The sequence below is a fragment of the Candoia aspera genome, chromosome 1, assembly GCF_035149785.1.
Source record: "Candoia aspera isolate rCanAsp1 chromosome 1, rCanAsp1.hap2, whole genome shotgun sequence".
In the NCBI taxonomy this organism is placed as follows: domain Eukaryota; kingdom Metazoa; phylum Chordata; class Lepidosauria; order Squamata; family Boidae; genus Candoia; species Candoia aspera.
Window position 1 is genome coordinate 258,787,971 of NC_086153.1, and position 1,153,433 is coordinate 259,941,403.

The 1,153,433-nt window shown below is 39.1% G+C and overlaps 3 protein-coding genes across 4 annotated transcripts; all 3 read right to left on the reverse strand.

Annotated features, from left to right (window-relative positions):
• Positions 1-374,172: 374,172 nt before the first annotated feature.
• Positions 374,173-919,492, reverse strand: NELL1 (neural EGFL like 1). Of its 2 annotated transcripts, XM_063289568.1 has the most exons (20): positions 919,337-919,492; positions 907,853-907,981; positions 821,327-821,477; positions 792,656-792,826; positions 745,011-745,107; positions 730,601-730,673; positions 727,565-727,647; positions 722,413-722,547; positions 721,178-721,280; positions 714,927-715,000; positions 700,286-700,385; positions 692,161-692,289; positions 605,404-605,529; positions 552,120-552,242; positions 467,188-467,283; positions 421,863-422,003; positions 394,547-394,740; positions 382,403-382,579; positions 377,088-377,312; positions 374,173-374,621 (listed from the first exon to the last, which is right to left on the reverse strand). In XM_063289568.1, exons 1-20 carry the CDS (start codon positions 919,383-919,385, stop codon positions 374,571-374,573), a joined length of 2,427 nt encoding a protein of 808 aa, XP_063145638.1. In that variant the 5' UTR covers positions 919,386-919,492; the 3' UTR covers positions 374,173-374,570. The 2 variants fall into 2 exon arrangements, with proteins under 2 accessions (XP_063145638.1, XP_063145637.1); XM_063289567.1 differs by lacking the exon at positions 421,863-422,003.
• Positions 919,493-936,083: 16,591 nt separating this feature from the next.
• SLC6A5 (solute carrier family 6 member 5) lies at positions 936,084-995,993 on the reverse strand. The gene is made up of 16 exons (XM_063318028.1): positions 995,932-995,993; positions 994,438-995,032; positions 991,368-991,503; positions 986,082-986,213; positions 985,110-985,283; positions 978,489-978,630; positions 975,908-976,040; positions 973,544-973,678; positions 968,331-968,434; positions 963,922-964,046; positions 960,373-960,485; positions 958,766-958,897; positions 958,052-958,151; positions 941,756-941,856; positions 937,431-937,598; positions 936,084-936,239 (listed from the first exon to the last, which is right to left on the reverse strand). Exons 1-16 carry the CDS (start codon positions 995,991-995,993, stop codon positions 936,084-936,086), a joined length of 2,508 nt encoding a protein of 835 aa, XP_063174098.1.
• A 34,491-nt stretch (positions 995,994-1,030,484) lies between these two features.
• On the reverse strand, positions 1,030,485-1,105,658 carry PRMT3 (protein arginine methyltransferase 3). Its single transcript, XM_063289574.1, has 16 exons — positions 1,105,525-1,105,658; positions 1,105,287-1,105,440; positions 1,104,055-1,104,137; positions 1,101,013-1,101,062; positions 1,100,144-1,100,246; positions 1,098,120-1,098,273; positions 1,095,374-1,095,515; positions 1,091,271-1,091,336; positions 1,086,495-1,086,616; positions 1,080,199-1,080,298; positions 1,069,858-1,069,936; positions 1,054,828-1,055,015; positions 1,051,580-1,051,666; positions 1,038,817-1,038,867; positions 1,038,529-1,038,616; positions 1,030,485-1,031,458 (listed from the first exon to the last, which is right to left on the reverse strand). The coding sequence occupies exons 1-16, from the start codon at positions 1,105,550-1,105,552 to the stop codon at positions 1,031,349-1,031,351; spliced, it is 1,605 nt and encodes a 534-aa protein (XP_063145644.1). The 5' UTR covers positions 1,105,553-1,105,658; the 3' UTR covers positions 1,030,485-1,031,348.
• Between the last annotated feature and the right edge of the window lie 47,775 nt (positions 1,105,659-1,153,433).

The window sequence follows — 1,153,433 nt, forward strand, 5'->3', positions numbered from 1 at the left end:
CAAACAAACAAATTCTTAAGGACCTTTATATGGCTTAATGTGGAGAGAAGGAATCCCACACTTGACCTTAAGGGGAAATTTCTTCCTGTGCAGCTCACTATTATGCCCTCCTGGAATACAGTGATGAACCACATATATATCAGTAGAGGTGAGGCAAACAGTTTGCTATTTTTATGTTTTTTATTTATTTATCACATTTATATAGCTGCCCATCTCACAAGTGTGATTCTGAGCATCGTACAGTAAAACAAAACAATAAAAACACATCTTGAATTACCATTAAAAACAATTAAGCATAAATATAAATAAGACCATGGGAAACTGTTTCAAAGTCTCACACATAAAACAGCCATCTCATGGGCTCCCTGTTTCCAAGGGATCCCTAGGCCTGCTGGAAAAACCACATTTTGAGAGATTTCAATAGAGTCAGGGCTAATCTCATCTCAGGGGGTGGGGGGGCGATGTTCCAGAGGGACAAAGCAGAAAAGGTCTGTCTCCTGGGTCCCATCCATGATGGACTTCAGGAACACTGTTGGTTCTCAGGAAGGAGGGAGCACAGAGAGGAAGCCAGATAAGAGAAACACAGTCTGGAGCTGGAACATGGGAAGACTAAGAGGTTCAGAATAGCCCCGCCCTAGAGCCTTCCCAGGTTATTTCCCCTTAGGTTAGGTAGAGCAGCTTTAGTCTGGCAAGATTCTGTCTATATGGTGTGAGCAAATAAAGAACTGAAGTTTGGCTGGACTGATTCTTTGTCATTCTTGGGCCACGCCTGGATGGAACTCCTTAGCAGATGAGACCTGTCACAGGCCCTGCCTGCTGGACCTGATGGGACAGGTAGAATTAATTGGAGAGAGATAGTCCTCAGACACATTGACCATTCTGGCACTTTTCTGTCAAACTATCATTTGAACAACCACATATTTGTACTATCTGCTTATTTGACAGTTGGCTTATTCATATTTATTTGTGTGCCATAATTTTAAACTAGTGAATATATGCATTTATTGAGAGCTCTGCTGCTCACAGTTCTCTATAACCCACAGTCTGAGCCTGGAGTACACCGAGCCAGACTGTCATGAGCACTGATGGTGAACAGGAGGGGGCCCCTATCCAGGGGGGAAAACGCATGTGTAGTACTGAGGAGTTAAGCAGCCATTCAAAGAGACACAGATCAGACCTGCCTTGACTTTTGGGGTTTATCTGTCTGGGTTTTTCCCACGCTTCTTCAGTTTGTTAGGATTTTCTGTCTAATGTAGCAGTAATAAAACACTAGAGACCTATTCCTTGTCTCAGCGTGGTTTCCTGACTGTTAGGACACAGACCGATAAATCTACTAGTAAGTTCTGAGCTTTTGAATTTCAGATGAGGTTGGGTTAAGAATATCACACCATCACAGAGAAATCTGAATTGAATGTTTTTTTCAAAAAACACCATGAATTTCATTACAGTCTACAAAAGATAATGACATCATGTAATCCACACAACCAGGTTAGATAAAGCATTCAAAGTGATAGCTATCTTATCACTTGTAGCCTGAATTGAGTTTATTGGAATCCATTCATCATTTTCATTACCATCATTTTAATGAGAAAGGAACTCTGCTCCACTTTTAATCTTCCCAGCGTATAATATACATCCTGGATATAAAGTAAGCAGCAGACATCATTGGGCACATTTTTGTTTTGCTTTGCTTGCAGCAATCTTCAGATAATGAGAACCAAGAGAGCAACGAAGATATGTAAGGGAGACGGTATCAGCACACTTCAGTATGAAAATAAAAGTGTCTGGCTGAGTTGTAACATAGTTCAGAAATCCCAAGGGGATAATGTTTGTAACACAAAAGTTGAATGGTCTTGCAATGTGTGTCTATATGCCAGTGAGACTGTGTATGTGTATTGATCAAGTTAAAAATCTGTAGTTGCTTGTCTCATTACACTTTCTCAGTAAGTCTGTAGTTCTGGCTGAATGTGCCAGAGATTATCAGTGAATTAAGTTCTCCTCTTTATGTTTTCCAGAGAGCAATTGTGTACATCTATGGGCTTTGATAGAACAGAATACTAAAACTGAGACAAAAAGCCCTTAGCTCAGCCATTCCTAACTTTTACTTGTACTTTCAAGTTCTTGTCTTCCCCACATTTTCCTCAGGAAGAAAGTAGATGTGATTTAATATGGGCTTTCATCTATCACCCAACACCATTTCTTCTTGCCCTTTCATCGCTTCTATTTTTCTATCTTAGGTTAACACTGTACACTACCTCACGCTCTAACAATGTCCAGAAAGGTTCCCCTTTCTCCATTGCCAATGGCACAATCTGACTTTATGAAGATATAGTTCCTTAGAGCGAGTCAGGCGGCCCATCATTCCACCTAGCCCAGTGCTGTTAACTTCGACTGACAACAGTTATTTAGGTTTGAGACAGTGGAGACCGGATTTAGCCCTTTTGCCTTCAAGCCTTTTAACAGCTGATGCTGAAGAATGAACTTAGAACCTTCTGATGTTTTCTACTATTGAGTTTTACCTTCCCCTCCTGTCTGTGTTTCTCTTCTCACATCCTTTTCTCGTTAATAGCATTATTTTCCTTTCATCCCTATACACCATCCTTTAAACATCCTCTTAGGTCTGCCGTTTTCTTTCTTCAGCTGTCACCTCATCCACTTCCTTCTATTTTTCAGCAATTACTGTCTGAACCAACATGTGTGTACCTCCTGTCTTCATGTCCTTTGCATTAGCCTTTTCTTGACAGTTTTTCAGACTTGTTTTGATCTATTCTGCTCAACAGAACTGCTTTTCCCATAGCTTCTAGAACTGGAAACTCCTTTTGGCAAAATCAAAGGGCTGCTTCTTTCTGTCCATTCTTTATTTTCAGTAGGGATGAGTATTACCATGTTTGCTTTTAATAAGATGGGACAAAGTCATATCATTGTAATCTAGGTGACATAACTTTGGTCTCCCAGTTTTTCATTCACAATAACTATGATTGACGGTGGCTTCAAATCTAAGCATGCGCATGCGCATGCACACACACACACACACACACAAACACACACAGATAGCTTCATTTATACTGGACTAAAAATACCTGAAGTTACAAGAATGGCTATCTGCAACATTTAATTCTTCTGACAGGTTCTGCAGAGATGTGATTGCTTGTTGTTCTGGATCACTTAAAATCTCATGGATTCTTTTATAGTGATTTATTTGTTCTACCCAAGTGCTACAAGAAGAATTTCTGATCTGTTGAAATATGAGATAAAATGGCAGGTTGAAGGGACATGACTTTCTCTGGTTGAGCATAGCGTCTTCAGTAATCACTGTACTCACTTAAGAACTTTTGATCACGTATTTTGCATCCCTTGCATATGAACTAGACCTACCATGTTCTAACTGTGGTCCTAAGAACTTTATCAGGTTTTTCTCAATTGAAGAGTCAGTTGGGGTGGGTGAATCTGTTCAGAAATTGCAGCTGTGTTGCTTAGAATACTCACAACATATGTATGCAACATACAAAGATCTGTTGCTGAGGTACATTAATTCCTTAGTTTAGAAAGGGGTTTTGTTTACAGAAAAGAAGGTCATACCAGTTTCTGTTGCTTCATATTGTTTTATTATATGCATAGGTCTGTGCAACTCTTTGGAGAGGTGTATTTATTCAAAACCTCTTCTAAGCTGCTTCAGAAAGCAAGCCCCTTCTGCATTAAAAGTAAAGCAAAGTTATCACATTAGTTCTCCTTGCCTCCCTCTGAAGCTTCCCCCTGCAGTTTCCTTGATTGGGAGAGCTTTCTGTGCATGTGCCGTGGACCTCAGAAGCCTCTTCCAGCCATTGAAACTAATGGATGATGCTTCAAATATTCAAAACATTTTGACAAGACAAATTGTGTCATCTGTGTGCATCAGTGAAGTGAATCAGTTCCCTCTGAAGCACAAAATACTTTATCACAGCTATCTGGCACACTTCACTCATGTAACACTTGTACCATGTTAGTGTATGTTGGCCTTTATGCATCCATATTTGTTGCTTATAAGAATGCTATGGTTAATAGTTAACTTTCTTTTTTAGTGATTCTGAGATGATAAATTTAAACACCCAAGTGATTACTGATTCCTAAATGTATGATGATATATTCAGTGATGATTAATTGAATCCTATTTTTGTAACTCACGAGATTTAACTTGCAATTCTTCTGTATTTATCTCTTCTTATAATACCTCCATATTTGGAATCATTGTTTATAGTAACCTAATTTTAAATACTGTACTAAAATGAATCACAGAACGATCCCTAAGGAGATTCAGGGGTCACAAAACAATTTGTTTTTCAGCATTTTCCCTATTTATTTTCAGGTTGCAATCATATGTCTATTTTCCTAAGATTAAGCCCATTGAACTCAATGGAATTTGCATTTGAGCAGACATGTATAGCATTATCTTCTTTCTGATTTTAAAACACATGACTTCTGAATGACTTTTCAGCCTCAATTTAACACTTGAGGCTACAACTGTGCTCTGCGGGTTAAACTGCTGAGCTGTCGATCGGAAGGTCGGCGGTTCGAAACCGCGCAGCGGGGTGAGCTCCCGTTGCTCGTCCCAGCTCCTGCTCACCTAGCAGTTCGAAAACATGCAAATGTGAGTAGATCAATAGGTACCGCTTCGGCGGGAAGGTAACGGCGTTCCGAGTCGTCATGCTGGCCACATGACCCGGAAGTGTCTATGACAACGCCGGCTCCAAGGCTTTGAAACGGAGATGAGCACCGCCCCCTAGAGTCGGATTCGACTGGACTTTACGTCAAGGGAAACCTTTACCTTTACTTTAACATTTACTTTTTGGCTTAAGTAGTAAATTACAGTGCCATATTATCCAATACTGTGGATATAGTGTAGATGCACTGTATGCTAATGGTCAAAGACCAGAAAGATGACATTTAGAGAGCACGACTAACCTATTTAGCAAAGAAACAGTCATAGAGCCAGTTTGGTCTAGTGGTTAAGGCAACGGAATAGAAACCAGATGATGGAGAGTTCTAGTCCCGCCTAAGGCCTGAAAGCCGGCTGGGTGACCTTGGACCAGTCACTCTCTCTCAGCCCAACTCACCTCACAGGGTGGTTGTTGTGGGGAAAATAAGAGGAGGAAGGAGTATTAAGTATGTCCGCTGCCTTGAGTTATTTATAAAAAAAATAATAAAGGCAGAAAATAAAATAAAAAAATAAAAAAACTAAATATAAACAGGTTCAATTCAGATCTTCTAGTGAGGATTGCCATAGCAAGACAAACAATACATACATATTTTGATAATATTTAAATAAAATTTAAAAAGAGAAAAAAAAGGCAAAAACAGCTAGACTTTCTAAAGATAATTACAAAACAGAATCCAAATTAAATTCATTGTTGGATGTACTCAACGGTTTCTAATGGAAATGTTTCTAAAACATTCAGTAGATTGATCTCTCAATAGTTTATCTATAATCACTGATTGCAGCTGGCTTTAGAATTTACTAACCACACATGAATGATTTTGAGATGCCAGGCATGATGTAAAGGTTGTTTAATAGCAGATGAGTCACAAGCACAACTATAGTATCTGTACAGACAAAGAGGCAATCTTGATAAGATTGGTAACCCTATCTTCTTAGCATCACTATCAAGAACAATGCATTGATTTGCATTAATGAAAATGCCCTTCTGTGCAAAACATGGAAAAATATCTAGTTAAGATGAAGCAACCATCATAAAAATATCTCGTTAAGATGAAGCAGACATTCGTGAGAATTCTGTAACAAAGGTGTAAAATTTTGGATTTTTAATCTTAGATGTCTAGCTAACAGATTCTTAGTCATCTAGATACAGAACTCTACATTTAAGATCTATAATAGTTTTCCCTGGGCCCAGTGAGAGTTTAGATGAGGGATCAATTCAAGGTCCAACTGCTTTTTCAATGAAAAGATGTAATTGTCAGAGAAAGTGAAAGTGACCAAACATTTATCCCCCTCAGATATTTGCTTAAACTAGTGTTTAAATTGGCAGGGTCTTGGATTGGCATCAACAGAGACACAATCAAACACCAGCTGGAGAAATGCATTTATTGTTGATTGAGGGACATGAAAGATGAGTCTCAGAAATTTAGATTTAATGGCTTTGAAGGTACATCTTCACAGGTTTGGGAAACTTAAAACCATTGGTTTAAATATTTTGCCTGTTTCAGGAACATAATTGTTGCCCTTCTGGCTTGCAAATTTATTGAAAATATTTGCACTCATGTTGTGACTTTGGTAATTTGACTTTGCTATAACACCTATAGTCTTCCATGAATCTGACTAAGTTACATGACATTAATGAGTGCATACATCTGTATTCATATTAATGGATATTATGTCACTGTATTGAGCCAAAAAATTAGCAAATGATGGACAATAAATAACAACATAAACTTTAGGGACATAGTTGTAGTTGAACTGTGGTTGAAGGGTGATTTAAGTTGATTATTTATTTGTTTATCTATTTATTATGCCTCCCAGCTCCCAGTGACTCAGATGCTGTAAGAGATAGAAGGTTAAGTAAATATTTAAATATTTGAGGTCCTTAGCTAGCTTGATAGATCTGTCTTTAATTTTCCAGTGATGTGAATAGTTAATTAAAAAAATAAATAAAAGTAAAAATAATGTTTTGTGTTTAGAGCAGTTGATGTTAATTTTTCCCTAAGGCAGAAAAATGCTAGCACACTTAGGCACCTGTGGAAGCTGACTTAGGACCCATAAGGGATGGCTACATTATCCCCATATAGTAAAACAGAGGTGGGCCTATGGGCTAAAATAGGAAAACGACATTTTTGTTTTGGAAGGACTAATTGTAATTAATATAAAATAAATGGTAAAAGGGCCAGAATGCAGCTATACTTCTTATACTTTAGGGTAGAAATGGGGACAGTTAATTCATCAGTGCACCTACATCTAACTGGCATACAAGTATTCTTCTCTTACAGCATCTGAGTCACTGGGGGCTGGGAGGCATAATAAATAGATAAACAAATAAATAATCAACTTAAATCACCCTTCAACCTCAGTTGAACTACAACTATGTTCCTGAAGTTTATGTTGTTATTTATTGTCCATCATTTGCTAATTTTTGGCTCAATACAGTGACATAATATCCATTACTATGAATACAGATGCATGCACTCATTAATGTCACGTAATTTAGTCGGATTCATGGAAGACTATAGGTGTGCGAACAGCTGCCTAAAAGATTTCTCAAGATGTGCAACAAGCCAGAGCCATTACCTTCATGAAGTCCATGTAATACTTCTAAAAGCCTCTCTTAGCCAATGCAGAGGCAGGAGGCTAGTTTGGTGGACCTTTGGTCTAGGCCTGCTAGGGGCCCAGGTGTTGTTCGATTAGAACTAGCATCACCTTGGCCTTGCCATCTATGGATGATGGGAGTCGCATTCTAATAGCCAGTTAGTAAAGTGTGGGGAAGAGCTCTTCCGATATGTCTAAGCTTCTTAGGAAGGTTTAGTTGGTGGGAGGAAATAAAGGTAAAGAAAGAGCTTACTGTAGTGCCTCCTCATCTTGTTGCTTACAATCACACAGGATGGACTGATCACCCTAACCCTAACCTATAAATGTGGTCTTGGCAAAATAACTCACCAAGGAGACCAGCAAACTGGAGAGAGCCCAATGATGTTTTCTATGACTTCAAAGCTAGCTGGTTACACTGAGTCGTGGGTCCCTTGGACCCGAACAGGTCACGAGGTTACATAGATCGTATATAGAGTATTGATCAAACATTGTATAGTTGAGAGTACGTACCCACTACAAAAGATCCCAGATGCGGAAATAATTGCTTTACAACTGATAAGAAGGTAACTACAAAGGGAGGCATGGAAAGCTTTCATGGTGTGAAGACGTTATAGATGCATTCCTTGAAATGCAGCATAACAGCTCTGATATACAACTTATGCAGGGCTCTAATTGTTATTCTAACAAGCATTCCCTATATTTTACTGCAGAAGTGAGATAAGGAAGTGCTTTGAATCTACTGCCTCCTCTCAAGGCATAACTGCATCATCTGTAAGTAGGCACAGATTGGCACAATAATAAAAATTGTTTTTTTAAAGAGCGTTGCAAGGGTGGTATAGCAAAGAATATATGGAGAAACGCACACACATAAAAGCACTACGTTAATATAAGTGACTATAGGTTACAAAATTGATTCAACCTGAGTTCTTATTCCAGCCCACCATAACGTACATGGCTTGACTTCATCTTCTGAAAAGAAACCATGAAGAAAAACTTCTTCATTCTTCCACATATTAACGGTATAATGCAGTACCCAAAACATCAAAAATGAAAAGTTCGCTGAAACCCTGCGGTAAAGCAGCGTGGCCAAAAGTTTAGCTACAAAATAGTTCCCTGAAAATATGAGAGGATTGTTTGCTTGTTTGTTTTTTAAGGAAATACTTACATGTCCTTCTGTATCTGCAAGCAAAAGACATTACCTTGGTACCATGGTAACAATCTCTGCTTCAGATGGTAGATAAGACTTAAAACATATTTCACCCTTTGAAATATTCTTTATTTCATAGCTGCTAATTTTCAAAGGCAGACCCACTTCTGCCTCCTTTTTGACATTCTATTTGGTTTTAGGTATCACAAAGGCCCTTCTGGGTGGCATGTCTTGGCCATTTGGGGAAAAGAAAAAGACAAAAGTGGCAGGAAAATTCTGTGGAAGGCTTATTACCTCAGATTGATACAAAAGGATCACAGGAAAAATAGCTGAAGGTGCTATCCTGTGATACTACGGAGGATGTCCTAGAGGCTTCCTAGAGTATGTGACTCCCGTTGGGATCTCCCTTTTTTATTCTTGGAGAGGAATATCCATCTGCACAAGTTGTCTTCCTGTGGCTATGAAAAGTTCTGCATGCTGTGCTATCTGGCATTAGACTTCTGATATCAGAGGGGAGAAAAAAGAAGGTCTGTTTGGGTTTTGTACAAATGAGATTGTGAATGTATAGTCTACTGCCCCAAGACGCCTTCTTAATGGTAAGTGGTTCACTTCACAAGACTTATGTTCTTAAAAGAACTCTGGCAATGTTTGCTAGATGGTATCTTGGTGAATGTGTGCACAAGAATTTTTTTCCATTGGACAATAATTGGTCTGGTGGCTCAGGTGCTGGGCTAGAAACCAGGCGACTGAGAGTTCTAGTCCCGCCTTAGGCCTGAAAGCTGGCTGGGTGACCTTGGACCAGTCCTTCTCTCTCAGCCCAACTCACCTCACAGGGTTGTTGTTGTGCGGAAAATAGGAGAAGGAAGGAGTATTTGGTATGGTCCCCGCCTTGAGTTATTTATGAAAATAATAAAGGCAGGATAGAAAATAAACAAATCAATAAAATAAAATAAATTATATAGACCAGTGCTTCCTTCCTTTTGTAGTTCAGTCACAGATGGTGTTTCACATCAATATGCTTGGTGAAAGGATTTATTTTCTCAGTATCCAACAATTTCAAGCAACCCTGGTTTGTATGCAGTGAATGAGAAGTAACTGCTTCTAGGTATGCATGGGTTGTGGCCACAAATTCTGCCTCAATGGAGGAAAGTGCAATGGTTTGCTTTCTGCTGGCCCAGCTGACATCGTCGACTCAGAGGAAAAGAGAACTCCAGTGTTGGAGTTACAGTTAGCAGACTTCTGCCCAGTTAACGTTGAGTCTAAGAGTGACACCACCAGCAGCTTTAATGTCCAATAGAACATTCAGGTTAGGAAACACTCATCCCAGCCAGTCTGAGTAGATGCTGCAACTTTTCTGCAAAGTAGCTCAATAGCTCTAGTATAATGTCTGGGCTGCTTACTTTGTAGCTTCCCAATTGCTGACAATTCCCAATTCTGACATTGGTCATTGCTGGGCAATGGATCTGGGTTCTAGATCTTTAAATTGTCTTCTATGATAAGTATTTCATTTGCTTTACCTCTTCCAATCATAAGTATTCTACAGTTCCTGATATTCCATTTTTGATGTCTACAACCAATACTGAAATAAAGTGTAATATTGCCCAAGGACTCAGCTTTAAAGTTTTGGATGTGTTTGTAAACTTATAATTGCCTTATTCTTGTGCACATAATTGGCTTGTTCTTGTTCACAGCAGGCAATAATACCATCCATGAAGATTAGGAGGTAAGCCCATCTGTCCTCTCTGGAGTAGCAGCAAGGTCAGCCCTACTTAATACACCTCTGTCCTGTGTGAGCACTTGGTGAACCTTTCAATTTATCTGTTTTTCACTCGGGATAGCTGAAGTATCTAATGTGACACTGGGTTTTGTTCCAGGCCATATTGTATCTGGAGTGGTTTCAATCACTTTTGATGATAATTGATTCCGTTAGTACAAGGTAGGCAGAATTGCCACCAAAGGGTTAAGTTGTTTATGAGGTGTGCAAAATGGCTTGAGGGTACAGATTTGTGGAAGTGCTTAATTAAGTACAAATGCTACATGGCAACTTCACATGCCTATGATATATATCATAGTTAATTTCTCCCATTTCCTGACTTGAAACTCTCTTCTGTCTGTTCTTTGAGATTTTGTTCTAAACTAGTGAAAAGACCTTGCCTGTTAGCTTTTTGATCTGTATTATTAAATGCTTAACTTCTGACTCTGAGAAACCATGAGAGCCACTGTTCATTCAAACCTCTTAGTGCTGATTTGTTTTGTACTTCTTCAATTTAGTGAAATTGGTTAGAACAGTCCTGAGTACTGATTGCTTTATTTTTGCTGTCCCTACCAACATTCCTCATACCTACACCAGAATAAAGAATTGCCTGCTCTGGAGCTGTGTTCTTTAGATATTTATTATTTACTTACTTAAAATATTTATCTCCCACCACTGCTCTCCAGAGTTCTATATGACTCATAACAATAGTAAAAACCTGGAAGCATGAAAACAAATCAGCAGTAAAGAAACATAGGAATAAAAGCAGGAATAAAAGTATGGAAAATATTGAAAAAAACAATTTGATCAAAACAGCAAGGCTGGAGGTTTTTGCAAAAAAGAAGACCTTTGTCAATTTCCAGAAAGTTGTTAAGGGAGAAAGATACAAAGCAATAGGAAAGAAAGGGGCATTTTTCATGGAAAGGCAAAGAACTAAAAACCAACCCACCCCCTAAAGGAGGGAAAAACAGATACACCTTGACAGTACAGATCAAAAAGGCATAGGAAAAGGCAGCTTCTCCATTTTCATTTCTTCTTATCCCTTCTTTGTATAATGCTCAGCCAATACTGAAAAGCCCTGTGCATATAAAGTTGAATGGAATGGGGCAATTTTTCCTAGCTAATAGAAAAAACCTCAGGTTCACATTTTACTGGAACTATCCTTTATCACATATAAAATATGCTTTGTGTTCAATCCCTTATCCATTAATATATTGCTATATGCTGAATTAGCTACAATTCTAATCCTAAAATAATTAGCAGGTTAGCACTTACACTGCTGCTGTTTTGAACACAACCAGAGAGCAGGAACAGAGGGGTGACTAGCAATGCCCTACCTAAAGACCACAAACTTAATGATGTTGCCATTCAGGAGTCAAATTAAAATAGGCACCTGTTTACTGGTGCAATGTTTAACTGTTGAAAGCCACTAACCGTCCTGTGCATAGAAATTCATGGTGATTGTTCCAGCGCAGGGAGAGAAAGACCATTGGGCTCCACGCATACTCCAGCAGTCCAATTGTGACTCCCAGAACACTCCAAGGAAGCTAAGTAAAACATGAACCAAAATCAGGGCCAGAAGAGGTAATTAGAACAGAGGACAACACTGCATTCTATAACAGTTAGAATAATCAAATTTCAATCCAAAGCTACATTAGGACATTAAAAACCTTTTAATTTTTAGTTCAAGTTTTATGCTATTTTAAAAAAAAATAAGTCTTTTTTTTTACCCATAAAATTTTTTACAAAGTTTTTATAAAGACCATATCTTAATTAGGCCAACTGAAAGGTGCTTTTTTTTTAAAAAAAAATCCAGCTTGTGAAAGCTCTAGATTTTCTCAATAGTCAAAACAAACACAAAGGCTAGAAGACAGAGGAAAGTGAAGTTTACTTGGCCAACTTTTAAAGAGGAAATTTGATTAGAGAACATTCAATTGAGGCTGTTTCAAATTTTAGGCCAGGAGGCACAGACTAGAGTCACATATTGTGCTAAATCATTATTTACTTAATTATGGAATAAGCCACAGTTGGTTGGGCTCATATAGTGCATTAATCTATAAATTATGGTATATAAACCACAATGGTTTGATCCATATAACACATTAAATCAAAGCCAAACAAGGCATATTATGGCTAAATGTAATGTAACCCAGGCTTAAAGGAGCTGTAGAGTAATTAGAAACTCTTTCAGTACCTAGCACAGCCAATCTAATATATGTTCCATTTCAAGAAGCTGACCGTGCAGATTTCACCCTTAACCAACCTTTTTGTTTCCTCTGCTGCTTCCCACACTTTCCTTGCAGGAGAGCTTGGTTGATGAACAGATTTGGAGATCTTGAAATCTTACACCTTAATTTTGACCTTTAAACTGGTCTGTTAAAAGTAATGTGTTAATATAAATTTGGACATTTTCCCTACTAATGAGGATTGTGAGAATCAAGGCATTCACAACAGTTTAATCAGTTGCTGTAAACATAGTAGTAAACATTAGTAAACATTACTAATCTTCATTCATTATACAGGAAATCAGAGGCCAAATCAGAGCCATGTATAATGTTTTCTTGTATTTTCTTACAACAACCCTGTGAAGTTGATGATGCTGAGAGATATATTGATCTGTTTCAGCTCATCCTCAGAGTACTATGGCTGAGCAAAGATTTAAGATGAGATTTCTTCAAACCCTTGCTCTCTGCCACAAGACCATTTTCCCATAGGGAGCAATTTCCCTGTACACATGAGTAGGATGAGATGCATACGTAAGCCTTTAGTCACAGCTTTCCTGCTATGCTTACCTACATTTAGAGCAATTATTCAATGTTTATGTCTGTCATAAGCTGTAGAATGGTAAAAACATGTTGCCTTACTGTAAAGAGTTTATACAACTGCTGTAGCCTATCTGCTGACTGCTGACAATACTCAGCAAGTCCCATCTATGTGGACATCTACTTTTATGAAAATAGTTTTTGAAATAGATAACAGATATCCTGAGACAGGAGATTCTCTGTCTTATTTATGTGTTTAAATTAATTTTTATTAGATAACAAGGTGAAAGTATAAAGCATTTACTGCCTAAACACTTGTCTGATTTGTGGCAACATTCAGATATAGAAATGAAAGTCTGAGCAAAATAGATTCATTGTAAGTGACAGAAACTTGCAATAGTATAAGGGGGCATTTTCTTGAGCACTAGATTGAACTTCTGAATTGTAGACTGACATTAGGCTCTGTAAGAATATAAGGCTATGCATGGACTTCATTCCAAGAGAGAGTAAAAGGAAGGAATGTGCTGGATTTATGAATGAGTGTGCTCAGCGCTGCTCATCTCCTTTCCTTGGATCTGCTAAGTTGATCCTTGTCTGTGTCTCTTCTGTTGTGGAGAGAACCCCTCTTGGGAGCCTTTTGCCCAGTCCTTCCCCACAGACTAGGGCTCCACCAAAGACTGTGACCCTCTGTCTGTAGCCAGCCATCTCCCTCCTTCTGCTCTTGGGTCCTGGCTGAAGACACGATCTCTCTAGGACTTTGCTTCTCTTCCTCCAAGGAAGCCACCCATGGACTTTTCTTCTCCCTCTTCAACCTGGGAACCGACAACTTTACTTTCCAACTTTTCTTTCTAGCCACTCCCTACTACAACAGTCTTTGTAGTTTTCTCTCCTCATTTCTCCTCTCATTTTTTCTCTTCTCTTCTCTCCTCTCCTCTCTCTCTCTCCCTCTTGCTCCAATTTCGGGTTAGACCAGCAGCATGTCCCCCAGCAACTGAGGAGGTGGGTGTTCCCCCATTCCCAGGGCTCTAGTCTCCAACACCTATAGACAAGGCTGGACCAAAGGGAATGCTGTCTACCTCTCCCCAGAACAGCTCTGGCTAGCAGCCAAGTGAGCTCATCAGCCCTTGTGACAGTACACTTGTACTTCAAGACTAGAATTAAACTTTTCCCCTTTCTTTCTCTCCATTTTCTAACTCATGTCGTCATAACAACAGCCATTCCAGGCCACTAAAACTATACACCACCACAACATGACACCTCCAGATGCTTTGGGCTACTATTCCCAGAAGCCCTTGTTGCCATGACTAAAGGTCAGTGAATTCTGTAAAGTTTAGTCTGAAAACTCTGGAGGGCACCAGTGTGCTGATTTCTGCAAGGTGCAGCACGCTATGTCTTCAAAGGTGGTCCCCTAATCGTCTCCTGTTTATTTACCAACTCTACATCCACAAGGATGCACCAGTACATTTCTCTGCATATCCTAAAGATAACAAAATGGCCACCTGGAAAATAACAGTTTTCTGTGGCAGACTTTCAGTACACAGTTTGCCAAGCTAAAAAGATTCTGTTATGTCAAGTCTCACAGGAAAAAAAGATAGAATTGATTATGTTTGTTCTGAAATACAGTTCTTGGTTTGAAAATTTCCAAAGTGCATTTCTTCATTGTTTCTGACCTCACAAGTCAAACACATTTACATTTTGAATACATTGCAGGCTCAGTCTTGGAAATGGCAGTGATTCTACTGAAAACAGACAAAACCTGATGCTGCTTTGATTTTGGTAAAATAGCTTACTTCACATTATCCAGTGCATCCAAGGAACCTCTTTGGCCTGAAAGCATGTGCATTCTGATTTATTGATAAGTTCAATAAAGCCTACTACATTATCATCCTTGTACATGCTATTTCTCTTGGGAATTGATAACAACATTTATTGCCATGAGACTTTTAAAGTGACTGGAGTATGATATATTGTGCTAAAAATGCCATATTTGTTATTACTTAAATGCAGGAAAGCTTGTAATGCTAGCTAAGAACTTTAACTGTTTCTTTGACCTATTTTATTAAAACACTAATGCCAATTCAGAAGTTTTTACATATTTCCATACCTAACTTTATTCTTAGAAATTGTGATATTAAGAATAAAGTATGGAAATACATTAAAAAAATGCTAGTTGTTCTTTTTTAAAAAAATAATTCATTGCTTTTTACTCTTCCAATAGCCCATGAGAAATGAAGTCAGTTTTTTTTTTTAGAAAGTGGAAGTGTACTTGGTAAATGGTCTAATCTTGCACTGTGATGAGGCTGGAAGGAGATCAAATACAGCATTGCTGTTTGGAAGAATATCCCATTTTGCACCTTCTTCCTGTGTTACAACTCATCTATACAGCAATGGTAAAAGTGCTTGCCTCTCATTCTTGTGAAAAGAGAAATGTATATTGCTATACAAAGTATTACTCCACAGCCAACCTTTAATGCCTCTCAGCAGTGAGTCTGGTATGTTGCTACCTTCACAGAACATGTGGATAATATTCAGGGCAGCAGCTGGTGGATTTCTGGCTGCCTTTTTCCTTCCTACCCAGCAGGAAAACTGAGAACCAAATGCTGTATGGCAGAACAAGGTTCAGAGTTTGAACAATTATTTTCATTTTTCCATAGGCATTTTGCCTTACTTGCATGCTTATCATGACAAGAAGGTGGACCATCCAGGGCGTATACTTCTTATGCTTCTCTTCTTATGAGGGCTGATAATCATGGAATTATCACTGGAGAGGTCAATATTCTTATGGCTACAACTTAAAAAAAAGTGCTTTCAAGCCTTGTCATGTGTTGTCTAGTACCTTGGAAGATGAGTTATATAGATATACTCTTTATTCACTTTAGCACTCATCTGCCAACAGGGAAAAAATGTTGCTGGGCAAAGTCTTGCTTACCAATGGACATATTGACTTCTGATAGAGATACCTTCAGTCATATGCAGTCAGGATTCTCATCGTGGGATCCTCACCAAAAGAATGAGGCTGTGCAAGTGAAGGATCCATTCTCTTTGGCAGCCACAGCTGAAATGCCAGTGGAGCTGCAGACCCCAACAGCCAGATGAGAGGGGTGTTCCCAGAGCAGACCTGCCAATTGCAGCCCAGATGATTGCTGATTCTGGGGCACCTCCTCTAGGTACTTTAGAATTTCCACAGTGTGGAATCAGCGTGCCTCAGCAGGAAGATGGCGATGAGAAAGACATTATGTTGTGAGGACATGTCTTTAAGAAATTATGAGTGGGGCACATCTTCACATCACAGCAAGCAGGACATGGGGATGATCCCTTAGTAGCATGAGAAGATTCTATTTCCCCACTAAGTGTCATGCATCTCAAAGAAAGGAAGGAGAACAAGATCTCAGGATTGGGAGACATTTGTGTTTTATAACTTCCAAAGAAAGCTAGACCAAACAGTGCTATGAAGAATGAACAGCTGATTCACTTGGACTAAGGAGAGCTTTACAGACTATGAGATACAGAAATCACTTTAATCAGACCTTGCAGGATGGAAACTTCCCTTCAGATTACTTCTGTGCTGGTAAGCGTGCTCTCCTGGTCTCATTATATGAAGAGCTCAGTTTACAGTTCTCATGTGTTGCAGACAACCAATGCTTTGACTTGGTTCCTTGGGTCCCATCTTGGTTTGAAATCTCATTTCTTAATTCTTGGAATTTTCCTGGTTTGACAATTTGGACTATTTCTGGATACTGCTTGTATGGCTTGAAGAAATGGCAACTTACTGCTTTCCTGACTTTTCAGTACCCAACCTTGTAATTAATGTGTGTTGTCTGTATGTCCCTGAATTAACCACTTTGTAGTTAGTTTCTCATAAGGTAAGTGTTTACTCCTGGCTTTAAGCAATTATAAGACTATTCTTATATATTACATGACTGGGCAGATGGTGGATTTCTCCAGGTGAAATGGATCCAAATGGATGCATCCATTATATTCCTTTCACATATTTATATATGTGAAAAGCTATTAGTAGTTCTTTATTTTGAGAAGGTGAGAGAGGCAGGTTCCCAAACTAGTGCTTTTTGCTGATGTCGTTTTCCTTATGAAACAGTATTCCCTGAGATGCCAGATTGGCACTGACCATGATGGTATTCTGAAAGCTGGTTAAAACTAATCTCTCTCAGAGAACTTTTCAGGAAGGCTGTAGTGGGTCCTTTTTGATTTGCTGGTCAAGTTGTTATTACTCTATTAGTTTTTATGCTTAATATAGCACTTTATTATTTTTTAATGTCTCCTTATGTTAACTGCCAGGAGTCAGATCTTGGAGTCTACTATATAACTGTGGTGATATACAAAACTGACATAGAAATAAATACATAGAAATGTCAGAGACTCCTATTTACCTTCTCTAGCCTCAGCACAAATAGGAAAACATCCTTCCTGTCTTCTGTGTCAGAGGTAGACACCCTGATGTTTTCCATATGCTTTAAACTTCAGACACCCATTAACTTTCAGTAGCATAGCCAATGGCAAGGATTTCTTAGAGTTATTATCCAAAATAATAGGAGGGCACCAGATTGTGTACCTCTGCCCTGAGCCTAGCTCAAAGAACTTGAGGAGAGGGAGAAATTATTTTTCCCCCAGCATCAAGAGGTATTTGTGTTGGACAAAATCTTAAATAAGATTCTCTCTCTATAAGTAATAATGCAGCAAAATTGTTTCTGTCAATAGCATTTCAAATGACAAATAGAAGTGGGGTTTTATGCTACTGAAACCCCCCCCCTTAATTTGCCACTGTAATTCTCCCTTAAACCTCTGAAATCTAAGAATTCAGAATGTTAAATATCCTTAGAATGGAACTACAGTAAGCATCCTAAGAAACATGGGCTACTGCCAAAACTGGCAGCCCTAGATTAAGTTTGAAGCTCCCACTTCGTAATATTTGAAACAATTTGCTCTGCTCCCTGATTGTACGATGTTTTTTCTCAATCTCACCAAGCAGCGATGTGGAGAGAGATGTGTCATGTCACTGAACGTGTTGTACTAGAGGAGAGAGCAGAACATAACATTTGGACTCTTGTTTTCAGTGGCAGCTCTGTACGATTGCCACATTTTGTTCTGACCCTGAAAGGAACCATAGGAGAGAAAGAAAACAGACTAATCCATGCAAGATATGGCCTCCATGATGAAGGGGAAATGTGTAGAACAGTTCTGAAGTCCTCATTACCTGAGCATTGCTAATGAAAATAGAATCCCAGCAATGTTATTGATCCCATCAGTTTACAAAAGCAAGTCACAGATTGGGCTTTAGGCTTAATGCAAAAACCCGTTTATCTTTTGAAATGCAAATAACATCAATTTCATATGTCATAAACATATTTCCTAGCAAAACTGTGAATCCCAACATTTATGGTAGGAATGTTGTTTCCAGTCAGTGTAAAGAATAGACATGCCAGTCCAGAGCCAATTTATTCCAGCTGAACTCAGTTTCATTGTGTTGCAGCCAATGAGTTCTGTGACAGAGCTGTTCCTGTTTATGCTAAGGTTTTATTTGGTCCCATATCTTTTTATGCCTCCCACTGTTTTGCTTCTATTTGCATTTTAACTTCTCCTGGGCACTACAGCAAGAGTATTTAGTATTGTCTCTAAGTCTTCTGCCAGATCCCACTCCTGCTCAATGTCTTGAAGCATATGGCCATTAAAGATATATTCCTAATCTTGATTTAATCCTGAAGCTCATTACCATGCACTTTTCTCCTCTGAGTTGCTTCATCTGCCTACTCTCCAAGTCAATTCAAGTCATTCCAAATTTGATTGTCTTCCTGCTTTAAATTGATGGCTCTTATCATAGGCTCAGCAGTCAATTTAATCTCCTTCCTCTCCATTTGTAGAGCCAACAGTTTCAGCACAAGCACTGGCCACTTTCTTTTATCCCAAGAGCTATTCGTATCCTCTGCTTTTAGGTACTTTTATTTTACGCACTTCATTAATTCATCTGCATTTATTTTCATCTCTATGTGTTGTAAATCTATGTGGTAGACTAACTCTACCTCCTCCACCCCAAAGCTTAGAATTGTTATGTCCTGCTATGCTATGTTCAGCAAAGTCTTATTATTTGCCCAGTTTTATTCTTAAAGTTTATTTTTCTTAAGTATTCAAAGAATGAGCAAGTTTGGTATAGTGGTTAAGGCATCAGGCTAGAAATGGGAGATGGTGAGTTCTAGTCCTGTATAGACAGAAAGCCAGCTGGGTGACCTTGGGCCAGTCACTCTCTCTTAGCCCTAGATACGAGGCAATGGCAAACCACTTCTGAAAAAACCTTGCTAAGAAAACTGCAGGGACTAGTCCAGGCAGTCACCAGGAGTAAAAAACTGACTCAAAGGCACAATAAACAAACAAACAAACAAATCCCAAAGAATGGCATCATGTTCTGCATCCTTAAAATGATCACCACAGAGTATTGTGAAATGTCTATTTGGTATTTGGTTCTTTTTAATAAAGAAGTTGGAAATAAATATTAGGTGAAGACTTGGTGCATCCATTTTCTTCTCTGATACGATCCATTAGGAAACCTGTTATGATACCACTCTGTTACCCTCAGTAGTCCATCATCATTCATCCATGGTTGCTTTTAAACTTTGAAAAATTAGACATCAGGAGTTCTGTTAATGGCATTCAGGAAAGATACTTTCTATCATTTTTATAGTATTTTACAAGGTTCAATAGCTCACAGATTATCTCAGTAACTCCTATAACAATTCTTAGAGTGGCCCAGTATTACACAAGTATGAACTCATACCCCTGTCTACTGAGCAGTGAGAACTTCAGGCATGATAGTGTCTTTCCAGGCTTCCGGTGTTTGGCAATCCAGTCATAGGACACTTATGGCTTATTTGTGATTGCTTATTTTAGTGTAGCGCCAGAAATGTCTTCTGCACTTTTTTCTTACCATTCTAACTCCATATGATAAAACAGAAATGGCTTCTCTCTCCCCCCCACCACCGTGATGTTTTGTTTCTTTCAGATGAGAAGAAAATAATGTATACACCAAGGTGCATGCATTGTAGAGAATGCACAATCTTGTACCTTGCGTTGTTGCAATGCACAATGACAGGAGGTGCCAAAGTTAATCTGGCTAAGTATCCATGATAATTACGTAAGTGTCCAATCATGTCAGATAGCTCCAGTGGGGGAGCATCCATAATTCCTTTACATTGTAATTGATTCCATTGTCAAAGTGGTGTCCTTGTCCTAAAGTTCCTTCTAATGTTCAGTAAAGATTACCTTTCTGGAGCTTAAGCCCTCTTGGATAGCTGTGAATAAGCTTGCAGTGTCTTCTGAGCAACTTTTTTTAGACCAAAAGCTCTACTTTTTGAGTGGCATGTCAAGGACAGCACTACCCAAAGTAGATGAGGTGGGATTAAAAAAAATGGACTGAAAATATGCTATAGGCTGGCAAATGATTACTAGCTGTTAGCCTTTGGAACAAGAGTAAAGCTCGTCTAGCTCTCCTTCCTTTTCTTTTTTCTTGCACTGACATACAGGGGACTGATCAACAGCATCAGAGCAAAGTGTACAATCTCTCTTGTTCTCACTGCTTATAAGACTGAGAAACATATATACTTTGAATATATGCACAGAAGAGACATTTTGCTTTATGTGACTTTTAATTAAGGAATTATTATTTCCTCCACTGATGTACCTCTCCCCACCACCAAAATAAAAGCTTTTCATTCAGTTGAAAATACCAGGTTGGCTTCAAAATATGTAAAGCATCATCTGTGACTAATACACTCATAATGAAATATTTTATATTGCAATGTCTGGCAAAAGAGTCATGTTTTAAACGCTGTTATAAAAGGTAGAGAGGATGGGCAACAATTCAGCTTCAAAGGGAATATTATGCTGGGCTTTGACCATAATGAAGATTTGATTGATTGATCAAAGGGAATACATTCCATCATTTGGGAGCAATGCAGGAAAAGAACTTTGCCTGCCTGTCCAATAAGTGGCATCTTCAAATAGATCTTCCTTGATAATCTTGGTGTTTGCTATTGTAGCTTCTACATACTCTCTTATATCTGTACCTATGGTTCCTGCAGGAATGTCCCCCAAACCACAGGATCTTTTGCCTTCCCTTCAAGGACAGAGGGGAAAAAAAATGAAATTCACAGTGGCAATCCAACCTTAAAAATCATGCCCAGTCTCCATGGAAACTATACTAGGTCTTCCTCTCCTGGGAACTCCAATGCTGTGAGAGGCAAAAAGGACGTTCTGTGGGGATACTAGAAAAGTCAGGAACCCACAAGACCTATAGTTCTTCTGATCTCAGGCATACTGCAAAATTAATAGTCAAAGTGGTATAGGTAGGAGCAGAAGAACAGCCTTTGCTTGATCTGACCATAGATTCATCTAGTTCAGCATTCTGTATTAAACAGTGGGCAGCTGGATGCTTTAGGAAGTTCATAAACCTGGACTGAAGCTGATAGCTTCCCTCCCTTGATACTTCCCAGCAATCAGTGAGGTATGCTACCTATGATTGAGGAGGTAGTAAACAGTAATTAATATCAGAAACCATGAAGGGATTTTATCTATCTTTAGTTTCAGGAGGCAGAGATATTATTTTTAAAAATAAATAAATAGCAAGGCAGCTGAAAAAAAAAAGCAAACACTATTTCCCCATTAATTTCTATCCTGCCCACCAAATCCAACAGGGTTTTGGACTAAGGATTCTGCCCTTTAAAATAAATTCTGAACAGAAGCCTAACATGGCATGTGTTTAAATTTAGCTTCAGCAAAGCCAGGGAGAACATAACCACCTCCTGAATGGTGCTGAGAATTGGAATGCTTCTATAGGATTGGAATGAATGACTAGCATTACCAATTTGGCTGAACTTTAATTAGTGACACCTGGTTTCTCTTCTGGGCTTTTGTCCTTTCATCCCTCCCTGAGATTCCACCTGTTACCTGACAGTTCCCATTATGGATCTTTAGCTCTTCCCTTGTTGCTTTAGCATATGGTGTATCTTGGTTGTTGGCATTTGATGACTTGGCTTTAGCTTTTTCTCTTTTAATCCAGACCCTCAGTTTTCTCCTATTTCGCTGTGGATCCAACTTCTATGGATTTCATCCTGATCTCCCTAAGTATAGCCAGTCAGCTAGCATCCTTTTATACTGCAGTTTCATTGCAGAAAGCTCCTAGTAATCACTTCTGAGTAAACACTTGCAAGGAGGTGATAAGAAGGTCAAATTCAGTTTGGTGTTTCCTGAAACTAATATTTTCATTTTTTTCCCTATAGTAATTTTATTAAAGATTACAATTCACAACAATAAAAACTAATACAAACTAAAAAATATAAAAGAATAAAAAGAGAAACTAGAAAGTGCATAAAAGAAAAAAATAGATAAGAAAGAAAAAATAAGAATATAGTAAAGAAAAAGAAAAGAAATATATAAAGAAATAACTTCCCCCTTCATCACAAGTATAAACCATTTTAGTAACTTATCACCTTCTTTTAAAATGATCTCTTCTTTCCATATCCCATCTCTTATCTATAAACAAATCCATAAAACCTTGTCATTTCAGTCCTGATGTCAGCAAAAGTCCATTAAGGGTTACCAGACATAACAACGTATATCTTTTAGCCTTGATCAAATAAACCAACTTTATATTCCTTCCTTTTACTTCTAACAATCTTGATCTTTAGTCCCTTCAAAAAATGTCATAGGACTTAATTTCTTTTCATTTTCTTTGTCCCTTCTCACAAAATTCTTTTGTAAATCCAATATAGGAAAATTACACTGGAAAGTTAACCAGGTCACTCTCTTGGTTTGTTCTTTATATATCCCTTTTACTTATTAAGACATCAGCTGGTTTCTTTTGTATGTCCAGTGTAGCATCTTTTTCCATATCATTCTCGTAGCCTATCATTTTTAAATACACTTTCAGATCAGTCTCAATCTTGTCAGGTAAAACTTGTTCTTCTTCCAAAGAATCTTTTAAACAAAGTCTATCTACAGAGGCAAACACTCTTAAAATTAACTTCTGGGTCCATTGTTCAAAAATATCCTTCAATATGTCCAGTGTTAAAATATTTTGCTTCATTCTGTATTAGTAAGTCAAGTCTGAGTGTTTTTCTCCTTGAGTTGTAATCTTTAGTTCCTTCTAGTTCTCTCTAGTGTTCAATTTTTAAAGTCTTATCTTTATGTTCTGATCTGATTACGTTCTGGCAGATTCTGGGGGCAAAGAGCATAAACAAAAATTAAATAAGCAATATCAACTGGAATGGGGGCAACCTACAAATTCAGTAAAGTCAATTCAATTCAATTCAGTTCAATTCAATTTATAGTAGAAAGACACAAAATCCAGCAATATCCAGAATTCCTATGCTGGCCACTCACAATTGATCAACTAGGCTGGAATAGTAAGCATTTATTTGCTTGCAGAAAGCAAGAAAGGTTGGGGCTAAGAAAACCTTCAGCACCAAAGTGTTACGAAGTGTGTTTTTTAGTGCATACTCCATGTTCCTCTGGGGAGGGTTATACTCTGAAGTCCCACTCTAGACAACTGGACCATATGGGAGATTCAACTCTGGCAAGGCATTGTAAGAGGGGAGCTGCATGAAAGCATATAACTTTTCATAAAATGTGTTAGTCAGAGAAGATGTTACCAGATTCCTCCTGATCTCTGGCAAGGCATTGTCTGACAAACCTTGGTGCTGCACTGTGGAGTGTTTGAAAGCCCTTTGTATTGGGCCCATCAGCACTGTTTGACATCAGCAGTATTTGAGATCTGAATGGATTAGCATGTGCTCAAGTAATCAGAATTCTTCCAAGCACAGGTCTGCAACTCTGATTGTCCCACTAAGGTAATACTTCTGTTGATAATATAGATCTATAAAAGATGTACATACTTCTATAAAAAATGTATGGATAGCTTTCTGAATTTTTTTCTACTATAATAAATAGTATTGTATTTTGAACTAATGTACCAATAAATGGTACATTAGTTCAAAATATGAGATTCCATCAATAATTACTGTACATCGGCAAAACTTGAGACACAAGATCCATCTTGATTTATAAAACTCCATTAGTTTTGAAAAGTCTGCCTCAAGTATACTGGCCTTGATATAGAGAACTGGATTCCTACCTATTAAGGTAGCCCATCCCATAGAACAAATCAACAGAGGAGATTAAAAGTTCACTGATGTGCCCATTATCCTCCTGAGTCCCATTCTGACTACACCTAGGTGTGTACACCTATGTACAGAATGGTAAGTCAAATTCACTTGTTAAATACGAACATCATCTCTATGTTAGGGTAATGCATTTGAAAGTAAGCTGTCTTTTATTGGACTTTAATTTGTACCTGTGTTTCACAGAGCAAGGAATGAAGTTTAAACTGGCATGTTTTTGGAAAAAAAGCCAATTTGGAAAAAATATATATATCCAAATTTATAATCATCTACATTTCCTTGGGCAGTACTGTTATTTTCATGACTTCAATATATTTACTCCCAAAAGAAAAATATTATATCAACGTTACTCAGGAACAATGTGGACTTAAATCATCATCATCATCTTATAGAACCTGATGCTTAAATGTAAAAAAAAAATAATACCAAACTTTGTAAATTGTGACTTTGTTCTATGTGTGCGCATATGCATCTATAAATCTAAGAATTTGTAACACAGTAATTCATTTATTCGAATGACAATAGATTGTTGTTTATTCGTTTAGTCACTTCCGACTCTTTGTGACTTCTTGGACCAGCCCACGCCAGAGCTTTCTGTCAGTTGTCAACACCCCCAGCTCCCCCAGGGACGAGTCCGTCACCTCTAGAATATCATCCATCCACCTTGCCCTTGGTCGGCCCCTCTTCCTTTTGCCCTCCACTCTCCCTCAGCATCTTCTCCAGGGTGTCCTGTCTTCTCATTATGTGGCCAAAGTATTTCAGTTTTGCCTTTAATATCATTCCCTCAAGTGAGCAGTCTGGCTTTATTTCCTGGAGGATGGACTGGTTGGATCTTCTTACAGTCCAAGGCACTCAGAATTTTCCTCCAACACCACAGTTCAAAAGCATCTATCTTCCTTCTCTCAGCCTTCCTTATGGTCCAGCTCTCGCAGCCATATGTTACTACGGGGAACACCATTGCTTTAACTATGTGGACCTTTGTTGTCAGTGTGATGTCTCTGCTCTTAACTATTTTATCAAGATTTGTCATTGCTCTTCTCCCAAGGATTAAGCATCTTCTGATTTCCTGACTGCAGTCAGCAACTGCAGTAATCTTCACACCTAGAAATACAGTCTTTCACTGCTTCTACATTTTCTCCCTCTATTTGCCAGTTATCAATCCAGCTGGTTGCCATAATCTTGGTTTTTTTGAGGTTTAGCTGCAAGCCAACTTTTGCACTTTCTTCTTTCACCTTCATCATAAGGCTCCTCAGTTCCTCTTCGCTTTCAGCCATCAAAGTGGTACCATCTGTATATCTGAGATTGTTAATGTTTCTTCCAGCGATTTTAACTCCAGCCTTGGATTCCTCAAGCCCAGCATGTCGCATGATGTGTTCTGTGTACAAGTTGAATAGGTAGGGTGAGAGTATACAGCCCTGCCGTACTCCTTTCCCAATCTTAAACCAGTTTGTTGTTCCATGGTCTGTTCTTACTGTTGCTACTTGGTCGTTATACAGAGTCTTCAGGAGGCATACAAGATGACTTGGTATCCCCATACCACTAACAGCTTGCCACAATTTGTTATGGTCCACACAGTCAAAGGCTTTAGAATAGTCAATAAAATAGAAATAGATGTTTTTCTGAAACTCCCTGGCTTTTTCCATTATCCAGCAGATATTGGCAATTTGGTCCCTAGTTCCTCTGCCTTTTCTAAACCCAGCTTGTACATCTGGCAATTCTCGCTCCATGAATTGCTGAAGTCTACCTTGCAGGATCTTGAGCATTACCTTACTGGCATGTGAAATGAGTGCCACTGTTCGATAGTTTGAACATTCTTTAGTGTTTCCCTTTTTTGGTATGGGGATATAAGTTGATTTTTTTCCAATCTGATGGCCATTCTTGTGTTTTCCAAATTTGCTGGCATATAGCATGCATTACGTCGACAGCATCATCTTGCAAGATTTTGAACAGTTCAGCTGGGATGCTGTCGTCTCCTGCTGCCTTGTTATTAGCAATGCTTCTTAAGGCCCATTCAACCTCACTCTTCAGGATGTCTGGCTCTAGCTCACTGACCACACCATCAAAGCTATCCCCGATATTGTTATCCTTCCTATACAGGTCTTCCGTATATTCTTGCCACCTTTTCTTGATCTCTTCTTCTTCTGTTAGGTCCTTGCCATCTTTGTTTTTGATCATACCCATTTTGGCCTGGAATTTACCTCCGATGTTTCTAATTTTCTGGAAGAGGTCTCTTGTCCTTCCTATTCTATTGTCTTCTTCCACTTCTATGCATTGCATGTTTAAAAATAATTCCTTATCTCTTCTGGCTAACCTCTGGAATTTTGCATTTAATTGGGCATATCTCCCCCTATCACTGTTGCCTTTTGCTTTCCTTCTTTCTTGGGCTACTTCTAGTGTCTCAGCAGACAGCCATTTTGCCTTCTTGGTTTTCTCTCTCTTTGGGATGTATTTTGTTGCCGCTTCCTGAACAATGTTGCGAACTTCTGTCCATAGTTCTTCCGGGACCCTATCTACTAAGTCCAGTCCCTTAAATCGATTCTTCACCTCCACTGCATATGCCAGCGATCGGAGTGGTTGACAGGCTTGATCAAGCTGCAGTGAAAAACAGGATGTAAACATCTAAGATTGTGTGGCAAATCCAATTTAAATGTGACAGGGTTTACGACTCCCACAATGGGAAAAGGACCAATGAATTTAGGAGCTAATTTCTTCAAGGGTTGAGGAGACTTAATGAACTTGGTGGAAAGGTAGATCTCATCACCGACTTTAAAGGCAGGTTGAAGAGCTCGTCTCTTATCAGCATGCAGTTTATAGGTGGACTGGGCATCTGCCAATGCTTGTTGAATTACTGGCCAGGAATCGGCCAGGTGCGCAGCCCAATCCAAAGCAGAACAGGGCGGTGTAGTGGGCTGAGGCAAATCAGGAATGGGCACACAATCTCGGCCAAAAACAGTACGGAACGGGGTGTGTCCTGTGCTCTGGTGGACAGCGTTGTTGTAAGCCACTTCAGCAAAAGGCAGGAGATCAACCCAATTGTCCTGCTGATAGTTAACAAATGCTCGCAAAAATTGTTCAAGGGTCGAATTAAGAGCCTCTGTAGATCCGTCAGTCTCCGGATGCGATGCAGTGGACAACGCCTGTTTGGTGCCCACCAGCTTTAAAAATGCCCGCCAAAACTGGGACATAAACTGTGTCCTGTGGTCTGTGACCAAGCGGGAGGGGCTCCTGTGAATCCTGTAGATGTGGACTAGGAAGAGGCAGGCTGAGCAGATGGAATGGAGGCACAGGGAATGAAATGGGCTTGTTTGGAAAAGTAGTCCTTCACCACCCAAATCACAGTCTTTCTCTGACTAGGAGGCAGTTCAACAATAAAATCCATGGAGATCTCCTCCCAAGGATGGGAGGGACTGGCCACTGGCTGCAGCAAGCCTTGCAGTTTGCCCCCCTTCCGTTTTGACATGGCACAGACAGGACAAGAAGCAACATAGTCTTTGACATCACGTCTCAATGTGGGCCACCAGAATTGGCGGCGCACCAGGTGTAAGGTTTTGACAAACCCAAAATGACCAGCCACTTTATCATCGTGAGATCTACTCAAAATCTCCCTTCGCAAACTGTCAGGGACATAGAGGCGGTTCTGCTTCCATGCGAAGCCTCGGTCAAATGTAACATTGTCTCTATTTGCTTGCAACGAAGTGTCAGATTTCAGTTCGGAGAGAAATTGTTGTTGCAATTGCGAAGGAATTGCCTTCCCCCAGCCAGTGAAACTGAAGCTGAGGGCAGCTGCGCACGAGTCTGACTGCATGTGACAGCCTGCATACTCAACTGGGGTTCTGTCCACAGCGTATCCACAACGACAGGTACCTGAACTGAATCCTGGGGCAGGCAGGAAAGCGCATCAGCCAGGAAGTTCTTCTTTCCCGGAATGAACGTCAATTTAAAATCAAAGCGGCTGAAAAACTGAGCCCAGCGGATCTGCTTAGGACTGAGCTTGCGGGGTGTACTAAGCGCTTCCAAATTTTTATGGTCAGTCCAAACCTCAAAAGGACATTTGGCCCCCTCTAAGAGGTGGCGCCATGTGTCCAAAGCAGCCTTGACTGCAAAAGCCTCTTTTTCCCAAACATGCCATCGTCTTTCCATCTCGGAAAATTTGTGGGACAAATACGCACAGGGCTTCAGACAGCCCGCAGCATCCGCCTGCAACAAAAGTGCTCCAATGGAGAAATCAGAAGCATCCACTTGAACCACAAAAGGCTTAGTGGGATCAGGGTGTTGCAGAATAGGTTCAGCAGTGAACAGGCTTTTAAGTTTGTCGAAAGCCAACTGGCACTCAGGTGTCCAATTGAGCAATGCTCCCGGGTCCTTCACCTTCTGTGTGTCCCCCAGCCCCTTTGTTCGTAATAAATCAGTGAGAGGCAATGCAATTTCTGTGAACCCCTGGCTGAACTGGCGATAATAGTTGGAAAAGCCAAGAAAACCCTGGAGCTGCCTGCGAGTACGCGGGCTCTCCCACTCCAAAATAGCTTGAATTTTTGCAGGGTCCATTCCAATGCCCTGGGGAAATTCTGTACCCCAAATAGTCAAGCTGAGTCTTATGAAATTCACACTTAGATAGTTTAGCATAAAGCTCAGCCTTTCTCAGTTTGCTAAGCACCTGTTTCACCAAACACTCATGTTCCACCATCGTTTCAGTATAAATCAAAACATCATCCAAATAGGCCAGTACCCCTTTGAACAAATGTTCATGTAACACTTCATTGATCAATTGCATAAACACCCCAGGTGCCCCCACCAAACCAAATGGCAAAACCTTGTACTGGAAAGAACCCAGAGGACAATTGAAAGCAGTCTTCCACTCATCCCCCTCCCGTATACGGATATGGAAATATGCTTCCCTCAAATCCACCTTAGAGAAGATTTTCCCCTTGGCCAGATGTGCTAACATGTCCTTTATTATTGGCAGAGGATATTTGTTCAATATTGATACCGCATTTAATCCGCAGTAATCTGTACAAAGTCTCAATGTCCCATCCTTCTTCGCTTGGAACAAAACGGGGGCGCCCACTGGTGAATTCGCTGGTTCAATAAAACCCCTGGCCAAGTTTTTGTCCACAAACACCCGCAGTGCCCCCAGTTCCTTTTTTGTCATGGCATAGATTTTTGGCTTGGGTAGTTGTGCATCTGGAACCAACTCTATGGCACAGTCAGTTTTTCAATGAGGTGGGAGTTGGTCTGCCTCCTTCTCACTAAACACATCTGCAAAACTCTGGTATTGCTCCGGCAAGCCTTCCAGTGGGGTGGCAACGAAGTGTGGGGTTGCTGCCACTGCCCTCCCCACTGTAGCCTGCGGAGCGTCGTCCTCTCCAGGGGCTTGATAGAAACCATCCCCAAAAGTCAAAGTCCTGTGCACCCAATTTATATATGGGTTTTGCTGGACCAACCAAGGAATCCCCAGAATGACCAAAGGACCCCCCACAGGCGCCACTACAAACAGCAGCCCCTCACAGTGGCTGCCCATTTGCAACACCACCATGCCCATGGAATGGGTGACTGGCTTCCCCCCTGCCGTAGAACCATCCAGCTGGGTAAAAATCATGGGACGTTTTAATGGAAACCTGGGTATCTCCAAAGCAGCCACCATGTCAGGGTGCATCAAGCAACATGAACACCCTGAATCAATTAAAGCCCACACTTCAACAGTTCTTGTGCGGGAGCCTAGCTTCACTTTCACTGTCAGTGTGGGATAATTGCCACTCACCGAAATGTGGTCGCGCCCTTCCTCTACCACCTGCCCAGCGGCGCCCTTTAAAGCAGGTGGCTGGCGTTTCCCACCGGCTGAAGCAGATCGGGCTCCCCCTTGTCCCCAAAATAAGGGACTTCCTCTGCCTCGGTCTCAGCCAAAGCTGCCTTCATCTTCCTAAAGAGGGAGATTTTTCCAACGACTTTCCCGGACGTTCCTCGGTCTTTCCTTTCGGGCATGCTGCAGCGCGGTGACCTTCGTTCCCACATCGGAGGCATTGTCCCTTTGCGTAGTGGCGCTCTCTCTCCTCTTCCCATGCACGTTGCCCGGACTTTCCAGTGGGTGCAGCGGTGTGGGAACCCTTGCTGAGCTTAGCATATTTCATCACCCTTCGGTGAGCAAAAGTTTCTTGGGCATGCTCAGCCTTCCCTGCCAGCTGTATCCACTCATATAAGGAGTCCGGATCATCTCGCCCAAGTGACCACCTTAGGACCTCCGTATTCAGACCGTCCTTAAAAAGTTCTATTAAGGTGGATTGGGACCAATCCTCAACCTTCCCAGCCAGAGCCTTAAATTCCAGAGCGTAGTCTGCCACCAATCGTGGCCCCTGGCACAGCTCCTTCAATGCCCGTTTTGCTCTTTCCTTAGCTAACGGGTCTTCAATGTGTAATTTTAATGCCCACAGGAATTCCTCAAACTCCTCTAACTCAGGGGCCTCCGATTGACACAACTGCACGTACCAATCGGCCGCCCACCCCTTGAGCTTAGTGGCAATGGCATTAATCTTGGCCCTTTCTGAACGGAAGCACTGTTCCCAGTCGTCCATATAACTTCTTGCATTGGTAAGGAAGAACAACAGCTTGGTTGGATCTCCATCAAACTTAACGGTAAAGTCCTTTATCCCTGCTCCAGGCGGCCCCTTCATCACAGCTGGACGATCGGGCTTCCTCGTAGCCCCCAAGGATCTCCACTCTCGGGGAGGGGACCTTGAAATTCTCACCCTCGGCACTCTTACTTCCTCTCGGTGTCGGGTCCTACTCCTTTCCTCTGGGGAAGGTGGGGGCGAAGAAGGAGTCGAATACCTATGACTGGACTCCTCTCTCCTCCTCCCTCGTGGACCCCAGTCCATGGACATTTTTTGGAACATAAATTCTAAGGACTCCAATTTAGCCTCCAGCAGTTTTATACGATCAGGGGTTTGGGATCCCTCCTGTTTCTCTTGCCTCACCACAGTTGGGGACAACGGGTACTGCTGCTTCCAAGATGTTCTTGACGTCCCGGGTAGGGGTCCCTGTGTCTCATCCCAGGTGATCAACTCGCCTGGTGACTCGCCGGTCGGTTCAGGGGCTCTCTTGGCTCCAGCCTCCTCGTCCCCTAGGCTGAAGCTCGACCCCTCCCGAACTTCTGAAGTCTCTCTAGGGGGGACTCTCTCCATCCTTACCACTGTAGAATCGGGTTCCCCCTCGCTCAACTCCCCGCTTTCCATGGCTTGTGGATTTGGTTTGCTCATCGCTAGCACTTCCCCTCACAAAGTAAATCTGGAAAGGAGCTAATGGAAAAAGTTTTATTCATTCTCAGCTTTATGTAATGATTGCCTATCCTAACAGAGTCAGACTCACAAGCAGGTACTTAATGATATCTGATTTATTGTAAGAATAGTATGCAAATACAGAGAAAGCTGAGAATGAATAAAAGCATGCCAAATACAAACTAAAAACCCTCGGCTCAAAACGTAATCCCTCCCCTCGCCCGGCCGTAGCAAACTCCCCCCCCCCCCCCCGGTGCTGGTAACCGTTTTCTACTGATCCTGGGAAAGTAACCTTGAACACAATGAGATAACCCAAACACATTCCAAACCAGCAGCCAACAGATAACGACTCCCCGAGATGGAATCCTCCTCCCTTCCCAGATCAAACACGTATCAGGTAAATGACATGCGAAATGTTACGATGTACCAGGAACATTGGAACGGTGAACATGACACCTTAGGAATATTAGTGAGCTCATATCTAGCTGATCTGTGGGTCTTCCCTAACCTCTTTAGTCTGATCCTAAATTGTGCAATAAGAAGTTCGTGATCGGAGCTACAGTCAGCTCCGGGTCTTGTTTTTACCGACTGTATAGATGTCCGCCACCTTTGGCTGCAAAGGATGTAGTCAATCTGGTTTCGGTGTTGTCCATCTGGTGAAGTCCATGTATAAAGCCGTCTCTTGGGTTGTTGGAAGAGAGTGTTTGTTATGCAGAGTGAATTGTCTTGGCAGAATTCTATCAGCCTGTGTCCTGCTTCGTTTTGTTCTCCCAGGCCATGCTTACCTGTAATTCCAGGTGTCATTTGACTGCCCACCTTAGCATTCCAGTCTCCCGTGATGAAAATAACATCTCTTTTAGGCATGTTGTCCAGTAGGTGCTGCAGATCCTCATAGAACTGCTCTACCTCAGCTTCTTCAGCAATGACAATAGATATCTGTTTTAAATCAAGACTTTCAATGGGGAAGAGTCAGCTGTCTTTAATTAACCCTGCTATTTATCAATATATCGGGTGCTCCCAATGAAAGGGATGATTTTCAAAGAGGAGAAATATAACAGACAACTAAAATCCCACATAGAAAAGCAATGTATGCCACTAATGAGGTTTCATGGAACTTTACATAATGCACACACACCTTTTCACACCCCTATGTCTACAGTGAGAATTCCTTAAACTTCTACCAGCCCTGTTTAGCTTGCTTAGTTACCACAAAGAAGGTCATTGCCAGATACAGTATGTGCCTCACAAGGACTTGATTATTAGAGAAATTCATAGGTTCAGTTACTCAGAGCTCTTTTATTCATTGCACAACAATGAAATTGTGGTTGCTGGTGAACATAAATTAATATGAGCACTGTAGCCATTTCTAGCTTTCAGACAAACTTGCATGCATGTTGTTAGAATTTGTAGGAACACACACACACACATGGAATCCTGTCAAACACCGCAAACATGGATTTCTCACAACAACAATGCATGAATCTTCTTCATTCTTCTGTTACAATATTCCATTCTGCTTGTGTGTGCATGCTTGTCTGTCTGCCAGTGATGGCAGAAAAGGAAGAAAAACAGAAGTCTCACAGCCTGGCTCTTATATCCTATGGGTTGATTACATCAAATTAAGTGAGAATAGCATTGAATAAAATACTGTGCATATATACCTGTCTTCCAAGTTCTGCCAGAGTCAGATGTAGCCATTGAGGAAGAATCAGAATGGAAGTCTTTACACCCTTACTTGATAATATCACATTTCTACATATAAATACACTTCAAGCTCAGCATTTTACATTCTACTAGACCTCTGCTGTTTGTGGAATTCTTAGAGTAACAACTGATATATTATTATTATTATTATTATTATTATTAATTAAACACATTTATAAGGCCGCCCAACTCACACACAGTGACTCCAGGCGGCTTACAGATATGCAACAATATATATGCAAATTTGAAACTGTTGCTACTATTTGAGACTGAACACCACAGAAGACTGAGTAATTTGGCCAGTATTTCTCTGAGCTTTGTTTCAGAAAGTTCATATAAACATCTGGGACCACTTCCCCTCACATTTTAAGGTAGCACTTTTAAGCAGGCTTTAATAATGGGCAATTCCCAGCTGGATTCACCTATGAGTTAACATAGATAGCACTTGAGAATTATAAATTGATTATTTCTTTTACTACTGAAGACAAAATCAGCAGAATATATTCAAGTAAAAGACTGCAACAGCTGATATGTACCTTAACTAGGGCTATCACATTTGAACTGGAAAAACTTGGATGACAAACAGCAGCAAAGAGTCAGAGTATTTATCTCTTCACTGTGATCTAGTGGTTATCCAAGTTCTCACTTGAGGCAAATATGACCAGGCTCGAATTGTCCTACTTTGGACACATTATGGAAATACCTAGCTCTCTGGAGAAGGCCCTAATGCTGGGAGAGATGGAAAGAAAGACAAGAGGACAACCAGCAGCAAGATGGATGGAGTCAGTTACAGTGGTGACAACCTGGTCCTTCATGTCTTTCAGTGGTGCCTTTAAGGACAGATCGTCATGGAGAAAATCTATCAATGTGGTCACTAAGAATCAACACCAACTTGATGGCACACAATCAATCAATCAATTGATCAATCAGTCATTATCCAGATTTCTGCAGTACCAATAAAGTAGCCTAATGAAATATCTTAGCATACTTACTATTCATGTCATAGCCTAGACATAACTTAGAACTTACTGTACTTCTGCCCATGACATTAGGAGCATCGTACATTATACCATACATTTTGTGAATACACATGTCAGATACATAACAAATATCCTTCAGAGTAAATGACATTTGAACACTCCTAAAAACCTAGAAGAAGAAAAATGGCTTGATTCTAACAGTGACTGGCAGAAATGTAAAGGCATTTTAAATGTTTATCTATTTCTAGTATTTTTACTTCCTAACATGTCACAACATTTTAGAAGGTACCTTGACCTTCATAGTTCTCTCTCTCTCTCTCTCTCTCTCTCTCTCTCTCTCTCTGTGTGTGTGTGTGTGTGTGTGTGTGTGTAGAAAGCTCCAATAAAGGAGAGTTGGATACATTGTATTAGAGACACGGAATTCCATTCACAACTGCCAGATCCAAACTGTAATATGGAAGTTCCTCAGACAGCCCATTGAACTGCTATTTTCCCATAAGTTGAGACAGGTGGGGTATTTCATTCTCTGGGATCAAGGTCTTTCCTAACACTAATAACAAAAACCATAGTATTAGAAAAAGGCATCTGCAGAATCTGATGGTTTTATCAGAATAATTAAGCATCACAACATTGTGATGCAAGTTCCACTTCTTATGTATGTGCATGTGAGCTTGCACCACAATAATGCAATGTTGCAATGTTCACTTTGTCATTTGCCCCTATTCACAGGAGCTCTTGATATTAGATATTTTAACTGAAGTCAACATGCATTGATACTGTACAGCCAAAGTACAAAGCTTTTGTTGTGAGGAACTGGATTGCTCCTATTTACTTAACAAGCTGCATTCAGTGCCATTCCATGTATATTGTATCCTTTAAGAACAGCAGTTACTGGGATTGTGAATCATAGTGCTCAGAGAAGAAAATGTTGTATTTCTACTTTTCTGCAGTCCTCATGAAAATCTTCCCCTCCTCAGCTGCAATTTGCCTGAAGAGGGAAACTGCCATTTGAACTCCCTTTACAATACAAGTAAATGCCTGCATCTGGAGGAACATCAGGGGAATCTTTTCAGACCTCAGAATGCCCTCTTCATCATGTACTTCATCTCAATATCCAAAACCCTGTCCTTTAACAAATCTCAGACTAGCTGTCCTCTTCAGACTATGAGGTGGCCAGGCAGAATTATTATCCAAAACTCTTTATTAAAAACAACTATTTACAGTAATAGAGTCCTGGTGAAATAATAAGCAAGGTAGTTCTAATCAAGACCACCCAGGCAATGACGGATGAACAGGCACGGCTGCAGGATCAGACTGTGGCAGAACAGTGAGGCAGAATTCAACTAACTCTGATTGAAGCTGTCAGACTTGGTGAAGCTAGAGTGCATGGCAAGGAGGAAGCTGGAAGCCAGGTTCTGTGAGCTGGCATGCAGGTAAGGCTGGGCTGAAACGTGGACGCTAGGTGAGATGGAACTGGATCTACTGGACAAGGCTTGACTCAGGAGACTAGGCTGGGCATGGCAGGATCTTTTAGACAATGCTGAGGCAAGGCAACACTGAACTGGAGATCCAAGGCAAGGCTGATAGCTGGAATCCAGGCTGGACTGCACTGGAGACTCGAGGCAAGGCTGTGGGCTAGAAGCAAGACTGGACTGGACTGGAATTTCTAGGCAAGGCTGAGAGCTTGAAGCACAACTGGACTGGACTGGAGACCCTAGGCAAGGCTGGGAGCTTGGAGCAAGACTGGACTGAACTGGAGATCATGAACAAGGCTGAGGACTTGAAGCATGACTGAGCTAGGCTAGAGATTTGAGATGAGGCTGTGGGCTTGGAGTGAGACTGGACTGGACTGGAGATCCTAGGCAAGGCTGTGGCTTGGAAGCAAGGCTGGACTGGACTAAAGGTTCTAGGCAAGACTGAGAGTTAGGAGCAAGGTTGGGGTGCAAACCTGGATTGTTCTGGGGCATGGCTACAAGGTCCGGAGCTGGACGCGATGCTGTGCTCAGAAGGGATGGCAAGAGAAGGATCCTCTGGAGCAGCTTGTGCAGTGGGTAATTCCATGGAGGCAGAAGACGCTGGTGCTGATTCCCCTCTGGCTACAGGCGAGGCTTCCGATGCAGGTAAAGACTCTTCCGCAAAGGCTGTGAGCTCAAAAGATCGGTTGTCTCTGGCAGCTTGCTCTTTGCATGTCTGCCTTTTTTGTCGATCCTTTGCACACCTGCTTCCTTCTGCAGCCAATCAGGCTGCCTTCTCCTTCATGTGCTTCTCTGCACACCTTTCCTGTGTGCTGATTGGTGGATTCAAAGTCTCCTCCGAGGTCTGGCCAATCAGCATCTCGAGCTTCTCCCACTCTGCTGAGTCACTTCTGGGTTTTGTTTTCCCTAGCTCTGCCTGGTAAGTTTCTGTTTCTCCTTCTGACTCAGAATAGGTTTTGTTTTCTGAGTCAGAAGCCCGCTGAAACCTCACACTGGCATATGATCTACGGCAGCTCTTATCGTTTAATGCGCTCCTTAAACACAAGACCTAGAGAAGGGAAAGAATGTTTGAAACAGCAATCCATCATCTCTGGAACCTTCAGAATGATGGACTTGCCTTCTGTAGTAGGTCTCTAATCTTTCACTTGAATCTGAACAGCCTCAATATTGGTCAGATATGCTTGGCTTGTATTTCATCAAAATGTATGCATAGGTATTAAAACCTCATTAACTAAAATATTTGGAAAATTACATTCATGGTGCTCATTGTCTGAGGTGACCAAACAGTAATGAAGCATATGGTTGGCATTTCTGTGGCTCTAGATACAATTCTGGGTAATGCTAAAAAGAATAAAACATATGCTTGAGACACACTGGAGAATTGTTGCCAGTCAGAGTAGACAGTATTGAGCTAGATGGATAAAGCATTCATAGGATTATAGAATTGAGAGGTTGGAAACCCTTTATCATCTTGGTTGCTCCCCTTTGGACCTGCTCCAATTTGTCAATGTCCTTTCTAAAATGCAATGTCAAGAATTTAATGCAATATTCTAGGTGCAATCTGACCAATGCAGAATACAGAGAACATGGACTTTACTTGATACTTCTGCTGATGCAGTTGAGGATTACATTTGCTTTTTAAAAATCTGATAAAAGAAATAGCTTATGTTTAATTTGATGTAAGGCAGTATCTTATGTTTGATCTGATATAAAGCAATATCTTATGTTTACATAAAGGCCTTCAGTTACTAGCCTGACAATATTTATCAAGACTAGCACTGTGACAGATTGTTAATGCTTTGAAAAGATTCCTTATCAGGGTTGTTTCATTACTATCCTTTTCATGGAACCAAGGATAATATTACAATTACCATCTTAAAGAGATTTGGAAGTGAATTAGAACTGTAGGAACTCAGTTGGGAAATAATCTTCACAACATTTTTTTCCGTTTTCGTTTTATCCATCACTTTCAAATGCATTCATTAAATAATCAGAGCTGGTCTGTGTCAGCCCTACCCTATATACATATCAACAAACTTGGCTTCCTTCATTACAATGAAATTCTCACCACAAAGAATGCCACAATGGTACCCGGGCATCTGCAGAATTGTCTTACCTTGGCTAAAGTTCATGTTCATGATTCCACCATCAGAAAAGTGCAGAATAAAATTGGGATTCATGGGAGATTGGCGAGATTCAAGCCATTGCTCACTAAGGAAAATATAGCCAATCATCTCAAGTTTGCAATAAAACATTGGATTATCCTCTAGACTTCTGGAATAATGTTCTTTGGACAGACAAATCAAGAGTAGAATGTTTCAGACAACATGAGTGTAATTACAACTGATGAAAATCAACCACTCTATTCCACACAAAGAACTTCATATGAGTCATGAAGCACAATGGTAATAGCATCATGGTTTGCTGTCTCAGGACCCCAGGACTTGCCTTCATTAAAGGAAGCATGAGTCTTTTTTATAAGAGAACTCTACAGGGGTTCAGGCCATCTACCTATGATCTGAAGCTGAAGCACATGTGGGTCATGTAGCAGTATAATAATCTCAAAATAATCTTGAAAAGACAGTTTACAAGAGAATGGATGAAGTCAATGTTTGGGAATGGCCAGAACAAAGTCCAGAACTATATTCCATGGAAAAGTTGTCACTGATTAATTCTAATTGTCATCTATGCAGCTTTGTTATCAGGACAGGTTGTGTTGCATCTTCTCATTGTCCTATTTTCTTCATAAAGAGATTGCTTCAAAATGAAGTCCAAACTATTTTTTTTCCCCTGCAGGGAAATTCACAAAAGGAGCCACTAACCTACATACTGTATCACATTGAGCTTTTAATAACTGACTTCCAGTTTCTAAGAGCAGTGTAATTTAAACAGCTAAGAAGCAACTAGTAAAAGCTCTCATTTAAAAATCTACCACATTATAATGAGTATTACAAGGTCTTCTGCAGCCACTTGGAATAATGGGACAGGCCATAACATTTGCATATAAAACATAATGGCATAGCATAAAAACCGTTAAGATGAATGCATATTACTGAATCAGGCCTCAATTACTATAGAGAACTAAATAAATAGCCCACTATTAATTACTTAGACAAAGACTAATTATTTAGGCTGAAATGTTCTCACTGTTTCAAAGTAATGGATAACTGTCAACTTTAAGCATTATTACTTACTGTCCTTGAAAGCTGGATACCTAGTAGAGAAGGATTCTATACGTAAATCTACATTTCTTTCTCAGTGTTACATCACAACAGTGGTATTATATGGATGTCAACATGCTGCCGCATAATAGCAATACAGGAAGTTAATTCAAATAAGAAATTCCTCATTTTTACTGTTCTCCTGTTTCTAAGAAATTTATGCCCGTTGGGAGAACAAAATTACATCCATTTGACATTCAGTGGTGAAATCACATTGTTCTTATAATGACTTTCTACATTCTTTAAAAGTCCCTATCATGGACAGCACTTTGCTATCTAATGAACTTTACAGACCTCAGTGCAGAAGATCCAACCACTATCCTGAATATAATTGGACAGAAGACTAGGAACTGCAACTAGGAAAGGAGGCATTTTTTTAGTATAACCATAAATAAATATCCTTGATATTTATTTGTTGAACTATCTTTTAACTCAGGCAGACTCTGTTGGCAGAGAACACCACCACCAAAAAAAAAAAAAAAATACAGATTATAAAGCTACAAAAAAGAAAATAAACAAACAGTTCAGCTAAAACCAATCCATTCTTATAACAAACAATCCTGTACTGTGATTGGCACTGATCAGAGAGGAAGACACTAAAGCCTGCACTTTTCTTAGTTTTCACCCTAACTATGAGTGAATTGGTAGTAATATAGATGCCCTGGGCCTCAGCAATCATTACAGCTAAGGTGCCGCATTCCCAATTCTTCGTCCAGTTACATCTACTTAAATTACACTCATTAAAACTTAATTAAATGCTTGCACCACAATAGTCATTATTCTACAGTTAAGTAGACATCATTACAAATTATAAACTCTTTTAAATATCTCTAGAACTATAGTCTTAAAGGAAAGGCAAATGTATTTTTCAGTAAAGGCAGGAAACACTCCAAGTTTTTTCTGTTGCTTGGGATTTTAATCCAACCTTTATCAGGACATAAATGGCACCCTTAATATAGTCTAACATCTAAAAGGTCAGAAAGTGCATCATTTGGGATGTCTTCAATCTTCAGAGTTATATTAATAATACTTTATGGCAATTACTGTTTTTTGACATTTATTTATCTTTTATGAATGGGTGTCAGAGTGCAACTTTTATGTATTTATAGATGACAAGTGAAGAACTATTCTGTAGGATATTGTGCATAACTGCACAACAATGGCTTAGTAATTTGAAATTCTTTTTTTGTTTTTAATTCTTTAACAACTTCTCTGTCCCATATTTGGTCTGCACTACTTAGAGAATTGCAATGTGTATGATGAATTTTTACGGCATATTGCTTTCCGGTTCAGCATTTCTACAACTAGCAAGCACGCAAGTATTTGACCTTGCTAGAAACAGAGCATGAATGAAAGAGAAAGTGATGGAAGCAGTGGCTCACTGTGATGTGGAGAGTCTGAGATAATAAGAAATTGAGCTGCAGATTAACCTAAGATAAAACTGACCTTATTATTTCTACTGAGCTTATGTCAGTGTGGTTTCTGTAATTGATTGCCCAGGTTTGTGTATTATGGTTTGACTATGGTTTATTAAGTAGGTCACAATTGGCTGCTTTGTCAGCATAGTTTACAGCTCAGAATACTTAGGTCTGGATAACAAATACAGCTGTGGGAAACAGCTACAGTTGGCTTCAACAAGGCTCATTCCATGGAGATAAAATGATTCCCCTTGTAGAAGTACAGAAGCAACATGATTTGACTCAAAATGGCCTTCCACATTGCCTCAAAGCCTCATTCACCAGTTCCTTGTGCCAAAAAAAGACTTCTGTACATACACTGCCTATGCTCAGATACCTTTTCCAGCACCTTGAATAGCATCAGTGAGGTTTCTGCCCAGGTATGATGGTCTTTCCTGGGTATTGGAACAGTTGGAGGAGGCTTCAGAAGCAAGGCAAAGCAAAGCAATGAGACTACTTCAGTCTTAGAAGTGGGGAGGGTATGGTGCAGCTCTAAGGGAGGAACGGGTTCTCACAAATCTTCAGAGCAAAGTTCCCCTTCAGAGCTTTGCACTGGCCTAATAAGACACTAAGACAAGACCCAACAAGCCACATCATGCCTTAGTGCAATGCTTAGTAGTATATAATATGTTCAATTACCTAAGAAACTAAATACTTGGCACCCTACATCTTGGGAACCAATTGAAAAGGAATGGTATCGGCTTGCTTCAAAATAAAAAAAAATTGCATGAAGGCAATTGAAACTTAGAGAAAGCAACCTGGGGTAAATGAAAGTTAAAGGACAGGAAGGAGTGGGGTGGGGATCATGGTGTAAAGTTGAATGTAAAATATGGAATGAATGAATCAAGCAGACCGCTCCAAAACTTGAAGTAGAATAATCAGGGAGTTGAGGCAACAATAGATTATAGACCAGCTCAGAAGGGACTTCACAGTGATTGAGGTGAGAGTCAGGGCCTATTGCTAGAGAGGGGAATGGCAAAAAAAAAGTTAAGTTGATCAACACTACAGGAAATGCCTGTTAGTTCTTGAGTGTGGAACCTGATACAGGAATTTTGCTACTTGTGATATCTACCGGCTTTGTAGAATTATAATCTGAAAAACAAAATCCGAGAAGTATCTAAGGAGAAGCTAGAATTTAAATAATAATATAAACAGCTCTGCAAATTTTATGGCAATTGGGCTCCAGAATTTAGATAATGTGGTTTCATTATATAACCATGTGATCAAAATGTTTGCTTTTATACTCAAGTAAAAAAAAATGCACCTATCCATCACCACAAAGTGAAGATCATAAATGGGTTTCAATTTGAATAACCCAGAAACAGCTGAGAATACTTGTTTAGCATCCTTTCATGTAACACATTTATTCTCATGAATGTATTGCCTAGAATGATGTTTTTGTTTCAAACAAGACCAATGCACCATTTAAGCAATGGGAGAAAGATATATCCAGTTTTGCATGGCAAGGGAAAAAGCCAAAGGTTAAATATAAAGTCCTCCAAGATGCAAAGGAATGAGGAGGATTGGGATTGCCTGATTTGAAATTGTATTTTGCAGCCTGCTGTTTGGTTTGGATGAAAGAGTGGACGGTGCTGAGAAATAAAAGAATTTTAGAGTTAGAAGTGCATAATCTGAGGTTTGGATGGCATGGTTTTCCATGTACAATGAAGTTAAGGTTAGCGTAGATTTCAAAAAGCATTATGTTAAAAGTGCCATACTGAGAATATGGATTAGATGTAAGCCCAGACTGTGCCTGAAAATGTCTTTATGGTCTCAGCACAAGAAGCATTTTAGAGGAAAGAAACAGCAGGTAAAGAGAAATGGTTAACTTATCAAGAGTTGATAGAACAAGAGCATGGAGACTATAACATGAAATCAAGAGAACAACAGACTGCAGAGAGATTTATTTTTCAGTGGTTTTTGTATGCTCAGTTAAGAGGAAGATTTAAGGTAGACAACAGGACATTTGGAATTGAGCAATAGAAGACAGAATTTGAAGTTGAATTATGTACAAATGATGAACATGTAATTGCCAACATGTATGAACTCTTGCTGAGATTGGAAATGCAGGATGAACAAGTGAAAGAATGTATGATAAAATGGGCTAAGAATTTTGGACATAACATATTGTGGGAACAGTGGGAAAACATGTGGTTGAAGGGATTGAAATTTACATTATGTTATAATATAAAAGAGAATTTTTATAAAATGATATACTATTGGTATATGACTCCAGAAAAATTATCTAGAATGTATAAAGATACTTCAAATTTATGTTGGAAATGTGGACAATATGAAGGGTCATTTTATCTTGCCTGGTGGACTTGTGAAAAAGCCAGAAAATTTTGGGTTCAAATACATACAACGATACAAAGAATTTTAAAGACTAATATTCAACTGAAACCAGAACTTCTTTTGTTGGGACTAGTGGACAGACAATTAGAAAAGAGACGTAGAAGATTAGTTTTATATATGATCACTGCTGTGAGACTACTATATTCGCACAAATGAAAACACTCTGAAATACCTACAATGGAGGAATGGTCGGTGAAGATGATGAAACAGGCAGAGATGGCAAAATTAACTTGTTTGTTTAGAGAAAGATCAACAACTACACGTACTGGTGACTGGAAACCCCTTATGGACTTTTTGCTGAAAAAAAATGAATTGGTGATTTATGGATTTTATGATTAGAAAGTGTAGATTATGGAAAGAAGGAAATTATGATATAATCTTAGACGGAGAGGGTAAAATATAAATATACCTTAACTTCTGTTAAGAAGATCAGAAGCCACTTCTTTATTACTTTTTTCCTTTTCTTTCTTTTCTATTTCTTTTCCTTTATTTCTTTTTCACTTTCTTATTACTTTCCCCTATCCTTCTTCTCTTCAGTTTAAAATTCGTATTGTTTTTATTCTGTTGAACACTTCTTTAATAAAACTCGTAATGCATTTATTCTTTATGTCCAAAAATTCCAATGTTAATATCTAGCTTCTTCACTCTTACATTACCTAATGTAAGATTAGGTAATGTAAGGTTAACAATTTAGCATTATTAGAGGTATTATTAATATCTGTTGCTTTCCGTTCCAATTTCAGAGTGAACAGGAATAAGCTTTAGATTAACTTTGTCAATATACTTACATTGCACAGAAAATCCTTTCCCTGTGTAGAAGCCTCAGTAATTAATACAACTGATTTTTTTAATGCAATTTCTTATTAAGAACTTGAGCAGACATAATTTCTGTACAGTTGCCAGCTGATCTTATTTTTCTATTTGAAATGGCTTTTCACCAACCACCAGGGAAGGAGATTGCACTGCCTTCCTCCACTGTCTTTTCTTTCTAGACTATGGTTCCACTTATTCTTTCATTGCAGCATAACCTGTACAAGAATCACCACAGACAATAGATCCAAATATGCAGCAGTGTTGATGGGGTGGGGGGGAACCTAAATCAGACTTGGTGCGGGGAGGTTGCAAACCTACTTTCGTCACAATATTAGCAGGGTAAACTAAGATTTGATATTCTAGAGGTGACGGACTCGTCCCTGGGGGAGCTGGGGGTGTTGACGACCAACAGGAAGCTCTGGCGTGGGCTGGTCCATGAAGTCACGAAGAGTCGGAAGCGACTAAACGAATAAACAACAACAAACTAAGATTATTCAATGCAAATGGTAGAGTCATAAAAATGTGTCACCAGGCCTGGGGATCAGAGCCTGTGCAATGGTTGAGTTGATTTTGTTGGTGGTTTTGTTTTTACCTCAGCTGTGGATTACATGGCTGTTCTTGCTTTTATCTTTTTATATTTTCAATGCTATTTTAGTTACTGTTATCCACCCGGAGACACGAAGCGGAGATAAATTGAGATAATAATTATATTAAATAAATCTATGCATATTCTTGGCTTAGCATTTCTATTACAAAGCTTACTTGTTTTGTTGCAGAGAGGTTGCAGCAAAACAACAACAACAAACAACAACCGGTGACACTTTAAAGATATATAGTGATATATAGACTTCTGTTCTCAGAAGTGTAAGCAATGACCATGCAAGCTGGAAAATTCTGGGATTTGTAGCCCACACATTTGAATGCTGTCCAGGATGGGAAAGGCTGCTCCAAGATGTCCCTTAAATCTTTGAAGCAGAATTTTGAGATGCATGGGGATAGAGTGAAGCAGAATAAGAGTAAGTCCTTTTGCTAGGGTTACCCTATCTGACTATAAAACTCCAGATGACCTCTTGATTACAGCAGAATGATACACACAACCCTAATCCATTCCTGGCATCTAGTGGTCTTCCAATTTTTTGAAACCCAGCTATGTAGCCCTGATGTGTATTGGATCCACTTTTAGAATTTTGCAAGAGCAGGTTGAAAATTATCAAAATATAGTTACAATTTCATTCTCACCTGTCTTGTTAACTTAAGATTTAGGAGTCAATAGTATTTCTTAAACTCAGAAACTTGAAATAATAGCTTTTAAACTATAAACATCCTTCAGTTTGCATCAAATGTATCTTAACACTGTTTCTGAAAGATTCTCACTTTTAATCTTGGATGAATTTCATTATACAAATTTTGGAGAATCAACACTGTATATGCATATCACACTTAAAAAAATGTGTGGATTATGAATAGTAAGTGGCATTCAGAGTTGACATTAGAGATTGCAGTAAGAAATATGGAGAAAAAAGAGTAGGGTTGTCCTGTCTGAATTTCAAACAGCTGCTCTTCCAAGGAGATGGAGTGGGGAACAATTCTTGGAAGACACTGAGATGAAATAGCATAGAATCTAGCATTTAATTAACAGAGCTTGGTGTAATCATTTAAGCTGCTTTTGAGATGGACAGAACCTGAAGTTGCAAGCAGATTCAACAGCAACAACAGCTATGATTCCAAAGTATGCTAAAGAAAAAGATGTAATTCTTTATACCACTAATGCTCTCCAGATATATTGGGACTATAAGTACCAAAATTCCCAGCCAACATATGGGGGAACTGTAATCTAAACATATATGAAGAGCAATGGATTGGGTTAGGTTGATTTGGACCAATAAAATCATGGGTGTTTGGAAACCTGAGGGGAAGGAATTTGGAGGAAGCAATTTCTCAGCTACATTTGTTCTGACTCGGAATATTATATGATTGGCTACTTTTCACAGAATGAGGCATGAAATTGGTTCTTCATGGAACCGTGGACTTCAGGAGACCTGAAAATTACCTAGATCAGCTTCTTGCATTTACCATGTATTCACATACCTCATAGAGAATTGTTGATGAAAGACTAATGCTCATGATTATCATCTAACTTATAATGGATTTCTGAGATAAGTTATCATCACAGAGGGAAAACAAGGAAGACCATCTAAATTCTCCAAAGGGATGGTAGAGTCTATAAAGTACAGCAAGGATTTCTTTTCTTTTCTTTTTATACTTGCAGTGGGAAAGAGCATTTTCTTCAGAGTCCATGTGGCAGCCATTTGTTCCATAAATGTGAATGAATAATCCACAAAATCCCCAACATCTGTTTGGTTAAGTTCTACACTGGAAACATCAAAAACCAAAAATTAACAGTTATTGTATTTATTTCATTTATTTATGCAAACACTTCATGTGTAACACTTCAAGTGAAAGGTGTAGCTTGTGGCTGATGGATATTTTTAAGCCTACCTGTGATTCTCATTTGAGATTCTAAATTAGCTTTAAGATGGCTGACATACTTAGTAGACATAAATGTATATGTATACACTATATGTTCTTGTAATCTCTAATATTAATTTGAAATGTCAGATCAGCTTCTTTGTCACAGAAATTTGGCCATCTTAAAACAAGCCACTTTTAGCAGAGCAGTAATATGTCATTGTCTGAAGGACTGCATCTTTTTTTACACTTGTCTTTTGAACAGCTGTTTTATCACAATGTGGACAGCTCTGAAATGTATCCTCTTCATCTTTGAATGATTGCATCTTTAATACTTAAAGTTTAAAAGAAGGTTATAGTTTATATATTTTTTTCTTTTTTTAAAAAAATGTTTATCTCTGATGAGATTGGTTTATTTCCCAAGGAAGAGATACCTCATATAGCTGGATGTTACACTGCCAGGAGAATACACAACTTAAATTATTTAGTTTTTGCATTTGTACCTTTTAATTATCAGACATACAATACAGGCCATGAGAGCAACATGGTAGGAATGAGTTTAAAGCAACAGGGCTAGATTACATCCAAGAGCACTGAATGAATGTGCTACGGCCTGGCCCAAACTTTATATGCTATCTTTGAGAAACCCTGGAAAAGGGTGAAATGTTACATGACTAGAGAAGGGCAAATGTGGTTCCTATCCTCACAACAAAGATAGATAGATAGATAGATAGATAGATAGATAGATAGATAGAGAGGGAGAGAGAGAGAGAGAGAGAGAGAGAGAGGGAATATCCATAGAATTACAGACCAGACAGTTTGATATTGATATCCGGGAAGATTCTAGAGCAGTTCATAAAGCAATTGTAATTCATAAACATCTTCAAAAACAATGTGGTACTTACTAGAAATCAACATGAGCTTATTAGAAATAAGTCTTCCCATTCTATCTTTATCTCATTTTCCATGTTAATTGGATAACTTTCTTAGGAGAATTTTGGAATATTATAATATATCTTGATTTCAAAAACATTTGAGAAAGTACTGTGTGGCATTCTAATTATCAAGCTTGTTAATTATGGGCTGGATGACTTGATAATTAAGTAGACACATCATTGGTTGGTATGAAAACTGTACTTAAAGTATAGTCATCAATGATTCCTCATCAAACTGGTGGTAGGTATCAAGTGGTGAGTCCCAAGGATCAGTCCCAAATGCTGTATATCACAGAGCTGCCCAGGTTTTGCAGTATAGCAACTGCCACAATGGGCTTGAACAGGCTAATTGAAAAACAAAGCCCAGAGTGAGTTTTGATAGTCCAAGCCTGATCAGGATTAAAGAAAAATGTAACCCCTTCTATGCTGTTCACATCCTTCCAGGCAGTTCCACCAAAAGTTGACAAATCCTGAGTTAGAGAAATTGACTAAGAATACAGTTTAACAGAGGCAGATGCTGTATAAAGTTCTTCACTTAGGAAATAATAATCAGATTCACAGAAAGAACATGAGGGTTATCTCACTTGATAATTACACCTGTGGGAAAAAACTGTGGAATATTAGTTGATTACAAACTGAATATGGGTCAACAATGTGATATGAACTCAAAAGAGACAAATGAAGTTTTATGTTTCAGTAATGGAAATAAAGTTCCCAACAGGAAGTAACAGTACCATTTTACTCTGCATTACTCAAACTCCACCTCAATTTTTATGGCCAGCTATGGACACCACACTTTAAGCTTTAAGATAGAATGGAAACTCAAACAAGGAAGGGCAACAAAGATGACTGGAAACTAGGAACTAAATCCAATGAAGACAGACTGAAGGAACTGAGAGTGTTTAATCTTGGATGGGTTGGTCAGGGGATACGATAACATTCTTCAGATACCTGAAAAGATGTTGCACAGAAAACATCCTGTTCTCTGTCATTCTAGAGTGCAGGTCACGGAAGGCAGATTCCTGCTGAATGTCAGAAAAAAAAACCCTCCTAGCAATAAAAAGAGTTTGCCAGTGGAATCAATTACTAAGGAAAAAAAAGTTCCCCTTCACTGGATGCATGCAAGCAGATGTCATTGACGTTTTCATCTAGGTTCCTACATTGAACAGAGGATTGGACCCAGTGACCTAAATAACCCCTTTCAATTCTATGATTCTACAATCTGCAGGGCCACAGATTCTTCAGCCTTATGGTAGCCCAAATGTTGATGTGTCAAACTGAAATGGTATTGAATTTTTACATTCCTTTCCTTAAAGAAACATAAACATTATGCATCTTCAGGATTTTCATTGCTGTGTCTCCCACTAGGACTAATTGTGCTGTGCACAGTTACTCTTTTCTTCATTATTCAATTCCTCCATAAAGTGTTCCACTTCTCCCTCTGAGTTTATCTAGAAGCCATTGCTAGCACTCATTTTGTGTTGGAGGTGGGGGTGAGGTGGGGAGATGTCCTACATTTAGCTTTGGCTCCTGTTGTGGAGAATGCTGTTCTCTATATATTTTATGAAGCTGGCTGAATATCAAATTGTCAGTCTGCAGCAGCAGATGATCATGTTGTCTCTCAAGCCTACTTCTAACATTAAGCTAGGCATTATAAAGTGGTCAGTTCATAATAAACACTTTAGATAGGGGTATAGTGATTCTGGCTTATCTCCTTCAGCAGATTCAATGTTTTACATCTGCATTCTGTTCAAGGAATGTTTTCTTCTTAGAAAACTCAGTTTTTACTAATGTTCTCCAACCTCTATACACCAGATATTTAGATGTCAGTGATGGCCCAAGATGATTATATATTTAGTCCAACACATCTAGAGGGCATCAGGGGGTTTCTTTTGAACCAGTTCAAAAGCTAGAACATGCAGGTTCTCATCTGCCAATATGAGAAATAATGTAATAGAAAATGTGTTGGACTTGTACAATGTGAGACTGGTTCAAAATCTTTTTGTGGTCATAATACTTAGTTGGCAGTCCTAGATTAACTTTTACCTTTCAGATACTATTGTGAAGATATAGAAAATATGCATATCTATATCTATATCTATATCTATATCTAGAGAGAGAGAGAGAGAGAGAGAGAGAGAGAGGAAGATGACCTTGATAAAGATAGGCCAGATCTGTTACCAAAGTAACAAGGGAAAAAACACAGGTTGAATCTAAAACAACAAGAAGGTATGTGCATGTGACTTAGACACCTTCCTAATTCACATGAGTATAAAAGGGTATGTGGGATAGAGGGAAGTAATGCATAGACAGCCATGAAAGATTTTGCTACTATAGCCAATATTAATTAAAGTAGTTTTAGCTTTCTTGTGGGGTGATTTCTTGGTTTGGTCTACATAGTGGGGCTTACAATCGCCACAGTCTCTTTGAAAGAATCTTGGCTAAAAATTGTCATGGATGGACAAGTAGACAAAAGTTCTAAAATCTAGTAAACCCTAATCCATCTATTCCAGATGAGGACTGAAATTTGTTTTTTGTTTTTTTTTCATAGTAGTTAAGGTGCCTTAACTACTTTAACTTTTAATTTCTTTGGGTTCAGAATATCTTTGGGTTATAGCAGTTTTATTTCTTTAGTTAGTAATTTGTGGGAAGAATTGTAAAAGACTGTGCCAATTATGTATTCTTGGGGATGGGATATAAAGTCACTCAGTGAGCTTTTTTAGTTGAAGGTGGACTTGAATCTGTCATTACCCAGTCCTAGTCTAAAACCTTAACCTGAGTATTACACGGGGAACTATATATGCCCTTAATAAAATAATAATGGGGAATGCATAGTATAGGTGTAATTATTTGTGTACAATTGGCTCAGTCAGCCTTTGCTCTTTTCTGACACTCTCCTGATTCAGATCCTAATTATGATGCATAAAGGCATCACAGTTGTTATCACTGGATCACTATTATCTTTTGGAAGCAAAACAGATCAGAATAACACAATTTTTCTCGTATTTTTCTTCTGAAAATGGTTAAAAAGCCTGAGCTTTCTCAAAATTGAATGGATCAAAGTGAATATTCTGAGCAGCCTAGGCCACTCAATGACATTGTTGCCATTTACTATCAATTTAAGGAATGTGCTTCACCTCACGATGCTACTGCTTTGTTCCAGCACAGATTGTTTCCTTAATTTCATACCTTGATTCCCACCACTGAATATAAAGTTAAAGTCGTTTATAATTTAGCATAGTTTTACCCATTCGCTAGTTCTTTTTCAAAGTCATTAGATATTCAAAAGTTTCACACAACTGGTGCACATGGGCAATGACACCAGTGGCTTCCATGCTTATGGAAAGCTAAGCTTATGAGAGTTTTGTCTTGCCTTTCACTGGTATTAATCTTCTCAGGCTGACTAGGTGAATATAGTTCAATTTCATAATATGCCAGTTGCTCTGTGCTAGTTTGTTATGCATGAATAAAGAAAGGAAATCGTATCATTCTCTGTAATTTCCACTAGTTCTGTCAGACTTTATTATGTCAGACTACATACTCAATGGTAGTCAAAAGAGTCTATTTTCTCCAAGATAATTTCAGCAGTTTGGTCAGAAGTCCTTCAGATCAGATCACTACTAGGGATGAAACATAACATTTTCTGCACGCAAAGCATATGTTCTACCAATGTACATATTGTACTCCTTTCTTACTAAAGCTCCATTGATTCAGGCTAGTTACTTTGAGGTTTTAGGACTCTTATAAGAGAGAATGTGTGTGAATGGAATTTATGAATCCAGTCTCAGGAATAGAAACTTCTGAGTTGAAGTTTCCAGGAATAGAAACTAATCTAGTGCTGATTGTTATCTAAATTGTCTTGTTTCTGGCTAATGATTAGAACAAAATGTTTACATGTTGCTGTTAAGAATGAACTATAATTAAATGCTCACTTGAGATTGAGCTACAAGAATCCAACTGCCTGCAAATAAGAGGCTTTGATCCATTTCTTCCCATCTAATCATTATCACCGCATTATTATCTGTGCATTCCAGGTGAAATTGTCTCAGAGAATGAGCTGGGAATTAACAGATATTAGAAGCAGTCTGGGTGGATGAAAAAGTCAGAAAACTCCAGATGGAGCCCAAGTCAAGAGCCCAGAGGACAAGAGCCCTGAGTGGTTTTACTGATTTTAAGATTTTACTGGATAAAAGAGACTGAGGCTGATTTGAATGTGGATCTGAAAATGGATTTTAAAATGTCATGCTACAAGAATGATAGGGGAAACAATGGTACATTGGATTTACAAATGAAACTGGATGATATCTTAATAATTAAATGGGACATAGAAATAATAAATCAGAAGAGTGACTTGGGTAGCTTTCTTATCTTGGATTTACAAAAGACGTGTTAAACATGTGAACAAGTTTCTGAGAGGAGACAGAGAGAAAATGATAAAAAACCAGCTTGTGGGACACTGTTTGAAGGGATTAAAGATCAAGATTCTTAAAAGTAAACAGAAGGGATATACAATGGGTTTATTTGATCAAGGTTAAAATATGTATGTTGTTGTTTCTGGTAGCTCTTAATGGATTTTTTTTTTACTAGGTTTGAATGACAAGGCTTTAAAGATTTGTTTATAGGTAAGAGATAAGATAGCCTCGTGTGGCGCAGAGTGGTAGGCCGCAGTATTGCAACTGAAACTCTCCTCGCAACCCGAGTTTGATCCCAGTGGAAGCTGGATTCTCAGGTAGTCAGCTCAGGTCGACTCAGCCTTCCACCCTTCCAAGGTCAGTAAAATGAGCACCCAGCTTGCTGGGGAAGGTGATGACTGGTGAAGGCAATGACAAACCACCCTGCTCTATAGTCTGCCAAGAAACCATTGCGAAAGCGGCGTACCCCCGAAGGGTCAGACATGACTCGGTGCTTGCACAGGGGACCTTTCACCACACCTTCACACTCCCATATTAGAGCACCTCTCCATGCCTCCATGCCACACTCAAGTCTTTGGTGGACAATCTCATCCCTAAGTTCCAAGATAATGTGGTGAGCTTGAAAAATAAGAAAATTATCTGGAAACCTGAATAAATAAAGTGAACTTGTGTTCCAAAAGTCAGGCCACATATTTGTTTCCCCAAAACCAAACAAAATGCCCACTTCTAGAAGGAAAGCTATGGTTCCTATAGAAATATCCTCCTTCCCTTCTCATTAAACAAATCAACAAATTCAGATAAGACACTTCCCCCTCCCCCCAAAACCCCCCACATTTAAATGCATACAGTCAAAACACACATTTCTTCATCCTTCCAAAGCACTGCAGGCATTTCAGGAATGTAGAAATATCCCACAAGTTATGATATCAGATACAACAATAAACACCATGTCTACATCTTTTTTGTCATCTTTTCTGCATTTCCTTTAAATTTAGTGTTCTGTATCAAACATGTAAGATTCCTTAGCTTTTCCTAAAATTACATGAGTTTTACGTTTCTCAGCAATGTTTTTAAAAGTGTCAAAACACTCATATAGCACCAGGTACTGAGAAGACATCTGCAGTTAGTACAGATAATGGTACAGCTAATTTGTACAGCTAATAGATTTATTTTGTAGAGTTCAGCAATATAGACATTCACATGGTTGGGAGTTATTTTTTAAGCTCATATGTGTTGACAAAAGTTCAATAAGTCATCAAAGAAAACATCAGCCTTCTCAGTGATGTAAAAACCTAATTCTATTTCAAAAGTAGTTTATTCTGAGGTACAATTCCCATTAATCCTATGAAGAATGCTGTTTTCTGTTTTTATTACCATCAGCAATTCAAGTCATGATTCAATACTCATAAAGCATTATGATGCTAGTATAAATTGAAGAATCTGCCTTGATGTTTTCCAGTTTGACATGCTGTGAATGGCTGGAGTTAAAGACCACTGTCAAAAATCATTCAGCATGTTGTGAAGGTGGCATGTACCACTTCAGTTGAAAATTACAGATTCTGGACTTCTGGAGTGGAGCTGACAGCCATGGCAAAGTTCAAGGAATTGGTGAGTAGACTGGTTCCTTGGAAACTCTCCAGATAAGGAGAAGATGGGAGATCACCCACATGTGCTCAGGACAGCTGCTCCTCATGAGGAGACCACAGGACAGTAGTTTTCCATGTGATTGATCACTGGGAGATGAAGGGATCAGCATCTTGCTCACAATCATGTCAAAGCCTTTTAAGGGACACTAAGTTCACAAACCTTTGGAAAGACAAGTTTGAAAAATCTTTATCGAGTGAGTTTATCTTCAACTCTGAACAAAAGAAAAATTAATTATGAGCTTAAGAACTTAAAGCTTTTGAAATAAACAGCAAAAAGCTAAATAAGATTTTGATCTAAGAAAGCTATAAATGGATTAAGGGTCCAGATAAATTTGGAATATTGACTTTTACTATAAGATTTTGGAATTAAGTATAAAAAATAAACAGCTTCTTGTGGGAAATGGACTTATTTTGAGTATCCTGGCTATTGTAAATCATAACAAAGATAAGTGATGATTTTAGATATTAGACACTAGAGGGGACTAAAGATTCTGAGCAGTAGGGAAAAAATTACAAGCCTCTTCTTGATGACAGTTAATACTGGGACTTACAAAACAACACAAAACATCGTAACACTGGAAATATTAAAGCAGATCTTTGAAGAATGGAGCCAGGAATTAGTAATTACAATATCAACACTTAGTAATGATGTCTGCTTCAATGGACAGACTATGTATAAAAGATGTAATGAAGGAATGACAGATGTGGAACAAATTTTATCTGACAAGACAGAGAAAGTACTGAAAGTGGAACTACAAATGACAGGCCAAGAGAATGATTTGAAAAATGATGCTTTACTGGATATACAAAAGAAATTGGCTGAAGTTTTAATTCTTAAATTAAAAGGGAAATATAAATAATAAATCAAGAGAATGTCCTGGAAAATGTTTTCTTATTGGATCTACAGAAGAGGCTTATGAAAGCCTTGAGCTAATCTGTGTAATGAGATAAAGAAGAATTGAAGAGAGATCAAATCCTACGACAATATTTGATTGAAATAAAGATTAAGACTGTTAGAAGTAAAAGGAAGGAATATAAAGTTGGTTTATTTGATCGAGGTTGAAATAAGCCTTTTTTTTTTTTTGCAATGTTCTGGCAACCCTTTATGGACTTTTTGCTGACACCAGGATTGAAAATTTGATGTTTTATGGATTTGCTTATAAATAAAGGATGGGATATGGGATGAAGAGGTATCTGTTTGTAACCTTATAGGGAGTGAAGAGTTATTAAATTTGTTTATATTTGTGATGAAGGTTGGAAGTCACTTCTTTATATATTTCTTTTCTTTTTTTTTCTGCACTTTTTATTATTTTTCCCATTCTCTTTTCTTTCTATAAGTGTAGTTTGTATTAGTTTCTACTGTTGTAATTAAAATTCTTAATAAAAATATATATTTTTAAAAAAGACAATTAAAGATTCCATGGGCTGAAGCATTCATATAAATTGGCCTTCCCACATACTTTTTTAAATTCTGTGTTGTGCAATTGATTGAAAAAAATCACTTGAGTTTTTAAGTAGGCACATTAAAATTTAAGCACACATCAGCAATCAGAACTCTCAGCTTATGTGAAAAATGCTTTGGCAATGACCATACCTTCCTGGGAGAATATTAATATAATTTTTCCTGCTTTCCATACAACTGGATTATAGCCTTAAAGAGCTACTTAAAACTATTGTTGCCCATCTGGCATATAAAGCTGTCTTTATTATTTTCCAAGGGATCAGGTGCAACCTATTGAACCATTGAAATAAAATGTTATAAATTCCCATCATCCCCAGACACCATGGACAGCAATCAGAATACTGCCTGACATTGGTGTAAAGCAGGGTTATAAAAATTATGGTGCAGGGGCCATCACCAGCCTTAATTTTATGGTCCACAGAACTCCTTCAGAAACCATTTTGTCTGCTTTTTGCAGTTGTGGGAATTTTGCAGGGTTTTAAGGGGCAGGAAGGGTGCTTTAAGCTTTGCAAGTATATAACATACCCGTCTTCTCCCTTAAAACTTCCGACCCTCCCTCCCTGGCTGGCCCTTGCCCAGCCTATTTTTGGAGAGAGGCCCTTGACATTGCCATGTGATGTCTTGTGCAGCCCTCAAGACAAGAGAAGATGTACACTCCTTACGTTACACTGAAAACTGGCATATTTTTTCTGCAAGTTATTTATTTTTAGATACTTCAGAGCTCACCCCACTTCTCTCACCCATATTTTACTTTTTTCCAAGTGGCTGCTGATGTATGCATCAGCTGTATTGTTTCCAGATATGTGTCGGACACTGGAGTCATAGAAGATGGTTTCATTTTGTGAATAAAAACCAACGTTTTCCTTGCAGTCAGGTGAATCTATGTGCTATAGGTAAGTTGATTATGAAATTTCCATGACACATTGCCAAACAATATTACAATTTGTGCTGTCCCCACTCCCTACTGGTTCCAAGGGACCTGAATTCAGTTGGTGTGTCAGTTCCTACCAGTGCAGCAATACTGCTCTGCTTAGTGGCTTTAGAATCATTGCTGATGCTTGGTGAATGCATGGCAGCAAAAAGATCATACTCAGATTATCCCTCTCAAGTTACCATTTCAAATGGACGAAAAATGTTAACTGCTTTAACAATCCAGCTGTAGTCCAATCCATCCTTTTTGATCAAGCAGTTGCTAATATAGTGCACATAAAGGTAAAGGTAAAGGTTTCCCTTGACGTAAAGTCCAGTCGTGTCCGACTCTAGGGGGCGGTGCTCATCTCCGTTTCTAAGCCTTAGAACCGGCGTTGTCCGTAGACACTTCCGGAGCGGTACCTATTGATCTACTCACATTTGCACGTTTTTGAACTGCTAGGTGAGCAGGAGCTGGGACTAGCAACGGGAGCTCACCCTGCCGCGCGGTTTCAATCCACCGACCTTCCAATCAGCAGCTCAGCAGTTTAACCTGCAGCGCCACCGTGTCCCCTATAGTGCACATACTGATACAAAATATCATTGTTTTCCATTAGAAGAAAAATGTCTGAATTATTTAAAATGTGAAAGACTCACTGGTGTGTGTGTGCGTGCGTGTGTCTGTGGATGTGTGCACATGTGTTTGTAATAATTTAACCAACTGCTTTCCTTTCTATTTACAGCTTGAGCAACTTTCTTCCCTTTTTAGAGCTGATCACTGTAGTGCTCTTTTTTTTGTTAACCACTATTGCTTTAGCAACCTGCAGCACATACAGTACATGGGATGGAATCATACTGAACAATTTTAATAGATTTTATATCATGAAATATATGTGACATGGGTCATTACTGTATGCTGTGCAGACTTCACTGAACAATTTCCTATCAAATGTGTAGATTGATATGGAAGGAGATGATTCCCACTGTGCCCTTAACAGTCTCATTTTTCTGTAGGATTTCTGAGAAAGAAGGTTGGTAAATGAAAATGGAAGTGACTAAGGCTGTGAATGAACTCATGCTGGGCACAGTTTGACCTTGATGCACTTTCTGTCATTTTATATAATACCCACAGACTGATCCAAGAAAGAGTTAAGATGCTCCCGGATTTCTCATCCCATTGATTAAAACAGAGCTAGAATCCAAGCAGTGAAGCTTAAATAGCTTGCGAATGGCACTACCAATATAACTGACATTTCTCTGAGGCAGGTTTGGTTTTGTGCATCACATCTCTTATTGGCAATTTAGTTCTGCACCAGTTCACTACCAGTGGCTGGAATACACTGCATGAAAGCTAAAACTGGATAGATTGTATATAAGATAATGAAAGAATGGCATTTCCTGCAGCATACTCATATCAGTGGAAATGTTCTGATGCCAAAACTAAGTTATCAATAAGAAAGGTAACCAACCCATGGATGTACACCCAGCCTGCATAAATTGCATAAATTAAAAAAGGAAGGTCAGATATTGCAACTTTAGTAAACTAAGATAGATGAGATAAAAACCAGAAATTAGGAGACTCACAAGGTATTCTTCTTAATCAGGATTTTGTCTGTGTTTCAAAAAGTTGAGAATTCAGGGAGGGGAGCATAATCTCTTTACCATTAGTCTTTTTTATATGGAGCAAAGCTTTGAACTACCTCTGCACATTATTACTGAACTAAATGACTTTTAAAAAAAAAAACTGTTTTTTTTAGACTGAAGTTAACGGCATATGCAAATACATGGCCATCACACTATTCCCTTTCAGGGAAACTATTGTACATTATGCTAAGCATAGAAAAGGAGCCAGGAACAGTAAGCCAAGAAATTAAAGGCATGAGATGACACAAAAGGAAAAGAATTATAAATTTAGTTTACACCATTAACTATATACCTCTCAATGCCTTTCCATTCTAGCAAGCCATCTTTGTTTCTACCATGTCCATACATTAATTCATGTACTATGTTTTTTCTTTAAATTTCTCACCTTTCTATTTTTCAGATCTCATAGACTCCATTCAGTCAGAATTTTCTTGGTCTCCCCCTTCCTCTGTATCCATCCCCTCTACCTTTGTATATTTGTTTTAAGATTCAATCCTCATCCATTCTCTTTTGTGCTAATGTGTCACTAATGTAGAAAGTTACTGGTAGTCATTAGCATACACTGGATAAAAAGCCATATCCTTGAACTTCAACAGTTAGGATTCATGCTGTTCTACCAGCCTCCCTGCTGCACAGCAACCTCTCTGTTTGAGCAACTTGACTCCATTTCTGAGGTGGTGCTGGAGTTCCCCAGACTTATGATTCTGGGGGGCTTCAACCTGCCTTCTCTAGGAGTGGGGTCTGAGGTGGTCGGGAATTCATGGCCACCATGATGGCCATGGGCCTATCCCAGATCATCCAGAGCCTGACATGGGACGGTAGTCACACACGGATCTGGGGTTTCTGTCAGAGCAGTGGCTATGTGATCTGAAACTGGGGGAGCTTTTGGTGTCCCCCTTGTCATGATCAGATCGCACCCTGATTTCCATGGTATTCTCCAGCGCCACTATGAACTGCAGGGAGGCTTGACCCATTAGATTGGGATGATCTCTGGCATGGGCAGGATGGGGGTTGTGCATCCATCCTTGCCCTACTTGAACTCTTGGCAGCTTTCAATACCATTGACTGTGGTATCCTTCTGGGTCGGCTCAGAGGATTGTGGGTGGGTGGCACAGTGTTGTGCTGGTTCACCTCCTTTCTCCAGGGTTGATTCATCAGTATGCTGATTACAACCAATTATATATCTTTTCCCCCGATGAATTAAGCAATTGTCATGAGTACTGATGGCCAGCAGGAGGGGGCCCCTATCCAGGGGGAAAAATGCATGCGTAGTACTGAGGAATTAAGCAGCCATTCAAAGAGACACAGATCAGACCCGCCTTAACTTTTGGGGTTTATCTGTCTGGGTTTTTCCCACGCTTCTTCAGTTTGTTAGGATTCTGTTTTATGTAGCAGTAATAAACACTAGAGACCTACTCCTGGTCTCAGCGTGATTCCTGACTGTTAGGACAGCAATGCTGTGAACATCTTATAGCAGTGCCTGGAGGCTGTGAGGGTGTCAGAGTCAAGCCTGCCTCTGACTCAGAAGGGCGAAGCCCCTTCTGAATCAGAGGAGGAAATAGAAGCTTACCGGGCTGAAACTGGAAAAACAAAACTTGAAGAGGAGCCAGCAACATGGGAAGAGTCCAAGTCACTGATTGGCCAGGATTCAGGGGAGGATTTGAAACCTCCAATCAGCACATGCCAATGATGGGCAGAGAAGCGTGTGAAAGAAAAGGCAGCCTGATTGGCTGCAGAAAGGTCAGGGCACACAAAGGATGGGGATAAAAGGCAGCTGCACAAAGAGCAAGCTGCCGGAAACAACCGATCCTCCAAGCCTGAAGCTTCAGCAGAAGAGTCCCTACCTGCGTCGGAGACAGCGTCTGTTGCTGAAGAGGAACCAGCACCTTTACTCCACTCTGAAGAGGACTTGAATCCTGCTTCTGCTGCCATCAAGGATTCACCATGCCCAGCGATTCCAGCCTTACGTTCAGCCTGTGAACTCCGCGATCTTCCATACAGTGTCTTTGTGCCTTAGATTCACAGTTCTGTGGTGTGCCTCCAGTGCAGTTCAACCGTGCTGAGTGCCTTGCTCTGGAGTTTCACACCTATCCTGTTTTGAACTCATTTCCCAGCCTTGCTCCAAGTCTCCAGTCCAGAGAATCCAGTCTGAACAGGACAGAGGGTCTGGATGGGGCTTCAGCTGAACCCTGGCAAGTCTGAGTGGCTTTGGGTTTTGGGACCTACTGGTTCTAGGATTATGTCAACTTTGGTGCTAGATGAGGGACAGAGAGACAGACCTGGTGCACAACTGGGGATCCTCCTAGATTCACAACTCTTGCTCAAAGAGCAGGAGGCAGTTGTGGCTAGGAGGGCCTTTGCACAGCTTCATGTTGTGTGCCAGTTGTGCCCATTCCTAGATCAGGAGGTTCTGCTCACAGTCACTCATGCCCTAGTCACCTCCAGATTGGACTACTGTAATGCACTGTACACTACATGGGGCTGCCCTTGAAGAGTATCCAGAAGCTTCAACGGGTGCAGAATGCAGCGGTGTGGGCAGTTATGTGCACTCTTAGAACAGTGCATGTTACACCTCTGCTTTGTGAGCTGCATTGACTGCCAGTTTGCTCCTGGGTCCAATTCAAGGTGCTGTTTTTAACCTTTAAAGCCCTTCATGGCATGGGACTGGGTTATCTGAGGGACCTCCTCTCCCTGATTGCATCAGCCCATCCCATTAGATCTGGCAAAGAAGGTGTGCTTTGGGTCCCATCTGTTAGGGAACTACATTTGGCGGGTCCCAGGAGGCAGGCCTTCTTGGTTGTGGTACCTGCCTTATGGAATATTCTCCCCCCCCCCAAAAAAAAATCAGGTTAGCTCCACCCCTTTTAATGTTCCAGAAATCCCTCAAGACCTGGTTATGTCACCAGGCTTGGGGGTCCCAGGGAACTGGTGACTAAGTGGCTTCCCTATTGTGGTTGATATATTCACTCTCTCCATGCCTTGTGGTTTGTATATTTTAATTTTAAATAATATTTTAATGTCTAATAATGATTGTTTTATATATTTGTTGTTTTAATTGATTGTGGTGTGCCACCCAGAGCTACTTCTTGTGAGATGGGTGACCATATAAATTCAATAAACAAACAAACAAGCACTTTAAATTTGAGAGACAGTTCGACTTCTGTACCTCCAGCCCTCTTGTAACATAGATCCTAGATTAGCAATGTCATCTTATGGGGCCAGGATATCTGCCTTTCTGCTTCAGTGCTTGCCCAATGGAATAACGTTCGCCATGAGCATTCCCCAGAAAGCCCTGATCCTGCCTGCCTTTTATAAAGCTTTAAAGACATTTTTTTTTTCCCCACACACATTGGGTCAGGAGGATTTGTGCTCATGTCTGAGCACAACTTTTGTTGAACTGTGTTAGTGGATTTTCTTCTACAGGTTTTTTTTTTGTCGTTTGTTTGTTTTTAATTATACTCCACCCTGAATTGTTTTGAAAAGGTTGCCCTGCAGATTGGCTCAATTCATTAAATAAATAATCTGAGTTCTTTGTCAAGCTTAACTGATTTTACAATTTGTCTTTACCACTTATATATTCTTAGATGGCTCCACTGTGGGTGATATTCCTGCTCTGTCCATGGGGTTTGTATATTTTAATATTTTTGATAATATTTTCATTTTAACAATGACTTCTTATATTTTTATAATACTCGTTGTTTTATCTATTTGTTGTTTTATCTATTTGTTGATTTATTTAAGTGTCATACGCTCCCCAGAGTCGCTTTGTATGAGATGGGCAGCTATATAAATGTGATTAACTAGTAAATGTGATAAATAAACAAACAAACAAACAAACAAACAAATAAATAAATATAAATCTGTGAAGTTCCACCTACACCATGCTTTCACTACCCTGACATGTGCATACAGTCCAGTATATGCCCCCTGCTCCATTACAAGCTTTTTGTCATGATCGCCGGTGCGATGTTGGCGACATCGCAACGGCTCGCATGACAAAGCATGGAGGCGTACTAATGACTGGAGAGGGATGGGCGATAAAACAGGACAAAGACAGTAATGGGTCTAGGAGATCTACAAGCCCTCATCACCCGGTAATCGGCAATTAACACCATTAGCAAGGAGAAGATTGGGGCGAAGATCGGAAGGGCACATCCAGATGCTTTCGAGGAATTCCGAAGCCTAATCGCCTGGTAACGAGCCATTACGCCGCAGAAAGAAAGACGGAGCAATACCTGAGGCGATTGGGGATGGACGACCTCTCACCTAGCAAAGCATGGATGGCCGGTCACCCCGTGGACCTCGTGGGGCACGCCCGGGTAATGTGGGGGTGGAGCGCTAATTGGCACGAAGCTATTTAACTCTACTCTTGGCGTGCTTCTCTCACTCTCAGCTTTCTGCTGGTGTGCACTCTATTCTGAATAAAAGCCAGAACTTAACTCTGCTTATAGTCTGGGTCTTTTATTTAGCTTAGGCATTCCTCACACTTTTTCTATCTACACTGATTGAACTTGATCAGCAATTCAGAGTAGAAATTTGGATTTGGAAAGCTAAAGCTTTCTCTCACAATGATTGTCCCTGTGATCAAGCAATCGCTCTATGTCTTGGTGGGGGAAGGGTGTAGTTTGATTTTTTTTTTTTTTTTTTAACAGAACTGGATTGAACTGCAAGGGCCACTTAGCATGCCAGGGAGATGAAACTGGGCAAATATCTGTGACTTTAAATTTTGCTATTTTATTTTTTGTCAAAGGTTGCTGTCATAGTTAAGTATTCAGAAAGGATGAAGGATGACAAAATTCAGGCAGATAAATGCATTGGTTTTTCTGCAAGAATGCAAACGGAGCCTTGCCTTTTTCCTGTACTCTTTCTGGCAGAGAGAGGATGCCCTTTTTATTCTCTGAATGAAACAGCTACTCACATCATTAAGTTACAAAGTAGGTAGTGGGACAGATGGCAGTAATGGTAAGAATAGTCCCCACCTCACCCTGAAGTACTGCCTTTTTTCAGAAGAAGTTGGCACCCAACATTTCCAAAATGTGAGCCAGAGAAAAATATCTAGGATAGCTTGACTAAAGTTGGGGGCATTTTGTGGAATCCCATATCCCTTCTCTGAAATACTTTGTCATCAGGTGTCTTTGATTGAATAGGAAGCAGTTAGTATAGATGATGGGTAAGGACATATCCCGGTTAGGCAAACCATTCCTGGAAACCGGAACTGCTGCTGTTTCTGTTTGCAGTCATGCAGCTATAACCAGGCATTTATAAAATACAAGGAAAACAAAGTAACATCTGGTAAGTCTTTCTAAATGGGTTGATTCTGTCCATTCCCTCTTGTTCTAATCTGGATAGCTCCCAAATCTTAATGAATCCACTAAGTTTATACTGAGTGTGGGATGTGTGAAATGTGTTGGTGCATACCCTTAATATCTCAGGCTTATTGCTCAGTAACATCTAGAAGTAGACTAAATACAAGCTGTAAGTGCTAGTCTGCTCACCATCTGCACAATAGTTATATTTGTAAATAAAGAGAAATTAAAACAGGCTTTTGAAACCTCCAGTGCAAAATCAGCCTTGTTAAATGACGCCCCTAAACTTCCAAACACCAGTCGATTAAGTGAAACCGCATGCAATATTCACATGCATGGAATTAACTGAAGCCAAATAGAAGATCTACTTTTCTAGCTGTTTTCCATCAGCAAATTTCTGATGCATTCACAGTGTTTGGGTAGTAAAAGTAAATCAAGCTCATGTCTTTATTATTTAATGAAGCTGGCAGAATAATCATGGCACACATACAATGACTAATAACCTATGAACCCATTTTGGGTATTTTAAATTATGCTTTTCTCTTTAATGTAAAGAATTTGTGTAAGTGATGAAAATTCTTTGGACAGATGACAAATGGTAATGGGCCTTCCTCCCCCTTAACATCAAATTACTTGCCTATTAGAATAGCAGCAGGGGTTGTGCTGGATATAGGTATAGATTGCAACAATGAAGAAAACATATTTGTATTCCTAGGAGAAACAGTTAACCCAAGGTTCACCTAAGAAGGCAAAGATGTAAAATCTACCTAAAACATTATTTTTGTCCAAAAGCAAATTAACTTTCCCCACCCCTTGCTCATAACAGTCAATCACCACACAACTTTTCTTTACAGACTCATAGGGCCCTGAGCAATTAACTTTAAATGATAAATAATTACGTGGGATAGAAAAGAAGATAAACCATGAGACATGTTTAGTAAACTCTTCATTGCACACGTTTGTGTTTTAAACCCACTCATAACCCACTCTTCTATTCATTATAAATTCACTTTTATCTAAAAATGGGGTGCCTGATCCATATATTTCCTTCCTATAGTTTTTGTATTTGTTTCATTATTTTCAGACTGGCTATATATGACTTTCCTTTGGAAGATATATGCAGTGTATAGTTATTAGGTATCCTAAACATGGGAGAAAGTGACTTTTTCCACCAGAAGGTGGGTCTTAGCATGGCAAGATATAACATGCTTTCCAACCACTAGATAATAATTAATATTGATTTTGGATCTTACTGACTCTCCGCTTCAAGCAACACCTAAAATTAATGGGCAGGTTTGCTAACACAAGGTCTACTGTGTTTCGTTTTTTGTTTCTGTTCTCTGTCTCTAAAAGTAACATATGTGATAGTGCTGCAGACAGAATTGGGTAACTATTAGTCTACTTTCGAAAGAATAAAGAAATATCCACTGTTGCTGCTTGTGGGTAATATAACTTGAAGTCTATTTTATACTTGGAATGTTCTTAGTTAATCACATTTCCTAAACCTGACTTGAGATTTATGAACTGCTGACTTTTTGACTCCTTCATCTTCACTCATTCCATCCAGTTTAATACCTACTCTGAAGAAGAATTCTACTACATGCAAGTTTGATTTTACATTTTACTTTATATTAAAACTATTGCCCCTTTTAGAACTTTTTGAAATTGTTTTCCTGATCGATCACAACCAGATATGTCTCTTCCCTCTTATCCTAATAATCCACCAATTATACCACTTCTTGTGGCCTAGAGTTCTTGAAAAGTGAAGGAATTAATGTGCAATGACAGGTAGAATGTATTTTGCAAACCTGTTTCCATTCTAAAGTCTAGGGTTCAAAAGCCACTCTCCAAGTCTTCCTTTAAACTTCAAATATAAGTAAGATTACTTTGCCAGAATAGCATTAAAATGAAAGAGGAATTATATTGGTCCTTTCGAGCACTCTGATAAATTGAAATCACTGATGGGGACAGGAGGCCATTCAGAGAAGTGTTTATTGATCCTGTTATTTTTTTTTTCCTGATACCCTCCTCCCCATCCCATTGCAGGAGATGTTTTGGACCCTCAATCGCTCCAAGTTTGCCCTTTGCCCAACATATGCCTCTTTAGAGTTTTTCCAGGGTCAGGAATTTCCAGTCAGAAAGAGCCAGGCAAGAGGGTATTGCCAGATGATCACATTTAAGTGCAATGCATAGACATTAAACCCACAGGAAAATATGCCAGCCTAATATTTGCTGCTGCCCTGACAGTCAAGCCTTCAGGAACAAGGCTGGGGAGTGGTTCTATCTTTTTAGGTTTAAGGCATGACATGTGAAGAAAATGTTGGAAATGTTAACAAATCAACATGTCTCAATTAGCATGTGAATTGAGTTTGTTCCCAGGATGCAACTCTCCGTGCTTATCAGAGGAAGCTGTTTGTTGCCACTCCCACTTCCTCTCTCTCTTCTCTCTTCCTCCTTCACCATCGGAGAAGAAGCATGTTTTGCTTCTGTCTCCATCTTGGGCCATGTGGTGGGCCTAAGAATTCAAAAGGGAGATTTTCATACCTTTCTTCCATGCAGCTCTTGGCAGCTATAGGGCTGAGAGTTCATTAAGTTAGGGAACACAAAAGAAGAACAAAGATTTCATCCTTTCTGAACGGAAATGTAACTGGACCAAGAATAAAATGAGTGAGTTATTCTTTTACTTTACTTTGAACCTACTCCATCTAAGTGTGTAATTCTTTATGCTTGGGAGGGCAGTGTATAAGATCAATAACCTGTGTTTCTCTGATGTGCTCATTAAAGCTAATTTAAGATAATATTCTTTTTCTACGTGCAGCTTCTCTGCTGTGTTAAGCTCTGCTCCACTCTATGGTTTTAGCAGGCCACTAAATGGCTTCAGAAAAGCTATTGGAGGATTCCTCTGCCATTGCTGCTTTTGACCCCAGATGGTACTTACTTGATCATTTCAAGCTGAGGTGGGGGTATAGGTGGGGAGTCAGCAGGCTCAGTGAAACTCCCAGGCAATGGGTTGCTTATCAGTGCAAGAGAGTCAGGCTTGCTTACTTACTTACTTACTTACTTACTTACTTACTTATTTATTTACTATCCTGCCTTTATTATTTTTATAAATAACTCAAGGTGGCAAACATACTCAATACTCCTTCCTCCTCCTATTTTCCCCACAACAGCAACCCTGTGAGGTGAGTTGGGCTGAGAGAGAGTGACTGGCCCAAGGTCACCCAGCTGGCTTTCATGCCTAAGGCGGGACTAGAACTCTCAGTCACCTGGTTTCTAGCCTGTTGAAGAGATGAGTTATCCAGATGGAATCCCAAGTATGAGGAATATGTTGTCAGCCAAACATGACTTTCTTCTTGACATTGAAAAATACGGTAAATGTATAAACTTTCAGAAGGAGCTGCCTTTGGCAAATGAAAATATTTAAAGAGAAAAAAAGAAACATTTGGTGGAGAGGAACCTGTAATATATCTTTTATGTGGAGATGCCCAAATGATTAGAAAAAATGGTAAAATAAAGGAGTGGTAGATCACTGCCACTCTTCATCTTCCATTTACCCCAAAGGTGATGCTTTGTCATGAAACTTTGTGGCAGCCCTGGATCTGTAAACATGACATGAAACTGACAGTGTAAGAATTTTTGACACTGTGATATCAGTCATTGCAGACCAGGGCTCCAGTACCAAATCTCAATTACTTAATGTTCCAATGACATATGCATTTATTATCTGGCCAGCTTTTTATTGTCCTGTTGTTGCCAGGTGCCAATTACATTTATACCAATAGTAAAAAGGTACTTATTCTGGAAAATGATGGCATGAGAAATATGGAATTTGGACAATCCCCTCATTCTGACTACTATTGTAGATCTATCTCCTGCTGTTATTTCAGTGTATTAAATATATTTTAATGCTACTTTTCTGTGTGTAGTATTCAGTAATCCCATTAATCATATAGTTTCACCATATAATAGTGAGAATTGTATGGCAATTCTCCATACTGATCAACTCTAGGTATTGGTGGGGTGTGTGAAACAGTTGTTAAATGCACTAAGGATTTCAATTTTGAGATAAAAATAAGATACAGTTAAATGTTGCTAGGTCTGGTCCCAATATCATGATGTCAGGAATTCCCACGTAGGGGACCTTTTGGAAATAGTAAATGGCAGCTTGCTTTCTGAAAATAAAAATTAGCCAATGAAGATAAAGACTAAGAAATTCAAAACTGTTCAGTGATCTTCTGTTTCACATCCAGTAAATTAGCCATTTTATCTCTTTGCTATAAAGTCTGACTATAGTTAAGCCTAATTATGGTATACCATTTTTACTTTTGTCAAAGATTATGCAATGTATTTAGGATCAATTGTAGCAAAAAAAATTGCTCAGAATGTTACAGTGTTCTGCAGAATGTTTTGCTTCTCTTTGTACTCTGACGTGTGGGCCATGGAACTTTGTGTTAATTAGGTTATAGATGTGATCCAATATGGACACTGGGATTTTTCAAGCAATTTAGCTTTAAGGCCATCCACTCATATGATAAAATAACAGGTGGTGGTGGTGATGATGATGCTAATTTTGGGAACATAAATGATTGTAATATCATTTAACTAGTGATCATGTAATGATTTCTCCTGTTCATTATAGGACTAATGAATAGATAGCAATAGTTACTGTTAATTTAATGTCAATGTATAACCAGTCTTTCTGTATTAAAATACCTTACGGATTTAAAACTAACAGTACCAGCAATTCCTTGGATCAGAAAAAATGAGAGATAAAGCTATGTAACACCATTATACATGTGTACCACAACCCAAACCAAATTTCCCAAGGATTCATGAAGTTATTGAATAGAGTAAGAACAAATGACAGCCTTGTGACACCCAGAATCCAAAACTTAGTCGTAAGAAAATTGTGTTGTTTGTACATTTCTTTGTATTTCTGTTTACTGCATTGACTGGAGTAACAATAACAGTAACAGCTGTCTATTCACACCTAATGACAACGCTCAGCTGTTTTGATCTGCAAGTGGTAAGTTTGGCTGAACACTTACATAACTTGACTGTGTTAAGGACTAAAAAAACCTCAGTGTACTACCATTGACATGGTTTAATTTCATGTAGCTTTCATTTGTCTCAGAATTTATTTATTTATTTAATTAATTTGTCCCCACCGGGGGACTCTGGGCAGTTTACAATAATTGATTAAAACAACCATACAATAAAAATAGAATATAAAAATATAAAATTACTCTAATAAATAAATATTTATTTATGCTCCAAGCATTTTGGGTTAAAAAACAAGTACTGTCCCCTCATTTTTAATATGCTTTATTGTAAACCACCCAGAGTCCCTCTTCTGGGGGGAGATGGGCGGTGGCAAAAATTGAAAAATAAATAAACAAACATGAATATGACCCGCTGCTGTATAGAGAATTTTACATACATTCTCTGTCAAATACCATCAAAATTGTACTATGTGTTTCAAACCCCAGCTAACAAATACTGTGGAAATCCTGCTACAACTCAGACATTAGCTCCATTCTTTGGAAGAAAGTATTTTCTTCCCAACTAGCCATTGCTAGTAATTCTCTCAGTCAAGAACTGGAACATTAAGAGAAGATGATAGGAAACATACTCCTCTACATTCAGTTCTCTTTTATGGGGAACCATGATAAAAGCACAGTTAATCTGTTCATCTATTTTACTGCATGTACTGTAATTTTTCATAATTTTTCTTCACTTTCCCCTAACACAAAAAGGAAAGTACTCCTCCTGTGCCAAAACTGTTGAAATACAATGATTGGCTGTTGAAGTTTTTTGGCTTTAATTTGCAAATCCTGTTAAAACAAGAAGTGATCCTGGGCAAATCATCCATCCAGAGCATAATGAAAGCCTTTATTCTGCTTTTCCCAACGACATGAATCCTACTGAATACATCTGAATTTATCAATGTATTTTCAATGTAATGATTCCCACAGGCTGAACTATCTATACCACCTCTTAACAGATTCTGCTTGTCTATTGGCTCCACTTAGCAAGAAACACACAGTCACTGAGACATGTGCCTGATACAGAGATTATGGATGATGGCTTATATTTTCATAGTTCATATAATGACTGATTAATTGTATTAATGAAGAAACTCATCAGAAATTCTGTATGTGTACTGCATGTAATACTAGAGCTGAGAGACTATTGTGCTGAAATCCTTCTTCCAGTTTCTCAGACATTTTCTTCTGTTTGTATACTTCGTTATTACAGAGATTTTGCACTTCTATTTGTTGTATTTTTGTGGCACCATTTCTGAGCTTCCTTTATAATTGCAAGGTAGCAGAACACACAGGTACTGCAGTTATCTCCCCATCACTTTCTACCCACCCTGGTTACTTACTAGCCCCTTTGAAAAAGCCTGTAGGAGAATCCATTGTATTGATGGATTCATGTACCAATTCATGGTATTGATCTGAAGCAGAGAAAGCCAGGGAAGCTGTGGATTGCTGGAGAAATAATTCTACAGTGAAAGATAGAATGCTAATACCTCCCTGCAACAACTTTACAATTAAACTAAATGTAAACCCCCACATTCTGCCCATGAGAATTCTTCTAAAATATTTTTCTCCTCTGGGGGGAAAAAGTGCAAAAACAATTTATCTTCCATCATATTGAAGAAGCATAGTTGAAACAATGTAGAACTTCTCATCACAGTAGCAGCTGAGATCTGAAATATGTGTGTGTGCATTTGTATACATGTGTGTGCACACACACCACACAAACATCTCTCTCTCTGTCTCTCTGTCTCTCTCTCAACAACTTTCTGCTGTCCTTGGACTTTGGCAATCTCAACTGCCAATGTTATATAATGTACATTGATTTCTGCTTGATATTCCAGTGGGGCAAAAGCTGTTTAATCATTTGCCTTCTGATTTGTTAATAAAGAATCTGTCTCATTTAATACATTTATTTTAGCTAAAACCAGTCTCTGCCACCATATGATTCTGTGTTTCTCTAAAGTAATAAATGATGCTGGGAATGTTCTGTGTTTCTCTAAACTAATAAATGATGCTGGGAATGAAATAATGCCAAAGTAAATCATCAACATACAATCTCTTAAAAGCATCTGTACTTTGCAGGTCTTTTCTATACCTGGCAGTGAGCTACTTAATTTACTGGCCATATATATTTTAATTTTAAAAACTCCAAGGTATACAATGATACCGTGTGACAGAAAGACGGGAAATTCTTTTACAATCCTGCAGAATACCACACCTCTCTGTAAAACCAAAGCACTCTGCAGACAACAAAGACAAATGTGAAAAAGGCTTTAGATCAAGGTTAGGCAATCTGAGGCCCCAGAATAGTTAGTTATCCCCAAATCTTTTTTACAGAATTTAGATCCTTCCTGATCAGAACTGCTGAAAGTCAGTGACAGAATTTCCCCCCATTTTGAAGCAAACAGTCAATCTTCTCTCAACACAAAAATAAAACTCAAGAAAACACCTGAAAACCTTGAGACAGTCCCATCTAACCACTGTAGATTTTGGTCACCCAAAAAAAGTTAAGTGTGGCCAATTGGTAAGTGTAGTCTCTCCACCTCACAACAAATTGTTCACTCCTGCTTTAGACAATGTAAAAAAGCCTGTGTAAGAGGCATATTTAAGCTAGTTGGATGCAGCATGAAGGAAGGGAGTTGACTCAGGAGAAGTGTGAACTGTTCCAACATTGGTTCTGAGTTTGATCTCATTTTTCTTATAATATAGATTTCTGTCCTGTTTACATCAGATTTGTTGTTTATTCGTTTAGTCGCTTCCAACTCTTCGTGACTTCATGGACCAGCCCACGCCAGAGCTTCCTGTCGGTCGTCAACACCCCCAGCTCCCCCAGGGATGAGTCCGTCACCTCTAGAATATCATCCATCCACCTTGCTCTTGGTCGGCCCCTCTTCCTTTTGCCTTCCACTCTCCCTAGCATCAGCATCTTCTCCAGGGTGTCCTGTCTTCTCATTATGTGGCCAAAGTATTTCAGTTTTGCCTTTAATATCATTCCCTCAAGTGAGCAGTCTGGCTTTATTTCCTGGAGGATGGACTGGTTTGATCTTCTTGCAGTCCAAGGCACTCTCAGAATTTTCCTACAACACTGCAGTTCCAAAGCATCTATCTTCCTTCTCTCAGCCTTCCTTATGGTCCAGCTCTCGCAGCCATATGTTACTACTGGGAATACCATTGCTTTAACTATGCAGACCTTTGTTGTCAGTCTGATGTCTCTGCTCTTAACTATTTTATCGAGATTTGTCATTGCTCTTCTCCCAAGGATTAAGCAGCTTCTGATTTCCTGACTGCAGTCAGCATCTGCAGTAATCTTCGCACCTAGAAATACGAAGTCTTTCACTGCTTCTACATTTTCTCCCTCTATTTGCCAGTTATGGATCAAGCTGGTTGCCATAATCTTGGTTTTTTTGAGGTTTAGCTGCAAGCCAGCTTTTGCACTTTCTTCTTTCACCTTCATCATAAGGCTCCTCAGTTCCTCTTCGCTTTCAGCCATCAAAGTGGTATCATCTGCATATCTGAGATTGTTAATGTTTCTTCCAGCGATTTTAACTCCAGCCTTGGATTCCTCAAGCCCAGCATGTCGCATGATGTGTTCTGCGTACAAGTTGAATAGGTAGGGTGAGAGTATACAGCCCTGCTGTACTCCTTTCCCAATCTTAAACCAGTCCGTTGTTCCGTGGTCTGTTCTTACTGTTGCTACTTGGTCATTATACTGAGTCTTCAGGAGGCATACAAGATGACTTGGTATCCCCATACTGCTAAGAACTTGCCACAATTTGTTATGGTCCACACAGTCAAAGGTTTTAGAATAGTCAATAAAACAGAAATAGATGTTTTTCTGAAACTCCCTGGCTTTTTCCATTATCCAGCCGATATTGGCAATTTGGTCCCTAGTTCCTCTGCCTTTTCTAAACCCAGCTTGTGCATCTGGCAATTCTCGCTCCATGAATTGCTGAAGTCTACCTTGCAGGATCTTGAGCATTACCTTACTGGCATGTGAAAATGAGTGCCACTGTTCGATAGTTTGAACATTCTTTAGTGTTTCCCTTTTTTGGTATGGGGATATAAGTTGATTTTTTCCAATCTGATGGCCATTCTTGTGTTTTCCAAATTTGCTGGCATATAGCATGCATTACCTTGACAGCATCATCTTGCAAGATTTTGAACAGTTCAGCTGGGATGCCGTCGTCTCCTGCTGCCTTGTTATTAGCAATGCTTCTTAAGGCCCACTCAACCTCACTCTTCAGGATGTCTGGCTCTAGTTCACTGACTACACCATCAAAGCTATCCCTGATATTGTTATCCTTCCTATACGGGTCTTCCGTATATTCTTGCCACCTTTTCTTGATCTCTTCTTCTGTTAGTTCCTTGCCATCTTTGTTTTTGATCATACCCATTTTTGCCTGGAATTTACCTCCGATGTTTCTACTTTTCTGGAAGAGGTCTCTTGTCCTTCCTATTCTATTGTCTTCTTCCACTTCCGCACATTGCTTGTTGAAAAATAATTCCTTATCTCTTCTGGCTAACCTCTGGAATTTTGCATTTAATTGGGCATATCTCCCCCTATCACTGTTGCCTTTTGCTTTCTTTCTTTCTTGGGCTACTTCTAGTGTCTCAGCAGACAGCCATTTTGCCTTCTTGGTTTTCTCTTTCTTTGGGATGTATTTTGTTGCCGCCTCCTGAACAATGTTGCGGACTTCTGTCCAGAGTTCTTCCGGGACCCTATCTACTAAGTCCAGTCCCTTAAATCTATTCTTCACCTCCACTGCATATTCCTTAGGAATATTAGTGAGCTCATATCTAGCTGATCTGTGGGTCTTCCCTAATCTCTTTAGTCTGATCCTAAATTGTGCAAGAAGAAGTTCGTGATCTGAACTACAGTCAGCTCCAGGTCTTGTTTTTACCGACTGTATAGATGTCCGCCACCTTTGGCTGCAAAGGATGTAGTCAATCTGATTTCGCTGTTGTCCATCTGGGGAAGTCCATGTATAAAGCTGTCTCTTAGGTTGCTGGAAGAGAGTGTTTGTTATGCACATTGAGTTGTCTTGGCAAAATTCTATCAGCCTATGTCCTGCTTCGTTTTGTTCTCCCAGGCCATGCTTACCTGTAATTCCAGGTGTCATTTGACTGCCCACCTTAGCATTCCAGTCTCCCGTGATGAAAATAACATCTCTTTTAGGCGTGTTGTCCAGTAGGTGCTGCAGATCCTCATAGAACTGCTCTACTTCAGCTTCTTCAGTATCTGTGGTTGGGGCGTATATTTGGATCACTGTGATGTTAGATGGCTTCCCCTGAATTCAAATTGAGACCATTCTATCATTTTTTGGGTTGTATCCAAGCACTGCTTTAGCCACTTTACTATTAATTATGAAGGCTACTCCATTTCTTCTGTGGTCCTCTTGTCCACAGTAGTAGATCTGGTGGTCATTTGATGTGAAGTGGCCCATTCCAGTCCATTTCAGTTCACTGACGCCCAGAATGTCTATCTTTAATCTTGACATCTCACAAATAAACACATCCAATTTGCCCTGGCTCATAGATCTTACATTCCAGGTTCCAATGGTGTGTTGATCCTTAGAACATCGGATTCGCCGTTCACCACCAGCACCGTCAGCTGCTAGCCGTCCTTTCGTCTTTGAGCTAGCTGCGTCATCACATCTGCGGCTAGTTGAACTCATCCTCTGTTCCTCCCCAGTAGCATTTTGACCATCTTCCGACCTGGGGGTCTCATCCTCTGATGGTATACCGACATATCTCTGGTTGTACTGATCCATTTAGTTTTCACGGCAAGAATACTGGGGTGGGTTGCCATTACCTTCCCCAGGGATCGCATTTAGTCTGACCTCTCTGTCATGACCTTCCTGTCTTGGGTGGCCCTTCACGGTTTAGCTCATGGCATCATTGAGGTGCTCAAGCTCCAGCACCACGACAAGGTAATGATCCTTTGCTGAAGTTACATCAGATACAAACCTGTAATTCCATGCTAGAAATGGGAGTTTTGAGTTTGAAAAAAAGGTGTCTTCTGTTGAAAGCCACCAACTTAGCTTATAGTAATCGTATTTAGTGCAGCTGATTTACTGCTGAACCATATATTGGGAACTGAATTAAAACTAAATCATGCTAGAACATAACCTGTACAATTCTATTCTGTGGCCTCAAAAAGAAATGCAGTGGTAAACATGAGGGAAAAAAAAACAGAGACAAATAAGGGTGTCTTTCATTTAGAAGATGAGAGTAGCTCACAACTCACCCTATCATTTTCTTGGCTGTTCAGTTCTTTCTGGTCATGAAAATAATTGGACTGCTTGGACTGTAGCAACTCCCTATAAGTGTATTACACTCTGCTTTTTCTTTGTAAATGGCATGAATGTAAAACTGATATGATTGGAAACTTTTGTTTGATTGTTTTGTGTTATCTCCTGGAGAGAAATTTTTTACTACAGATTCCTTGCAAGAGAAAAAGTATTTGCTTAGCAAAGACTTCTTGCATTTTATATTTACAGTTTAGGTGAGATGTTATTTCACATCCTAAATTCATATTTGTGCTTCTCAGCAGGATATATATAACACAGTATGTCAGAACTTGAAGGAAACTGTCAGATATATATGTATGTATGTATGTATGTATGTATGTACGTATGTTTTTGAAGGAAAGCAATTAAAGGAACATGAGGCTACAAAATATGAGCAGGAAATCACAGATGGGAATTAGCAGAATAGCAGACAAAAAGAAAGATTGGCATAACTTGCGAAAACAAAAAATATGGAGGAAATTTAAAGGACAGGAGATAGGCAAAATTCAACACTTACTGAGCAGTTTATTGTGAAATTTGCTGCCATCAAAGAAGATGAAAAACGACAACACCAGATCAATGGCATTTCAACATTATGAGAGCTGCTGATCTAATTTCTTTAAGGAGCTCCTGAAGGTGCAGCAAAGAGAACTCACACTGGATCTGAAATATCTTTCTCACTTCAGATCTGAATACGGCACACCTCTAGGTATGTATAATCTTAAATGATAGGCCCAAGCCATTTTTTCCTTGGGTTTATCATACATTAGTCATTATACTTCATATACTGAGCCAAGATGCTAGGCAAACATCATGCTAATATTATGTGCATTGAGGCAGGTGTACTTAGTAGGCAGCTGTATTCCTATTGCATTTAAATCTTTAATGAAATCAAAGTTTTTATGAATGCTTTCTTTTTATAAAATGAATCGTCTACACAAAATAGATTTTCTTCTACTTCCTTGTTGCTGCTGCTGGCTCAGTCAAGTGTAGGCAATCAATCTAGTACTGAAACAGTCTGCTGTCTTAATCTTCTCTGCTGTTGTCAATAGATCATTGTCAGATCTGACCAGTCAAATAAGATCAGAAGGGGAAAAAAAGAGCTTACACATAGATGTTAGCTATTAAAATCAAAATTAATCATTAATCAAAAAGACATTCAATATTCTAGGGACAAATTTCTTTTCAGATTCTAAGAATTCTGTTACTTCCAGTACAAAACAGTAAAGTGCTCCCTAAAAGGGGGAATCATTAAAAAGCTTCCATACTGCCCTCTACTAGACTTTTCCATTCCAGGGTTTAAGGAAATTGCACACTAAAAACCACAAGGCAGGGAAAGTTGGAGGTTGTTTGCGATTTCTAATGGTTGATCGGCTTTTTCAATATCATTTTAGAGAGCTACAGTCCTATGCATACTTAAACTTTTAACGCAAAGGTAAATTTGATAGGGTCAATCTTTTGTTATTAGCCTTGCAGTCTGAAACTGATGGAAGCTGAAGTTAAAAATTTCTAGAGGCAACTAAATTGCCTATCCCTGTTTTAACTGGACAGGTTTACAATGGCATGTATGCTGTAATCACTCCTAGTACAGCTACCCCTGTTTCAAATTTGATGGATGCCCACTAAATACAACCACCAGTCAAATATTCCAGCTAATTGATCACGCTTCTGCTTATCCAGAGCTGCATCCATTCACAATTGGAGTGAATTATCATATTGTTATTTTGATTTGTATGGCTGGCCATCTCATCTAATGGGCGGCTAACAACAGGTAAAACCAATAAAAAATACATTAAAAACCAATATACAAACACATGCAAACTGTCTGTAAACAATTTAAAAAACATAAAATCATGATCAACAGCAGAATTCATTCCTCATAAGCTCAATATAGCCATTGTAAGAGCTCCCCTCCATTGCCAGACCCCCAGACATTACTATTGGTAATGTTTCCATGCCTTTGTTTTGCCATTAACCACATACCAATATTGTTGATTTGTTAAGAGCCTGATAATGAAAAGCTTTTTCTTAAACAGACTTTGAGCCTAACTTGTCAAATCTTGATTTCAGTTAAATTCAAGATTCCTGAGCACAACTCAGGCTTAGCAGGCAAAAAATCCACAAGAGGTGGCAATTCTGCCAGCATTTGGTTACTTCATTTCTCAGCTTCAGATTCATGAAAAACAGTTTGACACAATTGTCATCAAAAGACACTGCAAGACAACAATTTGTATTTTAAAGCTATGACTCACAGCTTCTTGCTATCATTTCTGTAGATAGCTATCATGAAACACTTTTATCAATTATCACTGTGTATTACAGTATATCAGGAACATAGAAAAGTATATAATTGATATTCAACAGTGGTGACCACAAGATGACATTCTCTGTGGAACAAACCCCCATATTAATAAAGTCCCATTGCAAGTCATGAACATTCATCTCAGAATGTGTGGATTTTTCTCTCTCCTTTGTTACTTTCTAACAGTGGATATTCAAAGGTTGGAAAATCTGTATTAGGGCTACTAGATATGGGATGCAAAACTCCAAATGGACACTTTTGTTGTTTATTCATTCAGTCACTTCCAACTCTTTGTGACTTCATGGACCAGCCCACGCCAGAGTTTCCTGTCGGTCGTCAACATCCCCAGCTCCCCCAGGGACGAGTCCGTCACCTCTAGAATACCATCCATCCACCTTGCCCTTGGTCGGCCCCTCTTCCTTTTCCCTTCCACTCTCCCTAGCATCAGCATCTTCTCCAGGGTGTCCTGTCTTCTCGTTATGTGGCCAAAGTATTTCAGTTTTGCCTTTAATATCATTCCCTCAAGTAAGCAGTCTGGCTTTATTTCCTGGAGGATGGACTGGTTTGATCTTCTTGCAGTCCAAGGCACTCTCAGAATTTTCCTCCAACACCACAGTTCAAAAGCATCGATCTTCCTTCTCTCAGCCTTCCTTATGGTCCGGCTCTCGCAGCCATATGTTACTACTGGGAATACCATTGCTTTAACTATGTGGACCTTTGTTGTCAGTGTGATGTCTCTGCTCTTAACTATTTTATTGAGACTTGTCATTGCTCTTAGGAATAAGCATGTTCTGTATCTCTTTGCTATATCTCTAGTAGTTGTTTGGGTTTTTGTAGCCCTATGTAATGTTCAGATGACAAACAAGTAATAAAATAGGCTTTTCATGAATGAAAGGTATCTGCTCCCTAGTTTTGCCTCAGGTCCCTGGAGTTTCTCTTAGTATGAATGGCCATGTGTTAGGGCAGGGAAAACCCTATGGGCATATATCTCCTTATTAGACCTTATCAGTTTTAGGATCTCAAAAGGCATATATTTACATGGAAATTTATGAAAGTCACCTAATTTCTGATCCTTCAAAAGTAGTATATGCAATCCCAAACCATAACTGGATCTATAGACAGGGTAAATATGAATATGGGAAATATTCCATTGCTAAGTAAAAAAATAGCCAGTCCACTTAAACCCTGATTTCCTCCCCCAATGTCTTTGTTGGCTGTGTAAAATGTGACACCTAGATTATGTGTGTCTTCATATATATTCACAGCAGCTGTGTCTTACTGACATTTGAAGGACCAGTCCTTGTGCAATGCAAATTACAGATGAATTAGAAATTACAGTAAGGTAAGCTTTGCAACTGGAAACTTTATTATAGCGTAGTAAAACTAACATGAATAGGACTGATTATATAAATGTACATGCTCACGAATCTATATATATACTGATGTTACTGCTCCATTCTTAGAGATGCTTTGCGATCTTGTCATCCCACATCACTCATAACCTGTCTCTGGCCTTTTGGTTCTGTCTCTGGCCCATTGGCCTGTTGGTCCTGTTCATAGATGCTTCCTTCTTTGGAACCTTAGTTCAAATATTCCTTGTTTTTCCTGACTGAGTCTGTATTCCCTTCCTTCAAACAATATTTGAGGCATACTTAGAGTTTCCACATGTACCCCAAATATCTTATGGACCTAATTAGATATTGGCAGAAACTCTATGTTATCCAGTCATTCCAGGGAAGTTCAGAAATAGATATACAAATAGCTTAGAGAACCTGTACTGTGGTTTTTATCCATAGTGTGTCTCTGTTTTACATTGCATATTAATTCTGCTGATGGTATAGCAATTCTTATCAGCTGCTGTTACAACATGGTCCTATGACACCTTCATTTAATTTATTAGAAACAAATAAAGGCAAAATAGAATGATGGTTCAAGGACAGAACTACAAATTCTATTGGAATATAAATCAATTTGACAATGGTACTAAGAATACAAACATGGTTCAATAGTTTTTTTTTTTTTTTTAAATCCAAACTATTTCTGCTCTAGCCCAAAGAAAATACAATAAGCATTACTTCATCATGTAAATCCTTCCACAAATTTCTTTACTGAGGTTTAAGGCAAAACAGTTTTATTTTATGAAAATTATTCCTTGCATTTGACTAGCTTTACAGCTGAACAATATCAGCTGAATAATTTATTCACTGAATTGGCTATATATTTCCTAATAGCGAATGATTGCTTATTCATCATAACCGTGTTCATTCTTAATAACTTAATATCACTATATACGATTAAATATAAATAATGTATTTATGTTAGACAATATATTTCATACATTGTGTGGATTCTATATTTACTCAGGGTGGCCATGGCACAAATACAGCATTAATATGAATAATAAGCAATTTCTGTAAATAATTGTCCCCATATTTAAATACTCCCATGAAATGATTCACTTTTTAAATAATACAAATACTGCTGCTTCTCTTGAAATTCATTACCATTTACACTACCAGAATAATAACACAATAGGCAACAGTGATATGGATGTCTTTTTAGCTGACAGTATATAGTAAAATGCTGGCAAATGGGACCTGGGACACAATGTGAAATAAGCCAATGAGGTTTTGAACATCAGCACAGAACATGAACTCCCATTCAGTGCTTTTTCTGAAGATGCACTGACAAAGTTACCTTCTTGGAATACAATTGTGGTCTAGTTCAGCCATTTATGAGGCCAGCAAACTGGTTTATATAGGTTTGACTGGTACCCTTTTGACATACCTTAGGCATTATATAAAATGGATAATGGTAGAATATGCACTTCAGATACAGGCGATCTCAGATTAAACAATTCTATTTAAGCCTTTTTGATTAGAAAGGTTTTTGAAAACTATTTACCCCAGTCCTTCTAAGTGTACCTATTGCTGCTTCTTTCTTTCCCCACAACAATCTTGCACCAGATGTTAGACATCTGATGGTGTTGGATGGGTAGCAGTAGCACCAGCTTTCCAAGCTGATCTGCTGTTACAGACGCCAGCAGGGAATCAGTGAGCGTAGCACTCTAAACAACCTAGTAATAGCATTGCTACTTCATTATAGGAAGTGAAAATGGAAGCACAGTGCAAAAAGGGCCAATAATTGGGAAATATGCATTTGTATTTTTAGAGTGGGGCCAGCTACCTTGGGCAGGTATCCTTGGTAGGTTCTACCAAAGCCCTGGCAGTTTTCAAAAGATGGTGCTGGGGCTGTCTTGTAATGCTGTTGCCTTCCAGAGTAGACTATAGAGAGCTGAAACAGCAGGAAGAGGGTCCAGCTCAAGGAAGGGAGCCAGACATTACCTGTTCCTAGCTCTTCAACAAAGTTAGCTTATAAAAGACCCCCTGGTAACCAACTAGTGCATCCATACAGGTATGATTTAATAGGCCAGTGTAATCTAGGGATTGCCGCCTGTTTAGTCACACTAAATTGAATCAATTTGATCCAGCAATTCTTCCTAAGTGCAAAAATCCACAGCACATAATTGCAGATCTCTGGATTGGAGCAAATGAGACTAAATTGACTTAAATGCAAGCTTTGGGACTTAATGGGAATGTGGATCAGGTTCAATAAGGCACTTAAGATCATTCAGAACATCATTTTAATCCAGCTTCCCCAAAAGAAAGGATCCCTCAAAGGAATAAATATATTGTTTGCTTGTAAGGGGCATGCTTCATTATGTATAATCATTAAAAAGGTAAAGGTAAAGGTTTCCCTTGACATTAAGTCCAGTCGTGTCCGATTCTAGGGGTGTGTTAAATTTGACAGCTGGGAATGTTACAATCATTGGACCAAATCTGATTTTGTTTTTTAAAATCAAATATTTGGGCCAAATTCTCTTCTCAGCTATGATTTCTGCTATTGCCTGCTTTAAACTCCTTGCAAATTTATTCCAGTTCTTGAATGAGTACATAGAAAAAAAAAATCCCTTCTCACCCCTATGGGTGGTATGTGTCTTCCTCAAACTCAGGTCCTCTACCAGGGGCCTGGGAGTTTGAGGGTTCTGAGCAGTATCTCAGCTGTTCCTAGCACTGCACTCTTCTGGACAGAGAGCTCTGATGTTGCTCCTTGGATCTGTTGGAGCCACTCTCCCAGCTTCTTAGCACACAGCTTGATGTCATCCATGTAGAGGAGGTAGCTGATGGTAGTTCCACTCTTGAACTTGTATCCATATCCAATCCTTGTGATTATCTGGCTGAGCAGAACAGCAGCAGGGATAGTGCATCACCTTGGTAAGTGCCGCATTTGATGGCCACTTGTGCAAGCTGCCTTGAGTTGACTTCCAGTGTTGTCTTCCACAGTCCTTTTGAGTTCTTGAGGAAGGCCCTGAGTGTCCTGTTGACTTTGTATAGTGTTAGGCATTCACAGATCCATGTGTGGGGCATTTTGTTGTAGACTTTCCTATAGTCAATTCAGGCTGTGCTCAGATTGGTTTGTCTAGACTTTGAGACTCAGGTGACTGCTTTATCTATGAGCAACCGTGTTTTGAGCCTCTGATGTTGTTTCCAATACCCTTCTGAGCTGTCCTCATGTACTGGCTCATATGGTCCTGTAGCTTGACAGCTGTGATGCCTGATAGGACTTTCCATGTTGTGGGGAGGCAGGTTATTGGCAGGTAGTTGGATGGTGCTGTTTGCTTGTGGAAGTCTTTCATGATCAGCACTGTCCTTCCTTGTGTTAGCCAGTCTGGATGGGAGCACAGCTGGTTCATCTGTGCTACTAGGCATTCATGCACTGCTGTTAGTTTCTTTAGCCAGTAGGTATGGATCATGTCTGGGCCAGGTGCTGTCTAGCTCTTCATGTTCTTGACCTGCTCTTGGATGTCTGCTACTGTGATGGTGACTGGTTCCTGCTCTGGGAGATTTCTGTGGTCTGTTCTCAGGTCCTGCAGCCACTTTGCACTGATGTTATGTGTCTTCTCTTCCTCCCATATGTTCTTCCAGTACTGTTCAGTTTCTGCTGTTGGTGGCTCTGCTGTTACTGTGTTGTTGCACTGCAGTTGGGAGTACACCTTGGATAGTTCTTTAGAGTAAGGGGCATTTATCTTTTTGGCCTCTGCTTCTCTAGTGTATCTCCTTAGTCTGGTAGCCAGTGCTGTGAGGCTTTGTTTAGCAGTCTCTAGAGCTTCAGATGGAGTCAGGCCCTTGTATTTTTTCAGTAGCCGAGTCTTATCCTTAATCTCCACACCCTTCTGTAGTTCCACCAGCTGACTAACTTCTCTCCAAGTTGCCTTGACCTTAGCCTCCAACCTAATTTTCCAGGTGTGTGTGTGTATGTACTCCTGTTCTTCTTGATCATGTAGCCAAGCATCTCCAGGATTACTGCAGCTGTAGTGTATACTAGTTCATTGGTTTGAGTTATAGTGGTAGTAGGGATTGTCACAAGGGCTCTATTGGCATCTTCTAGCATACTATCTAATGGTACTTCTCCACTGAGCCTTGGTAGTCAGTCTTGAAGGTTGACTGTAGCTAGTTTATCCATGACCTTATGCCAAATATCAGCTGCTGTGCTCCGTAATGGAGGCGTGGCAGTGACATTCCAGCTTCAGGTGTTGGCTGCACTTCCAGTTGTTCTTCTGGGTCTTGTTGAGTCCAGGATGTAATGTGTAGTTGGTCAATCTCAAGTTGTGAGAGCAGCTTCCTCTTCACTGTGTTGAAGCATTGGGTAACTAGCTGTTTCTCAGTGTGGTTGTAAGTCTTCTGTCCATCCATAGTTCCCTCATATGTTTCATATATCTCTCATTAGGTCTATGATGACCTAATCATAGTAGTAGCATGCCATCAATTCCAGGTTCTCTTGTCTCATCCATGTATGGTTTGTTCCAGTAGCCCACTTATTGTCAGATTGTCCTGGTTCCCTAACATCTGATGTGGACTTTGTTAATCTGAGCTATGTCCAAGCCAGCATGAGTCTCTTAGTTTTTGTTACTCTCATATCTGAGGTAGGTTGGTGAGGAATGCCTGAGGACCCCTACTGGTAAGGTAGGTACCAGCTGGGATTCAAACCCCAGTCTTCTGTGTCAAAGGGCAGCATTCTAACCACTATACTATCCAGACACTTAATACAGATACAGATACAGATACACAGTCTCCATACATTTCTGCATTAGCAACCAAAAGAAAGAAAACAATAGAGGTATTACATAAAAGTCCTTGAATAATATGTTGGTTTTCTGCATTGGCAATGGGAGGCTACCAAGACTGACAGTATAAAATCCATCCTAGCATGAGATGGAGTAAACACTGACCCCATATGTTGACAGAAATATGCTAAACATTAGTGTATTCTCAGTGTTCAGGTGGCTCTTTAATATAACATTAAAAAAAGTTCCAATTGATTAATTTTTAATTCTGTCATTCCCTAATTAAACAAATAAACTAAGATATTTTATGATAAAAATTTGATCATGTTTGTGTATGATTCTACAACTGCAAGAGACAAAGTTCTGTATTTGAAACAAATTGCAACATTACTACTCCTGAATTATCCAAAGATGCCGGAGAAGAAAATGCAAAACCAAGTGGGAAATTGGAAAGGCACAGATATACAGTAATCGCTGTAGGGGGAAACTGAAACCTAGCTTTCACAGCTAATTTAGGGAAGAGGTCCCATATCCTGTCAAAGGTTTGAATGGCATTTCACCCCTTTAGATATGGAAATCTACATGGTGGAGGAAAAAGCGTAAGGTGAAAAGATGAATTACCTGCTGAATCAGGATCCGTAAGAATGGATCACTAGCGTTCCATTTTTTTCTCCCTATGGGGAATAATTGTAGCTTGTGTGATTCTACTTTTCCTAGAATATACCAATATCCATGGGCACCATGTTGAAGACGCCATCACTGCACATTCAAAGTGAATATCATTCACCTGCATAGTTCTTTGACCAAGTTGCATACTAGGAGACTTATTTAGAAGTGCTATGGATCTCATCCAGGTTCTAGGAAAAATATCCATGGCTCTACCTGACTGGAGATGGACTGGTACAATTATCTAGTCTATTTTTATTTCATGTCCTTTGATAACGCAATCCAATTCATCACTAATTTTTAACTTGTAATTATTAGATTTTCTTATCTTGGATTCCTGCAGAATTCAGACTGATGACAAAATTGTAATAACTGAAATCTGCCATTTTATTTTATCACTTCTCTTTTAAAAAGTGTTATTCCTGCTTCAATTCTTAGAAATAATTGCAGTGCAGTAAAGATTAGTGTGAAAACTAAAAAGCCTCAAATGCAAATGAGTAATTGCATAGGTGATGTATCGAGCAAGACAGCAGTGATTTACTACGTTGTCTGTTCTGACATAAAACTGTATGCTATAAAGAAAATGGACTGTAATATGTAAGTTCATGAGCAGGAGGAAATGAAGCATAACTTAAGATATGAAAAAAGAGATAAAAAGTAACTAAAAAAATCATGCAACAACAAACATTAATTGCATATATTACATATACATAAAAGTCAGGAGCATGATAAATTGTATTTGTAAGATATTAACTCTTACAGATTTCATTCTGAATGCAAGTCTGGATTTAATATATTGCTTTTAAGGCTGAAGGGGAGAAATGTGTTATTGCTATTGTCTTGAAGGACAAAGCTGCAAAGCCAACATGGTGGTGTGGAGCTACTAATATTGGCCAATGCTGCCTCACCATTAATACTGAAGGGGATTTGCCTGAGACTATGCATAATTTTCTCCTCTCATGCTCACCCTAAAAAATACCAGAGAACATGCAGAAATTGGGTAGGAAAAAAGTCATTTTGAAGGTTGGTGTAGCGCAGAGTTCTCCAAAGTGGTCAATATCAAAGGGTTGATGGGACGATCCATTGTTGTTGCTGTTATTATTCATTACAGTAGTATTTATTAAGTTATTTTCATATGATAAAGGTTTGGGGGTCGATGAACAATCTGAAGGGGTTGATGAGCTGAAGAGTTTGGGGACCCCTGGTGTAACCTTCAATGGCCTTGAAAGATAGGAAGAAGAGCCACTATCTAGATAATGGTCAGATAAGTGGGACTTGAGCCCAGGGCCAGAACTAATTTGAGAAAAAGGCTCAGACAAGCTCCTCCCTCGTTCTCACAAAGATAAAGTAAGGGATGGAGGGAAGCCCATCCAGACTTGCAAGATTCTGTTACTCCAGCTGTTAAAATAAAAGTAGTCCTGACTTATATGGCATTGGTTTCTTGGTCTGGTCTATCTTTTAGGGCTGAAAGTTGGGGAGGCTCCTGTTTCCATTCCCCATCACCACCTTAATTTTGAATAAGGATATGTGCTGCTAAAATTTGGTCATTTTGACATCTCAAGTCTTTAGCACGGTCTTGGGGAGCTGGAGGTCCACTACCTGGGCATTACATTATCCATCTCTATCACAATAAATTCTTTGGATTAACCTTTTCCAGTGCAGACAGCGAGGAGGGAAATCTGACAAATGTTAGTTTCCAGCTCATTTTAAGTCATAGTACCCTCACTCTGCCTTGTGCCATATTAACCACTTGGTGAACAAAATGCAGCAATTCTGCAGTTTATTGAGAAGTTAAGGTAGCTTGCTCTCCAGTAACTGCACTTCAGATATCAGTCTAAAATCACCCAAATGTTAAAAGACCATTCTCTCTCTCTCTGTCTTTCTCCTGATTTCAGCATATTTGTAATTGAGAGACTTCACAGTGCCTGTGGTTAGTGATATTGATTTTTAGAACATTTGTAATTTACACATTTTTCTCTTTCTTGGTAGTACCTAATTGCTCTTCAAGCCAGAGGAGAATGTCATAGTTGTTGTTGTTTTTTTCAACTTAGTAATGGAACTCTGTAGATACAATCCCACCCCCGACACACAACTGAGTTAACCCCAAACATGACAAGGAATGGACCAGACCTTGGAGAGGAGTTCATTTTGAGTTGTTCCTGGGACAAGGCCTCTTCCACATGAATGCAGAACTCACATTAATGAGATTTACAGCAGCATGCAGATGGAAAGTGAAATGACAGGGGAAGGCAAAACATCTAGATAATCCAGACTGCGTGAATAGGAAGCTAGAACATACATAATAGTACAGAAATGTTTGTGGACAACTGAAAGAACTGAACCTAAATATTACCAAAGGTTTTTTTTTATTATTTGTTGATGTCTGATTCTCAGAGACTGCCTGGACAAGTCCCTGCAGTTTTCCTGGCAAGATTTTTTGGAAGTGGTTTGCCATTGCCTCCTTCCTAGGGCTGAGAGAGAGTGACTGGCCCAAGGTCACCTAGCTGGCTTTGTGCCTAAGGTAGATTGAGAACTCATGGTCTCCCAGTTTCTAGCCCAATGCCTTAACCATTACACCAAACTGGCTGTCTGGTACCCAAGTAATGAAATACAAATTGAACGTTTTATAGTCAGATTCTAAACACAGAGACAGCCCTACTGAATTTAGCGTGACTTTATACAGTACCTAATGCATGTAAAATTATACAGAAAATATGAGAAGACATGTACATTGGAAATATAGGGTTATTTTTCCTAGATCAGTTAAAAAAAAAAGCTTCTAACACACCATAATAGTCATAGCATTTGTACATATTTGCCTTGAATTATTATTTTATCTATTGCCTCATTCCACATGAAATAGTTTTATTTAAAACTGTGGGTCAAAAATGAAAACCTGCTGCAATATAGACTTAATGCAGTAGATAAGAACTTGGCATCTCCATCAATGATGTCAGTGTTTAATTACCATTTTCTTCATCACCACTGTCATCCTATCATTCTTCCTCCTAAAAGAACCAATATGAACAACTAAGAAAATGCAAGATGTATGATTACAGACAGCATCATATAAGTAGGACAGCCTTCCCCAAACTGATTCTGCCCATATGTGTTGGAAGTCCCCTCTAGCATGATCTCACAAATCTGGAGAATGTCAGGTTGTTTAAAGCTGCCATAGGGCAGATAAGCTAGTTATACATTCTTGTCTCAGATGCTACTTCTTTGATTTTTTTTTAAATAAAAAGGTGAAATACACGCCTAAGTAATAGATTAACTAACATCTAAATGGATTGAGAATTGGGACTCAGACAGAACTGATGCTATCGTTTTCTTTTATGGAAGAGAATTGTCCTTTGGGTGTCAATAAAACACAGCTAGATAGTGCAATCATCAGTGGCTGCAGCTATGACTGGTTCTCTCTGTTCTTACCTTGCATGCATTTGGACCCTTCTCAGAAATACAACATGACTACTGGTTCTCTGCATTGATGCCATTATTATTCTTACTGCAATATCTCCATGTGGGTACGTATCTAACTGCTAAGGTTATGCAGGTAATTGCTTCTCATCCAGAAACATCTGTCACATATGCCATACTGTGAGTCTCTAATGTGACATTCCACTTTTTATCCACTAAATGAAATTTGTAACTATCCCATTTATGTTTGATATGAAGGGCCAAAAATGTTGTGATAGTCAGACATAGCAAGTCATCTATCCATCCATTTTTTGTCCTTCTCATACTGGTTGTATTGGTAGCCCACAAAAAATCTAGAGCAGGTGGTTTCTAAATTGTGCATCTTTGCCATACAGACCTGTGTGCACGTACACACACTTTTTAGATCCTTTCAATGTGTTCATTCACTTTTTGTAAAGTATAGTAAATGATCTTGCATGCATAGAAGTAATAGATTTAGTGGGACTCACATCTGATTAAATTTGTATAGGTCAGTTCAGTTTATCCAGGCTAGAATCATTTGTCAGATCTAGCCTTCTGATCAAAGTGAGAATATGCAGAAGTGCTAAGTATTTGATTAAAGAAGCCTAAACCCATTAAACTGTTCCTTAAAATATTTGCCAAAGTGAAGCTACTGAATCTTTTAAAAACCTTGCACATACCTGTTGGTTTCAGTGATAACATATAAAGTGGATTCTTTTATATTTGCTATCTCCTTGTCCTGGGCAAGCTTATCTAATCTGAATGAGACACTCCAAGAAAAAATGTGATAGTGAAATCTGCATTGGCCATCATCATCATGTTCAGAACAACACTCCAAAACAAATAACTAATATTGTAAGAAGCAGGTCTGTGGTGCTCCAAACATTTTTTTCCAAGCCTCTTTAAGAAGTGATCTTTCAAATAACTGCTAGATGTGAAATCTGTACTAACCTTGTCTCCATAATAAAGAGCTGCATTTGCCTCTGAGAGATAAATCTTCCTTTTCTGCAGTCGTAAACAATGTCTCTGTTTCCATTTGGGTGTGATGTGTAAATCAAAGGCAACCATACTAATGGTTTGGGGTTAAGATTAAGATTGGGTCATGACCTAGGGCTATGTTCTGAGAGTTCTGCAATGGCTAGCAATTTTTGCAAACAACATCCCACAAGGCAGGCCTAATAATGTGCCAGTGCTGAAAGATTCTGAAATATTTACAAGTGAGAGAAAAAAGCATGTCCACAAAGGCAGATTTCTGAAGCGGTTCTGTCAATAAATGAATCTATATCATCCTGGCATATTTACCTAGAGTAAAAAAAAAAGAAGATGCTGTGTTTGTGTGTGTGTGTAAGAGAGAGAGAGAGATTGTATATATTCAGACTGAGCAAAAGGTATTGATGAGTCCCTGATTCTACTTATCAACTGTCTCAGCATGATGAAGGGCATCACAAATCAACAAGCACCTTTCATGTTTACCTTTCGATGTATAACAGTTGCTGCTACCTGTAGTAACCAGTGGTGTGGAGTGATTAGATGAGAGCTGAGGACTCCCAAGTTCACCCTCAATCACTGACCACACTAGGTGACTTTAGGCCTGTCGCCCTTTTTCAGCCAATGTTGTTGTGGATGGGCTACTAGGTATGTAACATGAAATCCTGTTAGTAAATAAGGTTACCAACCATCACTGTCTCTGTCACTGTCACAGCTCTTTATTAGGGCTGTGCACAAGTTTAAGGGGGTGCTTCACTGACCAAACACCCTCTCTGAAGCAACTTGTCCAGGCAAGGTGCTCTGCTGTGAACCATCAAAGTGGAGTGATCATGCTACTTGAATCCACAGCTAAGAAACTGTCTTCAGGTCAAATGACTGAAATGCAGAACATTTGTGGGAGGAAGTTATGACATAGACAAGAAGGGAAATCAAAAGCCACTGGAGGACAAGGCGTTTTTACTGTAAGAACATATAACAGTTAAATGCCCATATTTCTTTTATTTTAATATGGGTGCTAAATTTGAAAGGGACAAAATAAATATGGAGCTGCAGCTTCAGAAGAATATTTCATTATTTCAGCTTTTCATAAATCAGAGAAAACAAATGACAAATGTTATTCCTTGCTATATTTAGGACAGCTACACATTCAAACAGCAATATCATTTTGAGCTGATCACATTTTTGTTACATATACCTGTAACTTTACTCAATTCTACTTCCAAGCAGGACAGAGGGATCAAGTCAGCACTGCAGTAGTGACTGGAAGGAACCCAAATATTAGGAATCCATCTATGGTTCTTCAACATTGATATATTCTTATTGCTAAACACGTAATGTATAGACAGAGGCATACTGTAAGTGAGAGAGATAAATGAGAAATAGAAGCAATATTTCTTATAACCTAAACAATCTCTTTTGGATAAGACTAAAATTTCTACAGATTCTTCTTGAAGAAATCTCCCTTTTTAAGTACCTCAAGTTCATTGCTAAATCCAGGTAAGTCTTCCTACTTCTAATGTGTTCCCTTTGCTTGTTCACAGACTGGTCAGCACATTTTCAGGAACCAACGTTTGTTTCAGTGAGCATAGCATCTCAGCTGATCCTTGAGCTTCTTTTCTTGCTGTCTTATTTGTTTTTCTCACCTCCCGAGACAAAGTTGTATTCACATTCCATTTAGTTATTTCTCCAGCTTTACTGCCTGCTTTTTCTGAACTTGGTAATCATCTTGCCTTCTCTGCCTCTCATACAGGGACTCTGCCTCCTCCTTTTATTCACTGTAATTTGCCATCCTCTCTTCAGCCTTAAAAAAAAATCCACTTGTTCTCCACTCATACACTACATTGGCAACATATAAATCAATGTTTGCTTGTTTTCTTTACAATGCACAAACCCCAGAATGAATTGTTGTACCAGGGGTCGGCCATCAATATCCTATTTACAACCCATAGACCCAACCTGGCATTCCGAGATTGTGTCACTGAAACTTGACAATAAAAGAACTACATATTGATGATACAATATTAGTCCATTTTCTAGGTGTTAGGGTGTTTTTAAGGGTCAGAATTGGACAGATTGACCTCTGGGAGACATTTTGTTCCTATTACCACTTTCCCCCAAAGCCAAAAAAATATTTCAGACACAGCATCAGAGTATCACCAGATGGATTCCTGAAGCCCTTCAGAAAGTTGGGAGGCTCAGCTGACCTGTGAAATATGTCCAGCTCTGAGTTATGCAATTATGTAAGCTGTTATAGCGTAACATACTATCTATATTTCACAACATTCTCGATAAAATGAAAATGGGGAGGTAAAAGCAAAGTATGGTCGATGCTTTTCATCTGTGAGTGAAGAGCAAACCTCTTGTGCTCTGCAGCTGCTGCATAATCCCAGGAAAAGATGCTGGCTGCTTTAAAAAGTTAGAGGCAATTCTACTTTCCTAGTAAAGGTAAAGGTTTCCCTTGACATTAAGTCCAGTCATGTTCGACTCTAGGGGGTGGTGCTCATCTCTGTTTCAAAGCCGAAGAGCCGGCGTTTGTCTGTAGACACTTCCTCCATGGTCATGTGGCCGGCATGACTAAAGGGAATGCCGTTACCTGCCCGCCGAAGCGGTACCTGTTAATCTACTCACATTTGCATGTTTTCGAACTGCTAGGCTGGCAGAAGCTGGGACTAGCAACGGGAGCTCACCCCGTCACACGGATTTGAACCGCCGACCTTCCGATTGGCAAGCTCAGCAGCTCAGCGGTTTAACCCGCAGCTGTATAAACACTACACTTTTTGGAACTGAATCTGAACCACTGCATGCTCTTTCTGGACAGGCCCTCTGCTATCTATTGTGCTATCTATTTCATCTCTCCAGTAGAGGAGATGGAGATCCACTGCATATGGAATACATTATTTTATTACTGTATCATTACTTTCCCTTGTTTGTGAATCCTAAGGGTGAAAGAATTGGCCATTTATGCTTCTTTCACCTCCACTACAGAAAGAAACTGATGAAGAAAATTCACAGAAGTGAACAATGGAAAGAACTGAATTCATATACTCATTCAAAAATATGACATCCAGCTATTTCTTATTAAAATGTAAACCATTCTTGAATCCTCTCATCCCTTCTTGAACTTCTGTGACCTCTATCAATGACAGGAAGAAGAACATTCTTTTAAAGAGAAGCTGACTTTTTGAAGCTGGCACTGATTGTATTCTGCCTTCAGTTTTCCCTTATGGGTACTTTGTATTACTTGGTGATTTTACAAGGAAAAGATTTTTGTAGCACAAATAATGATATTCCAAGTTGATATCAATATAATGGAAAGCAGAATTTGCTCTATTGAATTTGCTTTCGGAAGCAGATGTAAATAAGGCAGAAGTAGCTCTATGTGGGTTGACTCCGTCCAACATTTCTAACAAATCAACGTACAATTAATTCATTGATATAGTATAAATCTCCCCAGCCGATGCTGTTATTTTTTTTTATAAAAAGTGACCAACTGGAACATTTCAGTGACTTGAAATTGTTCCATACATTCTGTAATGTACAAAATGTCCAGCAAGGAAAGAATCTACTTTGTTCTATAAAAAGAATCATCATTTTTTGCTGATATTTTCTTTTCTCTTTCCATTAATACTTTTGGCTTTCTTGAAAATCTTTCTCAAACAAAAACCTACACCTGCAAAAGAAACCTTGGTGCTACACAAGGACTTGCTTTCTTCAGTCTTAATTCCTCACCACATGAGAAAAGAGCTGTTTGTAGATTCCGGAAATCTAGAATTGAAGAGCGTCAGCACAACATGCTGAGAAAAAGAAGAGGGAATGAAAACAAGCTAGAAAGTGACTGGAAAGCAGTATAGATCGCAATTCAGTAGCACCTAAAAAATCTGAAACTGAAATAACTGCATTTTTTGAGATCACATAGAATTGTTCTTTACCATACATGCAGTATTTTGGATTAGCACCATGAATGGTGACTAAAGAGCCTTTCAGCCAAATTATACACTTTAAAAACAGTATGTGCATAACAAACTCTAGATGTGGTGAACACACAGACCCATAAATTGTCTTTGGAATTGTTGTCCCCTAAGGGAAAAAAATTCATTTCCAGAAAATTGTGCTGAAAGCAACTCTTAACAAACACTGAAATGGAACTCAGTCTTGAAGCTGGCTTATTTACCCAAACTTAGTTACCTACCGCAAAGATTTTGCTACATTTCCTAAAGCAAACCAGAAACTCAGGTTTACTTTAAACAAACTTTATTGTACGCTAAGTGTTCCCCCCCCTCCAAAAAACAACTCACTTTATTAACTTGTATCCAACTACAGTATACAGTATGCCCTTTTGCCAGAAAATGACATTTCTGGCAGAAGTTTCTCTCCATTAACATCCCTTTGAGGAACCTCAAAGAGCTGGAGCACATTTAGAGGGCACCCAAGAGGTATAGTATGGAAGAAAGCAGAGAAACATTTGTTGTTAAAAGTCTGTTCATATTACTTAGGTTACTAACTTTGCTCTTTTGATCCTCTGGCATTCTTTTCTTATCTACTTTTTTTGCTACTTGCTAGCATCTTTTTTTCCCCAAATCACCCTGGCAGCACTGTTGAATGAATAATTAAATATACATAAACAAACAGAAACAAAGAGGAGGCAAAGTAACTTTGCATACTATTTGAGGTCTGGCCTTCCCTAAAGCCATCAGCAAATTTCAACCACCCTGCAACCAAGCCAGGAATAATAATGTGCAGTGTGATCCTAAACATGTTTTGAGTTCAATAGGTCACCCTCCTGGTTCACTGCCAATGCTTTGCTATAAAAAAGCAGGCAGTTGCTGGCTTGCTGAATTTTACTTATATCCATCTCTTTTGTTCTAGAAAAACAGACTTGTTCAAACCATTTCATTCGGTAGATTTTTTTACTTTGCCACCTGCTAAAATCAGCTGATAAAAAGAAAAAGAAAAGATACAGTAGTTTCCTTCAGCTACTGATGGCAGAATTTGCTCTTTTTTTTGAGTAAGATTAAAGCTGCAGAGAGAGGGTATTGTGACAAAATGGAATGGAGGACAAAGTGTGTGTCCATGTGAAAGCCTCATCTGGGGGAGTTGTGTTTCAATCATTCTCACCTTGGTCTGAACCCTGTTACATTTCAGTATGAAGCTCTCTATGGGGAGCTCTCTGTTTTCCACCAGGACTAGCCCTGAGTTTGAGACACTATTCCTTGAGGGAAACTGCCAACTATAGTGTTCCTATCAGTTCCCCTCCCCCCCTAATTCCTATCTAACATTTCAACAAGCTTGCTGCCTGTTTTCCAGTCAGCAGGGGCTATAAGGAGCATTTTCTTCCACTTCCCCAGATCCAGTAAAACCCAAGATATATTTCCAGTAATGAACAAACACCTTTTATTTATTTATTTTTCCATACAAAGATAAAAACAGATTTATTTTGCATTAGACAGTAAGTACACAGATCTACAGAAAGATTTACACAGATACATAAACACAAGAACAACTTTATAGTGATTGAACTCAATGGCAATACATTCTTCCCCCCAGCTCCTGAGAGGCTTGCTTGGAGAACACAGCTGGTGTTTTCTCTCTATCAGCCAACAGCCAGGAAGGTGGTACATTTTAAAACCCAAACATATTTTTCACAGAATTCCTCAGAGTTAGTCTTGCAAAAGTCTCATGGGGCAATTTCCACTTGGCTCTGCTTGATTCTCTTTGCATCTCCTTCTTGCTGGCCCTGATCCAAACCCAGGCTGGCTGCTCATTGGCTCTACCAAGCCTGATCAATTTCCAATTGGCCTTCACCAGGTTCTCCTCATCCTCTTGGCCCTCAGTCTTTCCCAACTGAAACACCAGGTGATTCTCTTTACAGGTGGACTTTTCTGGCTGAGCCACTTTCCTTTGAACCCAAATTGCAGGCATGCATGTTAGTGGGACACCATGCTGCAGGAAGAAAAGTCTTGTGTGTTCTTCTTTTACCACTTTACTCATGAACAATCTTTCAGTTGCTCATTCTTCTAACTGGAATACTGTGCCTCTGATCTCCTTTTTCTCTTCTTCCCTTGCCTCTGACTAACGAGCAGTTTTTCTCTTTAACAGTTTGCTTCCTTTCTCCCTTTCTCTTGAATAATCTTTCTCTTTCTGAATCCTTGTTAGCTCCTCAGCTTGCCTCACTAAGGCATCCACTGCTTTCACCTTGGTTTTTCTGGGTCATGTCTGCATTAAATGGAGTTCTTGGTCTGCTCTTGCCCCTAGTTTATCATTTGCACCCTACAGATCCACATTTTTTATAGCTGTATGTTCAAACTTTTCATATGTTCAGTTCTTTAGAGTGACCTCTCCCCTCCTTTCAGAAGATTCCTAATTGCTCTTTCCTTGCAGACTGCACTCTGTATGGTGAGATCTCTTTATAGCATCCTGTAATTTCTTATCTGCATTATCTCTTTGCCTTAATATCCTCTTTAGGACAGCAGGAAGAGGTGATGGCTGGTTGAGGCATCTCCATACTAATTCCCCCCATTTCTGACAAGCAAATAAAAAGAAAGCTGTCCTGGGAGTGTCCCACGAGATAGATCTCTCCCATGTGCCTGACTGATGGACTTCCAAAAATGAGAGCTTCTTCAACTGGAGCTCTCCTGCAGATCTTAATGCCCATGCAAGGCCATAATGGAGAAGCAGCCCTTTAGATAGCCCTAAGAGGTCCCAGCCTTTAAAGGTTAACATCTTAATCTTTGCCCAGAAAGCTATTGTCAAATGGATGAATGTTCCTTCTTGAGGTACCAAAGATCACACAACACATAATATCCAGTCCTACTAATATCTTCATCACTATCGTTACTCTGATTGAAAACGTTTTTATCTCCCCCTTTAAAAAAAATCTATTTCTTTGCTTATTTATTTCTGTTTACAAAATTGTTCAGCCGGCTTTGCAATAAAAGTGCAATAAACTCTAGATAGCTTTATAAAAATACCAGAGTTAAAACTGTGAATCCATCTCATGAGGCAGTAATGTACCAAATGGCTAAAAAAGCAACTTAAATTCAACCAAAAGCCTGAGCAAACAGGAAGGTCTTCATTGAGGTTGAAAGGATCAAGATGTTCTCCATAACATATATTGACTTAGTCTGAGAAGTTACTATAGTGAGAAGGTCCTCTCTCAGGTTGCCATATAGCAATTTCTTGGCATTGTCAAGAGAGCAGGTATGTAAAAGAGAAGCTGATTCATGATATATCCAGATCCCAAGGGATAATGGAATTTATATTTCCGAAGAGCATTTTGAAGCTAATCAGCTGCCAGAGCAGCTCTACCACCCAGAGGCCTCTGGAAAACACTTGATGATGCCAAATAATGCCAGGCATGTGATTATGTCCTCATGTCAGTGCTGTGTTTATGTATTTACATTCCAACATCAGATGCAAGAACATAAGTGTCAGCCCTTTGAGGCTGTCCAGACAAGACACACAAACCATGGGTACTGATACTCTTGTTAACTAAGACTTAACTTACTAACACTTAACTGTTTTTAACTGCTGTTTACATTGTTTTAAAGGGTTGTTTATTGTATGCCACCCAGAGTCATGTCTGTGAGATGGTGGCTATATAAATTGGATAAATAAAAAATAAATAAATAAACACTACCTTTATTGTAAGGTTACAGTAACAGAATCTTGCAAGTCTGAAAGCATTTCTCCATTCCTTTACTTTTACTTTGCAGAAAACTAGGGAGGGTCCCCTCTGAGATGCTTCCCATGCCTCTTTTCCTTCTGTGAGCTAAGATACCTTTTGTATGATGGTTGTCTAGTCTGTGGCTCTTCCTCCTGTCTCCCAAGGTCATTCCCACACAACAGGGCTTTTACATGATGGCATCATCCTACGAGTTGTATCATTTGTCCCCTTTTCTGCCTCATGAACACCCATGGTTGCACCTTTTTCTCAAACAGTTCCCCAGAGCTGCTTAAAACATTAACTTACTCTAGTAAGTTAATGTTGTATAATAAACATTAACTTATTATACAGTGATGGTATAATAAGCCATGAGCATAAGAAAGCACACAATGGAAAATGACAAAAATGACAGCCAAGAAAATGTCTAGCAATAGGATACCAACATGTGTGGCTGCAGACCATATTGCTAAATTCATTACTAATGATTAGAGATTGTGCCAGATTTCATATGGGGTAAGGTGACCTCACCACTGAAAGTGGCTGGCCTCATTCTGAGTCCACTTCTTTCAAATTGGACATGACTTCAGGGTCCTTTTGCCTCTTCCATCACACCTAGGACATCACTGCTTTCTCCCCAACCCTCTCTAAGCTAAAAGTAAGAAAGTAAATAAACAGACAAAGTAAATCCATAAATAAAATGTACCTTGGGAAAGATGGAGTGATCACTTCCCAACAGTTCATTTCTCCTTAGCTGTAAATACGTCAACTGGTATTTCATTTTCTGCTGACCATTAGGAATGAGGCTGGGAGCAATGGTTTTGCCCAAAGCAGGAAAGAAAACTTGAGCTTCAGATTTACAATGAAGGAGAAGATTTTTGTGGCCTTTGATATCTGGAGGTAAAATTCTGGCCTTCACAAAGAAGGAACTACAAGGAAAACAGAACAGAAATTAATTGCTTTTGTCTGGTGTTTCTACTGCTTGTCTAAAAATGGCTGGGCAGTCATCTGGAACAGTTAGACAGCTCCATGCATTTCTGTGGGAAGCAGAAAGAATTCTCTGATCCTTATTAATGCCGCATTTAGCATATAACTCTTCAGCAGTAGACCTCAGGGTTGGACACCTCAAATATTTCAGGGGCTTGGATTTCTTCACACAGCAAATGCTTAGCAGACAGAAACAACCCAAATTGGGCATTTTTTCTTGCCACATTTTTATTTAAATCCTCAAATCTCTTTATTTTCTTCTTGTTTTTGCCTGTGGTAGTATGGTGCAAATAATCTGCACATATGATGTGTTTCTGCAAATAAAGGTCTTAGCCCACAAAGGCAATGAAACAAGGAGCTAGTGTGTTCTGTACCCTGAACTTTAATAAAGACAGCAATGTTCCATACCTAGCAACCTAGAATACAAGTATAGTTTATTCAACTTAAAGTAAAATCTACCAGCAAATGCCTTTTTATCTTCTCTGTTTAGAAACTCTCCCATTTTCTAAATAGAAGATCAAATAGAACTGATGGAGAAAACTGGTTTTAAGATTGAGAAAAAAGTAAAATACTTGGGTATTACTGTGACAGATATGAATTATATGTTATTTCAAAATAATTATATTAAGACATGGAATGAAATTAAGAAGGACATGTTAGGATGGGAGAAATTAAAATTGTCACTGTTGGGAGAACTTCTGTAATAAAAATGAATGTTTTGCTTAGAGTGATGTTTTTTGTTCAGACAATGCCTGTTTTGACAACTGATGTACCATTCAAGCAATGGCAGAAGGATATATCTAAATTTGTATGGCAAGGAAAAAAAAACTTGAGTTAAATACAAAGTGTTAAAAGATGCAAACGAAAGAGAAGGATTGGGTTTACTGGATTTGAAATTGTGTTTTGCAGCTTGTTGTTTGGTTTGGATGAAAGAGTGGGCATTTCTGAGAAATAAAAGACTTTTAGACTTAGAAGTGCACGACTTAAGGTTTAGATGGCATGGATATTTATGGTATGGTAAAGTTAAAGTTAATACAGATTTTAAAAACCACTTTATTAAATGTGCCATATTGAGAATATGGAATAGATATAAACCCAGGCTGTGCCTGAAAACACCTCTGTGGATCTCAGCACAAGAAGCATTTTACGGAAGAGAAACAAGTGGAAAAGACAAATGGTTAACATACCAGGAATTATTGGAGAATCACCACGGGGAATATAACATTAAATCAAGAGAGCACCTAATTGCAGAAGGATATAGTTGTCCATGGTTTCCCCATTTACAGTTATCAGAAAGATTCAAAATGGATAAAAAGACTTACGGTATGGAGCAAAGAAAGACAGAATTTGGAGTGCAATTGTGTGCCGATGATGAACATGTACTTGCTAAAATGTATAATTTTTTGTTGAAATTTGAAATGGAAGAAGAACTAGTTAAAGAATGTATGATAAAGTGGGCTAAGAATTTTGGTTATAATATACAGATGGATCAATGGGAAAATATGTGGTCAAAAGGGTTGACATTTATATTATGTTGTGATCTTAAGGAGATTTTTTTATAAAATGATTGTTGGTACATAATACCAAAGAAATTATCTAGAATTTATATGTGTCTTTGTGTGTGTATTTCATGTTTTCTGTTCTTTTATTTTATTTTTCTTTTTTCTATCTCCTTTTTTCCTTTCTTTACTTTTTTTCTCTTTCACATTTACTATATCTTTTTCTTTGAGTGTACTTCTTACTATATATGTAAAATCTTTTAATAAAAATTATTTTTAAAAAACTTTCTCATGTTCTGTTCCTCTTACTTTGATTAGGGTACTGCTGTCAGAAATAACAAATGCTTTTTAAATAACATATTTTGAAAATCTAACTCATACATGAATCCTGATGTTCCAGTTCTGTTTGTTTTCTCATAAATAAATGAATTTTAAGGAACATCTTTGAGCATTACTTATGCATAGAAAATACCAAGCCAAAAGGCAGTTGTCTAGTATTGGAATGATATGATGGTGTGAAATATTTATGATTTGCGATAGAAGCGATAAAATCCACATACCTGAAATGGCTTAATGTAACCCATGTTTGTACTGTTGATTGACTTGATCCTTGTCTGTGGCTTCTTCCCAGCATTAGCCCCTTGGGGCCAGAACAGGTCACTAACTTTAGAAAAATCACATTAAAAATCTGAAATAAAAGATGAGTAAAAGTATAAAGTGTGTGTTAGAGTTTCATAGCCTTTTAAAGGTTTATACTTTATTTAAGCCTTGTCACTATATTATATTCTAGAATGGTCTCCTGGGCTAAAGGTCAGGATCTAAAGGTCTTATGCTTTTCTTGACACAGAGAAACATTTCTTGATGCAATTTGTTCATATGCACACATGTGTTCACACACACAACAGATACACTGCCATACACACCTCATTCAAAAGTTCCCCCTCTACCATAATCTATTTGGCTGGACCCACATATTGAGCTAATCTGGAATGTGTTTATTTGTGTTAATATGTTTTCTACTACAGATTAAGGTTATTATGGTAACTAATCATTTTGGCCAGGTGAAGAGGTCGAATTTAATTGTCCCCTTTTCACGTGTTAATGGTTGCATTGCCTAAGGGAGGAACTTGCCTGAACTTGTTTTAGTTTCAGTTTCCCTTCTGTGTAGGCTTGCAGAGAATATGCAGCTGAGAGAAATCTCTCCTCTCAGCAAACAGCCTTAAATATGTTTGTTTTCTGTAAATAAAATTATTTTTTATAGAAATGCCTGGTGTGTGACTTTTCTGATCTCTCCTGGGCCAAATGCTTTCTAGCACTCTGCCAACAATTTGGTTTTGGTTCAGGATGATGCCCCAAACTGTTGTTTTTGTAAATCATAATTTACTCTTATGCTATTTATTATTCAAGTTGTATAAGGCCAATTACCATAGCCACATTCCAGTTCACAGTTTTAAAAAAAGCATTAACATAATAATTACAGTAAAACATTTACAAAACAGTTCAAAGCATAAATAATTAAAACTGTTGAGGGGGAGGGGTGTCTGACTGTTTTAAATTCTACACGAAGGTCCGTTTCCTCAGCTGATCAGGGAGAGAGTCTAAGGATCAACACTGGCTACTGAGAAGACTTCTTTAAATTGCCATGAGTTGAAAATGCTCTTAACAGAGACAATTATCAGAGGTGTTCTGGCGATTGCCTCAGCCTACAATATCAGAAAGAGTTCTGGATTATGAAGTATCCCCCAGGTGCAAATCTGCTCTTTCTTGGGTAGTGTGAAACCATCCATTATTTTCACCATGTCTGGATTAAATTTCAGTTTATTATCCTTCATTCAATTTATTATGGAATAACAGGCAGACCTTCAAAAGAACAGTACTATTCCCCAAACAAGATACAGAGAGATATATAGCACCAAACTCCAATTCTCCTGCTAGTCTTTCCCAGCAGATTCATGCTGACATTAAAAAGCATTTTTAGAGTTGAGACTTGCTTACCAATGACACCAAATGAAATCTGTGAAGATTCTCTGCATAACAGAGCTTCTATTTTGATATATCTCAATATATGGAGAAGAAACTAAAATCAGTGATACCTAATAGATCAAGAAGACTTCCTAAGTAATGCTCCCTTGGCTGACCATCAGTCAAAGCCTGACTCAGGCTGGCCAAGGCAGCTTCAATGCTGCAGGCCACTCTGAAGCCAGGTTGAAATATAGTGTGTGTTCCTCAGGCATAACACCAAGAACTCTAACTTTAGTAGGATTCCTGCTCACACAAACACTGTAAATTCCATTCAGACAAATGCAATCACAGATTCAGTGCAGTTTTTCCCATCAGTGTGAGAAATTGGGGGGGGGGGGAATGGAAGAATATAACATATTTATTTAAAAGATTAATACGAATTTGCACTATGGTGACATAATTGCAACAGCATGTTGATTTGTCTGTTCTTTGCAAAAAGCAAAACACTGATATACTTTCCTGTCCATAAATTATCTACTGATTTAATTGGTGACTTCATGCAACCTTCACATGGGCACATCAGTTAACCCCACAGTATATTTTTTGACCTTTGGATACTATTAATTTCTTCATAGTTTTATTAAACAGAAGAGAGCTTTGTAACCAAAGAATGGCTCTTCAAATACCTCCCTGGCTTACCACTTAAATATACTGTAGATAGAGCAATTAAGAAGATTTTTTCTCTAGAACTAAGAGGTCACAACAGGGTGAAAAGGACATCTCTTAAGTACTGATTCTGTAAATAGGGCACCCAAGAAAATAATGAAGATATGTTCGTTTTCTCTCCTCAGTAGAAACCAAGGTTAAGTAAGTTCCTGAACTGAGTCATTTTCCATTTTTAATGAGTATTTTGAAATTGGTTTCATAAGAAATACTATTAAAACCATGTTATCAAGGCACATCCTTATCATTTTTGCTCAAATTGAAAATGGCTTCACATGAATATTCATGGCAAAAACTCTGTCATTTGTACTTTCTAAATCCTTGTTGGATAGTCAGGAGCTCAGCCTCCACCACTGTTCAGTGTCAAGGGCAATGCAATTTTCTCTGAGCAAACCATCACGTTAAGCCAAGAAAATTCAGCTGTCATCTTCTAATGAGCAAGCCACTTTGATACTTGGTATGTGTGGGTGGGTAGGTATATATAACTGCACATATACTTTTATTTCCTCCTCTCTTACTTTTATCGATGTGACATATATTATGATAAATGCTATTTCCATGATTAAATCAGTCTTGCAAATTCATCCCTTAAAAATTTCAGCCTTAGTGTTTCTTTTCACTTGCCCATTTCTACATTTTATGCTAAAAATAGCACAGTATACTGTATTGGAGCCTGAAGAAAAAGAGAACAACTCCCTTGCCAGTTTAACACAGTCTAAACATTTGTATTTTAATTTGTAGACCGTCCATGCTGATTATACTTAAATATAAAGCCTAAACAGAATGTATAGTAAAGTCAAGTTTGAGTTAAGCTTGACTCTGGTAACTTTATGGAAATGGCCATATAGATTTATTAGCAACAGTATGGAAGTGATTTACCATTGCCTTCTCCCAGAGAGATTTTTTTTTTTTTTAAATCCCAGTCTAGCCTTCAGCTCTGGGATTTCCTGATGATATCCCATCCAAGTACTAACTAGGCCTGACCCTGCTTACCTTTTTAAGATCAGCCAAAGTTGGCTAGATTCTGCCACCAGCTATTGGAAAGAACAATAGAGAGGTTCTAAACAAAAACTGAGATTCCCTCAATAACTGGAGATAAACAGGTACTGGAAGACTAAATCCAGAACTCAGGCCATGCAAGTAAACAATTTATATACAAAATTCAACTAGGGTTGAGAATTAGACCGATTGGAAATAGCAGCTTGATTGTAATGTCTTTAGCCTGGGCCCAAAGATCAAATGATCCCTTTTAGTAATAAGAAGGCCAATCTTTTCATAGAAAGGATTCTTGGAAGATTGATGCAGGATTTCAGGGCCAACATCAATACAATGGTGTTGAGCTTCTAGGCGTATAGCCTATGGCAGTGTTTCTCAACCTCAGCAACTTTAAGATGGGTGGATTTCAACTCCTAGAATTCCCCAGCCAGCTGGGGAATTCTGGGAGTTGAAGTCCACCCATCTTAAAGTTGCTGAGGTTGAGAAACACTGGCCTATGGTCTAATTACTTGGTATCCTGACATTTCACCAGCAACTGTGGTTGGCATCTTCAGAGGTGAAAGTGGTTTGTTCTGTAGTGCATTTTGGCAGCTTACAGGCAGAAGTAGTATGAGTTCAGTAAGTAAATCTATTATAAAAAATGTATATATAAATAAGTGCATTTAAAAATGCAGACTGATGTGGTGATTTGATATAATGAATTTGTGATTGAGAAATGGACCACCTATGAATTGATCCATGCACCTTTATCATCTCAAGAGCTAGTTATGTATTGTAGTGTTCATCTTCCATTGCAGCCAAATTGACATTGACATTTCACTAAAACATATTCCTCTCTGAGGGATATGCCCTGCCAAACAAGAGCAATGCCTAGGTGCCATTCACATTTCTTGAACAAAGCAAAGATAAATAACATTTTTAGAATCAAGTTAGCACATGCTGCCATGCTGGGTACAAAGTAATTCTTCAAATGGAATTACTTTGTTTAACCTTGTAATAGAAACAAACTGTTCATTTATCTTAGGTGCCTGGCCTTGTATTGAGGCTGTGTCTGGTTCAAGCCCAGTTCACTGGGGCTAATAATCACTTTAAAAGCTCATAGGAACACAGAGTGTAGGGGAAGCAGGAATTAAAAGTTGGACTGAAGTCAACAGGAGAACAAGAAGAAATGCAGAGAACTTAAGGCCTTTAATCCTGTGGAAAGCTGAAAGTAACTGCTTTGATGTGAGGAAGTTTTGATCAAATCATCCCATTGAATCACATCAAACTAGGAATCTGCTTGGAAGCAGCAAATCAAATGAGTATGCTTTTAAATGCTTCATACCTTTTCAAAGTGCTTCACAGATGCAGTGACCTTTTTCAGCTTATGGCGCTATTACAAGCAACATACAACATTGCATCTTGACTTCCATATCTGGAGAATGCTGAGAAGGTTGAATGGCATGGTGGGTGGGTTCTCTGATATTGACTAAGTAGCTGATGAGTGAGCTTTAACACCTCATTAAATTCTCTGACTCCCTTGGGGTGGCAGGACTAACATTGCTTTGGGTTTATTCATTTTCTCAGCTCTCATTTCTTTTTAATGTGTCCATACCCAAGCTATAACTTTGTTCCTTACTGTGCTAATGGAATATTGTGCTCCTGTGATGGTCCTGTCAACACAACTGGGAGTTCAATGTGGCTTTCAGCACTCTCCATATCAGCTCAAGGATGACCAGTCAAGTATGCATCTTGAGTCAGACCTTACTTTTATATAATGTATGGATGAGGTGGGTTTGAGTTCCTCAGGAATGAGTAAATGGATGCCATGCTAACACTGACAAGCACTGGCTTACCATTAACTGTTATTGCTTAAGAATAGAAGGTAGCAAGCTATGAATGCCAATTCATCTGTGCCAGCTTCCTTCTCTGTAATCTGACTTTGTATATATGATCACTGTACCAGCCTGCTTCTGAAATCTCTACTAATCGAGTAGTGTCAGCAAGCCACAATCTTGACACAATTGGAAGTAGTCCTGCCCAGAAGGTGCCAAGTTTCATAACCAGCTTTGCCAGCCCTGCCAGCACCCAGAAAACACAGCAATCAGAGGCAACCAAACACAGCACCCCAACACATGGTCATTCTTCAGAGTCACACCAAGCCTGGTATCCCAGTAAAGCAGATGAAAAAGTAAGAAGCTACTTTTAAAACTCTTTTTAATGTTTTATTTTAAAGTTAAAGTTGAACATTTTCTCCACTGGGTTCAGCAAAACCTAGGCTTTTTGCTGGATACCTTGGAGGATGCTATGTTCTCCTTTTTTCATCTTGGCTATCTCTGATTTTAAAAAAGGTATTGAAAGAATATTTCAAAAAATCACAAGATGAAGCCTTTGAGAATCTTGGGCTAAAATTAAGCAGGGTTGATCTCCTCTAAGGATTCTACTGTCCCTACCATTTTCATCCCATGCTGCCAGGAAGTGAAGCAACTGTGGGTATTTTAATGCTCCCCCAACATAGCCTAATCTTTAGAGATGTGCAGTATTCAAATCCAGAGTGGGTAAAAGTGCTCCAGATCTGGTGTGAGCACCCTCACTGTACTGACTGATAGCTCCTTAAAGGAACGGCATCTTCTTCTGGGCTTCCATAACAGACGTGAATATGTATAATTGAGTTTAAAAAGCATTCAAGGTCAAGGTGATTGTACAGCGAAGTTCCCTATGCCATATCTGAAGCACCTATGCCCATTTTGGATCAAAACACTGCATAGCTGTGTCAAAAGTGACTACATAAGTAGACCTTCCCAAGGGTGCTCTGTTTTCAACCAGGCCTTTCAGAGCTTCCAGTGGTGGACCCATTGTTTATGGTAATTGAGTCCAGACCCAAAGGTATGTGAGGTGTGCCAACGGGAACTATGAAAAAGGATACTGGGATGGTAGGTGATGAAATAGACTATGACTGAAAAATAAATAAAGAGCATGATTGCTGCAGAAAATGAGAATGGAAGATATTGTAAAATGTGTACATGCAGAAAAATATAGTTGCAAAGAATTTTTCAAAGGGATCAAGAAAGCACTGAAATTAAAAGAGGCATAGAAAATGCAGAGTGATATTGATAAACAAAACAAATAAAAGTTGTTTTGGAAGAACGGGCAGAATAAATGGAATTAAAAATGATAAATAATTTGGAATGAAACTGAAAAGTAAAGGAATGCTAGAAAGTATATTTTAGAGATTTGTATGGGAATGTTATACCGAATAATGGAATTAAAACAAATGTTAGCGTCCAGAGAAAAATGATGAAAAAGGTGTCATAAACTCTATGATAATTATAAAAAAAATGGTAAAGCTACAGGTATAGATGGTATAATGGAGATAGAAGGAAAATAGGAGGAGAAAGGAGTATTAGGTACGTTTGCTGCCTTGAGTTATAAAAATAATAAAGGTGGGATAGAAAATAAATAAATAAATAAATGGAGAACTGTTAAAATATGGATGTGATTTGCTTATGGAGTAGCCATAGAGTTTCATTAACATTGCTTTAAAGATTGTACCTGTGCCTTACAATCAAAAAATGCTGCCACTGGCCTTGTAAACAAAGGGAGGTAGCATGAGCAAATGCAAAAACTGTACAAGGATTAGTTTGTTAAGTATTTTGGGAAGATGTTTGGCAACATTCAGATGGAAAGGATACAAGAATGACAATGGGCAAAATTTGGGTTTATGTCAGCAGGTTTATGTCAGGCAAGGCATATGCAGGCCAGATAATTGGACTTCAGCAGGTCATTGGGAAATATTTGAACATAAGTAAGAAAATGTATAGCATGCTTGTTGATTCAGAGGAAGCATATAATAATAGAACAGGTTTGAAATGTAATTTATATCAAATCACCTGTCTGGGAAGTTCTGGATCAATTAAAAGAGAGCAGGGAGGATATTAATCTTGAAAATATGAAAAAGAAGATAAAACAGTTATTTTGACTTCTATGTACTGTATGCTCCAACTAAAAAGAAAGAAAAATAATACATTTTTTTCAAAAATTAACAATTTGAAGAAGGGGAAATGCTTGTTTTAAGAGATATGAATTGAGTTCATAGCTTAACATTACAAAGAATTTGAAAAAGAATGATCAAAACCATTAACAAATATGATGAATGAAATTAAAGAAACAAAGGTGATACCACCAACATGGGAAAAGGTATCTATAACTGATTTATAAAGAAGGGCACAACCCAGAGAAACCACAGTCATACAGAACAATTTACTTGCTGAATGTAGACTACAAGATTTTCACAACATTATTAGCTGACAGACTGAAGAAAGATGTTTCAGATATTATATATATCGACCAAACTGGTTTTATCCCAAAGAGAAATATAAAGGACAACAGTAGGTTTATAATCAATATAATAGAACCTATAAACAAACCATAAAAAAAAGGAAGAAAGCTGCACTAATCTTTTTGGACCCAGAAAAAGCTTTTGACAATCTGCAGTGGCAATTCCTGCTGGCAGTACAGAATAAAATGAACCCTGGAGAAGAGCTTCACTCTTGGGTTAAAAGCATACACCAGTGAAAGAAAGCAAAGATTATGGCTAATGGAGCGCTTCTGCAGTTTTTCAAATCAGTAAAGGAACAAGGCAAGGATGTTCATTCTCTCTCTTACTATTCATCATCGCATTGGAGACATTGGCAGAAAAAATCTGAGATGACAAACAAATAACAGGTCTTAAGATTCGTGGAGAGAAATATAAGCTTAAATGCTATGCAGATGATGTAGTATTAACTATCATAGAACCACAAAAGGCAATAAAACAGTTAATGAAAACAATTCACAACTGTGGAGAATATTCTGGATATAAAATTAATGTTCAGAAAACAAAAATAATTACTAGATTTTTAACACAAGAAGAAATTAAGTTTTTGCAAGAAGAATCTAATTGTCATATAGCCCTTTCAGTGAAATATCTTGGTTTGCACTTGACAGGAAACTATCAAGAAATATATCAAAACAATTACAGTATGTTAAATTATGGCAAGAGATTAAAAGAGACCTTGAAAGGTAGAGGAACCTAAAGTTATTTAGATCAGGATAAATTGCAAATATTAAAATGAATGTACAATCCAAGATGAACTATTTGTTTCAGATGGCACCAATTAGAATTTTAGAGAGAACTTTACATGAATGACAAGATATTGTCAGTAAATTTACATGGAGTGGGAAAAGACCAAGAATCAAAAAAATTGTATGAGATTCCAAAGACAGCGGTAGCCTTATCCTTCCAAATTTTAAACCATATTATAAAGCAAGTTGCCTGTCATGGCTAACAAAGTAGATAAAATCTCTGAATAGCAGAATGATAATTTTGGAAGGAACCAGCTTAGCCAATGGTTCTTATGATACAGATATACAAAGGGAGATAAAAATTTAAAAGGACATATTATTAGACAAAGATTGATAAAAGTATGGAATTCCACAAATGGAACAAGCCCAACTATTTCATCTCTAGATTCTCCTTCAAGTGCTTCTCATGTGTGAGATAATTACCGTAAAAGAAATGTAATTACATAAGCAGCTACAGCATGGTTTACTCAGGTTCTACAAATAGACTAAAAACATAGCAAGTACTATTAGTGAAGGCTGGAATATACCATGGCTGATGTATTTACAGATAGTTGAAAGGATAAAATCAGATCTTAAGAAGAAAGGAGGAACATTAAGAAACATTAAGAAAATAAATCCCAAGAACTTGTATTTGTATCATATCAATTACATTGTTGAGAGCCAGTTTGGTATACTGATTAAGGCATCAGGCTGGAAACCAGGCAACTGAGAGTTCTAGTCCCACCTTAGGCACAAAGCCAGCTGGGTGACCTTGGGCCAGTCACTCTCTCTCAGCCCTAAGAAGGAGGAAATGGCAAACCACTTCTGAAAAACCTTGCCCAGAAAACTTCAGGGACTAGTCCAGACTGACTCAAAGCGACAACAAAGAAACACATTGTATTGAAATAACATAACTTATCAAGATTTATAGCAACAAAATAAAAAGGAAAAATATTTTCTGTGAATCCATAGTTTATGTTGATTGCTGAATGCAGTAAGAATAGTATCTGATGGAAATAAAGCATTGGGGAGAATAAATGAAATGCATGGCAAATGGTTCAACACTGAGCAAGGAGCAAGAGAAGGTTGTGTTACATCAGCTTGGTTGTTTAATATATTCATGTATCAATGTGTAAGAAATGTTGTTGGTGAAGTTAAAGCTGTTTTTGTTGGGGATGTGAATGTGTATTTTTTGTTTTTGTGCAGACAATGTTGTGCATTACACTGAGAAGTTGAAGAACTTGCAGGACATGATAGATAGATTGTAAAGGTACTGAAGAGTCTGGACCTTAGCATTCATGTATCAAACAGCAAGCCAGTTGTGTTTCATAGGAAAAAAAGAATGGATGATAGCAAGTTAAAATAAATGATGAAAAAATAAAGCAGTGCAAGAAAGTTTCCTAAAGAAAGTAAAACGCATGAAGAAATTTTAAAATGTACAAATGCTGACAGAAACTTATTGGTGGGATGTGGTCTATAACAAGGAATGGATGTCAAAAGAGGAGAAAATGGCTTCCTATAAGAGTTTGTTTTGCCCCCTTTGTTATGGAGAAGGGAAAATTAAGTGCATGGGGAGAAAGATAAAAGTAAGTTGGCTGCTGTGAGAATAGAGCACCTAAGAAGTGTGTACTGAATGGCAAAACAAGGAGAGATGGAGTCATGGAAGAAAAGATGCTGAATGAATGTGGCTTTATTACAAAAGCCAGTGACCAGTATGAACTAAATACACTGAGCTGGTTTGGTCATGTAGTGCAAATGAATGAAGATCAAATTCTAAAATAGATACAGTATAGGAAACAAAAACGGCTGTGCTGAGACAAAGGGCAGACCAAGAAAATCATGGTTGATGTTGATGAGGTCATGGCTAGATGATGCTGAAGAGAAGAAACACAGGCAAATATTAACTATCAGAACATGTTTTTCCTTTCTACATTAGAATTGCTTTTTTTCCCAGTTACCTTGGACTGGTTTCTAATGAAACCACCTTGTACAAAATAGGAACAAGTATATATCACTGAGAAGGTTGGAAATTTTCCCATTAAATATTTCTTTGGGGTTTTCTGGGTGTGATTCTTTTTCTAAACAAAACATGCTTTTCAACAAGCTGGAGGTCCTATTTGCTCATAGCATGCGAGCTCAATAAACACACAGTCCTAAATCGGAACCAAATTATAATTATGTCCATGTTCCAAAAGCATTTCTCATGATAACACTTGAAAAGACAGAAAGATGAATTGGCACTGCAGGTTATGGTATCCAAATGCTTCTTTCCTGCAGGGAAGTAACTATATCACCACGGTTCCCTAAGGAGTTCTCTGTCCATTGACAGAGTCTACTAATAAAGGAGCACGCAGGGCTCCAATAAGCAGAGCTTCTGCACTGTAGAAAAGCCTCCTCATTTATTACTACAGAGAAAGAGTCACATCAAATAGGACATACCTAACCTTCACAAATGCCAGCTGAAATTGCAAGATCTGACACACATACACACACACACATACAGAGAGAGAGAGAGAAACAGCTTTTCATCTAAGCATCTCAAGCTGTCACAGAGCTATGAACAGCTAAACTCAAGAGTCTTCAGAGACATTTTCATGTTTGGCACAGTAAACTCCGTTATTTATTTACCACCTAGAACAAGACCGGATAATGTGTGATATTCCAGATACTGGACCTCAACTCCCATTAATCGTAATGGGACCATTAACAGGGGAAGGTAAAGTTGAAGAATAATTGGAAGCTACCTATTGCTGATCTTGTCAGAGAATCTGGAGCAGAGTTGGAAGCTTCCAGAAATTTCCTCTGGGGCTTCTAAATTAAGTTTTGTGAAGATACTGTATTGTTGAAATGTACCAGCTGTGATAGAGACATAGGTGACTTTTGAGAGAAATGGAGAACCAATGCAAATGCCTTTTATCTGGCTTCACTTCTGGTTTTCCCAAATGACTGGTGGAAGTGGTATGAGTGGATATAAATGGAAGTCCTTTTAAATGGGAAGTGTCTACCATCATTGGCTTCCTTTCCTCACTTCTTTGAGTGACAATGATAATCTGTAGTTATTCAGCTGCATTAGCTAACAGCTTGTACAACCACTCCAGGCAACGGATACTTTGATTTTCCTGTAAGGTCCAAAAGGCTGCTTTGTTCCATGGCAAAGAATGATAACAATCAGTGCCAGGGGAACTATTTTTGTCCCAGTTCCACTTTGTTTCCTCCACAATCCTCTGGACAACGCAGCCTCTGGATTTTGGGTAGGAGGGTGGGAGGAACTTCCAGCAGTAATCACAGGTGTCACCTTATCTTTCTTGTCACCGGAAAATGTATTAAAGGAGGAAGAAGAATGTGTAGCCTAAATTACATGGGATAAAACCCACAAATTTTAAAGGCTATTTTAGAGATGGGTAGCTCTGTCAAGTTGGGTTTCAAGCAGCTTTGCATTTTCCAAACTAAAATTTGTGATTTCTTTTTAAAAGTCAGCACAAAAATGCTTGTGTTTTATGAGGATGCCTCTTAGTATACACATGTACGTACATATTTTCCCTACTATATTAGTTTTACCATGCTCTTTTCCCTAAAACCAAATATTTGTTGTGATAATGGTACTGAATATGTACATGCTCGTGTGTATTTTTCTTACACAAAAATTGTCCCACAAGATTCACAAAAGTGTGAATATTTGTATGAAATTGTAAAGCTTTTCTTTTCTTTTTTTCCTTTCCTTTCCTTTCCTTTCCTTTCCTTTCCTTTCCTTTCCTTTGCTCTCCTATGCATTCCTTGCAATTCTATATCCACTTATTTGGGACACTCACACTGAATTCAGTGGGACTTTCTGCTAAATAAACTTTTTGGAGAAGAACGTTAACATTGATGTAACTCAAACACTGGCTATGTAAGGAATAATCACAGATGATCCATTTTAAATCCCTCAGGCAAAATCAATAGGAAACAATAATGGGGTGAATCTGCAACTGTTAAGTCTGCAATCTGAAGTATTCATTGCAATCACAATTTACTACAAGTAAAATGTCAGGATTAGGAAAACAAATTGTGGAAAAATAGCACATGGTACTCTGGCACTGTTGTTGTTATCATTTGGATGTTCCAAGAAATGTAAGTTAACAAAGGAAGTCAATTCCAGAGAAATTGAGTAGTGTGGAAGCAACTTCCAGAAGGATGAAATAATAGTATAAAAGAAATAAAACTATCTGAACCTATTAAATAAGTTAGGGAAACCATGCAGAACATAGCTTTTGGAATTCTTTCCAACCCGTTTACAAGCTGTGGCCATAGAAGGCATGATGTCAAGAAAACTGCATGGATTTGCCCAGGCAGTCACTAGAAGTGAAAATTGACTCAAAGACATGCAAACATAGACAATGAAATAAGAGGGTGTTTGTGCCTGTGTATTTGCCGTCCCTTCATATCTCCATAGAGACATGTTGTTCCAGAATGCTTCTGTCCACATTCCTAAGCCAGATGCAGCCCACTATGAACTTGATTTTTCTTTTGCTGGTTACTTCTGCCAAATGTAGTCCTGTGCTCTTCACTTTTCAGAGTTATCCTGCTGACTATCAGAGGGACAGAGAACTGAGCCTCTTTATATAATTTCTTTCCAACATTCTGTTGTTGTTACTATAATTTAGATCTCTTATAGCCACCCCACTCTAGATAACTCTGGGGGGCTTTTACATTTTGTTGGAATAGGGAGAATAAAAAGGGACTTCTAAAGCTCACTTTCACATTAACCAAGGTAATAGTTGTGTACCCTGGTGTCATATCTAATGTGGAAGCCATGGTTATAAGTGACCTGCACTTGCTGAAACCTTGTCTATATCTCCACCACCATGGAGATTAGAAACTGTGCTGATGTAAGAAAATATAACAGGTTCAAGCATGCATTATCTCTTCTTTGCCAATGATAGTTCCTGGAAAGAAGCTGAAGTGGCTCTTATTTACCAAGCTGAAACATTTTCTGTAAATAACGTGCAGATGATTTATCCCAGTTAGATTCATGTCATACAGCAATCTGTTTCAGGGATTATGCATGTATACGGGCATGGCTGTTTATTAGTGAATAAAAATACTGGACAGCAAAGCTTCAGGAAGCTATTGCCTTAAAAATGAAAACACCCATCCCTCTTCTCTTGTTCCAGGCATTTAGTGTGCAAAGTCGTCATTGTTTATTCTAATAAATAAATAACCCTATTATAAATTCACAAAGAATAAACCCTATTAGAAATACATAGTTGTATGCCTAATGCTGTAAGGTGATTTTAGTGGGTTTTTAAAATTTATTTTGTTGATTTTCACTTACTGGAGTTTGATTTTAACTACATTACCACAAGTCCTTCTGGTGTATGGTGATAGAAAAGATAAAGTAAGTAAATAAATAAATAGATTTAATAGCTGGTCCACTGTAAAATAAAGGAAAACTCAGTCCTGACTTCCTAATCGAAATTCCTGCAAAGCCATGACTTCTCATGAAGACCCGTAGATCACAGCTGCCTGGCTGATAAGAGAAAGCCAGATAGGTAGATAGACCTTGTTTCACTGACTATGACTCCGAACTGAGATCCTGAGAAAATAAAAATAAATCTTTCCTGATATCTTGCCTCATTTGCATTTGAGTCAATTGCAGCCACAAGGTGAAGCTTTTGCATAATTGTTTCATGAATCATTGTTTTAAAAAAAACAGAAAAAATGCAGTCACAGAAGAGGGAAGATAAACAGCAAATGAATCATCATTGTGAGTCTTTTTCTGTTTCTGAATATGTGACTGAAATACTAGTGGTAACATAACCAGTACTTGAGTGGAATTGTCTAGAACTGGAGTAGTTTAATAGTGCTGGGAGGAAGAATAAATTCAAACAATCTATTGCTGATTTGCTCTTCCCCAGATGAGTTGGATTGCAATGGTCTTAATGACTGGAAATTCTGGAAAAATGTAATCCAGGAAATTTAAATTACCACTATTTGGGTAATGGCAAAGAAGATGGGGGTGAGGGGAAAAAATGATCTCTTCTAGAACAGCCGGGCCATGATTAAAGCTAGCAAATTCCTAACATGCACAACCCATTAGGACTTGGCCACTTAGCTAGGGACATCAGTATAATAATCCAATAATCCTATTGACGTGAGCAATTTGTCATGTTTTCTTTTACAACAAAGAATCACACTCCTGGAAGAGAACCTTCAGTCCATTCCCCCCCCCCCCCCATAACCCTGGACTACCAATCTTTTCAAGCAGTGCCACATACTCCAATTTCAGCACTGTCCAAGGTTTCTAGCCTCGCTAAGCAAAGTTTTCCTTTTACCAGGAGATGCCTGGGAATGTATTTGAAACCTTCTGCTCTCCAAGCATACATGCTGCTGTCTAAGGCCCTCCAAAGTAATGAGAACACTTGTGAATGTGATGAACAATCTACTACAAATTTCTCCTGGGTTAGTCAGTGCAACTGAACTACAAGACCCATTTCATTTCCACTTCATTGAATCATTTTTCCTAAAATTTCCATAATTTGGTTTTGCCATTGGTTGCTGGTCGTTCTGGATAAAAATAAATGGATGACTAGATCTGCACTTCTCTTCTTCTGAGTCCCTTTCACTGGGCTTCCCTCTTCCATGCATCTCCTTGACTCAAATTTCTAGCTTGTTTCTTATTCACTGAACCTGTCATGAGCACTGATGGTGAGCAGGAGGGGGGCCCTATCCAGGGGGGAAAACGCATGCGTGGTAGCGAGAATTTGAGTTGTCATTCAAAGAGACACAGAACAGACCCACCTTGACCTTTGAGGGTTTATCTGTATGGGTTTTCTCATGCTTCTTCAGTTTGTTAGGATTTTCTATCTAATGTAGCAGTAATAAAACACTAGAGACTTATTCCTTGTCTCGGCGTGGTTCCTGACTGTTAGGGCAGAACCCCTCCTTCTCTTTTTTTGTCTCATTTACTTTCTATCTTTGTAGCTCCTATACTTTCTGGCTTCTTTGTTTGTTTGACCTAATGGTATTCCTTAGAACATGCACAACCCATTAGGACTGGAAAACTGCTTCTTGATTGTGATGCTCTACAGTTGTATATCCTCCAAATGATGCCATGTACTTCGAAATGACTTTGATTTCAAGATCCTTTGATGCCAATCTAATCCAAACCCACTCAGTTTATAAGAACTGAAAGAGCCATAGGTGATAGGAAAGTAGGCAAATATTTAGTTGCTCTTAATTACTATTTATAATTCTTCTGGCAGGAGCTATAAATGACTTCAGGAACTGTGTTAAGCAGGGTTGCACATAACACTTGTTGGTCAATTACCTCATAAATTATGTACACTAACTAAATTAGAAAATCTTTAGTTTTTCATTCCACATAAGCTTCCAGTTTTAATATACACTGAATTCATTCACAATGGCTTTAGTCCTTCATACAGAGCTGCAGCCTGTGGAGACATTCTTCCACAGTCAAGGTTCATATTGGCATACATATTTAAATACCTGCCTATATTTCTCCAGCTACAAGAGACTGCAATGCACATAGGGATAAATTGATGGGTGCCTTAATTCCAGTGCTGGAGTTGTCTGTGAGAAAAATGTCTTTGTCCCACTAGGGCAAAAAATCTGCATATTAATTAAAAGAGTAACAATACCAAATGAATGCTGCAAAGTTAATGTTGTCCTGGGGCTTAATTGTCAGAAATTTTGGAAGTTAACTTGGATAAAGTCACATTATATGTGGCTTATTAGAATAAGCTTTTAAACTTCCTAACTAGAATGCTTAATGTTTCCTTGTTTCTGGTACAGGAATATTTACAAACCATATGCATACAAAAATAGACCAACATCTTGTGATCCTGCCATATTCATCAATCACTAGATTATTGTTGATCATCCTGGTTGCCAAAATAAATAGGGAAATACCAAATTTGAATAGGGTTATTGGGAAAAAGAAGAAAGTACTGCTATTTTCTGCTTTCTTCCAATGTAGGAAAAAAGCCTTGTTAGTCTATGGTAATAAAAAATCAGGAGTCTGATAGCACCTTTTCAGGCTAAGAAATTTTATTAAAAGGCATAAGCTTTTCTGAACTATAAGTCAGGTGGGGGGTGGAGTGGGCAAGAAAGGGTCTGTATGCAGATACAGATTATTGGTATGACAGATTGGGAACATTTTATGAAGTAACAATATAATATGTTAAAAACCTATTATGTTTGTTGAAACCTTCCAAGATAGCCTGAAATATTTCCATGTATGTGAGTTCAGCAGTCTCTTGCTCAATCAACTTGGTAAAGTTCCTTTGTTGAAATTGGTAATTGGGTGTCCTGGGAGGTTAAAATGCTCTGCTCTTACTCTGTCCCTGTTTTGAGCCTGTTTGTCTATTTTCCATGGGTCCGGATGATGAAAATGTCATCAATGAATCTTACAGTAAGTAAAGGAGGGATTTCAGAGGATAAGAATTGAGAAAGTATTGTTCCAGGTCAGCCATGAAGATATTGCCATGTTGTAGAACTTCTGGGGTAGGTATGGTAAATTGAAGGTGGCTCTGAGAAAGCAGACCAAGGGACCAATGAGTTGACTGGTACCTTGGAACCTTTCTGGATAAGGAGAGATAAGAGATCACCCATATGTGCTCTGGATGGCTGCTTCTTGTGAGGAGATTGCAGGGCAGTGGTTCTCCATGGGTTTGAGCACCAGGAGATGACAGGATCAGTCATCTTGCTTACAGTTGTAGCACAACCTTTTAAAGGACATTAAGTTTGGAAGCCTTACTTTGTAATAACTTTTGGAAATTGCCTATTAGCCACCTGAAAGCTATTAGAGACCTTTGGAATGACAAGTCTGAAAAGTCTTCATCAGGTGAGTTTATTTTCAACTCTGAACAAAAGAAATATTAATTATAAGCTTAAGAACTTAAATAATTTGAAATAAACAGCAAAAAGCTAAATAAGATTTTGATCTAAAAAGTTATAAATGGATGAAGGGTCCAGATAAATTTGGAATATTGACTTTTACTATAAGATTTTGGAATTAACTATAACAAATAAACAGCTTCTTGTGGGAAATGGACACATTTTGGCTATCCTGGGTCATAACAAAGATAAATGGTGATTTTAGAAACTGGACACTAGAGGGGACTAAAGATTCTAAGCAGAAGAAAAAAAAAAATAGAAGCCTGTTCTTGATGTTAGATAATTAGATAATGAGATAATCCTGGGACTTACAAAATGACGCCAAACGTTGTAACATTGAAAATATTAAAGGAGATCCTTGAAGAATGGAGCCAGAAATTAGTAACTAAAATATCAGCACTGTCAGTAATGATGTCTGCTTCTATGGATAGACTGTGTCTAAAAGATGTTAATGAATGAAGGAATGACAGAGGGGGAACAAATTTTATCTGACAAGACAGAGAAAGTACTGAAAGTGGAACTACAAATGACAGGCGAAGAGAATGATTTGGAAAATGACACTTTACTAGATATACAAAAGAAACTGACAGAAGTTTTAAAATTAAAAGAGAAATTCAAATGATAAACCAAGAGAATGACCTGGAAAATGTTTTCTTATTGGATCTACAAAAGAGGCTTGTTAAAGCCTTGAAGAAATCTGTGTGATGGGATAAAGAAGAATTGAAGAGAGATCAAATCCTACAACAATATTTGATTTAATTAAAGACTGTTAGAAGTACAAGGAAGGAATATAAAGTTGGTTTATTTGATCAAGGTTGAAATGAGGCTTTTTTAAAAAAAAAACTTCTGGCAACCCTTTATGCACTTTTTTCTAACACCAGGATTGAAAAATTGATGTTTTATGGATTTCCTTATAGATAAGAGGTATGATATGGGATGAAGAGATATCTGTCTGTAACCTTATAGGGGATGAAGAGTTATTACATTTCTTTATATATGTCTTTTCTTTTTCTTTGTTATATTCTTTCTCTTTTTTTCTTTTTTTCCTGCATTTTTATTCCCCCCCCCCATTCTCTTCTCTTTCTCTAAGTTTAGTTTGCATTAGTTTTTACTATTGTAATTAAAATTCTTAATAAAAACCATATTCAAGATATTGGCACATTGTGGAGCCATGCACAGACCCCTGGCTATGCCAGTGATTTCAGGTAAATGTTCTTGTCAGATAACATAGATCTGCAAATGACTCAACAAACCATCTGATTTCTGATCCCTTCCAACAATTCTGTTTATGATCACTGGTTTCTTGCTGCCCTCAGCATAAGGAAAACAGCATTCAAGGTGTAGCAGCACTGGGGAGGAAGGAGAAAGTGATAAATGGTGGGTTGTACACGTGTGCATGTGACTTAGGTCACAATTCTCTAAGTGAACATCTATTCCATTATGAATCTATCCAGATATTTATCTACAAGGGCCTGTGTGTCAAGAGGCGCTTAATTCTTAGTTATTGGAATTACCAATTGTAAGAAGAATCTTACTCCTACTGTGGGGGTGTCTCAGAGTGCCTAAGAGGGTTGAAAATTAATGTAATGTAGCACACCGTTTTTGTTTTTTTTTTATAAAGGACAAAGGTTTTGTATCATACGTAATAAATGATGGAAGAAGACTGGAATAAAGCTAAAAATAGATTAGATAGAATTCATCCTGCTGGAAAAAAGAGAAAGCCATGCCATATCAGTTGTGTAGTCTCCTAATCCCCTTTCAACCACCTTGTTCTTAGCTTTTCCATCACATCTTAGACACACATGGACTTTTTGTTACCAATTTGTGCACCAGTCTATCAGTGCTCTAGTTAATGTATGATTTAACTCAGCTTCATCCAGCACTGTCTCTTTACTCTTGCAGTGTCAGGCAAACCACATGCACCAGCAAATATTCTGACAGCTGGTAAAAGCTACAAACCCAATAAGCCACATTGGAAATCTCCTACTGGGTTTCTCCTTTTTTTAAATTCTGGCTCCTTTATTCCTCTGGGAGAAAAACAAACAAACAAACAGAGTGTATTAAATCAGTGATCATAGACAACAGAATAGAGTAGAATGAATTTTCATATTCATTCAAATAAATTACATACTGTAAGGCTGCATCATTCCACTGAAGGAAATTCCATAGAATCATAGGGTATTTCCTTTGTCCCTTTCATTCTTCTTAATATTCTTTGACAACTGTAGGAAAACTATTTTCTTTAATTAACCATATCAGCCTTCTGCTTCTGTTTAGTTATTTGAATTCTTAAAGCTCTACTATAATTGTCCAACCAATTTTATTCTAAGATAATTGCAATAATTGGATGTGCAATCATGAGGTTAGAAAATGTGACAGCATTAGTGAAGGCTGTGAGGATTAGCATTTACATGGTGCCTATCAACCAATATGGCTACCTCCAATACAGGCAAGTCTTTCCCTTTCCTACATATTTGCCAGATTTCAGCTTCCAGAATTACAAGTTAGCACAAGTTGAAGGACCCAATTGTGACAGACTAATATGGGTGATGGGACAGTTTGAATTCCAATTACTCCATTACAAGTACTATTGTAAATCAATCAGATTACTTGATCTCATTGTTTAGTATGAGGATTCATGTTTCTAGGTACAGCCCATGGAGCAGATAGCCAGACAAAATTAATCAGTATTATGTTATTTGGTGCATGATTAGGTATTAATAAGGTATGGTATCAATATCCCATCAGGAACTTACCACTCATTGAAACCTGTCCAAATGATCATTGTGTAGCAGCAGGAGTCATAGAAAGAGTGCAGAGAAGAGCAATAAAGATGATAAGGGATCTGGAGGCTAAATCCTATGAAAAACAGCTAAAGGAACTAGGTATGTTTAGCTTAACAAAGAAAAGACTAAAGAGAGACATGATAGCAGTCTTCCAATACTGAAGGGCTGCCACAAGGAATAGGGTATTGATTTATTCTCCATAGTAGCTGAGGGTAGGACAAGAAGTAATGGGTGAAAGCTCATCAGAGGGAGATCCATCCTGGAAACAAGGAAGGACTTCCTGACAGTAAGAACTATTAAGCAGTGGAACAGCTTGCCTCCTGGAGTTGTGGATGCTCCATCACTGGAGGTTTTCAAGAAAAGATTGGACAACCATTTGTTCGAGATGGTATGACGACTCCTGCCTTGGGATGGGAGTTGGACTTAGAAGACCTCAAAGGTCCCTTCCAACCCTATGATTCTATGATTCTATGATTCTATGATTCTATGATTCTATGATTCTATGATTCTATGATTCTATGATTCTATGATTCTATGATTCTATGATTCTCCTTTACATCATCACATATTTGTTTACTGGGCAAGAAATTTCATCTGCAGTGGAGCAACTGGATACATGGTGAGGTTGGAAAAGGCAGCTGATGGGAGAAGCAACCTGGCCATCACAGTTTTCTGAGTTGGAAAAGGCAGGATTGAAGCTGCTGCACAGCAAAGGAAATAAAATCAGACATACATTAATTTCAACCCTATAATTAGTCTGGACAACTTCAGAGTAGAGAAAAAGTGGCCCTCCAGAACTATAACTCCCAGCAACCTTTGTCAGCCTGAGCAATGATGAAGGATGCTGGGGGATGTAGTTCAGCAATATCTAATGGCACACAGGCTCTCCTCTTTAATTCTGTAGGCAAACTTGTGTAGCCTTTTATATTGCTAAAAATGGAAGTATGGTGCACACCAAAGCCTAATATCATTCTCACCTACTCATTTTCACGTTGGGATAAATATTGATCAAGCAAACACTTTTCTTGTAATAATTGGACATAACATATCTGAAGGTCCTCAAATCTTCTAAAGCATTATGGAAATATTGTTTTATTTAATATATTAGCAACAGTTATTATCCTATCTAATTTAGACATCAAATCTGTTAATGACTTGCTTTGTGAGTAAATATCGTATTTTTTATTAATATTTTCCCCTATTTTTTGTTTTTGACTTTTTATTTCACTGTATTTTCTATCTCCTGTTTGAAATGAATGAACTTCTTACTGTACCAATGACACTGTTTTCACCCTGTGAATGGATTCTTGTGAGTTTTTCACCCTCAGTGACCTAGAGGTCTTCTATCTCTGAGTTACACTTCAGCCTTATTCCCTAATGGCTGCCATATTCAACTTTCATGTTGTCTTCTTTCCTGGTATAAAAAAATCAATCTGAAGCTTCTTTAAATCAAACTGAACAAGTTGTAAACAATGATAGATTTTTTTTTTTTAATGCAATGTGTGGTCATGAGAGAAGAGTTCATGATCTAAGCAAGCCAAGTGTACAAGGAAGAAGTGAATAGAGGTTAGAGGCTGCTTATCATGTGTATGCTAAGCTAAGGTGGAGGTAGAATGTTTACTATTGAAACCCAGCGGTGGCTGGGCAGTTCTTCTCATCTAAAACGCCTGGGCGAACAAGGGTGCCTTGCCTTGGCTCTTGCAAAGTGAAACTTGTAATAATAATAATGATGATAATAATAATAATAATAATTTATTGATTAGCTGTTAGGCCATATCAGAGTACTCAATACAAAGTACCGAACAATAATAAGACCATGTGTTACAAAATAGAGTAAAAGGCAGAACTGAAAGGAAGTGCAAATCATATTTCTGTGTCACCCCCACAACTTACCCAATCAGATCCACGTATGCAGTTCTCAGTTGTACTGCTTTTTTCAGATAAAGGGCTGCATTATAGGTCATATTTGGGTTTTGACTGCACATGAAATATATTGTTTTGATGTAAGAATCCCAACAGGCCATTCGTCTAATGTGCGATCCAAGTTATTGATCCCTCTCTAGCAGCATGAAAAGGTATACTAACAGCAACTAATACAGAATGACCACTCAGTAACTGAAACATTTCTGATGTTCTGCCATTTTTGGAACGAGTGATTATTGCATGGGTAGGGGTTGAGGAATAGGTGAAATTCCAAAGCCAGCTTCCCACTATAGGGATCTAAGATATTAAACCAGCAATCCTGTCTAGATCTAACACTTTCCAGATGTGTTGGGAGTGCAAGAGCAATTCTGAGAGCTGAAGTCCCAACACAACTGGGAAGTGCTAGATGGAGGAAGCTGTTTTAAACAGCCAGTTCAGACTTTGCACTTCACAGGTAGTAGCATGGATTTTCCTTCACGTTTGTTTCAGTCTGACTGATTTTATATATTGTGTTATTTTCAAGATTAAGAAATGAAGAAAGTTGATAGAATTAAAACAACAACAACGAATGAAACTTATACATGAATATATGGTTTCAGCATGGGGTTATGGTGTAGAACTCAACTATGTAATGACAAAGCAAGTCATTAACAGATTAGATGTCTAAATTGCATAGGATAATAACTGTTGCTAATATATTAAATAAAACAGTATTTCTATAATGCTTTAGAAGATTTGAGGACCTTCAGATATATAACAGCATAAAACACTGGCAGGGCAGCATAGAGAAACAGCGGTGTTTGCCAAGGTGCTCAAGTAGCAATGGCCTGCAACTCTTTAAAGCCACTGTGTCTCTCTCTCCCCCACACCCCCCAACTCCTGAGATTGGATGGCTGCCTACCTCTGCTGCTACAGCCTCAAGAAAAGATGTCTTAGATTTAAGAATTTTAAGACAGGTGCTACATAAATGCCCTTGCATACTCCAAAGCATCTTTTTGCCTTTGTATCTGTACATTAGCTTGGATTGTTTCCAGGAATCTTTTCCTATGGAAAAAAAAATGCATTGCCCACAATGGGAGGGAATGTGTTTATTTACTTCAAGCTATCATATATAACATTGCACCATCCATTCATCTATTGCCAATGCCAATTTTCAGCTTTTTCTAAGGTTTTTTTTCTTGTTCTTTCAGAAAGGCTAGCAAATAATCTTAAGACTTTCTGGATGCAGAGCATATCTTCTGCCCCTGAGCAACAGCTGATGAATAAATTGTTGATGTCCTAGAATCTGATTCATTTTAATGTTCAAACCATAATGGATTTTAGAGATGATTTAAAAAGTTAATGATCTTATCTGATGTTACATGTAGCAGAATAAGGGGGAAAAAAGACCAACTGTTTGCATAACACCTCATTAGATAGGTGTAAAGTTTGGGAAATGGCAAAATATAGGCTTATTTGTCTTCATTACATAACATATAATTTACTCTGTACCTACTATACATGGGTACCAGTGCTGCAACATTATCATCCCCATTTCCTCCCTTCTATTTTCATTCCACTGCTGTGCCTTCAGTAAAAATCCCAAGGTGCTTCATGTTAAGGGATGTCTTTTATTATATAGCTTTATGGTGTGTAATTAGTGATAACAATGAAATCTATAATTACCTCATTTAGTAAGTGAAGTTTTCCAGCTCATAATGCTTGGTTATATTATCTATCAAACATTATTTTCTCCACAATTTCATTTCCAGCTTTGGAAGTTAAATGAATTCTGTGAATTATATATAGATGCAATCACTAATGCCTCTGACCTCACAGCCTATTGCTTAGTGGGCATCTGCTGTATTTGGGTCAATTATTCTGAGTACACTGTGTGTTTCAGTCAGTCAGTCAGTCAATTTATATGGCTGCCCACTCACTATGTGACTGTTGTATCATACATAAAAAGAAAAAGAAAACAAAAATCCATGCCTTGTTCCCTGATGTTTAGATTTTTTTTTCTGTTCTTGGAGTGGACAATGTTGTCCTCCGTAACTAAGACTATGGGACACTGTATAGACAGAACAAGTGAAACTCAGCTACAGCCCTTAAAGAACAATCTAATAGTATATATACATATAGTTCTCTTCTCCTGCTTAAACCCAAGGGGTTATTGAACCCAATAAACTCTGAAGCACTGTGGGGTACAGACGTACTGGAGATAATTTAGAAAATGTGTGAATCTTTTCTGAATGCTTGTTCAGCTGCTCCATGTGCATGGTAATTACATCACTGCACCACAGTCATAATCTAAGTTGTAACACAAAACCAACTTCAAATTAGAAATGGCTTCAAGGCTGTGAAGCATGGCATCAAGAATCTGTTAATTGATGGGGAGGGTGGCAGAAAGAAATAATTAGTTTAAACTACCATGGGTATAAGAGTCGTTTGCACCTTATCGTTGGCAGTAGGAAATCAACTACTTTGAACAGCTTCATTATTTTTGGAAGTAAAGATTCTCCTCTACCAAGTCTGAGACGGTTGTGAGATTTAACTTAGAAATGGAGCTAAACTGAGATGTGCCAGAATATCTGTATTTTACTGCTTCAGAACATTTGTGTTTTACTGCTGAGTTGGGGAGCCTGATGCCAACCATCATGACTAATGGTCAAGTATGATGGAAGTTGGAGTCAAAGTGCATATCAAGGACTACAGTTTTTTGCCCTCACCATCATGGCTTGGGCAGATGGATATGTATGCAAATTAATGTTGTATAAAGATTTGTTTGGGTACCTGATTTGAAGCCAGTTCAATCAAATAATCAAATCAACTTTTTAAATAAGAATGTTATTAAGTTTAAAGCAAAGATAATTACAAAAAAGCAAAAAATAAAGCAAAAAATAAAACTAAAAAAGTGAGAAACATAAGAAGAAAAACATTTTTAAAGATTATGTAAGAAGTGACTTCTGACTTTTAACAACAAGAATATATAGCAATTTCCATAATCAATCCCTTACTCTATATCAAACCAAGATCACATTATTTCTATAAATCAATCCATCAGCCCACATAAAAATCACTAAGTACTTGCTTCTTCCCCTTATATTTAAGAAAAAAAAAGTATAAATGTCAAAACCAGCTTCCCTCTCCTAAACACAACCTTTATTCAATTATTTCCTTCCTAACACTCTTCTATATATTTCTGTCTACTATAGTAAAAATCTGATTATAAAAACATATACATTGTCTACTTTTATAATACTACAACTATGTTGACCCTATTAAACCTAAAACCAAGCAATGATTATTATACCTTATAGATCTTATAAATCTTAAAAATCAAACCAACCTGATAAAGAAACCAGTGAATCTTAATCCAATTCATTAAAAAGATATAAAATTATAAAAAATATAATTTTATCATTATCAATCCAATTAAGCATTCTTAAATTTTTACCCCACTTCGAAATATGTCAAAGCATTTACATATCTCCATTTTACACACAAGACATTTTTCATACAGGAATCAAACAGCCCAACTGCCCCCCCAAAAAACTCAACCTTCTCAGCAAAAAAACAAAACAAAACAAAACAAAACTTCCCACAAAACAAGTTCTCTTCTCTCCCATAACATTTCCCCAGAAAGCCATAACAATCCCCCAGAAAAACAATTTTCTGTGTAGTCTGTAGTTCAGATTGTCATTTTAATCCCTTCAACATCAAAATGTAGACTTCGCCTGGCATTACTTTGATCTCACTGTCAGTAAAAACACCATCTTTATCAAAATCTCCATCTTCCTTCATAACATCTTCAGCCAGATGACACACTTTAGAAATAATATCTTCCCTAATGTCCCAAATATTCTGCAGAATAGCTTGATGTTACTCTGAGACAGTCTCTTTAAAAGTCTGCTTAAACTCACAGCAAAGCTCTGAAAATCTCCTTGAAATCCTCCACTTTTCAGGCAGTAGATTATGGCACCCCCTGGATACTTGACTCATGCAGATAGGAGTTAATGGGTTAATGAAAGAATTCTGAATGAAATTGGCAAGAGAAGGTGCTCTAACAAATAAGTCCCAGAGAAAGTAAACAGAAAGGTGAAGATTCAAAATGGCAAATACAGAGTGTAGGAAAATATTCAATCCTTCAAATTCAGTACACAAATAATAACAGGAAGGCAATTATATATTCTCAGTCATCCTTAATCTTTAAATGGGAAAACAAGCCAAAACTCAAAAAAAATTTAAAAAAAATTAATTCAAAAACAACGATAAGCACCAAGAGACTCCCCCTTTTTCTTGAGGTAGAAAGCCTCTCTTGGGGTACATGAACTTAAAAAAATATATAAACTGGGTGATTTAGAAATTGGATGGCTTGACCTATTGTCCCTTTAAGGCTACAAATGCAGTGTGGAAATGATGGCATCCCCCGCTTCCCATCATCTCTTACCGGATCATCACGAACACTATGATTCTCTGGCTGCAAGACAGCATTTTGGAGAGCAGATGGGGTGATTCTAAGCTTTTTCTTCACATGAAAAAGCTCTGGGCTCTAGGAAAAAGCCTGTCAAGCCCCCCCCCCAAAAGCACACATTGCCAGCTCTACCTGCAGAGCCCGTGGACAAAGCTGCTTATTCGGCCATATCCCCACTGAAAGTTAAATAATCAAATCAACTTTTCAGTTTGAATCAGTGGCTCAGGGTGAATTGAACTGCATATTTCAAAATAAGTTGGACAATTTGGAAAGCTTTCTATTCATATGCAAAAGCACTATTTCCTCACTAATTTAAATAATCAAATCATATTGAACCCATGACTCCAATCTATGTGCATATCCATAACACAAATCAGGGCTTTATTCCACTCTTCAAGTATGTTCTAAATTGGTGAATAACCAATTTTATGATTTCAAATGAAAAGCACATTCATATAAGTGCCCCATGATGGCTGCAATGAATTACTGCACCGTCCAGTGTAGGTGTAATGATTGCCTACCCTAACAAAACCAGACTCACAAGTAGAAGCTTAATGATATCTGATTTATTAAAGAAGTGTGTGCAAATACAGAGAAAGCTGAGAATGAGCAAAAGCGCGCCAAATACAAACTAAAAACCCTCGGTGCGAACGTAATCCCTCCCCTCGCCCAAACCGTTTCAAATTCCCCACCGCAGGTGCTGGGGACAATTTCTGCTGATGTCCTGGGAAGAAAACCTTGAACACACAAAATAACCCAAACACGTTCCAATCCAGCTGAATACAGATAACATCCCAGGAGACAGAATCCTCCTCCCCTCCCAAACGAAACACGCATCAGCCAAATGACATGCAAAACGTTACGATGTACGTTTAACATTGAAACGGTGAACATGACAGTAGGTTTACTTGGAAGCACTTCCACTGTTTTAATGATGAGAGTATGTTGTACTGTAGACTTAATTGTGCTAGCAAATACAATTCATATTTCCTGCAGAATTTATCTACAAAATATGCATTATCTTATAATGAATTAATAATATTTTGAACAATTAATGCAGTCTATTATTATAGACATGTTATAATAAGCTGCTTTGGGAAAGTAATATGTATTGTTGGATAATAAACAGCACGAAAACATAGTGTGAAGTGAACATGTTGAAAACAGAGATTCAAAAACACCTCTTTATGAACTTTAAAATTATCCTCTTCTTAAAGGTAGGTGCTTACAAAGTTGAGAGTAACAGCTTGTGTCCCAACCTAGTTTTTGTCTCCCAAGTTTTGATACAGTACTCACAATGACAAAGGAGCTGAAATAATGCCTAATCTTCTACTTTCCACACAAAACAAAGTCTTTAGATTTACCCAGAAGCCCATACCCTGTTGCTTGCTGCTCTGTGTCCAGACTCTGAGATATATAGTCTTTCTGATGATGAAAAGACACAAAGCAGTGCTGGATCTTCCTGGCCTCAGGTAAGATTAACTGGATCAACATCTCCCTATTTTCCAAAACCTAGATGAACACTGCTATCCATAATTCCATTTGCTGGCATTAAAACATCAGCTCCCCATGGAGTGCTCAGGACAATGCACATCGATTCTTTCTTATAAATACTAGCCCTGTGTCAATCATTAGAGAATTCAGGAGTAACTTGGAGGGGAGAAAATATCACAGTCAGCTCCTTTGATTCTGCAATGAAAAGATCTTGCATGTAGAATGGGAAAGGAAAATCTCAAACCTCAAACAAACATTGTCACCTGCCACAGTTGTGCTAATGCCATAGTAACAATAACAACAACAATAATAATAGCAGCCCAGTCTCCAATATTGTAATAACTTCACTTGTTACATCTAATGCATACAAAGACATAAGCAGCTCATCTGAAAGATCTACAGAAAAGTTTAAACATATGGCAAGAAAGATAAAACCTGCCCAAATCTGCTTGCTAACTAAAAACCAGTACAGCAGGCTCAGGGTGGGATGAGGGGCAGATAAATAAAAGAATAACTAAAATAGGATATTGGTGTAATTTAAGAGCACTTTCAAATTCCCCACAAAACAATCTGAACCTTATCCACAACTGCTTATATTTGTTCTCTAAAAATTGAGAACAAGGAGCAGATATATTGTTTAATCATTGCTCCGCCTTGATGTGGCACAAGTTTTGGAGGAACATAAATCCTGCCCTCCCTACTCCACACAAAACAGCTGAATGCAAAATAAGTAAAGAACAATCTGTTAAATTCAATGGGAGCATAAAAGTCATACCTCTCTCTCCCTGCCTTTCCCCTTGGAAGACTTGCTAGGAAGCTGAAGAAAGAAACCAGAAGGTGTAGTGAAGAAAGAGTTCTGCACATGGCTGGTCCACCAGTTCCACTATGACCTTAATGTTTCCAGAAAAACCCCAAGCTTTATTGTGATTTCAAACACACCATAGCTGAGCCTGAAATAAATTGGCTCTACAGCTAATTCTGGAATAGTGCAAAGACTGTGTGGAACTACTCTAGAGTGAACAGATAATGGCCAATATCGTTGATAGGGCATCTTAAGGGGAATCCAAAATGTCAGGATGGCATCCATGATTGTCTGTTGGGAATTAGTTGCTTTCATTTTAAATCTTTTTTCCCATATATTCTACTTGTTACTTCAGAAAATAAGATTGTTGACACCCTTCCAAATTTTACCTGCAGTAGAATTCTGATAGTTTGCTCTATTGTTCCAGCAACATATTCTGGCAGCTAAGATATTTTCTTTCCATTTTGTTCCCACCTGTGGGGAATATAAGTGTTCACAAGGCTGACAAGCATTCTACAACTGAGATAGCCCAACTGTCTTTTTATTTTATTCTCCCTCCTCCTTCCTCATTCAATCCTAGCCTGTGGAAAAAGTGCTAGAAAGCCAGCAGAATTTAGTGAACAATGTTAAGTCAAGGACTGTCAAGAGCATCATGATAGACAGATGAGCTGTCACTTGCATTGGGAGTTCAAGTCGGAGCAAAAGATATCAGTACTTGGCCCTGACAGACCCTTGATATATCTCCCTGGAACTTTGTATTAAGTTCTTCCCTCAGATTCATTATTTTCATATGTAATATTTAATCTTCAGGGAACTTCCCTGATACTTCTCAGAACATACACATTTTAAAGCTTAGCTTCATTGTCTGAGTAGCTTCTACCTAGTCCTTTCACTAACAACATTTGCAAGGCACTCTGCCTCTAAAGCATGACAGTTTCTATACATGTACCTGCAAGGGTTGTGTAAGCTTCAGAAATGGAGAAATGCTTTAGAACTTATACAAGCAGAGTGCTTCTCTGTTATTCATTAAAGCTTTGGAACTTGTGTGAGCCTAAAAAAAAAGATGGTGCTACTTTAAAGAGTCAGGACATGGAACTCTTAAAGCATCCCTCTCCCCCCCCCCCCAATGAAAAACTGAAAGTAGTTTGGCTGTTGTGATGAATAAGCAGACAACTGCTGTGCTGGCATGAGTTCTGCAGCAGCATTTCTTAATCCTCTTTATGGATGCTACCTATAAGAATTTTACTTATGAGACAGGAGTAAGTAACTTAAAGCTCTCAATTATTTTGGACCTTAAAAAAGCTGTGGATGATATGGATTTAAAACCAAAAACATTGCATGCTGAGAATATAAAGGAAGGGACAACATTTCTAGACTTAAAACAAAGTCATCACACTTTACAAGGGTATACTGGATTTATGAGTTTGGCAAAGGCTCATAGCAGTGTAAAATATTTTCCGAATCCTCTAAAATAACAAAATGATGTGTTTATGGATGATATGAAATCCGTAATTTTATTTATTTTATTTTATTTATCGAATTTTATCACCGCCCATCTCCCCCCCAAAGGAGGGACTCTGGGCAGTTTACAAAAAACAAAATTTAAAATTCAATACCATTATAAAACAATAAATACAAATATAAATCAGTAAAGAAATATAAAATAGGATAGGATACAGATGGCTAAGATAGTATCTCAGTTAGTGAGTATAAAGGGCCATTCTAAGGCACTAGCCACAACTGACTATTCCTCTCCCTGACACAACCAGGTTTTTAGTTTTTTGCGGAAGTCCAGGAGCGAGGGGGCTTGTCTCTGGGGGAAGAATGTTCCAGAGGGCGGGAGCTACTGCAGAGAAGACCTGATTTCTGGACCCCACCAGGTAGAATTCTTTTATAGACGGGGTCCGTAACATGCCCTCTCTGCATGACCAGGTAGGAGCCAGTGCAGTTAGTGTAGCAAAGGTGTTATACGAGCCCCCTTGGGGCAACTAAATTTGCTCACGCAGCTGCATTCTGGACCAGTTGAAGCTTCCAGATATTCTTCAAGGGTAGTTGAATTTTCATTTCAGCAAGTCTCACACTGCATTTGTACATAAAACCATACTGTCTGTAGACATTAGTATTCTGTGGTAGGATTAACAAATGAACATCTTACAATTAGGTATTGTTATAAATCTGTCAGTGCTAAAAGCTAGCACTGACACTTATATATTATCTTGTTATGTATGACTCAATAGAGGTTGAAAAGACCCACAGAGGCAAAACAAAAAGCAAACAAAGCCGTTTCCAAGAGAGTCACCCAGGTCATCCAACATCCAGTAAGCTAGAGCCTGCAGAGAGCCCCTAGTCTCCCTTGACAGCTCAATGGTGCAAGTAGAACACCATTAAGATAAAGAGCATGTAAGCAAGTATTTTGTTGCCCTGGTAAATATATTCCAATGATGCAGTCACTTGGGAATCCACCATTGTTCAGTTTGACAGTGACTTGTTAACTCTTGCTGGTCTGTGGTCTCAGTCTACCATTTCTATCTGGCTTTCTCCCAGTGACATCCCATACCAGAGGTGTCTTATAGCCTTAAGAGAAAATGAAGCTAGTTTCCCACTGAGACTCATTCAGTCCCAGCTCGCCAATTTCCAAGTTGACTGCTTTCTCCAAACACATTTATTCCCCTGCCTATTGCCTAACCTTAGTCCTCTGTTCTTCCCTTTGCTGCCTCTGAGCTGTGGAAATATATGTACCAAGTCAAGTCTTTCTATCAATTGCTACAGTTAAGTTTCTCCACTGCCTCATGGCCATTTTGTCCACTCAGGTTCCTAAATCTGACAATTCTTCTCTGAGATCTCACGTACATACCCCATATCCTGCTCACTCAGAAAGTCATAGCTTTGATTAATTTATGATCTTTCCCATTCAGTGAGTGAATCACATTCTGGTATTCATTACTCATATAATGATTATATACCGATACTCATTATAAAGGAGAAGATCTTATGAGTCTCAAGTTTAATCATAGTAACAGTATCTGATATACTACCTTTCCTTTAAGGCATTTGTCTTACTGAATCATGTTTTTTATCTCTGACTCTTCTCTATATCACTTGTTACACTTCTCTAACCATATACATACCATTGTGCCTTATCTGTTTTCAAATACAGTAATAGTATTAAATATAATGCTAACATGCATATTAATAGATTTAGATACAATTCACATGCTCAGTTTTTTACTGTTTATTGGAGGAATGTGGAGATGCAGGGAACTGCCCTCACAACCTGCAGGGAACGTGCCATGTTTGTTTTCATCCATGAAGACAAATCACACATGCCTCAAGGACAGGCTGGTTGTCCTTCTGCAAGTCAGTGTGAAGGGGCCAGAGGCAAAACTATCTATCTTCCCCTAACCCCTATTATAAGGGAAGATGGAACATTCTTGACTTATGTACAGGACACTTGCGGAAGAACAGCAGCACCAAGAAGCCTTCTAGAAGACAGAAGAAAGCTAAACGGAGGAGACGGAGAAAGGGAGGGACGCGACACAGAGCTTTCACTCTTTGCAGCCTGCCTTGCCTTGCACTTTTTCATAAGTTTCCATACTTTCTCCATTTCTAACACTTTATTTCTCTAGTCAGCTTCAATCCTCTGTTTTCTCAAGTTCTCATTAACATCTTTATCTATTTGGAAACTGGGAACTTTTTCTACTTCATCAGTTGTCCTCTCTTAGTTAGCCAGTTTGTCAATTCTTAATGCCCTGGTAGCTTTCTGCTTTCCTGCTTCTCTCTACTTCATGGTGTACTATCTTCCTCTCTCTCTCCTCTCGGTCGCATGCTTGCTTCCCTCAGCATCTTCTTGCATGTGGTTGGCAATGAGGTTGGCTACTCTCAACAGGACAGCTGTCACTTTCTCATAAGTGACACCATTTCTCCCTCAAAGGACAAATCTGAACAATCTCCTTGTTCCAACATGAGGGTGCCCACTAACCATTGCCAGAGGATACGTCCGCAAGCAACTGCCTCTACTGTATCTTACTGTTCACCCATAGCTGAGGCAGCCCAGGGATGCTTTTTTTTTTTGCATTATCTCCTGACAGGGTGCAGGCAGGCAACAGAAGGCATGTTGACGTGTGAGGATGAGACAGCTTGAAATAATGTTTTCTGTGTCAGCAAATGTAATGATCCAGTTGGTTCTGCAGATATTTTACAGGATCACTCCATTTCATTCAGTTCCTGGCCTGTTCTCTAAGCTCTTCAATCCTCTTTCGGCTGTGTAGGAGACCAGGACCTTAGCCTCCACAGCCACTTTCTTAAATGGTCAGTTAATAAATCAAGAGCGCAAAACCCTGCAATTGACTAGCATGTCCCTGACTTAATGCATGTAACGGAAAGTGTGATTGAAAGGACTCCTCTCTTGTACTTCTGTAAACTGCCTGGCAGTGAATTCCCTTCGCAGTGGACACTCCTCCCAGGAGCCCTGGCTCCTCTCTTCCCCTCCTCATCTACATTTCTTAGAACAGTTTGCAGGTCCCAACTGCAATCCTCAAAACTGAACTCATTTCTCAAATGGTAGCTTCTCAACAGCCTTTATCCAACAGTTACGTAAATCCAGATTACTACTAGATGGTAGCTGAGCTTTTTAACCTCCCTTTGCTGCCACCTAGTGGTTGATAGGTCAAACAACCAAACAGCTGACCCATAGTCTCATAGAAGCCAGAGTATTGTGTATGCCTATTGGAGAATGTGGTGGATGATGTTAGGTTGGGCTTGAGTGACAGCAAGCAAACCACCAATCACAGTCCTTAGAATGCTGTACATTAAAGCTGTATGGTAGAACAGTGGAACATAGACCCATTCCATGTATGCAACAAGGATTTGCTATGGGGGCAGCAAGATTTAGGGTAGAATGATTTCCTGCTAGCTCCTGGATGGAAGGAGAGCACAGCAAAGCAGCTGTGTAAGTGTGGCTTTAGCCTTCACATGTCTCTTGAAATACTTTGTGGAAATTCTCCATTTCATATCCCTGCTATTTGCCAGCACTTTCAGCATAAGCAGAGGGTGAGCATGGGATTCTCTCATTTTCCCTTCTTTTCCTGGCCCACTGCTCTGATTTTAGTTCTCTTTTCTGGCCCTGGTAACTCTGGACTTTGCATAACAAAGAGGTAGGGGAAAAGAAAAAAAAATCTGTCCAGGTTAATGTGCCAAGGCACTTTGGTGTGTAGGTTGTCACAGTACTGATCCCTGATTTTCAGTTTTCAGCGTGCCTGCACATACACATCTCCCAGATAAAACCTTTTTGCTCTTTGAGTTCATTTCCATTCTTCTTGCCATTCTTGCTGTCATCTTTATACTCCAAACAACTCTTCTTCCACTCCCCACCGCATCACCTCTCCTTTTCCATGCAGAGATAGAAATCTGTTAGTCCTTCTAAGTCTGGTGTTCTTCAGGGGAGACCCAGTTCTGCATGGCTGTCAGAATCTTTCCCCACCAGCAAGTCAGTCTTATGCTCTCACAAACATTCCCTCCTAACCATCCCATATCCTTTTTTTAAAAAACAAACAACCTACCGGTTCCATCCTTTAATTTCTAGTGTTGTGGGGAAAATTCCCACTTAAATAAGGATCCAAAGCATTTGGAGACAGAGGCAACAAAGTATCTGTTATTGGCATGCACAACTACAGTGATCCTGGGCTCCCAGCCAAAAGAATGCAAAAGAGCTGTGATGAAAGCAAGGCTATAGGTTATATATCCTCAGAAATGTCCCATAGGAATGATGAAGAAAGCAATGTAAACCATATAGTGACCTTTACAGCTGGAATGTAGCATTTGATAACACAGTGGTCTTCCTAAGCACTTCTGAATTCTATTCTACTAAGGGGGGTCCACACTCTCCTTCCCCACTGATTCTAGCACCATGTACCATAAACAGTGACTTTCTATTGTGCCCATACACTGCAGAGAGACGACCACAGCCTGGTTTCTCTTACCTCTCTCCTCGCCCTCCTGGGTCATCAGATAGTTTGCTCACTCCTTTTTCTGCTTCTATGCCATGCCCATATTATCAACCCTCCATACTGGAAAGGTGATTGTCTATGTCCAGCTGGTCATGCTTCCCTGATGAGGGATGATCACAACTGGCTAATTGCCTTTGTGAGAGTCAGGCATTGTCCTCTCACAGATTTTCAAGGCACTTTAAGCATGCTGACAAATATCGCTTTGTAGTAATTCACATGGGAACATATCACATGGCCTCGAAGATACTGTAAGGGACTATAAGCACTGGGCAGGAGAGCAGAAGAGCTGGGGTTTGGGGGCACAGGTGTGTGTTTTTCCTTAAAAAGACAGAGGCCAAGAAAAGAAACAATCCTGAAAGTGAAAGCTATACTGATGCTGCCAATGATAACAGTTTGGATACTTTGACAGAGGGAGTCATTTCCAAGATGAGAAAGACCAGGATAGACCTAATACAATGGTTGCACCTCAAGAGAACTGGGAAGAAAGTATCTGGATTTGCTGGGATTGGACTCCCCTTTGTGTTTAAATAGAGATTGGATGGCCATCTGTCAGGGATGCTGCAGTTCTGGATTCCTACACTGGGCAGGGGGGTGGATTTCTTAAAGGAAAAAAAAAAAGGTAAAATAAATATTAAAAGAGTAACAGTTAAGGTGCTGAACCAGGACAGAGGAGACCCAGTTTCAGGTCCCTAGAAATTAATCCAGCAAAGTTCACCAAGTGTCCTGTTCAGACTATGAGGTGGCCAGACAGGATTATTATCAAAGCAACTTTTTATTAAGACAACTATTTACAACAATAAGTCCATGTGATAAATGAGATAAGACTGTTTTCCGATCAAGACCACCAGGCAACAACGGAAGAACAGACAAGGTTGCAGGAACACACTGTGGCTGAACCGCAAGGCAGGATTCGCTGACCGGAGCTGTGGGACTGGATGAATCTGGGGAGTGTGGCAAGGCTGGAACTGAAGGCAAGAGTTCGCATTCTGGAACACTGACCAAACGGGGCTGGCACATGGAGGCTAGGTGAGACTGAACTGGAACCACTGGACAAGGCTTGGCTCTGTAGGCTAGGCTGGACTGGACTGGATCCTTCAGGTGAGACTGGGTACTGGAAGCAAAGCTGCACTGGACTGGAGACTCAAGGCAAGGCTGGGAACTTGAAACCAGATTAGTCTGGGCTGAAGATTCCAAACATGGCAGAGAACTAGGATCAGGGCTGGACTGGACTGGAAATTCTGGACTAGGCTGAGTGCTTGGAGCATGACTGGACTGGACTAGAGATCCTGGGCAAGGCTGTAGGCTTGGAGCATGACAAAACTGGACTGGAGATCCTGGACAAAACTGGAAGCTTAGAGCACGAGAAGGATGGACTGGAGATCCTGGGCTAGGCTGGAAGCTTGGACCATGAGAAGGCTGGACTGGAGATCCTGGGCTAGGCTGAGAGCTAGGAACAAGGCTGTGAATGTGCTTGGGACATGCTGAATAGTGGCGGAGAGGTCTGGAACTGGACACGAGGCTGAGACTACTAGAATTGGCAAGGAGAAGATCCTCTATGGCAGCTTGTGCAGAGGGAAGGTCCTCAACAATAGGAAACGCAGGCGCTGATTCCCCTCAGGCTACAGACGAGGTTTCTGACGCAGGTAAGGACTCTTCTGCTGGGGCTATGAGCTCGAAGGATCAGTTGTCTCCAGCAGCTTGCTCTTTGCACATCTGCCTTTTATGCCAATCCTTTGCACGCCTGTTTCCATCCGCAGCCAATTGGGCTGCCTTCTCTTTCACGCACTTTTCTGCACACCTTTCCTGAGCGCTGATTGGAGAATTCAAATCCTCCTCCAAAGACTGGCCAATCAGTGTCTCAAGTTTCTCCCATGCTGCTGAGTCACTTCTGGGTTTTGCTTTCCTGGTTTCTGTCTGTTAAGTTTCTGTTTCCCCTTCTGACTCAGAGTTTCATTTTCTGAGTCAAAAGCCGGCTGAAACCTCACACTGAGAGACTTTAGGCTAATCCGTCTCTTTCTCTAAGCCCAACCTACTTCCCAGGGTTCTTCTTCTGAGAAATATTGATGGCAGGAGGGCTATGTACACTGCTTTAAACCCCTGGAGGAAAAGCAATATATTAATCAGAGAAATAAACAAAGCAAGAGCTCTGATCCATTGGAACAAGATGATTCCTAAACAATTACTCAGTTTCCTGCACTGATTAACCAGTCAAAATGGTTTCTGAAAGCTTGCCCAATGTTATGCCTTCTAAATACATTGGGACTACAATGGGTCTGGCTGGGAATTGTAGGATTTGTAGTCCCAACACCTCTCCAAGGGGCCAGGCTGAGAGACTATGATTGACAAGCAGGAGACCAAGCCCATGTTTCTTTCAAATTGTGGCATGATGCTTCTCAGTGTGGTGAGTGGATTTCATTTAGCTCTCATTCCTAATATCCACTGATTTACCTTCCCTAACAAGTAAGTTACAAGGGGGTGATCCTCCTTAATCATCCATAAGGATGAACCTTGCACTGATTCCACTCCCTCTCCAACCTGTTTCTTGATTTTTTTTCTGTACCTGTTTTATTACATTTTGACCAAGAGAGAAAAGCAATACTCGATTCAGTAGGCAAATTTCTGTTGTATAATTCTGCCTGAACAAATATTCTAATGAGCTGGATGGTGGCATACCATAATAAAAAATATAACAGCATTGCTTGCTGGCGCAGAAGCTATTTCTGCTGGTGATATAAGGTTGGAAACAAGAATAAACAAAATGCATATAATTACTGACAGGCAACTCTAACCGTAAAGGGATTTGTTTCTGAGATGACTGTGCATAGGTTACAGCCAAACTGCTAGCTTTTGGAGGGAAAAATGCCTGCAGCTGAAAATATTAATTTGGGAAACTCTCAGTAAGTTATAAGAGGCCATGTTGCAATCTTCTAGGTCAAATGTGTATTAGAATTAGCTAGCTGGGGCTCAAGCATAGTATACTAACATTCCCGGTAAAGCAAACAGGATTTCTTCATCGAGAAGTATGGTGAGCTCAGTTGTCTGCAGCTAACATAAACCTACTCTACACTTTTTATTGATTGCTAACAAATAACTCACCCAATATCATCCAGCCTTGATTTAATCTGAATGTGATGGCTGTACCCCAGTGGCAAAGGCCTGTATATTGAGAGTCTTCCACACACAGAAACTCTGAAACATTAATTGCACTGTAAGCTAATATAGTAGCAACACAGAAAATTACCACTAACAACAATAAACCATGTTTGCATAACATTATGCAGAAAGGCAGCATGCTTATAATATGCATGAACCATCAGAAGAAATTGCTTTTCTCACTTTGGCTGTCGAAGTAATGCAACAGTACCAATTGAGCCAAAATGCCCTTAATTACAGCACCTGTGCAGCACTCAGGTATTAACGCTGAGAAAAGCTTCGGCAGATTACGAGGGAATTCAATAGAACGAAAAGTTTAATCACCAGTGAAATGTGAATGAAATAGATTCTGCACATGATGGAGCTGTCACAGGCAAAATGTTATTAACTTGATTGTTAGAGCTGATGCTTGTCCTTGTATTCTTACTAAACCAATGACAAATAGAGCTAAGGAAAAGAAAAGCCTCTCTCAGATACCCAGGAGCCTTGACAACAAAATGGTTTTTCTAAGGGAAACGTGGCTTGACATTCAGCTTCCAGATTGCTTCTCTCCTCAGATCTGAGTTTGTGGCTTGTGGTATCAGCAGGGAAATAATACTTGTCTCTCCTCTCCACCCCCAATTCTTTCTTCTGTCTCAGGCAGATATGGTAGTTGCATATTTTAATCTTTTTATGCCTATTCATACTTCTGTAGCTGCTTACTTTCTCTTATTTTCAAACTGGGGAGCTGCTATTTCCTTTGTTAATCAAGAGTGTGTGTAATTTGGTACCAACATCACCTACGCTGACTTCATATTCACTCCACTGCTTCTGAATTGAAACAATGTAATGTAATATTACACACAAACACAGGGTATACCAAAAGTCAGGCCCCTTGGCCAATCACAATATGTTTTATTAGTTTTTTTTTTTCCCCCAGAGAAAATGTCACTGTATGTATTTAGGAATGTTCAAAGGTCATGAGTCAAATGAGTAAGAAAGTGTTTAGAAGAAAATGGCAACCAGTTCAAACATTTAATGTAATTTATATAATAAATTGTCTATGAGGGCTGACTTTTGGTACACCTTGGGATTAAGCAAAGTCATGCAAGGTGTAGAAAAAGAATAAGGAGTAGTAAAGAAAATACATTAAAGGCAAGTGATAAGAGAATAAAGTAAATCTAACTAAATCTAGTTTACAACAACTCTATTTACTATTCTTCTTTTTACTCTTCTACCCTTACAAATGATCTAAGTTTTTATCACATCCATATATCAATTCATACATTACTTTTTGTTCTTTAAAACATCATATAACTTCATCTTCCTCCCTGCTCAGTGCAGGACCACTGGCTAAATACTTCATTGATTTCATGATGATTACTTCCATCATATACCATCCTTATCTCATCAGCAACCAATCTTCAACTCCATGATCCTTTAAAATGTCTTCCTTCTTCCCTCTTTCCTGTTTTTAATAACATCAAGCCTGAAAAAAGTCCTGAAGAGTCAAAAAAGCTCCCACAGTTCCAGTTTGGATGCATTTTTTATACAATAGATTAATGCAACAATAATACACTAAAAATTGAAAAAACTGACAGAATAGCTGATCATAAAGCTGCAGTCGACATGCTATACTTGAAACTATGGAGCTAAAACTATACCCAGTGTGACAAGTCCTTAAGCTATTGCAATGAATGTATTTATTAATAAAACACATATGAGAATTCTGAATAGGAAAACCGTTCATGCTATAAAGCATTATTTATAATAGATTGCAGCACAATCTATGATCCATTTAAGAAGACACAAAGACTATATTTAACCCATTTTCCTAACAACTTGATTTTGTGTTTTAGATTTTTATCCCACCTTTATTATTTTTATAAACAACTCAAGGTGGCAAACATACCTAACACTCTTTCCTCCTCCTATTTTCCCCACAACAACAACCCTGTAAGGTGAGTTGGGCTGAGAGGGAGTGACTGGCCCAAGGTCACCCAGCCAGCTTTCAGGCCTAAGGCGGGACTAGAACTCTCAGTCACCTGGTTACTAGCCTGGTGCCTTAACCGCTTGATGTTTTGCCATCATGTTTTTAACTGTTTTAACTGTATATTTGGATGTTGTGAGCTGCTCAGAGTCTTTTGAAGTAGGCAGCCATAATAAATTTAATAATAATATTTTTTTGAAAAATGTCTTAAATCCAAGACTTAAGATAAACTGTTCTACAGATAAAACTATTAATGACCTTGATTAGTGATTGAACACTTGAGTTGTATTTCAGCAGTTCTTAGAGTACTGCTTAAAAGCACAGAGCTGCTTTTCGGGTTTATAGAATTCTTGTTCTTTAAGGTTTTCGTGATTAAGAGTGTCATTTATCTTGTAGTCTATTGGAGTAGTGACAACTACCATGAGCTGATCAAGCTAATATGTATGACATATATACACACTCCCATGCAGTATCTGGGAACATAATATGCCTATGATGCAATTGTGATCTTAGTTATAATAAAGCCACTGTCCATTTATTTGGCTCATAACACATGTTTTAAGCAATAAAGCCAAATTATTGTCCATGACTATATGAAATGTGATCCTGCTTCCCCTTCATGATTTTAAACTCTGAAACCACCACTCAGTTTTCTAGTGTGATCTGGCATTTGCAAGATGAATTTACCTGCAGGATCCTTGCTTTTATCACTGATTTATGCTTCTTCCAGTTCTCCTTGAACTGAATTTTGGACTGAATGAACCTGCACTCAACAAAATGTCACAAACTAAATGTAGCAGAAAGAAGTCAAGCAAAGTGCAAACAACAGTGGGAAAGGTTTTCTGGACTAAGAAGAGAGTAACTGGAAGCTAGGATTATCTTTGTTTGATTCCTAGACCACCTTTAGGGATAAACTTTCTAAGATACCTTAAAAAGACCTGTAAAATAACTAATTGGCAAGCATTACTCTAATTAGTAAGCAACAACGAATAACCCTCAAGAAATAGTACATCAGATTGTTTTTTTTTTTAATGTTCCCTCTAAAAATTCAGTACCAAAAGACATGGGGTATGTACAGGTACTCCTTGCTTAACGACCATTTTTTTAGTGATGGCTCAGATTACGACAATGCTGAAAAATCTGACTTGCAACTAGTCCTCACATTTACAATAGTCATGGCATCCTGCGGTCACATGATTGCCATTTTCAACCTTCCCAGCCAGCTTCTGGCAAGCAAAATCAATGAGGAACTGCATGATTTGCTTAACAACCACAGGGTTCACTTAATGACCACATCAATTCACTTAACAACCAAAATGGTTGTAAAATTGGGTCGGATTTACTCAATGACCACTTCAGTTAGCAACCAAAATTCTGGTCCCAGTTGTGATTGTTCAGTGAGAACTACCTGTAAGTGTGTGTGTGTGTCTCTGTGTGTGTGTGACAGAGAGGGGGGGCAGTGATTTGCCACTGCCTTCTTCCAAAATATTATTTTTTTCCTTCAACTGCTATTGTTCTGGATTTCCCAGATGGTCTCCCATCCAATATTAACCAGCTTAATGCTGTGTAGCTTTCATAATCAGCCAAGCCTAGATATCAAATCAAGTCAAATCTTTATTATGGTCATAGACCAGCATACAAGCCTAGATAATAAGGCTTATACAGTTATTCCACCATCAGTTAAAATTATGCTGCTTTCCCTTTCCCCCTTCACATTATTAGAAATAAATTAATATTTTATGTTTACTATACTTACTTGACTATAATCTGCATGGCTAATAACAGTTGCATGGTCTTTTCAGCTTTTGTCTTTTTTCTCTAAAAGCTTTTTCCAGAAAAGTTCTCTCTCTTTCAGTTCCTGTCTTCGTCCTTGTTCAGGTTTGCTTTTCACCAAGGAGCCTTGTGTGGTGCAGAGTGGTAGGTGACAGTACTGCAACCGAAACTCGCCCCACGACCCGAGTCTGATCCCAGCAGAAGCTGGATTCTTGGGTAGCTGGCTCAAGTTGACTTGGCCTTCCATCCTTCCAAGATCGGTAAAATGAGCACCCAGCTTGCTGGGGAAGGTGACGACTGGGGAAGGCAATGGCAAACCACCCCGCTCTATAGTCTGCCAAGAAAATGTCACAAAAGCGGTGTCCCCTCAAAGGGTCAGACATGACTCAGTGCTGGCACAGGGGACCTTGCACCTTCATAAGCCAAGTTAGCTCAGTTGAAAGTACTGGTAGGATTATCCCAGCTTTTCCTTAATAGCTGGTATCTGTTCAATGCTAACATTCACCTTTTCTTAGTTCTTCAGTTGATTGCTGTGTTTTATGCTGGCAAATCCATATTAAGACCCAATTTAAGAAAGATACACAGTTGGCGAATATATCTTTTCTTTTATGACATTATTCATAGAAATTACTTATGTTTGGTGGCAGGGGACACACAATTTCTCCTGTCTGTGTTTCAGGCTCCTTGTTTATGAAGAAAAGAAAAGCTGAGTATCCAAAAGCCATCCCTCCCATGAAAAGGAAAAAGAAAAAAGAAACCAAGGATCATGATCCTGGCTGAACAGAAGGTCTGCTGGTAGCAATAGCCCAAAGCTAATCTAGACAGAAAGTAGGTGTTTTTTTTTTCAGTTTCATTTCTGTAAAATTAATTTCCCAGTTTGATGAAGGACAGTTGCATCACTCTACAAATACTGTAGATAAATGCGGGTAGTGCAAAATACTCAACAGACACAAACAATTTTGTAATTGTGTGATAGGATTACATGTGGATGTTTCCCATTCGTTGATTAATTGATTGACTGAATTTATATCCCACCAAAATCTCATGATTCTTGGTGCTGTACAAGATATGGAAGAAGAATCCACGGTAGGATCACTACTACAGTGTGTGTAGGAGATAGCTTTTGAAGAATCAGTTTCCTCCGGAAAACTTTGTCTAAATGTCTTTTTTTTTCTAAGTGATTTGAAAAAATTCTAACAAACCATCACAATGGATATAATCACCACCCTTCCTCTAATGCAACATTGTGGAAGCAGGTCTTAATGTATCTGTCAGTCTTGTTTTTCTTCCCTCTTAATTCTATCCTGCAGGCATAAACTTGCGTAGAAGGTGCTTAACTGTGTTAATTAAAGATGCCAGCCAAGCACCACTGCTTAAAAATGAAGCTGCCAGTGGTATGCTCTCCTTTAAAAAGATAGATTGATATAAGACCTCAACCAATTGCTCTTTAAATCCTGCTGCCACTAGCTACTGTACTGAGTTGCAAAATCACAAGTAACAGAAGCAAAAAAACCTACAAGATGCAAATTTTATTAAAAATATCTGGACTGTGGCCATGCAGCAGAAGTAGGTGGAGATTATGTGAGTAAATCTTCATTTTGATGGAAATAAATGAACTCTGGAAGGTTTCTCATTTATTATAATTTAGATTATATTCAGGAAATCTATGTTATGGGTTCTGCATGGAGGAATAAGCAAAGCCAATATACTTTAATTAATAAATACATAAGATATAAAACATTCAGCTCCAGAAAGAACAACTTTTACTTCTCTCACACATGCTTTATTCAGATTTTGCACTTAAAGGGAGAGAGTGTTTCTGATTTTGGGATATAAGCCCAGGCTGATCCTTAGTGCTCTCCTATAGCATGACCCCATGCATGTTCACTTAGAGTTGCTGCCACAAGGCTCAGCTTCTCACACCACCATCATAAACTAGATGTCCATGTTCACTTAGAGGTAAATCCCACTGAGTTCAAGAGCTTTACTATGTATTAAGTGCATGAAATTATAGTGTTACGATTATTGTAATTTTATTTAACTTATTTGATTTAGGCTACACCCAACTCCAGAATGACTCTAGGCAGCTCAAAATGTGACAAAGAGAATAAAACACAATACAATTTTAAAAAGAGCCAACAAAAACAGATAGGATAAGAACAACACAGAGAACAAGATGGTGAAACCAGCCAACAACACAAGGTACATATATTAGCAAAACTTGCAAGGGGCTCCAACTACTCTAGCCCAAGGTCTGGGAGGACAGTCAGGTTTTCAAGGTCCTTTGGAACACTACCAGTGTTATTGTTAAACCGGATCTATATACACATGGTTGCCTTTAGTGCCAATAGCAATAGAAGATTTAATTCATTATTAATTTTTACAGTGTGCAAGAAAAGATTGCAGTCTTGACTGTTGGCTAGAAAATAGATTCAAGAGATTGTCAATGTGATCATCATTGATGGAGTTATTTCTAGCCAGTTACACAAAACTATGGAGAACTGGGTTTGCCTTCCATAACAAAAAAGGAAAGTTAATAGGACTAAGTTAAAAGGTCCACACTAAAAGGACAAAGAAGAATAGGTAAGCTTAAAGAAGCCATTCTGTGGTTTCTTTCTTCTTAGGGTACAGGGTTCTGCATTCAGAATACTTTTAGTGTCATGTTAGCTTGTCAAGATTTAGCCAATTAATTAGAAGAGTTGACATGTAATGATTGCCTATCCTAACAGAGTCAGACTCATAAGCAGGTACTTAATGATATCTGATTTATTGTAAGAATAGTATGCAAATACAGAGAAAGCTGGGAATGAATAAAAGTGCGCCAAATACAAACTAAAAACCCTCGCTTCAAATGTAATCCCTCCCCTCGCCCTGCCGTTGCAAACTCCCCCCCCCCCCCAGGTGCTGGTAACCGTTTGAACTGCCATCCTGGGAAAGCAACCTTGAACACATGAGATAACCCAAACACATTCCAACCCAGCAGCCAACAGATAACAACTCCCCGAGATGGAATCCTCCGCCCTTCCCAGATGAAACACATATCAGTGAAATGACATGTGAAACGTTACAATGTACCAGCAACATTGGAACGGTGAACATGACATACCGCCCCCCCCAAAAAACCTAAGGAGCAGGTTTCATAGGATAATTGAGATGAAAGTGTCTAACTAAAACAGGAGACTGAACATCGCGTGCCGCCACCCACTCAGGGTGGGGGAAATGCTTCCACCGAATGAGATACTGCAAGGTGCCATGAAGCCTGTGAGAATCAAGGACCTCCTTCACCTCAAAATGTTGCTGTCCATCAATCATAATTGGCGCAGGAGGTGTAGGTTGCAGATGCCACCGATCGGAGTGGTTGACAGGCTTGAGCAAGCTGCAATGAAAAACAGGATGTAAACGTCTAAGAGTGTGAGGCAAATCCAATTTAAACGTGACAGGGTTCACAACTCCCACAATGGGAAAAGGACCAACAAATTTAGGAGCCAATTTTTTTGAGGGCTGAGGAGACTTAATGAACTTGGTGGAAAGGTAGACCTTATCACCAACTTTGAAAGCAGGTTGAAGGGCTCATCTCTTATCAGCATGCAGTTTGTAGGCGGACTGGGCATCTGCCAATGCTTGTTGAATAATGCCAGGAATCACCCAGGTGCGCAGCCCAATCAGAAGCAGAACAGGGCGGTGTTGTGGATTGAGGTAAATCAGGAATGGGAACAAAATCCCTGCCAAACACAGTACGGAAAGGGGTGTGCCCTGTGCTCTGATGGACGGCGTTGTTGTAAGCCACTTCAGCAAAAGGCAGGAGATCAACCCAATTGTCTTGCTGATAGTTGACAAATGCCGCAAAAATTGTTCAAGAGTAGAATTAAGAGCCTCTGTAGATCTGTCAGTCTCCAGATGCAACGCAGTGGACAATGCTTGCTTAGTGCCCACCAATTTCAAAAATGCCCGCCAAAACTGAGAAGTAAACTATGTTCTGCGGTCTGTGACCAAGCGGGAGGGGCTCCCATGAATCCTGTAGATATGGACTAGGAATAGCTGGGCTAATTGCTGAGCAGACGGAATGGAGGCACAGGGAATGAAATGGGCTTGTTTGGAAAAGTAGTCCTTCACCACCCAAATCACAGTCTTTCTCTGACTAGGAGGCAGTTCAACAATAAAATCCATGGAGATCTCCTCCCAAGGGCGGGAGGGACTGGCCACAGGCTGCAGCAAGCCTTGCGGTTTGCCCCCCTTCCGTTTAGACATGGCACAGATAGGACACGAAGCAACATATTATTTGACATCACGTCTCAATGTAGGCCACCAAAATTGGCGGCGTACCAGGTGTAAGGTCTTCACGAAGCCAAAATGACCAGCAACCTTATCATCGTGAGATCTATTCAAAACCTCCCTTTGCAAACTGTCAGGGACATAGAGGTGGTTCTGCTTCCAAGCAAAGCCTCTGTCAAAGGTAACATTGTCTCTATTCACTTGCAACCAAGTGTCAGATTTCAGTTTGGAGAGAAACTTTTGTGGCAATTGCGAAGGAACCGCTGGCCGTCCCCCAGCCAGTGAAACTGAAGCTGAGGGCAGCTGCACATGAGTCTGACTATGAGTGACAGCTTGCAATCCCAACTGGGGTTCCGTCCACAGTGTACCCACAACGTCAGGCGCCTGGACCGAATCCTGGGGCAGGCGGGAAAGCGCATTGGCCAGGAAGTTTTTCTTGCCCGGAATGAACCTCAATTTGAAATCAAAGCGACTGAAAAATTGAGCCCAGCGGATCTGCTTAGGACTGAGTTTACGGGGCATACTGAGCGCTTCCAAATTCTTATGGTCAGTCCAAACTTCAAAAGGACATTTGCCCCCCTCTAAGAGGTGGTGCCATGTGTCCAAAGCAGCCTTGACTGCAAAAGCCTCTTTTTCCCAAACATGCCATCGCCTCTCCATCTCAGAAAAATTGCGGGACAAATACGCACAGGGTTTCAGGCAGCCTGCAGCATCCGCCTGCAGCAAGAGTGCTCCAATTGAGAAATTGGAAGCATCCACTTGAACCACAAAGGGTCTAGTGGGATCAGGGTGTTGCAGAATAGGTTCAGCAGTGAACAGATTTTTGAGTTTGTCGAAAGCCAGTTGGCATTCAGGCATCCAATTGAGCAATGCTCCCGGGTTCTTCACCTTTTGTGTGTCCCCCAGCCCCTTCGTACGTAACAAATCAGTGAGAGGTAATGCAATTTCTGTGAACCCCTGAATGAACTGGTGATAATAGTTGGAAAAGCCAAGAAAACTCTGGAGCTGCCTGCGAGTGCGCGGGCGCTCCCACTCCAGAATAGCTTGAATCTTTTCAGGGTCCATTTCAATACCTTTGTCCAAAATCCTGTAACCCAAATAGTCAAGCTGAGTCTTATGAAATTCACACTTAGACAGTTTAGCATAAAGCTCAGCCTTTCTCAGTTTGCTAAGTACTTGCTTCACCAAGCGCTTATGTTCCTCCACCGTTTCAGTATAAATCAAAACATCATCCAAATAAACCAGTACCCCTTTGAACAAATGCTCATGTAACACTTCATTGATCAATTGCATAAACACCCCAGGTGCCCCCGCCAATCCAAAAGGCAAAACCTTGTACTGGAAAGAGCCCAGAGGACAATTGAAAGCAGTTTTCCACTCATCCCCCTCCCGTATATGGATACGGAAATAGGCTTCCCTCAAATCCACCTTAGAGAAGATCTTCCCCTTGGCCAGATGTGCTAACATGTCTTTTATTATTGGCAAAGGATATTTGTTTAATATCGAAACTGCATTTAATCCACGGTAATCTGTACAAAGTCTCAATGTCCCATCCTTCTTCACTCGAAATAAAATGGGGGTGCCCACTGGCGAATTTGCTGGTTCAATAAACCCCCTGGCCAAGTTTTTGTCCACAAACTCCCGCAGTGCCGCCAGTTCCTTTTGTGTCATGGCACAGATTTTTGGCTTGGGTAGTTGTGCATCTGGGACTAACTTTATGGCACAGTCAGGTTTTCGATGAGGTGGGAGTTGATCCGCCTCCTTCTCACCAAACACACCTGCAAAACTCTGGTATTGCTCTGGCAAGCCTTCCAGTGGGGTGGCAGCAAAGTGCGGGGTTGCTTCTGCCGCCCTCCCCACTGTAGCCTGCGGAGCGTCGTCCTCTCCAGGGGCTTGATAGAAAGTCAAAATCCTGTGCACCCAATTTATATACGGGTTTTGCTGGACCAACCAAGGAATCCCCAGAATGACCAAAGGACCCCCCACAGGCGCCACTACAAACGGCAGCCCCTCATGGTGGCTGCCCATTTGCAATGCCACCATGCCTGTGGAATGGGTGACTGGCTTCCCCCCTGCCATAGAACCATCCAGCTGGGTAAAAATCATGGGATGTTTTAACGGAAACCTGGGTAACTCCAAAGCAGCCACCACGTCAGGGTGCATCAAGCAACGTGAACACCCTGAATCGATCAAAGCCCACACTTCAACAGTTCTTGTGCGGGAGCCTAGCTTCACTTTCACTGTCAGTGTGGGATAGTTGCCACTCACCAAAATGTGGTCACGCCCTTCCTCTACCACCTGCCCGGCAGCGCCCTTTAAAGCAGGTGGCTGGCGTTTCCTGCTGGCTGGAGCAGATCGGGCTCCCCCTCGTCCCCGAAATAAGGGACTTCCTCTGCCTCGGTCTCAGCCAAAGCTGCCTTCATCTTCCTGGGTAAAGAGGGAGATTTCCCCAACGACTTTCCCGGACATTCCTCAGTCTTTCCTTTCGAGCATGCCGCCTCTCGGTGACCTTCGTTCCCACATTGGAGGCATTGTCCCTTCGCGTAGCGGTGCTCTCTCTCCTCTTCCCATGCACGTTGCCCAGATTTTCCAGTGGGTGCAGCGGTGTGGGAACACTTGCTGAGCCTAGCATATTTCATCACCCTTCAGTGAGCAAAAGTTTCTTGGGCATGCTCAGCCTTCCCTGCCAGCTATATCCACTCATATAAGGAGTCCGGATCATCTCGCCCAAGTGACCACCTTAGGACCTCCGTATTCAGACCATCCTTAAAAAGTTCTATTAAGGTGGATTGGGACCAATCCTCAACTTTCCCAGCCAAAGCCTTAAATTCCAGAGCGTAGTCTGCCACCAATCGTGGCCCCTGGCACAGCTCCTTCAATGCCCGTTTTGCTCTTTCCTTAGCTAACGGGTCTTCAAAGTGTAATTTTAACGCCCACAGGAATTCCTCAAACCCCTCTAACTCAGGGACCTCCGATTGACACAACTGCACGTACCAATCGGCCACCCACCCCTTGAGCTTAGTGGCAATGGCATTAATCTTGGCCCTTTCTGAACGGAAGCACTGTTCCCAGTCGTCCATATAACTTCTTGCATTGGTAAGGAAGAACGACAGCTTGGTTGGATCTCCATCTAACTTAATGGTAAAGTCCTTTATCCCCGCTCCGGGCAGCCCCTTCGTCACAGCTGGATGATTGGGCTTCCTCGTAGCCCCCAAGGATCTCCGCTCTCAAGGAGGAGACCTTGAAATTCTCACCCTCGGCGCTCTTACTTCCTCTCGGTGTCGGGTCCTACTCCTTTCCTCTGGGGAAGGTGGGGGCGAAGAAGGAGTCGAATACCTATGACTGGACTCCTCTCTCCTCCTCCCTCGTGGACCCCAGTCCATGGACATTTTTCGGAACATAAATTCTAAGGACTCCAATTTAGCCTCCAGCAGTTTTATATGATCAGGGGTTTGGAATCCCTCCTGTTTCTCTTGCCTCACCACAGTTGGGGACAACGGGTACTACTGCTTCCAAGACATTCTTGATGTCCTGGGTAGGGGTCCCTGTGTCTCATCCCAGGTGATCAACTCGCCTGGTGACTCGCCGGTCGGTTCAGGGGCTCTCTTGGCTCCAGCCTCCTCGTCCCCTAGGCTGAAGCTCGACCCCTCCCAAACTTCTGAAGTCTCTCTAGGGGGGACTCTCTCCATCCTTACCACTGTAGAATCGGGTTCCCCCTCGCTCGACTCCTCGCTTTCCATGGCTTGTGGATTTGGTTTGCTCATCACTAGCACTTCCCCTCACAAAATAAATCTGGAAAGGGGCTAACGGAAGAAGTTTTTAGATTCTCAGCTTTATGTAATGATTGCCTATCCTGACAGAGTCAGACTCACAAGCAGGTACTTAATGATATCTGATTTATTGTAAGAATAGTATGCAAATACAGAGAAAGCTGAGAATGAATAAAAGCGCACCAAATACAAACTAAAAACCCTCGCTTCAAATGTAATCCCTCCCCTCGCCCTGCCGTTGCAACCCCCCCCCCCCCCCGGTGCTGGTAACCGTTTGAACTGCCATCCTGGGAAAGTAACCTTGAACACATGAGATAACCCAAACACATTCCAACCCAGCAGCCAACAGATAACAACTCCCCGAGATGGAATCCTCTGCCCTTCCCAGATGAAACACGTATCAGTGAAATGACATGCAAAACGTTACGATGTACCAGCAACATTGGAACGGTGAACATGACATGACATTTATTAGACTTGTTAACTTATAATGCTTATCTTGAGGTAGCAGTTGGCTTCTTTGAAGTTCTACCAGGACATTCTTCTATTCAGAGGCTACTCTAACGTGCTCTCAGAAAAATATAACCATTTACAATTATTCCCAAAGTAGCCATTATTTAAATCAAAAACTCCCTTGAATCTGAAAAAGATAGCAAAAGAAGAACTTCCAAAGAAAGCTTATGGAAAAGAACAAAGAAAGATTACTATAGGACATGCCTGTACATTCATGCCTGTTCTCTACTCTTAACGTGAATGGCCCTGCTATGTATTCAGAGATACATAATAGAGGTTCTGTGCATCAAATAAAAATAATTCAATTAGGAGTTTGAAGCTATGCTTGGAAAATGACAAAAACTAGCACGTAGCTATGTTCTAACATGGCCTATGACTTCAGGCTCAGAGATTTTCCAGAGCTAGTTTCTGTGGCAAGGGAAAGTCCACAGCCATAGTAGGAATAAAAATATGTTCAAGCATGAAACATTGGCTCTGATTCTGTCATGTAGCCATGGTAGATGAAATACGTAGCAGCAAGAAGCTGAGTGTCCCCACATCTATTGAGACTCATGAATTCTTTGCTAACAGCCTATCCTATTTGAAGGGCAGGCTTAAATTAGCATAATTGTCATTTCATAAGCTTTGGTAGAAACTCTAGTCCTGTAAGGCTAAGGCTGTTTTTTTGCAATGCATTCTGAGGATGGTGTCTCTGGAGCTGTGCCAGAGAAAGAGACGTATCTTAACTGTTTGGTTTCAGAATCAGGAGTGGATGAGAAATATAGGCTTTTTTGAAAATGCATTTACTTATTTATTTATTGACCAAATTCATAAGGCTGCCTGGCTAGAATGCACCTGCATGCTATAATCTAAATTTTTCAGCATTTTGGGATTTAAATCATACTTCAAAAATTCCAGAACTCTACAGCACATAGATTCGACAGAAAAAACTATAATACCTGAGGACAGAACATCCCAACATGCATTCTCTCATGGGGGGAAAAGTGAAAAAAAGTATGCACTAGAATAAACCATCTGGCTTACAAATGTGGGCAAATCAATAGTGCATGTTTATTTATCTGTCTTTATTTATTTATCACATTTATATAACATGGCAATTTTTATATGAAGCTTTTCTTCCGAATGTCTGAACAGGAAGGCCAAACCAAACTTGTAGTCGGTAAGGAACAAAAGTCAGCCAAAAGATAATGGAGAGAAATGTCCTCTACAACTTGGAATGTGTTGATGTGTGTGTATGATCCTGAAGATGAAGAGCAGAATTTCAGAAGAGCTTTGCCACTGAGAGAGAGATCAAAAAATCATGCCAGCAACTTCAACAAATATAAACTGTATTTACAAAAACAGAGAGTAAAACATTTTTACAGTTCTGCCTCTCTCCATGCAGGGAGATAAAACTTTTTCAAGCAGGACAGAGAAGCTGCATCTGAATAGCAAAAGAAGCAGGAGCAGGAAGCCAGAGAGAGAGAGAGCACTGAGGGAACAAAAGATTCACCTTTATCTAGGCTACTGACAATTAGTTACTGTAGTAACTATTAGTATATCAATTTGGAAGACAAAAGATTGACTTTTTGACCCAGCTGACACTCAGACTTTTTGGCTCCAGAAAGAAAAAAACTACACCCACCAGAACTTTTGGCTTCTTAATTCCTGAGCTAAATAAAAAAAATGAAATAACAACAGAATGTCTCAGCACTAACCATAACACAAACAAAAAAATTAACCCAGTGAAATCAATGTCCCCTCTGCTGTGCAGTGGCCCTTCATGTTTATCTCATGATATCTGATATGAGCTATATGCTGTTGGTTATTGTTGGTTTTCTTAGTATTTGTTCCACATGGCTGCAGGGCCCATTTGTTTTTGAATTGTACTTGCCTAGTTCTTACAGTGAAGCTATCGATACATGATGCAACAAGTGGTTATGTTTCCTGGCCAGCTTGTCACACAACCTGACACTAATTAGGGCTGAGAGGGAAAGACTGTCCCAATGTCATCTCAGCTGGCTTCCATGGTTAAGGGAGGAGTGGACACTGGGTCTCCCTGCACTTTAACCACTTTTCCAGCACCTTAACCACTATGCTGGACTGGCTGTCTCTGATATACTGCTGGTTGAATGAGAATTAATGTTTTCCAATGTTATCTAGAATGATCTTCTCTCTTTCCCATAGTATACACATACATGCTTAAGAAGTCTTGAGGCTCTGACTATGCGGTGCATTCTTATTCATCTTTATTGTTATATTTACTGGGGTAAATGTATGCTGTATTATGGCCTTAACAGCCTCAGGACCAAGTCATGGAGAGTTAAGCACTGAAGCTGGCAGTTAAAACTGTGATCATTTCATTGACTCAGTTCCATTAAGAAGCCATTCACTTACTTAGTCTAGCTCTGCAGCAATGCAATTAAATTGTTTCTGTTTGGCTTTTCCTCATGCTCAGCTATGTTGCATCCTGTGGCTGCTTGCCACTTTGGGAATGTTTTAAAATTGAAAAGCAGTTTATACGCTTTCTAGAATAAGTTCTATGACTGGAAAATAATGGCAAATACATCCAGTTTACCTGCCATTTAGAATAATGAAAGGTCAAATTCATTGAATAGCTACCCATAACCGCCGATTATATTGCTTTTTTTTTTTTTTAATGAAAGGTGCTATATACTCGGTACTGAGAAGTTTCTCTCAGCCTGAATACTTAGCAGACTTTATCTTTGGGAACAAGTGCACCAAATAAACAGTTCACAAGAAGGATGTTCTTACTGAAACAGATCTGTCTTCCAATAAACACCATATTTTTCCATTTCCCCCAGAATGATGCAGTTTTGGAGACTTTCAGTATATCCACTCATGCATTTAAAATGTAGTATAGGGGAAATGGCTTCAAAAGGGTACATTTCAATAGGTTTCCAAATATGAAGTGAAACCTTACTTTGAGAGGATTTTTATAAAATCTTGATTAGTCTGAATATTGAACACAGTAATGTATAAGATATATATAAAAGTAGTGCAGACTGCGGATAAATCGAATGCTTTCTTTCAGTAGCCAAGCTGCACAGAAACTGATTTTTCACAACTATTGAAACATTATTTGCAAAGAAGAACAATAGCTGTAAGTTATTTTTCTTTAGGTTGGTTTAGGTTGCTCATTGCCTTCATATTTATTACATCCACCCTTAGCTTTCATAGTAAATGTGACTAGATAAATATTCCATTTATGGCATTTCATATGTAAATATATGGGGATCTGTCCACGAATGCACCATTCCATATAAAAAATCCCCTTCTCACCCCTATGGGTGGTATGTGTCTTCCTCAAACTCAGGTCCTCTAACAGAGGCCTGGGAGTTTCAGGGTTCCGTGCAGTATCTCAGCTGTTCCTAGCACTGCACTCTTCTGGACAGAGAGCTCTGATGTTGCTCCTGGGATCTGCTGGAGCCACTCTCCCAGCTTGGGGGTCACAACCCTGAGGGATCCTGCCATCACTGGGAGCACTTTGGCCTTCACTTTCCACATCCTCTCTAGTTCTTCCTTCAGCTCATTCTCAGCTTTATGTAATGATTGCCTATTCCAATAAAAGGAGTCTCATCAGTAGTTACTAGAGAAAACTAATTTATTGAATGAATAGTATGCAAAGTACGAAGAAAGCTGAGCAAAAGCACGCCAATTACAAACTTAAAAAGCCTTGCTCCTGTTGCAAACCCTCCCCTCAGGCTAGCATAGCAACCACCCACCCCAGATGCTAGCAACCGTTAGAATCGGCCTGAGAAAGTAACCTTGAACAGCAGAGATAACCCAAACATACATTCCAGAAGATCACAAGTCAGCACAAAGGAAACTTACCAGCGTGGCCAGGCAGGCACGCAACTGCAGATATGACATGTGAAACGTTACGAGGAACCATAAACATCGGAACGGGAACATGACACTCTGGTACTTCTCCAGCTTCTCCTACTTTTTCTTCCTGATGTTGCTGTCACTTGGCACCAGCAACATCAGGAAGGAGTATGAAGCCATATCATATCATATATCATATCATATCACATCATATCATATATCATATCTTATCATATCATATCATATATCATATCGTATATTTATTTATTACTCAAATTTTGCTACCGCCCATCTCCCCCAAAAGAGGGACTCTGGGCAGTTTACAATAAAATTAAGACTATAATAATAAACAATTAAGATCTACAAATATAAAATACAATATAAATAAGTATAAAATCCAAGAGGTTAAAAATTCTGATCAGGTGGGAGGGGGTCTAAGGCATGAGCCAACCCCATGAATGGTTGCCCACCTTCCCGCCTCACGCAAGACAGCAGAACCAGGTTTTCAGGGCCCTCCTGAAGGTGGGAAGGGAAGGCACCTGCTTCTTTTCTGGGGGCAAGATGTTCCAAAGGGTGGGGGCAACTGCAGAGAAGGTCCGCTTCCTAGACCCCGCCAGATGGAATTCTCTTATCTACGGGGTCTTTAACATGCCCTCTCTGCCTGACCGGGTGGGTGGGTCGATGTTATGGGGATGAGATAGTCCCTCAGGTAGCCTGGCCCCATGCCATGTAGGGCTTTAAAGGTCATAACCAACACCTTGAATTGGACCCCGAAGCAAACTGGCACCCAGTGCAGCTCACGCAGTAAAGGTGTTATATGTGCCAATCTAGGGGCACCAAAAATAACCCGCACGGCTGCATTCTGGACCAGCTGAAGCTTCCAGATACTCTTCAAGGGTAGCCCCATGTAGAGTGCATTGCAGTAATCGATATGGGAGTTGACAAGGGCATGAGTGACTGTTCAGAAGGCCTCTTGCTCCAGGAATGGGCGTAACTGGCACATAACCCGAAGGTGAGCAAAGGCCCTCCTAGCCACAACTGCCACCTGCTCTGAGAGCAGGAGTCATGAGTCCAGAAGAACCCCCAGATTACTCACCGGATCTGTCTGGGACAGTGCAGCCCCATCCAGAACTAAAGATGACAATTTCCTGGAAACCGAGGAGCCGTCAACCCACAGCCACTCCGTCTTTCCTGGGTTCAGCGAAGCCTGTTGCTCCCCATCCAGGCCCCCACAGCCTCCAGGCACTGAGACAGGGCAGCCACTGCATCACTTACCTCACCCAGGATGGAGATGTATAATTGAGTATCGTCAGCATACTGATGATACCTCATCCCATGGTGATGGATGATCTCACCCAGTGGTTTCATGTAGATGTTAAATAAGAGAGGAGAGAGAACCGAACCCTGCGGGACCCCACAATGGAGGGGCCGAGGGTCGGATCTCTTGCTCCCAATCACCACTGATTGGGAATGGCCCTAGAGGAAGGAGGTGAACCAGTGCAGAACCACGCTGCCCACCCCCAACTCCCTGAGCCGTCCCAAAAGGATACCATGGTCGATGGTATTGAAAGCTGCTGAGAGGTCAAGAAGAGCCAGGATGGATGCACTACCTCCATCCTGCTCCCGCCAGAGATCATCCATAAGTGCAACCAATGCAGTTTCTGTCCCATATCCTAGGCTGAAACCTGACTGAAAGCAGTCCATATAATCCGTTTCATCCAGAATCCTCTGGAGTTGCAACGCCGCCACCTTCTCAACCACCTTCCCTAAAAAGGGGAGGTGGGAGACTGGACGAAAATTGTCCAGCACAGTTGGGTCTAGCGATGGCTTCTTGAGGAGTGGGTGCACCAGTGCCTCCTTAAAGGCACCCGGAAACACCCCCTCTCCAAAAGATGTATTAACCATTGCTTGGATGCAACCACATGTCACCTCCCGGGCTACCTTCACCAGCCAGGAGGGACATGGATCTAAATGACAGGTGGTGGCATTCACAGTCCAGAGGATCCTGTCCACTTCCTTGGGTCCAACAGGATCAAACTGTTCCCAGATAACTGGGCAAGAACATTCCCTCGGCATCTCCACAGATCCTGCTTCACGCTTGGAGTCCAACTTGGAACAAATCCGAGAGATTTTATCCTGAAGATGCTCAGAAAACTCTTCCGCACAGCCCTGTAGGTGGGCCACTGGGCCCATCTTCCCCAAAAGGGTACTTGTGATCTTAAACAGGGCCATGGGGAGGCATTCTGCAGATGCAATAAGAATGGAGAAATATTGGCATTTTGCCACTCTTACCACCACAAGGTAGGCCTTAACAGTGGCTCTAACCTGTGTTTGGTTGGTTTCGGTCTTTGTCTTCCTCCAGCAGCACTCTAGATGTCTCTTAAGTCTCTTCAAAACCCTCAACTCTTCAGTAAACCATGGGAAGTGTCGGGTTGGATGAGGCAAGAGAGGCTGCATAGGCACAATCCTGTCCAAGGCCCTGACCACCTCCCTATTCCAGGTAGCAGCCAGGGCCTCCACTGGACCTTGCAGCAGATCCTTGGGTATAACCCCCAGTTCTCTCTGAAACCTCACTGGATCCATCAGTCCTCCCTCTCTGCAGAGGGGGGGCAGCATAGGAGAAGCTGGGGTCACCAGGGCGTGATCTGACCATGACAATGGGGACAGATGAGGCTCTCCCCTCAGATTACATTGCCACTGCTCTAACAAGAAAACCAAGTCTGGAGTGATGTCACTGTCTTGAGTCGGGTCCTGAATAATCTTGGACTGGCCCGTGGCTGCCATGGTTGCCATGAACTCCCGAGCTGCCTCTGAGGCCTGCCCTAGGGAAGGCAGATTGAAGTCCCCCACAACCATAAGTCTGGGGAACTCCACTGCCAACCCCAATACAGCCTCCAGCAGCTCAGGCAGGGAGGTTGCTATGCAGCAGGGAGGCTGGTACAGTAGCAACACTCCCAACTGTTCTCAGGAGCCCAACTTGAAGAATAAGGTCTCACAACTGGCCACTTGTGGAGCAGGGCCCTGAAGGCGACCAGAGACTCTTAGATGACAACCACCACCCCTCCTCCCCTGCCCTGCTGTCTCGGCTGGTGCCACACCTGAAATGCAGCAGGGAACATTCCCGAAAGGGCTACCCCCCCTTCTGGGCCAGTCAGGTCTCATTGATACACGCCATGTCTGCCCCCTCCTCTGTGATTAAATCACATATGATGGGGGCCTTGTTGTTAATGGACCTGGCATTAAGGAGCAGCAGCCAGAGACCAGGGCCCTCAAGAATCCGCTGACCAGGTCCTGGGTCTGAACCCGGAGGGCCGGAACATGCCACTAGTAACAAACATCAGGGGCATCTTCCCTGAAGATGGCCCTCCCTCCGGTTCCTGTCATAACATCCCTGACCCATCACCACCTCAATAGTACACCCCACCCTATAGCCCCCAGGATTTCCAGGACCAGTTGCCTCCACTCCCAGACCTTCAGGAACCCTGGATGGAAATAAGGGTCTCCTCTTCCACTCACACATCTCCAGCACTCAATCAATCCCAGGGCAGTGGCTGGCCGCACAGCACACCAGCTCATGGTCTCAGTGATGCAGGAGCCTAACCAATGCCCCCACACTCTCCCTGTGCCCCCAACTCAGCCTCTCTCACTGGTCAACAGGGAAACCATAAAGGCTCACCACTACCCCACTGCCAAGATCTTCGTCTAGGGGGTTCTGGCACCGGGGCCTAAAGTCCAAAACACTCATTGCCCTCTATCATCAGCCGCTCCACCAAGGGCTCACCCCCCACCCCCGTGACCAAATCTTACTGTTCCACCAGTGAGTCCTTTTTATTTCAAAATAAACTGAGATTTATTTCAAAATGTAACTGAGTTATTTTTTGAAGGCTGCAAGTTTCCCTGCATTAGGTAACACATCACTCATCCACCTTGTTTTAGTTTTCAAAAAGAAGTAGAAGTGTACAGCAAACTTCCTACTACCATCACTGCTACACATGCAAACACACATGCACACACACACACACACATATACACACAATGCCAAACTATTATAGTAGCATAGATTTACAGCTGTAAGCTTTAAATTTGATCTGTGGGAACTGAAGAGGATACTGAACAAAGATTAAAGGCCTTTAGATCGCATTCACTTTATGCCTGGATAACATTTCAATAAGCTTGTTCCTTCTGCTTTTAAATATCATGTTATGCCCTTATATACACATTTACATGAACCTTTATTACCAGACAGCAGGCAGATGTGCCAGGAGACACAATGTTGTTTAAATAGCAACAATATAAATGAGCTCACTAGTGGACAGGGGGAAAAAAAACCTCTGCAATTTGCTCAGTGATGCTGCAAATGAAGCATTTCTACTTTACGTTGCCAACTTTCATTTATTTACCAGAACCTAATTTGTAGAGTTATTGGCAGTATCAGTAATTGTGGTTTTGTTCTATTAAGTGAAGAGGCCAATGTCCATTTCAGTGGTACCATATAGTCTCTATATATAATACTGTTGGCTGCTGTTCACTTATGAACTGTAAAGTACATTAAAAATTGTGAGGCATGTATTTATTTATTTTGTCACAGACACACAGACACACACACACACACACACACACAACTTTGGAATAATAAAGAATTGAGAGCCAGTTTGTTCTAGTGTTTAAGGTACCAGGCTAGAAACCAGGAGACTGTGAGTTCTAGTCCCACCTTGGGCCTGAAAGCCAGCTGAGTGACCTTGGACCAGTCACTCTCTCTCAGTTCAACTCACTTCACAGAGTTGTTGTTGTAGGTAAAATAGGAGGAGGAAGGAATATTAAGTATGTTCACTGCCTTGAGTTATTTATAAATATAATAAAGGCAGAAAAAAACTGTTATTAAATAACAAACACAGATATATGTAGGCATCAACAACCAACCCATTGTGATAGATATGGCTACTACACTTTGTTTCTTAGTGTTCTGAAGTCTTCCAGAGGAGCATTAGATCTGTATATATAAACAGCCTGTATAATGCTTATGTGGCACTTTCCCAAGCATTGGCCAGGCATTACTTAGATGAATAACTCTGCAGAAACCAGGAACTTGGTCTCTCCTATAGTCCAAACCAGAATAGCCATGGAGGACAGTGTCCAGTGAGAGGATGGGAGGAGATCTGCCCACAGCAGCCTAAAGTAACCAATAGGATCTGGGTAGGTCCCAATCTCTGACCTCATTATCGGCAACTTAATCAGTGAGGTGTGGCAGAATGTTTGCATGGTAAGAACACTCTTGGGATAAAAGGAAAAATACTGGTTTAAAACCAGACAAGTGAAAGATGACTATAAGCTGCTGTGCTCTGGGCTTGGGAGATGCTAAGGGGGATGACCTTAACAGAAATATGCATGATCCATTGCCTAGGAAAGATAGCTAAAACATTCTCTAAGTCTTGGGAAGCAAGATAATATTCAGAAGCAGCTCAGGCAGATGTCTCCCTGATTCACAGAGGTATGAGGAGGGGAGGTACAACACAATCTAACATGCAAAATTCTGCTTTTATAGCCAATCTCAATAAAGGGTAGTTCTAATTGTCCTGTGGAGTTGATTTTCTAATTTGGTCTACCTAGTGGAGCTGACAGGAGGAAATGAAGTTTGCAGCACAAAGACAGGTCATCTTTGTGCCCTGATTAGCAGGGATATGAGGCTGAGCCCTAAGGCAATTTAATTTAAAACAAAAGTGAGATGCCAGGCTATGTAAAATCCAGGCCTAGCTAAAGGCTTTGTACCCTCCGTATGTCTTACACAGGCAGACTTTTAGAAGTTTCTCTGCAAAGATGTAAAAAGCTTTCCATTTAAAAAGTATTAACACTTCTTGGGGGTGGGGGAAGTAGGGTGCCTCCTGCCGTCCTTAAGAATCTTGCAGTACATTTGATATAGTTGATTATAACATTTTGCAAACCAAATTAGCCTCCTAGTGTTTGATGGTTCAATCTGAAATGGATCGCTACATATGCAAATATAAGATGCTGAAGAGAAAGTTGTCTTGATTTGGAATTACCCATTTTCTTAATGGTATCAGGACTGCCATGATATGCTTTCTTGATCTGATGCGATTGTTTTGTATTTATGTAAAGACACAAATAGTTGCAAATACTAATGTATTTTATACAGTTCTATATTATTCTTCAAGCAGAACATATTCTAAAACTAAAAATGGATAAGAATCCCAGTTCAGCTGTTTAAAGGAGTAATTTTGGAAAAGCTGAATATTAGATACAAATATTGAAAACCAAAGTTTAGACAGGATAAGAGGAGTTGTTAAATTGGATCAAACAGCCAGGGCTCAATAAAGAAAACTTCATCTAGTACCAAGGCAAATAGAAGACAGAAGAGGCTGTCAGAAGACAGAAGAAGTTTCTGTGTAGAGATTAGGGATTAAAATGAAATCAGACTGGGATCCAGTAACTGGACTGGGGCAGGGGGAGCCATCTAGCAAGACTGAAGTCTTTAGGGTTAGGGTTTCTAGGTTGTTATTATTAGTAAATAGTCTTGTTCAACTCAGGTACTGTCTGACTGCAATCAACTTTCTGTAGCTCCCAACATTCTATCAATCCAGATCCCAGATCCAGATCCAGATTGATATAATGTTGGGAGCTACTGAAAATCTAGATCTAGATACATCCACACACACATCCACATCCACACACACAAAAGCATATAACACTAACAAGGTGGCATAACTGGTCAACAAGACAATCCTGTCATACACCCACAAGGGGCTCCAACCACCCCAGTCCAATGCCTAGGATTGGTCAGGTCATAAGGCCATCCAGAATGCCATCTGGATGGGAGGCACCCAGAACTCAGGGAAGTCAGTTTCCATCCTTTCTCCCAAAATCCCATGACAAAGGAGGGATGGGGTTTATTTTATATTACAAACTATATGAGGTAGTCAACGGATAATGAAGTCCCCAATTTGATCAGAAACATCTTCTCTTTCAGCATGAAGTACTCCTTTATATATTCACTTGTGAAATCCCAATACTGAATCATTTTAGGCTTATACATGAAGGAAAGCTTGATAGAGATTTGTGGACGTTACTACAGAGTTACTACAGGACAATGCTTATGAGGAACCCTCCTTCTATCATTTGTTCCACTTGCAAATGTGACCAGTTACTCAGGTTTAATGCCAACATTGTCTATAAGTATAAATTTTCCATTAGGTATCTATGAAGCAAGCATATAAGCATCCTGTTGAAAGATTGATTGGATTAAAAATTGCAACAATTATGATTACTTTGAAAATATAAGGAAGGGAATAGTACATTTTTAATACAAGCAGAACTGAGGAGCTTTTGTGAACTTGCCCTGGGATGAGGGGATCATCAAGCTGTTCTCTGAATAAAAATCCTTATTTTTAAAAGAAAAGAAAAAGAAAAGAACACTTCAGAGTAAGCTGTGATCTCTTCTCTCAAACTCTAACTGAAGTCACTTAGGAGATTGCAGAGTTTGGCATCCTTTGCTTATCCCAGGCAGAAACCTCATTTTTAATGACATGAATTGATGAATTGATGATTAGTCAAAAGAATGTAGAATAAGTTATTAGGCTATTGGAAGACCCAAGAATGAAGTAAAATGATTATTTCTTGATTTATATTTCTTTAGAAAATATTTCTTTGAAAAATATGGATTAGGCAAAGTCAGTTCATATGTAGTAGTGACAATAATGAATATGAGTTTAAAAAAACATGATTGATTTGATTGTTTTTGATAACAGATTTAAAGAATTAATGAAAGATAGAAAGGTGATGAGAGGTTCTGAATGTGGGACAAATTGTTGTTTGGGGTAGTGTCTAGAGTGAAAGTAGAACAACTGCAGGAAAACAAAGTACAAGTCCCGCATGTGAAATATTAAAAGCTAGATTAATCTGTGAACAGGGTGAATGAAAAGTGGAAGGATGAAAGAGAATGTGGAAGCTACTTCAAACAGAGTGAACAAAATTATGTTATAAAATGTCACAGAAGTGTATTAATGTGAAAACTGTAAAAAGGTGATTGGTGGAATGAAGAAGTGAAAGAACTTGCACATATGTATGCACACACAGAGACATCTTAAAAATTGAGGAGTAAAATATAATATATAGGTGCAAAGAACATATCAAAGAGAACAAGGAGTATTTAAGATCAAAAGAAGTGGAGACAATACAAAGCAATTTGGGTGGGAATAAAAAGGGTTTTGAAGTGGGTGAAGAGGTCTAAACAAGAAGCTTCTAGCCAAGTGAATGGAATTTAAAATAAAAATGATAAAATTAGTTGAGATGAAACTAAAGTGAATGAAAGCTCTAAGCAGGATTTTAGAGACCAGCATAGGAATCAGTGATATGCCAAAGAGTGCAACTGAAATGAATGCTATAAATGCTACTGCCCAAGGAAAAATGATGAAAAGGATGTCATAAATGGTTGAATGTTGAAAAACTGTAAGGCTGCAGGTGTAGATGGTATAACTGGAAACATGTTAAAATTCAGATAGGATGTGTTTATGGAATCGTTAGCCCAATTTTAAGATGTACAAATACTGGTAGAAAGGTAGTAGTTCTTTGCAACCTGTTGTGAGGAGTTAATAGTTATCAAAAATGTGAGAATTACTGTGTACAACAGTAACCTTCTGCCTTCTTTATTATATGGATGTAAGAGTTAAGTATGTCAGAAGAATCACAGAAATAAAATGGATGAGGTGGGAAAGAGGAAGTGTGTGTGAAAAAATAAGAGATAGGGTTAAAAAATGAATGGGCAGTGAATGTATATAGAGGAAATACCAAAGTTAGAAATTAGTATGAAGAAAGTACATTGGGATGGGGTGGTGGTGGTTTTTTTTTCATATAGAGGAAATGACTGCAGATATAACTGCAAATCAAACATACGATGGAAGACTGAGTGGACTAATAGGAAAGGAAGACCAGCAAAGTCATAGTTGTTGAGGTCTTCAAAAGAGAGATTCTAAAGAAAAACAAGAATGAATGAACTTGTCTATGATTATTGTGGAAGCAAGAATGATTTGCAAGGATGGAAAGTTATGGAAAGGCATATCAAATTGTACTGATGCCAGTATTATATTTCCTTTTCTCATCTCCCTTTAATTTCTTTGGAATTCCATTCCTTATTCCATTTCAGCATTTTGTATGGCATTGTTTTACCCCAAAAGGTAAGAAAGTATTGGGTATGTATGCATGAAGTTCTTGGTCATTTATCTATGACCTCTTTTTTAATTCCTCTGGGGGGAAAAAAGTGTCCATGTGATTTAGACAAAACTGATATTTCCTATTAGCAGTTTAAGCTCTCTTAGTGCCTTGAGGTTGCAGTTAATATTATAAAAGATACTGAAGCAGCATGAAAGCTAGAAACAACCATCTTTGTGGAAGAAAAGGGCTGAAAGAGAAAGGGAAGAGGAGAGGGAGAGACAGCAGCTGCAAGACAAAGGAAACTCCAAGGAAATGTGGGTCACAAAATAAAAAGGATTTTTAGAATAGACTTGTACATTTATCAGTTTAAAAGCTAGGACTCCTGTAAACTTTCACTGCAATTTGATTAGCTTCACAGGGAGTAATCCAACTGGGAGACCATTAGACTTGACTAAACTCTTGATAAATCCTTTCCTCATCCAAAGAGTAGTCAGTTTATTCAATGTCCCTTGAAGTATATTAGAAAATGATACTGATTAAGAAGTCTGAATCCTAAATGCGACTTTTAAAATGCTAGATAAAATTGATCTTTTAGTGTTGGCTGTTATAACTCCCCAAAATAACAATATAGTATTCTGTTAAACTAACATAATCCTTCAATGTAGGGCCAAAATTATATGCTCTTTATGTGTTTTAAGGGACTAACATTATTGATACTAAATGCAAGACAAAATTTTGAATTATCACAGGTCAAAATTAATAGTGACAAATTTAGATTTCTTGACACAATCATCACTACCACCACCACCATCCTCTATAATCTTGGGGTTCTAGCTAGAACTCACTAAAGGGAGCATTTTTGTGCTGTACCTAAAACGACAGAGGACTCAGAGTTGGAACCAAGGGACTTGTGTTTACCAATTGCTTTCTTCTTTGGATCCAAGATTCCATTCTCAACACTGGAAAATGAAACTGTTAACTATTCTTACAACCCTTTAATTTGGTTGCCTTTATAAAAGGAGGGGACCATTTCCTTTTCTCCAGCTGCTTCCTACTGCTTGTTGCCCCTGTACTGTAGTATCAGCTCAGAATAGTTACATATGTTCCATGAAGAAAAAAGGTGTGCAGTTTAATCACTGAATGGGGAGGAAGAAAGGTCTAGACTGTGAAAGTTTTTTTTGGAGGCTGACTACATAAAAAATAGGAGTGGATTATTTTTTCTGATTTTGCTAAGATTAGAAAAGATTTGCATTCTTCTTTCCTCTGATTTATCTCTGTACTCCCTAATTCTTATGTTCTACAGGCTACACCCATAGTTACGTGAACAAATATGTAGTGTGAGCAAAGATATGCAAGGGCATATTAACAGGGTAAATCCTATTCACCACTCAGCTGGCCAGTGAACAAACTTTTATGCAACCTCCTGAGTACTTTTCACAAAATTATTCCTTCCTGGTACCTAGAACCTTAAGAATTTTTAAGTTAAGCAAAACCAGGTAAGGGGCATGGATCAGAAAAATAATTCTGTTTCTGATGGTCTCTTCGAAAACCCAAATATAACCCTTTAATGATGAAAATAAATACTTGCTTAATCTGTATTAAATATCCAACTGTTACATGAAATATTCAACTATTCAACTATTATATCCACATATTCAACTATTACATGAAAATATAAAGTACTCTGTAAGGGAAACCGTAAGGGAAAAGATACATATCACTATCCAATTCCTCCTCACCAATCTTTTGGTAAAACCACGAACAGTACAATCTCAAACAATTAGTACTAGTCTGTCTCTTTAATACAAGTGTCATATTTCATCTGTTTCCCTTATTTTCATCTTCTTCCTTATTTTGCTTGGTTGTGAGATTAAGATTTTTCGTATTTAATCATAGATTTTTCATTTTCAGAATGAAGATCTTTCAGATTTGATTCTTGTAGGAATCTAGTTGTTGATCCCTGATGAAAGTAGAGTAGAGAAGAGTAGAGTAGAGGCAACCAACTTAATTCTCTTTTTGGAAAGGGAATTTAAATACAACCTGTGAAATAATAATGGCTTATCTACAATTCAGGGTGGGAAACATTTTTTTTTTTTCTCCTTGAGAAAATCATGTTATTGAGGATGAATTGTCTTTCACTGTCTAGGCGTACTGATATGAGAGCATTTGGAACAAGCTGAGTGAAGTTCTATTTGGAGAAATTTGCTATGTCTAATCTAACATAAACTATTGATAAAGTTGTAGAACAGATAAATTACTCACCTTGTCCACTGACAATTTGATGTGCAGCTAATCCATTGTCCTGTGTACATCTTACAAATTAGTCTAACTGAGTAAAATAGGGAGCCTTTCTTTTCCATGGAAAGGTAATTATTTAAAGCTTAATTGCTTCCTCTTCCCCTCACAATTAACTCTTTCTCAGGTTACTCTCTCTTGTTCTCTTTTCTCAGTTGCTATTATTGTTATTATTTCTCTTATTTAGATTTTTATCCTACCTTCCTATAAGCCAAGGCTAAAAATAACAAAATAAAATATCAAAAGAATCATTTAATTATCACAATGATTTAAAATAAGTATGTTTAATTTGAAATGTCTAAGCCAATAATACTGTTTTACTAAAAAGGGAAAGAGGAGGTATAATTTCCTTTCTGACTTCATATCCACTGACATAAGAAAAAATGTTTTAAAAAATAATTTGTTGGAAGTGCAACATCCAGAATAATACTCCCACTCATAGTGGTGCAGTGTGCACCATAATTTCCGTGTTTGGATGTGAGGTTTAGCATAACAACATCAGCTGAATTTAAGGAAATGTCCATTTTGCTAGGTTAGACACCCCCCCACCCCTTGGTTTGGGAACTTTCACTGGACTAGAACTGTGGAAGTCCAAGTTAAGGACATTCAGTCAAATGGATCACACTAGTAGAAAGAAAGAAAAAACCCAAACTTTTTCAACCTGAGAATGGATTAGAGATGTAAATTAGCTGCCTGCCTTTTAAATGACATTATTCAAAGAGATAAATGAAAAGAGACATGTGGATACATAGGTCAGCCTTTGAGGATAAATACTGCTTGGTAGATGTTCAATAAAACAAGGAGAAATCAAACCCAAGAGGTCATTTCCACCCTTTCAACAGGACATTTTTGGGTTTTTCTTTCTTTGTTTTCTTTCTATTAAATTAAATGAAACAAAATAATAGGAAATAAAATTTAAAAGACTGCACATTTGACTATTGAATAATAGAAAATCTAATTCTGCTTGTTTTCCCTCCCCTGCTTACTGAAAGACAACTCTTTTGAGCCCAGATATAGGCCAGAAGTTACAAAATTATTATATTCGTTTCATGTGTAGGCATACATACCGAATATGCATTAACAGTGTTCTTAAACTAAAAATAATGAAACTTACCTCTTTAATGTGAAGTTGCCCAAATTAAAATAAATAAATAAACCATGATCTCCCAGGGAACCCCTGGTGACCTCTCGTGGAACCCTAGGGTTCCACAGAACCCTTGTGTCATGACCTCGTTGAAAGGCACAAAGAGCCTCACAATGTAGATCATGATCATAAAGGAATAGAGGAAGGAGATAATTTAATCAGAGATTAAAACAAGCACCCAAAGCACCCACACCCATGGACTCATATACAGCTGAAAAGAAGGGCTTCCAATAAGCAGAGATAAGCTGCACCTGGTGGCCTGGACGACACACCGAAATCAAGAGGACAAGGGAAGACACCGGGAAAACGCCCACGCAGCCATCAAGGCACCCATCAAGAGGGATTAGGGACAATGAAGGGTGGAGAAGCACGGGACCCCGAAAGAGGGTATAAACAGGGCGCCTCACCACCACACCCCCGTTCCCGTTTTTCGTTCTGTCAGCTACCATTCCAATAAACCGGAAATCCTTAATACCCATTGAGTGAGTCCGTGTCTTATTGCGAAGCGAGCCTGACCCTGACACCTTGTTGAGAAACTCTGGTACAGAGACATCATGGCATCTGAATATCTTGTCCAAGGCATTTATGGCTGCTCTACCAGGTACTAGTCTGCAGCATATTTCTTGACTGCTTGTTTCTTTATGTTGATAGTTGATCCTAAAAGGCAGAAGCTATCCACCACTTCAGTATCCTTATTGCCAATTCTAAGGCTGGTTGTTTTACCTGTTGTCATTAGTTTGGTCTTTTTTATATTCAATTTTAGTTCCATTTTTTACTTTGCTCCTTAACATTTATTACTAGAGTTTGTAGATCCTTTGCAATTTTGGCTATCTGGGTGGTGTCATCAGCATAGCACAGGTTATTGATGTTTCTTCCTCTAGTTTTAAAACTGTGCTCATCTTCTTCCAATCCAGCTTCCTGTAATTTATATTCAGCATATCTGCATTATACCTGCAACCAATACAAATCAAAGGCAATTCAGTTAAATCAATCTGTTAGTATGTCACGTTTTGTGCAACAACAGTTCAAAGTCCATCAGTAGGAATAGCAATCATATCACTTATTAAATCACACCTTATTAAAAATGAACTGTGAAATATTCAAATTATTATTCCTTTTTTAAAAAGCTCTTAAAATTAACAGCTCTCTGTATAAAAGTAAAATAATTCATTAATGAGAAGATTATTCTTTCTAAATAGCTGTAACAGACCCAGTATACTTAAGAAACCACAGGATATATTAATAAAAAGTAAGTTTTATACCAGGAGTCCTCCTATGGGACCAAGAAGGTATGAATCAGTAAAATTCATTCTCTTTCAGAGCTGACTGTTCTCACTTATTGTGAAATTCCGCTTAATTTATCAATGTTTTTTTTTAATTCCTTTGAAAATCCACAGTGGCTGGATATTATCTATATCTTCTCTGCAATTCATATATTTTTATTACATCAATTTTTATGTGTGCAACTTTCCTTAATATATGCTTAATAAATGCAACTGAGTCTAACATCCTTTTTTTCCTGCAAATGCCAATTTTGATGAATGTTTTGAAGACATAAGCTAGTTGTATGAATTCTGCTACAGAAGGATAAGCATCAATGTACCTCCTCTACTATTGTTATCCATGTTGTCCATTGAAATCCATTAGAGTTCATCGTATTTCAAAGCAAACAAAATCCATCTTTCTTTGCATCTCTGGAGGGAATTTGCAAACCAATTTATTGAAGCATGGAGGATGTGCATATAAGCAACCTAGATGTTGCTGAAAATATTTATTCATTTCAGATGTATTTTCTTTTCCTACTCAGCATTCTGCAGGCAATTTTTATTCCAGAGACTAATGGTATCAGCTGCCAGCTAGTAACATATCCCCCGTGTTTAGAAATCCTTTTTGTCTCTGTGTGTGTGTGCCTTTGAGGCAGTCTTAACTGCCTGGACAAGCACATGTCATTCTCTTGGCAACATTTTTAAAGGTGGCTTGCCATTGCCTCTTCCTAGGGCTGAGAGAGAGTAACTGGCCCAAAGTTTCATCACTAAGGCAGGATTAAAAGTCACGGTTTCCCAGTTTATAGCCTGGTGCCTTTACTACACCAAATTGTCTCCCTTAGAAATCCCAGCCTGCTATTTTATGTTACTTTTAAGAAATAAAGGTGGCACCTTAAAAATGCAGTCAACATGCTATGGAATCAGCTTGCATGGAATCGGGAACCGAGTCATCTTTCTTTCCACCTTCTTTGCACTGCACAGTCTTGTGTGATGAAAAAGTCTGGCTCTAACAAAATTGATAGCGTAGTCTGCTTCCTGTCACAGTTGCAGATCTCTGATCCAGTGGAATAGTCCTGATTGCTCTCAACCGGTCAACTTGAGTGAAAGATAACACAGGGCCTTTCAAAGAACCATTCTTTCCCCGCTTCAACAGGGAGCTACTCTTTTACATTAATATCCATGTCATCCTCTGCAAGATTTCATAGTCATGCTTATTTTAGTTCCTCTCTGGCAGAAGTCAATCTGGTATTAAATGCTTCCATTGCTGTGAGAAAATGTTTGTGTGAACTCAAATTCCTCCACTCTATAGAGAATGTCTACCATCCTCCAGTTGCTTTTGTTCTCTCATTCTGACTGGTTGCAATTCTCCACATGTCTGGACAGGACACTCCAGTGGGAATATATAATTATTTTAGTGGTCTTCAACTAACCTGCAATAATTTGGCAGATGTTGCTCAATTATAGGTCAATTTTTTCTCATGTGAGTGAAGTATTCCTGTGCTTGCTATGTATATTTAGCACTAGAATAACAGTCAAGCTAGAGCTCCTGATGGTGACTGAGTGAACCTCCCAATGGGAGAGCGGTGTTCTAAGCATTGGTCTGTTTTCTCATTTCCCCTATAAATTTTTAAAATCAAAATGCATGATCAAGGGTCACTCCTAAGCACACCGGATTTTTATTCTGAATTATTAATGTTCCTGGCCTGCATCATGATTATGCAAATGGTGGAGACTGACCTGATTCTTATAGTTTGTTTAAGTTAGTAGCATAATAGATGGTCAGTTTTTCTATGGCTTCCACTGCTGTAAGAAAACTTATTTGATAGTTTGTAAAATGAAATGATAAAAAACCTCACCTATTCCTATATTCAAATATCTTGATTTCATTATCAGCTCTCATTGATGCTGTCACAGTGCACAGCTGGGATGGAATATCTAAGAGAGGCTGGGAAAGCAGAGGAGGAGAAAGGACCATTGCAAAAAAGACAACTCAGCCCAGGGGATGCGGGGAAGCATGAGAAAGAGATTCAGAGCAACTCTGCCTTAATTACACTAGGTATAAGTTGAGAAGAGAATTGCTTTGACAGGCTTTCAAGATTAATGTCAAGCCCTGCAAGGCTGGCAAACTCAGGAGACAAGAACCACTTGGATTTCTGGAAAGATCTTTATTGCTAGTTTGGTAATGTAACAGATTCTTGAAAGCCTGTCTGAGCAGTTCTTTCCTTCTTCCCCCTGCCCTGGGCTGAGGTGTCTCTTTTACAATGCTCTTTTTATACCCCTGAATTCTTGGAGTTTGACAGACATCTCATCGCAACAGCTCCAGTGTCACAAAAAAGGGCACTGCCATATTTTTAGGTAGTCTTTCTGGTTTCATACCTCAGATTGTATTTGATGGTCTTCCGAATCCTTCTTGTAAAATCAGTTCAATATGGAGTTGAAAAATGAAGCAGGATGATTAAGTACATTCAAGTCATTGCAGTCCTATTTTCCATTAACCCTTGGATGTGATACAATGTGAATTTTCTACAGAAGGCTATGTGGCAGGGTTTTTTTTCCCCCCTGAAAATTCTGCCAGAACTCTCATGATGCTGTTTTTCCAGCTTTCTTTTGAACTGAATTACCTGGCAGTATGGAGGAGAAATTGGAATAAAAAGCGTAGACTTGACCTTCCTGCAACAAACACAAAGGACAAATTAGAAGATGAAAGGTTAAAAATTCAGCACCATGGATCAGTAGCAAAAGCATCAGGAGCAGAATCACAACATACAGAATGTTGATGCAGATACAACACACACACAAACACACCATCTTGGCAAAAGCCATCAAAGCTTTCAAAGATTACATGAACATAGAAAAAAAATCCTGTTTTCACTGCTGTTCACCTGGGCTTCTTAAATTCAGTTAAACAAACAGAACTGATAGATTTGTTATATAGCTAATATGGAAAGCTCAGGATGGGCTTTCAGAGGATGTTGTCATAAGGGGCTCTATTTAAACTAAAAGAAAAGCTTCCACAAACATGGGAATCTCAAACTTGTGCAACCAACTAACTTTCATATAGCTTGTTTTCTAGATTGGCAGTATGGTAGGAAAGAATTCATAGCATCTATCTCTTTCTCCTCTCCCCCCTTGTTACCACTTCAGCAGATTGCCCTTCAACGTCCAACTGGCAGATGGGGTTTTGCAGCAGAAGGTCATGCGTTACACTGAGAATGAAGATAAGAGCAGATGACTTGAAGTTAGTCACCTTTCTGAGAGAAATTCTCAGCAGAACACTTTGGAAAGGTGTGAAGGTTAACCAGGACAAAGCAGTTTCTGGTCAACAAGATTCATGGAGCATATGGTTAAAAATATTTTTCAGGCTGATGACAGCAAAGTTCCAACCATAGTTCAAATGCTGCCACTAGCAGAGAAGAAGAGCATCCATGTTTTGAGGTACCATCTAATATCTTTTCCAAAACAGCCTGTAACTGATCAGCCCTGATAACATCCATAAGAACAATTACATAAAAGCAGTCCTGTCCCCAAATGTTGCAATTTCTCAGAAGTTTTCTTCTCTAAAGAGATGTCTGCTTTTCTAGATTAGTTTTAGACTACTAGAGAATTTATTTCAAATATCCCTTGAGCTTGCTTTTGAGCTTGTTTTATTCCTGGGGCCACAGGGTTCTTGCTTTTTGTTGCACATCACTTGCCATTGTTCTAAAGTAAAGGAAAAATGGAAAAAAAATCTTACGGATAAATAGCAAGCTCACTGACAAGCTGAGAAGCAAAAAGGAGATATATATGAAATAGAAGCAAGGCCTACTAATTATGAAGGAATACAAGCAAGTAGGTGGGGCTGGTAGAGATAGTTATTATTATGGAGCCAGGAAGTCTAAAGCTGTGGATAAGATGAGGTTGGCAAGGAATTAAAAATATAATATAATAATAATAATAATAATAATAATAATAATAATAATAATAGTGGTTTGGTGGATGATGTAAAAGAAAAGTAAATGAGGCTGCTTATCTATTATGCAGGGAAGATGGGGAAGTAGTGGGTTTCTGTTCTGAGTAGATGGTTGGAGCAAATGAGTTATAATGTCCCTTCCAATGCATATATTCTGTAATTCTGTGATTCTATTATGTCTTCCCTAGGAATTTAAAGTGCAGATGCTGAAAAGATTGTTGTATAATGAAAGCCAGAAGATTAATGCATACACGTACAGTACTAATGAAAAATTCACTGAACTTCTCTTCTCCACTGAAAGAAGTTTCAAAACATTTTATCAAACTGACTAAAAAAGGTAGAAAAATGCAAGACAGGTTTTGTACACAGCATTATACGAAAGGATGTAGTTTAACAATAGTGTCTTCTTCATCAAAACATTCTAGACAGCCCTCAGACACTTTAATCCAACAGAATCCCAGTAAATGCATCTAAAGACATCTTAGGCCTAGAGGCCTCCATATTTACCAAAGCACCTTTGTTCCTCCTGCTGGCCTTGCCTATGCATAGACACTCAGGAGTCTGACTGACAACAGGAGGGGAAGGCCTCAAGTATCCCAAGCAGTGGGTGCCAGGGCTGGTGTCATGATCACCGTTGCGACGCTTGTGACATCGCAACGGCTCGCATGACAATGCAGGGAAATGGGTACTGGGTGGATTAAGGGAAAAGGCAACTAGCTAACAAAAGAGAGCAACAGGTGCTGGCAACAAAGTATCAACTCTAGCCGGAGGTGCGGAAGAGAGAGATACAATGTTGCAAAGAAGGTAATTGACAAGACCAGACCACGAGGTGCACCCGAGCTGTCAAAGAGATTACGAACCTGATCACCCGGCAATGAACCATCACCGGCCAGGGAAGCAATTAAGGAAACGCCTGGAGCACAGGAGGGGCTCCATGACCACTCACCTACCGGCAACGGAACCGATGGGTCTCGGGGTGCACCCGAAGTAAGAAGGGGTGGAGCGCTGACCGGCGCGGGCTATTTAAATCCTGTTCCAGCGCACTCCACTCACTCTCAGCTTTTCTTAAAGGCATGCACTCTGTTCTATCAATAAAGCCAGAACCTAAGCCCAGGCTAGTGTCTGTGTCTTTACTGGTTAGCAGGCAGAGCCTGACAGCTGGTGACTGGCTTCCAAATGTATCTATAGTTGAATATGGCCTCTTGTTCTCAGAGTACGAAAAGTCGCATTAGATACTAGCTATAGGAAAAGTGATTAAAGAGGATTTGTTATATGTAGAAAATACATACGCAACATAAATGAGGTGGGTGAAAATCCACAGAGTCTGCACAGATCCAATGAAGCTAAAGTGCACCAGTTCCAAATATTGTAAATCATCTAACACATGCTAATAGACTTAGGGCATATCTGTACTCAACCCTTAAACTGCTCCTGAGCTCATGCTGGCTTGACCCTAAACCAGCTTTAAAAAAATCCTCAATCCCGCATTAAGTTGCCTGAGCAGGAGCTTGCAACTTAATTAGTCCAAACTTCAGGCTACCACATCCTCCTCTTGCTGCTTTGTCCTCCCAATTTTCCATTTCAGGAAAGCAATTGCCAGTCACTTTCCTTTCTGTGGTTGGTCTTATTGGACATATATAAAAATTTGTGTATAGAAAGTTGTTAATTTATATAAACAAAGTTAAAGCATGAAAATGCACATATCTGGAGGCACAACAATCAGCTTTAAAATAATTACTTTATTGCATTTTCCATTAGTCCACTGGAGTTGGGTGGCCAATACATTTAAATAAGTAAATAAATAAACAAATAAACATTTTAGTGAATGGTCTGCTGCAGCATTGTTACAGCAAGGCTTTTTCATTAGTACAGTAGTTATAATGCTTGCCTGATGAGGATAATGTTTCCATTCCTGGCAGAAACCTGGCAGAAACAGGGTAAGGATTACTATTTTTTTTCGTAATTGCCTTCTCTTTCTGCTGGACATTTTTTGTTTTTTTAATGAGTGCATCACTGTACCATTTCATCATTCCCTCAGTCCTGTGAGTGCACGTAGGCTCTCTACTCCTGGACTCCTGCCCCAAAGTTCTGTCTTGATGTACCAGTGGCTCCATTGGGAAGAGCAAAACAATATTTTAAGAAGCACTGTCTTTTAATGAAAATGTACACTTTTGGCTAATTGGATCTAGAAACTATGGTCAGGTGACACCCCCAAAACATTTACCTCTTGTTTATTCATCTCTGGCATTTGTGAGAGCACACAATTTTCTAAATTTGTAACATAACAAGGCATTTGTAACAAGGTTACAGCCTTTTGAAGAAGGCCAGGTCAAGCAACAGACACTGCAGGGATTCCAGGAATGCTCCTTTATTGTTGTAGGGAATAATAACAGAATTTTTAAAGTCTGTCCAAGTTTCTCTCTGTTTCCATCTTATACTTAATAAAGTCAAGGTGGGGTTATTCTGAGTTTCTTTCTAATGTTTACTTCAATCTCTGAACTGTGAAATATTTACTGTAAATCACTCCTTAGCAGTTCTTTCATACCTTCTCCAAGGTTATCTCTAAATTCCTTTACACAAGGTGGATGTATAAAAACTAAGAACCTAATGGATCAGTTCTTGGGGATTCATTGGTAGAATCAAGTGAATCCAAAATTTCTTGACTGTGTGAGTTGTCAACCAGTGAAACAGGCTGTTCCATGAAGTAGTGAGCTCACCATCACTGGAGGCTTTCAAACAGGCTGGGTGGTTATCTATAAAAAGGTACTGAGCAGGGTGTTGGACTAGATTACTTTATTATTTGTTTTACTATAGAGTTATACTGCCATATTTCTCCCAAATTTGTGACAATCCCTCAAAGATCCCTTCCATGTCTATGATTGTATGAGCCTTCCTCCCAAAATATGGCTATTCATTATCATTGTTTAGTTTTCCTTGGTATCAAAAGCATTTTGGCTGCCCCAGGAAAAAATGTGGAAACATTGCACTAAATTCCAACAGAAGACATGAATACATCTGGAATCTTATTTGCATCTAGTAAGTGAGTGCCTACATTACATAAATAAATCCCCTTCACACATACACACTTAAATTAACCTATACTTGAAAGAGAAATTCTGTTTAATTGCAGAACTTTAAATGTAGATAATCTCACCAAATTTAATTGGATTTCTAGTATGTATAAACCAATCATGTTCTTCTGGTTCTTATTGATCTTGTCCTATAAAGCCAAATATTTCTTTGAATGTTTTATGTAGGTTTGTATCTTGGCATTTGTCCCTTTTATTAAATCTGTTGAATGAGAGATAGGGAGAAAAAGGAAGAGGAAAAATTAATTAAACTCAGTAATTTGTTTCGGAAATCATAGGAGTGATTAAACAAAGTTAAATTGTTTTAGAAGCAAAGGGAGACAAGCTCCACAGCATTACCACATAATTGGTTTTATGAAATATATCACATAATTGATTTTACTAAAAGAGATTAAAGTGTGAGAGAACTTGAATGAGATTATGTTAAAGAATTTGTAAGTTTTTGAAAGGTTTTGATAGAAACATAAAAGGGAGAAACAGTGGTTATTTTATGAATGGCTTTTTCAAAGATGTATACATTCTACCCTTCTGAGAAGAAAACTGGAAACATTTTGCATCTGATAAAATAAAAAAATAAGAATAATTTGCTGAGTCCTATTTGGAGATGTTGTTTTCTATACACAGTGTGTCATGAGTAAGGATGGCGAGCAGGGGGCTCCCATCCAGACTGTCAAGTGCATGCATAGCACTGAGGAATTGTTCAGCCATTCAGAGAGAGACAGATCGGGACCGCCTTAACCCTTGGGGGTTATATGTCTGGGTTTTCCCACGCTTCTTCAGTTTGTTAGGATTCCTGTTAAGTACTAGCAATAAACATTAGAGACCAGTTCCTTGTCTCAGCGTGTTTCCTGGCAGTTAGGACACAGTGGTTTCTAGAGATGTGGTACTTCAAATCCAACTTTCTGTTTCATTCACTATATTTATACCAGATGAAGTGGGTGAAGGTAACTAGCTTTTATGCTATTAAAGGTTTATTATATTCTGCTACAATCTTTCCCTACTTCCAACACAGCCCTGATCTATATCAAGCCTTCTGCACATGCATAATGCATTTGAATTAACCGCAACAAAGCTATAGCTGGTAAGTCTTCCACATGGTGAGTAGGTTGATCATCACTAAGCAAGAGGAATAAACTTTCTACGCACATCACAGCTCTATTTAGAATCATAATCTAGTATTAGAAATCCTGTCAATGGGGTCTAGCTATTGTCACCCCTAGAGATTTCCCAGATTGCTTATCTTTGCCACACCCTTACTCATTCCTAGAATGCTCCCACAAAGAAGAGGTTGCTGTGCAGCCCATTCTTTTATGAGACAGCCACCTCCAGCATTATCCAGCTTGCTGATCCTTGGGAGAAGAGTTTTGTGGTTCCTTGGCAGGAAAAAAAATTGCTATGAAGAGCCTAGCTGAATTGAGGAACAGAGAAAGGGAGTCAAAACTGCTATTGACAGGAAAAGAGCTGAGTCCTGGACAACAGAGTTCCGTTAATGAGAGCAGTGGCAGACCTTCACAAACTGCCTTTATAGGAAGTTTTAGAAACAAGAGTAAAAATTAATACAAACTAAAACAGAATAATAAGGAAAAAAGAAAAAGGAAGAAATAAAAGAGAAAGCTGTAAAAAAAGTGCAAAAATGCTACTTTTTAAACTTATTTTTCTCAATCGTAAGGTCCATTTTATTCATCAATTATGTTTGATCCCCTGTTCTCATGTTTTTTGTTAACATCTTTGTCTTCTGATCATTATTCTTAAAACCTTCTAGTGTACCAATTGCTTTTAATGTTCACATTAATGTTTCTATTCCTTTTAGTGGATCCTCCAAAACCAACCCCAAGTCATCAGCAGATGCCCTTAACTTATAAGCTTCTTTTTAAATCTTTACTCCCATGATTATCTCATTTTGTCTTATATTCATTATTTCAAGAACTAAAACAGGAGAGGAGACAATGGGCATCCCTGTCTTGTTCCTTTTTATATCTCACAGGATTTTGTTAGATCTCCATTAACAATTCTTCAGCAAAGGATCGTTACCGTGTCGTGGTGCTGGAGCTTGAGCACCTCAATGATGCCATGAGCTAAACCGTGAAGGGCCACCCAAGACGGGAAGGTCATGACAGAGAGGTCAGACTAAACGCGATCCCTGGGGAAGGTAATGGCAACCCACCCCAGTATTCTTGCCGTGAAAACTAAATGGATCAGTACAACCAGAGATATGTCGGTATACCATCGGAAGATGAGACCCCCAGGTCGGAAGATGGTCAAAATGCTACTGGGGAGGAACAGAGGATGAGCTCAACTAGCCCCAGACGTGATGACGCAGCTAGCTCAAAGCCGAAAGGACGGCTAGCGGCCGACGGTGCTGGTGGTGAACGGCGAATCCGATGTTCTAAGGATCAACACACCACTGGAACCTGGAATGTAAGATCTATGAGCCAGGGCAAATTGGATGTGGTTATTGGTGAGATGTCAAGATTAAAGATAGACATTCTGGGCGTCAGTGAACTGAAATGGACTGGAATGGGCCACTTCACATCAAATGACCACCAGATCTACTACTGCGGACAAGAGGACCACAGAAGAAATGGAGTAGCCTTCATAATTAATAGTAAAGTGGCTAAAGCAGTGCTTGGATACAACCCAAAAAACGACAGAATGATCTCAATTCGAATTCAGGGCAAGCCATCTAACATCACAGTGATCCAAATATACGCCCCAACCACAAATGCTGAAGAAGCTGAAGTAGAGCAGTTCTATGAGGATCTGCAGCACCTACTGGACAACACGCCTAAAAGAGATGTTATTTTCATCACAGGAGACTGGAATGCTAAGGTGGGCAGTCAAATGACACCTCGAATTACAGGTAAGTATGGCCTGGGAGAACAAAACGAAGCAGGACATAGGCTGATAGAATTTTGCCAAGACAATTCACTCTGCATAACAAACACTCTCTTCCAACAACCTAAGAGACGGCTTTATACATGGACTTCACCAGATGGACAACACCAAAATCAGATTGATTACATCCTTTGCAGCCAAAGGTGGCGGACATCTGTACAGTCGGTAAAAACAAGGCCTGGAGCTGACTGTAGTTCAGATCACGAACTTCTTCTTGCACAATTTAGGATCAGACTAAAGAGATTAGGGAAGACCCACAGATCAGCTAGATATGAGCTCACTAATATTCCTAAGGAATATGCAGTGGAGGTGAAGAATAGATTTAAGGGACTGGACTTAGTAGATAGGGTCCCGGAAGAACTCTGGACAGAAGTTGGCAGCATTGTTCAGGAGGCGGCAACAAAATACATCCCAAAGAAAGAGAAAACCAAGAAGGCAAAATGGCTGTCTGCTGAGACACTAGAAGTAGCCCAAGAAAGAAGGAAAGCAAAAGGCAACAGTGATAGGGGGAGATATGCCCAATTAAATGCAAAATTCCAGAGGTTAGCCAGAAGAGATAAGGAATTATTTTTAAACCAGCAATGCGCGGAAGTGGAAGAAGACAATAGAATAGGAAGGACAAGAGACCTCTTCCAGAAAATTAGAAACATTGGAGGTAAATTCCAGGCAAAAATGGGTATGATCAAAAACAAAGATGGCAAGGACCTAACAGAAGAAGAAGAGATCAAGAAAAGGTGGCAAGAATATACAGAAAACCTGTATAGGAAGGATAACAATATCGGGGATAGCTTTGACGGTGTGGTCAGTGAGCTAGAGCCAGACATCCTGAAGAGTGAGGTTGAATGGGCCTTAAGAAGCATTGCTAATAACAAGGCAGCAGGAGATGACGGCATCCCAGCTGAACTGTTCAAAACCTTGCAAGATGATGCTGTCAAGGTAATGCATGCTATATGCCAGCAAATTTGGAAAACACAAGAATGGCCATCAGATTGGAAAAAATCAACTTATATCCCCATACCAAAAAAGGGAAACACTAAAGAATGTTCAAACTATCGAACAGTGGCACTCATTTCACACGCCAGTAAGGTAATGCTCAAGATCCTGCAAGGTAGACTTCAGCAGTTCATGGAGCGAGAATTGCCAGATGTACAAGCTGGGTTTAGAAAAGGCAGAGGAACTAGAGACCAAATTGCCAATATCCTCTGGATAATGGAAAAAGCCAGGGAGTTTCAGAAAAACATCTATTTCTGTTTTATTGACTATTCTAAAGCCTTTGACTGTGTGGACCATAACAAATTGTGGCAAGTTCTTAATGGTATGGGGATACCAAGTCATCTTGTATGCCTCCTGAAGAATCTGTATAACGACCAAGTAGCAACAGTAAGAACAGACCACGGAACAACGGACTGGTTTAAGATTGGGAAAGGAGTACGGCAGGGCTGTATACTCTCACCCTACCTATTCAACTTGTATGCAGAACACATCATGCGACAAGCTGGGCTTGAGGAATCCAAGGCTGGAGTTAAAATCTCTGGAAGAAACATTAACAATCTCAGATATGCAGATGATACCACTTTGATGGCTGAAAGTGAAGAGGAACTGAGGAGCCTTATGATGAAGGTGAAAGAAGAAAGTGCAAAAGCTGGTTTGCAGCTAAACCTCAAAAAAAACAAGATTATGGCAACCAGCTTGATTGATAACTGGCAAATAGAGGGAGAAAATGTAGAAGCAGTGAAAGACTTTGTATTCCTAGGTGCAAAGATTACTGCAGATGCTGACTGCAGTCAGGAAATCAGAAGACGCTTAATCCTTGGGAGAAGAGCAATGACAAATCTCGATAAAATAGTTAAGAGCAGAGACATCACACTGACAACAAAGGCCCGCATAGTTAAAGCAATGGTGTTCCCTGTAGTAACATATGGCTGCGAGAGCTGGACCATAAGGAAGGCTGAGCGAAGGAAGATCGATGCTTTTGAACTGTGGTGTTGGAGGAAAATTCTGAGAGTGCCTTGGACTGCAAGAAGATCCAACCAGTCCATCCTCCAGGAAATAAAGCCAGACTGCTCACTTGAGGGAATGATATTAAAGGCAAAACTGAAATACTTTGGCCACATAATGAGAAGACAGGACACCCTGGAGAAGATGCTGATGCTAGGGAGAGAGGAAGGCAAAAGGAAGAGGGGCCGACCAAGGGCAAGATGGATGGATGATATTCTAGAGGTAACGGACTCGTCCCTGGGGGAGCTGGGGGTGTTGACGACTGACAGGAAGCTCTGGCGTGGGCTGGTCCATGAAGTCACGAAGAGTCGGAAGTGACTAAACGAATAAACAACAACAACAACCATTAACAATTATTTGTGCTTTATGTGAGATGTAAATCGATCTTACCCATTTAATAAAATTCTCTCAAAATTCATATCTTCCAAAACTTTAAACAGGAAGTCCCAGTTCAAATTGCAAAAGGCCTTCTCTTCTTCTACGAAAATCCATGCAGCTTGCTTTTCATTATGTTACTCCAAGTATTCCAAAATGTCCAACACATTTCTTACGTTATCCTTTAACTGTCTTTTAGGTAAAAACCCACATTGATCCTCATAAATAAATTCTTGCAAAATTATTTTCAGCCTCTCAGACAAAATCGTTGTAAACAACTGATAGTTGTTATCCAATAATGATATCAGCCAATAGTTTCTTCTAGGGTACTTCTCTAGACATTGTGCTTTTGGATGAGGCAGCTGCTTAAAAAGGCAAATGCTGCCTTTGGGTGCATTAAGCAGTGTCCAAGTCAGAGGAAGTAATTGTTTCACTCTACTCTGCTCACCAGTTTTAAAAGGACAGTAACAAATTGAAGGACATTCAGAGCAGGGGTAGCAAGATTGTGAGGAGTCTAGAAACTAAACCTTATGAGGAATGTTAAAATATCTGAGTATGCTTCGCCTGCAGAGGAGACTGAAGGGAGATTCAATAGCAGTGTTCAAGTATCTGAATGGTTGTCACTTAAAAGAAGGAGTGGTCTTGTTCTCTATTATCCCAGAGGGCAGGACCAGAACCAATGGATTAAAACTACAAGGAAGCAAGTTCAGCATGGTCATGAAGGGGAATGTCCTGTCAGTATGATCCGTCAGAGAGTGGACATAAATTGGTGGCTTACCCTGTGCAGGAGGTCCTCCAACAGAGGCTGGAAGGTCATCTGGCAGAAATGCCGTAACGGATCCTGCACTGAGCAGACGGTTGGGCTATCTGATATTTAAGGTCTCTCCCAATTCCCTGATTCTATATTCCAGAGTTCTCTTGCATGGACTGTTGCATATACAAATCAATTATTAGGAGAACATATTAAATATCTATGTTGTATAAAGTTGCATACAAAAACATAAATATGAGGGTTTTGTGCCCTTGGATTCAGAAAGCGATTACACTGAGGATGAGAACACTAGGCTCAGGAACAATGCCTGAAGAAAGCTCTAGAAACAATGCATTAGTGAAGTTGCTGCAAAGAGACATGCCCCAGGAACTGGCATAGCCAGAATTTACTTTGATCAAACAAGAGCTCTGCCACTTCTCCAGTTTAAAGAATTTTTCTTCCTTCCAATTCTTTTCAGAGTGTAGCAGGCTCTGTCACTATCACCCTGTAAATAGCGTCTGAGGAAACTCTTCAAGATAACCTAGCTGAGCCAACCCTGCAGTTAAATGGCTTTCCTCAAAGGAACTGGAAATCTGAATTGTACTACATGCAGTCTCAGTATGAACAGGAAATAGCAGTTCCTAAACTAGCTTGATCCAGGATAAAAAAAAAGATGCAGAGGGTGAGAGCACCCCAGGAGGGAACATGGGGACAAATGATGAAGCATGCCTTGTGATGTCACAAACCAAATTCTGCTCTTTCCATACTTGCATGTGACAATGTGATGAAAGTATGATGGGACAGAGCTTGGGCCATGATGCTGTGATGAACTTTTGTCATTTTGTCATTATTGTGGTTAGGAACAGACTTCTGGGATGGGAAGCTTCATGGGCTGCTAGAGTGAATTACAGGCAGCCACCAGCAGCTGAAAAGAAAGAAGATGGGCCAATTGATCAGTACCTCCATAGGTAGGTAAGGAATCAATCAAACCCCACTTTTATATAGAATTATGTCTAATGATAGCAATTTCTTAAGAATCTTTAAATCTAAAATCCACATGGGCCCCACCACAATTTTCCTTTTTTCTCTTTTAAGCCATATCAATCACATTTAGGATTAACATATCCAAAGGAAGGCAAGAGACCTCTAGCATGTCTTCCCCCCTCTCCCTGACTGGATTTTGCCATCTTGGTTGAAAAAGCCTCACTTTTTCCTGACAAGTATCAAGAGAAAGAGACTATATTCTACTTCTTTCCCTTGACTTATTTATTTATTTATATTTTTTTATCCCGCCTTTCATTTTTATAAATAACTCAAGGCGGCAAACATACCTAATGCTCCTTCCTCCTCCTATTTTCCCCACAACAACCACCCTGTGAGGTGAGTTGGGCTGAGAGAGAGTGACTGGCCCAAGGTCACCCAGCCGGCTTTCAGGCCTAAGGCGGGACTAGAACTCACAGTTGCCTGGTTTCTAGCCCAGCACCTGAGCCACTAGATCAAACTGGCTCTCTTTTATTCCCCTCTCATCCAGTTTAAAAAGAAATGCACAACACATCCAACACAATCCACTGCAGATGCATACATGTAGCTTCTTGTGTAGCTTCCAATTAGGCTTATGGTCCCCATCCCTTCCTTGCATTTCCTTCAGCTCTGCCTCTCTCCCACTCTTTTAAGCACATGTAATTAGAACACATAAGAATGGAGACTGCAACCCATACAAAAGTTTTCCACTTTAGACTAAGCGTGGATGACAGTAGAGAAGTGGATAGATCTGTGAGAAGGGTTAGCCACCTTTTCCCCTTACAAAATTGCTAGCCACGTTGTTTGCATTTATATAAAAAAACCCCAGACAATAATAATAAAGAAAGAATGTTTATATTCCACAGAGACTGGAATAGTTAGTTTCAGCCCTGGTAATGCTTCCCAAGCCAAGTTAATAATAGCCCTATAGAAGCATAGGGGGAAAAAAGCCCTCTATGGATCCTGGCAAAAAACATCTAAGAGGCCGTAACAAATCTCGAGTGAAAATATTCTTAAAATACTAGCATGACACCATCTTTAAATTACAGATTGGTTGATCTAAATGTATCACACCTTTTAAATGCCATAAATTTTACTAAATGGATAATAATCTGTAGATTAATATTCTCTTCTGTGAGTGTAATTAAAATGCGAATCAATAAAAATGTGATTATGGATTAGTTATTTGTTGCTTTAAAAGGCAGCAAATGAATGAAAACAGTAATTTGAATACCATGGCAAAACTCCCATTAATTTTCATTGAGAGCTCAGCAGCCTGTATCTATGGAATTTTTCTCAATAAAATTTCTGACATTGATAATAACTTGATAGTAATAAGAGCTGCAAGAATCTGTAAAGCACTGCTATATTAAACAACCTGAAAATGCATCTATTCACACAGAGGTTTATGTAAACATTAATTAAATTTTGTTTTGATCAAATTCTTTAAGTTGGAAAATAAGACTTTTTTTCCCTAAAAAAATCTTGTTCATGTTTAGCATAGATTTTGGACTGTTAAATTCCCCCCACTTATTTCAGTATCAAAGAGTTCCAAGGGTATAGCATTTACCCAGGTACAAAAAACGTTGGACAGAAGTGCCCTCCCCTTTCAAGTGGTTGGGAATTGCAAATGTTCCACTACTTCTCTGAGGTTCAAACTTCCTGCTGCTCATATAAACTTCACTCATCTACTCACGTTCTTGTGAAGAGGGGGAAAGAAAGATTAGTGATTTCTGCCCATCCCCTGTGCTGTCTTGGGATATCATAGTGAATGCATTAGTGAAACTTTACTGGTTATCCATTTCTTATTATCAGAATGAGGTATTGCCTCATGACAGTGGCACAGATAACACTACTCAGAGTAATCTTAAAGTTGAGAATTTGAGACTGGAAAGAGATCCTGTCACATCATCTTGACCTGACCCATACCAGTAACAGATATTTGATTTTATGCTTTATAACAGCCTGGACAAGGCAGAGGTACCATTTAGACCTTGCAATAGATAGCCATATTAAGTGCCCCACTTTTGATCCCCACAGCCAGTACAACAAAATGCCATTATTTACAGAGCCCCCGCCCCCCCAGTTCAGTTTTCTATTCACGTAGTCTGAACTCTGAGCCACAGTGTATTTAAACACAATCTGCTGAAGAAACTACAGTTGGAGTTCATAAAATAAGGTAAGCCAAAAGTCATGGATTATAAATCACACTGGCTGGACTTACAAAACATGCTAAAACAAAACCATAAAGGACATTATGGCTTAGAGCAATCTACAGACCCAGACTGTGTCTCTGTGCCCAAAATTGCAATCTGTTCTTCTTGTTCAGTTTTGTACTTTTTACTAGTCATGCTAGTTTCTTATTTGGATTTATTCACCATAAGAAATATTCATTTATGTGAACCATTACAGGCAATATGAAATGCTCAGATACTGTAGCTATAATACTTCCAAAGATCTGCCCTCAGAGTCTACTCATTCCTTTCTCATGTTTTTGTTTGATTGCCTCATCACTGCTATGCATTTAATTTGCCCCTTTTCCTGAATCTATTGTAAGGACCATGCTGTTCTGCCATTTGCTAGATACGGCCCCTTCCTTTCCCTTGAATCTGCATGAAAAGGCTTTTCCTGAAATTGAGAACTGCCAGATTCTAAATCATATGGGAAACTCACTTGTGTGAATCAGGCTTCCCACTCTGTTGACTGTCGAGTGTATGTCAGGTGGTGGGTCAGGCAGCCAGGAAGCCATGCAGTGTAAGGTTCACTGAGCTGTACTCTTTCCTGATTCTCATCAGGTGAGGGCTAGTACATGTGAACGAAGCTGATCAATAGTCTCTCCCCCTTATTAGATCCAAAGAAAGAAAAATAACAAACAAAAGTACAAGAACCAAATGGTAACTAAATACCACCAGATAAATTAACCAAATAACTGGTATAAACACAGCATGTGATACTTAATTTTGCAAGTCCCTATAGGTAATGTGAGTTTGTTTTTGCTCCTGTCCTGTTCGCTGTTCTTTATTCCTTGTTCTTGTTTGTTATTATATTGTTTTATTCCTTCTACTGCTGTTTACTTGTGAACCGCCCAGAGCTGTTGGCGGTTAGGTGGCACAGAAATTTATCCATTTATTTATTTAATTAATTAAAAATAAAAAGCAATGAAATTGAAATGAAATACATAATTGCTGAGAGAAGATCTCAAGAGCATCTGACCAAATTGCTTAAAAACTTTTTTTGTTTTTGAACTATACGAATCTCCTTGCCAATTTTTCTGCTGAGGCCCATTGCTAGGAGAAGGAAATATTCCAAAACCTATTATTTTCACTTCTATAATATTTGCTTTCTATTTTTGTTGATTTTTCCCCTTTTCTTATTTGTCATTTTGGGGCAAACTACATGATGTTTATTTCCTGCAACATTGTTTTGTACTTCTTTACCTAGTCTTTGTTGTAAGTCACTTTTCTATCTTCTCCCCACCCCCAATGTATTATTAACCCTATGCGTTCAAGCTTATCCCTAGGGACTTAGTTGAAGAATTTGTATAATACTCCAAAGTAAATAAAGAGTTCTTAGAAAGGTGAATAATGGGATGGTTCCTCCTGTCAGAATTAAGCTCTTGAAATGCAGCCACAAAAAGGAAATTGTGGGGGGTTGGGAGGACACCAAATACAGATTAACGATGCAAACTCCAACATAGTTGTTGTTGTTTGACTCAAACAGCTAGAATGGATACAATTCAGAGACACAAGGAACCAGGCATTGTAACTCTCTCAGGTGAATGAACACAGCGACATTTCTCCCTTATCTGCCTCACAAGGAATGGTTGCAAGGCATGGGACAGGCAACATTCTTAGCAGAGCTGATGGCTGTTGGTGCATAAGGAGCAATTTCTGCACAGTTTGTGCCTCTTGAAGCTATTGCCTTCCCCACAATGATTCTGATCTTCTAACATCAATCCACACTTAATTATCTGTTCCTAAAATGCACTAGATGACCCCCCCCCACTCATAAACACACTTCCCACTTCTTGTTTTGAAAGAGGTAGTCATGGTCTTTCCTTCACTGCCAGAATGGCATTTTTTTCTTAAGAAGTGTACAAGATTGGTTACTGCTAAAGATTATTGCTGTTTCAGTTCCTCAGTAAAACTGGTGACCTTTCCTCACGATTAATAGACACAGTTACCCTGTATTCTCCCTGAACATAACATACACTTGATCAAACGAAGACACAGAATTTGCTGGTGTCTAGTACCTAATAAAGATGAAAAAGGTCATTAGCTGTTAAGATTTACAAGCATGCATCCTAAAAGAAAGTGAACTGAGTAGCCAAAATTAAGCCTTTTAAAACTGTATTAGAATTAGTGGACAAAGTGTAAGCTGCTCCTAACTCTTCTATTAAAATCAATAAAACTAAAAAGTGCTTGACTTTGGCTGAATTATGCCTATGTTATGTCTGGACCTGAGATCATTTAATCAATAATAAGAAATGGACTGCTCTGTTTTTGCCATGTACTATTAAATGTTTCCACTGAAACAACTGATATTACCTTCTATTAAATGCTGAAATTCCAGCAACACTTGCTTCAGTAGAGTGCCCTAAATGTAATGTACTGTCAAGCTAACCAAGAATGTGTGACAGTTTACTGAGTAAACCTGCTGTTACCTTATTTTATGGCTCTTTTTTTGCATCTGAAAAAAAACAAGAATCTCATAGGGTGGAATAAGGCTGTTTTTTCCCAACATTCAGATAATGACATTCAAATAATTGCTAGATATCTCTTAATTTTTTATTACTCAAGGCAGAGTACATGATTCTCTCACCCCCTATTTTCCCTCCAACAACACTGTGAGAAAACAACTGACCCAAAGTCACAATGGCCACTAAGGAAGGACTAAAAGTCATAGTCTCTTGGTTTCTAGTCTACCACCTTAACCACTACACCAAACTGGAATGTGTGTGAGTGTATAGATTGATTGATTATGTGCCATCAATGCATTGCTGACTCTTAGTGACCACATAGATAGATAGATTTTCTCCATGAATGTGTATGTGTCTGTGTGTGTGTATGTGGAGATTAGATAGATAGACAGACAGACAGACAGACAGAGATTGATTGATTGATTGATTGATTGATTGATTTCTTTTTCAAGAAATGTTGGCCCAAACCCACAGTCAAATCCAGGAAAAAAGGAGAAAATCAATCCTTCTTTTTAGGACATTAGATAAGACATCCATAAATTGAATGTATTGCCAGGGATTGCTAGAATCATCAGGCAGCTTCTTTCAGTGGTCAGCCACAAACCTGCCAATAACAGCTTATTTATTTATTTATTTATTTATTTTATATCCTGCCTTTATTATTTTTATAAATAACTCAAGGTGGTGAACATACGAAATACTTCTTCCTCCTTCTATTTTCCCCACAACAGCAACTCTGTGAGGTGAGTTGGGCTGAGAGAGAGTGACTGGCCCAAGGTCACCCAGCCAGCTTTCAGGCCTAAGGTGGGACTAGAACTCTCAGGCTCCTGGTTTCTAGCCCAGCACCTTAACCACTAGACCAAACTGGCTCTCTTATTAGGTCCTACACTGACAGTGCCCATTCAAGCTGGTCATTGGAACCTGTTGGACCAGAATTAATATTAGTTGATTTCTAATTGCACTTGAGCTTTGTTTGACAATAATGTTTCCCTGAACTCTAGTGTCGTTCTGGTTGCTTTTTGATAGAGGCTTCTGGCTGCCTTTTTGTCACTTTCTCCTAGTTCTCACTTACTCATTGGTTTTAATTACTGGCTTGTCTCATGGCACACCTGGCACACCTTAGACTGCTGGTGCCCACAGCCCAATCTAGAAATATCTATTCATTTCTGATTGGCAGGAAATTACCTGGAAGGAACATTAGGGGGAACATTATGGGGCTGGGGGGTGCGCGGAGGATGATCAGGAAGAAAATAAATCTCCATGATTTTTAAAATCAAAATGCTAGAAATAATTTGCATTCTTCACTCTCTCCGGTTTTTAATAATAGTTCTATAAACATAGATTCTTGATTATACAAGTATAAATGTTATATAATGAATATCAGAGCAGAACACTACACTAATTAATTTGATTATATATAATAATATCCATTTGAATTACAAGCAAGTATAAAGAAAATTGGGTGGGGGGGATGTTACATAGTTGTACTAAATCCTCCTAATTTGTAAAAGAACTGATGGAGAGAAGTATAGACCCCTGGTGGGTGGTCAGAAAGTAGACAGAGGCAAACGCTCAAAGAACATTTTTCTGATGTATTATTTAGTGGAAAAGAACATCTGGGAGAATTTTAGGTTATTTGCAAAACAACTACCAATCTAATGTGAACTGTTAAATCAGCCCACTTCCCTAGTCAATAGAGTAGAATATATGGTAATGAGTAGATTCCATTCTAAACAATATACCACATGCCCTAGCAAATTTTCAGCAGTGTTTATGGTAATTGGATATTTAGTTCATTCAAGGACAGAATCAAAGTACTGATAGTAAAGGTAATGAGGGTTTGGGGTTTTAATTCATTTGTTTGCATCCAGTCTGGTTATAAGAATATTACACACTGCCTGAATCATTACCACTTTCCCATCTCAATCTTTTTACTTGCCTATCTTGAAATTACCTGACAGACTCACATCATTTCATTCTAACTGTATTGTACAATGAACTTGAGAAATCTATACCTAGGCTAAGAGAAACCTATGCATGGCACACAAAACCCTCCAATTACTCTCAGGTAGTAAATTTTCTCTTGTTGTGATGACTTTTAATCCTATGTTCACCACCCAGAGTTGCAGTTGGCAAGATGAGTAGCTATAAAAATCAATATCATAAACAAACAAAGTCTCAGGGGGGAGAAAAGCAAAAGGGAAGGAAAGGTTCAGGCTGATTTCTGGGAGGCTCTCCTTCCTCAATGGTCAATCATTTACTAATTACTTTATAAGAAGGTGTTCTACAAATGAACACACACATCTATGTACACAGACACAATATACATACTAAAAGGAAAGAAACATAGAAGAAAGAGTGTCCTTTTTCTCTACTGACTAAATGGATAAAAGGGAGTTTGGAGATTCCATAGAGCTGTCTGTCGCAGAATCCCAACTTTTTCATCATGTTTCCATCTTTTATATTATACAGAGGCCACACTATCCATTGTATCCTTTGGCCTAGTAAGCCTTTAAAACCTGGTGTTTCCCAGGTCCTGCTTATATCGGGGTCCTGGTGGAAGTGCTGTATGTAGAGAGGGTGCTGGTTTTTCCTCTTTCGTTGCTAGTAACTTTGTTCTTAATATTATATACCACCCAGAGTTGCTATAGAGTTGGACAGCCTTACAAATGTAAATTAAATTAAATCCAATCCAATCAAAACTGTGCTGATTTTCACAAGATTTCCCGGTTTGTTCTTGTCTCAAAGCTTTCCTCCTTGTTTTGATGTGACAGTTCTTTTCCCAAAGAAATAAAGAGTTGTTTATTAGCATTGGCCATGCAGTCATGATAGACAGAAGTTTCCTTTAATTTGTTTCTCTTTATCAGCTCTAAATGCCAGTTGATGGTTTAATCTGTATACTTCAGCTCTCTTATTATTCCTTTTTCTGGTTAGGGTGAGGGTTAGCTAGTAATAGAAGGGTACATATAGAGTGTATATGGATTATACACTGGATTCAGAATGGATTATTAAAGGATTCAGAAAGAATGTAATAGAAAGATGCATACAGAGAATCTAATAAAGAATGATGTCACCAAAAGGGATGGAACTGAAAATATCCGGTCGCTTTTAAAATTTTATTTTGCAGATTTGGAGTTTTTAAGGATGAGAATGAACAATTTTCCCCAGCAAATCCTGATTTCAGACAAAATGCATGACAAATTTGGGTGGAAGTACTTAGGAAGTTTGGGGTTCGACCAATGGGGTATTGGGGACAGCAACCAGCCCAGGTTGCTTACCCCAGTTCTAAAGGATGATATAAATAATTTAAGAGACTAGATATTGCTTCTTCTATTAAACATGATGGCTATTGAAGAGTTTTCAAATGGAAGAGCAACAGGTAAAAAGAGTACTGTAGTGCCTGTTCCTTTCCTTCAGCCACCAAGATTCCCTTCCCCAAGCTGTCAAATTACCTTCCCAGTCCTACAGGCATCATGATTTTGTTATGCCTAACTTCATATAAACTGGTTCCACAATTTTTTTCTTAGGAAAAGGGGAAAATAAAATGACAAATTGAAAATAATGATAGCAGAAGTGCCAGGAAGTACTTCTGTGAGTATGTTTCATATGTATGTGTAGCAATGGGATACAATATTCAGCACGTGTTGTGAAAGCAGGAGCAGTACAAAATGTCTGTATATGATTCCATTGCTCAGCAGCGGGCTAGGTTGTAGCCAAAAATGAGAAGGAATACTTTGAATACTTTGGAAGTTGTTCTGATAAACTTTGCACAAAACTTCAAAAGGGCACTTTACAATCCCTTAATTACTTTCTAGCACAGAATTCTTAACATTATATAATTTCTTTATTACTGGGTAACTCTCATTAGTAAACAGGCTATGATAAATTTATAGACCAGTAAAGTTACACCGATCAAAGTATGTATCATATCATAGTAAAGGCCTTTATAGCATTTCCTATTCCTTAGTTAAGGAACTCATGTCGCTGCTTACTTGTTCAATCAAGTAAATCAATTGTTAAATCAGTATCTATGGAGGAAGCACTATTGGAACCTAACTGAAGGGTGTATTATTGTCCACAGTTAATTAATAAACTATTGTGATTTCTGAGAGTTATTTAAAAAGGGTCTGGCTGTTCCATGCAGCTAAATTACAATTATAATCTCCAGCATAGCCACGTGGGAGGCCCTAGGCTGACAAAGGAGGCTATATGTACTTAAAAGCAAAACCAACTGTCTTCAGTGAAGGATTGGGGAACTCTTTGGGGCAAGTGGTCTATACAGGGAGAAGAACAGAAAACCCCATTCGGACCAGACATCTATGCAGATGACATTGGATCTTGTCCATAAGACCTTTGCTTCCTTCAAGAAAATAATTTGTTCATTACTTTTTATGGTTTATCTACTGTCTCAGTCTAGATGTATTCTAAGTGGTGTCGAGATAATTACAAATAGTATTATAATAAGTGTCCCTTTCTGGGGAGATGGGCAATGATAAATTTGCTAGATAAATAAATAAATACATACATACATACATACATACATACAATAATAGTAATTAGAACACAAATAATGCAATATATTAATACTAGTAATGGTGCCAGTGGCTTCCCAATCAATTCCCAAAGGCTTTCCAGAAAAGTTGTCCATGAGGATAGGGGCCTTCCTTGCTGGGTGGGGGGACAGTCTGTTCCAGAGGTGGGGAGTGCCCACAGAATAAAACCTGTGGGTGCCAATTCCAGTCATATCTCCTGATAGGTGAGCACCCTTAGCAGGTGTTTTCTGGCTGTCCAGACAAGCATAATCTGTGTATGAAAGGCAGATAATAATAATAATAATAATAATAATTATTATTATTATTATTATTATTATTATTTATATGCTGCCCAACTCCCAGTGACTCTAGGTGGTTTACAATTGTTAAAAACATTTTAAAACAAAGAACAATATAAAAACACAAAAACATCACAAGGCAAAAGAACAATGGTAGCAAAGAAAAGGAATCCAGAAGGGAATAAGGAAAAGAAGAAAACAAAAAGGGGCATCAATTGTCCTTGCCAAAGGCTTTGGTGAAGAGCCATGTCTTCAGCTCCCTTCAAAATATCAGTAGGGTGGGGGATGCTCAAATCTCAGGAGGAACCTCATTCCAGAGGGCAGCTGCTGCCACAGAGAAGGCATGCTTCCAGGATCACGATAGGTGGCATTGTTTAATCAATGGAACCTGGAGTGTGCCAACCCTGCCAGATTGAACCAGTTCAGCAGATATTATGGGAGACAGGCAGTCCCTCAAGTAACCAGGCCCTATACTACATAGGGCTTTATAGATAGCAACTAGCACCTTGAATCTCACCCAGAAGCAAACTGGCAACCAGTGCAGCTAGTGAAGCAAATATGTTACATGGGCATACTGAGACATGCCTGTCACTGCCCATGCTGCTGCCTTCTGCACCAGCTGAAGCTTCCAGGTGGTGTTTAAGGGCAGCCCTATGTAGAGCACATTGCAGTAGTCAAGCTGTGAGGTGACCAAGGCATGAGTGACTATCTGAAGGATCTCAAAGATATCCAAGCCTGATATTCAGGTTTTAAAGATTAGTGACTAGCATCTTGAACTGCATTCAGAAATGCACTAGTAATGAATGCAGGTCCCACAGTAGTAGTAAAACATGACAGTATCACAACTAATCAGTAGGTATATGGGATATCGCATTTTGGATCAGCTGAAGTTTCTGGGTGATCTTCAAGGGTAACCCTATGAATAGTGAATTACAATAATCCAGATGGGAAATGACAAGGGCAAGAATAACCATTCTCAGAGCATTCTGCTCCAGGTAAGGTTGGACCAGCCCTCCTGGTCATGGCTTCTACTCATTATTCTAGTTAACTTGTATAGAATAGTGTTGAACATGTTTTGGTTGTGCTTGTGGCATGCTAGTCAAGTTGGGCCAAAGCTGTCTGGTATTGTCCTTACTGTTTGCAAGGGACTACTGCATGTGCATGGGTATGACTAAAGCAGTTTGTCATAATAATCTATTCCTTCTTATACACACACACACCCCAACACCGACAAAATTAATTAAATTTTCTTAAACTCTCTTTCCAATAATCATGCCTTCTTTGGCTTGTCATTTGGATTGGTTCCTTATGCTCCTTACAGCATGGACGTCTTGCAACTGGTGGATTTAAATTCCCAATAAAGCTTAATTGCTTTGAATGGCTATCAAGGGATTCATGGTTGGTAATATCTCCTTTGACAGATTTCTCCACAGCTGCCTGGATTAACTTGCAAAATGTTTGATACAAGGCAGTTTTATTGACTAATTCCAGATCCACCATTTTACTGATGGAATGCCTTATGCTTGATTACTAAAGTTCCCAGCAGGTTGCTAAATATCTACAAAACCTCTCCCCCCCCCAATTCCTGCCTTCTCAAAACCAGACCTGCTCTTTACGCATTTTCATTCTATTCCTTTCTTGTTCGTAAACTTTGTAAGTTATAAAAAATAATGCTGATATACTGAAGTAGTTAAGGGACTGAGCAATTGGTAAAATAGCAAGGTAAAATAGCAAGGTCCATCTGATTGTTTTAATCATATGGAGTTTTAGGATGCAATTAATTGTAGTATATATTTTTAATATTTATGTTAGTATATAGCATTTTATATGAAGATGCATTCCACTATAGGCAATATATACATAATATATAATCTCTCTCTCTCTCTCTCTCTCTCTCTCACACACACACACACACACACACACAATCTGCAAAGTGATAAAATAGAGTGGTTTGCAGTGATTTCTAGAGATATCATCATGGGATGTCATATGCCATGTATAGGAATGCTTCCAGAATGCATATGAATTTTGTTGGCATTTAAGACCAAAGTTGTTCCAGAAGGTGGGCACCATGACAAAAAGGACCTTCTTCCGGTTGATGCAAAGAGAGTATTTGTGGGATGTCACTCAGAAGACCTTCTGACAATTATTGTATAGGCAGGCAATCTGTATGAGAAAAGGCATATTTAATTGTTCAAATGTCTTTCTCTCAAGTTGTTTAGGGCCTTTCAAATTCATTAATCCAAATATTTAAATCTAACTTTGCAGCCAGCAAATAATCAGTTCAATCAACAATAGTGTTGCATGAGAGGGGCTACAAATGTCACACAATAAGTTTGCCACTCCATTTTGTACAAGCTGCAGCTTCTGGATTATACATGACTGTCCCATGGAGACCTTTTAGAGTATTTAAAAAGTGACATTACCAGTGGCTGAATCATTATAGTTAAATAATCCCTGTCCAGAATGATCATGGCTGGCATAGCAACCAAAGCTAGAAAAGGGCGTTCCTTGGCAATGTGACCACTTGGGATTCCAGCAATAGTGGTTGATATAAATATTACAAAGTTCAGTTGCATTATGCAGTGATTCTTAGGTGGTGGTGGTGATGATGATACAACATGACAAAATCAAAGTTCTAGATGTCTTAAAGTATCGAAACTCCTTTCAACTTTAACTGATTTAATTGTGATTTCAATGAAGAAATTATGTATAATGTTGATATATTAGCCCATTTAAGACAGCATTTTTAGCAGTTGATTGCTTATATAATCTTTCTGACAATTTTCTACATTTTACTTGTCCTGGTATTGCAGTAAAAAAAGATTTTCACTTTAATTTGGTCCATTAATTCCCCTCAGTCATTTGGATACTGAGGTACTTAGCAAGCTCTGACACAGTTGGAATGAGATACTGTTTCTAAAGCACCTCAGCTGAGTGCTTATTCTAAGGTTTAAAACTTTCATTAGAAATATACTAGACTGCCCATGAAAGATTTATGCTCTCTGAACAGAGTATAATGTAACCAGAAATATAGCCTTTGTCTTCATAAACGATCAGGCTTTTCTAAAATCCACACTTGAAAAGATTAAAGGTCCACTGTCGCTTATATTTTTAATATCATTAGCAATGAATTAAAAGCAATTATTGTCTAATCACCATATGAGTCAGATCAGATGTCCTATTCCAAATCTATAATTGCTGTTAAAGCCAATGTTTGCAATGATAATAGTCTTTGCCCATGCAAGGAGAGGAAAATGTTGTTGGTGACATCTCAGAATGGGATATCTTTTAGGCTGCTTTTTTTCTCTTTTTTTGCCTTGTGGACTTTGCAGCTGGATGAAATATATAATGATTCCAATTGCAATAATGGAATTATGGAGTTGGAATAGACTACAAGAATATTCTGCTCCAATCTTCATGAAGGTGTGGGAAAACCAGTTAAACTATCCTTGAGAGATGGAGATTTAAGTTCTTATTCAAAGTCTCTAGACTGTTCTGCTATTGTACAGATCTTACAACCAGATTTTTTTTTTTTTCTTATGTGTAAATGAAATCTAGGCAGCTGCAACTTGTATACTGTTATTTCTAATGCTACCTTTTGGGGCAATTAAAAATAGTTTCTGACCATCTTCCCTGTGTCAACTTTTATGTACCTGAAATTCATATTCCCCCCTCAGTCTTCTTTTCTCCAGACTGAACATCCCAAGTTCCTTCAGCGTGTCCTCAAAGGACATTCATCAACTCCCGGTATCATCTCTGTCACCCTCATCAGAACCTATTCTAATTTGTTAATATCCTGTAGAGTTCCTGGTGTTCTCTGAGCTTGGATGTTTGCTTCCAAATGTTTCATTACTCAACGAGGTAACATAATCAGCCAACTGAGTGTGAGTTTTGCTGTCTGTTTATATGCAGTAGCTTGCTCTCCCAGTTTTGGTGGGGGCGTACTTTCCTCCTTGGTGCTTCCTTGATTAGAATATTGTTTTCTCCCTGATTGTTTGTCTAGTGATGTAATGGGCTGTGAGAATAAGCTTAGGAAACAGGAGGAAGAGCCACAGCCAGGGCAATGACCAGATAAGAGAAATCTGATTCCAAAGGAGGGATGGGGTAGAGAAAGCACCTCAGAAGGGACCATCCCTAGTTCTCCAGAAAGTAAAGGCAAGGGAGGGGAGAAGGGCCTTCAGACTTGCAAAATTACTTTCAAGATTCTGTTACTATAACCCTACAATAAAGATAGTATTAGTACTTGTGGTTTTGGTTTCCTCACAGTCCAGTACAGGTGCTGATCCCTGCTTATCTGAATGTGGGCTGTTGGAGAGGATGTGTTACAGTCTTTTTGTTTCCTTCCTAGTTTTTTTTTACTACTACTACTATTGTTGTTATTATTATTATTATTATTCTCTTTTGAATGGTGTGTAAATGTGGTTTATCTCTATCTGTCTATTAATGGCTGATTTGTCTGAATGCCAAGCTTCCAGGAGTTCTCTAGCATTTTTGGATTTGACTTGGTCTAATATGTTAATAGTTTCCCAGTTGAAACTGTGGTTGAGTCTGTCCATGTGTTGCAAGATTAAGGAGTTTTTGTCATGTCTTCTGATGTCTTCAACCAAACTCAGAGAGCAAGAGGAACTCCACAGTTCAATACTGTGAACTGTATTGAACAGATATTCTATTCTATTGGAACCACATATGATTGTTAATATCCTTCTGGAAATAAGGTGCCCAGAATTATACATAGCACTCCAGGTGTGGTCCTTCCAGTGCAGAGTGGCGGGGGATAAAAAGTTCACTCATCTTTGCCACAATGTTGCTTTTAATTAATTATGTTGGCCATTCTAGCAGCTCTTGGTTCATGTTCAAGCTGTTTTTAATGATCACACTCATGTCCTTCTCCAATGTAGTGCTTCTAAGCCATGAATACCATGAAGTCATCTCTTATGTGTATCCTAATTTTTTTCCCAAATGTAATATTGAGAGGAAGTGTATTTTTCTCTACTGAAGGACATCTTGTTCCTTCTCAACATAATATTTCAACCTGTTCAGATTAGACTGAAATCTTTGTCTGTCATTCTGGGTGTTTGCCAGACTTCCCAGTTTTGCCTCCGATAAGCAGCCTATCAGTGCAGATCATCTATAAAAATGTAGAATGTTATTGGTCCCAAGAAAGATTTCTGCAGGACCCAACTGGTAACTGCCCTGTAACTTAAAGACATTAATGCCTACTCTATGAGAGGGGTTAGCCAGCTAGTTGTGGATCCATCTTTTAAACACTTTGAGAGATCATGTACTGAATTAAGACTTACCTAAAATATTTGCTTGTCAATATATACAACTGAAATATGTATTAATTAAACATAACCCAGATGCTCTAGCAACCTCCATTGGAAAATCTGAAGAACCAAGCTGGGGACAGATCATCAGATTGTGAGGCTCTGTTTTTATAGTTTTTAATGTTTTTTAATAATTAATAATGATACTGGTTTTAATGTATTTATTAATTGTTTTAGCTCTGTTGTATGCCGCCAAGAGTTGTTTGCTTTGTGAGATGGACAGCCATATAAATTAGGTAGGTAGGTAGGTAGGTAGGTAGGTAGGTAGAAAGAATGAATCTTGGAGAAAATCTATGTGGTCACTTGACATTGACTTGATGGTTTATAATCATCACATCTTTCTTTATAGACAGATGAACTAATTTAATACTACATTCACATGGCAAAGTAGTATAGGTTGCTCAGAAAATACCAGTTTATGCTAGACACTCTGAAATATTTGCAATCTGTTCCATTACCCACATTATCTTGATAAGATTCTATGCACAAAATTAACAGAGTAGACATGATAGGATTGTGTTGAAAATTATGTTGATGTGAGTGCATATGAACATGTGCACGATGGTGAGTGCAAGGCTGAAGCACATCGCAGAATATTTTTATTCTTTCATATGAAGCAAAAAGTCAAATTGTAGAGTAGTCTACTTTTAATTTGGGGTTATTTTTTCTTGTCCCTTGAGCATTTGGATTTATCTGTTTCTATTACAGACTGTGCTGAGACAATTGGTTTGTAGAATTATGTATGTTTATCTTTTAAATTGCATTTTTAATGGAATTGGCATCCTTGGTTGAAGGGTGACCTATGAATCTATTTATACATCAGAACCAGGGAGCACTTTAACCTACTGGTTTCATCTAATCATTGCCATAGTGTTGCAAAACTCAGTTATATCTAGAGTGGAGATGCCAGTTGCTGAAGAAGCCCAATGACTGAGAAATACAAATGTTTGCACCAATGAAGAAAAGTGGATTGTTGAGGTGATATTGAAAGAAGGCTGTCAACTGATCACAAAGCAAGGGCATAAATGTGATCTTCTATTGTTGGAAGCCACCCTCTCAAGGAGATAGCTACTTAGAGTCAACCCATTACTATCATTCCTTCACCTAATTGTGTCAAGTGAAGCTTGACTTCAGACCAGAATGTTACCCAGTATATTGGCTTCCTGTTTTTAAAGCCTGTATAACATGTATTCTACCTCTGCAGCACTTCATTAACTTTTACTTCCTTATTGATCTATAAAATATGGAGGCTTGTGTTTAAGCTTTAAATCCTTAACGTACAATTTCAGGGACAGGGACTTCTAACTTTGTGGAGAAGCTCTCTTTGGCTGTGCTAGCTAGATGTACACATATGGAAAAGGGCTACTAAAATGTATATGTTTATGTTCTGAAGAACATAACTTCTTGATTCCACAAGCATTTACTGGAACAGTAAAGGAATTTTGATCTATATCTGTCTCCCACTCTTTTAATTTGCTTTACTGAGACACACAGTTTTACTACCCCACAAACTGAATTCTGCTGGTCAGAGAACCAACAGTATATATAAAATGTTTCTCAACTTTGACAAATATGGCTCGTGGAGAAAGTTTTAATGGGAAGAATGGAATGCCATGGCAAATAGCAATAACAGCCCAAATGGAAAAGATTTATTTATTCATAGAATGACTTGTATACTGACCACTTCCATTGACTCAGGGAAGCAAACAAGGAAAATATGGAATAAAATAAAAACCTAGCATAACAAAATATCAACCTGCCAAAGCAGCCCAGGTCTGCTAGCTACATCAGAATCTCTTTCCTAATTTCCTTCCTATGTGACTTGTTATGGTTGGAAATGAGCAATGTTGCCTTCCTGGAAAAATGTGGGGGGGATATTTTTTGAAGGGTTCATTAATAGTTTCCAGAATACTTGATCTGAATCCCTCATTCTTAACTGACAGAAAACAAAGCTCCCAGATCTAGATGGTGGTAAAGAATTAGCACTTTCTGTCTTTTTTTGCTGCCTTCTAGTGGTTATCCAGATTTTTGCAGCCCATTATCTGGTAGAGAGAACCTTCTCCTTTATCTACCCTGTACTTGACCTAAGGTCTAGTGGGGATGTTCTCCTAAGTGTTCTGCATTATTGTCAGGCAGTAATCTGAAAGAGGGCATTTCCATACAATTGTCTCAGTTGTGATATCCCCTCCCTGTTCCTTTACACAGGAGTCAAGGAAGCCTTGTATGTTTGGGAGCTAGATAAAGCTGATCTGTTTAACCAGGCTTTTGCTCCAATCTATACTACTATTATTTATATTTCATTTTGTTATGGATAACCTGTGTCACAGAGTTTGTAAGTTGTTTTATTATTTTAAATATATGGTGTATTTAGAAGTTTTTATAGTAACTTTAAAAAAATTAGTAGTGCATATAATTAGTATAATTATATATTATACTGTGTTTTTACTGAATTGCATTCCTAACATGGGATTATTTTTAATGGTGAAAATATGGAACAAAAATGTATAAATAACGCTCAATCATTTTTGACCAGTGAGCCAGTCATAATTTGTTAGGGGGTGTGTGTGTGTTTGTGTGTGTACATATACACATACACATGCATATGCAAATACACATATGTGTGTGTGCATTATGGGATTTATTATGCAATAGTCCAGCTACAAATTTTGTAATACCTTTCCCAAATTATTTCCAGAGAAGTATATGAAAGATTGCCATTGAAATATATAAGCTGAATTTTTAAGAATAGAAAGGCAATATAGAATTAAAAAAACACAAGAATAACCCAAGCTTCTAGTTTGAGTATCAAACCATAAATAAAAAGACAGTAAATATAAATCACTAGAAATTCATTTCTTCTTGGCTAGCTTTCACTCAGAATACAGCATCGACACAAAAGTATTCAGCGTTAGTCACATCCATTCAATGCTTCAGTACAAGTTTGTGGATTGTAAATACAGTTGAGAGTTTATAAATCAGATGTCTAGTTTGATACCATTGATGACTTACAAATTGTGGCTTTAGGGCCCAGAACCTTTGAAATGATACCAGATTATTAACAGAAATGAAATTATGAGTGTTGAGTTGCTGTGTCTTCAGTTCATGCCTATCTTCATAGAGATAAGTGGTTGTTGTTGTTTGTTGTGTCTATGAAAATTAGCAGCCCAGATTTTATTGGACTAGACAGATAGATACCAAAGTGTCTAAGGATCTGATGCTTTCTTCAAAATGATGAAGGCAGCTGTTGTGCTCCAAATTCCATCTCTTTCATGTGTGTGTGCTATGTCACACAAAAGAGGGGGCAGCTTGCACTGTTGATTTCTTCAGTTGCCCCTCCAGCACCCCCATTCCTCTGAGATAGATGATTGATAGATAGATAGATAGATAGATAGATTCAAAATAAAGAAGAAAAATTAATCAAGATTAAAAGAAAAACAGATGGATACATGCACCCATATAACAGTCTTTTCCAGGAGTAAAAGAGGCAAGGTTTTGCTGACTGTTCTTCATCCTGAAATATTCTGAAGCAACATTGCATCTGTATAAAACTGAAGCTAATTAATTGTTACTAAGCAGCTCAGACTTGGCTATTGGCTAGATAAGTAATTTTATTTGTTCAGAAGGTCATGGCAAATCTTCTCAAACTTGAAGCAACCTTTTCACAGCCAGCAGACTGTATAAGGTTTGAGGCAGATCCATCTACATAGAAATACCATATCAAGTTGAAAGTCAGATCTTTACCTGCCAGTATATCAGGGGCTCCAGACTATATGTTTTACATTGTGCAAAATGCTATGGAGCAATAACTACCTTGAACAGATAGTGTAACATTTTATACTTATCTACAGTCTTATCTTAGAGTACACAGAATAAATATTTTCTTTTTTTAAAGAGAATTTTATTAAGAGTCAAGACAAAGATAAAAGCTATGAAAAAACAAAAAACTACAAAAAAGAAAAAACTAAAGTGTGAAAACACAAGAGAATATTTTTTTTGAAATTACAGAAAGAAGTGACTTCCGACTTTTAACAGCAAGGATATACAAAAATTTCCATAATCAATCTCTTACTCTATATTAAACCAAAACCACATTATTTCTATAAATCATTCCACTTTAGCACATTATAAAAATCACTAACTACAGTTACTCCCTCCCCTTATATTAAAAATAAGAAAAAAATATTCATATAAACCTCCTAAACAACTTTCCCACTGAAAGATAAAACTTATTTAATTATTCCCTTCCTACTATTCTATACATTTCTGTCTACTATAAAAAAAATCAAATTAAAAAGCACAAAAATTGTCTGCCATTATACTTAATACTAAAACAGTTTTAATAATCTTAATCTTAATAAACCCAAAAAAGAGAAACATTCAAAACAGTAACCTTAAATCAATCCTTAAAACCATCCAAATCCTTAAAAGCAAATAACATCAGTTGAACCTTTAAAGCAATCCAGATAAACATTCTTCAACCCTTATCCCACTTCAGAATAAACCAAAGCATTTACATATCCCCACAATGTGCACAGAGCTTTTCTCTTGAAAAGATCAAACAGCCCAACTGCCCCCCTCAAAAATTCCAGCTTCTCTTAAAAAAAACAGAAAGTCAATTTCACTTATTGCTTGAAGACCTTTTCCTCCCTTACATTTCTCCAACTCCACTATGCAATCTTCAGCCAGCATCTCAAAAGAAATCCCAATCTCACTCTTAGAAGAAACATTTCTATCACTGTTAAATTCCTTAATTTCATTCACCACATCTCCAACCTGATGGCACATTTTAGACCTCATATTTTCCATGATGTCCTGAATATCTTGCATGAAAGCTTGGTAGAAGTCAGAAGAAATATGTTTAAAATCCTGGTGAAGGTCAGAAAGAATCTGTCTGAAATCCTCCATGTCTCACGGAGTAGATTATGGCACCCCCTAGGAGCTTAACCAGTGAAAGTCAAAGATATGGAAGAGTTCCAAATTGTGTTTACATAAAGTGAGAGTGAAATAGCAGACTGTTCTCAAGGGAAAGTGAAAACAGAAAGCTGAAGATTCAAGTCAGCTGATTCAGTGTATAGGAAGATGCTAATATCTATTTAAAATCTTGGTGGAAGTCAGAAAAAATCTGTTTAAAATCTCACGTAGTAGATCATGGTACACCCTAGGAGCTTAACCAGTGAAAGTCAAAGATATGGAAGAGTTCCAAATTGTGTTGACGACCGACAGGAAGCTCTGGCGTGGGCTGGTCCATGAAGTCACGAAGAGTTGGAAGCAACTAAATGAATAAACAACAACAAAAAAGTGAGAGTGAGATAGCAGACTGTTCTCAAGGGAAAGTAAAAACAGAAAGCTGAAGATTCAAGTCAGCTGATTCAGTGTATAGGAAAATGCTAATATCTATTTAAAATCTTGGTGGAAGTCAGAAAAAATCTGTTTAAAATCTCACGTAGTAGATTATGGCACCCCCTAGGAGTTTAATCAGTGAAAGTCGAAGATATGGAAGAGTTCCAAATTGTGTTTACATAAAGTGAGAATGAGATAGGCAGACAGTTCTCATGGGAAAATAGAAACAGAAAGCTGAAGGTTCAAATCAACAGATTCAACATGTAGGAAAATGCTAGTATCTTCAAATTTAATACAACAATAATAAGAGGAAGACAATTATTTACTTTCAATCCTCATTTATATTTGGAAGGAAAAGAAAATCCAAAACTTAAAAAAATATTTTTTTTAAAAAAAGTAGAATAAATATTTTCCCCACAGAATAAATATTTTTATATAAAATCCCCTGTGTTGATATATGTGATAAATAATTAATACATTGACTCCTTTGTCAATAGTTTTTGTCTTCAATTCAACTGAGATTTCAAATTCAGAATAATAGTGAATAACGCTGAATGTGGACTTATGTATAAAAGTACATAAATCTTTTAAAATGATTTTGTATTTATGCATCTTTTTAATGTCAATAAATGATACAAATGCAAATGACCAGGCATTTTCAAATTCCACATGGTTTCATTTCACATTTTAAAAAATGCCTACTTAAAAAAGTAGGCATTGCTGAAAAGCAAGGACACCATTTTACTTTTGTCACCCAAAAAGAATTGTAATGGAGGTTTTTTAAAAAATATATATTTTTATCCCATCTTTATTATTTTTTTTATAAATAACTCAAGGCCAGGAACATAACCTAAATCTCCTTCCCCCTATTTTCCCCACAATAACCACCCTGTGAGGTGAGTTGGGCTGAGAGAAAGAATGTGTTTATTTATTTTCTCTTGTCTCATGACAGAGAAATGGGAATAGAGAATATAGAGAATATTGGGGGGGGGGGGGTGAGAATCTGAATGGCACAACCAAGGAGCTGGCATTGTGTGGAGGAACATCTGCACAGCTATGGGCTACATCCTCCCAGGTCCATATGGGAGATTCGAGAAGGTCATGAAGAATGACAGGGCTAAGATCCTGTGGGACTTCCAGATCCAGACCAACAGGCAGGTACTGACCAATCAACCAGACATTGTGGAAGTAGACAAGGACCAGAAGACAGCAGTAGTGATAGATGTAACAGTGCCAAGTGACAGCAACATCAGGAGGAAGGAGTATGAGAAGCTGGAGGAGTACCAGGGCCTGAAGGAGGAACTAGAGAGGATGTGGAAAGTGAAGGCCAAAGAGGTCCCAGTGGTGGTAGGAACACTTGGTCCTGTGACTCCCAAGCTGGGAGAGTGGCTCCAACAGATCCCAGGAGCAACATCAGACAGAAGAGTGCAGTGCTAGGAAGAGCTAAGAACCCTTAAACTCCCAGGCCTCTGGTAGAGGACTCGAGGTTGAGGAAGACACATACCACTCATAGGGGTGAGAAGGGAATTTTATATATATAAAGAGTTCTCCCTGTGCCATATGATTTTCTCAGAAGCACACAATTAGAATTTGAAGGCTAGGCATGATATGTGCTTGCTATCTAAGTGAGGCCTGGTGGAAGAAGGCAGTAGAAATAAAAGGTCTTATTAAGTCTTTGTGGATCTTCATCTAACCTTGCAGAAAAAGTGAATCATGATCAATAATAATGAAACAGCCTTTAGTTGCCTCAGTGCCAGGAAAATTGAATCATAAAAACATGAGTAAACTAGTCTTGAGAGCCCAGAGTAAACTAGTCTTGAGAGCATCTGTGCTGAATGCTAACAATTTAGCGTTTGCAATTTTTAAATCAATGACCAGAAATCTTATGATGTTTTCATGATACCTGTTTTGTTCCTCTAATGAGAGCTATATATATTCTTCTATTCAGTGCTAATTCTCCCCCTTTATTTCTTCATTTTCTTTTATTCTGATTTTGCCAACACTGCCATTTAGTCTAATTATTTTGTGACAATCTATACAATTTTGCTTCTGAGCACTTGCAAGACCATCACAACTGCTGCAGTGTTATGACATCAACAATAAAAGCAACTTCACATGCCAGTAGAACTAGTCATGTGAATAAATGACAACAAATAGTATTGAGATTGAAGAAAAAAGGGAGAATATTTCAGAAAGGGAATAAAAATAATATTGAAATAACAGGAATATGCTTGGAAAAATGTCAAAAGCAAGAGATGGTAGCAACTAGACTTCCTTGGCTGATCTCAGAAAGCTATGAAGAATTAAACAGGATTTACTACCTAGTTAGAAAACAAACAAACTTCTGAAGAGGACAATAGCAAACCACCCACCACTTCCATACTATTGTCAAAAAAACCACATGAACGTGTCCATAACTTCATCAGAAGCTGAGTTTGATTTGAAAGAGACTTTGCCTTTAGCTTTGATAGTCAAAGAAAAAGACTACAAAATGAGCTAACTTGTTGGAACCCAATTTTTGAGTTCCAGATAGTGAGATTTAATCAAAGTAATTTCCCTAACAATTAATGGAATCAATCTCAGGTTCTAGCATCAACCTCATTCTTCTTTTATTTGAAATGAAGCCATTATCCATGTGTTACTACTCTTACAGAACATTTTTTCTGCTTACTTTGTGGAGTACCTGATCAGAGAGAATTACTATTCTTTGAAGTTAAAAAAAAAAATGAATTAACACAACTCTTAATTTTTGTAGTTCACTTCTCAAGGCATTTGTAGAATTTCCCACTTTAACTATTACAGATATGGCTTAGATGGATTTGGTTAGAAGATTTATTCCTTGGCAAGCTGGATGACTGCACAATATAAGTGGACAGTTATTGACTTAATGTCTGATTTCACAGAGTAGTCAGAAGATTCATCTTGATATTCTCCCTACAGGAATAACAGTATGCACCTGCTCAACATGATAAGAATATTAGGCAAAATACAGAACTATTATTTTTAATGGAAACATCAGTATGATGGATGAAATTTAAAATATTTTAAATATCCTTTGCTTTTAGTACCTGTGAACATAATATCTGTTTTGTTTCCTTTTATTTAAACCAATTTTTCTTTTGTTTTCTTGAACTACCACTGAATTTTAGAGACATCTTTAAATGAATCTTTAACTCTCAAAATCTATATAGAAATTACTATAAGGAATATACAATAAAGCTTCATTTCTTGCTGATATCTTCCTGGTAATAAACAGTTTGCTTTACCTATGTCATAATGACCTGTTGAAAATTGTGCAATTGCTACCAATAGTATTCCTGCTCTGAAACAGCCTTCCCCGTCTTAATTAGCCAAGGATGATTGAGTTGGTCCACATCTGGAGGATACCAGTTGGAAGAAAGCTATTTAAATTGAGAACTGGTATTAGAAAATCCCCTCACTAATCTTTCATTTAATCACTTCCACATGATAGAACTAAATGTTTATAAATGGCTTACTGGATGGAACAAGCTGATCAAATGATGGCTCCCATAGAAATTCTTTATATTTTTAGTGCCCATTGATACATATGCTAAGGATATCAGTGCAATCCATCTGGTAAGCACTTGACATTATGGCCTGTGACACATTGCTGCTGCCACTTGGAAAGGAAAACTAATATGTTTTAATTTGTCCAATCAACTACGGGTCATCAACCAGCAGGGACAACATTAAAGTAAGGCAATATAGGGTTCCCATTTCGGATGCTTTGGGATAATCTTTAAAAATTTTAATCAGATATGTTAACCACTAAGGAAATATCCTTTGGATATAATCCAACTGTAACTTAGATAACTCTGATAGTTCTGGGAGTAATGGGATGCAGATGTGTTTTCTTCTCTGATGGAAAAAATGGCTGCCCCATACATTCATGCTTTTAAGGGCAATTTGCAATGTTCTTAGAAATCAGGGGTGGCAACTTTTGGGGACTGAGGACTATTAGTAGTTTATGTGCAGGAATCTGGGCATCACACTCTCAAAAGGCATTGAGGCTGGGACTAAACCCATATTTCTTTCATTTTGTGTGACTCAATTAAATACATACAGTACAACTAATAGTCTCTTATTGGACATTTAATAATTTTTTCTCCTATCACATGCAGGATTACAATTCATTGTCAATATTTGAAGGGCTTTGGATGACAGTCTATGGTCCAGAGGCCCCAACTTGTATGTTCTGTTGCAAATTTCCTCTTGCAAATTCTAGCCTTTTGGAGCATCAGTTATTCAGAGACATCTGCAATATTAGGCAAAGTAAAGCAACCACATTATCTGGGGGCAGCAATGACGGCTTTCATCACTTCCTTTTAAGCCACAAGGGCTTTCCATTTACTTGAAGGATAGAGCTTTGTGTACCACAAAGATTTTCCTGCATCCCCAAATTATCCAGTTGTTTTCAGTTGGGGTAGAGGATACTACATTACAGTATTCTGTGGCCAGTGTTCAAGTAACTGTCAGTCCAATTGTCTTCTATCTATGGAATGGAAGGAAAGCATTGCCATGTATTTTATCTCAGACAGAAAATAGTCTTGGGTCATTCTTGTTATTATCAATTTGTTTGGCTTTGTAAGAATTTATTTTTGGAAAGTGGCTATCAGCCCAGAAGAGATAGATATAATGAATTTGTTTTGGATTACAGCTTTCTTGAACATTTCTATCAGCCAATATGTATTGTCCTCATAGTTGAAACATCTAGATAGAAATCCTTGCATTCAGCTTTCAGTGTAGCCCCAGCAAGTTAAGTAACAGAGTAATGAAGGCAAATACAAAAATTTAACTTCCAGAGTTTGTTTTTCTTAATTGGAATAAAGATACCTGATATTGTGCAGCTAGACTGATATGTGATTAGTTTGCTGTTCCAAATGCATGTACCTTCATTTAAGTTGAACTAAGAGTCAAAGCACAATAACATTAATTTTGTAGCCTGCAAGTGACTCTGCTAATTTCATTTTAATTTAGTGAATGGGGTCTCAGTTCAGATTAGCACATGGAGTCTGGGGCCTTAAACACCCTAACCCAAACTACATTAGTATTAGAAAGAAAAAGGACTTCTTTGAGTATGCAATACTTTAGAGAACAGAAGTTATGCATATTTGCATACTGCCAAACCCCACATAGCTGACAAACCCAAGAAGCAAAACCACACTGATTTCAGAAATTCATCTTTAATGCTAGTCAGGATAAAAAAATAAGAGTAACTTCCCAAACCGACTTAAAGTAAATCAGTTAATTCAGAGTCTCTGCAACATTTCCTCCCCACAGCTACCTGTCCTGACACAAACTGAACTCTGCCTGAGTCCCAGTCTCTCACCCATATGTGACATTAACATAGCTCAGGAAACATGCATTCAGACATTTTGTGATCCACTAATATCATCAACAATTCATCCTTTAAATTTGGGGCGGGAATTCACTTTCTTTGTTGAGGTTCCCAACTTTTCTGTCATCTCAACTTTTAAAAAGCGTTTTGAAACCACGAGCAGAAAAGATTCAATTAGTTATAACTTGAATGCTATGCTTCACATTTAGAGTTCAGACAACTTTGGCCTTTTTAAAAATCACATCTTTTCAAGGCCAAAGATGAAAAACAGTGAAGCTCTTTCACATCAGTCTGTTCTACAAGAAATGAAAGTAATTTGATTGCTATTGTTATTTACTTTTGAAAACAGATGATGGCTTGTAATTATGTGGGGTAAAATTCATTAGCTGCCACTTTTTATCCCTTTTGTTGAGGGGGGAAAACTATGCATGTACTGGCTCTCACACCTATAAGAATATTTTCAACTTCTCATTTTCTTCTCTAATTACTTCTTGATTGTGGGGTAAATTCTCTTAGCTTCTGGAGAAAGGAAATCATTGTCTTTTTATCCTCTCTGTGGGGAATTGATTCCACTTGTTTACTGATGTGTGTGGCAGACTGAATGAAATGATTCCTAATTAGCATATATGAAATAATCATTGGTCTATCTGGAGTCATAATTAATGCATTAGGAAGAATTTACCGAATGTCAAGGAGAAAAATATTAACATAAATGAGCTTATTTTAGATAGGCTTTGATGGAGAGAATACTTTCCAGAAAGAATGTTTACTAAAATTAAGCAATAACAACATATCAATTTACTAAGAGTCATTACTATGCCTGATTGGAAACATTAACTTTTGAAACTGATCTTCATTCCCTGCTCTTCAGAATTGTCCCCTTGTTAAGTCTTTGTGACATTTAAAAACACATCATACACAGCTTTCATTGAACATGAGAGGAGGCAAGGGAAGGAGAACCTAGTCCAAGGAACAACTGCTTGAAACTTTTTGAATGTAACATGCTAGCTTATGTGTGGCAACAAAACATGGAAGCATACAAGCTGATGAGGTAAATCTGAGTTTCAATTTCATAAAAGATCTGCTCTAGCTGCAAATATAACCTGCAGTCAAAAGCAAAATAATTGATTGTAGCCACCCATCAATTAATGTGAGAAAATCACTGTTATTTGTTAGGCTAAGACAAAAGCCATGATTATGCATTTTGAACATTTTCATCTTTCTTTTAGATGCAAGTCTCTGCTTCAGCCTGAAAATGAGCTGATACCACAAAACTAGATATTCTTAGAGGCAGCTTAGGAAGTAGTAAGCAGAATGTCTTTATGTCTGAAACCCAGAACAGAAAGTACTTAAAGCTTACCTTTTTCATTTCTTAGTATCCACCTTATGAATGTTACATGGGCTGTCTCTTTGGATGGGGCTTCTGCCTGTGTGCTAAAGACCAAGCCCTGGAGGAAAACATGTTAAATGCTGGGAAGGAACTCTGTCTACCCAGCATTATGACTTACATATTCTTTAGGTTTTCTTCCCAGGTACACGCTTTACAGCAGGCTTCCCCTCTGCAGACAAGTTTCCCGACTTATGGAGAGCATGGCACGCATATAAGCATGAAACATAGTTCAGCACTGTCAGTCCAGCTTTTTCTCCAGTCTGTGCTAGCTATAGAAAATAATAGCAATTGATGTAGTTATAAAGATAAATACCATTTTCTGGACTCTTGCAGGCATATTTAGTTTTGCATACACACAAAGAACTGTATGATAGGCAAACTTAAAGTTTTCCCTTTCTTTAATTAAAAAAGCTTTTCTTCTGAGGAAGTTGTTCTCAATCCTTGGAAGAATCCTTGGATGATTTTTACATGCACATTTGTAATAACCACTATTTCTTTTGAGAATTAGAATCTAAGGAATTTCTGAACTTGTCCACTAGTTGGCCATGAAAAAAAGGTATACATGATAGTATCATAAAGAAAGAAGGAGGAGGGAAAACACAATTCTCTGTGAATTCAGATGTGCCTGAGGCAAAAGATTCACTTCAAGGGGACTCCACGGAATAACTTCATTGAAGGCAAAGACAAAACAGCCTTACAGAATATCACTTGATTGATATCTATGGTGAATTTATATAACCAAAAAGTATTTCAATGTTTTTATAATTTAATGTTTACTATACAATTGCCTTTGTATAAACATGGAAAACACAGTTCTCTGGGAATCTGCAGAGGCCTGAGGCAAAAGCTTCACTTCAGTAAGACTCCAAGGATTATTTTGACTGAGGCCTTACAATAAATCTTTGTGTTACAGGAAAAAATCAGCAAGATTCAAGGTGTGAAAGGAAACTGTAGCAGAAGAGTGACAGCTCTCCAAGTTTTCTGTGCTGGAAAAAAAGAAAAGAAAAAAAAGTCTGAAGCAACAAAATTATAGAACATTTGTGGCACTTGCCTGGACATTTTTATAATTTAATATTTACTATAGGATACTCTTTGTATAAACACAGAAAACGCAATTCTCTGTGAAATTGGAAACTTCATTTCAGGAGGACTCCATTTTCCACTTGTTCAGTAGGTGGTCTGAAGAACAATTGTGACACACATTTACTCGAATGACTGTGGCTGCCAGTACAATCCTGAATGTTGTTTGTTTTGGGTCCCAGATCAGATGAACAGCTATAGTCATGTTCAAGTGAATGATAGTTTAGCTTTCCTTCACATCTGCCACCCAAATGCAGGAAGTCTGGAAAGGGGTAAGGTGGGGCTAAGGGCATGACCCTATTTGCTCTTCATTTATGAACAATCCACACATTCAGACAAATTGTAACAGGGCTTTTGTGATTGGCAAACAAAGAACTTTTCATTACTTAATCACAACATTTCTATATAGAAGTATCTCAAACAACTCAGGGTAAATTCACTGTATATAACTGCATATAATATGCAATTGTTTGAAATGGTTTTCCTTGAAATATTCCACATTTATGTAAAAGTACATTAATTACATTAACATTTATTTCTTATGCCTATTCTTAATTATATGTATCTGCAATTTACAAGGTGAGGTTATACTGTCCCTATGAAGAAACCCATAATAATGGAATCATGTAATATACAACATCTATAAAGGTAATAAAAATCTTGATTTATAGCTACTAGAAAGTGTTATGGTTTAGAATTAAAAAATGTTTAAGTTATACAATTTATGCAAGTATCAGAGAAAGCTTAAATTAAGGCTCCCACCTAAACTTGCAATAATTTAATAAAGATATCATTGAAAACATATGAAAACATATGATTTCATGTAACCATTTTGGAAACCAAGGAAGAAATTATAGTTATTATTAATTCATTAGGTTAAATCAGTACAATTTTCAAATTATACAAAAAGGTGATTATAAAGTTGCAGAAATAATTTCCCTTCCCCTACTAAATTCCTAATTTTTAATTTTCTAATTTCCCAGTTTCAAGTTTGCATAAGAATATTATATTGAGCCATGCTTTTTATAGCTTGTTTGGTTTATAAGCGTACATTAGAAGTTATGCACTACATTTCTTTTTTATAAATAAGTTTGCTGATGCTTCTTGAGCCTTTGGTCCCCATTTTATTATACTCTACAGGATTCTTTTAGTCTGTATATTTTGATCCTAAACAACTCACGGGCAAGATAGTTTCTCAATCCAGGATTGGTATATATGCTCAAAATATACTTTAAACTTACTAAAACTGCAGATGGGACTCTATAGGCAACAGTTTAATGTTGGAAGTAAAAAGAGGGTGAGGGCACACTTACTCATATAATATGGCTTGCCCACTCTTGTCCCATGTTGGTTTAATATCCATAAACTGGTTAATTTAGTTTTACAAAGATCAATATGTTTATTTAAAATGTAAATGTACTATTGAATTATATTTTATTTATTTATTTATTAATTATTCAAATTTAATTACCACCCTTCTCCCCCAAAAGAGGGACTCTGGGCGGTCCCAGAGTTTGAAACATATCACTATATCAAGAATCATGGATTTACTAAACATGGTACACAGCAACAGTATTGTACTTCAGTGCCTGGAAAAAAACAGTATAACCTTAGATTTACAATCTTGGATCAACAACTGTATACCCTGAACCAAGCTAACACCATGTTTAACCACTGCATGAACTTTAGTATAAAAAAATAATAAGATGCACAGACTGTCCTAGGAATGCACACTGAGGTATTGCCAGGTGCAGAGATACTGAGGAGTTCACAGGCTGATAAGCCAGTTTCTCATATAACTTGTTTTGCACACAAGATTAATGAATGCTCAGCATGATGGTTATAAAACTTTACAAACCAGCCTCTTGGCATGAACATGCCATGGCAGAACACAACATTGTTGTTTATTTGTTTAGTCGCTTCTGACTCTTCGTGACTTCATGGACCAGCCCACGCCAGAGCTTCCTGTCGGTCGTCAACACCCCCAGCTCCCCCAGGGACAAGTCCATCACCTCTAGAATATCATCCATCCACCTTGCCCTGGGTCGGCCCCTCTTCCTTTTGCCCTCCACTCTCCCTAGCATCAGCATCTTCTCCAGGGTGTCCTGTCTTCTCATTATGTGGCCAAAGTATTTCAGTTTGGCCTTGAATATCATTCCCTCAAGTGAGCAGTCTGGCTTTATTTCCTGGAGTTATCCATCACGAGGAGCACTGTGTGTTTACTTCTGTAAGTATTTACCTTTAGTAAAGCTTGTACTGATCACAAGGACTCGTCCTTGGGGGAGCTGGGGGTGTTGACGACCGACAGGAAGCTCTGGTGTGGGCTGGTCCATGAAGTCATGAAGAGTTGGAAGTGACTGAATGAATAAACAACAACTGATCACACTGGCTTTCACCTCCTCTTTCTTGGGAATCCCTTAAGGATATAGCATATTTGCTTTACCCAGAGATGCTCCTTTGGGAACACTGGGGGAAAACAACAGCACATGTTTATGTCTGGCTCTCTAGTAATGCAACACAAATGTTGGATAGTCAAGGGATTTAATTGTGTGTTTAAAAACTAGGCTGAATTGTTTTCTCTTAATGTAATATAATATATATTGCTTTATTTCTTTTTTTCCTGTTTGTTTTTATCTTATATGTTCTTTCTTAGTTCTTTTTCCTCTTCTTTTGTGTTTCTTTAAGCAACCCCACCCCCCTTAATTTAGCTCTGGAAATGTATAAAGTAAAAACATGTTCAGTAATATCTGTGGGGCGAGGGAGTCAAAAAAGTCAAGGTGGCCACCATTTGGCATAATTGAAGTCCCGCCCATTTGTATGTGCATGTAACTTTAATGCACATTCAAAAGGAATAGGGCTACAGTCATGGTGCCATAATCTTCTTGACTTTTTGGATTTCCCTCCAGCTCCTGCTAAATGTGTTGCTTCTCTTCCTACTCTATCTATCCCTCATATTTAGTGAAGATGGCTGAATGTCTTCACTAAAAGTCTGTATTTTGTTCCAGAATGAGCAGCCAGGCTAAAGGCTTGAAGAACTGCTTGGAACAAGAACCATCCTAGCAGGCTTAATGCAGGAACTGCCAGGATGGTTCTATGCATCAGAGATGTAACTGATGCATTTCCTCCAATGATTAAGAAGATATATGTACTCCCTTTATGAATTAACAGAACTACAAAAAATGACAATGGAAAAGTTGGACGTTATCTTGAAGATCATCTTCCTATTATTATTTTTTTTTTTTAATTGTACCTTTGTAAAGCACACAGAACTGTTTGGATTCAGTTGTATAAACTCTGAGTTTATTAATTTTACTCCAAAGCCCACCATTTTCCCTTGTATTCAAGTTTTCTGTATGACCTGCTTAGGAATACAGGTAACACAACAAGCATCTCTTAAAAGATTAATGGCTTAATAAATAAATCAAAATAAAAGGCCAGAAAATGCAAGACTGCAAACAATGTTTCAGCAATCCACATTTTGATCTGAAGCTTTTAAGACTGAGTTCTCAGAATCTAACCACATGCTGCTACAAGTCACCAATAAGCTCTTGTACAGATCCTACTAATGAATAAATCCTTACTCATGAGTAAGACTTTGTTCCCAAGATGTTCCTTAAATAGACACATCTATGTGTGGCAGTGTGCAAATTCAGAGTAACAGCTTATTTGCATGGCCTGGGTTGTCCACTCACCAGAACAGGCTGGCAACCATTTCTGGAAGACAGAAATGAATGACACTGCCAGCAATGAATCCCCCAATCACTCTCAAGGTGACCTCTGGATGCTTTTTTAGGTATATTTTTTTCTATGCTATGTTTTGTTGAGTGCTCCTGTTCATTTGGGATAGTGTGCTTTAATTTGTTGCAGGCTAACTCCAGCTGTTAATTGGCTACTTTGCAGAGGCAGGAATAGCCTTTCAGCTAAGTCAATGCTTATCATGCTTCTAATGCCTTTTAGAGCTAGCTTTAGCATGAATGTTATAATACCAATTGTTATAAAACTTGCTCTGTAAGTAGGTTACAAGAAGGTTGCTATTTTGAAACCTGGCAGAAATCTGGATTTTTTAAAATTATTTTTATTTCTCTGAATTCCTACTTTTCCTTGTGTGTGCGTTTTTTTTTTTTTTTACTTAAAAATATCCAACAGCACACAATTTCATGATTTTTCCAGATACCTGAGTTAGAAGAGTTTTATCCCCAGCTCCCAAATAGTCTATAAACTGTTTGGACTATTTTGCAGCTGAAGGTGAAAAATTATGAAATGATGTGCTACTGGACTTATTTTAAAAAAAGCACAGGAAATAAAAGGAAGCTCAGGGAAATAAAAATAATATTAAAAAGAAACCATTGTGGTCAGTTTCAAACCAGCTACTTTCTATTTATAAGATAAATGTCATCATTATTGTATTAAAGCATTCATAGTAAAATTAGTTCTAAAATACATGAAAAAACAAAAGGGTAGTAAGAAAGATTTTTTTTTAAAAAAAACCCCTAATTATGGTGTTTTAACTTAAATTCACTTCATCTTTGTGGGGGGGAATAGAGAGAGAGACAGAATGTGTGTGTGTACACACACACACATGTATACATATATATATCCAGGAAGACCTGTTCAGAGAAAGGAAAGTGATTGGCCATTGCTTTCCTGGAACAGAAAAAAAGAAAGGCACAGCTGAGAGACTGTCCAATAGAAGGACATGCTAGCCTCCTGTCCAGATTGAACAACTTGCATGCTGCTGCCAAAGTGTCTCAGTCCAGACCAGATTTTCCAAAGCCATCTTAGAATCAAGCTGACACGAGCACCAAATATGAGCACCTTTAAATCCAGATATGCTCTGAATCTACACTCCCTGAAGGTAGTGCTTGCTTGGACTGGCAGCAGCATGCCTTCCTTTTCAGAATCAAAGTTAGCAAACCTAAAAAAAACTTTATATCTTCTGAAGAAGACAGATTGATGTTGTGGTCTTATGCCAGTTGTAGCCTGCCATTTCCTCATTTTATACCACCTTTGGCAAATGCTATCTCCAAGTCTCTAACTTTTCTGTTTTAAAGATAAGAATGTTGGTTTTACTATTACATATGCTGAGAGGTGCATTTTATCATACGAGTTATTGCTTTTCTCTGCATGTATATGCAAAATAAATGTATGTGTACCTTTTGAACTGAGATGAGTGTCTAAGTTAATTATTCTGTATCACTTGAGAATTTGAGTGCTTGTTCAAGCTAATTATTTCTTACTTAGAAATTAGAAGTATCTATTTCTCCAAATGAGTAAAATAACAGTGCATAAATTTGCACATTGTACTTCTGAAAACCTCCAGTGCACATACGAAGAGGTGTGTAGTTACATATGTGCATAGATGGAACATATTGCCAGTCTTTTCAGCTACTCTACTGTTCCCTGTCTCTATACTAGAGATGCAAAGGCCTGGAAAAGAAGAAAAGAAAAGAAATCAGGAAAATGAATTATGAAATATTTCCTAATATCAGTTTCTTTGGAATTACATGAAATGGTTAAAATGCAATCAGTAAGTATGTGCTATATTTGGTAATATGCCAACTCAAGAAATAATTCTCAAGATTTAAACTCAAGATTTCAGAAGTGCTTTCTCACTTACTCTTTCCCAGGGCTGAGAGAAGTGACTGGCCCAAGGTCACCCAGCTGGCTTTGTGCCTGAGGCGGGACTAGAACTCACAGTCTCCCGGTTTCTACCTGGTGCCTTAAACACTGCACCAAACTGGTTTTGTTTTCTCCATTACAATTAAAAAAAAAACCTTTAAAAATGTTTCAGTTATAATCTTTGCCTGATAAACTATTCTTTTCTATCTAACCAACTTAGCCAATATTAACCAATATCAAACCAAATTAACCATAGCATTTTATTTCTATTTTTCTCCATGCTTCTTCCCCCCGCCCTTCCCTTAAAATGATTTTTGCATTGCTTCAACATTCCTGGAAATGTTACATGTTTAACAGATTCCTTATCTTTCTTCTAACAAATTCCTTTTGTTTTTCTTTCCTTATCTGTAAAAGTTACCATTTAGAAGTTCTATTCCTGACTGAACAGTTTAGCAAGGAAAATATGATGGGGTGTGTGTGGGGAAATGTGTCCATGGAAGCTGCATAGCTGGCATAAAGAAGGTGGATTGTATACATTCTGGTGGGAGAAATTTGTCTGAGATCCATGCCAGACTTAAAAACTCACCTGCTTATCCTGCGAATAAATAACTCTCACTAACCCATTTCATAGGATGGTGATGAAAATAAATTCAGTAATACTAAAACATAATTCAATCAGGGTGGCATAAAAATGTGCAGTGTATTTCATTAAAAAAAAATCTTAAGCAGAGTTTACTGTTTTGTTTTGTTTTCAAAAGCCTGACATTTAAAATACTTTTCTATAGGGCACATTTCAACATTCTGTGAAAAGCTTTCTTCTCAAATATGGAGTAGTTTTTGCTCCGGGAAATAAGTTTTTGTGAAACCATCTGGATTGACATTTTCTCTGATGCCAATAATGACACCCATGAGAATCACTTTTTCACAAACGGATCCTATATAAAAGAGAGGAGCTGATCTCATTCTGGTGGACTATATACATATCATGGTCTATTTTCATCTCTTGTAAATTTCCAATGAAGCCTCGATCAAAAGATGTGATATAAATAAATGATAAATAAATTAGTCCAATATTTAAAATAGTGCTCCCCAGTGTTCAGGACTCTCTGGAACACCATCACTTCTAGAATTTTTACACCTTGCCAGATCATCCAGGTGTTGTGCTATGGCCAGTTATGGCAATGACAAAACTAAGGGCAAAGGAAATTTTAGTTCAGTTACAGTATGCTAGTTGCAAAACCAGTGAAATGTGGATAAACACATCTGCTAAAGTGTATGTATCTCTGTTGCTGGCATTACTGCCACCATGCTAATTATTCCATTAAAGGGCATATCTACACTCCAATGAACGTATAAATGTCTTTCATATATTTTATAGAGTTTGGATCAAATGTATCATGGTGCCCTTATAATAAGTTGTGCAGATCTCATTTTGCAAGAAATAAAGCCCAGCATTTCACTAATTTGGGATTAATAATGTTTAATCAGTTGAAATGCCATTCGTGATTGTTCTCTAACTGCACAGGATCAATGGGAGTATAAAGTGAAAGGATATATTGATTGACAAATTGTCTTCCTTTATGACTTATTATGGATTAAAGGATTCCTATTCTTTGCAAAGACGCTTTCAGACAAAGGTAATCATATAAGCATAGTTATCTTTCCTGTTATTGTTATGTGCTGTTTTATCTTATTTATTTCACAAAGAAAAATGTACATATTTAAGACCACTTAAATTTACCTTATCATGACACCTATGCTTTATAGTGCAAAAATTCTGGATCAGATGAATTTCAGGACAGCTATATTTGTACCAATTGCTCTAAGGGACATCATTTAAGAAAACCTTTAACTTCTTCTTTTAATTTTATTCGAACAGGTATTTAAAAATACAACCATGGAAAAGTGGAAAAGAAAGGAAGGAACAAAAAAGAAATAAAAAAAGAGTTGTACAAGCTATGCAAACAAGAATTTCCACTACATATAAAACTAATGTTATATCAGTTTTAACTATTATTGAAATCAAAGCAATAATTAGCTGAGGCAACTAATATAAGAGTCATCAATCAGAATAAACAATTGATAGGAGTTTCTATTTCATTTAAGAAAGTCTATCCTTATTACAATGAATCAGACAAAATCTAGTATTTTAAAGCCTTATGTTGAAAAAAAATCCAAACATTGGATGTGATACAAATCCATGTGCAGAATTATAGTCCATAAATTGCTTCCAGGTTGAGTAAAATTCCATATCAGATTTTTTTTAATACAAAAACATTTTTGACATTGGTGCATACTCCTATAACTTAGTCTGTCATTCTTCTAAGGAAGAAGTTATATTCAATTTCCAGTAAGAAGCACAGAATATCCTAGCAGCTATTACCATATACACAGCTTCCTCCGTTTACTTTGTAGGAAAGCAAGGCATAGTAATGCTTAGCAGAAAAACATCTGGAAGGAAAGAAAAGCTAACAGTTAAGATTTGTTTTATTCTATGAAGAATAATCTCAAATTTAGTTTCTTTGTTGTGGCCTGAGCATGAATTTACTCAGTCTATGTTGGGGTAATTGAAATCTCCCATTATTACAAATATTATTTTGCCTGCCCTCCTGTTTTCTATCATTTCAATATAATCCTCAGCATTTTGATCAGATGGGTAGTACCATATCCTTAAATCTAATTTACATTTGGGGTCAGATATTTCCACTCATACTCATTCTGTGCAGAAAGCTGGTCACTTACCCAAGGCCTTCCTTGGCACTGGCACTGATTGTTTGAAATGCTCTCCATCCTGATAGTGTATAATTTAGATGCCTACTGAAGATCCATTTTTTTCATCAGGGACTTCCTTGAATGAATGAGAGAGATAAATGTAACATCCCCCCCTATCAATTTGTACTGTACCTGTTATGTACTGCCTGTTATAACCATCTCAATTTATTGTTTTTGAATATGATTGTTCAGATATCTTCTGAAGACCCATCTTTTTTATTTGGGCTTTCCCTATAAGATTGTACTGATGGAAGAAGGTCCTTAGTTCAGTATCAAGAAATATATATTTTTAATGTTATTGCTTTTCATTAATTGATCCTGTAGGGTGCAATCTTATGCCTCCTAGAATATAAAGTATGAAAAAAAGTATGTAGAGGCATGTAGAGGTATAAGATATAATAATCAGAGTGTGAAAAACACTCTACCTTCTACCCTGCCAGCACAAGGCCCCAGGGCATAAGAAATGTCATGGATTTTTTCTTTTTCTGCCATCATAGATTTTTCTGCCTGGATATTTAGATCATGCTTTATAACCCACAGATTGATTTACAAAAAAACTCCAAAACTGAAATCATACTTAGATCTACAAGGACCTTTTTAATCTCCTTTTTGTTATACCAGAAGGGAGAGCCTATCAAAATCAGAGCTAAAGGAGTGTGTCATCTTGCAACCAGGAAACTCTCTAAGCAAATAGACATAAATCTGATATCAAAAACTGTACAATGGAGAAACCAATGGGAGTTTATCTAAACCTCTCTGAACACTCCTGCTAGCTTTTAGAGTTAGCATAAAATTGAGGATTAGGAATAAAGTTTAAGCTTCAATCATAATAATAGTTTCTTATCCAACTACAAATGTTCCTAGCAATGTGTGAAGGAATGTAAAACCTTGAGAATAGTGCAGGAGTGAGCAAGCCATTAATGGGAAGACTTGCAGAAAAGATTACATAGTCTTGGGAAAGAGGAAAGTGTGAGAAAGAAACTCAAATAACCCTGCCTTAATTTTGTTACTATAAAAAGAGAAACCTAGGCTTTCAAGGTTCTGTTGGTCTGCTTACCATAAGGAGCATTCCTGGAATCCCTGCTGGTCCCTTAATTTGAAGGACTGACATCATTCTTGAAAGCCTCACTATTTTCATATCAGAGAAACATTGAGTATATTGCTCTGTTCTCCTGGAAGTCTATCAGAGAAGTTGGCGGGGGGGGGGAGTATTTCAGGATCTGGATCAGATACCTTGCCTCCTCATTTGAACATGTGACTGTACCATCACCTTGAAGTCTGGAGTGCAGATCCCAGCTAAAAGGCAATATCTCATATCTACTCAAGAGTGAGCTATTTTAAAAGAGTTTCTGGACAACAATCTGAAAAACTGAAATCTGAAAAACTGAAATCTCTGTAATCACTAGGGATAACTACTGCTTCTTATTTCATATCTGCTAGATCTCCTTGAGAAGGTACACATTCACAGTAAATTGGACTTGATAGAAAATTACAATTTGATCAGAATGAAAGAGGGCTATGAATATTTAACAGCTTTTGACATCAGGTACAGTATGGCAAATTTGAATATACAGTAATGACCTACAGAACCCTTCATTGTCCTGCAATCTTCTTCAGATTCATTTTTTTTAATGTTATAATTTGACAAATGTATAAGTGGTATACTTGGATGACATCCTGATTTTTTCAGGAGATGCAACTTTGCACAAAACTCACATGAGAAATATCTTAGAGTGACTCTGTAATCACAAGCTTTTTGCCAAGCTGGAAAACATGCATTTGATCTTCCCCAAGTGAACTATTACAGCTATTGGATATCTATGGGCAGAATACAAATCCTGCAAAAGTACAATTCATCCTCACATGGCAGGCATCTAAAAATGGAGAGGATGTCCAAAGGTTTCTGGGTGCCACTTCTTATAGAAAATTTGTCTCTAATTTTGCAGAATGCACAAGACAGTTTACTCAGCTTTTGAAAAAAGGGCATATGTTCAAATTGTCTACTCAAGAGCAAGCAGCTTTTCAGGATTTCAAATTTCTTTTTTCCTTCCACTAGACACAGGATGAGGAGCTTAGAATATCTTACTCCCTGGAAGGGCTACCCTCAGAGAAATCACAGGGGAGGACAACAGATGTTCATGACCATAACTCCTCCACCAATTACATCTGAAATTCCTGCAGAAACTCTGCCCCATCACCTTCCCCTGCTATCTATAGATAATGACCCCCAGGATGAGGGGTCCTCTTTGCTTCTTTCCTTTCCAGTGACAGTTGCCATGTAATGGAAGTGGAGGGGGCATTTTCCAGCTCCGTCTGACTCTTCTCTGTCACATTTGTTGATCCCATTGAAATGCCAAGCCGAGCTGCAAGGAAGTAAGGATGGAGTGCTTGACAAATTGCCTGGCCTGTCTTTTCTCACAGGAGAGTGGAGTGATTTTGATGGGGGAGGTAGTGTAAAGGAATGTAGACCTGACCTTGGGAATGGGGAAGGAATAAACTGAGCCATTAAAGGCAGGGGGGAGGTTGCAGAAAAGATTACATGGTCCTAATAAAGAGGAAAACATGAAAAACAAATTCTAAATAACCTTGCCTTGATTTTGTTTTGTATAAGATGGGACAGAGAGAAACTTACAATATTCTGTTATTCTACTTTACTACAATAAAAAACATTTCTGGAATTTGTAATGTCTGTTTCTTGACTTGGCCTACCACAGAGGGCTGATACAATGCAAGGATTTATTCTGCCTCCAATTATGAATATCTAGTTTGCTTACTTCAAACTTTTTAAATACTTTTAGAAACTGATTTTTGTGCATTTTGTATTTCATGCCCACTTATTTCCATTGTTTATTATTCTTGTTGTTACAAAACTGAAGATGATGCTTCATGCTGCTAAAGTAAAGTAGATGTTAGAGAACTTCATGGTACCATAAATTCTTTTTTTTTTTCATTTAATCAAGTGAGGTATCTCTTTGAAGATCCTTGGCTTTGTCTTGGATGTTTTAAGTGCACTTTCTGCCCCTTTCCTCCCTTTGGTATCCTTGCCCTCAAGAGCTGTTTCACATTCAAGCATTTTCAGTTGCTTTATTATCACACCAAGAAATGTATCACTTACATTAATCAGCTGGATTTCTACATATCATGCTGATGTAAAAGACAGGGGTGAAACCTTTAAAAAGAATGTGGCTATCCAATCTGTCTTGACAAATTGTTGTTGTGCATTAGTCCCAATGGTCTGCACTGTGGCTTTATTTTCTTTGGAAGAGAATGAAATGTGGTATAAGCATGATACAACTGTCCACAAATTGCCTGTTTGCATTTCTTCTTTCCTGACCTGTATCTTGATGTTGGTTTCATGAAGCATATAAATAAATATAAATACAAGTCTTTAAAACTGAACATTTATCTGTGGAAAATGCCCTAAATGCCAGGGGTGGTATTTTAAAGGAGCACAATTACATAGTTATTCAAGCGTTTATAATTGTGTTTATAATTGTTTAACTAGCTCGGTTCATTGGCAGATAAGGAACAAAAAATAGACATACACCCACATATACACACACTCACACACTCACACACACACGCAATCTTCACACTTATTTGCAGACCCTTGCATGTGCTCAAATAAGAACTTGTTTTTGCTTTTTCTGCTGCTCTCCTTTTGTCTCTGCAGATAATGTATTTTGCAATCTGTTTTTCTTGACATTTTCTAATCAGGTTGTCTGCTCTTATGCAGGGGAAACAATAGCGCAGAAAGCAGCTTCTAGACTATTTCTATTTGTTGCTGTCCTAGAAAGTCTTTATGGTGGCATCAGCAGACAACGATCTTTCTGGAAATATATGCAAACTGCTGTAAGTGCTGCTGCTCTGTTCTCTGCTGACATTTTGGCCCAGTGATAAATGCAATAGCACAAGAAGGCCATTCCAGAAAGGTCAGTGCCAGAGAACCGATTAGTGTGGCAGCTGCTTATGGAGACACGTTCCTGTGATGGACTATACCATTTGGTTCATTTTTCTTTGGGGCTTCTGGGCCATTAAATGGAAAAGAAAAATGGAAGGAAGTGCACTGTTGTTTTCTGGGTTGAAAATTTATCTTAGCAATAATTAAAGAGTTAAAGTAGCCTAGCCCCAGTGCTTTTATTTCAGGCTGAACTATTCAGTGTAAAATACCAGCTAGTAGTTTATTGGTATGGATCTGAAACACCACTAACTCTTGCTAGCTGCAGATAGCCTGGGTAGAAATGAACCCCGAAAGAGGCTTACAACTATCTGCTTCCTGGTTCCTCCTTTTAAAATCTTCCTCTCTTGATGGGAAGGAATACATTAGATCAGCTGGTAGAAAAGGTGGTGCAGAATGGCTGGTAGGCTTAATATCCTTCAGCTCTCAATCCTTTCCTATAATGGCCCTTGCCTATCCTTACTATGCTTCCTTTAGGAACATTCCAGTGGAATTTCCCTAAATCAGAAGGCTGTAAAGGAGATAAGAACTTCAAGGTGCCATCGGTCCTTAAACCAAACATAAACTTGTTTCTGAGAAGAAATCCCATTGGCTCTGAAACTTGGTTGAAGAATGACCCTTGTGCTGTTTCTACATAGGCCTCCTGTTGCAGAATACTTGATTTGTTACTGTATTGGAATAATTGAAATATGTCTGTTTGGATATTTATTTATTATTATTTATTTATTAAACAGATTTATAAGGCCACCCAACTCACACACAGTGACTCTGGGCAGCTTACAAAATTAAAAACCATACAAACACAATAGATACCCCACCCCCCAGCAGCAGCAAACACATTCATACCAGCTGCTTGATGGGCTCTGAAGCAGCCTGGGATCCCCAGGCCCGTTGACCAAACCACATCTTCGGGGCCTTCCAGAAAAGGAGCAAGAGGGGGGGGCAATGTTATATCTGGGGGAATGATATTCCAAAAGGAGGGAGCCACTACGGAGAAGGCCCTTTTCCTTGGTCCCACTAGATGTACCTCCCTAACTGAAGGGACCTGCAACATGCCCTGCTTCCCCACTCTGGTGGGCCAAGTGGATGTGACTGGGGAAAGGTGGTCCTGCAAATAATCTGGCCAAAAGCCATGCAGGGCTTTAAAGGTGATAACCAGCACCTTGAATTGGACCCAGAAGCAAATCAGTAACCAATGCAGCTCCTGCAAAAGAGGTGACACATGTGCAAGACTAGGCTTATGCAAAACTATGCAGGCCGCTGCATTTTGAACCAACTGAAGCTTCCGGATACTTTTCAAGGGCAGCCCTTAGCAGATGGCAGTACCTAACCAGCCTTGACTGATCTAGAATGCTAAGCAGGTTTGGCCTTGGTTAGAATCAGGGTAAGGATTCAAGAATGTTGCTGAACTCATGAAGTAGAAAATATATTTCAGAAGTTAATGGCAAACCATTCCTGTCAAGACACTGCACGGGTATGTCCATGTAAGTCACTAGAATTTGACCTTCACTCAAAAGTGTCTTTATTTACTACATTAACTGGAACATGAATGGACAATTCAGAGGATGCAGACTAGCTATGGCTCTTTAAAGTTTTGGTGTGATATCTTGAGACTCTCCTTATTTGCCAATGAAAATCAGTTTGGTCTAGTGGTTAAGGCACCAGGCTAGAAACCAGGAGACTGTGCATTCTAGTCCCACCTTAGGCATGAAAGCTGGCTGGGTGACCTTGGGCCAGTCACTTTCTCTCAGCCCAACCCACCTCACAGGGTTGCTGTTGTGGGGAAAATAGGAGGAGGAAGGAGTATTAGGTATAGGAAGGTTCCCCGCCTTGAGTTATTTATAACAATAATAAAGGCAGGATTGTCAGGGCTAGCCCAAGAACAACAACTAGTCAGTGCATTCAAAACTCCAGTTCTTTATTTGCTCTTGCCATACTAACAGAATCTTGCCAGACTAAAGCTACGCTAACTGACCTAAGGGTAAATAACCTGGGAGACTGTAGGGCAGAGCTACCTTGAACCTCTTAACTTTTCCAGCAAGAGTCTCCAGACTGTGAATCCTCTTATCTGCCTGGAATGCGCTTCCTCCTTCCTGAGAACTAGTGGCAGCACCAGAATCCACCACAGGGATAAAAAAAAATCTAAAAGAAAATAAAGATAGGCTATACTGTGGAACAGTTTTATTCTTAATCATAATATATGCTTCTGAGTTTTGATTAGTTGATTTTCAAAAATGGGAATATTCCATCATTAGAAATTGTATTTTGACTCAGAGACTGAATCGGCTGGAACCATCAAGAAACTTTAGATTAGATGTGTGTTGATTTTAGAAAACAACCTAATTTATCTGAAAGGCTCTGGAACAGGAAATAACTTAATAAGCAGAAGTTTATATAGCAATACTATTTACACAGGCTAATTACTTGGAAGACAGAAGATAGATTTGGATAATCAGGCATCTCTGAGATGTGGTTCATATAATGCAGGTAATATTTCATAACATCTACATCTTTCAAATACATCATTTAGCACTTAGAGTTGTTCATTTTCATAATGCATAACTTTCAAATACTGATGTCTCTGGAAAACGACTTTACATTATTCATACTGCTTTAATGATTATTCACACCTCATCCCATGTTGACTTAGGAAGGCCAGGTGTGTAGAACTATCTTTGGAAGGAAGAAAATATCTCATCTTTTAAACAGGATTTTAATTTGAAAGTCAACAGTAAATATGCTAATTTCAGCAACAGCGGCATTAACAAACGCCCAGCTTCTTCTGAGATTATAATGGTAAAAGATCTTCCTATCAGAAAGAAGAACAGTACTGTAGTGCTATTTCTCCCCTTTTCATACTTAAGTACTGATACCTGAGTACAAAATATGGACAGGCCCTCTCAAGTGTAAAATATTTGTAACTATGTCTCTCTACCAAAAACAAAAACAAAACAAATGTAAATTTTAAAAATCCAAAGCTATTATCCAGCTGCAAAGTATACATAAATAGGATAGAACTTGTCCCTCAGGAGCATCCTTTATATATTTCTTTGGCTACTGTTCATGAAGATAAGTTATAATAACTTGTAACTGCCCAGAATTGCTCCCTGAGTGAGATGAGCGGTGAGTAACTTTGAAGTATAAATAAAATAAAAATAAAATAATATAACATCATCCTCTCAGAGATCAGACTTTCCCCAACCCTGCTGGCTTTTCACAAGGCCTTAAAGACCTGGTTTTGCTGTTCAGCCTGGGGCCCTGATAGTGTGGGTGATCCCATTTCCTGGTTATGCTAACTGGGATGATTATTAGTGTCATTTTGGGTTGGCTTCTTGGCTGCTATTTATATTGTTGATAATGTTTGTTTCCTGGTTTTGTTGTGTTTTTCACTGTTAGCTGCCTAGAGTCACGTACTTGAAATGGGTGGCCCTATAAATTTAGTAAATACATAAAGAATAGATAAAGTATTAGAAGGTGGGGGAGTTAGCCTCTCACTGAAGTATAGACAAATTGGTCAATTCTACTTGCTCCCATTTTCCCTTTTTTTTTTCTGACTGTATGATGGATTTGGCAAGGCTTATACTGGAAAAACACTCTTAAAATTATGAGTATTAAAGGAAAACTGCTTCCAGTTCACACAGTGCAAATGTACTAATATTATGTCTAACTGTGAATGAAGTGACATCCTTTTTTTTTCACTGTCTAGTAAAAGGAACTCGATCCTTCTTGTTCTCATGGTATTCTATTGACATCTGCAATTGATATACTGCAGGACATAAGACACGGAGCCAGTTCAGCATACACTGTAATCCATAGAAGTCTACAATAGCATTCTTACTCTAGACACACTCTTGTACATTTGTTTGTCTGTTTGTTTGTTTGTTTGTTTGTTTGTTTATCAAATTTATCACCTCCTATCTCCCTCCCAAGGAGGGACATTTAAATATTTAGAAATGTGGTTAATCCAGTTCTGGAAGTATAAGGCATCATTTGAAGTGAATAATTGTTGATCTCACCTTGTTTGGCATGGTGCGTGCAAATAAGAGATACAGATATATTTCTTTTGCTCTTTTTCTGAATCCCATTTTCTTTACTGGATATTTCAGTTGCTGTATATTTAGGAACTAAAGCATCTTTTTGTAAGGCAACTCATAAAACCACTTCTAACCTGGCATAGTTTTTAAAAATGCACAATTGACTGCACTTTGAAAGGTACAGAAGACTTACCAATAGTGAGCTTTGCACAGTGCCCTGACAACATATCCATGAGTAATCACAATGAGTTAAGAAATAAGAGGCAAGAGACAAAGGCAGGTTTGGCTCAAAATAGTTCACTGATTTCAATTGAAAATCCATATCTGTAGTAGGAGAATAAATGGAATAACTGGCAGTACTCCTAAAGCTGCCACCTGAATCAGACCACACTACTGCACTTGCCTAATAATTGCATTCCATTTTCATTCCAGCTTTGGAACAATGTAGATTTATGAAAGAATTAGGAAGTTTAACTTGGTTCAGAGACCTAAGAAAGAGACAATCTCTCAGATAATAAAGGATTGCTTCATTGGCCACCAGTGCTACTAATCAATTAGTTCTCTGGGGATACTCATAGCACAAGATAAACCAGTTTCTAGTCTGTGGAGGTTGAAGAGGGACTTGCAGATTTCAGTTGGGTTTCAGAACTGGAGATAGTCCTGAAATGGCATTAATCACACTTGTTGCAGCCATGCTGGCCCTCGTTGATCTCTCAGCAACCCGCGATACCATTGATAATAGTATCCTTCTGGAACTTAGAGGGTTGGGAGTATTGGTTCTTCTCCTTCCTCATGACCAGTTCCGTCAGGGTTGGTAGTGGGAGGAGATCATGCCCTAAATCCCTGGTTTGTGGACTTCCTCATGGCTAATTCTCTCCTCACTTAACATCTACATGAAGCTACCTGGTAAGATCACCTATTGGCATGGGGTTAAATATCATTGACATGCTGATACTCAGTTATATATCTCTTGGCTGACCAAGTAATGCTGTCAAGGTTCTTTCCCAGTGTCTGGAGGCTTTGGGGATCTGGAGGAGGAAGAGCAGCTGAGTAGCTGTGGATTCTAAGCCCCCCCTAGAATGTGGGAACCTTCAATTTTTGCTTTTTGATGGGGTAGCACTCTCGCAGGTAGAGCTAGTTCAAACTGGATGTGTGTGTGAAAGAGCAGGTGGGAGCCATGGCCAGGAGGGCTGTTGCACAAATCCATTTTGTGCGCTAATTGTGTCTATTTGTGGATCAGGAGGCCCTGCTCACAGTCACTCATGCTTTAATCACCTCCCCAGGACTTCCCTTGAAGACCAATTGGAAACTACAACTGGTCCAGAATGCAGTGGCTTAGGAATGTTGGCATGTGTACAGCACTAATTTGCAAGCTGCTCTGCCTTCCAGTAGGCTTCCAGGTACAATTTAAAGTGCTAGTTACCACCTAAAAGTTCCCTCATGATACAGATCCAAGTTATTTATGGGACCATCTATTTCTAATAATTTCTGCCTAGCCCACAAGATCCACAGGGTGGGCATGCTGCAAGTCCCCTCTATGAAACAATGGCACCCAGGAGACATGCCATCTCTGTCACAGTGATGGACAGCAAGTGGTTCTATGGAACCACTTACTCACTGAGATGTCCTTGATCCTGTTGGCCTTCTGTAAGGCTTTGAAAGTCTGGCTACTCCCCCAGGCTTTGATCCAAGGTATTAGATGTGTCCATTCTATAAGGGGCAGAAGAATGATTGAGGTTGGCCTTGGATGTTCTTATGTTTCTTTTTATCTTTTCTTGTATACCTGTTTTTAACCTGAGGTTCACTGCAGCATTGCAATTTGCAAGTTGGGCAGCCATATAAATTGCTTAAATAAATTAGTACAAACTGAATTAACATTATATTCCTTATATATATGCCATTTCTTCCTGACAGCAAGAAATTAATAGGTGCTCTCTCAAATCCATATTTCAAACTATTTTTAGAAGTTTAGAAAAGACAGAAACAAATCTCGGCTCTTGACCATCTTTTCTTATCCTAGCCTTCATCATTTACTTTTTAAGCAAGAGGACAAATTCATTCAATGCAAAAAATATGGTGTATTTTATAGAATTAGAGATTTAATTATAGATGGCAATCCTATCAGTCCTGCAAATATATATTGCAAAAGGAATGTACACAGGTTTCAGATGAATCAAGTTCTATTGTGGGCTTCATGAAATATTAAAGTTGTATCAATCAAGATAGTTAATAGTATTTGAAGAAGGGTATATATCTACTTAAATTGAGAGCCAGTTTGGTGCAGTGGTTAAGGCATCAGGCTAGAAACTGGGAGACTGGGAGTTATAGTCCTACCTTAGGCACAAAGCCAGCTGGGTGACCTTGGGCCAGTTGCTCTCTCTCAGTCTTAGGAAGGAGGCAATGGCAAACCACTTCTGAAAAACCTTGCCAAGAAAACTGCAGGGACTAGTCCACGCAGTCACCAGGAGTCAAAAACTGACTCGAAGGCACACATTAAATTAAATAGATCTACTTCATTTAACAGCAAGAAATCTAATCTAATCTAATTAATGTTACATAAAACTTTTATACTATGTACAACAATATCTTGAAAACCTTAAAAAAACTTTGGAAGGATAAAATGGGCTCAGAACTTGATGAATCTCATTGGAATTGCACAGAATCCATTAAATATCCACTAGCAGCTTTATTTTCTGCTAAAATAATATTATATATATTCCATTTCTAGATTATGCTGAAGTGAAAATTGGTACATATTATCATCTTTGGTCCAATGCCCTATTAGCCAGTACTTTCGATCAAGGATTTTTGAAGAAATTAGAAAAATCATCCATCAATATTTCACAATGAATCCTGCAATTGGATTATGTATATAAACTGATGCAGAAGAACAAATGGATTCAGCTCTTATTGTTAGCTGTTAGATTTATTACTGAAAAACATGGAAAACTAAATCGCATCTCCCATGTGATCAGTGATATTAAAATTATGGGAAATTGCCTTGGTTAAAAATTAACGCAATGAAGAACTTTGACAAACAATACAATGAATGACAAAGTTGGTCTAATCTAATCCTTGTTCAGCTAGATATATTAATATTGTCTTTTTCCTAAAAGTTTAAAGATGAAGTCTACTTCAAGTCTAACTTAATTTCTAATGATTTTATGGACATGTCTATGACATTTTCTTGGCAAAAATACAGAAGTGCCATTGCCTTCTCACAGATTCCAGTACTGGTATTTCCTTATAATCTCCCATTCAAGTACTAACTCTGATCCTGCTTAGTTTTTCAATATCAGTCAAAGTCAACTGGGCTAGCTAGGGTCATAGTAAATTGCCCTCACTTGTGCCAATCTCGTCAGAATTAAGTGTACACAAACACAAAGTTCATGAAACTACTAAAACAACATATATGTTTTTACCTTCTTTGATAGATCTGAAGGTCTGCCTCAACAGGACGTACGAGCATGCCACAGTATGCAAACATTACATCACAAAAAATCAGACTATTTCAGCATAAATAATACTGTACTAATACTCTTTGCAACTTACATCACCTCAATGGCTTTAGTACATTTGCATATGAAGCACAGTAGATAAGAACACTTCTCATTTATTTACCTTCTTTCTGCATCTATCTGCTTTGTTTTGATAGGAAAAGAAAGCTCAATGCAGAGAAACATGTAAAACAGGAGTAATTTATCTACCAGGAAGGCAGGCAATTGCTTTAAGCTGTAAGTCTTCTTCTACTGTCTGTTCCTTGTCATGTCTTGCATGGCCACCTGCTATTTTGAGCAGCAAGTGGATGCAGGTCCATCTGGTGGACATAACCTGAGGGATTACTTATGGAGTAGGCTGAGCTAAACTTGGCAATGATCAAGCATCTACCTTTCTTTGCATTCCAGTGGAAATATCCGGCAATCTTATGTCACTTGTCTGTGGCAATCATGGTCCAGCTGGATAAGCTTGCTGCTAGCCCTGTCTAGCCTAAGGCCATCATGATTAGATACAGTTTGTGGTCAGTGCAGCAGATGCTGATGAATTATGCCTGAGGAGCTGTCATCTTCATATTGGCAGCCCCACTGTCTGTGACTATGAAATGACTCTTGAAGTATGGAAGTCATGAAACAAATTCGCAACCAAGACCAATACTTCTGCCTGGACCAGCACCTTTCTGTTGCTGGGCCATGCATTATGGGAATTCCTCGCATCCAGAATCAGAAGATACCCAATCTTGCCCCCTTTCCATTTAATGAGCAATGTGAAACATGGCATGCAGACTTCAAATTAACTGGACCAAATGCCCAAGGTGAAATGAATACGTGGGTCTGGACTAGCTAGTCTCAGTAGTTCCAACACATCCTCCCTGCATAGCTAATATAGGAAGGGCAGCACCTGCTTGCTGAAGGTGAGACATAAGGAAACAAGAGCTAGAAGGAAGCACTGGAAGACAGTTTGGTCTATCATAACTGAATGACTGTCCATCTAAAGCCATCTTCTGAGCAACTGCTATTTTGCCTTGGACCATCCTGCCATTTGTCCTCTGGCACTCAGAGGTACCAAGGTACTTAAGCATCTCTAACCCAAAAAAGACATTTAGTGTCTTTGCCTCTGCTGATCTCTCCTTGTAGGGGGAGCAGGTAGCATAGCATGGATCTTTAAGCTCAAGTTTTAAGGGCTCCTATGCTACAATATGGTCATCTTTGCCCATCTCTCAAGGTCACAAATGCTTCACATTTCTTCTTTGAAACAATGCCACATAGCAGGTGTGCCTTCTCTGTTGTTGCACCTGCTCTTTAAAATGAGCTGTCCCCTCCCATCCCCAGGTTCAGATGGACCAGACCCTATTGGCCTTCCATAGAGCCATAAATCTGGCCCTTTTTGTGTGCCTTGGGCTGGGATAATAGATGATCCCATTCTGTAATGTGCATGCATGTTTTATCACCACCCTCAATTGCATTGATTGTTTTTGACTTTTGGGGGGTCCTCTTCCTCCTCTTCCTCCTCCTCCCAATTTTTTTAATTTTTCTTTTTTGTACACTGCCCAGAGTCACAAATTGTAAGAGGAATGGCTTTATAAATATTTTAAATAAAAATAAGTAAAACAAAATTCCATCCAGTGGTGTACAATTTAGTGAAGGTTATCTGTTAGTTCCTCTGAGTGAATACTATCAGCAATTGTACCATGAGATTTTTTTAAAACATGAAAGTGTTCTGCTAATTGTGTGTGTCCATCTAGCAAATAACAGTACTAGCACATGACAAAACCTAGATGGACAAATTAATTTCCATTCAAATAAACAAGCTAGCCTTTTGGGGATTTGATGGAGAGAAATACTTTTAACTTTAGAGGAGAAAGAATTGAAAACCAGGAAAAGGAAAACAGTACCAGTCTCCCCCTTCTCCTACTCCTTGTAATACTTTGAAATTCAAACACAGTAGTGGAATAGCAATGGGAAATGCCTGGGAGAACCATCAATCTTCACCAGCAACCTGAGCTGTGGTAGCAGCACACTCTAATCACAGTCACTTGGTCAGTCCATTGGTCACAGCAATCTTGATCTTCTCTCTTCAGCACAGTTCAGAATGGAGATGCTTTGCTCCATTGCTCTACGTCCCATCTCTCCATCCAGCCTAAACCAAGGGCAACTGAGACATGACTGATTCCCACCTGCAATACTGAATAGGTGGGGGATTTTTTTTTTAAATAATCCAATCACAGTCTCAGACACAAAAGTCCAATTACAGCACCTGGAACAATCTAGAGCACCAAAAACAACAACACTCAAATGAGCCAATGATTCTTTCATGCATAGAATGCCCAGAACATGGCTATTTAGTTTCAAATCTGAGAAGTTTTAAGCTCAAAGTATTTCAGCTTGGACCATTTTGTACACCCATAGTAGATAGACGTTTGACAGTAAAGCTTTCAGAATATCTGGAACTGTTAGTATGCAATCTGTGACCAGATGTGACTGTTCTTTTCATCTCATTCCTTTGTTGCTTCTTTTCATTCAGGAAAACTCCAAATGAGGCTATTGAAATGCTATTTTCCAGGTGAGGCAATAGAAATGCCAGAAGATTGGGCTCATTCTGTAGAAATGGTGGTGAAATAGTTCCCATTTCTCACCCCTTGCTGTTAAGACATACACAATCTCAGTCCATTGCCATTCCTACAAACCTGCTTTGCTATTGCTTCATCATTCATTAAGAGGGGAAAAATGTCAGATGCATGGTGACACATAACTGTTCTCCATAGCCTAATACCACCACACAGCAACTTGTCAGCCAGCTCACTCAGAGCAGTTCCAGAAAAAGAAATCAAATCCCAGGTGTATGCCGTTGTTGCCTTTTTGGCACCTGCAAGCAGCTGCATTAGCATTCTGTAAATGAGTTTAGTTCATATTTTATTGGCAAATCCCAGAATGGCTCCAAAATCAATCTTCCCAATATTTGCTGCATTAAACTAGTTTGGCATAATGGACATGTTCCTTCATTTCATGTTTAATGAGATTATGGCTTTTTAGTACTTTAAGATATGGGTGGTAGTCAACAGTCATTTGATTATGTATTTAAGTTATAACAGGACACTTCATAGCTGTGTTCTCCCACAGCGATAAGTACTGTAAACTAGTGTGATAATGTGGATCACTTGGTTGCTTCTGCTTGACTCCTTCCACTATTTTGAGTGGAAATCATTTATTTATTGTGTTACCTGAGCTGGAGATCCTGGTGAGTTTGGAAACAACAAACCAAGATCCCTAGTTAGCACAGCACGATAAGCAAACAGAATCTGTTTTGTTTCATTGCTTGTACTAGTGGAAGGACACAAAATGAAGCTCATAGAATCCGTGGATTAACATTCATCTCATTCCCAATAAGCCAGAATCCTTATTTTATATTAGTATAGCTACCATTCTTCTCACTGTAAGTATGTTGTGAAAAGCAAAACATTATTTGAAAGGGGGGAACCCTTTTGTTAAAGCACTGGGATATCATATGATTTTTTTTTTTTAAAAAAGAGCATTTCTAGTTATCCACAACTTCTCTGCCAAACAGGCATTCTTTTGCAAATGTAAATCCCTAACAGAGATTCTTTCATAGAATCAGTTATGCACTTATATGGTGTATATCAATTATACTCTTCACACATGGAAGGGGGTGGGATGTCAAAAAAGTTAACATGGCAGCTGTTGCTGTGTGATAAAGCCCTCCCCCTCTTTTTCAGGCATTAATGCACATAAAAAAGCGATGGGGTTTTAATCATGAAGCCATGGACAGGTAGCAAAGTACATGCATTTGTCATAAAACTAGGTTTTTGTTTTAGAAAGACTTCCATGAATATAAGGATATTTAATAAGAGTATAGAAGTGCACTCCACTTTTGGTATTGGATTGATGGAAACGCAGAATGAATGTTTGGAAACTCATGGTGCTTTGGTCATTCTAAAGGATAGTTTGTAATGGGCAGGATCTATTTTCTACTAACTGTGTGATTTCTGACAACTGATTGCTCTGCACAGGGAAAATGTATCATTTGGATGCCCTGTTCCCTCCTTATCCTGATTAATGATAACTGGAGTTATGGCTGTTTAATATCAGGGAACATCAGCCCCATACTGTACAGCTCATTTTGGAGATAAATTAAGATAAGCTAAAATATCAAGAATATTTTAGAATTAGAATTGTTGCAGATGACAATGGATAATAACATCATTTATTTTTCAGGCTCATTTAAATATACGCAGAATGTATGCCACATGAACGTCCATTTGAAGATTTTATAGCATACATTTTGTATGTCATTAATTCTTGGCATATTAAAGTGACTTACAATTCATAATGTTGCCTTTGCTTGTAAATTAAACTGGTGGGAGCTTTAAAGCATGTGGATGCTGGTAAAAAAGCCATCACATTCTGACATGCATAACACTTGAAAAGTGATGGCTAAAACTTTTTAAAGTTATCTGGTATTTTAATCCTGTTTTTTTTTTCCCTACCTCCTTAAATCCATCTAATCTTTTTACTCTACTGCTGCATGCCCTACAACTTCCATTTTGCTCTTTTGAGTTTTATTTTCAAAATGAATGAAAACCAACAAACTCAAAATTCTGATTTATTTTTTTAAGTGTCAGCATTTTGACAGATTAGGAGGCAACCATGAAATGAAACTTGGATGGATACCTAGTATTATGATTGCAATCTGGCAGAGTTTGACTTCCTTCCTCCCCCACATATGCCACTGAGCATTTGGCATAGACTGGAATAGTACGACCCTGGGAAGGCAGGGCGTCTGCAAGGAGGAAGTAAAACAAGTCAAAATGGCATCCACAAACATGAAATCAAAGGTGCGTCACAACACACATTAAAGAAGGATTGCCTACATGGTTGTGGCCATCATCTTGGGTTTTTTGTTTTTTTTTATCCCTCTTCCTGTGGACATCCCTGGAATCAGGACAGGTCAATGCTAGTTGGGTTCAGCAGAGGCATTGTACAAACTGTGATTATGTCATGTATGTTGTGATAGCATCACACAAATAATGCAAATGATGTTAATTTCGGTCAGTCCCATCATGAAGTGATTGATGCAGATTGCACAATAATGTCATAATGTGCACAATGTCACTTGTCCCACCTCTTGTCCCCCTGTGTACCCCCATGCTCCTGCATTTAAAGAGTTGCCTGGGGGCCTTTTGGTATTGGTTCTCAGGGGATCATGAGCAACTTGGGAGTCACACTTTTTAAAAAGTTGATCAGGCTTGTGCAGGCAAAGCAGGAGGTCGTTCAAAATGCTCTCCCACTGTTTGTGGCGGTGGAGGTGAAATGTACAGTATTTTTAATTTTAGGGGTTCATGATAGAATCTCAAAACCACAATTTAATAGGATGAGACAATGCGTTGTTATAACCCAATCTTGTATACCTTATGTTTAGTCTGTAGCTATATAGTCTTCTAATAAATTTTGACTTTGCCTGGCCTTGGTGGCACTATCTGCTTATTCCTACAGACCTTGGTGACCTGTGAGAGTGCTGACTTGCATTTGGACTTCATTTCACAACCACAGCCTTCCTTGCCAGATTTAAATTTTAAATTGCTGGCTAATTGACTTCAGTTGGAAGGGCCGGGCCCTGGGAGAAACTCTAGTAAAACATTTATTATTAAAATAATAATGATCCCTGGAAAGGATTCTCAAAGCGTATGATTCTTCCATCAAGGTCCTCCTTTGGCTGATAGAAGAAGAAGAAAGAATGGGGTACATTTTCAGACTGCTGCTTTTTGTTTTACTAGATTTTTTTTATTATTTTGTGAGAGGAATATCATGCAAAAATGTGAGAATTATGTGCAACTGCTTTTGAAGAAACCAGTTTTTAAATGCTCTTTGGAGATGTTAATATTTTCAGAACATTCTCATACAGTATATTGTTCTAAAAGGTGTTGCCACTTTGACTCTCCTTTTTGTATCTCCTCACAAAATTACTATTTTTTTTTTTCTTTGTACTTTTTCTCCAGGTGATGTTAATTATTCATTGCATTATATCTAGGCTGACCATATATACCGTTCTGAATGGGACAGTACCGTTTTTTTCACATTTCCTGACTGGCCTGTTGTTTTAATAGAAATGTCAATTTTGTCCCATTTTTTTAAAAAAAACATTACTTAACAATTAGAAATTCCTGCAAGCCTGTCTGTCAGGACAGAGGCTGAGTCGGAAGAGAAAGAGCTGCAGACGATGGATGGTGAAGGCGCGAAATTCAAATCGAAGCCAGAGCCTCCAGCTGGAGAAAGTCAGGGGCCAGAACCTCCACGACCTATCAGTGCACACATTAGGTGACCTGAAAGGCAGGCCAAACAACAGGAGGCACAATTTGCTCCCACGCAAAAATGGCGGGAGAATCGTGCCAATAGAAGGAAGCCAACACTGGAACAGGTTGCCAGAGACAACCGTTCTAGCGAGCCCACACCGACGACCCAAGATTCCATGTTAGAACCTCTCTTGGAGCCCTGCCCTGCTGCCATGATGGAGTCTGCTCCAGAGCCCTGCCTGACTGCTGCACCAGAGCCCAATTGCAGACCGTGGAACCTTGTTGCACCAGATGCCAGCCATTTACTGTGCCTTGCTGCCACACCCAAACTCGCCGCTGGGCCTTGCTTCCTTGCCGCGCCAGACACCAGCTGCTTACTCTGCCTTGCTGCCACACCCAAACTCACCGTTGAGACTTGCCTTGTCACAGCATCCAATCTCGCCTCCTGGCCTTGCCCTGCCGCCACATGGAGCATTGCTTCAGAGCTGGAGTTAGTCACCAAGCCTTGCCTTGTCACCACGCCTGATCTCACCTCCCAGCCTCGCCTTTCCACCACATGGGATGCTGCTGCTGAGCCAGAGTTTGCTGCCAGGCCTTGTCTCACCGCTGTACTCAATCTCACCTCCCGGCCTTGCCTTGCCACCATGGGAGACTCTGAGTCTGAGCCTTGTCTGGCTGTCACACCCATGGACTTGTCTCACCCTGTCTTGCAATCATGTGCCTGCCTTCCGTGCCTGACTGCCCCTCGTATTGGGAAACAACGCCACAGGAACTGATCCATGTGCAAACAGGCACTGATCTGTTTACCTGACTCTACCTGGGATTGTAAATAAAGATTGTCTAAAAGCACCACTTCCATGTTGAGCCTTTAGTTGGAACACAACAGTGTCACTGGTGATTGGACAGGTTCAGATTGTTCATGTAATGAAACTTTTTTATTTTAATGAAAACATTTTTTTATATTTACAGTAATCTGTTTAAGGACCAGCAAATGGATCTTAAAAACTCTTTAAAACTTTTTTTATTGTCTTACTTTTTCATGAATACGGTATATTACATAAGTTTTACCCTGTCCCGTTTTGCCATCCCAATGTCCTGTTTTTGTCTCAAGGAAATATGGTCAGCCTAATTATATCGCATCTGTAATGTGATAAAATTAGGACAGCAACATGTGGTAAGAGAGCTTCGTCCTGGGAATAAAACACTTTTTATATTGGAAATATTACCTTATTAAACACTATTGGCAACACATTGTGACAAAGAATACTGCAACTGTAGTTGTTTCTTGGTTCAGGTCTTTAAGGGTGTGCATGCTTGCGTGCCTTAAAGTATAAGTAAAGCTGTTCTCTTCCCCAAAGAATAAGTGATCAGCAGTGTAAATGACAGTGCTGTAATTATCTTTGATTAGCAACTATGCTAACTTTCAGAAAATAAAGTAGAAGTTGATTACCAATCACTAATGTACAGCTTTCATGTCCCACCATAATTCCACTCATGAATATACATTAATCTGATGCATGACTTGTTATTTTTCTCTGGAAGTGAAAAGCAGTCTTTTTTTTTTTTTTTCCAAATTTGCAATGGAAACATTTTTAAAGAAAAAAAATAGAATGGGGAAAATGGTAATTGCTTGAGTATTTTGTGCTGGCTGTGTATACTCCATGTGAAGTGTAGATTTTATCAACTAAAACTGCAACACTTGATTAAATTGGCAGATGATAAGCATCAATAACAATTTGTATAGGAACACAAAGATGATGCACATTGAAATTGAAAATTGAATTTCAGGCATAGAATAATTTTAAGGCATGAGATGTGTTTCTTAAGCATCTGTAGCAATTCAGTGCCATATTTTCTGCATCCCTATCTTATGATATAACTGTATGCATGCATGCATATGTATGTATGTATGTATGTATGTTTTAAATTAGAAATCAGTTTTAAGAGGATTTTAAAGTTATTGAAATATATCAAAACAACATCCGCAGTGTTAAAAGGAGTATGAAAATTGCTATATACAGTATTACATAATGAGAATACATTAAATAACTCTAAAAAGCAGAGAGATTGAACACAGAATAATATTGCAATCCCATGCATGATGTGCACAACGAAACTTATTCCCAGACAAGTGTGAATAATTTTACATTAACTATCCTTTTCCAGCATAGAACCTTCTAGATGTTGGAACCACGTGCTGTAAATATATACTGTTTGTTCTCATCATTCAATTCTCTTTTAGAGTCATCAGTAGGGTTGGAGGAACTAGTAAGCCAAATTTAAGGTGTGAAATAAGAAAAAAGAAAGGAAATAAGCTAAATATAGCTTACACTACCACAAGTCACTATATCTCCCCTTATCTTTCTACCTTTGAAAACCACACTTGCTTCTACTATGTCCACAAACTGCTTCCTACATTATCTTTTGCTCCTTAAACTTCTCATCTTTCCCTTTTCAAGATTCATCAGCTCCATACAACACCAACTTTCTTGGACTTCCCTTCCTCTTCACTATTTCCCTTCTTCATATGCAGAATTTGTTTTGCGATTCAGTCCTTATTCATTTTCACTATATGATGTCTCCACTGGAGCGTACTTATTATGCACTGCTTACTCACTTTGGTATTTAATCCACATTCATTCAGTAGCCATTATATTTAACCCAATCCCTTCTTGTTTTACCACACACACTTCTTAGGTACTTCATTCACACTGCATCCAATCTATTTGTACGTTTCTCCTGATGTATACAACTCACTTCTGTGTAGCAAAGTGGATAGAAACACATTCTCATAAATGGCCATTTTCAAATCTTTCAACAACTGTTCTTACCTCACAACAGACCACATACTTCTATTGTCTTTCTGTTCATTTGTACATCATAACATTCCTCTATCCATTTTCCCATCCTTAGAAAACCTTCTACGTAGGTGCGCAAATTCATCTATCTGCTCTAAGTTTTCAACATTAAGCTTACAATTATTCATTCCACTTTCCCTGTCAAAACTACCTTGCTCTTTGATGCACTGATTTTCAGATTCATACACTTCACTGCATCATACAAACTAATGTTTGCTGCAAATTATTGGGACTCAAAGCCAACAACAATTCACTGTCTGCATACAAAAATACGGACGTATTCACGGCCCCAGTGAACACACCTCTGGTATCAATAAAAGTGTTTCTTATGAAATTATCCATAAAGATATTAAATAACCAAGGGGACATCACACAGGCTTGTTTTACTCCCTGCTCAATGCAGACCCATTTATTAAACATTTCACTTATTGTCAAATGGAATAAAACATATTGTCATGTTTTACTTCCACAATTTACCATTTTTACTGCATTCAGCAATCACACTTCAACTCCATATTCATGCAAAAAAAAAATAATAATCCATAATTTAAGCCTATTTACTTCATCATATGTTTCCCCTAAAATAACAAATGATCAGTAAGCTTTATTTCTCACATTTCTCAGTGATCTGCTGGAGAGCAAAACTCTAGACCCACACTGTGCATCTCAAACTTTGCTCATACCCTTTCAATTAGAATTCTACCAAACAATTTCCCAGGCATACTCAGTAAACTAACTCCTCTGTAGTTTTTCAATTCACGCTTGCTACCTTTCCCTTGGATAGGGGAACAGTAATACCATTCTTCCAACATACACAGCCTTCACACACATGTTAAACAAGTCATGTTACCACTCCATAAGCCACACCTGTGTGTTAACATTTCTCCAGTTACTCATTCTACCCCTGTAACCTATCCAGCTTTCAATATTATGACATATATGACTTCATTTTCATGATTTTTTTCCTCTTGGGCACTAATATTTGTAGCATTTGTTTCAGATCTTCTTCATGAGAACAGATGCACTTCAACATATCACAGTCAATCCCATACAAATCTCCAGAATATGCCTTCTAACATTCTCTCACTTCAATTTCACCTCAAATCTTTTCACCTTGTATCACTTTTATTTTTATTTCCATTCACTTTACTGAAGATTACTCTGTTTTTGCTCTTTTTACCCACTTCCAAAATAACATTTTATCTGAGTCTAAAATTGCTCTGCATTTCCTCTGCCTCTTTTAATCTTACCCATTCCTTGCTCTTTTTGATTACATTCTTTGCATCTTTGTCTGTATATACAATATCTTTCTCATCCCAATTTTTGTAACTGTCATTCTCATACATATATAGCATCTTTCACCTCAGCATTCCACCAAATATCCTTTTTCATATTTCCCATTATGTAACTGAATGCACCTTCAGCAAAGGATTGTTACCTTGTTGTGGTGCTGGAGCTTGAGCACCTCAATGATGCCATGAGCTAAACCGTGAAGGGCCACCCAAGGTGGGAAGGTCATGACAGAGAGGTCAGACTAAATGCGATCCCTGGGGAAGGTAATGGCAACCCACCTCAGTATTCTTGCCGTGAAAACTAAATGGATCAGTACAACCAGAGATATGTCAGTATACCATCGGAAGATGAGACCCCCAGGTCGGAAGGTGGTCAAAATGCTACTGGGGAGGAACAGAGGATGAGCTCAACTAGCCCCAGACGTGATGACGCAGCTAGCTCAAAGCCGGAAGGACGGCTAGCGGCCAACGGTGCTGGTGGTGAACGGCGAATCCGATGTTCTAAGGATCAACACACCATCGGAACCTGGAATGTAAGATCTATGAGCCAGGGCAAATTGGATGTGGTTATTGGTGAGATGTCAAGATTAAAGATAGACATTCTGGGCGTCAGTGAACTGAAATGGACTGGAATGGGCCACTTCACATCAAATGACCACCAGATCTACTACTGTGGACAAGAGGACCACAGAAGAAATGGAGTAGCCTTCATAATTAATAGTAAAGTGGCTAAAGCAGTGCTTGGATACAACCCAAAAAACGACAGAATGATCTCAATTCGAATTCAGGGCAAGCCATCTAACATCACAGTGATCCAAATATACGCCCCAACCACAAATGCTGAAGAAGCTGAAGTAGAGCAGTTCTATGAGGATCTGCAGCACCTACTGGACAACACGCCTAAAAGAGATGTTATTTTCATCACAGGAGACTGGAATGCTAAGGTGGGCAGTCAAATGACACCTCGAATTACAGGTAAGTATGGCCTGGGAGAACAAAACGAAGCAGGACACAGGCTGATAGAATTTTGCCAAGACAATTCACTCTGCATAACAAACACTCTCTTCCAACAACCTAAGAGACGGCTTTATACATGGACTTCACCAGATGGACAACACCGAAATCAGATTGATTACATCCTTTGCAGCCAAAGGTGGCGGACATCTGTACAGTCGGTAAAAACAAGGCCTGGAGCTGACTGTAGTTCAGATCACGAACTTCTTCTTGCACAATTTAGGATCAGACTAAAGAGATTAGGGAAGACCCACAGATCAGCTAGATATGAGCTCACTAATATTCCTAAGGAATATGCAGTGGAGGTGAAGAATCGATTTAAGGGACTGGACTTAGTAGATAGGGTCCCGGAAGAACTCTGGACAGAAGTTCAGAGCATTGTTCAGGAGGCAGCAACAAAATACATCCCAAAGAAAGAGAAAACCAAGAAGGCAAAATGGCTGTCTGCTGAGACACTAGAAGTAGCCCAAGAAAGAAGGAAAGCAAAAGGCAACAGTGATAGGGGGAGATATGCCCAATTAAATGCAAAATTCCAGAGGTTAGCCAGAAGAGATAAGGAATTATTTTTAAACAAGCAATGCGCGGAAGTGGAAGAAGACAATAGAATAGGAAGGACAAGAGACCTCTTCCAGAAAATTAGAAACATTGGAGGTAAATTCCAGGCCAAAATGGGTATGATCAAAAACAAAGATGGCAAGGACCTAACAGAAGAAGAAGAGATCAAGAAAAGGTGGCAAGAATATACAGAAAACCTGTATAGGAAGGATAACAATATCGGGGATAGCTTTGACGGTGTGGTCGGTGAGCTAGAGCCAGACATCCTGAAGAGTGAGGTTGAGTGGGCCTTAAGAAGCATTGCTAATAACAAGGCATTAGGAGACAACGGCATCCCAGCTGAACTGTTCAAAATCTTGCAAGATGATGCTGTCAAGGTAATGCATGCTATATGCCAGCAAATTTGGAAAACACAAGAATGGCCATCAGACTGGAAAAAATCAACTTATATCCCCATACCAAAAAAGGGAAACACGAAAGAAAGTTCAAACTATCGAACAGTGGCACTCATTTCACATGCCAGTAAGGTAATGCTCAAGATCCTGCAAGGTAGACTTCAGCAATTCATGGAGCGAGAATTGCCAGATGTACAAGCTGGGTTTAGAAAAGGCAGAGGAACTAGGGACCAAATTGCCAATATCCGCTGGATAATGGAAAAAGCCAGGGAGTTTCAGAAAAACATCTATTTCTGTTTTATTGACTATTCTAAAGCCTTTGACTGTGTGGACCATAACAAATTGTGGCAAGTTCTTAGTGGTATGGGGATACCAAGTCATCTTGTCTGCCTCCTGAAGAATCTGTATAACGACCAAGTAGCAACAGTAAGAACAGACCACGGAACAACAGACTGGTTTAAGATTGGGAAAGGAGTACGGCAGGGCTGTATACTCTCACCCTACCTATTCAACTTGTACGCAGAACACATCATGCGACAAGCTGGCCTTGAGGAATCCAAGGCTGGAGTTAAAATCTCTGGAAGAAACATTAACAATCTCAGATATGCAGATGATACCACTTTGATGGCTGAAAGTGAAGAGGAACTGAGGAGCCTTATGATGAAGGTGAAAGAAGAAAGTGCAAAAGCTGGTTTGCAGCTAAACCTAAAAAAAACCAAGATTATGGCAACCAGCTTGATTGATAACTGGCAAATAGAGGGAGAAAATGTAGAAGCAGTGAAAGACTTTGTATTCCTAGGTGCAAAGATTACTGCAGATGCTGACTGCAGTCAGGAAATCAGAAGACGCTTAATCCTTGGAAGAAGAGCAATGACAAATCTCGATAAAATAGTTAAGAGCAGAGACATCACACTGACAACAAAGGCCCGCATAGTTAAAGCAATGGTGTTCCCTATAGTAACATATGGCTGCGAGAGCTGGACCATAAGGAAGGCTGAGCAAAGGAAGATCGATGCTTTTGAACTGTGGTGTTGGAGGAAAATTCTGAGAGTGCCTTGGACTGCAAGAAGATCCAACCAGTCCATCCTCCAGGAAATAAAGCCAGACTGCTCACTTGAGGGAATGATATTAAAGGCAAAACTGAAATACTTTGGCCACATAATGAGAAGACAGGACACCCTGGAGAAGATGCTGATGCTAGGGAGAGTGGAAGGCAAAAGGAAGAGGGGCCGACCAAGGGCAAGATGGATGGATGATATTCTAGAGGTGACGGACTCGTCCCTGGGGGAGCTGTGGTTGTTGACGACCGACAGGAAGCTCTGGCGTGGGCTGGTCCATGAAGTCACGAAGAGTCGGAAGCGACTAAACGAATAAACAACAACAACAAAACTGAATGCACTTTATAAAATAGCATAATGCTTTACACTCTGGTCCAAGTGACTTCCACATCATCTTTTTTTACATCCCATTCATTCTAAAGGGAGATAAATCCACCTTCTAGTATTTTTTTTTCATATGAGTCTCATACTTTCTCTTTCTACAGTCATTGTATTTTCATTTTGGCTTCTTTCACTTTTTTTATTTTCTTCCATGCCCATTTTCCCCAAGATACACTCTTAACAATCCCCAAAATGTTCTGTCTCACACTGAGAACAACTCTTTAATCTTGGTATCCTTCACTAATTCTCTCAATATTGTTTGATCATAAAGAATGTAATCAATCATGCATTTTGATTTCAGAGAACACCAAAGTTGTAATCTATGCAACTAAGAACTAGTAGAACTCTACTTTCTGCTAAATAAAAGTTGTGCATGCAAACACACACACATAGACACACACACAGAGTATATTTATATTGTGGAGAACCAGGCCACTTTGCACTTGAATATCTTGCTAAGAATCCTCTGTCTAAAGGATCAACTAAATATTATACTTGTGATGAAGGGGCATGTTTTGAAATCAAATGTCCTAAATACTCCTGATCTGGCTTGCTGAGAAATGCGATGGCCCCAGTTCCCAAGGCCTAAGTGGTTCAGGAACCCACACAGAAATTAAATAGAGCCCATACATGCAGTTTGCAGCAGCATCGGTTAATTATTTCTGTTATATTCCATACCCAGACAGGCTCAGAAATATGACTGCAACCTGTTGAAGACTTTACTGCTGCTGATAAATGGGAGAGTGGTATCTGGATGATGATCTGGTTTCACTTTGCTTTCACAATCTGCTCCTGAGAGCGTGGTCCTTTGCACATTCTTTTCCTGGCAGCTTCTCTCAATCAAACAAAATTATCTTTTTAACAAGGAGGTTTTGGCCACCAAAGAAGATTTTCCGCTTTGGTGTCAAGTCCTCAAAGGTACAGAACCCACTATTGATCACAAGGATTTGCAACACTTAAAATGTTTCAGATTCCCATAGGACTGAGTCAGGTGGATACATTTTCTCTCCTGTTTTAGTTCCATATCTCTTACATCCCAAGCTCACAGAAGAAGCAGAGTAATGTCATGTCAGATTATTTTTTGCCCTATGTTCTTCATCCCACATCCATTCTGCACTTGAATAGATGACTTTCAGGCATAATCGTTCTGTTCCCCCTTCCCAGCAAGACAATTGGCCTGATCTTTTATCTGTGGCTGAATTTGCTTATAGTAAGACAGTTTATGGTTCTACTCAGATGTCAGTTTTAAGCCATCTCCAGAAACTGCAAGCTGTTCAGTGCCTCCTCAAGAATCAACTGGGCCATGCCAAAGCTTCCTATAATGGTCTGCTAACTGTCATTACTAGGAAAGTATCCCATTGCTCTTGGAAACCATGTTTAGCTTTGTATCACATTTTTGCCCTCCACCCTACTATCTAAAAAGCTGAATGCCAAGTTTATTGGAGTGTTTTCTGTACTTGCACAGATCAATCCTTTCATCTGCACCTCCAGAAGAAACTTCTTGTTTTCCACTGTTCCATCCTGGTCTTGGAATACCTCCCTTTCCTCATGTGCAATTCTGCCCAGCACACTCCAATGAAACATGGAAAAAATGTGAAGTGCACTGTATTTTGGACTCCTTCCATAGGAGAAGTGAAGTGGAATATTTAATTCATGGGGAGGGCTACACAGACACAGAAAGATCCTGTGAAGAAACAGATGATGTACATGCCCCCTGCCTCTTTCAGCTGTTCCATTTGCAATGCCCTCACAAGCCCAAACCACCTGACTTGCCCATACATTCCTGCCTTGGTTGTGCTAGCAATTCTGACTGAGGGAGAAGGGCATTGGTTTGGGAAAGAGGAAGGAGATGTTACAATGACTACCCCACCCAGAATGGAGGAGGAGTGTTTTGGAATAAGGAGAGGGTAGATGAAATGGGGAATTTCTCACTTTCCACTGTCTGGTGTCAAGAGGAAGCAGGGTGGGGGATAGAAAAAACTGAAAAAGGAAGTCCCCTCCATCTCCTGCCAAAGAGGAAGGGATGTTCTTCTGCTCCCTGAGAACTAGCCAGGAAGAGGGTAGGGTTAGGAGAGCTGAAAGAGAAAGGCAGTAGGAATCTTCCAACAACAGCTGAAGAGGAACTGGCATTTCCACTTCTCCTGAGTTTCCCACCCAGGAGAAGTGTTAGGGTTGGAACAGTTGGAGATTGGGGGAAAGACTTTGTTAGCTCCACACAATGAAGCAGTGCAAATGGAAGAAGGGCACAACACCTACCAGTTTCTTATGATCAGAGGGAGGGGAAAGGAACTACTTCTGGTGCCCCCAAATCATCAGCAGAGAGGGAGGTGACGATACAGAGGTGATATAAACTGGTGAAGCAAGGTCCGCTGATTCTCATGCCATAAAGAGCCTTTTGGGAAACAAGGGAGAGAGGGCAGAGATATTCAAGGCTGAGAAATGAGCAGCCAAAAGTCTATTAAGGCAGAAAGAAGAGGCTCAGAATTTGAACCATGGGATTGACTTATATATAGGGCAAGTTTCTTCTCTGGTGCTACGTTCAAATGTTCTCTGTAATAAATTATCTGTAATAAAAATGCTTCCAAACTCTCTTGTTTCTGCTTGGGAACATGGAGCTGAGAGACTGAGATTTATAGCTGAACCTAGTACAATGACTTGAGATAAACCATATATTCTAAAAAAGCAGAGACTCACCTATAGCCATTCTCATTCTTTTGTGGCTGTCTTAATAATACAATAACCTTTTCTGTATTGTCTTGTTCCAACTCATCCATCCATTAATGTCACCAACAGAATAATTCCTCCCTCCCCTCCCCATGACATTCATTAAAAATATTGCAATTTTTTCCAAACTCATCTCTGATTTTTCCATTATCACAATTTACTGAAGCATTACATGCAATTGTCATCAATCTATGGATTCCTATTTTCCTATGCACCCTCAACAGCCTATATGACACCAGTTCATACTTTCTGACATACATTTTAGTCCTTGCATTTATATTAAATCTATGCCTTCACTTTCCTGCATATATTCACCAACTCTACCTTCATTCAGTTTTATTACATCCTTCTCTCTTATCTTAGTTTCATAAAGATTTCAGTAAAGAAATATCTATTTTTCTTTATTCCATTTCATTTGTTAACTCATGATCTTTACCATTTAATTCTGATGCATTCCAAGTCACAGTTTTCCATAGCATGGTTCTTGCCAGGTGGGCCCACTGTCTATCATGGGTTTCCTCACTTGCAGGTTTTCTGTAATACCTTTTAATATGATGGAGAAGGTGATTAGCTTACCAGCCTTAGTTGCCCCCATGCCCCATGTAGATTTTGGCACATTTTGGCCAGTATGCCATACGCACAACAAAGCATACTCATCCTAGCCTAGAAACTGTCTTGCAAACCAATATCCCATGCAGAGTATTGATACACACTTGGAATATCTCCTCCTCTTGGGGAAGATGGGTGGTAATAGAAGTTTGAAACAATAAATATGCTGCAACCAACACTTCCAGAATTGACACACATTCTGATGACAGGAAAGGGTCAATTCTTGCCTCAAAGCATCAGAAGGGCAGCAAATTGGAAAAAAAAAAAGCCTAAGCTATACACAGTATGTCAGGGCAAAAATGATCCAATCGTTTCTCACCATCTTGGGGAACATAATAACGGAGGCATCCTACTGTTGCTGCTTTTACTAAATGGTCAGTAGGCCAAAAAAAAAAAAAAAAGAGGTCATGGGGAGGGGAGGGAGGAATTATTCTGTTGGTGACATTAATGGATGGATGAGTTGGAACAAGACAATACAGAAAAGGTTATTGTATTATTTGCTCCTGAGACTGCATCTGCTTCTTTCTTTGTGAATATCAATATGTGTCTAGTATGAGGGAATAAGGGAGAGAAAGGCATAATCCCCAGGAGTATGATACCGTGCAAGAGACCTGTTTTTTCTTATTGATATAGATAGAAGTTGCGTTTGCATACTGTGTAGCGCCAGACTACAGTTGTAACACCATGGTCCCTTGAGCAAACCACTGAGAACTTTACATATGTGTGAACTTACCCAGTGTACTGATTTAATGAAAGAAAGGAAGCCAGTCAGACAAATAATGCATCTGAATGAGACTAGCATCAAATTTTGCAATATGAGATCCATCCCACAGAGGATCTATGATGCAGCATAAAACACAATGCATGGACACAATATTGCCATCTGCAAAGATGCTGTATCAGCAGTCAGAATATTTTGTCTTCTAGGCTAAATCTCATGCTTGTGTCATTTGAATATATTTAATATGCTGCTGTACATAAAATTGAATGCATCATATCTCCACAGTAAGCATTCTCCAATATCTGTTCTCTCTTAGAAAGTTAAGTTTCACATTTCTAATTCATTGGAAAGATATTTATTACTTCTGAATATATTTATTTCCAGAGACAAAGTCCAAGGACATTATTAAATATTCAGTTTATTCTAGTACACAAGAGAAAATAAGTAGGTTTGACAGGCATATTTGACAAATGCATGTCAAAGATCATGAATAAAATTGTGAGCTTTTTGAAATTAAATATCTCCCCTGATAGAAGACCTGCTCTGAAACATGATACAATGTGTTTAATCTCTCCAGATAAAGTGGATTCCAAACCAGTATAAAAAATGTGGATCAGAAAGGGGTGCTGGATCAGAAAAGGTTCTTGAAATTCAAGGAAATAGCTTGATGACAACTATGCAGTTGCTGTGCTAAATTCTATGTTGGAATAATTGGGAAAGGAATCCAAGAAAGAAACTGAAATGAAAACTGTGAGTGTTATAGTTTATCAGGTAGAGATAACTTTTCCACAGTATCTGATGAATTAGTAATCTCATATTTGGGTTACTGTCATGCACTCCAGGTGAGCCTCCCTTTAAGAGTGATTCAAATCCTGAAGCCTGGGAGTCTTCAAAGCTTCAACTGTATTACTTAGTAAAGACTTTTATTGTGGAGTCCTTGGTGCTCTCTGAGCTTGGTTGTTTGCTTGCAGACGTTTTATTACTCGACTAGGTAATCAGGAGCATTGATGATGTTACCTAGTTGGGAAATGAAATGTCTGCAAGCAAACAACCAAGCTCAGAAAGCACAAAGGATTCCACAGTTCAGTCCTGAGCTACATAGAGTCTCTTCTCTTCTTTTATTGCTCATTCCCTAACTATTTATTGCCTGCTCTGGCTGAATCATCTTCAGGGTGGTAGTAGCAGCTTAAAAGGTCTCAAGCAGGTCAGGACCAAGTTATCTTATGAAAAGCCAACTACCACATGGGTCTGTCTTGTTTCCCCTACACTCAAGAGAAGATGCTGTACTGACCATACCATGGCTTCCTAAAGTTCTGTCGGCTGTGATGGGGAGATGATCAGTTGCAAAGGCATGCATGGATAAAAATGAAGAATGTATGTAGGAACAGTTAAGGCAATGACAACTTAGTCCTGGGAAAGCAGAAGTTTTGAGAAAGAAACTCAAAATAATCCTGCTTTGAGTCTCTTTGGTATAAAATGGAGTAGAGATCATGCTGAGGAATTCTGGGAACTGAATTCTGCACATCTTAAAGTTACCGAGGCTGAGAAACACTGTCCTATAGCAGTAAAGAAGCATTCCTATAATCCTTTTGTTATCTGTTTCCTGACCCTGGCCTATATCAAAGGGCTGACAACATTTTTCAGCACAGTGCCCACCTGTGAATTCGGAGTACCCTCCCAATATGGAATTTTTTCACTGAAAACTGAAATCACATTCATTCAGTAAGGTCTTCTCCTGGATTTTATCAACTCCCTTACTTGTTATTTGCTTTTAAATGGTTGGTTTTAATTTTTTTTAAATAGTTTTTGTTGTCATTTTATATTTTGTATTTTTACTGATATGTATTAAAATTATTTAATAATTTAAATAAAGTCTTCATCCTTCCGAGGTCAGTAAAATGAGTACCCAGCTTTCTGGGGAAGGTGACGACTGGGAAGGCAATGGCAAACCACCCCGCTATAGTCGGGCAAGAAAACGCGGTGAAAGTGGTGTCCCTCCAAAGGGTCAGACATGACTCGGTGCTTGCACAGGGGACCTTTCACCTTTCACCTTTCACATTAAAATTATTGCAAACTGCTTTGATGTTTTTAAAAATGCATGGTTTTAAGCATGGTCTAAAAATTATTTTAAATAAATTGTGACTGAATTCAGATTATCTGTTCCTGTCATCCATCGTTCAGGGTTTTTGCTGTTTTTTAAGTGCAAATTTTTAACAAGCAACCTGTGATTAAATCAAGCTGGTATATCCCAAGAGAACTTTCATTCCTATATCCAAATTTTGGGTTTCAAACTGAGATCATATCATGCCACAGGCAGTTAATTACCTTTTACTCTGCCTGAAGTTCTCCATTTATTATCAAATGATAAAAAACTCCTGGCTGACAGAAGTGTAGCAGCTATCCTTTGACAGTATATCATGAGAGAAACAGGCCTGCCAATTAGCAGCTGTGCCTGACCCAAGAACAGTCTATTATAGCACATTCACTCTTCTCTGACTTAGGGAAGGCAAAGGTGAAGTTTCCACATGCTTTTTTGACAACATTATGATGCCTTCTGAGATTTTTTTGAATGTTAACTTCTGAGTCTCACCCACAGCCCTGCTATTTTCAAACTGTCTCCCATCCAAGTCCTAACCAGGTCTGACCTTGCTTAGATTTTCAAATTTAATCATATGAGGTCAACCCACTTGCCACCAGCCAGCATCATATCATAGTACAATATCTGAGTTTTTCAACTTTACAGTCCCTATCAGCATGGTCATCTTGATTGGAGAGGTTGGTGGCCATTAGGTTGGGAAATATTGGATTAACACAACTATTACTTCTCTAGTCATCCACTTTCCCCTATATTTTACTCCTTCTGGATTCTGATCAGGAAGTTTGCCCACTTTTCTCTAATCAGGAGACTTGGAATAATTAATTCCAACAATGGATCTTGATTGGTTGGTCTCGTTTTTTAGCTGCTTCAGTTCATTTTGCATCTCTTCCCCAATTGCCATCCCCAGTACTGTTGTGCATCTGTATACTGATAAATCACTATGAAGAAAGCAATCAAGATATGAACACAGATATGATGGCATCGAAAGTATTTTTTGCCTGTTATAGACTGTGCATATATATTCTAGCACATTAATAAAAATTATATAAAAGTGTATGTTTAATTGCATTAAGGTTTATTATGCTTCATCAGGGCACCCAAATGTTCAGTGAACACATAATTGTGAGCTATTATCACTATTATTTTAATATACATGATCATAATTATTATAGATATTCAGATTTGAACTAAATAACATGAATGCTTCAGTACAGAACATGTATCGTAGTGTTGAGCCTCATATTTGGAAATTAGCAAAACTGGAATAAGGGAGTATTTTAGAAAAATAAATTCCCTTTTGGAAGAAACATCAGGGAATTTTAATCTCAAAATCGAAGGGGAAAAAGGTTTCTTGCAAGGAGTAATTTAGAGACATCTATAGAATAAAGGCAAACAATAATACATATCTATGAGAGATTTAATCTTCCCTTGTTTTTTGCCTTAGTTTTTGAAGTGTTCTTCCTGTTAATTAAACTTTATTTTAAGGTCCTGAATAAGATTTTATCAACTGTCTTGTAATTTACCTAGTCCTGTATTATTAAGAGAAAAGGAAAATAAATGATCCCTAGTCCTATCCCAGAAGTTTGATCTGCATTGGAAGATTGATGAAAGAAGGGTTATATGATCCAACTAAATGCCAGATTTAGAAATGGAGCCCGTTCCTCAAGCACTTGTCTGAGTCTGAACAAAAATGTATGACTGCTAAATCAATAAGAGCTCATTCTTATATAGATCCAGACAGCCAAGGACAAAATTTACCACTCAAGTTCTAGTTCATTCTGAATCTGTTTTTCATTAGGTTTTTTTTTTCAGAGTCCTTAGATAAGCCACCTTTCAGACCTCTTGACCTTTTCTATTTTTAAATCCAGTAGATTATACTGTACATTTTCTAAAATAGTACTGATGACCATCTTGAGCAGAACTTATTTATTTTGTCTTAGGGTGCTTATCTTCAACTTGTGTTGTGAATTCATGTCCACCTTCACAAACCACATTGACATTCATTGTTCCTGTATGAATACTTACTAAGCTTTGTATTTTTTGAAAAAAAAAAAAAAACACCTCACTTTAATATATGCATCTAACATATGGAATCATTAATGTACAGATCAATGTAAACCTTACAGTCTGATATATATTAAGACCCAAATCAATAATATAGCTTTACCCATAATCCCAGTTAGAACCACATCAAACCCAAATTACTTAAGATTATACTAAATCAATTCATCAGAATGACGGCAGGAAGGTAGGATTAACAGGATCAGTTAGGATGGAGCAGACAAAAAGTGGCATTGTAGTGCTCTGACTTTTTCCATAACATTTTATTCTTTCAAAATCTGTTTTATTTCTTATCACCACAGCTGAAGTCGTATGCATTATTCTTAGACAGATGGTAATCCCATACAGCTCACCTGGAGACAAGTCTTATGTTTAGTGGTAAAAAATAATCTGAACTGTAGATACAGAGATAGGAACTACTTTCAAATAGGCATAGAAATTTTAGAATTTTTTATTTCCTTACCAGGTTCGCTTCTGAGCCGGGATCAAAGAAACAGGCAGTTGCATGAAATTAGGTTCTTTGTTCTTCACCCAAGAGCAGAAGCAATGACATCAAGCTGTTAGGTGGGTGGCCACACAGGACCCCCTCTTTACAGCACATTATATACATTCCATTCAACTCCTCCTTTAGAATACCACCCCTTACTCAGTTACCCATACTCCACCTTAGCATCATTCCATATTAGGAATTTCCTTCCATCCTTGCCAGGGCCCCTTGACCATTATTAAATAATACCTTTCTTCTGGAGAAGCTATCTTTCGAATGTAGTCCTTATCTTTCTATGGGCATAGCTATCTATCAAGATCTGTTAGACAGGAAGAGTAAGAAAGCCAGCAAAACTCTTCAAGGAAATAAAACATGGTTTCAGAGCCATAATAAAAGTGCAAATGTTTCTAATGTATTAATACTAAATATAAAATATATGAATATGAAATATATCTGTATTTAAGTTCTATATATGTAAAATCTTCTATCAGGAATGAGCAACACATGATAAAAGCAATTGTTTGTGAACTTCTGTCCACTTTTGGTTTTATGAACATAATCTCTCTTTGAATGTGAACCACTCCAGTTACAAAATTACAAAATTACAGTGAAACCATGATTACGAGTCTTTTTTGACGATAAAGAAGTTGAAAATCTAGCTTAGTCTTACAGGTCAATTCCTATATCATGTGATTGTGTCAGATCAAAGACTACTCTCACAAGGTTTCCTTTCTACCACCACTTTTCCTTGGTCTTTATGTATTCCTCATCAGTTTTTATGAGTTACTATTCCATTCCAGGGACTGAAGCAAGTAAAATGTCAATTTCATTGAGTTCAGCTAATTTTCACGATAAATTACCAAACCACATTTTACTCAGCCAGACTTTCATTAGGCTCTGTGCCAGCCTGAGCAAAGCCCTTGACCTTTTGGAGATTTTTCACAGCCTAGCAAAGATGGCTTCTAATTCATTCTTTCCCCACAGATATAATGTCCTGATGTTGATGTATATCTCAAAAAGATGCAGTGAAATGTCATTGAGCCTTTAAAACAGTGAAAGATACCCTTCATCTGCAGTTTCCTTTATCTGTCAAGTTCACTTCTGTTTTGTGAGCTTTAACAATAATGAGTGGTACACATTTTTTCACAACTTGATTTGAATATTTAATTTTTAGTCTTCTGAAAATGGTTGACATAAGGAAGCAATGCTGAGATCATGGCTAGCAATTCATCAAGTTTATTGCCTGGCTTCAAAAAATCAGAAATATGACTCAAGTCATTATAGCAAGCGAAGTGGCTAAAGTTATGCTTAATACTATAATTAGCATCAAGTGCCCTTTTTAATATTTGCTTTTATCAAGTTTCAGTTTCCTTTCTCCTCATCTTTTACTTCTTACAACTTCTGTAATGATAATGGGATAGTTATTATTAATAAAGTAATACAGAAAACAGAGGCACCTGTTGGAAAAGATGATAATATAAATGTGTCTGGTGCATCATGCTGTTATGATCCAAGTAATTCTTCCCCTGCAGAGGATCATAACCCCCTTATTCCCTTAAACCTCAAGGCCAAATAAGGAGGAGGAGGAGGATGGAGGAGAGAAGAGGAGAGGGGAGGGGAGGAAGAGGGGAGGGGAGGAGGAGGAGGAGAGGAGAGGAGAGGAGAGGAGAGGGGAGGGGAAGGGGAAGGGGACAGGAAGAGGGAGAGGGAGAGGAGGGAAGGGGGAGGGGGAGGAGAGGAAGAGGGAGAGGGGGAAGAAGAGGAGAGGGGGAAGAGGAGGAGGAGAGGAGGAGGAGGAGGGGGAGGGGGAACTCCATCAGGGGAGCCTGATCACAGGAACAAGTAAACAAAAGCTTGCCCAATCCTGCATTATGCAAATAGGTTTATTAGATCTATACCAGCCACCATTCGCTCATGTGCATACCATGAAGTGATAAAGTTTGATAAAATAAATAAATAAATAAGGCAACAATGTGGAACACTCACTGGTACAGCAAAACAAAGCTTGGGTGTAACTGGAAAGGGAGGGTTTCCACATGGCAAATGTCTGGCAATTGAGGCAGGCAAAACAAATAAACAAAATCTGGTTCTAGGCTGTAGTTTATAGCTCCAAAACAAACAATATCTTATTCATAGAGCCCTATGAATGAAGATATGGCTGCTTTGCATGAGATATAAACTCGGCTATACTGTAGATACATTCAGTAAACAACAGATGGAGAGTCATATTTTATCTTGAAATAAAACAATAGAAAACGTATGTGTTTTATATTAAATGTGGAACTTGTAAGGCACAGTTCTTTTAATTTAGCACATTTGTATCCTTCCATTACTTGAAGTCAGAACCACACATTCTGAGGCCGTAAAGCCCCATGTGGCTTCCAGAAGTCTTAGATGTCACCTCAAGAGACCTTCTGATAGTTGTTATTGTTATTATTCTGGTCCTGCCCACTTTGTCCTGGTTTTGCCTACTTTTATAGTTTCACTCCCAACATGCCACTAAAAAAGTATTTGGGCTTAAATAAATAAATTAACACACACGCACACACACACACACACACAAAAGCAAACAAACAAAAAACCCTGCCTTTGCTTTAAGATGCTTAACAAATATGTACTACATCTCACAACTGCAAAGTTGGTTAGGCTGAGATATAACATAGTTTCCAAATAAAGTTAATCGCCAAATAACAATTTCAATACATGATATATTGATCCAAGTATGATAAGCTATCTACTACAGTATGTGGCATGGGGTTTGATAGAAGCTATGATACACAGACAAAACTCTTCTATCAATGGAAATATTTAAAAAGTTCAGTCCAGGTGCACAAAGGAAGAATCGTTGAGTTGACAATTTTTATCACTGCCTTTATAATAATGAAAAAGGCTATTTTGATTATGATGATGATGATTAATTCTTATTTTTTCAAATATAAAATACTTGATTTAATTGGCAAAATAAAAAAAGATAAAGATTCCTTTGAACTGAGCTTGACTCTTGCTGACTTCATGGACCTCTCCATGCAGTTTTCTTGGCATCAATATGGAAGTGATTTGACAGTGTAGAAAAATTATATACATGAATAAATCTCAATCTAAAAATAATGGACCACTCAAGAATGGAAAATCAATTTTCATGGCATATATAAAGCAAATTCCTCTACTAATTCTGTTTGGTAATCTTGTGCTGTAAAGCAAATCAGCTTCTGCCCTCTACCTGATGCTTTTTCATGCGTGTTGGTGTAGCAATATCTCACTCTTTGGTCAACACCAGAGTACAAAGTTTGCAAAAAGAAGGACACTGGGGAGTCTCAGTGTTGTTGCATGCTCACTCATTTATCTTAGTTACTTGGGGAAATAGCATCTACTTGCCTATCGACACTCTTTTTAAATATACAAAGTTTGTTTTTGCAGTAGTCCTGTCATTTGTCCATGAGTCAATCTTATGTGTCTAGGGGCTGCAGCTGAGTTAAACCACCATGTAATAAAGGTCGGGTTGCTTTGATCGGTCCCCATACAATCAGCATGGCCACCATTTCACTCAAGGATAATGTAGGAATGACTAAAGCAATTAGTTCTCCCTATATTATTCTGTAATTGTCCATGGCTAGGAATTGCATGCAATTGACTCACAGCAAATAATAATATAGTGATATAATCTGTGTAAGTACTATATTGCTTTGATGTAATACATTTCTCAAAGGATTGAAAAAAGTACTTTATTTGCACATTTTATTTTCATCTGTCTGGATAATTTGCCAGCTTTGATTTAGCCTTCTTTGAACTTCTGATATGCTGTATCTAGCTAATCCTGCATAAATACGTGCATCTATAGCCAGATTTCTCCACTTATTTATCTGCATTCTCACTTTAATAGATGAGCAATGTTATTACTATATGAGTGAGCAACATGGTAGATGCTTTCAGCAAATAACTTTAATTTATGTTTCAAAATAATGGAAAATCACAAATGAACACCCAGTAGAATAAGCAAGGGAGCACTTTCCATTTTCTTTCTTAGCATTCTTGATGCACTTAGTTTTAGGGTCTGAAAACAGACTGTTGTTGTAGTTGCTAACAGCCTTTCATTTTAGAACATTCTAATGTATTTTGTTCTATAATTTATATAAAAAATGATTAGTATATAGCCCACCTGTAATCAGAGGAGGAAAAAAAAAGATTATTGGCAAGAGGAGGAAATGGCAGTACTATGTTTTTTCTTTTTTTAAGTATACACACAATTGCAGTTTGGAAAGGTGTAGCTATGGCCTAGCCAAGAGAATAAATGAGAAACATAGAGACAATCAGGGATTCAGGATATGGAAATAAAAGACTTCGAATACTCTGTGGCAGCTGTATTATCTCTCCTCTAGCAGCAAATGCCTATATTCCAGGGACGAAAATTTGAGTCTTGCCTTTTGTAGGGCTATCATATATGACCTACAAAAATCAAAACAACCCTTAGATGGTAGTAAATAATTTTCATTAGTTTTCATTTTCTCTTTGCTGCCCTCTGTGTATGTGTTAACTCATGTCAGAATTCATGTAATAAATCTTGATTCTTTGGACACTTCACCCCATATTTAGGAACTTGCTTACAGCAAAGTTCACTGACACAACACAACTGGATAAGCTACTTTACTGTATGTAGGATAGAAGCCATATATGTACAGAACTTCTGCCTAGTGGAGAATGTAGAACTCAAGTCATGTCATTCATATACATTTCAGGGTTTAAAATTCTAGCCTTTTCCCCCTACCCTTTTGATTCAGTGGAATTTAGCCTTTCTCTTCATGGCTCTGAGATGAAAAGATATCTGCTCAGTGTTTACATAATGGCTCTGTCACCAGTTTCAGCTCTTACACTGTGCTTAAAAGTAACCCAACTAGGTGGTGACATTTATTTATTCAGTTAGTTATTAAATTTAGATGACCACCTATCTTAAATATAATAATTCTAGGCGGTTCACAACAAAACCATTAAAAACAACAATAAAAGATTCATGTCACCCATACTTGCCACCACCAGAGCACCATTCCATCAGTTCCACAGTCGCCGGCTCCTCCCTATCCTACCCCAATGTCTTCTGGCTTTCCAGAAGGCTACAGTGGTAAGATCCTTCTGGATCTCAGGTACAAGGCTGTTCCAAAGGGCTGGGACAGCTACAAAGGAGGAATGTTTAAGGGAAGGGACTTGGAGTGCACCTACCTTGTCCAACCTTGTGGGATGGGCAGATGCCCTCAGGAAGCAGTGGTCCTGCAAATAACCAGGCCCTGTGAAATTCAGGCTTTAAAGATAAAACCAGCACCTTGAACTGTACCTAGAAAGAAACTGGAAGCCAGTGTAGGTTGCCTAATAGTGGGGTAACATGGGCAAACCAGAACTGCACACACTGCTGCATGGACCAGTTGTAGCTTTCAGGTGGTTTTCAAGGGCAGCCCCATGTAGAATGCATTGGAACAATCTAGTCAGGAAGTGACCAAAGTGTGAGTGACTTTGAGCAAGTCCTCCCAGTCCAGGAATGGGCTGAGTTGGCATACAAGCTGAATTTGTATAAAGGCTTCCCTGGACATGGCTGCCACCTGCTCTCCAAATTGTGCACCAACTCTGTCTAGGGAAGTACAACCCTGTCCAGAGTCAAGGATGACAACTCACTGGACCACAGGGGGCCAACCACTCCCAAATTACTCCATCTTGCTAGGGTTGAGTTGCAGTCGGTTCCTCCCCATCCAGGTCCTCACAACCTCTAAGCACTGGATAAGCACCTGAATGGCATCACCTGCCCAACATGGGGTAGTGATGGGTAGCAGAGTCTAGTCCACATACTGATGATACTTGTCACAAGTAATGATGCCGAGCAGGAGGGGGCCTCGATCCAGGGTGGAAAACGCATGCGTAGTACTGAGGAATTAAGCAGCCATTCAAAGAGACACAGATCAGACCCACCTTAGCCTTTGGGGTTATATGTCTGGGTTTTTCCCATGCTTCTTCAGTTTGTTAGGATTCTGTTAATGTAGCAGTAATAAACATTAGAGACCTACTCCTCATCTCAGCGTGATTTCTGACTGTTAGGACAATACTTCACCACATGCCAATGAATGACCTCACCCAGTGGCTTTATATAGATGTTAAATAGGAGAGACAAGGGACCCAAGCCCTGAAGCATCCCACATGAGGTCCTGGGCCTGGACCTCTTCTCCCTTATCAATACCAACTAGAACCAGCCACAGAGGAAAGAGGAGAACCACTGGAAAACAGTGGCCTCTCCTAACTCCTGGAGCTTACCAATGATACCATCCAAGAGGGCTAGGATGGACACACCACTCCCATCACGAGCCCTTCAGAGGTCATCCACAAGTGCAACCAATACCATTTTGGTATCATAACCTGACTTGAATCCTGACTGAAAAGGGAAGGATTGTATAGCACAGCATCTAATCCTTTCTACCATGCTGTTCCCCAGGGCCTAACACCTGCTAGTCTCCCACCTGGTTTTAAAAGTGGGCCATCCTGACTAATATGGAGGTAGGCTGGTTTGAAAGGTCTGGATTCTCCCACTGCCCTGGACAGAATGGGTTTGGAGGTCAATACCCAGAGTTCAAAGGGGTAGCATATCCAAACCAGTCTAAGTAACCAATAGGTGCTCATCTCATCCCAGACCCAAAATAACACTTGACTATGACATTGACATGCTAGAGCTGCCTACTATGTCATTTAAAGTGGCCTCAAGGTCCAACAACTTCCACATAAACTTTCCTGTCCCTTACACTCATTGGTGAAGATTTTCCTTTGAGGACACTTTACCATAATCAGACAAATGACCTCACATCTGTGGAATGCCTTTCCCAGTTATCTTCCTGGTGTTAAGCTTGGTTCCCTTCCAATACCAGGCCGTGAAGCGTAGGCTTTCCATGATAAGACATTCCCATCATAGTAGCCCAGTTCTGCTGAAGGGGTCTAGGTTTGGGAGATGATTCTGATGCGTTGTGCTGGTAGAACAGTGGAGTTTGTTTGTTTGTTTGTTTATTAGCAGTATTTAACTCACTCCAATCCATTTTTTTAAAGTATTCTTCCAATACTGCTGAAATATTGCTATGCTTAATGAGGAACCATATGTTTAGTTTCAAAAAAGAAAAATCTGAAAGGATTTACCTGAAAAAAAGACGTATAAATTACAGACATGGTTTTCACAAATTCAGAGTGATTCACTTCAACGTGTGAGCAACGGAGAGCATAGCTCCACCCCAATGACATTAATCCAATGTAGGCACTATGATAGATTTCCACTGTACATGTGTATGGTAGGAGAAACCTTTGCATGCACAGCTACATATGTGGAGGTTCCCCTGAGATCCAGAACTAAATCCTAGGGATACATAACCCACATGCTTTAGAAATACGTTTTAATGTTGCAGGACAGAGGTGAGTCACATTGTGAGATTTTGTTTTTTAATTTTCAAAATTACAAATTTAGTAGCACATCAGTAGGAATGTTGTAAATAATTTCTCAGATAGATGGAGTGTGCTAATTTAAAACACAGGTAAATAGGAGAACATCAGAGGCAGTTGAATAAGATCTTCTAGCTCAAGTACATTAACTCATGTGCTTTAGCTATCCCTCTTTCTTAAAGATGTAGTCTAGCAGCAATTCCATGAACCTGAGATAAGCAGTTTTTTGTCTATTTTTCGCTAGTGGTAAACTCATGTTTTCAATCTTTTAAAACAAGGAAGGGTGAAAAATGGACCACATTGCAACATTAAGTGAATAATTTTAATGTATCTGGCATCTAGCCTGCACTAATTGAGACATCCATTACTGGATGACCACCACCATAGTAAAAAGGGGCTTCCATATGTGGATAAACCTTCAGAGATTAAACATAACAGATAGGGTTTTTTAAATCACCTCATCTGAATTGAGAGTAGCATAATTTATGTGAGAGGGGGATAGCATTCTTGAAAGTAGGAATTTAGCTTGAGCAAGGATTAATGAAGGAGATTTATAACTTTAGCAGAAAGAAATGTTTATTTAAGGAAATACATGATGGAGATCGTTAAAGCCTAGCTCCTAGCTAGATGCATCTCATGTGGCAGAGAGACAAGAGTGAGAGCTGTGTGCATGTGTGTTCCAGAACGAGAGGTGAGTGAAAACCCCTGAGATCAGCAGTCTCACAGACCAAAAGCAGGCAGAGTGAAAGACTTAAGGGGGACTCAGTAAATCCTTAACTATGTACACCACACTGCTCCTTGGGGCAATAAGTTGTGAGGCGCTGAAGAGTCAGTGCCATCGAAACCACATTTCTAATAACGATACCTCAAAAGCAACATTTTTACTGGTTCCACTTGATTTCACTCCAAGCCTTAGTCCAGCAAGTTAAAATCAAAGAATATAGTTTCTTGCATAATCTAGTGCATAGAAGTTCAAAGTCATGCTTACTCATACAGCCCATCTAGTTTCTGTGTATTTTATGATTGCATAGCTGAGCAACTTTAGCAGTTTGAGGTTGCTCTTTTTAAAGCAAACAAATAAATCAATAAACAAACCCCAAGGACCACGGGACATAGCTGGAAGAAGTAAAGCTGGCACATTTAGATTTCATATTCAACCTACCAAGGATTATTTTGCTTCTTCGTTTTCTAAAAAAATTGCCCCAACATGAACTGCTAAATTTTGACAACCTAATCTTGGAAGGTCTATAGGTTTCCCAACTGTGTTCAATAGGCAGTTAGTGCTTGAAAGTTTCCCCAGTACATTCTATGGACATTGCAACGTGTTGTCTGTGGAGTTGTTCTATTATTGCTTTGATTTAAAGTCTCTTTTTAACCAGACTATTTTCTGGGAGGACTCCCTCCCACTTCCCCGTTTGTCACTAAACTTTGGAGTTTCCCACCACAAGGCAACATTATTTCAGAAAGGTCACAGAAGGACTGGCATATACCCAAACTGATTGAATCAACACAAAACCTTAACAACCAGGTCCATAATTGATTTCCCTTGTATGAGAGGGTTTTTTTTCCCCCTTATTCTCTGTTGTACTAGGAAGTCAGGGGTCATCTGTTGACTATGTTTAAAATGCCTATTGTTGTTGTTGTTGTTTATTCGTTTAGCCGCTTCCGACTCTTCGTGACTTCATGGACCAGTCCACGCCAGAGCTTCCTGTCAGTCGTCAACACCCCCAGCTAACCCAGGGATGAGTCTGTCACCTCTAGAATATCATCCATCCACCTTGCCCTTGTTCGGCCCCTCTTCCTTTTGCCCTCCACTCTCCCTAGCATCAGCATCTTCTCCAGGGTGTCCTGTCTTCTCATTATGTGGCCAAAGTATTTCAGTTTTGCCTTTAAAAAAAAAGCCCCAAAATAAGAACAATATTACTCAGTTTTCATGCATTTCATTGCTCCTGTATGATTTTATAAACAAGGCATTAACTATGATCTGAAGTTTCTTATCTTCAAAGCCAAACTAAGAATGAAGCTTTCTGTAAACCATTCTGAACATTTTTGTTTTGATGTTTATTTGTTGAATACTGAAAGGATTGCCTCAGGTGTTTGATTAATTAATCTAAAGCAGAGATCTTTCCCCATGCCAAAGCTGCTAATTTCTTTCTGACAGTTCATTTTAACCGTTTAAACCCTGATCATCTCAGGATCCAAATGCATGCAGCCTGCTTCAGTCCAAATATACTTCCTTGATTATTAAAAACATTAATATGAGGCATGTAATAATTGAAGAGAGGCCTTTTCAGTTGTGTAAGGAGATGGCAGTAAAGTCTCTCTCTCCTCCCACATTGAGTATAGTTTTCTAGAAAGGTGAGTTTCTTTCTAGTGAGCTTTGTGGTGAGTTGAATGTATCATGCATGAAAGTCAGTGAAAATATTGCAATGATGGTACTGATATTAAAGTTGTATCTGTCAAAACCAAGCTTGCCTCTGACTCAGCACTTTCTGAGTCAGAGGAGGAATTGGAAACTTACCAGGCTGGAATCAGAGAAATGAAACTCCAGCATGACTCAGCAGAGTGGGAAGAATCTACAACGCTGATTGGGTGAGATCCAGAGGAGGATTTGAATACGCCAATCAGTGTGTGCCAGAGACGGGCTGAAAAGCGTGCAAAGGAGAAGGCAGCCCGATTACCTGCAGGAGACTCCAAGCGTGCCAAAGATTGGGATAAAAGGCAGCCTCACAGAGAGCGAACTGTTGGAGACAACCGATTCTACAAGCCTGCCGCTTTGGGAGAAGAGTCTTTACCGGTATCGGAGTCAGTGTCTGTGGCCGAAGAGGAATCAGCGTTCGAGCTTCACTCCGAAGACGGATTGAATGCTGCATCTGCTGCCAGTGAGGAAACAGCATCAGCCATGCCCAGTAGCCTGTGCCTTGGTTCCAGCCATGAATCTCCGTGATCTCCTCAGCAGCGTGGGCAAGCTTTGAAGTTCCAGCACCGCCATTTGCCTTCAGTCCTGTGCACCCGCGCCTCATATGCTCTGTTGTGTCCAGGAGTTTCACATCTATCGTGTTCAGGATCTGGGTGTCAGCCTAGTCCAGGTCTTCCAGCCGAGTCCAGCCTAGTTCCCAGTTCCAAGCCTTGCTCCAAGTCTCCCGTCCAGAGGATCCAGCCGAGTCCGGGTCTTCCAGCCGAGTCCAGCTTAGTTCCAAGTTCCCATCCTTGCTCCAAGCCTCCAGTCCAGAGAATCCAGTCTAGTCTGGGCCTTCCAGCCAAGTCCAGCCTTGTTCCAGTTTCAAGCCTTGTCTTCAAGTCTTCAGTTCAGAATACCCAGCCTAGTCCAGAACCCCCAGCCAAGTCTAACCGTGCTTTGAGTTCGAGTCCTGCTCCAAGTCTCCAGTTAATCCCTGTCCGTTGTTTGAAGTCCTGTTCCAGGTTCAGTGAGTCAGAGATTCAGCATTAGTGCTGTTCCAGTACCGTTCCAGTTCAAGAACTGTTGCCTCCAGTCGGCCCAGTTGGGCTTGCTTAACCAAGTCTGGCATATCAAGGACTTCATTATTGTAAATAGTTATTTAATAAAAATTATTTTTGAGAACCTGTCTGGTGCTTAGTCTGAACAGGACAGTATCCAAAATATAAAATAAAACAAAATACCTCTTTCTGAATTTTCTCCCCACAATAGTCCACCAGACATTTGCTATCCATCAAACTCTGGCAACATGGCACTGGTCAGCATCAAAGCACTTAGCCTGTGTTCCACAGAATTCTGCAGATCTCTAAAAGATTTCAATGTTCTCACATGAGATCTCTCAACAATATCAAAACGTCACAAAATTTTGGCATGTTTGTGTGAGATTAGGTAATTTTTTTTTCCATTCTTCCATGACATCTCAAAAGATCTTGGAGGCAACATATTTTTGTTTGTTTGTTTAACCCATCTTGCAACAAGCAACTCTCGACAGCATACAACTGAATTAAAAACAATCAACAAATACATTAAAAATTTAAAAAAACAAACTAAAAAAATATATATTACAGGGTTTTGCAACATGGATTTTGGCAATCTCATGGGATTCTAGCCGTTTCTGGTTTAATGGTACCTTGAAAATGTGATTATAGTACTGGCATAAGCAAAGATTATTTGTATTTGTGTGGGTATACATATACACATGTATGTGTACATATGCATTCACACACACATACATACACATACATACATCTCTGTCTGTATCTCCACTGCATAGAAGAAGGTGCCATCTCAAATCATCATCCCTGCCAGCTCTACTCTCTAGATTCCTTTTTATTTTATTATTGTATTTTATTTAAACTACTTGCAAAGGGGTCTCATGACAGCTGTACACTTTATAATGTTATAAAATTTAAGAGTCTTGGATCAGGATCGCTCGTTTACCATCTTCTTCCATATAGATTTGCCTAAAAAATTAGCACTGATTTCAGATGCTGTACTTTGCAATATTGCCCAGATTGTGTAATGCATTTCTTGTGGAAGTGTGTCCGACCAGTTGATCTGCTTCAGAAGACCTTTCAGTGTTAATAGTTGCAAGCATAGTATTGGGTTTTTTACAGTGCAATCTTATGCATTATTATTTAGAAGAGAGATCTCAGGTAAATGAGCATAAGATTGCGGCCTCAGTTGATCTACTGATGCTCTTGAATTCATTGTAGAGTTTTTATCCATGTTTTATTGAAAAATTACATCATATAACACTCACAAGAGACAAGTGGATTAGCCATTTTTGTATGCAAGTAAAAGAAAGCTGGGGTATATATCTGTAACGATTGCCTAATCCCAAATACTCAGTCTCACAAGCTCGGGCTTAAAGATAACTGATTTATTAAAGGGATAGTATGCAAATACAGAGAAAGCTGAGAATGAGCAAAAGCGCGCCAAATACAAACTTAAAAGCCTTGCCTGTGAGCAAGTTCCGCCCCATCCCTCGTCAGGACGCTCCCCCTCCCAGGTGCTAGAAGCCGTTAGACGCGCCTGGGAAAGTAACCTTGAGCAGGAGCGCAAACCCAAACATACATTCCAAGCCCTCAAAACAACGGAGGGTGAAGGAATGGAAAAACCCCGGGTGAAGGAACACGGAACAGAAGAGGACATGTGAAACGTTACAATGTTAACAGCACATTGAAATGAGAACATGACATATTGCCCCTCCAAAAAAAAAAAACTATGGAGCAGGTTTGTCAGGGTAGGCAGAGTGGAATTGGGCTACGAGACGAGGGGAAAGCACGTCCGGAGCAGCAACCCATTCAGGATGAGGGAAATGTTTCCAGCGGACGAGGTATTGTAAAGCGGAGCGCTGGCGTCGGGAGTCGAGGATGGATGTCACCTCGAAGTGTTGCTGGTTGTCGATCATGAGTGGAGGTGGTGGAATGGGTTGTGGATGCCAGCGGTCCGACGACAGGCAGGGTTTGAGTAAACTACAATGAAAAACAGGATGTAAACGTTTAAGGTTGTGAGGCAAATCAAGTTTAAACGTAACGGGGTTGAGTTGAGCAATAATTGGAAAAGGTCCGACAAATTTAGGGCCAAGTTTCTTAGAGGGCTGTGGGGACTTGATAAACTTAGTGGATAAGTAGACTTTATCCCCGACAGCAAAGGATGGTTCTGGGGAACGCTTTGCATCGGCATGGCGTTTATAGGTAGCCTGGGCATGGAGGAGAGCCAGTTGAATATTAGACCATGAGTCTTTTAGAGAGTCCGCCCAGTCAGTAAGGGAGGCTGGTAGGGGTTGAGGATGAGGAAGTTCAGGAATAGGAACAAATTCACATCCAAAAACTGTTTTAAAAGGAACTTGACCAGTGGTTTGATGAACGGCATTGTTGTAAGCGACCTCAGCAAATGGGAGTAAGTCGACCCAATTGTCCTGTTGGTAGTTAACAAAAGCCCTGAGGTACTGTTCCAGTGTGGAATTAACCGCCTCTGTAGATCCGTCCGTTTCCGGATGCCAGGCGGTGGAAAGTGACTGTTTTGTACCCAAAAGTTTTAAAAATGCCCGCCAGAATTGTGACGTAAATTGTGTGCCTCTGTCACTCACCAAACGGGCGGGGATACCGTGGAGGCGGTACACGTGGGTGAGGAAGAGGCGTGCCAGCTGTTGTGCGGTGGGGATAGACGCGCATGGGATAAAGTGGGCTTGTTTGGAGAAAAAGTCTTTGACCACCCAAATGACAGTTTTGCGTTGACTAGGGGGTAGATCAACGATAAAGTCCATGGAAATGTCCTGCCAAGGGACAGATGGGGTGGCAAGCGATCCGCTTCCTTTTCCCCAAATACCTCAGCAAAATCCTGATACTGATTGGGTAGTCCCTCAAGAGGTTGAAGCGTTTGCACAGTAGTATACGCTACCCCTCCACCCTCCATGTCTTCCAGTAGGTCCTTTTCGGGTACTTTGTAAAATCCATCTGCAAAAGTCACAGTTCTATGCAGCCAGTTGATAAAAGGGTTCTGTTGCACAAACCAAGGCATCCCCAAGATTACCAGAGGACCCCCCCACTGGAGCTACCACAAATGGCAGCTTTTCCTGGTGAGAGCCCATCTGCAAGGCGACCAGTCCCGTGGAATGATTGACTGCTTTCCCTCCCGCCATAGTTCCATCCAATTGGGTGAAAATCATATTCAATCATCCCTTGGCAAAGGGAACGTGGGCAGTTCCAGAGCCGCTACGACATCAGGGTGCATAAGGGAACGGGAGCAACCCGAATCTAGCATGGCCCACACTTCCACAGTTTTGGTTTTTGAGCTCAGTTTAACTTTAACAGTCAGTGTGGGGAAATTTCCACTCACCGAATCGTGGTTACGCCCGGTTTCTTCCACCTGCCCTAGGGCGCCCTTCAGGGCAGGTGGTAGGCTTTTCCTGCCGGCTGCTCGAATTGCAACTCTTCTTCCTCTTCTCCGAAGGGTAGTTCTGGGGGGTCCAGTTCCGCGACGGCTGCTTTCAGTTTTCGCGGTGGAGCAGGAGCAGGCGACTTTACCGTAGGTTTCGTCTGTCGTTCCTCTGGACGGCGTCTCGGGCACGACGTGGCTCGATGCCCTTCTTTCCCACATCTGAGGCACTGACCCTTGGAGAACCGTCGCTCCCTCTCCTCTTCCCAGGTTTTCGGTTTGGGGCGGCTGGCAAGTCCAGATGTGCGCACTCCTCTAGCAAGACGCGTTTGTCTAAGCTCTTTGGTATGGGCATAGGTTTGTAGGGCATTTTCTGCGCTGCCCGCCAACTGAATCCACCCATAAAGCGTTTTGGGATCATCTCTTCCTAGTGCCCATCGAAGGATTTCGGGTTCTAGCCCCTGTTTGAACAATTCAATTATTGTTGGCTCAGACCAGTCTTCCACTTTTCCTGCCAAAGCTTTAAATTCCAACGCATATTTGGCAACTGAGAGGGACCCTTGGTAGAGTTTCCGCAGGTCATTTTTAGCTGTTTCTTGAGCTAGGGGGTCTTCGAAATGCTGTTTAAGTGCCCACAAAAAGTCATCGAAGTCCTCTAACTCAGTTGCCTCAGCCTGACATAGTTGCACATACCAATCCGCTGCCCTTCCTCTCAGCTTGTTGGCAATGAAATTGATCTTGCCATGTTCTGACCGAAAGTTCCGACCCCAATCTTCTATATAATGCTTGGCATTAGTGATAAAGAAGGAGAGCGTTGTGGGATCCCCATCGAATTTCACTCCAAATGGTGGGAAGGTTCTTGCCGGCTCAGCTGGCTGTGGCGGTGCCGCGAATGTCAGCGTACGCCGAGCCCCCATGGGTGGTCGATCCCTAGGAGGTCTTGCCTCTCGCTCCCCCCCTTGACGGGCTGATCGAGTCCTGCTTCTCCCCCGGGTTGATAGGGTACTGTGCCTGGGGTACTGTGACGGCTCTTCCTCCCAATCCTCCGGGGTGGGCTCTGCCTCTCTGGGTAGATCCTTAAGGATTGTCACTATTAAATCCATTTTATCCTCTAATGCCCTCATACGGGCTGGAGTGACCGGCTCTTCCGGAGGTTGGTTGGTTACCACCACCCTCGGTGACAAGGGGACTTCGGGCTCCCAGGACAATTGTGGAGACCCCCTCCCCGGTGCTCTTTCCATAACAGTTCTATGTTCACTCCTGAGACTCTCCTGCATGGATATCAGCAGCTCGTCTAATTGGATATCTCGCAACTCCCGACGTGCTGCTCTTTGCGCTCTCGAGGTTAGCGCTGGCCGGATTCTGGCCGCCTCCCGCTCCTCCTCGCTTCCCTCACTTGCGCGAAGCTGAGGTTCTGTCATCGCTAGCGTTCCCTCTTATCCAACGATTGGATGGGGCTAGCGGAAAATGGATGAAATGATTCTCAGCTTTATGTAACGATTGCCTAATCCCAAATACTCAGTCTCACAAGCTCGGGCTTAAAGATAACTGATTTATTAAAGGGATAGTATGCAAATACAGAGAAAGCTGAGAATGAGCAAAAGCGCGCCAAATACAAACTTAAAAGCCTTGCCTGTGAGCAAGTTCCGCCCCATCCCTCGTCAGGACGCTCCCCCTCCCAGGTGCTAGAAGCCGTTAGACGCGCCTGGGAAAGTAACCTTGAGCAGGAGCGCAAACCCAAACATACATTCCAAGCCCTCAAAACAACGGAGGGTGAAGGAATGGAAAAACCCTGGGTGAAGGAACACGGAACAGAAGAGGACATGTGAAACGTTACAATGTTAACAGCACATTGAAATGAGAACATGACAATATCTGTCTAAACTTGTAAACAGAAATATTTCTCGGTGCATCCTTTATCTTTCTGTGAACTAATTCTTATCCTATTTTCAGCAGCCAAGAATATTTGCACCTGAGAGCAAGCATTATTTCCTCTTGTTGGGCTAATGTAAATATTTTACTTCAATTATATCACAATATATTCACATTGACAGCATAGAACATTTTAAATTATTTTGGCTTCATCCAGAATGGACCATTTCTTATACCATGTTTAACACCTAGAAATCTTTTCCTTTAATTTTTTTTCCCATAGTTCAGTCTTCCACAATAGGTGTGCTTTATCAATGGGCTTTTTTGCCATTCAGTCTGACATCCTAATGAGTAAGATTTTATAATAAAGTTAAAAAGTAAAAAGTGTATATGATCTGAAGGGAAAACAAAGTATAGTGATTTATGATCAATTTAAAGTTTAATATCCAGGACTTCACAGTTATATAAACTGTTCATTCAAATATTGTATATAAAATCTACCCAGAAATAGTAATATTAGAGAGTTCAGGGATGTCTGGGGTGGGGTGGGGGCAAGAAACCAAAGTAGTAGACATGGCCATGCAGTTGAAGCCCCACTCTTTTTGTACATGCATGAAATATTAACAAAAGGGCAGGGCTTCATCTTGGCTCCCCCCACCATACACAGATGCCCCCAAGAGAGTAAACTCTCCTTATCAAAGGACTACAGTTTTTCCATGTAAAATTGGGAGGAGACTTTTTGTTCAATCTTTGGTTAACTTTTGGTAGGTCTCTGGGGTACATTTAAACTTGCTTTGGCTACTGGATGCAGTCCATGATTCATCAGCTGGCCATCCTCAGTACTTCAAATGATGCCATAATTCAATGTGAAGATGGATTTTTCTGCAATGTTTGCATTATTAACAGGAATAAACCTTATAAGCAGAAGTGATTGAAAAGAGCACCTTTCAAAAATGCTTTCACTTGCTAGGAAGATGGCAAGCAGTCTCCATAAAAATATACAACTGACATCTCAGACACACACTGACACGATAGAACAAGTTCCACCAATATGTTTGAAACTTTGCCCAAATGGACCTACCATTATGGATAGGAAAGCAATTCAGATTTACTGGCTTAACTTAAATCTCCTTCCTTGGCATCCTTTCCAGGGCTGGCTGCATTTCTTGTGAATCTGGGCTGGCTACTACTTCACACCGAAGCCTTGTACCATATGGGTGCCAGTCATTAGCCATACTGCGCTGAAATAAAATATTGTGCTTTTATAAACAAATCCGTACCCAATTCAGAAGGAACATAACCTAACTTTGGAAACCAAAGGAAGAATACAAGGGATGGGGAATTAAGGAAATAAAGCTAAAAGTAATAATAATGTTTTCTTGGCCATGCTGAGGAAATCAGAACAGGTAAGAGTATTCCAACAGGCAAATTTATTTTGTTGAATTGTTGCCAGGTGACCAAAGAGCATTAGTTGGTTGACAAATTTCTAGGGAAATATTGACAACTAAGTAAATGAAATGGCTGTGCACCTTAATCTTAGCTTCTTCCATGCTTCTCTTCACCAGCTGCAGTAGGCTAGAAGTGGATATGACATTGTTTCAGGCTGACAGAAAAGGGGAACCTGTGACTTCATTATGAAAGCAACTCTGAGAGTTTCTGAAAGGCTGAAATCTCCAGTCTAATGATTCGTGGAAATGCTGGCTCAGATGGAGTGGCTTCTTGGCATGTTGGTGGAGTTCTTACTGCACCTGCATCTTCAAATGAAGTCTCCAAGGGAAGCTGGGCCCTAAAAACAGATGAGATTTATCTTTACCTCTCAGCAAGGTGCATCAAGCATTACTCATTTTACATTCTTTAGGGCAATTTCATACCATTAAAGCTGGTTGGGCAAATATATCACAGTACACCTGTGGGGTATTTTTATATTAGGAACAGATTTCTCAAAAGTGAGTTCTGTGATTTAGTGGAGAAGCAAGCACAGAAAGGAGACTGAGGCACAGATGGAAGCAGGCTTCTTGCTGTCATAGAAAGTGGTCATAAAGAATGTATTCCTGTACACAGCAAAGGCCATTCTTCCTGCAAAATACAATAGTTTTATTGGGGAATTTCCAGGGAGAATATTGGACTTCTGCCCTCTCTCCTGTTCTTCAATTCAGGCGTGAGCCACAAGAAAACCAAACAATCATGCGAGGCTCTATGAAAGAACGAAAGAACAAGATCTTTCAATCGATTTTTGAATGGGCTTGTGCTCTCATTTGTAACTGAAATGGGGGACAGATGGTGATAATGTAGCTAATTGTGATGGGAATGGTGAAAACAGTCTTGCCAAGCCTTTCTAAAGAAGGAAAGGTTATGTGTTCAGTTGCAATGAATTGAAAATAGGTTTCTCTTCCCTGGCATGAATAGCCATAAACAAGGAACATGTGTTGCGTTTATGGAGCTCAGCAGTTCTACTGCCCTCCCCAGTTGTTGTTTCTAGCAACTGGGGCAAGAAGATGTAACTATAATGCCTTCCCATTTCACATACAACATCCAAGCATGAAAACATATTTCCTAAGGAAGAACATCATCATCATCATCATCATCATCATCATCATCATCATCATCATCATGTTTTCTGTATATCTCAACCAAATCTCTAGTCAGCATACCTGAGACTGCAATATTTCCAGGTGGTGCCTGAAAGACAGAAATGGGACAGCAGTTATTTGCTTAAAACTATATATATATTAAAAAATCTATAACCTTCTTTCAAGGTCAAGTGTTTACGTGCATGGTAATGTATGAATTTCAGTACTGGGTAAGCAAAAGGCAAGTTTGCACAATACATCGTTCTCCTCTCTTCCCTCTCTGAAGCCCTTGAAGAATTGCTGCAGGCGATGTCCAGGCATGGGGAAAAACATTGGCCTGTGCTTATGGGGCTGCAGCGGGATGAAGAAATCACCCAAAAGTTTGATAGGGGGAAGGAAGAAACTTGCCTTGTTTGGACAAGACTCTTGCTCTGCAGCCTTGTAGATCAGCACACAATACGATCCTCTAAAGAGAGTCTTCAGGGGGAAAAGAAAGAGTGTATTTCACACAAGCAACATTGGTATTCATGCTATGTGTTGCAACTGTCACAAAGAGAAGCATCTGCCCTCCTCTAATCAATACCTTCCTTTTAAAAAAATACCACCTACAGCTGAAATTCCATACCATTTCCCTTGGCCTAAGTTCTACCGCATTCAGCAAGACTTCTGATCAATCTAACATGGAAGCTCCCTCTATATTCAGCACAAGAGCTAAAGGGTGTTTGTTTTTCTAATAACCACTTAAACATTACTATTTTCTTCATATCTGGTTTGGTGGATTTAACAGCAAAATATTTTGTGATGTCTTTGGTGGAAGATGAAGAGGGGTCCTTCAGCCAGTCATCACGTTTTGACGGATATTGCTCCAGTTTTAAAAATAAGATTTAAGTCTTACAATGACAACAATTAGGAACTGTTGTTGTTGTTGTTGTTGTTATAGAATATATACCTGGGGTAAATAAATGTTCTAGTCCAGTGTTTCTCAACCTTAGCAACTTTAAGGTGTCTGGACTTCAACTCCCAGAATTCCCCAGCCAACATGTTGGGAAAACAACATTCGGAGGAGCAGATGTTCCATTCTGTTCCAAAATATCATGTAGAACAACTACATTGTGCACTGACGGTAGACAGCTGTCTGTAGAAAAGCCTATCACAATATATCTGCTGGTGCTCTAAGGTGCTACAGCTGCTGTTTTTGTTTTTATTCCAAAGACTGACTCTGCTACTCTTGTATAAACGATGTATTACAAATAGCTACACAACAGCAGAAACAGAGGACTGACACAGCAACAGGATGAATGGCAGAAAGAATAGGTATAGAAATTGCTCTAAATGAATGTAGCATATGCCTTGCAAATACTAAGGCCCCTGGGTCATTCTCCAATGGTGTTTTATCTTTCTTAAAGAAAAAACATTAAATAAAATTCATTTAGGGTAACATGTACAATGCTTACAAATAATAGTTTGTTTTGTCCTAAAGCAGAAATGCCATCATCAAGGATTGTCTAGTTAGGGCTTTGAAAATTTAGCTCTTAAAACTATGGCATGGAATTCCTGTAGATTCAATGATGTTTATGATATTGGATTACAGCACTATCTCTTTTTGTTCTTTCCAGTCCAATGGGCAGTTGGAAATAAATGATGTAAAGTGGCTCAGAACTTTGACCATTCATCTGTCTGTCCATCAGTAGATAACTTTCTGAAAACAAAACATAATGGGACCAAATTTTAGGTGGCAGTAAAAGCTAATCAATGAAAGATTGGCTTTGAAAATGGGCTAGAACTGGCCAGGAGCTATGGAGAAACATCTTTGATTGGTATGGGCAGACTGGAATTTTGTTTCATTTTTTCAACCTTTTTATAAGATTTTTTTTCCCCAAAAATCTGCAAGTTTCTTCATGAATGAGGCAGAAATAATCTCACATTTAAAATTTCCATATAGGGAGTAAATATAAAAGTTATCTATTCCTAGGTAAAACCCAGTTTATTTATGCATTTGCCATCACAGTTTATTCCAATTCATTTGATCAGTCTGCAGTCACATTGAAATCAATTTACCCCTAAACCTTAATCACTAATACAGTATATATTTTAAAAGTGTTTTATCATTTAAAAGCAGTTTCTTCCAGTAGCAGCACACAGCACAGAACACAGTCTTTGGAGAGGAAAAAAAAAACGTCATTCCACACTTACTATTAGATATCAAATTTTAGGTATAGCATATGTGTAAATTATTATAGATATTGAGATATAGGCTTTAACTGAGTTGTTTTAATTGAGTTTTAACTGAACTCATTGGCTGGGATGGGCAACTGAATTCTTGCGTGAAGCCTAATTTCCTACAAGTCACCAATTCATATTTATGGGAAACATTGTCTGTACTATTCTGGGGAAGCAGGTAAAGACAGAAATGTGGGTGCCTGAAAAAGAGAGAATGGCTCCTTGTATACACACTTTTGGCTCTTGCCGTTATCACTTTTAATCCCAACCCAACCCAACCCAACATTGATCTGCAGGTTATTCCCTGGAGAACATGCCCCCTAATCATAAATGGTACTCACTCTAAATCAAGAAAGATTTAGAGCTCCTTAAGGAACATAGCTGATTCTATAAATGTATTTACCATAATCATATTTTTATATTTCAAGGCAACTTGGTATATATTTGTAATATATGTGGAAAATGGCCCTTAAGATTTCCTTAGTAATTGTACTTTATTTAAAGGATGAGTTTAATATGTATAGTTAATGAGAATCCACGACATTCATCCTAAACTGCTGCAGTCTGACTTTTGACTAAGATTTATCCATGTATTTATTTCTGCCTTTATATCTGGTATAGAAATTGCATTTGGACAGATTCTAAAGGCAGATGGAAAGTGATCTTTGACAGACCTTTCTGGCCCATGGGGTAAAGCGAGGCCAGTCCAACCTGGATCAAGACTTGGCCTGGCAATTTCTAAAGAATCATTTGCTGCAATTTGGCCTTTTGACCTTCTAAATTGCTGCAGGAAGCCATCCTGTGTCATATGATGGAGCTAAAAATGTGGGGATTTGTTCCATTCTTTTGGTTTTATGCCTGGTATTGGGTTATAAAGATGGGCTTTAAGGGTTAGGGTTAGGTCTAACTTTATTGGGGGTGGGGGTGGGGAGAGAGAGAGAGAGAATCACATTACTGAAAATTGATTATATTGCTGCCAAATTTCAGTGTCATTATTTTGCTTTGTATAAGGACTTTAAAATCGTATTAAGGATAGGAATGGGAATGAGCTGTCATTGCTTCCCTTGCTTTTGTTTGTTTTAAATCATGCCACCTAAATTCAGCCATTTTGCAGACAAATATTCATGGAATGATTCCTAGTCTCAATGTGATGGAAACCATGGATTGCCAATCCTTATATAGACCGTCATAAAATTCTTGTTCTGCTCTCTATCTCTGGAGCTTTGGTGTTTCACAACTGCACACTTAGATAAGCTACCTTTTCTGAAGAACTGGTTGGGAGAAAAGAAAGATAAAGAGCATTGGCTGGATTTCAATGATTGGCAAGTTCCTTTCAATTCAGAATGTACCTATCAACCAGGCAAATACTGTATGCCCATTCCAGTGAGATAAGGGTAGGATACAATTCTTTTTAATGTAATTGTTTCATATGCTCTCCTTGATTTGCTTGAAATTTTCTTTATTGAAGCTCTAATGATATCTGTTAATTAATTGACCTTTGTTTTCTCAGTTCAATCAATTTCTTTCTAAGCTTATGTTGTTGGTGGTGTTGGTGGTAGTGGAGGTGTTAAATGGTGCCCTCTTCCTCTTTCAACATCTTTTTAGGCTTATTTAATTTATCCCAATGCAACCTCTACAGTGTCGTCTCCTCTGTTTACCTGCCTTCCTTCCTCTCTCTTCCTTTCTCTGCTACTGAATTTATTGCATATGTGATTAGGGTTATCCATTTAATTTTGAACATCCTCCTATTTAGAGGAAGGAAGATTGAAAGCCCTCATATGGATTCCTAAAGGTCCCTTAGAGCATGAATTTTAATTGCCCAGATTTTGTTTATATAACTATAGACTTTATTAGTATAATACAGTTATAGGCATCTGTCAGCCCCAGAAACTAAAATTTAATATTTCCCATTTCAAAATACTAATTATATTAGTCTTAAGTACTGTATAAGATCCCATTTCCTGAGAACTTAAATCTCACAGACATCCCAAAATAACCCCCACACACATAGAACTATTGATACTCAACCTTTTGGGATTGTTGTTTCAACAGATGTAAAATAAATTATATACTTAAGACAAGTAACAATCTTATACGATAAGCACAATAAAAACAGAATTAATTCAAAACAGTGTATTTAAATTGTTCAGTTTACAGACATGTGTATTCCTTCTCAGCAAGCTGAAGTCAGCCCAGAAAGTTTTTGACAGTGCCAGGATTGTGAACGTGCTCCCTTGTCATGAAACATATTATTTTAAATTAGATGTTTAGCCAGGAGGGGGAATATTCTCATCTCAATCTTCTGAGTCAGAGGCTGAAGTGGAGACCTACCAGAGCAGCTACCTGAAGGCAATCACACACATGATATTGGTCCAGGGGCAACGTGTCTGAAAAGGTGATACCTGATGAGGGACCAGATTCTGGCCTGGGAGCTTGCCCAAGTACTTGCCAACAGCTGCAAAGGGCTCAGCAAAAGTCATCTGCACACCTCCTTGAATGAGAGGGCAGCAACATCCGTAATCAAGTCATACCAACCCCTGGGGCTGTATAACAGCTACTTCCAGGCCCTTGCTGCTCCACTGGAAATTACCCTCTGACTCCAGATCTCTGTTCCTGTTGCTCTTGCTTCATAGCCTGCATTCCAGCCTTAGGAATTCCCTGCCACTCAGCTACAGACAACTCTTGCTGCTCAGAAATTTCCTCTTGCAGTTGCCAATGGTTCAAGTTGCAAGGCAAGTTACGGACTTTTGACTGTGATCAGGATATAACAACACAGGAATAAAGCCTTTCAAACTTGTAATTGCCTGTTTTCTGTTTTGTGTTTGCTGGCATAGAACAGAGAAAGACAAGGAAAAGCTAATTGGAAAAAGTCTTCCTGCATTTCTTATGCTAAGCTTGACCTTCCTGTCTGATGAGACCCTATCGCTAGAGCTCAGAGTCAGGGAGGACCAAACATGAGGGGTGTTAGAAGCATTTATTTTTTGTTTGAGTCCTAGAGAAGAAGGTATTAAAAAAAATAATAAAAAGACAGAATAATTGTTGAAGAAGATATATACATACATACATACATACATACATACATACATACATACATATATATATATATATTCATTCATTCATTCATTCATTCATTCATTCCAGATGTTGGAAATATAATTTTAAAACTGTCTCATGAAAATATACATTGATGTAGAAGTTTGCTAAAAGAATATTGTACAGTTTGAGAAGATGATGTTATCAGATTGTCATAAATATCAAACATGAATTATGAATAATTATATAGTAGATTAAAAATAAAAAAGGGAATGCTTGTTAAAGCTTTTTCCACTGTCTGAAACTGACAGTTTATTTTCTTTTTACCTGGCTACCCCACATCTAATTATTCCCGGTATGGATGCAACTGGTAACATGGTGCCTCCTGGTAATCATTTATATTGTGTAAAAATAGAGCAATCTCTCCCCCCACTCCCAACAAAGAAAGGGAGTGGAGGGCATGTAAAACCCCAGATGTGGGACATGACATAACGTAACATCTGTATCTCTCTGCTGTGACAACTTAAGGGAAGGTAGACTATGGATCCCATTCTGGCAGCCTTTTTACGGGCCTGTGGCTCAGACAGACCTGTGAAGCAAAAACATTATTAGCCTTGAAGTAGAAACACACTTATTTGTGAGAGTGCTATGTCATGCTAAACTACCTTTACAATATTTTGAGACAGATTGTGCCTGCTTTAACTTGTAACATAATTTTCTTTTAGTAAAAAGAAAGTTGCTTTTGCCTCAGAGAATGATTTAAAGATAGAGTCTTCATGACTGCAGAGATATACTGTATATCATCTGGAAAGCTGCATGATATACTTATCTATCTATCTATCTATCTATCTATCTATCTATCTATCTATCTATCTATCTAAGTGTCCAGTAACCTATTAAGCTAATTGTTAAACTAAAGCAGAAATATAAAACAAAAACAGTTTTGAATAAAGAGAAGACTCTCTCTCAGGAAACCCATACAATCAGTGCTCCTGATCAATTGGAACACTGGAAATTAGTGATAGAGGAGAAATTTAATTAACAATCTAATTTCACACCTAAGATGAATGTGTTAACTGAAACACTGTTACCTTCAAAATGTGCAGTTCTGTTAGTTTTGTGATGAATCCCCCAATCAAAAAATGCATGCAAAAGTGTACATGCTAAGGAAAGATACATTAAAATAATTTACAAAAGAAAGCTGGTGTAATGTGGTGTGGTGTGATGGGTGAGATGCTGGACTAGGAGTGGGAAACCCAGGTTTTAGTCTCTCCTTAAGCATGGAGTGTGGCTGGGTTACTTTGGGCCACTCACTCTCTCATGTGGATTGCTGGAGACACTTCTTCAATTTCCCAGTTTAGGATTGAGAGAGAGTGGAAATCGTTCCTAGCTTAGAATTTAACACGTGGATTTGCACCGCATGCAAAACTGAGGTTCTATACTAATTCTATGCTTCATTTTTTTAAGATTTCCAAATCAGGACAGATTTTTAGTAACGTTGACAGAATTTATAATAGTTCCTTGGTGATTTATTCTGTTTTGTTTGTGGTTACTGGCATTCATATTTTGCTCAGAGTTTAATCGTGATTTTTGGTCTTTTAAAATGATACGATATATTCAGTTATTCATAATCAGCCAATGATATATTGGAAAGCTAGAAGCTCCATGACATTTGTAAGTCCTTTGTTTATTCATGTATTCCCTTTTCTTGCTTTCTTGTAGGTTTATATTTCTTTTATAGAGTTCAGTTAAAAAAATGTTTTTGGCTGAAACTCTAACTTCTCCACTGAAGACCAGGGCTGTATGATATTTCTGTGTGCCTTGTTAAATGTTCAACCTCCATTAGAAACCAATGTAATTAAAAACAATAGTAACAAAATCAGTAACCTTAAGTGCACCTGAAGGGGCCATTGCTCAACCCAACCAATCTGGATAGTTTCTGTCCAGTCTCCAACCTCCCTTTCTAGGGAAGGTTGTTGAGAAAGCGGTCGCACAGCAGCTTCAGAGAGCTCTTGATTAGGTGGATTATCTGGACCCCTTTCAGTCAGGATTCAGGCCGGGATATGGGACTGAGATGGCATTGATTGTGCTCTTGGATGACCTCTGGCGGGAGCGGGATGGGACCAGTGCAACCACCCTTGCTCTTCTTGACCTCTTGGTGGCCTTCGATACCATCGATCATGGTATCCTTCTGGACCGGCTTTGGGAGTTGGGGGTGGGTGGCACTGTGCTGCGCTAGTTCTCCTCCTTCCTCCAGGGTCAGTTCCAGTCAGTGTTGGTGGGAGGGGAGAGGTCCAGTCCACAGTCCCTACTGTGTGGGGTGCCGCAGGGCTCAGTTCTCTCATCCCTCTTATTTAACATCTACGTGAGGCTGCTGGGTGAGGTGATCCAACAGTTTGGGGTGAGGTATCATCAGTATGCTGCTCATACCCAAATTTATATCTCCACCCCAGGCTGTCTGAGTGATGCCGTGGATGTCCTATCTCAGTGTCTGGAGGCTGTAGGGGCCTGGATGGGGTGCAATGGGCTCCAGCTCAACCCAAGCAAGACTGAGTGGCTTTGGGTGTTTGGGCTGCCTGGTACCAAGGTTCTTCCATCTTTGGTCCTGGATGGGGTAGCACTGCCCCAGATGGACCCAGTGTGCAATTTGGGGGTCCTCTTGGACTCACAGCTCCTGCTGGAGGAACAGGTGGCAGCCATGGCTAAGAGGGCCCTTTGGGTTATGCACCAATTGCACCCATTCCTGGACTGGGAGGCACTGTCACTCATGGCCTTGTGACCTTCCATTTGGACTACTGCAACACCCTGTAGATGAGGCTGCCCTTGAAGAGCATTCAGAAGCTTCAGCTGGTACAAAATGCGGCTGCCTGGGTTGTAAATAGTGTTGGCTACTCGGCACACGTAACACCTCTGCTTTGGGAGCTGCATTGGTTGCCGGTGTGTTTCCAGGTGCAATTCAAGGTGCTGGTTGTCACCTTTAAAGCTCTTCATGGCTTGGACCGGGTTAGCTGAGGGACCGTCTTTTCCTAGTTAGTTCTGCCTGTCCAATCCGGTCCAGCAGGATAGGCATGCTCCAGGTTCCATTAGCCAAGAAATGTTGGCTGGCAGGGACCAGGAAGCATGCCTTTTCTGCTGTGGCACCTGCCCTCTGGAACATCCTCCCTCCGGATATTAGGATGGCCTCAACCCTGCTGGCTTTCCAGAAGGCCTTGAAAACCTGGCTTTGTGCCCAGGCCTGAGGCCCCGAGTGTGGGAAGGGCCCTGTTTCATGGTTGTGTTAACACCATAGCTTTTAGATTGCTTGGCTGTATTTATATTTATTTTAATTTTTGTTATTGTTTTTATTATTTTATATTATGACTGTTTTTATTGTTAGCCACTCAGGGTCACTAGTTTGAGATGGGCAGCAATATAAATTGACTAAATAAATAAATAAATAAAGGACAAATTGTTTCGCCCATTTTTTCCATTTTTTCTTCATTTCCATTCTTACATTAATTTGATTCTTTTTTTTTTAAACTGCTTGAACATCTGTACTCATTATTATCATTATCAGCCCAAATCAATCCACTGCAGGATGAAGGCTTCTTCATTGATGGTTTTGGATTGTGATCTGTCACATTAGATTTTGCAGGTGGTACAAATCCATGTGTTAAATTGTAGTCTAGGAATGATTTCCAATTTGAATTAAATTTTGTAACAGATTTATTTTCAAATACGAAGTTATTCTAAACATCAAATCATACTCTCCCAATGTAATTAGCTATCCTTCCATTGAGGATCAAATGCTTCCCTCCCTCCCTCATTTTATCACTCTCTCTCTCTCTCTCTCTCTAATATCCTTGCAGGAGTTAACATGTACAAATTAATTCAGTATACTCTGAGGGATTATATGATTTAGTAAAGTTTAATAACAATATTGCAGGTTGAAATGGGAATTCAACTTTCAAGATTTGTTTCATTGCAGTCTGAGTCATTCTCATACTAGAATGAAACACACCCTGAAATTTGAATTTCAGCCTGTTAAAGCAATTGCTTAGGGTGGCAGGGAGAGAGATAGAGCCAAAGTACAATTAAATTGGCATTCCCTAACTGTAACTCCCCAAAGTAAATTTATTTTTCTGAATGCTGCTATTGTTTGGATTAGGGTATGGAACACAGAGCAATAGGGAAGACCTTGTTCACTGAGTCACAGTTTCAGCATTTACTGTTCTTGAACAAGATGAAAAGTTATGGCTATAATTTGGGGGGCGGGGTGTCTCCAAATTTTCATCTCAAAGAGTAACTGCTCCTTGGGACAGGTGGATATGAACTAGGACTGTGTACAAGGAGAAGGATTAAATCTTCATCCCCATTTCCAACTTCAATCCAAGCTACAAGGCAATATGTATTATAGAGAGAGAGAGAAAAAAAAAAGTTTTGCACTGCTGTAAGTGAACAGCTTGGGGAGCAAGGATTCAGCCTGAGAATTTGATAGAAGATTAGTGGATTTAGAGCTTGCTTAGAAGATATACTTGCTTCCGTTGTGCTCTCTTTGTATTAAAAAGGCATTATTACTCTTTAGCATCGTCTCTACCAAAGAAACAACATTCTATATTGCTACTTCAAGGGCTTCCCACTGCCCTTGGCAGTGGGGAGCACATAATACATTCCTAAATGGAATAGAATGGATATAAAATAAAATGGCATGCTATTAACCATCATCACATGTTGCTCTTTGCAAAAATAATCCCAAAGTACTAACTAAAATTAAATCAATATAACTACAAACAAAACTATTTTAAAAACTGTAAGAAAGGTGAATGAAAGATATTAAAACATAATGTTAAATATAAAGCTTTAGAAACAACTGAAATAAGCTATTATTCCACTTCACTGTTTCATTTTAGAAAATGCATCTGGTTGCATACCTGCCAAGAGCACAGAAACTCTGAAGGAACCGTTTACTGATCCTGTCACCCCATGTGATCCTCCTGCCTTCAACAGCATCACAGCTATCTTGATCACAACTGTTTCATACTACCATAGTCATTCATTCTCCACTTCCCATCTCATCCTCCTTCTTATTTTACTCAAATCATGGTGTTCATTATAGGTGTGGAGCCCTGACCCACAATAACTAATACTAGCTACAGTGTCAGATATGAGGGAGCAACGACCCCAGTAGCTTGAGTGGGGGGGATTGGCATCAGCAAAAGGCCCACTGACACTGAACAGATCTTCCTGGATATACCTTTGAAAAACAGTTCTGGAAACTGTTTAAATTCAGTTTAAATTCAGTTGTAGCTTCATAAAATCAGTACGTTTGCTGCTCTAATCATCCACTGAAATCTCCATGATGGAGTAGGGTTGTCATTGGGTAACTGCCTGGGAGCATTTCAGTGGTCACAAAACTGCATATGATTGAAGGGTGTTCTAACATGGGGTGGGGGGTTGATAAGTGTATGGATAAAACAGGAATACTATAAAGAATCATTATAACATAAACATACTGTTAATGTATACCTTTCATATTTCCCGAGTCACAAAATGCTTACTGAAATGAAACAAGTTTAGACTACTACAGATAATGGCCCACAAGTCTATAATTATGTGAGCTTTTGTCAACTGGGTTTATTAAGGCAAAAGCAAGCATCAAAGACAAGCATTCCTTCCATTGTCAATCAACTTGAAAATCCTTCTCCACCAAATCTGGACTGGAAAAAGGCTTTTTGTCAATTGAATGAGACAGAGCTGATTTTTTAACTAATATGGAGCCAGAATTGTAGTGCTAAAAGCACCATATAATGAACCAGAAGGAAGGAAAGGGCGAGCTGCCCTCATCCCTAATCATGAAGCCCTGTATGATTCCATGAAGTTTGAAATGATAAACCTGCATCAGGCCATTACTTTCCTAGCATTGCTTTGCTCACATAGATGGGATAAGTCTAACTACCCTTACTTTGAAATGCACGGGCCCCCACTCAAACCATGATCTGAACCACAATAACTTCAGTGATCCTTGAGATGTAATTCAGCAATGGTCAGCCTTTCCATTCTTTCCTTTTTAGCACACTTAAATATCATGATGTGAACAGATTTTACAGGATTCAGGTATTTATTGTAAGCTGCCCAGAGTCCCCCCGTTGGGGAGAGATGGGCGGTGAATAAATTTATAAAATAAATAAATAAATAAATAAAATGTATTTATAAATTTATCTTCAAGGAAATCTTTCTCTGAGAGGAGTATTACGTAACCCCAGATTACAGAGTTTTGTGATGGGAAGTTGCACTTTTTTGCTCAGCTATTTATGGATATTATCTACCGTAGAACTGTGGGGAATATGATTAACAGATTCCTACTGAAGTGAGTTCTTAATCATTGCAGAGACATGCTCGGTGAAGCCCAACTACTGTACTGACATTTTGAAAAGGTGAGTCCTTTCTTAATGTATTATTTCAATATGAAAACACCTGTAAATGTACTCAAATGGTTGGGCATTCCAGAGTGTGGTGAGATAGAATAAGAACTCAGGTTGAATTGATTTATAAACTTGCTTGTGTTTTCCTGTCTATATACTGCTAAACCTCTTGTGTCTGTGTTTGTGACCTTCAGTTGGGCAGAACGGTGCATTGCAGGGCAACAATTTTTGAACCAAGGTACCCCAAATGGGCTAACTTACAGAATGCATCCAAAACCTGGGACCCATTACTCCCTTGGGATTGAAATTTGGCAAAGTTGTGGCTGCTTCAGCACCACTGTGCTGCCACTGCTTCAGCACTGTCGTGCTGCCACAGTCAGCCAGTGTCACATGATTGCTATTTCCAACATTCCCTGACAGCTTCCCACAAATCAACAGGGAAGCCAGCAGGAAGTTGCAAGTCCAAGGCCAGCAGGAAGGTAAGTGGCTGCTGCCGGGTGGGTGAGGCAGTAAGGGAGTGCACAAGAGGTGTGATGAGGATCAGAGGGTGTGCAAGGGTGCAGCCAGGTCAGGGATGGTGCACCAGGGTGTAGTGTGGATTGGGGAGGGTACGCAAGGGTGTGGTGCAGGTGAGGAAGGGTGTGTGGGGGTATGCGAGGGAAGGAGGGAGAAAGGAAGGAAGGAAGAGGGAGGGGGAGAGGGAGGGGGAGAGGGAGGGAGGGAGGGAGGAACGATGCAACTTTTAGATCACACTTGCTCCATATTCCTCTGTTTCTTCTCCCTACAGACCATCTGATACTTGTTCTGGGCAAATATGTTTTCTTGTGTCTTCTGAACAGGCAAACAATGGTTTGCATTTTCCTGCAAAAGAGATAGAAAAACAGGATTGTACTCCAGTTCTTGATATAAGTGCATAGTCTACTGGCTTTCCAAAACCAAATAACCATGGCTTGCCACAGAACTAGGGAAATTCAGGACTTGGTAGGGTCTATAAGAACTAAAACCCCTGGCAGTTTCTTCTATTCATCATTCAATTTCGGTTTATTGGACTTCATTCAGCCCATTACCAAATCTAGACAGTAATTTAACAATTTCACAGCCTTACCATTTTCAGATAACACAAAGAAACAGAAATGCTACTAAAGAGTTCTCACTTCAGTCTTCGAGATGACCTCATGCTGTATGTAGGAGATTTATATAAATAAAAACTATGAGATATCGTTGGATCAGACAGAATTCCCATTGCTGCTCTAGGGAACTAAGCCTATAGGATCAGGTGGAGGCACTTCATCATCATCTCCCAACCCATAAAGCCTGGGTTAACCTCCCAACCCATAAAGCGATATACCATTGTCAGTGGTGTTAAAGGAAGCTCAGACACCAAGCAGAAACAAGGTAGCATACTTCCCCATTCTAAAAAAAGGGGTTGGAATGATTAAAGATTTAAGTTCATTGGTCTAAACTTAGACTGAAATCAGTCTGTATTATTTACTTTTCCCCAAAAAATTCTTGTTTCTGACTGAACCACAGCCAAACAGCAAGTTAACAAGGCAATCTCAAATTCACTATTGCTTCTGTTACTGTGGCAGATTATTTTTTTTTCATACTTTTCCTAAAGTTAAATATAGGACATGGTTACAATATTATACATGGATATTACAGCTGGATCATCACTTGATTTTTTTAAAAAATTGCAAATACTAGCTCAAGTGTGAATAATAAAATGCATGCAGTCTTAAAAATAGCAAGTTCTTTTTTCACATTTTGACTTCAAAAGAGTAAATAGATATTTTTGGCTCCTGCATTTTTATACATAAAAGAGAAATACAGTTCTACCTGTCTAATTTGTCTTCCTAAGTGTCACTTGCTGGATATAAAATAAAAGTAGCACTGAAACATGCTTGATACTTAAGGTAACAATAACAAACCATAGATTACATTTTTCTCTTTTAAGATATGTTTTAATGAAAGTTGTTTAAACTCTTTCTCAGATTCAGCAGCAAAATAGAAAAAAGTCCCCCTCTCATGACTATCAGCTTAAGGATATAATAATGCAGCTAGACCCTGGACTGGAGCAAGTGGGACTTTAAACAGCTATACCTATTATTTCAATTGTGAAAAATTGAAAAAAAAAAAAATGAAAAATCTGAAATTCTCTTTGTCCTTCCATTGCCATTTCTTATTTAATAACTATTTAAATAATAATAATTTTAAAAAATGCAAGTGCAGTTTCTCTTTTTAATATCTAACAGGAAAAAAAATGGAATTTTCTTCTGCTCTCCTGACCTTAAAATGAATGATTTAAGAATAAGCTCCAAAGAAGAGTCCATATAGTGTAGTAGTTGAGGTTAAGGTGGCCCAATCTGTATCTGCCATGTTCCCCGTTGCAAGGCATAAGTGCATCACAACGGGGAACATGCACATCAGGAAAGAAGAAGGGATAACCATTATCCCTTAAACACACACATCATCCCTTAAGCACCCAAACCTATAAATAAATCAACAGGACAAATGAACCGCACCTAGGACAGGATCTGGAAACCATTAACAGATCGGAAGAACTCCCACCCATTACCCTGGGGGACGCACCTGCACCGGACGAAGACAAGGAGACAAAGGGGAACGTCAGAGATCGCCCGAATCGCCCATCGTCGGACCCATACCAACGCTAATCACCCATCCGGACCTGGCTTGGGGGACAATAGGGGATGGAGGGGGACAAGGTCCACCACCGGGTTATAAACGGGAGACCCCGATACCACACCCGGATTCCCGTCTTTTTTCTCCGCATGCATTCTGTTTCAATAAACCCGGAAATCCTTAAACCCTTTAAGTGAGTCCGCGTGTTATTTGGAGCAAGGCTGCCCTGACAGTATCTCACATCTGTTCTGTTGATGAAGTATGAAGCAAGACTGGCCCATGGACAGAGCAATACTGTAACTGATGCAGAAGCAGCTCCTCTTTTTATCTTTGAAATTGAGTCCATTATTCAAGGGATGGGTTGCCATGGTTTTGGTGGTGAGTCAGAAGCATGAGAGGATGTTTTGTTGGAGAGGCCAACAGCACAAGTTATATCTTGGGGTTTGTCTGGGGTTTATTTAATTGTTATGGCTGACAAGAAGAATGTCCACAGGTAACATTAGCTAGTCCATATAGAGGACACTGGACTATTGAAATAAATCAAAGTATAACAGGAATGGTTTTTTCAAAATGGGGATTGCTGTATCAACATGATTGTTGGCATTTCTCCATGGACAAATGTTTGAATTTCTCTTCAGACAATCCACTGAAAGCACAAACGAAGTGTATGCTATTTCTGCTCCTTCTTCTCTGTTGTATACCGCTCTAATTATCCTGTCGCATAAAATGGTAGTAGTAGACCTAGTGGGTAAAACAGTGGTTGCACTATTGTAGCCACTAGTATGTTAATTCTTTGTACATTATTGACAGGAAACCCAAACTAAAGATCATATTAGCTTTTGAGAACTTGCTTAACCCTGCAATTTATTAATCTTTTGATAGTTCCACTTGTTGCAGCTTGGCATATGAAACTGAGGAGCAACTATCAGCATAACAACTTCAGCATGTCCTAAACAAGCACTTAGACAGAGGCCAGAACTCTTAACCAAATGTCTCTGTATGGAATGGCAGCAGATAATAATAGTCCTTTGATGTTAAGGATAAAGAAATGAAGACTTATAAACAGCATGAAGTCAAAGGTCCAGGACCCCTTCCCTTATTTTCTGTATTGACATTGTGACGGAAGCAGTGGTACCATTAGTGGAGAAGAGCAATATAACAAAAATTCATAAGAGAAAAACACAATAAAAAAGGAGTTAAATCAAACAAGTTTAGATCTAGGTAACACTGAAAATGTTGAGCTCTGAATCTGTCTATAAACTAGTGGAAGGCAAGTTCATTAATTTTTTCATGGCTCCACACCATACTATATAATAATTGGCTTTGGTTATAAGGGCAATGTTAGGAGTGAAGAATGATACCAGATGCCTCCTTGTAAAGCTGACAAAATAGTAGTATGTATGCTTAATTATATCTTCCAATTGTGTTGAGACCAATAGCCAGGAGAATATTATTTTACAAGTTAGAATAAAATGAAACGGATCAGCATTGCACCAAAGTATGGATGAAACCATCTACTTACCTGTTCTCACCTTTAATTTCTCTTGTTTTGCATCAAAGTTCAATCAAGAGGCTATTAAAGGGCATCTGCATTTCTTTCTTTTTTTAAGAACAAAAAGAAAAAATAGAAGGTGCAGAAAAAAGGAGAAAAGAGAAAAGAAAGGAAAAATAAGAATACAGTAAAAGAAAAGAAATATATAAAGAAATGGCTTCCCCCTTCATCACATATAAGCCATTTTAGTAACTTAGCACCTTCTCTTAAAATACAACAAATGATCTCTTCTCCCCATATCCCATCTGTAATCTATAAACAAATCCTTAAAACCTTGTCATTTCAGTCTTGAGCAGCAAAAGTCCATTAAGGGTTAGCAGAGAAAATAACATATTTAGTTTGTTTGTAACTTTCCAAAATCAAAGTTCTAATCATCCCTTTGCTGTTTATTAAAAAAAAAAATCCTTAAACTTGTATTTAAAAGTTGTTTTGCTAAGTATTGAAGGAAACTCACCTGGTATTTTCAAACTTGTTGATCCAAAGTTTCCTAATAGCTGAAAAGCCATTAACAAGCAATTTCCAAAAGTGATTAGAAAAGGAACTATGCGAACCCACTGTCCTTTTGAAGGCACTGAGCGTGGTTTGAGCAAAAACATGGCAATTCCCTCATCTCCTAGAGCTCTATACCTGCTGAAGACTGCTGTCTTGCAGTCTCCTTGCAAGGAGCAACTGTCTAGAGCATTTGTGGGTGATCTCAAGTCCTCTCTTTTTATTGGTATAAAATATAATATTAACACTGAATGGCCAACAGTCCAACTTACCTTTATGTTAATTGTGGCTAATGAAACAAATGGATTGTTACTCTTCAATTTGCTGATGATTTCTCTGGAAACATTTCACAAGACAGAGCCCATCTCCCTCAGTGAGAGGTAGCCAGAACTTTTCAGAAATTGGAAGCTTCAAAGTACTCTATCAAGAGATAACAGCAAACTTTTCATTATAGCATCAAGGAAAAACTGAAGGAGAAAGAAATACAATTATACAAAATGAAATGTGTGGGTTGAGAGAATACCTAGAAATAAATAGCGGGGTGGATATTGAAAGGTATGGGAGAAAAACAAGAAAAATAAATCTAAGGCGATTTACATGTACAAGGGATGGCAATAAAAAGATGAACAATATAGATAAGACACTATCCTTTAAAAATTCCTATTGAAAATTGAATGTATCTTTTTGTTTCAAAATGCTGGAGATACAAATAAAATATATTATTATTTCTATATTTGATTTATTTCGAAACATTTCTAGTTCAATTCTATCCTTTAAAAAGACCCCAATATTATCATCATCATCCAGTTTATTCTTATTTTCTGCCTCAGGGGCATTCAAGGGACAGAAAATAAGCATAAGCATTCAAGATTGAATAAATATAAATAACCTATCAAGTAATTCAAATTAAAGTGGCTTCACTAAACAGCAAAAGCTTGACTTTTTCTAAAAGCAGAAGTGAATATAATTTTCAGCAGAGTACCTTCCATAGCATGGGAACACCTCAAACTGATTATATAATTAAAACATTCTGTTTAAAAATGCATTAAACAGGTTAAGGGCACAGAGGGTAAAGATATATTTCCTGTTCTAATTTAATTCAGAAGAGAAGGAGCCAACCAAAGCTTTTTCCATTATTTGTGTGCTGTAGCTGTTGTTGATGTAGCAATAATACATTTAAATCAAGCAATATTTATATAAGGATGTTCAATAGACACAAAAAAGGTGGATGTAATGAGGAGACCATTTCACCACAGAAGGGTGTGTTAGCCACTCCCTGAACCTACTAGCCAACATTATGTGGCTTCCTCAATAAGCCAAGAAGGAGAGAAGTCAGGAGAACATGGGGTAGACTAGACAGCTACTAGTGTCTTCAGTCTTGGATATCAACAACTAACATTCATCCCATACCATTAGACCAGATGGTACACTAGTATATGCTATATTAAAAACAGTATTTAATTTGTCACAAAGATGAACAATTTTGTCTTCAGAGTGTTTCACACATTTGTCACAGCAGAATTCTGAGGAATGCTACATCCACTTTTCCGAGACAGATAACAGTGAGATCATGATTACCCTAAAGTAGCTGTTGAACAGAAAATTGAACATGATTATATGTGCTAACATATGTACAATGGCCTTACATTACTTGTGTTCTGTTTTTGTCTCCTACCAGGTTTTATTTCCCAGAACTTCCCAGAAAACCCAGGAGAAGCCTGGGTCCCACAGAACCAAAGGAAGCCCTTAAGACTGAGTGTATCAATAACATGTTCTGTTTCTCTATTCCTTAAAGCAATAAGGGTCTTAAGAGCAGTACTGGCTCGACGGTTCTGAAATTTCTCCAAGAGCATTCAAGAATCCATCAGATTCCATAAGTCTACAGAAATGGACCATCTTAATGGGTTTCTCTCCCTTGCCATGAGACCAAACATCATCACTGTATATGGGGGTTGGAGGATAACTGTAACACCTCCCATATGATGATCAATCCATATGAGCTAGGGCAAAATATAGTGGACATGTCACTTGTTGGTCTAATAGAAGTTTAGGACACACCCATGGCTGTCAGGGAGGCCCCAAAATCCAAAGTTATCTCTCTTAAGGCAAATTCAACATGAATGGTGAAGCCCTCACAATCACCATCTTTGAGATCTCCCATATGATATTGAAGGTCATTTAAGCTGGCTCAGTCATAGAAACCTTTGGGCAGCAAGGTTGATGGGAGACAGATTGATTTATTGATCCAACATTAGGGAAAAGCTCTGGTAGATTGTTTGAGCTGAGAAAGAATTCCTGATGAACCACAGCAGCCATCTCTCAACCTGGGCTGATGCTGCCCAGAAAAACCATCTGGTGGCAGAGCTAGGTCATAATCACATCATCCAATTCTCAGTAATATTCACCAGATTAGGCCTCTCATTCATGCCTAAGTCATTGTCCATGTACAGCAAAACCAGATCACATCCTTTTTAGGTGAATCTGCCTTTTAAAGATTGTCCAGAAGCTTGGAAACATCTGCAGTATATTGCAACAATTACTGTGCCTTAGTGTTATTTATGGGCCTAATTTAAATTACCAGTTTAGAGCTTAATTTTAAGAACTTAAAACTGTATGACAGATTTACCTGAAGAAATGCATTCATTCATTCATATCAGCCTGCATCTGCAACTGAGTTCCTTACCATTTACTCACCGGTGAAAATAATTAGGTTGTCAGGAACAAAGAAAACGTCTTTCTTGACAGTAGCCTTACTATAGCACACACTTTCAACCACAACTGATAAGTCTTCATTGCAAAAAACCTTTTCAAAGATCTTGAAAACTTACTTTCTTCTGTGAATGCTTTGTGGATTGTGCCTGGAGAATTTTAGCCACATTGTTACTGATACTTTGTTGTGCCCAGCTGAAATATTTACATCTTGTTAGTTTTCATATTGATTCTTAATGTTCTATTTACGTTACTTTCTTTTGGAGAAACCATCTTCAAAGAGGTCTATTTTTAAAACAGCAAGTATACTATTATTGTTGTTGTTATTGCTGTTATTCCTCTTATTTTAATTTTCAATATTAGTGAGACATTTTGTATTAGATGTGCACAATGAATTCATAAGTTGTACAATGACAAATCTTCAGCAAAGGATCGTTACCTTGTCGTGGTGCTGGAGCTTGAGCACCTCAATGATGCCATGAGCTAAACCGTGAAGGGCCACCCAAGACGGGAAGGTCATGACAGAGAGGTCAGACTAAATGCGATCCCTGAGGAAGGTAATGGCAACCCACCTCAGTATTCTTGCCGTGAAAACTAAATGGATCAGTACAACCAGAGATATGTCGGTATACCATCGGAAGATGAGACCCCCAGGTCGGAAGATGGTCAAAATGCTACTGGGGAGGAACAGAGGATGAGCTCAACTAGCCCCAGACGTGATGACGCAGCTAGCTCAAAGCCGAAAGGACGGCTAGCGGCCGACGGTGCTGGTGGTGAACGGCGAATCCGATGTTCTAAGGATCAACACACCATCGGAACCTGGAATGTAAGATCTATGAGCCAGGGCAAATTGGATGTGGTTATTGGTGAGATGTCAAGATTAAAGATAGACATTCTGGGCGTCAGTGAACTGAAATGGACTGGAATGGGCCACTTCACATCAAATGACCACCAGATCTACTACTGCGGACAAGAGGACCACAGAAGAAATGGAGTAGCCTTCATAATTAATAGTAAAGTGGCTAAAGCAGTGCTTGGATACAACCCAAAAAACGACAGAATGATCTCAATTCGAATTCAGGGCAAGCCATCTAACATCACAGTGATCCAAATATACGCCCCAACAACAAATGCTGAAGAAGCTGAAGTAGAGCAGTTCTATGAGGATCTGCAGCACCTACTGGACAACACGCCTAAAAGAGATGTTATTTTCATCACAGGAGACTGGAATGCTAAGGTGGGCAGTCAAATGACACCTCGAATTACAGGTAAGTATGGCCTGGGAGAACAAAACGAAGCAGGACACAGGCTGATAGAATTTTGCCAAGACAATTCACTCTGCATAACAAACACTCTCTTCCAACAACCTAAGAGACGGCTTTATACATGGACTTCACCAGATGGACAACACCGAAATCAGATTGATTACATCCTTTGCAGCCAAAGGTGGCGGACATCTGTACAGTCAGTAAAAACAAGGCCTGGAGCTGACTGTAGTTCAGATCACGAACTTCTTCTTGCACAATTTAGGATCAGACTAAAGAGATTAGGGAAGACCCACAGATCAGCTAGATATGAGCTCACTAATATTCCTAAGGAATATGCAGTGGAGGTGAAGAATAGATTTAAGGGACTGGACTTAGTAGATAGGGTCCTGGAAGAACTATGGACAGAAGTTGGCAGCATTGTTCAGGAGGCGGCAACAAAATACATCCCAAAGAAAGAGAAAACCAAGAAGGCAAAATGGCTGTCTGCTGAGACACTAGAAGTAGCCCAAGAAAGAAGGAGAGCAAAAGGCAACAGTGATAGGGGGAGATATGCCCAATTAAATGCAAAATTCCAGAGGTTAGCCAGAAGAGATAAGGAATTATTTTTAAACAAGCAATGCGCGGAAGTGGAAGAAGACAATAGAATAGGAAGGACAAGAGACCTCTTCCAGAAAATTAGAAACATTGGAGGTAAATTCCAGGCCAAAATGGGTATGATCAAAAACAAAGATGGCAAGGACCTAACAGAAGAAGAAGAGATCAAGAAAAGGTGGCAAGAATATACAGAAAACCTGTATAGGAAGGATAACAATATCGGGGATAGCTTTGACGGTGTGGTCAGTGAGCTAGAGCCAGACATCCTGAAGAGTGAGGTTGAGTGGGCCTTAAGAAGCATTGCTAATAACAAGGCAACAGGAGACGACGGCATCCCAGCTGAACTGTTCAAAATCTTGCAAGATGATGCTGTCAAGGTAATGCATGCTATATGCCAGCAAATTTGGAAAACACAAGAATGGCCATCAGACTGGAAAAAATCAACTTATATCCCCGTACCAAAAAAGGGAAACACTAAAGAATGTTCAAACTATCGAACAGTGGCACTCATTTCACATGCCAGTAAGGTAATGCTCAAGATCCTGCAAGGTAGACTTCAGCAGTTCATGGAGCGAGAATTGCCAGATGTACAAGCTGGGTTTAGAAAAGGCAGAGGAACTAGAGACCAAATTGCCAATATCCGCTGGATAATGGAAAAAGCCAGGGAGTTTCAGAAAAACATCTATTTCTGTTTTATTGACTATTCTAAAGCCTTTGACTGTGTGGACCATAACAAATTGTGGCAAGTTCTTAGTGGTATGGGGATACCAAGTCATCTTGTATGCCTCCTGAAGAATCTGTATAACGACCAAGTAGCAACAGTAAGAACAGACCACGGAACAACAGACTGGTTTAAGATTGGGAAAGGAGTACGGCAGGGCTGTATACTCTCACCCTACCTATTCAACTTGTATGCAGAACACATCATGCGACAAGCTGGCCTTGAGGAATCCAAGGCTGGAGTTAAAATCTCTGGAAGAAACATTAACAATCTCAGATATGCAGATGATACCACTTTGATGGCTGAAAGTGAAGAGGAACTGAGGAGCCTTATGATGAAGGTGAAAGAAGAAAGTGCAAAAGCTGGCTTGCAGCTAAACCTCAAAAAAACCAAGATTATGGCAACCAGCTTGATTGATAACTGGCAAATAGAGGGAGAAAATGTAGAAGCAGTGAAAGACTTTGTATTCCTAGGTGCAAAGATTACTGCAGATGCTGACTGCAGTCAGGAAATCAGAAGACGCTTAATCCTTGGAAGAAGAGCAATGACAAATCTCGATAAAATAGTTAAGAGCAGAGACATCACACTGACAACAAAGGCCCGCATAGTTAAAGCAATGGTGTTCCCTGTAGTAACATATGGCTGCGAGAGCTGGACCATAAGGAAGGCTGAGCGAAGGAAGATCGATGCTTTTGAACTGTGGTGTTGGAGGAAAATTCTGAGAGTGCCTTGGACTGCAAGAAGATCCAACCAGTCCATCCTCCAGGAAATAAAGCCAGACTGCTCACTTGAGGGAATGATATTAAAGGCAAAACTGAAATACTTTGGCCACATAATGAGAAGACAGGACACCCTGGAGAAGATGCTGATGCTAGGGAGAGTGGAAGGCAAAAGGAAGAGGGGTCGACCAAGGGCAAGATGGATGGATGATATTCTAGAGGTGACGGACTCGTCCCTGGGGGAGCTGGGGGTGTTGACGACCGACAGGAAGCTCTGGCGTGGGCTGGTCCATGAAGTCACGAAGAGTCGGAAGCGACTAAACGAATAAACAACAAACAACAACAATGACAAATCCATATGAGAACTTCTCACACAAAACCAGTTGTATATATTCCAATATATACCTTATCTGGGAAATACATCAGATTTCTAATCATTCAGTGTCATGCTAATTATGGCATATACTTCCTAGCAATATGGAAAATGTTATAGTAGCAGGCTATTTTTTAATCTGTCCCCTCCATCTTTTCCCAAGCAGTTCAATGATTACTATAATGGATGTTGTAAGCCTGCCCACTGCTATTAGTGCTTGTTATTCAAGACACAGCAAGCTTAGGTATTCATGGGAGTAATTCACAGTTGAGAGACTGTCAAGAACACTAGTTGTGCTATTATATCAAATCCCATTTTACAAGGATGAGTTTTATCAATCATCAAGAATTGTTGGAGAATGGGGATTTTTTTCAGTAACTTTGGATATAAATTTCTCAAAAGAATCAATGTCTCTTCAGGTTAATAATATATATATCTTGAAGTATATTTGCTCATTCAGCTCTAAAAGATAGAGAGATGAGGTTCTAATAACACCTTCATTTTCCTTGATTTCTCTCCTCCACGTTTCCATGTGCATCCAGATACAACTGCAAGAATCTTTAAAGTGGTATTTCTGTGCCTTTCAGCACTGCACCAAGGTTAAAAGCTATTAATGCCATCCAGAGATTGAAAACAGGGTTGTGTGACAGGCAACACAAGTTGTCGAATTTGTAGCAGGCCTGGATGAGCAATTCAGATAATAGCTAGAACATCCAGCCAAATAATCATGTTTATAATGATTGCCATCTTGAAGGATTTTAGAAGATATTGAATGAATACAGGACAAGAAAAGGCAAAAGAAAATTCCTTGAAATTGATATTATTGCATAGCCAAGAGCAAGTGCAACATAAACAAATGCTTACTGGATTTTTTCCCCTTATGTGGATAATATCAATTTATTGTTACTTTGTCATTATATGGAGCTAGTCCTTCCTAATTATTATTGTTAAATTTGTTGACATTAAGAGCTAGTAGAAATAACTCAAGAAACAATTTGCATGTTCCAAAACCTAGCTGTATTGATTAATCAAAGCCCAGGGAGACATACAACATATTGAGTGGAATGACCTTTCCATTCATAATGATGTCTTTAAGTTTACAAATTTACTGTGATGCTGATGCAGCTCAATAATTATATAAGGAACCCTAAGTAAAAATGAATAGGGGTTTCAGTCTCTGAATAAGTTGTGGTTACAGCTGTAGGGGTGCCAATTTTAAAATTAAAAGGTCTGGTACTTGGGGAAGAAACCTCCTGACTGACAAGCAGAGCAGAAGATGGTGCCAAAAGTGGTGTTAGGATGACAAGGCCGAAGCCTTTAGCTTGGGTGTTAGAATGGGGAGAAACAACTTGACTTCTTACTTTACAGATAGATTAAACCCTATAAGTTTTCCCCCTTTTTGTTTTGCTTACCTTATCAAAGAACTGATAACCAACCCAATATCAAATTCTATTCAATGGGTAAGTAAACTTTGGGCCTACATTGATACATCTGGAATTTTGAGAACACGTTATGGGCTTTTTCAAAATGGCAGCCAAGTGTGGGGGCTTGCCAATTCACAAAATGGCTGCCATTATGGGCATGGCCACTCACAAGGCACCCATTCATAAGAAGGCAAACTGATGAGATTGGTCCCTATTATTACTTTTAGCCTTAGTATGTTTGTAACCCTCCCATTTAAACATTATTTGTTGGTTTGCTTGTTTGTTTTTGAGCTGGGATGGAGTCATATTTTTGTAAGCTTGTGGCCATATAAATCCTTTAAATAAAATATATTAAAAATAGAATACATTTTAAAAAATCAGTTGTAACACTGAACTTACAAACACCTGCCAAGTTTGCTTTCTAAAGTGCCCATGAGGCCAATGAGATACTATTGAGAAAAAAGAAATAAAAATATGATGTTGTTGGATAAGGCTTTACAGCATGCTAATTTCCATGGCAAATAGGAGACCACGAACATCATATTGCTTACTGCATGTCCTACCCCAGTATAATCCTTCTGTCATATATATTACAGAGGGCAAGTTGGAAATGGCTAATCCAGTCACCCATTGCCTTTCAATATTTGAGCTCGCTGTGAAATCTTCCAGAAATTTCCTAAACAAATACATACAAATCCACAAAAAATCCCATGGTTACCTGCATTCAGGAAAAGGAAGACAAGATTGGAACTATGAAAAGGTGGCTAGGAGACAAATTCTTTCCTTCTATCCTGCATTCCCACCAAAGCTAATATTTGAAACAAAATAGAAACCTTCACTAACACATTGGGAGGGACACACAGTTGTACCTAATAACATACTGATGAGTTTTGTTTTGTTCCTCAAGGACCCATCCTCAAGAAGCAGAGGATGGATGCTGTTTTCTTCCATGGTTATAGATCTCCATTTTCTCTGTAAAATAGTGTATGCTTCTGTTGATTTGCTGGTCTTTTCACACATGATTAAAACATTCAAATTTAAGGTAGGAAAATACTGGATAGGTGTACTATGCTTCTTGAAAAGGATGCCTGAGTTGTAATAGAAGACTTGCCTTTCTTATGGTAACTCAAAAAGTTGTGTGAAGGACTGAAATTTGGCATAAGAGGAACATAAGAAATGCCCTGCTGGATCAGGGTATTGGCCCATCTAGTCCAGCTTTCTGGTCATGCAGTGGCCAACCAGATGAATTTAGGAAGCTCACCAAGACTGATAAACAAAAACTCTCCTCTGCTGTTGTTCCCAGACATCTGGCACTGAGGACATGCTGCCTGTGATTTTGGACATGGCAGCAGTCATCAGAGCTACTCTCTTAAAAACCATCTGAATTAGGAACCAGCACTACATCTGATGGTAGAAATTTCAGTTTAACTATGGGGATGTGTAAAGAACAACCTCCTTTTATGCTCACGTCTCCCCTCATTTAATTTTAATGGATAGGCTTCAATTCTAATATTGCTTTTGAGAAAGAAAAAACCTCTCTTCCTCATTTTCCACACCCTGCATAATTTTTATATATCCCTGTCATTGCTCCATTCATCCACCATTGCTGAAAGTTAAAAAGCCTATATCCTGCAGCCTGTGGTCCCCAGTCATTTTTGTTGTCCTTCTTAGCACCTTTTCCAGCTCTAAAATACCCCTTTTCAGATATGGTGTTCAGCTCAGAAATCCAAGTGCAGCCTCACATAGATTTATAGTACATTATCACATTGGCTGTTTTATTTTCAAAACCCTTCAGTATGATTCCAAGCACAGGATTTACCTTTTCTGCAGTAGTTGTATACTAGGCTGATATATGAATATTAAGGATTTTATTTTATTTACATTTTGTGTCTTTACTAGGCTTTTTCACAATTGTTATATAAGAGATGGATATGATTAAAGCCAAAGAAAATAGGTCATTTGTAGGACATTTTAGTAAATATGCTGATTGACTAAGAATATGATATTTTTTTAATAAACAAGAATTAAAACATATAAATATTTGTATAACTTAGTGGTAAGCGAATAAAGAGGTAAGTAGTTTGATTAGGTTTGACAACCAATTGGTGTTAGATAAATAGATTATCAGGGAATCTTTTTTCACAAGGTTGCCACAGAGCACTGGGGTACGAACTCTAGATTTATATACCAATTGCATGGACTGCCCCTCTCCCAAAAAACCTATATATAATCTGCCATTAAGTGTTCCCCATGCATTTATTTCTGTACATAAAGAATTAGTTTTGCTTTAAAAAAAAAAACAGTTTGGGGTCCTTCAGAGATCCCGACTTCCCAAATGGTTCTCCTTTTCTGAAGTATAGTTCTTCCGTTAAATGAACTTTATGCTTTCCCATCCCTTCAACTTTCTTCACAGTTTTGCATATCCTTAGTTTTATTTCTATCCTCTATGGAATTAATTCCCTATGTTGGTTAAAAGCACTCTTACCTTCTAATAATATTGCTTCTCTCCTCCACTCTTCTCAAAGATCAACTGCAAAATACCAAGCCAAGTCCCAAAGGTTATGCTCACTCTTCTGGCCAGATTATAAAGAGCTTGTGTTGCACTCACAGATGAGTTGTAGGACAGAGGAAGGAAGGAATTTGCTAACTTTTCCTCCACATGGAGTTTGGTGCAAACTGTGACCTCACCTTGTTCAGATAGCAGAGCAAGAGAGATATGGAAAAAGGCAAGGATATCCCACAGACTGCTCAGTTTTGAACCTATCAATTTGTAAGACTGCTGATATATGGCCTTCGTTCTACAAAAAACTAAGTGAGGCCTAGCTCAGGATGTAAAGATGTATCATTTCATAACACTGATTTTTAATTGCTGCAGAATATGCCAGTAGAGCTTGGAGATGTTCGTAAGCATTGCACTTACGAACCAATATGGAAAGCAATTCACTTCTGCTTGTGTAAATATTGAGTATATTTTTTGCTAAATATTCATAATTGTTATACAACATTACTATCTAGAAGAGCTTAAAAACTTATGCCAGTTATGATGTCTGTGAATATAGCAAAAATATTTGCCTTAACCCTAAGGTAACTCTCATTGCTGTAATTTGCCATATGATGCTTCTCTGGTGCCAGGAAAAAATAATATTTGCATGATGACTAGTTTCCTATCTGCTATGGGAAACCTTGTCAGTCTTCTTTCTTTCTGAGGACCATAAAGCACATTGCTTCTATTGCACAACTAGGGGTCAGAAAGAGATTGTGGTATGCCAACATGGATATTTGCATTGAAAAGAATAAATCATCTGAAGGACAGAAGAGGATGTCTTTCCTTATAGGTAAGTGCAATTTATCAAGCACTTGGATACACTCGGGTAGCAGGCTCAGGTCAACTCAACCTTCCATCCTTCCGAGGTCAGTAAAATGAGCACCCAGCTTGCTGGGGAAGGCGACAACTGGGGAAGGCAATGGCAAACCACCCCACTAGAGTCTGCCAAGAAAAAGTCGCAAAAGCGGCGTCCCCCCCAAACAGTCAGACATGACTCAGTGCTTGCATAGGGGACCTTTCACCTTCACCTGGACACACACACACACACACACACACAGAGAGTCTCTTTCTCTCCAGTGAAACAATACTATCAGTGTTCAAGTTAATGCTGTCAATGTTCTGTCTGGATTATTTTTCAAGTTCTTTCAAAATCCCTTGTCAGGCAAAATGAAAGGCCTCAAGTCAAACTACCAAGAGGCCATATCTTCACAGAGAAGGGAAAAGAAGCAGAAGATGGAAGGAAAAATGCCTTTCAGTCCCTGTGACCTTGTTGTGCTGATAAATGTTTCCAAACTGAGGGAAGCATGGCCTTCACTTTTGCTTGATGGCTCAGCCAAGACTGACAACTCTTATTCTTCTCTGTCAGATATTTTACAGCCTCTGGTAGTATTGTAATCTTGTCCTCAGCCCAAAATGCTATGAGGGGCCTCTTAATTTTCAAGGTGATTTCCCCATCCCTTCATTTAAACATTTCTTCTGGAAAGGCAAACAGATATGTGTCCTTTAGCAAAGTGTGCACCACATACATCATCTTCAGGCACAATATGCTGAATATGATGGTCTCCAACAACTGCAAAAGCACACCAATCTGTTAATTAAAGTGGAATGAGATATAAATCAAAAGTGTTCATGAGGCAACTAGTTATAATTTATAAGATAAACTGAAATTACTTAATATAATATGTTGCATATTCGAAGGATTCATTGCTATAATTCAAAGGCCAAGTCCCATTTTAATCATACTGCTTCTTAATCATACTTACATATGCAACATTTTTACTGGAAAGCCAGAAATTTTCCCATAAATCTTTCTGGAAATATGGCCAGGAAGGAGGATAACCATAAGGTCTAGCCTCTCTTCCAAGTTCACTTTCTCTAGGGATGGGAAAATATTTTTCTACTCTGTTTTCCACATTTTTGCTCTGATATTAGTTGTATCCTGTTACTCTATCTTTCTGCAGGTATTTCAAGTCTGTGGAAAAGAATCTTACATATTTTCACATACATTTCTCTCTCTATAAATACTTTTTAATGTACTTTTCTAATATATACATTTTTGCCAGCTTTTTTCCTTAATTTAATGCATTTGTGGGTATTTGCTCCTTAATAAGTACATTATATGCTCATGTTTTGTATTATAATCCCAACATTCCAAAAAGGGTATATTTAATCAGGAAATTGTGTTTTTGATTCCTAAATGGGCTAAGAAAATATGATTTTGTACATTTACATATTTTTTAAAAAAATAACGTTTTTCCTATTATCCCCAGGACTAACATGGCAAAACACACTGTCTGCATGTCTGCAAAGGAGTAAGACAAGGCTGTATGCTCTTTCATTATTTATTCAACCTATATGCTGAATTAGGGGAATCTGGATTGTAAGAAGATGGGTGTGATTTTAAAATTGGATGAAAAAATAACAACCTTCTCTATGCTGATGACACTACCCTGATAGCTGAAAATGCAAAGGATCTGCAAGCTCTAGTAATAAAAGTCAAGGAACACAATGAAAAAATTAGACTAAAATTAAATACAAAGAAGATCAAACTAATGATTATAGGTAGAACAACCAGATGTAGAATTGACAATGAAGATATTGAAGTGGTGGATAGCTTCTGCCTTTTAGGATCAACCACCAACAGTAACGGAACAAGCAATCAAGAACTAGGCTTCAGACTAGCACGTGGCTGAACAGCCATGAAGGCCTTGAAAAAGATATTCAAATGTGATGTGTCTATACCTACAAAGACCAGAATCATGCAAGCCATGGTGTTCCCTGTGACACTGTATGGAAGCAAAAGTTGGATTTTGAAGAAGCAGGATATAAAGAGTATTGACACTTTTGAAATCTGGTATTGGAGAAGACTCCTGAGAATACCATGGACAGCCAAGAAAACAAACAAATGGATCATCAAAGAAATCAACCCAGAGCTCTCACCTGAGTCACAAATGACTAAGTTCAAATTATCATACTTTGGACACATTACAGAAAGACCCAGCTCTCTCGAGAAGACTCTAATGCTGAGAAATGTGGAAGGAAAGAGAAGAAGAGGATGACCAGCAGCAAGGTGGATAGACTCAATTACAAGTGTGATGAGTCCCCCATTGGAAGACCTGAAAGACCAGGTTAGGGACCATTCATCATAAAGAAAATCTATGTGGTCACTAAGAGTTGACAATGACTTGATGGCACATAATCAATCCATCCATTCATAGGATTGGCCCTATGGGTTCAATCTGAGCCTCTGTTTTCTTACTTTCCCTAGCAAAAAGACTCTTGCCTCCTTCTGTTCCTGCTTTTCCAAATCCTGAATTGTCTCAAAAATTTACAGAAACAGAGCTCTTCCTCACAGCCTTATAAAACTGTATTCCTCCCATTCTTGAATCAGCAGGAAAATATGCTGACACAGATTGTGCTGCTTTGATAGCCTAGCCCTATTCTTCCTCAGTCACAAGGCCAGTGGCCAACACTGTCCTTGTCATTTGAATGCAGGACAAGTGATTGATGGATTTCCCCCAGTTTTGCTCATCCTTCCACTGGGTATCAGCTGTCAGCAGAAAAAAACAGCCACCAATTGTTTTTCTTAATGGCCAGTGGGGTGGGGTTGGCCCAATCACTGGGCATGGTCCTCCAGGCCCATTTTAGCTTCTGCTGCTGGAGAGACCAGGTCCTCACTTCAGAAAGTGATGATAAGGCAATGCATGGACTTGTTATATACATGAATTTACCATATATTTTTTTTTAAGATTAGATCTGAAGGAACACTACAACTGTGTTTAAAAAAAAACAGGAGTATTGCTCTAGGGCAGTGCTTCTCAACCTTAGCAATTTTAAGATGTGTGGACTTGGCTGGCTGGGCAATTCTTGAAGTCCACACATCTTAAAGTTGCTAAGGTTGAGCAACACTCCTCTAGAGGCTAGTGCTAGTCCTGTGCTGGACAGGAGGTTGATTTAAATCAGTAAACAGATCAAGGTTCTGCCAGTGATGTGTTACTGTCTCTGTCCCAAATGAGTGCATTACAGGTTTCCTGCTGCTTATGCCAACAAAGGGGTTTGCATGGCTGTAATTTTTCCTGCTTTACAGCACAAACAAGATCTTATACAGTTTCAACAGCAAAACTGAGGCTATGATGATAGTTCTTGAGACAATAGAAATTATGCAGCATCTTCAGCTCTGGTACATTCTGTCATGGTTCTCTGTGCCAATGAAAATCTCACATTTGGTGTGCATGGCAGGGAAGAATAATCTATGCCAAGTGATTTTGGGGCAGAACATGAAATATGAGATAGTTTCTACCCATAGGCTCTTAGTCTAATAGAAACAATATAAAAACAGAAAAGGGGAGAGAAAAAGAAAACAAGCATTGGAACAGCAGGTCCATTTCTGGTCTTATAACAGACATAAATACATGTACCAATATTCATCTGCTCCAGAATTTTTTTCCAGCAATAACTAACAAAATGCATATGAAGGTCAGAAGCAGAACAGGAAAGGAAAGGCGACTATTTAAGAGCTATCTCCTCACTGAATTTTATTTATAATCCTTTTATTTATAATTCCTTCTCATATTTATATGCATTTGCCAATCAAATAAGAAAAGCATTTCAATTTTGCTACTAATAATCAATTACCACATTTTTTCTGGAAGGGGCTTAGTAAATTCTATATGGATTATGGATTCTGTTCAGTGATCACAATGTATCTACACAGGTTGTGGGTTATTATCTCATAATGTTTTTAAGAAGTAGCAGGATAGCCACCTAATATAGATGGTTGAATTTTTTTCCCCCCTGCACACTACAGAAGGTTGGACTAGCTAATTCTTCTGGTCTCTTTCAACACTACAGTTCTAATTGTATGATCTTTTAAATGGGCCTAGAGTTGATAAATGTGAATTAATGGACAGTGAATATCTCAACCTTATAGATGCAGCCCTGTGCTTAGATAATATTTGTAGAAGGGAATGTATTGTAGGAAGGTTATTAAAACCATTGCAAGACAAGACAGGAGAAGAAATAGACAAACAGAATGAAAAACCAAGCAAAAGTTTATTTTTAAAAAACTTAGTGGAATTCTGCAAGACTATCATTTGCCAACACTATGAACATTTTGTGCAGTTCTGTTTAAAATTGGAACAAACCTTGGGCACAACCAGATGGCCATGTTAAGGTGGAGGAGTCTATGAGGCAGCAGAAAAATAAGCCAGCATAAATTTTGGTAACCTAATTACTGATCTATATTCTGCCTTGGTAACAAAGTAATTGAGGGTACTGTTCTTACTATTTAATGAAAGATAAATTAAAAAAAGTGATTGGTCTACTCTCATGGCTTCATTTCCCTTATCTGTTAGAATGGAAAACAACCATCAGTTGCTTTCCCTAGCAATAAGTCTATACTTTCATTGTTCCATCAGTGAACATATTAAAAGCAAAAAATCTTTCACTGTTCTACTGCAGCCTAAGACCAAGTGCCTATGAAAGGCATTTTCCAGAGGGAATGGGTCATGCCCACAGCAGCCTACAGAGGCCATTAGGAGCTGAGCAAATCCCAACCCCTGACTGTGTCATCAACCACATCATTGTTGAGTCCTAGATCATGTCAACAGCAAAACTTGTGCCAAGCAAAGAGGATGGAAGAGAAAGAAGTATGGCGGATATATGAACCACAACTGAAAATTTGTAATAATTATAATAAATATAAATTACGTCTTGTAACATACATCATTGGATATTAAAGAAGCAGGATAGAAAGAGTACTGACAGTTTTGGACATTAGTGTTGGAGAAGATTCCAGAGAAAGCATGGGATGGCCAAGAAACAAACAAATGGATCACCGAAAAAAATCAATCCAGAGTTTTCACTTGAGGCAGAAATGACCAGGTTCACATTATCATATATAGGACACATTATGCGAAGAATATGTTGATGAAGATTCTCAGTCATCCAGGTAGAATTGTCTGTATTGCCATGACTCAACCTACAGACATTATGTGAAGAAGTATTCTTTTGGGAGAAGTCTGTAATACTTCTCCAAAAAAAGGAGAAGGAAAAAAAAAGTGGAAGGAAAGAGAAGATGACCAGAAGCAAGGTGGATGGACTCAGTTACAGTGGTGATAGGTGTACCATTGGAAGTCTTGAAGGACCAAGTTAGAGACAGATTGTCCTGGAGAAGAGTTATCTCTGTGGTCACTAAGAGTTGACACCAACTTGATGTCACATATTCAATCAATCAATCAATCCATCATTCAACACACAAACATATATACAAAAATACATACAAAAAGTAAAATTAAATGTATATATACAAAGATATAGCATCAGAATGTACATATATAAAAGCACAACAATCAGCTTTAAAATAAAAATGCTTTTCTTACCAGCAGCAGTAAATTCTATACCTTCCCTTTATCATCACTGTTGATATAGCATGGTGGCTGAGAGCTTTAACCAGTGTGTAAGTGGTTGATGGTTTGAAACTCAATAGAACTGTGTGACTTATTAATTTTAAGTTTTCTCCTTCAGCTAGTTTTCTCTAGCTAGCTGAGGGCTTTAAAATAATGTGCAGTGGTGACCAGACCCTGAAAATATTGTTGATCCTTACTTTAGCATAAAATAATCAACTAAGGAATGAAAAAGAATTATTTTTTAAAAAAAATTGTATAGGAAAAAGTCCCATTAATAGTACAGTTGCTTTTAGTTTGTTTATACAATAGTATGCCATGCCTACATAAACATAAATGTATTCTGCCTTAGTTTATAACTACCTTTTCTGTAAAAGTGTCATGTTCCCGTTCCGATGTTTATGGTTCCTCGTAACGTTTCACATGTCATATCTGCAGTTGCGTGCCTGCCTGGCCACGCTGGTAAATTTCCTTTGTGCTGACTTGTGATCTTCTGGAATGTATGTTTGGGTTATCTCTGCTGTTCAAGGTTACTTTCTCAGGCCGATTCTAACGGTTGCTAGCGTCTGGGGTGGGTGGTTGCTATGCTAGCCTGAGGGGAGGGTTTGCAACGGGAGCAAGGCTTTTTAAGTTTGTAATTGGCGCGCTTTTGCTCATTCTCAGCTTTCTTCATACTTTGTATACTATTCATTCAATAAATTAGTTTTCTCTAGTAACTACTGATGAGACTCCTTTTATTGGAATAGGCAATCATTACATAAAGCTGAGAATCTTTAATATCAGTCCGCTAGCATCCATCCAGTTTCCTGTGAGGAGTTTAATTAGCGATGACTGAAACTGCCCCAACCTCAACCACTGGCTCGGGGGAAAGTCAGCTCTCCAGAGGTGGGGAACAAGAGCCCATGGGACCACGGAGCGAGGGGACTCTCATGCCAGGGTCGGATGACCTCTCCGAGGCAACGGATTCCAGTTGCGATACGGAGAAGGCAGTGAAGTCAGTGGTAGTCAAGAAGACGGAGGGACCCTTGTATGGGTCGCCACCAGCCCCAGCCAAGCCGGTGTATTCCTCGCTGTTTCCGACCGTGCAGATCACCAAAAGGACGAGAGCAGTGACACCAACGGAGATGGAGACGGAGAAATCCCAGCAGCTGGAGGCGAGGATGAAATCCATAGAGGATTTGTTGGCAAAGTTAACCTTTACCAGGGACACTCAGAAAAAGAAAAAGACGGGAGGTAAAGAAGGTAGTGACTCGCCTGACACCTCCGCATCCCCAACCCCCCCTCCCCCAGTAGACAAACAGGGAAAGCCACGGAAATATTGGGGGGGAGGGCCCCCGCCGAGCAAGCCTCCAAAGAAAGCCTCCTTACCTTCCCCAAGTAGGGAACAGAAGGAGAGAGGACGGAGCGGGGAGGGGGGGAGACGTGTGAAAGTTCAACTGGCAGAGGCTCAACAAATAGCGCCAGAGGTGCAGGAGGAAGAGCCACCACAGCCACGAAAGGCTAAGCAAAAAAAGAGACACGATAGCCCAACCCGGGTCCGATATCGAGACTTTAATGTGAAGTTTAATGGGGATCCTACAAAGCTGTCATTTTTTTTGACTAATGCACACAGCTATATGGAAGAGTTTGGGAGCGTGTTTCGTTCTGAGCGGGCTAAGATTAATGCTGTCGCGACCCAACTAGAGGAGAGGGCAGCAGACTGGTTCGTGCGACTGGTTGACATGGACGCTTTGGAGTTGGATTGCTTTGATGATTTCATGTGGGCAATGAAAATGCATTTTGGTGATCCTCTAGCTGAGGAAAAAGCAAAGGTAGCCCTAAGGGAGTTGGTTCAAGGCTCCAGATCAGTGTCGGATTATGCGCTGGAGTTTCAAGCACTCTCCGGCAAAGTAGAGGATTGGTCTGCCACCACCCTTGTAGAGATGTTCAAAGATGGACTAAGACCAGATATACTACGATGGGCAGTTGTACGGGGCGACCCAGCAATGCTGTATGAGTGGATACAATTGGCTGCGAAGGTTGAGCAAGCCCAAGCTAAGTATACTCAAACTAAAAGAGGTCCCAAACAACAAGCGATGGGGAAACCTACAAGGCCAGCAGCTACTGCTAGCAAACCAGTGAGACGGTCGTGGCAAGAAGAAAAAGAAAGCCGTTTTGCCAAAGGATTGTGCCTGCGGTGTGGAAAGGAGGGGCACATGGCAGCTGCATGTCCCCGCAGGAAACCAGAGGAATGGAGAGACAGATCAGGGGGGAAATCACCAGTGGCACCGAGGAAGCTGAAAGCGACAGTAGCAGAGCTGGTGGAGGATGTGGACTTGTTTTATGGTGGGCAAGACGAAAAAGAAGCCTCCCAACCGGCGGAAAACTCCAGCCACCTGCTCTAAAAAGCGCCAAGGAGCAGGTGGAAGAAGAGGGGCGCGATCATGTCTCGGTGAGTGGAAATTTCCCAACGTTGACCGTGAGACTTAAGCTCGGTTCCTGTACAAAAACTGTGGAACTATGGGCTATGATTGATTCGGGATGCTCACGTTCCTTAATGCATCCTGATGTAGTAGCTGCTTTGGAGTTACCCACCTTCCCGTTGAAACGTCCCATGATTTTCACCCAATTGGATGGATCTATATTGGGGGGAAAACCAGTCACCCAGTCTACAGCATTAGTGGCTTTGCAACTGGGTAGCCACTGGGAAAAGTTGCCCTTTGTGGTGGCACCGGTGGGTGGTCCCTTGGTCATTCTGGGGATGCCTTGGTTTGTTCAACAGAACCCTAGTATAAACTGGGTACACCGAACTGTTACTTTTGCAGATGGGTTCTATAAAGCCCCTCCTGGGGATGATGAGGAGGAGGATAGCAATGTGGGGAGGGCAGCAGTGTCAACGCTGCATACCCTCGCTGTACCGTTGGAAGGGCTACCGGACCAATACCAGGACTTTGCCGATGTGTTTGGGGAGAAGGAGGCGGATCGGCCAAAAAGGCCAAGGTTTTTCATAAGAGTAGTAAGGCCACTCATTTGAAAGACTTGTGCCTCCTCCCTCCCTCCCTCTCTTTCTTTCTCTCTGTCTCTCACTAGCCTAATCCTAACCCTGACTAGCTATTTTTTTGAGGGTGTGTCCTATAATTTTCCATCTAAAAAAAAAGAAAAAAAACCTGAGGGAGGTTGTATTAAAAAAAAATACAATACCATCTGAGGGAGGTCGGCAATCTGCAAGGCTCCAGCTGACCTCTCCTCTTCTCTCCAGCTCAGGTAGAATAATTCCTGAGGTCATTATTCCTACTAACAATCTCCATTGCTTGTTTTTCTACTTTGCAACTCTCATTGGAGAGGGAAACAAGCAGGGATCTCTCAGCTAGCTAAAGAAGGTGATTTCCACGCTTTGCTGGTGAGGTGAAATATCTAGGAAGTCAAGATAAGAGTCTTCACCTTCCTAGCTCCTCTCCCCTTCCCTGCACCTGCCCTTATTTCCATGCCTCCCCCACAGCAATCTCCAACAGCCACAGCCCTGACCTGTGAAAGCAGCAACTTTGCTGGATTCATTTTGGTGGTATGGTAAGAAAAATTCTGTGGACGGTGGTTTCTCAAAGAGTATGCTTTCCTCTTGTCTCAAGGATGGGAGGAAAATGCATTGCTGGGAGTGTGAGAAAATCCCTCTCTCTTTCTCTCTCCTTCCTGCCTTCCACAAAATTTCCACATGTGCTTCAGGAGGGAAGGATGACATCAGCTGAATTACACTGTTTCCTATAATTCAGGTCCACTAGTGGAAGTGAAGAACCAGAGCTTGATGATAACAATTGGCTTGATAAGGGCCAGAAAAACAGTGGTAGTATTGAATAAGTCATCTCCCCAGTTGGGGTGTTTGATTCATTATACCCATGCTGGATAGAATTCTTTCTCCCTTGCAGGATCATGCTTCAGATTAGGGGCTGCTTCTGGATTCATATTAGTCACTGTGAAACAAGTTGCTTCCATAGCATGGCATGGAATTCCTTTTAACAGTTTAGCCAAGTCAGTGATGATCCTAGCTTCAATTATCCAGTTGTTACAACTGGAAAATGTATAGTTTGATGAAGTATTCGTCATATCGATATGATGTCATATATACAAATCATAATCACAATTTATTGACCCTGGCAAATAGAGGGAGAAAATGTAGAAGCAATGAAAGACTTTGTATTCCTAGGTGCAAAGATTACTGCAGATGCTGACTGCAGTCAGGAAATCAGAAGACGCTTAATCCTTGGGAGAAGAGCAATGACAAATCTCGATAAAATAGTTAAGAGCAGAGACATCACGCTGACAACAAAGGCCCGCATAGTTAAAGCAATGGTGTTCCCCGTAGTAACATATGGCTGCGAGAGCTGGACCATAAGGAAGGCTGACAGAAGGAAGATCGATGCTTTTGAACTGTGGTGTTGGAGGAAAATTCTGAGAGTGCCTTGGATTGCAAGAAGATCAAACCAGTCCATCCTCCAGGAAATAAAGCCAGACTGCTCACTTGAGGGAATGATATTAAAGGCAAAACTGAAATACTTTGGCCACATCATGAGAAGACAGGACACCCTGGAGAAGATGCTGATACTAGGGAGAGTGGAAGGCAAAAGGAAGAGGGGCCGACCAAAGGCAAGATGGATGGATGACATTCTAGAGGTGACGGACTTGTCCCTGGGGGAGCTGGGGGTGTCGACGACCGACAGGAAGCTCTGGCGTGGGCTGGTCCATGAAGTCACAAAGAGTCGGAAGCGACTAAACGAATAAACAACAATATAAGTTTAACTTTCAGATTCAGCTTTCTCTCAATCACCTTTCAACTGTAATTTCTATCCATAATTATCATTAATATGTATTGATCTTATACCAAGCAGTAAGCTATTTATAATTATCTAACAGAGAAAAATTATTATAATATCATACAAAGTGCTTTGGACTGAGATAAGCTTTTAAAACTTATGGCGTTACTTTGCTGGAGTTCAGTAACTTCATGCACATATGATTTTTATTATTATTATTATTATTATTTTCATGCAATTATACCATTGATTGGGGCAAAATAATTTCGTAGTAAGTGTTAGCTCCATGGAAATGAAAACAAACAGCAAATGCGAACAATTGAGTAAACAAAATGGTACTGTATTTTGACTTGATTGGTGTGCAGTAGATATGGAAGACTTTAATTTTTCATTTCAAGTTTTTTATTTTTATTTATTTGGAAATGATTTTTCTTTCTCTAAAGATGGGCTGAAATACAATAGTGTCTCTTACTGCTGATTCTCCTGGAAACTCAAATAGAGGATAATTCTAGAAACGTACAGTATATGGAACTTTTTAGTTTATTTCACCACCATTAAAACAGGTATTCCAAAATTCTTTGATAGATTTCATTGTGATTAAGTCAAGCAAATGAAATTATTTGGTATATGTATTATATTATATTTCATATCCTTAGTTATGACAATTTTTGTGATCTCAAATGAAAAGCCATTTTCTAGTTACCTGTATTCACTGATTGCTTTTATTTCTTTGTGAAAGTGTATCAGTAGATGTTTTTTATACATAGCATATTGTTCAAGCAGACATTTGTTCACATGATAGAAATTTTGATAGCAAGTTTGTCTCCTCTTCTCTCCTCTTTCTCTTGGGGATGCTGAAAAACAGCCCTCGAAGACATATCAGAGGCTGTGACAGGGAAGGGGAACTGATTCCATCCTATTCCATCAGACAAGTCAGCTGTCATTAATGGAATGGAAGCATATGACTGGATTTCATCCTGTGTGCCTGTATTTTCTTTAAAAAAGTTTGACAAGGGCAGAATAGTTCGCCTCCTTTTATTCAATCTTTCTGTACCCCCACCCCACTGTTAGGTATGCAACTTTCTGCAGTGGATGTGTCTTGCTAAACTCAATTGTGGGATTATCTCATGCAATTTAAGACATGCTTTCAATGATCTGAAGAAAGTTCCATAGTCCCTTTTGTGAGAAATGATAAAGCAGAAGAGAATACAATTTCTGTACATCCTCTCCATTCTCTTTGCAGGCAACAATAGAAGTCACTTGAGCAAGATATTAATTCACTTATTCTATTTCTTCTTCTGCATGCTTTGTGGGCTGGCGGGAATGGTTATTCTTAATATTTTGCTCGTCTATTATATTATCCATTTTAAAAATGTTCTTCTACCTATTTAGTCAGACCTATTACCCAGGAGAAAGCAAACGTGAAAATAGAATATGAAAATAGGCTCCTATGCATTAAAATGACTATGTAACAATTGACTATTCCCCCTTCCCTATATTTTTATTTTAGCAAATCTGCAAGGGATAACAACTTAAAACATTAATAACATTTCCTTTTGAATCTGACATATTCATAATAAGACAATTTATTTGAGTGCAGAGTGAGAAGGACACTACTGAGAGCTAAATTCTGCACCATGCTTAAGCAGTCTAAATCCAGTGTTAATGACTGAGAATGTTAAGTGTGATTTCTTTATTAAGAATGATGTTACATTCTTGTTAGAACAGAACAGAACAGAACAAAACAAAACATTAGCAACGGGACCTTAAGATTCTAAGAGGCCCAAGTGGCAGAAAGTTTAAACACTGTTGCAGTCTACCTCAGTGTAATTTTTCCTCCATTTTTCCTCATTTAAAATCAATAATCAGAAGTGTGTGGGAAAGAAATAAACACTATGATGTGGGCTCAGAAGCTAATCACAGTTAGACCTGGTTAGTACTTGAATGGGAGACAAAATTCTGGACTGCAGAAATCTGGATAAATACTGCCATCTTGTCATCGGCCAGTTTTTTCAGCCAGATCAGATAGACTTATCACCCAAAAGTTTAAGGATTGTAGGCCAGATTGGGAAATTGAAAAATATTCTTGAAAATAGCAGTGACAAACCACTTCCATTCTGTTAGTCCCCAAAATTACATTGATATGTCCATGTAGTCACCAAGGCTTGATCTCAACTTGGCAATGTGTTTATGTTTGTGTGTGTGTGAGTTGGTGCGTTTTCATCAACCAAGGCAGGCAATAAAGTGATGAAGTTAATTAGATAAACTGCAGTGCATTTTTCCCCACATGTATCAACATGACTATGGCTACTTTTGTTTTGGACTGTATTTTAGAGTTGGGGACAGACACAGAAAAGGCTGTTGTTGCATAACTCCCTGCTGTGCCTCAATTGGCAGGAGAACCGCAAGTCAAGTTTGATAATTCCAAACACTACAGGGACAACTGTGGGAGCAATCTTTCAGTGACCATGGTGTTAGGATGAATTCATTGGCAAAAGCAAAAGGTTTTAATGTAATGCAAAAATATTTCTCTGAACTTGTTAAGCAGTATAGTAAGCAGATGTAAATGAGTACTGATGAGCTGAATGGAACAAATGAGTTGTTACTAGGTTAAATCCCACTGCTTTCAGTAGACCATACTCATTAACAGCTGTTGTAGCAGAATGGTTAGACCAGTGTTTCTCAAACTTGGCAACTTGCTGGCTGGGGAATTCTGCAAGCTGAAGTCCCCTCATCTGGGTTAGACTAACATTTCTGAATGCTCTTGTACCAATATCCTTTAGCTGACATCCTACTGAAAATAAGACTATTCCAAAGCTACAACTATGACATAGTTTTAATACTTCCCTGGATCCCTGTTTATGTGGACATACATAGCATATCAGTGGAAACTTGCAGCACTGAACTTGAGGTATTATGCTATTCACCATTTTGGAACCATTACCTCTTGGGATTAGTTAGCATTAGTGCAGAAAGAGAAGATGTAATCTAACACAAGAAAAATGTTACCAATCGCAAGAGAATTCCCAGTTGCTTTAGAAAATGTGCATTCTTCACACAGCTGCTTTTTCTACTGAAGGGTGAAGTCTAGAAACTCTGTCTGTGCATCAAAATTTCCATGTGGGATTCTGGATAGGAGAGCAAAATACTTGGTTTGTGCTGAGGTTGTGCAAATTTATTTAAAAGAATGCTATTAATGTTGCATGGGTTGTAACCTCTGGTAGCAGGACAGCTGCATGACTACTGCAAAGACTGGTTTTATTTTATAAAATTTGGTTAGCATACCAAAATGCAAATCAAGCTTCTTTGGCCTTTGTACTGCCTCAGAGAGATGCTTCTGTCACTCACTGTACATTAGCCTTGCAATTGCCACCATTAAATTCCTTTTCATATAAAGGAAATGTGTAGTGGAATCTCCTAATAATAGTAAGCATCAATTGTATATACAGACTGCCTTAATAAAGATATTCTTTATTATACCATTGGCATTTCTGACACCTCTTATAATTAAATATGATTTTACTGTCTTACTAGTATAAGCATGACTGGAGGTTTTCTAATTAGTTCCAATTATTCTTTCTGGAAATATGTTCCATTTGGAAAGATATTGTAGCTTGCTCATAAAAGGTAGATCTTGTTGCTATTATTCTGTTCAACTGCACACCCACCCCCTAATCATGAAACACATATATGCAGTCAACTGCCTGAAGCAAGAAAATAATTTACTGTAAATAGAACACTGGATTTAATAGTGTCTTTAACAAAACAATTTCACATTTCAGAATATCCATCCTGAAAACATCCCAGTCTAATTATGGATTTCAAACATTCTCAGTTTTTACATTTCAAGGTTATTTTAAAATGTAGAAGTAGTCACAAAGCATTTCTTTGTTTTGTTTGATTATCTGTTTGGGGGGACTATTCATTTATACCAGTGGTTTTCAACCTTTTTCATCTCATGGTACACATCTCTTAGGTGAGACTTCCAGGTTGCAAAACTGAAAATCCTGTGACGTCACAGGTTGCTGGGACTCTGGAGCTGAAATGGAGGCAGTCTGCCCCTGGTGATGTCATGGAGACAGGTGTCATGTTCCCCGTTGCAAGGCATAAGTGCATCACAACGGGGAACATGCACATCAGGAAAGAGGAAGGGATAACCATTATCCTTTAAACACACACATCATCCCTTAAGCACCCGAACCCATAAATAAATCATCAGGACAATAGAGGCACACCTCGGACAGGATCTGGAAACCATTAACAGACCGGGGGAACTCCCATCCATTACCCCAGGGGACGCACCTGCACCGGACGAAGGCAAGGAGACAAAGGGGAACATCGGAGATCACCCGAATCACCCATCGCCGGACCCATACCAACGCTAATCACCCATCCGGACCTGGCTTGGGGGACAATAGGGGGTGGAGGAGAACAAGGTCCGCCACCGGGGTATAAACGGGAGACCCTGATACCGCACCCGCATTCCTGTCTTTTTCTCCGCATGCATTCTGCTTCAATAAACCCGGAAATCCTTAAAACCTTTAAGTGAGTCCGTGTCTTATTCGGAGCAAGGCTGCCCTGACATAAAGACGGGAATCGAAAAAAAAAATTTCCACTAGCACCAGTCCAGATCCAATCTGTGAGGGAACCAAGCTAGTGATGGAAGATTGCATCTCACGGCAAGGCGGCTACCCGGCGACTGGCAACAGAATGCCCATCCCCACGAACGGAGGGTGCCCGAGGCCCCAACGGCGCGAGGACCAGGTGAGGTCGGGATCGAGTTTGGAGGGGGAAGCAACGACGAATGCCACCCGTGAGTCCCATGGCACGTGGGCCACCATCGACGAGATGGGGGGATCCTCACCCGGATCGCCCGGAACCCCAGAGGAACTGCGGGCTGTCCCATCATCCACGGCATCAGGAACCAAAGGAGAGCGGAGGGGCAACCGCACCAAGAAGGGCTCGCGAACGGCGGCAAGGCTGAGTGTGGTCGAGGAAAAGCTGGAGGCGATGCAGCAGCTGCTTCAGAGGTTAGCAGAGGCATACGAATCCCACAGCCAGGGCACGGAAGGACCAGGCACCAAATACCCGACACCCCTTACCCCCCCCTCGGAGACGCACCAGCCGGAGAGATGGAGGAGAGGTCCAGAGGACGATGCAGCGCCAGGCAGAGTCTGCTTCCAGGAACCCACCAGATGGGCTGCACCCCACCCTCCCACCCCGATGGCGAGACGACCAGAATGAAGCGGGAGCCGGCAAGAGATGGCACCAACACCACCCGATGGTGGGAATCCCCACGTCAAGACCACGGAGTCCCGACTGCCCAAAGCACACCTAGACACCCAGATGCGGCTTGGAGCCCACCGAGAGCGGCGATCAAGGACTTTGGCGTTAAATTCGATGGGGACCCCACAAAACTCTCCTTTTTCCTCACCAATGTGAGGAACTATATGGAGGAATGGGGCCCCTACTTCTGAACAGAAAAAGGCAAGGTAAATGCCTTAGCAATTAAATTAAAAGGACGGGCCGCTGACTGGTATGTCCAGTTATGCCAGGCAGGCGCCCCGGAACTCAAGGACTGCAATGAATTCCTCTGGGCAGTGGAACTGCACTTCAGGGACCCCCTGGAAAGGGAGAGGGGGAAAAGAGCCCTGAAAACCCTCAAACAAGGACAGTGCTCCATGGCAGATTATGCCATGGAGTTCCAAGCCCTGGCCGGTAAGGTCGAAGTATGGTCCCAGTCCACCCTCATTGAGCGGTTCAAGGAGGGTCTCAACCTGAACATGCTCAGGTGGGCACTGTGCAGAAATAACCCCGACACTCTGGTGGAGTGGATCCGGCTGGCAGGAGAGGCAGAGGATGCCCAGGACACTTTCCTCCAAGCAAAAAGGGAAGCGCAGCAGGCAGAGGTGGCGAGAGGACCCCGCACAGCTGCAGGACCGGCGAAGTCGAGACCCCAACCTTGGAAGGAGGAAAGAGACCAACGGTTCACCAAGGGTCAGTGCCTCAGGTGCGGGAAGGAGGATCACAAGGCGGCGGCTTGCCCGAAAGCAAAGGCGAGGGACAGCTCAGGGAAGGCACCAACCAAACCAACCCCAGCACCCAGGAAAATGCCAGTCGTGACGGGTGAAACCGCAGCAAAGGACTTCCCCTACTGCACCGAAGACGAGGAAAGCGACGTCGAACCGGCAGAAAACGCCAGCCACCTGCCCTAAGGAGCGCCAGAGGACAGGTGGAAGAAAACAAGAGGCGCAACGACTTTGGGGTGAGTGAAAATTGTCCCACCCTATATGTGAAAGTCACCCTAACCCACGGTGGAAAGATGGAAAAAGATTGGGCACTAATTGACTCTGGCTGCTCAAAGTGCCTTATGCACCCGGACCTCGCGGCCGCACTAAACCTCCGCTGCTATCCACTTCAGAACCATATTGTTTTTACAAAATTGGATGGATCAGCAGCGGGGCGGGGGGGTCACCCAATACATGGACAAAGTTGCGCTGCGGCTCAGCAGCCACAAGGAAAGACTGCCCTTCATCGTGGCACCAGTGGGCCAACCCCTAATCATCCTAGGGATCCCGTGGCTAGTGCAACACAACCCACAAATAAACTGGACAACCAGGGAAATCACGTTTTTGGATGGGTGCTATCAAGCACCCACAGGGGATCGGGTTCCCCATGCTGCAATGGGGAGGGCGGCGACTACCTCGATGCATCTGGAGGCAGCGAACCTGGAGGGTCTGCCAGCCAGATATGCAGAGTTTGCCAATATGTTTGGCGAAAAGGAGGCTGACAAACTCCCACCCCATAGAAAAACAGACTGCACCATAGAACTGGTCCCTGGCGCACCCCTACCAAAGCCCAAAATCTATGTGATGACCCAGAAGGAGCTGGCAGCATTAAGGGAGTTCATCGATAAAAATTTAGCGCAGGGTTTTATTGAGCCCGCAAACTCACCAGTCAGAGCCCCCGTCCTCTTTCGGGAAAAAAAGGATGGGTCACTGAGGCTCTGTACCAACTACCGCGGTTTGAACGCCGCATCCATCTCAAATAAATACCCCCTACCCATAATAAAGGACATTCTTGCCCACGTGGCAAAGGGCAAGATATTCTCAAAACTGGACCTGAGGGAAGCCTACTTCTGAATACGAATACGGGAGGGGGACGAATGGAAGATGGCTTTCAACTGCCCGCTGGGGTCTTTTCAATATAAAGTTTTACCATTTGGGTTGGCGGGGGCACCGGGAGTGTTTATGCAGTTAATTAATGAGGTCCTGCACAACCACTTATTTAAGGGAGTGCTTGTCTATCTCGACGATGTTTTAATATATTCAGAGACCGAAAAAGAGCACGAACGCTTAGTAAAGCAAGTGCTCAGGAAACTCCGCAAGGCAGAGCTATACACCAAGCTCTCCAAGTGTGAGTTTCACAAGGACCAAATTGACTACCTGGGCTATAGAATCTCGGCAAGGGGGATCGAGATGGATCCAAGTAAGGTCCAAGCCATAGTGGTGTGGGAGTGCCCACACATGAGGAGGCAACTCCAAAGTTTCCTCAGTTTCACAAATTTCTACAGGGGTTTTATCCAGGGGCTGGCAGAAATTGTGCTGCCTCTAACTGACTACTCCGGACAAAGGGCCTGGGAGACACACGTAAATCAAGGAACCCGGGGGCGCTCCTGAACTGGACAGCTGATTGTCAAAGGGCTTTCGAACGCCTCAAAAGCCTCTTTACAGCTGAGCCAGTACTGCAACACCCCGACCCCACCAGACCCCTCGTCATGCAAGTCGACTCATCCGACTTCTCCATCGGAGCACTCCTGCTTCAGCGGGATTTTGACAATCAGCTGAAGCCCTGCACGTACCTTTCCTGCAAGTTCTCCGAAACGGAATGGAGATGGCACGTGTGGGAAAAGGAGGCGTTCGCAGTCAAGGCAACCCTAGTGTAATGATTGCCTATTCCAATAAAAGGAGTCTCATCAGTAATTACTAGAGAAAACTAATTTATTGAATGAATAGTATGCAAAGTACGAAGAAAGCTGAGAATGAGCAAAAGCGCGCCAATTACAAACTTAAAAAGCCTTGCTCCCGTTGCGAACCCTCCCCTCAGGCTAGCATAGCAACCACCCACCCCAGATGCTAGCAACCGTTAGAATCGGCCTGAGAAAGTAACCTTGAACAGCAGAGATAACCCAAACATACATTCCAGAAGATCACAAGTCAGCACAAAGGAAATTTACCAGCGTGGCCAGGCAGGCACGCAACTGCAGATATGACATGTGAAACGTTACGAGGAACCATAAACATCGGAACGGGAACATGACATACCGCCCCCCCACAAAGAAAAAAACTTAATTGTTAAGGCGCAGGTTTATCAAGGTAAGCAGCATGAAACTGAGCAACCAAGTGGGGAGAGCGCACATGTTGTGCAGGGACCCACTCTGGATGAGAGAAATGCTTCCAGCGAATCAGATATTGCAGAGTGGAATGGAAACGTCTAGAGTCTAGTATTTCCTTGACTTCGAAATGTTGTTGACCATCAGTCATTATGGGGGGAGGTGCAGGCGGCTCAGGATGCCAATGGGTAGACTCCACGAATGGTTTAAGCAAACTGCAATGAAAAACAGGGTGTAAGCGCTTGAGATTGTGAGGTAAGTCCAACTTAAAGGTAACAGGATTAATCTGAGCAACAATAGGAAATGGACCTATGAACTTGGGCGCCAGTTTTTTGGATGGTTGAGGGGATTTGATGTATTTGGTGGAAAGGTATACTCTATCCCCTATTTGAAAAAGAGGTTGTGGTGCCCTTTTTTCGTTGGCATGTCGTTGATAAGTGGCTTGAGCATCGGCTAAAGCTTGCTGTAGTTTTGGCCAGGAATCTGCCAGTTGTGAGGCCCAATCGGTCGGGGAGGTGGGCGAAGTAGACGGTGGAGGCAATTCAGGAATAGGGACAAAGTCATGGCCAAATACAGTACGAAAGGGCACCGCCCCAGTACTTTGATGCACAGCATTATTGTAAGCAACTTCAGCAAATGGCAGGAGGTCTACCCAGTTGTCTTGTTGATAATTAACAAAAGCATGTAAATATTGCTCCAACGTGGCATTAACCGCCTCAGTATTCCCATCCGTTTGGGGATGAAAAGCCGTGGATAGCGCCTGTTTAGTGCCCAATAGTTTCATAAATTCCCACCAAAAGCGTGAAGTAAATTGGGTTCCTCTGTCGGTCACCAAGCGGGCGGGGCTACCGTGTAATCTGTACACGTGAACTAGAAAGAGGCGTGCCAGCTGTTGTGCAGATGGTAGAGATGCACAAGGGACGAAATGAGCTTGCTTCGAGAAAAAATCCTTAACAACCCAAATGACAGTCTTTCTCTGGCTAGGAGGTAGATCCACAATAAAATCCATAGAGATTTCCTCCCAGGGGGGGGAGGGATTGGCCACTGGCTGCACAAAGCCCTGGGGTTTCCCCCCTTTTCGTTTTGCAGTAGCACAGACAGGGCAAGACTTGACATAGGCTTTTACATCTCGCCGGAGGGTTGGCCACCAGAACTGTCGACGCACTAGATGAATAGTTTTTGTAAAGCCAAAATGCCCAGCTGTTTTATCGTCATGAGACCTGAATAGCATGGTTTTGCGCAAGGTTACAGGCACATAGAGGCGATCATCTTTCCATGCCAAACCTTGCTTCAAAGTAACCGCGCTCTGATTGTTTTGCAACCAAGTATCCGATTTCAACTCTGCCAGAAACCTTTGTTGCAAATCTGCAGGAACGGATACATGTATCGCGCTAGGACCGGCAGGGGTGTCAGGTTGCTGCGCTCGCGTCTGACTGCGAGTGACTGCTGCTAGTGCCATTTGGGAATCTGTCCAGAGGGTTCCCACCACATCTGGGGCTGTTCCTGAATCCTGGGGTTGGCGCGACAGTGCATCAGCTAAAAAGTTTTTCTTTCCCGGAATGAATCTGAGTTTAAAATCAAAGCGGCTGAAGTACTGAGCCCATCGCACTTGCTTAGGGCTGAGCTTACGAGAGGCAGTAAGGGACTCCAAGTTTTTATGATCAGTCCACACTTCAAAAGGGTGTGCCGCCCCCTCCAATACATGCCTCCAATTCTCCAAAGCGGCTTTCACCGCAAAAGCCTCCTTCTCCCAAACATGCCAGTGTCTCTCTGTCTCAGAGAATTTACGTGACAGATAAGCACAAGGCTTTAATTGTCCTTGCTCATTGCCTTGCAATAAGAGGGCACCAATAGAAAAGTCTGAGGCATCGACTTGCACCACAAATGGTTTGTCAGGATCAGGGTGTTGCAAGATTGGTTCAGAGGTAAACAGTCGCTTGAGTTGGTCAAACGCCTGTTGACAAGCAGGCGTCCATTTTAGGAGTGCCCCTGGATTCTTTGATTTGCGGGTGTCTCCCACACCCTTTGTTTTGAGTAATTCGGTTAGGGGTAAGGCAATCTCAGCAAATTTTTCCAAAAATGGACGATAAAAATTCGCAAATCCGAGAAACGATTGCAGCTGTTTGCGTGTGCGTGGGGGCTCCCATACTAAAATAGCCTCAATTTTGGCAGGATCCATTTCAATGCCTTTATCTGAAATCCTATACCCCAAATAATCAATTTGTGTTTGATGAAATGCACATTTGGATAGCTTGGCATACAAGTCAGCCTTTCTCAATTTGGTTAACACTTGCCTAACCAATTGCACATGTTCCCTCATGGTTTTTGAATATATTAACACATCATCTAAATAAACCAAAACCCCATTGAACAAGTGGTCGTGCAAGACCTCATTTATCAACTGCATAAAAACCCCAGGTGCCCCAGCCAATCCAAACGGTAACACTTTATACTGAAAAGCCCCAAATGCACAATTAAAAGCTGTTTTCCATTCATCCCCCTCCCGAATGCGAATGCGATAATACACCTCCCTTAAGTCCAATTTAGAGAAGATTTCCACCCCCGCCAAGTGGGCTAACATTTCCTTGATGACCGGGAGGGGAGATTTGTTTAATAGGGAGACTGCATTTAACCCACGGAAATCCGTGCATAGTCTTAAAGTTCCGTCTTTCTTTGATCTAAAGAGTACTGGAGCACCCACTGGTGAATTGGCTGGTTCTATGAAGCCCCGCTGTAAGTTTTTGTCTATGAATTCACGAAGAGTAGCCAATTCCTTTGGGGTCATTGCATATACCCTTGGTTTGGGCAACTTGGCATTGGGAAGAATTTCAATGGCACAGTCAGTTTTCCGATGAGGTGGCAGCCGATCTGCCTCCTTCTCCCCAAACACATCTGCCCCTTCGAGGTCTGGACAGACCACAAAAACCTAGAGGCTCTCAGCACTCCAAAATGCCTCAGCCCCAAGCAAGTACGCTGGGCGCAGTTCTTCAGCTGATTTAACTTTAAATTAAAGTTCATACCAGGGAGGAAGAACTTCCTAGCCGATGCTCTTTCCTGACGGCCTCAGGATGCCAGCCAGGCATCGTACATAGTGGGTACTGTGTGGACCAAGACACAGCTGGGCTGCCCTGCTGTCACGCGCAGCCAAACAAGAACCCAATGCACCCCAGCACAAACACCTGCAAATGGAGGGAGCCGCAGGTCAATTTCACCGAACTGGCAACAACGACTCATTCAAGCCCTCGAGACAGATACATGGTTGCAAACCAACAAACACCATGTATCTGTTACGAACGGTCTAGCCTGGAGACAGAAGAACCTGTACGTGCCAGAGACATTGTGAGCGGAAGTTTTAAACAGCTCCCATGATGACAAGACAACCGGGCAGTTTGGGTTCGTCAAAACATTACATTTAATCAGGCGACAATTCTGGTGGCCTACTCTCAGAAAGGACGTTAAAGAATATGTCGCTGCTTGCCCCACATGTGCCATGTCAAAACGAAAGGTGGGGAAGCCCCAAGGACTGCTGCAGCAAGTAGCAAGCCCCTCCCGTCCCTGGGAGGAAATTTCCATGGACTTCATTGTAGACCTACCACCCAGCCAAAGAAAAACGGTCATCTGGGTGGTAAAAGACTATTTTTCCAAGCAGGCACACTTCATACCCTGCGTGTCCATTCCCTCCGCGCAACAGCTGTCACGCCTATTCCTTACCCACATCTATAAACTCTGTGGCACCCCCTCCCGTTTGGTGACTGATAGGGGCACACAATTTACATCTAGGTTCTGGAAAGAATTTTTAAAACTCATTGGGACCAAGCAGGCACTGTCCACGGCCTGGCACCCCCACACAGATGGCTCTACGGAGATTCTTAACTCCACCCTGGAGAAATTCCTACGATCATTCATTAACTATCAACAGGACAATTGGGTGGACCTGCTACCTTTTGCAGAGGTAGCCTACAACAACGCAGTGCATCAGAGCACAGGTCACACCCCATTCAAAGTGGTTTATGGCAGAGACTTCGTGCCAATCCCGGAACTGCCCCAACCAGACACCCCGCCCTGTTCCCCAGATGACTGGGCAACACAACTGGCCACGGTTTGGCCTGTCATCCAGCTGGCTCTCGCAGACGCGCAAGCTACATACAAAAATTTTGCGGACAATCACAGGGCGGCACAACCGAACTACAAAGTGGGAGATAGGGTCTACCTCTCCACTAAGTTCATCAAGTCCCCACAGCCCTCAAAGAAATTGACACCCAAATTCATTGGACCATTCCAAATCATAGAAATTATCAACCCAGTGACCTTCAAGCTGGACCTACCCCACAATTTGTGGCGCATACACCCAGTATTCCACTGTGCCCTACTGAAACCAGCCACCCCTTCAAAATGGCACAATGAAACCCCCCCGCCTCCACCCATCATGATAGATGGGCAACAACATTTTGAAATTAAGGAGGTACTAGACTCCAGGAAACTAAGGGGCACCCTACAGTACCTCATCAAATGGCGACATTTTCCACACCCAGAGTGGGTCCAAGCGCAAAATGTTTCAGCAAAACGGCTGGTCAAAAGCTTCCACGAAGCATACCCAAACAAACCGGCACCTTAGAATTCTCTTAGGGGGGCAGCATGTCACGTTCCCCATTGCAAGGCATAAGTGCATCACAATGGGGAACATGCACATCAGGAAAGAGGAAGGGATAACCATTATCCTTTAAACACACACATCATCCCTTAAGCACCCAAGCCCATAAATAATCATCAGGACAATAGAGGTGCACCTCAGACAGGATCTGGAAACCATTAACAGACCAGGGGAACTCCCACCCATTACCCCAGGGGATGCACCTGCACCAGACGAAGGCAAGGAGACAAAGGGGAACGTTGGAGATCGCCCGAATCACCCATTGCCGGACCCATGCCAACGCTAATCACCCATCCGGACCTGGCTTGGGGGACAATAGGGGGTGGAGGAGAACAAGGTCCGCCACTGGGGTATAAATGGGAGACCCTGATACCGCACCCGCATTCCCGTCTTTTTCTCCGCATGCATTCTGCTTCAATAAACCCGGAAATCCTTAAACGCTTTAAGTGAGTCCGTGTCTTATTCGGAGCAAGGCTGCCCTGACAACAGGGTTCTGGCTGCACAGTTGTTAACACTTCCTGTTACTTACTTTGGCTTGCTGATGTGGCACACCTGTGGACTTTCATGGCACACAAATGTGCCATGGCACAGAGGTTGAAAACCACTAATTTATACCATAGGCATTGTTGGAGTCATGGCAGAAATAATCAGGGCTACCAGATCTGAACTGGAAAAAATACTACTAGATAGCAGCAAGTACAGAAAATTCTAATATTTCTACTGGTCATCTAGATTTTTGCATTCAGATTTGGTAGCTCTTTGTAGTATATCCATCAAGGGATCTTCCCTGCTATTTCCAACAATAGGCCAAACGAAGAGGAGAAGTAAAGATAGGAGACCCATTGGGATCTTCTTTCCTTTCTTCATGCTGGAAGGAGCAAGAGAATATGAACTTGCAGCATAATGGCCATTACTTTCTTCAGAAAGCCAAGAAATGCATCAAATTTACATAGTTATCCTGTCGGTAATGTAAATTTGCCCTTCCCCCCTATGTCAAGCCAGCTTTCCATTCCACAGGCTCCACACAAAAGTTAATCAAGTTATGGAACATGAACTACTGATAGTGGAATATCTAAGGTGGCATCTTATGCTGCCACTCCACTCTAAATTGGGCGTATGATATTATAGTGTTCTGTGTTAATGAACTGACCAGTCTGTTCTATCTCTGAAGTTCTGTGATACCAGTATGGTTCCTGATAATCTCCTAACTTTCCTAAGATTAGGTATCTGGAGAAGGAAGAATGAATTAAAAACAAAAACAAAAAAACACTCCCTTCTCCTTCCAGCTAGTAGCCTTTTCCAGTGGTTCAAAAGCCAATGAAAGGACAGAAAAGCCATTTTGCCTGCAACTCACTGTTTTAGTGGTTCCAAATTCCTAGCCAATAAATTTATGAATGTTTCTTGTGACAATATCCCCCAAATAGAAAACTTCTCATGTATTCTGCCACAGTCTGAATTGGGAGAGGGTACTGAATCAAGCACTAGCCACCATAAAGAAAATGTTGGTGCAGAACAAAACAAAACAAACTGACACAACAGAACAAGAGACCTAGGCATACTAGCATAGAAATGGAATCTCAGTATGTATGTAAGATCAATTGTATGGCAGGAAGAATTAGAGCAAAATGTGTTATAAAGTTCAACATTGAAAACCATTCTTTGAATGGGAGCTTTCTTATCCAAAGTGGAACAATTTATCACTTGAAGACTTAAGTAGGAGGTTAGCTGATTTGGATCTTTTTGATTTCACATTCCATGCAAGCACTTAAAATAAAAAAAAAACCTTCCTTGATTATAAGTCAGAATTTGGTTAAAAATAGAAAGCATTCTAGGTCATTCTGAAATAAAGTCAGCTGCAAACCCATTATTAGCATTAAAGTAAAAATATCCCTTTGTGTGTTAAGGGTGATTTCTTATCCTATTCTCTTCATCTGTTTGCATTCATTGCAGTAGTTTTATTATTGATGTCAAGAAGCAATTCAGAATTATATGATTAATTTTAATGCAGATCTTTCTTATCTGAATAATTGATGGGAAACAGGATCATAGATATTCTGAGTCCGTTGCTGATATTCTCACTGCCTCCTCTTATCTTTGTAGTTGCACTCATTGCTTAATCCCAGAGGGTAATATGCCTTTAGTTGGGAAATATTTCAAATTATCCAGTCTCCTGTCACTGTAGTTCAGACCTTATCAGGGTTATAAATCTGTGCTTTGTTCTATTCAATCTAGAAATTCATTTTACATATACAGAAGGACACTTGATCTTCTAAAACAGAATCACCGCCTTCAGGCTTGGAGAAGGTATGTAAGAATATTGTTGTGTTATAGTGCAAAGTATTGAAGCCACACACACAGGCCAAACACAAATAAATTTTATGAATCAACTGGAAGGAATGCCTATAAAACTCCACCCAATAAATACAGCTCTTTCAAACCACATTACCTACAGTGGGCCAGAAGTTATTACCAACTGACAGCAATGCCTGGTATACAGAACAGATGTTGAATGCAAGGACTTCTTATAGCAGTATGGGATAGTGGGAATAATTTTTCAACCCTCTTTTCTGAAAAGCTACAATTGTCTACTTGAAATACTCCCATCCAAGCAAGAACCGATCAGGCAAGCAACTGAATTAGCAACACCAACAAATATACACTTGGAAATCTTATATCTGTTGGCTTTCCCTTTAATTCTAATGGTGGCAAATGTTCTTTGGTTTTATGTAAAAATAGCTACTAGCAAAAAGTATTAGTGCATACTCTAATGTGCAAATATAGATCTACACAAGACCATCGGTCAAGAGGTCTTAAAGACCATGCAATAGGAAAGCTAATTGTCAAGTTAACGTTGGAAGCTGGAACTTGCCGTTTTAATTTTTTTTGGATTATTGTAAATCATTCTCCCCACTTTTCTCTAATCAAGTATTTTGAGCCTCATAGATTTGGTCATTTCTTTGTTTACAGCTAAAGCATTGTCCCTAGAGACAAGATAACACAACTACGTTATGATTAATGGTGCTCAGTATGCAGAGCCAAAGCCGACAACAGGGTTTTGCATCTGGCTTTCTCTATGCAGTGCATTTTTCAGGGTTCCCCAAAGTGTGTGGTTTCTTTAAGGAGCAGCCAACAGGTAGAGACAAAGTGCTTACACTACAGCTGAAGCACCCTTGTCCCTTTGCATCTGAATAGATCATACTCTTAATTAGATATATCATCCTCATCTTCCAAATTGTTTCCGTTGTGGTAGAAAGCAGAGGACTGATCACCTGGTAACTTACTTTCCATCTCTACTCTGGTTACAGCTGGAATAACCAAGGGCCACTATTTTGGGGACTACCCATGCTAATTACCCCCAGTATTGTTTCCGCTGGCTCTGAAAAGCTCTTTGCCTTTTGGTATAAATAGATATTTAGATAATGTAGATTGTTGTTATTACTATCTCTCTCCCTTTTATATCTTGCCAGAAGTTCATGTCTCTTTTGTCTGCCTTTGTCCTGTTTTGTCAGTTAACTGTTTTTAATGTTTGCTGATGTTTAACACAGAGACACACACACAGACATTAGTTGCACTGAGTGGTGTGTATGCTTGTTATAGCCTAAATATAGGGAGTCTGCTGGGTGCAAAAAACTCTGGAAATTATCCACAGAACTTTTCCAACAATTGTAACACATCCTATACTTCCTGCAGGCCAAAATACTTCTTTGGTTCTCTCTCCTCTTAACATCAGTTATATTGACCACCTATCAGAAAACAACTTTCCTTAATCCAGTCTGGAAGAGGATTGGGGGAATCAGAACAGCCACCTCCAAATATACAATCCATATGTTGAGCTGAACACGTTCAACATGAAGTATCCTGCTTTCTAAAAAGTTAAAGATGGGACTAGTCCATTTGTACCTCCGCATGCTTTTCTACAAAGTAAGTTTACTATGACATAGAAACCAGGCAATGGCGATAGACTGCACTGGAAAGAGAAGCACTAAGCAGCTGTGGTAGCCTCTAGACCTTGAACAAGGACAGGGGCTTAGAATATTGGTAGCAACCTCCTTCTCCTGTCTTTTTTTTTTTTTTTAATAAACCTATTCCAGCTTCAGAGATTATATACAGTGGGCCACAGCATTATCTGATCATTCAATATGCTGATGTCATCCATAAAAAAGAATGAAATAATGACACAATTCTACTAAAACCATGACTGGATGGAGAAAAATCAATTTATTCCATTTTTTTAAAAAAATAAATAAATAGTTCTAGAATAATTCAAGGCAGGCTGTCAGTATATTTCTGGTTTCGGTTAAATCTTTCACAGAAGCCTTCACAGAATATAAATAGCCAGCTACTCCTAGAATAATAATGACCCAGATAATGACATCTAAAGAATTTCCCTACTTATGCTCTTCTATGTGGTGAGGTGAAGTCAGGCAGGGAAGGAAATGCAGGCAGGCAGGCAGGCAGGCAGGCAGACAGAAAGAAAACCCACAGATTTTAGCTCAGTTCATATTATAGAAATAGAGAATGTTATTGTGTAAATAAGATCAGCCCCAACAGTTTGTGATCCACTCCCAAAGTAGGGCATGATGGCAGGTAGCCATGGGCTGCACAAATCTCCTGGCTTCACCAGCCCCAGGGACTGCAAAACTCAGCAAGTAGCCCAGCAGGCCACAAGAGATGGTCCCTGCTCTTTTTATAACTTGTGTCTGGTTTAAAACTTAAGCAAAATCAAAGATTGGACCATGACATAAACATATTACTAGATAAATATCTCTACAGTATTCCCATTTAAGTGATACATCTTTTATATTTCTATTATTATTATTATTATATTAGCCATGCCTTTGTTTTTGAGGGTGTTTTTCCCCTATCAAAAGCCAGTTTTTAATCAAACCTAAATCAAGTAAGTGTTACCATTCTGAAATGAAAGATCCACTTTTAGAAAGTCTTCATGTCCGCCATTCTTCCTCTCAGTTTCCTTTTCCCCTTCCAAAAACTCAGGGTTTCAAAAATACAAGTGAGATCTAGTTTTTCTGAGCTCAAACTTTCAGCTCTAATCAACTGAACATGCATATGTATGCCTATTATTGTACAAGCCTAACACATATGTGTCTAAATCTACCTCTATCTACTCTTTTTTAACTCTAGAGTTAAGAAAGGGCTTACAGGTATTAGTGACAAGTTTTCCTCTTTTTCTCTCAGTCAAATAAATGGACAGGTGGCCTTGATCAAGCTTCTGATCCTTGGACCAGTAGAACCTTTGATATTCTTTTCCTCCATCATCTTCAACCCAACTTCTGTGACGAGTAGATAAAGTCCTGTACCTGTTCTTTTCCTCTTCAATAGTCTTCCCCTGGATTGTGCCTTCAGATGTTTCATGGATTTTGGACCACTGCCATGGGAACCATGGAAACACTGCCCAATCCGTTTGAGGATCACTAGCTAGCCATTCTCTGGACTGAAAGTAACAGTCCACCTTCAACAGACATTAGGGTTGCCTAAGTCCATGTTTTTCATTTTAGCTGTCAGCCACTGCCTCTATTCCCAAGCTTCTTTTTCCCACAGTCCTCCCAGCTATTTTAAGACTTCCCTCTTTTCCTCTCATCTACCACTCCTTCTTCTCTTATGAGAACAATTTCATATCTGAATCTAAATTAACACCTACTCTCAGCTCCATATCAGCAAAGCAAGTACTACGGCATGTATTTGAATCCAAAATTTTCTGGCTTTTTTGCATGTCCACCAAACAAGATAAAATGTCCCTTTATGTTGGTCACATTTCCAGCGTAAATTTGAAGTATCTTTATACATTCTATGTACTTTTTCTAGTTTCATTTACCAATGGTACCTCCTTTTATAAAAAAATTCTTTAAGATTAGAACATAATGCAAATTTCAAGCCTTTCAATCATATATTTTCCCAGTGAGTCACATTTTTAAAAAAGAAAAAGAAGACAGACAAGAAATAGCAAACCTTAGAAACATGGAGAAGAAAATCCATGTTGCTTTTTAGAGATTACTTGCCTCACCCTGCACAGTCTGCTGCTTTGTGTGTAACTTCATGCCTGTTCATGTATTTTAAAAATAGAAGGTGACTTCAGATTTACCAGAATTACTGTTGCCATGACATTTTCTTACAGCAGCATAGCAAAGTGAATATTTGTTCTCAGGGATTATAGCCCGCAGCATAAACTTGTCCCCAAATTCCTAAAAATTGTATTTGGACAAACCGAGATGAACTACTGTATCCACAAATTTGACAATAGATGTCCCATTTGCCTGTATTTATTAACCCAGGTGTTGTTCTGTTGCATTCTTGTTTTACCTGCAGAGTTGCAGAAAGCCTGAAAACAGAGAAATATTTTGTATACATTTTGGGATTAGCACAACAAAGAGTATATCCAAGTCTAATTGCTCTGAGAGTTACATTTTTAATTTCTGTGGGCAGATGTGACAAGTCTATCTTATCTTGGGTTGCTTTTCCCCTTCTACCATCAAGGTTTAAGGTTAAGAAATCCTGCCATAAATGAGACCATCAGGGCTAAGGAGTCTTTCTTTAAAAACAGATAATCTTTAAAACAGTTAACAATTAATTGTTTCTCACAGTTAATTGGACTGAAGATGAAAAAGATAATCCTACTCTACACAGGTGTCTCAACAAGGACAGATAAAAACAAAGTATGACCCAAGTATGACTTATTTACTTATTTCATGAGTAAAATAAATGCTTGCTTAATGCTGGACTACATACTGAATTTCTTCATTCTAGCAACTTGTTCCCTATTCCTTTGATTATTGTAGCATAAGAGTCATGATAACATGATAAAGGGAAAAAAAATAGAAAGGGCCTGCATTAAGTGTCAAAGGAGACAATATGTGTGTGGGTGGGGGAGCAAGGGGCTGAACAAATATATGTACTTGTGTACAAATACCTGAGAAAGCAAAGAAGATGCATGGGGACTATTGAGGAAGGAACAATCCCTGAAAGGAAAAGGCAGGCGTTGGTAGACAAGTCCACACAGGGTGTCCTGTTCAGGCTATATGACTAGGCAGTTTAATATCAAAAATGTTCTTTATTAAGTAACTATTTTCAGTTAAGAAGTCCTTTAAATACTATGAACTGGAAGCAACAGTTCTTGAACAGGAACAACACTGGGTCTAGAAGGAGGACTGCAAACAGAATGCAAAGCTGGTCTTGGCTAGGAACTCTGGACTCAGGTCAGACTTGATGCAGAACTGGAACTTGAAGCAAGACTGGACTTGACTATGGTCAATGAACAAGATTGGGACTTGAGGTAGGACTGGAACTCAGAGCAAGGCTGACTCTCAGAACAAGGCTGGACTTGGCTGGAAGCCCCGGACTTGGCTGGACTCTCTGTACTGGATACGTGGAGCAAGGCTTGAAACTCGGAACAAGGCTGGACTTGGCTGGAAGCCCCAGACCAGGTGGGATTCTCTGGACTGGAGACTGGGAGCAAGGCTGGGAACTAAGAGCAAGGCTGGACTCAGCTGGACACCCTGGACTAGACTGGATTCTCTGGACTGAAGGCTTGAAGCAAGGCTGGGAACTAAGAACAAGGCTGGACTCTGCTGGAAGCCCCAGACTGGACTGGAATCCAGATCTGGAAAAAGATAGTTGTGAAACTCTAAAACGTGGCTGAGAATATGAGGTGCAGCTGCACAAGACGGAAGGCAAACAGCTGCACTGAGGCTTCAAGATGCGACGACGCTGCGGGAGAAATCTCGGAGTTTCAAGGCTGGATGCAAGGCAAAGGCTACTGGGTGTGGCTGACGCAGATTCCTCGGTGGCAGCAGAAGCGGACTTCAATCCTTCCTCAAGGTGGAGCAATGATGCTAGTTCCTCTTCAGTTACAGATGCTGTCTCCGACGCAGGTAAGGACTCTTCTTCCGGAGCTGCAGGCTGGGACGATTGGTTGTCTCCGGCAGCTCGCTCTCTGCACGGCTGCCTTTTATTCCAATCTTTGGCGTGCTTGGACCCGTCTGTAGGCAATCGGGCTGCTTTCTCCTTGGTGCGCTTCTCAGCTCATCGTTGGCATGTGCTGGTTGGGGGATTCAAGTCCTCCTCTGAATCCTGGCCAATCAGCGCCCTGGGTTCTTCCTGCGCTGCTGGCTCATCCTGGAGTTTCGTTTTCTTGGTTTCAGCCGGGTAAGCTTCCAATTCCTCCTCTGACTCAGAAATAGTTTCACTTTCCCAGTCAGAGGCAGGCTTGGTTCTGACACAGAGAACAGCAAGAAGCAAGGGAATGATCAGTCAGATCTTGTCATGGCCATAGTCCAGACTGAGCACCAGCTTGCCCTTGTGGCCAACCCACTGCCATCCAGACTGGAATTCCTGAAATTGCCTTAAGAAACTGCTGGAGCAGCACGGGAGATAAGCAGCTTATGCTGCAGTGCAGAACTGCCCTGGATGTGGGTCTTTGGAATAGGATTTTACAGATGTCTGGCGCAAGTAACTGAAATTAGTTAATGAAACTGGAATTAATTTTGGTACAGAAAAGATGAGAGGGATGAAAGACTTGCCAGAATAAGATTAATGAGAACTGTACAGGTTAGCTCTTTAGTTAGGGCTACAAGGACTGGTCTGCAAAAACCCAGATGACTATAGACACAGCAAACAGTTACAGAAAGCCCCAAGTGCTGTCATCTAGTGGTTGTCTGGATATTTGCAATCCAGTGTGTTAACCCTACCTCATATATAAGAGCGGGGTGGGGGGGAGGGGTGGACCCAACATAGCAGTCTGGCAACACACATTTTTCCATGCTCCTGCCCTTTTAATTTTTTATTATTTTTAAATAGTATATTTTAGCTATTTTTGTTTTCTTTAGATTTTTTAGTTTAAATAAGTATATTAGGTTACCATAGATTTTAAACTAGATTTTTACTATTAGACTATTTTAAATATATTCACAATTTTTACGGTGAGATGATTGTGGAGTAAAAGATGAGACCATACCTAGCATCATTTCAAATTTTCCCCATCAGAGTTTTTTGTGATGTAATGGTTAATTCTTTATCTGGCTTTGCTTCATCTAGACTTCATACCCACTCCAAAACTGTAACAGAGGTTAGCAAGCCCTCCTTCCCATATATGACCTTGAAAAAGCAAGGCAGTGGGAGTCAGCCATTCTTACAAAATGACGGTGAGTCAGATCCAGCTGAAACCAGTCTTATCAGTGCTTTTGGTTCTCTGCTCAGGAAGGATCAAGATAATATAATACATAAGCTGGAAAAGCTTAAGAAAACCTTACTGGTCACTATCGCTACAGCAGAACCACTTACTGATCTTGTGTCTCCAAATACTGACACAAATTGCCATTATTTGGTGGACAATGAAATGGATAGAAATCGCCACCCAGATAACAATCGTTCCAGCCTTTAGGGGATGAATGGGGAGCCTGCTGGAGAGTGTCAGACCTTGCTAACTGTTGAGGAGGAAGTATTTCACATACCACAGATAGATGCTGAACAATGCTCTTTGTACCTTTTCCACATGATGGCCTTTTATTATACCCCATGGAACCTACTAGCCTTCTCCCCCCAAATTTAGATCTCGATACTGCTACTAGAAGTTCTAAAATCATCCAACTGAGTTTGGAACCACCACCACCACCACCACCACCCAAACTCAGGTGGTGTCACAACAGGAAACACTAGATGAAACTCCAATTCTGGCCCCATTCCAGAAGACTCTGTATGTACAGCTAATTCACTGAGAGTATCCTTAGACTCTAAATGACTCTATCCTACAGAAGGGGGCATCTCTATCTTCTCCTGGAATGTTGCAGGCTAGAAAGCAAAGATGTCAGATGTTTCACTTATGGAATATATTTCTTCTTTCAATATTATTTTGTTTCAAGAAACACAGGCTATGGAGGATCTATTACTACCTGGATATATTCCCCTTACTTTGAATGCAATTCCCAGTACAAAAGAGGGTAGACCATCAGGTGGCCTGAGTTCTATGGTTTCTGTTAAACTCAATGTCCCAGTATTTATGCTGGAGTCTTGCTCAAATTGTCTCTAGCCCTCCTACTCAGATTTAAATTTTACACTGTATTACTTGTTAAAGTATATTTTCCCCCAGTTCATGGGCATATGAAAATAAATAATTTGTGGAATCAGTTTGATACCTACGTAAATTTGCTATAATGTCAATACCCAGACTCTATCATAATAATAGCTGGTGATTTTAACACACGTACTGGAGGATCTGATGCTTCTCTGCAAACTCATTTTAAGTGGCCAATGCCCTTTAAAACTGATGTGGGCTATTTATCAGCCAGACAATCTAAAGACCAAAAATGTAACATTGCAGGATTTTGTTTGGCTCAATTTGTGGATAGCTTAGATGTAGTTATACTTAATGGCACTGTCAGGGATGGCATAAAAGGGGAGTTTACATTCTGGCACCCAAATGGGGCCAGTGTAGTTGATTATATTATGATTTCCCGAAACTTTGTATATCATATAGCTTACTTTTATATTGGAAATATATATTGGAAATCTTGAATCATTAGAAGTAGCCCATTGCCCCATTGACATTACAATGAAGGGACAAGTACAAAATAAATGGTCTCAAGATTTGGCTAAAATTATGTCTGGAATTTTGAACTCAGAGCCCTTGTTTCAAATGCATACCCAAATTTTCTCATCTGATTCATATGAACAAGTAATATCACTGTATCAATCAATTAATCGTCAAGCCCCCCTGCCAAGATTTACAATAGCTAATTGTGTTTATGCACATAAAAGATCTAAATCTTGGTGTGATAATGATTTCATTAAAGCTAAAAAGGCTCTCTTAAACGCAGGAACTTCCTTTCGCCAGGAAAATTCTGCAAATGCCTCAAAATTACTTAAGATTAAAAAAAATTATAAAGATCTCTTAAAGATAAAGAAACGGCAGGCTATAAGAGAGAATTGGAATAATTTAATTTTAGCAACAAAGCTCAAGAATTCCACTTGGTTCTGGCATTTAATAAATTAGTCTCTTACAGATAGATGGTTTGGCCCTATTACACAAATATCTGCAGATAAATGGGAGGATCATTTTAATAACATTTTTAAAAGGGTATCTGCTGTAATCTCAAATGTGATTCCCTTTTTCAATGACCTCCCGGATTGGCTGCCAGTATCCATAGCTGAGGTTAACGATCTTATTGTCCAACTAAAACCAGGTAAAGCATCTGGAGGTGATCTTATCCCGCCAGAATTAATAAGGGAAAATAAAGACTGGTGGGCCCCAGTTTTGGCCACCTTATTTACACACATAAATAACACAGGACAATTTCCATCCAACTGGAATCAGGCCGTTGTTGTACCAATATACAAAAATAAAGGGAATAGACTCGACCCTACAAATTATAGGCCTATCAATATATTAAACACAATAAATAAACTTTATGCCAGATTTTTATATTCAAAATTAGTGGATTGGGTACAAAATGAAAATATTATTGCTGGAGAACTGGCTGGATTTAGAGAGGAATGGTCAACACTAGATAATTGTTTGGTCCTTCACCATTTGGCAGAAAAATATTCTGCTCTCCCTTGTGGTTCCCTTTTTGCCACCTTTGTTGATTTTAAGTCAGCTTTTGATCTAATACCAAGGGAGAGACTGTGGGATAGTCTGAGACATTCCATGACTGACAAAAGGCTGCTAGCTCTTATTTAGTCACTCTATTCAAACACCTCCCTGAAAATTAGATGCACCCCCTGGGGACATTTATCTAAAGCAATCCCAACTTATAGAGGTGTAAGACAAGGCTGCATATTAGCTCCATTACTTTTCAATTTGTATCTAAATCCAATAATTCAAGCGCTTGCTGTTTCAGCCCATCATCCATCTATTTTGGCTGATCATGCAATTCCAGCACTACTGTATGCCAATGATGTAGTCATTATGTCTACTTCACAAGTGGGAACGAGAAAAGCACTTAGGGCACTAGCTATATTCTGCACAGATCAAAAACTTTCAATAAATTATGAGAAAACTAAAGTCTTAGTTTTTGCCCAACACCATCATAAGATTCACAAATGGCAAATAAATGGGACTCCAACTGAAAAGATGTGCACCTATAAGTACCTTGGAGTGCAGTTCCATGCTTCCTTATCTTGAAATTCTCATTTTCTTTACCAAGCAGGTGTTATACCATGTACCTCATCAGCTATAGCAAGATTCTACCATTCAAAAGGAGCCCATTATATTCCTGCAGCTTGCAAGGTCTTTCAAGCTAAGGTAGTCCCTCGGCTTCTCTATGGCTCTCAAATCTGCTCCCTTGCAAAGCGTAATGTTATTGAAACCATTCAGAATAAGTTTATTAGAGCCATATTGATGGTACCAAAAAGTATCAAAAATGCCATTCTATGTGTAGAAATAGGTATAGTTTCACTGGATGCGAGAGAATGGTTCCTTCTTCTTACATTCTGGCTAAAGTTAATTCTGTTGCCCATAGGTTTAGCCCCATTAGTATTTAGAGATCATTTAAGTCGTTGTGGCTAAAAAAAAAAGCCTTAGATAAAATTAAATTGTTGGGCTTCTCTATGGAAAGTCTATGCTCATTAGGATTTGATAATGCTAGAACCCCCCTGAAACAATGAATCTGGGATATAGATCTCCAGACAAATTTAAGTAAGGTGCTATATCCCAATATCTGTCATTTTCTTCCAGAAGGGTTTGTTTCAGATTCTTATTTATCACAATTTTGAAATTTCGTAAAGCTTTCACTTTAGCCAGGCCGGACACACTGCCCTCAGCAGTCCTTTTTGGACGTTTTGAGGTTATTCCTATGCACCTTCAGTTATGTCCATGTGGTGACGGCTCTAGACAGAAACCCTAAGCCATAAGGACTCTAGACAGATCCTTATATACCCATTATTGAAGAAATTTCCAGGCAGGGAGTGTGAATTCTATTTAATGTTACTTCTTTCGGACAAGGACCTGAAAATATCCTCCCAGTTTGCCCAGTTCTGTGCTACCATCTGCACAATATGCTGCACCATCACTTAGATTTAGAATTTCTTAACATAATATTTTATTTAAATTTATTTTAGTATTTTCATTCTTAATTTTAGATTGTATTATACTAATTGTTATTTTTTGTTTTATATATGTATAAATGTAAGATTGTTGCTATTATATAATTTTATTGTATCTGGCCTTAGGGCTGTAATAAACGTGTTGTTGTATAAGAGTAGGGTGCTCCCCACAATCCTGCTACTTACAGCAAATTGTAGCCCAGATCTGGCAGCCATAGGCTGATGATAATCCATTTCCTGGTGTGCATATCCAGATTACTATCACCACCACCACCCTCTATGATATGGTCTATAATAAAACATACCGCAATCCAGTGCCTTTATTTAAAATGTGTTCAAAAGGGGAAAGTGTTACAGAGGCAAAACCCTACCAGGCAAACCATAAAGAATATTATTTTCCTGCTTCCCTTTTATCTCCTCTGCTGCTCCTTTTTGTTTTGGGAGTACTTCATTTTGCCCAAGCATTGCCTGCAAACACTAATCAGAGCAGGCCTCTGCCAAGCCTCAGGCAACCATTTCCAGGAATTTGGAAAACTTGTCAAACCCCCCTTAACTTCAAATTATTCCTAGAACAGTCAGGGCAGAGTCATTTTGAATTTCTTTCTTATGCTTTTTATTTTCCCAGGACTCAAATACCTTTTCTGTAATGGCTGGGCATTCTCCTCCCTCTTCTCTGAGTCAACTCATATTCTATCACCTCATGCCAGAGAACATAAATAATAAAATAAATAAAACACATAAAATAAAATAATAAATAAAACAAAACAAAACAAAATAAATTAGTCCAGCAGTAATGAAAGGCACTAAAGAGAGGGTTGCAAGATAAGGATAGGCTAATTAAGTGCAGGTGTCATATCTGAGAACGTCCCAGATATGACACCTGCACTTAATTAGCCTATCCTTATTAATATCTATTTGTTGTAGTATCGGCTGAGGCAGTTGCAGAAAATCCCAGGGTGTTAGCGGCAACAGTAGTGCACGTAGTTAGGCGAGCAAAGTATTACGAGGCTGAGACATAACTTCCTTGTATCATTATCCCTCCCTATGTCCCTTGATGTCACTTCCTTGCCTGCTCAATAAAAGGGAGGTGCGCAGTTGTTCTGGGCTCTCTCCCGCCTAAACGAACCATTGTGCTGAGTGTCATTCTTCCCGTGAGGAGCCCGCCCGGTCAGACCAGGCCGGTTGCGCCATCACCCGTTGGCACCACATCCCGCAGAGGACCCGCAACGCCACAACTGGTGACCCCGACGTGATCAATTCCAAATGCACGGCGTGACCCCTGTCTAGGGGTGCGCTGCCTTCACTCTCATACTACGCACCTGGCATAGGCTCGCGCATCGTAAGTATGGGCTCCGCACTCTCTCAAGTTCAACGCAAACATAGGGATGAACTTCTCTCATTAGTGAAGAAGGCGAATTGTTTACAAAAGGTTAACGGCACAACTGTATACCCCGTGTCAAAGAAAAATCTGACCCTCTTTTTACAATATCTCGATAAGCATTGTCCAGCTTATCCGGCAGAGGGGACCTTTAAACGTTCCACATGGGAACGTATGGGAGTTTGGCTTCATAAACCGCCTAGAGCTCCACCCGACTTCCTGTGTGTGTGGCGTGCCCTTATGGCAGCCCTCACGACTTTATACCCCGACCCTTCCACCCTGCCCCTATTAGACCACGGGACCTCTTTGCCACCTTGTCTTCGGCTGAAGCCTCAAAAACAGTCACCCCTAACCCTCCACCCCCTTATGACCCTTCGGCCTCAGGCCCCTCCACTCTTTATCCGTCGCTACCGCCAGAGCCGGTGACAACACCCACTGCTCCTACCCCAACCCCGTGTCCGCCTCTAGATCGCCACCCCCCCCCCCTGGTGTAGAACACCCCCCAGGAGGGCACGTCTTACAAGCTTTGCAGACCGCTCACTTGGTGGGCGAACTCGACCCCGATGAGTTCGAGACGTGTGCCGCTTTTCCTGTCACTTGGGGGCCCACCGGGCAACCGGCCCATTCCCCCTTGAATTGGAAGCAGATTAAGGATCTCAAGGAAGCGGTCCGGAATTATGGTCTTCAGTCCAGATATTCTTCCGGCCTCCTCATGTCAATGTCTTCCCACAACCGAGAGCTTTGTTTGGGGGATTGGCAGATGCTTTTTAACATGATTTTAACCCCTGCCCAGTATGTTCTTTGGGAGTTGGAATATGGCAAGCAGGTCATTATTCACGTCAACGCTGGCCTGCCCCCCTATGTTACCATTGACGACCTCAGAGGGACCGGTAACCGGTCTACGATAGCCCAACAGCTTATGTCTGCCAGGGCCTCTTTCCCGCTCATAAAGGAGTGTGTCATGGCGGCACTGCGGAAAGTGGATGACGTGCAGTCACGGCCCGTTCAGACCTTTTCCAAAATCATCCAGGCCCCGACAGAAGATTACTCCTCCTTTGTCTCTCGTCTGCAAACAGCTCTCGAGAGGCAAATTGACAACGTGGAGGCCCGCCATGAGTTGCTTTTAAAGTTGGCTTACGAAAATGCCAACTCTGATTGCCAAAAGGTCTTGCAGCCTATCGCTACCAAACCGGGCGTGACCCTGGCTGAATTTTTACAGGCTTGCTGAATCGTTGGAACTACCGACCACAAAATGGCCGCCCTCGCCTCCGCCATTACCACCACCCTGCACCCGCCTTCATTTCCTGCCGCCAACGCGGCGGAAACGTATCCGGTGACCCGCCCTCCAGGAAATTGTTTCAACTGTGGTAAACCTGGCCACTTTAAGGCGCAATGCAGAGCGCCAGGAGGGGGGGCCAACACACCAGCCCCTAGACAGCCTCTCAAGCCGAAAACAGTTTGCCCGCGGTGCAGGAAGGGCTTTCATTGGGCGAGCCAATGCCGCGCAGCCCCCCCTTCGCCGAGTCAGCCGGGAAACTAGTAGAGGGGCGTTCAACCAGCCCCGCCTCCAAGGTTGACCCACTAGAGGGCGCTGTGGTCCCATCCTCCGTAGAGATGGTTGCTAACGATACCGTCACTTATTCGTTGCCCGCTCATGTATACCACCTTTTTATTTCGCCCCGCTCGCCTCTCACGTTGCCTCCGGGCCTACCAGTCCTCATATTTCCCAACCTGGACCTTGTATCTCAAGGAGTACTTGCCGTGCTGTTTTTGCGCAGCTCTGACTCCTTTTCTGATTTGGCTTTAGCAATTATGATAAATTCCCCGATAACTATAACTCAAGGCGAAGCGGTAGCCACTATGATAGTACTTGATCGCCCCGCAGATTGTCTGGCTTTAGAGCAAAATCTGAGACCCACCCGACCTACGGCGACCTTTAAGCTCAACGGCCGCTCTTTTTCTGGTCTTTTAGATACTGGAGCAGATGTTTCGGTTGTTTGCTCGGCTGAATGGCCCGCTGACTGGCCTACCGACCCCGCCCCGGCAGTTCGAGGGGTAGGCGGCACCCAGACTGCCCTTATTAGCACTAACTGGATTGCGGTCACTTCTCCTTCTACCGCTGCCACTGCCTTCATCAAACCCGTTGTGTTGCCACTACACACCAACTTATGGGGAAGGGACTTGATGTCCCAATTTCAGGCTAGACTCATTCTAAAATAGTCTCCCCGTCATGCCTGCCCCCTTTGTGCTCCGCTTGGACCTATTATCTCAGGCGCCCGTTTGGGTAGACCAATGGCCCCTGACCGCCGACAAACTGCGGGCCCTTAAACAAATGGTCCAAGAACAGCTGGATAAAGGCCACATAGAGTCTTCTACAAGCCCCTATAACACCCCCGTGTTTTTATTAAAAAAGAAGTCGGGGAGCTGGAGATTGCTGCACGATTTGCGAGCCATTAACGCCATCATCAAACCTATGGGAGCGCTTCAATGCGGCCTCCCTAACCCGAATTTAATCCCCCACTCTTATGATATGATGATTATCGATTTGAAAGACTGTTTTTTCTCTATTCCATTGCACCCTAAGGATACCCACATATTTGCCTTTACTGTACCGGCCCTTAACTATTCCCGCCCCACTTCTCGCTTTCAATGGAAAGTCTTGCCGCAAGGGATGTTAAACAGCCCCACCATGTGTCAACACTTTGTGTCTCAGGTATTACAGCCTTACAGGGATGCTTATCCCGCTTTTTTAGTTTATCATTATATGAATGATATCCTGGTCGCCGCACCGGGACCAAAGGGCACTGTTTTTAAGACCTTGCCTCACCTACAACACGTATTACGCCAAGGGGGCCTATTCATCACCCCAGACAAAATTCAAATTGCCCCCCCTTTTAATTATTTGGGGCATAAGGTCCTTGCGTCACATGCCACTCCGTGGCTGCCTGACATTCAATTACCTGCCACCCCGACCTTATTACAATTACAACAATATTTGGGGTCCATTAATTGGATACGACCCTATTTAGGCCTCTCTACCGGCCAACTCTCCCCACTTTTTGCGGCGTTAACAGGAGGCAAACGCCCGGCAGATGTCGTTCCATTGCAATCTACCCAATTGGAAGTTGTTAAATTGATTAATCAGGCCCTGCTTACCAAATGGGTAGACCGCATCGAGGACAACGTCCCGTTTTCTTTATTATTAATTAACACCCTCGCATTACCAACTGCGGCTCTGGTTCAAGTGACCTCGTCTCTGTTGATCCTTGAATGGATCCACCTCTCGCACACGCCACGGGCGACCTTGACACCCAAGTCCTCTCAGTTTGCCTTTCTTATTCATAAAGGCCGTCAGAGGTCAAAAGCTTTGGCGGGCGTGGAACCCTCCGCGCTTTATGTGCCATGTTCGCTTGCGACGTGGGAGCTTTTATTCGCTTCCAGTGAGCAACTTCAATTTGCTCTTGTTGACTGGCCCGGCATTGTCTCTTGCCATCCCCCCCCTGACCCACGTCTCCAACTGTTGAAGACCACGCCTTTTGTGTGGCGCTCGCCTTTTTCTTCATTACCCCTTTTGGATGCTGTTACGGTTTTCGCCGATGGCGGCAAGACCTATGGCGCGTGCGCCTGGCGGCAGGACGGCCATTGGCACACCCAACTTACGCCCCCTCAACCCTCTGCCCAACGTGCAGAGCTTTATGCCTCTCTACTTGTTTTCCAAGAATTTTCTGACCAGCCCTTTAACCTCATATTGGACAGTCTTTATGTCTCTCAAATTCTTTCTCACCTTTATGAGGCTTATTTGTCCCCCTCCATTGAACCCACCCTTATGTCCTTATTTTTGTCATTGCAACACTTTATCTCCGCCCGCATCCACCCTTTTCATGTTTCCCACATTAGAAGCCACTAGCCCTTTCCTGGGTCTATCCAGGAGGGCAATGATGTTGCTGATGCTGCGGCCGCGGCTGCGTCCTCCCTTTTTTGCCTTTCCCTGACCACGGTTACACCATGGGAAAGTCACTCGTACTTCCATCAGAACAAAAAGGCCCTTATTAAACAATTTCAGATCTCTCCAGGAGAAGCGACGGCCATTGTCCAACAATGTCCAGCCTGTAGCAAACAAGCACATTCAATTCCCATGGGGGTCAACCCTCGTGGGACAGAATGTTGCCAACTCTGGCAGATGGATATAACCCAATATGCTTCCTTTTCCCCTTGGAAGTATTTGCATGTTTCCATCGACACATTTTCAGGGTTCATCATGGCCACCCCCCAGAGAGGTGAGGCCGCTAAACATGTGATCAATCACTCTATTCGGACTTTTGCGACGCTGGGATGCCCAAAGCAAATCAAAACAGACAATGGGCCCGCCTACACGGGCGGTGCTTTTGCTGCCTTTTGTCAAAAATGGGGAATCACTCATAAACTTGGCATTCCATACAACAGTCAAGGCCAAGCCATAGTGGAAAGAGCAAATCAGACCTTGAAACATGCTCTCGATAGATATATTGACAACAAGGGGAAAGGGCCCCCCAGCCTCCCAGCGGTGCAAGATATTCTCAATATCTGTCTCTATACTATCAATTTTCTCAACCTGACCGGACAGCCAGCGGCCTCTGCCGCTTCTCATCACTTCACATCGCAACCCACTGCTGACCGCCAACGACCACCTGTCTATTATCGACAGCTTCCTGACCTGACGTGGAGAGGTCCTGTGCAACTCATCACTTGGGGCAGAGGTTACGCTGCTGTTCAACTTCCAGACCGTGTTCTCTGGGTCCCTGGACGTCACATTCGACCGTACCTGGTGAAGTCCTCCCCTCAATCACTTCCAACCCCCGACCTTGCCTCCGAGGTTGACACAGGTAACCTCGCCTTTCAAGATGCTCAAGAGGAGTGATGGCCTTGTGTTTGGCCTTGTGTTTCTTTCCCTTCGTTTGTCCGCTTTGGCGCGACCCCCCACTCATGAGGCCCACCGACCTGTCAACTATACATGGACTGTGCGAGACTTCCAGGGTGTGTCCCTATTCCGCATTTCAAATCGAACTCTTTGGCCGTGGTTCCCTGTTCTCCATTTTGATTTTGCGGAAATGGGCTCTGGTTCCACTGCTTTTATAGATAAAAGCTCCTGTACCCCGTCGCCAAAAGAGGTGTCTCACTTGTATCTTTATTTTTGCCCTGAGCAGCCCGCGACGCCAGCCCGGTCCAACCAGTGCAGTGGCGCGGGCCATTATTTTTGTCGACAGTGGTCCTGCGTTTCCACCGGTGACATATATTGGGACCCCCCAACAAAACGGGACTATATAGCGATAACGCGAAGCCATGGTAGACCCACCATGTCTTGCAGGGATTGGCACTGTTGTGGCCAACGAAAAAATCCAATGAACATTACCTTCACGTCCATTGGTCAAGCGGTTCCTCAGGCAACATGGCTTGCTGGCGTGCGATGGGGCGGCAGAAGATGGAGCGGCGATGGTGATACCGGGCAGATCTTTTCAATTCAACTTTCTATCACTCCTGGGTTTTCGCGACCCATTGGCTTAAACAAAGCCTTTCCTTCCAACCCCCTTATTGTTCCGGCTGATCCCCGACGAAACACCCTTTATAAACTTCTCGATGCCTCTTACCACATGCTTAACACCTCCCGACCCAGTCTCACTAATTCATGCTGGCTTTGTCTCACTGCTACCCCTCCTTTTTATGAGGCCTCCGGGTCTTCGGAAGAGATCACCACTAGTACTCAGGACACTGGCTGTCGCTGGGGCAACACCTCCCAAACGATTGCTGGCCTGTCGGGCCGCGGGTGTTGTCTCGGCCTCATACCTGCCAACCTCACTCAATATTGTTCCAACTCCTCACGCTGCGATATGTATACATGCTCCACAACCCGCTTCAAAACCTTCAAACCCTTCTGTGGTTGGTCCTCGCCCTGGCAATCCACCCAGTCAACTGCCAATTTTTCCTCTGCGTTTGCTAATCAATTCTTTATACCAGGCAATGACTCCATGTGGGCATGTTCATTCGGCTTGTCGGCGTGTGTGTTTGCACCAAAACTCGTGACTGATAATCATTATTGTGTACAGGTTTATATCTTACCCAAGATTTCATATCATACTGACTCTAACATGCTTTCCTTTTTTGCCTCACCTAATCCTACTGTTAAATGTGAGGTGGTCACAACATTAACACTGTCTGTCCTGTTGGGCTTGGGGGTGGCCGGGGCAGCCACAGGCATCGCCGGTATTGTGGCTGGTCAACAGAACTACCAATCTCTTCGTCTCAGCATAGATGAAGACCTGGAGAAGATCGAGACTTCCATCCTGCATTTACAGACATCCCTCACCTCCCTCTCGGAAGTGGTGCTCCAGAACCGCCGCGGTTTGGACTTGTTATTTCTGAAGAATGGAGGGTTATGTGTGGCCCTTCAGGAAGAATGTTGTTTTTATGCTGACCATTCTGGGGTAGTCCTAGATTCTATGAAGGAGCTCAAAAAAAGGCTCACTGATAGGAAAAGGGAACGCGAGGTACAGCAATCTTGGTTTGAGGGATGGTTTCATATCTCCCCTTGGCTCACCACACTTATTTCGGCTATTGTTGGCCCTTTGATTTTGATTCTTATTATCTGTGCTATTGGTCCTTGTATATTTGGAAAGCTTATAGCATTTTTGAAACGTCGCCTGCTGGCCATAGATACCGACATTACAAAGATTAATTTGCTGCTCAAAATCGAGGCCGATGCGAGGCTCTCCTCGGAAAAACAATCCCTACTGGCGCTCTCCTCTGATTCGGATGACTCAGGGGAAGAGTTCCCGCTCAAAGACGAAGGACCTCAAGTTCTCATGTGTCGCCAAGCCCTGGACTCGGAGGAGGTTTACCCCCCGGAGACACAGGAATAGGAGGTCTGTAAACAAATAAAAACAGAGGAGATGTTGTAGTATCGGCTGAGGCAGTTGCAGAAAATCCCAGGGTGTTAGCGGCAACAGTAGTGCACGTAGTTAGGCGAGCAAAGTATTACGAGGCTGAGACATAACTTCCTTGTATCATTATCCCTCCCTATGTCCCTTGATGTCACTTCCTTGCCTGCTCAATAAAAGGGAGGTGCGCAGTTGTTCTGGGCTCTCTCCCGCCTAAACGAACCGTTGTGCTGAGTGTCATTCTTCCCGTGAGGAGCCCGCCCGGTCAGACCAGGCCGGTTGCGCCATCACCCGTTGGCACCACATCCCGCAGAGGACCCGCAACGCCACATCTATTAATAGAAATTATAATTATAATATAGTTCTATTATATCTGGGTTGAAAAAAACAGGCTGACCACCAGATGACAGCAAGGAGACAGAGAATCCTTTTTGTTTTGCTCCCATCTAGTGGTGAGCTAAATTTTGAACCCCAAATACAGTAGCCCTACAAGTGATATTTAATCACTGTGGTTTATGGATTACTGCTTAAGTTTCTCCTTTTGGCACTCATACTTGATTCCACCCGTGACTTCTATGGTACCAGCAAACACTGCTTTCACAATGCAGATTTGGCATGATTTGTTTGCACAATATAGTAGGTATGTAAAGCCATTAATTGTCTATGATCATTTATATATAATGACTTCTTTGCTGTTAATTTATAACACCAGCAACTGGTGGCCAAGATGGATGTATCACTAGCATCTTGGCAATATACATGGGAGGGCCTTGAACACAATTCCTATTTTTTTTTTAGAGAGCTTGCTGCACTTCAAAAGCTGGAATGCAGTTGGAGATGGGCATGGGGAAGGTGGAGTTTAGAGTATGGAGTACCATACTTAATGCCTGATAAATATTATTCCTTCTCCCAAGAGCATTAGCTCCAGTATTACTTATGGATGCCTAGAAAAGAACTGTATTGAAGAAATTGTCTGTATTGCAGTTATCTCCTCAATTTAGTCCCAGTGAGATATGACCAGGCTACAGCTCTTATAAAGCAATATATAATGGATATAGAGTACGAATCTCACCTGACAAGAGCCCTACATCTTCCTATCAGCAAATATACCTTTATATGTTTTAATGCCCTTCCATCATCAGTGCTAGATGAAAAATATTGGAGGATCCCTTTTATGAACTATTTGCATCCATGCAGTGATGAGCAAGTAGAAAGTACGGATCATTTTCTTCTTCATTGTACATACTAGAGAGATAGTTGAAGCTTGCTCATTCATCCATTACTTGGAAGGATACCAGGCCACACAAATCAGCTGTATAGCCATTTATTACTTTTTGATAATTACTCTTCTGTTAGTTATAATGTAGCCAACTTCTGTGAGGCAGCTTATAGAATACATCAGGAAATGATAGGTAGTAAGTGTTAATTAGGCTAGAAACTTGCTATGCTTGCATTTTGAACTTAGTACCTAATTATATTATTAAAAGTCTTTTAAAATAACAAATAATCATAGAATCATAGGGTTGGAAGGGACCTTGGAGATGTCTGAATCCAACCTTCTGCCCGGAGCAGGATTCCTCAAATCATCCCTGACAAATGGCTGCCCAAGTTTTTTAAAACCTCCAGTGATGGATCACCCATTAACTCCAGGAGGGAGGCTCTTCCACTGCTTAATAGCATTCACTGTCAGGAAATTCCTTCTTTTTTTTTTTAATTTGGATCTCCCTCTGTAAAGCTTCCACCCATTGGTTCTTGTCTTCCCCTTGCCCTTGCCCCAGGTACTCTGGAGAATAAATCCACATCCTCTTCCTTGTTAATATTATTTTAACTTGATTAGACCAGCCCTGGGTTAAATTTAGAACTAGGTACAGGTTATTTTAAGTTACCTAAGCCAAATTCAGTAAATTTCACAGTGATTCATGTTTTTTATAATTATAGATTTATTCTATGGCTCTTAATTCTTTGGATTTTGGAATGATGCTGTAACATAAAAAAAATAGAATATATAGTTTTACCCGTATATACTGATTTGTAGTTTTTAGTTCATTGACTGATGTAAAGATTTACAGTTATTTTATGGTAAAGTTATTTTATTTAAGGCTATTCACTTTTAATACTTTCAATTAACATTTACTGCATTAATTTTGTATTGTTTATTTTATATTTTATGCTGGTCAAAGACTGAAATAAATGAACTGAACTGAACTGAGTAATAGGATCAACGTGTATGAAAATTATGAACTAAAACATAATTTTACAAATATTAGGTCAGTCATCACTACAAAGCTTGTAAAGTAGGAATTACTGTCCTCAGCTTGTAGGATGGGAGTGGAATGTGAGGGGAACAGGTTTCACCATTTTTGTGCATTCCTGTACAAGCAAGATTTCAGCAGACAACTCCTGTCTTAAATTTTAACCTGATATAGTTCTGCGTTTTCCAGTTACCTATTTCTTATATAAATGTATTGCAGGCTGAAGCCTTGAGGATTGCTGTCATGAGTACTGATGGCGAGCAGGAGGGGGCCTCTATCCAGGGGAAAAAACGCATGCGTAGTACTGAGGAATTAAGGAGCCATTCAAAGAGACACAGATCAGACCTGCCTTAACTCTTGGGGTTTATCTGTCTGGGTTTTCCCACGCTTCTTCAGTTTGTTAGGATTCTGTCTTATGTAGCAGTAATAAACACTAGAGACCTTGTCTCAGCGTGTTTCCTGACTGTTGGGACATCAATCCTAACAAACTCCTACTCCCATTGAAAGAGGGAGGAACCAAGAAAAATAAAGGAGAGATATTTGGAAAATGACTTCAGAAAATCAGGAAATTCGACAAGCCATCCAACAATTGGCAGCAGCCCTGCAACAACACCACCACCAAGTAGATCTCCAGATCAACACATTACAAGCAGCCATGCTACAGCAGTTACAACAACCAGCTCCGATTAACCCACAACTGGTGCCAGCAGCAGCAGCAGCAGCTCCGCCAGTAGTCTTGATCCCAGGGCAGTCTACCAGAGAAGTTTGGAGGAGAAGCAGGACAGTTGAGAACCTTTCTCACACAGTGCACAATGTTTTTCGACAGCAGACCAGCAGAGTTTCCCACAGGCAGAACCAGAGTCACCTTCATTTTAAGTCTGCTAAAGGGCCCAGCAGCCAAGTGGGCTATTCCCATGGTAGAGAACAATGACCCAATTCTCAACGACTACCAGAATTTTCTGGCAGGGTTCGGAGCACACTTTGACGACCCGATCAGAGAGGTCACTGCCAGCCGGGAGATTAGGAAGCTCAAGCAAGGCAACAAGAGAGTGGGAATCTACATTGCTGATTTCAAGCTGTTAGCAGGAGATCTGGACTGGAATGAGAGTGCCTTGAAAGACCAATTCAAACAGGGGCTGGATGAAGAAATTAAAAATGAATTAGTGCGCCAAGAAACACCAGCTACCCTAGAAGCCTTATATCAGTTGTCTGTGGTCATAGATGCCAGGCTAGAAGAGCTCAGACAGATGCAGCCAGGGAGAGGCAGGGGCCTCAGGGTGCTTCCAGGATTTCCAGCTCTCTCTGCAGCATCTCCTCAGGACCAGAGGAGCCAGTGCAGATTGGGGTGAGCAGGAGGCTTATTTTCGAGGCTGAGAGACAGAGAAGGAGAGAGAGAGCCCTCTGTTTCTACTGCAGAGTCCAGGGGCACATGGTGAGAGCTTGCCCAGCGAGAAGCCAAGCAAATTCCGTAAGAGCCCCAGGGCAAGCAGCTGAACCAAGAGCCACCTCTGCCTCTACTTCCAACCAGGGAAACTCCGTCAGTCTCCCTCCACAGTGCTCAGCAGGGAGACCATCAATCAATTAAGAAGGGTTCATTCCGAGGATTCCAGGCAATCCTTTTACTACTTGTCATAATGCATGTAAACCCAGAGCACCAGGTCAAGCTAGAGGCCCTTGTGGATTCCGGAGCTTCCACCAATTTTATTGATGTACAGACTGTACAAGACTTCAACATCCCAACCATAGAATTGCTATGTCCCATAGAAGTGGAGACCATTGACGGCCAGCCCCTCAAGGCAGGGCCGATTAGAAGGTTCACAGAACCTTTGCAACTAACAACGGGAGACCACACTGAGTGGATCCAACTTTATGTTACGGCATCACTTAATGTGCCTATAGTCCTGGGCACACCTTGGCTGAAGATCCACAACCCATTCGTGAACTGGACTATGGAAGCAAACTCCTTCCCAGCTAAGGAATGCCAGCACCACAAGATTCAAGCCGCTCTCCTCTCTCCAGCAACCAACGAAGCCATGGAAGCAGGGGGGGTCCAGTTGCCAGCCACGTATGCAGATTTTGCAGATGTTTTCAGTGAACAAGAGGCCACAGCACTACCCCCCCCCATAGGGACTGTGATTGCACCATTGAGTTGATACCAGGAGCCAAGATTCCAGCAAGGAAACAATATCCCATGTCCCCCAAGGAACTAGCCACCTTAAAGGATTACTTGGATTCTAATCTCCAAAAGGGTTTCATCCGACCATCTACTTCCCCAGCGTCTGCTCCTACCTTCTTCGTATCAAAGAAGCCTGACCTATTGGCACCAGCAAACCACAAGGCACCCATGAGAGTGGTCCACGATTTCAGTTCCCTCAATAAACTCACTATAAAAGAAAACTATCCCCTCCCACTAATATCTGATCTGCTGGATCGCTTACAGAAAGCACACATTTTTACTAGGTTGGACCTCAGGAATGCGTACAATCTGATCCAGATGAAAGAGGGGCATGAATATCTGACTGCCTTCGATACGAGGTTTGGTAAATTTGAGTACCTTGTTTTGCCTAATGTCTAATGTAGGAGCCATATTTTCCTGATTTATGAATCAAATTTTCTCTGATTTACTAGATAAGTATCTAGTCATTTATCTAGATGACATATTAATATTCTCTGATAATGCTACAACTCATGTAACCCATGTACGTAATGTCTTACAAAGATTGAGAGGGAACAAGCTTTTCGCCAAGCTAGAGAAGTGTGCCTTCGATTTAACTGAATTACATTTCCTGGGCTATAAAATATCAACAGAAGGTATATCCATGGATCCTTCTAAGGTCCAGGCAATTCTCTCTTGGCAACCCCCCCGAAATGTGAAAGAGGTACAAAGATTTCTAGGGTTTTGTAATTTCTACAGGAGATTCATAAATAAATTTAGTGAGAGGGCTAAACCCCTCACACAACTTTTGAAGAAAGGATCAAAATTCATTTGGGGGGAGAGAGAGCAAGCAGCCTTCCAAGAATTTAAGCAACTCTTTGCATCCCAGCCACTTTTAAAGCACCCTGATCCCATGAAGCAATTCAAAATGCATTCAGATGCTTCCAATATTGCCACTGGGGCGGTGTTATTGCAATATACAAACAAAACCGAGAATGCATTGCTTCCTTGTGCCTTTTTTTCACGCATGCTCTCACCAGCAGAGAGAAACTATGATGTTTTTAACAAGGAGTTGCTAGCAATTAAAGCAGTATTTCAAGAGTGGAGGCACTGGCTAGAAGGTGCAACCTTTCCTGTGAAAGTTTGCACCGATCACAAGAATTTACAGCTTCTACAAAACACCAGATCCCTCACCTCACGCCAAATCAGATGGAGCCAGTTTTTCTCCCGTTTCAATTTTGTTATTTCCTATGTTCCCAGGGCGCAGAACTGTTTGGCAGATGCCCTGTCTCAATCCATTCAGGCAACCCCTGCTACTCACCAGGAGGTACAGGCTACTATATTACAACCTCACAACTTTGATCAGTCTATGAGGGGGAACCAGACAGAGATTTTAGCAGCAGGCAGACAAGCAGAGGACCTATTTACAAGAGTCAGAGCTCAGCAGCAACAGGACCCATATGCCAGGGCCAGGATGGATGACCTCCAGAGGGGCCCGCAAGACACTGCCTCCCCCTTTAATGTGGAGGCAGGAATCCTCTGGCATAGCAGGCAATTATACATTCCCCCCTCATTGAGGGAAGAAGTACTGAGACTTTGCCATGACCATCAAACGGCAGGCCACGGAGGTGTTTTCAAAACTCTCCATAGAGCTCTGAGAGACTACTGGCGGCCTAAGATGACTGCAGACATAAAGGGCTACGTGGCTTCTTGTCATACCTGTAGATGAGCCAAGCCTCTCCCAGGGAAGCCCACGGGACTCTTGCAACCCCTACCTATCCCCAGTAGGCCTTGGGATACAATCTCCATGAATTTCATCACTGATTTACCCCCGGTCCAGAGGCTGACGTCCATACTAGTGGTGGTGGACCTTTTCACTAAAATGGTGCATTTTATTCCTTGCAAGGGCCTCCCATCTGCGCAAACCACAGCGTAGTTGTTCACGGACCATGTTTTTAGGTATAGAGGCATGGTAAATCACTTGGTGAGTGACAGAGGCCCTCAGTTCACTTCCAGGTTCTGGAGGGCGCTTTTCCAGTCATTAGGGGTCCAGATCCACCTATCATCATCGCATCATCCAGCTAGTAACGGGCAAGCTGAGAAAATTAAGCAATGGTTACAGCAGTATCTCAGGTGTTACACCACTTATCAGCAAGACAATTGGCCAGCCCTGCTCCCCATGGCAGAATTTACTTATAACAACTCTGTGCAATCCTCTACCAAGATGTCTCCTTTCCAAGCACTCTACGGGGTTAACCCTCGGGTGTTGCCCACCTCCTCCCAGCAGGGAGCTGTTCCAGCCACAGCTGATTTTCTTAAAGAGCAACAAGCCACACAGGAGTTGTTAAAGGAGCAGCTGAACAGGGCAAAGAGTGCTTACAAGAGAGCTGCAGATGCTCACAGACAAGAGGGGCCAGCGATTGTGGTAGGAGACAAAGTGTGGCTCTCTACCAAGTTTTTGACCTCTACCAGGCCCTTCAAGAAGTTGTACTCTAAGTTTGTGGGCCCTTTCACTGTGGTACAGCAGATAAATCCATTGGCTTATCTCTTAAAGCTGCCAGAGTCCATGAAAATCCATCCAGTCTTTCACAGAGCCTTGCTAGCCAAGGACCCTCCCCCAAGTGCCTTACGATCGCAACTGCCCACCCCCACCTCCAGTAATTGTGGAGGGGGAGGAGGAATATGAAGTTGAGGAAATTCTGGACTCTAGGAGGAGGGGAAGGGGCATCCAATATTTCATACACTGGAAAGGGTACCCTGAGGAAGAGTGCACATGAGAGAATGCCAGAGATGTGCATGCACCAACGCTGGTTCATTGATTCCATCAGCTTTTCCCTCACAAACCCAAGCCTCGCACTCTACCAGAGATTCCTCACTTGGCTGAGCAAGCAGAGGAATCCCAAGCAGAGGAGTTCGTAAGTTTGCAGCCTCCACCCCCACCTGAAGCCTTCAGACCAGAAACAGAGGAGGAGGGAGAACTGCAGCCCTCCACCTCGGGCTTGCATTTCCAAGGGGGAGGGGGGAAGAATCTTCTAATTATCTAGCTATTTTCCAGCAGCAGCCACCTGGGCCAGAAGCATTATCAGACCTGGAGAGCAGCACTGATTTGTCCTTGGAGGAGTTTTCCTTTGAAGATTTTCCATCGTTGCCCAGTTCCCATGGGAACTTGGAGGGAGAGATGGACTCTTATCAGACCTCTGGAAGGGAGGGGGCTGAAATGGAATGTGAATCTGGAGGGGAGGGTGATGTCATGAGTACTGATGGTGAGCAGGAGGGGTCTCCTATCCAGGGGGGAAAATGCATGCGTAGTACTGAGGAATTAAGCAGCCATTCAAAGAGACACAGATCAGACCCGCCTTAACTTATGGGGTTTATCTGTCTGGGTTTTTCCCACGCTTCTTCAGTTTGTTAGGATTTTCTGTCTTATGTAGCAGGAATAAACACTAGAGACCTATTCCTCATCTCAGCGTGATTCCTGACTGTTAGGACAATTGCTATGTAGAGTTAATAGATCCTAAATGAAACCTAAATAAAGTCCCCTTCCCCTAAGGATAAGGAACTCTTATCCTTGGTTTAGAAGGATCAGTAATTAAAGGAAGGTTCAATAATCAAAGGAAAGGCATAAAAATCTATATTCTTTTATTTCTTTTAAGATACATTGTAAGAATAATTGGGATATAAAAACTGAGTCAGTTAAATTAATGAAGCCAATATGAAAGATACTGATTACATCACTAAGGTCTATGTTCTTCCATTACTTCAAAGCCTAGATCAGAGTAGCAGTCTTATAAACTAACACCTGCTCTTTTTATAGGATGTCCTTTATTTCTGGTAATTGTTGATAATTGGGAAACATAACTGGTTCATGCTAAAGATTTAGATATGGAAAATAAAGTCTACAACCACACCTGAGATTCCCCCCCCACACACACACACACATACAGAGATAACAAGGAAAGTAAATAGTTCTCTACTGATACATTCTCTAATATTAAATCTGCTTATAATTAGAACATTTTAGTAGGAATCTTAGTGTAAAAGCTGCATTAAAAAAAAACATGTCACTACTGTCCTAACAACTAGGAAACACACTGAGACAAGGAACTGGTCTCTAATATTTATTGCTAGTACTTAACAGGAATCCTAACAAACTGAAGAAGCATGGGAAAACCCAGACATATAACCCCCAAGGGTAAGGCGGTCCCGATCTGTGTCTCTTTGAATGGCTGAACAATTCATCAGTGCTACGCATGTGCTTGACAGTCTGGATGGGAGCCCCCTGCTCGCCATCCTTACTCATGACAACTACCTTCTTAATGCCTTTCTAACTTAGACATATATTTTCTTGAGCCCAGGAAAGGTGTATTTCCTCTAATCTACTTTTTTAGCTAATACGAGTATGATCTGAATCAATAAATAGATTGACTCATTATTAATCAATTAATCAATTGATTTTCCATTTTATTTCAATGTTAATTTCTTTTAAATAAATTTATAAAGATGCTATATTTCCATCATCCATTTCCACCATAAGTCATAATGAAATTGTTCTACCATGAGTCATAATGACATTGGCGGAAAACAAATTTAATACAAAATAAATAAACACTCCTTGGCTGCCCATTGTTGATAGTTTAAAGTTTATACACTTTAGAATTGTGTTTTCATTTACTAATAATCCTTTCCACTGAATGAGGATTAAAAGAAATAATGATTTTTACACACCATGGACCCCACAAGTATTAGCTGGATGTCATTTGTGGATCAAGAACTGAAGTTGAATCATGGACATTTTACCATTTGTATAAAATTAAGTTGAAAAAAATCTAATTTTGTGCCTAATTTTCTTTGTCTTTTCAAAATGGTTAGCTAATCCAACTGGCCTTTGACTCAGATTGATGGAGCCTGGTTCATACATTTTGGTTAGATAATAGGACTGCATCCACAACCTCATGACTGCATCCCATAATGTCTAATGAAACCTAATGTAAGGTGCACATGTGTGAATTCCATATATAAGCTATACTTCTGATTTGGGAAAGGCTGGGTTAGGAATGTCAAATGAGACTTCCTCCAACTTCTCCATCCTTGCTGATGTAGTACCAGAACACCCATAGGGAGCACCCATGGAAAGCCCTATCTATGCTGAACTTACAGGGTATAAATCACACCTAAATGCACTCTTTGAATTGAAAAGACTAGATCTGAAGATGGTACTCTATGTGAGGAATTACCAGTGTTGAATAACAATGCACTATTGCTTAGACACTACATGTTGTTATTAATTTCTGTCCAGTATGCTATAAATGGGACCTCTTTTATCAGCATTATTTTCTCTAATATTCTGTGTTTAATGCTTTGCATTTCTTTTTCTTAATATAGTATCAGCCCAGCTTGTCAGTTTTCTGAGATCATTTTGTTTTTTTATCCTGTTTTCTAAAATGTGATTTTCTCTGTAATCAGTTAAAAACTTTTCTCAAAGTCTATTATATCATGTGCATTCACAATTATTTAGCCATGTCATCATTTATTACAAACCAAACTGTATTGGCTCCAGATAATCATGCTTCCCCCCTGAACATACAAGTTAGTTGTTCTGTTCCAGTAACTGCCCATTGCAAATAATTCCCAGCATCTTATCCACTCCAACTTTTAAAGAAGAGAATTGGCTCTGTCCAAGGACTCTCCATTATGTCTGTTTATAGTGCTGTGCATACAGATGTCTAGATGACAGATATGCTATCAGGAATCTTCCTGTTCTCTACTTCTGCCCAGATCCACTTCCACAGATCAACTCATTGATATGCATGCAGTGAAGACATTTTTACCACCTAACACTGTTTTGCTCATACGAACTTGGACGATCTTTGTATTCTGTTCTGCAGAACCCTGGTTTCATACAGGTAAAAAGAAAAAGAAAAGGTGGGGTGGAGGTAGGGTAGGATATTAAATGCAAAGTGGATCTAAAATACTTGAAGGTTTAAGTTAAGAATGTATATCAGATCTGGGCCAAAGTTTCGTGTCAGTCTCCTGCTGAAATCACTCCCTGCCTCACCCCCAGTCATTTGATGCTGGAGGTACTGTTTGCAGTAACCTTCACAACAAGAAGTCTCTCTGTGTATGTATTTGTATGCGTAGGATTTTCAACAAGAAACCAAATCAGGACCTTTTGTCCTGATTGTGGTTCAAAATAACAGTGGTAAAGTTACCCATTTAAAGAGTAAGTATTATTTATGCCTTTGATATGTCGGTTTATTTATGATATGTGGGTACCTGTGGTTAAAGGTAAAGGTAAAGGTTTCCCTTGACGTAAAGTCCAGTCGTGTCCGACTCTAGGGGGCGGTGCTCATCTCCGTTTCAAAGCCTTGGAGCCGGCGTTGTCCATAGGACACTTCCGGGTCATGTGGCCAGCATGACTCACGGAACGCCGTTACCTTCCCGCCGAAGCGGTACCAATTAATCTACTCACATTTGCATGTTTTCGAACTGCTTGGTGTGCAGAAGCTGGGACGAGCAACGGGAGCTCACCCCGCCGCGCGGTTAAGAGCTGTACAGGAGAAACCACATACACTTTTGTGGACAAAGAATCAAAATTCACTCTCTTTGTGGAACAGGTGAATACTCAGAAATCAATAATGGGTTTTCCACATTTCTTCCAAAATGCAGAACATTAGTAAATAAACTTGGAGTAATCCTCCTTGAACACAATGCATCTTCTGCATGAACATGAATCTGACTGCAGTGACTTAGACATAACTTTTCAACTACTTAATACAGTACCATTTTCTCTAAGAAAAAGCAATACTTCCTTTTTAGAAAAGTTTAGCTATTGTATACATAGCTGGCAGCTTTTTCTGAAGACAGCTGTCAAGGCTATGTAACCACACAAATTGTCAATAACAGCATAGATATACAAGCCTTATAGAGACAACATAATATTCCCATATTTCCTTAAAAAAGAAAAGAAATCTGTATTACTTTGGATCACAATCATTTGCAATGCTCAGCAAGTCCTTAGGGAGCTCTGTCTATTCTATGTGATCTCCCTGGAATTACCTCATGGGATAAAGTAAATGTGTGCTCTTTTCATTTATCTTTTCTTTCCAAATTCTGTTCATTAGCATTTTCTTGCTAGTATCTTATTCTATCCTCCTCTCCTGAGCCAAGAATTAGTTGCAAATGACTCCTGCTACAACCACCTCCATTTTACACTAACATTTTGTTGATAAAACATTTTGGAACTGGGGATATAACATATTTGTACTGTCAAGCTGGACTTGTAGGGTGAAAGGAGTGAGGTTTCAAACCTTCTCCAGATGTCTTCTGGATCTCCATACCCTGACCCACCCCTGCCTGATGCAGCTGCTTGGTATTTACTGTTGCCATTACCTATCTTCCAAAGGGCACCTCATTTGGCATCCTCTTCTTAATTCCAGTTTGTAAGAGAAAGGTTTTTACAACCTGTACTACCATTTTGACAAAGAAAAGGTAGAGTGGATATTATGAAAAATAATAATAATAATAATGCAGCTTTCTAGCATTGTAGCATAATGTATTGTAACTGTGGTTTCAGGCCTTCGTTCCCACTGTGGGAGATCAATCTCACCCGAGATAAACATTTTTTTTTTTTTTGCAAAAACCCTCAAAAGATTAATGTGAAGCCAAATTACGGTATATGCAATGATCTCAGCAGACCAGACGTTGGTGCTGGACTGCTATCATTAGTGATCTTGGGAGAAAGACAGCGTTTAGGTTTTATGTCGGCTGCAACAAAGTTAATAAAGGGAATTTTAGTCTGAAATAACATAGAATGCTGTACACATGAAGAGAGACAAAAAACTCAGATTTTTTTCTTGGTTTAGGAGGTAAGGGGTTGAGGGAATTTGCCTTTTGTATAAATAATAGAAAAAGCATCTCATTATTTCTAGTTTAGATTTGTGCTTATAAAGACACTGACAGCTTCATTTCCAGCTAAGTGTTGAAATCTCACCATCTTTTCTGTGTGGCCTGCTGCTTGTTCATACATCTCTGTACACACTTACACAGACAAATATATTGCCAGCATTCATTAGCTTTACCTGAGAGTTTTAACTCCTTGGGGGTTTTTAAATGCTTTCTCTCTTGAAGATAATTTTTTATCTGCTCTGTTCAGATGCTCAGGAAGAAGGAACCCTCAACCATGTAATCATACCTGATAACCCTTCCCCCAGTCAATGCTGCTTAAACAACATCACCTTCACCCTCCCACCCCCCACCCCCCATGTGTACAGCATGGTTGTCTTCAGAGGCAAGCCCTCATGTGTTCAAGTGTAAGTGCATTGGCTTCCACTTGATCAAGAAGACTATGGAAGCCAACATGCTCAAAATCAAACATGTGCTTGGTTTCTGAATCCCTAAATACAGGTATCTTCACCTTTTATAGAAACTAAAATTTTGCCACCATGTTTCCTTCATTCTGCAAAGAAGCAGTATGCCTTCTTCGACTGAAAAAAACAACTTTATTAATTAGTTAGTAAATATTACATTTATTAAGTGATAAACAATATACTTCTAGAATTGGTTGTTTGCAGTATGCAAATGATTTCAGCAAGTTCCCTTTAATATAAGAACTTGTGCGCAGCAAGCCTTAAACAAAGAATATGCTACTCTCTCAAATACTATACCACCATTGTGGGATTTCATTCATTGATACACTTTGTATGCCAAACCAGGCTCTGAGCAGTTTACCATAATGGTGTCGAACAAATTGTGTCGCTGCAGCAGATAGCAGCTTCAAAAACAAATAATAATAATAATACCCCAAATCACAAAGCAATGCTCACTTACTGCAGGGAGGAGATCCACCATTCATCAGTCCCCAAAAGCTTCCAGAAGATCCAGACCTCTGTGAATTTTCTGAACACCAACAGGGTTGGGGCTGATCAGGTGGAGCACGATCCCAAAGGAGAGGGGCAACTACAGAAAAGGTACACCCTCTTGGTCCCTGATGGTGGCAGTCCTGCAAGCATGGGACTCAATTTGATACTGATGTGACACCACATTTCTTGTTTCTTCCTCCTAGAATAAAGTGAGTTAAAAAAGGAAGAGTAAAGGATTTGTATAAAAGTAAATTGTATGTATGCATGTAGTTGAAAATAAGTTTGATGTGTTTATAAAAGTGTACTTTATAAAATAATATCTCAGGAGTCATAAAAATCTCACATTCATAACTTTAAAAAGCTACTTTTAAGAGGAATTTTAAAAAGTTAATCATATAAGGGTTTATCAAAGAATTATTGGCTTCAAGAAGTCCCTTTCCTTGTGTATCAGTGGCATATTGATTAGAGCTCCAGATGAAGATGTTCTAAATTATTACAAATGGAGAGAAAACAACTACATACAAAATATAATTTTACTACACATATTAATAAACCAGTCTTTTCAATTGCTCCTTCACTTGTCTGTAGAAGCATAGAAACCAACAACACAGAGGGCCTTGCTAGTGGCAATCAACCTTCCTGATGATGTTGCATATATTATTTTCTCCAGGATAATCAGATTTGATCATGTAACCAATGAGAAATGGCAGATACAATTTATTTCAATTAAATCATATTTTCTACTTCCAGAAAGATAAAGACCATTTGAATTGCAAAAAAAAAAAACCCTCATTCCAAAAGATCTTGTCACTGATTTGTTATTACTTAAAAAAAATAGTAAGTTGTTCATCTACCCAAAAATGTATTTCCAAGATGCTCAGCAAATCTCCTATCGGAGGATGTAATGATCATTCCGCAATGACCACATGAAATCTTTTTTTTAAAAAAAAACCATCCTGAACTGTAATCCATGGCTACTTAAATTCTCATAATAAGGTTTTTTTTTTCTTCCAGCTCTGTTATTTCCTAATCAGTAAGTATATTATGCCATAATGCCTTGTATGACTTAACACTATATAAGAGAGAGGTAGTTGTAAGGGCTGCCTTTCTCTTAGCCAACATTAGTGTTTAAAAATGCACTATTTTAAACTAGTGAATAAATTATACAATCATGATAATCAAATTAAAAGATCAAAGCCAAGTCACAGGCAATATAGGTTTCCTCCCTCTTTTTGGGGGGGCTCTGTCAAATATATGTTTTTTTTCACCTCTGAAGTGTGTTCAGTGCTGCATTAATGCTTTGAAATGTGCATTACTAGGAACAAACCATTAACCTCATGTAACCAGGAGTCACAGCATGAATGGCAATCAGCAGCATATGATGTGTTCCAAGCTCTGCGAGTCAATGGTTTAATTAAACAAGATTTGCATGTGGGTGTATATCACATGCTGTGAAACAACCTGAGGCCAAGGCTGGTGGTACAATGTTTCAAGGGACTTTGGTTAACCTTCTGTCTGCCAGCAATGGCCAAGGGAAAACAAATGGTGTCACTGCAGCAGATAGCAGCTTCAAACCATAACAATAATATGCAACACCCAGGTGATGCCCTCAGGGCTGGCTGATGCATTTGGAAGGATCTGCAAAGACTGAAGCAGTCTGGAAAACAGCTTAGTATTTTGCTGTACAGTGACTTTGAAGTTTACTCAAATGAGTACCAACTCTGCCTTAGAGAAGTAGTATTCCCTCTAGGCAATACTGTTGTGTGCAATTGCACAAAGATGGCTCCACATGAGGTGGAATTATAAGGCACCTGTCTGGGATCACAAAACAATCCATAATAATTCATTCTCTTTTAGATGTAATGGAGATCAAAGAAAATACAACAGATAAAGAAGACCATGCTGGCTGTAGCTACTTTGCCCAGCAGTTTTCTGGAAGTACTGGGCCACCTCTATTCATCCCTAGGTGACTAGAGGCTTCATTGCTGGTGGAAAGTTCTCACTGAAGGAATTTTTTACAGGACTTGACATCAGCCCTTCTGTGCCTATGCCATCACCTTCAAGCAGTGAATTCACTATCCCATATTAAGTCTGCAAAGAAAACTTGTACCCACTAAGAACCTTAATCTTTCAGGCTTTTTCTTGTTTCTGTCCCTACCCACAACCACTTTCTTCTCTTCTAAACTGCTTCTATTGTTCTCTCACATTCAGATTCATCACTTGAGGGAGGGAGGGAGAAATGAATCATATTCTTCAGCTTGAATAAATTCTTCCATTCTGAATTTTCCAGAGAATTCTTATGTTCTCTTAAGGAAACCAGCTAACCAGGCCACGTTTATTATAGTACACTTTTAGGCTTCTAAGCCCTGGCAACAGCTTTTGCTAACACTGTTCATTGACTCTCAGATTTTGTTTACTCTGTGCTTAAACCTCTTCCTGATATCCGTCAGCTACCATGACTTGACCTCTCTTCCCTGAGCACAAAAAAAATGCCAGAATAAATTAAGAAGCTGTAGGGCTTGAAACAGTATGTTACATAAGGAAGTCTTCCCATAAACAGCATTCACTTAATATTATCCCTATAAATTTTCTCTCATTTTATTTGAGTGGCAAATGCCCCATGTCACCAGTTCTTGTTTTTATTATTTGTAAAATAATAATTGCCTTCCATCCAGATCAAGTTCACTTTCTTGACCAGCTCTTTTGTTAGAGAAAAAGGAGAAACTCCATGTTCCTTGCCCAGATGGGGGGAGGAGGAGGAGGACCATCTCCTTTGGTTATTTGGTGGGGGTGGGGGAGAGAGATTTTGTAGAAAAGGAATAGGGGTGTGTCAAAGGATTTCACCCATCCCACAGGCAGTAGGCTTGATAGAGATTAAGCTACAATTTTACAATCAAGCACAGATACACAAACATACCCAGAGAGAAATAGGGCAGGACAATGCACATTTTATTTGCCATCTAGTTTGCCATGACATCTCTAGGCTAACAGGAAATCTCATAGCATCTTATTGATTACCCAGTTACCAAGTTTGCAGATGGTACAAAGGTGGAAGGGTGACTAATACTTTAAAGGAGAGAGTGAAGGTTAAAAAAAATCTAAATACGCTTGAGCAGTACATTGAAATGAACAAGATGGAATTTAACAGGGAGAAATGTAATGTTCTGCATCTTAATAGGTAAAAGGAAAGGCACAAGTATATGATTAGAGAGTTCTGGCTTGACAGCTGCACATGTGAAGAGGATCTGGGTGTCACTATTTATTTACAAGGTAAATATGAGCTAGCAGTGTGATGGAGCTGCTGAAAAAGGAAATATTGTCTTAAATGCATTAACATGAGCATAGAGCCCTGGTCAGACCCCACTTGAAATACTGTGTCTACCAGTTTGAAGAAGACAATAAGAAAGTGCAGCAAGTTCAGAAGACTAACAAAATGGTGAGTAGACTGGAAATCAGGTGCTATGTATGAGAAACAATGAAAGGATCTGGGTAGGTTAAGTCTACAGAAGAGACAATGTGTGTGTGTGGGGGGGGGTAGATTAAAAGCAGTCTCAAATACCTAAGTGTCTAGATATAGTCATAGAAGAGGGAGTGATCTTATTCTCTATTATCCCAGAAGGCAGTATCAGAATCCAGGTGTTAAAACTACAAGGAAATAGTTTCAGGCTAGAAATGTACGGCTGTATGCTTCCTGACTCTATGAGCTGTCAGACAGTAGAACAGGCTGCCACATGAAAGGGTGAGTTGTTCTTCACAGGGTATGTTCAAACAGTTGTTAGATGGTTATCTGTCAGAGTTACTGTAGTGGAACCTGCACTGGACAGGGGCTGGATTAAGTGATCTCTCTTCCAATTTTATAATTCTGTGAAATAGTCATCACTGTGATGGAATGTGAGGGTGACCTTGGAAGAGAGGGGGGGAAAGATGCCACCTAGGGAATGATCAGATAAAAGAGAAAGGAGCCTGCAACAGAGTAATGGCCAGAGAAAGAAATTTAGGAAGGACCTTTTCTAACTACTCAGGTGGTAAACAGGGAGGGCGGAAGAATTGTACTTTAAGGTTTGCAAGATTCTTTTAATGTAGCCTTACAATAAAGTAGTATTAGCTCATCATGTTTCCTGTCTGGTTTACCTGGGAGGACTGAAACCACATAGTAAGTTATGAGTATTTTTCTTCATTGTAGAAAAATGGCTGACAATCAGGCTGGACCTTTAATCAGACTGGGTCTGCCATGACCTCCCCATTTTTTCAGTAACATATACTTGGTTTCCATTGGAGTGAGGTTGTTGAGATATGTAAGCAATGTTGCATACATAGGTTTTTGGATTGGGTCTATTTTGCTATCTTTGGCTGTATGTCAGTTCATGGCTTATTTGACTCTCAAATGCATCCCTGTTTTATTCTATGCTACCTTGATGCGGTGGCGCTGCGGGTTAAACCGCTGAGCTGTCGATCGGAAGGTCGGCGGTTCGAAACCGCGCGGCGGGGTGAGCTCCCGTTGCTCGTCCCAGCTTCTGCACACCAAGCAGTTCGAAAACATGCAAATGTGAGTAGATTAATTGGTACCGCTTCGGCGGGAAGGTAACGGCGTTCCGTGAGTCATACTGGCCACATGACCCGGAAGTGTCTATGACAACGCCGGCTCCAAGGCTTTGAAACGGAGATGAGCACCGCCCCCTAGAGTCGGACACGACTGGACTTTACGTCAAGGGAAACCTTTACCTTTACCTTTTACCTTGATGATAGGATGAAAAATCCAACTCCGATTAAACAAGGTGCCTTGTAAAATCTTTGCCACAAAGGAAACACTTGCTGATCATGAACCATATCTGGTGTGTAAATCTTAGAAAAATGTCTTTCTAAAAAACAGTATTCTTTCAAGAAGTCTTCATTACAACAGAGATAATGCACAGAAGCAGCAAAGAAAAGCTGCTAAATGACAGGTAATAGTAATAAACCTGTCTCATTACCCGGCTGCTGATTATCTAAGGGAGCACTCTAGTGTAGAATCCCCAAACATTACAGAAATTAGAGGAAGTATGTATAACAGCTTAATTTGAATAGAAGTGGCTATGGCTTGGCTGGTTATGGCATTTGGAACATTTTAGCTAACAATGCTCATAATAGGCTCCTAATAAGATGTCACTAGTCAAAATTCTTGGTTTGATTATAAGCCAGGCCTCCTTACTTTAAACTCCTTACTCTGTTCGTAATTAAGAATGAGACAGGTTTCAGTCCAATGGCCATGTCTCCATCTGCATGGTCAGCATTATCAGAACAAACTAGGGATATTGGCATGAATCATGCCCAGATCTTGCTCAATCTAATTATTCACATTTCTCAGCAAGAACAGCTCCATCCTTCTTCACGGCTTCAGGTCAGTCCAGGCTTTACATCCCTGGCATGTAGCGTGATTGGTTGATTGATTGATTATGGGCCATCAAGTCTTAGCAGCCACATAGATAGATTTTCTCCATGAATGTAGCATAATGCAAAGTCTGTATTTTTCACTTTTTATTAAGAACCCGTATCATCACTGGAATTGGGGTCTATACCCTCAGGGGTTGTGGGGGTTGGGGAGAGAAGGAAAGAAAGGATGGAAATGGAAGATGTGCTTTGGTTTGTCAGCACTTATTTTAGATTCATAAGCAATTATGTTCAGGTACAGAGAATTGATAGGATCGCTGATGTTTATCGCCAGTGTTGCTGCCTCTTTTAAGATGTTCCAGTCAGTCAAGAGTTCGTATTGTTATTGAGTTTTTAAGATTTATGATATATGATGAAAAGCAATGATAGGTATGATGTCATAGTGACCATGTGTTATACAATTCTGGTTACAAAAGGTCTGACAATTAAATAACTGAAGTTACTATTAGTCCAATATACATTGTAATAGGATAGCATAAGTAAATGATGAAGATGGCAACCAATTTAAAAGGCAGGAGTTTTGCATAGGTGTTTAGGTGTGAAAATTCTCATGTGACATTATAAGAATTTAGTCAGCTATGAAATGTACTTGGTGGTGTGATCCTGGATCAGACATTCTGTCTCAGCCTAGCACATCTCATACATTTCTTATGATAAAATGGAAAAAATATGTACTTCCCTAAGCAACTTGGAAGATAGGGCAAAAGAAAAATTAAATTAATATATAGACATAATATGTTTACTATTAATATGCCAGATTTTCCAAAATCAGAATTTGATTGTAAATGTATATTCTCCAACAAAAAAATATTAGGCAAAATAAAAATGGAAAACCAGAGAATGTTGTTGGTTCTGTGTAAGAGAAGAATTTTAACTTCTGAACTTTCATTCTGGAGCTTATGAGAGTACTTCAGTTTTTAAATGCAGGCTACAATTCTGCAGTGCTTTCTTTAGCATTCTCTCAGTGCAATTTGTGTGTTGCTTGAGGATGCTAGATGACCATATATTGTACTTTCACTGCTAGCAGCCAATTTGCAAGAAAGGCAATAATATACAAATTGCTATTTACTCTGAAACAAGTAGTACAGTACATTATCCCTCAACACTGAGGTTGTTAGGAGGATGGCAAATCAATAATCAGTTCTCATTCAATAATTTGTACATCATCGGCTTCTATCACTGTAATGCTTGTTTCCCTTTCTGCTCAATTCTTACTGCCAGAGCAGCCACTGATTATTTTATGATTGACAAGACTGGTAGATCAAAAGCAGTTTTAATTACTTTTTCTCAAAATTGACCAAATAAAGAACTGAGCTTTAGTTACAGAATTGAACACTGTAAATTTTCTGGAATTTAGAGAACTGTCTGAATGAATGCATTAAAACTTTTCAGAACAAAGCTGGGAATCAGAATTCATTGTATGTGAATATGTTGATAGAGTTCATGTTATTATATAAGTAGCCAACATATGGTCTACAGCTATATGTTCCACATCCCTAGGCATGCCGATTCTTCCATTCATCTCAATAGACACAGCAGGATGTTCAGGTGGAGCTTTTGTTGTTATTCTAGGAGAAGTTAATGAAAGCAGGTTCAAGGTCACATTTAGTCTACTGGGTCATACCAGCCATCTTTTCTCTATCTCCCATCTTAAATTGTCTGCATAGAAGAAAATTATGTATTGAGAATCTGGTAATTGAGGTAATGGGACTTAATGACATTTAGCTATTTGTTCCCCAAAATAGTGTCTTTTCTGAAAATTAGGCTTACTGAATTAGGAGATCAGTATATATGCACCAATGTCCATAGAACAATGGGGGACAAAATTAGAATATTCATTTGGCTTAACCACAACTGCATGAATTAGAGAGGAGGAAATAATAATAATAATAATAATAATAATAGTAATAATAGTAATAATAGTAATAGTAATAATAATCCAGCGGTGGTGGTCCCAGTGGTTATTGGCACAGTGGGTGCCATACCAAAAAGCCTTGGATGGCACTTAGAAAATCTGCACTTTGACAAAATTTCTATCTGTCAATTATAAAAGGCCATACTGCTTGGATCTGCACATATACTATGCCGATACACTGTGACATCCTAGGCTCTGTGAGGAAGAACTCAGTGAGAATGAAGGCCAATACCAGCTATAGAACTGGTAGCTGTGATTTCACATTGTTATGTATAATAATAGCATCGACAATTTGTATTGTTCTTAAAAAGTAGACACATTAAAAACATAGCATCTCAGACTCTAACTGAACAGTGGAATAGTGGATGGTCTATTTGAGATGCACCTGCCCCTGTCCAGCAGAAATGAAGTCCAAGAATTAGACACTGTAACCTCAGCTGAAGAACAGGTAGCTGGCTGTGTGAAAACAGCTGAAAACTTGAAACTGAAAGTTATTAAATTCCCATCTGTTTCTGCTCTTAATCTGCATCATCTTTTAATAATTGGCAAATATAATAGACTTCCAAATAACTGCTGTTGTAAAGAGAAAAAAAGTTAGAAGATCTGTTAATCATAACTAACATTATATACTTCCCAAACCACTTATGTAGCAGCAAGTTAATTTATAGTTCAAATGACATGACCATTCTTTGGCTCCTACAAATAAAATCTCTCAGGTAAGCAAAAAGGTGTTCTACTGGACATTTTTTAGTATGGGAACCAAATTTTGCTTGGGGTCTTCAGCATTAAGAATAAAAAGAGAATGGAGATTTTTGAACAACTTGATTTCCCACTGTGCATGCCTGTGTGCATTTCACATTCAACAAAAGGTTACGTGCATGGTAGGTTTTCAGCTACAGCAATCATGCAGTCTCTTAGTTCTGCCTTTCTAACACTGCTGCCCATTAGTAGTTCCTCTCCACTGGTTGCTCAGTATGTGATCCTTAAGTAAAGTTGATGAAAAACGTCCACAAAAGTAATTCAATTGCCAGATCACGCTTTTGACTCCTAAAATATATATAATCAAGGTACCTTCTGGATTTCTCATTTCTCAATAGCTTTTGAACTTTTCTCTCATTACTCTGATTTCATCCCTTCCCATTTTTTTTCTATTTAAAAGTAGGAAAACAAACAAAAACTTTGGGAGGAGGAGGAGGAGGAGGAAGAAGACTGAAAGGTATTTAGTCTTCCTGGACCTAGTGTTTTCCAGGTGTTGGAAGGGATCCCAAAGGATGTTAGGAATTGTATGCAAAACATCTGTAAAGCATTCAACTAGGATAGCTAATTAAATGGTTTCTGAGGTATGAAATGGCATGAAAGAGAGCCTGTTTGGTATTGTGGTTAAGATATGAGGCTAGAAACTGGGACATGATGAGTTCTAGTCCTACCTTAGACACAAAGCTATCTGGGTGACCTTGGGCCAGTCACACTCTCTCTGCCCTAGGAAGGAGGCAATGGCAAACCACTTCCAAAAATCTTGCCAAGAAAACTGCAAGGACTTGTCCAGGCAGTCGCCAGGAGTCAAGACTGACTCAAAGGCTCAACACACACAGGCATGACATGCGAGGAGGAGGAGGAAGCAAATTATATACCTCAAAAATATTACAAGACTCCTCTTCCATCCCCCACAAAATCTGGCTTCTGGCTACATGCATGTTTATTACCCTAGGCTACCTATATGATGCCTGTGATTTTCATAACAATTGTGTTTGAAAAAGGGGGTATGCGTGACTTTTCTTTCTGAAATGTCCAAACTGGAAAAGTTACTGCTGAGACTTGGTCTTTTCAGAAAGGTCAATTGTGCCTGTAATTTTCATCCAATTTTATCAAGTTATAACAAAGAGGCAACATTTTTAGAAAAACTTGTTTATTCAGACTCACCCAAGACATTCCCCAATATGAAACTGCACACGAGAACTTTTTTGTTCATCCGTTTTATATTGGGGGTACTTTACTTGTAACCAACTATTTGTAGTATAAAAGTGCTCTGCCTATCTAAGCAACCAACTAATATGTTATATGATTTCCTATCTCCTGACCTATATTTCTATTACTACAACTATTCTAAGCAGTGCTTATTCCTAACTAATACATTATATCACAAAACTATGACTGTTTCTTTAATACCCTATTACTATAACTACTAAACTCTACTGCAATAGCTACTACACACTAACACTTCTACTACAATTCTGCTCCTGAATAGAATATCCCTTTCAGAGGACAGAATCTCCAGTTCTTTCTCTCTCACATTTCTGTAAGCCTTTACTGCTTTTTCCCTCACTGCCTCTTACCCCCACCCACCCACCCACCCACCCACCCAGCTGTTCCAAACACAGGGCTTTTTAACAGCAGCCCTGCCGTCCTTACGCTGAGAGACAAAGGGAGGAAAGCAAGTCCAGGTGCTTGCAATATGGGATTAACCCATCCTGCCACAGACACATAGAAATTCCTGCAACACTTTATATTAATTGTTAGTAAGTAAACATAATTGTTTCATGAAAATATTATTTTCTGTAGAAATTTCATTCAGCTTTGGTAAACAGGATAACAAAATAAGCCATTTGTTGATTTAAAAAGATAATCAGAGATAGACATATTTGGGTTTGGGTACTAAGCTGAACAGAAGGTGGGAGATTTGCCAGGATTGGTCTGTGATAAAACTGTTGTCTTATTCATCAACTCTAAGTCCAAATCAGACGAAGTGGCTTGTGCACCTCCCTGGTTTCAGCTGTGCTCAGATTAATTGTGGCTTTGTAAAGAGATGAACACACATTTCTCTCTTATATTTATGTGCAAGCCTGGAGTTTATCAGTGATGCAGGCCAGATTGCAGTCCTAAACTGAACGCTTACAAATAAGAAAGTCAAAATAATAATGAATGCTCCATTATACAAAAAGCCTGATGGCCTGGCAGCTCAATCCTACTCTTGCAGGTTTGTGAACAGGAGTATTCTGTAGGCAAGGCCCTGCATTAGTTCAGTAGTCTAGACAATAGCATAATATGTCATGCTTCCCTGCAGTTGACATAGCCTTTTCATACATATTCATATGAACATCGGCATGAATACTAGTTTGCATTTGCATACCTAACTCCAAAAACAACGGAGGAAGAGGGGGAAGCAGGAGGAGGAGGAACAGAGGTGGGGAAGGTGGGGGAGGGGGCGTTGTAGGTCTTTGCTGGGTTTTAAATGAAGAAATTATGAGCCAAAATATGCACCATCTGCATGCTCTTTAGATGGCTTCTGTGCAATTTTGCTGGCTGACATAGTATAAATTCTTCCTAGATAGATATCCTCAATAAAAAGGACAAACATTACCTAGGTTATAGTTAGGTCTCAAAAAAGTTGGGAAAACAGTTTGGTCACTCCTAGTTAGCCTGTAAAAGCCCTTTCTCTTTGTTGCTATAGGTACTATGTTAACATATTGCAAAGGGACAACTGGAGCAAATCTGTGAATTATATAAGCTCAAACACCTGTGGGTAAGTTTGCAGTTCCACTGTTGATGAAGAAAAGTACTGCCTTCCAAGACTTCATTACACTCTCCTGCATTTCTTTGAATGATGATCTAATTTAAATTTATATATAGCCAAATCAAGAAAAATGGAGAAATGAAGCTACCAGTCAGAATTCTGCACATTGAATCAAAACATTCCCTATATAGTGCACTAACATAATCAGGGATTTAAAATAGCCTAATAGGCCAATGAAAGCCAGTGGCAGCTCTTTAGATCCCAAAGAAGTTAAATTATACCAGGTTATCACTGATTGTCACCTGCAATTGCTTAGGAGGCACATCTATGCAAAAGCTGGCTTCTACAGACATATGCCACCTGGATGAAAGGGATACTGCACACGTCATCCCGTGCCACCCACTGAGGCTGCATTTGCATAGCTCCACTTAGAAAAGAGATGAGAATGCTGAGCAGCTGTGCTGGGTGCTTTCTGTTTTTACTGCAAAAGATAACATTATTTCATATCACATCTCATCTTTTGGACTGAAGAATGAGGGCCTTTCCACAGAACATCAGAATTATGCATTTCTGCTCATCTCCTCTTATGCCTGCCCTTAATCTAAGCGATATACTTAATCAGGGTGCTTGCCCTTTGAAGCACATTTGTATAACACACATGACATGTTTGATTCCTTAATTTTCAGGAACTGCTGTATAATCAGTCTTCCAGACAGCTTTATCAGCCTCCCGCTAGAAATGACTTTTGGTTAAGTTCCACAAATAATTATTGCATTCAGAAATCAAAGTATTTTAATTTGTTTGCTTCCTCTGCTCATGCAGGGTTTAGCAGTTTAATAATCAAGAAACTCAAAAGGACTGCAATCTCATTTTAAGAAATCACATAAAAACAATATTTTAGGTCACTGTTACTAATAATGCTTTTATTCTAGCTATACTACAATTTAGTTCAGTAGATCTACTTCACTTGTTGATGTTGTTGTTAATGACCTGCTAATCATGTATCTTATTAAACTTGAATCATTCCATCACTGATGCTCCTGGGTCTCCAACTGCTCTTGGCTTGTGGCAAGTAATGGTTTCAGATGATCAAGGCAACATTTTGGGGGAAATGGTAATCTAAGATGCCCAACTGGGGACCAGATGTGGCTTGCAAAGCAAAGTTCTGTGGTCCCCAGAGGTCCTACCAAAATATAATCAAATCACATTTTCATATGAATTCTTAAGCATAAGAAAGTTATCCATAAGCATGACAACTTTCCAAGTTACAGCTCATGCAGCTCATAGGCCAAGTACCACTTTTTTGATGCCCTTTAACCTCTTACAGTATGACATGGATTTGAATTAAATGACTGTGTTAGAATGACTAGGGGAAAATCTGTATTTTAGGAATACACCCCTGGATTTGAGTTTAGTCCATAGTGCAGCTCCTGAAATTGGGAACATTGGTCTAGGTAAAATCTTTGTTAAAAATCATGAGAAACTAGAAAACTCTAAATTGGTTAACAAAATTATTCTGTGAGGTTCCAGGGGTCTCTAGCAAGCAGTATAAATAAATTGAGTGTTTCATCTTTTTCACTGGAGACCCAGGGAAGTGCCTTGGCATGAAAAGTCATTTAGCAAGTAAGATTGATGTGTCTTTTGTGATTCTGGCTGCTTAAATATAGCCTGGCCTTGGGGAGCCATGAATACTATGTAACGTGTTCTACCATTAAAGATCAAGGTGTTCATCCTATTATACCATTGTGCCCATAGTTTTCTTTTACAAACATTCTTTCTATACAGGAAAATCAACCTGCATTGAAGTGTCATGTGGATATTATTGTGATTGCTTCTAATTGCAAAGGCATCTGTGGTCATATTTAGACACCTTAAATGTTTCCAGAAACTTAATGGAATCTAGTGAAATGTGAATTTGGAACATATCTATTGTTGACCAGGGGCAATGGGGAGGAGCCACATTTTTGTATCTTGCTCATTATTTTGCTATGTTTTGTAGGGAAGAGAGCAATTTTGTTGCACCTCCTGCCAAGTACTCTTAGGCCCTTGAGACAAAACAAGAAGAAAAACAGACTGGCTATCCTTGGTGGAGCAAAGCATTTCTTAAAAGGACCAAGCCACTCAAGCAATGATTTCCTTATTAATTGTAAGTCAATCTCTGTTCAGAAGCAAAGTCGCTGTTATCAGATCTGTAAGGGATTTAAAAACAAACAAACAAATCCTGTAGATATTGGCAATGTTCTTCTTTACTGAATATATTGGAATAATTTTTCCTTATTTTCTTCCTTGACTCACCAAGCTATTTATCATAGAATAGCAGAAAAGAGCTGAGGCATCTGGATTAGTAGACTACATATTTTTTTGTTTGTCTGACAAATCAGATATTATTTGAATTACATTCACTGTGTCCATATCATATCAAGAGACTTACAATCAAGTTGACTACAGTAGCCATTTGTTACTTCAGAAATGTGTGCAGTTAAACAAGAAGAGATAGGCTCAAGAATATATAGATGCTGAATGAATACAGATTGAATATAAAAGTGATCAGTGTGAAAGTATATTGAAGTGGTCTAGTCATATAGATGGAATGAATAAAAATGATATCTAAAGTAAATATATACAAGAAGAATGAGTGGATGGAGAAAATTGAAAATATATTGGTTGGATGGAATTGATGATATCTCAAAATAAGAAGTTTTAATAACAATGGATGAAGTATTTTGTGGAAGTGGTCGAAGCAAGGATGATTTGGAAGATTTTAAAACTATGGTGAGTTTTAGTTAGTTAATGGTTTTGGAGTAAAATGGATTTAGGTTTTATTTCTTTTTCTCTTATCTCCTGGATTTAATTTCTTTTGTCCACTGTTTTTCTGCACTTTGCATAATATTCTTACTCCAAAATGGAATAGTGTATGAAAGTTCCAATCAAAAGTGGAAGGTCTATAGTCATTTTATTGACTGAGTTAATGAATAAAACCATCCTGAGCATCTCTGGCTGCAGTAGTAGATTCAATTGAGCTTCCAGACTGTAGTCATTAGTCTACTTTCTATCATTTGGCAATGTCAAATTCTGCTCGTGGTCATTTTAGTTTTTTCTAATCTCATTTTTCTTTAAACCAGTCATATTTATAGAGCACAAGTAATATTCCAAATAGCAACACATATCTCAAAACATTCTGATTCATGCAAAATATATCAAATTATATGGGAGTGTGCTTTTCAGATCTTCTAATTAATGATGGCATATAAGCCCTGATATTTTGCACTTTCCTAATAGAGGTTGTAGTTTCCTTCCAGCACAGAATAGCTTGCAATTTCTTTAATTATGCATGGCATTTAACAACTTTAACTAGGAAACTTCACAATCAGCAAGATTTTTTTATGGTGGGATGCAAAACTAGTTGCAATTCATTTGCGATGACCGTAATTCATATTCAGTTACATATTTCATGCATGAAGTTAAGACATGAAATGTATAATCATACTGAAAATGTTGAAGGAAAGCTTTTAAAAAGTATTTGAGGCTATTAATTATTTCCCCAAGTTAGTGTTTATTTCTGATGTATATAAGGAGATGCTTCCCTGTCTGGATTTACAGGTTGCCATGTACTGTATAGCTACTGAACTGAAAACATGACTTATATATTTGGTCCAATGCAGGTATGTTTCTACTATCTGCCAAACCATCATGATATGGTAGATTTGCTGTATCTTTTTCAGTTGTGGCCTGAATTAATTTCATGCATTCTTTCAGAATATCTATGGCAGGATCTATGCTAGAACTGTTAATTTCTGAGGCACCACTGTGCTGGAATTCTTGTCAACTACAGTTCTGGCCTGGCAACATACATTAATAAATGCAACACAGCATCCACTGTGTTTATAATGCACCTTAGGGCCACATGTACCAATACATAATGTTTTAATTGTTGGAGAACCATTTCCAACATATGCCAACTTTATACTGAAGTTATAGAAGAAGTAAGAAGTTTGTTTATATAAATGTATGTGGGTGTGGGTGTGTGCATGTGCATCTGGGTGTGTATGGTGTATACATGTATACAGAGAGAGAAAGAGAGATACACATATTGACTTTATGCTTCCATGCCAGTATGACTGAAGAATGGAGGTTATTTTGCAAAAGAATTTTAAAAAATCAATAGAGGCCAATGTATTTTTTTCATTCATTTGTGCTGCCATTTTATGCTGCTTTTTTATTTTATTGCATGCATATCTTTGCATCTGTGTATGAATGATACATCATGAGGTTATTCACAGCTGTATAGATATGTTGGTACATGGTGAAAAAAAGCCTTAAAGAACATTAATTTTCTGCTCATGGAACATCCCTCCCTGACTCTAGTCAGAGAAATGAGGAGGGAGAGATTTGCTATAAAATTATGTGTATTTTAATCACTAACATAAGAGCAATACTGGAGAACAAAATAGACTACAACTTCAAAGATTGAGGAGTACATCCTGTGCATCATAATAATCCACCGATTATAGTAAAAGGGAAAAAAACACTAGTATAGATTGGCTGTAGGTTAGATTATTAGGCACTTCGAAAAGATTTTGGAAGATGTTTCAGTTGATACTAGATGATCAAAAATTTTAACAGTTACTCATTACCGTATGTCCAATATTATGCCAACTGCATATGCTGACAATGCTAGTTCTAATGACAAAACACTGTGGTGGTATTTTCCTTTAATTATTATTAAGTAAGAGTGGCATTAAAAAAAAACAACTTAGTCATCACCCAGAGTAATATACGCAGTCCTCCAACCTTTGTTCTTACAAGTCTATAATAGCAACCCAATGTCACTGAGAAACTCTACAGCTGAGTGAAGACATGAAGTCAAGTCTCATTATTCGCTATGCCAAAGAGATTCTTTTTAATGAATGTATGATCTACATATGCTATAAGGTAAAGGTAAAGGTTTCCCTTGACATTAAGTCCAGTCGTCTCCGACTCTAGGGGGCGGTGCTCATCTCCATTTCAAAGCCGAAGAGCCGGAGTTTGTCCGTAGACACTTCCGTGGTCATGTGGCTGGCATGACTACACGGAACGCCGTTACCTGCCCGCCGAAGCGGTACCTATTAATCTACTCACATTTGCATGTTTTTGAACTGCTAGGTTGGCAGGAGCTGGGACTAGCAACGGGAGCTCACCCCGTCATGCGGATTCGAACTGCCAACCTTCCGATCGGCAAGCTCAGCAGCTCAGTGGTTTAACCCACAGCGCCACCGCGTCCCTATGCTATATTTACTCCAAAATAAGGTCCATTGAGAAGCGCAGCCTAATAGCTGAGGAACAGAACATTAAAAAGCCCATAATAGCTTACCTTCTTTCAGATCTGTACTGCTTCTTCCCCTACCCCAACTCTGAGATATAATCAGCCAGATATTCAGGAAAGAACTTTTTAAATTATTGCTCCCAGGATTTGGAATTCTCCAAAATTCAGCACACACAAAGACTGAAACAAAACTGTGGAGGCAGGAAGATCTGTACTCAGGAATTTATTTAGATGCCACAAGTTTTAAATCGCTCCCCCTTACATCCCAAAGCACGGTATCATTTCCTCCAGTTGAATTATCAGTGGCTTTACAGTATGATTTACAAAATGCTTTAATGGCATGGTTTGCAAATGTCCTTTGAGGATTTTAAAAAACACAGTTTATAATAAATACCATTGTTAAACAATGCAAATATAATCAATACACAGTGTATGTCAAGAGGGAAAAAATGTTTAAAAACAAAAAGCAAAGATGGAGTCCTACATACATAGGGCTGCCTTTGTTTTCTTCAGTGATAGGGAATTGTTTGCACATTTACAATCATGTTATGCCTGAAGGGAATTCACTGACATTGAAGTAAACAACAGAGCTTTTTATGAAGCTCCATCCATGCACTGAAAAATTCCACTGTGTGCACCAAAGATACTGGATCAAGGGACATATTTTAGGTTGCATTGCAGTGTTACATGCTCATATCCTGGTAAATTTCAATGCTCAGTTGAGACCAAAGAGTGTATATATAACCCAGACTTTCCTAATATTGTGTAATATCTCCTTAGTACAGTGATTTTTGCAACTTAATATGAGGCCAGATGCTGCCTATCCTTTCACTATAGGTACTCAACTGAGAGCATCCTCAGTGAGGATCAAAAAAGTGACAATGGCAGCCAAAACTGTGCAAAGTCATCTTTATGTATGTGTGTGACACATGTAAAAAGGGGTGGGCCTTCACTTGCATAGTTGCAGCTGCCACCTTCACTTTTTAATGTCCCTCCCCTCTCCCCCATCCCAGCAGACCATCCCTATACCTGACCACTCTTTTTTTTAGGAATCAGGTTTTCATTTCTTGGCTCCAATCACTAACATAATATGCACTTGTGTGCGGGATCTAGTCCTGAATATTCCCCCCAAATTTATTAAAAATAGTAAAAGGTAATCAAGCAGAATGATGACCACAAATGCTTTGACAACACAACTTAAGACAAGGGCAACAGTGCCAGCAAGCCACCTTCCTTCTGCTTAACAGGAATGTCAGGATCCAATACTGAATTTTCCCCAAAGGAAGACAGGTATGAATTTAAGATGTGTGTCTGAAACAAGGAAGATTAGACATAAAGAATGGTTATAAACACACACAAGGGTCCTGTGCCATGCCCAGTTTCCTTGCTTTGTGAATATACAGCTGCCAAGTTCAGCTGAAACCCAGGATTTGCCTCCTCCTGCCTTAAATGTATGTGTGTGTGAGAAAGACATGCTTGCATGTGTGAAGAGATGTCAGATAGGCCAGATCTCCATTCTTAAAAAAGGGCAGGATGAGGACAAAAAATTAAATTCATAGCAATTGAATTAATAACTACCAATTAAAATTAATTGCCTGAAAAGTAAGGCACTGATTTGTAAAATTAATTGCTTCCCCCATCTGCATATACAGAATATTCTCTTTTGCACATGGATACATACTGACACCAGATACAGTTAGATACCACAGTCTTCCCTCTTTCCAAGAGAACCATGAAAAACTAAACCAAAAAACCAGAATGGAGAAGGGGTAGATCCACTGGAAAGGGAAGGAAAAAGCAGACGCACAGAGAGAGAGAGTGTGTGTGTGTGCGTGTGTGTGTGTTGGGGGAAGGAAACAATTCCTACCAGGTATGGATGCTCAGGATTTTTAATATTCTTCTGTCTTTATGAAATCTTACAGTTCCCAACTCCTGTTCAAGAGCAGCAGGGCAAAAGCACCGGCTCTCAGGGGGCTTCATGTGTTGAGAGGGAATGCCTGTCCCTGCCTCTGCATCACTGAAACTGAGGTTCCAGAAAAATAAAGGGAAATCCATTGAAAGAGGAGACACTACATCTTTGGACTCTGTGATTTTTTTAAAAAAAATCTTCATTCATAATGACTCAGAAGGAGTGGTGGTGAGGAAGCTTTCAGCCACTCTCCAGGCTCATTTGCATCATTTGCAGTACCTCTACCTCTTGCCCACCCCCTCACTTTCAACAGTGTCTGCATCTGTGTGCTAATGTAAGACAGGCTTCCATTTCAAAGGTAATATTTGTCTTCCTTTCAATTAAACCCAGTGCTTTTTTTCAGATGTGCCATGTTGTATCATTTATAGATCTGAAGACCAAGTTCAGCATTGCTTGTGGCTATACACCTTAATGTGAGGGATTTCACTTTTCAGTTCCCACACAGTCATATATTGTACAGTATATGCTGTGTTGCAGGAGGAGAATTGTACATGGAAACCAGTTGGATATCAGCAGCTATCAAAGTTCTAGGCTGAGACAGGACTTGTATTAGCATTATCAAAGCCTCAGCCTAGCAAAATCATAGCAGGTATCTATCCTTCAAACTTAACCTTTATGCACATTTCAGATGTTTAATTACAGTTTCTGCCCAAGCTTAGGATTTCAAGCAGCCTTTTACAGACAACTAACTTAATGCATTACATCTTGTTGAATGTCAGAAGACGAATGATGGAGCCAAGGGTTCCTGGTGAATGTACTACACTGAAATAAAACTGGAATGGGGGTGGGGGTGGGGGTTTACCACTCTTCTTCCTGGACTACTACTCTGCCTAATGTGATATGCTGTCAGCCTCCCAAGTAGACTAGACAGGAAACATGACCAGATGAGCTAATTCTAGTTTATTTTTAGGCTATGTAAACAGAATCGTGCAAGTCTGAAAGTACAAATCTCCCACCGTCCCTTTTTACAGCCTGATCAGTTAGGGCGGATCCTTTCTAAGTTTCTTTCTCTGCCCACTACCCAGTTGCAGGCTCCTCCCCCGTTTATCTGATTGTTCCCTCCCGTCCCCCTGTCTTCCAAGGTCATTCTCACATTCCATTACATATACTGAAATTATAGTTAACCGCAGTGATATTTACAACTTTCTTACAACTTTTAACATGGAACAGATGAAGAATTTGTTAATTACAGCCTTTGCAATGGAGATGGTAGATGTTATTATACCAAAGCAACTACTCAGGAGAGAGATTATAAACATAGGTATATTGGTGTAAACAATATGAAAAAGTCACCTTTCCCCATACAATCTTATAAGTGTAAAGCCCTTTGATTGCTTTATTGAATGCTACACAACCCTGTATGAATTCCACTTACATTCAATATTTATTGTTTGATTTGCAAACTACAACATGTTGCTAAGCCTAATGTTGATAAGTAGCCTGGTTTTCTGAATAAGCTTGGGAGTGCTGCTGAGGAAAACAATATTATTTTCTCTCTCTTCCTCCACACTGGAATTTTGCTGCTAGCTCATTTGTCTGCAAAAGAAAGTGCTTTTTGCCACTTCATTAAACCTGTGACATTATTCTTTCTTATTTATTTTTTCATAAAGATAGGCTGGGGTTTGATTACTTCCAGCCTGTACAAGTCAAATATACCTTGGAATGTTTTACAGTGTTTGACAGCTATGAAATATAAGTACTATGCAGTTTGACTGTACATACATACATATTTTCATAAATACATCCGGCAGGGACCTCAGAACTAAATAGCCAATAATATGAGACAAAACCACACAGGCAGCCTTACTTTGTAGAACTTTGATCTAATCTAAAATAAAACAGGAATTTCCATTGTGATGTTTCTACACAAATTAAACAAATAAATACACTGCATTTTACTGATGGAATAATTTTAATGCATTTGCAAATGATTTGACAAAAAAGGGTGCAATTTACAACACTCAAAACTTTTAACAACCATTGATTTATATGCATTTTACTGTAAAAGTAGAGAGAAGCCTAGCAAGTAGTGATAGGTCCCAAAGACAACTCCCAAATATCTTCCTCAGAGACTTTGATCATTGTCTGTTGTACAAAACTCCTGCCTCTTACACTGCATTTGTTTGGAAAGTGGAAAATTGCATCAGTTTTCCTCACAAAAAGAATTGTCTCAGTTTTATACTTCAGTTATTGCGAAGACATTCTAAATCCACCGAGCAACAGACATTTCCATTCTGTGTAGAATGGGAAGGAAAAGACAAAGAGGAGGAATTAATGCTAGTAATATAAGTGAAGAAAATAAATCTTTTAATACAGACATTAGCAACCTGGATCTATACCATGAACATTTCGTAATTCTATTTCTAATGGAAGAGAAACAAACTAAGCATTTTCAATTCACTGTTAAGATTCTTGCTTTGTTCATTCCTGAAGCCAGAATAATGTGTCCTGTCTCTATACAAATACCAAATTATGTGACCAAATCCTCTTACACAAAGAGCCAGTCATGCAGAAGTTATATTTGCCTGAGTTACCATCTGCAAGAAAAAAAGGAGAGGGGCATATAATATGACCTGAATCTGGAAAAGTTACACAAAAGGGGAACCAAACATATCTGCGGGTTACATCATCTTCCTTATGAGGAATGGTACCACATTTGGCACTCTCTGTCTGTCTTAGAAAAATGAAAGTGAGAGGAACTATGGCAAAGGTGTCTAAAAGTATGGGTGGTGTGAGGTAAGAAGTTACCTGGACTTTTTTCATTTTGCTTTCATAGGGTGATGCAATGTAGCTAAATATTAAGAAATTAGAACAAATCAAAGGAGGTACTTCTTCACATAACATTCAATGAATGTATGGAATTTGTTATCCCATGATATAGTGAAAGTAATTAACTTAGATTGGTTTAAAAGGGAATTAGACATATGAAGGATAAGCACTACGCTATGAAATGGAAATTCAGTTTTATTCTGTTCCTGCATGTGCCTTCCTATAGGCATCTGGTCCACCTTAGACTTTGGACTAATTCAGTACAGATCTTATATTCTTATTTCCATGGCAAATTTCCTACAATAAAGGTAATATAGTGTTCCAGTTAACATATTGTAGGAAGGATGCATTATTTTTATGCTCAAGAAATCAGATAAAAATGTACTTTATCTTAAAGAATTACACATGAACAATTTTTCAGAAACTTTCTTCTCCAATTCTATCTGTTCAAATTAGCTTTGCTTTTATACAGCTGGATTCATTCCACTAAACGGGGGGGGTGGACAATTTTGGAGGAGCTGGAGGCCACAACCAAGCCTTCCAATCTTTTGAAGGACTACAAGTGATCATCTGCTGCTCAGTGATATTACTAGAAGCTGTATGGCCATTTAATCTTTATTTTTGCAGGGTTTTCCTCCACTGAGGAAGCAGCGAGTAGAGCCTTGTCTAGTCTTGTGGATTAATGATGACCAAGAGAAGAGTCCTTGGAATGATGTGGTGGATTTCAGTAATGCTGCTGGTTCTCAGGAAGGAGGGAGCACATTCCAAGATGGGTGACAAGAGGAAAAATAGTCCAGGAGGCAATTGTGGGAAAACTAAGAGGTTCAGAACAGCCCCGCCCTAGAGCTTCCCCAGGTTATTTCCCTTTAGGTTAGGCAGAGTTGCTTTAATCTGGTAAGATTCTGTCTATACAGTGTTAGCAAATAAAGAACTGAAGTTTGGCTGGACTGATTCTTTGTTATTCTTGGGCTGGGCATCTGCTACTTAATTGTGAGTAATGCTAGATTGTTGTGGTATACATTTCTATTATTGCCAGGATTTTGAAACCCCTTAACATCAACAGAATGGAGTATGATGAAGGTGATGTTACAAATCAAATATTTACTCAGTAACGTTTTCAGTAGACTTTCTTTGTTTCTTTTTTCCTATTAGGTGATCTACTTTTAACTAATCAAACAGTGGAGATATTGGCATCCAGCTCATGAGAATTAAGAAGATCTTTAAAATCCTTTTTCGTTTTGTTAAAAATAACTCAATGCATTCTGCTTTCTATGGTTAATCTTTCATCAATGATATACTGAGCACAATTGTACAACTTTTCCTATTTTTCTGTCCACTTACTGATATTAAATCTTTGTATTATTTTTTTCTGCTTGTCTGTTTATTTTTTAATGATTAATTTTAGAAAAATTGAAAAAAAACACCATTAACAGAACCATCTCCTCATTAATTTGGAAGTATCACTTGAAAGCCATGCCTTTCCTGACCTTTGTTTTCCATGATTCAGCTGCTTTAGGAAAAAAAAAGAGGGTTCTTCCACTTAATCTTTGCCAATTCAACATAAATATATGGCAGCTGCAATTGGAACTCATTAAAAGGCAGGTTACATGTTCAAGTGTAGGTACATACTTAGACGTGCAGTATGTCTAAAATGCACACCTGTAATTAGTATCACTATCCTATCTGCATATCTAAAGTTTTAAACATTATTAACATGCTTTAAAATTGTAGACAGCAATTGAATAGTTCTGGTTCATCCTCCCAGGATAGTAATCACATAATTAGCTTTGCATAATTTTATTGTGGCATACTCATTCTGCTGCTCCATCTTATGGCTGTCTGAAATCAAATGGCAAATTTCTTTTAAAAAAGGAATCCCAGTCTTGCATATACATTCTGTGCAACACTACCTTTTACCACCAAATAAGTACCTTGCATTTGCAGGTTGTACAAGGAGATCCAAGCATTGTCCATACTGAACCACTTAGCCGTGTTATTCCATAGTCATCTAGACAGGTTTTTCGGATATCGTAAGTACCATTATCAGCCAAACAAGGGTCACTGACACAGTGAGGGCAACATTCTCCTTCTGCCATTGCTGTGTAATCACAGTTCAGAGTTGGGCATGCAAGTGGCCAACAGTCCACTTCACCTTCCTATGAAAACCAAAAGAGATCCATCAACACACAAATTGGTACTAATGAAAGAAACAAAAACATCAAAAATAACTTTTTCTTCAAACAAAACATTAATATTATGATTAAGTAATTATCTAAAAATTGGATATTTAGGCTGCAGTCTTGACCCAACAATTGCATTAAACTGGGGCAGAACTGAATACCTACCCATTATTTGAGAAAATGACACTTTGTACGTGGATTTTGGTTCTTTGGTCAAAATATACAGTATTTGTTCTATGTACAATAACTAAGAGTATGCCCCAGCAATAAAGTGACAACAGTGCCCACGCAATAGAGAGATGCTCCATTGGTTGAACCTCAGATTATATTAAGAGTGTCAGATGTCCTTTTTTAATACATAAACTACTCTAAATTAAGTTAACAGGATTGCTTCATTGAATGAACTCTAAGTCAGTAACATCTGTACAATACTTTCAAAATGTGCCTTAAACTCTGCTTAATGATAAATAATTAACAGGATTATTTTATATATTCCAATTATACAATAGCATATTTACCATTATTTTTTCGTAAGTCCAATTTATAGGCCACCCAGAGTGACACACACACACACACACACTTATGTAAAATTATATATCCTATTATATAATTTGGCAGTCCAAATGATATAATGTGGAATCTTCCTAATATCTAGAACTGGTATCAGACTGACTAAACTGGAGTTTTATGGATCCTCTTTTTTTCTCATTTGTGAACAACAAATATTACCCCTCCTCTATTACATAAAGGTTGGCAAATAATCAGCAAGTTCTTTCAGCAATCCTGGATGCAGTTAATCTGATTCTGAAGTTTTAAATTAATCCAAAGTAAACAGGTATTCTTTGACTGTGTCAATCCTGACCCTTTATGCCACTCTTTATAGTTGCCTGGTAGAACATATACCTTCTTGTCAGATAAGACAGAACTTAAAATCAGCATCGAACGTGGCTTTTTCCTTTGTTTTCCTTACTATTTTTCATCAATCTGTTTCTCAAATTACATTCTGACTTTCACTATTTTAGCTTAGAGTTTGAAGTTTCAGTCACCTTCTCTGCAACTTATTCTATACATTGTACAAAAGGAAAGCACAGAGGGCTCTTCATGAATTCAGGCCCTCAGGATCCAATCATGCAGAGAACACTCTGTAACTAATTTATTAGGTTATGCAAAATACTCATCTGGAAATAAAAAAAGAAAAAAGAAAAAAAAAGAAACTTGTGAACCACATCATCCTATCTACTTATCACAAGCTACTTATCCTGTTAAAGCAAAATGCTACATGGTCATTTATAAACACTAAGAAATGATGACACAGTAGTTATGAATTCATACTGCAATTGTCATCTAAGGATATGTTGGTAAATAATTCATTGCACCACTTTTCAGCATGTACAAGAGACTTACTATAGCTTTGTATAATTAAAAGCACAATGGAATCCAGGCAAGATAAGGTGTCTTAGTCACTGGGGATGAAGATAAAGTTGTTCAGCCTATTCTGAGTGAGTACATGGAGAATCAGATAGCACTCTTTAAATACCTGAAGGCAGTCACACAGAACGAAGTCCAGGCCTATTGAATAAGTTGGACTCAATGACCTGTGCAGTCCCTTCCAACTCTAAAATTCTATGACCTTTGGAATAAGGAATACTGTCATTTCTTCAAAGAAGCAACAATTATGTTGTAGAGATTAATATTATTTTATAGTCAGTGTTTTACTCAAACTTGGAAATTTCCACATGATTTTGCAAAAGTGCACCATCGTGCATAGACCTTTCATTATTCTAGTTTTGTGATTTTGCATGATCAGACAACATGACTGCAGTGCTCTAAATGTATATAGATAGTTAATGAAAGAGCCAATGTCTTTACATAATGGGGAAATGGGCACATTACACTCCCTGCCATTATAATGTATTGTGTGATAACCTTGCTCTATTTGGAGTCCCTACATGACCTGTGCAATTCTGGTTCCTATTACAACCGATAAAAGACTACATGAATCAGTTGGTTTGTTTGCTTTTTTCCCATTAGGTCATCTGCAGAATGCCACATCATTTAGGAAAAGTGTTATCCTGATTCCATGTGGACCCAGCATGGAAAGCTTCTGCTCCCCCTTGAGAACCCCTAGGAGTACCAAGTAATTATTTTAAACAATCCCTTGATCAATCAAGAAGCCAAGAACAAACCATGGTATAAGACTCTGATTATATTAAATGGCTACAATTGCCCTAATCTGATTGTAATAAGAAACTGTGAAATTAAAATAGGAAATAGATTCTGTTGAGGTTTGCTACCACTTGGTTTAGCATTATATCAGATGGAAATCTGATTGTTCAGAATATTTTTGAAGGGCCATTTTTTCTGTTGAGAAACATGATTAAATCTGTAATCCTATATCCATTTGCCTAAGGGTATGCTCCATTGAACTCAATAAATAATTATTTTTAAACTTGTATGTGTATGCTTGTATTGCATGATATTTAGTTTTGATTGAGACATACCCTTTCTTACAAAGTCTCTAGACAACAGCTACCTGAACTGGCTAGATGTTAGGTAAACTACATAGCAATGTTGTGTCAAAAAAAAAAAAACCCTGACATGTTCATAATGAGCATTCTGAACTTTAGAATATGTCTCAGAACCCGCAATCAAAGAATAGTTAAATCATTTGGTTGTGTTCTCTGCCATTGAAGCAAAGCATGTCAAGCTCCTGAAGGGAGGGGGAGAAATGCTGAGGGTGAGAAAGAATTATGTTTCAGCTAATGGTGGGGTCCAAGGTCGTATCAGGCAGAGATGGGCAGAGTTGGAATGCTGACCTGTTGAGGGAAAGGGGGGATGGAATGTGAGGGGGGTTCTGATGTGTCTGTGTGCTTTTTATTTGATAGCCTGTGTGAGAATGGTTTTTAGTTGCGGCTTTTTGCTTTAATCTGTTTTTGTTGGTGGTGTTTATTCATTTAGTCGCTTCCGACTCTTCATGACTTCATGGACCAGCCCACGCCAGAGCTTCCTGTCGGTTGTCAACACCCCCAGCTCCCCCAGGGACAAATCCGTCACCTCTAGAATGTCATCCATCCACCTTGCCCTTGGTCGGCCCCTCTTCCTTTTGCCTTCCACTCTCCCTAGCATCAGCATCTTCTCCAGGGTGTCCTGTCTTCTCATTATCTGGCTGAAGTATTTCAGTTTTGCCTTTAATATCATTCCCTCAAGTTAGCAGTCTGGCTTTATTTCCTGGAGGATGGACTGGTTTGATCTTCTGGCAGTCCAAGGCACTCGCAGAATTGTCCTCCAACACCACAGTTCAAAACCATCGATCTTCCTTCTCTCAGCCTTCCTTATGGTCCAGCTCTCGCAGCCATATGTTACTACGGGGAACACCATTGCTTTAACTATGCAGACCTTTGTTGTCAGTGTGATGTCTCTGCTCTTAACTATTTTATCGAGATTTGTCATTGCTCTTCTCCCAAGAATTAAGCGTCTTCTGATTTCCTGACTGCAGTCAGCATCTGCAGTAATCTTCGCGCCTAGAAATACAAAGTCTTTCACTGCCTCTACGTTTTCTCCCTCTATTTGCCAGTTATCAATCAAGCTGGTTGCCATAATCTTGGTTCTTTTGAGGTTTAGCTGCAAGCCAGCTTTTGCACTTTCTTCTTTCACCTTCATCATAAGGCTCCTCAGTTCCTCTTCACTTTCAGCCATCAAAGCGATATCATCTGCATATCTGAGATTGTTAATGTTTCTTCCAGCGATTTTAACTCCAGCCTTGGATTCCTCAAGCCCAGCACGTCGCATGATGTGTTCTGCGTACAAGTTGAATAGGTAGGGTGAGAGTATACAGCCCTGCCGTACTCCTTACCCAATCTTAAACCAGTCCGTTGTTCCGTGGTCTGTTCTTACTGTTGCTACTTGGTCGTTATACAGATTCTTCAGGAGGCATACAAGATGACTTGGTATCCCCATACCACGAAGAACTTGCCACAATTTGTTCTGGTCCACACAGTCAAAGGCTTTAGAATAGTCAATAAAACAGAAATAGATGTTTTTCTGAAACTCCATGGCTTTTTCCATTATCCAGCGGATATTGGCAATTTGGTCCCTAGTTCCTCTGCCTTTTCTAAACCCAGCTTGTACATCTGGCAATTCTCGCTCCATGAATTGCTGAAGTCTACCTTGCAGGATCTTGAGAATTACCTTACTGGCATGTGAGATGAGTGCCACTGTTTGAACCTTCTTTAGTGTTTCCCTTTTTTGGTATGGGGATATAAGTTGATTTTTTCCAATCTGATGGCCATTCTTGTGTTTTCCAAATTTGCTGGCATACAGCATGCATTACCTTGACAGCATCATCTTGCAAGATTTTGAACAGGTCAGCTGGGATGCCGTCATCTCCTGCTGCCTTGTTATTAGCAATGCTTCTTAAGGTCCATTCAACCTCACTCTTCAGGATGTCTGGCTCTAGCTCACTGACCACACCGTCAAAGCTATCCCCAATATTGTTATCCTTCCTATACAGGTCTTCTGTATATTCTTGCCACCTTTTCTTGATCTCTTCTTCTTCTGTTAGGTCCTTGCCATCTTTGTTTTTGATCATACCCATTTTTGCCTGGAATTTACCTCCAATGTTTCTAATTTTCTGGAAGAGGTCTCTTGTCCTTCCTATTCTATTGTCTTCTTCCACTTCCGCACATTGCTTGTTTAAAAATAATTCCTCATCTCTTCTGGCTAACCTCTGGAATTTTGCATTTAATGGGCATATCTCCCCCTAGCACTGTTGCCTTATGCTTTCCTTCTTTCTTGGGCTACTTCTAGTGTCTCAGCAGACAGCCATTTTGGCTTCTTGGTTTACTCTTTCTTTGGGTTGTATTTTGTTGCCACCTCCTGAACAATGTTGCGAACTTCTGTCCAGAGTTCTTCCAGGACCCTCTCTACTAAGTCCAGTCCCTTAAATCTATGCATTTCATCTGGATGCATGAGTCAGAAACTTACTGAGTCCACTTGTCAGAACTTTACAATATGGTTGATTATTACAAACTCTAAGATCTCTTTAAACTTTTTTTAAAATTCCATACCAGACAGCGGCATTGTTGACAGCTGTATGTCCAATTGTCACCACTTCGGTACAGCTTATGCCCATTCTGATCTAAACACTGACTGGTCACTCTGGTATCACATTCGGGGCAACAGAAGAAATCAACACTGAGATTTTCACAGTCACAAGCTGTCCTTCGACAGAAGATCTTGCCATCCTGTTAAGAAAACAAAGAAGCAATATAAAGCAAATACCACTAAATAAAAGGTTATAAATTAACATATTTATAAGGACAAGTTTGGCAATGAGTTAGCGAGTCATATTTAGAAGTTTTATTTATAATGCCATTTATGTCATATGCAGCTTATTGAGACTCTTACTTAATACATCAATTAATGAAATATTTGTTTTGAATATAAGAAGGGGTGGCAGTACTTCCCTCAAGAAATAAGAATATAATCAAATCGAAGTTCTGTGTCTATTATGAAATAGAAATAAATGAAATATTTTGCCCTCTAAATGTTCTGACTTCAACCATCCATGTTTCTGGTTTTGTTCAAAACTGAAACAAAATGTACATATTCTGATTATCCTGCAAGTTGCAATTAGGCTGTTGTTTTATGGCTGGTGACTGGATTGCTTCTTTCAATTTTAATTCAGCCTAGCCAGTATAGCAGCAGGGACCAGTCATGACCCTGCAACTATTGGTTTAGCTTAGATTGGTGAGGTGGGAGCAGAGACTTGAAAGCTGAGAGGAAGGCAGGATACAGCCAAAGAAAAGCAAACTAAATACTTGTCAGACGACATCATCATCACCACCTTGCAACGAAAAAGTTTGAGTTCACTCTAAGACCTGTACATTGTATTTGTGTTGTGCAGTGTTTTTTTTCAGCCAGCAGCTGCCTCTATGTGCAAGCCAAAATATCAAAGAACAGTATAGTTACCAAAAACAACACCCCCACCCCACAAAAAAATCTATTGCTTGGTCTTGCTATGAAAGTGGGATGATGGCGCCTACTGAAAAACTGATCAAAGGGATGATTTTTAAAGATGCTTTAAAAACAATAGAGAAAAATTCGTAGGAATGTAAGGATGTAGAATTTGTGCTTGCCTGGCTGGGCTTTTTATCTCCAGGCTGGAAGAGGGTCTACTTGAAAGGAATGTTCATGAGATGTTGTCTTGGTAATGTGTTGGCTGAGCACCCAAGGACTTCTTGAAAGAAAAGAAGGTAAGAAGTGTGGGGGTTTTCTGATAATCACATCTAAACTAAATTATTCTCAACTGGTGAGAGATGATCATTGTCCCCATTGTATCCTAAGTATTATTGATTGATTGATTTAAGTTTTAAGAATTGATTGATTTAAGTTTTAAAAATCATTCTTTTGCACGTTGCCTGCCCTGTTGTGTCAACTACTGTTATGGCTCTGGGATGAAAAACTATCCCAGGTTCTATTGTTTTCTATAGGCAGAACATTTTAAATGGCTTTGAGTTTTGTTCCATGAAAATGTTTTGACTGGGGCTTTGCCTTCCAAGCTTGAAACCAAAAAGGAATATTTTGTGCACAGCCCTATTTATTAATTAATGCTTCAATCAAAGAATGTCTTTGGCTTTAGTTTCATTTTTTTTCTTTTAGTGCTTTGCTATGAATCTATTTTTTTTTAATATGATTAAATACCTTTGGAGCCAACCTAAAGCAAATCACATAATTGTATCTATTAGTCAAAAGCAACAAACCAACCAACCCAGTAACAGTTTCTTTCAAAGCCAGTCATGTGCTTTCCTTTACATTCTCACATCAAAAAATTATTACAAAGGCAGCAGATAGCTTGGAATTAATTATATATTCACTAGATTGATGTGACTGTCTTTCTTGGTTACTGGGCAGCAACTATGGTAAAAAAATATGTTATATGGCATTCACTGCTTAGAATAAATGAACAAACATACCAGTGAGCACAATTATGCTGATTTTGGAAATACATATTAACTCTGCTTATGGGACGTCTTGCTTATTAAATAATTCCTACCATCGCAGAGGCTTCAAATATAGGGCTATTTACATTCCAACAGAGTTGTAAAGCAATATATTTTTACCATTTCTCCTGCTTTTATCTTTTGAGCCAAAATTCAAAACAGTGTTTCTTCCAGTTAGCTTAGCATCTTTATGACAAATTTTTGTCCAAAAAATTATCTACAACTATAAAAGGTTATCTTACATTTGTTGATAAGAATTGAAGATGTTGCTAAATGGACATAGGGGCCAATGTGTACACTCAGAAAAATGTGGATGATTTTGACAATTAGCCTGAAGATTAGCCTTTGTTTGGGGAGATGCTGCTTGCCTGGTGAATTTTGTAAGTCTAATCTGGGCTTCCCTATCCTATCCTACCCTATCCTCATCTCCTTCTAGGTCATTTTTCTATTGTTCTTTCCTTTCCTCAGCAGTACAGTTATCCTTTTCCTTTATTCTACCTTCATTCTGCTATTTTTTCATTTTTCTTTTTTTCTGTTTTGGGTGGAAGGAGAGAAGGAAGTGTGTGTATATTTATGCAAGAGAATGGTTTGTGTAATAGAGAGAAAGTGGCTGTATGTGCAAGTGCGATCTATTAATTTTGCAAATGGGATACTTTATTTTATATTCAATCCATTTTAATTAGTTGTGCTTTGTGTGGGGGGTGGTATTTTTATCCTGGCTGTGACCAATTTTTCTGGAGTAGCACTCTTGACAAGTATCCATAGACATGCACACGTATGGTACATGCACACATTTACAGTAGAGATCACCAGGATTAGTTTCTACTAGAGTGGGCAACCTATGTAAGGAATGCAGCAGATTTTTATTTATGCTTTCTAGTTGTTAATTTACTCTTCCCAAGCTATAGAGAAGTATCACAGGATGACACTAAGTCTCCTAAGTCTCACAAGATGACACTGCTTTACAGCTGGGATCTAGAACATGCTAACTCATCCAGATTTTACAGGTTCAGCAGAAACAGAAGAAAGAAGATCCCATAGGTAACCAGGGCCAAAATGTTAAGGGGTTTCTAGGTGATAACTAACACCTTGAATTACACCCAGAGCTCTACAGTTAACAGGTGCAGTTTGCAGAGCAGTTGTATTACATGGATGAGAGGAGAAACACCCATAATTGCATTCATAGCTGCATTCATTTGTAGCTTCCAAGTGGCCTTCAACTGTTGCCCATGGAAAGCTCATTTCATTAGTCCAAATGGAAGATGGTTAGGGCACAAGTAACTGTAAGAAAGGGCTCCTGATCCAGGAAGAGATGTAAGGGACATAGGATGGAGCAGGACGGAAGAGTCCAGGAAGACCCCTAAATTACATACCAGTTCTATTTGGGGCAGTGCCACCCCATCAAGAACTAAAGATGGTAAATCACTGTGACCAGCAGGTCCTTTAACCTGCCACTGACCAAGCCACTCAGTTTTGTTAGGACTAAACTAAGCCTGTTTCTCCCCTTTACAGCATCCAGGCATTGGGACAGGACTTCCACAGCATCACCTGCCTGGCCAAGGATCAAGATGTGAAGCTGTATCATTGACATATAGATGATATACAGTATGACCCTGTGCTGACAAATGGTCTCATCCAATGGCCTCATGTAGATGTTAAATAGCAGAGGCCTTGGGCTGGATCTCTTCCTACTTATCAACTGTGACTGGAATTGGCCAAGAGTGTTTTATCAACAGTAATGTTTTATTAACAACAAAATAATTGAAATAGGAGAAGAAAACTTCTCAGTCTTAGAAAGAAATGTATATATTTCTCCAACTGCCTTAAACTTCTATCATTGCACTAGTGAGGGGAAAAAAAGAGCATTGCAAATTAAAACAAAGTGAGTAATATAAAGTGATAAAAATCAAGCACATTAAATGTATTGTACAAACTAGTGCAAGTAATTTGTATATCTGGTATAAGTATAATATATATAAGAAAGACAAGATATATAAATATATATTGATTAGAAGTCAATTTTTAAAACAATATTTTATATCTTTGTTATTATGACAATACCTACTATTCTTACAGCATTTTATATCATGTATGCTGACCTATTCTTTTTGCACTCTTCAAAGAACAACTTGAGCCCAATATTTCGTACACACACCTTTGCTGTTTGCATATCAAATACCCATTTCTAAATAATCTCAGCAATTGCTAAATATACTATGTGCACAAAATGAATCAGCTGAAAGGAGGAGGAGGAATAATCACAATGACCACTATTAGTGTAAATCCAACTTAAGTATGCAGTTAAATAAGGCGTGTTCAATTGCACCCAGGGGAATATAGTACAAACAGAATGCAGATTTTTCCCTAAAAGCATAACACATTTCATATTTATGAAGTTTAGATAAGGGAAAAGGTAATTAAGACTTCATACAACTGTACTTTTTTTCAATTTTTGAAATGAAGATGAGAAATCTGTGTGTAAAGGACAGCCATTTATCACCAAAAATTAATATGTAGCAAATTCTGCTAAAATAATTTTGAACTGTAGAAAATAAATAAAGAGAACAATACATTCAGAGGGTCAGAGGGTGGAAAAGAAATGGGAACAGAAATTCCAATCCAAAGCCTTCTAATTGCAGTTTCCCATCATGATGAAGAAGATTGGCAGGAGAACAGTAACTGTGTTCTCCCAACATGTTATTACATTGGTTCATGTGACCAAGACAATTGGAGCACACAATGAGGACTCCCAATTATGCAAAACATTTTAGTTAGCTGAAGCTGAATTATATTCCAGTTTCTTTGAAAAACTTAGTCATAAATATGGGAAATCTGGGGCAAAGTAGGTAAGCTGGTACATAAGGTGAAGTTTCCTTTCTACACCTGGCTTCCAGTTCCCTGTTCAAAATAAGGAATTTAGGGGAGAATATGCATTTTTTTTTCTAACAAGTGTAAATATGCCTGCAATATGTGTGTTGCTTTTTGTGATAGGGTGCATCCTGAGCTTGTAAAAAGAACAAAGAGGAGATTGTAAAGGAAAAGATTTCAAGTGAAGTTCAATAGGGCATCACTTATCTATAAAAAGAGTTTTATTTCAAGTATAACAATATAAGCTTGGAAGCAAGATGTGGTCTTAATTTAGAACTGGGTCTGGAAAAATGTTGTGTTCCTTTGCTTAAAGTTCATATTTCATCATTCAGAACATGAAGCATTTGAAATGGCCAAATATGTTGATGTGCTGAGCTAGACTGAATCAAGTTGTGGAGAATTAGCCCACCTCTGTTTAAAATTTTCATCCACTCATTTTTTTTTCAGGCTTATCACCTCTTCTGGATCTCTCTTGTTCATTTATTCTTTTTAAATAAAGAGGATTAATGCTAAAAGCAATTGAGAGCCAGTTTGGTCTAGTGGTTAAGGTGCTGGGCTAGAAACCAGGAGTCTGTGAGTTCTAGTCCTGCCTTAGCCATGAAAGCTGGCTGGGTGACCTTGGGCCAGTCACTTTCTCTCAGCCCAGCTTGGTGCAATGTAGACTAGCCTCCTCGTGGTGCACCCCAGGCAACATCACGGCTAAATAGTCTGCACATCTGGCTGCTGGACCTCACAAGGATTTCCCAGCAAGAAAAAGCAGCATGAACACTGAACTGCTATGCCATAGGATTAAAAAAAATGCTAAAAGCTAGATTTCATGCTTTTAGCCCATGGAAAAAAACAATAACAAATAGGATTAAAGAGAAGTCTCTGGCAATGCAATCTTCTCCTTCTCCTTCTCCTTCTCCTTCTCCTTCTCCTTCTCCTTCATTTTATGTGGCTTGAAGGATGTTCTTTGAAAATGCAAAATAAATCTGTTTTGGGCTATTAAAGGTAATGAATGTTATTAGCAGTTAACTAATTATGCTGTTAGAATTTTAATGATTAGTAAATATTTCTTCCTCATACATAGGAACACATACTAATATGGTTAGAGAGGAATAGTTGCAAGATTATGACTGGTGGTAGCTGCAACAATCTCTTGTCCTTCACTTTTCTAGAAAAGAAAGAAAAGCTATTTTTCATACGTCTCATTCATAGGCCATTGAATATCATCATCAAAGGGATGGGCTATCTTCTTCTACATACGTGGACCTGTAATAGGCGATTAGAACTTTCACAGCAATCTTAACAAGACGGGGGTTTCATTCCTAGAACATTTTATTAGATTTAATTTTATGTGAATGGTAGCAGACAACATTTTAATCAATTTGCAACAGGAAGAAATACATAATTTACTAGAGCTGGTTGATAAAGGATATTAAATAAAATTTAATAGTCTGGCTCAATTAATAACTTAATAATTTAAAGTGCTGTGAATAGGGTTTTTTGGTAGTTATTTCATAATTCCTCAAATGCACCAAATGCTGAGAAAAACACTTATGTGTTCCCAACCAATTGTCATTGAATCAGAAACACAGTGGCCTATTTAGGATAGTACTGTTTACAGGAACATTTGGAGAGAGATGCTCACAGGCTTCATGTACTGAGGAAAAATGACAGATCGAGGTTATTTCTCTTCCAAATATGGCTGAAGCAAATATTTCAAAAAGGGTTTTGTTTTCACAAATTTACTATGCCGGTAGTTCTCACTCATTCATTTACTGATGGTTCGGACTTGCAAGAGTGCTGGAAATATGGCCTTATGACTGGTTCTTGCACTTAAAACCATCACAGCATTCCTGCGGTCATGTGATCATGATTTGGGCACTTGGCAATATAGTTCGCATTTAGAACTGTCACAGCATCCTGAAGTCATGTGATCACCATTTTCAACCTTCCCAGCCAGTTTCCAGCAAGCAAAATCAATGGGGAACCACATGATTCTCTTAACAACCACATGATTCACTTAATGGCCATGGTGATTCCTTAACAGCCGCCACAAAAATGGCCATAAAATTTGGTCAGATTTGCTTAATGACTGCTTCACTTAGCAACCAAAATTCCAATCCCAATTGTTGTCATGAGTAAGGATGGCGAGCAGGGGGCTCCCATCCAGACTGTCAAGCGCATGCATAGCACTGAGGAATTGGTCAGCCATTCAAAGAGACACAGATTGGGACCGCCTTAACCTTTGGGGTTTATATGTCTGGGTTTTCCCACGCTTCTTCAGTTTGTTAGGATTCCTGTTAAGTACTAGCAATAAATATTAGAGACCAGTTCCTTGTCTCAGCGTGTTTCCTGGCTGTTAGGACAATTGTGGTAATTAAGAGAGGACTACCTATGTTTAGTATTTAGAATGAAGAACAAACTACTCACTGAGGTTCACACATCACACTAAGCTACAAATGGTTTAGCGAATTCTGGATTAGTATGTTGTATGAACTCAGTCTCTGTGTTTCATAAAAGTGATTTATGACTTAAGAACATGATGTGAATCCAGCCAATTGTTGCCTATTTAACATCCCATGGTTAAAAGACCCATGGCTTTCCATAATGTAGAAATTCTGCTACTGTGTGAGGTTTACTGTAGCATGACTGTAATCTAGGACATTTTCTGCCCAAATTTCATTTCTATCATGAGCTCATTGACAGTTTTAAGAGTCAGTAACAACAATCTATCTTCATTTAGGACAACAACTTAGGTGAGGAATGCCTTGAATATTCTAAAATGAGATGTAACATACATAAATACATACATGCATACATAGTAGGACACTGTAGAACACCGTTATGCTTTATTATTTATTAATAGTTCAATACTGTATACCAGCAAATTTGGAAAAGACAAGAATGGCCATCAGATTGGAAAAAATCAACTTATATCCCCATGCCAAAAAAGAGAAACACTAAAGAATGTTCAAACTATCGAACAGTGGCACTCATTTCACATGCCAGTAAGGTAATGCTCAAGGTCCTGCAAGGTAGACTTCAGCAATTCATGGAGCGACAATTGCCAGATGTACAAGCTGGGTTTAGAAAAGGCAGGGGAACTAGGGACCAAATTGCCAATATCCGCTGGATAATGGAAAAAGCCAGGGAGTTTCAGAAAAACATCTATTTCTGTTTTATTGACTATTCTAAAGCCTTTGACTGTGTGGACCATAACAAATTGTGGCAAGTTCTTAGTGGTATGGGGATACCAAGTCACCTTGTATGCCTCCTGAAGAATCTGTATAACGACCAAGTAGCAACAGTAAGAACAGGCCACGGGACAACGGACTGGTTTAAGATTGGGAAAGGAGTACAGCAGGGCTGTATACTCTCACCCTACCTATTCAACTTGTACGCAGAACACATCATGCGACAAGCTGGGCTTGAGGAATCCAAGGCTGGAGTTAAAATTGCTGGAAGAAACATTAACAATCTCAGATATGCAGATGATACCACTTTGATGGCTGAAAGTGAAGAGGAACTGAGGAGCCTTATGATGAAGGTGAAAGAAGAAAGTGCAAAAGCTGGCTTGCAGCTAAACCTCAAAAAAACCAAGATTATGGCAACCAGCTTGATTGATAACTGGCAAATAGAGGGAGAAAACGTAGAGGCAGTGAAAGACTTTGTATTTCTAGGTGCAAAGTTTACCGCAGATGCTAACTGCAGTCAGGAAATCAGAAGACGTTTAATCCTTGGGAGAAGAGCAATGACAAATGTCGATAAAATAGTTAAGAGCAGAGACATCACACTGACAACAAAGGTCCACATAGTTAAAGCAATGGTGTTCCCCGTAGTAACATATGGCTGCCAGAGCTGGACCATAAGGAAGGCTGAGAGAAGGACGATAGATGCTTTGGAACTGTGATGTTGGAGGAAAATTCTGAGAGCACCTTGGACTGCAAGAAGATCCAACTAGTCCATCCTCCAGGAAATAAATCCAGACTGCTCGCTTGAGGGAATGATATTAAAGGCAAAACTGAAATACCTTGGCCATATAATGAGAAGACAGGACACCCTGGAGAAGATTCTGATGCTAGGGAGAGTGGAGGGCAAAAGGAAGAGTGGCCAACCAAGGGCAAGATGGATGGATGATATTCTAGAGGTGATGGACTTGTCCCTGGGGGAGCTGTGGTTGTTGACGACCGACAGGAAGCTCTGGTGTGGGCTGGTCCATGAAGTCATGAAGAGTTGGAAGCGACTGAACGAATAAACAACAACAACGTTCAATACTGTGTTAAAAGGTAATTATAAATTGAAAAGTAAAACAGAAATATTGATTAATATGGATGAATGTAAAAAAGGGTAATAGCTTTCAACTAAATGTGTGCAAGATGAATGTGTTCCAGTGGTTAAAATGATAATTAAACAGACTAATGATAAAGAGTCATCCTTTTTAATGCAATTCTCCATTTAGCTATATTTAGTTAAGTAAAAGCTCAGAAGAAAATCCAATATGTACCTTAAAAACTAGGAGGAAAGAAAAGTGAGGACTGAAAAGGTGAGTGTGTCTACATGGATCAATATGTCTTGTAAAACAAGTATTCCATTATTTGAATGGTATTCATAAATTATTGTTTTGGCTTCCATTATTTTGATATTTTTGTATGACTACTTTTAACTCTATATTGTGTTCTGATGCGTGTCCATCATGGTTAGAACTGCAAGTCCAAAGAGGTTCTTCACAATGAAAAAATCCTTCTAGAAGTTCTGGATGTAAAGCAGCAACAGGTACTGCTCATTTCCTGATTCTTGATGCCTCTCTGAGCCAATGTACTTTCACTGGTCTTTTGACTTTGTTTTCAGGGTTCATTTTACAGGCAATGTAAAATGGGGTAAGGATCTTATTGGCCACTGCTTGCAATTAGTACTTTTTCCTGTGACTGTGAGCTGCATATATTGAGAATAAGGAACTACCTCAGATCTACAGTAGGACAAAGATCCAAATAAATACTTCAGCTGAACTGAAAGGTTCATATATCTTTCATTTAAAAAAAATATAGCTTGCCAATAAGGTTCCACAGTCAATTATAGAAGTGTGTAAGAAGTCCTGCACTGTGTTCCTTTTAATTAATTAACAATAATTGTAAGCTACCCACTGACTGACAATAAAAAGAGAACATAAAATGCAAACCCATAAGATCTGAACACAGAATAAAAACAGTAATAAACAAACAAACAGGCATCATGAGATTTCAAACCCATTGCTGACTTTATAAATGAACTGTCATGGGATGAAACAAAGTTATCACCAAGATGTCACTCATTTGGGAACCCACCCACCTCAATCTTCATTCATAGTTTTACCTTCACATCATCATGCAGACATTGTATTTGTATTCAGATCATTTTAATCATAGCTCACAACAGTACCATTTGTTACTTACTTTTTTTCTGCTACCATCCAAATCTCATAGGGTCAGTGCATGCAGAGCCGAGCCCCATGGCAAAACCAGGTTTGTTTGGACAGACATGGTAATAATTGTTTTACAATTATTTTGGGGATTAATAAATACAATTTAAAATCTTACTGCTGCAACCCCAAAGCAATAAATTTAGAGATCTTATATGAATATTTCTTTCTTATCAACTCTTTCTTCATTTACTCAGAAATTGTTTATAAACTATTAAAAGTTCACTCAACAATAATATTGTTTGAACAGATAATATGGAACATGAAACTCTATATATATTTATAGAATGACAACTTTTTTTTAAGGGCCAATTTTATCTCTCCTTTAATATATATTGATAGATTTCTTTACCTCTTTTCACACTGTCAAGTGCCTTTCTCCTGTTTTCTCTTACTCTCTTCAAATTCTCTTTATGTTTCACCTTCCACTAATACTTTACTTACATCAATCAAATCATATGATCATAAAATTGTGGAGTTGGAAGGGAGCACAAGGTTCATCTATTTCCACGTTCTGCAGTGTTCAGGAAAATAATTTAAACTGTCTTTGAGAGGAGGCAATCCAGGTTCTTCTTAAAATCCTCCAAAGATGAAGAGCCCACAAATTCCATAGCTAAACTGTTTCACTGTTGTACAGTTCTTTTCATTAGGACTTTTTTTATTATATTCAAGTGCAGTCTAGGTAGTTGCAACTTTATCCATTATTTCTGGTCCCAGTTTCTTTGGCAATGGAAAATATTTCCTGATCATCTTCCCTATGGCACTTTTTTATGTACCTGAACACTGCTATCATGTCTCCCCTTGGCCTTTTCTCCACGTTGAATATGCCACGTTCTTTCAACCTGTCTTCACACAGCATGTCCTTAAATCTCTGTATCATCTTTGTCATCCTCCTTTGGTTCTGTCCCAATCTGTCAATATCCTTCTGGAAATGTGATACCAGAATTGTACCCAGTATCCTAGGTGTGGTCTCATTAATGCAGGGTAGAGGGGAATAAGGATTTCATCCTATGCATCTTCTAATGCAGCCAAGAACTACATTACATCTCTTTTGGCAGCTGTTTCACACCACTGGCTTATGGTTGGTTTGTTTGTTTGTTTGTTTATCAAAGTTGTATGCTGCCTGACTTTATTTGTCAAGATATTTGATTGGATCTGCCTCTATTTGGATTCTAGTGGTGAGGCAGTATATGAAAATATAATTGTGCAACAGCTTCTCCTACGATCACACCAAGCCCTTCTCGAAGCCATTATTCCCCCCTCTTGTATATGTGCTGGGTACTTTTCCTCCCTTCCTCCTGTATGCTTCTCCTTTTGGAAGGATGTCTTCCTCCTCTCAGCCCAGTAAATAATCTACCTCTTTATTACAAGCTCCTCATATTCATATGGGAAGCAGAGCTGCTAGGAATATGTACAGTATTTTAACAACCAAGAGCTGTTGTTGTTCTTTCTTCCTTTCTTTTTCTTCCTTTCTTTTTCTTCCTTTCCTTTCTTTCTTTTTTTTTACTTATCTATGAGTATTATATCCTGCAGTCTCTTCTTGACTTCAAAAGGATAAAAGGTGTGGAAAATATTTGTTCTATTTTCTCACATTAGATTTGCATTGGTGCAAACCTCCTTGCTAAAACGGATTTGTTAGGTCAAGGGAGGATGAAATATATTATTAGAGCTCCAAGTGACATTTCCAATAGACTGCCAATAATTTCTGGCAACCAAAGGTATAATCGTAAGAACAAAAAACTTTTGTATTTTCAGGGACATGTTCAAATCAAGAAAACTTGGGACAAGATGTTAAAAATCTGAAATGAATGCAGTTTTCTTTAGATGGACTTTTACCCAAAGCAGACATGATCACCAAATCAAGATAGAAGTGCTTAGCAAATCTCATACGAACGTACCCTACAGGAACAAACAGAGCATCTGTCTTTCTTCAGCGTCCATACTTGGCCATTCCGTTTCAGGCCCCCTTCATGGGGGCAATCACCTGTACAGGAGGGTCCAGATGGACAGAGGCAATCAAATCCCCCTGCCAAGTTCACACAGGCTGAATCATTCCAACAGGTGTGAGTCCTTAAGGTACATTCATCGATATCTGCAGAAGACAGAAAGTTTATTGGGCTTTGACAAGCCTGAAAAATGCCCCTTCCTTGGGAAAGAAATTATTGGAAATAGGCATTGTAAAATTAAGGTTCATATCATTCAAAGGTATACCTTTCTCAAGCCATCATATTAATGTGAGAGAAAATAGATATTCCTCAAGTCAGATCATAACAGAACGAGAAATAGCATTAACAGATATAGCTCTAATAGATATCCTGTGACAGGATTAGTGGATGCTTAAAAGTTGATGTGACTACCAGAGTAACTATTCTTCCAGATTTAAAAAATAAATAAATAATGAGTAAAACAAATTACTTTTCTTCAATCCATTCATTGTATCATATTTTCTCAAGCAGAAGGAAGGACATAAACATTGCATTAACTCCCTGCTAATCATAATCATAAGATTTTCACATGTTAGAAGAAGGGGGAATAAAGAAATCAAGTATGATTTGTGAACAAAACAGAATGAATTCAGTTTTCTTCATATGATTACTATATAGAGCACACAAAGAAAAGGAATTGGGAGTCAGTGAAAATGGTCATGCATCTCCGATTATGTTATTCTTTCACTCAAAGACATTCTACCCTCAGGAGCTTCCCTCTTCCAACGGAGAAAAAAAAGAAACAGTGAAAAATGGCTATTTCTGGGAACGCAAATTTAGACATGCACGTGCACACCCCTATGGCTCCACTGTTCATACGATCACACTATTCATGTAAACAATAGATGTGCATGTCTCTGCTTACTCAGATGTGCACTGAATTGTTCATGCAGAAAATAGAAAAGCTTCTGTTTTAATATCTGCAAAAGGAGCACATATCCTAAGCTAACAAAATTCCACAGCTCGGATTATCTCTAACGCCTTCTCCGTGCTCTTATTCAAGCGATATAGGCAAAGTGGTGTAGATCCAATTACGCAACATTAGTGAGGTAGCACTTGCTCTTCAGACAAGAGCCACTCAAGATCATAATTCTGCGACAGCAGCCTTATTTACAAATTCCAGACTCTGTTTTCCAGTCCAACTGAAGGAATATACAGAGCTGATGCTACTGTCGTAGGGAATTATAAGCTATGAAGTAGAGCCAATACTTTGCTCATAGAAGAGATCAGACAGACCATCCTTCAAAGGGAAAGGGTACCCTGAGGAAGAGCGCACATGGGAGAATGCCAGAGATGTGCATGCACCAGCGCTGGTTCAACGATTCCATCAGCTTTTCCCTCACAAACCCAAGCCTCGCACTCTACCAGAGATTCCTCACTTGACTGAGCAAGCAGAGGAATCCCAAGCAGAGGAGTTCGTAAGTTGGCAACCTCCACCCCTGCCAGAGGTAGGGCAATACAAATCTACTTCAATAACCTCTCCCTTTCTACCCTATTTTCTAGATGGGGAAGGTGTGAAAAGATTTTTCCTTAGTGAGGAAAAAATCACTAAGTCACAGGAAGATATTTTACTTAAAATTGCCCAGAAGGCAGATTCTTAACTGAGATCTAGAATTTAAAATGGAAATGGTAGAAGAAAAAGGATCTCCCAAAGACAGGGTTTCACAGAATCACTTAAAAAAAAAACCCTCCCAATTTCATTTACTGTACTTTTAATTTCTGTCATAATTAATGTACACCTTTAAACCTGCATTTATGGATTTAAACTAAGCAAGCAAATGGAAATGATTGTTTCACTTTCTCTCAGAGAGGTGGCAACTCTAATTAAAAGCCCCAGTTAAGAACTTCATTTGCATATACCTGTTTCTAGCTGCAAGGCAAATGACATAATTAGATTTTCTGTTCTGTATATTCATTGAAAAATGACCTTTACTGTACTGCAACCCAGCAAAAAAAAATTGCATTTAGGTGAAATTTAACAGATGACTATAAACAACATGCAAACATTTTACAGTTATAGGCATATAAGAGGTATGAATAAACCAATTGATACAGTTTAGGAAGCCCATCCAGATCTTGGAAAATGGTCCAGTCCCATCCAGGTTTTTCTGGAAATAATTCAGTAATCTAATAATCCCTATGCCTACATCAGGAAACAACTGAAAAACTTGATCTCTGTTCCCTCATAATCTGGCATAGGAAAACAACCAGATACTTTGTTAATTTGTATTTTTCAGAAAATAAAATAATAAAATAAAATAGCCCCCAAACAACATTATAAGCACCTTTAAAAAATAAATAAGCTTTAAATTGATAATCATACCAAATTTCAGACAGATATGATGGGGACATTGTGTAAATAGAAGGCCTTTCCTTAAGGAATGATGAAACCCCTTCCTGAGAGCTGATTGTTAGGAACTGAAGCAATATAAGGGATTATCATTATTTTCTGAAATAATTGATTGAATCTAACTCTATTTGGATTCTAATGGTGGGACAGAATATTGAAAACATAACTGTAGCAACAGCTTTTCCTATGACTTTCAGCTTGTGGATCTCAAGGATGGGGACAGGACAACTAGCGATATAAGGATTATCAGTCTTAACATTCCAGCCTGTTTAAATCAGTCAGGGAATGACCAGCTCTACAGTTATGGCAGTTAACTAACTCTTCCTTCTGAAAGGGGCTTGCCCCCACCTATGCAAAGATGCAGGAGTAAAGTCAAATACTAAATAACCTTCCCTTGACCTGGAAGAATTAGGACAATATTGGCCAGTTTCCAAAATACTACTTCTGGCTAAAGTAATCAGGAAGGTGGTAGTCTCTCAACTCTAGACATGTCTGAAGATACCGGATATCTGGACTCATTTCACTTGAGTTTGCAGCTTGAATATATTTACAAGAAAACTGTGGTCAGGCTGATGGGTCACTTTTGCCATGAATTGGCTATAAGGAAAGAAGCCCTACTAGTTCTGGACTACCAGTATTTTGGGAGACATTGTTTTGCTATGGTTTGTGTTCTTCCTAGAAAGTGGTGCTAAAGCACTACTGTTTGACACTATTAGCCCTGGGGTGTGTTGTAAGGGATGATGATGATGATGATGATGATGATGATGATGATGATGATGATGATGATGATAGTTTTATAAGCTGCCTGACTCCCAGCTACTCTGGGCGGTTAACAATAGTTAAAAACATTTTAAAACAAAGAACAATAAAAAACAGCACAAGACAAAAGAACGATGGCAAAGGAAACAAACCTGGAGAGGAACAAAAAAGGAAGAAAGGGGCATCAGTTGTTGTTGCCAAAAAGCTGGGTAAACAGCCAGGTCTTTAGGGCCCTTCAAAATGCCAGTAGAGTGGGGGCCACTCGAATTTTGGGGTGAACCTCATTCCAGAGGGCAGGCACTGCTACAGAGAAAGTGCATTTCCAGGGCCCTGATAGGTGCCAGTGTTTAATTGATGGAACCTAGAGCATGCCAACCCTGCCAGAGTGAACCAGCCAGGCAAATACAAGTAACCAGGCCCTACGCCATGTAGGGTTTTATAGGTAGCAGCCAGCATCTTGAATCACACCTGGAAGCAAAGCAGCAACCACTGCAGCTTATGAAGCAGAGGTGTTACACGGACATACCAAGGCATGCCTATCACTGCCCGTGCCACTGCATTCTGGACCAGCTGAAACTTCTGTTCTTGCCCCTTATCTCCCCCACATGGGAAGATCCATCATAACTTTGAAATGAGATGCCATCACTGTGCTAATAAAGCCTTGTTTTTCAGCTCCTTGCCATCTAACTCCAAAGAAGCAGTCAAATCCCTTGGCCATTGCCTAAGTTTGAGAATGCACAAGATATGGATAAATAAGGTGAAATTAAATCCAGCTAAGAGATGCTGATAGTTAATAGGAAACCATTCCACTGGTGTCTCTACTTGGGAGCAGACTTTTTAGTCTCTGAATTTAATATTATTTTTCCCCTCCCATCTCATCTTCTCCCTAACATAGTGTTTTAAGTAAATCACAAGTTGTCTCTAGTGTGGCTGTTAACCACCAGCTTGCCAGAGAAACAGACTGGAAACACAGCTGGTTCAGACCTGTCATTTTAACCCTTTTATGAGTAAATAAAAATGTGTTATAAATTATCCTTTATCCAGGCTGTGGCCAAATCTGATGGACACCTGAGTGTATAACCAATATGAGCCACGCACTGCAGGGCACAGAAATGGTCATTATTTGAATGCATAAATATTAGCATCAGTAATAAGACTGACCTTTCTCTTCTGATATATATGTGTCTCTATTTTACCTGCTAGAGCAGGGCCAGTGTTTGCTTTGTTTTGATTTGTGGGTTAAAAAAAATACCTAGAGACATTCGTTTGAAGTTGAAAAATAATAGGAGCAGGGAGATTCAACTGCCACATCTAACCTGCTCTCTTCTGTTCAAATACAGCCTGCCTGCACATGGATGCAAACCCTCTCTCTCTCTCTCTCTCTCACACACACTGCTTAATATACAGTTTGCAACATAGTTTACAGTAATGTTTCCATAACCCTGGAAGATCTTCCTGATAATAGTAATTTTACTGTTTCACTTCTAACAAGAAAAATAGCCATAATTTGGACATCTTTTAAAGAATGTCAGTCTGCATTCCCTTACTCCATTAAAGTAAACTTTTATCTCAGTTTACCATCTAAGAGAACATGCAACTCGAACAAGGAGGAAACTTCCTTTTCAAACGAGGCCCAGTGCTTAAAATTTAATTTCATGCCATACTATGTTTTAGGTGCAAGGGAACACTCCAAAGAAAAACATAAAATACTTTAAGAATTAAGGTCAAGTTTTAATAGTTAGAAAATTAATCTCTTTAAAGGAGAAGCACCAATTAAGGTGTTGTTACCATGTATGTTTTCATGTGGTCCTTCACTTACAATGCAAATTAAGAAACAGAAATGTCATGTCATCTTCTCTTCATCATATCTGGACACTCTTTCCTCCTGCTTAAGGGTTGCTTTTTAATATTTATTTATTGCCATGCATATTGTATGCAGCAGGGTTAAAACACAGATAGATCAGAGGAACAGATTTCACAGTTCACAGGTAGAAAGATTTCACACATGAATATAGGAACGTTTAACACACCAAGTTCCATGTAGTTGTTTTACTTGTGACACAGACTCTGCTTCGGCTTTCATGCATTTTAACAGATTTATGTGAAGCCAGATGTTAGCAATTATGGAAATGAACATTATTCATATTCTCAGCATAACAGACCTGTTTGCACTGCAAAACCCAACTTAATCTATTATACATATATCCAAAGGAAAAGAGGCATTCTATTTACATAATCCCCAATCACCTCCTGCTGAAAGCACATAAACATTTCCCACTGAGTTGTGCCAAAATCAGCAAATGTGTAAAATGAACAATTCAGTCATTATTTTATTTAGGTTCTCAACATATTTAATGCAAGCTACTGTATATCTGATTCTAATATTGCTCTTGTTATCTAAGGCACTGCCACAGAAGAAACTGAAAAATGATGTTTCCCCCAAGGTTAAGACATTCAACTAAGACCAAGGAGACCCTGTTTAAGGGTCACGGAAGCTCACTGGATGACTTTGGACCAGTCTTTCAGTCCAATCTATTTTGGTGGGGAAAATTGGAGGAGGGAGTGCTATGTATATTCCGTCAAGCTCCTAGAATAAAAGGAAGGATAAAAATTAACAAAGAAAAAATGTTGAACTTCAAAGACATTAACATGCACTTGTACATCCTAATATTTATTCAACTGAAGGGCACAACTTAGGTCTGTTTTTGATTTAGAAAGCCGTACGTTATGGAGGTAGGTCTTGCTAATGAGCCCTCTTCTCCTTTCTTTATCAGCTTTAAAAGTAGCCCTGCTATTAGTAAAGATGCTTTTTTCAACATATAAAGTCAGGGACTATTTAGGATGGGCAAACATCTCACTAATTGCTTCAATGTATGCACATTTCTGAACCATCTGTAGCTGAAATGAGGGGAAGCGAAGGGTGAAACTGCGAATACCACTTTTCTTTGCTTGTCTGCAGCAGATGACATCTTCTAGCTAACTTGGAGCACTCTCAAACATTATGCAAGTCAGAACTTTGTTATATTTGCTTTGTCACAAAAGGGGGCCATCTGCTACCTGGCCAAACACTAGGGCTACCAGATCTGGGGCACAAAAATTTGGATGATCTGTGTTTGCTGCTAAGAATTCCACTTAGGATTTTTGAGGCCCAGATTTGATAACGTAACTAAATATTGAAATGACTCTGAGAATGCTTAGAAGATCATTTTCTGGCAGAATCATGGAAGGCGTAGCTGCACCTATCAAGAAATGATAATTTGATCCTGTGAAATGATGTTTCCCTTTATTATTCCACTTTCATCTGCAAAGGCACTGTGATTTTTTTCCTCCCATTTCTTTAGTCTTAAAAAGAGATGACTGGGACAAGAGAAGGTCTGCATGGTGCAAGGATCAGGCCCGAAAAGAATCTGGATCAATTTGAAATGAAGAACTGCAAGCAGGATTTCTTTTAGTAAACTTTACCACCTCCAAACCCAATACTAAGGTATCAAAAATCCCAGCTACCTCCCCACCTGAATTGGTTCAAAGTGAAAAATTTCCAAACATTTGGTTGCTTTTTATACATATGTGAAACTTAAAAGGACTGTTGTGCCTAAATTGCTTTGTAACGAAGATTTAAAACCTCACCCAGAATGTTTATTCAAATTTCAAATGTATTTTCATCTCTTGTGTGAAAACTCCATTAAAGGAACTACAACTGGTTCTGGACTGGTGCAGTTTTTAATAACATTTTTATACTTGTTTTATCCTGTGCTCTATGTTTTGTTTTATCTGACTGTAGTTTATTACATGCTGCCTTCAAGTTGGCTTTGAAATGAAGATCCTAATTTAAAGAATTAAAATAATTTTCCTACCAGTATTCACTCTCTCCCCTAGTAATTGTCTCTCTGAGGACCAGCATGAATGGCCTGCATAATGAAAGGGAGAACCCTCTGATAATTCAAACATTTTGCACATAGCAGGCTGTACATACAATCCCTAGCCTTTCTAATCAAAGGTGACAAATTTAAAATTAATGTACTTTGGCTACAGTGGTGCAGAAAACCAGAGGTGAAGGAAACATTCAGTATGGTTGTTGGTCACTAGAGAGTCCTCCTTTTCATCCTTATTTCTTAAAAAAAGTTATGTGGTAGACAGTTGGGTATGTACATACATTATTACAACTTGTAATCATAATGATATTAGGATATTACTCTGTTAAAATGTGAACTAATTCATATTTGCTGTACATTTAAGAAGATTCAGGCTTGGCACATAGTTTTTTGTTTGTTTTGGTCTAATATCCAAATAGGGTGGTAAAAGCAATTGTAAATATGGAATTGTGGCACAGGGCTTCATAAATTGGAATAATAGACATGATTGTATATAGTCTCCTGTTCTGGTAATTAAAATCATTTCATCCTATTTATAAATACATGTGTGAATTTTAGTAAATTTTACTAAAGGAAAAAAAAAACAACCAAATGAAATTTTCAGCCGTCTGAACTGGCCACCATGAATGTGTGGCTATTCTGGCCCTTTCCAACTGCATTTGGGACCATGGGAATGGAATCCCTTTTTGATTTAATTATTGTATTTGGTCACCATTTTATTTTTTTATATTTTATATAGTGGGTAAGTGTTTTTTGAAGTATTATGTGGGTTATTGTTTTGTATATTTATTCTTTGTTTTTTTGCTGTATGTCACCCAGACTTGGATGTCCCTATAAATCCAACAAATAAACAAACATACAAATGAATGAATGAATGAATGAATGAATGAATGAATGAATGACTATTCTCCCGAGTCACGAGAGGCTGTGCAAAATGCTTGACATTTGCCAAGAGGCAGTGTTGGACTGGACAAGGGACTAAAAAAAAAACCCTGAAGCATACAGAGGTAACTATGGACAGATATTCTCACTCTCAGGAATCTGGAAGATGGTCCATTCTGGATTAAGAGTACTTCCTCCAAAGGTGCATAATCTGGGGGCTGTCCTAGATTCCAAGCTATGTTTTCAGTGACAAGTGGGAAATTATGCCCAACTTCAGCTGGTGAACAAGCCATGTCCCTCCCTGAGCTGTGATACCCTAGATTAGTGTACCCTGCCCTAAGAACTCCATAGCAACACAGTCTACACAGAGCTATCCTTGAACATAGTGCTGAAAATGCAAATAGTTCAGAACAAAGCTGTCTGATAATTAATTGGTGCAGCTCAATGGCATCATCTACCATAGTCTCTTAAAATGCTGCACTGGCAACCTGTGAATTACAGTACCCAATTCAAGGTGCTGACAATAGTCTATAAAGCGCTAGATGGCTCAGGTGCCAGAATTTTTTTTAAAAAACTGATTCTCCCAATACCACAAAATTAGAGAAAAAATTAGAGACTAAAGAGAGAAAATACCACAAAAAGAAAGAAAAACTAGCATAATGCAGAACATCTCAAGAGTAACCTGAATTTCTAGCAAAGCCTCTGGACTCAAGATGGAATCCAGAGGCATTCTACAGCTCAGTGCTTTGTTTGCCTTCTGGTATGTAGGTGTTTTTTTTTTTTTATATTAGCTGCATATTACAGAAATCATAATATGTTCTTAAATTCCAGATGTGCTCAGTAGCTCAAGGAGGTTGGGAACTCTTGAGTTACAATTACAGTGTGAAAGCAGATATAATGTGCTTAAAAGTCAACATCTGGAATAAGGTATGTACATCCATTGTCAAATATTTGACACTGTATTCCTTAGAAATAAATCTTAGTGTGCATTTTTTAAAATGTATTTATCAAATTTATATGGCCACCCATCTCACAAAAAGCATTCCATGTATTTATGCAATTATAAAGTGTTACAGAAAATGGAAAAGAAAACAACAGATTTATTTATGGAATCTGAGGAATTTTTCAAATTCTTCAATCATAAAAAAATAAAAAGACTGAGGAACAGGCTTGATGCTAATTGCACTTGCAATTAGAAAAAAATATATATAAACAAATCTTGAGTAAATGGCATATTTTTTTTTCTCATTCCTCATTTGGATCTCAAGTATACTTATTCATGGACAAAGCTCTAGTGAAATCACCTGAAGAAACGAAGCATTCAGTATCACAATGACTAATTTCTGCTGAGATGTAGCTTGATTAAAGATTGTGTCCCAGACTTGATGTACAGGACAAATATGCTTTTGATTTTCATGTAATTTGTATCTCTATTCAGCAAAAGGTTCTTCTTGTTTGTCAAAAATGTAAATTTCCACAGGAAAATTAACTCACAAAACTTCAGCTCAGCTATAGTTTAGATGACAGACTGCAAATCCTGGTATGCCTATTCAGATATACAATCCATCAAGTTCAGTTAGTACACATGCAAGTAAAAGACTATCAGATTGGCATCTTTATCATATAGAATTGGTCGTATGGCTTGCGGACCATCTAATGAGGGAGAATTCTGCTTGGATTGCGAAACTGATTTAAAATTTCCAGTGCAGCTCACAGATCAGAATGCTATTATTTTTCATACTGATCAATTTTCCAAATTTTCGCAATGCAGTTTTCAATTTAAAAAAAATGTTCCAGAAGAATTTAATTGGAGAGAAAAAAAAGAGATGGGGAGTATAATATATGTACAGTAGAGAAAATTAGGTACCTAAGCTATCTGTGAGAAAATTATATGTAAAATATGAATGTTCATGAACTTTCCATTTACAGACAAATGCAGAAACTGGAGGAAATAGAGTTATGACTAAAGGAATATGCAATATGTATGTGATTTGTAACAGATTCACAAAGACTGATTTGTTCGTTCCTCATACAGACTTATTGAAGGTAATATTAATATGATTTGGTTCATTAAGGGGAACTTGAGACCTGAGACTAGTTTGATCGCCAACAGTATTTTTCTTGAGACTCAGTAGCTTTTCTTTACATAATATAAATCTTGGTGGAAAGTTCTGATGAATTAGTCTGTTACATCTTAATTGCTTCTAACAGAAGTATTACCCAGTGGTGACTTTGGAGACATTCAGCTGTAAATAACTAGCTTGTGAATGGGTGATTAGAAGCTGTTAACTATGGCAAAATACAAGAATCCATCTAGCTAACCTGTTTCTGACTTAGATGGGCACTCTACTGACTTTTCTGCTTCAGAATTCATCCAGAGATCAGAACTCAGCCACAATTCCATTACAACAGTAATCTTCAACTTGGGCACATATAAAATGTGAAAATCCCTTTGTGAATGCCATGCTTGGGCTGGGGAAGTGCCTATGGTCATAATACTGGGACTTATAGCAAACGAGTACCAGCAAGAACTGATAAAAAAAAGAAAAAAGAACCTGTATCTCTTAGGAAGTGATTTAGCTGTCCATGGCAATCCACCCATGTTTTAGCCTTTTAACTATCAGGGACAGATGAATAGGCTATGGATCAGTTCCATCCGACAGAGAATGGTTCAGGGCAATTTCTGGAGGTTTGGGAAACTACAGCCTAATATGGAGAGCATCCAGTTTGGCGAAGTGGGGGCAAGGGAGATATTTGTGGCCATTCTTTCATTAGCCAGTTTTCTGGAATAAATTGATTACTTTGGAAGCCAAGTTTTAAGTATGCCAGTTATAAGCACTTCAATGAAAGCAGCATTAAAATATGACTTATGCATTTATTTTCTAAGAGTGTATTATGAGCATCCAGATTTCTTTCTTTATTTTCATTAATATTTTGAGGATGTTTTAGACAGAATTAATACTTATTCTATATGTATTTCATTTGCAATAGGGTATATCATTGGAACTTCCAAATATACTGCCACCAAAAGGATATAACATTTTATAAATCCTAATTAGGAATTGGGTACCTGCTTCAGAACAAACATCTCTTTTCATTCCACAGTCCTATTCATACATTTTGAATTTAGGTTGTATCATACTACAAGACTGGCTTGTTAATATACCCTTCCAAAAGCAGGTCAGTTTTTCAAGGATGTATCACTTCCTCCCAGGTCTTCTTTTGCTCAATTATTATTCTGTGTAGCTTATTTATGTATGAATCCAGCTGACACAAGGAGGTGAAATTACTGATTAGGTTTCATACAACAATACTGATGTTGGCATATCATTGGCTAAGACTGCTTGTATCATTACAAATTTGGGATGGAAAAGGGAGTTTCTTGCGTCTACATAATGGCTTTGTTAAAAAAAGATGCTAACAAAGCAACAGTTATGAGAGGAGCATTTCTAATCATGAATTATGTTATGCAATTACATTTATTTGTGTTGCTTTAAGATCAGGTGAATTTTATTATGTTTAAGGACTTAACGAGTTAGCTGAGGGTAGGATGAAAAAGGATAAAATGTTGTTTTATCTGATGCCAGAAAAGCTGACCATCATCCCCTTTGATGAAAGTGCCAGTTTAGGCTGCAGTGTTGCAATGAAACATTATTATTGATTTATTTAAAACATTTATATCGCTGCCTCTCTTAAACCCAGCTCTGGCTGGCCCAGGCTAAAAATATATATATACAAACAATAAAAACAAACAAACAAGCAAACCTGGTGCTGCAACTAAACTTTCCAATGCAGTCCACAACACATTTGTTCCATGCCAATCTCACTCTATTCCAGTGCTTGGGGGAAATGTGAGGTCTTAAGTGCTTTTTGAAAGGTTAAAAGGTAGGGGCCTGTCAGATCTCAAAGGGAAGGGTATTCCATAGGGCATAGGCTACTATGGAAAAGGCACAGTTCATAGGTCCCATAAAACCACAGCATATAAAGGAAGGGACCTGGAGTGTGCCTACCCTACCTGATCTGGTGGGATGGGCAGATGTCCTCAGGGAGGGCGGTCCTGCAACTAACCTGGCACCATGCTATGTATGGCTTTAAAGGTAATAACCAGCATCTTGAATTGCACCCAGAAAGAAACTGAGAGCCAGTGCAGCTTGCAAAACAGGGAGGGGGGTCACATTGGCAAACCTAGGGATGGCCAACAGTGCACATGCCGCTGCATTCTTGTAATTTCTTCAAGGGCAGCCTCATATAGAGTGCAGTTTAGCAACCCAAGCAGGATTTGATAACTAGCATGGTTGGATCTGGTAGGCAAATGTATTATATTGTAGCTTTGCAGGGATCTGTACAGAGGGCAATGCACTATACTTGGAAATAAAACTGGACTGGACTTTGTCACTGTTGCACTCTGGATTCTTGATTATACAGTTTTAAAGTCCATGTTTAGAACCCCTTTATAATGGACACAGATGCCAACAATTCAAGCAGTATCTCTGGAATTAGTGGAAGTTTGTTTACTTTGTTTTGCTATATTTTAAACTAATCTTTTAATACTACACTTCTGGGTTATGTTACATTTTGTAAGCTACCTACCTTTGAATTGCTCCCACAAATAAAGGGTCCTAAGAGCTATCACTCCAGGGTTGGAGAACATGATAAATTCAGATTTGAAGAAAAAAAAAAACCTCTCCTAAAATGCTAATTTCAGCAATAATCTTCAGCAAAGGATCGTTACCTTGTCGTGGTGCTGGAGCTTGAGCACCTCAATGATGCCATGAGCTAAACCGTGAAGGGCCACCCAAGACGGGAAGGTCATGACAGAGAGGTCAGACTAAACGCGATCCCTGGGGAAGGTAATGGCAACCCACCCCAGTATTCTTGCCGTGAAAACTAAATGGATCAGTACAACCAGAGATATGTCGGTATACCATCGGAAGATGAGACCCCCAGGTCGGAAGATGGTAAAAATGCTACTGGGGAGGAACAGAGGATGAGCTCAACTAGCCCCAGACATGATAACGCAGCTAGCTCAAAGCCGAAAGGACGGCTAGCGGCCAACGGTGCTGGCGGTGAACGGCGAATCCGATGTTCTAAGGATCAACACACCATTGGAACCTGGAATGTACGATCTATGAGCCAGGGCAAATTGGATGTGGTTATTGGTAAGATGTCAAGATTAAAGATAGACATTTTGGGGGTCAGTGAACTGAAATGGACTGGAATGGGCCACTTCACATCAAATGACCACCAGATCTACTACTGTGGACAAGAGGACCACAGAAGAAATGGAGTAGCCTTCATAATTAATAGTAAAGTGGCTAAAGCAGTGCTTGGATACAATCCAAAAAACGATAGAATGATCTCAATTCGAATTCAGGGCAAGCCATCTAACATTGCAGTGATCCAAATATACGCCCCAACCACAGATGCTGAAGAAGCTGAAGTAGAGCAGTTCTATGAGGATCTGCAGCACCTACTGGACAACACGCCTAAAAGAGATGTTATTTTCATCACGGGAGACTGGAATGCTAAGGTGGGCTGTCAAATGACACCTGGAATTACAGGTAAGCATGGCCTGGGAGAACAAAATGAAGCAGGAAGTAGGCTGAAAGAATTTTGCCAAGACAACTCACTCTGCATAACAAACACTCTCTTCCAACAACCTAAGAGATGGCTTTATACATGGACTTCACCAGATGGACAACACCAAAATCAAATTGACTACATCCTTTGCAGCCAAAGGTGGTGGATATCTATCCAGAGCTGATGAACTTCTTATTGCACAATTTAGGATCAGACTAAAGAGATTAGGGAAGACCCACAGATCAGCTAGATATGAGCTCACTAATATTCCTAAGGAATATGCAGTGGAGGTGAAGAATAGATTTAAGGGACTGGACTTAGTAGATAGGGTCCCGGAAGAACTATGGACAGAAGTTCTCAACATTGTCTAGGAGGCAGCAAAAAAATACATCCCAAAGAAAGAGTAAACCAAGAAGGCAAAATGGCTGTCTGCTGAGACACTAGAAGTAGCCCAAGAAAGAAGGAAAGCAAAAGGCAACAGTGATAGGGGGAGATATGCCCAATTAAATGCAAAATTCCAGAGGTTAGCCAGAAGAGATGAGGAATTATTTTTAAACAAGAAATGCGCAGAAGTGGAAGAAGACAATAGAATAGGAAGGACAAGAGACCTCTTCCAGAAAATTAGAAACATTAGAGGTAAGTTCCAGGCAAAAATGGGTACGATCAAAAACAAAGACGGCAAGGACCTAACAGAAGAAGAAGAGATCAAGAAAAGGTGGCAAGAATATATGGAAGACCTGTATAGGAAGGATAACAATATCGGGGATAGCTTTGATGGTGTGGTCAGTGAGCTAGAGCCAGACATCCTGAAGAGTGAGGTTGAATGGGCCTTAAGAAGCATTGCTAACAACAAGGCAGCAGGAGACGACGGTATCCCAGCTGAATTGTTCAAAATCTTGCAAGATGATGCTGTAAAGGTAATACATGCTATATGCCAGCAAATTTGGAAAACACAAGAATGGCCATCAGATTGGAAAAAAATCAACTTATATCCCCATACCAAAAAAGGGAAACACTAAAGAAGGTTCAAACTGTCAAACAGTGGCACTCATTTCACATGCCAGTAAGGTAATGCTCAAGATCTTGCAAGGTAGACTTCAGCAATTCATGGAGCAAGAATTGCCAGATGTACAAGCTGGGTTTAGAAAAGGCAGAGGAACTAGGGACCAAATTGCCAATATTTGCTGGATAATGGAAAAAGCCAGGGAGTTTCAGAAAAACATCCATTTCTGTTTTATTGACTATTCTAAAGCCTTTGACTGTGTGGACAATAACGAATTGTGGCAAGTTCTTAGTGGTATGGGGATACCAAGTCATCTTGTCTGCCTCCTGAGGAATCTGTATAACGACGAAGTAGCAATGGTAAGAACAGACCACGGAACAATGTACTGGTTTAAGATTGGGAAAGGAGTATGGCAGGGTTGTATACTCTCACTCTACCTATTCAACTTGTACACAGAACACATCATGCGGCATATTGGGCTTGAGGAATCCAAGGCTGGAGTTAAAATCGCTGGAAGAAACATTAACCATCTCAGATATGCAGATGATACCACTTTGATGGCTGAAAGTGAAGAGGAACTGAGGAGCCTTATGATGAAGGTAAAAGAAGAAAGTGCAAAAGCTGACTTGCAGCTAAACCTCAAAAAAACCAAGATTATGGCAACCAGCTTGACTGATAACTGGCAAATAGAAGGAGAAAACGTAGAGGCAGTGAAAGATTTTGTATTTCTAGGTGCGAAGATTACTGCAGATGCTGACTGCAGTCAGGAAATCAGAAGACGCTTAATCCTTGGGAGAAGAGCAATGACAAATCTCGATAAAATAGTTAAGAGCAGAGACATCACACTGACAACAATGGTCTGCATAGTCAAAGCAATGGTATTCCCAATAGTAACATATGGCTGCCAGAGCTGGACCATAAGGAAGGCTGAGAGAAGGAAGATCAATGGTTTTGAACTGTGGTGTTGGAGGAAAATTCTGAGAGTGCCTTGGACTGCAAGAAGATCAAACCAGTCCATACTCCAGGAAATAAAGCCAGACTGCTCACTTGAGGGAATGATATTAAAGGCAAAACTGAAATACTTCAGCCAGATAATGATTAGACAGGACACCCTGGAGAAGATGCTGATACTAGGGAGAGTGGAAGGCAAAAGGAAGAGTGGCCGACCAAGGGCAAGATGGATGGATGATATTCTAGAGGTGACGGACTCGTCCCTGGGGGAGCTGGGGTTGTTGATGACTGACAGGAAGGTCTGGCGTGGGCTGGTCCATGAAGTCACGAAGAGTCAGAAGTGACTGAATGAATAAACAACAAGATGCTAATTTCAGCTTCTGTTCTCCTTAAAAGCTGTTACAATGTAGTCATATGCTCAAAATCTATACTGGATTTCCAACCAATATAAGTACATATGAAGTCTATAAACACTGCTTTGGCAAATCAATTTTAGAGACAACTTGTCACTTACAAGCAATTTATTTTCTCGTTTAAAAAACAAGAACTGATAGCACATTTTAAAATCACTGGTATAGTTTTAGAGGCACTGGAAAATATTTATAGTGTCAGTCAGAAAACCTTTAATGTTGTTGCATTTAGAATATCCATAGACATAAGAGAATACTGTTGGTGCATGGTATTTTTTTCTTTTAAAATTCATTTTCTATAATTAAAACCTGAACATTACTAGCAGTTTTATATACTTTAAAGGAATTAAATGCTTTTAAATTGTTCTCTTTCTCTTTTAAATTGCAGTTGATGGCTTAAAATGCATTATGATTTGGAAAACAAAGACACTCCACTCAAAAAGCTAACATTTTTTTCCAGGTGAGATATACTGGTACCTGAAATATAGAATTATGCATAATAAAAGTAAGAATTTCCTTCTAGTTCCAACAAAATGGAAAACCAAATTCTTATCATTGAGGTCCCCCTCCCTCCTTTTTTAAAATAAGAACTATTCAGCCCAGGAAAATGTAATTAAGGCTGCAATTCTATATACATTCACTTGGGAGTAAGTACCATTAAATTCAGTGGGTCTCAAATCTGACAGTAATCCTTGGTAAGATTACAAGCCTAGGAACACTTTCCTTGCAGTAAATCACTTGGATCTGAATTTGAGTAAAAACATTTATCATATTAAAATAAGTTAAAATAACTGATGCAATATGAAGAGGTGAATGAAAAATTAAACTATTCATTTTCTGTCAAATGTTGTTAAATTAAAGCTTAATACTGTATATAGAATTTCTGTTCTCTTGCAGCAAATATTAGTAGCTTTAAAAATTGGTACATTTATGCAGAATCTCTCTGTTCTGCACTGTCCTTAATCTGATGGGGGTAAGTGGAAGGTCTAGAACTGTAATGTCAATATACCAAGAGGGTGCCATGGTTGGGAAAATTGTCTAAGACTAATACTCTCTATGTTAAAAAAATAGTTTTACTTTAGTATATCTCTGATGAATAGGTCCAGGAAAATACACTATTACCTGGGTGTGGGGTGGGGACAGGCACCATAAAAATCAGAATATGGAACAGGATGGACTTTTTGTCTGCCCTGCAAAGGAGTTGCTATAATTTAAGGACTTCATTTATTGATTTAAAAGACTGGCATGGCCATTCATCTTATGTGCTGTAAACAATACAAATGGGCATCTAAACAAAAACAATACCCAGCACTCAAAACAACACTGCCCAATGCATAAGCAATTACAGTCATTGGGCTCCAGCCTCCCCCTATCCCAATTCTTGAAGGAAGAGCCAGATCTTTAAGGCAATAAGCATGGATTTACTTCATTTGGTCAAAGAGGATTCCACAGTGTAGTTCAGAAATCATCTCATTATGCTTGCCAAAAGAATGTCCCTCTGTTTGTAATGGTAAACATTCCCTGCACTAAGGCTCTTTTTGTAGATCAAAGCATCAATTAATTACCTCAACCACTGAGCAGGATGAGGCAGCTAATTCTAGTGATGTGAAAGAGCAACACATTATTAATACCATAATATTTTAATTTCTAACATATCATAGAACCTCTTGTGGGATTTTCTATCTCAGGAATCAGAATAATATAGCTGGCCTTGAGCAGTGTAAATTTTGACCTCAAGGTGACAAAATCATTTTCTGTTCCACTTCAGACAACAAAATGGCTTGGGGCAGTCCTATGAGATAGGTAATACATAGGAGTTGTTATACATGTACACATATTTATACTGTACAAACATTGAATTAATTACAGGGAGTTACAAGTAATAGGAGTACATTTCCTTCATTATGTTCTGTAGTTGGTTCGTACTATCAAGTTGCCTGGACCTAGATAGGTACCTACCTACAACAAGGCATTTCTTTTCTCAATATTTTCTATTGCTTTAGGGCAAAATGTGAAATGTTAAATACTTTGTCACTGAGGTTCTCATGTATGATCACAAAATATTTATTTATTTATTTATTTATTTATTTATTTATTTATTTATTTATCATATTTTTATCACTGCCTATCTACCCCATATGGGTGACTCTGGGCGGTTATATAATGGAATCATGAGTAAAATAAAGGTAAAAAAATATCATTGAGTCAAGGTCAACTTTTTGTGATTAGATTTATGCAGCTTTCTTGGCAGTATTATGGAAGTGATTACCAGTAGTCTAAATCCCTCCTCTTTCCACCCCCTCCAGCTTATTTTGTTCTTGTATTGCACTGATCACTGATTGGTGTGCATTACTTTCAATGTTTCTGGTGCTCTTGTATTAACATTGCAGTGAGCATGAAGCAACTTACAGAAGACATGCACTACAAATAACCTTCATGGGGATATAAGAAAGGGTGGGGATAAGGGTAGTACAACACAATCAGACTTGCAGGATTTGGTTATTATAGCCAATCTTAATATTTGTAGTTTTAGTCTTCCTGAGTTGATATCTTGATCTGATCTGTCTAGTGGGGCTGACAGAACCTTGTCAAACCATCCCTGTTGCCTTCAAGAGGTAATGCAAAACTGTCACATCACTTTGAAGACCTACAGGACTGACCAGGCTGATTGAGGCTCAACACCTCAGAGGAAATGAAAATGAAATAAAATGGAAAAAGAGCCAACCTCCAAATCATGCAGAAATCCAGCATTTCTAGCTGAAAACTGACTTTAGAACAGTTCTTGCAACCTAGCTGAGGTGGAAGTAAACTGGCTCAGCTGCAAAAGAGAAACAACCATGTAGGATTAGATGATTGTAGAGCTGATTTGGGAGCTCATATGGAAGTGTCCAAAGTCTTAGTCCTCTTTCCAGCTGAATGTAGCTGTGTATTTTATTTTCTCCATCATCCTTCTGCCATCTATATGGCCACAATAAAAATAAAATAAAATAAAATAAAATAAAATAAAATAAAATAAAATAAAATAAAATAAAATAAAATAAAATAAAATAAAATAAAATAAAATAAAATAAAATAAATAAAATAAAATAAAATAAAATAAAATAAAATAAAATAAAATAAGCCAGCCTGGTGACTTTGGGCCAATCACTCTCTCAGCCCAACCCACCTCACATGGCTGTTGTTGTGGGGAAAATAGGAGGCAGGAGTATTAGGTATGTTTACTGTCTTGAGTTATATATTTAAAAAGTCAGGTTAAAATATAATAATAATAATAATAATAATAACAACTACTACTACTACTACTACTACTACAAGTCAAAAAATAGATATTTATCAGCATTTCATTGAGTATCATCACCTTCCCCACAAAAAGAAACTTTTCCAGTAGCTGTGGAAAAGGAGAAAAATTGTGTGAAGCTCAAGTTTAACAAGGAAACACATAAGTGGCTTTTGCTGCTGTACTTGACAATGAACAGGTAAAACATATATCTACAAGTACACTATACAACATAACATATATAAGAATGATACCAAATCCACCTTACAAAGTTAACAACACTTGGAAAAAAATCTGGCATGGTAAGAAATTGAGATACATCCAACATAATAAGCAATTCATGAAAGGTCCAGAAGTAAAGCCTAGCAGAAAAACTGCCCATTCTTTTACTTAAAAAAAACAGTAAGAACTGTTGATGTGATAATAGGGAATAGCAAGCTAAATACCAAGCTAAAAGATTAACACTAAAATGCACAGACATGATTAATAATGTTGCATCATCCATCTTTGATTCATGTTCTCTTGGGGTTCTTTCTGAATCCAGTCCTATTTGCCAAACTCTCAGCTGTTAGGTGATGTCATCAATCCTTCACTGAGGTAAAATCCACCACATGAAACACTACCTTGTGCTTTGTGATGATTTTCCAAGGCTGTGATAAGTCTCAGAAGTCCTAGTGATCAGTGATCATTCTGAACCCTGGTACTTCTGCCTCACTAGTGGAATTGTATTTTTCTCAGACAGTCCAGACTTTCTGAGAATGCCACTTTTTGTCCCTCTTTTGGATTTCTCCATTAATAAGGGTGCAGAGGGAAAACATACTCCACTGGTACACTTTTCAGCAGGTCAATTTATGTATTTATTCGTGTCAGAAGCATCACAAGTATGTTCTGTCGCGCTGTCATGAGGTCCTCAAATGTGCGTTGGTCAGGGCACAAAGGACAAGTGTATATATGTATTGTTGTCTGCATGTCTCCACATTCCTTTCCATGTAATTTGCAGCTTCCTAGCAGCCTGCTTATTGAGAAGATGGAAGGCACATACCTGAGTTTTTACAGGCCAATATTGATGTCCCTATAAATTGCCAAACATTTTCAGAACAGGCATCTGCTTGCTATATTCATATTTTACTTTACTCCGTAGCTATTCTGGAAGCCAATGGAACTACAATAAGCAAACAGTGAGTTGTCCCTTTAGTCATATTTGGAAAGAAATTGTCTGAAGTACTTTTAAAATTATTACAATCTGCTTCACCATTACATAGCTATAACTGTTACAAAAATTAATGCCTGTAAGAGACTAGTATAAATAGAAAATAAAAAATAGTTTAATCTGTTTGGCATAGGGATATAATAACAGATGGCTTAGCAATGCTGTTTAATTAAAATAACCTCATTAATTTAATATTCCGTTTACAGTTTATAGGTAAAGGCTTCCTTGACATTAAGTCCAGTCGTCTCCGACTCTAGGGGGCGGTGCTCATTTCTGTTTCAAAGCCGAAGAGCCGGCGTTTGTCCGTAGACAGTTCTGTGGTCATGTGGCCGGCATGACTACACGGAACGCCGTTACCTGCCCGCCGAAGCGGTACCTATTAATCTACTCACATTTGCATGTTTTCGAACTGCTAGGTTGGCAGGAGCTGGGACTAGCAACGGGAGCTCACCCCGTCACGCAGATTTGAACCGCTGACCTTCCAATTGGCAAGCTCAGCAGCTCAGCGGTTTAACCTGGTGACAAAAGTGACTAATCTTATAAACCTCCATATCACTGTGCAGATCAAAATGAAGGAAATATATTTGGAAAATAATAAAGAAGCAATGTGGCACCCACAATAAAATGTTTTGGGTTTCACATGGTGTCATCCAGAGTTCTCCATCCCATTAACCCTCAGTCTTCCTTTCCATTATCTTCCAGCATTAAATAACCTTCAAGCATGTTCTGGGTCCACTGAATTATTTTCCCTAAAAAGAAAAATGTACTTATGAAAATGTTGAGGTGCCTGCAGCATTTCATAGTTCCATTTTGTCAGCACAAGAGTGAGCACTCAGATACAAAAGGCTTGTTTCAACCATGGTTTGCTGAAAACGCCAGTCTTTCAGGCAAGCAAAGAGTTCATATGACTTATCTGGCTAATTCCTGATTTTTTGTCTCTGTCTCTTCATTTCCTTTATCAGGATCCAAATAGGATTCAAAACATCTAGCACAGAGAGAACTATTTTGCAGTGTTGGGGAACATATTTTCTGTATATTGAATGTTTTTTGTCTATGTGTCTGTGAGGAGAAGTTGTAGCAGGGATGTTTTCTGTATGAGGATGTGTTTGGGCTAGGTAGTTGAATTCATCTTTGTGGATTAATGTTCCTACTGTGTAGTACTGTATTTTGGATGTAATTGTGTATTTATTTTGCCTGTGCTTTTGTTTGATTGTTTGTGTATTGGGTGGTCAAACAATGGATTTGTACTTGTTCTTGCTTTGCACAATGAGTGCAGTTTTAAAATTGGAGGAAGAAACATCAATCACCTGTGCTATGCTGATGACACTACTCTGAAAATGCAAAGAATCCAGAAGCTCATTAATAAAAATCAAGCAGCATAGTGAAAAAATGGGACTAAATTTAAATATAAAGAAGACCAAACTGATGACAACAGGTAGAACAGCCAGCCTTAGAATTGGCAATGAAGATATCAGAGCGGCAGATCGCTTCTACCTTTTAGGATCAACCATGAACAGTAAAGGAACAAGCAATCGATAAATAAGCTGCAGATTAGCAATTAGTAAAGCAGCCATGAAGACCTTGGAAAAGATAGTCAGATGTCCTGATATATGTATACCTATAAAGATCACAAAAGTACAAACCATGATATTCCCTGTCACACACTATGGAAGAGAAAGATGGACTTTGAAGAAGCAGAATAGAAACAGTATTTATGCTTTTGAACTTTCGTGTTGGAGAAGGCTTTTGAGAATACCATGGATAGTGAAGAAAACAAACAACTGGATCTCTAAAGAAATCAACCCAGAGTTCTTACTCAAGGCACAGTGACCAGGTTCAGAGTAACCTACTTCGGACACATTATGCAAATTCCTAGCTCTCTAGAGAAGGCTCTAATGCTGGGAAAGGTGGACAGCCTTGCAGCAAGGATTCCTTAATCAGGATCCAAATAGGATCCAAAACTTCTAGCACAGAGAGAACTACTTTGCCTCATTGATGGGGAACATATTTTCTGTATATTGAATGTTCTTTTCTCTATGAGTCTGTGAGGAAAGGTGGTGATGGGTGGACCATTGGAAGACTTGAAGGACCAGGTTAGGGTCAGATTGTCATGGAGAAAGTCCATCTATGTGGTTGCTAAGAGTCAAAACTGACCTGATGGCACATAATCAATCAATTAATCTATGGTTTGCATTTCTGTGGATTGATGATAAGAAAAATAATGGATAAGTTAAGATTCAAGGTTCAGGCATAACAACATACAATTAAAACAAATAAGCAGCCTTCTACTACCTAATAATGTGGAACATTCTGTGCTTTGTCACCTTATAGTGTATAATATTATTGTCTGGAGATTTCGTTTTGTAGGGGTTTTTAAGCTGTTGGCCTCTGGCTGCAATAAAAACTTCTTTCAGTTAAAACAAACTAAGATCTGTACATCATCTCAAACTGTTATTTCCAGTTGGGCTTTGCTGTCAAAAATAAACCATACTTCACTGGCTGAGGTTTATTCAGACATTGAAACAAACCAAAGTAAACAAAACAAATATTGGCAGAGTTTTAATCTTATTAGGAAACCATTTCTGGACTATAATTATTTACATGGAATTGTGCCGCACCCCAAATTCAGGTTCTAGAATTTATACTTTAATCAGACATATAGTCTATACATTATTTAGAGTTTTCTGTTAATGTATTGTTTACTATTTATTGCTTTCCTTTTTTTCTCTCTTATTGATTTCAGTTGGGTTAGCAGATATTGTTATACATCTCTTGACTAGAAATTGGCTATGAAATGTCTTATAGTACTCTAAGTTGTTAATGGTGTACTATTTATTTAATCAAATTTCTCTGCCACCCATCTCATACACAATGACTTTGGGGGGCTTACTATACTATATTAGTCATATAAAATTTTCGATCTGCTGGTTAATCACAATTGGTTAGCTATCTACCTGTATTCTATTGCTTTTACTGTTGTTGTTGTTGTTGTTTTTATTCCTTACAGTGCTATATTTCCTATATTCCTATGTTCCTATATATGGAGAACTACATGCTACCTATCCAGAAAGCTATTAATTTTTAGCACAAATGATGTTGACACTTTTTCAAAGAACTATTTCTTCAATACATGAAACAAATTGCAATAGATTGAATCATAGAGATTTTTTTTTATGGATAAGAGACTTCCCTCTAATATGAAAGAAATAATCCCTTCTCTCTAGCATGACTACATTTTGCCAGAATATTCTGATATAAGTTGACTGGGTTTGGTTATCTGAGAGATGTACTGGAGAAAGCCCTTATAAAATTATTTTTTTTTCCACCCTGGATTCCTGCCCACCCAACCTGGCTGGTTAGTAATTAGGACAGATTCCTAGGGAATACCAGGTCTGTTGGCTAGACAAGAAGAACACAAGAGAAAATCACTTCCATATTGCCAAGAAAGCTGCAAGGAAGTATATATGAATCATTGGAAGTTGAGTTTGACCCAAAGAACATTTTATTTTTTACCTTGAAAATGCCTTTCCATGCACTGTGGAAAATGATTGATGCTGACTTTTGCACCTCAGAAATGAGTGTGGGAAAAAACCCTACATTTTTTAACATTAGTTTTGTGAAGTAATCATTTTTAAAAATTCTGGAGAAAGACATAAGGAATGAAGAACACATTATAACTTCAGAATCCTTAAGGTCCTGCTGGTTTAATTCTGATAGCTTTGCTTTCAGTAAATTGATAGTTCGGCAAAATTCTAACTATCCAATAATGACTTTAAATATGAATGATTTTCATGTGGAGTATTATCTACTGGAGTTGTAAAATGCTTTGAGATGTGGCATTTTTGACACAAACCCACCCCTGAAAACCACTGCTGTGTATTCTTTGGATTTATATTGCCTTATAAAACAGACAATTCAGAACAAGAGTATAGAAAGCTAGCCCAGGCTGGCTACAAAGTCTTCTAAAATCCTTATTTAAAATGCCAGTGGTAGCCTGCTTCTTTATATTTCAGAAAAAACTCCCTTACCCTTATCAAGTGCAATAATTGAGCTCGATTTGGATAGCTCTGCCTTGAACAACAACATTTGACTGGCCTACTTTCAAATGGATCCTAGCTTTAGTACACTTTGTTCCACATTCATTTCAAGTCCCAAGAAACTTTGATATTTGAGGGTGTAACAAATTCAACAAAACAAGCAATCTTGTTTTTTAAAATGCTTTTCCAATCATTATAAACTGCTTCTTACATATAAAGACCAGGTGTGATATCAGATTGAAACTTTCTACATTGTATGAAGTTAGAGAAATAGAATGAGTGAGAAGTGAAACACATTGCCTCTCATTTTAGAAATTAAGCTACTTCAACAAGCTGAAATGAACCACAGACCTTGGGATATGCAAGAGAAGATATATGGGTTATATTGGTTCACCTCTAAGCAGTACTATGATACCAACCTAGAAAGTCAGTGTTGTAATAATTTATCTGTTGCAGTTATAAGGGATTGATGGTTTTGTCCATGGGAATCATTGTCCCCCCCCCCACACACACCTTGTGAATAATAGATAATTTAAACTGTGCATGTTACTGGTGTAGTTCAGTGGTTATAAGTACACAACAAATTAATTCCTGGCTGAGGAGCCTGACCTCGGGTTGAGGGAGATAGCTACCACTGATTGGGATCTGCTGTGTAAACTAGATTTGCCAGATGGCAACTCAGAAAGAGTTTCTTTTGAAAGCTGTGTTTGCAGTTGGCAAGGCATGGACCTGAGGCAGCAGTGAACTCAGTAGAGGGCATATATACTTACCAGGAAGAACAGACTGTCAGTATGTAGCTCTGCAGCACAACATAAGTATGCTGACTAGCTTTTCCATGATTGATATCTTGCAGCTCCTTCAGGTGAAGAATTGGGTTCCTTCCAGTTTGGCTGCCACTCAGTGGTGGCAGCCAGCTGCTGAACGAAAGCTGATAATAAAATGATGCTTTTCTTCCCCAAAGTCAAACCTTCTCATTCATAAACCAGTTCATTAAAAATGGCACACATCCCAGTCTGCATTTTCCTGTTTGATATACAGCTGGGCCAGAGTCTAAAAGCCTACATGCCTGGTAGTTAATGAGGAAAAACTAAAAGCAAGCTACACCACAAACTAAAGATCAAGTTTACTTAATTAACTAAAGTAAGTTTATATCCCCCCCCCTTCCTTCAGAAGCCCAAGGCAACGTACATAGCATTTCCGCCTCTAATTCTTCCCCACAACAACCTTGTGAAGTAGGTTGGGCTGAGAAAGAGTAATTGGTCCCAGGTCACCCAGTGGGCTTCTAAGACTGAAAATGGGCTTGAGCCTGGATCTCCTTGATCCTTGTCCAACATCCTCACTATTATACCACTCTGGTATAATGAGAGGAAAGCACACAGACATCTCCTTTATCCACAAGACATAAATACAGTAGAACCTCTTCCTTCCAAATATATGTTCTCATTTATGACAGTATATTTACAGCACAGCTCCCTGATATTACAGCCCTTCCCAACCAACTAATATATACTGAGATATATCGGAACAACTCTCACAATATCCCACCAGAAAGCAACGTAGACTGGGGATTTTGAGAGTTCAAGTTCAGCTCATTTAAATGGCAAAAAAAAGGATTGTTCTACATTCTACTATATAAAATGAAAAACATACAACATGAGGTTACACTGAACCTCCCTGTGTGATATTCTATAAATAACAAATATACTCTTTCTTGAAGAAAAATAGAGAGCTATACAAATCATAATAATGGGCTTCTTAAACAGTCTGCCCAAATCTTGACCTGTTAGCCTGTTTCAAAATTGCATCCTCTAACACTAGTAACCCTCCTCAATTGCCTAACTCAGAACAGCCTTTTTCATAATTGTGGCTGCCTATTATTGCTAGCCATGTATGTCCATCAGCTACCTACACTTTCCCCAAGCTGCGCTTTGGTTCTCAAGTTCTGCTGTGTAAATCAAAAAGTCATGCCTGAACTGCTGACGCCACTTCCAGCTCTCCCAATAGAAAGCGCCTGTCCCAGAGGTGTTCCTGTGTCACTTCACAATCGTCCATGGCATGGCTACAGCTTGTCCAGTTGAGAGAACATTAGCAGGTAAGTGGGTCATTCACATTTTTACATGCACAAACTTGTTATTCCCTCTTCCTGAAAGTGGAAGGGGAAAGAGAGGAGCAAACTAAGGTCAGCAGGCAATGAAGTGTGAAGAATTGTAGGAGACTTATTGTGGCATGGTAAGCCTACTCCTATTGACTGTTTTATCAGTTAATTTTTTTCTGCTGGATCCTGATCTCTCCATATCACTATAATTGAATATGCTTCTCTCCCATGCAAATCACACATGCAACAGAAGACTCAAGGACTTTTTCTGCACTGAAAGAGCAGGTAATAAAGATTACCTGTTGGCTTGAAAAAAAAAACTTGAGAACTACATTTATTTAACATATTTTTAAGATGCTTCTTATTTCCCAAGGCAGCCAACAAAAATACATCTCTCATATTAAGTAATAATAATGTCAAGTTAAATATTTCAAATTTGATCAATGAGTAAAAAATAAATAAATACTTATTTTACATGACTAAATCTTTAGACTGGAACTTTAAAACAAGGTATTGGAACAACTGAATAGTAATCTCACTCAGCAATATCAGGATTTTGTTTTATCTGAGGTGACTCTCTGGTTAGAAGTCATATCAACAATATGTCCTCCAGATAACCACTTTCCATATCACTGTTTAGAGATGTGATAATTCATCTCTCTCATAATAATCCTTCTATTGTGCAAGTTAGTGCTGAGCTTACATAAAGGGTTGGTTACATTGTAAGATTGACATCAAAGATGGTCCTTGATCTTCATACATTGCATAACAATAATATAACTTCTCTGCTGAGCTTTGCTTACCAACACAGGACTCCCCGGAAACTGAATAGGTTCCATTGTCATGGAAACCGCTTCTGCACTCACAGTGGTACCACCCTGGGAGGTTAACACAGCGTGAATGGTTGTGACATTCAATGATCCCCTCAGCACATTCATCAATATCTGCCTCAGAAAAAAACACAAGCCAGCCAGGATATTAATTTCCTTTGACACCAACATTTTAGATAGTTAAAAACACAGCACAAAGCCCTTCTAGAACACAATGAAATGCACGTTTTAATAAACAGGCTATGCTCTGTCTCTGCTTGGAACACACAGTGGAATCTCACCACCCCATCTTTATAGTTTACAAGCCTGGAGGAGCTTTCTTTAAAAAAACCAGGCAAAGGATGCTATCAAGAACTCCCAGATGGCCTTTGGGAAAGGTAAATTCCCCATCTATCTTTTAACTAGTTAGGAAAAGAGTCTCAATTTTAGTCCCCTTGATCTACATACTGTATAACGTGAATTACATTCAATGTGAATTCACCCAGGCCTTCAGCAAGGGAGAGGAAACACCTCACTTCATCATGCTTGCCATTTTTGATCTTTATTTTTTATGTTTTATTGATTGTATCGTAATTTCTTGGTTTCATTGTTGTAAGCCACCCAGAGTTTAAATCATCATCATCATCATCATCATCATCATCATCATCATCATCTGAATTGAATTAGACTTTTTAATAAATTGTATTATAAAAATAGAGGAAAATCCTTATTTGTGAATAGGAAATAGTCATTCAGGCTTAGTATGGTGTTCTGGTCTAGGGATGTTTAAGTTTAAATCCCCTCTCGCCTTGAACTAAATGGGTGATTTAGAGGAGAATTTTTTTTCTCAGTTTAACTTATCTCACCAACTTGTGGTGAGGCTAAAATTGGAGCAGAACATACTACTGTATTTGTGCTGCCTTAAATCCTGGAAGAGAATTAATTATGTGTGTATGTTATCTCTACTAATTTATTAGACATACACTGCCAACTATAAAGATGAATATGGAAGTGACTAAAATGAATGTAAACCACCAGTCACAAAGTAGAAAATTGATTCTGCTGTGAAAGACCTTGGATCACCCCCTGGGAAGAAGGTCTCTTCCTCTAAAACAGGGTTTCTCAACCTCAACAACTTTAAATTGTGTGAACGTCAATTCTCAGAATTCCCCAGCCAGCATGGTGGCTAGGGAATTATGGGAGTTGAAATCCACACAGCTTAAAGTTGCTGAGGCTGAGAAACACTCCTCTAAAGGATGCCCCTTTAAATGGCTGCCTATCTAAAAGTTGCATCCATTTAAACCCCACTGTTGAATTCTTATGACGTAGTCATATGATTCAGCTACTGTAGGTTGTACACTGACATTTGACTGGGCTGCTGTTTGAAAACTGCTCAGAGCCTTTCCCATCAGCCTTCAGGAAGAGTATTCTCTATGGAGTGGTTTAAATTCTGCTCACTTTTTAAAATATAATTTTTATTATTTTATAAGAGAAATTATCAGGCAAAAATAAAAAGACGTGTGTAATAATACAGTGAAAAAGCATAATGACAATAATAAATTGAAAAGAAGAAAGAGAAAGAGGAAAAAAGATTCATAAAACAAGTCCTATTGAGGAATATTAATACACAGCAACCTCAGCCCTTTAAGATGTCATTAAATTTAGACCATATAGAAACATAATGTTCCATTTTCTCATTTCTACTGTTTAGAAATAAGATTTATTTTACATTTCAAAGATTGACAGAGAACACATCTCTTGAATCCACTCTTTAACATCTGAAGCCTTACTTACTTTCTTTCCATCTATATATGTTAATTCTCTTACCAATCCTCAGGCTCAATAAAGCCACAGTTTTTCATAAAATGTTAAATAGAACTGATATATATGATAATTTGAGACCAAAAGTGAGCCCTAAAAAAAAATCATATTAATCTAAGATCCCTCACATTCCTTATAATAGGGAGGCCAATCGACACAAACTAGAATTTTCTGATGGATTAACTTCAACTTTAAATAATACGTATATTTAACATTTCTTAAAACTTGGACCCACTGATTTTCCAAAATTGGATATTCCAATTGCTTGTTCTATAAATCATAAATGTTACCAATATCAACCTTTGTTGCAGTCTTTAAATCCTTGTATAAAGATCAGTTTTTCTTCAAATACAGCTTCCCTTAAATATTCAACTACTTCAGATGTTTCTAAGGCAGCTAAAGCATTTGGGCCACATGGTTCTGACAATATGTGCTGTAATTGCATATATTAACAAGTAGATGATTCAGATAAATTGATTCTGATGTGCTATAAAAGCCCATGGTTCTTGCCTGCTTTTGATAGAGTTGTGCAGACAGAAAATATCTTTCTAAACTTGCTAGCCAAATAATAGCTTTGGGTTTTAGAGCTGGCTATGGCCCCTTCTTCCAAGAAGGACAAAGAACCCCCCTCCCCACTTTTTTTTTAGAGCTTAGGCACAATTGCCCCACAGAGAAGAAGCACCATTCAGAGTATGATTCTGTAATTGAAATGATCAGACTGATTCCTGTTTTTCATTCAAGGCAATGAAACAAATGAGTTATTTCAGCATTTCAGTTTCCGATGCACTGCCATTTATTGGGCCATTGGTTTCAGCATACAAAAAAATGAGAAAAGAATTACACTGTGACATAGGATACAGTAAGAAGAAAATGGCTGGGGGAGAGAAAATGGTGGTGGGGAGATCTCAAACAACATTCTGCCTCCCCCCACCCATGTTGGAAGCTTAAAAATAAAAAACGTGTATAGTAGACACTCTTTTAAGCTCTTTCATTCAGTCTTAAATCTGTTCTGGCATTTATATCCTTAAATTAAGAAAAACTGATATTTATTTCTTCTGATAAGATCCAAGAAATAATATTTAGTGTTTTATTCTATGGGCCACAAAACCCTCTGTTAATTACACAGTGGTCTCCATTTATTCATCTACAGGCACAATAGTATTAGTAACACAGTGTCATGAAATTGGTAAGGCAATTTTAAACATTACACACAAACCATCCATTACTCAAAACCAATCTAGCTGCTACAGTTTCTCAGTCTTCAGGACAGAAAATGTTGACTGGGCAATATCAGAAAATCAGTTCTCGCTTGGCTTTTAGCTGAGTAAGCAGCTTGTAGAAAATTCAGAAGTTCAATATTCATTTGTCCAGCTTTCTCCACCTTTGTACCTTCCAGATATATTAGATTACAACTCTTATGTTGTCAGGGGATAAACACACTGACGACTATACCCAACGCATAATTATATGGTTCATATCAACTTCATCTCAATTAAAAAATGTTATACATGATCAAAAAGTATGAGAAGAAAAAACACAGGACTTGTCAGAGAATCACAAAATCTAAGGACTGGAAGAGACCTCGGAGTCTATCTAATCCCCCCTCCCCGCCCGCCAGTGCAGAAATCCACTACTACAGCAGCTCTGACTGATGGCCATCCAGCCTCTGGTTAAATACCTCCAGTGAAAAAGAATCCATAACTTCTAGTGAAGGAGACCAGAGGAAGGCTGTTCCATTGTTCAGCAGCTCCTAGTATTAGGAAAATTTTCCTGACACCCATCAGAATTTTCAGGCCGGCCGGCTGGCCTGCCTGCCTGCCTGTCTACTGGAACAACTCTGAACAAGTCTGTCTGTCCTTTTACATGACAGTATTTTGGGTACTTGAAGAGATCTATCATGTCTTCAGGCAACATTCTCTTCTCTAGATTAAGCATACTCTGCACCTATAACAATGTCTCATGATTTTTTTCCTTCCAGGCTCCTTATTATCTTGGTTGTTCCCCTCTGGACATGTTCCAGTTTATAAATGTCTTTCTTAAAATGTGGCATCCAGAACTGGACAAATATTCCAGGTGTGGACTGAGAGAGGAATGCTGATTTCTCTTGATCTTGACATATATGGCTCTTGATGCAGTCCGTAACTGCATTTGTTTTTGTTTTTGTTTTTATAGCTGCATCACACTGCTGGTTCATGTTCACTTTTTGATCTATCAAGACCCCCAGAAGTTTTTCACATGTATTGCTGCCAACCATGTATCTCCCTCCTATACAAATGCCTTGATTTTTCCTAATCAGATGTAGATTTTGTTTGTCCCTGCTGAAAGGTATCTTGTTCATTTCTGCCCGTTCTGTCAGCTGGTTAAGATCCTCCTGAATCCTGATGTTCCCCAAAGGTGTTTGCTATCCCCCATCTTTGTGTTATAGGAACATATGACAATCAGATTTTCTAACCCCTCATAGAATTGATTTATAAATATGTTGAACCTTACAAGGCCTAGATCAGCATCCTGTGGTACACCACTCATCTCCTTTTTCCAGTTTGATGCAGAGCCACTGACATATATTTATTGGGTACAATTGTTCAATCGGATCTGTATTGATCTGAGGGTAGTATGTTCCAGCCCAGATTTTGCTCATGAAACACTTGTCAAATGTTTTGTTAAGTCAGTATGTCTAATGCATTCCCCTGGTCAGCTAAACTGCTCACTCTATCAAAAAAAAGTAAGAAATAAAAATCAGACTGGTTTGGCATGACTTGTTTTTGATAAATCTCTGCTGGAAAACACTGCATTATTTTCCAAATGCTCCAAACCAATTAATAATTGTTCTAGACTTTACCTAACAAAGCAAAGCAGAAAATCTGGCAAGTATCCGTGAAAGGGAATTATATCTGTACTTCCTGCTTGTCCCAGAGTGAAAATGGGCTACATGCCATTTCCTGAGGGCAGGAGTAGAGGACATTACGTTCAGACCCTACCTAGCCACTTGAGAAGGTGACTCCCTAGGTTTTCTTATACTGCTTCAAAAGTAATGTGTTCCCCCCTCTACTGTCACAAGCAGGGGAAACTGGTTCACCTGCTGTGCTTCATTCTGTCTTATACAAATGCCTCTCTTCCAACTGGCTGGTGTGTGCTCTGGCAGGCATCCCTGTTGTCCACTCTCTGTCCACCCCACTATAGTCTGCCAAGAAAACATCACAAAAGCGGCACCCCCCCCCCCAAAAAAAAAGGGTCAGACATGACTCAGTGCTGGCACAGGGGACCTTTCACCTTTCACTTTTTCACCCTTTTTTAGAGGGGAAAAAAAAGGGTCTTGTAGTGGAATGGTGAAATGCCTGCCATTTGTTTGTTTGTTGTTTTCATTTAACAGGTTCATCAGTGGAACTGTGAAATGCTGGTCATTTCTTTGGATTTTCTTTTTCTCCTTTTAACTGGGTGAAACTGACAATGTGTCTTCATTCATAATTCCAGTGTCTTCAGCTGCTCACTCTTACAAGACTGGGTGACTGCCAAGTTCTCCCTTCTTCCTCAAGCAGCAGAATAGTAAAACTGTTGAACTAGTGGATAGACAACTAGATAAGAGTTATGGAACATCGTTTTTGTATACGATCACTGCTGCGAGACTAGTATATGTATAAAAATAAAAAGACTCTGAAATACTGTACCCACAATGAAGGAGTGGTTGGTGAAGATGATAGAATTAGCAGAGATGGCAAAATTGTCTTGTCTGATTAGGGAAAGGACAATCACCTCATTTATTAATGATGGGAAATCCCTTATGGACTTTTTGCTGAAGAAAGAAAAAAAATGAACTTGTGATTTATGGGTTTGATTATTAGAAACGGTAAATTATGTAAAGAAGGAAATTATGATATAATCTTAGAGAGAGAGGGTAAAACATAACTGCATTTAAAACCACTGTTAAGATCAGAAGCCGCTTCTTGATAATCTTTTCTTTCTCTTTCTTCTTTTTCTTATTCTTATTTTCTTTCTCTATTCACTATTTTTATTCTCTTTATTTCTTCTCTAAAATTTGTATTGCTTTATCTTGTTAAAAAATTCTTTAATAAAAATTATACACACACACACACACAGTATATAAAATGATATATAAATTAAAACTGTTGTCTTTTTTTTCTTTTTAATCAGTTCTCAAAAGACAAGTCCACAAAAGGAGAAGCACTTGATGTTTGCTTTCTGGCATGGGTGGGAGAGAAAAGAAGCAGGGGAATCCACCAATTGGGAGGCATGTTACCATTTGTGCAGACAAAAGACTGGTCATAACTGCAGCCAAAGTAGAAGAAAGGGTTGAAATCTATAAAAAGGTTTCTTAAATCAACTTTATTTCCAGCCAGTTTATGCACTGGGAACAAGCAGCTGAAAGAGGCAGCATGGAAAAGGCCTATAACTGAGTGGATAACTATATTTCAGTGTTAAAAGGAACAGTATACTTACAGTTGCAAAGATAACCCAATTAGATTTTCTGTTTTCTCAATAACTCAGATTTCCACACTGCATTATAAACAACACTTAAAAGTGTACATAGCGCCTTAGTATTAAAAAACAATTGAGAGAAAAGGCAAACATATTTCACTAGCAATTGACAGATTGAAGCAAATGAAAGCATACTCTTCATTTTGTAATGCTCAAAATATACACATTGGCTTTCCCAAAGAAGTCAAATAAATAAGTATTGCTTTTAAAATGATTTTTTTTTCCTTTTCATAATATGTTGCTAACATAGATCTCCCAATCTCTAATAACCCTGACTGATAGTTACTGCACCTGAAAGGTTTTCGCCTTTGACATTATCTGCTGTACATTTTAGAAGGCTGTGATCTAAATTATGAAATTAATAATTTTCACATAATTAAGTGGCTGTAATCATTTTCACTCTGTTCACAGGAAAAATGGTTGAATCTTCTGTTTAGACAAAATCATTAAGAACAATAACTTGGATAGTTTTAAGCATCACTGCAGGGGATATCACCAGTAAGAAATGAACCTCTTTTATAAGAAGAATGAGCTGTTTTCATCTGTTGAGAATTATTTCTAGCCAAGAAGACAGGAATAAAAGCAATCTGTAACTGTACTTCTTCACTTTAGATTTATAACTATTTTTTTCATTTGAAAAAGTATGAGATTTCTTTTTCATGGATTGCTTTATCCTTGCAAGGGCCAGAAGTATGTCTACATTACATTGGGTGGGAAATGTGCTGCCTCTGTGGCATCACCATCAAAAGCTCCAGTTCTCACTGCAGGCTATTCATGCAGCAGAAAGGATGCCTGAGGTGAAGTCTCATTGTGTGGATATGTGCAAATGGGCCCAGTTGCCTGAAAAATGTAGAAAAAGGGACTTCGTAGTAGAAGATTTAAGATGTCACTGTTACTCCACTGAATAAAAACCTGTTCAACTTCTTAACTGTAATGTGGAGTAGGAAGCAGACAGAAGGGTAGACAGCTAGCAGATGATATCTATGCTCAGTATAAAATCCAGCTGATTGTAAATCCTGATTTAAATCATATGGCAACCTAGTGCCTATCCATTTATTTCAGTCTGGAAACAGATGCAAAAGTTTAATATTGCTGGAAAAGGTGTTCATTACTCATCACAATTTTATAGTAATTTCATGATGAATTAATTAGAAAATGATTTGGGGTAAGGTTTAAAAAGTGGCATTCTGAAAATAAGTTGTACTATTTCTAATCAGGCTACCAAATATTAATTAGATGGGTTTAAGAACAACATGCTAGTGGATTTCAGAATTTTGACCTTGCAATTGTTTCCAGACCTCTCTTATTATTTAGCAGCATTTGGATCAAGGTATTCCATGATCAGTCCATGATCATACTGATTTCTTTGGATTTATTTCTATGTTACACTGTTCTCTTATTAGTCCACCAGTTTCATTCAAATTACATTTATATTATCTATTGTTCTAAAAAAAAAGGATGCCAATTTGTTTTTTTCAGTTCAACATTCTTGTCACAATAGAATTTTGTTATAGTAACACAATGTAAAATTGGTCATTCAGCATTTACATTAGAATAAGCCTGCTGTATATATGAAGATTAGACACATAAACAAATTGTCTCATCATACAGTTATTTCCCTGGTGGTAGATTTATGTTGTTCATGTTTTAATACTATTCTTTCTCCCTCCTGTTCCTACTGCCAGATGACCTTGGAGACATTTGCCATTCAAAGGATGCACAAAACCACCCATCCATCAATAGTTAGCGTTGCTTACAGAGTTAACCCTTTTCTCAGACAGTAGTACCTTGAGTTGATATCATCATGATATTTTCATGTGTCATGACTCACAGAACAAGTTTAATCTTATTTGAAAATCTTCCACTATAGGTCCTTTACATGCAAATACACTTCTCCATTTCCCTTTATTATAATTCTCTAGGATTCTGATGTGAAGTTTACTTCCCCGGGTCAATCTTTGACCTGTCTAAATCAATTTTCCTTTCATTTGAAAAAAAAAAGACTAATAGAAACTTGCTGTAGTTCATTTCTCTGCTAAAGTACAACTGAAAATATATTTGAAGATTTATGGATGTTAAATGATTGGGAGACTACTGTGAAAGCATTCAAAATGTGAAGAATTCTGCAACTTTATTACTTTTCTGAATGAATAGGTCAAGTGGAACAATGTTATATATAAATTATAGGAAAGTGAAATAGAACAGTGGATTACTTCTAAAGTAGATCACTGCCTAGAGTCAGGCTTGTCACATTTATCTATCTGCACGAAAGAGCTGAAGCTAGAAGCTAAAACTTTAATGTGTATCTAGAAGATAAAAGAAAAAGTATTAGACAAACAGAAAGGCTGCCAATATATCCTGGATGTCAAATTCCAACACTTACTGTACACAAAAGCTAAAGAAAAAAAATCAATACAAAAATTGTCAAGCTATGCCAATTGTTGTTCTGGCTAAGCCAAAAACAGACAACATATCCCTGCTGAGTTACCACAAAAGAGAACAATATTAATATATTCTTTGCTTTCTCAAATATAAGACAGCAAAAATGATGCAAGATACCTGGCAAAATAAAAACCGTATTGAAACAGGAATAAGCAGCACGTTACTTATTTAAGAATAAGAATAGGGAGGATAAAATATTGAAAAGAGACCTTAAGTAGGGAACAGGGTTAACCATGCCCATATACAGCATCTGATGTTCTCAGTGGCAGAAATGTTTCCCTATTATCTCTATTTTTAGAATCTCTAGGAAGAAACTCTCTGTGTACATAGAGGTCCTCCATGCAAAAAGAGGTTCTTAGTCAACCAGGGTTCCTCTTCCTGGAAGAAACTCTTTATGAGCATAGTAGTACAGATGGAGAACTCATCTGAGTGAACATGTAGCTTACATGAAATGTTTCAACCATATGTAAAGCCAGCTAGAGACACGACTGCTATGCATAGTGGGACTAGCCCAGGTGGTCCTGTGATCGCTGCCCCACATGTTCTGTCACTGCAGGGAAACGAAGCTGGTGTGAACTCTTTCCTACTGTACTTTTATATAGCACTTGTTAAATAGTGTTCAAAGGACATTGTACATGCTTTTGCTATTGCATACTCTTGTAACTAATCTGTGAGAGAAAAGGAATTCCATATTCCCTTTGGTGTCATGCTTCTTGGTCAGTAACTGTGTTTGCCTTCCTGCTTGCTAGTCAGTGTCTGTTTTTGGAGAATTAGAAGGAAAGTAACTCTGACAAGAAGGCAAGTAGGAAAACAGAAACTGAAAAGTTGGTCATACCTTTGAGTGGATAGGATTGTGGATTAGGAAAAGGGGTCATGAACTGAAGATAACTTCTTAGTCCAGATTCTATACTTCTTCCATTTTAAAGCTTTGAATATAAAATGGATATGCATTTTAACATTTACACTGTTGGTACAAGTTTTAGTTTCCAATTGCTTGCAAGCAACATTCTGAAAGTAGGTGTTAAAGTTCAGGAACTCCCAAATCTTGATGGGATGTGTAGATGGGACTGGGAAGAGAAGCAGTAGGACAACCTTTGGAATTTTCTGATGCTGCTCAGAAAAATCTCTCAAAACATCTCAAAAAATCTCCAATAATTACTACAGGTTCTTCTATTTCTTCACATGAATGGAGTAGTTTACAATTATTTAAAAGATTTGGGGAAAAAAGACTTCCTCCTCAATTCCTCAGTGTTCATATATTCTGCCTCACCTTGAGATTTAACGCCTGACCCCTGTACTATTCCTCATAAAAAGCCTTGTGTGGTGCAGAGTGGTAGGCGGCAGTATTGCAACCAAAACTCTCCCCACGACCCAAGTTCGATCCCAGCGGAAGCTGGATTCTCTCTCAGGTAGCTGGCTCAGGTCAACTCAGCCTTCCATCCTTCTGAGGTCGGTAAAATGAGTACCCAGCTTGCTGGGGAAGGAGACGACTGGGGAAGGCAATGGCAAACCACCCTGCTATAGTCTGCCCAGAATACATCGCAAAAGCAGCATCCCCCCAAAGGGTCAGACATGACTTGGTGCTGGCACAGGGGACCTTTCACCTTTCACCTCACACTATTCCTCATGAAGACTGTTCCATAAATACAGCCAGACAGAAGTTCTAACTTTCTTTCCATCAAAGTATTAGGAGTAAGGAGATCTTGAATATGATCCTCTCTAGGCCACTCTGCAATTTCCTCACATACTGCTTGCTCCTTTCATCTGCTTTTTCCTTTTTTGCTCCATCTTTCCACCCTCATTTTTTCATATTGACCACCCCATTTTTTTTTTCTCTCTACCTCCTCTATTCCCTCCTTCCTGTTAAAAAAAATTGGGGTGTGCTGTTGAACAAGGCAGTAGTCATGTCCGGCATCTTGATTCCCCAGATAGCTTCCAGGGTCCATGTAGGCTTAGTTGTACTGGGAAAACAAACTGCAATTTATTTTGCAGGGTTCCCAGGGGAACATTATCCTGACATCATCATCAATGGCCGATAGCAGAGAAGCAGGGAACAAATGACTGTTCCGGTAGCAAAGGGTCATGTACACAGGACAGCCATGGATCCCAGATTAGTAGTATGGCCATATCAAGGCTATTGTCTTTTCTGTGCTTAAAGTAGTAGGAAAGGGCACCAGACGAGTAGGGGGATATATTCCACCCTTTTAGCACTCATACATTACACAAACAATGTAACAATTAAATATATGCATCTATCTACAATAATAATTATAGGAAAATGAATATATAATAAAAGCAGGGAGATGCAGCAACTAAAATAAAGCATCAAATAAAACCTGCATTCCCTGAGAACCAGTGCCTCCTAGATATATTTTCTACCAAGCAAGAAACAGCTATTAAAGGACAAACCCAGCCTCTCAACACACAAGTTTTATAATGTAAGTACGATAGTTGTGAAGGCCTTTCTTGTATTTCAGTCAACCAAGTCTCCACCACATCTGGGACAGAAAAAAGAGGTATCTATATCTAAGCTGGCAGATATGGTAGGAATCCCTAATGTACCATTTTCATTACTGTTTAATTACTTGGGATAATGAAAGGAACTTTAGTATGCAGAGTGTAAACAAAAAAAAAATCAAATGAATGTTAAATGAATTTAAGATACTGCAGCCAACATTATGAGTTATTTCAAACACTTGGGAGGATATTTTCTCCCACTAACTTAAAATTCTTTTAAAATATGTGCAAATGGTGAGCTACAGCAATTCCAAGCAAATCTGAACAGGGTTTACTCATTATTCTGTTATTTCTCAAAACTTGTACTTTTAAAATATGGAACATAATAGAAAGCACCTATTGTTATAAAATATAAACAACCTTCATAAAGAGATATAATGTTTCCTAGGCACTGTTTCTCTTGATTAAAACAAATTCTTCAGTATTCATTGACATGTAATTAACATGCCTTTGTATACTTTTTTTAAAATGACATAACTGAATTCTTTATGCACAGTGTTGACTTCTTTGATCATCTGCCTTGACCATGACTGTCACATACAACCTTCTGGCGAGTTGCCATGTTATCGCCTACTGCAAAAGACATAAGGGCAAACTGTAGTTCTGTATTTACATTTCTTCTCCTTGCAGCAACTGCCTATGTGGAACCTATCTAGAAAGCATGCTTGCATATCTGATCAAATTTTACTGTTGTAGGTTATAGCTCTGATCCTTTCCCCTTGCAATCAAGTCTTGTTTAAATTCCATCTTTTGGAAGAGGGTTGATGTTTCGCAAGAATATCACATTATAGATACAGGGACTCTAAAGTGAAACTTCTGTTCCCTCTCCTCCTCTCCATTACTGAATAGGAGCAGAACACAAATTTGAGAAAATAGCACCAGGATACTACTCCTATCCATGGAGAAGTGGTCTGTTTTAAACAAAAAAATCAAGCATTTTGCATTATTCATAAATATTTATGAAGAAATGGTAAATAAGGAAAAAGGGTAAAGACATCCTTGAGTCAACTCAGCTGCGGGTGTGACCACACGGGCATGTTTATGTAGTTCTCTTAGCAATAATATGGAAGTGGTTTACCATTGCCTTCTTCTAGGATGTCTGTTTTCAACTTTCAAGTCACCCTATGTGCATGGGATTTCTTGATGTTTCCCATCTAAGAACTCACCTAGTCTGACCCTGATTAGCTTTTTTTAAGATCATCCAAGGTTAGCTAGATGCTGCTAACAGCTGTGATGATAAATCAGCTAATTAATCTTTAAAAATTAAGTATTTTTTTTAAAAAATGGGTCATTATTGTTCTGCCACAATGTGATTATATCATGAAATAAGGTTATTTTAAATTGTATGGGGAAAATATTTACTTTAATGAGTTAAAGTAAATTTTTCAAGTCTTCATTCGTCAAAATATTCAAGACTATATTATAATAATTCAAATCAATTTCCTTTTTCACCAAGTTGAATAATTAATTGAATAACAATGGGTTTAAAGGGCATGGAAGAACAGCATCAGGCAATGAAATCTTATCCTTAGATCAGCATAGTATATTAAAGCTATTGGTTCTCAGTAGATGAACTTAGCCAGCTAAATTGAAAAGCATCTCAATTATATAAAACTGCATCAGCTGCTAATCTGCATAAATAAAATAAAATAAGCAATAAGAAACAATATTGAAGCAGAAAAAAAAATGATACCTTGGGGGCTTGTGATACTCTAGCTCTTGAATATATGGAGCCCAGTTGGTAACAGTACTGGCTTTGTTTCAGAGTCAAGATCTGGTTATTTTCTTTCTCACATATTAGGATGTTATTAATTTCAGCTTAATTGTTTTTCTTTGTTGGTTTATTAGTTATGTCTCCATATGATAATTATGAACGTGATGGGCAGAGGATTATGGTTTTATATTGATTTGTTTTATTGATGGCATCTTGCCTTGAAATCTAAAGCTAGATGATTGGCCAGAAATATTTTTAAAAATCAATTTTAAAAAATCATCCTGGCTAATGAACTGTTGACTTAAACCAATAACTAGTGCAGCAGAAAAAAGTGTTTTTGCACACTGATAACCATCGGACATGTTAGAGCAGTGTTTCTCAACCTTGCCATGGCTGGCTGGGGAATTCTGGGAGTTGTAGTCCACACATCTTAAAGTTGCCAAGGTTGAGAAACACTGTGTTAAAGTAATCAACAATTAATTCAGGAAAATGCTTGTCAAGGACAACACTGACAGTTTAAAAACATAGTATTTTCCTTTGCTGGAGCATGACAAAAATCCAAAATTCAAGAACAGCTCCAGGTTATAAAAATGGCACTATTATTTATACTGTCACCCAGATGTATATTTTGCATTGAAGAAAAAAAGGAATCTTTCTTTTAAAATCTCTCATAATTCGTTCTTGCCCAAGGAGTTTGTAGTTTCGATGTGTGTGTGTGTGTGTGTGTGTCTGATTTTAAAACTATTCTATGCTGGCTCTTTTTGATCACAAAGCAATTCTCCAGACTAGGTGCTGTTTCAGACAACATTAATTCAAATTAAGTCAGAATAGAGATACAACTGCATCATTTTTTGTAAGCAATTTTAAAAGACTCAGCTACAATAGCTGGAAATTCCTGGATAAAAAACTAACGGATTTGTCATATAATAATGATAATTATTGATGATGATGATGATTTCAATCAAATACTTTGTCCAAAGAATATAAAGATACTTCACAAGCAACAAATATAGGTCATAATATATGAACCAAATTAAATGTGCAGCTAAATCTTATTAATTTGCTTCAACTGCCAGTTTTTTATTTCAGGTTAACAAAACTGTACAAATGGTAGTCTAATTCCTATATAAATATGCCACATAAATCCAGCTTAATAACTTAAAGCTCTTATTTGCAAGTGGCCAGCTGAACTGATTCCATTAAAGAGCTTATGTCTGACCTGAGGGCCACCCCTACTTGTGCTTTGAGGTCTGTGATGTTTATATCACATCTGGAAAAAGACACATCTGATGTTTGTGTCACATCTCATAGTCATCAAGCAAGAAATAAAAAATAGGCATGTATGAATATACCATGACAGAAAACATGCATCAAAAGAGAATTAAAAATAAGCATAGAGAATGAGGTAATATACTATTACAGTATTACGCACAAGGAAGATAAATTTTGATTTCCTGTAAACCACTGTACAGTCTATGTACACTAAGAATATTGATGTGTAACATGAACTTTTCTACTATGCAGTAGAACACACATCACTTTCTAGGACGTATCTTCTGCAATAAACCCTCTCCAGAGACCAATATTCAGAAGACCTCACTGATCCAAGCTGCTGGAATTTTGCCAGAGAAACCCCAAAAATGAATAGCATGAGTGTCAATCACCTTGCTAGATGTGTTCCCCTTTTAACTGTAACTAGCTGCCTCCCCTTCTATGGCAATGTAGTAAACGATACAGAAAAAGCAGGATGTACTTTAAATGTTACATGTACCTGTAGTGGAATCTACAAAGGAAGCCTTCCAGAAGAATTGAGAGTGTAAGTCAGACTAAATGGAAGTAGGACTGTGGCAAAGTCATTTGTGGGCAGAGAGGTGGGGAGCTGACTCATGAGTAACAACAAAGAAACACTGGACTCCAAAGATGTAGAAAACCTGCTGCAGTTTATTCTTCCCAGACCCTTAAGCATTCAAGGCCAGGGGTTGAAAACCAAACAGTCTCTCTGGAGTGTCAGCAGTCCAAACCAAGCATACCAAAGGAAAAAATTCTCAAAATAAAATATTCAGATCAAGGGAGAAAAATGGGACAGGCAGCAGCAGTTTGAGGCTTGTTATCCTCCTTCACCCCAGCAGACTCAATGGGCACCCTAGCCACAGCAAACAGGCAATGCCTTCTTGTGAAGACTCTGGCCCCTTCCTTTCCTCATGTAAGGGATTCCAATAGAGGAAGAACTCTACTTAGTGCCTGACGAATGAGCCAGATCTCAACCAGGCAGCATAGACAGGTGGGGGAGTCTATTTATACAGGCCTTGATAAGGGGATTTCCAGCGCTTCCTCTACAGACTTCTCTTTGTCGTCATGCTCTGGTACTTGCCATCTTCTTCCACCTTCTTCTCCAACCCCCACACCTGCTCTTTCAACAGAGCAGCCTTTAAACTTAGCCAGCTTGAGTCCACAGGCACGTACAGTCAGGAGCTCTGATTACTTATGAGGAGGCTGGTGTTTTCCTTTCACCACAAGGAGGATCAGCAGGTATCTTCAGCCTAGCTGTACAGAGTTTTGTATGCCAAAGCAGTCTTTAAATAGGCTTGAAAAGTGAGCGGCAAGCAGTGTTTCTACATAGGTGCTGCTGCATTCTGAGCCAGCTTCAATTTTCAGATTATCTTCAAGAGTTCACTGCAATAATTCAATCTTGAGGATACCAGGATGATCATCACTGATGCTGGTTCTCTCTCCCCCAGGCATATATCCAAGTGGCTTATCTACCAAACCTGATAAAAGCCCTCCTTTGCCATGTGGCTGTCCAACACCTATGCCAGATCTAGGAGAGCCCTGGATGTAAATCTGTACCTTGAGGGTAGTGCAGCCCCATCCAAGACAGACTGAATTCTGAGTATCACCTGAACTCTGCAACCCAGTTGCCAGTGTCAGTTTCAAACCCATCCTGTCTGAATTCAGTTTCAGCTGTTACCCCATATTCTGTCCTTTGCAATCAGGAGACACACAGAGGCTCTCAAGATAACCAGCCCTGACGGGGCAGATACCCATAAATATACTAGTGGCAACCAATTCCAAATACATATATAATTCTTCCCAGGGTCAGAATATAAATACTAAACAATATGAGACACAAGGTAAAATTTTGTAGGATGCCACTGGACAATATAAAAAAGGTTGAGCAGCCATCAGAAGGCATCCACAGAGCAGAACCATTGCAAATTGGGGGCTTCAAACCCCAGTTCCCTTCACTGATTGAAAAGTACAACAAGATGATGTGGGATCCAGGATTACCAACAGGATCACACTCCCCTGTTGTTATACCTGCTTTCCTGCAAAAATTTAAACAGGATGGTATCAAGCATACTGTGCATTTGTCTTCACTACAGAAGATATTGTCCAGATACTAATACCTGAATTTTTGAGGAATAGAATCAGAGAGTTCACGAAAATAGTGATGTAAGAGATTAAATTCTGGGCCCTATTGTCAAATTAAAAATTAATGAACCACTAGGTGCAGGGTAATATTTATATAACAGTTCCAAAAGAACACAGAGATGAAATTGTTTATCTTCTAACAACTTGCTTCTAATCATGCTCTGTGTAGAGAACTAGAAAACTGTAGTTGGCAAAGATCTAGCTATAAAAGATACAATCTAATAACTGTTCTTTGTGCCCACAGTATAGCAAAAAATTCTTTAAATCTTTATCAATAGATCAACATTTTCAAGGGGATATTGATTTTGATTATGTGCCATCAAGTAGTTTTTGACTCCCAGTGACCACATAGATTTTCTCCATGACAATTCAAGGGAATAAGTATTTGCTATTTTGATAAAAATATGCAAATACACATATACAATAACTGTGGGTGATATTAGAGACCACTGACATGAGAATGAAGGGCAGCAGAAAAAATATATAGAAATTAGAATAAGATATTACTAAGCATGTTGCTAAATTGTTGTGAATCCATAGGTAAGGATGAATCAAATATTCTCCTGGATAATAAATTGCCAGGACCTGATTGGTAATACTAAGGATAGCATATAGAGACATTTGTTTCTGTATATTCTAGTTTTGTTGGAGAAGATACAGAATGTGAAGGTATACAGTAATTAAATACTGTTATACTTGCTTGTGTTGATTTAAAGGATTCCCTAGTCAATTGATCAAAGGATAATATGGTTGTTCCATTATTAAGGTCTTGCCCAGAACTAATCAGAAAAATTCATGACCAGGAACTAGCGAAAATATTTTTCCAGATATGTCATTCATTACATGAGTTCCATACTTGTATCTAATGTTGGGATGCTAGTGTGAAAGGCTAGGGTTTGCATAGTAAAATCACAAATCAGGTTTTGTCATTCATTTTTTATGATCACAGTTTGTACTGTGTCACAGTTTGACCCCTACAGTATCAGAGAGAATGTAAAAAAATCAGAGGGGAATCACACCAACCACTGACTACATCTGTTGCCCCTAGTGGTCACTACAATCAGAAGGTGTAATGAAGTAATGCATACAGAAGTGGATCTTCCAGCAGAAGTCGTCAACCTGGTTCCTGCAAATATAAATCCTGTTTCATGAAATTTTAGTTTCTAGAGTATTTTGAGAAAGGGTATGTAGGAAAGGGTGGTTCAAACAAAAGTCTTTTCATAAAATCAGAAATCCCTAACTTAGATGGGAGAAGTCTGGTCTTCTTATGCATCCATAACCAGTGAAAGTATGGGAAGCAGAAAACAGGAAAAAAAAAAGAGTCACAATGGTTACACAATGGAACAAAGCAGAGTTATCTAATTATCTGAATTTGGTGGGGACATAAAACTATGGATGAACAACAGTTTGAGGACATTTTCAGAAGGGAGAAGGTAAAAACAAATAGGATTGTAGTTGAAAAAAACTGCTTCCAAATTAGATTAGTTGGTTTAATAGGTGATAAAATGGCAAATGTATTTCTGTTTAGTTGGTGCCAAGAAATGCAAACTGAATCTTGTGTGAATCTCTGTTAAGTGGCCTCTCATGAGGCCAAACATCATGGCATTGTATTGATAGACAATTTTGGCTGCTATAGCAATTCTACATGGCTTATCTATACCCCGAAGCAACACTGCCTATTCAGCAAGGGACCCTCTTTTTTTTTTAGAAAACAGAAGCCAACTACATATCAAAAATATCTTCACTGCATTTAAAAAAAACATGCCATTGTAATGTATGCATTTCTTCGCTTATTGCTAAAATTTTAATGCCAGTCCTTTCCAGGCTGGCTCTGAGTGGTATACAAGAAAAGACAATTCATTAAAGTTAGCCATGTTTTTTAGTAAAACCAACCACTCCTTTTTACCTCCCTATTTAAACTGAACACTAATTATAGAATGTTAGAAATAAGCATTTTTCAGAATTCATCACAAACTCAAGTGGCCTCAGCTATTTATTCACAATGCAGTTGCTAAATAATTTCAGAAGTCAAATATATAGAATCAAGAACCTTGCCTCTTGGTTATATTTCTCAGATCTCTGCTTCATGGATCAAAGCTCCAGGAAATATAGGGAAAACAAAACAAAAGAGTAAGTGTATAAGATAGCAAGATTTTAAAAGTAATTGAGCCACAATTATGTTAATTTGCACTATGCAGAATTTTAAAATAGATGTTTCAACAGCATTCAGGACTGCCAAACAGCAGGCAATCACTTCTGTCCAACTATTAAATGAGAAACTTGAATGCTCCTAACCCCACCATCATATCAGGAAGGGAAGGTGTGTGTGTGTGGACAAATGACTGGCAGTGAAGATTTTGCTCAGCAGCCTCTTCACCCCGTAGTTAAGCTTGGCTACAGTCTAGGAAGCTCTTCCTTTGTTTGCTGTGCCGGTCTATGCTGCTTCAGTTGTCTCCAATTGATTGATTTTCTCCAGGTGGTTGCCCACTCCCTTGCCACTGCTGGTGTTTTATTTTCACGCTTCCTTTGTTTTCCCTTCTGCTTGTTACACTACAGATGCCAAGTTCATGTGGGAGGCTCAGGCAAGCACTTTGGAGTCACCATGTTGTGAGCTTGTCAGCTGATGGGCTTCCATTGTTCTGGCAGCAATAATAATCTTAATGCGGTGCATCAAATATGAAGAAGGATTCGGCAGAGCTCATGTGAGGTTATTTGCTTGGAAAAGCTGGAGATGAATGAGGAGAGCTTATCCTTGGGGAGGGATTGTTTGGCTGACTTACCATACGAGTAAGCTACTGGGGCTGTTTGGGCCTCTTTAATGTGCCAATGGGAGATATTGGATCAAGAAAGCAGCAGGAATGATATGAACAAGTCTGCCTCTAACACTGTTGTAAGGAGGATACATTCTTCAATAAACATTTGCCTGATTTTATTGCTCATTTGCCCATTCTTTATACTTCCATGTTCACTCTATCTCTTTCCCTCCTCCCACTTCATATTATATGCTTGTAAATGTAGATGCCACTTAAAGAAATGTAGATGCCACTTAAAGAAAGAGAAAGTCTGTAACAACAAATTTCTGATGTTTCATAATTTGTATACTTAAAATCAAAAGTAAAAGAACAATGGAAGCCCCCTTCCCAATACATTTGTCAAATAAGCAGCCTCCATTAGAACCTAATCAGCAGCTATCTTTTACTCAGATACCTTATTTGTTATTACTCCTTTGCAAATGTCATTAGTCAGTACGGTAATAAACAAACAGAAAATAATAGCCTATTCTTAAAGGAAAAAAAGGAAACGCTGATGCAGAATGCCACCACCCACCATGAGGTTGATCCAGAACATTCTAGAACATTCCATTTTTCTCCCAGAATACATAGATCTGGATGATTTCAAAATGTTCAGAACTAAATAATTCTGAACAGGAAATAGTTTGTGATGTTCCAGGTGTGGACCAACCCAAAAACTTTTTTTCCCCATTTTCCTGATATATTGCTCTACTTCTTATATACAGTAGGTACAACAACTATTTTTATAATTCCAGGTTTAATTTAAGTTGGTGTGTTTTTTTGCTTTTGGGGTTTTTTTTGCTGCCTTCAAATCAGTGTTGATGCTTGGTAACTGCCTGGACTAGTCCCTGCGGTTTTCTTGGAAAATTTCAGAAGTGGTTTGCCCTTGCCTCCTCCTTCCCAGGGCTAAGAGAGAGGGACTGGCCCAAGGTCCCCCAGCTGGCTTTGTGCCTAAGGTAGGACTAGAACTCAGGGTCTCCTGGTTTCTATCCTGGTGCTTTAACCACTGCACCACACTTGCTCTCTAATTTAAGGTTAAGCCTCATACACTAAGGTTATAGTTGTATGCTGGTGATTTTCTAAGCTGCCTTTAGGACCTGTGTGAAGAAATCACCAGGGGCTGCCTGTGATGTCTTGTGGGGGAACTGCATTGTTGTGCTGGGGGACCAGTGTCAGAACTGTGAGGTCAGCCCATACAGTATAGAAGGCCTCAGTCCTTGGTGTGCTCACCTGGGAGGCTTCTGGTGACATCAGTGCTCTCAGTACTGAGATCGATGGCAGGATTGTGCTGGGGAGGTCTATCTCCTGGGGTCGTGGGGGCAACAGCAAAAAACTTGGGCAGCTCTGCTTTGTTGTTGTAAACCAGGGACCCTCCAGGCCTGGCAGAGAGAGGTCACTCAGGAGTAATTATATCTAGACTCTGAGCTGCTCCTCTTATTAGAGCCGGAGCAACTCAGGCTCTTGATATGATTGTTCCTGAGTGGTCTCTCTCTATTTGCTAGTCCTGAGTAGTCTCTGGTTTACTGAGGAGCTCTGAGAGCTAAAGCATGAGAAGCAACAGCTGGTGTACTGGTGGAAGAAAACAAAAAGTAAACATGAACAAGCATGGGCAAATGCTCAAATTCAAGCCTACGCTGTGTCAGTAAGAGAGGCAAAGTCTCTCTTATTGTGTCAGTGGGGTGCTTGACGGGTGTCTTTGTTTATGGAACCAACTCCATCTTAAGGAGGAATGAGCAGGTAAATAGCCAGTGTGACCACTATAACTATTTGCACAGCATTTTGCCAACAAAATCACATAGAAGCATCAAAGTCTTGACTCTTTATAGGAAGTCCTCACTTAATGACCATAATTGGGACTGGAATTTTGGTTGCTGAGTGAAGCAGTCATTAAGCGAATCCAACCCAATGTTACAACCTTTTTTGTTGCGGTCATTAATCAAATCACTGTGGGCATTTAATGAACCCTGTGGTCATTAACCGAATCATGCAGTTCCCCATTGATTTTCCTTGCCAGAAGCCGGCCAGGAAGGTTGCAAATGGTGATCATATGACCACGGGATGCTGTGACAGTCATAATTGCAAACTGGTTGCCAAGCACCCAAATCATGATCATGTGACTGCAGGGATGTGGGGACAGTCAGGACTGGTCACAAGTCAGCTCTTTTAGCACCATCGTAAGTCTGAACCATCACTAAAGGAATGATTGTTAAGTGAGGACTACCTGTATAGAGGGGCGCAATGTGGCAACGGGGATATTGTATTGCAATGTTAACCGGGGTTTATTTTGGTCTGATGATTCCAAGGAAGTGGACAGGGTGCTTTCTAGCATAACCTCTGCCGTCTGTGGTCTAGATCTCTTGGTTCCTTTGTGGGGCTGAAGGGTATGTGACTACCTGGATCTGAATGGTTGTCAATGCCTCCATATGTATAACAAGTCCCACCTAGCTGGGAAAGACCAAGGAAACAGATTTTAGTAAGATTATCTTTAATGCTAATCTGGCGGTAAATAAGAATCTTGGAAACTGTAATAAGAATTTCCCAGCCACATTTTTTGTGAGTTAATTCAGACAGTATCTTTTAAATTACTTTGAGATGCTTTTTCCCAGATTTTTCTCCACCTGGGCTGAATTGCCATTTATGAGAAAAACTGACTCACCCATTGCTATCTCTTCTATTCCTTCCCCAGCCTATTCCCAATCTCTCACTCTTTGGAAGATGCTGATACTTGCAGTCTTGAAAGAGGCTAGGCAAAGGTGCTTCTGGCACAGTCTCCACTTGCAGGTCTAGCAGGAGTTGGGATTCCAGAAAGATCCCCAAAATATGAACCAGCTCCTTTTTGGGTAGCACAAAATAATCTCCCATTCAAACCTGGGGTAGAGAAGTATAACTCGGTTTCATCGGTGTACTCAGAGCCCCACACTATATACATAAATCTTGCACGCAACTCATGAAGTTACTGGAGCAACACTCACTCAATTTCCATTGATTCAGCTTCTGAAGTATGTGAAGAATGGGTAAAGGGGGAGGGAGAATGGTACAAAAGTGAATACTGGTAACTTCCCCCTGCCTATGCTCTGCTGAAATTCCTCAAGGCCACCAACAATGTCAAAACAGATAGAGATTAACACAGTTGTATTTGGAGTACCTCGATGAATTAGCTGATCTCGTATTTCATCCAACAATCCCTCTTTGTGCTAATGAATTCAGTCTCTCTCTCATTCCAGCCCATATCCTGATCTAGGAGCTAGTAGCCTACTCTTGTACCAAATTCTTACTCTGTAGTAGGCAGTGGGTTACAGTGGGCTTGACAGAATCCTCTCAGCTAAGCTACAAAATCTGCCCATTTGTCCAAATCCAGGCTGCCTTAAATAATCTGCCCATTTAGCAAATTCTTCAATCATTAGGTTAACCACAAATCCTATATAAGCACACTCAGTGGGAAAGTTGTTTGGTCTTAGTGTGATATACAATTCATCCCAAACAAGGCAAGCAGAAGATTTGCTTACATTATCATTGTATTTGTCCAGCAAGGAAGCAAATGTACAGTATTGGATGCTGTGGCTGTCACAGCTGTGACCACAGAGCCAGACCACCTTGGCACAGGAGGGGAGGGAGTGTACCTGTAATAGTTTTTGTTTTACCTGTTCTGCTAGCTGGTTCATAATCTAAGCTGGGGGGATCCATCTATATAGATACTTGGTTTTGAAACTGGAGCAAGACATTGTTTATGCTGGGTTCCCAGAGTATTGGTAGACATCATTCAGATCCTGGAGTTGTATATAATGGCAGTGTGAATAATGAAAGGGCAATGAAGTTGTCAGGTTCCCTGAAAACCTTCACAGTAATTGCCAGTCACTTGACTTAGCATAGTATAGTGGGACTGTTGGCTAGAACTCAACCTGAGGTTCTCAGATACATGGCACAGGAAACTAGAAAAGAATCTTTACTGCAACCTAGAATGAAGTCATATAAAACAGTTGCTTGCATTCTCTCATGTGAAGATGCAAATTTCTTCCTATACCCATGACTGTTTAAACTTTTGGCTGCTTTTTCTTGCCATTTTTCAACACACCCTTTGCTGGTGTACTTTATGGCTCTGAAGCTGAGAGATTACTGATTCTTGGCTTAACTCTCACACTGCCTACAGACTCACAAGCCTCAAATTTATTGGGACCATAATGACATCACTGTTGATATCATAGGGTGCAAAATTCAACCTGCAAGGATTCAGTCCCACATCAGCCAGCATTTCATGAGAAGTAAACCTTGCCTTCCAAATATTTGGACAATAGAGATGTGTATGAAAAGGCACAAACTTTGCTACTGGTATTAGTCTTATGGTTGTATTAGTCTGTTAGCCTTATTTCTGAAGCCCAAATTCCCACAAAGTGCCCTTACCCAATATCAAATACAGAGCAGACTTACTATTATTGATGAGAATTTACAGAAAGTCTTTCTCTGGCTCCTCCCTTACCAATGTGGCCACTCTTTTTGCAACAAAAGAGGCAGTTCTCTAGTGTAGTCCAGATAACTGGGTCACAAATTCCCCAACCATTAGGAGTCACTACCCTCTTCTTCTCTTTTCTGAACTCTTAGAAAAGCCTCAGAAGGTACCAGTCTTTACCAAGTTGAACCTGAGGGGGCCTTACAATCTGATTTGTATGGAAAAGGGACACAAATATTTAATAGGCTTTGAATGTTTCTGTAAGTTTGAATACACAGTGATGCTTCTTGGAGTGGTGAACAGTCCATTAGTCTTTCACAGATTTATGAATTATATTTTCCATAATTTTATGGACATGTTCCTAATACAGTATTTCATTTAAATTGTTTTCTAATTTACTCTGAGGATCCTGTCCTCATAACAATAGCGTCCAAGCAATTATTCAAAACATTTGTAATAGCAGTGACTCTGTTAAGCTATAGAAATGTACCTTTAATATATGTGTATTAAACCATTTAGGCTACTATGTTTTCTCTAAAGAAATTGAAATGGATCCAAATAAAGCATAATGTATTTTCTCTCGGAAGAACACTATCAGAGTCATGCAGTAATTTTTCTGGTTTTGCCAAGTTTTACCATAAACCTGTTCCTAACTTTAAAAATCTGGCCACACCAATACCATAGTTTACTACAAAGGATGTTCTCTTTAAGTGAGATTTCAAAACCCAGCAAGACTTTCTTGAACTCAGGAATTCACTTCTCAACCTATTTTTTGCTTTTCAGTTCCTCAACCCAACCCTACCACTGTGTTAAGAAGAAAGAGCAGTGCTTCCTGGTCATAATAAATAGATTGGAGAGGGTGAGATGGAGAATAGGGAGGAGGATAGTATGGGAGTTAAGTTGAAAGCCAGAGCAAAGATGTCAGTTATATCAGCACCCAACAGTTACTCAGCTTCAAGGCTGAGAAATGCAAAGCAGAAAGTCTATTAAACCATGGGATGGGTGGGGAAAAAAGGGGTGGAATTAACTATTGTGGGCTTAAAAAGGGAACTTTCCCTTCATGTTTGGAGGGCAATTAGAAAGTTTTAGTAGCTTCTTTCTAATAGGTAATAAAGCTTCTTAACTATCTGTGTCAAAGAGCCTCAAGCCAAGTTTGAACCATGCCTAGTCAAATGTCTGGGAATTTCTGCTGTATTCTTCTTAGGGATCCTGGAGAAGAGGCTAGCAGACAACATGATTGCACAAAGTTGTCATCCTCACATAATTATTAACTGTATGAGAAGGCATGCTTGACTTGTGCTACATAATTGTCTGTGTGAACCTATTTTTCTTTAATTATTTTGAGGCTTTCATCTTATTAATCTGTCAGGCCTTTCCTCTTGCCAGCTGAATCAAACTATTCTAGTATATTGAATGCAGATAATAAGGTGAGCTTCAAGCTAACGTAGAACATTATTTTGTGCTCATGGATATATGATTTTTTTTAAATGCTGAATTGTTAATGTACTGCCATCATCTAATATCTGATGAATAAGGCATGTACCCATAAAATATACATTGAACAGGTCTTCTGTTTCAAATACCTGAGGGTAGTCCTTCATTCTGCCAGAAGTAGGGAAGTAGGGAGTTTCATTGCTGAAAATGCACAGAGGACCTCATCTGACATCCTTAAATTCCTTAAGACAAGAGGTGGCCACTATATACCTGCAGCACTCAAGTTATTCAAAGCCAAGCCAATAGCGCAACTTCTTGTGGTGCCTTCTCCAATTTTGTACCATTAGAACTTATACAATCCAGATTTCTAAGATTAGCCCTTCAAGTCCCAAAATCTGTCTCTAATGCCACCCTGAGACTAGAGACAGCTCTCATGAAAGTGGAGGCTAGAGTGTGGGTGACCATACTCAACTATTGGCTCAGACTATCCTTTTTTCCCCTTGGCCTTGCCCCATTGACTAGGAGTGATTATTTTTAATGCACATGGAAACAGGAAGTGGCAACAGAAATCTCATCTCATCCTCTCTCAAAGTCTTCTACTCAGTATGGGATATGATCAGGCCAAAGCACTCATTAAACAGCATGTAGCAGACACAGAGCACCAACTGGATTTAACTAGGTCCCCAACCTTTATTGCCAGTGAATCTGTGATGGAATGTATCCCTGAGGAGGGGGGTGATGTGACGGATCTCGGAGCTGAGGGAGGAGGAAGCACATTCCAGGGAGATAAACCTTCTCACAGCATTGAAAGCCTTGACAGGCCGACAAAGAAAGTTAGGCTGGCCCTGCCCTAGAGTCCCAGGATTATTTCTTCCCCTTAGATCAGTGAGGCAAGATTCTGTATATGGTAAGAACAATAAAGAAACAAAGGTTGTAACTCCGTCTCAGCGTGGTTCTTTGCCAGTTTCCCTGACATCAAACTTGCTAGACTCAAGGTACTCTCACTGATGATGTCAGATGATGACACGTGCCATAAACTAGACTTAATGAACATCTAGTTTGCCATATTAGAGTGTACTGTAATGTGATAGATACAGTCTTCCACATACTAACCTTTATGCTCCCCTACATCATCTAATGCTCCTACCCCTCCTTTTAGGTTCCTTTAGACTCTTGCTTTTATATATACTTTCTGTTTTAATACATTTTTTTTTATCTCTCCTAGCTTTTCATTATTTTTTTAGACTGATTTTTATTTTACTGTACTCCACCCTCCTTACGCTGGTCTATGACTGTAATAAAGATTTGATTTGAGTATTTAAAATGCTGAATTGTTAATGTACTGCCAGCCTGTAAAACCGGATGAATAAGGCATAGACCCATAAAATATACATCAAGGAAAGATGAATAGAACATTGTAAAGCAGCAATTAACAACACTAAAGCATTACCCACACTTACATACATTATCAGCTATATATGGATCTTGATATCTGGAGAAATAAGATATAACAGTTTAAAGGATATTGTACTTTTTGTACCTAACAAATAGGATGATATAATGCATGGAGTAACTGTTAGGTAAAGGTAAAGGTTTCCCTTGACATTAAGTCCAGTCGTGTCCAACTCTAGGGGGCGGTGCTCATCTCTGTTTCAAAGCCAAAGAGTGGCATTTGTCCATAGACACTTCCATGGTCATGTGGCCGGCATGACTAAACGGAACTCCATTACCTGCCCACCGAAGCAGTACCTACTAATCTACTCACATTTGCATGTTTTCAAACTGCTAGGTTGGCAGGAGCTGGGACTAGCAACAGGAGCTCACCCCACCACGCGGATTTGAACTGCCAACCTTCTGATCGGCAGCTCAGCGGTTTAACCCGCAGCGCCACCACGTCCCACGGAGTAACTGTTATGCACCTTTTAATTATAGTTTTTTCTTTCATATTCTACTTATGTTATCCATATAAGATTTTCTACACAGTTAGGATTTTAAATTAAAGTTGGGCTTTTAATGCCAGAAAAAAAAAGTAACTTTTACTTGGAACTATATTGAATTTTAAAAGATAAGAAAAATTTAGCAAAACATCCACAAATTACTGACTGCTTTAGATACTCAAAATGTTTGTAACCAGGTTTATTTTTCTTGGGAGGAAGAGAAGACAGGAACAGCCAAATGGAAAAAACAGGATTAAAACAATTCCAGAGCTATACTATAACATTTCATAAGTTAAAAGTGTGTCTCTTTATAAAGTTGATAAATCTGATAGTACGGTCAAAATTATTATCCACTATTATTGAGTTTGGAAGATTCTCAGATAAGATGAGAATTTCCATATGAAAATGGAAAGGGGGAAAAAAAGAACTGGAAAATGCCTCAGATCTTTAAAAAACAGTTTTAGTCTTTGATAAAATTGCTAAATCAAAAAAGACCCTACATTTATTTCTATCTATCTATCTATCTATCTATCTATCTATCTATCTATCTATCTATCTATCATCTATTTTAGAAATTAATGGCATATCTTGATAAGAGATGGAGTGAGACAAAGCAAAGAGGCTTTTCCCTGAGCATTCGTTTTTTAATAAACAATCAAACAATTCAGTTCTTTATGCTGGAAAACACAATACAGGTTCAATTTCTAAATGACAGTTTCTTATTTAGCAATAAAAATCCATACAAAGCAATCTTTCACATGGCCATGGAACTGCCAAAATGCCAGGTGGAACATTAACCAGAGAGACTTGACATGGGTATTAAAATGTCTGTCTTTTGAAAAGCCTTCATTAAGTGTTCTTGGCTGCTTATGTAAACATGCAACAATAAACAAAGATTTATTTGGCAAATCAAGTGTCTTATTTAAAACAACACCATATGCTAAACAGTTTTGTGTATCTATATGGAACAAAGCTTCACCCTGGACAGCTCCCCCCCCTTTTTTTTTGCTCCAGAAAACAAAACAAAATAAAAGTGTCAATATAATTCAAGAACTATCAAACTATGCAATCTAAATTAGCAAAATAGCAACAACAAACACATGTAATATCTTTCAAAAAGAAATTGGGTGGAAATAGGCAAACCGACTCAAGGATGTTTGACCAAATGGTTGGAAAATCCTTTTATTTGCCCCTCTAGTGAAAAAAGAAATTTTGGCAATAACAATAATAATCCCTTTGAAGATCATTCAAGAGAAATCTGGTTGATGCGCAAAACTATTTTCAAATATGCTGGTGTGGAAGGTCTAGCACATTGGCTTATAATGATGCTAGTGATAGATAGGGATTGACTCATATATGATTCTGTTTGTCTCATATCCTATAATACATATAATCCTTGGAGAGGAGGGCAGATCATAAACTGTTTACATGAGACATATTTTTATACCCCTAAAATGTAGGTATTACATTTTACAAATATAGTTTATCGTCATGAAAAAAATGGTTCTTTGAAGTGTTGTCACAGTAACAGAAAGGCATTTGATCAGAACACTGGGATAAGCACAGAAGACACTGCTTTTCTGTTCATTTATTAGAGAGATTCAAATGCACTTTATAAAAAGCCTGTCCGTAAAACAGAAAGTCAACAGGTCTATTTTTTTTTAAAAAAATATTTCAGCACTAGAGCAAGCAATTTTGAAATGCAAAGCCTCACAGATATTAGCACTCCTATTGTATTATTTATTTATTTATTTTACTACATGGGAAAATGTTCCTTGTGCCACTGAAGGATAAGTCTATTTTGTTTAAAGATATCTACTTTCTTAAAAAAAAAAAAAAATCACTGCTCCAAAATTAAAAAGTGAAAGCAGAGAAGGGGAAAACAAGAAAGGAAAAGGCACAAATGATAATAAGAACTGCGGTTTGGAAGAAACTACCATTTCCCAGTGACCAATACTGAAATTACCCTAGGTTACCAGAATGAAAAAGTGTTAGGATCAGTATGTCATCATCCAGCAAGACAGTTAAGTAAAATGTATTTAACAGGTTGGTACTTAGTATTAAATTTGCTGGACTGGAGGGTCTGCATTTTTCATACTGCAAATCAATGCATTAGCTTACAAGATTTATTACACTACAGTCTGATATTTCAACAGTGAATGCATGGAGAAAATCACAGCCAGTAAATTGCCAGAAATCTAAAACTGTGGGCCAGCCTGTCAGTGCAGTGACAGAAGCTTGATCTTCTAAGGACCATGCTACTGGATTATGACTGAATCAATTTGTATTTTTACATTTATATTTATATTTGCATGTATTTATATTGTATTTATACTATGTTGTTTTAGTGACATGTTATTTTTATCATTTGTAAACCGCCCAGAGTCACTGTATATGAGATGGGAAGTGGAGAAATACAACAAACAAACAAACAAACAAATATAACAACAGAAGATAAGGAGTGAATATTTTACTGGTTCTAAACCTATACACTATGCATAAAATCAACAACAGGTCTAGAAAACAAGCTATACTTTCATTCTTAAAAGCCGCAGTGAATTTTATGAATCAGCATTTATCCATGGTTTCAAAAATTTGCCTCATTAAAAATAGCCTTCAAGGTAACTTGCATAGAGCAACTGCAGTGAAGAAGGTCTATTTGCTATCAGCAGCTAGGCCAGTAAAACAGGTTTGATCAGCGATTATTTAATGCAGTATTCTGCTGAAAATTCGTTTGTGTATGAGTCTCCCTGTTTTACTATTTTCATTCAGTTTGATGGGGATTTTTTTTAAAAAAAAAATTCTACAAAATACTCATGACCTATGAGCAGGTCTCATTAGTGCTTTTGGCTCCCTACCAAGGAATGAATAGAATAATATTCAACACAAACTAGAAAAACTGAAGACAACCTTACTGAGCACCATGGCTACAGCTGAGCCACTTACAGACCTTGTGTCTCCAATCGTTGGTACAAATGACTCCCCCTTAGTGGAGAATGGAATACCAGCCATCCACTAATTCATTTGGTCTCTGTGCCCCATGCAGGAGGCTGCAAATGCTGTGAGCTCTACTCCAACACCCCCAGAAGACAGACAATTGGACAGACAACCAGATTGCACCACTGAAGATTTAAACATAGCACCAGGAAATGAAAACCTGGCCCGGAAACTACAGAGATTGCAGACCAGCATTCACAGGACTCTATCTCAGTTTCACTAAAGGGCACCTGGACATCCAATATCTGCTGTTTCAGTGCTGCAGTGGGCAGCACAGGAGTCACAGGATATAATCCCCCAATTCCTTCCCAGTAAGTGTCTACAGCAATACTTTTGTCTGGCCAAACTGAATGACATTTAACCAATATTACCCCCCTGTCTCTCATTTCCTAGAACATTGCAGGGGACATCCAGGAGTAGAGGTCCATCATTTCTGGCATATATCTCCAGCCATGACGTAGTTTCCCCCACCCACCCAGCCACAGGAAATGTGGCACGTGGGTGAATTGTTAGTAGAGGGGTTTAAGACAAACACACTGGAAGCTGTGCCTGGTGCAGGTTGTGGGAGGCTTTGCAGGGGTTTAGGTATCTTGTCTACCTCACTGCAGGCTCAGATAACTAGTTTACAACCATTAGACCAGTATGCACTGGCAGTTCTGCTTCAATTCAATAGGAGTCAACGTCTTCTGATTAACGTGTACATCCCACCCCTGTGTATACGTTCACAGATAAGACAAGTATGGGATAAAATAGATACCTATGTAGAAGATCTCATGGTGGCATTCCCTGCAGCATATTTAATATTGGCTGTTGATTTCAAAGCAAGAATTGGAGCAAATGACAAATCACTTTTTGGCAAATGTCATCACCAACCTTTACCCACTATAATAACACCCCCTATTCGATGCTGCCAATCTAAGAACATATACAATGACTATAGAGGGATCTGCCTTGTTCGAACTTTCACAAAATTGAATTTGGTAATTCCAAATGGGTCTACTAGTGATGATTACCCAGCTGAGTATACCCACTGGGCTGGCACCAAGCCTTCCCTGTTAGACTATGCTGGGATCTCTCAGAGTTTAATCCCCTATCTATGTAAGTTTGTAATTATCAGTCAACCTGGAAGTGATCATTTCCCCCTTACTCTGTGCCTGAAAATCTCTGATAGATTGTTTCTACCTTCTTGCCATGTTGCAACACTTGCTGATGACCTTTGTCCCATTCATGCTAAATGGACATCTCAGCAAGCAGCTAGAGTTACTAACTCCATTAGTAGGGAACAAGCCAAGTCTCTTTATTCAGCAATAGTGGAGGGTAAGTCAGATGACATCATACTGGCTAATTTTAATAACTTGACCAAATTATTTCAATCATCGTTAACAGCCAACCAGCCTGTTAAAATTAGGCATGATCCAAGAATACCTCATGCCTGGTTTGACCATGAATGTCGTGAAGCTTGGAATTCTCTAAACTGCCATTTTAAGCTATACAAAGAGAATCCTGGTTTTTGTACAATTTCTGAGTTAATGATGTTGAAAAAATAGTACAAACAGTTAACCTGTCAAAAAAAAAAAAAAAGGAATGCCGGGAGGGTATCCTGGCAATGTTTAATAGCGGCTGCCAGTGCAAAAAACCCTGCTTTCTTTTGGAGGTTGGTAGCCCCTTCTTTTTCTAACAATATGTATAGAGTTTATGAAATAACTCCTTTTTCACTGGGCTTTTTCAGACCCACAGTCAGCTACGAAGGCCGCAAAATGATGGAGAAACATAAAGCAGAAAACAACAGCGCTAGTAATATTTCCCACCACCAATAAAGCCATTAAAAAAAAAAACCAGCAAAAGAAATATGAAAGCATCCTGGGAATGAGGTAAAAAATCTTTGGTCAAAAAATCAACAACAAAAGCAGTTTTAGAGCTTCACTCCTTTGGTATATGTGAGCAATGTCACAACACACATACCAAAGGCTTGAGTTTATATCACATCCACATGGTATTGCATTCAGAATTTTGACCCAGCTCCACAAACACCTCTGCCTGTATGAAAGCTAGAAGAATGGTTCCTTTGCCCTTTGTTGTCCTCCTCTCTTTTAATGAACACTGAAGTCCCCACTTCATAATATATCCATATAGATTGATATATAAATAAAATGGTGGGAAATGGAAGTGGCAGAATTTGGCACTTGGCAGAATTTGTTGGCTCATACTATTTTCTTTTGCTATCTCAAATAATTTCAGCAAAGGACAAATGCTTTGCGACAGTGATTTCCTTTTGGCTTTCTCTGTATTGCCAGTCCTCAAGTTACCACCATTCATTCAGCAACATTTGAAGTTACAACAGTGCTTAACGAATGGTGGTTATGACCAGTCCTCAGAGTTCCAGTCATCCCACTACCCCTGCGGTCATGTGATTATGATCTGGTCACTTGGCAACTGGCTTGCACTTACAACTGGTTGTAGTACCCTGCAACCGGCTTGCACTTACAACTGGTTGTAGTGCCCTGCAATCATGTGATCGCCATTTGCAAGCTTTCCTGCCAGCTTCCCCAGAAAGTCAGTAGGGAGCCAGCAGGGAAGATTGCAAGTTGCTGGGTAAGTCTCCCCCACCCTTCCCCAGCTTCTCTGCATTCACCCTGCACCAGCCACTTGCACTCCCCCATGCACCCTCCCTGACCCTTGATGCACCTCGTACCCTCCCATAACCCTCACATCTCCCAAGCCTTGCCATGCCTCCCTCGCATACTTGTGCACCCTCCCCAAACCTTGCTGTACTTCTCTCGCACTCTCACACACCCTGAGCCCTCCCACACCTGGTAGCAGCCACTTACCAGCCTTCTGGCCTCCTTGTGAACCACCTAGGACTTGCAATTTCCTGCCGTCTTCCCCACTGACTTGGTTATGGGAAGCCAGCAGGGAGTTGCCTCACCTAACAACCATGGGATTCAGTTAACAATGGGACTGCAGGGACTGCCATTGCAAAACAATGCAGTCACACTTTACAACTACATTGCTTAGCGATGGAAATTCCTGTCCCAATTTCTGTCATAAGTTGAGGACTACTTGGATAGGATCTTCAGTTGTGGCAGATTTTGGTGGTGCCACTGGTTCTCAGGAAGGAGGAAGCACATTCCAAGGAGGAGGACAAGATAAGAGGAGACAGAGTCCAGGAAGCAATGGTGGGAAAACGGAGAGTTTCAGAATAGCTCCGCCCTAGAGTCTCCCAGGTTATTTCCCCTTAAGTTAGGTAGAGTAGCTTTAGTCTGGCAAGATCCTATCTATATGGTGTGAGCAAATAAAGAACTGGAGTTTGAATGGACTGACTCTTCATCATTCTTGGGCTGGCCCTGACATCAGTTCACTTTATACAGTAGATGTTTTCCTGGAGAGAAGAAAGCTTTTTTGGTTTTGCTTTGGTTTGTTTTGGTTTTGATCTTGAATGTCAAGGGGCATGTTGTAATCATTTGCAAATTGGACGTAGTTCTTTCCTCCCACTACTAACACCCATTATCCTATCCAGCAAACTGTGTCAGATCAGCTACGAAAGGCAGTCAAGATTATAGTAGGCTAATAATTCATATGGCCTATGCACAGGAGGCGTCATGAGCACTGATGGTGAGCCCCTATCCAGGGGGGAAAACGCATGCGTAGTAGTGAGAATTTGAGCTGTCATTCAGAGACACAGAACAGACCCGCCTTGACTTTTGGGGTTTATCTGGATGGGTTTTCTCATGCTTCTTCAGTTTGGTAGGATTTTCTGTCTACTGTAGCAGTAATAAAACACTAGAGACCTATTCCTTGTCTCAGAGTGGTTCCTGCTTGTCAGGACAGGAATACATTACTGAGATTCTCTTCAGCACAAGGGAAGGGAATAGTCTTAACTGTGATGCATTTTACAAAAAGCATATTTATATGAAACTCCCAAATGTTTGTATGAATTAAGGTCAAATGTTACTTATCTTTTTTTTTTTTGCTTGCAAGGGACCTTATGAGATACAGTGAATAAAAAAGGAGCTGTGAATAATTCAAATTTAAAGTAGCTTACTTAAGGATCAGCAATGATATTAGCTAATTCAGTGTTACAGTGCACATTTTGTTTGTTTATTTACTTTTGTTTGTTTGTTTTATATAGGTCCTGTTCCTCCCAAAGAAGCCCATAGAGATGCACAACAGAATCAGTGCAGTGTTAATGTATAACAATCAAAAACAGTCCATTTTACAAACTATAACCCTGAAAAGCCAGCGTATAGGAGAATAGACTTACTTTCACTTATTATCTACATTGATGTGAGGCAGGGGGCAGAGAGAATTTCATAATCACAATGCTATCACCTAAAAAGGACTATGTCAACTCTCCCTAAGATAAGACATTCTCACAAGTAAAATGATCTGTAGGAATTATCTGTAAGGGTCAATTCATTACTTGGCATGTGCATCAGATTTAGCTGAAGCATGAATTCAAAGGTGAAGTGGGGTAATTCAGGACAGATGTTCAGATACCTGGGCTAGAGTTGATAGGTCAAAATTCACTCCATTTCAAGTCTGGGCCTTCCATAAAGCTCTAGTCTTTATCTTTTTGTCCATAGTGCTAACTAACCACAAGGTGCCATTTACAGACATATCAAAAAGACTTTTGCTGTTTATGTAAAGAATTTAACTGGGAAGAGAGGAGAAGTACTGAATTCAGGACATTTTCCAATCCGGTGGATGATTTGACCAAATTGGGTTTGATTATCTGGGTAATAATTTAGAATAGTTCAGAACATTTCTGGAGTTCTAGTTCTTACAGCAGATTAGATAGATTTCTTTCTTTTTTATGTTGTTAATGTTTGTATTAGATTTTATATAACTGTTAGTTGAAAATGTGTTATAAATGGAAACAACAAAGCAGCAGCTACCAGCCAGCAGCCAGATTGATGAAATAGGCAGGTACATGTGCCCCTGGGTATACATAAGAATACAGTATCAAGATATTTCACCAGCATGGTAGAAAAAAAGTGTAATATAAACTGAAACCAAGCAGACATTTGTTGCACTATGACCTACTATATTGTGCTCATTTTTGCTCCAGAAGAATTTTTAACATTTTCCTGAAAGACATTCTTCCTGTCCCTGCCAAGTTGCAAGGAAACATATCTTTAGAAATTGATAGTGGTTAAAAAAGTGGCTTGTAAGTCAGAATTGGGGGTGGGGGTTCCGTAAGTGGATTAATGCCTTCTATGAGTCTAAGCATCCATACTGAAATAAATAGCAGGGAAAATTGCACTTTAAATGCTTGCATTTAGCAGTGCTCACTTTTTATATAGAAGTGTGGTCATTTTAACAGTAAATGGCCTTTATCTTTTATCTGTTTTTCAGTCTCAGGGACTGACCTCAGGATTGACAGATGATTATCTTGTATTCAGCCAGAGATCAAAACAGCCACTGAGCATATCAACTCCACAGCTTCTTTTCTAGTATGAGAAATGGAAAGTCTGAACAGAACTATATCTGTGCACAGCCAAAACAATGGCCATCTCACAATCCACAGCATGTCAAAACACAATCCTAGACCATGCTATACTATCAAACATAGTGAGATTAATTTCTGAAAGAATATGCACACCACAATGCATTGTTATCTTTTGGACACAGTGTTACAACCACGTGCCTAAACTACACAGGCAGAGAGGGATAGGGATGAACACTCTCCAAATGTTAGAAAGCACCAATCTCAGATACACAGTCATGCTATGACTAATTAACAACATTTCAAGAAGCAAACAGTGTTTTTCCTGAATGCTTCAAGTTACAACAAGTTTTTAGTCCAGCCTTCTACGTAGACTTCCCAAAGTTAAAAATCCCTTGAAATCCCTTAAAATGATAGAGGAAATTCAAAGCAGCATGAATACAGAATGAAGTACATAGAGGGGGGGGGGGGGGAAGCACTGACACACCCAGAAATCATCAGACAATGATATTATGTGTCAAAGAAAGTAAATTATATGACATTTTAAATCTGGATACTGAATCAGATACAGCACAAAGCTGGTGGATTTCAAACATAGAATTATTACATTTTTTTTTTCTATTTCTTCCATTGAATAACTATGTTACTCATAGTATCACAGAGACACTGTACTGTGTTTTATTAAAACTACAGGTTTCCCTCACTTTATGCAAATTTGCTATTATGCGATTAATCAGTTTAATCCAAGAATTTGCTTTACTGCCAAAATATATATATATATCTTATTCCATTTTTGCCGGCATAGTCAATTTGAGCCAAAGGGAACCTCAGCCCTAGGATGAGCTTTCAGTCTGAGCAAATCGACTGTGCACAACCTAACAAAGAATGCTAATAAAATTTGTAGTGCCATGTGATTTTTTCTGCTATGATAACCATGTGATTAGAAATCCAACTGTAGAAAAGAAGGAGAAGATACTTCCACTCTGCCCAGAACAGAGACAAGGTAGAAAACATGCTTGAGTAATATGGTGCTTAAGATTAAGGCTCTAAAAGTATATTAGCACCATTATCAATGCATTTGGGTTAAAAAAAATTGACACCATATCCCACATTCCCCCCCCCCTCCACTGGTTCAGTGTATTGCTTTATGTGGATTCATTTTATGTAGGTCTTTTGGGAATGTAGCCATAGAATTCTGGGAGTTGAAGTCCACACATTTTGAAGTTGCCAAGGTTGAGAAACACTGGGATAGAGAATTCTAGAGTAACAGAAAAAATTCATTATTTTTTAATTAAGAAATGGCAAACAGATAAAGACTCTTAGAGTCAATGCTAATCTTACATATACAGTATTCCTATTACAGAGTATTTCTGAAAGAAGATACATGAGTATCCCATACAAATGCAAAATACAAGTTTATCCCACATTTCAACATCATTTTTACTCCATATAACTTTTCAAATATTTTTTTTTATTTCAAATCAACAGATAGAGAAACTGGACAGTCTTTGTTAAGATGGCATTATTGTTATATTCTTTAATCCTTGTAGTTGCAGTTATAAGAGAATATAAGAAGAATATTTCTTTCTATTTTTCATTCTATTCTCTTTTTCCTGTAAGTACACAGATTAAAGAATGCAGACTAAAGCCATCTCTTGTTAGCAAACTATTCTGCTAAAACTCCGTACTGTCTACTGGGTTCACTGGGATTTATTTCTTTGTAAATATGCCTATGAACTACTCAATTCAAAAAAGATAATAAAGGTGTCATCAAACTGAACTCAACTCCTGGTAAGTGCATCCATGCGGTTTTCTTGGCAGTATTCTTGAAGAAGTGGTTTGAAATTGCCTTCTTCTAAAATATTTTTATTTTTACTTTCCCATTAAAGCAGGAGGGAAAGTGCCCAAACTATAAGTAGGTAATTTGTAGCACAGCACTGCTCATCTTTCAATTGATGATAAAAAATATCAAGAGAAAATCAAGTATATTTATCATGAAATTTTGAAAAAGAAAATTAAAAGCACAATATTCAGTCACTGTATTGTTCTAATTGTAGAATTTCTGATTTTTTTCATCTATCTCTAAGACACTAGTCATTATTGAACACAATATAGAGATTTGCAGCTGGACAAACCTCCTCATCAAAAGCCTTACTCCCCTCCCCCTTGTTTTTTAGTGATTTTGAACTAGTTGCAGTAAGAGGGAATTTAAATATGCCATTTCCAGTGGAAATCTAGTAGAAGATATGATGCTTCCATGGCTTTGCATCCATCCATGGCAATCATTCTCAATCACTGGTCTCTTTATTAGTAGAGCAATAAACTTGGAGATTCAACAAGGAGGAGAGGAGCATGCAAAATTAAATCTCCAAGGGTGTGCTTCTCTGCCAATCTATCCTATGGCTAATCTATTCTGTGGCTACTGTGATATGGCCTAATTTTTAAAAAAGGCACTGCTAAGTTATCTGTTTATGAGGACAGAAAAAGATCCTTTACTTTGATGAGAAGAGAAGGTACCATTTAGACCATCAGGTCAACAACCTGCTTAGTGCTGGTATCTAAATTAAAACATCCCCAAAAGACTGCTATCTAGCCTTCACTTTAACATAAGGGAGTCCACAATCTACCTTGCTGCTTAGTTCCACTACTGCATTTTTTTTTCCAACAGTCAATCAGAATCTGCCTTCATGAAAATTAAATCCATTAATTGGTGTCCTATAATCTGAAATGATGAACAATATTATCATATCCCCTCTCAGCCTTCTTAGGGCTAAACGTCCCTAGCTCCTTGTGGAAGCCCACATGAATATCACAACTTACCAGCTTAGCTGTCTGATTCCAAGTGGATACAGAGTAGAATCAAAAATACAATTCATTACAAGTACAATTCTGACACTGCTGGCCTTTTACACAGTCTTACTCTTAGCTTGTAATACACAAGTGTGGAACAAGGGACCCAACTGTGAAGTGATGCAATTATCTCTTCTACAAAGCCTTACCTGTAATGTGAAATTGTTTTTAATTATTAAAAAAAAATCTGATATATTGTTATCAAGAATGCCTGAACAGCACAGTATCTGTGCAAGATTGAAACAATAATTCATGCCCCAGAGAATCACACTGAAAGCCCAGATCACATTTTCTGGAAACTATACCTCACTGAAGATAATGAGATTAATTTCTGATAAATATGCACACAACCTTTCTTTTGTATATTTGGGTCAAAGAGCATTAGAAACAGTCAGCTAACACACACGCACACGCACACCCAGAGAATAAAAATTCTCAAGATAGTCTGTAATACATCTTTAATTTATTTGGCATCCAGGACCGATTTTGAATTTTTATTTATGCCTTACTTTAGTATTTAGAGTTATTTTCAGCCTTGTGCTGAATATAATATAAAAATAAACTATATAAAGTACTCTTGGCTGGCTTTGTTATTTAAAATACAGTACTTATATTCATCAGGGACAGAAAAAGAAAAACTTGTCCTCTTTGATGGGCAATTGGCAGCTAGCTCTGCCTGGCAAGCTGTATCCTAACACTGGACACAGGAGTCAGTGTGTCATAGATAAACCATCTTTAAATTTTGCATTATTTACATCCATTCATTCAATCACATTATTAAGGATTAGTACCTTATTTAGATACCAAACTAGGTAACCACACTGAAATCCGTGAACTCTACTGTGTATATAGAAATTGTCTTCTATAAACATCTTTACCCTACCCATTTTGATAACAGAATGACTCGCCTATCAAACTACTGTAAGTAGATATGAACTATTCTTTCACCAATGGCTGAAATGTAGGTACCCCTAGGGTAAAGTATTTTCAATCATTCTGTGTGCCAGCAGCAATATACAACATTTTAAGTCAAGAAGTGAATACTGAAACTGTGAGGGAAGTCCAACAAAGTAATTACCAAAGCTGGAATTGGATCTAAGTTCCACTGGACCACAGGTGTTTAGGGCCTTCATTTTATGTCTCATTCAAAAGATAGATGAGTATCATTCCTAAAGACCAGACTGATGGAGATAAAAAAAGAGCTCTTCAGAAACACCAAATAAGAAAGAGAATTTCACTCATTCGCATGAAAACTCTTCTATGTATACTATACTCTGAGATATCCAAACCATTTAATAGATAATTCAGACTGAAAGGAATAATTGTTACATTCAAGTAGTAGTAAAGATTAAAGCTACATTGAGTTTCCTAGAATAAGACCACTGACCTCTATTGGATTAAATTCTAAATGGACATAAGGAGAACTATAGTATTAATGAGCTGGCTAGGCAAGGAATCAATGTGAATGATTTTCCTTATTGCATCAGAATTATATCAATTTAATATTTGAATTCCCTTACTTGTTGGGGAATCATTTGTTTCATTTTGCCTCCTAGGGACTTGAGCAGGCTTCATTTCTGTTCAAACCTCAGAGATGCAAATGAGGATTTACTATATTTATTTCCATATATAAGCTTTATCATCCCACTGACTTTTTATGTTGATGGTCAACCAACACCTGTTTCCACTATGTCTTATAGAACAGTTCTGGGGCATATAATTAATTTTGTAGCCTAGGTTCTTAAAGGCCATTTTGATTTCTAACTCAAAGTTTAAAGGAATGAAATGGTTCTGACTTGACTTGCATTCTGATTTGCTTTCTCCTACAAAGATATGATTATATATCCAAGTTTTGTGTGTTCTTTTCAAACATTTCATAATAACTGCTTGAACTGCTAGTTTCCTTTAATACAATGTATGTGTTTCTTTAAAACTACTGAACAATTGTAACTCTTTATATATTCATTAAAACATGCAGTGTATCAGCAAGGCATAATAGGTAAGAGTATCAAGTAAAATATTAAAATATTTCTACTTAAAGTCCAATATGCCTTCCTTGTTTTAAGATGTTTTTGTTTTACAAAAGTTCCAACCCAGGAATAATAATAATAATAATAATAATAATAATAAATCATTAAACAAGGAGTGGCAGAGCATTTTTTTTTTTTCAGAACTTGCTGCTCTAAAAAAAATTTGGAGGGAGGTTCATATTTGTTTTTATATTTATCCATGTATTAATTCAATAAAGAGTACGCTTTCCTGACCATTGATGGCTCAAATTGTAATAGCCTAAAATGAAAGAGCCAGTTTGGTCTAGTGATTAAGGCACCAGGCTAGAAACCAGGAGACTGAGAGCTCTAGTCCTGCCTTAGGCATGAAAGCTGGCTGGGTGACTTTGGGTCAGTCACTCCCTCTGAGTCCAACTCACCTCACAGGGTTGTTGTTGTTGGGAAAATAGGAGGAGAAAAGAGTACTAGGTATGTTCACTGCCTTATTTATAAAATAATAAAGCCAGAATTAAAAAAAACCTTTAAAAATTATAAACAGTTAAGAAGCAACAATATGAACTAAAAATATTACTAGTCCAATTCAAAAGCACCCAGGGGAAGGTCTTCACTTAGTCTTCAAGGTAAGAAGAGTATGGATCAGAATGGCACCTGAGTGTGGGAAGGAGCCCAGCTTTCATGTATGAGAGAGAGACAGAGAAGCAGTAAGAAAGAGGGAAAGGCTAACATTCTTTATTGCTGTGTTAAAACCCTAACTACACCATGTATCAAAATGTCAGCCCTGCTGCTTTCATTCAGACCAAATGTGGAAAAATTAATAGCATACTTTGCCTTCAGTGATGTTGTCACATAGTAAAAGCTAGTTAGCTATTAGATGCCTTGACATTTTCAGTTTTGTCACTTAATCTTTAATTGGCTAGAAATAGATCGATCTATTGAAGCCACAATAGAATGAAAGAATAAAGGGTGCAAAAATGGATGATGGGGATCTGTTTGCTGTTGAAAAATGGATGACAGGGAACCATTTTCTCCTCTTCTAAACCATGAGGGGAAGCCTTAAATACATTCATGGGTTCAGAACAGGAAGGTTTTGTTTTCTGTGTTCATAATCAAGGAGCAAAAATGTAGGTCCTGCCTGGCAAAAAATAGATCCTGCTATTTCTGTATAAAGTACTTGATGTGCCATTTTAGAGAAGATCATAAGAAACTTAATGTTCTATTTTTTTAAGCCACAAAATCGTCTCACAATCCCCTTACATTCAGTAAGCTTGCCTCAGCGCTATATTGAAGGCAGGCCTAAGTCAAACTCTAGTGTTCTATTAGTTCAAGTGTAAACTGCAAAGGCCACCATCTCTAGAAAATTCTCCTGAGAACATGGCATAACTGACTTATAAGTCCAATAACATTTTCACTTTATATCCCACTCATAACAATAGCATTCAAAAACCATTAAATTCCCACTGAGCCTAATTTCACCACTTCTGTGTGGCTTGCTGATAAATCCCCAATCTGTCATCCTACAAAATAAAGCCACTAGCCCTTGGGTGATCATTTTTAACTGCCACAAACTTATCTTACTCTTTTTCTGGAGAGTAAAACACCTTCAGGTAAGTAGAAGCAAAGCGAATAGATAGTCTACTGTTGCAAATAATGCATAAAGAATGGCCCTGAGCCAAGGACATTTTTAAAACACAAGATAGCAAATAGAAGTCACTGAAAACAGATGATTCTCCATACCTATTCATCTACTTCTAATGCCTTTGTATAAAGTAACAGATGATTGGGCCCTTTCTAGCCACCATTTGCAGTAGTGGGGAAAATTTTTATTCTCTCTGGATAATTTTACGAAAACTGGTCATTAAAAAAAGTCACTTTTTATAACTTAATATGAAGCTAACTAATTTATCTAAGATACCTAGTTACAACTGGGAGTGGCAATAAAAGACTGCACAATGTAAGCTTTTGTCCTTCAATCGAGTCAAAAGTACCTGTCTGAATAACCGAAACCAAGAAAGATACTGTAGATCTGTAAGTAAAAGTTCCCATTTGCCCCTTGAAGCATTCCAGAGAAGGGCTGCAGGGTAAAAACTGATACATTGATTAACAATTAATAATACATTGCATTACTATCAAATGGGAAGATGCTATAGAAGCACATGGGCCAAAAACCTCATCCACAATCAAACCACCTTGATTATGAAGCTCATTCCTAATTTTGCATCATATAACATCCATTCAATAATATAACTTTTGCTCAGTTGATTCCAATATGTCAGTGCAAACAAACCCCACTGTCATTAATCTAATAGCATCATACAAAGGCTAATAATGAGTAAGTTATTGAAATTCAGCTTCCTCAATTAATCTCTTTCAGAAAAAGAAACTGAACTGAATTGAACTGACCAAGCAATAATAGGAGGAGGAAGAGGAGGGAAGTGTCTCCTGTACCACCACCATTCAGGATTCACTATGATCATTTACATCTTAGGAAAGATCATTTCTTTCTGCATGGAAATAATGTAGCTGTTGCTATTATTTGCACAGCTGTTTCTGCATTGCTATATTCTTGTCATAGAGATCCCCAGAAATTTGCTAACCATTTTTAGATACATCTTCCTTTGAAACTCCCCTCACCTTTCACTTTCTGCAGTACAAAACTAGGAATGAATTCTCCACTCAGAACACTTCCAAACAATGGTATTAATCTTTCAGTAAAATGCCTCATATAACTGGTAGTTTACATGGCACTTTAGCCTTTAACTATTATGTAATGCATATGTTTCCTCCTGTTGTTTCTTTTAATGAGGGAAATATTTTGTTAACCTTTAAAATTCTCTATATTGCCATAATTGTTATTTACATCAAGAAACTCACAGCCACAGTTTTGCAATCCATCATATTCCACAACTCTCAGTCTGCTCCTATGCAGTATTTAATCATTTCTTAGTTAACCAGGGCAGAAAGAGTAGCTTTAATTAGCTTCCAGTATTCTGGTGTTTGTATGTAAACTATTTAGAACTTATCTTCCCTTTCCTTCCCTCCCTGTTGATTTAGAAACTTGCTACCACAATTGCAGTAATTCAGAAAGGTTTTCAAATGCAGCAATTATATTAATTTATAATTCATATTTCTAAAACTGTTCAGCTTCTCAAAGACTCTGGCAGGTGTGCAAACTGAAGACAAAAGAAATAGAACAACGTCAGGAAACAGAACGGGAATGGATGGTATTGCAATGGAAGTGGCATTGCTTAGTTGATGGGACCAGAGCGTGCTGACTCTGTCTGATCTTACAGGACAGGCAGAAACAATGGGAGAGAGACAGTCCCTCAAATAACTACACCCAGCACTATGTAGGGCTTTGTAGGTAACAACCACCACCTTGAATTGCATCTGGGAGCCTAGTGGTAACCAATGCAATTTGCAAAGCAGAGGTGTTATCTAGCCATACTGCATTGTGGACCAAAATCATTGCTGGACTCTCTCATGGTTTCTCTATTCAAGTGTGTTGCTATTTCACAATCACAATGGGTTGTTTTGTCCAAGGACCTTAATTTGTAGTTTTTATAGTTAGTTGGTGGACAGGAGTAACTGATTGGCTGACATATTTTTGCTGCAAACTCTAGATGTGCAAGATTATAGATTGGATTATTTGAATATGCCCCCTCACCCCACACACACACCAGTAGCTCTAACCTGAAAGCTTTAAAACATCCACTGGAAACAGTTGATCTACAAAGTCAATTAACTCCTTAGATCAAAGATTTATTTCTTCCTTTTTTAACATTCTGAAGGAGATTGAAGTAAGAGGGCAAATATGGTTTGAGATGCCTTAGGAAGTCTTTCTCTGGTATGATTCTTTTTTCTTTTTTTAACTGCTAAGAAATTATGGCTCAGTCTTATTCATATGTGGCTCTGGAAAATACAAGCCAGTTTTTGAATTGTTGTGGGTGCACCTGATTTTCTGTTTCAGTTTTGTTTAACTTTATCATCTATGTGTGACATCGAGGTGTTTTTAATAAGTATTTATTTGGTACATCAAGAATAATAGTATTAAAATACTAAATAATTGGGAGTGGATGCTGGTATCAAGCAGCCAGCTATGAATTATTAAATGCAGTTTGATTAAGGATGTTCTAATTATTGGTAGTGTATACATCTATTGAACAGATATTTAGGTTTTATTCTTTCATATGTTTTTCCAATGAGTTTGTTATCTAATTCTAATTAGAACCTCATTAGAAATATCTAACTTTTATTGAAGGCATACTTATTGCTCGATAATTATTGTACAACTGTTAGTCTTTGTTGTGCATTGTCATTCCAATTTACATACTAAACTCTGAACACTGGGTTTATGGAAAGGCAATGTACAAACAAATTTGATGATGAAGGTGAACTTCTTCTGTCTTTTCTTTTGCAGCATGTAGAAAAGTCCTTTTACTGTCCAGGATCTGACAAGCCATTTTTCCTTGTTGTCTTTGTACATAGCCCTATCAACCTGTGCAGTATACTATCCATTTGCATCTAATTTTGTTTTATGATCAGTGTATACAAGATACTTTCTGTCACATTGTATACATTTTCCTTCAACTTATTTGACAATTTATGCATTTAGCTGGTTAACACTGAATTTCCTTCAACCAGAACTGGGCAATAATGTGCATCTATCTATTCATATTTAATTTTACCAGCCTTCCCCAATTTTTGCACCATCCAGATATTTTGAAGCCATAATTCCCAGTATTCCTACCACCACTGGTATTCCTACCTCACATAGTCCTCCACCAGTTCTGCAGGTTAGGAAGCCTGGTCTGCCCCTACAGATTTACATCATACATGTGGGAAATCACTGCATTATATTAAGCCTAGGCAATCCATTTTCTTGATATAAATAGAGAAAAACTGAAATGTATATTAAATGAAACAGTATGAATGATATCTAATTGCATTTTGTAAGGCAGAGTAAATTCCTCAGAGGCAATTGGAGTATTACCTTTTTCACAATGACTTCCTGTGAATCCAGAAGGACAGGCACATGTATTGGGGGCAACACATGTCCCACCATATCTGCATCCCTCTTCACAAAATGCTGAAAAAGAAAAGATCATTTAATTGTTGCATTGTACAAGAAAGCAGAAACATAGGTTTGTTATACAGAAACAGAAGTACAATTTGTTAAAAGACAAACTGAGTTCAAATAGCTACAGTATAGGGAGAAAGACGGAAAACCACAAGGAAAATTAACAAAAGCAAAAAGTAAATGATTATTTGGCAAGGGTATTAAAGGGATAAAGCAAAACATTTTGGAGCTAAGCCTAGTCACAGTCATTATGAAGACACAGTTGCATGTTTTTAATAAACTACTGAAGATATGGAGAAAATTTTCAGGAGGAATAATAGTAGTAGTAGTAGTAATGATAACATATCCCACTTTTTCTCCAGGAGCTAAGGTGATCTAGTTAAGGATTACCCTTTGTTTCATCTCCATGGTAACATCTCTGTGATACAGGTTGGGCTCAGAGAGAATTACATAAAATATTATTTAAATAAATCCCTCTGTATCTTATGGATCAATTGTTTTAATGGAACAAGTACTGAAGTGGGAGAAAGAGGATATCATAATGTGGGAAAAGATATACATGAGCCTTTGAATGTGCTTTGAATGTGTTTGAAGACACTGACTACATGTTGATTACATAGTATCACTCTTCAACTCTTAAAAATGTGACAGTGGAAGGATGATGCCAATATCCTTGCCCTCCTCCTTCTGTCCCTGATCTTCTCAGCTTCATTCTGAACATAATTGTAACTACATTTGATTGATTGATTGATTGATTGATTGATTGATTGATTATGTGCCCTCTCCTAGCAATCACGTGGATAGAATTTCTCCATGACAAAACTACATTTAGCTGGACACAATCATGGTCAGTCCTCTGTACAATGCAGGATCACACACTTGGAACAAAGAAATTTAAGCTCATTCAAATGTTATCTATCTTAGTACAACTGCTTTTTGCATGGTTTGATTCTACACAACTCTAGTAACATTCCAATAATAGAATAATAGTAGTTCATGAAATTTGTCATAAGGAGTTCCACAAAAGTCCACTATTACTTGTGCAGCAGGAAACCCAAGCAGGAGAAAATAACAACTGCACTGATCATCTTGTTTGAAATTAGGCTCTATTTGTGCAGACAACTTTATTATAAGAGAAAGAAGATCCTTTCAGCATATCATTGGAAATTCTGTGAATAACTTGGCAAGAGCCACCCAGTATGCTACATACTTATAAGCAATGTAAATCATATTCCATGTGCTACATTTCATAAGACACCCTGTGGGCTACATAAGAGAAACTATAATGAATATTTAAAGAGTGGCTTTTGCATCAGAATTGACAACATAATCACCCACCCATCCTGCAAGCTGCAATCACAGGAGCACTGGCAAAGAAAAGCGACAATCAGTATGAAAAGTGAGTCAAGTGCCACAAAATAGAAAAAGTCATTCAGCTTTACTGTGCAATGAAATGGGTAAAAATATGTATTGTTTGGGGTTTCAATCATAATTTGTAATTGCTTAAAGGTGAGCAGAGCAAATAGTACTATCAGGCACCTCCTTTTTTTTTTGTATTAATTAATTATAATAAGCATTGAAAAATAGAAAGACATGTCAGAGTGCTAGAAAGCGTTTGGCCCAGAGAGATCAGAAAAATCACACACCAGGCATTTCTATAAAAATAAATTTATTTACCGAAAGCTCAAAAACATATTTACAGGCTTGTGCATTCACACATGCTGAGAGATCACCAGGCCGCTTACTCGGCTGCAAAAGCAAAACTAAACAAGCTCACACAAGCTGCCTTCCTCCAGCCAATGCAGCTATTAACACCCAAACTGAGGACAATTAAATTCGACCTCTTCACCCTGCCGATACGTAAGGAAGTACTCAATTACCATGGTAACTAATGGCTTGTCCGGCCAAAAACAAAGAAATTCCAACAAGACAAAGCAAAGGTAGGAACAAAAACAAGAAAATAAAATGAGATTTACACACATTACAAAGTTGAATTAAACTTTCTTTAACATTAGAGTATTACTACATATTCAATTATCTTATATCAGGATATAGGACTTCAGAACATTATTAAAGTCAAGTCCCTATGCAATAATTAACAGTCAGTATAGTTAAAATTGATTAAAATAAGAACTTCTCTCTCATCTAAGAGTTGAGATTGTGAATCAAGCAAAGGCTTAGATATTAAAGCCCTATCTTAACAGGAACCCAAACTTTGGATGTGGTACCAGCCTATGTGCAGAATTATAATTTATGAATGGTTTCCTAATTAAATTAAATTCTATATCAGACTTGTTTTTCAAGGTCAAGGTTATTTTTGACATTGATGCATATGCCCACAGCTTAATTTGTCATTCTTCTATAGAAAGAAATGCACATAATTTCTGGTAAGAGGCATAAAGTGTCCTGGCAGCTGTTACCATATACAAAGCCAACTCAATATACTTTATGAGAATAAAAGGTTTAATAAACTTTAACACAAAAATAACTGGTTGGAAAGAAAACTCAATGGTTAAAAATTGATTCATTCTATAATAAATCAAATCACTTCACTGCATTGCCACCAAATATTGGGGGGTGGGGGAAGTCTAACTTGATTGCTGCATTTGCAACCATTTTAGTAAATGAGTTTAGCAATCAGTATTGGAGTAATCTACCATCAACGAAATGTCTTGTACCAGTTTTCCTAAAGTGTGAAATTCATCAGCTGACCTATTTAAATTTAATCATATAGTCTTTAACTTTTTCTCTTTCTGAACTCTATTTCACCAAGAATTTGTACATAAGCTGCAATAAATGTTCTGAATTTTGTGTTATAATTTCTTAACTTCAGTCAAATCTCCAAATTGTAATAGTTGTAATCTCCCTTCTTCATCTGGAAATTGTTTTTCCAAAGTCCATAGCAGGTTTCTAACATATATGGCCAACCCAACCCCTTTTTTTTTAACGTGCCAAGGTCACAAATTTCTTACCAAGTTATTAACAAATTAATATTGCCATTTTAATACAAATCTCTTGAAGTCATATAATATGTGCATTTTATTTTTTGACTCAAAAATATATTTTCTTCTTTTGAATGAACTAGTCAATCCATTAATATTACTTTTTTTTTAATTCGATCCATAGCAGTTATCAGGTTAATTTATAAAGAGTAATTGCTTGGGTCAGTTTTTAATCTTCTGTCTCTTCTAGATCTTTTTTCTACCTGTTCTGTAGCTGTTAATGACTCAGACATTTCTTGATTGACTGCTTAGCTGGTTTAACATGCTCCAACATAACTCCTATTTCGGGAAAATGATATATATAATAGGGAACAAAATATAATAAAGAAACACAGTAGACTCAAACTATTACAAAGTAGAGCTGGAGGGGATTGCTTGGTTAAGAAACTTTTCTTTTTAAAAAAGTCAATTTTATATCTCTAAAAAGAAATCATAGAAGACACGCTGATTGAATTTGCCTTAATTCAGAATAGTGTCCCAGTTGCTGAAGCCTCAGGTAGTTTGAGAAAGTGCAGCTTTACCATCAAAGCAGAAAAATGCCTGATAAGCAAAAAGATACATCCAGCTGATGGGAATACATGTTCCACTATAATTGGAATAACAGAAAGAAATGCTATATGGAACATGAGTTGTGCTACAAAAACTTCCCCGGATGGCATTGCTAATTCAGTTCAATTTTTTTCTTTTCTCAGTAAAATTAAATTGCTTAGCACTTGAAAAAAATCAAGTTGAAAACAGCTAAGTCTTTATTAACTTCAGAGAGATCACTAAGTAGAAATGATATTGAATTAACATTCCAATGCACTGCAGTATGGAGAGAATTAGTATTCTCAGCACAACAGTTAGTAAAAGCAACAGTGTGTCATGTTACCCATTTCAATGTGCTGTTAACATTGTAATGTTTCACATGTCATCTTCTGTTCCGTGTTCCTTCACCCGGATTTTTCCATTCCCTCGCCCTCCGTTGTTTTGAGGGCTTGGAATGTATGTTTGGGTTTGCGCTCCTGCTCAAGGTTACTTTCCCAGGCGCATCTAACGGCTCCTAGCACCTGGGAGGGGGAACGCCCTGACGAGGGATGGGGCGGAACTTGCTTACAGGCAAGGCTTTTAAGTTTGTATTTGGCGCGCTTTTGCTCATTCTCAGCTTTCTCTGTATTTGCATACTATTCCTTTAATAAATCAGTTATCTTTAAGCCCGAGCTTGTGAGACTGAGTATTTGGGATTAGGCAACCGTTACACAGTGGGAAGAAAAGGCTTTGGCAATCTTTTTATCAGCTCATAACAAATAAACTACCTGTATGTGCTGCATTATTTCAAGATAACAGAGTTGGATGCGGTTGTGAAAAGGAGAGAAGTGTTGACTTTGCTCTTGTAGGAGACCCTATGGCAGTATCTATTCCCCTACAAAACTGATGTTGCAGTGTTAATATTGTGAACTGCTACCTTATAGTCAGCATATAATCAAGAGTAAACAAAACATACATAACTGAAATACCATACGTTAAGGATATTAGTTAAGGGCATCAGTTAATTAAAAAGTGTGTTTCCTTGACCTGGGCTTCACATTTTCTCAGTGGACTGGAGTGTGGTGAGGTATAATATTACTTTGTCAAGCTAAAGAAGAAATTGTTACAGGGTGCCAAACATATAAAAGTCCATCTTCATGCATATGATCATAATTCTTATCAGAAATAAATAAGTTATTCAGGAATCTTTAAATGCTTGAAGGTTTTAAGCCCCAGTTACTGTTGTTATTAAAAGCATGATGTAATATAAAGTTGAATTCAAAGTTGCATATCTATTTAAAAACAGCATCTATGATCCAGCAGAGATTTCTATGAAAAAAAGGAAGAGAATGATTTTTTCCTGGTTTCCCCAAACTTGTAGTCCCCTGTGTCTTCCAGATATGCTCTGAAAAGTTGGAGGGCCCTCTGAAAAAGCACAGAGGATAGTAACAAAAACAAAAAATGGACAATTAATTCTCCTGTAGCAAAATAGAAAAATCTGAGATTATAAATTCTCTGTATGTAATTTTATCTAAGCGCAACAGAATTCTTTGTAATATTCAAAGATTATTGCCTTAAGATGCAATAATGCAACGCTATGGTTTTTGTTAAATGTGACACCACTGTTTTGGGACTATGCAGTGTGTCATCAACATAATACCATCTTTGAATTTTTGATTTTCAGTTTGAGGAAATCTGAATTACTCCATCAAATCATAAATCCCAAGCTAAAGCAGTTCTGGCAGCAGAAATATTTTGATACATGGCATTCCCAACTTCACTGCAGTGTGTCATACAGGCTTACTATTCTTTCCCTACTGAAAGTATCCTCTGCTGGTAGTAAGGTGGGGGGGATGCTCACCAGCTGTACAGTTAAGTTGGGAAATGTGCTCAGATCCACAGAAGCCCTAAGTCTCTTGTGCAATAGCCAGTCTTTGTGCTTACAGTTCTTAATAAGTCTCATAGCCATTTGTGTCAAAAGATTTCTGCTGTGTTTCAAACTCTTTAGCACTGCAGTTTGGGTAGGGAAAAACATAATAATTCAGCACAACACAGAGGATTTTCTGTCCCTCCTAGCAGGTTCCTAGTAATCTGAGAAAGCTAAGCATAAGCTTGATGAATCCCTGTAGATGATGGTTGTGCTAATATGCTAGCATTAATACATTGTAGTCCGTGCATGTTTACAGGTGGAAATGTCTTGTTAGAAGAGCACTTACTGATTTTGCAATAACATGTCTTATTGGAAAAATTAAATGGGAAAGCAACTTGAATAAAATCCACAGGGATGTCAAACATTTCAATACCAAACATAATTCTAAGAGTAATTTCCAAGTAATCCAATTCATGAAAGACAAAAAGTAAAACAAAACAAAAACAAAAATACCCCACCACCACCATTCGCCAAAGTAAGCAAGCATAATTTGACAAACACAGAAGCATTTTTAATGTTGAGTAGAGTGAGGTGGTGGCTTCAGGCAATGTGGGAGGACTATCAGAGAGAGTCCCCTGGTCATTGCTTGCTGTTGAAGGACAGAGGGATCTGTCAGCAACAGCCTTTTTTGAACCTTCAAGCTACACTATTGTTGTCAGGCAGGGGGATTCTGCTCCATTCCCAGTGCTGAAACAATATTCCTGTGGTGCCTGGTCAGCTTCTGAAAGTCAAATGGGTTACTTAACCTTAGCAACTTTAAGAGGGGTATACTTCAACTCCCAGAATTCCCCAGCCAGCATGGTTGCTGGGGAATTCTAGAAGTTCAAGTTCACCCCTCTTAAAGTTGCCAAGGTTGAAAAAACACTGATATAGACTATCAGTTGCCAAAATTTAAAAAGGCCAGGATTACTGTATGCTGCTAACTCTGTGGAGATGTCACTGAATGTCAAGGAGACCAAAATTCTTTTGTCCTTATTGTGGATACGTTCCTCTTTTAGTAGCAAGGATGCTGAAAGGCTGACATTCTTTTTCCTTGTTTGGCAGGTCAGGCCCTTCTACTCAAGTGTTTATTTATAAATAGAAAATTATGCTGCTGGACTGTATAGTATGAAGAGAGGATCATCCATTAGTGGTACATTTTGATAACGAATACTCAAACATAATTCCAAGAACTACTTCCCTCAATAAAACATGGGAAATCTTGGTTGTTGTTGTTGTTGATTTATATCCCACTTAGCTTTACATAGCTCACGTTTGCTTATATAGGGATCATCCATTTAGCCTCACAACAAACAACAACCATGTGAGGTAAAGAAGGACAAGAGAGAGGGATTAACCCAATGTCACCAACTGAGCTTCCAAAGCTGAGGGAGAAATAGACCCTTGGTATGCTAATTGTTTTACAATGGAAATCAGATATTCAAATTCTTGTTATAGGTCATCCTTCTCTATGCATCTCTTTAAGCTAAGGGTTTGGATGCTGTTAGGTTGCTCCCTAAGGTGCTGTTGATCTGTTTTACCATTAGTTGTAATCATGGTTTGTATTTTAATGTTTGCACTAAATTGTAAGCTGCTTATTTTTTATGTCATTTTATCACCACATGTCACTTTACAGAGTTCCCAAAATTAGAGTTAACTCTCCCAAGAGATTTTTGATTTCTATACATTTCAAGTATGATTCCACGGTGTTATAATGTTATAATTCCACTTATTTCTATATTTGCTGCTTAAATAGCTCTATGTATAAAACAGATATGTAATAATAAATAAATGTGGTAACACTTTATGAATATCAGAAACAGAAATTGAAATTATACATAGTAAGAATCATACAAAATGTAAACTGTGGATTTTTCTAAATTAAAAAAAACATGAATTGTTAATAAATAATAAAATGTGCATCCCAGGTGTAGTGTGAGTATATAGAGTAAGTTGCTAAGATGCAGGCAACAGTATGTTGGCTTGCAAAGCATCCTCTAAATTACAGATCCTAGCTTGCATAGAATAGTGTAAGCATAGGTAAAGGTAAAGGTTTCCCTTGACGTAAAGTCCAGTCGTGTCCGACTCTAGGGGGCGGTGCTCATCTCCGTTTCAAAGCCTTGGAGCCGGCGTTGTCCATAGGACACTTCCGGGTCATGTGGCCAGCATGACTCACGGAACGCCGTTACCTTCCCGCCGAAGCGGTACCAATTAATCTACTCACATTTGCATGTTTTCGAACTGCTTGGTGTGCAGAAGCTGGGACGAGCAACGGGAGCTCACCCCGCCGCGCGGTTTCGAACCGCCGACCTTCCGATCGACAGCTCAGCGGTTTAACCCACAGCGCCACTAAAACTGGACCTTTTGTTGTGCTTAGGCAAAAATATGTAAAAAAAATGACTGGTACTAAAAATTAATGTATCAAAGTCCAAGGTAGATGTATTTGCTGGAGGGAAATGCAAATTATAAATAAATAGCCAAGCAAGTAGATGAATTCATGTACCTTGGTAGAATGTTTACTAAAGTTGGGAAAATGGATGAAGAAATTTTAAGATGTTCAAATGCTGATAGAAAGGTGGTATGTGGCCTGATGCAATGAACAAATCTTGAAAGAAGCTAAAATGTGTATGTATCAGAGGGTGTTTCTGCCAAATCTGTTACAGGTGGTCCTCATTTAATGACCACTTGTTCAGCAAATATGCAAATTTGTGACAGCACTGAACAAGTGATACTTATGACCAGTCCTTGAAGTTCCAGCCATCACAGTACCCCCATGGTCATGTGACCATGATTTGGGCACTTGGCAACCAGCCTGGATTTTTTACCGTTACAGGATCCCACAGTCACGTGATCATGATTTGCAACCTTCCCTGCTGGCTTCCCACAAGCAAAGTCAATGGGGAAGCCAGCAGGAAGTTGGAAGTTGCAATTACATGAGGCCCTCGCTTAACGACCCACCTGGTCCTCACTTAATGACAGCAACCAGGAACTGTCAGAACTACTGTTGCTAAGCAGCAGTCACATGATATCATACTTTACAACCACATTGCTTAGTATCAGAAATTCCAATCCCAATTACTGTCATTAATGTATGTATTGTATGTAACAAGAGAAACATAAAAGTAAGTAAAGTGGGCACTTTTAAAAAGGTATGGATCCAAATATGAAGCAGTGTATGGCTGTAGTAAAAGCAAGGATGGTTTACAAGGAAAAAAATGTATGGAATGATAGAGTGAATTACATTGATTTAAACTAGATGTATCTGTATTTTGTTTTCCTTGTTTCCTTGTTCTTACCTCACACCTCAATTTGTTTGGCTTACTATTTCTTATTCATTTTCTTGTTTAACATTAAACCAGCTGACTCTCAAGGAAAAAAAAAAAAACAGAATCCATCCCCTGGAGTGGTATGGCAGAATAACCCAAACAGACTGAGAATAGTCAGGTATTATAACAGATAAGCAGAAATTAGACTTCCTAGACATTTCATTCTGCAAAAAAAAAAAAAAAAATCATTTTTGTAGAAGTATAAATAAGGCATTTTAGAAATAGTAAGGGATGGCATTTTTTGTTTTAGAAAAACATCGAAATTATACAATGTGGGCGGACATAAATATAAATAAATCGCATTTAACCAAATTCACTGTTTCAGATCATCCCTGTCATTTTAATGTTTTTTTCCCCCATTAATGGAAAGGTAGGCCATAAATAAATGCCCTTTATCTTTTAGCTCTTTTGCAGCTAACAAGCATTGTCAGAAAAAAAAAAACTGACTTTTTTTTTTCAAGTAGGCCAAATCTTCTTTCTTCCCACTCTACCAGGTGCCAAAACAGAAAAAGCAGCCATAACAACAAGCAAGTTATATTTTCTAAAAAAAAAAAAAAAACACTCTTTTTTGCTTATTTGCTTTTTCTTTTCCTTTTTCACAATGCAACTGACCCCCTGTTTGGTAGAACATGGATCTATGGAACAAAATTTCAGATTTAACATATCCATGCAGGTTTAATTGATTTGACAGCACCAAATGAGCCTTTATTTAAATTTATTAAGCCATTCATAAATTTTATTTCTAAAATGTATTAGTCATGCTCTAGAAGCTTTCAAGGTGACATACAATAAAAAACTAAAACTAAAAAGTTATGTTAAACTACGCTTATGAAAGCATAATAAAATAAAATTCTTCATCTATTCTTCAGAGTTTTTCCTGCCTTGCAAACTTGAACAGATTACTGTATGTGGACATGACCAACTAAAGCAGAGAAAATGAAGAATTCTCCGTTGTGTGCTGTGCATAAATAGAGTATGATCCAATCCAGGAATGCATCTGTAATAACACTGTCCTGCATGGTAATAACTACTGTTATCTTTCAAAGTAGTGCTAGTACTGATCTGGGAGTGATCTAGCTTGAATGGAATCTATTGAAAGCCATGAATGTTAGGCAACAGATCATATGATGTCATTTGACATTTGAGGGGACAAAATGTTTCTAAGGTTACTGCACCTCTTTTACCATGGTTTTCTATAGTCTATGGATGGTGGTATAAGGACCATCATTCTGTGCTGAAGGTATACCTAGCTACTGACAAAAAAAGTAAAGATATTCCTATACCCGAACGTACCAAGCATACACACATCCTCAAGACACATCCAAAGGGTTGTATAGAGACAGTCTGATAAATATCTTTAAGTACACACACACACACATACATTGCACCAAGAAAAGACCTTGAGTAATATGCATATGAAGTGAGAAACATAAGTAACCAACTGCCACCTAGCACAGAACGTGAGAAATGTAACAACGTATTTCTGTTAAGCTTCAAAAAGGATGGGAGGAAAAGGCGCTGGGTTTACCACAAGGGACATAAGATGTGGGCAGCAGCCTTAACTGTCAGATGGCAATCATCAGTTTGAACAGGCTTCAATCCTGGTATGCAATAAAGATTCTTTACTAGTCATGCCCTGTTGAGTGTCTGGACTACTTCAGCTGAGTTAGAATCAGCTACTGAGGTCTGACATAAGACAACAATAGCAAGGCTTTGTTGTTCTTATTGTTGGTTTTGCACCAAAGCACTAAAAGCAATCAGCTATTTAACCTTAGCTGATCTTGAAAAGGCTCAGGAGGTTTGGACTCTTAGCATCTAGGAGACATGCAACTAAGAAATCCCATGGCTGTTGCTCCATCCCAATCTGCAGCCTTCTCTTGCTTCCTACTATATTTATGATATTTAGTATCACAAAGATACTACATTTCCAGGAATCTTTACACTATGTGCAATTGCTAAAAGCTAAGTAATGTTAGCCTTAGTTAGAAGTTACATGAGAACTACCCAGAAATCCCAAGGCTTTGGACTAGATTTCTGTTGCATCTGAGTTTGAATTAGACATCACTCTGAGTGACAATTTTGGTTGAAAAATCAAAGTATAATATGATAAATAAATAGCTTTATTTTTTCCATGCTAGTCACTTTTTGTTTGTTATTCTGTGCTGCCTTTCTACTCTACCAATGACCTTAACTATAGTAATTATATCATTTGTGCAGTACCTCAGAAGTAAGTGTGCATTCCAAACATACTGAGTTATTTATTTCAAATCAGAGCTAATTCCCTCGTTTGAACCCACTGAAGTATAAGATGGTCCAGGAGGGTTTTGTTTTAATTCAAGGAACTGAAAATTCATTAATGCTGTCTTATGCCCTCTTACTTTGCACTCCCAATTTGATTAACAATTTATAGGTAATTGCTTCATTAATAATAGACAAACTTCAGATTCTACTATAATGTGTAATACGATGCAAAATAAGATAAACAGAATGCTATCAAAGGTGTTTTTTTTCTTCCATCATGGGAGCCTTGTACTACACTAGGTAGTATATAATTAATCACCAACAAGCCATATAGCACTGTTATAATACTACAGAGATAGAACTGTGCCTAACCTATTAAAATTCCACTAATTTGAATGGGTTTGGAGATCCAGAAGATCAGCTCATCCATTCCAAGTATTTGTAGTGATAAAATGATAATTTATAGTCATATTTTACGCTATAAACCAAATAATGGCTTATTTGATATTGTCAGTTGCATTAATGCTGAATGGATGATATTCAAATGTGAAAGGATGTATTTCTGAAAGGAACTTGTGCTCACTTCTTTACTATTGAATTAAATTCCATCTTTGGGAAAGCCCAGTCAAAAGCATTTCTGCTCAATATAGTACATAAGCACCCTTTTTGCTTTGTTTCTGGCAGTAATTTGGGTGACTTTGCTCCAAAGCTTGGTGGACCTGAGATGAATGAAGTAAGCTTTTGAAATTAAATAGCAGCAGTCAAAGCTGTACTGTAGGCTCAATTAATCCTCCTCTGGTTGCCTTGGAAACAAGAATTCAAAAGGGCCCCAATATGCCACTTCCTTTTAGCTCAAAGCACCTTTTTTATTAAAATGCAGTCCAAAAAACTTTGAAGCTGTGGGAGTTCCAAGTAGAGACCCCTGAAATTCCCAGTAATTTGGACAGAATTCCTCCCCTGTCCAAATTCCTCATGTAGTGGAAAGCAATCCTCCAATGCTCTTTTCAGTGACTATGCAATTCTCTCTTCTCATCATTTGTTAGGTTTATAATTTGAAGAGCTGCTTGCTTGTTGAAGACTTGAGCAAACTCTCTCCTTAAAACTGCCTGGAAACCTCTTCAAGCCTTTGCAAGTGAAGGATGAAGGCTTTGAGGAGATGCAAAGTGTTTCATTATGATCAATTGCTTATTCCTGACAAAGTGGTTTATGTCACCTCCACAATGCAAAGCAATTCATGAAGGTGAATCAAAGTTGCTCTGCCCAGATTCTATCTAGAAATAAAGGTATTTATAACCAAGAGCATTCACGTATTCATTTTTCTTTGTTTAACAATTAGAAAGCTATCTGACCTTCGGGCTCTCTTTTTATATAAATACAAAACATATTTCCATGTAATTTCCACAAACAGGAAAATAAATGCCTGAAAGAAAAAGTATTTGTAAAATATACAGGACAAAGTGGAAGCTAAAAATAATTGGGCTGAAAGCTTGGAAGCAGGAATTAAAATAAAGTACTCCCAGTTAGTTTTAAATTGGTGGAGAAAGAAATAAATTCCCTTTGTATATTGGATGATCTGAGAAGAATAAACTCTTATGAGATAAACTTTCAAACTCTTTCCCAAATTACAACAGGTTCTGTGAACAGTGATATATTTTAAAAAGGTAAGGACTCCCTTGAGTTGTCTGCAACACCTGGTGACTTCTTGGAAATATCCACATAGTTTTCTTGGCAGCAGTTTGGAAGTGGTTTGCAGTGCAATTGCCTTCTTTGGGGATTTTTTCCCCCAACTTACTAGTCAAGCCTACAGTCTTGGAACTTCATGATGGCCTTCTATCCAAATACTAGCCAAGTCTGATCCTTCTTAGGTTTTTGAGATCACATATGGTACAGAGGTACTTGGCAATGTAAAACCTTTTCTGAATCGATGGAAGTAAGACATGGTTATAGAGTGGGATGAAGCAAGAACAATATAAAATTTTGAACTGACCCATCCAATCATAGAACCTATTGATCAAACTGAAGAATGCTTTGACAATCAGATTATCTACTACAAGAAATTGCTCTTTAACATGGTGGGTCACCACAGCCCAGGGCTTTGCTTGCTTTATGAGAAATGAGTTACTCTCCATAGGAGCCATTATATGCAAGAGTCCATACCATGCTCTCTAAATTTTAAATGGGCATACTGGGTCCCAAAAGTTAAGGGTTTAAGTGTACTTTTGATGATTTTTTTCAAGTTATTACTCAAGGGCCAAAGATGCAAAGGAATGAACTTTGGGCAATTTATATTACCCATTCTAAGGACAAAAATTCCATTTGCTAGGAGTCCTCTTGAGTCTAAATGGTGTTAATACTTTGTGTTTTGTAGACACCACCCTTCATGCTGAAATCAGAAAGACCTGGGATATCTGTGTCTTCTTAAGACATTAACATTACAGGTCATCCTTAACTTGCAAACATTCATTTAGCAAATGTTCAAACTTCCGACAGCACTTTAAAAGTGACTTGTGACTGGTTCTCACACTTACGACCATTGGAGCATCCCTGCAGTCACATGATCAAAATTTGGGTGCTTGGCAACTTGCATGTATTTATGATGGTTGCAGCATCCTGGGGTTACATGATTGCCATTTGCAATTTTCCCAGCTGGCTTCTGACAAGCAAAATCAATGGGGAACATGATTCACTTAACAATCACATGGTTCACGTAACAACCATGTGATTCACAAAACATGTTGTAGAATCAGGTGCAGTCACATGATGCCTTGCTTAACGACCACACACTTAATGACAAATTTTCCAGTTCCTCTTGTGGTTGTAAGTCGAGACTACCTGTATCTGCCTGTTGAATGGTTTCAAAAGATGCCTGTGCAAACACAGACATGTGAAAACTTCTTACTAATAATTATTGGAATCATAGATAAATTATTTTTCCATTAAAAGACAAATTAACTGGATTCCAGCAAAGGAGCTAATTTCTAAAATAAGAAATTATTGATTAATAATATTTTTGCATTTCCACAGCAAGCCTCCTCTTTCAACTATTAAAGAGGATCATGTTTGGTCTAGTGGTTAAGGCACCAGGCTAGAAACCAGGAGACAGTGAGTTCTAGTCCCATTTTAGGCACGAAAGCCATCTGGGTGACCTTGGGCCAGTCACTCACAGCCCAACTCCCTCACAGGGTTGTTGTTGTAGGGCAAATAGGAGGAGGAAGGAGTATTAGGTATGTTCCCCACCTTGAGTTATTTACAAAACTAATAATGGCAGGATAAAAAAATCTATATGTATGTATATATTTATGTATGTATGTATGTATTGGTCGTTTATAGTTTATTGCATACATTTTATAAATATATAAGGAGATAAAATATGTAAACATTCATGATTTCACACAGATTTTGTTCTAGACAAGATATACAAATGAAATTATGCCTTTTGACATCTCTAGTGTTTTATATTTCTTATGAATGGCATATTACATCAGTTTGGTGAAATGTATATAAGTATAAATAAAATTAATTGAAACAATAAAGGATTAAAATAGAGCTATAAAGCATGTACTATGATAAATTTCACTTTTTAAAAATGTTCTTTTTCTCTTTTACATATTCCAATAAAGGCCTTCTTAAATGATGCTGAATTCAGTTTATTGTGATGCTTTTCAGCAGTATATTTTAGGAATTAGAATATTCACTACCTAAATAAAGTTTATGTATAATCCCAACAACTGTTATCTTTTATTAACATATTTTAAAGATTACAACTGAACTATCCTATATAGATAAATTTTAATTGTACCATCAATTATATCTATATCTCTGCCTCAGTGTGTGAAGTTATGCATCTTCTACAATTTCCATATCATATCCAATTGTCTATAATGATTCAGGGAATAAATGGGAATTCCCTGAATACATATAATTTCTGAGGCACAAATTATATAACAGAACCATCCAAGACAACAATTTATGGTAAGCTTATAGTACATACATATTACTTAATGTGGGACATTCATCCAAGATTAATAGTAACATTATAATTATGTTAAAATGATCAGAAGCTGCCAAGATATATATTAAGGAATTATATTACAATTCTAAAATATCTGCTATTAAATGCTGCATAAAATAATGTCCATACACAAAAAACTCACGCTCTCTAAGATATTTATGGTATTCTCACCTAATGAAAATGTCATGGTACCCCCAAATAATATTTTATTAAACAGTTTTATTACTAATAAGCTAGTGCGTAAAAGATACATTAACAAAAGATTGTTAATTGTCTCTATTTAGGGTATTGCCGTGTGGGACGCGGTGGCGCTGCGGGTTAAACCGCTGAGCTGTCGATTGGAAGGTCGGCGGTTCGAAACCGCGCGGCGGGGTGAGCTCCCGTTGCTCGTCCCAGCTCCTGCACACCAAGCAGTTCGAAAACATGCAAATGTGAGTAGATTAATTGGTACCGCTTTGGCGGGAAGGTAACGGCGTTCCGTGAGTCATGCTGGCCACATGACCCAGAAGTGTCCTATGGACAACGCCGGCTCCAAGGCTTTGAAACGGAGATGAGCACCGCCCCCTAGAGTCGGACACGACTGGACTTTACGTCAAGGGAAACCTTTACCTTTACCTTTAGGGTATTGCCATCTTAAAACCAAACAGTATCTTGGAAGGAAACTTATATTTGAAACATGTCTGGAAAGATACGTAGGTAATTTAGGTAAAGGATAATTTAGATAAGAGACATAAGTAATTAAGATAGGTTGAGAGAACTTGAGAAATTACTTCAGAGCCCGTGTGAGAGGCCATTTCAAGGCTGAAATAAGGAGACACAGAACATTAAGAATTTCTTAAGCTGATGAGGTAATAGTTTGAGTTTCTCCTGGAAGTTTAAGGCGAGTACCTTAAAATTCCAGGAGAAACTCAAACTATTACTCAAGCTAATTCTACCTCTTGGGAAAAGCAATGACAAACATTTAAATTTGTTCTTTGAATGATTTCAGATTTTCTTTTAAAAAAATTATTACACGCTCCAATCTAGTTAGGCAAAACAAGCAATCAAGAAAATAAACGTAGTATCCTGGGAGTTAATATTGTGCTAAGTTGAGTGAGAAAACTGGGAAAGAACAATTATGTGACCCCAATTCATTCTCGTATATGACTAATGCCTCACATGGCTTATAAGCAGTTGTAAAATAGACGATCCATATATACATTTATATCTTAAACTTACAATATTGACTTTCAATGTATTGAATGCCTTTGACCTCAGACTTGTGTTAGGTTTGTAAGTTTAGACTAGTGGTACGAGAGATAGGAATATATTGTGACAAACAGCTTTGTAAGTTTCACAATGAGACAAAGAGCATATGCGTAGAATTCATTCTTACCCAGACAAGAAGAGAAAAGCTTCTAATAATGGGCATGATTGCAGTTTTGCTAACCCAGTGAAAGTATTCATTGTGTACGACACAATCTCCATACTAAATTGATGGTGTGAGTTTAGAAGAGGCTTAGAAATATTTATTTAATGCATTTAAATACCATTATTGAAGAGCACCATAAACAACCAACAGCAAGTAATTATAATAACAGCAGGGCTCTAATTTAAACCTCCAAAGAGTTTTTTGTGGCATCACTATGTAAACTGTAGAGTAACAATCCAAACTGGATACCCCCACCCCAAAAATAGATACTTGCCTAGAAAAAAGCTGGCTTACTAGATAAAGTTTGGCAAAGAATATTGAACCATAAAAGCCCAGTCTGGCAATAAGGTTGAATCTTTATTGGATTCTTAAATCACACATGATTATTAATGGTATAGTTTCTCCTTTTTTCAATTTATGTTGCAGTGCACATGAAGAATATTTCTCCTTTCCTTTATAATGTGTTATTTGGAATTTTCTGGTTGTGCTATTACAAATTCAGAAATTATTAACAATATTGTAAGAGGCAAAACAGAGTGCATATAAAATACTGCTCTAAGGGGCAAATATGTTTTATCCCTTAGGCCCTAATTTTGTTTTATTTTTTTAACTCAGAATTTTGGGACTTTATAAATAAGAATGGATGCCACTAGGTTTAGTGATATAGGAAATTAGTAATTCCAGTAAGTTTCATGTTATGTATAAATTAGTTTTGTATAATAATTCCCAGAAAGAACCATCAGCTAGTAAATTTAAATTTATGTCCAATGTTAGTAGAAATGAAACAGAATTAAAACAGAGGGCCTAGTATTCTTTTAAGTATCTGTAGCAAGATAAAATATTAAGAAGAATTAATCCCATGTTTTATTCATATTTTAAGATGCCTTCGTACTTTTATCCCTACATAGCATTTCAAGCAAATTTATTTGGTATAGTCACCCACCAAAAGTTAAACTGCCCATAGGAAAAGGTGGATTTAACTTTCTGTACTTTTAGGTTTATCTGGGCATTTATCTTAGCTTCAATTATTGGGCAGAAACAGGTAAAAATCAGTTTCTGTTTGGGTTCAGCTTGGAATTACTATTTAAATCCACTGAAATCTTGGAAGAATTTATAATTCTTCAGTGGTACCACTTCAAATTAATGTATACATGTGTGTGTGTGTATGCATGTACTGTATATGTCTCTGTAGTGGGTAGTTTCTAGAAAAAGCAACTGGGCTAAGAGAAATGGCATTTCCCTCTTCCTTCTATTCTCTAAAACCCTTCTGAACAAGTAACCTCATTTTTACAAATAGATATTTAGTATTTGCATGTCTGCAGGCACGTAAACATAGTCCAGTTGCCTGCAATGAAGAATCTTACCATGTTCAGCTGTACACACAAAGACTTTCGCAGTATCCCACAGGGTTCCAGCTTTCATGAAGGCCTGCATGTTTGCAAAGGCTCCCCACAGCAAATAATCACTCATGAAGACTATAGTGCAACTTTATAAAGGGGAGGTATTAGCATAGTGAGTTATAAGCTTCTTTGCAAAATCTCAGTGGGACTATAGTCAGCTCTTAATTTTGAATACAGTTCTAAAATAATGGCTATTGCTGCACTAAGTATTTCAGTGTCAGTTTGAACTTCCTACAGTAATTCTGTTTCACCACAATAATATGCAACACATAGTTTTTCTTTAATAAGAAGTAAGAGAAAATCCAAAGATGTTAGAAGAGCAATAAAATATTCAGTATTAAGCTTAAGAATCTGTTCTGGTGTCAGTTCTGACCAGTTGTTTCTACTATTCCAGGGAAATAGGGGCAAAGGGATATTTGGGTTGATTTGTGTCTTTGGGAACTTCTGCATGCTTTGACCTCTTGAATGGAGCCATCAACGTATTTTATAAAGGCATAAAATGACCAATATATTTTGCTCAATTGCTATCTCTCCATATAAATATACATTATTTATTGTAATGGGTGACCTAATCTAGCATGGACAATCCTTTCTGAAGCTACAGTTGGCACAGTTTATTCAAATCAGCCTTCAGCCTTGGGGTAAATCTAAAATATTTTTGTGCTTTTAACTCGTTAATTTGGCAGGAAACTTTGATCTTTGCAAATAGCTCATCTTGAGCTTGTTCTGTAATGATCTTTAACTGAAACAAAATTACTTTTTCTAGTTCTCCTATCCTGGGGCTAAAGTAATTCATAGTGTATGTTTCAATTCCATACTCTTATCTATCACTCACATGGTGACTTAAACCCAAAGGTACAATAAAGTTGTGAGAGCTTAAATTCTTCAAAACTTCCTGAAGTCAAGGATTAAATCCCTGAAGAAAAAATGATTGATTCAATCAAACATTTTCATCTTGTTGCGTAATTGAATAAAAATGCATGAAACTCTGTGTACAGCTTCCTAATACTATACACACACACACACTTTTATCAAAGCATTTTCCTAGTAATGTACTTTTGTGCATGCTTTTCTCAAATGTCCATATTTTCTTTTCATTTTTACCCACTATGTACATTTTGTATGCCTTCCTACACACACACACACACACACACACAGAGCATACATAGACACATGCACACACACACACACAAATTGTATCACAAAGGCAAAAAGTTTAGCCTTAGATTCTGTTTTTTCTTTAAGTTTGGAAATGTTAAAACAATAAATTTGTATAACAATAGATTATACAGTTTTTCACCTACCATATATCTATTCATTCACACAACAATAGTTTTGTTGAAAATTCTGAAACTGAGTTCCTCTATCTTTGCATAACATACTAAACCTCAATATTAGCATACAGCGTATGTTCTGATAGGATGCCATTTTAAAAACTTAAATATAACTCAGCAAGGCAAATGCAATAGGCTGTACAAAGCTCTGACGCAAAGTTCCCATTCAACTGTATGTCCCAACTGAACTGATTTTCTGAATTGGATCTGTAATTTAATTCAAAGTGTTGAATCACATTTTATGACCTTGAGTCATTTCAGAGTTATTTGAATCAATTTTACCTTTTGGACTTTTCCATTGATTCTAGTTTGACAGAACCTATAACATTATTGCAGCTTTCCTTCCCTAAATCGACAAAAACTGGAGAACACTTGTGTGTTGCAATGCACTGAGTGTCTGGTTAATGAACTTTTTCACTACAGTGTCTGGAAGACGGAAGTGCTCCTGTTGTGGTGTTTCTGCTGTGTTGTTTGTGTGTCACTCTCTGGGTAGAATCTGTTCAGGGGAATGTGCTTGGAGAGAGAAATACCATTTTGTTGTTTCTGCTACTGTTCTGGCTCTGTTTTGCTTTTGCGTATGATTTTTTTTTTTTTTACCTTTTCCCAAACCCATACTCTTTTATCCCAAATCTCAATCTGTTTAACCATAATCTGTGTACAGTTCTTCAGCTCTTTCAGATATCTTTCATTGCCTATCAATGCAAGAGAATATCTCAATTTACTGTATAAAAATCCTTGAAGTTATCCAGCTAAAACTTTGCTGGGTGAGTGGCTTATAAACTATTTACCATTCCTGCTATTTTTACCCCATTCTGCCAAATGATGAAGCAGCATTCCCCATTAAAAGTTATGGTTGAAGATTTTTCAGTATCAGATGTCAGATTTTGAAACAGGCTGAACTGAATTGTACTGCCTTGAAACTTAAAGTGCAAAATCCAATCAAATAATGATACTTCTGAATCTCAAATCTCATTGAGGCTGATTTGCACACCTATAAAATTTGGTTTGTATACAATAGATCAGCAGGGAATCAATGAATTGTTTATTCTATTATTAATAATAATACAAATTGTAGATCATAATACAAGATCTGAGGTGTATTTAGTTTTGTGGGTCACAAATTATGCAGACCAAGTTGAAAGTCTCCACTTAAGAGTCTGTTCGTAACCCCACTCTTTCTCCCTCTCCCTCTCTCCATCCCTCATACACAAACACACACACACAAACTCAATATACAATGAACCTAGAATATGTTCTCTTCAAACAGCAGCAGCAGACATTTAACGGTTTCCATTTCACACATTCTGACCACTTCTGCCTGTGTCAGAGGTTGCTACTTTAATTTAATACAGGACTTCCACTGCAAATTATTATTAATATTTAACTTGCAGCTAAAACCAGAGGGAAAAATTAGATCCACTAAAGAAATGAGAATGAGAAAAGCCTTTTTCTTAAGTACATTTGAGAATAGCAAAGAAGCACAGGTACAATTATCACTTCTAGAAACAGGAAAAATTTGAACCATTGCTTTTCCCAGGTTGTTTTTCTATGTTCGTTATCCAAGGCACAAGGGAAATTATTTCACGTATTGCTAGCAAATAAGAAGTGGACACTCATGAGAGGAAAGGTTGTTTGTTTATATCAACTAAGTTGACCACGCAGAGTACAATCTGGAGAATGCAAACTGCTTGATGTTTATGCTGATCTACATTTCCTATGTTTATATTGACATTTCTTCCAAATGCTGAAGAACTTTGCAGTACTGCTGACTTCCAGTGGGGACATGGCAGACTGAACAGCTGTGCCCGTGGGCTCAGTGGGCAGAACTGACAACACAACAGATTTTTTGGGCTCAAGCAGGTTTTTCCTGAAGCCCAGGAGCGTTTTTCTGGAAAAAGAAAAACACCTGGAATCACCCCATCTGTCCCCCAGATGGCTGCTTGCAGCCAGAAGATTGCAAACAGTGTTCACATTTGACTGGTAAGAGCAGCAGGGAGGCTTGGACATCACTATTTCCAAGCCATGCTGTAGCCTTAAAGGGACACTAAGAACATACCCCATTTCTAAATCACCCAATTTATATTTCTTTTAAGTATGCGTACCCTAAGAGAGGCTTTCTACAGCAAGGAGAAGCAGGCTCTCTTGGTGCTTATCGTCATTTTTGAGATTAATTTTTTTTAAAAAATTCTTTTTAAGTTTTGGACTTTGTTTTCCATCCAAATATTAAGGACAATTGAGAGTAAATAATTGTCTCCCTGTTATTATTTTTGTACTAAATTTGAAGATATTAGCATTTTCCTACATGTTGAATTGGCTGTTTTGAACTTTCAGTTTTCAGCTTCTACTTTCCCTGGGGAACTGTCTGCTATCTCACTTTCGCTTATGTAAACACATTTTGGAATTCTTTCATATCTTCGACTTTCACTGGTTAAGCTCCTAGGGGGTGCCATAATCTACTGCGTGAGACATGGAGAATTTTAAACAGACTTTCTCTGACTTCCAACAAGATTTTAAACAGATTCTTTCTGATTCCTGCCAATTTTTTATGCAAGGCATTCAGGACATCATGGAAAACATGAGGTCTAAAATGTGTCATCTGGTTGGAGATGTCATGGATGAAACTGAGGAATTTAACAGCAAGAGAAATGTCTCTTCTAAGAGTGAGATTGGGACTTCTGTTGAAATGCTGGATGAAGACTGGATAATCAAGTTCAAGAAATTAAAAGGAAAGATCGAGTTGCAAGACATAAGTGAAACTGATCTTCTGATGGAACGCCATGGAAAAGAAGGGGCTGTTATGTATGGGAGGTCTCCTGAAGAGAAGTTGGAGTTTTTGAGGGGGGCAATGTGCTCTGTGCACATTGTGGGGATATGTAAATGCTCTGGTTTACTTTGAAGTGGGATAATATTCAACTTCTCATTAAATCTGACTCATAAGTAATTACTTAGAATTCTCTTTAATGGTGTGTAGCATTCAGTACAGAAGGAAAAGTTGTAAATGGAAAAGCCCGCGCTTTTTCCCCATTAAACATTTTCAGTGAATTCAAATTTCCCCCACTTCCCATTTCAGGTATGCCCCCTCCCTCTCATGCCAGTTAGTGTAAGCATGTGCAGCTGTCTCCAATGCTCCTTGCAAATGACCTTGGCAGTCCAAGATAGTCCAAACAAAATGATTTCACACTCCAACGATGTTCCCCCTCCCTTTCCTTCAACTCGCAAGAAGAAGACACGTGTACAGTCAAACATGCATGCGAGTCCAATCAATTGTTCTGGGAATGTTTCATCTGGGAGCATGACATAAGGGCTTAAGATTATTTATCTGGATTGCTTTTAGGGTTTGGCTGATTTCATTTATCTTTAACAATTTGGATTAAGATTATTAAGGTATAATAAAAATAATAAATGTCTGGGTTTGGGTTTAATATAATTAAGATTATTAAAATTGCTGTATTATCAAGTACAATGGCAGACAATTTATATGTTTTTAGTTTGATCTTTATTATAGTAGACAGAAATGTATAGAATAGTAGTAGGAAGAAAATAAATGTTATCTTTGGGGGGGGAAGTTGATTAGGTGGTTTATATTTTTTCTTTTCTTTTAATATAAGGGGAGGGAGCAACTGTATTTAGTGATTTTTATAATGTGCCAAAGGAATAATTTGTAGAAATAATGTGATTTTGGTTTAATATAAAGTAAGAGATTGATTATGGAAAATTGTTATATATCCTTGCTGTTAAAAGTTGAAAGTCACCTCTTTTTGTAATTTTGAAAATTTTTCTTTTGTGTTATCTACATATTTTTAGTTTTTCTTTTTTTTCTTTGTAGTGTTTTTGTTTTTCTGTAGCTTTTATCTTTGCTTGAAAACTTAATAAAATTCTTATTAAAAAAAAAAAAAGAACTTGCAGTACTACTGACCATGATCTATCATGCAAAAGTCAGGTCAACTTTCAGGATCACAGAGTGGAGCAGAAGACTTAGAAGGGTTTGTTATTTATCAGAGCTGAAATTTAAAACCTTTCCCTTTGGGCTGTGAATTTCAAAACACTGAAAAAATGAATTACCACCTATGAATAATTTGAAATTGTGTGTCCTCACAGACAGCCCATTATGTCTGTAATCATACAGAGACTCCATCTGCCCAAATACAGAGGGACAAAAGTTCATTTCAAAGTGCTATAGCTATCTCTAAACTTGAACTTACTCCAAGTTTTCTATCTCATACATGTATTATTGGGCAGGGGGAGGGAGAGATACAGAACAACCAGCTTCAAACAATCCTTTCTAAATCTTTTACTGATGCCTTCAAAAGTATTGATTTTTGCATTTGTTCCAAATGAGTGCAATTAAATATTGTCCCAAAGAAAAATACAAAATAAGTGAAATCCAATGCGCAAGGTGAAGAATAACTGTGTTGGTCCAGTCAGTATGTATAAGATTGGTTCACTTTAAGTGAACCAAACAACCTTCCTCCACACATCCTCACAGCCTCAGTCCAGTATTCCTTCTACAATGTTGACCTCAAGCACTTTCCTCATGATATAGAGCTTTACATCATGAAAAAGCTGGTGTACGATGTACTATTAAAATGAGGGGACAGGGCATCCAATTTTATGAAGAAACTCCAAGCCAATTGATAAGGAGAATTTTCAAACAGTTTGCTCTGTGAGCCAAACAACATGGGTCCAGAAGGAAATGTTGCAGAATGCTGGGAAAGCCTTTAGCCCAGGAGAGGTCAAAAAAGTCACACACCAAGCATTTCTATAAAAAATTATTTACAGAAAGCAAAAACAAAAGCAAAACATTTAAAGGACTTAGCTCCGTTTGGAGCAAGCCTTGCTGAGCTACATTTCCAGCAGAGAGAAAAAGAAGAAGTGAAGAACAAGTCCGGGCAGGTCCTCCCCCCAGGCTATTTTGCATGAGGCACGTGAGAGGAGACAATCACTTGCAACCTTTCACCCGGCCAAATGATTAGGTATAATAGTAGCTTAATCTATTAGTAGGAAAACCTCAACACTCCCCTTTTTACACTATAGATTAAGTTGCAAACCAATCTTCTCTGACAACTCTGTGTCTTTCCATTCACATTACCATTATCTCCCCTTTGGTTTAACAGAAAGCTACCATCCTTCCTGTGTTTTTCCAAACCTAGGTTGTTATAATTCCAAGGCTTTTTAATGTGAAATGGCTTTTCATGCAGGCTTCAAAATCAAGCCTTTGTTTTTCTGTTGATGTGAATAGCAGCAAATCATCAACATAAATGCACAGATACATACAGCCTTGTTTGTCCTTCTTCATATATACACAGGGATCTGCTTTTCCTTTTTCAAAACCAAAATTCTGCAGTTTTTCATCTACTTTTTGGTTCCAGGATCTAGCAGCTTGTTTTAACCCATAGATTGACTTCTGCAGTTCACAGACTAGATTCTCCCCTTTTTCATAGCCAGGGGGTTGCTGCATGTATAATCTGTGGTCTAAATCACCATAGAGAAATGCAGTTTGAATGTCATAGTGGTTAACTGACATTCCCTTGAGTGCAGCAACTTTTAACAGTAATCTAATTGATTCACCTTTAGTAACTGGTGCAAAAGTCTTGTCAAAGTCTAAATCTTTCCTTTGAGTGAACCCTTTTGCAACCAACCTTGCTTTATATTTTTGGATTTTGCCATCAGCATCCCTTTTCAGTTTGAAAACCCACCTACAACCCAGACAGCGTTCATTGGGAGGTAGATTTACCAGTTTCCATGTTTTATTTTCTTTCAAGGATGCTAATTCCTGTTGCATGGCAGAATGCCAATTTTGTGCAATCTCAGGTGGTAAAGCATTCACTTGTTCTAAAGACTCAGGTTCTGTGAATATGTGAAAAACCTTTACTGTTTCAGCCTGAAAACGTGATGGAGGAACGCCTTTATTACTCCTCTGAGATCTGCGAGGTAATACAGGGCTTAAATTTTGACTCCTATCACTTTCCTGAGAAGCATCTATCTCATCAGACAGATCTTCAATTTGCTTTTCTGGTTTAATGTCCTCATCAGGCAAAAGATCACCATCAGCAAGTCCTTGCTGTTCTCTTGTGGTGGTCAGTTCAACTGGAGAGCTAGAATTTAATCTCCCCCAGTTTTGTTCAGCAAAAGAAGCACTTTTGCTAATTATTAATTTCTCTCCCATTATGAACCTGTAGCTCCTCTGGCTTTGTTCATAGCCAACAAAGATGGCTTTCTTTGTTGTGGGGCCTCCTTTCCTTCTCTGCTGTTTTGGAATGTGAACCCATGCAGTGCTACCAAACACTCTAAGATGGCTTACCTTTGGTTTCACACCATAAAACAAATGGAATGGAGTGTCCTGAATCATAGAGTTATACAACCTGTTCTGAACATAACAAGCAGTCGATAAAGCTTCTCCCCAGAACTTAAAACATAATCGTGAATCTTTTAACATGCATTCCATCGCATTTTGCAAGGTTCTGCCCTTTGTTTCAGCAACACCATTTTGCTGAGGGGTGTAAGGGTTAGAAAGAATTTGTTCTATCCCTTTTTCCACTAGGAACCTTTTGAATTTGTGAGAAAGGTATTCTCCTCCTCTATCACATTGGAGTGCAGATACAGGCCTAGGGAATTTTCCATTTGCCCATGTCACAAAACTTTTAAATTTCTCAAATGCCTCATCTTTATGTTTTAAGATGTAGATAAATGTGTATCTTGAGAAATCATCAATGATGGTCATTGCATACCTTGCTTGTCCAAGACTTGGAGCAAAAGGACCAATAATATCAGAGTGTACAATTTCCAAAGGTCTAGTTGTAACTCTGTCACTGTGCTTACTCACAGGAGCTTTTAGTGTTTTGCATTCTTTGCAAACTACACAATCTAAGTATTTATCACAGGGTTTTATCTTTAGGTCAGCACACAGCTGTGGCATTTGTGCTATATACTTGATATTAGCATGACCAAATCTCCTGTGCATCAGGTGTACACATTGGTCATGATATGGTGTGTTGCCAACTGCAGCCTTGCAGCTTGGCTTCCTTGCATTTTGCACAATGTACAAGGAGTCTTTTAACATACCAGTAGCACACAATTTCCCATTTTTACGTATCTCACAACCATTTTTCTTAAATGTTATGATATACCCTGTTGCAGCCAATTGTGCCACAGATAAAAGGTTTGATTGTAAATTTGGCACATACAACACACCTTTTACAGTTTCTCCTAAGCAGGATAAATACAAGTCACCTTGTCCCATAATTTTGGTCACAGACCCATCAGCCAAAGATACACTTTGTCTTTCAGTTTTAGACAGTGACACAAAAGAGCTTTTACAATTACATAAATGACAACTGGCCCCAGAATCTAACACCCATACATAAGAATTACCCTTCTCAGCAACCTGTGCAATTTGGGTTGTCTGAAGAGCCTTCTTCTGTGTTGCCCTTGTGTTCTTCTGCTCTGTCTTTCTACTCTTGGGTCTCATGGCACAGTCTCTTTGCAAATGTCCAGCTGAACCACAAGTGAAGCATCGCTGGCTGGCTAGCGCTGTGGCCTCAGGTTCCTTTCCCTTCTTTTCCCTCATTTTCTGGTCTTGCAGCTTTCCAGAAGAGATGGGGGGGGATCTTTCCTCTCTCTTCTCCCATTCAGCGAGTAAGCGCTGTGTAACATACGATGGGGTGAGGTCTGCTTCAGGCATAGCCTCCAGGGTACAAATCAGCGTGTCCCACGTTTCATTCAGTGAGGACAGGAGGATATAGGATTTTGTGAGAGGTGTAAATTCCATTCCTCTCTCCTGCAACTCAACAAACAGCTGCTGAATAAAATGCAGGTGCTCAGGAAAGCTATCTCCTTCTGCAAGGTAGGCTCTGTACAGCTTTTTCGTCAGAGTAACTTTACTCCCTGCTGTTGCCTTTACATATAAGTCTCTCAAAGCGTCCCAAAGTTGCTTTGCAGACTGCATGCCTCGCACGTGGACTAGCTGATTGTCCTCAACTCCCAGGATAATGGTGGCTCTAGCCCGCTCATCCTGTCTCAGCCATTCAGCACTGGGATTTTGGGGGGTTTGCTCACCAATTTGCAGCCAAAGATCCTCTCTGCGAAGATACATTTCCATCTTCAGGGCCCAATTCAAATAGTTGGTCTCTGATAGGCGCTCCAGAGGCATCGCTGAGGGCTGGGAGGTAGCCATGGCTTCTTCCTTCTTTTGCAAGTCACCTCAGCTAGCTTCTTTTTCCAGCAACTGCAGACCGGCAGTTGCTGGAAAATCTCCAGGTGGCTCCAAAGAAAATCTTCACAGGTCTTTGCTACCTGCCTTTAAATTGTGCACGAGGTGTGGAGCTGACCTCTCTTTTCTCTCTGGGTTTTACTGCGTTGTTTACTGGGCACATAACCTGTTGCAGAATGCTGGGAAAGCCTTTAGCCCAGGAGAGGTCAAAAAAGTCACACACCAAGCATTTCTATAAAAAATAATTTATTTACAGAAAGCAAAAACAAAAGCAAAACATTTAAAGGACTTAGCTCCGTTTGGAGCAAGCCTTGCTGAGCTACATTTCCAGCAGAGAGAAAAAGAAGAAGTGAAGAACAAGTCCGGGCAGGTCCTCCCCCCAGGCTATTTTGCATGAGGCACGTGAGAGGAGACAATCACTTGCAACCTTTCACCCGGCCAAATGATTAGGTATAATAGTAGCTTAATCTATTAGTAGGAAAACCTCAACAGGAAATACTTTAAAAGTCTTTAAGTTTTCCAAGTCAGGGACAAGATTTTCTGATTAGTACTATATTGAATGCATATGACATTAATCTGAGCAGTTCTAAAGCCCCATGTGGTGAGCCAGTGATCTTCAGCTGGCAGCTTTTCAGAAAAGAACCTATAGGTCTTGGATTAATTCTGTCTTGATTAGCTCAAACTATCCTACTTCAGATACATTATGCAAAGAATTAGCTCTCTAATACTGGGAAAGGTGGAAGGAAAGAAAAGAGCAGCAGCAAGGTGGATGACCTCATTACAGTGGTGATGGGTGCACTGTTGGAAGATCTGAAAGACCAATTAGGGATAGATCATCATGGAGAAAATCTATCAGTCTGGTTGCTAAGAGTCAACACTGGCTTGACGTCTTGATCGATCAATCGATCAATCAATCATGACATGTTTATCTAAAATGACACCCATATGAAAATCATAATATGAACTATACTATAGTGATGGCTTAAGAACAATCTTCTAATCTTACCTCAATCTTTAAATCAAGGAAGGCAGAGACTGAAAAAAAGTACCCACTGTTGTTAGGGCTTTCTGTATCAGTGAAAAAGAGAAGGCGATGAATACCACCACTCTACTCTGCCATAGCACAGGAATAAGATATCAGTATCTGCAACTGCCCACAGCTGCATAATCCTAAAAGCCTATATATTACTAATTAGTATGATTTACTTCAAAGGATAAAACAGAACTTTGCAAAAGGCAACTCACAAAGCTATAACATTACTTGGCAGCACCTGAGAACAGGGCAAGTATATATAAGCAACAAAGTTCCACCATATTTTTTAAAAAAATCATTAACTGTATAAGAGCAAAAGATCACTACTCTGAAGCATAAATACTATGTGGAATTAGGTTGACCATGTTATAAATCACCTGAAATACCATTTGTGGCAATAAGAAGGCATCAAGAGATGTTCAGTCATTCTAAGACACTGAGAAATGGGAAGGACTCTAAGTAAGGGATGGTATATAAATTGTATAGAATGAGAGAGTGAATGGGAATTGATTATTACACCTGTTTAAATAAACCTATTTTTATTGCTTACATTTTGTGCCTATGGTAATTTCAAACCTTTTAACCTTAGTCCCTGAATCTTGAAGCAAAAGCAAGGGCACTCATGTTAAACTCCAGAAATTTTGTAACAGACCACTAGTGACTACTTGGACAATCTTTGTTGTTCTTTGCACAACAGTAAAGACATGGTTTTCCATTGCCTTCTTTTAGGATTTTTTTTTAAAATTTCACAAACAACCCTACAGCTTTAGGATTTCCTGTTTTTTTCATTCAAATACTAACCACATCTGGTCCTGCTTAACTCTTCTGAGTTCAGTCAAGCTTGGCCATGAGTCTAGGCTTTGTGAATTTTAAAATGAAAAAAAAAAGTGAAAAATTCACATCTGTTCATTTACAACTTTTCCTAATCTACACTGGTTTATAAGAAACTTTCCTTTACACCAACCCTTTAAAAACATGTTTCTCAATTAGATAAGCTTTGGTACAAACTAGAGAGAGGAGATTGCTGCCCATCCACGGTCTGAATTGCTGAATCATAATAATTTGATCTCATAAAATCTGTTGGTAATTTTTTTTTAAGAAGCAGGTTATTATTTAGGACTGAACTTTCATAAAGATGCACCGGATAAAATGTAGTGTATATTTCTTCTTTTAATTCCAGAATGAATGCTTTTTGAGTATATGCAATAAACTGAACATAATTAAGATACTTGCACCTCAAGCTATCTTATTTTCTCATCCAATCATCCAATAACAAGGACAATAAAACACTCTGTATTTCTAGAGCTTGCAAAAGAATGGGAACAAACTGACCTCATAAAATAGGAAATTAATCCTCTTAGAAAAATACAGGCTTCAAAGCATCTAAGCAGTCTTTCCATCATCATAAAAAAAAACCCTTAAAAATAGACAGCACAGTTATAGAACCATACAAAACTAAATTGAAACCTTCCTATTAAATCTGGTTTCCTCATAAACAAGTACAACTGGTCAGTTCAAATCATCTGGAAGCTTCTCTACTTCAAAAGCTTGTTTGTTATAAGATGTTTGGTCAATAATAGTGATATGCAAAATTTGGTTTTCATTTCTGGTTTGGAGGACTTCCAGAAATCTGAAGCATCCCCTGGAATTGCATTGTCCTGTTTCGGACTGAATACAAGTATGTCAGGTTAATTTACAAAGATTTTATGAATGAGTAGTAAGCAGTCCAATATAAAAGCAGGCAGAGAGTCAGCTGTCCCACTAAAGACCAGGAGAACAAACCCTTGCCTGAGAGTTCAGTCCAGTTATTGAGGGCATATGAGTTCAGAAAATCAAATGTAGTCTATGATGTTCCAAGAGTTAAATACTGCAGAGGGTGATCCATGTCAAAGAACCAAAGTCAGGAAGCAGAGCAGGAAGCAAGGACACAGGAATGCAGATCTGAGGTTGGCTCTCCAAAGCATCTGAAGCTTCCTGAGATTAGGTACTCTCTCAGGATCCTTGTCACCTGACTCCTCTGGCATCCACTTCTGTTGATTTTCCACTAAGTCAGCCCCAGGTGGCTGCTGATGACTCTTGAGGCTGTCAAGTTATCTACAGCACTCTGCTCTGAACCTGTTCCATTTTGTCTATGTTCTTCTTAAAATGCAGTGCCCAGATTTGGACATAATACTCAAGATGGGTATCACACAATCATGACATGGTAACAAATCATTGCAAGAACAAGGGACAGGTGGAAATCATCCCTCCTGTGCAAAAGAGGATGCCAGTCAGCCCATTACACAGGGCAGAAAAGAGGAAGTCATAAAAGAGTGAATATTGTTTCGATATATTAGACTTGCTCTTAAAACACAGCTATCATTAGAATTTTTTCACTACAGGTTCCTAACTTTTCTTCAATAAAGATTACTTGTCAGAAGTTCTTGAATGTTTGTGAGCTTGCTTAATTGTCAGACTTCATCCTGCTTGTTGTAATGTAACAATGGCCAATTCTGGCCATTGTTACATAACCAATAGAGAATAAATTGAAGCTATTACTTAACAGGATCAGGAAACTATATTTCTGTTGATGCAGCCTAAAATTACATTTGCTTGTTTCCTTTTTAAGATTGTTCAGACTGATTATTCATATTCAGTTTGTAATCAAGTACTATTCTGAAAACTATTTCACAAGCGCTATGATTAAACCAGATATTGATTTTTTCCCTGAGTGAAGAACCTAGCATTTGTTTGTATTAAATTTCATTAAGGTATTTCTAGCTCCTTTCTCTAAAATCTAAAGATCATTCTGAGTTTTATTTCTCTTTTCTATTAGTTATTCCACCCAATTCTGTATTATCTTCAAATATGATAAATATTGCCTCCACTTTTCCTCCAATTTTTTAATAAAACTGAAGAGAACAAGGTCTAGGAGTAAACCTTCTTGTGCCCTGCTCAATCCCTCACTGCAGTTTAATGAAGAAATATTGCTAGATGCTCTTTATGATTTTTCAAACAAGCTATGTATCTGCATAATTGTCATGGCATCTAGCCTACATTTAATAGCCCAAACGTTCTAATCAAAATGTATGAGGTACTTCCTTTCCTGAAACAAGCTATATTACATCTATAGCATTTCTACAATCTACTAAGGAAGCTATTCAATCTTCAAAAAATGAGATGAGGTTAGACTGGTGAGATTTGTTCTTGAAAAAAATCCTTGACTTCTGGTGATTACTAGATTGTTTTCAAGGTGTTGATAGATAGGTTCTTTGTTACCTGTTTGCATCTTACTGTCTTTATGGAACAACTAGTATATTAGTTTTTCTTTTTGAAAATTCCCCTTATTTTGAATATATCTGAAGAAGTCCTTTTTGTTCTTAACATACTTTGCCAATTATATCTGATTCTGAGCTTTTGCTTTTCTCTGCAGTTCTTAATTATGTGTGCTTTTTCTTTGTGACCTGCATCTTTTCATTTCCTATCTGTTTTTTCCCCAGACCTTCACTAAAATTTTTGTGCAGGCACAGTGGCTTATTCTGTTATTCCCTGTTACCCTACCCATTTTCCATTCTGCTTTAGTATCCCTTTTTCAGCTTTAGATGATTCTGTTGCCATAGAATCCATTGCCATTGTTCTGAATTTCCTAAAATCCTCTTTTTAAAAAAAATAAAGGACACTTCACTGATCTTCAACTTCACCACCAATCAAAATTCCTATAACCTCTAATGATATTCTTCTTAATAAAATGGTAAAATATGTGCTAGATGATGCTATTGTTAGGTAGACACACAATGGGCCAGCTTGAAGGGAAATATTTAAAGGAGTGCCCCAAGTCTCTGTCCTGGGCCCTGTTTTTGTCATGAGTACTGATGGCGAGCAGGAGGGGGGCCCTATCCAGGGGGGAAAATGCATGCGTAGTACTGAGGGATTAAGCAGCCATTCAAAGAGACACAGATCAGACCTGCCTTAACTCTTGGGGTTTATCTGTCTGGGTTTTCCCACACTTCTTCAGTTTGTTAGGATTCTGTCTTATGTAGCAGTAATAAACACCAGAGACCTACTCCTTGTCTCAGCATGTTTCCTGACTGTTGGGACATCAATCCTAACAAACTCCTACTCCCATTGAAAGAGGGAGGAACAAAGAAAAATAAAGGAGAGATATTTGGAAAATGTCTTCAGAAAATCAGGAAATTCGACAAGCCATCCAACAATTGGCAGCAGCCCTGCAACAACACCACCAACAAGTAGATCTCCAGATCAACACATAACAAGCAGCCATGCTACAGCAGTTACAACAACCAGCTCCGATTAACCCACAACTGGTGCCAGCAGCAGCAGCAGCTCCGCCAGTAGTCTTGATCCCAGGGCAGTCTACCAGAGAGGTTTGGAGGAGAAGCAGGACAGTTGAGAACCTTTCTCACACAGTGCACAATGTTTTCCAACAGCAGACCAGCAGAGTTTCCCACAGACAGAACCAGAGTCACCTTCATTCTAAGTCTGCTAAAGGGTCCAGCAGCCAAGTGGGCTATTCCCATGGTAGAGAACAATGACCCAATTCTCAACGACTACCAGAATTTTCTGGCAGGGTTCCGAGCACACTTTGACGACTCGATCAGAGAGGTCACTGCCAGCCGGGAGATTAGGAAGCTCAAGCAAGGCAACAAGAGAGTGGGAATCTACATTGCTGATTTCAAGCTGTTAGCAGGAGATCTGGACTGGAATGAGAGTGCCTTGAAAGACCAATTCAAACAGGGGCTGGATGAAGAAATTAAAAATGAATTAGTGTGCCAAGGAACACCAGCTACCCTAGAAGCCTTATATCAGTTGTCTGTGGTCATAGATGCCAGGCTAGAAGAGCTCAGACAGATGCAGCTGGGGAGAAACAGGGGCCTCAGGGCGCTTCCAGGATTTTCAGCTCTCTCTGCAGCATCTCCTTACTCAGGACCAGAGGAGCCGATGCAGATTGGGGCGAGCAGGAGGCTTACTTCCGAGGCTGAGAAATAGAGAAGGAGAGAGAGAGCCCTCTGTTTCTACTGTGGAGACCAGGGGCACATGGTGAGAGCTTGCCCAGCGAGAAGCCAAGCAAATTCCGTAAGAGTCCCAGGGCAAGCAGCTGAACCAAGAGCCACGTCCGCCTCTACTTCCAACCAGGGAAACTCCATCGGTCTCCCTCCACAGAGCTCAGCAGGGAGACCATCAATCAATTAAGAAGGGCTCATTCCAAAGATTCCAGGCAATCCTTTTACTACTTACCAGTAATAATGCACGTAAACCCAGAGCACCAGGTCAAGCTAGAGGCCCTCGTGGATTCCGGAACTTCCACCAATTTTATTGATGTACAGACCATACAAGACATCAATGTCCTGACCATAGAATTGCCACGTCCCATAGAAGTGGAGACCATTGATGGCCAGCCCCTCAAGGCAGGGCCAATTAGAAGGTTCACAGAACCGTTGCAACTAACAACGGGAGGCCACACTGAGTGGATCCAACTTTATGTTATGGCATCACTTAATGTGCCTATAGTCCTGGGCACACCTTGGCTGAAGATCCACAACCCACTGGTGAACTGGACTAGCTAAGGAATGCCAGCACCACAAGATTCAAGCCGCTCTCCTCTCTCCAGCAACCAACAAAGCCACGGAAGCAGGGGGGGTCCAGCTGCCAACCAAGTATGCAGATTTTGCAGACGTTTTCAGTGAACAAGAGGCCACAGCACTACCCCCCCCCCCCAATAGGGACTGTGATTGCACCATTGAGTTGATACCAGGAGCCAAGATTCCAGCAAGGAAACAATATCCCATGTCCCCCAAGGAACTAGACGCCTTAAAGGATTACTTGGATTCTAATCTCCAAAAGGGGTTCATCCAACCATCTACTTCCCCAGCGTCTGCTCCTACCTTCTTCGTACCAAAGAAGCCTGACCCGTTGGCACCAGCAAACCAGGAGGCACCCATGAGAGTGGTCCATGATTTCAGTTTTTTAAATAAACTCACAATAAAAGAAAATTATCCCCTGCCATTAATATCTGATCTGCTGGATCGATTACAGAAAGCCCGCAATTTTACTAGGTTGGACCTCAGGAATGCGTACAATCTGATCCGGATGAAAGAGGGGCATGAATATCTGACTGCCTTTGACAACAGGTCTGGTAAATTTGAGTACCTTGTTTTGCCCTTTGGCTTGTCTAATGCAGGAGCCATATTTTCCCGATTTATGAATCAAATTTTCTCTGATTTACTAGATAAGTATCTGGTCATTTATCTAGATGACATATTAATATTCTCTGAGGATGCTACAACTCATGTAACCCATGTACATAATGTCTTACAAAGACTGAGAGAGAACAAGCTGTTCGCCAAGCTAGAGAAATGTGCCTTTGATTTAACTGAATTACATTTCCTGGGCTATAAAATATCAACAGAAGGCATATCCATGGATCCTTCTAAGGTCCAGGCAATCCTCTCTTGGCAACCCCCCCGAAATGTGAAAGATGTACAAAGGTTCCTAGGGTTCTGCACTTTTTACAGGAGGTTCATAAAAAATTTTAGTGACAGGGCTAAACCCCTCACACAGCTATTGAAGAAAGGATCAAAATTCATTTGGGGGGAGAGGGAGCAAGCAGCATTCTGAAAATTCAAGCAACTCTTTGCATCCCAGCCGCTGTTAAAGCACCCTGATCCCACAAAGCAATTCATAATGCATTCAGATGCTTCTGATATTGCCATTGGGGCAGTGTTATTGCAATATACAAACAAAGCCGAGAATACATTGCTTCCTTGTGCCTTTTTTTCACGCATGCTCTCACCAGCAGAGATAAACTATGATGTTTTTAACAAGGAGTTGCTGGCAATTAAAGCAGCATTCCAAGAGTGGAGCCACTGGCTAGAAGGTGCAGCCTTTCCTGTGAAAGTTTGAACCATCACAAGAATTTACAGCTTCTACAAAACACCAGATCCCTCACCCCACGCCAAATCAGATGGAGCCAGTTTTTCTCCCATTTCAATTTTGTTATTTCTTATGTTCCCAGGGTGCAGAACCATTTGGCAGATGCCCTCTCTAGATCCATTCAGGCAACCCCCACCACTCACCAGGAGGTACAGGGTACTATATTACAACCTCACAACTTTGATCAGTCTATGAGGGGGAACCAGACAGATATTTTAGCAGCAGGCAGACAAGCAGAGGACCTATTTACAAGAGTCAGAGCTCAGCACAAAAAGGACCCGTATGCCAGGGCCAGGATGGATGACCTCCAGAGGGGCCCGCAAGACACTACCTCCCCATTCAGTGTGGAGGCAGGAATGCTCTGGCATAGCGGGCAATTATACATTCCCCCCTCATTGAGGGAAGAAGTACTGAGACTTTGCCATGACCATCAAACGGCAGGCCACAGAGGTGTTTTCAAAACTCTCCATAGAGCTCTGAGAGACTACTGGTGGCCTAAGATGACTGCAGACATAAAGGGCTACATGGCTTCTTGTCATACCTGTAGATGAGCCAAGCCTCTCCCTGGGAAGCCCACAGGACTCTTGCAACCCCTACCCTTGGGATACAATCTCCATGGATTTCATCACAGATTTACCCCCGGTCCAGGGGCTGACTTCCATACTAGTGGTGGTGGACCTTTTCACTAAAATGGTGCATTTTATTCCTTGCAAGGGCCTCCCATCTGCACAAGCCACAGCGCAGTTTTTCATGGACCATGTTTTTAGGTATAGAGGCATGGTAAATCACTTGGTGAGTGACAGAGGCCCTCAGTTCACTTCCAGGTTCTGGAGGGCGCTTTTCCAGTCACTAGGGGTCCAGATCCACCTATCATCAACACATCATCCGGCTAGTAACAGGCAAGCTGAGAAAATTAACCAATGGTTACAGCAGTATCTCAGGTGTTACACCATTTATCAGCAAGACAATTGGCCAGCCCTGCTCCCCATGGCAGAATTTACATATAATATCTCTGTACAATCCTCTACCATGATGTCTACTTTCCAAGCACTCTACGGGGTTAACCCCCGGGTGTTGCCCACCTCCCCCCAGCAGGGAGCTGTTCCAGCCACGGCTGATTTTCTTAAAGAGCAACAAGCTGCACAGGAGTTGTTAAAGGAGCAGCTGAACAGGGCAAAGAGTGCTTACAAGAGAGCTGCAGATGCTCACAGACAAGAGGGGCCAGCGATTGCGGTAGGAGACAAAGTGTGGCTCTCTACCAAGTTTTTGACCTCTACCAGGCCCTCCAAGAAGTTGGACTCTTAAGTTTGTGGGCCCTTTCACTGTGGTACAGCAGATAAATCCAGTGGCTTATCACTTAAAGCTGCCAGCATCCATGAAAATCCATCCAGTCTTTCACAGAGCCTTGCTAGCCAAGGACCCTCCCCCAAGTGCCTTACGATCGCAACTGCCCACCCCCACCTCCTGTAATTGTGGAGGGGGAGGAGGAATACGAAGTCGAGGAAATTCTGGACTCTAGGAGGAGGGGAAGGGGCATCCAATATTTCATACACTGGAAAGGGTACCCTGAGGAAGAGCGCACATGGGAGAATGCCGGAGATGTGCATGCACCAGCGCTGGTTCATCGATTCCATCAGCTTTTCCCTCACAAACCCAAGCCTCGCACTCTACCAGAGATTCCTCACTTGGATGAGCAGGCAGAGGAATCCCAAGCAGAGGCGTTCATAAGTTTGCAGTTTCCACCCCTGCCTGAAGCCTTGACACCAGTAACAGAGGAGGGGGGGGAACTGCAGCCCTCCACCTCGGGCTTGCATTTCCCAGGGGGGAGGGGGGAAGAATCTTCTAATTATCTAGCTATTTTCCAGCAGCAGCCACCTGGGCCAGAAGAGTTATCAGACCTGGAGAGCAGCACTGATTTGTCCGTGGAGGAGTTTTCCTTTGAAGAATTTCCATCATTGCCCAGTTCCCATGGGAGCTTAGAAGGAGACATAGACTCTTATCAAACTTCTGGAAGGGAGGGGGCTGAAATGGAATGTGAATCTGGAGGGGAGGGTGATGTCATGAGTACTGATGGCGAGCAGGAGGGGGCCCCTATCCAGGGGGGGAAATGCATGCGTAGTACTGAGGAATTAAGCAGCCATTCAAAGAGACACAGATCAGACCCGCCTTAACTCTTGGGGTTTATCTGTCTGGGTTTTCCCACGCTTCTTCAGTTTGTTAGGATTCTCTCTTATGTAGCAGTAATAAACACTAGAGACCTACTCCTTGTCTCAGCATGTTTCCTGACTGTTAGGACAGTTTTATTCAATATTTGTATTGGTGACTTGGATGGAGAAATTGAGGGGATGCTTATAAAGGCTGCAGGTAGCATGATGCAAGGATGGATGGTAGTACTTTAGAGAAGAGCAAGAAGGCTTGAGTAAAGGGCTGAAATAAATAGGGTGAAATTTATCAGGGAGAAATGTGCATCTGAGTAGGAAAAATGAAATGCACATATAAGACGGGAGTGACCTGGCTTGGTTATAGTACATGTATAAAAGGATCTTGGTGTCCTTGCTGACCACAAGTAAAACATGAGCTAGCAATGTAATGCAGCTGTCAGAAATGCAAATGCTATCTTGGGAGGTATTGACAAGAACGGAGAGCTTAGATCTTAGGAAATAATTGTTCCACTCTATTCTTCCCTAGTCTTACCCCAATTTGTACTATTATTTGTCAGTAAGGAGAGCCACCAAATCCGTTTCTGTGAGGAACAGTTAAAGGATTTGGTTATATTTAGCCTACTGAAGGAGATTCAGGAGGAACTTCTGTACTATGCAAGCTGTCAGGAGCAGGCTGTCACATGAAATTGTGAATGTCCTTCATCAGCGGCTGGGTGGTCATCAGTTGGAGATGCTTTAGTGGATCCAGCACTGAGTAGCTAGTTGGATTAGATGACTTCTAAAGTCCATTCCAACTCTATGATTTGCTGAAAAATTTCAGCAGTACATTGAGTATTTCCACCAATGTTCCTTCAAGTTGTACTTGTCAACAAACTCTTCCCTATTGGTTAGTATTAAGTCAGGAATAGCTGATTCTTTTATGCCTTCTTCCACCTGTCAAAGAAAAAAACAATCTTCATCCATGGTCCCTTCCTCCAGGGCTTTCATTTCTAATCCCTGCTGGATTTTATGTAAAGTCTTCTGGATCAAATCCAACATTCCATCAAGGCTATTTTTGTAGTCAATTATTACAATATTTGTCTTTACTTTTGCATGCTTCTTTCATGGACTTGAAGGATGGCCAAGAACATGGCCTGAGAATTTCTTGAATTTCCTTCCTATGAGATCTTCAGATTCAATGATTGTTCCAACAGAAGAGAATACATGCAGCTCAGGGTTGAACTGTAGAGTCCTTCGTGCTTTCTGAGCTTGCAGATGTTTTATTACCCAACAAGGTAACATCATCAGTGCTCACTAACAAGCAAACAACCAACCTCAGAGAGCACCAAGGGCTCCTCAATGAATGTTGCCTTTCTTTGAAGTAAAATTTCTCCCCATATGATTTAGCAGAAAATATAAGTGTCAGGGACTTGTTAAGTTTTGAAAGTTGTTTTGTCACATCCTGTCCTTGCTCCTGGCAGACAGCACATTTAATGAAACAATGGCTCCAGCTGGCACGTTTGTGTCAGTTCATCATGGCAGTGAGTCACCAACTACCATGACTCTTCCTTTTATCATCTTGCAGAGTGTAGCTACTTGGTCACACAATCCTGTACTCCTGTTCTGCAGTAGATCTTTCTTCCAATGAAGATTCAGTGCCTTTTTCTTCTGTGCAGCCCTTAGAACAGCTTCTGAATTCTAGCAGTGCACAATATCTTTGGCATCTCTTACTTCTGACTTCCCTTTCATCCTCTAGGCTGGTTCCTTTGTTTGACTGTCTTTCTTATGGAAAGTCCCTTCCTCTGCCAGCTCCTATTGTGGCACCTTCTTTGTTTGATTTGATAATCCACTTTCTGTTCTCAGCTGAAGTGTGGCCACTTGCTGCTCTAATCCTCTGACTTTTGTTTTTCAAGCACTGTTAGAAGCTTGCACTTGCTGCAAATATGTATCAGTTTCTTTTCAGGCAGTAACACTAACATGGCACAAGTATCAAAGATCATGGCTGCCAAGTCCCCTCAGTTCATCCCTGTTTTAATTTCTAAAACCATACCAATAGAAGACTTCTATTTCTTGTAGCTCCTTTCTCAGGCTCCAGCATACACTGTTGGCTAAGAGGAAAAATTATTAGACTTTCTGCCCCAAAATCCTCTGTCAAACTCCACTGGAGAACTTTTATTTGCCCTGTCTGCTCTCAGTGGTGATTGTTCTTTTTTCCTTCTTACTCATCATCTTGTGTAGACACAATAATGGTGATTAGATAAACCATGTGTTGGTGGAGTGAGAGTAAGCACTGTACTCACTTTCTCCCTTTTTTCTTTCTCACAGCTTGGTATCATTTTCTTAACCACTGCCTCCTGTGATTGTGTAAGATTTAACAGTATCCCTTCACTCTGAGGCAAATTCTTTTGAAACTCTTTGCAGATCCCCATCACAACTTGATCTCCCATCTTTGGATATCAAGAATCCTAGCATCAGAAAAAAGAAGCACTTCAAACATTTCCTCAGTGTGTAGGAGGAGACAGGTCCTCTCTTTCCACTTCAGAAGAGAGATTCACTTTTTCCTAAGATCCTCTGAGGCATTCCCTCAGGATCTTCAGGACCAATTTTGATTGTAGGAATGGTCCTATTGTTCTCCACAATGTACTAATTAACACCTAGTTCTTATGTAATGCACAGTGTGTTTGCTAAAAGCACAAAACATATTTTTTAGTGTATGAATGATAATAAAAAAGCATTCCATTGAATTTATTCTATGTTAAATGCAAGGAAGCAAGCACGATGGTTTCCTATTTAAATTTACATTCTCTTCCCAGTTTTAATATAGTTTTGCAACATTTAGTTTGCTAAAATTGACTAAAAACATACTTGGTATATTGCTTTGAGATGCTACATTTACTTTTATGGCACAGATAATGTATTTCTATTAACAAATGTATCAGTACCCTGATAACATCAATAAAGTACTTTGGTGCCATTAAACACTACATGGGTAACAAACAAAGTTATGGCATTTACTTTCTGTTATTGAACTATGCAGATTAATTTACAGTTTATAAGGAAATACTTCCCGCACACATCATTCTTTATTCTCTGAAGCAGAATCATTACTCATGTGATTAAACAGAAAAACAGACATACAGAACTGTATATAAATACATATGGTGACTCTTAATTTTATCAGGTATTGTCTTTGAAAATATGTAAGTGTAGAATGAGAAGAACCTTATTTAATAGCAGTTGCAGCTACTTTCTAAGTACCTCTGCTCTCTGATTAAAACATCACCAGTTTACTTTTTACTATTTAAAATCCAGGCAGAATACTTATCTTGAGCATAAGATAATGGCTGCACTGTGTTGATGTTTCACTCCTCCAATGCCAGTAATGGCAACTCAAGCTAGTAAACTCCCAGGATAAAAGCCAATATTAGTCAACTAGTCATGAACTTGCCATGGAATTTAGCAAAAATGCAAATAAATACCTACCTACCTACCTACCTACCTACATACATACATACATACAGTGGTTCTTAAATAGATGTGGCAAACTTTCAATATTCAATCCTACAGAAAAGGGGATCTAGGCAGGTACAGCCACAACCAGTGGACTAACATCACTCCCTGGATGGTTCACTGTAGGAGGTAGCCCTATAGCTGTAGAAATGTTTGTAAAACCAGAGCTCCATCCATTATACAGCAGCTGAAAGTATATTCTTGTCACAGAAGCTTAATACAGGGAACTATTTCTGTGCAGCAGCTTGGTACATGAATTAGTCCATATCAGACACTTTCTCTGCATGCCTCACAAAACATTTTTTCTCTGTGATGAAAAAAGCCTGTGTGAATTAGTCAAACTGGTGTATTCAGGTCCATGTCAGGTTTGACACTATTCATTCACACATATGGTCCTCATTAATTTGCATTTTTTCATGCACAAAGGGAGAAAGTCATATTTAAATGAATTTGTTTCTCATGTAATTACATATTCCACAACGTATTTTCTCTTAAAATATATTTTGAAATGTTTGAGCCAATGTGTGCACTGTTGACTTCAAAATGCAAAAATATAAAGTAGAACTAAATTATGTTCCATACATTAATCCAGGAGAAGATGCAGATGACATCCTTTTGTAATAGAATATGAAAACATTTAAATCTTTCAGCTATGGGTAGAATGGACTACTGCACATAAATGGCTGGTACAAACTATTGCATATAAATAGCTCGTTTTAAAAAGCCACCAAGATTTAAAGACCTAATATGACCCCATTGGTTGTACATTATTTAACGCTATAATTGTCCTAATGTAAATTTTCCTTAATGTTTTGAACTAGGAAATAAGCTTGCACATGTCCTGTAATGATCACCATCCATTATCCTATCAAGACAACTCATTTCCCATACATTTAAAAATAAAAAATCACACACACACACACACACAATATCTTATCAGTATAGTGACTCAAATGTTTCAGGTTTTGCCTTTGTTTCTATGTCTTTTTCTTCAGTATCTCATACTGAAGAAAAGTGGCAGTACAGAAATATTGTAGAGAGATGACGCCTTCTGTTACTGAACAAGCTGCACCCTTCTCATATCATACTTTCCAACAAAGAGTTCCTCACTGTCATTGGGGAGAAAGTCTGGTGGTTGAACCCAGAATGCAAGCAATAATGAACAGCAAATATCTTCTCTGTCCCAAATTGATAGAAGACCACCCTTCCTACATTCTCTTGTCTAAAACTAAGCTGTTTCTTCATGGAAAAATAAAAGGCTCAACTTATTGTTGCAGTTCTGGTGGTGGTGGTGGTGGTAGAGGTACTGATGAATGAATCATCAGTAAAGTCTACCCAGTCAAGATTAGTACCATCAGTATTGTGGAGGCAATCTGTTAAGTACTGGGACCCCAAACATTTACTGTATATACTTCTTTATAGATTAATGTCAACATCTTGAATCTGCCTTGGTAGTTCACAGGCAGGCAGTGCACTGCTGAGGACACCTATGCCTTTAGAGACAGTTTGGAGTAAAGAAAGACCTACACATTTAGTAACACATGGCACACTTTAGCCCTGTAAGCTTATTCCCTACATAACAAATACCACCAATATTAAAAAGGGTATTCCCTTGATGTTCTACAGCTAGCAAAAATACAACATTCTCCTTCACAAACTCCTCACAGCCGCTCAGGAACTCTTTTCTACCAAATGCTATTCTGGAAAAGGATTTATAACCAAACTCAAGAAGGAATTTCTATTGGTTTTTACCTGTAAATATTTCTGTAAAATCAAAAATATACATGACCATGCTAGATGACCCAGGAAACATGCTTTCCAGTGAGCAAAACAAGAAATGTTTTTCATTATCATTTTGTGGATGCAGTAAGATGAAGTACAAGTACAACAGGAATATGTACATCAACTGTATCATACAAAAATTGCATGGAACTGCTACAGAAAAAAAAAAAGCTGGAAGAACTATTATCTGGAGGGCATTCCTAAAGGATCATTTGTCTGCATCTATATTGGGAAAAATACTTACAGATCATTTTGTTGACATGGATTTGCCTGGGGATAGCTGATGACATACTGTTACATAGTAAATGGCATGTAATTCTAGCTGAGATAAAAAGTAAGCAAATATCCTGTAGCTGCTTATTGTGTGGCGAACAATTTAGGCCAGACTAGTCTTGCCATGGTGCTCTCCAGGGTAAGTTGGGATGGGGGTGGCAGGAGAGATCCAGTTGTTCAGTGGCTATTTTTCCTTGCTTATTTAGTCACAGAACTACTATACACTGCCAAAGTCTGCAGACAAAAATTGAAGGATGCACCAAGGATGAAAATTTGAAACAGTTCTAAATATGGCTAGTTTCTGCATGTCTGGAAGTTCAAGAACTAGATTCTAAAGTGTAAATGGCATAGCAGTATGAATAAGGTGGGTCAGAAAGGAGCAAACAGAAATTTACTCCTGAATATTTATCAAATGAGGGGCAAGATCTAAAGACACATTAATCATGCTCCAGAAATCCCATGCCAACATGTGACTATTCAGCAGTAGCTATTCTCCCTTTTTCTACTTGGCCTTCCACCCCATCTCACCATGCTTTGCTGACCCAAAGTATGTGTTTTATATGTCAAATGACAGATTTAGTTTACAAACAGAGCAATTTATGTATTCATTTATCTATTATTGATTTGCAATCATGCCTTTCTGCTATGATGAACCTTTAGGGGAAAAGCTTATCTTATGGCAGGATAATATTAATTTTTCCCTGATGACAGACATTCTTCCCTCCCCACACACACACACAAACACAAATTCACACTGTTAGCAAGAAAGGACACTTCTCAACTTTGCACTATGGCTCACGTAAAGTACATGAGATAACTCTTCCTCAGCTCTTCTTCTCCATTTTCTTGCTATCCACTGTACACGTAGCTCTGTCCTTTAGCTGCCTTACAATAGTTTCCTATACATGCACTGTGGTGACAGTGGTGGCTGGGGATTCCAGAGAAGAATCTGGAGATATCCACAGTTTCCCCACAATTCATTTATCCTCAGACAAAACAACATTGCAGGACTGAGTATTGGAAGGAGAAACTCAAACGAGCCAAGTGGCCCTGGGAACAATAACCATGGGGATTGCCTGCTGATTCATTCATACAGAGAAAGACTGGGTGTATATTTGAGCTTGTGTTTTTGAACTTGTGTTTGAGAAAGAAAGAATGTCTTGCTTGCAAACATTTACCTGTGACTTTGCCTACTATAAGTTTCAGTTATGGCACCTAGTTCCACTTCAGTAAATTGTCCTGCCCTGCCATCCTCTTTCCACAGCAGCTCTAAGGGGCACCAGCTGCCATAGCTCATTCTTGCAAGGAATCTGAATACTAAGGAAAAATATAAGAGTTTAATGGATTAACACATTAATGAAACTTCACTCTAAAACTGAAGACTCTACTCAGCAACTAGAGTATCTGTAAATATTTTGTCTGTGTACTGTTTCTAAAGATGAGATATCCATTTTTTTCAAACAGCCATCATCTCTGTATTTTATGATCAGCAACATCTTTCATCAATAAACAAATATATTTTTAGATTGATTGACAGGGAATGCTGGTTACTCTCATCTATCAACACAGCTAATCAAGAGTCTTCAGGCAGCTGAGATTCATCATACAGAAATAAAGGGGAAGACCTTCAAGCATTTGTATGTCCTCACTTATTAATTTGGGGCCAATTACTTCCTTTTAGACTTGCAAACAAAACCCAAGGATTTTGAAACTCTGGAATCCAGATTCTAAATTAATGGGGAAGTGCAGCTCCATCCAAGACCAAAGATCCTCAGAGTGAGCAGGCCCAAGTATATGCAGCCACTCAGTCTTGTAGGTTTGAACCTGAATCTCTTCCTGCCCCATCCAGACTCACACAGCTTCCAGACACCAAATGACAGAATCACTTGGTTAGCCCAGGACCTGACACCAAACTGTCAGATTACCTCACTCACTGGTTTCATGTAGATGTTAAACAGAAGGAGTGAGAGGGTCAAGCCCTGGGGGTGGGGGGTTCTGTCAGCTCAATTTCTCCCACACCCCTTGTTAACACCAACTGAAACCAGCCAAAAAAAGAAAGAAGCATTGCAAAATGGTGACCTCCACTCCTGAGCCTTGCAATCAGTCCAGAAGGATACCGTGATCAACCATGAAAGCCACTGAGAAATCAAGGGGCACAACAAAGGACAACAACCTTCATGTCAGCTCCATCAGAGGTCATCAACAATTGTGACCAAAACTGTCTCTGTGGTGTGACCCTACCTGCAACCCAGTTCAATGAGTCCAGATAGTCTGTCTACTCCAGGATCCTCTGGAGCTAAAGGCCAAATACCTTCTCAACAACTTTACCTAATAAGGGAAGGTTGCAAAGTGGATGGAAATTGTACAGAATTCTTGGGTCCTGGAATGGCTCTTTGAGGAAGGGTGCAAAAGTCCCCTTCAAGACTGTGGGGACAAACCTCTCTCTCAAATAAGCAGATGCAACCACATGGACCCAATGATAGGTCATCTCCTGGGTGGCCTTAATTAACCAGAAGGACATCGATCTAACAAACTGGTGGCTAAGCTCAAAGTCACAGTGCTGAGGACCCTGTCTTTTTCCTCAGGAGTCACATATTAAACTCAGTATTGTTACTTAATCTGAAACATGTTTTAAATGAAACTTTTCCATGACTCTTTACTCAGCAGTCATTAAACTTCAGCAAGTTTGTAAAAATAGCTGCTAGCCAGGAACAAAATTGAAACTATGGAAAAAATGATGCTAATAGCTTAAGACTGTGTGTGTTAGAGAGCACTATGTTTCAAATTCTATTTAAAATCTTGCACATAAAAGAAATGAAAGATCTACCGTCCCCAGATTGTATATTACTAGACACAAAAGGAATGTCTCAAGAATCAATCCTTTTTGCAGAGATTTCTATTCACAAAAAGAACATGAGGGTTCTTGGCTGAAAAAGGAGGGAGATTGTATCTACCTTCTTTGTCAATGAAAACAGCCAATCATTATCTGTAGATAACACAATAAAGCTACTTAACTGATCTCTTCCCAAAAGGTATGTTCTAAATAGTTGCAAAGAGAAGGACAAAGGAGAAATGGCTTCTAGTTGTATATGATAGAATTTCAAATGTAACCTTCCTGGGTCATTCTGGTGAAGCTGGAATTAAAAGCAATAGGACACCCACCAATGAACTTAGATACCACTATATATAAAATAACACATAGACATGCACACATACTAACATAGAGGCTAGATATATACAAAGCACCAAACCATGTCATTTTTCTCATAAATTCTTGAATAAGCCAGATTGGTTAAATTCATATAACCTGCTAAACCAAGTTGAAACCAAATTCATGTTTATAATCACAATGGATTCACATAAATTGCGAATCCAAATCTAAATAAACACTATATGGTTTTGTGAAATGCATGAGTCCAGCTACATTTTCTACAGTGGATCCTAAACAATCTATCATAACATAATTTGGAAACCAAAAGTAGTGATAGGAAAAGCAGCATCGCTAAAATCTGCTGATAACCCTTTTCTGTTCCAACCACTTTGAATTTTCAAATTGAAAATTTGAAGAAGACAAATTTGAAGAAAAGACAAAAAACGAAGGTAGCCACATGCACCTGAGCTGAAAAGTCATGGGAAATGCTATGTAAATTTTTCAGAGTTCCATCTTTTTAAAAAAGATTCATAGTATAAATTGTATGGATGGATGGAAATTGTACAGAATTCTTGTACAATTGCAAGGAGAAAATATTATGCTATCAGAAAGTCACAAATAGGAAAAAAACACATGGCCTGTATTCAATTCTTAATTCGTATCCAAGTGAAACTAATCAATTTAATAGCATTTCCTTCTTTTTTCAGAGCATAAAATTAAGTCACTTGCATGAAATGTAGAGATATTCGCTAATACTATTTTTTAAAAAAACTCAATATAGATACAATTACACTGTTTACATGTGTATACAATTGTGTACTTCCCTTCCCTACAACACCAGTAGGCATCCAAATCATCTATGTAAGGTTGAGGGTTTGTTGCAGACTTGGGATAGAAAACTCAAAAGAACAAAGAAAATTCCTGCTGCTTGAGCAGAAGGATATTTCTATAACCTTAGATTTATCTCTTAGGACTTATATATCTATTCTATGTATTGTTTACAAAATGTCTTATTTATTATCACTGTGAGGTATACCGTTAGTATATTGCTGTTCTTATAAGGACAATTAATTAAATCATATCTAGTGACATTCTTCTATACTTTCTCCTTTTAGCAATGGAGACTGATTTGTCCTCCTTTAAATTCATATTTATATTCCATTTGTGTAATTTGCAATTGAAAAGTATGACTGTCTCAAATATGTATTGATTTCAATGTCTATTTACCTAACATGCACATTTTCCCTATTAAACACATTCTCTGTGCACTTTTATCTGACTCTTTACAAGTAATCTTCTCTTGTAGAACATATTTTTGTGCATGCTTACCCCCATATACACATAGTTAATATCAGCCAGCCTGATCTTAATCTATCCAGACAGTTGCTACCCAGTTTAACAATCCCTGCAGAAACTCCCACTTGGTTTTCTGTGCTTATTTAAATAGGTTTCACTGAATTCTTGCTTGAAAAACATCTGGCGGCTAAATTTTAATATGCCACTATAATTGCATTCAATGGGAAGGAAGTCTCCATAGGTAGGCAGCTTTCCTCTGGATGCAGCAACTGAGATTTTGGGGGTAGGGGTGGGGGAGAAGGCCAAACACATGTCAGAAACACTGGAAAGGAAGGAAGTAATGCACTTGCCCCTCTCTGTTTAAAGCAGGGCAAATGGATTTGTTGTACTTCACCCTCAACTACCATGGGGTGTGTCTGTGTCTGTAAGTAGAGTGAATGATGATTTTTATAGTGTCCTACTGATCACCCAAAGGCAGCACTGATGGAATTATATTGTTGCCTGCCTGTTCTCAGCCAGGTCCAAAATGCTTTGGAGAAGTTGGGGAATGAAGAAGTATCATTCAGACATGATCAAATTAAGTCATCCTCCATATGAGGATTTTGCAGCTCCAGACCTCCACCATCAAGAGATGGTGCCATTTATTTCCATCTCATCTGCAATATAGTTTAAATCATAGCAAAGTGTCTGCATTCTGAATGTATGTCTATTTATGTTTTGAAAGACTGAGATGATGGACAGTCTGGTTTCCCCACTCATAACACTTGCCTTGCCCTCCTTCCTAATTCCAGAACTCAATCCATTTGTGTCTCTTCCTCCACCATAAAAATTCAGTTTAGAATATATCTCCAATTAACTTGCATTTCAGTTGAGTAGCATGGGAAAAAAAAAAAAAACAGCCTGGGTTCTTTGCACTTAGATGGACCTGCTGAACAGAAGATGGAAACAGAATTCTTGTCAGTTCCAACCCTATTTTTTCCATTTGCTAATTATGCTAACTCTTTTCCAAACAGAATTTCAGTTTGATTCTCTTTTGAAGACATTGTTGAGTTGGGCTAGATCTTTGGTAACTGCATCCATGCAGTTTTCTTGGGAGTGATTTGTCATTACCGTTTTTCCCAGAATTTCTTTTTCCAGCATTTCAGATGCAAATAATATTGTAATTCTTGCAATGGCCAACTGCATTCTTTTACATTAGATAACTTTTTGCTGTCCTCATTTTGTCTTGACAGTAAAGAAACACTGTGGGTTTTGGAGAAGGCTGTCTAAGAATTATCAGTGCCATTCTCTACAAGTTTACTCTGAGGTTAAATCCCAGTGAATTCAGAAGTATTTGCTCCTAATAAAGTATGTTTAGTACTGTAGCTTAAATTCTCTTGAAATTCTGCAAAAACAAAATAAAACAGTAGTTCCCTCATTTTCCACATTTTCATCTTCCAAATGCATCTGTCTGCCTGTCTGTCTGTCTATTGCAGTATGCATTCATTATAATCTGTTGTAGGTTCAGGGATGCTGGAGATCCAGGGAGGACAAACATGTGCCAAGCCTATTGTAAAAGTACTTTTACTATAAAAGGAGGAACAAATACCAAAGTCTCCCTTATCTACCTGTTATTTCCCTAGGTAATTTCATATTATCTATCATTATATAACTTATTTTGCTATTTTTTTCTTTATCTTACTCCTATATCTTTATAGTTCTACTGCTTTTCTATGTATTTTTAAACCTAAATTTCCCCTCTCAATAATCTTATTTTTATCCCCTCATTTTGATAGCTTTATTTCCTATATTCTTTTTGCTGTATATTTTATACTGCAGGGCTCTGTGCACTTACTCATTTTGTCCTATCCTTCTTTATTCTACTCTAAATTTTGACTTGTTTACTTCATGAAGATTTCTATGGTCCTTGACTTTCCTCCAGCCTAGAATCTCAGTAGCTTGTATCCTTGCTCCTTTTCAGATCAATCTCAGCTCTTCCATTTCTATTCCTTTCCAATTTTTTTCTTTGTTCTTTTCTGCTGGTCCAAGTCCAAGACATTTCTAACTATCTGTCCCCTACCATTTCTCCTGGGGGCTGGGACTGTTGGTGGTGTCACTTGGTGTCAACACCAGGGCCATATCTTCTAGGCCTTATGAGGCCTCCTCATCCTCTTCAACCTATCTACTCAAGCCCTTCACTACTACTGCTTTTTGGGGTTCTGGCAGCCCATTGCTTCAGCTGTCCCTTCTGGCTCTTTACATGGCATCGCTCCTCCCTTCTGGAGTTCTTCAGTACCTTTGGTAGCTGCCTGACAGCAAACCAGATTATTTGTCTACCTAGTCCAGCACTGCTGACTCACACTGGCAGCAGTTCTTTTAAGTCCCTGACTGTGGCATCCTTGGTTCTCTCTGAGCTTGGTTGTCTGCTTGCAGACATTTCATTACCCGACTAGGTAACAGCATCCATGCTAGTGAGTGTGGGGTTTGCTCCCTGTTTATATACAGTAGCTTGCCCTGCCAGTGCTGGTGGGGGTGTGGTTTTCTCCTTGGTAGTTCCTCGATTAGGGTATTCTCTTATATTGGAAGTCTCTGACTGTCAGAAATAGTCCCCAGGGAATGATCTTTCTTTCTTTCTTTCTTTCTTTCTTTCGCCTTTCATTGCAACTGATTACTTGTTTTTCATGCTGGCAGATTATTATACCTAGCCTGTGATTACAAAACAATTTTGTCTGGTCTCAAGCTCCTACTCTCCTGGCTTGCTAACTCTAACCCTCGTGACAACTATCTTATAGACATATTATCTGATGTTTCAAATGAAATAGTCTGTTGGAGTGGCAGCCAAACTAAATGTAAAGCATTATAATAAATACTTATCTCATCTCATTTTCTGATCTTTCAAACTAAACATACCATGGAATGAATAGGAGAGCATCTACAGCAATACTTTCCTTATTCGGATGTCCAGATCTCTGTATTAAGCTTACTTATTCCCCTCTCTGCTCTTAGTTAATACAAAGGAAAAAATGTCCTTCTATTGTTTGACAAATTTCCAGTGTATGAACAAGGCATGCACACATTTTCACACAATTAAAGAAATGCCATATAATATCACATCTTGTGTTCTACACTTCAAGTGTATTTTTTCACTTGAAAATTGTTGAAATACATCAGCAATTCCATTGAGATTATGTAGATGTATGATCAATCATCATTGTTACATCTCTGTTTTATTCAAATTCTCCTGTGACTGATCATGGATTAAATTGCAGTAATGCACAATATTCAGGCAAATAATTTTAAAAGAAGAACAAATTGTGTGGCAAAACAAGTAAGATCAAGCATGCAGTCTATTCATGTTATTGCTTAATTTCAAGAATAAAATAAAAAGCTGAAGAACATGTATGTTATGTAGTAAAATAGCTGTAAATTTATTCTACAAGCCTATCAAAATACCACTTTTATAAAACATATGCTTGGGAATTAATAATACAACCATACATACAACTCTGTAAAAGTGTATAGAGTGTCACATAATAATTCATGTTGCTGCAGGAAAAAAAACATGTACTAACTGCTATGATGCTGACATATTAATTTAGTGATATAATGAACCAAGATATTTACGTGCTCATCAATTTTTTCTCTAATTGTTCTGTTGGGTAGAATAAATTAGGGAGATATAAAGCATTTGAAAGAGGTGGTTTATGACCCCACTTGTTCCAAAGCACCTCTCTTTGAATCATTAAAGGGGCATCATCTTTTGCTGTACTTGCACAGTTGTTTTCATAAATGTAAATGGGCCCTTGCAAAAGATGTGGCTGCTTTAATGTGCCAAAGATAGGTGTTTTGTTCATGGTCCTGCATGTTCAAATGCTTTGCAGAGCTCCAGAATAGATCTTACTTGATTTCTTACCCATCCTCCAACAGCTTTGCTTGTTTGTTTTGGTAAGGTTAGAATAATTAGCCTTAGTGTTTATACTATTGACCCATAATATCTGGTCAAGGTTAGGAAAAGATCTCATACCCTCTTCATTAATGAATTGCATCTTCTTCCCTCTACCCACACAAAATCCAAAGCAATTGGCTGTTATTTGCAGTTGACCAGCAGCAGGAGAATAATTCTACTATGAACATTCATTTAATTATATTTGACACACCAATTAAGAGGATATTTTCTCTGCTTATTTGGCTTTTGAAAAGTCTGTACAGGCCCACCTCCATAATCCAACATATGATAGCAGACTTTAATATCCACTTTCAATATCACCAAATTCTTCTGCACTCTTAATAACAACTCGAAGAGGCCATGTAAGTATTCACATGTTCCTTGGCAGTACAGCAATACAGATATTGATATCTAACTATGAGGACTGAAATATAAATATTGGGGTAATAGTGGAAGTTAATGAAAATATGAACTCAGACTATAATATCTTTTATGCTAGAGTTAGTAGGGAAACATAAAACATTGAAAAATAAATCTGCCAGAATTATAAATGTTGTTATATGCTACTGTGATACAGGCACAGTTGTAACATTGATATCATCGAAAAAGGACAAAATACAGTATTGCCGGAAAAAATATCAAGAACAGCTATTAAACTGAACAAAGAATTTCAGTATTTTCTCTGCAAATACTTTTTACTCTCTCCGTGTGGTTTGTATATTTTAATTTTTGATAATATATTAATTCTTAATAATGACTTTTTATATTTTTATAATGACTGTTTTTATGTATTTGTATTGCATGTATTTGTTGTTTTATCAATTGTTGTAAGCCTCCCAGAGTAGCTTTTTGCAAGATGGGTGGCCATATAAATCTGATTAAATAAATAAATAAATCATCAGGACCTTTATAACAGAAAGTCATTATATGGTTAATAGCTGGGTTACAGTGAGAAGAATCATCCAGCACATCCTCAGGACATGCAGTCTGGGGAAGGTTGTCGCACATAAAAAGATGACTAATGGGGGACACAGAAGAGTTTAATAATATACTTGTGAGAAGGAAGTAGGGAAAACAAAGGTTTTAACTCCTTTCTTGATTCTAGAACATGATGTCACCCAATGAAACTGCCTCACAGTAGCTTGAAAAAGAGGGAGAGAAGTGGTTTTTCACACAGCATATAAGGGGATTTGCTGCAAGTAACTTAGGATTCTTTTACACTCCTAAAATATGAGTTATCATTGTCTATTATATATAAAGTGTCTGTAGCACCACTAGTAATGTGCCAGTGAAGATTATTTGCTAGAGGACAATGAAAAAATAAAAAAGGCAAATGGCTTCAAGCCCTACTTTCTAAAGCTATGATTTGGCTACAGTCAGAAATACTTGATCAGAAAACATGTAGTCTCTTCCTTCAGGCACCTTAAGAGAGCCAGCTTGGTGTAGTGGTTAAGGCATCAGGCTAGAATCCAGGAGAGCGTGAGTTCTAGTCCCGTCTTGAGCACAAAGCCAGCTGGGTGACTTTGGGCCAGTCACTCTCTTTCAGCCCTAGGAAGGAGGTAATGGCAAACCACTTCTGAAAAAAACTTGCCAAGAAAACTGCAGGGAGTTGTCCAGGCAGTCTCTGAGAATCAGGCATGATTGAACAGATTTCAAAAACAAACAAACAGGCCCCTTAGGTTGACTTCTACCAGCATAGGTAGTGTCCTATTCTGTTGCTACATTCCTTCCTCAACTATCATTACTACCTATCAGAAATGATATCACTGCTCCAAGCAAAATCTTTGAGACTATTTTTTAAATCAATACTAAGAATATTTGTATTTATTAGAATTGGTTTTAACATAGTCTCAAGTAAGCTGAATACAAAACTACTTAAGTGAACTTTTAATAACATTTTAGAATGCATAATAAAAGAAAATAACAATTACAAAACAAAATAAAACAGACAGAATAAAATCTAGTCAAAAGGAAAACAATTAAGAAAGACTTGGCTGATTTGTCTTTCCTCCCTACATTTATTTATTTATTTTTTCCTGAATTCTCAGATGGATACCATCTGGACTTGCTGATCTATTTGACAAATAATTCATCAGCTCCAATGTAATCTCTGCACTCTCTTGTCATCAAGTGACCCAAATACCTAAGTGTTTTCTTCTCCCTGAAATGAAGAATGTTTTATATATTATTTTATTTTATTTTGTACACTTAATTTATGCCCCACTTTTCTGTCCTACAAAATGAAAACAAAACATATTATAACTATTCTCAACAAAAAAACAAAAACAAAAATTAATTATGTATTAATGAAATGTTCCTCAAAATCCTTGTTTGTATTACCTATTATCTCCGCAAAGGATCGTTACCTTGTCGTGGTGCTGGAGCTTGAGCACCTCAATGATGCCATGAGCTAAACCGTGAAGGGCCACCCAAGACGGGAAGGTCATGACAGAGAGGTCAGACTAAATGCGATCCTTGGGGAAGGTAATGGCAACCCACCCCAGTATTCTTGCCGTGAAAACTAAATGGATCAGTACAACCAGAGATATGTCGGTATACCATCGGAAGATGAGACCCCCAGGTCGGAAGATGGTCAAAATGCTACTGGGGAGGAACAGAGGATGAGCTCAACTAGCCCCAGTCGTGATGACGCAGCTAGCTCAAAGCCGAAAGGACGGTTAGCGGCCGACGGTGCTGGTGGTGAACGGCGAATCCGATGTTCTAAGGATCAACACACCATTGGAACCTGGAATGTAAGATCTATGAGCCAGGGCAAATTGGATGTAGTTATTGGTGAGATGTCAAGATTAAAGATAGACATTCTGGGCGTCAGTGAACTGAAATGGACTGGAATGGGCCACTTCACATCAAATGACCACCAGATCTACTACAGTGGACAAGAGGACCACAGAAGAAATGGAGTAGCCTTCATAATTAATAGTAAAGTGGCTAAAGCGGTGCTTGGATACAACCCCAAAAATGACAGAATGATCTCAATTCGAATTCAGGGCAAGCCATCTAACATCACAGTGATCCAAATATACGCCCCAACCACAAATGCTGAAGAAGCTGAAGTAGAGCAGTTCTATGAGGATCTGCAGCACCTACTGGACAACACGCCTAAAAGAGATGTTATTTTCATCACAGGAGACTGGAATGCTAAGGTGGGCAGTCAAATGACACCTCGAATTACAGGTAAGTATGGCCTGGGAGAACAAAACGAAGCAGGAGATAGGCTGATAGAATTTTGCCAAGACAATTCACTCTGCATAACAAACACTCTCTTCCAACAACCTAAGAGACGGCTTTACACATGGACTTCACCAGATGGACAACACCGAAATCAGATTGATTACATCCTTTGCAGCCAAAGGTGGCGGACATCTGTACAGTCGGTAAAAACTAGGCCTGGAGCTGACTGTAGTTCAGACCATGAACTTCTTCTTGCACAATTTAGGATCAGACTAAAGAGATTAGGGAAGACCCACAGATCAGCTAAATATGAGCTCACGAATATTCCTCAGGAATATGCAGTGTAGGTGAAGAATCGATTTAAGGGACTGGACGTAGTAGAAAGGGTCCCGGAAGAACTCTGGACAGAAGTTGGCAGCATTGTTCAGGAGGCGGCAACAAAATACATCCCAAAGAAAGAGAAAACCAAGAAAGCAAAATGGCTGTCTGCTGAGACACTAGAAGTAGCCCAAGAAAGAAGGAAAGCAAAAGGCAACAGCGATAGGGGGAGATATGCCCAATTAAATGCAAAATTCCAGAGGTTAGCCAGAAGAGATAAGGAATTATTTTTAAACAAGCAATGCGCGGAAGTGGAAGAAGACAATAGAATAGGGAAGACAAGAGACCTCTTTCAGAAAATTAGAAACATTGGAGGTAAATTCCAGGCAAAAATGGGTATGATCAAAAACAAAGATGGCAAGGACCTAACAGAAGAAGAAGAGATCAAGAAAAGGTGGCAAGAATATACAGAAGACCTGTATAGGAAGGATAACAATATCGGGGATAGCTTTGACGGTGTGGTCAGTGAGCTAGAGCCAGACATCCTGAAGAGTGAGGTTGAGTGGGCCTTAAGAAGCATTGCTAATAACAAGGCAGCAGGAGAAGACGGCATCCCAGCTGAACTGTTCAAAATCTTGCAAGATGATGCTGTCAAGGTAATGCATGCTATATGCCAGCAAATTTGGAAAACACAAGAATGGCCATCAGATTGGAAAAAATCAACTTATATCCCCATACCAAAAAAGGGAAACACTAAAGAATGTTCAAACTATCGAACAGTGGCACTCATTTCACATGCCAGTAAGGTAATGCTCAAGATCCTGCAAGGTAGACTTCAGCAGTTCATGGAGCAAGAATTGCCAGATGTACAGGCTGGGTTTAGAAAAGGCAGAGGAACTAGAGACCAAATTGCCAATATCCGCTGGATAATGGAAAAAGCCAGGGAGTTTCAGAAAAACATCTATTTCTGTTTTATTGACTATTCTAAAGCCTTTGACTGTGTGGACCATAACAAATTGTGGCAAGTTCTTAGTGGTATGGCGATACCAAGTCATCTTGTATGCCTCCTGAAGAATCTGTATAACGACCAAGTAGCAACAGTAAGAACAGACCACGGAACAACGGACTGGTTTAAGATTGGGAAAGGAGTACGGCAGGGCTGTATACTCTCACCCTACCTATTCAACTTGTATGCAGAACACATCATGCGACAAGCTGGTCTTGAGGAATCCAAGGCTGGAGTTAAAATCTCTGGAAGAAACATTAACAATCTCAGATATGCAGATGATACCACTTTGATGGCTGAAAGTGAAGAGGAACTGAGGAGCCTTATGATGAAGGTGAAAGAAGAAAGTGCAAAAGCTGGCTTGCAGCTAAACCTCAAAAAAACCAAGATTATGGCAACCAGCTTGATTGATAACTGGCAAATAGAGGGAGAAAATGTAGAAGCAGTGAAAGACTTTGTATTCCTAGGTGCAAAGATTACTGCAGATGCTGACTGCAGTCAGGAAATCAGAAGACACTTAATCCTTGGGAGAAGAGCAATGACAAATCTCGATAAAATAGTGAAGAGCAGAGACATCACACTGACAACAAAGGCCCGCATAGTTAAAGCAATGGTGTTCCCTGTAGTAACATATGGCTGCAAGAGCTGGACCATAAGGAAGGCTGAGCGAAGGAAGATCGATGCTTTTGAATTGTGGTGTTGGAGGAAAATTCTGAGAGTGCCTTGGACTGCAAGAAGATCAAACCAGTCCATACTCCAGGAAATAAAGCCAGACTGCTCACTTGAGGGAATGATATTAAAGGCAAAACTGAAATACTTTGGCCACATAATGAGAAGACAGGACACCCTGGAGAAGATGCTGATGCTAGGGAGAGTGGAAGGCAAAAGGAAGAGGGGCCGACCAAGGGCAAGATGGATGGATGATGTTCTAGAGGTGATGGATTCGTCCCTGGGGGAGCTGGGGGTGTTGACGACCGACAGGAAGCTCTGGCGTGGGCTGGTCCATGAAGTCACGAAGAGTCGGAAGCGACTAAACAAATAAACAACAACAATTGCCTATTATATTCCTTTGTTTATTTAGAATAAGTTTTTATAATATTTTTTTCTCATTAGGGGAAATCTAATTCTTGAAATATAGATTTGATAGGATAGGATAGGATAGGATAGGATAGGATAGGATAGGATAGGATAGGATAGGATAGGATAGGATAGATATCCATTATTTTAGCAAAGTTGTATACTTTTTGAGGGTTTAGTTCAGACAAAAAAATCTAAATATTTTCAAAACCCTTTTTGAAAACAGTTAGTACAGATTTCTGGCAAAAGCATATACATTTTCATTCTCTCTCTCTCAGCAATTTATATAGACTTCTGGCTGGCTATTCTCCTGACAAGCTATTAGATGGGGAAGCAAAAAGGAAAAAAAAAACAGAGGAAGATGGCAAAAGAGAGAGAGAGAGAGAGAGAGATGGGTAGCTCTGTCCACCAGTGCATTTGCTCCCTGACAGATTATTCCCCAAGGAATCCAGTCCTCAACAATAAGAGCAACATTCTCATCTCTGTTTATACACTCAGTACTGGGAGAAAGTAAAGATGGGCATACGAAGACCATGCCTGTATACCAAATTCTGTACTAACATCCATAGAATCAAACATTCCCCCTTCTTCCATTCAGCTGGGCCAATATATCCAATAGTTAGAGGTGAGGCGAGCCATAGCCCAACATTTCAAGATACCTATGATTCCAGCCGGTCTCCTAAATTATTGGAGGTTCTGCACTTGGTCTTCTTGGTTTTGTTTTTTTGTCCATAATTGGTTCAATGAAATATTTTCACTCACCTTTATTATCCTTTGCATTCATTCATTATCTCTTCAATTTACTGATTTTCATCTTGGCTACTGCATATCCTCCTGCTGCTATTATCTGCTCCTTTCATTTCAAAGCAATTTTGCTTTTTTGCCCTGCAACCGCCTTCCATATCCTTACTCCAGAAATAATGTTCAAATAAATTCAATCAGGAACAGTAATCTGTTCATTTTTTTTCCAGAGCTCCTACTCTATGCCTCCATTCTATCTATTCAATCACTAGAAATCAATTTGAGTTTTCCTCCCATTTACTGTGTGTTTCCCACATTTTTCTTGTCAGCATGCAATTATTTCCAGGGCGGGCTGACAAATGTCCACCTTGCTTTACAACTTGCCACACCATACAAGTTGTAAAAATGGCAATTTGTAAAATTCATGGTCAGCTGGGTGAAGGCAATGCAATGCTTTATAGTTGCTCAAGAGTTGTACCAACTTATTTTAAATGCAATCTTTTCATAAATATGATACATTACACAAACTTTCCAGCAGGATAAACTGCATTCTCAATCCCAACAAACTAAACAATGATAATGATGATGATGATGATGATGATGATTTCCTTTTCTTTTTTTAAATGGTCTCTTAATTAGGTGCAGCTTTTTCAGTCTTTTTAAAGAAAGCTAAAATGGTAGCTTCTTTGTTCCTTTAGTATAATTGGATAATGGCAAATAAATGTATAATAAATAATAAATAATTACATCACTATTGCATCAATATTTATCAATATTCAGATGTTCTGATAAAAGGAAAAGTGTAACAACCTTCTGTGAATTTGGGAAAGTTGAATTCAAAGATAGGCCTCCATCTTGGACTTAAGCCATATAATTATAAGTGATGGCAGGATATAAATAACTAGTAGCAGAAGAGACATTTAATACTTAAGTGGTGCTGCTGATTTTTGCCTTTTTAAAATTATTTTATTCAGATATACAATGTGAGGAATAAAACAAAAATTGGAAATGTTATACATGTGCATATACAAATTAAAAATTCCTCATGAATTTAAAAAGTTCTGATAATGACAGGAAATCTGCCCCTACCCCCCGCAAACCAATTTGCCTTCGAATTAACCAATGGCTTGGCTCTCTACCATGCTGATTCCCTGCTAGCCCTGTTTGCTTTCCCAAACTTATTATGCAATGAGTAAAAGATAGAAGCTGTTATCAAAGGTGGTAAAAGTCTTATCCCTAAGTCCCCTTCTTCTACATCTAGTCTTCTTCTTATATAGTAAAGGTAAAGGTTTCCCTTGACATTAAGTCCAGTTGTGGGGGCGGTGCTCATCTCCGTTTCAAAGCCAGAGCCAGCGTTTGTCCGTAGACACTTCCGTGGTCATGTGGCCAGCATGACTGAATGGAACGCCGTTACCTGCCCACCGAAGCAGTACCTATTAATCTACTCACATGTGCATGTTTTCGAACTGCTAGGCTGGCAGGAGCTGGGACTAGCAACGGGAGCTCACCCCGTCACGCGGATTCGAACCGCCAACCTTCCGATCGGCAAGCTCATCAGCTCAACGGTTTAACCCACAGTGCCACCGCATCCCTTCTTCTACATCTAGTCTTCTTCTTATATACACTCACAAATATTACCATAGTTCAGTGGGGGAGCACTTGTTTTTCCTGTAGGTGCTTGTGCCTGATTCAATATCCAGCACCTTGAGGTACAGCTGGGGGTGGGGGGGACTCTGGAAAAGAATGGAGAACTGGGAAGCTTTCAAATGTTGCTGAGCTCCATCTCCCAGCATCTTTCACTATAAATAATACTAGCCAAAGTTGCAGAGAGATATAATCCTACATCTGGGACTTTACAGATTTTCACCTCAGCAGCAGGCAGTGCTAAGCGAAATAAACTGACCTTACATGAAGCAGTCTAATATTGCCATTAAAAATAGAACTTTGGAGCAATAATAATAGTAATCCATTTGTCCTTGTTCAATCTGAGAGGCTTCCCAGCAGCACTTTAATACCATGTTAAGATGTTTAGGCTGTTTGTGATTTTTTTTAAATGGTACTCTGTTATTCCTATGTGGCAGAGGAAAGGTTTAAAGTTCTTTTGAAGAGGGAATTTCAGCAATTTTTTCCTGGGTGATAAACTTCACAAAGTACCATTGCCAGTTCTCCTGTGCATCATCTGGTTATACTACTTAGCTTTTGTCTGAACAGAGATAAAAAAAATATCATCATAGAAAGTATCATCAGGATAAAGGTATCATCATACTAGGAACAAAATAGGCCCAATTTCCAGTTTTAAAAATTTTAGATGGGTTTAAACTACATAAAGATTTTATGTCTATTTCACAACCTCTTACATCTAGCTCCAATATGCATTTTCTACTTCTCTTTTGGCTGGCAATTTTTAACTCAGAACAATGTGTCTTTTCTGCTTAATATTTTCATACTACACATATTTATTAAAATACTACTTCTGAACATTTTAATTAAAATTAAAATATGACATACTCACTTTTTCAGACACAAGTAATCATAATATGCAGTTTCACATTGGAAGCTATAATTGACTTCACAGTATCTCCTGTTGCTAATAATCACCCAGTGAGTGAGTGTAGCCAGTAAGTTCCCCTGCAGGCTTCTTATTACTGATCCTTAATTGGAAATCAAATATTTCCATAAATGTAAACTAACCCTGCATCTACTTGTATTTAAACTCACCAAAGCTTTGCATGTTGAGAATGACATTAATTATCAGAAAGGAATACGATTTGTTTTCAGTGTACAAAGCTGACATTTTAGAGATGTCATAGAAAGTGTTCATTTAAAGATTAATTTCCTGTTCAATTTGTTCGACACATAACACTCATATATGGCAGGATGTAGTCAGGAAGAAGTCAGAGTAGGAATGAAATTCACAAAAGGTCACGGGGATCTCAATTATAGAAGCAATTGTACAATGTAAATTGCCTTTCCTCTTTTTTTTTATTTTTGATAAAACCATAGAGTTGACAAAAAGACAGGTTCCTTAGGAGTTTATTACAGCCAACAGAAACTAATTTTCAGCCAGTGCAAATTAGGATTGATTCACATGTAAACTTGCAAGCTGTGTCAGCTCCAGTAATCATGTACAGAACAGGGCACTATGAAACTCTGAGGGGGTGATCTGAACAATCCCTTTGAATCAAATCTTCAAATCCTCTTGAAACTGATCAAATCAGTTTCCTTTTAATTGCACTGGGGCAACTCAGAGATGACCCAGCCACTCAGTGGGCCCTCTGGCTTTACAGAGTTCCCAACACTGTTGCTGTTTTCCTTCCAATAATGACTGAACTTGAGGAGAAGCTGAGCTGGGTGGTGGGCTCTCTTAGAAGCTGGAAACCCTGCCTTGGCATTGGTGTCTCACTTTTCAGCTAGAATTTGTTTATAGAGAATGAAAAAGAAAATCTGGGTAAAGAAAAAGAAAACCTGGAGAAAGTAAAAAGGGCTTATTTTTAAGTTGAGGAGACTATTTTCTTCACTGTTAAGTATGAACTATTCACTAGATAATTTGGAAGCCTTCAAAAATCCTTGAAGCCTTTGTATCTTTCAAGGGTTACAACGAAATTCTTGGAGCCATCTGGCTGAAACAATGCAGGGTTAAGCCATGTTAAACTGTCTACCCTTCTACTATGTTCATTACATTCTCTCAAAAGTGAAGAAACTGAAAATGTTGTAATGCTTCCCATTACATTTTATGATGCAATATTTTATTGAACTAAAACTCAAATTGGTTCAAATATTTTCTTGTTGATTTTGAATCTCAAATCTCCACTTTGAATAATATCTTGCCACCTTAATGAATTCAGACCAATACAGAAAATGTTATTTTGGTCTCCAGTTCCCTCAATCTCCTGCTTTTGGCCATGATGGCTTGTATGGTAGTCTAGAAGCCTAGAGGACAGCAGCTTGTCTTCTTGATATATATCCATACAGTAATCTGAGTGGATTCTGGAATCATTGTCCCATATTGCTGAGACAGAAGCAGCAGCTGGGTGACCTTGGGCCAGTCACTCTCTCTCAGCCCAACTCACCTCACAGGGTTGTGGGGAAAACAGGAGGAGGAAGGAGTATTAGGTATGTTCGCCACCTTGAGTTATTTATAAAAATAATAAAGGTGGGATAAAAATAAATAAACAAAATAAAAATAAATAAGGTGAAGTTATTTATACCTGATGTGAGATTTGATTGGGAAAGAACTATTCTACTTTACTGTGCATCACCTAAACATGGGTTTGCATGGGATGTGCAAGGCAGCCTAATTCTGTGTGGCAGCAGCTGCACCGCACAACTGGCACCAGGCAGTGTATTGCCATGCACAGTAATTTCAAATAGTTTTGGCTACAACTCTCCAGAGTGTGTATAAACTGGTCTTCAATGCTTGCACGATAAGCAGTCTGTGAAAAAGCTCCCTTCTAGCTCTATTTGTTTAATTGATTCTATTGTACACTTAACACCTGCTAACTTAGCATGATAAGGCAACATTCAAAAGTAATATATTGCAACCAGAATGCTGCAAAATGTGAACCATTAAAACCTTCCTCGTGATGAATGCTAAGTGAGAAGATCCTTGGGGACATCTGTGACCGTTTACATAACGTTTGGTTAGCTACCACGTTTAAAAATCAATAATAAAAAAAAGCTGAAGTTGTTTCTCAACTAGCAAGGTGGGGAGGGGAGAAAACAGTATCTTTACTTTCAGGATCACATTACAGGGCAATGAAAGCTGCCATGGAGCTAAAGCAGTAGCAGTTTATCTATTATCATCTGGAGACTGGGGACAGAAGTGACCTTAACATGCCCTCATAACTGCGGCTGTAGAAAATAAATTCATCCACACAGATAATTTGCTTTCTCTTCTGGGACAGTGAAAGCAGTATCCTAACTCTCCAATCTAATTAACTGGCTGCTCTATGAAGCAGGACTGATAATGCTCCTGGGAAGTGGTACCAGGCCTGTCCTTCCAATGAAGCACCTGGATCATGACAGCAGCAATGGAGGTGATCGAGAAGTAAAAGGAAGCCCAAATGTGAAACAGATGAAAAGAACATTGACTTCAATATTATAGCACATGCATACACACACAGAGAGAGTTTAAAAATGACAGTTCTTTCAAAAAAATGGGGACATTTTAGGAATATTAGTTCCTTAAATAAAAAATTTACCACTTGCTAGCTGGGAGCCATTCCATCAGGCAATCTGAGCTAGTTTCATACCAGCTCATTGTAATAGGAATGAGTAACACAATTTATTTTTCCTCTTATTATAGTTCCTTTTTCCTTGAATCAATTTAGACTGTAAACCTAAGGTAGGTCTGCCTTAAAGAGAGCCAGTCTGTTGTGGTGGGTAAGGCACCAGGCTAGAAACTGGGAGACTGTGAGTTCTAGTCCCACCTTAGTCACAAAGCCAGCTGGGGACCTTGGGCCAATCGCTTACTGTCAGCCCTAGGAAAGGGGCAATGGCAAACTACTTCTGAAAAACCTTGCCAAGAAAACTGCAGGGACTTGTCCAGGCAATCATCCAGAGTCAACAGTGACTTGAAGGCACACACACTGCCTTAGAACTTCTGTTTTTTGGTCCTTTGGAAAGCTTCTATTCAAACTATGATGCAAGGTGAGCAAGGCATAACATATCAGTTGGTGGAACTGGGATTTTCTTTTTTTTTCTTCCCCTTAGTTTTAAAATAAGCCTCACTAAAAATGATGGATATCTGTCATTGTTCCTTCTGCATTGAAATGGTGCAATAATAATTGAGGTATAAGATTTTTTCTAAATCATTCCCAACATGTAATTAAAAAAAAATCAGAAATCTAAACAAGGTTAGGGTAGAGTTAGAATCCAGTAGTGTCAAAAGCAGAAGTGTCAAGAGCATCAAAAGGGCAGGTGTGGTCAGGTGATCAAAGCCCCACCCCTTTTTAATTTGTGTTGTACAAGTCATGCTTGCCATTTTGATGCAGTTGGCTCCCCAAGAACATCCCTGATAAGAATCATATGCAAGCTATATTCTTCAATTTATTTCAAATTTCTCCAATCTCAGTCTTCTAATGTATTAGACTGCATCTCTCAAAATTCCCACTCAGCATTCCCACTTTACTACAACACACTGGAGAGCACCAGGATGGGGGAAGCTGAATAATCTATTCTGGAATTCAGAGGCCATCAGACTGAAATCCAATGGGATTTGCATATTGTTGCCCTAGATCTAAAGGATATGCTAATAGAACTCATCTTGAAACAACCTGTTATCTATTATAACAGATATAGTTATATTAACAGAAGTCAAAGGACATCTTCATGAAGTTCCAATGCAAACGTGACAGCTTTTGCAGAGCAATGTCCCACTCTAGCAACTCACTAAAACTGGTTCTCTAGAAAATAGGTAGAATTGATTAATGCTCAAGATGCGGGAAATGACAGAGAAGCATATTGGGTTGATAGGGTGCTCAGAGATTCAGGGAACAAATGGAAATAACTAACTAGGCAAAAATCAGCCTGAAGACTTACCTACACAGTTCAATAGCTATAGTGGGTTTCTGTATTTTTTCTCAATTTCCTTTCTCCCTAGAATGCCCCCAGCAATCAATCAGATTGCAAGCACTCAGCAAACAACACAAATAGCTGAAAGACTCTGACAAAAAAGCCATTCCATTCCTGCATCTATTGACCCAGATAATACAGGTGTGTTTTGTTACAAGATATGGTCTTGTGTTCAGGATGTAACAAGGAACATTCCTAAAATTATTATTATTCTTAAAACTACCCTTGTCTTGGTACATATTTAGTCTTTGAACACATACTGTTCATTTATCAAAAGCTTTTTAAACATTATTTGACACAATCCATACTTTCACTTCTGCTTTATATCAGTAGCACTATAAAATAGAATCACACCAGTGAATAACTGTGTGAGCGTTTATCTCAACCCCACATTTCTGCTTGAAGAAAGCCTCAGGCAATGCTTGCTAGCAGGCCGAACAATGGTGCCATACAAGATCACCTCATTGTACCTTTCAGCGGAAACTATCTCCCAGGGCTTGTTATTTCCTGGAGGTCAAGATTTTGGCCATTAATCATGTCCAGTTGCTCACTGCCTGACCTTGGGACCTCAGCCCTAAACTTCTATGCTCGGAAACTCCCAAACCTGATCCCAGTTTGGATGACATTTCTAGCAGAACACACAGCATCCACTACTGAAACAATATTATGTCAAAGTGCATATAGTAGTTACAAGCAGAGCAGAATGAAGTTTTTCTTTGATTTGCGATTCCACAATGGGCAAAATAGCACTTTTCACTCAGTCTCCTACACATGAGGGGACAAGTGGGACTGCATTCTCTGGTCTTACATTTTATATTGAGTTGTTGTTAAGTTCAGGAGTCCACTTCCATACCAAACATATGCTGGGAGGGTAAGGATTGAATTGGGGCAGGGTGTTCTACAAGGATAGTTGACGTGATCTAGAACCTTGCACAATCCCAGTTTGAAACGCAGGGAGCCTAGTCTACCCAGGGAAATTAGTGAGGAGATTATAGAAGGACTTGGCACAGCAGGTCATTTGAATCTTGTGAGATAAGAATTCCTTAGAAAGTTCTAACATTACTCTCAAATCCCATTTGGTAGAAACCAGCTTTTATAACCACTAAACATATAACCAAGTATAGTATTCCTTTAAATTAATTTAGAGCTACTGAAAGTGCAGTAGTTTGTGAATATTTTATTATATCGTGTCTTCCTAGCATTATTTATAAGACAAATGAAAATATAAAACATGGTGATATTTTCCATACTTTAGCATCAAGAATGAGGTACTGATCATTGCAAGTTGTCAAAGCAGTTTTATGACTGCAATAAAACGGTGGTTGGTACAATGATGGGAGTCATGTTACACCTATAAGCTGCTGTGATATATTTAAATATAAGATTGATCTAAAGAACTTGCATATCATATCAAAAGTTAGAAACAATAATGTAGTATCCAATACTGGTATTCTTTATATGGCAGCTGCAAAAAGAAGAAAAGAAAGAAACCTGAACACCCCTCTCATATCAGATCAGCCAATAAATGACATTTCCAACATAATTACCTTTGATTCACAAGGATTTCTCAGTAAAAACACTGACAGACATTCCAAAACATATAATTACCAAAGTTTAACGAGCAGCATCCACATGACTGAATGAGACTGATTAGCAGAGTATGGACTTGCAATGAAAAGATAGTAATGTAAGATTTCAATACCTCCTCTGATTATGTCACATGTATAGCCTCTAACCCTGATTATATATACAAAACTGATTTTAGCAACCATAAGAAAAATTATTACAGTCTAGCTAGTAAAAAGGATATTACAAAATCAATGCATATTTATAAGGTTGCCTAGCTTTAGTTTATAAATCATGCTGAAAGAAGTTTTACACAAGTGGGTATCTTCTACCATCCCAATATGATTTCCTAGTGTGGAGAAATATCCATGGACTTCATTATACATGGTGAAAAAGAGTCATCTAAAAATGAAAGGTAGAATTTCATTCGCTTTCTAGAACTAATGTCTTCTGAACAAGACAAGGTCAAATTTTTCAAAGGCCCCATTCAAACACAAAACCAAAGGGAAACTGCTGTACTCTTCTTTGCGAAGTGCATATAATTTCATTTAAATGAGTCGCTACCCCACAACATCATACTGTCATCACAAATCACATAAATGGATGAAATAAAGTGCTTGAACAGCTCCGCTAAGTGAAGACAAATAATGTGCGTGCAATGGGGAGAGACTTTTGAAGTCCACAGAATAAATGTAATGGATTTAGGGGCACAAAATATTAGGAAACACCTCAGTTGCAGAATATGTTTTGATCACAGTGTTTCAGAAACCCTAACACAACTAGAAAGAGTAGCATAATTTACTTCTGGTAAAGAATACATACATATATGCACACATGTGCAGGATGTGCAGCTATGCTTTACCAGAAGTGGTTGAGTGGTTATTCTTTCTGGGTTGTGTTACAGTTTCTGAATCATCAGTAAATGCTGCCTGGGTTCATGATGGTAAATGGAAGAAAATGCGTAAGCCATCAAAGAGATATATCTGGTTCCATCTATACTCTTGAGTATAATTATAGCAACATGCCATGTGTCCAGAAATTAGAGATAATCATACTCTTCGTATAATTTAGTATGAATAAAACCCAGTGTTTTAACTGCAGTTTGTTTCCCTTTTTTAAAATCACAACTCAACATTCTGACAAATATCATAAAATATTCACACTAAAGCTTCTATATGTTAATGTGCAACTTTTATTTTTCTGTCATAAGCAGTAAATATGAATAAATGCAGCTCACATACTTGCAGAGTCTAAAATGATCAGTGATGGGTTACTGCATTCATTGGGGGCTGTAGGTGAAATTTACAAGCATAACACCATCAATTTCAAGTACTATCACTTTTGTGGATGTTAAGCAAAATTGTTCACTTGTACAGCAAGGAGCAAATCAGCATTGGGTGGTCTGGACATTTTTAAGAAGGATCCTGCAGCACCTTGCTCAGCCATGCTACCTGTGACAAGGACTTAATATACAAATGAAAGAGACATTGAAATTTTCCTTAGTCAAACTTGACTATGAGAAGTGCCAATAATTTTACCACCAACTAGCTCTGTCCATCAGGAGCTATGAAGGAAAGACAACATGTGGGGGAATGGCAGTTGCATTTAACATTTTTGGGAGCTGGAAGAAACATAGGTCGGAGCAAAATAGTTTAGGCTCAGATTTCCAGAATTGTATTTCTTCTTTTTTGTACTGGGAGTTTCTTTGTTCTAATCTATGTTAAGCCTATTCGAGGACTTACACTATAATTTTTGTGTACTTCCTATTTTAAACAGTAGAAAATCACATCAACTTCTTTGGAAACAATGGCCAGTCTCCAAGATATTTTTTTTTAAGTTTTTTCTTCAAACAGAATATGGATAGTTCAAAAAACTCTAATAGAAGTGCTGAAATCTTTACAGACAAGAACGTAAAATAGGAGAGAAATGCATGTCTTGAGACATGCTGAACTACAACTTCTGGTTTCCGTTTTCATTGGTAATGGTGTCTGGGACAGCTGAAAGTTTTCATGTGCCAACAATTGAAAGATTACAAGTTCCCTTATCTTGATTAGGCTCCTGAATTTAGAAATCAGAAGTTTTATCAGTTCTTCTAGGATGCTCACTGTTATCAGATTGTCCTGCAAATTGAACTTTTTGCTGGAGAGAGAGAAGCTATTTTCAGATATCTTGTATACTGATCATAAATAAGCAAAAAATGAAAATCAACATTTACTGATTTTGCCTCTCTGCATTCCAGCCAGACTCTCCAGCATTTTTCAACTATTTTCTATTGAGAAACAAAAATAATATTGAGGTCCTTTTTCTATGATTAGAAAGTAGTAAAGAAAATTAACTCAGGGATAATAGATGGTGTGTAATTTATAAGGGGACAATAGAAGAACAATATTGCCCTACTAAAATCCTTCCCAGCATGTTATTTCCAAGGGCTGTGAAGCTATGAAAAATGAAAAAGTTCAAAATCAAGGGGGGAAAAAAGCAGAAATGGAAAAAAAAATGTCTTGATTGTAAAGAAAAAAGAGTATACAATATTTGTATGTGTATGTATGTATGTGTGTGTGTGTGTATACATATACATATACATATACATATACATATACATATATATATATATATTGATGTTAACTAAAGTTGAGATAGCACTCCTACCCCATTCCAGAAAATCAGACATTTAGCCCAGAAGAAACTTTGGGAAAGTGTTGGCTTTTTTTGTTTCCCAAGAATTGGCAAAAAAAAAAAAAAAACCCAAAAAACCCTAAGTTCAGCACTGGTGTAGTTATCACATAAATATTTCAATCTTCCTAAAGGAGCATGATTTTTTTAATCTAATATTTTGTACTTGAAATATAAAGTTAGAACTTTGCAAAAGGTTGGAGCAAGATCAAATGCCTAATACACTACAAGAAATATTGCATGGTAATGTGAGATATTTTCTGAAATCTGAAATTCATTGAGTTTATTCATTCCATTTTTAAAAAGTTACCCTCACTACTAAAGGTTAGTATGCAAAATGTGAATAATCTCTCCACTTTCTGATAATACACATGTTAACTTTAATATAAAGTTATAATTTTCACACTGCATATTAAAGACAATAATCAATTTTTCTCAGCTTGACCAAAAGGGATACATCTATAGATCTTGAAAGTCCAACATCATTATAATACAAGCACTGAAAAGTGAGCTGCTAGCCTTATGTATACACTATTTACAAAAACAAGACAACATTGATTTTATTATTCAGTTAAATTCTGTGCTGGATAAAATCTGCAAGATATATCAAACTGTAAAACTGTTATGTAAAGTGAGAAACTTCAAGAATCTAGATAGATTACAAATCACATCAAGTTGATGGAGATGTACCTAGATATGAAGTGACTACAAGTGATTGGTTTAATATTCATCTTGTGGATGAGGTTTTTCAGACTAGGTGAGTTCAGAATCACACCTGTTTTGAGCAGGTGATTTGTGATTCAGATTCCCAGCTGAAAGTTTGTTGCGTAGAAAAACTACTCACAGAGAATACATTAGAGCAAAATGCTTTCCAATGGGGCTGTACAAAAAAGTGAACATATGACCACAAAAAGACACACATAGGAAATGGGGAGATGTCACCAAGGAAGAGTATATATAAGAGTTTCTGTATAAAGAAACACTTGTATAGGATCTCAGGGATCTTCTAGTCCAATCTCTGGCCCAGGCCCCATCATGCCATTCCAATCAAATAGCTATCCAACCTTTGCTTGAAATCTTCCAGTGAAGGAACAATCATGACTCCAAGAGGTAGGCTATTCCAGAGCTATTCTACTGCTTATAGATCTCATGGTTAGGAAATCCCTCCTTATTTCAAGTTTGAATCTCCTGCTATAAAGCTTCCACCCATTTGTTCTAGAAATGAAGTAAGTCAGGAAATTCCTGGAAAGATGGTGCTTAATAGAGTTTGTCCTGAAAAACATGTTAAGGTAATGAATCCCCTATCACTAATACGTCAGGCTTCTTTAAAAGATTTGCAAATTGCTTGGGAAAATTTGGAGGAAAATGTGTAAGAGTTTTCATCAAGTGTGTAGAAATGTATATAAAACTCCATAATTTTCTGTGTGCATGTGTTTAAAAATCAAGAAAACATATTTATATTTGGAAAAAAGAAATTAGCCTTATAGAAAGCTGAACACTTAGATTTATCCATCTTTACAAATATGATTGTAAGCATTGTAATGAATAGTATCCCAGTTTCTAGCCTAAGTAGTAGGTTAAACAGCAATACAGACCAGCGTTCCTGGAATTCAGCACATGATAATATTCTGTATTATTTAAAAATCTGGTAGCTGGTAGTAATATCTAAAATTGCAGTGATCATTTCCAATCAAATAAGAGAATTTTCCATCCTCCCCTCCAACTTCAGCCCTCTCCCATCACTCTTTTCTAAAAGAATCACCCATTATCCAGGAACAGATGGGGTAGGGGCTGAAGGAGGAGAAATGCATTCTATTTATGGATGCCAACCTGTCAGAAGAAAGCATTAATTTGATATCACCCGAAGTTCTTGCATTTCAACCACCAAAAAGATTTGCTAATATAATTTGGTTTGAAGGATTTTCAGACAGTGAATATTCACCTGAACCATCTTGCCTCTGAAATGTTAATATGACATTAATTGACTCTTCTGCCTTCATTCTAACAGCATAAAAAACTTCACCCCATCTGTTGTTTCAGAAAACAAAATCCCTATGAAACAGTATGATATAACTTGTTCTATAATCCAGTCATAAATCCTCCATACATTTTTTATCTATTACCTAGGAGAGAAAAAAAGACTCTGATCCCATAATACTTGGTGATTAACTAAGTTTATTTTAGGATAATTCCCCAATGCTGAAAGCAGATGTCTCAAACCCATTTGCATGTGTAATATTGCCCACATAAAGAAGGCTGGACAGTTTCCTTGGAACCATTGGTGGGACAACAGGGAGCTAGGATTTCTTAAGCTTTAATTTAGTAATAACATATGTTATGCTTACAAGAGGCCTAAAAGTATCACCTTTTCATGCACTTACACTTTTGATCCTATAGCATCCTTTATGAGTTCATCTTTTGGGAACATACTAATTTTATCTATCATATACATTGATTAGCTACAAAAAATCCATAATGCATATTAAAAGTATGTAGCATAAACCCTAAAATAGACCTGTTTTAATTAAAACAGCAAAGAACACTCCAATCTCCCTATAAGAAAAACATGTACTCAAAAGGTTACTCACCTCTGAAGTAAAGTCAGTGGGTCAAATGGAACAAACGGAGTTCTTTTTACATACCTATGAAGGGATATTCACCATGTTTTGGTTTTGGTTTTAATTTAAACCAATTAATATTAAACTTGCAAGTTCATTGATTCTAATATATATACTCTATGTCAAGGTGATGCTGTCAAGGTAATGCATGCTATATGCCAGCAAATTTGGAAAACACAAGAATGGCCATCAGTTTGGAAAAAATCAACTTATATCCCCATACCAAAAAAGGGAAACACTAAAGAATGTTCAAACTATTGAACAGTGGCACTCATTTCACATGCCAGTAAGGTAATGCTCAAGATCCTGCAAGGTAGACTTCAGCAGTTCATGGAGCGAGAATTGCCAGATGTACAAGCTGGGTTTAGAAAAGGCAGAGGAACTAGAGACCAAATTGCCAATATCCGCTGGATAATGGAAAAAGCCAGGGAGTTTCAGAAAAGCATCTATTTCTGTTTTATTGACTATTCTAAAGCTTTTGACTGTGTGGACCATAACAAACTGTGGCAAGTTTAGCGGTATGGCGATACCAAGTCATCTTGTCTGCCTCCTGAAGAATCTGTATAACGACCAAGTAGCAACAGTAAGAACAGACCATGGAACAACGGACTGGTTTAAGATTGGGAAAGGATTATGGCAGGGCTGTATACTCTCACCCTACCTATTCAACTTGTATGGAGAACACATCATGTGACATGCTGGGCTTGAGGAATCCAAGGCTTGGGTTAAAATCGCTGGAAGAAACATTAACAATCTCAGATATGCAGATGATACCACTTTCATGGCTGAAAGCAAAGAGGAACTGAGGAGCCTTATGATGAAGGTGAAAGAAGAAAGTGCAAAAGCTGGCTTGCAGCTAAACCTCAAAAAAACCAAGATTATGGCAACCAGCTTAATTAATAAATGGCAAATAGAGGGAGAAAATGTAGAAGCAGTGAAAGACTTTGTATTTCTAGGTGCGAAGATTACTGCAGATGCTGACTGCAGTCAGGAAATCAGAAGACGCTTAATCCTTGGGAGAAGAGCAATGACCAATCTTGATAAAATAGTTAAGAGCAGAGACATCACACTGACAACAAAGGTCCGCATAGTTAAAGCAATGGTGTTCCCTGTAGTAACGTATGGCTGCGAGAGCTGGACCATAAGGAAGGCTGAGAGAAGGAAGATCGATGCTTTTGAACTGTGGTGTTGGAGGAAAATTCTGAGAGTGCCTTGGACTGCAAGAAGATCAAACCAGTCCATCCTCCAGGAAATAAAGCCAGACTGCTCACTTGAGGGAATGTTATTAAAGGCAAAACTGAAATACTTTGGCCACATAATGAGAAGACAGGACACCCTGGAGAAGATGCTGATGCTAGGGAGAGTGGAGGGCAAAAGGAAGAGGGGCCGACCAAGGGCAAGATGGATGGATGATATTCTAGAGGTGACAGACTCGTCCCTGGGGGAGCTGGGGGTGTTGATGACCGACAGGAAGCTCTGCCGTGGGCTGGTCCATGAAGTCCCGAAGAGTCGGAAGTGACTGAATGAATAAACAACAACATGTACGTGTGTATGTGTATGTGTATATAATTTATTTTATTTATATTATTTATAAATGTATTCACCACCCATCTCTCCCCTACGGGGGGACTCTGGGCAGCTTACAATAAAACAGGATTAAAATTCAAAACCATTACAATACAAAATACAGTAAAAATACAGATATAATAAAATATACATGGCAAAAAGGTCTTAATCAGTCCTTGAGTGTAATAGGCCCCTCAGAATCACTTTACGGTGCTAGCCATCCCCACGTGTAATTATTCCCCCTCCCATTCCAAGCCTGCAGACAAAACCAGGTCTTTAATCTTTTGCGGAAGTCCAGGAGCGAGGGGGCTTGTCTCACCTCTGGGGGAAGAATGTTCCAAAGGGCGGGAGCTACAGCAGAGGAGGCACGCTTCCGAGACCCCGCTAGATGGAATTCTTTTATAGACGGGGTCTGTAACATGCCCTCCCTGCATGACTGGATGGGGCAGGCCGATAATAGGGATGAGACGGTCCCTCAGATATCCTGGTCCCATGCCATGTAGGGCTTTAAAGGTGATGACCAACACCTTGAATTGGACCCAGAATTCAAACTGGGACCGAGTGCAGCTCACGCAACAAAGGTGTTATGTGTGCAAATCTTGGGACTTCCAAGATTGTCCACATGGCCACATTCTGGACCAGCTGTAGCTTCCGGATATTCTTCAAGGGTAGCCCCATGTAGAGTGCATTACAGTAATCTATATGGGAGATGACCAGGGCATGAGTGACCATTTGGAGGGCCTCTCGGTCCAGGAAACATGAAGTTGCTCAAAGGCCCTCCTGGCCATGACTTCCACCCGCTCTTCAAGCAGGAGTTGTGAGTCCAAGAGGACCCTCAATTTACGCACCGGGTCTGTCTGGGGCAGTGCAACCCCATCCAACACTAAAGATGACAAGTTCCTGGCCTGTGAGGTGCTGTTAATCCACAGCCACTCCGTCTTACTAGGGTTCAGTTGAAGCCTGTTCTTCCCCATCCAGGCCCCCACAGACACCAGACACTCGGAAAGGGTGGTCACGGCATCATTTACTTCACTCGGGATGGAGATGTATAATTGAGTATCATCAGCATACTGAAGATACCTCATCCCATGATGACGGATGATCTTGCCCAGTGGTTTCATGTAGATGTTAAAAAGGAGAGGGGAGAGTACTCATCCCTGCAGCACCCCACAAAGAAGGGGCCGTGGGGCCGATCTCTCCTCCCCTATCAACAGTGATTGGGACCTGCCCTGGAGGAAGGAGGTGAACCAGCGCAAGACTATGCCACCCACCCCCATCTCCCTGAGCTGACCCAAAACGATACAATGGTCGATGGTATTGAAAGCCACTGAGAGGTCAAGAAGAGCCAGGATGGATGCAGTCCCTCCACCCCACTCCTGACAGAGATCATCCATAAGTGCAACCAATGCTGTTTCTGTCCCATAACCGGGCCTGAAACCTGACTGGAAGGGGTCGAGATAATTTGTTTAATCCAAGTGGCATTTACAGCCTGGAGGATCCTGTCCACTTCCTCAGGCTCAACAGAATCAAACCGTTCCCAGATAACAGAGTAAGAACATTCCCCAGGCATCTCCACAGACACTGCCGCACGCTGAGAGTCCAACTTGGAGCAAATCTGAGCGATTTTATCCTGCAGATGCCCAGAAAACTCCTCAGCTCGGCCCTGTAGATGGATCTCTGGGTCCTCTTTCCCCAAAAGGGATCAGGTAATCTTAAACAGGGCTGCTGGGCAGCATTCTGCAGATGCAATAAGAGCAGAGAAATACTGGCGTTTTGCTGCTCTTACCGCCCCAAGGTAGGCCTTAATAGCAGCTCTAGCTTGTGTTCAGTCAGGTTTGGTCTTTGTCTTCCTCCAGCAGCACTCTAGGTATCTCCTAATTGTCTTCAGAACCCTCAGCTCCTCCATAAAGCATGGGGAGAGTCAGGTTCGATGGGATAAGAGAGGCCACACAGGTGTGATCTTGTCCAAGGCCCTAGCCACTTCCCTATTCCAGGCCGCCACCAGGGCCTCTGCTGGACCATGCAGCAGATCCTCAGGTATAACCCCCAGGTCCCTCTGAAACCCTACTGGGTCCATTAGTCGCCGGGGGTGGACCAATCGAATAGGTCCTGCCTCCCTGCAGCGGGGAGCGACATAAGAGAATCTCAGGCTCACCAGGGCCTGATCTGACCATGACAAAGGGGAGAGATGTACTTCTCCCCTCAGATCATGTTGCCATTGCTCCAAAAAGAAAACTAAGTCCTGGGTGAGGCCACTGTCCCAAGTTGGGTCTCAAATAATCTGAATCAGGTCCATGGCCACCATGGTGGTCATGAACTCCCGAGCTGCCTCCAAGGCCCACTCCAGGGATGGCAGGTTGAAATCCCCCAGAACCATAAGTCTGGGGAACTCCACCACCAACCCTGAGACGGCCTCCAGCAGCTCAGGCAGGGAGGTTGCTACACAGCAGGGAGGCTGGTACACTAGCAACACCCCCAGCTGTTCCCAAGAACCCAACTTGAAAAACAGGGTCTCACACCCAGTCACTTGTGGAGCAGGGCCCCTAAAGGCCATGAGAGATTCCCAGATGACAACAGCCACCCCTCCTCCCCTGCCCTGAGATCTCGGCTGGTGCCATACTCAAAACCCAGCCAGGCACATCTCTGAAAGACCTCCTTCTGGGCCCAGCCAGGTTTCAGTAATGCATGCCAGATCAGCCCCTTCGTCACAACCAAATCGCAAATGAGGGGGGCCTTGTTGTTAACAGACCTGGCATTACAAAGCAGCAGCTGCAGATAAGGGCCTCCATGGGTCTGTTGACCAGGGTCTGGGTTTGAGCACGGAGGGCTGGAACACGCTACCAGTAATAAACACTGGGGGCATCTTCCCCATTGATGGCCCACCCTTCAGCTCCCATCATAACAATCCTGACCCGTCACCACCTTGATTCTCTGTCCTGCCCTGCAATCCCCAGAGTCCTGCAGTCCATTAGCCCCCAATCCTGGACTCCAAAGACCCCTGGTTACAAATAGAGATTCCTCCATCCCAACACACATTCACTCACACCCTCATACACTCACTCAATCACAGTGTGTTGGCGGGCCCTTCGAGCACACTAGCTCATGCTCTCAGCATTGTCAGGGCCTCACCATCACCTACCCACTCATTCACTGTGCCCCCCCTGGCTTCTCTCACTGGTCAGGAGGGGGAACACCAACCACTACTCCTCGCCCCCTGTCTCTCACTCAGGAGGCGAGTATTTCCATACAATCCTTCTCAATCAATGACCCATACTCCCTCTCTTGCCTCTCACACATGGGAGGGAGTACCCCATTCAACTTGGAGGAATCTCCACAAGGCTAGTAAGGCTACTGATGACTAAAAGAATGATGGGTGATGGAAGATAAATCCTGAGATTATCTATATATAGGCTCACCAAGGCTCAGTGGAGAGGTACCATCAGATAGTATGCTAGAAGATGCCAACAGAGCCCTTGTGACAATCCCTACTGTCACTATAACTAAAACCAATGAACTAGTATATGCTACAGCCATTGTAATCCTGGAGATGCTTGGCAACATGATCAAGAAGAACAGGAGTACATACCCACCCACCCACCCCGGAAAATGAAGTTGGAGACTAAGATCAAGGCAACTCAAGAGAAGTTAGTCAGCTGGTGGAACTACAGAAGGTTGTGGAGATAAGACTTGGCTATTGAAAAAATACGAGGGCCTGACTCCATCTGAAGCTCTAGAGACCGCTAAACAAAGCCTCACAGCACTGGCTACCAGGCTAAGGAGATGCACTAGAGAAGCAGAGGCCAAGAAGATAAATGCCCTGTTCGCCAAAGAACCATCCAAGGTGTACTCCCAACTGCAGTGCAGCAACACAGTAACAGCAGAGCCACCAACAGCAGAAACTGAACAGTACTGGAAGAACATATGGGAGAAAGAGAAGACACATAACACCAGTGCAAAGTGGCTGCAGGACCCAAGAGCAGACCACAGAAATCTCCCAGAGCAGGAACCAGTCACCATCACAGTAGCAGACATCCAACAGCTGGTCAAAAACATGAAGAGCTGGACAGCACCTGGCCCAGACATGATCCACACCTACTGGCTAAAGAAACTAACAGCAGTGCATGAATGCCAAGCAACATAGATGAATCAGCTGCTAGCAGCAGGCTCCCACCCAGACTGGCTAAACACAAGGTAGGACAGGGCTGATCATGAAAGACCCCAACAAGGGAACAGCACCATCCAACTACCGGCTGTCATGTTCACTGTTTCAATGTGCACTGTACATCATAACGTTTCACATGCCATGGTGCTGACACGTGTTTCTGTTGGGAGGGAGCTGCTGGGAAACCTTGTGCCAAGCTCTGTATCTATGTTCATTTCATTGGAATGTGTTTGGGTTATGTGTTCTGCTCAAGGACTTTTCCCGCGGACCATCAGGAGCCGTTTGGAGCACCTGGGATTGTGAGCCTGAGAAGATTCTATGGGGGGAGGGATCTCGTTTGCACTGAGGGTTTTTAGTTTGCATTTGGCGCGCTTTTTCCATTCTCAGCTTTCTTTGTGATCCTGCATACTATTCTTTAATAAATCAGATATCTTTATGAACCTGTTCATGAGTCTGATGGTATTTTAGGATAGGCAATCATTACACCGGCCAACAACCTGCCTCCCCACAACATGGAAAGTCCTATCAGGCATCATAGCCGCCAAGCTTCAGGACCATATAAGCCAGTACATGAGGACAGCTCAGAAGGGCATTGGGAACAACACCAGGGGCTCCAAACACCAGTTACTCATAGATAGAACAGTTGCCTGAGACTCAAGGTCTAGACAGACCAATCTGAGCACAGCCTGGATTGACTACAGGAAAGCCTACGACTCAATGCCACACACATGGATCTGTGAATGCCAGCACTATACAAAGTCAACAGGACACTCAGGACCTTCCTCAAGAACTCAATGGGACTGTGGAAGACAACACTGGAAGTCAACTCAAGGCAGCTTGCACAAATGGCCATCAAGTGTGGCATATACCAAGGTGATGCACTGCTGCTGTTCTGCATGGGCTTGAACCCCTCAGCCAGATAATCACAAGGACTGGATACAGATGCAAATTCAAGAGTGGAACTACCATCAGCCACCTCCTCTACAGTACATGGATGACATCAAGCTGTATGCCAAGGGTGAATGAGACATTGACTCACTGATCCACCTCACATGGATCTACAATGAGGTCATTGGGAAGTCCTTCAGACTGGAGAAGCGTGGCCGGATGGTAGTAAAGAGAGGAAAAGTAGTTAAGACTGATGGGGGTGGAACTACTAGTGGGCTGCCTAGCAGACATACAGACCAGCTACAAGTACCTCAGTATCCCACAGTCCCATGGGAACCATGAGGAGGAGGCAAGGAAGTACCACCAAAGGATAAGAGAGGTCCTGAAGAGCCAGCTCAATGGGAAGAACAAGATCCATGCCATCAACATGTATGTCCTACCAGTCATCAGATACCCTGCCGGTATAGTGAGTTGGCCAAAGGAGGACATGGAGGCTGCCATAAGCTCTTCGCATTGTACGGAGGTTTACACCCCAAGTCCAGCACCCAGATTCTGTATACCAGGTGGAAAGAGGGAATGCAGGGTCTGATGAGCATCTAAGCCACTGTCCTGGATGAAACCCAGGAGCATCCAGGACTACATCAGTAAGATGGCCCCTAAAGTTGAGCTGCTGAGAGAATGCCTGACGCTGCAGCAGACATGGAAGGAAGATCAAGCAAAGGAAGATCAAGTAAAGGACAAGACCCTGCATGGGATGTACCATCGACAGATAGCTTAGGTGGCTGACCTTGAGAAATCCTACCAGTGGCTGGAAAGGTCTGAACTAAAAGACAGCACTGAGGTACTGATCATAGCAGCACAAGAACAGGCACAAACACCCGATCCACAGAAGCAGGGGTCTACCACACTAGACAGGACCCAAGGTGCAGAATGTGCAGAGAGGCCTCAGAGACAGTCCAACACATAGTGGCAGGGTGTAAGATGCAGGCAGGAATAGCATGCACTGAACAGTACAACCAAGTAGCTGGCATTGTGTACAGGGACATCTGCACAGTGTATGGGCTAGACCCTCCCAAGTCCAGATGGGAGATTCCACAGAAGGTTGTGGAGTATAACAGGGCTAAGATCCTGTGGGACTTCCAGATCCAGACAGACAGGCAGGTACTGGCCAATCAACCGGACATCGTGGTAGTAGACAAGGACGAGAAGACAGTGGTGGTGATAGATGTAGTGGTGCCAAGTGACAGCAACATCAGGAAGAAGAAGTATGAGAAGCTGGAGAAGTACCAGGGCCTGAAGGAGGAACTAGAGAGGATGTAGAAAGTGAAGGCCAAAGTTGTCCCAGTGGTGGTAAGAGCACTCGGGGCTGTGACTCCCAAGCTGGGAGAGTGGCTCCAACAGATCCCAGGAGCAACATCAGAGCTCTCTGTCCAGAAGAGTGCAGTGCTAGGAACAGCTGAGATACTGCGCAGAACCCTCAAACTCCAAGGCCTCTGGTAGAGGACCAGAGGTTGGGAAAGACACATACCACCCATAGGGGTGAGAATATATAATATTTATTTATTTATACACACACACACACACACATAGGCATGCAAAATCATGGTTATATTAACTAAAACCTCCCTCTCTGACAGCCACATTATCACCAAATACTCTGATTTTCACTTCTTATCTACTGAAACAAGAATAGGAAACTTTACATAGGTTGGTCACCTTCAGATACTATTTCACCATGACTGTAATTAACGTTCTGTATGGCACACATAATCAAGTTATCTACATTATTTTATTTTAAAAAATAGGGATTATAGAAAATTTTAATATACATTTATTTGACACATCTAAAAATTATTCCTCTACCAACCCAACACTTGAGAAGATATGAGAAGTTGAGAAAAAACAACTATAAAGAAATCTTAAAAAATAAGCCAAGAAAAATGGGTTATCCCAGCTATATGTTTAAAAACAGCAGGCTGAACATTTGCTGTAGTAAAATCAGAAAATTATATTCAAATTGGAAGAACAAGTCTTAACTGTCTCTCTAAAACATAATTATGGGAAGAAGGGTAGCCTGACTTTTGTAGGAGGGGTTCCATGATCATGGGGTGTTAAAAAAAAAAAAGATTCTGTACTGAGTAACCACCACTCTAATATTTGTAACTGGTACATGAAAGTATCATAACAATCACAAATATTGAGCATGTCAATACCCAATACTTTTGTTTGTTTGCTTGTTTTTTTTTAGATTAAGAACAAGATTAGTGTCATGTATATAAGAGAAGTCCAGGTTTTTAGTGTCCTGCTATTCATTTTCTGAAGTTCCTGTTGCTCATGAACGTCAACCTACATATTTTGGCTTTGTGAAATGGAGGGCATCCAGCACCAGGGATAACATCTGATTTCAATCATTCCAGATTTGTCTGAGATACGGAAGTTTAAAACCTGCTAACCTATCTTTTGAGAAAACCATTTTGGTGTAGTGGTTAAGGCACCAGGCTAGAAACCAGGAGACTGTGAGTTCTAGTCCCTCCTCAGGCACAAAACCAGCTGGGTGACCTTGGGCCAGTAACTCTCTCTCTCAGCCCTAGGAAGGAGGCCATGGCAAACTGCTTCCAAAATCTTGCCAAGACAACTGCAGTGACTTGTCCAGGCAGTCACCAGGAATCAAGACAGACTCAAAGGAACACACTTGAGAGGCAGTTTGGTGCAGTAGTTAAGGCATCAGGCTAGTAATCTGGAGATCATGAGGTCTAGTCCCACTTTAGGCATGAAGCCAGCTGGGTGACTTTGGGCCAGTCACTTTCTCTCAGCCCTAGGAAGCAGACAATGGCAAACCACTTCTGAAATCTTGCCAAAAAAACTGCAGGGACTTGTCCAGGCAATCTCCAGGAGTCAACACTGACTCAAAGGCACCCCTACCCCCAAAAAACCCTATCTTTAATCAGCCACCTTTTTTTCAAAGAAAATACTGTATATATTTTCATTTCTGTTTCCTTCTCTTTGCGCCACAAAATTGACCAAATAAAAATTATAAAATAATTCTGATGCTCCTGTTTAAAAAACAAAACTCTCTCTGTGTTGTGTAGCAACAATCAGAGGACCAAGGTTTGTTTTATTAATTGGGATGAATTCTTGACACAATTGGCTGCCCCTGGTGCAAACAATCTGGGATTGAGAAATGTATATCCTCTTTTACACAATTCCAGTTGGATCATATATTATTAGAACTGTTTATGCAGGGCTTACAATACTGGTAAAATAAGTCATTTTCAGGGGGTTTCATTGATTGTTCCATTACTTAATTCTCTATATTATTATGTGGGGGGTTTGTTTGTTTGTTTGTTTTGAGGGGTGATTTAGTATGTCCCATTTTGAAAGAATATTTATTTTGAAAGGGTGTCTGAACTTGCACAGAAGGCTTGTTGAAGATGGTATCACCTCGGAGAAGAATGTTTAGGGAAACTTAGTATGATGTTTAGAAAAATGTAATAATTTGTTTGTTTGTTTATTTGTCAAATTTATATAGCCACCCATCTCACAAACAATAATAATTAGCCGCCCATCCCAAATAACCTGATCAGTAGCATTGCCTGATCAGAAGTGCTGCCTGACCAATGACTATAGTAGATAGATTTTGTGGGAAGCTACATGGTTTGAAGAGATGCATCATGCACACTTTCTTCATGGACAGCTCCACGAAGTGGTTGGGGAAACTGTATCTGTTCATTGCCTGCCTGGATGCATCTGTTCCCACCTAAATTTGAACAGAGAGACTAAGGCAAATTGTCACTATACAGGCCCTGACTTGTAAAACCATATGAAGTAGAACAAAGCTTTTACCATTTATGTAATGCAGATTATAAATTGAATTTTTAATATTCTAATTTCTAAAGATTTTGAACCATGAGTGGAACCTGGAAATATCTTCTACTGCCACCTCAAGCTACCTTTTAACTTTTAATATATAATTAACTTGCACTTTGTAATACTCTGATTAAATTGCACTGTATTATCGGTACATAATATTGTTCTAAATAGTAAGGCCATGCAACTTCTTTTAAGACCACGTGATAGATATCCAATCATTTTTTCTAATGCTGTTTCCCAGATCTAAATCAGCTCCACCAAAGCTTCCATTCCACATACAGATCACGTAATATAGAGTGATGAAGCCACAAACATATTTTTCTGAGTATCTAATTCCTCATAGGATTCAAATCAGGAAAATAGTTAATCCCCAGCTCCTCCCCACACCCCACCACTGCTTTCACAAGTCTTCAAAGAAGCCGTGGATGATAGTATTTTTGTTTTGAGCAGACAATTCTCCTATATGAGATCTTTGGTCCTCAGACGAAAAAGAGAAACAATAAAAGCAGACGGAGGGGGCAAAGATGACAGAGTATAAATATAAGCAAATGTTTACTTTGCCTTCATTTCAGTTGGGGATTAGGATGGTGACAGTGTCAGTTCCCATTAAAGAAGTTAAGAAATATCAGAACTCACCCATCAGCACCTTTCATCTTTATCATGCATACCATGTCAACTGATGAGCTACACTGTAGCTGCCATAATTTGTTTCCTTTCTCCCTTATTCTTCCTTCCTTTGCTGCAAGCCCTGCTATTTTTATGCTGACAGAATCTTTCAAGCAAATCTGAGTTTGTTTTTTTAAAAAATATTCAAACCATTCTCCTCACAGATGGTTTCTACGTCCAGTTTGAGAGCATATTCGCCTTAATCGCCCTGCAAAAGCATGCAGAATTTGTGACAAAGGGCACAAGGGCACTAAACTGTTTATCTAACCATTTGTTTTTTCCACTGGGATAATCAAATGGCTTCTTACTCTTGAGGTTTTTTAACAGTTTTGTTTGCAACATTATCTTTTTTTTATTTAATCGTGGAACTATTACTAGCACCTTGGGACACAAATCAGCTACAGTTAGGTCAAGCATATGTTAAAAACCTCCTGCTGAAATGTATACGTTAACTCCATAATCCTCTGTCCACTTATGTGAAAGTAAACCGTATAAGTGCTTAAAATCAGCCTATATATTTCCCTAAATTAAATGCATGCACTGTTGCTGGATGGAGTTAAATAAAATTACCACTTGCATATCCGTATAGATTTTGTTTTGAGCTCATCTACCTCACTTTGGGGCATGAAATGAATGACTAGAGCCAAAGTTGGCAGGACTATTCCGATGGTATAATGCCTGTGGTAAGAAATTCAAGAAATGGACTGAGGAGTAGCAGAAGATGAAAAAGCAACAGGGACATCAGAAGCCAAAGAAAGGATTGGGCTACAACATTGCCCCAAAGCTTATTTTGGGGTAGAGGAATTGAATCAACACACTAAAGAACAAATTTCACCAGAGGACAATAAGGGTGATAGCTGGGGTATCTTAGGAGTGGGTGGAGTGTCTGGTATCAACCTTCTGCCTCCAGAGTAATTATTATGCTATTTCCGATAGAGAAATCAAGCAAAGTTTATAGCCCACTTCTACTCTGAAGAAAAAAAACTGCCAGGGTGAGCTTGCCTACATCTAGCAACTAGCTGATTTCTAGAAAGAATCTGACACAGAAATCTAATAGAGACTTTTTCAGGGATAAATATATATTGGAGCTACAGGTGTGGTCTTCAACTGAAATCATCCTTCTTGATATTACTAATATGTGGTTGCTAAGAATCCACAATTACTTGATGGCACATAATCAATCAGTCATCAATCAGTTTGTTGGTTGGGTCTTTCTATTATTATTGGTGGTTTATTTTACTACTTAAAGTGTTATAGGGGGGCTCCCTTATTAAGCCAATAGTAGGTGAAGTAGCAAACAAAATAATAAGACTAAGTAGCCATATTTATTTATTTTATATTTTCAGTAGATAGTTGACCTTTGCCCTCTAAATTTTTCCTGAACAGAAAAGTTTCCGGCTGCCTTAACAAATTTCTCTATGGACTGCCAGTGTGAGTAATGAATGCCAAGTTGTTCTAAAATAAACACTTTCTGTTAATAAACATATCTGAGTGTGTACAAAGGACTGAATTGATACATATAATCAAAACCTGAGTGGGGAAACCAGAAGGAGTGATTCTCCCAGCTATTTCTCATGGATATTCAGCATGACACCATTATAGATCTGGGTCAGGGCAGAGTTTGGTTATAATATATACAGATTTTATCTACCTTCTGTATGTATGAATGCCAATTTTGAATTATCTTGTGCCAGATTATGTTTTTCTTCCAGTATATGCTGGTTATTATGGTTTTTGATTTGGTGTTGATCGGCTTAGGAGATGCTAATATACAACTCAAATGTATTGTTCCACCATTTTATAGTGTGGCTTAAGGCTTTATGCCAAGCTGTTACGTCAACAGCTCAATAGACAGCAGGATACAGCCTGGAAATGGGTTAATTGAGAAGAAGTAGATGATCTTAAGGTTGGTCATTAACGCTGTATGGTTTGATGCAACCTTCTCCTATGTGGTGTCCTCCTCATGTGTTAGGACTACACATCCTATTTACAATAGCAACAATATCTCTGAAATGCAGACTACTAGCATATAAGTACACTGTAAAACAAACTGCACCAAAGAATAAAATAATCATTATCTGTCTGCCACTTTTCATATTCACCGGCTTTTGGCAACTTACTCTACTACCAAAGAAAAATATGGTCACATTTTAAAAAACCACATGGATCTTGTTTAAAAGGCAGTTGCCTTTGCTTAAAAGCCATGTGCACCTAGCCTAAAAGATAACAGGGGGATCCATGATACCATAGTGCTTAAAAATACAATTTATAGAACAATGAAACGAGTTAATAAACTATGCTAAACGGCAATAAGCACAAGCAGTAAACTGAAAGGGCCTCAGAATATCTTTCCCCAGTAGCAAATTATGCACAAATCAATTCTCATAATGGCCGTGCATGCCGCAGTTGCCAGATGATAAATCAGAGAGGGAATTTCTAGCCCTACCCAGATCTCATGCTGCCTGAACCTAGGCAACTGTCAAAAAATATTAATAGCCTCCACTCCTTTTATTAAGTTGTTAGTGCAATAGACCCACCTCGGCAGATGGTCCCATTCCCCACATATCCAGGTTTGCAGGTGCAGCGATGTCCCCTGATTGTGTTAGTACAGATTGCGTTCTCATCACAGTTGTGCTGTCCACTGTCACATTCATCACGCTCTACAAGAAAACAATGCAAGAAAATGTGAGGGAGAGGAAAGTGAGAATAAATTTTCAGCTTGCTGATCTGACATTTCAAAAGCCATTTGTAACTAATGACTGGATTGCTGTGACAGCTGAACGCCACAAAAGAGACATTCAGTGGAGAAATCTGACATCAACTCTTTTCCATTTCAGGTTATGATTTATACCTGGTCATCTCATGTATTTTATATATGGAGAAAGACACTACCGGATAAAAGTATTAGCAAAGTAGAACTGAGTAAAACAAAATGTTGAATACTGAATTATCTCCAAAGCATCAAGCATCATTTTTAACCTGATGCTACATGCTACTCACTAGATCAACTCAGAATAGTTGTCTAGGACACATCTTTGTACACTGCTCTTGGTACCTGATTAGAGTTGATGTTAGGGTTAATTAGAGCTCTTGGATCTCTTTCACCTACCTTTGGGGCATAGAGCTTGGTAGAGTGGCCTGAGTTTTAAGTAGCTTTAATATTTTATTTGATTCAATAAATTAGCAAGAAAAATCATGTTTCCTGAAATTTGGATAGAAGCAAATATGCCAGCAGAGTTGAGAGACAAGTCAGGGAAGAGAAACATCTTCTCACTCCATCTGAAGATAAACTTTCTTAAGCTGTCCTCAAAGCTGGCTAAGATATATCCACCTTTTCTAATGACTTCAGCCATGATGTTCCAATGGAGATACCAGCTTCCACGTAACTTTAAAGACATACTGTATCTAGCAGCTTCATTTATTTTGCACCCTAATAAAAAAAGCAACTGGGGCATTTAAACGGGAACCATAGAAGGGAAGTTAGGGGAATTTTATCTATTTGCTTTCCTTACTGTGATTCCAGCCCCCAGTGAATCTCCTTTGCCAACAAGCTGTATTGTCAAAAATGAATTCATTCATCTCATGACCCATTTTTGGAAATGTAAATATTGGTGCTGGAGGTCTAACAGGCGGCAAGGAAAACATGAAAAAAGCCACCGCTCCACAAATCATACCTTCTTTTCAGGACTCAAAAAAGGTGTAAGTATTATCTATGTCTTTAATAATATGTAATTTTAGTTTAAACCTAAAGCCTAAATCATTAGAGGGTTCATTCCTAATAAAGCAACATTTGCCATTTTTATTTACAACTGGAATAAAACATCCACTTTTTTAATTTATACAGTAGTGTATATACCACCCTTTTCCCTAGATTCAGGATGGTTTTCAAGAAGCAATACTTCATTCCAAATATACATAATTTAATATTAAAAAATGAGGCAATAATCTGCTAACTAGCTAACTACTTACAGCAGTGCTAATATTATTAGCACCTCAGTGGTCTGAAGAACAGCCAGGTTTTAAGCATTTCCTAAAGGCCAGGAGGTTAGGAATATTCTTTAGCTTGGAAGACAAGGTTTTCCAAAGCATGGGGACAGCACTTGAAAAGGTGCATTTCCCACCTCATGAGGGATGGGGACCCTTAGTAAACCTCTATGCCAGAATGCATAGGGTGAGTCAAATCTTAATGGGAGAGATGGTCCTGCAAGTACCAAGAGCCAAGCCATGTAGGGTTTTAAAGGCAATAATCAGGACTTTGAATTGGATCCAGAATCAAATTAGTAACCAGTGCAGCGATCATAGCATAGCTTTTACATGGCTAAATCTGCTACTGCCGGTTAGCAGTCTGTCCACTGTGCTTTGAACCAACTAAAGCTTCCAAGCTGTCTTCAAAGACAACCTTGTGAACAGTGTGTCACAGCAGTCTAGACATTCGGTGATCAGGGCATGAGTCATGGTCATCAGGGCCTCCTGGCCCAAAACAAGTTCTTGGTCTTCATATTCCCTCTGCTGTTCACACTTCTCATTACTTAGCAGCACTTTAAAAAGTAAATGTGGTCAGCAAGCAAATCTTACTGATCAAGAATTAACAATGTAGCATTCCTATAATTAAGCCTATTGCCTTTCAAAATGCATCTGCAGAAGAACTGTTACCTCAAAGCTAGAGGTAGTTATTGTTGACTTGCTGTTGAGGCCAGTTACAGATTCCTCTAGTACTTCACATTGCTTTGACTTTGATTCACATTATGAATATCCATTTATTATGTGAATACTGTCAGCTTGGTGAGGATTCAGCAGATAGTAGTGGAGGTTTTAGAATATAGATTATACAAGGGCAAGAATAAATGGCTTCATCTTTCCAACTCAGGGAAAGAAGATTAAGTGGAGCTAGTAGAACAGGTTTAAAACTGTATATATCAAATGCCTATCATGAAGAAGATAGAATTTTTCTTCTTTGTCACTGCAAGAGCAACATGACACACCCAAATTGAGAAGTATCAGCAAGAGGGAAGCAGACTGGATATTTGGAAGCAAGCCTCAGAATTGTACCCCATGGACCCAGGATCAAGCAGCTATGGGAACTGATGGGATCTTTATTACCAAAGATTATTAGAGAGAGGCTTCGGGTATCTCTGCCTTTAGGTATGATATTGCAGCCTTGCAGCAAAATGCCACAACAGACCTCTAAAGGGAAGAGGGAGGTGTCTCATCCAATTGTGTATTATGTCTCAATTGCCATAGGAAATTTGGAAGGGTATATTGTGAGATGGCAACTGAAATTATTTTCAGACCTGTAGTGCCAAAAGCCTTATATAAAAAAGCATGCAATTTGCCATCCTCTTGAGGGCACTTGTGGGCACTTAAGCAGCAAATTTCATTTACTTTCCAATCAGCTCTTTTATATGTGTATCAATGCCCAGTTTAATACAGCAGTTATACATCTGGGGCATTCTACAGTCACGGTCTAGCTGAATTACTTTTCATCAGAGGAAGAAAAGGCAAATGCCCAGCAATCTCCAGCTAGCCTAAAACAAACAGCAGGAAAGCAGACAATCTAGTCCAGGCTTTCACCACCCAGTGCAGCAAATCATTATGATATTCATCTATGACATGATTTTCTCCCTCATTCTCTAAAAATACCCCCAATTTGGCTCACTGTTTGCTCAATATTAAGGCCGAGCCAGGGAATCAAAAGTGCTGACCGCAGGGAATAGTTCCTCTTTTCAGTCAAGCTGCGACACTTATGCAGAAATGTCTAGTTGAGGAAAGGAGCCCATTGGAAGAAAAGAGGGGTGCCTTCAATGGTACAGCAATTCTAGTAGCAACAGGGAATAAAAATATTAAAAGGGATCCAAGGATGACCTTTCCAAATTAAGATTCTGCAGATTGCCTCACCGATTGCTGGGTTTTGGTAAAAGTACTTATTGGTCTAGCAGTTAAGGCAATGGGCTAGAAACCAGGCGACTGAGAGTTCTAGTCCCACCTTAGGCACGAAAGCCGGCTGGGTGACCTTGGGCCAGTCACTCTCTCTCAGCCCAACTCACCTCACAGGGTTGTTGTTGCGGGGAGAATAGGAGGAGGGAGGAGTATTAGATATGTTCCCCACCTTGAGTTACTTATAAAAATAATAAAGGTGGGATAGAAAATAAATAAATAAATAAATAAATAAAAGCTAATATTGTCAGAAGCATGAACTTGTCTTGGGTTATTCATTTTGTTAATCAGAGCAGCAGGCAATATGCTTTTAAATTACTCATCAGCTCTTCCTTCAAACCTCTTTTGTTAACAAAAAAAAAAAAGTCAGCTTTTTTGTTCAAGCCAGGAGGAAAGCCAATAACCAAAGCTAGTCACCTGGCTCAGTCTTTTCCCCTTCTCCCATCTCTTTCAGGCTGTCTTTTGGTAGACTTGACCACCTATCTTTCCCACCATTTTTCTAAGGTAGGCCTAGTAATATGTTTGCTTCAGGCAGAAATCTCATATAAAATGAGATAGGAAAGCCCACTTCTTCCTTTCTCCCTCCCCCACTCTCTCTCTCCTGGGCTATGTTCTCTTCTTTCCCACTTTTCATCTCCATCCATAGCTGAAGTCACCCAGAAGAAATGCAGAAAGGGACACCCTTTCCAGCTAGTCTTTTTGCTAATCCCAGAGGAAAAATCTCTTTGAATCACCTGAAGCCACACCCCGAAACTGGAGAGTGTGGTCCTCAAGCAAAGATCTTCCACTGACTTAGACCTGAAATGCAGCTGTAGGATGTTACTGAGTCTTACAGGTGCTGAACCAAACCCCCCAGTATCTTGTTTTTTTAGACTTTGGAAGCACAATCTTCTTGTGTCCCATTAGTAGCTTGGCTGACTCCAGAAGACCCATGGTTTTAGTAAGCCAATAGTAAACTGAGCAAACTCAGCCAATGAGCAGTGGCAAAGTTGTTATTTAGGGACCCTTTCCCTATCTTTCTTCCCCTCCAACTGTTGGAAGGTCCATCTAACACTGACCTTTTGAGGACCAGAACTCTGAGCACAAGCTGCAAAGGATATGCTTCCCCTCTTCTCTTCAATTATTTCTATTTTATTCTCTATTCCCAACCAGTTAAAATGTTACCTGTGCAAAAAGGGCTCTCCCTGTGTGTGTGAATCCTACAGCTAATACATTTCTTTCTCTCTTTGGTTTAGCAGGAAACTTCCAAAGTTCTAGCATTTTTTGTTGTGTTTCTATTTCTATCTTTTCCTATAGCTGAACACTATATAAAGTAAATCCTTAAACTTCCTCCATTTCTCCAGTTGCCATTTTCTAAATGCTTGCCTTTCTCTCCCTAGATTGAACAAAGTGCTAAATCCTCATGGATTATTGCTTCTCATTTAGTTACTTCATATGAACTTTATGGTGCCATATTCCCCATATTGTCAACTGCTTATTATTTGATTGTATTTATATCATTAGCCTCAAATACTAGCTAATAAATTGTTCAATTGTTTATAAATTATAGCTTCATTTTTGGACTTCTGGTACATACCTGTTTAATAACCTATAGCACAAATAAAACTGGAGTTGTGAGAGGCACCAGTTTGTAGCACAACACACAAATGCCACCAATACAAACTTGCATCCCAACATCTGACTCAAGTATGTAAGTCACAGTATTTGCATGATGTCATCACTCATAATTCATAATTTCCCCCCTTCCTACAGATGCCCTTGTGACTATTCTGAAACAGAAGATCCAGAACCTCAGCTAGAAGAAGAGACCAAAGTTCCACCATGCCTCTTGTTCGTTTTTTCTCAATATTGCAGATTGTATCTCAGGAACATGTCTTTTCAAATGGAAAGGATTAGTGGAGAGCAAAAGCTTGCTTTCAAGCATTGTCTACTGATTCATGCTGAAACACCAAAAGCTGGAATACTGTATGCTGTAAAGAGCACTGGCATTATAAACCTTCATTTTTGGACAGACAGCACTGGGAACAATAGCTTCTAACTTGCTCCAGATACCTTGAAAAACTATTGATATGTAGGTATCTGCCACTGAGCATACTATTAGTTCTTGACAGAGCTACAAAACACCTATCATTCTAATCCAGTCCCCCCTGCACTACTAACTTCAAGGCTCAATCACTGTACTTCGTTTTATGAAGGGCTGCCTTTACAGGTGTCCTAGAAACTGCAGGGAGAGCAGAATGTCATGGCTAAGCGGTTAAAGGGAACAGTCTGCCCCAAAGCTTTTATACCTGGTTTAATATGTTGCTACCAAGCCAGGTTCAAGCTGATTGTTTTGACATGTAGGATCTGAATACTAGACAGATCACTTTTTCTCTTTGTGTACTAGCCCAACCATTAGTATCCAGCAGGGATAACATCATGGTAATGCCACATTTGCCAGAATCTAAGTGTCTAAGATTACAGCCCTTTCTCATGCATTCCCTTTCTCCCTTTTCTCTTTAAACACCCAAAAGACTTAGATCCAACATGAATGCCACTAAACAGAATAATAATAGAACATGTAATACAGAGCAGAAGCAGATGGATGACTGTGATCCTGAATAATATTAAGTTGCAATAAGACTTATATTCATTTTTTAAAGTATCACATTTTATATTTGGAAGTTGATGTCTACAAAAATTACATGGGTATGACATATTTATGACAAATATTCTAAAATACTTATTAACTGTTATTATATATACATGGACAGAAAGGTAATTGTGGAATCACAGCCTACATATATTTTCTCATGAGTAAATCTTTTTTAAGGTAATCTATTTCAATGTTTATTTTTTAATCTGTTCAAAATGTGTCTGATTCTCAGAGACTGCCTGGGCAAGTTCCCTCAGTTTTCTTGGCAGGTTTTTCAGAAGTGGTTTGCCATTGCCTACTTCCTAGGGCTGAGAGAGAGGGACTGGCCCAAGGTCACCCAGATGGCTTTGTGCTTAAGGCAGGACTAAAACTCACTGTCTCCTGCTTTCTAGCCTGATGCCTTAACTACTACACCAAACTGGCTCTCAATGTTTTAAGGTAATCTAAATTATTTTAAGGTAATCTATTTCATTTTGTTATTATAATATTCCTGATCTTTATTTAAAAAATTATTATAAATTTAGGAAAGAATTTCGTGTGATGTGTACAATAGGACAGAAATACCACTGACTGTAAGTGCAGATTTTTTGTGCTTTAATACAGACCCACAGACAGCCTATATATCTGTGTTTTCATATGAAGTTTCCTTCTGGAGTGTGTCAGTAGAGGCTGACAGTCAAGCCACTTAAAAATAACGATGGCAACATTTTTTGGACTCTTAGTTTAGAATGAACACTTTCCCCAGGAAACTTCTTTTAGAATATTCTGCATCACATAATTCAATTAGCAATTTGTCTTTGATTTCAAAACATTCATGAAGCCATCTTCTCATAACCATTTGTTCTTCTAGAATGGCCTTTACCTCAGTTTGATCAATATGAATATGAATTCTTGGGCAGTCCTTAAAAAGAAAGTATGATTAACACATCAAGAAAATAATCATTGTGCCACCATGAGTAATGTCTGCATGGGGTGTTGATTTCTGCATAAAATACTTGGAATTTGCACTTGTAAGATCCAACAATTCTTTAGACTTTGAGAAGTTACTTTCTATCCATGCATTGTGATTAGTGTTAGCTTTACACTATCATGGATGAACATTCAATAATGCACAAACTAAATGAAACTGGAATATGTCTGCTGACTCTGACTCATTTACAGGGTTCTGTATGCATATAATCAGCTGTGAGTATAGTAGGCACTTTAGTTCAAAGTCAAAATCACCCTGAAGAGTTGATATGTACATAGAAGCCACAGAAGCAGACATGAGAATAAAATCACTTGTTTGCTTTTTTTAAAAAAACACATTTATATAAACAGGATTTTTCCATCCCAGGAGTGCCTAGATTACCCTGGAAGAAACTATATACCAGGATAGCACAAAGGTAGTCATTTAACATGAGGCAAATTCCATGTTTCTGTAAAGTCAGTGGAGATTGTCCATTGTTCTTTTCTTTCATGCATATTTTGTATGGTGCAAGTACTTGGCTGCAGAGTTTTATTTCAGGAAGTCTATTATAAAGCTCATTACATCTACTGTCCATTTGTGAGCAATTACACTTGTCAGTAACTATTCATGCATAATATGGCATTAGAGTTTTATGAGACATTTCTGCAACTGAAGTATGAGTTGATACTTCATGGGATTGTAGCAGTGAAAGCGTTTAACATCCTGCACAGCAACTGGATAAGAATCTTTTTTTAACATAATCTCTTTGCTTCCAATCAATTGCATAACCATCTCTCTCATACACATGTAATAACGATCAAGTAATAAAGAGCCAGTTTGGTTCCGGGAGACCATGAGTTCTAATCCCCCTTTTGGCAAGAAGCCAGCTGGCTGACCTTGAGGTAGTCATTCTCTCTCAGCCCTAGGAAGAAGGAGGCCATGGCAAAGCAGAATCATGTATTCTACACTGACAATAGTATTTCTCTCTCTTCAGAATTGTTAAAAGTGAATGCCAATGGGAGGACATGTGAAATAATTCTGCATAATCTAGTGATGCTCTTATCTCAGAGGAATTCAACCTGATCTACAATTAGTCATGTATTCTTTCAAAAGATCACCCTAAACTCAGGCACAATGACAAAGGAATCAAAACTTCACCAAACTCTCAGGGAATTCTAAAGAAACCCCTAACTAATTTGGCATAATCCATAATATTAGTTACGTACAGGGACAGGACTTCAGCAAAGGATCGTTACCTTGTTATAGTGCTGGAGCTTGAGCAACTCAGTGATGCCATGAGCTAAACCGTGAAGGGCCACCCAAGACGGGAAGGTCATGACAGAGAGGTCGGACTAAATGCGATCCCTGGGGAAGGTAATGGCAACCCACCCCAGTATTCTTGCCGTGAAAACTCAATGGATCAGTACAACCAGAGATATGTCGGTATACCATCGGAAGATGAGACCCCCAGGTCGGAAGATGGTCAAAATGCTACTGGGGAGGAACAGAGGATGAGCTCAACTAGCCCCAGACGTGATGACGCAGCTAGCTCAAAGCCGAAAGGACGGCTAGTGGCCGACGGTGCTGGTGGTGAACGGCGAATCCGATGTTCTAAGGATCAACACACCATTGGAACCTGAAATGTAAGATCTATGAGCCAGGGCAAATTGGATGTGGTTATTGGTGAGATGTCAAGATTAAAGATAGACATTTTGGGTGTCAGTGAACTGAAATGGACTGGAATGGGCCACTTCACATCAAATGACCACCAGATCTACTACTGTGGACAAGAGGACCACAGAAGAAATGGAGTAGCCTTCATAATTAATAGTAAAGTGGCTAAAGCAGTGCTTGGATACAATCCAAAAAACGACAGAATGGTCTCAATTCGAATTCAGGGCAAGCAATCTAACATCACAGTGATCCAAATGTACGTCCCAACCACAGATGCTGAAGAAGCTGAAGTAGAGCAGTTCTGTGAGGATCTGCAGCACCTGCTGGACAACACGCCTAAAAGAGATGTTATTTTCATCACGGGAGACTGGAATGCTAAGGTGGGCAGTCAGATGACACCTGGAATTACAGGTAAGCATGGCCTGGGAGAACAAAACGAAGCAGGACATAGGCTGATAGAATTTTACCAAGACAACTCACTCTGCATAACAAACACTCTCTTCCAACAACCTAAGAGACGGCTTTATAGATGGACTTCACCAGATGGACAACACCGAAATCAGATTGACTACATCCTTTGCAGCCAAAGTTGGTGGACATCTATACAGTCAGTAAAAACAAGACCTGGAGCTGACTGTAGTTCAGATCACGAACTTCTTATTGCACAATTTAGGATCAGACTAAAGAGATTAGGGAAGACCCACAGATCAGTTAGATATGAGCTCACTAATATTCCTAAGGAATATGCAGTGGAGGTGAAGAATAGATTTAATCGACTGGACTTAGTAGATAGGGTCCCGGAAGAATGATGGACAGAAGTTCGCAACATTGTTCAGGAGGCAGCAACAAAATACATCCCAAAGAAAGAGAAAACCAAGAAGGCAAAATGGCTGTCTGCTGAGACACTAGAAGTAGCCCAAGAAAGAAGGAAAGCAAAAGGCAACAGTGATAGGAGGAGATATGCCCAATTAAATGCAAAATTCCAGAGGTTAGCCAGAAGAGATAAGGAATTATTTTTAAACAAGCAATGTGTGGAAGTGGAAGAAGACAATAGAATAGGAAGGACGAGAGACCTCTTCCAGAAAATTAGAAACATTGGAGGTAAATTCCAGGGAAAAATGGGTATGATCAAAAACAAAGATGGCAAGGACCTAACAGAAGAAGAAGAGATCAAGAAAAGGTGGCAAGAATATACAGAAGACCTGTATAGGAAGGATAACAATATCGGGGATAGCTTTGACAGTGTAGTCAGTGAGCTAGAGCCAGACATCCTGAAGAGTGAGGTTGAATGGGCCTTAAGAAGCATTGCTAATAACAAGGCAGCAGGAGATGATGGCACCCCAGCTGAACTGTTCAAAATCTTGCAAGATGATGCTGTCAAGGTAATGCATGCTATATGCCAGCAAATTTGGAAAACACAAGAATGGCCATCAGATTGGAAAAAATCAACTTATATCCCCATACCAAAAAAGGGAAACACTAAAGAATGTTCAAACTATCGAACAGTGGCACTCATTTCACATGCCAGTAAGGTAATGCTCAAGATCCTGCAAGGTAGACTTCAGCAATTCATGGAGCGAGAATTGCCAGATGCACAAGCTGGGTTTAGAAAAGGCAGAGGAACTAGGGACCAAATTGCCAATATCCGATGGATAATGGAAAAAGCCAAGGAGTTTCAGAAAAGCACCTATTTCTGTTTTACTGACTATTCTAAAGCCTTTGACTGTGTGTACCATAACAAATTGTGGCAAGTTCTTAGTGGTATGGGGATACCAAGTCATCTTGTATGCCTCCTGAAGAATCTGTATAACGACCAAGTAGCAACAGTAAGAACAGATCACGGAACAACGGACTGGTTTAAGATTGGGAAAGGAGTACGGCAGGGCTGTATACTCTCACCCTACCTACTCAACTTGTATGCAGAACACATCATGCGACATGCTGGGCTTGAGGAATCCAAGGCTTGGGTTAAAATCGCTGGAAGAAACATTAACAATCTCAGATATGCAGATGATACCGCTTTGATGGCTGAAAACGAAGAGGAACTGAGGAGCCCTATGATGAAGGTGAAAGAAGAAAGTGCAAAAGCTGCTTGCAGCTAAACCTCAAAAAAGCCAAGATTATGGCAACCAGCTTGATTGATAACTGGCAAATAGAGGGAGAAAATGTAGAAGCAGTGAAAGACTTTGTATTTCTAGGTGTGAAGATTACTGCAGATGCTGACTGCAGTCAGGAAATCAGAAGACGCTTAATCCTTGGGAGAAGAGCAATGACAAATGTTGATAAAATAGTTAAGAGCAGAGACATCACACTGACAACAAAGGCCCGTATAGTTAAAGCAATGGTGTTCCCCGTAGTAACATATGGTTGCGAGAGCTGGACCATAAGGAAGGCTGAGCGAAGGAAGATAGATGCTTTTGAACTGTGGTGTTGGAGGAAAATTCTGAGCATGCCTTGGACTGCAAGAAGATCAAACCAGTCCATATGCCAGGAAATAAAGCTAGACTGCTCACTTGAGGGGATGATATTAAAGGCAAAACTGAAATACTTTGGCCACATAATGAGAAGACAGGACACCCTGGAGAAGATGCTGATGCTAGGGAGAGTGGAAGGCAAAAGGAAGAGGGGCCGACCAAGGGCAAGATGGATGGATGATATTCTAGAGGTGATGGATTTGTCCCTGGGGGAGCTGGGGGTGTTGACGACCGACAGGAAGCTCTGGAGTGGGCTGGTCCATGAAGTCATGAAGAATCGGAAGCGACTACATGAATAAACAACAAAACAGGGACAGGAACAATGTACAGCATAGAAATGATTGCAACTGAGCCAATCAGAATTAATAGGAATGAACTATTTATGATTAACTATATTGCTGAGTATATATAAAAAACCTGACTCTTATTTTGAATTCAACTTTGCAGTCTCCAGAGGTGCATACATCCTGCTCAGTACAAATTGAATCCCTACTGAAGAGATTGCTGGGTAGAGCTGCAGACTCTCTTGAGTTTTGTACCATCATTTTAACAGCTAGTTTCCTATCATAGAGAGGAGATCTATGAGTCAGCTGTCTTATACACCAAAAGAGATCACTGATGTTCTCAGAGAGGATAGAAATCCCTGTTTGTAAGTGCATGTATAGCCCCAATCCAGCAGGTGCTGTGTGACTGTAACACCTATAATTGATTGTGAGCTCTTTTTTCCCCTTATCCCTTTGCATATAGAGTAGCTAATCCAGGAAGGAAATTAGGCAGGAAAACAGATGATGTAACTCTTGCCACATTACAGTATATACTATAATTCATATACCTATAACATTAATATGCATTGGAGAATGATCTCATGAATTTCTGCATGGCAGAACTATATGGAACTATACCTACTATTTACTGAGCACTCTAAAAATTTGGGTGCCAGGACACCACCAGTTAACCCCATACCCTGCCCTTCTTGCTAAATCTCCAAAGTGAGGATGCATATTTGCAGCCAGATAGCTCTACTTGCAAGCCCCACAATTACCTCTTTATTTTGAGTCAGCTTGAAAACCTTTACTCTTGACTGGATTGAAGCCTGATTTTATTTAAAGGCAAGATGCAATCCACAGGGCAAGTATGAGTAAGAGGCCGCTTTACTCAAAAATATCATCAAAAATATTATCACATACACACACACACACACCTGAAGTATAGACTGAAGAAGGCAAAGATTAAAATATAATTACTATAATCTATATTTTCCAAAAATGTTTCTTCTAATATTCTCCAGGGGACTCTGTGTCTTGATTTGCTCTAATGGTATTCTAATTTAAAATTTAATTTTTAAAGAGGGGAAAAAGGGAAAGCAAAAGCATGTTCCACATCTACTTTTCTAGAATATGCCATCTGATTAGTTGGTTCAGTGTAAATTACCTGTCCCATTTTTGCTCTAATAAAAAACCCCAAGCAATTTCTTTTATAATTCCATCCATGCAGCTCCCCCCAAATCAATCTTAAATTGAAAATAAAATGTCTGTGTGCATATACATATATACAGTCTTGCCATTATATTTTCCTATTTGTAGTCTGCTGGAGTAAAGGAATCTAACAGATAAAATTCACCAAAGTAAATCAAAGCAAAAAAAAAAAAATCCCTCAGAGACCATAAACTATTTTGCACTCAGCGCTTCCTGAACTGTCCTTTAAATATGCAAGAGGGAGAGAGAGAGAGAAGTATCCCTTCTTTCCCCCATACTGTGTGGAAATTTTTTAAATTATTCTGAACCTCGAGATTTATTCTGGTGCACTATTCTATAAAGATCAGTAAAGGTCAGGGCCTTGCTGAATTTTCATTCCAAACAGCTCTTCATCCATTTCTATATTTCGTAATGCCAGTTATAGGTTATGTTGCAGGGTCCTTTTTCAAGTGTTTATTTGCATTTATTCTTTTAGAATGCATTTGCAGCATGATGACAGCTTTGCACTAGGATGGCAGCCTCAACACCTATTATTACTGTTAATCAAATTACAACCTTCTGGCTGGTGCCATTCTGAGAAAAAACAGCCTACATCTAGCTCTCACAGCTAGAACCTGGAACAACAACAGAAGTTGTTCTCTCCCACCAGACAGACAGGTCAGCCACTGTGAAGGAGAAGCTGAAGTTCACCCCCACACTGGGTTCAAGTATTGTTGCAGCTATTTTGGAATTGGGCATAATAACCTCCATGTCTTGCTTGTTCAGGTTTCTGTGAAGCTTTCTAAGTTTGTTCTTGTGTTATTTAATACAGAGATATTTATGCATCTATCTGCATACCTGCCTACTGGTCCTGGAGATGGCAGGATGTGAATGCCTGAATGTTATGCTGGGCTGAAGGGTGAACTGGCCACCCTGCTGCCCAGCTGACTCACTTCACAAGCTCCTCGATCTAAATAGGAGACAATTACACATAGCCCTTTACAACAGTCAGATAACTCCCCGTTCCAGTTGAGAGTGACTGCCAATGGAGACTCTGACTCTTGGAAAGAGCCTGTATCTACTGAAGTTGTGGTACTCGTTGGTTCATCAGGGGACTGTAGGAAATAAATCAGCAAAAGTGATGTCTGGAATACAAGTGCAGACAGCTGAGAAGTGATTTTGAGCACAGGTACAAGTTCAAGTTAGAGCCTACACCGTGGTAATAAGGGAGACAGAGGGATGTTACTTCTCCTCCATTATTGTGTCATCAGGCTGTCAGCCAGCAGCCTCATTTAAGGTAATTAATTCCCTCTTAGGGAAGGATGAATGGGCAGACCTCCCACTTGGTTGCTCTGGCTGTTTAGCCCAGATTTCTGCTGATAAAATTGCTCAGATTCACCAAAATCTTGATTCCTCATGACTGGGGTTCAATGTAGCGACTGGAGTAATGTCCGGCCATGTTATTTGGGATTTCTTTTGGACTGTTAACTCTAATGAAGTGGTTGACTATTAACTCTCCAGCATGATTTTTGTCACCTGTGGCATCAATCCATGCTCCTCCTGCCCCTGTGCAGGGCTGTGGGGAAGTGACAGTTTGAAACAGGAAGGCTGGATTTAATAACTATTGCCCAGTATCCTACCTGAGTGTTTGGAATTCAGCTACCTGTACCCTAGGACAGGGGATATGGGACTGAAACTTAACTGGTTGTTGCGGTTTTTATCTTTGTTGAGACCTAGATGGAAATAGTACATTTCTCCCATTCCTGCTAAATCTCTTGGCAGCCTTCAATACTACTAAACCTAGTATTCATCTAGACTTCCTGCAAGAGTTGGAAATTAAAGGCACTGTTTTGCAGTGATTCTGCATCCTTCTGAATTAATAGTTCCAGTCAGTGAAAAAAGAGAAGACAGATAATGCCAGACCACAGCAATCTCCTGGAACAGGAACCAGTCACCATCACAGTAGCAGACATCCAACAGTGGATAAAGAATATGAAGCACTGGACAGCACCTGGCCTGGACATGATCCACACCTACTGGCTAAAGAAACTAACAGCAGTGCATGAACACCTAACAGCACAGATGAACCAGCTGCTGGCAGAGGCTCCCACCCAGACTGGCTAACACAAGGAAGGACAGTGCTCACCATGAAAGACTCCCACAGGGGAACATCACCATCCAACTACCAGCCAACAACCTGCTTCCCCACAACATGGAAAGTCCTATCAGGCATCATAGCCACCAAGCTACAGGACCACATGGGCCAGTATATGACACAGCTCAAAAGGGCATTGGGAACAACACCAGGGGCTCCAAACACCAGTTGCTCATAGATAGAGCAGTTGCCCGAGACTCAAGGTCTAGACAGACCAATCTGAGCACAGCCTGGATTGACTACAGGAAAGCCTACAACACAATGCCACACACATGGATCTGTGAATGCCGGCACTATAGAGTCAACAGGACACCAAGGACCTTCCTCAAGAACTCAATGGGACTGTGGAGGACAACACTGGAAGTCAACTCAAGGCAGCTCACACAAGTGGCCATCAAGTGTGGCATATACCAAGGTGATGCACTGTCCCTGCTGCTGTTCTGCATGGGCTTGAAGCCCCACAGCCAGATAATCACAAGGACTGGATACAGATGCAAATTCAAGAATGGAACTACAATCAGCTGTCTCCTCTAAATGAATGACATCAAGGTGTATGCTAAGAGTGAACGAGACATTGACTTGCTGATCCACCTCACACAGATCTACAGTGAGGACATTGGGAAGTTCTTCAGACTGGAGAAGTGTGGCCAGATGGTAGTAAAGAGAGGGAAGGTAATCAAGACTGATGGGGTGGAACTACCAGTGGGCTGCATAGCACACATACAGAGCAGCTACAAGTACCTCAGTATCCCACAGTCCCATGAGAACCATGATGAGGAGGCAAGGAAGATAGCAACAACCAAGTTCCACTGAAGGATACAACAGGTCCTGAAGAGCCACTCAATGGTAAGAACAAGATCCATGCCATCAACACGTATGCCCTGCCAGTCATCAGATACCCTGCCAGTATAGTGAGCTGACCAAAGGAGGACATGGAGGCTGCTGATGTGAAGACCCAGAAGCTCCTTACAATGAACAGAGGTTTTCATCCCCTGTCCAACACCCAGAGATGGTACCCCAGCCAAAAAGAGGATGTGTGGGGTCTGGTGAGTGTCAAAGCTGGACAAAACCCAGGAGCATCCAGGACTACATCAGTAAGATGGCCCCTAAATATGAGCTGCTCAGAGAATGCCTGAAGCAGCAGCAGACATGGAAGGAAGATCAAGCACCATGGCAAGACAAGACCCTGCATGGGATGTACCACTGACAAATAGCTGAGGTGGCTGACATTGGGAAATCCTATCAGTGGCTTGGAAAGGATAGCACAGAGGGACTGATCACAGCAGCACAAGAAGATGTACTAAGCACCCGATCCATAGAAGCAGCGGTCCACCACACTAGACAGGACCCAAGGTGCAGACTGTGCAGAAAGGCCTCAGAAACAGTCCAACACATAGTGGCAGGGTGTAAGATGCAGCCAGGAATAGCATACACTGAACAGCACAACCAAGTAGATGGTATTGTGCACAGGAACATCTGCATAGTGTATGGGCTAGACCCTCCCAAGTCCAGATGGGAGATTCCACAGAAGATTGTGGAGTATAACAGGTCTAAGATCCTGTGGGACTCCAGATCCAGACAGACAGGCAGGTACTGGCCAATCAACCAGACATTGTGATAGTAGAGAAGGACCAGAAGACAGCGGTGGTGATAGATGTTGCAGTGCCAAGTGACCACAACATCAGGAAGGAGTATGAGAAGCTGGAGAAGTACCAGGGCCTGAAGGAAGAATTGGAGAGGATGTGGAAAGTGAAGGCCAAAGTGGTCCCAGTGGTGGTAGGGGCACTTGGGGCTGTGACTCCCAAGCTGGGAGAGTGGCTCCAACAGATTCCAAGAGCAACATCAGAGCTCTCTGTCCAGAAGAGTTATTGTGGAGGTGGGCAGCTTCGAAATTGAATGAATGAATGATAAATGCATAAATAAATAATTGCAGCATTTGAATGCAATTATTTGCTTCCCTGGTCTCTGTAAAGCAGCCACAAAGGTCTGAAGATTTTTTCTTCCATCCAGATGTATTACTGCATCTGCTAAATTTGTGGAAAGCAGGGGAGGGAGGTTACAGACCTCTAGATTTTCTCATCTCACCTCTGATCGCAATTAGAAAGTGCTCTTAAACTGCTCTTAAACTGAAATGTAGCTTGCCTTGTGATAAAACTCCAAGGCAACTTTTTGTTCTGATTTTATGCAATAATTAAGAGTTCACACAGACCTCTGGTGATTCCTAGAAAACCATTGGCCTTGAATACAGAAAACGAATTATTTGTGCTCCAATTTCCAACTACTTAACATATGTATAATATATATGCTCTCTTTGCTTAGTTAAGAGCATTGTTGTCATCTGTAGCCCCATGTATTTTTCTCCATGTATTTTAATTTATTATTTTAATTGAAAATATTTATAAACTATTACCAGTATCAGGACATGTTCCCTCATAAATCTAATATGTATAGTCTATATGGAACTGACTGGCTGATACTGTGAGTATGAAAGATGTATTTAATTAGGTTATAAATAATCTCTTTTAGCAGATAGCAAACTTTTTATATCACAATATGTGTAATAAACTTGATGTATTTCTCAATTTATGCTGCATACTTAAATGAAGAAAGTAATCATATATTTTCTCACCTTTTTTTGCAGTATGAAAATTCTTTCAAGTGTATCTTAATTTGCAGAAAACAAAATATGTTGCTTCACATATGCCACTATAGCAGATACAGGTAAATTGTTAGCAATTTCAGTGACTTCTCTTTCTCTCCTGCATGCTACAATCTATTTTCATTATTTTTTTATGCTCTGTATACATATATGTAAACACTGAACATCAAGAGTGAACAGAAGTTTTTTCAGTATTTTCCCCATTCAGATTACCAATGAACAGCAGCCAATAAAGCTGTATTAAAAACACTGAATAGCTCTGTAATTCAAAGAAAACAGTGATTTTTTTTTATTTGCATACATAAGTTTACATGTAATTCCAACCTCTCCTTCTCATAAAAACATAATGGCTGTTCGTTCCAGACTACATGTAAAATATAAACTTCTTTAATATGTATATAAATATAAACTATGTTGCTTTGGTTGCTAAATAAACTGGACAGGCTAATATTTCATTTTCTACAGTACACTGTGTAACAAAATGAAATAAAAAGAACCTTTTTTCAATATATGCAGTCAGTTACAGTTGCCCTGATAATTACATTGAAAAGAGCTTCTGTATAATGGCCTTCAATCTGGGGCAACCTTACAGCATATTTTTATACACCTGATTAAGAAATCCCTCCTTATTGCTATAAATTCTACTGATGCGTCTTAGCATTGTATTGTTTTTATTGTTGTCTTGTGGCCTATTTCAGGTTTTTGGTTTTAACTCTGTAAAACTTGTAAAGTCGATTGCTAGTTGGACAGTACTTCAATAAATAAAGTGGGTCCTTCTCTGTCATTTTGATTGGAAGAATCATGTTACTCCACTTAAAGTTTAGCTCATCCTTCAAGCAAAATCTCAAGCTTACCATGCAATTAGTGTTTCTGTGTGCAATTACCAGCAAAAATATTTATTTTCTATCCCACCTTTATTATTTTTATAAATAACTCAAGGCAGGGAACATACCTATTACTCTTTCCTCCTTCTATTTTCCCCACAGCAACCACCCTGTGAGGTGAGTTGGGCTGAGAGAGAGTGACTGGCCCAAGGTCACCCGCCAGCTTTCATGCCTAAAGCAGGACTAGAACTCTCAGTCTCCTGGTTTCTAGCCTGTTGCCTTAACCGCTAGACCATCTTCTAATGAGAATACTAGCGTAGGAGGATTCTCTATCAGTGCACTTAATTTCCTCAGGTTCTACTGCATGGTTATCCTTCTCCAGTATTGAAGATAATGCTATGGTGATTCATTTTTATCACAAGACTCTGCCTCCTCCTCCTCCTCCTCCTCCTCCTCCTTCTCACCTTTATGTCCTGATTCATCCATCAAAGGAAAGCATGCTAAACTTAGTTCCATTAATACTCTGTTCACCTTTACCTCATAAACACATTGCAGATTTCTCCTGCACATTATCTTCTGCATTTCTCTATATAATTAACATTTACTCTGCAGTCTTCATTGTCTTCCTCCATGTCTACAGCTGGGAAGTTTCGGGTAATGCTTTGAAATCAGTTAATATTTGGGGTTCATGCAGACAGTCATCAAATGTCCCCACCCCAAGAGTTCTATCTAGAATGGTGGTGGTTGTTTTTTCCCCTATTTAATTTTTAGGTGATTGTCTCTATTTCTCTTAATCTCTGTGCCTTGATGAAAAGACATTTATTTTACAACTCTTGTTTCAAGAAGTTCAACCTTGGTCTCATCAGACCATAACATATTTTCCCACGTGCTTTTGTCAGACTTGATGGAGGTTTTTGCAAAATGTAGCCAGGCCATAATTCCAGAAAGTATGTTTGGCGCAAAAACAACACTGTGCATCACCAGAAGTACACCATACCCACAGTGAAGCATGGCAGTGGCAGCATTATGCTTTGGGGCTGTTTTTCTTCAGCTGGACCTGGGGCTTTAGTCAAGATGGAAGGAATTATGAACAGTTCCAAATATCAGTCCATTTTGGCACAAAACCTTAAGGCCTCTGCTAAAATGCTGAAGATGAGGAAGAATTCCACCATTCAACACGACAACAACCACCCAGAGTCCCCCTTTGGGGAAGATGGGCGGTGACAGAAATTTGAAATATAAATAAATAAACAACCCAAAGCATACCTCCAAATCAACAAAAGAATAGCTTCACCAGAAGAAGATCAAAGTTTTGGAATGGCCCAGCCAGAACCCGGACCTAAATCCAATTGAAAATCTGTGGGGTGACCTGCAGAAGGCTGTGCACAGGAGATACCCTCTCAATCTAACAGATTTGGAGCACTTCTGCAAGGAAGGGAGGGCACAGATTCCCAAGGCAAGATGTGCCATGCTGATAGACCCCTATCCCAAAAGTCTGAATGCTGTCATAAAATCAAAAGGTGCTTCAACAAAGTATTAGCTTAAGGGTGTGCACACTTATGCAACCACATTATTCTAGGTTTTTTTATTATTTTTTATTTTTTCGCCCTAAAAGATTTCAGTTTGTTTTTCAATTGAATTGTACAGCTTGTATGTTATATTAAATGTGGAAAAAATTCTGAAGTGATTTATCTTGGTCTGATTTTTTTACATCTCAAAAACCTGGCATTTTAACAGGGACCTGTAGACTTTTTATATCCACTGTATAACAGAGAGCTAACAGCATATTTTCATTTCAGAAGTAGAATCTTGTGCATAAAATAACTATGTTTCACAGCTTTACTCACTTCAATGTCCTACTGATGTGTTGGAATATGACAGCTATAATTTTAGACAGAATATAATTATTTATCTAATCTGATCAGCTCCAAGTAGACAGTGTTCTTTTCCTCAATTTTTTTATTCATTCATAAAGCCTTTTTGTAATTTTCAAATAATCATTATAGTTAAAAATATACCTTGTGTTTTGTTATATTAATTCTCCAAAAAGCCTCTATGAAAAAAATGTTTTATTTTTTTCTTCTTCATTCCCCAGTCATCACTGTTAATATTAGTGCCATTACTGAACAAAAAAAGAAGCTAAAGATGTATGTTATCATAACCTAAAATTCATTCATTCACCTGAGTAAAAGCACCTGCCTATTACAACTTTAATCATTTATAAGAAGATTATGGATTTTATCACCAACATTTTTACTTTCATAAGCAAGAGCCAGTTCCAGCCAGACCAGTCAGACCTACCAGGAGAAACTGCTGCAACTTTACTTTGGGGTGGTTTGGGAGCCTGAGGCAAGAAGGTGCTGCTTTTCCATTGTATAGACTAAGACATATGACCTTGACAGAGATAGGCCAGATCTGTTACCAAAGTGACTAGGGGAAAAACATGGCTTAAGCCTGAAACAAGAAGAAGCCATGAACAAGCAACTCAGGCAGACACTTCCCTAATGCACATGAATATAAAGGGGCTGGGGAGCGGTGAGTAAAGCATGGTCAAACTTGCCAGATTCTGTTACTATAACTAATATTAATAAAAGTGGTTTTAGCCTTCTTGTAGAGTTGATTTATTGGTATGATCTACATAGTGGGGCTTACACAGCCTCCCTGTGGAGATCAGACTCGTTCCCTCTGATCTTTTGAAAGCTCTGGAAGACCCAGTTGTTTCAGAGAGCTTTCTGCTGATGTTGTTTCTCGTTTTTAAAGATGTAAGCCACCCAGAGTCTGGTGGAATTGGGGACAGCCTCTAACTTGTAAAATGAAATTAAAATTAATTTAGATATGGCAGGGAAAAAGATGTTTGTGCAATGTTTTGTTGTAAGTGAAGACATTGTCTCAGACATTTCTGAGGTGTCAAAGATTGAACTGCATTCTAAGCTTCCCATGTGATTTACAAAACAGAGTGTCTTGTAACCACTAACACAGCATAGCCAGAGTCAATACCCTTTGCAGAAAGCATTCATATAGAAACCTATCTCTATCTATCTATCTATCTATCTATCTATCAGAGGACTTGGTCCTTAAAAAAATAATTTTATCAAAATAACAAAAACTAGCTTGAACCAGTTGTAAATAGGAACCATTCAGCTAATTCTGAAATCTGGAAATAGTCTTATATCTGGAAATAGGTTTATATCTAGAGCCAGTTTGGTCTAGTGGTTAAGGTGCTAGACTAGAAACCAGGAGACTGAGAGTTCTAGTCCAGCCTTAGGCATGAAAGCCGGCTGGATGATTTTGGGCTAGTGTCTCTCTCTCAGCCCAACTCACCTCACAGGGTGGTTGTTGTGGGGAAAATAGGAGGAGGAAGGATTATTAGGTATGTTCCCACCTTGAGTTATTTGTAAAGATAATAAAGGCAGGATAAAAAATAAAAAATATCCCAGGCAGCCAATTGTCAGAATTTATCTAAAGGAATTCTGTCTAGACACCTGCGGTTTTTATTTTTCATACCACCCTCACCTCATTACGTGGACAGGACAGGTAGAGTAAAGGACAGGCAGGTGAAAGACATGGACACAGGGAATGGGGCCAGAATGAATGGTCTTCTCTTCTATCCAGTCTGAAGCCTTCACACAGCCAAAGTGCTTCAAAGGGCTTGGATATACAGTAAGTTGTTACACAAAGGACACACAAACTAAACTATAGCACATGAGTAGAACTTGAACTACTTTGCGGTAGAGTATCTACTAACTGAATTAAGATTCTTCTAAAAATTGCCATATATGTAGGATCACGACACTTATCATTAATAAGTTATCCTTTACTCATATAAAATATATACTTTCATGGAACACAGGAATTGTTTTTATTCTTTCTCATCTAATGTGTTGTTGGAAATAAATTATGTAAAGACAGTGGTGTGCTGATAAATGTATCACAATCAGCTCTGCTGGCTCCATTGCTGCCACCACACTGTGTGGCTTAGCTTCCAAACAGCTGATTTGTGATGGCGCACAAGACATTGCAGTTCTAATCTGCTTTCAACTGGCTCACAATTTTTTTTAAAAAATGAATAATTGGCTCTCGCCAACCAGTATCAGTCAGCTCCAACCCACTGCTGTCTAAAGAGGTCCATGCCTCTGTCCATCTGTCTGTCCATCTATCAGTCAGCCAGATAACTCTCCAAAAGTTAAACAGAACAGGACCAAATTTGGTATGGCATGAGAAGCTGGCAAAAGAAAGAGTGAGTTCAAAAATGCTCCAGATCTGGCTTGGGGCTCTCACACACACACACACACACACGCACACACATATCCCAAATCCCCCAATGCATCCCAGCAAGGGAAGGAGTCAAGCAGTGCATTTGTGCTTCCCAGTGCACACCTACACTCAAACACACACAGATGCAAGATGAGGGAAGAGCAGATACATACATACACAGGCAACACATATACACCCACTATGATCAGTCCCTGTAGAAGAAGTACACACTTATGCTACACATTACTTTGTGATACAGAAAAAAAATATTAAAAAATGTATCCTGAGGCCACTGCTTTTAAAGGATTTCCAGGAACCATAGCCTGCATGCTCACCTCATATTGTTTTTATAGTAGGCAATGCAAGACTGAACTTAGCCCACTTTTGATTTAGATAACAGTCCAGATAACAGGAAGTGTTAGGTCATTACTAATAACATTTGCAACTTCAATAAGATACTGTAGATGGCAATTGTGTTTGATTTAGATCTGATTTAGTAGTTCTGAAATTCCTTTCCTTTCCTTTCCTTTCCTTTCCTTTCCTTTCCTTTCCTTTCCTTTCCTTTCCTTTCCTTTCCTTTCCTTTCCTTTCCTTTCCTTTCCTTTCCTTCCTTCCTTCCTTCCTTCCTTCCTTCCCCTTCCCCTTCCCCTTCCCCTACCTTCAGTCTAGTGGCAATGGAAAGAGAATATTTCAGTGGCACAGTACATATTCCACTTACAGAATATTCTACCTTACCAATTCTTGACAGTTGGTGCCAGGTATTACACGTTGGTGCTAAACTAGATTAAACAATGGTCTAATCTAAGTACAAGGCAGCTACTGTATCTACTGTATGTTCTAACAAACACACAATGATAACAGCAACGCTATACAAAGTTTTGCTGGGGTTATTAAAACAATTTTATGTACTTTCCCATAATATTACTCAGTTGTTTTGATTGGAAAAGAAATCTTCGCTAAGTGGTTTTTCAGCAGAAATTCTAAAGAACATTCCAAAAAATCCAGAATGGGTTGACCATCATGAAAATCTTCCTTATACCAAGTCAGAGTTCTGGTGTGCTAGCTTAGTGTTGTGACACTGTGACTAAGCCACCCGAGGTTTGAATATGTAACCTTCTGTATGCAAAATATGGTTTCAACCATGGAGTTATGGTCCTTACCAGGTCTGTAATCATGTTGCTAATTAGACTACAGGACCATTATGTTGAATGATGTGCCATGTCAATGATGAAGAGAAACATTAATATCCTATACTGGGATAGGACAACTGGATATTCAGACTTTTTAAGAATTATTTGTTCCATCTTCATTTACTATCCTCACTGGCAGTTTATCTGTTGGTTCTATTGTTTTTTCCTAGAGGATTGATTTAACTTAACTTATCTCTGTTAAGCTTAATGAAATCTTTCCCACTGTTCTAACCAGAATTCAAATGCAGTTTCTTTTGAAAAAAGACCTGTTAAGTGATCACATTTTCATGTTGAATGATTAAAACCAAGAATGTTTCAAATGCAGCATTGTGTCCCGTTGAAATTACATCAACACACACAATGGGAAGGATTTATATAGATAGCAGCAATTATCCATTTTCCCAACTGAGTGGAACCAAAATCAGAAAAATGATTATAGCTTGAGCATCATTGCAATATTCATGTGTCTGCTTAACTGGCTACTTGTGATGGACTCATTTTTTTCCTTTGAACAAATAAGTAAAGAAATTTCAAAAGATTATGACTGTTTAGAATTCTAAAAGTAGATGAATAAGATGTGTGACAAAGGTTCCTTAAATAAAGGATAGAATCCAAAGGCAGCTCCCGACTTTTTTGCAATATATACTGTCTATGTGTGTATTGTGTTATTATAGGCGCAAAGCAGATGCCTGAGTTCTTTCCTAGTTGTCAGTAATAACCACTGATTAGAACAGACCCCTTTAATGTTTAAAAAGAATACACAAAATAATATTAAAATACTAAATAGTATTAAAAACCTAGTGGTCAAAATGCTACATTTATGTGCAACAGCTGGATAACAGTCTAACACATTATTAGAGGCTATAGGATTACTGTAGAAGGATTATTCCACATGTAAAAGACTCAGTCTGCATGTGAATGTCCTATGTACATGAGCAAGAGAAACAGATAGTTAATATCAAATGAAAAGGAACAATCATTTTCAAAAGATTACTGAAGTCAACTTTTCTAATTAATGTAAGAATAGGTATCTTCATTCTGAGATACTTAATGGCTGCAATGTGCTACTCTCTCTTCCAGCCCCTCCAATCTGCCACCATGGGGAACATTTGTGGCTCACCTTAGCTTATTAGATAGTTTGAGTCTTCCTTAAAAAGGCAAATCAATTTTGATCTGGCTTACTGTGGCTTTTCTTTCCCAGCACTAGTTCAATAATCTTGGTCCATTCCCAGATACTTTTTAAAAAAATATATATCCTGCACAGGTCACAAAGAAGTCTTTTTACTCTGGCCCAAATTAGCCAGCTACCTATTAGGGCAAAAACTGGCAGATACAACAGTATTCCCTATGAACATAGGGGTTGGCTCTATTTCTCATGTTAGGGTGCCCACCATATACTAAATGGAGCTAGAACTTATAATACCAATTGTTAGAAATTGATTGCTTTTCTCTTAGGAGATTAAACCTCAGCTGTTTCCAAAAGATTTGCCAAACTCCTAACAATAGCTGTGGCTTGCAGAAGCCACATGCCTCCTTCACACTAATTGTTTCAGGCAAGTGTATTGATATTTTACATTTGATATCTGCTATACTGTTGTACTGTTAGATTTTGTAAAAAAAGTGAGCTTGGGCCATAAATAAATAAAATTATTCACACACATACCCCTGTATTTACCAATCTCGCTATTTAGCTGTCACTTAGTCATACAAAAAAACAGAGATACATGATATTTAGAAATGTAGGCATTATGGAATACTGGATCTATGGTGGTAGCAAGCAGATAGTGAGGATGGGGACAAAGGATCTCTAATAAAATTGTGGCAGGAGCAGCTTCACAGCTCAGCTCACCATGTGGTCACCCCATCCAAGGATGTTAGTAAGCATGTGATGGCTCATACATGGGGTCATGCTAACAGCTGCTATTATTTCTGGTTATGCCACCTGTGTACCAGGCCTGGCAGTGTATAATATTTGGATCTGGGCTTTATGTTTATATTAGCTATAACCAATAAAGTTGTACTCAAGATTTTCCCACTTTCTCAAACAACTTTTTTTTAAACTCCTCTCCGTTTCCCTGCACACCATTTTTAATATGGCTTGGAAAAACAAATAAATTAACTCCAGATGGTGAAATTGCTGGACTTCTAACAAAAATACAGACTTTCCCCTAAAATTCATATCAGTGTTTAAGAACAAGAAAATGAAACATTCAATGTAATTTTATTGTTTTAAAGTTTTGTTTAGAGAGGCCAGTTATAGTCTGTTTCTGATCAATTGTAGGACAGGATTATTAGAAAAAAATTATTTTATTTATTTTATCCCGCCTTTATTATTTTTATAAATAACTCAAGGCGGCGAACATACCTAATGCTCCTTCCTCCTCCCATTTTCCCCACAACAACAACCCTGTGAGGTGAGATGGGCTGAGAGAGAGTGACTGGCCCAAGGTCACCCGCCAGCTTTCAGGCCTAAAGCAGGACTAGAACTCACAGACTCCACTAGACCAAACTGAATACACTTCATGAGGACAGTGCATTATGGTAGAACATTCCAAATTAATCGTCTAGTGCTCTTCAACTGCTGCCTAAATCAAATGATGCTTCAAAAATATTAAAGAAGATTTAATATTTGTGGTATGTTTTTATACACTTGGTTAAGAAGTTTGTTGTTGTTTATTCATTCAGTCGCTTCCGACTCTTCGTGACTTCATGGACCAGCCCACAACAGAGCTTCCTGTCGGTCGTCAACACCCCCAGCTCCCCCAGGGACGAATCCATCACCTCTAGAATATCATCCATCCATCTTGCCCTTGGTCGGCCCCTCTTCCTTTTGCCTTCCACTCTCCCTAGCATCAGCATCTTCTCCAGGGTGTCCTGTCTTCTCATTATGTGGCCAAAGTATTTCAGTTTTGCCTTTAATATCATTCCCTCAAGTGAGCAGTCTGGCTTTATTTCCTGGCATATGGACTGGTTTGATCTTCTTGCAGTCCAAGGCACTCTCAGAATTTTCCTCCAACACCACAGTTCCAAAGAATCTATCTTCCTTCTCTCAGCCTTCCTTATGGTCCAGCTCTCACAGCCATATGTTACTATGGGAAACACCATTGCTTTAACTATGCGGACCTTTGTTGTCAGTGTGATGTCTCTGCTCTTAACTATTTTATGAAGATTGGTCATTGCTCTTCTCCCAAGGATTAAGCGTCTTCTGATTTCCTGACTGCAGTCAGCATCTGCAGTAATCTTCGCACCTAGAAATACAAAGTCTTTCACTGCTTCCACATTTTCTCCCTCTATTTGCCAGTTATCAATCAAGCTGGTTGCCATAATCCTGGTTTTTTTTGAGGTTTAGCTGCAAGCCAGCTTTTGCACTTTCTTCTTTCACCTTCATCATAAGGCTCCTCAGTTCCTTTTCGCTTTCAGCCATCAAAGTGGTATCATCTGCATATCTGAGATTGTTAATGTTTCTTCCAGCGATTTTAACCCAAGCCTTGGATTCCTCAAGCCCAACATGTCGCATGATGTGTTCTGCATACAAGTTGAATAGGTAGGGTGAGAGTATACAGCCCTGCCATACTCCTTTCCCAATCTTAAACCAGTCTGTTGTTCCGTGGTCTGTTCTTACTGTTGCTACTTGGTCGTTATACAGATTCTTCAGGAGGCATACAAGATGACTTGGTATCCCCATACCACTAAGAACTTGCCACAATTTGTTATGGTCCACACAGTCAAAGGCTTTAGAATAGTCAATAAAACAGAAATAGATGTTTTTCTGAAAGTCCCTGGCTTTTTCCATTATCCAGCGTATATTGGCAATTTGGTCCCTAGTTCCTCTGCCTTTTCTAAACCCAGCTTGTGCATCTGGCAATTCTCGCTCCATGAATTGCTGAAGTCTACCTTGCAGGATCTTGAGCATTACCTTACTGGGATGTGAAATGAGTGCCACTGTTCAATAGTTTGAACATTCTTTAGTGTTTCCCTTTTTTGGTATGGGGATATAAGTTGATTTTTTCCAATCTGATGGCCATTTCTGTGTTTTCCAAATTTGCTGGCATATAGCATGCATTACCTTGACAGCATCATCTTGCAAGATTTTCCTTAGGGATATTAGTGAGCTCATATCTAGCTGATCTGTGGGTCTTCCCTAATCTCTTTAGTCTGATCCTAAATTGTGCAATAAGAAGCTCGTGATCAGAACTACAGTCAGCTCCAGGTCTTGTTTTTACTGACTGTATAGATGTCCGCCACATTTGGCTGCAAAGGATGTAGTCAATCTGATTTCGGTGTTGTCCATCTGGTGAAGTCCATGTATAAAGCTGTCTCTTAGGTTGTTGGAAGAGAGAGTTTGTTATGCAGAGTGAGTTGTGTTGGCAAAATTCTATCAGCCTATGTCCTGCTTCGTTTTGTTCTCCCAGGCCATGCTTACCTGTAATTCCAGGTGTCATTTGACTGCTCACCTTAGCATTCCAGTCTCCCGTGATGAAAATAACATCTCTTTTAGGTGTGTTGTCCAGTAGGTGCTGCAGATCCTCACAGAACTGCTCTACTTCAGCTTCTTCAGCATCTGTGGTTGGGGCGTATATTTAGATCACTGTCATGTTAGATGGCTTGCCCTGAATTTGAATTGAGATCATTCTATTGTTTTTTGGATTGTATCCAAGCACTGCTTTAGCCACTTTACTATCAATTATGAAGGCTACTCCATTTCTTCTGTGGTCCTCTTGTCCACAGTAATAGATCTGGTGGTCATTTGATTGAAGTGGCCCATTCCAGTCCGTTTCAGTTCACTGATGCCCAAAATGTCTATCTTTAATCTTGACATCTCACCAATAACCACATCCAATTTGCCCTGGCTCATAGATCTTACATTCCAGGTTCCAATGGTGTGTTGATCCTTAGAACATCAGATTCGCCATTCACCACCAGCACCGTCGGCCGCTAGCCGTCCTTTCGGCTTTGAGCTAGCTGTGTCATCATGTCTGGGGCTAGTTGAACTCATCCTCTGTTCCTCCCCAGTAGCATTTTGACCATCTTCTGACCTGGGGGTCTCATCTTCCAATGGTATACCGACATATCTCTGGTTGTACTGATCCATTTAGTTTTCACGGCAAGAATACTGGGGTGGGTTGCCATTACCTTCCCCAGGGATCGCATTTAGTCTGACCTCTCTGTCATGACCTTCCCGTCTTGGGTGGCCCTTCACAGTTTAGCTCATGGCATCACTGAGGTGCTCAAGCTCCAGCACCACGACAAGGTAACGATCCTTTGCTGAAGGTTAAGAAGTTACAGTTTCCAAATTCCAATGAAATAAGTGGCAATGCTGAACATTTGATACAAACTGTGACACATAAAGCCCAGCTAGTCCATCAAATACTTCAAGTAAAATATTGCTCCAGCTGTTCTGTGGAAGGGAATATACTTTTTTTTCCTATTAGTCTAAAAATTCTTAGAAACCTATATGTTTAAAATTGGAAATGGAATAATTTTGTCAGCAAATTAATTGGAACCTTTCCTTCCTTATGAAAGCAACCCTGACAAACAGTAATAATTACCCTAAATCCCCATCCAATTTATTACAGTTGATTGGTCCAATCTGGTGACTTATTAAAGATACACTGCAAGTATCAAATACCAAATGAAACTTCAAAGAGTTTACTCACAGGAGCTGATCAGGAAAAAAATGAAATAAGCAGGTTTAACTGAAGCTTGCTACTAAATATAAGGGTGGTATTTTTATAATGGCAATGTTTGTCCAGCCCTTTAGTAGCATTAGTATCATTTAGTAACATAACATTATGTTACGGTGGCTCTAAGCACTGCTATGGAACAAATTTTAGAAGGTGACCTTTTAACCAGCACCAGGGAGCAAAGCAGTTCAGGACATGAGCTGACATGTGAAATCCTGAACCACACAAGTCAACATTTTTGGAAGATGTATCACATGTTCAGTCTATTCTGTATAGGATACCTAGTCTGGGAATGCTTCTAGTACTAATATTGTTCCTGAATAAGACAGTGCCAACATTGGTTTTGCTCAGAATAGTCTCATGAATTATGCACTCCCTGGGGGGTTTTCCAGGGAAAACCGGTCATGACACAGATGCACATGTCCAATCATTTCAGTATTAGATAGGATAGATAGGTTTATGGCTGAAAAGTATTTGAATCCTATTGCTGGTGCAGAATGCTGTGACAAAACTGCTACAGCCCTGCCGGCTTTTAAACATATCGACCAAGGTGAAGGTACTGGTTTCTCCTTTTAATAGCCTATATTGCTTGGAATAAAATATTAGCACCATTTTTTTTCAATAGAACTTAACCCACAGCTGAACTCACCATGGAAAGCCCTACTGTGATTACGGATACTTGAAAAATTTCACCTTTCTGGATTCTAGTCTAATTACCTTATCCATATTTCTCAGTCTAATATGAAGTGTGGTAGTATCTATTCATCATATTTCAGATACATGGTTCTTGGCAGTTTAAAAATATACTTTTTTTTTCATTCTGTGTATTTATTTTTAATGGCTCTAGAACTTTCCAGTAGTCTCTGGAATGCTGCTACTTGCTTCACGGTTGTTTTTGCATGGTTTATTCTTCAATTCTTTTCAAATGATTTGTTATTTATGTACAGTATTTTGTTTTTTGTTTTGTTTTTGTTGTATTAATTTTAAAGAATTTTTACAGGAAATTTTGTAAAATTCTGTAAAATGTTTACAGAAAATGTCCTTTAAATTTTACATTTAAAGGAAAAAGAAAATAAAGGAAAGTAAAACAAAAGTGGTGAGAAAAGAATAAAGAAATAAAAGTGAAAGAGAAATAGACAAAAGGAAAAGAAAGACAAAATATAAAGAAATTACTTCTGCTCTTCTTTATAGCAGTTATAATTGCTTCAAATTTTATCCTCTCTCACAACTCCCTTCTGTCCATAATCTCCCCTTTCTAATTGTTGTCAAACCCATAAACCACATGTACATTTTTTTTCCATTTTCAGCAAAAAAATCCATAAAGGGTTTCCAGTCGCTAACAAGTGTAGTTATTGTCTTTTCTCTGATTAAACAAGTCAGTTTTGCCATCTCTGCAAATTCTGTCATCTTACTAACCATTTCTCCATTGTAGGTATTTCAGAGGCTTTCCATTCTTTGTATATATAATAATCTTGCTGCAGTTACCATGTACAAAAAAATTCATCCATAAGTCTTTTCTAGTTGTTTATCCATTAGTGCCAGCAAGAAAATCTCTGGTTTCAGCTGAATATTGATCTTTAAAATTCTTTGTATTACTGTATGTATTTGAACCCAGAATTTTCTGGCTTTTTTAAAAGTCCACCAGACATGATAAAATCAGCCTTCATGTTTTCCACATTTCCAACAGAGATTTAAAGTTCCTTTATACATTCTAGATAATTTTTCTGGAGTCCTATACCAACGGTACATCTTTTTATAAAAATTCTCTTTTAAATTATAACATAATGTAAATTTCAGTCCTTTCAGACACATATTTTCCCACTGTTCAATCAATATATTATGTCCAAAGTTCTTTGCCTATTTTATCATCCCCTCTTTCATTTGTTCTTCTTCCATTATATTTTATGTATTTTGTAAGCGAACAGCCTAGCCTGCTGGATTAAAAACATATATTTAAATGAATACATTAGAAATAATTCCAGCAGTTAACTGCCAGTCTGATGAATAAGATGCTTAAAGCATATAAGAAATTTGTCTGATTTTTTCCCCTTAAAAATCACAGACTTTGGAGAACTAATAAATAGCATTTGTAGTTCAATATTCTTGGCCTAGTGCAACACATAATGGAGTGTTATATTTTGCTGAAATTTACATAAGATGTATTTTACACAGTCGCATTCATATCATTAACAAAATGCAGTAATTCATTAGAAAGTTGGGTTAGGCATTATTTAGGGGGAAAAAACCTTTTTTTCCTCCTTTCTTAGTCTAGTTTAAACAATTCTTTTATAATTTAAAAAATACATTCCGCTCCAACAGTTCTTTGCATCTTTCTAAGTTTTCAGAACAATGGTTCTACAGCCAACAGACAATTAGTCAAGATGATTAATTTTGCTCAGAACAGAGTAAGTGGATGACAAGTATCCACTGAAAAAAATACCATTGTTTAATGGTGATGTGCTAGATAGGACCTAAAGAAAAGTGGTGCCCTCCGAAAGGCTTTTTCATCTCTTAAAAGATTTCTGTTAAAAAGGTTATTTTTCTCACTACTTGATTTCTCCATTAAAATTCAGGTCTTACATACACTTCCTTTTCTAAACAATTACACAGGTGATAAAAGCAGACAGAAGGTGTGATGTACGTTATTCTCTAAGAGGAAAAGGTGATTTCTTTATTCTGATCCCAGTTAAGCTTATTGCCATTACTTAAATATATGAGGGGGGAAACTCCTGTGCTGCAACTGCTGTACCTGCCAAAAAGCTGAGACAACCCCCACTCTGACCCATAAAGCAACAAGCACTGTCAGATGTCCCATGCTCAGTCCAAGGGTCTGTCTCAGTATTATTGATCAGTTCTGTATACCACATACTGTAATTACATAACAGATTCCTAAAATCATGCTAAAGCAGAGCAATTAAATAGCATAATGATCATAATAACAATACAGTTAATGACCAGACCCAGTCAAGAGTGCCAACACCTTTATTCCAGAAAGCTCTACAAAACACTCCCATCTACACAAACTTTTGGAAAACTGTCAAGGTTGGCCCCCAGTTAACTTCCATAGGGCAGGAGCCACAGTGCATAAAATATTGTCTAGTCTAGTAGTGTGTGTTTGACTAGCAGTGTTTATCTGGCAGGAAGTAGGTCCATGCATCATATTAAACCATATCATGGTTTGTTTGGCTTTGGCTTAATTTGTTGTGGGAACTCAGTCACAATATGCTGTGGTAGGGATGGGGAATCGATTAAGTCTCCAACTTAAAGCCCACAGGATACCCAAGATCACAATGACTACAGTAAATTAAGAAGCAGAATGGCTAACTTTGGGCAACATAATGTTGAATATTTCTCCTGAAATTTAAAAGTCAGCATTGATGCAACAGACTTTCACAGATCTTCAATTCTTGGAGCTTAAATTTCAAAGCACCTCCTTCATCTACTGGATGCATGTTTCAGATGAAATCTTTGTAGTCTTAGTTAATGCATATCAAACTATATATTTTTATTATTATGATACTTAGATACTAAACTTTTGTAATGTTTAATCATTATCACAACAAATGTCCTGACAGAGAGAAATCCAATTCAGCCACCAAAAAAAACATAGCTTAATAACAGATTTCAGAAAACTCCATTTAAAGGCAGGTGCAACCCAGGGAGACCATCCCCTCACTCAAAGCGCATTTATATCCTTACAGGGGATGGATAAATTGCACCTCTAGTGGTAGCAATTAATTCTTCGTCCAGTGAGGCATATTTACATGCCACTGGAAGCGGGACGGGTGAAGGGGAACTTGTGCTAGGTGCATGCGAACCCTTTGGGTGGTATCGCAGCTCCTAACTGTTCCTGTTTCGTAGCTTTATTTGCTCACTCATTTTTCCCATACATTCCTAGATTATTATTTTTTTACTTAAAAAAAAAACTGAACGGGGCTCTTGCTAATCTGTATCAATGAAAAGTATGAGTTACAGCTCTTCTTAGCAACTCAAGGATCACGTTCTCTTTAGCCGCCACGCAGCTGTGCAAAATGAAAACTCTCATAGAAAGAGAGAGAATGCGCCCACAGACATGGCCAAATACACAGGGTTGCGAAGCCAGCACTGTGTGAACAGACACATCCGTCATCATCACATTTTGCCACCTACAGATTTAAAAACAAGCGAACAAAAGTTACTTCCTTTCTATTACAGAATGCTGGTGTTCTTATTTAAAAAGATAAACTGAACTAAAGTTTTTATCTATATCACAAACCAGAAAATTGGAGGGGGAAGAGTTCTAGCTTATGAAATGGCTAGTAGAGCAGAATGTGGATTTTTAAAAAATATATCATTTGAAAATGTGATTGTTAGAACAATAGCATGTCTTCAGAAAGACTTCCTTTGTAGCTGTACATACAGCGATTGGCCTGTATCCTCAAGCTGTGCTTGGGGCGTAAAGGCCTGAAGTTTCAAAACTACAGAATACAAAATCTTCCTCCATGTCTGGGTTTTCCCTAAAGCGAAAGCTGGGGCCCAAGCAAACAAATGTGGCTTTGGGTTACGGGCCTTCTGAATTCAAAAATAACATTGGGAATGCTGTTTTCAGAATAGTTTACTCTGGGATCCCTTTCTAGCTACAATAATTGATGTGCCTAATTTATAAACCAACCCTATCCATGCTAATATTAAAATAATAAATCAGACAAGTTTGACACAGGCATGTAGCTCTGGGAGCTATTGGTATAGCGGCATCAACAACTATATTTTGTTAAATATGCAGTTAGAACAATAGCAAATGAAAGGGATGGAATACGACATCAGAAAAAGTAATAATAATTTGTGGGATTTTTGCAGATTTATTCTTGCAGAATATTATACTGCATTAACAGTATCGGAAAGAAAGAAGTGCATCAAAATATTCAGAAAATCCTAAAAATAAAATTTGAATTGAAACCATTAATGTTCTGATTAGGCATAATTCCAGAAAACATAAATGAACAACATCATAATTCACTAAGATATATGCTGACAACTACAAGGACAAATCTAGCACAACATTGTAAAAGAGGAACTTTGCTGACAATATCAGATTGGGAGACCAAAACTGAAATTTGCAGCAATGACAAAATTGACAATTTATATACATAATAGAAGTCTAACCAAATTTAAGCAAGAATGGATCCCTTATATGCTACACAGTACACAGGAGGGCAGATTTAAACATTTGGCATAAGTTTTTTAGGAAGAAAACTATGAGACCCATAAAAATAATAGATGAAAGGATTTAAACAGATACTGTACTAGCAATAATGTTTAATATTAAATATAAATGTTAAGGTTGTGGTCAGTGATTGGAGAAATAAATGGAAGGGGAGAAGGTGTTACTAGAAAATATTCCTATACAGGTAGTCCTTGATTAATGACCACAACTGAGACAACAATCTTAGTCATTGAGCGAAGCTGTCATTAAGTGAGACATCACATGATTGCTTTGCTCAACTACCACAATCTCAGCACTTCTGGCTGGGGCCCTTAAGTGATCTTGCGGGTTGTTAAGTGGGCAGAGTCCAGGTAAGGCACGCGGGATGCTTCAGGGAGATAGGGGGACCCTGGAAGACCCAGCAAAGGCACACGCAAGTGTCTCTCGCTCAGGAGCTAAGAATCCTGCTTGAATTTTGGCTCCCTCTCATCTCAGGGAGCTGTTTAAAGAGCTCCCTGCTGAAGGATTCAGCTAAATCCTTCATGCCTTCTTGCATGGAGCTAGAATCTTGAAGGATTTTACCCACCCCCGAGGCACCCCACACTCCTTACCTTGCCATGCTGCCTTTCCGCTCAGGTGCTGAGAATCCTGCTTAGATTTTGGTTCCTTCTTGTCTCTGGGGTCTGTTTAAAGAGCTCCCTGCCAAAGCAACTTTGTGACCAATGCCTACATTTATGATCTTTGCAGCATCTGTCCCTCAGCCATGTGTTCACCATTACAGTCAGTCCATACAGTATTGCATTGTCCTGTGTCTGACCCATTTTTTTCTCCTCTCGCTCATAGAGCAGAGATTGCCTAAACAAGCTCTCTCTTCCAGAACTGCTTTTCTCTGCAGTGCAGCACATCCAGAAAAAGTGCTAACTTTGGCAGCTCAGCTCTGTGACCTTAATTAGGGGGCTCACAGCTGCTGTCTGTAACTGACAAGACTTTAATCACTTTCAAACCTTTGGCTTTTTTTTTATCTCCTAAGCAGCTCAGAGGTTGGTGCTGCAAGTGTGCTAGGCAAACAGCTGGTGCTAGCGCATTCCTTTTGATTTGTATTCCTCATTGCATCCCTGCTTACTCTCTTGTAATCCGTTCCTCTCCAATGTGTAAATGCAAACATTAATTCCCTTCTTGCTAATTATCCCAAAACTGGGATGAGTGCTCCAAAGGGCAGGGGAGTGAGGGAAAAGGGCTATAAGATTGCTCATTTACCCAGCTTCCTCATGAATCAAGTTTTGGAAACCTTCCCCATCATTTGGACTTACCCAGCTGTTTGGGGTTGTATCCTTCTGATGCTGTAAAGCAAAGGAAAGCTGAAGTAAAATCAGAAGCACAGTTGCAGTCATGTGATTTTCCATTTAGTGACTGTGACATTTAGTGGCTGAGTTGCCAGTCCCAATTGTGGTCGCTAAAGGAGGACTACCTGTATCTGGTTATGGAGAGAGGGTTTTCTCATTATGTAACATCTCTCTAAGGAGGCTCACTTGGTGCTTACCCTGTCATCTTTTCAGGGCCAGGCAGTAACAGTGCTCTTTAACATTTGAATAACAAGGCACTTAATATTCTAACATTCAAGTTGGATGATTTTTAATATTTTTTACTATACTAGGATGGCAATTTTTGAATACTATATATTATTCTCCTTCAGTGTAAGATGAAATTAGTCTTCAGGGATAAAATTAATTGTCAATATTAAATCACATGTTAATAATAATAATAATAATAATAATAATATAGCTGTATAAATATTCAAACCAGCAAACAGCACTTCATTAAAATTTCTTAGTGGAGTGCAAATAAGAATGTCCTGTGGTAACAGACAAGCCTTCTTCTGAACAGAATTCTGCAGGCAAAAATACTTTTTTATTGGTCATTGGTCCACATAGTTAAAGCAATGGTGTTCCCCGTAGTAACATATGGCTGCGAGAGCTGGACCATAAGGAAGGCTGAGAGGAGGATAGATGCTTTGGAACTGTGGTGTTGGAGGAAAATTCTGAGAGTGCCTTGGACTGCAAGAAGATCAAACCAGTCCATCCTCCAGGAAATAAAGCCAGACTGCTCACTTGAGGGAATGATATTAAAGGCAAAACTGAAATACTTTGGCCACATAATGAGAAGACAGGACACCCTGGAGAAGATGCTGATGCTAGGGAGAGTGGAAGGCAAAAGGAAGAGGGGCCGACCAAGGGCAAGGTGGATGGATGATATTCTAGAGGTGACGGACTCGTCCCTGGGGGAGCTGGGGGTGTTGACGACCGACAGGAAGCTCTGGCATAGGCTAGTCCATGAAGTCACAAAGAGTCAGAAGCAACTAAATGAATAAACAACAAATTGGTCATCTCTCAGTTTAATGATGATGAATACAACCACTAGGCAGAGACTGAAGGCAGACTTCTACAAACAGTATGTTCAAGCCCCAAATCCTTTTATAGGCCTTCATCACCCTTGTTCCATCATCTGCCGCTGAACATCTTACCCTTGGCCATGCAATTCTGCCATCCAATTCTGTTAGATAGTCTGATCTACAGATTTTTAGAAAGACAGAGAAATATGCTGCCCCGGTTCTGAGTACTGATCAGTGATATGCCCTCTAGCATGCAATTACTGCCAAGTAATTCTCTGTTTGACTGTCCACATACTGTTGGTAAGATTCACACATTAATTTTTAGTGGTTTATGGTCTCATCAACCATAATTAAACTGAGATCTGGCATAACTTTTCATAAAAATGAGAGTAAGGAGGGGGAGTTTTATAAACTTCTGAATCAAATAATCCCAAGAACTCTTTGTTTTCTACATGAAAAGAAGGAAAGTATGTCCAGTGCAAGTATGAGACAGTTGCCAAGTGAGATAATGGTTATAGGATTTGTTGAATGTCTGTGTTCTTTCCCCTCCATTGTCCCTTCAGGCAGTACTGCTTGTATATATAAGAGGATGATCAGCAAGGAACAAGTACAAGATAGGCAATGGAAACTTAATACTGTCTTGGCTCTCAGCAGTCCTTTGCCTGCAATCAGGGTGAGTGGATAGACTTATCTAGTAGTTATCCTGTTGTGCTGGTTTGGAAAAGGAGTAGCGGATTACAAAATACTGTAAACATAAAAATCAGGAGGGATTGTCTGATCTCAACTGATTCACTGTTCATAAGAATTCATAACTACAAACAGGGCCAGGAAGAAACACCACTAATTCAGAGACACCTTAGTAAAAATATTTGTTTGTTTGTTTGTTTGTTTGTTTATTTCCTTATATTTCTATACCACCCATCTCGCAAGTGACTCTTCTCAATATCCTCTTCTCAAGGTTTCATTGCTAGGATTCCATCCTGATCTGGGGCTTGGGAGAGACACATCTGTTGGATATTTCAATTAGTTATGAAAACACAGCTCATTGAGCCATTCTATAACCCTGGCTTCACCTTGCTCCAATTCCTATACGTAGCTTTTAAGCCTGCTACTTCAGCGGTCTACCCCAGGATTTTTCAGACTGTGATCCATGGAAGTCTAGGGTTCCATGTGAACTTGATGGCCAAAAAAAGAGAAAGTTCACTTGAATACAGCCAAGTTTCTATCACTACAGCTTTATCTCTTGATTTGGGGTCCCAGGAAGTTGTCTCCCCCCGCCCCTAACCAACTAACAGGTTCTAAAGCCTGAAAAAGTTTGAAAACCTCTATGATGTAGCAAGTAAGAAAAAACAAAAGTTGGTCAGCGGTTCGAATCCGCGTGACAGGGTGAGCTCCTGTTGCTAGTCCCAGCTCCTGCCAACCTAGCAGTTCAAAAACATGCAAATGTGAGTAGATTAATAGGTACCGCTTCGGCAGGAAGGTAACGGCGTTCCATGTAGTCATGCTGGCCACATGACCACGGAAGTGTCTACGGACAAACGCCGGCTCTTCGGCTTTGAAATGGAGATGAGCACTGCCCCCTAGAGTCGGACACGACTGGACTTAATGTCAAGGGAAACCTTTACCTTTACCTATGCATTTAATACCTCCACATGGCTAGCAAAGGTGCATTCCATGCCAAAGGGTAGAAAAATAAACCCTCCACCTGATTGTCCAGGATTTAGGAATGACGGACCAGACAAAACAAAATATGGGGCCAAAAGATTAGTATGGCCAAACAAGAGAACTAGGTGAATGAATGAATGAACTTTCTGCCTTATGTGCATAGCAGCTGAAAAAAGCAGTGTGTGCCCACTAAAAACAAATGGAAGGGGAAGGGAAGAAAAGGTGGAAAACCTTTCCATCCACAAACATGTAGGAAAATCACAACTAGGTAAATACTAGGAGCAAATTTACGAGGCATTTGACATCATGAATATTTAAAAGATTCTCACAAAAAGTAGAAAACTTGGGATCAAGTTCAACTTCTAGCTTTCTTACTCAAACAAATCCAATCTTGGCCTCTTTGAATGCACTTTTGTGGCTCTTTGTAATAAAGAATGTAATGCTTGGCACCTGCAGAGATATTCATCAAAGCAAACTATGTTGCTGAAAACCCAGTATATAATGGGAACTGCATTGCCCCAAACAAAACAAAACAAAACAGAATCTAACTAAAATCAAACTTTTAATCATGTTTTTCATGGCTAAAATCAACTTTATGTAATTTGTTGAGAATCCTCCAAAGTCAGAAAAGCACTACAAAGAATACAAGATTACAAGATGTCACACAAGCACAAACCACACATCCTTCTTCTTATGGATCTCATATCAGTTCAGTAAAAGGGATGCTCTGAAATATATCACTGGTTCAATAATAATTTAGTAATTGATATTCTATTGCCAGTACAGTAATGGGAGGAGAGGAGAGTGCTGCTTCAATAAGTAACCTCCAATGAAATATTCAGAACATACATAAAAAAGCGAAAGTGGTTATAGCAATGTGCTTCCGTTGGAGAGGCAGAAGAAACAGCTTTCACTGAAGAGGACTATAACCTGCAAATCTTTGCTACCATAATACACGTGTGTTACCTCCATATATGCACTCCTTCAAAAGCATTTGAAGTAGAAGTAAAAGCATTCAGTAAGTTCAGCAATTATATTAAAAGCACAATTTACTAGAACAAAGTGAAATACGTATATACTCATCCCACTGTTTCCTTTTGGGTTAAGCAACTTTAGGTAAAGCACAAAATAATAAGTGGTAGCAGTAACAAAAATAAATTACAGGCAGCAGATAAGCAAGAGAAGAAGAAAGTTAATTAAATCTAGTTTACAGCACCACCATTCTCTGGTCCTCTCTGTATCTTTCTGTGCCTGCAAACCATTGTTGCTTCCACATGTTTATCCACCAATTCATGAATTGCCTCCTTTATTTTATACTCTATTGAAAATAAAATCTTAATCTGGATTACTTTTACAAAGGTTGGGGGGGTTGCATTTTTCTTTTTGTTTCTATAGTTGAAACTTTCTCTAAGGTTTCTCTAGTGCAGCTTTCAGCATATGATTTAATAGCTAATCAAAGTTTTCAAAACCATTCCAAATGCTTATTTTATCATTCCTGATGTGTTCCCTTCTTTTTTCTTTACTATAATCTGTCATTCTCGATACTACTTTCCTTTTCCCACAAATTGTATTTCTTTATCATAAAACAATACAAAAGTGGAACAAAAAAAAATTACATAAAGGGCACCAATGATATGTCAATCACCAAATAATCTATGAGCCATGCTAATTACTGGGGCGAGGATTTCTATGACATGTCATATTTTTTCAGGAACTTTTATTTCAATTTATAAGTAAGTTAAAACATGTTTAAGAGTAATCTGGTGAGAATTAGATGCTTTTTATTTTGCCTGGAAAGTCATATTTTGACTTTTCAAAGGTGTTATGTCATATTTCTGCTTAATTTTGTAACAAACGTCATATTTTAGTCATATTTTGGCCATATTTTGGTCATTGGCAACCCTCCTGATAAGCCAGCAAGTTTGAGCCAGCAAAGAAAGTGAGAATTTGCCTGTTTGTTTTTTTTCTTCCTTTTTCTTATTCGCTCCCCAACTCAGGGAGGTCTGTGTGTGTCTGTGAGAGAGAGAGAGAGAGAGACAGACAGAGACAGACAGAGACAGAGAGAGAGATGAGAACAAAGGCTTCTCCCCTAACCAAGCCTGAAAAAAAGTGAGAATTTGCCTGTTTTTTCTTTTTCTTATTTGCTCCCCAACTCAGGTGTGTGTGTGTGTGTGTGTGTGTGTAAGAGAGAGAGAGCAACCTTTTTTAAAATGACTTCAGCAGACAGAGGCTTCTCCCCTGACCAGGCCTGAAAAAAAAGAGTGAGAATTTGCCTTTTTTTTTTCTTTTTCTCATTTGCTCCCCAACTCAGGTATGTGTGTGTTTGAGGTGGTGGAGTCACGTGAGAGCTGCAATCTGATTTCAACATGCCTAAAAGTAAATGTTCAGTGAGTGTGAAATTATGGCATCTTCTTCAAGAATTTGGGGAGCAGATTTTCAGTAGCGATGGTAATATTTTGTTCTGTAAATTGTGTGAAGTTAAGGTATCGGCCCAAAAGCATTTTAATATTCAACAACTTTGTAACACTGCGAAACACAAGAGTTGTTTAGCAAGATTTTCCTTCACTGAGAACAGGCAACGTCTCCTTTTCAAGAGAGCTTCTTCTTCAACTGCAGGTTCATCAAATACCCAGTCAGAATTGTGTAAGGATCTCTGTACAGTGATGGTTACTTCAAATATTCCCTTAAGGAAATTAGGTAGTGGTAGCCTCAGGCATTTTTTGGAGAAGTACACCTGTCACCTAATTCCAAATGAATCAACTGTAAGGAAAAATTACATCTCTGCCTGCTATGAAGATGTGTTAGAAAGATAAGATCTGCTGTTGACAACAATAAGACATGGGTTTCACTAGATGAAACAAGTGATGTAAACAGAAGATACAGTATGTAGCCAATGTTATTATTGGTACTCTGAAATGTGACAAGCCTGGTGAAGTATTTCTTCTAACATGTGAAACTCTGCAACAAGTAAACAATTCCATTATCACTATGCTCTTTGATGATTCTATGAAACTACTTTGGCCAGATGGTGTAAAAAAGGGAAATATCCTTCTCTTTGTAACAGATGCCACTCCATAGATGACTAAAGCAGCCAAGGGACTTAAACTTCTTTATCCAAAAATTATCTATATCACATGCCTTGCACATGGTTTACACAGAGTGGCCGAAGAGATTCGAAGCAACTATCCTGATGTAGGTAAGATAATTTTGAATGGGAAAAAAATGTTCATTAAAGCTTCACTTTGAGTACAAAAGTTCAAAGAAATTGCTCCTACTTTGGCTCTACCTCCCCAACCTGTTGTGACACGTTGGGGGACTTGGCTGGATGAGGCTATGTATTATTTCACAAATTATGCTTCCTTGCAGCAGATAGTTAAAGAATTTGACTGTTGTGAATCTTCCTCCATCAAGATTGTGCAAGATTCCTTTTCTGAAACCTTGGCTGGAAACTTAGCATATATAGGATCCATCTTCAGTGGATTATCAAGAGCAATCACCCGCCTTGAAACTGAAGGAATGGAACTTAGCGATGCACTGAACATTGTAAAACAAACTGAGAGTGATTTAAAGCAAGCAAAGGGGAAAGTGGCTGAAAAAATTAGTGATAAACTGCAGACAGTGCTGCAGTTTAATCTGGATTATTCAACACTTTGCAAAATAAGTAACGTTCTAAATAGACTTGAAGCAAAATTTGAAGACTTCGAGCCAGAATTTTCTCCAGATGAGTTAGCTTTTTTTCAAATTTGTTCCTATAACCTCTAGTGATGTCAAACGGAGTTTCTCCAGATACAAGAACATACTGGTGGACAACAGAAAGAGTTTTGAGTTTGATAACCTCAAGATGCACGTGGTCATCCAATGCAGTTCTGCTGTTAATGAAAACTAATCCAGGTATGACCATTTTACTCTCAAATGTTCATTTGATTCCTTCAACACCAGCACTTCTGCACTGGAAGTGAAGAAGAATAAACCTTTTAATTTGTTTATGTGTGTTTGTGTGTGTGTAAGCACAGATTTTAAAAAAATGGATGCTAATTTCAGAAAAAGTATAAAGTCATATTTTTGCTTTAAAAGTCATATTTTTGCTTTAAAAGTCATATTTTTGGTTTAATTAGTATATTTAAATGGTTTAAAGGTCATAAATGCTTGCATACTTCTAACATTTTTAGGCCATAGAAATCCTTGCCCTGCTAATTACACATTTCCCCTAATGTAAATGTCAAGTCTTCACATTCTTTACCAATAAAATAAAATGAAATGAAAGAACAATACCCCCTCCCCCCAAAAAGAATATGCAGCTATGCACTTTTGATCACCTGTAATACCAAATGCAAATGCAGTCCCAGGCCCTGTGCTTCTCTGCTATTCTTCCCCAAGGTTGGGTGTCTGTTATAAACTCACTTCTTTCCTTAGTTTAGAAACATGAGCTGTTGGGTTTTTTTTTTTCTTTTCATTCAGCTCCTTTCCAAGCTGGAAGACCTACCCATCAACTATGAAAAAGGCTGAGCTGCATAACAACAATGTCCCCAAATGCTTGACAACACATCCACAGCTGTTCTTAGCATAATGTGGCTGATTTCATATTGTTTTGGTTCATTAGAATCTGCCAGCCAGCTAGAAAACTTGAGTTGGATCTGCCTTTTCCACTTACCTTCAAGCTAAAGAAAGCTATCTGTCAGCCACAACACTATGTAGAAGAGAGCTGGTATTCTGCTCCAAATAAGTGTGATACCATAGTCCGTATTCATTATGTCCTGGATAAAACACTTCACCACTTCCTTTCCTTCCCCATACCCATGCTTGCTCAGTTGTTCTTCATTCCTAGCATGCCCTACTTCCCTACTTCCATAGTATGCTGGCAAACTGTTATCGTTGGCTTGTATACACCAGAATATTGCATTGGTTTCAAACAGATGATAACCACAGCAACAACAACAACAACAACAACAACAACAACAACAACAACCACCATCTCTTCCTAGCTGGACAAGTGGAAAACTAGAGCTAGAGATTTCCTTGTTTCAATGCATGGGTAATTCATATACAGCATTCTACTGAAGTAGAGATAAAGTTGTCTGAATATCCATACCAACTGACAATGAATTATAGCTAATACAAAATTGTGAACAAATTGTGAATTTTCTTCTTAGAATAAGTTTCCAAAAATTTTTAGTAAATCTGATAGAGCTTTACTCAAACAAAATAGAGCTGCTGAAATAACATTCACACATCAGTAATCTGATATTTGGGTAGATCACAAACAGATGAATTTATCATTAATGTCATAGTGCTTAAGATTTATTGCCTGTAAATTAGCAAACTAGACTTTATAATATTGTCAAAGGTTGCAATTACTTGGGATGGCTTTCTTTGTTCAAAACTTGAGGCAATATACTTAACATCTCAGCCAGGTATAATGTTAATTACTACTTCTAGTTAAAATCATGGACATAGTAGCTAAAATCACTGAAGACCTGTTGTAGAGCTGGGTTGAAGGTGATGCATACATTCTTGTGCTCCTTGATCTCTCAGCAGCTTCCAATACTGTTGACCATGGCATCCTTCTTTTTGCAGGGTTTGGGAGTGAGAGGCACTGTGCTGCAGTGGTTCACCTCCTTCCTCAGTGGTTGGTTCTAGCTGATGTTGTTGAGAGGGGAGAGATCACACCCACAGCCCCTCACTTGTGGATGCTCAGAGTTTGATGCTTTCCCCCCTCCTGTTTAACATCTCCATAAAATTGCTGGGTGAGGTCATCTGCAGGTTCAGGGTTTGGTATCATCAGCCTGCTGATAATGCCCAGCTTTATATCTCTACCATGGGCTGTGCAAGTGAAGCTGTTGAGGTTCTGAACCAATGTTTGGAGGCTGTTCCGCTCTGGATGGGGAGGAACAGACTTTGGCTCAATCCTGACAAGACTGAGTGGCTGTGGCTGCCAAACCCCTACAGTTGGGGATGTTTCCACTGTTGGTCTTGGATGAGGTTGTGCTTCCCCATTCGAGACTTTTGAGCAACTTGGGGGTCCTGCTGGATGCCTTGGTCACCTCACAACTGGACTACTGAAATGCACTCTACAAGGGGCTGGCCATGAAGACCATCTGGATGCTACAGCTGGTTCAAAATGTAGCAGTGTGCAAAGTAATGGACACTTCTCATTGTGCTCATGTGTCACCACTGCTTCACTGGCTCCCAGTTGACTTCTGGGTGCAATTCATGGCATAGGAGCTGGTTACCTGAGGGATTACCTTTCTCCCATTGTTTCTGCCCACCCAGTACATTTCAGCAGAGTGGGTTTGCTCCAGGTTCCTTCTAGTCATCTTATGGGACCTAGGAAATGTGCCTTCTCTGTCATGGCCCCCACCCTCTGGAATAGCCCCCTTCCAGAGATACAGATGGCACCCTCTCTCCTGGGTTCCAAAAAGCCTTTAAGAGCTGAGATTGATATATATATGTATATGTATATGTATATAGATACATACACACACACACATACATACACACATACACACACACACACATACATACAGCCTGGACATACCTCAGTGGAGTTGACATCTTGGTTTGTTGGTCTGTAAATAGCCAGTAAAACAGTATGACAGCTGCCTCCCATATATATGTATGTATGTTTGTGTATGTGTGTGTGTGTATGTATGTGTGTGTATGTGTGTATATATATATATGTACATACACACACACACACACACACACACATATATATGGGAGGCGGCTGTCATACTGTTTTACTGGCTATTTTAGTCCAGGCTGTTTGGGGTTGTTGTTGTTGTTTATGTTTTTAATTGTTTTATCTGATATTGGATTTTGTAAGCTGCCCAGAATCTGTTGAAGTGGGCAGCTATATTAAATTCAATTAAATACATAAATAAATAAATGTTATACTTTCCTGTTAGCAATTACATTTTAGACCTTTTTTTGTACAAAATACTCTATCCACTACTCACCAGCAACAGGTGGCCACCATGATATAAGCACAGACCAGCAAACCAAGATGTCAACTCCACTGAGGTATGTCCACAAGTGTCCACATAGGAGATGGCGTATAAGTAATGAAACATGTCATGAGGATGTTAAACCCATGCCTTCTGCACTTGTATCAGACACTGGGACACAAGTATGTAAAGAGAGCATTTGTGCCATGACATCAGCACACATGTGTCATCATCTGAAGATATCTCACCTTGCTGTGGATGCCTATGGATAGAACTGATGGGAAAACATGGGAAGTCTTTCAAAAGATCTCTGAACTCAGAGTGAGGTTCCAACCTCAAATTGGTATGCTAAAGGACGCCAATGGGCAGTTAGTAACCAATTCAAAGGAGATCAAAGGAAGATGGAAAGAGTATAGTAAAACACTATACAGTAGAGATGTCAACATCCAAAATACCTGAGAAGATATTCTCTACCTACAAGAGTCTCTAGTACTAGGAAATGAAGTTAGATCAGCACTCCTGTCATTACTAAGTCAGAAGGCTACAGCAACTGATGGAATACCCACTGAGATAGTCAGGATTCTAACCAAGCTATGCCAGCAAATCTGGAGAATGACACAGTGCCCAACCAACTGGAAGAGCTCAATCTACATTCCAGTACCCAAAAAAGGAGACTTAACAGAATGTGGAAACTATTGTACAATATCCTTAATTTCACATGCTAGCAAAATAATGCTTAGGATCATCCAATGCAGATTAGAGCCCTGCATGGAAAAAGAGATGCCAGGTGTTCAAGCTGGATTTAGAAAAGGCTGAGGAACAGGAGACGTTATTGCTGATGCCTGCTGGATAATTGAGAAAGCCAAAGAACACCGACAAGAAGTCGGTATGTGCCTCATCGATTATAGAAGAGCCTTCGATTGTGCTGATCATGTCAAGCTGTGGAATGTGCTCAGAAAAATGGGAATCAAATTAAGGATTAGTAACACTTGATCTTAGCCAAAAGGCTGAGAATTCTTTGTGGACTTTTTGCTGAAAATGGATAGAACTGAGTTAATGACTTTTGCATTTGCCAATTGAAAAGGGTTGGATATGGGAATACTGTAAGTGATCTATGCAATGTAATTTCAAAAAGGGAGGATGATATTAAATCTATTTGTAACTGCTGTAAAGAAGATTGAAAGTCACTTCTTTAAAGATCTTTTTCTTTCTTTTTCCTTGTTTTTCTTTCTCTTTCTTTTTCCTCTTTTACATTCTGTACTTACTATTTTTCTTTTCTCTTTTTTCTTTTCATCTTACTGTGTATTGTCTTTTATTATTTTTTTCAGTTAAAACTACTTCAAAGAAAGAAAAGAAAAATGTGAGTCCAGAACATCTCATTGTCTTCGTGAGAAACTTATATACAGGTCAGAAAGACACCATACGGACAAAACAAGGTGAAACACACTGGCTCCACATTGGGAAAGGAGTGAGACAAGGCTGCTTATTCTCCCCTTATTTATTCAACCTATACGCTGAATATATATTAAGGGAAGCTGGACTGGAAGAAGGTGAGTGTGGTTTTAAAATTAGAGACCGAAACATAAAAAACTTGTGCTATGCTGGTGACGCTACCCTGATAGCCAGAAACGCAAAGGATCTGCAAGCCCTAGTACTAAAAGTCAAAGAGTACAGGGGAAAAAAAATCAGACTAAAATTAAATATAAAGAAGACCAAACTAATGACAACAGGTCGAACAGCCAGCCTTAGAATTGACAATGAAGATACTGAAGTGCCTTTTAGGCAGCTTCTGCCTTTTAGGATCAACCATTAACAGTAAAGGAACAAGCACATTTACATTTTGTTTGGAGATTTGCTCATTTTTTTTCAACCAACCATATACACAGTTTCCAACTACGTATCATAGTCCTTGTACTATTTCTGCTACAAATAGAGAGGATCTATTCTAAACAGAGAGGTACACGACACTCCATGCACTTAGAGCTTTACGTCTTTTCTTTTTAAGGAGCAGAGAGATATTAATACCTTCCCTGAGCACACTCTTTTTAAGAAGCAGAACAAACCTCCTCTACATGTGCCAAGTGTCAAATACTGTATATTTGCACATGCAAACACACTCAGATTTTAAAAGCTAATGTTATAAATAAATTGTCCAGAAAACTTTAGGTCATGTATGTACTGTATTTTAAAAACCTAAAAATGTAAAATCTGGTCCTACCAAGATGAACACAGGAATAAACCTCTTTCTAGCAATACATTCTCCTTCTACACAGAATTGTAAGAAGAAAATGCATTAGTGCTCCATTAACTCCTCCCAAAAAGCATTATAGGAAGATGACTTCTACTCTCCTGTCACAATGCCAGAGGTCTAATATATAATATACTGAATATATTAGAAACATAATATCTGATGTATTTTAGGATAGTTAACCTGATGTCCTTCAAATATTTTTAATTATAATTCTCACAGCCTCATATTATTGCTTCTGCTCACTAGGGTTTAAGGCAGCTGAAGTCCAAAACATTTGGAGGGGACAAGTTTCATCATACCTAGTATTTAATCCCTGGTGGAGCCTAAAACAGTATTGAGAATGAACCCATGTAATGTCTTAAACAAATGCTTGAGCAAGCAAAGGCCACTTTTTTCACACAGTGCTCTGCCTCTTACTCAGAAACAGTCTCTAAGTGAAAAGACAGTTTTAGCAATAATACTCAGTACAGACAAAAAGTCTTTATAATGCTTTGTCCTCAATACACCAGACAAGCAGTGGCTTATTATATCTGTATTTATTTACAAACAGCATTGATTTTTCTCTGCTGTGGGATGAACTCTGCTTTAACAAACACACAAATTTACTTCTATAATATATCCATGTCTTGCTACAAATCTAACTTTATGGCACACTTTGGGCTATTTTTTAAAGAACCTTCTTACAAAACTGTTTCCCCTGGTAAATTTGTATCCGGCTCTTATAAATAAAACTATCAAATACAACCACAAAGAAAATTAGTCTGAATTAAGGAACGGTAGACAGAAGAAAAAGGAGATGAATACTGAAGGAGAAAATATGACATCAAATTAGGCAAATAAATTATTCCCTCCAAAAAGCACTTTGCCAAAAAAAAAAAAAAAAATTCTCAGCTCAACCATAAAATATTTAGAAGGCCAAGGAATGCTGATAGGTTGGGAAAAGTTACTATAAGGCTCTAGGAACCATGCAGTTTTTAAAATAAAACCCTCATGAAAGAAGATGCGTTCATTAATACTGCCTCTCAAAACCAGCGCTGTCTGGAATTCTGCCTCATTATTTCATAGTTCCACTCTCACTGACTTCACTACACATATTACAATGTATGGACTTCTGGGGAAGAAATGACAAACTGAAGGTGGCTTCGCTAAAACCAGAGCCAACGACCATGGAGGAATGAAGAGCCAGCAAGTAAACCATCTCTTTTAATTCCTCTCCAGACAAGGAAAGTTCAACTCCTCTCCTTGCCCCACAATCACCCACAACTGCTTTTATGGACACTGGGTTCACATACTTCCTTTTCTAATCACTTCTGGAAATTGCTTGTTAACTGCTTTTCAGCTATTAGAACCTTTGGAATGACAGGTTTTACAGCATTCAGTGAGCTACCTTCAATCATTAGCCATACATAGTTGAGCTGTGAGGGGATGATGCAAGTGCCTGCTTTCAGAAGATGGGGAGGAAGGGACCAAGATGATTTTCTCATTAGCCACTCTTTCTATGGAATAGCTTGCTCTCCAAGCAATGACTAAGCTTCAAAAGCATCCATATTATTTAGCAGCACAGCCTGCGGCCATTTGCACCCATGCCCAATCTGTTCTTTTCAACATTCAAGCTTTTCTATCCTTATCAGGATCAAGACAACCCCCTCACTTCACATATAATTATTTGGGAAAATATATTTCCCTAATGATACCATCAGTAACCTGTACTATGATGATGACACTACCCTGGTAGCATAAATGCAAAGGAACTGCAGCCCCGGTACGAAGAGTCAAAGGGCACAGTGAAAAAATGGACTAAAATTAAATATAAAGAAGACCAGACTAATGACAACAGGTAGAACAACCAGCCTTAGAACTGACAATGAAGATATCGAAGTGCTATATATCTTCTGTCTTTTACAATCAACCATCAACAATAAAGGAACAAGCAGTCAAGAAATAAACCTCAGAGTAGCACTTGGTAAAGCAGCTAGGAAGGCCTTGGAAAAGATATTCAAATACTGTGATGTGTCTATACCTACAAAGATCAGAATTATGCAATCATGGTATTCCCTGTGACACTCTATGGAAGCAAAAGTTAGACTTTAAAGAAAAAGGATAGGAAGAGTACTGATGCCTTTGAACTTGGTATTGGAGAAGACTCCTGAGAATACTGTGGACAGCCAAGAAAACAAACCAATTGATAATTGAACATATTAACCCAGAGTTCTCACTTGAGGCACAAATGACCAGCCTCAAATTATCCTACTTCGGATACATAAGTGATACCACAGCTCTCTGGAAAAGGCTCTAATGCTGGGAAAGGTAGAAGGAAAAAGAAGAAGAGGACAACCAGCAACAAGGTGGATGGATGACCAGTTACAGTAGTGATGATGTTAGGGACAGATCATCATGGTGAAGAACTATTTACTGTATATGGTCACGAGGAGTTGAAAATGACTTGATGGCACATAGTCAATAATAACACAGTAATACTTTTTTCCCCTACAGTCTAGACAGCAGGAAATCTTTGTGATTCTTACAAGGATCAATAATCAACACTTGGTATATTTAGCAGAAATGAGAAAAGTTATTTTATGAGAGTTAGTGTGATGTGTGAAAGGTCCCCTGTGCAAGCACCGAGTCATGTCTGACCCTCTGGGGGAACACCGCTTTCGCGACATTTTCTTGGCAGACTATAGCAGGGTGGTTTGCCATTGCCTTCCCCAGTCGTCACCTTCCCCAGCAAGCTGGGTGCTCATTTTACCGACCTCGGAAGGATGGAAGGCTGAGTCGACCTGAGCCGGCTACCCGAGAATCCAGCTTCCGCTGGGATCGAACTCGGGTTGTGGGGAGAGTTTTCGGTTGCAATACTGCTGCCTACCACTCTGCGCCACACGAGGCTCTGAGAGTTAGTAGGACCAGGCAATTTGAACAGAAAAGTGGAGAAGATAATAGAGAAGTTTTGTTAAAGAGATTAGTGATCTGCTTCAATGGCTTCTGTTGGAATCAAGAAGAGCAGTAGTAAGGAAGTTGTATGATTGAGTAAAACCAGTAAATTTTAGATCCAGTTTAGCTTATCAATTAAACTCTGTGCATTTGTTTACATCTTCAGTTGCTCTGCATTCCCAGGTGAAATGTAATCAATATCATTGCAATTTAAAAAAATCAAAGATCTTAGACAATTTATGTTTCCGTCTTCGAGCTGCAAAAAAATGACATAATTTAAACTAACAAAGCCATCATTGTTTGATGGAGGCATCAGATTGAGATGAACTGGGAATATATACTGAATACCTTCTTGCTCTTTTTCCACTGTTCAGAACCATGAAAGGCTCCTAATAATGCTATTGTATCTATACTGAAAACTGCATATATAGATACTTTTCAGATTGTCTTTGCTACTCCAGTGAGACCTTTGGCAAATCACTGTTTATTTTTTCACAGACCATTTGTTAAAATTGCACCAGGTCAGCCTGCACTTGTTCCACTGTCTGTATGAAATTCATTCTTTTATAGATATGAGAATCTGGAGAATTCTTTATTGCCTACCAAAGACAATCTAGCCAATTCGTATAACAGATGCAGTGGGGAAATGAAGGTTAGAAGCAATTCACTGTAGCACAAAGCACACTGAAATACACTTGAATGACGAGCTATGAAATTAATCTCCAAAGACGGATGCAGTTCTTCAAAAACAAAGTCAGTATTTTTTTTCTAAGTTTTAGATAGAAAAGTGGGGTATATACAGATAGAAACAGAATGTGCCTAGAAATAAACAGTTAAGCCTGTCAGGGATTTATACTACAACTGTTATTATCTAGTTATGCATAATGAGAAGACAGTGAATGGACCTTGCACCCTTCTTCCCTTCACTGTCCCATTTCAGTGAACCTTTCCCCTTGCCACTTGGATCTAACCATGATTGTCTTGATAAGGTCCTCAAGCCATGGGTGAGGCAGGCTTAAGTTTCTCTTAGCTGTTGTTGTTTTTCTTAGTATTAGAGGGGTCTGCTTGTTTCTCAAAAGTGAATTTGTTTTTCAGCTGACTTGTCACAGAGCCTGGCACTGATTTGGGCTGAGAGGGAGTGACAAGGTCACCCAGCTGGTTTCTCTGCCTAAAGAAGGACTAGGACCAGAGTCTCCCCTCTCCTGGTCCTTAGACACTACAACATGCTGTCTGTTATGTTCTTAGATGTAACAGTCTTTAATTAATGCTTTCCTCCTTATTCGACACATCCAAAGGGAGCCTCAGAGTGGGTACAAACAATTATGCTTTGTCACCCATTTCCTTGAGGGGTAGTCAAATTACTGGTACTATCAGGGAAGCTAGACAGCTATCTCTACAGTGCTGGGCCTTCAGGCCTCATTCAGAATTAGGATCAAAGAGAAGAAAGGGAATAATGTGCAAATTACCCCAGAAAGTATGAGGGTAAGTATGTAAGTGTGTGTGTGTTTGTGTGTGTGTGTGTATGCAATTCTCTAGAAAAGACTTGAATCCTTCCCCATCAAGCCAACAAATTGTAACTGTCTCCCTTTAACAAATCATTATATACTTTCACAAAGCCTTACATTTAACAGAACAGTCTCATTCTTCCAGGAAAAATGACTCACTGAGGGTCAGAAAGTACATCCAATTCTACTTGTTATTTTTAGCCAGTTACTTAGATTCATAGAAGCACACACAGGTTTGCAACTTCTATTGTTTACTTCCTAAATGAAACTTTCAGTCACACATCTCTGTATACCCACTCACCTCAAAGTGTAGCTTACTGAGCTAGGCTGAAGTTCCAGAAAAATCAAGAGGGCACCCCACTATACATGGTACCTTCTACTGTGCGATGCCTCCAAAGAACTACAGTTCTCATACATTTTTATACTTTCCAACTTGGAAATTTGGACAATTCATCTTGATATGTTTCTCACACCTCCTGGTGTTTTATACCAAAGTGTTGTTGCCTCATTCAGTTCACACAGGAACTGTTTGTTCTTTGGGGAAATCATCTTCTGTTGTGGGGACCATCTCCCATATCGTGTGTCTTTTTTGAAGTCTCAGTTTTTCACAGGATGCATGAGCTAAACTCTTTTGAACAAACATTTCTGCCCTTTTGGCCTGCTTTGAATGACTCTCATCTTACACTCCATTTTTCATGCCTACCCATTCATAAAAATCCATGGTATAAATGCTACACATTATGATTCTATCATAATGATCAGCACTATATGCTGATGACATTAATATATGGATGCATAGTTCATTAATTGCTTTGGTTGTACTTTGTTAATGTAATCTAATGAAACATGATTGAATCACATTGAACAAAATATTAATAGTTTATTTAAGACCTATTCATTTCCACAATTTTGAGACACATTTAAAATCTAAATATTCAGTGAAGTATTTTAATTCAAGGAAGAATTTTTGCCTGCCATGGTACAAATAATATTTTAACTCCTTCCAACTAATTGCCACTTTTTATTTGTAAGTTATCATGGGGGGTTGCTAACATATTAAGATCTTACCTGTACATGAAAAATCATCAATCCGGATATATCCTGGGACACAATTGCAGCGATATGATCCAGGCAAGTTAACACACACTGTATTGGCATGACAGTAATGCATCTTAGCAGCACACTCATCAATATCTGCAGGGAGAAAAAAACTCTCATGAGATTGCAATCAGATGCATTAATTATTATTATAATTATTTTTAAAAAAGAATTCATGTGTCTACCACCAATCAAAAGGTCATGTAGCAATTAAAATAGGAAAAGAGGGAAAGTTAACCATTAACATTTCAGGAAGTCAACACAACAGAGTGTTTAAATGAGAAATTCAAGTGCGATTTGTACTAACTTCCTCAATCCTTCAGCCAAACTTTCCAGACAAAATGAGTTGTGTCAAGATGAATGTATGAAGGGTGCCACATGTTGAAAGCCGGAAAAAGCTAGGAAAAAAACTGCTTAGGTGAGTATAAGGTATAATGGAGATATCAAAGTCATTTGCCCTGAAACAAATTCTATTAATCCTGAAACAACCACTGCTCCAAAAACCTAAGCCAATATTAGCTTCAGATGAAACTATCAAACAGGTTCTTCAATCTCAACTGAAAAAAATAATCGATGTAATTAACATCCCAGATGCCCATCAGTTCCACTGAAGCAAATACCCATTGTTCAAATGAGTTATTTTCACTCTGATTTAACAAAACAGAATATTATTTTGAATTGTGTAAAAGGAAAATCCAGTGATTCTTGGTTATTTACAACATCAGAATACTATAACTGCCAAAAGTGGTTGATACATTTCATGGAATTCCACTTACCCTCTTAGCTTTAATATAATATGGTCTATATATCATGCTAAAACCTGCTGACATCCAGGGAATTATCAAATACCTTTCTGAATTATCACATTAAAAGGCACACCTAAAATAGTTTGGAAAGGGAGGGTTTGCCATTTTTCTTTGAAATTAACATTTTAAAAATACAAATTTCAGTAAATTTCTGTCACATTTGCGTTTCAATGGACTCCTGAGGGACAGACTGCTTTATTGACTTAAAAAGGACACTAACATTTTTCCAGACATATACATTCAGCATCATCCCAACATTTTGGTAGATATATATTGTAATTTATTTATGGTTAGGGTGCAGTTTGATCTCCACCCTCAACCTCCCTCCCTCCCTCTCTTTCTTTCCTGCTTAACTTGAGGATTGCTCTGGTTGAGAAACAGCATGAGATAAATCACACTTGAAAAACCCCACAAGAAATGGGTGCTCCCCAAAATGTCATCAGAAAAGGGGATTGAGCTTTTGACAGACTAAAGCACAGTCCAAAATGAAGAGTTTTAGAATTAATTCACACATGTACTACTTGATATCATCAGTCAGTGAATTAGCAACTTCCAAAGTATGAACTGAAATGTTCAGAAGGGTTGTGACAGGCAATGCAAAAGCTGTGATACTTGATCCGTGATAGCTGTTTGACACACACTTGTCATCTCTTGATTACATTACTGATAATAGGGGGGAAATGGACTTATTTCCAGAATACAAAATGGAATATGCTTATTATCATCCAGTGTTTGTACTTTTCCAGGTTGTGATGCTCTTCTATTTCAGCCAAAATTCATATATTGAAGGGAAAGTATGCATGAAGCCATGTTACAATGGGGGAAGTGGCTTTTATTAGAATAAATGTATACAAAAGAAGACAAGTAAACACATATTTTAATGTAATCTTTGAATTTATTTATTTGTTTGTTTGTTTATTCTATTTCTATAGCCACCCATCTCAGCAAGTGACTCATATATAGTTTTAAGCTGCTTTGGAAGTAAGATTTAACAAATCTAAAGTTGGGAAAATGAGAAACTAGTTCAGTATGTTGATAAAGATTCTCAGTCATCCAGGTGGAATTGCCTATAGGTTGAGTCACGGCAACTGGATTTCTTTTCTTTTGGTTGAAATGTTTCGCTGCTTGTCCAAGCAGCTTCTTCAGTCTGGGCAAAGGTTGGTGAGGGGACCCCATATATGTCTTCCAGGGCGGCTGCATCGTCCCTACACCTGAATGGCTGTTAATTGTGCCATGGAGGTGTGGATTGTCTTTGGGATGTCTTACTCCTAAATCCCTTGTTCATCCCCAAGTGAATCGTTCAGAGTGGCCTTCCTGGTAAACTTGTGAAGTGGTCTTAATCTTCCTGGGGTCTAATGAAAGAGCAGCATGAAAAATGGGGGACAAGTTGTGTCTGAGGCCACTCTGAACGATCCACTTGGGGATGAACAAGGGATTTAGGAGTAAGACATCCCAAAGACAATCCACACCTCCATGGCACAATTAACAGCCATTCAGGTGTAGGGACGATGCAGCCGCCCTGGAAGACATATATGGGGTCCCCTCACCAACCTTTGCCCAGACTGAAGAAGCTGTTTGGACAAGCAGCGAAACATTTCAACCAAAAGAAAAGAAATCCAGTTGCCGTGACTCAACCTACAGACAAAACTAGTTCAGTGTTTCTCAACCTTGGCAACTTCAAGCTGTGTGGATTTAAACTCCCAGAATTCCCCAGCCAGAATTCCCCATGGCTGGCTGGGGAATTCTAGGAGTTGAAATCCACACAGCTTGAAGTTGCCAAGATTGAGAAACACTGAACTAGATGAAGTCAAAGTTGACTGATTCATTCATTTGTTTCTAGCTGTGGCTGAAGACTACATTGTACATAATCTTATCATATGTAGAAAGAGGAATAAGCTTCAAATCCTGAAGGAGGTCAGGGTTATTCTATAATTCTACTTTTTCAAACTCTGCAAAGGGCAAGCCTCTACAAAAATGATTAGCAAGTGTGTATTCTTCTCAAGTTTTCCCATCTCTAGAGTCTCTTTCCCATGGGAACTTTAAAGCATGTTTGGAGATAGTTTAGCTCCTTCAATTTTCTCTTCATCTGCTCACCTTTTCCAGGTCAGGGACAAAAGTAATCTTCATTAGGTGCACCATCTGTCTCTCTTTTATTTTAGCTACATTTGGGGCAGAGTTGGACAGGTGGCAATGAAGTTTAAGAACCCCTGCTTTAGAATATACCTTAGGCAATCCTTAGTACTACAGATGGCTTCTGCTTCAAAAATGAGTTTATTGTCCAGCTGTGCTAGATTTTCCTTGTACATAAATTGTAAAAAAAAGAGCATATTTTAAGAGAAAAATATGCACAAGCCACATTAAAATAGGGGATGCTGCTATCAACAACAAAATACTTAAGTAGATACAATGTATACAACAGAGTATATATGTAGAATAGAATTTTCACTAGAAGAGAATATCTGCAGCTCAGGATTGAACTGTGGAGTCATTGAGCTTGGTTGTTTGCTTGCAGACATTTCATTACTCAACTAGGTAACAGCATCCATGCTAGTGAGTGTGGGGTTTGCTCCCTGTTTATATTGCCCTGCCAGGGGTGGATGTGTGTGTGGTGGTTTTCAACCATCAATAGACACATAGAGATAAACCATATTTGCACACCATTCAATAAAAAGGCTAAGAAGGAAAGAAAAAGACCAGAACACATCCTTTCCAGCAGCCAACACCCAGATAAGCAGGGATTAACACCACACAAACAATCAAGCAGCAAACTATTTATTTATATGTTTGTTTGTTTGTCAAATTTTTATCACTGCCCCTCTCCCCCCCTAAGGAGGGACTCTGGGCAGTTATACAATACCCTAATCAAGGAACTACCAAGGAGAAAGCCACACCTCCACCAGCACTGGCAGGGCAAGCTACTGCATATAAACAGGGAGCAAACCCCACACTCACCAGCACTGATGATGTTACCTAGTTGGGTGATGAAATGTCTGCAAGCAAACTACCAAGCTCAGAGAGTACCAAGGACTCCACAGTTCAACCCTGAGCTACAGATATTCTCTTCTATTGGGATAATTTCCGTTTATTGTCTTCAATCAATGGATGATCCTGCATTCACTCCTGCCAGAGTAAACACCATGCAGACACTTGTACACTTACACAAATTATTTTGAAATTAAAAAGGCCCAGGCTTTGCAACATTTTCAGAACCGATGACAATTGTTGATATTGGTACAGTATTTCACTGGATAGGAAAACAGTATCTTACTGTTTGCCGGCAAGCTGATACCCAGGTGGTCACAAAAGAGAGCACCAAGGACTCCACAGAATTTCTACATATCTACATCTTATATTTCCTAATTATTCCAGTGTGAGTGTTAAAATATAAATTATTTTGGACAAAATATGATGGCCTGTGAAAGTTTGATAGGTAGTGAAAGTTTGATAGGTACATTACACAGAACATCTAAAACAAGAACAGCAGTGCTGAAATCAGGATTTATACTTTTACCACAGTCCAGTGGGAATGACAGCAAGTTTTGCTAAAACAATCCATGCTAATGCAATCTTGTACTTAGGCTCATCTGTTATGGATGAACATTTCTATTCTATGGACATCAGTCCATAGGGCCACTAACAGAATCACTGCATTGCGCACCAAGCAGCTGCCACCTGAGGTGTTTTTTGTTTTGTAAACTGGGATAGAATGAAAACAAAATGTTGGCTTGATATTTATCTATCAATCAATCAATCAATCAATCAAATTTATCACCGCCCATCTCCCAAAACGGACTCTGGGTGGTTTACAAAAAAAAAATCCCATTGTAAAAATCTATCCCATTGTAAAGACCTTGAGTTATCGAGTCCTCTTGTAATTAGTATTCGTAAATTATGTTTCTCCCTTGAAAAATGTGTAGGAATTGTAAAAGTCTGAAAGGTAAATGGAAAGGAAAAAGAGCCCTCAATTCTCTATCAGCTACTATATTCTGGAGCCATACAGGATGCATTTGGATGGGAATACTGTTTACCCTGTTCCACTTTCTACTTTTGTAGAAAATATAGTCTCCTTCAATTTAAGCACTCCTGGTGACTACATGCAGTTTTGTTCAGGTTTTTTAAATAACAATATGGAACCATTTTGTCATTTATTTTTCAATTTCTCAGCCTAGCCCATAGCCATGATATTCCCTAATGATCTCCTATCCAAATAACAACAAGATCTAAGCCTGTACTTTACTTTTTGAGATCAATCAATGCTGGTTAGGTGCTGCCACTATTTTTTTCTTTTAAAGCAGACAAATTGGCTCAATCAGAAATGATCATTCTGAAACACAAAAGAAATGGGCAAAGTACAGAAAATATGTTAGAATCAATAGGAAATTTGCTTAACATTAACCAAACTTAATTTCATGTTTGTCTGAAGCTTCCATAATAACTTTTAAAGACAGACGCCATATAAGTAGGAAAGAAGATATGAATAATCAATAAGGGCATTTTCTTTTAAAGTTTTAGAATTATTGGTAGCAATTGAATAATTATTGATTTTAGAAAGGTTATGTGTTACGCAACTATACTTCTATTTAATTATGCATACCTGGCTTTAGGCCAAAGTGACAATTAAAACCCAAACACAGCAGGGATAAGCATGCCTATCAGTCTGTGTATCTTACATCCAGTACCTGGAAATTGAAATTCTGGCTCAAGTCTTGGTAACTTCATACCTTGCATATGAGTTTTGCACAACTCCTCCCAGACCCTTAGCCATGCCTATCCTTGCTCCAGCCTCCAGGTCTTCCTTCCATAGAGAGCAGATGGACCTACGTATAGAGCAATGTTTCTCAACCTTGGCAACTTGAAGATGTGTGGACTTCAACTCCCAGAATTCCTCAGCCGGCATGCTGGCTAGGGAATTCTGGGAGTTGAAGTCCACACATCTTCAAGTTGCCAAGGTTGAGAAACACTGGTGTAGAGCCACAGGTTGGCTCAAAACAGAATTCATTACTGTGCTGACAAAAAAAAAAAAAACTACAAAAAACTGTAGTAAAAGAGTCAGAGTCCCAGGTTTTCCTTTCAGTTTGAGAAGAAGAGTACCAAATAAAACACAGCTATATTCCAAAAGTGACAGGTGATAAAGTTTCCAACTCACAGAAGCAATTCTTCTATGGACCTACCAACTCCTTAAAAATACTGAGCAATTAAAACAGAAACAGAAACAGAAACAGAAAAGAAAACCCTACATTCTATCTTGGTTGCAAAAACCGACATTCCATCCTGGTTGCAAATGCTGAACTGAAGTAGAATTTACTTCTGACTAAATCTTTTTGAGCAGCAGCTGCATGGCATGTATTGTTATGGCTTTATTGTTAACCTGGATTTTTTTCTGTGTAAATTCCTCACACCTCTCCTTCAGCATTCCCCAGGAACAAAATAATTTCTCCAAGTTATGTTCAGGCACAAAGTTGAAAATGACTGGTTGCCTTAATTTCTCAGAAAAAAAATGTGCAGGATTAGATTCTCCAAGAGCAAACATTATTTTTAACTTTAGAACTGTACTAGGCAAAAACCATAGAGTGGTATCCATCCGGTTGGCTCTAATGGAACCCAAATTGTGATTCATGTGTGTAGATTGCTTGTCTCATTTGAAATATTACAACTTGTCTTCTGATGGTCCATAGAGGAGATAAAAACACATGATTTATGTCCTTCCCTACGACTGTGAAGTAGTTTGCTTTCCCCATAAAAAGATTTACTTATGGTCTTTAAAATGAAACTTGACACAGCATAATGATCGCTCACATATCACTAACTTCCATCTGCATGAGCCAGTTGGCTATAATGACAAGGAGTCACTCCTGCTATAGCTGTTCCGGGACAATTGTTGCATCATAATGCATAGTTTAGTCTCGCGCCATACTAGACGTATCCACTTCATTAATATGCATTTGGGCAACTTTTGCTCTCTTGACATTCTGTTTTTTTTACTGCAATAAGAGCTGGGAACCAGCAATCCTAACAGGGTTAATTACCAATGTGTTTAATATTTAATAGGGTCTGTTTTGGAAAAACAAAGCATGCTTATCATAGGAAAAGTGACTGAATGAAGTGACTATCATGCCTTTCCTGTCTCAGAGAGCTTTGTCAGTGCATCAGTGAAAATGTGTTTACCAAACGATAAGCTTATCACTTGGTAGCTATCACTCAAGCAAACTTGGATCTTCCTATAAGAAGAAATACAAAAGCAAATATATATGGTGCAAGCTGTGCAGAAAGGCCTCAGAGACAGTCCAACACATGGCAGGGTGTAAGATGCAGGACCCGAGAGGAACAGCATACACTGAACAGCACAACCAAGTAGCTGGCACTGTGTACAGGAACAACTGCACAGAATATGGGCTACACCCTCCCAGTCCAGATGGGAGTAGGAGCACTCAGGGCTGTGACTCCTAAGCTGGAAGAATATCTCCAACAGATCCCAGGAGCAACATCAGAGCTCTCTGTCCAGAAGAGTGCAGTGCTAGGAACAGCTGAGATACTGCGCAGAACCCTGAAACTCCCAGGCCTCTGGTAGAGGACCCGAGATTGAGGAAGACACATACCACCAATAGGGTTGAGAAGAGAATTTTTTAAAATATATTGTGTGTGTGCATACGTGTACATGAGTGTGTGTGTGTGTGAACACAAATAATGTGGCATTAGTATTCAGCATGCTGTATTATCTCACACAGCTCCACTGATCTTACATGAAACCTACTAATGGCACTTGATAATAATTGGGAAGGGTATCCTTGTCCCTGATATCACTGAATAAAAAGGGCTGTTAAAATCATCCAGTGGTAGAACAATTGTGGTTCCCCAAGGATTTTTGTGCAACCTCCAGCATCCTTTTAGCTGTTGCCAAAAACTCGATGGTTTTCATACTGGGTATGGGAGAGAAGAGTGAATCGGGAAGGAGGTCAGCTTATGAAAAAGGAGGTTGGTGAGTAAGAAAATCATAGATTTTACTCTGGAGACATTCATTCATTTTCTGTTTTGCCACACTTCATTTCTCCCTTGCCTTTTCACATTCATTATGTGACACATTCCACAAGACACAAAGATGACCTTGGATGCAAAAAGAAAAATGCGTCTATACTCCTGCAACAAGCAATGCCATTTTAACTTGACAGTTTTCAGTTCCAGCAGAAGATATTGAAGCACTCCAGCTAGTAGGCCTTTCACTTCAAAGTCTACTTTCTTGTCAGCTTGTCTGGGTATCATTCTCTAGGTTCCTTACAGACACATGAAATATTGGCTCAGGCAAGGTATTGTTACCACCATCAGGACTCAAGACCCTACTTTTACATCCCATGGTCTCTGCTTCCCAATCCTTTGCTGTTTCCTGCTTCTTTTACAGGTGACATGCATTCAATATCAATTTCCACATCTGGGTTGTTTTCCCCGTTTCTGACCAGCATTTTCATAATTCATTTAGAGAAGCCTGAAAGTGAGTGGCTGCAATTTGCAGTAGCTTAACACATTGTCTTAACTGAACAAGGACTCCATATTTCTGTGCAGGCTCTCAAAATAGATATTATGACATTAAGATTTTATCTTCATGCTAAGCATTTTTTTAATTGAAAGTTCAATTTATCAGACTTCCAGCAAAGGTCCTTTTCTGATTTCACAGTGCACACCATTTAGACTTAGTAGTAGTATAAAATCAAGTGGTAGATAAAATTCAGAGACTGCTGCTTCAGGAAGGCCTCCCAATATATTCTCCTGGGGAGAAGATCATTCTCTTAAGAGTTCATATGGCTTTGTAAAGAAAGCAAACCAAGTTATCAACATGAATGGCCCTGATATAACAATTATTAACTAGGTTTCCATGGTTTACAACAGTTTCGAGACAACCCTCAGTTGGAGAAATTAGGAAATAAGACTGAATAAGACTCATACTAGCCTGGAGAATAAAAGAGAAAGTATTTTGCAGATTCCTCTACATGCATTCACACAATCTCCCACATATAGTAGATGCACACATTGGTTCTAGTTCTCATAACTCTTTCCACATGAGCTCTTCAATCTTGCTTTAATAGATGTCAAGATCTAATAAGATTCACTCAATCATGAAGATACTTCTCTGTGTGGTCAGGAATTTTGCCTTGTGCCTACTTTCAACTCTCATGCAATGGAAAGTAGAGGACCTGTATGTCTATAGAGTAAGGCCTAGTCATTTGCTGAATTAGGATGAATATGAAAACAGACTGCCAAAGATCAAGAAACAGAAGAAAGCAAACTGAATGTCAGACATTGGTAGAAACTTCAAAAACAGAAGAGAAGACAAAACCAAGAAAGACAAAGATTTCAGAAAGGAACTATACAAAGAATTTCAGAGAGGTGTTAGAAGAGGCAAGAAGCAGACTTAGAATAATATCTATATTGGAAGAGGTCAGTCTACATACCAGTAACAAAGAAAGCAGATTTAACCAAATCTGCAAACTATTGTACAATATTCTTAATTTAACATGCTAGCAAAATAATGCTTGGTATCGTCCAAGGAAGATTGAGACCACATATGGAAAGGGAGATGCCAGATATTCAAGCGGGTTTTAGAAAAGGCTAAGCAATAAGATATATTATTCCTGATGCACACTGGATAATTGAAAAAGCCAAAGAATATCAACAAGAAATCAATACGTGTTTCGTTGGTTATAGAAAGGCCTTTAATTGTGTCAACCATGTCGATTTGTAGAATGTCCTTAGGAAAATGAGAATCCCAGAACATGTCATTGACCTCATCAGAAACCTATATACAGGATAGAAAGCCACGGTATGGATACAACATGGAGAAACAGACTGGCTCTAGGTTAGCAAAGGAGTGAGGCAAGTCTGTATATTCTCTCCTTATTTAGTTAACCAATATGCTGAAATAAATACATAAATAAATGGAGGCTGGATTGGGAGATGAGTGTGGTTTTAAAACTGGAAGAAGAAACATCAATGTGTTATCCTGATGATACTACCCTGATATCTGAAGATACAAATGATTTGACAGCTCTAGTAATGAAAGACAAGGGGCACAGTTTAAAAATGGGACTAAATTTAAATATAAAGAAGACCAAACCAATGACAACAGATATAACAACCAGCCTTAGAAATGACAGTGAATATAATGAAGTGGTGGATAGCTTCTGCTCTTTGGGATAGACTATCATCAGTAAACAGACAAACTAACCAGCAGTTAAGAAATACACTGCAGACAAACACTTAACAGGGTAGCAAGATATTCAGATGCTATGATGTGTCTACAGCTACAAAGATCAGAATCATGCAGACAGTGGTTTTCTCTGTGACTGCCAATCCTTTGAAGAAGACCAAGTAAAGAAACAGATATCCCAGGATTTGCAGGAATGCTACTTCTGTTATAGGGTATAATTACAGAATTTTGAAAGCCTATCCAAGTTTCTCTCTGTCCCATCTCATATTAAGCAATTCAAGGCGAGGTTGTTTTGAGTTTCTTTCTCACACTTGCTTCAATCTCTGAACTGTATAATCTCTTTTTTTTTTTACTCCGTAATGGTTCTTTCACACCTTAAGGTCATCTGTAAATTCCTTTACAGTGACTGTGGAAGTGACAGTTTGACTTTGAAGAAGCCAGATAGAAAAGATATTGAGTATTTAAATTTGATGTTGGATCATAGAACAAATCAATCCAGAGTTCTCACTTGACCAGGTTCAAATTATTCTATTTTGGACACATTATGGGAAGACCCAGCTCTCTTGAGAAGTCTATAATTCTGGAAAAGTAATGATGGGTGCTATTGATTCCATCCACTATATACTCAGTGGCATATGGAACTAATAGGACCCATCATTACATCCTTTACCTAATTGCAGGAACAGGAAGTCTTTCCTATAGCACTTAGTGATCAGTCTGCTAATACCTCTAAGGCAGTAGCAAAATATCTGTCATTAGCATTTAATGTAAATCATTGTTTGGTTTATTTGTGTGGTATACAGTATATTCTTTGAACGTGTGTACTATTGTTTGGTCTTGGACCATAAAGTTAAGAAACCTAACCATCTTTGTGGTTCCTAAGAGTCAACACCAACTTGATGGCATATAATCAAAGAATCACAAGATACACACCTTTAGGAATTGCACTTGGCCCCCCACTCCCTTAGTATTTAGAAAAACTGTAAAGATTCATCTCTTCTGCCAGGCATTTAATTGTTACAAGCTCTAAGAATCAATTTAGCCATAGAAGAAAGATTAACGTGGCTTCAGTACAAAGGAGAGGGAAGAAGGAAGAAGTGAGACTGGAAGACAAAGATTCAGAATGTTGTTGTGGGTAGGGAAGGCTGTTTGTTATTGGCAGAAAGTCTAGGAATGAACGTTTGTAGATAAAACAATGGTAGGCTTGTCATGATGAAGAAAGAGCAGAAGGTTGAATTCTATATACTGAGCCTATTTAGTTAAATCTTTGGAACCCAATTTAATGTTTATGTATGGATGCTTTTTATATAAAAAGGCTGTTAGCATTAGATCAAGATATTTGCAAACAAGTAATTAAAATTTGTTGGAATTATTCAATACTTCAGTATCGAGTAATAAATATACATGATATTTTTTAGAAAAGAGGATTTTTTACTCCACATGAATAGCTGTAGAGCTTTGATAAATGATTAATTGGAAACATTTATAATCTTACAAAATATTTTAAAAGATTTTCTACCTTTGCTTTCACAAGGTAGAAAAATACTCACAATTAAAACATAAAATGCACATTCAGAATGCACATATTGAGCAATGTTTGGCAAGCAGTGTATAAGCAATATGAAAAGCTTAGAAAAGTTGTGTGAAAGCAGGAGTTCTCTCCTTGGCCAAAACATTCCACACCTACTGGGGATTCTGTAAATTCATTTTACTTCTTCTACATTTTACTAAAGGTATATTATTGGTACATGAACACTGACAGATATCCTATGCCTTCCCAATTTTATCAGTTGGAAGAATATTATTAGCAGCTAGTTATACAAACTCTTGTAAAATGAAATGCAATAAAGCTGGACTTTAATTAGAGAAGGATAGATTCAAATTTCTGATGAGCCACAAAGGCTACAAAATGACTTTGGTCTGTCATTACCTCTCAGCCTGACTTTCCAGGACCATTTTAAGGTAGAATGGCCTGTGCCACATATATTACTAAGGTTCTTTTTTTAATAAAAATTTTATTGAGTTTCAAACAGAGATAAAAGCTACAGAGAAATAAAAAACTACAAAAAAAAAGAACTAACAAAGTGTAGAAACACAAGATAATTATTTTTACGTTACAAAAGAGATCACTTTTTACTTTTAACAGCAAGGATATACAACAAATCCATAATCAATCCCTTACTCAATATTAGAACAAGATCACTTTATTTCTATAAATCATACCATTGGCACATTATAAAAATCACTTAGTTGCACCCTGCCCTTATATTAAAAGAAAAAAGAATGAATATGTGCGTATGTATCTATGTATGTATGTGTGTGTGTGTGTATACATGTGTGTGTGTGTGTGTATACACACACACACACAAACATCATCTAATCAACTCCCCCCCCAAAGATAACATTCATTTAATTATTTCCTTCCTATTATTCTATGCATTCCTATAATAAAGATCAAACTAAAAAAACATATTAATTGTCTACCATTATACTTGATAGTATGTTTTGTTGTTTATTCATTTAGTCGCTTCCGACTCTTCATGACTTCATGGACCAGCCCACGCCAGAGCTTCCTGCGGTCGTCAACACCCCCAGCTCCCCCAGGGACGAGTCCGTCACCTCTAGAATATCATCCATCCATCTCGCCCTTGGTCGGCCCCTCTTCCTTTTGCCTTCCACTCTCCCTAGCATCAGCATCTTCTCCAGGGTGTCCTGTCTTCTCATTATATGGCCAAAGTATTTCAGTTTTGCCTTTAATATCATTCCCTCAAGTGAGCAGTCTGGCTTTATTTCCTGAAGGATGGACTGGTTTGATCTTCTTGCAGTCCAAGGCACTCTCAGAATTTTCCTCCAACACCACAGTTCAAAAGCATCTATCTTCCTTCACTCAGCCTTCCTTATGGTCCAGCTCTCGCAGTCATATGTTACTACGGGTAACACCATTGCTTTAACTATGCGGACCTTTGTTGTCAGCGTGATGTCTCTGCTCTTAACTATTTTATCGAGATTTGTCATTGCTCTTCTCCCAAGGATTAAGCGTCTTCTGATTTTCTGACTGCAGTCAGCATCTGCAGTAATCTTCGCACCTAGAAATACAAAGTCTTTCACTGCTTCTACATTTTCTCCCTCTATTTGCCAGTTATCAATCAAGCTGGTTGCCATAATCTTGGTTTTTTTGAGGTTTAGCTGCAAGCCAGCTTTTGCACTTTCTTCTTTCACCTTCATCATAAGGCTCCTCAGTTCCTTTTCGCTTTCAGCCATCAAAGCAGTATCATCTGCATATCTGAGATTGTTAATGTTTCTTCCAGCGATTTTAACTCCAGCCTTGGATTCCTCAAGCCCAGCATGTCACATGATGTGTTTTGCATGCAAGTTGAATAGGTAGGGTGAGAGTATACAGCCCTGCCATACTCCTTTCCCAATCTTAAACCAGTCCGTTGTTCCGTGGTCTGTTCTTATTGTTGCTACTTGGTCGTTATACAGATTCTTCAGGAGGCATACAAGATGACTTGGTATCCCCATACCACTAAGAACTTGCCACAATTTGTTATGGTCCACACAGTCAAAGGCTTTAGAATAGTCAATAAAACAGAAATAGATGTTTTTCTGAAAGTCCCTGGCTTTTTCCATTATCCAGCAGATATTGGCAATTTGGTCCCTAGTTCCTCTGCCTTTTCTAAACCCAGCTTGTGCATCTGGCAATTCTCGTTCCATGAATTGCTGAAGTCTACCTTGCAGGATCTTGAACATTACCTTACTGGCATGTGAAATGAGTGCCACTGTTCGATAGTTTGAACATTCTTTAGTGTTTCCCTTTTTTGGTATGGGGATATAAGTTGATTTTTTTCCAATCTGATGGCCATTCTTGTGTTTTCCAAATTTGCTGGCATATAGCATGCATTACCTTGACAGCATCATCTTGCAAGATTTTGAACAGTTCAGCTGGGATGCCGTCGTCTCCTAATGCCTTGTTATTAGCAATGCTTCTTAAGGCCCATTCAACCTCACTCTTCAGGATGTCTGGCTCTAGCTCACTGACCACACCGTCAAAGCTATCCCCAATATTGTTATCCTTCCTATACAGGTCTTCTGTATATTCTTGCCACCTTTTCTTGATCTCTTCTTCTTCTGTTAGGTCCTTGCCATCTATTCTATTGTCTTCTTCCACTTCCGTGCATTGCTTGTTTAAAAATAATTCCTTATCTCTTCTGGCTAACCTCTGGAATTTTGCATTTAACTGAGCATATCTCCCCCTATTACTGTTGCCTTTTGCTTTCCTTCTTTCTTGGGCTACTTCTAGTGTCTCAGCAGACAGCCATTTTGCCTTCTTGGTTTTCTCTTTCTTTGGGATGTATTTTGTTGCCGCCTCCTGAACAATGTTGCGAACTTCTGTCCATAGTTCTTCCAGGACCCTATCTACTAAGTCCAGTCCCTTAAATCAATTCTTCATCTCCACTGCATATTCCTTAGGGATATTAGTGAGCTCATATCTAGCTGATCTGTGGGTCTTCCCTAATCTCTTTAGTCTGATCCTAAATTGTGCAAGAAGAAGTTCATGATCTGAACTACAGTCAGCTCCAGGTCTTGTTTTTACCGACTGTATAGATGTCCGCCACCTTTGGCTGCAAAGGATGTAGTCAATCTGATTTCGGTGTTGTCCATCTGGTGAAGTCCATGTATAAAGCCGTCTCTTAGGTTGTTGGAAGAGAGTGTTTGTTATGCAGAGTGATTTGTCTTGGCAAAATTCTATCAGCCTATGTCCTGCTTCATTTTGTTCTCCCAGGCCATGCTTACCTGTAATTCTAGGTGTCATCTGACTGCCCACCTTAGCATTCCAGTCTCCTGTGATGAAAATAACATCTCTTTTAGGCATGTTGTCCAGTAGGTGCTGCAGATCCTCATAGAACTGCTCTACTTCAGCTTCTTCAGCATCTGTGGTTGGGGCGTATATTTGGATCACTGTCATGTTAGATGGCTTGCCCTGAATTCGAATTGAGATTGTTCTATCGTTTTTTGGATTGTATCCAAGCACTGCTTTAGCCACTTTACTATTAATTATGAAGGCTACTCCATTTCCTCTGTGGTCCTCTTGTCCACAGTAGTAGATCTGGTGGTCATTTGATGTGAAGTGGCCCATTCCAGTCCATTTCAGTTCAGTTCACTGACGCCCAAAATGTCTATCTTTAATCTTGACATCTCACCAATAACCACATCCAATTTGCCCTGGCTCATAGATCTTACATTCCAGGTTCCAATTGTGTGTTGATCCTTAGAACATCTTAATCATATGAGACCAAAAACCAAACATTATTTTTATTCCTTAATAATCTTAATCCAAATCATTAAAGATAAATGAAATCAGCAAAACTCTAAAAGCAATCCAGATAAATATTCTTAAACCATTATCCTACTTCAAAATAAACCAAAGCATTTACATGTTCCCACAATACACACAGATCTTTTTCCTTACAGAAATCAAACAGCCCAACTGCTCCCCTCAAAAACTTGGACTTCTCTTCAGGAAACCTCCCATACATAGTTACCCCTTCTTTTCCAGGGCATTCCATCAGAAGATCAATTTCACTTATGGCTTATAAATCAATCTGCCCCTTTAATTTCCACAACTCTACCATCCAATCTTCCTCCAGCATCTCAGCAGCAGTCATAGAGACATTCCTGATGCTGTTAAGTTCCTCAATTTCATCCACGACATCCCCAACCAGTTGAGACATTTTAAAGTTCATATTTTCCACAATATCCTGAATGCCTTGCAAAAAAACTTGGTAAGAATCAGAAAAAATCTGCTTGAAGTCTCAATGAAAGTCTGAGAAAGTCTGTTTAAGGTCCTTCATGTCTCACACAGTAGGTTTTGGTGCCCCCTAAGAGTTTAACCAGCGAAAGTCGAAGATATGAAGAAATGGGTTTACTTAAGCAAGAGCGAGACTGCAGACAATTCCCCAGGGAAAGTAGAAGCAGAAAAATGAAAGTTCAAAACAGCCAATTCAACATGTAGGAAAATGCTAATTTCTTCAAATTTAGTACAAAAATAATAACAGGGAGACAATTATTTACTCTCAATCTTCCTTAATATTTGGATGGAAAACAAGCCAAAACTTTAAAAGAATGTTTAAAATTAATCCCAAAAGTAATGATAAGCACCAAGAAAGCCCACTTCTCCTTGCTGTAGAAAGTCTCTCTTAGGGTACATATACTTTAAAAATATATAAATTGGATGATTTAGAAATGGGGTGGCTGGTCAAAATGTCCCTTTAAGGCTATAGTGAAGCTTGGAAAATGATGACGTCCCAGCCTACTGGCAGCTCTTACCAGTTGAGCGTGAATGCTGTTTACTATCTCCTGGCTGCAAGCCACCATCCTGGAGGACAAATGGGGTGATTCCAAGCATTTTCCTTTCCTGGTAAAATGTTCCTGGGCTTCAGGGAAAACCTGCCTGAGCTCCCCAAAAAACTACTGCATTGTCAGTTCTGCCCACAGAGCCCGCAAGCACAGCTGTTCAGTCCACCATCTGCCCACCAGAATTCAATTACTAAGGTTCTTAAGTTCCACCAAGGGATGATACCTTACAATTGTTATAAATAATTAATGTTATAAATAAAAATAAAAACCTAGGAAGGAAACAAAAAATAATAGAATATATCCCTTCTAGCAGCCAACACTCAGGCAAGCAGGGATCACTACCAGACAATCAGGCAGAAAACAACACTCTAATCAAGGAACCACCAGGAGGAAACCACCCACCCACCAAAACCTGCAGGGTAAGCTATTATGTACAAGCAGGTAGCAAATTCTACACTCACTCGCACTGATGATATTGCCTAGTTGTGTAATGAAACATCTGCAAGCGAACAGCCAAGCTCAGGGAACTCCACAATTGTTATAAACAAGTCCTGTTTTTAGAAAGCCATAATTTAGTGACCTAACTATAAAATCTTAATTTAATTTTGAAATGAAAAAAATCTAAACCACTACTAATCTTAATTTTTGTTGGGTAGCCAAATTTCCATGCAAAATATTGTTCTTCCCTAAACTACTTAATTCTGAACTGATAGTAATTCTATAATGTCAGAGTTATAAACCTTGCAAGTGAAATACACAGGGAAACATATTTTTTTCTGTTATGCTTTGAATTAGAAATATTTCCATGTAATTCCTTATTGCATCTTTTGAAACCAGATATTGTCCCTTTTTTGAGATGATACATAAGTAAAAATAAAGGAAGCAAAGCACATATGCTCAGAAAGACTTATAAGCATGATAGATTAAAAAAGCAAGAACTCACAGAAATATATTTCACCCTTATATTTATTAAAATCCAGATATAATCCAGTCCCTTCTTGCATGTCTTATTACTCTTACTTCCTTATTACAGCCTACTGGAAGTTGGCAACTTCTGATTAAAACAGTCTTCAGTACATAATACAGTTGCTGTTTAGATCAGATTGACATTTTAATAACAAAAATATTTTGAATTCTTTTTGTAGGGGTTCCTCTACTGTTTTGCTTCAGTCATTTTACTGAAATTGTTAACTAACTAGAAGCCTATTAAGGATTCACCAGTTGAGAATTTGAGAAAAGAAGCCTGTGTTGAATACTTTTGTGAAGTATTGTAAAGCATATTTGTTTGGGACATTCAAGTTTAACAAGAGAAAATTAACTTAAAAGTTTCCATCTTGATAGCCTGTGTGCTTGTTACATCCTGTATTTTTATTTTATTTTTCACTCAAAGCCATAAGAATGCTTGCCAGAAATTAAAAGAAACAGCAAACCTAACCTGGATTCCAAGGAAATTATCTCAGGCTTTTTTGAAATAACATTGGTTCAACTTTCTTTTTAAGCTATGCTAGTGATATACATTAAAAACTGCACTATCCCCATTTATCCAATAGTTAAAACATTTCTGTTTTTTTACTAATGGACCAGAATGAACAATGGGTTATTGTCTTCAAAATGAATTATTTGATATTATCACTTCTATACTCAAAGCAATTAAAATACTTCTATCAGCATTTATCTTAAGAACTTTGCTGTTCTATTTTTATCTCTAATACTTGTATCCTACCTTTGTCCTTCTGTCTACATCCTACTATATTGACTAGTGTTCTCTTTCAAACCCACACAGATACAATCTTCAAATGATAAATTGTGGCTGGCTATCCATGTAATTGATCCCAGACTCCTATGCACTCAGCAACCTTTTTACAGGAGAATTTTTGAAGGGTACTCTCTCTCTTTATAAAGGTAAAATATGTTGTTTGTTTACTTCTCTGATTTATCAGATTCTTGCACTGCATTCTATTTTTTTCTATTTGGTAGAAATCTCCATAGAAATTAGATAGCAGTTTTTTAAGCAAAATTAATATTCTGCCACTCAAAAGTAGAAAATAAAGATCTATTTCTATTTCTAGCCTAGCAAATAATTAATTGAAATAAAAGTTAATATTTTTTTATGTTAAATTCCTCTGGCCAAATGGAAGTACTGTATCTTAGAAGACAATGTCATCTAATGCCATATACTAGACTATCATGAAGAAAGTTTACTTTTGTCTATTTTTACTCATCCTTAGTTTCAAATTTTAATTGCTTTGCTTGGGGCCATAAAATTGAACCTGCAACTGAATCCTTTACTTTTCAACAATAGTTTTAAAATTCGCTTCTCAAACATGATATGGCATACTCTCAGTAATATTGTAGTTCTCAACTTCTGAAAAAATAATGTTGTTTTCTGTGCTAGAAGGAAAAAACTAGATGATGATGATGATGGTGATGACAACGACAACTTTAACAGAGTGGCTCTGTTGAAGCAGGTCCTTGTATTTCTACTAAAAGGTACATAACTCCACTTCTATGCCTTTCCACTGAATGCCAATTTATTTCTGGATCAAATTACCCTTTTTTCCTCCCTCCCTCCTCAAAACTAGCAAACTGTCATGAGTAAGGATGGCGAGCAGGGGGCTCCCATCCAGACTGTCAAGCGCATGCGTAGCACTGAGGAACTGTTCAGCCATTCGAAGAGACACAGATCGGGACCGCCTTAACCCTTGGGGGTTATATGTCTGGGTTTTCCCCACGCTTCTTCAGTTTGTTAGGATTCCTGTTAAGTACTAGCAATAAATATTAGAGACCAGTTCATTGTCTCAGTGTGTTTCCTGGTTGTTAGGACACAAACAGACATTTGTAACTTTGTTGTATGCAGATGGTATAGTACTTCCATCAGAAACATTAATTGGACTTAAATGAGCTCTGGATGCTCTGGCCAGTTACTGCTCTGAGGAAGCACTTGAAATCAACTATCGTAAATCTAAGGTCCAGATCTTTGCAGAGAGATCTAAACTGCACACCTGGAGGATAAGTGGCCTGCGTACTGGGCAAGTGAAATCTTTTAAATATTTGGGCATGGTTTTCCACAACTCCACCAAACACAGTGCACACCAAAACCATGTTATACAAAATGCTCAAAAAATAGTGGCAGCAATTCAAACTTTTCACTTCACCAGAGGAGCACAGCATATTCCAGCAGCACTGAAGCTATAGCCAGCTAATACTTGTGCACAACTACCTTTCAGTGCCAAGATATGACCTTACGCTTCCTTTACTCCTCTTGAAAAGGTCCACTCTAAATTCCAAACGGCTATATTCCAGGGAGCCCTTTGCATTACAAATGTGGTATTAAGGAGGGAGGCAGGGCTGTCTAAAGTCAAAATGGGTGAATGGACTGATATCATAGCACATTGGTTGAAATTGCTGTTCTTTCCCAGAGGTTTGGGTTCTTTCCTTATTGAGGACAATTACAAATCAATATGGTTCAGGACTGTCTCACAAAAACATCAACAACTTGGCTTTTCCACCAAGGCATTCCTAATGATGGGTTATGAATGTGCACTGAGCACATTTAAACAACATATCAAAGACCTGGAAGCCCAACAGGACCAGTCTGCTCTACCTAAGAACATTTTTCTGAGCAGTCAAGCCCTTTTTACAAACCAGCAAGATACTTACACAACATAACTGTTTCCAAATTCTGAAGAGCGCTAACTTTAGCATGTTTCAACATCCTCCCCACAGCAGTTTTGGAGAGTCGATACAAAAAAGTCCCCTACGAGCTGAGACTGTGCCCTGTGGACAATGAGCTATTGAAACTACAGCTCATGTGCTGTTGTATTGTACCTTCTATAATAGTGTTTTTCAACCTTAGCAACTTTAAGGTGTGTGGATGGCAACTCCCAACCTTAGCAACTCCACACACCCTAAAGTTGCTAAGGTTGAGAAACTCTGCTCTATAAGGATTCAAGGACCTGCCTTATTTATTTATTTATTTAATTTTATCACTGCCCATCTTCCCCCCTACCAAAGGAGGGACTCTGGGTGGTTTACAATAAAAACAAAGTTAAAATTCAAAACAATTATAAATACAATAAATAGAATAAGAAAAAAAATGTGATAGAATTTAGATGGCTGCGAGTTCTCTATCAGTCCATGAGTATAATGGGCCCTTCTAACTCCTTACCTGGTAAAACACCCAGGAAATTCTAATCATTTTTATGTACAGTTGTTGTTATCAGATCAGTATAATTCAGTCTCCTTGAATGTAGCTAATTTTTTTTATACTGCCTGGAAAATTAGGCTGATTTTGATTATCCACTGATGAAGCCACCACCAATTGTAATATTTTATCTTGCTTTGTTTTTACTTTACTTTTATTTTTAATGTGTTTTTGTTTGAAATTCTGGTCAGTGACCAGAATAAAAATATTCATTCTTCTTTCAGAAGAAAAAAAAAAAATACCCACCCCCCAAACCTAACTGTCAAACAATTCACTGCCCATTTTGAAGCCACACACCCTAGAAGGCTACTTATACCATACCACAAAGTCAGAAGTCTAACTGATCATTCTACTGATCACTAACTGATCACCAACCCCAATCACTCAAAAGTTGTCCAGCCTGGATTGGAATCACATAACCAGGACATTTAATATTCCTTGACCTGCAAGTTAGGTAAGCAGCATTACCTCTGAAAAACAGTAAAGTGTTTTTTTCCCCCCACTAACAATCAATACCATTATTCAAAACTTTGTGAAAGTGTTCACAGGTTCATTCATGTCTCACTGGTTAGGATAGGATGCAATAGGATAGGACCTAGTACCCAAATGATTGAGATTACCACAAAACATTTGGAAGAAATCATGTTTCCAATCTCTAGGTTAGAAAACAGATAGAACACTGTATTTAACTTAATGTTGCTTTCCATTAAATCCAGTATAGGAAAACACCAACACAAAGATTAAATGTGGAAGCCTTTCAGCCCCCTCACACTTGTTCAGCTTCTTTATCACCAGTTTCCTAACAAATGCTTTAAAAAGCATTGCAGAATGAAAATTATCTATGCATTATTATTTTTAGCTTCTGAATATAGATTATCAAGGATGCAGTGCAGCCTGGCACAAAAACGTAATACATCTAAAATTTCACACCAATAACTTACTCCAGACTCTTTCATCAGAAAATAAGTTTCCGGGTCTCAAAACCAATGGAAACATAAACATTTAAAATTAAAATCTATTTAGAAATAGTTGTAACAGTCACTATGTTTGTGTGTTTGTGTGTGTGTATGAATATTGAATATATATTCAATTCCTTCAGTGTATTACAAGTGTTTCCTGATTCATTCTGTGACAACATCTTCACCCAAGACCCAAAACAGGAAGAAGGGAATTGACTGTTGTGGGCAAAGCCCTGGTCTCTGGGGAAGGGCTGGGCAGAAGACCCTGAGAGAGGTTCTTCCCCCAGAAGAGGAGAAGGTGACTGGCTGAGTGGATCCAGGCATCTAGCCACAATGAGCTCACAAGCAGTAAATCCAGCACATTCCTTTCTTTTCACTCTCCCTTAATAAGCCCAGAAACAGGGAGGGAGATGGCATGAAGGGGAAGAAGTGAAGCAGTTAGTCGGAGAGCTATTGGGGAATAGTCTCTGCGAGAGAGACTTAGGAGTAAACCTGGTACCAGGATTGTGTTGTATACAGGTAGTCCTCCTTCAGCAACCACAATTGGGACCAGCAACTCAGTCATTAAGCGAAGTGGTTGCTAAGTGAAATTGCAACTGTGCTTATGATCTTACTTCAGCTTTCCTTTGCTTTACAGACCAATGAAGTTTGTAAATGCGAGGACTGGTCACAAAGTTATTTTTCATCACTGTTATAACTGTGAACAGTTGCTGTATGAGGCAGTCACTAAATGAGGACTACCTGTTTACCTGTTGTAAATACCTGTTGCAAATAGCTTCACTGTATATAGTAAAGAAGCATACAAGCTTTGACTGTCTTGTTTTTCTGTGTCATTTGCCATCCTTGCAAACCTAAATACACCTTCAGTTTTAAAAGAACCCAATCACACTATATACAAAGCACAAAATAATTTCCCATTTCCCAAAATGTTTTATATGCACGCCAAAGTAATGAGAGGAGGGAAGAGAATGACCTCATGTTATTGAACTCTATGAGAACCCTTGCACAAGATGTATTGTGTCTGCACATGATCATCCATTTCAAGAACACAAAAAACCTGAACAAATAACAGCTTAATCATACATTTTAATACCTGGGACACACTGTAACCATATACAGAGTAGTCCAAAAATTAAAACGAATGGAAAATCCCTCTTCTTGAAAGCTTTTTATTAAATTATGTCTTTCCTGGCTGTATGTCTAAAGGGCATTCAAGGAAGCTCAAATAAAACAAGCTATGGCAAAATATAATCTAGATATAAAGTGGAATACCTTTGAACAACAGTCAATGAGAATTCAGAACTAAACATAAGATTCATCCGTAGCAGAGGAGACCATCAATGAACCCAAGGGTTCAGTGTAAACTAAATCAAAGAACGTATTGCGATGACATACAACAATGTGATGAAAGAGAAGGAAGATGGCAACCCTCCTTGAAGCCTACTCAGGCTGGATTTTCCCTCTTCCCTCCAGGACCACTGCTTTCAACATACCAAAGGAAGAGAATCCCTGAAGAGATAAAAGAGAAAGTCAGGAAATAATCTTTCCAGAAAGTCTGCCCAGCTGGACTCTTCCTTGTCACACCACTATCACCCCAGAGTGATTACCTTCAACTGTTCTGTAGAAAGTTCCTAGAAGACTGATGTCCATTTATTGAGTTTTTATTTGCAATTGTTTATTACTCTTCATAAGCTGGTTTTGGAAGTGGGATATAAGTAATTATAATGAATAAGCCAATTATAAAAATAAGCAGACTGGAAGTGGTGCAACACTTTCAAATTCCATTTGTAACACAGTCAGTACTGTCTACTGAAATCTGGGAAGGTATCATAATTCTTTTTAAGGGAGTACAATACAGCAAGATACATATGGTAAATTTGAGTAATAGGTTTAATCCTTCTAATCACAAACAACTTTTTTGTGTGTGCCTTCGAGTAATTGTTGACTTCTGGCAACTGCCTGGACAAGTCCCTGCAGGTTTCTTGGCAAGATTTCAGAAGTGGCTTGCCATTGCCTGCTTCCCAGGGCTGAGAGAGAGAGACTGGGACCAAGGTCACCCAGCTGCCTTTGTGCCTAAGGCAGGACTAGAACTCATGGTCTCTCTGTTTCCAGCCGGGTGCCTTAACCACTAGACCAAACTGGCTCTCTTATATTATAGGAAACCCTTCATTAAAAACAAACTCTTTTGAGAAAGGGGCAGTGTGCACCTCCTCTGCTGTTGTCACTTTGGATCAACTCTGTTGAAGCAGTTTTTAAAACTGTGGAACAATTTGATCAAATCTTTTTGAGTTGTTCACTTATTTATTTCCTGGCATCTTTTCTTTTCTCATTAAATGTCAAATTATATATGGTATATATACTTGCCAACTGTTGATTTGAACCATATGGTTTGGTAATATTGAAATAGTATCAAACTCAATATTTACATTTTTGGCTTTTTAGAACAATGTGTGTGTCATGAGCTGACAGTTTTATATTGATGGCTTTGCTTGATTAGGCAAAAATTAGTTCTGAAGCTTATGGAAGAAAAAGAGAATGAGAGAGACAATTTATACAAACATACCTAATGAAACTGCCCTCAAATCTGGCCCTTTAAATGTAAGCAAAATTGAACAGTATACACTATATGTTAGGTTGAGAAGGAATATACATTAAAACCCCTTAAGTATAGAGTTAATGAAATGTGATCTCTGGGACCACTCAGAACTTCATGTAATAGTGAATGTTCTCTGAATCAAAGGAAGCTGATGTGAACTTTATTTAATTTTATAATTAAAAGTACGCAATCTATAATTTCCAACTACTGACACTTTGGCATTATTTATAAAATGTCTTTTTGCTGTTTTAGACTGAAGTTTAAAACTTTCTTTAATAAATTAATGAAAGAACATTACCTTAACATCAATACTAGCAGCAACATTAGATAAATGTAGTTCCCAGTGAGGGGGGGGGGGAAAGGGGGAGTTGGAAAATACTTTTGCCATAAAAGAGTTCAGTTCACAAAGTGAACCTTAACCTTTGTGCTTGATTTGCTGCCTCATCCACTCAAGGAGGTATCCAACAAACAGTGCTGGAGGTGAACATAGTATCCCACCACTGTTATTAAATCCAGGCAAGAATAATTAGTATTTCTTACTGTTATAAACATGGTATAGCCAGATACGATTTTGCAGCTTGCACAACAGAAATATGTGTGTTATAAATTGAAGGGCCTGAGATCAAGACAGAATATATCAAGAGACAGTTCTCCTGCTACAGCTGCCCGGATAATCTGAAATTGCTGGAACAGATGTACATAGGCATAAATAAGCAAGAGCCAAAATGTGACACTGACTTAGATGACTGTTGTTCTTGGTTCTTCCTGCAATGCCTTCTGCTTTCTTTTACTCTGCAATATAGTCTCCTCTCCTGAAGGATTTCTTAATAGTTGAATTCATTAGAACCAAGAAAGAAGCAAATAACCCAAGGCAAAAAATCATCATGGGGATACAGGCCAGGACTGTGAGTTCTACAATTCAGCAAGACAATCTAGAGTGATAAGGGGCATGGTGGAGGGCTAAGGGGAATGATGAGAAGTCAAGGCATCAATTTAGAGTTGTTGCTTTGTAACAGGATGGATTTGTTGGCCACAGCAACCATTTTATAAGAGTGCCCACAACAGGCTCTCAAAACTCCCAGTGTTCTCAATGGCCAAAAAAGGTTGACCCCTTTACTGTAACTAGTTTCTTCAGCGACATTTTGGCTCTCTTCTCCTCTCCACATTTGATATGGTTTATTCCATTATGTCATGATGAGTTTGAGAGAACTTGAAAATGTGCACCCAATTTTCTGAACTTCTGTTGGTCTGAAGGAAAAAACTGCCTTAATGCAGCATAGTTAATACAATCATGCCACACTAATAAAGTCTTCAGCAATGTTTCTCAACCTTAGCAACTTTAAGATGTGTGGACTTCATGGGAGTTGAAGTCCACACATCTTAAAGTTGCTAAGGTTGAGAAACACTGGTCTACAGCTTTGCTAACACTTTAAACTTTTTTATTTAAATCTGAATAAATTCTTAATAATGTCGCTAAATAGCACATTGTATTGTAACGTATGCGAGCCTGCCATCTGACTATAATTGAAATGGCAACAAATACAAACAAAGGCTAACAAATACAAAATGAAAGGGGGGGGGGGAGAGATCCCTCTCTATCCATGGATAGAAAAAGAATGCATGGTTTTAGGGGCAGCCACAACAAATTGTGTTATTCCGCACTGAATTTCCCTTCAGCATAGTCACCCCATTACAACCTTGAAACAAATTCTGACCATTTTAACACCTCTAAGAAACTCATCTCCTCTCCTTCCATGCCCTTTTTCTTTTTTCTTTAAAAAAAAATGAGATTTTCTTTCTCAATATTTATTCCATTTAGAGAAGCACACTGTGTGTGATTGCAATTCAATATTATAACTTTAATTTTTCAATTTAAAATCTCTTGTCCATCAGAATGAATAGTAATTACTCTTGCATTTCATCTCTTACTGAACAGCCTCAAACAGCAAGTATAAACCAATATGCTTCACAACAGTTGGCAGAAAGTCAGAGTATATGTGAAAAGAAATATGGTGCTCAACAATAAAGATTGTTGTTTTAAAACAATTAAGTGTCCTTGACAGTAAAGCTTTTTGACTGCCATCTGAAATTCAAAATAATAATAATAATAATAATAATCCCAGGTTTATAGCTGATTTCCATGAGTTTATTGAAAAACTGTAATTAAAACCTCAGATTCGCCTCCCCCACATACATACCCATATAATTTGAAGGGAATTCTAGAGCTTTACATCGGATACTTATGTATCTATTCAATTATGCATCTGATACTCAATATATATGCAACTGATAATCAATTATGCATCTATTCAAACCACTGCATTTTAAATTTTGTAAATACATCTCTTTAATCACTGTAAATATTAATGATCTCTAGGGATTATCTTCTTTTGGAGGGGGACCTGATAAATACATTTTAGGAGCCATCTAAATGCAATGCCTAATATTCTCATGAAAATTCCCATGAGAAAACATTATTGTATTTCCATTATAATGGAGGTTTGTCACCTCTGAAAGTCAGCACCAGCCAAGGTGACCTGGAGAAGTAAACATGCATGCCATGTTAAGACACTGCAGTGTGAGCAGTATCTCTAAAATAACTGATGGAAAGAATATCAGTAGTGAATTCTAAATCTGTTGCAAATTTACAAAGGTTCACAACTCCTTAGTGATTATTTTTACATTTTGTACATTTAAAATCAAAATTGCAGAGCACTCATTAAGTCCCACATTCTCTCCTCTGTTGATCTACAGTGCTGATTTACCAAACAAAAAGTGAATCTGAAAGATGGGGAATGACAAAATAGACCTGGAAGAAAATTTGAGAGAGAGTTTTAATGTCTTGTATTGGATTAAATTGTAAGTTGTAAGTAACTGAGGCTGCAATCTTTTACTCATTTACCTGGGCATAAGCATTATTTATCATATCAGGATTCATATCTGAATAAAATTACATACAATGGCGCTATGAATTAGATGATTAGGGAGGAGAGATTCCTGCCCTCAGTCCCTACTTTGTGGGATTCCACAGGAGTCAGTGCTTTCACCTCTCCTTTTTAACATCTACGTGAAGCCTCTGGGTGAGATCATCTGTCACCATGGGGTGTGGTATCATCAGTATGCTGATGATACCCAATGATATCTTTCTGTCCCTGGTGAATTAAGCAATGCTGCTGATGCCCTATCCCATTGGGGACCAACAGGCTTCAACTGAACCCTGGCAAGACTGAGTGGCTTTGGGTTTGGGGGCCTCCAGTTCAGGGACCATGCCATCTTTGGTATTGGATGGGGTGGCACTGTCTCAAACAGACCTGACATGCAATCTGGGAGTCCTCCTAGACTCACAACTCCTCTCAAAGTTGTGGCTAGGAGGGCCTTTGCACAGGTTCATGTTGAGTGCCAGTTGCACCTGTTCCTGGACCAGGAGGCTCTGCTCACAGTCACTCATTCCCTGGTCACCTCCTGGATAGACTATTGCAACACACTCTACATGGGGCTGCCCTTGAAGAGTATTTGGAAGCTTCAGCTGATGCAAAATGCAGTGGTGCAGGCAGTTATATGTGCCCCTAAAATGGCACATGTGACGCCTCTGCTCCATGAGCTGCACTGGTTATCAGTTTGCTTCCAGGTGCAATTCAAGGTGCTGGTTTTGACCTTTAAAGCCCTTCATGGCATGGGGCTGGGTTATTTGTGGGACTGCCTCTCCATGATTGCATCTGCCCATCCCATTAGGTCCTGAAAAAAGGTATGCTGTGGGTCCCCTCAACTAAGGAGTTTCATCTGATGGGACCCAGAAGGTGGGCCTTTTCTGCAGTGGCACCTGCCCTGTTGAATATCATTCACTCTGAGATGAGACTGGCCCCATCCCTGATATCCTTCAGGAAGTCCCTTAAAACATGGTTATGCCAACAGGCTTGGGGGTCTCAAGGGGTGGTGAATTAGTGAGATGGCTGTATTGTCCATAACAATAACTCTCTCTGCTACTCTGTTATGAGTAACTTTGATTGTGTTTTAATTACTGGATTTTTAATTGTTAGTTTTTATGATTGTCTTTTTATTGTATGCTGCCCAGAGTCACACATTTGTGAGATGGGTGGCTATATAAATATGATGAAGGTATGTATAAATGAATAAATAATAACTAGAGTCACAACTTTAGATGTTTATGCATTTTATATGAATTTTGTCTGCATGGCCACTTTGAATCATGTATTATTAGCACCCAAGTAACCAAACAACTGCAAACTAAAGAACAGCCAGAAAAAATTGGATGTGAATCTCTGCTAGCAGACAATAGTCATGCAAATGAATGATTATATGATGCTGAATATACAATGAAATTTCTATGGATACCCAAGAATGGCATTAAAATAGGAAGTCCCCTACAAAACATAACAAAATAGCACATGCATCAATACACACAAATAAATATGAACCCAGGGGCTAACTGATACACAAAAGAGTTGTGTGTGTATGAATATGCAATGCTTACTTAGAAAATAAAAAAAGAAAACACATTGTGATACTTTTAATCAAATTACATTTTCATTCATTTACATACATGCATGCGCACACATGCACAGAGAGAGAGACAGAGAGAGCACCATTCTTCCAATGACTCAGGACAGTTTACAATACATCTGTAAGAAACTGACACTTTGAATCCCAGTAACGACCTGACTCATGCACAATGAAAATATGCAGAGTTCAGATTTATTGAGAATGTGTAGATCAAGAGGAAAGCTGCAGTTGAAGATTCCCACCCAAACCACCTAATTAAAAGTTAGCAACCACACCACTCCCACCTTACTTCTCTTCCCACCTAATTCCTACGGCCATGCATGCCAAGCACAGATGTCTCTGATGGTACAACCTTGACTTTCCCTATTAGTCTAAACAGCATTCTTTCACACTCCTTGGTGTTCCTCCTCCCCACTGGTTCTTGACACGCGTTGACTCATCATGGCAGATGAACACGATCAGACGATTCATCAATCATTTGATCGTGGAGTCTGACAACATCAGAAATAAAACTAATAACAAATAATACAAAAAGTCGTAATAGCAGACCAGATCCTCCATAAACACAGTCTTGTTGGAACAACATGGTTCTAACCACCTTATAAAGCTAAGTTGGGGAATTCCGTAACATGGGGACTACTAAGGAGAAGGCATGGCTTCAGGTCCTTCGGCAGCCTTTCCAAGGATGAACACATACAGTAGAGGGGTGTCTCTGGGCAAGGGAGATGGTCCTGTAAGTACATTGCTGCCGAACCATGAAGCGAGCTTTAAAGAACAGTTTCTGCCATTCTCAAAAAGGCATATAAACCGCAGTCCCATCATTTCTGATTGGCTGTGTGGCTTCCATATGGCCCAGCTGACAAGTCAAAATATTGTAGATTTTCAGTTCACTTTCAGCCTATGAAATAAAGGTAAAAGCAGTTCCACTTCCATTATCAAAATGCAGGAGTGTAAGAATTCTGCATGCTCTTTTAATTGAGTCATATCTATTGTTCTGCCATTAAAGTTGCGCCCTACTCTCATAAATTACCTGCTGCTGTGGATCGTCATCTTTAAATTGAGAAAAGAGGAAATAAAAAATAATTTACACCAAATAGGTATATGATAAGGGATTTTTTCATTAACGTATTCCCAATATATTACGAATTAACATTTAACAGAAAGGTATGATAAGAATCATTTTTATAAAAATTTCTCAAATAGAAAATATGGTATCATTTATCTTCCAAATACCCAGATTAAAAAGCTATTACTTGATTATGGAAATTATTCCAAAGCAAATTATTCCAAAGTAAATGTACAAACAGGGACAGTAAAATTTGATGAACGACATTCAAAGAACTGCTGCTTCTATGACAGTGTATCAATAGAAATTCTACTCTTAGAATTTTAATAAGAATGTATCAATCTTTGATGCATCCCTAAAGCAAACTTGATTAAAATTCAGTTCTCAAAATGAAAGCAAGCCATATACCAAATATAAACTCGCATTACTGACGAAATCTGCTTACTTTTATGACATATTTTGCTATTCCTCTGCATATAAATTAATTCCACTAAATGTAACAATAAGGGCCACCAAGTCATTTGAGCTAGATACACAAAAGGAGCCGCCAATTGTCTAACATCAGCTAAGCGCAAACATTTTTAAAATGCTGTACTGTAAATTCCTACAGGTAGAAAGTAAAATGTGTTTGTTGTACTACTGCCTACACTGATTTTAAGGGAAAATGGTCTTGCATGAGTGTTGGCCCTTCTGATTTGTTTGATTGAGTACTTTAGCTATAGCCTCCTGATATGAATATAAAACAGTTTAAGAATTGGCTTTTCAAGATGAACATAAGTTATTTATAAAAATAATAAAAGTGGGATAAAAAATCTAAAAAAAAAATCTCAAACATCAAAAAGGTGTTGGGACAGCTGGAATAAAATGATAATTGAATAAATGTTCCACATTCAGTCACAAATGGCAAAGTGGACTGTTTTAACCTTGCTTCAGTTTCATGGTGTGATATGTTAGAGTATAAAAATGCAATTTCAGTACTGTGTACAAAGCTTTCTTATGCTAGAAGTTTAGAGCTTTCAGTGTTTAGCTTGCTGTTAAACAAAAACAATCACATATTTCTAACATTGTCCTATTCAAATCATGCCATCCCTTATCATTCTTAAGTTCATTTCACAAGCTAATATTAAATGATCCAGATTGTAACCTTTTTCAGAAGTATATGTTCCTATTATTGAAGGTATTCTAATGTCTTAATTATATTTTTGAAACTCAGAATCATATTCAGTGTTTAAGTATCTTACTAATTAGATTTCATTCTATGTTTAATTTTTATGGGAGAGAATATGTTCCTTGTTCTTTTGTGAGATTTCCAACAGATGAAATCATGATTGAAAGTAACTAATTGTTATTTTTAGTGCAATACAGCCCTAGTTAAACAGGTCAAAACCCCACATGCATTTTGTTTTTCTACTGTATGACATGGAAGACAAGTAACTGCACTTCAACCCTCTTCCCCTTTCCCCCTTGGGTGTTATAAACAGTGACATATTTTGGTTAGCTGAAATGTAGACTTTTATTCAGTCTTCAACCACCTCTCATCATAAACTCTTGGGACTAACAATAAAAGAATATTGACCAGGGTCAATGTAAGGAGGAATGGCAGTTTGCTGAGGAGCTTTGGACTAGACTAAAATAATGGTGGCAGGCTAGGCCATATCCTCCTAAGCCCTTTCCTGGACTTTTGTTGATGTGACTGCTCAGCCACCATTTGGAAGAATGCTGCTTACCATACAGGACAAGGATTTTCTATATCAAGCCAATTTGTTCATAAACCCAGTAAAAGAGTAGGTGGAAGGTGACTCTTCCTCTACTTACAGTACACTTTCAAGGCAGTGATTCCTTATTATGTTTAATCCTTACATGGAGATGTTTCACAGGTCTTTGGAGCCCCATAATCTTTCCCTTCTGCATATTTAGTTCATTCTTATCCTAAGCTACCCTTGTTCTCTTACCATATTTCTTCTCCAAGGCTCTGTCTAGTGTTTCCCTTATGGCTGCAGGTCATTTACAAATATTCCTATGCAATAACAGTATCTAAACACTGCTTTAAAAGCTTCTTTTAAAACTCCAAAAGGTTTGGATTAAGACAAAAATTACAACTCCTTCTAAACTTTAACCAAGAGGAGAGCATCCTCACCTCCAGTGGTAAGTTGCTCTACAGTCCAGGTCACACAATAAGAAAAGCAGAATGACCTGTTCAGGTTAAGTGTATCTGGGGCAGGAGCTACAAAAGATGCTGCCCTGATAATCTATGAATGTAAGGGTAACTGTGTGGATATAAGATGGTCCTGCAGTCCCCCTCTTTCTCTCCATTTCTGAACTGATTAGCTGTTTAATGCAAGAAAATGTCCTCAAGTAGTCACTGGCTTTGACCTCTATTCCTCTGCCAGCTCATACACTGAAATCAGTAAGAGCAAAAGGTGTTTAAACTGGCTTGGATTCTATCTGTTGCAATATGTGCATAACATTCCTGTTTTCAGGGCATCAATGTACTCACTTCCGATATTCAAGGATACCTGAGATTTGAATGATAAGAGTAATACCAACAACCACTTTGTTATCCCCTTGAAAACAGAAAGAAGCATTAATGATTATACACACTAAACCCTGAAATGTATACTATATTGAGGCAGAAGGGATATTTAATTTTAAAAACTGGAATAAAGCGGAAGTAGAAAATACTAACTGCCATGAAATGCAATCAATTATACAGAGAACAAAGCAATCTATTAATATTAATTCAACCAGACATAGGAAGAGAACAATAATATAATGGTAAATGTGGTCACATCCTTCACCACATGCATTCAATATTCCGTATGACAAAATCTGACCCAGATATCATAGAATTGAAAATAGATTTGGAAAAATATATAGTCTAACTCTTGACCAATGTAGGCTTTGCAACAGAGGATACAGATTCCACACTCTACCAATGGCTGGCTGACCAACCTCTTCTGAATTATTGCCAGTAAAGGCGAATCTGTGGCAATTTGTTTTAATGTCCACAGCTACAATTATTCAGTTGAATTCTCCTAATATTTAACTAAACTCTCTTTCTGTGCAATATATTTGTTAAAATATTGACTGCTAACATTTTGTTCTTTCTTCAGGTTATTCATATAATATATGGTTAATTTTAAAGTTCATGTGAACTCTTTTCTTCTAAGAATTTTAGTATATGTTATGGTATTTAATGCTGTTTGATCTGGGCAATGAATTTTCATTAACAAAACATGACAGAAGCCGATGCACTTAGAAACAGTAATGGTAGGTTTAGAAGGAGCTGCCTGTAAGGGGAAAGCATACATTTTAAAAAGTCATTATTCAGGAAAAATACAGGCTGGACAGTCAAAGAATATTTGAGACCATCATGAAAGAAATAATTTGTGAGGAAGGAGAAAATTTCAGCCTGCAGGAGAATGAAATCCACGTGCACCAAAGACAGCCTTTGGAGAGGCTCAAAGTAGGGGTCCCTAAGAGATGCATGTCAATAGTGATTACAATGCCAGACATATTAAGGGATAACTCAGAGTTGGATCTGCAAGTTCCATCAGATGTTAGCACTGTTCAGTTAGTCAGAAATTAGACAGCACAAAATGAAGGTAGGAATTTCTTTGCTGGGAAGCTCAAATAACTTGTTTCAATCTAGAACCCTACTCAGAAACTTTACTAGTAAGTCATTGTACTTTAAATGCAGGCTTTTGCTTTACACCTTGACAAAACTTTTTAAAATGTAAGCAAAGCAATCCTAAATCATGTGTGAAATACTTTATAAAGAATTACTTTGGCTCTGGAACCTTTTTAAATCCTACAATTCTTTCAAAGATCTTTAAAGATATGGGTTCAAATTTAATGCCTTTTCCCTAAATGAAAATAAACATTCCATGTTGATTTATTACCAGGTAGATTAGACATGTGCAATAGGTAGCATGTGTGTCATCTGTAACACAGTAGCCATAGACCATGGACTGCAGACGCTGAAAACCCTCGTTGTTTCTGTGAAACCAACACACCTATTATAGGTTATCCAGGAATGTCAAATGCCATAAAAATTTAATTAATAGCATAACATTTGTCTACCCTTCAACAATAGAAAAGGAAGAGTACATACTCCTTAAGAAACTGAAGGGGAATGGTACCAAATGGAACAAATGATTAAAAAAAATAGGGGAAGTGGAGAGAGAGCAAAAGAGAGAAAGAGAACAGAAATGATAGAAACAGCTATAAATCATTTAAGCCTGCATCAGCAAAACATTAAATATGTAAACTGTCCCACTGAATTCAGAGAGACCACTCAAATGCTTAACTGCTTTCTTGGACATAGCCCAGGAGGGGTATAGCATATTGCCTTTAAAATGTTTTAAATACAATATATTCACATGGTCCTTTTTAAGTACACAAGCTTCTGTATTCACCACCATTATTTTCACTGTGATCCCTTCTAATGGTAAACTCTGATAATTTAAGACAAACATCTCTTATATACTTATTTTATTTAAAAAAAATGTTTCATGTGAGAAAATTCTACCATGCCTACCAAATGCTCTAATATAACAAAGAAGCTTTCTTGCCAATTGGCAAAATAATAGACTTGCTTCAATTTGTAGTACATCTAGAACATTTGGCATATTATTTTAAAATCTCCTAAAAATTAAGTAAATAATTTTCATAATCATTAACAGACCCTCAAATAATCCACATGCTATAACAGCCTGGGTTCAGTTTCAGCTATTTTAATCACACTGGATTGTCTAATAAGACAAGCCAAAGATTCCAAAACCAGATCAAATATAAAAAGATACACTAAACATCCTTGACTGATTCTATGATGTGACTTTTTTGTGGAGATGTGTTTCCATTTGTAATGAACTGAATTACAATGATGTCTGTCACTCATGCCTCTTCCTTCTAGCTTCAGCTGAATGACTACGTGACTAAAGACTGACTCTGTCTTTAACTCCTGAGCATCTACCTTAAAGTGGGATGCAATCAGTGGAAAACATTAAACTATTAAAGACAACACAAAAAAGTGGATAAAATAAATGCAGAGACACCATCAATATCTCAGAGTCTGGGTGAATAGCTAGACCATCACTTAGCTTCTATGGGAGGCCATTCCACAGTGCTTCAAATAATGAAGTCCCAAACTGTTTTAGCCTTGAACTTAGGCTAGAACTACATTGGCAATTCGGAGGTATAACAGAGCAATCAACTGCTTACTCACTGGTAACAATGACAAACAATTCATTTTAAAATGGCAAGCTGTCCACTACTGTGGACTACATCCTCTTACAATGAACAGAAAGATTTATGTTTTCCATTTTGTAAGCAGTCATTTAGGTATTTTATATTTCTCCTCACATCTACATAAATAAATCTTACACCATAAAATGCACTAAGCTAAAATGTGTTCCATGTGGGTCTTTTGGTCTTGTTTTGCTGATGAACTAATTATTCCAAAAAATCACAATGGGCAAAACAATAGCCTGAAGGTATTACTCTTGTAGCTCAGATCTAATGTTATGCGAAATCACAAATACATAAAATTGTGCACATTACTAAAGCTTGCCTCTTTGTGTGTGTGTGAAGAAACACAATATGATTTTCTTTTATCATCTAAATAAACTTATATTTTCATACATACTGTGTCCTCAAATTAATCTTTAAATTGTAATCTGATAGAATGTATTTTAGTAAAGTAAATCTAATGTAGATATCACATGTCTCTTTTTTCTAAAAATGAGACTTTAAACATAATGGTGGTCATTTTTTTCAACTGAACTAAAACAGTGTGCTTCCCTAAATACATATGAAAGGATTCCATGCATTTTAGAAAAGCTATAAATAGAAATATACTCCTATATTATGTATCCAAAGCTACATTCACGCTCATCTAAACAAAAGCTCTGAGACTCCATGTTTATCATGCAGAACTATGGGCATAATGAAATGTCCCCATTTAAAAGTCACTCTGTTTTTGTTTAAAAGTATGTCAAGCCTACTTTTAGATGATGTCCATATTCAGAGTTCTAAAAATGTTTTCATACATTTTATGTGTTTCCTTTATATTGATTGATTGCTTATCTGCCATCAAGTTGATGTCAACTCTAAGCGACCACATAGATTTTCTCCATGACAATCTGTCCCTAACCTGATCTTTCAGGTCTTTCAATGGTGCACCCATCACAACTGTAACTGAGTCCACCCACCTTGCTGCTGGTCACTCTCTTCTTCTCTTCCTTCCATCTTTCCCAGCATTAGAACCTTCTCTAGAGAGTTAGATTTTTGCATAATGTGTCCAAAGTTTTCCTTATATGGATATTACTAATTAATACATTTAGAACATGTACCATCTCATTGTTTTTCCTGCCATTTTCTGGTTCACAAATGTTACTTCAGAAAACCAGACTTTATCATTTAATATTGCTCTTGCAATGCATATTTAGTGGGTAGAAAGAAGAGGGCAGAATCACTACATCCATTAATTTTAAATTGCCAGATATTTTTTCTAACTATAGATAACATTGATTTGGGCACAAATCATTGGGCAGGCCACCTGCAGCCTGAATCTTGTAACTCCAAGTCTGTTATACTGAGGCCAGAATTAAGAATGGGACTAGTATGTGGTCTACTTTGTTGTAAGCCAATAGGATGGCCCCTTCATTGTTTGGATCTAGGCTCAATGAACCAGTTCCTAAATTGGAGAGGTTCCTTAAAAGTTCATGCCACTATAATTCATGGAAGTAACCCACAGTCTATGGGCAACATGATTCCTGCAGTCCTCAGAGGCCTAATTAAAAATAAGGCTAGAGGAGGATATGTCCCTATGCAGGGAAGTCTTCTAAGACTTTGGAGGGAGCCCATTATTGCTATAACTTTCCAGATTAATAAGACCGTAAAGTCCTCCACCTCTGACTTCATGTATTAACATATAGATCAGCCAGATGGCTTATACATTTGAAATATCAAATCCACAGTCCATAGGGATATAAAAATGGCAAGGTAACATGAAGCAAAACTCAACTCCTGCTGACCATATGGACAGGATCATATACTTTTCTTGGCAATACTGTAGAAGTGGCTGCCATTACTTTCTTCCAGAAACTTTTTATTATAAGTTCCCTGTCTAGACTACAGTCCTAGTAGTCTCTTACTGAAGTAATAACCAGGTTCAGTCCTGATTAGTATTCTTGAGACTGATCATTTAATTTAGAAAAAATTAATTTAGAAACATGCACATGTTATTAAGCAGAGTTAGCCAATGCAAGCTTAATTCTCTTGTTTTGTTATCAGGAAAGACAACATAATGGAAAATTGAGAAAACAAGTAATGGATATGTATAGATGCAGTTTTCTAGAATTCTACAAGTTCTTCCTTAATCCACCGGGCTACAATGTCAGTATATAATTAATGACTCTCCAAGCTTAGTTATATAGGAAGAGGAGAACATGTCTTTCTTTCCTTTGCATTACTACCCCAATAGGTACACTGGCTGAAATCCAAGCATCACTAACTCCAAGTGAACAACAAACAACATGCCAAAATCCACCTGCCTCTCCTGTCCCCTCTTCCCTCATTCCCCAAATGCATACAGTATAAGATGCTAGTCAGCAGGACCATCCAGCTTCCAAAACAATTTGGGTAAAGAAGAGGAACAGGCACAAAATGCAATAGGAAGTTGATCCCCCATCTCCCAACACAGGGTATTCCATAGCCCATAAACAACTGAGATTACTCATAGTAAAGAATAAAATATTCTAGAGAAGGCTCCAGAAAGGCTACAAAGTTATGAGAGAAATAAAGCAAGGTACTAGTCCTTCCCTTATTAAAGGGAAACAGTATGTCAGAAGACACTGTTAAGGTGGGTGTCAAAGATTATACTATTACTCATCCATATTGTGAAAACAAATAAATTCCTGAATGGGAAAGAGGCCTGGATGAGAATGAAAGAATATGAGCAGGTAGCAGAGTAATAGTGGTTTCATTGTTTATTCACTGCAGTAAAAATATCAAACCAAATTACAGAACCCAATATCAATAAGAAAGAAAGCATCTAGAAACATGAACAAAATTGTATATGGTAGATTAAAGATGAATGGTCATAAATGAAATGCCATTCATTCTGCCGCTTTGCAAAATGTTGAGAAAACATGTTTCATGGAAACACATTTTAGCTACATTTCTTTCCAGCCACTGAAATGTTTCCTTCATTTTATACTGATTTCTCAAAATGATTAAGATTATTTTTAGTGCAGATAGTAAGACAGTTCAGAATAAAACATAGCTACTTCTTATGTACTATTTGCTGCTGATTGCTGCTGTGGGCCACAAATCTAAGTAAGCAGGATAGGTACAAATCTTGGTAAAGCAATTTGTCACTTAAACATAATGCCAAAAATGCTAGAGAAACAAGAACATGTTTTTCTCTAAGGGACTGACTAAATTTGTCTTCTTTTCACAGCCATGGTTAAACTAATTCACTCTGAATTAGTGGAAGGAACTTGGGTTTAGATTTGTTTTTCAGTACCATTTTAATGACTTTGCTCTAACCTTTGAGTAATTAACTTTTATAAAAAATAAGTATTAAATATTTTGCTCCTGGATTTAAACTTTCTTTTCTGTGGGTGAAGGTTGGGAATCATATATGTAATCAGGGTGAAGTAAAACCAGTCCTGAATAAACTGGGGGAAGTGAGTTATTTTGAATAAATGCAGCTCCTATTTCACTAACCCAAAATGTTACTTCTAAAATTCTAGAAAGATGACAGCAGTAGAAAATGTTCAAAATCTGGCTTGTACAGCTTTAACTACGCCAAGCTAAACTCAGTCATTTGGGTTCATAGTTTGGGATTAACAATCCTTTTGCTTTAATGCCAAGTACAACGCAGAAGCAGAAACACCAGTAGATACAAATTGTGTGGGCCTGTCCAGAATTCTTTGTTTGCGCTGACTAACTGAAGCCAGGAGACAGGACCTGCAAGAGACATACTTTTGAAGAACCAAAGCAAGCATGTAAAATTTACTTCTCATCTGCTTCACCATATGCAGATAAATTGGCTTACATCGATTTGATGAAACAAAATATCTCATAAATCTTTAGCTAGTCTACACCAATGGTTCTAACTTCACATCTCACTGTCTGAGGCAGCATCTTAAATGCCTTCATCAGTTCTATTCATAAATATATGCTCACACATCAGCAATTCTGTCCTTAGCATACCTTAAATACATTTTCTAGAGTATGAACAAAATAACTGGCACTTGTGGGACTATTAAATTACAATACAATTTCTTAGGAAGGAAGCCTTGCTTCCAACATAAAATATTTGTAGGAGACAACAGATGCAACTGAAAAGGCTAAAATTAACAACCTTAATATACATATTCATGCCAATATCAATATGACTTGCATCTGAAGTGCACTTTGGATAAGTATACATTTACTTTTATGAATGGTTCTGGGAAATACATGCAAATTATTCAGATAATCATAAACGGAAGTGCTATTTTCTTCCAGCTAGAGTAGAGAACAAGAAAGGTTGAATATGTACTGTATGTGTGAATGTGTGCATATGTGTATGCATACTACAGTTTAGATAATAAGATTTCTAATATTTATTGAAAGAATGGTGAGGTATCCTGTTTGTCTGCTACAAATACAAAAATAATACATAGAAATATTCCTGCAGTTGGACCCATACATTTAAGTTACTTTTCTGTCTGATTCCATATTTCATGATATTCAGTGTAATTTACTGAAATAAGCAATAAATAATCCAGTAAAACAAGCCCAAGATATATACAGAGTAAAAACAAAAAGCCTCTAATGTCTAAAATATAAGCTTTATCAAAAACATGACAGAAGTAACTATATTGTGATAGCATTTCATAGAGCTACATGATGATGATAATTACATGCTATCAAGTCCTTGTTGACTCTTAATGACCACGTAGATAGATTTTCTCCACAATGATCTGTTCCTAACCTGGTCCTTCAGCTCATCCAAAAGTGCATCCATCACCATGTGACTGAGTCCATCCACCTTGCTGCTGGTCATCCTCTTCTTCTCTTTCCTTCCACCGTTCCCAGTATTAGAGCCTTCTTCAGACAGCTAGATCTTCACATAATGTGTCCAAAGTAGAATAATTTGAACCTGAACATTTGTGCCTTGAGTGAGACCTCTCAGTTGATTTGTTCAATGATCCATCGGTTTGTTTTCTTGGCTGTCCACAGTATCCTCAGGAGTCTTCTCCAAATAGAGCTACATAGTGTTTCTGAAAAGAAGAGCATCAGCTCTCCAACCAGTATATATTTAACTGAAATGTACGCATCCTGTACTCAAATTGTGTATAGCTTTACAAGTAAGAACCAAGACCTTAGAACTGCATCCAGAGGTGAATTAACTACTAATGTAATTTATTTAAAATTACTGGTATAGTACAGGTAAGAGCCAGTTTGATGTGGTGGTTAAAGGCATCAGGCTAGAAACCAGGAGACTGTGAGTTCTAGTCCCACCTTAGGCACAAAGCCGGCTGGGTGACCTTGGTCCAGTCACTCTCTCTCAGCCCTAGGAAGAAGGCAATGGCAAACCACTTCTGAAAATCCTTGCCAAGAAAACTGCAGGGACTTGTCCAGGCAGTCTCTGAGAATTGGACATGATTGAATGGATTAAAAAAAAAAACTACTGGTAGTCCTCTCTTAACAACCACTCATTCAATTACTGTTCAGTTGCAATGGCACTAAACAAGGAGACTTACAACTGGTCCTCATAGCTGCAGACATTGCAGGGTCCCTGTGGTCTCACGATCGCAATTCAGGATCTTGGCAACTGGCTCTCAATGAAGACCATTGCAGTGTTCCATGGATATGTGATTGCCATTTGGGACCTTCACTGCCAGCTTCTGACAAGCAAACTCATTGGGGAGGCTGGCAGGAGATCACAAATGGTGATCATGTGACATTGAGCTTTATGGCTGCATGGGATTCACTTAACAATGGCAACTGGAATTGCCACAACTGCAGACTGGGTACCATACCAACATTTCAATAATTAAAAAGTACTCCATAAAAATATAAAATCAATCCCATAAGAAGAACTAGACAAAGCTTCTTAATAGTTAGGAGCCATGTTTTCTACTTTGGAGAGGTTTGGTACACAGGTAATAGGATTAGTATTACAGTATCTGCTTTTTTTCCTGGCTGGACAGGGGTTGTTTGTGTTTTAGCTTTCTTTTAGATCATTTTCACATGTTTCCAACCTCAAAATGATGGCAGAATGCATGGGACCCTAATACTGCTGGTTGCCCACCCTGGACTAGAAGAATGATGGAAAGATTAAAAATCTGATGACAAAATCTTAAAATGAATATGAAATGAAGTTGTAACCAGCAAAAAGAAGCAAGGCAGGAATGGCATCTCATCCATAGTTAGAATTAAATTGAAGAATCAAGCTCCTTTTCAGCTGATTGATACATCCATACATGCATATATACATGCATATCACACTATTCCCTTTCAGGGTAAAAAGATGTTGTGTAAAACACAGAAAAGGAGTAAGGAATAGTCAGCAAGAGAAAGACATGAGATGAGCAAAAAGAAAAGGAAATAGAACAAAAAGTAGTTTACATAAATACCATTCACTATGCCTCCTCTGTTACCAGATAGGCTCATAAATATTGGCCTCTCTTGCCCATCATGGTTTTTATCAATCAAGGCTTTCATAAAACATTTTTAGTAAGGCAGAGAAGGTTTAGAGTAGGTTAGCAGAGTTAGTCATATTAGTCATGCCATATTCAACATTCCATTACGATTCAGGACAGCACCAGTCAGTTTTCACACATTTCAGGCCATATGGCACAAATACAACCAAAACCCAGTTTTACTTTAGGCATGCTCACACTATCCTATGCAAGCTAGGATCTCCAGTCTAAGGAGTACCTTGCAAGCCAATACAACGTTGCCTATATTCCATCAGCTAGGAGGTATATGCAATGTACATATTGTTACTTTGTCAGGCAGATGGGATGGAATAATTCCACTTGTTTTAAATTCCCATATAATTTTTAATATCGGAGGATGATTCAGTCTTCCTTCATAGTCATTATCCTAATTAATTAATGAATGCCCAGTAATTGCTAATAACCATTATAACATGCCTGATACAATCTCTTACCACCTTGCAATAATGGAATAATGCTGCTGTTTTATCACTCTGAGTTCAGCAGAGCAGAGAAACCGTCTCCAGTCAATTCCCCGCAAAATGCGTGTTTAGTTCTCTGCAGTTACTAAAGACATGTGCCATCTTCAGCAAGGACCTTTTCATATATTTCTTTAGTCACGGGTCTTTTGTACAGAACAACTAAAAACATGCTGTATGACATTAACAAGTAAATTTGGACCCTGCAGTGAAGAAAGGTGTTCTTTACAGAAATACAGAAGTGCCATGGGTTTATATACATTTAATATTAGCAGGAAAACTGCAAAGTCAGTGTCAGCAGAAGGCTTTAAATTGATTCTTCTGTGAAATAAAGCTTGCAAACTACATTCCATTACAAATGGAAGGCTCTTTAAAATGTTAGCTGACCTTTTCACAAGGGCATTGATTCAGTGAGCTGAGCTGAAAGCCAAGAGGCAGATAAAGTAACATAAAATGCAACAGGTTAAAGGCAGCTGCACAACAGTGCATCAAGGCTGACCTTCAAAAGCCAGAGTATCTTCAGTGTTTACAAACCAAATGCTAGAAAGGACATATGACCAGAATAATGTGGATTTACATTCTGTGGATTTAACCCAAATTGTTGTAGACAGATTACAAAGGTTTTTTGAGATAGGATAAATGGAAAAGGTCCAAGACCCATTAACAACTTCTGCATTCCTTTTAACATCATCAGTAAGCAGAAAGATCTATAGGAACATGCTTTTCATTTATCTCATTGGCAGGAAATATTAGAAATAAATAAGCTGATTCTATATTTTTGCCTTGCCATTTTGTCTTGCTTGAGGCTCCTGTTGAATAAGGCACATCCTTGGACAAGAGTAAAAGTTAAAAAATGTACTATAGAGCCATATTTTTGTTAAATGTTATTTGTAAAGGCCGTATCACTTGATATTTGATGGCTTAAGGCAAGGACCTTTTGGGGACAATTGGCATACATTGAATATGTATTATTTTACTCATTATTTATTAAACAAATTTATATGGCCACCCAACTCACACACAGTGACTCCTGGCAGCTTACAAAATTATAATCCACAATACAAAAACCCCATCAACTCCCCACCCCCTGCGGCAGCTACAAACAGAACCAAATCAGCCACTTGATCGACTCCATATCAACCTGGGGTCCCCAGGCCCGCTGACAGAACCATGTCTTCAGGGCCTTTCAGGAAAAAGTATCAAGGTGGGGGCCAATTTTATCTCCAGGGGAATGATGTTCCATAGGGAAGGAGCCACCACAGAGAACGCCCTTATTGAGAACATATTATAAGCACTGTCACAAAATGGCTGTTAAGGAGAGCATGGCCAGTCATAAAACACTTATTTACCAGAAGTAAAATTGGTAATATTCTTTTTCAACCTCTCTACCACCTTAGCTTATATTTCTTGTTTGTTTATTAGTCCAACCAGTACATTTCCAGTAAATCACTAGGCTTCAGCTCCCTATCATTTCCTTAAGCTCTCTCTGAGGCCTATGTGGGATCCTGATGGATTCTTGAAAATGAAGATAGTGTTTGAGGCCAGAGCTTTATTTTGCAGCATGTTAGTTTCTTAATTAATTTTTAATTTTAACTGTTTTAAAAATATCATCCGGAATATGAAGCTTTGTGCGCATCGAAGGAGGACAGATAGGTTAGTGCCTATTGGCACCACACAACCAGAACCTGAAGTATCACAAACTTTGGTAATTTGCCTTTGATAAATCCAAATCTACTTAAAACAAATGTGAAATAAAAGACTTGTGTGGACATGATTATATTATGATAAGCACCATTTATCATGTACTGAAATGGATCTCATGCCTTCTCTTGTTGTTCTAAATTCCAGGAGCTATTTTTAAGAGATAATTTCTACATTTCATCATTCAAAACAAGTACAAAATCAGAATCCAGTATGCTAAATTGCTAACAAGAGTTATTGTTAGGTTGAAAACTACAATTTCTACATCTGATCTCCAACCCTATCTAGCCTTGCCCTGTCTTATTAAATTTGCCATTCATCTTGAACAGGGTATAAGTAGGATGGGTAACATAAGAATGAGGCTGTGTTCCAATCCCAAATCTCTGTGCATGCCTGCTCCATCCCTGCAGTCCCTCCAGATCTTCAGATAATAAGATTCTACTTGTAGACTGCTTGTGTGAAGAAGCAATCTACTTTGATTTGAATGAAAGCATATATAGAATTCATAGCACTTTAAGACTGCATGATAAAGCAGAATCCCTGATGTGCAAGATTTTTTTTAAAGGACACATAAACTGTTGTGAATATTTGAAAAACATTTTTTAGGAAAAAAATGTAGATGCGATAGGATAGACATAGACAAACTGAATATGACATCCTATCCTAAAGCCATTTTTATTCACTATGGTGACAGTTCAGCATGTCTATATATTACTCAAAGTGCTAATAAGTTGTTATATGAAGATTGCAACCAGCCAGGTCAATCCACACCTTGCAAACAGGTCAATCCATTCTGGATTTCAATTTTTCTAACTAGGTTGACAGACAATGTGATTAATGAATGTATGAATTAAGAGACCACACTTACAAATATGGAAATTGTTTTTACATCTGCAGATGCTGATGCATATTCATGGCTTTTACCCCTGCTTCAGCAATAAATACAGTGAAGGCAATTGCAAACTCTGTATTAAAGCCTAAAGGGGAAAAATGATAGATGAATGAGGTGGATAGTAATCAAAATGAAGATAGGAAGGAAAATTGGCAAATGGAAGGAAATCCTGCATAAATTGGATTGTGATGCATTTTAAAGAGAAAGACAGCACCTGTATTTCAACCATTACATCACCTAAAATAAACATTCAGCTAATGAAAACAGATGCATTTGTAATTTATGTAGATTTTTTGGAAGACTAAAGTATATAGCAATATACATTGCTCATACGAATTTCTCATTCCTACTGAAAAGAGGTGACCTTGAAAGTGCCACATAGGAAGTAGATGAACAGTATCTCCTTCTGCTAACTGACCCTTAGTAGTAGTTCCAGTTACAATAACAATATAAATCTATATCTCTAAATGTCTCTAAAACATTACTATTAGCAAAAGCACATTTGTTTAGTAAGATAATTGGAAGAAACCAAAATGCAGAAGTAATGAAGGAAAGTAAAACCCAACATAAAATAGGTTGTCCATGGCTTAATAATCTAAAAAAATTCCTAAAGTAGTCCAATCTTCTAAATAAACAACTGAAGCACAAAAAAGAACAGCTAAGTAGCAACATAGCAAGAAACCAAGAAGTAATTCATATTATCACAGCTCCTGGCCCTTATTTATTCACAGTTGTCTTAAAGATATCATATACCATCTCCCTGTCATGAGTAAGGATGGCGAGCAGAGGGCTCCCATCCAGGCTGTAAAGCGCATGCGTAGTACTGAGGAATTAGGTAGCCATTCAAAGAGACACAGATCGGGCCCGCCTTAGCCTTTGGGGTTTATATGTCTGGTTTTTTCCCACGCTTCTTCAGTTTGTTAGGATTTTCTGTCATGTAGCAGTAATAAAACACTAGAGACCTATTCTTGTCTCAGCGTGGTTCCTGGCTGTTAGGACACTCCCTCTTCTTAATAACAGGAATAGCTTGCTGATCGGAAGGTCGGCGGTTCAAATCCGCATGACAGGGTGAGCTCCCGTTGCTAGTCCCAGCTCCTGTCAACCTAGCAGTTCGAAAACATGCCAATGTGAGTAGATTAATAGGTACCGCTTCGGCGGGCAGGTAACGGCGTTCCATTTAGTCATGCCAGCCACATGACCACGGAAGGGTCTACGGACAAACGCCAGCTCTTTGGCTTGAAACGGAGATGAGCACCACCCCCTAGAGTCGGACACGACTGGACTTAATGTCAAGGGAAACCTTTACCTTTACCTTATCCAAATAATATAAAATGAATATTTTTTTTTATTGAAAGAAAACATAAACATTGCTAATACAAAAAGCCAGAGGTCACCAGAATTTACTCCACCCTTGCTGATGTTCCATTCTCAAAGTACATTATCCTGAATTGATTGTACTGGCAAAGTAATAAGGCATGAGATATCACATATGTGGATACATCCATTGTAGCAGGTGAGTTACTATTTTCCAGAACTACAGTATCATCCTTATTACTATCACCACCAAAAAAACCAACAGGCTCAACAAGTTATATACACTATCCTACAAAATTAAAACAGCATTGTTCAACAGATGCACTTTGATTGTGCCACATAATTGCTTATATTATACTTGTTGCAATAACGCCAACTATCACCACAAGTGATCATTTCATATAAATGAGACTAGTTATCTTTTTTTCCCCTTTTGTTTCTTTTTTCTTTTTGGGTAACTGGAGACAGACAGCTTTCAACTGTATGCACCTGTACATCTCTTTCTCCTTCTTTCTCCTGGAAAACATCAAGCAGCCTAGCATTATAATTATAAAATCATTTCTGAGTATCCTGACTTTGCTGGAGTTAGTAATCTACACTGGCAAGTACTTTTACATCTAGAAAAGAAACTTTTACTAGTTAAGTTACTTCTTAACTTCATGAATATCTAAGTAAGCAATTGTGAAATTCTAATAACCAGCACATTCCAATACTCCAACACCACTACAGAATCCATATTGTTCTTAAGGATTGCTTGGAAACACCAGGGCTACTAAAATGTTTTTCAAACCCCCAGTCATAAACAGACTTCTGAAAAGTCCCAGCTGACAAATGCCATACAGGTAGTCCTCAACTTGCAAACACAATTGGGACCAGAATTTCCATTGTAAGTCATTGCAGTCGTAAATTGAGTCACCACGTGACCAGACCTGACTTTACAACCATTTTTACAGTGGTTGTTAAGCAAATCACTGTGATCATTATGCAAATCCGGCTTCCCCAATTGGCATTTTTTGCCAGAAAATGGCAAAAAAGTCACAAAACATGATCGCGTGACCACAGGACACTGCAACTGGTCATAAGTGTGAGCCAGTTGCCAAGCACCCACAGTGCAAACATGTGACTGCAGGGGTGTGTGTGACATTTTGTGATGCTCAGAAGTGCTCTACAGGTCATAAAGCACCCATCCGAGGCCATTACTTCAGACCATCATTAAATGAACAGTCTTAAGTCAAGGACTATCTGTATTATTATTGAAATAGCATGATTGGTAAACACCACTTTAAGCCTGACAATTACAGTCCTTGCTGCTTATCCAAAAGACTGGAAAAATAATCAGTTACAAGAAAAGAGGTTCAATGATGTTCAAAACTAACTATGCTAAACATTTCCCACAGAAATTCAGGAACATTATATGATTTAAAAGGTTGTTGTTTTATTCTCAGAAGCATGCTAAGCAATATATAAGACAACTGTTAACTATCCTTTCAATATGAGCAGACATGCTGAGCCAATATATTATTTCTTTTGCCTTGGCCCAACTCCTATGAATGCCTTGATGAGAAATATGAAATTGAGCAAGTACCTTTTGTCTCTGAGATTCAGAGATAACAACTCCATTCCGCAGACAGAGAATGGTACCATAACAATAGAATAGATTTTTATGGGCTAAAATGTTTTGCAAATAGAGAAACACTGTGGCCATCTACATTTTATTACTGCTGGCACCAAATGAAGAGTATCTTGTTTCATAGCTTTCCATATGGCATCTTTCTATTAAGATCTATGGCCAGTGTACTCAATGTAAGAATTACTCTGTCCCATTCACATGCACCTTAATATTTTGAAGAATAGTCTACTGTAGCTCTTGACAGATTGTCAGCAAGAGAAATCAATTTGTTTGGAGTATATACTACATTAAGATGTTTAGAAACCCACTCTGCAAGTAAGCTGGAGTATCAGCAGTTGGCTTTTAAAAATTGATGTTCTTGACCAGCCTGAATCAAAACAACTATTCTGAGCATACACTCATGGAGCTTGCGCGTTGCACAGAACTGAGGGCACCTCCTTCCCTATTAATACATATTTCTGTTGTGATAAATGCAGAGTTCTGGAAACACATGGTTTACTCTTTGGAAGTAAATCCGGTCCAAGATAATCTTTTGATGCACCCACATACATTGGTTTGTTGGCATCAAACACTGAGCAACAAGTATTTGATAAAACTGCTGTGTCTCAGTAGCAGCAGCTTTCTGATACTCTGCAAGCCACTGGAACTCTACATCATTCTTCAGCCAATTCTGAACATGTGCTGTTGGCTTTGTCTGTCTTGGGACAAGTATTATATGGATCCAAATAATCTAAACACACTTTGTTTATTCTGTGGGTGTACCATGGCTCTTACACCCTAACGTCAGATTGAATACTATCAACAGTTTCTATCTGACTCTTTATTTAACAGAAGAAACATTGAACTATATATGTTCTTTGTTCAACATTTTAACACATGCTATTTCTATAACTTGAGGTAGAATTTGATCATGATGTTCTGAAATCTTTGCTGTGATTATTGTATCATCTATTATCATATACACCTCTTTTATATGATTTAATGTTTCTTCATTTTTCCGCTGAAAATGTTCATTGAAGGGCTTAAGTCCAAATGGCAAACAATAAAAACAATATCTTCCTTGGGGTATATAAAATTACACAGACTTGATGAAAACTCATCTAATTTCATCTGCCAATGTATATCTTTTTATCCAGAATGGTAGCAATATTCACGCCTGACAGATGGCCTAACTTTTCTTCAGGCTTTGTGATGTTTTATAAAGCTGTCTTCCTAAATCTTTGAATAGATCCAAATATATATTTAGCTTCCCATTTTTATTTCCTATAATAATTAGACTGCTCACCCAGTCTGTGAGTTCAATAACTAGAGATACATTCTTTCACTTTCTATTTGTCCCAAAGTATCTTTTACCCTATCAACGATTATAAAGACCATCTTTTGACACTCATGAATGAAAAAGAATTATTGCTGGATCCATAATCCACATGTATTTGGCAAAGTCTTTCAAATTCACCAAGATCATCAGAACATCTGAATATAAATCAAATAGTCAGTCTTGCATTATAGACTGACCTGTAAGAACCATTTTAATCAGAGAAACCAAAACAAAAACTTCACTTGCTGCTCTTGCCGAGAAACACAGGACACGTTTCTCAAATTACAAAACAAATTAAATTGTCAAAAAATAGAAAAAGAAAGAGTGATTGAGAAGGGAAAGACAAAAAAAGTCATGGCTAAATGGAGTTGATGAGATCCTAGAAAAGAGGTGATATTTTTTAAGAAAAAAAAAAGGCAATGTATGAGGTAGTATTAGGACATTGCAAGGCTGGTTTGCAATAATGAAGAAGTATAGTGACTGGGGTTGTATGAACTAGATTTACAGTGGTGCTTAAAAGTTTGTGAACCTTTCTGAAAGTTCAATTTTTCTGCATAAATATGACCAAAAACATGATCTGCTCTCCACACAAGTCCTAAAACTAGATAAAGAGAACCCAATTAAACAAATGAATCAGAAACATTGTACTTGTTCATTTATTTGAGGAAAATGATCCAAAGCTACATAACTGTGTGTGGCAAAAGTATGTGAACCTCTATTCAGATTATCAGTTCATTTGAAGAGGAAATTAGAGTCGGGTGTTTCAATCAATGGGATGATAATCAGGTGTGAGTATGGGATGCCCTGCCTTATTATTAAATGGGTGCACAAATTTTTAAGCACCACTGTAATTAGATTTCGTTTTTTCCTGTTATCTCCTGACTTTAATTTATTTTGCTGCACTGTGCAAAATGTTGCTCTCCCAAGAGGGAATAGCATCACAGGCATGTATGTATGTAAGATATATCCATTATATAAAGCCGTAATATTGTTGTTCTCCCTGAGGCTTTGGCTCAGCATTAGTGCCTAAAGTCTGTATCTGAGCAACTTCATATGCTGCAAAAGTTAAATCACTCTAGGGCAGTGTGTTCTTGCTTGGTAACTCATGAAATGTTTTCAGTGGCACATTCTCCTCAGCTCTTGTATCAGGTTTAAACTTTATTTGAAACTCTTCTGAGGTTGTATCAGCAATTCCACCCAGCTTTCTGACTTACACTGTCAGCAGAAGGAGAATGTACTAATTCTCAGTGAACTTTTAATTGACTTTATATCCTCTTGCATAATGACTTTTATGCCACATTTAGGTTCCTTATCAATGCAGGAGAATTCCAAGGTTGATGTCCTATCCCAAAAGGGGAGATATACATTTTTTTAAACTCAGCTCTATCTTCGTGCCACGGGTTCTTTTTTAAACCATGCCCACTTAGATTGACCCAGACTCAGAAGGGACAAAAGCACTGGACCCTGGACCAGGTGGTTTCTTTCTATCTCCTATAAGGGTTGGGGAGACTTTTTATTTTGTAAAACAAAGCTGTTTCATAAAAGTGAGGTGTAAACTTACAAATATGAGTGCTTCCTATTGCCTCTATCCTATACTCTGTTAGTTCTATACTATAACTATCACAATCACCTCTATATTTTATTACTATTACTTCTATACCATTACTATGCTCCTATACTATACTCCAGGGGATGCGGTGGCACTGCGGGTTAAACCGCTGAGCTGCCGAGCTTGCTGATTGGAAGGTCGGCGGTTCGAATCCGCATGACTGGGTGAGCTCCCATTGCTAGTCCCTAGCAGTTCGAAAACATGCCAATGTGAGTAGATTAATAGGTACTGCTTCGGCAGGCAGGTAACGGCGTTCCATTTAGTCATGCTGGCCACATGACCGCAGAGGAAGTGTCTACGGGCAAACGCCAGCTCTTTGGCTTTGAAAGGGAGATGAGCACCGCCCCCTAGAGTCGGACATGACTGGACTTCATGTCAAGGGAAACCTTTACCTTTACCTATACTATACTCCATACTATTCCTATTAAACATCCATATTTGCTTCTTATAGAGCCTTTTCTGTCTTAATCCTCTCTCTGGGATTTCTTGTTCTTTTTTCTTCTCCATTGTTGCTTTTTAATGACCAACATGTAGAGCTCTTGTGCATTGTCCTGGGCTTCTGGATTTCTTTTTTTTCCCGCTCTGGACCACTCCCTCTGAAGGAAAAACACCTTCTTTCTTTTGGCTGCTGCACTTCTCCATTTGCTGGTGGCTGCAGAGCTCCCAAAACACATGTCATGTCTCTTCTCCTCTCATACCTGTATCAAGGTTGCTAACACTGGAGGGAAAGGCTCAAATGGGTAGAAGGTAGCACAGGTGTCTGCAATTTTCTGAAGCAACCTGCTCTTCCACACTACCTTTGGAATTATTTCTAAGAGTCAGAAAGCCATACAGAAGCTGTTTGAGATTCCTTTCCAGTAATGTATGTTGTATGCAGGTTCTTGCAAGGCACTGGCGTAATCCTCATTGTTTGCAGCTGAGTTCTTGTTACTTCAATTTCCTGGCATGTATGAATTGCTTTTTCTAGAATGAGATGAGACTTCTTTAAAGCTGTTCTGTTCATTCATTTTTTGTGATAAATACAATCTTGTCCCTTACCAGATCATCAGTTGTCAAACTAAATTCAGGTATTTTAGCTTTCAAATGGAATTCTGTAACAAGCCGTTCAATAACACGTCCATGAATATTCCAAGACTCTGCATCCAATTCAGAAAGGGATAACTCAAACTTATTCAGACTCTAAACATTCCTATGAGGTGAGCAGTGTGTGCTCTGAACTTCAAAACAACCTTGTTTTTCTACTTTGGATCAGCAATATCCTCAAACAAATACAAACATTATTGTAGTCTCTTCATCTCCCACACAATGTAACCAGGTAGATACTTATCATTTCTTGGGAGCATTTTCTGCCCCAATTGTAGCCAAGTACAACAAAAACCTGCTGCCAGCATTTACAATACTAAATTCCAATAATACTAGTGGAGGCAGCTAAAAAGAGTCCATCTTCACAAATGTTACTGTGTCTGTCAAGGAAATAAATATTCATGTTAGCTTCTCAGACCACATGATGTTCATTGCTTAGTGATACTCAAATCCATAAGCATCCATATTTTCTAAAAAGAAATGTTATCAAAGGCTGAAGGACACGGGCAGACAATAACTACTAACATGAGGTATCATTGCAAGAAGTCAAGATGGTAAATTATTCTGTCACATTTACTAAGTGATAGCTGTTCACCACTTTCTTCTTTCACGTAAGGGAGAAGTAAAAAATGTTCTCACACAGTCAAGCAAAGTTAGTAGCTGTGGTATTCATAGACATAGTTTGGCAGAGCCATTTATTCTTACTTAGTGCTTAAGCACTGCTAAAAGTACATTTCCTTATACTCTCTCGAGTTCACAAACAAGAATTTTCAGCCATATCCTCTAGTACAGCCTTTCTCAACTTTTTGACCCTGGAGGAACCCTTGAAATATTTTTCAGGCCCTGGGGAACCCCTGCATATTCAGGCTCAGATACAGGTCAGAGGTTACAAAATTATTATATTTGTTTCATGTGTAGGCCTGTATATACTGTATGCATTAACAGTGTTCTTAAACTAAAGAATGAAACTTACCTCTTTAATGTGAAGTTGCCTGAATTTGAAATAATTTTTTAAATAAATCATGATCTCCCAGGGAAACCCTAGTGACTTCTTGTGGAACCCTAGGGTTCGATGGAACCCTGGTTGAGAAACCTTGCTCTAGTATGAGACTTAAGACAATACTGTTATGAAATTAAAACATTTATGATTATCCATCAGAGCTCTAGGCAGTCTATTGTATTGCTGATCAATTTCTACAGAAATGAGCTTTTCTGAAAGTTCAGCCTATTTTTGTACATTAACTCCTTATCCTATTCCAATTTTCCTCTTCTTATTTTTATTTCACATATTTGAAAATTATCAACTTAGTCTTATTAATGTTATCTTATTAACATTCCTTTTATTGGGATAAATAAATAGCCTTCTCGTATATATTTACCTCTAAACCTCCTCTTGTTACCCAAACTGTCCTCTAAATTTGTCCTCTAAATAAATGTATTTTTTTTCACTTTCCTGTTGAATTGCGGTATCCAAAACCAAACACCAGAGATTCTGAAATTCTGAATCCTGAAAACATAATTCCTCTATTTAAGTCTCTTGAATATGTTTTCTGACTCTGCAGAGCCCTAGCAATAAGAATTCTATTTCTTTCAACGTCTATACAGTTTTTATTACTGCTATGTGTTTCCTCATTTCTGTATTATCAAGGTATGCAACACAATATCAGACCTGCTGTTATTTACTATTTTCTAGAAAGTACTCAAAAGCACCATAGAAAAGGACAGAAGAAGCCCCAATCATAAATTCAAATAAAAATATGTGTAAAGGATGGGCTGGTTCAATCCCTATTGCCTCTATCTGCCACATAGGAGAGCCATTACAAGTTAGCTTTGGCAATGCTAGGCTGGACAAATCAATGGTGCTGATTCATTATATGTCATATTCCAAAAAGTTGTTATTTTTTAATTAGGGAGTCCATTTGGCTGTTAGCTCCTCAATTTACAACATGAAGGATTCATTCACACATGCTCATACAATGTTACTCTTTATAGCTTATTCATCATTATTACTCACTGCAGCTGAATACTCTAAGATTATGCCTGATGATATAAGACCTTTATCTAAGATGTTTGATCTAATAGATTTTTTTCTACATACACAGTTTGTCCCTTGATACAACAAGTGATATATATATATGAACTAGCTCTCAAAAGCAACTGTAGTATTCATTCTCTCATCCAGAGTAATCCTCTCACATTTTCACCTAGAAACTGTTTATTTCAATTAGTCTTTTGTTTAAAAAAAGTGTCCTAAACAAAATTTTGCTAACTCAATGTTTCCCCACTGATAACCCCCAATTTTTGCTATATATTGCAATGGGTAAAAATGTCAATGGAGACAACCGTCTACTGTAAAATGAAAATACATTCCTGTTACACAAATTTTCCGTTAACGAACATTAAAAAAAAAAAAATTGAGATGCAGTAAGATGAAAAATTAAATATTGGAAAGAAATACATAATACTATTCAGAGTATTTTAGAAATCAAATTTGAAATGAAACCATTTTTAAAGTAGGCATAATTCTAAAATATATTAACAAAAAAAATCTTAATTTACTAAAATACATGTTCACGGTCACAAGGATAAATTTAGCACAACATGTTGCCAATGATATCAGACTGGAAACTTAAACTCAGAGAATATGCAGTAATGGCATTAACAGCATATATTCCTAACAGATGTTTACCAAATTTAAACAAGCATGACTTCCACACATATTGTATACTATGCAGCAATGCAAATATAAGTATGTAGAGTATGGTTTTTAAGGGGAAAAAGAATTGACTAAAGAACTGAAATAGGAACTACATGAAATTTTTAAATATTTATATATATTGTATATCTGTCAGAGTACGACAATGGGAGGCTAGAAACTAAATATTTATGTTTTTAGTAGATTTTCTTTCTTTTTTGTATTTTTAAATAGCAAAATAGTAGAGATTTGGCACTCAGCTCTTTTCTTATAATGTTAAAATAATTCAATGAACATTGTTTTTATGTTAAATTTCTTGTCAACGATAAACTGAGCACTAACTATACAACCTTGATAAATCCTTTGTCCACTTAGTGATATTATCTTTCTGCATCAATTAAAAAAGAGAGAGAAAACTGAAAGTGACAAGGAATAATATATGCAAGGTAGTAAATAGAAGAATCTGTCCATATGAATTAGTATCCTCTGACATGCATATTTATTCCCTAACTATATTTTCCACATTAATTCTAAATAAACAGATTAATGCTAAAAATTAAAATTAAGTCAGAATGAGTTCAAGAAAGAAAGAAAAAAGTATTGGGGTATGTTCAGGTGCTTATAAAAATAAGAGAAATGCAGGGGAGAATCACTGACTTTTCTTCCATTTTACAGACACAGCAGTGATTCTTCTTGAACTGTAGAGGTTTATCTTAAAGCACACCAAAAGCATAGGGCTTTTCGATAAGAATATCTAAAGTTACTAGGCTAAAAAACTACTTAAAATAGGCCCCTACCTCCAATTATTCTATTTTCCCTCTTTACTTCTGAATGAGGGTAGTTCCCTTCCTCATTCTTAATCCTTTCCCCTCTGCAGTCAACTGTTTCTCCAGTCTTCAAAATCCTAATAAACCTACATACAAATATATATATATTTAAAGAGAATTAGTATTTTAAGTGTTAATATTTAATATATTTGAAGTTTAGAAAATCCAACTTTGACTGCCTCTGGCCACCTAACAAAGGATGCATCTATCACAATTAAATTATGTTCTTGTAAAGAAAACAATTGGAACTGTAATAATTTAATCAGAGACACATGATATTAAAAATAGAAACATCACAGCAAATTAATTGTAGCAAAAAGACTTCAACACTGGGCTTACAAAGGTGTATGGGCATTAACAGGAGCACAGAAAAATTATTTATAACTAGCTGGAAACTGAGTAAATGTTAGGACTTCTGGTGAAGGCATGGTGAGCTAAACACGTCTATGTGAAGAGCAGAGACTGTGGCAAAGATCAAAGAACTGATGAGTAGACCAGTTCTTCAAAACCTCTCTGGACAAGGAGATGGTGGGAGATCACCCACATATGCTCCACATGGCAGCTTTTGTTAAGCTTCACCAAGTAGGCCAATTGAGTGGGAGGTTCTGGCAGCTGTCATTCATGTGTTCATTACTAAGAGACTGGATTGTGGCAACATGCTGTATTAGAGGTTGCCTTTGAAGACTACTTGAAAACTTTGGCTGGTGCAGAATGCAGGAGCCTCCAGACAGAGAAGTAACAGATGTTTCAGCAGAGTTATACTGCTGGCACTGAATTGGTTATTTTTTCCCAATATATTGGTTATATATTTTTTCCAAATGCAATTCAAAAGTTCTGGTTTTGACTTGTAGAACTGTATATGTGTTTGGATCCATGTCACTTATGTGACCCTGTTAAAAGTCTGCCTGCCCTGGGTAATCAGCCGGAGGAGCAATGTTTCAAGCTGTCTTGTATGAGGAGTTTAGAACGGCAGAGGCTTGGAAGCTGCCATGTCTCTTTGGAGTATCCCCCTGAGATGCAGCAGGCCCATATGCTCCTAGCCTTTCAGAAGACCTTGAAGAGCTGGCTCTTCCCACCAGCACTGGGTAGAGCAAGGCTGGAGCTGAGCGAAGTGGAATGCTGATGTGTGGGGGAGTGTTGCCTTTGGGGCATCTGGAGTTCTTGTGATGGTTTGATATTTTTATTGTTATTTTGTGAGCTGTCCAGGGTTATGTTATATAAGATGGGTGGCCATATAAGTCTTTTAAATAAATACATAAATATTTTAACCCCTGAGGTTTGGGTTCTGCAAGACTTCGGGGCCTGAGGTCCTTATTATGCTCAGCTAGCTGTTCTTAATATTTTAAACATTCTTAATGCTTTAACTTCTTTAATAATATCTACTATCTTAAGTGATTGTTTTTTGGATATTTATGATTTTTGTGTGAGCCACTTGGTGTCTTTGGAATCATGCAGGATACATATCATACAAATAAAGAAATGCATAGTTGGACTCTGCTCTGACATCCCAATTTGCTAGAAGTTTGCAAAGACCATTTTTCAAAAAAACATGTGTCTATAGTATTATATTATACATGTTGGTACACTGGCAATTTTCCTCATTCTGGAAAAGAAATGAATATTACCCTAAGCACAGAGAAATATGTCAGTTATTGCAGGGAAGCTCAGTAACATTTCAGTAAGTAAATACGTTTAGGTTTTCAATGCAAACTTTTTTCTTGGCTGCGTACAGAATCAACATATCCCAATATTAATCTTATATAGACCAATAGCAATACTTTATTCTTAAGACTTCAGCAAGAGAAATTGGAGCATGCTAATTGATAAATTAAAAACATAATCAAATGCTCTATTGTCATGTTATTTACGGAGTTTGGAACTAAAAGTGTTGTATCTCAAATAAATTAGAAAAATATCTTAAGAAAAACAAGGCTGTTGTACTGAATTGAATGTTATCTGTCTGCATTTACTAAACTCTATTTTCAGATTTTCATGTTACTTCTTACTTATCAGCCTTTCCTTTTCAGAAACCTTGCCACACGTAACCTTCACAAACTACAGACTTTCCAGAAGGAAAGAATGCCTGTCAGTTCATAGTTTGTGCTCGCTTTACAAAGTGTTCCTTATGCTATAGATCATCTTGTCAATTTAAACAGCCATAAAATGTTCGCATTTTAGAAGAAATGACCTTTCAATAGCGAATGTAATTAGCAATGCACTCTGAAGTAACAATGTCCTCTGTAAAACAGGTGAACTGGCAGCTGAAACTTTTGATACCATTGTGAAAGAAAAGGACAGCTTGAAGCAACACTGCGTTGTTCTTGCTGACTGACAGTTCATTCTCCAAGCTTTTAGGATAAAAATTAAACTACTTGTGCTCTGTCTTTGGATACAATTTGATCACAGGGACCACCATTTACACTTGTAGACCACCAGCTTCCAGAGATGTACTTATGGCAAATTATTGCCTACTTCAGTTAAGAACTCTTGTAAGGGAGCAGCAGCAAGGCCTACAGCATTTAACTGTTGAACATAATCACACAGCTCTTAAATTTGCAGATAGAGTGAGAAATAACATTGAGGAATCATAAAATAATGAAGTTCCTTTTATTGTTTGACAATACATTCCTACCTCTTTTTGGCTTCATCTTAAAACTTATTAATGTCTGATCTCTATCTTTCTACCTTTCTTTTCTTATTGGCAGCTAGATTTTCCTCCTTTCATAGCATTTCATTAAAACTGATATTATTGCATTCATTTTAGTCTAGTGCCAAACACCATTCTTTCTTCTCTTCCTTTTATGCCAATAATGTCTGTCATTGTCTGATGTTTAGCTGAATATATGATGTGACTGTGTCATGTTCACTGTTTCAATGTGCACTGTATATCGTAACGTTTCACATGCCATGGAGCTGACGCGCATTTCTGTTTGAGAGGGAGCTGCTGTGAAACCTTGTGCCAAGCTCTGTATCTGTGTTCATTTCAATGGAATGTGTTTGGGTTATGTGCTTTGCTCAAGGACTTTTCCTGCAGACCATCAGAAGCCGTTAGGAGCACCTGGGATTGTGAGCCTGGGAAGATTCTACGGGGGGAGGGATCTCGTTTGTACCGAGGGTTTTTAGTTTGCATTTGGTGCGCGTTTTCCATTCTCAGCTTTCTTTGTGATCCTGCATACTATTCTTTAACAAATCAGATATCTTTGTGATCCTGCTTATGAGTCTGATGGTGTTTAGCATAGGCAATCCTTACAGACTGTCTTACACAACTGAGTTCGTTCCTCCTGATAGTTGGGATGTTGACTAAGCCTCCTGTCCTAACAGCCAGGAACCACGCTGAGACAAGGAATAGGTCTCTAGTGTTTTATTACTGCTACATAACAGAAAATCCTAACAAACTGAAGAAGCGTGGGAAAAACCCAGACATATAAACCCCAAAGGTTAAGGCGGGCCCAATCTGTGTCTCTTTGAATGGCTACCTAATTCCTCAGTACTACGCACGCGCTTTACAGCCTGGATGGGAGCCCCCTGCTCGCCATCCTTACTCATGACACCTCCTGGTAAACATTTCAATCTGATGTATATCCATCAAAATGCATACCTGACCATCCATTCCCATTATCATACTCCCCGATCACAATGTCCTCAGAACATCCTGATTGGACTCGCATCCATCTTCATAGAACCCTTGTCAACAGACAGAGAGTCACCAGAGGGGAGGGCATGTTAACTGGAGTGTGAATTTGTTTGTTTAGACTAGACGTTTATTGCCCAAGGCCATCCAGCCAAGTATCATCCAGGCCATCTGGTGGCAAAGGGGAGAGTACATGCTTTGATGGGTAGAAGGGGGGGAAAGTAAAGAATGTGAATTTTAAATTGTAGAATGCGTGGGAAAGAAGCCATTTGCAACTTTGCTTTGAACCAGAATTTCACTTCATTAAACAGTTACTAGAACCCAAGTCTCAGAACTGTCTTTGAGTGAATGCTCGAGGGTGTGCATTGTTACACCCATGAAGAGTACCCTGCGCAGTTGCATTCATATTCATGAAAGCCCTCTGCATATTAATGGTATTTATATGTCAGTCATGAAATAGCCCAGACATGTCTACATCTACAGAGTGGGGCTAACTCTTGCATGCCAGGTCATTATGCATTTAATATAATGAGTACATTTATATCTTAGCAACAATTCTTTTAAAGATGTCTTCCCTAACCTAGTGGGCTCCAGATGGACCAGAGTTCAAATTCACCATCCTAAAAATGGAACAAGGCTTTGGGCATATCTTTTTCTGCATATCATCATTCATGCTTTTCAGTTAGCTCTTTCTGATCAGCAATTTTATGTGGCATTGAGAAGAAGGGTCTTCCTTGGTAGATTATGAAGTAATGATATGTAATGAAATATGTAATGAAAAGAGCCAGTTTGGTCCAGTGGTTAAGGTGCTGGGCTAGAAACCAGGAGTCTGTGAGTTCTAGTTCCACCTTAGACATGAAAGCTGGCTGGGTGACCTTGGGCCAGTCACTCTCTCCCAGCCCAACTCACCTCACAGGGTTGCTGTTGTGGGGAAAAGAGGAGGAGGAAGGCACCTTGAGTTATTTATAAAAAAAAAAAAAGGCAGGATAAAAAATAAATAAATAAAAAATAAATTAATTTGCTCTTTTGGTATGAATATTGTTACTTTTATGTGCAACTGATCCTTTCCACTGGTCAATATTATTTACAGCCTAGTACAATGAATGAAGAAGATGCACTAGCTGAAGACTGAAAAGTATCCGGTGTCAAGCATCCAGTGGTGTGCTGGACCTGGCTCACTCTGGCTTGCAAAGGCCAATTATTAAATTTTCTGAAACTTTTATTTGTCTCAGCCCAAGAAGCATTTTATAGAAAAAAAGCAGCGGGCAAAGCGGAATGCACAGTTTGGGGTGCCCCATGGTTCACCCTAGTAACACCACTGCTGCGTGAGCTGCATTGGCTTCCAGTTGCTTTCTGGGTGCAATTTAAAGCCTTTAAAGCCCTACATGGCACAAAGCCAAGTTACTTGCAGGATCGCCTCTCCCTGAGGGTATCTGCCCATCCAACTAGGTTAGATAGGGTGTGTGCGCTCCAGGTCCCCTCCCTTATGTGTTGCCATCTCATGGGATCTCAGAAGCACACTTTCTCAGTAGCCTCCTCAGCCCTTTGGAACAGCCTTCCACCTGAGATCTGAGGGATCCCTACCCTTTTAATCTTCTGGAGGGCTGTGAAGACATGGTTCTTACCCCCAGCAATGGGCTAGGATAGGGGCTGAGCTGTGAGGGTGATTGGTCTAGCACCTAGGACAGAAGGGTACTGTTGTTTTTAACGATGTTTTTTATGGATTGTTGTGAGCCACCTAGAGTCATCATATGAGGTAGGAGGCCGTATAAGTCCGAAGGAAGGAAGGAAGCAAGGAAGCAAGGAAGCAAGGAAGCAAGGAAGGAAGGACATATCAAGATTTGTTAGTAAAGGAAGTGGAGAACTTAAAATGAAATCAATAGAACAATTAACTTCAGAGGGATTTAGTTTTCAATGGTTTTCATATGCAAAACTAAGAGAAAGATTCAATATAGTCAAAAAGCACCAGGAAAAGAGTATCATAAAACGGGATTTGAAAATTAATTATGTAAAAATGATGAATATGTGACTGCAAAAATATACAAACTTTTGCTAAGATTTGAAATGGAAGAAAAATAAGTTAAAGACTATACAGTAAAGTAGGCTAAGAACTTTGGTTATAATAGTCAAATGGATCAATGGGAGAGAATGTGTTTAAAGGGTTTGAAATTCACATTGTCTTACAATTTAAAAGAGAACTTATAAAATGATGTACCATTGGTTATATGACCCCAGAGATATTGTTTAAGATGTATAAAGTTACTGCTAATTACTGTTGCAGATGTGAAAAACATGAAGAGACATTATATCATGCATGGTGGACTTGTGAAAAAGCTAAAAGATATTGGACACAAATACATACTTATTTATTAATCAAATTTATCACCGCCCATCTCCCAAAAGGGACTCTGGGCGGTTTACAATAAAACTATAAAGCCCTATAATACAGATAGAATAAATATAATAAAAACCTCGATGGTTAAAAGTTCTTTATGATGATGCAGAGAGTTTTAAAAATTAATATTCAGGTGAAACCGGAATTTTTCTTACTAGGACTTATGGACAGTCAGTTAGAAAGGGCTCATGGATTACTGTTTATATACATGGTAACTGCAGCGAGGCTATTATATGCAAAAAGGTGGAAGAATACAGAAATACCCATAATGGAGGAATGGATTGTGAAGATGACAGAGCTTGAAGAAATCGCTAAATTGACTTGTTTGATTAAGGAGGGAACAACAATTATTTTTATAAAAGATTGGAAAACCTTTATGGACTTTTTGCTGAAAATGGATAAAAATGAAATGGTGATTTTGGGATTTATTGATTAAAAAGATTTGTTTATGGGAAGAAGGGAAACATGATATGAAATTTGGGAGAGTGGAGAGGGTAATCACTACATTTGTAACTGCTGCAAAGAAGATCAGAAGTCAGTTCCTTAGATCTTTTTTCCTTCTCTTTTGTTATCTTCCACTTTTTCTTTTATTCTTTCAAATCAACTTCATTTTTCTACTTTTCTTTTTATGTTTCTGTAGTTTTTTAATCTTATCTAAAATCTTCTTTTAATAAAAATTATATATTTAAAAAATACAATTTTGTGTGCCTGTTGAGAACAGAGCTGAGTTGCTAAGCCTAGCATGCCAATCAGCTGTTCTGTGGCTGGTGGGACAGTGGGGTAGCACAATGGAACCAGCAGAGCTGGCTTTTAAACATTTACCACCATACCCCTGTATGGAGAGATGAAAGAAAGGTAAAAGAACTAAGATAGAGACCAAAAGTGAACATCAATATTATGAGGTATAAATTATTTTATAGTGCCTATGTAATATTTAAGTTAAACCTAAATTTTAACCACTTCCAGCACAAGCTAAATAAAAGTTCATCTTCAGATAGCAGAAATGTAAAATCCTGGAATTTTATTCAAAGACATGCAAATGACTTCTTAAGTTGTTCAGCAGACTCTAACCAGATTTCACATGGCTAGGGAAGGGAATTAAAATAATTGATTCCCCAGGGACTTAATTAATCCTACCTGACAAAAATTCAACACATATTTTAACCATCTCACACATCCTTCTAAACAATAATGTTTTAAAAAATGCACTGTGTAAATAAGGAAGCAAGATTGCTGATGTAGTCATTTAGTGAATTAAACTTTTGAAAAAATACCTGATCAAACATCCACTAACAAAGAAGAATAAAACAAGAAACTTCAGATAAGTGAGAAGTAGTAGAAAAGAGAACCCCCCTAAGTTTCAGAAGATCCTTTCTTGGTGAATCAGTCTCTTCAGAAAGAACAGGCTGTGTTCTTTTGTTTCTCTGACTCATTCATAAGCCATAGCAATCTATCCATAAATCTCAGCATGATAGGAGAAGTGGTGGGGGACAAAGTTAAGTTCAAGTGCTATTTATGAAAATGAAAATTCATCAATCTGGCCAGCTGAAGACCAACCTAGTTTAAATCTGCCTTAAGCATTTAGTTTCATGTGGACTATAACAATGGACTGAAACAGTCTGGATACAAGACAAGCAAGCTTGCATGTCCACTGATCATGCCATGGTAGCTGGAAACTGGATCACATCTGTTTGATTCCTGTGGTTCAAAAATAATTTCAGTGCAGAAATACATAGAGTGTACAGAAAAGCTAGCTGACTTATTTACTAGAGGAATCTTTAACAGTAAACATACTTATCAGTATAAATAAATAAGTATGAAATATAAAGGCACTTTATGCTATTCAGTTGTTAGTTGAACATTCTTTAAAAGTTATGATTAGCTGTCTAGAATAAAATGTATGTTTCATGGTTAAGAAAGCACAATTCTCAGTCAACAGTGAAACTGTCATCACTAATGAATGGAACCAGTGGAATTGATGGATCAGCCTTTTAGCTTTATGGTGAGTGACCATTCATCAGGGACAAACGCATGCTCTGCAGGTAAAATGTCCTAGTTCAACCCTTGCTGCTACCACTTAAAAGAACACCAGATAGCAAGAATTAGAGAAGGCAGCTGTGCTGTCATTGAGTAAGACCACTGGGTCTAATCCAAAATAAAGTATTTTCATATGTTTATTTAAGAAATCCTTAAATCTCTCTTTCTGCTTGATACTTGGAATACAACTGGGAAGAAGTTATTACAACTGGTGATGGTACCTGAGTATCTTAACAGAAACAGGAACATCCCCATAATTAACCAAGAAGCAATGGAACTTGCTTGAAACTTGCCTTTCCAATGGGTTCCTCATTCATATGTATGTACTTCAACAAAATGTCAAAACATTTACTAGCAGTTTCAAAATGAGACCTTTTGTATGAACCCAGTGAACTGTGGTTCATTCAATAAGCCATGGTAAATTAAATCATGATTCAATGGAATATGTGAACCTGGTCACATTTTGGATACTCTTTTCTCCCATGTCTTTGTAATTGTTTTTCCTAGAATGTCCACCTGACATTAAAAGAAGTAAGGCAGCCAACTTAACCTAGCTACAATTTTGTGACTGCATATATCCCACTGATATCAATAAGATTTAAGCTACCTATGTACAGATTTAAAATAGGCAACATATAAACAAAATTATTCATGATAAATACCTCAAAAGAGAACCAATCCTGCTGTATACATTCCCTGAGAGCATGTACAGCGTAGAAATAAAATGCTATCACTGAATCTTTATATTTCATCATGCATCTGAAGAAAAATGAATGCTGTCTTATGAAAAGTCTTTAAGAACCCATAGATGTCCCTGTTTTTATCACCATTCTTCATTTTAACTATGCAGGAAAACTTTTGAAAGTTAAATTGTTACCAAAACAAACATGGATAACATTACAGAATCCATATTAGACTTCTACACACACATTACCACAGTTTGTGATGCACAAGCAACATAGTTTAATGACTTACCTTTAACATTTACTTCTTACTATAGATAACATTAGAATTGGACAATAAAACATTAAAGTCAATGTCAAGGTTCTACTTGACTTCAATGGGGAACAGATTAATATAGTCATTCACCTAGTATCAAACAAGAGATAAACTTCCACTCTCTAATTATTAACATAGGTAAAGTAATGGTAAAACTTCAGGATATCCAACTATTCATGACACCACATAAATCCTAAAGCTTGGGTACATTTGCTGAATGAGGAGACATAAATTGCAATTTTGAGTGTTTTCAAAGATAAATCTTACCATGATAGTTACAATCTGTTTCACTAGCAAGCTGTTAAACATAAGAAATGATTGCAAGGTTGAATTTATTTGGAAGAATAATTATTTATGACATTTTGTTACAGCATAACTCATAAGCATATGGGTTTCTTATTAGAAATTTAAACTCATTTTTTAATAAAACTCAGTGTGATATTGCACCAATATAACTGAAGCAACTCGAAGGGATAACAAATAATCCCAGTTCAACTATTCCAAGGCTTGGCAGCTTCAACTTACAGTCTAATTCTCTTGTCAATACATAGGCAAATTTTACTAACACAAATACAGTATATCTATGGACAAGTACAGGCATAAATGTTATTTCCCTATAAGATTTGGAAACTGCATAATTTACTTCTTGGTATTACTTCGTTTGATGTTTTCATCCTTAGAGCAAGCACCCTTGTTTCACCTTCAGATATGAAATTGCAGATGTAAACAATCCATCTTGACTTCTGTATAGAAAGGATATGCCCAATAATAATGAGAATGAAATCTCAGTGCAATGCAATCTGGTTCACAGATAGGCTATCAAAGTGTTAACACATGAGCCATTTAGCCTCTTCATGAAATCAGGCCTTTCAGTCTGTAATTCAGAGATTGCTATCCAACCATAAGGCCTCTTGACTCTGATTATGGCCTTTTTCATTAGATAATCACTTCAGATTTATCAGGATTCTTTTCTATGTTGTTGTTTAAATAAAGAAGAGGGAGATACTGTTTCTAGTAGTGATTAAGGAAAGTCACCCCACAGAATTCCTGAAGTATGGAAGCCATCAGTCAGCCCAGAAGTCCAGAATATCAATTCACTGACCAATCTGCAGCCTTGGCAGGGAAAGTGGCCTAATCCTAAAGCATTTTGACCTCCAAGAAAAGTCATTTGGTAAGCATAACTTGTGGGCACCCCATATGATACATTGTGTTTTGAGTATAATACTTATGTATTTTTTATTATTCTGTCACTATTTTTAAATCGGTCAAGGATTCAGAAATCGCCTGGAAATTGCCTTTACTTTCACAGGAATTATATAGTTCCCCACTCAGCCATTTCCATGGTGTCTTATTGGCTATGTTAACTTTCCTAGCCTCTAATCAATTCTCTAATTTTGTTTGTTTGTGAATCTCCAGAGAAATTTCATTATCTGGACTTTTCAAAGCTGAGATACCCTTTTTGCAAAAATGTATTTTCAGTTTTTTAATCTAAATTATCTGTGTGAGTGAAAGTGTGTGTGTGTGTAAGAGAGAGAGAGAGAGAGGATCAGTGGTTCTTTAAATATGTGTTCATGCAAAACATTCTCTGTAAAAAGGACTTTTCAATTACTGCCCCATCCCTGGCCCCGGAAATCCTACATTCCTGTGAAGTGAGGACTTGAAGTCTCTACAAGACCATTAGGAGATAAAGATCTGCTACATGGATTGTGTCTAACCTTCACATGTATATTCACCTTTTCCTTATTTTTATATTATTATTTATGCTGTGGAATTGATGTTATACTGATTAATTTGAATTTTATTTGGATGTTACTCTCTAAATTTCTGGCAAGGTAGAAATGTTAGCAAATTAAATCCATCTATACATCAATAAATGGCATACATGTACTTCTCCTATTATAAAAATGTAAGAAGACTGGACAATGCTTGCATGCATAACTGCCAGATGAATTAAATTATTACTTATACTGAGATGTACTGATATTATTGATGATATGTTATTGACATATTATTGTTTCCATCTTAATTTGTATACTGTTGACATTCATTGACATTCATACTCTTTATTTTTTGTCATTTTTAAATTTATCTTATTGAACGTTGGCATACAAATCAATCAGTCACTTAATGGTTAAATATACTATCAACCAGCAATAGGAGCCTTTTCTATGCTTTTTATCAATATTCAATAAGAGAACAGAAGAGAAAAAAGTCTTTTCCACCACCTGCTGTAGCAAGCCTTCCATTCTCTATGGCATTTCTCTTTGAGGATAGTGGACACAACGCTATCAAAGCATAATCCAAATTCAAGCTGTTTATCCACTGTTAGAAAACACAGAGTCAGCTAAAGGCAAATAACATTAATACATTGTGAAAGGTTCACGACAAGTACCTGAATAAAGGAAAAAATATTGTGGTGATAAGAGAGCTAGTAGCGAGACTATAAGAGAGCTAGTTTGGTGTAATGGTTAAGGCACCAGGCTAGAAACTGGGAGATCGTAAGTTCTAGTCCCACCTTGGGCATGAAGCCAGCAGGGTGACCTTGGGCCAGTCACTCTCTCTCAGCTCTAGGAAGGAGGCAATGACAAACTACTTCTGAAAAACCTTGCCAAAAAAACCACAGGGACTTGTCCAGGCAGTCTCCAAGAATCAGACATGATTGAATGGATTAAAAAAAAAAAAAGTGATACTGTAAGTACAGTACTTTGTTCCCCCAATCGTATTAAATTAAAGTTAGCAATCTCAGAATTAATAAATTCAACTTTCAGTTAGTTTTAGTAGTAGTCTTCAAATACATGGAATCATAAAAACATAAAGTTGGGAGGAGCCATTTAGACTGCAAGAACCACCCCTTGCTCAGGGCAGCGATCACCACCTCTTCACTCCGAGACATAAAGTAAAAGGGAGCCCCCCACCCCTCTGAATAATTAATTCCACAGTCAACCTGCTCTTACATCAGGCACTTTCTCCTAATATATAATTGGAATCTATTATCATTCACTCTATAGAATTTTTTTCAAATAATATTCATTCAGAGATACCTTGCTGATTTAAAAGTACAGAATTGATTTCTCATTGTGAAAAAGTTGTTGATATACCCCAACTCTATTTTTAGTGTATATTGCATACACGTTGTTTAACCACTGATTTGACTTTTGCACACCCCATTAAGACAAACAAACTGGAAGAGGTGCTGTAACAGCACAGCCATTTCTCCAATGAGCATTTCGAACCAGAGGCACATTAATTAGAGGTACCTGGGGACAAGGTGTTAAGCTACTTCAGATATAGATCAAAAATACCTAGTAAATATGGTGAAGGGAAAACCCCAGCCTCCTTGTGAGTAAGCCACAACAGCTAGGAATGGGGGTTTATGGACTCAGGACCTGCTGAGCATAAAGGCTACTTGGACAAAGGAGAAAGAGTGGAGATTGGAGGAGGAGGATGGTGGCATATGCCAGTGATTAGCAAAATGAAAATTAATTAAAAATTAATGCTGGACCATCTCTATCAGGTCTGTCAAACAAACTCCCCCATCCTTTGATGCTGCCTGATCTGGAGCCAACATACTGAACAGGTGGAGAATAGAGCTGGAACAGAGCTCCACATGCTGGCGGGTCAGGACCGAAGAAAGGTAGCCAGAGGTTCTCTGAGTAAGGTGCTGCTTACATACCCCCAGCTGAGGCCCCAAGGAGGGCCTGTTGAGTCTGTTGGTGAGAGAGCAGGAGAACAAGCCTCAAACTACTGCAACCAGATCAGTTTGCCTCCTTGGTTAAACATTTAATTTTGAACTCTGAGGCTCCAGAGTGTTTGTTTTTAACTCCTGTCACTGAAAGCTCAAGGGACTGGAGGGAATAAACTTCAGCAGGTTCTCTACACCTTTGAATAATCCAATGTTTTCTTCCAGTTACATGTTAGTCAGCTCCCCACTTCTCTTTCTGCAAGCAGCTCTGCTACCTAACTATCTAGACATGATCCCTATTTCCAACTAAACTGGTACATTTCTTATACAGTGTGGAATTCCCCAGAATGTTGGCTGGGAACTTTGCTGCATTAGTATATCTGAAGGGCAAGCTCAGTACTTTCCTCTGAATGCCCTAGATTTTATAATGTATTACAGTACTGTAAGTCTTCTGGTTTCCCTTCATTCTTATTACAAAGAAAAGGCTGAGGTCTATCTAGTGCCGAGAAGAGCAGATTTACCCAATTACTTATTCTTCTTATGAATACATTATGCCTACACTCATAAGATTTAGTCTATGTTTGTATGCTATAGCCTTAGTAAATGCCAATATCTGTATTACCTGGAATGACTCTCCACAATTTACTAACAAAAAGCAGGATGCCACTTAAAATAAGAGTACAACAAACTGTAATCATAACAGCCAGACATGTTTGGTAATTAGGAGCCCATTCTGAACTAAATTAATCCACAGTAGCCCCAAGAGCACTATAAACTCAAAATCATTGTCATATTTAACCAGGAAATAACATTAAGTAACCTACAGTTTTTCATTAAACATCAACTGGTTAGATCAGATTAATTATAGAAATTGAAACTTTCTTGTAATGGAAAAAATGGAGGGTTAAGGATAATGCAATCCCTAAATTGGTTATTCTCGACAGTGCAATATTCATCACAGATTGAGCACAAATGATGTCTAATTTTTAGTTCAGAGCTCAAGCCTCTTATGAGTCACGGCATATTGTAAGAAATGCCTCTGCTAAGAGATTACTTTTTAATGTCTGTTAACAGTTTAATGACACATCAGTTGGGGACCAGTTGTAATAGCTGTAAGCTTAGCCAAAACAAAGCCAGTTTCCAGCATTGGTCAGTCACTGTGCAGTTCTTGGCGCTTTCTGAGATTGGTTGTTTTGTTTTGTTTTTTGCTTGCAGATGTATCATTACTCAACTAGGTAACATCATCAGTGCAAATAAGTGTGGGGTTTGCTGCCTGTTTAGTCCTCACTTAACAACCCTAATTGGGACCAGCAGCTCTGTCTCTAAGTAGAGCAATCATTAAGCAAAATATCACGTAACTGCCCCTCCTAGCAACAGCAGTTCTGGCTGTTCCGACAGTTCCTGTTGTCATCATTAAGGGAATCCCGCACAGTTGTTAGATCCCACCCTGATCTAAGCCATCCCCAGGTTGGTTCCCCAGCCTCAGTTCTTCCAAGGCAAGGGACTGACTCCCCTTCAACTCCCCCCACCTGCCTATCTCCCACACACACACACAGTGTGGCAAGAAGTTCCAGAGCTGTGGCAGCACGGCTAGCAGCCCCAGAGCCTCCACATGCCAAGTGCCCATGTCCCATTGGCAGCTTACCCAAGTGAGAAGCCCCAGCACTGAGGCAAAGGGTCTCCCTGGCTGGCAGGGCCCTGGTCCCTTTCCTTCCTGGTAGGGTAGCGGCGTACACTGGCTCACCCCTAGCTCTCACCCACCAGCCTGCAGGATGTTTCCACAGAACCTCCCCATACATGGCCAGGTTGGTGAGCCCAGCAATGGGAGGCAGATGAAGATGATGAAGATCAGCTGGGGGGCAGGGGATTATCATAAATGCAGGTTCGAATTTTTATCACATGACCATGGGGGTGCTGCAACAGTCATAAGTTCGAGGACCAGTCACAAGTCTTTTTTTTCACATTGTTGTAACTTCAAATGCTCGCTGAATGAATGGATGTTAAGCAAGGACTGCTTCTATGTATAGCAGCTTGCCCTGCCAGTTTTGGTGGGGGTGTAGTTTATTCCTTGATGGTTCCTTGATTAAAGTATTGTTTTCTACCTGATTGCTTGTCTGGTACTGATACCTGCTTCTCTGAATGTGGAGGGGAGGTGTTGAAGACTTTTTGTTTTCTTGGTAGGTTCAAATGGGGTGTTATTCAGTGAGAAAGATCCTAATGAACCTCTAGTTCACTTAGATGACCACCAGGAAAGTACATAAATCTGAGATCCATCCCAAGCTCTGCCATTAGCCAGAGGAATGACAGTGTCAATGTTCAAGGCCCAAAGACATTTTTTACATGGCTTCTCACTTGGTATGTAGTACCCCATAAGTTTAGGTAGTGCCATTTGCCAGTCCGTGTCTTTCAGATAAAAAAAGCAAATGAGGATGTTCCTACCCAATTATCTTTTTATACCTATAATTAGACTATTGTTGTTGACCTTTATTTCTAACATCAGGCGGAACAGATCTGCAGCACTGGGACACCTCTTGATATTGAACAAGTCTTTTTTATTCCCCAAACTACAGCTAATATTAAATACAAGAGTGTGGCTGTATGCGTAACAGTAAAGCTTTTTTTGCTTTTTCATACATGAAGGACAGCTTAGAAAAACAGTAGCTTGGAGTAGACTGAAACAATTAAAGGAATCTTTTCAAGTAATTTTTAAGATGGAGAAATACAAATTAGCTATACAAATCTACATGAAATGTGTTAGTTGTACAAAAATGTCTGTTGACACAGATGTCTCTGTTGACATTAATGAACTTGCTAAAAAAAAAAAAGATGATGATCCTGCTGCCAAGCAGATTGGCATGCTTAGTGGCAGAATTCTGTTTTGTCCTATTTTTAGAATAAAGGCTAGGCATTCAGTTTTAGTTGTCCCATTTTAAAAAAAGACACCCTTCTGTTCAGATAAAGCTGGGGCCTGGCTATACTAAATTTTTCATTGATTTCTGATTAAAATTTGGGGCGTATTTTAGATAGGAAAACATTTTAAAACTTCAATGCCTAAACTGAAGTTCGATGTGCCATCTTTCCTAGGCATAGATGTACAATAACCATCCTTATTTGGTAACTACCCTTTGTGTGTTTGTGTGTGTCTGTGTGTGTGTTCATGTACATACATACATTAATATCACTACAGTGCTGACACTTTTTTATTAATACACCAAAAGTGAAATAAAGAGCTGCACAAGAATTTTCATGGTTCACCTTCAGATGTTGGTAGAACAAAATATTTGGTGGTTCACATTTACTTTGGTTAAAATCCTATATAAACTTGGACAGAATTTAAGTCCAAATTTTATTTTATTTATTTATAAATTTATTCACCGCCCATCTCCACCTCATGGGGGACTCTTTACACTTTACACTTTATACATAATATTTAAATCTGCAGGATAAAATCCACATATCTGGCTATAACAGAACCACCAAGGTCCCTATGTATATGAACAAATTCTGTAAGAATGAAGTTGGCTCCTGTTGAATATGTGTCTAAAGTAAGGACAGAAAGGGGTATATTGCATCAAGATCTTGCTCCAAAATAAATTTAGGGGAAAAATTTATTATTGACATATCTATTTCCCATTTTAACTCTTTTATTATTAGGTTGCCTAAAAGTGTGCATAAGAAGACATTAGGATTCTATTTTATCTGCAAAAAAAATCATTGGATGAAATCTGTGGATCCTTTTCTGCTGATAAAACTTCCTATATAAGCAGAACTAGAAGAGGGGGATCTCTTTTTCCTCCTCAGAATCTTTTCTGAAGAACTGAGGAAAACTTACAGAGTATATGGTTGTGGGGGAGAGAGGTGTTGTAAGGGAAGAGTAAATGCATCATTGGACAACTATTATTATAAGTAGTGGTGGAAGAACAAGTCTCCCTTCTTGAAAAATGTAATAGATAAAGTAAGTCATATAGCAAAAATATCCAAGAAACAGAATTCAGGAAAAAACAAACTGTTTCTAATTCATAGCTTCCTTTCATATATTTTATGAAGAGTGCACATAATATAGACATTAATCATTATCCATTTATTATATGAATTATGAAAGGATAATTATGATCTGCAACTGTTAATACCACATTTATCATATTCTTCTCCATTATTTCTAATGCTAGTGTAAAATTACTTAATATTCTTATGTATTTTTTTCCTAATGCACATTCTGTATGATTTTCAAACTGTTGAGCAATTTATGGTTGAGTTATTCAAATAATGTAAATCTTTTTTCTTGTTACAGATGATAATGCTAAAGCTGTGCTGAATCGTTTAGTCCTAATCAGTTCCTGTAGTTGGACTGGATGGAGTTTTTTCAGTAGTGTCCAGGGTTGGTCAGCTGCTAAATAAAGGAGTGAGGTGAAGCCTTGTTTGCATCAGACTACCATTCATGTTATGAATTTAGTCCTTGTCAAGATTATGGCAACCAGCTTGATTGATAAATGGCAAATAGAGGGAGAAAATGTAGAAGCAGTGAAAGGCTTTGTATTTCTAGGTGCAAAGATTACTGCAGATGCTGACTGCAGTCAGGAAATCAGAAGACGCTTAATCCTTGGGAGAAGAGCAATGACAAATCTCGATAAAATAGTGAAGAGCAGAGACATCACACTGACAACAAAGGTCCGCATAGTTAAAGCAATGGTGTTCCCTGTAGTAACATATGGCTGTGAGAGCTGGACCATAAGGAAGGCTGAGAGAAGGAAGATAGATGCTTTTGAACTGTGGTGTTGGAGGAAATTCTGAGTGCCTTGGACTGCAAGAAGATCAAACCAGTCCATCCTCCAGGAAATAAAGCCAGACTGCTCACTTGAGGGAATGATATTAAAGGCAAAACTGAAATACTTTGGCCACAGAATGAGAAGACAGGACACCCTGGAGAAGATGCTGATGCTAGGGAGAGTGGAAGGCAAAAGGAAGAGGGGCCGACCAAGGGCAAGGTGGATAGATGATATTCTAGAGGTGATGGACTCGTCCCTGGGGGAGCTGGGGGTGTTGACGACCGACAGGAAGCTCTGGTGTGGGCTGGTCCATGAAGTCATGAAGAGTCAGAAGGGACTAAACGAATAAAGAACAACAACATTTTTTTTTCCTTTTGTACTTTTATTTACCTTAGATACTTTATGAGTAATATTAAGCAATCTGTAGCATATACTTCATGACCATACTCTGTATGTATTACTTTGCTATATAATAATATTTTATAGGAAGAAAAGAAAGCGATATAAAAATGCAGTAAAAATGGCAGTCTGATCTCATCGTCCAAGTTTAAATCTTGTGCTAACTAGATTTTTTGTATTAACGGAGAAGCATTTGCTAAATTTGATCAGAAGATTTAAAAAGATTTCTTTTAAAAAAAACACTGCATTTAGTGGCCAGGACTGAAAGGAAATGAGAGTACTAACTGCATTTATGCTAGAGAACTGAGAAAAGAGCAGTCATGGCAGGTAGCCATAGAAAGCATTGTTCAGAGAGCAGCTACTCTAGGTAGATCTACTCATCCAATATTGTATAATATTGTGTAAGCTGAAGTTGTGTGTCCAGAAAATTAAACTGCATAATACGTTTGAATTTGCCACTTTCACCATTCAGTCCTCTGTATCCCCTGAAAAACTGATCATAAGGAATGTGGGGATTTATAAAGCATTGCCAGTTTGGTTTAGAAGGAAGCAATGAGAGGGGTAATTACCCACAGGCAGGCAAAAGTATCTTGCAGTGCTGATGTCGATTTCCTGATTGCAGGCATCTCATGGCATAAAAAATTGAGGGAGAAAACACTGTTCCACAATTGCTTTCTATGCATGCAGCAACAGATTTCACCTAAATTAAATCATGTGGATTGTGGAACGTGCAATTGGACTAAGAAATAATGGGAAGGAATTGGAAGCCGAACTAAGGGACGGAAGGGATCTGGCTTATCTATGCACTGGCCAAGAGGTTGGAGAAGGGCTGAGGGCTCTGTTATCTGTTCCCAGGTGTGCCTGTGATCAGTGCCTGACTCTGGGGTGGGGAAGGCTACGTGACTAACCAAGCTTCCCTAACCACAAGGCACTGACCCCCTAACTAATTACTATTCCAAAGTCTCCACCCCAAGGCGGGGATTTACATAGAACATGCTAAGAACTATTATGGAATACCATGTGGGATGTATGTTGTATGTGAAGAAATTGTGCAAGTGCTGAAATAGTTAACCAATAAGAAGCTTTGATCTGCTGATGAACTGTTTTGATAACTGCTGTCATACTGTATAAAATTGCCACTTGCGATGTGCTTGGGGTCGTTCCCTCTTAATGGGGAGACCCTATTTCTTCTAGACATCCTGAATAAATAGCTGCTTGATTCCCCCACTCTGCGTGATCAATTGGCTGTTAAATTGCGCCAGGCAAAGAACCAAGAAACCCACATTTTGCATGCAACAGGATCTTCTTGGCTATTGTATTTTGATTAAACACAAAATGTCTACTTTGGCAACAAAAAATAAGCACAAGCATATTCACATGTCCTAGATGGTTTAGAATTCACTTCCTTATAAAGAAATTGTACAGCAGTGTTTTTAGGGCAGCCTTTCCCGACCTTTTGATCCTGGAGGAACCCTTGAAATATTTTTTCAGGCCTCAGGGAACCCCTGCACATTCAGGCTCAAATTTGGCCAGAAGTTACAAAATTCTTATATTTGTTTCATGTGGAGGCCTGTATATATGCATAAACAGTGTTAAACTAAAAATAAAGAATGAAACTTACCTCTTTAATGTGAACTTGCCCAAATATGAAATACTTTTTAAATAAATCGTGATCTCCCAGGGAACCCCTAGTGACATCTCATGGAACCCTGGTTGAGAAACCCTGTTTTAGGATCTAGAGCAGGGGTTCCTAAACTTTTTGTCATCACACCTCTCTTTGTGTACTCTTAATGTACACATCTCCCCTAAAACTCCAAAGACCAAAATAAACACAAACAATGAAAACACTACAATGAAACTTTGAGAAAGGTGGCTTTATTGTAACAATGTAACTAAAAGGTTTTTCACACCTCCCATGGACTCTGTCCGCACCTCCCCAAGGGAGGAACACTGCAAAGTTTGGGAAACCCTGGTCTAGAGAAAAGTATACAGCTCACCAACAGCCAAATGTTTTATATGCAGAAGGGTTATTTACTGTCATTGCCATCTAAAAGATAGCCACTGGAGAAGATTCCCATTTAAGAATTTGGAGAGCATTTGCTTGTTGGAATACATACCAGAATAATGGATTAGATATGCTAATGATCATCTGGCAAAAATCTAAAGTCACCTTTTCCTGGAATAAAGGAAAACAGAAATTTCCTGGCTGACTTGCTCTTTCAGTTATTTATTGTGGAAAAAAAAACAATTTGCAATTAAGCAGTTCTACCATACAGGCCATTTCAAAGCTGATATCATTAGACAACCTCACTGTAATGCTTCAGACGAATTAACTGAAAATTGAGTTATAAGCAGAGAATCTTTTTATATTTTCATTTGATTTACAACCAGAAGGAAAGTATTTTTCAGTTGAAATGATTTATGCAGAACTGAAGAAATATGTTAATGTGATTTTCTCAATCATTCAGTCTCCCAGTAAGAAGATAATTAAAATTATTACCAATTAAATGTGCAACTAAGCAGAATGGAGCATTAGTTTAAGGAATAAAAAATGTACAAAGAACCATTAATTCTGCATTATTGACTATGAACATTTAATTCTAAATGTGAATTAAATATTTCTGTTCAAGATCTTCCAAAAAAAGATGATCCATTGAACACAGTTGTATAAACATAATCCAACAAGGTATTTAGAGAAAAAAAATTAAGTGCGTAAGCAGGAAGTGTTGCTTTTACCTTTGCATTGCAGGAAAAAAAAATACTCAATAACTTACTGACCTTTCAAAACAATGATTCCAATCTAGTCATCCAGAAACTATTTGCCCCTAAGAGGTTTCCAGTTAATCATCTAATGTAAATTCTACATCTCTTTTCTACTAAACATGGGTAAAAGAACAACAGGGGAAAATAAGCAATTCCAAATATACCATTACTCTCTGTAGAAATCAGGCCGCAACCTTCTTACATGGAACCAAAGCAAAATAACTAGAAAATCTTTTCATATTAACTAATTTTTACCTCTGATCTTTATCATATGTTAGGTCACAGAAAAGGAGAAATGAAAAAGAAAAATAAGACTGGGGAAGTAAAAAATTATGGATTTCATCACTTAGAATCCAGTTAGAAATCCACTGGACAGCTATAAAAGCAGTCTAGACTATCCACTGTCAAACTTACTTTATCAAACCAGATACTGGGGGGAAATACATCAGTGTCCCGAGACAAGGAACAGGAAAACTCAGGTTCAAGTCCACTGTCATGGAAATAAACTGGGTGAGGCTGAGTTAATATTTTTCTCCCAGCCCAACCCCCAGGGTGGTCTTTCTCAAGAAAAAATGGAGGGGAGGAGTGCTATGTATGCTGCTAAATGAAAATAATTTACTACAGGCTAAGCCAAAATGTTTTCCAGATTGATGTTTCTAATGCTTTAAAAAAAATCCTTGTGATAGTGATCTGTATATAACTAACTATATATGCATACATTTGCCTAATTTAAATCTGCAGGAATGGGGACAAAATACATTGGGAGGGATTAAGAATGTGGACAGTAATTTGTCTTCTCTTTCTTCAAAGCAGAGATTATAATATGTTGGAAATGCAGAATAAGTAGGAATGGCTATGTGTGTATTTCCTTTGGGGACAATCTGTCAGAATGTGCTCAGGCTTCTCACTGTGTACCTGTGATTGAATAAAGATACATCCTTTAGAGGTATAGTTGAGAATTAGGACAAAAAATAACAAAACATCCAACTGATGCCAGTAAATGTAAACACTCATAACATAAATGTAAATACTCATAACATCATTAGACACTGGCTAATCTTATGAGGGAATGCCCAATTTACAATGAAGTAATTCTGATTTAAATGGTAGAAAGGATGGGAGCTAGTGTGCTAGTGTGCTAATAGTGTGCTATTAAAGATAAAAACTACATCAGCACCATAGACCAGTGATACTCAAATAGTGGTCTGGGAATTTAGCCATTTAGCTAGCCATTTAGCTAGCCATTCCAGAACCTGCTTGCCACCTCAGCCCTTGCCTCCCTTCATTCACTACCAGACATCTGGTTAATTAAAGCATATAAGTGATAATACTAGTAGTAACATGACTACTAAAATAATAGAGAACTGGTCTCAAGTACATTTATCAACCAAAAGTGCAGAAGTGCTGAGATAAGCTGAACTGTGATTTCACAAGCAACCCCCAAATAAAAAGTGCAGCGGTGAATACCTAGAAATGGGATTTCATTGGGTTAGAAGTTTCACTTGTTCCTAACCTTCAGTATTCACAAATTTCTATGAAAGAATATTGTTGACCAGTAAATTTGTGCTAAGAGTTGTTGTTATCATGGCGCAGGGTGCGTAAAATAAAGTGGCAAATAACTTTGGATTTAAAATGTTAGTACAAAAATTAGTTTAGAAAGGCTTTTTAAAATGTAGGATATGAAAAGGCTTAAATTAATGTGACATTAAAAATGATCTTACAGTAAAAAATGTGGATTCCCATGCTTTTAACAATGAAACAAAGCAATGGGAGCTTGTTTAAGTGGGTAGTCCCCGCATTTTTTTAAAAAAAAAATGATCCATGATTATAACCAGTTTGAGAAATATTGCCATAAGACAGTAGTGATATTAAAAGACCAAACATTAAAGATCTGTTATGTATAAGAAGAAGAATATCTGAAACTGCTGAGTTAATGACCTTGCAGATCTTGAATTATGATGTCATTACTCTCAAGTCAGCTGCAAGGGACAGGAAAACCTGGATCTCAAAAGAATCCATGTAATTTCTTATTTAACCACTTTTTGAAAATGCGGTATTAATCACATAATTATCACAAAGGGATAAAGGGCTAATTTGTGGCTGTAGTTTCTTTTACAGCTACTGATGTTTGTTTATATATTTTAACTTTATGAAAGTATCTATTATTCCCCTGTGAGAAAATGCAGCACACAAGCGGATATAATCAGACAACAAACTAAAGTCATTTCCCAACAGTGACTTACAACATCTTCATAGCATCACCTGGCTACCATTGACATGATAGAAAGCCTGTCTGCATTACTATTATTCTGGCACAACAATGATTGAATGACTCTAGGAGATGCTATTATAAGTCACTAGTGGGAAAAAAATGAGTGAAAGCCACTCTCAACTCAGGCCTTAATACAGCAGCAGAAAATGGCAAATATTAACAGACGAGCTGCCTGTGCTCTTGATTCAGTGTGAAAAGCAAATGAAATTCCCTCAGCACATTTCCTAGCGAGGCTGGATTACAACAACTGGCCAAATCAAGAATTTATGTCCAATATCCCAATATTGTTTCAATCTTCTCTGTCCCTCCATCCCTCAAATCTAGCATCTTCCCAATTACCAAGAAGCCTTATGCACAGCACTTCATGATTTGTACATACACCAGGAATGATATTGAAATAACATGGTAAATGGTGTGAATGCTAGAGTACACAAGAGCCAAGTTCAGCCTGTTTCTCACATTCTAAAGAAAAAGAATAGGAGGACCGCATACAAAAGGCATTCCTGCCCATAGCCTCAAATAGACCTAAAGGCAATTTCCATTGTAGGTTCACCCACTGCTGGTTTGTATGTTATGAGGATGAGGCACTTACTATCCAGAGAAGGTTTTCTTCAACCCAGCATCCATCAGACAGTCCTATTAAAATAGCCAGAAATCTTTCTTGTAAATATTTCTAGGGCCTGGGTTCCCCTTCACCCTACAGCAGGGTTTCTCAACCAGGGTTCCATGGAAACCTAGGGTTCCACAAGAGGACACTAGGGGTTCCTGGAAGATCACAATTTATTTAAAAAATTATTTCAAATCATTTGGGCAACTTCACATTAAAGATGTTTCCATTCTTTATACTGAGTTTAAGAACACTGTTAATGCATATATACAGGCCTACACATGAAATGGATACAATCATTTTGTAACTTCCGGCCTATATTTGAGCCTGAATGGGCAGGGGTTCCCTGAGGCCTGAAAAATATTTCAAGGGTTCCTCCAGGGTCAAAAGGTTAGAGAGGCTGCCCTACAGCAATCAGTTCCAAATATAAGTCCTTTCTGAAGATAACAAACTACAGTGACTCTCACTTAACCAGAACTCAAGCAACCAGCACTCTCAAGCAACAGCAAAAAAATTGAAGAAATAATACTTTAAATAAAAATTAAAATAAAATCAATTTCTAGCAGAAATGTGAGGAGGAGGAGGGGCGCATGCATGTCGCCCGGGGCCAGAGGAACTGGTAAGTGTCTTAGCTAGTGCTGTAACCCTCTTCCCCCATTCTCTGCCCTCACCCTGGCCATCCACGAAGAAAGAGGGGCGGAGGCTGCCAGATCAGTACGGCAGGCAATTCAGCTCATCAGGATGCATGCCTAGAAGGCGTAAGTCTTCTTCCCACCACCAGGTTTGTGCGGGGCTCCTGGGGCTGGGGGTGGATGAGGGTGCGCTCCCCTGGCTCAGCTAAGCCAACTGCAGCGCCAGTGCGTGGGCAGGCAGGCACAATTGGCACAGTCCACACTCTGCTTGCACAGCTTCTTCCTGCACTTCACTGTGGCATCCAGCCAGCAAAGGGGTGCGTGTGCCTGAGCATGAGTGAGTGTGTCCAGGGGGAGTGAGCAAAGCTGGCACAAGTTCCTTGCATGCTTTGGAAGCAACCCAGCAACTGCGGCCCGGGAGTGGGGAGGGAGACAGGTGCAGGGGGGCCAAAGAAGCACCAATTTGGAGAAGTCCTGCCAAGTGCAAGAGGCAAGACTCTGATGCTGGGACAAGTGGGGAGAGGGGCTGCGTTTTGCTCCTGCGGGGACAGCCACCTGCTTTTGGGGGTGGGGAATGGAGTGTGCAGGGTGAATCTCTCCTTTGCCAATGGAGAGATTCCCATCTCCCCCCCACTTTTCCACGTGAAAAAGAGACACTGGCTTTTGTGGAGGGGGCACTTTGGATGCCTCCTCTTCCTCCTCCTCCAGCACCACAAAAGGCACTATAGTATTAATTAGGTCTCTTTTTAATAGTAACTCTCAAGCAACCAGAAACTACATTTATCCAGCATCTACCAATCCCCATGGGTGCCGGTTAACTGAGAGCCTACTGTAGTTATAAAAACCAGTCTTCTCCCTAGCCATTTGCTATACTGTTTAGCTGCAATTGGTATACTAATTAAAGTGCTAACGTTTTTCCATCCACCAAAACTGAGAATATCTACCAGTAAAACTTTGAGCTAAATCCCTTAAGTTGTTGTCAGGTTACACAAAATCCCAGAAAGAAGATTCCCTAGATTTATTTTGCATGCGTCAAAGAAAATACACATGAATAAATTAAATTTAACAACTACAAGTAGTTGACAAAAATAAATATACAGTCAATCTGATCCTTTATTGAACTGGCTGCCAAAAAGTTTTACAGTCTTTTATTGATTTGAAAAGAATTCTTGCAACATTTATAGAGTGATTTCTGACTTACAATTCCTATGGAATACACTTTCCTGTGACAGGAGCGACTGCTATAATTGGGGGCTTGTTGTTCATGTGTCACATGGTAATGGTCATTTCATTCCAAAAAGGTATGAAAAACAATAGCTTTACAGTTCTTCACTCCCCAAAAATATGGGAAATAGCAGCTTTATGGCAGTTATCTATAACTCCATTTCTCTCTCTCTCTTTCTACCGAACACCACTCAGTTCTTTCTTCTTGTTCCACAGTGCATTTTAACTTCTTGTCAGCTAAGTGTCTCATTGTCAACTCAGATATAGATGGAAAGAAAGAAGCTCAGGATCAATTATAAAGACAGCATTCATAAAAAATGAAAAGACCCATGAAGACCAAATTCATAAATACTATAAATAAATGGCATACAGCAAAGTGAATGCTTCTTCTGTCAGCACATAAAAAATAAAAGGCACAGTGCTTCTAAGGAAAAAATATCACTTTATAACCATTTTATACGGATATTCGTAACATCCTTATTTTTCCACTTTTGACTGGAATGCCTGGTCGTTCAAGCCAATTTTACATTATTTTTTCCTCTCTCTCTCTGATAGCAACTCTTTTATAACACATAGTGTTGCAAAGTTTTCTGATGAAGCACGTAAGTTCTGTAGGACATTAATCAATATTAATTTATCTGTTGGTATATATGGTAATATTAACCTTCTGTCATGTTCACTGATTCAATGTAGTTTATACATCGTAACATTTCACATCCATGGTGCTGACGCACGTTTCTGTTTGGGAGGGAGCTGCTGTGAGACCTTGTACCAAGCTCTGTATATGGAATCAGTAAAATGGAATGTGTTTGGATTATGTTATCTGTTCAAGGCCTTTTCCCACAGACCATCAGAAACCATTAGGAGCACCTGGGATTGTGAACTTGAGAAGATTCTACGGGGGGAGGGGTTTCATTTGCACCGAGGGTTTTTAGTTTGCATTTGGCGCACTTTAATCATTCTCAGCTTTCTCTGTGATCCTGCATACTATTCTTTAATAAATCAGATATCTTTGAATTCCTGCTCATGAGTCTGATAGTGTTTTAGAATAGGCAACCATTACATAAAGCTGAGAATCCCCAAAGTTGTACCGTTAGCTCCTACCAAGATCAGTTTCTTGCAAGGGAAAATAGTTAACGATGCCTGAGTCCAAGCTCATGACCAGCAGACTTGAGGAGATGGCTAGCTTGATGCCCGAGTCGATGGTCAAGAGCGGAGAACTGAACCTCACCCCAGAACCTTCAGACTCCCGGGATGAATCGAGTTCCAATTCTGTTGCAGAGGAATCTGACGATGGGGAAGAGCCAAAGCAACCGGCACCCAGCGAATCACTCGCAGAGTTGATCACCTTGGATGAAGTAGGGGAAACCCAACCAGGGATGTCAGGGGTGTCCTGGAGGTATTGGTTCCTGCTAACCCCAGACAAAGAATCTACTGTGGTGTCAACAGAGAGAAAACCGGACACGCGAGGGAGGGAGGACTCTCAAACCCCTGAGAGATGAAGAGTGATGGAAGCCAAAATAGAATCGATAAAGTACATGCTAAGAAACCTGTCTTTGTCACTGGAGGGGCAGGGAAGGTGCGGAGGAGATTCCAGCTTCCCGCAACCATCCCCCATCCTCCCATCCAGACCACTGGCAGAGCGGGGCTGGAGACAGCTCTGGGATGAATCTCCACCCCGCAGGGCTCGATCACCAGTGTCCCCACCCTGAAAAGGGAAAGCTACTGTAACCTGGGGTCCAACCACTCAAGTGGCTGCCAGTTCCACTCCAACTGGAGTAGGGGTCAGAGACTTTTCTGTCAAATTTGATGGTGATCCAACAAAGTTATCTTTCTTTTTAACTAATGCTAAAAGTTATATGAGGCAGTTTGGAGCATGCTTCCCTTCTGAAGAGGCTAAAATAACTGCCATTGCCACCAAGTTGAACGGTCATGCGGCTGACTGGTATGTTCAATTAAGTGAGGCTGACTCCCCTGCACTTGATTATTTCGAGGATTTCATGTGGGCGTTAAAGCTGCATTTTGAAGATCCTCTGGCCAAGGCAAGAGCTAAGAAGGCACTGAAGGATCTTACCCAGGGCCAAATGTCCATAGCTGATTATGCCCTAGAGTTTAAGACTCTAGCTGGGAAAATCCCTGACTGGTCTCAGTCAACCCTAATAGAACTTTTTAAAGAGGGACTCAACCAGGATGTCCTATGGTGGGCATTGTGTAGAGACGACCCAGAGTCATTGTACGACTGGATCTGCCTGGCAGGAAAGGCTGAACATGCTCAGCATACTTTCATGCAAACCAGAAAATCTGAAAAACCTCCCACCAACATAAGGGGACCCCGAAGCACTGCGACTGCTGCCCGGCCAAGCTATAGAGCCTGGGATGAGGAGAGAGAGCGGCGCTATGAGAGGGATGTCTTTGATGCAGAAAAGAGGGCCATCAGGCAGCTGATTGCCCAAAAGCCAAGGCTGGAGATCGAGCTGGGGAGCCACTGGCCAAATCGCCCCCCCCCCTCACAGCAGATGACAGCGGCCAAAGGGACAGCTGATGCTGAAGAAGTACTATATGTCTCAGGGGAGGCTGAAGACGACTCCAAGGAGCTGGTGGGAAACGCCAGCCACCTGCCATGAAGGGCGCCGCCAGGCAGGTGGAAGAGGACAGGCGCGAAGATGCTATGGTGAGTGCTGACTGTCCCACTTTAGCAGTAAAGGTGAAATTGGGTTCCCGCACAAAAACTACAGAGGTATGGGCTTTAGTTGACTCTGGGTTTTCCAGGTGTTTAATCCACCCTGATCTGGTTGCAGCTTTGGAGCTGCCTCCTTTCCCCCTCCAGCATCCTTTGATCTTCACACAGTTGGATGGTTCAACAGCGGGGTGGTGGGGGCAGCAACCCACTTCACTGGAACTGTGGCAATGCAAATGGGCAGTCACCGTGAGACTTTGAAATTTGTGGTAGTACCCATTGGCAATCCCTTGGTAATCCTGGGGATCCATGGTTGACCTATTGAAGCCCATATATAAACTGGGAGCACAGAACTGTGACTTTTACAGATGGATTTTACCAAGCTCCTACAGCAGAGATGATTGCACATGCAGGGGTTGGAAGGGCAGCAATCGCCTCACCATGCCCTTACTTACCACAGTTAGAAGGCTTGCCTGCTCAATACCAAGAATGTGCTGATGTTTTTGGGGAGATGGAAGCAGATCAGTTACCCCCCCACCGGAAAACTGACTGTGCAATAGAGTTGGTCCCTAATGCTCAATTGCCCAAGCCAAAAATTTATCCGATGACTCAGAAGGAGCTTGAGGCATTACGGGACTTCATTGACAAAAATCTGTCAAGGGGGGTTATTGAACCTGCTAATTCCCCAGTTGGGGCCCCTGTGTTATTCCGGGAAAAGAAAGATGGCACGCTTAGACTCTGTACGGACTATTGAGGGTTAAATTTCATCTCTATTGTCAGCAAGTACCCTCTACCTGTCATGAAGGACATGTTAGCTCATTTGTCAAAGGGCAAGATTTTCTCCAAGCTCGATCTTCACAAAGCCTATTTCCACATTCGCATAAAAGCTGGAGATGAGTGGAAAACTGCTTTTAATCACCCACTAGGATCATTTCAGTACAAAGTCCTCCCTTTTGGGTTAGCAGGGGCACCTGGAGTCTTCATGCAGTTGATTAATGAAGTTTTACATTATCATTTATTTAACGGGGTCCTGGTTTATTTCGATGATGTTCTCATTTACACTGAAACCGAGGAGGAACACGAACGCCTCCCCAGACAGGTGTTACACAAACTTAGAGATGCCAAACTCTATGCCAAACTTTCCAAATGTGAATTTCACAAAACCCAACTTGACTATCTGGGCTATCGAGTGTCTGACAAGGGTATAGAAATGGACCCTGCAAAAATTCAGGCCATTCTAAGTTGGGAACGTCCCCGCACCCGGAGGCAATTACAAAGTTTCCTAGGGTTCAGTAATTATTATCGCCAATTTATCCAGGGGTTTGCTAAGATTGCCTTGCCCCCCACTGATTTACTCTGTACCAAGGGCTTGGGGGAGACATGCAAAGTAAAACACCCTGGGGCAGTGCTGAATTGGATGCCTGAATGCCAGGCAGCATTTGAGAAGTTGAAAACCCTTTTCACTGCTGAGCCTATTTTACAGCACCCCAATCCTGAACGCCCCTTTGTGGTCCAGGTTGATGCTTCTGGCTCCTCAGTTGGGGCTATTTTGTTAAGAGGGATCCTGAAAATCACTTAAAACCATGCGCTTATCTGTCCAGGAAATTTTCTGAAACCGAACACCATTGGCATGTTTGGGAAAAGGAGGCGTTTGCTGTAAAAGCCACTTTGGAAACCTGGCGGCACCTCCTTGAAAGCGCTAAATGCCCTTTCGAGGTTTGGACCGATCACAGGAATTTGGAAGCCCTCCACACCCCATGGCATCTCAGCCCTAAACAAATTCACTGGGCTCAGTTTTTCAGTCGCTTTAACTTCCAGTTAAAATTTATTCTGGGAAAGAAAAACTTTCTGGCCGATGCTTTGTCAGGTTTACCTCAGGACCTTGACCAGATAGCAGATGTGGTTGGCACTGTTCTCACTGAACCACAACTGGGCTTGATTGCTGTCACTCGGAGCCAGACCCGTGCGCAGTCAACCCCGCCCCCAGCCCAGTCTGGGAAGCGGAAGGTGCAAGTTCCTTGTCAGTTACAGAAGGACTTTCTTCAGGCACTGAAATCTGACACTTGGTTGCTAGCTAATTAAGACAATATTTCTTTTGAAAACGGTCTGGCATGGGTGGAACATCGCCTTTCTAGTCGACAATTATAATATTGATAGCCATAAATTTTATTATAAATAGCTTTAAATAGTTATTTAAAGTCTCTATATGTTTTCTTCATATTATAAATTGTATTTTTGGATTTTTACAGCAGTGATGATATTTGTATCTCATGCTGGTCAAAGACCGTATTAGCGTTTTGTTGTTACCAATTTACAGCAAAATATAAATAATTAACCAGAGCAGTTCAAGCCACTTATTAGACTTTGTATTGCACTGAATATCAGGATGTATTAGATGTTCACATTTACGTGAAATTACAAGACACAAATTACAATAATTTGGATACCCTCAAGCAGTTGATGTGATGTGAAGTTAATGTCTGAAAATTAATCTCTGATCTGAAGTTAATGTCTGAACTGAGCTCTTGTATTTCTTTTGAGCCAGCTCTTTCTTCCAAGTTATTCTCCAACCAGCTCTTGCCAAAGATGGAAGAAGCTTCTGTTCCAGTGCAATTTCTGCACAGAAACCTTTCTGGTTTCGGCAAGTAACAGGTGGCTCTTTGCTTTGACAGACAGCCATGTTACCTCCATGGCACAAATCTCTTTACTGATGAGATCTGAGTCACCTCACATAGGCCTTGACATTAACTCATTTTGTCAAAAAATAAAGGCTTGCCCAACAGTATCACCCAGATTCAGAAGAAACTCACCTGTTCTGAAATGAATTTAAGGTTACTGTAAACTCCGGGGAAAACTATTAAACCATATGCTAAAATCAGCTGTTACATAGTGCTAGAATAATACAATTGATGATATCCCTATGTATATATTATAAAACCATACAGAATCTATTTCGGTGCAATTGACTACCATATAATTGAGTAAGATTGTACCAGATGCAAACTAGTAAGTGCTTTAAGCACATATCTAACAGCTACTTCTCTCTTTTTTTACTTTCTTTTTTAATCTAGAGTAGTGAGAGGGAACCCAATCTGGATTTGGAATCCAATTAAGGGAACGAAGGGTGTGTTAATGATATGCACCCTTCTGCATTTTCAGCCCAGATCTAGCCCAGCACATAGGCAACTTATATTGCCAAAACTATTACTTTCAATATTTTTCCATGAGTACATAAAGGGACCCCTCAGTCATGGAAACAAGTTATTCAGAGAATCTTTTGGTAGGCCTTAAATCTCCCAAGGTATCAACCAAAGTCACACATGGTTCTTATCTAATTTTCAAGAGATACTGATTTGATTTCTTAAGCACACTGTTCTTCCCATCAGTGTAAGAAGCAACACAGCTGAAATCTATATTACAAAGCTAAAGAGACCAGGAGATAGCACTTTTGCATGCTAAGAAGCACATCCATCACTTGGGAACTTCAGGGTAACTTTTCTTTTCTACGGGTCATCTGCACTTTCTAAAATAGAAATTAAAATGTGGGTAATATTATTAGTGCTGCCCTGAAGACTGCACTTCATAATGAGACACTCTGCACAGCCTTTGTTTTAGCAAAGTATCTCTCACTAGATTACAATCAAGTTACTTTCAGGAACGTATTATTTACCTTCACAATAGGCAGAGTCCCCTTGGACCGAGACATAACCACTTTTGCATTCGCAAGTAGCTCGTGTGTTCCAGTTTCTGCACTCTGAATTTTCACCACATCGGTGCCCTTGTGCACAAAAATTATGACCTGAAAAATGAAATGCATTCACTTTTGAATAAAACTGTAAATAATAAAAAGTTAAATGTTAAATTATCATTAATGCTAATTCATTTATTCATGTTAAGGCATCTGAAAATAGACTACTACTGATTAATGTATACATTTAACAGGGCACACAGACTTTCCTCCCCTGAGCATGCCATTTTCCTATATATTAAACTGATGTGACTTGTTTTTTCACATGTCCTTCAGTGACAGAAGGATCCCCTACCATTTTATTCTGGAATTCCTCACACTATTTTTAAGAAAAAAATCATAATGTAACTCAACCTCAGTTCACAGATCAGAGGGGGAAAATCAATTTGAAAGCCAAACTGATGCTGGGAAAGCATCTCGGGGGCTATTTGTAGACCCTGGATGAGACCTCACTTCCACGTGTGGGCCATCCCACTACAAGCAAGTCATGTCCAGCACCACACTTTCCCAGAGCCACAACTTTTTAAAAAAGTCTTATTACAGCAGGAGAGATCTTTCAGGAAGAAGTTGGAATATTGTGTGGCAGAAGGTTAGTTCGTGCTGTTCCAGACACAACCCAATTAGCATAGACCCTTGGGAGAAGATTTTTACAAGGAAGCATTCTCTTAATCTGACACTTGGGGGAAGAGAGGGAGGCAGGGAGTGAGGAATTTTACACAATAATTGTTTGTTACTCAGAAATAACTCTCTGAAAATGGTAACCTGAGCTGAACTCCAGAATGAAAAAGATAACACTTGAAGATAACATCCCGATGCTCTTGGCTCAGGCCAGATGGGAATAGGGAGCAATGAAATGCTGCAGGAACAACAGCCATTCAGTCATATGATTCAGGTCCAAAGACCCTTTTTGGACTCAACTCTCTGCTGCTGGAGAGAGAGAACCAGGATTGCCACAACCAACTGACCAATCCTAACTGGACCACAGTTGCCAAACCTTTGCTCATGAATTTTTAATTGACTACCTTAAGCAGTCCCCAGTCCCATCATGTTTTACTGTGCTTCAGTTTTACTGTTAACAGCGTAATCTTTTATTGTAAACTGCCCAGAGTCCCCTTTTGGGGAGAGATGGGCGGTGATAGAAATTGGAAAAATAAATAATAAATAAAAATAAATCTGGAAGGAAATTAGAGAGGGTAGAGAAGGAGTTACCCAGCTCTGCCCCTCTATTTCAGTTTGTCCACTTTTAAAGGCTAATTCTCCCTTTCTACCCATTCAAAGGAAAAGAAAAAAATCTGCTCCACCCTGCCTGCTTATCTGAGGGAAATCTAACTAGGTATTACATGTACAGTATATAGCACTGAGTATCTGATGCATCTTATTGAGTCATGTCTACGTGTATTAAGATATATTAATAGAATCCTTTCAGGATGGGCAGACATTAGAGGAGACCGATAGTCCTTCAGATAGCCAGGCCCTAGGCCATGAAGGGCTTTAAAGAAGATAACCAGCACCTTGAATTGCACCCAGAAGCCTACTCGTAACCATTGCAACTTACAGAGCAGAGGTGTTACATTACTGCCTGCACCACTGTACTCTGAATCAGCTGCAGCTTCTGAATGGTCTTCAGCTACTTCCATTGCAGTAGTCCATGCAAGAGGTCAGCAAAGCATAAATTACTATCTGGAGGGCAGCCCCATAAGATGAATCTGCAACTGTGAGTCCAGGAAGATCCCCAAATAGTGCACTATTCCCAAATAGAGAAGCGTAACCCCATTCAGAATTAGATAAGGAAAGACGCCAGAGGGTCCAAACACCCACAGCCATTTGGTCTTGCTAGGGTCAAGTTTCAGTCTATTCCCCCCACTTAGACCCCCACAACTGAATATTTCAGTATACTGATGAAACCTGACCCCAAATCAATGGATGAAGGCCAGCAGACCACCTCCTCCATTAACGAAGCCAAAATTACTGCATGGACCTGACCACATACCACTTCCCAGGAGGTCTTCACAAGCTACGAAGGGCATCGATCTACTAAATAGGAAAGGATCCTGTCCACTTCCTCAGGAGTTACAGACTCAAACCTGCCTCAGGTAACCACCCAAGACCACACTTCCATCACCTTGACAAGACTTATTCAGTTTTCTGTTCCCCTCTGTTAGCCACCCAGGAGCTTGGGGTCAAGGGAAGGAACTGTTCCCTCCTGAATCCCAGTCTATTTACTCTGGGGATCATTTTAAATTTTAAAAATCATCTCCTTGACCAATTCTATTGTAGTTACTGTAGTTATTGTAGTAGGCAGCACTGATTACCAACCCTTCTATTTTAGGGCCCTGAAATGAAAAGTAAAGGAGCCAAAACAAACTTGTTTCACTGATTTCAGTAAAAAAAAAAAAAAAGTGATTTTACCTGGATTTCAATTTTCTCTTTTGGTGAACAAGCTATCAAACACTGAGATATCATAGACATTTTTATTGGAATACTCTCAAAAGTGTATTAAATTTCTCACATCTAAGTTGCATACAAGTTTTCACATTATAGGAGTCACTGAAGAGCAGATAAAACTTTTACAATGTTGTCTTTTTTTTCCCTCTCTCTCTCTGACTAGACCTCTCTTACCCCAGCCCATGGATACCAGTGATGGAATAATTTAATAATGATTTTTTAAAAAATCCTTGAAATACATTTAGAGACTTTCAAACAGTGAATCTTACTGAAAAAGCATACATTCCAGGCCTTTGACCTCTTCAAATATTACAGCTAAATACTTCACAATCAAGGTTGCAGTGTAATTTTCCTATACTTGGCTTTCCTTTGATGAGGGCATCCTTATATCTTTATTACAATTGCTTCCACTAGATTAAATTTTGCTTTAAGTTATTTGACTGTGCAATGACCCATTTATCATTTTAAGCTAATTATAACAGTAATCAAATCCCATGCTTCAGGGAATAGGTAGACAATCTTATTTCACATTGGTGAAGAATATTTCAACTGGTCATGCCCATGTTCTCCTAAAGGTGTCACTCAAAGTAGACATAGGTTAATACCCCAAAAGATGGAAGAATTTAACAACTTGTCTACTCCTCCAAACTGTTCTGATTGCAATCTTATTTATTTGATTTACCCTGCCTTCATTTTTTGTCAGCTCAAGGCAGTGTACATACCTCCTACCTCCTGTTTCCACCACAACAACAATCCTGGGAGGTGGGTTGGGCTGAGAGAAAGCGACTGGCCCAAAGTGCCCAAAGTCACCCAGCCTGCTTTCATGCCTAAGGCAGGGCTAGAACTCACAGTCTCCTGGATTCTAGCCTAGCAACTTAGCCATTACACCAGACTGGCTCTCTTATGCACATTTACTCATGGATAAGTCAGACTTATTTTCAAGACTTACTTTCAAAGAAACAAGGACCTTATTAGGGTGGACATAGCTTTTCTCACATATAATCCAATTGTTTGATGCCCTGTCAAATTTCTTCTGGCCACCTCAGATAAAGAATCATGCAAAGAAACATCTATATGATGGCAGTAATGCACTGTTATTCAATACTTTGCATGACCACTATAACTCCAAACAAAGCTGTTGTGATAACAATAACATTTTATGGGAAACATTCTGAGTTATCAAGTATCTTTTCTTATGATTCCATACCTGAAGACAATCAAGAAAAGATTGTCTGGAACTACAAATGTCTAGCTACTATGTGTGAATAGCCCCTGACAGAGGCAGTACTTTGTTTAGCTTACCCTACTATCTTCATGTGTACTACATATCATTTGCTATAGAAATATCCAATAATAGAGGCCGTTTTCAATTTGTTAATGTACTTTCTATCTTACTTTAGCTGTGTGCTGCCTGTTTCCAAAGACTCTGAGCAGCTAACAATACAACACATTTATTCATTCATTCATTCATTCATTCATTCATTCATTCATTCATTCAACACATTTAAGAACTGAACAGGATAATTCAAAGAACTAGAACAGGACTCTGGTCAACTGGATCTAAAGGTTATGAAAAGAACCTTTCCAACACAAAAATAAATACCCCATCCCAAATAAGTTCCAACAGCATTGAAAGGGACAAAGAAAAAAATACATATGCACACACAGTCATGTGTCTGCCTATGCAGCCCCATATTCATAACACGCATTCCTCCTGAGCTAGTTGGAAAAGCCAGATCTCAACTGTTCTCTTGAAACCCAGGAAGGAAGGGGTAGACCAGATCTCCATTGAGAATGAGTTCCAAAGCATATGGCATCTACTGAAAATACTTGTTTTCCTAGGTCATAGGATGAAATGCAAATTTAATCAGCATTCAGAACTGGTGAGCTGCACCTGTGTTACAAAACAGAGCCAACTGAATAGCTTCAAAATTGTCAGCCTTCCTAGGTAAATCAGAGAGGAAACACAGCAAGATCAGTTAATTCTGATTTGTACTTTCAGACTTGCAAGAGTCTGTTAATGTGCAATAAAGTAGAATTAGCTCATCTTGTTGTGTTCCTGTTTGGTTTACCTGGGAGGGCTGTCAATTCCTCAAGCTAATTAAAATTCACATCATTAAGTGTCCTAAAATTTCTTCAGTCAAATCATGCCCATAATGACTGGGAAAAGATTTTAATATTACAGCATGTGTTTTGAAAGCTGAATATCATAGGTTCACTCTGACCTCCATAAAAAAGACTCTTCTCTAAAATCCTAGAAAATGTTTCTCAGTTTGACTCACTAACTATATTCTCAATATCACCCTAAATCACAGTAAGCTTCAGGCACAGGCACCACACTTCCTTTATTCTTCTCCATGTAGCTGGAAAGAAAAGTCCAGAAGATTTGCTTTTGTTTAATTACTGTCTTTAGTATCATCTGAGGAACAAACTGTGATTAACACCATGGTCAGTTTACAACAGGCAACTTCAGTAATGTGGCTTCAGGAGCTGGTTCACTGAAACTAACCGCAGTTAAACAACACTTGGTAAACTGTGGTTAATTAAAAGAGGAAGAAAATCCTTCCAAACTCTTATCCTCACCCTTGCGAAATGGAGGCTGAAGCCATGAGGCTGGAGGCAATGAAGTTCAGTTCCTACACCTCTTGTTAAATGATGCATTTATATCAGAAATGAGTGTGATCTTTATAAGACAGCAGGACTGCTCTTATTTCCAAAATCTAAACTCCAAAGCTTAGAATTCCAAAGTCAAATTTTTGAAAATGCTTCTATAGTTATAATATGAACAGAGAAACTTAATAAAATCATATTGGTATTGCAGTTTCTGTCATGGAAGTGTAACACAAGAACATTTAAAGGATTCATCAGAGGTCACTAGAACTGTAATTATTTTTTTCTTTCCTAAAAACGGGGAAAAAACATCACAAACCTATCTTTCTTGGGGTCTCAGATACATCTTCAGAACAAAAGTTTCAGTTTATACATTTGCATGTCATTCTGACAGATATCTGACAGATTTAAAAGTTCATGCACAATATTTGTACTTAAATAGCTGTTCCTGAGAAAAAAATATTATGTCTGAAAGAATTCTTTGTAAATATGTAATCCCCATTCCTTGCAGCAGAGTGACTAAATTCATCATTCTCAACATCTATCTAACATTTAATAAAAGTTAAGTTGTAGAAGTAATTCAAGTCCCACAGCAATTCACTAGATTTTGTAATTCCCACATCAGTTTGCCAGAATTTTCCATCTATTTTCTAGAAACAATCCAGGCTTAGGGCTAAATTCAGAAAGATGAGAACTCTGCTCCCTGAAGTGCCTCCTGAAGCAGCTGCTGAAAGAAATTATAAATCTCTTTTATGTAAGTAAATTATAAGGATTAACAGAGGCATATTATTAATACCCTCTCGCTGCATTTTTTCATATAGACAGTAACACAATCCTATTAATAACTGTTCAAAAATAAGTCCCATTTTAAAGAAGAGATTTCATCTATAGGTAACCACACTATATCAACTGATATGAAAGTAAATCTCAGTGATATCAATGAAAGTTACTTCTGAGCAGTCTGTAAAACACAAACTGCAGATCAATAGGTATGTATTTAAATTAACTACCGGCTTAATCAAAAGTGAGACAAAATAATCTAATCTACGTTACTTCAAAATATTTGATTCTGACATAATTATTATTTATTTTTCATGTACAGAGGTTATTCAGTAATCTTTATTTGTAGGGTTTGGCAGTGCATTGGAAACAGAATAGCATTACACAGAATGATGTGGTGAAATTTGTAAGAAAAATCATCACATTCATGTCACTCATCATCATACATACTCCAGTCACCAATTATGGCAACAGTGACAAATCACAAAACCTGCTCAAGTTACCATGAAGGAATTATTGCATTCTTCTATATTCTCAATTATTTTAGTTTTTAAAAATAACAAAAAGAGAATTAACTGCAGCAATAATTTGCTATGAATTTGAATACTTGTAATCATTGTACATCATGTTTATATGCAGATATACAAGGTTTTACAAAGTGAGAGGTTTGATCATTATGAATGTGCCACTTTCAGATAGGTTTGGAAAAATTCTGGAAAATCCTGCTGATGTAACACCAGCCTTGCACATGAGAGAGTCCTGAAGTCATGACTACAGTATTTGAAATACAGCTATAATAGGGCACATTGATTTTAAAAAATACCAGTGACAGTACTAAAAATAACACAGCTGGAAGAAATGCTATTAATAAGGAGCAATAAACATTTATTTTTTCATTGTCATATCTGATTCTATTAATTGGATGAGAGCATTAAAAATTACTACCAAATTGTTAACATCATGTAGGTGTTTTTCCTTGATTTGAACGAATAGGTTTCTTTTTTGTGTGAATTCAAGGTTAGGGTTTGGGTTTACTTTAAAATCCCTAAATGGCTTGGAATCTGGGTGTTTTAAGGACTACTTCCTTCCATATATCTTTCTTTATATGCTACAGACCCCACTGCTTTGTGATACAACCATGACAAACAATTACTAATAACCAGGTTTCTCCTGCAGTTAGCCTCCATCTGATAGAAATATTCTTCCTGCTGATATTAGATATGTGTCACTATTTTATTTATTTTAGCATTTGGATAAACATAGCTGTTTTAAAAAAAATCAGATTGTCCTGATATATGATCTTAGTAATGTTTCCTTGATGGCTCGTGTTTGAATACATTTCATAATTTGGTGATTCTTACACTCTTAAGTCTGCTGTTTTTAAGCCACCCTGAGTTTAGTTACTGGAAAAATTACAACTGCATGATTTGTTCAGCCAAGGCAGCAGTATTTGAAGGATTGGGATCAGAATTTGCAAGATTTGCAAACCTTCCAGAAGGCTTTCGGGGACAATCCAGAGATGTTATGATGTCACCAGAAGAGGCAGGGATCATTTTTTTTGCCATTTCTTATTTAAAGAGGGTAGAAATAGTAGCAGGGGTCTTCTGGGAGGCAAATCACTGTCATCACCATCATTACATGCACCCTCCAGTTTAAAATCACACCACTGAAATTCAGCTATTTTGTAACTTGATTTCAACGGTAAAATTTGGGGAATGCTGGGAAGTTGTATATGGCCCACAACCTGTGGATTGCCCAATTCTGCTGTATGGTCTTCCTTATCCTAAATGGAATAATAATGTTCTTTTCTAAGTCGGGCAGTCTGATTTTATATCTAGCAAGCTCCATTTAGACAAATAAGATCTGTTCAAAAAAACATCATAGAACCTGTAAATGTCCTAACAGCCAGGAAACACGCTGAGACAAGGAACTGGTCTCTAATATTTATTGCTAGTACTTAACAGGAATCCTAACAAACTGAAGAAGCGTGGGAAAACCCAGACATATAACCCCCAAGGGTTAAGGCGGTCCCGATCTGTGTCTCTTTGAATGGCTGACCAATTCCTCAGTGCTACGCATGCACTTGACAGTCTGGATGGGAGCCCCCTGCTCGCCATCCTTACTCATGACAGTAAAATTCTTCTACTCCAAATTCAACAAACCACTTAAAACCACTTAAACTGTCAAAAACAGGTGCCAGCATCCTACTTACCTTTACAAACACTGCAGCACTGATTCTCTGGGAAGACATGGTCATTTTCTGAGCAATTCAGTGGAGGACAGGTCTCTGTTACTTTTACTAAAATTCCATTCTGGAAATAAATAATGTTTCATAGTATGACATTGATTAAAACGAAAGTGACAAAGGAGGGTTACATAGTTCTCAGATTTATAGCATGATCGATCTTTACCAACAACCACTGAAAAGTGTCAGGCACTAAGCTAAACACATACCATAACATCAAAACCTTAATCTGCTTTGACATTTGTATTCCCAAAGTTTAAAAAGAGCATTACTCTTAAATTCAAGACTGCATAGCTTCTTATACTTTCTATAATCCATTTAACCATTTAACCATTTGCATGAATTAGTCTTCCATTGATTATTTGTTGTTTAAGATGCTATTGACCTTTAGTATTATTTGTTGCATTTTGAATGTACGTATTAACTCTTTTGTTCAAATTTATTGGACAGATTATAGAAAAAAATATCAAGGCTTTGTTTTTAGGTTGATTATATAATAATGCTTTAAAGTGCAATAAATGTACAAAATGATTATTTGCCCATTTAATGAATGGATAGATGGCTAGAGAGACAGACAGACAGTCAGACAGACAGAGAGGCATTCAAATACCAAATCAGTATTATCATCAAGTTTCAAATAAAACTCCATTATGTTTAGGACTGGTAGCATCCTACCTCTGGAATATTTCCTTCTGCCATTGGAAATTCTGTCCTAGATTTCATATCTTTGTGTGTTTTGCACTATGAATGGCACTATTTCAGTTCTGTCAGTCATATTGCAATAAATTCTCAGAGCAAGAATGCAGAGAATGTAAACATGCAACTGCCACAAATGACACTGTGAGAAATGGAAAGGAAGGAGCCCATCATACAGGGATAGAAACAGGCAAAGAGGGAACTGTATTTGAATTAAATGGGTTCTAAATCAACCTCCTGTTACTCAGTGATTATCAGCTGTTTGTAATGGTTACAGTTATTGAGTTACAATTAAAAAATTGTCTGGTTCCAGTTCTGGAAAGCTTCAGGAAAGTGTGTGCTTGCCTTCAAGGGCCTGATCATATATACCACTTGGCTAATATCAAAATGAAAAGGGAAAAAATAGGCAGAAACTCTCAGGCCACACTTGGTATACCAAGTGTGTGTGTGTGTGTGTGTGTGTGTGTGTTTGTAGAAATGAAAGGCACTTCCACATGTGGTATTTGCACAATTTTATTTGTCATATTTTCTGGGTGGCTATTTTTCAGGTTGGCTGTGCCCTCTTGTGGTCTCATGCTTTTTTCTCTATTGGGCAACCATGTCAATTTACTTCTAACTCAGTTGTAGTTTAATAAAAAATGTACCCAGAATGCTTTTCAGTTGAAATAATGGAATTCTCTGAGCTTGAGGGTGACCCAGTTTCTGTTGGTGGGATCTCCACCTTCTGGGCCCTGACCGCTCCTCCTTCTTTGTAACAGACAGCTGCTATATACTTCACACTTGGCTTCAGCTAAGGAAAGAGGACACTTTGGCTTCTTGGCAGCTCTCTTTTGTAGCAAACAGTGAGGGTTTATACCAAGTGCCACACAAGATATTCGAATGTGAATGGTGACTGGCTGGTTAGAGCATCTTCTTTTTCTTCACCTCAAGTGGATCAGATCATGTGATGTGCACTTGGAGCCTGGCATTGGTGACAATGTTCAGGGATTGTCTGAAACTCTTTCCAGGGTTTGGGGTTGAAATTGGCAGCACAGAAGTGTCCAAACTATACTAATGCTGCATGAAAAGTTAAGTATACCAACTTGCATAGCCTATGATCTATACTTGCTACCTAAATACATACAATTATTTTCATTTGTGATGCTAAATAATAGATTGTCTGTGGTGATGCAGAAAAGTTTAGACAACATATTTTAATAACAAATATTCAGGTCTTATAAATCACATTTTAAGCCAGACTCCTGATTTCAGTGACTCATTTTCATATGTAAGCATTTTGAAAAATGATGCTTTCATATAGTATGCCTTTAAAAATGTCATTACATGTAGCAGTAGTCCCTGGTTTCAAGAACTTTCTAATATGCACATAAAAGCAAATATGGATTAATGCTTCTACATTCTTATGTATATGCATATATGTTTAATTTTACAATATAAAGTTGACCTGTTGCTGAAATTACCTGAGACCAAAATTTGAATTTTAGTCACTGGCTTAATATTAATCTATTGCGAAATTCAGAATCTAGGAATTCGGCATTCTTCAAACTGTACAATTAATGCATATATTTTATTATATGTCTCACAAGCCAATCATTAGCCATCATAGTGATATGTTAATTAAACTGGAAATCTATTTTGTGGAATGTTGCTATATTGTGGATAAGATCAATTGTATCAATTGTCCATGATACATCATTGCTACTCAAGCTACATTGGCTCCCAATTGGCTTCCTGGTGCAATTCAAGGTGCTGGTTGTGACCTATTAAGCTCTTTTTGGCATAGGGCCAGGATCCTTGAAAGGCCACCTCTCTTTAGTGGCATCTACCCATCCCATTAGGTCCAACAGGATGGGTATGCTTGGGTCCTGTCAATTAAAGAATGCCAGCTTGCAGAATCCAGGAAGCGTGTCTTCTTGTCCCAGCACTTGCCCTCCGGAAAACCTTATCACCTGAGATCAGATTAGCCCCAACCCTGATGGTCTTCTGGAAAATGCTGAAGACCTGGCTATTTGCCCAGTCATGGGCAGTGAATGAAGCCCAAATGGATGATATTGTCTGGTGATTCTTCGTATTCTAAGCTGCTATGTTGTGTTGTATGTTTTATTAGTTATAATATTGCTTTTACTTTGAAATGTCGTTCACCACCCAGAGTTGCTTTCGTGAGAAGGGTGACTACATAAATGTAAATAAATTGATAATTACAACAATGGAACCTTGCACACAGTACAAAAGCCTCATGTCACTATCATATTTTGGGGCACAATGTAATGTCTACTTTTTGAATGCTGGAAAGGAACAAGACAACCATTTTATAGTGATGCAAGGATCTTAAATATTAGTAGTGCTTTCAGACTGCATTCTAAAAAGAGTAACTCTGAGCGTGAATGTTACACATTTCTGCAACTCTGATCTGCTTTAAAATACGGGCCTTTCCAGGGATCGTGCAGCAGCTGCAGAAGATGGGCACGCAAACCCAGGAAAAGACAAATTGAATCTGAAATGCTGCAGAACCCTATTAAATATAACTATCTCCTCAAGACATGACCAGGCAAACAGAAAAACATTCCTCTTGAAACCTGGAATCTGTCTCTCATTTTGATCAGCTAGTTCATAATGAAGCAATTGTGTCACTAACAGTATAATTCATGTAATTCTGTTCATTGTGGCTATGAATTCAACCCATATCTCTACACAAAAAAATCTATTTTTGCAAACGTCTGAGCATTTTCCATTATTTTAGCACAAGACAATAAGCTAAACTTATTTTTAAAAGTTTAAAACAGAAAACACTTCAAATTGAAAGACTAACTAGAATTCATTATATTCCTTTTATTTTGCAAACAAAAAGAGTATAACAAAAGGAAAACTATTGAGTAGAGAGAAAATTTTACATATGTCTGTCTGCCATACATGGTTAAAATATGGAAAGTAAACCAGAAAATCCTAAAACCTGGCTCAAATAGAGCATTAAGGGAGGAGTTATAAATTATGCCAAAACAGGTTTGCATCAAGCATCAAACAGGAATCTAGTGACATATAAATTAATGTGCTTAAGAATTACTTCATGATATATTAATTTTCTAGTATATAAAGAATATTTATAATAAACAAGAACCATAATGATGAACTTGCTCTGAAAAGACTAATGGATGCTCCATAATTAAGAGGAATTTAATGTTTGGGTTTAAATGTGTCTGGCCCTGAACATCATCACTGACATACTGCCTCTTAAAGACTTGTGCATATATATGTTCTTTATTTATTTCATCACTAGTTCACAGTTTCTTGATCATTTATATTTACATGTATATTCTCTAATTGTTTTCTTAACTTTCTCACAATTACAGAATATACAGCTAGGATAGGATCTTGAAGAACATATCCTCTAGCCCACTATTACAGCATCCAATCTCTGCTTAAATGCTTCCAGTCAAGCAGAGTCCATCTCCTCCAGAAAAGGAGAGTCTCAAGGCTGTGTGTTCCACTGTTGAACAGCTTTTACCATAAGGACATTTTTCCAGTTATCCAATCAAAATCTACTTCTTTGTAACTAAAACCCATTCTTTCTTCTCCTGGAACAACTCTGAACAATTCCATCCCAACTTTGTCATGCAGCTCTTCAGATATTTGCGGACAATTTTCTCTTTACTAGACTACAGTCTTCTCTACACTTGACTACTACATCTCACATTTTCTCTTCACTAGGTTAAACATACCCAATGCCTCCAACCATTTTGTTTTTCTCAAATATTATTACATATTTGATATGACTATTCCAACTTTGTAAAGGGTACACTTGCATAGTTTAGAAATGATTTATTAATATGTTTTTTTATAACTTGCATAATATGGATTAGCATATTCAGTGCAATGTATAAACAACACTGAAATCAATGAAGCACATTAGATAATAATGAATGAACCCACTTGGGCTCTGTTCAGTATTGGGCTCAATAATCAAGCTATTTCCCACAAAGATCAGGTAAATAGCTCGATTTATGTCACCCCAGTTCCAAATTCAATTATCTTATTACATTCTTCATGACCAGACTTTCAGGAGAAAAACGATACATTGAGTTTTAACATCCCCTCAAGACTCAGAAATATTAAATGAATTCTGACTTAAGCTGGAGAAAGATTCAGCTGGGGCAAAGGGATGATATCAGATATACGCTGGCTGAAGTCAGCAGTAATGCCAGCATAACAACAAGGTGCATATACTGTATGTTATAGTGTATACATACAATGCTTGTTATGCATACTGTTTGTGGGGGTGAAGGCTGGTTACAAACATATGTATACAACCACAAAATTATAACAGGTGAGCATATCTTTTGTATTTTGAAGATCAGGTGGGTTTTATATAACTAGGTTTTTATTGTACAATTCTATACAGTCCAAACTGCACAGTCCAATAGATCAGAGCAACATCTAATAGGAAAGGCTGGTTGCAGCCCTAATCTTTTTTTTCATTAATATAATCTTCTTGTTTTATGTTCATCAACCCTTCCAGGGGTTCCTTGTAAACAGATTATTGTAGAATAATACGTGCACTGGTGGATGAATCAAGCCTATGTCCCTCCTGTGCTCCCTGGGACCTTCTAATGGACATCTGTGATGATCAACAGACAAGTTGGCAGAAGCAGCAAAAACTGTGCTCAATGGCAGCTGGTGTGGATGAGTCTCAAGGGCACCATCTTGCCCCTGGAATGAGAAAACATCCTTAAGGGCAGATGAACCAACCTGATTTGGTCAGTGGTATGGAATGTGAAAGAGACAGGGGGCTCACTATATTTTTCTATCCCATCACCAATCATGACTGAAAACAACAGAATAGAGAGTGTAGTTGAGCCCCTGGAACTTACACACTTACAAAAAGATACAGAGAAGAAGAGTCTGAAAATGGTGATTATAAGATAGGTGCTGCAAATGCAATCTTAAACCCTGAAGAGAGGAGTTCTTAATATATTCAGATAGGGGTATTTTGCAAACCAGAACTAATCGCTTGAAAATAGCCACATGGAATGTCAGAACCCTTTACCAATCTGGAAAAATTAACAATGTTTTATAAGAAATTGTTGCCATTGCTGTCTACAGAATACACAAGATATATGAGGAGAAATGCACCATAATCTAGTCCAGCAGTACTTTCCATACAAACAGCACTGCTGTTGTCATGCAAAGGAACATTGTATAAGTAGTGATGGGCTTTTGGCCAATAAATGGCAGAATAATCATGAGCATAATTGATGCCAACCCCTTCAACATAGTAATATGATAGATTTGTAATCTGTAGTTTGTAATCTTAACAGGAAATCTCTCAAATCAAGTAGAAGAGTTTTATGAAACAGCGTAAGAAGCAATATATTCAGTAAAGTCTATGGATATCCTAATTATAATGGGACATCCACCTGTAAAAGTAGGGTCAGAGAAAATATCTACCTGTAAGGTAAAAATGGTCTAAAGCATAAGAAATGACAGTGGCCAAAGGCTTATACAATTCTTTGAAGTGACTAAAAGAATTTGAACCTTTCCCTACTCAGTTCCATGTTCTAACTATTAGGAAGAAGACTATGTACTTGAAAAAGCCCAGGAGATACAATGAGGAACCAAACAGACTGTGTTATGATAAAAAATAGATGTAAGAGTTGTATTTAGCAAGCAAAGGTATACCCTGATGTAGATATTGATTCCAACCACAACCTTGTTATAATAAAATTCAGTGTAAAAATAAAGAACATCAGAAAAAAATAGAATATTTCCAAGAAAGACTTGGAAGTAGGCAAAAATAAACTTTAAGGAAAAATTTGAAAACAAGGTTTACAATACTTTAAAGAGGAAAATAAAGACCAAACTGTTCGTGTGGGAAAGACAGTCAATGTTATTGACCAAGCAGCAAATGCATTTAAAAACAGTATGCAGAAAGTAACTAACTCTTTCATCCCACAGGTAAAAAGAGAAAAAAAGAAACTTTAGATGACAGAAGAAATTTTAGCAATGATGGAAATGTGGAAAAAACAAAGAACTAATATTACTATAGATCTTGGAATATTTTTTTAAAAGAAATATACATGAGCCAAGGTTCCACATTAAATTGCAAAGACCCTGAAGATCTCAAAAGTAAACAAAGAATACAAAAACAATGAGCTACATCTATAAATCATTGAAAAAGAAAACAATCAACCCTAACTGCTTCAGATCAGAGACAGGATATATAAATTATGACAGCAAATTAATCCTAAATAGATGAATAGAATATGTAAAAAAAAGTTCTATGAATGCAGGGGTAAAAAAATATCCATTTACAACTTTGAAAGGCCACTCATATTGGCTGTGATGTAAGTAATGCCATCAAAAGTCTAAAGAATAGGAAGGCATAAGGCACAGATGAAATCACCTCAGAAATGTTTAAATCCCTAAGTGGAAAGGGATCAAGAATTCTAAAATCAGCAGCCAAATATTTGAAACAGATTAACACGCTAAAAGACTTTAAACACTCAACTTTTATTCCAATTCCTAGGAAAGCAAGAACTGTAGACTATTCTGAACAGAGAATCCCATTAGTCTTATCAGACAAGCAGCAAAAAAATGTTATTAAAATCAGTTTCATAAGAAACCCATGATAGTTCAACAATGCAATAAGTGAAGTTCAGAGCAGATTTATTAAATAGTGGCACTAGAGAAGGCATTTTCAATCAGAAAACAAAAATCAAGAGATCTTTTTTAAAAAAGCACAAAGACATCTTTTATGCTTTGTGGATCACTCAAAAGCCCTTGATTCTATAAATCATGAAATATTGATCAAAACTTTGGAGCAAATTGGGATGGATAGCAAAAACATTAGAATCATAATGAATCTGTACTGGGAGTAAACTTCTTCTTTTAAGACGGAAAGGGTTTTTTCAAAGGACTTTTCAATCCAAAAAGGAGTTCACCGGGAGTATATCAGATCACCCCTCCTTTACAACATCATTTGATGAACCAAGCACTGCACCAGGACTGCCAATAGGTAGTATGAAAATAAACAACTTAAGATATGGATATGATACAGTGCTTCTGGCAGAAAAAGAAGAGGACCGGATGCTTTTAATTGATAAAACAAAAACAGGTGAAAAGTACAGGCTACATTGTAATTTAAAAATAAAAAACCCACGGTATTGGTAATCTCAGGGAGAAAAGACCCTCCAAAAACAGTGGTCAGTGATGCTGTCTTCAGAAAGTCAAGAATTTTGTCTATCTTGGACACTTAATAATGGAAGATGTGAAAACAGCTGGTGAAATAAAAGGGAAAATAGAAATTACCAAGAAAATCTTTTTAGACATGAATATTCTGACCTCAAGGAAAATGGATTTAAAACTAAGGATAAGAGTTGCCAAATTCTATGTCTGATCAACTCTCCTTTATAACTCTGAAACATGGAGAGTAACCAAAGAGGCTGAGAATGGGCTGAAAACCTTTGAAATGTGGCTTTTAAGGCAAATTGTTTGGAGTCACAAAAAATCAGATCTCACAGTTGTAAAGATGGCACAGGAGAAAAGGATCCTCAGAAGATTATCAAAGAGAGAAAATGGATCATATACTCAGGCACAACTGTGTAATCTGCTAGAAGGAACAAGAAGCCGGTGACACCAAGAGATAATTTGGAATAGCAATATACATAACTGGACTGGCAGTTATTTCACTAAATTATGAAGCATGTTTAAGACTGGCAGAGATACAGTGTGGACTCATAATTGTCTACCTCCTTGAAGAAGATGACACTTGAAATGAACATTTGAAAAATATGACAGCTGTATTGACATGCCGGTCCTTTGCAACAAAATGGCATAGTTCTTTATATTTATAATTTCATCTTCTTCTTGGATATTCGCTATCCAAATTCTAGCTCTACTTTGTTTTAAAATAGAATGAAATGAAATAAATAATACACTGCACTGTTCTATTCATTTCCACTTAGAAATCAACAAAACCATTCACTCTAACCTAGAATAGTATGGATTGATTCTATTACTGTCATTACAAATGGCATTGATTTCCATCTGCACTGTTAGTGCAGAAAGAGATAACCCTGTGGGGCTGGAAGAAGTATTGGGAATATTGAGTACCTGGTGCAAGTGCTATCACAAAGCAATTGCCCAAGTGGTCAATTACAAAATACCATGTGAACAAATGGCAAAGGGGTAGAACTGTTGACCACCACACAGGGCCCCCAAGATGCAACTACCTTGCTTTTATTTGTTTTTTCCCTGAGCAAGAGGGCACATTTGTAACCAGGATGTTTGCCTATAGTATGTGTCCTTACTCATGACAGTATGTGGGTTGCTATTTGTCTGTTTTCGAAGGATACTTTTGTGAGTTATGTGGGATCTAGATGGATCCTTGTAAATAAACATGCTTTTACTGCATGCTAGCTTCCTGATTTGTTTTAATTAAAGGACTATATTTTAGCAACTATTAAATCAGATTGAATAATCTGACTTCTAAATAATTAGGGTTAGGGTAATATCTAAGCACAAAATATAGATAGAACTGATTGTGTATTCCCAAAACTTTAAGTTAGCCTTTACTTTGTTTCTCGGGTGGCAATATCAGTCTTTTCTCTCCTCCTTAATTAACTCTACTGGTTCTGTAGGTTTTATCTCCAGAGTACCTAGTAATAGTACTTAAGAAAAAGATTTTGAGCCAGTATCTGATAACAAACTGAATATTGGCCAGTGGTGTGCTGTATCTGTTGGATGCAGTTTTGGTGTGCATCCCAGATTTGTTTGTAAATTGTAATTCCCACAATTAGGAAATCCCAGACCAGTCATTTTATTCTGACTGGTCAGACGCCACCCAAAGTATTGGGTCCAGTTCCATGCACTATTCTTTAAAAAGCACTCAGACGAATTTGAAAAGATCCAGAGAAGAACAACAGGGATGATCAGAGGACTGGAAGCTTCAGTACTATGAGGAGAGTGAAGGAATTGAGTATGTTTAGCTTTGAAAAGAGATGCTGAAGGAGATATAGGAGCTATTTTCAAGTACCTGGAAGGATGTCACCTGAAGGTCCAAGGCCTGTTTTCTATCATCTCAAAGTGCAAGGCATAGAACTGTGTTTCTCAACCTTGGCAACTTAAGAGGCATGGACTTCAACTCCCAGAACTCCCCAGCCAGAGTTGAAGTCCACGCATCTTAAAGTTGTCAAGGTTGAGAAACACTGGCACAGAATAATGGAATCAAGTTATAAAGCAGATTGCCAAGGAAGGAAGGCAGGCAGGCTTTCAGTTAGGACAGTTTTATAGTGGAAGCATTTGCATAAAAAGATGGTGATCTCATCCTCATTGGATGTATTCAAGCACGTGCTAGAAAGCCATCTACAAATGGGACATTAATTTCAGTTCCTGCACTCAGCAGCAGATTGGACTCAGGGGTCTAAATGGCCTGTTCCAACCCTAGGATTCCCTGTTCTTTGCTCTCAGTTCCTGTTTTTTTTAATCATTTCTTTCTTCACACTTTAAACCTCCTTAGGTTTCTTTTTCATTTTTCATTGGTTTCCTCTATTGTTTCACGTGAAATTTTAAAACTTCTAAACCTCTTCATGGTCTTGCTCCTACTTGTTCTTTTACTCTATACCTTGTTTTTTCACAACCTCTTGTACACATTTGGTCCGTATCCCTTTCTCCAGTTTAAAGTCTCTAAAAACATTTATTTCCTTATCATTTCCTGCCTGATGTTCTAACTGACTTTTATTGTTTTCTTACTTTTAGGTTAATTGTATTAATTGTTATTTAATTAAACTGGATTCTCATTTCCATTGCTTATCTGTTCGAGGCTAATATGTGCTAAAGGCAGTGTCCATTATTACAAATACAAGGAAATCAAGCAGAGGGGATAAATACAGCTTTCTCTAGTTTCCAAGTTACTGTAATTTTTATAGCTAGGTGGAATTGGCTGATCTGGGGCTTTAATGAATTTTAAGTAGCTTTGCATTGCTTTCTTCTTTTTCAGCTAATGAAAAGTTTTCCCCCTACTTTCACAAGTTCAAATCCCTTTTCTCCCTTTATTTTTAGATTGTGATCTTTAAAAAGACTATGACAGACACTTTTATAAATGGGAGTTAAAGGAGGTAGCATCCTTTCTGTATAATAGGACAGTGAAGCCAAAGAATAGCATAATCATGTAGTTTACAAACCTACCTTTCCTGCCATTCTTTTAATAGAGGCATTCTTGCACACCTGCCATGGAAGTTCTGTTTCACAGAATATGCCCCAGTCTCATCAAAATTTCAGTCCTAATCCTAACCCAATTTCATATTGAGAGTTTCACATTGTCTCATCAAATCTGTAGGCAAATACTTTTTTCAAAGAAGGATAACTACTATTATTAATCTTCTTGAGGAACTCAAGTTTCCTTAAAAGTAAAGACTTCTTCACGTCAAGCTCAGCTCCTGATGACTTCAGGGATTTCCATGTAATTGAAATCTACTGTCATCCAGGAATCTCTAGTGGCCTTCAGGGGCGCTGCTCCACAAGTAGCCGGGTGTGAGACCCTGTTTTTCAAGTTGGGTGCCCTAGAACAGTTGCGGGTGTTGCTTCTGTACCAGCCTCCCTGCTGCATAGCAACCTCCCTGCCTGAGATGCTGGAGCCCATCTTGGGGTTGGCAGTGGAGTTCCCCAGGCTCATGGTTCTGGGAGCCTTCAATCTGCCTTCCTTGAGGCGGGCCCCAGAAGCAGCTCAAGAGTTCATGACCACCATGGTGGCCATGGGCCTGTTTCAGAATATACAGGACCTGACTCAAGACAGTGGCCTCACACTGGTCTTTGTTTTCTTGTCGGAGCAGTGGCAACGTGATCTGAGGGGAGAGTTACATCTTTCCCCTTTGTCGAGGTCGGATCATGCCCTGGTGACCTTGAGATTCTCTCATGCTGCCCCCCTCCGCAGGGAGGCAGGACCCATTTAATTGGTCCGCCCCCAGCGACTGATGGACATGGTAGGGTTTCAGAGGGAGCTGGGGGTTATACCCAAAGATCTGCTGCATGGTCCAGGAGAGGCCCTGGTTGCTGCCTGGAATAGGTAGGTAGCCCGGGCCTTGGACAGGATTGCGCCTGTGTGGCCTCTCTTGTCCCATCGAACCTGACACTCCCCGTGGTTTACGGAGGGGCTGAGGGTTCTGAAGAGGATTAAGAGACTTCTAGAGTGCCACTGGAGGAAGACAAAGGCTGAATCTGACCGAACACAAGCTAGAGCCACTATTAAGGCCCACCTTGTGGCGGTAAGAGTGGCAAAGCATCAATATTTCTCCACTCTTATTGCATCCGCAGAATGCTGCCCGGTGGCCCTGTTTAAGATTACCTGATCCCTTTTGGGGAAAGGGGATTCAGAAATATATCTACAGGGCCATGCTGAGGAGTTTTCTGGGCACCTGCAGGATAAAATCACTCAGATCCATTCCAAGTTGGACTCCAAGTGTGAGACAGGGTCTGTGCCCAGGGAACAGTCTTACCCAGTTATCTGGGAACAGTTTGATCCTGTTGGGCACGAGGAAGTGGACAGGATCCTCCGGACTGTTAATGCCGCCACCTGCCAATTAGACCCATGCCCCTCCTGGCTGGTGAAGGCAGCTCAGGAGGAGACATGTGGTTGGATCCAGACAATGGTGAATACATCCCTGAGAAGGGGGTGTTTCCAGCAGCCTTTAAGGAGGCACTGGTGAGCCCTCTCCTCAAGAAACCATTGCTGGACCCTAGTGTACTGGACAATTTTCATCCAGTCTCCCACCTCCCCTTTTTGGGGAAGGTGGTTGAGAAGGTGGTGGCATTGCAGCTCCAGAGGATCCTGGATGAAATGGATTATCTAGACCCCTTTCAGTCAAGTTTCAGGCCCACTTATGGGATGGAAACAGCATTGGTCACACTTATGGATGACCTCTGGCGGGAGCAGGATGGAGGCAATGCATCCATCCTGGCTCTTCTTGACCTCTCAGCAGCTTTCGATACCATCGACCATGGTATTCTTTTGGGGTGACTCAGAGAGTTAGGAGTAGGTGGCGTAGTTTTATGCTGGTTCACCTCCTTCCTCCAGGGCTGGTTCCAGTTGGTGTTGATAGAGAGTGAGAGATCCAGCCCGCAGCCCCTTCTTTGTGTGGTGCCACAAGGCTCGGTACTCTCTCCGCTCCTTTTAAACATCTACATGAAACTGCTAGGTGAGATCATCCATCACCACGGGCTGAGGTATCATCAGTATGCTGATGATACTCAATTATACATCTCCATCCTGATGAAGTAAGTGATGCCGTGACTACCCTTTCCAGGTGCCTGGGAGCTGTGGGGCTTGTAAGGGAACAGGTTTCAGCTGAACTCTGGTGAGACGGAGTGGCTGTGGATTAACAGCTCCTCGGGATCTTGGAAATTGTCATTTTAAGTTCTGGATGGGGTTGCACTCCCCCAGACAGACCTGGTGTGTAACTTGGGGATCCTCTTGGACTCACAACTCCTGCTCGAAGAGCAGGTGGCAGTCGTGGCCAGGAGGGCCTTCACTCAGCTTTGTGCTGTGTGCCAGTTACACCCTCTCCTGGACCAAGAGGCCCTTTGAACGTTCACTCTTGCCCTGGTCATCTCCCACATAGACGCTGTACATGGGGCTACCCTTGAAGAATGTCTGGAAGCTACAACAGGTCCAGAATGCAGCTACATGAGCAATCTTTGGTGCCGCAAGGTCAGCGCATGTAACACCTTTGCTATGTAAGCTGCACTGGGTTCCAGTGTGCTTCTGGGTCCAATTCAAGGTGTTTATTATTACCTTTAAAGCCCTACCTGGCATGGGGCCAGGTTACCTGAGGGACTGTCTTGTCCCCATCACATCAACCCGTCCCACCCGGTCATGCAGAGAGGGCATGTCACATATCCCATCTGTAAAAGACCTCTATCTGGTGGGGTCTCAGTAGTGGGCCTTCTCTGCAGTAGCTCCCACCCTTTGGAACATTCTTCCCCCGGAGGTGAGACAGGCCCCCTCACTCCTCGACTTCCATAAAAAATTAAAAACCTGGTTTTGTCAGCAGGCCTGGAGCAGGAAGCGGAATAGCCACTCCTGGGGATGGTTGGTGCCCTAGAATGATCCTAGAACGGCCGTTATGCTCACAGACTGATAGAGAATCTTTAGCCATCTAGATTTTATTACATTTTTATTCTTATTGTATTTTGTATTTATAATTGTTTTGAATTTTAACATTGTTTTTTATTGCAAACCACCCAGAGTCTGTCCCTTGGTGGGGGGATATGGGTGGTGATAAAAATTTGATAAATGAATAAATAAATACATTTTCTTGGTGATAACTCCAAAGTGGCTTGGTGCTGCTTGCTTCCACAATACATTTTTTCTCTCCTGACTTCCCAGTCTAGCCTATAGCTCTCTTATTTCCTGGTGGTCTCCTATCCTACTCTTTTTGAAATTAGCCTACCAGCACATTTTAAAAACCTATTAAATCCTGTTTCTGGGTGTATTAAAACCTGGCAAAAGACACTGATGAGTAGTTTCCCAGAAACCGGCATTTAAGACTCAGAAACCCTTTCAAGGAAGGGAAAGAAAGATATGGAATGTGTGAATGAGTGATTATGAACATACTGATATGTATGACAACAGGGTTAAAAATAAATATTTTGTCAAAGCTCCTGATGTAGGGAAGGACAAAAGATACTTCCTAAATCATAAGATACACATACTGTATCATGGGCCTGCATATTTTTCCCAGGCAAGAACTTATGAATAGATTATGAATATTTCCACATGTTGTTGTCACTTACAAAGTTTGTGTATTGCTTTAAAAATATTAGGTATTTATAGCACAATGGCATGTACTGTATGCTTATCCTGAAGAAAGTTTAATGGGGAATACAGCAAATGTAATACACAGGATTTTTTTAAAAAACTTACACGACATTCTCGGCAGTTCTTGATTAAAATCTTCTGACCTTCTGCCAACACTTTCTCTCCATAGATGCATTTTGCTAAAATTTTAAAAAATAAGGACATTACTATTTAGTCATAAAAGCATATAGATTATAAATTCAGTAAAAACAATATTGCTTAAGTAAATATGATGTCACTTTGCTTTCAGTAGCAGTCAGTTTTAACTGCTCTCATTTATTTTGACTGCAATAGTAAATTCATTACAAAAACTATTATCTTGAAACATTTCACCACTCATCATGACAAACTAGCTACTTAGTGACCTGAAGTAATAGCAGATGCAGAACAGATATTGAATTCAATTCATTAGCAGAATTACTCATGGCAGTGACATTCTGTAGATCAACTACAATACATTTGTATTAAAACATGCCTGTATGAAAGAATTAATAGAATGCTGAATAATGGATTATAATGCAGAAATAACTAAATAGAATGCTGATCATAATACATGGATTCTGATTAGCTCCACAAACTAAAAGAGAAACTTCAGAACTACTTGTAGTTAGAGGCATCTTAGATACAGCCATAAGAACTGAAATCAACTAGTACTAGAAAAACAAAGGTAATGGATGTATGAAGTAGCCCTAAAAAGAGAGTCCGCCATATAAATAGCAAGTCTTTGCATTCCTCCCTGGGAGGGGGAGAAAAATTCCACCAATTTCAGTGAGGCTGACTGCCAAGTAAGTAGGTTCAGGACTACATGCCAAATTTAGCATCTGAATAGGGAGGTGTCACTTTTTGAAAATGAATAATTGAAATAATTAATCTAAACTTGTATTTTATATGCTGGTGGTTGCAAAAAGGAACAGCTATAAAATGGCTTTTACAACCATCTAGGATACAATTTTATTCATGTAGAGGCCTCTAGTGCCAGGTATTTGTTAACAGGAGGACCTGTTAAAGTATACTTAAGACACTGTATTTGTCAATAGAGCAAGATCTATCTGGAATGTCTAAAGAGACCTCTGGGCAAAACTAGCTTACTAGACAGTTGTAGAGATGATCATGTAAGATATTAGTTCATTATCTATGCCCATGATCTAGAAAATGCAATTTCTTTAACCACATTTCTGAATCACCCGTACTGTTTTACTGCTAGTTACCTTTTGTTTGATTCTTCTTCTTTCAAAGACTTCCAAAATGCCACATAGATCTTCAATATTCTTACACAGAGCTATTGACCTATAGTTGTTGCTTTACCTTGTGCTAGTATCTTACATGCAGGAGTGTCTGCAAGGTGTTTTCAAAGAAGTCAAGATGGCAGCTTTCATGGTATAATCAAAGCTCTGCATATTAAAAACTTTGATTGCACCATCATGGTCATCATCGTGACTTTTTTGGCCATACCCCTGCATAGATATAGAAATTGATAGTATTGATACCTGAGCACAAATATATGAATGAAATATGACCAGAGTGCAAAGGAAGACAAAGGAAAGAAAGTGGCTTAGATGTATTTACTTAAAATATCCTATGTCCTGAATTAATAATATCAGAGAAAGTAATGTCCCATAACAATGTGTTACAAGTCCCCATTCAAGCCTTCTTCATACACCTTGATCATTGAGTGTTACAATAAGCAAAATGAAATATTAAATTCCACTTATATAGCAATACTAAGTAACCTCCTTTCTCAAATGATTTTGTAACCTTGCCTTTTGACAAATTGCAAGTGCAGAAGAAAGAATTTGATCTTAGATTTTGTTCAGCTACATTTTCAGCAAATTGTTGTAATATTTTTTTTCCTCAGGTTTTTCTACATTATTAGAACCATGTGAATCAGCCATGATCTGATTTGAATTGGACACTCAATGGTAATATAAATTGATTCAAATATCTGGATTAAGAGCAGAAAGATTAGACTCAAATTGAGCTGATAAAAGATTTTACCACGGGCTTTAATGGAAAACATCAATATGCTTGTAGCTATGTTTCTTTTCTTTTTTTCAGGAACAGATGAAAATAGCAGCGAACACAGCAAATTGGGGGCAGAATAAGATAAAAAAGAGGACATTAATCCAGCAAATGTTTAGCTGGATATTTCAAGGGTTCAGTACAATTCATTCTGAAACATTTTCCCTGTACTTCTTCTAACTAGACTGTAGAGCTAAAGAAGGTGAGCAGAGCAACCTATCACTTGTCCAACAAAGAGGCTAAACAGAAGTTGTGTTGTACTAATGCAAAAAGTATCCAACTCCAGTTGAAAAATAAACACTTTCAAAAGTTCTTTAAAAGGTAGGTTCTTAGTACTCGCTGATTGCTTGCTTTTCTAAGCTGGCAGGTTTGTTGCCATGGATCACTGGCCTCTTGTAATTTTTTAAGGTCTGGTTTGTGTGTATGTGTGTGTGTGTGTGTTAACACAATGATATAAAGAGGTGGTTTGCATTATGGGTGCAATAGCCTATCAAAAAGTGCCCTCACACAATTAGACCAACTCATAATTAAGACTCACTCAAAACAGCTAAACAGCAGAAAGAAACAAAGGGGGCAATATGATAAAAGGGACTTGGGAACAGGTAAAAGATAAGAAATAGTGGACAGAATTAATCTGAGGGTCTCTCTCCCACTCCTTCTCTCCTTCCTTCCAAATGAGCCTGCCTAAACCGACTCTACCAGAAGAATAAGTCACAGACCACAAAGAACAGGCAGAGTTTTCAGAGGTGATAAAACTCATGTCAGGATGAGAAACCCTTTCATGCAACTCATCTTCTTCTCACTTTTAGTCATATGTGGAAGCCATCTTCAAAACTCTCCAAGTTTCTCTCCAGTCTTCTAATCTCTCTGAGCCCATTTGAAGAAACCTCATTCAATTAGACACCATGTATTGATTCAAAGATTCAATTTGAAGGTGTGATTCTTGCCTTCAAGTCAAATCACACATAGAGGCCTTCCCTGACATAAAAGAGAAAGGGTTTGCTTAAGCCTTTTACTCTGTTTGCATAATTTAAATTGTGTGAGTTTATGTGAGAATTTGCTTCATGAAATAAGCAAGATGATTTACAACTTGTAAACAAAAAAGAAACCTAAACACTTACAAAAAGTACATTGTCATTCTTTGTAGCTCGCATTATAAGAAAGAACAAGTGTATATTTTCAAAACAGATATGTTTAATCCCCACCAGACTAAGAACATCACCAAACCAGATGATACCAATTTGTGCAACCATCTGAACATCACAAAACTACAATAATAACAGCACAAATGAGCTAATGATAAAACAACCATGATAAATTTAAAGCAACATCCTGGGATAGGACTTAGTGTATATTCATAATTTAAAGTAAGTGTTAACCTAGAACTGTCAGATAAATAAGAACAGGATACAAAAATCTGATCCTACACTAACCCATTAATCAAATAAAAATATCCCTAAATAATTTTAAAAGTCACCAAATTTCCTCAGGGATGAAGAGGAGAAGAGAGCTGATTCTAGAATTGTGGGGCCAGGTCTCTAAAGGCCTGGAACCTGGAGATCATGGCCCTGGAGCAAAGAACCAAAGAAGGCCCTATTCAGAGAAAGGTAAAGAATGGGATTGTCCAAAGAAATAAGGGCAGAGTGATCCTCAGAAGGGCTCCCAACACAAACACTGGCAATTGGCTTGAAAAGGGAGCCAGTGAAAAGCCCTGTGATGTAGTAAAATATGAGAATAACACAGAAGGCCCAGAATAGCCCAAACAGCACTGCTCTTGACTCAGACAAGGGACATGGAGAGGAATCAGGAAAATCTGTCAGAAGACTATTTATTTATTTATTTATTTATTTATTTATTTTTTATAAATAACTCAAGGCGGCAAACATACCTAATATGCAATAATGTAAGTATGAGACAACCAAGATATGCACCAATGATGTTACATACTCTTCCATCAGTAATGTCTAGATCCTAGAAATATTCATCAAGTGAACATTAGCAACCCAAGCTGTAAAATCAATAAATAGGCAGAGATTCAGCTGATCCTCAACCAAGACTCCAAGGCTGCAGGAAGAGGACCCTGGGGCACTCCAGGACTCCCGAAGACAAACAGGGAAAAAACTCCGCAAAGGATAGGAAATATATTCAGGCTGAAACATGACAATCTCAGTTTTGTCCACATTCAGCTTAAGACGGTGGGAGAACTTCCAAAAGGAAATGCTAGTAAGACCTTCTACCACTGTTGACCATGCCTTGACATCAAGGGCCACAAAAAACCAACAGATGTGAATATCATTTGGGATAACAGTGATAGTGAAAGCCCTGGTCATGAATCAGGACATCTATGGGAAAGATATAAAAAGTAACTAAAATAGGATTCAAGACTGATCCTTACAATAGGTTATTCCTGGGATGGAATTTCACCATGCAATGCTAGAATAGAATGAGAAGACAAAAAGATTCAACCTGATCAAGTGCATTGCTTCTGATGTCCAAGGGCCATAACCTAAACAATAGAATGTCTAGAGCAGTGTTTCTCAACCTTGGCAGCATTGTGAACTTCTATTTTCAGAATTCCCCGGCCAGAATACATCCAAGCTGCCAAGGTTGAGAAACACTGCTGTAGCGCAAGTATTCAAGAAAGGGACTTCTCAGTTGAGCAGCCTGCCCCAAATCATGATTGATATAGATCAAGGAGGCCATTAGAATACAAATGAAGACTCAGTTGTGAGAGGACAATTCTGTCACAAGGGATAAAGAAAACAAAGACACAAGCTATATAATTGAGCACAAAAAGGAATCCAAAAAGGATTTCTTCAGTAAGGGATGAATATGAGGATGCTTTAAAAAGCCTGGTAATTAAATAATGCTTCCCCAGGTAGTAATATAGGGCAGCAAAAGGGGTTAAAGTATAATAAAGAAAAGAGGAGAAACAATCCATAGGGAAAGTAGTATAAAGACTGCCCTCTACAATTTATCAAACATCATCCTCCAAGACAGGGATAAATTCAGATACACAAGGAGAAGAAGATAGAGGGGAAACAGGAAGAAAAGAGAACTAGAAATGTTATAGGAAATGTTAATCTTCTCCTTAATTACCCCTGTTAGACTTCTAAAGACTCCCCAAATACTCTCTACAATTGTCAAGGTTTATATCACAGCATGCTAACAATAAAAAGCAATATTCTGTAAAGATCTTCATTTTTATCATCACATTTTTTACAACCTCAGTTTATCTCATGTGATATAATCTTTCAAAACTGCAATACCAAAATATACTTCTGTCCTGTGTACCATCTGGGCATAATATACTGCCCAAAACATTATTTGTTTTGTTTTTCCCCTCTATTTGGAAATAGTACAACTGATAATTACTCAAACTGAACTACATAATTATAGGAACTACAAGAAATACAGTGCCAAATGTTTAACAATGAGAATGATAAATCCATGCTACACAGGACGAATAGGACTCACACCAGCCAATAGGAATCTGCCGTACTTGTGCCCATGCAGGATAACTAGCTACTGAAAGCATATAGAACCAGCAGCAGATGTTCTATCAAAGTATATATAGTGTGATGGTGATAAATATTTTTATGTTAAGATAATATCTTTACTGCAGATGCTTCACAAGTCTGCATCCCAAAATACACAAGATTAGATTTTGCTATCTGAGATGTGTGTGGAAGGGGAGGGTGTTTTCACTTTCTAATATGACAGCTTATATTCCAGAGTTCAGAACAAACCCGAAAGAAACCTTACAAACAGTCAGATTTTGCCTGAAAGTCAGTCTGGACCTCAAAACTACTTTTTTTTAATTAAAAGATTAACCAAAGACAAAACAGGGAAAAGCAGAAGCACCTCTTTCCAAAAACCATCCTGATGCATTTAAAATGTGATGCTTATGACTTTAACTGATCAACAAAGCAAAAGAATATAATCCTGCTGCTCAATATGCCCTAAAGAAAGACATTTACTGCTGGTGATTTTTATTTTTTTCCATTCAATCGTGTCCGATTCTTGGAGACTGCCTGGACAAGTGCCTGCAGATTTCTTGGCAAGATTTTAGAAGTGAGTTCTATGGTAGTCCCGCCTTAGGCACGAAGCCAGCTGGAGGACCTTGGGCCTGTCATTCTCTCTCAGTCCTAGGAAGCAGGCAAGGGCAAACCACTTCTGAAACCTTGCCAAGAAGACTGCAGGGACTTGTCCAGGCAGTCACCAGGAGTCAACACTGACTCGAAGGCACAGTATATATATACAGTTCTAGGACAGAGAGAGGAGAGATCTATACTTACATTTGCACACTTTGCAACACTGGCCGGTTACATGGACTGGAAGGCCATCAGAAGAACAGTTCAGTAGTGGGCAGGCCATCCGTCGGCATTCCACTACTCCATTCTAAACCAATAGCAGATAAATGAAAGAGTGAATGTGTGAAGTTTTATCATTAGCAGAATCATAGCAGCATTAGATGTCATTCTTCTGTGTGCAGAATCTTATCTAACCACTACCAATATGAACCTCTATTACATTTCTGAAATAAATTATTTCCTTTATCCCACCCACCCCCCAACAATCGCTAAGTATGGAAAGCAAGAAAAAAAAATCTGTCTTTTCAAACACAGAACTAACACCTTTCACATGCTCTGTCAATCATCTTCAACGTTTTAATGAAAACTTTTCTATTTTCTTGAGCAAACAAGACCTTTTTTCTGATACTTATCAAATAATTTCAACCAGGCAAGGTTTTCATACTAATTCAATTTTTGTTTCTCTGGTGTTCAAAATGGTAAATACTAGAAACATAATATACATATTACTGTCACATACATTGCAACTTAGGCATAACATTAATGCTTCTTCTTCCCACTTACCACAAAGATACCATTTAACTGTGCACTGAAAGCTCTGAAATGTTTACCCAACAATAAAACCTCCTAAAATAATTAAGTGATAAACTTTTTGTTTTCTTCTTTATGTTGTACAGGTAGGTTGTGATTAGTGCAAGTTTGAATAATGTGACATTTGATTTAGTGCAAATTGTAAATTGGTACCAGGTTGCATTTAATGCAACCCAGAATTCAATTAATGTGAGGCTAGCACATGCACAATTGAAACTAGCACATGGATAGTTGCAGTTGGGGTTTTAGATGATGCTAATCTTCATGTGTGCAAAATGAAAAAAAAAAGGAAGATTCCATCAGAGGAAAACAGTACTGTACAAGTTTAAAAAAGAAGAGGCTCATTACTATATTTCATTAATATACATATAGAAATTTACGTTTAAAAATTTTCATTGCCTATTTCCATCAAGCTGAAACCAATACCTTATTTTCCATAGAAATATAACTTTGAATAGTGTGAATCCAAATAATGTGACCATTTCATGGGATTCCTTAACCACAAGACCTACCTGTATACATAGTGCTGTTTGTTAAGGTAAATATAGAGTTTGCATGATCTACCCAAGAACCAATACCACATTGTAATAAGTTGCTTTATCCCCATATATAAGTTAGAAGTGTCTTACTTTACATGTGCAGTTCCTGCAGTGATCATCTTCTACCCAGGAGTCTTTGTCTCGATAGATGACTCCATTTATTTGGCAAGTCTTCTCACAGTGACAATTTTCCAACTGACTAAGTCTCATTTCTGCATAATTTAGCTATAAAAGAAAGTTACTTGATTTAATTTATGGAATGCATGTAAACTACTGAAGTAAGAAATGCTACGAGAGAGAGAGAGACAGGCAACTGGCTAAGGGGTAAATTTACAATCAAAATAATATAAACAAAACATAATTATTCAATAATTTCTTTAAATGTTACTTGTTTATTTAGAAAAAAGAAACATGACAGACAAGATCTTCCAATTAGTCAATGGGTAGGAGGAGACCTTTTCCAAATCATAGTTTGTCAAAGAAGGCATCTCAGACTCTGATGACAAATTAAGACTCTGTCCCCACCCAACACTCATTTCCAACATCCCCAATTAATCTGGAGAGTTCTGAACGTGCAGACAACTCTATGCTGCTAGCGTAGTCTCCCAAGTCTTATATCCAGGTCTACTGTTTCTCAAGCTCCTTCATTGAAAATGCCAAGGATTCTGCTTGAATGGAGATACCAAATATCTCCATAGCCTACTATATAAGTAGTTTTCCACATCCATAGGGCAAGTTACTGACAGATAATCAAAGCAGATTCCTGGGTGAGAAACAAGGAACTGTGATTTCTGGTCAATCCAGAATTGCAACAAACAAGTATCAATGGGGTTAGGAAGAGTGGGATTACAGTTAGAAAGGTAAAGGTGTCTGGAAGTAGGCACTTGTACCTGGCATCTGATCAACTTGTACAAAGTACTTTTCTGAGCACTCTCAGAAAAACATGCTATTGCAGGTCACAGTGAAATCAACTGGTCCTAATTTCTCTTGCTGGCCTTGAAGACAACAAAATGCAGCTTCCTTTCCTGCTTTTTAATACAATTTGCTGAAACCCAGATGCACCTACAAGTTGTACACATTCTCTCTGAAAGAAAAGCTTCAACATATGAGGAAATACCTCTTTGGGGATTGGGAGCAGCTTCAAATGCAGCCATACCACCCTGGAAAAATACACTTTTTTAAAAAAATTCAGAAAGAAGTGCTTCATATGTGCTGCCACATTCCGAAGCATTTGAAGGATTTGCAGAGCTGTACATAGTGCCATTAAGGTGAAGCACATGTGCCTGTTTTAGCCATATCAATATATGTAGACACTGGCCCATTCAGAACAGGCTTTGTAGTTATCAAAAAAAAACAAAAAAAAACAGTGTCCACACTCATGCTATTACTACTACTCATTAGTCCAGCCAACAGGTGAAATACTTGGGGTTATACAGTTAGTGATGACATTAAACTTTTTTTAAAAGAAAGAAAAAATAGCTAAACAATAATATATACATATGTATATCTGAGTGTGTAATGTGTGTATACATACATGCATGCATACACACATGAATGAATGAATGAATGAATGAATGAATGAGGAACGTCCAGCATGAATAAGAATTCCAGGTATTAATACAAGCTCCAAGCTGGACAGTTTTGTTTCATATCTCAGTTCAATACTGTAGTAAACTCGCCGCAAGTTCAAAGGCAGGCCATAAGAATCTGGCCCAATCTCCTACATGATATGAAATTGCACACCATATAACCATCTTCTCCACCGAGGACCCTTTTGATCACTGAGATACAGGGGGAAGAATCTGCAACTCACTATTGATTATGCATTAAGATTTATGATGTAAATTATATACCAGATGCAATTCTCAAATAGCTAACAGAATTATTTACTGAAACTGCACCAAAAAGAAAGAAAAAGCCTCATGTGGCGCAGAGTGGTAGGCAGCAGTATTGCAACCGAAAACTCTCCCCACGACCCGAGTTCGATCCCAGCGAAAGCTGGATTCTCTCTCAGGTAGCCAGCTCAGATCGACTCAGCCTTCCATCCTTCCGAGGTCGGTAAAATGAGCACCCAGCTTGCTGGGGAAGGTGAGGACTGGGGAAGGCAATGGGAAACCACCCCACTATAGTAAGAAAACGTCGCAAAAGCAGCATCCCCCCAAAGAGTCAGACATAACTCGGTGCTTGCACAGGCTTTCACACACCAGAAAGAGGCACTAAGAGTGTATACTGCACTTTGTGTATACTCACATAACTTTCTATTTTAGACCATGCTATGGTTATATGTCCTATTTTCACTCAATTGTCATTTATACAAGATTTGGTTTTATAAAACTATCTTCTAAAGTTTTTTGTATGTTTCAGACTTGGATTATATAGAGCACAATAGAAGGGAAAAAAAATCAAAAGATAATATTCTGATTATAGTTTTTATATCTGAACTGAAAGGCCTTATTTGTAGCTGAGCAGTATCCATACTGAGTCAAGCCTAACACATACACTCCTTAATAATCTACACTTTATGGGGGGAAGTGCATCATTTACAATAGTGATTTGCAATACTTACCAAATGATGTGGAAAGTGCAATGCTTTTTGGAAGTGCTAGCTTCCTGAATTTTACATTTCTCTGCAGCTCTCACAAAAAAGATTCATGGGTATATTTTTTATAAAAGTTGTATAAAATCTCCTTTAAGCCAAGCCCAAACAGTGACTTGGTGGACAAATCCAAGCAATTTACTGTACAAGTTTATGGAAGTGGTTTACTATTTTCTTCTTGCAGGATGTTTTTTCAGCTCTTCAGTCCAGTCTCTTATGACCTGGAGTTCGTTAACCAGGCCTGGATCTGCTTATCTTCCAAGCTCAGATAAGGTCAACCAGGGCTGCCATCTATCTAGGCATGTCTCTTTAAAACAAAGACCCATAAAGTATTCTACTATTTATAAAGTCAGCACAAATATTTCCAGATTCAGGAAGATAGAAAGCAATATGCATTTATGAAATGATGGAATTTTTTAGCTTAGTTGTTGTTCAGGATTTTTTTTTTAAAAAAACTGGTATAATTCTTCTAAACCCATGCATGATCCATGGACATCATTATAATGGGCATTTGTCACTTTTTAAATCTTCCTTGAGTTCAAAAATTTATTTTATGTTTCAAAAGTCATTGTTCTTTGATGAACTGATAACCCATAATTTTTTTCCACAATCACCATCAACACATTTCTGTATTTACAGTTATTAAAATACTGTACAATATTTAGTCATAATTAAGTAATGTTGCTTCAAAATATTTACTAAATATTTACCATATTTAGACTAATTTAAAATAAAATGTATTTTTAGTGCCTTAAATGGTTTCTAAAAGCTTAGCAAACCCATCTGGGTATCCTTCCAGAATCCACTGTGTCTTTGAAGGGATAATTGGCATTATTTTTATTAGATTCTATACTGAGATGTTAAAAGACCAAACCTATGAAAAGAGAAGCAATCATTCTTTCTGCTAAAGAGGGGGAACAAACATGAGTTTCACAGTCTCATTTCTATTTAAACGTAATGAAAAGAGTATTAAGGGATGTACACACACACACACATAACATACACACCCATTTTTTCTTTGTCAGTTCTTAGTCCACCACCCTATTGTTCAGAATTAATGTGGGTGGAAGAACAAAAATGATGACTCACAGAGACTAGCTAATGGTGTGTACAGGGAAGAATAAACATTAGCAATATGGTGGATTGAGCACCACAGTAGAAGCCTTGCCCCTTTGGAACATGCACAAAATGGACAGGGTTTTCATTGTGATTCTCCATCTATCATCTTGCTGATTTCAACAAATTTTATTTATTTTATTAATTTATCCAATTTGGGGGACTCTCAAATCCCGCAGCTGCTGCTGAGACTGGCATTTCATCATGTCAGAAGTAAACCATGAAATTTGTATTTATTAATGAAAATAGAGACAATATCATGTGCCATTTGCTTTTCTTTTACAATTAAATGTATGTATGTATGCATGCATTGCAAAAGTCACCAGAACAGCATCACAGGGAGCAAGGAACAAGGAATGAGAAGAATATTCCATTTGTATGGATACTTGTTACCTTCAGAGTGGTAATAAAGTATCAACTAGTCTTAAAAAAACCAATATAATTAGCTCCGGCAAATGACGTTCAGTTAATACTGAATCAGTACACTCTAAGGCGACTAGCATGCCTCAGAATTGTCTTATTTTCTTGCAGTAACATGAGGTGAAATCTATTTTTTTTTTATTTTTCCAAAGTATCCTGTTCAAAGCATGCTGTGAAAGTAGGACATACTTAAATGAAGATGGAACATCAATAAAAAGTCTAAAGAAAAACTGAACACTAAAACAAAATATAGTGTCAGTAAATCCATGCAGAGTCTGCTACCTGGTGTACTTTTCATTCAAAGCTTTTTTAAAAATAAATAAATAAAAGCCAAAGGACTTTCAAGCTTTAATTCCACTGTTTTCAGTAGGAAACAACACTACAAGCCTGCACATGTTTATTCAGAAATACTGTATGTGTACCTTCAACGAGTTACTCTCAAAAACTTGACTTTTTTACTCAAATCAGCAGGAGTTTAAAGAATTTTTATAACCACAGTGGTCATATCTCTGCTTTACTTTAATCCATAAGGGCACGCTTTCCAATTCCATAGCAGTGATGCATCAGCAGCACATATTCTCTGCTTTGCCATAGGTAAATGATGACAATTCTGGTGAACCATCCCTGGTCTAAAACTGAGACACAAATTTGTATGCAGTATAGCATGATTTCACACAATCAAAATTTTACATTATGGTAGGAAACCATTTTTCTCTCTGGAGCCACAGTCCGTTCAAAGCATTTTGAAAGGCACACATAGAAGACAGAACAACTGATTGTACAGCCAGCTCTTTTTCTCACCCATTCTGTTCTTTTGGCTGGTACTCTTTCTATCTGCTACCCCTTCCATGTTCTTTCCCCTCCTCTTATAGAATGGCCAGGATATGGATAGAATATACTTGCCAGAGATCTGAAATGCTTGTCTGCAGACAATAATATGTCATTCTCAGGTTCCTCACCCCTGACTTTAGAAAGTCCATCCTATAGTATGAATTAAATTCATATAAACCCATTTTCAAAAAGTGGAAAAAAATACAGACATTGTGGTCTTAACAGATGGAGGAAATGGCAACTTGGATTAAAAATTGAGAGTAATTGCCAGGTACCTACTTTTGCTGTCATTTTAGCCAGAAGCTCTTGCAAATCCATAATTCCTTGTACCAGGCTTAAGAAGTCACTGCAGGTTGGGCAGGCTCAATAAAAAGAAACAATAAACACCGTATTATTAAAAATCAGACCAAACAAACAAATAAAACACAATGTGTTTAACATTCAGAGGCCAAGTAGATATTGATTGGAATGTCATAATTGTTAGAATAGGAAGGCTATAGATGAATGACACTGAACACTATTAGGGTTTTGGAAGCCTGATCAAAATGCCTTCTGTTTCATTAGTAACATGGCTAAACAAGCTATTGCTATGTAAGCCTATTGTCTTTCTCATTTGAATAGATAACATTCACAGTTCACAATTTATATTTTCTATGCTTATTGCCCATTACTTGCTTAGATCCCAACACCATCACAAATGAGAAGCAACCTGATAAACTAGCAAAATGCCTTTGACTGCTGCTCCTAGCAATCATTGGCATTTGCATGCCTACCCACCCAGATATAAAGAAGTAAGCATAGCCTCTTGGTTTGTTTAGCTCTGTAAAGGCACTGTTGTCATTCCAGAAAGGACTTGGAAGGAAAAAAAAAATGTTGGTGTAAAAACCTGATCATTCTGCTGCAAAGAATGATCATTAAATAACGGTATAGTAATTATTGGATAACTGTCAATTTGATGTTTTAGTGGCAATGTGGAAGACCATTGTATTTCAAGGAGGTTAAGTGACATATTTTGATTTCTCTTTCATCTTAAGAAAATTATAGAAGTTTTCATTTTAAGCTATGTTTACCCTGCTTTTTTTTCACTCTTGTATGAAAGGGGGAGAGAAGAGAAAACCCCAAGAATGTTTATGTTAGCACTAGCTTATCTGTCTAGCTTCCCAGGCTCTTGGATTATGTCATAAACAGGTGCCCAGCCCTATCTAGTCAAGGTCAGATCCTGCAGTCTCTGTACCATGGAAACAGGTCACGAGGGTTTAGGGCCAGACTTTGATAAAAACCTTAGGATTGCCTCTTGAGTTTAGAGCTTGGCCACAGACCCTGTTACCAAGTGCTGTGTGCGGAACTGGCTTGGGAAGCTTCTGCACAGACTTAGGGCTGAGTACTCTGGAAATGGAGCCGCCCTGGGGTATATTTGTTGTTGTTACTGAGGGGCTCCTGACAGCTGATGAGAGATTGGTATCATCTTGCTTGGTATATTATGGTTTTTCTTTGTTTCTGTTTAATCTGCCTAATTGTGTTTCTGTTTAAATCTGTTTGCTTGAGTTAATAATAAAGCTTAAAATCTCTTTACTCACTGGTGTGCTTATTGTCCCTGGATCTAAAAGAACCAGTTGTCTGCCTGGACACTTGGCAGAACAGATGTCCATAGCTAAATTGCAAAATTTGGGAAATCAGTTTCTATATCCATTGTATTCATTTTATTTGCACTGTTAATTGCAAGTTAACCAATTCTAATTGCAAATTTAAATTTGCCATTGCTATTCTTGTCCTGCTGCTTGGAAATGAATTAGCAGAAGAAATGCAATTGAAATGGTTATAATTTTGAGGTCCAGAAGAACATTTGGACTGACAAAATTATGAAGTTGAATGTGAAGTCTGAATATGTCTCTTAAAGGACTTTAGGTGTGTACTGTTTGGGATAATCTAGTGTGCTTTTAACAGTATGATTTGCCTATATACACACAGACACACATACAAATAGACTGGGGTTCTAACTGAAAACATTTCTGCAATTAAATCTTAGAAGGAATCCTTCTAATATTAACCTCCAAGCCTAGGCAAAGAGTACCTTTATGATAGCTAGCTAGCTAGCTAGCTAGCTAGACAGACAGACAGACAGATCCATCTCCTAACAGAACAAAGCAAGATATTCTGCTTCTACCTGAGTCAGAACAGCAGATGTTTATCCTTTTCATGACGGCACAGATGCTCTTGCCCTTTATTCATTCCTCACTATAGGAAGTCTTTTATTAGAAAAAATGACAGATAGTCATACAAAGATTCCCTATGCCATAAATCAGTCCAGGGCTAAATTAATGGACAGGCAATCTATTATTATTATTATTATTATTATTATTATTATTATTATTATTATTATTATTATTATCTTATTTTAAAATCTTTAGAATCACTGGTTACTAATGGGTTGATTTAAAAATTCCAAAAGTTCCAAATGAAGTTTTAATGCTAAATGGCTTCCCTTTACAAAAAATAAAGACTTGGGAATATCACACAAAAACACACAAAAATACTTGTTATTTTTAGAAACAGAGAGATACAGCACTTCTCTAGATTCCTTTGCAAGATTCCAGATTAGTTTGATTGAATGTTTGTAAACTACGAGTAAACTTAATGAGACAATCACCATGTAGGAGCCTCCAAGTTCTGCTTGTTAAGAATTCTGATAACTCTCCTACCAAAAGGCAGAAAAAAGGTAGCAATATGTGGTAAAAGAAGGAAAACAGTTGTCTAGGAAGCTCTAATTAAGCTTTATGAGAAGATCAAATCAGAAAAAATATATTCATGTTTTTATATAAAATGCACATATCATATGGGAGTACTGAGTCCAAGAGCTACATTCTTATATAGCCCTTGTTATCTATATTCTGAAAAAGACGATGCCCTATCTTCAGAACAGAGGAAGGGGGAAAAGAGGGACTAAGAATGAATTATGATCTATTTTAGCAAAGATAGGTTGCAGAAGGGAGTACACATGGATTCTCAAACTTCATGATACAGCAATGTCCTAATAACATAAATGAATTTAGGTGATGCCCCCCTCCTAATGAGTAAAATTAATGATTTTTTTGGAGTTGGGGTGGGCAAGAAAGAACTATATCACTTCATAAAATATATGCCACCTTCATCATATGTACTTTCGTGACTTGAACTGAAAAAATGCATAGTCTTGAATTCCTCATCCATAAACTGGGATTATCACATGCTTGAATAACAATGAACAAAGTTTGTAAAACACGCTACATTAAACACTATAAATATAACTAAATTTCACAAAAATAAATTGCTACTTACTGCGATTCAGATTAGGACACTGAGTTATATATCCATTAGGCATAAAGATGACTTTCGCATCTTGAATGATACCCTTTGTAACAGAAGAGAAAGCTGATAATATATAGCAATACAACCGCACAGAATCATTCACTACTCATCTGCTGTTAGGTTCAAGAAACTGACACAATTATAGTGTAGAGTCATATTAATTTAAAATAATGAACCATGCTTCCCTTTAAAAAAAAGTATTTTGACCTCATTCAGGCATTTCTGCTAGTAAAGTAAACTAATAGTCTCAGAGACCAGATGAAAATATCTGACACCAGCAAGATCCTAACCTTCACAGAATAGAAGCTAAGGTGCCACAGGGACCATTGGAATGGAAGGTAGAGTGTGGAAAAGAAAGCTTTGCCTCTGGAAACCTCTTGTTACAATGACAAAAAAATTCCACTATCATCACTGCTACAACACCAATACAGGGTGGAAAAAAAAGTCAGAGACAGATCAGTGGAAGATTTGGATCCCTAGATCCATAACCTCTTCATTCCCTGCACATGCCTCTTGGAAGTGAGAGGAAAAGTCACCCCACCACACGCCTTCTGCCCTGGTTAATATGAACCCTATCCCCACAGTTCTCCTGCAATCCTATAGACCTGGATGTAGATCCTATGTGACTCAACGGGGTTCTGAACAGTCATGAATGCACTGTTAAAAATATTTTATATTTGTGGTCCTTTTACAAGGTATCTTAAATCTTTCTCACTGAAATTGATTAAGAAGCCCACCTTGATTTAGTGCAGTATTACAACTATGCACATTTTCATAGAAATCACCAAATTTGCAACATTTGTTACATCAACCAGTCCCACCCAATCATGCAGAGAGGGCATGTTGCGGACCCTGTCAGTAAGAGAATTCCATCTGGTGGGGTCCAGGAGGCGGGCCTTCTCTGCAGTAGCTCCTACCCCCTGGAACATCCTACCCCTGGAAGAGAGGTTGGCCCCTTTGCTCCTAGCCTTCCAGAGGAATTTGAAGACCTGGCTCTGCCACCTGGCCTGGGGCGGGGAGGGGAGTCATCATGTTTGCAGATGGCTAGTGCCCTAGAGTGCTTGTCGCATACAAGGACTGACTTGGATCATTTGCCATTTGGATTCTATATTTATAATTATCACTGACTTGTAATTGTACTTTAAAATATTGTATTTTATAATATATTTATATTGTATATTTATTGTTTTATTGATTATTTTGCTGTAAACCACCCAGAGTCCCTGGGTGGTTTACAGCCAGGGACAAATTTGATAGATAAATAAATAAATTTGTATATATTAATACTGAACCTCATTTTGCAATACAGCAACATATAAAGGTCACATACACAGCTTGTTGCTCATGGTACATCAGGCTAAAATTCATACTCATCAGGATGATATAGACTCAGTCCTTAAACACACCAAAATAGCTTTGAAATTCTAAAAATTATATATCTGCATAGGCATGAACTTTTACTGTAATATGTCTATGCTGAGTACATACTTAATCCAAATCATCATCATTATAATCATCATTTTTTTCAGTTACTGATAAATGCATGTCGTATCACATACACTGAACAAGTATCAAAGCTATCACACCCATATGGCACAGGGCAGAAGATTCTCCGAAAGATGCAGTCAGAACAAAGCAAAGCAAATAATTCACCTGCACCTGAACCAGAACCTAGTTTGCTTTCTTCTGTTTCTTGGCCTTTGACAGTCTCTTTTCACTTTTATCCTTAACCATTTCTTTGATTTCATTCCACAGTTCCTCTGCTTCTCTAGCAATGAGGTTCAGGACTTCAAAGCAGTTCCTGACATTGTCCTTGAAATGATGGGTATATATTCAAGATCATATTGTTGAAACGGGTTGGTTTTTTTCTTGCATTTTAACTTCACTTGGACCCTACATATGAGCAGTTTGTGAACTTTTTTTTTTTTTTTTAATCGTATGGCATAGCAGTTCGGTGTCGGTGCTGCTTTTTCTTGCTGGGAAATCCCTGTGAGGTCCAGCAGCCAGATGTGTAGACTATTTAGCCGTGACAAGTCACGTTGCCCGGAGTGCACCATGAGGAGGCTAGTCTACATTGCACCGAGTTGGACTGAGAGGGAGTGACTGGCCCAAGGTCACCCAACCCGGTTTCATGCCTAAGGCGGGACTAGAACTCATGGTCTCCTGGTTTCTAGCCCAGAACCTTAACTACTAGACCAAACTGGCTCTCAGTTTGTGAATTGTTACACACTCAGTCCTTGGCTACATCTTTGCTATTACTATATACTGTAACTGAACTCTTCCACCTCCTTGTATCAGTTTAATGTCTCTGTGTTCCATCCACATATCTAGACATTGTTTTGGTTGTTTGAAGACTATGTTAGCAGTGAAAACAAGACTGAATGGGAAGACACTGGTGAGATGTTATTTTGTTTCATTACTGTTTCCTCAGTAGTCCAGCTACAGTTTTCTCCTCACTGTTTCCATTCCTGGCATTCCCATCTCCAACCACCAACAGCACATACTTGCATGTTCTGTTGGCTTCAGATTGAAACCAACCATCAAACTAATTCCTCTTCTTTTGCATCAGTAGTTGGAGCATTAATGTGAATAAACAGAATATTAAAGGGTTGTCCACAAACTTTAACAATATTATTCAATCACTGATCACACTTTCTTCAAGCACTGTACACTATTACGATAGCCTTCCTATGAAGGCAGTGCTATCCCTTCTTTGTTTTTCATGTTCTGAGTAGTGGACCATACGAACTTCTCATGGAAAGTGTCCAATTCCAGTTGATTTCAGTTTGCTGATGCCCCTAATGACAATCTGTAGTTGATTCATTTCATCTCTCGCTGCACTGAGTTTTCCCATGTTCGTGCTTCTTCTGTTCCATATTCCCACTGTAATTCTGTCTTTACAGCTTTGTATTTCCTTTTCCAGCATTGTAACGTCAGCAACATCGAGCCCAAATTAACAATCGCGGTATCTTGTTGATCCGTGTGGTTTTGTTGGAAAATATAGGGGTGGTTTGTTATTATCTTCTTTTGCACAGCATGAAATGATGCCTTTGCTGATATTGCTGCTGCCCAATATAGGTGCCTGTCTGCTTTAGCAGCTGAAATGACCTTTACACCATGGGTGACCTACGGGCAGTATACACTCTTGGTGTACACTCCCAATATGCTTCATGTCTCCCTCCACCACAATAAGGAGGCACAGCAGGACTTGGGAAATTCCTAGCAGACTGTCATATCTTACAGCTCTTGCGCTATTTTGTCTCCCCACTGGGTAGGGGGCTAGCAGCCATGGCAACATATCCTTCACTTTCTCATCACTCCCCCTCTATTAATAATGAGGCTTGGCTTTCCCTTTCCCTTTCAACAAGCACTATTCCATTGGGAGAATGTAATCATGCTCATTCTGAATATTTCATTTAATCCCAAACTGGGGCATTGCTAAATTTGGTAAGTGGCCCATTAACCATACCTACCCCAAGAAGTCCATGACATGACTCTACAACTGAGCAAGCTTTTGTATAGAAGAGAAATGGAAAACAATTTGAGAGCAAAAGAACCTGGAAGATTGTTATGAGGGATCTATTCAGAACTGAAGCTAAATTTACCACTGATCCTGTAATCATGTTGTCACTTCCTTTATTTTATCTTCTCTTGATTATCTTGCTGACTTCAATATGATATGAGAAGAAACAAGGTAATGTTTGTGGCATATAGTACGACTGATCTTCGTTTTTAAACACAGCCTCACCCTAGAATTTAAATTAGCCATCCATTCTTAAAATTCTACAGAGATGGAAAAAGAATTAATTGCTTTATTAAGGTTTATTTTTGACAATGGAAAAGATTGACTTGACCAGCATAAGTTACAAGTAGGGCACTGCAAATGGAGAACACTGTATCTTACTCAGAATACAAAGCTCATACTATAAATAAAATATAGCCCTTAGTGCTTCAAGCTTTGCAAATGCAGCATCATGTAACATTTATATGTTCAGTTTCTCTAAAAGCAGAAAACAATCTGTGGGTATTACTTCCCACTTGTTATTTCAAGATCAAATATTAATTGAAAACCTTAATGAAAATAACCAGATTACTGTGCAAGTCTCATAGAACATTAATAACATTTTGAAAAAAATGGCTGGTGAACAATCAATCAGTGTGTAAAAACCAAACACATACAAACTTCACACAGCTGAGATCAATATTTAAATAGGTATGAATGAAAACCAAAGGCTTTTCAATCCAACAAAGCATAGTTTTACCCATAATATGAACATCCAGATGGATAACCCCATTAATCTAAATTGTGGTACTTCTAAAAGCCCCTTTCAGCTGTATACACAAAGATCCATGTCTGCACCTGGGGCCAAAAGTAGCTTTCTGTGATTAGAAATGGATTGGGGATTTCAAATTAAAATCAGTTTAAATAAGTACCCAGCTGTATATCACAATCACATCACATCACATCACCTCTGCTTAAGATTATACATAGATTGATTTGCTCTGTTGGTTTACAGCCTCACTATATAAATGTCTACAGGGTATATGTACACACCCACCCACCCACACCCAATCTAATCAAACAAATGTTCCCCATTCTGTTTAACTTTAAAGCATTACTTCTAAACTGGAAAAAGATACTGGCCAAACCTAGCCCAGGTTACCTGCTATCCAAATGTCAAAGTCCTATTCACTGCTTCTGGAACCCTGAACTATATATTTAAATGGTGTGCTTTTTTTTTTATTATGCAGGATAATTAGTTACTTATCAGGCAGTTCATTTTCATTCCCTGCCAGGGTTTCATTCCCTGCCAGGGAGGCAATGGGTGCATGACTGTAAAAAGCAGTTTTCAGAGTCAAACAGCCACTATTGGGTTCCTGAGACAGGGAATGTCAAGCTGCAGGCTAAACTCTACCTTGACTTGAATAGATCATGACAGCAAATGTTGCAGGAGAACATCCAGTTACAGATCCATTGGCACTATAAGACAGCGGTCAGTAATGTAACAGCTACTACGCTAAAGCAACAGGCCCAACTGAATGCTACTTTGTCTGGAACAATATACATTATTGTAAGAATTGACTTATTTTTACTTAATCACTTATTAGAAGATTTATAGCCCACCTGCTATCTAAAAGGTGGTAAGTTACAAGCCATAAATAATCAGGGTAAAAAAAGAAAACTAAATAAATTAATCATTATTATGATTAAATTAATCACAGCAATAAGCATAATAACACTGCAAAAAAGGCTCAAAAGGGATAGTTAGGCTGCAGATGTTAAGTTCTGAATATAAGCATTAAAAATCCAGGTCACAGCCTAATGGTGAAAGGCAGGTGACAGTGTCAACTCCCAGCCATTCCAAAGCTGAGGTACCACAACAGCTACAAATCTATTATTATTTATTATTGTTCCCTGTGGAAATTCATCATGGAAAATTGAGCATACTGCAGGACCCTAAAACAATGTTGAATAAGCTGTTCTAAGAATTCTGTTCATTCACTTCTGTGGTAAATATCTGTAGTGCTCGCAAAAACCAGTCAGAATATGACCATCCTGGCCAAGAGGTGAGCAGAGATCTCTCAGTCCATGTTTGCTCAGCTATTGCCAATAACAATAGAATATAAAGAGAAAACCAACCATTTCTGCAACAACTCTCGCTAGCAAATGGGAGTTCCTAAAGCAAGAAATTACGGCAGGAAGAAGCTATGAACTGTAGTAGTTGCACATCCCCATCAGTGATGATGGTTAAGTACCTACGGGTTAGTATTCCCTTGATAATCAGTGGAATAGTTGATCCACAGCATGGGTGGATCTGAACCCCAGCCTGGAAGTGTCCATAAACAATGCCCAGCTCCCAAGCTCAACATCTAAAAGCTTGCTGGATAAGGACAAAATTTTAAGAACCATCTGAAAAAAAGATACTTAGATACCTAGAAGAAGGCCCATGGCAAAAACACCATGTCCAAGAAGGCACTAAACCCAATAATCTCTTTCTATCATATAGCAAATATAGTCCAAGCAGGGACTTCCCACCAGGTTTTAATGAATCAGAAAGAACAAACTGAAGTCACTTCTTTAAACTGTGGGATCCAAGACCATATAATATTGTAAGGGACAGAAATAAAACTTTGAATTAAATCTTTAAGTATTTGTTCAATTCTAGATATAATCTAGCTTTAAAATGTGCCTTCAGCAAGATTATTTTCAGGGTATTAATGGAAAATGTCTTCAGTGCCTTGGTTGAAGAAGTGTAGGTTTTGGGTTACTATATTAGCATACGTTGTTTTATCTCAAAGCAGAAAAACTACTGAAGAGATGATATGTCAATGATACTTGGGACAGAATAGTAAATCAGTGGGGTTAGGTCTTCTGTTTAATTTCTACAGTATTATTTGAAAGCATATGCTAGTCAAAAGGATTCATCCTTAAGATCTCTCTGCTTCTCTATTTTGGTATGGAGATTCCTCAGTAAATATCATATATCAAATATGAATGCTCAACACATCTGCAATATATATATATATATTGCTAAGGAGACAGAAACAAAATGCTCATTCTTTAACATTTGCCCTTCGCTTATTCCCAGTTACACTTTAAGATCTTTCACATATATTAAATGGCTTCCACTCTCACTAATGCAAAACCATATCGATCTTACAGGTAGAACTTTTTAGTAGGAATCATTATTTGGAGGTGCTTTCAGTATAAAGACTTTCCTTTATATTATTAGATCTTTTTCTTTCCAACAAAAAATTTTTCTGAACTACAAGAATTCAGTATAATCCAGTAAGGACCTAATTACTATAAGAAAAAAAAAAAAAAAACACCTGAATGTGGCACTGGATAACACAACAGGAACTGATTAAATCCCTAAATATTTGGAGTTATTCTTTTCTTTAAAAAAGAAGCAGTATGTATGTATGTATGTGTGTGTGTGTATATATATATATATAGTTTCACTCCTAACAATCAAAATAAGATTAGTACAATTTTCATAATAATGTAGGACTTTATAGGTATAATTCCTTCAAAGAGTCAGAAGAAAAGTGTTTGTTTAAACACACTTTTTTGTGTGAAGATATTTACAAAAAAGTTTTGTACACTAAAACTCTGTAACCAATTTATTTTGATAAGGAAATGGAGGTTCTCTTGCTGAGTGTGTAAATGTAAAGACAAAGAATGCACTTTGTTTATAAATTGTCAAACAGATATGTTTTTGCACTGGTTAATAACAACAAAATGTAACACTTGTAAAATTCTTACAAGCAAGCTTAAAATACAACCAATTATGTGTTCGTGCCCTGCAGAGTTAGTAAAATGCTCAGACATCCATAGACCAAAGAAAAGCACTTGTCTGCTCTCATTATGATTTGTAAAAACTGGCAGTTTGTTATCCTATTAGCAGCTATCCTGCTGTTTCAAAGTGTTGATGTATAAAAATATTAACATATACATGGATAATATCCATCAGTTCTTCAATGTCAGCTGTTTCTATCAAATAAAAATTAAAGATGTCTAAACCAATATTACTATCACTAATAGCAGTGTATGTCTGTGTTTTTTCTGTGTGCACACTGTATGTCTATAAACATATGTTTCCCATCTGCAGAATTATAGGAAGCAGCTGAAGTTTTAAAAAACAACAACCCAACAGCTGTAAAATAAAATAATGCCATCAATTTCACTTCAGGATGACAGCTCAACCATTAGGCAGAGAAATAAAGATGAGGCAAGGAAGCATTTCTCCATCATTTAAATAGGGAAAAATGCATTAAAATTATCTGTATCGTATTAAAACCTCTTAGAGTGTTCGTACCGGGTGGACAGCTTGAGCAATCTTTTGTTTGCTTAAAGCCATTTCCATGACTATTTCATCTCTGCATCTATGGTTTCTTCAACCATTGTTGCTACTGAAGGTTTGGCAGCCCAGCGTGGCACTTTCAAGAAAACGCAGGTAACTGCACACTGCTACTCTATGAACTGTTTTCCAAAGGCTACTAAAAGTATTAGTCTGGGAAAGAACCAGAAACTGCCAACTATTTTTGCAATATCCTTCATCTGTAACCAGGAGAGTTACAAGGGGGGAGGGGTTAAAAAAATTAAAATGGAGGCTATAATTGCACAATCAAAGCCCCATCCCCTTTTAAAGTGTGTTGCTTCAGGGCATGGCTTTGATTTCATGGTCATGACAGCCATCTTGATTTTTTTTTTATTTTCCATATGTTAAACCAAGGAGGACTGACCAGAACCATTTTCATACCTGTACCTACAAAAGACTTGTGCAAGGAAGCCAAACTGCTCAATGAATATTGCTTTAAAATGTATTCTGCTTTCATTCCTGTATATTCTCTGAATGTTTATCAGTGCTGTAAAGTGTCACTAGTAAATATGACTTATTCATCACACTATTACATTTGAGGGGAGGAAGTGATGTTCTAATGGACTAATGGTTAAGGCAACGGACTAGGTGACTGAGAGTTCTAGTCCCACTTTAGGCATAAAAGCCGGCTGGGTGACTTTGGGCCAGTCACTCCCTCTCAGCCCAACTCACCTCACAGGGTTGCTGTTATGGGGAAAATAGGAGTAGTAAGGAGTATTTGGTATGTTCCCTGCCTTGAGTTATTTATAAAAATAATAAAGGCAGGATAAAAAAATAAAAATAAAAATAAAATGTCCCACATGGTATTACTCCTCCTTTACTTCGAAGCAGTAACAGTGAGAAGGGAGTTTGAAGAAAACATTCTTCCAGAGTAAATATAATATATGGACCAGCATTTGATGCTCAGAATAAGGAACTAACCAACCATTCAAAATATGCCACACTTTTAATAAACAACTCATTCACAAAGTACAATAGTAGGTAGCAGAGCACAAAGCATAATGATTTTATATTTCTTTACTATATCTCAGTTAAATAATTTTATGAATGCCACAGGGGGGAAGTAGAAAGAAAAGTCCCACTTTTGCATAAAAACAGGGGGTACCAGCTTCAGCCAGCAAGTCATATCTGAATGAATGAGTGCACGCGTGCACACACACACAGGTAGTAAAGCCCCTGTACTAGCAATGGGAACTGTACTTATAAAGCTTTGGCTGCTAGGCAGTGATGGGAATTCCTTGTACACTGGAATCTCTGTATTCAAATATTTGACCCTTCCTGCCAGCACCTATGACATGAAGACTCCATGACTTTGTATAATTTAGTAGTGGATTCAAAGTTGTGGGGAAAAAAATCATTGCTTCTGCTAGCCTGGAAAAAATAGACACAGCAGAGCATCTTCTTGCCTTCGTGTTTTTCATACCATCTTCTTCTCAGGACTGTCACATCACAGGCACTTACTCTGATGATAGATTAGGAAAATCAATTTTATACCAGTGCCACATTCAGGAAAAATATGTGAGCTGGCTGAAGTATATAGGTACCAACTTGATTTGTGGAAATGTATTTCTAATATTAATTCAGCTCTCCCCAACCTAGTACTTTCCAGATATGATGGGGATGGTTGGTTGGGAGTTCTAGGACTGCAGATCCAACACACCTGAAGGCAGTTTGGGAAAAGCTCCCTTACCACCTTGATTTAACTGTGGACAGATTGTGGACAGTTTTTACATGTGTCAATCAAACCAAAAGATTCCAGCAGCATCAGCAAAATTCAACTAATATTCCCTGGAGCTCCCATAGAAACCAAACAGTGAATGAAACAAATAGAAAGGAAGCACAGGAAGACGTCAAATGTTTTGCAAAGCCTCCTTTGAGTCAGGCTCAACTCTTGGTAATTTCATGGACAAAACCATGCAGTTTTCTTGCTTTCTTCTGGGCAGCGATGTCTGTGGCAAACCACAATAATTACAAAATGATACATGTGCGTAGACATCACCTTTACGTACCTGTGCCACCATGTCAGATGTAAGTACACATATTGTGGCATTTGTGTGATAACTGTTGCTACTGAATGCCAGGTCAGTCTGTAATAAAGCCTCCCTCATCCATGATTTGATCATGGATGGGAGGGCCAACCTGGCTTGTATTACTGAGACCTGTATGGGTTCTGGAGTGGGAGTTGGCCTTTCTGAAATTTGCCCAGCTGGATTTTGAGTGTGCATCAGCTGAGACTCCGGGCCAGGGGTGGGGGTGTGGCGACTGTCATCAGGAAATCTCTTACGGCTTTCAGGGGTGCTGCCCCACAGGTCACCGGATCTGAGACCCTGTTCATTAAGTTGGGATCAGTTGGGATTGTTGCTGTTGTACCAGTCTCCTTGCTGCACAGCAACCTCCCTGCCTGAGCTCCTTGACTCCATTTCTGGGTTGGCAGTGGAGTTCACCAGACTTATGGTTCTGGGGGACTTCAATCTGCCTTCCCTAGGAATGCAGTCTGAGGTGGCTCAGGAGTTCACGGCTTCTGGGACAGCAATGGGCCTATCCCAGGTAATCCAGAGCCTGACTCAGGACAGTGGTCACACTGCAGATCTGGTGTTCCTGTTGGAGCAATGGCAATGTGATCTGAAATTGGGGGAGCTTTCAGTGGCCCCCTTGTCATGGTCAGATCATGCCCTGATTTCTATGGGATTTTCCAGTGCCGTTATCCACTGCAGGGAGGCTGGACCCATTAGATTGGTCCACCCCTGGTGACTGATGGACCTGGAGGAGTTTCAGAGGGAGCTGGGGGTTGTCCCTGTTGGTCTGCTGAATGGTCCATCTGAAGCCTTGATTGCTGTTTGAAATAAGGGGGTGGGCGAGGCCTTGGATCAGATTATGCCCACGTGACCTCTCCTGTCTCAGGGATCCCTCCCCGTGGTTCATGGAGTTGAGGGAGATAAAACGGGAGAAGAGACATCTAGAGTGTCACTGGTGCTCAACAAAGAACAAACTCAACTGAACATGGGTTAGAGCCGCTATTAAGGCCTATCTTGCGGCGGTAAGGGCGGTGAAGTGTCAGTACTTCTCCGCGCTTATTGTACCTGCAGCTCTGTTTTGGGTGACATGAGCCCTCTTGGGTAAAAGGGGCATGGGGAACCTCTTACAGGAGTGTGTGGAGGAATTTGCACAGCATCTGTTGGATAAAGTCTCTCAGACTTTTTTTTTCCCAGTTGGATGCTGGTCCTGTTACAGGTCCAGAGGAGATGCCTGTGGAGGAGTCTTGCCCAGTTATCTGGGAATGGTTTGAACCTATTGGACCTGAGGAAGTAGACAGGGTCCTCAGGACCATGAGCAAAGCCATTTGCTCTTTAGATCCATTCCCTTCCTGCCTTGTTAAAGCAGGGCGGGGGGTGTTATGTGAGTGGGTTCTAGCAGGGGTTAATTCTTGCTTGAGTGAGGGGGTTATTCCTTTACTTCTTAAAGAGGATTTGGTTCACCCTCTCCTCAAGAAGCCATCGCTGGACCCCACCATACTGGACAAAAATTATCCAGTATCTCACCTCTCCTTTTGGGGGAAGGTGGTGGAGAAGGTGGTTGCACAACAGCTTCAGAGGGCCTTGGAGGAAGCAGATTATTTGGATCCTTTTCAGTCAGAATTCAGACCTGGGTATGGGACAGAAACAGCATTGGTTGCACTTTGGAATGATCTCTGTCATGGGCAGGATGGGGGCTGTGCATCCACCTTGCCCTATTTGACCTCTCAGCAGTTTTCAATACCAACAAAAATGGTATCCTTCTGGGTCGGCTCAGAGGATTGTGGGTGGGTGGCACAGTGTTGTGCTGGTTTGCTTCTTTCCTTTGAGGTCAATTCCAGTCAGTGATGATTGGGAAGGAGAGGTCCTACCCTCGGCCCCTACTATGTGGGGTGCCACAAGGTTCAGTGCTTTCTCCTCTGCTCTTTAACATCTACATGAGGCCACTGGGTGAGCTCATCCATTGCCATTGGGTGAGGTATCATCAGTATGCTGATGATACCCAATTATTTATTTAGTTATTTATTAGATTTATATTACTACCCCTCTCCACCAATGGGGGACTCTGGGCAGTTTACAATAAAAAAGATAATAAAAACATCTAAGCCTCAGTCACAGTTAAAAAAACATAAATAAGATAACAAATATTAAATCCAAGAGGAGATGGAATCCCGATCAACAGGGGTGCTATGGCACCAACCACACCCAGGTGGAGCTGTTACCCTCCCCATCCCAAGCAAGGCAGCAGAACCAGGTCTTCAATTTCTTCCAGAAGTCTGGGAGCAAGGAAACCCATCTCAACTTCGGGGGCATGATATTCCAAAGGGTGGGTGCTGCTGCAGAGAAGGCCCACCTCCTGGACCCCGTTAGATGAAATTCCTTTGCTGATGGGGTCCGTAGCATGCCCTCTCTGCCTGACCAGGTGGGGTGGTTCGATGTTATGAGGATGAGACGGTCCCTCAGGTAGCCTGGTCCCATGCCATGCAGGGCTTTAAAGGTGATAACCAACACCTTGAATTGGATCTGGAAGCAAACTGGTACCCAATGCAGCTCACGTAACAGTGGTGTCACATGGGCTGATTTTACAGCACCAATAACTGTCCTCACAGCTGCATTCTGGACCAGCTGAAGCTTCTGGATACTCTTCAAGGGTAGCCCCATGTAGAGCGCATTGCAATAGTCTATATGGGAGATGACAAGGGCATGAGTGATTGTTCGGAGGGCATCTCAATCCAGGAATGGGCGGAGCTGATGCACCACCCAAAGATGTGCAAAGGCCCTCCTGGCCATGACTTCCATCTGCTCTTTGAGCAGGAGTCGCGAGTCCAGGAGGCACCCCCAGGTTCTGCACTGGTTCCGAATAGGGCAGTGCCACCTCATCCAGAACCAGAGATGACAACTTCCTGGAAGCCAAGGGACCGTCAATCCACAGCCACTCCATCTTACAAGGGTTCAGTTGAAGCCTGTTGTTCCCCATCCAGACCCCCACAGCCCCCAGGCACTTGGAGAGGGTGTAGACTGCATCACTTACTTCACCCGGAATGGAGATAAATAACTGGGTATCATCAGCATATTGATGATACCTCATCCTGTGGTGAAGGATGATCTCACCCAGCGGTTTCATGTAGATGTTAAATAGGTTTATCTCTACCCGTGCAAATTAAGCAATGCCATGAACGTCTTATCCATGCATGGAGGCTGTGAGAGTCTGGATGGGGAACAAACAGGCTTCAGCTGAACCCTAGCAAGACTGAGTGGCTCTGGGTTTTGGGGAGCACTGGTTCCAGAACTATTCCATCTTTGATGCTGGATGGCACTGCCCCATGCAGACCCAATGCGCAGTCTGGAGGTCCTCCTAGACTCACAACTCCTGCTCAATGAGAGGTGGCAGTCATGGCTAGGAGGGCCTTTGAACAGCTTTGTCTTGTATACTAGTTGCACCTGTTCCTGGATCAGCAGACCCTGCTTACAGTCATGCCCTAGTCACCTCCAGATTGGACTACTGTAATGTGCTTTACTTGGGGTTGCCCTTGAAGAGTATTCAGCTGTTTCAGAATGCAGTGGTGCGGGCAGTTATGTGCACTCCTAGAACAGTGCATGTTATACCTCTGCGAGCTGCATTGGCTGCCAGTTTGCTTCTGGGTCCAATTCAAGGTGCTAGTTTTAAGCTTTAAAGCCCTTCATGGCATGGGACCAGGTTATCTGAGGGACTGTCTCTCCTTGATTACATCAGCCCACCCTATTAGATCTGGCAGAGAAGGTATGTTGCGGCTACCATCAGCTAGGGACAGACATTTGGTGGGTCCCAGGCAATGGGCCTTCTCTGCCATGGCACCCATCTTATGGAACATTCTCTCCCCCCCCCCCCGCAAATGAGATTAGCTCCATTCCTTTTGATGTTCCGGAAGTCCCTCAGGACCTGCTTATGTCACCAGGCCTGGGGCTCCCAGAGAACCAGAGACATGCTTAGATGGCTCCAGGTCCAACTCTACATTTTGAGATCATCCAAGGTCACCTAGGAACTGCCATGTAGCTAAGACTCGTTCTCTTTACTATCCTGTATAACCAACCATAATTTATTTTTTTAGTATTAGGATGATCTTTCACAGTATTAGGATGATCTTTGGTGCCCTCTAGATTTATGTTGGAAGAACAATTCCCAACATCCCCAACTAATATAATATTATGGAATCTGGATGGCTTAGAATTACTGTTTGCAGTCCAGCATATCTGGAGAGTGCCAGGTTGGGGGATGTTAATATAGGATATGTTCTATATAATTCACTGCATGTTGTAATTAAAACACTGCCCAAAAGAAATATGGCACACAGTCAGTGCAAATGACTGAAGTCATGCAAGCACCCTAAATTTTCTGATTCAAATACACATTAAATTAAAAAAACAATTGTTTTGAAATAGCAATGAGTATTTCAAGAAGTTTCGCTCTATTGCTTTTTCATCTATGGCTGTGTTTTGCACCCTTACCTTAAAAAAGCCATGTTTTCTGTTGCGTTGTCCTAACCACAAATTGCTTTCTGGAGTCAAATTTGTTTCTGGGCGATCTATCACACGTTCATAAATCCTGTAAAGCAAAATGGTGTGGTTAGAGAAAATTAACAGCTCTTTTTTTAAAAAAAAAAAAACCTTTTAAAAAGTTGATGTTAAATATAAAAAGCAGTAATAAAAAGTGATAAAGAAGATGCAACCCGAGGGTAAATGAAACTATCATACGTCCATATTATAGCAGCATTAAATGCAGTGGGCAGAGAAGGGCCTACAGAATTTTGAGTAAAGCCCCCAGTAGTTTCCCAAAGAGTGGGAAAAACAAAGGTGGTAAGTCCGTAAGCATGCTGCTTTGATGATATCTTTGTCATCCATTGGTAGGTGGGATATTAGATTCCAAACCTCAGTGTTAGGTGGGATCAAGAGACAACTCTGTGTCCTGATCCTTGGATACACCTTGGGCTGATCCCAATGGGACCTTGGTTTTCCAAGGATCTCTGGGAGATGAAATGCCAGAAGCAACACCTGGAGTGCCATTGGAGAAAGACAAAGAGGACATCCAACCAAACATATTAGTTCCTACATCATGTTGATAAGGGTGGAGAAATGCTGTTATTTCTCCACCCTGATTGTTTCCACAAACAGGTGCCCAATAGCCTTGTTTATTCGCTCCTGGGGGGGGGGGGTGAGCTGCAGGACCACCTAGAGGGCTATGATGAGAAGTATGCATGCTAAGATAATGTCATTTGGATGGGCTCAGAGCTGGACTTCGGGCAGGTCCAAATGAGTTGCCTAGGGTGCAGTCTTGTGAGGTATCTGGACTGAATTTGATTCCATTTATTTATTTGTTTATTTATTTGACATATTTTTATTACCGCCCATCTCCCCCACTCAGGGGACCCTGGGTGGTTCACAATAAAACAGTATAAAATACAATAAAATCAGAATAATATCAATAAATATACATACAAAATATAATAAAATCCAAGTGATGGCAGATCTAATTCCACCCAAAGGGTCCTGGAACTGGAACTGGTCCCAGCAGGACTAGGGAACCAACCAGCCCCAAGAGTCGCTGTTCCTCTCCCCACTCCAGGCATGGTGACAAAACCAGGTCTTCAGCCATTTCCTGAAGTCCAGAAGAGAGGAGGTCAACCTCACTTCCGGGGGAAGGATGTTCCTAAGAGTGGGAGTTGCTGCAGAGAAGGCCCGCCTCCTGGACCCCGCCAGATGGAGTTCTCTTGCAGACAGGGTCCGTAGTATGCCCTCTCTGCATGAGCGGGTGGGACGGGTTGATGTAATGGGGCTGAGACAGTCCCTTAGGCAACCTCGGCCCATGCCATGTAGGGCTTTAAAGGTGATAACCAACACCTTGAATTGAACCTGGAAGCAAACTGGCACCCAATGCAGCTCACACAGCAATGGGGTAATATGTGCTGATCTTGAAGCACCCAAGATCGCCCACGTCATGTTCACTGTTTCAATGTGCACTGTACATCGTAACGTTTCACATGCCATGGCGCTGATGCGTGTTTCTGTTTGGGAGGAAGCTGCTGTGAAACCTTGTACCAAGCTCTGTATCTATGTTCATTTCAATGGAATGTGTTTGGGTTATGTGCTCTGCTCAAGGACTTTTCCCGCAGACCATCAGAAGCCGTTAGGAGCGCCTAGGATTGTGAGCCTGGGAAGATTCTACTGGGGGAGGGATCTTGTTTGTACTGAGGGTTTTTTAGTTTGCACTTGGCGCACTTTTCCCATTCTCAGCTTTCTTTGTGAACCTGTATACTATTCTTTAATAAATCAGATATCTTTGTGATCCTGCTTATGAGTCTGATGGTGTTTAGAATAGGCAATCATTACACTGCGCAGCTGCATTTTGGACCAGCTGTAGCTTCCAGATACTCTTCAAGGGTAGCCCCATGTACAACACATTGCAGTAGTCTATATGGGAGATGACCAGGGCGTGAGTGACTGTTCAAAGGGCCTCTCGCTCCAGGAAGGGGCATAACTGGTGCACAACACAAAGTTGCGCAAAGGCCCTCCTGGCCACGACTGCCACCTGCTTTTCGAGCAGGAGTCGTGAGTCCAGGAGGACCTCCAAGTTACACACTGGGTCTGTCTGGGGCAGTGCAACCCCATCCAGAACCAAAGATGGCAAATTCCTAGGAGCTGAGGGGCCATTAACCCACAACCACTCCATCTTACCAGAGTTCAGCTGAAGGCTGTTGTTCATCCAGACCCCAACAGTCCCCAGGCACCTGGAAAGGGCAGTCACAGCATCACTTACTTCCCCCAGGATGGATTGATGATACCTCATCCCATGGAGACGGATGATCTCACCCAGCGGCTTCATGTAGATGTTAAAAAGGAGAGGGGAGAGTACCGATCCCTGTGGCACCCCACAAAGGAGGAGCCATGGGGCCGATCTCTCCTCCCCTATCAACACCAATTGGGACTGGCACTGGAGAAAGGGAGTGAACCAGCTCAACGCTATGCCGCCCACCCCCAACTCCCTGAGTTGCCCCAAAAGAATACCATGGTTGAGGTCCAGGATCCTCTGGAGGTGCAGTGCCACCACCTTCTCAACCACCATCCCCATAAAAGGGAGGTGGGAGACTGGACGAAAATTACCCAGCGATGGTTTCAGTAGGGTCCAGTGATGGTTTCTTGAGGAGGGGGCATACCAACACCTCCTTAAAGGCCATCAGAAACACCCCCTCCTGCAAGGATGTATTTACCATCAACTAGATCCAACCACACATCACCTCCCGAGCTGTCTTCACCAGCCAGGAGGAGCATGGGTCTAATTGACAGGTGGTGTCTCAGGTGGTGTCTATGACTCCTGAGTACCTTGTACTAAAAAAATTAATAAACTCAGAACAGGAGAAATTGTTTAGTTAATGACTTGGATGAAGAAGTGAAGGAATGCTTATCAAATCTGAAAATGAAACAAAATTGGGAGGGATAGCTAAAAAATACACCAAAACACAGAAACAAAATTCAGAAATAATCTTAATAAGTTAGAAGAGGATGGGGAATGCCATGCTTAGTACAAATATATGTGAAAAGGATCTTCAAGTTGTGGTTGATCTTACAAATCAAACTGAATATAAATATGAATATGACTTAGAAGCATGATATATCTGCTAAAAAGGCAACTGTAATTTGACAATCAACAGAAATATAGTTTCCAAATCATAAGAAGAAATGATTTTATTATATTCTGCATTAGTCAAACCCCACCTCAAGCATTATACCCAATTTTATTGGGTATAATATTATAAGTATTCAGAGGAACTGCCACGTGCAAACAAAGATAGTGGGAAAGATTAGGGGATCAAAATTATATGAGAAGAAAATGAATGAAGTAAGCATGTTTAGCCTTGAGAAAAGGTGACCGAAGAGCGATATTAGCATATTTTCAATATCTTGAGGATGTTACATAGAAGATGCTCAAGACCACATTGTGTCAGAGTGCTGGACATGGAGTAATGGTCTTAAGTATGGGAAGGGAGATGTTAGGAAAAATTTCCTAATAGCCACATCAGCTCAACAGTGGAATTAATCACAGAGGAAGTCATGGGTTCCTATTCACACAAAGTATTCAAGCAGATGATAGACAGACATTGGTAGGAATGCTTTAACTGGATTCCTGCACAGAGCAGAGCAATATATTTGAAACTCAAATATCTTCTACAAGCTCTGTTACTGTACAGTGATAGGAGGGGTAATGATCATGATGATAATATTGATAATGGTAATAATGAGGGAGATAATGATGCTGAAAAATAACAGTAATTAATGTAATGGTAATTATTAGCTGCCTCATTTGGGGCTATGTCTATCTTGGTACCTATTTTTCCAGTTTAGCTCATGGGAACACGACCTCTATCACAATTTTGAAAAACAAGTGGAGCCCTAACCCAAAGAAAGGTCTCCATTTTTGCATTAAAGTACAGTTTCTGAAATTGATGGCTGAAGAAGCAATGGCTAAAGGTGAATAAAGCAAGAGCTTCTTAAATCTCTCTCTGCTGCATACGTTTATATCTGTTAATGTTTTCAGTTAGCTGGTTAGACTCTGGTTAGTTGCTCAAAGTCACTTGGTGAGTGACCACATAAAACTAACTAAATAAATAGGAAAAGAGCATATTTGCCCAGAATAAATACAGCATCTTTTCATGAGAGTTCCCAAGCATGGGACAAAAAAAAAAAGTGAATAATTGTTTTTATATTGACAGTTGGAAAAACTAATACTGTAATAGCTGAATTCAAGCATTAATTAAGCCATTTTTTATTATTATTATATAGCTAACAATGCCAACTACTGTGTAAACTTCCACATGTACAACAAGCAAACTAGGGTTTAGAATTGCTTGCCTGTTTTTATTTTCCATCTGTTCAGCATAGTTGACATCTGTTTAAACATTAAAAAGAAAGGTATATTTTTATAAATCATGGTTTGCCCTGACATCTGAATACTGTTGGTGAAATTATTAGACACAAAGCATCAAATAAAAGAATAGTTTGAGAATTCCATTTATTAATTTCACCATTTATAATCTCTGCAAAAACTGTCTTCGTGTTATAGCTGACTATTTGTTCTGAAATGTAGTTTTTCAGGGAACAAAAATACCTGTCTTTTAATGAATATTTAGCAAAAAGTATTGCTTAGTGTGGTGCAGAGTGGTAGGCAGCAGTATTGCAACTGAAAACTCTCCCCACAACCCGAGTTCGATCCCAGCAGAAGCTGGATTCTTGGGTAGCCGGCTCAGATCAACTCAGCCTTCCATCCTTCCGAGGTCGGTAAAATGAGCACCCAGCTTGCTGGGGAAGGTGATGACTGGGGAAGGCAATGGCAAACCACCCTGCTATAGTCTGCCAAGAAAACATTGAGAAAGTGGCATCCCCTCAAAGGGTCAGACATGATTCAGTGCTTGTACAAGGGACCTTTCACCTTCACATCGCTTAGTTAAATAAAATTCACAGTATCATTTTCTGAACTGTTTTGGACCAGTTAACGAAGTAATAATATTTATATAATTATAATATTTATATAATTAATTCAGAAGGAGGAAACCAACAGAATATTATCATTTAAAACCTATGGTTTAGGAACACTAACTGAACTCAAAAGTGTTATTTGTATAATTATGAACATAACTGCGTATCTATATTGTAATTACAATCAAACCTAATTCCTTAGAATAGTGAGGCAAAAAACTATATTCAAAGTTGTAATCACTAATACTGCACTGAAGGGTTGCCCTTCACTTGCTTGGTAACAATTGACACATTTCCCCTTGAACTAATTTACCTCTCTGAGTACTAAAGCAAGTTGCCATCCATGAACTCTATATTTCTGAGATCATCAAAATAGTGAAAGTATTATCGCTATCAATATTTAAAGTGAGTGCATCATTTCTTCAACAACAAAATTCAACTTTTAAACTCTAATTAAACTTCTCAAATACCAAATTGCTTTAGGAGTCTATATAAAGCCTTTGGCATGCTCATCAAATAGCATATCAACCTTACCACTTTCTCTTTAGCATCATAGTGCAAATGTTTTGCATTATTTATTTATGACTTTGGTATTTTCTCTAGAGTGTGTCTAGTCTTCTCAAAATAATGGTCAATATTCCATGAAGAACTCTACCTTCTGTTAAAAACTAACATGCTTTCCCCAAAGGTTAAATCAAAAGAATGTACTGCTCTCTACAATACAACTTACAAAGAGTATTGCATTTTTATTTATCTGACCAAGCACAACTCTAGAAGAACTGCATAAGCTGTCTTCAATGACATAAGAAAAATGAATTTTCCAATACAGAAACACACAAATCAACATGTATTATGTTGCAGCTCAATAGTACACTATAAGGAAGACAAATGAGGCAGAGTGTTACTTGCAAGCTTTGGGAGAATTTAACAAACCCTTTGTGGATGATGGGCATAACTCCTCTTCCTGACAGTCTTTCAGAAAATCCCATTCATAAATGTAGCTTGGTAAGTAACTCAAGATTCCACCCTTTTCTCCACATATCACTCTAATTCTATTTCTGAAATATCTACCTACTTTCTCCTTCAGTCGATCATTTGGGTTAATTATGAAGGACTTTTGTGGGGGGTTTTCCCATATAACTGATGTTTAAGATATCACCAGAACACACAAGACTTTTTCTTCTTAATTCCTACAAAGTTTTGATAACTATATTAGGATTGCATTAGACTATCTGATTTAATATGTTGGGGCTACTAATAAAAATAAAGACGTACTAAAGCAAAATACCATCTGATCAGTCTCTCTCTGTCTCTCCCTCCATATACAGGGAACACCAGTGTGAATCATCCAATTTTTTTGTGAATGGCTACTGCAATCACAGTAATTTCATCAGCCAATTCATTCATTAAACTTTCCAGAAGCCAGCTGTGGTTTAGTGGTTTTGGGTACAAGGAATCTAAATACCAATCCTTAATATCTCTTGTTCAGCTTAGACAATAGACAAAAAGCAAAGAAACAAATTAAAAAAAGATCTTGAAAAGGAAGACTGGGAAAATAAATGATCTGCTCCATTACAAGACTGCTTCACAGTTTGCATTTGCTTACCCAAATACATGCAAGAATGCAGTCATTTTTCTCTGTGTAAATCAGTTTTAAAAATGTTTATTAGATAAACAGTCACCAATTTAAGGGCTAGGAAAGGCAGAACCCTGGATATACAGCGTACATCCCAATTTAAAAGTACTAAATGTAAGATTTAAACATTATACCAGGAAGAGCAGTTGATGTTAAGAAACTGGTATAATTCTGTCAAATACTTTTCTCCAACTGATAAAACCTAGAAGTGATACTCCAGGTTACAACTGGGCAAAACACTATTAAAAAAAAATAATTGCCAGGTTCGTAAAGTTATGATTTAAGTTCCTTGTGCGTGTGATGAAACTGGATTTCAGATTTATTTATTATCCCACCTTTATTTTTTTTATAAAATGCTCACATTTTCACCCTTAAAAGCTCACAAACCAGCAAAAAGGTGAAAAAAAAATCACCCTTAGTCCTTCCTGTGACATCATCCCTCTTTCAGCGATATACCCAGCTGGTCAGGAGACTGCTTCTCTGCCTTTTGGAGTGTTACTCACTCCTGATGTAGGTCATTCATCCTTTGCATCACAGAAGCTTCTGTGCTAATTGTGATTTGAATCCCAATAAAACTATTTCAAATGTAGGACAAACCCCTCCAAAACTGAGGCTAAAAATAGAAATAGGCTATGTTGTTTGTATCTGAAGTAATCCTAGACAACATGCTCAGAAAAGTATTAACTCGCTCAGTTATCATTCTCCTCTGTTCAGTACTAACCAGGAGTCTTTAATGGTGTCCCTGACCATTTTTAATCAGACTTAAGGAAGAAGAGGAGAAGCTGGTTAGTGCAGAGTTTTTCTTCAAGAAGTAGAAATAAACCAAAAGAGAGAATGGATAGGAGGGAAAGCAGTTTTTAAATATGACAAAAATGGCAAAAGTTAAAAATAATGACAGCTCTAAAAATGTCACTGTTTAATAATGAATGTGACAAAAGACATTAATCCATTTCCAGAAAAGATCAGATTCCAAATGGGCCTTTTGCTACAGACAATGAGGTGCATCAAACTGGTGTTCCTCTGCTCACTGCAGCTTCCATGTACCAAACAGGGAGGAAAGAAGCAAGTGGACACAATTCTTTCTCCCCGTGCAGACCTCCTGGGAACTCCCACTTTACCAGAGAATTTGAGAGCCTTTTGGAGAACATTTCATAACATAATGAAAAGTGCCAAGAGAGAATTATACAACCTCATCTCCTTAGTAAGACTTTGAGCAAAATAGGATATTCTTACATTTGTTCTCAAATGGGGCTATATATTTCCACAACTCTGAAGCTTGCAGGAACAGGATTTGACTTCACTGCAACATGATTGTTGCTTGCTGAAGTAATCTCCCTCAAAGCGGGAAGGTGCAGAATTCCAGGAATGATTGTAGAAAGAAAATTGGTACTCTGAATTGCTTCCAGATGCAGACAGGGTGCTTTTAAGAACTAGAGAATCATGTAGAAGCCTTGAATTCTCCTAGCATCTCTCTGAATGTTCCTTTAGCACACACATCTGGGCAGATAACGTCTAGATCCAATTTTAGTAACAAGTTATTTATCCATCTAGCTTCTGAGAGTTGTGTGCCTCCCAATGGAAGATCAGGCCATAGCCATAAGAAATAAAACTTTTTGATAACTGCAGCATTGGCATTATGAAATGTTTTCTTCAAGCTGCCTGTCTATTTTTGCTGGCTCGAGGTATTTTGGTACCTGAAGATCTTCAATAATGTCCCCCCCCCACCGCTCCAATTAGATTTGATACACACTTGTATCAACAGATCCAGGTTCCTACCCAATCTGTCTCTACCACTCACAATGTTAGCATGAAATATTTCCCTTTCATCTTGGTACATGAAAAGATATATCTGACCATTGCTGTATGTTTCCCACTTTGGGGTGTAAACATAATTACTCTAGGCTTTTGGTGTGGCAAAACAGTCAGTTTTGGTCCAGGTTTGTGGCTCTGTAATCAGTTATAACTTCATTTTGTTTTCACTTGCACTGCACACATTGTTCTTCATTAATCACTGTTACTTGATTATGTCCTCACTGTGAGATTGTTTTATCAATGAAAACCATGTAATACGTTTTATAATAGATACATATTTTAACCTTGATGCTACTTATGTACATGTATTCACCTAGGAAGGAAGGAAGACGAAATATCACTAAAATCCTGCTGCTGCACTGGGTCTATTACAGTTTGCTGCTCCTTGTAATAACTATTTACCTTCATTCCAAAGAAAAGTATGTTACCGCTATGTTTGGTTTCTTTTAAACAATACTGACAGATATTGGTGTTTTTATATTACCAAACATTAATTTTTCTTGAATTATCCTTCCAACTTCCTGTCTCTGAAGAATAAACTAGTTGGTTAACAGTAGTTTTCTATACATGCCCTACTCCTTACCTACTATAGGTTCCCTAATCAGCAAACAATCCACTTAGTTAAATGTTCCAGCTCTCGAAGGAAATATTTTCTTACTAAATTTGTAGTAAGGCGCTGCAACACCTATCAGCTCTTAAATCAAAAAATATTTACTCAAAGAAAGAAAGAAGCTAACATGGTTATATTTTAAAAGAGGCTTAAAAGAGATCTCATAGAAGAGGCTTGCAATGGAGATCTTGTAAATTGTTGCCAATCCTATGGTTCTTCAGTTCAGCAAGCCGTCAGCAGAATTCTGACAGATAAGCAGGCTGACATGAACATACTCTTACACTGCAAAGAGCTTATAAGAACAAAACAATTCCAGAGATAGTTCATAGCAAGAGATTTAATCCCTTTCCACAGATTAAACAAGAGCCGGGGTTTCTAATCCCTCTACATATGTTAGCTGCTTATTCAGTGCAAGAACAGCAGCTGCTAGTAGGAGAAAGGGAGAGAGAAAGAAATTTAATGTTCTGTTTTAATAATAATTCTCTCACAAAACTGTACTCCATGTATCTGACAGTGGGCTGTAATACAAAAAATGTGAAAAAAATAGTTTTTGAGGTGCCAGAGGACCCTGTTACTTTTTGCTGCTAGAGTGTTTAAATTCTAATGTTAGGCATTTTTTCCCAATGATTTCCAGCCTGGGTTTGAAAAGAGCACAAAAAACCCTAGGGGAATCTGTATTTCTGAAATTACTCCAATCATTTACCATGATTGGAACAAGGGACCTACCTTTACAGCAGTTTTCATCAAGTGATGGCTTAAGTTTGAGTGTACTCAGTAGCCACCCAAAACTCTGGAAGGAGCTACCTTAAAACATGCAAGGATCAACGTTGCAGCCCTTTGAGATCTTGAAAACACACCCTTGTGTGTATTAGTTGTATGTTTTATAAACTGCTTTGATGCCCCTGCCTTAATAAGCAGGCAGCAAATATTTAACAACAACAAAAACCCCTCACTTCAAAGATTGATGTAAGTCATAGAACAGTGTACAGTGTATTTGATTTGGACTTAGCAATTTATTTCAAACTAGCCATTATGATTTAGAAGCCATGAGTTATTGCTTAGCACAGGAATGGCCAGTGTCTTGATGGGGAAGGCCACTCTTCACATGTTTGTGAGGAATAACAGCAACAGTGGACTGGGAAATTATGTAAAGTGGGAAGAGCTTTATTACAAACATGGGTAAAGCTAAGATTTTCTATTTCCTCCTGGGTTAATTAATGGGACACGGTGGCGCTGCGGGTTAAACCGCTGAGCTGCCGATCGGAAGGTCAGCGGTTCGAAACCGCATGGCGGGGTGAGCTCCCGTTGCTAGTCCCAGCTCCTGCTCACCTAGCAGTTCGAAAACATGCAAATGTGAGTAGATCAATAGGTACCGCTTCGGCGGGAAGGTAACGGCGTTCCGTGTCGTCATGCTGGCCACATGACCCGGAAGTGTCTCCGGACAACGCCGGCTCTAAGGCTTAGAAACGGAGATGAGCACTGCCCCCTAGAGTCGGACACGACTGGACTTTACGTCAAGGGAAACCTTTACCTTTACCTTACCTGGGTTAATTTGTGTGGCAGGAAATGGGTAAAGTACCAGATAAATGAAGGAGGGCAAATGTTGTCCTCAAAAGGGAAGAAATGGATGATTCAGGGAATTATAGTTAGCTCTCTGATTTTTTTTTTTTTTAATTTCCTAGTTGAATTAGTTAATCAGCTGGGAAGAAAAACTTCCAGAGACCTCTAGGGATACCAAGAATTTGCAAGCTCCTGTCTACATGACCTTTTTGCTTTGAAAAATCAGTCTAATTACCCTTTTCAAACTAGTACCCAATTGGACCCATATATTCCCTTAAGACAAACATCCAAGAAAGCAAGCAGTCCTTATAAAGAAAGTACCTTGGTGGTTTGTTTGCTTTTACTACTCTGTAGGCATCTAGTGCTGTAAAAGAACCATGTTCTACCAAGGCTTGATGCTCAAGAAAGAGTACTTAACAGATCCTCTGGTCCCATAAAAAAATGGAACAGAGAAGTCAGGACTATACTGTGATGAATTAAGACTCGGGCCGTATTGTTTCTGTAATTCAAATAGATCTCAGCAACAGAAATTATTAACTGCACTGATTGTGCATGGTAGCTTCCATTGTTTAGACTTAACACAGATTGTGGTATCCTCACTTTTAGGGTACAAGCTCCCTCCAATGAAGCTAAACTCCTAGTAACTGCATAAACTAAGCTATGTTGTTTCTTGGCAATAATATGGAAGTGGTTTGCCACTGCTCTCTTCCAGATTATTTTTCCCTTATTTTCAACCATAGCCTCCAATTCTGGAGTTTCCCAGTTATCTCCTCATCAACTGCTAATCCTTTTTTGAGACCAGCCATTAATCACAAAATACGCTTGTGGAAGAGTGAACTCACCACCTGGAATGAGAAAGTGTTTTTCCCCCACTGAGGTGGTTGCCTTATGTCTTCCTCCATTCGTGACACACCTATGATCATGCTTGCTTTCAGTTCCCTTTTTATAAAACAAACTCTCCAATTAAGGAGAGGATGGGGCTGTTTTAGCCCTCTTTCCCAGGTAGCACCAAAACAAAGAAGGTGGGAGGGGGAAAAATGGCCTGCTCACTCCAGGTGGTGAGTTCACTCTTCCACAATAATGCACTTGATTCACCACTTATGTTTTGAAATTCTAAGCATAGACCACAATTCAGATACAAGCACAAGAACAATCTATAATTAGGAAGCCTTGTTGCTACCACATTGCTCCCAGCTAATTTGCAAAAACATGTGTTAAACCACAAGCTATCCAGTTTGTTCAGTTGTTTATACCAGAAACATTTAAAAACAAGCATCTCTGCATCTGCAGCTTCTAGCATGTATACGAAGACTCATAACAATGAAGTTCTATAACACATGTTTAAAGAAAAACAACATGTCCCTAAAGTTTTCAAAACAAAGATTGTACAATTTAAAAAGGGCATGGTCTGCTTATCAAAACACTCCATGCAATGATTCTTACTGATTTAAACAAAGTCTGTAGACTGTGACATTGCATATGGCTTTCCATGGGTCTGATAGGAATGGTGCTAAAATTTCAAGAGAAGTATCACTGAAATGTCAGGTGAGAGAATAGTAGAAATGGCAAAAGATGCATAATCCCTAAACCCCCAGCAATTGTCATGCAAAAATAATTTAACAATAAATCAAGAATGTGAACATACCACTACAAAATCTGACAGTACTTAATAATTTCCATATTTTCATACAAAGGAAGTATTGGAGGTACAAGAAAGGAAAGTGAACCAATGTGCATAGAAGGATGTTACAATTGTTAGAGTTAAAAAAAATGCTCTCTACATTCAAGATTATCTATTAGCTGAATTCATTTGTGGAATGGATCTTTACTTCCCCCACCTTTCCTATGTACGCATCTGTGCTCTGGACTAAGGAGCAAAAGTGAGATACAGTCCATCAATACAAGGTGATCATTTTCCATACTTTCTTCAGATGGCTTATGAATATTCTGAACATATCTGATTATTTATATCTGAAACCAGCATACAAAATTTTATATCTGGAATTCAGGCTAACAATGGACAGTTATTTGCTGAGACAGTATCTATTATCAGATTTATGATTTTTATACTCAGTTATATAAATTAGGGAGTTCTTTCACTGAACAGCAAATTATTAATTCCTTGGAAAATATTAAAATGGAAGAGGCTTCCCAGGAAGATAAAAAATAAACTGGCAAAACTATTAACATTACAGAAATTACAGAAACAAATCAATCTATGAAACTGGGGAAGTATCACTTATAACTGCTGTGAAGCCACTTTCTTATACATTTCTTTTCTTTTCCAGTTTTCTTTGACTTTTCTTTTCTTGCACTTTCTGTTTTTTCTTTTTTATTTCTTTTCCCCTTTTCTTTCTTACTTTCTTACTTTCTCTAGTTTATGTTAGTTTTTAATCTTCTTGTTTAAAAGCTTTAATAAAAATTATTAAAAAAGAAAAAAAAGCTGGGGAAGTTTCCTGGCGCTAATGGACTTCTGACTGAATGATACAGAACTTTCATAGACCTGTCGGCACCAATATTATTAGAGGTTATAATCAGTCATTTAATCTCTCTATATTTATTTTTATTGTTTTATGAGGCTTATATTACAGTAATATTAAAGCCTAAGAAAGGCTGTACTAGATGTGCAAGTTATAGACCAATATCTTTGTTCAACGTGGATGCTAAAATATTAACTGCAACACTGGCCAGGAAGAAAGTAGCACCTTCTATAATCTATGCATCTCACTCTGAATTTCTAAAAAACATAGACAAGCATCTGATAATATCCACCTGATTATTGATATTTTGGAAATTGCAGAAAATACATTGGAAACAGCTATTCTAATTCTGTTGGATACTGGAAAGACCTTCAGTATGGTTCAGACTGAGTTTATGGAGTAAACTCTAAGATATGAGTTTCCACCATCTTTTGTTCATTGGATTTCAGTATGTATTTAATTTATTATACCATTTCTATAGCCACTCATCACACAGTTGTGACTCTGGGCAATGCACCTAGGATTAAAACCAACAATATATGTTTTATTTTCTGGTTATACTATTGAATGGAAAAAGTCTAATCTACTGCCTTTTGGATCCATTATACCTATAGATTACTGCAAGAGATTATAGTCCTGACTTAAGCAAAAACCACGCTGAGACAAGAAATTAGTCTCTAGTGTTTATTAACTGCTAAAGTAGACAGAAAATCCTACCAAACTGAAGGAGCATGGGAAACCCAGACAGATAAACCCCAAAACTCAAGGTGGATCTATTCTGGGTTTCTTTGAAGGACAGTTCAAAGCCTCTAAACTACGCATGCGTTCTCCCCCCTGGATAGGGGCCCCCTCCTGCTCACCATCCATACTCATAACAATTGTGATTTATAAGTTCTACAGACCCTATAAAATGTTTGCATTTGCATCTTTCTTGAAATACTGTATATCTCGATATATTGAATTAAATATATCTAAATGCATAAATGTAATTTCAGAAACATAACATGGTTAAAACTTCTATTAAATCTCGGGGCAAGATTAATATTATTAAAATTAATATGACATCGACGTTAATGTATATTTCAAGAGGGGTTCTAATGTTAATCTTTGTTAGATATTTTATACAGATAGGTTAATGAGAAAAATTTTATGGCAGGCTAAAGTCCTTCAGGTATCCTTAGCCAAAATGAGCTACCTTATAATGATAGCAGCTTTAAACTACCAGATTTTCAAATATATCATTGATTTTTTATTTTAACATTTATATTCATTTGGAAACAGACCTTTTATGAGTATTCCCCTCTTTGGGCTTACCTGGAAAAACAGTGTGTAATGCCTCTAAATTCTTGGCAAGTTTTAGGGTCCAGGTATATTAAACAGGGATCTTTGTTTTCATCCTAAAAGCTGCCAGGCACATTTGATCATTAATACGTGAACTGGTATTTTTGATCCTGAATCACTTGAGTAATTGATGTTGTAGAATATCCCAAATTCAAAAATAACAGGGAAGATGTTTTACTGGAACACCTGGGTCAAACAAGGTATATATACTTGAATCAGCTGATTTCTGATGATTGTGCTAAAGACTTCAAGAAACTGCACTTTGAATATGACTTACCTACAACATTTGCTTGACAATATATATCACTGAAACATATACTAACCAAATGGTATGGCCTGGATGCTCTAATAGCCTCTGGGGTACCTGAGATTTTAGGATCATTAAGAGAATCAGTATTTCAATAGGAACCAACAATCCAATTTTATAAGGAATTAAAAAGTAAAATGAAGGTTAATATACTGTATATCTGAAATATGGAATGGAAAATTGGAATATCCAGGAATTAAGAAATGTAGCATATAATGCTTATGATTTAAAAATAAAATTTATTCATCAGAAAATATTTCATATTTATTGGACCCCACAAAGACTGTTTAAAAAGGGTTGGACATTAATTTTTTGTTCTGGTATTATAAGAAATTTGAAGGCTCCTTAGCTCTTATGATCTGGTCTTGCCCAGCAATAGACTCATTGTGGTTTCAAATTATTACATATATCAATACAATTCTGGAAAGAAATGTTGAACTATATTCCTAAAGCTGATGTTGACCTATATTCCTAAAACCTGGGATTTGTATTCCCATAAAGAGCTTCACCACTGTCAAGTCTTGGACATGGCAAAGAGGATAATTTTACATAAATGGAAAGAAAGTTGTCTTCTGATTTTAAGGAATGGAATTAGGATATAAGTCTGTTATCTATTTTTGAAAAGTCTCTTGTGTGCTAAAAATGAGAAGATGAAGCAATATGTTTCTGTGTGGTCTAGATTTAATAATAAAGTTGAGGACTGAGTTAATTTTGTATCAATACTGATGAATATTATATGGATTTTTCTTTTTGTTTGTTTCCTAATTAGCCTTTTTTTCTTTCTTGTCACATTTAGTTTACTTTAGTCACCATAATATATCTAGGGGGTTTTTTTCCTTCTTTTTATAGCTACCATTTATCTTTTTTGTACTGTTGGTATTGTAATTTTATGTCTGTCACTATTTAAAAGATTAAAAAGTATGGTCTATACTATAACAATTACAAGATTTAGTTACACAACTCTATGAGCCACAGTATTTCAAAAGGCTTTCAAAAAAAAGCAAGCAAACAGTATATGAAACCCATTCATTAAAAGGCTAGAATCCAATGCACCACCCAAATTATTGCTTGTGAGCATGTAATCCACTTTTTCTATTTAGCCCACCTCCAATGTCCTCTCCAAGACTACCAATATTATGCATATTGCTTTTGTCCATGGGTAATGACTAGGCAGGGTATAGGATGGTAAAGGTCAAATTTAAAATCAGCACTGAAAACTGCAAAAACCCAAAGACTGATCAGCATTGTGGCCCAAGACAAGTCAAAGTCTAGGGCAAATAGCAAAGCATATGATGCAGCTTAAAACAAACAATTGTTCAGGTTTAGGCAGGTTTAGGCCTAGAAGGCAGCAAAAGTAGAGCAGAGCATAGTGTGGCAGTGCACAGAAGTTAGTTTGATAGCTTTAGGAATGAAGCCAAGTCTAGAACACTTATTGCAGAGGTATACCAGGTCAACTAGTGTTCATCATATCATCTAATTTCTCTGGGTTGATCAGCTACAATCTCTGTTCCTTGTTAGGGTGACAGTTTGGAGGAGTAAGATACAGGTCACTCATTTCTTCTACCTACGAGCTATCTAGGCCATTCTGGAGCTTAACAAGTGTTATAAGAAAAAAAAAAAAAGACAGTGGAGTCCCTGGAGCTCTCTGAGCTTGGTTATTTGCAGACATTTCATTACCTGACTAGGTAAGATGTGCAGTGCAGTGCAGTGGGGAGAATGCAAGCAAACAACCAAGCTCAAAGAGCACCAATGACCACAATTCAACCCTGAGCTAGATATTCACTTCTACTGGAAGAGACCCATATCTGTAAACAACCTTCTCATTAAGCAAATATAATTTCAAACTTATCTTCTTTGAAAGTAAACTCAAGTTCTAGGATAAATTCTGTTTCACTGCAAAAAGAAGATAACCAAAATATCTCAAGCTGACACTTCAAAAGACTTAATGTACTGAATACGATTGTCCTTAGCAATATGTCATACACAAATTACTTTTCTCGTTTATTTATTTATTTTTCAAATTTATATAGCTGCTCATAAATGGGCAGGTCATAAATCCAAACTAAACCATTCAGGAAGTACTTTGTTCTTAACTCAAGCAGAGAAATTAAAGCTGCATCTCTTATTTCTCTCCTTGAGTTTCAGTTTGTTCTGCTAAGCACAATCCTCTGTATGTCTCCTCACAGGTCTAGCCCACTGAATAAATAAAATGCTCTCATGTGAACCCAATAACTAAAAAAAATTCAGCAAGGTACCACACCTAGTGTACCAGATAATATAAAACAATATGGTGTACTTAGCAAATTGAGCAGCACTTCCCAAAGAGACTAAGATTCCCCAAGAAAATCAAGTTACTCCCTTAAATTAGCACATCCACAAATTTGTGAATTGCTCCTGATACATTTAATGTATTTTGTTGTTGTTGTTGTTGTTTAAAATATTGCCTTATTTGAAATTCTGAACTCACTACTTCCGTTTCCTGTTCTACTACTGCAGATTATGTGAGCCCTTGTTTATCTTCAAAATCTAGCGAGTGTGATGAACACAGGATAAACACAGTCTTTCCTTTTTCAGTAGACAAACAGTACACATTTGTGATGTGTTTTTGATTCTCAAAAACTATTCCATTAAGTTGAGAGATTCAGAAGTTCTTTGACAGGTGTCAGGGTGGGAATGTCCACTATGAGATTATTTGAAACAGGAGATAACAACTGGGGAACTAAATCTAGAGCTTGAGAAGGCTCCATAAAAGAGAAAGACAGAGAGGCAGAGATACACAAATGCGCACAAACTGAAGTGAGACTCAACTGTCTTTGGTGCATATGTGACTGTCATTTCATGCTCACACATTGCCCCAGGGGGAAATTGTTTCCATGCTTGCAAAGGGTTTAAATGATCTGACAAAGCATAACAGTCTTTGTCAGATAAGAATGAATGAGTGCAAAACTATATGTTATGATGAGGCCTACATCATTCACCAAGATACTCCTAATCATTTGCAAGGATCAGTTACCACACTTCCAAACAGGGTTTGATGGGGAGGAAGAAAAATATTTAGCCTCTCCTTTGCTTGCAGATTCTCCTCTCCAAGCCCTTTCACCTCAGCCACTTTCCTTCCCAGGCTAGTTGGCATGCATTTTTATTTTTTAAGCCCAGTTGCAGAAAGATTAAACATATCTAAAATCTAAGATAATATTTCAGGAGAGAAGTTGACAGCAGAATTAAGCATCCCTTTCCAAGTGATAATTCACTTTATAGATAAAATATTAATGGAATTCTCTGAGACTGGAAACAAGAAAGAATGTCTGCAAAACACTGCAGAATAAGAACAGATGGACATTTTATTCATATGAACACAGAGCCAGCCCTCCCTTCATCAAGAGAAAGTTAAAGAGGATCAAAGGCATCAAAGAGGACCCACCTTAAGGTACCTGCTAATAAAAGGAAGGCTAAAGTACATATTTATCCACTATGAGAATCTAGCCTTCTTGATTACTGTTGGGTGTCAGCCCTTAGAGGTAGTCTGCCCTTAGAGGTAGTCCAGACAAGAAGCACCAACCATGAATACTAACGCTGCCTTTATTGTAAGGTTACAGTAACAGAATCTTGCGAGTCTGAAAGTGATGGGATGGACAATGGCCAATTAACTGAGATGGAATCCTGACAAGGCAGAAATCTTGAGGGTCGGTGGTCCCCAGATATAGGAATTGGGGGATTTGCCTGATCTAAATGTGATTGCATTCCATCAGAAAAGCTGGAGATGTCTTGGAGTCATCATTGTCATCGGAAGCCGGAGTATCCTTGTGGCTAGGAGTACTACTACCAATTTCAGCTGATATAATATCAACTACACCTTTACCCAGACACATTTAGGTTACCCTAATACAGTCTATGTGGAGCTGCCCTTGCACTTGGCCTGCAAGTTACAGCTGGTGCAGAAAGTGGAAGCCAGATTGTCAAGTGGAGCACCCTGTCTTATATAGGTTATAACATTGCTGAAGCAATTGCATCAGCTATCATTTTACTCAGCCAGATTCAAGATTTCATACCAGAACTATAAAGCTCTGAACCACTTGCATTCAATTTTCCTCCAACAGTCACATTATGCTCTTTATTTTTCTCTTTCTGGCACAATAAAAAACGTGGAGATGACATGCAATAGGAGATTCTCTTTGAGGAAGGATACTGCAAGTTTCACTATTGGTTTGCTAAAAACCTGAACACCATTCATTAATAAATCATTTTTATATCCTAAGAATTTAAATGATACATTTATATTACAATTGAGAAAATGTTTGTTGTTGTTGTTTATTTGTTTAATCGCTTCCGACTCTTCATGACTTCATGGACCAGCCCACGCCAGAGCTTCCTGTCAGTCGTCAACACCCCCAGCTCCCCCAGGGACAAGTCCGTCACCTCTAGAATATCATCCATCCATCTTGCCCTTGGTCGGCCCCTCTTCCTTTTGCCTTCCACTCTCCCTAGCATCAGCATCTTCTCCAGGGTGTCCTGTCTTCTCATTATGTGGCCAAAGTATTTCAGTCTTGCCTTTCATATCATTCCCTCAAGGGAGCAGTCTGGCTTTATTTCCTGGAGGATGGACTGGTTTGATCTTCTTGCAGTCCAAGGCACTCTCAGAATTTTCCTCCAACACCACAGTTCAAAAGCATCGATCTTCCTTTTCTCAGCCTTCCTTATGGTCCAGCTCTCGCAGCCATACATTACTACGGGGAACACCATTGCTTTAACTATGCAGGCCTTTGTTGTCAGTGTGATGTCTCTGCTCTTCACTATTTTATTGAGATTTGTCATTGCTCTTCTCCCAAGGATTAAGCGTCTTCTGATTTCCTGACTGCAGTCAGCATCTGCAGTAATCTTTGCACCTAGGAATACAAAGTCTTTCACTGCTTCTACATTTTCTCCCTCTATTTGCCAGTTATCAATCAAGCTGGTTGCCATAATCTTGTTTTTTTTGAGGTTTAGCTGCAAGCCAGCTTTTGCACTTTCTTCTTTCACCTTCATCATAAGGCTCCTCAGTTCCTCTTCACTTTCAGCCATCAAAGTGGTATCATCTGCATATCTGAGATTGTTAATGTTTCTTCCAGAGATTTTAACTCCAGCCTTGGATTCCTCAAGCCCAGCTTGTCGCATGATGTGTTCTGCATACAAGTTGAATAGGTAGGGTGAGAGTATACAGCCCTGCCGTACTCCTTTCCCAATCTTAAACCAGTCCGTTGTTCCGTGGTCTGTTCTTACTGTTGCTACTTGGTCATTATACAGATTCTTCAGGAGGCATACAAGATGACTTGGTATCCCCATACCACTAAGAACTTGCCACAATTTGTTATGGTCCACACAGTCAAAGGCTTTAGAATAGTCAATAAAACAGAAATAGATCTTTTTCTGAAACTCCCTGGCTTTTTCCATTATCCAGCGGATATTAGCAATTTGGTCTCTGTTCCTCTGCTTTTCTAAACCCAGCTTGTATATCTGGCAATTCTCGCTCCATGAACTGCTGAAGTCTACCTTGAAGGATCTTGAGCATTACCTTACTGGCATGTGAAATGAGTGCCACTGTTCGATAGTTTGAACATTCTTTAGTGTTTCCCTTTTTTGGTATGGGGATATAAGTTGATTTTTTCCAATCTGATGGCCATTCTTGTGTTTTCCAAATTTGCTGGCATATAGCATGCATTACCTTGACAGCATCATCTTGCAAGATTTTGAACAGTTCAGCTGGGATGCCATCATCTCCTGCTGCCTTCTTATTAGCAATGCTTCTTAAGGCCCACTCAACCTCACTCTTCAGGATGTCTGGCTCTAGCTCACTGACCATACCATCAAAGCTATCCCCGATATTGTTATCCTTCCTATACAGGACTTCTGTATATTCTTGCCACCTTTTCTTGATCTCTTCTTCTTCTGTTAGGTCCTTGCCATCTTTGTTTTTGATCATACCCATTTTGGCCTGGAATTTACCTCCGATGTTTCTAATTTTCTGGAAGAGGTCTCTTGTCCTTCCTATTCTATTGTCTTCTTCCACTTCCGCGCATTGCTTGTTTAAAAATAATTCCTTATCTCTTCTGGCTGACCTCTGGAATTTTGCATTTAATTGGGGATATCTCCCCCTATCACTGTTGCCTTTTGCTTTCCTTCTTTCTTGGGCTACTTCTAGTGTCTCAGCAGACAGCCATTTTGCCTTCTTGGTTTTTTCTTTCTTTGGGATGTATTTTGTTGCCGCCTCCTGAACAATGCTGCCAACTTCTGTCCAGAGTTCTTCCGGGACCCTATCTACTAAGTCCAGTCCCTTAAATCTATTCTTCACCTCCACTGCATATTCCTTAGGAATATTCGTGAGCTCATATCTAGCTGATCTGTGGGTCTTCCCTAATCTCTTTAGTCTGATCCTAAATTGTGCAAGAAGAAGTTCGTGATCTGAACTATAGTCAGCTCCAGGTCTTGTTTTTACCGACTGTACAGATGTCCGCCACCTTTGGCTGCAAAGGATGTAGTCAATCTGATTTCGGTGTTGTCCATCTGGTGAAGTCCATGTATAAAGCCGTCTCTTAGGTTGTTGGAAGAGAGTGTTTGTTATGCAGAGTGAATTGTCTTGGCAAAATTCTATCAGCCTATGTCATGCTTCGTTTTGTTCTCCCAGGCCATGCTTACCTGTAATTCCAGGTGTCATTTGACTGCCCACCTTAGCATTCCAGTCTCCTGTGATGAAAATAACATCTCTTTTAGGTGTGTTGTCCAGTAGGTGCTGCAGATCCTCATAGAACTGCTCTACTTCAGCTTCTTCAGCATTTGTGGTTGGGGCGTATATTTGGATCACTGTGATGTTAGATGGCTTGCCCTGAATTCGAATTGAGATCATTCTGTCGTTTTTTGGATTGTATCCAAGCACTGCTTTAGCCACTTTACTATTAATTATGAAGGCTACTCCATTTCTTCTGTGGTCCTCTGTCCACAGTAGTAGATCTGGTGGTCATTTGATGTGAAGTGGCCCATTCCAGTCCATTTCAGTTCACCGACGCCCAAAATGTCTATCTTGAATCTTGACATCTCACCAATAACCACATCCAATTTGCCCTGGCTCATAGATCGTACATTCCAGGTTCCAATGGTGTGTTGATCCTTAGAACATCGGATTCGCCATTCACCACCAGCACCGTCGGCCGCTAGCTGTCCTTTCGGCTTTGAGCTAGCTGCGTCATCACGTCTGGGGCTAGTTGAACTCATCCTCTGTTCCTCCCCAGTAGCATTTTGACCATCTTCCGACCTGGGGGTCTCATCTTCCAATGGTATACCAACATATCTCTGGTTGTACTGATCCATTGAGTTTTCATGGCAAGAATACTGGGGTGGGTTGCCATTACCTTCCCCAGGGATCGCATTTAGTCTGACCTCTCTGTCATGACCTTCCCGTCTTGGGTGGCCCTTCACGGTTTAGCTCATGGCATCATTGAGGTGCTCAAGCTCCAGCACCACAACAAGGTAACGATCCTTTGCTGAAGAGAGAAAATGTTAAATACATAGTATTGAAAGCTAGAATAATATCTTCCATGTTTAGTAAACCACTGAATTAGGCTTATATGTTGGTAAGATTTGATTTAATTAATTCTTTGTATCATGATACATCTTTTCACTCCTCTGCTATACTGACAGAATAAAAGTAAGATGAATACAAAATATCAGAAATAATGCATTAAAAAGAATATTATCCCTCTCCTGTTGGAGTTCTCAACCTGTCTACCAATAACTTTTTTGCTTTATCCTGGGAAGTACTGTAAATTCCTGATCTTAAGCTACAGTGACAAACCTATAGGCATTACTTGTCAGCACTGAGCACCTGAAACTGACCACCAAGATAAAAATTATACTAACAGCTATAAGTGATAAGCTGAGGTGTACTAGATATTTGCATAGATTAGTGCTACCAGATCAGGGCTGCAAAAACCTGGACAACCACTAGATTGCAACAAAAAGATATAGTTAACTGTATTTCTTTGATGAAGAAACTGCAGATGAATTTGGGTGTCTAGTAGTATACATGCATGCTGATTACTTAAATTTTGCTTGTGTTTATATATATATATACACACACACACCCCTACATATAACCATAATGTGTTTCCCTTTAGAGTAAGAATGTTATGCAGAACACAGGAGAGGAATAAGAAACACTAAGCCAAGAAGATTAAAGGCATGAGACAAGAAAATGAAACATAGCTAAATCTAGTTTACAACAAAGTTCCCTAACCCTTTCTGCCTTTGCAAACCATCCTTGCTTCCACCATGTTCATGCAAATCTTCTTACATTGCTGTTCAATCTTCAAACTTCTCACCTTTTTCTTTTTGAGGATCTCACCAATTCCATCCAAACATGACCTCCTCAGTTTTCTCCTTCTTTTCAACCCATTCACTTTTCCCTTATATAATTGTTCTGCAGTTTGATCCTCATTCATTCTCTCCATATAACTACCTCATCTAAACATACTTCTTTTGTATTGGTTGCTCACTTTTGTATTCAATCCACATTCAATCAGCACCCAATGATTTGTGACCCTGTCTCTTCTTGTTTTATCACACATATGTCTTAAGTACCCCATGCCCAGTGAATTCAACTTATTTTTATGTTTCTATTGACATGCCAATCTTATTTGCACGTAACAAAGGGGGAAAAAACAAGGTGTTATCACAGCCATTTTTGCTTCTTGGAATAACCTTTATTCCTCACAGAAGATGCACAAATTCATCTACTTGTTCTAATTCTTTGTTTTTCATATATAACTTGCAATTGTTTATTTTACTTTCCCTGTCGGTCATGCACTGCCTACCGCCGAGTAACACACAGACACTGGTTCAGATGAAGCAGGCTCTGGTTTATTCATAGCGTAGTTACAGTTGTAGAAAAAAGCTGAGAGTGACAGGAGCGCGCCGGTGCGGGGTTTAAATACCCCACGCCGGTCAGCGCCCCCTCACTCGAGGTTACGTCACCCCCCCTTTGTCCCACATGCTGTCTTGCCGGTAGGTGAGGGGTTGCGAGGCCCCGCTGGCGCTCCGGGATCGCCCATCATCGGTTTCCCTATTCATCCGGTGATTGCTGTCAGCTGGGCGATCTCCGTTGCGCTAGCGCTAACAGCTTGGGTGTGCCTCGCGATCCGCTTAGCCATTGTATCTTCTCCTTTCGTCTGAGTTGATGGCTGCTTATCTTGAGCCCCTTCCCCTGTTTCCTCGTTATTGTCATGTGTGCCATTGCGCTGATGTCTTCAGCTCAACGGCACTCATGACATACTGCCCCCTGTCCGAATAGTGCCCCCCCCCCGGCTTTCCGGTTTTTTTTTTTTTTCAGGAGAGCTGTCAAAATGGTTTGGTTTTTTTTTGAATTTCCCGCCGGAGTGTTTTTGCCCCTCCCTTCGTTCCGCTCTCTACCACGTGTCCCTCTAGGGTGTGTTCCCAGTGCGCATGCCCCAGTCACACCCTGGGCGTGCGCATGCTCCGACCACACCCTGCTTGTTTGGCTCAGCTCGGCGAGGAGAGAGGCGTGGCTGGTCGGGTGCTTATCAGCTCCAGGTAGGGCCCTTATTTTTATTCTAAGTGCGTCGCCTTTGTTATGTGTGCTCCTGGGCGTTGCCCCCAGGATGCACTGTTGACTTGATTGCCACTCCCCCGTGGGCCCGGGGCGGGGGGAGGGTACTGGCGACCGCTTGTCACTGCCTCGTGGGCCCGGGGCGGGGGGGTTGAGTCACAGGGGGGGAGGTCCACCCAAGTCGCGGGCTTGGGGGGGCCCTTTCCCTTGGGGCACGGTAGGCGGGGGGGCCCGCGGGGTTTGCTTGTCTCGCCTTAGGCTTGTCGGGGTACGCCCAGTGAAAAGCCCGGGTCAGGTCAGGCGTGTTAACGTTGTGCGCCGCCACCCATTCTGGGTGGGGGAAGTGTTTCCACCTGACCAAATAGTGTAAAGTTCCCCGTTGCCTGCGGGAGTCGAGTATGTCCCTTACTTCAAAGTGATGTTGGCCGTCGATCATCACTGGTGAGGGCAGTGGCGTGCTTGGGTGCCATCGAGAGGTAGTTGCCGGTTTCAGGAGGCTGGTGTGGAATACCGGGTGGAGTCTCCGTAGGTTGTGTGGCAGGTCCAAGCGTATTTCCACCGGGTTCACTATCTGTGTGACTCGGAACGGCCCGATGTACTTAGGCCCCAGTTTTTTCGAGGGTTGGGGCGACTTTAGGAATTTGGTGGATAGGTAGACCATATCCCCAGCCTGGAACGTCGGTTGTTGGCGCCGGTGCTTGTCAGCCTGCTCTTTGTAGGCCGCCTGTGCTTCCTTCAGCGCTGCCGTGATTATTGGCCACGATTCCGCAATCTTCCATCCCCAGTCACTAGCGTCCACCTGGGGTCCCGGGGGTTGTGGTAGCTCCGGTATGGGGACAAAGTCGCGCCCCGAGACTACCTCGAACAGAGTTTTCCCCGTGCTCGTGTGAACGGCGTTGTTGTATGCGACTTCGGCGAACGGGAGCAGTTCGGCCCAGTCGTCTTGATGGTAGTTGGTGTATGAGCGTATGAATTGTTCTAGGGTGGCATTGATGACCTCTGTGGCTCCGTCCGTCTGGGGGTGCCAGGCAGTGGATAGGGCCTGTTGGGTCCCCGTCAGCTTTAGGAAGGCCCGCCAGAATTTAGAAGTGAATTGTGTGCCCCTGTTGGTCACCACACGTGCGGGACATCCATGTAACCTGTACACGTGGATGAGGAAGAGTTTGGCTAGTTGTTGTGCGGACAGGACCGATGTGCAGGGGATGAAGTGGACCTGTTTCGAAAAATAGTCTTTCACCACCCAAATGGCCGTTTTCTTCTGGCTGGGTGGGAGGTCCACTATAAAATCCATGGAGATTTCCTCCCATGGGCGGGAGGGTTCTGCCACCTGTTGTAAACGTCCCGAGGGCTTGCCTGGTGCCCGTTTGGCTCTGGCGCACGTTGGGCAGGACGCTACGTAGGCTTTCACGTCCCGTCTTAGCGCGGGCCACCAGAATTGATGCCTTGTTAGGTGCAGTTTCTTAAGGAACCCAAAGTGTCCCGCTTGCTTGGTGTCGTGGGATCTATGCAAGATCGCTTGGCGTTGCGAGTCCGGGACATAGATTCTGCCTTCCCCCCATGCCAGGTCCTGTGCCATCGTTACCTTGTCGGGGTTTGCCAGGAACCAGGGGTCGATTTTGAGGGCGGCGGCGAGGTCCGTGCGTATCCCCCCGGTAGTTGCGGTTGGCGTCGTCTGGGCACTGGTTGTCCTGCCGTCGGTTGCGCCGTAGAGTCGTGCTGCCTCCGAGCGCCGCTCCGGGTGGTCACAGCCATCCCCAGTTGGGAAGCGGATAGGACCGTCCCGATCGTGTCTGGGGCGGGCTCTTCATCTTGGGGCAGTTGGGAAAGGGCGTCAGCCAGGAAGTTCTTTTTACCCAGCATGAACTTCAGCTGGAAGTTGAAGCGGCTGAAGAATTGGGCCCATCGGACCTGTTTTGGGCTGAGGCGTCTGGGCGTTCGGAGGGCCTCGAGGTTCCGGTGGTCGGTCCAGACCTCGAATGGTTGGGTGGCTCCTTCGAGTAGGTGTCTCCATGTTTCCAGTGCCGATTTTACCGCGAAGGCTTCCTTCTCCCAGACGTGCCATCGCCTTTCTGTCTCGGAGAATTTCCTCGACAGGTAGGCGCATGGTTTCAGGAGTCCTGTGGGGTCCTTTTGAAGTAGGATGGCCCCCAGGGAGAAGTCTGAGGCGTCGGCTTGGACCACGAACGGCCGTTCTGGGTCCGGGTGCGCGAGGATTGGCTCTGTGGTGAACAGCGCTTTCAACTTATTGAATGCGGTCTGGCACGTGGGAGTCCAATTCAATACTGTGCCCGGGTTCTTGGCGCGTCGGGTGTTCCCCACCCCTTTGGTTTTGAGGAGGTCCGTTAGGGGGAGGGCTATCTCCGCGAACCCCCGGGCGAATGACCTGTAAAAATTCGCGAAGCCGAGGAAGCTCTGGAGTTGGCGTCTGTTGCGGGGGCGTTCCCAGTTCAGCACCGCCTCGACTTTTGCGGGGTCCATTTCTATGCCGTCTCCGGAGATTCAGTACCCCAGGTAGTCTAGGCGCGCTTTATGGAATTCGCACTTTGCGGGTTTGGCATAGAGCTGCGCCCTTCTGAGCTTATCGAGGACTTGTCTGACTAGGGTCACATGTTCCTCGTGCGTTTTGGTGTAGATAAGGACGTTGTCTATGTAGACGAGGACCCCTTTGAACAGGTGTTCATGCAGGACCTCATTGATGAGCTACATAAACACCCCCGGGGCCCCCGCGAGTCCGAACGGCAGCACTTTGCACTGGAAGGCGCCTAGGGGGCAGTTGAACGCAGTTTTCCATTCGTCCCCCTCCCTGATTCGGATGCGGTAGTACGCCTCGCGAAGGTCTAGCTTGGAGAAGACCTTGCCCGTGGACAGGTGGGCAAGCATATCTTTTACCAGGGGTAAGGGGTATTTGTTGGACAGGGAAGCCGCGTTTAGGCCCCAGTAGTCGGTGCAGAGCCGTAGGGTGCCGTCTTTCTTCTCCCGGAATAAGACGGGGGCTCCGACCGGTGAGCATGCTGGCTCTATGAATCCCCTCTCTAGGTTTTTATCGATGAACTCCCGGAGGGTTGCCATCTCCTTCGGGGTCATCGAGTAGATCTTCGGTCTAGGTAAGGGGACGTCGGGCAGCAGGTCAATCCGACAGTCCGTCTTGCGGTGGGGGGGTAGTTGATCAGCTTCCGCCTCTCCGAAGACCTCGGAGAAGTCAGCGTATTGTTCCGGTAGGTCTGCTGTGATAGCTGCGTTGTCCTGTGTAGCTGCTCGTCCCACAGTGGGGTTGGTTCTGCCCGCCGGAACTGGCGCCCGGTACTCGCCGTCGCCGAATGTGAAGGTGCGGGTCTCCCAGTCGATGTGCGGGTTGTTTGTCGCGAGCCATGGCATTCCCAAGACTGCAATGGGTCGTCCGATGTGGGTAACTACGAACGATGTGCGTTCGGTGTGAGTGCCCATTTGCAGGGTGACCGGCTCAGTCTGCATCGTGGCTGGTTTCCCTCCCGCTGTTGAGCCGTCCAGCTGGTGGAATGCCAGCGGCGTGGGGAGGGGGGAGCAGCGGAGGTCGAGTTTGGCGACTAAGTCGGGGTGGATGAGGTTTTTCGAGCACCCCGAGTCCACTAGTGCCGCGGCCGTGGTGACTCCGTTGCCGGCAGAGAGTTTGATTGCCGCCATTATAACGGAGCTTTCGAGGTGGTCCATGCTGCTGTCCCACCTCCTGCCTCGCAACGCGTTTCAGGGCAGGCGGGGAGCGTTTCCCGCTGGCTGGTCTGGGTCTACGGCGTCCTCTCCCCCCCAGTAGGCGTCCCAGCCTTCCTCTGGTGTCGCTGTGGCTCCGGTCATTCGGCGGTGAGGGGGCGGTGGCGGGTTAGGTGGTTTGAGTCTAGTTTTCGGGGCGGGTTTAGGCACACTAGCCGGCGGTCGGTTGGCGAAGCAATCTGCCGTCTTGTGCCCAGTTTTCCACACCTCCTGCAGGGCCCGCGATTAAATTTCTTCCTTGAGTATGTGGGACCGGCCGTCCCCACGTGTGGCGCGGGTACCTTTTGGCAGGTGTTGGCCGTGTCTTCCGTCGTTGCCATGAGGAAGGTGCGGTGCGCGTGTTCTGCTTTCCCCGCGAGGTGGATCCAACCGTGTAGAGTCTCTGGGTTGTCGCGGTAGAGGGCCCATTGGAGTACATCGCGGTTGAGCCCCCTTTTGAACATTTCCAGCAGGGTGGTCTCGGACCAGTCGTTGATCTTCCCTGCGAGGGCTTTGAACTCGAGGGCGTAGTCCGGGACAGTGCGTGCGCCCTGTTTGAGTCTTTGGAGTGCGCTTTTCGCCCTCACTTTGGCTAGTGGGTCCTCAAAGTAGCTCTTCATCTCGTTGATGAAGGCGTGGAAGTTGGCGAGGGCGGGGGAGCTGGACTCGTACAGTTGGACGTACCAGTCCGCCGCCCGGTCTTGTAGTTTGATCGCCACAGCTGCGATCTTGTCCGCTTCGGAGTCATAGGAGCGTCCGTGCCTCCCCATGAACTCCCTGGCGTTCATAATGAAGAACGACAGTTTCGCGGGGTTCCCATCAAAGAAGATGGGGAAGTCCTTTGGGGCCCGGGCGTTTTGTGAGCCCCCTCCTCTCACTTCCCGGCCTGTGGCGTCATCCGCCTGGGCCGTTTGTTGACCATCATCTGGCCCGTGGGAGTTCGGTGCCTCGCTCGGGGTGTGGACCTGTGCGGGGACGTCATTGGGCGGCGCGGGGGACATCAACGATTGAAGCATGGTCCGGAGTTCCTTCAGTTGGGTCTCCATGGCCGCGAGTCTAGCTTGTGCGTCCCCATCCGCGACCCGCGCCGCCGCTGGGGCCAGTTCCATCGGTGTGTCGGCGGGGGTGGGTCGCCGGTGGGGTTCAGGCACTCCCGTCCGTTGGCCCACTTCCTCCGCCGTCGGCTGGGTTGCTTCTTCGTCCTCCCCCGTGCTTACCGCCATTGGGTTGCCGCTCCACGCCCGTGGCTGGGGTGCGATGTGGGGCGCGGGGTTCTCCGCTGGTCTCGGGAGGTATGTTGCTCCCTCCCGTGGCCGGGTTGCCTCCGTCGCCATCTCCCCTTGGGGTTGGAGCTGAGGCTCGGGTTGGGCCAGGTGGGCGTCCATGGCTCCGGGAGTCCGCGGTGCCTCTGGCCTCGATCGGTCCTCCTCTGCTTCTTGCCGTGCGGCTCGCCCCCCTTGTCCGCGTCGCGCCGGCCTCATCATTCCTGGTCTTCTCGCCATCTACTCCTCCCGCGGCTCGTTGTCGTCCGGTGGGGCTCGGCGAGGCTGAGTTTGTGACTCTCAGCTTTATGTCATGCACTGCCTACCGCCGAGTAACACACAGACACTGGTTCAGATGAAGCAGGCTCTGGTTTATTCATAGCATAGTTACAGTTGTAGAAAAAAGCTGAGAGTGACAGGAGCGCGCCGGTGCGGGTTTAAATACCCCGCGCCGGTCAGCGCCCCCTCACTCGAGGTTACGTCACCCCCCCTTTGTCCCACATGCTGTTTTGCTGGTAGGTGAGGGGTTGCGAGGCCCCGCTGGCGCTCCGGGATCGCCCATCATCGGTTTCCCTATTCATCCGGTGATTGCTGTCAGCTGGGCGATCTCCGTTGCGCTAGCGCTAACAGCTTGGGTGTGCCTCGCGATCCGCTTAGCCATTGTATCTTCTCCTTTCGTCTTTGTGAGTTGATGGCTGCTTATCTTGAGCCCCTTCCCCTGTTTCCTCGTTATTGTCATGTGTGCCATTGCGCTGATGTCTTCAGCTCAACGGCACTCATGACACTGTCAAACAAAATGACCTTGGTCTTTAAAATACTAATGTTCAGATGCATATTCCTCATTTCATCAAATAGTCTCTCTTAACATTTGATGCAAACCATTGAATTCTGAATCAACAAAATAGCATTATCTGTATTCAGGAGTTCACACACATTTATATCCCCCACATATACAATACTTATATATTTAACCATTCTTCAACTTTGTATTAACACAAAAATTCCATAGATCAAGCCTATTCATTTTATCATATGCTTTTTCTAAATCAAAGTACAATATTCATTCATTCAGAGCAAAAATTTGTACTGCACATCCCCTGCCTGTCATAATTTACAATGCACTTCCCAAATTTTGCTCACTCTTTTCCAGGTGTACTTAACAAAACTAATTCCCCTGAAGATTTTGTATTCATTCTTGCCACATTTCCCTTTGTATAGGAGAACACTAATGATATTCTTCTAATTGTCAGGCATAGATACATTCTTCCATACACATAGAACAATTTGCACAACTATTCTATAAGCAAACTACACCCATATTTTAACATTTCTCCAGTTAAACCACTTTTACCACTTTTCAACATTCTCACAGCATTTATTATTTCTTTTTCATCAGTTTTTCATTGGACACTAACATATCTCTTGGACACAGAAGATCAAGAGAAAGAAAAGTGGGATAATAAGGCTACCAGAATTGTAATTGTTCTAGCCAGATTTAATCTGATTTTAGTCTGATTATTGCAACTACTAGTAACATAGCGACATACTGGTTTTAAGTTGGCCTTAAAACCTTAATAGAATAACAGGCAGTATCTACGGTATGTCTAATCTATATCCACATCTCTATATCTCTATTATACCTAGATTGGAACAACAAAGTATTCATCTAGTGCTCTGCTTGGCTTTTATTGTGATGATGATGATGATGATGATGATGATGATGATGATCCTTTTTTTAAAATAGTTTCTAGAGTTTATTCATTATTATGTATTGGAATATTCTTACAAGAAAACCTTTAAAGTCAAACAATGCATAGTAGTACAGAGCAAAATTTCCATCCAATCTGATAGTCTCACTATTTATTTCCATTTGTTCTTGACTATGCATAAAAACAAAGTAATTAACAAAAAATAAGGTTTAAATGTTTTTGACCCCAGATGGACTCTGCAATGCAATGTGTCTCAGAGGAGAGAAGTTGGCAAGTATCAAAACATAACTTGGGCAGAACCTAACTTGCTGGTGAGAAACACCAGCCTTTATTTCTTTATAGATGAACAATTCACAAACTACAACTTGGACTACTTTACTCTAAATAAATTTATCACATTCAGATCAAATATAGTTAATTGATTTCCCAGTAATCACCAAATAGAGATCATGTAAGACACACACTGATTAATTAAATGCTCCTTTGCTATCAGCAATGTATTCCAAAGTCTTTCCTTAAACACTTTCATCCTTGTTTTTATGTCAGCTTACTAGCATAGGAATCTGTAGTATTAAAGTACTATCATGGTAATTAAAAAAAGAGAGAGAGAAATCTATTAGTAACTAAATCCCATAGGTAGGCTTCAAGAGTTTATGTTCCAATTTGTGGTCTCCCAGAAATTCTGTGAGATATTTCTGTAAAACATGGGAAACAGCATTTTCCATCTTACTCTGGCTTCAAGAAAACACATTAATGATGCAAAGGAACTCACTCTTGCATTGGAACCCACAAAATAAATTGGAAAAAAAAACTATTTTTATCTACTGAGAGTTAGGAACTCTCTAATGCACATTCAGGTTAATGGTTCTTAGGATGTGGGGACTATACTGAATTAAGAACTATGCCAACTTTCTCTCCTTAAATGCTGTCCTTGAATAATAATTGCTAGTTATCATCATTATTAATACTGTTCTTTTTAATAATGATGTCCTGTAATAATAATGGTAACCTACTATCATTATTAGTACAAATTTGATGTCCTTTAATCAAGACAGTTAGCTACCACCTTATATAGTAACAATAATAGAAATAAAATTGGGGCTTAATGTCTAGAAATTTGAAGTGCAGGAAATTCCAGCATACTTTGCTTTCCTGTTTTTCAAGGCACTGAGCAACAGTATTCACCCTTCCTATAAATGTAGAATGGGAATGGGCAGAAAGTACATCAAGTACAGTATGAATGCAACTATAAGGATTTCTGAATCCCAGTAACTTATCAATGGGAAGGACAAAATCACAGTAGACTCTCAGTTAACCGGCACCCATGGGGATTGGTAGATGCCGGATAAATGTAGTTTCTGGTTGCTTGAGAGTTACTATTAAACCCTAATACCCACTAGATGGCAGCAGAGAGATACAGGTTTTTTGCCGGTTGCTTGAGAGTGCGGGTTTTTTTGCCGGTTGCTTGAGAGTGCCGGTTGCTTGAGTTCCAGTTAACTGAAAGTCTACTGTACTCCACAACTAAATGTGGAGAAAATCTGTGGACTCAATTCTGATATACCAACACACTGCTGGACTTACAGGTGTCTTTGACCCTTTGGTTCCAGTTTGGGGACTTTCATTGTTGGTCAAAACCAGGAAGGACTGGGGGAATAATTGACCTGCATAACCCATATGCAAGCCCTGTGGCAGCCCAATTAATTTAATACAGCTTCCATGCCTCAAATGGGCTGATCAAAAAACAAAAGACAAATGGAAGAGAAAAGGCAGCTTTCCCTTTCATGCAGGGATGTCCACAGAGAAGTCAAGATGGTGGCCACAAGCATGCAATTGAAGCCCCACGCCCTTTTACATGAGTTGTGTAATTATGGCCACCATCTTGACTTTTTTGACCCCCACTACAGACATCCCTGCTTTTAAGATCAGTGGGGACTGTCCCAATGGGACAGTCAATACTCAGAACCTTAAAAACTGAACTTGTGATTAGGATAATGCAAGATAATATTAGTTACTGGTTCATAAAGGCAAGGTGCTGTCAAGGGTTTTGTGGGTTCACATGAAACACACAGCACACTAAAACTCCTTATAATTTGTTTTTTCCTTTTTTTTTTTTTGAGCATAAACATGATGAGAGGTGAGTCTTTCAGCAGCACAGTTTCCTTAAGTCAAACAACACTTATCTAAGGCATTTACAACTGTCTTGACTGGACTCTCCCCCACTGCCCTTCTCCTTCCATTTCAGCAGCCATAAAACATTCATTTATATGTGTCGGTCCAAGCCTTCCAGAGTTAACTGTTTCTCTCCTGGCAACTAAAGCTTCCAGCCACTAGTAAAGTCTACCCCATTATGTTTGCACCTTTTTTAAAATGCACCCCACTTAGATTTAAATAAGGGCATAACTCAGGATAGGAAGAGTATTCACACTTTTGAATTTTGGTAGCGTTCTGAACTCTGGAAGACTCCTGAGAATACCATGGTAAGCTAAGAAAACAAATGGATCATAGAACAAATAAATCCAAAGTTCTCACTCAAAACACAAATGACCAAACAAAAAGTATCACATCTGGACACATTTAGCTCTCTTGAGGACTCTGTAATGCTGGGAAAGGTGGAAAGAAAGTCGGGAAAGAGGACAATCAGCAGCAAGGTGGAAGAACTCAAAAACATGAAGGACCAGGTAGGGGACAGATCATCCTGGAGAAAATCTGCCTAATCAATCATCATTAATTATACTGGTTGGTAATCTCTTTCAGGTGGGCAAGATGGAGCCTTAATTTTTCCTCCACCTGCCGGGGGCCATTTGTACTGAGAAGACATGTCCCTCAGGACCATCTTTGGTGGTTTCCAGACCAACCAGCTCTGATTCAGGAGTCTTGGCCAGACATCCACTGGAACCAGCAAGGCTTCAGCAGCCAATAGTGCCTAGAATCCATTTTGGGTTGCCAGCTATGATCCTTCTCATCCCTAAACCTCTCTCTTCACTTTTTCCAGCTCTCTCTTCTCCTCTCCTCTCCTTTGCCAGATTATCAGCTTCCCTCTCCTATGAGAAAGTGATTTTCTGTGAGAAAGAGTGTTTTCTCCTTTTCTCCTGCCGTATGTTACAGTATCAGCTAAAAGAAGTTTGTATGTACGTCTGCAAGCGTATTTAGCAAGATGGCCAATAACCCTGAGCTGCTATACACTGCACAGGTGCCTTTCTTCCTGGAGAGCCAAAAGCAGCATCAGAATTTTTTAAAAAGCCCAAGTTTGGAATTTAAAAAATTTGCCTGTTTTTTGGTATTATATGCTTCTGCTTTTGTTGGAAAATTACTGTCAGTAGCGTTAGCTTGCCCCCAACTTCCCAGTCAGGCCCTATATCCAAATCAAAGTTAGCACTTAAACCAATCAGGACAGCTAGCAAAAGTAATATAATTTGATGTTTATTTATTAAATATCAGCAAACATCAGAACAGTTAACTGGCAAAATGGGATAAAAAGCAGGTAAAAGCAGGGGGAGAGAAACATGAATAATGGGAGAATTTACATTATTTATAATGTATATCAAAAAAGGATACAGAACTTTCCAGAGCCACTGAAAACAAGACTATGGATAATTACCATGGACAGGGAGTGGCTTTTGATTTTTTTTATTTTAATCTGTTCAATCATGTCTGATTCTCAGAGACTGCCTGGACAAGTCCCTGCAGTTTTCTTGGCAAGGTTTTTTTGGAAGTGGTTTGCCATTGCCTCCTTCCTAGGGCTGAGAAAGGGTCCCCCAGCTGGCTTCATGCCTAAGGCAGGACTAGCACTCACGGTCTCCCAATTTCTAGCCTGGTGTCTTAACGACCACAGCAGACTGGCTCTCTGGCCTTTGATTACTCCATTCTTAACCCTTTTTTCTATGTAGCAGGAGCAGAACAGAGAAGGAATGTAGGAGGTTAGCTGATCCTTCCTCTGTTCTGCACCATGAAAAAAGAATTTGGTGGACAGGTCACTAATGTCACTAATCTTTCAAGTATCTGCTTTTTGCAGATGCAAGCATTAAAATTACAATTTACATCCCATTTGAATATCTAAGGTCAATTATTAATCAAGCTTCAACTTTGAGCAAAGATGGGAAAACACACAAAATATTGTCACCCATTACAGTATTGTGTATAAAAGATCTATGTGTGCATGTGTAGGTGTATCAATATGACCAATTTTACATCCCACTGGTAATAAAAACACAAGACTTGAGAATCCAAAGTGTGGTGAATCACTGCATTACGAAATGAACAGTAAAGGCCTTTCAATCGATTTCAAATATTTGTATATGGTATATTTCTCTTGAAATACTATTTTAGATTTCTAATAACTAATCCAAATTAGTAATAGTTCCAAACTACTAATCTGGGGTCCTGGTTTTGCCTCATGCAACTGACCATAAATGTTTATAAACCACCACTAGGCATTACCTGTCTTTCAGCTGCTCACAGATTTTTCAAGGAATGAAAGAATGTTTGCACTTGGCTTAACGGTCCCCACTCTTCAGTACATCAACCTATCTTTGCCAATAGAACATTTTGTTGTAAATGTTTATTCGTGATAAATAGTACTGATGTCACCTCTTTCTGTTATGATGGAAATTCCAAAAAGTGCCGCAGGGGCTGAAATGCCAGTGGAAAGTGCAATTAGGACAAGGGAACAAGCAGATGTTAAGATGACCAGCGTGTGTGCAAATGCCCTTCCCTTGACACATTTTTGTCAGACTTCTTGCTCTCTTACTAGTTCCATCTTATTATGGCGCAGTTAAATTAGAACACATTCAAGACCTCTCTTTTTCACCCAGAATGTCACTAATCTTTCAAGTATCTGCTTTTTGCATATGCAAGCATTAAAATTACAATTTACATCCCATTTGAATATCTAAGGTCAATTATTAATCAAGCTTCAGGTGTCAGAGTGATGCAAGGAGTCAGTGCAGTGCATATGGAGCAGTTTAGAAAGCATAAATATGTATTGGGCCATTTGATCAGATACAAAACATCTCATCTTGAGTATTCTCTTTTAAGTTCACAGCATATGAATAGACTCATATCTGTTTTAAATGGAGCAGCAGTGTCTGTAACAATCATCCATGCAAAAAACAAAAATAGGGGAGCTTTGCTTTGCAATCCAACTGGGTCATGCACATTTTGTTACTGAGGCCTCTCCATTTTTTTTTCTTCAAATTATCCTAAATCTTATGAAGTCATGTTGAGATGTTGGTGCTTTTCCATTAGATTTCAATATTCTCACATATTCTCACAGAATGCCAATATCTTGTGAGATGTAGCAAGATGCCAACCATTTGTTTGAGTTTTTTTTTTTAAATATCAATTTGGAGGGACCCTACTGTAGGGTCAAAATAAAAGAGTAACTGATTTTAAAAATATAATTATAATTTAGTTCAATCCTTGTAAAATATTAAAGAGGAAGGGTAAGGTGAAGGTGGAGCAACAATTTCCTCATTCAGGGCTCCATCATATCAGCGTTAGTGTAACTTCAAATGTAACCTCTGATTGCACATATAAGGGATTCAAATTTAATGAGACAAATTCTAAAAAGCCATGTCTATGTATGTTCTCAGCAGCATGCCTTGATAGTTTCATGATAATGTGAGAACAAATGAAACAACCTAAAAGAAAACAAGTTTAAAATGCTGTGGGGTTTTTTTTAATTAGCCCCACCCACTTCCCAAAGATAGGCATACTAGCGGTGCTTACTGATGACCAGTTGACTATACATTCATCCTGCCTCATTTATAAAAAAATTGGGTTCAAATAATATCCTTTTCCAATTGTAACTAACTCTCCCAATGTAACCATTCCCTACCAAAGCAAATCCAAGCAAGAGGTAAAACCCAAAGAGTTGAGAATGTCTTTTGAGTGCTACTGCTGGAACCTGCCAGTCAGAAAGCCTCCCATCTAGCAGACAAGGAGCCATTGACAAGAACAGCTGTATAATGCTACAGTTGATAGCCATTGCAAAATGAGGGAGATGACATTTTTTTCAATTTGTATTGATTTCAGTCCATCTGAAATCCAGTTATTAAAAGGTGAAGATAACCAAAATATGCAATACCAATGATGCTATCAACTAAAATAATCTTACCTTCTACTGTGAATTAACTGGCCCAAATAAACTCAGAGATCATCTCCTTTTCCTTAGCTATTCAGAACTCACCTAGAAACCTAAACACTAATAAGGTCTCATAAAATCATAATTAAAAAAAAAAAAGAAATCTCAGGTGTAAAATCTACCCTCCCTATACTTCCTTTGATAACCCCTTTCCTACCCATCTTCCTTCTTTTCTTGGGCAAGAAAAGATCCCATCCAGAGATCTCTTAGAAAGCCAATCAAATCTAGCAGTGGCCAGCTAAAAACCACCAGAATGTCCACAAGCAGCACCATTTTTATTTATTTATTTATTTATCATATTTTTTTATCACTGCCCATCTCCCACATACGGGGGACTCTGGGTGGTTCACAATAAAACAGTTTAAAATTCAATAAAATCATAAATAATATCATTAATCCATCAATATCAATATCAATAAATGAATATAAAATCTAATGAGATCCAAGTAATGGCAGATCTAATACCACCCAAAGGGGAACAAGACCGGCCTCGGCAGGACTAGGGAGCCAAACAACCCCAAGAGTGTCTCTTCCTCTCCCCACTCCAGGCATGGTGACAAAGCCAGATCTTCAATCATTTCCTGAAGTCCAAAATAGAGGAGGCTAGCATCACTTCCTGGGGAAGGATGTTCCTAAGGGTGGGAGCTGCTGCAGAGAAGGCCCACCTCCTGGACCCCACCAGATGGAGTTCTCTTACAGACGGTGTTCGTAGCATGCCCTCTCTGCATGAGCGGGTGGGATGGGTTGATGTAACGGGGATGAGACGGTCCCTTAGGTAACCTGGGCCCATGCCATGTAGGGCTTTAAAGGTGATAACCAACACCTTGAATTGGACCTAGAAGCAAACTGGCACCCAATGCAGCTCGCGCAGCAATGGGGTAATATGTGCTGATCTTGAAGCACCCAAAATCACCTGTGCAGCTGCATTTTGGACCAGCTGTAGCTTCCGGATACTCTTCAAGGGTAGCCCCATGTAGAGCTCATTACAGTAGTCTATATGGGAGTGACCGTTTGAAGGGCCTCCCACTCCAGGAACGGGTGTAACTGGTGCACAACATGAAGTTGCACAAAGGCCCTTCTGGCCACAACTGCCACCTGCTCTTTGAGCAGGAGTCGTGAGTCCAAGAGGACCCCCAAGTTACACACCAGGTCTGTCTGGGGCAGTGCAGCCCCATCCAAGACTAAAGGTGGTAAATTCCTAGGAGCAGAGGGGCTGATAACCCACAGCCACTCCGTCTTACCAGGGTTCAGCTGAAGCCTGTTTTTCCCCATCCAGGCCCCCACAGCCCCCAGGCACCTAGAGAGGGCAGTCACAGCATCACTTACTTCTCCCAGATGAAGCTGTATAACTGAGTATCATCAGCATATTGATGATACCTCATCTTCAGGCATCTCCCCAGACTCCATCCCACACTATGTCATGAGTAAGGATGGCGAGCAGGGGGCTCCCATCCAGACTGTTAAGCGCATGCGTAGCACTGATGAATTGTTCAGCCATTCAAAGAGACACAGATCAGGACCGCCTTAACCCTTGGGGGTTATATGTCTGGGTTTTTCCCACGCTTCTTCAGTTTGTTAGGATTCCTGTTAAGTACTAGCAATAAATATTAGAGACCAGTTCCATGTCTCAGTGTGTTTCCTGGTTGTTAGGACAACTAGGAGTCCAACTTAGAGCGAATCCAAGCAATTTTGTCCTGCAGATGCTCCAAAAACCCCTCAGCAGGTCCCTGTAGATGATTTTCCAGGTCCCCCTTCCCCAACAGGGATCAAGTGATCCTAAATAGGGCCGCTGGGTGGCATTCTGCAGATGCAATAAGAGCAGAGAAATACTGATGTTTTGCTGCTCTTACTGCCACAAGGTAGGCATTAATCACGGTTCTAGCTTGTGTCCGGTCGGGTTTGGTCTTCATCTTTCTCCAGCAGTGGTCTAGGCGTCTCTTAATCCTCTTCAGTACCCTCAGCTCCTCCGTGAACCATGGGGAGTGTCGGGTTCGATGGAATAAGAGAGGCCACACAGGTGCGATCCTATCCAAGGCCCTGGCCGTCTCCCTATTCCAGGCAGCAGCCAGGGCCCCCACTGGACTGTGCAGCAGATCCTCAGGTATAACCCCCAGCTCCCTCTGAAACTGCATTGGGTCCATCAGTCGCCAGGGGCGGACTGATCGAATAGGTCCTACCTCCCTGTGGAGGGGGGTGGCATATGAGAATCCCAAGGTCACCAGGGCATGATCTGACCATGACAAAGGGGAAGGATGTAACTCTCCCCTCAGAACACATTGCCACTGCCCTGACAAGAAAACTAAGTCTGGTGTGAGGCCACTGTCTCGAGTCGGGTCCCAAAAAATCTGAGTCAGGCCCATGGCCGCCATGGTGGCCATGAACTCCCGAGCTGCCTCCGCAGCCCGCCCCAGGGACAGCAAATTGAAGTCCCCCAGAACCATAAGCCTGGGGAACTCCACTGCCAATCCTGAGACCACCTCCAGCAGCTCAGGCAGAGAGGTTGCTATGCAGCAGGGTGGCTGGTACAGCAGCAACACTCCCAACTGCTCTCAGGCACCCAACTTGAAAAACAGGGTCTCACAACCAGCTACTTGTGGAGCAGCACCCCTGAAGGCCACTAGAGACTCTCTGATGACAACTGCCACCCCTGCTCCCCTGCCCCAGCAACTTGGCTGGTGCCACACCCGAAACCCTTCCAGGCACATCTCTGACAAAGCCACTCCCCCTTCCAGGCCCAGCAAGGTTTTGGTAATACACACCAGGTCTGCCCCCTCCTCTGTAATCAAGTCACATACGAGGTGGGCCTTGCTGTTCAATGACCTGGCATTAAGAAGCAGCAGCTGGAGGCCAGGGCCCCCACAGGACTGCTGTCCAGGGTCTAGGTTTAAGCACGGAGGGTCGGAACACACTACAGGTAGCAAACACCTGGGGTGTCTTCCTCTATGATGACTCACCCTCTGGCTTCCATCATAACATCTCCTGCCCGTCACCACTTTCTTTTTCTTTTTTTCCCTTCAAGGTGATGCCGGACAGAGTGTTCAGTAGGGAAGATGGAAGATAAAGGATGGAAAGGGAGATTTGAAAGGTGGAGGCTGATTTAAAGTGTGTAAGAGCTGAAGCTGTTGTGAAGATTAGGATGAATGATGAATGTTGTGAATGGATTGGTAAGGGATGTGAATGTGAGACTGAGGTTGAGAAGGCTCACTGGTGCCAATGGGGCCTCTGGAACCAGTTCAGTCCCTTAGACAGCTGATAGTTGGCCATCTGAACAGTGTGGAGAATGACAGTATCAGGGTGACTAGAATTGGAACTGGCCATTGTAGGTGTGTAGAGACTTACAAGATTATGTTATTATAGCTTATCTCAATAAAGCATGGTTCTGGTCTTCCTATGAAGTCTGTTTCCTGACCTGGTCTACCTCAAAGGGCTGACAGGGTAGTATCATCACTGCAGGGCTGACACTAAGCAGACACAGTAACAAGATTGATCTGGTGGCTAAGCAATGGAACATGATGATCCGTGCTACCAGGGGCTGCTGACTGGGGCGTGGAGTGGAGTGGTGTAGGATGATAACTATTGCTGCTGGTGTTTGTGACAATGACAATTGAGTGAAGTAATGACCTGTGACCAATTCTAAGCAGCTGGATCCCTTTGGGATTGGAGTTTAGTCATGTGGCTGGCTGGGAATGGCAGACCCTCTTATATCCTAAACTCCATAATGGGGGAAACCGGATTCCCAATTGGGTTGAAAGATGAGGGGGACAGGATCTTGGATTTCAACACTCTTCTTTACCTGTGCTAGTTGAGGAATTTACCAAAAGGTGGTCTTTCAACAGTGACCTTGGGGGTACCCCAAATGAAAATAGTAACGTAAAGTTTGGAAGGCTGCATACAATTGAGTGCTCACTGAGAAGTCTCTCCTGTGAGCCAGCACTCTCCTGTGAGCCAGCATTTCTATCCGGCTAGTTACGTTTTTATTGCATCTGGTTTTCACCCCAGACCTTGGCTTGGAACCCTCCTGAGTAAGATGCAGAGGGCACAAGACTGGCTCCCATAGTGAGAGCATTGGCTTGGGCGGGTAGGGTAGAGACAGCCCTGGGACTAAGGAGACTGCCCCGGACTGTTTCTTCCCCTCCTATACCAAATTGGAGGATTTGAGGGTGATGGGAGAGTGAGAATAAGGATTGATATGAGAATATAAATGGATGGGAATTTGGTATGAGTGGCTTGTCAGATTAAAATCCCCTGACCACAGAGGAGTGTGATGTATGACTATGCTAGGTTAATCGCAACTTACACCCATCTTGGGAGAACATGGAGCCTGGGAAATAGGGAGTGGAGCACATGATTATAATATCCTGGTTGTGTCGGGCTATAGGAGATATGTGGGGGTGGGGTGAGTATGCTATTCTGGGGGAAAGGTGATCTTAGTGACAATCGCTCCTTCCAACTCAGCAATCCCAACCTAGGCATCTGGTGGCCATACTGTCAGTGCACCTAACATTAGCGTACTGCTGGAAGCTCTAGGTCTATCTGCAATAAGACCATGTCCATTCCTGATTTGCTGGGTAGATGAGCAAGGCAGACCTAGCATGGTTACCAAGACCTGGCTGGACAAGGGTAGTGGCCTATCAGTCTGTCTGTCTGTCTATCTATCTGATTTATATACATAGGTATCCTGAGTCTTGTGCTAAGTAGAGTGGTTTTAAATGTCAAATTCTCTGAAATCTGCTCAGCCAGATTTCAGAGGTTTTAGATCCTGCATCAGGTTTTAGATCCTGCATCAGACTCAAGGCTAGGGCTGGTGGAATTGATCTGTTGGGAGACATTATCTGTGATCAGGGTTTTTGTTCCTGCAATCTACAGCCACCATTGATACATTTATCCACAATGTCACATAGTCAGGCAATCTCCGCAGGAAAAGCTGGGGAAGAACAGCATGCAAAGAATCCAGCACTGCTCTTCATATGTTAAGTTTTTCTAAAGTGAAGGAGAGATGGAAGGCCACCTTAAACAATGTAGAAAGTACAATGTTAGTATATATCTTTTTCTAGGAAAAAATTAACACTAGTCAAACATAAGTCATGCTAGCATTTGTCCCAGCATGGATCAACTAGAGGGGAAATAATCAAATTCACTCCCAGCAGGATCTGTGGGAGAATTTCTTTTAATATCTTGACAGCAGGGTATGCCGTTTGAAACATGGCTAAACTAGTTAAAGGCATTAATTAACTGGACATCAATTACTACCTACAGCATACCTACCACTGTTCCCACTCTCATTTCAGTACTATTCTGTCTAGTACGTAAGGGCCAAATTAAAACCAAGTAGTACTCAAGCATTTTGAAAAGTGATTTCAGGATTTCCTTCAGAACTAATATTTGCAGAGGATCAAAGAATAGGAAACAATTTTCAATCAGAAAACATTCTGTTTACTTTACATTTCCACTGTTCTTATTGCATTGGCCCAGCACCCAAGTTGCTGATCTTATTAGAATTCAGAAAGCTTTCTGTATCCCATTAGCAAGTTGCAATTACTTCTCTAGCACTCAGTGACACCCAAAAAGTTATTTAAAATTATTTTATAGGGACTTCTTATTGTAGTTATCCATTAGGAAGTTCTACCATTTGAAATGTTATCAATTAGACATTCGCAGAAGGCTTTCTACCCTGCAGGAAAAAATATACTGCAAAACTCTACCAGACATATGCATATCAGAAAAGCTAAGTCATCTGAGCTATCTGTCAGGATTAGAAAAGAAGCAGTTAAGTTAATTATAGTCAAGACTCTAAGGATGGCAGGATCAAGTTCATTATCTTTCTTTCATTTTGTCTCATACAGCTTTTCAAGCCGTGTTTATAACATTTCAGGAATTGTCTGAACCTACCTTGCAGGCTTTCACTGCTACATTCAAAATTGCAGAGATGAGAGAGAAATTGAACTAGCAGGGAGGAAGGACCAATGCTTTAGAACTGTGTCAAGGAAATTCTAGAGGGCAATCCATCCCCTCAATTCCTGAAGCGGTTCAGGGTGTGCAGGGGTACAAATGTAGCACTTGCATGCAGCTTCTTAAACAAAACATGACTTTTCCTCAGAAAAGGTACAGTTGTTTAAGGAGCTGCAGACAGGTACTAAATTCATGCCCCGATGAATTTCAAAACATCTTTTTGCCTTTGAATCCAAAGCACTACACAGCCCTACTACCACACATAACAAGTACAAGATTTTGTCAGAAAAATAATATGGTGAGGAACTATGGACTATCAAGTGAAACATATTTTAATTGGCTTCACCTCTCTGCCACCCCATGCTGGCTGACGAATTCTGGGACTTGAAGTCCACGCATCTGAAAGCTGCCAAGGTTGAGAAACACCACACTAGAGCACAGAAATAAAATGCACTGATCAATTAACAAGGCAGAAATGGGTCTTTCCAATATTAAAAATGGATATGGCCATTCAATCTGTTTATCAACCTCAAGGGCTCTGCTGAATATTCCTGCTCTAAGTCTAGAAGTATTTAAGATCAAGATTGGGCACAATGTTTAGTTTTCTATTACTATTACTATTACTATTACTATTATTATTATTATTATTTCTCCAAAATCAACAGATTAATGGAACCCTTTGCTAAATGGAAATACACTGTTGGACCTAAGTTTTGGCCAAGAATATTACACCAGAATCATGAGGAGCCCCAGAGCTAAGATGAAGATTCTACTAAAAGGCAGAAGATCCTCCACTGGAGAGCTTCCTTCAAAAAAAAATGGTTTCAAGGATATTGTGTCTTCACAGTCACTTTCTAGGTTGCATTACCCCATGGTTCTACCAACCCTCCATTTCTGGCCCCATCAGATCTCAGGCTGAAACACCAGAGAGTTCTAAAAATGGCATTCTTGCATATGTCCTATCAGCAAACATCATGGAAAAATATACATTTGTTAGGCTGTAGTCATTTCACCATACTAAACTACATATAATCAGTTACATTTATTGGTTTGTTTGTTTATTGGATTTATAGGGCTGCCCTACTCACTGTGATTCTGTGCAGCATACAACAGATATAAACAATAAACCAAGAAAAATAACCATACAGCATTTGAAAAGAACAACCCAATATATTAAATGTCAACCAAACTGGATAATTAAACAACCAAAAGGGGACTCCACTCAACTGGCCCCAAATGCCTAGGGGAAAATTTAGGTCTTAACAGCTTTTCTAAAGGCAAATGTATTTGGGGGCCTGTCCTATATCAGGGGGGCATCATCCCCGAGAACAGAGGCAGACTGCTTCCTAGGTCCCATAAGATGACAATGTTTAAAAAAAGGGAAACTGGAGCATGCTCACCCTATGGGAGTATATGGGCCAGGCAGATGTTCTTGGAAAAAAGTGGTCCTATGCCATGTAGGCTTCCAAGATGATAACCTGCACTTTGAATCGCACCTGGAAGCCTAATATGAGCCAGTGCAGCTTGGGCAATGGCGGTATCACATGGGCGTAATAAGCTGCATCCATAATGACCTATACTGCATTCTGAACCAACTGAAGCTTGCAGATAGTCCCCAAGGGCAGCTCCTTGTACAGCACATTACAACAATCCAATCAGGAGATGACTAAGGTGTGAATAACCATAAGCAAGGCCTCCCAGTCTAGGAACGGACCCCACTATCACACAACAGGCAACTGTGCAAAGGCCCCCTGGCCATAACTGCTATCTTATTATCATGGTGGAATATACACTAAGAACTCAAGCTCAGGATCAAAATCAAGTTCTCTGGTTGTCAGGACAAGGCAGAACACTTACAATACTTAAAATAAGAAAACTTTAAAAGTAAAGAAGATAAATGTGCAGACTGGCTATACTTGTCAACATCTGAATAACATACTGGGCATAAAATCTTCCAGGTCTGAAAAGCAAGAGCAGGACAGCTTCCTTGTGAGAGTTGTCCACTGATGTATTAGCTTTTTTCGTATCAAAGGCTTACAAGGATCAGAATTCTAATCAGGCAACCCCACCCTCTTCCCTGAAACTACCGTCACAATCTAGCACACATATTGTATGCTGGATATTGTTTGTTTGCCTACTTTACAGCAAAGCATGCCAGCATTGTGAGAAACATCTTGTTTGGCTCTTAAGTTGAGCTGTTAGTACAAGAAAACAAATATGATTCAGTAATGGAGACATGGTGGGATGACTTCCATGAGTGAAATATAGCAATTGAAGGATAGAATTTGTACAAAAGGAACAGAAGCAACAGAAAGGGAGGATGAGTTGCACTGTATATTTAAAATATCCATTCCTGCTGAGACATAAATGATCAATGGTGTAGAGAGCACCTGGGTTAGAATAAGTAGAGAAACAAATAAAAGCAATGTTTCTTCTGGTGCCTATTATCCAAAATCATCAAGAAGCTCTGGATGATGCCTTCCAGAAACAAATGTCAGATCTTTCAAGGAAGCATGGTGAGGGACTTATATTATTATATTATATTATATTATATTATATTATATTATATTATATTATATTATATTATATTATATTATATTATATTATATGTATTATGCTAATACCAGTTGGAAGACAAACTCTCTCTAGCCTGGTCTTTCCAGGAAATTCCTGACTTGTTTTGCTGACAACTTACTCTTTTGGAGAGTGGAAGAGGCCTGAGAGAATTCTTGACTTGAGAATAACAGTTGGGAAGATTCAGCTAAGGAAACAGAAATAGGAGGAACTCTAGGGGGAAGCAGCCATGTAATGACAGAGTTCTTTAGTTTGAAGGAAAGAAAAACTCAACATAGCCAAATGAATATCTTGTTCTTCAAAATAAATAAAAAATCAGCCAGATAAAGGCTTCCTTTCATATCTTCCTTCTCTTCAGCTAGTTTTCTTAGATTAGGTTGCAAACTGATCAAGTGAATGGATTTAGCTGTTCCCACAACTCAACTAAGTACATGGAGTTATTTTAACCCTGTTCGTGACTGGGCTTGTTTTGAACTATATTTAGTTCTTTGGGGTTAAATGATTAAGTTATTTAAACCCTTTTTGGTGCCCCCGTAGTACACTGTCCCAACTGACTCTGTTAAATATGTTGTGGAATATGCACTGCAGGTATTCTGCTATTTGTACTGTACAATTATATGTTTATGTAGTGTGGTTAACCCCCAACTATCCTTTTCAATATGCACTAGTGATCTTTGATAAGCATAATCAAAAGAAGCACATATTGTAATTTTCTTGTATAATAAGCCATTAAAGCACCCCTGATGTAGAAAAATTATTTCCAGTATTTTGCATAGAAAAACTTAGTGCACCTGGTAGGTCATATACATGTCAAGAAAACAATTTCTACATCGTTCAACAAATAAATAAAAATATCAGTCAAGATATTCAACATTTTCACAATTCTTTTAGCTCAAGCAAACAACTTCCCTGTAATTATAACTTTTACACATGAATAAACTCTGGGTTTGAAATGTTAACCACTTCCATTATTACATCTGTCAATAAAAAGATGTAAAAAACAAAACAGATTTTTCTGTGTCCTTCTTAAAATAGTTATCCTGGATAATCAAAGCAGCTGAAAATTGATAACCCTTGAACTGAATAAGAACACTACCTAGCGTATATCAGGAATTTCTCCCTGCAGATCTTTTTCTCATTTCATTATGCCAGCTCTAGTAAACATTCAGGAGACAACTTTAAATAAACAACTGTGACATTTTCAAAATGAGAACACATCCTAATGTATTGAAATTATGTTTTCAGATATATAAAAAGTGCCTACTGTAAAGGTATTAGGGACAAAGTAGTCTTTAGTTAACATTGCTTAGTACTAGATCACATAATCTTGCTCCACTTCTATAACAGCCTCATACTGTCCATTCTATTTGATTTTTTCACAAATAAATGTTACAATCTCAAGTGTATGGTTTTCTTTTTATCTTAAAAAAAAAAGTAAAGCTACTGTATCCAGATTTGGCTTTTTACAAAAGTATGAAAGCAATTTAGGCATGCCTTCTTTCTTTTCCATTCTTTTCTTTTCGAATGTCTTGTTTGAAAAAGATTTTAAATAATATTTTAAGGCATTTATTACATGAAAAGAAATTAGAAGCTACAATTACACCTTCAGATATTAGATGCGTGCTGAGAGAAGCCTTCTTCAGAAAAAATAGACTATAAAATGCATTGCACTTAAAAATAACTTCAACTCATACCTAGAGAATGAGGCAATACATTTAATACCTTCCCACCACCCCAAAATCAACAACTAGTGTTTAGTTCATAATTGGAGGCTTTCTGTTTAATTCTAAAGCCATTTTATCTTTTTACTCAAATATTCAACTGACATTTTGGAGCATATAAAACTCCATTTCAAATTTTATCAAGCACTAACTTTTATGTTGAAGGAGTAGGGGAAAAAAAAAAGAAAGATGGTAAAGAATATCTTACCTATTGCAGTCCACATGAAGCAGGAGGTGGGATGCACTGAGTGACAATGCAATTTTATGCCACTGTCCATCTGCTAGCCGATATGGAAATACTTCTGTTCTTGTCTTTCCATTAAATCTGTAGTGATACCTTATTTCATCTCTCAGGCCACTGCTCTCCAGTTCAAAGTAACTGCATTTAAAACAAGGAGAATCAATTCCATTTTGAGGACAATATATTACTACATGATGTGTTATGAGATTCAATGGAAACTACCATAATTGAAAATTACTTGAAATAATAATTGAAAAACTATACCAATGTTGTCAGTTTCAATCAAGCTACACAACTGGTGCCACCAAAGATGATCTGTCCTATAATTGGTCTCAGATAATGCCATGCCAAATTCAGTCTAGCAGTCCCTCAAAACTTTTCTTCTCCTATGAAAAGGTCATCTTTTTAATTCTTGGAGTGTTTGACCATTTATTTTGAATACCTGTTTTATTGTTGGAGGTAGAGGAACGTGCTACTGCTTTCTTGTTTCTGTTCCCGAGCTTTCCATCACACTGAAGCCTCCTTGGCTGCTCACACTTTCCAATATGAAGAACCCCAATGGGAGGAGTCATGTCTTCCCCTGAGATTTATTGAAGCATGGGAAGCCAAGGAGGCTGCAGATTGCCAGAGAGATGACTCTACAGTGCAATGTAAGACATTCACACAGCCTGGAAGGGCTTCTCTGTAATAGAACAGCATTGGGTAATTCCAAACCCTTCTTGTTCCCAGTTGTGTTTTTCTGCTGGGTGCAAACGATGCAAATCACATCAATGAACCAACAGGCAATATAAGATTATGGTATCTGGGCTGTAAAAGTCTGGACTATGGTGAGAGAAAACTAATTCTGATGACAATAAAGTTTGATAGCCAAGGGTTCAAAGAAGAATTTAACTCTGGCCTCAAGAAGAAGGAGGGAGAGGTGAAATGGTTACTCACCCCTGGTGAAATAGAAAGCATGAGAAAGAAATGCAGAACAACCCTGCCTTGACATTGTTGTCCTTAAAAAGGTGCAATTAAGATTTTCATGATACTGTTAATATAACAATAAAGAAGCATTCCTAGAGCCCCTGGAGGGTTTGTTTCTTGACCTGGCCTATCTCAGAGGGCTGACAGTTGGGTAGAATTTTAGTAGCCTAGCCAAAATTTAGATTTCCCACAAAATGATGCTGTATTGAAATTAGTAGTGGAGAGACCAAGCCACTTGCTGCTGCCTATAGTGTCCAATCAAGGATTCCTTCAAAAGTAGATCTAAGGCACATATCAGACAGCTAGTTTGCTATGGTGGTTAAGGCATCAGGCTAGAAACCAGGAGACTGTGGATTCTAGTCCTGCCTTAGGCACAAAGCCAACTGGGTAGCCTTGGGCCAGTCGCTGTCTCCCAGATCTAGGAAGCAGGTAGTAGCAAACCACTTCCAAAAAGCTTTGCCAAGAAAACTGCAGGGACTTGTCCAGGCAGTTGCCAGGAGTCGAAAACCAACTCGAAAGCACCAAACATTCAAAAAAACAAAAAAAGGGGGGGGCAGGTACATATCAGCAGTGGTCTCTGCTAGGAAACCTGTGCCTTGCCAGCTGTCCAAGACTGTGAGTTCTTGGGCCTGGCAATGGTAATAAGAGATTCCTTTCAAACACAGCAGTGGATGGATCTATGATTCAGTAAGATCAGTAAGTGAATATAAAAGGGAGGAGTGTTTCAATTAACCGCTTCCTTGAAAAGTGGATTCTTCTTCATTATTTGTACTTCTTTATCCATTAAATATCTATCCCGCCTAGCGGTCCATGCAACACGCACACCAGGATTTGTATCTACTAAATAAATAAAAACTGTGGGACTCTAATCTGCTTCTTTGATCAACAAAGTTTGGCTCAGAGAGGGAAAAACAACTCACACAGCACTATCAATGGCCTTATCAAATGGAAAACTGTAACTGACTTCTTATGGAACCCTTTCTTGACTAGGATTTGGTGCACAAATACATGTCTGACAACAGAAACAGAATGGACCAAAAGTGAACTTACATCAGTTCTGCTACCATCCACTCATCTAATGTAAATATATTTTCAAAAAGTGCTCAAGCCCTAAAAGTAAATTTTGTAATACAAATACGTATTCCCAACTAAGTGGAATTTGAGAGAGAAAAAAGTAAAAATGGTGCAGAAACACAGTGATCCTCCCTAGAGAGCAGAAATGCATCCACAAACAAACAGAAGATGCACATCCTGAACAATATGGCTTTTCTTGCTCAAGAAAAACGCACAAAAAAGTCAAAGAAAGTAAGAAACTTTGATAAGGGAAGTGCACCTAAAAATGGAATGTTATACTGGCAATTACTCTACTGTTGCTGTCACCAATCAAAAAGACTTGTCAATCTTTAAAAGCTACAAGCTGCTTCTAGCAGTATAATATCAAAGAAAACAGGGAGATGTAAGTACTTTCAATGAAGTTCTATTTAGGATTTTAAATATTTCGTAACTGCATTTTTCTCTGAAGCTACAAAAGAAATTTGTTCCTACATTTTTAATCCACCCACATGTATGCTGGAGAGAAGGGAAGAAAAATAGTGGTAGAATGATTGTGGCCAGTGCCACCTCCCATTTAAGGACCCTACCTCTTTTCAGATGGCCTCAGGAGGGACTGAAAACTACAGTAGTCCCACATAGACCCATTAAGAGTAACTCCTTGACCACTGTGACCCATTTTGCTAACTCCCCCTTTTTGGGGGAGATGGGCAGTGATGGAAATTCGAAAAATAAATAAATAAATAAATAAATAAATAAATAAACAAACTGTTTTCATTGACAATTAAAATGCACCAGATTCTAATCATATCCATCATATTTATCAAATACTGTGCATACGATTTCTCCAAACACAAAATATCATCAATAATCAGTAGATTGATGGTTTTGGTGAATACCCAGTGAATCCTAGCATTTTTTTTTTTAAAAAAAGATCAAATAAGAGGCTCAGAACTGATTAAATCTAAAAGATGGTCACGTCCTGACAGGAGCTGTCTGCTTTCCATAATATACTTTTTCTTCATACTCTGCAGAGCACTGAATCAGAAAAAAACAAAATGAAACACAAGGATGTTCTTTGACTTATGAAAGAGAGTGAAATCTCTCACACTAGCAGAAAGGTACAAACTATTATAAAAACTTCCTTTTATAATATTGTGTGAACTATCATGCAATCTCTTGAATTAGCAGTTGTTTCAGTTCTCCGTGTGCTTCTTTGAATTCAACCCCATAAATATATTATTTATTGCAGTTAATGTTTAATGTTCAGCCTCAAGAACTCAGATGGTTTCCCTCATGATTCTTTTAGGGAGAAAAGTAGCTTTTAACTCCATCATTGAGATGGACTTAGATCTTTTTAAACTGTGGCATGGCCAACCATCATATTTAGCTACACTCAGTGTTAAATGTTGCATTTGTATAATCATTTGGGTAGCTTAAAGATATGTGAAATAAAGAATAGGATACATGCTCCTTGTCAGGGGATAATCTGGGGAAAATTGGGACAAATTATAATGAACAAGAAGAAATGGAACAGGGTACCAGTGAAAGATCTTTGATCATGGATGGAACCTATCTGGGACACTTGCATCATTGTCTACATTGGCTTTTCAAGCCAAAATCATCAGCATAGCCACACATTATGCTCCATAAAAAGAGATAAAATTTCTTCAGGTTTTAATGGATAGAACTGGAAAGAAGGCCATTTTTATCTTCTTTTTGTGGGGGTGGATGGTGCCTTTGAGTCAGTCTTGACTGCTGGCAGCTGCCTGAACAAGTCCCTGCAGTTTTCTTGGCAAGGTTTTTCAGAAGTGTCTTGGCATTTTCTGCTTCCTGGGGCTGAGAAAGACTGGCCAGCCCAAGGTCATCCAGCTGTGTCTGTGCCTAAACCTTGGTCTCCCAGGTTTTAGCCCAGTGCCTCATCAAACTGCTTCTCACTTTTTTTCATCTTTTATTTTTATCTCACCAGAACTAAACAAAAAGCACCACATTTTGTAATAAGCATTTTGTGGTTTTCACTGTGGAATGCTTTGTGATATACAGTGTGTTGTGATCTAAATCAGATTTGGATTTCTATTCATTCATATTACAGATGATGGCAATGGGCTAGAAACCTGGAGTCTGTGAGTTCTAGCCCCGCCATAGGCCTGAAACCGGCTGGGTGACCTTGGGTGACCAGTCATTCTCTCTCAGCCCAACTCACCTCACAGGGTGGTTGTTGTGGGGAAAATAGGAGGAGGAAGGTGTATTGGGTATGTTTGCCACCTTGAGTTATTTATAAAAAATAAAAAAGGCAGGATAAAAAGTAAATAAATAAAATATTAAAATCATAGTTGCTAATTCACAATAATTGTCAAAATAAGCCTTTGGTGATTATTTTAAATAATCATGACATGTCCAGAGGGTTTTGCATAATTGTATGAATGCTTAGATTGTTCAGTTTGTCACTGAAAGGAAGTGTTTGGGCATTTTATATTATAGAATTCAGGACCCACCACCACCACTTGGACTCTCCTACTTTGATGTATCTGAATTTGGGAAGGAAAAAGCTCTTTGTAGCATTTATAGATCTCAAAAGTGCATTTGATTTAATTCTGAAGGATGTACTATGGACCAAATTGAAGAACCAAGGAATCAACCCAAGGTGGTTGTTTCTGTTAAAGAAACTTCACATGGGTACCTCTTGTCAAGTTAAATATTCGATCAAGGGTCATCTAACAGAGAGAATACCCACTCAGAAGGGGGTTAAGCAGGGCTGTGTTCTTGCCCCTCACCTTTTCAACCTCTTTCTGAATGATTTGGCTCAGTCCCTTAGCAAAGTTAATGGTCACCCGCCCCCCAGTTACTTTATGCTGATGATACTACAGTCCTTTCTTGTTCGAGAGTGAGCTTACAAAGATACTTGGAGTCATTTTATAATTATTGTCAATGTAACTCACTCACCATTAACTTCTCTAAATCAAAGGTAATAATATTTGCCAAAAGATGGTGTTCGCTGAGATGGTTCATGGGTAGTACAGAAATTGAACAAGTTAAAACTTTTAAATATCTTGGCATTACATTTAGTTATAATCTTTCTTGGGTAACTCATCGTAACAAGATAATTCATTCATCCAATTGTTCAGCTGCCCAGATTAAACAATGTTATTTTACAAAAGGTAACCAATCTGCACCTGCAGCAATTAGAATTTTTAAAGCCAAATCTCTCTCTCAAATACTATATGCTATTCCTATTTGGCTAAGAGTCTTTAACTCCAAAGTAGAGGGTATTCAGGCATCCTTTTTGAGGCAGCTTTTAGGGGCTCCTAATTGCATCTCTTATCCCACAATTTGCTTAGAAACTGGTCAAAGTTGAATTGAAACTAAAGCTTGGATAATAGCAATTAAATACTGGCTTAGAATTTTATTTAGAGCTGCTCCTCGAAGTCTGTTATCATATCTTAAAAAAGATAACTATACATCACTTTGGACTCAACATATTATGTCCAAACTCAGGCAAATTGGGATTGCAAGTGAGGATTTATATCTCTCGGATGAAACCTATGTATTTAGCATTATTAAACAAAGATTTTTGGACTTAGAATATCATAAATTCAGACCAGCTCAACCTCGTGTTTGTTCGCCTACTACACTTGGTATAGAAAATCATCTGGGCAAGATGGTGCATTTTTTGCATGATCTCATGGTACCATCTCAGCATAGGGCCTTCTTCCTGGCCAGAGTAAACGCTTTTCCTTCCGAGGTACGCTTCAGAAGGTACAAACACATTCCCAACCATGAGCGGCTCTGTCTCTGTGGCAGTCTGGATACAATTCATCACATCATTTTTGACTGCCACTTATTTGTGTCTCTTTGGCATGAATTACTCTCAGAACCTTTACAGGGTAAATACCTGTTAAATGCTGTAAATACTGTATCATCTTGCCAGTATCTACTGAGTGATGCTGTATCTGAAACCACCTGAATTGTTGCCAAATGCCTAGAGGAAGTACTTAAAAGGAAATGTAATCAAACTTTTCAATGAGTATGGCTCTTTCCTTGTTACTCTCATGATATGTTAATGCTTTTTGTATTTTATTGCTTTTATAATGCCAATAAAGGTTTGATTGACTGATTGATTTTGTTATTATATTATGACCCCATACTTTTTCTCCGCACTGTGCACTCTCATGTTGGTGGAAAGGTCAAAGTTGTATCATCAGATCCTGACATGCACTTGTTCCTTGCAGATACAGTGGAAGATCTTGTCCCATTGCCAGGGTTGAAGTCAAATGCAACTGTCAACCTGGCTGGCTTTTATAAATGAAATACAGAGAATGGATCTTATCTGTGTGAGGCAACAAAATATCTTGGATAAGCCCTATTTTGGTGGCTGTTCTCCTGAACAGAAGCAGGGTAACAAGCTGTCTTTTGTGACCATCTGTCTTTGTTTTATTGTAGTACTTAAAGATGAATATCTTTAAATGAAAGTATTAGGGCTTAGTCAGTAGAAAGTGATCTGGTTTGAAATGTTTCTTGCCCATTGTATCTGAATTGACAAGGAGGCACAAAGCAGCTGAATAGGGTTCATTTAACTGGTAATATCCAAGAGGGAGAAAAATCTTTACTTTTAACCTTCATTTCTTGTTAAAAGTCCTTGCAGATATTTTTGGCAAAAGACACCAAAGGCATTTCCAAGTTCTCAGGAAGGAAGGAAGGAAGGAAGGAAGGAAGGAAGGAAGGAAGGAAGGAGCCTGCTGGGAGAGGCACTGGAGGGCTCAAAAAAGTTAGGATAGCAGCCACAACCATACGATTAAGGCCCTGCCCATTTTTTAATGGATCATGTGATACACATAGGGTGTGGCCTCAGTTGCATGGTTCCAGACACCATCCTGACTTTTTCACACATACATACACATACTAAACACCCCTGCCTGCTAGAAAGGAATTTCCTGTGCTGATGCCATCAATACAAACAAAGCAAATGCCATCTAGAAACGCTCAGCTTTTTACTACTACAGTAGTATGCAAACTTAACTTGGGATTTAGAAGTACAGAGCACAACACTGAGAAAAAGCATGTTTATTGCAAGAAAGAGGGCACAATGGAAAAGCAAAAATTTTTATAGAAGTTAAGGGCTACAAGTTGGGAAATCCTAGAGATCTGATTTGCTGGCCAATTTGAGGAAGCTAGGCAGGTCCTTGACCATGTTCCTGGGGTTATTTCTCTTTTGGGCAGAACTGCCGGGGAAGTCCATTGTGAAGGTGATGGAATGTTGAGATAATCAGGCTGATTGAGGATGGAACGTGGGGTTTCTCACCTGACTACTATGTTGCAATTCCCTTATTAGGGCTGTACTATGAGTGGAGGGCAAGGCTTCTAACATTTGTCTTAGATGGGATTACAGGGGCTTTGTCTCAGGGCAGGGGAGATTAATTTGGGTCTGATAGGATTAGGCAGAGAGAGGAATTCAGTTTGATCCTGGTCATGTCTAAAAGATGGGAGGGGAAGGGTGCAGCATCCATTTTATTTGTTATACTTATTTTTTCTACCACAAGGATTGGGTTAGGATTCAAAGCTTTGACAAACATTGTTTTGCTTAATTTTAACACCTTCCTTTTAAAAGGCAGTCCAAACTTAAAGAACCACTTACTGTGTAATTTAAGAGATGGGGGGATATTGAATGATGAAACATTCTAACAGCTAATGATAACAAGTGGAAAATGTGATTCCTGCTTTTAAAAGTAGGGAGTAATCTTTAAAATAATTGTCATAAGAGTAAAATTCCAAAAAAAGGAATAATGCTCCAACTAAGAATCATTGTAGGCTTTTAACATATAATGTATGTCTAACAATAAATGGCAAAGAAAAGCAGATAATTCTTCAGTACCTATTTTACTTCTGTACAATTATCGTCTAAACACATATTCATTTATACTTTAACTTAACAAGCAAGATAATCCAATTTGGTTGCTCAGTATTTTATAGCAATATATGTGGGTTTTTTTGAAGATGTACCAAGCAATTTCTTTAAAAACAATGAGGTCAGGATCCACTGTACTATAATATATGTATGTAAAGATTTTTTCTAAGCCTAGAAGGGTTCTTATTTGATCAATCCAATCTCATTCCTGGTCACTAAGTGGACATATCCATGTATTATTCATAGAAATGGTATAACGGCAGTTTACCATTACCTTCTTCCAGGATATTTTTCAACTTACCATCCAAATCCTAACCAGACCCAATTCTTAGCTTCCAAGGACATACAAGGTAGGCAGGTACCACCTTCTCTGATTATGGATCAACCCAAAATGGGCTAGAAACCAGGCGACTGAGAGTTCTAGTCCCGCCTTAGGCATGAAAGCCGGCTGGGTGACCTTGGGCCAGTCACTTTCTCTCAGCCCAACTCACCTCACAGGGTTGTTGTTGTGGGGAAAACAGGAGGAGGAAGGAGTATTAGGTATGTTCCCCGCCTTGAGTTATTTATAAAAATAATAAAGGCGGGGTAGAAAATAAAATTAATAAAAATAAATAAATAAACCCAACTCTGCCATATGATGCAGGGACAGCTATTATTTTTCTCCAAGTCAAAATGTGCTTTCTCCCTCATCTGCCCAGTTGTGAGGTCCTGTTTCTTGATCACATCATATAATAATTAAATGTTATTAAAAGCTAATTAGACTCTCCCTCCAAAGGCTTAATGAATGGAGTAGGAGAGGTGAATTGCATTTATTCTCTATTGCTGGGTGGATGCATATAATGTTTATTTGAATTTCTTTATTGCAAAACGCATGTAACAAGAAAGGAAAACTTTATTTTAAATATTTTAAGCCAAGTGGGTGCCAAATATTTTTGTGCTGTTTCCCCACCAGCCACTCTCCTTCCATTTAATGGAAAATAAATTGCTTTTGAATTTCTGTTTTGACAGGAGAAGAATATTTCAGTGAAATTCTCATGGTTTGGGTCATTGCATTACTTACATTCCAGCATTTTTCAGCCTCCTTGGTTTCTGTGTTTCATTTAAGTTCAGAGGGAGTTTTCACACAGAGCTTTTTAAAACAAAAACTTAGAGGCAGCCAAGGAATCTGCAGTGTGAGGCAGAGGTACAAATATATCAATAAATAGTCTCCCTTGCCTTTTTACTACAATAAAGAAAGCTCAGAAACATCATTGTGCAACATTCCCAAGAAACTGAAAAGCACCTTGAGAATTAGATAGAAAAGGAGACATTTTATTTTGCAAGGAAAGGAAACTTTCAAAAAATTGGAAGGCAGATTTCAGCACAGAGGTGAATAATATTCCCAAGGTAAGATGTAAAGTATTCTCAAAGTCATACACAAAAAAGAATAAAACCATTAGTTGCTGTTGTTTATTCGTTCAGTCGCTTCCAACTCTTCATGACTTCATGGACCAGCCCACGCCAGAGCTTCATGTCGGTCGTCAACACCCCCAGCTCCCCCAGGGATGAGTCCGTCACCTCTAGAATATCATCCATCCGTCTTGCCCTTGGTCGGCCCCTCTTCCTTTTGACCTCCACTCTCCCTAGCATCAGTATCTTCTCCTGGGTGTCCTGTCTTCTCATTATGTGGCCTTTTCAGTTTTGCCTTTAATATCATTCCCTCAAGTGAGCAGTCTGGCTTTATTTCCTGGAGGATGGACTGGTTTGATCTTCTTGCAGTCCAAGGCACTCTCAGAATTTCCTCCAACACCACAGTTCAAAAGCATCGATCTTCCTTCTCTCAGCCTTCCTTATGGTCCAGCTCTCGCAGCCATATGTTACTACAGGGAACACCATTGCTTTAACTATGCAGACCTTTGTTGTCAGTGTGATGTCTCTGCTCTTCACTATTTTATCGAGATTGGTCATTGCTCTTCTCCCAAGGATTAAACACCTTCTGATTTCCTGACTGCAGTCAGCATCTGCAGTAATCTTCGCACCTAGAAATACAAAGTCTTTCACTGCTTCTACATTTTCTCCCTCTAAAAGCCATTAATATGTAAAGGCAAAAAAAGTATATTTTTCTTTTACGGAAGACTTTATTTCTACTTTATCTATGATATTTACAATGTTTCTGTAGATTTCTGTCATGTGCCTGTGTAGCCTTTATCTATGCATTGTTTCTTTATTAATTATATAAAGTGCAACTTTTCTTACAAAACAACGAATAGATTGCCTTTTTATCTGTGGCTCGCTGGCTTCCACATATTTTAACTGGTCTGTGCAGAGCCTTTGAAGCACACTTTTTGCAAAGTGTGCTGACCCAGACTAAGTGTCCCTCCTCAAAACACAGAGGAAACGCAGTGTGATTGCTTCCAAGATCTTCCTAGCTCATGTGTGCACATGCATAAATCTGCTCTACTTGGCTAGCCTTCCCAGAAGAAATACTGCCTATGCATGCATGCACATCCTCACAGGACCAAAACAAGCCTTCAAAATAGCCACATTTGAGCTTCAGTGCTTCAAGGCAGGATGCTTTATCCACTGCAAAGTGTTTCACAAAGCTCTCCTTTAAATGTTCTGCACAACCCTATTTTCCAGGCTATTATTAGATGTATTTGAAAACTACTTCCTTCACACGGAATGGCACAAAAATAAAAATACATTAGAAAATGAAATGAAAAATAGAACAAGTTAGCTTTAAAATTGCCTCTAAGGGAACATAAGATAAAAATAGGACATGCATGACTGAATGCTCAGATCAAACAGTTTAGGGAGATGACATAATGGCCAGGACACCACAATATGGTTTACTAGAGTATGAATGCTATATTACTATTGCTTCTCTCATACATACACACATACATATACCCACCCACAAATATACAGAATCACAGTAGAGGATTCTTTCTGAGGTTCATTGGAAGTACAAGGATAAATTTGCAAATTGTGCAGTGCCTGCAATATACTCAGTTAGTAAGATGCTAACATGCATTCTATTATTGAAATCATGTGCACCCATTACTAAATTTGATATTGATGTCATTTAAGTATGCTGTTAGTACATTGACTCAAAAAGAGGTTAGGCATTTATAGGATCTACAAATTAGTTTCCAGCACAGGCTGAAACTTACATGGTTTATAAGAGAATGCTTTTTCTTAAGTTGCCTCAAAACCAGTTCCTGATAAACGCAACACAAGGGAAAGTGTAACGCACTCTTAATGTCCAGATTGCTGCATGAGATAGAAATTGTCTCATTAGGCTAATCAATGAAGAGGTCTGATTCTTTTATATGACCCAAAATCCTAAAATACAAAAGCATATAAAGACTCTGTAATTATTCTGGGACTCGTTTCATTTCATTTATTTATTTAAAACATTTTTATAGCCACCCATCTTGTACCAAATTCTGGGCAGCTCACAACCAAAAGATAATCAACATCTATGTACAATATATATATATTGTACACACACATATATATATATATATATATATATATATATATATATATATATATTGTACATATATATATATATATATATATATATATATATACCACAAGTATTCAAACCAAACCAGAACAAAACCTGGCACCATAGCTAAATTTTAACATGCAGTCCACAACAAGTTCATCTCATCAATGTCACCCTATCCCATGCTTGGGGGAAAAGCCAGGTCTTAAGTGCTTTTCGGAAGGCTAGGAAGGTGGGGGCCTGCCAAACTTCAGGGGGAAGGGTGTTCCATAGGGCAGGGTCTGCCACAGAAAAAGCATGCTTCCTAGGTCCCATAAGATGGCAACATTTAAAGGAGAGGACTAGGAGCGTGCCCACCCTATTCCATCTGGTAGGATGGGCATATACCCTTAGGGAGAGGCGGTCCTGCAGATTTCCTGGTCCCATGTCATCTAGGGCTTTAAAGGTAATAACCAGCACCTTTAATTGTACCTGGAAGGAAACTGGGAACTAGTGCAGCTCGTGCAACAGGTAAACCTAGTGGCACCCATCATTGCATGCACTGCCACATTCTGGACCAGTTGTAACTTCCAGGTGGTCTTCAAGAGCAGCCCCATGTAGAACATGTTGCAGTAATCCAAACAGGAAGTGACCAACTGTTGTCTAACACCATTGGGTCCAAGGATGGCCTCTTGAGAAGGGGGTGCGCTATTGCCTCCTTCAAGTTAGGCAGTACCACCCTGTTCCACAAGGGATTAACCACCACTTGGACCCACCACATGCCACATCCTGGAAGGCATTAACTAAGGAGGAGGAGCATGGTTCCAGAACACAGGTGGCCAAATTCACAGCCACAAGGACCCTCTCTACTTCGTCAGGATCAACCAGTTCAAACACTTCCCAGATAACAAGGCTCAGACGTGTCTCAGTCACTTCCAAAGGATCTGCCCAGTCAGAGTCAAACTCCATGTGAAATTGAGTGACTTTATCTGATAGATGCCCAGAATATTCCTCACAATGGCCCTGCAAGAACTCCCCCAGCTCCTCCTTACTCAGGAGGGGCCTGGTCAACCAAAACAGGGCCACTAGGCAGCTATTTGCCAATGCAATAAGGGTGGAGAAGTAAGTACACTATGCTGCCCTTATTGCCACATGATAAGTCCTAATATAGGCTCTTACCTGTGCTCAGTCAACCTCGCTCTTTGCTTGCTTCATCTGCTGATCAATCCTTGGATCTTCTGAATACAATCAAATAAATGTGGTACTATTTACCAATAGTATTCTTGAGACTACTAACTTTGCAAAAGAAGGCCTTGAAAATAGGGGAGCAGTTTTCACTTTTTAAATCAAACTAGCATAACAAAATGCAATTCTTAAGGTAGCCACCCTAATCTGGACCTCCTAGATACAGAGGACAACCCCAGCAATCATTAATAACTGTCTCCTTTGATGACTACAACCAATGTGTATTGGGCCAACACGGTTCCAAACATTCCAAGATGCCATTTTTTGACAAGCTGTGTTTGAATAATGAATCCAAATAACCTTTAAGTATAACTTTCTGAAAAGATAGAGAGATGTTTAGACCCATAGAAAAACAGCATGAATGAGACTCTAGAAACCTAAATCCCAGAATCCTAGATCATTCTGACATATTTATGGCATCTTGTTTCAGCTTTCAAATCCCTCAGCTCTCATCTGTTCTATTACATTTGCTCACCCTGTCCAGGCATTGAGTTTCAACAGCTGGTTACTGCTACCACATTGGTGCTCTAAGCAGACAATTGTCCATCCAGTATCCATAAAACACCTGCTCTCTGTGGGAAGTCTTTTGGCACTGGTTCTTTCATTTGTTTAAATCAATGGTGAATATATGAAATGAGAACTTTTAAAATCTTGTTTCTGATTATCCAGAGTAAAGAACTACGGGTGATTAAAGACTATTGCTTTGTTCCCAATGCATTTTTAAATTGCTTTCTCAGTGGAAAAATATTCCATTAATGTTCATTCTAACTTTTCTCATAGAATTATTTCAAAATTATTTTTTTCTATATACATGCCACCAGTGACAAAGAAAAATCTCTGTGTTAATTCATTTGTGTACTATAATATACAACAAATGTTTTATTTCACCCGTGTGTATTTCACCAAGTGTGGGACAGTTTTGCTGCATTCTAGTTGATCTGCAGTACATTCAATTTTCCTACATGGACATGACACTTATGTAGATTGATATGAATCATTGTCCATATAGATAACTTCACTGCACTCTACAAGCAGATGTTCTTGAAAAATATCTGCAACCTGCAGTTACTGCAAAATGCAGCAGCCAGAGTCTTTTTAACTTCTGCTGACTGCATTATGCGTATAATATATGTATATAATATATATAACACATACTGTATACAATATATACATATACATATATATGGACAAGCTATAGTGGCTTCCCATTTCTTTTTGGACCCAGTTCATGATTCTGTGCTTACCCATACAGCCCTGAACTGGATGCCCATGAAAGACCATTCTAGTTCAACACATCTAGAAGCTGCCATGGTAGAGAAGGCTACGTTAAGCAGTTCAGAGCTAGAAGATATAGGGAATTACCTTCTCTTATATGAACCTGAATGTTGTTCAATATCTGTTTTTAAAATTTGTGTTATATATGTATGTTCATCCTATCAAGACAAAAAGCAAGTCTGTGGACACACAACAGGCACCCTATTTTTGGGACTCCCTAGGAAATTTAGATCCGCTCTGTCCTTGCTTAGGTATTTTTTTATTATTATTCATTCCTACTATCTGAAAGTTTTCCAAATGTAATTTGTTTCTCTTACCTTTTTTTTTAATCATGAAATTTATTCATGATATACTGGAACTTATGCACTGCGTTGGATGGCTCTACAGGCCCCAAAAAAGAACTAATAAGGAAAATGCCAAAAGGTTGTTGCCATCTGTCTATCATTTTGCTCAACTTGCAATTGAAAACTGTGACTGGGAAAAGATATGTTATCCTTTGCCATCTTGTTATATATGTTGCCACTGATTCTCTACAACCAATATTCTATTTTCTTTCACTAAGAATAGAAAAATTGTATACCATTGAAAATAAAAATCTCAACTAATCCTTCCAAGGCATGGTTTCACTCTTCAATCATTATCCTGTCTATTATTTTCCCATTCCTTTTTATGTTTGCATGTATTTAAATGTTCCCTACCATGTCCCTACATACATTCAGAGCTGCTAAAACAACATATATTTCTGAAAACATCACTCCTCCAAATCCCTATCCTTCATTAAAAAGTTATACAACTTGCAGACTATAAATTCAGTAGAAAGTCCCTGTCTTTGCTATGGCATTATTTTGAACAAGGATACACAGAGCAAATGCTCATCGAAATTGTACACAATTGTTTCCGATTTCTCCAGTACAGATATACCGTAAATACAATATGAGATATAATCTCTTACCCGTAACTTTTATAGTCTCTTCTTTGTTCGTTAGCTATCTTTTCTTCTTTCTCTGTATTTGTTATATTGTATTTCAATTATATATATATATTGAAATTGAATAAAGTTCTTATTAAAAAAAAAAGAAATTGTGCACAATTGTGCCAGTCAACATGCACAGTACGTTTCTGAGTAGGTCTGTATCTGCACTAATTTTATTTCATTTTGGCATAACTTATTTGTGAATTAAAACAATCAAATAATCCCATTTTATGTTTCTGTAGTTAATAAAAGGGGTTGACAACTTACTCTTTTTAAAGATTCTATGTATCTACTGATTTCATATTATTTTACTCAAACTGAATGTCACCCTACTTCTGCAAAAGAAAAAAAGCCTTTGCTATGTGAAATATGTAGAAATTGGCAAAGCTGCAATAAAAAAAGAAAATCAATTAAAGAAATGCAGTTGATAGCATTGGTGCAGACAGCACTAAACTTTCTTCCTGCAGGCAGATGTGATGTTTTTGTAGGCAGATGTGTTATACAATCATACTCCAGCTATTCAGAGTACAAGACAAGCTGTTGAATTTTTCCCAATAGTACTCTTCATAGTTTAAGCAATTCTGTATATAAATATTAATAAAGATTGTGACTTCTGCCCTGTAACACAAAGGTTAATGGGTACATTTTCTATCTTCCAGAATACTGTATAATCTAGAAACTGATTTGCATACACAGAAATCTTAACAAATTGCCAAGCATGCTACTTAGCACTAGTAATCTTTCAGGCTTCCTATTGGGGTCAAAAGTAATTTATGAAGACTATTTTTTCTCTTAATTAGTTTTTCATTTTTATTTCATTAGCTTATTACATGGAAAATCTGGCATTATAATCCACACAAGTCCTGATTCAATATGTTTTATTATTTATCCCTCTTACACATTCAGAAGAGAAAAGGAATTCATGCTGTAGAAACTTAGAACAGGAACAGAATAGAACTGCCCAGAGTCACTGGGAGTTGGACAGCATATAAATCAGTGCCTAGATTTGGTATATGATCAGGTAAAAATGGGGGGGGGGGGTTGGTAACAACACACAAACCCATTAAATTGATTTAAAGTGTTTTACCTACATTGAGTAAAAAGGACTTTCTGGTAAGTGGGTTTGGGTAACGAAGGAAAAGGTTTGAGAAGCACCAATATAAATAGTTGCTGTTTTTGTTGTTAGCATATTGTCCCCTGAGGACACAAAATTTCCAAATCTTGGATGTGGAAATGTCCACTCAAATTCACTAGTGAATTATTCTAATTCATTTCAGTGTAGCAACTTTTCTAAACTTGCTGTCCTCTAGAAGTACTAGATAACAATTTCCAACATTCCCATCCAGCACAGCCGAGAGCACTGGATTCCAACATATCTGGAAAATGCAGATTGGGAAAACATTTCCTGCAATATTTGCATAATTCACCAGTACCTTTTATCAAAACCGCTCCCATCTAGTGGAAAATATACACCCAAACTACACATTAAGTAGGAGACTGGTGAGTTGATCCTGGGCTTTTTAAATTGAAAACAGCAGCAGCAAGTTCAGCCCTTTGAGAAGTGGTACTCCAGTCACTGTGTTCCACCAAATTGTCTATGTAAATGTGCAGTGGATTGGTAGATGATGCCAACAAGCACTGACCCCACCAGGATCACCTAGGGAATTTAATTCTGGGGTAAGTAATTCACTGAAGCCCTCCAAAGCAGTTCAGTATATTAAAAAGTGTGGGGAATGCCAAAATGATATGGCATTCAGGAGAACATTATCACATAAATGCTACACTTGCATACTGTACTTATGTCATGATACCAGACACAAGTATATAAGTCACAGCCTTTGCAAGATGCTTGTCATCCACATGTCATCATTTGCCTCTTACTTGTCCCCCAACAGGTGCCCACCACATTCTTACAGAACAAGACCCCAACTTTAATTGCATCAAATATATCAATGCTAGCCAAGAGAATTCAGAGCTAACGTAAGGTTATGAAAGACATGGCAGCATATCCAGGGCTCTAATATATATTTTTTATAAATAAAGCAAGTCAAATGCGAACAACTGAGCATGTGAATTAAAAGATCTCTGCCCTGATGCTTGGGGAAATTAGATCACTGGTTGTAACTTGCCTCTCACCATGAAATAGATTTTTTTTTTTTATTGTTGCCATTCGCAAACCACATATAACAAGAAAAAATGGGAAAGAACTTTTAATCAGATAAAATTAATGGTGTTACTATATTATGTCTTATAAAGTACATCCATCAAATGACAATACAGACTGTAACTGTAATAACTAAATAAGCTGCATAAAATGTATACTGAATACAGCTGAGCTGCATTCCTCTTGATAAACTGTGTGTTGAATTCATAAACAGCCTCTTAACAAGTAATTTGAGTACTGTATGCTGCTGCTTCTTTATAAATGCTTTAAGTTGTCTTGCAACTTTTATCTTTTTATCTAGCCATGTGTAAATTTTAAAAGCACTGTAAATACTAAGATGGTGAAGAAACTGGGTGTGCCTGTGTTTTCATTTAGAAAACTGTGTCACAAGCATTAGAATTCTAGCTGTGGTTTAGAACTGCCCCCAATTCCACATACTTAAATTTGTGCCTGGCACAAAAGTATCCTGCATCTCTTTCTAACCACGCTCACTGAATCTGATGGAAGAAAATTGGTTTTCAGATTCTAATGGCTAGAATATGGTGTCCTTAATTAGTTGAGAGGCAGCCAAGAGGGGACATGAACATCTTATCTTTCACTACTGTATATAATCATCTGTCCAACAACCTGCAGACTTCCCAGCTTCTCATTATTCCATGAAATCATAAGGGGAGGCTCACGAAGGAGCAACTCTGATAGATCGTCTTCAGATGGGAAGCAAGTGGACATCCAATAAGGCTTCAAAAGGATGGAAAGATGAGTAACAAACAAAAGCGACACTAGTGCCCTCTTTGTTGTTCAATAGTTAAGTAAGCTTTAAAAAAATCTAGAGAAGTTCAAAATAAATCCTCAACCATCCTGAGAATAAAATAGGAACACAGAAGCCCCTCTCAAAGAGAACTCACCAAGCCAGTTTTTATTTATTTGTTTGTCTGTTTGTTTGTTTATTTGATTTTTATCACTGCCCATCTCCCCACCTCACAGGAGGGACTCTGGGCAGTTTTAGCACAGCATTGGTTTAAACAGAGAACAGTCTTGCTCAAAGAACCACAAAAATGGCCTATTAATGTACTGTTCTTTATCAAATTCAATGAGTTTTATAATCTGTATGGTTATTCAAACAGTAGCTGCTATTATCTGTATATTACAGATGTTGGGTGTGCTGATATAGATATCATATTCCTCAGAATGCAGAGTATTCAACATTACAGGTAGTCCTCAACTTACAATCATTCATTTAGTGACAGTTTGAAGTTACAATGGTGATGAAAACAGTGACTTATGACCGGTCCTTACACTTATGGCCGCTGCAGAGCCCCCATGGTTACATGATCAAAATTCAGGCACATGGCAACCAGCATGTATTTACAACAGTTGCAGTGTCCTGGGGTCACATGATCACCAGCTGTGACCTTCCCAGCCGGCTTCCGATAAGCAAAATCAATGGGAAACCATGTGATTCACTTAACAACCACCACAAAGAAGTTGTAAAATCAGATGCAGTCACATGATGCCTTCCTTAATGACTGTACTGCTTAATGATGATTTTTTTTTAATTTAATTTTTATCCCACCTGTATTATTTTTATAAATAACTCAAGGCGACAACATACCTAATACCCCTTCCTCCTCCTCTTTTTCCCACAACAACAACCCTGTGAGGTGAGTTGGGCTGAGAGAGAGTGACTGGCCCAAGGTCACCCAGCTAGCTCTCATGCCTAAGATGGGACTAGAACTCACAGTCTCCTGGTTTCTAGCCCAGCACCTTAACCACTAGACAAAACTGGCTTTTTCCGATCCCTATTGTGATTGTAACTCGAGGACTACCTGTATGCAGATCAGCAACAGTTTTCTCTTAACTTTATTTTTATTTATATACTAAACTTATAATTAGTTTAAAACTATAAATGTATCATATTTAAATATAATTTAAAGAATAAGCTAATACATGAATATACTCACATAGAGAACAAAAATGGAATTAGACAAAATAAAATATTGGTATCTGTATAAATCAATCTAATACACAGTCATTTATATACAGCATAGGGGAAGAATTGTTTATATTTACCATGTACATTTTGTATGAAGTTTACAGTAAAACAACACATATATAAAATAAATAACAAAGTAGAATACAGTATATTACATACCTAAAAGCTATAGAACAAAGCAGTTTGGTGCAGTGGTTAAGGCAACAGGCTAGAAACCAGAAGACCATCAGTTCTAGTCCCACCTTAGGCACGAAGCCAGCTGGGGTTCTTTGGGCCAGTCACTTTCTCTCAGCCCTAGGAAGGAGGCAATGGCAAACCACTTCTGAAATCCTGCCAAGAAAACTGCAGATGCTGGTCCAGGCAGTTGCCAGGAGTCAATGCTCACTCAAAAGCAACACACATATAAATAAATATAAATATAAATATTTTTATTTATCAAACTTGTCACCACCTATCTCCTCCAACCGGAGGAGATTTATAAATATATAAATTTATATATTTAAATATAAATATTTTGTTGTTTATTCATTCAGTCGCTTCCGACTCTACGTGACTTCATGGACCAGCCCACGCCAGAGATTCCTGTCAGTCGTCGCCACTCCCAGCTCCCCCAGGGATGGGTCCGTCACCTCTAGAATATCATCTATCCATCTTGCCCTTGGTCAGCCCCTCTTCCTTTTGCCTTCCACTCTCCCTAGCATCAGCATCTTCTCCAGGGTGTCCTGTCTTCTCATTATGTGGCCAAAGTATTTCAGTTTTGCCTTTAATATCATTCCCTCAAGTGAGCAGTCTGGCTTTATTTCCTGGAGGATGGACTGGTTGGATCTTCTTGCAGTCCAAGGCACTCTCAGAATTTTCCTTCAACACCACAGTTCCAAAGCATCGATCTTCCTTCTCTCAGCCTTCCTTATGGTCCAGCTCTCACAGCCATATGTTACTACTGGGAATACCATTGCTTTAACTATGCAGACCTTTGTTGTCAGTGTGATGTCTCTGCTCTTAACTATTTTATCGAGATTTGTCATTGCTCTTCTCCCAAGGATTAAGCGTCTTCTAATTTCCTGACTGCAGTCAGCATCTGCAGTAATCTTTGCACCTAGAGATACAAAGTCTTTCACTGCCCCTACGTTTTCTCCCTCTATTTGCCAGTTATCAATCAAGTTGGTTGCCATAATCTTGGTTTTTTTCAGGTTTAGCTGCAAGCCAGCTTTTGCACTTTCTTCTTTCACCTTCATCAAAGAGTTCCTCTTTGCTTTCAGCCATCAAAGCGGTATCATCTGCATATCTGAGATTGTTAATGTTTCTTCCAGAGATTTTAACTCCAGCCTTGGATTCCTCAAGCCCAGCACGTCGCATGATGTGTTCTGCATACAAGTTGAACAGGTAGGGTGAGAGTATACAGCCCTGCCGTACTCCTTTCCCAATCTTAAACCAGTCCGTTGTTCCGTGGTCTGTTCTTACTGTTGCTACTTGGTCGTTATACAGATTCTTCAGGAGGCATACAAGATGACTTGGTATCCCCATACCACTAAGAACTTGCCACAATTTGTTATGGTCCACACAGTCAAAGGCTTTAGAATAGTCAATAAAACAGAAATAGATCTTTTTCTGAAACTCCCTGGCTTTTTCCATTATCCAGCGGATATTGGCAATTTGTTCTCTAGTTCCTCTGCCTTTTCTAAACCCAGCTTGTACATCTGGCAATTCTCGCTCCATGAACTGCTGAAGTCTACCTTGCAGGATCTTGAGCATTACCTTACTGGCATGTGAAATGAGTGCCACTGTTCGATAGTTTGAACATTCTTTAGTGTTTCCCTTTTTGGTATGGGGATATAAGTTGATTTTTTCCAATCTGATGGCCATTCTTGTGTTTTCCAAATTTGCTGGCATATAGCATGCATTACCTTGACAGCATCATCTTGCAAGATTTTGAACAGTTCAGCTGGGATGCCGTCATCTCCTGCTGCCTTCTTATTAGCAATGCTTCTTAAGGCCCACTCAACCTCACGCTTCAGGATGTCTGGCTCTAGCTCACTGACCACACCGTCAAAGCTATCCCCGATATTGTTATCCTTCCTATACAGGTCTTCTGTATATTCTTGCCACCTTTTCTTGATCTCTTCTTCTTCTGTTAGGTCCTTGCCATCTTTGTTTTTGATCATACCCATTGTGGTAGTTTAAAAATGCTTTAATTATGATACAAATAAATGTTAAATTACATTTTAAGGCCATATTTTCCTGTATCAATCTGAGTTTTAAACATATTCTGTTTCAGACCTTTCTTGGAGTGCTACCATCATCCATGGAAACCTAATTGTGGAATTCCTATCCTAGGGAACTTACCTGAAAACCAGTGGCATCATTATGATTGGACTAATTGGCACACAGATGCTCTATAGCCTAGGGATCCCAGATGCAGACTTAGACCCTTACAATAAGTATAGTTTTCTTAAAAAAAAAAAAAAAACTTTGGGGGAGAAGGACAGATATGATCCTTGCTGTGGAGGGAAGCTTCAGACAGCCATGCCTGCCATCTTAATTCCCCAGAGTATCTTTTCTTCTTAAGACTTTGCACTCAAGAGAGAGAGATGGTGGCCATGGCAGTCTGGAATTCCCTCCAAATCCTTTAAAACAACAAGAATAAATTTGAAGTAATGATGATCAAGGCTGCCCTACCATGTAGGCAAAGATGAAGCAAAGGGAACAAATGGACTTCTAAAAAGAAAAATTAAAAATATTTTTTTTCTTTTCTCCACCCCCAGTGTGCTAACCAGCTGGTAGGTAGGAAGGGAACAAATAGATCTTCATTTCACAATTTTCCAAATTTTTCACAGAGCTTGTCAGGCATTCTAACTGAATGTGTCCAATCCATTTGGAAAACACTCAGATGCTGAAAAAGGCATCTGTTTGTTCCCTTTCCATGTGCTACACAGTAGGTAAAGGGAGGGGGAAACAAATACAAGTTCTGTTCATTTTTGCTAAAATAAAGGAAAAGAAATCCACTGGTGTGCCCCTACCTCTGCTTACCAATTATGCACAAGAACAAAACAAATAGTCCTTATTATGGATTTGTAGTGCGGAGAATCAGGGGTGGCAGTGTTGGTTCTTACTGGACATCTGGTGCAGGTTCCCATGCAACCTGACATCAGATAAGAACATTTTTAGTCTCCCAATCATATACAGTAATGGTCTACATTTTAAAATATTTTGAGGAGCATTTAAAGTTAAGTTTTATTAACAAATTATTATTTTACATTGAAAGCAACCCTGGGATAAATATTATGAAGGGCATTCTAACATGTGAGTCTATATATGGGGTTCTATCTTACATTTCCCCAGAGAAAGACCGCAGATTCAAGATGCCCTCATTCGTCAGCCAACTTTCAACTCTTTAATCCTTCTGTCAGTTAAACTATACGTTCTGATCTATCGTCTCTGTTCGTTCTTATTAGGCATTGAGATGTTAACTGCTATGACTATTCCATTTCATTCACCTCCAAATGGACCTTGAGTTTATTTGGCACTTCTAGCAGGAGAGTGTAGCTATTGTATTCCCTTAATCAAAGAACAGTATCCTCCTTCTGTCTGGGATGGTTGTCTCCTGTCACGGAGCATAAATCTTTGGAGGGATGCTCACTGAGTGTGCTGATGGTGGTGAGGAGGATTACCAGATTATATTAGCAAGCAATAGCAATTTCAATCTCATAGGAAGAAGAGAGGTGATTTTGCTGTGACATCTGAATCCCAATGATCTTTAAGATTCTTTTTGCTGGTTATGTAAGCGTCTGCTTCCTCTCTCGCCATCATCAGCTTCCCCATCTTGATTAGGCCTTCCCTTGTCTGCTGCTGTAGAAAGAATCACACAACACCTAACTACCCATTTGGCATAGTATCTCCCTTCCTTCCCCATGCTTCCCACACATACTACATAACCTCTCACGGAGCAATTGATTCAAGAATGACCAAAGTTTAGTATTTCATTTGGTTCAGTTAATCTAATCTTCCTGGACAATGTGCCTAACAAAAAAGAAAGTTAATTAGACTACAATGGCACCACAGTTCACATTAAGCCTTGGACCTTTTTGTCTGGAAATATTTATAAAGCAGTAAGGAGAGTATGACAATCAATCAGCAATTACTGGAACCCTTCATACCTTCCTTTCTCAATCTGGTAAACTCTAGTTTTGCTGGACCAAATTCCAGTCACGGGCTTCTAGGGGGGATAGAAAAAGACAAGATGGTGGCCACAGCTGCCATCCTAACTTTTTTTAATCCCTCCCCCTGTGGATGTTCTACTTCCAAGCAACATGACCACTGGATGTCTAGAAATGAGTCTGTAATCCAGCCCATCTGGGGAGCACCAGGTTGGGAAAGACTGATATAAACTATTTAAATAAATGCTTCATTAAATGCCTTATTATACTGCTTTTGAAATACTTATTTAACCTTTGAAAAAGTTTTCTCCCATTCCCCCCCTCCACAATTCACACCTTATTCCTATGAAGCAGCTATGGTTTATGCCTCGATTTACACCAGTTATTTATGCCTTGTTAATGCTGCTGTGACATCATACCATATTATAGAAATTATTTTTTCTATTGAAAGAAGAAAGGGATAACTGCTATATTAACCTGCACAGTTCCAAGCAGAAATAACCTCAATTTCCAATAGCGTTTTTTTTTTTAAGTGAAAGTGAACAGCATACCTGGGTGGCAGATCCCTACTACATTTCATCAGCAAGAATCACCTATTTCAAATGGCACAACAATAAATCAACAAGAGTAGCTTTCCCCTGAATTGCCAGGACAAAGCAAAATAAATAAATCTCAGAACTGAGAAATACTGAGATATTATTTCACTAAGGTTCAAAATGTAGTTGCACCACTCTTGTTGAAAGTCAATTAAATTTTCCATCTCAGCTACTAAAAAATAACAAATAAAAAAAAATCAAGATTAACAAGGTCATTTTGCACACTTTTCTCCAGCATATTCTTTCTACTCTGGTTATTTTGTAAAGCAAAAAAGATAGTAATAATAATAATAAAATGAGGGAAGGAAAACAACTCAAATATACTACAAAAATCTATACAGTAGGCAATCAAAAACAGAACTACAACAATGATGACTCAGGTTCAGCAAAAAGAGGCCCTTTAAGCTAACAATCTTTTGGAATGACAATGTGTATACTTTGGCTCTATAACCATGCATCACATCAGTTCACCCGAAAAGCTAGAGGCTAGCAGTATGATCTGAATTATGATACGGTGGCTTTACTATATCCTGCTGCAAGCACCACTGATGCAGTCAGTGCTGACCTGACCTGTACATTCAAGCTGATCACAAAAACTTTTATCTTGTTGCACTTGCCTCCTAAAAACACACAAATCAGAAAACTCTACATTCATCTACCATCAAGATTCAGAACTGGCAGCAATGTCTATTTACAAACTTTGAGTCAACAGAAGTACTGCGAGATAGGCCTGGATTAAAAGAAAAAAGGCAGCAACAGGAAAAGCTGAAGCAGAAATATGTGCAATGATATATTCATCAACTCACAGTTATGGTAGCTCTGAGGAAGAGAATACTCTCCTTAGACAAACCATCTGAGACCTCCAGAAGGGTCACCAAATTAATTAAGAAATTTGATGCTTAATAGTGCAATAACTCAGTTAATTTTACTTACAGTTTTATATTTTTAATATATTCCTTTAGTGTTTAAGCTTTAGTTCACATGTAACATTGTTTTTTGCTTGTTTGGGGTCAATAAAATTAAAAATTAAAACTGACCTTGTAGCTGTAATAATTTAGCCTGGTTAATAACCTGGTAAGCCATGGTTAGGTTAAACATCATTTTTTTAAAATAACCCACAGTTGGGTGGGTTCATGCAACATGCTAGGCCACAGATCATATTTTCACAAATTACAGAGGGCAGCATTCATACAACATTCTGAACCAAGCCAAACCATATTAACTCTCAGGGCAATATTTATGAAACCAATCATTGTAATATATGCAGTACAAAACCCATCTGAATAATGATTTCTGGAAGGTTGTCTAATGCTATATATTCACTTATACATTTACTTATTTATTTTTATCCCACCTTTATTATTTTTATAAATAACTCAAGGTGGCGAACATACTCAATACTCCTTCCTCCTCCTATTTTCCCCACAACAGCAACCCTGTGAGGTGAGTTGGGCTGAGAGAGAGTGACTGGCCCAAGGTCACCCAGCCGGCTTTCATGCCTAAGTCTCCTGGTTTCTAGCCTAATGCCTTAACCACTAGATCAAACTGGCTTAACCACTAGACCAAACTGGCTTTGGTCTAGTGGTTAAGGCATTAGGCTAGATTATTATTATTTAGATTATATGTCTATAAATGTATATTCACTTATACATTCATAGACATCTACATATTACAGTTGCATGGACTTTCTCTGAATGCTCCTTTTTGACACAAATACAAACAAAAAGCTTCATTGAAGTGCCTCCACAAAGCAATGCCATCATCAGTGGAGGAGAAAGGCCAATCACTTCATCTGGCAAAGCAACTTTGGGTAAAGCGGTTGTTCATGAGACATTTGTGATACAGAGCAATGCACTGTAGCAAGACACTTTGGACTGAGGTGACGTATCACACCTCTGCAACATAAAGCACCTTGCCAAGGTGGATTACCCTTGATCCACATACCCATTTCACATATACACATTAGGCCTTTGCAACCATCCAGTAAGGCATTTTGCTCTTCAACCCCACAGAGCATCTGAAGCCATTCAAAGCCTTGCCTTAAGTGCTTCAGTGTCCTCCCAATGTCTTCTGGACATCTGCACTTGGATCACACCATACAAGCCCGTTTTAAATCCCTTGCTGCTTTTTAAACCATGTTTTTGATTCAGCAACTGATTCAGATCTGCAATGGTCACCTAGTTGCATGCTCATGGAACAACTATATGGGCTAACTATTGGGTTAGCTGTTTTTCAAGATGATTTCCATGTGTTTAGTATGGGTTTAACCACAATGTATTATCATTCCTTTGGTAAATATTTGAAGCATCACAGTTAAACTCCACTGCATACAATGAGTGAGAAGATGTTTAGATACTGTAGATAGGCCAAAATGAATTTGGATTTCATTGGCTTAAATCAAATGATAGACAGGGAAACAACTAAAATACAGATTTAAAAAAGCACAAGGAGAAAAATATGGGATACATATAATTCTATACAAGCAAAGACTTTCATTTGCACAATGAAACTTATTCTGATTCTGTTCTGCTGATGATCTCCCAAATTCATCCCAAAATATCCTTCAGTCCCTCATAACATTACAGAAGTAGGAATGCAATGTCTACTATACCAGCACATAACATTATATTCAGCCCTTCATATGAATGAAGATCTTGATATGATCTTCGCATATCAAGAAATGCATAAGATACTTATTCCATCAAAATACTACACAAACATCAAATCACGAAAACATCATGGTGGACAGAAGATTTTATAAACAAACCTTTATTTTATGAATAAAAAAATAAATCTCTGCATTAAACAAAGTAAAATTGTAACCACTTATGACTTTACAACACTGGGAAATTTAAATTTAACATGGTATCTTTTGTCTCAATGACAGTGTGCACAACATATTGTTTTAGACTATTTCATTAAAAACAAAAGGACAGATTCAAAATTATTTGCCATCTTGAGTTTAAATATAAAAGATGTACCAGAATATGCCCTGTAATGTATTATTGTGAAAAGTATGATTCCTGATTGGCAACAAAACCTTCTGTGTTTAATGTTTTTTTTTTTTCTTCTTCTTCTTCTTTTTTTACAGCCACCAACTTGAGAAAGCTCTACTTATCTACCAGCTGTCGCTTCTGGAAATTCAGGAAAGGAGTTAGACTTGCAGCAGGTTTCCATATACATTTTTACACTGTTTTGGAGAATGTATGAGTATCTAGGCTCACCGAACCCTACTTTTCAACATTTTTACCATTGTCCATGTGAGCCAAGTAGATCTGGAATCCAAGGCTATCTGAAGGAATGGATATATTTCTTACCCATTTTTTAGTTTCTTTTTTGCCAAACATTCGTTTTAATTCAAGGAACCATCCTTCCTGTGAATTTTCACACAATCTAAATAGGTGGAGTGCAGAAATAGTTTTCCTGTCTCAGCAGTAGTGTAATAACAACTTGTCTAAATCTCATTGTTTCAATGGAATTTATTACTAAAAATGTATTTAGAATCCTTGCTTCATACAACCTGAGGATATCAAATTAATTAGTCTGTACAGACACAGTGAAATAAAACCATATCCTCAGATGATAAAAACTGCTAATTGGAAGGATCAAGGGCTCAAATAAGGAATCTTTATTTCCAGCTCATTCATCTATCTGATACTTGGTTTTCTTTACAACATGTTTCTTTTTTTTTCCCTGATGCTCTCCAGAAGTATCGAGATATCCCAGCAGCAGCAAAAATAATCTGTTGATAGTCTGCTCTTAATTACATTTCATTTAAAGTTTAATGCATATTGACAGAACAATGATGACAGGAGTATCATTTCTTTTCTGAGAGCATAAAAATACTTTTAAAATATATAATTATATTTAGATTAAGCAAGCTGTCATACAAAAGTCACTCAAGGTACATTTGATAATGATCTAATTATTAGGTTTTAGGAATCCGAGATATAAAATGAACAGGAGCAAGAAATAGAGAACTGGTCAATCTTTATAAATTTAATATCCAGGAGGTCAACCACAAAGCATGTTTGATGATACAAGGGTTGTAACATCTGCCTAAAGCTGTCAAAATAAGTAGAAATACTTTTATTATGAGTTGGGGGGGCTGTCACTATACCATCCCAAAGGAGAAGAACCTTTTGGTATTGCTTTTATGCTTTTTGGTACCACCAGCATAAATGAGTTTAAACATAAGATACCTATGTCATACAGGTCTCTGAAAGGTACCATGTTCCTAGTGATTCTCGGGCAAATAAAAAAATATGTTCTCTTTATAGTAAGGGATATCACCTACTTCTGAAAGAACACTACATCAATTAGAAGTCCCTCCATTAGTTTAACAGGCAAATTGAGGCTTCCATGTTTTCCCTAGGCTGCAACACTGGTTAAATAAGCGAATCTGATCTGTTCCTCTTCTGAAGTTGTTCTTGTTAACAATGTGCTTTAAATGTCTGTTGAAGTTTTGTTTTTATGGTTATGATTTAGCATTTATGGATTATCCACATGTTTTTTTCTTGAGATAAACTGCCTTGAGTTAAATATTTCTGAAAAGCAGATAATAAATTATAGAATGAACATAATAAATAAAAATGGCAGATCAGTAAAACAAAAAGCAGGCTTATAGTCTTAGTGTATTTCTCTGCTTGGCAGAGTGCCATGCAGAGATAACAAATGCATTTGAAGGCATTACATTCCTGCTTCTTTGTTTAACAAGAGAAAACAAAGATCCAGGAATCTATTACAACAGAAATTTCATTTTTTGTGATTATTTAATTTAACATTTAGAACAATGTCACCATGAAGCATATTGCTGACATCAGTTATTTACAGATGTTTCCCCTTTACCTGTGCTCCAACTCTCGTATGGACAGAATAACTCCAGATGTTGATGCCTGCTGCTGTAGGGTGGTCATAAATGTGAATTCACTTTTGTTCCGGAAGAGCTGAATTAACTTCTCATTTGTGTGGGAGGCTGCATGGATTTCTCTATCTACAGCTAAAAAAGAATGATAAGAATTGTGAGCAGGGGGGAAGAAAGAGACATAGCACTAAACTTTTCACACTGGAAAATGTTCAGACCGGTTCATATTTTGGTTTCCCATGGAAATATTTTTCATTCTGGGAAACCTGCCCCTTCCATGCTAGTGCTGTACTCATGCAATGTGAAAACAGAAAACATCCTCTTTATTAGTTTACCCCATTTGTCACCCTGACAAGTTCACAATCAGGCATCTACTGATTTTCTGACAGAGTTTCTGACAGGGAATGATGAACTATTCAAGTCTGCCATGAGCAGATTACGTTCCTGATTCATGAGGTGTGCTGAAACAAGATAATAGGCTCCCAAATTTAGAGGGCCTGGCTAATCCTTGAGTCACTGGCAAAGCTGAAATTTCAATGTTACTACCGCCCCATTTTTCTCCTTCCATATTGAAGCCAGAGAAATTGCTCCAGTGCTGGTGCACTGGCAGAGATCCATTATTACTAGCAACACTTTCTCTGCATACTTGCCTCCCTCTCCTGTCCATGGATTTGTTTTAATACATCTTCATATATGATGTAGCTAAAGGAGTGACGATCATTTTGGGGACTTCTCTGTTTACACAAGTCACATATTGCTTTCATGCAGTATTTATTAGTCTCAACTTGATGTTTGGAGATGCACACCATTTCCTACCTAAGAAATGTGAGAAGAATTCAAGACCCCACTCCCTTTTGCTGATATTTTGCCTCCCCAAACACTGTTTCAAGCATGCTGTTCTCCCCAAACACTGCTTTCCCCAATATTGCCTTCCCCTTGAGCAAGGTAAAAGGTTAAAGAGTACAAAACAGAATGGGTCCAATGCAGAAGAGGATGCCAAAGATTAAAATATGACAGGAAACCCAACTGTTTAGATAAAAGATTCCCTTCAGATTTAATCAGAGACCTTGTAAAACAAAAGGTTGCTCTTTCACACAACTTCAGCCCATTCAGGTAAACATTCTTCCCCAGCCAAACAGATCTCCATAATCAAATAACAAAAGATTCCTTCCAGGGTGAACATTCCATGCTAGTAGACAAAGCCACAGCCCAGCAGGGAGCCTGACCACAGAGCGCCTCCTCTCTGAACCCCGGTAAACTGCACTTTCCTAGAATTCCTAGAGAGCGCCCCCTGCCAAGAAACCAGCTAAGTGCACCCTCTCAGAAGTTCCTAGAGGGTGGGAACATCTTTGCATAACAACAGCCAAGCTTTCCTATATAAAATAGTTTGTGGGGAGAATACAAATGTGGCTATCTCCAACCAGCAGACTCTGTACAAGCTCTTGGAAAATAAAATTATCTCTGTTCAAGCAATTGCCTAAGAACTTGCATTTCCAGCTCGGAATGGACCTGGTAAGATTTCCTTCCAACAGAAACAAAAAAAAAATACTCACATTCAACTTTCAGTCACATTCCCTTTAGCCCCTTTTGGGATGGGAAATAAAAACAACAAAAATGAAAGCAGTGGATAACAACAGCATCATTCACTCACCTTTTTACTTCTATGTTGGTTTTACTTATTTCCATGTCCTAGCTTTGTCACAAGGGGGGAGGGGGGGCTATGTTAGTTACAACTCATGAATTCCATTAGTAGTTTGTTTGTTTTTTTCCTTCAAGGCCAAAGAGTTTTCTCTAATTCCAGATGTTAGGAATAACATTCTAGGCATGCCATTTTGGTAAATCTTTCTGCTGAGGAAAAGCTCATGCCAGCAAAATGGAAAAGGGGGCAATTCTCCTTTTCTCCTGCAGCCCCGCATATGCTATAAAAAACCTGCTCTTCATAGATGGGAAACTCAATAGCAGGTTGGAGGGAGAACAGAACAGATGAGCAAGTCCCATAGTAGAAGTGAAAATCTGTTCATGTAGTGTTAGATTCTGTCCCATGGGAGTATCCCAAACTGAACAAGGCCCTGCTTAAGTAACAATAACTGCAACTGGTACTTCCAAAAGGCAGGTGTGTTGCATATGTGTGTTTAAGCAGCTTTCTCGCAACAGCAGAATGTTCTGGGATAAAAGGCCAGGATCATGGTAAATACCCTTTCTAAGATACAAAAATATACTAAGTAAAAACAAGGGTATACCATTTATTCAGTTACATCTCAAGGCAGCTTATAAGATAAATAAAAACTATTCAAGGACAGGTATTAAAGACAAAAAAGTAAACTGATGTAAAAACAAGTACATTAAAATGGAGAACTAATAAAAGGAAAAAACTTTTTGTAATAGGGAAGGCCTGAATGGCAAGATTAGTCCTCCACAGGTACCTTAATGATGTAATAATAAGCACTTTGTGGATTTCAGTGGGAACAGATTAGAAGGCAATCTGTTCCACTTATTCTGGCCATAAATTGTTTAGTACTTGATACATCAGAAGCAAAGTCAGTGAGGTGCAGAGGTTAAGTTTCTGAACTAGGACTGGGGAGATCCAAGTTGATGTCTACTTTCAACCATGAAAGCTCACTGGATGACTTTAAACCAGTCACTCTGTCTTAGCCCAGCCTGCCTCACAGAATTGTGGTAGTTTTAGGAAAAACTGGAGGAGAAAATCCTTTGTAGTCCACTTTGAGTTCCCCAGGAAAGGCAGAATATCAAACACACAACCGAATACATAAATAAACAAAGTTTGAACCTGGCTCAGCAGCAGATTGACAACCAATCCAATTGCTTCAACCAAGACTTAGTCAGGTGCTCCAGCCAGCAACTTGTAGCTTCTGGACCAAATACGTTGGTAGAATGCATTGTGATAATCAGTGTGCAAGCCAGGAATTAGCTTTCAATCAAATACCATCAAGCAATTACTGATCATATAGGTCATCAAGCCCCATAAATCTACATTGCATAAAAAAGATCGCTCTGTATGTCTTTAGAGGAATTTGACTGATTGTCATATAGCATGGAAAACCATGAGTGCCTCAAGAATTTCAGGCAACAGATTATAACTATTCTTCCTCTACCTGGGGACTTTTGCATGCAGAACATGTCCTTGCTTGAGGACACTAACTGAATGGAAAGCAGAAAGATCAGAGCTCCAAACCTATTTGACCTATATTGATTTCTGCAATAGTCATTTAGCAAGAAGACATACCTACCATTCTGAATCTGACATTAAACCATCAAGTCAAGACAGCCTCACGTCCAGGGTATTAGCCTCTATTCCTTATCTATACAGTGTTTGCTTGGTGTCTCTACCCATGTAGCTCTACATTCAGCATACATGTAAACTGGCATGTAATAAAACATAGAAGTTTGAATGCTGGCCAAATATAATGCACAAAGAAAGGTGGTTAAAAAAAAGCACTATATTCTTCACAGCATATAATTAACTGCTGCTTAATGATTACATTCTTGTTTTCTTACAAAAAGATGAAATTGATTATATTAATAGAGCCAAAATTCACTGATACAAATATTCAGTTATTATTTTTCCCAAAACCATAATCAAGTCAGATCTCTTTGTAAGTGATCATTTCATGTCCCAAAGACTTGACTTCTCACATTACTAAGCTCAGTTGGAGAGAATCAGTGTTATAAACTGACACTAAATTACTGAGTTCTCTATAAAGCATTGCTTTAGGGAATGTCGATGTGCACATCACAAAAATACTTAGTGTCCTTGAAATCCAGAACACTCATTTTTCAGGACCTTTCTTTATAATCAAAGAAACCACAATTCCTTTTTCCAGTTAGAGGGAGGGTCACTACCACAGTTTTTCATATCCAGCTGAAAGGAGGAAAAAGAATTGGCCTGCCTTTCAGAGACATTCCTTGTGAAGACTGCATACTTACCACTCTTTCTGGAGAAGAAAGTTGCATGACTCCAAAAAATGTTATTGACCAATCCAATGGAAATGTTCTCTCTCTCTCTTTCTCTTACTGTGTAACTGTATGTGACTGATAGGATTGGGCCAAAGCCTTCATTCTGTGATTTACTGGGGTAATTCAGAAAGAATGTTCACTGGAGTGTTTTGCTTTGTTTCATTTTAAAAAGTTAGCTTTAAATAAGTGTGATTCAAAACCTAAATGTTTACCTTTTGTGAAATCTGAGTTGGTTCATTCCTTCATAATGGTATAATTTTTCCCCATGAATTTCATACCATTCTGAAGACATGCAATAAGGTTGTGATCCCTTTAGTCAAAGGAACAAAGCTCAAAAACCTTAGCACTGATTTATATAAAATATAGCACATTTCATCCCTTCATAATGGTTCAGCTTTTCTCTATATTCTGTCCTGTTCTAGAAAAAAACAAAATTAGTCCAATTTCCCCATGCTAGATAACGGAAAGACAGAGATTTTTGTTTTGTTTTGTTTCAAATCTGCTTTTGATCCAGGGGCTGGATCAAATTACCTTTGGGCCAATGCAGAGCAGATATGGTCATTTCTCGAGCTCCAAATCTAGATGAATATGATGGCCCTAGGTTTTGGTCTCTGTCCACTTTTTCACTTGGGTGAAAGAAGTTTAAATAAGCAACCAAATCATACAAAGTTCAACAAAGCAGCCTGGTAAAACACATCCATAATTGTAACATTTGTTACTTTTATATCACTGGCTATTTAATCAATCCAGCCACATGTCACTCCATGCAAGTTCTACTCTCCAACTGCCATGCAGATCCCATTAATGTTAAATAACACTTGTGCAAAAAGAGCTTTCCCATAAATTGTGCTCTAAAAGAATGTTTTGATAATGCATAGTTGTATCAGTTTAGCATATTATTTATATTATACAGTTAAAACACATTCATGTATTTTTAGAATGTATTAGAGTTCCAGCTTGCTACAGGGTAAGGACCCTGTTTCACTGTGAGATCATTCAACTTTAAGAAAGCCATTCCTAGATATTTCAGTATCTGTGCCAGCAACACAACAAGCTCAGTACTTGCAATGTTTTCATATCCAAGGTGTTTTTTTTTAACAAACCATTCCTACTAGTACAAAAGGGGAACTTGAGAGCTCTTTTTTTTTTAACTGGAAAGCAAAAATGTACTGTACAACAGAACTGTGAAATTTCCAATATGTTTCCTTTAAGAGCGAAGCTGGCTTTTCATTTATAACCTAATCAAAGTTAATTTGTAGGGTTTAATTATTTCAATAAAAAGCTATGCACATACCTAATATTCAATTGCAACAAATGAAATTTAATTACTTTTTTAAACTTTGGATTATGTCCTCCTTTATTTGATTTAATCAAAAACATAAAAACTAGGGCTCTTTATATTAAAGATCTGCCGTTCTTCCACTACTATACCATTTTCATTTATTTTGTTGTATTTATACAATAATCTACACAAGCTCCTGGTGGTTTACATGCACATTAATGTTTTCATAAGAAATGTATATTGGAAACCATTTAACTCGTATTTAACTTTCCAGAGTTTCTTACAATCCAAAACAGGGTTTTTGTTCTATGGCAAGTATAAGCCTTGGGGGTATTTCTATTTATGAACAGTAGAAATGCAAATGCAGATCCTTCAGTTTGAAACAGATGCTGATGCAAAGAATGATGAGATGGTTAGATATAGAAGGAATGGTGAACAGTGGCAACGTATACATACATTGTGGTGATCATGACTTCTAACAGTGAACATCCATCTTCTTGTCTATAGATCTGGCCCATTCCTACAATCATTAGGGAATGCCTTGCTGTTTGTGCCACAACTACCACACTGGTTAGGGTTAAACCTAGCCATTTTCCTAGCCCTTAGGGTAGGATGGTTATGGAGCCCTGGCTGATTGCTTGATGTGTGTTTCATCCAGCTGCTTAGGTCCTTTTTTACTGTTTTTCTATTTTAACTGTAAGTTGCTTACGTTCATTCTGAAGTGAAACAGCTTCTACACCAAATAAATAAATGGTCGCTAACAAATAGGCATCCTCTGTGATAGCACTTACTTTCTGGAATACTCTTTCCCCTGATATTGGGGAGATGCCTACTATTATATCTTTGAGACAAAAATTATCACTTCTCCTGAGTTTGCTTTAGCTGAATGTTATATGTGAATATTATCTTCCCCCAGCCCTTTTAATATATTTTATATTAACTCTCTTTCCATTCTTCCTACATTTCTTTGTTGTATTTTAATCAAAACCTCTGCCCTACTTCGTTGCAGCGTGATCTCTCTCTGAAGATGAAATGGTGTATGCCTACCAAATATTGAAGCTGCACATGACACTTAAGGTTTTTAAGTAATTTTCCCCCACCCTGACTCTGGAAAAGGGAAGGCAGAAGGAGAAAGGATCAGCCTGATTGAATGATAGGTGTCAAGAGCTATGCCATCTGTGAAGTGTCTCAGCCTGCTAATTTTGATTACTTAAACTGTTACTTCTGGGAAAGGAAAGAATGAACCTGAATCTCAACTGAATCTGTGCATGTTGCTGGATATCTGGGTATGACCAGTCTATCTCCAGAAAAACACCTGGCCTCAGCCTTATTAATACTTTTAATCACATGCTAATCCAGCCAGGAGCAAGTTTCACAGCTATTGGGTCAACCAAGATAAAGTTAAGTAAAGCAAGTAAAGTCTCTTCCACTCAAGTTAAATTCCTGGAGACTTCATAATAATATCCAAGCAGTTTGCTATTGCCTTCTTCTGGGATATTTTTTTTAGCTTCCAAGGCTAGCCTAGTATTCATTGTGGATTTTCATCTAGGTCCTAATCAAGTCCTGCTTAGCTGTATGAGGTCAGGCAAACATGACTAGATACTGCCTTGCTGGCCACCTCAGAAAGTAGCACTATCTAAGTAATCTTGGCTGATCTTAGAAACTAAATCAGGCCTTGATTTAGCCTTGATTAGTACTCAGGTCGGAGATCACTAGGGAATTTCCTTGTTGTTGCTTAAACTAGAACTTTCATATGCATCTCATAAACTAAACAGTAACACTGCTATGAAAACTGGATGGATTCAGTCACCAATCTTTAATTTCAGAGAAAAGAACCTTTTAAACAGCAAAAGGTATTAAAAAATACCTTCCCTAGAATGATGTAATCCTTCCAGGAGGTATTTTTGCTTAGATGGGCTAAACCAAATTAAAACATGCTTGAGCCTTTTTATTCTTTCAACCCAATGAAATGTTGGAAATAAAATAAGTAGTAGGCTCAGAACTTTCCCCATCCATTTGCCTGCCCATTGACAAGATAACTCTCTGAAAACACAATGGAATGGGATCAAATTTGGTATGATGGGAGAAGCCAGCAAAAGAAAGAGTGAGACTGAAAATGAGCCAGATCCAGCATGCAATTGTGGAGAAAAACATTCCAGGAAAAAAAAAATCCCTAGTGCGTCTCTACAGATGGGCCATAATTGAGAATGCTGCCAAATATTCCATTCCAAACCTCCCTTCTCCCTCATGGTCATGTGACACAAAGTAGAATGTATGCACCCTGGCCTGGGCTTCCCAAAACAACCACACAGAGAAACAACAAGAGAAGAAAGCAGACACACAGTTCATAATTTAATTATCCAGAAGAAAATACAAATGCCTCCTATCACTACTTCTTGTAGAGGGGTTGGCATGCATTTCTTACTCTTTTAAGCTTTTCCTACTCTGTTATTCTTTCCAATCCAAATACGAACTGTTAAATAAAAATTATATAAAGTGACTTAGGACTGTCTCTGTGCCTGTCTATCAACAGGACTGATTATATGCTATTAAGTCAACAGACCTTCTCCAGAATGATCTGTCCCCAACCTCGGCTTCATCCCCACTGTAATTAGGTCCATCCACGAGGCTTCTGGTCATCCTTTTCATTTTTTCCACCTTTCCCAGCATTATAGACTTCTCAAGAGAGCTAGGTCTTTACATAATATGTCCAAAATATGATAATTTGACCCTAGCAATTTTTACCTCTGGTGAGAATTCTAGATTGATTAGTTCTATTTGATAGTATTTATATTTAAACTTAGTCCCATTTTTTCACTGTACTCCTTGACTTTTTTTTATTGGTGCTTCTTCCCAAACCAGTTATGTACCATTCATGTGTCTATTCTGGTTGGGCAACCTCACCATCCAAAGTGAATGTGCTAGAACTCCGAAAGTCTGTCCATTTCTTTTTATAACCTTTCCACAGACCCTAAGCCAAGAGAAAAATAGCCTAAGATCACCTTTTTGTGGAAACATTGATCCCCTCAACAAGAAAAGCTTCCTAAAGATTAAAGGAAATGCTACTGCTTTCTCTAGCTGTCTCCTGTTGTGAAATGCCAACCATCTGTGCCTCTCTCCTGGAGCAGTAAGCATGGGCTGCTAGAACAGAACTGAGTTTCTCAAAAACTACAACACAAAGACTCGTATTATCAGTAATATCCCAGCCAGGGACAGAGGATCCTAGAGTTTTGCCATGCTCGTTCCATTCTGAGACCTTTTCATTACTTTGTAACCTAAATCCAGAACTCTACTGCTCCCCAGTTACTCTGAAGGCTAGTCCTTAGAAAAGTGATAGTTTAGCCCTCTTCTTCTGTCCCCAGATTGGAACCTTTCTATATTTTCACCCCAACTTCCTTTAAGTATTATGTACTTACCTTCCTCCCCCACTTTTTCTACCCTTTCTTTTTATCCCAAACACTGTTAACAGCAGGAACAAGCTGCAACACTAATAAGAAGTATGAAAATATCTTAAATACTTTTAACATTTCTTCTCCAATGTATTTCTTAACATTTGGTCATCTGGCCTTCCAGTTGTTTCAAAACATATCTGTTTAAATGACTGACTGACTGAATGCAATGTTTGTAGTTGGTTCTAATGCTGAGAAGAATTTAACATGGTTTCCATATCTATTTTTCTTACCCATGAACATTCAGGAGGTGGCTCTGCGCCAGTCACTCTATTTCACCCCATCCTACCTCAAAGAACTGTTGTGGAGGAAGACTGAAGAAGGGAGTGCAGTGTAGATCACCTTAAGCTCCTAGATGCAAGGCAGGATATAAATCTAACAAATAAATTAAATATATGCTTAATAATGTTCAAGCTTTATGTTCTACCTCAGCTATGAAAAAAATAATTCAAATAAATTGCCATGATAAGTGTGTCATTCCATAGCAATTGGCGCAAGTTTACTTGCACTGAGGGAATGTAACAGTTCAAGTGACAGTTGAATAATGCTATAGGCCTTAAGAATGCTGTAAGGCTCACTGTTTTTTTTTTATTAAAAAGTAAAATGCAGGGAGAAAGTGTGTTTCTATCATCTCCTGAACATGATTGTCCTTGTAATAAAATGCTACTTTCATAGGTAATATACAGTATTACTTTACCTAGTCATATCCAATAAAATATTACTTTTTCTCTCAAGTGATAATGCAAGTTCAGCAAAATACACATAGAAATAGGCACAATTTTCAGGCAAGTCCTACTAAGATAGCTGCCTTTTCTTCTTTGATCTTAAAGATTACTTCTTTAAGCAGTTCCTTTAATCAACTAAATTATTATCTTTATAAAATCTAAATCAAGTGAGTACTAAGTTTAGGGTAGTCATTTGAAGGAGTGATCTCATTCTTCACATTCAAAGGTCTAGTCAGGATCGTGCAGTTTAAGAGAGGTTTATATTTATATCTGCAAAAAAAAAAAATGAAAAATCATGAGGCAAGCAGTACTATAAAATATCATCTTGCCATCAGTTTTGTCTTCCTCAGCACTATAGATCATTTATAGCTGCCATGGAATTTTATACTTATCTATCTTCTCATATATTTTGCAAAAACACACACAAAAAAGCTTTGTTCTATACTTTTAAGATGCTTGTTTGCTATCTGACTGAATTTCAATGAAGTCCCTTAAGCTTACAGTATAATAGACCAGCATTTTACTTTGTCCTCCACATTGATTAGCCAATCACAGACCATTGACATGGGTTGCTCAGGGTATTAAGTAATGAGGACAACGTCTTGAGGACTCTCATCTGTGATTGTGAGCTCAGGGTTTGTATAGTTCTTAATCATCTATAAAACAGCTACCACCTACTGTATGAATCAGAGACTCTATTAAAAAACAAAACAAAACACAAAAAGCAGCAGCATCCTATGAAAGATTCATTGCTTAGAACCTTCCACCAGAATCTTGTGCTCCCCCTCCCATCTGACTCAAAATGTGTTGTTGATCAGGGCTAACAAGGACAGGAATAACTTAATTTCCCATTTTTTTCTGTCTGAGTCTTATCTGAAATATTATACAATATCCTTATTCATACATTTATCAATACCAGCAACTTTCCTTACATTTCACTCCCCATTTAGCAAAAGAAGTCCCAACTGGATTGTACAAGTAGCTGAATTTATTCCTAATGGCACAGTGACCAAAATGAGAGTGTTTAATTCTGCCCAAGGCCATCCAGCAATGCTTCCATTTATCCCTCCCCCTATAACTGACCAGGCAGTACTCAGCAATTCCTCAGGCTAAGTTTCCCCATCAAAATGAAGGAGAAGTCTGGTTTCACCTTTCCAACTAGCACATTTTATTAAAAGGCATAAGCTTTGGTCACCTGCAGTTCACGAGATGCATACAGTGGCCACTCTAGATGCATCAAGCAGTTCATAAAGCATGTCTTTTAATAAAATGTGTTACAAAAGACTGCTCCTAATTTCTTTGCTACCATGGACTAACACAGCTCTCCTCCTACAATGCCCCCAAAATAAGCAGTCTAATCATTCTCAAGTGGTTACTGTGTCAGAAGGAACAGCTGAAAATGAAAATCAAAAGAAAAAGCTTCCATCTGAATGATGACTTTTGGCTGATTCCTCTTTTAACAAGACCCAAACACTCCATCTTTATGATTCTTATTTACTGGGAAGGAAACAGTTGACTATAATGCCAAATCATGGTTAGACGTTCCTGATTTGTAGCTGTTCCTGTTGGCAAGAGATGAACAAATCAGCCTTTTTTCTCTCTCTCTCTTTCACACAATCACATAAAGTATCACAGTTTTACACATTTTGTTAGTGCTTTTGTGACCATACCATGATCACAGATTAATATTCAGTATAGACTTCAGCTCTATTTTTCAAATTGCTGGTACCAATCAAAGTAAAATTGACCCAGTCCTAATCTGGATAACACTGAACGCACCTGTCTTTGGACTTACGGCATTAAAAAGGACAGACACCTAGCTGCAGCACAGGATTCTTCATATAAATACTTTTGGAAAAAAAACTTGTTTCTTGAAATTTATAAAAACCACACAAACATGTAAAGAACAAGACATGGCGGAGCACAAATGAACAACTCTGTGTTAACTTCCTTCTAGCAGCTAAACTAAGAACAAATGATAAATGGTCCCATTGCAATTATTCATAGATGAATCACTGTTTTCTTCTTGACCAAGGACAGCCACTTGTTCTAGACGAAGTTCCCCATTTATAGCCCAGAATGCCTTGCAGCAGCCATCTTTATTCTTAGGCATCTATGTGCACTACATCTACGGGCTTTACTGCACTTATACAGAATGCCTTTGGAACATTCAGGAGCTCAATTTGTATGGGCTCTATTTCTACCCTATTTCTCTGTACAGGCTCAGAGCAACCTTGTTACTGTTATCCCGAGATAGCTATGTACTAGATGCCATCTGGAGGGAAAGAAAGAGAGGCAGACCATTCGATACCTGGCATAAAATGTACAGACAAGTCCTGCAAAACACAGGAACTGCATGAGAAGAAGCTGAAACTGTCACAACTAATCAAAATCATTGCCCAATGTGTTGTACAGCACAGGCAGATCTAAGAATAAGATGCCATCATCTGGAAGACATTCATTTCAAGCATATGCTCCACCAACATTTCACCAGACTGGTAAGAAATGGAAAGTTCCTCAGCTTCATCAGTTTCTCAGTACTCACCATCCCACTGGGAAGCCCATTATAGCCACACTTACATAATTGCTTTTGCTCCTGCTCTCTAGGAGTTTCCTTTTACAGTCCCCATACTAGGAACATTACTATTTATTTGCTAGGCATAGTAGAGACTACAATCAAAATCCGCTATCCAGGGCAATGCAACGATTAGCCACTTGTTTCTTTGGTTCCAACTTTTATCTCAGTTGCAACAATCCATGTTTCAATTACTATATCTTTTCACACAGCTGCTATATCCTCTTTGCCTTCAATATCATGGCTAACAACTTTATCTATTGTTAATCCAGCATGTGCCATGTTCTTAACAGAACAATTTAAACAGTTGGCTGAGTTTATAAACCCTCTTACTGCAGACCATCTAACTCTGAAGGATTATTATGAAACTGAATCAATAATAAGCCCCTCAGTTCTTCTGTCCATTTCATCATTAAACCATTTACAGTTGTCTCTGAGTACCTGTATCCCCATCAAAGACACCAGACACCATACCAGATATATTGGAATGATGCATGCACTGAGATTTAAAGCCATCTATTATTCCAAAGGCATAGAAATGTGAGACAGTTCAGTAGAATTCATTACCTCCTGCAGTGACAAATCTACTTCCCACTTTACAACACGTGGCAAAAATCTTTTACTGGCTAATCTATATGGTGACGATTTAATTTTCCTTACCCTTTGCCCTTAAACCAACACAGTAGTTCTTGAGGCAATACACAGCCAGTCCTCTCAGAAAATGCATTTGGGCCCAGTATATTTGAGAGAGGAAAAGGCTGGATACTGTACTGTAGAAACAAAGCTTTATTCCATGGATTCTCCTCCCTCCCTCCCCTGCCAAGATTATCAACTATCATTCTTGCATGGGGTATTACACCTTTTCTTGTGGGTTAAATATTTTTCAGTGCTCAGCCATCCTCCTGAGGATTAAAGAATTAGGCAAAAGTCATAAGGGGGCCTCCCATCTCTTTTGTTAGCAGACAAACACATGGGGTAAATATTATAAAGACTGTGCCTCAAAGATTCTCTTAATGAGAATGAAAACTTAAAACAGAGAGGGACTATGCTTTATCCTTAATCCATAGCAATTCAGCAACTTCATATTGTCTTGATGCTTCTAAATAGTAGCCCCAACCTCCAGCCTCCTCTTGGGCCAGAACAGTTGGTTTGCCTTAGTCTATAGTATGCCCTATTATTATAATACAATGTAATTTCAATACTGACAGTTCTCCCATTTTACTATAGGTCATCAGTTATTCCAGTTCAAGGAACTTCACTTCTGTCTCTCCATTATATTAAGAATATTTATCAAGTATATGGTAATAGCTATTGCATAGCTTTGGCTTCAGAGGGATTGATCTTTCCTTGTAAGTATAATACAGTGCTGGCAGTTTCCTCTTATCTCTTAGTCTCTTAGTCAGAATAGCCAATTCAGATTAGTCTTTTCTTTGATCATAGTCTGCAGAAACAACAAGTCCTATTTGACAACTACTCTGACTACTCAATTCATAAGATTCAAAAATGAAGCACCAAACAAGATCTCTGTGATAAGCATATAGTCTTGAATCCAGGTATAAGAAGTTCTAAATGTCTGAGTGTTCAAGTCACCAACACGCCCAGCTCCATACATTATTGTTCCAATTTTTTTTGTTGATGTTATTTCCATTTCCATTCTGCCCATAAGCAATCCATGCCTGTATTCTGTGACATATCCAAATATGGTTCCATTGTGATGATATCAAGATCCAAGGACTGTAGCACACTTTTGAATTTGATTTCACTGCATGGAACTCTTGAATGTTCCATGTTCTTTCAAACCCTTCTTAAGAGACATCACCATACAGAGGGCAGAAGACCACACACTACTTGTTTTTTATCTCAATAAAAGTATCTAGGAATAGTTTATCAGCAGAAACAAATCAATGTATTATGGAGTCCCTCAGCAAGATGAGGTCTATAAGCAGAAGTTAGCATGGGCAACCACAGGAGTTTGCTGCTTTTGTCAAACTGATAAAAGCAGCACTGCAAAGTCACACCTGTCTGCCCATTTCATGTATGTGTGCAATGTTACAACACAAGCATAAATGGGATGGAGCTTACACCACAAAACCACAACTCTACTTTCATCATGCTGCTGGATGCACTTTCATTGTTCCCTCTTCTGACAAAAGTCATGGGTAAGTTTTATAAACATTAATCTGACATGAGTTTCCAGTGCTGCTGTACCTACACAGAGGATTTATAGGATGCTCCAAATGTCCCCAAATTAAATATCTATGAAAGAGGAAGCAATCTGATACCTGAACTTTCAGGTTCTACAGTTCATGGCCTTGGGAATCCATTATACAAATTGCTCACATCTGACCTCTGGATAATTTTACAAATAGCCCATAAGCCATTGACTCTGAAGTCTAGAGAGCAAAGTGGCATATTTTCTTTGCCTTTCTTCTGACTTCATTCTCTGTAAATGTCATTTTGCAATTTCATCTCTTTTTGCTTTCTAAAGTGTTATTTTTCTCTTCCTTAGAGATTTCAGTAAACCCTTCCTCAAGTCAAGCCCAACTACTGCTGACTTCTGCTGACAGGTCCACATGCTTTCCTTCACAACAGTGCTGAAGTGGTTTGCCTTTGTCTTCTTCCAGGATGTTTTTTGACTTCTCAGTCTGGTCCACAATTCTGGACTAGATTTCCCTGGTACTGTTTCCTCCAAGTACTAACCCAGATTTGATCCTGCTTAGTGTTTTCAAGATCAGCCAAGGGCAGGTTGGAACTGCCACCTGCTAAAGACCTTTGTAGTTTATAAATCAGCTATGCAATTTTTTCCTGTTCAGTTGAGTTATTTCACTGTTTTTCTTATGCAACATTTTGTCAAAGAATGAAAGAATCTTATCCACTTAGGGGCTTCTACTTTAATCTAGTCCTTCTGCATTGATGAAGAAGTCCTTCATATCCTTGGCTTCTGGAAGTCATTATTTGTTGGACTTCACAGGACCATCTGCCTGAAGGGCCAGTGAGTTAACAGCTGTAGTAGAACAAGAGGAATCCCATCCCAAGAGTTAAACATGAGTTAAGGCAAAGTTTACACCTGATCCATCAATCAAACCTAAATCTACCAATCAAGATCAGAGATCATCAGAGCCCAGACAACCAAACCCTAAGGAGGCAATCAGGAAAATACCCTCTCAGGTGGGCTTTGAAAAGAAGAAATTCCCTTGTAGTATCATCTGGGAATTGGAGACTTGGGAAAAAATTAACCATTTAGGAACTATTAAAAACTAGATGCAAATCAGATTCTGTGTTATGTTTATTGGAAACTGAACTGAATTGTGGTATGTTTGCTAGACTATGCTATGCTAGACTATGCTTTATTTTACACAGCTTTGGTACTGTATTCTTGGCAAGAAAGGTATTGTGTGTATGTGTATACCTGGCAAGAAAAGCCAATGAGATACTTCCTTTTATTTCCATATGCAAGCATTACTGCAGCCTTATTATTTTTATGAGGAAAAAGTGGTTCTTCACCTGAATATTAATTTCTTACCTAGGCTTCAGCCTTCTCTATGTAAAACAGGACATAATATTCCATACTTCCCTTCTTTACAATTGTTGATTGTTAGGTCGTTCATGAGTGCTTAGTTTTTCATTTGCCAGATAACTCCCATTTGTAACAGTCAAAAATGACTGATCTGCCAGGCCATTTTCAAGAAGGGAAATACTTGCCTCATCATAGGGGATTGCTAATTGAATTGCTAACTCTGACTTCTGGAGGACCACACATTCAGTCCATCTAAGGCAGTGACTGCATTAACAGCCCTTTGCAGAAGCATTTTCTTCCTGACCTTTTTCAAGCTGGAACCTGGTTTCAGCCTACAATGCTCATCAGACACTATTGGTTGGATATTAAGACAAACAGCCAAGTTTGTATGTTTTTTAATGTTTTTAATGTTTCAGTTCTATTTATATTTCTTTTGCCATTGTATCACTGATCTTCCAATCAGCTTTCTGATCTCAAATCCAGTACATGCTTCATACATTTCCATAGACTGTTTCTGGAATTACACTGAAATGTGTTTATATTTCAGTTTATTTCTAGCACAATATTATTTATAAATGGCCAGGATATACAGAGGCCACTGAAAATTCGGATGTGCAAACCATGGCATTAAAACAGATCCAATTGGAGTCATATAGGAGAAAGTCTGATCTATGCCCAGATCGAAGTGTGATTTTTAAAAAAGAAATGCCATTTGCTGTAATTTAGCATGGGAAAAACACACAGCTGTAAATGTTTGTTTTTCAACAGAACAGAATGAAATTCTCAGGCAAGCTAACCATTTATGAGGGAATGCAGCCTGCCAAATTTCATACAAATCACAACAGGGTTTTTCTAGTGACACTCTTTTAAACCATAGCTTTAATATGATTTTTTTTTTTAAATTAACGGAGTAACTCTGTTGTTTTCAGACAGAATATGGTGAAATTTATATGATAGTAGCCCCTTCTGTGGAAAATACTTCTGCCAAATGTCAAACAGATGTTTTGTGGGTATTTTGTAAGTAATGATGTTTATTTCTGCATGTGGTACAGTCGATAGCAGGAAGGTGAGGCAGAATTATACAGGATTAATTTGCTGATCTTTCCTACGAAATAAATCAATTGCAATGCCAGGTAAGCTACTAACTGAGCTCAGAAAAGAGCATCACAAACTCCTCTGGATGAGAGATTGGCAATAATACAAACATATGTATGTATCTATCACACTATTCCTTTTTAGTGTAACCAGTGTTATACAAAGTACCGAACGGAGTAAGAAATGGTAAGCCTAAGAAATTAAATACATAAGAAAAAGAAATGTAGCTAAGCCTATGTAATACCAACACCATTGACTCTACTTCCCCATATCTTTCTATCCTTGCACACCATCATGTCCACATAATGATTCGCACATTGCCTTTTGTTCTTTAAACTTCTTATCTCTTTCTGAGGCTCTCAGTAACTCCATTCAACCACAATCTTCTCAGTCTTCCCTTTTCTCTTAATCTGCTCATTCTTCCTTGGTATTTCTGTTTTGTGATGCAGTCCTCACTCATTCTTTCTATAGGACCAAAGTACCTCATATATATTTCTCTTCTTATACTGGTCACTCACTTTTACTTTTAATTCATATTCATTCGGCACTCACTCGTGCTTGACCCTCCCATCTTCTTTTACCAACGCAGTAACCCATTCCTACTGTATTCAGCTTAGTTTCCTCCGTCAGACTTCAATCTCACTTCAGTACAACAAAGCATGCTCACTCATTCTTCATACACAGTTACTTTTGCTTCTTTTAATAAACACCCATTCCTTTTTCATTCTAAATTAGTAAAATTCTACCAAGGTATAAAAATTCATCCAATTGCTCTAGTTTTCACTGCTTATGTGAACTTGCAAACATTCACTCCATTTTCTTTGCAAAGCACAACTACATTGGTCTTTGATACATTAATTCTCAGACTTGGACTTCTCATTGCATCATCCAATCTATCCAACTTTTGTTGCAAGGCATTCAGATTTTTAGCACATGACATGACATCTATATACAAAAATACAACCGCATTCACTCCCCAACCAAAATGCATTTCTAACATCCACCAAAGCATTTTTATATATTTATCCAGGAATATATTAAACAACAAAAACATTTCTTTTTCTTACTCTCTGCTTAGTATTGGATGATTTCCTAAGCATTCTATTTGTGCTCATACATGCTTTACTTTCATCATATTTCTTGGCATATCATATCTGTTATCACATTCAGCAATCAATCTTCAACTCCATATTCATGCAAACCCCAACTCAGACTGATTCACTTTATCCTACGCTTTCTCTAAATCAACAAACACAATTCTTCCTCACATATATATGTAAATAACAAAAGTGTCATTTTATTCCATTTTCCTATGGCCTATCTTCTGCAGTGCCCTTGGAGCTCCAGAGAAGCACATCATGACCGGAGAGTCACTGAAGCCCAGAATCAGTGAACGAGAGAGAGATCTGTTTGTTCCATCACAAGAAGATGGAAATCTAACCTATCCCACTTGCTTATTTTGCATTGGGGGTGGGGGTGGGTGGGTGGTTGTGGACTCTCATAATGTAGGAACTGAAATACCTACCCAATCGATAAGTCAATGTTTCTCAGAATCCAAGCGGTCTAGTTTGAAGAGTTCTACAGCAAATGATTATTTTTTAAGTTTCCCTAAATACATGTGGTAAATTGTTATAATGTCCTACGTTGTGAGTTATTCTTCAAATGCTGGCTTCACTATGGCATCCTGATGCCCTTTGCTGCAGGATTGGGTTGTCTTCCTGCCCTGTGAAGTGGTCTGAGGAATTGTCTTCCAATACCAGATGTCATCAGGATGAAGATCTAGGGACAGGATTGTTGTGCTTTAAAATCAAAACCAGCTTAGGTACAGATTCAAACCATCATCTCTAGCTAAATCATTGAGTAACATGAATGTGTATCAAAGAAGTCTGAATGAACAGAAATGTTACACAGTAGGTTTTAAGTTTTCTTCACCACAGGGGCATCTTCCAGTTTGTAAATGGAAGAAAACCTGCAGCCTCAAAGATCTTACAATTACAGAAAATTAATACAGTTCCCACAGTAAAACTGCATGGATCTTCACTGCATTCTAAATTCCAAAATCATGAAATATTGAATTCAAGTCTCCCAGCTGGGGTGCAAGAGTACTTCCCATACATGCATTGGTATGATCCTTGAATTACTACTCCTAGGTGAACTACAAAATACTTGGAGTACCACTCCTACAGTATGTGAACTGTATACTTTTGTGAATTTCATATTATCTTTCTTTCAGGGAGTTCTTTTGGCAAAAAAAAGCGTAAAATACAGAACTGAAAAGAAAAATAAATTTATCATTTAAAAAAATTTAAAAATAAAAATTGATGGTATATGTGTGTGCGTGCGCGTCCGTGCACGCACTCACATGTGTATAAGATTGTAAGAAATGCAAACATTTAACTATCCACACTGAATATGTCTGAACAGAATGCCATTTGTGCAAACAGACAGTAATGCTCTTTGAAATATGTAGGAACAGGTTGCTTTAAACTCCTCATCTTTCAAAGACACTAGCATCCCAAACTAAATATATATGCTGCTCAAATGAGAAATGCATTGCAAATATTTCATGCGCAGCCACAAAGTATCACTGCAGCAGCTTTGAGTGAGGCTGCTTTTTCTGAAGACTTTTCAGCTGCTTTATGGGCTCAGTGTTGCTATCTCTGCAAAGATAGATTCAATAATAAACACAAGGCATCATGTTGAACAGTGTCGCTTTACAATTTATTATTTGTAATAAATCAGGTTTTTATATGCTGCTTCAAACACTGATTTTCAAATACAAGATATGCCAGTCCTGAAATGCTCTGTGATTTTAATATGCAAACCTCCTACTGAGATGATGTCTCATTTTAATTATTGTTTCGGTTTAATGGGTTTTCATTAAATTAGAGGATACAGCAATTACTAGGGTGAACAGCTAATGTTTCAAAGGTAAGCTCTCGTGGCTCTGCAACAAACATAGAACCACAGAAGAGGGAAGCATAGTATAAAATAATACTTCTGCTTTTCAAAAGTATACAGAATTAGCCAGATGTTTTTGGGGTTTAAGTATCCCATCCTAATGTGCAAACTTATAAAACCAGTTCAGGCCTCGCCATTTTGTCTCAACAAATAATTGAAAATAATGATGCAGCATAAAAAAACATATTCTGTATATTTTCAAAACTTCAGGAAAATTTAAACGCTTGCAGTCAAACCCATCAGTTCAAGTAACCTTCTGAAACTACTCAGAATTCACTGTTTTTTATTTTCTCTTGTTTTGTTAGTAAATTTATGTACACTTAATAATTCAGGACATATTTTATTTCTTTCTCTTCCACCTGCCCTAAAAAGCAACTACATTTGCTGTTTGCTTATTCAGGAAATATAGAAATATCAGTTGCTTGATTTTTATGCAGATCTTATAGTATATTGACCATCTGCTCCAAATCACTTTTTTTTCTTGCCCAAGGGAAGTGTATACCATAGTTCCTGCCTATATAGGTGGCTTGAGACTCATAGTTTAATGTTAATGTCAGCCTAGCAAGCTGTCCAGTATGTTGTGTCCTCAGATTTCCAAATCCTAAATATCAATGTGAATAGGCAAATAATATAACAGAAGAAATACTTTTGACATGCGTTTTAACCATGTAACACTTCATGGCATGGGGCCAGGTTATCTGAGGGACTACCTCTCCCCGATTACATCTGCCTGTCTCATCAGGTCCAGCAGAAGAGGCATGCTGCGGGTCCTGTCTGTTAGGGAATTACACTTGGCAGGCTCAAGGAGGCAGCCCTTCTCTGCACTCACCTTATGGAACATTTTCCCCACCCCACCCTCTCCAAAGTGAAGTCAGCTCTATCCCTACTTGCTTTCTGGAACTCCCCCAAGACCTGGCTTTGTCATCAGGCCTAAGGGTCTCAGGGGATCAGTGAGATCTTGAAGTGGCTCCCTTGCTAATCTAATCTCTTGTGTGCCGTAAGCTTTTTTATTTTTTTATTTATCATATTTCTTTTTAATTTTTTTAATAATGATTGTTCATTTTAATATGATCGTTTTTTTCTTGTGAGTTGGATGGCTATATAAAGTTGATATGTAAATAAATATACAGTATATAAGTCAATGTGTGTTAATTTCTTTTTTGGATTTTTGGATTTTAATTTTTAGTTTCCTTGAGCATTCAACTGAGTTGAAAGGCAAAGTACAAACCAAAATATTGAAAATGATTGTGATAGTTACGGACTATATCTGAAAGAAGAAAATTCACTTTATAGCAAGATTTGAGCCCTAGCCTCCATTTCCAGTCAAGGCAGTAGCTCAGTTCTTCAAGCAGAAATTCAGGGAATTCTGGTTAGAAAGCACACTACAGGATTGATCGCACACTTGGGAGCCTTGACTTGAAATGTCCCAACTTCAGCTTAAATTTGTTTGACCTTCTCCTATTATAGAACTAGCGTAGACTTTGTATTTTCCTTCAGTGCCAAAATATATACAGGGCATATCTGTTCAAGACTCTACTAGCAAATAGGGCCCTTGTGTTACACCTGTCATGCAAAACGAAGAATTCAATAGACAGTGACAATAATGTGCCTAAACTAGGTAAGCCTACTTGTCTGAGATTCTGTTAGCAGTACATTAAGAAATCAGATTTTCAGAGTGGTGGTGTTTAGTCTTAATAGTTCAGAGAGAATGAGCTACAGTTCCTTGGGTGGGCCAACAGGGAAAATAAACAGGAATTTGGGCAGCAAGTGTGACTGAGAAAAGGAAAGAGGCAGAAGTGAGAGAGAGAGCTGAGACAGAGAAGTTACTGACTGATTGCAAATCGTCGATTGCTCACTGGGTGTGCTAGAGTGGAACTTTCCACTGAGCTAGTTGAGGCAGCTTCAAGGGACATATAAGGACCCCAGTTTCCAGAGAACAACCTCAGTGAGCAAACAGGATCAAAGGGAAGATCCCTTCCCTTCCCTTCCCTTCTGAAAAATATAGAGATGAAGTACTCTCATGATCTGCAAGGATATTTATCTATTTAAAGAATTTATAAGGCCATCCTGCTCACAAATTGGGACCCTGGATGGTGTACATTGATAAAAAAAAATAAAAATAAGTTACAATAAACATATAGCCAAGGCTAGGTATAACACTCTCTCAACAGAACAGGCTCATCTAATATCTTGGTCCAATGCATGGAAGAGGAGCCATGTCTTCACAGTTCTACAAAAGGCTAATGGGGTTGGGGCCAATTGAATACTGGGTGCAAGCTCATTCCAAAGAATGGGCACAGCAACAAAGAAGGCAGGTCTCCTACATCCCATTAGATGATACTACATTAAAGAGGCTAGAAATGAATCTGTTGACCTGCCATCTTATCAAGGAAGATTATAAATTTTTGCATAGGCCACAAGAAGCACTTGAGGAGCAACAAGAGAACCAAGACATGCTCCAGAATTTAAAAGAAAGAAAGCCAAGCAGAGGGGATGGAGAGATAAAGCAATGTGACACAAAAGACCAAGTTTGTGAAGAAGAGCTCTTTTTGGGGGGGGGAGCTTCAGAGTAGATCCTAGAACCTCTCCATTGATGATGTTTCTGGCCCCTGGAAAAAGAACATCTACCTCAAGCCTCAGAGACTAAAAAAGAGAAGTCTGCTGGTTGTGAAAGGGGAAGGATTCCTGCCTTTACCCTGAGGAGGAAAAGTGGTAATGATTGGAGACATCCTCGTGAGTTGGACTGAAGATGCAATCTGCTGATATAACAGTAGACAAGAGAAATATCCTGCCTACCTGAGGCTCACATTCAGGATGTGACAGAAAGGCCCTCACACTCTTTAAACCCTGTTGACAATTATCCTTTTATGCCAGCCCACATGGGAACAAATGGCACAGCCAGACACAGCCTGAAAGAACTGCCAGGGATTATGAAACACTAAACAGGAGCATGAAGGAGTGGCATCTGAGGGAGCATTCACTTGATGAAGCACATGGCTCAGGAAGATAGAGAATAATATTGGGAGTGAACAATTAGATGGTGCCATTGGGAAAGTTTTGAATTCTTCAGTCATGGGACACTTTTCATACAATGTTTCTTTTAACTTGTGAAGTCACACAAAGTCCATTTGGAGTTGGGAAGCCTATAAATTCAATAAATAAATAAAATACTCTATGAGGAACACTTGCAAAGGGATGGGCTGTCTCTCATGAAGGATGAGAAGAATGTATTTGGAAGATACCCTGCAAACCTGATCCAGGGGGCTTTAAACTGAATCCTATGTGGGAGGGAGAATCAAAGCCATGTAATGTGAAACCAAGTAATGGGAATGGGAATGGGAGCAATATACAGGATGTGGAGGCAGCCAATAATGATCACATAAATATAGGAAAAAAAATAGATCAATTATATGACAAAGGTTTCAACAGTTACTAAAGAAATTCACAGAGCATGGTAAGAGTTAGTAGTCTTCTAGGCATACATGATGTAGTGGGATTTATTGACTCCTGGAAGAATGAAACTCATGAGTAGGATGCAAGAACTGAAGAGTACAACTTACTCAAAAGGCATTGGCTGGACAAAGGGCATTACACAAGAAGGAATGCACAAATGTGTAGATATCTTGCAGCCCCTTTCTGAGATCTATGAGAAGTCATGGAGGCATAGTGCCAGAAGGACTGGAGAAGGATAAGTTGTCCTTATCCTCAGAAAGGGTAAAAAAGATGCTGTGTAGCAGACTAGAAAGACACGCCAAATGATGTGGTGCAGGTCTCCCTACTAGGCCCTGTACTGTTCAACATATTTCTAAATTATTTGAATGAGAGGTAGAAAATATGATTATCAAATTTAGGAATGACACAAAGATAAGGAACATTAAAAACATCTTAGAGGGTAGTACTGAGGTATGGGGGGTGGGGTCCTTACAAGCTGGAATAATGAGAGCAAATCAGCAAGATGAATTTCAATGCAAAGTCCACTCTATGAATAGAAAAAAGCAAATGCATGATGGGCAGCAATAAATATTGAAAAGTTCTGTGTGTTTTCATGGATACAAGCTGAACATGAGCCAACAATGTGAAAAAAAAAATAGCTAATGCAATCCTAGCTGCATCAACAGAAGTGTAGAGTCAAGCTCAAGAGAACTCAATGTTTATTTCTTTTCTGCACTGGTTGCACAATTTTAGAATATTGCTTCCCATCATAGGCGTATTTTAGGAGATTGACAAACTGGAGTGTGTCCACAGGACAATAAGATAGGATAAGTGGCCTGGAAGGAAGCACTTATGAATTCAAGACACTGGGTATGATTAGCCTGAAGAAGTGAAGACTGTGGAGAGATATGATTGCTCTCTTCAAGTATAAGAAATACTGTAATATAGAAGATGGGCAGACTTGTTCAGTCTTGTTCCAGAAGAGAGAACAGGAAACAAGGGGTTTAAATTATAAGGAAGCCCATTTGTGTAGGACCTCAGGAAGAATTTCTTAATGGTAACAGCTGTTCAGTAATGGAACAGACTGTCTTGGGAGGTACCTGGAGATGTTTAAGCAGGGCTGAATGACCATATGTGGAGATGCTGTAGTAGTTGATTCCTGAAAGGGGCAGAGGGTAGATGGATAATCTTCAGACCTTTTCCAACTCTTTAAAAACTGTATATGATTCTTAGTATTCTACCATGCTTTTATAGCTGCAACCAAAAGCATAGTTAATTATAGATGCTATTATTACAAGTAATCCATATTACTTATACAGAATAACTGCTGTATTTGCTGGTAGTATATGCACATCTTTACTCATCAAACTGATTTCCAAAGTAATAGAATTCTCACTTATATCTAGGTGCTGCCCCATACATTCCTATAGTCTGAGTGATGCCTTTTCAAATTAAGATGCTCTTGAAGTGAAACAACCTGTTGATCTCTTAAATTAGATGTTTACTCCTTCACCAGCTGACGCGCTCGAGAAGTCACAGTATTACTAAAAGTGCATCATCTGCTCTTAAATCATGTGAGTTAATCAAATTACATGCCTTGTTAACTAATTAATTAGTTAACACTTTATTGTTATTGCCCACAAGGTGTTGTAATTTTATCACTCCCTAAGTAATGCTGTAGTTCTTCCAACTTCTTGAAAGAATGGTTTAAAAACCAGTTAATAAGTCTCAGAAATGAAAGGAAGACAATACAGCCAATGGCAATATGCAAAGAAAAGTGGGAGAAGAAATTATTTGGCAGACTCATTAAAGATTCACTATCTTTTCTATAGAACCCATGTCTATTTGGGAGATCTAATTTTGATTGTGATGAACATTAATGTCACACTAAATAATGAAACACTGAATTTTTTGCCAAGACCATCGCAAATGATATTTTATTCTCTGAACAGCATGTTCAGATAAATGTGAAGTTACAGCTCCATAAAACTAAAGATTTTAAGATTATCCTCCCTAAAGATTGTGACTCAGCATATTGCATTTGGAAATATATTTATTAGAAACCTTGAGATAAGGAAATAAGGATTTGAGCATTTTTAAAAAGTACTTATGGAGCAGAGCAAATGTATTACCAAACTTTATACAGATGTACAAACATTTTTTGCCACTTCTAGCTGTTCTACCAGGTTTCTGAACAGGGATAGCCTGGCCAGAGTGATCCATATATAATTAACTTCAGATCAAGTTACTGCAATCTGCTCTAGGAACTTGGTTTGGAAGCTCAACTATTGCAGAATGCATGGCTACATTAGGAAAATTGATAGTCTACCTCAAAGACTTGTTCTAGTTCTTCTGGCATCTAGTGTACCACAACCCAGGTTTGGGATACTTGTACTGGGATATAAGAAAGCCAGTTTGGTCTAGTGGTTAAGGCACCAGTCTAGAAACTGGGAGACTGTGAATTCTAGTCCTTCTTTAGGCACAAAGCCAGCTGGGTGACCTTGGGCGAGTCACTCCCTCTTAGCCCTAGGAAGCAGGCAGTGGCAAACCACTTTCAAAAAATCTTGCCAAGAAACCTTGTCCAGGCAGTTGCCAAGAGTCAAAAACTTACTCAAAGGAACAAAAAATGCATTCTGCCAAATTATTTGTAACATTTTCTAATTTACATATAACTTTATCATTTCTTTTAATTGCATGTTTATATGTTTTGATTTTGTATCTTCTCTTTGGGATTTTTAAAAGGAAAATAATGTGTAATAAGTAAATATGTCTATATTAAAATATTTTTGTATAGTATATTTCTCATTCAACTTACTATATATTTATAGCTAATTCCAACGTAACTGGGTGATTTTGATGTGGCAAAGGAAATCCAAAGTGATGTGTTTTTAATGCACGTTGAAAAATACCAACACCGTTTATCTCAGTAGAGAAGAATGTAACCAAAAGGTCTATCCGAACTGTCACAACATAGAGAACAAGCTTTCAGGTAACCCAGAACAGAAAAACTTTATATAATTCTCCATTTTTGTTCCAACTAGTTTTCAAGGTGGCTAACAAATTTTAGAGGAAATGCAAAAAGTTAAAAACATAAAATACTAAATTCAGTCATTTAAAACCTCATTAATTTACACATCCAGTCACAGATAAGGATAAAAGAGTACTCAATTCCTGTTTCCTAAGAGTCTAATTAAACTTAAGCAAGACTCAAGGATGCCAGTTGCTTCTTTGGAGTTGGATGGCAAAGAGAAATAGAGCAAAGAGAAATCAGCATACTTATGACAACCTACTCCAAAGCTCCAAATGTTGTCCCCCATTGGTTTCATTTAGATGATGGACAGAATGGGACACAAGTTACATCAACAGGCTAAGTGTTGAACAATAGTTCTCCAACAGCATCTTCTAAACTTCTAGATACAGTATGTCAATTACTGTAAAACAGGCTATAAAGGGACACTTAAGAACAATAATGTGAACCACCTCAGTTGACTTCATATTTCACAAATCAGCCAGATCTTCTTCAACAGTAACATCAACCAAAGAGATGTCCTCAACACATTATGGAGACCACCTGGCTCCATCAGGCATCTGGTTTGGACCTTATTGATTGATCCTGCATCAGAGTAGAAGTAAGCTGCTAAGTGATCAGTTAATTTTCCAGTCTAAAATTGATTAAGGAGTGTTCAAGACATGACAACAATATCAAACAAATTTTGTCACTCTCACACAGATTACCAAACATGAGTATATTCTGCTGCTTAAATACCAACTGGAGGTCAAAAAATCCTGAGCCACTCCTGACTGGGAATTTTTGGCCTGGACACTGAAATCACTCAGTACAAGGAAGCTTGGAAATCATACCTCAGATCACCCTTACTAGCTTAGCAAGAAAGACAATTAGGCAGAAGGTAAGCAGTATACTAATAGCCTTACCCAAACACAGCAGCATCCGCTTAAAATTAGCAGGGTGAGAAGTAGAACACCTGGTCAGCATCCCAAAATTCCTATAGACAACAGCCCCTCCACTTCCCTTTCTCTAATCTTAACTTGTTGCACCACAGAATATCCTGATAAGTGAGAGAACAAAAAAAGCAGGGCCAAGCAGGAAAAGCAGATAATAATATTTGGATAACCTAACAACCTGAAAAGGAAACAAGAATAAATAAAAGTGTTCTACTGATATAGCCTGCAGAAACACAGAAGGAATGGACAACAGTCTGCAGTCATGATCTACAATATTTGCATTCCTGCCTGGAAAAAAAAAACACCTGGGATACATTGCATAAAAATTATAAAGAACATAGATGCATAAAGTTCATGGTCTTTGAGTTCTATACTCTAGGCTTGAGATGGAAAATAAAGAATCATTAACCTGAACTCCTAGAATAGGAAGGGAAATATAATTTTAATAGGTGTAACAAATACCTGGTTGATGCCTTCCTTGAATAGAATAGAGAGCTCAGTTTGTTCAAAAGGAACATCAACAATGGAAAGGGAGGTGTTTTCTATATCTAGATATCTAAAACTGTTCAGAAATCTAAAAGAATGAATTCAGGATTATTTGCAGAAAGGATTGAGGGGGAACAAACAAAAGCAATTATCATGAGTTAATGTTCCAACTTATAAACTGCATATTCAAAGAAAGTTCTTTGCATCCAACCCTTAGAAATCATTCTCTGAGATGTCCAATGTAAATTAAATAGAATGTTATATTGTATTCATCTCATTTTATTTTTTTATTTTTTTATTTTCTATCTCACCTTTATTATTTTTATAAATAACTCAAGGCGGTGAACGTACTTAATGCTCCTTCCTCCTATTTTCCCCGCAACAACAACCCTGTGAGGTGAGTTGGGCTGAGAGGGAGTGACTGGCCCAAGGTCATCCAGCCGGCTTTCATGCCTAAGGCGGCACTAGAACTCACAGACTCCGGGTTTCTAGCCCATTGCCTTAACCAGTAGACCAAATGAATTTGCATTCTTTAATGGTTCACAAAAGCAGAGCATTATGGCACCTCTGGTGGGGACGTGGTGGACTGAATAACCCCAGGAGTGTTTTTCCCAAAAAAGGAAAATGCCTGGAATCACCCCATCTGTTCTCCAGACAGCTGCTTGCAGCCAGAAGATCGCAAACAGCGTTCGCGTTTGACTGGTAAGAGCTAGCCGGGAGGCTGGGACGTCACCATTTTCCAAGCCGTGCTGTAGCCTTAAAGGGGCACTAAGAACATACCCCACTTCTAAATCACCCAATTTATATTTCTTTTAAGTACACGTACCCTAAACGAGGCTTTCTACAGCAAAGAGAAGCAGGCTGTCTTGGTGCTTATCATTATTTTGGGGATTACGTTTTAAAAAAAATTCTTTTAAAGTTTTGGACTTTGTTTTCCCTCCAAATATTAAGGAGGATTGAGAGTATAATTGTCTCTCTGTTATTATTTTTGTACTAAATTTGAAAATATTAGCATTTTCCTACATGTTGAATCGGCTGTTTTGAACTTTCAGTTTTCAGCTTCTACTTTCCCTGGGGAACTGTCTGCATATCTCACTTTCGCTTATGTAAACACATTTTGGAATTCTTTCATATCTTCGACTTTCACTGGTTAAGCTCCTAGGGGGTGCCATAATCTACTGCGTGAGACATGGAGAATTTTAAACAGACTTTCTCTGACTTCCAACAAGATTTTAAACAGATTCTTTCTGATTCCTGCCAATTTTTTATGCAAGGCATTCAGGACATCATGGAAAACATGAGGTCTAAAATGTGTCATCTGGTTGGAGATGTCATGGATGAAACTGAGGAATTTAACAGCAAGAGAAATGTCTCTTCTAAGAGTGAGATCAGGATTTCTGTTGAAATGCTGGATGAAGATTGAATAGTCGAGTTGAAGAAATTTAAGGGAGAGAGCGAGTTGCAATCCACAAGTGAAATTTATTTTCTGGTGGAATGCCAGGAAATAGAAGGGGTTATTATGTATGGGAAGTTTCCTGAAGAGAGGTTGGAGTTTTTGAGGGGGGAAGCTGGGCTGTTTGATCTTTTTAAGAAAAATGCTCTGTGTACATTGTAGGAATATGTAAATGCTCTGGTTTATTTTGAAGTGGGATAAGAGTTAAAGAATATTTATCTGGATTGTTTTTAAGGCTTGGCTGATTTATCTTTAATGATTTGGATTAAGATTAATAAGGTATAAAAAATGTCTACTTGGAGGGTTTTAGGTTTACAGGAGACTCTCAGTTAACCGGAGCTCAAGCAACTGTCACTCTCAAGCAACTGGCAGAAAAATCGAAGAAATAATACTTTAAATCAGGTGTGTCCAACCCGTGGCCCATGGGCCACATGTGGCCCCGAATAGCATTTTTTTTTCAAACCACCAGCACCTATTGTTGAAATTGCTGCTCCCACCACTGCTGCCTGGGAGTGAGAGCCAAGCACAGCCCGAAAGTGGGAGAAGAAAAGTGGGGGGGGGGGGAGGAAGAGGGAAGGAAAAAGGGGTGGAAAGCGAAAACAAGAGGTAGAGAGAGTGGAGCACAGAGCAAGCTGCTTCCCGGGGGTAGCAGGGGAGGGAAAGAAGAGTAGATGGCTGAGCCTCCTCCCCCGGCAGGGAGCCTCCTGCTGCACACACAAAGTGCCACTAAGCAAGCGAGCGAGCAGACGAGAGAAGAGGAAGGTGGGTGCGCAGGCGGGGGCCAGGCCCAGGTGAGGGGCAGGCAGAGCACACACCCTCCCTCCTTCCCTCCCCAGCTGCTGGGAGGGAGCACATGCAGCTGTGGCAGTGGCCCTTCAAGCCCACACCTGCTACACTACACCACCTCGCCCTGAACACTGGTCCTCAGAGAGACGCAGCCTTCACCCGTTGCTTGGCTTTTGGGGCACGCAGGGGGCTGCATTTGGACGGTGGGAGCTGCGGTCCCATGCATCAGGAGGCAGGGGCTCAAGCATTTTTTAGGGATGCTGCTGAGTTTGGCAGGGGAGGGGGACAGGAGAAGGTTGGGGGTCTGGGGCGGGTTAAAAGGCACAGTCCTGGCCTTTATTCATTCATTTATTTATTTATATCCCACCTATATTTTACGTATGGCCCAAAACAATTCCTTTTCACTCAACGTGGCCCAGGGAAGCCAAAAGGTGGGACATCCATGGGGTATAGTATTAGTTAGGCCTATTTTTAATAGTAACCCTCAAGCAACCAGAAACTACATTTATCTGGCACCTACCAATCCCCATGGGTGCCGGTTAACTGAGAATCTACTGTATTAAGATTAAGATCATTAAAATTGTTGTATTACTAAATATAATGGCAGACAATTTATGTGCTTTTTAGTTTGATCTTTATTATAATAGACAGAAATGTATAGAATAGTAGTAGGAAGGAAATAATTAAATAAATGTTATCTTTGGGGGGGTGAAGTTGATTAGGAGGTTTATATAATTTTTTTCTTTTTTTCTTTTTTTAATATAATGGGAGGGAATAACTGTATTTAGTGATTTTTACAATGTGCCAATGGAATGATTTATAGAAATAATGTGATTTTGGTTTAATATAGAGTAAGGGATTGAATATGGAAAATTGTTGTATATCCTTGCTGTTAAAAGTCGGAAGTTGTCTCTTTTTGTAATTTAAAAAAAATTTTCTCTTTTGTTTCTACACTCCCTTAGTTTTTTTCTCTTTTTTTCCTTTGTAGTTTTTTTGTTTTTCTGTAGCTTTTCTCTTTGCTGGAAACTTAATAAAATTCTTATTAAAAAAAAAAGCAGAGCATTATGATTCCTTATTTTGTATAAATAGCAAATGTCAATCTCATAAACGTCCTCCACATTCTTATTTTATTGATTGATTGATTGATCAAATTTAGCCACCACCCATCTCCCCCAGAAGAGGGACTCTGGGCAGTTTACAGCAAAATCAAGTGCAAAATATAAACATTAAAATCTCATAAAACAGTTATAATAAAATACAGTAAATAAATAGAATCCAAGAAAGATATAAAATCCAGGCTGGTGGGAGGGACTCTAGGGTACGAGCCACCCTCAAGAATGGTTATTCACTTTCCCTCCCCAGGCGAGACAGCAGAACCAGGTCTTCAGGGCCTTCCAGAAGGTCAGGAGTGAGGGGGCCTGCCTCACCTCTGGGGGCAAGATGTTCCAGAGGGCGGGGGCCACTACAGAGAAGGCCCATTTCCTGGACCCCGCCAGATGAAATTCTCTTATGGACGGGGTCCATAAGAGTAGGGTGCCAGTTTAGAAGGTTCAATTGCTTCATCCAAAGACCTTACTAACAGAGACAACAATGGCATCAGGATCAGAGCTCCAACAAGTGCTTAAGTGAAACAATCTACCCTTGACCAATTGAAACTTCATTTTAACCTCTACCTATGTTTTTCAAATAGCTACATCAGAACTAAGTTGGTGCAAAGTAATGCTGCGAAGGACCCAACTGATCCCCAAACAGCCATTCTGTAAACTGCAGTTATTCTGTAAAGTAAGCTTTTCATAGATAAAAGAATCAAAGTTATTTTGCAACCTAGAAGTCTCCATATCAATTTTTCAGCATTAAGTGCTGGTATTAAAACTGATTCCCCCGTCCCCCTCCCAAAATGGAATGCAGCATTTGCCAGGATTTTAGCAGGAGTCATATACTGTAATAGCTCTCAACTGAATCCCAAAGAAAAGCTAAGTTCAAGGCTGTTATTCCAACAATAACTGAAACTAAAATAAATGTTTGGTTATAACCTGAAAGCGTAACCTTCAATTCACTTTTTCCAGAAGTAATCCAAATCAGCACAGTGAAATTCTTGAGGGATGCCCCTTCCAGAAAAGTGTTTGCTACATTTCGTGTTGGGATCCATGGGATATTAATGTAACTTTAGATCGATCAATTACAATTAAGAATGTATATGTTTTGCTTGACCATATTCTCAGCATTTGAAATCAATGAAGCTATTAAGAAATGTAGATATTTCATGCATAGAGAATCACTTGCAACAACGTACTGCAGATATGTGTAAGATCTGCAATGAACATTTGGATTTCACCAAGGCTTTCAGGCAAATAGTGGACATTTTTTGGAGTTGTTTTGTGCACGTAAATTTACAGTTTCCTTTTTGTCCTTTTTTTTCTGCTAAACTTTGATGTAATATTATTGTGTTAACCCTGTTTATCTATGTAATTTTTCTGCTTTTTCTTTTTGTTTTGTTAATTTGACACAATAGAGATACTTTTAAAAATTTCTGAGACACATGAAATGTGTCTTTCTCCATTCTTTAAGCTGTTCTGTGGTTCATGCTATAGTGAATGGGGAGAAATCTCATCCTAAGAGGTCAAGACATGAGGGAAAGGAAAGTCTAAAATTGATTTTTCAATCAAATCTGACCTGTCAATCTAGGTAGCGGGTGGAAACTATTAAAGCCTTGGAAAATCAAACCCTGAGCCACAAATCAAGAGTGGGAGGGCTTGTCTCCCAGGCAAACTTTTCAAAAATATCAGCCAGTACTTTTATTTATCTATCTATCTATCTATCTATCTATCTATCTATCTATCTATTTATTTACACACACACAGTGTGTGTGTGTGTGTATTTCATATTCTTTCATGGGAGGAGTAGAAACATTTCTTTCAGAGCTGACTCAAAAGCAGGTAAGCAGAGCCCTGATGTGGAGGCTGAGTTGGAGATCCAGGAAAAATATACCAATACGAAGATTAGTGGAAGCTAGATATAGAATAAAAGTTTGGTTTTATTTCTAGAAAATTATTTGAGCTGTGGTGCCTTTGTTAGATTTTGTTCTCTCTTTGTTGTGTGTGTGTGTGCATGCCTATTCCTGGCTGAAAAAGTAGCAACTAAAATAACCACTTCAGAAGTCATTTTTTTCTCACTCTTCTTTCAACCTCCCTTTAGTTCTTTAACTTTGATATACATAATAAAGACTTCAATTTTTACTGATTCAATGACTCTCATTCTGAAAGGAATTTAACCTTAGCAGCAGCTTTTTCTGGCTCAATTAAGCTATAAAAAGGAAGGAAAGCAGGGAAAGAGATTGTCCATTACCTACTCCTGAGTAATTGAGCACCAGAAACAATTTCTCTAGGGAAAACTGGCTGGTGGCAATGATTGCTGAACAGGCTGCCCTCGAAAGCTAAGGGAATGTGCCCTAGATTATGTGCAAGAAGTGTTTAAAGGACCCTCTCATGACAGACAAAGGGGTTGACCTGCTACGCTTCAAGTATGCCTCATTACACATACCAACTAAATGTTTTCATCCAAGATGTTAGATGTTTTATTACTAACTGACCTAGCACTGAAGAATGGTACCTTGAGTCTGGAAGAGTTATCCTCACTGCAACCTTTACTTCCTAAGATAGACTCATCTTGAAAGAAAGGAAAGCCAGTAGTATGCCTTCGTTCTTCTACAATGGCCAGGTTGCACCCTTCTAAGCCATGTTTGCTCTCAGGAGATTTTCTGTTTTCCATTCTCTCTGATATATCTTTTAACACCAAGCCCAATAAAACAAATGGTCTAGATTCCTCCCATTAAGCCCCCCACCCCTCCCATATGTGTGAGGTTTCAGCCCGCTTCTGACTCCAAAAACAAAACTTATCCAGAGTCAGAAGGGGAAAATGAAACTCATCAGGAGGGACTCGGTGAAGCAGAACCAGAAAGTGACTCAGCAGAGCAGGAGAATTTGCAGATGCAGATTGGTCAAACTCCAGAGGGGGGTTTGAATTCTCCAATCAGCACTTGAGACAGGAAAGCAGAGAAGCACGTGAATCAGAAAGCAGCCCGACTGGCTGCAGAAGAGAAAAGGTGCAGAAAGGATCACCTTAAAAGGCAGACACATGAAGAGCAAGCTGCTGGAGACAACTGATCATTCAAGCTCACAGCACTTGCGGAAGAGTCCTTACCTGTGTCAGAAGCCTCGCCTGTAGCCAGCATGGAACCAGCGCCAGCTCCTTCTACCTCTGCGGAGCTGCCTTCTGCACAAGCTGCTCCTTGCTGTCCTTGCTGAGCTGTCTTGTGTTTAGCTCCAGACTTCATCGCTGTGCTTCAGCGTGATCTGGGTGTGCTTCTAGCCTTGCTTCCAGTCCTCAGCCTTGCTTGAATTCTCCAGTCCAGTTCAGCCTTGTTTCCAGCTCTCAGCCTTGTCTAGACTCTCCAGTCAAGTCCAACCTTGCTTCCAGAGATCAGCATTGCCGTGACTATCCAGTCCAGTCCAGCCTAGCCTCCAAAGCCAAGCCTTGTCTAAGGGTTCCAGTCCAGTCTTACCTAGCCTCCACATTCCAGACTGATCCTGTCTGTGTGCCAGTCTACAGGACCTCACCTTCAGCTTCTGCCTTGCCACGCAATCTAGCATCACCAAGTCTGACAGCTTCAATCAGAGAGTTAGCTGAATTCTGCCTTGCTGTTCTGCCTAAGTCTGACCCTGCAGGCTTGCCTGTTCATCCGCCCTTGCCTGGGTGGTCTTAATTGAGATTGCTTGCCTATTTATTCATAGACGTTTACTGTTGTAAATAGCTTTTTTAAATAAAGAGTTTGATAATACCTCTGTCTGGCTGCCTCATAGTCTGAACAGGACAATATGCCCAAGACAGAGTGGGATGCCCTTGGCCTCCAATGTCTTTGTAAAGGGCTTTTGAAAACCTCCCTATGGAACTCCAGTATAGATCTCTGAAACTATTCTTCTTAGGGAAAATCCTCAGCCAAACAGAAACTTCTGCCTGAAAGGGGAAGTACAGAACGTAATCTTCCTAGAAGATGTTCTAAAGCATTTATGGCAGTGATACCCAAAGGTGATGTTTCCTAATTCTATCTTCTACAGCCTTTCACACAGTGGTTCATATGATAAAAGACCTTAAAATATGTGATGAAATGATTACTGACCTTCTAACCATCACAAATCTTCATAGAACCCAAAACCTATCTAACATAATACAATAGATTATAACTTATAGTCTTGGTTAAACAAGTAGGAATTACATTCTTCACACTGGATTTAATCACACCATATCAATAGGTTAGGGACATTAACTTTTTTTAGAATTGCGCCAATATATCCAGGAGCAAGACTTGAATCCAGAAAATGGAGGCACGGACCTCAGAAAGCTTCACAACATACAGAGAACCCATTCTAATACATGGGCTTTTATCTCAGTCCTGACTGTTCAAACACATTTTTTTCTTCTGGTAAATTTACCTAACACATAAACTACGTTCATTTCTTTAGAAATTTCAGGGAGATAATTGGTGGCAATTTACATTTTGTGATACCTAATTTGCTAGATCAAACTATTGCTCAGGTTCTGGAATACAATCAATCAGCACAGATTGAAATCCATAGAAAAATGTAAAGGAAAAACAGAAATGCATTGCACACCTACATTACAGTACACTAACATGTCGTGAATTTCTGCATCAGATATATAGTTAGGGTTGCATAAACTAATGCAAATATAAAACAACCTGATCTAACTTTTGAGCTGCACTTCTACGTCACTGATGAATGCTTAAAAAGGTAGAATGTGCACAGAACCAACTATCCAGATGGAGGTCATAATAAAGAACTTTCAGTCAAAGGAATGGTCATGTTTTTGTATTTAGTTGCTTAGAAATTACTGCAGGATGTTGTTAATATATTGTTTTCTACTACAGATTAAGGTTACTATGGTAACTAATCATTTTGGCTGGGTGAAGAGGTTGAATTTAATTGTCCCCTTTTCACGTGTTAATGGTTGCATTGCCTAAGGGAGGAACTTGCCTGAACTAGTTTTAGTTTCAGTTTCCCTTCTGTGTAGGCTTGCAGAGAATATGCAGCTGAGAGAAATCTCTCCTCTCAGCAAACAGCCTTTAAATATATTTGTTTTATGTAAATAAGATTATTTTTATAGAAATGCCTTGTGTGTGACTTTTCTGATCTCTCCTGGGCCAAATGCTTTCTAGCACTCTGCCAACAGGTTATGGGCCCAGTAAACAGCCCAGTAAGCCCAGTAAAACCCCAGAGAGAATAGAGAGATCAGCTCCACACCTCATGCACAATTTAAAGGCAGGTAGCAAACACCTGTGAAGATTTTCTTTGGAGCCACCTGGAGATTTTCCAGCAACTGCCGGTCTACAGGACAAAGAAGCCAGCTGAGGTGACTTGCAAAAGAAGGAAGAAGCCATGGCTACCTCCCAGCCCTCAGCGATGCCTCTGGAGCGCCTATCAGAGACCAACTATTTGAATTGAGCCCTGAAAATGGAGTTGTATCTTCTCAGAGAGAATCTTGGCTGCCAATTGGTGAGCAAAACCCCCAAAATCCCAGTGCTGAATGGCTGAGACAGGATGAGTGGGCTAGAGCCACCATTATCCTGGGAGTTGAGGACAATCAGCTAGTCCATGTGTGAAGTATGCAGTCTGCAAAGCCACTTTGGGACACTTTGAGAGACTTGTATGTAAAGGCAACAGCAGGGAGTAAAGTTACCCTGACAAAAAGACTGTACAAAGCCTACCTTGCAGAAAGAGATAGCCTTCCTGAGCACCTGCATTATATTCAGCAGCTGTTTGTTGAGTTGCAGGAGAGAGGAATGGAATTTACACCTCTCACAAAATCCTATATCCTCCTGTCCTCGCTGAATGAAACGTGGGACACGTTGATTTGTACCCTGGAGGCTATGCCTGAAGCAGACCTCACCCCATCGTATGTTACACAGCGCTTACTCGTTGAATGGGAGAAGAGAGAGGAAAGATCCCCCCCATCTCTTCTGGAAAGCTGCAGTACCAGAAAACAAGGGAAAAGAAGGGGAAGGAATCTGAGGCCACAGCGCTAGCCAGCCAGCGATGCTTCACCTGTGGTTCAGCTGGACATTTGCAGAAAGACTGTGCCTTGAGACCCAAGAGTAGAAAGACAGAGAAGAAGAACACAAGGGCAACACAGAAGAAGGCTCTTCAGACAACCCAAATTGCACAGGTTGCTGAGAAGGGTAATTCTGATGTATGGGTGTTAGATTCTGGGGCCAATTGTCATTTATGTAATTGTAAAAGCTCTTTTGTGTCACTAAAACTGAAAGACAACGTGTATCTTTGGCTGATGGGTCTGTGACCAAAATTATGGAACAAGGTGACTTGTATTTATCCTGCTTGGGAGAAACTGTAAAAGGTGTGTTGTATGTGCCAAATTTACAATCAAACCTTTTATCTGTGGCACAATTGGCTGCAACAGGGTATATCATAACATTTAAGAAAAATGGTTGTGAGATATGAAAAAATGGGAAATTGTGTGCTACTGGTATGTTAAAAGACTCCTTGTACATTGTGCAAAATGCAAGGAAGCCAAGCTGCAAGGCTGCAGTTGGCAACACACCATATCATGACCAATGTGTACACCTGATGCACAGGAGATTTGGTCATGCTAAATTCAAGAATATAGCACAAATGCCACAACTGTGTGCTGACCTAAAGATAAAACCCTGTGACAAATACTTAGATTGTGTAGTTTGCAAAGAATGCAACACACTAAAAGCTCCTGTGAGTAAGCACAGTGACAGAGTTACAACTAGACCTTTGGAAATTGTACACTCTGACATTATTGGTCCTTTTGCTCCAAGTCTTGGACAAGCAAGTTATGCAATGACCATAATTGATGATTTCTCAAGATACACATTTATCTACATCTTAAAACATAAAAATGAGGCATTTGAGAAATTTAAAGGTTTTGTGACATGTGCAAATAGAAAATTCCCTAGGCCTGTATCTGCACTCCAATGTGATAGAGGAGGAGAGTACCTTTCTCACAAATTCAAAAGGTTCCTAGTGGAAAAGAGGATAGAACAAATTCTTTCTAACCCTTACACCCCTCAGCAAAATGATGTTGCTGAAAGAAAGGGCAGAACCTTGCAAAAAGTGATGGAATGCATGCTTAAAGATTCACATTTATCATTTAAGTATTGGGGAGAGGCAATATCTACTGCCTGTTATGTACAAAACAGATTGTATAACTCTGTGATTCAGGACACTCCATTCCATTTGTTTTATGGTGTGAAACCAAAGGTAAACCATCTTAGAGTGTTTGGTAGCACTGCATGGGTTCATATACCAAAACAACAGAAAAGGAAAGGAGGCCCCACAACAAAGAAAGCCATCTTTGTTGGCTATGAACAAAGCCAAAGGAGCTACAGGTTCATAATGGGAGAGAAATTAATAATTAGCAAAAGCGCTTCTTTTGCTGAACAGAACTGGGGAAGATTAAATTCTAGCTCTCCGGTTGATCTGACCTCCACAAGAGAACAGCAAGGACTTGCTGATGGTGATCTTTTGCCTGATGAGGACATTAAACCAGAAAAGCAAACTGAAGATCTGTCTGATGAGACAGATGCTTCTCAGGAAAGTGATAGGAGTCAAAATTTAAGCCCTGTATTACCTCGCAGATCTCAGAGAAGTAATAAAGGTGTTCCTCCATCACGTTATCAGGCTGAAACAGTAAAGGCTTTCCACATATTCACAGAACCTGAGTCTTTAGAACAAGTGAATGCTTTACCACCTGAGATTGCACAAAATTGGCATTCTGCCATGCAACAGGAGTTAGCATCCTTGAAAGAAAATAAAACATGGAAACTGGCAAATCTACCTCCCAATGAACGCTGTCTAGGTTGTAGGTGGGTTTTCAAATTGAAAAGGGATGCTGATGGCAAAATCCAAAAATATAAAGCAAGGTTAGTTGCAAAAGGGTTCACTCAAAGGAAAGATTTAGACTTTGACAAGACTTTTGCACTGGTTACTAAAGGTGAATCAATTAGATTACTGTTAAAAATTGCTGCACTCAAAGGAATGTCAGTTCACCACTATGACATTCAAACTGCATTTCTCTATGGTGATTTAGACCACAAATTATACATGCAGCAACCCCCTGGTTATGAAAAAGGGGAGAATCTAGTCTGTGAACTGCAGAAGTCAACCTATGGGTTAAAACAAGCTGCTAGATACTGGAACCAAAAATTAGATGAAAAACTGCAGAATTTTGGTTTTGAAAAAGGAAAAGCAGATCCATGTGTATATATGAAGAAAGACAAACAAGGCTGTATGTATCTGTGCATTTATGTTGATGATTTGCTGCTGTTCACACCAACAGAAAAACAAAGGCTTGATTTTGAATCCTGCATGAAAAGCCATTTCACATTAAAAAGCCTTGGAACTGTAACAAATTACCTGTCATGTTACCCATTTCAATGTGCTGTTAACATTGTAACGTTTCACATGTCATCTTCTCTTTGCTGTTAACATTGTAACGTTTCACATGTCATCTTCTGTTCCGTGTTTCTTCACCCATCCCGGGTTTTTCCATTCCTCCGCCCTCCATTGTTTGAGGGCTTGGAATGTATGTTTGGGTTTGCGCTCCTGCTCAAGGTTACTTTCCCAGGCGCGTCTAACGGTTCCTAGCACCTGGGAGGGGGTGCGCACTGACGAGGGATGGGGGCGGAACTTGCTCACAGGCAATGCTTTTAAGTTTGTATTTGGCGCGCTTTTGCTCATTCTCCGCTTTCTCTGTATTTGCATACTATTCCTTTAATAAATCAGTTATCCTTAAGCCCGAGCTTGTGAGACTGAGTATTTGGGATTAGGCAACCATTACATAAAGCTGAGAATCATTTCAACCATCTTCCGCTAGCCCCATCCAATCGTTGGATAAGAGGGAACGCTAGCGATGACCGAACATCAGCTTCGCGCAAGTGAAGGGAGCGAGGAAGAGCAGGAGGCGGCAAGGATCCGGCCAGCTCTAACCTCGAGAGCGCAAAGAGCGGCACGTCGGGAGATGCGGGATGTCCAATTAGATGAGTTGCTGATATCCATGCAGGAGAGCCTCAGGAGTGAACACAAAACTGTAATGGAAAGAGCACCTGGGAGGGGGTCTCCACAACTATCCTGGGAGCCCGAAATTCCCCTGTCACCGAGGGTGGTGGTAACCAACCAACCCCTGGAAGAGCCGGTCACTCCTGCTCGTATGAGAGCATTAGAGGACAAAATGGATCTAATAGTGACAATCCTTAAGGATCTCCCCAGAGGTGCAGAGCCCACCCCGGAAGATTGGGAGGAAGAGCTGTCACAGTACCCAAGGCATAGCACCCTGCCACCCAGGGGGAGAAGCAAGACTCGATCAGCCCGTCAGGTGGGGGGGCGAGAGGCAAGACCTCCTAGGGATCGGCCACCCATGGGGGCTCGGCGTACGCTGACATTCGCGGAACCGCCACAGCCAGCTGAGCCGGCAAGAAACTTCCCACCGTTTGGAGTGAAGTTCGATGGGGATCCCACTACGCTCTCCTTCTTTATCACTAATGCTAAGCATTATATGGAGGATTGGGGCCGGAACTTTCGGTCAGAACATGGCAAAATCAATTTCATTGCCAACAAACTGAGAGGAAGGGCAGCTGATTGGTATGTGCAACTGTGCCAGACCGAGGCAACTGAGTTAGAGGACTTCGATGACTTTTTGTGGGCACTTAAACAGCATTTCGAAGACCCTCTAGCCCAAGAAACAGCTAAAAACGCCCTGAGGAAGCTCTACCAAGGGTCCCTCTCAGTTGCCAATTATGCGCTGGAATTTAAAGCTTTATCAGGGAAAGTAGAAGACTGGTCTGAGCCAACTTTAATTGAAATGTTTAAGCAGGGGCTAGAACCAGAAATCCTTCGTTGGGCACTAGGAAGAGACGATCCTAAAACGCTATACGGGTGGATTCAGTTGGCGGGCAGCGCAGAAAATGCCCTGCAAACCTATGCCCATACCAAAGAGCTTAGACAATCCCGACTTGCTAGAGGAGCGCGCACAACTGGACTTGCCAGCCGCCCCAAACCGAAAACCTGGGAAGAAGAAAGGGAACGATGGTTCTCCAAAGGTCAGTGCCTGAGATGTGGGAAAGAAGGGCATCGAGCCACGTCATGCCCCAGACACCGTCCAGAAGAACGACAGACGAAACCTGCAGTAAAGTCGCCTGCTCCTGCTCTACCGCGGAAACTGAAAGCTGCCGTCACAGAACTGGACCCCCCAGAACTACCCTTCGGAGAAGAGGAAGAAGAGTTGCAATTTGAGCAGCCGGCGGGAAAAGCCTACCACCTGCCCTGAAGGGCGCCCTAGGGCAGGTGGAAGAGACCAGCCGTAACCACGATTCGGTGAGTGGAAACTTCCCTACACTGACTGTTAAAGTTAAACTGGGCTCAAAAACCAAAACTGTGGAAGTTTGGGCCATGCTAGACTCGGGCTGCTCCCGTTCCCTTATGCACCCTGATGTCGTGGCGGCTCTGGAACTGCCCACGTTTCCTTTGCCAAGACCTATGTTCTTCACCCAATTGGATGGAACTATGGCAGGAGGGAAAGCAGTCAATCATTCCACGGGACTGGTCGCCTTGCAGATGGGCTCCTATCAGGAAAAGCTGCCATTTGTTGTAGCTCCAGTGGGGGGTCCTCTGGTTATCTTGGGGATGCCCTGGTTTGTGCAACAAAATCCTTTTATCAACTGGCTACATAGAACTGTGACTTTTGCGGATGGATTTTACAAAGTACCCGAAAAAGACCTACTGGAAGACATGGAGGGTGGAGGGGTAGCGTATACTACTGTACAAACGCTTCAACCTCTTGAGGGACTACCCAATCAGTATCAGGATCTTGCTGAGGTATTTGGGGAAAAGGAAGTAGATCGCTTGCCACCCCACCGAAAAACGGACTGTGCCATTGAATTCTTACCAAACGTAAAATTGCCTCACCCAAAAATATACCCCATGTCTCCCAAAGAGCTTACTACGCTAAGGGAGTTCATTGACAAAAACCTGGCTAGGGGTTTCATTGAGCCTGCTAATTCCCCGGTAGGAGCCCCTGTCCTATTCAGGCCAAAAAAGGATGGGTCATTAAGGCTTTGTACCGATTTCCGCGGGCTCAATGCGGTCTCAATATTAAATAAATATCCTTTGCCCCTGATCAAAGATATGTTATCACATCTGGCCAGAGGCAAAATCTTCTCAAAACTGGATTTGAGAGAAGCCTATTTTCGTATTCGCATAAGGGAAGGGGATGAGTGGAAAACAGCATTTAACTGTCCTCTCGGGGCTTTCCAATACAAAGTCTTACCCTTTGGTTTGTCCGGAGCACCTGGGGTTTTTATGCAACTAATCAATGAGGTCTTGCATGACCACCTATTTAAGGGGGTACTGGTATATTTGGATGATGTATTGATTTATACTGAAACCATGTCAGAACATATCCACTTGGTGCGTCAGGTACTGGCTAAATTGAAGAAAGCAGAGTTGTACGCTAAACTGTCAAAATGTGCCTTTCATCAGTCACAAATTGATTACCTAGGCTATCGAATTTCAGCTAAGGGCATTGAAATGGACCCTGCAAAAGTAGAAGCTATTGTGGCATGGGAGCCTCCCCGTACCAGGAGACAATTACAAAGTTTCCTCGGATTCGCTAATTTTTATCGGGCATTCGCCCAAAATTTTGCTGAAATCGCCCTCCCCCTTACTGAACTGTTAAAAACCAAAGGACAGGGGGATACGGGACGTTCAAAGAACCCAGGAGCGCTCCTTAAATGGACTCCAACCTGTCAGCAGGCGTTCGAAGCGCTCAAACAAATCTTTACCACAGAGCCAATTTTACAGCATCCAGACCCCTCTAAACCATTCGTTGTACAAGTAGATGCTTCTGATGTCTCCATAGGAGCACTCTTGCTACAATCTGACCACTCTGGCGCCTTAAAACCCTGTGCTTACCTCTCTCGCAAATTCACTGAAACTGAGAGGAGATGGCACGTTTGGGAAAAAGAGGCTTTTGCTGTAAAAACGGCTTTAGAAACGTGGCGACACCTATTGGAAGGCACTTCCAACCCTTTTGAAGTCTGGACTGACCATAAAAACCTGGAGGCTCTAAGCACCAGTCGCAAACTCAGTCCCAAACAGCTGCGCTGGGCTGAGTTTTTCAGCCGCTTTGACTTCACCCTTAAATTCATACCAGGCAAGAAAAACTTTTTGGCTGATGCACTCTCCCGCCGACCCCAAGATGCTGGCCCAGGGCAACGGTCCAAGGCACCGTCTGGACTGACAAACAATTAAGTTTGGCAGCGGTGACTCGCAGCCAGACCCGAGCGCAGTCAACGCAACCTCCAGCCGCTCCGCCTCCCAGCCACTCGCCGCGCTTGTCAATTCCATCCGCTTTGCAACAACAGTTGCTTCTCCACCTTAAAACAGATACTTGGTTACAAACCAATAGAAACAGTCTAACTTTCACTGACGATCTTGCCTGGCACAACGATCGTCTCTATGTACCAGATGCTATGCGAAAAACCATACTCCAGCGCTGCCACGATGACAAGCTGGCTGGACATTTTGGCTATTTAAAAACTCTTCACCTTGTTCGCCGGCAATTCTGGTGGCCAACCTTGCTTAAAGACCTTAAAGCGTATGTCACTGCTTGCCCTGTTTGTGCAGCAACAAAGTGCAAAACGGGCAAACCCCAAGGTCTCCTTCAACCCGTCGCCACCCCATCTGTCCCCTGGCAGGACATATCCATGGACTTTATCGTTGATCTACCCACTAGTCAACGCAAAACAGTCATTTGGGTGGTCAAAGATTTTTTCTCCAAGCAAGCTCACTTCATCCCATGCGCTTCTATCCCCACCGCACAACAGCTGGCCCGCCTCTTCCTCATCCACGTGTACCGCCTCCACGGTATCCCCGCCCGTTTGGTGAGTGACAGAGGCACACAATTTACGTCACAATTCTAGCGGGCATTTTTGAAACTTCTGGGCACCAAACAGTCACTCTCCACCGCGTGGCATCCGGAAACGGACGGATCTACAGAGGCGGTTAACTCTACACTGGAACAATATCTCAGGGCTTTTGTTAATTACCAACAGGACAATTGGGTCGACCTACTCCCGTTTGCAGAGGTCGCCTATAACAATGCCGTTCATCAAAGCACTGGTCAAGTTCCTTTTAAAACAGTTTTTGGACGCGATTTCGTTCCTATTCCTGAACTTCCCCATCCACAACCGCTACCAGCTTCCCTTACTGACTGGGCTGACTCTCTCAAACACTCATGGCTTAACATTCAACAAGCTCTCCTCCATGCCCAGGCTACTTATAAACGCCATGCCGATGCAAAGCGTTCCCCAGAACCATCTTTTACTGTCGGAGATAAAGTCTACTTATCAACTAAATTTCTCAAATCCCCACAACCCTCCAAAAAACTTGACCCTAAGTTCGTAGGACCTTTTCCAATTATCCCACAAATTAACCCTGTTACTTTTAAACTTGCTCTGCCTCACAACCTCAAACGTTTACATCCTGTTTTCCATTGTAGTTTACTCAAGCCCTACCTACCGTCGGACCGCTGGCATCCCCAACCCGTTCCACCACCTCCGCTCATGATCGACAACCAGCAACATTTCGAGGTGACATCCATCCTGGACTCTCGCCGCCAGCGCTCCACTTTGCAGTACCTCATTCGCTGGAAACATTTCCCTCATCCTGAATGGGTCGCTGCTACAGACGTACTCTCCCCTCGTCTTGTAGCCCAATTTCACTCTGCCTATCCTGACAAACCTGCTCCATAACATTCATTTGGGGAGAGGGCAATATGTCATGTTACCCATTTCAATGTGCTGTTAACATTGTAACGTTTCACATGTCATCTTCTCTTTGCTGTTAACATTGTAACGTTTCACATGTCATCTTCTGTTCCGTGTTTCTTCACCCATCCCGGGTTTTTCCATTCCTCCGCCCTCCGTTGTTTTGAGGGCTTGGAATGTATGTTTGGGTTTGCGCTCCTGCTCAAGGTTACTTTCCCAGGCGCGTCTAACGGTTCCTAGCACCTGGGAGGGGGTGCGCACTGACGAGGGATGGGGGCGGAACTTGCTCACAGGCAATGCTTTTAAGTTTGTATTTGGCGCGCTTTTGCTCATTCTCAGCTTTCTCTGTATTTGCATACTATTCCTTTAATAAATCAGTTATCCTTAAGCCCGAGCTTGTGAGACTGAGTATTTGGGATTAGGCAACCATTACATTACCTAGGTTTGGAAATACACAGGAAGAAGGATGGTAGCTTTCTGTTAAACCAAAGGGGAGATAATGTTAAAATAATGTGAATGGAAAGACATACAGAGTTGTCAAAGAAAATTGGTTTGTGTCTTATTCTGTAGTATAAAAAGGGAAGTGTTAATATATTGTTTTCTACTACAGATTAAGGTTACTATGGTAACTAATCATTTTGGCTGGGTGAAGAGGTTGAATTTAATTGTCCCCTTTTCATGTGTTAATGGTTGCATTGCCTAAGGGAGGAACTTGCCTGAACTAGTTTTAGTTTCAGTTTCCCTTCTGTGTAGGCTTGCAGAGAATATGCAGCTGAGAGAAATCTCTCCTCTCAGCAAACAGCCTTTAAATATGTTTGTTTTCTGTAAATAAAATTATTTTTATAGAAATGCCTGGTGTGTGACTTTTCTGATCTCTCCTGGGCCAAATGCTTTCTAGCACTCTGCCAGCAGATGTATCTCATAAATATTGTTATCTCCAATTATTTCTTTACACTTGAAAAATCACATTGTATTAGAAGCCACTCCTAGACTACCATATTATCTACAGTATTAATTATATTTTGGTTAGAGCTTTCAAAGCTCCTATCACTGCATAATCACTGTTTCTTATCCCTTTATAATGTTATATAGTCAATGTTTAATGTAATTTTATATATAACATTGCATGATATCAAACGTGTGTGTGTATTCCTGTGTTCTAACAGTACATCATATAAACACAATACTTCCTGAAATACGGTCAACATTTGCTTATTCAAAAGAACAGGCACATACACATAACACATGTTATTCTTCCTCTTCCTAAGTGCAACTGGAGAGAGTTTTACAAGGAAAACATCCATCTGAAGTAACTCAATTGTTCTTCAGATTTTTATATAAATTTTGATGAAATCCAGTTTGTTTTAAAGTGTCATAATAATGGTTTTGTCCTTCTTGTAAAACAGTAATTATGATTTACAATGTTATTTTTTTTATTTCACCCAAGCACACCACAAACTCATGAATAAAATATGACAAGTTTGGTAAGTTCCATTGGTGTGGGTTCATCCGTAACCATCAACGTGATCTGTATACCAACTGCTGCCTTTGCTTCACAGAGGCTTTTGTTTCTGAAGACAAGCTCTCATTTAAATAAGACCAACACGTGTGCCCTTCTACCTTTCTGCATTTCTTGCCTTGAGCAACAACACAAGAAATAATGTTTACATTTCTTTCCTCCTCAATAAAGACATTGCCGAACAACAACAGTGGCAAAAAAAAATAACAGCAATGACCAAATAGATTGACCCATCAGAGAGTCCTGTTTGCCAAAAAGGAAGCATTAGAAACACTACTATTGCCATTAAAGACCAAGCTATATTATAAATGCACAATCGGGACAGAATTCCTGTTAACTGTTAACTTCCATGCCAGGCCTGAATAATGAATAATCAAAAGAGAATTTTGGAAAGCATGGGCTCTGCATTTCCAAGATCTACTTAAATGAAATTCTGCTTAACATTATTTTGTGAAGTTAAAAAGAATATAAATACACATGAAAAAAATCTGTCTCCAATATGGGGGGTGCATTCCTTCCAAAAATTTTTCTAAAAAATGTAACTTTCTATTCTGGAAAAAAAAAAAAAGCAAAAACTAAAGAGATATCTAGCAGTACATCATGCGAACAATGAGAATTTTTCATTAATTTCTATGACTCATAGAAGGAACTGAGAAAATAACATTAGCAGATCCAAGCAGAGCTGAGATGGACCAGAATAGGAAAAACAGAATGCATGAAGTAGCTGAAAAGAGAAAGCTTTACTGGGACAATGCATGATAAGCAACAGTGAAACAAACTACCATCCAGGGAACCTCCATTGAAAGATTATACTGTGACTGGATTGTCTAAAATCATGTGGAACCCTTAGAGGACAGAACTGTATAGGGAGCACATTTAGAGAGATTTTAGAAACATAAAGCCAATGTGCTTGCTTTCCATTTGGCAGAGGAGGAAATATCATGGAGTTTCTACTGGCTGTGTTACTATCATTTGTATTTCATTCCCCCACCAATCTTTTTTGTGGAAAGACACTGGCACATCTTTCATTCCTTTTGGTCTTTCCACAAAAAAGATTGGTGGGGGAAAATATGCATGGAAGCGCCCAACCTGCCTTTAAAACAAGCTTGTCAAGCAGGCAGGGCTAAGAAATACTAACCGTATTCATGCAAGATAGCTGGAAGTCTTATTACTGTGTCCTTCACTGACCAGAATGGATTGATCAATATTTAAAGACAGTCTATTTACATATCATCAAATCCGATGTGTAAAGGGATTATTGGCTCTCCTTATATATTTGGGACTCCTCATTTTGCAGGTACAACTCCTGTATGGCTTGTATCCAGAGATAAAGTACCTGCCTTGAAGATTCCAGCATTCAATCTGCATTATCTCCGGATATGGCTGGGAAAATTCTCTGAATTTCTGCAGTCAATGCTGACAATGCCAAACTGGATGAATCAAGGATTTGGTGAGGTATAAGGCATTTTCTTCATTCACATTCAAAATCCAGCAGATGCTACAATTACATTGCAAACAGCCATACCAAACCACATTACAAATTGACTATCTAGCATAACATAATAAGAAAGTATATATCAGAACCAGAAAACAGAAAAAGGTCATTTTCTTCTGTATTTCAATAGTGCTTGAGGTGGCAAATTAATCTGAATTTTTAGCAGATAAGAAGCAGGGTGAAGCAGTGCAAGAAGCATTAACTTTTATTCTCCGTGAGAAGATCAAGACAGTCCTTTATTTTCACCACAGGAAATTGCCAGGCTTTGGTTACTACATTATCCTTTGATTATATACGTCTGTAACTTGTAATGCTGCATAATGACTTCTAACTATTTTTATTCGTATTATTTAAAAGGGATGCTGTCATCGTGGACATATTTAAAAGTACACCGCCGTTAAGAGTGACTGTCATAATATGAAAGAGCAACAAGGGAGGAAAAGTGAAATAAATCTAAAAATAATGTAAGACCCTATTGTGTTTGCAAATTTGAAAACCGGCAAACATAGATTTAGCATTGGTAATGGGTTTTCTTTTATCACACCACTCTAGAGCTTGAAAAACATTATCTAGACTTAAGATTCTATACAGCAACAGCAATTGCAGTAGAAGGCAATTATGCAACAATGCATCATTTTGTAAGTCTGTACACTGGACAGTAATCTATGGTTCATTGAATCCAACTCCTGGCCATGTCAGAATTGTCAATATATACAAATCCCTGGTTGGTGTTTATTTGGCTTCATTTTATATGCCTATAAATCAGCAAGGAAATGAACCAGACTTACACCAAGAAGAACAAACATGCAAGGAATAATATTTTTACAGGGATTAACTTATTAATTCTTTAATTGCAGGTCTAAAACAAACAGGTTTGGAGAATGGGAAAAGAGCAAATATATTCATGTTCTGAAAACAGACTGTTTTCTATGGATTGTTTCTTCATTTATTCCAATGTATATATGAATGAAACCCGAATAGGAAAAAAATGAAAGGAAATAACTAAAGTGCAATCTTTCCTTATAAAAGGGCAGGGGGAATCCATAAAAAGAGTTACAAGTTTTCCAGTTGTGTTTTCCATCTTGTTCTATCCACTTGGGAATCTAAAATATCACAAAATATCCAGAATTTTGCCACACATTTCATACAAAAAAAATTGGATGAGGCTTTAAGAATTAAGAAATAAAAATGCCAATCCCAGAGATTAATTGGAATAACCTCTTCTTGCTGGACTTACAAAAGAGGCTTTTTAAGGTTTTGAGGAAATTTGAGACAAGGATCAATAATCATCTCAATGGATTAAAGAGCAAGATTGTCTCATACAAAAGGAAGGACACAAAGTTGGTTTATTTGATCAGGGTAAAAATGGGACATGTTATTTTAGGTGATTCTTTGTGGACTTGCTGACATCTGTACTGGAAACATGTTGTGTATTGGATTTGCTTACAGTTAAGTCTTTTTTCCCTACCATCTTTTGTATCCTAATCTGACAGCATCTAAATTGGCTTTGTAACTAATTGTGCTTTCACTTAACATAAGGGATCTTTGTGAGCTTGTTCTCTTTACAGGAGAAATTGTCCCTCTTTATTATGTTAAATTTCAGTCTTTTGTTCATACTAGGATACTGGGACCACTTTATTCCTTTTAAATGTGGATTTGCTTACAGTTGAGACTTGAGATACGGAATGTTGAGTTTTGCATTTGTTAATTAATGTTATTATTTTAGGGCTCTATTTGGACTTTTTGCTGACACCTGGATTGAAGACATCACTTACTGGATTTGCCTACAGATAAGAGTTGAGTATGGGATGAAGAGTTTTATATCTGCTAATTAAGATGAGGTGAAGAGATAATGAAATTGTTTGTACTTGTGATGAGGGTGAGAAGTCACTTTCTTAGAGTTTTTTCTCTCTTCCTATTATTTCTTTCTTTTTGTTTTCCTGCACCTTTTATTCTCTCTATTTTTTTCTTTTCTTTTTTCTTTTGTATTATCTTTTACTACTGTAATTAAAACTTCAAATAAAATTAATTTTAAAAAAAAGAAAATGGGAGAAGGGATGGTAGCATGACTAACCATCCCAGAGGGAAAAATGGGAATGTTGCATCACCATGAGGCACCTTCCCAGGATGGGTAACCAGTTGACCATGGCAATGCATGAAGGATAATTCATCTTCTGAAGAAGCCTTCCAGATCACCCTGTACCTTCCAGGCTACTGATTTAGTGGGCATAACTGCAACAATGCCAGGTTTCCCAAGCTCCCAGCTGCTGAACAGCCAATTTGGAGAAGCAGGCAACTGATGGCATATTCTGCCTTAGTGCAAGACACCTGCTCTTTGTTGAAGCTACTCAGTATTCACCTCTATGGATGACTACTTTCCTTCACTCAGTAGCCCACAGACAAGTGCAGGAGCAGATATCAAGGGTTGATAGTGTTGGGCAATGGATATGGATGTGGCCCAAGGCCTCTTGATGCCTAAGGCAAAGTAGCAAATGGTACTTCCTGCCTTCCTTCCAATAAGTTGCTTAGCATCTGAGTCAGAAATCCACAAAAAAATATAGTACAATAAGTTAGGTCACCATCAATGGCATAAATCAAGTTCTGCTGCTTGAGGTGGCCACTTTGCTCTACTTAATGGCAGAACAGCACTTCAGTGGCTCTGAGGAAAAAGAAGAGGGAGAGGTAATGTTTTCCTTCCTTGTGCCATAAAGGTAGCCTGTCAGGATTAAAAATCAATCGTCATCTTTCAGAAGCTTGCTGAGATTGGTCCATCTTAAGAACTATGGCAGGAGGATCATTTGGGAGCCAAGAAATGAGGAACAAGATACAGATTATATTTAAAGCATAGAAACCCAGGCTCATCCATCACATTTAGCCAGGATGTTTACCTTGGATTAGTCACTGACAGAATTCACATATGGTGCGATGCCATCCTTTAACATCGCAAAGACAAATTTATGGCCCCAATTACTCAGTGAATTGAAGACCTGATGTTACTCACAATTTATAAACAAGTTGCTGATGTATGGACAATTATAATGAAATATGGTCATCCTTGATTGCAATTGTTATGTAAGCTTCATATATCTATCTATGTATCTATATATATTTATGAGAGCCAGTTTAGCATAGTGATTAAATGCATTGAGCTAGAAACTGGGAGACCGTATGCTCTAGTCTACCTGTAGGCACAAAGCCATATGAGCCTGCTACCCTCTCTCATCCCTAGGAAGCTGGCAAGGGCAAACCACTTTCAAAAAATGTTGCCAAGAAAACTTCATGGACTTGTCCAGCCAGTCACCAGGAGTCAGCACTGATTGAAGGCACACACACACACACACATACACAATCTATAGATATCAATTGCTTTTAGAAGCCTTTATATGTATAAGTTGGTGCTGTTGACATATTGTTTTCTTTTTTCCCTTTTTTGTCATTATTTTATTCCTTTTTTCTTGGTTTTGTTTTATTAAATAAATAAGCAATCAAACAAGCCATGGCTTCCTTTACTACAGGTTGTTGAATACACCACAATTAGCTGGATTCTCAGCACATTAAATTCTCATTTAGAAACCTCAGTGGCTGAGTTCACTCTCTGCACTAGAGCTCGAGAGACAGAATATGTGCTTTTAGGGGAAAGAGGAACAAAAATAAGTAGGTTTTGTGCATCAGCTCATTTAAGGTAGATTGGATAAAACAAGCTTCTACCTTCGGATCACAGTCATTATTATCATGTTAATTAAACTTGCCCTGGACAGGGTTGGATCTTCCCCAAAGAGTAAGCCCCAAACTTTATGAAGCTTCTCAACCCCACTCTCACCTTGGGTAGTAATGGGAGTGTAGTGGCAAGGGGCATCTTCTATCATCTGTGTTTTGTTGTTTATTCGTTTAGTCACTTCCGACTCTTCATGACTCCATGGACCAGCCCACGCCAGAGATTCCTGTCAGTTGTCAACACCCCCAGCTCCCCCAGGGACGAATCCATCACCTCTAGAATATCATCTATCCAACTTGCCCTTGGTTGGCCGCTCTTCCTTTTGCCTTCCACTCTCCCTAGCATCAGCATCTTCTCCAGAGTGTCCTGTCTTCTCATTATGTGGCCAAAGTATTTCAATCTTGCCTTTCATATCATTCCCTCAAGGGAGCAGTCTGGCTTTATTTCCTGGAGGATGGACTGGTTTGATCTTCTTGCAGTCCAAGGCACTCTCAGAATTTTCCTCCAACACCACAGTTCAAAAGCATCCATCTTCCTTCTCTCAGCCTTCCTTATGGTCCAGCTCTCGCAGCCATATGTCACTACGGGGAACACCATTGCTTTAACTATGCAGACCTTTGTTGTCAGTGTGATGTCTCTGCTCTTCACTATTTTATCAAGATTTGTCATTGCTCTTCTCCCAAGGATTAAGCGTCTTCTGATTTCCTGACTGCAGTCAGCATCTGCAGTAATCTTTGCACCTAGGAATACAAAGTATTTCACTGCCTCTACGTTTTCTCCCTCTATTTGCCAGTTATCAATCAAGCTGGTTGCCATAATCTTGGTTTTTTTGAGGTTTAGCTGCAAGCTAGCTTTTGCACTTTCCTCTTTCACCTTCATCATAAGGCTCCTCAGTTCCTCTTCACTTTCAGCCATCAAAGTGGTATCATCTGCATATCTGAGATTCTTAATGTTTCTTCCAGTGATTTTAACTCCAGCCTTGGATTCCTCAAGCCCAGCACGTTGCATGATGTGTTCTGCGTACAAGTTGAATAGGTAGGGTGAGAGTATACAGCCCTGCCGTACTCCTTTCCCAATCTTAAACCAGTCCGTTGTTCCGTGGTCTGTTCTTACTGTTGCTACTTGGTCGTTATACAGATTCTTCAGGAGGCAGACAAGATGACTTGGTATCCCCATACCACTAAGAACTTGCCACAATTTGTTATGGTCCACACAGTCAAAAGCTTTAGAATAGTCAATAAAACAGAAATTGATGTTTTTCTGAAACTCCCTGGCTTTTTCCATTATCCAGCAGATATTGGCAATTTGGTCCCTAGTTCCTCTGCCTTTTCTAAACCCAGCTTGTACATCTGGCAATTCTTGCTCCATGAATTGCTGAAGTCTACCTTGCAGGATCTTGAGCATTACCTTACTGGCATGTGAAATGAGTGCCACTGTTCGATAGTTTGAACATTCTTTAGTGTTTTCCTTTTTTGGTATGGGGATATAAGTTGATTTTTTCCAAACTGATGGCCATTCTTGTGTTCTCCAAATTTGCTGGCATATAGCATGCATTACCTTGACAGCATCATCTTGCAAGATTTTGAACAGTTCAGCTGGGATGCCGTCGTCTCCTGCTGCCTTGTTATTAGCAATGCTTCTTAAGGCCCACTCAACCTCACTCTTCAGGATGGCTGGCTCTAGCTCACTGACCACACCGTCAAAGCTATCCCCGATATTGTTATCTTTCCTATACAAGTCTTCCATATATTCTTGCCACCTTTTCTGGACCTCTTCTTCTTCTGTTAGGTCCTTGCCATCTTTGTTTTCGATCATACCCATTTTGGCCTGGAATTTACCTCCAATGTTTCTAAGTTTCTAGAAGAGGTCTCTTGTCCTTCCTATTCTATTGTCTTCTTCCACTTCTGTGCATTGCTTGTTTAAAAATAATTCCTTATCTCTTCTGGCTAACCTCTGGAATTTTGCATTTAATTGAGCATATCTCCCCCTATTACTGTTGCCTTTTGCTTTCCTTCTTTCTTGGGCTACTTCTAGTGTCTCAGCAGACAGCCATTTTGCCTTCTTGGTTTTCTCTTTCTTTGGGATGTATTTTGTTGCCGCCTCCTGAACAATGTTGCGAACTTCTGTCCATAGTTCTTCCGGGACCCTATCTACTAAGTCCAGTCCCTTAAATCTATTCTTCACCTCCACTGCATATTCCTTAGGGATATTAGTGAGCTCATATCTAGCTGATTTGTGGGTCTTCCCTAATCTCTTTAGTCTGATCCTAAATTGTGCAATAAGAAGTTTGTGATCTGAACTACAGTCAGCTCCAGGTCTTATTTTTACCGACTGTACAGATGTCCGCCACTTTTGGCTGCAAAGGATGTAGTCAATCTGATTTCGGTGTTGTCCATCTGGTATATGTATAAAGCCGTCTCTTAGGTTGTTGGAAGAGAGTGTTTGTTATGCAGAGTGAGTTGTCTTGGCAAAATTCTATCAGCCTATGTCCTGCTTCGTTTTGTTCTCCCAGGCCATGCTTACCTGTAATTCCAGGTGTCATTTGACTGCCCACCTTAGCATTCCAGTCTCCTGTGATGAAAATAACATCTCTTTTAGGCGTGTTGTCCAGTAGGTGCTGCAGATCCTCATAGAACTGCTCTACTTCAGCTTCTTCAGCATCTGTGATTGGGGTGTATATTTGGATCACTGTGATGTTAGATGGCTTGCCCTGAATTCGAATTGAGATCATTCTATCATTTTTTGGATTGTATCCAAGCACTGCTTTAGCCACTTTACTATTAATTATGAAGGCTACTCCATTTCTTCTGTGGTCCTCTTGTCCACAGTAGTAGATCTGGTGGTCATTTGATGTGAAGTGGCCCATTCCAGTCCATTTCAGTTCACTGACGCCCAAAATGTCTATCTTTAATCTTGACATCTCACCAATAACCACATCCAATTTGCCCTGGCTCATAGATCTTACATTCCAGGTTCCAATGGCGTGTTGATCCTTAGAACATCGGATTCGCCGTGCACCACCAGCACCGTCGGCCGCTAGCCATCCTTTCGGCTTTGGGCTAGCTGCATCATCACGTCTGGGGCTAGTTGAACTCATCCTCTGTTCCTCCCCAGTAGCATTTTGACCATCTTCCGACCTGGGGGTCTCATCTTCCGATGGTATACCGACATATCTCTGGTTGTACTGATCCATTTAGTTTTCACGGCAAGAATACTGGGGTGGGTTGCCATTACCTTCCCCAGGGATCGCATTTAGTCTGACCTCTCTGTCATGACCTTCCCGTCTTGGGTGGCCCTTCACGGTTTAGCTCATGGCATCATTGAGGTGCTCAAGCTCCAGCACCACGACAAAGTAACGATCCTTTGCTGAAGATCATCTGTGTTTAATTTGTTTAATATTCCCCATTCATGGATAGAATCAACCAGATTTGATCCATGCTCTGGTTAACAAAGAAACAAACAAATTAATTTAACATGTTTGAAGGAATCCTCATAGTTACAGCAGGTCCAGAATGAGCAGCCGGTCTACTGTCTGCTATCCCTCACTGGGGGTGCATGACCCCAGTCCTGACTCAGTTTCACTTTTACACTTGGTTTTGAGTCAAAATCAGAGTGCTTGTTTTGACATAGGTAAAGGTAAAGGTTTCCCTTGACGTAAAGTCCAGTCGTGTCCGACTCTAGGGGGCGGTGCTCATCTCCGTTTCTAAGCCTTGGAGCCGGCGTTGTCCATAGGACACTTCCGGGTCATGTGGCCAGCATGACGACTGGGAACGCCGTTACCTTCCCGCCGAAGCGGTACCTATTGATCTACTCACATTTGCATGTTTTCGAACTGCTAGGTAAGCAGGAGCTTGGACGAGCAACGGGAGCTCACCCGGTTTTGAACCACCGACCTTCCGATCGACAGCTCAGCGGTTTAACCCGCAGCGCCACCGCGTCCCTTTTGTTTTGACATAAAAATGTGTATTTAAATGTATTTCTCCTGTATAATATCACTCACCAGAAGTTCCACCCATCAACTAAGACTCTACTAAGGATGCCTCAGAAAAGAGGCTCAGCTAAAACCAAGTAAGTCCAGGACCTTCTCTGGATCCCAATACTGTGGCATTATCTCTTCACTGCTGAACCTTCTCTGATCACATCAAATGTAATTTGGAAAGTTATTTTTATAAGCTAGCATTTCCTCCCCGTGGTTCACTTCACGTTACAGTATATAGAGTACTGATGGCTGTTTTAATAACATGAAACAAAGGTTTCTGTGTTTGTGCGTGTGTTATTTATTGATTTATTGGTTGGTTTATTTTAACTAATGTTTTTAATGTCAATTAACACTGCAGGCTGGCTTTGCTGGGAGAATATAATACAACTTCGTAAACAAACAAACAAACAAACAAACAAATAAATATTGTAAAATATTGTAAAATATTTTCCTTTCCAAAGTCCAGCAGAGATTCCTACCCTACAACTTTGAAGCATTTTGTGGCACCATTTGTTCTCTCTCTTCCCTGTGACTGAAGATTAGTACAAATTTTGGTGATTGTCACTGTTATCTGTATTATTGTTTTATATTGATTTATTTTCATTTAATTTGATTGTATTTTATGCCTACTTTTTCGTTTTATTAATAATTGTATGTTTATGTATTTTTATTGTAGTTTCTCTGGCCTTAAAGGCTGTAATAAAGGTTTTGAAGCATTATTTGAATTGTCTCAATCTGGAGGAAGAAAAAAATCTCGGGCATTAATTTCCTCATGTGATGAAGAGAATCTTAATAGAGTTTGATTTGTAGTATGATTGGCTCTCAAAAAGACCCTGACTTTCAGAAAATGCATTTTCCTAACCCCAAACCCAGTGTAATCTCCTGAAATCATGAAAGCTTTCTCTCAACTTTTTCCCTAAACATATGGGTGTACAAACTGTAACTCAGTAACAGAAATATACAACTTGATAATTATAGTAAAAGAGGAAAACACTAATATTTATTCTAGTTACCTTTATCTGACCAGCAGTACCTATTTCTCTGACTTTAATACAGTCCCTGATAGACTCTGTCCAGTGTGTCTGCATTCTTCAGCTATTTCAGGTCATTTTCATTCCTCTTTTCTTTGCCTCACTCCTCTACCAATAAAAATAAAGAGCAAAAAAAAACTGTTTTCTTTCTGCTACATACTTAACTCCATCATTTATTACATGATGAATCTTCTTCATTAAGCAAGAGAAACTCAGAGAGTGTGCATCCTGTAGACTATTGTGCACTTATATTAGAAGCAATTTAGTTATATCATAGATCTCCAGTAAGAACTTACTTTTTTAAAGTTTTGTTTTTCAATTTTTAAGATGGAGTAGGATATTCTCTGCACTGGTTCATTATATCTTAAGTATAAGTTCAATGGTGCACAATTTGGAGGCTGCTATGCTGTCCTTTCTTCATCCATGTTATTGCTGCCTTACAAAAGGTACAGAAGAAAATTTCACAAAATATTCTTCATTCCAAGTAAAACTTCACCAGGTCAGTGCCCTCTAAAGGACCCACCACCCTTGCTGTTTTCATCACATTATGCTTTTAAAAATGAAATAATCCGGTTAAACCTAAAACTCTTCAGTTTTTTTAAAAATTATTTTAATACTGAAATACAGAAAAATATAATACCAACAGAAAAAAGAGAAATGGTGGGTATACCGTGAAGGAAAAAAAAACCCTAGATACATGAGGTGATTAAAATAAATTAAACACAATTAACAAGAGAAGAAAAGGCTAATTAACAAAAAAGAGAGAAAAAAGATCCATATAATATCCATAGGTATCACTATATTACTAATTCAAACCTTAATCTTATTAAATCTAGACTATATAAAACATACTGCTTCTTTTCATTTTTAGAACATAGAGACTTTTCAGAAATGAATAACAGACTTATATCTCAAGTACATTCCTTAAAGTTAAGAGAAGTTTCTTTCTGAGAGCCAGTTTGGTCTAGTGGTGAAGGCACTAGGCTATAAACCAGGAGATCGTGAGTTCTAGTCCCGCCTTAGGCATGAAGCCAGCTGGGGGACCCTGGACTAGTCACTCACTCTCAGCCCTAGGAAGAATCCAGTAGCAAACCACTTCTGAAAATCTTGCCAGGAAAACCTCAGGAACTTGTACGGGCAGTTGCCAGGAGTCAAGACTGAGCTGAAGGCCAAAAAAAAAAAGTTTGTTTATATTTACATAAAAATATCCTCTTTGTCATATCCCAAGCTTGAGAGAGCCAAGCATTTCATGGGGTCACAAATTCCATGTTTCAGGAATATACTTCCATATCACATTAATGTCCTTAACTATAATATTTATTTCCAAAATTGTATTGGCATACGTAATAATTTGAAACCAAAACAAGGCTATAGCTGGACAAGACAAGATCATATGAAGTAGTCTCAGATTTCTTACACCGACACAAAAGATCTAATGTCCAATCCTTCTTAAACATTCTTTGATGGGTCCAATAAATAAGAAATAATATTTTCTGATAAATTCATTTTATTTTTAAATCATAAGTACATTTTATATTTTTTAACTCCTGGACCCATTGATTCTCCAAAATTAGACATTCTACTTCTTCATTCCTCAATTCCGATATATAACTAAGTTTCTTTTTATTTCATAATTCCTTACAAAATTAAATTGTTGGTTTCTGTTCAAGCATGTCATCCCTTAAGGATCCTAAAATTACAGGTACCTTGGAGGTCATTAAAGCATCTGGGCCATACTGTTTAGTTAGCTCGTGTTTCAGTTACAGGTAGTCCTCATTTAGTGACCACAATTTGGACTGGCAACTCAGTTGTTAAGTAAAGCAGTTGTGAAGTGAAACCACAACTGTGCTAATGATCTTACTTAAGCTTTCCTTTTCTTTACAGACCTGCAAAGGTCATAAATGTGAGGATTGGTCGCAAAGTTACTTTTTCATCACTGTCATAACTGTGAATGGTCACTGTATGAGGCAGTCACTAAATGAAGTCATTAAACAAAGCCTCTAAGAAGCCTTTGGGATGTGGGGGGAAATTGAAGAGAAATCAAATCCTACGACAACATCTGAATGAATTAAAGATCATGATTGTTAAAAGTAAAAGGAAGGAATATAAAGTTGGTTTGTTTGATCAAGGTTAAAATAAGACATGTTTTTATAAAGCTCTGGGAACCCTTTACAGGCTTTTTGCTGACATCAGGACTGAAAAGTTGATGGTTTATGGACCTGCATATAGATAAGGGATGGGTTATGGGAAGAAGAGATAGTTGTCTGTAACCCTATAGAAGGTGAAGAGTTAATAAGTTCATTTATACTTGTTATGAAGATTGGAAGTCACTTCTTTAAATTTATTTATTTATTATTTTTATTTATTAATCAAATTTATCACCGCCAATCTCCCAAAAGGGACTCTGGGCGGTTTACAATAAAACATGAAAAAAAATATAAAACTATAAAACACCATAAAACACAATAAAATAAATATGATAAAAACCCCAATGGCTGGAAGCTCTCTGTGATTTGCAAGCAGAACAGGGTCCTTCTAAGAAACTAACCATCCCCAGGAATGGCTATTCTCTCTTCCACCCCAGGCATAATTACAAAACTTCAGCTGTTTCCTAAAGTCCAGGAGGGAGGGAGCCAATCTCACTCCCTGGGGAAGGATATTCCAAGGGGCAGGGTCTGTTTCAGAGAAGGCCCACCTCCTGGACCCCACCAGATGGAATTCTCTTGCAGATGGGGTCTGTAGCATGACCTCTCTGCACAACCGGGTGGGATGGGTTGATGTGATGGGGAGGAGACGGTCTCTCAGGTAGCCTGGACCCATGCCATGTAGGGCTTTAAAGGTGATAACCAACACCTTGAATTGGACCCAGAAGCAGACTGGCAACCAGTGCAGCTTGCGGAGCAACGGGGTGACATGTGCTGATCTTGGGTAACCCAAGATCACCCACACAGCTGCATTTTGCACCAGCTGTAGCTTCCGGATACTCTTCAAAGGTAGCCCCATGTACAGCGCATTGCAGTAGTCTATATGGGAGATAACTGGGGCATGAGTGACTGTTTGAAGGGCCTCTCGCTCCAGGAAGGGGCGTAACTGGTGCACAACATGAAGTTGCACAAAGGCCCCCCTAACCATGGCTGCCACCTGCTCTTCGAGCAGGAGCCGTGAGTCCAGGAGGACCTCCAAGTTACACACCAGGTCTGTCTGGGGCAGTGCAACCCCATCCAGAACTAAAGATGACAATTTCCCATAAATCGAGGAGCCATTGATCCACAGCCACTCCGTCTTCCCCGGGTTCAGCTGCAACCTGTTGTCCCCCATCCAGGCCCCCACAGCCCCCAGGCACTCGGAGAGGGTGGCCACAGCATCACTTACTTTACCCGGGATGGAGACGTATAATTGGGTATCATCTGCATATTGATGATACCTCACCACAGAAAATATTTGTTTTTTTTTCTTTATCTTCTTTTTCTTTTTCTTCCTTGCCCTTTTTATTCTTTCTTTCAATTTCTCTTTTCCTCTTTGAGTTTAGTTTGTTTTTGCTTTTATTACTGTAATTTAAATTGTCAATAAAAACTATTTTAAAAAAAGAATCTCTGAATTGAGTACCAAAGTTTCCACTATTTTGTTATTTAAGGATAAACAAAACAAAAAATAAAAAGGTAGAAATAAGAAAAGCTACTAAAAACTTTATAGGTAAATATACAGTTTCTAACTTCCCTTTGTTGTACTCTGACTGATATAAAATATTTATCAACATTTATCAACAGTAAATGAACAAACAAGCAAGAAGTATGCTGCAGACTAGCACTTGGTAGAGCAGCCATGAAGGCCTTGGAAAAGGTATTCAAATGCCATGATGTGTCTATGCCTACAAAGATCAGAATCATGCAAGCCATGGCATTCCCTGTGACCCTCTATGGAAGCGAAAGTTGGACTTTAAAGAAGCAGGATATGAAGAGTATTGATGCCTTTGAACTTGGTGTTGGAGAAGACGCATGAGTATACCATGGACAGCCAAGAAAACAAACCAATGGATCATCGAACGAAACCAACTCAGAGTTCTCACTTGAGGCACAAATGACCAGGTTTAAATTATCCTACTTCAGACCCATTATGTGAAGATCCAGCTCTCTGGAAGAAGAGAAAGGTGGAAGGAAAGAGAAGGACAACCAGCAGCAAGGTGGATGGACTCAGTTACAGTAGTGATGGGTGCACCACTGGGAGACATGACAGAAAAGGTTAGGGACAGATTGCATGGAGGAAATCTATCTATGTGGTCCCTAGGAGTTGAAAAAGATTTGATGTTATATAATCAATCAATAAACAAACATTTAAAATTGTCATGTACTGCTGATTTCAGTTCTTGGTCAAACAGATCTATTAATGATATACTAATTTTTAAGGCTGAAAACAAAGATCCATGCTTAATATACCCATATCCTAAAACCTGTCAAGATTTCAGAGATGTTACACACTTACTTTCCAAGTAAGCCCAAACGGACAAATATTCATAGATGGTCTCATTCCAAAAGGATATAGACATTAAAGTAAAAGTCCAATGATATAATCGAAAATCTGATAGGTTTTTGCCATTATCATAAGGTAACCTCAGTTACGTCAAGGATATCTGTAGGGCTTTAGCTTGCTATAAATTTTTTCTCATTAACTTATCTATCTGTGTAAAGTATCTAATAGGAATTAACTTTGGAATCCCTCTTAAAATATACATTAATCTTGATGTAATATTCAGTTTAATAACATTAATCTTTCCCCAGAGACTTAATGGAAGTTTTAACTATTGTGTTATGTCTACTGAAACTGCATCTATGCATTTAGACATATTTAATTCAACAGTATTTTATAGAGTCTATAAATGATAAATCCTAATATCTTACAATAGTCTAGATATAGTGGATCCCAAAGGCAGCAAATTAGACTTTTTCGAATTAATGGTATAACCAGGATATAAACCATATTATTGTACAGTTTCAATAAGTTTTGGTAATATATTTTATAATTATCTAGAAAATCCCTATCATCAGCATATAAGAATAATTTATAATTCAATGCCAAGTTCCACTATACCCACTATATCTTGAGATTGTCTAATAGAAGAAACCAAAGATTTGAGAACCGAATTAAAGATTTCATATAGAGACAATGAGCATCCCTTATGAATGCCACACTATAATTTGAACAGATAGGCAAAGCCACTTGTAATGACTCAAGCCACTGAGTGAAGATACCAAACTGAAATCCAGGGAAGAAAAGACAGTTGAAACTCGTATCTTCTTATAATGCACTTCATAAATTCAACCTAAGCCATACTGGAGGCCTTTCAGCATCCAATGAAAGGAGAGAAGCTGGTTCCAATTTGTCTACTATCCAAAAAATCCATCACCAGGCAGATATTCTCAGATCCTTGCCTTTTTTTTAACAAATCCAGACTAAGAAGGATATTACTTTCTGTAACCTCCTGGTTCTTACTGTTCTACTTAATATTTTAACATACACATTGAGTAAAGATATTGTCTATTACTTACACATCTAGTAAGGTCTTTCTCAGACTTTAATATTACTATATTATAAGCACTGTAAAATTGCCCAGAGTCACTGGGAGTCAAGCGACATATACATCTAATAAACTATTATTATTACTATATAAAGGAAATACAGAGATTAAATGATTGATTATAAACTTCCAACACTATACAGTAGGTGCCATTATGTCTGTAAAAGTTCTTTCAGAAGTCCATCTGGTCCACGGGCTTTCTCTGGTTTCATAGATTAAATTGTCTATGTGCTTTCTTGTATTACCAATGATTCTGCTGATTTATTTTTATCTTCCTGGGAAATGTTGTCTATTTCTGTATTAATAGACTGCTGTTCAGTTACAGAAGTCCCTAATTTATATAACTGGGTATAACAGTAACAAATCTGATAATAGATTCTGTCTCAGTAAATAACTGTCCATTGTTAGTCTAAATTCCAGAAATAAAATTTCTTTGGTTTTGTTATTTCAAATGATAATCCAGTAAACTTTCCAACTTTCTCACCTGACTCCCAGTAGTGCTGATTAATACACTTCAAAAAATATTCAAATAGTCCTGAGTGTAGTAGCCTCAATTTAAGCTTTGCTGCCATAAATGCTTGACATCTTAAACTTCTGGTTTGGCTTAGGTTACTCACCCCTTTTGACCCCGTGCATAAAGATATAGGAGAATAATGGCTAAAATCACATAGGAGCAACAACTAATAAAGAAGAAAGGGAACAAAGACAAAAAAAATATGCAAAACTGTTACTCATCCAGAGCCTATAAAAATTCCACAGCAGCAGATGGGCTTGTAAATCTTTTGATCTCGGCTCCTAGAGAGAGGCAAAAAATTACTAGATACAAGAAGTGTTTAACTTTCTTGTTTCTTGCCAGTGTACAGCCAAATTGAAATCTTTCTTTAGGTGAAGCTTTGTAAAGAAAGATCTGGATAAATCATGATTTTACACCCATGATATTTCAATTGGGTAGATAGTCTTGCAAGTTGTAAAAGATGGCCTCTTGTACTGGATTTCAGAAATTTAGCAATTACAGGGGCAGGTTTCTGTGAGGGATTGCCTCTTGCTCTTAACCCCTAAGCACCCATTATCTTGAGTTTAAAATCAGCTGGCAATGAAAATATTTCTGGAACATATTCTTCCAAATAATTTAAGAAAGGCTTCTATTGCTCAGCATTAAAAGGTAGATTGTTTTAAATGGTTTCTGATGAGTGAGTTGCTTCTAGACATTGAAAAGTTCCATTTGTAGATTTGTCATACAGTAATTTATCGTGAGATTATTCCTTTTCTTATAAAGTCTTAATTTTGGCTTTATGGGAAATAGTGATGCTTCTCTTCAATGCTTCCAAACCTTTATCAAATTTAAGAACTTGAACTTTCATGATTTGAAGGTCTCCATGGATCCCAGGTATGTTAGTTTCCAAAGCTGTAAATTAACTACCCATCTGTTTAGAAATGGACTGGAGCTTAACCATTTAAAGCTGTTTTCTGTTCTTGCTAAGAAAGTGATACACCAGGCATTAATATAGTTCTAGCTAATTCACTGGACTTGGGGGAGGGAGCCATTGCCCCCTCCTCTCTATCCAGGATTTCAGTCAACTGCTTAAGTTCATCCAGCTTTTCTCCCTGTAGAGTGGAGCTCTTGGCTTGAGATGACTGATAGGGAATCATCTTCATTTTACAAGGCATATTGTTCAAATAATGTTATATCCAAGTTATTTAAAGCAGACTGAAGGAGTTTGGCTGTAAATCACTCACCTTTCAGCTATCTATATGAGCAAGTCCATCCACAGGGTCAGAGCAGACCTTAGAAAGGGCAGGATTTATAAGACACAGACCTTCTTGTAGCTATGTCTTCCTAATTCTCTGCAATACATTTGCTTATCTATGCTTCATGAGTCTGTTTGGGAATGTGAAGTAGGGAGAGATTTTAATTGACAAACTTTGCAGAAAGCATTTTCCATCTCCCTGTTCCCATCATCATGGGACTATAGTGCATGCTCAGATCTATGGCAATGGCTATAGATCTCCTTGGAACACCACTGATTATGGGTCAAGTTGACAAGGTCTTCCTCCAGTATCACAGTCAGATTGCCACTCAGATGGGCTACCTAACCCAGATGATGAACCAACTAACCCAGCAGATGGGGTAGAATTTACTATAATCACTGCCTCAAAACCCCTGCAGTTACAACAGCAGCTCTCTGACCCATTTCCTGCCTGAGTAATATGATGGGAATCTGGTCAAATTTACTACATTCCTCACTCAATGTAACCTATACAACTTCTTCTTTGTAAATGGAAAAGACCTGAGGATTTTTCCACTGACTGTCTTGGTACAAGAGTTATAACTGGCCTGAGGTCCAAAACAGGTAGCATTCCCTTCCTGATACAGACATGTTATATTTGGACAACTATGCTAGTTTTGTGACACGTCTAAGCATTACATCCCATGAAATAGGTCACAGCCAACGTAAGATCTGCTATAGGGTAAGTGCTATCTGTGAGAGTAAACTGCTGATTTCGATTTGTTCACTCAGGACATGGGCTGGAATGTAAGAGACCTAATTGACTGAATGAATATTTGTCAGGGCACCAGAGACTTGAATCCAACTCTACTTGGGTATCAATGGAAGGCTCGAGGAACCGAGGCAGAGTAGGAAAACACTACTATCCTCTTTTGTTCCCATCCCACTGACCACACCACCCACACTTCAGATTCTACAAAAATTCAGTGTATGCAAGTAGGTGCTAGCAGAGCTATACTATCTGCTGATGGAAAAATTTACCCATACGTGGAATGTCTGTGTTTCTATTGTGAAAAACCTGGACACTCAACGCATGAGAGTTCTGCTAAGCTACCAATTCCCCTTCTGTAATGGTATGTGGGAAGGACCTTGGGAGCCTGGACAAAGAGATGCTCCCAAGGGAATGGTCAGATAAGAGACAGCATAGCCTGCAACTGGACAGTGTGCAGGGCAAGAGGCTCAGAAGAGACCCTCCCTAATTTCTCAGGCTGTATAGGAGATGGGGGGGAGAGAGAATTGTACTTTCAGACTTGCAAGATTGATGTTGGCCTCACAGGGTAAACCAGATAGGAATCACTACCAGATGAGCTAATTCTAGTTTATTGTAAAGTTACATTGACAGAATCTTGCATCTGAAAGTACAATTACAGCCCCCCACCCCCCGTACCTCCTATACAGCCCTAGAAACTAGGGAGGGTCTCTTCTGAGCCTCTTGCCCTGCCCACTATCCAGCTGTGGGCTATGCTGGATAGTGCATAGTGCAAGACCATTCCCTTGGCAGTGTCTCTTTGCCCAGTCTCTCAAGGTCTTTCCCACATACCATTACATTTTCTGACACATTAGCTGTTTAACTTGGGAGGAAGGGAGGCATTTTGCAAGGAGCTGTACAAATGTTCCAGACCAGGCCTTTAAGGAAACAAGCCTGTTTCCTAAACTTCAAATAGTGTAGAGACTGGGGTATCCAGAAATTAAATGTAGCCCAGATGTGCGACATGATGCATCATCATTTAATAATTCCTGTTATGATATAGATCCAGGATCAGAAATAAATATGCGGGGTCTACGTAACTTTAAATCATTGCTTGTCTGACCAAGGTCCTCTTCCTGCTATGTGAAAACTATAGAAGAAATTAAACTCAGTAGCCATTGCCTAGCAACCAAGCAACCACATAGCATAGTTTCACAGGATGTGTTAAGGAAGTGGTTAGTGGAAAATTTTGAGTATGTGTTGTGAATGTATATTTTGTATAAGGTACTCACCCTATATGACAATGCTTTGTAAACAATTGTGTACTCACACATCTATATTTCCTTGTTGTTTGTGATAAATGCACCCAGTTCTGATTTTCGCGGTCTTGCCCTTGGGATGTTACTGAACATATCCATGTTGGCTTGAACAGGCTCTGCAGACCCTTAATAAACTTTGGAGAGTGTACTAAACTGTTTCTTGAATGAGTGGACTAACAAACCTCAGAGACAGTTGTCTTGTTATTTTGCAAGAACTTCTCCAACAAAACACAATGATCTGTTTCACGTATCTGTCTAAGCTAGAGATAAGCAACCTCTACAAGCTCAAGGGCCATTGAAGAGTTTGCACAGCATGCAGAGGATTGAACTGTAAAAAAGAGTTGGAGGCACCCAATTCATCTCTTAACATCTCACTGAACTCTCCAAACCTCAAAAAAACTAGGCTCGTCCCACCCACTTATAACATGATTGGCTTGATTCTGGCTTAGTATGTTATCAGAACTCAGCCGCTGTAAGTTGTATAACATGGTTTATGGCTTAGAATGATTTGTGAATTCAGTTCAATATGGTTTATTTTATAAATCATGGTCAAACAAATCATGACTTCGCAAGATATGCCAGTATTTCTCTAAAACCAGCTTAATACTGGATTTATGACAGTAAACTGATACAGCAAAATCAGGGCATAAAATGCTTTTTAATGCTTGACATGCACTTTGATTCATAGCATTCTATTCAGTCGTTCAGCGAAAAGCCAAGGAAGTATAATCAGTCCAAATCTGATTCACACAGAGGAGAGAAGCAACCTTTCCAAGCCAATTCATTGGATTTATTTGTGATGCAGACCCATGTATTTTATTTAAACACATAAACAAACACATACTAAATAACAGTCCTTGCATTCCATCTTGGGATTTCAGCAATTCAAACTTCATTCTCTTGATTTATGGCATCATTAGAATCACTCAATAGATTCCTGGTCCTATTATTCACATTCCCTGTGTGTGTTCTCTCTGTCTCTCTCTGTATCTCACATACACACACACTCACACACACACACACACAGGCAGCATTTGGAAACTAGAAAAAAGAGATGTTCATCACAAAAGCAATGATGGTAACTACATAATATCCTGTGTCAATTCCGTGATCAATTAACGTGGAATAACCTAGTCTATACCATGGTCACAAATTCACCTTTGGAACTAACATTTTGTGAACTTTAATAGGAAACAACTGCTGTGCATTTCTTAAAACAAAAGCAAAAACAAAATACAATTGTAGCATAAAGCGTTTATATTTCTTGTGTGTCATTCCCTTAAGGCAGTTTGTAAAAGACAGAAATATAATAAAGAAAACAATTGAGTAAACCAACAGAAAGCAGAACGGATTCCTTTGTTTCAAAATCCAGAATAAAACAGCAGTCAATTCTTAGAAGGCTAAATAACCTAAAGTGCCCCCAAGAGCCTAAAGACTGGCATTTGAGAAAATAATAATATTGAATAAATATACCAAGGAAGGAATATACAATTTCGGCCCACTCTTTGCCCACCTAATTTCCAAAGGGCAGCCCCATTATAAAGATGATACTCCTGGTTAAGGAGACCCATATCCGTCAACCTGTCAGGAGTCCACTGGAGTTGGGCAGCCAATAAATTTAAATGAATACATACATAAATAAATAAATAAATAAAGATAATCATATTAGCCACAACAACCTTGGTTTTTCTTAGTTTCTCATGACTGAAGCTGTCAAGTTTGCTTATTCAAACTTCCATTTTTTAGAAAAATTTACACTAATGTTTGGTATATCTGGGGGCACATTTCTCTAAGTATATGGTTAATTGCAATCCTGTTTGATATGCAGACTTTTGCAAATCTTTTTGCTTAATGCACGTCACACAATATTTATATTGCATTATTATTACACAGTTGATATAATACTTTACATAATATTAAGTAAATATGTTAATATGTAAAATAACATTTACATTCTTAATATACTATTATATAAATAATAATATAGATATTATTAATATGTAAAATAACATTTACATTTTTATGAGTATATGCATTTTTAGGCAGCCTTTTATTTTTTTTATTTGCAAACTGCATTGTAAAATTTGGAACAGAGACAGGCAGTTTGGCGTAGTGGTTACAGTGCCGGACTAGAAACCAGGAGACCGTGAGTTGTAGTCCTCATGGAAGCTGATGTGTAATTTTGGGCCAGTCACTGTTTCTCAGCCCAACCCACTCACAGGGTTGTTGTTATGGAGAAAATAGGAGATAAGAGCATTATTTATGCTGTTTGGGGTTGTACAAAATAAAGGCAGGATATAAATGTAAAAATAAATAAATAGAATAAAAGTGTGCATTTTGAATTAAGGCTAAGATATTTTGTATTGGTTTAAAATACCTAATATAAACATAGGTGAGTTTGCATTCGCATATGAACTAAATAATTTCATCCTCCATGCCTGCTCTGAGTACATTTTTTCTCATTGTTCAAATATATGGTTGTCCGATACACTGAAGCCTGACTGAAGATGATGTTACCAATATTGTCTTCCGGAACATACGATGAGAAACATTTAGCCTGGTGCAGGGAAATTTCTTCCCCAGGGCACTGTACATGACTAAGGCCAAACAGCTATCAGTTCTGCAGCACTCTCCTAGAAGGTAACATGGGAATTGAATTGAATTGAAATTAGGAAACCAAGATTGTGCCTACTATTTAAAGCATTACTGTAATGATTGCCTACTCTAATAGACTCAGACGCACAAGCAGGAACTTAATGATATCTGATTTATTAAAGAATAGTATGCAAATACAGAGAAAGCTGAGAATGAGCAAAAGTGCGCCAAATACAAACTAAAAACCCTCGGCTCAAACGTAATCCCTCCCCTCACCCTGCCGTTGCAAACTCCCCCCCCCCCCCCCAGGTGCTGGTAACCGTTTCTGATGATGTTCTGAGAAAGGAACCTTGAACACACGAGATAACCCAAACACATTCCAATCCAGCTACTAACATATAACAATCCCACGAGATGGAATCCTCCTCCCCTCCCAGACGAAACACGCATCAGCCAAATGACATGCGAAACGTTACAATGTACCGGCAACATTGGAACGGTGAACATGACAATTACCACAAGAAAGAAAACTAAAGCATCAAGACTTGTCTCAGAAAACAAACTTATTTACAACTTTAAAAATGGCTGACTGCATAGTTATACCATGTACTGTATATTACTAGACATGGGGAGGGGAAGAGTCAACAAGTTGAAGATGAAATAAGGGGAACACCTTTCTCCTGTAGTATCTGACCATCAATTAGCTCTTCAGAGTAGGCTAAGTCAGGAAACAGACTCCACAAGGACTAGTGAAACTCTACTTTATCATTGCAAGGCATAAGAACAGAATCTTAAGAGCCTGAGAGAGATTCTCATACCAAAGAGAATGAAGGCAGAACAATCTTGAGTTTCTTTCTCACTCACTAGTCCTTTCGAGGGCTTAGCTGGTGTCTACATAACACTCCTCTACAGCCTATCACTCTAGTAGGATGGGCACACTTTGGCTCCCCTCCTTGAAGCTATGTCATCTGGCAGGGTGTAGAAAGTGTGCCTTTTCTATTGTAGTGCCTGCCCTTGCAATGATTCACCTCTCCCCCCCCCCAATATATAATTGGGTCTGACGAAAAAGCATTAACATTATTCTTTGGCATTGAGGCCAGGAATATTGCAGCTCCTGCCTGAAGAAGTGCATGGCAAATTTGGCTTCCCAATCAATTAATTGTTGTGATTTTCAGCTGTAGTTGTACACTGCCCAGAGTCATAGTTATTCCAGTTTGGGTAAGTATAGAAGTTTCTGAAATAAATAAATAAATAATAAGTGGTGGGAAGAACAAACTGGTTAGTTATCATGAGTCTCTGAGTAAACTCAGAAATGAAAGTGAGAATCCTCAATACATTATTATCTTCTAATACAGGACAAATTCAACATCCCCAAGGCATGGTAGGCCATTAACCTGTTAATTGCATAAGGATTCATGTGACCAGATATGACTTGACAGGAATGTAAGTTTATGAAGGTGCCCAGATAGACCTTCAGGATCCTGAAAAACATTTGGCCCAAGAAACCAAAAAGAAATTGCATGTTTTAGCAAAAGGAAAGATGTTTTCCAAAAGAACAAAAGCATAAAGATACCAGATCCCCTTTCTAAAAAAGGGAAGTTAATAAGTGTTCCATAGGTGGTTTTGTCTGGATAAAAGATCACAAGAACATAAATATGGTGTCCCTTGAATGCTTACAGCTGAAATTTGGCAAACCTTCAATGTTACATATCATTAATTATAATTTTGCACTTGGCACTCTTATTGATAATTCATTATTTCAGTTGCCAATCATCATATGGCATTTTTCAGCAAAATTCCAAATAAGAGCTGGACAAGTCTGGGACTGCTGAAGACCAGGATCAGATTCTGAATACCAATCCAGAGCCTGGTAGTGATGAGCCTATACAGCTAAGCAATAATCTCACAGATAAATTCCACCAAACACCAAGCAATTAAACATTGGTCAAGTAGAAAGTTCCAACAGTGAGAACTGCCAATCATATACCCCCTTTTCCCACTTGAGAACTGGCTGTTCCTCAGTGGGAGAGTGGTTGACATCTGTGCATCACTTTTTGTAACAGACCTGTCTGTTCTCAAACTCTTTGCCTCTAACCTTGATCATTCTAGCCCTCACAACAATGACTTTTCTTCTTTTCCAGTTTACCATTTTTTGCCATGCATCACCAGTCAATAGCTACAATTCCAAGTGAACATTGGTTAACAAGAGTAAAGGCTGCCATTTGACCACTTGTCATCCAGTATTTTAAGCAGATACCAGAAACATGTTGAATGACAAAATAAATCACAAAGATAAAGACCAGCATGCAAGAAATGAGTTATGAAGTAAATGATGGTTACATGTATGTAATCAAGCTTAAAGTATAGTGTGTCACGCAAACAAAGCCAGAAAGCATTGCAGGATTAACGATACTTTAGTTAAATTAAGCCTTCTGCACCTAGTTATACAAGGGATAAACTACAATACAGAGAGTCAGTTTGGGATAGTGTTTAAGGCACCAGGCTAGAAACTGGGAGACCATGAGTTCTAGTCCTGCCTTAAGGCACAAAGCCAGCTGGGTGACCTTGGTCCAGTCATTCTTTCTCAGCCCTGGGAAGCAGGCAATGGCAAACCACTTCTGAAAAACCTTGCCAAGAAAACTGCAGGGATTTGTCCAGGCAGTCGCCAGGAGTCTATACTGGCTCAAAGACACACATGAAAAAGAAGCTACAATTCAGGCAGAGATTCATAATTTCTTCTCCTCGCCCCAAGCCCCCAGCTTCTACAAGCTTTCAAAGGATATGGTTGAATAGACCAACTTCATTATTATTGCCTCTATATAATATACTATATATAAATAAATGTATCAAACTGTTGAGTGGACAAATGCGATATGAATATAAGTGGAGGATAAAGAGGAATGGCATTAGATTTTATATAGGAGTAGAACTACATGTTCAGCAAATACTGAAATTTAACGAACTTCTACTAGTACATTAAAACAGTTTTATCTTCAGATTTTAATACTTGACCTAAAGTATTATTTAACAAAAACCCAGGCAAATAATGAGAGCCAAATATAACAACTCTCTCTGTTTTGACACTGACATATAATTTTCCTCCCTTTGAAGAACACTTTGAGTGGCATATCACTCAATACAGTACCTTTTCCTTTTCTGAGGATCATGCTGAAGCTTTTATCATTAATAATATAGATAGTTAAACACATTAAAACCATTTTAATAGTGAACAGTCCCAAGGCAATACAGAGAAAATATTTTCCATTATTTAGATGCACTACCTTGATTTATAACAAAGGTCTTATGACAACTTTTTCATTCAGGGAGGAAGGTAGTCCTACAAAAAACAAAAAAATGCTGTCTCTGAAAAACAGACAGTAAAAGCTAGAAAGCTTAATTCTACCAGAAAAAAAATATTTTTTCTGTAATGCTCTTAGTAAATCAAAGGATGGAGGGATGGAAAGAAGTTAAGGACACACAGAGATATTTATTTATCTGTCAAATAAATAAATAAATCTCCATATCCTATTGTGGCTGCGAAAGATCAGATATTCAAGTGCAGCTGGCTTTTAAAAGCATTTCAGAAACACTGATAAAATGATGAAGCACTTTCAATCGCCTGGCATAAATAGCATTTCATAGTTTGTTGTAAAGAGAATCCATCCCAATATGTGCTTAAGAAAGAGCACAGAAACTTTCTATTCTGATTATTTAAATGTTGCTTAAGAATTACAATTCTGTAAATTACAATTAATTACATTCTGTAGTTAGCATTGTTGTAATTTTAAATGATTAAAGGTGAAAGGTGAAAAGGTTATTGCTAATTGAAGCTTAATAGTTAATTTATAATTGAGGAGCTTTTTGCATCTGCCAACTGTTAATAAATCCAATATTAACTGTTTACATATAGTACACCTGATCTTAGCTAAAGGACTGAGAAATATACTAACTCCTATATGTTGCTTTGCCATAGTTTGCTTAACACTGGTTTATTAACTCAACTACAAGAGGGCACTATGCCAAAATCATACAGCCACATTATGGTTTAAGGTAAAGCATGGGCCTGGTTAGCATTTCCAAAGAAACAGTGCCTTTTACAGTTGAACTAAATGTTTATCTATTGGACAGGAGAGCTGAAAAGAACAGCTTCTGATAGGCCACTTAATGAAAATTTGGTTTATTCCATCGTTTATATATAGGCCAATTCACGGCCAGTGAATTATGTTTTAAATATAATTGGTCAGAGGCAAGAATGTATTAAAAATGCTCATACTGTCTGGTTATTATTATTATTATTAATTTATTGTATGAACAGCCATCTGAAAAACACAACTCTGGGTGGCTTACAACAGTTATATAAAACCAAACATAAACAAAAAGCAATAAAAGCAAAAACCTGGGATCACAACCAATCTCCTTCAATGCAGCCAACACCACTATCTTCCAGCTCCAATTTCACCCTGTCCCAGCGCCTGGAGGAAGAGCCAACTCTTTACAGCTTTCCAGAAGGTTAAGAGGGTGGGGGCCTACCAGATCTCAGGGCAAGGTGATCCACAGGGCAGGGGCTGCCAGAGAAAAGGCATATTTCCCAGATCCCACAAAGTGGCTACATTTAAGGGAATATGCCTATTCTTTCTGATCTGGTGGGAAAGGCAGATACCCTCAAGGAGAGCCAATCCTGCAGATAACCTGGCCCTTTGCCAGGTAGGGCTTTAGAGGTAATAACCAGGACTTTGAATTGCACCCAGAAGAAAACTGGGAGCCACTGCAGCTCGTGCACAGAGGCGTAACATGGGTAGACCTAGGGGAGCCCAACACTGTGCGCACCACCATATTATAACTTCCAGGTGGACTTCAAGGGCAGCACCATGTAGAGAACATTGCAGTAGTCCAACTGAGAAGTGGCAAAGGTATGAGTGACCATGAACAAGGCCTCCTGATCCAGGAATGGGTACAATTCATAACAAAATGAATCTGTGCAAAGGGTCTGGGCTTATGGATAGGTAGAAAGATATGTAAAATATAACAAAGGGGAGGGGGACAAACTGTGCCTATATTTCTTTTATTTGCTTTGCTTTTTAAAATGTATGCTGCTCTTCAAACCCAGGTTTGGAATTTTTAAGCTGGGACAATAAAACATATTCAATCATTATGGGCTTGGAGTGAACAAAACCCAGTCACCTCCAGATTCCTTACTGCACAATAAAGGTTGGGTGGACCAGTGCACTGATGAAAGGGCATAACCAAATAGAAAAGCTGGTAGAAGATGACAGCTGAATATAATGCACTTTAATAAACAAACATACTCTAGATTGAGTTAGGCATTAGAAAAAGCCTTTTACATTTGAGGGGAGGGCCCATGTTCTATTTGGCTAATGGATACCATTTGCAGATTACTGACTCCAGGAGGGCTGATTCCTGCTGGCTCACCCATGGAAACTTTTAGCCATTTATTCACAGATCATGTATTCTGAATATTCTCTTTTCTTTCAACTTAAATACAGCCACATTTGCTAGCACCCAATACTTAGAATGCAGACTACCTAACAATAATATGCTGACCATCAAAGAAATCACAAACTATGATTGTCCATAATTATGTTGCATTCTTCTGTCAGAGCTTATATTTCTGGGCTGAATAAAGGCAGTGATTGTAATGGTAAGCATATCTATCTGTGGATGCTACTCATGGAATATATCCTTTCCTTAGGATAAACATAGAGTAAGCTCTTTGACCACGAAAAAACCAGAGAAAATATAAAAAAAGGAGTTTGTCTGGGGACAATGCAGCCAACCATTAGTTATAGAATATGTGCTGATCTTATTGAAGGCTGAATAGAAAATGTTAGGCATTAGAGTTGTGTGCAGATAACAGGAAAAGTAGAGAAAAGCAGCTTTTATACAGGGATGATCACAACCATGTGTGATCAAAGCACTGCTCTGCAGAAATAAGGGATTGCCCCTCTATGAACTGAAAAGAGATGGCAGACTTGACAGTGGCTTAATGACATGCTCTGATAATACACCATGAGCTCTAAAACCTTCTTGCTTATATCCACTTTCTGAGCGTGATTGTTGGGAGGGGCACCCGAAAAAGTATGAGAAGGACTGCTGCCAGAGCCAATCAAAGCAAAAAAAGTTTCAGAGAAGCTTTTTCTTAGTTAGTTGTCTTTGAACTTTGACTCTGTTGTTTAAGATATTTTAAAAATGGAGGATCCTCAGTTGCAAGCCTACGAAGGAAGACCTAAGTGCCACTGCCTTATAATATTCTTTCAATAATTCTTCAGTAAGAATAGGAAGCGGCAACTTGTGGCACTCCAGATGTTGATAAATCACAGTGGCCATTGTCTCTCACCATTGGCCAGCCTGGCTGAGATTGTTGAACCATTTTTTAGCAACATCTGAAGTGCCACATATAGAACATATGCATGATGAAGACTACCTGTAATGAACATCAGAAAAGTATGCCACATGGTGCTTATTGTCTCTCTTTATAATGAACAGGGTAGAAGAACAAAACAAAATTCAGCAGGGTTATGACTTCAGGAAAACCCTTCAGGGCTTATGGCACCTAGTGGACAAGAAAGTGCATTTGGACAAATATTAAGCCCAACAAGCCTTAAAGTTATTCAGAAAGAAATTTGCTACAAAGGCTCTAATAAACTTTGCATTTGCAAGGAAAGAAAGATCTAAAGCCACAAACTTATTGCAGTCTGTATGGAAAATCTGGGCTTAGGCAAGAGAAGTTCTATAGGTAGGCTCTGTGATCTTTTTACTAATATTCAGTTGAATGTAGAGCTTGGGGTCACCTTCTCCATGTAACCATTTCACCTTTTAGAAATGGATAACTTCTGCTGAGTGCAGGTGCTCTATATACAAAACTCCCCTTGTATGTCTGTTTTAACCCATTAATTTAAACATCTCCAGTCATACTTAAGAGGTTTTTTTAAAATATACCACCAAACGTCCCCCCAAAACACCTGTCTTTCTGGGACTTACAAGGGCAGTAATTATACTTTTTCCTTAATAAAAAAGGAAATAAGAAAGAGAGGAAAAAACATACTTTGAACTCAAAGACAATCCTAATACTGGTAAAACCAGCAAAATTTGTTAATTTAACATCACACAATATTCACACAATCGATTAGTTAACCAAGTTCTATATCAAGGCTTGTGAAGTAATTGCTTAAAAGATCTGTCTGAAATATCCACAAGTAAAAAGAAACCAAACTGATGATTTTCAGGCATATGCACACTTACCATTCAAGCTACTTCTTTCTATTCTATTCCAGCTTGACTATAAACCAGCTAAAAAAAATATTCAGACAACAGCTTGCAAGGTATTCAGTCAGGACAGCAGGCAAACCACATCCTCCCATTGGACATCTCCCCATTTATCTGCCCGCCCAACTTTCTCTTTCAGGAAAGAGATTGCCAATTATTTCCTTCCTGTGGGTGGGTCTACCTGTACATATATATATATTTACATACTGTATGTGCATCTATATACACATATAGACACACACACAATGTTAAATGTATGTATACAAGGATAAATGCAGCTACATGCAGGCAACAACAAGCAGCTTAAAACAATAAAATCCTTTCTTTCTGGTATGCACTATGCTTTTCATTATCAATTCTGCTGAAATAGCACAATAGCTAATATCTTTGATTAGCATACAGAAGGTCACTGGAAAGAAAGGTCATTTTTTGGGTAAAAGGAGGTATAGAAACAATTTGTAGAGAATAAGGAAGATGAACTTGACAGAAATAGGCTACATCCCTTACCAAAGCAAGAAGGGGAAAAACGTGGCTTAAGTCCAAAACAAGCAGAAGTTATGTGAAAGCAGGCAGACACTTTCCTAATTCACATGAGTAAAAAGGGGGATGGGGGGAATAAAGCACAGTCAGATTTGCAAGATTCTGTTTCTATAACCAATATTAATAATATTGTAGGTAGATAGTTTTAGCCTTCCTGTGGAGTTGATTTCTTGGTTTGGTCTACGTAGCAGAGCTGATGCAGTCCGTGATTAGCATTGGCTCAGTTGAAGGGGTGGCCCTTCCTCTGCAAAGCAGGCTAAGAACTACTGAGGTCAGCTTACAACAAACTGAGATGCTTTAGCCCAAATGGACAGGACCAGTTGAAGTGATATAACAAGGAAAAGCATACTTTGGAGGTGAGTGAGAGATTAAATAGAGAGCGACATCATCCACTTCTGCCCTCCAAAACAGTTGTTTTTCTATTCGGGTGACAGGGCAACCAGAATAAGCTCTTAGCGCAGATAAGCAGTGCAGACTTGCCTTCAGTTCCAATGGCTTCATCCTGTGTTCTGCTATTACACTCTTTGTAATATGAAATTTGTTAAATCATTCATGTCTCATGTTTGCTAGATATTTATGAGTTGATAGCCTGAAGTAATAGCCCAAATTGTAAAATATTCTTGCATCAAACATCTTTATTGAGAGAGAGAGCACAATTTACATAGGTACAATCATACTCCCAGTATCTGGAATATCTGTGTAGTGTTGTCTTTAATAACTTTTCTGTCACTTTGTAGTAGTCTAACTTTGCAAGAAACTAACAAGGATTCTTAACATGCTCATTTTATGTCTTTTCAGGTTGAGTTCCACTTATATAGAATAATTAGATACCAGGGTTGTGTTAGAATGAGAAATGTAAGTGGCTTCCTATCATGCTAGTGTCTTCTTCCCAGAATCCTCTTGTTTGTTTGACTTCTGACCAAGGGCTTTTTTTTTTTTAATTGTCTATATTGGTTTGACTCATATTTTCATTGTAATTGTGCAGGTGGTGTTTCCGCTGTCACAATGCAAAGTTGTCTTCACTAGACCAAACTAAACAGTTCAATCAAATTAACCAGAGGGCTATATATATGAGAAATGTTTGTATACATTAAAATTAAGGGAATTATGGCATGCTAGCAACTAAGCATATTTCAATATATAAAACTGACCTATTGTTCTAAATAATTTCTTCTTCTACAATGCTACTTTTTTTTCTGTTACCCTTGTTTTGAATGTGAGTACATTTTTATCTCATTTACATTTTTGTAAAACATATTGAAGGTTGGCGTTCTTTAAGGTGTACTGCATTTACAAACTATCAGATCACTAGATCATCGCCCCATTTATTTCTCAAAATAAATGGTTGAAACAGGAATATTCTGAATCCTCTGAAATTAATTTTCATTAATTAGTTCACTGTAGAACCCATCTGGTCTCCATAGTTGGCTGAAGACTGAAAGTATTTTAATCTCAACTGGTTTATTAATGCAGTAATTTAAAAACACAAACACAAAAGTAAGTTGATGAAGTTACCAACATTTGATCAAATAAACCAATGTTATATTCTTTACTTTTACTTTTAACAATCTTGATCTTTAGTCCCTTCAAATAATGTCATAGAACTTGATTTCTTTTCATTTTTTCTTTGTCCCTTCTCACAAAATTCTTCAAAGCTTTAACAAGCCTCTTTTGTAAATCCAATATAGAATATCCAGGTCACTCTCTTGGTTTGTTATTTGTATATACCTTTTAATTATTAAAATCTCAGCCAGTTTCTTTTGCATGTCCAGTGTAGCATCTTTTTCCATATTATTCTTGTAGCCTGTCATTTTTAAATCCACTTTCGGATCAGTCTCAATCTTATCAGGTAAAACTTGTTCCTCTTCCATATCCTGTATTAGTAAGTCAAATTTAAGTGTTCTTCTCCTTTAATTGCAATCTTTAGTTCCTTCTGGTTCCCTCTAGTGTCCAACCTTCAAAGTCTTATCCTATCATGTTTTTTAAGAGAATTCAAAACAAAAGCATTTTCCCACAGGAAGGCTTCTTATAATTAATTCCAAAATCTTGTTTCAAATCCATCTGGACCCTTAATGGACTTTTGCTAATTAGGACTGAAATGACTAGGCTTTAAGGGGGTTTTTTATAGATTAGAAATGAGATATGGGAAGACGAGATCATTTGTTGTATTTTAAGAGAAGGTGATAAGTTACTAAGATTCTTTACACTTGTTGTGATTAGGGGGAAGTCATTCCTTTATATATTTTTCTTTTTCTTTACTATATTCTTATTTTTTCTCTTTTTTCTCTTTTTCTTTTTTTCTGCACTTTCTTTTTTTTCTTTTTATTCTTTTATTTTTTTAGTTTGTATTAGTTTTTATCTTTGTAACTGTAATTTTTAATAAAATTACTATTTAAAAAAGTTACCAACATTTGTAGTACATTAGAAGGCACCACTTAAAAGTAAGATTTTTAAAAAAAATACTTTCCAGATCATTCAAAATATTAAATAGGCATCTAGAATAACTGTTTCAAACTTAACATGAGGGTTTTTTAAAATATTTTTTTATTGAAAGTTTTAATAACAATAATAAAAGAAAATACAAACTAAACTCAGAAAGAAAGTAAAGGAAAAAAAGGTCTACAGAAAAAAAAGAATAAGAGAAAGGAAAAAGAAATATTTAAAGAAGTAGCTTCCAATCTTCATCACAAGTACAAACAAACTTAATAATTCATCACCCCTATAAAGTTACATGCAGGTATCTCTTCTTCCCATAACCCGCCCCTTACTCATTTGCAAATCCATAAATCATTAACATTTCAGTCCTAGTGTCAGAAAAAAGTCTGTAAAGGGATCCCAGATTTATATAAACATGTCTTATTTTAACCTTGATAAAGCAAACCAACTTTGTGCTCCTTCCTTTTGCTTCTAACAATCTTAATCTTTAGTTCATTCAGATGCTGTCATAGGAGTTGATCTCTCTTAAGAAGAAATCCAAATGACAAGCCAAGAAATGCCCTGGATATCTTCAAGATGGGGAAAGGAAAAATGGAACAGACTTAACATGGGGGGTTATGAAAATCCAGCTTGTTAGAGCAAGGTAAAAAATATTAGCCCCATGTGAAGAATCCAATGACGTCTAGACAGTTTTAGAAACTAGGTCAAAGACTATGACAGATTAAAACAAAGGAAGGATGAGAATTCTATTCTGCTCATTAATGAAATACACAAATGTATTCATAAATGAGACAGGAAGAATTTAAGCTTTAAAAAATGAATATGGGCAAAAGTAGAACTGACATCTTCACCAATCCTTAGTTTAAACAGAATTTTAATAAGGCCAATGATGTGTGTGCTGGAGGTTTTCTGAAGCTAGAAGGGAGCTATTGTTTTCCATTTTTCTAGCTGTAAAAATGCTAACAAAAAAAATCAAATAAATTCTAATGAAGAGCTCAAAACTGCTTCCGTTATTACTGTACATTACCCTTTCCCTTGTTCCATTATACTAGCTAAGAAAAAGATCTGACTTTTGTACAGAGTTTACTATAAGCTGATCCCATTCTGCTGTCCAGAGAAACCCTGTCAAATAGAGCTTTCCTTGAAATCCTGTCCATATACAAAGCCATTAACACAGATCAGCCTACATTTCCTGCATGAGTTGGCAGCTCCTTGAAAGCCACTGGCCTGGCGTGTCCTAGCACGGAGCAGAGCCTTCCTGCAGTGTATCAGAGCTTACTCAAAGGACAAACTTGTGACATTCCCTAGGTGAAGTTTATATTAAATGAAATGAGTAGTCTTTGTCTTAATTGTAAAAATATATGTAAATTGCCTTTCCCTGCCTCTTCTTGTATGTGCATGTATAACACAGAGAAGAGGGTGATATTTAGTTCAAAGCTGAGACACCTTGTGGCTTCATATGGGTCTGCTACATCTTACTGCACTGTCTTGAGCATCCATCACATTAAAAATATGCAATTTAAATTTTCACAGGCACAAAGATAGTAGAGGGAACCACAAGAAACTACCACTGTGCTAAACTGAGGCGGTCCATTGAGAACTGTAAGTGAGAACATTCTTGATTTATCCAACTCCTTTCAAGAATTAGTAGCTGCTTAAACATCATCAAAAAAAGAAAGAAAGGATACAGGCTTGATTAACCTGCATGTGCTAATGTGTATGCATACATTAGTATTAATAAAGAGTAGTAAAAAAAAATTAAGTTGATCTGCAATACATCCTGATGTAGTAGGGGAAGACTATGACCAGGTAACAATGCACTGTCCAAATGCTGCCAGCTGGTGGGAAACTTTAAGTCTTCAGCTCTCCCTTCTTGCTCTTTCAATAAAAACAGACTTGGATTGGACTGTCCTTCAAATTGAGACGTGTCCTCTGTATAGTAGGATGTATGATCACACTCAGAGTAGCTTTAGGCAGCCACAGCCTTTCCGCTCCTAGGAAAATCAGGCTTGACAATCATGCCACAAATGCTCCGAAGAAGTATATACCTGGAGAAGCATATGCAGACATGGTTGTATGGTTTGGAAGCAAGCTCTAAAATAGCAAGTTGCTTTTTCACTGGGTTAGAAAAATCAGAAGAACTGATAGGAGACAAAAAAAGGCAGGGAAATAAATGCCCCTGAACAGAACCTGTTAATTAAGCCTATCAAAAAAATCCTGGAGAGCTCTTGTTTTCAGTCCATTTCCCTTTCATATTCCCCCATAGGACGGACTTAGCTTTGATTAATTCCTTTTTACTTGCAGTCCTATTTAAGCTCTGCGTTTCCACTGGAGAAAAGACTAGGAAGTGCTGCCCCCTCCTGTTATGCGTAAGGCAATAGAAATCTTACATAGCATTACAGTTGACTTGAACTCAGCCCCCCCCTCCGCCCCCCGCAACTCCATGGGGGATTCCTAGCTTGGTAGCTGTATTTGTGGGAAAAAATCTTGAAATAGTAGTTGATTTGCAAGCTGAATTTTTATTTCCTAAAGGAACAAAACTTAGCATTTTTCTCTGTTAAATTCTGTACTATGATTTTTAGTCCATTTTTCTTATTTAACTGGATTACTTTGAATTTTTTATTTGTCTTGTAGAATATTAACCACCCCACCTAATTCTGTATCTTTGGTGAATCTGATAAACATTCTCTCCACTTCTTCATCCAAGTCATGAATATCAATATTAGAGAATAGAGGACCCATGACTTTCCTTGTGCCACCCTACTCAATATTCTCTTCAATTTCATGAAAATCCTATCATGAGCATTCACATAGTATAATTTTTGAGCCAGCTATTTATCCATTTCACCAGCTTTAACTAGCTTCCTAATCGAGCCATCCCCGAATTTGTGCTCAGAACATCATGAGGTACTTTGTCAAATGGTTTGTAAGTGAAAACCAGGTTAGGGATAGATCATCATGGAGAAAATCTACCTACTGTATGTGGTTGCCAGGAGTCAAAAATGACATGATGGCACATAATCAGTCAATTAATCAATGTTATATTTATAGCAGTTCCACAATCTACTAAGGAAATCATCTGATAAAAAATGACAGAAGGTTAATCTGGCAAGATTTGCGTGTGGCAAGTAGTTTTGACTTCCACCCAGGAAATGTCATTTTCAGGGACAAGATTCTCACATATTCTCAGTGTTGGCCCTGTTTCTTTGGAATAACCTATCCTTCTATACAATGACTAACACCTCCCTGTCAAGTTTTTGAAGAGGGGATTAGAGGAAGACTAGAAAGCTCAACTACTCTCTGCTATAGTAGAAACAGCATAGCATGTTGTGGGTGTCTGCTGTTCCTTAAAGTTTGCACGATTTTAACTTTATTGCTGAAAGCCAACTGTGAGCTGCAGAGAGTATTCTGACTGGAGTGGTACAGAAGATTGAGCAAATAAATAAATACGGTGTTGTTTTCTGTGCGCTTACAAATTTTTCTGTTTATAGTCTGAGCTAGACTTTTCCCAGTGTCTCAAAACACAACACCTGAGAAAACAAAGTGGTATATAACAATCCTGACTAGACATCATCAATAACTTTATTGGTGGCCATTTTTCCTCTGGTGGTGCCAGCTCTGTTGGTTTCACTGGCATGTATTATCAGAAACAAAACAGAATTGGTGAACTGGAACTTCCACAATCATAATCCAGTCACGAGGTCAGCCTACCAGTCTTCAAGAGTAGCTCATTCTCCAAAGCTCTGCCACTCTCACTGGAGTGCCTGCAAAGCTGTTCTGTCTCAACCACCTCATGCCTACTCCAAAGAGGAAGGATGTAGCCAAGTTGAGATTACAGAAAGCCACTTGCAAGCACTAAGCCCAGAGTTCTTGGCAGGTAGGAAACCATCTGTTCAAACTTCCTCCTACAAAAATAATACTGATAACATCAGGAAGCAAGGCTTTTCCCAAGGTCATGTCTTCTTATACCATCTAACCTCATTATGAAAGTCAAGGAGTAAAAACAACCTGAAGATTGGATTCAGTTCTATATATCTGATCTAAAAAGAATAGGAATATTCTTCCGTTCTGAACACTAGGAGGGAGAAGGAAGTAACAACTGAATAGAAGCATTTCATCTGTCTAGGCTTCAGTGTACTTCCCTCATCAGGATAGCTGAGATCTTCCATCTTTAGAATGCCAAGGAGCTGACTCTGGGGGGGATGTAGTAGAAGTCCTGATCCCATGACTGGAGGCTGTCAGGGCCTGGGTGGGGAGAAATGGGCTCAGATTCAATCAATGCAAGATGGAGCGGCAGTTAATTCAGAAGCCTATTGACTCCAGGATAATGCAAATTTTGACTCTTGACAGTTCCCTCAGAGAGAATAGACTTGCAATCCTTCTGGACTCACAGCTCCTTTTAGGAAGATCATTCATATCTTTGTCATCCCATGATTGATTTATTCTAGTTCACTCCACAGAGACTGACCCTTAAAACCACTCAGGAACTTCAACAGGGTCAAAAGTCAGCAGCCTATATGCTTATCAGGCAATCTTGGTACTACCACATTACTCCATTGCTGTGGGAATTACATTGGATACTAGTGTGATTACAAGTGCAATTCAAAGTGCTTTTTTTTTCATGTCAGAAGCACCTACCAAGTCACTTCTGTATTGAAAGGATTTGCCAGTGATGTCACCATTGCCTGAGGGACATCCAAAGGCGCTCCTTTCATGTCCCTGTTATTTTTCCCACCAAAGTGGTACCTATTTATCTACTTGCATTTGCATGCTTTCGAACTGCTAGGTTAGCAGAAGCTGGGACAAGTTGACGGGAGCTCACTCAGTCACGCAGCTCATGTTCTCCAGCCACCCATGACCCCACATTCAAGGTGCTGGATGCGATCTATAAAGCCCTATCTGGCTCACAACTCCACAATCTAAGACACCACCTCTCTAGATAGATTCTAACACCCAGGCTGGATAACCAGGGACTGCCTACCAAGATTCCTATCCTATCACAAGGTGGGATAGGAAAGGGCTCAATGGCAGACATTCTCTGTGGGTGCTCCCCTCCTCTGGAATAGTGTGCTCCACATGACAAGGGTAGCTCCAACTGTCATGACCTTCCAGAAACTTGTAAAAACTTGGCTTTCCCAGAAGGCCTTTGGGGATTAATTGGAGTAGACCCACCAGCAGAATAGTTTTATAAATTTGTAGACATTTGTAGCACATCATATCTTATACATTAATATCATAATTTATTAATTTTGTATATTGTGCATTGCCTAGAGTCCTAACCCTGTGAGACATTAAATAAATCCCATCAATAAATCAACTCTATAATTTGGTTTGCAGTCTTTGCCAACCCTTATTCTGACATAGTTTTTGTGTTGGCTCTGGAGCTAACAAGCATGGTAACCATTAAAACCTGACACAGGCTAGACTTTTCCTTCCAATGAGGAATGTGAAAGCCTCTTCAGAGATCTCTGTCTGTGCCTTTCCTACTCCCCTTTGAAAATGAAGCTTTTGATTTGATCATATGAAAGTACAATCTGTAATAAAAGCAAGGCTCTACAGCTTCCTCAATTGCTGTTTTTTTTAATAATCCTTTGTTAGAACTCACTTTCCCTAAACTTCCCATTTCCATAGTACTTCAATTTGAGTAAAATTAACCTCCTTAGCAACTTTTGCTTAAACTGATTATGCTTCCTGTCAAGTTCATATAAACACTGCCTGATTGCTCAACCCCTAACTTGCCTTATTCAGCCTCATGTGTAGCTCTCAGTTGCCCTCTCTGATTTATCCTGCTCTGTGCTTTTGAATTGCATGTTAAGCTTTGTCCTACATGAGCAAACTGACTTTATAAGAAAATATGCCAATTTCTGTATTTCCGTGTGAGCCTCTTTGTGTCATGTTGATGCATTGTTTACTTGTTTCTGAAGAACTCATATGTGTGGTTATTGACTGAATTCACCAAGACATCTCTTAATAAGCTTGTGTCATGACATTTAGCCAGATGCGATAATAAATGGCTATGGGTAGGAGAGTTCCTCATTTAAATACCATTTTAGTTTAACTAGTTGTTTTCAGGTCGACTGTATATCTACAGTCTATTACAACAGCATTATAATAGTAAAGGCCTACATTACAAGGCTACAATAAAAATCATAAAAGATTATATGTGAAATACGTTGTATGTTCAGGTGGCACCATCTAAATGCCCAATATTTTTATTCTATACTTTTTCTCATCCAAACAATAACAGTAGCTATTTGTGACCATTATTCTCCAATCCACACATACACAAAATATCCATTATTTTGAAAGCAGGAGCATTATGTCAGTCAACTTTCTTTTACCTTTTTGCAGTGTACTGTATTTGCCTTAAACTGCAGTTTAAGATTACTCAGTGATTTATATTTTTTCTTGTACACCCACATAAACAAATTCCTGTTTCCCTATGTAAACCGAGACATTTGTACAGATGTATTTTCCAAAGCAAACTGAGCATTTTAGATAGAGCAAGAAAAGCAAAGATAACATTTTTATACAAGATGGCCTCCTTTAACTTAACTTGAAAGTAAAAATTAGATCACAGAGCTAATGTCACTACTAAAAGGCACATTACTTATTGTTTGTAAACAAGTGAGGAATCATATAGATCATTCACTCATTTTTTATCTTCTGAACACAGATCTCCATATTGTCCTCTATAACAGTTGCTGATTAAAAAAATCCAATTTTTATACATTAATCATGATGTTTCTGATGAAAAGAGGAAAAGCTAAGAACCATCCAAATGCACAAGACCATTTCCAATTGTCAAGGGGGCCTTCAGAAAATCAAACTGTCAAGTATGTAATTTATTCCCATAAAGATTCATTTACAAAAAAAAATTGTCAACTGAGCAATATACTAAAAAGAAGTCCTGGGTCTTAATGCAAATTTAATCTCATGCTTGAATATCTGCAATGAAGTTAGTTTGTGCAGCAAAATATACTTCCATTTCCTGTTAACACTGTCCGGGGAATAGGATGAACTCAAAGAACTCATGCCATAGAAAACAAAAGGTCTTTTTAATTTCTTTTTTCTTTCAACAGTGTCTTATTTGAAGTATATTTCCAACAAGGTACCTTTGCTAACAAATAGACTGGATTAATAGAGTATTACAGTAATGCTGTAATAATACTGAATTACAATGTTATACTAATACTACTGAATTGGATACAATATTTTAATTAATCAAAATATTTTTATCAGGTCTGATTTGAGTAGCCTTTTCCTGCTGGCTGATCCCAGGCAGTCTCTTGGTTCTTTCAGGAACTCCAAGAGACGAAGCCAGGCCTGGTATTTAAGAGACCACATTTCTCATATGGTCTCTGTCTGTCCAGTCCAACAGCCAGGGAGCACCTCCTAAGAGTTCCCACTTAGGGTGGGAATTTTGGAGTGGGTTGGGGTGTGGATGATGGTAGGTATTCTCTGTGGGAGATCTTTCCAATGGAACAGTTTGCCCCCCCTCCCCAGCAAAGATGGTCACTATTCCTTTGACATCCAGAAGCTGGCAAAAACCTCTCTCTTCTAATTCTGGGGAAGTAGCTGTGGAGCCATCAGTGCCTATATTAGTGTATTAAGGAACCTCTAGTTATTATTGTTTATTATTGTTGTTTTATTATGTTTTAATATATGTAAATCACCTAGTGTATCTCCAGCTTGAGACAGGGATACATTGTCAAAAAGATGACACTTGTGTGATAATACTGTTGTGCAAAGCCCACAATTATATACTTGCCGCATGATGTCTGACACAAGTATATATGTTGCAGCATTTGAATGATGACATCCTGTGCCCTTTGCTCCTGTCTGGGGACCCATGACACTCCACATCTCCAAAGTAAAGATAAGAGGAGGAGAAAGAAAATCACAAGCTTTATATGAAAAGAACAGGTCATATTATCCACTGTTAAACATTAGAGAAGTATTTGCCTTACCTTGCAACAGAAATGCTTTGCTGGCATTATGTAGTCCAGAGACCTGTGTAACTCCGATAGTCATATTGACAAGATCCAGCTCTTTGATAATATCAATTTGTAAGCTAGGGTCCATTCCAAGGCCTACAACTAGGAGACAAAAGATTTATTTTAATCTAAGTGCAATAGCTAAAGATACTGTGCAATAATGTATAGTGATGTACTATATGCAGATCTGATGTTTAAATCAGCACTTGCTCTATAAGTAATAAAATGTTGTGCTGTATTAACTGAGACTAAAGTCCCATCTTTCTGGATGGTTACTAAATAAGACAATGCACAATAAATTATCGTTGTTAATGCAACAGGATGACATGATAAATGAGCCCTGCAAATGAATAAGCCTCTAAGAACCAGAAAGATAAACAATAAGACACAGATTGGGTGGAGAATTTTGTGATCTATTGGCCAAGCAATGACTGTGCCTAATGGTTGTGCAGTAGGCATATGTCAGATTATAAGCCACCTTTCTTCTTTAACAGGTTTGTTCTAGGTTTTTAAATGTGATTTAGAATGTAACTTGGCTAAACTTACAGTTTCCACTAAAAGGAAAAAAATATATATTTGGAATTATTGGGAGCACATGGCCAGGATGATTTTTTTTTTCCCCTTAGACACTTGCAAAGCTAGGCTTTTGGATTCCCTACTAGGTGATACCAAGCCCCTGACACACAGCCAACTTTGCATTTTGCAGGTTGGTAAAAGCCCAGACTGTCAACCCAAAATTGTTATAAAAAGCACTTTTTAGGCAAGAGCCCATTTACCTTGAGGCAACTTTGCATGGAAATGACTTATAAACAGGAGCAAGGCATGCATGCACAATGCTTTTATTCTGACTGTGCACAAAGAGACTTGCCAGCTTCCATTTGCTTAAAGCTGAGCTGCCTAAGGGTTGCAACATCTGTACTATAACAAGGATTCAAAATATTTCACAGTCCAGCAGGCAGTTTGCATTGTCAAAACTGACACCCCTCATGTGTTCAGCCAGCAAGATCCTCACGTGCTCTAGCACATATGCTCAACTGCCGCAAATAAGGAAGACATCTCCTCATGTATCCTACTTTGTTCATACTATTCTTATTCTGGTTTATCTATTTCAAATTTCTAATACTGCAATTGTCTTCTTGAGACAAAAACAAGCCAACAACCAGAGGCATCTATTGGGGAAGGGAGGGGGCTATGTCAAAATCCAAAAGATGGCAGCTTCCCAGTCCAAACCCTGCCCCTTTTATACATGTGTTCAACACTGCATGCACTGCATGCATGTACAAAAGGCACCGGATTTCTATCACAGTGTTGCGCTCACCATTTGACAGATTTTTACCTCCTCCCGTGTCAACACCTTTGTGATCTCTGACAAAATCAGGTGTGCAACTGGATTTGATAGCAAGTTTTATTCTTGCAAAATAAAACATAATGACACTGTCTCCAACTCAGCTATTTTTGTCTTCTTTTTTGACTAAATAACTTTCTTACATTTAATGTAAACAATGTAGTTCCAAAGTAAAGTGAAATGACCCTCAGTCTGTTGGACTAATAAGGGAAGGGGTATCCATTAAGGCTGAATTTCTGTTAAATGGCAAAATTTATTGATTGATTGATTGATTTGATTTGATTCTATAGCTTTTTTAGCCCCAAAAGACACTCATACAAAGGATGTGCCCCCTCCTGTTACTCTGTGCAGCCCCGCATAGCAATACTTCTCATACACTGGTCCAGTAATCCACATTGAATCACTCATTCCATTCCTGAACTAATCCCTCCGTTTAACAGACCTCAGTTGAGCAGACTTCAGATTTAATGGACAAAGTCTGTCGGATTTAAACATTGCTTGAATGTTCATGACTGTATTGGGAGTTCCTATTTCAGTAATAATTTTTCAGAAAATATTATTTCTATTTCCTTATCTACTGTAAAAAATTGATGTTTAGGAAATACAAACATGACAGTTAAACAAGGGATGGGGTTTCAGTCATTGTGTTTGTACCGTACATTGATCAAGTCATGGTTTAGTCGTTGAAACCAATTTTCTGGAGTTCACACTCCCTTGCCTGCTCTATTTAAACAAAACGCTTAGGTGGAAAGGCAGATTTTTTTTTTAGATTTTTTATCCCACCTTTATTATTTTTATAAATAATTCAAGGTGGGGACCATACTAATACTCCTTCCTCCTCCTATTTTCCCCACAACAGCAACCCTGTGAGGTGAGTTGGGCTGAGAGAGAGTGACTGGCCGAAGGTCACCCAGACGGCTTTCATGACAAAGGTGGGACTAGAACTCTCAGTCTCCTGGTTTCTAGCCTGTTGCCTTAACCACTAGACCAAACTGGCTCTTTGATTTATTCATACTCATTTTTATGAGGTTTACTCATACACACCTTTGCTACACTCCAAGGTCCTCTTCCATCACCTCAGACTTGGAAGTTGATCCCCAGTTCCACAGTCCCACATTTACAGCCTGGGACATGCTTGCAATATGTCTTTCCCCACTTACCTTAATCATCTCTATGGTTTATGTCTATTATAACAGCTGCCTGTGACATCTCATCATCCACTTCAAGAGTGGAAAACAGTGATGGACCTTTGGGACTCCCAGTGGATCGTTGGGCCAGTGTGTGAGGAATACTGCTGGAGAGAGATGCACAAGGAGGAGGGGATGATGTCTGTGTTGTACAAATGGCTTTGGCAGGCTCAAAAAATCCCATTTGCCATTTAACAGACAGCCTTATCAGCTACCCCTTCCCTCAATTCCCTTAAATTGAGGGTTTACCATATACTGTACACAACGTATCAAAATATAATTTCCCTGCAAGCTATGTACACCCCACAATCCCCTACACTGGAAAGCTTCACCCAGATGCTTTGTGGCTTGAAACAGTCCCTCCAGTGGGAGGAGATGGGCGGTGGGAGGAGATGGGCGGTGGGAGGAGATGGGCGGTGACAAATCTGATTGATAAATAAATAAATTACAAATTTTAATTTCAAGCATCTGTAGGAAACAAGCAGCCAAACTAAAAGATGAGGGGAACTACTTTCCTTGCTCCTTTTTTAATGATTTTGAGTGAAAAAACAGCTGGGAAGCCAGAATTGCATTAATTTAGTTCCTTAAGGTAGCAGCCCTTTGTTTTCAGGCTCACCTGATAGTTTGAAACAAGTTAGACTGCTTGAACAAAGAGCAAAGAGATGCTTCACTTCTGCACAGTCCAGAGCACTTCTTCAAATCCTTCTAAAAATAAAAAGTTCTAATAAAAATATTCTCTGCTTCCTGCCACCCAGCACTACACTACCTTTTAATTTTTTTAAAAGCGAATTTTCTCTTTGCCTCTCTTTCTAAAATTTTATTAAGAACATAAAAGAGATTAAGAATGTATAAATATGAAGAGGCAAATGACTTAGCTTAGCTTGATGTGTAAATCTGACTGTAAACCCCTGGGAATCCTTGGTCTACACTAGCAGTTCCAGGGCTGGCTCTAGGTTAAGGCCAAGGAGGCCCCAGCCTAGGGGCACCATGATGCGGGGGGCATCATTTATAATGAATAGGTGAACATTTCGAGGCATGGGCAAACTCGCTGCCCAGCAGGCACCCTCTCCATCCCCAGGTCTCTCTCTCCCTCACCCCGTGCCCTGTCTGGAAAAAAAATTGTCTGGGGCTGAAAATCATACCTGTAAAGCTCAAAAATTCAAAGAATCAAGAAACCAGAGGACACAGTTTTGAAATCCCTAATAAAATCGGGAGATGAGCCAAACCACAGGGGTGCCAGAATATGACTTTGCCCAGGGGGCCACAATGTCTAGAGCTGGCCCTGACCAGGTCGTAAGCGTGATTAATAAATTGATCTGCCCAAACAGTAGTTTAGTTTGACATGAAGGAACCTTTGACTTCTGTATTCGCATCTCCCATTTCCTCCTAGGCAGTTAAAAGAATTCTGAAGTTTTCACCTTCGCTTAAGTACAGGTTTTTGTGCTGTCTAAAATAGAAGACCGTGCCTGATGTAAACTAAGAATTATCTGAATATTTAAGCATAAATTGTCATAAAATCAGTTATAACTATCTACAATTCCAAGTGTAGACAACATGACAAACTTTAGTGAATCAAAAGCAGAAACTACCAACCTCCTTTTCTCTTTCATGAGTGGGCAGTGTTCAGAATACACATTCATGCTATACTTAATTATGATTTAGCTTTTCCATGACCGTGCAATTCACATTCCTGCCTCTATTCATGATCTCTGCTGTATCATCTGTGAAGCTTGTCTGAGTTGTCCTAATTATAGGATAGTTTGTTAATATTATTTTAGTGTTGAAGTGAAATTATTCCTTCGAAGTTAAAATAAGACAGTGGGTGTTCATTTCCTTGGATCAACATAAAAGATGTTTTGCATGTGTTTATACAACTACAGAACTTCAGAAATAATCCAGAAAAGGTGCTTCGAAGTGCAGCACAGGGCAAATGGAGCATCTATCAGTAACTCTTCAAAACAGCCACATCTTTTTCTGAGATTCCATAACTGCCCTTTGCAGCTGCCGATGCTCCATTTGTGCTCCTGAGTGCTCTGAAGGACTTTTTTTGAACTCAGATCTGAAGCATTGTACAGACTGGCTACATAGAAGAAAAAAAAAAGATAGTGGATAGTCTCACAAAATTACTTTGCTGGTGAGTAAATATCATATATAGCTTCAACTAGATCAGAGGAAGGTAACTTTTCTGGGTCAAAGATCACATTGAACATTCCTTGGGAAGCTGAGAGATTGCAGTGTGGGTGGAGTTATATTATACAAATGGGTAGGATTGGGGGGGGGGGTTGACATGCCTAGCTTTGTCTTCTTAAGAATGGCAGGAAATTGTGTCATTTTCATCAGTTTTCAGTAATCATAAAAGAGGCCTTGAGGACTACAGTTTGTCACCCCTGAAATAGATCAGCAAGCAGAAGAAAGTTTACATAAACAAGATGTTTGTGACATCTTTATTGGTGTATTCTAAAAACAAATACTGTGTTTTTTTCTGATGTTTTCAAGTGATTTCACTAAAAAAAAACTTGATACACACTCAACTATTACAGATGCATAATATATGTGGATTTATCTCCCAATGAAGAAAGAAAGCGGGTGAAGAAGACACACTTTACATTTTTTTTAAAAAAAGGAGACAGATAAGATTTAATAGATTAAAACTATGAAATGTAGATCCTGCTTTGGAAAATTCAAGTTTTATGATGTTTGTCAACCATTCAAGATGTTTATGGAAATTCTGTATATCTACTTATGAGGTAAAATCATCATCTCTAAATGTGTCTCAAAACCTGCCAATGAGGAAATGTTAAAGACTTCTCTTGCTAATCTTTCATATATGGAAGAAAGAGCTGACCCAAGACCATGTGAAAAATCCAATTTGTTCTTCTTCACTCCACCAAACTTCATAATAAAATATCTGATAATTTGTTCTCCTTTAAGAGCATCCAAAATCTACTGGCTACTAGAAAGGAACTGGAGTGCATCCACTCTTCCTGAACAAAGCAGGCAGGCAGAAACAATGGGAGACAGATTTTTAGAATACTGGGGATGTATGCTGGAATAATGGGTGGGGCCAGTTCAGTTATATTTCATGATTATAACTAAGTCCTATAAAAACTGGCAGAGCCAGGAAGAAAATGCCAGATCTTTCTTTCTTTCTTTCCTTCCTTTCTTCTTTCCTTCCTTGATTCAGTCTTGACTCCTGGTGATTGCATGATTCCTAGGACTAAGAGAGGACTAGAACTGAGTCTCCTGGTTTCTAGCTTGGTGCCTTAAACCATCACACCAAATTGGCTCTCCCTTTCTAATACTGCCACTTGAAGATTTAGATTAACACTTGTCAGATTGCATGCAGCAAATGCAGTAACTAAAATTTGGTGTATAAGATTAAAGTGCTTTCTCCCACCCATTCTTTTCATTACACACATATTTGTACCATTCAGATAGTGTATAGCTATTAAAAAATATGTGTCTCAATTAACAAAGCCACTACAATTTAAACCACTTATTGGAATAAAGTTATATGTGGGTCACGTGGCTGGAAAATACCCATATAATGCTAACCATAAAGAATACAAGTTTCTTCCTCCCATGGGAAAAAATATCTTGAGATTTAAGAACGGGTAAAAAAAATAATATCACCAAGAAGAAATTCAGCAAGAAGACAACTGAATTAAAAGATAGGGATAGAGTTGGTATTAGTCAAAACGTAATGGTGCAGAAGATGGATTCTCTCTCAGGTAGCTGGCTCAGGTCAACTCAGCCTTCCATCCTTCCGAGGTCGGTAAAATGAGCACCCAGCTTGCTGGGAAAGGTGACAACTGGGGAAGGCAATGGGAAACCACCCTACTATAGTCTGCCAAGAAAACGTCACGAAAGTGGCGTCCCCCCAAAGAGTCACACATGACTCGGTGCTTGCACAGGGGACCTTTCACCTTCACCAATGGTGGGAAATAAAGAGGCATAAAGGGAAAAAGAAAGAGAAATGGGAAGCCAAGGAAAAGGAGAAAAATGCTGGGGAAAACTGATAAAGTAGAAGGATAAATAAAGCTGTATATTGTTGTTGAAAAGATAACAATATGAAAAATAGGCCTTCAAAGTCAGATTAAATTATATGAATGCAGTTGAATTACCCAGCAAAATCTCTAACAACAGGTCTTCAAAAGTATTAAATGCATCTAGACAAGAACAATTTTGGGTCAAGTAGGTTTTCATCTGTAGGTTAGTAGCAAAAGTCACAATCTAAAATATAATGAGAGGTCTCAGTAAATGTGTAGCTTGTTACTTTGCTAATAAAGTAAATGACAGCATAGTGGAACTGCAGACATCTTTCCCATAGAGAATACTGAATCAGTAGCATTCATTCACATCTGTGCTATATCTATGTTTAGGGTACCAACACGGTAACTCCAGTCATAATCTCCAGTTGTGGTATCCACTGCTGAAAATCACTAGGTAACATTATTTTCTTCTTTCAGTCAATGAAGCTTCCTTTCCATTGAATTAACAGTAAAAGCGGACTATTTCTAGTTTGCAAAATCTGAGGAAATAATTAAGCTGCAAAGAATATACCGGGAAATGGTGAGAGAAGATAATTCCAACCATTTAAAAAGAAATCTCAAGAGGTTCCTATAAGATCTGTTTTGTAATTACCATTCAATATGCAAATTAACTATACTGCTTAAACTATAGCCCGTATATCTCCCTGCATAAAGTTTAATCTGCATCAAGGAAATTGCAACATTTAAAACAACTGTGTCAAAGCTATAAAATTATAGGAATGCAATCAAGACTCTGTGGTTTTGTCCAATTAAAAAGACTTAGTCAACTGAAGGTTAAGCTCTTTGGCTAACCTTTAATACTCTGGATCCCTTACCTACTCAATTCTCTTCTGCTGGCTTCTGATACTACAGTATGTATATGCATGTACACAGTTTGGGCAGTGGGGTTAAAGTAATCATGAAATCATAGAATATAAGGTTTGGCAGTGACCTAGGAGATCATCTAGTCCAGTCCTTAGATGATTGTGTTGATTAATAATTAATCAACACCATGCTGCAGCTTGGGTTGTATTGCCACATTTGCTTTCTTCCCTGGAGCCCCAAAGTCTCTTTTCAAATCTTAAGCAAAAACCTGTACAGCTATTTCATCTGCATCCAGGAGAATAAGTAGATGACTCAATTCATTTTTCTTCTTATAAATCAAAAGCAGTAGTTAAATGAAAAATGATTTGCTCTAAAAATTGCACATGTAGGACTCCAAGAGTCCACATCCTGACTTTCTCTTTCTTCAGTTCAGCCTGATTAATTTAATATTGCAAAAAGAAAAAAGAAAGTAAAAGACTTTGACTAATTCATAGTCAAAGCATTAGAACCTTTCAGAGAACTGCCCTAGGAGGTCCCAGTATCGACAACAAGCAAAGTCAGTATTGTATTATATGCCTTTGAAATGCATTACTTTCATGTGCTTTATTGACCATTTGTTTACATTGAACATGACTGTCACAAAACTGTTTTGGCTCACTTTATACCTGCATATATATCTTAAATCTATAGATCACTCCTGTTAGATTTCAAATATGTAGAACTTGGTTGTGAAGAAGAGATTTCAGTTTAAATGCACTTAATAGAGTTCACTGTCCTCTGGCAAAATTCATGACTGAGCAGTTTGATGAAACTTCTTTCCAAATTTACTTCCTCTTGTAAAGTTCAAAACTACCAATTCAAACTTTGATAGTGATTTTATGAATAAGAATATTTCATCTAACTATATCAGCCATGCAATATTTACATGCAGTCTTAAGAATGTATTATTATTATTATTATTATTATTATTATTATTATTATTATTTAAAAGAGGGCCAGTTTAGTGTAGCGGTTAAGGCACCAGGCTAGAAACCAGGAGACCATGAGGTCTAGTCCTGCCTTAGGCACCAAGCCAGCTGGTAACCATGGGCTATCTCTCAGCCCTAGGAAGGATGCAATGGCAAACTGCTTCTGAAAATAAACCTCACCAAGAAAAATGCAGGGAATTGTCCAGGCAGCCTCTGAGAATTGGACACAATTGAATGGATAAAAAAAAAAAAGAATGGTTTTACTTCCTGATTCCAGCTTCTTAACTTCTTTTAATAATTTAGCAGTTTTGCAATCTTTCATTTCTCACTATAAAAAGGAGGTAAACTACTGCAATCCCATTTAATTCATTCTGAGGCACTGGGAGCCACCAATACCATAGAAAGTTTTCTTATGCAATTATTTGAATATAGGTGCAAATATGAGTAATAAATTCTTGGCCATAGAGCTCTTAAGTATAGAGGGGTAGAAAATAATTGCTCCTCCAGTTCTCTAGCTTTAGTTATAAAATACTAGGTACACTTCTGCTGTGTGAGGGCCAAATTAGTTGCTGAAGGTGTTGCGCCCAACAGTATCTCTGGATAAGAGTACCAGCCTGTTCCTCTCAAAGTGTTTTATTCTAAGATGTAAAAACAATTGTGTTCATTTCAGCTTAGTAAATACTGAAGGCTGTAGAGCTACACCAGATTCAGGGGCACTAATATAATGTGTGAAGGAAATCTCTAAATACCTTTCCCTCAAAAATCGCCTAAAGCTAAATTAAGAACCTATTTTGAGAAAAATAAATATAAACAAAATTAAAAATTAAAAAAAACATCCCATCTATTTGCACACATATTTTCACTAAGCAAAGAGATTGCTAATGGGTTTGGTTTGGCATGTTTTTTGTTTGTTTGTTTTTTGCTTTAAAATTTTCAGAATTTTTTTCCAGGTTTCTTTATGTGTACATGTAAAAGCCACATTGCCCAGAGAACAGCTCCTAAAAAGAGAGCCTTTTAATTGCTGCAGGCTGTCCCTGCGGATATTTGCGGAAGGGAAAGACACAGCTGCAGCAGCTCATGTGTGCCCATTCACTTGAACTGCATTCCGTTGCCCCCAAATGCCACCTGGGTCTTTCCCTTAGCACAGACTCTTTCTCCTTGCAATGTGTTTGTTTACTTTCCTAGCCACACCTTCTGTGTCACCGAAGACAGTCAGCCAAAACTGAAGTACATCCATAACAAGACATTTGGGGGTGGGGGGAGAGAAGGAATATGGTGTTGCTGAGCCTTAGAGAACTCTAACCAGTAAATATTTCAGGTGGCAGCACGGTGGGGGGGGGGGGGGAGGAATGTTCCACTAAAGGATTCAGGAAAGCTCTTCCTTTGGTCTTGGTTAAAAACAACTTAGCCAAAAACAACAAAGAGTTTTCTGTTTCTTCTTTTGTTCGTTTTTTGTTCTCTATCAAGCGAAGAAGGGGTGCCCCCTCCCCACCAAAGCCTTCCTCCGTTGGTAAATTCCTTTTCATCTTCTGTAAGAAAACAAATGGTGGGGGGAGGAGTCCCTAAACTTTAGATTATTTAATTTTTCTTGGATGAAACAATGGGCTCCCTTGGAGAGCAAAACAAAAAGAACCAGTTAAAGATATTCATCTTGGAGATCTATCCTCCCTCCCTCCCCCCCCCCCTCCCTCCCTCTCTCTCTCTCTCGTCTCCAACTGAAGCTAAGGGGATGAGAACCTTGTAAACCGTCAGACTGACGGTGCCAAGTCTGCTTGTCAAACCACACCGTTCCCTGAAGTGTTAGCACCCGACTTCCTCGAGTGATGGGTGCGATTCTCCCCCCCCCCCCCTTCTACACAAGGCCGTTTGAATGGAGGGCCGTCCCTGCATCCGATTTCCAGTTCTCCAGCCGGTCTGGTATCGGCGCGGTCTCCTCCCCGCCACCCGCCTCCCCTTTCCCTTCCACAGACCTCCCCTCCTCTCGGAACAGCCCTCCGTTTCAGGAGCACGCCAAGGCAGCTGCTTGTCAGTGGCTGAGAGAAGACAATAAAAGAGTGTCACCCCCGCGCAAAGCCAAGAAACCGGCACTTTGTTTCTCCGGCACAACCCTCTCTTAACCGTTGGGGTGCAGAGAGGAGCGCTCTCTTGCTTTTGATTCTCCCCAAGGAAATGATTTGCCGCCGACAGGTAATCTTCACCTGCTGGCCCCACCCGCAGCAGGAGGGGAAGATAAATCCTTTGCTACCGCCGGCCTGGTCCTCTTAGCACAGACTCGGCCACTTAAGAAAAGAAAAAGCTCTGGGTCGGGAGGTGGGGAGCAGGGGCCATGTGGCAGGTCAGAGCGGTTTGCATCCAAGCACGCTCCGCCCGCTCGCCGGCTCCCTTTGGCCGCGTGTCGCTGGCGCGGGGCTCCCTAACCCCGCGCTGCCGGGGTGGGGTTTTGCCCGGTCCTCGGAGAGCTCCTGCCTTTACGAGGCAAAGTTTCCGAGTTCCGCCTCGCAAGCCGCGCCGAAGGGGCCAGACCGCGGAGGGGCTCCGGGGGCGGCGCGCCGAGTCCCCGCTGGAGCTGCTCCGCGCGAGCCTTCGGCCGTTCTTCGCTCTCGGTTTTCTACCAGCACCATCCCCACCACCAGCAGCCCTATCCGTGCCCCCTCTTTTCTGAGCGAGACTAAGCCGTGAGCAGATTATTGTTTTTTAAATATAAATGCTCCACCCCTTTCCCTCGATCCCTTTGCCTACCATCACGAACAGGCAGCCCCCGGTTGCCTTGCGAACTCGCGGGGGAGTGCAACAGCGGTCCACGACCCCACTTGAAAGAGAAAGCGGGCGGGCGGGGTGGGGGGGACGCGCAGGCACAGCGAAAGGAAAGAAAGGAAGTGAGCGGATCCTCCCCACCATTCACCGGCTACCTATTGTCTTTGCATTAAAGACCCCGACTGCGTGATGATTCCTACTCAGATGTTTCCGTTGTGGCAGCCCCCCATCCCTTGTACCAAGATGCCTCTTTGCAGATTTCCCATTCTGCCCCCCCCCCCCCCGCCGCCGCCACCAGCACCACCTCCGGCGCGTGCGAGGCTGGGGCGGAGATCCCCCACCCTTACCTGTTCTTGCAGCTGCCAGGCAAACCCAGACGCCTACCACGACATCCATCGGGGCTGGTCGCGCTGTATCCTCCGAGGAGACCCCGCACGGCAAAGCCTGGCTCCAGTTCTCTTTTGAGCACCAGAGCCTTCAAACTTGAAGCGCTTGTTTGGCCACTGCTCGGAGCAGCAGAGAGAGAGAGGCGAGACAGCAGCGCAAGCACTACCAGCGGTCAGACCTGCTACCCTGGAAGAGCCCACGTGCTTTCCGTGGGGATGATGCCCGGCTCAGACGGCCGTTTCCCGTGGGGCTCCGCAGCTCACGCCCAGTTTGACGTTTAATCTTTGTTCGGCTCGGTGGCCGCCGACGCCCCTGCCGCCTCCAGTTGCCTTGGCTTGCTGGGGAGAAGAGCGGCCCCGCGAGCTCGCCGGTTGGGTGCTGGATCCCCCTCTTGGATCTTAATGGATCAGTCTAAACCACCCCCACCCCCGCCCCAAAGAGGGAGGTAAAAGCATCTCGGAAAGAACTGAGCAAGTGAACGCGAAGGATGCTGTTATCCAGGCATCTGACCAACTTGTCGCTGCCCTCCGTCTGAGTGATAAGGACGCCCGGATAACGTGGGGGGAGGAGAGCGGAGCGCTGAGACGCCTTTTCTCGGGTAAATCAGCCCACTGTGTTTGGAGCCCACCCCGCTCCGGGAGTGCGCTCTACACCCTGGGAATAAGACTCGGGGCAGCCGAGAAATACGCCTGTAATTCACCCAGCTCTCACTGTCATGTAAGTGTCAGCCTCCAAGGTTCTTCAGTGCCTTCTTTCATTCCCATTGCTATTTCAAAAACACCAGGCTCCCACATAAGAATGAAGTCCCCAGGATGAGGGGGAGCTGCTTCTGCCTGCCAGCTCCCTCCCAAGTAGCAGGCTAGAGCTGCCCTGGGGTAGCCCTCTCCCTTGGCCCGGTCCAGGAATGCTTCCATAAGCTGAAGTGGTCTGATGCACAAAAGAACAGGACCCCGGGAGCTGAACTTCCTGGGGCAGGTCTATCCAAGGGGAAAGAGAGCTGCCATCCCTCTTGCAGCATGTCTGAGCCCTTGCCCTTGCTCTTAGCCCAAAGGCCGAGAAACCCAGTGTAGGATTCTTCGGAACACTAGGTTAATTCAGGACACGGTGGCTGTGTCTCACAAACACAGTCACACTTTCATGCAATTCATGGTAGGTCAAGAAGATGTGATAGTGAATAAGAAGGATAATTTGGCAAGTTAGTAATCACCTAGGATGTGAGGATCTTCCTTGAGAAATGGATTTGCATCATATTAATAGTATATTTGAGTCATCACAAGTACTGTTTAGGGAAATGGCAATCAGGTCTTTCCTGGTTTTCAAATTCTTAGGAAGTTTGGGATTTAAACATCAAGTGGCTTATATTCAAATTGCACACCACAGTTTTACTTTCAATAATTGGCTTGGCAACCCCAACTAAAACTGACACATCACGCCACTGCAAGACACATAAGTGAAATAAGTTATAAAAAGAAAAGAGAGTCAACTACATCATAGACCATGAAAATCCAAGTTACAAGCAGTGCATAACAGAAACTTATGAATTCATTAATATCACCGATATTACTCCGGCAACATTTTTAGAAACCAGAAAGTGCAACTGTGTGCTGGCTGAAATGTGCTAATCCTTAAAACATTTTCTGAAGGTTTCCCAGCTAATGCTGTTGGTACTAGGGCATCCTTGATTTTAGAGGGATGAGTTATCTTTTTAAGACTGGAATTTATTTTAAGAATTTCGATATAGCCATTCAACAACAACAACAACAACAACAACATTTCCAGGAGGCTTTTAATTTTTAATGTTTTAAATTATTAGTTTAGTGATTAAAACAGCAGAGGAAAAATTTAGAAGAGATTACAAATCAGAGAAAAGAAAGGAAAAAGCCAGCTGAAATAGGTCTCTAGTTAATGAAAATATATCAGAAAGGACCTGCTCAACCAATCTTCCTGTGGAGCATACGGGTGCTAAGCAAAGAGCCACTCTAGGAGACAGGAGACCTCAAAAGAGGGGCTGCATTGAAGGACAAGGTAAATCCATTTGTATTTGGTCTTCCCAATCTGAAAGCAGAGTTTGGGTAAGATCAGGCTGTTTGCAGGACACTTTCAAAGGAAGACCTCAGGCAGGGAACCATTTTTAACCTCCCTGCCTGCTTTATTTACCCAAAGTTTCAGACTGTCCAAACTCCTATCCTTTCTCTGCTTAGAACTGCCTTATCAAATGCACTGGTGTGGAAAGCTGCATCCGCTAGAATTTCTCATGAAAGTCTATTCCAAAAAGGTGATAAGCTTCTCCTTGTGTGACACTGGCAACTGTCAAATGTTTTCTCATTTGCATTTTACCAGGCCTCCCTGACCGCAGCCCCCATGTGATCTTCTCTAAGATTTACCTGTTGGTGGATCCAGAGACAATGCTGATGTAGCGGTGTAAAAGAGCAGGGCAGAAAATTCAGCAGAGAGATAGGAAAGTAGGAAGATGCCATGTAACAAATCAGGCTGTTCATTTCTGTCAGGTAATATAATCACAGATTGAAAGTTACTCTTCAGGATTACAGCCTTAATTTAAAGTTGTCCAAAACAGAATCTGGAATCTTTTCCCTACAAAGAATGTTTTCAACCATTGAGCTACGGTAGGGCTACCAGATGTAGGCTGCAAAAATCTAGAGAACCACTAGAGGGCATGGAAGACATAAAGAAATGTCTAACTTTGCAGCCATCTAGTGGTCACCTGGATTTTTAACATCCAGATCCAGAAGTTCTAAGCTACATTCTTCCCCTACTCTGTATCAGATCAGGCCATTGGACTGTATCTCAGTAATCTCTAGCCAGGGAATGTGGAACCTTCTAAATTTAAAATATGTGCACTACCAATGAGTTATAGCCTTTCACTTAAATAAGGTAAAATGCAATTCTTATTTTTTCTTCAATTAAATGGATTTCCAAATCACCCAATAACCAGACCTCTCTAGGCAGTCAAAACGTCTAATCAAAAATAAAATCACTTGTGTATAAAAATTGATCTGATTGTGCTGATATTAGTGGCAAGTCCACCACTCACACGGGACGCGGTGGCGCTGCGAGTTAAACCGCTGAGCTGTCGATCGGAAGATCGGCGGTTCGAAATCGCGTGGCGGGGTGAGCTCCCGTTGCTAGTCCCAGCTCCTGCTCACCTAGCAGTTCGAACACGTGCAAATGTGAGTAGATCAATAGGTACCACTTCGGCGGGAAGGTAACGGCGTTCCGAGTCGTCATGCTGGCCACATGACCCGGAAGTGTCTATGACAACGCCGGCTCCAAGGCTTAGAAACGGAGATGCGCACCGCCCCCTAGAGTCGGATTCGACTGGACTTTACGTCAAGGGAAACCTTTACCTTTACCTACCACCACTCAGTATTGGGACATTGGCCTAGATTCAAATCCTCATTATGTAACAGAACTATGTACTGTAGCACTTTTGATTCAGATCTGAAGGTGAAAAGGTGCTTTGGAGTACACTGGGGCACTCACAAGCCACAGGTAGCCCTCATTTAGTAACTGTTCGCAGTTATGTGATGAAAAAGTAACTTTGCAACCAATCCTTGCATTTATGTCCTTTGTAGGTCTTTAAAGTAAAGGAAAGCTGAAGTAAGACTATAAGCACAGTTGCGGTTTCACTTAGTAACTACTTCGCTTAATGACTGAGTTGCCAGTCCCAATTGTGGTTGCTAAATGAGGACTACCTGTATCTATAGGCAACCCCTTAAAGTAGCTGCATCTTTTCTTGGAACCATTGCTCCCCTCACACCGCTACCGTGTGATCTCAGGAAAAGATGCCCAACTCTATTGGCCTAGTTCAGTGCTATTACTCATCCTAACCAACATCATAGGGAAGAACCAAGTAAGTTGCTTTAAACCATTTGGAGGAAAATGAGGATTTTAACATGTTGCAGATTACAGTGGTGATATGTCTGTGCTGTGTATCAGGCCTGCTAAGATAAAAGACAAAGTCTTCAGAATTGGCTGTTGCTAAGATAAGGCATATTTGAAGGAATGATGTGTACTGTAGGTTGCTTTTGTTTTTCTTGCTATTTTGTTTTTTTTTTGCTTGGATAACATATTTAACTTCTCTTTGTCACCAATCACTGTAGTGCAGGTCACCTTCATGCCACCCATGAATCTCTGTTGTTGTTTCTAACAAAAAGAATCCTATACACTTCGGAAAGATAATTCCATCTGTGACTCATCAGCCTGTTATCTGTCTTCTTTATATGATTGTAAATGACTCATGTGAGGGGGAAAAGTGGGTCCCATTAAAGGAAGTGACACGTGCTGGATAATCCCATGTGGAGTTTAACCCTTGCTGACCAGTGTTGCGGAAAGAATAGGAGATAACCATCATATATTGCTATGCTCTTACACCAAAAGAAATAAAATAAAATCCATATATTGCATTTAAGTATTTATTTAATCATGTGTCATAATCCCTGTTTGATAAATTGGGAAAAATTGGATATAGCAGTTTTCAAATATGGAATTTCTTTGGAATTAAACTTAGCACTACCACCACAAGCACTGCTAACCAGAATTCATGATGTGAATAGGTGAGGTGCCTGGTTCAAATATTACCTGTTCCTAAAATTATGATTAGCATATTACCATGACCCACTGATTTTCCCCACATCATTTTTTAAAAACAAACACATCTATCATGCTGTTTATATTCTATACTATATATGTAACATTTATTGATCTTACTGAGAAGGTGAAGCATAGACTTGTTCCTGATTGCCCATGGAAAACAAAGATCAGTAAGAAGTCTTAAAATAACTTTTGTCCTTTTCCTTTTTATTGCTTTTGTTAAGGCTGGAGTCTTGGCTGATTTTACACATTTGATATTTTCTCGCGAGATTCAAGACTTCACATTCCTCTTTGCCTATGTGTGTTGAGCAGTTGTGGATGTCCTTTAATAAAATATGGGACTGGGTTATTTGAGGGACCACCTCTCCCAAGTTACATCTACCTATCCCATTAGGTCCAGCAGGAGAGGCATGCTCTGAGTCCTGTCTGTTAGGGAATGCCACCTGGCAGGGCCCAGGAAGAGAGCCTTTTCTATTGTGGTGCCCATCCTTTTGACATCATCTCCCCAGAGATCAAATTGGCCCCAACCCTACTGGTAAGGCCTTAAAGATATGGTTTTATTACTGGACTTGGGGATTTGGACACGTGGTGGAGCCTGTACAGTGGTTATGTTGTTGTTGCGGGTTGTTTATACCTCAGCTGTGGATTGTGTTGTACAGTTTTTCATACAGCTTTTATAGGTTTTTTTTAATATTATATCTTGGTTTTATATTGTTTTTAATGACTGTAATCTGCCCAGAGACATATATTTGAGATAGGTGGTTATATAAATCAATCAATTAAACAATCAAATAAATAAAAATAAAAATAGCTGGGATATAACTGACAAAGTGAGACCTGGAAGTATTTCTGGAAGGTATCTATAAAATACAAAAGTGGTTTCCTAAACTGAGAAGAAATAAGACAGGCAGTGTCCATTACAGCACAAAATGTTGTATGCAAGTTATCCGATGACACAGAACTTTCCAAGTCAAAAGATAAAAACTGGGGAGCAAATTATTTTGTCTGTGTTTTGAATTCTAGCTCTAAAATTATAGGTGCAAAATATACACATGAATGAATTTACTTCATGGGATTAGCACAGCTACCGAGACTTTAATTTATTATGCTCTCCTAAAAATCGAAGCTTTCATTATTTAGAAATAAAGCAAGTTTATAGTCTCAGTGATGTTGAGGAAAGGCTGAGGGCTTATTGACCATGCAGCAACAAAGCACTTCATAAGGCAGAGTGTTATACTGTTACTATATCAGTGATGGCGAACCTATGACACGCATGTCAAAGGTGACAGGCCACAATGTTTTGGGTGACACACCAGCGTTCACCAACATCCAACAACTATTATCCCTGTTTGAGTTACCAAAGAAACTGAATGAACAAAAGGCACTGCAACTCCACACACCTACCTATCTCCCCCCATCTCTGCCCTTTTGGCCACCCAAAATTGGATTGTATTTTTTAAAAAATAAATGAATATGTAAAGAATTGTTTCTGTTTTGTTCGTGTGCGTGCGTGCGTGCGTGCATGCGTGTGTGTGTGTGTGTGTGTGTGAGAGAGAGAGAGAGAGAGAGAGAGAGAGAGAGAGAGAGAGAGAACCAGCAGAGTCAAGTTAGGCATTTTCCAAATTTTTGACATGCTGAGCCCAAAAGGTTTGCCATCACTGTACTGTACTGTACTTTCTTCTGCTAATTTCCTAGTAGTTTCCTCTACTTTCTATGAGGTTTTCTAGGTGAAGGTGCAGTCCTGCTAACTGTGCAGTCCCATGGAGTCCATGATGTTGTACCCAGTGGCATGCAATTTTGAGCAGCTTTGGTGTATCCCAGTGCCAGTGGTGTTTCTAATGGGAAATGCTGCTTTCAAAATAATAGTATCTTGTTTCTTCTACCTGACAAATCAAAGCTTGTGCTTTAAGTTGAGGAGATACTTGGCTCTCATCTGCTGGGATCCCATCACAACAGTATGGTAACATGATTTAAATAAAGGAGCCCAAGGGAGAACTGCCACCACACCAGCCCTGGGAGTTTGGAAGTCAAAGGAGATTGGTCACCATGAGAACAGAGAGAGAGGAAGATTATGTTTGTGAAGAGAAAGCATGGATGGGTGCTTAAGGGTGGACTTGGAGAAACAGGACAAAGCGGGCAAGCAAGCAAGCACCAATTGGCTGAAAATTCACTGTATTCAACTATTGGCTAGAAAGGACAAATGCCAATTTGCTTGCAGTTCTCCATGTAAATATGTCGACATGTCCAGAGACCTGAATAATCTGAAAATAGTCAACCTGGATCCCTATGGAGGCATTTTAAAGTGGATTCAAAAGGACTGGGAAATTAAATGATGGGTTGTCTTGAAGAGAATTATACAGTATGTCCCTTTTTTCCCAGCCATTTACCTCCTCAGTTCCTAGTAAAATATTTGGGCTGAAGTCATTATTGTGAAGAGATTCCTGCTGGAAGATTTTTTACCAACTTTCCCTATTTCTTCCCCACTTCAGCACTACTTGAGTTCTTTGGAGATCCTCCAAAACAGCAAGGGAGGTGTCTTAAGAGTATTATAAAAGAGGCAGAAATAAAAACAACTTGCTTTACCTTCTCTTACTGTCTCTCTTTTCCAGCAAAAGTCATTGATGAGATGGCCAATCCCTTTTAGTGGCACACCTGTGCCAGGAGCCAAAACAAAACAGATCACGAGAATATATGCAAGAACACAATCTTGTCATGAGTTTAGAATTTACTATCTTGATTTGAAGGATTATATCATCATATATCTGGGTGAAATGTATGGTGCTATTGTAAATAAAGTTCATCTTTCTGGAATTATTTGAGTAGAATATATTGGATAGAGATTTTTTGAGTTTAGATGAATGCAAGTCATTGGATAAGAATAATTTTACGAATTGTATATCTCAATTTTTAAAAATAATTTTTACTGAAGAAATTTTTAGTAAAGTAAAAACCAGATAAACTAAAGATAATAAAGAATAGTGAAAAAATGAAAAGAAAAGGAAATTATAAAGAAGTGGCTTCTGATCTTCTTGACAGCAGCTATAGATACATTTTTTACTTTGTCCTCTCTCTCTCAGGCTACATCATAATTTCCTTCTCTCCATAAGCTACCCTTGAGAATTGTATATCTCACATACACATTCTTTTCCTCAGATATAGAGACAGGCCAATAGTGCCTTTAAAATATAGAAAGAGACTAGAACTGCTCACGCCATTGGGCACAGCTGAAGCTGATGGAAGTTGCAGTCTGCAAGACGCTGCATTATCTACCCCAACCCAATATAAAACTCAAATTACTTTCTCAGTTAGAAGTAGCAGTGTCGATTCCAATTTTGTCTTATATATGAAAGCTATTATCTAAACTTTTAAAGTTACTTCAGGTAAACTGCATGTTAGTTCTACGACGTTTTGTAGAGGCCAATGTGTGATTTGGATTGGGGCTCTGGTCTGGAAAGAGAAGGGAACTAATATTATTGTCCTGCATGAAAGTCCCAGTGGATTTATACCTATCCCGTAGTTGATATGGCATAATCCACACAGCCCGATTCCCTATAGTTGCTGTTATGAAAAGAAACATTTTGAGTTAGTCATGGAGTTCAAATATAATTTGAGGTTTGGCTCTTAACTTCACAACTGTAATATAATGGAAAGGTTTCCCTTTGGTATGCTTAGTCAGATTATTTTTCTGTGTCATGCTGTGGTCTTGGGATTAAATGTCATTTTGTCGAATTAGATCTTAAGAGATGGCTTGTCAAAAGCATTTCTACTTCAACATATATCAGCGCCAACCCCAGCAATGGATATAATTACGATATAGGTTCATGTCTTTGCATTACAAACACTAATTTAGGCAGGCAAGAATTGTCTTTATATTTCAGCTAGAAAAATTCCTGAAACTCTTATGTGTGAGGGAGCTGTGGTTAGAGGTGCGGATTGTTCAGAATGAAGCCCCTTTAAAACCAATAATTTTACTGAGAGAAGACATAGCTACAGGGTTAAGACTCCTCCGCGCAAGTGAATGGGTGTTTCAGTTGCTTTGCTTTGACTGGAACGTAATCCTGTTTTGGCACACTGGCCGACTGAACTGTATATTTTAGCACAAATCTAAGAATAGTTGCTCGAGCATGAGATCTCTTGAGTTCCATGGGAAGTACTCTCAAAGAACTGCCCTTTGCACTCTGGCGCCTCTCTTTTTATCTCCATTAAGGGGTCTCTATCCCTACTCTCTCTCTCTTCCTCTATTTTTATTTAATACTGTATGTGATTGAATTAATGTAATAGGAGGATTTAAGCAAATCCAGTATGTCCTTTGATAGGTAATTAATTATTCCATGTGCTGCAGAGTGTTCAGATCGTTAAGACTCTAACCATCTGATATTTGCTTCTGCATCTATGTGCTATTTTTTTCCCTTGAGAACACTGAGGGGTTTCTTTTTGTTATTTGGTGGCCACTCATATTTCTCAACAAGTACATGAATTTTACTTCATAAATAGTCATATATATATGTATGTATGTATGTATGTATGTATGTACAGGGAGAGAAATGAAAAGAACATGCTTTTAAACATTCAGTACACACAGTCACAATCTTTATCCTTTAAACACTAGACGTTTATTTAGATTTTTTTCTTTCCTGACCTTATAGATTAGAGGATAAATTCTAATTTGTAACATCAGAATATAATAGCCAAATATATAATACAGTAAATTGCATTTGTACACATAATACAAAATTTGAGGTAGGGCCTCAAGGACAATGATTTTTTTTAATGAATAATGTGTAGTATATCATCATAGGCGCTATATAAGATATATGTATATATATGAAACACATCCTTTGAAACATAAATGCTTTTTATTAGCTTATACATGGACAAAATATAACTTCCTGATTAGGGTACATATCTTTATCCATAGGCAGCAGTACCCCTATAGAATGCCTGTAAGTATTTATGACATTACGCAAGTAATTAAGAATTAACCTATTCCATGATAGGTCCACAATAAAGTGCCTAAAACTACAATCCTATATACTTTTACTTGGGAATAAGCCTCAATAGACAGTGAAACTCACTCCCAAGTAAAGCAGCACAGGACTGTCCTGTAAAAGACACAAAATACACTATATACTCTAGGTCAGTGTTTCTCAACCGTGACAAGTTTAAGCTGTGTAGATTTCAACTCCCAGAATTCCCCAGCCAGCATGGAAGGTGAAGTCCACACAGCTTAAACTTGTCATGGTTGAGAAACACTGCTCTAGGTGATGGACAACAATATATTCTAATCAAACATTAATTTTATTCTTAACAATGAAATACACCTATAAGGCAAATGGTTACCTGAAGATGTATTTAAAATATGGTGGGCAAAATCATACTATTGCAAGCAATAAAATCTAGCCCAGCTTTCACATTTTAAATTCAGCCTATTGAAAATACAACACTCGCACCCTCTTTCTTTGGTTATTGGCTGCCTCATGGTAACATAAAGGCAGAAGCCAGGATTACCATAAATTCATTTTTTTTCCTTCCCTTCCTCTTTAGTCTAAGGTGGAATGCTACATTCCAGGCCACTATGCATTTTTAGAATACACAACAAGTTTAGCCATAGTTTTGGACAACAGAATCATAAACCAACTCAGAAGGATTTTTGAGGTGGCCAGCATATACCCAGATTCTTGCATCCAAAATATGCCATCTATGGTTTTGGCTTGTTATTTCCATTCAAATAAACATGCCTTAAGAAAAACACATACTTTCAACATACTTAGTAAGGCTGCAACTGCCACACACTTGTTTTTAATCATTAATTAAACAAATCATTAATCATTAATTAAACAATGATTACCCTCCATGATTACCCTTGATCTTGCACTGCTGTGGTTCCAGTTATGAACAAGTGCACAAAGCTAACAGGTACAACCTTCTCTTTTCCAGAAGAAGGAAAAATACTTGGCTAATGCAAAAGGAATCAAACCATTATATGAAGTTATTTTATACTGAGTCAAATCATTGGTCAAACTAGCTCAAAACTGTTTATACCAAGTAGCAGCAAGTCATATAACATTTACTCGGCTGATGGCAACAGTTAACAGTTTTCTGTCCCAAACACTTACTAGGAATCATCTAACAAACGCCAACACTGCATACCCTTTCTTAATTTCACTGGGACCTATGTTGGGTTGGGATGTCCCATTCAACTTACATTTTAAAGGACAGAGGTTATTACAGCAGCAACATCTGCTAGATTAACCTGTCCTTACAGCAAAGGAACACCTGCCAAGCCTGCAATTGAAAGCACTGGCTTTTTTTTCTTCATCTTTATCAACCTGAAATAGAAAACCTGCAAAAGGTGCCATTTAATAAGGAAAGAAAAAATAGCATCTGCATGAAAATAGCAGTTAAGAGACCACATATTGTGCATATATATTAAATGGTATGGCAGGGTGGTGTGAAGGCTAATTAATGCTAAATGCTATTTTATTGCCAACCCCCCTCCCACCATAATTGACGTGCAAAGCACATCAATCCAATCAATGGTGCAGAACTTGATAGGAACACTAACTTGACCCAAATGAAACATTAGCCTAAAGACATTCCAAATCATTTTGGTCAATAAAAGTTCATTTTGTTAAACCCACTTTTGTTAAACAAAGTGCTGCTGGGTCAAACAAAAACACACTCACTATACAGGTAACTATAAGGAATTTGAAGGTGGAATATTTTTGCATTGATCTTCATTTTAATATATACATTAAGAAGAGTACATCTGATTCATTCAAAAATTGACCTCAATTTGTTAGACAAATATGCCACAGAGACAATCTACATTAAATTTCTAGTCTTTTTCTATTATTTTTAAGATCAACAATTATAGAAATAGATATGACACTTTTCTGTAATATGGCTTTTTCATTTTACTCTAATAATTTTAAAAATTACATTTACTAAAATATTTTATGATGTTCAGGATGTGCTCATAAAATATATGCATTTGCTACTAGACAATCCAAAGAGCTGTAAAATACACATTATTTTTTCTACAACCAACTTTTGTTGGGCAGATTAGAGGCATATTATATTTGATAAATTTAAAAATGAAATGCTTTTGTTCTGACTGAAATTGTCACAGTAGCCTAGCCTGATCTTTTTTTTTTTTTATTTACTGATTCTATACCATAGATATTTGACATAAACTAATAATTAGGCTGTTCATGTTGAACACCCTCGACTGAAGCTTCAAGTCAAGAGAGGTTTTGCCATCAAATTCAGTGGAAAATTACTACCATTTGAACCCCAGGAGTAACTTAAAAGCCATTATTTTTCTCTATGCAATATAGTTAGAAACTAATGCTTGCATCAGGTGGCCCATTCTTGGTCAAGCTAAAAATGCATGGCCATGGTCCGGACCAGGAGAATGCTCTGTATATTCTGAAATAACTATGTAGATTCCCATAGCATTAAGAGGTAATTTATAAAACATTGTACAAAAATAGATTGGCCTTTGAAAAGATTGTACAGACTGAGTCTCTGTTTGTGAAAAGCACATGCCCTATAGCTTCTACATCAAGCAGGATGCAGCTTTTAGCATCTCCCCTTCTCAGCATTTTTTAAATTATTGCCAATGTTTCTGCACATGGCTGACAACCAACCAATCCATGAGCACTTTTCAGGTAACCAGGATGTGCTCAGACTCATGTCATCCAAAACATGCCATCTATATTTTGAGGTCATGACATTTCCATTCAAATTAATGTGCTATAAGAAAAACCCATCTTATCCACATACTGGGTAAGGTGGCAACTTCCAGACACTTGTTTTAAATAATTTTTAAAAATGGTTAATCTCCAGTTTGGCCTTGCACCCCTGCAGTTTCATTTATGAACAACAGCACTGAGTTAGTGGACAGAAACTCCACTTTTCCTAATGCAAATGGAGTCAAATCAACATATGAAATTATTTTACACTGAGTCAAATCATTGGCCCATGTAGCTGAAAACTGTTTATACAAACTGATAGCCAGACTCAACAATTTTATTATTTATTTATTTCAATTTATAAGCTGCCCAATTCCAATGGACTCCATTTTTTTTTTCCCTAAAACTTCCAAGGGTTAAAAATTGAGTTGCATGTAACATATGTACTCTTCCTTAGAATATAGTTCCTCAATGTTCAGTGATATTGTTACTTTCTGGACTCCCAGGGAAACATATTGGCTACAGGGCTATTACAGTCACATTATGATTACTGGAACAGTGGAATTTACCTCTGGTAAAGTTTGAAGTAACATCTAATCTGCTTTGCCTCCCACTAACGTATCATTGGGACAGATGGAAATTGGTTTTTAACTGATATTTTGTTTGATACTCTTTTTATTGTTTTGTTTTCTTTTGTAATAGTTTTGCATGCTTTTGCTGAATGTTCAACCAAGTTTAAAATAGTGCAGGAATATAATTAATGCAGAAATATACTGCATTAGCTGAATTTGGAGACCATCACAAAAACAAAGTCAGATTGAAAATAAAATATGCTAGTTTCTTCCATTATATTGTTTATTTTAAAAAAAAACAACCTATGCTGGTTAATTATTCATTTCAATGTGCAACAGATTTTTATTCCCCAGCTACTAATGCCTGCAGAAGCTAATTTTCCAGCTCACGTTTATGAAATTCCGTTATGCCAAGAACAAGAGTCAGTTCTTCAAAACATAACTTGGACAAGAAATAAATCCTAGAACAAATGCAAAATAGCAGTTTCCCACTGAATCATCTGGCAAAGGTGCCCCCAGCACTGAATTTAGGCTGGTAAGCTTGTGAAAAGTACTTAATGCTTCAAGCTATATGGGGATCATTGAAGACCCCTAAAGGCACACACAACATGCTGACAATCACCTGGCCCATGGATTTAAAGGGATTTCACACTTGTCCCCTTATTTCCTTGGAACCTTTTTGGAGAAAATCCCAGCAAATTGTGGTATCGAACATAAATGAAAAAGGGTTAATAGATTTTTAAATCTATGTTCCATTCCAACTGATGGCAATTTGTTTAATTGTGCTTCTACTTGGCGGCTCAATGATTGACAGTCATCCAAGAGCAGCAAAGAATTGGCAATGCTATTTGCCCCATGGAAGAGAAAGTTCAGCAAAATGATTTCAGGCTACAGTTTGGCCAATCTCAAACACACTTAACTGTCAATTATTTCCACGAAGCGATCTAAACATGTTTTTAAACTTTTTCACTAAAAATAGAGGAAAGTGCTGAACTTTGGCTGGAATACGCCCCATTTTATATATTTAATACAAATATAAAATGAATATTTTGAGAAATATTTTTAAATTTACAACAAAATTTAGTCACTTTAGTTTCCTCTTTTTACATTCCCCCCCACCCCAAGCAAGATGAAATCTGCATATCTACAAACACAGAGTTTAAACACAAGAGTTACCTGAGACCCTGTAATGTGAAGACAATTAGACAAAAGGAAGGACATGGAGTTAAGAACCGTCCCCTGAAAGAAGTACAATTAGTTCAGCTCTTACAAACACATGGAGTGGAGAAGAAGCAAGCAGGCTACTCTAGAATTCACCACTTCTACACGGGTTGCTAAGATATTTTATAGGGACACAGAACAGCACTAGAACATGCTACATGAACACCGATCACTTTTTAAAACCTCAGAGATGCATGTACAAGGTGCAAGAGGATGCTATAGGTTACACTTGTGCCAATTATTAAAGACATGTTTATCTCCCTCATGTGTACTGTGTTCAGTTTCTGTAGAGTTCACTGAATTTATTCTTACAAAGCTCTCATTTCAAACTACTCAACAGAGTAAAATTATTTTAAAATCAATACTTGTACAGCACTGTATATACTGCAGGAAAATTCTATGGGCTATACTGTGTGCAGAAATGCAATGCAAAGTTATCTATGGAAGGAGTGCCATTAAGCTAAATCCTTGCTCTTTCCTAAATGAGATCTCCCCTCTACCGCTGCAACATGTACCAGTGGGTTATCATCTGAATTTGGAATGATCACATGGTGGGAGCAGATGAATGAAAATAAGGTATGCACACCTCAGAAGCATTGCTTTGAGGAAGAATCTGTCTTTGTGAAGTTATGTATTATATATCATTATAACAACAACAGCTATTACTACTATTACATTTATATAGACCAGGGTCAGGGTTGAGCTATTTCCCTCACCCTGTTGGCTGAAAGAGAAGAATACATCAAAAGGCTGTATAAATAACTTTGTAAGAAAAGAGCAGGGGCAAATCACACAGCTGAGCGACAGAGCTAAATGCTAATAACTGCTTTGTATGTGGAAGCTAAGATATACATACTGCTATAACAATATAAAGTTAGGCACAAATTATATGATGGCTTCTTCAGAAGTAAAAGTTGTAACTCAAAAAGGTGATGAAAGGATCAGAAACCAATCTGGGACAAACTTGACATTAGGACTTCTTCAGTTTGTCAAGAAAATCCAAATAAAAACAATACTCAAAACTGAAGCATTTTTAGGAAGAAAAGGATGGGGGACACTGAATGCTTGAAATTAATTAATTAGTGCAGGGGTGCCCATCTGCCTTAGCTTGATTGAGATATATATATATATATATATATATATATATATATATATATATATATATAATCAGAGTTCAGAAGACAGATACAGCTTTGTCTTACATGACACAAGTCAATATGCTTTTTTCTTTTCTTATTATTTTTACTATATACAACTTTTTTAAAAATCCTGAAAGGCTCATTAATCTTCCCCCAAATCTATGCCGAGCATCATACTGTATTAGTGCATTATATTAAAAGGCTGTCTCCTTCCATGGTTTAAAAAGCATCTCAGTGACAACCAGAGTAACTAGCAGCCACTGAATGGAAGACATATTGGCAGAATCAGTGGGCCACATTCAACTCCTAGGGGACTATACTGAAGGACTCAGTTCAAACTCGAGTGAAGCCCTTCTGCATTTATATAGCGAGGTAGGAATCTAGTCTCAGCTGTGGTGTACTGTTCTCAGCTTCATCCTCTTCTTCATTTCATGCATCCAAACCCAACTTTATTTCTATGTGTGACAAGCATAGTGACTTTAGAATAAGTTCAGAATGAGCACATAATTTGAGTATAATATTTAAGTTCACAACTCAGCTTCTGCAGTAAGCAGATTTTTACAGTGGGAAAAGTTTCAGAATTGGCCAGGCTTGGTAGCAATAATCCCCTGGTTGACATTTCTACTATTTCTACCATTACCTATAAATAGTTGCCATCACACACTTCATTAGAATACAATAATGATGTTATATTGGAGAAAACAGGTAGGAAAAATGGGTTTGTCCAGAATGCAGCCCAATTGCTTGGTTGTAAGCTTTAGATAGTTTTACATATGCAGCAGTCTGGTTCAATGATTCCTAGGCCTAATTTAATGTCCCTTAAAATCAGTTAAGCACAGATCTGAAAAGCCCAGTCAGGGAAAGACAGTCAACTTAGCTCATTATCTTTGCTTTGCACTTGCTGGCTTTTGCATATCATATAATAAGCAAAAGATAGTTTTGTGCTAGGTTGGTTGTTGTTTTCTTAGAGCCCCAAGAAGATGACAATCACAAGTGTACAACCTCCATCCAGTTAACCACCCAGTGCTGCACGAAGTTGCCAATCCACTGGTCTGTCAGTAACACTGAAACAGAGGCAGTGTTCTCTGGGTGTCCATATGGTGTCAGCAATTGCATTATTGTATTCTACCCATGTGGCTGCAACAAACAAACCAAATTATGTAAATTAGCCCTAAGAGCAAAATTGGCCCAGCATTCACAAAACAATTTATCCTACTGCAACATCTGTTACTGTCTACAGTGAAGTATTCCTTCCTGGCACCAATGGGTATGAAGAACAAAATCCAGTACTTAAAGTGGCCTATCTAGTTTTTACTGTGAACATGCAACAATAAATCTTACTTCCTAAAGAACCACTTTCAGAGAAAGAAAGAAAGAAAGAAAGAAAGAAAGAAAGAAAGAAAGAAAGAAAGAAAGAAAGAAAGAAAGAAAGAAAGCTGTACAACATAGCCACAAGTAGGAGAATTACTAGCATTGCATCTCCAATTCAAAATCTTTTGGTGGCAGTTTAAGTCCAAGGGAAGATGTTCCCAGTGGGTCTATCATGTTCTGATAACGTTCACCACGATGTTTAGCCAAAAAGGGCCCCCAATCTGGCTGTGGAGAGCAGACCAACTTGAGCCTCTAAAAGGAGGGAAAACCAGTTACAAATATAGATCAGGATCAGATGAAATTACTGATGTTAGTCTAGATAACAATATTAAAATATCTGCTGTATGGGGTTTGTTTAGCTCAACATCAATCAATAAAAACTCCATGTACTTAGTAGCCTTCACCACCATCAATTCTCTCTCCATCACAGTCACTAGTGACCAAGCTCAAATGCCAATGCAGATGTGCTCAATGGTTTAGCCAAATGATCTGAGCATATATTCTTTTCTATTGGTATCATCTGAGCAGTTGGTTCCTGCATCAAGATAATAGGACGTTTGCTTAGAAAATTTCTCAAAAGTATAGTGATGACCAAGAATGTAATAAACAGCAGGAAGTGAAAAAATATTTTAATTATCATACTACAATTTTATTTCTATCTGCGGGCAGGAAACTGTGGGATATTTCTGCAGAGTTGGAGGCAATGAAAATCATGTTCATCTTGTCACTGAATTCTGTGTTCAAGATATAATTTGGTACATGTTATACAGAAAAAAAGAAAGAAAACGTATTTATGACAGTATTAAAGGGAACAATTATATATTTACTACCTATTAAAGGCAATTGAGTCTCCATACCAATTATTTTAATTCTTGCTTAATTACCATTTTGCAACTTACGCCTCCCCAATCAATTGTAATAAACTAAGGAGCTCAGGAACTATTCTGCTGAAAATGAAATATGAACGAATTGTTTCAGATGCAATCAGGGAAATTTTGCCTTACCTTGAACCTTACTGGAAGCCTATTCCTCCAATTAAAAAATAATAATAAAGGACTTTTAAGAGTAGAATGCGATTATAAATCAGCTCTGGAAGTTGCTGTAGTATCGCTCTTATCTTTGTTGTTGGGGAAATGTGATAAGCCCTAAGCAAAATGCACATACTGTGGTTCTTCCCTATACTTCAGCTCTATAGTATGTTCCTCACATTGGAACTATCTGCAGCATGGAATTTTTCAGACATTTCCAAGGATTTCTTAGAGGTGTGTTTTGCACTCATCTGATCCCAACAGTCATCATTCAGATGCTCCTCATTCATCCTGAGGCAACAGTGATCAATAATAACCATGCCATAAAACTTTCTAAACATGATTTTGGGAATGCATAACAGACTAATCCTATGCTAAATTCTGAAAAAAAGGGAACAGAAGGTATAACAGTTACCTCAATGAAGTTCCCAGGAGCTAGGTGCATTTTTATCACAAACATAATAGGAATCCAAATAACAGAGCAAGCCAACATCAACCATCCTAGTACCATTGACCAGCCTGGATAATGATAGGTGCCATAAGTCATTGGCTCCCACTGATAGAAGCTGAAGCAAAGGATGAACTAGGAAAGAAACACATGTGACTATCACCATGTTACAAAATGAACACACACAATTTCTATGAAATTATAAACAAGCATACGTAAAGATATATGAATACGTAACAATAAACGACTATATATGATCAGATTTAAGGCTGTATTGAGTGTTATAAATATTACATAACTCAATGGAAAAAGTTAGATATATATGAGGAAATGAAACCAGAATATTATACCTATAGTAAAAAAAAAAAAAGTCATTATGCAGTCTATTGGCAGTATAGCTTAATGTAATTATCTTGTTAGTCCACTACATTTACAGTATAAAGAGCAACATATCTGCCTATGTTGGTGCATAATTCAGTACCGTCTGTGAACTGCCTACGTACAATACAATAATTTAATGGAGATTTATAAAAGAGAACATATAAAAGTGACTGGCTTTATTTCAGGTAACATGGATCAATTCAAACTATAAGCTTAAGCATTCCAATATATCAAATATTTGTTTTATCGAATGCCGCAAGAAAAAACAAAGACACAAGGGGTTTTTGTATGCATCTTCAGTAATCTTATAATATGAAATATATTTAGGCATGGAGCGTATTTCATTGCTCCATAGCTAAATTGTATCCATCTTTTCCTCCTAAGGAACAAGGAGAACAATATATTTAGATGAGGATTTATGCAGAAAATGGCTAAAAAGTAAAGAATTAAGTGGAGCCACTGCTCCTCCCCACCCCATGCCTTTTGCTTAAATCCACAGTCACTCATTGCTCTGTTGTATTAAAAAATAGCTGAGGGAAAATACAAGTAACAACTGAATAACAACAACAATAATAATTGCATAATGTTCACTAAGGAACACAAAGAAAAAATGCACAAGCACTTTACAGGCATTCAGAGGAAAGTGTAAACTAGGTCCAAAGGTGTTCTGTTTGGGTCCTGAAATATAAAACAGCTGCCTTGTACTATACTGTTACTGCTGAGAATAGCACCCAATGGGTAAATAGTCTGGGGCATAACAGGCAGGGAATTTGGGGTAAGCTGAAGCTCTGTGACCCACTTGCACCCAGGTCAACTTGCAGCGACAGCAAGGAAGAAAAGAGCCAGCAGCGTCTGGCACCAACAGCTAAGCTGAATGGCAGGGATACATCTTTGCAGAACTTGGCAGATGACTGCCTATTTTCATTTCCCCCAGCACTGCCACAGGGCAATCTGTTCCTGCTACCACAGTGCACCTGCTCAGGAATACACACACACACACACACACACACGTATGCATGATGAAAAGGAAGGCGTTTCTGTTTCCTAAATGCTTAATTCCTTGAGTTATTCTGTATTCCCTGTAGCATGCCAAAGTCTTAGGTTACATGATGTGCTTAGCACTGTTCTGTGACTTTCTAGAGCGATCCATGTAGAAATTATTTACTGCTTTCAAGTCAGGCCAGTTGAATCTGGACTGTATTGCTGCAAAGGCCTGATAACTTATACAAATGGTGTTGCTTGCTGATGAACAAAATATTTGCTGTAGGCTGTGCACTTTTTTCCAGGAGACTCCATCCCTTAACTAACAGGCACTGCCATGCTGAAACACAAGGCTTTAATCTTCAACTGCACTGAGTTCAAGCTTCAGTCATATCTGACAGGATTAAAGCAGGTTGTCAACAGCTGAATGATTTCTATACATGGATGATAGCAACGTCCTTCCAAGTGTTTGTTCTGTTTTGTCTTTTGAAGGTGTAAAAAAAAGACACATTACTGTAAAGTTTATGGGATTAGTAATAGGAACAATGAGTCCTAAATCAGAAAAGACCCCATCTAGTCTGAGAAGCTTCTTTCCCCAATGAAGTGCAATGACAAATGTTTTGTTTGCTTCTTACTGTAAATCCTACCGGATTACAGCAGGTCAGGATCATTGGCAGACATGGATTACTCACCTTCCAAATCTCAATTCTGTATTTAGCAATACTTTCAGAGATCTCTAGCCACTTAACCTTGGAAAGGTTTGAAAACCTAAGCACATATGTGTGGAGACTAAACACAGTTCTGCCTGGAGCAGAAGATGAGCATAGAATGGATCAGGAAATACCAAGGTTGCCCTGTGATTTTTAAAAAATAGGGAAAGTTTCCATGCCATAATTTGACAATTTGAGATTTGAGTCAGTGATTCAGGCATACAAAAACCCTCTTCTTCCTCACTAAATTGTCAGCTGTATTTAGCAGAGATGAGATATGTGTATATTATGGAAAGCCTTATGACAAATATAAAACAGATGCAATTGTGTATAAAAGTGCATAAATAAATAAATAAATCCATAAAGCTCTCTCTGTGCTGACTTTTAAACAAAGGATCACAAATCAATGCAAAACCAAGTCAAAGTAAAATTAATTTAAAAAAAAGAAATTGAAACAGATTTGCTTTTCCTTAATTGTTGTATATCAAGGTTTGTTTTGTTTTAAAACTAAAGTTCCTGCAACAGACTGACACCTAGTGGTATTAGGGAGTAGCTGTTCCTAAATTCTCCTGGATATCTATCTATCTATCTATCTATCTATCTATCTATCTATCTATCTATCTATCTATCTATCTATGCATGCTTTGCATTGGAATACATTAGCTTGTGACCTGAAAAGCAAAGCCATGTTTACTAGAACAATTTGTCACAATTGCTCAGCTTTAATCAATGAACTTGAGTAATGCGGCAACTGTTGTTCTAAAGAGAAATAAACACTTTGCAAGAGATAGTACCACCCACTCACAAATATGCATTTTAAAAAAAGTAATATTATTGCTGCACTGAAAACAGCTTAATGTCATTTCTGTTTTAAAAAACATTTAAACATACAGCTTATTTTGAGATCTTCTCTGATAAACTGCTGTAACGCTTTGTTACACCTGAATTTTCAGCTGTAGTGTTTTCCAAGCATAATAATGGGTTGGAAGAGACTGCAACTCCACAATGGTTATACTATATTTGTTTCTCAACTCCTTCATCCAGTGACATAGGTTTGACACAACATATGCAGTAATCTTTGGTTTCTTTTAACCAGGGTGTTACTGAATGAGCCATATGGCCTGGTTCACAGATAACGCTAAGCAATAATGGGTTGATTCACCAAAACCAAATTGCATTACGGCTTAGTGTTAAGTGTAAGCCAGGCCATGTTTTTCATGTGCTAAATTTGTACTAATTACTTCTGGGCAATTGGTTTCATCAAGAGAATTTAGAGCAGAACATCTGAGCAACGTTCTGTGCCATCAATACATGCCTGAGGTCAACTGCACAATCTTAGCTTCCTGTATCCTATCCAAATGACTATTATATGGGAAAATACCCCCACCCAAATGATTCTGGCATACATATCCTTGCCATATCAATGTGCGATCTCACCATTAAGCAGTTTCCACATGGCTATTTTAAAAAAAAATTGGAACTGTACTATGAAATATACAAGTGTTGCACAAGGATGCTAGAGAAAATTACTATAGAAAGCAAATATCCCTACATGTAAGAAATTGGAATGGGAGTGATATTTTGTGTGGGTGGGTGGGTGTATATATACATGCACGCACAGACACACACACACTTTAAAGGTTCAATCCATATTTATGCAGGATATAATCTAATTTATCCCTGGGGAAGAATTCTGGTTACAGTCCACTAAAATTTCTTTTGTTTGGATGCCAAAGATAATAATAGAAGCTATGCAGACACACAGTACTTCATTTCAGCACATTTCAATAGGGCTTGTAACGGAGAATTTCCTAGCATCTAATTAACCTCCAACAGCATAGTGCTAGACAAGAATTGAATAGATTGTTTATGCATATCAAGTATGAGATCATGGAGGCCGAGGATCAACACTAAAAGGAAAAATAACATCCAGTGAAAAATGATCACACTGAGGTGTATTCAGGGGCTTGAAATGTGCATAAATGAAATTCTAGTGTTTAAATATATCTTAGAAGTCTGTATTTTAGCTTCATGATTATTGCTTCTATAAAAAGCAATTTTAACCTAATGTATGTTTTGGTCATTAATGGCAATCAATAGTGAAAAGCAAAAAAAACGCCAAGACCACCTAGAATTTTTATAATTTGGTGGTATATAAATACTGGAAACAAATAAACAAGACAATCTTCCCTTCTTAATCCCCACTCCTTGAGTTCTTACTGTTAAAATAGTTGGGGTCACAAAAGCCCAACAGATTCTCCAGAATTTATTTGGCTGGAATCCAATCATCATTTCAATGTCTTCACAAAATCTTTGCAAGCCTGTAAAATAAACACATGTTAATCCAAATGCACAAGAGACTGAGCTACAGCTAACAAATATCTGTTGTGACCCCCCACCCCTTGTGTCTAATTATATAAACAGGCACACTGATTTGTCAGTCTAGCTCAAGACATATATTCACCCGTATAATACATTCACTTGTATAATATGGATTTCTCATATGGGAAACTAGTAAGTGAATTACAAAGTAACATTTTATATAAACTTTAACTTGATATATTGCAATTTAAATAAAATGAGCACTACTTCACAACCTGTGGTCCACAGTATCATATACTTAGGTTTCTCATTTTTTCTCTGAAGTACTTTTTTTTTAACTGAAGAAATTTAGAATGAATAGATGTTTCTCAGTTTCAGAATTGTGAAAATATTTCCTTGAAAGCAAATCTAACCCATCTATTGAAAATATGATTCTTTTCTATTTGATTTAGTAAAATCTGAACAATGGTCATACCTAATATTTCTTTTCATCACTGGTTGCTGTTTTTTTAATATTTTCCCCTATAAACAAGTGGGGTGATCTTTCCATTTTTGAATCCGTTGTTTTAGATATTTATACAACAGATAACAAAAAGCAGTATGAGTTCTAATCCCAAGTCAAGAATAAGAATTAAAGGGGGATTTAAGGATATTAAGGATATAAAGCTTTGGATTCTCCAATAAAGCAAAGAAGTCAAGGCCTGAAATTTAACTTTGAAGTTGTTCAACAGTAATAAAATATTATCGTAAATGTAACATAAAATACCAGGAACAAATCCAGACAGTTTTCTGTTAGCAACAGAATTGTTTCTTTTGATGGCAATAATATAGACAGAGCCATCATTTCCACATTATTTCAGTCCATTACTTCTTTTGATTGCTAGGCCTTTGCAAGACTTTCACATTATCTAGTTTGTTGCACCAGTTTTATGCACACAGCAGGTGCATTTTGTCTTAATGAAAAAGGGACTAATATTGGACTGGTACAGCTTCCTTTTCAGATTTGCAATTCAGCAGCACAGCACCATTTTGCACCAATCAGTGATGGCTGGGCTGTGTGGCTGTCTTTTCCTTGACTTCTCACTGCCATTCTTCACACCTGTTTATCCCCAAGCAAGCTCAGTAACAAATGCTTTCTGATAGAAACCACACAACACTGAATCACTGCCACGGACATTAATTATTCACCCCCAAAATACAAAACATTCCACCTCAAAAACAAAATGTGTGACTTCTCTTCTGGAAAGAGCGACAGAACAAGGTTGACTTTGCTGCTCTAAATGTGTTTCAGATGTATAGTTTATTCCAGCATGAGATCTCAGCCTTTCAAGCTATAAAGCACCTTCTGTTACCAAAGCAGCAATCCACCTCCATCCACCATAGTAGATGGAAAGTTTATAATGTAAAGGAAGATATGCCACCCCAATTAAGAAATAAATAAAGTAGTCCTTCCTTTTAAGGGTACCAAAAGCTTGCTGTCTAATGAGGTTGCTGTATGGATTCTCCCAGATCAAAACTTGAACTAGAAAGTTCACAGACAAGGATTCAAGGACACAGCTCTTGATAAAATAGGATTACTATAAAACTAAAGCCATCTTTTTAGCAGACCCAAGGTTCAGACCATATGTCTCTTTTTACCATCTGTATGTTCTAATGAGAGCCTTTTGTTTTGCAGCAGCAGGAGTGTCTCAAACCTTTGCATTGTTAGTGGATAAGTCATAACACTGTTAGCAGGTAAGTCTGCTCAGGAACTTTGCTTCTAAACTTGGCTGTTCTAGATCTAATACATCTCCCAATTTTCTCATTTCTCCATGGAGAAGTGAGCTTTTCCTCCCAGGCATGAAGAACTGGAAAGTCCTTTGAGCCTCCCTGCACTGTCAGCTGGATTTTGGCTGGAGCTATTAAAGTCCCTCCCTCTTCCTTCTACAGTTTGGGGAGGTGAAAGAGAAGATAAGGGTTGGAATATCCAACACAGTTATATCCTGTTCAGTAACTCTCCCCAGTCCAGAACTCTCTTTCTTAGGGATAGGTGAAATGTCTATCTCCTCTTGAAAGCAGACTATGTGGTGGGAGGTGGGGCGTTGACTTCAATCTCAATAACATCATCTTCAGTATTTCTTTCCAGTCCAATTCTCTATCTCAAGAGTGGGAGGGGGTTGTAGGGAAATGTCCATCTCCTCCTGAGAACAAACAGAAGGCAGGTAAGGGATTTCTATGTCTGTTACTTCATCATCCATAACTCTGCCCCAGCTGTAGATGGGAGGGATCCATCTCACTGTCAATAGCAGTCCAAGTTTCACCACCAGCTTCCCCAAACCTGCATCCCTTCTCCTCAGAGTCCAAAGAATTAGTAGGTGCCAAAGCCAGAATGCAAGGCCAGTCAGGTGGCTTGAGTTTCCACAGTTACTGCAAAGGGCACTATTGTAGAATATACCTGGAATATATGATTCATATATTCTAGTCTGTCTTACCCTTGCCAGGAATCCAAAATACATTCCACCTTGAATTTTTCTTCTCACCCCAGTGAAATAGACAGAGACAGTAAGGTAATGGTGCACAAGGGGCAAGGGGATGGTATTCTAAGACTAAATAGCCTGTTTTCACTGTAGCTGGAAGCTGCAAGTGAAAGGTGACCAGGTCAATCTTTGTAAGTGCAGAGAATAGTCCAATAAGCTTTGCATCTAATTTCTTACATAGTTTTATAGAGTGAAGGAATCTGGTGGAAAGCCAGACACATATCTTGGCAATGTCAATCAGTTCATCTGTAGGTAGTTTACATAACAACAATGGGATTGCAGGATGGCACTTATTTTCTCTGCTTCCCCATCAGATTATAGTAAAGGTAAAGGTTTCCCTTGACGTAAAGTCCAGTCGTGTCCGACTCTAGGGGGCGGTGCTCATCTCCGTTTCTAAGCCTTGGAGCCGGCGTTGTCATAGACACTTCCGGGTCATGTGGCCAGCATGACGATGAGAAAAAGAAATATTGAGGTTAACATTCAAGAACAGAAAAAGAACCTCCTAAAAATAGGAACGAACCATTTTGGGAGCCTCTGAGATGAGATGACTGAGCATGCTTTGGTGACATAAGTGGTGATGAAATATTTTAGGTGCAGTCTGACCAACATAGTATAGTGCGGAATAAGGACTATCTTGATGTGAATTTGCTCAGTCAGGGGAAAAGACTCCTTAAAGGATAGAGACTAGAGTGGGAATTGTCGGAAAAACAGTAATCAGGCTTGTGTAATAAAGCTTCAGCCTGCTTTCTGTCCATCTGATATGGCACTATGGAGCTTGTGAGAAATCTGCTCTAGATTCTTGCGGTCAGTACCCAATATAGTCTGCCAACAAAATGTTGCGAAAGCAGCGTCCCCCAAAGGGTCAGACATGACTCGGTGCTTGCACAGGGGACCTTCCACCTTTCATGGAATTGTGTAGGGCTACTATTACAGGGATTTTAAAGAACTGGAAGTGCCATCCCATTCATTTTTCATTTATATATTATAAATGAAAATGCATATATGCATACATTATACATATATTATACAGCATATGAAATGCATATCATGCTTTTTGAAGAATTAGAACACAGAATTAATTAGGTGATCTTTCAGAAGAAAAACTGATTCCTTCTCCTTTCCTCCTGACTTTTCTAATTTAAAAATCTCAGTGAGCAGAACATGTAACAAAAACGGAAGGCAAATTTATCATAAAAGCTCTTGCCAGATAAAATAACAACCTGTCTATTATTTGTTTTAAGTACTTTGAGAAAGGTGTTAGCTAAATGTTAAACAAGTTAATTCTCTAAGTTAAAACCCACAGCATATCAAATTGAAAGAAGTATTTGAAAAAAAGAGAGAGAAAACAAACAAACGAGAATGAAGGTGGAAATGGCATCTGCCAAGATCCAGGATGCTTTTACAAGTCTGGAGTATATCACTTCAGAATCTTGTTAAGGTGCTGTTGAAAAGAGAACAAACCAGTGCAAAAATCAAATTCTGCTCAATTGAGCAATGTGGGAAGTAAAAAAACAACAACTTTCTAACATAGGGCCTCATTATAGCAATACTTTCAACACTGACTGGGAACTTATTGAAATGGAAGTGCAGTATTATTGTCATTATTATTATTGCTCCTATTATTATTTTTTATTTATTTTTATTTTATTTATTAATCAAATTTATCACCGCCCATCTCCCCGGAGAAGGGACTCTGGGCAGTTTACAATAAAACAACAATAAAAAAGTTTCATTTCTATGCAACACTGTTTTTAGAGTTGTCCTCTTCAAGGAATAGGTGGAGCTGGTGTAAAGTGCTCCTGGATCCAAAGGCACTCTCAGACTGCATCATTTTGGGGAGGATGTAGCAGAAGACTTCATCTCATCCTTCAGATCATGACCCCTACAATGACTACCTCCATCTTATTTGGATTTAGTTTCAATGTATTGTCCCTCATCCAGCTCATTATTACATGTGAACAGACATTTAGGGAGATAAGGCCAAGAGCAGTGATGTGGAAAAAGAGATTTGGGTGTCATCAGTATATTGATAAGACTTTATACCAGACTATATATCAGGATAGTTGCCATCTTACCCTTCTCCATTATCATTTTGCTTACTGCTTCTGTTATCAGCTTAAACATTACATATTACTGTGACTGTCAGAAAAATGACTGATGTTTCAGAGAAGTGACAGAGGTTTTAAAAAATGACTCCAACTTGTGATGCAGTCATTCTTCCCAATTTCACCTTCAGTTAAAGTGAAGTTGTGGGTATTTTAGAAACCAACATAATCTTTTAGATTGGGGGTGAACAAAATAAATACACAGGTACATTCAGTGAAGAGGGCTTTACTCAAATCCCTTTCAATTACTGAAAAACTATTAAAAACATAAAGATGGGTATGATGTAACTTGGTTTTTATGAGTTTAATATTGCTTATGAATTTTTGCATCAGTATTTAAATTTGCTTATACTACATTCTCCATTGATTTTTTTCAGTGTTGAATTACTACATTTTTATTTTTATCCTTGCATTTTGCTTGCCACCTTGGGTGGACTTGTTCCAGAAACTTTGTTTCATAAATAAGCAAATCAATCAGTTGTTGAGAACAACAATCGTGAAGGGATAATAACAGCCAGTATGATCATAAGGACTGACATTTCATTTGATATCATTTGTACTTCGGTTAAAAATAACCCTACTCGGTCAGACAGAATTTGTTGTACTCCTGCCACTCCGTGGCCAAAACCAGAATAGCATAAAAGTTTCATTAGTTATGAAGAATGACTCAAACACATTTTCTTGCAAGTTTTAGACATATAGCTTCATGTGTTTAATGCTCTGCCTTCTATTAAATTGTAAACATATTTTATTGTACGCTTATCTAATAAGTTATACTTTTTAACCATTGTTGTGTATGTTTTTTCATGAACCAAACTGAAAAAACTAGCAGCAAGAGCTACTGTTTTCTGCCATATGGGGCTTCCCAGAAGCAACTGAATATTAAAGACCTAAATAGGGTAGCTTTTCAGATATGTCGAACTTCAAGTCCCATAATTTCTGGCCAGCAGAGTTCTAGCTGGCTAGAAATTGACAGCTTTCTACTGTAATCCAAAATACCCAAAGGAAAAGGTTACACCTTGATCAAAGATACCAATACTCTTATGTCCCCAAGTAGAATACAATGGGATACCATTAAAAAGGAATAAATATTTGATAATTTTGTTATATTTTGATTAATATTTTTATCCTGCTTTTCATCAAGGAATTTAAGGTAGCATACATATCTCATTCTGCTCCCGATTTTTATCCACAACCCTGTGGGGTAGGCACAGCTGGCCCAGCATCTCACAGCAACTTTCCAATAGTGAACATAAGGTTGAACCTGAATCTCCCAAGTCCTAGTCTAACATTGAAACTGCTGAACCAGAATGGCTAAGTGATTCTGACCACTATGGGAAGACGCAGGATATGTTTTTCTCCATTAGATCCTACAATGATTTCGACTGCCAATCAAGAGACTGCGTCCAGAACCCAAGTGTTATTTAATCCCAAACTTCCCACAGTCCTAATTAAGAAACTTTTGTCCGTTCACAGATTCACAAGGTCTTCTGTATACTCAGAGAAAATAAGATGTAGCATTAAAACAGGTAAAGCTAATGACAGCCAAGAAAGGCAATGACACAGGGGCCTGCTGGCATGGAAGATCTTGCCAATTTAGAGCTGCTCAGATGATTCACTTGCAGGAACAACACAGAATGGTAGTAATGAAACCAGCAAAACAGACAATACATTAACCCTAATAGTCATCTGTCTGAAAATAGTTCAATTTACACATTTAAACTTCAATATTTATAATATCAAACTACCCCAAATGTGCTCAGACATGAAAATCTAAAATTAGGATATCTGAAAGCTAGTTCTGTAACAACTTCAATATTTTTGTTGTTTATTCATTCAGTCGCTTCTGACTCTTCGTGACTTCATGGACCAGCCCACGCCAGAGCTTCCTGTCGGTTGTCAACACCCCCAGCTCCCCCAGGGACGAGTCCGTCACCTCTAGAATATCATCCATCCACCTTGCCCTTGGTCGGCCCCTCTTCCTTTTGCCCTCCATTCTTCCTAGCATCAGCATCTTCTCCAGGGTGTCCTGTCTTCTCATTGTGTGGCCAAAGTATTTCAGTTTTGCCTTTAATATCATTCCCTCAAGTGAGCAGTCTGGCTTTATTTCCTGGAGGATGGACTGGTTGGATCTTCTTGCAGTCCAAGGCACTCTCAGAATTTTCCTCCAACACCACAGTTCAAAAGCATTGATCTTCCTTCTCTCAGCCTTCCTTATGGTCCAGCTCTCGCAGCCATATGTTACTACGGGGAACACCATTGCTTTAACTATGCGGACCTTTGTTGTCAGTGTGATGTCTCTATTAACTATTTTATCGAGATTTGTCATTGCTCTTCTCCCAAGGATTAAGCGTCTTCTGATTTCCTGACTGCAGTCAGCATCTGCAGTAATCTTCGCACCTAGAAATACAAAGTCTTTCACTGCTTCTACATTTTCTCCCTCTATTTGCCAGTTATCAATCAAGCTGGTTGCCATAATCTTGGTTTTTTTGAGGTTTAGCTGCAAGCCAGCTTTTGCACTTTCTTCTTTCACCTTCATCATAAGGCTCCTCAGTTCCTCTTCGCTTTCAGCCATCAAAGTGGTATCATCTGCATATCTGAGATTGTTAATGTTTCTTCCAGCCATTTTAACTCCAGCCTTGGATTCCTCAAGCCCAGCATGTCGCATGATGTGTTCTGCGTACAAGTTGAATAGGTAGGGTGAGAGTATACAGCCCTGCCGTACTCCTTTCCCAATCTTAAACCAGTCCGTTGTTCCATGGTCTGTTCTTACTGTTGCTACTTGGTCGTTATACAGATTCTTCAGGAGGCAGACAAGATGACTTGGTATCCCCATACCGCTAAGAACTTGCCACAATTTGTTATGGTCCACACAGTCAAAGGCTTTAGAATAGTCAATAAAACAGAAATGGATGTTTTTCTGAAACTCCCTGGCTTTTTCCATTATCCAGCAGATATTGGCAATTTGGTCCCTAGTTCCTCTGCCTTTTCTAAACCCAGCTTGTACATCTGGCAATTCTCACTCCATGAATTGCTGAAGTCTACCTTGCAGGACCTTGAGCATTACCTTACTGGCATGTGAACCTCACTCTTTCAACCTCACTCTTTCAACCTCACCCATTCAACCTCACTCTTCAGGATGTCTGGCTCTAGCTCACTGACCACACCGTCAAAGCTATCCCCGATATTGTTATCCTTCCTATACAGATCTTCCGTATATTCTTGCCACCTTTTCTTGATCTCTTCTTCTTCTGTTAGGTCCTTGCCATCTTTGTTTTTGATCATACCCATTTTTCCCTGGAATTTACCTCCAATGTTTCTAATTTTCTGGAAGAGGTCTCTTGTCCTTCCTATTCTATTGTCTTCTTCCACTTCTGCGCATTGGTTGTTTAAAAATAATTCCTTATCTCTTCTGGCTAACCTCTGGAATTTTGCATTTAATTGGTCATATCTCCCCCTATCACTGTTGCCTTTTGCTTTCCTTCTTTCTTGGGCTACTTCTAGTGTCTCAGCACACAGCCACTTTGCCTTCTTGGTTTTCTCTTTCTTTGGGATGTATTTTGTTGCCGCCTCCTGAACAATGTTGCGAACTTCTGTCCAGAGTTCTTCTGGGACCCTATCTACTAAGTCCAGTCCCTTAAATCGATTCTTTACCTCCACTGCATATTCCTGAGGGATATTAGTGAGCTCATATCTAGCTGATCTGTGGGTCTTCCCTAATCTCTTTAGTCTGATCCTAAATTGTGCAAGAAGAAGTTCGTGATCAGAACTACAGTCAGCTCCAGGTCTTGTTTTTACCGACTGTATAGATGACCACCACCTTTGGCTGCAAAGGATGTAGTCAATCTGATTTCGGTGTTGTCCATCTGGTGAAGTCCATGTATAAAGCCGTCTCTTAGGTTGTTGGAAGAGAGTGTTTGTTATGCAGAGTGAGTTGTCTTGGCAAAATTCTATCAGCCTATGTCCTGCTTCATTTTGTTCTCCCAGGCCATGCTTACCTGTAATTCCAGGTGTCATTTGACTGCCCACCTTAGCATTCCAGTCTCCCGTGATGAAAATAACATCTCTTTTAGGCGTGTTGTCCAGTAGGTGCTGCAGATCCTCATAGAACTGCTCTACTTCAGCTTCTTCAGCATCTGTGGTTGGAGCGTATATTTGGATCACTGTGTTGTTAGATGGCTTGCCCTGAATTCGAATTGAGATCATTCTATCGTTTTTGGGATTGTAACCAAGCACTGCTTTAGCCACTTTACTATTAATTATGAAGGCTACTCCATTTCTTCTGTGGTCCTCTTGTCCACAGTAGTAGATCTGGTGGTCATTTGATGTGAAGTGGCCCATTCCAGTCCATTTCAGTTCGCTGATGCCCAGAATGTCTATCTTTAATCTTGACGTCTCACCAATAACCACATCCAATTTGCCCTGGCTCATAGATCTTACATTCCAGGTTCCAATGGCGTGTTGATCCTTAGAACATCGGATTCGCCGTTCACCACTAGCACCATCGGCCACTAACCGTCCTTTCGGCTTTGAGCTAGCTGCGTCATCACGTCTGGGGCTAGTTGAACTCATCCTCTGTTCCTCCCCAGTAGCATTTTGACCATCTTCCGACCTGGGGGTCTCACCTTCCGATGGTATACTGACATATCTCTGGTTGTACTGATCCATTTAGTTTTCACGGCAAGAATACTGGGGTGGGTTGCCATTACCTTCCCCAGGGATCGCATTTAGTCTGACCTCTCTGTCATGACCTTCCTGTCTTGGGTGGCCCTTCACGGTTTAGCTCATGGCATCATTGAGGTGCTCAAGCTCCAGCACCACGACAAGGTAACAATCCTTTGCTGAAAACAACTTCAATATAGGTATAATTATACCAATATATGAGAATACATTTAAATGTAATAACATTTAACAGCATATTTCTAGAGAACTCTGCTCAGAAGTAAGTCTCAAGTCTACCCATGCAAATGTGGGACAAATTCAACTGCCAGTGAGCAGAAAGGCTACACATATATTCACTGGAATAGGATTGGAAGACTGGAAGATAATGAGGAAAGAAATAGATTCTTCGATGGACTTTCTCACAAAACTTCTCATTTGCTTTTCCCATCACGGTTTTTGTTAAAGAAAACAGTGGAATACTAATATCTTCACTGGTGCTAAAAAGAAGAGAAAAATCTGATTCTTGCATACCTGTTATGGAGTAATAACTATAAGCTCTTCTCAAATTAAATGTGCTGACTAAATTATAATCCTAAGTATGTGAGGGATATGTGTGTGTGCATATTTATGATTTATTAAACAATGAAAATTGTATAATAAAAATTGTGTTTCTTACTTTATCTATGACCTCTTCACTTCCCAGATACCTGCTGGAACAGGATGTTTCACCATTATTCTGTAGGGTTGGTTCCATTCAGAAGACATTATCTCAGAACTGCAAATGTTCACAGTCTGCATATATGCATTACATTATGTAATACAAATACACAGAGAGAGAGACACACACAAAGTCAACAAATATTTGGTGTAATTATATATATTTATACCATACATTTGTTGAAGGATCCTTGTCCATAATGCTTTTTAATACAAGTGTTAAAGTACTGCATGATTTTTTATTGTTTTCTTACAGTAACTCTTTTTTCAGTATATTATATTATTATTACATTGTTGTTGTTGGAACAGATAAAAATAGAAAGCTCCAGTGCATTTACAAATGCATTAGAAATAAATAAATAAATAAATAAAATGAGAACAGTACCTAGGGCTACCTAGCTGCCTTGTGTGGCACAGAGTGGCAGGCAGCAGTATTGCAGCCGAAACTCTCCCCACGACCCGAGTTCGATCCCAGCGAAAGCTGGATTCTCTCTCAGGTAGAAGGCTCAGGTTGACTCAGCCTTCCATCCTTCCAAGGTTGGTAAAATGAGCACCCAGCTTGCTGGGGAAGGTGACAACTGGGGAAGGCAATGGCAAACCACCCCGCTCTATAGTCTGCCAAGAAAAAGTCTCAAAAGCGGTGTCCCCCCCAAAGGGTCACACATGACTCGGTGCTTGCACAGGGGACCTTTCACCTTTTCACCTAGGGCTACAAAGATTAAACAGGCACAAAGAAAAAAAATATTTTTAAATAGCACATTCATTTTCTCCAGAGATCTCAAATTAGGTGTTAGCCATTTGATGTAGGCAAGGTCAGGAAACACAGGGCAAGGACTACTGGAACTCTGTTGTTGTAAGGTATAACAGAATCCTGAAAGCCTGTCAGAGTTTCCTTCTGCCCCCTCATATACCAAACAGGATCAAAGTGGGGTTATCTTGAGTTACTTTCTCACCCCCTCTTCCTTCCCAGGGCTAAGGTGTTGTTTACTTAGTATACATTTACAGATCTTATATTTCTTCTTTAAGATCATCTCCGCACACCTCTACACCAGGACATAACTAGTTATGTGTCATCTGTGTGCAAATCAGTATTTTTCAAGCTGACTTCTAGATATAATGTGTATTTTACTATATATTCTAGTAAAAGGTATTTTACTATAATCAGCCAGCATGTTCAAACTGTGCTGCCCAAGGTAAGCAGGATCTATGTTCAACAAACCTGGAGAATGCTAGAATGGGGAATACTGACAAAGGTTTTAATGTAATGAAATCTGTTGTAGTAGAGGTTGTAAATAATATCAGAACCCCAACAAGAAAGCAGGATTCAAAATAACACATGGATTATTAAGGATCTTAAAGCTGAGTCTGCAGACCTTCTAACTAAAACATGCAACCTGTCTCTACATTTGGCCTCTGAAGTTGAGGACTGGAAGGTGTCCAACATAACTCCAATTTTTAAGGGTCGGATCAATTCATGGAAATCATCAGGACCGTTGGCTATTAGCCTTGATGGCAGTGTGACTGCCTCTGAAAGCCACCTGCTGGGAGACTAGTGGGCTTCCTTATACAGTTGGTTGGCCACTATGAGAACAGGCTGCTGGGCTAGATGGATTTATGTTCTTATTAGCTTATTTCCTAATTAGCTTTTAAGCCCAGACACAACCAGTCAGGTGTTGCCACAAGCTGAGACTGCAAAAGCCATTTTTTATATTCCAAGTCATAAAAATTATCAAGGAAAAGCAGCACAGAAAAATCAAACAGGGCAAGGACAGATTATAAACTTTTAATCTAACTGAATCTGTGCATGACATTCAGAGGATGGAACCCAGATGGAATAGGTGAAAAGTAAAATTTGAAAAGGAGTCAAGGCAAAAGAAGGATATACTCTTTTGATAAGGGAAGAATAAGAGTGATAAAAAGTCAGAGGGTTAAGACTGAACTAGGAAGAGGGGGAGGGAGAATTATGCTACTCTCCCTCCATTTCTGCTCTGAATCTCTGTTTCTTTGTGCAACCTGCAGTAATAATAGTACTGCATAGGGCTTGATCTTTTCTCAGTGAAAGAGAAAAGAACAAGGTACTCCTGATCATTTAACTCTATTTAACTCTATTTCCTGTATTTTAGTTTTTGGATTATCAGTTTAACATACAAGCAAATCACATTTTCCACAGATAACATACTTCCCATAATCCCAGGACAGTGCCTGGGATAAGAGAAGCAAAGAGGAACTACTTGAAATGCTGTAAGGAAGAACAGAATTCAGTTTTTATCCACTCTAAGCACAAACATCTTATAGCTTGTAAGGATACTCTTTTATGAGAGAGCTTTCCACTTTCAACTAGGTCTGCAATGTGTTTGTATTACAATAAAATAGCACCAAGGAGCAATACAAATCTTACAAGCAGGTCCTAAAGTTGAAATGTAGCACAATATATCTAGTGAGTATTCAATTCATTTATAATATGTCAAATTGGAAGATGTAAAGAGAACTGCCTGTCACTTTAATGTTTCCTTCTTGAGACATACAGCAGCATGCAATCACCCATTTTATAAACAACATCTGGTGCAGTGTTTGGGAATATTGCAGTTGCTGTTGTTCAAAGCCACAGGAGGAAGGGAAAAGCATTTTATCTCAAATCTATATACAATATAGTCCTGGTATAGATATTTCTGACTTCAGAATCTAAGATGTGTCAGCAGCTTATTTATTTCTAAATCCTTCTCTTGGTTGAAGGTACATATGTCTTTCATTGGTTCCCATGGAAACAGTGTATGAGCATCGTTTGGCTTTGAAAGGTCTTGTGAATAGTTATTTGTGGGCTAATCTACAGTATTGGCAATTTTGTAGGAGGTGAAATCTTGTCACAAGTGATATAGGTTTATTCAGATAGATTTCTCATTCCTTCTTGTAAAGTAGCTTCAAACCATCCAAATATTATTCTGGCAATAAGATTTATGAAATTCATTTTGTATGCCACTATAGGAGTTTGTTAAACATGTTGTTGACCCGTCTATACCATACTTCTGGGCCACTATTGTGAAAGGTCAAGGATTTTAACTTCTATCATGGCCTTTACGTAATGCTAATATGGATAGGACAGTCAACACAATCAATCCTACATGCTGATGCTATACCATTCTCTTTCCAGAAATTTTAATGGATAAATGAGTCCAAAAAACCGCAGCTGAAACCAAATGATTTTGTTGCATTCTTGATGTTCTCTGAGCTAGGTAACAAAACATCTGCAGGAAAACAACCAAGCTCAGAGGACACCAAGAACTCAATAGTTCAACCATGAGCTGCTATATATATATTCTATTCTATTGGACCAAATTATTCTATGGAGTAATAGTTTGCAGATCCAAAATGAGTGACATTTTCCTTTGAAGGAACTTATCATTGTCACAGAACACTTTTTCCCATCATTATATGTCACTGGGACACTTCAACCTCAGTAAGTCATGTTCTAAATTGGGCTGTCATTGAGGACAAAATGGAAGCAGCAGCATTATACAAAAATCATATTACACCTTTCCTAAAAGAACTGCACTGGTAGTTCATTTTCAAAGTGCTAGTGAAGACACTTAACTCCCTATGGGTTTGATTCTGGATATTTGCAGAGTTATCTTAGTACGTGTCTATGTAATTATTATGTTTTGCTAAGGAAGCTCTCCTCTAGAGCCCATGATTAGCTTTTGTACATCACACAAGTTACAGAGAATAGCCTCTCAACTCCTGTACCTCCTTCTTATAGATTTGACCAACACTGATTTTATTTCATATGACAACTTATATAAGATTTGGATGTTGCTGTAATACAACTTAATGTATTTCATTTAGTTTATCAGGGATTTTTAATGAATCTCACAGAATGGTATCCTGAGTACTATGATATAGTATGGGAAAGGCGTATTTAAATAAATAAATTCATGAAAGGAAATAATCGTATCCTACTTGGGCCTACAAAAATGTTGAAAATTACTTTGCTGCTACTTTGCTGCTCAGCCAAAGCAACATATCACCTAGCCAGTAAACAAATTGTTCTTAAACTGTATTTCCTTTCTTCCTGGCTCAGCTGCCTATTTGCCTTTAAACTGGGATGCGTGTAACTAAGAAAACTCTGCCTATTTAAATCAGGACCTTCTCACTTCTGCTTAGGGAGAAGTACCCCATTCACAAAGCATCGTCTGCTATAATGGCAAACTGTGGGTCAGTATGGTCACATGTAAAGGATGGATTTATATCAGAGCTCCTGGGATCAACAATAAAAAACACATCAGCATGCCACACATTTCACACCAGAGATCATTTTTTAAAAGTAAAAATAAAACTGTCAGCATGGAAGATTGATATAATGACTATTGGAATCTTCCAATTTAGAAGCAGTATGCCGTCAGGTAACATCCAATAACTTGTACTAGAGAACAACACCTTGTTCTCTTTGGCCATCATAACAACACCTTGGTCTTATTCTGCAGCTCTTCTTATACCAATGAAATTCCAATGTACCAGATTCTAAACTGCAGCCAAAAGCTTCTCCTAGAAATTCTGTTCTCAACATCCATACTTGGCTAATTATAACTCTCCTTAACACTGGAAGATGACAACAGGTCATTCATAACATACTATTTATTGACATCCCTATTGACCTTTATCTCACTAAACAAAGCAGTGTTATTAAGTGCCATCAGTCTCTTCAGGCGAAGAGGATGCTATTGTAACCAGTGAATAGGAAATTGCTTTTTCCAAAAACAGATTTGGGCACACTGGATGATCTAGAACATCGTATGGCATCATGGAAAAGAGGCAGACAAAATATACAGGCGAGGATCATCACAGCAGAATAGTGGTATTTACACAAATATCATTCATATGGAAATCACACTTCACTTTTGAAGTCATAAACATGTTATAGTTTTTAGTAACTGGCCTGTTCTATGATACTCCAACCAAATTAAATAAACTTGACTTTTAGCTTATCTGAATACTAGTACTCCCAGTCTATACAATGCATGCCTGTTTGTATTCAGAAACTCTCCTTTCCAAAACAGATATATGATCAATTCATACTTAACTGCAAAAAGAAATGTCATAACTGAAGTACCTGCAAAGCAGGAATGGACCACTTTTTTATAGCCAGAGGCTATACTTTTTTAAAAAGGCAATATTTACAATTATACAACGGGGAAGGGGGGAATTACATAGCAGCAGCATCCAAAAGGACAGAACTGAATTATCCAGGTTTTTTAAGGAGAGAGTTGGATTTTCTTTTTTAACCCAGTCAAAATAGGCATGAAAAGCCTATTGGGCCATGAGCCTTGGTTCACTAGAAAAATTCTGCCACCAAAAATCAGAAATTTGCCACCAAATTTGAGCATCACAATTCTTCAACTCCAAAGAACACACAAGTGGGGCTGGAACTGCATCTGGTCCACAGGACTCACACTCCTATCCTAGAGAGAAGAGAGGTTCTTGCAACATATAATAATTCATATTTTCTGTGAGTAAAGCTTGGGTGACTCTCGGTAACAGATGGGAGCACAAGAGAGAAGAGAAATCAGTAACATTCTCATCCCATCTCCACTGGCAGGATCATAAGGTCTTCCACGGACGGAACAAGCCCTTCCATTTGGAGACAGCAATTAACCTATTGTACTGGTCATAATTCTGTTGTTGTTACAACTTTGTATTGTCTGTAAATGCATCTGTATAATTACAAGCTCAAATATGCCATTATTCATAAGTCACTGAAATATTTATGCAATTGGCCTTGAAAATCACATAAAACAGATCAGACTGTAATCATTCCTGGAACCGCAATCTTGACTACTGCAAGCCTACATACTTATTTGAGGGCTGGGTAAATTAATATAGATTATATGCTTCATTATTACTTTTATATGGCTTATTAATATTAAGTCATACTCACATTAATGATAACAACTAGCTATCTGTAACGGTTTATTTACTAACCTAATCAGTTTTGTTATGATATAAACAGAACTACTGTAAACATTTTACTTGATGAAATTTCTGAAAATATTTGGTCAGATATTCTTAGATGTATATTTTGAAATGTTAATGAATAACATTTTAAAACTTTTGTTTGTGGAATTAGCTGTTACTTATCAATACCCCATTTTTACATATATGGACTATTGGTGTAACCTAGGGATAACACATCCTTTTCTTACCATAAATGTACGAAATGCCAACAAGTTCGAAGATGGCTATTATAACAAGAGAATAAGATGCTGCATAGGTGTCCACAAGCTGCAACATGTACATCCCACCCTAAAATTAAAAACAAATAATTACTAACAGAAATACCACCTGCCATTAGAACACATTCAGTAGGAACCCAGCTAACAGTTGCAGTAAGAAGAAGGTGCAGTTAGTGCTATTTTGTCCTCAAGCCCCAACTCACTATGAAAATACTCTATGGACTATAATGATAGAATTCTTCAAGAACATCTATTCCATATCACTTTTACAACAAAATGAGGGGAGAGGTGGCCGAGATGGAATGAATATCAGATTAGGCTTTATGTCCTGGCAGAGGTCTACTATTTGGAACTCCCACATACATGAGAAACAAAGAGAAGAGGGAATTACATCTTTGAGTCACTTGAAGAATGTGAAGGAAGTGCAGACTATAAATCCAGCAGATCTATAAATTTTATCTGTGTGGTTTTGCTCCAGCCCTTATTCAGACCTTCCACTAATGGTAAATTACATCTTTAGAAATGTCCATACACTTACCAGGGCTTTTAGAATAGTCATACGTTTTCGTGACCAGTGAAACTTCTCTTCAAATTTCACTTCCTGTGAAGTTAATATTCTCATAGAGCGGATTTTACTAATTGTAAGATCAGCTTAAACAGCACATAATATGATAACATGTTTACCTGAGTGATCATAGGAAAACCCATGATGAAAAAGGAAATGCAGCATCCAAGAGTGAACAGTGGCTTGTGGGTACGTAAATACTTTGGAAATTCATCTGAAACAGATGTCACTATCGTTTCAATAGTGGCAAACTGGGAAATGCCAAGGAAGACAAAAAATAAATAAAGCAGTAGCAATCAGTGAGTAAAACAACAGTTTTAAAAATGCATCTTGTTACTTTGACTATCATCTAATTCACTCTTTAAGGAAATTCATCCCTTCACCAAACTGTTTCTGCCTTGTACCTTTAATACTTTACAGATAAAAAATAGGAATGAGTAAGTCATATTTCATGACAAGCCTAAATAAGTACTTTTAAGGGAAAATATTATTTATATTGTACAGATCATTCATTACAGTGGAAGGATAAAATGGAAAATAAAACCAGATGAGGAAGTCAAGGGTCCTTCAAATGATCTACTGAAGCAGTTTTCATCTTAAGCATTAGGTATCCAACTTCACCAAACCGATTCTTCTCAAACTCTTGTCATTCTCTATGTTTAGTGACTTCAGCCTTTTCAGAACAATAATTCATGCCCATATAGCATCCTACTCTCCCCGCCAAGTTTGATCTAAATGCTGTTTAAACCCTTCCTTTCTTCCACATTGCTTCTCTCCTTGTTTGGACTTGTTTCAGTTTATCTCTGCCCAGTTCAAAGCATGTGGTTATATGCTCCATAGGGTTCTTATTAATGGTCACTGACCCCCTTTCTCTATATAATAGAATCTCGGTTAACTGGAACTCAAGCAACCGGCACTCTCAAGCAACCAGCAAAAAAATGAAGAAATAATACATTAAATAAAAAAATAAATAAAATCAATTTTTAGCAGAAAGATAAGTTTAAACTTGGCATGGTGCAGCGCGCTGATCTGATCCCCCTCCAGCAGAAAGGCAAGCCAAAACCTGGTGCACCACACCGAGCCAACCCAACCCCCCCAGCAAAAAGGCAAGTCCAAACCTGGTGTGCCGCACTATGCTGCGCCAACCCGACCCAACTACCCCCAGCAGAATGGCAAGTCCAAACCCACCTTTTTAAAAGCCCAAACCCACCCCTCCACAGGGGGACCGGACCAGCGCAGCATGCCAAGCAAACCCACCCCTCTGCCAGAAGGGGATTGGCCAATCCCCCTCTAGCAGAAAGGCAAGTCCAAACTTGGCATGCCTATTTTTAATAGTAACCCTCACGCAACCGGAAACTACATTTATCCGGCATCTAACAATCCCCATGGGTGCCGGTTAACCGAGATTCTACTGTATTAGTTTAGCAACTGACTGTAATTTGATGATTAAATTCTATAGGGACCCAAACTATTATATATTTGTGAACCAAAGGCAATTATAACAATCTCAAAATAAATTTTGGTTCTAACCCTGTATAAATGAATTCAGTGTGACTTACTTCTAAGTAACACGTATAGCATCATCTGTTGTATGCTTATTTTATCAGAAAACCTGTGCAGGATCCCAGCCTACAACTACTTATATTAAAATATTAATTCAATGTACTGTGTACACTCTGAACTTTTAATGAACAAACAGGAAGGTATATAAAAAAGATACATTTACCATTGTGTCCAATCCAAGTGTAAGAAGCATCAAGAAGAAGATTATAGCCCAAAATGGTGAAAGTGGAAGCCTAGTTAAGGCTTCAGGATACACCACAAACGCAATGCCAGGACCTAGAATCCGAAACAAAATAGACAGAAATCATATTGATAGCTTAAATAAGCATCATCCTTTGCATTTTGGGGGTCCTACAGAATTTTAAAAAAAAATCAATTTCAATTTAAGATGACAAAATTTAGAAGTCAGTTTCCTACTTTCCAGTTGAGTAGTGTATTAAAGGGTCACAGAAGCTGTTATTACAATCATACATTTTGAGCCCAAGGAATTTCCAGAAAATCTAGCTTTTCACAGAAAAGGGATGCCAAAGGCCATTATTAGAACAACAGGAATTTTGCTATACCTGTTAAACAATTATGCCCTAACTGTGAAAGAGAATGGGATAGAGTGAAATATTTTAGGTTTGTGTTTGTGACCCTTCAGAGTAAACCATATTTTATTCTATCTTATTGATATCACTCTGCAGCATAAAAGCACAACTCCTCTTTGAAATATCTGTCTTCTTAACTGCCCCCACATGTTTCATTTACTGTATGTGAATTTCCCCCCCACCATTTTTATGTAGTATACCAGAAATAGGGAGACTGGTGCCATCCCAATATTTTTTTTACTACAAATCCTGAACAATGGTTGGTTTGGAAAAGCTACTGTAATGGGTGTTTAAACTCAAAATATCTGGTAGGCATTAGATTTCCTTTCCTGGGCTATGCTGTAATATACCAGTGCCAGTTTATTTTAGCAATGCAAGAGTTAATTTCACAACCATTTTATACTTCCCAAAATGTTGGGAAACTCTTGTCAAACATGAAATACTGCTTGAAGACTTTTTATTATTATTACTGGTGTGATGCAGTGCAACAGGCTGTCTTTAAAGCCTGCTGTTAACTGGGAGTTTTTCTTGGCAAGAAGGCTTAGGGGATGTTATATATTCATGAACATGCTCTTTCATCTCTTGATTAAAGATTTTTCCTTGACTATTACAGATAAAAATGCTGCTTGCAGTCACTTCTTGCATTTGGAAATTAAATTAAGGAATCAAAATAATGAGTTTCTAGAATTCATCGTCCTGTGGGAAAACCTAATTGCAGGAAATGAAACTGCAAATCTCCCTTGATTGGGATCCTTTAAATTAATTTCATGGGGAGATGCAGGTTATGACCACTGAGAGTCAGACATAGATAAGGGCAGTTGTTGGGCTTCAACACCCATCTGGGAAAAGGCAAACATTGTCCAACTATAAAATTAACTCATGATTTAAGCAGCAGTTCAAACAGCACCTTATAGAACTGGAATAACAGGCAGTTTCCCTTTGGGACTGCCATACTATACAAATATCCATCAGATTTGGTTATATGTCACCTCAAATTTGGCATTTCAAACTACACATGTTTAGGCTACTAAAACCCATCTGCAGCCATTTCTCCTGTGGCCATACTACAGAGTAACATCGGGGCCTTAAGAAAAAGTTGCTACATGTCTACTTTATCTTTATTCCTTTCACTCTCTGAGCTTCTGTGTCACATGAATGCAAGCATGTTTAGTTCTGCCTAGAGTCCTTATCCTTGGGCAAATTGTATTGTTCTTCTTTTGAATCAGAAGGTTGCCTCATCAGGTTGTTTTAAAGTTTTATACTTTAATACAGTGTATGACATTTTCATCATAACAGCGGTGCAGTTCTTTGGATTCTGATGCATGATCTTTGGAATAGGGGCAAATGGTTTAAGGGGTTGCAAACGGAGTTCATTTGAACTCCAAAGTGTTCTGCAGCACCTTTGGAGACTGAATTTAAAGCTTTGTATAGCTATCACCACAACCATCAAAATCTTCTTGAGGTTTTATCTCCTACCTGATAACCCAGAGGTTTTGAAGCAGCTTACAAACATTTCTCATACAACAACCTAGACAAGAGTCATTGGGAAGGAGCTAAGATATAAGTGCTGCACTGCACTCCTGTGTATGTCAGTTTAAAAGAAAGTACCATTGAGTTTGACAGGGTTTTACTCCCTGAAAAACATACACAAAATGGCACTTAACATAAACTTGCTCGGTAGCTGTATTAACTGTTTTATGGTTTTATTTAGGATTTAATGACACTGTTTAGTAACTGACCAAATGAAACGGATTTGTTTAGATATGTCAGTTTAGGAAAAGGCATCCACATTTCTTCACATAAAATACAACTCTTGGAAACCAAAGCATCTGGATGGAATGCTTGTCTAAAATGAGTACTACACATTTGTATTAAATAAAGAAATATGGTACCCCTTTCAAGGAATGAGTTGCAAATCTAACATGTTACTCTCACAAAATGGACAATTTTTGCATGTGATGTGTAATGTCCTGCAGGTATACACACATTTTCCCCTGGACTTCATGGTTAATTTGCTTCTGAACCTTGGATCATTGCAGATTTCAGAGCAAATGGCTGCAGCATGGAATCTCTTTACACACACACTTCTGCCACTGCTGAGATATTTAACGGAGGCACAGAAAGAGCAAGTGTTTACAAGCATTCCAGCTTGGACTGGACAAGAAATTTTCTAAAACTAAATCTTCAATATGGAAATGTTTGCACCTATTAGAGCAACTATTATTAAGTGCCAGGAAGATTTCAGAGGAGTCCAAAAGTGGTTTAGGAACAAGCAAGCTCATAAGACAATTATGACCTATTGGTGTACTATTTATAGCTTAACTGAAAATAACATTATCAAATGTATGTATATTATCAAGATCATTCGCAAGCTTTACAATTCAAATTATATTTCAACTTCTTAGGTTTGATAGCAAGAATAGAAGAATCAGTTACTGCTGATAATCTCCATCCCAACCCTAAAAGCTTTATAAAAAAGGTAATCATATTGTGTCTTACTGCATTAAACAGTCAGTCCAAGGAACTGTAGACCTTAAGAAAGGATTATGATCTTACATGGTTATCCCTGTCAATATATGCAGTAAGAAAACCCCTGCAAGTTGTAAATGGGAAGTGGGGCTTTGAGCTGAGCATGAATTATAGTGACTTCATGGACATACCTGTGTAGTTAGGTAGCAACCATACAGAAGTAGTTTGTGTCTTGTTTCAGGATTTTTTTTCCACCGACCTATACTGTAAATGTAAAATTTCCTGGTGGGAAAAAATGGGAGATGCCTTTTTTCCTTGGTGGGAAAAAAAGGGAGATGCTGCCCTTCACCACTAATGTCTCTGTTGCCCTCAGAGGAGGTGAAGGGAACTATCTCACCACTGATACTGTCTGACTGGTTTCTGTACAAAGGAAAGGGAGGCATGCCATGTTATACTTTGACTTAGGCAGCAACCATTCTTATAGCGTATGTTTCAGGTCCACTACGTTGCGCCATTTTGCCCAGATGCCTCATGTGTTCTAATTAATACGTATATGCAGGACATCCTGCACAAAAGAAACCAGAACAAAATCAGTATTGCCCAATAGTGCAACATTCAAAAACCACGTTTACATGAAAATCAGAAGATCTTACCTTGGTCTGCAACATCTTCAATATTCACTTTGAGCTCATTTGCCATGAATCCAATCACTGAAAAGATGACAAAGCCTGCAAATATACTTGTGGCACTGTTGGTACAAGTTACTATCAAGGTGTCCCTGAAGAAAGGAGGGCAAAAGAAAATATATTTACCAGATTATTTTTACTGAATAATAGTGGTATAGTAGGTAATGGATACGGAGTATATAATTATAGTGTTGTAGTGATGAAATACCAATATTTAGTAGGTATGATAACAAAAATTATTTATTATTTATTCATTCCATTTGCATAGCCACCCATCTCAACAACTGAGTCTGGGCAGCGAACAATATTAAAATAAAATAATAATAACAACAATAACAATCAGGGTCAGGGTCAGGGCTATCCTAATCTACAGAGGAAGAATATTCCATAGGGCGGGTGCTATGGCAGAAAAGGCACTCCTTCTATGCCCTGCTAACTGGCATTCCTTAGCCATCAGGACCCAAAGCGTGCCCATCCTGCCTGACCGGATTGGATGGGTAGAAACAACCAGGGAGAGATGCTCCCTCAAGTAACCCAGTCCCAAGCCATGAAAGGTGACAACCAGCACCTTGAATTGAACCTGGAAGCACCCCAGCAGCTCATGAAGTAATGGTGTTACATGCCCTGAGTAACTGGTGACATTTACTACCTGTGCTGCCACTTTCTGCACCAGCTGAAGCTTCCGAATGCTCTTCAAGGGCAGCCCCATGTAGAGTGCACTGCAGTAGTCCAGACAAGGTCACAGGGTCAAGAGTGACAGTGAGCAGGGTGTCCTGGTCCAGGAGTGGGCATGACTGCCACATAACCCAAAGGTGTGTATATTCGAAATAAGAACATCCCCCCCCCAAAAAAGCTACACTGATAAAAATAATTTAATTAACTCTACTAATACAGACATCTTACAACGTGGATCTGATGCCTCTAGAGACAATAATTCTAAGACAGCGATCACTAATCACTGATTTTATTGGGCATTCTTTAAATATAATTAAGTCTGGATTAAATCCAATGTTTCACAGTTAGCAGTAGTAGCATAAAGACACAAAAATCCGAGATTTTAAAGTAAGGAAAACAATAACTCTGTTTTCACAATGGCTAGTACAAAACTTCACAATGCCTAGTACAATGTACATTTTAGGTGGACTTATCAAATATTGGACTGCCCTCTTAGAGGCCTGATGAAAGTTTCAAGTCAAGTTTTTAGATGAAAAACCACATTATGCTATATGAGCAAGAAAACATTTGAGATGAAATAGCATATTCTTATGGTGAGTTCAATTTTTCCCAGTCTTGTATCTTCTTCATAAGTTGTTCAATTTCAACACAACTAGAGGGCACCAGATTGGAAATACTGCTTTAGATGTTACTTCTAAATACTGAAACCCTGGATTAAAATGTCTAATCATCATCCCATTACTAAACTGATTCAAGAACTTTTTTTTGTCTACAGAAGAAAAGATGTGCACAGACAGTAAATCACTGAACAGAAAATTCAATCTATATAATCATTAAATCCATACCTTAGTGATTTAATACTTATAAAAGGTAGATGTCCAACAAAAACATTTAACTTGCAGAGAGCTTTAAGAATGATCACAGAAAGTGTGATGCTAAGTTTGTAAGAGGGTTGAGAAATACCTGCCACTACTTTGCAAGTTCAGAAGTTCAGCTCACACTGGTCCAAAGCAGGGGATGATCAAACGATCTTTTTTCCCCCAGTGATTATTTTAAAACTTATGTTGGCTTTAGTGGAGGGGGAAATGCCTACAACAGTCCATGCTGGTGTAGGCTAGGGCTGATGTAGGGTTATTTTTTTATTTTATTTTATTTTATTTGATTTTTGGCCTGCTGCAATCTTACACTCTCAGCAGTTACAATGTCACAATTAAAGCAACAAAAAAAGAATTAGAACAACATACAGTCCAAGTGACAAAAGCAAAGGAGGAGGAAAAAAAATAGAACAAAAGGCACAGGTGATGTTACTCACGGGCTCTTCAAAAGAGCTCCATTCTTCATAAGCTCCTAAGAGCAACCAGGAAGGAGGCCATTCTGATCTCAGTGGACAATGCATTTCACAGGGTCAGGGGAGCTGAAGTTAGAAAGCAGCAGTGCTTTCTAACTTCAGCTCCCCTGACAATTCAGAAATGTGGGACAACATAAAGCCCCCTCCTACAAGACCTATCAGGCTGGGCCAAATCTAGACCCTCACATACCCGGGTGTCAAGTCACAAAGGGCTTTATAGGTTAACACCAGAACTTTAAATTGCACTAAGAACTGAACTGGTAACCAGCACAGGGCCTGAAATGTACAGTGCAGGGCAGCTTCATGTACAGCACATTTCAGTAAACCATGTGGGTGGTGATGAGAACATGAGTTACTGTCACCAGGTCCTCCTGCATCAGTTAAGGACCCATAACAGCATACCAGCCAAAGCTCTCTAATGGTCTCCACCTGCTATTTAAGCAGGAGCCATGAGTCCAAAGGATTCCCAAATCATGAACCTACTCCAGAAACGTATAGTGTCTGTCTCTCCAAGGACATCACTGGTACTAAAGGAGATGTATGAACAGCAGCTCTGTCTTGCTTGGGTTCAATTTGAGCCTATTCTCTTCTGTCCAGACCCTCACAGCCTCCAGGCCTCAGGACAGAACATCAACAGCATCTCCCCCACAGAGCTGGAGTAGTGATGTATAATTGGGTATAATCAGCATCCTGCTGATACCATAGGCCAAGTTATTGGATGACCTGCCCCAGCAGTTCCATATAGATGTTAAATATCAGGAGGATAAGGTCCAACCCCTGCAGTACCCCATAAGTGAGAGGCCACTGGGTCAACCTCTCCTCCTCACTACAACAGACTAAAACATCTGCAGAGGATGGTGCAAAACCACTGCAAAGCAGTGCCCCTAATCTCTACAGACAGTCCAGTAAGATACCATGATTGATAGTATCAAAAGTTGCTGAGTTATCTGAAAGGACAAAGAGAAGCAATATTCCCATCCATGTCCCAACAAAGGTTATGCAGGGTAGTTAGACTTCAAAATCTCCCATGCAATCAACTCTAACAGAGCCTCCTCCCCCATATCAGTAATCAGCTTACAATCAATTCAGAATGAAAACATCCCTTTTTAATTCTCATATCTGAATCCTATACCTCTTTGCTAATACTGTATCTGTTTTGTTGACTGTTTTTTCAGAGACACGTTTATTTACCTAATAAATACGTAACATATTCGGCATAGAATTATATTCCTCAAATAGAGGTACCACAACAAATTTGATTATGTCAACTTTAATATATTAAAATAAATGCATTAATTTTGTCCTACCCTTCATCCTGATAAACTTTAGGGCCAAGTACAAATTTGAATCAAGATCTCTTCCTGACTCAACCTCAGAGCAATGCACATGATTTCATACTGGATGCAACTGCAGCCACATCCAAAAGAGCAGTATGGAATTCAAATAAACATTTTTTTTTTCCTTTTTGATACAGCAAAACAAAATGGCAATACCACTGTAAAACTGATTATCATCATCATCATCATGTATTCAAATAGGCCTTGAAATTCCTTTCTTGAGCACATACTACTTTTCTGTATTAGTTGTCACTGGATTTGATGGTTATTCTTAATTGGTGCTTTTAAATCGTGTAAAAAGGAGTGAAAGGTTATAATGTTTAAATTTATAAGAGAGTAGAAGAAGGAAGAAGGAAAATCAGATTCTTAGCAGTTAAAGCAGTGGTTCTCTGTCATATGAGCTTACCAATTAAATTATATCAAATACTACATTCTTATGACACTAGAAGCTTTTTCTTTATCTGAATTTGGAATTAATGCAACTACCAGAATTATTACTGTGCTACTGATACTGTAAAAGTAATGGTACAGTAATTATAGCAGTGAAAACTGCAAATTATCTTTGCTGCTTCAGAGTGTTCCTGACCTATTTCTCAATTACAAAGCTTTCTTTAACAGAGATTACCCTTGTGCTATATTTCATGCCACTATCCTTGACTCTTGACAATCCCCTAGATTGCTTTCAACCCAGCCTGTTTCTAATTGGGGCACCCATTCAGGAGGAAGTAGGACATGCTAACCCCAGAAGTCTAATGATCTTTGAAGTAGGGCTATCAGATCTGGGGTGCAAAGATCCATAAATCGCAAAATGGCAACAAAGAATTTGTTTTCTCTAACTCTTGGCTGCCATCCTGTTTTCTAGATTTTGCAGCTCAGGTCCGGTAGCCTTACTTTGAAGTCCTGATGACATGCAGACAACAATGATGACATCAAACTTAGTTCCAGAGGTTCCTGGATTCATTTTTGCCAACTAATAACTAGGAAAGAATTGGTTTTGCTGAATGCATGCAACTTACCTGTATAGATTGTTATGGAATTTGTTATAGGAAGACAGAGTAATCAGACCACCCCATGCAGCAGATAAAGAGAAAAATATCTGAGTAGCAGCATCTTTCCACACCTTAAAAAAAAGATCAGTAGAGAAAAGTAGGATAAGTTTTTAAAAAAAAAATAGAAATAGTAATAAAAAGAGTTAATGTGATTGAATAAGGCTATCAAACATGCCATACATAAATTGTGTGGCAGTACAATGAATCAGGCTACTTCCAATAGGAGAATTCAGGACCTACCTGCAGGCACTGGTATCTGAATGATGCCATACAATTTTCTGAATTACTAGATCAGGCAGGAGGAAAGTCTTGAGTCCACACTGATTAGTGCCTTCATGAATTTCACTAGATGGATATTCAAGCCAATAAACAATGAATTTGGAGCTGTGGTGAAACAAATATTTACCCACTAGAGGACAGAGTATATTAGATAGATAGATAGATAGATAGATAGATAGATAGATAGATAGATAGATAGATAGATAGATAGATAGATAGATAGATAGATAGATAGAGATAGATAGATAGATAGATAGATAGATAGATAGAGATCCCTTTTATATATTCTGTCCTCTAATGGGTAAATATTTGTTTCACCAGAGAGCTAGTTTGGTGTAGTGGTTAAGGCATCAGGATAGAAACCAGGAGACTGTGAGTTCTAGTCCTGCCTTAGGCATAAAGCCAGCTGGGTGACCTTGGGCCAGTCACTTTCTCTCAGCCCTAGGAAGGAGGCAATGGCAAACCATTTCTGAAAAACCTTGCCAAGAAAACTGCAGGGACTTGTCCAGGCAGTATCCAAGAATCGGACATGAATGAACAGCTTAAAAAAATAACAACAACACATATCCCTGCACACTGTGCAAATTCAACACTATCTGGGTTCACCCAAAAGAAATTGAACTCTTACCACCTAATTGCTAATGTTTCAGCTGCTGGTAGTATCGTGCATGTAAATCCAACACATGGCTTGAAAAGGTAATGAAAAGCATAAATGCTGTTCTCACTACTAAGGAATCTGATTATTTTGCGATAAATGCATGACTCCCAATACTTATATAATTCCAGTTAAATAACATTTACCTTGGAGTTAACTTCCAGATAGAAATATTATTTATTACACATACTTCTATCTTGCTTTTTAATTTTTATATCTTAATACAGTTCCAATTTTCAATAATAGAATCATTAAAACAATCACCCAATATAAATGCATAATTCAGAATTATTAAACAATAAACAAATACAATCATATTATTAAAAGTAATAATATAACCCTGGCAGATAAAGCAACAATAAAAATTTATAAAAAGCTGAGGCTAATAAAATAATTTTAATCCAATACCTAAAACTCATCTAGGTAGTACCAGGAGAAACTCTCTAGGGAGCAACACTAAGGAGAAGAACACATATTTGGTCATCACTTGCCTAATTTTCAGAGGGCATGGTAGCTAAAGAATATGCTCTACAAACTGTTTTTCCAATTAAAAACATTCATATGGAAGAAGAAAATATTTTAGATACACAGGCCTCAAAATCAAGAAATAGTTTAATGATTGAAATTAGTACTGTGAATTGTATCCAGTAAATTGGGCATGTTTTTATAATGCTGAAAGATAACTTACGTAAACTTCAAAGGCAGGTTTCTATAGTCCCTTACAGTAGCCCTTCCATATATTATCACAGCACAGATGACATAATCAGTAGCATACTTATCTGTTCCTCACTTGACATTAGAGATCAGTTATAATGACAAACCAGATCTTCATCTTCCTTGAGTTTCTACTTAAGTCAAGGTTGTTCAGGCTGTCCTGCTCTGCTGCCTTATCATGGCAGGGAGGTGTTCCTAGGAGGGATGAGCGAAGAACACCAGTAGTGTATGTCAAGGGTATACACTCCCAGCAGGGTCATCTAAGGTATGAAGGTCATCTCAGCTGCCCAGATAAAGCAAGCAGGCACCTGTATTGGGCAGCAGCAATATAGGAAGATGCTGGAAGCAGATGATCACTTTAGTGGCAACAGCAAAGGCATCAATTCATATGCAGGAGAAGGCAATGGTAAATCACTCCTGTATTTTTACCAAGAAAACCACATGACTAGAAAATATAAATTGATGATTTAGTGCCGGATGATGGGCCTCTCAGGCCGGATAGCATTCAACATGCTAATGAGGAAGAGCTGAGGATCTTTTGGAATACTAATGGTGTTTATGATGTGGCTAGATTAAAGCCTCTGAGATGTCTCGTTGCTGATGTTGCCATACAGAAAAAGAAAATCCGAAGCTGCAAAGACAGAATTACAGTGGGAACATCGAACATAAGAAGGATGAACACAGGAAAGCTCAACACAGTGAAAGATGAAACAAAACAATTAGAAACTGACATCTTAGGCATCAGCAAATTGAGATGGATTTTTGCTACAAACGAATATGTACATGGACATCAACAGATGGAGTGCACAGAAAACAAATTGACTATAGTATAGCTTAAAGGAGGTGGAAGAGCTCAATTATAACATTAAAAACATGACCAGGTGCTGACTGTGGAACAGATCACAAACTCATGTGCAGGTTGCAAGTTAAGCTAAAGAAGAAGAAAGCCAATCAGTTTCCCCAATATGACCTTGAGCATATACCCACCATTGTCAAGGAGAATATCAGGAATCACTTTGAAGTCCTGAATCTCATTGATAGAGAACCAGAGGAACTGTGGAATGAACTTAAAGAAGTTGTTAAGAATGAATGTGAAAGGAGACTGCCAAAGATGAAGAAACAAAAGAAATCAAACTGGATGTTAGAACAAACTGTGGAAATTTCCAAGAAGAAAAGACAAATCAAAGCCAAGAAAGACCAAAATCCAGAAAGAAACTTTAAAAAGAATTTCAGAGAGCTGTTAGAAGAGATAAGAAGCAATATTACAACAACATCTGTAAAGACATTGATGATGGAAACAGACATGGAAAAACAAGGAAAGTCTTCCAAAAGATCTCTGAACTCAGGAGGAGGTTCCAACCTCAAACTGGTATGCTAAAGGACACAAATGGACCAACAGTAACTGACTCAAAGAAAATCAAACAAAGATGGAAGGAGTATTCTGAAATACTGTTCAGTAGAGTTGTCAACATCCAAGACACCGTAGAACAAGTTCCCTACTTACAAGAACCTCTGGTACTAGAAGATGTTAGATTAGCACTCTAGTCATTACTGAGTCAGAAGGCTACAGGACTCACTGAAATATGGCAAGCCACAGAAGAAGAATCAATAAAGGTTTTAACTAAGCTACGCCGGCAAAACTGGAGAATGACACATTGATCTAAAGATTGGAAGAAGCCAATCTATATTCTTATACAAAAAATAAGATTTAACAGAGTGTGCAAACTATTGTACACTATTATTATTATGTATTCTAATATATTATTACAATATCCTTAATTTCACACACTAGCAAAATAATGCTTAGGATCATCCAATACAAATTAAAGCCCTACATGGAAAAGGACATGCCAGGTGCTTAAGCTGGCTTTAGAACGGAACAAGAGACATTACTGCTGGTGCATGCTGAATAATATAATTGAGAAAGCCAAAAATATACCAAAAAAGAAGTCAGTATGTGCTTTATTGATTACAGACAGGCCTTTGATTGTGTTGATCATGTCAAGCTGTGGAGTGTCCTTAGAAAAACTGGAATCCCAAAACATCTCATTGTCCTCATGCAAAACCTATACACAAATCAAAAAGCCATAGAATGAACAGAACATGGTGAAGCCGACTGGCTCCAGGTCAGCAAATGAGTGAGGCACGATTGTATATTGCCCCCTTATCTATTCAGCCAATATGATGAATATATTTAGGGAAGCTAGATTGGAAGAAGGTGAATGTGATTTTAAAATTGAGGGAAGAAACATCAATAACCTGCACTATGCTGATGACGCTACTCTGATCTCAATAAAGGAACAAGCAATCAAGAAATACACCACAGACTAGCACTTGATACTCTACACCTACAAAGATCAGAATAGTGCAAGCCATGGTATTCCCTGTGACACTCTATAGAAGCAAAAGTTGCTCTCTGAAGAAGCAGAACAGGAAGAATATTGACACTTTTGAACTTAGGTGTTGGAGAAGACTCCTGAAAATACTGTGGAGAGCCAAGAAAATGAACAAAATGGATCATCAAACAAATCAGCCCAGAGTTTTCACTCCAGGAACAAATGACCAGGCTCAAACTATCCTCCTTCAGAAACATTATGCAAAGGCCTAGCTCTCTGGAAAGGTTCTAATACTGGGAAAAGGGGAAGGAAAGAGAAGACCAGCAGCAAGGCGGATGGACTCAGTTACAGTGACAATGGGTATACCATGGGGAGACCTGAAGGAACAAGTTAGGGACAGAACATCAAGGAGAAAATCTATCTGTGTGGTTAAGAGTCAACACCAACTTAATGGCACATAATCAATCAAACGTACAGGCTGTAGCTAAATGCTAACATTAACCCATTTGTAATTCTGATGCTGCAGCAAAGGGCAAATCATGATGCTTTGGTCCACTAGATATTGGAATAACTTCTCTGGTACATGACCAAAGTCCTTCTTCCCACAAATAATATACATCCATGCAGATATATCTGTGATGGTTTAGTTCAGTCTCACTAAATTAACGCACAAGAAATTATGCTTCTTGCTCACGATAACACAGAGTAGCTGTAGTTACACTCACAGAAGACCTAATTTTCTTCCAATATACCTATAACATATGCTCACTGCACCTCTTCCCTCAACTGCAGAATTCTCTTCTAGCTAATTTACTTATAGCCCTAGAATAGGTGAGTGTATGTTGAATTTGGGAACACTTGATTGGATTTATACCAAGTGGCCTTTTCACATACTACTCTGGATCCAATGCACAACAGTTGGATTGTGCATTGATGAGCCTTAGTTTAGAAAAATCTGGCATCTTCACAGCCACGCTGCACTTATCACAAGTTGAACTGACATTATCTCCTAAGCAAATGAAGTAGTGTCCTGAAGGAGGCACAAAACGTATTAAGCTCTGCAATAACATTAACCAGATAGTGCCATAAATACAGCTGTCATAAACATTCATACCACTTAAGGCTTTCTTAAGCAAAAATAAATCTCTCTCCATATATTTTATTCCATTAGAGTATTTTATCTGGAATAAGCTTACCATAGCATCAATTAGTTTCTCCCATTTAGGTGTGATGAAATACCAGATTCCAGCCCCAGCACCTGGCAGGGTTACTCCTCTGATAAGTAAGATGATGAGCACTACATATGGGAATGTAGCAGTAAAGTATACCACCTAAGGAGACATAAACAGATAATGTATCCATTCATTCTGATTGATCCTGTATGAATGTATGTATAATTAAACATATTTCTATGCTACCGTAATCTAATTCTAAAGCACTCTCAGTGGCTTACATAGAAAAAAATGTCTATGTACTAAGTTAAAACATCCATGGTAAAAATAAAAGTAATATCACTGGCTTACTGTTTACAATAAATTATTGCACAACCTCTCAGTGATATTTGCTCGTAGGAATATAAACAGCTTATACAAATAATATAATGGTTTGCTAAAATGGTGTTATGTATGCAAAGCCCTAAATGAGTAAGACAGCAATGTTTGGGGATAATTAATGTGAAAAGTAACTGTAGTTCTATATCTCTCTACAGAGAATATCAAAGAATAAAACCTTTGCAGTTAAATGCTGGTATATTAGACACACGAATACTCTATGACTACCAAAAGGATGTAAATTGCAGAGGTATTCTGTTGTCTGGAATAGAAACAACTAATATGAAATAGTGAGTCCCTAAGGTCTTTTTTAGATATGTGCTAAATTATATTGGGGACGCGGTGGCGCTGCGGGTTAAACCGCTGAGCTGTCGATCGGAAGGTCGGCGGTTCGAAACCGCGCGGCGGGGTGAGCTCCCGTTGCTCGTCCCAGCTTCTGCACACCAAGCAGTTCGAAAACATGCAAATGTGAGTAGATTAATTGGTACCACTTCGGCGGGAAGGTAACGGCGTTCCGTGAGTCATACTGGCCACATGACCCGGAAGTGTCTATGACAACGCCGGCTCCAAGGCTTTGAAACGGAGATGAGCACCGCCCCCTAGAGTCGGACACGACTGGACTTTACGTCAAGGGAAACCTTTACCTTTACCTTAAATTATATTGTGGCTTTTATTCCAGCAAATGTTTCTCCACTGGTAAAAGGTACACATAAAACATGTTCTCTAAAGTTTGTGGTTAGCAACCATGAAAGCAACACTGTCTTTGGGGTTTGGGTATTGCCTGTATAATTACAAAAGGGCAATTTCCCCAAGACTGGCTAAGGCATGCCCTCCTGGATGATTAAATGGTCCCCTCTCCAAAAAGAAAGACTACTACTGTGGTCAAGGTGGATTGCTAAAAAACGAGGAACATTCTGTAGACCCAGCAGCCAACTATAGGGCACCATTTGCAGAACTGTGGAAGAAGGAATAAAATAAGCAGAGTATGCTAAGGTGATGAGATTGAAAGAAGAGAAAAAAACTGGGTAACACTCATCATGTCCTGATGGCCTTAAGACACACATAAACAAAAATCTATCTTGCCTAAATAAACTTTCAGGATCCTGAAACAGGAACAGATACTCATCTTTAAGAATTAAACTTGCAGATGGTATGACAGATTTCATGGTGACTCTCCAGATGCTGTTAAATTCTAACACTCATTAAACTAAGCCATAATGGCCAATAGTCAAGGATAATACCAATTTAGTCTAATAACATCTTAAGAGCAACTGGTTCTTCAACCCTGGAATACGTATTTATTCTGCCCCCCCCTTTTTTAACAAAGCCCCTCAACACAAATAATTGAATAATACTGATGATAGAAAACATGTATCTGTTACTTGCTCCAGCCTAAAAGTGAGGCAGGCTGGCACAGGGAGCAGATATACCCTTAATTCAAGTTACTTATGTGTGAGATTCTTAGTTAAGTAGTTCTTGACCAGGAATTGGTAGAAACAAACACCTTGTCAGGAATGGGAGCAGCCTACTAATCTTTATTGGCATTATAGTTACCAGGACTATGATTTTTACACTTACCTAAGAATAACATTGGGATATTTAAGCTGTAAAATAGCATTATTCTGATTTTCCAAGATAACTAACCTTTGCTGCTGGGATGCATATTTTTACTATATTATTTAATCATATTTTAAACATGATTAAAAGAGAGAACTCATCTCTCTTAAAAATACAGCCTCCTATCTTTACTCCTCCTGAAAGCCAATGGTATATATACGGCATGCCATGAGAAGATCATATATGAAAAATGGGAACTTAAAATTTAACCAATATGCATATCAAAGAGTATTACCAGTATTTTTCTTGAGCTACCATACACACCAACAAGTACTAACTTGCTATAACATTCCTCAAAAAGCTACTAAGTAATCCAGTAATGCTTAGATCTTTGGTATTGCAATATATTCATTCCTAGGTTAAGACTAGAAATAGTCAAAAATAATGTCTTACTTTTCCTGATGTTTTTATTCCTTTAGCCAGGGATGCATAGACAATTGCCCAAGCTAGAAAGAGAGTCAGTGCCAAAGGCCACCTAATTTCACCAGGATATTCAATTCCTGCAGAAATCTTCAACACAAAGTACCTAAGAGCCAAAATGTCAGTAAGTCATGACCGTTGTGTTTACCTGGTATCTGCATTAAATATAGTTGTTTGAGCATTTCAGAATGTATCCTTTCCTTTTTCATTATGATTAAAAAGTAAAGATAAGCAGAGAAACTTCACAGCCATTAAAGTCAACTGGAAATGCCCCATTATCTTCAAAGAGACATCTATCCTATCATGCAAATTAATATCCAATGTAAAAACTTGACAGAAAAAGGTTAACTCTAGGACATTTCAAGGTTTAGCTATTACATAACCAGTGCTTCCCAAACTTTTTCCTTCATTATCCAAAACTGCTTATCAGAAAGTCCTTTTTACCCAATATAGGTAAAACACTTTAAGTCAATTTAAATGTCCCAATTGTGATTGGGTAACGACACAGAAACCCATTACCCAAAGGAAAACCACTATTACCCGATTTGGGATAATTTACCCAGGTTTGGGAAGCACTGACATAAGCAAACTTTGTAATCTTGCATGAAGTCACTTTTTCAGTGACTAGATTCCCTTATCATTTCCAGATCTCCTCTTACTGAGATATAGGCTGTTTCTCTGAGTAAGTTTAGAGGTGTATTAAAATAGTCCAAATCTGGAATGCATCAGATTCCAACAAATTTTATGAGTTGTAGATTGGCACTCCTACCAAAATGTGGTTGCTTTGTACAATATAGAATTAAGACAACTAACACTGTTTATTCCAAACTCCTAATGCTGCTGTTTTGAATATACACCAAAGCTGAGTGCAATGAAGCAGGTTGGGAGAAAGCTAGAATGCAGTAAAGAACATTTCATGACAAGTCTAATCAAACTAAAAGCTAATTATTGAGCCTACCCTGTGGTGGAGGCAAAACACAATTTTTTCTACCATTACTGTATCCTAATAATGTAATCTAGCAGGCTTTTCCAAGACATTGTTACTAAAAATATAAATACATTCCCAGTGGTGTATTGTGACATTTCCAAAATATTTTGAGATCAAAATCTCTTAGGTCTAGCAGAATTATATTTTTATCCTAATATAGATACAGATATATAGTGAAATCAAGGCACTGAACATACATAATACTCCTGCCTCTTATTTTCCCCACAACACCACCCCTGTGAGGTGGGTTGGGCTGAGAGAAAGTGATGGCCCAAAGTCACCCAGCTGGGTTTCATGCCTAAGGGAGGCCTAGAACTCAGAGTCTCCTGGTTTCTTGGCCAGCACCTCAACCACTACACCAAACTAGCTCTCTGGAATCTGAATCTGGTATTAATATCATGGAAATATCTAAGGATGTCATGATTTCCAGTTTTTGAACCTTAGCATAGGGGCAAGGTACTATGCAAATCCAACTATTTTTATGTTTGCCACTCCCCACCCCATTCCACCCCAATGTAATATGTATTACATCTAACAGGAATGCCCAATGCTACCTTGGCTCTAGGGAACTAATATTGAAACAATAGTTGAGAAATGTGGCCACGTTAGTAAATCACATTCAGACCACTGAATGCCAAGCTTGTTTTGAATCCAAAACCATGAACTGTTTTACTGACACATGTGCAACCATTAAATAACCTTTCTCCAAATATTAGCAGCAATCAATTCATATTAATGAATATAAACAGAGATTATATATACAAAAATGATATAGCAAAACTAGAGAAAAGGCATATAGGCAATGTGATTGCAATCTTCTGTCACTTGTTGCTTTATTAGTTGAAAAGTGAATATGTAAATAAAAATGATTGATGACTGTTGTATCCAATATAATCTGAACAGATTTCCATTTATATAAGCATCACTGGAAGCTGGACAACATACAAATTTGATAAATACATAAATGAGGAATTTTCTTTTCTTTCCTTCTCCAATATTTGCTCTGGAGGAGCCTTCAACCTTTTGGATCAGATATGAGAGTTGCAGAGAAAAGTGGGAGAAATCAGCAGTGTTCATACTGCTAACGGAAGAGAGGACTGCCTCTCCCCAAACTTATCAGCCCGGCCCATTAGATATGGCAGAGAAGGCATGTTGCAGATACTATCTGCTAGCCGTGGCACCTGCCTCATGGAGCATCAGGTGGATATACTCATTCTCTCTCTGCTTGGAGTTTGTATATACTTTAGTTTTAATGAATCTCTATTTTAATGATTTTTATATTTTTAAATGCCTGTTTTATACATGTACTGTTTTTTATTGATATTTGTACGCCGCCCAGAGTCAATTCTGGTGAGATGGGTGGCTATATAAATCTGATTAATAAATAAATAAAAATAATGGAAGGCTGCCATTGGATCCAACCTTATGCTTAAAATGAGAACTGTATGCAATATAGTTTTAAAAATAAAATACATTTAAATATAGAAATAAAAGTATCTATCACCAAGTGGTTTTTATGCTAAGATTTCCTTTTTTTATTATAAAACTTTTATAAAACAATCTTACTTGAAATATTCTTCACTGCCACTGACAAAAGTTTTGTTGACATGGCTGGTATAATTAACCATTGTCAAGTTTGGATAGGCACTCATACAGAAAGTAGAGTTCTTTATCTGCAACTTGGGGTGGTCACCAATGATGCAGGAATCTGGCAAAAGAAGCAAATCAAAAGATTAATGTTGTGGACCAAATTATATTCAGTGACTGCTGAGGAATAATAATTAAGAAACAACGCCTTACTGTTAAAATTTATTTCAATTCAGACATTTATTTATACACATGTACAATCTCATGATCACAACAACCATCTTAACTATTTTGACCCACCTCTGCAGACATTCCTGGTGGTGTCCCCACCCTGTGAAATAGCTCCCAGCAGAGATTACTTTGGTATGTACTTTTTTATCCTTTTGTCAAGCTGTCAAAACAAAGCTGTTCTGCACGGCTTTTGGAAATTAATATTGTGCATTATTGCCTATAGTTACAGTAATGATTGTTATGTCTGAATTACTTTTATCATGTTATTTTATTTATAGTTTTAAATAGATTTTTATGCTTCATCATTGTAAACTGACACAATTTGCAAGATTCAGTAGTATACAAATATAATAAATAAATCCAATGTTCTGATATAAGCAATCTGTATTTTATTAATCATTAATCTCAGGTTCAGAACTGATCATTTTATTCTGCACTTAATAAACTGGTTTACTGTATATAGCTGGTTTCTTTACATAAAAAATAATTAAAAATTAGCAGGTGCCATACGACAAAGTCAAGTGTTTTAAATCAGCACAGCTGAACCCTTATAAAAAAATACAGCAGACATGCTATCTCTATTGTTTTTTAAAGCAAAATTATCAGTTTTCAAGTGGTAAGTCGCCTGTACTTTAATAATTGTATGCAAGAGAATTTCAGCAGGTTCAAATTAAATCATAGTGCTAAACATGAAATGTTGCAATTGCAAAAATGCTCTGCTCAACAAAACTATTAAAAGTATATTTGTGGGCCATCTAATATCCTAACTTGGTACATCTAGCCTTTTTTAATGAAATGAGCAAAACTAATTAAAAATTACTAGCAGAAACTATAAATGCAAGTAGTACAGAACTAGAAAACTTTTATGTCGTTGTTGTGAAGTCAGATATTTATATGCCCACCATTTTCCTAATCTTACTTGTAACTATTGCAATCCTCAAGCTTTTTCACAAAAAGATGTACATATAATTTTTGATGTTATATCTCAAAACTACCAGCAGAGGGGAGAATAGTTGTATGTTATCCTTCCATTGTTCTTTTTCTTTGTTTTAATGTATTCTATATTTACTCAGGGATTAAGTAATTTTTAAAAACTGTAAATGTTTTTGTATTTGATACTGCATGTCTCATGTTATAGTCCACATATATAAATAGCTGCTTCTTACTTACAAAGCATATTTTTATTTATATTCTAACTACAGTCATGTGAGAAAATAATTACACCCCATGTAATTTTTTTTAACATATATACAGTGTATCAATATTTTATCTTCATTCAAACAGTATATAAAGATAGAAGTGATGTAACTGAACAAAAGAACTATGAAAAATTGACTTTGCAATCACTTATTCAGCAGAAAACTAATAGATATGCCATTTCCTTCTGTGGAAAAAGTAAGAGAGCCAGTTTGGTCTAGTGGTGAAGGCACCAGGCTAGAAACAGGAGACTGAGAGTTCTAGTCCGGCCTTAGGCATGAGCGCTGGCTGGGTGACCTTGGGCCAGTCACTCTCTCTCAGCCCAAGTCTCCTCACAGGGTTGCTGTTGTGGGGAAAGTAGGAGGAGGAAGGAGTATTAGGCGCCTTGAATTATTTATAAAAATAATAAAGATGGGATAAAAATATTTTAAAAAGTACACCCTTGGCTCTAATACCTGGCACTGCCCTCTTTGGCAGAAACAACCTCAAGTAGATGTTTCTTAGAACTGTCTACTAGTCTCTGACATTGAGAGGAAATTTTCCCCACTCTCCATGCAGAATTTTTCTCTGTGCAATGGTTGAAGGGTTTCTTGCATGCACAAGAAACCCCTCAAATCACCCCACAGCATCTCAAAGGGGTGAGACAGACTGCCTCATCTGTCCAGAGCACATTATTCCAGAAATCCTGATCTTTGCCTAGGTGTTCATGAGCAAACTTTAGTCTTGCCCTGATGTTCTTTCTGGACAGCAAAGGTTTTCTCCCAGCACACTACCCATGTAGCTCTATTACGTGCTGCTTCTTTCTAATGGTAGACTCATGATGAGTTATGGAATTCTGGAGTTCTCAGAGACTTCTTTCAGCATCTTGTATTCTGCTCTCAGGCTGAACTTGCCAAGACAGCCTGGCCTGGGCAAGTTCACAGTTGTCTGAGATCTTCTCCACTTGTAGATGATCTTCCGGACAGTGGAATGATTGATGTCCAATTGTTTGGCAATCTTTTTATAGCCCTTCCCAGACTTATAAGCATCTATACCTTCTTTCTGAAGGCCTGAGAGAGCTCTTTTGATGTAGGCATGGTGATGCCACACACTTCAACAACAAAGAGCAAATCAAACTAAATGTCTGAGGTTTAAGTAAGACAGGTTCCTCCCAGATTCTATGTTCTAATCATTTGCACCTAATCTGGTGCACCTGATTCTAATTTCTGGTATTTGAGGTAATGATAAATGTAGGGTATATTTACTTTCTCCATGTGCGAAATTCGCATTTATGTTTATTTAAATACACGACTGCAAAATGTAAATGGTGCATACTATTTGTGTTATATCCCCTTTATCTATCAATACTGTTGAAATGAAGATCAAATACCTGTATGTTGAAATATGTTGAAAAAGTCAAAATTTTCAATGAGGTGTACTTACTTTTTCACACGTGGCACAGAGTGGTAGGTGGCAGTACTGCAACCCAAAACTCTCCCTACAACCCAAGTTCGATCCCAGTGGAAGCTGGATTCTCAGGTAGCTGGCTCAGGTCGACTCAGCCTTCCATCCTTCCGAGGTCAGTAAAATGAGTACCCAGCTTGCTGGGGAAGGTGACGACTTGGGAAGGCAATGGCAAACCACCCCGCTACAGTCTGTCAAGAAAATGTCACGAAAGTGGCTTCCCCCAAGAGGGTCAGACGTGACTCGGTGCTTGCACAGGGGATCTTCCGCCTTGTATTTTCTAAGACCCTCACAATCCAAATACAGTATCATATACATTTAAACCAGTGAAATCAGTTTCTATGCAACTAACTATGCCTTGTATGTACAGGAAATATATAACATTGGTAATAAAGATCTGAACAAAGATCGTGGCTTTTCAAAATTGAGTTACAATTCCAACTTTTCCCAAATTTTGGTAAAGGGATTATCGATGCTACCAAATTTCCAAATCAGAAAAAAATGTATTATATAATAATTGAAATGTAAGATAAATTCATTGAAGATGCTGTTGAATGCATATTTGTAAGACTTAATGGTGCATACAATTATTGCACCGGTTCTCAGTCACTGAAAATCTATGTACTGTAAACCGCCCAGAGTCCCCCATTGGGGGAGATGGGCAGTGATATAAATTTAATAAATAAATAAATGTAACAGGGCAATGCTATGTATTGCTCAGAAACTCAGAACGTCCCATTCAGTGTAATGAGATTTACTCCCAGGTAAGTGTGCCCATAATATTACACACAAGATGCTTGTATTGTTAGGGTTGCGTCTCTTACGGCAGTTCTAAAAGCTGCATTATAGTAAGTATGCACAGGGTGTATAGCAGAGTATGTATAGGATGGATTGGACTTTCCTTGCTTTGACCATATCTGAGCATGAACAAGATCACAGGGTGACATATAAGGTCACCTTTGCTGCACTGCAGCAAGTTGGGTTTTTTGTCTGTTTTTGTTTTTGTTTTTAATACAGCTTAGTTTTCTCGAGATGATAATTTGCCTGTACTAAATAATTCAAGTCAGCAGAGGGAGCAGCAGAAGACAAAATAATCTTTGCATGAAGTGCAATCTATCAGAAAAAAGAAAATTAGGAAGGAGCTTCAAGAAAGTTATTTTTACATAAACAATTAAAAACGCAAGAACTCAGTAAACTTGCTTATTTTTCTGGTACTAAATTTGTTTTAAGAAAGTAAACAATAAGTTCTATTTAGATGCTTTAATAAAATAGCAGGAAGGGATGTACAAATAAATTGTGCTTCCTCTTATTACACATCTAGTATGATTTCTAATTGGCACAGTTGTAGGATGTGCAAAGAGCTGTTGTTTTCTTCTCTTCTTTGTACTTTGCAAAAATTAACAAAGCAAATTGTTGATTTGGGGAATGCATTAAGTACTTCTACCACATATTTAAGATTCTCCAAATCAAGAGCAAAACAACTTCAGCACAGTATCTGAAAGTAAATCTTACTAAATTCTGTAAGATTTACTTCCAAGGGGGGAGATCAGCGGTGATAAAAAATTGATAAATAAAATATAGTTCAGAATTCTGGGTGATGCATTACCAACATATAAGGAAGATAATAGGTAAGGGAAGTCATTGATCAATCAACAATAGATAGGGGAAGGTATTGGTCAATCACAATGATACTAGCTTGACACCATTGTGAAGAAATCTCTGCTTATCACAACTCATTATTTCATATAAATTTGACAGAAATAACTTTTGATTGCATATTGCATATTCTTAGAGAATAAATTTGATAGAAATAAATTACTTTTGATTGCATATTGCTTATTCTTAGAGAATTGATATTCTCTAAGGAGAATAAAATTTCAGCCAATTTTTCATGCGGCCTGATTCTTGCATTTAGCTTAGTAATTCAGCAGCTCAGGGATGTTTCAGTAATTCTACAGTGATTTCTCTTGCAGTCTGCAGCCTCCCTGAGTTCCCACACTTCAGTCTAAAGGAAACATATCAAATGGGGACTCCTTTCTTTTTTCAGAGCAGAACACATGGGCAGCCATGTAAGCTACAGAATGTTGGGAAAACATGTAGCACAAAAATGTAATGAAGAAATACATAAAAGATTTTTTTTTAAAATCCACAATTAAGAAACCCTCCAGCACCTTGCAGCAATAAAACTAAAAAAAAATTGAAATAAATTCTGAAGCCTCCTGAGAGTGAGCTAAAAAAAAAGAAAAATAGAAGACCCTTTTGCAGGGGAAGACAGCTTCTGGAACTTAAAAAACATAGACATTGTATTGGTTCATTTTTATTTTTATTTTTAAAAAATGTATTTATTTCAAAATCAAGTTTTCCCAGGGTGACTTACAACTGTCTCTTTTCCTTTTGCATTTCTGTTCCTGAGCACACACGTATCAGCCCAGTAAACCTTCAAACCGAACAGTATCAATCTTAGGGCTCAGAACAAACACTCCCTTAGTATAAGCATCACTGCTTGAAAATAGTTTTCCCTCACATTGCTCTTATTTTTTATTTTTAAAACTATGTGCATACTTCGTTAGCATGATTAAATCTGATGGATTGCATTTTAAGCGTATATTCCCTATTTGGGATGAATTATTTGAAGATCCACCTTATTAGGGCAAGTTCTCCATTAGGACAGAGGTCACACAGGCGGGCAAGCACTTTTCTGTGATGAGCATTTTTTTACAAAACTCTTCTCTGGGGAATATATAGGTAAACCCATCAGTGATGGCCTTACAAGGACATTAAAGACCTGTAAAATCCGTACTGATTTCCAGTCACATTATATTAATAAAGTGGTTATTTTGAGATTATTGGTTGTATAATAATATTTCTAGATCATTGGCTTTTTAGGCTTAACTTTTTAATTATTTTATGCAGATACGATGAATTTGTATATAACTAAATTATTGTTACTGCTATTTATAATGACAGCATTAAGAATCTCTTATGGCTTGAGATAACTTCAGCAAAAAAAGATGCAACATAGCAACAGGCCAGTAAAACAAAGGTAGAATGTCTCTGATTTTGATTATCAACTCAGCAGCAGGATCCCTACTAGCAACTTATAATATCTTTTAAAGTCATCTAATCATTATTGCTCCAAAATAACAGTAATGGAAGGACAGGCTTTATATGGAGCTGACAGAGTTGGCATGCTCCAGGTTCATTCAATTAAGCAGGGTCATCTATCGGGACCCAGGAAACATGCCTTCTCTGTCCTGGCACCTGCCCTCTGGAATGAGGCTCCCCTGAGATCTGTGTGACTCCCACTCGGATGGCATTCTGGAGGACCATAGAGACCTGGCTGTTCTCCCAGGCCCTGGGTTAGCCGGGTAGAGCCCCTTGCTGGATGTGTTTGCATATGTCTATGTGTTGCTGGCTGAATTTCCCATCTTGTTCTTTATTTATATTATATTTTTATCCTGCTTGTTATATATTGTGAGCTGCCTAGAGTCAGTTTGGAGTTGGGCAGTGCCTTAGTCAAATAAACAAACAAAGTATTGCCTCAATGATGACAGGGTAAGGTTAGTGACTAGCAGGGAACCTAGGTAGGTCTCACATATGAAATTTCAATAATAAAAAAATAAATTACCGTAGCAGATCTCTGATAATTGGTAGAGGTATAGTACAGATAAGAAGCATCACAGGCATGTAAGCTTTAAAAATATAAAAGAAAAGCATGCCCCAACTTACCTAGCAAAAGTTTGTTTTTATCTCTACAATCAAGTGTGTTCCAAGGATTATTACAGGAAGCCCAAGGTAACACAGGTACAAAGGATGCAAAAAGGTAGAAAAGTGTATAGCACAATATAATATTATAATATATGGCTATTAGGACAGAGATAATCAGCATTGCAATGCCACAACCTGAAAAAAGAAAATAAGAAAGATATGATACTGTCTCTTTTTATATTCTTGGGACCAAAAGGTAATTGGTCCCAAGGTAAACCAACTACTCCTGTGCTACTGCATTTTGTCTACTGATTACATAATTTTCCAGCCAATTCAATATACAGTCCCATTCTATTTATTTTTAATCACAAGTTGATCCACTCAGTTCTAAAGGAGTTATGCTCAAAATAAATGAATGCTTTATTCTAGCTTGCACCAAATTGCCATTATTCACATGTAATGATTTATCAGGTTAAGTAGATTAGTATGAATACATTGGCAACATTGCTTTGTTGCAATTTAATTTTTAATATATCAAAGCATGCACCTTTGAATCTTGCTGTGCATCTTCCATAATCCCTATACAAATATGATGAACACTAAGACAACTATCCTCAGTACAGCACCTACTAGGGAAGTAGAAATAAATACACAGCATGGTTTGCGTGGATTTTTTTTTAAGTATGGAAGGTACTCTACAGCACTGCATTATCACACATATTTGATTCAATCAGAATGATGCAGCCATTGAACACTCTCCTGCTGTGAAATGCAGTGAAGGTTCACTAAAGCAGGAGAACTGCTGCATTATTACCACATCAGTCAATGCAAGGTCCATTCAAGGTCAAAATAAGACTGCAGAGCATCACCCACTGTTCTCTACAGTGCCACCCAGAGAACAAAATCATTTCCTATCTCTTGATTAAACTGAAGTTAATCCATAATTTCCTAATTTCCTAAAAGCACAGGAAGTAATCAGCTTCAGAAGCTTACCTTGTAAGGCAGGGATGGCTTTCCAAACAGACACAGGTCCCTGACTGGCAAATTGTCCCAGAGAAACTTCCAAAAAAAAGATAGGAATTCCAGCCAGAGCCAACATTGTCAAATAGGGAATAAGAAATGCACCTAATAGGAAAAAGGACCAAGTGGGAGAAACCTTAGGCACAGAAAACAACCAACCTTCATCTACTGTTGCTGTTTTACAATTTTATAGAATTAAGATATTTCATCTCATGAAATTCTGTGGAATTAAGATACTTTAGCAAACAAACCGCCATATTGGCACACTGCAGCTGTGTTGAATTACAACTCCAATTGCCCTCCACCACCTCAGTTAAAGTGTGCCATGCTGAGGAAGCCTGTCTTAGAAATTTATATTTTTGCCCAGGTTGGGGTGGGGCCACAGGGACTCTATATTGATCAGAAAAACAGAACAAATGAAAACAGGCATAACTCTTTTGGAAATAGACCCACTGACATCAATGGGACTTCAGCTGGCTTTGATTAACATTCTATTATTTAATAGGTTTACCTTAAATAGCATTTAAGTCCAGATTTCTTTAATGAGTAGATTCAAACAACATGCTTAGCCATGATTAATTCAATCATAGTTTGTTAAATTAATTCAGTTGAGAGTTTAGTATATTGTATTATCCCAGAAGATTAACCACACAGGTTGGTTTCATACATGTTAGACTAAAAGGTGGTGGGCTAGCTTGCAACTCAGTGTCTAATACAAACCCAATCACTGAACAAAACAAGGTTTATAAACTATAGTGGTTAGGTTTGCACAATATGCTAATCCAGCACCATGTAAAGCACACTATGGATTAGCATAATGTATGAACCACAGTTTATGTTTTTTCATCCATACTATAAGCTTTATTCTTCTCCAGGCTAACTTAACTTTTGGGCAAAATGAGGCAGCTGACTCAGTATCTAAGGATGGGGCAAGTTATCAAGGAACAGACTTGTGTACACCATTCTGCCTCCCACAGGTCTACAAAATTAATCCATAAAGAACAACATTACCCCACTGTCAGTAAGATTCAACCATCTGTACAGTCCATATTTGTGACTAAATTGAGAAATATAAAGGGTCTCTCTTTAGTAGATTATTAACGTAACTCAGTCCATTTCTTCTACATAGCATCCTCATTTCGAGAATGCGGACGGGCTTATAGCATTTATTTTCTTATACTTTCCAAAGGAATCTACCAATGAGAGATCAAGACAGGGTTGGTTGTATGATCAGGATCCCACTAAAAGATAGAGGGAAAGTGTTTACACACCATGACTTAGTATCGGATTAAGCAATAAAAGCTGGTTATTTTCCTGGAATGTGAAAGGTCAGCATAAGACTGTAAAATACAGGCTGGTTCTGGAGTAAGATAAACCGAAATTATATAATCAAGGGGAACGATGGGTATGCTGGTACATACTGATCCCAGTATAACTTGCAATCACAAAAAGGGCCAAATTCTAGTAATTTCAGATAGTTGAATACTGGAAGCCAGTCATAAGACTAACCCTAACAACTTCCATTCTGAAAGAAAGTTAATTTATTTACTGGATTTACAGCCAAGAATGACAACCTTCAACAATGGCTAGACACATTGGCAGTTTGCTGAATGGTAATACCACAAAGAGGCATCTCCTGGTCAACTGTGTTTAGTCTCCAAATAAAACAAGATCAGGCCAACTTAGTATTTGGATAGGAGACCACCAAGGGATTCCAGGACCGTAAGCTAGCTCAGTCTTTCTCACCTTTGGCAACTTGACCATGTGTGGAGTTGAAGTCCACACATCTTCTAGCTGCCAAGGTTGAGAAACACTGAGCTAGATTGCAAAGCCAAAAAATATCCCAGGAGAGGCACTAGCAAACCATTTCAGTTCTCTTGCCAAAAAAACTACATGGATGTGTCACATCCAATTCAGGGCCTCTTTACCAGTACCACAAAATAGGCCTCACCCCCAACTAAACAGTTGAAGACCCCGGCCTCATAAAGAGCACCGCATATGCTTCGGAGCAAGCTCCTTATAATTCACAGGGGTGACTTCTCAATAGTACGACCTTCCCTACATCGGCCACTCCCCCAGTCCGCCTTTTTCTCGGGGTATTCAATGGATTTGTTTCGGCCCTGCGTTCAACAAGGAAGACGTGGGCCTGCCGCCATGGCCGGCGGCCTTGCTGCAGGTGGCGCAGCTAATTCAATTAGGGCAAATCATTTTTCTCATCATCACCTACAACTGCGTCTCAGAGCTACCTGGAGTGTGACGGCAAGAAAGCCGGGGACCGGGTGAGGCAGAATAAAACAAAGCGAAGCCAAACGAACCGAAAAAAGCGCCACCCTAATCTCACTTTAAACGTCTCCGGCTTGCTGGGATACAGCGCTTCCGACGAGAAGCCCCGGACAAGCGAGCTCAGCTGGGTCGGGCGGCTTCTCCCCAAGGGGCGGCTCCTTTCCAGTACGCATCCATAAGCCAACCGCACGGCTGGTTCCACCCAACACAGAGAACCACGCTGTAGCTTTATGCGTTAGGCAGAGAGGGGGACCTCACTTTCCTCGCGCCAAAACAGCCGATTAAAAGACTCCTATCTGAACACCGCCAAAACCCCAGGCAGCAGTAATACAGGTCAACGACAAGGCTGCACGCTGGTGGCCATTCGGGTTTTTGCAGCCTAGGCCTGCTAGGCTGAGCTTTGAATTCGAAGTGAGGCAAAGTTCGCAGCCACGCGCGCAAGCCCCCGAGTCTGGATCTGCGCATTGGCGTAATCCCGCTGAACACAACGAATTGACTTCCGGATATCTACCACGCCAGCTGGTTTTGCGTTTACGATTTTCGATCCGCCCCACTAAATTAGAAGTCAGTTCCGGGAGATGTCATATTCTACAGCACCTGGACGTAAGCGATCAGCTTTAAAGTCAAGGCATATCGTAGGGAAGTATGGACACACAGTTTCTCTGTTCATGATAGAAACACAGCCCGTGACCCTTTAATAATGACTAGAAATAGTAAAAAGGAGAATAACCACAGTGCAACCCTTTGTATGTGTGCCCACACTTTCAGTGGGATTTAAGTGTGAAATTCACTTTTCAGCGTTTTTCCAATGAAAATTAATTATCCTATAGAACCTGTTTACCTTTGTTAACATTTTTCCACAGAAAGCAGGAAAAGCAACCCAATATTTTGCAGAAATATGCATTATTTTCTATCAAGTAAATCTGAAACTACTGTGCTCATACTCCAAAACTATTTAATGCATATAATTTAATCCATAAAAAGGGAACTGATTTTTTGGCAAGGTTCAGTGTGTAAGTAGTACTGACACTGATGTAGGGCCACCAGGTCTGGACTGCAAAAATCCAGGCAATCTCTAGATGGCAGCCAAGAGTTTTCTGTATCTCTTTGCTGCCATTTACTATTGGTCTAAAATTTTGGAACCCCGATCTAATAGCCCTAACCCTTAACGTCAACGAACTATATTAAAACAATGCAGCACAGAATGGAGGAAGAAGGGAGTTTTAACAGTAACCTAAATAACATGATAGAAAAAATAATTACTTGAATTCTAATACAGAGGCAGTTCTGATTTTAGATACTGTATTACCTCTTGGAAAAGAAATTGCTACAGTGCATGCTATTTTAAAAAGCGACAGGAATTATGGCACTAATATAAAATAAAAGTATTTTAAATGAACACTGTATGCTTCGTGATTCCTCTTTGCTATGTTTTTTTTTTTTTCATTTCTGAAGGAAAAATACTTTCAGAGGGAAATTTTCTATGCTGCTGGGTTTTAATAATTTGTTCTAACAGGAATGGACAGCATAGAAAATATTTACATAAATAAGTAATCCTTTCAGTTTTTACACGGACTAAAAGTAAACATTCTAACCTATAGTCTTGAGCAATTCTACTCATATCATCTTACTTGTTAAACCCACTAAGTTCAGCAGAATTTGCATTGGGTTCATTCTCCACTTAGGTATTTTCCCCTTTGCTGGGGAGTGAAACTAGTGCAAATATATTTGCTAATTCCATATGGACAAACTGCAGAATGAGAAAAGGTTAAGAAGCCTAAGGGGAGGGGGGTGTTTTTGCTGCTCAGGTCAAAGTGAGAACCAGCCTCCACCATCAGTTTATCACATAAGAAGGGTGGGTGTGAGTGGTGATGACAATCTATGTCTCTCCTTTGTAGAGTGAACTTTGTCCCCAATAGTTCTGAACATCTTACTCGAATTAGAATTACACTTACAAAGACTCTTTCACACATGTCCCTACTAAGAAAGATTATACATTTATGTTCCATGTCCAGTTGACCTTTTCTATGCTCACGATGTTTGATGTGAATTAGAAGCTCCACTTTGTACTGAAAAAACCACAAGGACATTATTCTCCTCTTCAATTTGCTTGGCGTGTGTTGCTGTTCAGCAATTCTGATTATACTGTACAGTAGGACACTAAAAGGCATCTAATCTACTGATTTTAATTTTGAATATATTTTAAAACCGATTATGTGATAGTTATATTTACAATGGAAGGACATGGGTCTATTTGCTGCTTTGGTTGCTCCAAGGCAGCACCCAGAGGGAAGGAGACAAAGTTTGTGCCTCTTCCCTCTAAGATTATTGACATTTCTATGCTGATGGTTTAGAGCAGTGCTTCTCAACCTTGGCAGTTTTAAGGCAGGTGAATTTCAACTCCCAGAATTCCCCAGCCAAGTAATTTGTATTTTGTAGCCCCGCCTGCTTGGCTAGGTGGCAGCACTGAGTGGACTTTGGCTGTTCATAGAAGCTGAGCAGGGTTGGGTTGTCAGTGCTTGGATGGAAAACTACCTGGGAATTCCAAGGCTGTATTGGACAATCCAGGAAGTCGCTTAAACTTCCTGGGAGAAACCAAGGGCAAACCACTTCTCTGTGGCTGCCAATAAAGCTACAGGAACAAGTCATGACCTCACCAGGAGTTTCCTTTACTTATCTTTATAGCGTCACCCAACCATCCTTGTGGGACTATAAAACCTTCTCCATTGCTGAGACATTGGTCCTCTGTTGAATGACGCTATAAATTCCTATTGAGGAAATGGCCAGTCCTGTTTTTCCCCTCACCACCCCCTCCCAACTTTTCTGGTTAATTTGCTGGCTGCAAGCCCAATCCAAAAACCAGTGGAGCCGTTGAGTTTGGATTCAAGCCAATCCTCCCACCAGTTTAGGTTCAACTGACTTCGGGAGTTACCCCTTTCTGAGCTGCACGAGGTAAAAAGAGAGGAAAATCCATACCTCCCCCATTCTTAAAGGCCAGGTACGGGAACCTCCAGACATTGCCCAGCCCTACTGCATAACCCACCATGGAGAGGATGAAGTCCAGCTTGCTAGACCAGTTGCCCCGGGCTTTATTTTCATCTCCTTCATCGTCCTCCTGCTGCAGGGAGAAAATAATAATAACTACTACTACTACTACTACAATGATACATTTACCAGAAAACAGTAGTCTGAGAACTGTAATGTGTTCTCAGATGATATAAATAAATGTGTCTTATGGCTCTGTGGCTGCATTCACACAATAGGTTAATCCTAACCCGTGATTAACTGGACTGGATTAACCCAACCTTCTAGTTTTGCAGAACTCACTTGGTTATGAACTAACCAACCACAGTCCAGCCTAATGTGTTGCGCTAGCCCAAGCAACAATACAAAGATAAATCTGTTGGAAAGGGGTGGAGCCAAGCATTCTGAAGAGTTAGCCTTGGCTGTAATCCCTTTTGCTAAAATCGGAGAGACCTGAGTTTTATAAGTCATGGTTTGGTCATGCTCAAGGCATTTGAGATTCTGGCCAGGTTCATGCAGAATTGCAGACACAGCTCTACCTGGAATTACTATACTCTGATGTTTCAGGGTACGTTTTGTATCTGGCTGTAGGCTAATTGAAGCCCCCTAACCAGCACAGCCTCTGTTTGACATCCCCATGTGAATCTCCTTTGAAAAAGAAAAGAAGCATAGAACTGAATGGACACCAAGCGTTCTTTTAACGAACTCCACCACCTTCACGGAGCATGTAAAACTGTAAATAGGTTGAAGGGCTCTTGGCACGATTCTGCCCAAGGTGTCTGCTCACTTTCTGTTTTTAGAGCCTGCGCCCAGGGACAGTGGCTTGTCCTCCCGTTTATGTGAATCAAGAGAAGGTGAACTAAATCATATTTACGATACACTTCAAGTGAACTTGGCTCTGAAATGTAAATTCTGCCGACAGTGAGGGTTAGCAGATGGACAGATTGGATTATCAAAAGATACACTTTAAACCCGCAGGCAGTTTTCCGGGGCTGCTTTGGAAGGCAGCAGGGGTTCAAGTTGCAACCAATATTGGGGAAAACCCTGCAGGAATTCCGTTCATTGGCTTCCAAACAAGGCACTTTGCCTGCTGGCTCCCTGCAGTTGATAAATACCGTATGACCCGGGGAGATCTCCCTAAGTCAACGGAATGGTAACATTTCAACCTGATTTCTTCACTGATACTGAATCCTCCTCTTTCTTAAGATTCTTGGGAGTGTGGTTAAGGGAGAACCATTTTTGAGAATGATGCGTTTAATCGCAGAATTTCATCCCAGAGGCTAAATCAGTTTATAACCTCTATTAACTAAAGCGTGCGTTCCGATTCGATAAAAACTATGTGAGTGGCAGAGAAACTGCCTCATTTGCTAAGATCCTGTAATAAGAAAACAGCCACGGAAGATACTCTTTCCTTTTGTCAGTCACGGGGGGGGGAGGGGGGGAGGGGGGGGAATAGCCAATATGCACTGGAAGGTTAAAGGGGAGCCCGAGGAGCGGGTTACAGTCCATCTTCCCCAGGTATTTATTGAAAGAAAATATCCCTCCTGGAGGAAAAGTTTTGATTATCGAATTCCCTCCGGGCCTACATTTCCCTATCTTGCTGCTCATCGATGTCCTGATTTGTCTCTTCCCTACCAATATTACTAACCATGGTCTCGTCAGCGATGGGCGCCACTTGGGATGACGAATCTCCACGAATGCTACCTTCCCTGCCTTCCAGACGTTTGGCTTCCCCCCTGGAAAAGCAGCCTCCCTAGGGGCCCCCAACCGTTCCCACTTAGGCCTTTCCGCCTAGCCTACTTCCGAAGGCCGGAAGGAGAAAATCCTCACGACCTCAGAAGAAGTTGGGGTTAATGGAGACTTTCGCTTTCCTCAATACGATGCTCTCCAGAGGGACCGGACTACAACCCTCATCGCTCCCAGTCAACTGGGGAGGTTCCGGCCTGAGAAGGCTTGAGCGGGACGCGTCCGGCGCGCCTCTGCTTCTGCGCGATGGGTCTCCCGAGCGGCCGCTGCTCTGCGAAGGGATCAGGTGCTCCGCAGTAGCGGCCCGGGGCCCTATTTCTACAGCCCGCCTCAGTGCCCGACTTGCGCGCTGACTGACTCCGAGTAACGATTAAACTGTCTGAGCTGAAGTGATTGATCGTCCAGCTTGGCCCACTGGGGCTTCAGGAGACGGGTCGGTCCCGTAAGCTCTTTGGTTGGGTAGCTTTTTTCGATTGTGCCCCGATCAGGGGCCAGGCAGGCGGATAGACAAGCAGAATCCCAAAGGGCTCTTGCTTGGTTTTACCGGCAGCCCTCCGTAAAAAGCAGAGCGATCCTGGAACATGGAAGGCAGAGCGGCAGACGCTTCTTGGAGATGGTTTTCCCGAAGGCACTACGCTATAATCCATCGTTCACATTGCTGGGCTGGCACTTTTAAGCCAACTCGAGCAACTCACCTGATGGCTTAGCGCGCCGTGTGAAGCCAGAGCTCTCAGGCTCGGGAAAGCTAGGTTCAAGCCACCCCTTAACCTTGAAGCCTACAGGCTGACTTTGGGCCAGTCGTCTCCTCTCAATCTAGTTTAGGTGGCTATTATGAGAATAAAATAAACCACCTGAAACGTCTTTTTAGGAAAAGTGGGCTGTGGAGAGAATGGCCATGATTCTACCTTCTCCTTGTTGAACAGTAACACCTCCTGCCTTTTCCCTTCCTGCCTTGAAAGGGGTTCGCAGGAATCTAGCCTTGGTTTTCTTTTTCAGGGTCGCTCCTTGCCAATCTCGATTTTGGATTGTTTTAAACCAGCGTTACCGGAACTGGGAAATGTTGGGCTACACATCCCCTAAGTCCCAGTCGGCAGGAGTATTTGGGAATGACGCTTCTGGAGTTAAGGGCAGGCAGGTTTCAATGGTTCGGGGATGCCGGGAGGGTGGAGTTTTGCGCCGTCGGGGCCCCTCCGTTGCTGTCTCCTTGGGTCGAGAGCCCTCGCCTGCGCTCTGAAAGAGAGCGAGCAACGTGCGGGGGGTGGGGGGGACCACTCACCTCGGTGACGCTGCCAGGCAGAACAGATGCGATTCCATCTGTGCCCAGCACCACGGTGCTCTGGCTCAGGTTCACCCAGCCGGCTTTGGCATTGTTTGGCTCCAGCAGGCTCTTACCAAGATTTTGATTAGCCGCCCCGTCGGTGCTTTGCAAGGGAGGGATTTTGCAGGGGGCAATGTTGGCTGGTGCGGCGTTCCCTGCGCTGGGGACATTCTTGAGCGGGCAAAGATCGAGGGAGTCTTTGCCGGCTGGGGGGTTGCCTTGTGCGGGGGCGACTTTGCCGATCCCAACTTTGGCGCGCTCGGTCTCGTTGGGTTGCCCTTCGTCGGAGGGCAGAGGGTGGCTGTCGCCCGAGAGAGCTGTGGCCACTTTAGCCAGCTGAGAAGGGACTTGGGACTGGAAGTTCTGCGGCTGCTCGGTTTCGGGACTGTTTCTGAGGATCCCTGCCCTCTCCAGTGGCCCAGGGGCGACCACCTCGGGGCTGTGAACCAGCTGCTCGCTCATCTCCTTTGGATTGGCGTAATCCTGCAAGAGCAGAGTGACAGTAAGAAACGAACGGCTGCCCTCCGTCGGCTGTGTTCCTCGAAGAAGGTTTCTGGAACGTCAAGAATTCGGGTGAAGGTTACGCCGCTTAAAGCATCAGGGAGACGCTGCGGCAGATTCCATTTCGCACCCTAACCTAAAATCGCCTCTCCCCCTGCAGACCCACATTCCCGGCGTAGGAAACAGCATCGCCCCCAGCTCTCTCCTTGCAAACCTTCTTGATTTTCTCGTCACGATTGAAAGATGCTCCCCTCTCTTTGCAGCATTGTAGAAAAAAAATCTTTAATTTTACGCCCCATTTCCTTTCTGTCATTCAGCAGCGCATACTGGCTTTGAGCTGGGGAGTGGGGGGGAGGGATGAAGCCGAACTGCCTTATATGCAGCTAGCGAGATATAGAGGAACTCAATAATGCTGGTTTCTAAATATTCCCAAACATGATCCCCCCTCCCAGATATTTCTACCGATGGGGGAGGAGCACAAGAAACATAAAAACGCTGGATTATATTTTCTCACATCCCAGTTACTCCAAGTAGTGTGTTTGTAATTTAATGGGATTTACTTCTCAGTAGGTATTCTGAGATCTCAACCTAACAGTGCATTCAGTGCAGGACTATTCAGAAGGAAGCTCTGTTAATTTCAATGGAGTTTACTCCTGGGTAAGAATAGGATTGCAGACGTAGAACTTTGAAATTTGGCCACATTCTCCGATCTACGCTTTAATTTTCTACACCTTCATATTTCCATTCTAGTCCACTCTTACAACATGGCAGCTGTATAACATTTCCTGCAGAAACATTTTTGCTGTAGCAAAGGTTTTTTTTCTTCTGAAAAGCGAATATAAAGGCAGAACACATTTTCTTCACACTTTTGAATCGACCCCTCCCTCCAAAGAAAGTCAGCAAATGCAGGTCCACAAAGTAGCAGATACTAAACGTTGTATTCTATTATACATACAGTAACCAAGAACATCTTTAGAGCAATGTGGACTTTCAGGACCACGGACAGCGTTCATCGCGTTACACGCTCACTCCCGACCGGTACATTTTTCTCAAGCCTTAATTCCTAACTACTTTTAACCTGCAACAGTGCAGAACCATCGGCAGGATTACGAGTAAAATACCGTTTTCTCCCAACCCGAGGCTCCAGAAAGAAAACGAATGAAAAAATAAAGCCCACTTACCATATTTACAATAGCATCGGACAAAATCTTGTAGAGGCAAAGACTGCAGCTGGGGCGAAATGGTAGAGTGAATTTTGCTCCGTTAAGAGCAAAGCTTTCTATAGCTCCGTGAGAAAGACTTGGTTTGCGTCAGTGCATAGCAAGGTGCCCTTCCTATGACATTTTTTTGATAATAAGAGTTTGATAAATCATTACCCTTGGATTCGAATTTTTAAAGCGGCAACAGGAACAGGCGCGCAAGCTAGCTGTCACTCAGCAGTTGGGATGGCGTGCTTGGTGTGACTCAGGGGGAAGGAGGGGGTGAGACTTTGCTAAGCCAAGCCCAGCGAAAGCCGTGTGCGCGCGTGTGTGGTTAATTAGAAAAAGAACATGTGAGAAACACGTCCTATTGCACCCAACGCGCAAACAGGAGCGGTAGAAGACTTCTCCTCCCTCGTTAACGCACCCTCCTGCCCCCAGTCAGTAGCTGCTCTACCGCCCCTCCGAAAGACCCGGTTCGCCGCCTCTTTCTGCCTTTCATCTGTCAGCAGCGGTGTTTTGATTTAATGTCACGATTCTTCCGGAAAGTGCAAGGGAAAGGTTTTCCCCTCTCTGGACCTTTGTCTGCAAAAAGTGCAGCGGGAGACCTAACCCCGCTGACGAAATTTACCGGATGCCCAGAGAAATGTTTATTTTCATCGAGATTATTTTTAGTACATAGAGATGTCGGGAGAAATTCCTCCCGCCACACACACACACACACACACACTGCTGACAGCAGATTTTCAAAGGCTGCGATCCTAAACCCTTTCTTTAAAAGAGCAAATACTTATTAGTATTGGTTTACTCCGTTAGAAAGTTAAAGTGATATTGGGGTTGAATTTGCTAAGTGGTGTTAGGAATCTTGACACCACATGACCAGCCTTTCCCAACCTGATCCCCCAAGGTGTGTTGGGACTAAAAAGCCTAGAATGCTCAGCCTGCATAGCCAATGTCCCTACTCATCTGGGGAGGTGGTTGAGCAATGATCTTTTAAAGCAACATTTCTCCATGGACTCGCAGGTTCTACAGATGTGTAAGTAAACCAGACAACAACGGCAAACAAAGCAACTGTAACCTCTGCACGAAGCCCAGACTGGATAATCCAGGACAGATGCTGCAGATCCTAAGAGATCCCTAAAATGTCTTTGAAATAGATCATCCATTAGGAACCTGCCATTAGCAACCACATGAACGTTGATTATAAACTTCTGCACAATATACATTACAGCCAATGAACGGTTGGTTTATGAGCTATAAGCTTAATCGAGCCCAAGTTGATTTCACTGAGACAATCCTGTTGATTTCAATGGGACAAAAGTCAATCTTTGAAAGGTACTTTTGTGTCTCTGTGTGTATTATGTATGTGTGTGTTCTATACATTATTTGAATATTGGTATCTACTTATTTTAAAAATGCACATGTGACTTAGTTTTAAACAATTAAACACCTTCCTGATTTACAGATGCTTTTTAGACAATGAGCAGAAATGTGAACAGAAGATTTTTGCAAACTTCTAACAAGCCTGTTTACTAGAAAGAGGTATCTCTTTGGATAATTCATAGACTTTGCACTTTGAGGGTCACCTCTCTGTTCGGGGTTCAAGGAGGGAGTCCAGTTTGTTTTATGAGTACCCAGTATAACTCTTCAGTCACAGAGGCTACTTTATTGTAACAATTAATTGTAATATAATAAAGCATTTCGATGCACTTTATCCAGCACCCATTTTTTACTACATGGAAGTGGACATTCAAATCTCTTATCCTAGTGCATATGTTGTTTGAAAGAAAACCCACCTTGTAGTAAAGGGGTAGGAGCCCTACTCCTTAGAAAGAACTTAAGATGATGATGGTGATGATGATGATGATGATGATGGCATGAATTAACATTTGTAGCTTTAAAAACATACAAGGGTATATCTATATTAATCTGCAAACACTATGAGGGTAGGGGAAAGAACCACAGGGTTTTATCTTGTTTTAAAACATTGCTGGTTTCTTCCATTTTTGAAAATGAATGTGCACTAAGTTAAACTCTTAAACTCTATACTCATCCAGTTAAGAAATTATTTCAGGAGGAAAAGGCACAACTTATCCAGAACTTTCCTTAAAATGCATCCTATTGAACCTAGAGTAGATACGCTCTGAATTTGTTTTATATATTTATTTATTCAGAGAAGTTATATTGTCACCTATCTTATCCATAATAATCCTAGGCGGCTCACGAGAACAACCGGTCAAAACAGAAAAGTAAAGCAATTGTGTGGCTTAATCTTTTCGAACTAAGATTAAGATTAACTTCACGGGGTTGAGCCTGAGTGGAATTGTAACCAAGGTCTCTGCTGAACCTCAGAACAAGGGTAGACTAGCAGCCTAGCGATCCTTCTTAGCTCTGGCTACCTCTCAGTTCCTCTCTCTTCCAAGGTTAGAGTAATTCCTTTACATATAGGAGCTAAACAAAAAGCGACAAGTCACCAATCTAAAAAACTAATTTTGTTGGAAGGAGCTTCACTTGCGGGGAGACATTTTTAAAAAGAAAAAAAATGTGTTGGCATGTCTCATATACACCTCATTATATACACCTTCTGCTCATCTTCATTAATGGCGAGGTATTAAATTAGCCGTTCCTTTTGTTCAGTTCAGGCATGGGAATCTGTTTTTGTTGTTCTAAATTCCTACTGTAATGATAGCCAGATAAGTGATGCATCTTATAAAAAAAATAACACTGCTAACAAATTAATGACATTTGCTTTCACGAACAATTCTTGTCGTTAGAGGCATCCGATGAAGTGGCTCGTGATCCATAAAAGCTGGTCTGCTACCTTTTCAAGTGTCACAGGGCTTTCTTTTTTGGTTTTTGAATTAACCGAAGTTATTTCCAGAGATCCCAATAATTCCAAAGGACTGTATGAATTAACTACTGAACTAGGAATCAATTACAATATGTTTTCCCCCAGGGCATCGTCTCTAGCTCTTTTTTTACACAGTCAAGGAAGAACGTTAAATTTGCATTTGCAAGCCACTGCACATTTACTTAGGAAGTAGCTCCATTCAGTGGAATGGGACTTAGTGTTGACTGATCATGCACAGGACTGCTTGGAAGCTTAATTTTAAAATAAGGCAGAATTTATTTTCCTAGGCAAGGAGACTTCAGCATGAATGTAGTTAGTTCTTTGTCTCGCACCATCCTTCTACTTACAGTCAGAAAGTCCAAGACCGCCAATATATTCTGGCTGCAAATTAACACCCAAGCGAAGAGTGCTTCATAAATATAGGTGAAAAAAATAATCACTATTATCATTATTACCTCTGAAATATTGTTTCCTATTTTCATCCAATTAGATGGTATGTTCATCTAGGTCAAGAAACACAGAATAAATTCTGCAGATTCTTGTAAAAGAAACAAAGCACCTCTCTTCTTCCTTCCAATCCCTAAAATGTCCTCGTGCCTTACGAGTGTCATCTTGATTAAAGCGGTCATTTTCATTTTCCATGATCTTCTTGATTTGAAGGCCTGTTATAAATAGCTAAGGCTGGTAAAGGCTTTTTTTTTTAACCCTCTCCACAACCATTCCGGAGAGGATTTATCCCTCCCCCATTTTAAACCTTCCTTCCTTTTGAGGGCAAGAAGGGCGGGCACCTGCGCTGAGAAGGGGGCGGGGGGGCTCGAACTCGCGTCATCCCAGCCAGCTCCTGAGCTAAGCTTCAGAACCAAGAAGGCTGCAAGGTGGCTTAAAGTCTTTGGCAGGTCTGCGCAAAGCAGCGCGGTCCCCAAAGGAACCTTTTGTTTCCGCCTCACAGAAGTGCTCAGGAGACGACTTCTCCGGGCCTGAGCACTTTCGCCCCGGTCTTTGCTGTTGGGCCTGGCTCGGAGGAGGAGGAGGAGCGGGGATGAAGAGGCTGGCGCAACAGTGACTCAGAATCCTGCGGCTGGAACAAGGGCACTTGAAGTTTGAAGCGCAAAACTCCCGCACCGAACCCACCACGCCGGCAGGGAAGCAGGCGCTCTTGCCTGGGCGCCAGATAGGCAGAGGAGCAGTAAGAGAAGCGTGGGGACGGAGGGGGTTTCTGTCCGAACTCCAGAGCTTCCTGCAAGTCGCCCCCTCGGCCCCATCCCCAGACCCGGTCCTCCTGCAGTTTCTCCTCGAAGGCGGACGAGCAGGAGGCGCTTGCTCTTTGGCGCACTCTGGAGAAGGAGGGGTGGCTGAGCAGGCTGGCTAGCTCTGGGTTAGTCCCAGGTGCAAAGGGTTGCCTCCAGGTTTTGATTCGTTGTGGGGGGACGGGTTATTTGTCGGCAACTGCAAGGTTACAGGGCTGACCTGAGACAGAGTAGAAAAGAAAAGGGACAATGATTCTCTCCACATTCTCCCCGTGACGGATCTGCTCCATAGCCGGGCCTTTCTGCTGTTTCAGCAGTAGTGACCTTGCCTCTGCTGTGAAAGACGCCTGATGTCCGCAGTGCTCTTGGCAATAGGCAGGCTGAGGCAACTACTCTGTTTTCCTGTCTCCTGTAGAGAAAGGTGGGGATGCTCAGATGATACTACCTGCCCATAGGAATGTCGGGCAAAACGTTGGCCATTAGAGTCAGCAGATGCTGAGAGGGATGCTCCATGCTTTCATCCAGAAGAGTTCTTCTTGGGTATTGTGTCAGAGATACACAAATTGAGAGATTCAAGGGATCCCAGACTTTTGGGACATGAGCATGTCCCTAAATTGCCATGAGTTATATAATCTCTATTAAATGGCAGAAGGAGAAAAATATCAAATGTTAGAGTAATTCATCGTATTCATCATATTCATTTAAATATACTTAGTTCATTTTTTGCCTGGTCTTGCTCACTTGCTGGTGTGCAAGTTGATACAGCCTCTGGTTTTATGGTATGAAGAGAGTTCAACTCCCCTCAGAAAAAGGGAGGATCTAAAAGTAGTTTGTCTGAGGTTTATGATATTATAATTTATGCTTTTGAGTCTTGACTCCTGGTGCCTATATGGACAAGTCCTTGAAATTTTCTAGGCAACTTTTTGTAAATGGTTTGCCCTTACTGTTTAGATCCCAGCTTTTGTTTCTTGATTTATAGCCTTGAACTTGGGCCAAGAGCTTTGCTAAAATGGTGTGGACATGAGCAGAGATACTTGGAAGGGGAAAACACTGGAAAGATAGACTGTGGAATAAGCATATCCCATCTTTAAAGGACAGAATCAAAAAGAATGACCAGAATTTGGTGTGTAGGTAGAGATTTTCATGGAACTTTAATCTCATCTAATATTTACTATGATCCAATCTACTCCCTTCCCTCCAATTTCACATACCCTGGTTCTTCCCACAGGTCCTAACTCTAACCCCAAAAGCTATAGAAATAGTAGAAATTAGCCAAATTTCTCCTGTTTATTCTAAGGTTGCAAATGAAAATCAAACTTCGTGACAGAGTCTGCTTATGAAAGCAAGAGAAAGAAAAGCCAGGAATTAGATGGCATATAAATTTAATAAATTATATTATTATTATTATCATCATCATTCCTTTAAAAGTATCAAGTGGTGCATCAGACAAGTTTTGAGGAGAGATCGTGATTAATTGCTTAGGTATTTAAACCAGATGGAGTCAGCATATTTGAAAATTTGCTCCTCCTCTATGCATTCTTCATCAGATCTGCTGGACATGTTGGTGAATAGATGATTCAGCCTTTTTGCTGGAGTCTATCCTGCCTTTGGAACGCCTGGCTGAAGGAGGTGAGGTTGCCTCCAGCCCTACATGGTGTAAATCCTGCATTGTTTCCTTCAGACTTTGGTACTCTCAGATAGATTTTAATACTGTTTTGGCTTTGCTTTAAGTGATCTTTGTTTTGCCTTTGTTGTATTTTTTTCCTTTTGATGTCATTGTGCACTGTGTTAAAGTTTGAGGGCCACACATACTTTTTCTGCCCTGCTCCGTGACCTGGAATGTTTCAGTATCACTGGAAAAGGCTGAAAGGATGGGCCTTTTTCCTTTGGGTGGTCTTGAAATGTCTTAAGAGACCATACTGATAAACTCCCCCAGTATGGGAAATGGCCCAGTGGGGAGTTTTAAATAGTCAGTGTTGCCCCTCTCCTTCCAGTCACTCCACCACCACCACCACCACCCAGACTGAAAATCAGAATGTGCAGTTCTACCTTCTCTGAAGGCTGCAAATGAGATAATGGGGATGTGCTTTAGATTTTCTACCTCTACTTTAAATGATTCATTGTTCAGAAAAGTAATGTATGAATGTTTTAAAATAAATATAATAAATTGGTCCGATGGGAATAAGGGTGGAGTGGATCTCTGAAACCCTTCTTGTACTTTGTATGTGTGTGTATGTGTGCATTTCTTCCAGTGTTCTGTTACTGTTTTTAAAAATCTTGAGATGTACCAAAGATCTCTGGCTATTGGGTGCATGTAAAACATAGAAATAAATGAAATCATGTTGCGGAAGGCAACAATTCCATCAGCCTCTGCCACATGTATAGCATAAAGAAACATATGGAGCTAAAGTTGCCCCAAATGTGAACATTCAGCACATATAAATACTGTTCCACAGACTTAGGGTTGTTTAAAAGCCATTCCTTTTTTACAACAATTCTGCCAACTGTGGTGTGTTGTACAGTTCTCAGGACTCATTGAGCCAAAGCCTGGGATTTTTAAGGCTGCAGAGCATCTCACCTGAGAGTAACTACCTGAACTCAGTAGTAATTATTCAGCTCATCTAAGGTCACACTGCAAAGCCTAAACGTACATTCAAGCAGAATACACCTCACCATTCTTTCCCCCTTGTGCAGAACGCTATCCAGCCTTTTCTTTCAATTTGCAATGATAAACCCTGTCAAAGCCCAACAGAGCTTATCCTGTGCAGAGCCCTGACCTGGCGCTGGCTTCTGCTATATGAACCATGTGCAGAGTAATCATTTGCACTCACCCTCTTTATGTGTGAGCACAAGAGATATATGTGTGTTTGTTATTTTCTCTTCTGACCTCTTCCTATTCTCATTCTTCTTTTCTCTCTCTTCCCCTCTATCTCACAAACCCTCTCCCTCCCAATAGTAGTGCCTGCACACTCTTTAAAAAAGGAAACACGTCCCTCTGGAGCGATTCCCTACTCTCTGGCCTCCTGTTTGCAGTGGATAATCATTTTCCCTACGCTGAAGCAGAACTGATTGTAAATTTGCATCTATCACTGCAGCAGCCATTGAGACTGAATTAACAAGTCACTACAGCCTTAATTACTTTGTCAAAGATGAAAAATAGTAATTGATCTTGTCCTGGATCAGTTCACGTCTCCCCCTCCCACCTGTCCCTGCAATACCCTGCCTCACTCCAGACCCTCACAGATAAGCAAATAAGCAAATACATAAATAAATCTGGAATAAAATAAATAAATACCTATCATGGGAATCTGGGGAGAGGGCAATAGAAAAGCTACAAGCAATATTAGGGCTACTCAGGAGGGTGAGGAGATGGGACGTAGGATCAATAGCAACGAGATACTAGAATAAGAAGCATAATCTGTGGAAACACAGAAACATAGTCCTCTAGCCTTGGCTTATGGCTCTGGCACTGTCTAGGTGGCATTCCTGCTCTATGGTTTTTTGCACAAAGGCGTAGTGTTCTTTGGTAATCTGGGTTGAACTGCGTTTGCAAATGAGTCTTCCTACTTTGAAATAGATAATAGTTATTTGACTATTTTCTCCATGGGAGAATTGTTGAACTGGGAAAGTCAAAACATTTCGTACACTTGCGTGCACGCACACACACACACCTACATAGAACAGAATGTGCAAGAGAATGAATTGCTTTCTGTGCTACTTTTAAAAAATCAGAAAATATGAAGGCATTTTACCAGTCTCGTAATTTAGGTTGGGCATAATTGCCTAGCATTAGGGCCACCGAAGTCCTACAGATTTCAGGTGCAGATTTAGGTATCTCGATGTAGAAAACATTTATATTTTAAAAGGGTGATTCCACAAGTATTTGCACTGCATTTTGCTTTAGTAGTTAAATGGATAATCGCATAAAATAAGCATTCCTTTTAAATGCAGACTGACTTAAAAAATCTCCACTTAGGCTAAAATCCTCAGTGTTCTGAATCTGATTAAAAATAAACTTCACCTTCTCACTGGTACTTAATGTTTGCCAAGCAAGATGAAGAACAGTAGTTTACCTTTGAACAGGAAGAATGAAGCATAATGTATTCAGTGGCAGTTCCTAGTGACATCCACGTGATTTGTTTATTTTACTTTATTTATTCAGGAGGTATGTCTGGGGAATTCTGGGAGTTGAAGTCCACACATCTGAAAGTTGCCAAGGTTGAGAAACATTGCACTAACTACTTGTGGCTTTTATTTTTGACTTTTTTATCTTTAAAAGGTGAATTCACTGAGGATTTTGTAGGTGGGGGAAATATTTACTCTTATATCAGTTTGTAGTTAACATTAAGCCTTTTTTTATTGCTGGACTGCCCTGAATGTTACTGCATTTATTTAATTCAGCACGCTAAAAATGCATGTAATCACTTCAAAAGCATAATTTTATATAGTACAGATTGGTGCTGAAGTAAGTTCCATTGTGTTCAGTGGGAATTATTGCCACCTCAGTAGAAATAAGATGTTGGTCCCCCTGTATTTGTTAATAGTTCTACACACTAGAACTAAGCATCTTTTGTGACTGAAACATCACTAGATAAAGTAGCGTCTTGAGTTTCACAGGACTGAGCTTTAACCAAGAACAACAGTGCAAGATCAGATGTGACTTGATTGGCCTCAGTTGCTCCATCAACACAACGGGTCCCATTGCTGGCATGAAACTCATTATTAACACATAAACCATGAAATGCTTTGTTTCAACAGTGCTTCTCATTGAACAGCCATTTATTTTGCCCATTGTTCCTATCACCTGGAGCCAGGTGGTGTAGTGGTTAAGGCATCAAACTAGAAACCCAGAGACTATGAGTTCTAGTCTCATCTTAGGCCCCAAGTCAGCTGGGTGATCTTGGGCCAAGCATTTCTCTCAGCCCTAGGAAGAAGGCAAGGGCAAACCACTTCTGAAAAATGCTGTCAATAAAACTACAGGGGGCAATTGCCAGGAGTCAAAACTGACTTGAAGTCACAAATTTGAAATCTGAATTCCTATCAGGTAGATTTGAAACTCTATTGGGAAATATGGCAAAAATAATGGGAGATCACCAGGCTATAGAAAGTTGCCCTAGAGTGTAACAGGCATTTACATTTAGCTATAATGTTGTTCTATGAAGGTGCAAGGTCCCCTGTGCAAGCACCAAGTCATATCTGACCCTTTGGGGGGGCACCCCTTTCATGATGTTTTCTTGGCAAACTCTAGCAGGGTGGTTTGCCATTGCCTTCCCCAGTCGTCACCTTCCCCAGCAAGCTGGGTGCTCATTTTACCGACCTCAGAAGGATGGAAGGCTGAGTCGACCTGAGCCGGCTACTGGAGAATCCAGCTTCCGCTGGGATCGAACTCGGGTCGTGGGGAGAGTTTTGGTTGCAGTACTGTCACCCACCACTCTGCACCACACGAGGCTCTTCTTCTATGTTGTTCTATAGTTGTGCCTTAGTCTGTGGAATGAATCCAACAATATGATGTGATGATAAACCTTGTTTATTTCTTAGAATGATAAGTGAATTCAGCCAACTCTGGTTTATTAAAGAGCCATTATTAAAACAAACCATGACTTTCTGAAATGTATGAACCCAGCTATAGTTTTTCTTTGCATCCTGCAATGTCTTGTAGGATTGAAAACTTATGAAAAATGGAAGGAAATATTGCGTTTTGAAAAATGGTTGTGTTATGAAGTAGACGTGGACGGCTGACTGATACCATGGTTGTACATGGTATCAGTCAGTTGTCCACGTCTACTTCATAATATAGCCCTGATTTTTCATTTCTCCTTATCCCAAATAAGTAAGTGTTCCATGGCCAAGGAACACATTAATTTCTCACTGAGCTTAGGTTCTCATCCCAACAAGAATATATATTTTATACTTCTGCAAATCGTTGTGCTGGATGATACCTCCTTCTTGCATATAATAGGATGGTTTAATACATCAACATTCAGAAAACTAAGTTCAGTCTTCATAACATACAACCTTTCCTGGACATTTCAGATGCGCTAGATTTCAGATTTCCAAAGAGAATTGTACTTGCACCTAGAAGGCAAGTTCAAAGGGCTGAGGGTTGGACATTTCTACATTTTACTTTGCTCCTTTCTCCATCTCTCCATCTTCTGAACTTTTTGTTTTCTCCCTGTCTGAGCATCTAATGAAACCTGATCGTGAAAATCACAACACAGGAAGTCTACACAAGCACTAAGACAATACACCCAGAGGGCATCAGGTTGAGAGTGATTATACCATAATGCAAAATATCCATCACAAGCAACAGAAAGAAGTGTAGTTCTCAGAACGTGAGGACTGACGTGATTCTTTTTTTTTTAAATAAGAACTTATTAAAATTTCAAAATAAAGTTAAAATACAAAATATAGACTACAGAAAAGCTTGAATACAGAACTAAAGAAAAAAAATAAAAACTAAGGAAATGCAGAAATAGGAGGAAAATATAAGAAGAAGGTGACTTCTGACCTTCTCCAACACAGATACAAATGCTTGTTATACAAATTTAGTCTCTTACCATTAGTTAAACCTTTGCTAACATTATTTCTGTAAGAACGAACAATTTAATCATCAAAGCCCAAAATCAAAACTTCATTTTTTTCCCATTACCAGCAAATAATCCAAAAGAGGTTTCAAGTAGGAACAAATCTGGTCATGGTATTTTCTCTCATCAATGCTGTCAATTTTGCCATTTGCACCAGTTCCATTAATTTAACCATCCATTCTTCCCATGTGGGAATTTTCCCATCTTTGAGCATATAAGAGTCTTGCTGCTGTTATTATATACAAGAACAAAGTCCCATTTTGTTTCTCAAGCTGTTGGTCCGTCAACCCCAAGAGAAACAGTTCTAGTTAAGACTGCCATGATTCTGAAGGGAGTAGACTCATGCTTGCTATATAATACACATTTTGTGGTGGCCATGTAACTTAATTCTAGGAGGTCCACTATAATTTCAGGTGGCTAATGAGTCAACTCACTGCCCTTTCTGTCAACTTGGCCGTGCCAGTTTAGTTAAAGGGGATTTCTTCCACTCCAAAGTCTCATGTACGTGTGTGGCTGCACTGAACTGCTGAAGCCGACATTTAGAATGCCTTCCAAAAAACGTGATGGGTGGAAATCAGCCACCACCTAGGCCACATAAAGGACGCTTAATTGCAGTGAGGGGCAAGCAATGGTGCTTGCAATATTACCAACAAATTGCTAAGAGCTTAGTAGGAACTAACAGGACCATTACAGAATGTGATTCTTTACAGCCTGTCTCTTTGGAAAGATTGCATGTTAGGTTTTTTAAAACAGTCTTCCCTAACCTTGTACTTCCAGATGTGCTGGAACTACAATCCCATGTAGCCTGCAGGCCTTGATGTTTGGGAATTGTGAGAATTGTAGTCCCAATATATCTGGAGGGTACCATGTTGAAGAAGGCTGGTCTGGATCATATTCTGAGAGTAGGGCTCACCCCAGCCAAACATATTTGTAACAAAATCTACTTTTGTCATAATATGTTAGATACATATTGATGGATACACATTCCTTCACTTCCATTTGTACCTTTATGACAAGAGAACGAAGAGTTGTGCAGATGGATACGGGTTCAAAAATATCAAATGGATTTTAGTTATGAAAGAATGTTTCTTGGGTTTCAGCAGCATCTCTTACTGCAGAACAAAATCACCAAGCCTGTCTAGATAAAACAGTCCAGGATGAAAGTAAAATAAATCTTTTCATTTTTTCCCTACTTTTTTAAAAACATAATTCTATTCTTATCAAATTCTATCATATCAAAATTAGAAGTAAAGCATGCATTTACTTTTAATGGAATGCTTGGATTTACAAACTATTATCTATAATATTACATTTTTTAAAAATTTTCAAAATACGATGAGCACTTTTCTATTAATATTACACATCTACAATATTCTGCCTATGTTAACTTCCAGACAGAAACTGCAGGGCTAGTCTGAAAACAAATGTTAATCTGCAAGCTCTGGTTTCATTAATGATTTTAAATAATTTGCTATTTCTGGTTAACTTTAAAGGGGTGTTCTGAATGTATTTTTTTTAAATAGATATATACTCACTTTTTGTGAGCATCCTGGGATATCAATTAGAACTGAAAAGTGGAATAATAATATAATGAATAACTATCAATGTTGATATGCATTTATGATTATTTGTTAGCTATATCAGATTCCTGAGGAAAGGTATACATTTGTATTTTTTAAATAATGTGGAGACTAAAAAAATGGACTCTCAGTTCCTGACTATGGTCCATAACCAGAGAGATGCAACAACAGTTAAAAGCAACGTGGAGTACATTTTGTTGCATTGATTTGGCCACTGACAGATTTGGAATCCAGTCCACGTAGTAATCAGCAGTGGCGGCTCTTCCTTAGGATGCTATGCCACCTGTCTGCAACATGACGGTGCATGAAGTGAACCTAGCTATAAGGATATTCTCTCACCTGACTTGCACCTTCCCTGGAGAGAGGGTCTAGGAGATAAGCGACAAAGCATTGCAGAGCTGAGACTACATCAAACTGAGTGAAGAAATGAATCTGTGAATTTGGTTCTTTTTAATATAATTTTTATAAAAGGATTTTTAAAAAGGAAGATTAAAAACTACTACAGGCTAATATAAAGTAAGAAGAAGAAAGAAAAAGAAATCAAAGCGAAAGAAAGGGGGGGGAAAGTAAAAGAAAAGTAGAAAAGAAAGAAAAAAGAAGCAAAGAAGAGCTTCCGATCTTTTTTACAGCAGTTATGAGTACAATTATGAATTTACCTCTTATTCTATGGTTACAACATATTGCTCTTCTTTCTATAATCTATCCTGTCTAATCATCAAAACCATAAATCACATGTTCATTTTTTTCTGTTTTACGCAAAAAGTCCATAAGGGATTTCCAGTCAGCAGTAAACGTAGATATTGTCTTTTCTCTGGTCAAAGAAGTCAATTTAGCCATCTCAGCAAGTTCCATCATCTTCACCAACCATTCCCCCATTGTGGGTGGTGCTGAATGTTTCCATCTTTGTACATACAATAATCTCACTGCAGTTATCATGTACAAAAACAAGTTTCCATGACTTTTTTTTCCAGCTGTTTGTCCATCAATCCCAAAAGAAAAACCTCTGGTCTCAATTGTATAATAATCTTTAAAATCCTCTGAATTGGTGTATTTATTTGAATCCAGAATTTTCTAACTTTCTTACATGTCCACCAAACATGATAAAATGTCTGTTCTTGTTGTTCACATTTCCAACATAAACTTGAAGTGCCTTTATACATTCTAGACACATCCTCTGGTGACATATACCAATGATAAATTCTCTTTAAGATTATAACATAGTGTAAATTTCAGTCCTTTCAACCACATATCTTCCCATTGTTCCATCTGTATATTATAACCAAAATTTTAGCCCACTTGATCATATATTCTTTCACTTGTTCTTCTGTTTCAAATTTCAGTTGTTTATACATTTCAGCAATTACATGTTCATCATTTGTACACAATTCTATTTCAAACTCAGACTTATGTTCAAAACCATAAATTATTTTGTCTACATTAAATCTTTCTAATAATTGTAAATAAGAGAACCATTGACAACCATATCCCTCTGCCACCAGTTCTTCTCCTGATTTATTCTACATTCCCCTTGACAAAATTCTAGTATCTCACGATACGTTAGCCATTTGTGTTTGCCTATTATTTCTCATCTATAAAATATTTCTTGTGCTGAGAGTCACAAAGGTGTTTTTGGGCACAACCTGGGTTTGTAACTATTCCATATTCTCAATATGGCACGTCTAATTTTTAAAATCCACATTAACTTTGACTTTATTGTACCACAAATATCCATGCCATCCAAATCTCAGGTCATGTCCTTCTAACTTCAAAAGCCTTCTATTCCTCAGCAATGCCCACTCTTTCATCCAAACCAAACAGCAAGCTGCAAAATACAGTTTCAAATCAGGTAAATCCAATCCTCCTCTTTCCTTTGCATCTTGTAACATCTTATATTTAACTTGTGTTTTTTCCCCTGCCACCCAAATTTAGATATATCCTTCTGCCACTGTTTAAATGATGCATCAGTTGTCAAAACAGGTATTGTCTGAAATGAAAACATCATTCTAGGCAAGTCATTCATTTTTATCACAAAAATTCTCCTCAGCAGTGACAGTTGTAGTTCCTCCCATCTTTTTTAACTTCAGTCCATGTTTTAACATAGTTATTTTGAAATAACATTCAGTTCATATTTGTCATAGTGATACCCAGATATTTTACCTTCTTCTCAATCTTAAAACCCGTTTTATTCATAAATTCTGTTTGACCTTCTATTTTCATTTTTTTTGTTAACATCTTCATCTTCTGTTTATTAATCTTGAAATACCTGCTAATGCACCAAATTCTTTTAATTTGCCGATTAATATTCCAATTCCCTTTAAAGGATCTTCCAGAACCCACATCAAGTCATCTGCGAAAGCCTTTAACTTTTAAGTCTTGTTTTTAATTTTTACTCCCACAATCCTCTCATCTTGTCTTGTATCTCTATTCAGTATTTCAAGAACCAAAATAAAGAAAAGAGGAGACAGTGGGCATCCCTGTCTTGTTCCTTTTTGTATCTCACAGGGTTTTGTTAGATCTCCATTAACAATTATTTGTGCTTTCTGTGAAATGTAAATTGATCTTACCCATTTTATAAACTTGTCTCCAAAATTCTTATCTTCCAAAATCTTAAACAAGAAAGCCCAATTCAAATTGTCAAAGGCATTCTCTGAATCTAAGAAAATCAGTGCAGCTTGTTTTTCATTATATTGCTCCAAATATTCCAAAATGTCCAACACATTTCTAATATTGTCCTTTAACTGTCTTTTAGGTAAAAACCCACATTGATTCCTCATGAATAAATTCTTGCAAAATTATTTTCAGTGTATCAGCTAGAATTGTTGTGAACAACTTGTAGTCATTATTCAATAATGATATTGGCCTATAGTTTCTTGTTAAAGTCTTGTCCCTCTTTAGGTTGTAATGCTATATTGGCCTCTTACCAACTCTCTGGCATCTTCCCTCCCTGTAGAATAGAGTTCATTGTGTTATATAAAGGCTGTAAAAGTTCATCCTCAATACATTTATAATAAGAACCTGATAATCCATCTGATCCAGGCACCTTTCCTACTTTAATCTTTTTTATAGCTTCAGAAACTTCCCTTATTTTTACAGGTCCATTCATAATCTGTCTCTGTTCCTCTGTAATCCTTGATAAATTTTGTTTCTTTAGATATTCATCTATTTTCTCTAGAGCGATGTCACTTCCTTTATACAAATTGGAATAATGTTGTTGAAATGCTTTTTGTATGGCCACATTGTCCATTAATACAGTATCTCCTTCTTGTAATTTCAATATCATTTTCTTTTCCTTTTTGTAATTTATATGTGAGCCACTTCCCTGATTTATTTGCAAACTCAATTTTTTTTGCTTTACATAATTCATTTTTATTTTCATTTCTCTTACTGTTAACTTAGATAACTGAGAGCTTCCAGTGAGGATTCATGGTAACCTAGATGTCCCTGATGGAATGGGGACGGCAGAGATCAGTGGCCAGACAGTGAAAACTGGCTGGTGAAGTATCTCTGGAAAAATGGAGAGATTGTGAAATCGCCCACTTGCACTCTGGACATCTGCTCCTCGTGAGTAGACTGCAGGAACTCAGTCTTTTGCAGTTGGTTCATGAGTCAAGCAGCTGGAGTTGAAGGATTTCAACCAAGCTCACAGCCATAATGCAGCCTATGTGGACGTCTGGTTCAGCTAAATGTGAATTTGTTGATCAGAAGAGTTAAGGTTGATTGATAACCAAGAGGCTAGACAAAGGAAGTACAGTGAGAATTTTGTGGGTAGATAAAAGTCTGCCATGATGGGCAGGCTAAGAGAACCAAGGAGTGGGTGGTCGTCTCCCCCACTATGCCTTGTACTGAAGACCTCTTCCTATTATGCCATCTGAGCCTAGTCCCAGTGCTCTGCCATCTGTTTCACTGCAGTAGCAGTAGAAAAACAGTTGCACAAGCCTCTGGAGGGCATGCCTGCTTAGATGCCTTCAAGAGAGGCACTAAGATGGACACCATTTCTGAGAGCGGTCAGCTATTCCCTTCTTTGAGGACTTTTGAAGATGAAGCACTGAAGAGGGTGGCCATGCCTGAAAAGCGCTCTGCCTGCTGGTACTTTACCCTGAGGATGCCAATCCATCTTCCCAATTCACCTGTGATAGGACAAACCCTGAGTGTGAAATTCTTGTAGTTTTCCCTTTCGGCCACTGACTCTTGTGGTGGAAACAATGAACCTGGCCTGCCTCTTCCTTAGGCCAGGGGCACTGGCAACAAGTAGCACTTACAGAGAAGTTAAAGAGACCTCTCACAGGCCTGATCTACTGAACCGCTAGTAGTGCAAGGCTTCCTCCTGGCCAGATCCAAGATGAGCATTGAAAGAAAGGTCTGTCACAGCACCAATACATTAGTTATGGGAGGTTTGGTTTGAATTCAGGAGCCCCTTCTGTCCATGGCTGCCCTGCAGAACAGATGATCCTCTGTAAGATGAACATCAGCAATCTTAGGAGAAGGGTATCATACTATCACACTTGGCAAGGAGCCTCCAAAAAGTCAAGATGGTGGCCCTGATCACCTGATGGAAACCTTGCCCATTTTTTACTTGCATTATACAATAAAAAGAGGCAGAGCTTAAATCATGTGGTCACAGCCACCATCATGCCTTTTATTACCCCACCCCTTCTGTGGGTGACCCCATATAGCCCCTTCTTGGCTGTATTTCACATTATTTCGTAGCTGGATCCTTCTGTATTCACATGTAGAAACATCCTATCACTGTTACAACGGGGGAAAAAATGCATTCCATGATCTCAGGTCACCATTATTGTTAATATTACCTGCCTGATTAAGTTAACTCCTTTCACGTACAGACGTCTGATATCTTGACTGTGGAGAAAATTCCTACCCTGTTACATTAAAGACCATGTGTGTAGTACAAATTATAAACCATTTAGTTAGTGCTGTTTTAAGTAACTAACTGAAAAGTTTGGCATTAGTTCCACTTCAAAGGGGGAAAATGTGCTATATAGGCTGCTGTTCGTCAAGTAATTCTTTTCATTACCCCAGGTAGGGCTCCTTCTGTAACTGTAAATAATTTATTCCATGAGTCACTTTAGTTAATAAAAAAAAAAGTTTCTGTGAAAGGAAAACAATTACCTAGATTGAGCTCTCTGAGAAAAAAACCCTCTCTCATTCCCATGGAAATTATCCTAGATAATTAAGAGGCTGGTAAATCTTTAACGCGTTAATTGCTTACAGAATTAACTCCTCCAAGGCAGTGGGACTTACTAAGCAGAATGTGAAGCTATTCTTGGGCCTTGTTACCACTCATTTTAATCTGTATCAGCAGCAGTTTAAATATGTGATCTGATTTCTGGGCTGAGGAGAATCTAGTCTGAGAGCAGAGGAAAAACTAGAAGGATTTGATTTCTGTCAGGGAAATAACAACATTGGGAGTTCCAGGAGATCAGGTGGGGGGAAAAGAGAAGCATCTGGAAGAAATTTCCGCATCATTGGTCAGGCAGTCATGTTGTTAACAGCTATTGTTTCCCAGTCAAGTAACCCTTCATCCCATCAAGGATTTCCCTTGGTCACTGTACCGTATCACTATAATATACTCTACTTATACATCATGATTACCAGGATATCACACTGAATCTGATTAAAGGAAGAGTGAGACCCTTCTCTTTCTCTAGGCAGCAGAAGCTACACAACAGAAGCTAGACAGGGATTTCAAGGAGAAGTCCCAAACCTGACCGTAGCTAAAAATAATACTAATTCAAATGATGCACTGATGCATTCAGTAGCCTTAACTAAAATGAACTACGAATGTCTTGGTAATCATTAGTATACTTTGGGCCACCAGACTTGCCTATTACCAATCTAATTTTAATCTCAACTAAATTTTACTAATATAAAAGAGAAAAAAACTATCTCATGAACACAATTAATTGGAAAAAAAAACCATTATAGACTGTGAATCACACAACAGAGGTATGGAGCAAAGGCAAGGGAGACAAAGAATGGTGATAGACAGGGTTTGTTCCAAAATATGCTTGGAACTTGTCCCTGCTCCTCGGTGTTCTTTCCTGTTTGAGAAAGTGAAATCTGAAGCAAAGTAACCTTGCAGGAAAACTTCCCCTCTTGTGACCCTGAGCGTGGAATCTCACATTCCAGGCTCCATGTTTCCTATCATTTAGTAATATTCCAGGATGTGCTTGACAAACAGCAGTCTTGGCCATGGAAACTGACCATGAATAACCACATTTCAAAGTAACAATATGTTCTGTCAGCCTTCCTGAGAAAAGGGTTTCACATGGATCACTTTGAAGAATGTTTTATCTTACAGTTAAGTGAGAGCTGACCTATTTAACAATGACAAGTTTCATTCCTCAAGAGGCGGTGCATGGAAGAAATAAATATTTAAGCATATTTAACGCTTAAATTCAATGGAGAGGAAAAAGTATTTTGATTTGTACAGAAGAGCTAATGGTTGCTAAGGCTTCATTTTAAGGAAGGAAATAATGTCACATTTATTTTTGCATTTCTCCATTATAAGAGTCCAGTCTTAGACTAAATGCATATGGGACTCAGGGCCCGTTGTACTCATGCTAGCACAATGACCCCCAATCATTTCCTGTCTCGTGCCCTCTGGGTATATTGGGCAAACTCTCATAACCTCCTCAACCAGCACAGCTGCCAGGGGATTATAGGAGTCCAAGATATATTGAAGATACCAGGCTGAAGAAGGCTGCACTAGAAACTCCTCAAAAATTAACCACATTTGAAGTATAACCTATGAACTGTGTTTGAGACTGGTAAGTTGGAAACAGTGGGGTCTTTGTGTCGATTACAGTTTGGAGATGAAGAAAAGATAAGGCAGGACAAGATGATAGATAGATAGATAGATTTATTTAATTTTTATCCTGCCTTTATTATTTTTATAAATAACTGAAGGCTAACATACCTAATACTCCTTCCTCCTCCTATTTTTCCCACAACAACAACCCTGTGAGGTGAATTGGGCTGAGAGAGAGTGACTGGCCCGAAGTCACCCAGCTGGCTTTCATGCCTGCCTGCCTGCCTGCCTGCCTGCCTATCTATCTAGATGATAGATAGATACTGTAGATAGACTGATTTCCCTATAATGCAGTCCCATACAACAGAAGATCTGCACTGTGTTTGCTCTTGGGCATTCTGTGGGAGTTGCTGGGAGTTGTAGTTCAGTGACATATTCAAGGGTCACAGGTTCTTTACTCTTGTCAAATATGTCTCTTCAAAAGTTCCCATGAGTGTAAATGAAAACAAAACAAAAGGGCCCTGTTTTATGCACAGAAAGTTTCAGATTCAACTTTAGCCACTTAAATGGTTGGGAAACAAAACCACCACCTCCAGCTGGAAAGTCACATAAATTGTGCTGGCAGAACTGGATCAGAACATAACCCAGCTTTGCTGAATCATATGAAGAGTTTACACATCCCAGATCCTTATTGAAAACCTGCAGGTCAGACTTTGCAAATAGCACTTTTCCAACTCATATGCAACAACCAGTGACATTCAACAGTCGCAGCAACATCAGGCCGTCATGAGGAGCTTCCATGTATGGGATAAGGCTCCTTTATATAGGTATGTCACATATATCTAAGAGTGCTTGGGAGCTTTCTTTGTTATGAGGAACATACTTACTATTTAAGTGTCTCATTTCCCTGAAGGAATTTTAAGGAATTCTAGTAAAAAAAAAAGTACTGAAATATTTTGGCCACATAATGAGAAGACAGGACACCCTGGAGAAGATGCTGATGCTAGGGAGAGTGGAGGGCAAAAGGAAGAGGGGCCGACCAAGGACAAGATGGATGGATGATATTCTAGAGGTGACGGACTCGTCCCTGGGGGAGCTGGGGGTGGCGTCAACCAACAGAAAGCTCTGGCGTGGGCTGGTCCATGAAGTCACGAAGAGTCGGAAGTGACTAAACAAATAAACAACAACAGAAAAGTCAATTCTAGATTGGTATCTTGGCTAACTGACTTTATCATTTATCTGCTGGTTCAGGACTGCACAGTGTAGCATCACCCTTGATGCATTTCAGCAGCAGCAAAAGCAGGAAGGAGCCTGGAAGGAAACACAAGCTCTGGAATATTTAGGGAATAAATGTCACAACAATTGCCTTCTCTCCCAGGAGAGTACCACCCTGCCCAGAGGGGAGGGAAGGAGATTAGGGGACTTTCCTTATCTTTAGTCGGGTAGGTTTAATTTTAACTGGGAAATCACATTATCTTAGTAATGAAATTGCAAACAGATATGGGTCACCTTGTCACTTTTAAATGCACTTCAGCCTTTTAGAGGTGATGAGGAGCTATCTGATGACCAGCAAGGGAAAATTCATTATAGAGTTCAGTAAAACATAATGCTAAACCAGGAAGAACAGTAGGGTAGTGCTTGCATCTTGCCAGTTGTTAATGTTAGAAATGCAGGGAGAGGAAGGAAAAGACCAGAGAGATCACCTAGAAACTAGGACTGCTTGAGGTCCCAAATCTCTTTTTTGGAGGATCTCTCCCAACTCCAACATCTGAAAATCAGTGGCATACTTTTCGGCCATTTCCAGAAGGAACAGACATGGAACATGTAGCATAAAGCTTAAAAGATACTTTCCTTAAAACAAAGACAATTCCTCCCCGCAAAGCTTAGGCTAAGAACAGACAATCCTGGCCCAACCCATGTGTGTGGACATGCTCTACGCACTTTGGAGCTTGCATCTCCCACTGAAGCTCTTCTCTTCACTAAGGTTCAGAATCACAGAGAATCTCCTAGCTTGAACTTTTCTAGGCAAATTCTTATTTTTGCAATGAAAATCTTTGCACTCTTGCTTAGCAAGAACTAAGCCAGCGTTCCTCTACCTGGTAGTCTTCAGATGGGTTTGGCTTAAATTGCCATAAAAGAGATTTTAGGAATAGAAACCTAATGCATCCTGAAGGTACCAGGTTGGGGAAGGCTCTTTTAAAGCATCACTGAAAACTACTGAGAATTACAAAACCAAAAGTTAATACTCTACTGCAGTGTTTCCCAACCTTGGCACCTTTGAGATGGGTGGACTTCAACTCTCAGAATTTCCCAGCCAGCCATGTTGGCTGAGGAATTCTGGGAGTTGAAGTCCACTCATCTTAAAGTTGCCAAGGTCGAGAAACACTGCTCTACTGCAAGGATTCTCAAACTGTAGGTTGTGACCACTGTCAGAGATTGCTGGAAAGGGTTTGGCCCGAGAGATCAGAAAATCTTAATGGCTTGGTCCTTGCAAAAACAAAGAAATACCAACACTCCCCTTTGTTTTGCTAAGGAGTAAGACACAAACCAATTTTCTTTGTCAACTCTGTGTCTTGGTGCAACAAATGTTTGCTTCTCCAGTAGATGTAGGCTTCTTTACCTGTCTACTTAAAATGGCTGCAGAATTTGAGATATCTGGGTGAGAGTGATTTGCAATGTACAGTAAACTTCCAATTGCAGATCTATATTTCTCTGCCTCAGTTAAGTGAGTTTCTCCTATTTCTTTCTGAAAATCTAGTATCATAGGAGTAGAGACTGGTTTACAGTCTTGCATGTTAAAATCCTCTAGGAGCTTTTGAATTTTTCTACGTTGGCTTAACAGAAAGCTACCAACAGCATTCCGTGTCGTCATGCTGGCCACATGACCCGGAAGTGTCTACGGACAACGCCAGCTCTAAGGCTTAGAAACAGAGATGAGCACCGCCCCCTAGAGTCGGACACGACTGGACTTTACGTCAAGGGAAACCTTTACCTACCATCCTTCTCCCTGTGTATTTCCAAGCCTAGGTAATTTGTTACTGTTCCAAGGCTTTTTAATGTGAAATGGCTTTTCATGCAGGCTTCAAAATCAAGCCTTTGTTTTTCTGTTGATGTGAACAGCAGCAAATCATCAACATAAATACACAGATACATATAGTCTTGTTTGTCTTTCTTCACATATACACATGGATCTGCTTTTCCTTTTTCAAAACCAAAATTCTGCAGTTTTTCATCTAATTTTTGGTTCCAGGATCTAGCAGCCAGTTTTAATCCATAGATCAATTTCTGCAGTTCACAGACTAGATTCTTCCCTTTTTCATAACCAGGGGGTTGCTGCATGTATAATTTGTGGTCTAAATCACCATAGAGAAATGCAGTTTGAATGCCATAGTGGTGAACTGACATTCCTTTGAGTGCAGCAATTTTGAACAGTAATCTAATTGATTCACCTTTAGTAACTGGTGCAAAAGTCTTGTCAAAGTCTAAATCTTTCCTTTGAGTGAACCCTTTTGCAACCAACGTTGCTTTATATTTTTGGATTATGCCATCAGCATCCCTTTTCAGTTTGAAAACCCACCTGCAACCTAGACAGCGTTCATTGGGGGGTAGATTTACCAGTTTCCATGTTTTATTTTCTTTCAAGGATGCTAACTCCTGTTGCATGGCAGAATGCCAATTTTGTGCAATCTCAGGTGGTAAAGCATTCACTTGTTCTAAAGACTCAGGTTCTGTGAATATGTGAAAAGCCTTTACTGTTTCAGCCTGAAAACGTGATGGAGGAAACGCCTTTATTACTCCTCTGAGATCTGCGAGGTAATACAGGGCTTAAATTTTGAATCTCATCACTTTCCTGAGAAGCATCTGTCTCATCAGACAGATCTTCAGTTTGCTCTTCTGGCTTAATGTCCTCATCAGGCAAAAGATCACTATCAGCAAGTCCTTGCTGTTCTCTTGTGGTGGTCAGATCAACTGGAGAGCTAGAATTTAATCTCCCCCAGTTCTGTTCAGCAAAAGAAGCATTTTTGCTAATTATTAATTTCTCTCCCACTATGAACCTGTAGCTCCTCTGGCTTTGTTCACAGCCAACAAAAATGGCTTTCTTTGTTGTGGGGCCTCCTTTCCTTCTCTGTTGTTTTGGAATATGAACCCAAGCAGTGCTACCAAACACTCTAAGATGGTTTACCTTTGGTTTCACACCATAAAACAAATGGAATGGAGTGTCCTGAATCACAGAGTTATACAATCTGTTTTGTACATAACAGGCAGTGGATATTCCTTCTGCCTAATATTTAAACGATAGCCTGGAATCTTTAAGCATGCATAGCATTGAGTCTTGCAGTGTTCTGCCCTTTCTTTCAGCAACACCATTTTGCTGAGGGGTGTAAGGGTTAGAAAAAAATTGTTCTAATCCCTTTTCCACTAGGAACCTTTGGAATTTGTGAGAAAGGTGCTCTCCTCCTCTATCACATTAGAGTGCAGATACAGGCCTATTTTCCATTTGCCCATGTCACAAAACCTTTAAATTTCTCAAATGCCTCATCTTTGTGTTTTAAGAAGTAAATAAATGTGTATCTTGAGAAATCATCAAAGATGGTCATTGCATACCTTGCTTGTCCAAGACTTGGAGCAAAAGGACCAATAATGTCAGAGTGTACAATTTCCAAAGGTCTAGTTGTAACTCTGTCACTGTGCTTACTCACAGGACCTTTTAGTGTTTTGCATTCTTTGCAAACTACACAATCTAAGTATTTGTCACAGGGTTTTATCTTTAGGTCAGCACACAGCTGTGGCATTTGTGCTATATACCTGAAATTAGCATGACCAAATCTCCTGTGCATCAGGTGTACACATTGGTCATGATATGGCGTGTTGCCAACTGCAGCCTTGCAGCTTGGCTTGCTTGCATTTTGCACAATGTACAAGGAGTCTTTTAAAATACCAGTAGCACACAATTTCCCATTTTTACGTATCTCACAACCATTCTTCTTAAATGTTATGACATACCCTGTTGCAGCTAATTGTGCCACAGATAAAAGATTTGACTGTAGATTTGGAACATACAACACACCTTTCACAGTTTCTCCCAAGCAGGATAAATACAAGTCACCTTGTCCTATAATTTTGGTCACAGACCCATCAGCCAAAGATACACTTTGTCTGTCAGTTTTAGACAGTGACACAAAAGAGCTGTTAAGGTAAAGGTAAAGGTTTCCCTTGACGTAAAGTCCAGTCGTGTCCGACTCTAGGGGGCGGTGCTCATCTCCGTTTCAAAGCCTTGGAGCCGGCGTTGTCATAGACACTTCCGGGTCATGTGGCCAGTATGACTCACGGAACGCCGTTACCTTCCCGCCGAAGCGGTACCAATTAATCTACTCACATTTGCATGTTTTCGAACTGCTTGGTGTGCAGAAGCTGGGACGAGCAACGGGAGCTCACCCCGCCGCGCGGTTTCGAACCGCCGACCTTCCGATCGACAGCTCAGCGGTTTAACCCGCAGCGCCACCGCGTCCCAATAAAAAGAGCTGTTACAATTACATAAATGACAATTGGCCCCAGAAACTAACACCCATACATCAGAATTACCCTTCTCAGCAACCTGTGCAATTTGGGTTGTCTGAAGAGCCTTCTTCTGTGTTGCCCTTGTGTTCTTCTTCTCTGTCTTTCTACTCTTGGGTCTCAAGACACAGTCTTTTTGCAAATGTCTAGCTGAACCACAAGTGAAGCATCACTGGCTGGCTAGTGCTGTAGCCTCAGCTTCTTTTCCCTTCTTTTCTCTTGCTTTCTGATGCTGCAGCTTTCCAGGAGAGATGGGGGGGGGGATCTTTCCTCTCTCTTCTCCCATTCAGCAAGTAAGTGCTGTGTTACATATGATGGGGTGAGGTCTGCTTCAGGTATAGCCTCCAGGGTACAAATCAGCATGTCCCACATTTCATTCAATGAGGACAGGAGGATATAGGATTTTGTGAGAGGTGTAGATTCCATACCTCTCTCCTGCAACTCAACAAACAGCTGCTGAATATGATGCAGGTGCTCAGGAAGGCTATCTCCTTCTGCAAGGTAGGCTTTGTACAGCCTTTTTGTCAGGGTAACTTTACTCCCTGATGTTGCCTTTACATACAAGTCTCTCAAAGCATCCCAAAGTTGCTTTGCAGACTGCATGCCTCACACGTGCACTAGCTGATTGTCCTCAACTCCCAGGATAATGGTGGCTCTAGCCCACTCATCCTGTCTAAGCCATTCAGCACTGGGATTTTGGGGGGTTTCCTCACCAATTGGCATCCAAAGATTCTCTCTGTGAAGATGCATGTCCATCTTCAGGGCCCAATTCAAGTAGTTGGTCTCTGATAGATGCTCAAGAGGCATTGCTGAGGGCTGGGAGGCAGCCATGGCTTCTTCCTTCTTTTTCAAGTCACCTCAGCTGGCTTCTTTGTCCTGTAGACTGGCAGCAGCTAGAAAAATCTCCAGGCAGCTCCAAAGGAAAAATCTTCACAGGTCTTTGCTACCTGCCTTTAAAATGTGTGTGAGGTGTGGAGATGATCTCTCTTGCTCTCTCTGGTGGCTTACTGGTCTGCTTACTGGGCCCATAACCTGTCAGAGATTGCTGGAAAGCGTTTGGCCCAAGAGATCAGAAAAATCACACACAAGGCATTTCTATAAAAATAAATGTATTTACAGAAAGCACAAAAACATATTTACAAGCCCATGCATTCACACGCGCAGAGCTGAGAGGACTGGGAGGAAGGCAGGTAGAAAGGGAGCTGAAACTAACAAGCCCAGGCAAGCTGCCCCCCAGGCAATTTCCTTATATGGTCATTCTTTTCACACCCAAAACTAAGGAAACTTAAGTTTGACCTGTTTACCCTGCCAGAGTGATTTGTTACCATAGTAACCTTAATGGCTTGGTCCTTGCAAAAACAAAGAAATACCAACAACCACTGCAGGCTGTTGCAAGCAACTTGGAAGGGGATGGGGGTGTCACACATTTTGTAAAACTGATCAGGCTTGTGCAGACAAAGTAGGAGTGCTGACCAAATGCATTTGCCAGGAGCAATTTTTGAGAAATGGCTAACCCAGTGGGTTCAGCTATCTGTCAGAATGCTCTACCAATCACATTTGCATTTCCAGTCTGTGCATAACCATGTATCTCTAGTCTTTGAAGTGTCTGGACAGTGTACATATTAGTGAAATTCAGTATTTTTATCCATTATTTGAAATGTTTAGCCTTTCAAAATTGATTTGGGGTGTGTAATAGAAGAGCTCAAGATGGCCTGTCTTACCAGTAATGTTGATAAAAGTAAACCTACTGTAAGTAAGACCATATAGTGAAAGTTATATATTCTTAAGTAGTGTATTTTTTTTTATTGCCCAACCCTATCTGCAAATTATTCATAAATGTTGGGATGCATCCCCAGGCACAAATTCATTTATAATTTTAGGGAATCACTATTGCAAATCTATATAATAGATATTTATCACCTTTAATGTCTGAATGATATTCTCTTAAAAGTCATAATAGAATGACCAAAATATGAGACAGCTAATATGAGACATATTGTCTAAATTAACATTTTACCCTTGATGAATCCTCTTATGCAGCCTCAACATCCATTCTGCCTCTTTCCTAAGTAACTTCGTTGTGTTTTTTTTGTTTAAGGCTACCCTGAACTTTTATGATTATAGGTAAATCAATATATTCTAGGATTGGGTTATAAATAAAATGTATTTATAACCCAATCCTGGATTATATTGATTTACTTATAATCATAAAAGTTCAGGGTAGCCTTAAAAAAAAGTTATTTAAGGCAGAATGGATGATGAAGCTACATAAGAGAATTCATCAAGGGTAAAATGTTAATTTAGACAATATGTCTCATATTAGCTGTCTCATATTTTGGTCATTCTGTTATGACTTTTAAGAGAATATCATTCAGATATTAAAGGTGATAAGTATCTATTATATAGATTTGCAATACTGATTCCCTAAAATTATAAATGAATTTGTGCCTGGAGATGCATCTCCCCCCTCCCCAACATTTATGAATAGTTTGCAGATAGAGTTGGGCAATAAAAAAATATACACTACTTAAGAATAATGAGTTCTTGCAAAGTTGATATTAATCAATGTTTTAAAAGAGTAGAAAAGTATTTTCTAGATTTGTATCTATTGTAAGACTGAACAAACCCAAACAATTAGATAAACAGTAATATCTGTGACAAGATTATTTAATCTTTTATAATAAAATAAAAAAAGAAGAAACATTTTTAAAAAAACTTTGATGTAGTCTTTCCCAATCGAAAGTCTTCCAGATATGTGGATTTCAATCCTATAACCACTAGGCACAACTTAATTTTGGGCCAAAATTAATTTCCTGTTTTTAGAAGATAAAAATGAATATATTATCAACATGCTGTTGTTCCTTGAAAGCCTTAGGGAATTAGACTAGAACTCTAAATATAAAAGTATTTTTGACATTATGTCTGGGGCTGAAACAGATAAACATCAGGGGAAAAAACCCCTGAAGCTTTTGAAAGCTATTTAAAATATAAATGGTACATACTATCTATGAATTGTAGAATGGCAAGTCCAATAAAAAAAGTTAATACCATGTAGAGATGCCATCATAATGGAAAAATCAGGAGTTATGAATGCCTTAAGGCTATTTTTTTCCTTTTCTTCTTTTTACAGTATGTCACTAGTTTTGTTTTATTCTGCTTTTTTGGGGTGGGGGGAAGAGCTGAAACCTTTATTCACATGGGGAAACAGAGCTTTGTAAGAATTTCTGAGTCATGGAATTCCACCATATGCCCTCTCACAATCCAATTTTCTAGCTGAGCGGACAGTGGGTCAAGGCTGTCCAGCAATGAGATAAAGGTTAATTCTGTTAGGACAGTCTCTCCTACCCAGTTTGTTTATTACCAGGTCTTTGAGCTAATCAAGAAGTTTAATAGAAACCCAACTGTATATACTTGGAACTATGTCTTATTAAATTTAGTTGAATATTTATGAGACAGTCCCATTTATGATCTGCCCCATATAGACACATCTTGTACAATAATGTGTTGTGTATCTACCTTCTACCCATAAAAAAACAACACTGCTGTAGGCCTCAATAGATCAAGAAACTGCAGTGGAGAGAAAGGTAAGAAACTGAGTTAAATAAAAATGTGCCACTGCATCTGGGGATAAGGTGACTTCTTGTTGCCAGTTCATCTTGGGATAGCAGTAAGAAACAGGCATCCTCAATACAGGGTAAAACACAATTGTGACTCACCTCCCCCAACCTGGCGATCTAGTATCCATGTATAATCTTTCTCAACTTAGTGTTGTCCAGATATGTTGGGACTACAGTTCCCAGTATTCCCAGCTGGGATGGCTGTTGGAAATGTTGACTTGGGGATTTGGAAACTGTACTCTCAACATATCTGGGCAACACTAGATTGGCCAAAGTTGCAGTAGATTAATCTTTCCCCTTTCACTCTCCTGTTCACCAGCTTGAAATGGCAAATTATGCCATGCTACCCATTCAAACATTTTCATGTTTGATTGTCTATCTTGTTAGTCTTCAATAAGAATGAAGATTATTGCAAGTAAGATTCATTAAATAGTGACACAGTAGCATAAAAACTACTCAAATGCCTCCCAAAGTCTGAATAATGATGGTTCAGCCAAATAATAGGGTGAAAGCCAAGTTGGCATCTATTAGGCAATTTTCTGAGTATACCAATGTTATTTCTTTCTCTAGAGTTTTCTTCCACCATATTATACACATTTCCATGGGAGTCTGAGTTGTACCCAAGTGGAAAATCAAATTAACTTGTTGACTAACTTTTATTCCTCTATAATTGTATTGGTCCCCATTAAGTGAAGCATATATTGCTTTGGTTATCCACTGAACATTGGAAAGTTCTAAGCAATGCTGTGATCATTTCATGGTACTAACACTTGCTACAATGGAGATGTAATTCCATTGCTACTAGAGAGTGAGAAATGTCTTAAGAGAGTGAGAAATATTTATTTGAAAAGCCAAGTAAGTTTTCACAATATAGCTTTTAGTTGGCCAAATTCACTAGTTATTCTTAGTGTGGCACAGCATTACCAGGTTTTTCAGTTCATAGCACAGGTTATGTTGAGTAAAACTCCACATTTAAAAATAAACATATGATCACAGTTCTGGCTCAAGAAAGTTGCTATTGCTATATTTTTCTATTGTGACGAAGGTGTGTTTGTGTGTGTGTGTGTGTGACTGAGCATAATACACTTTATTTGGTTTGGTCTTAATGTCTTGTGTTAATCCAGTCCTTGTTATTTGTAATTTTTAATTTATAGCTTCACACGATGCAATTGTAACTCAATATATAAACCTACTGTATGTGGGTTTCATAAACATTGCTTCCTAGACCTTCAGTGAAATAGCGGGAAGGATTGTCTAGAATCATAGAGTTGGAAGGGGTTTTGGTCATTAAGTCCAACCTTTTGCTCAGTTCAGGGATCTTAACTAATCCTGAACCCATCCAATGAAGGAGAACCCACAATATCGCCTAATGGGTTCTGCAGTTGAACTGCTATTAACATTAGGTATTTCAAATTTATTGGGAATCTGCCTTCCTGGCATTTAAATCCATTATTTCATGCACACTGGGATGGTAGAGAACAACCCAACGTTCTCTTGGCCATCTTCTGTGTGATATTCTTTCTGGTATTGAAGTTGCCCCATCTCAGCCTTTATTTCTTAAGGGTAAAATGCCCAGTTCCTTTGATCTCTCAGAAGAATCTTGTTGCACTTCAAGGAATAGCAAACAGCAGAAAATTGCACTTTATGTAGGCAGAGCAGTTTATGTAGGAAGCCTTTATGTATGTAATGAAGCAAACCCTGGTTCAGAAAACTGTTATGTCATAATCTGTCAAGCTTCTTAATGACTCGTAAGAAATTTGTTTGGTATAACAGAACCACGCAGCAGTCTCCCTTGTTTAAAAGCTTTGTATCCCTCCCAGTCTTAGCAAAAATGAACCATTGCACAAATGTATGTTCTTACTCTGTGATGCAAACTTCTGAAACTCACAGTGCAAAGCTTCACAAATTTATGTGTTTGCAGTGAATAAAACATTCTAGAAAGCCTTAGGGGTCACTATGTTCTCATTTTGTCCAAGAACCAATATCCTTAAGTTGTTGATCATCTGCCAAATGTGATAGCTGAGTATTGAAACCAGTCCTTGGTAAGAGTATAATAGGATCGTGATTACTAAGAGTACTGCTTGGGATGAAAGATAGAGCATCCCCTGTCCTTACTTTATGTCACATAGGGTTTATTTCTGAAACTAATCAAATATAAAACTTGACTAAATATGATCCATTTCAAGATGCTGAACATCTGGTGGCAGAAGTAAATAAGCATCTTCATTTATTAGCAGTCAGCAGACTTCTAGCCATGGGTGCCTCCCTCATTTTTTTGCTAAATTTGAGCAATTTTATTCTGAAAATTTACAAGATCTTGTGTAAGAACTTAACATCTACAATGAAAGTGCTACCTTTTAATGAGATATGGTGATCTCGTAAGATTTGAGTATTTATTTAAAATAATAATAATTTGATTTGGTGGGACATGCTCTATGAAGAACATGTAGTATTTGCTGATCCAGAGTGAACTCTTAAAAATCACCTGTAAAATTCTTCAATGTCATCACCTCTGATAGTTTTCTCTCTCTATAACAAGCCCTCTATCCTTTGAAACTGAAATCATTATCCAACAAAAAGAATTTTCAAATTAGCTCCAATACAAAATTGCTTAAAGTATAACTAAAGTAATAATTCAATATAAAATACTGTACACAAAGAGTAGTTACATTAGCTAATTACAAATCTCTCAGCTTTAATAGCCCATGTAGTTTTGCACCATTAACAAACTATTTAGTGATATAATTGTTTAGATTTTTTAATATTAACTTCACTGGTAAAGATGTATTGAACGTTTATTTAGGCATGTACTGATTGGAAAAGAACAGGCAAAATGTGGGCACAAAGATATTAGAAAGCAAATTTGGAAAGTGTAACAGAGATTTTGAGGTTGTCTCTTGACAAGCCAACTCTGGGGTATAGGAAAATACATTTTTTACGAATTTGTTATGAAAAATGAAATTATATAGGCTATCTAAAATAAAATGCATGTAAGTAATTCCCAGTTATAGTCAAGAACCTCTTCTGTGTTATGCAAAATATTTATATCAAATAAAACAGTCTTTCTTGGAAGTGTTTTTAAAAAATAGTAAGAGAATTTGGGATTTGAATGAAATAAATCATTTTAGAACTCTATGGTATAAAATTCCTTTTATTTCAGCAAGTCATCAAGAACTGAATGTAGCAATAATTCTCACACAGTAGTATGCTGCCCTAAAATTGCACTATATTAATCAAAGTCTTTCTAGATTGCATTGAAGGGATTATAATCAAATTGGTATGTATCAATTTAGTGGCAGTGGCTATTTATTCATTTTGGATGAAATTTTTTGGGGGGAAACTGAAAAACAGTACACCATAGTCTTTAATATTCCCAGCATCCATTCTTATCAAGGCATATAAAATGGTGCAACACAAAGTATTAATTCAATTTACTATAGCAAAACAGTGGGAAAAATGTCTCTCTTTGGATCAATGGAATTTAAAAGTGTGGCTGAAAATTAACACAACAGCAAGAGTTTGAAAAATGTTTAATTAAAGCATGCTTTATTAACGTGTGGTATGTTTGTAACAGCAGCATAATTTGTAATACATTAATTTGACTTATAAATCTGCCTAGTTGTCATGTGACAACCTCCTTGTCTACAAATACCTTTTTGGATAGAAGTACCATATATGGATATTTAAATTTCTGTCTCTCTCCTTTAGATTGCAAATTTATCTTTATATATTTCCAAATGATCTATTTGCTGTTGTTGTTTTTGGGGATTTTTTCTCAATGTTTTGTTGACCGCTTTTATTTTAAAAAAAGAGGAAAAAAGGTGTTCTGCCCAACAGCTCATTGAAGGTAAATCCAGCCAGCTTTTAGAGTTCCAGCCAGTTAATGCCAAAGTGCCCAAAGATTCATGATTTGTGCATTTCCCACTTACAGTGATTGTTCTTTAACAGTTCAGATACTTGAGGACTTACAAAAGAAAGTCTGAACTGCTTTATCTGGTCACTGTCAAATATTACCTCTCCTGTGTTCTCTAGATATTATACATCAGTGGTTGAAGGGAGATCTCATGTGATGAGTTTTGGAGCAGGCAAAAACATATTGTCATGCAGGACAATATGTTAATTTTGTGTGTGCATACATGCGCACGCACCTTCCAGCCAGTGCTGGCTCTTGGTAACTGCCTGGACAAATCCCTGCAGTTTTCTTGGCAAGGTTTTTCAGAAGTGGTTTCCCACTGCCTTCTTCCTAGGGCTGTGAGAGAGGGACTGGCTCAAGGTCACCCAGCTGCTTGTGCCTCAGGCGGGACTAGAACTCATGGTCTCCTGGTTTCTATCCTGATGTCTTAACCACTGGACCAAACTGGCTCTCCAATCCGCTACTAGTAGTTAACAAATCTCTTTTCAGTCGTTTTATTGAGGAAGTGAACACCAAGCCATGAACAAATTCAGCCAGCCTATCTCCCCTGAAAGGAAACATGGGGAGATGGCAGGGGAAGGAGTCAAGCACCACATCATAATCCCATCAACCACTGAAGTAAATTTCAATCCTTAAACAGACTTTTATTATAAAACATTTGACACAAGGCAAAGTCACAGAGTTAACATGCTTAATGGTGTCAGCCAACTGAAAAATGATCTATGAAACTAAAAAGAAATTCTTATGGAGGCTGAATGTCCCGAGAGGGCAGGGCCGGTCACCTGAAGGCTCCTGTATATCCATCTTGATGATGGCTGGTTCCAATAAAAAGCCTTTCTCTGATCCTTTCTTCTAATAGAAACTTGGGTAGGGAGGGAGGCAGTAAAGTCTCTGCTGAGTGGCAAAGCCTCACATTTTGAGGGAATCTCCTTTAATCTCCTTGGCACATTCTCCTCCATTCAGCCCTCCTTAGAAAAGCTTTTCAGGCCACTACAGATTTCTGCCCACCCCCTTTTTTCTGGCTTCAATCCAATTATGACTAGGAGAGATCTTTTAAAGAGTGTTATGGAATGTTCCTCTTACACACAGATACAAGTCAAAGCAATTGTAAATCTCACTGATTGCAAGGATTGCACTGATTGCAGAAACTGACCATAGGATTATGGTCTTAACAGTTCTTTGAAGTATATCGAATTATACAGTTTCTCCAAGAATATGCCTATTAACTGTGATCATCCATAAAAGAAAAAAATGCAGTAAAAAGTAGTATTATGCTTAAATATGCTAATTATGGGCTTGATCAATATAGGTCACCTTAAGTCCCAAGACCCTACAGAACTCAGTTTTTACTGCTTTGCAGGATATTAAAATCTGTACCAATCTAGCCTCAGAGGGATAACTAAGAGACCCCACCTCTGGACCACACTGATTTCACCTCTTTCATTTGGAACAGATCACCATCCCAGCTATAATGAGTGCACCGGAAAAGGAGGGCACTATCAAGAGAAAGCTGTCCCAAAGGTAGCTAGGAGCCAAGCCATGTAGGACTTTTAAAAACAGAACACACAGAATTGTACCCAGAAACCTACTGGCAAACAGTGCAGCACCCACAGTATTGGTGTAACAAGGCTGATGCAATTCTCACATGTGGGCAGCTACATTTTGTATCCACTGTTGTTTCTAAATAGTCCTCAAAGGTAATCTCATATAGGGTGCATTGCAGTAGTCCATCCTGGTGTGAGGAAGGAATGAGTTAGTCACCAGAACCTCTTGTCCCAGATATGGCCAGAACTAGCACACCAGTAGATGAGCGAAGGTCCCTTGGTCACAGTCTGTCCCTGTCCCTGAGGCCAGGAAAGATATACATACCACGGACACACTCCTTTTAGGGAAGGGAGGGATATCATCCCATCCAGTTAGAAGCAGCAGAGGAAAAGTCTGGTTTTGAGCAAACAGCAATTCTGTCTTGTTGGGATTTCACCTGGTTTTTTTTAAAGATCTGAAAATCTTAAAAATGGGGAGAGTATACCTAAAGCAGTACTAAGGTTGAACAACAATGTGAAAAATTATCTATGGTATTCTGAACTGATGCAAATAGCCTATTTTCTTTAATTGTTAGTCATCTGGAATGCCCTCTAGGCAGAAAGATGACTCAGGTGATGGCGATTATAACAACAATAACAGCAAGTTGTTGTATTCCACTTTTAATATTTTAAAAATATTACCATCTAATAATATGTACATTTGAAGTCCAAAGACCAAGAAATGAATTTATCTTGAAACTGTTTTTATAAAAATAATTTATGCAAAAGCTAATTATTCCCTATGTGTAGCTGAAGGCAGTCAAACCCAAACAGTCTTGTATTGAGTTAGCCCTATTTTTGTGTCTTCAGATTTTTATGATTATGTTGAACCTGCATCTTGCTTCCTGCAGACAGACAGGCTCTCGTTGCTTGCGAAGTTAATGATTTTGATCCAGAGGAAGAATCATGCTGCCAGAAAATCCCAGGGGTTCTCAAAAACCTGCTCTAAAGACTCTCCATAAGAGTTGAAGTGGTGATAAGAAGGCCTGCAGAGGTGACAAGAGAAACCCTTCCTTTCTTCCTCCTGGACAGAAAACTCTCCAGGAGATTCCACCACTGCAGAAATAAATTCTGGATTCCACCTGATAATATGAACTATTCCTAAAAATAATTCTAGAAGTGGTGTTACTTCTACATGCAGACCTGCAATGTATTTCTATTGCACTGTATTCTTACATTGACTGAAAGTTCAGAGATTGGGCAGAAGACTGCTGCTCTACTAATGGATTCCCATGCAAAAGAGAAAAACTTCTTAAGACAGAAGAAGACAACTTAACTGATTGCTGAGCACAGTCAGTAGTCTCATATAGCAGGTCAACTATCATTTGCATGTCAGGGGTGGGAGGGGGACACCAAACCTTTATTGGAAGTGGAACCAAATGAGCTTAAATTTTATCCAGATTTCTCTGCTTCAAAAAGTTACTTCTGGTAACTGAACTATGCTTCTCAAGCTGGTTGTGGAGCACCGCTCACTGAAGACTGTACATTTGTTTCACATTTTTAACTGAAAGAGTTACAATGAGGGCGCGGGGATCTTTTCGGTTTCTGTGTATTGTTATCTTTCCTTTCAGCGCTTCACCTACAGAAACAAAACAAAAAGGCAAAGTTTTTAAGTCCTGCACCCAAAAATGTCTTTCTGCTGAGCAGACAGATACTATTGGCTGATTGAAGTCCCTACCTCTTGCAGCATCTCTCCCCAAATCTACCCAGAGGCTTAGAGAACACCCCACAGAAAATGGAGGTGGGGTGGGGTGATGGCACATATTGAAAGGAATGCAAATGTTCATTCTTAAGGAACATTACTATTTTTTTTCCTGTAGTATTAATAAATAAATATATTTATTTCTGCTGCAAATTATGTCATTCTATTCCCAAAAGTCTTTTAGAGACTTACAAATAAATTAAAAATAAAATAAAAATAACAAGGAAAATAAAACAGCCACCTATCACTAGGAACGATAAACCTGCTTGACTATTACCACAATATTAATTTTATATCACATGGTGAGGTTCTGATCATTCTTGGTAAGATTTCTCTTGATTAGCTTTGGTTATGTTGACCTTACACCAATAACATCCTGCCTTCCCACATATCTCTTTAGATTTCAGCTTAACTTGGATGACTCAATTCTTTGAGGAATTTATTTACAGTATTTGTATTTGTATGGCCTTCCCTCTTGTCAAAGTGACGATGGGCAATGAACAGAATTAAAAAAGCAATATAAATAGCTATAAAACACAATATATATTTGCTGTTAAGAAGCTGTTTATAGCTTACTCAAAACAACAAAGCTTCAGGAATGGTAAATTATCTTGGAAGTAGAAGTTTCCAGTTCTTTTATTAATTTAGGTGACTGAAATAAAACAAAACAGAAAAAAACCCTACACTACTACTGAAGATAGTATTGCACATGTTAAATATATGTGAATATTTAACTTAGCATGACACATGCTACCGCAATTGGTAAAAGATGTAGCAAACTTCCGTGGACATAAGGATGAGGTAGTCTTGCTTTTATAACTGAATCCATTAATTTTCTGATAGGTATAACAAGACCTGATGACACTTACTTCAAAATACCTATAGCAAAAACAATTGTTAGCTGAGAAATGCTAGTAGTTTTCTAAAAATGTCTTGTTTGCTTGTTAACCTGCAACTGTAATTCTACCCCAGATTATTTTATCAGCACACACAGTCTCAGTTTAATTATGCAAAAAGGGATTAAACCTGCTTTTTAAAGCAACACTGATGATGAATTTGTGAAATCTAGGAAACAGCATTTCTATAAGAATCCACTACAGTTTTCAATCAGGGCAGCCCTCTGTTATTTATAACCAAGCTAATTGTATTAAGCGACCCAGACAATCAGCTTCATTCATTGTCATGAGGCAGATCTTTACCTGCTTCTCGCCCCAATGGGCCACATCAAATCTTTTGTGCGCCACCATTTCTGTTCGTGAACTAAAGCAATGGCAGCGCAATCAGAACAGGGAAGAATATCAGGCCAATTAATCAATGCCATGGAGAAATAAAATGACTGATGTGCTCTCAACAGCTTCGCTGCTCTACACAGCACAGGGAATGCCTTCCAAGGCTGCATCACCTATGCTCAGGAAGAAGCATGCAAGATACAAGTCACAATGTAGTTTGATCAAGACTGAATTCATTATCCTGCTCCCATGGAACTGACGTTCTTCCTTCAGAGAAAATGAAGTCTGATCTGCCTTTAACAAATCTTCCAGAGAAGCACGCAGTTATAATTATTACTTTTTTACCCCTCAGAGGCCTGGTTCTATGGCTGATCACATTATAGCAATCCTCACTGTTGAGCTTTTTACTTCAATGGAAATGTTACCTACAGACATACTGCATGATCTTTTTGGCAGCTAAGGGCTAAAAGTAATTATATTGCTGAACCACAAGATGAGAAATGGTTCCAAGTAACAAGATTACTAACAGTAAGCCTCCAGAAACAGCAAGTATAAATATGCCATATCTAGGACATGTCAACTGGCCCATCACCAGTAAGCCATGGTCTTGAGTTACCTGCTTTGCATGTTCTATATCTCAGATTCAATTTGGGAATGTGCTCCTAAATGTGCCCCTTGTTTCTATGCTTTGATTTTAAATTTCAAATTAAAAAGTGACTATTTTTGAGTGTGCTTATTGAAATCAATCAAAACTTCAAACATTAGCTAACAGTCTGTAAAGAAGGCTGTCTCATATAAGATTTTCATACTTTCTGGCCAAATAAATCTTACTACCCACATATATTTACATCACTGAGTGCATATTTTTACTGATCTTACTGAACTAAATTAAACCATCGAGAATGAAGTAGCCTTCAGTAAAATGCCCTCTTTAAAATATTTTGATTGCTCATGGCTGCTGTTGACAACCTTAAAGTCAGTGCAGGAAATCATACTGCAAGGCACCATCAAAACATAAACGGTGCAGTTGTGCTATTTTATTGCTAATAGAATTTGCTGGCATAAGGACTTCGACTTTCAGCTTAATTCAGTAAGTCAGTGCCAAAAAAAAAAAGCCTTTTAACAAATTATTTCAAGATAAGTTATATACATTTACAGTTAGTGGAAATCATATTCTGTCAGACAAGGCAGAAACAGAGAATGTTGGAGAATATCTTTTTCTTTTGGAAAAGAAAAACAATATTAAGAGCTAGGGAAAAATTAGCTAAGATTAGTATAAACTTTCATTTTGAAAAACCACTGCATATTCAGGCAATAGCTGTGTCAAATTGGTGGTATGTATTTCTGTTATTCAAGACTCTGATTTCAAAAATGCCCTTCAAGAAAAATATAGTTTCCCTTGTCTGTGAAATATTAGACGGGCCTTTCTTCACTCATTTAGCCCTGCAGCAAGGTATTGAGAACAAATGAAGCATAGTGACAGTGTTCTGTTGAATCTCACTCTCTACCATTGTTGCATTCTGGAGCATCACTTGCTCATATCTCTTGTCATCAGCTATGCAAAGTACATTTTGAAAAGCACACTGCCTTGACCTCGTAGAGAAAAGGAATGGCATGAAATTAACAATGGTGTTGACACAGAACAGGAGTTTGAGGAAGGGTACTTTGCTTGTGCTAACACACTTTCACAAGTGCCCCTTGTAAATACTTTGGCACTTTTGCTGCAGGGTCAAATGGTCCTGTGACTTCACAAGATGCCCTTTCTAGACAAAACCAAAAACCTTCAAATTACAAAAGCTGCATACTATAAACAGATTAAATTAATCTCACAACTGATCTATGAAAATAAAGAATCAGAAAACATGAACCTCATTTTGTCTGGATTATTTTAGTTTGCCTGATGGAGATATAACAAATGGTAATTACTGTAAATAAATGTTTATGTAGAAGTAGTACCTCTTGTGCGGCAAACTAACTATCACCTAATCCATATGCTGGTTAAAATCTGATTAACCATTAGCCTTCTGTACACAGAAGTACAGAATGTGTTGCACAGGACCTTGCGGGTCACATGGTCCAAACTTCTGCAAGAGCAGGAAATCTATTAAGCCATCCCCAAAAGGTGGCCACCCAGTCCCTTTGTAAACCTCCAGTGAGGGAGTCCATCACTGTTCTAGGCAGACTGTTCAGAAATCCCTTCCAATATTCAGCCTGAATCTCCTGTTAATTTCAACACACTTGGCTTGTGGTTTTAACAGGGAACATATATGCCCCCCTGTGCACGACAGCTTTTTAGTTATTTGTAGACTACTATGGTGTGTCTCCTCTTCTTCTCTTTTGTAAGCTAAACACGTTCACATTCTTTAAATACTCCTCATACAGCTTGGCTGCTGGATGGCTAATCATCATGCTAGTTCTCTGAGTCTGCACCAGCTTCTTCATATTCTTTTTAAAGTGTGGTGCCTAGAATAGAAACAGTAGTGCAGCTTAACCAGCATAGAGAACAATGGAACTGTCACCTCCTGTGATCTGGGCATAATGCTTCTGTTAATGTGACCCAAGATGGCACTAACCTCTTTAGCTACTACACCACATCGTTTGCCATATTTAGCTGGTGTCTCACTAGTACTCCTAGCAACTTCTGCTGCCAAAGCATGTTTCTCCAGTCCTGTATCTATACATTTAACGTTGATACCTTATAATTGTTAATACCAAACATCATCCTTTTGGATTTGGCCCAATATTTAACCCTGTTGAGGTCATTCTGAATTGTGGGGGTTTTTTTGTCCTCTACGGTGTAAGTCAACCCTCCCAGTTTGGTAGCATCTTCAAATCTGATTAGCATGCCTTCTATTCCATCCTATTTATAAAGCTATTGAAAAGCACTGGTCTGAAGACAGAGTCTTGGGGATCCTACTCAGTCACTACGGAATCATTTATTAAAAACCTTTGGTGTGTTGGTTCAACCAACCGCAAAATCTACTGAGCCACATTACCCTCTAGCCCACATCATCCATCTTGTCCTTAAAAAGTATAAGGAGAGCTTTACTGAGATTATGATGTGCTATGTCCTCCACATTCCCTTGATCTCCCAAGTGATTCCTTCTGAAAGAGAAAGGGGTAAGGCTTGTTCGACAGAATTTTTTGCAAATCCACGCTGTTTTCAGGTAGCAATAACTTTTCAAACAGCTCGTAGGGATGCTGATTGGCAATCTCTCTTAGCCTGTTACTAGGCATCCAGCTAACTCGTCTGTCATTCCCTAGAGCCTCTCTACTGCCTTTTCTGAATACTGGGACTATGTTTGCTCTTCTAATACCTCGCCAGTTCTATGGGCATTTTCCAGTATTACAGTCAACAGTGCTGAGATCACTTCTGTCAAATGGTATGTGATTTGTCTGGCCCTGGAGTCCGAAATTCATGGAAGGTAGTAAGATGGATTCTTACTACACCTTTATTAATCTTTAGCTGCATCCCCCATCCCGTTTTTTTAACCAAGTTAAAAAAGGCTTTCACTCTCTTTTGTGAGAAGACAGATGCAACTGAAGGGTTAAGCAGTTCCACCCTCTCCCTATTCCTATTTTTACTTCATCACTCTGGTGCAATACTGTAGACCAACTGCCTCATTTACTCTTTTTTTACTTTGGACATACCCTGACAACCACTCACTATGACTGTATCTTGTATTGTGTGCCGGCCTTATCTCATTCTTTGATATTCCTGACTCCATCCCTACAGGCTCAAGATACCATTTCCATTCCTCCTTAATTATTAGTCCCTCTTCTATTTCTGATACATCATCATTGTGCTTCTTCGCTCGTCAGTGAGCTTGCTATTCATCCATACAGGCTCTTAAAGGTTTTCAGTCTCATGGGGATCACTTGCATCAATTTCATACACTTTCACTATTTCATTTTTCATAATCTTCTACCCATTTCTGGCCCATTTATCCCTTAGGATAAGGATTTTGAGCCACTGCAAGCAGCCCACCTTTAGTCCAAGTTTATTAAAATCTGCTTTCCTGAAGTCTAAGATACATGGCTGACTTTCCTCAGCATTTCCCCTAGTTATCCTGAACTGAAGAATGATATGGTTACTTTTGCCAAGGTACCCAACACCTTCATTACATCAACCAATTTCTTTCTATTGGTCAGGATTAGGTCCAGGATAGCCAAACCTTTTCTTTCTTCTTCCACCTTCTGAAACAGCCATCAAGAAAAACTTGGAATCTGTTGGACCTCCTATTCCTAGCTGAACTAGTTTTCCAGCAGATATGAGGGATGGTTGGTCTCTTGTTACCACTACAGCTCTTGAGAATTTGATGAGCTGATTTAGGAATACATCATCCATATTGCCTGCCTGCCTAGGCAGCCTGTATTAAGCTCCCATTATGGTATCTTTTTTATTTTCTGCTTTTGCAACAAGACCCTTTGGAGGGGAGGGGTGCCTTTGCGTCAGTTTTACTCCCAGTGACTGCCTGGACTAGTCCCTGTAGTTTTCTTGGCAAGGGTTTTTGGAGGTGGTTTGCCATTTCTTCCTTCTTAGGGCTGAGAGAAAGCGACTGGCCCAAGGTCACCCAGCTGGCTTTGAGCCTAAGACAGGACTAGAACTCATGATCTCCTGGGCTCTAGCCTGGTGCCTTAACCACTACATTACATTCTCTCTCTCTTAACAAGACCCATATCTGAGACCACACATTTCTTCACACATATACAGCTTCTTTATACAGAAAGCCACTCCACCTACATTTTTTGGTTGGGTTTTCTTCTTTTGAAAAAAATGTCTTTCACTGAGTTCTAAGTTCTAACAATGTCTCTTTCCCCATCAGATTTCCATGATATTTATCAGGTCATAACTATGTTCCTGTTAGGATTTCTAATTTGTTTGTTTGTTGCCCAAACTCCTGCACAGGTCTGCAGACAGTGGGAAACCTGGGAATGTTACAGTTTATACAGTTTATTAGTTTCCCTACATCATGTTGAGAACTTCTAAATGTCTCCCTTGTACCCCCTCCATTATTAGCCACAGATGTTTATTTTTATTTAATTTATTTATCAAACTTTATCACTGCCCATCTCCCCCACATACCCCCTAGCACTTCTCTATCAGAATATGTGCCCCTGCTTCCAATTTAGATTAAAATCCTTCTTAAAAAGTTAAAGTATTTGTCAAATACTTTATTTGCCATTTTTCCCTCTCCTTGTGAAAAGGGAGCCTGTTTTTCCATTGCTCAAGATACTGATGTGCATATTAACTATTTGTGTTTCTAATGGTAATGTAAAAACTAATTCCTATGCATAACTTGAAGTTGCAGAGTCCTAGAAAAAAGGTAAACACTTGCTTGAGTTGAGTCAACTTTTTGTGCTTACGTGGATATAGACATTTACTTTTTTTGGCAATGATAAGGAAGTGGTTTGTCATTGTCTCCTTCTTCTAGGGTGTTATTTCAACTTTCCAGTCTAGCCTCCAGTTTCCTGGTAGTCTCCAATCTAACCAGATTTGACCCTGCCTTTTCAAGCTCACCCATAGTAGGCTGAGTATTTCCATCCAGAATCTTAGAAATCCTGGATCAGTATTAAAATAACTTTCACATGAGCTACAATCAAAGGCAAAATGGAAATAGTGGCAGCACAGAGTTAAGCTTCTGAGACAATTTTGTATGTGGATTTACTAACATCCAATCTGTTCTGAAAAGTCTAACGAGATGCAAAAATATATACCTTCTTCAACAGAAATTGGGTTCTCCAGAAAAAACATTGTTTGTTTCCAGTGTGTCTTGGTACAACAGGGACTAGTTGAAAGCAGTATCTGCAGTAACAAAATTCAGAGATCCCTGATAAAGTACAAGACTAAACAACATGCGTCATTAATTCATTACACAACCACACACATATTAAATGTTTGCTATACCAAACGGGCTTATTTCCAAACACCTTAAAGCAAAAAACTGGCAACATATAAAATATATTTTACAATTAATTTTGAACATGTAGCTTTCCAATACTTACTTGTTTGTTACAATTCTTCTCAAAATGCACATCAAAATATCCAGCAATTGCCTGAATTAAAGGGAAAACAAAACAGCATACACGAATTTTAGTTTACTAGACTCACTGAATAGGTTAAAGCCTATTACACCCACCCCCACTAACAGACACCAGCCCACTATATTGGTGGGAGGGACTAAAAAGATACAATCCAAGTTAAGGTTTAAAATGCTGAAAATACAACACAAAGTTTTCTAAAAGACCATTTTTCACACTCCTGCCTTCTTTCAAATGCTTTTTTTAAACCGTTGTTTATGTCCCAAATAGGACTGGCGGGCACAGTCTTCGAAACTACCTCAGATCGTATATCATCAAATACCAGAAAAACCAAGTCTCCTGTCTCGCCCAGTGATATAGTCCAAAAACAAGACTGGAACATGCATCTTCTGACTTTGTATATGGAACCTCACTGATCCATATCGAACCACAGAAAATATGTGCATGAAAATGAATTGTGATTTGCTGGTGATTTAGGGGACTTCTTGAAATACAACAAGCTCCATAATGATCCATGCTTATGATTCATATTTTTGTGCCATGCCACCCTGGAACGGGCCAAACCTGTGATCTTCTATGATCTTCTGCTTAAGCTTTACTTTGATGGTGATTGAGGGAGCAATCTTGTGACAAAATTGTGCAAATGCAAAATAATATGATACTCTATTGGATTAATCTCGTTCTGTAATTCATGACAAAGTAAAGAGCTTGAAATCAAGAAAGCAAAATAGAAAAGGCAAACTGTTATATAACTGTTATATATGCTGGTTGCATTTCTCTAATTCTCAAAAGCAACAGTCACATAAACTCAGCTTTGCAGCCCAGCCTGGTCACAGGAATAGAAAAGTTGTTCCCTCACCTTGTCTTCCTTTCAAGTCTTCCCTTGCCCATGTCACATCATTTCTCCCCCTTTTGTTTTCAGGCCTTCCTGTTTCACTTGATTTTTGCCTCCACATGTACACTCATGCACACCTATTTCCCTTTCCTCCTTAATGTAAAGCAGCAGAAAAACATAAGTTCTAAAAGAAGCTGCTTTGCTCCGCTCCCTGCTGGAAAAGGAAAAGCAAAATACTGCAGCTGTCTAGTTAGTAAACCAAAATGACCACTATTCACCCAATCTAGGCACCAGCCTGTTAGCAACTGGCCAGGGCAAAGGGTTCCTATTGTCTAAATTCCAGATTATTCAGCAACTTCTTTAAGAATCCACTGAATCTGTCTTTCCCCATCTGCTCCTTTGGTCTCTCCCATGCTTCAGCCCTTCAACGTAGACCAGACTAGGAAAACAAAGTCATATGTGCTAATACTATTTTTATTATGTTACAGTAACAAAATCTTGCAAGTCTGAATGTGCATCCCCACTTCCTCCCTATATCTTCAGGAGAACTAGGGAGGGTCTAGCCTGAGATGCTTTCTCAAATTACATTTCTGCCTCAGACTCAAATGTCTTTTATCTGCTGCTCTTCTTCCTGTTCCTCAAGGTTACTCTTAAGCTCATTACATATGCTTTTTGGTGGGCAGAGAGTGATGGCCACCTTTTTCCAAGATATTTGAATTTGAGAAGAAAGGTTCATGAAGGAAGAGCATTAAGAAAGCCTATACTACATTCCACAATCAAGCCTGTATCAATACTGTTTCAGTGCTGACCAGTGGGGAAGAACTGGCTCTGACTCAACCTTAACAAGACTGAATTGCTTTGTGTTTTTGGCCCCCCTGGAGCTGGTGATTTGTCATCTTTGATTCTTGACAGCATAGCACTTCCCTAGACAGAGCTCGTGTGCAATTTGGGGATCTTCCTGGACTTGCAGCTCCTGGATGGTGGCAGCCATCACTAGGGGAGCCTTTGCACAGATACATCTTGTGCACCAGTTGTGCCCATGGTTGGTCTGGGAGGCCTTGCTCACAGGCACTCATGCCTTGGACACTTCTTAGTTGGACTACTGCAATGCACTCTACACGGTGCTGCCCTTGAAGACCAGCTGGAAGTTACAGCTGGACTGGAATACGATGGCATGTGGTGTTATATGCCTTTGGTTTGCCCATTATCACACCACTGTTATATGAGCTGCACTGGTTCCCAGTATCTTTCCAAGTGCAATTTGTCAGCCCTTTAAGGTAGACCAGATTAGGAAACCAAAGTCATGCATGCTAATACTGCTTTAACTATGAGGTTATAGTAAAAAGCTTGCAAGTCTGAATGCAGTTCCCCCCTCCCTCCCTTTATCCTCTTGAGAACTAGAGAGGCTCTTGTCCAAGATGCTTTCTCAGATTACAATTATGGCCCGGGCTCAGATTTCTTTTATCTGACTGTTGTTATTCCTTCTGCCCATTACCCAATTCAAGGTGGTTATTACCTTTATAGCTGTACATGGCACAGGGCCAGGTTATTTGTGGGACTGCATTTCCATGAGGGTATCTGCCTACTCTACCAGGTTAGGTAGGCTGGGCATGCTCCAGGTCTCTTTCTCAAATGCTGCCATTTATTTATTTAAATTTATATGCCACCTGACCCCCAATGACTCTGAGTGGTTAAAAACATTAAAAACAAGAAAAAGTACAAAAATGAACAAAAATGAAGAATAAAAGATGGCAAGGACAACAAAAAAGAACCAGAATAAAACGAAGAAACAAACAAACCCACACAATCCAAAGGGGGCTTCATTTCCCCTTGCCAAAGGCCTTCAAAATACCAGCAGTGTGGGATCTAGGAAGTGTGATTTTTCTACAGCAGCGCCTGCCCTGGGGAACACCCTCCCGCTAGTATCCAGCAGGCCCCCACCCTTTCATCTTTCCGGAATGCTGTATGGGGTTGGCTTTTCCCCCAGGCACTGGGACAGAGTAACGTTGGAGCCTTGGGATTATAATGTTCAATGGATTAGAGATTGTTGGTTAGGTGCCAGGTTTTTTGAGTTTGCTGTCTTTGATTTTTATTAATGTTGTGAGCCACCCATAGTTGGGTTTCATAAGATGTGAATGTGGCCATATAAGTCAAATACATAAATACATACTCATTACTCTCCTAGGCTATATATATATACTGTGTGTGTGTGTGTGTGTGTGTACACACACACACACACATACACATACACATACATACAGTTAAACCTAATGAAATATAAAAAGGGGAAGTGGGATATCCATTTATATAATTGTCAAAGATTGTCAAAAATTGCAAGATAGGTTCAAACAGGTTAATAAAACTGTTAAGAAAGTGTCAGTTTTCTATTGTTATTTTTTTCCTTGTCACCCCCAAGTGATGGAATGCACTTTCCACTCTCTGCATTATTTAGCAAAATTCTTAGATTGGATTGTATGTTTTTCTTTTGGAATAGCTAGCTGCCAAATATAGTTACAAATCACTAATGAAGGCAGGAATTAACTTGAACATTTAAGCATAAATAGTATCAAAAGGTTAATATAGATTGTGTTGTGTCCTATAAAGCTTTCAGACTAGGAAGTTAATGGTTTAGTCATTCAGTTTTCTTTTACCAAAGATACCGAGAAAAGCTTAACAATTGAGATCTACAAAATGGAGTGTTTCCTGCATTGCACCAGATTGATATTTAAGCCTAGATCATGAGAAATATTAATTTTTAAAAAAAACAATTTCTAAGAGTTCATTTGGGAGAAATCACAATATTCTAGCACTAGGCATTTTGAAGGTTTGATAATAAACATTATTATTCTGGCTCAGGGTGTGAGGGCGATCTGGATGTGACATCTGTCACCCCACTGATCTCCAGGATTGATTCGGCTGATCTGGCTAGCTAGGTGGGTGTCCCCTTCCTCCCTCACCATTCCATGTATGTCCCTCCCGAAGCTGCGTGCTCGGTGGAAGAGGACGACCATCCCAGACAGAAGGAGTGTACCAATCTTCAGTCAAGGGTATACAATTATTCTGGCTCAGACACCAGAATAATAAAGTAATAAAGAGCTTCAGATTATCTCAACAGTTGGCTAGGTTCAACTTTCTACCTGCTACATTTTAATTAATTAACTAATTGATAGATACCACATATCGACAACAGTCAGCAGTTTACAAAATTAAAACACGATCACATCATCTGGAATGCCCATGGTACAAATATAAAGTCATGTTTCCTGGTTTCAGCCTCCTCTCTTTCCAGTGATGGGTACTACAAGCAGTTTCTCACAGATAACTGTCTTAGACAAGTCAACTCTGACTGGAGAAAGCAATCCTCAGCGTACCTAGCTTTCAACCCATGAAGGATCTCTGAATATTTTTGACCAAGTCTCGCAAGGCAGGCACACACAGAGTTCACTGCATTAATTGAATCTAGTGATAATGGTGACAAGTTTCACTGTAGCTATGCATTTATTATTTATGCTGGATTCTTTCAGTATTTTGCAATTTGGACCCAAGACATCCTTGAAGTGCAATATTACTTTTTCCACAGCAAAAATTAAGTCATGATCTAATTTGCATGAGTTAACCTCCTACAGCATTCTGAACTTAATTTTTTGGCAACTGCCTAACATTGGTGGAAGTAGCCGTCAAACGGCACCACATGGCAGAATTAGACATTTCATTAATTCAGTTGGCAATCATTTCTGAATGGCCAAATATAATACAACAAAACAAGCAACTACTTTTTAAGTATTAAGGTAATTTGAACTTGTATTACAAATTCTAACAATATGATTTATGATTTATATAAACAATTGTTTTCCTTTATCTTTCCCCTTAAAACACTAGGGCCAGCCAAAAGATGCACAGTTTAAAGCAAAGGGAATTAAAGGAGACAACTACTAAAAGAACAAAAGCTGATTCTTCAAATTCCATTGTTCTAGACAGTTGGTCTGCAGCAACCTCAGCATCATGGCTCCATGGAATATCTGATTAAGTAACAGGTGGTCAATTGTCAATATCAGAAATATCAAGTGACTAGAACGATGACTGGTGCCACACAGTATTTGTCAATTACAATGCTGCTAGCTGCCAAATCTGCAATTGTACAAGACCTTTGTTCCAAACAGAGGTTGATCTTTTTCAAAAGGATTTTTCACCACGTCTAACACAGTAATGGTTGTCTGAGAAGGGTTAGGATGAGAAAGTAACACTTCGCTGCTGGCAGGGATGATTGTTTCTTCTCCCCCACTCCCATAGACCCGATTAAACTCACAAAAAGCTTTGTGGGCATACACTAATCCATTCCTCTCTATATCATTACATGCAGCTTTGCAGGATTTTGCAAGTATGAGAGATTATGCTATTTCCTTTCCTCCTTCAGGATTGCTCTCTAATAGTTTTTTTTTTTAAAAGGAAACTGATCTGTCCTAGAGTAATTTTTGTTAATTTTTTGTTTTTATAATTTTCTGTTAACTTCTGTTTGAATTTATGTTCTCCATTTTAGAAAGGATTTCAGGAATTTCTGTAATCAAATTTTGAAACAATTATTTACAGTCACAGAGCAAAATTCCATACCTTATCCGATACAGCCAAGCATAAATAAAACTACATTATTAATAATTTAAAATAGCTAATAGCCTATTAAATCCTATTTAAACCCAGAATTTCCTTCCATATATATGCCGGAACAAAATTCTGCAACCATTTTAGAGATTTTTGAAGAATTATCTACTAACTGAAAGAGCACATGAGAATTGGTTTACCGTTGTGAGCTATTTCTTCAGTTTTGACAGATAAACTATTCTTACCTATGCCTCTCCTGCTCTATCTCTGCAGTTCATCTTTGACAGCAGATCTCTAGATGCTCAGATGAGTACTCATGATAAATTCTAGGATATGTGTAACAGTCGATCAAGCAATACTGAATAGCACCCACTAGGAAATCGAAAATGAACACAACGGGATTGGTCACATAGAACTGAAACTCTGGCCTGACCTGCATTTTGAAAGGCTATTTTATGTTGACAGACACTTTAACCAAGTCAATTATTCTGCCTTACATTTTCAGCATTTCCAAGACAAAGTTGGTGTGGATGTTGAAGAGGGCCATTTCAAATAAAGGCAAGCAAAAGAGAGTAAATAGGTTAATGAGATGTGAAAATGCACAAAAAACCTGTATTTCTCCTGGTCATAAACTGCTGTACTTCCCCCAGCTGTACAGGGGGGAAAATGAGGAGCACCAGAGCTGCAAATGTGATCATTAAATTAATGCACAAGCGAAATGTAGGCTAAGTTAGTTGGCTCAATCTAGAGATCCTTCCAAATCTATTACAGACAGCATGGACATAATCAACAACAGCAGCCTTAATGTTGCCAATTGCAGAGCTGCAACACAATAACCGGGGTGGGGGGTGGGGAGTCAATATAATGTTTTGTACATGCCAAACTGTTTTCAGCCTTCAGAATTCTTACTTGCGCTATTCCTACAGAGGGACGCGTTTTACTTAAAAGGCATTAAAAAGATAAGCGTTAAAAGCACAGTGAGCATGTAATTTATTTATTTCACTTTATTTCAATTTATTTATATTCAACTAGGATGCCGCCAGACTCCAAATTTACTCAGTTGCTAACCTGCATTTTAAGTCTTATGGTTAAAGATAAACCAACTCTTGGGGTAATATAACAGCCACTTCCTCATTTACTTGAAATCTCTCTCTCAGAAACATTTTGCCCAGATTATATATCACTGACTGATTTACACAGCACCTTCTGAAAGCAGTTAAAGGCAATCTAACCAACTCACTTAGGGGAAAGGAAATTAAAAGTTACCATCATCGCTATCAGTTGCAGGGAGCAATTTATCATTTTTGTTTCTCATTGGTATCGTGCTCCAACAGCATGCAGCTAGAGCAGATACAATTAGGCAGCTGGCCACAGAAGGAGGAGGATAATGTGCTTTTGATGGAGTTTATTCAACCATGCAGATGACATGCTTGTAAGCCATGCAGCAGAGAGGGAGAGTGAAACAATCATACCTTCCTGCAGCAGAGATACTGCTTAACCATTAAAAATGGTATTCCTTACATTAAAATAATTCAGAACATCGATAGAACTGAATGATCTTCTTTCTCAAGGAGAGACTCAAAGAAAACATATTTTGGTTATTTGTAATGCTCGTGGTCATCTTCCACCTCTAAAATACAAAACAAAGCAAAACTAAAAACCTAGAATAAGAGAATATCAGTTTGGTCTAGTGGTTAAGGTGCTGGGCTAGAAACCAGGTGACTGAGAGTTCTAGTCCTGCCTTAGGCCTGAAAGCCGGCTGGGTGACCTTGGGCCAGTCGCTCTCTCTCAGCCCAACTCACCTCACAGGGTTGTTGTCGTGGGGAAAACAGGAGGAGGAAGGAGTATTAGGTATGTTCCCCACCTCAAGTTATTTATAAAAATAATAAAGGTGGGATAAAAATTAAATAATAAATTCATAAATAAACCACACATCACATATTGACAAGTACTTCTTTAAAACTAAAATTAAATGCATTAATTTTAGTTTGAATTTATACCTGGACTCAAAGTTATCTCTCATATACTGACAGTGTTGAGTTTTCCATTCCTTTTTATTGGTTCCTTACAAGATGAGGTTGGCAAAGGATCATGGAGGGAAACGGACAGTAGGGAAATATAGCCACAAGCAAAACAACGTGAAACTGCTGAGATCTGGCATATGCAATTAGCTTCCTGCTTACCTAGTTCTGAATCTCAGCAGTCTAGTGCTGAATTTTAGCAATACATGAGGGCCTATTTTCTAACCTACACTGTTGAGATTAGGACAAAGTTTTATACCAATGTACTGAAATGATGCTCAGTAGATAGAGTGAAATGACTTTATGCTAAAGAATCTCAGTGTCCAAAAAGCTTTGTTACGATCAATTTGCATCTCATTTCAGCTGAGGCTAAAATTGCCTGCATCTGTGCTGATATGGACAATTTTTTTTTTAATATTACAGATGAATGCTACTGGCCAGTTGTTTCTGTTGTTGTAATATATTTTGGTTTCAGCAACCTGAGGATGAGGACAAGCTTCCCAGAGACAGAGGTCTACAACCTATATATTAGATCCTTGCCCATCTTGGCTTTTAAAATCTGCATGGATAGGGTTGGGATTTTGGACTTGAGGAATAATAAACACCCCTTTGAGGGAGGGCATGGTGAGGCTCTTGAAAGCCAACCTTGTTGCAGATGTTGGCAAATATTGTTGAATCTATGCAGTCTTGCACTCTTGAAAAGTTCTAGAATGAGGTGGGTAGTAGCTTTCAGAAATTGAAGGATGCTGTTTAGATCAGACTTAAAACCCAAAAGACCCTCTGTCATCCTGGTAGATGTGAGAAGAGGGATGTACAAGGTCAAAGTTATTAATTCTTCAGGACCCTGCTATGGCTTTGGTTATCATTTACTATTTTTCAGGACTGCTAGATTGGATGGCTCTTGTGGGATTCTGTTACCTTTGGGTTACTATGAAGTCCCATTTTGTCTTTTTATTATTTAACATTATCCTGAAAGCACCATTTAAAAGTACTGATTACATTGTCATTAATATGTGAAGAACACTTATATCGATTTCTATTTTTCACCTACATACAGTATTCCAGAAAGATGAAGGAAGACCTGAATAGATGATTGACGGTAGAGAAGAAAAAAGAATGGAATCCTGAACTTTGATCCTAAATTCAGCCTTATGACTAGCATTCTTAATGTCATGTAGCTTCTGTGTTTCTTCCTCCCTCTTATATGACGTGGATTATTAGAAATAAAAATAGTTGTATTTTCCTTTTCTCCTCCTTTTGTCTCCATATGATATCCCCACATATACTGTACACTAATGATGTGCAAACTGATGTTTTTTCTTTTTTAAAAAAACCTGCAGTGTTCTCCAAGCATAAAGAAACCAGCAGCATGGATAACTCAAGATTTTAGGATTGGAACTTGCTAAGTTTAATATTACAAGTAAGAATGGTATTAAAATGTGGATTACCTATCCTTACTTTCTATCCAGAACATAGCTATATATAGGATAGTTCTAATTCTAGCATTCACTGAAGATTACATAGTTTTATGGCAGAATGCAATATATATCTGGTTATAAGTCAGTGGGGCTCACAATTAAACTGGGTATAGTACTGTAATGTTTTCTGCTTACCTAAATTTAAAGTGGAACATCTCAGAGTTTATAATACAAATTAGTAAGAATAAATGTACATAAATATATAATTGACTATGATACTACATAGCAGTAGTATCATGCAATTCAGTTACTTGTCGACTTTGTGATAGAGAAGAAACCTGCTGCTTAAGTGAATCAACTGACCTATAATAAATGAACACCAATGACAGGATGAATGAGTTGCATTCTTGTAATTCTGACAAATATGTAGAGCTTGACTAGGAAGGTGAAGAACTTACACCTTTTGAAGATAACATGCAATTAGAGAATGGGGAGGAAGAGAGAACTGAATTCCCTTGTAAAGCTGATTTGGACCTAGGGACTAAAAATGCATACTTACTTCCATCAACAACTATTGGGTGCAGGAGCAGAAGTTAAAAAATGGCATGATGAGTTGAGACTGTGTGATCAAAGCCCTGCCCCCTTTTACATATGTTGACACTGCAAGCACCCACAAAAGCATGGGGCTTCAATTATGTGCTACTTAGTTTTTTTGACTGCCATCTAGACTTTTTTGACCCCTTTCCTCTGCAGACACTACAGCTGATTGCACAAAGACCCATCTCAGTTTATCAACGACTACTGGCAGCCAATGACAAGACAGATAAGCTTAAACTTCTCTTTCAGAAGTACATGATAGGATTGCAGGAAGGAAATTCATAGGAGAAAGCACTGGAATTTCAAAGTAACAAGTACCATAAAATTGTCTGACAAGGAAGATTACAAATGCAGATGTAAAAGAGGCTGGGAAATTATAGAAGGCAATAGAAAAAATAAAGCAGTGATTTCTTGCTCAGCTATAAATACGGTATCCCAACTATCTGTACTAAGTACATAAATTATTGAAGATAGTAATTCACATATTCTGCAATCAAATGCTTCTTATTACTGTAAATTAGAAAAATGGGGGTAGATGGCCTAATAGACAAGTTTTTACACACTCTCTTGCCCAAATACTACAATGGCAGGTATTTCATAGGGGCTTGAGAAACACTGAGGGATTCCCTAGTCACACTGAATACAAGATAATTATTTTAACCTTCAAATGTACAATTCTGTCCTTCATACCTTTCAGGAATGGAAAGCTTTCTGAGGAAATTTCATATTATCCCTATATGATTTAATTGTCCTCAGGTTGGGGTGTGGGAAGGATGACCAAATAAGAAAAAGCTGCTGCGTTGCCTGGGGGAAACTTGCCTGGACTTGCTACCAGAAGGTTTCCGTTTCTGTTTTGCAGCCTTTCATTCCAGCCCAGCAGTCCTCTCTTCCTGCTCTGCACATCTCCATGTGCATGAGCTTGTAAATATGTTTATGTAAGAAGCTTTTGGGCCTATCCAGAGCTCTGGATATGGAAACTGTTTATGTTTTATGCTTTCTTTAAATACACTTATTTTTACATAAATGCCTGGTGTGTTTTTTCTGATCTCTCGGGCCAAACACTTTCCAGCACTCTGCAAAAATATCTCACTCAATTAGAGCTTCCAAAATACAGAGGGGTCTTCATATTAATGCACTTTACTGCTCTTCCCTCTGCAATATTGGAACACAGATATTTTAATGCCATATTTGGAGTGACTATGCTCCAAATAAGAAGCAAAGCAAACTGAGATCATTAAGCATCTCCTCCTACAGTGTTCATTTTATAGGGATATTCAAAGTGTTTTTATCTCCCCTAAACCGTCAGCATGGCTAGGCATTTCTGGTTCAGTATACCTCTGAATATTATTACCGTATTAAAATGGTTCAAGAACACATAGTGGCTGATTTTAGTAAGGCAGCCTACCAAATCCAGTGGGAACTGATCATGAATAAAATCTAGTCATTCAGACACAGATCAAGTCTAGAATTGCAATCTAGACTTATTGCTGTTTAATTTCAATGCCCTGGTATATCTTTTGATCTGTTATATTCTAATACTTCTTTTTACATATTGACAAGCTGTGAAGTAACATTAGATAGAGACAGTAGATGTAGATATTTGGTTACTGGTGCTTCTATCTGTGGCATTCATACCTGATAGATTCACATGACAGCTAAGTGCATTGCATAGTTTATTTTCTATGTTTTCTATATTGATTTTCAAGCTGACATGTGACAAAAATATGGCGACCAGTGAATGGTATGAAAATGCCTGATGTAGAATTCCATCACTGAAAGGTACCAAGTATAATTATCTACAGTATACGAAGCATGCTGCTGTGTTACATTCAGAGGAAATAAATGGCAAAAGTGCAACAAAAATAACCCAGGTTAGCTATGAGAGTCCCAGGGGAGCAGATTCAACAGTTTTGGTACCTCCAAAATAGAATGTGAAAATATTGCCTACATTCGTCCTACTGTATATAAATAGTTTGAATCCATTATTCTATTTGTTGGTGGGGGGGGGGGGAGGAGGGTGGGAAGGGGGAGAAGTTAATACTTTGCACCACCTACTGGAGAGAGTGAATTATTGTTTCTTTATGACAGTCTGAAAATGAGAGATTTCTTTCAGGCTGCAGCACTACATATACTTGGCTGGAAATGCCACACTGCCAAATAGAAACAAATAATTTTCTCTGTTTTCTAGTTTACGAAACTTTATAACTACATCATGTAGTTATAAAACATACTAACATATTAAACATTTATTCTTTTATTGTAAATGGAATTTGAAAATGGATCAAAACTGAGATTCAGAAATCAAGCAAAAATGTATGTTTAACCATCTCCAACAAACACAATACAAATAATGTATTTGCTGTTTATTTTCTGCAAGATTAGGCAGTCTGATATGATAGATGGACTGTCAATCTCTGACTAAAGAGCCACATTTCATCATAAAATTCTTGTCATAAGATGTCAATAATCTTACATTAAAAAGTACAAATAATGTTCGGCAATGTGTTGGCTTTTTTGTGCAGTCCCACAAATATTTAATAAAAAAACAATAACTCCCAAACCTTACATTTCACATCTATCACTCTAGGACTGGAGAACATCAATGTATACAAAACAAAAAATGGAATTTGAAAATGGAGGAAGATTATATATATCCAGAAAAATGGAAAGATACAGGAAGTATTCTATACAAAAGCACTGAACAATCTGTAAATAAATCTGAAGATGCTTAATAGGGTTATATTTAATCCTGCCTGTCCACATGTGGAAATTACTGGTGGAATGGGTCCACGTTCTTTCCTGAAGCATTGGGGGATTATCTGAAGCAAATTTAGAGAAAGGAGGAGTCATATTTACATGAAATTAATGAAAATTACAGAAAGCAAGTGACAAGTGTTTTAGATGCAAGAGAATTATACTGGCTGAAAAAAAATTAATAGGTTTTTACAAAGTATAAAGCAACATGTAAAGTTAACACATAAGGTAAGATAAAAATGTTTATCAGGAAAAAGGAGACATGACAGTCAAAAATTCAAGAGGAATGGTTTAACTGTTGGAAAGATAATCAGCCAAGACAACACAATGGTCAAGAATAAGACAAATCTGCTTGAAGAGACTGCCGCATGTCTGCAGCTACCAAATTATGCAACCAGGTCAGTGGTTTTTATCAGCAAACAAAAATCAGTTAGCACAAAGAAAATATTAAAAAAGTGAGGCATCTGATCCCCAGAAATGTTTTTAACAAGTGAAGCAAAACTTACCGTACACACAGAAGTCTTTGTGACTGTCAAAACGAAGTCTGATGAAAATTCCAGTTCTGGAACTGAGACAAAATGGCAATCTATCCGCTGCAAGATAGTGCAAATAAGAGTTTGAGAACCAAACAAAAGAAAATCATACATGGAATTTAGAGAGGCTGATAACTATTTTAACTTATTCTGTGTTGCAGATTTTACAGTAGAGTTCCCAGTCCTCCCAGATGAAACCTTCCTACGGGAGGAGTGCAAGATGCACAAATGCACCATCGGGTATACTGTACCTAGGAGTAAGTGCTAAAGGCCAAAGGCCTTGTATCAGAAGCATTTCTCTCAGCAAAACGAGTTATTTACCAGATCTATATATAATTATATGTGGGAATCCAAGCCAAAAATACGGAATTTTGCTCTCAGTTTTGAGTTTAGGGTTATTAATTGCTTTTTAAATTGCTGTTCTCCAACACTGCATGGTAAATGACTTTTGATAATATTTAAAAATTTAAGTAGCTTGCAGTGAAGTTTGCAGAATTTTAAAAACATGCTGAGTAAGGATCAGAAGATACACTTTTTCCATTGAATTATTCATCACTCCACATCTCAGCAGTATGTTAGATTATTAACTTTTCCTTTAAAAAAAGCAACTTTTAACATTTCCTTTATTCTAGCAAGTCTGGCTCACAGTGGTGCCTAGAAGTTTGGTCTTCTCAGTGGTGGCACTCCAGTTATAGCCCTTTCTCCTGAGGGAAGCTCATCTGGTTCCCTTTCCATCATGTTTGAAGCCACAACTGAATACATGCCTGTCAATGCCAGTCTTTGCAGGGCAGCTATTACCAGTCTTCCTTTCAAAAATGAAATTTCTTTTAATTGTTGTACTTCGTTTTTTTGTTGCTTTGTTTTATGGCAGATTTTTAAAATTCATTTTTGTACACAGCTCTTGGCTTGGGAGGAAAAGGGGTATTAAATATATTTTTTAAACTTCAACGTATGTGAAAACGATAAGTATAAACGATTTAAGACAGAAGTGAATCAATGGAAATGGAGAGCCGGTATGTCTTCTCTCACAAACTATACAATGAGGATAAAAATTCTTCCACTGTAAAAAATAGAATACCCTTCCAAAAACAAATAAAAATGGCCTAACCAAATGGAAATAATAATTCATTTTTCCACTTAGAATAACCATGAAACAGTGGTTATGGGATCCAGAGTAAATATTTACAATCTAATATTTTGTATACAAACAACTTAGAACAAACTACCAGAAGTCTAGTCTTAAGTCAAGTTTTATCCTTGAACATTTTCAAGAAGAGACTAATATTAATTATATATCTATAGTGGAGCCAGAAGATCTATTCTCCTCTTTCTAGCCCAGCAATTCTATTATACTCATTCAGTATACAAATGACGTTCAGCAATTGTTCAGCCCATAAAATAGAACTATCCTTGAAAATGTACTCAGTTCAGTCTTACATATTAACAGATTTTCATGAGGCTAAATAGAGTATGACAAAGGCATTACTCATATTCACCCACATTTGACTGCTGAATATATATTCTTCGACATTACATGATTAATAAAGTACATTTTTATAATCTCATGGATATTTCATCAGTTCTGGAAAGCTATTAAGCTTGGTTATTTACTCATAAAGACACTCTTGGTCAATTCCTTAGCTTTATTATATGTTTATCTATTTATTTATGTTTATTTATTTATTTATCAAACTTTTATCTCCGCCCATCTCCCCCCACAAGGAAGGACTCTGGGTGGTTTCCATGTTACACAGGAAAATATGTTCAGACTGTAAAGGTTATCTGAAAGATTTTATCCACCATGACTGCATTAAAATCTCTTTTCAGTTTTAAAACTACAACTTGGCTTTTTTGTTTGTTTGTTTGTTTTTGTATCTTTGAGTCAATGTTGACTCAAATGACTACCTGGACAAGTCCCTGCAATTTTCTTGGCAAGATTTCAGAAGTAGTTTACCACTGCCTTCTTCCTAGGGCTGAGAGTGGCTACCCCAAGCTGGTTTTGTGCTCAAAGCAGGACTAGAATTCATAGTCCCCTGGTTTCTAGACTGGTGCCTTAATTACTACACCAAACTGGCTATAAAGCACCTAAAGTACAATGACAGCATCCATAATCATGCTAGGTATGCTTATCACTAAACTACACGATCCCTATTTTTCCAGAGGAATAAATTTGAAACAGTGAGGCTTTGGATTTTACATTATTTGAAGAGTGCTATTAGATGAAATTATCTAAGTGCAATTTCAATCTGAAATACAGTGCAATGAAGCCTATTCTGATCAACATGAAGATAGTGCTAGCAGCAGACCAACCTTTCTCAGCCTGGCCACCACCAAATACATGGACTTCAATTTCCATGAATTCTGAGAATAAAATTTCACACATCTAAAGAGAAACCAAGCTGAGAGAATGCTCTAAATTAAAAGCCAACCAATTTCAGTGCATCAGATAATGTAATTTCACTGTGCAAAATACCATATAAAGAGCAATACATTGCCTCTTTCTTCTTTACTGTAACAAGAGAACCAAGGAAAGGATCTTTTCTCCAAACCATTTGTTAATCTTATCTAAGACATAGTTTCAATATGCAAATAATGAAAACATTCTCAGATGTTTCAGGAAATAGTAGAAGGTGAGTGATACTAGGTAAATATCCCAACATCTATTTGCAGAGAAAGCAATATACTGGTAATATACTTTGTATTGTCACTTTTTAACCATGCAGACAATATCCACCAATCTGTTCAGGATAAATGGAAAAACATTACATTTTTCTACAAATATTAAAAATAGATAATATTAATTAACACAGCTCCAGAACATATGATCTGCTGATCATGTCAACAGAGTGAGTGAGAAAAAGAGAAAAGGACAGAATTTGAGGGTTACGATGTCAAGATAGCCATGTAAGTTATATAATAGACCTTGGTGAACCTACTGCAAATGAGCCTAGACAACTACAGTCAACAGTTTATTCCACCTTCTCCTTTTATTCTTGATTTCATTTTATTCTTTCCCCCAAGAGGGGGGCTAGGAGGCAGGGATAGAAATACACTATCAAAAGACTAAAAATCCATAGCACCATGGACTTTATATTGCTATTGACCAAGAATTAAAAGCCAATATATTAATTTTCTATAACGAGAGTTTTATATAAGGACAGTCCCCAAAGAGAATGAATGAGATACTACTTTTTAGAAGATGCCATTATCTGTCACAGTACCTTGATGACATAAGCTTCAGATATAAGAGTCCTTGAATCTAAGATTTCCACAACTGCTTCAGGTATTACCACCTTTTTCATGCAGGACATATTGAAGCCATAAACATCATCCCAGAAAGCCAATTGGTCGGTATGCTTAGCAATATCACTTACAGCCACAAGGCTAATGGTACAGGAGTCAGGATACACTGCAATTAGATAAATTATTCAATAGTGAGGGCTGGGTAGGGGAAATTCTGTAAGAGAGAAGCCAAATGCTGTTAAACATGCTTAACAAGAACAAAACATTTAAATGTAGCAATTCCACAGCTGCATCTCTGAAATAAGATCCTCTAGGACTAAAACAAAAGTGTACTTCCATGGATGGAGGACAGAAAAGTTGTAACCACTGTAGAATGTTCTTTTGCTGGCATGTGGAAGAGGAGGAGCAGAGCTCTGAGTCTATCAGTGGTATAACAAAAACATACAATATAAAAGAGATAGCACAAAGTTTTGAACTGGTAACCTTTATTTTTCTAAGAAGGGTGTTCCTCATTAAACTTTTAATTTATTTTGATTTGATTTATATACTATCTTCCTAATCAATTTGAGCACTCAAGAGACCTCAAGAACAGGACAAACACAGAGTGCAAAAAGGTGCCAGACAGCTGGGCCAGTAACAGCAGAGGCATCTTCAAAAGGACCTTTCCTGCAGATCTTAAGGCCCATGCAAGTTTGTAAGAGAGGTGGTATCTTAGACAGACAAGCCTTGAGCTCTTTCAGGATTTTTAAAGTTCATATCAATATTTTAAATTGGACCAATAAGCGTTTGACAACCAGTGCAGATTTTTCAGTACAGGCATATCATCTCTGTATCTTGTACCATCTAGCAGGCTGGCTGCCACATTTTGCACCAGTTGCAACAGTCCAGATATTGAGATCAAACAGCCTAAAATGCATTCAAATATGCAAATTTGTTGTACCTATTTTTCGTCGACATACTGAGCATCCTATAACCTTAATGCTTATTCAGAATTAAATATCTGAAAGAAGTAATAAAAATTGTAGGATGAACAACTGTATAAATATTCTTGCCTGGTAAAATAGCTAAAGAAACTGGATTTCCCAAAAATGGGAGAAAACCCCAAGTTTTCAAGGATCCAGTATTTTATTCTAAGAAAAGGAATATTATTCACACACACACCCAAAAAAGTCATCAATGCAGCTGAAACAAATCAGTAGTTCTGCACAGCTGACAACTGCCATACACATTGACATATTACATACTTTACAGGAGAATGTTACTTCTTGTATCAGACAAGGTTGCTGATTTTGCAGCTTACGCTTGACTTCTCCACCTTCCAACTTTCCAGGCCTATTCCTGGATTATCAACAGCATCCCTCATTAAGTACTGACAAAATGACTTGAGTTAAGCTGCTTTCAAAAACAACTCTGGCGCAATAATACAGCAAATGCTACGTAAGAGTATTTGCAAACAAAACGTGCATGCATGTTGATTTGCAAAGGCTGCTGTCAGGATCAGCATTCAAATCCAATGGAGTAGTAACAGGCTGATTCATATCATAAACCTTGTAACCTTGATAGAACCTCAGTTGTGCTTGCATTGCCCCGTCCTGACATTCAGACAACCACGATCCTGCCAGACTTTCATAGGATCTAGAAGACCTGGTTCTTTTCCCCCAACCACTGGGCCAGAATGCAGCATGAAACTGCCTAAGTGTGTGCTTGGCATTCATTCTCCCAGGCACAATGTACTTTTATGGATATGCTGTTTTGTACTATGACATTTGTAATCCTAGGCAAGCTGCCCAAATCACCTGGCAGGTGAGTGGCCTTAAAAACTGAAGGAAGAAATAAATAACTAAAGCAACAGAGTGAGGACAAGTCTAATAAAAAAGTTACAGCTACTTGCTGAGCTGCAAAAATCTGCACGATCACTAGATGGCAGCAGAGATACAGGTGTACAATGATGCCATTTAGTGTCAGTCCAGAATTTTTCCAAATTTTAGAGAGAGCTCATTTGTCTGACTATTTGCAGGAAACAAATCTTGAACTATATAGGAGTTAAGACTTTTATCTTTCTGTAGATAGGTAGGTCTTACAGTGAGAAAAAAGAAACAGATGCCCCAAATGCATATTTACCAAGCTGATATTGTAAGATGCTCTGAAGTGAGTAATCTAATATTACTGTACTCTTAGATCTATTCTTTGACCAACTCATTTTTAAATGGCAGGTGATTTTAAAAATGCAAAGGGGAGAGTTGGAGGAGGTCTGGCCCCCTCTCTGTCTCAACAGCACAGTACAATACTGTGTTTCACTGTAATCTCATTTTTTAAAAAAATTGTTCATAGAAAAGATCCAGTTTAATGGAAAGTATTTTCCTTAATCATATAAAAAAAGAGGAAAGGGTTTTGATATATTTTGAATGAGCCACTTCAATGATGAGCCAGTTTCAGTCCTCAAGCCTAGCTATTTTAAAAAAATAAATCCATGTTGATATAAGACTCCTTTAATTCCTAATTCTTACATATTCCATCATTTTGTTTTTATCTGATTGAATTTCTCAACATAGGTGATACGAAACTGCTGATCAGACATTGCAGGGCAGCGCACTTTAGCAATGGTGTGGATTTGTCATCTGTGTCCTTCTCGATCCACTGCCTTCAAATCATTTGTCATTAGTAACAGCTCATACTGAGAACAAAGTAACATGGGAAATCTTTGATTCCACAGCAATGCCTCACAAAATTAAGTACGGTAAGAAGGTAACACTGAAGGAACTGCAAAGCCGAAGCATAGTTGGAAGCAAACATCCTCTGTGGGAAAGAAACTACAATCAATCACTCTTTCATGTAGCACTTTTGCTTCAGAGGAGTCTTTTGCAAGCCACAGCCTAATACTGTATATTCTACTGAGATCGTTCTGGGCAAGTTGAGGGATATGAGCAGGAGATATAAAAATGGCTCAGTGCTGCTTTGCTAATACAGTCATAATAAATTGTCAGCTGGCTATAATACAGCAGAATACTGCTGCAGTAACAAAAGAAAAAAATATAGAAGGAAAGAAAAAAAATACAGTGCAAAAAGTAGATTTCCTTTCTTGCTAGTTTTTTTTTTCCTAGCCAATGTGCAAGACACAATAATACATTCCTTTTATAAGCATAAAAGCAATTGGGGAAGGGAAAGTATCCTGGATAGTACTTTTGCAAAAAGGACCCTCACTCCCATACACAGCTTGTTTCATCAGTATAAAAACCTGAAAGCCATAAACATTTGCATATTAGAATTCTTTCTACTGGATAGATTTGTTCACTTACTTTATCCCTTTAATGTCAGCTTTAAAAAAATGAGGAAAGCTGCTGCTTTATGTTCTTGCAGAAGCATCAAGTTGTCAGGCAATGCATAGATACTGCTAGAAACAACTAATAGAGTATCATTTTCCTTTAATCAGAATGTAACAATACAGTATGGTGGCAGGACTGGGAATTTGCACTGGAAACTTGGTAGAATTCAGGACATATTTAGGAGAGACTACATAAAACAAAACAGTTGTTTTGTGGCTAGCCTTATGTGCAATCACCAAGACCTCTAATCAAAAGAATCAGATAATAAGCAACAGAAGGAAATATATGATCTACCTTGCCAAAAGTAGGATGAACAGAAAGTATCTGACCTGTAAAATGAAGTATTTTATGGTGGATTTTTTAAATAAATAATCTTCCAATTGTTTATGAAAAGGCTTACTCTGGCATTTTTCTAGGAATTAATTTCCTAGGCCAATTTGAAAAGAATACCAGGATTGAAAAACTTATCAAAACGAGCAGGAATGATTAAGACATGTTAGGTCCTTCCCCAGCATTACAATAAAAATAAATTGGACAAAATCTTCTGGGAGGAGCATTCCATTGGGGGCTTGTATTTTTGAAATGCATTTTTAAAATATTGTTTAGCTTTTTGCTTGATAATAGGTCTCCAGTGTACGGTTCTTTAAAGGAAGCCGGTGACAATTCATGAAGGCTCTCCAAGTATGGGAAGCATCACTCCCTAAGTCCTTGAAGCTGTAGCTGCTGGGGGTAGCCTCCCTCCCTACCGCAATGTGTGCTATCTAGCAACAATGAGAAACCTTTAAAGGGAGGATATGCCACCTCTTCATATGGATAACTGGCTAGATAATCTACAGTGTCTGGCTTATTTGGATGGGAGTTGCTGATAAAGGATCTGGCAAGTCAGTGATGGAAAATATCTATTCCCCAGGCTTTGGTGCTGCTGTTTGTGATGAAGCACTATTCCAGACCGTTCTTCAGAAAATGCCCTTTCGCTTCCATTTATCAATCTAATTTATTCTATCCATACTAATAAACAGTTGAACGCGGGTCTGTTTGTGCAAAATCCCTTTTGCAATTTTTTTACAGTAAATGTATGTTTTATAGAAAAGTAGTATATTTAAAAGCTAGTTTCATGTTAAATATTTGGTAGAACACATGCAGAAACAGTGATAAAGTATTCATCCTCCCAAAAGTTATTTCTTCAATAAGCTCCAGCAGCTGAGATGGCACAGATACACAAAGTACAGGTAGTCCTCACTTAACCACCATTCGTTTAGTGATGGTTTGGACTTATAAAGGTGTTGAAAAAAACAACTTATGACCAGTTCTCACACTTATGACTGTTGCAGCACCTCTGCAGTGACATGATCACAATTTGGATGCTTGGCAACCCGTTTGCATTTATGAGCGTTGCAACATCCCTTGGTCACCATTTCCAGCTTTCCCAACTGACTTCTGGCAAGCAAAATGAATGGGGAACCACATTATTCGCTTAACGACCACATGGTTCACTTAATGTCTGTGGTGATTCGCTTAACAGCTGCTGAAAAAAAAAAAAGGTTGTAAAATTGGGTTGGATTTGCTGAACGACAGCTTTGGTTAGTAAGTGAAATTCTGGTCCCAATTGTGGTTGTTAAGTAAGGACCACCTGTAGGGGCTCCAGTGCAATGTTGTCATATGGACTACTGCACTGCTCCCATGTAGCCTCTCTCTGTGGGCTGATCCCAGGATATACCTTAGTTTTCCAAAGCGCTCTGGGAGATGAAGTGCCTGGAGCACCACTGCAGAAAGAAAGAGTGAATCTGACTGAATACAGGTAATAGCCTATCGTGGCTTACATTGTGGCAGTGAAACATCGTTATTTTTCTGCCATTATCGCACCCACAGATTGCTGCCCAGCAGCCCTGTTTAAAGTGACCTGTTCTTTGTTGGGGGGAGCTGGGCCACAGGAGCATAGGAGTATTCATGCTATTTGACAGATAAAGTCACTCAGATTCACTTGAAATTGGACTCTGACTGGGCAGGTCCAAGTCAGTTGCCTAGGGCACAGTCTTGTAACGTCATGGGGACAGAGTTTGATTCTGGACCTTCCATTCTGGACAATTATCGTCCAATCTCCAATCTTCCCTTTTTGGGGAATGTTGTAGAGAAAGTGGTCACATGGCAGCTACAGAGGATCTTGGAGGAAAGTGATCAATGGGACTCATTTCAGTCAGTTGTCAGACCATGTTACAGTACAGAGACAGTGTTGGTAGTGCTTGTTGATGACCTTCGGCAAAGCCAGGATGGGGGTGGTGCATCCATCCTTGTGTCCTTGATCGCTCAGTGGAGAAATACTGTTAACCACAGTATCATTCTGGACCAGCTGTGGGGGCTGGGAGTGGGAGGCACCGTGCTGCAGTGGTTCGCCTCCTTCCTCTGTGATCAGTGTTGATGGGAGGGGTGAGATTGCTCCCACAGTCCCTCATTTGTGGGTTACCTCAGGACTCGACGCTCTTTCTTAACATTTACATGAAACCGCTGGCTGAGGTCATCGTTTGGCTTGATATCATCAGTACACTGATGATACCCAGCTTTACATTTCAATCCTGGGCTGTGCAGGTGAAGCTGCTGATGTACTGATCCAGTGTCTGGAGGCTGTTGGGCTCTGGATGGGGAGGAAGAGACTTCGGCTCAATCCTGACAAGACTGAGTGGCCGTGGCTGTTTGTGTGATAGCATGTGGGAAAGATCTTGGGAGACAAGGCAAAGAGATCCCTAGGCAACAGTCAGATAAGAGACAGCATAGCCTGCAGCTGGATAGTGGGCGGGGGCAAGAGGCTCAGAAGAGACCCTCCCTAGTAAAGGAGACGGTGGGAGAATTGTACTTTCAGACTTGCAAGATTCTGTTAATGTAGCTTTAAAGTAGAATTAGCTTATCTGGTCGTGTTTCCTGTCTGGTCTACCTGGTAAGGCGGACAGTTTGGTCCCCCTGGGTTGGGGATGTTTTCACCACTGGTCTTGGATGGAGTTGCACTTCCCCATTTGAGACTGGTGCACAACTTGGGGATCCTTCTGGACTTGCAGCTACTGCTCAAACAGCAGGTGGTAGCTGTGGCCAGGAAAGCTTTTGTGCAGGTTCATCATGTGTGCCAGTTGCACTGTTTCCTCGACTGGGAGGCCCTTCAGATAGTCACTCACACCCTGGTCATCTCACAATTGGACTACAGTAATGTACTGTTCATGGGGCTGTCTCTAAAGACCAATAAGAAGCTACAGCTGGTTCAAAATGCAGTGGTGTAAACAGTAATGGGCACTTTTTGTTATACCCATGTGTCATTGCTGCTACACAAGCTGCACTGCTTGCCAGTGGGCTTCCGGGTGCAACTCAAGGTGCTGTTTGTTACCTGTAAAGCCCTTCATGACACAGGGCCTGGTTATCTGAGGGACTACCTATCTCCAATTGTTTCTGCATGCCCAGTACATTTGGGCAGAGGGGATATGCTCCAGGTCCCTCCGCCCTGAGACCAAAGAAGCATGCCTTTTCTGTTGCTGCCCCCACACTCTGGAACAGCCTCTCCCCAGAGATACAGGCAGCGCTCACCCTCCTGGGGTTCCAAAAAGCCCTTAAGACCTGGCTCAGTTCCCAGGCCTGGGGTTAGTGTGTTTGTGAGGTCCTTGTTGTGTTTTTATTGTTTTGGCTGTTTTTAGTCCAGACTGTCCATTTTGTTTTGTTTTTAAAATAGTTTTGTGCATTTGGATTTTATAAATGTCCAGAGTCTACTGAAATGGGCAGCATTACAAATCCAATGAATTTAAAAAAAATGTCAGGTACAATGCCACATGGGCACTTACTACACTTGGAACCGAAAGTATTACAGAATGTATAGTATGTCTCCCTGCCACTGCCTCTAAAATCTCCCCGCCACTGACTCTAGTAATGTCCTATTCAACCACTGATCTTAATTTACTGCCTATCTTACTTGTTTTAGTTCTAAGACAGGCTGGGACTAGGTAGGCTTGGGTTCTTAGTATTTGAAAGAATTGTATTTATTTTCTATCCTGCCTTTATTATTTTTACGAGTAACTCAAGGCAGTGAAAATACCTAATACTCCTTCCTCCTATTTTCCCCACAACAGCAACCCTATGAGGTGAGTTGGGCTGAGAGTGAGTGACTGGCCCAAGGTCACCCAGCCAGCTTTAGTGTAAGACACCACTTCAGTTTCCTTTTATCCTTTTATTAAGCAGTTTATTATGGTAAGAAACATTAGCAGTTTCATTTTCTTAGTTTCACTTGACAAGCAAACTGACTACACTACATTCCACTGAGAATGTCATGCTCCTCCAAAGCCTTAGCTGATAAGCAGTTTGAACTGCAAGGTGAGGCCTTTTTTTCCTCTACTGGTCCTAGCAACTCTAAGCACATACAGTACATTTGCAAATTATGATGGGAGTTTTTAAATTGCATCTTATCATAAACTCCCTTCAGTTTTATGGTTGGAAAGTATACAAACTGGTGTAAAAAATAAGTAATAAATAAGATACACAATGTAGGCTTGGACAAATGCACAGCTTAACACTGTTGATAGTGAACAGCTTAGAGCGGCAGGCCACATTTTCTTGAAGTAGGGGTTCATGGCTGATATTGAATAACCTTATGGAATATCCTTCTCCTGAGATTAGATTAGCATCATCCCTTTTGATATTCCTAAAGGCCTTCAAGACATGGTTATGTGATCAGGCCTGGGGCTCCCACTTGCTTAGACAGCTCCACTGCTGAGGGGGCCATTTTCATCCTCCCTTCCCCTATGGCTTGCACCTTGGTTTTTATGATACTTATTAATGTGGTTTTTATATCTTCATCTGTTGTTTTTATATTTGTCCTTTTATCTGATTGTTGTATGCTGCCCAGAGTCACTTTTGGTGATATGGGGGGCTATATAAATTTGCTTAATAAATAATAAATAAATAAATTGCAAGTATCTCTCCCAAGGCAGGCAATTCAGTGAAATTTTCAAGACTGGAATGCCCACTCTGAAGATGATTTGAGACTCATATCATATATCCTATCAATCTGTATGATGAAACCACTGCAGTAGCACAACTGAAATTCAGATGGCCATTCAAAATATCTATTATGCCACTCAATTTTGAATGAAATCTAAATAGTCTGAAGCAGCACAACTTTAACTTCTCAATTAAAATCAGAATATCTGCTTTCTAGAAAGATTGAAATATAAATCATCTTTGCCTCCTGGAAAGCATTTAGCATAATAAAGAAAGTAGGACAATTGTTCCAAAGCAGTTGGCAAAAGCTCACCCATTACAAATGCCTAAATCCCTACTAAATGAGCTGTGCAGTTAGGCTATTGGCACTATAATGAGCAAGGGAAGTTGAAAAATATCTTATCAACTCATACAGATTTGGCAGTTAATTAATTTTAAGAACTGTATTTTCTTCCACCCTTAAAGCAATGTCATTCTGGCAGAAGTTATACCACATCTGCCATTTCAATTATTGTTGTTCTTACTCTCAAGGCACCTCTGTGTCTTGCGGGCAGAGGAAGGAATTTCACATAAAGGACAACGAAAAAGAAAAGAAGTCCAGTCCCTACATATTTGTTGATCAAGCTATCGCATATATCACAAAAGTACCCAGTTCCATGTAATATGTCAGTTTTCACTATATTTATCAAAACATACTCATTATAACTTCTTCCTTCCATCTGGCACAATGGTTACTGGACTTCCAGCCTAACCCTTTAAAAAAAAGTTTCCCTCTAAAAATAATATAGGCTATTTTGAATTCACTGGTGTCTGACATTTACTACTGCACATAATGCAAAAGCACACCACATGAAGCATAGGAGTGGGGGAAATCATTTGACCTTTGAATCCCACCAACTGGCTGACTTATGCATAAGTATAAGAAATTATTAATAAGGCTTCCATTAACCTTCTAAACCAACTGGCAGAAGAACACAAATTACATATATTTAAAAACACAATCATTCTATTTAAAATCCTGCTAAACAATCTGGACAATCAAACTAGAGTACTATTAATGTTATTTTCTATTGGGAATGAGAAGCAAGGAGAGATGATAATCTCCATTCATTTATTTTCAACTGCCATTCCTTTACCCAATTATATTCTAGCCATATCTGCAAAGCCATGACCTTGTGTCTTTTAGGAAAGCCTTAAAAGTATGGCTTTTCCAGCAGTCCCTGGGACAGAACTATTTGTGACCCCACATTATTATTGACATTGGGTATATAACCCCTTGGGGACTTAGCCCCCACCCCACCCCCAGTAGTTTAATATCCTTGTGCTATTTATACCATTGGGGTTGTGCGGCTAATAGATTAAAAAATAAAATAAAATAAAATAAAAATATTATCTGGATCTTAGTTTTGTTTTAATACATTATGAATCATCTAGAGTCACCTCAGCAACCGAAGCAGCTTATAAATCCATTAAAGGAATACATACGTTTCTTAATATAATCTCAATAGCTTGTTTCTGCATTTAGACTCAGCCATTCAACTTAATCTGTTAAACTAGACAGATAGGATGAATTACACTAGGATAATAATGATTTAGTATCTTTTCCTAAAAGATATATTACCATTGCTACTTTCTTTCCTTCTTGGAAACCTCTTCAGTTTACAAAATGTTTGGGTTTTTTAGTTTTTTTATGGATTAAGATTTCATGCAGAGGACTTTTAAAAGTTTTAATTGGCTACAAGCCAAAGTACTTTGTTCCTCCAACTGTTTATGAACTTGTTTCACAAATCTGTCTATACCAATTCCATGTATGAAACAGTTCTGGTGACGTGTATCACATTATCCAGGAACGATGTTCATCTAATCCAAAACTGAAATTAAAGTTTAGCACAGTCATAAAAAATATCAATTACTATTCCTTAGCTTTCTTCAATGACAGAGCTGTCAGAACTGTCGTTTAACAAATGTTACAGTTAGCTGTATTAAATAGAACCAGGTCTCTGGCTTCAATTTAAATCCCACTCACCTCATTATCTATTTTTTAAAATTTTCCACTGAATAACTGAAAACAAATTCACAAGAAAAGATCTAATAGTGATCATGGCTTCATTGGAGATACAGGATAAGCATTATTCTCCTTTCCTCCAAAAAGGAGATAAAATTTATTTTCCAAAATTACTATACATTTGTTTGCTTGAAAATCCATAGCAAAGGTAGGACGATACAGCAAGATTCATGCAACTGCAGTCCCTTCAGATATGCTATGACATTTCTTCATGTCTATCAATTCTTTCCTTCTTAATTCTTACTTCTTTTCCAGCTTCACTGTTCGTAAAGCACAGCAGCTACCAAAAGGTTGCAGATGTCAACCGACACTACTTTGTGATGCTAGATGTGGTTCTTCACCTGCCTAATCAAGTTTTAGGTAAAACAGAAGTTCCCAACCTTTCATTTTTTGTGGGCTACAACTTCATTTTCAAAACATTTAAAGGACCGTCACATCACTCTGGGGTCAGTCTGCAAGCACACAGAACATGTCATTTCCCCCCTTAATATGAAAGAGAAACTGGTATCACTTTACTACTGGCAATTAAAACAAGATACGTTCTTTGCAGACTTTATAAGACCGTATTATTGCACCCATAATAAAAAAAACTAAAATAATAACTGTAAAAAAATAACTTGGTTTATTAAACCTCAATTCGTGTGCATTTTCCTGAAGCAGATCAAATCTCAGTTTCCAATTTTTTAATAATAACTTGAAAAGAGAAAAAAAACTAGTTATAAACTTTTTTTTGGCAAAAACAACATCACATCAATATAGTACAATAGTAGGCAAACTTGTAAATTATTTTGGCAAAATGCAGCAAATGCCATACCAAATTGGCTTTCTAATACTACACATTGGGCAACTACCAACTCTTTCATGGCACTTTAAATACTGCAGTTTGTCTCAAAGATGGCCTATATTTTCCCTTGGTTAAGCACCATCCTTAATTAAGTCATCCAGCTGTGCACGCAGTTAGTAAGTGGATCAGCAAACACTGAAAACTCAACATTTACTATTCTATTTCAAAGAGTCAAAATTAGAGGTTCCTCAATCTAAACTATGTAAATGAGAAGGAGTGAAAACGCACTGGGGATAAAATCTGGTGCTGTACATGCACAGAATGATACGCCAAGATTCTGGCAGCAATTAGCCTAGCATAAATTATTTTTTATTAATTTTATAAGCCACCACATCTCAATAACTCTTGATGTTTTACAAAATTAAAACATCATTACATCAACATCTACAGTACAAATAAAAAATATCGCAACAGCAACTACTACTGGTGACATCTCAATTCATCCCAAAAGCCCATTGGAACAATTAAATTTTGATCTGGAAGGCTACTACAGAGGGAGTCAGTTTCACTTCGAGAAGGAGGTTTTTCTAAGGAATCACCGCTATCGCTGAAAACTAATGCTTCCTGTCCTTAGCCCCATTCATCTCTTGGGATAAGCATTCCAGACAGGACAACTATGGTCGCAGAAGGTAGTCTTAAGGTACCTAGGTGCCAAGCCATAAAGAAATTTATAGGTTAAAACCAGCAATTTGAATTGGACCAAGAAACTAGTGTAAACCAACGCAGGACCTAAAATATTGATATTCTACGATCCTGACATGTGCCAGATAGCACACAGGTCACTGCAATTTGAAGCAAATGCAGTTTTTGAGTAGTCTTCAAAGGCAGTCCCACTGCATTGCAGTAGCCCAAATCAGTGGTGATGGGGACGTGAATCACTGTAACAAGGTCGTGCTACAAGCATGGCTGAAACCAAAGCTGGGCAAAAACCCTCCTGGCCATTCCCTCTATCTGCCCATTGAGCAATAGCCATGAGTTCAGAAGAACAGCCTGTCACAGACCTATTCCCTCAGAGGTAGTGCTTCCACCTCAAGAGGTACCACCAGAACAGATAGAGAACCATAATGGACATACAGTGGCCACTCTATCTTGCTTGGGTAGCTTTAGCCTGTTTTGTCTCATCTAGATCTCAGTAGCTTCCAGGCACCAGGATAAGGCCTCTACAGCATCCCTGGCCAGATCCACGGTGGTAAAACATGATTGAGTATAATCTACAAACTAATTGTAACTCTTCCTTCTTCCAGTGGCTTCACGTAGATCTTAGAAAGCAGAGAAGAGAAAACTGAACTCTGAGATATCCCACATGGGAGCAACTACTGGGCTAACCTCTGTCTCCACCTCCACTACCACTAAGTGGAATCAGTGGCACAGAAAGAGCAGTAACTGTCCTAACAGCCAGGAACCACGCTGAGACAAGGAATAGGTCTCTAGTGTTTTATTACTGCTACATTAGACAGAAAATCCTAACAAACTGAAGAAGCATGGGAAAAACCCAGACAGATAAACCCCAAAAGTTAAGGCGGGTCTGATCTGTGTCTCTTTGAATGGCTGCTTAACTCCTCAGTACTACACATGCGTTTTCCCCCCTGGATAGGGGCCCCCTCCTGCTCACCATCAGTACTCATGACAGTAACACTGCAAAACAATGCCAATAATTCCCAACCCTTATAGACAGGAAGATACCACAGTTGGTAGTGTTGAAGAAGGCTGCTGAGAGGTCTAACAAGACTAGGACTGCCATTTTGGTTCCTATTAGAACACTCTGCAACTGCATCCCCTCTATTCATTCAACACTCTTGCCCCAAATGGAAAAGGTGGAAACTTGGTGACAGTTGTCAAAAGGACAACTTTCAGATATGCCAAGGACAACCTCTTAAGGAGGGAGCTTATCATAGTGTGGCAACACCCCCACTCCTGAAGCAAGTTTTTTTTACAAATTCCTGGATCCAGCCCCTCCCTCCCCCCCACACACACATACACACACGTCCATGAAGGAGCTAGGCAGGGCATGAATAAAGCCCATGGGGGCAGAGGTCATCCCTATCCACTTCATCAGAGTCAACAGGCCAAAAAGAGTCCAGGTCACCCAGCAAGATAATGTCACACTGAACACACTGGATACTGTCCATACAACATCAAAACCTCTGCAAATCTGAGCAACTTTATAGGCAAAATGGTCATAGTGACCAGGAGTGAGATATTCAACTCATTCTTCATTTAAGAGAGAATTTACTCTTCTAAATAAGAACACTGGCTGATAACCTGATCCAATAAGGGAGAAGTAAAGATTCTTCACCTCCCACTAGCATGCACTTGTGCCCATACTCAGTCAGAATCGCTTTGTTAATGCTTATTTGGCTTCTCATGTTAGTAAAAACAGCTGAAGTTTGCTGTACCTTCTAAATTAAATAGAAAGAAAAAGCTTACTGTAACATGGAATCATGGCTTATAATTCTGATTTTAAAAGGGTAGAACAAATTAAGATCCCATATTCAGATATCATCAAAAGCTTTCCATTTTTGTTAAGTTGAACCATATTTGCTACCACAATAGGCAAAGTATAAAATAGGTGTACTAGCATACAACTTACCTAAGAAAAGCCAGGATACATCAACACCCAGAATATCCTAGAATATTATTAGATCTCTGGTGTAATTGGAAAAAATTTATAAAGGTATGCTACAGCTTATAATCCACTTTAGAGTACAGAAGACTTTGGAAGAGTCCCTGATGCCTTTAAGGGTTGTATAAAGAAACTCACTGGCTTGAATTTTGTTCTATGGTTATAAACTCTTTCTATAGCTCAAATGGGAAGACAAAACTAGTCAAGCATGACAGTATTCACAACATAGCAAGAAAATTCCAGCCTCCTTTGGCTATTCAGTATGAAATGTCACCATTTTTTCTTATAGGCTGTATTTTTTTAAAAAAAGCAAGCACATCCAATGTATTTTTGTCTTTCAGCGTGGCATACAAACATAAGCACACAATTCCAGTGTTAAAATAAAACAGAATACAAGTACTGTATGATTTCTCCTGCCTTGCTGTCTTGAAACTACACATGAAAATCAGGTTCTACTTAAAGGGAAAACATAACACAGAAAACCAGCTATGATAAACTGCTTCTTTGCTAGATACTAGGACCTCTGGATTCAAGTAGTTCTCCACTTCTTTCTTAAACTTCATACCCAAATTACATTGCTAGTTCTCCCCTTCCTGTAGCATCTTTCCATACAGTATAACTTGCAGCCACCTTAAGGAATTCCCCTGGGTAGTATCCAAATCTGTTTGTCCACCAACATGGCATATAGCAGCAGAACAGATCTGCCCTTCTCTCAAGTATCGGGCTCCATCTGTTCTTGAACATCAAGGGAGGGGGGTGGGGTTGCAGAGGGGATGAAAATGAAAACTCTGCTACGACAGCAAAAACATACATGCATAAGGCTGTGTTATGCTCTGTTTAGTTATGTGTACAGCAACATTAGAATAATCTTTTAGAAATAATCCTATATGGAAATTCTACTTTTTACTACATTCCTACCAAGTTATTTACTATTAAAAAGTTTTATAAAATTCTTCAAGGACTGAACATCAATTATTTTTAAAAAGACAAAGCATTCTGGAAAATAATATTTCATTTAAGGTCCAAATATCTTGTTATTGCTTTTGCATTACTCATACTATGAAGTGATTATCTTGGAGCTACTCCTAATGGAAACATTATTCATTTCAGAAAATAATGTTCTTGGTCATGTATAACAGAATCTAGTTTTCCCCATAGCTGAACTATTTATTTAATCAGACTAACCTGAGCCTCCTTTGGCCAGATACTTGTCCCTTGCATAAATGACTGAATCCAGCATAGACTCAAAGAGAAGGAAATAGCCCTACAAATTGAGAAAAATAAAAGAAAAAAAATTAAGAGTAAAATTATACACCAGTTTTAGGGAGCTCTACAGCAGCATATATAAACTTTGTTTTTGCAAATAAACATTCTGAAGAATAGTCCAGTAGCATTTTTATTCTTTACTATTAGTACTGCCATGAACTCCCTGATATAGCAATTTCTTTCACCAAGCATTTCACAATTCTGGTACTACCTAGAGGAAGAGGCCAGAGATTTAACTTTAACTTTAATTGATCGGTAGTACCAATTTGTACAACATGTGGCTAATGAAATCTCTGAAGAGCACCCCTCTTTTTGTTTATAAATAATAATAAAGGGGTTCACAAAATCTCCTTCTGCACTCAAATCCAACATGGGCAAGGGACAACTACAGATGTCACACAAGCCAAAATGACAACTCAGTCGTTCCTGCCAGAAAGCCACCATACAGGCAGGAATGCTTTAGACTCAGAGGTTATAGTAGCTAAACCTCCCCTGCTTAAACGTACATTTGATAGAGAAGGCGGCTGACCCCTTACCATGGAAAAGCTCCCACTGGAAACTATGGAGAATCTCAGCAAGCTTTGCAGGTATGGAAGCACGTACATGAAATATAAAGAATAAGCCCAACACCCAAGATCGACTATAGATGGGATAAAGATAACAGCTTTATATTAAGAAGCATAACTTCCTCTCAGGCCATATATATGCTCTTGTTTCCAGCCCACTCCCACTCCCTCGGCATGGCTGCAAAGAAGAAAGTGTAAATTTGGGTTCTGTTTTAGAATAACAGCAATTTAGTGTCTCATCCAAAACTTGAGGTAAACTGCCTGAATTAAATTTGGGCTAATGTATAGAGGAAATTAAAGCTTCTGAATTCCTTCTCAGTGCTGCGTAGGAAGCAAAGGGGGACTGAGACTTGGTTCCTCTCGAAATGCTGAACACCAGGTCATAATTCTACCTAAGCAGCCAGTTATTTCATTCTGGTCAGTGCAGACCAACTGTGCATAGCTGGAAAAGTAGGTCTGAATCTCAACATATGCAAAAGGGTAGAAAATCTATTCTCTAAAGAAAGGAACACAGCAGCAAGAAAGAGGCAATTTTTCTACTGATAAGGAGGTCCAGTTTTATTTAGGACTGAGCGTTAAATAAGTAAGCTTACGACAGCAATTTTATTTTGGAGAAAACAGCAGCTAGAACAGCTTGATCCAGAATGTGCTTCTGATGGAAAGCTTTCATCAGTTTCCTACTGAACAGCTCTCTATCTAGCCACTGCTTGCACAAACAACAGCCCTAGGGACAAACAGCAAGCAGTTTTTTTTATAGCAGGACATATGTATATTTGCATCCAACAGTACCTTTGTATCTCCGTGGAGCATTTCTCTCTGCACAAGGAGAGAACCAAGATGTCTGCTGTTCCTCCTTCTGCACTGCGCTCCCCCCTCCCACCACATATACATGAAGGCTGTTCTGAAGATCAAGAAACCCTCCACAAAAATGTGGGACATAGCATAGAAAGGTATAATGAAAATTGGGCATTACACCCCAGGGAAGAACTGCTTTCTGCTAGGACAAAGCCATCACTGGAAGCAACCAGTTATTGCGCTAATATATTATTAGCTTTCTCAGTCATCCTAAAAAAGCAGACCCCCAATAAAATAACTGTGGTATTTCATAGATCTCACTGTTCTCCTCCTGATATTTTCCAGGCTGATTCTGCAATTTTTGCCTCAACCTTCCAAACTCTCCTATGCAATAGCACATCCCAGTAAGCTACTAAGGGATTGTCTCTCATATTGAATCAAGTCATTCATTATCAATCTCAAAATGCTTTGCTGTATCTGTGGTGCTAATCTCTGGTGTAATTTAGAATGTAATTTCACAGGCTGCTGCCTCACCTGTAGGGGTGCCATCTGGAAAGAGAATTATCAAGCATTTTTGCCTCTGATGCTGTGCGACTCTGCTTCTACACTGACAAGGTTCAGATTAAAAAAAAATAAGAATAAAAATGTGGCATTATTAATTCAAAATTAATTAAAGCAAAGTGTTCTGTATTGCTGTATTGTGAGCAGAATGCTAATGATTTAAAGTAGCAGCCAAATGAAGACATACAAATTACATGTTTTTTCTTAGATGAACAAAGAAAGGATGTTTTATTATTGCATACTGTAAGTGTGCAAAGTGTTCGAACCATTGCAGAAGTACTTTTATTATTTATAACAAATAGCAGAATAAAAGATATAAGGGCTTTGTGACGTATATTTGCATAGTTAGGTGACAGACATGTTTCTGTATATCAAGATTCAAAGAAACAGAAATAAACAATTAGAATAAGATCCTGGTTGCTGAACAAAAATGCTCCTGCATTCAATTTTATCTTTAGATAACAAGTTTGCAATGTCAAGCTTGCTTCAAATAAAATAAAATTGTTGTATAGATGTGCAACGCAGCATTGATACGTTGTTGTTTTTTTAAAGTTCTAGGTCCAAACAACTGAATTTCTCAAAAAAGCCAATTATTTCTAATTATGCAGATGTTGCAAATATATTACAGGACATTATTTCAAGCTAGCTGAATCAAAAATTGGAAAAAGCTCTCTGCTTAGCTCAACTCATCTCTAACAATCTTTCATTCTGCTTTCAAAACATGTCCTTTGCTATTCTGATATTATATTTTATATTGTCTTACACGTTTTGATGCTATGCTGCCTTTGAAATTTAAGCCATGTAAAAGACTATTTAAGAATGTTCCCAGATCATTAACCTTAGTTTTCTGAACCTTTCTGTTCTGTCCATTTTCTACCTTCTAATTACTTTGTTCATTATCCTTCCTGGGACTTGGTCCCTGTCATGACCCCGTTGCAAGGCACAAAGAGCCTCACAACGTGGATCATGATCATTAAGAAAAAGAGGAAGGAGATAATTAAATCAGCGCTTGAATCAAGCACCCAAAGCACCCACACCCATGGAATCATATGCAGCTGAATAGAAGGACTTCAGATAAGCAGCGATAAGCCGCACCTGGTGCCCTGGAGGACACACCTGAACCAAGAGGACAAGGACAGCAACCGGGAAAACGCCCCCACAGCCATCAAGAAACCCATCAAGGGGAATGGGGACAATGAAGGGTGGAGGAGCAGGGGACCCCGCAGGAGGGTATATATAGGGCACCTCAACACCGCACCCCCATTCCCGTTTTTCTTTCTGTCAGAACCGTTTCAATAAACCGGAAATCCTTAATCCCTATTAAGTGAGTCCGTGTCTTATTCGGAGCGAGGCTGACCCTGACATAAAAACGGGAATCCACAAAATTTTTTTACCTAGCACCAATCCAACCAGCTTGTGAGGGGCCCAGCTAGGTATGAAGAACCACGGAGCACGGCAACGCAACCACTTGGCACCCGGCGGAGAAGCTCCCCTTCCCTCGGGAGGGATGTGCCTGAGGTCCCGGCGGCGCAATGCCCAGGTAAGTATGGGGTCCAGCTCGGAGGAAGAGGAGTGGGGGGGGGGAACACCCAGGCGCCCCGTGGCCAGCGGGCTGCGGCGTGCAAAATGGGGGGATTCCCTCTAGGTTCGCCCGAGACCCCGGCGGGACCGAAGGACGGACCGTCCTCCACGACGACCGGAGGCGAGAGCGAGTGGAGAGCCGAGCACACCGGCGGGAGTCTGCAGACGGCGGCGAGGCTGGACGCACTGGAGGAGGGGGTGCACGTGATACGGCTGCTGCTCCAGCAGCTGATGGCGGCGCAGGAACCCCGCGGCGGCAGCATCGTGGAGGCTCACCCGGACGAGAGGCGGAGCGGCGACCCAGCGGGCGGCGGTGGCTACGGCGGAGCCCGGTCCCAGGAACCCACCCGACGACTGGAGGCGCACCCGGACGAGAGACGGGGCGACGACCCAGCGGACGGCGGCGGCTACGGCGGAGCCCGGTTCCAAGAGGCCACCAGATGGATGACATCCCACCCTCCCACCCTGTCGATGAGCCGACCTACTTGCGAGGAGACCCAGAGAGAGACGACACCGACACCACCAGACGCCTGGAGCCGATTCGACCCGCACCAGCCCCCACACAGCACGCTGCACAGCCCAGATGTGACCTGGAGCCAGGCCAGAATGGCAGCCAAGGACTTTGGCATAAAGTTTGACGGGGACCCCTCGAAACTCTCCTTTTTCTTGACAAATGCGAGGTACTACCTCGAGGAATGGGGTCCCTGTTTCAGGACTGAACGGGGCAAAGTCAATGCCCTCACCATAAAACTAAAAGGACGGGCCGCTGATTGGTATGTCCAATTGTGCCAATCAGGTGCCCGGGCACTGCAGGATAGCACAGAATTCCTTCGAGCGCTGGAACTGCACTTCAGGGACCCCCTGGAGCAAGAAAGAGCAAAAAGGACTCTGAAAATGCTACGGCAAGGACAGCGCTCCGTGGCAGAGTATGCCATGGAGTTCCAAGCCCTAGCCGGAAAAGTGGAAGTATGGTCACAATCGACCCTGATTGAGAAATTCAAAGAAGAACTTAACTTGAACGTGCTCCGGTAGGCACTCTGCCGCAACAACCCCAACTCCCTGACCGAGTGGATCCGGCTGGCAGGGGAAGCAGAGGACGCCCACGACACGTTCCACCAAGCCCAGAGGGAAGCACAGCAGGCGGAGGCAGCGAGACCATCACGGACAGCTGCAAGGCCGGGGAAGGTGAGATCCCAACCGTGGAAGGAGGAACAGGACCGGCGTTTCGCAAAAGGGCAGTGCTTCACGTGCGGCAGGGACGGTCATAAGGCGGCAACCTGCCCCAGACAGACACCCAGAGAGAGCACGTGGAGGGCACCAGCCGCACCAACCCCAGCGCCAAGAAAGCGACCAGCAGCGAGGGGGGAGTATCGAGGCAGACATTTCCCCTACAGCTCAGAAGAGGAGGGAAGCAATCCCGACGAGCCGACGGGAAACGCCAGCCACCTGGCCTAATGGGCGCCAAAGGACAGGTGGAGAAGAGCAACAGGCGCACCGACAGAGGGGTGAGTGAAGAGTGCCCCACCCTCTATGTCCATGTCACCCTCACCCATGGGGAAAAGGCTGAAAAGGTCTGGGCATTGATTGACTCTGGCTGCTCTAAAAGCTTAATGCACCCAGACCTGGTAGCTGCGCTTAACCTCCACTGCTATCCACTTCAGCACCATTTGGTGTTTACTCAGCTTGACGGAACAGCAGCGGGAGGGGGCCCGGTCACCCAATACACTGGCGAAACCGCGCTACGGCTTGGCAGCCACGAGGAAAAATTGGCTTTCATCGTGGCACCGGTAGGGCAACCCCTACTGATACTAGGAATCCCATGGCTCGTGCAGCAAAACCCAGTCATCAACTGGAAAACCAGAGAGATCAAGTTTGCTGACGGGCGCTACCAAGCACCCACAGGGGACAGGGTCCCCCGGGCAGCAATGGGAAGGGCAACAACGACCTCGGAACACAGAAAGATGGCGCTGCCAGACGGCCTGCCACCAAACTACGCAGACTTTGCAGATGTCTTCTGCGAGAAGGAAGCGGACAGACTCCCCCCTCACAGAAAAACAGACTGCTCCATCGAACTGGTCCCGGGGGTGCCTCTGCCCAAACCCAAAATATACGCCATGACCCCGAGGGAGCTGGCAGCGTTAAGGGACTTTATAGATAAGAACTTGGCGAGGGGTTTTATCGAGCCTGCAAACTCCCCAGTAGGAGCGCCGGTCCTCTTTCGCGAGAAAAAGGACGGGTCACTGCGGCTCTGCACAGATTACCGGGGCCTGAACGCAGCATCTGTATCCAATAAAAGCCCACTGCCCCTAATAAAGGACATATTGTCCCACCTGGCAAAGGGCAAGGTATTCTCTAAACTTGACCTAAGGGAAGCCTATTACCGCATAAGGATACAGGAGGGGGATGAGTGGAAAACGGCTTTCAACTGCCCATTGGGGTCGTTTCAATACAAGGTGCTACCTTTTGGACTGGCAGGGGCACCGGGTGTATTTATGCAATTAATCAACGAGGTCCTGCGTGACCACCTTTTTAAGGGGGTGCTGGTTTACCTCGATGATGTGGTAATATACACTGAAACAGAGCGTGAGCACGAACGACTGTTAAGGGAAGTGCTCAAGAAACTGCGCAAGGCAGAGCTGTTTGCCAAGCTCTCCAAGTGCGAGTTTCACAAACAACAAATTGACTATTTAGGGTACAGGATTTCGGAAAAAGGGATTGAAATGGACCCGAGCAAGGTCCAAGCAATACTGGCGTGGGAGCGCCCACGCACGAGGAGGCAACTTCAAAGTTTCCTTGGATTCATGAAGTTTTGCAGGGGGTTCATCCCGGGGCTGGCAGAGATTGTACTACCCCTGACCAACCTCCTAAAGACCAAGGGTTTGGGGGACACGCGCAAATCGAGAAACCCGGGGGCGGTGCTAAACTGGACAGCTGACTGTCAAACGGCGTTCGAGAGACTAAAAAACCTGTTTACAGCTGAGCCAGTACTACAACATCCCGACCCCACCAAGCTCTTCATGGTGCAGGTAGATGCCTCCGACTTCTCCATCGGAGCTCTCCTGCTACAAAGGGACGCTGACAACCAGCTGAAACCCTGTGCGTACCTTTCCCGCAAATTCTCCGAAACGGAGCGGAGATGGCACGTATGGGAAAAGGAGGCGTTTGCAGTGAAAGCAGCTCTGGAAACATGGAGGCACCTGCTGGAAGGGGCAGCCTGCCCCTTCGAGGTCTGGACAGACCACAAGAACCTGGAGGCTCTCAGCACGCCTAAACGCCTCAGCCCGAAGCAGGTGCGCTGGGCACAGTTCTTCAGCTGGTTCAATTTCACGCTGAAATTTATACCGGGCAGGAAGGACTTCCTGGTGGATGCCCTCTCCCGACGGCCACAGGACGACACGCAAGCCTCAGACATCGTGGGGACGGTATGGACCAACAAACAACTGGGCTGCCCAGCTGTCAAGCGCAGCCATACGAGGAATCAGCGCACGCCAGCACGAACGCAAGAAAACGAACGGAGCCGCCGTTCAATTTCACCCAACTGGCAACAAAGACTCGCACAAGCACTACAAACAGATACATGGTTACAAAACAACCGACACCTTGTATCTATCAAGGACAGCCTAGCCTGGAAAGAGAAAGTCTTGTACGTACCAGAGTCATTGCGGGGGGAAGTTTTAAACCGCTCACACAATGACAAGACTGCGGGGCATTTTGGGTTCGTAAAAACCCTACATCTAACGAGACGGCAATTTTGGTGGCCAACCCTGAGAAAAGACATTAAAGATTACGTAGCCACTGCCCCACATGTGCCACCTCCAAACGGAAGGGGGGGAAACCTCAAGGGCTGCTGCAGCCAGTAGCCAGCCCCTCTCGCCCCTGGGAAGAAATTTCCATGGATTTTATTGTAGACCTCCCACCCAGCCAAAGGAAAACAGTCATCTGGGTGGTAAAAGACTACTTTTCAAAATAGGCACACTTTATTCCTTGCGCAACCATCCCCACCGCGCAACAGCTGGCACGCCTGTTCCTGACACACATATACAGGATCCACGGCGCCCCCTATAGGTTGGTGACCGATAGGGGCACACAGTTCACGTCAAAATTTTGGAGGGAATTTTTAAAACTCATTGGCACCAAACAGGCACTGTCCACGGCGTGGCATCCACACACAGACGGATCTACAGAGATCCTAAACTCAACCCTTGAACAGTTCCTGAGGACATTCATAAATTACCAACAGGACAACTGGGTGGACCTGCTACCCTTTGCAGAGGTAGCCTACAACAATGCAGTGCACCAGAGCACTGGCCACACCCCATTTAAGGTGGTCTACGGAAGGGACTTTGTACCGATACCAGAACTACCTCAACCAGATGCCCCACCCTGCTCACCAGACGACTGGGCGGCACAACTGGCGACAACCTGGCCAATCATCCAAATGGCTCTCGCAGACGCACAAACCACGTACAAGAAATTTGTGGACAATCACAGGGCGGAGGCACCGAACTACAAAGTGGGAGATAGGGTCTACCTCTCCACTAAGTTCATAAAAACCTCACAACCCTCGAAGAAACTGGCACTGCCACACAATCTACGATGGATCCATCTGGTATTCCACTGTGCCTTGCTGAAACCAACAAGCCCATCCAAATGGCACACAGAAGACCCACCGCCCCCACCCATCATGATAGATAAACAACAGCATTTTGAGGTACAGGAGATACTGGACTCAAGAAGGCAAAGGGGTACTCTACAATACCTCGTTAAATGGAAGCATTTCCCACACCCAGAGTGGGTCCAGGCACAACACATCTTAGCAAAACAACTGACTAGACGTTTCCACGAGGCATACCCAGAGAAACCAGCACCCTAAAGACATCTTCGGGGGGCAGCATGTCATGACCCCGTTGCAAGGCACAAAGAGCCTCACAACGTGGATCATGATCATTAAGAAAAAGAGGAAGGAGATAATTAAATCAGCGCTTGAATCAAGCACCCAAAGCACCCACACCCATGGAATCATATGCAGCTGAATAGAAGGACTTCAGATAAGCAGCGATAAGCCGCACCTGGTGCCCCGGAGGACACACCTGAACCAAGAGGACAAGGACAGCAACCAGGAAAACGCCCCCACAGCCATCAAGAAACCCATCAAGGGGAATGGGGACAATGAAGGGTGGAGGAGCACGGGACCCCGCAAGAGGGTATATACAGGGCACCTCAACACCGCACCCCCATTCCCGTTTTTCTTTCTGTCAGAACCGTTTCAATAAACCAGAAATCCTTAATCCCTATTGAGTCCGTATCTTATTCGGAGCGAGGCTGACCCTGACAGTCCCTCACACAGCACACACATGCTCCAATGTGATTTCTTCAGTGACTCCACTGATCCCAGGAGATCTCTTCTGTGTCTTTCCACACCACATATTTCCCTCAGATTCCTGAATATTGTCTAGCAAGGCTGGGAAAATATCAGTCCTGGCCTCCATCTGTTAAGTATCCCTTCATGTGCTACTTTTTCCCCATCAGTTTACTGCCTAGACGTGATAAAAGAAACAAATGGCAAATGTGACTTGTTACTGCTGCTGATATATTCATTAGCTATACTGCTTCTAGGCCAAGGGCACAGAATACAGATGGTCACTGTTGGAGATGGTTACTGCTGCAGATTCCTCGCCCCCAATATTTGGCTGAGAACCACAGGGAGGATGGAACCAGAACTACTATACACTATCACTACCCACTAATAAGCCCAGGATGGGATGGGGGGAGGACATAGCTAAAAAACGCACCTTCCTCAAAGCCACCTCAAACCTAGTACTGCTCCTGGCCCGCTGCCAGTTCTACAACTTCCTGATAATTGGTTACAGGAATACTGAGAAGAACAGCTTAATCACAGAAATGGTTTCTCTGTAACAGCTCTGGAAATTGGTCTGGATAAGAAGTAACAGAGAATGCTGCTGGTCAGTATTTTGTCTCTTTACAGTGTGCATTTATATAGATATCTACATACATGTGTGTGCACCCACACATGCATGTGTGTCTATATGAGAGCCTAGCATAACTGCAAGGAAATGATCCTTATACTTTAGAAGAAAATTCCGCCTATGGCTCTAACGTGTTCTGCTATCTGTACTAATTTCTTCTTGTAGCAACATTTAAAGCATCAAGACGTGAAGAAAAATACACTCAAATGCTTCTTCCCAACGGTATACACTGAGTGAATTGTCTCCCTTTATAAATAAAATATTCTGAAAACCTAGCACCAGCATGTTGCACAGCTGATTTCATTTCACTGCTTACTGTATGTAAAATTACTCTAATTACTGTTAAACATAATTTCCTCTTAAACTTCTATACTTTACAGGAACAGAAGTACAATTCTGTCTGGATATGAAGCCTGCTCACTTGACATTTAAATATATAGTACATCCTACCAGCAATACAGCCCAGCATTTTTTTTTCAGCTTCTAGCTACATACAAGTAAATTCAAATATGTGTAGGCATGCATTCTTCTGGTATCTTCTAAATGCTAATTTATGGCTATGATAAATTATGTTGACATACTTGTCTAAAAGATTTCAAACTGATGCCATTACATCATAACTGGGACAGATTATTTCCTGTCATTTTAGAACAAGAATATAATAGTTACAATAATAAAAAACATTACCATTTGCCACATAATATTTTGGGGCCACTGGCACATTTGAAATTATGGATTCAAATTTATGCAAAGTATATTTCTATTCTTACCATCCATTCAGATATGATAACATCGACTTTTTCAACAGGTATATCAACTTCTTCAATTCTCCCTTTGATTAAGCAAATACTATCTTCAAATCCATTGAGTCTGCAAGGCAAAGGGCAAGAGCATGTTATTTTATTTATTTATTTCTCATAATTAGCCACCGCCCATCTCCCCCAGAAGAGGGACTCTGAGCAGTTTACAATAAAATTCCCCATAAAACATAAACATTAAAATCACATAAAACAATTATAATAAAACCCAATAAATAAATAAAATCCAAGAGAAATGTAAAATCCAGGCTGGTGGGAGGGACTCTAGGGTGCAAGCCATCTCCAAGAATGGTTATTCCCTTTCCCACCCCAGGCGAGACGGCAAAACCAGGTCTTCAGGGCCTTCCGGAAGGTCAGGAGAGAAGGGCCCTGCCTCACCTCTGGGGGCAAAATATTCCAGAGAGCAGGGGCCACCACAGAGAAGGCCCCCTTCCTGGACCCCACCAGATGAAATTCTCTTATGGACGTGGTCCGTAACATGCCCTCTCTGGATGATCCGGTGGGGCGGGCCGATGTAACGGGGATGAGACGGTCCCTCAGGTAACCTGGCCCCGTGCCATGTAGGGCTTTAAAGGTAATAACCAACACCTTGAATTGTACCCGGAAGCAAACTGGCACCCAGTGCAGCTCACGCAGCAACGGTGTTATATGTGCCCACCTAGGTGCACCAAAAATAGCCCGCGCGGCTGCATTTTGGACCAGCTGAAGCTTCCAGATACTCTTCAGGGGTAGCCCCATGTAGAGCACATTGCAGTAGTTATAGTTTTCTAATTAGGTTTTACCTTAAAGCACTCCAAAAATACTATTAGTAAGTACTTGTAATAACAGAGAGTTCTTCCACAAATGTTATTTGCTAATATGACAACAGTCTGTCAAGAATTGCAAACATCATTACTTAGTACAAAAATTAAAAGTTTTCATTCAGTTATGATCATTGTTTTGAAAGCAGCCCTGAAGAACCTGGAATATTTCACATCCGAGACATTAAGAGAAGTCTTCAGTGATCCTGCCTTAGATATACATCGCCATTTCAACAGTGCAATAGGACACAGTAAACAGGAAGTTTAACTGCTCAGAACTTAATTAGGGACAACCAGAACAGGAGGAATAACTGTCCAAAAGGATGATGTTGGCAATGGAGGACCCCTTCTGACCTAACTCTATTTTTGTGCTCAGGGGAAGGAGAGGAAATAGCAATGAATCCAAAGCTGTTCTGTGCTCCTAAGAATTTTCTTCAGGCTTTTCAACTATACCAGTAGGTAGTTGGCATAGCTAATTTCCCTCTCCTGTTCTCAAAAGATCGATGTTTTAGACTATCTATGGGAATCCACAAACAGGCCCTCACCCCCACCCCTTACCAGTACAGGCTAGCAGGATTTTGGGTTCAGCAGAGAATCAGCCACTTCATTTTCAAATGTTTGCGTAGGATCATATGCCTCTGATTTTCAGCTAAGGCTTTGCTTGTATTAACACAGGAAAAAGACATCCTATGAAACTGCTATCTGTTTATTCCAGATAGCTAGTGTTTTTAGCCTTCTGAGTCTCAAGGATGCTTTTCAATAATTTAGGAAAGTAACTATTGCTTCCATAAGCACTGCAACATTATTAGAGAATTCTTGACTGAGATGTGTAGTCATTCCTTAATATAACACAGTTTACTCTTCTCCAAGACACAATGCACACTTGAAGACGCACATCTATTTTCAGAAAGAAAACATGCAGTAGAAAATGTAAGCAACTTATGCAAATGAAAAGAAAAAAAGGAAAACCAAATAGGCTGGTGTCTGGAAGTGTTAGGGCTTGCAAAGTATTCGAAAAGTCTGTTAGTATGAGTGAAGCATGCCTCCTGAAAGCATTAAAGCAAGCACATCCTTTGGAATGCTTATGTGGCCACTTCAAAGGCTGTCCCCAGTTGTCTAGGCGTGCATGTATATGCCTGGATAAAATCTCTAACTGGAATGCCAGAGAAGTGAAGGGCTATGCAAGAATTGGTATATAAAAACAGCTAGGGGAAAAACCTCTGGAGCAGCTAGAGAAGCATTCCAAAGGCTGCTTTAATGCTTTGAGGAGACTAACACTAATTTGCATTAATGCCTTTTGCAAAGCACCTCTTTCAAATGTTTTGTACAGCCCCAGTAAGCATTCACATCTCTTATTTGATTTTGCACATCCCATCGGTTAGAAGCTTCTAAAAATTAACAGATGATCTTGAAATACTGTATACTCATATGCTGCGTATGTTGCAAGTAACATATACAAATATATTGCTTTACAATTATGTTAAAGATGAATTACATATTAATTCAAGTTTTAACTATAAGATCAGGGACAAACAGAAGAAGTCTGCTCTGGCGACTGAGGGAAAAACCAGGAGAGAAAAAGCTAATTGTCAAATTTGCTTTTCCCAAATATTCACAATTTCTGAACCTAGAGGAATTCACCTAAGTGTTCTGCAAGATTTACATTCAGATACTAAACTTGACAAAATGTTTTTTTAACCTGTTGATAAATGGAAATTTTAACCAGTCTTCTCCACAGATGACACAACTAAGTTATACTAAAGTAACTGATTGTACTGTGCTTGTGAAGACAACCATCCCAGTTAACTGCAGTATTTTAACTCAAGCATGATGGTGTATTATCAATTTCCTTTCAGGATATCCTATTGTTTCATATTTTAAATAAAGATGTGTTCAAGGGAACTCAAGATTAAGTTTTAATAGCATTTACTTTCTCTGAAGCACAACATATCAATCTTTCTTTCTTATGCCATTGTCGTGACAGCTAATGCTAGAGAGGACAGAATAATTATTCACACCATTGGGATTTCTTTCTTTACCACAGTGGTTATCTATACTCTTTCTTAAACATTTATTATACTACAATCTCCTTACATCTGACTTGGAACAGAAGCCAGTAACCTCATTACAATTTTAACATTTTAGAGGACAAACAGCGTTGCAAAAGCAAACTATGGGTGAAAAGCTTCATGAACTCAGTAATTCCACATTAAACATAAAACATGAACTACATTAGGATCCTCTGGCAATATTTATGTTAAAAACAATTACTGGCATCTAATCAACAGTAATGTTAAATAAATCTTTGAAATTAATGGCTCATGTTCTCATTTAATTTTGGGTTTCCCTGGGCATTAAGTGTATCCTTGATACCCCTCAAACACCAACTAAAACAAACGAAATCCAAATGGATTCCACCAATGCTTGGGGAGGTTTCCAACAACCTTATGAGCAGTTCTGTTGAGCACCTGGTTGCCTGCTGATACAAAGATGTGATCTGGCTATTTTGAAGATTATTTTGAATCAGATTCACCCATCTCTTGATTCTTCATAGGCAAGAGTCCAATGTGGTGACTGGGGCAGTCTTTTGCCATTTTACCTGGGATTCATTTTGGCTTCTGGACGGCAAAGAAGTGGACAGAGTGCTCTCCGGTATTTCCTCAGCCATCTATAGCTTGGATCCATGCCCCTCCTGGCTCTTTGAGAGAGCAGGAGAGAGTGCAACAGTTAGCTCCGGGAGATGATCAGTGCCTCATTTCTGGACGATGTATCTGCAACCCTGAAAGAGGATGCAGTTTGCCCCTTCAGCCTTTTGAGGTAGGCCAAGTCAGGAAGCAGGCTCCACAAGAAATACTAAAACTCTTCTTTATTGATACGGGCTATAGTAACAGAAAGTCTGAGAGCACTTTTCCTTTATTCCCTCTTATACCAAAGAGAGTTAAGGCAAATTATTTGGGCAGTCAGGGTTCAGGCCTGGGCATGGGGTGGGACAGCACTAGTCACTCTTGTGATTGACCTTTGTTGGGACCTGGATGGAGGCAGCGTGCCACCTGGTCCTTTTAGAGCTCTCACCAGCCTTTGATACCATCGACCATGCTATCCTTCTAGATTGCCTATGAGGTTTGGCAAATGGGGGCACTGTTTTACCGTTCCTACCTTAGCGGGCAGTTCCAACTGGTGCAGGTGGAGAGATCAGCTAAAACACCCACTCCCTTCAAACTACTGCAATGTACTATACGGGTGCCTGCCTCTGAAGATCGCTTGGAAGCTTCAATTAATCCAGAATGCAGTGACCATGTTATTAGCTGGAGTCTTCCACCAAGAGCATATTCACCTTTACTGGCTCCCTATCAGCTTCTGAGTGCAATTTAAAGTGCTTGTCATTACAAGCCCCCACTGTTTTGACACTCTGGAAACTTTAGAAACTGAAGCAGTTTAGAGGGCCTATGGTAAATGATAGGATGCTTAATTTGATTTTTGGTTTGGTATATAATAAATTGTTAAAAATTGTTTTAGACATTACAAGAATGTTGTATTTTAAATGCCCGTTTTTCTCTTAAGTACCGAGGACAGCTGAGATTCTAGTGATTGCAACAGTCACAAATTTGATAAAATCTGTCAAACACACAAAAAAAATAGGAAGTACAGAGGTGGCCAAAAGTATTGGTACCCCTCCACTTTCCCCCTGAAGAATCCCAATTTGCCAAGAAAGAAGCGGAAACTGACACAAGTAAATGGCATCCACCATTCTTCATTCCATAGTCCACAGAGCAGACACTTTGCTTTTGATGTGTGACTTAACGTAGTCTTGCAAATAATAAAAGGAATTATTTCCTATCTGTAAGATAATAGTATCTCTAGTGGCAGCACTGGGGAAGTACTGCTTTCGAAAAAGAAATAAATCAACCTTTCAGAGCTTCCTTTCCCCATTGCTTGCAAATAAAAGGATGAATTATAGGAAGATTATCTGCCAAACATATATAACACAGACTTTCTCGAACAGCATAGTTAGAACTTTATCCAGCAGAAAATAAAAAAGGGTGACATGGGCTACTTACAGGCCACTGATCTTTATTAGGACCCTAGAATCTCTGCCTTCCATTTAGTTTCTAGTTATGGAATGAACTTAGGTTTGATATAGTTGAAGTCCACTGACTTCCAGAGTCAACAAATTCCCTTTGTTTTCTCTTTAAGCATTGTCATTAATTCTGTGATTTATTTGACTTTCATTGACAATTCTCACAATCTAATAGTTAAGATGAAGAAGATGAAGTAAAATGCACAAAGAAATAAACCAACCTTTACTTTACATAAAGGTAAATGGCACAGTCTTTAGGCTGCTATTACAAAGGATTCTGTTATCCATGGCAGCCAGATTGTATAGGCACATTAATGGCCACTAGAGACAGACAAATCATCCAGAGTTGAAAGATTCTGGAAAGGTGCATACAATTATTTCTTGTCCTCAATTATTCATGTTTGTGCTCTCTCCCTCTCTCTATATATATACACCCACATATACTCTGTGTGTGTGTGTGTGTATTCTAATGCAGCTTGCAATATTTTAAATACAAAAGCACACACTAAAAACTAATTACAAAAAAAATAAAAATCATAAAACAGGCAGGGGCATGCCTGGGGTATGAATGCCTTCCTAAAAAGGAACATCTTGACCTATTAACAAAATACCATTAGATACAACCTCAGCCTAGCCCACTGAAGTAGGAAGTTCCACTGCTTAGGAGTAGCCATGGAGGAGGTCCTTACTTTTCTCCCTCCCAAAAAAGTGCTTCCACAGTTGAGACACAGACATGGGCTTCTCCAAAAATTTTTAGGGAGCAATCAAACTGGTTTTGGGAGGAAACTACCACTAAGATATTCTGGGCTTAATCTTTGAGGATGTTAAAGTTCATCACCATATTTTGAATTGCGTTTGGAAACAAACTGGTATCCAATGCAATCTGTGCCTGTGAGCACCTACCAATGTTTTCCTTGCAATGTGCTGGATCAATTCCACATTTAAGGGACACTTCAAAAGTAGTACAGTGGATTGCAATAACTGGGGTAAATGTCTCTATATCCAGTTTTCACCTAGTAAGGAACAAGTATTGGCTTATCAGCTTAACCTGGGGAAAGACGTTCCTAGCTACAACATCTTCTGAGTTTCCAGAAGCAACTCCAGCCTGCAAACCTGATACTAAATCCAAACAGGTTTGAAATCCTGTCCTCAAGTCCTTCTGTTTCTTTATCAAGAGTATCTCTATCCTATCAGGATTAAATCTGAATGTGTTAGTCCTTCATCCAGTTCACTACTAACATTAGACACCTAATATCATCAGCTTCTCTGGCAGCAGATGGGGAAAAAACATAAAGCTAGCCTGGGCTAAATCACTTCCTATAACCTGGCTTTCTTTAGCTTACTTTAGGCAGTTTGTGAAGTGTGCCTACCTAATGATGTCCATAGCTTGATAAACAATTTCAGATTGATCCACTCCTATCACCTTTTTTGCACCTGCTTTGGCAGCAAACATGGAAAGGATTCCAGTGCCACATCCAACATCTAGGACAATCTAGCAAAATACAAAGAAAAAACAAATGATTGCAGTTAGTCAATGATTACAAAATAATGATGAAGATATTGGATGATATTACTAAACAGTATTTGTAGCCCAAAACCCAGTCATGAATCCTTTTTTAATTTCTTAAAAAGAAAGAGAAGTTCTAAAATATAGTACATGTATAATTCTGAATTTTTTAAAAGATGTACGTATTCATTAAAAACCATTTTATGTCTTGCTGTTATAAGAGCATGTCTTCCCACCCCCACCCCACAAAGAAACCACCCCTCTTCACATGCAGAACAAAAACATACGGCACTTCTGAACTCCTGTTGCACTTCTGAGATATCCACAACAACCAGCAATACCAGGACATCTGGCAGCCTTCAACAAAATTGCTTGCCAATGACCAGAGGCAAGAAATGCTTAGAATCACAACATTGGAACAGGCCACTTAAGCCATCAAGTCCAACTTCCTGCTCAGTGCAGGAATCCAAGTTAAAGAATCCCAGGAAAATGGCTGTCTGGCCTCTGCTTGAATATATCCAGTGAAGGAAAGCCTGCCACCCCACTGGTTAACTAGTTCCACTATCAAACTGCTCCTTCTTTCTAACATGCAGTTGGACTTTGCCTTCCTGCAACTTAAATCCATTAAACTAGTACCTGCATTCTGGAAAGGGTGAAAAAATTCTGTCAATAATCTGTACTGTTCAAGGAACAACTGGTTCAGGGTGATTGCTATCTGCATTTTGGATGTTTTGGTCCAAATATTGAAGGAAACAGTGCGGTTTTGTTTGGGACGTGGACCAAAATATTGCTGTTTTGAGCAGAAATGGTTCAGGGGAAGAAAATACCAGGAAAAAGCGATGGACATTAGCAGCTGAGAGGAGGGAGGGAAGGAGATGGAAAGATCAGATGGTGGGTGGGCCAGCAGGGTATGCCATGCCAGGAGCTTATTTCTTACCGATGAAACCATCACACAAGACACATAGGCAGAATTCCGGCTTCATGATAATAAACATGCGTGCTCATGCATTAGTCTCACCTGGCTTCCTCTGTCACTAACAGCAGCTAAATCAGGCAATAAAAAGCCAGCAAGCAAAAAACTTACCGTAAAATCATTCATGGTTTGTCATTTTCCTAACAAGCTATAATCTGAGGGAGGCTTTTTTTTATTATTCTTAGTTCATAATTGAAAACAAAACCAGAGGTTTTGCACTGACTTTTAAGCTTAAGAAATGAAAAGAAAGCTCATTTCTGCAAGGAAGAAAGGAAAGTATGAAATGGATTTGTTTGGGAACCTATAAACTCTTGTTTAAAGAACATATCCTTACTTTCCTGGAACAACGTTCATTTTCAGAAACAGACTTGTAACATTTAAAATTTACTTTACATGTTTGAAAAAAGGAAGAAACAATTAATTCCTGACCATTCTCCTTTTCCTTCTTGATCAGTCTCTTTTTAAGCACTAAGATAAATGTGTTTGATATAAGAAATGGGAAAGCAGATTTTATAAAACTAGAAAATTATATATGTTCTTTCTGAATATGTTTTGAAAAAATAGTGATCATATGTATCCATTAAGCTCAATCTTTCAGTATCCATGTCTGAATAACTAAGACCATTAATATTTGAACAATACAGTTTTTCATTTAATAGCAAATGCCAATTTGATGACTGTCATATAAAAGACTTTATATATGACAGGTTCTCTTGAAAGCCTTAAAAAAGTAGGAAAGATGAATTGGGATTTCAACTTGATGAATTTCACTGGAATCTTCCATAACATAATATTCCTTTGCTATTTCAACAAGGCTTTTTTTCCCCAGAAAGTCATCAGTAACAGATCATAAAGATAAAACATGGGACCACAGTCTACTAAAACTGCACCACAGAAATTATTTTTCCAGATTGTGTTCTTGGTGCTGTAAGCAAATTGGCAATGTAATGAGTCATGGCTTCAATTTATTGATATACAGGAAGCCCCTTGCTTACCGACCATTCGTTCAGTGACTGTTCGAAGTTAGAACAGTGTTGAAAATATAACTTTATGGCCCATTTATGACCTTCACAGTGTCCCTCAGTCATGTGACCGCCATTACAATCAGTATGCATTGTCCTGAGCCTGACCTGTGGTCCTCCCCATCTTGCAGAGCAGAGAGATTGGAGAGAAAGGGATTGCAAGAAAGTAAGCTGTTTACTGTTCTATACATTGAAAGCTGGGAGCCACAGGTGTGCTACGCAAACAGCTTACAGAACTCTCTTTAAATCTGTTTCCATTTGGGGGGCAGAAAAAACAAGTGATTTCTGTAGGCAATCTCTCCTTTGCCTGACTGCCCCCCCCCCCAGAATGCAGATTGGAGAGGAAGAGATTTCAAGAGAGTAAGCTGCTTGCTCTTCTACACATCGAAAGCAATGTGATCACGCTGGCAGTGGGAAAGGGTCAGGCAAAGGAGAGGTTGCCTACAGAAACTCCTTGCCTTTTTTCTCCCACCCCCTCACAGAGTGAAGAGATTGGAGAAAAACGGATTTCAAAGAGTAAACTGTGTAGCACGCCTGAGGCTGCCAGGCCTGGGCTGCAGCGTGATCGCATTGCTTTCACTGTGTATAAGATAGTACGCATTCCAAAGGGCAGGGGAGTGGTTAGGAAGCAAACAAAAGTCGAAGGTATGAAACTGAGTACTCTTGTCTCTTTCTAGCCGGAAAGCAGAGTCGCAGTCACGTGATTTCCCACTTAGCGACCATTTCACTTTGTGGCAGAATTGCCAGTCCCAATTAGGGTTGTTAAGCGGGGACTACCTGTATGTATGTTCATAAGCATGTATTTTGTATGCTTTTGTTTCCTTTGTTTTTTCTTATATAATTTTGTGTATTTTTTTGCTTTTGCTATTTTTGTATTTAGTTAATAATAAAAAAGCAAATTAGCATATATAGTACCACTGCTGATGGCAATGCCCAATTAGTCATTCTTTTTGGTTAAACGTTTTTGAAAAAAAATGGGCTCAAGTCTAAGCGTCTAAATATTAAGGAAAATAGACCTGCAAACCTATCAGGGCTATAAGAACATTACCTTTGCAATTTATTCTTCTTAATTTTTTACTGACAGGATGCTATTTACTAAGTGGAAACAGAAAGGCATTCTACCAGTATTCTACTGCACTTTTATTATGTGAATGTGCAGGAGTTCCCACAAGGCCTGAAAAATATTTCAAGGGTTCCTCCAGGGTCAAAAGGTTGAGAAAGGCTGGTCTACTTAAACATGCATATATTGGCATGCATTGGCAATTGCCTATGAATAATCTTCAAGGAGAAGCAGTATTTGTTTCAGGTAAAAAATGGTCTATAACAGCAGATATTCCTATTCCTCTTGCTATTTCCATGGTTATCCATGTTTTACAAACTACCCACAATACACAGAAACATACAGCACAGGTTCAATCCAAAAAGATCCAACAGAGACCCTGCTAGTGTATCTACGTGCATTCTTCTAGAAAAATGGCTATCCTGGAGAAGGGAAAAGTTGGAAGAATTTGATGGGACTATCTTCCACAAGCAGAATTGCTTTTCTGCACATACCCAACATTTTGGAACTTAGACAATACAAATGAAATGCTACAAGTGTTTCCTATAAATAGCAAGGTGTGTCTGCAGTTGGTACAGGGAATATGTCTGTAATTATGCAAATACAGAGATGTTTTCTGTCTGCTCTCTAGCTCCAAGACAAGAATAGGGACCATTTCTTACATCACAGAAGTGGCACAGCACAAGATCAGGGATAATATTCTTCTTTGCTCAACAGGAGGAGTCTAGATTATAGACCCAACCTAATTAAGTCAAAGAAATGTTTCCAGAGTATCCTTTGTTATTAGAGTTTTAAAAAATAAAAGACACATTAAACTTATTTTAACTGCAAGCTCCAAGGTACAATTCTTTCTATAAAATAAAATCTGCATGAATGAAAGACGTGGATATAATTTTACTGAAGAGAATTTCTAAGTATGCATTTCTGATCAAGAGCCAATAAATGGAGTCAGTGGGAAAAGGTCCTTTTCAGAGGCAAAGGATGGAATGAATGAGATATGACTATGCCATGGCATTTACTGATAGAGTTCTTCCTTTCCTACTGTTCACTTTTATTCCATAATTTCGTCACACAGAAGCCAAATTCAGTCCAGGAATTACGAGGAAGGAATTATTTATATGGGTTTCACTCAAACCAAAATACTGGAATCTGAACTCTTTCCAGAAGCCAGTAACTCAAAGGACTTCATGAAGCTTTTATCATGCAACACACAGGTTAGAAATTCATTTGTGGTAGTTTTTGTATTTTAAGTGTGCACACACTTGCACACATTTATTTCAGACACCGCTTAAGAATAACAAACAAGAAAAGGCTCAACAAAACCTTGTCATCATAATTAATGAATACTCATGAGAGCACACTAAACAATGACAACACTGATCAGCATTTCTCTTATCAGTATTCTGCACCCTTCTGCAGCTGAATAATGCTCTCCATGTAATAAGACTTTAGTACATTCAATCAAAGCCTTGTCAAAAAGATTCAGTATCCCAATTCAGGAGGAGTCCAATGCAGGAGACTTTTATTACCTTCGAGCATCACATACTGCAAGTACATTAACAGCTTTAAAGCCAGCTCACTTACCTTATCTCTAAAGATGTGTGGGTTTAGATATACGAAGTCACGATAGCTTTCTGTGCGCACTTTATCCTATTAAAAAAAAAAGTGTTCTGAGCACCAATTGCTATTTATTGCCCAAGGATAGTATTATAAAAATAATAAATGATAGTATTATAAAAAGTTCATCACCTAGCAGTTATTCCTTAACCCATCTTACAAAAGCAATATTTAAGTATTCCCAGGCATTGGTATTTGACAAAGATTAGTATTTTGTTCAGGAAGTATTAAGGAATTTCTAATATAGTTTGTTAGACAGCAGCAACAAAATTATCAGACCTAAGTGAAATGTGGAAATGTTAAACATACTAATTATTTGTCCTTGCTGCTTATAGGGAAATAACTTACATATCTTCTTTTCTACTGAAATTCTCTAATTTTTCAAGCGCTGCAATACAAGGTTGCAAAAGCAATAAAACACAGTACTAGTCATCTTGTTATTTAGGATGCACACCCACCCACCCAATTGTTGTTTAGTTATTAACAGCACTTTTTAAACTTCTTTATTAGCTTTATTTGAGGCTAACATACAGTATATAAACCTAAAAAGGTACGAAGCTAAGGAACTCACAGAAGCTGTGCAAGCCACGCTACAATATGCAAAGTTCAGGTACTGATAGTTTTCCAGTTTGAGCAACTGAACAGATGTCATACATCTGTGTTAGAGCTGACTCTGTAACCTGTTTAGCGACTAACTAACATCATTCCCTTTAATAAATGTGGGCAGAGAATCAAACTGCCCGAAAGCCATATGCTTTACTATCTGTGTAAATGGCTAGAGAACCAATCAGCAAAGGAAAGGAAGACAGTACTTGAGATCCTATTTTTTGGCTCCTTGCAAACACAGTGTTTTGTTTTTTTAAAAGAAGTATAAAAAGAACTAAAAAAAAAAAGTGAGAACTTCTCCTTGCATACAAATCAGACACTGCACCACTAGATGAAACACGAAAAAGGACAAAAGGACAATTCTCTGCAGCAACCAGCAACTAACAGTCCAGAATTTACATTTAGGAATTTAACATCCATAACTATATCAGTGCCTTTTAGGGATGAGATGTATTGATCAGAATTTGAGAGAGTCTTGAAATTATTATTTGGGAGATAAATAATGTAAATTAAACATCTTTAGTACATTTGGAAACCCAGTACCTTAAAAAAACACTGTCATTTGTGAACCTTTCTGCTCACTGCAGTCCACAGCTCTGTATTCCTCTGCCATCTGAGTTTCAAAGAACAGAGACGTGGAATTGACTTATCCCCATCAGCAGGGCAATAATATGGACTTCACTGTTTGACAACTCAGGTGCTCCCACCCCTGGGTTTATCTAGAAGGCTGGTTAAATTAGCTTCTGCCAGGTAATTAATATTAAACCATCTCTTTGACTCAGCATAAAGCACTTCCTGATTCTAACACCATTCTTTCAGAAGCATCTTATTAAATATGCCATATTTTAAAGACAACATAATATACTATAAGGTAACAAAGATTATGCAGCTTCAAAATTAAAGCTCATTCTAAGCATGGATGGTGCTACAGAAGCAATGGACCTCAAGCTATAGTAGGGCTACAAGTCTCATCATCTGACAGTCCTGAAACTGTTCCTCCTAACCAAGCTGCAGCCCTTTGGATGGACCCAGATTTCCCATCCCTGCTTAAGCAAGAGGGTATTTTACAAGCCTTCTCTCACCTAGCTAAGGAACCAGCTGGGTTCTAACCTTATTCATTTTATTTATTTATTATTCAAATTTAATTACCGCCCATCTCCCCCAAAAGAGGGACTCTGGGCGGTTTACAATAAAATCAATCTCCAATCATAAACGTTAAAATCTCATAAAACCAGACAGATTACAATTATTTAAAATACAATAAATACATATCAAATCCAAGAGAGTATAAAATTCCAAGCTGGTGGGAGGGCCTCTAGGGTGCGAGCCCTAAGAATGGTTACCCACTTTCCCGCCCCAGGCGGCAGAACCAAGTCTTCAGGGCCTTCCAGAAGGTCAGGAGTAAAGGGGCCTGCCTCACCTCCAGGGGCAAGATGTTCCAAAGGGCGGGGGCCACTGCAGAGAAGGCGCATTTCCTGGACCCCGCCAGATGAAATTCCCTTACGGACGGGGTCCGTAACATGCCTTCTCTGGATGATCGGGTGGGATGGGCCGATATAATAGGGATGAGACAGTCCCTCAGGTAACCTGGCCCCATGCCATGTAGGGCTTTAAAGGTGATAACCAACACCTTGAATTGGACCTGGAAGCAAACTGGCACCCAGTGCAGCTCACGCAGCAAAGGTGTTGTATGTGCTGACCTAGGGGCACCAAAAACGGCCTACGCGGCTGCATTCTGGACCAGCTGAAGCTTCCGGATACTCTTCAAGGGTAGCCCCATGTACAGCGCATTGCAGTAGTCTATATGGGAGATGACAAGGGCATGAGTGACTGTTCGGAGGGCATCTCGGTCCAGGAACGGGCGTAACTGGGGCACAACCCGAAGTTGCGCAAAGGCCCTCTTGGCCACAACTGCCACCTGCTCTTTGAGCAGGAGTAGTGAGTCCAGGAGAACCCCCAGATTACACACTGAGTCTGTCTGGGGCAGCGCAACCCCATCCAGAACTAAAGATGACAATTTCCCGGAAGGCAAGGCGCCGTCAATCCACAGCCACTCCGTCTTACCACAGTTCAGCTGAAGCCTGTTGTTCCCCATCCAGACCCCCACAGCCCCCAGGCACTGAGAAAGGGCAGTCACTGCATCACTTACCTCATCCAAGATGGAGATGTATAACTGGGTATCATCGGCATACTGATACCTCATCCCGTGGTGACGGATGATCTCACCCAGTGGTTTCATGTAGATGTTAAATAAGAGAGGAGAGAGAACCCAACCCTGCAGCACCCCACAATGGAGGGGTCGAGGGTCGGATCTCTCCTCTCCTATCACCACCGATTGGGATCGACCCTGGAGGAAGGAGGCGAACCAGCACAGGACTACGCCGCCCACCCCCAACATCCTGAGCCATCCCAAAAGGATACCATGGTTATAGAGTGGATTGCTCAGCTGTAGCTCAGCCTGACACGCAAATACAGCTACTGCAATCTATAAATCATGGTTAAGGGGTTAGCATTATAGGGGAACCAGGCTCACCATGGTGTGTGAATCCATATTATCCATATGATGCTTCCTTGTTTTTGCCATTTTTTCCTCTATTAGTCATGTACTGAAGAAGCAGATGCTGCAATATAAATGCTGTCACTAATGTAGACAGAATCCCACAGATTGTGCAAATGCACCATCCTCAAAATTCAGTCATAAGACATCCTAAAGTACTTCAATTATTCAATATCAAAATATTTCAAAAGAATTGCTTCCAGAATTTCTTCTGTTATGTTTGTGTTTATTGAAGACCCACATCTATATTAGCTACCATATAAAAGTGAAGTACAATCAATCTCTGCCTAGACAAGACCAAAGCAAGTGGCAAAAAGGATAGTAAGAGAAAGCAGAGAAATCTACTTAATTGTCACTGCTGGGCAAGTGGTTGTAACTATAACATGGAAAAGATGTAGTCTTAATGTAATTTTGGTCACTTGAGAGCTCCTTTATCTTTTTTTTTTAAATCATCACATGTTATATATTCATAAGACATCAGTTATGTTGTCTTTTCATATTCCATCATTTTCTCTTCTAATCATCAGGACCATAATCCATTTCAGCTAAATCAATATAAAGTAGCAAGTATTAAAAGTATCTTAAAATTTTCAATCTTGGCTGAATTCCTTGTATCCACACTGAAGGGGACCTGTAAATCTTGGAAGAAAACCAACCAAAGCAGTATATGGGGAGGCCAGACTATACATGGTCTTTTGGATTTTGATCTGTGTTTTTACGTGTGTGTTTTCTCTTCTGTGTTATTTTGTTTGCTTGTTTTTTCTTGCCTTTTTACCTGAGCTTTACCAGGATAACAGTCGAGTACAGATAGGGTTAAAAATGCAGCTGTATTGCAGCATACTTATGGGCAAGCAGCCCCCCTTCCATCTTTCTCACCATAAAGTCATGCTTCTGTTCATTTCCTAACCTTTAGCATTTCTTCATGGATCCCATAGTGCCCGTATGAGCTGAAGTAAACATCTTCCTCATCCTCCTTTAAGTCCGCAATAGGGCTGGCAGATGAGCTACTTTGGATTTCTGCATTCATCACAAAATCCTGCGCAAATTGCCTGTAATCAATTTGAAACATACCCTCAAGACACAGTAAAGGAACTATAAAAAAGACAGCATGTAGGTTGCATAGTGCTATGCAGTGCCTTCCACATGCTGAAGCTCCCTCTGCTGGCTGCTGCATTGAAAGTTGCTTGGAATTCTTTGAGTGTTTCAGCATCAGTATTTTTCCACATTCCAGGCCATGAAAAACTATCTGGTGGTTTTCTTTAACCTTACCCAATTCTAATTATGAGAGCCAGTGTCGGGTAGTGGTTAAGGCACCAGGCTACAAAGCGAGGGACCATGCTTCTAGTCCTGCCTTAGGCCAGCTGGGTGACCTTGGGCCAGTCTCTCTCTCTCAGCCCTGGGAAGCAGGAGGAAATGACAAACCACCTCTGAAAAACCTTGCCAAGAAAACTGCAATGATTAGTCCTGGCAGTCACCAGGAGTCCATCAATGACTTGAAGGCACACACACAATTCTAGCTATAGCAGAATGTGGATGTGTATAATGAAAATAGTGTTTTGAAAGGTGCTTTCAGAAAACATAAAAACAGCAGGGAATATATTCCAAATAATGCAGTTTAGGTTAGAAAAACTTTGTCCAATTCCTTTAAAATAATTTAGTAACCTCTGAAAATAATAACCTTTCAAGCACTAGCAACAAATAAAGGAAAAACAAAAGCCATAGAACAGTACCCCAATAGTGAAAAAATAACATCTTGAAGGCACTAAAACAATTAACATCATTTTCCAGCATCAGCTTTCTGCTACAAAAACAATAAAAGCCTACAATACAATAGCGGATAATTATTTTAGATTGAGCGATTTAAGAACTGTCTTCAGATCCAAAAGTTTATTTTTTAAAAAAAGTTTACATATTTGAAGGAACAGTGGCTGCAGAATACCACAGATAAAGCAACCACAGAATGAGGAGCAGAAGCTGCTCTAATATGTTAAAGGCAAGTCTCCATCGAATGAAGCTTAACTCCTGGTAATGTCATGGACTTACTCCTGTAATTTTTCTGGCAAAAGTACAGAAATGTTTGCCACTGCCTTCTTTCAGGATGATTTCTGACTTCCCTTCTAGCCTATAACTAAAACATTTTGAAACGGTTTTGATGCAGCCTTGGGCATCCGATTCCCTCCCTGTAAAGCAGGATTTAAGCGTAGCTGTACAGGACATGCCAGTTTGTACTTTTTATAACAAAACTATTTGGATGACGCTACAGACATTGCTCAAAGTCAGCATCCCTGGCTACTGGCCATGCTGATGGGAGCTGCTGATATAGATTCCCTATGCCTGCTCTACTTGGATCATCAGCAACTAGCGAAGGTGCAAGAAAAGCACAGAGTCGTGCCCAGCCCTTGCCGTCAGAATAGACATTTCAATCCGTTTTGTGACTCAACTCAAAACACTCCTAGTCTCAGGACTGAGCCAAATAAAAGAACAGCAGGAATTGATTTAGCAATTCTCTGTTCAAAGATTTAGAACTGGAATGGCCATAAAGTCCAATCCATACTTCATGACAGAAATTCAAATTAAACATGAGTACCTAGCCTCCAGCAGAACCCATCCAAAGAAAGCTGAACCCATCCTTCATGGCAATTATTTCTACTAGTAAACTGCTCTTAGAATTATGAAGTTTTTTCCAACATTAAATCAAAATCTGTCTTCCATAGCTTAACTCCATTAAAGCAACATGCATTTTGGAATTATGGAGAACCTGTATTGGCTTTGTGTGTGACATTATTCAATTATTTGAATATATTATATTCTGCTCAGTCTTCTCAAGGTTAAATATTCCCAATTTCTTCGAACTCTTGATAGGATTTAGTTTCTAGTCCACTGATCATCCTCACTGGCCTTCCATGATACCATTCCAATTTGTCCAAATCCTTCTTAAAACTTGCACACAGAACTGGACACAATACTCAGTATGAAGCCAGACATCCCCCTCCCCTAGTCTATATCTGTGTCTTTGATTTGTTTCTTAGAAGAAGAACTTTGCATTTCTCTCTGTTAAACTTCATTTATTACTTTCAGGACATCTCTCTAGCCTATACAAACTGTTGTGAATTTCATTTCTGTTTTCTAGGGTATCAGATAGTCCCTCTAATTTTGCATCATCTGCAGATCTGAGAAGCATTCCCTCTACCCCTTCTTCCAACATTAATAAAAGTGTTGAAGAATACAGGCGTAGGACTGAACCTTGAGACACCTACTCAAAACCACCCTCCAGTTCAATGAGGAACTACTGCAGGGCATTGTATGATTTTTGAGCCACCTATGTATTCACTTAATGATTATGGTATTCAGCCCACATTTCCTTTTTACTGTCCAACAAGTGTCCTTTCGCATATTTCCCATTTGCTGAGTTTATTTTCTTTACTGTATTGCTTAAACAGATGTTTAAACAGTAGAAAATTGTGGTTTGGAAAGCTTACCTGAATCCAGTTAAGAATTACTTCCTTCTTCTTGATCCATTCATCAAAAGACAAATTGTTCTGTTTCCTTGTCTTTAATATACCAAATACCATAATCCTAAATCATCATAATATATCCCAGATAGTTTCCAACCAAGATTTCAAACTAAAAAGTATATTATTCAAAATGATCACCTCATTTTCTGTAGATCATCTTGGGCTCTGGCCAATGCAGCTTCTGCCAGCTCAGTTCTGTGTTCAGCATTTTTCAAGCATTCAAGGAGAGATGAAGCCTCAGATACTCCATTAAGACAAGAGATACTGGAAGAATCAAGAAGGTCTTCTACATCTGGAAATAAAACACGAACTCTTGTGCAAATATGGAATAGAAGTTGATGGTTTACCTTGAATAAGAATGGATATTTGACTGTTTCCTAAATATATGTTATCCCTACAAGATAGTCCAAACAAGAAACACAACCAGGAATACTAGTTCTATCTTTATTGTAAGGTTACATTAACAGAATCTTGCAAGACTGAAAGTATTTCTCCCCTCCTTTCCTTTTATTCTCTAGGGAGGGTCCCTTCTGAAACATTTCCCATGCCGTCTCTCCTGTGAGCTGAAATATCTTTTACACACCAGTTGTCAGTCTGCACCTTCCCTCCTGTCTCCCAAGGTCATTCCTGCATACCATTACAATATAACACATCAACTCAGGAGCAAGTAATGTGAATTTTCTTTGTAGAAGACTTATTCTTGCTTAGCAGTAAAACCTACCAACAGCTAAAGAATGGTAGAATAGCATGAGCCATTAAGGCAAGTTTCTCATGTTGCTTCTTCCCGGTTCTAAAGTTCAAAAGGGCTGGATCCAAAGGATTAGGTTGTCCTTTTTACTTTTCTTTGTGCAATATTCACCAATTCAGTAGCAACATATGGCAACATATGGAGAAAATCTATCCATGTGGTCGCTAGGAGTCAAAAACGACTTGATAGCCAATCAATCAGTATCAATATATTTTTAAAATTCTCTTCTGTTCCAAGAGGGATCTGCCAACTTGCAAATAATGAACTTTAAAAATAAGTTCTAAGATTCACTTGACATATAGTGCAACAGTTATTTATGAGTTCCCAAAAGAGAATTATTCTTTCAGCATCCATACATAATCATAGGTGCCTCCTTAATTTCAAGGGGCAGAGCATTCCAGAGTGCAGATGCCATCACAAAACAATCCAACCATGAGTAATACAACTCAGCATATGTAGCAAAACCTCCTCTGATGATCTAGTAATTAATCAGTTGAAAAAGATCTATTAGGTCTACTGGTGCAACCCCATTTAGACCATGCACACTTAATAAGTTCTCCAATTGCTCTATCTCCTTGTAAGAGTGGAACCATTGTAACAGAGTAACCCCAATTCACAGAGACAATCTAGTAGAATACTGTGGCCCGTGGGGGTCAAAAAAGGTGAAAGATCAAGCAGGCTTAGCATGATAGCATTTGCTATGTCATCTCACAAATAATCTATCAGGATAAACTGATTCTGTGTCAAAACAAAACTGAAACCAGAAGTGGGATCCCAGAAAATATGTAATTTCTAAGAACATATATAGCTGCACAGACATTATTTCAATCCCTTTGTTCAAAAAGGGAGTCAATAATCAATACATCATTCAACAGGTTCACCGGCTTTGGCTTCTGCAATTCCACAAAGTTCTCAAGAAGTCACCAAATTCAGTAAGGCTGTGCTTAAAAGAAGGCATATTAAGTTCTCTACCGGAAAAATAAAATGTGGATTCTATTGTCCAGGAAGACTGTTTCCTTATATCCAACATCCTACTCTTGACAAAGATAATCAAGATAATATTGGTGAATTCCTGGCAGTCTTGGATGCAACTAATTTAAATCTTTTTCAGTCTGTATCTGGCTTGGTTATAGAACATAAATAGTAATAGCCTTGGTCACCTTGACTAATGACTTCTGCTGGAAATGATAGATATATGGCCATAAAGTGGCTGTGATGGTCTAAGCTATTTACATGTGGTTAAGCTATTTACATGTGGTTTTTTTATAATACTATTTTGAAACAGTTTAAAGAACAAATAATTACTATTCCCATTTGAAAATATAACCTAATTTGAACAAGACTTTAAGCTATTTACAAAATGCCTTATAATTCTACAGACTATGCATAAATTTAAAAGGAAAAGAAAATTTACCAAACTGGAGTAGTAAGTCATTTTCTAGTATAGGCTTCAAATATTTATCTTCTTCCCAAGGAAATGGTGGTCTAAGAGAATTAATATACTCTGCATCAGGCTTCTGAAATAGAAAATTAACACAGAAGTGACAGACTATCCTAAGAATGAATCATACACAAAAATAACAATGGAGTTTTTTAAAAATGTAATCTATTTATGAATTCTACTACTGATACATGCTTCCTGTTTTACAGTTGAAGAGAACCTTTATTAATCCCTTATCCCTTCTTGCACATTTAATGCTCCTATTTTTCTAAGTTTTCCCATCACTGCAAAATCTTTTTTTCTGCAGTGGTGACTTCAATTTGAACTTTTACCTTTCTCATCTAAGAAAAAATATACACACACACACATATATACAATATATCATTTCCAAATTCATTGCTTGCCATTATCAAAAAGTTATTACTGACATTAAGTAACTCTAAGATTAGATCTAGAAACAATAAACATCACTGAACTTTGTGGTCCTCATTTTGGTAAGAAATGTCTATATTTAGGCTGTTAACAGTGATCTAAAACTTAAGCATTTCTGGATTGCCTAGATTATTATGAACACTTTATTTACCATATTTATAAGCTGACCCAATCAACTACAGCTCTTAACTGAAGTAATATTCTGGGTATAAAGATAACCCATTTTTAAAATACTTTTTAAAAATGGATTTCACATTCATATTTGGTTTAGTTATTGCACTCTCACAGTTTCTGCAAAAGGCATTCTCAGAAACCTAATACCAAATGTTGAACAAATTCTTTTTACCATTCTCTGAAGAGACATAACATTATTTAAATTGCATCTACTTTCAGGATACTTGGTAACTTACTTGCAGTCTAATGAAGTTTACTAGCTTAATGTAGCCATAGAAATCAAGCCCTGAAAGGAGAAAAACGGAAATGTTTATCAAAGATTATCAGAATCTTAATCTGTTTACTATGTTTTTACACTTCCTCTCAGTAACTATTTTATTTCTATACTGATTTTCTGTGCCACATTCAGTACAAATATAAGTTTGTTACACTTAATTGGACTATTATATTTGACCTTATCTCAAAAACTAACAAGCCTAAACTTCATGACTTAGATTAGTTACAAAATCTGAATGCCATTTCAATCACAAATTCTAAGCATTTTACACCTGGCAAAATAAAACCACCTTAGTAGAAAAGCAACCCATAATTACTGAACCAGCAATTGATTTGATGTGCTGACTTCTGGTGACTGCCTGGACTAGCCCCTGCAGTTTTCTTCATAAGATTTTTGGAAGTGGCTTGCCATTGCCTTCTTCTAGTTGCTGAGAGTGACTGACTGGCCAAGGGTCCCCCAGTTGGCTTTGTGCCTAAGGCAGGGATAGAACTCACAGTCCCTCCAGCTTCTAGCTTGGTGCCTTAAATGCTATTCCAAACTGGCTCTCAATTATCAATATTAAAAAGGTAACAATAAAATACATACATTCATAAATACTGGATACCACAGCCAAAATTCAAACATTACAATAGCACTCATTTCCCAAAGGTTGTGGGAAGAACACTGCTTAAGGTAGTTGTCTTAACTCTGCAGGGAGGGAGCAGAGTATTGCAGACCATGGGAGCCATCATGGGGAGGACTTGTTTCTTCACCTATATCCTGAGAGTTGGGGAACTGCAGCATACTCCCTCTGCTGGATTGTATCAGGTAGACAACCTCAAAGGTTCCCAGGACCCAAGTTGTATAAGGCTTTATAGGTAATAGCGAACACCTTGAACTGTACTCTTTGCTGTTTACCCCACTTTTCATACAGGTCTTCCAGGCAGTACACGCAGCATTCCATCCTACTTTTCCCCACAACAGTATTGTGAGGGAGGTTGAGTTGAAAGTGAATGACTGGCCCAAAGTCACGTAATGATCTTCTGTAGCTAAAGGTGGACTTGAACCTGAGTTTCCCCCGTGGCAGTCCAACATTTTAACTGCTACTTACTCCTCACACTTCCAGACATACTTCCATATAATTCAACTTAAATTTTTATTATTCTACTCACAGAAAAATGATCTAGCCCACTTTATATATAGTCCATTTCCATTGATATTCTCACTTTACAAATGAAAAATAATTTAGTCTAATATGTTAAATTCTATAGCAAAGTCAGACATCCTTCCCACAATCATGAACATGCTAAAAATTACATGTATATTAAATATATACAAAAATTGTATATAAATAAAGGATTTATACATAGATATGTCTATGTTCCATAAATTCTAGAATGAAGTTTCTCTAAAGACACTTCTACACCAATGAAGAGATTTTCACATACAAATAAAATAAAGTATCATACAAACACTGGACAATAGTTTTATCCAAATAAAGGTAATACTCTGAATAAGGCATACATTTAATACTCCCACCTAACAAAACCTGGCAATTATTTTCCCCAAAGATTAAAATGCCCAATTTGTAAAAAAAATGAAATGGCAAGAGAACCATAAATAAGCAAGGAAGAAGAAAAAAAAACTATCTACAGTGAAGAATGGGCTTCAACATTACTGTTAAAGGTAAAGGTTTCCCTTGACGTAAAGTCCAGTCGAATCCGACTCTAGGGGGCGGTGCTCATCTCCGTTTCTAAGCCTTGGAGCCGGCGTTGTCATAGACACTTCCGGGTCATGTGGCCAGCATGACGACTCGGAACGCCGTTACCTTCCCGCCGAAGCGGTACCTATTGATCTACTCACATTTGCATGTTTTCGAACTGCTAGGTGAGCAGGAGCTGGGATTAACAACGGGAGCTCACCCCGCCGCGCGGTTTCGAACCGCCGACCTTCCGATCGACAGCTCAGCGGTTTAACCCGCAGCGCCACCGCGTCCCTTACATTACTGTTAAATGGATTAAATATTTGGAAATTTATTTAACAAAAAATAAAAGATTTACTCCCTGAATTGGAAAAGTATAACAGCAGCCATTCTGAAATGGAGAAAGCTGAAACTTTCCTAGCTAGGGAGAACTACAGTGGTAAAAGTGAAGATTTTGCCCAGGCTAAATTTTTTATTCCAAATTATTTCAATAAGAATGGAAAATAAGACACTAAATAACCAGCAGCTGTTGTTCTACTTTCTGCAAATAGAAGGTTTAGTAATCTTCAGTTAAAAAAAATAAAAGGCTGGGGGAAAAAATGGATCTTTAAAAATGTTTCATTCCATTATCAGTAATTCTTCAGAATTGTTAAGCTTTACAACATTGCCACGCACATAAAAAAAATATCCAACCTGACTATTGCATCCATTCTTCTCACTGGAATTCATGAACAGTTTCTTTTTTAGAAGAATGGCAAATTAAGTTCTGGGAGTATGCAGTGACATCAAAACCAACTGCATATTCAATTTACTTCAACAAGGAAAACTTTTTGGCCTATAACCATAGGAATCAGTTAAAACCACATCAAAAGTTTGTTTTTTTCCTAATAAAAAGACTAAAACATTTAATCTCTTTCTAATGTTTTAAATTTGCCAAATTTTTGGGTTAGGCAGAAATTATTGTAATTTTTATTTATAATTTGCGTTATACTGATTGTAAGTTATAATCATAGTTATAATTATAATAGAATTATTATTAATAATTATAATTATTATAGTTAATTATGGCATACCTTATTTTTAACATTGATTTATTTTAATATTCTTAAAACTTCAAATTGATATAATCTATTCTAATATTCAGATTTATATCAATGCCATTTTGAAATTTTTAAGTTAATTTTACAATGCTTGTAAATCTCCTTTCTATCTCCTTTTTGCTTTTTTCTCTTCTCTTCCCTTTGTACCTTTAAATCTAATAAACAACAAACTTTTATAAATGCAAAAAGAGAAGCATAAAATGTGCAGAAACAAACTTACGATGTTTTTGAACCACCATCTCAATACTGAACCCATGGTCTGAGGTACAGTGGCAAAAATTATCTTCAGCTGAACTGAAAAATCTTAGAAAAACAGCAGTATTTTTAGAATACATACACCAATTCTTACATTTTTAAAATGCAGTCATGAATAGCATGATAATATAAAAGTAGATCCCAATATTTAATTATGGAGCTAGGTAAGACAGTAATCTGAGCAAATATTAGAGAATAAGCAATATGTTCCTGAAGTAGATGAAAAATGAAATGACAATTTTATATTAGAAACATTTCATGATACTGTACAAGGAAAAATAATATCCCTAAAAGGAAGAGGCAGCAAGGATGGGAACAGAAGGATTACAGCAGTCAGATGTGAAGACTAACAGTGATTAAGTGCAAAAGAAATTCAGTATCTGAAAGGCAGGAAACACATGTGGCAAAGGCTGTTGGAAGTATTCAGGGCTTCTACTGCCTTTGGCACAGGCCAGTTAGCCACTCTATCCAGATAGTTTGGTGTAGCGGTTAAGGGGCTGGGCTAGAAACCAGGAGACTGAGAGTTCTAGTCCCTCCTTAGGCATGAAAGCTGGCTGGGTGACCTTGGGCCAGTCACTCTCTCTCAGCTCAACTCACCTCACAGGATTGTTGTGGTAGGGAAAATAGGAGGAGGAAGGAGTATTAGGTATGTTCCCTGCCTTGAGTTATTTATAAAAATAAAGGCGGGATAGAAAATAAATAAATAAATAAATAAATACTTCCTCTGTGACACTTTCACTAGGAAAGGTCATGGTTAGGGATTTGCCCCAAAAGAACTTGAAGGTAGTGACTGCAACCCTGGCTGTATCAGCCAAAAAATGTAGAATCCCATGTAACACCAGTTACATTTCAAGTGAAATTGTAAGGTGGAAAGAGTGTAGAAATATGCACTTTGTGAGTTTTTGTGTGTGTGCATTCAGTATCCAATTAAACAACTTCTGAATCAAAAAAAATTGTCCTTGTGGGTTGTCTTTTTAAGGAATGTTCCACTACTAGTATTGCCTTAAGTTGTTGCCTTTCATTTTAACATGAGGCTTCCTTGAACGGTTTAAATTGCTGGTTATTTTTCTGTCGTTTACCATTCTGTCTTTGGGGACTCAGCTGAAGCAAGGAAAAGGAAAAGAGATACAGAGCCAAAGCAGAAACTCGGATGTTAGGCTGGAGGCAATAGCTTCTTTCTTTTCCTAAAATTCCAACCTGTCGCAGAAAAGGCAAGGAATCCTCTGCGTAGACCCCTCCATCTCGCCGCGGGGGTCGTCGGCACTATCCTCCTCCTCCTCCCAAGCGTCCTCATTCTCGCTATCTGACAAACCAAGCCCTGAGCCGCCTAGTGCCGGTCCCTCCGTTTCATCTGCCATAACGAGAGAAAAAGGGATGAACCAGAGCTCAACCTCGCCAGCAACTCTGCAGAGAGACAAAAGAGAGAAATGCCCACCAATCACCGCAGATGTCCCGGAACTCATAACTGCAACCCGCTAAAACTTCAGCCGCTTCGGCGAAGGTTCCCACGATAACAACACACCAGCAGATTCTTCTCACGTGGACGACGAAGCTTGCTTTCATTTCCGGGTTAAGGGTTCGGTTCCTGACCAATGGGAGAGGACCAGGAGGGGGAGAATGCACATGCGTACGGTGAGGGTAGTGGGCCAAAATTCATAAGAGCGAGCGAGCGAGCGAGCGAGCGAGCATGCGTAAAATATAGGAATGCGCGTGAGGTGGGAGGTTATGGTAGTGCTCTTCCTCTGGCGCTTAGAAACGAGGGTGCAAGCAAGCAACAGTCTGGAATGAATAGTGGTAGTAATTAGAATGATCTGTAGAACTAGAGAGATGTTCGAAATTTTTGCTTGGGAGTTTGTCCCAAGCAAAGGCATACTCGGATAAAAATAGAGTCTATTGGACGGAGTTCAGATTGAGTTTTTGCTCCAAACTCGCAATACAATTGTCAGAGGCCAGTACAGACTTGTAACTCGCCCCCACTCAACAATCCCATGCACATAAAATAGGATTTTTTAAAAAAAAAAAAAGTTAAATTACATGTTCTGAATTTTAAACCACACCATGGTCCACGATGAGACTTCTACTGTATTTGCACAACTGTTTTGGTTTATTATAGCTGACTTGTTTTATTTTGATAAAGATACCACCCTATTCATACAGTACTTCGTTTTGTTTCATTGAAAAAGTCCAAGGCAAGCTGCAGGCTTTTTATGAATAGATCATTCAACCTGCATGAATCTTTCCCTGGGCTTTTTTAAAATTGTAAATGAATTAACCCTTCCAAAGTCAATTACTCTGGCCAGTTCACACTTGATAAGTAAAATAATTACATGGTTTGACTGTTTTTGTCCCAAAGTAGAAAAAGGCTACAGGGTTGTTGTTTTTTTGACTACTAGCATAACTGCCAATCATTAAATTATAATACGGTTTGCACTTTGCAAAATCCTCAAAGTTTTTTTCAAATCACACTGAGGTATCCAGCAGGATACAGTCATGTGTTTAGAAAGAATACCTGTTAAAGGAAAGGCTATAGATGTACAAAAAAAGTTGCTACTTTTGTTGGGGGAGCAGGAGGCTAAATTTTCTTTAATAAGATGAAGTGGGATTAATCACATTTTTTTCAAAAAATACATTTGAAGGTTGGATTTTTTTATTGATTGGTGGAACACTTAACCACTTCTAGAAATGTTGGTTTTTCATACTTCGCTCACAGAACTATTTCCAGGCAAGTTGATACCCACCATATGAGTATTCCCAACTATTATGGTCCTTTTTGGTTATGATACTGTTACTTCTTCTTGCCAATGTCCAAGCAGCTGTTATGTTAGTTATGTTGCATGACATGCTTACGCTTGGTTACCTGAGCTATCCATTATTCAACCCAATTTTCTGAGTTCACATGCTAGAGTGAACCATAAACTAACCACATGGGGCTGGTTTAAGGCTCAGATGCAGTGTGCTAGGTGGTCGATTAGTGTATCATACAAATGTGGCAGACAAGCACAACAACTCATCCTTCAAACAACAACTGCTATTTTAAAAGTACAAACTTTCTAAGAAGAGTATGAGACAGGAGCTCACTATTAAGAATATTTTGGTTTCTGTTTTATTATTGCTTCTGATGGGTTTTAGAAAATTTCAGTAAATCTGGGCAGTAGGAGCATGTATATATTCCATCAATACTTGCAAACCTGAGATTCATTTTAACACCATTTGTTTCTTTAAAGTAATCTGGGCCAAATCTCCAACTGGAGACTGGATTCCACTTTTTTCCTTCCTCAAGCTTTTTAACTTGAGCCTGCTCTTAAGAACTACTTCAAAAAAGCCATGCTTCTATTGACTACCATAAAATGTTTGTACAAAATCCTAGAATGACAGAAATATCAGGAGCTTTTCTTATTGAAGACAGATATTTGCTAAGGTTTTTTATTCTGCAGTTGCAATTGACTGTTACTGAGCTCTAATACTATCTTGTGGAGTATAAGAGGAATAGCAATTAGCAGTACAAATCTATTCACTGTTCAGTGAGGTTTCTTCCCAGATAAATGACTGCCCACCTTAGGCTTACAGTACTAACATCTTTGGCCTAAATATACTTGTTATGACCTGAACTTGCTATGACAATGGATTTTTAATAATCCATGCAGGACACAATTGTACTCTGCCCCTCTTTAATTCTTTTAAACTTTTTGAATTTATTTTTACTATTGGATGTGAAAACAGATAGTGGAGAACAACTTTTCTCTGACTTGGCTCTATAGATGTTTGGGGTTGCAACACTCTGACTTTACACGGTAAGTAATGAGACAAGGCAAGGTCGCTTATATACAGTATATCTGAGTGTAATGCTTGCATTTTCTGACTGTGACTGATTGCAGGAGGACTTATGTACGATTTAAGATGTTTGAGACTTGGTCTTGTTTTTCATGCTCGACACAGCATTTCTGGTCTGCAAAAAGCAGATGACCACAGCAAGCACTATTTGCTGCTATGTAGTTATTGTCTGAGTTTTTGAAGTCCATATATGGTATGACTATATTTTCTGCCTGGTTTTTCCTTTGTTTTGTGTTCTTGTCTGAGATCAGTTAGAAGATCACTGTAGTACAACATAAATCCACTGTGGTATCCTGCTGGACCAATGTTACAGAATTCCCTGAGCTACTTCAAATCTATCTGTAAGAATCTGCTATCCATCCTTGTTCTTCTTTAGTTATACATTTAATTGAGAAATATGCGCATAGGGTAGGAGATCTATATCCATTCTGCTTTGTTGCTGTTCATATAAAACAGTTTTCAAAGAGCAATCTAAAATTAAATTGTGGCTTGCTTGTTTATGGTTTAAAGTGTTGCTTAATCCTAATTGATGACATTTATAAACTATGGGTTATGACTTATGTACAGGGTTAACCCTGCCAGAAGTAAAATCTTCAATGAGCTCTGGTTAAATTAATCTTAATTTAGCATATTGGATTATCATAGTCTTGAGTGAACTTTTATATGCTGTGGAAAAATATCAGAAGGAAAAGAAAATGCGGCACTAAGTCACTACCCTATGACTAGGGTAATATTAAATTCCCAAGTTCCTTTTGTATTCTTACTAGAATTCCATTATTCAGTTGTGGGCAAGATGTGGATTTTTAACCATATATTGTATGTTGTGGTGAAGGATGCTTTGTCCTCCATTCATTTGGTACCCATTGTGAAGACATCCAAGAGAAGCTGTGAGGTGAGAATAGGGAAGCTGAATAACGGTAAATTACCATAAAACCCCCAAAAGACAGCTGAAACAATGACGGTGTTCATTGGAGAGTCTCATTGGTTGAATGAGTGCTGGAAATGTCCCAAAATGTCAACTTTCTTGTTCTTTCAATGCCCCTTTTAGCCAAGATAATTTCATGATACATGTACATCTATTACTCCACTAACCTAGGGGTGGACAGCTTGTGGTTCTCTAGAAGTTAATGAACTTGAAACCCTATCAGCATGGCTGCTGCTTAACTTTAATAGGAGTTGTAATCTAACAGCATTGGTTTTCCAGACCTGCACTTACTGTGAGGTGTGAATTGTCTTTCTCCTTGTGAGTATTGTCTGTAAAAAAAAGGGAACTGAAACATAGGCTATGTTTGTACAATATGCTAACCCATGATTAACTATACTATATAATGGTTACCTGAATTAAGCCAGTTACCTGAGTTCATGCTACAACAGACTGAAACACAAACTAACCAATGTATTTTGAGCTAGTCTGTTGTGGAAACCTAGCAACACAAATAATAATTTCATATACTGTAAGTCATAAGTGGGTGCTTTGATGAGTTATTAAGAAGGAATGTCACCCATCTGCTCTTTCTGTTTATTTCATTTCTTCTTCTCTCACACTGGTATAATTTTTACCAGTAAATCTGTATCTATTTACAAGCATCACTTTCCTATAGTAGTGCTCACCATCCAGTGGAGAATGTTGCAGTAGAAAGTTACTGGTGATAATTTTTTCTTGTACTTCATGAACTCTAATCCTGAAAGGAATATTATGGTTAGATTATGCATTGCCTTTCCGATACATACTGTAGTCAGTGTTTCTTTGCATTAGGACTTCCAGTTCTGGGCCGCAAAACTCGGGACAATCATTAGTTGGCAGAAAAGCATGTGGAGCTTCTTGTATCTTTGTAGATTTAACTGTTTGGAAGAATGCCTATCCTTATGAAATCGGCATGCTGCTTATTCTGGTACACTGTTGTGAAAGGGAAGATTTCCACATATTTACAGATGTTACTCTCAAAGCAGGAAGGATGATGGAGATACTCTGTGTTCATGGATATTGGAGTGTTCTATGTACCTAACTCTTGGGACTAAGGAAATGAGATGTGTTGAAAGAGAAATGAAGGAGATGCCAGAGTCATATTTTAAGTGAAAGTTCCCCAACTGCATAACCACCAGATTTGTTTAATTATGTCTCATACTACACTGGATGAAACCCAACACGTCTAGCGGGCAGCAGGTCGATGAACACTGTAGAGGAATATATAATATAGGCATAAAAATGCAGTAGACGTGTTAATAGTAAGGACATCTGTACAAATGAGAAATTCAGCTGAATTTCCAAGCACACCTACCTGGTAATAAGTCCCAAACAGACTTTCATCTGAGTAGATACAGTATGTATAGGATTGCATTGGTACTAAGGTCTCTTAAGATCTCATAATGAATTAATCATTATAAGAAAGAATTTCAGAATAAAGTAAAAGGAACCATAAACAAGTTTTAACTTTGGTATTTTGTGGGGGGGGGGAAAGAAGAAGAACATATGTAGGTTCTTTTTCCTCAAAGAAGTGGCATTGCAGAGGGGTAGGAGACACATCTCTCTCTAATCCAGAGCTTGCAGTTCCCAGATATTAACCAAACAGAAAGCTTCACTACTTTATTGAACAATCCTGGGTTTCTGGTTGCCTGGATGCATTTTAGACTGCTGAAATGCAGAAGCGTCTGAAATTAAACAAGCTTGCCAAAATTTAAGTGTAACCAAATTTATGGATTGTTCAAGCCTCACCCACTAGCACCCAGCTCCCAGCGTGTCATTCAAGGCTCAATGCAACTCTCGGCACAAGAAAAGTTGCACACCTGGTATAATGAATAGCTATTGCCATATGCAAAACATAATTAAATGAAGTAGCTCCTTACAAAAGCGGGGGAAGCTGTATTTTAAGCTTTTTAAATTCAACTGAATTAATGTAAGCAAATGATACTAAAAAAAAAAAAAAGGCTTCTGGAAGAAGAATTTTCTTCGCCCACTCATTATTTCCAGTTTTTAAAAGAAAAGAAGGGGTTGTTTGAAGTATTATATGTAGTAGTTGTGTGTAAAATCTCTTATTCTTCATATTGGCTTCTTAAAAATTAGCCAGCCAATCATAAGGCTCCAGACCGACGCTGTCTGTCTAACTTAATCCAAGACCAGTAAAAGGATAATTTGATTAAACTGAGACCCTAATTTATTTAGCTTTAGTTCTGGATCAGGCTTTTCTTAATAGAGTGCTGTCGTCTTCAATTGTTTGAGGCAAATTAAAGTGACATAAATACCATGGGACTTTTTCAATCAGATTAGTCAGCTAACTTGCCTCAATACTACCTCAGCCATAGATGCTGGCGTCCTTCCTTTCATTAGCCTTACTAACAACTGACAAGCTCTCCTGGAAGAATGGGCACCCACGCTGCCACGCCGACCCCCACGCTTAGCCCATCATCCTTCCTCAATGGGTCCTCTTTGACAAGGTGCCTACACCTTTTTCCATTGCTGTCCTCTAGACAAAGCTAAATATTGTTTATTGGCTACCAATAGCCTGTTAATCCCAAACAATTTCACAAATCCATGGAGCACTCAAACTGATTATAAACATTTGTTCTTTTAAGATGCTAAATTTGCCCTTTAAAGTGGCCTTCTAGACAACAACAACAACAAAAGCAAATTATCTGAAGATAATGGCCAAGCTGGTATCTTCGGGGACTTAATTGTAATTACTATGTTGAAATGAAAAAAATAGACACATACCAGCTTTTCATATACCAGCACAATACAATTTTATTTATAAACCTTTCCGTAATATGTGAACAAGTAGAAAAACGATAGCACCTTAATTATCTTAATGGAGTGTGAAGTTCCCAACAAGGATGGTTTTACTGGAAAGACACAGCAAGCTTATTTACTGTTTACCAGCTATACTATAGATGTAAAATACAGCATGGATAAACAATGAATCTAAAAATCAAGAAAGTATGTTTACAAAAAACCTTTTAAGGAGGACAAAAGTACACTGAACTCTTTGTTGTAAGGTGAAATATACAATCAAATTTAGAAGAAATGTTCTCATGAATGGTAAGGGATGTGCGCCTGACAGACTTCACGGAAAACATTTCCAAACTGGATTGGGAGAGGCACCTGTCTCAAGCATTTGGCGACAACTACTCTGGGAACGAAATTGAGCTGGATGGATTATCAGTTTGACTTTTCAAAAGGCAGCTTTATATATCATTTACTTCAAATTAATTTTCAGAAAGCCAAAGCTAAGGCAAAAGTGAACAAAAGACCCTGAACCCAAGTACATACAACTGTATCCTTCAGTGTTAGTGCTAAGTAATTTCAGCACAATTAAAGCCCACACACTCTGGGAATGTATGGAATCCTGTGCTAAGAAGTCCTGGCAGAGATAGAACTTTGTCATTTCCAACTTTTTTGCATACATTTCCCTGAAATTTGCACAGCACATCTAATGCCACTGTCTACTCTAGTGCATGTGCTGTAAGGTAGAGGCTCTAAGCCTTTCGTATCTTAAATTCCATCAATCACTCTATAAAACCCCGAGGATAGAAAAAAATATGTAGATATTTATATCATCACAGAGGCACTGATATAACATTATTTATAATTTTTTTGTTGTTTATTCCTTTAGTCGCTTCCAACTCTTCGTGACTTCATGGACCAGCCCACGCCAGAGCTTCCTGTCGGTCGTCAACACCCCCAGCTCCCCCAGGGACGAGTCCGTCACCTCTAGAATATCATCCATCCACCTTGCCCTTGGTCGGCCCCTCTTCCTTTTGCCCTCCACTCTCCCTAGCATCATCAACTTCTCCAGGGTGTCTTGTCTTCTCATTATGTGGCCAAAGTATTTCAGTTTTGCCTTTAATATCATTCCCTCAAGTGAGCAGCCGGGCTTTATTTCCTGGAGGATGGAACTGGTTTGATCTTCTTGCAGTCCAAGGCACTCTCAGAATTTTCCTCCAACACCACAGTTCAAAAGCATCTATCTTCCTTCGCTCAGCCTTCCTTATGGTCCAGCTCTCGCAGCCATATGTTACTACAGGGAATACCATTGCTTTAACTATGCGGACCTTTGTTGTCAGTGTGATTACTCTGCTCTTGACTATTTTATCGAGATTTGTTATTGCTCTTCTCCCAAGGATTAAGTGTATTCTGATTTCCTGACTGCACTCAGCATCTGCAGAAATCTTCACACCTAGAAATACAAAGTCTTTCACTGCTTCTACATTTTCTCCCTCTATTTGCCAGTTATCAATCAAGCTGGTTGCCATAATCTTGGTTTTTTTGAGGTTCAGCTGCAAGCCAGCTTTTGCACTTTCCTCTTTCACCTTCATCATAAGGCTCCTCAGTTCCTCTTCGCTTTCAGCCATCTAAGTGGTATCATCTGCATATCTGAGATTGTTAATGTTTCTTCCAGAGATTTTAACTCCAGCCTTGGATTCCTCAAGCCCAGCACGTCGCATGATGTGTTCTGCATACAAGTTGAACAGGTAGGGTGAGAGTATACAGCCCTGCCATACTCCTTTCCCAATTTTAAACCAGTCCATTGTTCCGTGGTCTGTTCTTACTGTTGCTACTTGGTCGTTATACAGATTCTTCAGGAGGCAGACAAGATGACGGTATCCCCATATCACTAAGAACTTCCCACAATTTGTTATGGTCCACACAGTCAAAGGCTTTAGTATAGTCAATAAAACAGAAATAGATGTTTTTCTGAAACTCCCTGGCTTTTTCCATTATCCAGCGGATATTGGCAATTTGGTCCCTAGTTCCTCTGCCTTTTCTAAACCCAGCTTGTACATCTGGCAATTCTCGCTCCATGAACTGCTGAAGTCTACCTTGCAGGATCTTGAGCATTACCTTACTGGCATGTGAAATGAGTGCCACTGTTCGATAGTTTGAACATTCTTTAGTGTTTCCCTTTTTTGGTATGGGGATATAAGTTGATTTTTTCCAGTCTGATGGCCATTTGTGTTTTCCAAATTTGCTGGCATATAGCACGCGTTACCTTGACAGCATCATCTTGCAAGATTTGGAGCAGTTCAGCTGGGATGCCGTCGTCTCCTGCTGCCTTGTTATTAGCAATGCTTCTTAAGGCCCATTCAACCTCACTCTTCAGGATGTCTGGCTCTAGCTCACTGACCACACCATCAAAGCTATCCCCGATATTGTTATCCTTCCTATACAGGTCTTCTGTATATTCTTGCCACCTTTTCTTGATCTCTTCTTCTTCTGTTAGGTCCTTGCCATCTTTGTTTTTGATCATACCCATTTTTCCCTGGAATTTACCTCCAATGTTTCTAATTTTCTGGAAGAGGTGTCTCGTCCTTCCTATTCTATTGTCTTCTTCCACTTCCATGCATTGCTTGTTTAAAAATAATTCCTTATCTCTTCTGGCTAACCTCTGGAATTTTGCATTTAATTGGGCATATCTCCTCCTATCACTGTTGCCTTTTGCTTTCCTTCTTTCTTGGGCTACTTCTAGTGTCTCAGCAGACAGCCATTTTGCCTTCTTGGTTTTCTCTTTCTTTGGGATGTATTTTGTTGCCGCCTCCTGAACAATGCTGCCAACTTCTGTCCATCATTCTTCCGGGACCCTATCTACTAAGTCCAGTCCCTTAAATCTATTCTTCACCTCCACTGCATATTCCTTAGGAATATTAGTGAGTTCATATCTAGCTGATCTGTGGGTCTTCCCTAATCTCTTTAGTCTGATCCTAAATTGTGCAATAAGAAGTTCGTGATCTGAACTACAGTCAGCTCCAGGCCTTGTTTTTACTTTTTGTATAGATGTCCACCACCTTTGGCTGCAAAGGATGTAGTCAATCTGATTTCAGTGTTGTCCATCTGGGGAAGTCCATGTATAAAGCTGTCTCTTAAGTTGTTGGAAGAGAGTGTTTGTTATGCAGAGTGAATTGTCTTGGCAAAATTCTATCAGTCTATGTCCTGCTTCATTTTGTTCTCCCAGGCCATGCTTACCTGTAATTCCAGGTGTCATTTGACTGTCCACCTTAGCATTCCAGTCTCCCATGATGAAAATAACATCTCTTTTAGGCGTGTTGTCCAGTAGGTGCTGCAGATCCTCATAGAACTGCTCTACTTCAGCTTCTTCAGCATTTGTGGTTGGGGCGTATATTTGGATCACTGTGTTGTTAGATGGCTTGCCCTGAATTCGAATTGAGATCATTCTATCATTTTTTTGGATTGTATCCAAGCACTGCTTTAGCCACTTTACTATTAATTATGAAGGCTACTCCATTTCTTCTGTGGTCCTCTTGTCCACAGTAGTAGATCTGGTGGTCATTTGATGTGAAGTGGCCCATTCCAGTCCATTTCAGTTCACTGACGCCCAAAAAGTCTATCTTTAATCTTGACATCTCACCAATAACCACATCCAATTTGCCCTGGCTCATAGATCTTACATTCCAGGTTCCAATGGTGTGTTGATCCTTAGAACATTGGATTCGCCGTTCACCACCAGCACCGTCAGCCGCTAACCGTCCTTTCGGCTTTGAGCTAGCTGCGTCATCACGTCTGGGGCTAGTTGAACTCATCCTCTGTTCCTCCCCAGTAGCATTTTGACCATCTTCCGACCTGGGGGTCTCATCTTCCGATGGTATACCGACATATCTCTGGTTGTACTGATCCATTGAGTTTTCACGGCAAGAATACTGGGGTGGGTTGCCATTACCTTCCCCAGGGATCGCATTTAGTCTGATCTCTCTGTCATGACCTTCCTGTCTTGGGTGGCCCTTCACGGTTTAGCTCATGGATCATTGAGGTGCTCAAGCTCCAGCACCACGACAAGGTAACGATCCCTTGCTGAAGTTATTATTTATAGTAAATTTTAAAAACTTAAAGTTCAGCAACTTATCCTGGGTCCTCCCCACCCACCACCCACCCCAGTGTACTTTGGAGTTCTGCCTGGGATGTGCAGACTGTTGACTGAGACTCATTCTAGAGCCCATGAAAGGCACAGAATCCTGTTGAACCAATCTGTAGGTAACAAGTGCAACTGGATTAAGGCAATGATTCCCTTGAGTCAAGCTTGACTCCTGGTGAGGTATTTTTTGGGTAATACTGTGGATGCATCATTGCCTTATTCTGGCATGTTTTCTTGATTTCCAAGGCTGACATACAGCCTGGAGTTAAGTAGGATTTATCTAGCTTACCTTTTCAAGATAAACCATATTGGCTAAGGAGTTGCTACTTAGTATGGCCCATCAGTCTCACAGAAAATCCTGCAACAGAAAACTTATGTTTGTACATGAAGTGGTAAGAGTCCTGCTGAATTGAAGCCAGCGTATAAACCCCAGCAGAAAGATGAGAAAGGAGAGGAAGATGTACCTCAGTCTTTTTATAACATGGCTGTGTTGGTATGACATGCTTGCTTTATACTGAAATTACCCAATTAGTGGATTTACACAACACAGCCACCTACTATCCACGTTTGCTGAATATGTACAAAACACCAGGCCAAAATAGGGCACTCAAGCTTTTTTAGTGGCAGCTTGAGGACTCAGAACACATATGGCCTCTAAGCCTCTTGTTTGCAGCCCCAGGAGCCCTTTCCTACTATAATTAGCAAAAATCATAGTTTCCTACTGTTTCAGGGCAGGAAACACACATAACCTCTAGTATAAGCCCTGAACAGGCTTAACATAATGAAAACATGAAGCAACCTCTTCAAAACAAGTATGAAGAATTCTGGTTTTGCCTTTGTGCGTGACATGGCTCTATCTGTTTTGCTCCCCAAAGTGTACTGCTCTGGCTATGAAAGATGGTCTGCCTCTGCATTAAGCTATCAGACATATTTTTTTAAAAAAATATGATTTTGGGGATGTAAGAAATTCATGAATTAGTGATAATGCAAGAGAGGATGTATAGGTTTGGGTGAAAGATTGTATCTAGTCACTAGATCTTGGGGAAAGCATTCACGTTTTCCATATGGAATAATGTGATGAAATCTCAAGTATTATGAGCCAGAAAGAACAATCTCCATGTTTGGACATGTAGTAACATTTGATAGTTAGGGACATGCATACATGCAAACTGGTCCCAAACTGTCTTAAAGATGTTGGAAGAGCTGAAGGCTGTGGTCTGGTATAAAAACTAGTGATTACTTCTCTAGATCAGGGGCTGGAAAACTTTTTTTTTTGTAAAGGGCCAGATCCCACTCCTCCTCCACCTCTGTGGGTGCAGCTGCCAGGTCTGCAGCCCAAGGAACGCAGCAGCTATTGGGTGGTGCTGACTCACCAGCAAAAGGCCTGAGGCTGCTGCCACTCAGAATGCCATACCCCTGGCCCTTGGTCCCACCCCTTGTCCCAGGACAGTACAAGATGTGGCTTATGGGCTTATGGCCACTTTAAAAAGGAAATAAACTTCTGCTGTAAATAATATTGATCACTTGGATCTGCCTGTCAGACACCACAATTTCTTTGGAGTGCTAAACAATAATCCTGGACACTATGGACATGTAAACAACATATAAGAGTTTTATAAATCCAAATACTCCAAAAGATAAAGAAGTCTCCTGTGCATGGTAGTCTGAACTTCCACTTGCCTCTTATTTTTAGTATTATATTTTAGCATTTCTGATCTGTCTCCCATGGTTTTATCCTCATCCAGTAAGTTCTGTTTCTAACTTTTTTGGTCAGTTTTGAGCCAATCTGTAATCACATCATATGCAACTCATGTCCAAACACTTGTGTCTAGAATAGAGAAGATTGCAACGCAGAGAGATAACTAAGGGAATTCTCCTTCTGAGTGGAGAACAGAAGAAGGGGTAAGCCATGCTGAATATTTTTGTACTGATGCTTCATGCTCCATGTGAAAGTAAGACGAGAAGAACCATTGTTTTTGCAAAACCACAAGTTAAAAAATCTGAAAGACAGAGGGAAGTGTGGGAAATCGAAGGGTACTTGATTTCTACCACAGAAAGTTTTAAGTTTTATTTGCAATATAGCCTATCTTGCTAGCAGAAATCAGTATCAGTACAAGTTTTATACTAGAAGTTTTAGTCAGGTCATAAGTGGGAAGTCCCTTACGAAGGTAAAACCATTTGCAAGAGACAAGATGGGATTAGGGCTTCCAAACTGAAAAATAGTAGGTTGAAGTGAGTTGGTTTTTTTTAAAAAAAGAAGCAGTAAGAAAAACAAGATAAGTATATGTAAGGAAAAAGAAAACGGGTCTGTTGCAAACAAATTGATCTGGTTCCTCCCAAAAGAAGGAATTATTTTCTGCTTTCACAAAATATTCTATTAGTGATTGTGTTTAGACAACATATGGAAACCCAAATTCATTAACCATATTGTAGCCTAGCATGTTGTGCAGACCCAACCATACTTTAGTTTATGGTTCAGTGTGTCATGTAAGCCTTTAAAATTGCCCATAAATAAATGTGTCATGCATATACCATTAGTTACAAGCTTTGTTAGTTTCAGAGTTTACTGCAGTTTAGTCATAGAATCTGTTTTCAGTGGCTGATTGGTTGGAATGGTGTATTTATTTTATTTACATTTTATTTATTTATTTTTATCCCGCCTTTATTATTTTTATAAATAACTCAAGGCAGTGAACATACCTAATGCTCCTTCCTCCTCTTATTTTCCCCACAACAACCCTGTGAGGTGAGTTGGGCTGAGAGAGAGGGACCGGCCCAAGGTCACCCAGCCAGCTTTCATGCCTAAGGCGGGACTAGAACTCACAGTCACCTGGTTTCTAGACCAGCACCTGAGCCACTAGACCAAACTGGCTCTCTATTTATGTTGTATGCAAGTGTTTACTGCAATCTACCTTGTCATTTTCATGTTTTCTGACATAGCTTCAAAGCAGAATCAAGTTTCATCATTTTGTATCAAGACACTATGCATTTCTGTGTTGCAAGCCATATTTCTGAAGCTCCAAGTGTGGGTCCTCTCTCTCCTCATAATCACATTTGTCTGTGATCTTCACTGAAAAACACAAGAGGGCAGTGCAGTTCTAACCTGAAAAACAGTGTTTCAGTCATGATTCGAAGGATATTGTGAAAAAGGGAAAGAGAAAATAAGCTCAGATTCAAGCTTCAAGTACGTACTTATTCAGAAGGAGCCCATATTGATAGACTTTATTTCTGAGGTTAATAAATTTAGATCCAGATATTAATTCTTATTGACTGAAAAGGGGGAAAAATATTTGGGACAAGCACAGTTTATGAATTATCTTGAAATTACTTATTTTGAACATTTTCATTAATTTTGCAATGTACTTTTCTTTTTTATTGATTTTTCTGCTAATATTCTTTATAAACACAGGATTCCAAAATTTATCATGTCTTTTTACAGTTCCCTTCTGAGGCTAAAATCAATTAGCTAAGAGAAAGGGTAAAAGAAAGCAGTTTCATCAAGGAATAGTGATAACTTTTTTCATTTAAACAAACTGTCGCAATTCTGTTTCTTAATTCAGTCTTACTCATATAACAGTTAAAAGGAAATAGTCTTTAGGTTACAATCCATCCTTGTTAAAAATTAAATCCCCCTGATATTATTTACTGGTAAGGTTTAAGATCAGAATTAAACCACGTAGCTACAAGCAGCTTTCTGGAGTTAATGAAAAGGAACAGGCTGAGTAAGCATTATGAAGTCACCCTTTTTTGCAGTTGGACTGTACAAAAGTAGTTTATGAATGTCAATGGCAAAAGATTAAAGCTATTTAAACTATTACCATATCCTGCAATATGTTGTTGTTGTTTTTGTTGTTATTTCCCAGCTTTATTTTTTTGTCCAACTCAAGGCGGCACTCCTAATACATCAAAGGGATTCTCTTTCTCTCTTTCTTTCTGAAAGTATGCCCCCTTTGTTCAGTTAAATAATCTTGGAGGGAATGTTATATACCCTCATGGGCCTCTATAGCTGAACTTCCCTAGCCCCAGACCTTCTTTAGTTCTTCTATAGAAGTTCAGGAAACAGCACCTCTACCAGAATTCATCATCTAGCATCCCCCTGGATCCCATAGTTTCTATGGCTTTCAGGGGAACTTATATTTAAACTAATACAATCTAGATTCAATCCCCCCTTCTTTTTTGCTAATTCTGGTTCTGAGACTTTCAAGAAACAAATTCCAATTATTTCCCTAAGTGTTACCATTAACCATTTTAAATTCAAGTCCATTTTCTAGTAATAACTTTATTTAGACTGGCAAATCCTGCTGATGATAAAATGTCCCATACTTTCACCTTTGCTAAATTATCCTATAGTCATTTATCCCAATTCAGAAAAGAGAATGCATGCATGGAAGTGTGCTTCTGGGGAAACCTCCACCTTACAGATTGAACAACTGCAACAAGATCCAAATGGAATATAGTACTCAGGCTCAATGCAGTTTCAAGCTCTTAACTGTAAAAAACTCTCATAAAATAAAAGAAGAAATTGTGTCAGTTTGCATCCCAAAGAAAATGATGACATTTCATTTCCCATAAAATCTCAGAGTCATAAGCAGCTGCACATGGTATCACTTTGAAAATAATTGTATAATATTTATCTCCCCAGAGCTTCATGCTTAAGCTTTGGACTGACAGGCATCAAATAGATCCTCCCTTCTCTCTAAATCTCAATATGGTTTTCTTCTTTTACATTCAGCAGCTGAACCAAACTTCACAAAAGCAACTCAAAAGAATGGGTAGAATATTAGGATAGATTGACTGTTTCCAAACTGGAATACTAATGATGATCTTTAATGAAGCCTGACAGTACAATCTGTTTCTTATTGTTCCCTAAGTGCTGGCTTCTGATCATATTCACTTCCTTTAGGTGGTGGTAAGAGGTAAGGACAAATGGTGCCTGCTGGCAAGCAGGTCTGGGAACAGCTGATCTTTCAGCAAGGATTAAATTAATTAAAATGATTCATGCATCTGAAGAATCAATCTTTTATTTGTCATCATCATACTGTTTATTAATATTGAATAGTGGCTAATTGGTGCCACTGCTGTTTGTGTCATCTGGTTTAGTAATCTTCTTAGAAGGCAGTCACAAATACCCAATTTCAGTGGCTTAAGGCTCAGAGCAGGGAATTGGGAGAAGAGATTTCCTGACTTCTTCTTTATGGGAGGAGCTGGGGAAAAATGAATCAAAATTTACAACTTCTGGGCAAGGATAAAATTGTTGTTGACTACATTCTCTAGTCTAGCAGCAAATAGCAAGTTTGTTTTTCTCCCCTGGAAATAAGTTGTTAGATCATTCATTTCTAATCCTGGTCTTTGTCTATAGTGCAGTAGAGATTTGGCCTCACCTGCATTAGAAACTTCACAATTTTATTATTCCTTATATAAGATAATGTATGAAAAGCGAATCATTGTTACATATTAAGTTCATCACGGTAGAAGATGGAAAGGACTATTGGTATATTCATTCAATATCTGTCCTTGGCATATATTAGATTATGCAAAATATACAAAAACAGAATTATTATTTATTTTTGTAGTTTAAAGAATAGTTGTGGCATGCTTTGGAAGCTGTGAATGTTTATATGAATACAATTTTGAGGAAAATTGCAATCATACATGTGTTTCTTGAACATGAAGTTTTATTGAACATTTAGTTCAATAAACCCTAACCCATTTAGGGATGATTTGGCTGAATTATTTTTATGTTTTAAAAAATAAAATGTGCAACTTCCTTTTTCCTGGAGCAAGAATGTGGTTCAGACTTGCATAAGTGTTGACCTACAACTCTCTTCATTCCCCAGTCAGTAGACCCACACAGATACAGGAAAAGATGAAAGTCTGAAGAAATATGGATTGAATACCAAGGTGAGTAATCACTATGAAGGAGTGGATGGCATTGATGAAATCCTGAAAGATAAAGAGCTGAGAAGTTTAAAGAAGAAAAGTTAGTATATGAAATAGTACATGGACATGGTAGAAGTGAGGGATACTTTGCAAGGATAGAAAGATATGGATATGTATAATTGTCAGCCCTTCAAGGTAAACCAGACTAGGACACCAGAGTTATGAATGCTAATACTACTTTTATTATAAGGTTACAATAACAGAATCTGGCAAGTCTGAATGTGCTTCTCCCCTCCCTCCCTTTATCTTCATGAGAACTAGGGAGGATCATGTCTGAGACACTTTCTCAAATTACATTTCTGCCTCAGACTCAGATTTTTCATTTATCTGACCATTGCCTTGGTTGCAGCTCTTCCCCCTGTTCTTCAAGATTATTCCTACTTCCCATTACATCAATGAATAGCATTGGTTTAAATTAGTTTTAACTGTTTCCTTTCCTTTTTTAACCTCATGCTTTTAATTTATTAGGCATAATTATTATGACTGCTTTTCTCTGTACTGTTTAAAATTGCTGATTTTGAAGGTGAATAATGTGATGGATATGTATGTACTGTATATATGTTCATTCTAAATTATTTAATTGTGCTTGTACTCTGCCTTTGAGGAAGGCCACTTTAAAGAGTTGGAGACAGGTACTACGTGTATGCCCCTGTGTACTCCAAAGCATGATTGTGTCTTCACTGAAGAGATCAACAGTGTATAAGACAGGCCAATATCATAATTTCAGAGAATCCAAAGATTAGAACATTTCCTATTGTTAAAAAAATGGAGGAAAACATTTTTGAGCAGGATCAGGCAACCTCATGATTTCATGATGTTTTGGACTGCAGTTCCCATCAGCTGCAATCAACATAGCTAAGGGCAAGTGACTGTAGCAGCTGTAATTCTAAACATCTGTAGTTACCAGTTTGCCTACCTCTATCATAGAATATAGGAATCCCATTCCTAATGAATCAGTTGACCTATGATAAATTATCTTTCCATTCGATTTGGATTGTTTTTATTTTTAGCTTGTTTTATATGTCTGTTGCCCAAAGTCATATATTATGAATTGGGCAGCCTTAGAAATGCCTTAAATAAAATAAAGAAATAATATCCAACTAACCTCTTAGTAGCAACTATCCTTGGGTAAAGCAATACAGATGTTTGCATATGATGGAATTAGCACAGCAGAGTAGCTAATTTAGTGACTATGAAAAGAAAATATTCTTATAAACTATTAAAAAGCTTTAATTATATGAAGACTATAGTCAAGGACAAATTGTTCAGCTTTGAGACAAGACACATCTTTCACATGGATTCATCATCATACCATACATTAGCTGTAAAGAGACAGTGGAAGTTCTGAGTTTTCCCAAGTTCCTTCTTCACTAGATGAAAACATGTTCTTTGCCATTAGACAAATAAAACATACATACATACCCTAGAAAACTGGTAAAAACTACCCATCAATCACATTCTCAGATTTAGACCTTTTATTTTATTTATATATTGAATTTATATGGCTGCCCAGCTCACAAGAAGTGACTCTGGGCAGCATACAACAAAGATAGAAAACAATAAACATGTCAAAACCAGTCATTATTAAAAAGTTAAAAGAGCATAAGGCACACAAGAGATTAGATTAGCAAGGGAGCCACCTCAAGATCTCACCAGTGCTACATGTTTTGTCTGTGGCAAAACTACCTGATATGAAACCATTTTTGGTTTTTGCCATACAGATTCTTTGTACAAGCCTCAAAGACTTTTCAGACTTTGAATTGTGAAATAAGTCTCTCTTGTAATAAAACATGTGATGCTCTCAGATTTTATTATTTTTACTGCAATCAACTTAAATAAATAAATAAAGCTAGATCTCCAGAATGGGAAAAACTATCTCCAACTAAAGGAATTCCATGACCACATATGTTAAGATTTTATTATGTGACAAAGTTCTGAGTCCTTGATGATGACCAACCTCCAACTAGATATGGGTTGTGGAGATGATGAAATATCTATACAGTGATTTTATTGGGCCTATGCCTGGACCTCTGCAGCTATCCTGAGATTAGATGAGATGATAAAACTCCTCGACAAATATTTTCTGAGTACAGAAAACTTTATGTCAGGCAACAGACGTCTAGCTTAGCCATCTTATTTTCTGGGGCAGGCATTATTAGGATTCAGGCAGGGCCAGGCAAAGTTTTTAAACATCACAAAATGTAAATTTGATTTTAGGAGGTTTTATTCTACTAGGCAAGAATCTGTCACTTTCCATTTTGACTTAAGTGGATCTCCATGTTGAAGACTATGCTTCAAAGCATCTCAAGACATTGCTTCAAGGCTCCCTATATAGCACAGTATACTTAAGGTCCTCCCTTTCCAGTCTTGGATATGATTATAACATTATCCTTAATTATCTTAAAGTAAAACAAAGGATACATAGATAGGATATTTTCCTGAAAGAAAAGATTTTTTTTTTTTTTAGAAATGTAGGATTAGACTTCTAAAGTGTTATTTATGGAGAGTGCTACCATTATGTTCACCAAAATTCCAGTGGTGGGGGGAGTAGATGCTGTCATCTTCTATTTAAAACAAAGGAGGAGATTGAGATCCAATCATTAATCGTGCTTTTCAGCTTATAGAGTGAGAAGATGTTCTTCAGTTCTTTTATCTCCAAATTCCTTTTCTCCTCTAATACTTTCCCTGTTGGGAAACACACTGACTCCAAATAAAACAGATAGATAAGTCCTCCAGCAAATATTCTAAGTACCTAATTTTGAATAATGCCTTGTTCTCAGAGTTGTGGTAGTTAACCTTTGACTTGTTATACCACCATGTGGGAGGATCTTTTTTTAAACAAAATCTCCTTGTGGAAGGTATGCAATAAATATGCTTTTGGTCTGGGTTTCCAAAGGTAACTCTTAACATTGTCCCTTTCACACACACTTGTCTTTGATGTCTCAACTAACTCATTAAACAGTTCTTTAAAAGAAAATGTCTCTCTCAGGATAATTTTACCCACTTTTTCTTTTCTCACTTATATCATGTGATAATCACATTTCTCAGTTTTATCTGTGGGACATACAGTAGATGCTTATCTTTACAATCCTATGCAGACATGTTCATGAGCAAACCTCATAGAGCTCAAAGGAATTATTTAGGTAAATGTGTTTATAGAGTTGTAATTTATCTGCCCTTTGAATGCCCTCCATCAGTTATAAATTCATGGTATCAGGGATTGAGACATGAGAGTATTAACTGAAATGGCAAACAGTATCACTACAAAATATAATTTTGTATATTTCTTTTCCTTTAGGATGGTCAAAGGCATGATGAAGCAGTACAGGGTGCGGGAATCTGCAACATATCATTGTCAGTCACACTATGGTAACAGTATTAGGGTTCATTGAGATACAAAGAGATTACAGTGGAAAGAGACCACATTACAGCAAAGTTCACCAAAAACCACATTTGGCTGTGTAAAACAATAATGTTCTAAATAAATGTATATTGTAATAAGCTTTCATAGACTAAAGCCCACTTTATCAGACATATGACACATGATTTTAAGTTGCAGGCATACTGTATATACGCATAATTGCAGAGGGACATATTTCATTGAGTGAAGATGTGGATATGAAAAAATAGTTTTGATGAGAATATAAACATCTAGCATGGAAGAACCCTGATGAATCAGACTTGCAAGTTTCTGTTACCATAACCTTACAACAAAAGTAGTATTAGCCCGCATGACTTCAGCAAATATTCTGAGTACCTAATGTTGAATAAGGCCTTGTCCTCAGAGTTGTGGGTAGTTAACCTTTGACCTTTTATACCACCATGTGGGAGGATCTTTTTTATAAAAGAAAACTCCTTGTGGAATGCATGCAATACATAGGTTTTTGGTCTGGGTTTCCAAAGGTAATTCTTAACTAGTCTGGTCTACCTTGGACGGCTGACATCCATCTTGAAAGTCTGAATGCTCTTCCTCCCCTTTGTAAGAACTAGGGAGGGTCCTGTCTGAAACATTTTCTCAGGTTACAGTTCTTCCCTGGATTCAAGTTTCTTTTATCTGACAATTGTTTTGGCAGCAGCTCTTCTTCCTGTTCCTCAAGGTTATTCCTTCTGCCTGTTACACATACCAGTGTCCTATCGAACAACCATGCATCCATGGCCCTTTGGAAACTCAGCAGGGAGTCAGCAGTCTGTATAGATGAGGGCAAGTTGTTCTACAAAATGGGGACACCATTTTGATAACTGAATGTTTGATTTTACTTTTCTAATGGTCTCCCCATATACTCAGTTAAGGTTTCATCAGATTATCCATTATGATCTCCAAATTTCTTTCCTGTCATCTTTAATTTATAATGTTTGTGTTTGTTTGGAGAGGCATCACTTTACACCAATTTGACAAAAAAATTGTTACTGTCACAGAACCAAATTCCATGACAGCCCCTTTCCAAGTCCCTTCTGGGGATTCCATATAGGGGAGCTGGGTACCACAACTTTGATTTCCAATGTATAACATCGTTAACAAAAGATGTTGTTGAAATCATCAGAATATAACTATTTACATATAACATTTATCTGTTACACACCTTTACCAGTGCCAGGCACATATCAGAAAAACATAGTAATTAAAAAATTCATGCATTAAAAGTAGTTCACAAGATAATAAGTAGACAAGTATTCACAATACCCTGTGATACAACCATGCAGGTATATATCCCTAATGAAAATAAAAAAGGCATTAACCTAGGAACTGCCAAGATGAATGAGAGTAGGGTAGGATAACCAAGCCCAACGCTAGCCAACTAGTCAAGTAACGATACATTTAAACCCATCCTAAAGGCCATCAACCTTTCACAGAGACACAGCAAAAGAAGGAGCTGATTCCAAAGTAGTGGGGCCCAGAACCTAGAGATCATGACCCTGAGAAAGGAGGCCCTGCTTAGAGGAACATAAAGAGTGAACTATAGAGAAATAAGGGGAGACAGATGAGGGAGTGATACATGGGCTCTGAACACAACTGGTTCTAGATAAAAGGTTCAATAGTATAAACCAAGTGTGATTCAAATAGAGAGCCAATGAAATGTGAGAATACTGTATGTACAGTAGATACAGTAGAAGGTCCAAAACAGCTGAATCACAATGCCCATTAGTATAAACTGGACTGAGATCAGGGAAAGAGAGAATTGGGAACACTTTCCAGGGCACTATTGCAGTAATGTGAGTGTGAAACCACCAAGGCTTGTGCCAGTGAAAGTGTCCCCTCCTCTATTACAGACTCCTTAGTCCTATGAGTATTCTTGTCACTAAGCACAGTGAAAGAATCAAGTTGTCAAAATACAATTTTTTTGCATGCACTGAATGTTACACCTACAAAATTCTTGTGGATCTTAGCAACTAGTAAGAAATTATGGTTTTTCCTAGTGTTAAACATGAAAACCTATTTCAAATATTCAGTGATATTCCTTCTAAAATGTTTCACCTATAACTTTTTTTTATTCTGTTCATAAAATAAATAGTTGCTTTTTATACTACTGTTGGTATTTTCTTTTTGTTTTATTAATTATGGATTTTTATGTTTTGATATTGTACATTGTTCAGAGGACTTCTATGCTTGAACTATGGAATGTAATACCAATATATAACTATTTAGTAGGCCCAAGTAAATATGCTCAAGATCATAGCCTTAAAACAATTTAGAGCTTAGTTATGTTGGTTATTGTATTATATTACTTTTACCTTCGTTAAACTTTTATTATACGACTCTTGAATGGCAAAAATGCATATTTTCAGACATAACAATATATGTAATTCTAGATTTCTCTGATTCAAAGATTAAGTTAATAATTTGTCCATTATCAAAACTTTTCATTGGTGATAATAACTTTTCACATTATTTTTTTGTTTAAGGCAACGAAAGAAAAGAGAATTTCATCCGAAAAATAAACAGATTAAATTTTACTGTTTGCTTTTTATTAATTATTGTTTTCTAAGTTAAACAGTTCCCTATGTCTCTCTGACTCAGCCCTATTGCCTTTGTCAGAATACAAAGCATTGGCTTCCTGTGATCAAGAGAAAATTGAGGTTAAATGAATGACTAGTAATTCACCTTTTATCCCTTAAAGTATGTTTTTAAAAATCCGTATAAATGATAAGTAACATTTAATCAAGTTTCTCTTTGATCCCTGGCAATTTCCCAGGCAAAGAAAGAGAGAAACAAAGAAACATCATAAATACCAAACCAATGGGATTTAATATCATCATATCTGACAGCCAGGAGTTTAGCTCAGACCCACCACAGTATTAATAGAGCCCCTACTGGGCCACAAACATTGGTACAAATGATGGGGCCGCAAACATAATCACAAGGTGAATGGACCTAAATTAGTTGGGGCCCAATAACCAGTTTACTAACACCTGTATTAGTACTGTATCACTGTGGGGAGGATCACTGTTAGACAAGCCATAATCCCATAAGCTTGTCATTTGCATATCCTCATTAGCTGATTAAAACCTTAAGGAGGAAGGTTGTTGCAGCTGGCGGGTCCATTCCAACACTCCGTCTGCCTGGGTGGCTTGGTAATGAAGTAATGTTGGTGAATGTGAGGTTTATATGTATGGAACGGATTAAGAGTATTAGAATTTGTGTGAACCAATGTTGCCATATTCTCTCTACTGGATCACAGTAATTGGATGGGAGGAGCAAGAGGGGATCCATTAGCTTTGTCTGTTTGCTCAGGAGCTGAGTGCTAGAGATTCAATTTTGTTTCCTTTCGCTCCTTTGCTTTTGTGAAGCATGTCTGCTTTGTCTAGGGTAGTCCTTAGCACTTCTGTACACTGGCTACACTAAGGCGATTCAGCTACAAAGAAGATATCTTCGAGAATGTGAAACCAGCCAGCCTAAAATGCAGCCTAGACTCAAGTAGTACTTGAGAGTACAACACATTCTGACCTAGTCCAATCCTGAGATAGAAAAGCAAGAGATAATTGAAATCTATAAACACCTCAGGGTCTTTTTTTATTATTTTATTAGTTCTCCACATTTAAGCTTATCCAGCTTCCACATCAAAAGAATTCGGGAGCTACTTACAAGAAAACTGAATGGTTTTAAATTTCAGGAACTTAAAAAGCAATTGTTATGAGCATTTGTTGGCCATGCATAATTTTAATGCCTAGAGAAAAAACCCATTGCTGTGCTATTTGTACAGCTGGAATAATTGCTATGTGTGACTTGATGTTTTTTTTAAAAATCAGAATTTTTTCTCACATACATTCAACAATACAAGTCTAGTGATGCTGCTAGGAAACTTCTTTTGACATTCAGAAAACTTGAAAGCTACATCTGGCTGTGCATGGCATTGCAAACAACATACAAAATACTTTTCAACTGAAACCAAGTGTTTTTAAAGATTTAAGACATACATTATAATAAGATTTAGATTATAAACCCATTAGATTTTAAATTTTTAGTATTTTATATGGCACCTCATTCGCAACAGAACAAAACCTTATTATCCTTCCTCTTGAAAGAGCCTAAAATGAAGTACAAGATAATAAAATACAGCACTGCTGTGCAACAATTTAAAGTATCCAATAAAATAGCCTTTAAAAATACCACATATATGGAATGACTGAATTGGTTGATAAACTATAAACTCTACTTCATTCATTGCTTTCAGCTAAGTTTAGGTAATGCCAAGAGAAGGCCCCCAAAATGTTTAAATTCACTTTCTTTATTCATTTGTTTCTTAGTTCTGTATATCCAATTCTTTTATTTGAAACATCTCTAAACTCAGGATTTTTAATCATGGTTATGAATAAATTCTAATTGTGTATTTGACATAGCACCTGTCATATTTACAGTGTAGTAATCCTGACCATATTCATTCCCAAAGACCAAATTCTGGTCCAGAATGCAGGGGCATAAGTAGTAATGGGTACAACTTCAATACACCCATGTAACACCACTACTCACAATCTGCACTGGCTCCCAGTAGACTTCCAGGTATAATTCATTGCTGATTATCACTTAAAACCCCCAACATGGCACAGGTGTTATACAGAACCACTTATCTCTGGCTTTTCATCCAGGCCTTTGCCAAGGGAGAGTGAGACCCGTTGCTTCATTCCATCCAGTCTGTTGTTCTTGCCATCTTTCTTTTATCTATTTTTTCCCTTTTAATTAGTTTTATTGCAATTTTTCTTTGTTTTGATTGTTGTGAGCCACCCAGAATTGTTGGGAGTCAGGCGGCATACAAGTTTAATAAATTGTTGTTGTTTCTGCCCATCCCACTAGGTCAAACAGGGTGGGCAAGCTACAGGTCCCCTTTCTGAGGCAATGGGAGCTAGGCAGTGTGGCTTCTCTGTTGCTGTGCCACCCTTTGGAGTGAGCTCCCCCTCACCGAGGTTTGGGTGACCCCAACCATATTCAGTTTTGTAGAACCATGAAAACCTGGCTTTCCCTTGTGCATTGGGCCAGGATGGAAAATGAGCCCCTTCTGGAAGAGTGAGTCCTATTTTTTTGTTTGTTTGATTTTGATTGTATTTTATTTTTAGTAATATTTTTAATGATTTATAACAGTTTGGAGTCATAAATTATGAGTCAGGTAGCCTTATAAATTCATGAAATAAATCAATAAAATTAACTCTTTTAAATTCATACTAGTAATAAATTAGAGCAGTCCATTGAAATCTTGGAGAATAAAAGACTTGCTTTATTTTATCTACTTTTGGATTAGTTTGAATGAAAAACCGGCTAATTTTCGAGTGAATGAATGAAGCAGTCAATCAATAAAATCATATTTGCCCATCACTGATGAGGCAACAGAGTAAGTTGAAAGCCTGGTGAGAGTCATACAGTTCTACCATTATCATATCAAAGGCCATTTCTTTTGTCAATATTTCAATTCTTAGTACAGTAGCATTGTCACCGGCTTCTGACCACAAATTTTAATGAATGGGCAAGTTCCTGTGAAAAATTCTTTAGATGCCGCTGCCCAGCTATGAAAATTTTCAAAAGAGAATGCCTGTGTCCTGACTGTATTTAGAGATAAAAACACAAAGATCATTTAATGCTTATAGATTCCAAGTAATCGATGGCAGCCAATTACTTTTCTAGTTGCTATATAATCTGAATCTACTCAAGTTTCTCAGTAGTTTTTAAAGAACACCTTTTCACATAAAACAGTACAGAAATCAAGTCTGGACATAATTAGCAAAACTATCTGCATCCAGAGCAACAGCCATGAAATACCGGGCATTGTTGGTAAAGGTATTTTATGATTCGGGAAGTTTCTCTGTCTCCAAACATTTCCATATTATACCACCCATTACTGACCCTGCCATTTGTCTGCTATACTGTGTCATGATGTTATAGCAGCAGGGTAAATCAGCATGAGTTATGCAAACTGAACAAAGAGGATCTTCAACAAACCCTAGACCCACCCTCCTGTGTTCTTTTTGGCAAACCCACAAGATGAATCTTTTGATGGGTAGCGCTGTGTTATCAGCAGTAAAAGGAAGTAGCTGTCTCATTTTCTTGTCTCCTTCCTGGGACAGAAAGTAATTATTACCTCCATAAGACTTTCACCAAACTTTTCTCTTCATCAAACTTTCCCAAGCTATTCAGAATAAACATGGGCTAGTTTTACATATTACTTTCTTCTGCTAGATATCTGTGGATGGTTATACTTCTCAGGTGATGACAATATGTGTTGTTATAGCCAAAGGCCAGTAGCTTAAAATACCATATAGGGACAACATGTCCAGGTAGTAATATAGTGCAAAATAAAAACACCTATTAATATGAGTTAAAAAGAAAAAAAAAGGGGGGGAACAGGAATTGAATATAAACCAAAGGTGCTAAATTACAGATTTTATACTACTTAAATTACAATTAAGTCCAATGGTTTTTGACAGCAATAACTTTAGCTACTTTCCTGGAAACTTTACTGAACTGTTCACTTAGTAGAAAGTGCATCATACTCTGTTGATGCCAACTTGAATATTTCATATTCAATTCTGCTCTCCAGGAATGCTAGATTGGGCAAGCCAAGAGTATGTGAGTAGCCAATTTCAGCGTTGAGATGCTGAACAGATACACAGTTGATCTTGGGAGAGAATATTGTTATATCTCCCTGGTATAACAATATCAAGGGGAAAGTGCCTAGGTATGCCAAAGTGAATGTCTTCGGTGTGACAGTACAAACATTTGGAACATATATGTAGGAGTTGTGAAAGGTGACTGGATGAGATCAAAATGGAAGCAGCGTGAGATGGTAGCTCTGCCCCTTTAGATGCTGAGGTCTTAAATTCTTTGTTTAACCACTCCAAGCTCTTTCCAGCCCATTATGCATATAGCTTAACAAGTACAGTAAAGCCAAGTCAAATAAAATTTGTTTCTTCCATGGAAAATGTGGCGGTCTAGGACTACAAGCTGAACCAGACTCCTTCAAAAATCTGTTTGAGACAGTATTTTAACCAGCATAGCCTCAAGTGGGCCTCAACAAAGATACATCCCAGCTCTAGTCAAAGGAGGTGATTTGCAGCTGAGCATGGGACTTGGAGTGTAGTTCTCAAGAATCTGGATTGTATTGATTGTAGTACTTGCACATACAACACTAGGCACAGTACAGAAGGAGGCTTAAGACATTTGGCCTTAAATCATTTAATTGCAGCAGGCATCTATTTGCTCCTCCTCCAACTTGCATAGCTGGAGTCTTTTGGCACCTGTAGCAGAAGTTTTGAAGGTTGTACTTTCCAAGAGATGGCAGACTGGAAATAAATGGCAAGATATTTTTAGGCCATCTGCTGGATATATAGTAGGTGTTACTAATTTTCCACATTTAAGGAAGATTAGAGTGGTGCTTTGTGAATAGCACTACCTTGGTCTTTAAATAGTTGACTTCTACATTTCAGTTTGGTGGAAAGATGCTTAGACTTTGTCTCAACCCTACTTGTGAGAGAATGGCAGCAGCATTGGTATATAATAGTATGGAGATTAGATAATGAGCTAAGCATAAGAGATGGAATTCAGGTTAATGAATTACAGTATCATTGACATAGAAATTAAATAACAAGGGGACCAAAATATAATCTTACTTAAACTCCTTTGATAGTGGGTATAGGCATGGTCAGCTCTCCCCCATTCATGCAGTGGATTTGTGTAAGATTATTAGTTAATTCTGTAAGAATGTTTTTGTGTAAGATTATTAGTAATTGAAGAAGGTGATAATTGATTGAAGAAGCTGCCAATGTTTGCTATAGCCTACAAGAATCCTAGAGCACTGATTCAAGAACTGCCTTCAAATCTATAAAGGCAGCACACAGACAGCCCTTGGAGAACTAACATATTTCATTGATGGATGGTGCACAGTAAGGCACAGAATCACTATCAAAAAGCCTGGCCAGAAGCTGGCTGGTTTCCCAACTAGGATTCTTTTCTTGGAGCATCTAGTTGGCAAGCTTTCGAAAGAGATATTATATACATGAGCAAGCTGAGTAGATGATAGTTACCAATCAAAGCAAATATTTGTAGCCCAGGGTTGAATTGTGGAGTCCTTGGTGCTCTCTGAGCCTTGTTTTCTTGCAAAAAAATGAGAGCAAGGCCCACTCCCTCTTCGCACTGAAGATGTTGCCTAGTCTGGCAATGAAACGTCTGCAAGAAAACAAGGCTCAGAGAGCACCAAGGACTCCATAGATGATAGTTAGCAAACTGAATGGATAGATAGTCGGTCTTTCCCCCTTTCTTATACATACATTGGAATGACATGGAGTTACTCCAGTCTTGAGGGAACTGTGATAAATAAGAGGGGAGGGCAAAACGGGGGGCCACAATTCAGGATTAGTTTGTAGCATGTTTAGTAGAATTATATCCCCACCCCCAAAGAGCTTTGTGTTTTTTTAACAGCCTCTCCCATTCAGCCAGTTGGTTCCCATCACCATCTTCTTCTTTTTTAAAAGGGTCCTTTTTAGAAATGATGCTTCCTAGGAATAAAAATAGTTGAGTCTAGCAGCTCTGTGAACACTGATCATTAAAGTTCTGGCATGAATGTATTCCTTGTCAGACTAAGATTTGGGAGATATAACGTAGGGCTGACAAATATGGACATTTGGAGCTAGCCCCAGAGTAGACTTTAAATAGCTTTCGAGTGAACTGATATTTTGATAAATATCTACTGACATCTCTGTCTCCCTTATGTTGCTCATGTACCTTATTTTGCTGCAGAGCTTTGAATGTGGTTAGGAATTGGGAGTATGCATTTGCTTCTTCTCAGGGTCCCTTTGAGAGCTTGTCAATGTCCAACAGATAGGTTAAATGTCCTATTAAAGGAAGGTAGTCACTGTCAGGCCAAGAGGCAATACTTAAATCTGCAAGCAAGGAGCTAATCGACAGGAACCACAGAAGTATGAAATTTGCTATATCAAGTTGAGGTTCTGGCCACCAATGTAAATGGCTTGAAAGAGGATTAAACACATTAGTGGATTATAAAGTCTTTGGCAGCTACTGTTACATGTTATAATCATATATCATGTCTCTCTATTATGTCCCATATGACAGGCATTTGGATTTTTCTATATTGCTGCTGCTTTTTAAATATTTGGCTTTAATATTTATCAGTACACTTTATGGTCTAATTTCCCACTAGCCAGGCTACTCAATCTACAACGTACTTAATAGAGGGGAGATAAGAAAAAAGTCTAAAGACTTTTGGGCATATCTCCATCTCTTTCAGTAACTGGGTGGGTTGTGGCCTCCATTCATAAACCAAAAATTGATGAAGAATCTGAAGAAAGAAGTGGTGTGGCATGTAGCCCAGCTTGCAAGCTACATCAGAACTCACAAACCTTAAACAGTGCCCTTTATGAACAAACAGAGCTTTCCTCTCCTATGTTATTCCTAATTTGTCTTGGACTCAAGCAGAAAAATGTACTTCCAGTATTCTGGAAGGTTACTGTAATTGTATTGTTCACTTTGTCCCATCTCTTCTCCTTCCTCAGTTACCCCAATTTGATGGCTTTGCATAAAAGAAGAGGTGGGTATTATACAGGGCCGCAACTGCGGGGGGCAACCGGGGCATGTGCCCCGGGCGCCATGCTGGGGGGGGCACCAAAATGGGCGTGGAATCCATGTTTGCCCCAGGTGACACAGACCCTAGTTGCGGCCCTGGTATTATATGCTAGAAGCTATCTATAAATTATTTTCAGAAAGATGTCTAAGAGTATTCTTTGCATATGAGGGTGGTAAACTAGAGAAGAAGAAAGAAGTGGCAAACTAATTCCATATTGTTGCCATGGAAATTACATGAATATGCCCATTACGTCAACCAGATTCAAGCTTAACTTCAAAGAGAGTATACCTTTTAAATAAATGCCACCATTTCCCCCCATAGCAAAACAGTTTTCAGGCTTCCTACTGGTTGGAGCAGTGTTTCTCAACCTCAGCAGCTTTAAAATGTGCGGACTTCAACTCCCAGAATTCCCCAGCCAGGATGGGAGTTGAAGTCCACACATCTTAAAGCTGCTGAGGTTGAGAAACACTGGGCTGGTGGGTTTTTTTTCCCCTATAGTGTCCTTATACAAATACATTACAAGTCCTGTCACAAAGACTGTAATAAATGCCAATTGAGATTAAGTATACAGTATAACTCTCTTCATCTGCATGTATTTTTATGTCAGCATAATGCTAATGGTTTCATTACTAGGCTGCTTTGCACTCCCATGGCAGTTCAATAAACCCTTATATAAATCCATGCTTTACTGAGATATTAATACACTTTAAAAGAAATCTGTCCAATGAATCCTGTTAGGCTGGCACTGTGACAAATTCCATAGCATAGTCTCATACCTCTAGTTGTTATTGTGATGCATTTTATGACTCTAAATGCCCATTAAGCTGATGTACTACTGTTAATGTTCCATGCCTTTCTCAGAGCCAGAATGGCATAATATCTCATCAAAACAAACAGCTTTATTGCTGATGTAAGAATTGGCTATCTCTCAGATTAATATAATTAATCAGATAATTTTTAAGGCAATAACCAAACTGGTTTGTATAAACCAATAAACTATACATGCAGTCAGGGATGGATATGTCCTGCAGATAAAATCAATATTAAATTCAGAGCTATCAATAGCTTGAAGGAATTGTTCTTGACAATCAGCAGACCAAGTCATGGGTGCTACCAGAAGAATGCAATATACTTTTGGCTTCATTTGAACACAGATTCACTGGGACTGTTTTTATATGGAGATTTTAAAGTAACACTTGTAATCCAGATACATAATTTTGGGACTGGAATTAATGGTCTTACTGTATATATCCATTCTTCAGCCAGCCATATAGATTATTTCAGCTGTGACACATACTGTACATCTCCATTCTAACCTACAAAACTGCTTCTTCGTTCCTGATAAGAAAAATCCTTCCCCATTCTGGCTTCTAGGAGTTTATCTAGGATAGCAAATGAGAACAACTGAACATAAACAAATTTAAAACAAAAAAACCACTTGCCAATCTGGATAAAATGAATGCTCCCAAGTTGTGTAATTTCTCATCTTATACTGACTTGAATTGTGGCATTATCATGACTACAGAATAAAATGAAATATGTTTATGCTGCTCTCGCAAGCAGTGCATTTACTTCAGAACACTTTCCTTTTTGTTGTAGGAAAGGTAATCCATTTTATAATAAAAATAATAACCTCAATATCTATAGCACTGAGGTTTAATTTTATTTTTAAAGCAGTGTGCTGCCATTAATTTGTAATGATTGCCTATCCTAAAACACCATCAGACTCATGAACAGGATCACAAAGATATCTGATTTATTAAAGAATAGAATGCAGGATCACAAAGAAAGCTGAGAATGGGAAAAGCACGCCACATGCAAACTAAAAAACTCTCGGTGCAAATGAAATCCCTCCCCCCGTAGAATCTTCCCAAGCTCACAATCCTGGGTGCTCCTAACGGCCTCTGCTGGTCCACGGGAAAAGTCCTTGAGCAGAGCACATAACCCAGACACATTCCATTGAAATGAACATAGATACAGAGCTTGGCACAAGGTTTCACAGCAGCTCCCTCCCAACAGAAACGTGCGTCAGCACCATGGCATGTGAAGCGTTATGATGTACAGTGCACATTGAAACAGTGAACATGACAAATTTGTATGCCACTTTTTAAAACCAGTGTTTTCCGCACTGGCTGAGATCCAGCTCTAGGATAAGCAAATTAGTAGTCGAAGTAGCTGTAGTAGTAGTAGTAGTAGTAGCTGTTAAAATATAAACAGTTTTAAATGTATGCTAAATAATACACATATCTGGGAAGCTTTCCTTCTTTCAAAGCTGTGTATGCAGGTTTCCAAACCTATAAATGAGTATTTTGTTGTTGTTGTTTTTTAAATAGGAAGTTAAAATGTTACTTTTTTTAACAGGAACTGTTAATATTTAATTTCTTTTAAATAAAGCCCTGCAATGTATATAGAAGTGAGTTCAAAAATTCAAAGTTTCAAACAATTTCCATCTATTGCTACAAATCTTTTAGAAGTAGTAAGTTAGCTTTTCACAATTATAGAACACTACCTGGGATTCTGGAAGTTGTGCAACATCTCAGCAGCACCATGTTGGAAAAATCTGTAATAGTATTTTTCTTTATGGAAATAATTATTTCATGCGTAAACTAAACATTTATGATTCACTGTTAAATTCAAAATATGATTGTTTTATATACTGCATATTTCTCTAAAGAGGACCAATATGAGACTTTCAAAACATAAAAGTCTGCAATAGAAAAAATAAGTATGTATAAAAATAAGTCAGTATAAGTCCATTCATTCTGTTTGCAGATTAATCTACCTTTTAATACTTCTTCATGCAGGACTCATACTTTCTCTTCCCACCTCTTACTTTATTTTACATTTATTTACTTTCACTGTCCTTGTCTTGTCTTGTCTTTCATGTCCTTTTCCTCCCAAATCCATTCTTTGACGCTATGAAAAATTTGTCTGTCCCCACATTGAGAACCTCTTATTCCCACTGTAACCTGCAGGAATTCTTCTAGTTCTTTATCATAAACACTCAAGTCGTTCATTTTGTCATTTGTGTGTTTGAATAGACTTATGTTTAAACCATGTATCCAAAATATTTCTAAGCAGTTCTTATCACAATCACCATGCTCATTCATTCTTCAGAATGAGCCAGTTCCTTTTCCACTTCATGTCACCTAGCAGAATTTTGTTTTCCCTTTGGATCACATTCATTCAGGAAGTTGTACAATTATTCCCATCTTGAATTTTATATTTTATATTTTGTACTTGTATTTATAATTTTATGTATTTATATTGAATTGCCACCATTTTTATTATCTGTAAGCCACCCAGAGTCATTGTGCACAAGATGGGCGGCAGAGAAATTAAATAAATAAATAAATAAATAAATAAATAAATAACTATTCCCCATGCTTATTGCTGATTCTTCTATTATCACCATTCACTGGAGTGTAACATGTAACTATGGATTCCCACTTTTGTATGAACTGCAGCAACCTAGATTACACCAATTCAAACTTTCTGACATACATTTTAGCCCTTTCATTCATAATTAAACCTACACCGTTACTTCCTTGCCTGTATTCATGAACTCCACACACAAATCAGGTCTTAAGCAAACAACATACTTATTTTTTCTTTCATTTTTTTTTAATTCATGCTGTTTGCCATTTATTCTTTTTATATTCCAAATCACAGTTTTCCACATGCCATGGTCATTACAAGAAGAGCCCACAGATAATTATTTTCACTGCCCATCAAGGCTTTGTCAATTAGGACTTTCACATAGTGATTTTCAGTCAGATAGAGAAGGTGTGGAGTACCAGCCTTAGCCCTACCAGTGCCACATGCAGCATCGTCTGTTAACAGTAAGAACAGTGTGTGTGTATGTGCGCACGCGTGTGTGCCTTTGAGTCAGGTTTGACTCCAGTCAAGTGCCTGGACAAGTCCCTGCAGCTTTCTCGGCAAGATTTCAGAAGTGGTTTGCCATTGCCGCCTCCTTCCTAGGGCTGAGAGAGAGTGACTGGCCCAAGGGCACCCAGCTGGCTTTGTGCCCAAGGCAGGACTAGAACTCACAGTCTCCCAGTTTCTAGCCTGGTGCCTTAACCACTACACCAGACTGGCTTTCTAGTAAGAACAGTACAACTCAGTTTTGTAATATGCCATAAGCACAAATAAAGCCGTTTTAGCTCAAATATGTTTATGCTATTCACTGGAAGATAGGAACTACCTTGTCCACTGTGATATCGTTGCCTGCATTCCACAAATTAGGAGGTCTCTACGGTGCACTGGTAGACACTCAGTGCAATAGCAGCTGTTGTCCAATATATTTCAAAAGCCTTTGATCTAAGAACTGGCAGGTTAAGAGATTTCAGTATTGATTCAATCCTAATTGCTTCTGAATATATTTTGCAAAAGGATTGGGAGTGTTAAGTATGCTGCTTTGAAAAGGGAAGCCCACCACCCTTCATATCCAGTGAAGTGTAGCTTACTATGCATATCACAGGCACTATGTTGTATGAGTACTAAGTGTGTTGATTTGAGCTCCTAGAGGAAAGATGAGCTATACATTTACTCAATAAATAAATTTTATAAGCTTATTTCTAACGTCTAGTGATGATAAGATTTTAGTCCATTCTCAGGCTCAAATCATGAGACTTATTGCTGTCTATAAAGGTGCAAATAGCTTATATAGAGGATATCTAAGGACTGTCTCTTGTTACATGAATCTATCATCAGTTGTGATTCTCTTTGGAGGCCAAATTATCTTCATAGGTAGCTAGATGCTAGTGTGATAAACATTCATACATTTTAAGTGTATCTTAACTGCACATCTGTAAAATGTATATATAGGGGAAAGGATATAATTGGATGACATTCAAGTGCCTGCTAATTCCATAAGGGATTCATTGGTAGCTAGTCAGCTCCAGGCCTGAATTATTCTATAACTCCTTTATCGAAGCTCCATTCCATTTCTTCACACTCAGACATTTGTCTTCACTGAAAGTTAAGCTGGTCAGCTCTAAATGTTATCTCTGTCCCTTTTATGCCAGTCCAGCTGGGATCACACATCTGTCTGTGTGTGTACTTGCTTTACTATTATGACCGAAGAACACAAATAACTAGTGGGAGAAAGGAGTAGTTTCTTTAAATATACTATGGATTTGCAAAGTTGAATTCAGCAACTGTTTGCATTATTAAACTCACGTTTGTTCCCTTGTTGTGTCTGATCTGTCCCTACCATTTTACTGCTTTCCTTATCTTTATTGATCACTTAATTTATCTTTTCTTAACTTCCCCTCCAACTGTCTGGTCTCCTGAGTCTATGGTTTTGAAACTAAACACCCGTCTGTCCATATTGCCATGACTGGTTTGCTTTTGAAATAATAGGGGGAGCAGGTGGTGTGACTAAGTAGTCCCAGAAACAGAATAGGGACACCCCTGCCATAGCCTGCCCCAACCTGCCACTCACTTCCCCACCCTCCCAACTGTTCTACATTAACGCAGTCAACTGTGGCTTATACAGTTCAAGTTTTACACAACTGTTTTACAGGCCAGGAAGAATTTCTTTTTCAGGGCAGCCTTTGTTATATAGCAGAGAAGGGTCGAGAGGTGGGGGGAAGGGAAAAGGCAAAACTGGCTTTTGGACTTAGGAAACTGAACGTGTTTGTAGGTGTGTAGTTTATAACCCATGTAAGCTGTTCCTTTAATAATCTTGTTAAGTTAATGCTGCATTTCACAAAATGCATGCAGTAAAAATGTACATGCACCAGTACCCGGAGATTTTTCAGATGATTTTAACAACTTTGATTTTATATCTAGCATTAGATATATAATTAGACCAGTAAGTGGTGACAATTGTCAGCAAAGGGATCATCCCTTTGTTTTTACATGCTTTTAATGAGCAAAATATGCCTTTCAGAATTAATAGGAGAAAGAAGGGGTGAAGGAAACAAGGGAAATGGGTATATGGAATATTTGGGATTTAAAAGAGAGAGGGTAGCCTTTCTGATTTTCATGGATTTCTCTTTCCAATTTATTAAAAGGATATGCATACATACCAGTGCACAATACACTACATGGTACAAAGAGAATGACTTGTATACGTAATACATGTGTGTGTGTGTGTGTGTACTTATTACTGATACATCTGACAAGTAGAAGCAGTGTCATCTAAGGTCTTTTTTTTCATAAGGCAAGAATAAAGTATTATATGGCACAGTGCTTGATTGGTTTAATTTTACCTAGTGCCTCCTACCAGTTCAGATTTCCAAAGTTCAGTAATTAAAAAAAGGCAAAACATGGCAGTTCTAGTAATGTCCCAATATTTTATGAGAAACAAATCTATGTTTGCCTTTTAGTGCTTCCAGCTAATGAGTGAAATCATATTTATACTTAACATATGGAATAATAGTCCTATTCATAGAATAAAGCACAAAGCAGGGGTAGTTCAATCTGTGTTTGAGCCTGAGATGTATTGGAGACAAAATTGCTCTTGTGGATGGCCTCTGTTGGGATCTAGATGGAGGTATTACGGCTTTCCTGGTCGTTTTAGACCACCTCTCAGAAACCACCAACAGACTGTTACAACCGCATGACATCACTGTAGCACATAAACCAACTAAAACTTTTCAAAACATCTTAAGTAACCCAAAAGGCCCAGTAGCCCAAGAAGAAAAAACAGGAGTCATCTATAACATACAGTGCAAGGACTGTAACAGCCACTATGTAGGACAGACAGGCAGAAGACTAGCAGAGCGCAGCCACGAACACCAACTAGCAGTCAGAAGACATGATGAGAACTCCTTAATCTCACAACACAGGGACAGACTTCCAACTGTGAAACTGAGCATCCTAGACCAAGCCAAATCCAAAAATGCTAGAGAATTCCTGGAAGGTTGGCATTCAGACAAAGCAGCCATCAACAGACACACAGAGGTAAACAACATTTACATACCATTCAAAAGAGACAATTAGAAAAGCCAAAAGACCAGAACACCTCCTCACCAGCAATCAACACCCAGATATGCAAAGATTAACACTAGGATTAACACCAGATGAACAATCAAACGCGCAATATTCCCTAATCAAAGAACTATTAACTCAGTCAACCAACCAAGCAGCAAACAACAGCCCAATCAAGGAATTCCCAAGGAGAGAACAAACACCCCCACCAACACAAGCTGGACAAACTAGATATATAAACAGAGAGCAAGGCCCACTCCCTGTTCACACTGAAGATGTTGCCTAGCCTGGCAATGAAATGTCTGCAAGAAAACAACAAGGCTCAGAGAGCTCCAAGGACTCCACTGTTTTAGACCTCTCAGCAGCGTTTGATATCACTGACAATGTTGTCCTTCTGGACTGCTTGTGAGAGTTGGGGATTAGAGACACTGTTTTGCAGTAGCGAGAAGATTGGCCAGGTGGTCATCCCTTTGTGGGTGCCAAAGGACTTGGTGTTCTTCCTGCTGCTTTTCAACATTTATATGATTAAGCTGGCAAATACAGTCCATCAGTATGGAGTGCAGTATGATACCCAATTGCACATTGCCCCCTCCCCCCAGATTGGACAGGAGATGCTGCAACTGTCTTGTCCCATGTCTGGAGGCTATCAATGTCTGGAAGAGGTAAACCAGGTTCAGGTTGTGTCCCAACAAAATAGAGTTGCTGTTTGTCCACCAAGGTGGTCTGATAGGCATTGTCTCTTGATGGGGTTGCATTGCCCCTGAAGGAACAGGTCTATGACTTGGGGGCCCTACTGGAATCACAGCTATTGTTTGATGTGCAGGAAGCGGTTGGGGCTAGGGGGCTCTTTAGCCAATGTTAGTTGGTGCACCAGTCACAGCTCTGCCTAGAGTGGGAGGATCTCACAACAGTAACTCATGCCCTCATCACTACTTCCTTGGACTACTGCAATGTGCTCTACTTGGGGCTGCCTCTGAAGATCACTTGGAAACTTCAATTAGTCCAGAATGCAGTTGCCCAATTATTACCTGATGTCCATTGCTATGGGCATATTACATCTGTGCTCCAGCCTTATACCAGATTGCTATCAGCTTCCAGGTGAAATTTAAAGTGCTGGTTCTTACCTATAAAGCCCTATATGGTTTGGCACCAAGTTATTTGTAGGACTGCTGTCTCCAACTGGAATCAATCTGCCTGAACTATGCATCCTGGGAGAAACTGTTGGGACCCCCCCCCCCTCCCATTTCCACTATATACAGGAGGTGAAAGCTTATAGCTTAACTGCTTTTCAGTTTCAGCAACTCTACTGTGGAACAGCCTTCCCTTAGAAATTGGATTGCCCTCTACTATTTTGGCCTTCTGGAAACTTTTGAAAACTGGGATGCTCCAGAGAGCCTATGGTGAGTGATAGAATTCTCAGTTTGACTGATTTAACTGACGTTTGTGGTTTATAATTTATATGTGTTAATCTTACCTTGACTGGTTTATTTTAAATGCCCCTTTTTCCTCTTAACTACTATCTGCCAATTGTACCAAGTATAAATTCAATAAATAAAATAAAATCTTGCAATGTATCATCAATGATTTCTGATTCCCACCTCTTTAATAAAGATTCTCTCCCTCTTTTAAATTGGGTGACTGAAGTATAAGAAAGCTTGGAAAGAACAGGAAATGTTTGTTTGGCAAAATTATGAGGTCAGTTCTGCTACTGAAAAAAAAAAATGGCAAAGTTGTGCTCTCCTGGTTCCTTAATTCTGTTCCTTGCTTCCCTGCCCCAACCATTCACTATATTGCATTTGGCTCCACTGGTGAATCATGGGATTTTACTAAAAAGAAAAATAGATCCTCCATATCCAAAGTTTGTTGGCTCCAGATGTAAAGTGGCGCACTGCTATCTGGAGAAGTTTCTGATCCACTCTGAATCTTTGGAGAGTGAGATTTTCCCTTATGGAGAAATTGGTGGCTGAAAATAATTAGGAAAAAATTAAAATTTTGCACCTTGGTGCTATGTATATATACTCAGATGTAAGTATGATGTTTACTCCCCATCAGCCTTCCCCTTCTAGGTCTGTTCCAAATGTGTTCTCCTTCTTCTCAGCCCGGGGAGGGGTGGGGTGGGGTAGGTTTTCTGATGAATAAAGAAGCCTCAAACTGTACTGAATTGTACTGAGCAATATATGCTTTACAGCTTAATCCTAGCAAAGTGTCACATGCTTGCACCACATTAACTCATAATTTTAAACTAAACTGTAGAATGTGCACATAATTGGCAAATCTGTGTCCTATTTCGTTTCAAGCAGACTTCAACCTGCCTTTATTCCCCCCACCTCCGTTACCGTTTTGGTGGGAAGGAGAGATTTTCATTGGGATTGTATTTGCAAAAAGAAAGATTACATTGCTCATCTCTGTATGCTGCAGTTCTCCCTCTCAATACTTTTTTCTTTTTAATCTGACTGCTAACCAGGAATTTGACCCTGAGGTCAGTGACTAGAAGCAAACAGCTAAAATACAAATAGGCAAAATGCAGTAGTCTATTTTCTACAGTAGGTCTCTTGTGTTTATCGTAAATCTAATTAATTCAAAGGCTTCATAATATCTGCCAATCTTAGATGCCTCTCCCTCTTTTCTTCCAGTGCTGGAAGAGCACTCTAAGGCCTGAGCACAATGTGTCAAGTCTCTTAACACACAGGCCATCCATATTTTGTTACTGTCCCAGGTCAAGCCTTAAAAAAATCTCGTATCATTCAGTCTTTAAAAAAATCCCAACATTCTGCTGAATTAGATTTTCTCTTTCCACTCCCAGAGAAAAGGCAAGATATTTCTTGGAATAATTTAATTGTTAAGCAAGAAAGAGGTGTAGTAAGACCAACAGGGAAAAATGATCTTTTTTTTAGTATTATATAAAAAATGGCTTTCATGTTTAGAGTTTAGACTTAAAATTAGATCTCCTGAGCTTACTGTGTCACACATTGTTGATAAATCTTTCTTTGATTTCACCAAACTAGAAGATATTAAGATATTGGCTTTGCTTCTCATAATTCACCTTGGACCAAGAGGCAAAATAAAAATGAATAACAATAAACTACTGAATTCATTTTGCAGCAGATTTGAGATTATCCTGTTGGAAATCTAAAATGGATAGAAGTCCTTTTCAGAATAATTGAACACACATCTCTTTAACAACCCACAAATTATCATTTAACAACACAAAATAATAGAGCTTTTTGTTAAAATCCGAAAGCATGTGGAGATCAAAAGGTTAAACAGGTCTTTCATCATGATAAATCACTGGTTAATGAAGCCACTATTTGTGGGTATTATCCTTGCTCACTTTAACGTCATTACCTTCTGCTTGTAAAACTGACACTACTAATGATCTTCATTCTTCGAACTTTTCGACAGTATTGATTGGTTGCTCTGAGCAGATGTTACTTGGATTTGACTGCAGAAGTGGCATTTCTTACAGGAGGCAAAAACTGTTTTGAAAGAAGTGGCATGGCACTCAGGTATATTTGTATCTCCCTACAATAAAAGAAAGGACTTTTTTTCTGCCTTATATAGTGCAAGAGTTGGCTACTGCACAGAGCTATCCAAGCAAGGAAAATGTTGGCATTTTATCCCAATTTTTTTTTAATTTTAATTTAAAAAAAAAAAAAAATCAGTGTTGTACACTTTTGGGAGATGATGATTTGACTTGGCTTTGGGGCTACATTTCTAAAACTATGCAAGACCAGGATTGCTAAATGTACATTTAATTAAAATTAAATGAAAATATTGAAATTTAGTTCATATTATTATTCTCATGTATGTAATAATCATCCTATTTTATCACATTCAAAATGGCACATTTTGGAAGATGAGGTTTAGGATTCTTAAAACATTGAATTAATAGGAATTATTTCTATTAAGTTTTCCGCAGACCCTGCTGCAAAGCGTACATCTGGACTAGACAACCAGAGCATGTTAGCCTAGCCAGTCTCCCTTGCACTGACTCCCATATTGTTTCTAATGATGTTAACCAATAAAACTTTTAACAGTGTAGAACATTGCTTCCCATTTGTGCTTCAAAGTTATCTTCAGAAGCCTTTCTCCATGTGCCCTTTCTTCTGCAGCCAGGGGTGACTACTGCAGAGAGAGCTTTTCAGTGGTGATTTTGCAGTTATAGAACTCTCCTAGCTTCTAGTCCCATGCCCTTAACCACTGCACCAAACTGGTTCTCCTTTGGATCATACTTAGGGATTTTGTTTACCATGTGGCATTATCAAATCAAGAAACAAACTAAACTCTGTTGCAAGCTTCCTACTTCCTCTGATGTTGAAAGGATTAATTTTGAAGATGCATCTTCTTCATGAAGGCAGCTGATTCAAATGGGCATAGTCCTTCAAGTACCTGGATTTGTTTAGATACTTTTTTTTTTCTGCAGCTTTAAAGTTCTGTTTTCTGAGTCTCTGTATCAATGTAGAAGAGATGTTTTCCTCTCACACTTAGATGTTTGAGCCTATTTCTATAGTTCAGGGGTAGGGAACTTTTGGTTCTCCAGATGTTGCTAGATTACATTATCACAAACCAATCCCATCAGAATAGTAAATGCTGAGGGAGGCTGTAAGCTACGTGACAACATCTGGAAAGTCTCCCCTGCTATCACTGCTAGAAGCTTTGGGTGTCAAATTGGATAGAGGATACAGCTACACAATTTACAAAATGTACAATTTACATCCTAAATTCTCCAACTATCACTCATCCTCTGGGTTTAAGCAATTCCACTTCAACCCCCCCACCCAGCTGAACTTGTAGAGTTTGGAGAGAATAAGGAGCAGAGAAAAAGAATAGAATTTTGTCATCTATCCACTTTCTTTTTTTTTAATCATAATTTTTATTAGAAATTTTAAACAGATGAAAGATAAACATAGGAAAAAATATAGAAAAGGAAATTAAGAAAAGGAAAAAGGAAAAGTGCAACAGATTAAAAAAAAGAAAAAGAAAAGAAATATTTAAAGAAACAACTTCCAATCTTCCTTATATCAGTTACAAACATACTTATTGTCAATCCTCCCCACCAAGGTTACATCACATAATTCACTTCTTCCCACGTTCAACATTTTTCAGTCAGCAAATCCAGAAATCATCAAGCCATTTGTATCTATTTTCAGGAGAAAGTCCATACAGTAAAAGGTTTCCAGTCTTTTTAGAAAGTACTTATTGTTTTATCTCTGATCAAACAGGTCAATTTTGCTAATTATGCTAATTCTGTCATCTTCACAGTCCAATTCTCCATTGTGGGTGGTTCTATATTTTTCCACCTGCAGTTACCATATATAAAACTAATTTTCCATGTGTCTTTTCTAATTAGCTGTCCATAAGTCCTAGTAGAAAAAATTCTGGTTTCATCAGAATGTTAGTTTTTAAAATTCTCTGCATCATTATATGTATTCGTATCAAATATTTTTTTGCTCTTTCATAAGTTCACCATGCATGGTAAAATGTCCCTTCATCCTTTCCACATTTCGAGCAATGTTTAGAAGTAACTTTATACATCTTACATAATTTCTCTGGTGACATATACCAGCAGTATATCATTGTATAGCAGTTCTCTCTTAAATTATAAGACAATGTGAATTTCAGTCCTTTTAACCACATTCTTTCCAACTGAGCCGTCGGTATATTATAACCAAAATTCTTAGCCCATTTTATCATGCACTCCTCAACTTGTTCTTCTTCCATTTCAAATCTCAGCAGAAATGTATATATTTTAGCAATTACATGTTCATCATTTGTACATAATTTCATTTCAAATTCCATTACATGTTGTTCTATTCCTGTCAACTTTTTATCTACATTAAAAGTAAAGGTAAAGGTTTCCCTTGACGTAAAGTCCAGTCGTGTCCGACTCTAGGGGGCAGTGCTCATCTCCGTTTCTAAGCCGTTAGAGCCGGCGCTGTCCGTAGACCTGTCCGTGGTCATGTGGCCGGCATGACGACACGGAACGCCATTACCTTCCCGCCGAAGCAGTACCTATCTACATTAAACCTCTCTTAATTGTGCATATGTCATCTATCCACTTTCAAGTCCCCATGTATTCTGCAGAGGGTGAGTGTCTTAATCCATTTAATTTAACTAAAACTTGTTCTTGACAACATTGTGGTTGGAATGTCTATAGTGAGAGAGCATGTGCCATCTGCAAACACTGCAGAATATGCATCAGGAAGGGTTGATACATATGCCTTGTTATTGCAACAAAAATACAAGGGATTATATAGTTTAGGGCATCGATGGGCACCCCACATTGTTCTCTGAGGCACAGCTGCTCAGTTATTAATTTAAGCATAGGGAAACTAATTGCTTCTTCCCTGCTGCTAATGTCAGGAGAGGCAGAACAGTCTTCAGAAAGACCAAGGAACACAGGGCACAAGGTTTCCCCCTTTTCACAACAACTTTGCCACAAGTCTCTGTTCTCCTACTGCTGCTAATGGTAGAAAAACAGCAGTGATGATGGAGAAGCTTTGTTGCTTTCTATTCCCTCCAGCATTACTGTTTCATATCATGTGTGCACACATATGAATGCATAGCCCCCAACTTAAGCAAACACCAAATACTGTATGTACTCAGAGATGACACTCTCTTTCTCTCTATTCCCTCAGAATTACATCAGATAAATAATGTGACATACCTTAGGGTTTGTACTAAAAAAAATCATGATGGGAATGTAATGTGTGTTCTTCAACCCATATGTGACTTTCCTTTAACCTGCTTATTGTTATATGTTTTTTTAATCTTTTCAATCATGTCCGATCTCGGAGACTGCCTGGACTAGTCCCTGCAGTTTTCTTGGCAAAGTTTTTCGGAAGTGGTTTGCCATTGCCTCCTTTCTAGGGCTGAGAGAGAGGGACTGGCCCAAGGTCACCCAGCTGGCTTTGTGCCTAAGGCGGGACTAGAACTCACAGTCTCCCTGTTTCCAGCCTTAACCACTACATCAAACTGGCTCTGTATTTGTTATATAGCAGGACAGAAATACTGACTCACAAATGGCAATCTCTCTTTTTTCAATGTCCCAGGAGTGTCCATACCTTGATTGGGGGGCCATTAATACAATCACTCATGCTTTAATCACTTCATGTTTGATTGAAGGCAACTCAGAAGCTGCAGTTGGTCCAGAATCACAAAGCAGTGGTTACCAATAGGCTCCCAGGTATAATGCAAGTTGCGAGGTATACCTATAAAGCCCTTCATGGCATAGGGCTTGGTTATCTCTTGTCCTACATATTCTGATGGAGTCAGGTTGTTTGGGTCTGGATCCCATCCATTAAACAATGTCATCTGGTGAAACCCAGGAAGCAGACCTTCTCTGTCATGGTGCCTGCCCTTGATTGATTATGTGCCATCAAGTCATTGTCAACTCTTAGTGACCACAAAGGTAGATTTTCTTTATGACAATTTGTCCCTAACCTGATCATTCAGGTCTTCCAATAGTGTGCCCATTGCCATTGTAACTAAGTCTACCTACCTCACTGCTGATCGTCCTCTTCTTCAATTTCCTTCCATCTTTCCCAGCATTAGAGCCTTCTCCAGAGAGTTATGACTTCGCATAATGTGTCCAAAGTAGGATAATTTGAACCTAGTTATTTGTGGCTCAAGTGAGAACTCTGGGTTTATTTGGTCAATGAGCCATTTGTTTCTTTTCTTGGCTGTCTATGATATTCTCAGGAATCTTCTCCAGCACCAAAATTCAAAAGCATCAATATTCTTCCTATCCTACTTCTCCGAAGTCCAACTTTCACTTACATAGAGTGTTACAGGGAGTACCATCGCTTGCACTATTCTGATCTTTGTAGGCATAGATACATCATGGCATTTGAATACCTTTTCCGAGGCCTTTATAGCTGCTCTATCAAGTGCTGATCTGTGGCATATTTCTTGACTGATGAATATTTTGTTGGTGATGGTTGATCTTAAAAGGCAGAAGCTTTCCACCACTTCAGTATCTTCATTGTTAGTTCTCAGCCTGGTTGTTCTCCCTGTTGTCATTAGTTTGGTCTTCTTTATACAATTTTAGCCCCATTTTTTCACTGTGCTCCTCATATTCAAAGCACTGTAAACTCTAATCAGCACTTGTACTTGTATCCTAAGTACTCAGTAAGATAAAACATGGAAAGATGCATCTCCAATAGGATCATCATCCAGGCTATTTCTGGAGAGCCCTGACACAGGGGAGGTAATTGAGGCATCAGAACAAACACAGCAGGCTATTTGTCCTGATCTTGCTTCCAAGCATGTGATCAAAATTGCTTGCCTTTGAGGCTACCCTGGAGCAAATGTTTGCCACATCCTTAGTTTCAATTCTTTATTAAAAATCAAAATGTTGAAACCACACACCTACCTGTTCATCACTTGATAACTCAAATGCATAAAAAATTAGGATAGAAGAACATGGATTTTGATATCAGTTCAAATGCCGTACTTTTTCAACTAAGGTAGTTTTTATTTTCAACTAAGTGCCATCATGTAAGCAAGAACTGAGACTTTCAGGCAGTTGCTGATAATGAGAAACCAGGAAGACCCTCTATCTGAAAACTGTCAGAAACAGTTTTCGATTTGAATTCTGTTTAAGGACTGTCCAGCCTCAATCTAACTTAATTTTTTAAAAATAAAAGTGAGAATACTTGCATGCATTAGGGAATGTTAAACTCCCTCCCATCCTCTCTAGCCACAGATAATCTGGTCACTCATCAAACATTAATTTAAACAAACACAAGAACAATCTACTCTTGGCACCAATTAAGGTTCTATGTGGTGTGGTTGCTGCTTTTTAAATCCCACAAGCAGAGGAAAGAATCTGAAATAGTGTGTGGAGGTTGGTACTTAACCAGCCCAAAGTAGTATATGATGGTCCCAATCCAGGTTGCTTTCTTTACAGTAATTAAAACCTTCAAGATCATCTACAGACTATATAAATAATATATTATGTGGTTTGAACCCTAGCTAGCATATTGGGCAAACACATAAGATTATTTGTTCATAGTCTTTCTCTGTATGATAACACATACTATTTAAGTTATAGCATTATTTCTAAGTATGTATTGATACATATAAATGTGCACATTAGTACACCATGCCTTATGGTTAACATAAAACTTGTAATATTATTCCATATTCTCAATGAATCAAGCCTTCACCCCATCCAATATTTGTAATACTGAAAATATTTGAATGGAAGGTCCTTTTTTAATCAATGGGATTCATTCCCAGTCAATTTTCCATCAGGCATGGTTAGGATCAGAGTAAAAAGGGTCCATTGCACACATGCATCTGCATAACTAATATTAAACAATTTACCCCTTGCAATGTAGGGCAGATATTGGGAAGGCCTGCTGTCACATCATGGCAATATACGGGATTGGGATGATCTTGGCAAAATGTTATCTAATGCTCCCATTTATATCAGTTGGTTTATTTATTTATTGTAACAACAGCAACAATGGCAATAGTGGACAACAACAACTCTATTCTTAGCAGTGCACAACTTGCTGCTGCCATTTTAATTTTGCATGCTATTCCTGATGTATTATTAAATGGAAATTTCCTAAAGAATGGCCTGAAGCAAATTTAAGATTTGCTATTTCTGGCCTGATGTGTTAGAACATCAATTCTCAGCCATTCTGGCTGAGGAATTGTAGGAAAGCCTGCTGTATGGTATATGGAAAAGATATAGAATAGAAATGTGTTAAACTGAAATTGTATTTTGTACAAATCTACAAATTATGATGGGCAAGAATAACATAATTTCCCTTCTGTGGTCTTTATTTGCTTATTTCTGGCTAATTCCAGACCCATGGAATTACATTTTAAAAATTAAAATAAATCTACATAAAATTTGATAAAATTAGATGTATAAGCGAACAAGCTGTATGTCTCAATACAATATCATAAAAACTTCCCTATAATTCTTCCTTATTATAAAATCAGTAAATGAAGTCTATCTGCAAAACTACCTATCATAACATCTTACCCTCAAAGATAATAACATTCTGGAAAAGTGATGTTTTCTCTTCAGTTATGGTTTTTCTCCTACCTTTTTTGGGGGGAGGAAATAATTCACTGGAAGAATACATATTTATATTTATATATGTTTGACATAGGAAATTTTATTTTTGTCACCAACCTTTTCCTTAGATATTACTACAGTATATGCATTTGTCTTGGAATTGAGAATGCAGATGCTGCATTCACATGTTACATAAACCAAGATCTATTTTGCAATATTGGTTGAAAAACCAATGACTTGTTTAAAGATAACAGTAAGGCCTAAAAGTGAATCTTAATGGGTAGTTTTTGCATATCACACTATGTTCAGCATTGCATATCAGCTGAATGATTGTCTTTAGCTAGTTTTCTTGTATTTGTATATTTGGTTTTGTGTCATTATATGAAACCTTTTAAGTTTCGACCTCCATGACAGATTGAAAATGAAGACTGAAACAACTTTAAATCAGACACATTTTTAGCACTTTAGTAATTTTCTTGACTTCAAATTTACTACCCAATATTTATTTCCTGGTCTCAATTTCACTTTGAATTAGGATTAAACACTAAAGTACGGTATAGTGAAAATATCAAGAAAACAACAAGGTTTCTGGGTACAAGTCAATGTTGTTATTGTGTTATTGAGCTCTAATTAAAAATATATATTTGTGACAGATTAAAGTTGGCATCACACATGGAATCAAATTGCATAAAAACACTACACAAAGAAAATGGGCTGGGCAGTAATGTCACTGTAATCTTTACATCATTATAATTGCTCTAATTTAAGAAGAGTTATGAGAGGTACAGAGAGAAATATAATTGCAGATTTATGGGGGTTAGCATCCAAAACACATATTTTGTTCAGAGTAAAAAATAATTAAATGCCCATTTAATAAAATTTGGCTTGTTGAAAAAAAGGGTCTACGATCCCTAACCCTTCATTATTATTTCCCATCTTCACTGAAAATGAATTCCAGTAGCATTCATTAGAGGGATGTCTTTTAAAGAAGCAAACTGTTGCAAAATCTACATGATACACATTTCTTTTGGTGCTTGAAGTTCACATTATGTGTGATTTTCATGAATATTTTAAAGAGGTCGTTGTGGTCGAAATATCAGTTGTGAACTGATCATCTCTGCAGAGAAAACCCACAGGGCAGAGTTAAGCTCAGATATGACTACCTTTCGTGACCCTTGGATTCCCTCTCCCCTCTTGTGTCCAGGGCCTTGCAACAGCTGTGGTGTTACCACTGTTTGTCATTATATTGACACAGCCATTTTCATGGTATGCCTGTTGTAAATTTGTTGTTACATGGTGCGTCTGCCACAAATTGCACGGTATACGTAAATTTGAGTGTGTGGCAGTGCTGGCATGGGAGGGGGATATCATGGTCCTGAATGGAGCGTGTGATGGGGCAGTCTGCAGGAGTTCTAACCCTGATAAATTGTTTACTTGTTAGCGATGGAGCTCAAGAACGGGTCTGGGGCTGCAAGCTCAGCGGGACAGAAGTATGAGGTGGACCTACGCCAATTATGGGCCTTTGTCAAGTCCTACCCTGTGATTGACACCAATGTTTCCCCTCTCACCATGGGTCCTTTTAGTAGCACAGGCCCAACATAGGCCCCACTGTGCTAATGGTATATTTTTGCATAGTATCTTCAATTTTCTCTGCAAAAATTAAGCCAGGCCTGAG

Bases quoted from the DNA above. Each gene is read 5' to 3' on its own strand.
- PRMT3 (XM_063289574.1), bottom strand. From the start codon at position 1,105,552: ATGAGTTCCGGGACATCTGCGGTGATTG. The intron at 1,104,138-1,105,286 runs GTTGGAATTTTA...TGTTTTTCTAAG, and splicing joins CCTTGCCTTTTCTGCGACAG to ATTTTTCAGTTCAGCTGAAG. The intron at 1,086,617-1,091,270 runs GTAAGTGAGCTG...GTATTTTGCTAG, and splicing joins CACACATCTTTAGAGATAAG to ATTGTCCTAGATGTTGGATG.
- NELL1 (XM_063289568.1), bottom strand. From the start codon at position 919,385: ATGGATGTCGTGGTAGGCGTCTGGGTTTGCCTGGCAGCTGCAAGAACA. The intron at 692,290-700,285 runs GTAAGTAGGATG...TTCATTTTTCAG, and splicing joins GTGCTGCAGTGTTTGTAAAG to GTCATAATTTTTGTGCACAA. The intron at 377,313-382,402 runs GTATGGAATTTT...TGGTTTTCATAG, and splicing joins GTCAACAATGCCGCTGTCTG to GAAGGTGAAGTGGACTGTTG.
- SLC6A5 (XM_063318028.1), bottom strand. From the start codon at position 995,993: ATGAACGCTGTCCGTGGTCCTGAAAGTCCACATTGCTCTAAAGATGTT. The intron at 964,047-968,330 runs GTAAGTTGCATG...TCCTTTCTTCAG, and splicing joins TTCCATAACAATCTATACAG to GGACACCTTGATAGTAACTT. The intron at 958,152-958,765 runs GTAAACATGTTA...TTTTAATTTTAG, and splicing joins GTTTTCCTATGATCACTCAG to GGTGGGATGTACATGTTGCA.